At 42.2% G+C, this 1,130,523-nt stretch overlaps 13 protein-coding genes and 1 non-coding gene across 49 annotated transcripts; 7 read left to right on the forward strand and 7 right to left on the reverse strand.

Annotated features, from left to right (window-relative positions):
• Positions 1-26,480: 26,480 nt before the first annotated feature.
• Positions 26,481-529,909, forward strand: FBRSL1 (fibrosin like 1). Of its 21 annotated transcripts, none has more exons than XM_058851229.1 (20): positions 26,481-26,818; positions 161,152-161,352; positions 246,158-246,259; positions 256,906-256,941; positions 359,074-359,103; positions 434,467-434,520; positions 474,452-474,497; positions 502,505-502,901; positions 504,490-504,743; positions 508,834-509,321; positions 511,444-511,494; positions 512,415-512,510; positions 515,882-515,953; positions 516,520-516,558; positions 517,393-517,464; positions 518,716-518,848; positions 521,997-522,074; positions 523,520-523,603; positions 524,596-524,836; positions 526,867-529,909. In XM_058851229.1, the coding sequence occupies exons 1-20, from the start codon at positions 26,525-26,527 to the stop codon at positions 528,098-528,100; spliced, it is 4,002 nt and encodes a 1,333-aa protein (XP_058707212.1). In that variant the 5' UTR covers positions 26,481-26,524; the 3' UTR covers positions 528,101-529,909. The 21 variants fall into 21 exon arrangements, with proteins under 21 accessions (XP_058707212.1, XP_058707219.1, XP_058707221.1 ...); XM_058851235.1 differs by having other exon boundaries at positions 26,485-26,818; positions 508,834-508,994; XM_058851230.1 differs by having other exon boundaries at positions 26,485-26,818; positions 509,086-509,321.
• A 32,872-nt stretch (positions 529,910-562,781) lies between these two features.
• On the forward strand, positions 562,782-592,429 carry CHFR (checkpoint with forkhead and ring finger domains). 5 transcript variants are annotated; one of them, XR_009278934.1, is made up of 20 exons: positions 562,895-563,045; positions 563,273-563,420; positions 565,240-565,339; positions 570,095-570,204; positions 571,777-571,836; positions 571,990-572,202; positions 572,893-573,108; positions 573,396-573,552; positions 573,780-573,934; positions 574,428-574,590; positions 575,394-575,536; positions 576,034-576,153; positions 576,450-576,533; positions 577,244-577,314; positions 577,924-578,011; positions 578,180-578,287; positions 579,315-579,387; positions 581,522-581,678; positions 591,885-592,020; positions 592,110-592,429. XR_009278934.1 is itself a non-coding variant. In XM_058851499.1 (18 exons), the coding sequence occupies exons 2-18, from the start codon at positions 563,285-563,287 to the stop codon at positions 581,562-581,564; spliced, it is 2,040 nt and encodes a 679-aa protein (XP_058707482.1). In that variant the 5' UTR covers positions 562,782-562,888; positions 563,273-563,284; the 3' UTR covers positions 581,565-584,429. The 5 variants fall into 5 exon arrangements, 3 of the variants coding, with proteins under 3 accessions (XP_058707482.1, XP_058707484.1, XP_058707481.1); XR_009278935.1 differs by having other exon boundaries at positions 592,126-592,429; XM_058851499.1 differs by lacking the exons at positions 562,895-563,045; positions 591,885-592,020; positions 592,110-592,429 and adding an exon at positions 562,782-562,888 and having other exon boundaries at positions 581,522-584,429.
• On the reverse strand, positions 587,662-619,766 carry LOC131585372 (uncharacterized). The gene is made up of 7 exons (XM_058851497.1): positions 619,602-619,766; positions 600,995-601,980; positions 596,889-596,940; positions 596,686-596,788; positions 595,289-595,452; positions 591,276-591,521; positions 587,662-590,644 (listed from the first exon to the last, which is right to left on the reverse strand). Exons 1-7 carry the CDS (start codon positions 619,677-619,679, stop codon positions 589,907-589,909), a joined length of 2,367 nt encoding a protein of 788 aa, XP_058707480.1. The 5' UTR covers positions 619,680-619,766; the 3' UTR covers positions 587,662-589,906.
• Positions 619,767-626,118: 6,352 nt separating this feature from the next.
• GOLGA3 (golgin A3) lies at positions 626,119-649,147 on the forward strand. 3 transcript variants are annotated; one of them, XM_058851493.1, is made up of 24 exons: positions 626,119-626,382; positions 628,019-628,368; positions 631,191-631,472; positions 632,310-632,422; positions 632,896-633,587; positions 634,785-634,896; positions 635,959-636,265; positions 636,889-637,091; positions 637,321-637,458; positions 638,403-638,564; positions 639,321-639,689; positions 640,013-640,090; positions 641,061-641,324; positions 641,824-641,918; positions 642,082-642,298; positions 642,881-643,024; positions 643,657-643,854; positions 644,345-644,461; positions 644,694-644,833; positions 645,622-645,754; positions 645,970-646,092; positions 646,436-646,600; positions 646,809-646,969; positions 647,477-649,147. In XM_058851493.1, exons 2-24 carry the CDS (start codon positions 628,239-628,241, stop codon positions 647,682-647,684), a joined length of 4,551 nt encoding a protein of 1,516 aa, XP_058707476.1. In that variant the 5' UTR covers positions 626,119-626,382; positions 628,019-628,238; the 3' UTR covers positions 647,685-649,147. The 3 variants fall into 3 exon arrangements, with proteins under 3 accessions (XP_058707476.1, XP_058707477.1, XP_058707478.1); XM_058851494.1 differs by having other exon boundaries at positions 631,191-631,349; XM_058851495.1 differs by lacking the exon at positions 631,191-631,472.
• A 3,347-nt stretch (positions 649,148-652,494) lies between these two features.
• Positions 652,495-667,926, forward strand: ANKLE2 (ankyrin repeat and LEM domain containing 2). Of its 2 annotated transcripts, none has more exons than XM_058851281.1 (13): positions 652,495-652,857; positions 656,330-656,761; positions 657,714-657,905; positions 658,724-658,917; positions 659,752-659,940; positions 660,299-660,421; positions 660,771-660,837; positions 661,472-661,653; positions 663,042-663,148; positions 663,995-664,188; positions 664,800-665,481; positions 665,618-665,749; positions 666,505-667,926. In XM_058851281.1, exons 1-13 carry the CDS (start codon positions 652,593-652,595, stop codon positions 666,722-666,724), a joined length of 2,979 nt encoding a protein of 992 aa, XP_058707264.1. In that variant the 5' UTR covers positions 652,495-652,592; the 3' UTR covers positions 666,725-667,926. The 2 variants fall into 2 exon arrangements, with proteins under 2 accessions (XP_058707264.1, XP_058707265.1); XM_058851282.1 differs by having other exon boundaries at positions 657,714-657,854.
• A 2,151-nt stretch (positions 667,927-670,077) lies between these two features.
• Positions 670,078-679,277, reverse strand: PGAM5 (PGAM family member 5, mitochondrial serine/threonine protein phosphatase). Of its 2 annotated transcripts, none has more exons than XM_058851284.1 (6): positions 678,971-679,277; positions 675,871-676,049; positions 674,513-674,638; positions 673,954-674,042; positions 673,520-673,650; positions 670,078-671,762 (listed from the first exon to the last, which is right to left on the reverse strand). In XM_058851284.1, exons 1-6 carry the CDS (start codon positions 679,225-679,227, stop codon positions 671,612-671,614), a joined length of 933 nt encoding a protein of 310 aa, XP_058707267.1. In that variant the 5' UTR covers positions 679,228-679,277; the 3' UTR covers positions 670,078-671,611. The 2 variants fall into 2 exon arrangements, with proteins under 2 accessions (XP_058707267.1, XP_058707266.1); XM_058851283.1 differs by having other exon boundaries at positions 673,520-673,653.
• A 10,956-nt stretch (positions 679,278-690,233) lies between these two features.
• On the reverse strand, positions 690,234-803,430 carry ZDHHC8 (zinc finger DHHC-type palmitoyltransferase 8). The gene is made up of 11 exons (XM_058851729.1): positions 803,223-803,430; positions 717,235-717,356; positions 713,784-713,941; positions 710,489-710,661; positions 709,211-709,313; positions 705,841-705,932; positions 704,069-704,201; positions 703,091-703,208; positions 702,281-702,390; positions 698,357-699,393; positions 690,234-697,017 (listed from the first exon to the last, which is right to left on the reverse strand). Exons 1-11 carry the CDS (start codon positions 803,324-803,326, stop codon positions 696,846-696,848), a joined length of 2,322 nt encoding a protein of 773 aa, XP_058707712.1. The 5' UTR covers positions 803,327-803,430; the 3' UTR covers positions 690,234-696,845.
• A 7,160-nt stretch (positions 803,431-810,590) lies between these two features.
• RANBP1 (RAN binding protein 1) lies at positions 810,591-820,351 on the reverse strand. 2 transcript variants are annotated; one of them, XM_058851943.1, is made up of 6 exons: positions 820,228-820,351; positions 818,351-818,487; positions 817,179-817,336; positions 815,361-815,489; positions 813,372-813,437; positions 810,591-812,430 (listed from the first exon to the last, which is right to left on the reverse strand). In XM_058851943.1, exons 1-6 carry the CDS (start codon positions 820,240-820,242, stop codon positions 812,309-812,311), a joined length of 627 nt encoding a protein of 208 aa, XP_058707926.1. In that variant the 5' UTR covers positions 820,243-820,351; the 3' UTR covers positions 810,591-812,308. The 2 variants fall into 2 exon arrangements, with proteins under 2 accessions (XP_058707926.1, XP_058707925.1); XM_058851942.1 differs by having other exon boundaries at positions 810,591-812,433.
• Positions 813,161-813,292, reverse strand: LOC131585650 (small nucleolar RNA SNORA77). The gene has a single exon (XR_009279003.1). It is a non-coding gene; the product is annotated as a small nucleolar RNA SNORA77 (small nucleolar RNA).
• Positions 820,352-820,474: 123 nt separating the features above from the next.
• TRMT2A (tRNA methyltransferase 2 homolog A) lies at positions 820,475-827,479 on the forward strand. The gene is made up of 11 exons (XM_058851941.1): positions 820,475-821,407; positions 822,114-822,222; positions 822,708-822,889; positions 823,739-823,853; positions 824,112-824,227; positions 824,778-824,889; positions 825,360-825,482; positions 825,769-825,844; positions 826,345-826,461; positions 826,680-826,776; positions 827,104-827,479. The coding sequence occupies exons 1-11, from the start codon at positions 820,827-820,829 to the stop codon at positions 827,384-827,386; spliced, it is 1,911 nt and encodes a 636-aa protein (XP_058707924.1). The 5' UTR covers positions 820,475-820,826; the 3' UTR covers positions 827,387-827,479.
• A 1,192-nt stretch (positions 827,480-828,671) lies between these two features.
• On the reverse strand, positions 828,672-848,357 carry DGCR8 (DGCR8 microprocessor complex subunit). 3 transcript variants are annotated; one of them, XM_058851938.1, is made up of 14 exons: positions 848,211-848,357; positions 841,476-842,476; positions 840,887-841,049; positions 839,584-839,726; positions 838,602-838,884; positions 836,891-837,088; positions 836,426-836,527; positions 835,838-835,936; positions 835,386-835,468; positions 834,198-834,298; positions 833,661-833,767; positions 833,316-833,443; positions 832,878-832,991; positions 828,672-832,541 (listed from the first exon to the last, which is right to left on the reverse strand). In XM_058851938.1, exons 2-14 carry the CDS (start codon positions 842,196-842,198, stop codon positions 832,458-832,460), a joined length of 2,328 nt encoding a protein of 775 aa, XP_058707921.1. In that variant the 5' UTR covers positions 842,199-842,476; positions 848,211-848,357; the 3' UTR covers positions 828,672-832,457. The 3 variants fall into 3 exon arrangements, with proteins under 3 accessions (XP_058707921.1, XP_058707923.1, XP_058707922.1); XM_058851940.1 differs by lacking the exon at positions 848,211-848,357 and adding an exon at positions 847,747-848,204; XM_058851939.1 differs by lacking the exon at positions 848,211-848,357 and adding an exon at positions 847,597-847,720.
• A 4,280-nt stretch (positions 848,358-852,637) lies between these two features.
• On the reverse strand, positions 852,638-877,253 carry TANGO2 (transport and golgi organization 2 homolog). Of its 3 annotated transcripts, XM_058851362.1 has the most exons (10): positions 877,134-877,187; positions 874,747-874,803; positions 871,995-872,115; positions 867,882-867,970; positions 867,560-867,679; positions 866,447-866,561; positions 859,586-859,656; positions 859,044-859,197; positions 857,260-857,364; positions 852,638-855,485 (listed from the first exon to the last, which is right to left on the reverse strand). In XM_058851362.1, the coding sequence occupies exons 3-10, from the start codon at positions 872,048-872,050 to the stop codon at positions 855,365-855,367; spliced, it is 831 nt and encodes a 276-aa protein (XP_058707345.1). In that variant the 5' UTR covers positions 872,051-872,115; positions 874,747-874,803; positions 877,134-877,187; the 3' UTR covers positions 852,638-855,364. The 3 variants fall into 3 exon arrangements, with proteins under 3 accessions (XP_058707345.1, XP_058707344.1, XP_058707343.1); XM_058851361.1 differs by lacking the exon at positions 874,747-874,803 and having other exon boundaries at positions 877,134-877,253; XM_058851360.1 differs by lacking the exons at positions 871,995-872,115; positions 874,747-874,803; positions 877,134-877,187 and having other exon boundaries at positions 867,882-868,077.
• LOC131585529 (uncharacterized) lies at positions 876,237-877,441 on the forward strand. The gene is made up of 2 exons (XM_058851778.1): positions 876,237-876,253; positions 876,922-877,441. Exons 1-2 carry the CDS (start codon positions 876,237-876,239, stop codon positions 877,439-877,441), a joined length of 537 nt encoding a protein of 178 aa, XP_058707761.1.
• Positions 877,442-990,172: 112,731 nt separating this feature from the next.
• Positions 990,173-1,126,565, forward strand: ARVCF (ARVCF delta catenin family member). Of its 3 annotated transcripts, XM_058851801.1 has the most exons (18): positions 990,173-990,666; positions 1,033,793-1,033,831; positions 1,041,397-1,041,555; positions 1,050,024-1,050,631; positions 1,057,336-1,057,835; positions 1,065,747-1,065,930; positions 1,078,846-1,078,963; positions 1,080,214-1,080,385; positions 1,087,133-1,087,204; positions 1,111,094-1,111,221; positions 1,112,199-1,112,349; positions 1,113,706-1,113,898; positions 1,115,032-1,115,143; positions 1,115,684-1,115,774; positions 1,116,840-1,116,893; positions 1,121,445-1,121,536; positions 1,123,396-1,123,509; positions 1,124,886-1,126,565. In XM_058851801.1, exons 1-17 carry the CDS (start codon positions 990,646-990,648, stop codon positions 1,123,495-1,123,497), a joined length of 2,796 nt encoding a protein of 931 aa, XP_058707784.1. In that variant the 5' UTR covers positions 990,173-990,645; the 3' UTR covers positions 1,123,498-1,123,509; positions 1,124,886-1,126,565. The 3 variants fall into 3 exon arrangements, with proteins under 3 accessions (XP_058707784.1, XP_058707786.1, XP_058707785.1); XM_058851803.1 differs by lacking the exon at positions 1,123,396-1,123,509 and having other exon boundaries at positions 990,174-990,666; XM_058851802.1 differs by lacking the exon at positions 1,033,793-1,033,831 and having other exon boundaries at positions 990,174-990,666.
• Positions 1,126,566-1,130,523: the final 3,958 nt, after the last annotated feature.

The following is a 1,130,523-nucleotide window of genomic DNA, read 5'->3' on the forward strand; positions in this document are numbered from 1 at the left end:
CTGTGATAATCTGAATGCATCACTGCCCAGCATCATAAACAGTGAAGTGAGAAGAACAAACAGCACTTTTAAAACCCCCATTGCATTTGGGGACTGTAGGAAGGGGTGGGAGACCGGGTCTCCAGTGAGAGGGAAAGCAAACATTTAAAACTAAAGCAGAAGCAATGCAGTATTATTTAAAGTCTAAAGAGGAAAACTACAAAAGCCTGCTTTTCACCTCTCCAAGAAGGAAAAAAAGGCAAGTCAGAAGCAATGTCAAGAAATAATTTTGCAAGCAGGGAGTGCAGTTCTTAATAATCAGCAGTATTTTAAAGATCTTCTTGAAGTTTTGCACTGAGACACTATAATTAAGGAAAGAAATCAAAGCTTACCAGTTATCATCTGTCTGGAGCAGGGAGGGAGCTGATGCTACAGGATCTTTTCCACGGAGTAATGCACACTGCAGAAATACCAGAAGGGAAAAAAAGTAACAGAGCCTTTACAGACAACGACAGCAGCCCCGTAGGTCATGCTCTGTTTTCCTTCTCTTTTCCCAGCCAGCCAGGAGGGTTTCCTCCTTCTCCCCCAGGCACAGCCCCTTCCCCCTGCCCAGCATCCCACCACCCACAGGGGGACAGGCTCCAGGCTTCATTTTAATGGTGTCAGGAAGGGGAACCCAAGCCTTTAAGCTGCCTCTCGCACAGACTGGGGTGAACAATGCAGCCACCCGGGAGCAGGATTATCTAAAGGAAGGCTCAGCTCAGTTCTGAGTCTTACCTGCACTAATCGGGGCAAATAAATTATTTTTAAAGCATGAAGACAGAGAAAAGGATGATTATGTGTAATTATTTTTAAGAACTGTTTTAACGTCCTTTTCAATGTGAACTGTGTGACTTAATGCTACACACACTGAGGAGCCCACAGAGGTTTCTCTGGCTGGGAAAGGATTCTCACACAGAGATTTGCCTCCCAGAAGATAGCTGTATCTGCTTGCCTACCTGCATCCTCCACAGCCTACCCAGAGCCAGGCAGACACTGCCCAAGCAGGGCACACAGCTCCCTCCTCCTTTCTTTAATTTGTGTGTTTGCCCACAGACACCCGGGATCACCAAGCACAAGAGTCACCCAGCACACCAGAGGGAAGGTACATCTGTTATTCTGCACCAAATCTGGAAAACAAAAATGTGCCATCTGATAATCATATTCAACAAGCAAACTCCTGCTTTTCCCTTTCTTTCCTCTTCACTTCAGTTCACAACACAATGATCCAGTGTTGTGGGCTTGCATCTGTTTGCCAGGTCATTCACATTAGATTTCTTTTGTCTTTTGTAATTTTTCTTATGCCTTCCACAGAAAAGGCAGGTAACACTACACAAAACTGCTATGTCACAGGACCCCAAGAAAAACACAGGTACAGTTCAGTGGAATACATACCTGAACTAAATAAAAACCCTCACAGACTGATCTGTGAGCTGCTCCTGAATTACTAAGGGTGATTGGATCTGAGAAACATAATAGCTTTGTACACCAAGCTAGTCCTCCTTTGACTCCAAATGCAAAATTACCATTTTTCTGCTGAAAGGGTGATTTCATGCCATAACTTGCATGACTAAGGTTTCCAGAGAAGACTTTTGTTTAGATAAGGACAAGAGATGCCCTGAGGCTTGTATTGTAATGTTATATGGATATATAGATAAAGAAATTTTTTGTTGAGCTGAGGGTGTGGTGTGATTTTTATCTGCATGATTACTTACTGACAGACACTGGGAACAGCAAGATTCTTCCTGACCTTTTTTCACCTCTGCCTGGTTGGTTACAAGCTTCAGAGCCAGTGCAGTTCTGGGTACCACAGGCAGCCCAAACTGCAGCTGGTTCCTCTGTGTGCCCACCATCAGCTCTCCCAAGGCACTTCAGGAGCATTGCTGGAAGCTTCATTGTGTGTTTGTCTGAGGCCATTCACTATTCTTCTTATCTTCTACTTGAGACAGTGGATTATGTCAGTTCAGATTACTAGAAGGCTGTAAAACTCTATCTCAGCCTAAAAATTAATTCTCAGCAATTTCTGAACTCAAAAGCAAAGCAAGAGATTGGATGGTTCAGATTCAGTAATGTCAAAAACAGACTCACTAAAGGGATAGCTAATCCCAAGAACTACAAAACCTTTTAAGCAAATCAGAAAATAAAAATCACTCCTGTTTTCCAGACAAGAAAGGACAAATGAAACCACTGTCTGTCAAGGTATGACAGAGGACCTTCAACTGCTGGCTGAGGAAAGCTGCAATAAGGCAGAAGAGAAAGACCATGGGATAAAAGCCCTGATCTGGCAGCCCTTCCCCAGCCTGCTGTGGAGCCAGTGTGCTGACCCTGGGCTGCTTTGGGAACACACACAGCAAATGGCTGCCCTCCAGCTTTGCAGCTAAACATGTTTCCCTTCTCCTTGCCTTCTAATTGATATCCCAAATCAGAAACCTTGAGCTTGTCTTTAAACATGAGCATAATCTCAGGCTCAGACAACTGATCCTCCAGCAGGAACATAAAGACAGGCAGTAATCGGCTCCAGCAGTGAACCAGAGTCAAGAACAAGTCATGGAAATGGCATTTCACAGTATTGACTGTCAGGTTTTGTGATATATGATCTCATGGAGTACTTTGTTTTGTCCAGCCATCTAAGTTTCAAAAGTTTCAATAGTAAAACTGAAGCTTTCTTCTAGCCAGAAAGATATCAGTGAGTGACACAAGTACAACAACTGCAGTTTAAGCCACGTAATTCAACAATACCATCACAACAAACTCCTGATAATGGAACAAGCCCAGTACCCTATTAATTCTAGTCACAGGGGGAGGGTAGTTAAAAACAAATATGAAAATATTGCTGAAAATACAAGTACTTCTAAAACTTAATCCAACTCTAAAAGCTTCAAAATATTAAAGAAATATTTTTCCATCCAGTTTCATTGATAACAGCATTTCAAGAATCCTCTTTCAGCAAAAGTTGACAGTTTGAAAGGTTTTAAGGGGTTTTTTTCCTCCTACTTTTGCTTTCAAACTATCCATGATGCAGTGCAGCGTCACAGTGGCACTTTGTTAAGGGGATTGAATCCTCTGTTCCTTTAAGCCTGAAGATTCTTCACACTTTCAGCCTTATCCTTATTCAGCTATGGGAAGGGAAATAATCTGTCTTGGATTTTACTCCGCATTTCAAAATACCAAAACCATCCAAACAAGAATTGCTTGTGTACAGGGCAAAGTCTCTGTTTTGACTGGCACCCAGGAGGAATTATGACATACTATCATCAAAGCAAACTGCAGATTATGGGGTAAGCAAAACGAGTTTTCTCAGTTTTCCGAGTTTTCTCATCATACAAATATCTCTGTAATTAAGCAGGTAAAATATATAGGCGTTAAAACCTTGGAACCAATGTAGTAAATTGATTTTTAAAAATTAACTACCATCCACACAGAAGATGTGTCCTGAGCATATGAAAAGCATATGCAACTTCATTATATATATGCCTTTCAATAGCATTCTATCAGGTTTTGTGGAAATGTACACACACAGAAGTATTTGGCACATCCACATTGTGGTCACACATGTGCACAAATGCACTGTTCTGCAGTGGAAGAATAGTTCTGCATAGGAACTACTAATCTGTTATAAATTTCATCTTAGCATAAAGACTCATCTTGGTGCCTTGGAAAGAGGTGCAGTTCTGAACCCTCAAAAAGTTTGAGCACCAAGACCAGCACCTTAACATTGCATAGAAATCTTTGGGCTGATTTCTTGAGAGATGTTTCTTTAGGAACATGAAAAAAAAAAAAAAAGTAATGGCTTTGTAGTTATTAAACACAGATATTAAGAGTTGGAATTTGAAATATTTCTGTAAGCTTATAAAAACTTGGAAGATGCAACAAACTAATTTGAATCAGATAACACAAAACAAATATTGGGCATGCACCAAAAGAGTATTCCTGAAAGTAATCACCTCTCCCCACAGCACATCACCACCTTGACAAGATGAATAGGGCAGCCAGACACTGTCACTGAATCTCCAAATGAATAACGTAACAGGTAAGGACGAAGAGTAAAGATTTTTAGCCAAAATGCAAATAAGAAATTCTATATTTTCAAAAGTCTGGTTTTCATCAACTTTGACCTCAATCAGTTTCTTACCTCTCAAACATTTGCTTTTCATAATTCCACTTTTCTAACAAAGCTCTTCCAAAGTCCTCTAATCGATGTGTATTTGTAAAGCCACACAGGTCCTTTGTTGAAGCTTCTATTCTAATCTGGGAACTTTAATTTCCAGAGAAGCCGATTCCTTAGTGGTACGGAAGCATCAAGATGAAGGTTCAGTGAACCCAAGGTCAATAAGTCACGCATTTCTTTTGACTAGTATTTGTTCTTGACAAGCAGGCTGCTCACAAATCCCTTTTGCAAGTTTAAGGCTCTGTGTAGCCTGCAGAGACAAAATTAGAATATAAACATCTACTCACTAGAGAAAACAAGGGAGTTATTGTCACTGTAAAGAAGGGGACATCTAAACCATACCCCCTCTGCATTAATTCCATTATTGTACACAGGCAAGATGACAGTTATACCACCAAGTAAACTGCAGTTATCTAGTCAAATGATCATTTAATGTTCTTTATTTTACTTTTTCTAAGGAAAATTGATTTCCTGCTATTTATGTTCTGGGTATTTCATTGTGCTGTGATTATAAACCAGACTGAATGCATTTCCACTGACTCCCTGCAAAGTGTGTTTTACAGCCCTTCCTGTTTGCACAATGCAAGATGTCTTTTTTAATTGCCAGTCTGGTTTTTTTAAGTAGGATGCATGCTTGTTTGTTTACTCAGAAGCTCTGAGAGAGCCAGGCTGGACTCCAGTCTTCCAACAGGCTGCTGTGAAAAATGGAAGGAAATATCCCCAATAACAATGTCTCTATGCAAATGACAAAACCTCCCACAGCCCATTAAACTTCATCAAGGCCTTGCAGATCTCTGAAATTTAACTTGTAAGGACAATTCCTGGGGTGGGTTCTGGGTGACAGCTGTCACTTGTGTCCCATCAGGTGTTCTCTTCCATTCTGCTGGGAGGGTTTCCAGCTGGAGTGGTCAGTGCAGAGCAGCACAGCTGGAGCTGGCTGAGCTGTGCAGCAGGAGCACCAGGACTGAACCCACATCTCCACATCCTTTCTCCCTCACCCCCATTAGCCTCTTATCTCTGCCTGCCAGGGCACAGGAATAATGGGAAATGACAATTCAGGGAGTGCTGCAGCAACTGGTGTTTGAGCTGATGGAACAGCAGGGCATGGCCAAGCTCTGCTGCTGGTGTGAGCTGGGTTTATCAGGGAATTCACCCAAATTACCTCATCTTTGAGGAAATTAAATGATCCCTTACTTGAGAATGTGCAAACTTTCCATCTCTCATCTAGTTAGTTTACCCACCCCCAGGCTGAGAGCCTTTGAAGGACAGACACTTAGGCTCAGCTTTTGAAACACATTCAACATCCTGTGAATATTTTTTTTATTATTTCCTCCCCACATCTCAGTATGTAAAACCTTATTGCTGTGGAAATAAAGGTGTGAAAAATCAATCAGGGACCTGAGCAAGCTATAAAAAACCTAACGTAGCATCACAGGTTTACCACCAGCACTTAAAAAGAAGCTCTCTGCAGAACTGTGTGGGAGATATTCCCTATGACACTAGGGTTTTGATGGACATACCCAGTATTTTGCATAATCCAGCAACAATTTACCTAGAAAATCACAGTCACCTTCACAAACACATACCTCTATAAATATTATTTTACTGCTGTCCTGGTCTTTTTTAGCATCCCCCAGACAACCCTGAAACGCTCAAGAAAAGGGGGATTTTGGCAACTGAAAAGTTGACAGGCACACACAAACACACACCCTGTAACCCCAGTTACAAGACACTTTCTTGGCTGCCCATATAGAAAATTCATGAAAACTACAGTGAACAGCATGGAACAGAGGTCAGCAAAAATACAAGAGCTGCTCCATCAGCATGAGTGTCAGCCCTTTGCTGACAGCAAAACATAAGTTCATCACAGCTTAACAGGGACAAATCTACATCTGAAATAATTAAAAGTGAACAAACTCACCTTAATCCAGCCTTGCAAACCCTGGGCTCCTAATTCGCTGCTGCCCAGGCTGGAGAGCGCTATGACAGCGTGGCAGGACATGTTTAATCAGCAGCATGACCTGACCTGTTGTGCAGGGAGAGCCTGCATTGTGCAGGGAGAGCCCTGTGTGCCCACATCCCAGGTCTGGCCTGTGCTGCAGCATTGCTGGGGCTTACTCTGCCGTTACCGCGCACGGCTCTGGAGATCCCCAGAGCATGGGCCATCACCCCTCTCTGAGCTCAACACAGCACCAGCTGACCCCCAACACCCCCACCACGCTCCTCTCTTGGTTAGACAGAAGCTCACTCTCAGTAATGCCTTTCAAATTCCCAGCCATGCCTTTTTAATGGATCCTCCCCCAAACAGCCGCTGCTGCTAGAAGCAGGCTCTTGGCTGGCGAGATGTGCTTCCCAGAATTCTCAAAGAGCTGAAGAGGGGGCTTGTCTGCACCAGACAAGCACATTAAGCTCTGCATGAGTCTGTGCATGCACTCTATTCTGCAGACAAGTCATTAGCTGAGCTATTTCCCAGTCAGATTAGGAAGGAAAATCCCAAAATTATGAAGTTGAACTTGCAGGGCTTGATTCTCTGCTGGACTGGCTAATTCTAGTGAAAATTCCAGATACAGCAAGTGTAAGACAATGCTACATGAGAACCAACCTCATTGAAATCACCAGGATAGTCCTTTGAAGGGACCAGCTCATTCAGTGTCCCAGAGTGAAAGTGTTCCCAAGAGAGGTCCAATTGCAAATGAGAGCTACAGGGAATTGTGAGAAAACAATTCTCCAGGCTTTAAGGATAAATCCTCACATCTCTTGGTCACAGCTCCACTTCTCCCAGGTTTGTGAGGAAGCTCACAGTGCTGATGGTACTGAGCTCATGTAAGTGTCAGTTATTTTGGAATCTCTCCAGAGAGAAATATTTTGACAGTCATATTCTGTTCATTATTCTTCCAAGAGAGGAAACACGCACGTTGTTATCAAAAGGAGCACAGTCAGCCCACCATGCTCTTGCCTGACTGGCTTACTTATCTTGATAAATGCCAGCTAAGATCAGGACTTAGTGCCATTAGATGTGTCTAAAACATGAAGCTGTCATTACTGTGTCAGCACCAAGGACTGTTTCCAACCGTGATAATGGTGGGGCCACGTTTTGAACAAAGACAGATTTGAGCCTGCAATGGCCTGCCACACCAGCTGGTTCCCATTACTGCACAGAGACCTTTTGCTCATGATTATGAGCTTCGCCATTTCTTTCTTTTTAATTGGAAACCAGAAATATCCTCCCCATCTATGACTCATATTGGGCCTAGCAAACGGTTACCTCATGGTTAGGGGCTGGCAGGATTGGAGTCTGCAACAGTTCAAAGATCTGTTTGATGCAAAGCCTGAAGAACAGCGGGTCAAGAGCTCCAGACTGCAACCAGCTCTGCCACAAAGATCCTGCATCCTCATCCTCCCACACTGCTGAAGCTCCAGCAGCACAGGCACCAGGGACACAGAGCTGGTGACACACAATGCTGGTGCCAGAATGCATCTCTGGAGCTCCTTTTTGACACTGGTCAGCTCTAAGGTGAGAAGCTGGATACCAACAGTGAGATGGAAAGAACTCAAATTCATTCCTACCTGACTCAGCCCAACATTTAGGCAAAAATGTTCCCTGTCCAGCAAAGCACTTAAGTATGTGGTTTAATTTATAAAGGTAAATGTTTATGTGCTTTGGACTGTTGAACTGGCAGCTATTACACCATTACACCAACTGCTATGTATGTACATATAATTATATATAGACAACTGTTGTTAAAATATGTATCTATAGCTGGTTTTAATCTCAGGTTTAAGGGATTCTCAGTGGGTTTGTAGAAATTACATCACCCTGCAAACAAACATAATTACATACATCATTCAGTTGCTTTTCATTTTCCTAGCAGAGATGTGTCCCTGCAAGGCAGCAGCCTGTGCTTTCTTCCCCTAAGCCAGCACCTGAAGCTGTGTCATGTTCCTGTTCCCACCAGACTGAGTGCAGAAGATTCCACATGAATATAGATTTAAGACTTGCTGCTTGAAAATGTGCAATGTCAAGTGTCCCACTGAGTTTTACTGAGTTGGCTGTGGCAATATCAGCTACCCGGTGCAGCATGATCATTTTAGACTTTAATCCTGCCTAATCCTGTTCTACAGGGTTTCATATTCCCTCCCATCCTCTTTGCCTGACAGTTTTGGCACCTATACCACGCACATTACATTACCTATATTGAAAATTAAGATCATTCTGGTGTCTTAAGGTAAGGACTTTTGCTGACCACACGGTTTATCTCAGACCCAAACCCCAGAACCCTGGAGTTCTGTCCAATCTCAGCTCACACCATTTAAATTCAGTTGTGCTGAGAGCTCCCCACATTTTGCTCAGTTTACACTCCAGTTGGTGGCATCTCTTATTTACAGTACATTGTAATGCAAATAGTTTACAGCTATTCAGCATAACAAAACCTTGATTTCAGAAGAAGCAGAAATCATGTGCCTCTTCTTTTGATTTTTTTTTCCCTCCTATGGCAAAGCAACAACTTACCACCCCTAAAATAAAACCAGTTAGAAAAAAAGAAATGTAATTAATTTCCTAGTAAATAGACACAGCATTAGAAGCTATTTGTTGAATTGTCTCACTGGAGCTGCAGGGTTAACATCAGGTGGAAGTTTGGCCCTTGTTTGATTAGGAACTGCTGGTTTTGGAGCAGGCACTGGGTGTCCTCCCCCCCGAGGAAGGGAAGTGCTCTTTAGGTGCCCAGACACCGCAGAGGCCACAACCCAGTTGCCATTCTCTAACAGCCAAGTTTCACATTTAAAAGTATTTCACTTCCATAAAGAAGGTAATAATGCCTCCTGAAATGAGGAGAGAGATGAACCCACAACGAGCACTAGACTGAAAGGGGAGAGACAGTAAAATGGTCTTGTAAACAACTTAGAGTGGAGACACTGTGCTGCATGCTCCTAATGCTCCAGTCCTAGAAAAATGACAGGGTTCCTGAAAACAGCTGTGGGCAATGTGAAAATGAACGTCAGAGACTGCAAGGGCATCATTTCGAAAGGTAGATATGTATCTTAGAGCTGTCTTCAGGGCAAGTATAATTCAGCAAACCAAAGAGAGAAAGAAAATAACCTTGTTCAGAATATGGCAACTCGTGATCCCAGGTGGGCAGCAGTAAGAAAGGAAATTGTTATTTACTACCCCCCCAGTGCCTGACAGGCCCTCATTTGAGGTAAAACACACAAAGATACCTTATAGACCAACCAGAAAGTTTTAAATGGAAAGCACCTGAGTCTATATTCAGTAAGAGCTTCCAAAGCCACAGGGGTGTCAGCCCCAGGCTTCAGGGTAAAACTTTCAATAGCCTGTAAGACAAACTGTTTGCAACCTCCTCAGGTGAAGGACAATAAGATCTGGTACTTCTCTTCTTTAGACTCTGAAAACTGAGGTGTTTCAGGGCCTTTTCATTAAGCTCAAAACATTCAAGGGATTCACTGATAGTGAGCCCCTAGGCAAGAATCTCGCACTCATCTTTGGAGGGAGCTCCAGAGGAGAGGAAGGATGGCCCACAGCCTTTGCTGTTAGCTGGGATGGGGAAGTCTGGGTTCATTTTCAGGTCTGACACCACCTAGGAGCCATGCTTCCTCCTTCTTCTGCTTGGACATCTCATCTGTGCAGTCAGAAAGATGGAGCCAACAGCAATCCTTTCCCTTCCACACTGCAGGGAATTAGCTACTGCAAGCTTCCCAGTACCACAGAGACCTCAGACTAGAGGTGATGCATTACATGATGGGTCAGAACAGAACAGATTTTACCAACAAAGCAGCTGTGGATATTTGAGGCAGAGGTTGAATGCAGTTAACATACTCCAAAGTCATTCTGCTATCCTATGTTGTCACTAGTCAACAGCTAAAAGATACAGATATAGATTTTTATGCCTTGAACTTTCTTCTTTTGACAAAGCACTTTTGCTGAGGATTTTGGAAGGTTGCTACACTACTTTTACTTTGTTCAAGTGTCCCTGATGACAACCATATCCTGGAGTGTATTAGAGTTTAAAAATACAGCAGCAAGATAAGCAGTGGCAGGAAGATAGAGGAATTCAGAACTTTGAGATTCAGAAGAAAAGATATTTCTAATCTCTGCTGCAAATATAAGACAAAGTGGATAAGGCAGACAAGCATGAGGAGGCTGCTACAAACAGGAGAGGCTGGAAAGAAGGAAAGGAGGAAGGGAGGGGGAGCTTCTCACACCAGCAAGTTGGATAGCAAGATGAGAGAGAGAGGTCACAGCAAGACAAGTAGAGCAAGCAAGGAGAGCTCCACAGAGATACAGCCTAGAAGACAGGTCAGGGCAAGTCTGTGTCTATGGTTTGCTTTGTTCTTATTTTTGGCTTTCCACATACTTTCAAAAGGAGAGGTTATCAGATAAGATTTGATGTGACACCATTAAGACAGAAGGTTTTTCCAGCTCTATTGTGTGCATGACATTCCTTCCCCTCTGGTCTCCAGAGAGAGCTCGTACATCTGGGGATGTAATCTGCAAAGCACGAACACAGGACTGCACAGCGATGCTGCCTTTGGTGAGGAATTTGATCAAAGGTGCAATTTAAAGTGGGTGTTTAATGGCCTCATGGTGTTTCTTTACCCTGGGATTGTACAGCCCAGCCTGTAACATACCCCTTTGTGCTACCAACAGGTGCTGGGAAGTGTGCCAATGTCCTCGCTCACAGAAAGCTTCTGCCTTTCCTGATGGACTCCCCATGCTGAAGGAATTCTAGACCTTCACTGCTGTAAGGCAGGAGATTCAGCCACCTCAGCTAAAGAACAATAATTGGTACCAGATGTTGATTTCCTGAGGGTTAAGTCTACAAGAATATAATATATTGGAAAGGGGGAGGAAAAAAAAGAAGTGTTTTATAGCAATGCTCTGGGAATTGAGGAGAGATGTAAACGGAAAGGCTGGTTTCCACTGCAGCAGTCAAAAGTGCCATATTTCTAAAGGTCAGAAGATTCTGCATAATCAACATGGGAAAAAAATACTGGTGTGGAACACTTGGCAAAAAGCATCAGTAACCATAGAGGTGTATAATAGTATCACCAGTGGTGCTGCCAAGGTGAAAGAGGACCTGATGCTGTTAGCTTGCTGAATACACACTAAGACACCAGCAGATGAGATGGGGGCTGAGGTGGGAGGAAACTATCATTCTAAGATTTCAGCTGCTCTTTTACAAGAACCTACCAATTCCTCCCTTCTCTGTACGTTCTTTCCATTCACCTTCACACTGAATAATCTCCAAGAACTCCATTCTCAAAGCATTTTCCATGTTGCCCACCGTATGCATTAAATTCTGCCAATTTATGCCTTGCACCAAAATTACTTTAGACTGCTTTAGTTTTAAACAAAACTCCAGACCTCCCATGGCCACGTGGACTCAGACAGATGGCACTGGAAAACTGCTCAGCACTCCCTTTCTTGCAGAACTTCTGACACACACAGGATACCACATTGCCCAGCACAGATACTGCTCCCAACAACTCACCCTCGAGCCACTGGGTTTTATCCCTCCCAGCAGTAGCCAGAGGACACAGGAGAAAGCAGAAGCAGTGACATAGCTAAACATAGGAGCTGTGGGAAGACAACAGGAACATGGAAGAGATGCATAAAGATGTCAGAGGTAAATGACAACAGGGATGGGCGAGACAAGGATATTGCAAAGCAGAAATGAGAAGCCTGCCAAGATTGCTGTGGCGGAGGAGCACACAGGACTGGACAAACCCCCATGGCTCGTACAAACACTCCTTGTTTGCCATTTAATATTCAGTGCTATTTTACAGCAGCAGGATGTCCCTGACTCTTCCCCTGCTTTGGAATGTAAATAGCAGCTGTCTGTGCTGCTGGTGCAGGGCCTTGCTGCCGGCGTGCTCTGCCACCAGCATGGCCTCGCAGGAGGCAGGAGAAAACCCAGCTTGTTAATCTTGACAGGGCTTAGGAGAGAGATCACATTTGAGCAGTTCAGCATCAACAAGACTTGGATAATTCTAGACATGCAGAAGGAGATCACTAAGTACCTAAGGAACCCTCTTGGTGGTGATACTCAGCTGCTCACAGCAGTAGGCAGGAGCAGTCAGGATTATCCTTTAGGATTTAGGTGCCTAAATTCTTCCTTAAGGTCCTCCTTAGGCATCCATTCCTTCCTGTAATTCCAGCACAAAAAAAAAAAAAAAAAAAAAAAAAAAAAAATCACTTCCCCTTGTCTTCCCTGTCCATGGAGCACTGGTTAAAAACACCTGACTCTGAATAAATCCAGGCATCCTGAAACCCCATTTGCTCTTTGCAGCCTTGCAGCTGACTTTGGTACAGCAGGGTGATACCATAAATTCACAGAACTGTTTAGATTGGAAAAGGCCTTTAAGACCATTGAGTCCAGCAGTTAAACAAAAGATAAATAACAGATAAATAGATAAGAAGATAAATAACCTTCAGAAATAGACAAGAGTGCAAGGAGCAAACAACTACAGCTGAAGATCATGAAACAAAAAACCAAAAACAATAACAAAGATTGGTCTACTTCAGTCCTAGTGGAGCAACTCACATTACTGCTCTGCCCCTGGGATTGCCTTTGGGTTCCCTCCAAATTGACCACAGCCACACAATTGAGGTTTTGAGGGCTACTCATAATTTTTCTCTTTTTACTCTAACTTGGCCCCAAGAATCCCTCACAGGAAGCCTTTCTAATATCCTCTCTCTTATACTAATTATAAAGGAGTAGAAATATTAAGATCCCCTTGCAAGGAACCTGAGGATTCCTGCAGAGCTTGTTTCAATGTAAATCTCCTTAGTAACAAAGGAAATGGAGGGGGGAAGAGAAGGAGTCTGCACAGGATTTGCAGCCTGCTTTTCTAGGGGTGTTTGCTGCCACGCTGTTCCAGAGATGATTCAGCCTCTCCCCATCAGCACCCCTCACTGCTCCTAACTTCTGGCAAGGATCACCCAAGAGGAATGTGGGTTTTTTTCAAAGTTCTCAATGAGGTATCAGCTGTTCTTTAAAGAGATTATGGTGGGAGCATTCCTAGCACATTGACTCCACTGTGCAGCCAGCCTTGTGATTAAATGGCTCAGCAAAGGTGGTTTCCAAGGATAAACTGTGCCAGGGATGACAACATTTCCTCACCAAAGGGGGGAGAATCTAATAAAAAATAAGGATAGAGGGAAACTGCTCTAGCTCTACAGCTATTATTAGTGTCTCAGAGCATTGTCACTGCTTTGCCTGTGCTGTCAGATGTCACTTTGCATCAGTTCTGGGCAATGCTCAGAAGAAAAATGGTGAAACTCATTGAATTCTGCAATGCATGACTGGGCTCTGCAGCAGGGCCGCACAGAGGGTTAAGTGACCTCTTAATGCTGGTGGGAGCACTGCTCAACAAGTTCAAGTGGGCTCTCCAATAATTTATGCAAACACCTTTTTGCATAGACTGGCAATTTATAGTAATTTATCCCTTCTCTCCAGCTGCTCTCACAAAGCATAAAACAGGTATTTAAAAATGAGTTCCATCACTGTGTCCTACTGTCCCCTGCAGCTGCTCCCTGCTGAACTGGCAATCCAAATGAGGGGGAAAAGACAACTGAGGCAAGGAGATGACTGACATGTAATGGACACTCAGACTTTTGGGCACACTTGCTTGGAACACAAGTCTGGGCCATGAGCAACATACATAACGCAGCAGCACAGCTAAATCCCTACACCCACCCTCTCTGGAAATTTGCTTTTCCATATTCGTTCTACTTTTTGGAGGACCACCCTTTTCATCCTCATTTGTTTTTCAGGGGCAGCTTCCCAGCACAAAGCTGAGCAACTTTGTCTCAGTGAAGAACTCTGCCCTCAGCAGATGCCGACTTGAATTCTTTCTGCTTTGAGGAAGCACATTATGAACATGCTCTGCTCTCTCAGGAGGAGTCCAGCACCAGCACATGCTCTTTTTCCCTGCTCAGGATGACAGAATGGTTGAGTTCATTCTGCTGCTCACGTGGCAGTTTACTTTGAACTCTGTGTACAAGCCAAGTTAATCGGAGCTGACATGAGACCTACACACATCCTATAGCATCCACATTACATGCTTTTAAATGCTTGCCTTTGCTCTGAACTGAAAGCCACAGCCACCAAGAAGAAAGAGACGTATCTAGTGTTCCTTATCATCTTAGTCACCTGCCAACACAGTTTGTCTGCTCTAGCAGAACACAGGATTGTTTAACAGCCAGCTAAACACAAGTTAAAATGGCAGCTTTGGGGGTGGGGGGTGAAATAAAGAAACAAAATCCACAGGTGTTAGTGATTTCTCAAAATGGTCTAAAATCACACCTTAAAATCCTAGCTGCAGACAGATTCTGTATTCTTGAGGTGAATTTTGGGAAGCTAATTTAAGTTCTCCTTTCAAAACATCTATTAGCAATTCGTCACACTTGATGTGACTGGGAGCAATGTCATGCTGACGGCTGCAAGATTTCAGCCAGACTTGTAGATCAGAGGACCTGATGGATTGCACTTTTAAGTACCTGCACAGCTCTGAAGCTCAAATTGACTGTCTGGCAGTATTCTTTCTGTCTTATGTCCTGCTGAACTGGAAAGCTTGATATTAAGGAAAACCTTTCATAGTTTTGACCACGATGTCCAAACCTCAGAACATCGAGGGCAAATGGATTTTTATTTTCTGAAGACAACAAAAAACAGCTGTGTATACACACAGGCTGTGATGTAACATTGGGAAAATCAGAGAGAGACTGAAGCCTTTTTGTATGCAGACACACACCTGATTCCCTGGGAGAAGGCAATGCACTGGCATGAATTCTCCATGGTCATCCTGGAGGGGGAAGACAGCTCTGACAGCTGCTTGATGAGACAGATCCCACAGCTCCCATTTCATCAAGGGCCCTGTCCCCTCCATTTGCTGGGCTCTGCTCCACTACAAGTTTATTACTGGGCATGTCCTGCTACCTTGAGAGTCAAAAGCTCCACTGAGCATCTTTGTTTGTCTGGTAGACCAAATCAGGAATAACCCCAAAACTAGAGGAGAAGGAAATAAAAAAAAACCCCTCATGCACAGATATTTGAGCTGTTAAGTACCACTGGGGAGCTCTTAGATTACAAAGCACAAGCAGAATTTAATGATCATCCAAAGACACAAGTGTGGAAGCACATGAATTCCAATTTGGGAATGAATTCTTTGAGTGTTGTGCTCCTTTGTTTCCAAGGTCTGAATTTGTATTATCTATTTTAGCAGCAATGCTACTGGCAATGCTTTTCCCCTTCCCTCAAGAAAAAAAATAGTAATGTCTAGTTTAATTTGTTTTCTCTAAGCTGCTGCCTTTGAGCTTTTCAGAGTGACACAGGCGTCAAAGCAAAATTTCACCGACTCCAAAATCTTTTCCTTTGGTTTAATCACAGTTAAAGGTTGAGCAACAAGCACACAAAGGCTACCTCAGGTGTAAAAAAATAAAAGGGTGAAGAAGTACATCAAGTACATCAGAAGTCTGGCAGGCAGAAAGCAAATGGCTAAATTTATAGAGGTGGTTCCTGCTAACAGAAGAGCTGCTCAGCCCCAGCTATTTCATTACTACTGCACTAAAGGATCCTAGGGACGTTCTTTTTTGAGGTGTAGGCAATTCAGAGAGCTGAAACAGCACTGTAATTTGGCCTATGAAAAATGAGTAGGTGTTCACAGTTCATTTCCCAACAGAGAAAGTCATGCACATCACAGAAACCATCATCATGCACAGAACTAATAGCTGCCCTGCTCAGCAGGCACACCCATGCACATCACGGCAGCCTTGCAGTGCCCCAGCTCTCACCACATAAGAACAAGAGACTTTGGTTGGCAACACTGCCAGCAAAGCACCTTTTTTCCCACATCTACAGACAGGTGAAAAAATACAGCAGTGCTGTAAGTAAATACGAACAACCAACACTAGACTGCTGAAACCACAAAACAAATTGAAAACTGTGAAACATTCCCAGAGAAATCCCCTGCTCCCAGCTGAACTGGAATAAAACCACACAGAGAGTCATAAACACAACGTGAAAAACTCAAGGATGTGGGGGAGAGGATGCAAAGCTAACAAAATGTTGGATAAATGGAATAAAACCTGCTGCTGCTTATCAGAATGAGTAACATCAGCTGTGGTCAAAGGGCAGTGGCTGGACAGGACATGGTATTTTTCACATTCCTGCTGTAGGCAAAGGAGAGGGCAAGGCTTGGGAACCACAGAGCACCAGCTCTTGGGATTCCAGCAGCCAGCTATGAGCCTACACAGGGACTCTGCCTTAAACCCAGGCAAAGTCTTGGAAAACCTCAGGACCCCTCTGGAAGACCATTAGACTGATTTCTGCTTGGATATTGCCAAAATAAACCGAAGTCAAAATTAGATGTGGCTGAGTCCAATTTCACCTTGATTAGTATTTACATAAGGCACAGGGAAACGGGAGAGGAGCACATAAATAATGTACTGTTTGTTGCAGGTCTCTCAGGAGGGGAGGTCTCAGCTCTGGTATTGATCTGCATGCACACACCAGCTCCCTGTGCAGAAACCCCAAATTTCTCTATTTATATTATTACTTTTTAAATATATTATTTATATTTAAAAAAACCCACCTCTATGCACAGAAGTAAACTTCCAGAAGCTGAGTCACAGAGGTTGGGGTGCAGACTCAGGCTTTACCACACCAAAGGGTCAGACAGCTGCATTCCAGAGCCCCTTATGGAAAAACACGGGGAGCTCCCAGATAAGGTTAATTTAGAAGATGCTCTCCATTTCCTTCACTTCTTTTCTTCTAGTGAACTTCACGTTTATGACAACAGTTCCAGGAAATGCAGACTTGGGAGGGGCTGATTGTTGAATTTTTCCTCCTGTTACAGTACCAGTGCTTATCCACCCAGTCCTAATATAAGTTGGGGGGACTCCAAAACAAAATTATTACCTGGGAATGACTCAATACCACCAGTTTCTAAGGCAGCTGCACAATACAGTATTACTCAACAGCCACAAGCTGTCGGTGCCACCTGTGAGAGCAAAGTGAGAACAGTTTCTCTTCTCTATTCTCATTCTTTTCATGTTGGAAGGAGTGGTTAACTTCATGCTCAGTCCATGTGGGTAGAGGTGGAGGGCATCTGGTCACTTCTTCTTTACCTTGGTGAACATTTTTAGGAAAATAATTCCAATACTTTCTCTGAAGAGACTTTTTCACTTCTACTTATCCTACTCTGAACTTCTGGGTTTTTTAAATGACACCACAATCCCCTACCACACTGCCCCCCAAAGCACCAGGTGTATCTGACCCTGGTTTGCAAGGTCCTGGGAAGCATCTGCAGGCATTCAACCAGAATGATAGAAAATGGCAAAGCAACAATTAGACCCCACCACATGTTGGAAGCTACAGTGTTCCTCTGCAGGTTTACAGCCCTAAAGCTGGAAGTTTACAGCCTTTAGCTGTAAGTTAAGTAGCTGAGGGTATTACTAATGGCAAGAGGCATCTAAAGTGTCCAGCACAGCAGCTATCCCCTGATAAGACCCTCATACTGAGCCAGCAAGAGAGGTAGCTCAAAGATTCAGCATCACAATTTTCCTGATGCATCAACGTCTCACAAGTTTGCAGCAAATGAATGTCATCCTCAAGCATACTGTTAGGAAAGATTGCTTAAAACTAATTAGCTCAGTAACAATGGCCTGTCATTATGCTACTAAGTCACCAGCACGAGCACATAAGTTACAGTGACAGCTCGGGGTATAAAATAAGTGCCTTTATATCGAAATTTGCAAAGTGCTTAGCAGTCAAATGCCAATCTATTCACTTCTGGTAATATTGCATAGTTTCCTCTTAATAGACTGCTCCAAACTCCCACACACAGATATGACTTATTTTACTACAGAGAGGTCTTTCTACTTCATACACTGTCCGTGCACAAATATAGAAAGCTTTTTAAAGTGCATTTATTTCTACAGTGTTGATTCATTCCACATCAGGATGAACATGAGATTCAGAACATGACTTTAGAAAAAGCTGAAGGTAATGGAACAAAAACTCTCTCTTGGGTGACTTAGCCAGGGATGCATGATAAACTGAAGGTAAGGACCGGATTTTGAGGGGCAAGAACATCAGCAGTTCCCACATGCAGCACTTTACAAGATTTCCCCAGTAGAGAAGGAAATAGTTATTGCTATAATTATTTCATAGTTCCAGTCAGCTGCATTCGGTTGTACTGTTATATTCCAATGGCAGGAAAATGGAATACAGTAAACTATAAATATCTGTCAGAATTCCTTTGAAAGGACAACAGTTAATTGCATATCTTGATCTCCTGCCGTGCAGAGCTTGCATTTCAGGTTAGAAAGGTACAGATTGTTATTGATTTAATTCTCTTGAAACATGTGTGGTATAAAACTGTTCAAAAGACTTATGGGGGAGAAATATATGCTTCCAAAGGAAGTCCTACAGCACAAGGCTGTGGCAGGCTACCTTCTTGTAAAATGCTTTCTGAAATTCAATACATTCCCTTCCAAAGGCCCTCACAGCCCCCTCAATAAATTGAGGCTCCTTGCTTCATTTGCAGAAGTGAAATTAAATCAGTGAATCAGATGAGGGACAACAAAAGATTAGCAATAGTATGAGGTGCATATAAAAATTCTCTGTGTTAAGAATAATTCAGTCCTTATTACACACTCACTCTAACAGATCCATTCCCATCTTTCCTGTTTTTCTTTCATCTAACTTCCAGTTCTACCCTTCTCTTTGCAAAATGATTCCAGGCAGTCAAGCCAATCCTTTTGACAATTATATTCTTCTATCTTTGAATCCACTTCTGATTTGGCTTGTGCAAAGTTGGTCTGGTGACCCAAAGGCATCAGGACATACAACTGTGCAGTAATTAGTTAAGCCTCATCCACTCTGGGAATAAATTTCATGGAATAAATTTCATCATAGGCATGGACAGCAGTGAAGGTGAAGCCCTGTTTAACACTTGTCCAGCTCATCCACTTGCCACTGAGGTAACTTGACCCAGTGTAAATTATGTATCATTGTGATTTTGCCAGCCTCCCTCAGTGCATAGCCTGCTGCTGGTACACAGAGAGCCAAAACCACACTGCAGGGAAGCCTTTACTAACAAATTACACAGCTACTAGTAAATAGCTTACTCCCAGATTCTGGAATTAAGATGACACAACTTCCTAACGATTGCTTTAAAGTGACAAAATATTAGTGGGACAAATGCTGCAGAAATGTTTCAGCACCTGTTTATCATGACCATGTGTCAAGCTCCATTTGCACACCCTGCCAGCCTTTATTAGGAGAGGTCTGCAAGTTGTAGACTGCCAAATATACCTTCTCTGAATCAGTTGTTACTAGCTTTCCCTTCAATTTCCAGGCTTAGGACACAAAATCACCAGTCTCAATCTTCAGGTTTCCCAGGGTGGGTGGGTGAGGGTTCTTTGTTGTTCGTTTGGGAATTTTTAATATATTTTTCTTTGAAGCATTAGCTGATTAATAATATGCACTGAGGGATTAAAATGAAATGCATTGCTTTAACAAATTTAAGAATAAATGGAGCACAACCTACAGGACACTTGGAAACAGAAGCAACTTCTACCCAAGGAAAATTTCCAACACAACAGTTGCACCCAATAAAACTGAAAAGGTTGTTGCTTTTATTCACCCCTAAACACCCTGCACCACGACACACCGAGCAGGAGGCTGTGCACCATGTTCTGAAGGCAAGCAAAAGAATCATTAAATAGATGGCTGAGCCCAACAGGATTTGGGCATCCCTAGCCAAGCAGGACACGGCATTAAGCAATCTCTGGGCCTGACAGCAGACACAGCAGAGCTTTTTCCAGGGGAGGCAAGGGGAGCTCTGAGCTGCCCCAAAGCCCCCCCATGGCATGGAGCATCCCTTTCCCAGGGCTGCAGCAGCACTCAGAACCCACAGCCAGCACTGCCACCCCAGGGAGAGCAGACAGGCAGAAATACAGGCAGAGACCCAGGTGTGAGAGGGGTGGGGAAAGTTTCACTGGCATGAAGTAGGCACAAAAGAATCTCTGGAGGAGAAGAAAAAAAAATAAAAATTAGAGAGATAGTTAAGATAACAGCAAACGCAGACAGGATGCAAATGGGGAATTCTTCCAACAGATTTTTACCACACAGGATCACAGGAAGCGTTTGGGCTCACTGCTGCATAGGTGAGGAATCTACTAAAGACATTGTGGGAGAGGAGCACTGGGCTTTTGTCTCTCGAGCTCCATTTCTGTGGTTTAAAGCAAGGATAAAGATAATAACATCCTGTCCTGAAACAATTTCAGGAGCTAAATAGAGTATATACAGTCAAGTAAAATTAAGCTATTGTTATTAACTCTCACCTTCTCTCACCCATGATATCAGATGAAAAAGACAGTTTCTCTGAAGAAGGGAAAAAAGCATCATAAGAACTACCATTCATACTGCTATTAACTATAATAGCATAAATCCTCAATATCTGACTATTACAGATAGACTTGAACTCCTTCTCTTTCTTATTAAAATTCCCTCTCCTTTGCCCACTGAGAGCAGAAGCAGGGAATTCCTCCCTCACACCCTGGCTGTGAGATGAATTCAGACAGAGCCCCCTGCTCCCCACACCTGCCTGGCAGGAAGGCTGGGCTGGGGAAAGGGGCTGTACCTTCCACCCCCTCCTTTATGACTCCTCAGACCAGCAAAATCACCCCATGTCAGCATATGGAAGCAATTAGTCAAGGAGGGGAGGGTCAGATGCAGCTCTCTAAGCATTGATTGCAAGCTCACAGTTTCTCCCAAAGGCAAAAAAAAAAAAGTGTACTTGAACCCTTGGAGCAGATAGGCTGAAGCTGATTTATTGGGGTGATTTAGATCTGTTAAAACAAATTTAATTTTGAATACAATTTTATATCAATTAACAGAGTCTCACAAGTGTAGCCATTAAGGAATCTCTTTCCAAAACCAAAGCCAAATATTCAAGATTTATGAGACTGACTTGCCATATTGGAAGTAACTAATTATTCGTAATGATTCTTTGTACTCTGACAGTGATTATGTATTTTCAGTGCAAATGACCATGATGAAGCAAGTGATAAAGGCAGCCCATGTTTGTGAAAGGGATACCAAGCAGTTAAGGCCTGATTGTTTTGGCAAAGTATTGGGGTAGCAGGGAAAGAAACAGCAGAAAACAGCTAAGCCCATCGACACAATCCCCAGTTTATTTAACATCCTGAAGTGTCTCCTGGTGCATGTCAGAGCTGTAATGAAAGTCTGTGGTCTCCTTTTATTGCCTTAAGCAATTTTGTATTCAGTTTATTTATTGTGACCTTTTGGTTGTCCTTCCACCTTGGACATGACAGTCTTTAACAAAGCAAAGCCTTGCAGACTCAGCTTGCAGCATTTGCGACAGATTGTGGAGCGTGTTTGGGGTGAGAGGAACAACAGAGATTTGGGACATGATTCTCATTTGCATTGAATTTTCTTCACCTCACTCTGATGGCACTGGGCAGGAAATTACAGTAGCAGCCCTGCTTCCACCTCCACTGGATGAAGGAAATGTCTCTGGATTACTCTGCCCTGATTAAAGTACCTGTGAATCGAAAATGATAGTTACACAGGGATTGGGTAGATTTTTCACGTTGCCTCAGGCTAGACAGGACACAAAAGCACCGCCTTTCTCCTTTTTCATAACTTCCAGTAGTGCCCCAGCCACAGGAACAGAGTAATCGAGAACAAAGTCCCTGTTGCAGTGAGGTGCTCAGTGCCAGCAGGGTTAATGTCCAGGGGCAGCCTTGTGGCAAGAGCAATGCCATGTTTACTGCTGCTGCTGCTCTGATGCCACTCTCACTCCAGCTATGAACCAGGGTCTCATTTCTGATCCTCAACAGGCAAAGGCATAGCGAGTTTGTCATTAAAATCCGCAGCAGCGTGCATGTGATTAAAATGTTAATGTCAATATTGTAATCAAGGTCTGACTCACAGGACAGCTGGTAAGAGACTTGATCTGTATTGCTTAGCCCCAGTCACCTGATGCAGACCAGGGTTACGGACCGGTTGTGCCCCATCACATGGCAGGGATTGGCATTCACTGGCTCGTGTGGCGAGCTGGAGGCTGCAAAGGGACAATCAGCTCGAACCCAATACTGCTCAGCTCTGGGCCAATACTGGTAAGTTCAGCTGTGCCTGCACTCCAGCCAGAGGAAAGCTTTTCAATAAATTTCCTTGGCATCACCTGAGCTCAGCTCTGCTGCAAAGGCACTCATGTCCCCTGCCTACCTGCAGTGCTGCTCCTGGCTTGTCCTGGTCCCTGGCCTCACCCACCCATCTCCCTTGCTTTTGGAATTTTCTGTGCTAGTTTCTATCCAGCTGAGTTTTAGGCATTTAAGCCTGTGGTAAATTTTGCCTGATGTTGTCTAAGCACCCAAAGAGCTATAGTCTGCAAAGCTTCTTTTCAGTAAATTCAGGATTAATGAAGAAGGCCTCTCTATTGTTGGAATGTCTAATACAATTATCCACTGAATGAATGGACTAGGCAGCAGTGGAGGGCTCCCAGGTTTGTGGCAGGGAATTGTCTGTTTTAACATCCATCTGTTTTCATTCCCTCTGATCCATTATCATTCACCTAGAGTTATAACATGATGAATATCATTGTGTGGAATGCCATTTGATGCTGGGGGGAAACAAAACCACTGTACGTCTGCCTTCCATTGAAAACACAAAATTGCCTTGGTGGAAGGAAAGGCATGATTGATTCAGAGATGCTGTTTCAAGCAGAGGCATCCTTTCCCTTGTGGACTGTTTGATTTTGTTAATTCCTTTGGATGACCCTTCTGCTGCATCTTTCAACAAGAAAAAATATATATACAAAAATGAAAATAACTGTGGACAATCATAGTGCTGCTGGATTTGTGGAGTTAATTGAAAAAAATAATGGTATTCACAACTTTCCCCAGAAGGCACCTTTGGTTTATGTTCCCAGTGACATTAAACTCCACACGTAAACACGGGATGAGAATCTTGATGACCCTGCTGACAGGAAATAAAGAAAGGAACTTTACAGGCAATTTCCACTGTCCTTGTTGGTCAGCAAATTTGGAAGTGAATGAAAAAAAGAGAACTAGAAATGCATATTAATGATGGAGAGCCTAAAGCACAACAGGAGCGAGATGAGTCCTAGCAGGAAAAAGTGTTAAAAATGCCCCAGTTTATCTTTTTTAATGACTTGCCCTTATGATGTACTTATAAGCAACACAGAAATTACCTTGTAAATAAAAGGACAGGCTCACCAGTGTAAAAATAACTTAGTGAACTCAGTGTAAATTCTCGTTTCTAGAAAGTGTCCCTTAAAATACTGGTAAAGCAAATGCAGTTGCTAAACCCAATCCGATGTTTAACTGTGTGTATCTAAACAGAGACCAGTCATTAATGACCATCTCCAGGATCTTGGTTGTGCCTTTTAAACGCCATCCACTTAAAAAAATATTGTACAGTTACTTAACGAAACAGGAAATATCCTTTGGAAATCCACAAAGTCCAGCAAAGCCCAGGGCAGATAACTGTCTGGCTCCCCACTAGCCTGTAATTACCCAAGGAAGCAGCTAGATTTAGCTATCTTCCTTCTTTAATTGGCACGCAAAAGATTATAGGATTTTATTAGGACACAAATGACACCGATACGAGTGTGATTGAGGCATGCAATGCATGACTGACTATTTGCATTAAGAGGCTTTGCACTACACATGGGATTTCTACCTTTGGTTTTAAATGGCTTAAATTTAAATGACGTTTCTATGCTACATTTTAAGAGGATGATATTTATTTTAGCACTTGTCTAAGTAAGGTAGGGCAACGCTGTTGCCAGAAATCCTTCTACTGTTTGGGCCAGGTGGAAGTGGGTTAATTTTTGACTACTCTGTTGATACAATTAGATCAGGAGCAAAAGCAAATGGTGGGAAAATGGGCATTGAAGTGCCCACCTCGAAGTTTTGATGAGTGTGTTACACACTCAGCTGCCAGCCTGCCACTTCTGGGGACACCAGCCTGAGGAAAGCACCATCCCTGGTGATGACTGAACTGGAATATAGTGGGAGCAAGTAGCAGGAGATTTTTTTTGGCTTCCTTTATTTCCATGGCTCCCACTAACTCTGAATCTCCTTCATGGATTTTTCCCCTTATACATGAATCACAACGTATTTCTTTAGGCTTTTTTTCAAAACATCTTTCAAATGTCTCTCACATCCAGAACTAAAGGCCCAGGGAAGGTGAAAGCAGCTGAAGAAGTAAGGAATTAAGCCGAGTCAGTCCAACTGAGCAAAGCCAGCCCCACACAAGGAAGGGAGTAACCAGAAGTGATGGTAACATGCTACAATATCTGACTTTGTGCAATAGAAGATGGAAACAGGAGGATTAAGTTCTGCTACCACTGTGATATGTAGGACAGCCCCGTGCAGGAGCCCTGGTCCAGGCACACCTTCCTCAGAGCTATCCTGGGGACTGGGCACTGCACAGCTGCTCAGCTGGCCACCAAGCCAGCCCCTGTCCTAAGGGAATGCCTGAGGACCAAGCCTTTGGCCAGGTGATCCTGGAGAGAGGAAAGGGCCTGAAACTGCAGGGAATCAAGAGAGGAACCAGCTCGCTCCCGCATTGCAGAGCCCGAGCAAAACCTCATCGAGATGAATGGACGGGGAGCAGGAGCTAATGAACAGTGTCTCCTGATTCCACCTCCATGAGTCCCAACCCTCGGTTCCCTTACACTGCTCCACGTCCCACCCACAGCTCTGGGTGCCCAGCGCCCGTGTCCTGCACCCACATCACCAGCTCATTTCCCAACTTGTCCCTTGACACGCAGATTGTTCCCTAGCTCATCCCTTCACTCCTTCCACATCTCTCAGCTCTTCCTCCGTTCCCCAACTTATCCTGAGCCCCCAAGCGATCCCTCAGCCTGACCCTCGCTCCAGCATGCACAACTCATCCCGCAGCTCGTTCCCTGTCCCTGGCTCACCCTCCGACCCCCGGGAGGCGTTTGACCCCCAGCCCTTCCCGCAGCTCAGCCCCGGTCCCAGCGCTCTCCGCAGCTCGTCCCGTGTCCCCGGCTCCCCTCCATCCCCTCGGCTCGCCCCTCCATCCCCTGTCCCGGCCCGCGGCGCTGCCCCCTCCGTGTCCCGGGCCCGCGGGCCGGGGGAAACTTTTCCCGGGGGCTCGGGCGGCTGCGGGCGCCCCCGGCCCGCGCGGAGGGGAGGCGAGGCGGCGGCGGGGCGGGAAGGAGGAGGAGGAAGGGGGGGGGCCGGGGGCACGGCCGGGCCTGCGCCGGGGAATGACGCGCAGCTGGCAGCCCTGCTCATGCGCGGCCGGCCGGGCGGTGCTAGCGCCGCGTCCCAGCTCGGGGAGAATGGGGCGGCATCCGGGCAGCGCCGACTGAGCGGCTTCTGGGGGCCGGGGCTGCGCCGCGCCGCGGGCGGCCGGGCTGGGGCGGGCGGGCGAGCGCCATCCGGCAGCGGGCGGCGGCGGCGGGGGCGCCGCGCCGCGCCGGCGGGGGGCTGCGAGCCGCCGGCGGCGCCCGGCGAGGAGGGGTCGGCGGCGGCGGGCGGCGGCGGCGGCGGGCGGCGGCGGGGGCTGCCCAGGGATTGTCTCGCTCGTTCCGCGGCAAGAAAGTTGGGCGGCGAGCGCGGCGGCGGCGGCGGCCCCCCCGGCGGTGCGCGGCGGCCGGAGCGGGGCCCCGGAGCGGCGCTGCCCCCGGGGAGGGGGCGCCGCGCCTGGATTATCCCGAGCTGGGTCGAGCCTCCCGGATCTGCCTCTCTCCTCCGCGCCGAGTGAATCCGAGGTGTCCTCGTCCTGATCCAGATAAATCTTCCCCCCCTTCTCTTTTTTTTTTTTTTTTTTTTTTTTTTCCTCCCCTCCTCTTCCCGTCGTTGCTTTTTTGGGGGGGTGGGGGGAGGCGGGGGGTGGAAATTTGTCAAGGTCATTCCGTGGATTTAATATTTTTTGTGTGTGTGTGCCGCTCGCCCCACCGCCACCGCCACCCAGCCTTGCTCTGTGGATTATCATCGCCCTGGATCCGAGGCTCTGAACAGCAGGATTTTTTTTGTTGTTGTTGTTGTTGATGATATTTTTTTTAATTATTATTATTATTTTTTAAGGGCTCCGGGGTTTGGAGAGGGGAAGCGGTGAGTTGGAGGGGGGCGACTTTTCTCTCCCCCCGCGCCCCCCCCACTCCCACCCACCCCCACCCCCCCTCCCCGCGCCTGGCCTTCTCCTTTTCATTTTTTTTTTTTTTAATTTTTTAATTATTACTATTATTATTATTTTTAAATTTTTTTAATTTGCTTCTTCTTCGGCGATGGATGGGAAAATCCGGCAGAGCCGGAGGTCGAGGTCGCAGCGGGACCGCGTGCGGCGGCGGGAGGCGGCGGCCCGCGACCCGCGGAACCAGAGCCCGTCCTCGGGCTCCGAGAAGGAGCCGAGCCCCGGCAAGGAGAACGGCGGCCAGAACTGCACCGCCCCGCGGGGCCCGCCGCCCGCCGCCCGCGCCGCCCGGCCCCCGCGCCGCCGCCGCCGCGAGTCCAGCTCCCAGGAAGAGGACCTGATCGATGGCTTCGCCATCGCCAGCTTCAACACCCTGGAAGCGCTGGAGGTGAGAGCGCCGGGGGCTCTGCCCTGCCCTGCCCTGCCGCGGGGCAGGGGCTGGGGCGGGGGGGAGTGGGGCGCGGGGGGGGAAGGGGGGGGTGCTTGGAAGGGAAAAGGAAAGGAAAAAAAAAATTAAAAAAAAAAAAAAAGGATTTGAGAAAGGAAGCGCGGCGCTTTCAGGCTGCTGAATTTTGCAAATAGCAATTAACGTGCATTAATCGTGGTGTCAGCCCGGGGGGATCCCGGGGCTGCGGTCGGGAGGGTGCCGGGCCAGCCCCGGTGATCGCGGCTCCGCTGGCAACTTGCTGCCCCCCGTTCCTGCCCCGCTCCCCTCCTCTGCCCTGCTCCGGCCGCTGCTCGCCATCACTTCGGGCAAGTCAAATGTTTGCTTGGGGTTTTAATTGGCTGCAAAATATTCCTGGCGTGTTGGGATGGTCCGGCATTGTTGTGAATGGTGGAGCTTCCCCCCTCCCGCCCTCCTTCCTCCCACTCCCCCCTCCTCCAGCTCGGGAGTTTGTGTTTGCATTGCCAAAATGTTACTTTATCTGTCTCCGGAGATTGTTAGCAAATGGCTAGTGTTTGACATTTTGTGGAAAAGAGATGTTTAAATGGATAATAATCCCTCGGTTGTAATTCCCATTTTTGAAGTAATTGAACAAATTCTTCATCTCTTGTTGACTGTACATATTTTCCTGGTGTTAATAGGCTGGCAAAAAATATTGCTTGTCTAACTTATTACAAACAATATTTGCTGAGCAAATACTGCCTGCCTTGTCTGAGCTAAGTTAAGCAGAGCAGGAAATTTAATATTTTCAGAGGGGCATTGACAAACTATGACTTTGGCTTTTGATTATTGTTTTGTTTGTGTACGAGGGGAAGAAGTGAGTTGTCGAGAGGAAGCACCTCACAAGTTGCTTGTTGGGTGTAATAACTTGTAAATATGGGCAATCCTGGTGCTTTTGCCCACTTTCTTTGACACACCATGGTGGAAACGTGGGCAAAGTTTTGGGTGCTCTCCCTCCTTTGGATTTCCTGCCTCTTGTGTATCTATTAACCTGTGTTCCAGCAGTGAAGAGTGCCGCACGGGCTAATGAACACTCTGATTTGCCCTGGGATTTTTAATGTCTTTGGCTCAGACTGTGAGGTCCCATTTTGTTTGTGGGCTTTGCTGCTCCCCAGCCCACCCCTCCTGCCATGCAGGCCTCTGGTGGCATCGTGCTTGTTGGGACTTTGCCTGTAGGACCAACTTCTCTGCCAGAGATGGGCCCTGTGTGCCCGTGGAGGTGTCAGCGGTGGCCTTGGCCATCTGCCCTGGTGCCAGAGCCCTTGCTGGGTGTGCCAGGGCTCCTGCTCAGCAGGGACATGTAGCCCAGGGGTCCCTGAGCAGCTCTGGGTGTGCAGGTGCTGCAGAGGGAAGAGGGTTTGTGTTAGCTTGGTGATGGCTGTTTGGCTTCTTAGGGTGTCATTTGTGGGGTGTTGTCCTAACAGGAAAGCCAACTACTTTGTGTATGCAGAGCTGATAATGAGTGAGCAGTCTGCTTTCGTGTGCCTCTAAACCAAGCCCTAGACCTGTCTGTATAACCTTATTATTTTTTTTTTTTTCTTGGGCATGCTCTTAGTCAAATATGCATCAGCAGATAGGTCCAATTAAACCCCTGAGTCTCTACTGAGCTGTCAGGGAAGAAAGTAAAATTCATCTTCCTGCAGAAATTTTCAACCATGATGAGCACATTATCAGGAAATAGAATTCAAATGGTTGTGCAGTCCCTCCAGGCTGATGGGGAAAACTCTGGGCTTTTCAGATGGGGTGAGCCTTGTTACTGAATCACCCAAACCTTGATAATGAGGTACACAAGGGTAGAGAGTGACCTTAAATATCTGCCACCCCGAGGTACTTCTGTTTGTGGAAGTTCTTCTGGTTTTTCTTTAAAAAGAAACAAAAAAAGTCTTTACAAAATTATCCACTTTAAAATTCTTGCAAAAAACTTCAGTACCACCTGAAATTAACCTGTTTCTACTGTATTTACCAACATGTCAGAGAACACCAGCTGAAATTAACTGATTTACACTGTACTTACCAACATGTTAGAAAACAACACGTGTACACCTCTGCAGCTGTGGTGGTTTACACCTCAGAGGAAAAAGTGTGAGCAGACTTCACCTGTTTCACACCAACCAGGTGTGTTATGTTTGAGGTTGTGTTCTTGGACGTAATGATGGTGTGCATTTCCTAAATCCCTGTAAAACTAGAAAGAAGGAAATACTCCACATTGTGTGGATTTTTCCCTGCAGCGCTGCCTTGGCCCGTGGGTGATGTCTGGCAGATGTGATGTAGCAGCAAGGGAAGGGGATGTTTAAGGCAAAAGTGCTTTAAAGCAGTATATGCCCATGTAAATGACTGAAATGACAAAGTCATTTTGTGTTTTCTGGAGCTGTGTTCTCTGGTGAACTTGACTTCAACAGGTGGTTTTCTTCTGCTTTGGAGGAAATCTGTATTTTGGTATTTTATATGGTATATTGGTATATTTAATATTGGTGTATTTGGAATTATATCTGTATTTTTGTATTATATTTGTATTTTAAAAGGATTTAAAGTCTGTGGAGCTTTTTAAATAAGAATTGAAACCTTCTATGCTCATGAGGGGGAAGAAAGTGTACAAGTGAGTACATGGCCTAGGGACAGTAGTGAACTGAGAAGGTGTTGTATTTAATTTTTTAATCCAAAAAGGAGCTTTTGCTGCATATGTGGTAGTTCATTGTGGTCTAGGTTGGTTTGTTTCTTGATGTTACAGTGATCTCTGCTTATGTTTAATAGACTAACTAAGCCTTGGGTTTCCCCTTGGAAATGATATTTCTCAGTATTTAGGTAGAACTTAATGGTAGAATCATTTGGAAGAGGTAAGGTGGTTTTTGGTTTGTTTTTCTTTGTATCTCACCATATTGTGAATTCCCCTTCCCCACTGAAGCTAATTCTCACCACTGGTGTTCCTGTAAATAAAGGGTGCTTTATAGAATAAATATATGTATTCTTCCTTTGTGTTGACCTGGGAGTATGAGCAGTTCAGGTTAATACTGAGGGATGGCTTTGAGGTCTCCTTTAGCTCTCTGGTGTGAATTTTAAGCATTCTGGATTTTAACTCATGTGGCAATGTTTCCTTTGGCAGTTGTCATCTGAAAATCATGTGTCTTGTTTTAGTGTTACTTGTGACTTGACTTACGTATCTCCTACCATCTTCCAAATAAAGACTGAGTTGCTTATAGAGGTATATTTTTTTTAATTAAGTAAAAAGAAAAACAAAAAGCCTCATAGACATACAAGCAGCAGCCTCTTTGTGTATATAAGAAGTTAAAACTTCTCCTTTCTCTTCCTTCCCCTGGACCTTCCTGTATAAATCCAGCTCGGGTTTCGTGCAGGTTATGGCTGATGTGTGTGCAGTGGTATTTTGTTTGGGGTTTTTTAGTAGTCAGCCACTCACCACGACTTTGGACTTAACCTGGGGATGTAATTTGCTGTGACCTTTTGGCTGGAGGTGGTCAGTGGGACGGTCACAGCCTGGAAAAGCCATCAGGTGCTGCCCAGGAGATGGTTGCTGTGCCAGGGGTCAGGAAAACTGTCGGGCTGAGGAAAGGGGGATTTCTCCCCGCCTTCCGAAATGAATGGGATGGATGTGAGCATGTGTGTATATTCATTACGTTCAGATGAAGCTGCTAATTATTCTTGAAGGTGATTGGTGAATCAGAGCGAGAGAATCTAAATGAGTGAGTCGGTAGTTGAGGGCTCTCTCTGATCATAGCTGTTCCTTTCAAGTATGAAAAACAGCGCTAAAAGGGAACTTCATCAGAATGTTAATGAATGCGATCTTTGAGAGCAATTGTTCTCCCAAAGTAGTTGAAAAGACAAGGGGTTGTGTTTTCTTTTTGTCTGTTGTTTATAATTTTTATAGAATCCAGCAAAGCTTTGGAGCTCTGAATGGAAATTTTAACTTTCTTGAGGGAGGTTTGTGTGTGTGTATGGGTTTTTTTAAGGAATGCTTAACCTGTTTATAGAATCTTGTGGAGAATCCATGCTCAGACGCATGTGGAGTGATGTGTTGTGTAGAAGCAGATCCCTAAGCTGAAAAGGGGCAGACCTTGACTCACTGCACGTGGTGTTGGAGATGCTGCCCTTACAAGCTGAGCTGGGGCCCAGCAGTGCCCCAGGGAGATTAATGCTTTACCCACTCTCCCCGCTCATATCCAGAGGTCTGGCAGTGCTGCCTCGCAGTCCCTTCTCTGCTGCTTGTGCCTCAGTGTAGCAGAGTTTAAAAAACCTATTGCTCCTGGACTTCTGGTCAAAATCCCTAAGTTCTCCAGCTGTCATCTTGATAAGGTAGTTTTCACATGTGTGCTGTGTGCTGTCCTGTTACTGTTGCTCTGATCTCTCATTGATAAGAAAACCAATGTATTTAACTGCAGCTTCCTGTTCCAAAGGTTTTGTGCTAGCTCCACTGACCTAGTGTTATAACTTCTGATTTGTCACCATTTCTCTCAATGTCTGCTTTGCAGCTTAATTTTTTCCATAGCTAGCTTATGTCTTAAAACAAATTTATAGATATTTAAGTATTTTTTCCTTTTACTTAGTTGTCAAGTGATGGTGTATCAAGCTAGCATTTCTGATAGCCAGTTATTCCTCTTAAAAAGTGCTTTTAACCTCAGGAAAGCTAATGATTTTCTGGATGATGCTCTAAAGGCTCTAAATGCCTTTTGGTTTTCCTTAAGGCTTGCTAGTCTCCATTGATTTGTTCTTCTAGCTGTTGATTTTCTTTTCTCTCTCTTTTTTTTTTTTTTTTTTGTCATCTTGTCTGAAGCAGGTACTTAAGGTATCTTTGTTGTTGTTGAGGAATCAGAGGTGATTAAAGCAGAGGGGGAGAGCTCTGGGAAGCCTGAAGTATCTGCTCAGCTGGGCCAGGAGGAGCAATGAGGGGAGCAATGTTCCCTACAAACCGTGGTGGTTTCGGTGGTGGGCTGTGGTAAGGAAGGATCCAGCTATTAGGGATAGGGAATTCTCTGCCTCATCAGTGAAATGTGCCAGGATTAAAAGAGTGATGGGGTGCATGGCAAGCAGAGCCACTGCCTGGGGCCATCCCTGCAGCCACGGTCAGGGAACCTTTTGTGCACATAAAGTGGCTGCAGAGATGTTGGAGACAGGAAATTGCTTGGAAATCCCAGCCAAGCTCAGGGGTCACCCTCATCCCTACCTGAGGTTTCATTTTTAACTCAGATTGCATTTGATTCTGTCTATCTGGGTGTTTTGAAAGACCTCTTAATATCCTACCAATTTTTCCAAAGTGGTTTCCCATAGTATAACTGCTCTGTCTTTCTTGAGCACTCTGAAACCTGGGGAAAAACATGAGGTGAAGTTTGCTGAAATGGCAAGTAGACCAACCATCACAGAGAAATTCAGAAGATATATTCAGCTTTAACATTGATTAGAATCTATAATATTTTTAAAATTAAGGTACTCTGTATGGCACAGGTAAGATTTTTTTTCATAATAAAAGGGATATTATTGCACAGGTAAGATTTTTTTTCGTAATAAAAGGGATATAATAGAATTAGTGTTCCACTTCACTTGGATAATAAATGTTTACTTTCAATAGTGCATTTGACTTCATGCCTAGTACTAAGTGAAGACTTTACTGTCCTCTCAGTATGCTAAGAAGATGCACTTTTTATCATTTATCTCAGTTATTTCACAGAATGAGACTCACTGTCACAATGATATTTTCAGGGGAAATAGCAGTGAAGAAGGGAGCTGGGTGAGATCAGCTGGGTGTTTCTTGTTTCTGTGGTAGATCCCTGCTTGCTCTGCAGAAGGGCTGGTGGTCATGCAACTGCACTTCTGAAAAAAAACCCATTTTGGTACAGAGGTGCAGTACTGTGGCTGGAGACATGTTGATAGAAAGGTTTTGGGGTGATTTTTTTTTTTCCCCTTTTGCTTCCCTGCTTTTTTTGGGTGAGATGTGAAATTCCCCAGGCACAGCTCCTCTGTGTCAGGCTTTGCATGCACACAGATCCCAAACTTGTGTGCACCTTGTCTGGGTGGAGCGTCGTCAAAATGTTCTTATTGCTTCAGCTTCTCCAGCAGCTGGGCTTTGTCCTGGTGATGTTGTGGGAATTTTGTGTAGTGTGTGGTGCTGCAGCAAGTACTCAAGAGAGAACAGTATCAGCAGTACTGAAACGCTGTTTCCTGCTTGATGCAGTTTGGGTTTTTTTGAAATAAAGATTTGAAATACAGTGTGTAGGGTGTGCATCTTGGTATCGGTTGCAGGTGAACATCCAGCTCTAAGTGAGAACAATTTCCAATTCACTGCACTTTAATGCCTCCAGTTTATCATGGTAAACGTATAAAAGTTTTATGTAGGTGAAGTGGCTCTGGCTGTTTAAATATCTCCTGGCTCTGCTGTGTTCAGTACAACAGAGGCTGTGACTGTTCCAGCCATGCTCTTCAGAAGGGAAGGAGCTGGAGCATGGTGTTACCAGCCCTCATCTCCTTGAGAAATAGTCTGCTTTTCAAGACTAATGAACTATTAAAAATACTACTCTGATGCTGAAAGGAGAATCAGTCTTTATGTTCTTAATCCAGAAACATTTAACGTGGAGGCGAGGTTAACCAGCTCCCGAGCCGCCCAGGCAAAACCGACCTGTGTGTAGTTGTCGGTCCAGTTCCTCTGGTGCGAGAGTTGTGCAAGCTGGGCAGGTCCAAACTGCACCAGCTCTGGGGCTCCCACCTGCAGCAGCCAGGCCAGCAGTGCCAAGCCCCAGTGACAGGCAGAGAGGTGAGTGTCACCCTTTGCAGCTTAATTATTTTGTAGTGAGTGACTGGATGTGAAGTGCACAATTACCTGGCTAACAGGAACACGGGGGCAGTGCTTGGATGATCCGGGATGAATGGAGAGCGTTTCCTTTGTAGCTCTGTCTTGCTTCGAGCCAAAAAGGGACTGAACTTGAACAAAAGTTGCATCTGCAAGGTCAGTGGTTGGCATGGATAAGGGGATTGAAGGGATCAAAATTATTTCCCTGCGCCACTGGCTGCAAAACACGGGCTTATGGCACCATTCCTGTCCCTCCCTTTGTGCTCAGAGCAAAGCTTTTTTTAATCTTGTGCTGGCTATCTATAGTGCCACACAAACGTGGCAATTTGAAGTTAAATGTTCTATTTTGAGGGTTGCTGTGCACCGTCGGCAGGGCAGGGAGCTGTGCTGGGGCTCTTCTCCTCTGCCCACAGCCTGTCTTGCTCTCTCTTCTGCACAGGTTGTCATAGGGAGGAATTCAGAAAATACACATGCATGATGCACTTGTGCCTGTAGTCTGAATGTGAAGCTCATAATGTTTGTGGTTTGATATCATTGTGTTACCTTGCCCTTCAACAGATGTTCGTTCTAGCTTCATAAAAATGAGGCAGTTATTCTTGGGTGTTTTGCTTTTTCCATCCCCCCCTCCCCAATTTTAAATATAGATTGATTCATGCTGATGCTAGGGTGTCCCTGACCTAACCTGTACTTAGTGACGAGATGTTGAAGTTAGGAGGAAGCATGCAGCCCAAGTTGGGAAACAAGTGGTAATTCAGGGCTGCTGGGTGGCTGCTGAAGGACACCAAGCTCGTTCCTTTAACCCCTCCTGCTGCTTAGTGAAGCTGCAGCTTCTTTCCTGGGAGCTCTTATTTGTAGAGAGAAGCAAAAACCCCCAAGAGTTCCAAGGCAAGTATATCTCAAAGCTTACAATGACATCAAGTGCATCAGGTAATAAAATGCATTATTGCTGTTGATGTTTTGGTGGCCCTTAAATGTCTCTTGCACTGCTGTAGAAGAGGATGTGCAGCCTCTTAACTCCATTTGGCCTGAGCACATACCTGCACTCAGGGGAGTGAGACTCAGGATGATGTGCAGCTAAGAGATGTTTATGGAATCAGTCGAACTTGATATAAAATAATTATGATGTTTTGACATCTTGTTAATAACTTGCAGCCATTGGAAGAAATGGAATTATGGCATTCTCAGTCCTTGATGGAACCTTGGCATTTCTTTCAGATTGTAAAATTAAAGAAAAAATGTGAAAGCCATTAAAATAGTTGGATGTGGTGCCTGGGAAAATGATGGGCTGCTTAATTGAAAAAGTGCTTCATTCCAATTGAAGTTCATTCCAGTTCAGTTCTGCCCATTTCCCTGCATCTGTAATGGAAAAGGAAAAGGGCTGATTCTCCCAAAATCTGTCTGTGAGAGTGTTTTGGGTGTCACTTGGCTCCTCATCTTATCTGTGAACTAAGTGGAAGGAAATCCTAGCGAGCATTAGACATGAGAGAAAAGTCTTGTCACCTGTAATGACTAAAATCCCCTGAAGTGTTGCCAGCGTGTACTTTAGGAATCATATAATTATATGATTATTGAAAGAGACATAAAAGACCTCATGGCAAAAACCTTAGAAAGGGGGAGGAAGGGAATCCGTATGCAAATGAAGATATGCAGAATTTGCTGTCTCTCTTTTTTTTATTTTTTTCCCCAGTTATTTTTCAGTCCAAAGCTCAGTAATTGCTTTTATGGGGATTACTTAATAAAACTGGGGCATGCAAAGGAGGGAGAAATTGTTTATGCCGAGTCACAGGGCTGGCTTGGAGTCCTACGGTGTTGGAGGCAAAATGGATTTTAAAAGTAAAACTGCAAAGTGGGTTTTCTGCTGAGAGAAAATAGCTATTTGTTGAAATGTTATCCTACAATAAAAGAGTTTTGTGGTCTGGCGGTTAAGCAGAGGGGTCCGGAAGCTGAGATAACGGGGTTTTCTTTCTGACTCTGCCACAAGTTTCCTCTCGCCGAGCTCTGGGCAAGTCCTTTCGTCACTGCCTGTGTCACCCTGGCTGTGCCACTGCTGGGGGACCTGCTGGGAGCTGCAAGTGCCACTCAGGGAAACTCCTGTCACCCCTGTGACGTGACAGAGCTGTCTCAAACCTGCCCTGCGTGCTGTGTTTGTGCAGGAGGTACAGGAGAGCCTCTGATGTCAGAATCTCCTTGTGCAAACTCGCAGGGAAATGTTTCTCTGCTGTCACAGTGTGAGAGCCTTTCTTGTGGCCTGTCCTGGGCAGTGCCATGCCCTGCTCTGGGCGCTGCTGATGGTGCAAATGCAGCCAGAGATTTTCCTGAGCTCTAGTTCTCCTCTCAGAGCTAAAACACAGGCCTTGACTTCAGGCTTCTTAAGTTCCCCTAAGCTTCATCAGACCTTCCTGATGCTCTGGATTTATAATCTTGCTTGTCATAGCAGCACTCATTCATGCATTTACTAGGAAACTCTCCTGATGCGGAACAGACGTATCTCAAGAGAGGTTTTATTGCAAGATAGGCAAAAACTGCCTTCCATTTTTTTTCTCAGGCTTAACTAAAGCACTTGATGCATTAAAAAAAAGGAAAAAAACCCTGTCATACTGCTATTAGTGTTGAGTTAGTGAATATTTTGCAAGCTTTCCCTGGGAAAGAACACCACCACTTACTCTGGTACTCTAGCTTGGCACTGAATAGTACAAAGTTGTGATACGAGTTCGCTGGTGTGATTTTTAGCTGAAAATGACAATGGTTTTCCAACCAGATGGATTTTATAACTTGCCTGCCATCAGCTCATCCATCAAACTCTGCAGAGATCTGTACATTGGTGTCAGTGTGCACATGGCAGTGTTGTTGATTACATCAAACAAGCTGATAACTCTCTTGGAGCCCTGTTCCCGCTCGCTGGGCAGCCCCTGGGGTGGGTTTGGCAGTGAGAGGAGTGGGTGGGGGTTTGTTCTCAGCCTGTCCCTGTGGGTTTTTGCTGGCAGCAGGAGCTGAGCTGTGTCCCCAGCTCCTGTCCATGGCTGTGGAGGTGGCTGCAGCTGCAGGGTGTGTGTAACTCGTGCGGGGAGTGGATACAGGCACTGGCGTTTCCAGAGCTGTTTGTATTGGGAAGAGGGGTCATGGAACACAAGTGAGAGCCTCTGGGCTGCACAGGGTCTGTCACTTGATTTCACACAGCTCAGCTCTTTTATGCTCATACATGACTTTTCTTCCACGTTGCTGGATGATGCTAAGTCACACAGGGTGTGTGACTTGGAAATTGAAATTTTAGCTGCATCCAGGCAAAAGTGCTTGCAGGAGTCAATCAGAAAAGGTTCCTGTGCTCATTACTAAGTCACTTGTACAAGTTTTAGGCTTTTTGTAAGGAAGGATGCTCTTTTTAGCAGCTGTTGGATAGAGAAGCCCCATATTAACATCAAGCTCATTTGCCCTGGCTAGAAAGTGACCCTGTGTTTTGGCAGGTGTAGGACAGGCTGTTTCCAAACCAGAGGTTATGGAACTGCTGTAACAGGGCCTGTGTAAACTAATGTAAGCTCCCAGGTGACACCTCAGACAAACAGCTATATGTACTTTGTTTTCTTGGTGGGTTCCCAAGAATTATTTTTGAAGTTTTTTTGTTGGTTTTTTTTTTTTTTTAAATAAAAACAACAAAACCAACCAAACAAAAAAACCCAGTTCACACAAGCTGTTTACAGAGAGATCATCTTTAGTTTCTTACCTTCTGCTGTGTTGTGTCCTGAGAAACACATGGATGGCTTGTGGAGTCTCTTGAGTGTGTTGTCTGGTTCTGTTCTGCCCAGGTTTATATAATTATAAACTTGCTGGTCTCTAAACACTGTAGCTCTTGTGCTGTAGCTCTGAGGCCAGCCATGCTATTGGATTGTAAGATTATTAATATTAATAATGAATTAATATTATTTCCCATGACTGTTGCAAGGTGCTGAGCTGCTCAGGTGGAGCAGGCATGTGTGGCTTTCCAGGGGAGGCAGTTCCAGCCTGGCTCTTGGGCATGGCTGAGGGCTCTGGTTTCCTGATCAGCACTTCCTGCCCAAAATGTAGCAGTGGATTTTCTTTACCACTGCCAAAATAAATGCTGCAGACAATCCAGGGCCAGGAATGTCATCATCATCAGGTTACTGGGTTTCTGCCTGAAGGTCAGCTAACTGTGACTGCTACTAAATAGCTGTTTGCTGATATGGTGTCTGCAATCACACACCACTCCTGGTGGCACGTTTTCGGTGGAGTTTTGGCATGGAGCTCTGCAGCCCAGACTGGGGTGTGTTTGATGATACTTGTAAGGTTGGTACAACCTGCAAAGATACTAATTTGACCTAAAAAAGGACAGAGTATGAACTGTGAGTGTTAAGTACGATGTGCTGGCCATCCAAAATTGAGTTAATTTGATTTGCTGTCCTCCTGTGGCATGGGATGGGGTCAGCACTTGGGGTGGTCTTGAGCAGCGTGGTGAGATGCTGTAATGCAGAGCATGTGTTAGCATCAGGGCTGGTAAATGGGCAGCTTCTGGCATTTCCTGCAGGCAAATAAAGCTTGTCTTCCCTTGGGGTGCTCCTTGGTTTGTTTTCTGTGTACTTCTGATTATCTGCTAGTTACCTGCAGGTGAATTTTCACTGTTCAGTGCACTTACCTGGGCAAAAAGGAGCAGCTACTGAAGAAGGGGAATAGATTTTTGTCTCGAGCAATAAATGAATTCTCCTTGTTCTTTTACTTCTTCCTCCTTTTGTGCACGTGTGTGTTAAAATTCCCATTCCCTGTTTATATATGTTTAGCAGATGAAGTCACTGGTGTTTTTTCCCAGTATTACCTTTACGATGTTCTGAACATAAGCAGAATGTGATTATTCACTGAGTCTCTGCTGAATGCTGCAGGAATAATGAGTCTGTGCCTAAAGCATAAAGCCAGACACATAAAGCATGCCAATAAGAATGCAGACATGGGGGAAAAATGCAAAGTGTAGCTTCTCCTACCAATTTTACTCGAGCATTCCAGTACTTATTTTGAGTTAGGAGAAGATGAATCATGATGTAAGACTGGTATTTTGATGTGAGGGAGCTGGGGAGAGTGTGGGGGTCCCTTCCCACCATGGGAATCTGTGTTCTCTGGGGAGAGTTACAGCTCCCAGCAGTGCACTTTAACTGGTGTGCCTCTGAAAGTGAAAAAACATGGGGGAAAAAAACATCACCTGGCTTTGAGTCTTTATGGGGATCAAGCCTTTTCAAAAAAGAGTAAATTTTGGTATCTTGCAATGTATTCCTGATGCTGGTGAAAGGAACAAAAGTAGGCTGTGGAGGTTTTCCCACCTGGTGCATCGATATCCCGTTGGCTCTGCCTTCCCAGGCAGCTGCCAAATTAGAAACTTTGGAATGTCTTTTTGCAGGTACTTTTCAAGAAGGTCAGAATTTGGGTTGCAGCTGAATTACAAAGTGAAACCTTTGCTGTGTTGTGCAGAAATGTTTTTAGACTTTCTAGTTCTTCTAATGATACATTACCAAGCTTTAAAGTTGAATGAGCTTTAAATATCACCTCTGTTTAGCAGCATTTGAACTTTGTTTTCTACTTCCTTCAGCCTCAAAAAAGAAATAATATTGTGTCCTCTTTAGACTATGGCCACTGAAATGGTGTTTGTCTCTATTGTTAAAACAAGAATGAGAAACTGGGTACCTAATTACCCAGTGCTGCTCCTTTTAATTTTGAAAGTTCATCCTTTGCCCCTGCTCTTTTTAATGTAGATTTTCTAAACAGCATCTAAAAATGTGTGCCTAAAAGACCTAATTAGTGTTGATATTTCAATATCTGAGCTTATAATTTAGCTTTTTTAATAGGGCATCTGGGTATCAGCACTAAATATGAAGAAAATTGAACCTATTCCAAAGTGAGTGTAATTTAATTGGGGATGGGGGAAGAAACAGCCCTAAAACTTCAGCCTGAAATATTTGTTTGGGCACTGCATGTTTGGGCACACTTTGTTTATCCCAGGGAGGGAAGGGGGAAAATGACATTTAATTAATGCTTCAGTAGTGCCATGCTCACTTAGCTTTATGGTTTTAGAAAAATTTGCCTAGGCAAAGTTGTCCTGGCCAAGGTGGATATCTGTTTAGTTGATATTTTAAGTCTGATACAGCATTGTTCACACCTTCTTGGAATGTAATACAGGAATAAACGGGAAACCCAATCTCCTTAGCACCCTGAGTCGTACAGACAGGCCGTGCTCTGAGACAGGGATTTATTTCATGCATGGTGGCCTAGACACGAAACAAATGTGTAGAAAAGGGAATTATGTAGAATTGAAAGTGACAATTATGCAAACATTCCAGTTGAGGAAGAAGTAAATTCTTCTCTTTTTCCATGTGCTCGGCTTCAGAGCTAACGAGCAGCCTCTTGGGGGTTTTGCTCTCTGTGTTTGTATCTGTCATATCTCTCTCATCTCACTTGCTTCTTGTTCCTTTTTTTTTTTTTTTTTTTTTCCCCTGGTTTGACCTTATTTTCCCTTTTGTTCCATGGAGTCATTCAATCTTTGTACTGCCGGGTTTGTTTACCTTGCCAGAGGAAAATGTTAGCACCCTTCCATTTAGGAGCCCAGGGCTGCTGTGCTCAGTCCCTTGCAGCCCAGCACTGTGGCCTTCACTCCCTGCCCAGGCACAGGAAGACTGATGGCATCCAGATCCCTTTATTCAATTGGTTTTTTGCTTTTAAAGGGAGGAGAAGCTGGTGAGAGAAGAAACAAGCTGTGAAAATAGCTCTGTGTTTAGATGGACACCCTTTTGCAAGGCTAAACAACTTGATCTTCCACGCTGCTGGGTAATTCCCACGCCTGCAGAAACAGGGGGAGAGTGAGCAGGGAGCTGGGGCTGTGACCACTTTAATCTGACATAAGTATGTGTTTTTGCTGAAAGGGATGGTCCTTTCCTGCCCTGCCTGCTTGTCCCAATTACCTCCCTTGTGCCAGCACTAGCACTTCTGCTGCCAGGAAAATGAATTCCCTGCTTCCCTGATCTGGCTGGCTGCACTGCCACGCAAATGCCCTTCTGGGTGGGACACAGGGGAGGAGGGGTTCAGAGCAGATGTGGATTGATTAAAGAAGCTCTGCAGATATGGCTTGAGCCTTTGGAGCAGGATTACAGCTACATGTTCTTTCTGTGTTTCAGGTCATCTTCCAAGTCGGCTGAAATGGGCAGTGTGGGTTGTGCTGGAGTGACTCTGGTCTTGGTTATGCTTCTGAAGTTGGTCATGTATGGGGGAGTGGCTGAGGGTAGAAGGGATTACTGGGAAAGATAAAACCTCACTTGCAAGTTAATTGCTCTGAGAACAGAGTTTCTACCTTGTTTGCAGTGCTTAGTTTCAATGTGACAGGGAGAAAGAGGAGACAAGCTTTTTTGTGCTTGGCTGGTTGCTCAGAGTGGATGAGATATCTAACCCTTTTGATGGCAGAAAGTTAAAAGCAGTCTGTAAATGGCATTTGTAGCTCTGTTCACACAATAATTCCTCCTTTTTAGCCTTCTGTTCTTTTATTCTCCTCCTGTCTTTCTTTCTGTACTATATCCCATGCATGTGTTGCATTAAGGAGAAACCTGTACTGGATATTAAATCCCAAGAGTGGGGGAAGAAGGAGCTCTTCTAATCAGTGTCATTTTCCCAGCTGTAATCCCACAGAGGGATTGAAGAAAGTGCCGGGAGGATAAGATCAGTGTTTGAGCCCAGCTAAACGCTGGCTCTGCTGTGTGAAAATGGCTTTAATGGAGCTTGGTTGTGTGGGGAGAAAATTGCACGTAAATTGTGCAAATTTCTAAATAAAAAGCATCTAATTGCGCTAAAAGAGGGAGGAGGGCCCCTCTTGTGTGCACATTGGAGACTTCAGTGAGCATAAGTAACCTCTGTGGCACAGCAGTCGTTGACCTTGTCAAGCCCTGCCATCGGAGGTCATGTGTGGTGAAGTGGGCTGCCACAGGGGATTAGCACATCTGGGCAGAGGGTTTTTCCTTCTGAGCTTGTGTACACCAAATCCCACCTCCAGCAGCACACGTGGAGTCATCAGAGAGCACAAGGAGCGAGGGCATGGGGAGGCACCTGCCAGAGGAGCAGAGGAGAAACCTGTCTGGAGCCAGGGGCTTTCTTGGCCCCAGCTGCAGGAGAAAGAACACTTGGTTACACCATGGACTCCCAGTTCCATTGAGGAGAAGGTGGACTTGAAATTTAACCATAAAACCCCACAAACTTGCCTTGGTAATCTTATAATTAGATAGCTTTGAACAGAAAACTGTCATTTTGCCCAGATTTCCCTTAGGGTTTTGCATGCACAAATGTTCCCTTATAGTTTTGCATCCTCCCTACAGTGGTTAGTTTGGTATGAGAGGTGCAGTTTTATCCAGAAGGAGGCTGATACGCTGATTTACTGGGCTGAAAATATGCAGAGGATGATGTTTTGTTATAAATCTCAGAAGGAATGAGCGGTGTATCGGCTCCCATGTAAGACTTCACAATTACTGAGTGAAGATATTAGGCCCAATTCACAGATGGTAGTGTCTGAAGTACAAGGAAAACAGATAATTACCAGCAACTGATCCGTTTGCTCTGTGCCTAAAGGAGAGAATATTTAAAGCTGGCTTTCCTGCTTGAATGAAGTGTTTATTAGAAAGCTTGATGCCATGGCATCCTTGAAGTCTATGCATTGCAGTGTCAAATTTTATACAGACCTGTTCTGCTTTGTCTCCTGAATTCTTTTACATTTCTGCCTTAGTTGAATTAATTTCATACTCCAAGAAGAAAGTATTATAAGAAAATTACCAATACTTCCAGCAGGAATAGTTGGTAGCTTAATAGGCAGAGGAGGCATTAAAGTTGAAGATCTCTGGTCTTTCTGTTTGCCAGTAAAGGACATTATTTGTCACTGATGCCCAGTCACCTCCTGGATGAGGAAAGAAATGATAATGCTCTGCTCCTGCCTTAGTTATGAGCACCTAGAACGAAGCTGTAGTTTTTTGTAGCTATTCAAAGACCAGGTGCTGATGGTGTTTGGTATTGTGCTAAATTTTTGTTAGGCAGGAAAATGAGAGTTGTGCATATTTATGAGCTGTAGAAAGCACTCTCTGAACAGCATCAGGGAAATGATGCTGAGGGTTGGTTGTTGGAGGTTCTCTGTTTGGGGGTTTCAGGCCCACAGGTGCTGGTGACACCATGAACGTGCAGCCCACGCTGGGGTTTGCAGCACTGGAGGCTTCTCAGGCTTCTTCAGAGGCTACACAGTTCCTGCTCAGAGGTGTTCGAAACTCCTGGGCGTGGGTGGTTTTGTACAGTCACCTTTAGAAATTACACCTCAACTTCCTGCCAGGACCTGTGGGGCACAGAGGAAAGTCTGGACCTTTGTCACAGCAGTGGTGGAGCTCTGGATGGAAGGTGCAGTCTCCTGTTTCGGCACTTACTGCACCATATTGCATCTGAAATACCGGCTTGGACTTGGAGAATTAAGTGGTGCAATTATGAAGCGGAGGAAAAAAACACCACTTATGTGGTGGCTGTGATAAATTAGTCATTTTGTACCTCCAAATAGCCAATTATTCCTCTGACTGGCTTTTATCTGACCAATTTGCATGTGCAGTCATGGTAACTGGTTTGCAGATTAGGTGCAGAATTTCATGTGGATCTGATGTTGCGTTTTCGTCTTGCTCCCTTGGAAGCAAAACGCATGGATGAGGGGTTCTGTGTAACTCATTACTGTGAGCTGCTTTGTTTTTTCACTCTCAAAGCTTCTTCAGACTTGAAAGAAACAAGATGGCTCACTCTTGTAGGTTGGTGGTTTTGTTTTTTTTAATATCAGATGAGATGATGTTAAGTTGTTCCAGCTCCATAGAAGCTGCATCACAGATTTCATTTGTATTGGCGTTCTTGGCTGCACCTTTTGAGAACACATTGTTTGAGGGCTGGGAACTCACTGGAGCTGCAGTGTATTTCAAAAGAGGTGTGAAAGGAGAAAAAATTAAAGAAAGGTGAAGGAAAAATGAACTGAAACAGCTTGGAGTCACCAGGGGTGAAATGGTGCCTCGCTGAAGCAAGTGTCAAAACTCTGTCCTCGCTGGTGCCAAATTGCCATGGCTGCTCTCTGATTTTGATCTGAAGCTGAAAATTAACAAATGGTAATATATTTAATATTGTACACCTAGAGAGCTAAGTGAAGGCTTAATTTGAAGAATATTAATTATTCAGGTAGCTGAATTTTGCTAGTAGGTTACACATAAGCTCTGTTTCTGTCAGGGATTTGTGTCAATTTAGCGTGCTGTGGACTTTGTAGAATCTCTGATTTGAACAGTCTTTGAAGTGGAAAAATGGTATAAAATATTTGCCAACAGCCACCCAACTTTTTAAAGCTTCATTTCCTTCAAATAAGTCAGCCTTTTTAAAAAACAAACAAAACTGAGTTGCAAGTACAAGAATAAGAAGATGTTTTTTCAAAAGCTGTTTTTTTTATATAGGCTCCAGCAATTCAGCTGTAGTTACCTTGGTCTCCAGTGCTGCTAAAGACAAATTAAGCTAATAAAACAGTATCTTGCAACATCATTAACAAATAAATGGGCTAATCTATATGCAAGTTTCTTGCCACACCAAGTTTAAACTGCTTGAGCATTTCCTCTTTTGGTGAGAGGCAGAGGTTTTTATAAACATAACCTTTTCAAGGGTCTGTGGAACAATACCTTGTCAATCATTCAGTATTTAGGGATTGAAGATTGTATGGTAAGAAGTATTTTGAGGAAATTATATGTTTATTTTCTTGTGACAGCTTCATGTTAAGCTGAAGGCAGGTTCCAGGGAGGCAGCTGCATTCACCTGCCTGGTGTTACCCAATTTCATTGGGAGCTGAAGGAGTTTCCTTGGTTTCCATCATGTCCCAGCTAGTGTATGATCAGTATAAAGTGAATGTGGGTGCACTTCCATGTGTGAGCAAATGTGTTTTTTCTCCTCTATGTGCTTAAAATAGTTGGACCTGTCTTAGGTTGCTTGTAAACTCCTGCTTCTTCTTTTGCCTGATCTTTTGGATTGAGCCACTCATGGCACTGTATATTTTTTTTTGAGTAGAGCAGCACCTGTGAAGTGTCCTGGTCTTGCATAAAAGCCTTCTATTAAAATAATTGCAGGTGCACAAGCACCTAGCTTTAAATTCTCTGAGCTGTTTAAACTTGTGAGATTTTTCACATCTTGCTTACTGAATTATCAGGGTGTAAGTTTTATTAAAACTGGGTGTGAAATTTAATTTTTGCAAATAATTTTCTCTGCAGTAGTTGCTCAAGAGCCCTTCCAAAGTACTTTCAGCACAGCTTGGGGCAAAGCTGGGAAAATCAGAGTTGAAAATTGGGGCATGTCACTTTTCCCCTGTCTAGATAAGTTATTTAATCTCTGTCCCTCTGTTTCTTCTGTAAAACAAGGATAACTTATCTCCTGGTACTTTACTGCTTAGTAGTTGTAAACCCTGCAAGCAGGATCTTTTTGATAGGGAGTACATTAAGATTAAAGTACACGGTGTTTTGTTCTGAAGAGTTTGAGGATGAAATTTATAGGCAACTGTAAGCTGCATGTTTTCTTATGATAAAATTGGGAGATGCAGTATAAAGGAACAGACACTGGTACTGGCCGTGTAACTTGCAGCTTTACAGTACAAACAGCCTCTTGTTTGTGGTGATAAAGGCAAGAAATCCAGTGTATTCTACCAGCTACAAATAGCTGCATGGGGTAGAGCTTTTCACTCTGTAAAAATGGTCTTTTTCTCATTCTCAAATCAGTCTCTCAGCTGTTCCTGCTAAAAGGTCCTCTCTCCACTTGTTTAGTGGCTGTGAATTTTTGTTACTCTAACAGGAAAAAGCATCTTTCAATGCTGAACATCCTTCAGCCATTGCTGTTCCCTCCTCCCCCTCCCTTTCCTATATTCTAAGGATTTAGTTTGTGAATTTCCCCCCAATCCTTTGGCTTAATCAGCTGGAAAGTGCAGACAGCAGCTTGGCAAGGTAGTAGGTTGCTCTGGATGATCATCCTTCTCCCAGGCACTGTTGCTGGCCCTCTTTGGTTCTGCAGAAGGCTGATGGGTTGCTGGCTCTGGGATTGCTGTGGCACGTGAGAGTGCCCTGCAGAGCTGCCCAGGGCAGAGCCCTTCCCCTGCAGCTGCCCTTGGGGTTTTGGTCTCATCTTCCAGAGCTCTGCAGAGCCCAATAGCAGCCCTGCTTTGTTTACCCCCCAGTTCTTCTGGGTATTGTGTAAATATTGGGAATATTGAGGAGGGGGATGAGGTTTGTGTGGATGTGGAAGAATTTTGGGGAGAGAAATTGGCTCGGTAGCCTTGGGATATGATTTTATAACTAATAACTGGAGATGTCTCTTTGCTTCTCTCTGATGGATCCATTGTCTTAAAGCTTTTTTGGCGACAAGATTCAAAATTGATATTTAATCTTTGACGGGGGAAAAATGAAAAACTGAAAGATCATTTCTTCTCAAGACTGTACATTTAGATATTTCTGGATGTGTGTCCGTGGGTTGTTCTTCATTCCCAGCCCCTTCCACAAACACAGCTCATCATCTTGTGCCATTGATCATTCCCTTGTGGTTCTGAGCCAGAAAATCTCAAATGCTTTTTATATCTGCTTAGGGGACTTTTTAATAATAATGGGACCCTGGGGTAGGTGTCCTGGAAAGCTTTTCAATGGTGGGTCAAAATCTACTAAAATTAAAAAAAAAGCCCTGATAATGCCCAACCCCAAACCCACCCAAATTGTGTAAATGCATATAACAAAGACTGTGAGCCATTTGCTTCCCCAGAATTCACACTGGTGCACTGTTTAACCTGTGATGTGGGTTAAATACCCCAAAGAGAGGTTTTGGAGTACAGGCCTTAGATCTTGCAAAATGAGCAAATCATAGTTCAGGCAGGTGTGTGAAAGGCTACTTTAAAAAGAGCAGAGGGCCACATTAACAGGGCTGTAGCTGGGATAAGCAGGAGAGTTATGCATGGAGCTACTGTAGTAATTGCTGCCTAGGCTGGTCTGCATCCCTTTACAAGAGAATTACATCCATAGCACGGTATTAACGTGTTTGCATGAAATCAGGGTGAGTCTGGGCTGGGGCACTGCCTCTAGACCTTGCCAGAGCTCTAGATCATTACCTAAAGAGGGAATTTTGCAGTGGCAGAGGACCATCAGGGGAAAAACTTTCCTTTGGGACTGGATCCTAGTTATTTTGTTGATACCTTTTCAATAAATTCCAGCAAAAAGCAGCAGAATACCCAGATATGGAGAAGCAGGTGGGTCAGTGGCAGGGTTGTATTATGTTCAGTTTATTGTCGCTTGGTCATTTTGTTTTTTCCTCTGCGTTTTGTTGAATTCTCCATCTCTTGGTGTACATAGTAGATGGGAAAATTGCAGGGAGAGTTGCACAAAGCTGCCTTTCTTGTTATTTCTGCTTAAATCTCACGTGACAGTTGGACAGAAGCTGTTTTCACTGCTTGAAGTGAGGGGGAGGTGAAATGGGTGGTGGATTTCTAAAGAAAACTATATATACTTATTTTTCTGCATGCAGGCGGCTTGTGTTTGTGGTGGTGTGGGCAAGGAAGCACCTCATTACACAATCTATATTGGGTCTGTAGTGAAGAGAGCTTGATTTCCTCCTGGGAACAGATTTATCTCCCATGACAAGCGAGTTTGGATACCCCTGTGGAGGGGATTTATTCTGCCTTTCCTTCCCAACTGCTGAGTGCTGGGGGAAATGCGTGCAGTGGGAACACAGGGTGCACTTTGCCTTTTCATTTCTTTGTTCCTTTTTTATTTATTTCTCTTTCCTCCTCCTTTCAGTGGGACAGTAGGTGCAGGGTGGAGATGTTTCTAAACCACATTAATTGGTTGTGACGCCACTTGGCCTCTGGCCAGAGCTGACCAGCCAGGGCCAGTCATCACCCCTGTGGTGTGGCCAGACCGATCTGGGCTTGCATCACAGCCCGAGCCCTTCGCTCTCAGGAGGGCTGGAATAAACACAGTTGAGCTGTGGCTGGGATTTCCTGGCTCAGATGCAGGAGCTGCAGCGCTGTTTGCCAAGACTGGGGCTGGTGGGTTGGTAACTGCCCCAGCAAACTGCAGGAAATGGCAGGGCTGTGTTTCCTGCATCTGCTGCTGCTTCCCCAGGGCCACCTTCCCCAGGGCTGTGCTGCTGGGGCTGGTGAGGCTTCAGAGACACCTGGGTGTGCTGGGGCACCCATGGACCCACTGTGACTGAAAACAAGGGCAGGGAGTCAAAACAGAGTAAATACTGTAATAATGGAGAACTAGCCATGCTTGACTCCCCACACCCATGGCCTCCTTCACCCTGAGGTCAGTGGCTTGCAGGAGGACTGACTCACCCCTGGTTCCTACTGAATAAAACATTCCGACTGCAGTCTCAAAGTGGAAGTGGAGCTGGTCCTGCAGTGCTGGAGCTCCAAGGAGCTCCTGGCCAGCCTTCCCAGCAGCAGCACAGGGCCAGGCAGTTGTTCATCTGGAGCTCTGCGAGGTGCAGCAAGCCAAGGAGAGAGGAGTGGTCCCCTGGGGGTCCTGCAGCCACTGTCCCTCGGGCTGGGCTGGAGCTGAGCAGATCTGTCTTCAGTACATTGCTCAGTGCCAGGAGCAGGTCAGGCTCTGTGTCCAAAAAGGAGTTTTGCCGTGGGGAGTCAGATGAACTGGGAGCATGGCTGTGCTGCTGGGCTTGGCCAGCTTCATTACACAACTCTGCCCCTCCTATTGCTCTTACAGCAATTAAACCTCAATTTTGAGTTGGTGTTTTTAAATCTCTTGAGATTTAAAAACTCTTGAGAGCAGCAGTCAGGGCTGGGATGCAATACAGTGCTGTATCGGGGAAAGAGAGGAGCAGTTGGCACTGGTATTACACACCCAGGTTGTTTTTAGTGTGATAGTCTATATGTTTCTTAGGGCAAATAATGAAAAATACATTTACTTGTTGATTTAAATCTCTACATTCCTGGACTTTGGGCCAGTTCACTTCTAAACCTGAGTGTTTCTTTTGGTGCAGAAACTCTTCTCTCATTCCACTACTTTCCTCCCCCTAGGAGTGTGGGGATGCCAAGCCAGGCTCAGCTCCTGTAATGTGAGTCGAGCAGTGAGCCTGGCTTTAGGCAAAGGCTGTGAGCAGGGAACGTTATCCCAGGCTGGCATTTGTGCTCTCTGGATTCATGGGGACACACGGTGTACAGCGGGAAAGGGTGGGAGAATGAGCACCATTGTTTGCCAGGGGATAATGTCTGCACAGTGTGAAAGTCAGCTGGAGACTTGGCACAACACAATTGCAGTGTGCACACGCACGTGGTGCCCTGGGGACAGCCAGCACTTCCCTCTGCCTGCAGGGCTTCTGGTGTGGTCAGCACATAGGCACGGTCTCATATGATATTTAATAGCAAGGATGGGTGATCAGGTTTAGTTTGGGTTGCTTTCATGCATGTCTAGATAAACACCTTACAAAAGGAGATGGAACAAAGGTCATCTCACACGCACAACAAAAATGTGGCAAAAATACGTTGCAGTTGTACCAATTTTCTTTACCACATGACTTTATTGGACTAGGGAGGAAATAGGAACCCAAGGGAGGTATATAGAAGAGATGACCTTTTGAAGTCTGAGAGAAAAATAATTTTTTGAAAGCTTACAGTTACATATTAAAAGATGTCACCTTCCTACTCCTCTCTCCGTATCTTTCTCCTGTAGTTGTTTGTGCATCAGTCTCATAGGCTGTTTTCCTCTGGCTTATTTGCTGTCTGTAGGTATGTGGTACTTGTCTGTTCTCTCTGAATTCTGTTCTCCTTGGCTGTCTGAAGAAGCCTGCCTTTAGCAAACAGCAGCAGTGAGCAGTAGAAGCACAGGCACATGTGAGTGAATGGCAGAACAGGATTTGAGTGTTGTTGTGTGTTTTGAGAAATGGTGATCCTTCCCCTGAAGGACTGAGCTCTCAAATGTGAAACTGGCAATCCCCCTGAATTGGACTTGGCTTTCTCTGGGAACTGTAAAACCAGCAAATTTTCAAAACCTCCTGCTAATGGCTTTCTGAGTGAAGATCAATAGAGATGCTGAGAGGAGCCAGGCCTAGAGAAAAAACATATAATGCAAGCTGCCTGATTAATTTGCTCTGGAGAATAAAAGCCTTCAGAGATGAGAACAGGGTATAAAATAAGCAGTTATAGACTTGCTTTCCACTGAGTAGAATATGTTAACTTCAGTCTGGTTAAGGGTTTCCAGCATTAGTTTTGTAATGGCATAGTATAATTTAGTGTGAGAGGGAATAGTCAGAGTATGGATGAGACCCCTGCCTATTGCTCTGCCACCCAAAGCCACCTTTACTTCTAATCCATGTGTTGTGCAAGCACAGGAAGTGAGATATGTTGGCTTCAAAACTGGAGTATGTATCTGCTTCTAGTCCTCCAAGTAGGTCCATGATTTCTATTGTCAGTGCAGGAGTTTAAACAGACCTGGCTGTAAACAAGAATAAGAAACTGTTTTCTTCCCTTTTGGGCAGTTTCAGTCTGTATTTAAATACAGTATTTCTTCAGGAGAATTAGAGTCATCTCTGTTCTCTGAGTCATGTTTAACCAGCTTTGTTGGGCAACCACATCTGGGGTGGGGAGTGCTGTGGGTGAACTGCTGGGTCCCAAAATTGAAGATGGGCAGTGAACAAAGCTGCCCTTGGAAGTGTTTGCACACTTGCTGGTCAAACACTCCTAATTCAGACTGCTGCCTTCCCCAGCCCAGTGACTTACATGCTTGTGGTGTTGTTTCAGTGTTGTTCTTCTTGACGGCTCCAGTTAAGAGAGAAGTCAGTTTTCCAAAAGAAAAGAGCTTTAAAGGCTGTTTTCTTGCACATTCTTGTGTTGCCATGATGCCCATGCTCAGACCATTGCTGGTAAAGAAAGGAAATTAGGATTTTGGCCAAGACACTGGTCCTAATATTTTCCCTCTGTTTAGAAGGGTTTCTAATCACAGGTGTCCAGAACCCCCAGTAAATATCCCGGTGGTGCTTCACCAGCAGCAAAGGTGTGGTGGTGGCTTGGCTAGATCCTGGAGTGATTACTTGGGCTTTCTGCACTACTGTGTTTCCACTGAGAAGAAAAATGTTATCCTAAAATCTTGTTTTCATGTTTGTTCTCAAGCTACTTGACATGCATGGTTTATTTTTAGAGAAAACAATGTCAGCCAGATTTGTGCTAATTGTTGGCAACAGTATGTTAGCCCCTCAAATGCTGACAGGGAGACAATGTTTGGTGATTGCAGCCATGCAAAAGCTAAAAATGACTTTAATTAAACAATCATGAAGTATACTTTGCAATGTATGAGTAAAATAGTGCGTTTTTCTGTATTGGAGTTATATTTATGTAGTTTTTTTTCGCTCAGCTGATTGCAGGTGTTGTGTGACAAATTGGATCTCATTGTGTTCTGTCTTTAATTATTATTTCTGAACATATGAAAAAGATGGAGACTGTGACAAGTCCCTCTCCTCGTGACCCGTCCCCTTTGCTAGCATTGTAGCTGCTCTCTGCTTTAATTGCATTTATTTGTGGGTTTTGTTTGGTTTTTAATTTGCTGTGTAGGGTTTTCATTGGCGTTTCTTTGGTTGCGTTTTCACAGATCTTTCTTTAGTTATTTGAATGTTTGAGGGCCTCAGCTCACTTCGTAGTGCTGAGGCTCAGCTGAGCGACAAACACTGATTTTTCTTGTTTTGTGTGTGCAAGCAGAGCACATTGGGTCCCAGCTTTCTTGTGGGCCAGTTTGGGGCGCAGCACAGGTGTGTCCCTCGCCTTCCTCATGAGCTGCCCTTCCTCTGCTGGCTCTGGAGGGGCCCCACAGGATTGAGGGCTGCAGGGAGCCCCCAAAGTGTTCTTTTTGTCCAGCCATGAACAGCACAGTGCATTTCTTGCCCCTGGTGTTTTGCTTTGTCTCAGGGATGTTCTGAAACTCCCTGGAATCCTGCTTGGCCTTGGGAAGAAGAGCAGCACTTGCTCTCTGAGGATACACAAAATAATTGCTGTGTATCTGGTGCAATTACCAACTGACTAATTTGGGAGTGTACTTGGGCACCATGTGGTTTATTGTCAAGTTTCATTATAATTTTGCAAAATCTTAATAAGAAAGTTTGGGAAGGGAAAAAAAATCCCCACGACCCAAAAATCCCCACAGTCGGGAATGATAAATGTTCTCCAAAGTAATATTATTAAATTTATTTTTAATTTAATTTTTCTTTAAGTCTGAACATGCTTGTAGAAGTTGATGCTTCTGACTCTAGGGAGGTTCTTGTTAGCAGCCTAGGGGTCCTGTTGATGGCAATTGTAGTAAATGAATTTTAATAAATATGAAATTATGATTCTGTTCCAATTCTCCTACCCTACTGAAATACAATTGTGATTTGGCCTGGAACACACCTTTTTACTTTAGTTTTATAGAATAATGAGGCTTATGGGGCTGGTTTTTTTTTTCATTTCTTTTCCTTGAGAGATCAGTTATGTATTTTGTGTGGTGCCAGAGTAAACAGTGCATTCCAGAGCAGAGCAAAGAGCACAGCAGCTTGACTCTAATTCCAGTGTTGCATCTTGTCTACCTTAAATCTCTAGCCATTTTAAAACCACTTAGAATTAATTATTGAGCTTTAAAGCTCCCCTTCTCTGGTTCCTGCCTACAGTAGCCAGCACAAGAAAGGAGGATTGGATATAAATAAATGGTGTTGCATTGCATTCTCTGGTTTGAAGACATTTTTTTTTTTTTCTTCATTTATAACCTTTCAAGTGGAATTGCCTATTGAAACGTGACTGTTGGTGTTGAATCAAGTGACAGGGCTCCATGAGGCTTCAGTGCTGTGCAGTGACAGTGCAAAGGAAATTAGGTGTTTCAAAGAGCTGAACAAATTAGAAGGCAGAGAGTGCTACTTACAGCATATTAAAATAGGAGTTTTAAAGGGCCTTTGAACTTACTTTTCAGTGGCTGGGTCAGAAACATGCTGTTTAGCTTGACAAAACTGCTCTTTCCTCTTTTGTTTGCTTGCATTGGTGGGTCTAGGGGAAGCAAGAAAGGAGGTTTTGTATAAGCAAGCTTGTCCAAAAGCTTAAATCAGTTGGGTTTGTTGTTGGTGTCTCCTAAATACTCTTTAGCACTGTTAGCGCTGGTCATATATTTCTTAGTTCTTACTTTGCCGTGGTGGTTATTAAATCCTTTTTCTGCTGCAACTCAGACCAGGTCCAGTGTGTGTGCTGTTGTTTTTTCCAGAAGGTAAATATATTGGTGTGACACCTTTAGAGCATCCTCACCACCTGTACCTGTTCTAACCCCTCCTGTGCCTCCTCCCGTCTCTCCCCTAAAATGCCAGGCTGCCTGCTGTGGCCATCTTTGATCAAACAGCTTTTATTTTCATTCTGTACTGTGAGAAGCTGCTCCAATTTTAGTCATGTAGTGGGTAGAAACAAACTAAGAAACTACTTGGAGGAAACGTAGTGTATCCCAATTAGCCAGAAGAAGCAAAAGGAAAAACATTGAGAGCAAACCCAAGCAAGCAGCCAGGAAAGCCAGCACTGTTTATTTTTGGCAGGAGCTGCTGAATGGAAGCTGCTTGTAGTTAATGCTGTTGGTGGCAAGACGCAGCCAGGGTCAGGTTACAGCTCAGATTCAGTGACCACTAAATGGTTTTCCTTTTTCTCTCTCCTCATTTCTTCCCCTTCTCTTCCTTTTGCATAGATGTTTGGAGGACTTCTCTGGCCCTGGGTGCCCTTGGAGGAGGATGCTGGGTGAAATGATCTGCAGCAAACCCAGCAGCTCAGTAGCTATTGCACATTGCAGAGGGTCACTGTGCCCGTTGTGCCGCTCCTGGCACAGGGAGAGCTGCTTGTATTTCAAAGCAATGCAACAGAAAGCTTTACAGGGAGAGCCAGAGTGGGCAGCACAGTGAACTGGGACTGTCCAGCTTTGGCAGAGGGGGCAGGAGCTGCTGCAGTGGCCACAGAGGTGCCGAGAGCCAGGCTGGCATGTCTGCCATCAGCATGCCAACAGTGTATTAAACAGATCATGTCCTGTAATGCCGGGGTTTGATCACAGCCCTGGGCAGGAATGAAGCCTTTTGATATGAGTGAGAGCGCCTGATGAAAGATAAATAGAGGAATTCCTTAGAAAACAATAGGGAGATGTGCTGGAGGATGGAAAATATAGTTGCTGGTGGGTGGAAAGAGCCCCTTCCTTTCCCCCTGTGCATCCTCTACTGCTTCTGCCCCTCAGCCTCTGTGACTTTCAAAGTCACTTTTTGTTTGCTTCTCTCTGGAATTTGAAAAGGAGATAAAAGTCACACTAAAAACCAACTCCACAACAAAAAATAACCAACCCTCTCTTTCAAACACAAGCAAATGAGCACAACCACACACAAACAACAACAAAAAACCTAAACAATTTTAAAGTTAAGTTTTGTGTTCTCTTTCCTGTCAATTGCTCTATTGCTTGTTTTTTTTTCAAGGAGGAAAAAAACCCCAAAACATAATTTGTGTTTGTTTGTAGATTAGAAGAAACTTACTTCTCTCAAAACAGAATATGGAGTAGATATTTCAATATAATTTTGCAAGGTAAATAGTCTCCCTCAGTCTTCCACTTTAAATACTTGAATTCCCTGTTTTACAGTTCCTGGATTGAAACAGTAAAGAAAATTCCCCCACCAGCATCATCTGAACTGGGAGAAGAGATCTTTTATCTAGCCCACAGTCTGGCATGTTTATTAATACCGTTTGCTACAGTGTTACAGTTCATTAGCACCAAGTGGGGAAGTTTTAAATCCAGACAACAAATACTTTCTAATTAGAGTTAAGGGATAGCTTGTTGCAGCAGTAATCTTCTGTTTTGCTGTAATGGTTTTAAAGTAAAAAACAAAAAAAATGTAAAAAAAAAAAAAGGAAGCTCACATCGCTACAGAGTTTCTGTGTGGCAGAACTATTGGAAAATTGGTCATCTCCTGGCAGGCAATGTCTGTGTTATTTTTCCTTCTCCTCCCTACAAATCAATGATTATAACCAGTTTTCTCCTTATGCTGTGGTTCCCTTTTTGGTGTTTGTGTAAGAGTTCAGATGTGAAATACAGCATTACTGTGCTGCTGTGTGGAAGTGCAGAATTGAGATGCATTGGCTGTAGTGCTGGGGAGCCCTGCTGCATTTTTCATATTCCCATTTAGTGAGACGCAAAGATTAGCTGCAGCTCAGTCATCCTGCAGCATTTCTGGAAGTAACTGAAAATCTATCTAATTGCAAAGCCCAAGGCTCAGAAAAAGCACATATGTGTAATTCACAAAAGAGAGCAGCTAAAGATTGGAAGGCTATTGTAATCTTATCTCAGTGGGGGAAAAATTAAGGATGTATTTGGCTCAAATTATTCTCTTTGTCTCCCTAGCTTTGAGAATCAGTAATGATCGTCTTCCTACAAAACTGGTGTTTTAAATTATGTCCTTTTTGTCACTGGGTGGTCACTGCACTGCTGAGGTGGGCTTGGTGGCTGGTGCGGGTGAGATCTCAGTTGAGATTTCAGCTTCAGCAGAGGTTCTGAGATTTCAGAACCCTGAGTGCTTATACAGTGCCCTCTTCATATTAGTGCTGGGATTCTAATGTGCACTTTTCCTAAGGTTAGGAAATCTCACCTTGTGGATGACACCCAGTCACTCCAGATCCTGGAGGCTGCTGCTTGACTGTGGTCACATAGGTGTTGGTAGAGCTACACTTGTTTGATGCATACATTACATTTAAACTGCTTTGGTTGTAAACTAAGGGAAGGAAGGGCAGAGAGTAAATGTTCTCTTGGTACATTTCCTTCAATGCACATACCTGTCCCAGAAATGAGTTTACAGGTAGCAGCAACTCATTGAATTGATTCACTTAGTTCAAATGTGTCCCACCCACCAAGCAGTGGGACTGAAAACCAGCTTGATAATTTAAATCTGGAAATTATTGATTTTTCACTACTGGAAAAAAAAAATCTTGAATTATTTTGTCTCTAAAGGAAACATTGAATCTCTGGATGGAAATGGTTGGTTGTATTTCTGGAAAAAACAATTTGCCGAGCAGTTCCCAGAAGCTACATTTGTTCCTCTTGAAGCATCTGGCCAGGAAGAAGGTCTTGCAAGGGAATCTAATGCTCCTGACTGGGCACACAAATATTCACATACTTAGGAACAGAGTTTAAATTTTAATAGGCAAGTGTAACTGTTGAGAAAGCAGATGTACTGCTTTTAGTTCAGTTGTGCAGAGACTTCTCACATGTTTACAGTTAAGGAAACGGGAAGTCCCATGGGAGGTTGGGGGAAATACTTGGAAACACGCTGTGGCTCTCTGCTAGATCAAGGCTAATGCTGTGCTCATTTTTTTTATTTTAATTCTGCTAACATTTTGTTAGCCAAAACCCCCTAAAATCTGCAAGAAAACTGTACAGCAGTGCTTTTAGTTAATTTCTTATTCACAAGACCCTGAAGCAATTCCTAGATTTTTCTGGTAAGTTGTTGAAATTACTCCCATTCCACTACTGCTGATGTAAACCTTGCTAGTGAGACAAGAAGACAAGAATTTGCTTTAGCCAGCGTTTGAATGGGCCACCACAGTGTCCCTGTGACAGCTGAGCCCAAACTGTGACAGGGTGGCCCAGCTGCCTGTTGTCCCCACGTGTGTGTTGTACCAGAGCCCATCTCTCGGCTGGGCTGAGTCAGGAGTTTCCCCGTCCTCCTGCACAAAGTCCATAGTGCAGCCTTCAGGAAGTGACAGCCTTGACTGTGGTTTGCCTTCTTAAAAAAAATATAAATATATATATTTTCCATATATTGCAGTTATTCTCTGAAGAGGAATAAACCGTACTGCAATATTACATCCTATAAATGAGCCTGTGTAATCATTCTGTTCCCTTTAGTGAGCTTCACCCACTCCTTGGAGCGGAGGGGAGGCTCTCTGCTGGCCTCCGCTCAAAGCACGCTTGGGCCTTTTCAGGGTGGAATTAAGACTTGAAGGAATGGTGCAGTTTGTTGGCAGGAAAACACAGCGATGCTGTGCGTGTTCTGTGAGCACCTTCCCTCACTTCAGCAGGAGTCCCAGAGCAGTGAACCCCGGGGAGCTTTCCCGGGCTCCATGGTTTGAGGCCTGCGTGTGGCGACTGTAGAGACAGACATGGCTGACAGCTATGGAGGAGTCAAACAATGCCTCACAGTCAGGCAGTCTAAAACTCCGTGCAGCACTGACACACTGCTTTGTCCAAGTCAAAAGTAGATGGAGTGTGAGCTGCTAGAGCTGAAATAAGTAGGAGTAGTTGTTTTTAATTTGCAGCAGGTGAAATAAAGCTTTGACCGCTTAGGTTCTTGGGGGTTTTGTGTTGTTTTTTGTTGGGATTTTCTCTTGGTGCCAGTGGTGTGTGTTCTAGAGAAGCAGTCAGGACCATTAATCATTGAGGAACTTGCCCAGCTTTGGTTTTGGCTGAGCAGTTTGTGGAGGGCATTGTGCTGTGCACGGGTGGCACGATGTGTTTGGGGAAGCGGAGGGTGTTGGAGCGAGGCAGGGAAGGGCAGCTATTGTCTGCAGCCATGCTTGCCTTGCTGCTGAGGACACAGCAGCTGCTCCCCTGAGGAGCTCTGCTCTGTGTGGGTGAGCTGCTGTTCCTGCCCTTGCTTCCACAGGAGAGAGTGTAGGCATGGACTTGAAGGAACTTGTCTGCCACGGCAGGTTGAACTCGGTGGTGTGATTCCCCTGCCCACCTACTCTGTGGAGACTTCACTGCACAACTCAGACTTTTAAATACATTTTCTACCAATTGCATTTTCTTTGCAGCAGAGTGTTATGGCAGGGTCATAGTGGATGAGGGTTTTTGTGTGTGTGACTCCTTCAGACTTGCATTTGGAAATGTGTCTGAGGTGGAAGGCAGTGGAACGTGACTCACAGTGAGGATTATTTCCCTCCCAGCAGTGTTTGAGCAGGTTGGGTTTGATGGCTGAGGAAATGACAGTCTGACTTGTCTGTAAGGTCAGTGGGATCCAAGCACTTTCTGTTAAATCTCTGTTTCTAATATTTTCTGAAGTTTTTGAATTCAGTCCAACAGTCATTTCCTAGTTTGTCAGGAAATTGTTTTGCTGCTTTATTGAATGAACTGCAAAATAATTCCAAGGAGGGGAAAATGTCTTAAGGAGAGTCTCAGCAATGCTTTAACTGCTGGTGCCTGGTAAAACTGTGTAGATCAAAGGTACCCATCCAGCTTTTTTATCCTTATTGCTTTCAGCAATGATATTAAATTGATTCTCAGGCAACTGGAAAATGCTGGGTGGAAGTTAATCAATAAATGCACAGCAATATCTCTTCATCCATACCAGCAGGACCCTGGTTGATGGAGGAGCTGCTTTAGGTCCATTGAACCCTGAGTGCAGCAGAGGAAAAAAGGCTGTGAAGTTTTTCCTACTCAAAGGCTTAGTGGAAGGTTTATGAGCTGGGTAGAGTATCTTTTCCTTGATCCTCCTGGGCTGCAGTTTTGATGGTGGGTCACGGCTGGATTTGGTGCTGGCCCTTGACAGTGTACTTTTTTCTGGATGTGGGTCTGGCTTTCCACCTCTCTGGCCAATGAATGAAAAACACTGCACAAGGAATTTCACCTTTTACATCAGTGTCAGTGACTTTCAATTTACAATATTATGGAAATAATATCTCTTAGTTTTCCTTTCATGGGTCATACTTAGTACTTACTTTATTATTTGCTCTCTGATAGGGTCCCACCCTCTTGCTGCATAACTTGTTTTCCTGGAGGCTGGACCTGCCTCTAGTTGAAAATATTGCCAAGCAAAAACTAAATAGCTGGCTCAGATGAACTGCTAGAAAATGTTTCTACTAAGTGTGTAGGAGGACAGAAAGGGAGAGACTGTATCATGGCTGCAGAATAATGTAGAAGTCATATGCTAAGTAACTTCCAGTAAGTTGTAAATTTTTTCACTATATTGGTATTAAGAAATATGAAAAAGTGACACAAGAATAGTGCACTTTGAGTATTGTCCTCCTTCTCTGCACTGGCCAGGCTTCTGCTCCGCCTGCCAAAGCCCAAGCTTCATATAATAGATGCTTTCTTAAAATAAAGCTGTATTGAAAACCAGTGAGAGGCTTTAGTGATACTAAACCCCCACCCAGTTATGAAATGCTCAAAGGAGTTTTTGTTTTTGTAGGGTTTTTTTCCTGTTGTGGTAAAACTGATAATGTGATTGGAGAAGGGGTTTGGAACTTGAATATGTGTTTTAGAAGCACCCAGACTTTAAATGTTATATTGCTGAGGTGAAAGTGTTTAAGTGCTGCTATGGAGCAGGGTCTGGATCTGTCCCCTTCTGGGCTTGTGTAGGGTCTGGAAAAATACCTGAGGCTGGTGCTAGCAACCTTCTAAGGCTGAGGATAGCCCGCATATCCCCTGGACCAAAGCCCTTCCAAAGGGTTAGGTAGTTTCCAAAGAAATGTCCCATTTGAGATGCCAGTGTTTGATCCCAAACACAACTAGCTGTTTAAAAAAAACCTTTGTGTAATTTACTGGATTCCTGCTGCAGGGAGGCTTTTGTTTTTGATGCACAATTTGATGGGTGCCCTGGGGAGGGTGTGGAATTCCTTCCTGATAGCAGTTTTGGGGCATGAGGGAATGAACTTTCCATGGAGGCTAATGGCCCACTCAGTGTAGCAAAGCCACATTACTTCCCTGAGCCAGAGGCAGTGGAAACAATCCTGAAGTGAAACGTCTAGGTGATCAGACACTATATTGCAAAAATTTTTGCCACAAACGTATCTTATCTTGGGCTTGTTAGTGCCTTAGCATCCCCCTCCTGTCCCCACTTCCAGCTTTCCCCTCTTGTTTTACAGCTGCTGTCAGCCCCAGGTGGGAGCTGTTGCAGCCTCACCTTGGAGGGTCAGCAAAGCTGGACTCCATGTGCTGCCACCAGGGACTTAGGAGAGGAACATCTGTGTGGCAAGAAGTTGCTGCTGTTCCATGGCCCCAGCCTGAAGATTGCAGGGAAAATACCCCGGGAGCAAAGCTTGACTCAGCAGGAGAGCCCTGCTGCCTGTCCGCACCGGACAGGCTGCTCACATTAAATATTCTTCTTCCCAAAATGCTGCAGCAGCCCAGCCCAAAAGCTGTGTGGTAGCTTTGCCTGTTGGCATTGCTCTAGGTAAGAGTTCTCTGCAGGCTTATCTCTATCCCCTGTAAGCAGGGATGTGTCAGACCTTAATTCCCTTCGGGCTGTGTCATTGAACCTCAGCATCTCATTTTATCCCGTTACACAGAGACTTAAAGAAGATGCAGCCATCTGAGGGCTGCAGGAGCCAGGGCTGGACTGGAGTGCTGCTCCAGGAGGATCTGCCTGAGCCTCTGATGCAGATTTCTGGCATCTCTTTTCAGTCTAATGGGTTCCTGCTCTGTCTGCTCACAGGCTTCCCTCTGAGCTGAGCCCTGGTGCTCACACTCCATGAATAAAGAGCTGCTCTGTTGCTCCTGGGATCCTTAAGACGATGCTAGGAGCTGTCTGATTTGTCTTTTGCTCTCCAAATAATTACTCAGACTTTAAGAAGTCTGAGAGCAAATTTCATGGTGAAGGAACCTCATGTGTTGCACAGAGCCCAGGCTGTTCTGCAGGAAGAGTTCATGCTTTGGCTTCTGCAGGATGTTTCAAAGCAGAGGAAAGAGCTCTGTGTGTATTTATGTGTATATAGCTGTGGGTCTGATGGGATGTGGATGCCCCAAGTGCCTCAGGCTGCTGCAGAATTCACCACAGTCTGGGGCTAGAAAAGTTGCAGGTAGAGGTTTGTTGAGCTGCAGGCTGAGCTGGCATACAGTGTCTCAGACAAATGTGTCTGTGAGTCCTGATCAGAAGAGCCCTTTTATTTTCTCATGTTTTTTAACTTCAGAATTTAGTTGAGATGGATCTCAGAGAGCTCTGGATTTCAGTGCTGACTCGGACAACTCGTTAATTGTGCACAAATTTATATTCCACTAGCTGCAAGGGAAGAAAACCCCCCTTTCAAGGGTTAACTGATAGGGTTAATGGCTCTGACTATGGCCACTTGACCTGGTGTTCTGACACCAGGTGTTGTGACCAGCTGCTGGTCATTATGTAAATGAGCTTCTCACCTGAAAAGAGTTACCACATTAAGTCTCACAGTTAATAAATGGCTCCCACCTCTCTCTGGCCAGAATAAGTGCTGTTAGCTGGGGAGGAAGGAGCTGTGCTGTTTCAGCATTGTGCCTTTTCATCAGCTCAGGCATCAGAAATTTTAATTCGACTTCCAGAGAACGTTGGAGGAATTTCAAAATCTTTTGTTACTGATACAAGGTCCAGAGGAGTTTCAGTGAGAAGACATGCTTGGCTGTCCTCTAACAACGACACATGAGTTATGTCCTGCTGTTGCTGCCTGTGGTCTGGAAACTTCTATAGAAGGCAAGTTAGATTGTAGCTGGAAGGAGTATGCTTTTCTAGACATATTCAGTAAATACAAAATTACTTCCTTTTCCTTTTTCTGTTTGGTGGCCTGGAAATGCAGCTTACATATATTTGATGAAATTAAGTATGTTTATTCTGAATAAGTATATGGGGTATTTTTCTTTGCTTTGAGCTCTGTAATAGGGAAGACAGGTGTATATTCTGCTGTCATTTCTTCCTGATGGTAAAATCTCAGACTCAAAGCTCGATCAGTGCAGATAAAAATTATAATTGAAAACCCCTCCAAAGAACCCCCTGCCATTAGAATTGCAGTAGAATATGTGGCACAGTGTGAATTGCAGCTCACTTAGAAAAGGGCACTGCTGTGGGAGAGGCTTTAAGATGAAGTCTGGTTGCAGGTGAGAGATTTCCCTTTTGGGTTTCCTTTGAGTGGTGGAGCAGCTGGTAATAGCAGATTTCTTTCTTCTATGTAGCCCTTGCTATCTGTGTGCTGTGCTCATGCTGCTGGATTGTTGTTTTGGTAACAAACTGCTCAGTCACAGAAACCCTCACTCATGCACTGGGGTGACACTGCTGTGGAGCTGGCAGACGTGGGCTATCATGACTGTTGGGTTATTTTAGCATTTTCAAAAGGCTGAAAGAGGAAAGAACCATCAATATATCTTGAAGCAATGGCCAGAACCCAAGATTGGCAGGGGTAGACCAGATGCACACACGAATGCCGTGGTTAAACACTTAATAGGATTTGGGGGAATTCTTCTTTTTCCCAGATTGATTCTCTTAGTATTTCTGTAGTCTCTACAGAACTGTGCCTTTCTTCAGTGATGCTAAAACCAATTAGGGCAGAAGTTCTGACTTAGGCTTTGAATTTTCAAGTTGAAACTAAGTTACAGATAGCTTTCAAGGTCAGTATGTAGTTGCATGCTATGAAATTTAATTGATATTTTTCTTCCCTAAAGCACTGACATATTAGCAGGCAGCTCATCACTTGCATAGTATTCCCTTGGACATCATTAAATTTAACCTGGGATGCTTTATCTCTGAAGGACTTGTATTCAAATTTTAAACGTTTTCTTTTTCCAGAAATAAGTGATAAATTCTACTTAATGTTTCCAAAGGAAGTATTGCACGATGAGAAACAGGAGGAAGGAGGATTTAAGAGTGGGAGTGCACACATGTAATACTGAGCAGAAATGTTTTAGATGGAAAAAGATGGAGGAGCTGAAGTTAAAGGTCTTTGGAGAAAAACAAAGCGGAGAGTTTAAGTGCATGAATATTGCCAAGATAGAAGTAATTTTTTTGTTACAATATTTAATGCAAAATAACAGCATTTTCATTACTGTGCTTTATAGAAGCTCAAAATGTTTGGAGATCATTCCTAAAGCATTACCAAATGTACAGAGAACAGACACCATTTGTCCTTGAAAGAGCACGTTTTGGGGGATCATTTAAATCACATAAAGGTAATATGCAAAAGCACTTGCCCTCTTCAGAAGTTTGGACTCTTTTCAAGTTTTCACTGGGTATCTAAGCAAGGCATTCTGTATTATTAATCACCTCATACTTAAGTCCAGATTTTTCATAGCTAATGAGATTTTTCCAGAGTGGCCAATACCTGAACAGTGCGTTTGGTATAATAATGCGCAATAACAGAAAAATGATGTGCGAGCCAAATGTTATGTGATTCCAGTGCTGGACTCTGTCCTATTTATTCCTGGCAAGAGATCACATACCATAAGGGAGTGGTGATGCTTCCAGAAATCCGTGGCACGTGATGTGTTTTTCTTCACTGAGGCACGAGGCGATGTGCCATGAAATGTCAGCTCCTTCTCTGTTTCATAAGTGAGTTTGTTCATTCAAGGGAGACAGCAGCATTTGTAATTAGGCAGGTGAAATTGCTAGGAGAAGCATCCTGTGTCCCTCTTCCAAATTCAGGTCAAGGTGTTGTGTGTGTAATCAACTCTATGAAGTAATTTGTGTTTATATTATAAGTTAGAACGAGCAAAACTCTGCCCTATGAGAAGCTGGAGAGCAGAAGGGGGTTTTATTTTAGTACATAATCAAGCGAAAAGAACAATATCTCTTTTATGTTGATAGCCAGGATTAAATTATTCTTGGACTCATTATTAAATGAAGCATATGATTAAATATTGAAATGAAGACTATTATTTTTCATATCTGCATTGGAATGAGGAAAAAGGGGGGAGAAACCCCTGCTAGGGATGAGTCAGTTCCTGTATCCAAAGCAGTGGGAGAGAAAGGAGCGGTTTCCTCACAGATGAGTCCTGGGTTGGCAGCCTGGGGAGGAGGAGGTGTTTACATGTGGTTGGGGACAGCAGGCATTACTTACCCCTCATCACAGCTGTGCAGGTGGAATGAGGCACCTCTTGTAGGAGCATCACCAGCATCATCAGTGCTTGGCATAATGCTCTAGGACCTGCTGCTTTTCTCAAAGGGATCCTCTCTCTGCCAGCACTGAGAGATAATGATCTCCCAGAAGACCCAATTTCCTGCTGCTGACTTACATATGTGTACATCTCTTAAAGCAGATGCTGGCTCAAAATATACATTTAAGTGGATAAATAAATACTGGAGTATTTAGTTGCTGTGGGAGATCCCAGTGAGGTTAGTGCTGTGCTAAATCCTGCTTGACCGGGTCCTGTTTTACTCAGCCTCCCTAAGAGCTGTGCCCCAAGGGTCTGCACAGCAAAGGTGATGGACAAAAAGGAATGGAAGATCATTAACCCCAAACTGCAGGAGTTGTGCTTCAGGTCCTCAGTGTGTACTTTTCTAAAGCCACGTGAAAGACTTCCCAGAGGTTCAAACTCCCTCTTGTTTATGGCCCAGTTACACACGTGTGTGTAATCTAAACAAAACCCCACTACCAGCAGCTCTTGCAGTGTATTTCTGCTTTCAGGTGGGGGTGAATGTGCTTCTTTGCCTGCAGTTTATGGGGAAGAAGCCAAATTGGTAGAAGCATGCCTGAGAGACATGGTATTTCTAGTTAAGTAAGAATACCATAAGGGGTAGGAACTGGGAAGGAAGTGAAATTGCCAAGCATGATTCTCAGTCTGTTTAGGTTTACCATATATGAATCAGTCTGATGGGGGAACTTGGGAACTCGGCTGAGAGATGCAAAAAACATTACTTATGGAAGCAGAAAGTGATGTTATGTTGATTTGTGTGCTCCCAAACCTCTTTACAAGAAAAGAGATTTCAGTTCTGAGTGCTGTGGATGGCAGCTGCATTGTGCTGTCAGCGCTTCCTAATGGCAGTGGTCTGTCCTGCTGGGTTCACTGTGGTTTCTGCACTCACTCCTGTGCTAAGGTGGATAAAGCAGAATGACCCTTTTTCCCTAAGTGAAACTAGAACATTTTAATTGATTTCCCTGCCATGCCTGCAGCTGAAGGAGTTTCCCTCGTGCAATTACTGGCCTTTTTCACATGATGAAAAAATAAGAATTTGAAATGTCAGAGGAGAGTTGCGGATGAGAAATTGATTTCAAATTCGGGTGGTACATTATGTGTGACAGTCTGCAGTGTGAGCTGAGTGATGGGAAAGACTTCATGTTGCAATGTGCCATTCTCAAGCTCCTCTGAAGGCACATCCCTGTTTCCTGTGTGTTGCTCCCAGTTCCCACAGCTGGGGCAAGAGGACTTTTATCCCAGGGTTAGACACATCAAGCTCTCTTGACTCCAACCACAGAAAAGTGCATGAAAGTTTGCTGCTTCTGAATAACATCCTCAGTGTTTCTATTTCTGCCAGATCTCAGAGGTGTGATTTTGGCTGCTGCAGCTCCCTGGTGGCCCCATGGCTCAGAGCATTGACTTTACTCATCCCATCACTGTCCCCTCCCATGCCTTGGTCTGCTGTGGTTTTGCAGTCTTCATATCTGTGCCATTCCCTCAAATGGGGAGAGGGAGCTTCCCAAATCATCTTGAGGATGACTTTGGTGATGAATTAAGCTGTCTGTGTTAGTTGCAAGAAACAAGAGTGAGTAGCACAGCAATATGTGTGTTTTCTAAGGTTTTTTCTGCTGCTCTGGTAAAATAGCTGCCCTTGCACCATTTGTTGCTTGTTTGGTAAACTTTCTCATACAGCTATTAAAAGTATTTAGTTTATTGTTGCATTGATGGTGCTATTAATAGTCTGACTTGGTAGGAATGAGTGGAAGTTGGTAGAGTAGTAAAGGTAGGCCTTACCCAGGCTCCATTTTGTTATTTTTATTAGTGACAGATGTGCTTTGTTGGCATGCTGTCCCCCACAGCTGAATTGCATCAAAGTCCTCATAGTCTTGGAACTATACCATTTAGAAACAAAAAAAAAAAAAAACCAACAAAACTGGTTTGGACTGCAGAGCTGAATTTTAGATTGATTCTGTGGGGTTGTTTGTGTAATTACTTAAAAGTGTATCCCCAAACTTGCTGAGCAGTGTTTCTAAATCAGACTTCAGTCCAGTTTGCAGTGTCAATAAACCTCACGAGTGACTTGGCAGTCGGCTTTTGAACTGTCAGTGGGCAGAGTCCAGCTGCAGCCGGGCTTGCGTCACGAGCAGTACCCGAATGTCCCACGAGACGAGTGTGTCGAGTTGCAGTTTAATGGGTGTTTTCCTGTGCCTGGGATCTTGGAGTTCTTGTAGCCATCAGAGGACCATTGGCTGCTGTGTTGATTCACATCTTTAAATAACAGAACCTGCCATGGGCTGATCGCATCGATTCCAAACTGGCAACTAATGAAGCAGATCAAATACACCAGGGAGGCTCTGCTCTTCCAGAAATTAAAGTTTTCGTTATAGAAATGTGGAAATGGAAGACTATTAATTTTGTTCTCTTGACAGTTGTTATTAAATCCTACTTATTTCATGTGGTCTCAATTATTTTCAATTTTGACATTTCAGTGCACAGGAGATCTGTGCAAAAAAAAAGCCCAGTTACTCTAGAAGTTACTGACAGATCTGGAAGTGTTTTAAGTGGGGAGCCTTGGGGTTATTTCTACTACATCTGGAGCTAAAATATCCACAATGAAATTCCCACTGCCAATGCTGGAACCTGCCCCTTTGCAGCCTGCCTCAGTCCTGGGCAGGCAGCATCGTGTTCTTTATATCAGAGCTTCCCTTTCTGAGGTGTTCAGAACTGCAGGTAGAAGCAGAGTAGGTTTATGTTCTAGCACCATTTCTAGGTGGAAAATAGTGTGAAAATGAGACCTTTTATCCAAGTCTCTGGCAGAGATTTCCTAAGCTCACATAAGCCCGAGCTGGGAAAACATAAAGGGAAAGGTCTGTAAAATAAGATCCTTTTGCTCTTATTAATGCTTAGAGAAGGCTTCCCAAGTTGCTTGCAGTGAAGAGCATTATGGATTTTATTTTAAAGCTATGTCACATTTACTTCATTGCTCAATACAAAATATCCCAGTGCTAAATCAAACTAAACTCATTTTTTTCCCCTCCTGTTTCTGCATTGCTGGTTTGATCCCCAGATATAGAAGATCAGCAGAAATCCCCCACCATTTAAAAGGATTAGAACTGGCTGGTGAGATTTTGGCTGTAGAATTAACTGGTGGGAGCAGTTTTAAAGTAATACTGCACAGGTCAAATGTGGGGATGCATTGTGTGTTTCTGTATTGAGCAGAAAACAAGGGGTGCAGTCCTTAAGCAGAATTCTGTGGTCTTGCCTGCTCAAAATGTGCTTTTATACTTTCTGTTGGGCTTTCTTTTTCACTTGGCACTTGTATTTCAATTACTCCTGTTGCCTTGTACATCTTTGCTTGCCTTTTGTGGTCTGGGTAGTCCCTTTCTTTCCAAGTGAAATTCTGATTCTACCTCACTGGTCGTCCCTCTGGTGTGGAACCTGCTCTGCTGGTGATCATGATTAATGACCACACCAGACCTGCTTGTCTAAACTCTTACTTTTTCTGGCACAAATGTGAAGGCTGAGGGGTCCACCAGGGCTCACAACAGCAGCTTTTCACTTTATTGCATTGCCTGCCACCACATACTCTCAAAACTTCTTTTATTTCTTGGAGCAGTAGCAGGGCATTTGTCTCAAATGGTGTGGGAGTGCAGCAGGGAAGGGTTTGAGCTGTTTGGGGTGCTCGTGGCTCTGGTTAGCCAGGAAAGAAGAGGTGCTCAGTAGAGGAAGGAGCATCCCCCCATTGCATTTTTGTTCTTGAAGTGTGTTTTCTGTATGGCTCCCCCCTTTCCCAGTCAGCAGAAAGTGAGGTTCAGAATCTTGTGCTGCTAGATCCTGCTGCTGAATCTGATTCCTCAATCTCCAGCAGTAGGTTCAGGAAGTCAGTGAGATTTGACGGCACCTGAGTGTCCCTTACAGTGTGAATTATTTTTGTTAGGAATGGAAATGAGCCTTCTGAAGAAATAAGTTTGATTTATTTATCAGAATTTATCTTCTTACTCTCAGCTAATGTTTCTGTTGAGTTTTTTGGTGCCATCAGTACCTTATTGAACAGTTCTGCTGTGTTAATCCAAGCTATTTTCAACATTGGTATTAAGCCAGGGTTTTTAAGGAGAATGTCAATCAAACTGACTTTGGACAGCCTTTGCCCTATTCTGACTGACGCTAATCTTTGCTCTGGAGTGCCTGTGACCACGGCAGCAGGTGACCTGTGTGTGTCTGCCCTGTGGTGCTGTTATCTGGGCCTGTGTTGGCCATCCATGCCAGTAATTAACACCTGCACAACATCCTTAATTTTGAATTGCTACAGGAGATGTTTTCTGTAACACAGAAGCTGTTGGGAACTGTCTGAGGGAAGTGAGAGAAAACTGAAGTAGAGTGAATTTACTAAATTAAGTGTCTTGTACAAGGGGCTGGAGACAACCTTTTTATACAAAGGTGGGGGGCACCTGTCTCAGTGTGTTTGCAGTTTTCATGTGAGCAAAATTTAGGGTAAAAATTTAGATTGGGAGCATAGCCAAATTTCCACCTTTGAGAAAGTATCTTGTAAAACTGGCTTCAGTTACTGTGCTCTAGGGTTGGCTTCTTGCAAGTGCTGTGGGGAAGGGTTGGTTTGGTTTTTAATTGCTTGTCATCTGAAATAAGGCTCCAGACCTTCTCTGGCTTGGGTTAAAAAAGACCTGTCCTCAAAAGTGAGTAATTTCCTGGCTATACTTCGCTTAGTACGTATATGAGCCAGAAAAAGCTCTTCAGTCTCAGAAATCCAACAAGCCATCTGAAGAGTGAGGTTTCTGGTGATTTAAATCTGTCTCCTGATGTGTGTATTGAGCCAAATCTAGAATGCAGCTTTTCCAGTATAACAGCAGATTGATGTGCACTGGTTTTGTCAGAGATGCTGCTGTAGTTAAGGACTGGGGAAAGTACCTGCACTTCATATGCAATATTAAATATTGCTTCTGAAATAAGATACTACTTTTGGTTAGTGTGTCCAGTTTAATAATTAACTTCAGGGAGAAAATTCTGCTGATAAAAGACTGGTTTACAGTTCAAGAGTTACCTGACTAATCAACAGATCCTTTTGTATACCAAATATGAATAGCTACTCAACTGAAATGTTATTTTTAATTTTTAGAAATGGAGTGTATTAGCTAAGGCTTGGAGCTTGGGAGCTCTGACTGCAGTCAGTATTATCAGTTAGATTTTAGAGATAGGAAATTGAGGCAAATAGTAAACAATTTGCCTGAGGTTAAATGAGAAATACATGACAGCTTCTGATGTCTCCTTTTTATTTGCTGCCCGTGTCTGCTTAGAACTTGACAGAAGCTATTTTTTGTTCCCCAACCTTTTTATAGCACCTAGCACTCCGATTTTGATTTAAGCCTTTAGCCTTTGATTTGAGAGCACAGTGGCTCCTGTAACATGGTAATGCTGAGCCCTGTGAGTCTCTTGGCATGTAACGATCAACATTTGAACAGAAGTAGCAAAAGGATTGCAAATACTCTTAATTCCTTTTCTCATGCTGTCTGATGCTGTCTGCTGTCGTGCTAATAAATTCACAAAGCTTATGTGATTAAAAACTTGAGAACCTGGTGCACTTTGAGCTCTAATTAAAAGCGGTGGAGAGAACTTGAAGCTTTCTTTGAAGGGTTGGAGGTGGCTTTGAGAGCGGGTTGCTGGCAGCAGGGCTGGGGCTGTGGCAGTGTGGTGGGGTTTGCTGCAGGGCAGGATGTGGTTCTGTGCTGGTTGTACCTCTGCAGCCCCAACCAGCCTGCCTGGGGCTCTGACACAGGGAGTGTCTCACTGACTCACTGGTGTCTTGCTGTGACCTGGGTATTTTTGCTCAGTGCTGCAGTGGGTCACTGACTGATGTGGCTGAGTTACTAAAGAGGACAAAAGAAGTAAAAATAGTGTTTTTCACCAGTGTCTAGTCCATAAAAGTGGTATGCTTGCATGGTGAGAGTCTGTATTTAGTGGTTCCAGATTTAAAAACAGTTTCCCTTTTGCCTCCAGATCCAAGGATGGCACTTCATCTTCCCTCTTTAAATTAATCTGCTGCAGAAGATGCGCTCCTGCTCTCCTGAGCTGCTGGCTCAGGGCTGTTGGTGCCACAGGGTCACTGATGGGATGTTTCAATGCAATAGAACCAGTGTCTAATTGGGATCAATGGGTGGCTGAAACCTTTGTGTCCAGACTGCCTGGTCTCTGTGCAGAAGCTGAGTGGGTGATGCTGTAGTCGTGGGTGAGGTGATGGTGAAGGCTGAAGTCCATTGTGTTCAGCCTTGGCCATCATCACACAATGAAAGCCATCACCGCCCTCGTTATGGAAGGAAATTGAAGTAAAGCAGTGTCAGGCTGTGTCCTCCAAATTTCACTGCTTGGCTTTAGCCACAGTCCTGTTGTCTGTCTTAGTTTGGTCTGTTCTTGATTTACTACAAGAAATAAATGTAATTTCGGCTTTGAGTTGGTGCACTCAATAAACTCTGGCTTCTTGGCTGCTAACCTGAGCTGAGTAATGCTGAATGAATGAATCATCTCTGCACAGCAGCAGCAGCTGGGGAAAGGCTTCCTTCAAGGATCCATCCTGCAGTTTGTTTAGCAGCACACGGGGCAGTGGCTGTGGCGTTGTCTGAGGTTCAGGGGACAGCAGGATGGCTCTGCTAGCGTGCAGCAGCCTGGACTCAAACACAGGAACACCAGGGCCCAACTGGGATTGTGGGGTTTAGCCCTGCCCTGCATTCCAGGGAACCAGGAGACAAGTACCCTACTCTGCTGCAAGCTTGATCTTATTAAAGAGTAATCGTTAACAGAGGATATGTGAGCATAATTTACTGGGTATCAGAATGTCTCTTTAAACATTGCACTAAATTAAAAAACAAAAACTGCTATGCACGGTTTTATTGTTTCTTTATGAAATGCAGCTGTTCAATTTGTGTTTTCCCTCGTTATATTCACTGTCCCTCAGCCATTCATCATTACAGCTCTCTGGAGCCGTGATTGCTCCCCAGTCTCAAATATTAAAAACCCATCAGAAGAGTCCAGTTGGAATTTTCCAAGCATGTGTGGCATCTTGGCATCACAGTTTTCATTAATTCTAGTGACATTAAGGGTTGAGATCCCCCAGGTAGTCTTTTAGAAATACTTGTTTCCATGAATACTAGTTTCCATGAAAAAGAAAATAGTGAAGGATTTTTTGCCTCCAAACTCTTTCTTTTTGGTTTCCTTTTTTTATCTCTTGAAGTGACTAGAAGCAAGCACTTCAGTTATCCTGTTGGTAAAAGCTCCCTCCAGCCGTAAATGGGAGCTGGTGGTGTGATAGGGAGCCCATAGCTGGCACACAGAACACTTAAATTAAAGCAGCATCTCTGCAGGTACATATTTAAAACTAAAATATTACAGCAAGTTAAAACAACTTTGGCAGCATGTGCAAATTACTTGGCAAAAGTGTTAATTTCCTTGTTAAACGTCGTAGCAGAAAGGGCCTTTGATCCCAGCAGCCTGTTGGGAGTCCTTCCTAATTGTTATCAAACTATCCTGTAGCTTTAAACAGATAAGACCTAATTAGCTAAAGTGGTGCTGCATTTTTTCAAAATAAAGAGTGCCCTCTCAGTGTTAGGCACCTGTGTTTCTGTGCTTTCAGATTGAATTACAAATTTGGTGCAATGCCCAACATAGGACTTTAAGGGAGGGCTTGACTGTGGCACTCAGTGACTTGCAGCAGCAGAGAGGAGACTGTGGCTTGTAGAGACCCAAGAAGAAGGCACAAATAACCCCCTTCAGATGGGAGGCAGAATGTTAAACATTTCTAATGACAGCAATATGAAGGGCTGATAGAAGTCTCTATTTTTTCTGGGATTTTTATTTTTGTATCCTTTGTCCTGTGAAAAGGAACAGGGGAAAATGCATCAATGGAGCCAGGTCTGACTTCCTTGTCTCGATGTAGAGTCTTCTCCACATCAAAGGATCACTTTAATGATGGATCTGAAATTCTCTCTATTTTTAAACACAGTGAGGCTGCCACAGAGGAGAAGGAAGGAGAGATGTTGGAAATGCCATATTCTTGTGTCTCCTCCACCCATGTGCTTCCAAGGGGAAAACTGAAGCATTAAGGATTTGGTTCAACACCTGTTAGGTTACTCAAGGAAAAACAAAGACTTTGCCAGATGTTTAAGAAGAAACATATGGCAGGCAGGGAGGGAGAAACTGTGCCAATTTGTCTGTTTAATCAATCAAACTTGTAACAATCAATGCTATTGTCCATACCCTTAATAAATAATTGTTCCCATGAAATGCTGTTTAATGCAGAGTGGAACTTCACTAATGGCCCATGGCAGTGGGCAGAATGAAGCATGCAGTAGGTTTTCCTTTTTTCCTTTGCTGATGGTGCAGAGCATTTGAGTTTTCCTTGTTCCACATGTTTAAGACCCAAACTGAACAACAAAAAACAATCAATTCTGGGTATAGATCAAACCACCTGCACAGTTTTCAGAGGTCAGTTGAATTTTAGTTTCATTGAGTATCAGGGAAAGTTGTTCTGCAAGATACTTTGTGGATGTTGGTTCCTGGAAGTTCTGAAGCTTAGGTTCCTTCTTGATATAAAGTAGAAATAAAAAATAGCACCTTTTCTTTCACCACAGGCTGCCACCGTTTGCAGTCTATCTAGAAAAATACTGTTGCTATAAATCCAGAGAATCCCCTTAGTGGTGTGATAGGGTTGTGAAAGGCAATGGTTTTCAGTGGTTTCCTGGAGAAACACTCCACACCGGGTCCCATCAAAGATGCTCTTGGACCTGCAAGAATTGAGCCCCCAGTGTTTAACCTGCCCCCTCCCCCTGGCTGCCTTCTCCAGTCTTTGGCCGTGGGTCAGAAGGCACCGAGCAAGCTGGGGATGCTTTCTTAGTCATACAAATGTGGAGCATGTTAGGATAAGCAACTTGTCATTAGAGGCAGGGCACAGTTCAGCTGCTGACATTATCTCGCAGTGGTTCGCCTTCTGTCGCATCGTAATGATTAATCACAGCCCTGTGCCATGTGTTACCAGGCAGCCTGCATTTGCTTAGCAGTCAGGAACTACTACACGTTCTCTGCTGCCTTAATCCCCTGTGACTGTTTCCTAATGCTAACAGTGCTGAACAATGGGATATCATGACAGCTTGTGATTGATTCTTTTTTTTTTTTCTTTTTCCCTCTTTTGCAAGGAATTGGGAATTTCCCGGTTTAAGATGCTTACTTAGCTACATCTTACTGTCAGTGATTAAGAACTGCACTGGTTGCTGCCATTATCAAGTAACTTCTGACTCTTCTCTAATTCGCTATTTGGCCAAGCAGAAAATAAGTGTATTTCCTTTCTGTAAGTTCAGTGTGTGCTCATGAATTGTTTGGCAGCCAAGTACTAGGTCAAACAGGGGAGCCTTTGGAGCTCAGGTTTGCTTCAGCTGCCCTGTACAGCTCACCCCTCCTCAGGCACTGGAGAGCTTTGCAGGAGCTTGAAGGACCTTGTGTCTTTAAAAAGTCTCAATTGACATCCTTGGATTCCAGCTCTGCAATCTTTTCTTCATTACAGTGCAGATGGAACTAGTTTTATTCGGCTTGGGAAACAAAAAACCTCAGTTGTCAGAGAGTATACACAGTTTGTTAAAGGGAAGTCAGGGTTTGCCTTGGTCTGTGCCACAAGAGTTGGATAGAAGAGCTCCATGGGATGTGCGAACAGCAACGTGATTTTAAAAGGCCCTAAAGTCAGTTAAAGACAGTATTTTTCTTAATTCATACCTTTTTTGCTGATGTCAGAAACTTGTTTAGGCCCAGCTCAGTGTATGCTTTATCTGTCAGGCTCTTTGTGAGTGCGGTGATTATTGTTAAGTGAAGCATATGCTAATCCAGGTCGAAATATGCTTTTTCTCTCTTGCGTGACACTGTGTTAATTAAAACATCCCTTTGCTGTAGGAGCTGATGGTGGGAGTGCCATGGTGTTTCCTTAGCTCAGCTCAGGTTGGGCACTGCTGCCAGCCAAGGGCTCCAGGGGCTGTGGATCCTGGCCCTGCTTCTGCTGGGCACCTCGTGCCTTTGACCAGAACTGAATAATTAATACCAAAATTGGCTAAAATGCAGCTTTGGAGAAAAGCTGAAGTTTGTGGGGGAGTGCTCCAGTGTGAATGATTCATGGCCATTTCTTCCCCACCCTCTGCTGTGGCTTGTTTTTCTGGGAATGAAAAATGCCAGAAGGTGGAAGGAGAAAGGGCTATCCTTTTTCCCCAACCTCATATAATCTCCTTAATTTTCTTTGCTTAAACCGATTCTCATTTCCTGGCACCTTTTTTCAAACTCTGGGAGGCATTATGTCCACTGAATTTCATTTTGGAATAATGAAACTGCTTTGCATTAGGGGCTAAATTATGCCCCTGTAGAATTTTCAATTGTTCTTTTTTTTCCCCCTGACTTTCCGGGTATCTAAAGGAGGCTTTCCCGCTTTAATCCAGATCACTGGGATTTGGTTATATATCAGATGCAAATCTCTTTGCATCCATAATCCTTCTTTATAAACTGTTGTTGACTTTTCTGTTGATTTTTTTTTTTTAATTTTTATTTTATGCCCTATCTCAATGGGTACATATGTTCTGAGGTTTGAATTTTTGAGTAGTGCATCCCAAATGAGTTATGAGAGATCTGACAGGCTGCTGTGAGGTTTGGAGGATTGTGCTAAATACAGTATCTATCTTGTATAAGCTCTTGGATTTTCTGGGGTGCAGAAATGAAAAGTTTGTCATTGTTCTAAAGACTTTTTTGCATGGCTTCCCTGGCAGAGCAGTCCCTTGTGTTTACCGGGCTCGACTCTGGAGCCAGGGGGAGGAGAAAAAGTTGAGGCTGTGTTTTATTCAGCATTAATGGGATCCAAGGGTGTCACATCTTGGTGTTTTCAAGTGTGACGTTATTCAACTCTGTGAGGGTCATAACGGAGAAAAGAGGAGTTCTGTAATTGAAATTATTCTGAAGACAGCTGGATTTAGACTAAGTGTATTAAGCAATATGTGAGGCAGCAGAAAACAGCACTTCTGTGGTTGAAAGGAGAGGGCCAAAGATGAAAATGTCTTAGAGCCTGATTAATTGGTGATCTCATGTATTCCTGCCCTTTGCTACAGATGGAAAAAAAAAAATCCCTAGGATGACTTATTAAATGATTAGTTTTATCTTTGTGCAGTTGGCTGATTGCAGTACAATAAGTCATTTTGTTGCTATTGCTGTTTAAAATTACAGTTTGATCTGGAGTAGAGCAGAAGTGTAACAGAAATAGGGTAAAACATAATAGCACCAGACGCTGGGATTAGAGCCTGGAAACAGGATCAAACTGAGCAATTACAATACAGGCAAATACAGAAAAAGGTGCTGGTGATAACTGATCAGAGATGGTTAATCCTCTGGGATAGGAGGGATATGGGAAAGGCAGCAAATACCACTAGGCAGTATCTCCACTTGGCTGGGAGAATGCAGCTGGGACATGGAGTGTCCTATGTGTCAAAAAGGTGAATGCAGGAAGGAATAGACCCCCTGAAACATGTGGATGGTGATTCTGGGGTGAGCTGCTGCTTCATGAACCTCTGTTAGTCAAACAGTACCCGAGGCTGGGTTCGGTGTGGGACAGTCCCACGTGTTCCTCTGTGATTATGAAGGTGCAGTGGATTCCTTTGGCTGATAATAACAAAAAAAAAAAAGAGCACTTCTAACCCCAAGTATCAGTGATCCTCATAGCTGATGTAGTGTCTTCAGGTAGGGTATCATAGCATGATTTAGATGGAAAAAGACTTCCAAGGTTGAATCCAGCCATATGGAACAAATCTTTACAGCCTCTTCTATGTTGGGTGCTAGGAAATGAAAACAAAACTTTTTTTTTTAATCTTTACTAGAATGCACCTAATTAAAAACAACAAAAAAAGACATCCAGATTGTAATAGCAAAATATGCTTTAATCACAGTGTGACCCTTTTATAATGGTTTTCTTGTCACAACTGTAATTGCTGATGCTTTGATACTTCCACCAGCAGGGCTTACAAAAGTTGCAACATGAATATAGAAAGGATGTGTACTGAATTTTGCAGTTTTAAAAACATCAAAGCAAAGCTGTGACATTGATTTTTATTCTTTTGTTGTTCATCTGCATATTCTCGCATCTGTAGGGAAAGCAGGCAGCACCAACTAACAGCTGGTGAGTACTTAGAGAGTGGTTTGGGGTTGGTACAAGGTGAAAACACTAAGCAGTTATCCAGGATCCATTATGTATTTACATGCAGCTGTTTACCTTTCGAGGCAGTGGTTATAATATTTAAAAGCCAACTTTTGCTGTCAGATTGTAGGGTAATTTCCTTGTGTTGTGACAACAGCAGAAGTGCTGGTGTTTTGTCAGTGGATTTTCATTTCTCAAGATCCTTAAACAAAGAGAGGGACTCCTGGGCATTTCTCTCTGACAAAGAGTTTTATCTCATTGTCCCTTGTGGCAACCCAGCCTTCCTTCCTTTACAAACATCTTGCAAGATGGTGTATGGATTGAAGGAGGCTTGGTGGTAATAAACCTGCTAGGATTTTTTGCCTGGATGCTAGGAATTTATAATAAATGTGATGAAAAGCTGCTCCTTGATACCACTGCCCAAAAGCAGCCCCAAACAGAAAGCTTTATAGCCCCGATGTGCTTGGGGTGGGACAGCAGTGTTTATCCCATCTCCTTGGTGAAGGGCTTGCATGAGGCTGTTCCTAATTCCTCTCCCTGCTTGTTTATCCCTGTTTGCAGGCGGGAGCAGTTCCCACCGCCCGGGAGCTGCAGCGAGCGCGGCTGTCAGTGTGAGAGGCAGACAATTGAATCAAGGCACTAAAACATGCCACTCCAAAGCTGTTTAAATCATCCTAATGCGAATTATGAATTTATTACAATACACATTACCTCAGGGGACAGAGAGGGAAGGGAGATCTGAAGGGGCTGTTTGTAAACATGTAAAACAATAAGCGTTTCCTGCGTTGCCACCGCGACAGGGAGCTCGCCTGCTGAAATAAAACCTAAATAAATAAATAAATGTGTAGACAGGCAGCAGCTCACCTGGGGTCAGCTGGCTCCCAGTGGGTCAGGTAACAACTGCTTCCCAAAAAGAAAAGAAAAAGAGCAGCAAACCAGCAAACAATAGTGACCCTTGGTCCTGAGGGGACCAGGAGGGGGCCAAACCTTTGAATGTCACAGTTTGCTGTTTGTGAAGCAGAAGTGCTGTGCTTTGCATGGTGAAATGTGACCTGTGCTTTAGACAAGTTGCCACAAACTTAGAAGACAGACAAGGTTGGAAAACCACAAATTCAGCACTGTTTCCTAAGGGGAGAGGAAAGAAATGCACACCTCTTGGGGTGCATCACAAAAAGCACATAGACACAGAATTTCCCTGAACAACGTTTCTGAATGTGTGTAGCTCTTGTTTGGGGATTTTTCTTCAGTTCTTAGCAGCAGTGTTGATCCTTGGTGTCAGCCTCAGCTGTCACTTCTGGGATGCTTTGAGAGGTGAGATCAGCAGCTGCCTTCCCCACCTTCATCTTCACACCATCAGTGTGCTCCGGAGAGGATGAGCATCCTCTGATGGTGCAGAGCCCTGCCAGCCACTCCATGCCACTCCCTGAGGAGCAGTGGTGGGACAGCAAATTCCACTCACTGCTGACTGGGAGAACATGACAAAAGAGACAGCAGCTTAGGGAGGAATGGCTCCATATCCCAGTGCTTCTGCTCTTCAGAGCTCCATGAGGGCTCTGCAGGGGATGGCACTGACTGGTGTGGAGGTAATGATTTATAAAGTGGAGGACCTAAACATAGTTCAGGCTGCATTGCCAGCATGCTGGCTGTCCTCAAAGGACTCTGGAATATGCTGCGTTGCAAGACTGCAGCGATTTGGCTGCAAGCTATATTTAGCCTATTTATTCTTTGTTGGTGTATAATGTGCAGTTCAGTGGAAAACTTGGTCTCTCCAAAAAGGAGGTTTGAACTGGAGTCAAGACAGGGAAAACACCATCTGTCTAGAAACCATTTTTCTTAAGCGATTTGAAGGGGAAGGCTGTGTACGTAAGATATATGTGCATGTTGCTTGGTTTGCTGCTTTTATTTAAAGTTTTTTTTTTCCCTTCTTCAATGGTCTTTTATCCTGTATGTTATTAAAGGCTGTTAAAGATGTAGACAGCAAAATGCACGTTGGAATTCAGCTTTATAGACTAATTCTTTAGTAAGAAAATGGAATTGTTTTTCTGCTCACTGTGAACACCACCAGTGCTAGGGTAAAAATCAACTGTGCTTTGGGGAGGAGATTATTCCTGTTGGAAGCACCCTTAAATGTTGAACAAGGATTAGTCCTATTGTGTTAAGGAATGGAAAAGAGCAACAAATACTGTCTGTTTTAAAGTGCTCGCAGTCTGGGATGAAAGGTTGGCAAACTGAATAGGTCACAGTGAGTAGCAGCAGGCTGGTGGTGGCTCCCAGCAGTTCATGCGTGCAGGAAATATTTGTGCTGTGCCTTGCCAAGGAATGTGTGCCATCACTTAGAAATGAGTTCAGGAATTACCTTTGGGAAGTGGCTGTAGCCTGAGATGTGCTCCCCTGGGATTTCCTGCGTTCCCAAGACATTGTCTGCCCTCATAGAAACTGGAGCCTGATCACCTATTCAGAGAGGTAATGCAGAAGGTGTTCTGAGGTTGGCTGGGGGAAGAGAGAAATTCTGACAGCTTTGCTATGTATTATTTTTTTAAGTTCATATAGTGTGTCTGCATAATGATACAGGTATCTTAAAATACTGCTATAAAATGACTGTGTAAATAAATTCTGGATAGACCATACATGGAACAAAATTCCATCTATTCCTTTTGAGTTTAAATAGGCAAAGAGTCTTCATGCAGATAACCCTTTCTTAGATAACATTTCCTTAGTTTTAATAATGTTATATATGAAATATTGCTTTTTATGGCTATGCAATACCTTTTCATGCTGTTTCTTGGGTGTCTGTTCATCTGTCTCCATAATTATATTTTACTTCCTGGAATTACACAATCCATCAATGTCGGGAAGGGTAGGGTGGTTAAGGGTTGCTCTGAGACTCATCAGACAAATGCAATGCATTGCTGGCAATTACAATTGTATCATTATTACAATGGAGAAATTTCTTCTCCCCTCCCCAGCTTCCACGTTTTAAAAAACACCTCATAAAATAGAAATCTCAATTTCTCACTGTGGCTTTATAAGTATAAAATCTAATTTAAAAATAGCCCATGGTGAGTATTTTTAAATGAATTGTTCTTTGGCTTTGATACAGCGTGCACATATCAAAGGGTCTGGCTGTAATGGTGTTTGATTGCTGCCTGGATTTTCTCGCTCTGGAGACTTTTCATGGGAAAACTTGGGTTGTACTTGGAGAATGTTCCAGCAGAGCTGACTGCAGTGGGCAGAAACCACAGCGTGGTACATGTTTTACACAGCCTGAGTTGTACATGGTGGCTGTCAATGACCAGCATCAAAAAATGTAAATAGATTCAAAAGAAAAACAAACAAAAAAAGTAAAATAAAAATAATACTATCTAAAAATAAGTACAACTTAAAAATCAGCAAAAAGGAAAAATAATTAAAAATCAGAAATAGTTCTGAAGTTTTTTAAAAGTAAGGATAAGGAACTAAAGAAATATAGCATGTCCTGTACTTAACATATGGTGTGAAAGACTGAGCTGAAATATTTTTGAAATTTAAAATGGAAAATGCAAGGGACTGGAATCTGGGGATACATGGTTCATTCAGCCAGCCTTACTGATATCTTATTGTGATTATTAATCCACCCCTGCAGAGCCAGGTGCCCGGCTCACTGTGGAGCAGGCTGCTCACTCTTAGGAAGAAGTATGAAAAGTCTCGTGGAACAAAAAAAGGCAGCGAGGTCTTGACCTCACTGGGCACTGTGAGCCAGTTGTGGTGATGAAGATGAACAGCAGGAATGCTGCCATGTGGGTTTGGTGGAAATCTGCTCTGATGAGCTGCGCTGCTTTTGAAGCCAGCTTCAAGCTCTGTCAGCTGGATGAGGCGGAGTTTCACCCCCAGGGCTCAGTGTTTTGGGATCTGATGCACTTTGTTCTACTCAAGAAAAAAAATAAACCTGAATTTCTAATTTGTGGTCCAATGGTGGCTTTTTTCTGGGCAGGCAGGTGTGATTCTCTGACTCCCTCAGCCTGTGCCATGCACAGATATTCCCACATCAGTACCCACATGGGTATTGGCATAAAGTGCAAATCTATAAATTATAGAGGCAGGTGATAAATGGGAGAGGCTGCAGGTGCACTTCAGCACTGCAGTCTCTTAAATCCTCGTAGCTGAGGGTTTTCTTCTTTTCCCTTTTCTTCCTCAACAGTTAAGCATAAAGGCCTTGGGCTTTGCTTCCACCTCCTTGAATTCTTCAGAGTGCACATCACAGTGTCTTTAAACAGTGTGAGACGTGTCGGGGAACTGAAGGCATTAGCAGAGCGCTGGGATTTATTGGCAGATTGACAGCCTGATAGGCACACTCCCTTTCTTCTCTGTTTGTCACTCTTTGATACTTTCCTTTTCACGCTCCAGGAGGAGGGAGGGATCCCACTGTAACACTAAATGTCTTCAGCAGTTCTGCTCTGCAAAATGCTTTATCTTGGTTTAAGATTTTATTTTTTTTTTTTAAGTCTGAAGTTCACCTTATCCTTAAAAGTGCATAATTTACCAGGCCTCCTGTGATAACTTTGTGTCTTGCAGAGAAACTGAAATGGGAACTGGGCTTATTAAAACTAAATTAGTATAAAAAAGACAAAAGTTTCTCCTTTGTGGGAATGCTAGCAACTAGTGTGAAAGCCAGGGATGTTGCTGCTTTGTTGGTGTGAGGATAGCAAATTGAGATGGTATCTTGGGAAACTGAATCTCTCTCATGATCTGTGTTGAGCAGTGCTCAGTTTCAGACTCAATAGACTAAGAGAGAGAGGCTGGTTACATGAGCTTGGGACTTAAATACACTTCTCAGCTCTGATGTTTCACAGGTTAATCTCCCTGTGCCTCCCTTACCAAGGTTTTCAACAAGACTAAAAATACTCCCTCTGTCACTTGCATCTGTTCTGCGTTTTTCATTTAAAAGACAGTTAAACCCAGCAGTGCTGTCTGTGTTTTTTTTACTGAGTGCACCTACAGCCTTGTAGCTGGCTTAAAGCTTGCACCCCTAAAACTGGGGTCTGTACCAATCAGAACAATTTATTTTAACCTGTATAAGCACAAAATGCTGACCCTTAGGATACAGTTTACTTTCTCCAGCTGTTGGCAGCTCTGACCGTGCCCGTGTGGCGCTGAGCAGCAGCAGCCAGTATTGCTTACCCCAGATCCTCTGCCTGCAGCAGATAATGCCTCAAAGCTCCTTCCTCCTGTGCATTTAAAGTACACAGCCGTATTAGAAGATTAAGTTACTTTGAACGGGAACAGCTCCCTTATTGTAGCTCAGGCTGGTTTTCACTTTGTTCCACTTAAGATGTTGCCAAGGCTCACTGTGACTTTTTTTCTTCCGTGATGTAGTTGCAGAGCATGAAATTGTTTGGTGCTGGATAATGCAGTAACCATGGGGCTATTGCTGTTATCTTTAATGTATTAGGCAGCTGTAATTTCTCTTGACATTTTGGTGTCCAGGTGAATTGGTTTCTGTAGGTTTGTTTACGGTTTTTTTGGGGGTGTGGGTGCTATTACTGCCACTTCTTTTTTTCCAAAGAGTCTTTCCCTGCCTGGCTTTGTACCTCCCCAAACTGTCAGATGAGGAATGAATACATTTGGTAGAGAAATTAGACCATTAATTCTGCAAGATGTTTTCAGGGATATGTCAAGATCTCAGTTTGCTAGAAAGGACTGGTTAGAGGAGGAACCCATCTGATCACTTCAGATCGAGCAATTAACTTCTTAACAGCTGGAAAAAAGATTGTGAGTGATGTGATTCTTCACACCGGCAGCAGTTAGCTATTCCAACCACAGTTTTAAAATGCTTTGAACAGGAGATTAGTGTCTTGCTCATTTTGCAGATGAGCAAACAGAAGTACAGAGGGGAGATGAACAGGCTCAAGCAGTAGGTCAACAGCAGAGCCAAAAGAATGAATCCCGGCTGTCTAAATCCGATCTGTTAGAGCTGAGGCAATAATGTTTCCCCTAGGATTACTTCATCTGCCAGGGATGACAGGGCCAAAATTTTCAAGGCTTCATTTTATTTTATTTTAATTTTTTTTCTTTAATATGTGGGTGACTGAACGAAATCCTCATAGTGAATGTCCAGAGCTTTGCAGACATATGAGAGCCCCTGGTTCAGCATGTCTCATCTTTGTGATACCTAAGGAGCAAAACCAGAATGCTGCTCTGCACACTTGAGAGCTGCTTCAGGGAGCCTTGAGCTGTTCCTGAGCCCCAGCTCAGTGTGCCAGCTGCCTTTGCCATGCCCTTGGTGGCATTTTAAAGCAGGTCTGGAAGGAGCAGTGGGGCTGGGGCTCTGCAGCTCTATGAACAGCAGAGGCAGCCAGTTGTGCATCCTGGTGGTGAGAGCCAGGGATCTTCCCGCTCTCCTGCAGCCCATGCTTGGCCAGACCCGTTCACTTTCCACTCCCTCTGGGCTCCTGGGGCTCTCATCTGATGGAGCTGTTCTATGGCCATGCTTCCCCATTAATCACGGACCTGCAGCTGAATTTTGGGTTGGAGTTTGGCTGTGGGAGTTCATGCAGGCTCTGCTTCTCACTCGAGAGGCCTTGCTGCTCCCCTTGCTGTGTTGTTCTGTAGCTGGGTTTAAAATATATATTGTTGCTGGCATTGGAATCCATATCTGCTCCCAGCATATGCTATTGGCACAATACCAGCAGATGCTGTTGAGCGGTATCAAATCTCGAGGCGCAGCTCTGCTCTGAAGTGTGACTCTGTGAAATGGCACCGTGGGGTTCCTCCTCGGCGGCTCGGTGACTTACATGTGAAGCTCTCTCTCGGTGAAAGATGCTGCTTGTTTGTTTTTAACAGTCATCTTGACAAACCAAACCTGTAATGGGTTTGGTTTTAAGGGAAATGGAGGGGCTGGGGTGGGTTTCTGGCTCCTGTCCTTGCTCACAGCTTCTCTCCCACCCTCCTTCTGTCTCAGTTGTGCAGCAGGGAAGCTCTTGGGGCTGGGGAAGGGGCATTTGTCAGTGCCAAAGGAGTCAGGCTGCCCTTGCAGGTTACAAATATTTCCATTTTGCTGTTTAATAACAAGTTGGTCACGCTCCATTTGAAACTCTCTTAAAAATGCAAAATCCATTGGGGGGAATAAAAAAATTCAGAGATGTCAATAATTAGCATTGTCAAGAATGGGGGTTTAGTTATAAAAAAAGAAATAAAGTGAATGAATGCTGAGTAAATATTCTCCTTTACATCTTTCTATCCTTATTCTCCTTTTTGCTTGTTTGAGATAAAATGATTATAAGCAAACTTACTGCACAACTGACTCTTTGCTTATTGTTCCTCCTCCTATGAAGTGCGGTGCCATCTGGCACATGGACAAGTGGGGAAGATTGATGGCTAACAAAGAGCACCATTCATTTTCTCCTACCAGATTTGGACAGAAAACAAACGTTTTTAATCAAATCTATATGTTTCTGAGGAATATTGGCTGCTGAAAATTTGCCAGCAGCTGAATTTTCCCCCCCTTCCCTGGCTTGTGAGAATTATATCCTGCCAGGCTGATTCATGGATGGGACAGTGTGGGTGCTGTTTCTCCTGTGCCTTGTTTTCTTTCATCTTATTGAGAGACAAGCAAAATAAAGGGCTGTCGGTGCTGAGGAGAGAAGAGGGGGAATGGCTATGTGTGGTAGCACAAATAGTCTTAAAATTCAAGAGTACAGTTGTTTTAATGGCCTCACAATGAATCATGCAAAACAACTGTCTGAAGAAAACACACAGTTGCTTTCAATGAAGCAACTAAAACATCAGTGGAAAGTTTGCCTGCAGCGTTCTTTCATTTTCCTGAGAAAAATGAAAGATTCATGGATTCTTCCTCCCATCTATCTTCTCTCAGTAATTATGCAGACACGGGATAATACAGGAATTTAGGATCCATAAGGGGAATTCAGCCATGGTGCTCAACTGGGAGGGGGAGATTCAGGATTTCCTGGGAGGGTGGAAGGGATGATCCATGGTATGGAGCAGCTGAGCCACAGAGTGATGGGGAAAGCCATCATCACTTTACCTCTTTAGACCTCTAGGTTAGGGAGCTTGGAGGAGGTTCTGGGATGTGGCCTGGCTTCCATGGAACAGAGGATAATCAGCTGCGTGGCACGAGAAAGGAGGTGGTTAAGGCAGAGGTGATGTCAGTTTTTAGGGTTCAAGGAACATTATTATGGCAAGTTAGATGTTTAAATATCCTGGGAGCTAGAGGGATGCTGGCCTTACTTAGCTGTGTTTTCACCAGGCACATTTAATATGAGAGGGGCTTTTGCTTTCTGCTAAGATATGAAAAGGGGAGGAAAAAAAAAAGACTTGGCCATTTGAATATTAAATTCGGATGCCTTTAATAGTACCTATAAATTAATGGGATTTCATGCCCAGCATTCAAAAAGCATTGTAAAGAGGATGTGGATATGTAAAGATAAAATGGATTTTGTAGCGCTTTAGCTGTGGAAAGAAAATTATTTTCGTTTTGATTTTTTTTTTAATGTATTTTTTTCCCTTTGAAGTCAAATAATGGACTTAATTAACTCTAAGCACCTGGATTTGAAGCTTTGAAAATGATCCTTTCATTGCAGTGCTGCTGAATTTTCTGGAAAGTTGCATCTGCAGGTATACAGCCTTGTACAATGTCCATGTGCTGTTTGCTGTGGTGCTGGTGGCAGGCACAGCCTGAAGCTGCTGCAAGTCTGAGCCTGGGGTGTCCTGGGGTCCCCCAGATCCCCAGGGCAGGTGGAAGCATCTGCAGGGGCTTGGGAAGAGAGGGGAGAAGGGACAGCTCTGTTGCATGGTGTTCCAAGGAGAAATAAAACCAGCTGAGGGAAGGGAGTGACTGTGTTGACACAGAAAGTTTCCAACTGTTATATTTATATGTAAGTTCACATCTTAAATTGCACTTGAAGCAGGCAGATTTATATTCCTTCCAAGCATTGATGCATACTGTTCCCCTCTTCTTTTCTTCCTGCTGCTATAAATCTGGATGCTCTTGTTGATATAAATATTCTGTCTTTTAAAGAAACTTAAAACTTTCCATGCCCTGAATCAAGTCTTAAGGGCTTTGCGTTGCATGGGATGATTAAGTCTTCCTTTTCTAAGTCTTTAATTTGCTGCCTTTTAAATATTTCCTTGCACCTTTTTTGCATAATAGGAAAATACAGGAGGAAATGTATTTCAGATAGAGGGACAGCTGGTCTTTGAAGGAGAAAGCTTGTGTTTCTCTGCTTTGAGATTGTTTGTAGAAAAAAGTGGATCTGAAGAGGGGTAGCATGGCCAGGAAAGGGTTCAGGGTGGAAATGTTCATATTCCCTGCTTCCTTAAAATGTGCTGCTGTGTCCTCTTAGCAGGGCAAAAGTGAGAAGCTGTGGCAAAACTTGGAAGGTTTTTTTTTTTTTTCTCTCCCATGACTCTGCACAAAGGCTTTAATTATTGAATCCAGTGATGCTGCTAAATGCCTGTGGTGCTCCCCTGCGGACAGCCCGAGCCATTTGGCCCCCAGGAGGGTGCAGAATCCTCACTCTGTGGGCTGGATAGTGCTGCCCTAGGCTGGACACAGCCCTGGCAAATACCCCTCAGTTTGTTGAGAGGCTTGGCTTGATGTGTAAGAGCTGAAAACACTCAAATATGAGTGCTGTGAAGAGAGGGATCCCATAATCTTTGTGCCTGATAGGAATCCATGGGTGGGCTGGGGAAGCAGCACAGAGCAGTGTTTGGGGCTGGGTGTCTGTCTGCCCCTCTGACTGGTGTTAGTGATGACTTTGATGTCATAAATGTGTACTTAACCAGCAGCGTGGCTCAGCGAGCTGATGTGCAGCCTGTAGAAGCAAAGGGGTGGCTTTCCATTGTCTTCAGTGAGTTGTGGATTAACTCTCAGGAGAATAATAATATCATGGTTTACTTGGCAGTAACAATGCTAGCAGTGCTGTTTGACTGCAGACAATAAACGGAGCAAGTTATGGAAAACATGATAGCCCTGTCCTGAACAGGAGGAGAGCCACTCAGACATGAAAACAATTCTTTTTGCATACTATTTCTGTGAGGAACTTTCAGCAGGGTATTTTGACATATGGCTTCTACATAGATGAAGTGCCAGACCTTAACTGGATAAAAGATATAATTAAATTTTCAGTGAAATTGCTGAGAGTGAACTATGAAACCTCGTTTGGAGGTTCCCAGAGAAGGGGAGCCCTGTGTGCCCCTCGGAGGTGCAGAGCTCTGGCTGTCAGATGCTCGCTGGGTTTGAGGGCTGGCACCACCACCCTTCGTGCTGTGCTGGGAGGTTCCCCCTTCAACAGCCGTGCTCAGGAGCCAGTGGTGTGGTTTGTCACATCTGGGAGGGACCTTCTGTGGTTTTTAAGTTGTTTTATATGAACACACTGAACCTTTTCCCATCCTGGAGATGCTCCTGCTGATCAGACCTGCTGTGTTCAGCAGAGGAAACACTCTGGGTTTGATGCCAGGTTAATGATGTGGACTCTCAAACTTCCCACAGGAGGATAGGAGCAGTGTTTGAATATTCACACAGGTTGAGTTTCCAGGAGGAGTCCTTGTGAGGCAGCGTTTATGGGCCTTGGGTGTCACTTAATGTTGGTCTCTGCATAGACACAGGTGTGCCAGGACTTGTTGACTCACTGACTCGCTGTTTGTCCAGCTAGAGTGACCATTTCTGGTCCTGCCTGGTGGTTTCTTTGTTTTGTGGGTGGCAGTGTGAAATATATAGCTGCTCAAAAAGAAAAAAAAATAAAAAAAGGAGCATTATGTCGTAGGCTTATTTAAAAAAAGGTGAGGAAGACTAAACAGAGATTAAGCAAGAGTTCTTAAACGGGAGGAGTGCAAATCCTCAAGGCACCCAAAGGTCTGATCCTCAGAGGTAATTAGTAGGTAGCCCTATTAATTTTAATGGCAGCTCTGAGCTGTTAAAGCCTGGCTATTGCCTCTACATTTTAAATATTATTAAATGTTACACATTCTAAGTACTTCATTGCTCTCATTTAAGAAAAAAGGCAGCTTGTTCATTGGGTGCCTCACTGAAAATTATTTTTATTTTTAGTGCCTGTTGGAAAGCAGGTACGCTCTTCTGGGAGGCAAGCTGCTGTTAGTGTAATTGTACTCCTGTGCTGCTCACAGCTTCAGGGAAATCCCTTCAGGCTGTGCTTGGGAAGAGGCACCAGGTGATGAAGGTGTATGTTGATAATCCTTGGCTTTGAATGTTCCTCCAAAGCCAGAGCTGTACCACCACACAGCTTCGGAGTGACAGATGCTGGAAGTGTCACGCGGTGCCACAAGAAGTCATTTGACGCTGGAGTAGGGATAAGTGGTCCTGCCAAGTTTTAACAGCCTTTTATTTCTCTGGCTGGTAGGACCCATCCTTGGGTGGCAGAAGCTGCTTTGGAAGGCTCCCCCTTGGCATTTCCAATAGCTCCCACATGCTTGTATGCTTTGTGTCTCCTGTTACTCCCTTGCTTCTCCCAAGCAGGTGCCTGGGATCTCAGTTGAGTTTGTGACACGTGTTTTAAAAAACCCTGGAAAATAGAGTTGTTTTGAAGACCTGATTCTGCGTGGGGTTGTAGCAGCTGAGGATGTTTGTGTGGGGGGGTGACAGTGACTTGTTGCTGGAGGGGAGGATGGTGCAGCTGGCTGTCCTTGGGCCAGCAGTGCAGATGTGACCTCCCTCTGGTTTTGGGAGAGAAGAGCATTTAACCTTTCCTGGGTGCTCTGTGGCATGTGAGGTGAGTTAGAAACCAAGTTTAGGGATTCCTTTGAGGGTGTCCTGGCAGCCTTTCAGGTCCCAAAGGGATTTGACATCCACAGTGCTACATTGATTTTCAAGTAGAGGAGGTCAGAGCTTTTCCTAGGCTTTTATTTGTTTTGCTCCTAGTTCATTCCAGGTCGAGTTGTGAATGGAGCTCTCATGGGCTGTGCCCCAGGAACGCTTGGCTGCCCTAAGCTTTCCTCTGTGTGCAGTGGGGTTGGTATTGCCCAAGAACCCTGCCTGAGGAGCTGCTCAGTATTTTTAGGGCATGGGATAGTCCTGAGCAGTTCCACGGTGATGGGGGTAGGAGATGTTTGAGAGTATTGCTGTGCTAGGGCAGGTGGGCATGGTGTGAGCAAACATCCTCACAGGAGGGGTGAAGGATGAACTGCAGTGGCAGCAAGTGGTGCCCAAAAACCTCTTGCAGAGGTAAACTGCTTGAGTGATGATCCCTTTTTACTTGCTTCATGTGTAAAATACAACCTGCAGCATCTCCCTCAAGTAGCAATGTCCTTCCACATCTCTCTTTTATTGGAATACGTGGGAAGTGTTCCAAAACTCACCTATTCTTACTCTATTATAGCACTGGGAGAGAGGGTAGTAAAAACAAGCCCCTGCCATTTCCAAGCAACCTTGATTGTCTGGCGCTGAGACTTACTGCAGCTTGCAGTTTGCTGCCTTCACAAATGGCTGATTGAGCAAGAAGTGAGGCAGCTCTGGATTTGTGCCTCCCTTTGCCTCCCACCCTTCGGAAGCAGGCTCCCAGTGTGGTGTACATGTATTATACCAGCTGATTTTGTATTAGCATCAAACCCCGCCCATGCTGTTATCTTCTGAGGGAGGCATTTGGAAGGGAGCTGATACTGGAACGTCTTCACAGGCTCCCAGCAGGATGCTGAGTTACTCCGGGGTGCTGTGCTCGGCTGGCACTCCACCAACAAGCTGATTTTGGCTGAGCAGATGTCTGTTAATCTTTGTGACTGTGGTGGGCTGACCCTGGCTGGATGCCAGCTGTCCACCAAAGCCGCTCTGTCACTCAGCTAAGCTGGACAGGGGAGAGAAGGTACAGCAAAAGATTTGTGGGTGGAGATAAGGACGGAGAGATAACTCACCAGTTAACATCACAGGCAAACCAGACTCCACTTGGGAAATTAGTTTAGCTTATAACCGGTGAAATCAGAGTAGGTTAGTGAGAAATAAACACAAATCTTAAAACCTGCCCAGCTTTTTTTCCCCTTTCTTAAATCACTCATCCCAGAGGCTGTGCCACTGTCACTGATGGGCTCAGCCTTGGCCAGTGGTGGGTCCATCTCAGAGCCAGCTGGCCTTGGTTCCACTGGAAAAGGGGGAAGCTTCAGCCAGCTGCTCACAGGGACCACCCCTACAGCACCTCCAGCCCCTCGACTACCAAACCTCACCCCACAAAGCCAGCACAGTGAGCAGCTACCTTGCCATTCTGTCAAGCACAGCCTAGAGGACAGATGTTTGATGAAAGCGCTGAAATATTTAACTAGGATATTTTTCCCCCTGCAGCCGAGATTGCTTGTTGTGCCCATTAATCTTTTACAAGTCTTGCATCTGCTCAGAGGTGGGTTGTTTCAGGCTTCCAATGAATTGTGTGTATGTGCATGGTTTGAAAGAGTAGTGTAATGAACAAACATGATGTGTATGTGAATAAATTGAATACATAAAGCAGATGAATTAATCTCTCCATTGCTGAAAATCTCTTACAGTAAAAATAATAACAAAAAAAACCTATAATGCCCCTTCTCCTCTGGGCATTTACTCCTCTCTTTCAGGAGCATCTTTACCCTCCATTTTGTAAAATTAGGATTTCAATGTGCATGTCCTTAAAGAGTGTTTGTCCTTTCATCTCTGGTTTTGTAAAGCCTGGGTGCAGCATTGCTAGGTAATGCAGCGCTCTCACCCCGAGTTAGCAGCTCTCTTGTTTATTAAGAATTTATTTTCAGCTAAAACAGTACCTTTCTGTAAAGCCTGTTTCTCCTTTACACTTGTAATCAGGGGCACTTGTGTCTCCCTTTCCTCCTGTTGTACCAGGTGTGTTCACCAGGGCTGGTGACTGGAACAGCAGCCTGGGGGAACCAGGGGATTGAAAAAGCAAAGAAATCACTTGCAAAATTTCCTCTCCCCCACCAGGAGTAGTCTTGTTGGGACAGTATTTTATACCCTGTGTTGAACTTCAGAAAAAACCTCAGCCCTATAATTAACAGTTAATAGGGATTAATACTTGTAACATTATTAAAAAGGTCTCCAATGCACTTTTTCTTTCTTTGTTAATTCTGACTCAATGGCTCATAGCTGTTTTTTTCTCCTGGTCTATTCCAGCCTGCTTTTCTTTGAATATTGCAATTCTGAGCTTAAAATCCAGTATTCTTTTAAATATCTCATGGGTGTAATCCAGTTTTTGTTTTCTTTAAAGTTCCTTGGCTTTTGAATCCCCCTCTTCTTTTCTCCCTGTATTAACTAAATTGAAGTAAAATGGGAAATTGTCACACAGAGCCATCTAACTTCCCCCTTCTCTGAATAGATGATAAGTTACTCAGTAAGAGTAGCACCAATTTGAAAATGATTTAGCACAGCCAGAGTTCTACTAACCACTTTGAGAACATTTCAGGGCAATCCCATGAGATGATGGTGTATGATGATAATTATGCTTTAGCAGAATATGCCTATGGGATGAGCAGCTCAAGCTCAGGCACTTATATCCAGTCTGTGCTTTAAGTCTGTGCAGTTTATTCAGTTTTAAGAATCAGGTTTTCTTCTCTGCATGTTCATGTTTTATATGCAAGATTAACTTGCTTGGTCTATAAAATTCACCAGATATTTTCTGTTTGTGGGAACCTGCCTAGTTTGAGTGATGTTGCTGTGACGACAGTCCCAGTGATGTCTTCCCTGAGCAAATGTTCTCAGAAAGTGTTCTCACTTAATTGTAATCGAAAATTAATTGTTCAGCTGTCTGTCGTCTTCTTTCATGCCTCATGTATTCTGCCCAGTAACATTCTTCTTTACTATGATTCATTAGTCTTCAGATTGCTTAAAAATATCCTGGACTGGAAAGACATATTAGCAAAGTCATAACTATATTGGCGGATGAATATAATCTCTTTTCAAGTGTCTACATACGTGCCAAGATCACATCAAGCATACAGAGAATAAATGAGTGGGCTTGTGAATGAGCAGGCTTCTGAAGGGCTTCTTTTGTTAATCACTAGCAAAATTGGCCAGAGAACTTAAAGAAAAATCCAGTTGGCTTTTTTTAGAATTTTTATCACTTTTTACTCATCGCCAATGTGTTTTTTTTAATGTAAGATCTTGTTGTCCACCTGTTCCTCCTGTGAAACCTGTTGTGCTGGACCTCAAAATATAATAGACTCTTTAGAGGTGTTTGTAGAATTGCTGTATTAATCATGCCAGATTATTACGAATTTGCTGTGGGCCAGTCCCCCAATGCTTGCCATGTAAGCATAAGTAGGATTTCCTAAAGCACTGGTATTGCCTGAGAGGGGAGAATCCACAGGAGGGAGAGAAATTGTGATTTTTATTAGAAGCATAATTGTTACATTGTGATTTGCCATGATTTTTTTGTCTTGCAAGTCAAGCCCAGTTGAGGGAAACCATCCTGTGGTGGAGGGGAGGGGAAGAGATGCTGAGGGCTGGAGGGCTTGGAAGGGTGACTCAACATCTGTCACATCTGCTTGGCAATGGTTTTTCTCTTATTGGTGTTCAGCTGCTTTTATGAGAGATGAGCAAGACGTGGGGTCTTGAGTTTAGCTTAAGGATTGAAGAAATGACAGAATGTGTCCAAACCAGTGCACACAGTTGTGTGTGCAGCTTCCACCACGTCATTTTGTGGTGAGGAAGAGAGGTGGGGGGAGAAAAAAAATGTTGGGAACCTGAAGTGTGACCTCAGAGCTATTTACACACATCATGTCTCCATGTGTTCCACAAACATCACGGAGCAGGGGTGAGCCCTGGCGTGGGACCGGCTGTGCCTCAGGTGTGGGCTCTGTTTGCAGTGGGAGCCTGGGCTTGACGTGGCTGGGTAATGGAACTCACTTGGGCAAAATAATAGAGGGTGTCAGGTTTTCCTTTTTGTTACATTCATAGGTTATTATGTAGGACATCCAAGCTGTCTTTCTAAATATGGTGAGATTTAGTACAAGGAGTACTAAAGGAGTACAAGGAAATTAAAATGGAAAGTATAAGCAAGGCAGGCATTTATAAATGATTGAACTAAATTACACTCAGTAGAAAGAGCTGCAGCTGTGACAGCGATGTTTCTTTCTTCAGGTAAATAACATTACCCATCATTACTGGTTATGCTAAAGGACCATAATTCCATGTTAACATGTCTTATTGCAGCCTGATAAGTCACAGCCTAATCTCCATTACCAGGTTGCCCATAAATATTAGAGATACGTGGCACAGGGAAGGTAAGGAATGAAATCTGGTTTTGATGCAGCAGTATCAGTGCTAACTGGCCTCTGACAGGTCACAGCTGAGTCATTTGAGATAAAGCAATTCCTGTAATGTGTATGATGACTTTTCATTTTTATTTAGTTAAATATATAGCTTTGTTGTCACCTGTTCACTTTTTTAAAGAAAAATAAATTGTCCCAAAAAACCTTGATGACTTTTGCATATGAGGAAATATAAACCAGTTTTAGCTTTAAGGTTGTGAGGGTGTTGTGCCACAAATGCAATACCACTGTTGTTTTCGCTTCAGTAAGTTATTGCTTTTTGTGGACAATAAAACCACAGGCTGTTGAAATTATATGGTATAATAATGGAGTCAAATCCACATGTTCAAGTGATCCTGTGTGTTTTTGACATTTTATTAAATTGATGAGTGGGTAAAAGGTTGGATTTTTTTCTCCTTTGCTGCTAGAGTTTGCAAGGAAACAGAGAAACACAAACCTTTTCACTTAACTATTCCTAGAAAACATACATGGTATTTTTTACTTCTTTTCAAAGCAGTTGAGAATGTACATCCCTTGGGATGGGCTGTAAGAAAAAGACACTGAATTCCCTTCCTGTTGGACTTGTTAACTTTTCAATTCATGGTGAATTGCAACCAGCACTTGTTTACTGTAGAAACACTTAGATTGAAGTTGAAATCAATGGGTTAGCTTTGTTTTGTGACCCTTTCACAAGCAAAGCATGCCAAATCCACTGAAACAATGCCCATTGAGAGCTCAGGGTGGTTTTTTCCCCTCCCTATTTTACACGACAGAATGTGCAGGAGCAGCGTTTTTAATATGTTAAAGTAGCAAAGACAAGTTTGAAACTGTTACGTGACTAATGACAGGTGACCATGTTCCCATCTCACCTGTCTGTTCCCTGCAGTTAGAATGATAATAGAGCAGCACACTGATAACTCTCTTGGACAGCCTTATCCCTGCGATGGGGTGGGAAAGGGATGCTCTGTGATCTGTCTAAAAGGTAAATAATTTTGGGCTCTAACAGAGCAAAAGCTGACCAATAATTGTAAAAATCCTGTCAGGGAAAAGGGCAAGAAGAAACTTGAGATACAGGAGTGTGAGTAAATCAACGTGGAACAAGTTAGGGCACGAACTTGGAAAATACCTGTGGTGTCTTAAAGGTCTTTTCCAGCCTAATCCCATAACTAGCTGTGTGCAGTCAGTGTGGGGAAGCCTGTCCATCTTCCCCAGCTGCAGAGATGGGTCAGTCTGGATTTGGGGATCACAGCAATGATGATTTACAGATCACAGCAATGCAGTGATGGATACACTGCTGCTGTTTTCCTTGGGCGAGCAGCGTGTGCCCAGCATCATGGGTTTGCAGAGATAAAAATGAAATTTATTCCCGTTGCTTAGTTGTGTGTTTTCCTCTGATTCTGCTGTTTTCTTTCATTGTTCTCTGTTACCAATCCATGCTTTCAAATCTTGCTTTCCCTGCATTGGATTTATTGAGAGAGCACAAGGGAAAGATGAAATGAAGTAATATATTTTGCTTGTTGTTGTCTTGCTGTCAATTGAGTCTTAGTGGTACCATTACTCATTTTATGACATGCTGCTGTACCTGGGTGAGTTTTGCTCCCCTCTGTGTGTTTGGTTGAATTTCTAAACATGTTTTTGTGGGTTGCCATACACCCTGAGACTGGAGAAGTGTGCATTTTCTAAATTCAGTTACTTTTTGAGCTTTCAGATCTTTCCTCCCCCCACCCCCATGTATCAGTCTGTATTTGTGAGAGCTCTCCAGGGCTGGAAGTGAGCTTTATCCTTGTTGTCAAAATTAGCTGGTTTGCAGTGTGTGTGTGCCAGTGACTGTGTGCAGGTCTGGTGGAGTGTAATTACAGATTCCAAAAGATGTAATAGTGAGGTTGACTGAGGTATCTTTATTTTTTCCGAGCTCTGTTCTGTAAAGGCGCTTGTGACAAAAGCTTATTTTACTTACACGAACATTCAGAATGGTTGGCTTTGTTTGATTTCTAGAATCATTGGGTGGTTTGGATTGCTAGGGACCTTCCAAACCCCCTCTTCCCCCTGCCACAGGCAGGAACACCTTCCTCTAAAACCAGGTTGCTCCACCCTGTCCAACCTGGCCTTGAACAGTTCCAGGGGTGGGGCAGCCCCAGCTCCTCCTGGCATCCTGTTCCAGTATCTCCCTGTGCTCGCAGGGAGGAGCCCAGTTCTGCTCCTAATCAAAATGACCCCAGTCCCAGATGTTCAGGAGCCTTCACTCTAGGTGTTTGGAGATGGATCTGAGCACAGCTCTGTGCTTTCCTACTTCTTCTTGGTGAGCTCCAAGTACAGTAGAAGCGTTTTATGAAGCTCACATGGCATAAGAGAAGATAGAGTTTCTTTTCTGTGTGTGAAAGCTGTGGAGTCCTTTGTGTGTGCATGCAGTTCATGATTCCTGTTGCTAACAGCTGGTTTTATAGAATGTGGTTAGCAGGATTGGCAAGTGTCTATTGGCTCCAAGGAGCTGGATGCAAGCAGCAAACTGCTAGTGCACCCCTACAAAATCCTTGCTTTTGCACTTTCAAATGATTATCTTTGGGCTATACCTGGTTAAGGGCCTCTTGGGTTCAATGCTAGAAGTGTGAAGTTTGTGGTAGCAAGTGCCTGGCTGACTAGGTATAGCTGTACTGGCTAAAAGAGAGGTGTTAAAAATGTTTTCAGTGAGAACTTTTAGCTGAGACTATGATTACAGATCACAAACTGGTTCTAAAAGTTGACTAAAAGGGTAGTAAACATGTCCCTAATTATAACAGTTGGATTTTGAGCATTTCTCACAGGGATGATTCAGCTGAAGGCTGAGAAATTTTGGTATAAAGCCTTCAGTGAATCCCAGCTCAGGGACAGGGAGTAGAGAGTTTGAGAGCAGAGAAAGAGAGCCTGTAGGTCAAATGAACCATCTTTTAGCCCAGAGTGAAGGTGCAGGCCAAGTTTTTTGTCCCCTCCAGTACACTCTAAGCTTTCCTATTATATCCCAGCTTTTTGAAAGTGAAACAGAGTTTTTCTCTCGGCTCCTCCCGACTGTGAGTTAGAGCTGCTGGCTCTCTTGGAGTGAACCCACCAGTTGTGTCTCCACAAAGTGCAAGATGAGACCAGTCCGGAAACTAAGCCTGTCAAGTTCAATTTAAAGAAAGAGGATTTTTATTTAGTTTGGTCTATTCAAATGCAAGCATAGGGAAGACGAGCCAATGTCATCTACCACATTATTGCTATGTTGTGTTTAGGGTTATAACACTTAAAGTAATACTGACACAGGCTGGCATCTGTTTTGTCTCAGCTTTAGTGATTGAAAATTACCCAAAGCTATCATGCTTTTGGGTCTGAGATAATGTGGGGGTGAGGATTAGCCAAGAAGCCTGCTCAACATGGGGCTGTTATCCCTGCTAAAATATCTCTGTGGGTGACTTGGATGTTGGTAGAGAAGATTGCATGTTGGTTTGGAGAATTCTTTTGAGCATAGACAGTAATTTCATAATTAGCCCTTAAAATTACATGGTAGTGAAAACTCAGAAACATTAAAGATCACTAACATTAAAGCATCTGTTTTATATTTTAGCTATTCTTGTCTGGATCCCACTTGCAGCCCTTTAAAAAGGAAGTGAAAAAGATAGTGTGCTTTGAATTAGTGCTAGGATTGGTTAGAAGGGTGAAGATGATTAAAAGCAGCTACTAAACTGGCCATAAGCACAGGCCATGGCATGCTCTGAAAGGACAGGGAAATATTTTTGCACAGTCAGAAGCATGTGTGTGCTGAACAAGTAGATTCAATCTTCACTGTCTCTAATATTCGATGATGTAAAGTTTATTTCAGGTAACATAATTTTCAGGCATCCATTGGCACAACAGTGATACTTCCACGAAGTACAGGACTTTGCCTCCTAGTATGAGCTTTGTGAGTTTGGGTAAGACTTAAGAGAATAGAATTTACAATTTTTAAAAAGTCTGGTGGGTATTTCCAGTGTTGTTCTTGACCGAGATTTTTTCATTTTCCTTCTGGTGACAGCCTGTTGCTCAAAAAGAAACAGAAAATGATGCCACTGGAATCAACTGTTATACCAAATTACTGAAATTTAACATTGGTTTCTCCCTATTGCCCCCACCTTGTTTTCCTTACTTAGGAGCTGGTAGCTGTTTAGGGATAAATCCTTCTTTTTTTCGCATTCCAGTTGCCTAAGGTGTATGTACACAGCTGATTTAGGAACATGCAAAAGTCCTTTTTCTGAAATGGGCATTCTAGACCAGCTCAATTCCCACTTACAAGGTCACTTAAGCTTAAACCATTTTTAAGTATTTTCAGAGCTTGTCCACAGGAGGCTGCACATAGTTACTGTGTCACTGAAAAATCCCACCTTTCTGTGTGAGTGGGTGGAACCACACGGCCGGGTCAAGCCTCCTAATTATCCTCCACCTGCCAAGAAAGTCTGTGTCCAGAGGAAGTTATGGCCTGAAGCTCTGTAGAGTGGAGCTGTGTGGGGCTTTGCTTTTGTCTCTGGTACTTGAGCAAAGGCTTCGTGTCATACAGACATGTGAAATGCTTTCAGCATCCCCACTGGTAACTGGCTGACGAGTCACGGATCAAAAACACTCAGAAAAAATCAATTTAGCTGTCTTTAACTTCGTATTGTAGAGAAGGAAGGTACGACTTAATTGCTTTTCTATAACAGCAGAGGTATTTTAAAAATTGTGTTGAAAAACATTTCCATTAGTTTTTGGTCTTAATAGTGTTTATGGTATTTTCTATCTTAATTTATTCTGCCTGTATGTATCTCATTTTTAAATGTCAGTTTGCCTTTCGATAAAATTAAGTGTAAGGTGATGACTAACATCACAGCTTTTCCCAACAGTTTACACATTTGCATATTCCTAGGGCCTTCATTCAAACAGAAAAAATACAGACTAGGTAGGAATAAATTATTTGAGGAAATGTTTAAGTGAAAGACTCATAGTACCAGCAAATGTAATTGTAATTTTTCCAGTCAAATCCATGTGAGTTTCTTGATTTTGTTTGGATTTTGTGCCTCTTAGGAGTGTCTGAAAGAGACTTGAAAGCCCAGATCTGCCTGGGCTCTAAAGTAAAAAATGGAGCCCTTCCTTCCACCGAGGTTCCAGAGCCAGCCCTGGCCATGCCCTGAGCCCAGGCACCACCTGCTTGGGTTTGACCCCATTTTCTGCTTTGACACAGGCTTGTGTGACTCTGAGTGTGTCCTCAGGCACTCTGCTTTTGCTGTTCAGCCACAAAGCTGGGCTCTGTCGAGAGGTGCACCAGCAGAGCAGAGACCTGGCACGGGTCTCTCAGCAGTGCTGAAACTTGATTGTGGTTAACACCTTGCTGAAACACCAGTGAGACCTTAGAGTCATCTGTCCTGTCACCACAGTGCTTTCCTGCCTCTCATCGCTTTTTATGCCCCTTCTGCCTACAGAAGTATTTTAAAGCTTTGAAATGTTAATGCTTTATGGTTTAAGTATCTCCAGAAAACCCAAGGCAGAATCATGTATTTGTGCATGGCAGTTGAACAAAACTAGGCTAGTGGTGTCTCCAGCCTAGATTTTTATTGTTAAACACTGTATTCCTCATTTCAAAGAGCACTTATAACCCCCATGCTTCATGGAGGAAGCTTTTCTGTTTCCTGGACTCCTCACTGTGCTACCTGCTGTAGCAATGGCCAGCCACTGGGATGTTGATCTGAAATTATCTAAAATGGGGTATTTTCTGTCTGCTGACACCATCCAGATCTCTCACACTGCTTTCAGGGAAGAGAGTGTGTAACAGATGTACCTCATCTTTTGCAGGGTGGTCTAGACTGTCATGGTGGTTTAGAAATAAAATGTATTAATAATGAATGTTCAGAACACCACCATTACTATTTGTGATATTTATTCACAGCTGCTTTGATCCTCCTCTCTTCAGTCTTGGCTGCAGTGCAAGGGGCAGAATAAAACCTGTGATTTGAAGCCCTGCTGGGGAGGGGTGAGCTTGGGGAGTGGGAAGTTCCTTTACACAGAGCAAACACTGCACGTGAGGGTGATTTCTGCTGGGAAAAGGGCAAGAGGAGGGAATGGGAAAAAAAACATGAAATATGTTTGAGGCCAAGAGTGTCTTTTTGTTTAAACTAACTTTTGTAGTTAATAAGAAAAAAAAACTTGAAAGAGAGGAGGGTAGAGTGAAGGGAGCTGGAGGGTGAGAATGTGAATTCAGCAGCACAGAGATGCAGATGTGACAGTCCAGCGTGGGGTGGAACTGCTGTGTGTCCAGTCTGGGCAGCAGAACGGAGGTTTCAGACTTAATAACCAGAGCTCTTCAGCTGCTGGGGCAATCCATGATGCCTGCCTGGGAGAAAGCCTTGGTGTTCTTGTGCATCCCCTGCCTCCTGAGGACTGCAAAGATCCCTCTTTCCACGTGTGCTGGGGAGGGCTGATGTCTTAAATCAACTGTACCCCAGTTTCAAAGGGGTGGGAAGTGGGGGAAAAACTCCACCTGAATTGCTGGTATGAGAGGAAGCTTTATTTCAAGCAGACTTTTAAAATACATGTTCCCAGCATTGATCAGAGCATGCCCTGAGCCAAGTTATGATTCTTCTCAGATTTTTGTTCCCAGGGCCAACCCACCCTCAATGTTCATTAGCAAATAAAAGCACCACATGACCCACACACTTGGCTAGCAGCACCCCAGCCATCTTCTAAGCGTTTGAAGTAATAGTACAACTTGCATACATTTCCCAAGCAAGCTCAGTAATTTTGTGTTTGGAGAGTTTGAGCCAACTGGTATTAGTTCCAAGAGAAACACTGTGTGTTCACCCACTTTACCTTTAAAGCAAGAGAGAAGAAAAAGGCATTTATGGCCTTTGTTTTGTCATCTCTCCCATGAGGCTGCTTAACTGCCCTCTTGACATTTCTTTTGCAAAAGAAATAGTAGCTTTCAATGTTTTCTTAAAAAATATAGTAAAAAGAAATCACTGAGGTGCTGGTCCCAGTGGAGGGAACTGAACTTTACGTGTTGATTGCCTCGTGTTGTTGGTAGTTACCTTTTACAGACTCCTCTAGAAGCAATCAAAATGCTGCAAACTGGAAATGAGTGCAGTGGGAGACTGGGATGATTGCTGCAGTGACACAGTTTCGGTACCCTCAGGAAGGGATAGGCTGTCCCCACCATCTTTTCATCCATTCCAGCTTCAGATTTGTGGCAAGGCTGAGAGGAATCAAAGGGTTGCTGATAGACTTGATGGGTTTGAAAAGGCTGAGGGAGAAGTGAACGTGTTTGAAGCAGCCTCTGGGGATACTGATGAATGAACATCTGGTAAAAATGAAGTATTGCTTAGTGCAATAAAAATAGCCCCAACAAAGTGCAAGGTGGCTAAGAGCCAGGAGATGGCTGATGGTACAGTGGCTATGGTGGTACATTTTGCAGACTGCACAGAGGTTTCTCATGCTGCATGTAGCCCAAGCCTCACAATCCTGAATACAGCCCAGACAGTACCTACTGCCCTGTCTTGGGCTATCCCCAGCCCCATTTACACAGCTCTTCTCTAGACCATCAGGCATCTGCTTTCTGAAGTCCTAACCAGTACTGTGAAGTGACCTGTGACTGTGACAGATGGTTCATAAACATATGCATTTTATTTAGGTGGTCAAATCGTGGTGCATTGTAGGAAGCTGATGTACATAGGAGGAATTTTCAGCAAATTGGGTCCCAGGTTGTAAAAAGGACAAAGAGTTTTAAAACTGGTGAAAATGGCCATAAGGTATGAAAATAGCTTTCCTAAATATGGCATCCTCTGCTGATGAGTCCACTGAGTGTCTGGTTTTCAGTTTATATGTCTGAACTTTCCTGTTATATCCTTTGTGTCTCAGCTAAATATGTTTGAAATCAGGGCAAGTCTCTCTATTTCACTGGACCCAAGGTAAGAATTTTGCTTACAGTGCAGCAAAATTAATTGTAAGGGATCCAGAAAAGGTTTCTAAGGAATGTCATACTTTTTTGTAGCGCTCAATAAACTAATTTTAGTAAATTGACAGTGTTCTCTATTAAAGCAGATTAGACAAATCATGTGTTCACTGCTGTCAAGTGTCAACAGTGGTTTGATTAATGCAAAGTAATGTTATTTGACTGATTGTTTGTGGCTGTCCATAAGATTTTGAATGTGGGGTTGTAAATTAATGAGCTGGGAGCATTTTTCACTCCTGATGGTGGTCCAGAGCCAGATTTTGGAAAGAATCAAAGGTAAACAATTTGATTTGGGTGTACTTTTTGAGGGAGAGAACATTCTGTTCCCATGAGTGCTTTTCAGCAAGGGAACCTGCTTTGCCTGGTGTCTTTAGAGATGGCACATCATGCTCCAGCCCAGGGCTGTTTCATCACCACTGCCCCTTGGCAGAACTGGTTCAGACTCTGTTCCACCACCTGCCCACAAGACTGGTATCTCAGGAAAGGTTATAGGAGATGAGAGTTCTGGTTCATGTCAGCAATTTTACATTGTATCATAGGGCAAGCAAGCAGCACTTGGTCACTGATGTACCCGAGCTGACTTCTACAAACCCACCTGGGTAATTATTTGAAATACCACTTAATGCCTCAAGTGTACTATGTGTTTGACAAATCCAGGAAAAGGTATTTTCTCTGAAAAGTATCTTTTAGGTGCACTGTGTGTCAATCCCTATTTACTTCTACTCTTTCTCACTTTCCAGCTTATCTCTGGCCAATTTAAATAAATTGACCTTTGGGGTTTTTGAGGTAGAAAGGAATAAAGATGTGACTAAAATGTCATGAAAGCTGCTGGGTTGACTCTAGGGATCTCTATACCATGTTATCTTTCCTTTTATCTAAAAGTCTGTTCTGATGTGCTTTGATCTTCAAGGATTTTTAAAACATGCTTTTTTTATGTGCAAATGGCTACTAAGAAGTTTACAGATTCACAGCATGTGTGTAGTGTAGGGCTCTCTCAAGACTGTTTTTGATATCTGCACAAAAAAAAAAATAATCCCATAGCACCTAAACAAGCTTACTTTGTATGATAATACCTGGGTCTTACAGGTGTTGTGTGTTTTTTTGTCTGGGTGTTGAGGCATTTTAAGGATTTGGTTTGATTTTCTTCATTTTACAGATAGTGGGGGGTATTGGGAACTGGGGAATAGTTGTTTGGGAATGGGGAGAGAGAGCAAGAAGGGATTTTTGTTTCCAAAAAGGCTGGGGAATGGAGACACAAATAGCAACTGTCTTGCCTGAACAGCCAGTCTGGTACTCCATAGGATTGCATATGTTTGTTCTCCAGGGCATGCAGGCCTACAGCTGATGAAGTACATGATGTCTGGTGTTTGGTTTACATGTACATTTATTTTTATTTAGCTAAGGTTTTTAATATCTCATGAAGACATGTTTATTTGCCTTAAAATCTGATTTTTCCCTTGTGTGATTTTCAGGCTCTGGAAGACTTCTAGTATCTCAGTTGAAACCAGAGCCTGATCTTCCCATTTGGCTCTGGCAGATGTTGTGGAGGATAAACAAAGAAAAATCTGTGGAGCTTTTCTGTTTATTTTTACTGCAGTCTAATTTGTGTTCTGGTGGAAGAGGAGTATGGTGTAGGACTGCAGGAAGTGCAGTACAAGTGGTGCTGGAGGAAGGGGGTATCATCTCTTTCCGATTGCACATTTGGACTGTGCATCTGAATAGCTGAACGTTTTCATGTGCTTTGCTAATTTGTTGTAAAACAGGGCTGACTGATAGCAGCGTTCCAAAGAATCTGAACTGGAAATGATCGTGCAAATTACTCAGCACCTTTCAGTCACCACCAAAGCCATTTGTTTCCTTGGAGAATGTTGAGAGGAGCCCTGATTAATTAAATCAACAGGAATGGACAGGAAAAGGAATAATAGATAAACAGCTGTTCAGAGATGAGATTAAAAAAAAAAAAATCATTCATCAAGCAGGACACGGGATATGTGGGGAGATATTTTCAATACTTGGATAGTGGCATCCAGGAGTGGACACCCCCTTTTCTCCCAAGCCTTTCCAGTCGTCTCTGGAAGGAGGCAGAGATCAGGGAAGCGAGCCCTGATCTTGCTGACCCTTCTGTGCTAATGCCTTTCCTCAGTGGCACCTCCTGAGAGCTGGCACAGCTCTCCTGCACCAGCAGGCACGTCTATGCTGCCATCTGTACTGCCTGCACAGAGGCAACGCTGCCAAATTCCAGCCAGGGCCTGGCGAGAGACTCGCTCTGCTGGGCTGGGAGATGGAGCAGGGATGGAGCTCCCCCTGCACACTCTCTCTCCAGAGTGCTGTTCCCAAACCTGGTGCTCCCCACTCTGCTCGGGTGTCGGGGTGATGTGGGGTGAAGATGGTGTGTGCAGCCCAGGGCTGCTGCGGCTTCAGAGCCTTGGGTCCCTTGGTGAATTTTTTGAGTCTGACAGAGCAGGGGAATCAAACAGTGAGGAGGCAGAGAAGAGTTGTGATAGAGTGAGGAAAGTTGCAGCCCTGATGTGTTCTTCTTTTGCTCCTCTTCACCTGCTAGCAGTTGGCTCTGTTTTTCCCAGTGCACTGCTGAGAGCTGCTATAAACTGCAATCAGACTTGATCTTGCCAAATGCAAGTTAAAATGTCACAATGTTCCTCAAATCCTTTTTTAAAACTACAGACTTCTAAGGCACTCTCCCCCAGTATTTTCTCCTCTTTATTCTTTCTTCTCCTATGATTCATGAAGTGACCGTGTGCTCCTGTGCATTAAAAAAAAGCAAGCATTATGTTCATAATGCGTCAGATCACACAGAGCTACGTTTTGCTGGCAGGTTTGCACAAGCTCCCATTCTGCATATTGGAATATTTTCATGCTGGCTTCCAAAATTCATGAGCGAGGGCAGGCTAGGTTTTTGTGTTGGACAGAAATCAAAGGATCTGGAAATGTAGCCAGTGACTGTAGAATAAAAGCAATTACCACATGCAACAGTATGTAAATGTGTTTATTAGGAATGTGTATGTCCCTTGTTAGCGTGTATCTTAGTGCCACAGTGTCTTTCATTGTGACAATGGTCTTGTGAAACATAATAGCGCTGTTTTTCCCGTTTTGTAAAGCTTCATCCTAAATAACTTCCCCTTCAAATTAATTCTTTTGGCCCCTTTTCAGACATGCTATTATTTTCTTTTCTTACCAGCCATCTAGTGATGTGGTTGACCTTGGTTTTCATATCCTGCAGGCCAGATCAACTACTTCCTGAAAAATATTTGACCAAGGGGAAATGCAAGGCAGGACAGAGATTTCTGACATGTTCTGCTTTCTGTGCACAAGCTAGATGGTGATGAGGCAGGAGAAGCCTGTAGAATAACTTTGGAGGCAGTGGGGATGATCAGGAAATTATCTTTCGGAAGTCTGTCAGTGCTGACTCTTGAAAAGCAAATAACCTCACCCCCCAGGTAAACAGACATAAGTAAGGTGGTGTGGGTGGAGTGGGCAAAGGAGGTTTTGCTGTACCTGGGTAAGAAACAAGCTTTGACAGCTGGTTAAAGGCACAGGTGGTGCAGTGCGGGGTGCTCTGTGGAAATGTTTTCTGAAGCACTGGGAGAGATTTTGTTGTCATCTTTACCTTGAAACACATCTGTGCAACATCTGGTGTTTTAAAAGCACATACCTGTCATTAGGTGTACATAATTAATTTAATTTGAAACTCTGTTTAATTTTTTGTAATGAGGCACAGGCTGTTTTTCTCTTCAGTGGGGAAACTTTGTTTGAGAGTATACTTACAGCAGGCAAGTCTATCCGAAAATGTTGTAAGAGCAGCAAAGCTTTTGGCCTTGAAAAGAGGGTAAAGGCTTCTGAAGAAAACACCTTCCACTCGATAACGCATTTTTGGCAGGAAAGAGTTCTTCATGTCATAAAGTTTGTCTGATCCAACCAAACTTCCTATTCATGTAGCAGTACTTTAAAGGGAATTAAGTAGATCATCTGTCTCATGTTTGTTGCCAGAGGCTGTGCAAGGTGAGGGCTGCAGGTCAGCCTCTCTGTGTCTGTCTCCTGTGGCCACCGGATGGTCAGTGCTGAAGTACAAATGTAGCACAGTGTCTGGCAAATCTGCCTCCTTTCCAACTTGTGAAAGCCATCCTGAAGGCTGGAAACAGGACAGCAGTGAGCTCAAGCCAGGGTGGCTTTGGGAGAAAGGGGAAAGTGTATAAAAAGTGCAGACCTGCAGCTCAGGATATAAAAACCCCTTCCTTCCTGTAAGCAATGGCGTGGGGATCGCAGGTGATTGGTGTTCACCTACTGGTGGCTTTCCCAGCAGCTGTCATAATGTTATTCTTTTCAACAGCCTCTTTTGTTTTTGTTAAGAAACTGTTTCAAGTATTTCAGCCTTGATCCTATGAGAAGGAATTAAAAGTTTTGGCAGCTGGAGTTCATCCACTGCTCCCTTCCCTCCCCCCAGAAATGCTCCTTGGGGAGCTGTGGCCACAGTCACCGTCTGCAGTGGCCCCAGCACTGGGTGGGCACGGGGTGGCTGCAGCTGAATGTGCCAGGGTGAGTGGTAGTGGTGAAATAGCTGTGCCAGGCTTCCCTGCTGCGTGTGAGGGAGCCCTTAATAAGAATTGAAAGCTCATTCTTGCTGTGGATACGGTTCAAAAGCCAGCACGGGTTGTTGTGGGGTCTTGTGCTGGGGAAGGGGAGTCCCTGCCCCTTGAGCTGGTGTTTGAATGAGGAAGGATTAGTAGAAAGGCACTAAAGACTGGCTCTCACAGCAAGTTTTCTTCAGTATTTGTTGTTTGGTGGTGGCTGGAGGGCTGTGTTAAGCTTGGCTGGACACCCAGCAGGACCGGTGTGTTTAAAGTGGCAGAAGAGCCTGGGCTGAGCCCAGGGGCCAGCAGCCCGTGGCGGGAGGGCACCTCTCCTGGGAGGGTCCCGTGTCACACTGGGGCTGGGGAGGAGGCTGAGGGTTCAGCCTGACCCACCTGTGCCCATCAGCAGCAGTGCCACACGTCCCTGACCCCGCTGAACGGGGCTTTGCTCCCCACTGCTCCTGCCCTGTCCCTGAGGCCAGCCGGTGTCCTGGGCACCCAGCCCTGCCCCACCTGCCTGGGGGAGCTGCAGGGAGCAGGAGGTGAGCTGGAGCATGGAATAAGGAGTGTGTCAGGAAAAACTGCTAGGGTTCTATTTGGAGATGACACTTGGAGAATTGGATGTGCCAGCAGGAGGGAAGGAGGGAGAGCAGTGCTGGGAAATGGAGATCTAAAGAAGTGGTGGGTGCAGGTGGAGGGGGACGTGAGGTGAAATTTTGGCAAGTGCTGCTGAGAATAGTGAACCAGGGGGCTTTTGTATCCTGGCAGGGACGCAGCAGGGCTGTTTGTCTGGGAATTGGTGGGGTCCCATCTGGGTTTGGGAGGCTGTGGTGCCTCCTGGAAAAGGGAGCAGATTTCAAAGTATCTCTGCCATACCTGTGACAGCTTCCTGCCAGCTGCTTGGCACGGTTGATGAAAGCAAACCACAGACATACTTGAGCCACTGGTATGATGTGGAAAAAACAGAAGAGAGAGAAAAGAAATGCAGCCATGAGAAAGGAGGGGGTCTGGCTCAGTTGGAGTGAGGCAGCTTACACAGCAGTAAGTACAGGGAATGGATGCACATCTGTGGTACTTGGGGATCATCAGGCTCAGGAGACCTTTTTCTTTCCTTTTTTTTCCTTCCAGTTAATTTCCCACAAAAGGTCATGGCCTGACATGGTCATGGCTGATTTGCAATCCCTGCCCAGCCTTTCTGTGCTCAGGGCTCCTTTGGCGTTCAGGACTGTTTGCTCAGGGCAATGATTTGACTCCAGTCCACTTGCCTGTTACTCAGACTGCTAAAAAGCCTTCTCTGCACTTGCCTGTAGTTAGGCTGTGATTTTTCTAGTTCTCTGAGTGATTTGCCTTCTCTCCTGATATAATTTAGACAGGGAACTGTAATCAATCAATCAGCATAGTAATTGCCTATTTAGCATTGCGGACAGTTGAGAGATTGCCTTACATTTAACAAGTCCTCTCTGCTGGAGACAGAGCTCAGAGGTCAGCACCCTCTGACTCCAGGGATCTGCTCCCTGGGGATTATGTGCCTCTCTTTTGGGGGATACAGTGCAGGGAGAGCAGTGCAATTGAACTTAGAGTGCTTGCTGTACTTGTCCTAGACAAGAATGGCAGCAGTGGGATTCTGAGATCCTCACTGGCTGCTTGGCTAGAACATTGCCATGGGACACATATCCAGGAGGAATCATAGTGGGATCATGGTCAATTGGTTTCTTGGGTTACATGGAGATTTAAAGGTGGTATTTGCTCATATTTGGCAAGGTAGCATGGGGGGGGATGTGATCCAGAATTTCATTTGGCAGGGAACATGTTGTGTAGACTTCCCCCCAAATACATCTCTGAAGAGGAGGACCTGTCCTTTGAAACAAAGGGAGAGGACAGTTTGCCTGTAGGACATGTAGAAGTCGATGAGTAAGATGAGTTGGCAAGCAGACTGTGAAGCTTATTCCAGGTAGTTATGCTTCCTGTGATACTATTTTCCAAGTCATTGACTTGACTTTTATCAGGTAGCAAGACCCTAGTGGGTTTTGGTCAACCTGCTTTTCTTGTCTATCTGCATAACATCTCACTGCTTGGCAGATGTTTACAGTGCTGTCCCAAAGTCCCTTTTCAAAAAGTAATAATCCAGATAAATGGCAGTTCCTGCAGAGAAGCCAGTTTAAATCATTGGTCAGTGAACCACATAGTTCTGCTGCTGTAAAACCACTACTTCTGCTATTTACAGTGTTAGAAACATGTTAAAAATGTACAGCTTTATCCCTTCCCCTCTCTTCCCTTGACAGCTGCTGTGTGGTGATCCCTGACAGTTAACTTACGCTGCCATTTTTGGCAGGAGCAGGCTGGTTGCATTCAGCAGCCACCAAAGCCTCACACATTTGATTTCAGAAGTTCTCCCACAACAAGGTAATAATAAAACATGAAATCAACAAACACTCCTTCAGACTAGAACAGAAAACTAAAAAAAATGGAAAGGTCAGTAAGTGGCATTAAAATGTAAAATCTGAGAGCACATAAAAACGAACAAGTTTCTGACAGCAAACATGAGTGGATCTGAGCTCACAGAAATCTGAGCTCCAGTGCAGATGCCTGCAGTTGCTGGTGTCCAGTTAAACTGGGGGCACAGGAACGAGTTCTCAGCCATGCCAGTCCGAGCAGTTTTGTGTTTCTCCTTCCCACACACGTGATGTGCTGTGCCAGATGAAGGCTTCTGAGATAGCTGAGCTCTTCCACACTGGTGGAAGCTCTTTGCTTCCCCTCCCCTTCACCAGTTCAGGGAATTGGCTGATCCGGGAGCGCCTGTTCTGCGAAACCCAAGTGGCAGTTGTGCCAGCAGGAGATAGTCTCCTCCCCCCATCTTCTTCTCCCCCTTTTTTTAATGTTAAATAAGAGTGTTAATTCCTTCTGCCATTCTCCATTTCCTGGTCTGAATGGATGTTGAAATAGTTGTACTGCCACAACTTGCAGCAGGGAGCACCCAGTGGCATGAGGCCGGGCATGGGGTGGGAAGGGAGAGGGCATGACAGGAACTGCTGTAAGCCACTGTTACTGCCAAGCACATCACAGAACCACAGCCTAAGTGCTACTGAAAGATTCAATAAATATTCAGCAGCAGAAATATGTCCATTATGAATTAAATTGTAAAAAAAAAAAATAGTTAATTCAGATTTGGACATCCAGTAGGAGGGTGTCTGTAGCTTGCTGCAGAATTGCTCTTAACAGTTTGAGTATTTTTCTGCTTATTGTTCAGAATTCCACTGGAAGTTTGATATTTGGTTTCTGGAACCTGCTTAAAGAGAGTCTTTAGACTATTTAACACCTTAAAATAGAATTTCTCTTGCAGTCTATATGGAGGAAATAAGCACTTCATGAACTATTGTCATTAAAAAGCAGCTGTTGAGGGTTTTACTGTGGGGCTTTGCATGTAGTTCTGATCATTGTAGAGTCCTTTCATGGGGATATGGGGTGTGCATCATTAGGGAGTGTACAGAAACAGGGTGTGCATCATTAGGGAGTGTACAGAAACCAAGACAAAATATGGCTGTAGAAATTGCTCTGAAATGTTGCATCTAAACCAGCCAAGAAGAAAAGGATAAACCTTATCATGTCCTTTTCTGAAGACTCTTTAGAACCTGGGTTTATATAAGAAATGAGTTGCCAGGTTTCCTGCCTTGCTGGCTCCTGGTCTCACAGCACTTGTTCTCTCCTGCCCATCTCCAAAGGCTCTCCACGAACACCAGATTGCCGAGCAGGTGCTCTGTGACTCTCGCTCTCTAGCAAGGCAGAGGAGAGCTTTTGCTTGTGTTTTGCAGTAGGAGTTCATCTGTGTTGTAATTTAAGTAATTTGTTGTTCTCCAAGAAGGTTTAACACGCACCTCCCCTTCCCAAATCAAAAGCCCACCCTGTGTCTTTATCCATGCAGTTTTCACTCCCGTGAGGTGGTTGGCACCGTGCTGTGTGGCAGTGTGAAGCCAAGCCTTGCCAGAAGGCTGATAGGTATTTTTAGCATAGCCTGTTTGGCAAGGAAAGGGCCGTGTCCCTCTTTCCCCCTGCAAAAGGAAGCAGGACCACAGGCCATGGTGTGGTTGGATGGTGCTTGTGTTGCTTTTTTAAACTCTTGTTGGGGTAACTGGTTGCCTTTGCCTCTTGTTTGTAAAGAAATGTTTAATGCATGGGTGCTCCAGTTTCCACAGCTGTCTTAGCTTTTGCCTTTCCCTGTCTGTCTCTCCCTATTTTTTCCTCTCTTTGTCTCAAATTAGCACCACAATTAAAGTGTGAAGCCTGCTGGCAGCTCACTAGTAATTACTGTACAATGAAAGAGAGGAACATCTGTCAAAGCTAGGACAAGATAACAGCTGTAATTGATTGCCACATCATGGAGCTTGACCACCAGCAGATGGCTGGGGCCAGTTTTGGAAAACCAATAACAGCAGGGATCCCAGGGATTCAGGGTGACTTCTGAGGTGACAGCCTGGGATTTCACCTGCTCAAGAGCTGCTACACAAGGCTCCATCCTTTTGGTTCCTTTATTTGGTTTTCCTTGTTTGTTTGTAAGTCCCTGCTCACCTGCGAAGCCGCACCGCAGAGCAGCATATGCTGGCACTGGAGCTGCAAGCCATGGCTCCATGGGAATTGGCAACACTTGGCACTCCACGGCTCAGGAAGAGCCTCCCGTCACTGCAACACTTGTGAAAAAGCACAGAAGCAAGTTCAAATTCATTGCAAAACGCAGGGATCCCTTCTTAGGCGAGCTTTTAACAAGCAAATGGAGGGGGAAGCCATTTACTGCAGAGCATATGGGGCTCCTGCAACAGAATTAAATTGCTCTGAGTACTTCCCTGGAGATAACAGGGTCTGGTGCCCGTGTTGCATCCCCCCCAGTTCATAGCTCCTACTCTCATCTCCTGTGTTTGTCTTGATGGCCAAGTTGACAGGATAAGGTCTGAGTTTGTTAGAGCATCACAGCTGGTAAAACCTGCAGATTCAGGCTATCCAGGAGCTGTCATTGTTTCCACTCCAGTGCTGGCTCTCTGTTTGACTGCATTGTTTCCAGCATGTTTGTGGCACATTCTCTATACACCAGAATTGTTGCTGAAGAGGTAGAGAATGAATAATCTCTGGAGAGAAGGGTCTAACTTGTATTACACATAATGTCACATGCTTTGTGGTAGCAGTGAGATAAGGCCTGAGGAGGAATTGGTTCTGTCCTTATTCTGTAGTTTTCCTTTTCTGGTCACATACATATATACAGCAAGCACAAGGGTTTTTTCTTTTCCAATGTCTTCAAACCCAAAGGAGTGTTTGGCAAGGGGGGTTGGGGGAATCTTCTCTTGTTTTCCATGAGAAAGCAAAATGCCTCAATGTAAATGAATTGCAGAGACTGGATGTGAATCCCGAACTGCAGAGAGCCTGAATAGCTGCTGCCATTCAGCTCTCCTGGTGTTCAGTCATAGGGTTAATTGTTGAACAATTAGTGCTGCATTTCAAAGGCAATCAGACAAATTGGCTCAGGTATGGTGAGCAGTTTCACCTTGCACACCACCCTCCTCCCATCCTTGCCGTGACTCAGTTGGATGGAGCTTCCTGGGTTATTGTGTAAAACAGCAGCTTGTTTTAAACAGTGCAATCTGTCATTAATTCAGCTAATAAATCACAGCATAAGAACAAGAGTCTTGCGAGATTAACATCTACAATCAATTGGGAATTACAACATTGGCTTTCATAGGCAAAGCTGATCGTTAAGTCATGGAAAATTTATTACTTAACAAATCTGCTTATAAAAAGCGTTGACTTGAAGCCTTTATAGATTGTACTTATTATCAGATATTCGCAGGTTTTGATGAAAGGTTAAATAACTATAGTTGTGCTCAGGGTTTGAATTGCAAAAAGCAATGGGCAATTTTCTAAGGTAGACAGAAATTTTTGTGGAATGATCCTATTCAAGTATGCAGTTCTTGTGAATCACAATCCTCTTATCATGACAATACCTATGTTAAATGTCATAGGAGGCCAAAAACATCTTGTTAAGCGTTCCAACAAGTCTTCAAACCATTCCTGCTGGTGCAAAGTGAAGTGAGATGTGTTAGTTTTTCTTTATCTGCAATGGAAGAATTCCATTAGAGCTACAGTACCACCATTGTTGAGGCTTTCATGTCCTCTAACAAAAAAAAGAAAGTCTCTTGAAGTTTCCTATTAAAAAAAAAAAGTAGATACCTATGTAGAATAAAACAAAGTCCAAGGAACACACTGTACAATGTTGTATTTGTTTAAGGGCATTCTTCATCCCTAAAATTAAGCACCTGCTTAAGTGAGAACATGGATTCTTCACCCTCAGTATCACCCTGTACTTTCTGTTCAGAGTAACCAGAAGGTAACAGTACAGTGTATACACAATACTCGATTTATTTTTTTTTTGTGATGTGCAGAACATGTAGCCTTAAATTTAATTGAAAGTGCTACTGGATATTCCAGTGGCAGCTCACCCTGAATGAGACTGAACAGCTGAATCCTGGAGATAACTGAGTTTCTGATATTTATTTATTTGCCTATTTCTTTCATTAGCTGGATTTTTAACAGTTGCAGCAGTTTTTTTAAAAAATGTGCAGATTTGATCCTGGTAACTGCTCACTTAGCACCTGTTCAGGTACGTAGGAGTCATTTCCTACCTTATGGATATGGTGTTTTTTGGGCTGGAGTGTCTGGGAGATGGTATCTAGCGGGTCCTAACCCAAGTGTTACTGTCACAATTTGATTTGGGAAGACCCCTTTTCTTACGTATATATATATATATATTTGTGTCTGTTTCCTGTTTCTGCGTAGCCACCCTATATTTTAGTCCCAGGAGAGCTCGATGTGAGGCTGGCAGCAGCGAGGGCAGTGGATGCTCGGCGCTTGAGGTGCGGATCTGGAGGCTGAGGCAGGAGAGGAGGTGATGTCAGCATCTGGGGCGCCTGCCAGCTCCGTGCCATTCATGCTGCGCTGGCAGCGGGCTCCAGAGAGTGCAAGAAAGTGGAGAAATGGAGGGGGAGGACAGAGAATGCAGAGAAAACAGCTCTGAAAATAGAGGAGAGGAGAGGACAAACGCTGGAATTAATAAATGAAGGAGAATATTTATGGTGTGCGGAGAGGGTACAGTACCAGCCGGGACTATGTGAAGCACTAATGCGGCTTCAGCAATGAATTCCCCATCCCTTCACCCCTGTGCCTTGTTGGTGGCACCTCGGGGTTAGTGTCCTTTGCATTTATATGCATTCCAGAGCGGTGGAGACGCCGGCAGGCAGCACACTTGACATGGAGAGCCCCTTTGTGCTCCTGAGCAGCAGGTCAGCGAGTGAGCAGGGTTTGAATAAGCAGCCCTTGTGTCTTCATATGTCTCTCTGATCCCTCGAACAAAACCAGCATACGAAAGGCAGTAAGGCAATGTGAAGGCCTCCTAAATGTCACCGTAATGTCAGCAGTACTGGGAGCAGAGCAGCCTCTGAAGAGCAAAAAGCTTTGTAATATTTATAGAAACAGAATTTGTTAAAAATACATTTGCCTGTTACAGTTCAACCTTTTGGAGTCCTCGCTGCTTTCAGCTCCGGGAGTGGGTGGTGAGTTGAGAGTCTCTGCATGTGTTCCAGGCTGGATTTAAGCTGTTGCAGTCAGGCTGGGATCCTAGCAAATGCTGGAAAATCTGAGAGTTGATATTGTGGTCCAGGAACAGTCATGGCCCTTCTACCAAAGGAGTTTAAAGTCTTTTTAAAAATAAGCCTTTTCTACCTTTCTCCGTGTAAATGTTAAGGGGCTCAGAACCAGTTTTGCATTTGCAAAAGCAAGGGTAAATGTGGTGCAAAGCAGATAGTGATTTTTTTTCTCCTACCAGATAACTGAGTTGCTGGCAAGGCATGAGATACCTGGCACCCCATCCCTGGAAACCCATTTTGTCTCTTGGTAGCGTGGAGTGGGAGCTGACTGCTGAGAACAAGGCAGACCTGTCTGCTTGTTTTTGCAGAGCCTGCTGCCTTTAACTGCACTACCGTCATGGTTTGTCTTGTCACCATGATCACAGCCATGTAATGCTTTTACAGCATAACAAAGTGGACCTGGAAAACAACCAGGAAATGGAGCAAGAGAATGCTGTGAAATTACCCTGGATAAACCTGTCTCTTGCCCCATGTTGTGCAGAAATGCCGGTGATGGCTCTGCTGTTCCACACTGCCTGTCAAACAGCAGTGGGGGCTGGCAGCAGGCAGGCAGTGCCCGTGATCCAAATGGTCAGCAGTGTTTTCCTGCCACAGCCCCTTCAAACAGCTGGGACATCTGGTCCATGTGTAAAAACTTGTGCTGTTAGCACTGTTGAAAGCACTGCCGCTTAAGAGCATCAGGCTGGACCCTCAGTCACCCTCAGTCACAGGCACCTATGCAACATAAAAATTATTTTCTTTAGCAAGGTAGAATTGCTGATCCTCATCTAGGTTTGTTTTTTTCCTTGCTCTTGATTTCTTGCACTGTTCCTATTCCCCCTCCAAGCTTAGGGGAAAACCTCTTCAACTGGTCAGTCAGCACCCTGCCTGAACTTTTAAAAGACAAATTACTACTTAAAAACAGTGTGAATCCCTCTCCTTTCCCTCCCCTTTCACTCTCCTTTCCCCCATTCCAGCTCTTAGTTGCTTACATTCCTGATGTGTCTGGCAAGCAGGAGTCTGGAAGATGCATTGATTCTTGATTCCCAGCTTGGTGCTTCTGGTCTTGCTGCTCCCATTTATCTGACCTTTGTTACAGTGAGGTGGAAAAAATATCTCTAATCCTACTGAGCTGATGTTGTCTGGGTTGAACACACAGCTGTCATGTTTTAGAGTGCAGTATAAGGCTACATAGGATATATTCCATTGGGGGAGCAGGAAATAATGCTTTTGTTCTATGTGTTTGATATTGTGCAACATTTCCTGGTACCAGATTTGCTACTGTGCTGCCCGCCTCTCACTGATGTCTTCTGGTGTGTAGCAGTGTGCTGGGAGAGCAGAGCACTCACTGCCCCTTCTTGCTCAAACCATATGTTTTGCAAAGGCATTTTCTCCCTCCCTCCCACCCTTCTGAGCAGGAAAGGCCCAACAGAACACGTAACAGCTCCTGCTGGTTTCCCTTCCCTGCACATTAAAGTCACTGACAAACACACCACTTCAATATTGTGGACTGAAAACCGCCAGAGCTCAGATGCAGAACCAATCTCTGTTCATGCGCTGCTGTCACAGCAACGCAGAATCTGGGACGAGGCAGCTGGCCCAAGGTGTAACCACAGGAGCCATCCTGGGCCCTGTGAGCTCTGCTGTTGTTTGTGGGTTTGCACAGCAATGTCTTGGCTTCCCTCCCAGCACCTCTGCTCTCCCAGGAGCTGGAGCTCAGCACCAGCGAGCGCAGCTTTGTTTTACTCGCTGGGAATGGCTGCAGAGGGAATGGATGGAGAAGTGCTGCTTGGTGGATTAATAGTGTTTCTCAGCAGTTAGTGGGTGCTTTGATTACAGTGTGTCTTTTTTAATGACCACTTGACTGCAGGTGGTGAAGGATGGCTTTAAAAGGTCCTTTTAAAATTACTTTCAGACTCCACAAAGAAATATAAAATTATACCTTTTCCCCTTCCAGCAGAGCTGTAGCAGAGCTGTTACTTGCTTCTAGCATATAGAACTGCGTGCACCTTTTTGATTTGTCTCTTTTATCAGTCTCTTCTTGTATGTTTTTTTCCCTATGGGCAACTAAATTGCTTTGGAGGGAGGAGGAAGATTAGCAAAAGGAGTGTTTATCCATCTTAATTAGTGCTCTGTTGACAAAAATTATTTTGAGTATTTGCTGCACAGTAGTTACTGTTCATGTAAATTTTTTTTTTTTTTTTTAAACTTGAATTAACATGTCAATTTCTTGGACTAAGTTATTGATGGGACTTAGTGCAGCTGGCTACTGTTTCCCCTTTGCCACCAGATCCTTGATGATTATTTTTGGTTAGTTGTTTGCCCTCCATTGCCCTGCAGGGTTGCCACAGGCTGTACTTCCCCTACAGACTGTGATGGTTCAAAGCAGGAGAGCTGTGCTCTGGCAATAAGCTGGGGTCACCTGGTTTCGGAGCTCCACCAAAAGAGGTTTAGAGCTGCAGCCCTTGGGGAAAGGAGATGTCAGGACATGTCTGCAGAACTAAACAAGGACCCACTGTGTCTGATCTCCCCTCTGTATGTTATCAGAAGGTAGAAAAGAAGTGATGGGCAGAAGAACTTGAATGCTGAGCGCAGCACTCCTTATGCTCACTGACAGTTTCTGGAAGCTTGCACTGCCACTTCCATTAATCCTCTAACACATGTGAGAAGTTTTGTAGCAAAAGCTCAGCTACTCCCTAGCTTGGAGAGGGAGTAAAGTATCTAACAGGGCTTGAAGGGATTTGTGGACTTGCTTGGCTCTTGTACCCTGTAAAAAACCAACCCAGCTCTTGTAGCCCATATCCTTCTGGAATAGTCACTCAAAAACTGCTGTGGGCCTCTGCAGGGGACTGACAATACAGTTATGCAAGAACAGTATGTGTTGAGGTGTGGGATGCATTGATATCCAGTGATGAGCATGCTGTTGCTCATAAATATCTCCCCTTCACAAGCTAGAGATTGCATTTAGTGGCAGATTCTGTGCAAAAGCCCTTTTGGTGGCATGGTAGTGGTGTAAACTGCACGGAAAGAAAAGAAAATTCCTGATGTCATGTGGTGTTGAATGTAAAGAGGTAATTTCCTCCATGCTCTCAGAAGAAAAGGTGTCCATGTAGTGTCATCCTGGGCATAAGTTGTCCTGGTCACTAGTGGCTGGTTTAATTTCGCAAATTAAAAATTTATTATTAAATTTATTTTTCTGACTCCAAAGAAAAATAATGGCTATGCCATCACTAATGATTGCAGAGTGCCTTGAAGTCCTTAAGTGGAGGATACTGTAAGGGATGGTCTTTAGGCTTTGTGGTATTGCATTAACAATTTCCAGTGACAATCCCTGCCTGTCCTCTCCCATCTCCCTGCTCTTTACCTTGGATTTTTAAAGAGACGTGGCAGGACCACTTCAGTTTTGAACAGAACTTTTCAAATCTAGTGTGAAAAACCGCTTGCCTCTGTGGTTTACTGACTCCTTGGGTAATGTCCCTTTAAAGCAGCAGCTGCTGCCAAGGTCTGGACGCCGTGGTCACTAAATCATTTAGAGCTGGGCTGTAGCTGAGGGCTTCCAGCTTCGCCTTTTGTTACTGTCACACAGTGGGACCTGGAAGAGCGCCAGGGCTGCAGGCGCCTATTGTGCAGGAAAGCCGCACATCTGCAGTAGAAGACGAAAACTGGATGTCAGCTGCCTGAGCAAAACTTCTCAAAAGTGGTGTCGGAAGGCCCTGAAAGGGGGGCTGCCAGGCTTTTTTCTCTTCGTCTTGGTGCAGCCGGGCTGTTCTGGCGTGTTTTGAATCCTGATCTGTCTCTGTGTTTTTAAGCTCTACCTTTCATTTTGGTGGAGGGGATGGTGGTGGTAAGAGAGAAGCGTGGCCAGAATCTTTATAACTGTAATAGACTGCGACAAAAGGTCTATTCACTTCTTGATGAACCAGGGATTTACGTGCATTAGTCTGCACTCTACAGAGTACAGAGAGGGGACAACTGCCTGATGAAAGGAAAAAATCCTCTATTCTATGCACCCCTTCTGTCACCCCCACACCAAGTCAGTCAGTGATGTCTGACAGGGCTGTTCAATAATCAGGAATCTGCAAACTCTCTGCTTGGGGGAAGTGTTTCTGCACTTTGCTTTCTTGAACATTCACACAGAGCAGCAGGAGCTCTTTTATTTATTTTAGCTTTCTATTAATTTTAATTTTCAGTCCAAATGTTTGCAAACATAAATTAAGTAGGGATGGGTTTACATCACAGCCAAGATGAAATTTGTGTATAATGTATATATATAGTACAGAAACAGCATGCTTGTCTCATTAGTGCAGTCAGAAGTAATTGCTCTGAGTCTGAACATTTATGTTGTAGCAGAGCCCACAAGATTTAAAAAAGGTCCATGCTGCTGGATGCTGTATGAACTTGTGGAGTAAGCAAAAGCGAATGAGTTTTAAGACCTCCTTCAACATTCCAAACAAGGCTGGGTTTTTTTTCCTTGAGTTGAGGGAATACCTTTTTCTTACAATGTATTTCTCTACCCATCCCACCTCTTTGTAGGTAATCACTGAGTCAGTCTTCTCCAGGTTGTGAGTGGACTGAAACCATGCTCTGCCTTTCAGGGAGAGGACTGAGCTCGCTGTGACCACAGCGTGTCCAAAGCTGTCTCAGGCCAGCGTGGTTATGGTGGGGACCTGGGGTGGGGCTTGGCCTCTTGAAGAGCTGTGTGAGGATCTCTGTGCCTTGTGATGCTGATCAGCATTGGAAATAGCTGAAGTAACTGATGCAAAACATCTTGTGAACAGTGGGGAGGCCAAATTTGCTGTATTGCAGAGATCTGAGAGTGTCTCAGAACACTGGAAAGGATTATTCAAAACAGCAACATATGTGTATGGTATGTGGTGTAATGCAGAGGAAAACACTGGCTTCTGTGGCATCCAGCCCCTTCCTGTCTGCTGGTGCTGAAGAGCTCTGACCCTTGGCATGTGCTGCAGTCCCTTTGTGCCTGCACACGTCTGGCAGGGGACGATAGGAAGGAGAAGTGCTGCTTTCCTTTAAAAACAAAGTGGAGGACAGGAAGGAACAGCTGCTCTGTAAGCAGCTGTCTACTGATGCAAGTGTGTTTTCCATTAAGACACAATTGGGAGCGATGTACCCACACTAAGGGAAGATCTGATGCTGTAGTTTATGTTCGTGTTTTGGGGCTGGAAAAGTGTTCTTATCCTGTCTCCATAGCACTCTACTTTGTGAGCTCCTTCATTCACACTCCAGCATGCTGCCAAAATATGAATGTATTTCCAGGGACATGGGACAAACTCACGTTCTTAATTCCTCCTGAAAACACATTCTCTGAACCATCTCCTTGGGCAGGCATAGAAAGAACCATGTTTTGTTTCTTCTTTTAACATTTAAGCGTGACCCTGTGCTACAGTTCATGAAGTCAAAGCTGTGAATCCCCGTTCCCTGGGGTTTTCTACTAGCTGTCTTTGGCTCTGGGATAATATGCCAGGAAAACTCTCAGGATTTATGAAACCACAGCCTGGCTGGATTATGCTAGCAGTATATTTGGAAATGCAATTGGTCTCTTGAAACCAAAAATAACAGTGCGCTATTTTTCATAGGGCTCTCATACTGCTGATACAGCTAATGATTAGAGAAGATTTGGAAAGAGTTATAGCAAATCATAAAAATAAATCTGAACTGAGGTCATAATTCAAGAGGAACCTTTAGTAAGTCTAGGCACGTCATGTTTTCCTGATTAGAGGTCACTCAGCCTGCATACTTTCTATAGTCAGTTAATTCTGTACAGCCTGCATGTTAGTGTCCTGTATCCAGTATAACCAAGCCGAAGCTTTATTTTTCAAAGGATTAGATTTTGTAGCACTCTGCCAGTCTACTTTTATAGTTACTGACAGCTGTAGTTGAGTTTTGAAAGGTGGATTAGTCCTCTTCACTGCTCTCTGTGCCCCAGCACAGCTCACCTGCAGTACAGATGGACGTGGCTGTGCTGGGTATTGGCAGAGACATTGCAGGAGCACTGGGGAATCCATCCAGCACAGCAGGCTCAGGGCTTGGGCTCTAGTTACTGTGATGGTATTTTGGTCGCAGACACACCCCTGTGGTGCCTAAAACACCAGTCAGAAATCTGCTAGTGGAATGAGAAGGTTGATACACAAGTTAGGAGAGTCTACAGAGGGGTTTGGTTTCTAAAAGAGGCAGACAAGTTTTGATCTTGAGGATCACCCTGCTGCCAGCAATGGGTCTGAATAGGCAGGAGTTTGAAGCAGGAACCCCCATGAATTACTGCTGTGTTTGTCTTTGGAATTGCTGGCCATGGAGGGGGTGTGGGATGTGTGTGTTAGTGGTTAATGGTGTGAAGGTCTGTAGCTGATACTGGCAGCCAGGGTCTTTAGATTATGCAAATGGCCAATGCATTATTAGTGAAGCACTGTTCAATTTTTAATGTAGTACATGGAAGCATAGTGATATTACTGCCATTATTTAATTAGAAAGTTGTCTGGGCAACCATTGCAATCCTACTTTGAATTTTTGCATGTTAATAACTGCTTTGTACGAAGTTGGGAGTGCCCAGTTTTAATAACATCACATGTGTAAATACTGTTGTCTTCAGATTGCTGAGACCTTTCAGCAATACCGAGGGGAGGGAAACAGTCTGTATACAAATGTTTAAACTTCATTCTGACCTTGTAAATCCTGTTTCCTCCCCAAGTGCAAATCTGGTGCAATGCAAACAGCAGTGCTTCAAAAATAACCCTAATTAGCAATTAGCTGCAATAAATCAAGCTTGGATGGGTGTGCTCAGTGCTGTTGAATTTGATACTATATTATGGCACAAGTTGTATAATAGACATTGAACTGTTTTAGCTTGTAACACTGCTTTTCTCACATTAAGTAAAATATCTAAATGTTATGTGAATTTCAGCAGCAATGTAGTGGATCATATGTACACTTGGTATAGTACAGATTTGCTTTCTGCATAAGGATAACAGATAATCTTAGCTATGTGCTGCTGAGGTATTGATGTCTTTATTCAATATTAATAAATATAAAGATTCAGCCATCCTGGTTTCCTTCTGAACTGTGTCAGGTTTAAGTATAATGATTTCTGATAGCAGCCAGAAAAAGCTAGAGACACGAGAGGGGTCTGGGGGCTAACTGGGCTTGTGAAAAGGCAAATGGTATTTTGATGATATTCTAACTGGAATGACGAGAAGTGCATTTTCATGACCCTGGATTCATGAGTTTTTTAAGATCCTTTAGAAGTAACTGGAAACTGTTCAGTGTTTTCTAAATTGTCCCATTTTGTTCGTGGGTACTGGAGAAGCAATTCTTCTCTGAAAGCAAGAATCAGTGCTGGTGGTCTCAAGCGTGGGAAGATGACAGCAGTCAACAGAGCAAGCACTGAAATACCTCTTCAGCAAGATATTTAATAAAATGAAGTTCAGCCTATCTCTATAAATGGCTTTTTATTTTTCCTTAGCAGCGAAGGTTTAAGGCACCATGTGCAGCTGTGGCAGGACCCCGGTGGAGTGTGGGGTCTGTAAGGAACCCAGAGCTGCTGCTGGCCCCGAGGAGGGGCTGAGTTAGCCCCCAGTGCTGCTGTGGATGCTGCACTGGGGAGTTTTCATTCCTCTGATAGCCAGTCAAGGGTGAAGCTCTTTGCTTCCAGTGCTTTCCTTTTGGTTTTGTTTTCTTCTGGCTGCTTTGGGCATTTATTGCACCGCTGAGTTCTTGTTTACTGCTTTGAATCTGCCTTTGAAACTTTGTATCACTGTTAGAGTGACGTTTTGATAATGCAGATTTGGATTTTGGGGGAGTTTGCTGTTGGTTTTGTCAAACTGAAATGTCAATATAATCTCTAAATAGTAAATACCAATCAATCTATTTTTCAAAGCAGTGATATAAATAAAACTTTATATTTTGCACACATATATTTTACACAATACTTGTTTTGTTTGGTCCTCCTTTAAGTTAGGTAAATATTACTGTTAGGCTTCTGGGTCAGGTGCTAAGATTAGGAGCCTTTTCCATTGATTCCCAATCCCACAGCTCAGTTAAAAGATTACATTGACTGGATGTGTCTTTATTTAAATTTGCCACAATGTGAGCAGTGTGGCCTGATGGTTACATTCAGGGCCTCTAAAGTGGCCATAATTCATGTCTGACTTGGTCAGACAGTTTGCTTTCTTTCAGTTAAAAAAGTCAATATTATATTACTGTACAGGAAAAAAGTGACATTAGTGTCTCTTTACACCTCAGTTTCTTTGAAAGAGAATGTAATTATTGGTACTAATTTAGATGATGGATCCCTAATTTATCACTAGCCATGTTCTCAGTGTACTTTACTTAATTCCTTTCTTGATTTTGATCTGTGCATTACAGAATTATAATGCTGTTATTAGAGGTCACCCCCCTTCAGTTTCTGGAAGGATGGTGCCTTGCTGAAGTTGTACCAAGGCAGAAATGGTACTGTTGTGTTGAAGGGGCAGAGAAAAGCAGGTGCCAGAGGTCTGTTTCTGTTTGAAGCTGTAAGAACTTGTGGTGACTTTGTTCTATTGGGTGAGGAAAAGCACTGCCCTGTATATGATGAAGTAGCAGAAGTGATATTTTCTTCTTGTGACTGAATGAGCTTTGAGGGAGTAGGAAAAAATAGAGGTGCATTTGCAAGGAAATCCAATTAAAAAAATTTAATTCTGTGTGTACAGGAGCAAAGGCTCTCTTTTGGGATGAAATTAGAAATCAGAGTAAGGGGTGATGATTGAAACTGTGTGTGTATGGCTTTTAATCTGAAAGAAGTGCTTCCTCTGGGTCTGTTTCTAAATCTTCTGTTCTTATACCTTATTGTTTCTGCTGAGCTTCCCTGGATGTCCTCACTGTGCTGAGGCCCATTGTGACCTTCAGGACAGGCAGCTGCTGTTGAGCTGTGCAGGAGGTGTCTGTGGTACTGACCCCCCAGCCCTGCCCACTCTCTAGGGTAGCAGAGGTGTGTCTTTGTGGGTTCTTACCCTCTCTTGGACTCTCCCATACATTAAAGGATAGGTTTGACTGAATTCCTAAGTGAAATTTTATTCTCTGCAGTAAGTGAGTTTTAGGATATAAACCAAACAAAGATGAGTGTTGTCTTTCTCTGCATGTTTTTGATGTGCTGTTTGCGTGCTTTGAATTTCTATGCAAAGACCTTCTCAGTGTATTTTGAAGACAGGTAGTTTCATTTTGAACTGTGCTTTAAAGGATGTTGGCTCTTATTCAACTAACAAGTGAAATCCTTTAACAACTTCAGTCTTAACCTGAAATTTGTGTTGTCTTCTCCATAATCTTACTCCACTCATAACTGACTGTGTGTCATGTAGTAGCAAAGATGCTGATAGTGTTGTCAGCACCAGCTGTCCCTCTTTGCAGCCGTTTCTTGTACTGAATTATTTACTACTGGGATTTATGCTGTGTATATAGTGTAAAAGTTTTATCACAGCAATTGTGCATGTAAACTAGTACTGGGTACAGAGATGGTCTCCAAAGTGTTAGAGGAATGCTGAAGGGAAGGACTTGAGTTTAATTGGTTTTATCTGTGACTCCACATTTATTCATTCTTCTCTTTATCTGTAGCTTTACAAATAGTCATTCTCCATAATTTGACACATTATATGGCTCAGTAATTATGTTCTAATTGTGGAATCCCTTAACTGCAAGGTATAGTTCCACAAAAGGTTTGGGTCTTTTATTCACTGTAGGCACATTTCCATGGGATTTTTTTTTCAAAGGAATGCGAGGGTTCCCGGTACTGGAAAACTTTAGATTCATATTGTGATTCTTATTTTCAGGCAGTGAGACAGGAGTGAGTAATGAAGAGAAGAATGAAAAGATTGAAGGGCAGCTGTTAGCCAAAAGTCTTAGGTTAGTCCTTCAGTGAAGCCAGCAAGAATCACAGTACTTAAACTTTAGCTGAACTAAAAGGGAGGAGAGTGTCTGTCTCATAAACTTACAGCATGGTACATTGATATGTAAGCAGATTTAAGTAGTTTAATGTACCTGTGACTAGTGTCTTTTTTGATGACTTCTCTGGATATCTCTAATTTAAGAGAGCACTGAAGTGCATCCATTAGGTGGCTGTTACAGTAGTTCAGGACTTCTCCAAAGTGACAGTCAGCAGATGACATTTTTTTTAAAAGAAAAAAAAAAATTCCAATTTATTAAAGGCTTAAATGTAGTGAGCCGAGAATGTCCCTGAAGCGTGGTCACCACTCCTGATCACTCCTCCACTCGTGGTCACTGAGTGGAGTATCTGCAGTGCTTTTGTTGTAGATTTGGAGCCCATTGTTCACTGATGCTTTCCTGGGCAAAGGCCTCACAGTGTCTTACTAAATGTGCTCAATTAGAGCTTCCCCCCTTATATTTGTACAGATTATTTCCTGTAATCTGTTGATTTCATGTCCATCCAGGTGACAATCTCTTTGTCCTTCCCCTGGGCAGTTGTTTGGTCAGACTGGGAGTGCTAGAAGACAACAGCACTGTGCAGTAAGGCCAGAGGTGCCTGCTGGGTTAGCTCATTTCTGAGGAGTTTGAAAATATTAGCAAATGTACAAACCAGCAGCGTTATGTGCTTTGCCAAAGCAAGCATTTTTACTTGCCAGCTATTCCCTGCTGTATTAGAAATCTTTGGGGAAGAAATGCCTGCCCCCCTGCCCTCCTCAAAAAGGGCTGCATTATCTGATATTACAAAAAACAATATATTGCAGAGCTCGGTACTCTTCTAAAGTATATTTCCTAAAGATGTGTCCCAATTTTATTGTAATGTAACATCTTGGATCTATCAAGACCTGGAATTGTTATGAGATGCTGGACACGTTCCCAACCATGTAATTTGATGCTGTTTTGTTTGACAAACAAGAATATGTAGCTTGCAGTTGCCACGGTGTGAGTGGTAAGTGATAAATCACAGGTGTGGTGCTTAGCTGGGGACTGCTGGATTGTTTCCAGTAATTTTCAGAATATGTGGAGGTGGTGGTGCAAAGCAGACTCAAATCTGGTTTTCAGGGCTCAGAGACTTGGTGGGGGCAGGAAGGAAAGAGCAGAGGAAAACTCTTAATGCCATTCCTGTATGTGTGCATAGAGGTTGGAAAGCCAGCTACATCTTTTCACCTTTATGAGAGCTGCTTTTTTGTTGCAAAAGTTATAAATACCACTTTTTGCTTAGCTGTTTATATAAATTTCTAATAAGTACATTGCCTTTAATTTTAGAGAGGGATGAAGGTTTGTTTTCTTGTGCTTGAGCCTAAGAATTGCACTGCCTTCACTTTTAGAGAGGCATTGTTTTCTTGCACTTGAGCCATGCTAATTGGGCATCAAAAATAGCTTGAGAAGGTGCTTGGGACATGGTGAAGGCAGATACAGAGCCTTGTGTCTGTGCCTGCACAAATTCAGGGTATTTCCCAAGTATGTTTGTCAGGGTGATCTTTTAAAAAGAGTGGTGGGAGGATTTATTTATCCAGTAGTCTTCAGCCAGAGGCACTCAGAGGTGAGTGTCACATCCTCCTGACATAAAGGGTCCATAAAGAATAGTAGATCATGAGTAATAAATAGTGTTCTGTGCTGGAGGAGCTCCAGTTCAGAGGTGGGCTGTCCTTTAGTTACCAAAATTGATGTAGAGAGCCCTTTACCCAGTCTGGGTTTGATGGTAGGTATTATTTCTGTCTAAAATTCTGAGAAGAGGATGTCCTGAGTCTGTTACTGCCTTCCTTATTAACAGGAATTGTACTTCACTACCAGTGGGCAGAATTTGGCTCTGTAGAGACGTCCTATTAAATGCTTTAGGGAATAGGTCATACATGATGTGTTCATTTCCTTAGTGTAATTCCCTATCACCAATGCCATTAAATGCACCATTACCAACCATCTTATGTAAATGATATTTCCAGTCTTTTCTCTTAGCTCAAAATACCCTTTTGGAGGGCTTTTGATTAGTTGAACTCAATTTGCTCAAAGGTTAGCGTGTTAAATTAGTATTTGGTTTTCATTAACCTGTGGAGTAATATCTTGTCATTAGGAAAGGCCTTTTGCAGGGTCTCCATCATCATTCATTTCTTGTAGCCAAGTGCTTTGCCTGTTCTTTTCTATCCAATTCACTCTGTAAAGGATGCTGCTGTAAAAAAGCAGCTTGTCCTTTGTATCACATAAAAAAACTCTGGGATGTAAAAAAACTGGTGGGATGTTGACCCAGAAGTGTTCTGTGGAGTGGGCTCAGTTAGCAAGAGTATCCATTTCATTCTGGAATTTTTTTAGTCAGTCTCCAATTAGGTTTTGTTGAGGTCTTATTGTTACAATTTCTTAAGAGTATTTATTGCTTTGCTGACTGAGGCACAGTTGAGTGATCAAAAATTAACAGTATAAAGAAATGACTGTGGGGAAACAGGTGACTTTCTACAGTGGCAGACTTTCAAGAGACACAAATTTGAAAATCCAAAATATGCTGCTAAGGAAAGTTGGGTTGCTTTTTGTTTCCTAAATAATGATAGCTTGCCTTTATATCTGCAGGAAGGGATGTAAAGGCAGGGGTCTAAACATATGGTTGCAGTAGATTTCTGAATAATGCTTGGGCTATCTATTATCCTGTAATTGCTACCTATCAAGGCTGTGCTGCATTAATATGACTGATCATCCGAGGTGGTGCAGGCATCTCCTGCTCCTGTTCTGCCCAATGCCTCATTCTGAAGTACAATCATGTTCCTTCCTCCTGATGCATCTCTCTCGCTCATACCAAATTGATAAAAGCAGCATATTTGAACATAAATAAAATTAATGGAGCAATAAAACAAAAGAAATTGTATTCTACTAAATCCTCTCTGTTTGCTTTGCTTAAAAAAACAATACGTTACTCCAGGGATAAAGGGAAGCAGCACACACAAGCTCTGAATCAAGTGAGTTTCTTATGTGCTTTCCATCTCAAAAGAGGGAAGCATCCATGCAAATGGTTGCTTTTAAAAAGCAAACCCAGCAATTAATCTTTGGTGCCTAAGACCAACAGTAGAATATGGACTGAGATTTTCTTCCAATGCTGAGCAAAAGTCAAAATCGGAGAGGAAGGATGACAAGTTCCTGTCCTCATGGAAAATGGGAATGATTTTTGTCTTGTAAGCTAAAGTTTAATCCTGCTCATGATTTATTGCGTTTATCAACTCACCAGTTCTGGCTGCAGAAACTGCTTGAGTTTTGCCCCACCAAAAAAACAGCTTTAGAACATGACTGCTTATAGGAAGATGTTTGACATTGAGCAACTCTCCCCCCCCCGCCACCCATTTATTCATTTTATTAGAATTTCACAATTGCAATGTGTGCTTCTAGAGCTGTAGCAGTAATCACAGTGTAGCTGAAATGCTGCAGGTTGGTGTCATCTCTTAACACAAACTGGTGACCAAAGTGAATTCAGGAGTGGCCATATGGCATCTCTAAGATGGCACTGAGATAACTCTGTTCTTCTGCTCTGCCTGCAAAGAAATCAATGTGCTCAGGTAGGAGGAAATACAGATTTGTCAGAGCTTTTTTCTAAGAAGAACAGTGGCTGTGCCCTAGGAGAAGGCTCAGACAGATCATGCCCATTCTCACCTCTGAGGAGACTGCAGGAGGGCTGGTCCTGGCAGGGCTCAGTGGGAGGAATTTGAGACCTGTGCACTTCAGGGTTTTACCTGGTAAAACAGGAATTAGAATGCTTTAGGAGTTTGAATTTTCTGTGCAAGGCTTTTCTGTATTAAAAATTACAGAAACAATAAAAAACTCTAAAATACAAAACTCACTCTTACTTTATAAAAAAAAAATCAAAGAACAGAAGCAGCACAATTTGTTATGTTTCATTGAACAGAGATTTAGAAATTCCCTTAATGATTAATTTAATTTAACTTACTAAATTTTTGTTGCTTCTAGGTTTTTAAAGTTAAATTACGCAAGTTTGTTACTACACATGAATAATAGCAAAGGAAAGAAAGTAGAACATGATTAAAGTGTGAATTTCCTGGGGAATGTTGCTTTAACAAAAGAATCACCTTTTGTTTCTGAGGCGTCACAGTATTAGAATCACGTGGGTTATGAATTATGTATATTAGAACTTTGTTTATAAACAAAGGTTGGTTCTAAGTGGAAAAAAATTATTGCTGATGCTCATGACCTAATGCAGGCAAAGGTTTAAGGCATCTGTTTTAGCTTTTGCTTTCTAATCTCGCTTGTAATTGCTTGTTCTGCATTTGCCCTTTCACTCCTAAGAGAGGTTTCACTTTTCCCCTGGCAGCAGCAGCTGCAGGGTTTGTCCTGTGTGTGGCAGAGGCTGGTGCTGCCTGCTCTCAGCACTCCCAGCCTCTCTGCTGAGCCTGGGAAAGCATTTTGTTCCCAGCTCAGCTGCAGGAACCCCTGGCATGAGGAGGATGCTCCCCAGCACCAGCGCTGATCCAGGGCTTGGGAAGCTGTTCCCCTCTGGAAGGAGCCCGCAGAGGAGCTCTGAGCTTCCTCAGCCGTAATCATTTTGAAGCACGGTGTCATAAAGTAATCGTGCTTGGCTTAGAGGAATTGCCTGGGATTGTTTCAGGCCAAACTGTCAAGAGGGAAGAGTGGAGCGGTAGCTTATTGAATCTAAAGCCTGAGCTCACCTTTGATACGTCTACATTCCAGTTTAAAGAGCCCTTAAAATCGCTTTCTTCCGTGCCTCTCAGCAGCCCTGCGTGGGCAAACACATTCTTTCAGAGAGTTTGCTTAGGGTTGTAAATCGGTGCTTTTTGTGAATCGAGTGCTCTCCTGAGCTGTGTGGCTGTCCCGTGAGGGGCCGGCTGCAGCGGCCCAGCCCATCCCTGCCCGGCCTGCATGGGGCTCTTCAGGGAGGGGCGGGGGAAATGTCAACTGGAAAATCATCTGCAGAGCAGACACTCCGCCTCAGTTTTTCCTGCCGCCACGCTCCACATTTTCTGGCTCTTTGGGTGTGTTTTGTGTTGGGTTTTTCTGCTTTTTGACGTTGCCTTTTGAGATCACAGGGCTTCCTCTGGCTGAGCACTCAGGCTAGGTCAGCTAAACAGAAAATCAAGTGCTAAATGTGAGGCCAAATGATATTAATATGTGTTCAGATCAGTCTGTCTCATGTGCACATCCTCGGTTGCCGATGGAAATAGGGCCTTTCTTGCGGTTTCCCCACCAAGCTGAGGTGCTGCAGCCCTGTGGGGAACACTGGGCGAATAATGCTGATCCTGGGTTGAGTGGGATTCCCCCGATTGCACCCTGAGCTGATGGAAATGTGATTATTTTCTGGTAGCGGGGCACAGGGAGGGACGTGGGAGCTGACAGCAAGTGGCGGGTGCAGGGCACAGGCGTAGGCGAGACTTGGCAGGTATCCTAGAGAATTTAGAGTGCAGATTGTGATAGGGACTGCTTAGAACAAAGGGTCTGTCACTCCTTAGCTTCCCTTGGAAGAAGGTATACCAGCTCTTCTCTGATTCTGTTGGTTTTATTCTCCTTTAAATCACTTTTGGAAAGGCAGAATTAGAAGCTAGCTTAAGAGCAGTCAGGAAAATGAAGCAAAACAGTTGCAGGCTTAAGCTTTCAGCAGCAACAGCTGGCACAGGCACATCTCCTGGCAAGAGACATCTTGATTTGGAAAAGCACATGCCACTTCTGCTTGGGGCTGTGTCAGGATCCTAGGACAAATTCTGAAGTTTTGAACCCTGCAGAAGTTGCTCTGATGCAAGAGCTGAGCTGGGCAGGATCATGTTGGAACAGCTCTGTCTATTTCTTCCCCCCAGGGCACTGTTTTCATCGCTGTCCTATCCCAGAAAGGGAGAAACCTGATTTGTTTCCCTCCCTTCTCAGTGCTCAGCAGTGTAAGTGTTAGTAGCAAATTCCAGTCCAGTATATTATACCAGACTTAGACTTGCCAAAACTGTGCACACCAACCAGACTTGATTGAAAATTGGAATTAAAAAAGTTGTCAAACCTGATCATTCGTGTTTAAGACTTACCTGTTTTGCATAGCTCTTTCATTCCCCTAAAACTGGTCTTTCAGCCATCACACCATCCCAAGCCTTCCAGATCAGAGCTTACCTACTGGGTTTTGTTCCTTCCAGGCAGCAGTGGGGATGGTGTTTTTTCCATGCATGTGTGGAAGGACCATTTTAGCCTTTTTGGTCTAGAATCTGTGGATAATTATCAAGGGTCCACGAGAGCCAATTGACAAACCCAAGTTTGTGTGTGCTGTAGAGCAGTGGATGTATGTGAAAATTCTTTAGATGTCCCCTGGCAAGAGGCCACACTTTGCAAAGACTGTAAATCATTACCCTGTTAATCGATAAGGCCCTATTTTAATTTATTTTTTTTTCCAAGATTTCTGGGCAGAAGTGAAGGAATGTGAAACATGCTGAGTTAGGAACTTAATAACCCCTTGCCCTCACATGTGCACTCTGCTACAGATTGAAACTGATCCCACAGTGCTATTTGTATTTTATACGTGTTCATTTCTTTTATTCTTTTTATGTTGACCAAAAAGGAATCTTTCATGGGAGTACAGCAAATTTATTTTAAATGATGTATTATTTACACAGTGGTAATGGCTTCTTTGTAAAGATGTCTTTTGAAACTTTTTAGCATGCATATTATCATTTAAATTCACACACAGAGACTATTTAAAATGTGTATTACAGTGTACATATGTATTTAGAGGCTTGTGTATATTATTTTATCCTAATGGGTAATCCATCTTTTCACTGTGTATTTAGGGACACTTAAATCCATGGATTATTCAGCAGTTGTGTATGCACATTGGCTTTGCAAGCTGAAATTCAGATCAAATGTTACTGTGTTTAAAAAAAAAAAAACACCCCCAGAAAATGAGTAAACTAGCTTTCCTTGCACTGCTCCTGGGGAGGGGGACCCTCTAAGAATCAGTCCATGGATATTTTGTACCAAAAGGTATTGCCTTTGTCAGAAAAAAAAATAAAGAAAAAAACCCTCCCAGTAAAAAGTAGTGCTCTTACTCCACTCCTCTCTTGTATTTGCATTCCCTTTGACTTCCAGAGAAACAGTGAGGAACTGAAAGTTTTAATTTAAGAAAAAAGATTTCTCTTAATTTTTGGCAGTAGCTCTGCCTACTAAAGCAGAGTAGTGTTTTCTTTGTCAAACCTGCTGTCATTTGAAGCAGGGGCAATTGGCAGTTTTGGAAAACTCTCCTTTATGAAGACTTAATTTTTAGACTTCAACCTGGTCATCTCTTGGATGGAGAAATACCACTGACAAGCTTAGTGCTTGTCTCATTTTGCATGTGTGTTTTCACTGATGCCGTGAAAGAACATTTTTTCTTATTTTCCATTTTTTCCAACAGTCTGCAAACCCAGAGCTGCTGACACTTTGTGGGAAGCTTTACTGTCTAGAAAAAATAAAAATTCTGCTTTTCTCTCCATTTTGCTTGTTTATTTCCATGAGTGGTAACCTGAAAAAAGAATCTCTCTCTGGATAATTTGTCTGCTTTTGGGGCAGTCTTGAACTGTAGATAGCAATCAGTGCTGCTCATTCTTCAAGGAACACAAAGGTAACAGAGAGCTGAGAACTTGTACACATTTTAAAGAGCAGATCTTTGGATTTGGGGTTGATCAGGGTGATGAAACAGGAATGTACAGGCAGGAAAACAGACTGCAGCAGCTTGTGAGGCTCCTTCCCTTGCTCAGTGATCCTTGGTGCAGGGCAGCAGCGTGTCCTTGGGACACTGCCTCCCACCTGAGGAGCTGCTTGCTCTAGGCTTTCAGTGGTTTGGTGGGTTTTTTAAAGGATGCTAATCCATGAAAAACCATGACAGATGCAACTGGATTCAGGACTGGAGAGGTGGCTGTAATCCACCGAGTTTTTTTCCTTAAAAGAACTCTGATTATTTTTGTTCTGAAGTCCCTTGAAAAATTGTGTGGATATACAAAAGCTGGTAAGCAGCTAAAGGAGTGGAATGTAGAAACTGCCTGTGTTCAGTGTGGTAGCAAACAGTTTGTAAGCTGTGTGCAGGTGCAAAGGAGCATCTCTCAAGCCTTGGACAGCAGCCTCTGAGCATCGCCCGCAATCCTGCTAAAATCAACTCTTTGATATGCAAAAAGGGAAGGGATTGGATTCAGCCATCCGAGACAAGGCAGCTCAGGCAGTGTGAACGCTCAGGCAGAGAAAGCACAAGCGTGTCCTGAAGAATGAGGCACTTGTACCTACTGGAGTCAAGCAAGCAGATGTCTTTCTGCTCTCTTGTACTCCACAAATACGGTATTTGCTGCTGTATAAGCAGCTATGCAAGCCAGTTGCTGGAGTATCTTTTCATCAAACGGCACAAAACTGATAATCAGCACAGTTTCAAGGTGGAGGAGGGCATGCAGCAGAAAAAAAAGCCAAGCAGTAGCTTTTAGTAAGTCTACAGATGTTGGGCATGACCTCAGCCAAAGTTTGTATTGGCCCTCTGGGGAGTTGCAGGTGGTGCCATCTGAAACAGTGGAACTTGGGTCTCTGTCCTTTTTTTTTTTCCATTCTTTTTCTTCCTTTTTTTCCCCTGGAATATTATTTTTATTATCTTCCTGACTGTGCAGTTTTCTGGTACTTGGGTGCACACAGAGTTTCTCTTGGTGACAGCAGAAGGACTGCTATCATAAAAATATTTTTCAGCTCTAGGCTGGCACCATTAGTCTCCTTTGAACCATGAATAGAACAGAGCAGACCATCAGTCCTGCTGGTAAGAGCAAATGCCATTCCCTGGGAGTCTCTTTCACTGGAAGTAGCTGAGCTTGGTGAAGGGAACACCCAAACTAAAAGTCACCGTTTTGCTCTTTTGATTTTTGACATAAACACTGTAATTAACTTCTGATCACCATCAATTTTCATGTGCCTAATTCCATGGAAATGTTAATGTAGGAAAGGCACAGACATTTATCAGCTCTCAACCAAGTAATGTAGGGGTGTCTGTTCTGCCAAATGCTTTAGGTTTTTGATACCAGTGTATTATTTACCCTTTCCCCAAATATCTCATATAGCAGTCATCAGTGAAGAGACCAATACCAAAGCATAAAGTGTGAAGCTTTTGACTGTCTTGAATGGGTCATTTTGAAGGCTTTCTTCAAATCTCAGCTGTTCTAAATTAAGTGCTGCTAGGTAGATGTTACAGAATTTGCCTTCTGCATGAAGAGAGGGAATTTTTCCACCCCCACTTTTCAGCCTACTATTACTGCTACAAGAGGCTTGTCATCCTACACTTCTTAAGGAAGCCAGATTTTTGGCTCGAGTTCAAACATATGTTTCTCTGCTGCTGCCTTGTATGCTCTCTGATCTGCCATTGGAAACCAGTTTCAAGTGATGCTCTTCCCTAAATTTCCTTCCCCCACTCCTGAAATGTTGTAAGCATCTATGAAGTACGACTGGTGGATTGACAAGAAAATTCATGTCTCCTCAAAAGACTGAACTTTATTATTCTATAGCCACTTTATAGATTTTTTTCAGCCTGTTTAAAGCACGTGTTAAAAAAAATCTATAGCACTGTTATCCCAGACATCAGGAACCTGTACTAAAAGAGAAAGGTATTCTATTTATTAATAGCAGTATTGTTAGTATTGTTTAAATATTTAATGGAGAAATTATAGACTGTTCATTGGCTGCAGTGCAGGAGTTTCAAGGACCTGAATTCCCATGTTAGCAATTTGTACGGGTCTGTGGTGCTTTCTAGTCTGTGTGAATGTGACCTGCATCTAAATGAAAGCAGCTGGTGGAGGCATGAAGTGCAAAACATGGTGTTCAAACACATAAAGGCTGGCTGCTCCCGTGGGCAGACAGTGTCCTGGGACCTTTGCTTTCCCAGCTTTTGGAAGTTTTAATAACCAGTCTGGAGGAGTAGCTACAGCAGCAGATGCTTTGTCCTGTGAGTCTGTAACCAGGCCATCCTCAGATTGTTTCAGCCTGTAATGAAGTGTCAGTGAAAAGATGCTCAGTGGGGTTACTGGATGTATGATTCGAGAAAGTACTTCTATCTAGAGCAAAAAATGTAAAGAAAAGCCCCATATTTGGGCCATGTAAGAGGAGGCTTAAACTCTGGGAACTCCTGTGCCAACTGTCTGAGGCATAAGGGAAAGAGTAGTTAGTGCTTTGTATTTACCCGGTTAGGAAGTGCTAGAGGATTTAGCAGATGCTTAATTGGGTGAAGTCAGGGTTTATTAGGTTTGGGCAGTCCTTTGTTTTGGGTTTGTTACATGTAATTTCAAATACTGCATTAAAGAAAAAATGCCTCTGCAAATTCCCAATTCTCTGTGGGTTGTTCTTTCCCAAATTACCAATTTTTAGAATCTCTCTCCATGCAGGTCCTGCCTCTGTAAATAAACCTGCTGCTTCTGCCTTACCAATCAATTCCTGCCCTCCTGTGGGTGCTGCTGGGGTCCTGATGCTGCTGATACCTGTCTCAGGTGTGAGGCAGGGCTTAGCCAAGCTGGCACCTGGCTGCCAGCCCTGCAAGCCTGGCCCTTGGGGCCACTGCTGGGAGGCTTTGGTGCTCTTGCTTCCCAGTGCTGATAAACTCCTCCAGCTCTGGGGGCTCTGCACCACTCATGGTGACTCTACTGAGCCATTTTTCACCCTGAGTTTCTCTTTAAGGAGGAAGCAGCAGTCAAACAAAAGCATAAATTCAAGAAAGAGTGCTTTAAAACTCAGCAGGTTTTTATCCAGATATTCTCTCAAGTTTGGGGACTGCAGAGAGGTGTTGGGTCACCTCTGGCAGCTTTTAGTGGATTTGTTGCAACAATCAGAAGAACAAACCCCCTTCTGCTCTAGCACATATTTGCCAGTCTGCAGAGCTCCCTGGAGCTCTGCCTTACCTGTTCTGGGCATCACCTCTCTGCTGCTACCTGCAAGCTGCTAGCAGGTGCATCACAGCTTCATCATCCTGCTACAGCTCAAACAGCAGGAACTGCCAAAAGGAGACATTTTCACATATTTATTTATTCAAGGTTAAGCTTTCCAAGAAGGCATGTAAAAATACAATAATGCACATGGATGCATTTTCATAAAGACTTCAGAAAGAGTTTCGTAAGTAAATGTTGAGTGACAGCTGTGTGCTTTGTTTGGAAGTTTTTGAGAAACGCTGGAAGAAAATATTTAGATTAGGTTTGGTTTTCTGGGGATTTGTTTGTTTTTTCAAGGAGTATGGTTTGTATTTGTCAATTCACAAGGTTTGTTCATGAAGTGATACTTTTTCCACAGTATTTGAAATTCTCACAACAGAGGGAGAAAAGCTTCAGTTAGCCCTTCAGCCTTCCATTCAAGTAAACAATAGTGGGCATAGCCAAAAATCTTGTTAACAGGCAAAAGCCTGTTTTTACTGCTGCTGAGACAAACAATATTAATTATATCAGAGAATCAAGAGTCTACTTTTACTCCAAAGTTTTGTTTGAGAACTCTCAGACTGTAACTGGAGGTGTTGCTTGCAAATTCAGCCTGCTGTCCAGGGGCCCCTGCAGTTAAAAGGGGTTTCACATACTCTCTTTTGACCATCACTTTCCCTCTTTTTATCTTGTTTTGGCTATGGTTCTCTGTGGTTGCAGGGGTGTATACATGCTTTGATTTAAAGGAAGATTTTTGAAAGGAATTATGATAAATATTTTCCAAATTATGTCAAAATCTGATACATTTTTCATCAGTCTGACATTTCAGGACAGAAACAGAATGGAAACTTTGTGCTTCAACAGGATCATCACAATCATCTATGTAATGTTATCCTTGCCCTAAAACGTCTTGTGTGCCAGATGATGCACTTGCATGCTTAGATAAATTTTCCAAAACCTTAAATTTTCCTGTTTTGAAGGAAAAGTAGTAACAAATTGATTGGAAAGAACAACAGAAAGAAACTCCCATTGAAAAATTCCATGGTCTCCAAGTCCCAGGAGTGAGTGTGGGCAGAGCCTTGGCAACTTTTTTCTTTGGCATGACCTTCCCACAAGTGTCCTGGGGCAGTGGCCTGTCAGGGTTCCAGAGGCTGCAGAGGCTCTGGCAGGGTCATTGCTCACAGTGCAGGGAAGGCTTTGCAGGAAGGGAAGAAGGTGAGCAGCTTTGAAGTCCTTAGCACTAATGAGACGTGGTCGTTACTGAGGAAAACTGTAGGGGCTTCATTTGTGCCTTTGGTTTAAAACTGAAGACTGATTAAAGTGTAGCTTCCAAAAAGTTGAAAGTCTTTGTGGTTGGAAATGTAGATCAGTAGGAAAACAGAAAGGATTTGTTCAGGAACCAAAGCTCTTAATTCTGACAAACCCTTGTCTTTTTGTTCCACTGACCTTCTCCAAGACTAAATACTGATGTTTCTTCCAAGTGCTCCTCCTGCCTTGACCTTTCTGCCTGGGCTGGCGAAACACTGTCCAGGTCTTTCTCGTCTCTTGATGGCTTCAAGCTTCTCACTGCTGACCTCTTACACATTTCATGCCTTTCCTTTCTCTGCTCTGCCTGCACAGTTGTTCAAGATGCAATTTAGACATAATCTCTCAGGTTTATCTCTGGCTGTGCCATCCCTGGTGTTGCTGCATTAGATTAAAATAAGGAAGGGGACCAACTTCAGACTTGGTGAGTGTGAGTAGCGGACAAGAGGTTTGTCCTAGAAAAGTCTGTGTATTCACTGAATGGGGAGATCTCAGCCAAATCACTTATTTATTCATTCTTCTGTTCCCCAGCCTGCCTTGGCTGCAGGTGTTCTGATATCAGAAAGGCTGGTTACTCTACTGGTGGCAGTACATGTTTGCTTTATCTTTAACCTGACAAGCCATTTGTGCTCCAGGGCATGTGTAAGAAGAATTAAATGCAAACAGTCAGAGTCCTCTGCAGGTTAGAGACAAGAAAGATAGTGCAAAGGGATTAAGGATTAAAGGGAGAACAGCCATAAGCGGGATAGAAGGTTCATTTATGCACTTGGCTCCAACTAGATAAATATTTATGAGCGAGGGGAATGGATGGTTGTAAGAATTTCTGCCGTTTGCATAAGCAGGGAAAATATAAAATTCTTGAAGAGTTTGGCACTGTTGACGTTCAGAGATCTTCTTTTTTCATAGAAGTTTGAAGGAGTTAGGAGCACAGATCCCATTTAAAGCCTTCATTAGCTACATATTTATGGCCACTCCAATTCTCTTTGAAAGTTTGAAAATACTGTATTTCTTGGTTGAGCTGTACTTGATCTGCTTTTGATACTCTTTTCACTTGCTTCTCTTCAGAGTAAGTTTTCCATTCATGGGTTTTCACTATGCTATGTGGATAATACACTACTCTCACTGTACAGTATAATTTTCAATTTATTGTGGATCTACACAATAAAATAGTACGAGGTGAGAGGGACTCTTTACTTGGGTTTTTAGTGGTGTTTTTTTTTTCTTGTTTCGGAACAAATGACCAATGAAAAGACATTGAGAGGGTGGGAAGTCTGTTGGCGATGGAAATAAAAGGAAGAGTCTTTGAAAATGAAATGATGACACTAGGCCAAATTCCAGCAAAGTTTCAGGGAGACACTTGCAGGGAAATGAGGCTCGTTAATTGTTTGCCTTGAAGTATTAAGTGATTAAGAGAGAATGCTTGCCCTTAATGATTTGATTCTTTGCCTGCTTGACTGGCAGCAGTCATTTGTGCAGTCTCAAGGGTCTAGGTTGGGTTTAACCTGCCAACTTTTGCTAGACGAGATAAAGGCTTTACACTGACATGGCTAAAAACATTGGCAAGCATCGAGAAAGTTCATTTATATAATTTTGGTGATAATTCTTATGAATATATTCAGAACCTCATTTTGCAGAGATGAGTCAAATCATAATTGCAGGAGTGTTTAAACAAGAGCTTTGCATGGGGAAGGCATGGAATTGTGGTACTTTCAGAGCTGTTACTGCAGCTAAAGGAGCAGACCAGGAGGAGCTTTGCCTGGGCTGCACTGCAGACTCATTTCAAGAAGTCCTCATGGTTGTTCCTGCCAGGCAGGATAAGGGGCTTGTCAGTTCCAGTGACACAAAAGCCACTGAAAAATGACATGGCCAAATTTGCCAAGTGCTTTTCTTGATGGGCAGAGCGTAAGGAGGACAAATCCCCGGTGAGCACGCAAGCTGCTGGCAGAGCTGTGTGGGACTGACAGGAGAGAGCTGTCAGCTTCTCCCAGGCTGGATGTTGTAGGAAAGCTCCCAGTCCCTGCCTGCCCAGGCTCCCAGCCCTACTCTGGGCTGTTCCTGCCAAGTACAAGGAAAAGCAGCACCTCCTTCAACCTTGGGATGTGGCAGTGCTGGGGATAAGGCGCTATTCAGGCTCTCCCTGCTCTGTCATATGCGGTGTTGCCCATGAAACTGCCATTTTACATTGATTTCCTACACCTCTGCATGAATTTATCATTAACAGCTTTATCATGCTGTTCTTATGAGAAATTCCAGATTGTCGCCCCTGGGAAGTTTATCCAGGGCTATCTTTACAGCTCTTTGGGAAGTGGGAAGAGGAATCTAAGCATGGATTTAATTTCTTTAGATGTGGGGATTTAGGGACACCTGTTCTGCAGCTAATCTTAGGTTTTCTTTGCACTTAAATTTAATTCTATGCCTTGTATTTTCATCCTTAGTCCAGAATCTCAGCACTGACAAGGACCAGAAAGTCATAGCTTCACTATTTTGCAGGTGAAGTTGCTTTTTCTTTCATTAGTGTTACCAATTCATTAAAGGACAAACCCCAGTAAGACAAAGGATATGTCTCATTCCTGATTTGTCCCTGTCTTTGTATGCAGGTGAGACTTCACAGCAGACCAGAAATCCTTTTAAAAGTGTGTCACTAGTGTGGAAAGTAGGCATCTTTCTTTATGGTACACTGAGGCAGCAAAAATATGTTTGTTATTTTCCCTTGCACTGGCTTTTTAGCAGTGTTTGGAGTATGTGGTTTCCAGGTCTTAGATTTGGAGCAGCTCAAGATCAGAGTTATGTGAGTGATTAAGGTACATGTGATTTTATGCCATCAGGAGCACTTCTTAAAGAACAGAATTGGCTTTGATTGAGAGCAAGCAGCCATGTAAGGGACAAATGGTAGAACTTTGCGTTGACTTCTGCACTGTACAAGTGTGGTGGTGCTGCTGGGAGGACAGCAGTGGCAGACACTGCTGTCACGAGGATTAATTTTGGGTTTTAGACTCAGAGGATTCAGCTGTGTATATTTATATATTATTCAGATGCATTCCTTGCATCCCTTTTCTCATGCTTGCTTGTCTGTCAGGGGCTTATCTCCAACAGGACTTGTAGAAAGATGATGTTGGCTTTTTGAAGAGACTGCAGAGCAGCAAAAGAACTCTGCAATTATGGTATTTTAATACATAGAAATCTATTTTAAACACAAAATGGGGAGTTTGAAGTCTAGTTGGTGGCAGATGAGGTCCTGGCTGGTTTCCTGATACATTGTTCTGTGGAGATGAGGGAGGAGGGGAGTGTGTTTCATCACTGGACCTCACCATCTAGTCTGGATGACCTCCTGTTCCAGCTCTCCAGGATTTAGAAGAAACTGTGCAATAACCCCATAAAACAACTTGTAATGTTATGGATCAGCAAGCTCAAAATGCCTCCTTTTCTTCAAGTGGGGCTGTGGAGCGTGGTTGTCCTGTGCAGCTGCCGTGGGTGGGTGAGGCTGGGAGCTCTGGCTGGGGCTGCTGGCACTGTGCAGTGAACAGGGCACGTCCTGCACAGCCTCCTGCTCCTCTGCAGAGCCTTGTTCTTATTGCTCTTCAATCTCCTCCCGTTACAGATAGTCTAATTCCATCATGCTGGGATTAGGCAACCCCACTGAGAGGAGCTAAGGGGACCAGTTGCTCTGTGCTTCAGAGGCACAGCCCTGGTTTCTCTAATCTCAGAAAGCCACCCTACATAACCCTGAGGAGTTTCCTCTGGGAGCAGGAGCTTTCCCTTCCTCTGCTGGGTGTGTTACCAGTGCTCCTCCCAGGCCAGGTTTGTGACGCCCCCAGATGTGCAGCTCTGCTCTCCAGAGGGACAGTGTCGGTAGATGAGCATGGACTCTTGGACATGGAACAACCTTTATGCCATTTACATCTTGGGAGCTCTAATTTTCTCTGAGATCTGAAAGCCCCAGGTACTTGGTTCAATATATTTTGATGTTGAGGGATTTTTGTCCCAGCTTTATTATTTGTTAATGCAGATATTGAACAGAAGCATGAGAGCTGCATTCCAAACTGTTCAGCTGGAAGGTTTCAAAACCAGGCAGACAAAAGCAGTTTCCAGAAGGTATGTTTGTACTAGGTTCTTAGCATAGCACTATTTAACTTCTTTTAATCAGTGACCTGGAGCAGAAAAAATAAAACCATTACTCACAAAGCTCTGAGATAACACACAGATTAGGTGGAGTGCAAGATAAGGCAGGGCCTGGATGACTGGGATCGCTCTGTGAACAGGGTGTTCTGATGCAATAAAATGCCATACTCTGGAGACAAAATGAGGGCCCTTCTGGTATAATGAGGAGATGGAAGAGGGATAGCTGTCTCCTGGGAAATGGCTAGCCTGAAAGAGACTGCCCTGTCAAGGCAGATAACCATCTGAACTGGAGTTTTCCCAGCCTAACTGTGCCCAAGATTGAATGTGTAGACAGGGAAGTACTGAGCTGAGTAGGTCTATGGTGGTTATAGCCCTATATTTAGCATTGACACAGGTGTAACCTGAATTCTGTATTCCATCCTGATGCTTGCAGTTCAAGAACATTGGTTAAAATTGGAGAAACTTCAAGACAAGTGTCGTGAGGACTGTTAAAAGATTCAGAAAATCTGTTTGGCAGGGAAGGACTCCAGGAGCTCTGTCTGTTTTATTGTAGGGGAGGGCAAGGGGTGACATGACTACAATTTATAACAGCCTGTGAAGGGCAGAGAAATTTGATAATAGAGAGCTCTTCTGTCTGGCAGTCAAAACTGTAAGGAGATCCAGTGGCTGGAAGGCTCTAACACTGATACTTTTAGACAAGAGATAAGCTGCAAAATTTTACTGGGGTGAATAATTAATGACTGTAGCCGTTTACCAAGGGTTGTGATGACTCCATCTCTGGATATCTATGAACTGAACCTTTCTAAACAAGAGGCTGTGTTTGAGTCTGGGATTAATTCAGACAAGTCTGGTGGCCTGTGTTACAGCAGTGTATCTGCAGTTTTGAGGAAGTAGGTTTTTCTTTTAAAACAGTCTGGGAATTCATTGACACCTGAGGAGACAAAGCTGTTGCCCAGGTATGTGAGTTTTAAGAGCTCTCTGTGCACTTACTGTTTTTTTATGTTGTTCTCAAAGTTTATGTTGATCTTGAACAGTTCCAACTTGCAGATGCTGCTAGAGCTCTTGCTAGGAAAAGTGCATTTTTGAGGTTAGTTGTACACCAGAGAGAAGTGGATCTCTTTCTCTGTCATGCTGCTGCTTCTCAAGATTCAAACCATTGGGGAAGCAGTGTTTGCTGTTTTTTCCCTGATATTGCAGTTATATTTTGTAAACTGCTGAATGCTCAGTTGGAGCTTTTGGAATAGGAGGACACCTGGCACCTTTGATGCATTTTGTTTTGCCCTGAACTACACTGAAGTTCATGCTGAAGAGTTACCTGAATGTTTGCTTTTGACCTCACTCTGGAGGATCCTGCCTCCTTATCCAGGATTTTGGGGGAATCTACTAACAACTGACATTGATGATGTTGAGAAAACATTGTATTATAGGTGCATTAAAATTGCTGGGGCTCTAAGCACTCTAATCTCTCACTTCTTTATGAGGTTTGTGCTTGTTTTGCTTACATGCCACCAAGTGGGTCAAGTTTAGCCAGCGCTGTTATTAATGCTGGAGCAAGTCTCCAGCGGGCTATTTTTAGCAGCCAGGGCTGTTGTTGAGAGCTTGCGCTTGCTAAAAATGCCTTGGAATGATTTCACAAGCGATACTGTCTGTGGTGGAATTTGCACACCAGCTGTCTGTCTTCAGGCCAGTTGATTGTGTTGACACGAATTCCCTGTGATTTGTCATCTCTGCCTCCCGCTCGCGATGGCTGTGACAGGCGTGCTATCAGTGTCTGATGGCAGGGAGGGGTAAGTGACAGCAGCAGCCTCCTCACTGACAGCTTGGGAAACGCTGAGATGGCAGGGGGACCTTGGCCTTCACTGGGATCTGATTTTTCCTTTGGCACCCCACCTCGCTGCTGCCATCCTCCCTGTGAGCTCCATCCCCCAGCTGAGGCCTTTCCATGCAGCTCCTCGGCAGTATTTTCAACATCTCCCTGGTTTAAGTGGATTCCTCTGCTGCTGAGCTTTATTTTATGTCTAGGGGTGGCCTTCTCTCCTAAGCTAATAGGATAGATAAAATGTAAACCAAATTTTCAGAGAGAGAATGCCCCAAGAAACAAGGCATGATGACGTGGGATCTCTGCAAATGGTGATTCTGGGTTTGAGTTCTCTGCTCGTTTCATGTATAGTCTGATTGTGCACTGTTCAGTTCTCCCATCAGAAGTTACAGAGGAAAGGAAAGATATGAGATTTATAAATTAAGTGATTAAGTTATTAAAATTTATTACCTAGTATATATCCGGGGTAGTTTTTAACCTCCCAAATAAAATAAAAAAGACTTGCTAATATTGGCAAGTGCCCTTGCTCCTGTAAACACTAAGCAGATAGATGTGAAATGGCACCTTTGACTATTTTCTGAGTGAAATTACTAGTTCAGTTAGTGAAATAAAAGGGTGTTAACTCTTATACAGGGATTTCAATGTGTTTTAAGTCCTGGTAGTAGAGAATCAGGACATAACTTTGTGCTTTGTGACTGAGGCGTGAATCAAAGCTGCTGTGATTAAATGATTATGAATTCATTACAGGACTTGTTTTATAACAAATCCACTGATGAATGCAAACAGTACAAAACTTTCGATTCACAGACCTTCAAAGCAACTCTTTGCTCTTGTCTCTTGAATCTGAAATATTCTACTAATTTTTTAGTGTTGCACAGATACGGATTTCCAGTAAATCTGAAACTATGCTAGGAAGGCAAGCAGGCAGCTAGCGATGCTTTATAATGCTGTAGGATTTTTGCTTCCAGAGACTTTCATGCAACTCTTGGCCCAATACTGTAGAGGAAATGAGTTTGGTTTTATACTAATTCTTAGTGGATTTTTGTCCATGTTACAAGTGATGTGTGGCTTGTCTGGCAGTCAAAAACCTTCCCTGAGTAAAGATTGAATTAGAGAATGTGTTTTAATAAGGCTTGATGGGGAAATATGTCTGGATGAAGCGCTGTACAATTTTGCACCTCTTGATTTTATAGGCACCAAGTTTGGCAGAAATTATTAAAAAAAGGGGGAGGGGCAGAAATTGTTAGTGGTGGTATATTTATAATTTGCTGTGGAAGAAATCAGTCTCTCATTACAAGCCTGTAATGGTGTTTGTGCCCTCTTGTTTGATATATGCAGTATTGTATTTCTGTCCTTCAGCTCCTGCGTTTTGCCACGTGAGAGACTCTGTTCTGCCACAAAGGCATCTTTCTCTTTCTCTGTCAGTCTGAGCCCAGCTCTGAGTTATCTGTCCTGAAGGTGAAGGGGCTGCACCAGCAGCAATAAGCAGTGCTTGAAAACCCCATGCAATGGCTCCTGAATAATTCAGCTGGCAATAATTGTGCTTCTGCTCACTCTTACAAGTGAGAGCCTTACCTGAGAGCCTGCTTGGGGCTTTCTGGTTCTGAGTGCTTGGAAGTGATTTCAGAGGAAGGCATTTGAATTGTGCCTAAAATAATTGATGCCAGAAAGAGCTCTAGGGCCAAGACAAGTTTAAGCTCTGGGGGCACTGATGCCTCCCGTTGGAGAGGTGATGTGAAGGGTGCTCAGCCCCACTCCCTGCACAGGGTCTGCGTTTCTGGCCACTCAGCAGCAGATATTTCTGTGGGCAAACTTGCTGGAGAGCCCAGGTCTCTTTTCCTTAGAGTACATGAAGACTGGAGGGGGATGTGGGCATCAAACTCCTTCACTATCCTCAAAAGAATGACATTCTTAACCCAGCTTTTTGAAAAATGAACTTTATTTCCTTTACTATTCCCTTCCCAATATCTATGTTCTCTTCTCCGTACTTCCCTTCCAGTGACTTAACTATTTTTACCTTGGCTAAAGGCTGGGATTAACTCTGTGTGACTGTACATGCAGTCTCAAATGATATATTTCAATATCATGGAAAGGTGCAGAATGAAGTTTTCTGGGGATCAAGCAGCAAGGAAAGGGAAGATGTGCTGCACTGACCAGCTTTGTTAAAAATTCTGTGATACAACCACCCCTGCTGCAGGGAGGTGAGCACAGAGCTATTCCAAGACTCCTAACTCCTGTCACTTTTTAAATTAACCCTGTGGTATGAATCTAGACTCTTGGTGCTGGGCTATGAAGAAGAAAAGAAGATTTTGGAAGTTGCCTGTTGTCAACTTGAAGTTGCAGTTTTGTGTCTGGCTCACTAGTGCTCTGCACTGGGATCAGAGGGGTCTGAAGCTGATCAGAAGTTCAGTCACATTTAATTTGTAACCTGTGAACATCATCAGTTTATGAGCTTGTCACTTGTGCCTGCTGCCTTTGGTCTTTGCAAGTCTTTGTGGCTCAAACATTCACTTCAGGTTTGTGCTGGAGGTCTTTAGGAAGTGACCTACCCAGATTTATCCTTGCAGTTGCTGGGCAGAACAAATTTCAGTCCTGTGTTTCTTGAGTTAGGATACATACTGGTTTATCTGTATTTAACAGATAATTTATGCTCTGGGCTTGTCTGTTAGAGGTGGTGTCTGTGATCAAAAAAAGGAAGCGTAGAAGTGTGTGTGAACTGATTAATATAAAGGCAAGTGCACAGGTGTTATGAAGTGAGTGCATATGCTGCTTCTAAAACAGTGTTTGCTCTTTAGCTATTGCTATGGATCTCTGAGCTGGTGCTATAAGTTAATCCTTTTAATCTGTTATAAAGAGATTCAGGCATGGAGTTCTGTTTATTGTTCTTTTACCTCCCCCTCCTTAGTATCTTTCCATTCACTAAAATAAGTCACCATGGCATATTCAGAGCATCATGATTTTTTTGGTTCCTTGTGATACAAGGAACTTAGAAAAAGGCACACTGATAGGAGTTTCTTATTCAGATTTCCAGCCACTTAATGCAACCTCTGGCTGATAAGAGTAGAAATAAAGTATATGCATTTTTACTGCAGTGTCCTCAAATACCCTTAACGCTTGAGCAAAGGTTTATGAGTTTATTTAAAGAATATTGAGAGCATTTGGATTTGGTGACCTTTTTTTCAGTCAAACACTGGTGGAACTTCATCATCACTTCTGAATGAGATGATTTGACCTTTATCAAGAATTTAAAACCTCTGGACCCAGAAGAAGAATCCAAAAACCTACTTCTTTCAGAGTAATTATAAGCACATGGCTAGATCTAGCAGTGCCATTTCTTTTTTAATTGCAGTAATGTGCTCTGCACAAATACGTGCAGAATATGAGCACTGCTAAAGGAGACTCAAGTGAAAGAAAATTCCTGGGCTGGTTCTTGATGAAAGTAGATTAAGAAAATGCAAGTTTTCACACTTTTGGGGGGTTATTTTCTTCCTTGTTAAAATGCTTCCCTATGGAAGCCAAGCTGGGGCAACCAGCATGGTTATTGACACAAATAACTTAAAACATACATCACAAGAAAGGACAGGGTATGGGACATCCATTTCTGTACTGGACCAGTCTTTGCAGACAAAGATCCACTTCCCCCTAAGAAGAAGTTATGAGTGTCTTAAAACAATGACACGGTGTTTCCTCACTGTTTTGTCAGCCCAAACACAAGGTAAAATCAGCTACTTTTGTAAGTGTTCCTTGGGGGGGAGAATGAAATCCACACTTCTGAGTGAGTAAATTCAGCTGGAGTAGATTTTTTCATTTTCCTTTGGTACACAAAATGTACTTTGCTTGCTTGTTTAAATCTGTAACCCATAATAAACCCTTAATTTTTATGTGGTTAGCTTGAATTTACAGTTCTCCTTTTTTTTTTTTTCTTTTTAAGTTTCCTTCCTCTCTGTAACCAACAAGCTGCATTAATCCTTTCTGTATACACAGATTCATAATCTGTTGTTGAAAGTATTATCCTTTGCTTCTAGGGATCAGATGTCAAAAGCAGTGTTTGGGATTCTCTCTTTTTCTTCAGATTGCTGCAACTCTAGGGTTTTTTCTTCAGTGAATGGTAGGATAAACCACTCTTCCTCAAGTACTTACACAGGCTGTATGAAAACTGTAGCCCAACATAATGGTTTTAACTTTGTAAGGAGGGGTTACTCCTCTTTTAATACGTAAGAAGCGAGGGCAGAGAGATGAGAGATGAGGATTCATTGTCCCTGAGGGCTCCTGCTGCAGCAGCTGAAGGTGATTTAACTGTGATCAATTTATAGTTTGCAGTAATCCATCAGGTTATGAAGCACAGGGGCTGTGGGCTGGATAAACTCTGTGCTGTCAGCTGCACTTGCAGGGTGGTAAATTCCAGCAGAAGGGCAGGGAGGAGTGAGGTGGGAGCTCTCCCAGCCACTGCCATTAAATCTATCAAGGTCACAGGGACAGGTGCATTAAGGACACACCTTTGCAGCCCTCAGTGCCCAGGGATGGCTGGAGGGATGATGGCTCTGGGTGACCAGGGGCTTGCTGCTGGCAGTGGTGCTCAGTTGAGGGCACCTGCAGTGCCCCAGGTGTGTCGGTGTTGTGTTGTGTGTGAATTTAGCAGCTTTTGTTACACAGGTGGTGTCCTGGGCTGTGAGGGGAGGTCACTGCACCTGGCAGTGCTGTGCTAGCAGCCAGTGTGACTGGCATCACTGGAGCCAGCCAGTGAATTGTCCTGCCCCAGCCCCAAACTTGGCTCCTGATGTGTCCTGCCTGCCTTTCTGCCAGGTGCTCCTTCTGCCCCGAGCCTTGCGAATGGTTCTCCTTCCATGGGCCTGAAATTTCAATCTCAATTACTTTCAGCTGCACTTCTCTGAGAACTGTGCTTCCACAGTACATGCTAAATTGTTTGGAAGGACTACATATGCCTCAGGATCAAAATGCAACAGGAAACGTCAGCAGCATGTCTAAATAAACATCTCTGTCTCCCTTACAAGAGTGTTTAGCAGCTCCGTTGGCAGATGTTTCTATAAAATGTTAAATACTGTGCTTTCCAATCCTCCAAACTGTTTGTAATGCAGCAAATAGCAAAGGACAGGGAAACCAGCTGAGGAAGGTATGGCAAAGAATGGTAGAGCCCTAAAGAGTCAGAGGTTCTGTAGAAACAAAAAGTGAAAGTGAGTCCTGGGAATTAGTGTTTTGTTGATAATGGTGGTGTTTAAAATCCTTTGTTACTGAAGTGCTTTGGTTTAGATGTGTAAAAGTACAGAAGGCAATAGGTTGGTTTCATGCAAATAAAGGATGTGGTGACTGATGTCTGATTATAAAGTATTGGGAGTTTTCTATGTACATTTTTTTATCAGTAACCTGACTTACCAAGTTTTAGAAGCATAAAACTTTGTCATCTGTTTCATAGGTTGTTTCTGCAGTTGTTGTTTTGTTTGGGGATTTTTTTCCCCTTGTGCATCCCTTGCATCCTTTTAAAATGATTTTATTATTATTATTACTTTGGCTTTGGTGTGGTAGGAGAACAAGAGACTCACTCTTTCTTTTTCAGTTCCTCTTTGTGTCTTCTGTCTCTTCATTCCTTCATCACACAATGTGTTTCAAGTTAAGCTCAGGTTTGTTTAAGAACAGGGCAGTGACTTTGCTGCCTGGGGCAGTCCCTGGTCCCTCTGCTGCCCAGGCTCAGCAGTCCCTGCCTGGGGAGCTGGGGCAGCAAACCTGTTCCAGTTCAGTGTGCTGCTGCCCATGTGTCTGTGGGGCTGCAGGGACTGACAGAGGAATTAAGAGTTGTGCCTCCACCAGCCCTGATGAAGGAAAAGGGGAATTCTTGCTTTCTCAAGGTCATTCCCAGCTGGGATGGGTAGCAGGGATGGGAACCCGACATGGCCCTTGCACCAGCACCTCTCAGTGCCCAGCAGAGACAATTAGCGCCTTCATTCTAATCGCCCTGGGTGCTTCTGCAGGCTGTTTTCCTTCCAAATGCTTTAAATGCCTGCGATACTGTCAAGTACCAGAAAGTGAGATTAGATAAGGGGAAGTAGCAAGTGTGTGCTGAGAGCCGGTGGAAGTTGCCTTTGCCTGGGGACAGCGGTGGGTGCAGGCTGGGCTCTGTGCTGGAGCAGGGGGTTGGTTTTCCATGTTCCTGTCCCCATGTTCCTTTCCTCTGGAACCACTTGTCACCTTTCAGGCTTGAGGCAAGTGCTGGATCCTGAAAGCAGAGGCCAGGCATTAGGGGCTGAAGCTGGGAAAGGCACTGTGCTGGCAGTGTTATCACTGCAAAATTGAGGAAGGGATAATTGGCTTGTTCTGTAAAGCCAGCTGATCTCTGGGCATGAATGAAAACAGGTCAGGCTCAGAACAAGGTTTGAGTACTCCGTGTAAAATACTGGGTTTTTAGAAGGTGGGTAGGTTGTCTGTATTTTCTTAAACTGTAATAGGCATTTGGTCTGATTACTCAGTGATTCCTGGGGTTTTTTTGAATTGGCATAATCTAAGATCATGATTGTTCTCTCTTCTCCACCACTGTGACTTTCCTTGTCTCAGTGGAGTTCACAGCTGCATAAAACCATGTAGGTGAATGCAGAATTGGATGGTAGATGTGATATGAGACATCCCACTAGTTCTCTTGAACAGATTGCAATTCATGCTGTTACCTAAGTATTCTCACTTCCTTACTGCCAAATCATCCCTGAAATGCTAGAAACTGGAACTAGAAGAATCTACAGCATTGTATCCTGGTAGCAGGAGAGAAGGAAGGAGTGGCCTGTACCATGGCTGGGAGGCCAAGCTTTAAGAAGTTCTAAAACATGGAATAACATGTTGTTTTTGTCTGCTGTGTGATGCCAGGAGCCCATCATGCAAGAGTAAATGTGAAAATAGAGGTGGAAAAATCGGGCTTTTAAATGTCTGGATTAGTTTTGGGGCAGGAGAAGAAATGTGATATCCTCTGCTTCAAACCTACCACAGGAAAAACATTTTGCATCTTTGTTTGGTTTTGTTCATGGGGTTTGTTTGTCTGGTTTTATTGTCATGTTTTCTACAAACAAAACAAATGCTTACCTGGATCTTATCTGCCTGAGAAATTCTCAGCCCTTCTATTGCCCTGAAGTCACTTAACTGGCCCCGTGTTTGCAGCTTGCTGAGCTGGCTTTGCAAAGGCTGAAGAGATTTGGAGTCTGTGCTGCTGCACTGATATGTCACTTTATCTGCCAGCCAGGAGTCTCTTCTGTCCTCTTTGTATACACATGCCCATGCTGGCCAGATGGTGCTGGATTTGGGTGCCATCCAGAGCAGCGCATTAGAAAGGCCAGGTTATGTGTCATATTTCAAAAGCCAAGAAGTGCTGCCAGTTCTGCTCCTCTGGTAACAAACAGCTTGACTTAATATATTGATCATGTTGTCCTTGCTATTCTCAAGCTGATTTCATCTAAGGCACTCCAAGGGATCTAAGGTTGAAGCTGTACAGATACCACCTGTTGCCCACTCTGTAGCTAATATCTGCATTTGCACATACTGTGTGTCCTGGAAAAATCTGCTCTCTACCACCACCATGAAACCCTTCCCAGTGCCAGAAGGAGATTTTGACAGTGTTTGTCTGTTTGTTCTTCTGCAGCACAATATGATTAGGGGCTGGGAGATGAAGATTTGCCAGAGAACTGATGTTTGATTTGGGGCAAGCTGCTTTGCAATTGTTAATTTCTCATTCTTTAAAAATAGAGGTCAAAATGCTGATTTCCTTTGTGTTGTGCTTTAAGAATTGCTAATGACAAAAGCTTGATAAAAGCCAAATTGTGATGCTATTTATAAATTATGAAAGAACTCTCCCTCACCTTCTCAGCATGCTTTTTTTTTTTTTCCTAGAGGCAGACTTTTGCTAATGGGATGTGAAAGCCACAAACCCCATCTGTATCAATAAGAGAGTCGTGTGGAGAGAGAGAGATGTGTGGAGAGAGATGGGGAATTAAGTACCATTAAGCACGTGTTAATTAACATGGCCCTGCACTCCCCGGGTTGCTGCCTTCTGTGGGATGGGTGCACACTGAAGCCAGTCTTTCTGGTTTTTATAGCCTTTACATTGTCAGCCCAGATCTGTAAGGTTTAAGAATACACTTGACTCTGATATCTGTGCAAAAAGAGTGCTGGTGTCTCGGTCACCTGCTCTTACAGATTCTGCTGAAACCCGAGAACTAATGCTTACAATTTTGCTCGGTCACAGTGGGGAACTTGGGAAATCCAGATCCTTCACTGGAAACAAATACCTCAAAACCCCTGTGTTTTTAAACCCCTTTCTGCTTTAGTGAGCACTTCTGTTCTGATGTGTGAAATTTCCCCTTGTGCCCTTCTATCAGCTTTTTGAAATGGAGTACTCTTGATATTATCTTTTTATCAGCAGTTTTTACTATCATAGGGCTCCCTGAATTCCTTGACAAGAGCTGCTTTGCACACAAAAGCGAGATTATCAAAGGCTCCAGGAGAGACGCTGTGACCCGTTGGGTGCCGGGTTTGGGAACAGGACTGAGCACTGTGGGGGCAGAGCTGGAGGATTCTGCAGACATCCCGTGGCACTTTGTCTCTTAGCAACAGCCTCTGAGATGGAGGTGGCAGAGGGGACACTGCCTGCTGCACCCCAGCATCTCCCTGCTCTGCTGGCCAGCATCTCCTCAGCTCATGCCTGAAGCGCTGCTGCTCAGGTGTGATGTGGGCTCCAAGAGTCCCCTGGGTTACACCGTGATGGAGATGACAGCTTTAGTAACAGCAGCTGCAAAACGCTTTTATGGGTATTTGTTATCTTGAAAGTTCTCTGTTGTTGCACGTTTGAGCTGTGCTGCAGCTTTTACCTGATTTTATGAGCAGTTTTTAAAACAACTTTGAGACCAAGTACCTCACGCGTGAGGTGTGCTTGTTCTCTGTTGCTTGTGGTGTTGTAGGGTTGTTAGCAGTGTGTGTATGTACAATATAATTGCCATGTCAGCTTCTCTGTTTCTGGTTATCTACATAAGGAAGCAGAAAGCTGGTGGAGATGTCAGCTGTGATGTGGGTTATTAAGAACTACAAGACAGAAGTAATCACAAGAAACCCTGCTTCCACACAGGCTGTTCCCCAGAGTCTCTGGTTGCATCTGTTCTGTCTTAACCCTTCTCACGTTGGCTGGGTTTTTTGGTTCTTGCCAAAGGGTTATGCTTGTTTGAACAAATAAATGCTGTGTGCTGCATCTGTATTTCTCTCTCTTTGGTGTTTACTGTTGACAAGGTGCTGTGAACACTAAATGACAGGCAAAGTTGAACTCTCAGAGATGTACAAGAATCAGATATTCAAGTACTCTTTACTAATTTGAGTGGGTCAGCAGGGATGAAAGTTGCTGCTCTGTATCATGTTTTAGTTCCCTATTGTGCTTCAAAGTTGAGGGCTACCAGCAAATGGAAAACTTTGCATGAATGCCTCTTTCTCTGATCTCTGGCTGCAAAGTTTTGTTCCAGTAAGGAAGAAAAATGTCCTACAGGCCAGCCAGCCTTCTGTTTCGGGTCTGGGAAAGTGCAGATAGATGTTTCTGTATCTGAAAGCTAAGCATTAAAAGAGACTTGAAATTTAGCATGGGAATTGAGGAAATGGTTGCAAAGAGACACAGCTTAGCACCTCTTGGTTGGTGGAAGACTGAGGTCCTCTACACATGATGGAAAGAGAGTGTCAGAGCTGATGAAAACTTGGAGCACTGGCTCTGGATTTGGTGAGAGAGGCTGGAGTGAGTGACAGCACCTGCTCTGCTGAGCTCTGTCCCTGCAGTGGGTCATTGTCCTGGCAGCTCTGCCTGTATTTGACATGCTTGGATGAGTGGATCACATCACTCCCATTCTGCACGTGTTCTCCTCGCTGCAGCTTGCTGGGTTTGTTCTTTTATACTTTAATTGTCTGCTGTCCTCGTTGGGTGTTTGCTTAGTTACTTCTTCCTTCGTGGCAAGTGAGAGTAAGCAGGCAAAGTGCAGAGGTTCCTTTTCCTCAGGAACAGTAATGGATGTGCTGATTTATCTGTTCCTTCTTGTACAGCCCGTTGTAAGCTGATGTACCCAGGATCTGGTGGTGTCATTTGTCAGTCTCTCAGAAGTCTCTCTTCCCATTAGCACTACATTTGCCCTCCATTTCTTGCTTTCAATTTCATGTCCCAGAGGAAACTGGGCTGGAAATGAGAATGAAATATGGGTTTCCTTCTTAAAAAGAAAATAAACCAAACTTTAAGGGCTTCCTATTGGAATGTGATGGGACTGGACTCCTATCTCTTATCCTTTGAAAATCCCAGCTGGAATTATTTAATGTCAAAGCCTGGAATTTCCCAGTGTGAAATTCATGGCTGGCTAAGGATGCACTGGGGATTAGAGAGACATCACTTTGCCAGGGTAGCGTTGCTGTCACTGCAGGGGACCTCAGTCACACAAAGGGACATTGCTGGTCTGTCCTGCTTCAAAGCTGAATCTTGGGGATGAGATTCCTCAATTCCCACTGAGGTTGCATGCTGTGTGACTGACAGCTGGATTGGGGTGGAACAAACCAGAGCGAGTAACACTTTGCACTGCCTGGGAATAAAGAGGGGAAGAAAATGAGGGAGATGAGCAAAACATAATCTGCTGATTTTCTCATGTGGTAAGAGGATAGTTTGCTAGTGCACATCCAAAATGTCCCTGAGACAACAGCTGGGTGATTTTGCTCATTTGGCTGCATGATAAAAGAGTCAGATTAGATGATTACAATAATTTAATCTGTTCCAAAATTACAATAAAAGAAAAATCCATGTTATGGGACCCTGATGTCTTGCAAAGCTTTAGCTTAGATAACAGCACTCTCCTTAGCAGAAATCTCTTAAGTTTTGGAGGATGTCTTCTCAGTATCAAAACAGTTGTATAAAGAAAAAACAGCATATTTGAACAGGATACTGGGTAACCACTAAATGCTTTTTTGTCCCTCTGGTCAAGGATGAATGCTTTAAGTATGCATCAATGTCTGTGTTTGGGATCTATAAAGCAAAACAGAAGCTGGTGGCTGGATGTGCACTGACTGGTGAGGTGTTAACAAGGTGCTGTTTCTGAGACTCATAAATCAGCAGTGCTTTAGGTGATGGGGGGAGAGGGAAGAGCAACTCTAAAAGCATAACCTTGATGGCCTCTTTTTCGAAACTGTTGATCTCTCTATAAAAGAGGATTTGCCCTGCTGTTCTAATAAGAGTGATAATATATGTGCAATTAGAATTTAATAATTATTTGTGTGACTGGATCTACTGCATAAGCTGGTTCAAGTGATTGTGTAACCTTTGCATTGTGTTCATTATCTAATGTTAAAATAACAGCTGGAAGTTGAGAGACTGACATGCAGTTTTAAAATTACAGAGCTTGAAATTGCTGCTGTCTGTAAACATATGAAAATCTATTAATGACCTTTGAGCTCTCTGACTGAAAATGTTTTGTAACATAGAATACATTAAAATTGCCTGCTGCTATTGTGTATGTTTCCCATTTCTCAGCAATTGCCTAGGATATAAATGAATGTTTTGCCTCTGCCACAGATATCAGACTATTTGAAACTATTCTAGGAAGCCCTAAGGATATATTGAAACATTTGGCTGCTCGTTGTTTGTTCAAGCAAAGCGGTTTAGAAGAGCACACGTGGTGTGCTGAGCCCCTGGATGTGGGAGAACATCTCTGCTGGCCACACTGACAGCTGCAGGGTGCACTGTGCAATGCAGCACATTCCAGCAGCACATGGGCAGGAGCAGGGGTGGCCAGGGTGGCACAGATGCACTGTCCTGGGCTTTTCATTGGCACATGTGACATTTAGATAGAAATCTCTCTCCTGCTAGATGTCATCCTGCTCAGAGCCTTCCCCTTAGGTTGCAGTAATGTGCTATGGACAGCTGTTTCTGGAGGAGGCTGACTTCTACATATTTCTTCTTGTTGAACCATCTATATTTCTTGTCATTTGTTTCCCAGACAGAGGAAAAGTACCAGAGGACTAATTATTGAATACACATTCTAGAGCTCATGACGGCTGAACTGAAAATTGTTGCCTACCACTGAGGGCAACTGCAGAGTTGGTAAAAAAAATGCCTCTAGTGTCATGGTGTTTAAACATAGATTAATTTATAACGCAGCCTCGGGGATCAGGATATGGCTGTTTTTATTTCTGGAGACTCTCAGCCCTAGAGCAGGGCTGGCAGGAGCGAGTTAGCAAGCGCCCGTCTCTTGGTGTTGGCTGGCTTTGTGCAGGCTGTGTGGAACTGCAGAGCTCACAGCCTGCTCTGCTGGAGCTGAGGAGCGTTCACCCTCTGCTCTGCAGCAGCGCTGGGAACAGCACCCTTCCTGCAAGGTGGGAATAAAGAGTGTGGGCTGGGAGCAGAGCCTCAAAGCGTCTGCAGTTCTGGTAGAGTGAATGTGTTCGAGGCTGTCACCGTGTGGGAGATCCGTCTGGAGCTTTCATGCTGTAGGTGCTACTGCCTTGAGAGCAGTACATTTTTCATGGCTGTGTTTTAAAAGTACGTACCATGAAGCAAACGTGTGGTGGAATCCTAAAAAATAGAGAAAAACTTTGTATTTATCAGGTGGAAGCCTTGAATTACTTTAGAAATCAGGCAGAGGTTCCTGAAGTCATGACCAAGCTGCCTGAGGTTATAGCTGTATCTCTTCAGTCAATATGAAGCTACTCACTTGGGAGTCAGTACAATCATACTGTGGCTGTTGTGTATTTCACACTGTGAAGATCAAAACTTTAAATGCAGGAGTATAGATGGAGGAGAGCAATTTAAGCCCTTGCCTTTGGTAAATGAGCCATGTGTCCAGTCCATCTGCCCAGCCTCAGCTTGGCTCAACTCCATTGCCAGAGTCCAGCTCGTGGAAGCATGACATTCCCCTCCACAGAGGTAGAAGCAGTTGGGTCTTCTCCTTTTAATTTTAAAGAGAGATGTAGTATTTCTAAGCATTCCTTTCTATAGTAATAAACAGGCTGGGGGCGTTTTTACTCAACACTGTGTTTCTGGTTTTATCTGACTAGCTTAGCTGAAAATTGGTAATGATGAATGCATCCAGCTGCTGTACCAGTCTGTGCTGGTAGGATCCTCATGCCTTTTCCTTTGGCAGCTTAGGGCCAGCTGGGGACTGGGGGTTGTGTTACCTTCCTGGCAAGGTTGGAAATGAGGGATGAAATGGCCACACCTGGCTTTCGGGAAGGAGCTGCTTCTTCAGGTCCTAATTCTGCCACTTGGTGGGAGCTGTTTGAATTCAAGGAGTGCCTATTAGAATAGTCTGCTGAGAGGGAAATTAGTTCAGGTGAACTGTTTAAAGGCTGCTCTGTCAAGAAGTACGTGTTTGCTGGCTATCAGCAGTGTGGGTTCAGCAGTGTCCTTGGATAGTGGCACACTTGAGGAATGTCTTCCCAAAACACTGGACCTGGAGTGTGTGCCTGATTGTGTCACTTGCTTACTTGCTTGGATACCTTCAGAAGTGATGGCCCCAGGTCACATTCTTGAAGATGGGGATGTTTTTGCATAGTCTGTCACTTGTGGGATGCTGGGCAGTGTGTGGTGCTGCTGCTGTTCCTGAAGGGTCCCTGTGGAAGGAACTGGGAGGGTGGGAGTTAGCAGGAAGGACGTGAGCTCTGTGCTCAGCATTCACAGCTGGCAGTGCAGCGATCAAATCAGCTGCAGAAGGTGCACAGCACAAGCACTTTCCAGCTCCTTTGTACACGACATAAACCAGGCAGGCTGAGCTCCCAATCTTGCCCAAAAGCAGCTTTGGCCAAAATGTACTTTTTATCTGCAGTGAAAGCTGGGCAGGGCAGCCTGGTGGTGCATGGGCAGCAGCACCTTTCAGCACTCCTGCAGGCTGTAAAAGCTGGGCAGGCTGCGCTTGCAATATGCCTCATTTCATCTACCTGAAAATGGTGCCCCAGCTTCCCTTCAATCATTTAAGCTCCCTTGCTCTCTGACACACTTTCCGCTGACAGTAATTCTGTGAGCACTCGTCGGGCATTTACTGCCATCACTGGAGGAAATACTGATGGCTTAAAATGGGATCATTTCCTTTCTGATGGACAGCAAGCACCTGTGGGAGTCCTAATAGCTGTGCAGTGTCTGCGAGGAGGCAGCGAGGAAGACGGGTGCAGCTCTCTGCAGGCTCTGAGGAGGAAATTGGAGAGGGAGAAAGTCACGGCTGGCTGCCTGTGGGGCTGGTGGAGTGCGGCTTCAAATGGGAGATTTTGTGTATCCACCTCCCTGATGGGTGATGGTGGAGAAGGGCTCATACCAAAAACATGGACAACATATGTTCGCATTGGTGCTGATTTCCTCGGCCTCCTGCTAAAATGAACATGTTTGCTGTGTGCATTCTGACTTTTATTGTCCCCTAAATGATTGTTAAACACTCTGTTTCCAGGTACTTCCACCTAATGTGGAGGGAGAGGAATGGAATTGAAAAGGAAGGGAACAGTATCACCCTGTTTCTCCCCAGTTTTTAAAAACAGTTACTGCTCAGCACTATATCATTATTTATTCAGATCTTATGCAAGCAAAGCCTTGTAAATTCAATGTGGATTGAAATACATTTAAAAGAATAGTGAACTGCCCTTCCTTTTTGTAAATTTTGACTGTTTTGTTGAAGTAACATTTGTCCAAGCTTCCTCTACTTGGTACTGTGTCTTTGAGGTCTGAGAAGCAAAGGTCTTAATTCTTGGAAGACATAACAAGTGGGCGTTCAGCAGAGTATGGCAGCTTGCTCTTCAGCTATTCATAGGTGACAGGAACGTAGCCTCTGGTAATAAATTTGAGTGTTTCAATTACAGCAAGTTTCTTGGTTCATCCACTTGCATTTCTAAGTTAAATCATGTATCATAAACCTGCAAACCAGTGTCAGCTTCAAATGTCTTAACATTTCCAAATCTGTCTTGTCAAAAAGTCATCTTATTCTTGAGCTAAGCATGTGACAGGGTCAGAGCAAATGTGATGCATTTTAAAAAGCAGGACCCCAACTCATCTGGAATATGTCAGCTGTGAAAGGAGAATTGCAGTCCAAGGTTAAACAAGCAAGGATTTCATTTGCAATCATTTTAATTGATATTGATTGCGCTGCTTGAACGTCAGGTCAAAGCAAGAAAGTCACTTCAAATCTAGACTCCTGTTTCTGCCTTTTAAAACAGCTTTAGTGTCTTTGGCTGAGAGGCTGGGGGGGCTTGAGTTATGTTTGCAGTGAAGTTCGCAGTGGGGGAGAAGAGAGGGCTGGAAAGTAAAACAAACAAGTGTGTGTTATATTATAGGAGAAGTGAGAACTTGCCATCGGTGGAAATTGAGCTGTCTGGCTGGACATGCCAGCAGACTGCTTCCCAAAGTGCCCTGGGCTCTGAGAGAGTGAATCTGGGCTGGCCTCCTGCCATGGGGGCTCCCAGCAAGGAGCCACAGTGCTGAGCTATGGGCCAGCCCTCCTTCCTTCCAGCCTGCCTTCACTGCCAGCAAACTGCCCCACAGCTCCCCAGAGCACAGCTCAAACTTCTCCCCTCTCCCACTATTAAATGTGCTTCTACTCATTTTCCAGGTCTCCAGTCATGTTTTCTGCCTGTTCACCCTGCTGAGTTCAAATTCAGTCACCTTGGGGTGGTCCTATCTGATGCCCTTCAGTGGTCCTTTTTTATCCCTTTTTTTCTTTCCTTATTATTCACCTAATTTCATTTGCCTGTTGGCTATTCATCTCTTCTTGTGCTGCCTCCTGTTCTTGCAGTGGTTTCTCTCTCTCTACAGACCTATATTCAAATCCATGCTTTAAAGTTAGTCTTTCATGTACATTTCTTATGTATATCTCCAATACTATCTTTCCATTTGAATTGCTGTTGCCTGTGTCCCCTTTATAGAAATAAATGGACAGTAGGTTTGTGTTAGTAGTGGTCCTGTCTGTTATTTGTAATGTGCTTTTTCTGCTTAGTAAGTACAAGAACATTGTCAGCTATTGTCTTTGTGGTGCTATTCTATACACTATCAAGTCAATAGGAATATTTAAAAATTAACCTACTTAAAATCAATCTGTTTCAGGTCCTTTCTGAGCCAGGATCTCTCGCATAACTATTAAACAAACGCGTTTGACAACCCTACTGCTAATTGCATGATAAAATTGATATAAGGATAGATGGTGCTCAGATCCTGAGGGGCTTTTCCATTGCAATTTTTTGAGAGGAGCTGGAGGCAGAAGCATGAACAAGCAGGGTCAGTTTCAGAGGCAGCAGTGGTTTTTATTTCCTTTGTGTGGATCCTTCTCCCATTTGATGTTCAGCAGGATATTTCACATTGCCCAACTTAAGGAATAAGTGCTGTAGTGAAGAGCTGTGGAAAGAGAAGCTGGAGGCTGTTTCCCTTCTGGGAAATCAGCCCATATCATCTTGTGAAGCTGGCAGAGGCAGTCTGGCAGGAATGGAGTGTAACCAGGCTGAGCCTCGCAGTGTCCGATGGGCCCTGGGGACAGGGGATTGTGATGGACTTGATTTTGCACCGGGGCTGCATTTTGAACTGATGCTCGAGGGCTAAGGATAGTTATTTTATTATCTGTAGGTGTTATTTTTACCCTCTGCATCCCAGCAGCATACCTCTAGTGTTTTCATCTAGCTGTGTGGGTTTTGGACATTTTCTTCAGGTTCTTTAAGTGTTCCCTGTGTATGAAAGGTATTTACAACCAGAGCCTTCCCCTGCATGCTTTCTGAGATCTCAGAGCTGTGTAAATTCGGAGGATTAAGGCTGAGTTTGAGCTGGGCTGAGCAAACAGGCAGTGATAACTCCAGCCAGCGGATGGCTGTGGGGTGTGAGCTTGTGCCAGGCTCCTCCTGATCATTATTTCTTGATCAAACAGGAAACGTGGAGTCCATTGTGCAGAAGTCTCTTGTTGTGGCATTTTATGGGTAAGAACAGTCTCAATTCCAGAGCTTAGGGCTGTGCACCCACATTAAAACTGAGCAGTGTGTACTTTGAGTGTCTTTGGAGATTGCAGCTGTGCCTTGGTGGGAGAAGAAAAATGGCTTTTCAGGAAGGAGTGTTCCAAGTGATTAAGGGTTCCTGACAGATCCGCTGCAAGCTGAGGTGCAATTGCATAACTAGCTTGGGCTGAACAGTGATGGGAAAAAAATCACAAAGGTTTTTATTGTGGACTCCCAAAATCTGTTGCAGAGCCTAGGTTACATACTCGGGTTGCCAGCCTTTGCCAGGGTCTTGGTCAGTGAATCTTCACAGCTGCTGGTGAGCGAGGTCTCCAGGGAGAGCTGGAGGAGGTACCACAATGCCATTTTCAGATGAAGTGTTCTTTGGTGTCTGTACATGCAAATAAACAAATAGGGAGATAGAATCTGTATGTTTCATGGAGTAACTGCCAGGAAAGAGTCTCTGAAGAAAGGCCTAATTCTTCCTTATCTGTAACCATGTAGCAAATTAGAACCATCTGCACTCCATCTGCAGCCCAGACAGACAAGGGGCTGCAGATGGAGAGGCTGTAGCCTGCCCTGGAAGGTGTCAGAGAAATTCTGAAGTGAGGACAGGTAGGAGACAGTCCTGGAAGCAATAAGTAGTAAGGAACAAAACAGTTTTCTATGTTCTGCAGCAAGATTTAGCAGTCTCGTTTCTGGAACTGAGAAGAGAGAATGGGCCTAGGTCCACCAGCCTTCCCTGGAGAAGGGGATTTACTGAACCTGTGACAGCAAAGGTAGTCAGCTCTGCAGACTCCTGGCTTGGGCAGAAACCACAAGACTGATGTGAAGACCTGTTGGCTTTGGGGTTTGACTTCAGATACTGTCACTGTGTGAATCTCCAGGTTTTACCTGATGTACTGAGGGTGAAAATATCTGCTGTTCTGGGCTCGCCTGGGGGGAATGCTCCAGTGGGGCAGTTTGTCAGGAGGCCAGTCTCACCTGCAGGCTGGGATTTCTGGATTGAAGTCAGTCAAGGTTGATCAATAAATGTCCACTCTTATGATGTACTGTATATTCTGGATGTGCTTAAATTTTTCAGCAATTGCCTGTGCACAAGCACAGATGCACATCCAAAAATAGTAAGCTCTTGTGCTAAGTGAGGTCCCCAACTTGGAGGTCATAAACTTTGGTAAAAGAGCAATCACTGGAAGGCTCTTTGAGCAGAGCAAATAGAAAGGAAACAAAGGAAGCAAGAACAGAAACCCCATTAGCCCCCTCCTGCTCTCTGCCTGAGGCTGCAGAGGTCTGCATTTAGCAGCCCAGAGAACACCCTTCTGTCACCCTCTGCCAGCGAGGACACGCTGAGTTCAGTGTCCTGCCTTCCCAGAAAAAAATCCTGGGAGCTGTGTCCTCTGCTGAAGCAGGGAGAAAAGGGACTCTGGAGTAGGGTCTCCAGTCACACGAACGTGGCTTTGTCTCTGGGGCTGCCAGAGGTCTCTCTGCACTGAGGCAGGAGCAGCCTCGGCCTTGGGGCTTAATTCAAGGCTGTTTGGAAAGTGCTTGAGATTCTTGGATGGCACTACAAGTGAATGAATTATTTCCTTGGCTTTGATCCAGCTATAACTGTATTTCATGAATTAATTTTGCTAGTAGCTCAGTGATGAGACAAGCCTTAAATCTCCAGACAAAATAGGGATGAAAAGCTGCATTTCAAAGTAAGGAATTTTGTAGGATTCAGTAAGGAGAAAAACACAAATTTCCAGTCCAGTTCTGTGGTGAAAGGAATCGTCTGAAAACCTGCAGTGAATGTGCTGTGGGTACCAAGGGAAGACTTTCCCTAAAGCATTAAAAGAGGGCCAACCAGCATGTGAAGCCAGGTAGAGTTTAAACCAAAATGGTAATCTATTGGCTTTGAAGGTATCCTTAGAAGTGAATATTGCCCCTCAAGCCAAGAGTGCATGATTTGCTGGTGCTCTCAGGTGGTGGCATTCCCCTGGCCCAGCCTCCTTTCTCCCCCATCAGGGGTCCATGTCACCTCCTACAGCATCTTCCTTGTACCTGCTGCCACATCCCAAGCTGCATCTGGCTTTGTGCAGAAGTGCACATTTCTGGTGATTCCTGTTTCTAATGTTTTGCTGAATGTCAGTTAGCAGGTATCATTTCCACGTGACAAGTTTTTGATTAGCTACTGAAGATCAGCATTTTGATTTTTATCTCAGTAGCTTCCCAGTAAACAGCATTGACCTTCTTCAATTGGCATCTTGAACTACTGCTTTAAAGTTTTATCTTTAAACTAAAAACCAAACTGAGCAGCTAAACACTGATTTATAATCCTTTATCATTCATGGAGATCAGTGCCAGACAGGTATTTTCCTTGCTCTTTCCCCAGTAATGGACTTGGCAAGCTGAGCTGTGTTCTGGTGTGTTCTGTACCTCCAAGACAGTGCTAGTATTTTAATTTTGGTGGAAGGGTTGTAACTTTGGGGGTTTTGCAGCTTGATATATCTGTGTGTGTTCTAAGAGGAGCCTCCAGCCCCACAGGACTCCTGTGCAAGGTGCACAGAGGTTGGGTGCTGGCTGATTATCTGGAGCCTGGGCTGGAATTGAAAACAGCTGTATTTTATTGCCTCGGTTCTAATTTCTGTGTCTGTGACCCTAAAGTGCCAGTGCATCATCTCACTTCCCAGGGAAGGGTAACTTTAAACAAGTGAGCGATTTGGAGTGGAATCAGCATGTTGCACACTGAGGCAGTCAATTCACTAATTAAAGGAGAGGGGGAGGAAGTAATCTGGAGCAATCAGCAGGGCATTTCATTCCAGTTTCTAATTTTCTTTTTTTGTTGGGCTTCGGTTTTTGTGAGACTAGAGAGCTAATGATTTTCATGAGCTCTTTTGCAGTACTGAAGGTGTGTGCATTGATGTGAGCAGTTGTATTGTGATCTCCATTCATGTAAGATACAAATATCTGTCATGTAACTGCTTGAGTCAAAAGACTCAAGCGAGGCATTTAGAAAAATATCTGTGGCTGAATTTCAGCATAGGAAGCTGTGTTTTCAGGGTGTTTCCTAATCTATTTACTTCACATAAAAAAATAATTGGAATAGATATCCTACAAAACATTCCTGTAAGAATTCAGTTTTTATCCTTGAGCAGTTGATAAAAGACATAAAGGAAAAATTTATCAGCTGCAGTGACCAATGTCAGAGTGATTTGGCATGTATATTATTTCTGCAACTCTGTTTCCACACGGTGTGCATAGAGAGGAAGTTTGGTACCTTGTCTCACTGGGAGTTCAGCTTCCAGTCCTCAGAGATGCCAGGGATAGCAGGAGTAATTCACCTCTCTGATCTCACTTCCAGTGTTAATCATTATGACATGACATACCTGCTTTTAAACTCTGCTTAGATTGTGTGTTAGAGCCTGGTTCAGGGCAGACACTTAACACTTAGAAGTGTTCAACCTCTGTTGTGTGTTTGGATCCCATTGATCTCTCTGGCTCAGGGAATTCGTGGTAGGGCTTTAGAAGTGCCTTTCTCCATATGAATGCTGCTGTGAATCAGAGACTGTCAGCCCCAAGGGGCGGGTCTGATATGTTTTGTTCTCAGATCAGAAACAAAATAAAACCCACCTCTGTTTCACTTGAACAGTTTAAGGCTTCCCTTCAGGATGCTGATTTGCTCATGTGCTGTTGACGTATGGTTTCTGAATTAATCTGATGTGAGCTCATTTTCATACCCAGCTCCAGCGTCACTGAAATTAATCAAACACATAGCCTGGAGAATATTCATCCTAATCTAATCTACAATTACTGTTTGCATTGTGCATGCCTAATTCTTCATTGTAAGCCATCTCTGGAAGATACAGTCTTGTTTGTGTTTTTATTCAGTATTTATGCGGCTTAATGCTTCAAGGTAGCCACAAAGAACTGAAAGAACTTACCATTCTCTTTTTAAATCTCTTTTACAGAAGGACATGTCACTAAAGCCTCAGGAGCGGAAGGAGAAATGGGAGAGGCATCCAGGCAAGAAACCTAGAGAATCTGAAAACTGTGTATCTGCTGAGCCAAGTGAAAATGGCCATAACAATGATGCGGGGAGCTCGGAGAGAGAGGCAGAACGAGGCAAGGAACGGATGAAGAAGAAATTTCCCTTGAAGCTATCCAAACAGGTAGGGAAATACTTCTCATCTGAGGCAACTGTCGTGGTGTTGGCCACTGTGAGATGATGTCCTTGCTGGTAGGTGAGGTTGTCCATGTAAATGGCTTCTCTGGTAACCTGTGCTGGTGAAAACAAACTCTCTTAGAAGACTTGTGGCCAAGTGCACAGATCCTGTGTTGAGGGAAGGTTCCATAAGCTGAAGTGGAATCCAGGTGTACTGAGTAACGTAGGAAGGAAGGAGCAGATCTCCCTTGTGTCCTGCACCTTTGATACAGTGCAGTGGTTCATAGAGTAGGTTTGTGGTCCTGAACACAAGTAGAAATCGTCCATCAGATCATAGCCTCCTTTGGTTATGATAATCCTCCTTTGGAGGATTTGTGCTGGGCAATGTGCACCTGCAGGATACAAACTTCTATGTCCATCTCATGACTCGAGTTTCACTTACCCCCAAAACAGAGTGCTGAGGAGGAGTGACTATTCCAAGGATTTTAAAAGTGGAAAGTAATTTTTCAGGAAGTTGTGCTCTGGGCAGTCTTTCCTGTGTACCCTTCTAAAATGTGGTGGAGTATTAATGAATGAAGAGTTGTCATGCTGGAGGGAATTATTCCAGAGACTCCATCTGAGCCAGTGTGTAGAGGGTCAGGTGACAAAGAAAAGGCAGTGTGGCTGGCAGGCTCTTTATCAGTTAACTGCTGCTCAGCAGGAAGGTTTGTTAGTGACTCAGTGTGCATTCATGGGTTGGCAGTCCCCATGGCCCAGCAGCATCTCTCTGTGGACACTTTCCCAGTTGTCCTTAACAGGGTGCCAAGTGGCAGCCAGTGGGAACGACAGTGTACTTGACCTTCCAGCATTTGTTCCAAGCTAAGAAACACACTAAGATGAAAAAGTGGTTTTTATTCTCCATTTCTCCACCAGAAAAAGAGCTGTTTAACTCAAGCCACCTTCTGTTCCGTGAAACTAATCCTGTGTGTGTGCCAGACAGCCAAAGATTGAATTGTCCAGTTACTGGAAATGTTATTTCAGACTTACAATACTTAAATATTTAAAAAGATGATGAAGGTTATGTCTTGCAGCCCTCCCCTATAATTTCTCCACCACATACTCTGTGTTTCAGCATATTGATTTAAAAGGGCTCATCACATTTTAAGTTAGAAAAATGGTCTCATGGTCTGGTGAAAGTTGTTTCTTCAGTTCTAAAATTACACTGCAAGAAATGCAGTGCATGGCAGGGATTTGCATAGTTGTGGATGTGTGAGACAGTGGGGAGGTTCTCTCTTCCTGCAGGAGGAAAAGGTTGTCAACAGTGACATCTTCTACATGAAATTTAAAACTCAGTTTCACATAGCTGTGTCCACTAAGGGATTTCATGGCACTTCCATAGAAACCTCTGGGGTAGGAGATTTTGTTGTACTGGCAGACTCTGATTTCTCTCATACTCTGCTACCTTAGTTTATTGCTATATGAATTTTGAAAAATAAGAATGTTTTTACTTACTTCTTCTGAGTAGTATTTGGCTGCCATCAGTGATTAAATAGGGGATTTGCTGCCACATTCATAAAAACCTGAATTCAATTTCCATTGTTTAATTTTTTTTTAACCTGTAAGGATAGGTAACAAACTCTAAAAAGAGTGAGGAGCTTGCATAAAGAGTATAAAAGAAAACCTGTGATGAGTGACTCATTAATACATGGTGCCTCTAAATAAGTCACACTTAGAATTCCTCTCTTGTTGGAAAGGGAGGTTTTTTAAATACCTGCTATTGTGCTAGCTGATACAATTTTCACAAGTTTGGAAGTCTGTAAGGTTGATGAAAGTAGCAGCAAAATCTAAACTACATAAATAGGCTATTCTTAGTTCAAACTCATTATGCAAATGATATAGACAAGTTCAATAATTTTTACTTCTTTTTAGTAACCACAAAGTTCACACATAAAATTCTGGCATTTCCTGCCAAGCTGTCTAGACAAATTGGCTGTAATATTAAGTTTCCTGGAATTTGGGGGGGTGATTTTTGCATCTCAGGGTTATTAAACATAGGTTTATACCTAATTTGGATAGCTTACTGTAATTAATGCTAATTATACTGAGATGTTGCTTAGAAATTACTGTTCAATTTGAAGCTTTCCTTCTACTCTCATCTCTTCTCTTTACAATGCTACTGAATTGTCATCTTTTCTATGCAGCCTCCTCTAATAAATCAAATTGGGCATTATAATTATGGCATTCTGCTAATCCTTGTAGAGAGGTGCAAAGTGGTAAGCTGATTTCAGTGCCAGGTTGTCTGCTTTGTTTAGAAAATTAGATTTGTACTTCACTCCATTTGACAAAGCATCCAGATTGCTTTGCTCCTGAATATTTGGTTGTTCTGTACCTCAGGCTATGGGGAGAGGGCTGCAAGAACCAATCTGTCCTTTCCAGCCTATTACTCCCAACTGTGTATAAAAATCATTTAAACACATTTATCTCTTGCTGTAACTAAGCAGAGGGAGAAAAAGGCGTTTCAAGTAGTCTAGGTCCTTTTGTCCAAGATTTGTCAGAGTTTGGGGCTCAACACATGTACACAGGGAAGAGTGCTGACTTGAAACTGCTGTTCTAGGGATCACCAAAAGCTCTTGCAGTCATCAGGATCAGGTACATCAAGGAGTTGAGAAAGTGTTCAAAGCTGGGGTGTATTTTGGTGTAGCAGAGTGGCCTTGGGTAAAAGCAACCCCTCTGAAAGGCTGAAACTGCCTCCAGCACAGGAGCATTCCTGGCAGGTTTGAGCCACTGCCTTCTCAAAAGGCCCTGTCCAAAGTTAACCCAGTGGTTGGGGGAAAGGAATCCCCCCCAAAGTGCAGACAGTGCTGGTGTGGGAGAGCAGCCCCTCTCCTCTTTAAGGGATTTAAAGGGTGAGATTTATAATTTGATTAGATTAAGTAAGAGATACATATAAGATGAAACCTCTTAGTGCTCCCATATGTGTCCTATATTCTAGTTTTTGGAGAGTCACTCTTTGAACTTGGAGTCAGTCCTTGATTAACTTTAGTTGAACTGTTCTTCTCTTTTCTGGTTTCATTTTTGGAGCTGCTTATTCCTCTGAATGTCTGAGCACTGTGGATGTAGAACAGTTGTGATTTTGGGGTTTTTTACCATTTTTCCTGGGCTCTAGGAACCCATTGCCCTTTCTGTACAATGACCACCTTCTGAAAAGGCTTGGGGCTCATAGGAAGGAGTTGCTGGTATTTCCAGTTAGCTGAACCTCAGGCTCTCTGTTTAGTCAGCTTGGGAGCATCACAGTGTGTTGAATATATTTAGATGTTAAATGCGGCTGTAATAACACAGTGTTCTGCAAATAGTCATTTGTCACGAAGATTAGTGTCTTACACCTCCTCCTTCCTTTTCTCACCCACTGTTTAAATCACCCGAGATGAGGGAGAGTCTCAGAGAAGCTGAGGAGAGCAGGGTGGTGTAGCACGGATTTAGTGCTCAGAAATAGCGTGCTGGGTTTGGAGCCTGGGAGGAGAGGGCAGGGGGGTGAACACGGTCCTGTTGCTCCGGAGGTGACATCTCTGTGACTTGAGCAGAGCTTCCTGCAGGGAGGGAAAGCACAGCTAATTCCTGAGGCTCATTCCCTGCCCAGCCTTCCCCAAACTGCTGAGCACCATCGGGGATTAATGGATCGCCTTGCCGTGCCTCTTGCTGGACTGGAACTGCTAAATTGCATTAACAAGTTTGATTACCTATTCATGTGGTTTCTCTGTGATGCTCATCGTCTCGTTATCCAACGTTCATTAATGGATATAACACCCTCCCTGCCCCCCAGGAGGGCTGTGCTCTGGGTTACTGCTGATCTGAGCTAAAGGTGATACACTAAGTCATTTTTTCCATCCAGGATGCAAGTTGCTTCTTCTGATGTCTAGGTGAAAATTGATAGCTCCTTTTCAAGCCATTTACATACCCTTGGCCCCATTTGTGTGTGGTGGTGGTACTGAAAGGCTGTGGGGCCTTTTCCCAGACAGAGGGAAACGGTCTAGAAACTCATCTGGATAATGAAAGACTGTGGAAAATTTCCTTTGGCATCATATTGCTCATGCTGACAGTTGGGCAATGGGACCGTGTAGCTGCTTGAGTTCTACTTGTATTTTTCAGATAATGATAAATAGTATTTATCATGCTTGGATTTGAATCCACTGGTGGGCTGGAGGCAGTGTGTGCTCAGTGGTGCACAGTTCAGAGACTGAAATGTCCCTTTCTTAGCTGAGGTTCAGCAGCCACGTAGGAGAGTGAGTCTGAAAAATAACCTTTGGAGTCTTTGTCTTTAGCCAGAGGACATGGATATGCCTGTTCTTCCATGTCTTAATAATGTAGCATTTGGAAGCTGAGTTGTGTCTAAGAGGGTCTAGATATAACAGTAAATTATTCTGTTACCTTCAGTATCTCAGGCTACTAAAACCCAAAGAATTCTAGTCAGTCAGCATACAGGAAAAAAAAAAAGAAAAAGAAGAAAGGTTGCCTTTAATGTGGGTTTTGGGGATTGGTTTGGTTTGGTCTGTGCTGCTTTGGTGTTTGCATTTCACTGCTTTTGAACGCTGAAATTATACAAACTAGTTTCTTTTTGTTTCTAATTGATGTTACCCTTTTTGTTAGCAGATATTGTTATTTAAACGTTCTTTGAAACTAAACAACAAAGCAAGAGGAAAAAAAAGTCCATTTTCTTTTAATCAGCAAAATGTTGCTTAAAAGCAGGATCCATTTCTACCTTTGTAAGAACAAGAATGTTCAACATGAAAGCTCTCACACCCGATTTCTTTTAAGCGGGCATTTGTGTTGGCTGGGGGAGCAGGGCTGATAAGGCAGTGCCATTGCCTGGGTGAATTTCCTGGGTGAATTTCCTGGGTGAATTTCCTGGGTGAATTTCCTGGGTGAATTTCCTGGGTGAATTTCCTGGGTGAATTGCCTGGGTGAATTGCCTGGGTGAATTGCCTGGGTGAATTGCCTGGGTGAATTGCCTGGGTGAATTGCCTGGGTGAATTTCCTGGGTGAATTGCCTGGGTGAATTTCCTGGGGGAATTTCCTGGGTGAAGCCCCTGCCCCAGACTTTGGCTGTCTGGAGAGGAAAGCCGGGGTTTGGCTTCTCCCAGAGCTTTGGTTCCATCCAGAGTGGACGGCGCTGGCAGTGGAGGTCACTGGGCTTGGGGAGTCGCGGTGCTGGGCTCCAGCAAAGCCTTCCCAAACAGCAGCTCCCTCCTGAATTTATGAACAGCCTGGCTGGCTCCAAAGCTCCTGGTGAGGGTGCAGAGCAAGGTCCTGGCCCCGGGGATTTGGGAGGAGGCCCTTGTTCCTTGCAGCCACAGATGGCCCTGCCCTGCTCTCTCCCGCTAATCTGCAGCTGCAGAGGCTCCACAGCTGCCTGGGAAACCACTGGGGAGCAACGGTGCAAAGCACTGAAATGGGCAGCACAGCATCCAGGCATTAGCTTTGCTAATCCAAGGCCTAAAATCAGCCTCATTTCAATCAATAGCAATCTGTTTGCACTGTCAGGAGCTAATTTAAAAATCTGCTTTAAGTCCTGGTTAGGCACTTGGTATTCTGTTTTCGGGATCAAAGTAGAGGGAAGCAGTGGGCATAGCACAGCAGTGGCAGGAGGAGAAAAAATCCTTTGTAAATAAAAAGTGGATGTTTATTTTCCAAATGAAACCCTGCTATTACGAAGAAGTTGTTGTTTTTGCTAAATTTATCCAAGAATTCATCAAGATTCTGGAAGTGGCTGCAGAGCCACAAGAGGGAGAATTTTGCAGTGTGCGTAGTTTGTTTGAAATGCTGTACCAACTTTAGACCATTAAAGTCTGCATTATAGCTGTGGCACAGGTAACTTCATCATGGGATTGCAGCCACCTTTGGAGAGCTACAGCAGGGCTTCCAGAACAGATTTCTGTGACACACTGCTTCAGGAGCAGTGCAAAACAGTGCCATAAACCCTCTGGGAACTGTGACAGGAGGCGGCCTTTGCTTAAGCCAGAAAAAATGTATTTCAAAACCCTCTGCAGTTCTGGTAGGGAAACATAAATTGACGAGATTATGCTTAATAGAATTGTAGGGTGTCCAACTATTTTTAGACTAATGCTGAAGAATGAAACAGAAGCATATGCTGGTTTTTATTACACTGCAAATACTATTTTCTGAAGAGTGATGTAAAGCATGTTTTGGCTGGTGGAAGTGTGATATGTGAAAGAATGTGGCTTTATCTTTTTCACGGAAGAGTGAAACACTTGTCTGGACCAGTGGATTCCCCTTTTGTAGCTGACCCTCCCTTGTCAGTACTGCTGCTCCATGTGTGCCCCACTTGTCCCTGCTTTCAGAGAGCTCTCCTGATTCTTCTAGAGAGGCTCAGCTGCCTCTGAGTGCAGCTCCTTGCTGTGCTGGGCAGGGCTGGCTCACCTGGCCAGCATTTTACTGCCATGGGCTTTTCTGGAGTGGGGCACAGGCATTTCCTACAGGGGCAATCCAGGGGGAGCAGCTCCCACCGGACAGGACTCATCCTCAGCAAACAGGGGCTTGCAAACATGTCTTGAGCTGATGCTCCTGGTGGTTTCAAAGTTCAGACAGGTCAGAAAATTCAAGTGGTAGGAAGATAGTTAAGCCATGCCTGTGTGTGGAGAATCAAACCAGTTATGAGCTGCATGCTTTAAAACTCTTGCTGGTCACCTTTAACTTCTCTGCCTGCATTTAGATGACAGATAAGGACTTTGGGTCACATTTGCTTAAATTTAGCCTCAGAGAGGAGCAGAATAAAGGGAAACAAGGCTATCTTCTCTTCTCCATGACAGTCTGTGTGTAGCTGTGAATGAATCTCATTACAGCAGCTTCTTTTGAAAGGGAGAAATAAAAAGGAAATTTCATTGCTAACAGCTTATGTGGCATTAGATGCTATAAAAAAGGTTGTTGGTGGTCATTGGTTACATTGTTATAAAAGAAGAGCTAAATGGTCTGTAATTTAGAGAAGGGGATTTAATTACATGAAGTAATTTACAGGAAGCTATAACCACTTCTGTCTTTTTCTCTGTTGATATAATTGGTTGACACAATGCACTAAGTCCTCTTTAACTTCTTCCTTCGTCTCACTTTATTTGTATATTTCTTTTGGAGAAGGTATCAAGCTAGAGCACTTCTATTGGATCTTGTGATTTTAGCAAGTTGAAAAATGGAGTAGTGTGAGCTATTTTAATAGATTCAGAGCCCTGGCTGGAGGTTTTTATTGTACATCTCTTCATACTGTGGGACAGGACATGTTCCAGGTGTCCTGTGAGATGTGTAGAGACCTTATTCCTGGGTTCAGTGTGGATGCTGCAGGCCCTGAAGAACCCACAGTCTTTTTGGATGTTGTTTTTCTGATTTGGACAAGAAGCATCTAAAAGGTCACTTCTTTTGATTTAAGCACTAGCTGCCCAATGTTTTAGCTAACTTTGCAGAAGAGGCTGGGATGTGTTACCTGATTGTAGCTTCTGTTCCTCTGCTTGCACCACATGTCTGCAGTGATATTTGGGATGATCACAGGTATTTCTGTTGGTGTGAAATAAGCACAATTGATGCAGACAGCCAATATTCTTCTCCTAGCACACTTATCAGTATGATGACTAAACCATCTGTGCCTCTCCAGTCTAAATCAGCCGATTTAAAACAAACAAAATGACATCCCAATGTCACATGTGGTTGAGGCAGGATAAATACCTTTTTTCACGAGGTACTGTTACTTTCCTCGTGCAGAATTTGTCCTTGCTGACTGCTGGCCGTGGATCTCAGCTTCTGCAGGAGGCTGAGAATACCCAGTGTGCCAGGAGCTGTAGCAGGATTGCTTTGGCAGCTGCCAGTCTTTGCCTGAAGTCATTCAGTGGCACTGGTCCAGCTGACTTGGCTTTCCTTGTGGAAGCATATCAAAGATGATGCTGTTTTCCACCTCTCAGTTGCTCTCGCCTCCCAAACTGCAGCCTCGGGCAGTGTTACCCACACCCCTCAGCCTCTTTCTGTGTGGGTTCTTAAGGGAGATAATTTTCATACTTCTGCCTGATGGATGGTTTACATGAGCTGTTGAGAATATACACAGCTTGAGTGAGCACATCTTTGGTTTGAAGGCATCTCTTAGGTAAAATAAGCACTTGCATTTTTCCTGCAAGCAAGGTTATTAGTAGCTATTCAGGTGAATGCCATTGCACAATTGTTTTGGCAGCATCAGTCTATTTTCCCTTATGTTTTGTCTTAAAGAAACATAAAAATTAACTAAAGGCAGCAGGGGTTTGTGATAGATTTAAAGCTCTTCCAAACTTACTGGCTGGGAGAGTCCTAAGGTGTAGTTAGGTATCTTTAACTCAGGACGTGAAATATGTTATGTCTGTATGTAGGTTTTTCCAGCTATTAGCATTCTGAGTTGATTCTAAAATTTTTCTGAAGTTGAGCCTTGAAATTAATTTATTAAAAAAAATCCTAGCAAGGTTTCATGTGTTAATTTTAGGAATTATACTTGTAAACTCTCGTTATCATTACATGCAAAAGTTTGGGCTTGTTTTTCTTTCTGGTAGCTGTCTTTCAAGTTTGCTTTTTCTGCAGTTGGAATTGTTGAGATTACAAAGCAAAGTATTCTTTGGGTAGCTACTGGATTCTGAGTGTTGGTGTCTAAAGTCAATGGTGTAAATATGTGCAGGTTTTTTAATTAAAAAAAAAACAACAAACGTTTAGCTTTACCTTTTCTTCCCCATTCCACTTTCTTCTGGTTAATGGGTTTCAGTTCAGCTCCAGGGAAAGGAGCACAGGCTGGATTCTTCCTTCATCTGCAGATCCATTTCCAGTTAAAGCTGAAGATTAGCAATGGGTTTCACTTTGCTCTGACATTTTCTCTTACAGCTCTCCTTGACTCATTGAAATTAATACTAAAAACAAGGAAAAAATTCTTTCCTGTGGGAAATCTTATGCACTGGAATAATTTTGCTAAAAGAATCCAGAGATGAGGTAGTGGATCAAATAGGGAGTGCTGTCCAGGGCAGCTTGAAAATACCAGTGCCATGATGAACAGCCCTGTGATGCTGTAACATTGCAGCCTCCTGGAAAGTGGTACTTGATCTCATGAACTTGTTTTTCTGTTGGCTCTCAAAACTTTCAAGTGGTCATAGGGCAATATTTTACAGTTTAACGTGACATTTATTGGCTGTAGTGTCAGTCAGAAATATCTCCTTGGAGTTAGAGCTTCAGTCCTTTTAGGATCGAAGCTGGAGGTAGCTCAGCTGGACATTGTGGATATGGAGTCAATCTGCAGCTTTAACATGAAAAAAAAAAGAATGTTCCAGTTTCCAGTTACTTTCTAGCTCATATGGTGCAGTTTCAATGTATAAAGGTGTAAATGGGGATGACACAAAGAGAGTCATATTGCAAGTGGTGCCTGAACTGAGGGCTTTGAACTTGTTCCACATTTGTACATGTGCTCCTTTTCTTCCTGCTTCAGACTGCAGAAAGCCACGATATAAAAATAAACCAGTTATTCTTTCCTTACTGCATAGGAAATAACCATAACAGCAGAACAAAGCAGAGGTCTCACAACACAAACCCCGTTCTGCAGAGCTGGATTTGGTGTTTTCCCACCATGTGTCCATGCCCTCTGTCAGAGGGGCTGGCAGTGTGACCCGAAATGTTCCTGGGCCATGGTGGTGTGATGGCTGAGAGCCACTGGAGATTGCTTCCCCATTTTCGTCTCTCACTTTCCTTGTGACTGCCTCATTTTGTTCATAAAGCAGCTTGTAATTGAGTGTTTGACAAAGAAGTGTTTACAAGCAGTGTTTCTTGTGCATAACTGCCTAGCTGAGGGGAATAACAATTTGGGTCTGAATTTCAGCCCTCCTTTGTCACTGTCATATCATCGTCAGTGGCAGTGCTGTCTCTGCTTAAAGAGAAAGATGGATTAAAATTGTGCCAGGGCATGGCACCCGGGTGGGAATGTGTGGTCTGGGAAGAAGCTGCCAACTTTTCTCAGTGGCCCCTGCTCGTCTTTTGTCCATGTCCTGATTTTTGAGCACACCAAGGTGTGTGTGCTGATGAATTACCAGGTGTGGTGACTTCGGTGTTTTACATGTGGAGTCTGCTGTTTTAGGGAGAATTCTATTCTGGCCATATGAAATGTGAGGGTTGGAGTTCTGCCAGATTTTAAACCTTCTCTGGCCATTGTGTTGGGTGAGATGCTGTCCTAATATGTGTGGGGATGTGGTTGGAGTTCAGTCTTCATGGGCTGAAGCTGACAGTGCAGATGGGACCAGTGTAACCAAAATAAAAACCATGTTTAGCTTTCACACAGGGAGAAAGGTGCTCCAGGATTAAGCTTTTTTAGTTGAGGCAGCATGTGGGTGTTTCAACTGTCCATGCTAAAACCCTTCTAGAAATTCTGCCAACCGGGCAGGGTGTGAAGGGAACAGAAGCAATGCAGTTATGCATGAGTAAGGAACAGCTCAGGCTTTATTTAGATCCATTATAGGCCATTAGCAAAGGGTAATTTTTTTTTTTTCTTTTGAGGGGAGTGCCTTTTAAGGGGCTGTTTGCAGGACTTAGCATGCTTGTTCAGAAGGGATGGGAAGCAGCCATAGGGAATAAGCAAAGACAATCCCTGGAATCGCCCACAAGTAACTGGAGGCACGTGGAGCTCCAGACCCACTCCAGGTTGGGGGCTGCATGGGATGGTTCCCGTTACCATCAGTGCCAGTCTGTGATTAAAACCCTCACACAGAGTGAAAAGAAATAAATCACAGCATATGAAACTAAAGTCATGCAGTCAGGCATGAGTAAGAGTGGTACTCGGGCATTGTGGCCAATGAGATTTAACTCCTTTCCTGCTGCTGGGTGCAAGCCTGAAGTGATTTCTGTAGCAAGTCTGCCACTGTCACATCTGATTTTCTGGGCAGAGTTATTACTTACTGGTTGATACTGGTGTGTTGAGCAAAACCAGGCCAACAGTCACAGCTTTAGTGACAAAACCAGGAGAGGGTTAATGTGATGACTGCATCTGTGAATTGGTGCTATTGCTTGTCAGAGTTATTTGACTGTAGCAATGTACTGAACTGTTAAATTCCCGTACAAAGGTGACCACACATCCAGAGTGCTCTTTATTTGTCCTCATGCAAAAGCAGGTTTTTTGCTAAGACATCTTCCCAATCCCCTTAGCCTTGTTCTGAATCATCCTGCCACGTTGAGTAGCTCGGTAAATAAACAGTGTGGTTTTATGTGCCTGTACAAATGCTGGGTATTCCCTCCCTGTTTACCTGACTTGTCAAGAGCAGAGGGAAAAGAAAAATGTCTTTGTGACAGCTTTTTTTTTTTTTTTTTCTTTATAGCGAAGCAAAGGAATAAAGGGATTATTTTTTTTCCCCAGACAGTCTACCCACAGCAGCAGCACCAGGGACCTCTAGTAAATTGATCAAGGAACATATTTGACCTTAGGGCTGCTTGTTAGAGAACATGGTTATAGGCACGTTGTAATAGCAGATGTAATAAAGTCTGCATTGTCCCAGAGAAAAAAAAAACTCAGAAGTGTATTTTGTGGTGGGTTTTTTTTGTTGGTGTTGGTGGGGGTTTTGGGGTTTGTTTTTTTTGTGTGTGTGTGTTATTTAGTAAGAACTGCATTGTCATATGACAACCTTGGGTCATCTCAAATAGGCATAAGCCTAAGGCAGAGCCAAAAGCAGATATTTTGGAATTTAGTAGGGGTTTTACTGATCCAAGAAACAGGGAAATAATATTTTTCAGGAATTGGCTGTCTTTATAGTGCTTTGTGTTCATCCAACTATCACGTAGCTTTGTAAATATGATTTCAAAAACCCAATTTTATTCCTGCAGCTTTTGAGTTCTAGTTGCTTGAATTGCATTTTTTTTTTTTCTTTTCTTTGGTTATATAATTATCACCACTCTGGATCTCAGCATTTACTGACCTGCCACTGTACTCGAAGAATAGAAATTTATTTACAGTCTCACAATAACTGGTCATCACAAATGATAGTTTTTCTATGGGAGTGTTTCAGTGGCTTGAAATTTGGTGTGTGTGAAGTCTGAACACATGTATGTGTCCTTCCTGTGAATAAAAAAAATGCAGAAGAGGATAAACTGTGTTGGGAGTTTCTTCCCTGTGAGGGTGGTGAGGCCCTGGCTCAGACTGCCCAGAGAAGCTGTGGCTCCATCCCTGGAAGTGCCCAAGTCCAGGTTGGATGGGGCTGACATTGCCCCCATAAGGATTCAGTTCGTTGGGAGCCTAAATCTCAGTGACTTATTGATGCAATATGCTCCTCGTTCACTTCAGCATTTACACAAATCCCACATACCAAGTTTACTCTGATTTCTAGTTTCATATTCTGATCACTTTCACTAGGATAAATGTCTTTCTTCTACTTTGATAGATCCAGGCACATAAAATGTGCAAGCTGTTTTAAGATGTTTGTTGTGCTCCATTAATGAGACTCAGAATAGGATTTCTGATCATTCCAGAGGCTTCCTTCTGTGGCATCATGTGCTCATTTTCCTAATGGTTATTATTTATTTATTTTGGCAGAATGGCTGTAACTTACATAGGCAATATCAGGAATTTGTAGTGCTTCAGCTGCATGCACTTGCAGGATGTAGGAAAGGAGAGGATTTTTGCAGCACTCAGCACCCACATTGATCAGGTGTATCCTGTCATTCAGAGACCTGTGGAGATGTGATGATCCTGAGGTGGATCTGCTAAACCTGCTAAAAAGCTGAAGGCCTTTTCCACTTGCTTCTTGCAGCAAAGGCTGCTAATACAACTACACAAATGGGAGTCCTTAGTTAATTCCTGGTTAAGTGTTGACACACTTCTTGACTTGGAGCTTGTTCTGACAGAATTAGGATTTAATGGGTAGAAGTCAATCTTTTCTGTCTACCTGTCCAAAAAATGGGCTGTTCCCAGTGCTGAACTACATATGTTAAAATAAAAATTAAGCAAGCAATACATTCTTTTTCACTATCAGATAGTGTCTTTCACCTAGTAGTCACTCTGTAAAGAATTAACTTGTACGTGGTTTATTTCTGTATTGAATACAAATCTTGATCTCTAGCATGATGGTATGCAGTATCTGAGTTAGGTTTTTTTTTATGTTTCCAGACACATATTTTAAAAGCCCTTCTCCTCAAAAAATAACTCTGTCTGGGAGAGGAGGAAAGACCATATTCCTGCCAGTAGTGCTAGTTGATAAAGCTGTTGAGTTTAAAGGATTTGTGCTACTCACTTGTGTTACTAGATTGTTGGGCAAGAGGATTAGTTGCTCAGCCATCTTTTGTGTGTCTGCTTATCTGTAACAGGGAGAAAATAATTTTTACTTCGTTTTTTAAATGTTTGCAATACACAGAAGAAAAGCGGCAGGGGACATGATGATTATTACCATACAGGAGAATGCAACACTATTTTTTCAACCTAAAGAAGGAAGAGAGGAGGTCATTGCTGTAGGAGTCTGGGTCTTGTGAGCCTTAAGTTGTGGAACCTCATCATCCATAGGCTTGTCTGGATTTGGAAATAGCACTGGCACATCAGCTCAGAGCTGACTCAGAGCACAACGAGCTGGTTCAGACAGAGGACATGAGAGAAGTGACTCCATCCAAGTCAGTATTTCTGCATCATGCCAGATGAATGTGCCGGGTCAGGTGCCCAGGATGGATGCCAGCATCAGGTTTCAAGGGCTTGCTTAGAGGTGCTGAGCACTGTTCAATGATTTAATCCAGCAAGAACCTTGCAGAAAGCCCTGGCAATTGCTGAGGATGATCTAATGCTGGTATTAATCATCATCTCATGATTGAGAACTAGGTGTGAGTACTGAGGGTGTTTCCACAGTACAAACCCAGGCGAGGATCTTGATAGCAAACTTGCTGAGCCAGTTTTTAAGCCTAACCATTTTCTTTTTCTTGATTATATACCCTCTAAAAGTCTTCTAGGGTGAAGAACTGGTTAGAAGTACTAAATGTGTAATTTTGTGGTTTTTCTGTCTTTGGTAGTTGCCTTCTTGGGTAGCTTTAGGAAGGAATAGATCCAGTTAAGGAAGTTTGAAATAGGGCTCAGGTATGTAGTGTTCTGAAATAGCCCCACTTGATTATGAGCTTAGAGTATGAAATGTACATAGAGCCGATTGCAGTGAGCTAAATAGGCTTGCCAAGAAAAAAAATAAGTTCCTGCAATTCAGTGTTAATTAATTTCTTTTATTCTTCCCAGAAGTGGCATTTGTTTCTGTGCTGCCCTTAGCTCAGAGACCCACACCTCCATCTCTTGTGTGGTCTTCTGGTCCTCCTGCAGTGAATGCAGGAACCCTTTGCTTTCCTCACTGACCTCAGGTGGGAAGTGGCAAACGGAGTTGTCAAGGTCTAGCTGGGTGTGAGGGTGGCAGATCTGTGCTTCAGGGGGTTTGGCATCCAAAAGATTTTCCCTAACAGAAGATGGAAGGGAAATAGCAGCTGCCAGTGGGTTGTGTTGGCACCTCCGGTGTTGGTGGCTTACATTCTGTTTGCTGAAGCTAACTGGAAAATATTCCAAATTCTTAAAATTCTGCCTGCCCAGCAAAATCCACAGGGAGTGTGGCATTCCTAGGCATGGGAATGATTGTCTCATTTAGCAACAAGTTGCGACTACTCAGCAGCATAGGCTTGAGCAGAGAGGAAGAGCAGGAACGCAGGCCCGTGGGGATCCCAGCTTGTTAACCTCGGCTGCCTTGGGCTCTGCTGCCTCCCGTGTGCTACCTGGAGGGAAATGCTGTGGGTGCATTCATCCATGTCACAGCCCAACCTTGGCTGTGCTTTGTAGATGTTCCCTTGGAGCCACTCATGTGGAAGTGGGACAGTTGGGCTTTATGTGAATGCATGTGCATGTCTGTCAGGTTTACTCCTGCAGCTTAACCGTAATTCATTACATAAAGCCTGTTTGTCACACATGACTTTAAACATCCACGGGCCAGTCTCATGTGCTAACTCCAGTGTTGGCTTTAAACACGGCGAGGAAGGGACTGCAGTTCACCTCAGGTGTAAGCACAGAGGATGAGGGTGGCCTGTGATGGGAATCTTGCTCCTGACCCAGTGCTGTACCTGCCTTTGTTGAAGCACCAGAGGTTCAAGTGACTTGCCAAAGGTTGCAGAGCAAGGGAGCAACTCCACTGACATTTGATATCAGGAGCCTTCTGCTTCCCAGTCTGCTGCTGATTTACACTTTCATCCTTCAGTACACATAACTGCTGCTTGAATTAAGCTGTGACACATCTTCACTTCAGTGTAAAATTATTTCAAGTTAGACCTTGCAAAAGGAATGTCGTTCCTTCCGCAAACACGGCGTAGGTTCAGCCCGTTCCCACCTGGTCCGTATGCTAGTTCAGCAGTACTGATTAATAAATTACAATTATTGAGGTATCAATTCATCATGTCTGGGGCATGGTGTTGCCTGTTCCACTGCATTGACCGAAGCCGTTTGCTGGCTGCTAATGTACTGCGGTTTTACTCTGTCTTGTCCCGTAATGATGGGATCCCTTGTACCAATTTGAATCCTATTAGATTGCAATTAATTTCTCTCTGCTGCAAACTGAGGCTGAGTCAAGTGCTGTTCAGTGCAGAGCTTACAACATGGATATATCACAAGGGTGAAGTGCTAAGAACCTAGCCTGAACAATTTTTTAATCTGTGCTTCATGTTCCCCAACTTCCCTAATGGCACTAATTAGCAAAGCAAATTCCTTGCTTTGGGAGCACGAGTGTGAGCAAGTGAGGAGCAGAAAGATATAACTGGTTTGAGAATGAGAATCAGAAAGGGGGGCAATTGCACAAAATCGTTCTTGTAGGGGAGGGGTCTCTGCCTTGAGGTACAAGAGGTTTTTATTTCACTGCAGTGGGACATTCTGCTACAAGACTCGTTGAGCTGGCTTTGTTTCACAGCAAGTCATTTAATGGATGGAAAGTCCTGCTACAGGATCCATGAGGAGCCTGTTCAGGCGTTGCTTTGATGTTCTTGGTAGGAGAGCGCCTGGGCAAGGTTGGTGCCGTGTTAGGATCGGTGTTTCTCAGGCTGTGCAGGTGCATTGAAACCCCTCTCTGAGAGGGGACAGCCTCAAGGCCTCGGGAAGTCTCTAAGTGGTCTTCCTCAGCTCTGATTCTGTAAACATCCTGAGGATGCCAACACACAGTGCAGTCATCTGGAGAACAGCAAAAGTAAAGTTGCTTCATGGAAGAAAATTTAAAAAAACCCATCTAGGGACAAGAACCCCCATCTGTCCCTCTTGATTGTCAATGCAGTGCTGGAGCTGTGCTTTCAGTGATAAGTAAATATGTAAATGTCAGCATGCAGTCACAAAACAGTGTTGTTTTACAGTTCAAGTTCAGATTTTGGAGAAGGAACTTGATTGCACCATCACAGTGTGGTTTCTACTGGGTAAATTGATCCTTGGAGGCAAACTAGATTAATACTAGGAGGAGACAGATTTAGAATTCGTTCTTCTCTGTGGTTTCTATAAACTGAGCGATACTTCTGGGCTCTTTGTTGCTCTAGCAATTTTCTCTCTGTTGGATGATGACCCTTTCAATAAGTGGTCATCCACATTGAATTTTTCTGACTCAGAGCTTAAAAAACAGGGCTTTTTATTGACTATAGAATTCCCATACTGTAGCTTGACCTCGCTGTCGGCTTTCTTTGGAGACTATACAGAGATTTCAGCTAATGCCAAAAGAAGCCATTCACCTTTTAAGCTTTCTTTTCCCTGGCTCATAATCTACATCTGAGCAAAACATAAAGTATTGCTTATCTCCCATCTGCAAAGCCTCAGTAAGCTCTGGGCTACAGGAGAGCTGCCCGACAGCTGTGACAGCGCTCTGCAGCACCGGGAGCTGCCACAGCCCTGGCAGAGGCGGCTCTTGGGGCAGGCAATGGCTCAGCAAAGTGGGCATATTGCTTTAATTTTTCTTTACTTATAGAACCACTCACATTGGAAAAGAGCTTTAGGATCAAGTATTGCATGTAAGCTTTGTAAACTTACTGTCTTTTATTAACTTACGACTGCTGTCACATGTGACACTGAGAGCCCGCTGGGCTCCCTTCAGGAAAGGGAATGGATTTCAACTCTGTGTAAATCCAAACAAGAAAAAGAAATGCTGTTACATATTACTATTTGCTGTTTGTATTTGAAATCTCACATTGTATTTGTTCAAATTTTTTTGTTGTCTTTTCACTGAGAGTTTACAGCTCTCTGGGGATATAGCACAGAAAAGATATTTGGGGTAGGATAGGAAGGAGAAGGAATGAAGGAGAGGATGCAAAGAAATTAAGAAAGCTTCTACTAAAGTATGATTCTAGTATTGTTTGTCAAGCTGAAATGGTTTTATCTTTCATTTTGAGGCAGGCACTTTTCATCTGCTGTTTACCTCCTTAATTAATTTTGTTCTATTGCATATTTATACTGTGTCTTACTACTGTAAGTAAGTGGCTAAAATACTACCTCTAAGCAAAGCTTCTTGAAATGATTAAAAGTTGATGTTTATGTGTACTTGTAGTTTTGGGGTCTTTCCACTGGAAAGAAATATTTCACCCTAATTTATACCACATGAAAATCCCATTAATCATAGCAAGAAAGAAAGGTGGTTTCTCGAGTGAGGTGTGAAAGGTGTGGGTCATCTCTAGATCCACACATGACCTTCAGCAGGTTAAGGTATGTTGCTCCCCACTGTTCTATGTCTAAAGCCAGGCTATAACACCTTCCTATTACACACAGAAGCTGTAGGTTAACATTTTGTGACCATTATATATTCCAATCTTGCTGAGACTGGGGTAGCCTATAAAAAGAACCACTCTAACCTTCCATGTGCTGGGAGTAGGAATTAGACTTTCAGACTCCCTTCAGAACACACCTAATATGAAGCTATTAAATCTGCATGTCAGATTACAAAATAATGTAAATTGGTGGATGTTGGTGGATGAAAGGTACAGATGGCAGTGTCTGGACCCTGTCAAAGTGCTATAAAATCAAGCTTGGAAAAATGAAGGTTTTGAGAGTACCTTGTTAGGTTTGCAAGGGGATTTGCTTTGAATTACTCAGTGCTGTTTAGCAGAGGAGAGGTGGTAACTTTACAACTGCACCCATGGGCTGAATGCAGCCTGCAAGATATGTAGGATTTTTTTGTCTGTACTTGGAAGATATCTCTGCATGATGGACCCCTGATTTACTCCTAAAATAAAGAAATCTAGGAGGGGGTAGGTCCATCAGCCCGACACAGGCTGATTTGTGCTCTCTCTGGTGAGCAGTACTGCTTGGGAAGGGAAGTGCAGCATGGCACAGATCAGCACGATGAGATGGAGCTCCAGGGAAGCGGAGCAGGGCAGGATTCCATCCCGGTTCCCAGCTTGGAATGCCGTATTTCCCCACCATGGCTTCCTGTCTGCTTCCTCCTCCTGAGAACCGCTTTGCCTTGCAGGCTGCTCCAGTGGGTGTTGGAGACTGACTTGGAGCTGGCTGCAGTCAGAGGAGTTATTTTTACAGTTTACATTGCCCGAGGCTCTGACCTGTGTTCCCCTCCTTGCAGCTCCCCCCGGCGTGCCAGGGATGTGAAATCCAGAGCATCTCCCAACGTGCACTTGGCAGTTTGTGTCTGTATCTCTCCAGATGGAAGGGCACTGGGGGTTCTGTGCATTGATTGCTGACCCTTTGAAATGTTGGCTCTTCCAATTGCTTGAATTTTTTATAAATATTAAGTCTCTGCATAAATGATCTTGTACAACTTCTACAAAGCATAAAAGAGGAGAGGTTAAATTGAAAATGAGGTGTATTGGACTTCAGAGCACAAAGATAAATACGTATTTAAGTTGAAGTTTAAATGAATAGTTCCTCTGAATATCTACTAGTGGGTTCAGAGGGTAATTTTTTTCTTAACCTTAATATGTTCCACTCTAGCTGTGCAGATCTAATTAGTGTGAGCAGCACTGACAACTGTGGCACTATCACTGTGCAGGCAAACTGGGCAAGGCAGAAGGAAACCAGAGTCAATGTTCTGGACTTTTTCCCCATTTGTCATTAAGTTTCATTCATCTCAGTCCTGGCAAGTTGCTGATGTTCCCTGTCAGTGGCCTGGCCAGGGAGGATATTCCATATGCTGCATAAACCCAGGATATCCCTGGAAAGGGTAGGCACTCCAAATATATTGCAAGGTACTAACTCTTGGATTATTTACCTTTGTTTTGGTTTGTTTTTTTCTTTTTTTGTTTGACTTTTCTTGACCTACTGGTTCTTGGGATAAGTGATGCATGAAGACAGTAAGTGATTGCCAATCTTGTGTTGTCTTTAGTAGTTTTTTTCTGGTGCACCTTCAAGGATGTGGCCATCTCCAATTGTTCCTCTGCCACTTGGCATGTCCTATTTGGCTTCTTACGAAAGCACCAGAATTTACACAGATCCATCTGTGTTCTTCTCAGGGGCCCTATTTGGAAAATACATTTTCCAGACAGGAAGTTTTCAAGAATACTGCTGGGTACTTTTACAGTAACACATACAAACCCCTTATTAATATCCTCAAAGTGCAGAGGTATTTTCAGATCAGAGATGGATTTAAGATGTTAAAACAACCATTTTATCATGTAAGAATTAGTTGATTGTGATTTCTGCATTATTCTAACATCAATCACAACTGTTTGCAAGTCATCACAATTGTGCAGCTCTAGCAAAAATGAAAGTTAAGCCCATGGCTTTGAGAATTCTTGTGTCTTTGTTTCGTAATCGGTCATAAACTGTCTTAAAAAGATAAACCAATGAAAGATTTGGGTTTTGATCTAGAGATAAGGAATTCCTGTATGCTGGTTGCTCAGAGTTATCAAACCTAATTCTCAGAATCATAATATTGTCCTCAAAATAGATGATACTTTAGCATAAAATATATAAATCTGAATGCTTGCCATATAGGTACATAACTTTTAAATCCTGCAGTTATGAGGGCTGTTTAAAAGGCTTTGTGGAAGGAAGAAAATTTAGACTTTTTCAGATCCCAAGACTCCAGGGTGTTGAATTTGAGAAAAATCTACTAAATATCAGAAGACTGCCAACTCTCTTGAGTTAATGACTGTGTTCTCCTGTCACAATGGTTGTGCTTCATTTTGCATTATAATGTTGTCTAACAGCAAGTGGCACTTCTGATTCTTTTGTAATTTCCAAGCAAAACGCTGTTTGCAAAATAAACATGCTGAGCATTTCCTAAACCTAATGTCATCAGCAGAAGTGAACTGCATAGCTGGGTCAGTTCTTTGGTGGAACAGACATGGGTGGCTTCTCTTAATAGTTGCTGCACAGATGTGAGCCCCAAATTGTTTTCTTCCTTCTTTCAGCTTGAGCAGACTGCAGCTGTGCTATGTCAATTTATTGCTGCGCAGTGGAGAATGAAGCAAAACCTTCCTACTTTGCTGCTTTTCAACAGAGTTGACAGTAAGACAAAGCAGAATTGCTGTGCTGCCGTTCTTGGAGTGCTGCTCTGGTGAAATGGCCCGAGGATGGCTGCCACACCACGAGGTCTGAGCACCAGCTCAGGACAGATCTCATAAAGGGAACTGAGCTATTTCTCCTCTGTATCACCCCTCCTTAAGGAAGGGAGAGAGGGGGGAAAAAAAAAAGGTTTTGCTTAACCCCTACTGCTGTGGATTGTTCTATTATTTAATTAAAATAATAATCTAAATAATATAAGAATATATTATGTATTATAAAATATAAATGAGGGAGGTGGCAGGGTGGGCAGTGATGCAGGAGCCTGGTATTCCTTCTCTGCATCTTTTTATGCTAGAACAATTCAGGCTAGAAAGTCATATATGTCCAACAGTAAGGCTTATATAGCAGCAGGGCCAACTTAATTGGGATGTGATCAGAGAGTTGTTTTTTTTGCCAAGCCTGAGTTTCTTCCCCAGAGAAGCCTTCAAAATTGAAGGCAAATGTCATTAATGAGCGTGGTTGCTGTCACCTGTTCGTTTATGCCATGAAGTTTATCAGCCTTGTGTTTGTGAAATCCTGCCCTGCATTAGATGAAAACCTTGAAGCTTGAGTGCAGAACATAACTCATAGTAATAATCAAGTGGCCACAAAATTTACCTTTTGCCATCAATTTCTTAGTCTTCTGCAAAAAAGTTACTATTGCAGTGCTGCAGGTGGGGAAGCTGAAGGCAAGGCTTGTGGGGAGGGCTGGATTCACTGTGGGTATGCAGCAAGCAAACCCAGCAGGGACAGAAGCAGCCCCAGGCCCCCTGTTCTCATGGCTCTGGTGGGGACTGCATTTCCTCCCTGTTACTGAGCCTGCATTACGAGTGGAGATAACTTTGAAGAGCAAAGCCACAGGAGAGCAGTCAGCCATGCAGTGGTATTTGAGTTTGTTCCTACACATGGGCGATAAGTGCTGGTAGTTAGATAGCACTGTAGGAAAACTGCGGGTAAACGTTGATTCATGTGTTTAAGGGTATCCGCTGTGTGCGCGGGGGAGGTACTGAAGTTGTCTCTGCGTGTGTGTAGGAGGGATATTAAAGATCCAACTTGTCAGGGTGTAAATTCATGCCAGAATGAAGAAAAGACAACGTTCCAAGTGGAGGCTTGCTGTATGGTTAAATTCCCGTGGTGCATCGGGGAGACAACAAAGGTGATGCAAACCGAGCACTGAGGTTGGGTGATGCAGAGGAACTGGAAAGGAAACCACAAACCCCTGCTCTGTGCAAATGAGAGCAGTAGTGGCAGTGAAGATTAGTGCCTTCTGAGAAAGCTTCAGTGGTAGGCACTGTAGAGGGAGTCCTGTCTGCAGGTCAGGGTGCTGGGCCTGCTGGGCTGTTGGTAAAACTGAGCTAAGACACAGGAACTGTCTTAAAAATTTGCATGTAATCTGCTGAACTTTCTTGGAGCAGAAGTTGTAGAAAGAAAAGGGAACTAGGACAAAAAGCTAGTCAGTAACCCTGAGAGAGTGGTGCTTGTAGGTGAGGTTTCTGTTATACCTGTAGAGCACATCCCACTTGGAAGGACCAAATGGCCCAGGCTCTCTTCCTGTACGTGATGATCTTTTGGTGACTTAATATTTATGGCATGAGCCACAGGCCATCCAAGCCAGTCAGACCTAGTCTGGGAGAGCTGAAAATATGACAGTCTGAGTAAGTAGCATTTGAGAGTATCAAAGAGCTATAATAATGTGGATAGCATTACATTAGAAAACCAAGGTGGGAGGATTACATGAAAGCAAAACACACAGACAGGCCCCAAGGGGAGACCATCCACCACAAAGGATAATTTCCTATGGGATTCAGACCCAAGAGCACATTCCTCTGAGGCTGCTTTAAAGCATCCAGGCAAGACATCTGAGGAGAGAGAAGAAATTCATAATGCTTTTCTTAAACAACTGTGTGTAGCTGGAGCAGATGCAGCAGTGCCTGGTCTACAGCTCTATCATTCGTCTGGACTCCTACATGTTTTCCTCCCTGTGATCTCCTTTTCAACCTAAGAAGGATGTTTTTGAGATTTTTTTTTTTTCCCTTCAGGGAGAGAAGAGGGGAAACATCTTTCATCTGTGTTTTGGTTTTGTTTTTGCTATGTAGGCAGTGCTGCAGCCAGATCCAGGCTGTTCCCTGGGAATTGCTCTGACTTTGCAGGACGGTGGTGTTACCACAGCTTTTCCCACAAAACTGGAAGGGTTTTCAAAGTGTCTTCAGTGCTTAATCCTGGTGGTTGATAACCTGAATTCAATAAGCAGTGATTTTTGTCTCCCCCTCCCAAGTTAGATGCTGTTTATAGCCCTTTCTCCCAGACATCCTTTGGAGTAAGTGAATCCCACACAGACTTGTGTGCATGCTTGTACATGTAGTGTCTGTATGCACTGCCACAAAGGGTTATATACAGTCTTGGACAGGGCAGCTTTAGACTCTTTGTGAAGCTGTTGCAGTGCTTTGCCCTTTGGTGTTTGTGTGAAGGGCCAGGAGGAGGATGCTGGCTGTATTTCCCTTTTTCCCCACTCCAGTCCGTGATGGAAACACAGCAGGTCCATGAGGTGCTGCTGTTCCACACAGTGCCCTGGCAGGAGGGTTGGGGTATGTGTGGCACAGGTTTCTCCTGTGACAGCAGGACCTGCTTGTGGGCTTCTGTGCACAGAAAAGCTGTAGTTGAGTTTGTCATTTCAGCTTCAGACCTCTGGGAACAGAGAGACTTTTATTATGGGGAATGTGCTGGGGAAGGAGCAACAGCATTTTTTAAAAAAAAAACCAGTCCAGTTCCTCTGCGTGACAGTAAAATATTCAGAGAAATATGTGCTCTTTATGCAGTAGGCATCCTGAAACAAGGCATTGGCACCTCTATAATACAGAAACTGGAGCAAGATGTTTGGAAGAGACAGATAGACAGCTGGTTTGTGCCCAACTTGTGGTTGTACGTAATCCATCACTGCCAGGCCTGAAAACAAGCAGGAGCTCACAGGCACTGACTTCCTGGCACTGTGTCTATTCAGCAAAAGCTCAGTGGTGGCACAAAGCTTTTCAGGGCTGTGGAGAGATGCAAACAATCCCTTCATTCTCCCTTTGCTGAGGAAGCTGCTGGTAGGTGGAAGCAGCTGAAGTCTTTGGGCTGCTGCAGTTCTGGAGGAGCTGAGAGCCAGATGATTTTCCCTTTATGATCAATCTGCACCACTGGCCAGCTGGTGGGATAAGCCACGATTTCAGGCAAAAGGAGAATGAAGCAGGAGGATTTGGCTTGGGGCAGAAGGTTGTGTTAGAAAGTTTCCTAAAAACTCTTTTACTGTTCTTGCACAGAATTTGTTGTTATTATTATTACTTCAGAAGCCTGTAGTGTGATAAAAATTCCTTCTGGCCATAGTGCCAATGCTGTGCCCTCAGTGGTGATGACAGAGCAGTCTGTGGGACATGCAGATATGTCTGTATTGAAATATTGAAATACCCATCTTATTGCCATGAGTCTTGGGACCAATTTGTTCCTTGTTACCTCATTGGCCTGAATCCCATAATTCAGGTATGGACACCTGGCTTTCTTGGAGCTTATTGGAGACCACAGTTTAGACATCCATAGTGTGTGTTGTGTGTGAACTGAATTTGGTGGCTGGATTTTTGAGGGTTTTTTATTTTGAAAATTGATGACTTTCTGGGTGATTTTTGTTTCTCTAAGGACAACAGTACAGCCCTTGGTGTTGTGTGGTTCAGAGCATGCTGAAAGCAGCAGAAAAGGTGCCTGTGGACTATGTAGGATTTGGAAGCCAGCCAAACACCACTTTATTGCAGATTTCGTGTATTTTTCTTATGATGATTGCTACTGGATATATGTTCAGGCCTGCTACTGATTAACAGCCAACAGGGAAATATCCTCTTTCCCCAAAATTGTTAATGATTTGCAAGCTGGTGCTCATGTTGGGAGAGGTTTTGGTGCTGGGCTTTAAGCAGAATGGGACTGATGTGTGGTATAACTTAACATATCTGTTATCAACAGTTACAGCTTCTGTAAAAGAATAGAAAAGATAATACAGAATCATGTAATTAAATATCCTGTTAAAAGCCCTGAAGGCAAAGTATTGAACCAAGGAAAGGGCCTAATTTTTAATTTCTTTTTAAATTTTTTATTTTTTTCTGGAGCCCACACTTCAGCAGTTAACATTGTACTTAGCTGCCATGTACAGTCCTGCTCACTGCCCTGCAGAGGCTGAACAATGTGTCTCTTCCCTGCAGCAGGTGAATAAAATATTTGGGGAATTACTGTGGCTTAGCCCTGCTGACTTCAGTGCAACTATTGACGTATTTGGGGTTCATTCTTTGTTGCTTCAAAAGCAACAGTCTCTGGGTTTTGGGGCTTGATTTTTTCACACCCCTCCTCTCCAGTCTACTATTACACAAATATTACACAACCCTTTGATCTTCAATTGCTTTCTTGCTCTTTATTTAAGCATGTTTATGACAGTTTCTGGGTTGGGAAGGTGGCTGGTAATAACGTATGTTCCAGTAAAACATGACACAAACAAACAAGTGATTCTGCAAGAAGTCCTGCTCAACAAAACATGTTGAAAAACACAAAGCCTGTGATACAGTGTCTTTTCCTTTGGCTGTAATTGTTCTGCTCTTTGTATTATCTTACACAACATGACCACACCACCCGCTGCTCTGACTTCTGAAAAAACAAAACTGCTCATCCATGAGCCAAGAGGAACCAGAGTGATTCTAAATTACATAAATTGTAGAGGAAATGACTTGTTCTGTTGGGCTGCTTACTACTGAATGAGCTTCTCTTCATCTGCAGCATGGCATTGATCAACTCCACAAATTTCTGTCAGCCACGGGTTCCTCAGGGCTGTTGGTAGAGGCTGCAGTGGCAGGTGTGGAGCTGCTGGCTTCCAATCCGTGCTGGTGGACTCTGCTGAGCTGTTAGTCTCCAGAACAGTGTCCTGGGATGCACAGGCACAGGATTTCACGGCAGTAGACACCAGGACAGCACTCCTGGCATCTTTACTGTCCTAAGACTGTCTGGCCTTCAGTTGGTGCTGCCAACCTACACCCCACATCCCAGCTGCATGCAAATCAAACAGAATTCTGGCAAAACTGCAGAGATTGGTTGTCCCAGTGTTTTACCTTAGAACAGATGTGTGTGTTAGTTGATTCAGACATTCTTTTTTTGTTGTTGTTATTGCTTTATATTGTAGCAGTTGAAAACATCTCCACTCGCAAGGCTTTTGCTGGAAATTTCTTCCCCACGCACTGTCTTATCACACATCCTCCCTCATTCTCACTTTGCATCCACTGTGAAATGGCAGTTTCCCAAAGGGGAATTCACCTTAGCGGCTGCTAAGCTGTTTATTTCACTGGTCCCTAACACCCTGCAATTTCCTGCAGACAACTGGAGGGTTTAATTTGTGAGATGTCTCTGGTGGGTTGTGTTCTGCCTTTGCAGGGGACAGAGCATGTAATCTAATTGGTGGTTTGTTTGCTTTCCTTTTCCAAGTGCTAGAGTTGTGTTTCTGTTGCAATACCTTTTCTGTTTTTGAGGATAATGAATGTTAACAAATCACTGGAAGTGAAAATAAAAATAGAGAAGGAAAGTAGGTAAGATACCACTGCAAGCTTGGCTTTGTGGATCCTTTTTTAATAGCAAAAAAAAAAGTGACATCAGCTCTGCTGCAGGCATGAATTAAAGATGAGAACTTAATAAAACTTGTTGGAGGGGAGAGGGAGGCAGGAAAGTGGAGCTAAAGCAACGATGTCTTTATTTTTAAGCAGACAGCACCACCTCTGCTTCAGCTCTCTGAGATGGCGATGGAGAAGAACAAAAAGCAGCTTCCGAAGTGGTCTGTGAATCAAAAGTGCCCTCTGCTGGGAAAACCCTGCATGAGGGAGCGCTTCCAGCCCGGACCCAAAAGCCTAATTACCCTCTTTTCCTGGGGAAGAGGCTGGATGTGGTCCAGGACGCTCTCAGCAGTTGCCTTTGCCATTACATGCCCTGTCGGGATTGCAGTCTGAACATGTCACAGGGTACTGGTGCAGTCTGTGATTTCATTAGGGCTCGACATCACGTGTGTGTGGTTGCTCAGTCACTGCTCTGCTCCTTGAGAACAGACAACAGGAATTTGCATTTGCAATATTGCCACGTGAAGGATAAGAATCAGGATGCGAATCCTGTGCAGATAGCATCATCCTTAGCAAATAAATAAGTGATAAAATGGGATGGAGCTGGGAAGGAGCCTTCAGTAGCCCTGATTTAATTCTTATTTGTTTTACGTGAGCAGCATTGATGAAGCACGTGGTGTCTGTGCCAAACCACGCAGCCCTGCAGGGAGCCCTTGTTCTTCTGGGGCTCTTCTGTGCCTCTGGCACAGGCACTGCCCCGTCTGAACCTGCTGCTGGCTTGGTTGCCCCAGCAGGAATATTTATGTGATCCCTGCTGCTCAGCCCAGTGGTGGTTCTGCATCTTCCATCAGCTCCTTCATGGGACTGTCCAGAGGGGGCTCCAAGGGTGGAGGATGAAGGGCTGTGGGGAGGACATTGGTGTGAGGGTCCATAAAGGGAGTTGGGGGTAAGCACTGGGACATTCCTGTTGGTTTAATTGGCTTCTCTGGGACTCCAGCCCTCCTGCTCTTGCAAAGCTGCCTGCAGCCTGCACATCCTTCAAATTTAGGAAGAGTGAAGGCTCCATCTACGTGCATGTTCTGTGCTTCAAACCTGTTGTGAAATGAACTATTTGCTTGCAAAAATACAGCTCTCACCAGTTAGATCCTGGCTGTAAGTTCAGCTGCTTGCCATCTCCAGCTGGGTGTTGCTGTTCCAATCTGTAAGTGCACAGAAGCACAAGCAAGAAAAATCAACAAACAATAAAAATCCAATTGAAAAAAAATCAACAAAGAATAGTAAAAATCCAATTAAAAACATCCACCTAAGTGTACAAGGTTTCAGCTGTTAGTACTCTGTTCTGAGCTTCTTTAGCAATTTCAGTGACAAGGGCTGTTTCTTATCTAAAGTTATTTATCTTAACATCTGGAGCAAAAAGGAATTGATCTATCTTGTTATTTGTCATCACAAAAGATTGTTTTAGAAGATTGTCAGAGATATAAAAATAGCAGAAATCAGAGCAAATAGCTAAACTGATCTTAAAAATACGGTTAGCACTGGTGTGCTGTTTGTGCCCCTTGGGAAGAGAAGCTGCTGTATGATGCATCAGGTTGATGTTGTATAGCAGCAAGGAGTGATACTGATGAATTCTGAAGGAAGAGCTGGCCAGGAAAGGAGGGAAATAATCCTTGTGGCTATGAAACAGGCTTGAAATCCTCCGGGATTTGTAACGGAAGCCTTTTTTGTCAAAGGAGCTGCGGAGCAAGTGTCCCAGGTTTCACTGTGCTGGCACTGGTTGATTTTGGCAGGCAGGAGTTTTTCCTATAATTGTCCTTGAGAAGCCTTTGATTGTTCTGCCTGCACTCGTGGGTGGGAAGGCAGCTTTATTTAAGGAGGAATAAATATTTATTCTCTTGGAGCGCTTGCCACAGCTGCTGCTTTGCAGAAAGATGGTGGTTTCAGTTAGAAGCGAGTCATGCAAACTCTGTGCTTTTATGAATTTGCACCTGCTGAGCTGTGGTTTGGGTCTGAATGAATCAGAGGTAAAGTTCACCAAAAGTGGTAAGTTTTGACTGTCTAAACCCAGTGAATTATTCATTCCTTTCTCCCAAATCCATTGAATTACTACCTAATGCTCCTGCCGGTGCTCTGGGTGGATTTCTTTGTAAATTTGGATGTTTCAGGTGCACAGCAATCATTTGGCCTGTGTTCAGATTTGATTTCAGAAGAAATGCACAGCTAAGTCTTTTCATCAAAAATACCTGTGAATTCAGAAATGGGGGTTTGGTGCCCAGTTCAAACAATGCATTGAATTGTCAGTGTGGTTTCTGTCTATTTCTATTTACAGCGAGAAATGGCGGTTTTAAACTATGTGAAATGCCTCAGTTTGGTGTAGAGAGCTGTTATCTCTGAAACCTACCACCAGTTAAATGTCATATTGCCTGTTAGAGTGTGTTGTGTGCTTGGCAAGATGTACTTGAGCAAAACATGGATTGTGCAGGAAGTATTTACATAATACATATGCTCCTAATGGTATTTGGTTTCTTAGTTACTGGGTGTTTGTTGGTCTGTTTTGGCATTTCATCCTGTCATCAACTTTTGGATCCAGACATTCAGGAGTGGCCTTTTAGGAGCTGTAGGAATGGAGAAGTGTGCTGCAGACAAAACACAAATTCAAATGCCATGAATGCAGGATTTTTCTAATCGGTTTCTTCAAAAGTGGGGTATTTGAGTGGCTTTGTAATAGTTTTTAATCCACTCCAGTTTCTTCCTGCTTCTCCATGCACACTTCTAATATAGAACTTACAGACTGATGTTCCTCTTTCCAGGTAGTGCATATGAATTGGAAAACCAAGATTACAAAAAAAGGAAAGACCCCATATTGTAATAATATAATGCTTATTTCTAGGCAATATTTGGTGCATTTCTAAGAGTGGCAGTGATGTTTTCAGAGGGATTTGGTGCTCAGTTCAGCCCCAGGATATCGTTGTAATAGAGAGGTTATGCTGGGCCTCTGTAAAAAGGCACCTGCTGCTGGCAGCTCCTCTGGAATGGTGTCCTGGGACCACCCTGCCCTTCCTCTTCCACTGTGGGAACTGTGGATGCTCTGTGTTGGTGCATGCCAGCCATGAGCCATGTCCACCTCCAAAGGGGAAAACCCTGATGCCCCAGCTGGTGTCCCTGCCAGCAGAAGCAGAGCTTTAGCAGCTCAGTGCCCTCAGTTAATGAATTAATGGTAATTGAGTGTGCCTGGGGAGAGAGTGCCAAGTGCTGATGCTGGACAGGAGTGACAGGGCACAAACCATGTCAGAGGCTGCTGCTGTGTCTGTACCAGGGCAGGGTTTCACTCTCACAGAGAAGGTCTGCACCTGGGGAGGGGGACAGGCACAGGGTCTTCTCTGGAGAAGCAGCACATTGCCTTCTTCACACCTCAGTGGAAGGGGACGTATTTCAAGGGGTCGATCCAGTGATTTGGAGGATGTGTTTAGCTGGCAAAAGAAAGGAGGCTCAGCTGAGGGAACTGCCCTGCGATCTCAGCATGGGGCATGAAATGAGATCTGTGAAATGACTCCTCGTTAATCTGTCTCATTAGCAAGATGGGGGGCTGTATCTGATGCAGAGTGTTCCTTTTCTATTGTTCCCCATGTTGGTGATTTCCAGGTATAACAAACCAAATTCCCTCTGCATAGGCAGTCCCTGAAGATAGCTGATCTACTGGTGTTTCTCATCTTTGCATCTCTCTCTGTTTCTGCATGGAGAAACAACTGCATGTCTCAGATTAATCAACACAGATTAAAAAGCAACACTTGGTTGCTCTTTTGTCACTATTTCAGCATGGCATTCCTCCTCAAAGAAGTTCCAGGTTCTAAAATCCCTGAAAGCTCAAGCAGGATGTGCTGCTGTCTCTGCCCCTTTGCAGGGGAAGCGAGGGCAGCCCAAGCTCCGGGCTGTGCACTTGCTGAGGTCAGACTTTCTTGTCTCTTCCTTCCAGTGCTTTTCCTCTTTCCATTTTCTGATGAAATGAGGCCATCCTGATAGAAAAGAATGCCATGTACTCTTGGTGTTTCTGGTTTGTTTGTTATTTTAAAAGCTTGGATTTTTTTCATATTTTAATAGTACTTTAGGAAGGAAAAAAAAAAAACCATGCAGAAGTCTTCATTATTTTGATCATGATTCTTTGCAAAGAGTTTTTTTCCTAATAAGAAGTCCTGCTGTGTACATCATGTTTGGTCATTAAAAATAAACTTTATGAGGAAGTTAAATTTTAGGAATTTCCTCCTTTGGTAAAATAACAGGTTTTGCTTGTGATAGAGCATTCTGAATACCAGTGCTTTCCCACTCCTCAGGAGTTGCTACCCCAGCTCATGTCCATTGGTCTGCAGCAAAGCATGAAGATGGGGAGGCAGAGAGAAAGCAGATGGAAATGTTTGGTTGCTTTGTTTGACATGGAGACAGTGAGATAGCATCCTGAAGGCTGTGGTTTTGGTTTGGACATTCAAAAATGGGCAGATCCAAAGGTTTTTTAAAATGCAGTGTAGGTCTCCTTCAGCTAAGCTGCACCTCTCTTTGCAGACACTGCTCTGACTCTCTCTCCCTCTCCTGACTGTCTGCATCTCGTCCCTCCTACTCCTGCTCCTTGGATTCTCCTTTCTTAAGCACTTTGGGAAATGAACACCAGAGGTGTTCCACCAGCTACTCTGGATGAGGCCTTGTAGTGCAGTGTCAGTGGAACAGGAGCTTGAGGGAGTGTCCTGGAGTTGTCACATGCATAGAAAGCTCATGGTTTGGGGAAATGATCATCACTTACCCAAAGATTCCTGCCAAGTGAAATGAAGAAAGCAGCAAATGTAACACTAAGTTTAAGCATTCTTGAGTGTGAAACCAGTTAAGAAACTTAGCCTGAGTTACTTGCTATGCATAAACTGAGCCAGGTGTTTCTGGAATAATATTTTACCTATTGATGTCTGTATTGGTGAGCATCTTCTGCTTATTGCCCTGGCCTGGCTCTGAGGCCTTGTTTGTTGTTAAATGTGAAGTGCTGGTGAGAACCAGTCCAGCTGGGGATTTGGTTTCCTGCTGGTTGAACTGGTATTTGCAAGCACTGAAGGATTAGCAGTGTTGTGATTTGCAGAGCTTTGCAAAGCAAAGAGGGGAAAGGCGCTGCCACGGACCTGTCGCACACTGGTGAAGTGCTTAAGCACCATCTCGGGCTGGATCCTCACTGTCAGGGCAGTGTTAAAACAAGATGCTTAAACCCTTCTAAAGCTGCTGATTATTGAACAGAAACACAGAGCTCAGGAAAGCTATTAGTATGCTAAACCAGCCTTGTTTTCTCACTTAATTTTAATGTGAATAACTTTATTTTAAATTGGTGCTGGTAAGAATCAGGAAAAGCTTTCTGAGAGAGCTTTTTCCTTGCTGTTAGAATAACCTCATTTCAGGCTCCACTGTGAGACTTTGTGGCAGCTCCTTTTCGTTGGAAGGTTGCCCCAGGTGACTTATGGTTCATGCACTCTTGTAAGTGCTATTAATTTGTGAGGTTTCAGTGGTTAGACTGAGCTGCTAAGTGGGCTCTGAGCAGATAATGAGGTCAAGCAGGGAAGAGAGGGAAGAGTCCTGCAGGTTCCCACTTGGCATTTGTACCCAAGTTGCACATTTTATGGAGATTTTTGTCCTAAAAGCAAAGTTCCTATAAAGTCATCATTTTGCAGAGGTTGATTTACAATATTTGTCCAAATCTGAAAGCAAACCTAGTTGTTCATGCTCTGTGGTGCTGCTCTTGAGATCACTGCTGTCACGCTGAAATGGAATTTACTGCTGTTTGTTTTGGATCATTTTGTGCTGCATTAGAATGAAGAAACTACTCAAATGCTGGTCCTTGTTCTCTGAGGGATTTTGCAAGGTAAGTTGCACTGTTAGTAAGGTGGAAAAGCACTGCTTAGGATATTTTATAAAGAAAGCAGGTTGTGAAGCATAGGAGGGTGCAAAACTAGCTGTAGAAGGAGCACTACTGTCATGTATTCAGTCACAGGAAAGCCTCAAGTACATTAGCTGAAGCAGTTTGCAAACAACTGTCTTCTGTATTTTACCCTAATTCGTTCCCTGGCTTTGATCTTTTAATAATCTTCATCTTATAAATATATCACTGAAGTCCTAGGTTGCACAAGGATTTTATATCGTTTCTGGGATTTGATTATCCACTGCAGTCACTCTGAAAGTTTCAAATGCAGTCATTCAGCATGTCCAGGGTGGGAGGTAGCTGTGAGCAGCTCATGAGAGGCCCTCTTTTTGCGCTTTGAGGCGGGTGCATGACCCTGCACTCTTCAGAGTTGACACAAGTGGAGCCTTTGGTGGATGTTAAGTCAAACCAAGAGTTTAAGGAAAGTCCCACTGTTTCTGCCACTGCACCAGCAATCCTGTCCATTGAAGCTTTTTGTGTAACACTGAATCCTTGCAGAATTTACCTTTCAGGTGGTAATTTCAGTGGGATTATTGATGGTGCGTATAGTGAAGCGCTAATGTAGGATCAAGGTCATCTTTAAATCTACTCCTTGCAGGTCCAGATACAAAGGGAATGTTCTGCAGAAGGGAACTGGCAGCACTGGTTCTGGCCCACAGCCAGCTGCTCATTCACAGATGAATCAAAGTTACTTGAAGAAACCAGGTCTTGAAAGGATCTCTCTCTATTTCTGCAAGCATGGTATGATTTTTAACAGCTGTCGTATTGACCCAGGCGAGGAAAGCTTCAGTCTTTTTTAATAGAGCGATGAGAACATGCCTGTTCAGTAATACTGCAGATGGCAAATGTTTCTGTGCTATGCAAAGTCTGCTGGGCGAAGGTGACCGTGGTAGTCATAAGACGTTTTCTGTAATAGCGCGCTGTGGTTTCAAAATGTGCATTTACGCTCCCTTGACACTTATTTTTTCAGCACTCAGGGTTTCATTAACATTGTAGTGATATCTTCAGTTGGATTTGATTTGCATACAGAATACTTGCTTAAAAAGGGTCTCATGGCTGAGTCTTCTGTTGCTTTTTGGCTGATGTGTCTTTCCTCCTGAGCTGCAGCTCAGTGAACAGCACAGAAACTCAGCATTGCACTGTTTCACTTGCCATTAATTTCTTTGAGAGAGGGAATTAGCATTGTGGCAACCTCCTGTTCTGTAAGCACATGGAATAAATGCATCACGTGGTGACTGTGGGTTTTTTCCAAGACATATACAAGGTGATGGTATAATTTGGGCTTTTTCAACATGAACGAGTCCATGCTGGAAAATGTGGGTAATGGGGAGACTGGGGAGGTGTTGAAAGTGGACAGAAGCTGTTCAGGTTTGGTTAGCAGCATTGACTGGGACAGTGGCTGAAGGAAGGGAGCCAGGGCCCTGCAGTGACAGGGGGTAAATGGCACTGCTGTCCTGTAGCCAAGGGCACGTGGGCAGTGCTGGGTAAGCGCTCACTGCTGTGGAGAGAAAAGAGAGGTGTTAGCACAGAGAAGCAGAATGTGTTCTGCAAACACTGTGGTTAAGGAAATAGAAGGTGTGTTGGTTGTGGACAGGCTGGTGCTGGAGTTCAGTGGCAAAGGGGGATGCAGAAGACAGAAAGCCTTTGGGATGATAGCGCTGTGTGAGCAGCGTGTGGTACTCTGAGCTGACTTTGGAGTCATCCTGTTGGGTTTACAGGGCACACAGGCCTGCAGAGGCACAATCCAGCTCTCTTGCTTACCTAGGCAAGGCACAAATGTGTCTCTTGTACCACAAGTGGTGGTTTGAGTGTCCCATTGAGCTCTGTGAGGAATGTGGCTTTCCCCTTGGAGCCGCTCTGGGAAGAGCTTGGAGAATCACTTGTTCCTGTAAGCATGTCCTTAGATCTGGGTGTCAGAGCATGTGACAGCATTTCTGCTCTGCTTTGCTCAGGAACCTGCTTCAGTAGAGTGGGAATATTGATAATAAGTTACAAAAAAATACTTCATCCACCCTGCAAAACCCATTACTGTCAGTGTTATTTATAGGTGGTGTATCAGAATCCCACATAAGAGGTGGGAGCTGATGACACTGAGCAAATTGCAGCCTATTGCAGGGGTTTTTCTTGTTTACATTGGACTACTGATGCCTGGAAAATAGAGAAGGTAGCTTAGGTATCACCAGCTGAAATCACAGTGCTTGGTGATGCCAGGGTTTGGATATCAAAGTGTGTATCATTGAAGTAAAAATGTGGAAACTTAGTTCTGTGTGCCTCACTTGTTGTCTGTTGCCAAATATTAGTCATAGGCTACTACAGCAGTAAACTCAGTTCCATCCTTCTGAAAGTATAACCACTTGCTATAACCTTCATAAGTTTTAATTAAAAAGTGCATGTAATGATTTTGGGATTGAATCCAATTTCATATGCTGTTTAAATTAAGAAATAAAATTATTTCCATCAGGCTTTTAGTTCAAGGCTTGTGGCTGCTGGATCATTTCCTTTTTCATCAGTTTCTGAGTTTTAAAATGGCTTATGAACTTTAGTGAAATCATTTAGAAATGGATTTCATGCGGAATAGTTAATAAATGGATAGCACAACCATGTAGCAAAATGAATCTTGTTTGCATCTCAAGCAGCACAAATTTAAATAAAACGCAGCGCTTTGCATAACAGCATTTGTTTTTAATGCTGGCAGTATTTTTCAAGCCACCTCCAATGTCCTTCATTTTTCACCAGGATATCTTTGGCAGCAAGGAGGATTTTTCAGGGGCTGATTCAAGGTACATAATTGGAGCAGTGAGACTACACACACAAAGTGTCAGTTAATGGATGAGGCTGGTTTAATTGTAGGCTGCTCAGAAATAACCCAAGAAACACTTCACTGGTAGCTAATGCAAAGGTGTAATTAGACTTCTACACAAGTGTAATTAGTCTGATTGCATAGAAAGAAAGAGAGTTCATAAGGTTTTTCAAATGTGTGCAGACATTTTGTCTCAACTGTCTTGTCCCTAAGCTTCTGCTGTATTTGTGTTGAAGTTGAATAAATAAGCACATTCCTCTTTATCTGGCAGTTACCTGCAATCCTCCATGCTTCCACAATGGGTTTTACATTGTTGTGTGGTTATTTTTAAGGGAAGCACCAGTGCTGCCATGCCCAGGCCAGGGTGAGGCTGTGCCCACGTTCAGCTGTGGGCCTTTAAAACAGAGAGAAAAAAAAACCAAGCCTGTTTTTTGAGAAATGGTGTCTAGGTTTATTCTACATTTGTTTAAGCAGTGGTAAAGAAGAGAAGAATGCTTGCAGTAATCAATAGTTGTTGCCAGTTGTGAGCATAGAGAAACCCAGAGGAAATGTACCTCTGAATCAGGAGCATAAAACACAGCACTGTTTCTAGCAGTGTCTAACAGGGGAAATGATTTCTACTAAAAAATCAAATCTGCTGCACCAGTGAGGGACACTGAGGGGATGCTGTGGATTTCTTTACATCACCATGAAGCAAAAAGTATAAAGCCTTCCAGCTGGTATTGTGTGTTCTCTGGATTCGGCATGACTGATGAATAAAGGTAACATGCAACATTTAGTGTTTATAAGCTGATGTTTTAATGAAAGAAACATACATTTTAATCAAATATGGGCTATATGTCCCCACTTCTGTCCCCAGCATCCCAGTGCATGGCCCAGAACCCCTCTTTGGACTAAGGGGCAAAACAGGTTTTAATTTTAGTTTTGGAGAAGCTGAACTAGAGATCAATAAATTAATAACTTTCTAAATCAACTGGGCATGAGTTCATCCTTAGTTCAAGTTATTTACTTCCCTATTGAGAATGCAGTTGGGTGAAGTTTCAGCATCACTTTGCTGTCTATGTGCTTAGGTAGGTAAATAACCTCAGTGAAAAACAAGTCTCACAAAAAAGTATCTTTACTTTGCTATTTTATACTTCCACACTAGAGTATCTCTGAATGTTTTTGTGGAGTAAATCCCAACATATGGCTCAAAGTTGATTATAAAATACAGACACTTCTCTGTGGTTATCTTGTTCCATTCTTCTCCCAGCTCAGTAATGGCCATAACTGTTCTGTCTGACAGCTGTGCAGTGACTGTACAAAACGAGACAGTGGATCCAGTCCAGCTCCCAGAGTGCCAGCATCTGCACTCGTTGGCTCCAGTTTGCTTTTGGCAGTCCTGACTGAGAAACCACTGATTCATTCAGCAGAGAGACTGAAGCTGAGTCTGACCCTTAGAGGAGCTGCTGCTGGGGCAGTGGAGACCCACACTGGCGTATTAGCAAAGTTCACACCTTCAGGCCTCCTGCTGTGTTTTTCTGTGTGTAAATAGGACTAAAGCATCCTGGAATACCTGTGCAAGAGCAGGGCCACTTTCTCTGGCTGCAGGGGTGCCCTGTATCACAGAGGAATGGTCCAGGGGGGTGGTCATCTCTAACTGGGGCTTTGTCTTTGCTGCAGAAACAGGAAAAGAGGGAAGAGTTCCCATAACCAAAGTTAGAAACAAGAAACCAGACTACAGTAAGTGGGGAGGTGGTAACAGGAAGTCAATGGTATGGAAGGGACAGAAGAGAAGCAAATCTCCTATACCCTTATATTGATTGTTTTGGATTAAGACCTTGTTGCTGTCTCCTGCTAGTCCAGCATGCTCCTATGTGACCTTTAATTTCCAGTCTTTCCCTTCTCCACTCACACTTTTATTTCTTTTCATGTTCACTGTGGGTTGTACTGAAGGGTGAAAAAAGCAGGACATCATATGTGCTTTGATACTGGATAGCATTCATGACACATCATGAGCTCAAAAAACAGAGCTGGGGCTTTACAGAAATGGTAAATATTAATTTCCTGTCCTGAATTGGTCACATTTCTCAAGCAGAGGATGCCTGACCAAATCCTTAACTTCGGTGGTTTTCAGTATCCAGGATAACAGGAGAGAATATAGAAGAGCACCATCCTGAGTTGCTGTTACAGGCTGGCACCCTTTAGCTACCTTTAGCAAAGGCTCTTGAGCACAGCATAGCTTATTTTCTCTAGTTTTGTTAAGTGGTAGCATTTATTATCTGCCAGGTGCTGGTAAGTTGTGTGATTACTGCAGCTTGTTTGTCTTTGCCCTCTAGCTCAGATGGCTCTTGTGGGCCTCGATAAGTGAAGAAACACCATCTGGCTGCTGCTGCAGGATGCTGGGAGATTTCCATCTTTCACTTCTTTCGAGCTGGAGTCTTTTTTTACATTTTAGAAAGCCTAGGGACACTTCCAGCTCTGTTTTCCCCTTGTTTCTTTCCGAGCTGAAGAATGTCTCATACCCTCTTATTTACAGCCACTTGCTCCAGGCAGGCGTTGTCAGAGAGCATTAAGTGTTGGGAGCTGACAGAGCTTTTCAGGGTTCCTGCTTCCCTGCTCTCCTGGTGACTGGAGGGAGGATCCTGGTGGTAGCTCAGTGAAATGTCTGACAGAGAATTGCTTTTCTGAAACGCTGCAGATGTTACGTAGCTGAGCAAAGGTGGGTGTTCTGTAATTCCCCACACACACAGCACGTAGGTCTGTTGTCAGGAGGAAAAACCCATCTTCAATGAGGTGTGTGTGTGTCAAATGAAAAGTTATATAATAGCAACTCAAATCTGACCAGGCTTTTGGGTCTAAATTAGTTTTTATACCAAGAGGGAGAAAGAGAAATAGATGTAATGGTTATTACTGTGCAGAGCTAAAGGTAGCAGGGAGACAGTGGAGGGAGCAGCAGTATTTAAGCAGGTCAATTCTCATCCTTCTACCTCCTCTACAGCTGCATTAAAAATGTCTTTTATAAGAAACCTATTGTCAATCTAATGAGGCAATGTTATGTATCCATCTCTCTGTATTAGCTGCATAATTATAGGCAGTGTAACTTCAAGGAGGAGATGCAATAAGATAAATGGGAGAATTGCTCAGGACGGAGGGGTTAAGGGTGAGCTCTGTGTGTGGGAAGTGTTTGTTCCTTTGCATAGGTAATGCTGGCTGCAAACCACTTCCACAGGTTGTTTTTCCCCATTCACCCTTCAGAGGGGAAAAACAGGGTATTGTTTTCCCTTGAGAATTATAAAATGTTTGAGGCTTCCCACATCTCCTGTGTTAGAGGCTCCTGGTGGCTCAGTGTGTGAAGGAGCTGCTTGAAATAGGGCTCTGCAGCCCTGAGTGTATCTGTGGCTCTGCCATCTGGCTCCTCCGGGCTGTGAGGATTAAAGCTGGCTGGGGGAATGACAAAGCTGTTTTGTTGCAGCTTCTGAGATTTCAAAGTTTGTTTTGGTTCAGTGTTGCAACAAAAGGAAAAGCTTTTGAATGTTGTTTGCAACATAAGCGTGTGTTGAAATACCTCATTTTGTACAGCATGGGTGAGGATCAGCCAAGTAGCTGCCAGATGTAAAATGGCTGGAGACAGCTTTGTGCTGGAAGAGCAGAGACTGGGTTGTATTTTATTTGCCCAGCCATTTTCTTTAGCACAGCACTCTTGGCATCAGAGAAAATTACATTCTTGCTTTCTTGGCCAAAAATAGCCACCTAATAGCCACCTCCAGAAAGAGTTTCCTCCTTCATGCTGTATGGGGGGCATCTATTGCATACAGTTCTGGAGCAAGGTATTATATATATTATAATTTATATATATATGTTATAGGCACTGAGCTGGTCCTGCTGCAAAGCAGCACTGCTGCCTCTTTCCACCTGGCTTTCTCCATAATGCCAGCTGCTGCCTCATGGCAGGACAGCTGTGGGTTAGGATCAGAGTCCACTGCGTTTTCTCTTAGTGGTTTCGTTTTGGTTTTGTCTTTTTCTTCCGTGTTTTGGGAGTTTTTTAGCCATACCAGTTTCCTCATGGGCACCATCACCTTTGCTGAGGTGCAGGAGCAGCAGTGACCTGGAGAAGATTCCACATTTTTGGCCTCCCTGTAGGTTTGTGTTGCATAGAAGTCCCTGCACAATTGCGTCCCTAAGGTTGCAGCACGGGCTGATATTTTAATCTCATTAACCTCTTCAAGTTAAGAGATTATTGATATGAGTAAGTCCTGGCCAGATAGAGGATTTAGAGGGGAGGAGGATGAATTGCACTTAATAAAATAATAGATCCCTCTCTCTCCAAGCCCCAGGATTCTGCTTGGAGCTATTTAATCCAACCACAACAGTTTACAACAGCTAAAACAATCATAGGTGCGGTGTGCGTTTGCAGGTTTGTGATATGGGCATTTAGTTGAGCAATACTCTTCCACTGTGGACAAGACAACTCGGAGTTTTAACAGCACATTAAAGAGTTTTTATTTTTCAGGCAGTACAAGCTATGACAAATCACGATTTTTTCAATTAAAATCAATAACAATGCAAGCTAAATAAAAGATTCAACAGCAGGTGGGTGGTTCAGCTGGTAAATTGATTTCCTTTGGGTGCAGGTGAATGTGCATCATGGTGTTTCTGTCATTAAATAATTTCTGTGGTGAGAGACACAATCAGCTTTATTAATGTGAGTATTCTTGTGGACATCTAATATAAATCAATGCCTGCTGGAAAATTTTGTGTAATTGGTTAGAGAGATGTCAGAGCAATATATTAGAGAGCAGTTTACTAATCTTTGCAAAGTGGATTTAAAAGTGTGTTGACTGGAGAGGAGTAGTAAGTGTTCATACTGTTCTTTTCAGAGTAAAATGAAAATAAAGTTTGCACAGGCTTAAGAAAAAAAAATCGACAGGATTTACAACTCTCTGTGTTAGTGCTACTGTTGCTTGAATGCATGATCAAAAACAAGATTGTATTGTTTTAGTAGCACAACTGAACAAAGTTCTGGATACTTCACATTTGGTAATAGTTTTCAACTGTGGAAAGATCACAAAGTAACTGGGATATTGTGAATCAAGTTGGTTAATAATACACCAGAAGTGATAAGATACGAGACTGAAAAGTCCCTGAGTCTTTACCTTCCTTATCTCTTATCACTCTCCTTAATAGTTATAGTTTTAGATTAAGTAACCTCTCATATCATAAAATAATTTACAGTTTATTGTTGCATGATACAATTTTGCTTCCTATTGAGCCTTTTATTGAGCTTTCAAAAATGTCAAAGGTCAGCTTTTTTATTTTGTCCCATGTAGCAAGTGCTTTTCATTTCACAAGTAAGAATGTTGTTACTTAAAAGATACTCATACTCACTTTCCTGTTCAAGGTTTAGAAGAGGATAAACCGGAGGACTTTCAGTCTAGTAGGCAGGATTAGAGGCCAGGCACGTTTTATTCAGCTTGCTGTGCTCTTCTCTGTGGCTTTAAGAGCTCATTCCTCAGTCTCCTCCACTGCAGAATGGAAAGAAGACTCAATCACACACTTTCCTTACTGTGGCTCTGCTAGTTAAACATTTTTAAAGATTTAGGGGATGGCAAGTTTTCAGTGTTAATTATTAACCTGCCACTCTAACTGTCCTGTACTGTAGCTTTCACTTCTCCAGCTCTACATTTTTCTTTCATTGTTCATGTAGTCCACCGTTTCTTGTCCTCACTGCAGTGAAGAACACACTTTCCCTGGCTCTTGGGGACCGTGCAGGGTTGTGTCAGCCCAAATAATCACAGACCCTGGTGCTGTGGGAGCTTCAGCCAGGATGTGGCTGGGAAAGATGGGCTTTGTATGACAAAACAGACCTGGGGAGCTGGGGCTGCTCCAGCTGAGGGTGGGAAGCAGGAGGGAAATATTTCTGGTCCTGCCTTTCCCTTCAGTTTCTCTGTTGTGTGAAGCCAGCAGGTTTTGGCTGCTTGATTTCAGTTTGGTGAGATGGTGGAAGATAGAAGTTCATTTTTTTTTTTCTTGTTATTTTCCGTATTTTCCAACTTACTTGGTTTTGCTGGGGGTGGTAGTTGGTGTATACAACACTGTGCTATACTCTAGAGATCTCAGTTCTGTTCTCAGTCCTTGTTTTACTGAGAAACATTCTAGTTGTCTTACTGGAACATGAAAATACAGTGCAAACTCTTCTAATTGCTTGTAGCAGCTCTCCACCTGAAGGAAAAGCTTGAACTGCTCAGTGACAACAGGCTCATCCTCTGATGGGAGATTCTGCACATATTTCCAAATCCTCTATCAGTTTATGAATCATATTAGTATTGATTAAAAACTGTTGTGTGGTGCAAAGCATTGAGCAGGGGTTTAGCTGAATGATGATATTGTCTGAATACAAAATTGGTGTTAATGAAAACATTTCTGGAGCCTGTGGAGTTAAGATCACAAAGGGGAACAAGAGTTCTGAGTCTCAGCTGTTCTAACATAGAGCAGATGGTTAACTTGCCTCCTAAATCTTTGCACAAATTGAGTAAATTCTCAGGACTATCCACGATCTTTCAACCCATTCCCAATTTTTTTTTGAACGCCAGGAATCTGCAAATCAGATCCAGGCTGTGGAAAAGGAAGGATTTTGGAAGAGTGAGAAAGTGTGAGTCAGAAATAAGACCTCAGGTTCCACTTTCAGCATTTTGCCTGCTGCAGGTTGGTTTGATGAAGTTGGGAATTCTGTCCTTGAGGCAGCAGGGAACTGCTTAATGCCTCTTCTCTGGTAGTCTCAGATGAAGTGCAGTATAGAAATGCTTAGTCTTCATTCTTCAAATTATCCCAGCAACACTGTGAGAAATAATGTTATTCTAAGTTGTTTTTTCTTGTAATATCAGTACTAATTTCAGTTTCTCTGAAATTTTCTGTTCTCTAGTCTCTCACAGAACCGCAAGTTTTGTTTCAGCATTTCTCATGCATTTTCTTTTATTTCCTTTATGAAGAATTCAATTTGCTGCAGCAAAATAATCTTAGTACTGATATAATAGATATATTAAAGTTGGAATTACCTTGGTAGCAATAAAGGACAGGGTTTTATTGCTTGCTTATCAAGGGGGGTTTCTGTTTATGAGTTCTCTGAGAAGTAAGTGCATTACATTAGAACTAAATTTAACCTGGCTTGGTAGCAACAGCATGCATAGGTAATCCATAAAGACAGTTCAGATTTATATGGTAATAGTTTAAAGAAGTTAAAAAAATAAAAAATTAAAGGCTTTAATGTTTTTTTACTTGACAATGAAGTTGTCAGTAGTATTGATAAAATAGATGAGTAGCTATTTTTAAAGATTTTCTGGAAAGAAAACCAAATAACAGCTAATCAATAGGAAAGCTCTTGTAGATGGAGAGCATTCCTAGTCATCTGAGGAGGAGCTCAGGCTGCAGCCATTTGGATAATACTGATCAAAATCCATCTCTGTCTCTTAGGTAGAAATTAATGATTCTTGTTGCAGACTGTACAGCTCAGCAACATCAAGTGTTGTCAGCAACAGATTATAGGCCCCAAGTGTTTTATTCTTAGATCTTGTAAAAAGTAGAGGGAAAGAGCAGACCACTTTACAGGGTAATTCCATTTTTCAGGTTAATTTATATCTGATGAGCTACAGCTTTTAGAAGGAGCAGTCACATGTCAAGATTAGAAGCTTGGATTGACCAGAGCTGTATAGCGTAAAGTGGTGAGTGAGAAGTTGGGCTGCTTCTATTGAATTTTTAAAAAGTCATTATTCACCTAGTTCTGTGGTAGTACTGACAGCTGCTTTGTCATCTGAAAAACCTGATTTGAATAAAAAAAAAATCAAGAGGGTCATTTTCTTGTCTTGAGTAACTTCACCAGTCTTGTTCCCTGAAGCAGAGAAGTCTTTGGTTAGAGAAGAGAAGAGAAGCAGAGAAGCTAGAAGAGAAGAGAAGGTTAGCAGAGAAGGCTTTGCTTGGCACCTCAGCAGCTCAGCACCTGAAATTCTTCTGATCCCTAGCAATTTAGGAATTTTCATGTCTGAGTATGTGAAGGCATTTAATAGCAATTGTTTTGGGTAACAGCATGAGTACCCACTCAAGACACCTGCTCCTCAGTCTCCATCTGGCTGCTGTTTATGTGGGTACTTTCCAGTGCCTCTGCTGTAAACTTCTGGATGGAAGATGATCTATTAATGATGTCAACTGTTAAACAGCAGTTAATTAGAAGATCATTAATTAAGTTAATTTAAATTACAGGCAGTAAGTTGCATCCAACTGATGTTTGAGGGGGCTATTGTTGCTTTGCCAGCAGAGAGTAAGGCTGTGGTGTGGGACAGAGCCACAGAAGGAGGAATAACTCATTTTGTGTGGAGAAGTATGGCTTCTGAAGAGCTTTAATAATAGGTCAAACAAAAAGATTCACTGTTGCTTGCTTTCAGAAGTGCCCTTGTTCATGCAACGTGACCTCACATTTTTAGACAGCTCTCGGTAAAAGGGAATCAGAGTTCTTTTCTGTTTTGTCACACGGTGTTTGCTTCCATTTGTCAATTCAGTTAACCAAATCATCATCATCAGCAGCAAAGGTGTCCCTGTGGTTCCAGTGGCTGTGCAGACACATCTCTCTCATTCCTGCTGGCTCTTGCCCTTGGTGCAGGAAGCAGCACCCGGGGGACGCGCAGTCCCCAGTGCCACGCTGGGCCATCGACCCGAGCAGGTGGGCACGGCTGAGGGCCGGGCTCCATGTGGTGTTTGTCCAGCTCAGCACAGCTGGGGAGGGAATTGTTTCCATGTGCTCTGCTTTAAAGGAAGGCTTTTGCTTTCAAGGGCAGGCAAGGAGGAAGCAGATCTACAAAGTCTGGGCAATGTAGCTTTAATTAGAGTTGTACATCTTGATGGAGCAGAGGTAAAAAGGAGGAGACCGTATGGTGTAACCTTTATTTTTGTTAAGTTCCCTGATAAGCCATTGATTTGATAAGAAATATTGCTCCATTGGCTGAGTTTGCAGGGTGCAGCTCCCTGATAAGCATGTGTTTACTGTCTGCCATAAATGCCTGAAGTGACAGTTTATGGTGGGATGGATGGGATGTTTTAAATGCTGAGTGGCTGCATCATAACTGTGCTTTCACAGCTCGCTGTGCACTCAGGTTGGTTGAAGAAACAGCTTGAGCTGTGATGTTCATTTCTCCTTGGAGCAGAGCAGTTGGACCCAGGGCAATGCACAGCCCTTGCAAATATTATACAATAGGAACCCATTAGAACACATCATCCAGCCCAAGTAACCTCCCAAAAAAAGCCTTGCAGGAGGAACACAAAGATGATGTGTATTTTGATACAAACCACATGTCTTTCGGGACTAGCTGATTGTTTTCTTCCTATATGGTAGGCACTCATGCTGTCAGATCTTGATGTCACCTCCTTTAGAGCAATATTCATATACAGCCAGGTTTTCCTACCTCGTGAATGAGACCACCACTGGTGGGTTTCCTTGATGTCAGAGACCCAGTGCTTTCCCAGTCAGAGGTATTCAGGGGTTAAAAAAATCATTGGTTTTCACAGTGAAAGAGAAAGGAAATAATAACTCATCTCTCTTTGGGCTAATGAAGGCTACCATGGTATATTTATAGTTCTGTTCCTACCTGTGCTAGGTAATTTTTCTGGAACTCAGGATATATTTTTTTCCGATTAAAACTGAAGACACTCTATTATTTCTTTAACCATATTTAAGTCTTGTAATGTAAACAAATTAGTTTGCATTTCACATGTCAGACACTGATTTATAGAGGAAAATGGGAGTCTGCATCTGGTATGTCTCTTGATTCATTAACTTCTGATTGAAGAAAGGTTTTGAAATAGGGTGTAGAAGAATTTTCCATCTTTAGCGATTTCTTGGGGTTTGCAACATCCGATTTTTTTTTTTTATTTTTTTTTTTTTTCCCCTGGTGTGCATATACCAAGAAATCTTGAATTCCCTTTCTGGATTTGGGAAGCTAAACCTGAAGGAATTGAGCAATTTCTCTAGTCTGAACTGTTCACTATCTGTTTATACAAAGATAGCACCTCTGGCACACTCAGTGACGGCACCACAGATCCTCCAGGAGCTCTCCTCTGGTCACTTTGGGTAACTTTGGTGGCTCTGCTGCTCTTGCAGGTGCTGGGTGTGCCCAGGGCCATTGCACAAGAGCTGAGCCTGGCTCTCCAGCCTCGTGGGAGCTGTGGAAAGCCCAGGGTAAACTCCTTTGGTTCTAAAGCTGCTCTGCCCTGTGCTGTGGACAGAAGCATTATGTGATACAGGCAAGTTCTGCTTAGCATTGGAGTCACAGCAATGTTTTAGCAGCTTCATATCACTTCTCTGCTCCAGCATAAAGACAGAAATAATTAGGAATTGTGTCAAAGCAGTGTTTGGTGACCAAATGAAGTTGCATCAGATGGACTGATGCTTCTGTCCAGTAGAGGTAGCTGGTTTTGTTCTGGTTTTGTGTATCATTTGCCAGCCACATTTAGCATGACTAAGTGTTTTCAGATGTCACATATATCACAGTCTAGCCTGATGTAAAAAGTCTGTTGCCAAAAAAAAAAACAAACAACAAAGTAGAAAGAGACACTGGATGTTCTGGCCAGTGAATGATTTTGGAAGATGAGCCATTGAGCTAATCCTGCCTTGTGGCATGTGGGTGAGATGTTCTAGGTGAAAATCCCACAGGACAATGAAGGACATATTTCTGCTGTTACACCCAGTCACACCAGGGCTGGGGCTGATCCTGCCTCATGTTTGCTGCCTTTGATTTCCCTCTCCTCTCCCACACAGCAGCTTGTGACAGACGTAGCCACCGCTTTTAACGATGGACCTTTGTGGAGCTGGGGAAAATGGCCACTTGAATTCAGAGGGAAAATAATGATCCTTTTGATTAAGCAAGCTGGCGTTGGCGGCTGGGCTGCGCCACCGGAGGGGAGAGCTCAAAGGGCACCTGCCTGTAACACGAACGATGGCAGGAAGTGTGCCTGGCTGCAGGAGAGAAAAATTGGCCTTGTGTTTGGAAAGAACAGAGGAAGAGAGATTAGAGGTTAAACTGGAAAGGGTGTTAAAATATTCTCAGTGTATGATGGCTGTAGCAGTGGATTTAAATTGCTGAAATTACCTTGTCAGGATGCCTTATCAGCTGCTGTTCTAGAGATTGTTTGGTTTAGATAAGAACTGGAGTGCGATAAGACCTTGATAACAGTTTAGAGATTACAGCTCTTTTGAAACTGCTGGCACTTGCCAGGGGCTCTGAGCTGCAAGAGCTGCGTTTGGATTTATTCCACTACTTTTTTTTTTTTTTTTTTTTTTTTTTTTTTTTGTCTGCCCCCCTTCTCTTCTTTTGTTTCATGTTTTTATTTAAGTGCTTAAGCTGTTGTTTTAGATTCTCATTATTTTGAGCCAGGCAGCCTCTTCTGAGCACTTCTGGGGAGCGGTGCATGTGCGTAGAGGAGGGGACCCGTGCTGAGGAGTGGAGGTGAATGCTGAGGGAGAGAAGAAAACCAAGGTACTGCTGTGCCTCTTGCTGTCCGATCCCATTTCAGACTCTGAGCTGTGTTTCTGGAGGATACAAAAGGTTGGGTCACACAGCAGGTTTGGGAGCTTTCTCCTGGGTACTTCCCCAAAGTTCCTGTAACAATCTGTTAGTTTACAGCAGTTCATTGAATGGGGATGTAAAACACCAGCCCTTAAAAATCTATGCTGTGTTTGTGGCAGCACATTTGTGTTCTTCATACTATTTTTGACTGTGTTATCTCCTGGGGTTTGTGATTTTGTGGGGTTAGAGACCAGTAGCAAGCCTCCAGTTGAACTTATCCCATCTGCATGCAATGAATGGGACAGAAACAGGGTTACAGAAACCAATGTGGTGTTTTTGTCTACTTCTTATTGAAGGTGATTTATATGGTATGGCTGTATTTTGGTTCTGCCTTTCTTCTAATAAATGATGCACTCAGCAGCTCTTGCAAATCTGAGAGCGTGTATGCTGCTTAGTTTTCCAGAATAATTCAGATTGGTTTGTTTTTTGTGTAAATATAATTTGAAAGGAGGAAGCAGAGGAACTCATAAGTACAACAAGGAAAATTCTGAAGTTGTAGGACTATGGCTAGAAAATGGAAATTGAGGTTGAATTTTTGTGGTGAAAATCCTTTGTAGTGTTTGCTTTCAGATTTCTGCTCGTGCTTATTAGGATTAATAGTAAAGCAGTGCATTCAGGCATTCCATCTCTACTCGTGTTTTTAGCCTGTCCAGCCAAAGGATAAAGTTAAAAACATTTGGAAAAAAAACATGAGGAAGAAATACTGCTGCTGTTAGAGGAGCATTCATCCTGCTGCTGTTTTGTGTATCTGAAGATCCTCTTGTCCTGAAGTTATGTGGCTCTGCCAGGAGCTGCGTTCAATTATAGCTGAATTTACAGAGAAGTGGAAGGTGTTGGTGCTTCCTCATCTTGGTTATTTGTGTTGTTCCTCCAGCCCAAGAGTCTTGAGATGTCAGGGTGGTTGCAACATGAACCTGCCTCTTGTAGTGTGCTTGAATTTGGTTTTGCTTTTTATTGTGGTTTGTGTAGCTCAATGATTTGATTTTTTTCCCCCTCCTCTTTAGTAGCAAATCTGGTGTGTCCCCTGTTCCTCAGGTCAGCCTGATAACAAACTGAGTGCTCCAGTTGGCTCAGGCACAACATGTTCTACAAAGTCCACAACAAAACTTTGGACCACATGAGTTTGACTATCTGGGGATATGTCAATAATTGCAACACAAAGTACCAGGGGAAACTGTACTCTGGAATAACCAGACTTTGCTTCATTGTTGGCTTTGTTTTTGTTGGGTTTCTTTCTTTGTTTTTAAACTGAAATGCTTCTATTTTTCCTATAATATGGGAGGAATTTTTCTGGCAGTTGACTTACTGAATGTATGCCCATGCCTGCCTGCAACTGCTGAAACACATCATCCAAAAGCACCAGTAAGTGAAATTTAAGAGATTGCTAGTTCTCTATATTAGTATATCTCAAAACATCAGTTTTAAAATAACACTGCAGAGTGACCACCTGAATTCCTAAGGGTTGTAAAGGAGGCCTGTGAAAGGAATTTAGCAACAGATGAACCACAGCAGAAATACAGCTCCAAACAATTTGAGTTATCAAATCTAATCAAATAATAAGAATGAACAAATAAGCTATCCAGCAACCGAGACACTTAATGAGCACTGGTTTAGAGTCTTCTTAATTGTATTCAGGCACTCATGGGCTGTATTTGCAAGTCTGTGTTTATGACTTGAGACTGTACACTTTGTTTTTTCCTCTTAATGAAAGCTCAACATTTCTTTTGTTCCAGCAAATTTCAGAACTTAGAAGATGATGCCAAATTATCACATGCCTCACTACAAAACAAAGAGCTGGCAGCATTGCCTTCCTAGGGGAAACTGGAAATATCCCAGGCTTGCTCCAGCCGTGCTCTAATTTGAGGTTTAACGCTCTGTTAACATCAGCCCAGGGCTGCATCACTGGAGGAGATGTGGGCTGGGACTGGTGAGAGCCAGGAGTCCCCGATCTCTGCGCTGGATGGGGATGGTCAGAGCCAGGAGCTGGAGAGAACTTGCACAGGGAAGGCAGGGTGGCTTTACCCCTGGGTCAGACTGTGGCTGAGGATTGCAAAGGAAGCCCAAGTGAGCTGCAGTTGGTCCGTGGTGGGGTGGTTGACAGCCAGTTTATGGTCCATCAGAGGATTGCAGTCAGTGGCTTGGGTGCAAGTAGTCCTGGTGGGTCTTCCCTTCAAAGTGCAGAGTTTCACAGGGCTCCTGTGGACACAGTCTCACTGATTCCTGTGTGAGAAGAAGCTGTCAAAGCCAAGGTGAGGCATTTCAAAGTGTTCTTCACAAAACTCAGAAGTTTTGCTTTTTACCTTAAAATATCATTTTGAATCTCAGCTCCATTTCAGGTGATGCTAACAGTGAAACTCAGCCAGCTCTTCTTGGGCTGGAACTTACCAACAAAGGTCTTGCAGCTCACCAATGGTTTGAAGTGGGAAAAGGCAGATGATATGTCATTCTTCTGGTTCTTAAGAAGTGTCTTAGGGAGAGTTACAGTTCTGCAGCCACAAAAGCTGGATGTTCCTGCCCTATCCCACTGTTGCTATCTGGATGGTTCAGCTAGGACTCCTTACAGAAGGAGATCTCAGCTTGATGCTTCCTTCAGCACATTCTGCTTTGGCAATTAGGAGGTCAACTCTGCATTACCTCTGTGATTTGGTGAAAATAGTGACAAGACAGTGGTGTCCCTTCCTCTAGAGCCTGACTCTGAGTTATGACGATACTATTATTGAAACTCTTCGTTAAATCCTACATGCAAGTAATTCTGTCACTGTTCTCTACCAGCAAAAAGGCAGTAACTCAAATTGAACAAAAGTTTTAATACCAGTCTCAGTGGTTGCTGTGGGCCCTAGCACCACATCTGCCTGGAGGAAAGGGTGGTGACAGAACTGCATCCCCTCAGGTTGCTTGTCTTCCTCTGTGTGTGTGTGTGTGTGAGAGAAAATAGAGCATATACATGAAGAGGGTCTAACTAGTGAAACCACAGTGCAGTTAGGAAATGCATAGAGGCTCAGAAGTTACGTCTCTAAAGATCTGGTTTGTGACCCGCTGGTCACCTTTCTGATGTCTCTTAAGACATGAACAGTCTTACAGTAAAAACTAAATGCAATTACAGTGCTCAGAACAGCTTCAAAGTGGCCTGGCTAATTTTGGGTTTGAGTTTGACCCCAGAAGCAGGTCAGTTGCATGGGATGGCAGGCTTACATCTTGAAGATCATGACTAAACCACACCAATTTATTTAGCTACAGTGAAGAATTTGAGTTATTCAGGATTGGTTTTTCTTTTCCTTATAACCTCTCAAGAAAGGCAAACTTTAAGCTACCACACACAGCTGGTGTTTCTAATAAGACACAGATGTGTTTTGGGATCTCTTCCCATCTCCTGCAACATTTAAATGTAGATAAATAGAACTTAATCAGCTATAAATAACAGCGTGTCATGCCTGTGGATCACTAACCTTCTCTGGGACTCCCACAGGACTAGGGTTAAGCTTAATTACTTCAGTCTACTGCAAACAACAGAATAATCAGCTGTTGGATATTGCTTGGGGAAAGGTGGAGGGAGCACAAAGAAGCAAGTCAACATCCCTGGCCAGTGACTTGATGCTCCAGTGCTCAGTGTAGGATATTTGGAATGCTTCAAGACTGAGGGGATACTTTTATTCCCTGTTTTGGTTTCAGTGCACAGGAGGTTTAATGTCAGTCCTACATCTGTGAGTGTTGTTTTAAAAACAAACTCAGGAGGTGCCTATGAGCTCTTTTTTCCTCCCCTTAGGGATATCTTCCTCCCCTTAGGGATAACTGCTCAGACTTGCTGTATAAAAAGGTGGTGATTGTGGCTGTTAGCTCTGTTGTAGATGAAGGCAAGTTATTCCTCTGTGGCCACTGCATGTTGCTAATTTAGGAGGGCAGATTGGTATGTCTGGTCTGGAGTGTGGTGGCCGTCAGCCACAGGCAGTTCTCCTGGGCTGGAGGAGTCAATGTCTGTCAGCTTCCAGCGCTGGGCTCTGTGTGTCTGGCCAGGCTGGCCTGCGTGGGAATGTGTTACAGAGCTGCTGTCTTCTAGCAGCTTTCTGCTGGAGCAAATGTGAGGCAGATGGTGGTGAAACCACTGAGACCAATCATCCCTTGCTGCTGGGTCCTGCTCCTCCTGTCCAGGCACTGCTCACCTCTTTGCTCAACACACGACTTTGTTTCCACACTTTGGAGGGACCATGGGCATCACTCTTCCAAAGGACAGGTCATGACAAGGGAAACTGTGGTGTCCCAAACTGCTCATTGTTGGCATTTGTACTGGTATTTCTGGCTAGCTGCCACTTCTCTCAAGAGCACCGGTGAAAAGATGCTAGACGTTTCTCCTGCTCGACATTTTCCCCTCTTAGTTTCTGTTCTTGCCTGATGGTTAACAGAAATGGGGCTTCTTATTTCATAACCTTTTCCCAGCTACAGTAAATTTGAGCCACAGATTTGTTTTTTTACAGTAGATTTGATTTACAGCCAAGCTGTTCCTGCCCCACATGCCTGCTCTCCAGTAACACAAGTGTTGGGCTTTGCTGGGCAAAGCCTTGGCGACTCAGCCAGGAACTCAGGGCAGTCCTTACAGCTCTCCAGAACAAAAGGGCCTCACAAGGGCTGTCTGGAAGAAAAACTGCGGTGCCTGACATTCAGGGTGTGATTTGTGGCGTGGATTATATGCAGTTCAACTGCAGGGACTCTGGGTTGGGCTTGGCTCAACGCTCCATGGGTTTCAATGTCTGCTACTGTCCCTGTCCCGCTTCTCTTCTCAAAGAGAGATCAGGTACTGGGTGTGCAACAAACACAACATTACCTCTGACTTTTTCTCTTTCCTTGTGTAAGCTGCATTTCCTTCATGGCAGGTGATGAAAGGTTTTATGAGGGAGGAGAGCCATACCTGGAGGCTGTGCTGGGGCAGAGCTGGCCAGCCCCGCCGCCCCTTCCCGCACGCAGCCCCTGCTTGTTTGATTTCCCCTGCTGCGAGCCAGGCTCAGGAAGACAGGGGAATATTTATTTATAAGCTGTCTGTACAGATGTTTTCGTTGTGGTTTGCGGTGCATTGGTGCCACTTAGTGGGAGGAGAATTGAATTGACAGCTTTAACGGTGCAGGGGAAAACAAGGAGAGATGGGTTCCATGTTCCAGCCCCCCTCCACCTCCCAGCAGTATTTCTGCAGTTTAAAGACAAATCCAAACCTGCTGCTAGCCATAGAGCTGTGCTGGGTTTGGGGGCTGGCTGTTGGCAGAGTAGTGCTGGCAGGCTGGGCATGCACTGACCCTCATCCCAACAGCAAAGCTGCATGGAAGGCACTGCAGAATATTAGGCTAAATAGGCTTTGCTAATAGAAAATGCTAATCCAGCCATGCCTTGTGTTTAGCAGGTTTTGGCAGGCTTGAAAATCATCCTCTCTCTGTTACGATTTCCATTATTTTAGGTGTGGCAGGAAGGGTGATGGATCAGGATGGTATTAGCTTTGATTCAGTTTTGGAGGAGCCAATCTATACAAAATGTTAACAGTATTTATTCAAAATCATTTAACTAGGTTTTGTATTGATTTCCCTACAGAAAGGCCTGTGGGAAAGAAAGAAAACCCTGTGCTGTGATATTTGTAAGCAGTCTACTCTGCTCCCCCAGATAAATGCTTCATGTTAACTAATGGTACCTGAAATAGGCTCGATAGCTGCTGTTGGCGGTCATGGCCATGGCCATCAGCCACATGTCCCCATGAGCCTGGAGAGTCACAGTGAGGGTGCAGGGGAGCACATTGCACTCAAAAGGCTTTAGCAGCATCCTCTGTTGTGTGCGTGGGGGTGTTCCACCTTGTCAAGATGCTCAAGAACATCTTGTGTTTGATTGGTATCTATGTATTTTTGTCTTGTGTAGGACGGGACACCTCGGGCTGCTTTTACCTTGAGCTGAATTGAATTTCTGAATTGATTGTTGTTGTTTGCACATGGGCTCCTTACTCCCTTGACTCATTTCTCTGTGCTCCTCATGCAGTGGTGCATGTCCCTGAGCTCCAGAGGGTTTGGAACCCCTCCACACGGGGAACTGCTGCTAATTTTAGTGACATTTCTGGGCATGGAACAAGTTCCACTTTCAGTCCTTAAGAAATCACGCTGTGCCCAAGGATTGTGCTTGCTGGCTTTAATCATAGCTGCTGTGGCTTTCATCTTAGCTGGTCCCATTCCCCTCAGCAGGCAGAGCATCCCTCGCAGAGGCTGGCACATCCCACCTCCAGAGGTGTTTCCTGGATCCCTCGGTGGCTCCGTGTGCGCTGTGGAGCTCGTGGCTGGGACAGGAGGCAGATGAGAGCAGCTGTGGGTGCCTGTCCTGGTGCCACCCCTGCACAGCTCTGCACCAGCCTGGCCTGTGCTCGCTGCCTGTGGCCATCCCCTCCCAGTTCTGGGTGATGCTCCTGGGGCACAAACTCTGGGATCTTGTGCCTGGTTTGGAGCCCCTTTGTGCCTCTCTTGCGCTCTCACCAGAGGGCACTGCACAACACGTCGCAGCCTAATAAATAACCTCTTAACCTGCTTAGCTGCTTTATGCTCAGTGGCATGTTTTACAACGTTACCTGGAGTCCTTGAATGCTGGTTCCCATGGCAACCTGATAATAGCATTTTTATTCTTTATTACTATCACTGTTTTATTGCTGCCTTGTTCAAATGCGCTGTCATCTTTATTTTGCCTTGGTGTGTGCGTGCAAGCCACAAATCTGTTTCTCAAAATTATATTATTAAACCATTTAGTGAATTTAGAAAAAGGGTGATGATCTGTCACTGTCGATTTAATATTAAATGGAGAAGCACGCCATAAATGGAAACGAGCTAGAAAGAAAAATAAACTAGCAACTCAAATATTGATACAGACAGCTTAGGATATTTGATGGAGGTGCAAATAGTTGGGTAAGAGCAAATTAATAGAAGAAAGGCAGCTTCTGTAAGGGAATGTAATAATCCTCATTTGCATGAGAGGGCAAATTGACAGCATCCAGATGTTCTTAGGAGTGGAGTTTGGCCAAAGATTATAATGGGAGCAAGGACCTCAACTATTTTAGGCTGAAGCTTAATACATCGAGAGCACCTGTATGGTCCAATGGGGAACAGCCAGAAATTAAGCTGGAAGTATGGATCAGGTTGTGGATAACTCATTGTTTGCACCATACTTACACTGTTGATCCTATGGCTGATGTCTCCTGCTTCTCTGCAAGGGTCAAGGAAGATTTCTTCTGGGTGATAGCTGGGCTTTGGGAGTGGGGGCAGGAGAATCACCTTTGCTGAAGGATGAGGTAGAGCTGGAGATGGGATGCAGGTCCTCCCAGGGATGCTCAGTGAGAAGTTGCAGAAGTCAACCATTGACAGATTTGGTGTTGGGAAGGACGGTGGGATTAACACAGGCCTGGGCAGAGAGTGAGTTTGCTTCCTTCCCAGTGCTGGGCACAGTGTTCATCTGTTGGGGGATTGTTTGGGGTAGCTGTGCTTCCAGTGGGGCTGGCCCTGCTGCAGCCTGGCTGGCAGGGGCTCCTTGGGGCTGGATAATCACAGCTGACAGCAGGAGGGGGTTTTTGTGCAGGGCAAAGACTGCGTTTGTGGGAACGGCAAAGCAAACAGAGTTAAAGGCAGGGTGATGCTGTGCACACAGGAGCCAGCTGGCAGACCCCAGATAACAGATATCTTCCCAAGCACATGTTAGGAGCAGTGCTGTTTTCAATGGCTTCCTTGTCCATGCTGTCGTCTTCCCATCCTGCTCGAAGTATTAGGGGGCTGCTGGAAAAATATTTGTTCTTTCTGAGCTCCTCTGTGTAAGTCACTCTTTGCTATCGACTGCTGCTGCGAGCGAACACGGCTGGAGGATATAAGTATCCTCTGTGCAGAGAGAGGATGTTGAAAGGACTGGGGTCAGGGCTGACTCCTCCAGGGTGATCTCTCGTATCTGAGGAATGGAGAGGCATCATTTGGAAAGGTATAAATTATCTAGGACAGCACATAGAATTTTACAACCTGTACTTAAATCCTTCATTATATCTTCTGCCAGCAGCAAGGCGGATTCTGCAGCCTTTTCTAAGGACACTGAGCTGAAGATTCAGATGCTTTGGAGGATGTGTTGTCTGTCCTTCCAGAAAAATCTGAGGGCTTTTTTGTTGTGGTTTTTTTTTTTTAAACCTCTCCCTTCATTCTTTGCCAGTTCCTCTATTTTGGGGCGATGTTTTTGTAGCAGGACAGGTTTGACTGTGATACTTTGGCATGAAAATTTCTTCTAAGTGCACTACACCTTTGTTCATCTCCAGAACCCAAAGCAGAACAGATGCAAACTGATCTGTTACTGGAATTCAGTCCTTGGGAAATTTAGGAAATGAGTCCACCTGGGCAGAATAGCCTTTCTAAAACAAAAACATTTCTGGATTGCCAGACTGCTGATTATTAAAAAGGAAAGTAGGGAGAGCAGCATGGGGAAGACAATGGGTTTCGGGGAAGTGGATTTCAGTCAGCTCAGAGCTGCAGTCTTGGCAAGCTGCTCTGGCTGAAGAGGAAGTTTGGGAGAGTTAAAGGTTTCTTAGAGAAGTAAATTCAGTGCACAAGTAGAACTCCCTTAATGGAGAGGACAGATGGGAAACATAGTAAGAGATTACTTTAGCTAAATCACGGGTCCTTAATGACCTGAAACTCAAAAGCAACATAAAAATATTGGAGAGTAGGTAGAACTATTGAGAATAATTTTATCATGAACATGTAAAGAAAATTGAGAAGCCAAGGTCCAAATGAGCTACAATTGGCAAAAGACACAAAGGGCAGCCAGAGGGGTTTCTGTGAATGTGTTTGCAGCAAGAGCTGGGCCAGGGAATGAGTTAGTCTGCTGCTCTGTGGAAAGGAAAAGCTCTTAGAAGATGGAAGTGAGAAAGCAGAAGTACCAAATGACTTTTTTATTCCTTCTGTTCTTCCTGAGAGGGTCAGCTGCAGCCAGCATGCTCTCAGAAAAGAGGGAAAGAATAGGTTTGAATGCATAGCAGAGCCTGGAGGAATTCAGCTCCAGATAGTTAGAAAACTGGCTTAAGTGATTTCAGTGCCATTAGTGATAATCTTTGAAAATCTGTGGAGGACAAATGAGGCTTGAGAAGACTTCAGAAAAGAAAATTTAATGGGATATCTTTCAAAAAGGGAGAAAGGGAGGAGCTGCAGGCTGGGAAGCCTGTAATGCCTAGGGAATATTTTTCAGGAGAGTATGATAAAGATGATGAAGTTGTTTTTAAGCACATAGAAGGCAGCAGTCCCTGGAAGAGGTGGAGCTCCTCAGCAATCTCCATCTCCATTAACACTTGGAAGACAAGCTAGTGATCGCAGTTGCTCTGCAGGTCCTGCCAAGCTGAGACAGGTACGAGCACAGCCAAGTTCAGGACTAGGATTCAGGGGATCTGAAATGATAGAAAAGGTCTGAAAAAGGAGGGTTCCAGCTTAGCAGTGCTAAGCAAAGAAGGACTGAACCGTAAAAGACCAGAAGTGGTTGGGTGCCTCTTCTATCAGAAATGATAAAGTGTGAGTGGAGGGTTTGGGGTTTACAGGAGCTTGATCACAAAATGCCCTGGCATCTGCAATGGCATCTTTTTGTAGGGGTGGGGGAAAAAGTCATCAGGAAATAGAAATATGGTTTCCTATAAGATATTCAAAGCACTTTGTTCCCTTTATTCAGTTCTGGTGGTGGCTACAGTACATTTCATTCTGGACATCACTGTCCAGGGGGAGGATACAGGCTGTCAGAAGAGACATTAGGAGAAATTTGCAGCATGAGGGCTAGTTCAGCGTGGGGACCAGCTTCCCTGGGGAGGCTGCAGCTGCAGAGAAGGAAAAGCACCCTCAGGTGATATTTCAGCTCAAGATAAGAGTGATTTATTTATTATTTTTTAAATCATTCCTTTACCTCATAGCAGAAAAGCTGAGAGATTTATTCATGCTCAGGGAGTAGTAATGGTAAGTAAATGAAAATAGAGAATTCCAACCTAATTGGCAAAAAAAGGGGCTTTTTTGGGCATGCAGGTTATAAGGTAAGACAAGCTTTTGAGCATCTCATGAAAAGGTTGTTGTGCCTGGATGCTGCTTTCTCCTTTCTTTTTATTTTTACCCCCAGGTAGCCCAGCTGGATAATAATAGTAATAAAGCTCCAACTTCTTGTGACTTTCACTCCTCTGGGATCCTTGAATTGTTACATTGAAACATCAACAAAACTGTAAAATGTTTTTGTTGTGTTCTTGTACACGAAAGTGGAATTTTCTGATTTTACACTGTGGGTTAGTGAGAGAGATCCCTCATTTAAATACTGCTGGTTTGCATGAAATGCTAAAGCACGGTGCCTGGAAATTCCTTGGTTCATTGTTGATTTTTCATATCTCCTGTCTAGCTCTAAGGGTGCCTGAAGACCTATAAAAACATAAAACCCGAATAGACAGAAATTAATACCAAGTTCTTCAAAAGGGAAATGGAGAATATAAGTGGTGTCTGGGGTGACATCAACATTTGGATTCCCCTCTTTCAGTCTGAAATCAGGCTTAGGATGGAGATGAAATGGCATCCAAGAGTTTTCATGACAGGAAGAGTCTTCAGACATCAGAAGACTCTTTAATTATGAGCGGAGTGATTCATTCAGTGGTCGGCATCTGTATCTCGTTAAAGTCTGAAATCCTTCACTGTTTCTCCTTTAAATATGAAGGTATCCCTGTTTTATCTTTTTTGGCTTAGCAGAGCTATATTTTATGTCAGGTCAGTGCAGTGTACCGTTCCAGCGAGCCTGAGTTATGTGCAGATTATTTAATGCTGAAAATGTTGAGCAAATGTAATTCACCTGTGCTGCTTTCTCCAGAATCTTTTCTCCTTCAGCAACCAAGCGCAGCAGAAAAGCAGCTTGAAATTAAATTGGAGGATTAATTTCAAATTATTTGGGGAATGGGAGTTACCAAAGAAAATAAAATACTCTTTGTGTTTATTCCTGCTGAGCCCTAATCAACAAGTGAGGATTTTCCTTGAGCAGACTATCTCAGTGAGCCCAACCCAACTCCTGCTCAAGCTGATGGAAGAAAAAGAACAACTCCCAAGTACTTCAATGGGAGCAGCCTGCTTTGAACTAACTTTTATTGTGGTGGGGAAATATGCATTCTGTCTGCAAGAGATGGACCATAAATACCTGTGCAGACCAACAGAGCTCAGTACAGCAGGATGGAGGGTCAGGCAAGATAATCACAGGTGAAAACTTTTTGTTACACCTTCCTTTCCCCCGTGCCACCAGAAAACTGCAAGGTATATTTTGGATCAGTAAAGGAGGACTTTTCAGGATAAAAGTTATAACTTGCCAGAATTTCTCATTTTTTTTTCCACCATCTTGCTGTGATTTTTTTTTTTAGCTTTTGGAAAATGGGGTGTGTGCATACGAAGAATTTTACAACCAAGTAGAAGCAAAAATTAGTTTTCTTGCATCAGTCGTAATTAATGCAAGGGCTTTCTACTCTACTGCCTCTTTCCAAAATGCATTAAGGCTGTCAGATGTAAATTGGGGGCATCAAAGCACTTTTTGCATAGGATTATGAGCTGGTCTGTAGTGCAGCTTGCTCTGAATTTTCCCAATGTGTCCAGTGCCAAGCACAAATTGCATTTTAAAAGCAATGTTTTGTTTGGCCACCATGTATTAATCTAACTGCATTCAGCAGCTGTGTGGTTAAATTCTAGTTTGCCAGTTGGCTTTAGGGTTTAAAAGAGAAACACAGCAGCAACAGGTTTCTGGGCCTTGTCTGTGATAAAGTGGTGCTGGAAAGAGTGGGAGAGGAGCGAGTGTGGAGGTGCCTTAATTCATCAAGGGCAAGCACTGAGCCACGCAGGCGTTTGTTGCTCTTTGGTGGGTGTTATGATCTGCCCAGAAATACCAAAAAAGAGGGAGACCTAGGTGGAAAGTTGGGACGAAAATATATAAGGAGCTGGAAAGAGGGCTGACTGCCAAAATCTGTGGTGTTACAGTTGGCCCCCAGCTTTGCTCCTTGCTTGTCTTGGCGCTGGAGTTGCAAGACAAATATATTTGTTTTACTGTTGTTCATGAGATCTGGCTGGCTGTGGAGTGATGGTGCTGAGCAGCGGGGAGACTTCATCTCATGAGTCATCTGTGAATGGGGAGCCAGGACAGAGGGTGATGATTTGGGTCATGCAGGCTGGGAGGTGCGGGTTTGATGCTCTCTTTCATGAGCACTTCAGCAGTAAGGAAAGGCCCCAGAGGCTGAAGCTCTCTCTCCTGCAGGCTGGAGCAGCAGAACTCTGCTGGAGCAGGGCTCTCTGGTAAAGGAGAGAATGTGGGATGGAGCAGGAGCAGCTTCCTGCTGTCCCAAGAGGAAGCAGGTGGGGAGAGTAAGGAAGAATCATCGGTGGTTCCAGCATCCTGATTCAGGAGATTGTTTCCTTGGAGCAGCAAAGAGCTGAATTCAGTCTCCAAGCCCTGTTCTTTCTCTGTGTAACAGAAATCACGTCAGTGCCCAGCTCGGCAGAGCACTGTGAGGATAAATCCACTGAGGACTCTGAAGTGCTCAGATAAATACCTGTGAGAGCACAGGGAGGCATTTGTGCTTGTATGAGGGATAAGTGCTTTATTAGTAATGACCCAGAAAGGACAGAGCTACTTGCAGGTATAGTAAGCACAAGCACCTCCTATAGTTGACAGGCTCTTGGTATAAATCATTTGTGGAATAAATGACAAAAGAGAATTCATGCTTCCTAGAGGAGAAGGGAAAAAGTCTCTGCTGCATTTAATAAAAATGAAAATTTGGTAATGGATAATACAAGTCTAGAGAGGGTCACAGTCTGCTTGACAGGAGCTGTAAGGTCACAGATTAAGTAGGTGCCCAAGTCAGTTGCAGCAATATACAGGAGATTATTGAAGGAAGATGCATCCTGGGAACCTCTCCCACAGAACAGAGAGTTCTGGAGTAGCTGTAAGTGTGGTTTTGCACAGAATTCAAAGTTACTTTTGCAGAGAACAGCTAATTGTGTATTTGACATCACACCTTCAAAACAACCAGGTTGGGTTCCAGCCTCATCCTCCTTTGAGCTTTGGAAGATCCCTGTAAAACAGGGCAGGGAGAGCTTGCTCTTTGTTGTGCTTCCACAAATGGTCCCATCTTACAGAGAGAGGGGTGTCCAGCTCCCTCCCTGATGCTTCTGGCCACATGTTCCCTCTCCCTCAGCCAACAGTGTAAGTGTTCATAACTGCTGGAGAGAGCTCAACCAGCCAAAAGCTAACACGATGAGGAAAAAAAAAATTGCTTTTTTTGGGGGCTAATTTCCTGAATTGTCTCACCACTTAGTCATAAAGGTACGGGTACAAGAGAGAAGGTGGGAACATGTGGCTGGGGGCAAAGAGAGGAGTGGGAATTGCATAGTTTATAACTCACATCACCTGGAGCTGCCATGGGACTGCCACGTCTGGGCTGTTGTGGCTCTGTCTCCTTGGAATGGAAGAAGTGCATGGGGCCAGGGTGAGGTGTTCCTTTGGCCTGTGGCAGCCTGGTGCTGCTCTGTCTGACCGCTCCCCGTGTTCTCCCCAGGCCTGCTGCAGGGAAGGAGCAGTGGAGGCAGCATCCTCCCCATGGTCTTCCAAAAAAAAAAAAATAAAATTAATGGCTTGGCTGGGGAGCAACAAGCAACTGCTGCTGCTCTGCGGTGGCCACAGCCTGGGAAAGATACAGAAATGTACCTGGGCAGGTTCTGCTTGTGGAAAAGCATGAATTTTAGCTCATTAAACCACCAAGGCTCCAAACATTGTAAAGCCGAGGTCAGGAAGTAGCTGTAAATTGAGTGACTGGAAAGGAAACCCAATTAGCTGCTTGTCGTTTTTCCGGAGCTCCTGCGTGGAGGTCATGCTGGTGTTCGTCACAGCAAAAGGCCTCCAGGTTGGTGCAGTTCATCTCAATCGATACAGGCTTTCACTCTCCTGCAGTCCTGTTCCCCAGCACTACCTTTAACTGCAGGAAAAAAGTATTTGAAAGAAGGTCTCTCTTCTATATGGCTGGATTTTCCCTGTTATGGTAGTTCAGACTTCTCCTGTGAGTCTGATTCCTCCTGCTCTCCAGAATTCACATTCTTCAGGCATATAGCAACTCCTACCAGTTATTTTCCCCACAGTGATCACTCTGGAGCCAAGTTATACATCTCATGTTGTAGAAATTTTCTTTTAAAAATATGTTACTTCAGCTCCAGTAATAAGCATTTGTTAGTGTGGGGGTTTTTTTGCCTTCCAACATCTTTATTAGTGTCTAGAAGACTGGCCAATGTACAGAATTAAGATGCATTTAGGCTGGAGAGGTGCAGCTCTCTTCCTTTTCTGTGCAGTGGTGGCTTGTTTGTACCTAGCCAAAGTTTTGCTTACCCAGGCACCTCACTTCATCATGGTGCATACTCTTGCCTGGATTGCTGTTTTTCCTCAGCACCCTGGCCAGCTGTATGTGCCAGATGCACTTGTAGTTCTTGAGACACAAAGCCATGACCAGCGGTGTAACTGTGCAGGGAAAACACTTGCTGGCCTGGTCATTTCACAGCTAAGCCCAGGGGTTTGTAACTCAAGACTTTCACTATTGCCCTGAAAACAGAAGCATAAAAGGAATTAATTTGGAAAGAGCTTCATGTAGAATGTTTATGTGCCGCCCTGCTGCCAAGACACCTTGCCAGCTGGGTGGTAGCAGCATGGGGCTTAACTTCTCTCTCTCTGTGCCAACAGGATGACTTAACCTATCCTCTTTATCCCTGAACAAAAGAAAAAGCTGATGATTTGAACAGATGTTTTGCAAATTAGGAGCTGGCTCGTGGTGCAGCAGGGGAGCGGTGTGGTCTTTGAACCAAGCTTTGTCATGTGCTTGCTGCCTGTGCCCCCCACCCTGTGCCTAGGCGGGTCTTTTTCCAAAGGACAGAGATCACAGATTGCCAAATGGAGAGACCTTTGGGGCAGGAGAAGCTGGCAGCTCGTGCCTGCTCGTGAGCAGCTGTGTTTTGCTGCCAGGAGAAGCAGCAGCACAGCTCTGGGGGTGGCAGTGGCAGAAGGTGTCTCGGTGCTCATGGTGGGAAGGAGGCAGAGAGGAGGAAGAGCTGGAGGTGTTTGGGACTGGAATCTCACAGTGTGCCTGGACAGGGGGTGATATGGAAGGGTTTTGGATATGCAGCGATGAGTGAGAATCACAGCCTGCCAAGCTGCTTATGGTGGCAGGAATGGCTCATTCCCCAGAGGAAACTGGGGCTCTCCAAAGCCTCCTTAATCCAAAGAAATGGCAGCAATTTAGCAACATCATTTTCTGAGTGCACCTAGTTAAAGTGGTGCAGTCCCTTAGCATGAACACTCAAATTGGTTTAGGAGTGGCTGAGATAGATCAAATGTATTGGAACCAGCTAATTTGAGAGCGCCCATGCAACAGGGTTACACCAATTTAACATCATCAGTTTCAATGCCAGCAGCTGCATTCGTGCAGTGTTTGCAGGCTGACAGAGACAGCAACTAGGAAATGGCCTGAAGAGGCATTTTTCACTCAGAAAGTGTGCAAAGCTACTAAAATTAATAAAAACCTTGTGGTTTTATTCATAGCAGAAACTTGTGATATAATCTTAAAGGGATTGGACTTTCTGGGAACAGAAGGGATATTGTTTTCTTAGTTTTTACGGAAAGAATAGTAGAAGTGCATGATTTCCATATTTTGTGCTTGTATCTCCTAAAACCTTTCACAAACATTCTCTCAAGAATGCAGATTTTCAGACACAGATAGATTGGGGTCTGCACGACAGTCAGGTGTCCCAGCATGTGAGATTATAGTAAAAAAAATGAAAAATTAAGTCTCATTTTTCTGCACGTGAGTGGTTGGCATCCTTTGAGGTTGCTCTCATGCCTAACTGAAGTTGGTTCTTTATGCAATATATTTCTTCCTACACTTGAGAGATCTCTTCCCATCCTCCCCCTGCTCTGTGGTGTTACTGCGCTTCCCCAGCTACAATTAAAATGTTGACACCTGGCTTGGCTCTGCAGATTAGGATTTGATTTTCTGTAATTATATGTTATCGCTCACATTCAGTAGCAATTTTGCCTTCTGTACAGTATGATAACACTTATTAATTCAATAAAAGAAATCAATTCACAGGCAATTTCCAAATGTAACACCTTGGTAACTGAGTACTAACCAATCAGATTATGCATCTGACATTGTGCCTTGTCATTTAATCAGTAATGGGTGATTGCAAAAGCAGATATATGTCAGATGTTAATTACAAGTAACACAGTTTGGGACCATAATGTTAGCAGTGCCTGTTTTGTTAGGATGCTGTGCTGAATATAGCTAATATTTGACTTGCACTTAAGTATTATTTACAGTAAATGGAACGATAAGGATATTTATTCTGTCTCTGTGTTCCGACAGATGTATTAAATTTTCTTTTTAATCAGTGGAACGCTGAGTGTTAATGAACTGCCACATGGTGTATGTGTATGTGGGATGTGGAGGTGGGTTTGTTTATAGGGAACATGCTCCATCTTATCTTTTAGAAAGTTATACAGTCTTGCTTTCCTGTGGCTTTTTTTTATCTTTTCTAAGTGTTTTACTGCCAATCAACTCTTTCCATCAGGTGTTTGTTGTGGAAATATACATGTGAAAGCTGTGGGTATGCAGCACCTCAGAACCTGCTGAGACCCTCCCACCTCTCCCTCCTGTCCCTTGCAGCAGGTCCCAGGTGAAATGTCTTCTTCTGGAGAGAATTAGCTGTGGGCAGGCAACTGGAATCACCATTTTCACCTGCCATTTTTCCCCTTTAGCTGTCACTCCCACCTGATGTTTTCTCCCCTCCAGGATGTCTTCAGGCTCAAACACAGTTGTTCACAAGGTGTTCACTGGGGCTTGTTGCCCTCCTGGGTCTGCTGATTGTGACTCACAACGTGGGCTGTCCTTATCCTCAGCTGCCTGCTGGGCACTCCATGCACTTCCACTGGTGATCAAAGACCTGCAGGACCTGGCCCTTTAGTTTTGTGTCTTCACTTTAAAGACACATTTGTTCTGTGTGATTAGGACCTATTAGTCCCCTTGAATCAAGATGAGAACAGGTGAAATGTGCCCGAAACCGACATTTCAGCTTAGCCAAATGTTATCATGCTGACACAACCTTCCTTTCGGCTTTGTAATTAAGTTAGAGCCAAGGCCACCAGCTATTGAACTCTACAAAGCAAATATATAAGATGCAAGGAATCTCCAATAAAGTTGTAAACTTCAATTAGATGGCACCGGCCCAGGGTCCTGAGGTTTCATTGGATACTTACCTAATTTTATTATAACAGCAGCATTCTAAACCAGCAGCTCTGGGGCACAGTCTATTAATTTACCACTCTGCATATTCATTAAATCTTACAAGCTGGCATCGGTGTTTTGTTTTTAGCAACTTATTTATTGGAAGAGGGAGGCATATTCAGTGTTAGATGACTTATATTTTCTTTTCAGTAAACCACTATCATTCAGAGTTTGCCTAAAATGAGGCAATTCATACAAGTTGGGGTAAATTTTTCCATTGAAGTGATTTGCTAATGGTTGATAAAGCAACATGGAGCTTATAAAACCATTTGCTGTGAAATTTCAACAGAAGTTTCTCTTCTGCCCCAAGATATCATCATTTTCAGGAAGGTGAAAGGATTGTAGATGGAAATGGCAGTACATTTTTCAGCCATAGCCTGTTTTCCCCTCTCTCCATTTTACATACTGACAATGTAATGTTCTCTCTTTTTTATTAATCATCCATAGAGAAGAAAAAGGTACTTCAAAATAATTCTTTTCTATGTAATACTCTCTTTTGTGATGATGAGTATTTGTTTTTGCTTCTCTTTTCATTACTGTCCTTCTATAATTGAACCAGTCAGCGATGTTAGCAGAGCTCTGACAACTCAGACCCTGATGTGCAAATCTTGGCTTCTTACTCCAGTGTGGCTTTCTTGAACTTCCAAGGAAGCAGAGTGTTTATTTTAAATGTGCATGCCAGTAATGAATCAATTCGATGTTTTGCAATAACTAATGATGAGGGCGCCTAAACCTTGTAAATGGTCAGTTTTTGAATTGTCTTGTTGCACAGGAGTTTAGAAAATACCTTGTCCCTTCAAGAGGTCTTACTGTGCTAAATATGTATTTCTGTAATGAAAGACAGTTATGGTCTTAATTCTTTTCTGAAGAAGAATAACTTAAACTATTTTATCGTGAGAATTTGCAGTTCTAGTTTGAAACTTCTGGAAGTTTTCTCAGTGTCCTTAAAGCAGTGAAAAAAGGGTTTTTCTCTCCCTTCCCTGCAGCTGGGCCTGGGGAGCAAAGTATGACCCTGGTGTTTCCTGGCAGAGTGTAACTGATAGATAAATTGATACTGGAAATAATGTGGAACCACTGAAACTAGGTCAAGCGGCTGGTTTGTCTGTGATATGAGAGACTTTTATTTATCCTTTAAAAAAGGATTTATAATGGGATTCTCTGCATGTTTGTGCATATTGAAGGAGAAGCAGATCATGGGCTGCAGGGTTTGATCAAGCTGGGGCAGAGCAGTGATTTTTAAAAGGCAATGCTGGCAGAAGCAGTGAAAATTTTATGAATGCACAAGTAACCTCATGTCACACAGGGATTATTCCTTTAATGTGTTTATGCCTTTATCAAGGATGGGATGGCTTTGTTGCCTAGCTATATAGCATTAACTTGCTACTATCTGAGAAATAATACCCATTAGTAAGTTCTGACTTAGGTATTTATTTCCCATGTTCCTTATCTGGTATAGGTTGATATAAATCCTTCTCCTGACAAATCAGAACATGGATGAGTTTCCTCTGGCAAAACCTGATATTGCAGCTCGTCCTTTAGCTCTCAGGCCTCACGGGTTTAACATCAGTGGTTTGACCTCTCCCCATTCTGAGGATACCCTGAGCACTGCTATCTGTAGAGATGCATGATGACAGAGCAATCATACTTCGTGCTGAAGATTACGGTGCTTTTGGCAGTCTCAGATAAACTCAGCCTCACAAGCTGATCATAATGACATTATGTAGAACTGGTTTCTATTTAGGGGGGGGGAAAAAAACCAGGAGGGAGAGTGATAGTGGAGATGAATGTGCCTGATGTCAGAGCTGGGGTAGAACTTGACTCTGCTGTGTTTGCCAGCCCCTGTGCTGTCCTGGCTGCTGGACAGACGGCTTGTGTTTTGCTGGATAAGCAGATGTCTTGGAGAATTAGGGATTGCTGTCACCGGCCTGATGGCAAGAGTCCAATCTGCTCTTTGACATGGAGGCTTTGCCTCTATTATCTTTCCATATGTGTATTTTCCTGTCCAGGGATTTCATGGAAATGAGTGTTAGACACTGGGATGAGTGAGCCTCCTCAAGGTCACTTTGCTCTGTGGGCAGGTCCGGAGCGCTGGCACTCACAACCAACCACCAGTCAAACCCTCATGGAGCTGTGCTGAGAAACACAGGATCACAGAGCTGAGAGTCTTCACCCAGCAGGACCTAGACATGTCAGTGGAACTCAAAGGCATTTAAAAAGCACTTTCAAGTACTTACATTCTTTCCCTATATTTAAATTCCATTACCACAGTTTTATGTTGGAAGGCTCATGGCCACCAAGAAGGTTCACTGAGTTTGGGAGCTGTCTCTCCTGCATTGCTTGTACTGATTTAACACATATAACCAGTTATGAGGCAAGTAAAATTTTGACCTGTAATAAAGCTTTTCATTTCAACAAAGAGCATTTCAAGACTTCAGCATTCTCAGATTTGGAAGGATACAGTATAGATCTTAAAATGCATGGTTGATTTAGTTTAAGCAGTGATAGTAAAGATGGATAAAACGAGAAATAAACTCTCACTTGCAAGGTCATTATTTCTCACTTCTAGGTCATTTGATTTATTTGCCAGCATACTGCAAGCTCTGAGAGCTGAGTAGATGCTTATCCATGGTAACAGTTTTACTTTATCCTACCCAGTGTTCCTACTGATGGGTAGAGTAAAAGCTGGCTTTCAACCACGATGGAGGGGCACAGAGATCCTTAATGGCAAAGCTGGAATCTCTGCTTTCTGTTGAAGCACAAGGTTTGTCAAAGAACATTGTGGATTTTTACCATTCTAGTTGGAACTGGCTCTTTATCACCTGTTTTTCCTTTGGGAAATCAGAAATCCACAATAGCACCAAAGGACTTAATTTTAAGGCAGTGTGTAGGTCTCTAGAGCAGATGGGAGAAACTTGGATTGAATTAGAACCATATTGTGAAAGGTGATCATTGTACTCCCCTCTGAATTTTCTGAATCTACTTAGGAGGATGTTTAGGAGAAGAGGGAAAGGATTTAAAATACCAAGTTGCCATCTTGGGAATATAATCCCTGGGCTACTTCCTTTTTTAAGGGGGTTATACTCCAGAATTCAACAAACAATTAAAATTAGTCCTCAGAAGTGCTGAAGACTACTACTACTACTACACACAACTACTCCTGTCTCAGCCATGCCAGGAATGTCCCCTGCCTTTCTGCCAGCACCTCTTCCCTTCCACTGACCCTCCCGTCTGCCCCCAACTTGGTCCCACTTCACGGTGATGCTTTCAGGGCTCTGAGCCAGCGTGTGAACCTTGTGCTCTGTGTGCAGCTGCAGTTAATCCATGCTCCAGGTTGCTGTTCTCATCAGAAACGTGGGGAGAGAGCGGTGGTGGGAAGATGGGAGAGGGCTCGGCGTTCCCACGCACGACAGCAGCCCTGAGGTTTCCGGGCTCTGTGGGGAGGGAAGGAGGGTGGTGGCTTAGGGGGAGAGCAGCAGCACATTTAAATCACTTCAGCTCTGCTTAGGGCTGTAGCTAAAACTTCCAGAAGTTAGAAGTTCATGTAACCAATCAGAGAGACTCTCCTGCCAAATTATGTGATGAAAAGCAGAGCAGATGATGTGACGGCTCCTTCCAGATGTCCCTCGTACAGCCACCGCTGCTCTTGGATTGATCCTAAGGAATTGAAGAGCCTGTGCAGCAGCTAAGCAGGGCTGTGTGCCTTTCACAGCACCACAAGCTGCTTCCATGGTTTATGTTCGTGGTATATCAGCAACAGAGCAGCCCGGGTACAAAGCCTGTGTGAAAACTGATCCTTGGTGAAATGGGAATTTACAAATGTGGTGTGTTCCTCTCAAAAATAAAATTGAGCTTTACCCATATTACTATTAAAGTATAAAGCTTTAATTATGCCCTAAATCCACTTCTTTAGCTGGGGGGGCTCACATGATTAGCAGCAAGGAAAAAAAAAACGGCATCTGGAGAGGCTGTGTGGTGCCATGTTTTCCCATATGTGAAATTTTATACAGTACAAATTATTAAACACCAAACCTCCGGAGAAAGATTGTAATGAAAAATTTAGCACTCCCCCATCAGGCTGCAACTAATTTGCCTTCTGACTAGATCTGAAAGAACGGAGGGCTGTGCTGGTGGTAACCCTTGATGAGTAGCTGGCAAGAGGAAACAAGCACTATTATAACATAGTGCAACGGGAGCTGTGGGGTGATGCTTCTGTGGACAGCTTCTCTGAGACACATTTAAGGTAAACATAAAGAAAAAAATAAATCACTGTTTTCAACAAAGGTCTGTGGGAGCATATCCTCTTTTTTCTATTTTGATTTTGGCCTCAAGCTCCCAGTTTTCATCTTGCAACACTTCTTTGGAACAGAGATGTGCAGGAGAGAGGAGACTTGGACCAGGTGCTCTCTGGGTCACGTGTTGGGGCATCCTGTCTTGTTCCTTCACCTTCCCCTGCCCTTCTCCTGCTTGCAGCTGAAACATCCAGCCCTGCACACTCAGGGGCTTCAGATGTGAGAGCAGGAGGAGCTGCTCACTGCTGTCAGAGGCTGTTCCCCAGGAGATAGTGATGGTGTTTATAGAAATACACAGCTAATGGTGGACTGTCTCTTTACAGTCCTGCTTTACATTTTTGTTTGCAAAAGAGCATTAATTAGCATTTTCTTTAAAACAGTTAATGGATAATTTTCCTTTTTTTCCCCATCTCCTTCTCCACCCCCTCCTCTCTTTCCTCTTCCTGCCCCCCCCCCCCCCTTTCTTTTTAAGTTTGGCCCTGCAGAATTTTGAAGGCATGTAACTTGACAGGTCAAGCCAGAAGGATGCTGAAGGTAGCCTGATGTGACTGGAGGCACCCGCTGTGTGCTTCTCTGTGATTAACCATTGTTACACTCTGCTAGGTGCTTATTACAATTAAATTCTTCCTTCCCAGAGCAGCCTGTGTCATCCTGATTGGCACTGGGGAGAGCTGACAGTGTTTGCAGCAAAAGGTTGGATTCTCCACAAGCACCTGCTTTTTTCTGGCCAGTTTTTTCCATGTTTCTTGCTAACAAAAGAAAGGCCCCATGTGACCCCAGGGGCAGTTTATATTGTCTTGTTACAGCTGGAACATGATTTTAAAAACAGGGAAGTAACCTTGTCATGTGCAGTGTGTCCTCTGGCTCAGAAAGCCTCCAAATCCCAAATTTCCTTAAATAATTTACCTCACCATCCCCAAGTTCATACTTGCCCCTAAAAGCTAGGGATCCATTTTGCCTGGATACTTCAGAAGGAAAGGGCTGTAGGCACAAAAATCCTCCTCACTGAGTCAATCTAAAATCCAGATTTTGCAGTCTAAGTCCAAGAAAACTCAGCGCCGGCAGATTGCTCTTGGCCCCTGCCTGGCAGGGTGTTGATTAATAATTTGAACCTGCAAATCCTCTTTCAACTTCTGTGAAATCTAAATTGTCCATCTGAGGCTTGCTTCTTTCAAAACAATTCTACTGTGATTTTCACTGCCAGCATAATTCTTTGTAAAATAGATAACCCTGTCAGTGGCAAAGCTGTGCTGCACACCTGGAAGGCAGCACAGCTGCCTGGCTGCTGGCAGATGAATGTGGAGAGCTGAGAAGAGCAGAATGGAAAACTGAGTTCAGTTCAGAAATACCCAGCTACATTCTGCTTCATTTGTACTGAACCATATATGTTTGTTTCAGAAGTTTTAATTTTTTTTTTTTTTTTTTTGTTAAGGCTGAATTTTTGGGGATAGGACAGGAGAGATTGGAATCTAAATGCCTCTAGGGGGTCAAGTTGTGGTTAGAAAATCTCAGCTTTGGGACTTGCCAGAAAATAATGGTGCAGCCACTTACTCAAGCAAGTCACTGTTTGAGGCTGCTCCTGCCACTGCATTCTCCCTGGGGCAGGAGGTGGTTTAGGGGGACAAAACAGCAGAGGTTTCTGTGAGATGAGTTACAGGCTTTTTTACAGGTGGCCTGGGAGGTGAGAGTGTGCTGGTGCTGCTGGGTGGATTTTTAGGAGGGATAACACCAAGCTTTGACAAATATGTTGTAGTTTGCAAACTTAATGGTGTTATGAGATGCTTTCATGTTTTCTGCTTAACTGTTCTGTCTCCATTTTGGCTCCTTTTTTATGGATTTGGTAAAATGATACGATTTTACTCTTGCATCAGTGCAAATCCATAGTAATTCTATTAATGCAAGAAAAAACAACACCTGGTTTTAGAAACCGTGAGAAAAGCAATTGCTGTGGTGTTTTTGAAAAAGGACCTTGTTTGCCCAGTAATTCAATATTGCTCTATCATCTCAATAATGAGAGTTCAGCTTATAATGGCAGCACATTACAAAGAAGGCCATACAATTTAAACATGTTGTAAATCCAACTAATAAGTATGAATTGATTTTCAAGGGGAAAAATGCATAAAACTAGTCTTTTACCATATGTTTCAACTCTGCCAGAAACCTTACTTGAATGGTATTTCAATGTGCTTTACCTATTGTGCCGCAAACTTTTTCAGGCTCTGTCAAGTTGTACTAAAGCTTTAAAAATACAGATGGTGGTAAAATCCCCAGTGGAAAACAGCCTTCTATTTCGAACTTCAGTACTGTTTTTTTCTCTTCTAGTTCATGCAGATTTTGACAGATCAGAAGAAATATTCACAGCTTGATGCAGCTGGATTCTTCTTTGGCATGAGCAGAAACATCTGGCCCCAAAACAGCACATTTTACCAAAGGGCTGAAATACATGCACATGCATCTGTTGTGCTAATATATTTTTCTGTGAACTCAGATGTTAATTGCTTTGTTTTGCTGAGACAACAGTGTTGGTTGAGTGAATAAGGTTGTTTCCTTTAGTCCTCTGTTAGTGGTTTTCTTTAGCAAGTGATACTGTTTTAAATAGGAAACTGCCAGGTACAGTGTGGGCAGCAGTAAGATGCAAAGTGTTTTGAGCAAGGATATTTACACTGCAGTGTTATCTAGATATGTATTGTTATAAAGGATTTGTATGTCGACTGAGACAACTATTGGCAAAAAAAACCCCATGTGAGACCAGTTTCACATCTCCAGAAGAAATGTTCAATTTCTGCATCAATATTTTAGAGGTTTTGGCTATCCCCGCTTGCTACTTCTGTTGTTCTCTTTCTTCTTGTCTGCAGGCAGCAACAAAGGAACAATAAAATTGGGATAATTACCTGGTTATTTAGTTCTACCCATAGAGCCTTCATAAGTTTTGTTATTTTGGGCTTTGTTCCTTTTCCCACACTTGTTCTTTCAGGAAGAGCTACCAGTTCAGAGAAGCCCTTTTCTTGACTTCTGATCTCTGGATTGAGCTTTCAGTTCTGTTCTCCCGGATTCTGGGCCCCAGTGCTGCTTGTAAAGATCCCATGGTGTGACAGACCCTGGTCACTTCTCTGATCTGTATCCAAGCTACTTGGAAGCCTCCTGCCTTGGGCAGCAGTCACAGATCTTTGTGCCACAGTAAAACCTCACTGACCCGTGTACCAAGAGCACCCAAATCCCACCAATTCTTCCCAGTAGCAAAGGCCATGCTCCCTTATCCCTTTTTCACACAACCTGCCTTATCTGCTGGCTTCATTTTTTCATGCTGTAACTCTATGTCTCTTTTTACTAAAATATTTCCTGTGGAGGTGTAGGGTTTCCATGTAGAATCCAAGAAAGCAGCAATTCCTTTTTCTGCTTTCTCAGCAAGCTCTACTCTATTAACATTATGCTTTCATTCTAAGAAATATTTGCTTACATGTCACCCAGGGAGAATGATCTTGTGGTTAAGATGCAAGATGGTTGCTGTTAAAAGCTGCAGCGCTTTTAGGCATCCTGTTTTCTCTGTAGTTGTAGTCCCAGCCTTATTCCAGGTTCATTGCTTGATGTTCCCAAAGTCATCTGGTCTTTTCATCCCTTCCGAGAAGGGGTGATAACACTACCCACTGCACATCCTTGCTATTTAAATTTGATGGGTATTTGCAGAGCATTTGGAGATGCTCTCAGGAAATATTAGTAGGATCATTAATAAATGCATCTTGCTATTACAGCATCCTCTAAGGTGCTGTGTATATAATTCTAGACTTTCCCACTGAGCAAGTAGAGAAAGCAGATGCTTATTACTGTTTAAAATACCTTTCTGCACCAAATGTGACAAGGAAGATGAGCATTTCCTGAAGTTAAGTCCATCCTTATGGGAAGGACTGCAGCAGGCTCAATTAACTGGGCTGTTACTTTAATTTCATTTTTAGAAGCTTCTTGTTCCAGTTCAAGTTAAACTGATTGATAACTTATTTAAACTGAGCAAAATGAAGGTTTGGCTTAAAACTTGACAAGCATTTACAATACTTTAAATCAACTCCAAATCAAGCTTTTAGTTGAACTAGTGGACTTGTTTATTTTGGGCTTTGACAAGCCTTTGTGCTCTCTGTGAAACAGTGCAGGTGCAATGGCTCACATTTCTCTGGGCCTTCCCCTCCTCTGGACCCCAGTCATCCCCAGGCACAGCCTGACCCCTTTCTGGAAGGCACCAATTACATTTTTCTCTCCAGAACCAGTGAGGAGAAGCTGTCTAAACTCACAGGGAGCAATTCAGGCCAGCTGGATAAGCCTCAGTGTCTGCCTGGTGTTTACATCTGCAGTTTGCCCTTTCAGCTGTATCAAAGCTACAGAGTGCCAGCCAGCCCTTTTGTGACTGAGAAATGTTAAAACCCACACTTGGCTTTAGGGAATGCCAAGCCACTCCTGTGCTGCAAATCAGGAGTACAGACAGGGCCAACAACAAGAATTTTTCTCTACCCTAAGCTACTGGAATCTGTGGGAAGAAGGTAGGGCAGGATCCCAGTCCATCTGCACTGAGCTTTCGGTGCTGGCTTTAGTTCCTTGCATGTTTGTGTCCCTTGATGGTAGCGAGTATCAACCAGCTATTTCGAGGAGCTCTGGGCTCAGCCTGACAGCAGTGCTGCCTTCTAAAGAGCTGCTTCCCCTTCCTCATCAGTGAACATTAATCTCAAAGTTCAGTGATCATTAGCTAAAATAATTGTCACCCCTTTTTAGTTACTTGGGACTGGAAATTACCAAAGGGTTTCACCTTAGTTGCTTAGCCTCTAATTATTATTAGATTTTTGTTTTCTTCAGGATGTCGATCAGCAAACAGGATGTCCCCTGGGCATTTAGAGGAAATTGCTTCTGTGTTTCCTTGAGGAGTTGGCTGTGCCTGCTCTGGTAGTTTCAACACTTTCCTCAAATCAGAAAACCTTGCCCTGGTGGTGTAGGAGCTCATGGCCTTACTGAAAGTTTCCTTGAGAACCCCGATGTCGTGACTGATCACAATGGATGATCACCACCAGACACACAGTGATGTTTCAGGTTGCCTCTGCCTCAAGTCCAGACCTGCAGAGGTGTGAGGTTTGCTCTGATTTTTGCCAGAGCTGGCTTGGTTCATCTGCTAGTGCAGGGAGCCTGGAGAAAATGGCTTTGGCTCTTGCTGAGCTGAAGCAGCTGCGGGCAGCTCTCCATTGCCTCTGGGAGACATGGCACAGCTGGCCAGGGGACAAAGACCTCTGCCAGGGGAAGGACACATCCCAAAAGTCTAGGCAGAGTTCAAGGAGGGGCTTTGTAGAGTTTGAATTAGTAATAAAAGCAAATTGTAGATCTGGCTTGAGCAAGGTAGGAGCTGGAATAAAACAACTCATGGTGGTGTGCATGGGAATTGTCTCTGCTTTGCTGTTCCAGCCAGCCATCAGTTCCTTCCACATTGAAGTGGTGGTTCTCTTCTTGCCTTTACTGCCAGCAGCTCCCCCAGCTGCTGTGAGGCTGGAGCCTTGCTCCTGGGTTTTATGGGATCGTCAGCCATAGAAGGGACGTGACTGTGGGCTGGTCTGAGAAGGGCTGGGAACACGCGATGGCAGGACAGACCCTGGGCATGTGGGAAACTGTCTCCTGTCATTTGAACTGTGCCTCTCCAGCTTAACCTCACCACAGTGCTGGGCAAGAAAAGTGGTTTGGGGTCTATTTCTACTCCATGGGAAGTGCCAGGCTGTGACTGTCCTGCTGGGGGCAGGGACCAGCACGGCTGGGGCTCCGCTCAGCTCTGCGATCTTTGACAGCAGTTTCTGCAAAATTCATTATTCCCTAGGCAGCCTTTGCATTTATTTATTTACTTTGTATCTTTTCTTTTTTTCACTTTGGTTTATTAGTTGCATGTGTGGCTTTATCTGGATAAAAATGCATGCAATTTATGCATGCCTACAGTAGCATATGTTTTATATATTGGGTTTACAGGGATGGTACTGATTCCTGAATTAATTTGAACAGCAAATTGTTGTTGTATCTGCACACAGTATGTCTTTTCTTTTTTTAACATGTATTATATGACACACATCTGGTGGTGTTTTAACTGTGTTATTGTGGTGCCTCAGAGTCCTAGCAATGAATTTGAAACTCAACTGTGCTAAGCACAGCTTTTTCACATGGGATGCTTGGAGGGGTTGAGCAAATTGTTGAGCAAGAATGTGGGTGTTTTTGTCTCTGCCTTGAATCATGGACAAGAACCCAAAGAAGGGGTTTGCAGGCTGCCTTCACTGTAGGGCAGCATCCAGGGCAGCTGTTGTGCCCAGCTCTAGGTAAGGAGAGACCTGCAGTGCTCACACCTGGAGAATTGCTGCCAATTTTTGCATTTTTAAATGGTGGTTAAGTTGGTCTCTGTGATCCCCATAAGAAGGACTTGGAGTAATTCTGGACAACTCTCCAAGTTTGTCCCATGGGTTAGGCTGTACCCAGCATGGGCTGTCTGTTCAGTAGAGCTGTGCCTTGCTGGTGCACTGGGGAAGCTGAAGACCTTCCAAAATCATTCCTGTCAATGCTGTATCCAAGACAAAGTGGCCTCTCTTCCCTTGCTGAGGGGTTGGATTAGTTCCCTTTGGGTGTGGCATTATGCAGGAAGCCCAGTGTCACCTCCCAGCTTTCCCCAACAGGCTCCGTTTGGCAGCACAGCCTCTGCCTCTCTTCTGCAGGAGCTGCAGGCAGCTGCTCTCATTCCTCATACCCATGGTGCAGCCCTGCTTTGGGATATGTTTTTTCTCCTGAGGTGTGTTTTTCACAGAATTAAAGCTGCTGCTTAAAGCTGCCTTCCCCTCCTCTTCCTTATTTATTCTAAAAAGGTATCATTGGCATCCATGAATTTTATCTGCAGTGGTTTTGATAACATATTTTCTCAGATATTGATGGGACTATTGAATAGCTGCAAACCTTGTTTAAATCCTTTTACCTTCTGTAGCAAACATTAATGTTTATTTATTGACACTACCTTCTGAGAATTCAGCTGATACGGTCTCCACTTAAAATTTGCTTTATTGATATTTATATAGCAGTAACTTTTATCAGAATGTCTTGCAGCATGAGTGCATCTAGAATCCTAAATGCATCATATTTATCCAGTTTCCTTTTCAACCAGACTTATTGAAGAAATGAAACCAAGCTTATTCAAGAAAAATAATTTTCCAGAAAACCTTGTTGAAATAGTTTAATTGAGTCAATTTACTTCAGTTCTGGTTTTCTTCTGCTGCTCAAGCCAGGAATCACAGCACTGTGCCTATAGCAGCCCAGCCAGGCCTGGTTGCTTTTCTGAAATATGTCTCCAATACTTGTCTTTTGTCTGTTTTCTCAGTGGATATTCCAAGATCAGCTGAAACACCTGTGTGATAGGGTCTCCCATTCTGTAGCTTGTGCAACAGGTCTGAACTTTGTTCTTGGTAAATGTTGTCTAATACCTTCCTTTAGCTATCAGAAGGCTGGGGAATGTCTGTTTGCTTCCCAAGGTTGAGGCTGAACTGCACTGAATGCTTTGCCTGTCTGACATAACCAGTAATAAGTTTACCTTGCTTTTTACAATCTTCTTTTACTAAAATCACTTTTGAAGGTTATCATCACCTTTCATATTGAAACCAAAACCCTCAGTTTTGTGGAGCAGCATTGCGAGAACTACTGTAATATACAGAGATATTTTTCTTGGTGGAATTTCCTAATATATTTTGAAACATCTCCTGCAGCTTTGGACAATTTAATATGTATATTAAATCTACTTTTGCTTTGAACATCACAGCTGTTGATATTAGCCTTTAATAGATGGTATCTGTATGCATAGATGGCAGCAATGTTAAAGCTGTCAATTCTGATTGCCTCCTACATGGTGTTTAAAAGCATCGTGTAAGCTCAGCCTAATTTAGTCCGTTGGCTCCAGCTGAACACAGCTCTCTCCTTGCTAAGTGGATGCTTTAGTCAATCATCCCTCTGTCCTGCTTGGAGCTACTTCCCTTACAGTGATCCTTTCGCTATGGTCCACTGCACCAGATTGGTAACACTTGATGCATCTGCTCTTAAGAGTTCTGAGCTCATCTTCAGTGTATCCATTTCTTTCCCATTACCAAAAAAAAATAATGTGCCAAATCAATTTTCTATTTGATGCATATTGGATGACATTTTATAACCGAGAATCACAGGTCCAAATCATCTTTATGTGAAACTTGAAGCTACAAATCTTATTTTCAAGAGACACGGAGGCTTTCAGTTCTCTCATGGGCTATTTAGTGGATGCTACTCCTTGAAACCTGTCACCTTGTTGTGATCTTCACCTCATGCTCTAGGGGAACTTCTGCTCAGCTGCCTAGAGCTCCTTCTTCTCCTCCTCCTTCACCGATTTGGTGACTTCGGGGCTGTTTCTCTTGCATATTCTCACTCCCTTCTCTGGCTGCAATTGATGCTCTGCAGCAACTTTTTCCCCTTCTTAACTGTGTTATTCCAGAGGTGCTGCCACCATTGCTGATGGGCTTGGCTGTGGCCAGCCGTGGGTCCCCCTTGGGGCCAGCTGGCATTGTCCCCACTGGACATGGGGGAAGCTTTGGGCAGCTGTCACAGCAGCCACCGTGCCACCAAGACTTTGCCACACAAACGCCATACGTGCCCCTCTGTCGCCCTGCCTGCCTCTCCAGCCAGCCCCGAGGGCTCGTAGGTGCCATCTGTGTCTGCGTGCCGTGTTGTGGAGGGCAGGTTTCAGTTCAGTGGGTTGGGAATGCTGTTTCCCCCTCAGCAGTCCAAGTCCCGCTCCAGCACGCGCGCTCGCTGCCTGTAACCTAAGCGGCTCTGGGCTGACACAGTTTATCACTGACGTATGTCAAACCCAGATTTTCCCAGCTGTCTGCTGCCATCTGCCAAGTGCGGCTGGGGGCATGCAGAGTGCAGTTTGCTACGCAGGCCTGATGGCAGCTGTAAAATCGAGCAGTTTTGCCTGCTTAAGCACCAGCTTTTTTCCAAAATAAGCATTAGCTCTCGCATGGCAGCGAGGCTCCTGATCCTGAGAGCGCGGGCCGTGGTGGGGAAGCGGTGCCGGCTCTGCTCCATAGCTGAGGCCACCTGCCAGCCCAGAAGCTGTGAAAAATCATTGCAGCAGTTCCAGAGCTGCAGTAAAGCCAACCCCACTGCCCCATGCAGCCTCTGTGTGCTGGGCACTGGGGAGAAAGGCTTCTCCTGGCCCCCAGGGCACTGGCCTCCTTAGATGGCACCTCTGGAGAGCCATGAGGTCAAACAGAGTTCCTGCCTTGTCAGAAGTGGCACCAGCTCTGCAGAAGTGTCTCTCAGGGAGCTGAAGCTGAGCTCATTGCCCTGGCTGGTCACAGCACCAGACAGGAGTTATTCCAAAAACTGCAAAGGCAGCTGCCTGTACCAAAGGAGCTTGGGTTTCATTTGCTCTTAGAAATGGCAGGTGACCCTCATATCTGGTTGCAAGCCTTAAGATGTAAACTCAGGTTGTTTGTGAGTAGTTAATGTTGCTCAAGTAGCTGAGAAAGTATCAGTGGCTTTTGAATATTTTGGTTTTTCACTGATAATACTTTATATTACAGGAGGTGGTTGTACTTGCCTTGCTTTAGCAGCTGACTCAGTCTAAGCACAGAAATCCTTTGCTAGCATCAATTCAAGTTCTCTGCATCCCAAGGAGAGGTAAAAACAAGGCACTGTGTTACAGACTGCTTGACTGCAGCACAGGCTATTGATGTAAATTAGCCAAAAGAAACTGGTAAACCAGGATTAGGGAACCAGTAGTGTGCACAGCAGGTAAATGTGCAAGCAGTAACCTTTGAAACATCATGGAACTGAGTGACTTCTACAAAAAAAGGACAATTATCCTTCAGTATCGTAACACTGCTGCTGTTTGCTTCTTCATCACAGTAAGTAAAAACGGACATGTCATATTTAAAATGAGTTATGGCCAAGATAGCCCATCACAGTATCCACAGCAGCACCACCCAATTAGAAAAACTACTCTAATCCAACCTGATGCTACTGTCATTTTTTAAAATGAGCTCTACTTCAATCATAAAATACTCAGACCATAACATTGCTTTCTACGCCATATGTCCTTATTTAGAGGGGAGAAAAAATGATTGCACCCTTAATTCAAAGGAAACGTTTCCCTCTGAGCCAGAACTCAATAAAATGTATCAAAAAAAATTGTGGAAAAGGGCAAGCAAAGAAAATCAAATTGTAGCGTGTGAAACGATTTAAGGAGGGACCTGGGGAATACATAATCTCCAAACTGCCAAGTTAGAGCAAGTATAAAATATACAAACAAGCCTGATATTTTTCCCAGTTGATCTCATTATGAGGTATGCTTGGGATAGATAAATTTTGTTAGAATGCATTAAGGCTGGATTTTCAAGGAAACAAATCAGAAGTAATGTGTTTAGCTGATTCCACCTTGTTTTGATACGTCGGTCTTTTCAGGTTTAAAGAAGTACATTTTTAAAGCCAAATGGTTTGTTTTGTTTCAAACATTAAAACCAGAGGCAACTGGGTGACTTTCCTCCCCCTTCTGGAAAACAGACATTTAAAATTTCGGCGTGGTCTTTAATCATTGGGGTAGAGCTCTGTGCACTGTTTCACTGCCACTTATTGCTGCCTGCCTAAAATACACTGAGCTAGCCTTGAGTGCAATCCCTTAACAGACTGTTTCATCCACAAATAGTACTTTTTCCAAGTTGCCAATATATTTTAATTAAATTGTCCATTTGTATTTATTAAGGCAGTTTACTGTCTCCTGCTGCAGAAAGCTGCTACTACTGATAGTCTACCAGAGAAACATGAGCTTATCTGGGACTTGATAATAAAATGCAAGCATATGTTAGCAAAAAAGTCTCTCAAAATATTGTTTAAACGTCCTTTTCATCCTTTATTGGGAAGGGGACAGGCCATACAATTATTTTTGGTAAGTTTTTGGAACAGTTGGCATTATCAATTCCTGTAGCTGTAGGAAATAATGATCTTTGTTAGAACGAAATGTTACCTGCAGGAATTTTTCTTCAACCCTGTAGGAAGAGTTGGAAAAGGGTCCTTTGGCAGGGCTGATGATAAAGTCATTACCTGCTGATGAGATGTAAAGTGGTGTTCAGCAGCATTAGTTTAGATAGATGAGCATGATAAAGTTGATTCATCCCTGTCTCTGTTGATCTGAAAGCTTGGACCTAAACTCTGGGACTTGGATGCCTCTCAGCTCTACCCACTTATCTCCAAGTGGCTCCTGCCAAAATAGATTTACCATGAAGTCAGTAACATGGAAATCCAAAGGTTGTGTTTGGTCTGTCCTCTCTCTCTCAAGACAAATGAAAGTGGATCTTCCAGAGCTTTAAGAAGGAATTGAACTTTCTTCTTGAAGTTAATGTGTTCCTGAAAGGAGGTAGCCTGGCTCAGTGCTGTGTGGGACTTTTTGCCCTTTTGATTTGAAAGGGCAGCTTTGTTTTCATGGACCATTCCTGGCTCCAGAGTGCAGCACAAAATGGGTGGGTGCCATTCCTGCTGGTGCCTGTCCACTGGCAGAGGTGACAGGATTAGTGGATTAATAGACCCATCTGAGCCACCAGAACAGAATCTCTGAGATTAATATCTTAATTATGTCTCTCCCTGAGGCTTCTGCTTTCTATCTTTCCTTCAGAACTGTGCAGAGAGGTTGCTGGGAATTTCTTTTCCCACCCTGTGTGTGTGCAAGACCCGTTTTGTACAACACAGATACAAACCCAAGCAGCAGCAAGGGGTTTAAAACAAGACTGCTGTGACTTTAAGAGTGAGGAAAAAAAACTGTTAAGGAAGGAAAATAAAAATCCCACAGCCTGTTGTAGCAGCTGTAGCTTCAGATCGTGTGGAAAATGAAGGCAGATGATTCAATTTGGCCTGTGCCCCGAGTACATTTCCAAATGCTTCTGTGTGTGCGCAAGATAATGAACAAATATATTGAGATGGCACAAGATCAGTCCGAGTTTGCCGCTGCACAGGCCGTGGAGCTCCCAGTAGGAGCGCACTAGCTGTGCTGGGTTAATGGGGGTGAGGGTCAGCAAGCCCAGCACCTTTCAGAACAACTTAAGAAAAGAATTTGTCTCCTTTTGCCCCGGGCTCCCCGTGGCACTCAAATGGAGCTTGTGATAAATCGAAGTGTATTTATTAATAATGAGCAGGGGCAGCGTGCCCATGATGTGAAAATAGGTGTGCCAAATAAAAACGTGCTTTCCTCTGACATCGGAAAAGCTTAAGTAAATGGAGAGCAGGCTGATCTATTATGATTAAAAAGCAGGGGCTGAGAGCCAGCATAGTGGTAATGAAAAAGCCCTTTTAGGGAAATAAGGCCCATTCTGCCCATTCATATATTCCTCCACCCCCCACCCCACAGGAAGAAGTAGGGAGGGGGAAGTTGGATGGGAGAGATGGAAAGGCAGCAGCATTCCAGGGTAGCAGAGCTGGAGTTATTACTGGGATGAGTTATGGTATTTAATCATGCTACATGATGTCCAACAGCGCAAGGTTCATAATTCTTGGCTCCGAACGTGGCTTGGGACTGTCCATGAGCACCTGCAGAATGCAAATTGATCATGGCCTTACAAACCCTCTGTACCTACCCCTGGTCCTTCCCTGCCTGCAGCCCTGGCCCGCTCCCACCGAGCTGGGAACGGGCTCTTTCTTGTTCTCAAACACAAATCTGGCGTTCCTGGTGAAAGCTGGACTGCAGCTACTGCAGAGAGCTGGGTTTGCCTGCTTTGCTCTGCGCTGTGTGCAGGGTCTGGGGTGTTATTTATCTCACAGGAGACTGCGTTGGTCTGGTTTTCAAGCGCCTTTGGGTTTAATCAATGCTTTTGGAGAATTGCCTTAACTTCAGCAATGAAACTCTGCTGGAGTAAAACTTCAGCACCTATTCAAAATTTCAGTTCATATACATGGACATTAATGTCTTGCTGTCTTAGGGTTTGGAAGAGATAAATTAACAAATAGCTTCAGTTGTCCCCATGTGCCTTTTTATTTTCTTCCAGCTTTGCTCTCCTGAAGTGACACAGTAGTCAGCCTTTGTCTAAGACAAGATTCCCTCCCACCTCCAGCCCTCTGGAGACAAGGCTGAGGAGCACCTTTCCAAGCCCTTCTCTGCAGAGCTGTGGGCACCAGAGTTATTCTGAGACATTTTGCTTCTCAGATAGCTCCCAAAACACTTTGACCAGACCTAAGGGTAACTCAATCAAACACACTCAGGTTTGGCCCACACACTTCTCCTGCTGTTCCCCAGTCTCTGTTTTGGCTCTGTTATGCTCACTGGAACCCTCCAGTTTGGAAGACAGTTTGGATTAATCCTGCCTCAAACAGAGCAAACCCATCCATGGGATTGTTTTTGCTCAAGGACCTGGGTGCACTCAGTGGGTAATGCAGGGGACAGGCTGTGTCTCAAAAGGATTTGTCTCAAAAGGATTTGATTTTAGGTGAGAACAGCCTGTAATGTTGAATTGCATTTGTAATTCTGGTTGTTGAAGGACATTGCCACTGTGTGTAAATATCCTGGGCAATCAGTATGGGCTGCTCAAGTGTTAGATGGGGTATTTGGCTGGTCCACCTGGGGTGTTCAATCCCTGTGGCTGGTGTTGCACCAGTGCCTCTGGAGGTCCCTGGCAATTGTTGTATGTGGATTTGGGGAGTTGGTTGGCTCTGTGCTGGGCTGGAGGTGACATCCCCAGGCTGGGAGCAGCTCCAGGAGCCCACCTCAGCTTTGCAAACTCTGGAACAGTAATGACTTTTTCCAAGGGAGAGGGATACTAGTTTTTATAGTAAAACTCAATCGGGGAACGTGGTCAGGAGGAATTTCTGGAACTCTAGCAAAAACACCCAGAGAAAATCACTAGAAATCAAGCAGCTGAGCCAGTGGCAACTTTGGGAAAGAAGCTTTTGACCAGTTTGCTAATACCCAGATCTGTTGGTAGTGCCCCTGAACCCAATGCATCCATTTAGCAGAACAACTTGTCCTCCTCCTTGGGTCCTGCATGTGGCTCATTAGGGTAATTACTGATGAATTAAGGCAGCTTGGCTGAGCGCTGGGGCTGCGGGTGTGCGGGCTCCCCTGCTGGCAGGCAGCAGGTGTAAATGAACAAGATCTGTCAAAAAGGCTGATGACCCTCTTAATTCACAGCAGCAAACTGGGGACAGAGGTAGTGCAGCAAGTTTAATAATTGATATTTACTTGGAAAGGTTAATGGCAGCAGTGATGCTTCTAATTTGCTTGCCCGTGCAAGACCTTGTCAGGTCAAATTGTCTCAATTTGTTACTGCGTGTGTAGGTGTAGTTTTCCTTTAATGAAATTTGGAGAAAAGAAACAGGTGGTGTTTGGAGCCGACTGTAACTCAAGAAAAGCAGCAAAAGGATCCAGTCTGGTAACAGGTTGGGTGAGTCTGTGCTAACTTTAAACAGCTGGCAGTTTAGTCCTTTTGAATTAATTCTAGCAACCATTTGCACTTGGGAAAGTGAAAGGATTTGGAATGGCATAATTTATTTTCCCTTTAATTTGCAGCTGTCTAGGAGTTGTTTAGGTCAGAAGTGTAATAATTTTGACAGGCTTTGATGTGTTCCTAGGTGGGAGGGAGAACGTTTTGGATCAGAAAGCTGCAGAATTCAATGGGCATTTCTGTACTGTATTAGGGAAATTGTAATTCTGCCCTGTAATGGTTAAGTGGCTCCTATTTCAGGGCAAAACAAAGCACCTGCTGTGTCTGGAAGGATTGGAATTGGCAGGTCAGATACTTTACATCCAAGAGTTTCAGAAGAGCTGGCTGATGACTTGAAACCAGTGGAGTTGGGTTTTGAGTAAGTGTAGAAAGACCCAGATGACTGAAAAAAGCTGGTGTGCCAGTGTTATGAAAAGCTGTAATTAATGGGGTATTACCATTTGTCTTATTGGCTTGGCATCAATTCTAGGCAAGATAATGGCATAGCTGAAGTAGTAATTGCTTAATAAAGACCTCAAAAAGAGTAAAATAAGTGAATGACAATCATTTAATGTATTTAGGAAAAAAAGTTTACCAAATTTACTTAATTATATGTAGAATTAAAAATTTGATGGCTTATGGCCAATATTGATGTAGGATAGTTAGATTTCTCTTTTCAGTGTTGTTGACCTATTTATTAAGGAAACAGACGGCATGGATTGAACATTATGAACTTCGAGTGGATTATTTCTTGCCTTGATACGTGGTGTGGATGGTTCCAAATTCAAGCTCACTGTTGTTGGAAATGCTTCTAGCAGATCCTAGCAGGGATTGCCTCTCATTGCTGTGCTGTGCTTTTGAACATTTTGACATAGGAGCAAAGATGAAATATTTGTTTTGATAAAAGTTTTCAGGTGGGCAATATTTGAAAGGTGGTGGACAAGGAGTGAGACAGGACACTGCACTGAGTGGTGGTTGTGTGATGAGGTGGCCACGATAAAATTTGGATTTCTATCACTTAGATGTGTCCAAATGTCTTATCCTGCAGAAGAAGGTGTATTGATGAGGTGTAATGTAGCAAAGGCATGCAGAGCAAGGACATTAATCAGAAATCTACTGAGCATGATACTTTTCCTTCTACTTCTTTTCCTTTTACTTCTGCTACCCAAGCCCATACAGGGCTGTGCACTCTGGATGAGAACTGGAGCTCGTTGTCCGTACACTACTCTGAACATTTAATTAAAATATTAACAGACTGTGGGGCACTGGGCTGGCAGCACTGTAAAACATCCATGGAGTGCAGTGACCAGTGCTGCCAGCTCTCTGATAGCTGTGCCCACGTGGTGACAGCGTGCCCAGTGTTCCCAGTGTGCCCAGTGCCACAGGGGTTACATCAGCACCACGAGCAAACCCTGCTGGCTGCCAGCACCACCATGGAACAGGACAGCAAGAAACAAAGGGATTTTATTGCCATTAAAAATACCAATTTGTACAAGCCGACATTTTAAATAGTGTAATTTAAATGGAACCAAACTGATATGAATAGAACCTATTAATAAATTAAACACTTCTTTCCACCCAATATTTCACGAGGGAATTAGCAGAATAATTTGTTAGTAAATGAGCCCAGGAATGAAGCTCTGAATGACATCTATCCTACCCCTGTCCTCCCCCTGTAACACTTTGCAGATGTAAGAGGAAGGTTGCTGTGATTTCAAACGTTTGCTCTCTCACTTCTGTCCAAACACAAGCACAACTTCAGGTGAAGGGAGTGGGGTGATTTAGCAGTTAAAGCACCAGCCTTGGCTGTAAGAATTAATCCTGCTCTACTTCAGATTCTGTGTGGTATCTCAAATTGTTTCAGGCCAGGGTTCCTCAGAGGCCATCATGAGCTCTCAGTGCAGTCCCTGGGGTGTCCCCAGGGCACATCTCCGGGCTGGGAAGCGATGGCCTGGCCGCTGGGTCAGGCAGCAGCAGTGTCCCAGCTGAGGGGTGCTGGGGGCAGAGTGAAGGGGGTTTGTCTGGCCCCTTCCCCTCCTGGCAGGCCCCCAAGCACTTTGGCACAACCTTGCCTAAGGTTCCAAAGAATTGCCAGAAGCACTTTCCCTCTCACACTAGTGGAAAGGAGTGTGGGCACACGTGGTCAAGCACAGCTGCAGAGAAGCCCCGAGCATTCCATCCCTTCCACGGCGCCGTGGGCGTAGGAGCGAAACATTGACTGAACTGCTGTCGGCAACCTTGGGAACAGGTGTCAGAGCAGTGCTTGAAAATCTCCTTTTTCCCCCTCCTTCTTCTCCCTCTAGATGAAGGTCCCTACAAGCAGAAGTGGCAGAAATAGCGAGGAAGACAGCATCAGGGAGGCCACAAGCTCTCAGCGGAGCAGCTCAAGGGACCGTCTCAGTGATGTAAGTACCATTCAGGAGAAAGCATCGCTTCATTGCAGCAATTCCCGCTGCTGACATGGCTTTTCATAAATCTTGCTGAACAAATGTTGGCATCCAGAGGTCACTGTGTAATAACTTTTTTTTATGTCATGATTGAGTGTTACGGCATAAGTGGTTGAGCTGCCTTGCAAACACTATAATCATGGTGCAAATAATATGATAAGCGAAAGATCAGAGATGGGAAAACAAAATGGAATTGTTATTCCTTGGGGAAAAATGGCTTGATGTTTTGTTTTGTTTTTTTCAAAGAAGTTGTGTTAAAAAGCTTTTTACAGCATCTTTGGGTTTAACTGCTGCACGTAATCACATAGTTTGGGTGCAAAGTTAGTTCATCTAATTTTATGCTTCCTGCCGCCAAGATACGAGAGGGTTTTGGAGGAAAGCTGTCTTTCTCTCAGGAAATTCGATGGTACATTGAGTGAAATGTTATGATAAAACAAAAGCAAACGGTGCCTTAGTGTGTAAACACACAAATGGGCTTTTGAGTCACCAAGAAATCAATGGCAGTGCTGGGATAATTTTATATGAAGGCTTTTTGTGTTAGCAATTAGCATTTCGCCTTCATTAAAACATGATTTTTTACTAATTAGGACCTTTCCCGTTAGGAGAGATTTAAATGAAGAACAATAATCAAACGCTGGCACGAGCATGTCTGAAATATTAAATTTGCCATTTCAATGGCAAGCCACAGAAATCCCAGAGCGAGTGGTTTTCATGTTGAGTTCTATTAATGTAAAATATGCTTCATAACTAAAACCTGTCACAGAAAACGGCTCACACCAGCTAAATTCAATTGGACAGTTAATTTAGCTTTAAAATTGAAAACACTACCTCCGCTTCAGGATGCAAAAGGAAGGGGGGGGAAGCCTTTGATAAGTGTAATGTATTTGCTATTAAGGCTTTCAGAGCCCGTTCTACAGGAGGAAAAGGGAGAAAAAGGGGAAAAAAATGGCTCCCACAAATGTGTTTAAAAGCTGAAAGTATTTATTAAAAATGTCAGCAGAAAAGTGCTTTTGGCAGATTAAAGCGGGATTCAGCTTGACAGCTCTGACAGGGAAATGTGACGGGGGAAAATTCTCTCTACATGTTTGGAGTGTGAATGGGGCGCTGTAAACAGCCGACGCAGTGGGAGGAAGAGAAAAATAACGTGTCCTGTGATCTGCTTCCAGGATTGCGAGCCCACGCGCCGCCGTGGGGCCAGGCAGCCGGGGGGGCCCCGGCACAGATCCCCTTGCTGTGGGACATCTTTGGCTGTGTTGTTAGTCAATAACGATGGTAATTTTATATACACGTACATGGATGCCATTCCCTGCCTCCCCTCCCCTCCTGACGGGTGTGTGAGAGCCTGGGAGCTGCAGGAAAGGAATAACATATTCCAGCTTAGCCATTAGCTCAGGTCAAAGCGTTAAGTGGTCTTGGAGACTTTTCTTGTTAAGCCAATGCACTTCCAGTATTTCTCCTCCTTTCCCTTTGCCCCCAAAGTTGCAGGCTGAGCCTGTAGGAATTGACTCTGAGTGCCTAATTCCTGCAAAATCTTCAAAGCCTGTTCAGCAGCCAGTGAAATTCAGTGGGAAATGAGCACTCTGTTCTTTTTTATTCAGCGGAGACGTTTGGGCAGTGCCTGGAGGCCGGGGCACACTTCAGAGCTTTGCTGAAGCTGCTCTCGTGACCTGGCGACCCATCGCAAATGAGAATTTTTCAAATTAGTAATTAAACAGTTTGAAAAGTGAGGTTCGTGAATCGCAGAATGCTCTTCGTTCATTATTTGATGAGTGTAATTTAGCTTTAATTACATATAACGCTGCCTCTCGCACTGGTACATGTTCTGTAGCCTATTTAGCGACTGTCTGAAAGTCTCAGCAAGTCCCATGGGTGCAGTCAGGTGGTTTTCCCCATTTCTGTGTAAAGGGATGAGGAGGCAGACTGGTTCTCTTACTGTAGAGAGGGAGCAGGGAAAGGGAGAGGAGACAAACACATGCTTCTGAGTGATTCCTGCAGGATTTCCTGTTCAGCCATGCCTGGTCCCTGTTGGCTCTGGAGCTGTGTGTCCCTGTTTAAATACCTGTTGTGCCACTGAAGTGTGACAGCTCCTTTCGTGTCCTCAGGATCAGGACCACAGGGCAGTCAGGATGTCCAGGGAGGGCAGGGATTGTATTTCCTCGAGGCTGGTGGTTACAAAGCAAGGCTCCAGTGCCCCTGCAGATGGATGCTCTGCAGCAGGAGGCACCTGGGCTGTTTCTCACTCTCCTGCTGTTCCTCGGTGCATTTGGCCTTCAGGAGTGCTTTTTGTGCTGCCTTTCCCACTAAGTGGGGTGTGAACAATGGAGTAAATGAGGCAGGAGGTGACAGGTCTGGCTGCTGTAGGGTAGCACACAGCAGGTGTGGTGGGAAATGTGCCTATCAAAGTGTTGGCTGTAGCTGTGCCATCTCAGGAGCACTGGATCCTCCCTCCATTGGTCCCCATTTCAGAAGTGCTGTTCTGAACAGCTTAGCCCCTCCGTACCATTTGTTTCTTGAGGTGACTTGTTCAATGGGTTGCCAGCAAGTTGTTCTTTATTTACATTAATGCATGTCATTAGTCTCTAATGGACCGTGAAGTCAAGAGGTGGCCTGGTCTGTCGTGGAATAATTGCACTCTAAAGAAAACTGAGGCAAATGATTGATTATGTTGTGCACACACACACAAACAGCCATTGGTTCGTCCACTATGAAACCCAGAGCATTTTTCTCCTTCCCTGCCACAAGTGAAAACTCTGTGGGGAGAGAATGATACAATTTCATAGTGAGACAGTAATTGTCTGGCTTGTATAGTAAGTCTTTCCAGACATTACACCGAGTGGCATTTATTATGGGTCATTGGGGGAAAAAAATGCTTATTATGATCTAGTGAAATCATCTCTGGCTGCAGAGGTTTGATTTGTTGAGGCTGGGCTCTTCTTTGGGATGATGAAACTTCAGAGCAGAAAACCAGTGAAGTTTTAGCCCAGGTTTTGTGGTGCAGAGAGGAGATGGGAATCTGCAACTTGTTTATGTTCACAGTGTTGATGTAAAAGTTCCTTAAAAACTACTACAGAGCTGACATCCTTATTACAGGTACTCTCAGGTCTTCTACAACCAAAACAGAGTCAACAGCCTTTTTCCAAAATGGGATTTTCCTCTGCTGCCTTTCAGTGTGAGGTAATTGGAAGTTACCAGAGAATTAAGAGCCAGATAAGCCATATTGCTATTTTGTTGTGTTGACCCAAGTAAAAGTGGAAAGCTTGGGCATTTTGTTTTGGTTTTCCCCATGTTCCATAATTGTCCTAATCTTTTCTGATGTCCTGAACATTCCAAAAATCCACACAGAGCCTTGTATAATGGCTTGAAAAAAGGGTTTTTATCTTTTTCTTGACCCATCAGCTTAAGAACTGCCTGCTTTTTAATGGATTTTCTCCCTCACTAAATTGAATGGATCGTCCCTCATTATCATTTAAATAGAAGCCTCACTCCCTGTGAACATGGAAAATTTGAATGTGGTAGTAGAGCTGTGATAATTTGAAATATTCGGAAGGTGGGGGCAAGGAGGGGGAGCAGGCGGCAGAGTGCAGAATTGCTGAATGTAATTGTCATGGATTCTCAATTTTGTTGCCACAAGATGGGAAAATAGACTAATAATTGTCTTCCAACCCTAGTAGAATAGTTGCCCTAGTTAGCTGAAGCTAACACTCTAATTGTCATGGGGGCACAGAGATGAATGAGGATGTATGCAGGGCACAGCCAGGGCTAAATTGAGTGATATACTAAGGCAAAGAGCAAATTGGCAATTATTGGCCCAGCTGAAAAGGTTGGCAGGTGTGCTGCTTTCTCAGGAGCCCTTAGGGGGAAATTGGAAATATAAAATATCGACCATAAATACTTGCTGATTAGGAAATATGTTGCAAGAGGTGCTGGCCACTTAAGAGTCAAAACTCTCCTTTTCAAGGGATTGGCTTCAGCTGTGCATAAAACCAGCAAGCGCTGCTACTAAGTTGTTGAGAGCCTTTTCCTCTCATCCCCCAGGCTATCTTTTCTAATTTTTCATCATCCTATCCTTGTACATTTGTTTGTTTTTCTTTAAACATAATGAATGAAAAGCAGTCTTTTAGGAAATGCAAAGATTTTCCTCTCTCTAAATGTTCTTTGATAAGTGTTTAGCATATTGTATAGGCTAGATATAAAATTCTCTCTCTGATAGATGAATACAAAATAACTTCTGTGATTTCTAATTCAGGCAGTTCACTGTGATCTGCTTTTCTTTGTGTGCCATCACAGGCACTGTCTCCCCCTTCCCTCCTTCTTCCCATACCACACTTCCCCTCCTGGGGCACAGGGATTAGAGCAGCAGCAGGGTACAAAGCTGGAGGTCCCTCATGTGTGCCTCAGGCTGAAGTACCTTGCCAGAAGCACAATCAGATGAGCCTCTGAAGTTAGAATTGAACCACAGTCACACCACATCTCCATATTTATCCACACTGTAAACTTTGGTGCGTGTGGGATGCCTGGTCTTGGCTCCAGCAGGGTGGCAGTGGGACCTCAGTGCCATGGTCAGGGGTGTTAAAGAGTGCATTGAGGGAGTTTTTGGGAGGCCTGGGGTTAGCAACATGTGGGCTGCAAATTTTGTGGCATGTGCTGTCCATTGTTCCCCACGTGTGACACACTGGGATCTGATCTGCAGAGTAAGAAAAGGAGTAGCAGCAAAATAGTTTTAAGACCCCTGCCACAAACCATGACTCTTGGGAAACTGGTTTGAATATTCATCAAAGGATCTTGAGACATTGCAAATTCCATTCTTCTGGAGGCAAAAATTCCCATACTTTCGGCATGCTGTCTGCTTTTACCTGTGTCCCACAAAACACCAAATGCTTGCATGGAAACATCTTTGGCAGAAATTAAGTTCTAATGACTGCATGGAGTTTCAGGGAGGGATAGTTAGGAAGAAAGAAAGTCTGGAGAAGTTTTGTGAAGCTGGCAGAGGTGATGGTTTGAATGGGAGCAGCACTCATGTAGGTTCTCTGCATTTCTGTGAGGTCTTTTCCTGTTGTTCCTGCCTAACTGCACTCAGTTCATTCCTGGTCAGTGGCTGTCTTTCCTTCTGCTGTCTGCAGCCATCAGCTGTAGGATTAAAAGTGTCTTGGGTGGAAGCTGTTCTGTAGCTTATCAAGCCAGTTACAGATGTTCAGACCCTGCAGAATTTGATATTTTACCAGACTGGTTTTGCAGTGTTTCCAAGCATAACACACTCTGTTTATCCAACAGAATAAAGTGAGTGAATTCAAGAAGGAACACATTCAAGTGTTGCACGACATCCAAATCATTCATTATGTGTTGGGGTTATCTTGTCAGGCCCGGGTTTCTAATCTCAGCGAACATCAGATGCACTGGGTGACCTTTGCCATGTCAATTGAACTCATTGTATCAGCAGACAGGAGTGTGGCTATGGAAATTAATTGTGTTAAGAGTCTCTGTGTTAAGGTCTGGGATATCTCCTGCCCTTGGCTCTTTTTGCCCTCCTCTCCACTTACCCTTCTCATTGCAAGATACTTGAGTTTTATAAGGGACTTGCTTGGGAAGGAAATGTGAGACTTGTGCAGTATTCAAAGCTGAACCCATGCTCTGTTGTTGAGTGCTCTATAAATGACCAAGGGGAGGGTAAACAGATGCAGTTCCTGGTGCCTCTGCCCTCTCTGACTGTGGAATTGGGAAGGAGTGGAAGGTGGGTACAGCTGAGGTGAGTGTCATCCTGAACAAGTGCTATAAAACAGAATTCAAAGCCAGATCTCTCTATACATACTATTGATTACCTCTGCTGAGAGCTAACCCAGCAAATCAGGCTTGCAGCACTGGGGCTCATGGTAAGGTTGGGCGTGTGATTTGGCAAGGCAAGATTTGTCCTTAAGTAGGAGCTGGGAATTCTGCCTCAGTTCCCTCCTCTGCTGGGGGCTCCTCGGGTGCCACTGGGCACATTTGAGTCTTTCCCTGCCTCAGTTTCCACACTAGGATGGCATTAACAGTAGTGGTTGGAGGCTGCTTTTGGGGACTGTCCTTTGCCACATGGGAACAGCTGTTGGCTGAAAACAGCCATTTCAACAGCTGCCTTGGAGGTACTTGATACACTCCTGGCTTCAGCCAGTGAAAGTGGCACATGTCAGAAAAGCAGGAGTGAACTCTTGACATTTCAGGAATACGTGAATATGCCTTTAGCCAAAGAGTATGGAAGGGAGCACTACAAATGAGCTAGTTTTGTGGTTGTGCTGCCATCACCTGCTTTTAACTAATCCCCTTATAGTTAGGTTTTATATCAAGGACACAAAAAATCCAAGCTGAAACCTGCCTGACCCATTCAGAGTGGGGAATTGGCTTGAGGTGCCCTATTACCTTGATTATTGTTGGATTTTAAAGCCCTTCCTGCTGTCTTTCAAGTTCAATAAGTAACCCAATAGCTTTAAGAAACTGAACAGAGGGTGTCTTAATTTCTTTTGCATCATGAGAGCAGTGGAAGGCCATGCTTTTATTTATATAAGGGAAATAACTTTTCCTGTCAATTTAATAGACAATCTTGGAAAACCTGCTGCAGGTTACTGGTGAGATTTTCTCATGATTTTCTTTTCTAAATTGCAGTTGCCATTTTTATCACAAAGAAAGAAAGAAATCTTTTAAATACAGTTGCAGATAGTAGTGTAACTCAAGCTCTCAAGGACATCAGTGGGGGGGTAGTAGAGTCTTTCAGCAGTAAGATTTTGTCTTTGCTGCCAGAAAGGTGTATTTTTTTATATCTAGTGTAATTAACACAAGAGCTATCCCAGGGTAGAAATAATTCACTCTGTGACATAACTGAAATGTCTTGTCTGTGCTGTCTGGTTTTGTTTTTAACCTTGGGCTTAAAAGGAACCAAAAATCTTTAGTTGTAAAAGAGCACATCATCTGCAAAATATTATAAGCCATTTATCTTTATGCACAAATGCCACCTAGCAGTTCAGCTCCACTTCTGAATCATTAAATGGCCAGACCATATTCATTTGCCCCTAACTAATAACAGTCTCCCCCCTAGGAACACTGGGTATTCCAAACAGCCCTGGAAGAGGCAGAAGCTGCTGCTCAGGCCAGGCAGAGAAGGCTGCTGGGTGGATTCTGTGGCTGGTTGGGTGGGATCACAGTCCTGGCTTTGAATTGTGTGTTTGTCAGCCCCTTTCCTGCCTGCCATGGTTTCTCCAGGCAGTGTTTGAGGGCCAGATCTGAGCCCTCTTGGGTGCCTGTGTCGAAGGAGTCAGAGCTGGTCTGGGTTTCAGTCTCAGGTGAGCCAGAGGTCCCAGGCAGGTGCTGTGCTGGTGGCAGCAGCACCAAGAGGAGTGTGGCTGGCTGGGTACCACGGGCACCATCGTACCCTGCTGCTTGAGGCCCTTCTGACAAGGAGAAAATTGACCAAAACAGCAAATAGACTCTTTGGAGAGTTTTCTGACAGCCCTCCATGTAAGTGCTCCTGTCCTTGTAGGTAAGAGCCTCGGTAAGTCGTTCCAGCTGAAGGCTTGCCCCAGTAATTACTCCTGCCAGACAAGCACTCGTTCACTGTGAAAGGAGTTTTCTTCAGCTTTGGGTAGATGCCAAGTTAAACTTCCACTAAGATTTCTTATATTTGCAGCCACAATTGATTACTTCTCTCATTATTTGATCTTGATATAGAGACATACGGGCTGAGCCGTGTTTGTATTAACCACCAAAGAATTTTTTCTTTAGGAACATCCATCACAGTTGCATGCAAACTGTTCTGCTCTGGCACTCGTAGCTGATATTAGCTGGGTTTTTTTCCGAATTGCTACATGTGACAATTGGTATGGATCTGCCTAAAGAGCCACAGTGTTCCCAGCTAACCAAGAAAGCAAGAGTGGTTTGTTAGATGTATAGAAAAATGCATGCAAACATGCATGAGAGTGCATAAACATAATTGTTGGAAGAGGTTTTGCAAGTTGACTCCAAAGTATTCACCAGTTACTAATTTTATATATGCAGTAAAAATTCTGAGGGGGGAGGGGAAACCCCACTCTTTTTCACCACTGATTTTCAGGAAATTTGATGTTAAAACTTTTAAGAGAGAAGAGGCTCTTGGATGTGAAAAATACCAGAGTCAGTTGCCATTCAGTTTTAATTATTTCTGATGTAACACTTTATCCAATAACTGGTTTTATTGTTTTCTACTCAGTGGTTTTAAATCAATGGTCTGCAGATTCCTGGGGTTCTTGGACAGCTTGGGGTGCCTGAAAGTTGTCTTAAGAAAAGCAGGTTGTTGTTAGTGTGCTCAAGTTTGTTGTCCAAGAGTCTGCTCCATCCAAGGAGAACGTTTTGCATGTGCACAATGCTCAAAGATTGAAAATAAGTGTGAGAGTGAAGAGATGCTCTGAGGCTGTTTCCCCAGAGAAAAGCTTCTAATGAAACCTCTTGTTTCTGTTTTTGGTTATTATTTCCAATTTGTTAGACCTTGTCATTCTTGGTTAAATCTCAGTTGATGGAGGGCTGGAGTGAGAACTTCCACCCTTTTTCCTTCCCTCCTCCTGCCTTTCCAAGCAGGTAATTTGCCTCCTCGTCATTTCTGTGTTTACTTTAGGTGAACTGCTTGATCAAGCTCTCCAAAGTGTTGGAACACATAATTGTGTTCAGCTGTTTGACATAGTTATGTAGATAGCAGGATATTGTTATTAACCTTTTTCTATACGAGGCTGAATTCCATGACTACTTTGGGGTATAGAGTACTTAGAGAGAGGGATAAGTTTGTCATAGTTTCTTAGAAATAGAGGTGTCACTGCCCTTCATTTCACTGGTCTGCAGCTTTATTTCTGGGCAGTTTATATTAGGGAGGTTTATAAATAAATCCCTGGGTTTTTTGTGATGTGTTAAGGCAATGGCCAAATCTGTGTGCAATATGCAGAAGGTGGGAAATCAAATGCTGTTGTCAGTGTTGCTGCTGCCTCAGGCTCCCCTGTGGAAGCTGTCCTTTTCCAGCAGCACAGAGGTCTCTGGAGCTGCAACAGGACAGAGGTGCAGGTGTAGCATGCCAGGGGTGGGACTGGCACCCAGTCACACCTTGGCTGCAGACCTGTGTGTAAGAGCTGGGTCACATCTTTCCTTCTGTCTGGCACTCTCATTCTTGTGCCAGCTGATGAGAGGATTAACAGGGAGCCCTTCTCCCACACCCACAAGATTGAAGGACTTGGCTCTTGTGTCTTCCTTGGGAGCTTTCCTCCATGGGCACTCGTGTGGACAATTGCCTGCCCAGTGTCAGAGGCAGGTGCAAGCCAGTGGCACAGAGCTTGTGTGGGCAGAGAATTGCATTTTCCACTGAGAGCAAGAGTCTGGGAAAGCTTTTTTTGCATATCCAGGTATCCTCTGATCAAAAGGTTTTCAAACTGCTAGTACAAAGGGACTGTTATCTTGCTGGTGAAAAATTACAAGTATTTGCAATCAGTTTGTATCAATCTCTTTGGGGTATTGTGCTGTGCTGATTTAGTAACGTGGTAACTTCTGGCACTGCTGCAAAAAGACAAAACAATCCTCAAGATCAGCCTGCAACAATTTGGTATTTTTGGTACCCACTAGAACATCAGTCTTAGAAACAGGACTGCTAAGACTCCCTGGATCTTGTTTAATAAAATCATGTAGCGAGGGCATCATGATTATAAATCACACTTGGAAATTGGCCTGCAGAGTACTTGCTGGGTTATGTGGTGTCGTGTGTTCCTGGCTCCTTTTTAATTTCCGAAAAGAAGGCATATAGCAGCAGCTGGAGCTAGAGGTGGAATTCATTTAGCTGCTTCAGGAAAGCCACTGCCAGCAAAAACACAGCAGCTCAACAGTCTTTGGTTGTAGAGAGGGGAAAGGGATCCAAGTGACTGGAGCTGGTGTAATGAGAAGGAAAAGAACCAAATGATTTGGCAGCATGTGAAAGAGGTAAGGATGTGGTAGAGAAAGGAGCAGGAGGAGCTGAGATGAAGAGCAGGAGTAAACAATGTAATTTAACTTATTCAAAAGGGACAGAATGCTTATTAAAGCTCTGAGAGATGATAAATTAGTGCTTTGCTGCTATTGTTATTTCAGATAGAGCTGTCATATGGTAATGCTGCGGCAATGAAGGCTGGAGGCTCACAGATTCGTAGAGGGGAATGGAAAGTGGGATATTTGGTTACATGATTGAGAGTTGGGAGTCGATGAGGCAAAATGATTCTGGAGAGCATCCTTACATGTGCGTGCTGTTCCCAGGAAGGTGCCGTCACGTCCTGAAGAGGGATGGTTCAAAGTGTGTGTCCTGCTGCTCTGAAGACGTGTCCCACGCTGAGAGCTTTTACCTTGGTCGGGAGGAGCTGTCGAAGCCCTGCTCTGGCTTATGAAACCCTGTCTGAAATAGCCCCAGAGCCCTCACCTGGAAGTGCTCTCTGGCTGTTACTCCTGTGGCAGCACACAGAATATCAGGAGATCATTTGAGGTTGTGGAGTTTTCCCCTAAGGAATACTGGGCTGGGGGAGGGAATCGCAAAATGATTCTTAATCTTACATTACACAGAATCTCTTGCATTACTTACTGTGGCATATTGTTTCCTCCCACAGAGTTCTGCTCAATCGCTTTCAGGAAGAGGCTACTCCGTAAGTCATTTTACAGCTAATTCTTTCACTTCTGTTGATGTTGATTGCAGAGGTTTACACTACCTATTGCACAGCCACTGCCATGGAAGAAATGCAGGACAGAAACAGGGTGAGAGCTCAGGGCTGTTGTGCACCTGGCAGGGGACAGCCCTGACACGTGAGAGTGCGTTAAGAGCCTGGGGGCTTCTTAATTTAATATTAAACTTACAGGGAGGGGTTTTTTAGTCAGTTTGTGGTGTGTTTCAGCTAGTCAGTCACCTCTGGAGAGTTACAAGATCTGAGTAGGGGGAGTTTTCAACACCAGTAGGAGATGCTTCCCTCCTCTTCTCCCTTCCCCATACAGGTTTTCATTTGGGTGTTAAATACAAGAATATCAAATACACAGTTACTCCCATTTTACAAAGAATTGCAACCCTCACCATTGTGAACAAGAAAGCCAATATTCTGTTATTTACAAGCTCGCCTGTTTTCAGGGGAGGCTGTTGCTGATGTTTCCCTCACAGGAGTGCCACAGTGTTCAAGGGTGGTGTTACAGGGTCAGGGCACATCTGCCTATGTATGCAATGTACCAGACATGTTTAATTGTCCATTTCTGTTCGTATGTACCTTATTTGTATGTGCAATAATGACGTTTCTTCATGTAGAGGTGGATTAATTTGTTTGGTTTGGGTACATTTTCTGCTCAGCTGTCCAAAAAGGCAGGCACAGACATCACTGAGTAGAGTAATACAGAAATAGGAGAGGGTGTGAGAGGCTTAGCAAAGTCAACATGAAAATTCCTGGAATCACATTATATCTGACTCTCAAAACAAATGTATGGTGGGGAGATATGATACCCTGGTTGTTCAGCCAGTGAGTCATGTGGAGTGCAAAGGTTCTGGATGAAGGTATATGCAAATCTGAACGTGAATGTCTCAGTTCAGCAAACAATTCCTGCCTTCACTGATTGACAGTAATTTCTGTTTTCACAACCTCTGCCATGATAAAGTTTTGCCTTCTAGGTGAATGGTCCCAAACTGTTTCATACCAAGAGCTAACGCTGCTCATTCTGTATAGGACCAGAACAAGGGTGGGTTTTGTGTGCTTCAGGAAGTTGATGTGGAAGCCTGGGACATATTTATTTTTTACGATAATCACCAGAATTATTTGCTTTCAATGATTTGTGTTGTAAGATTAGGGTGTTGGAACTTGCTGAGCTTCTACCCAGTGCACAGAATAAAAATTGCCAGGCAGTGCAGAATTTTTGGTCTGATTTCATAGCAACACTGTCCCAAGCTATCATGCATATTATCAGAAATTAATAATAAATCCATTACAAAATAACATGTGACTTGAAAAGTCTCACAGTTTTAATGAAATAATGTCACAGATTTTTAGACAGTAGTCACATGTCTACTAAGTATCCTCCTGTCTGAATCTTGCCAGTATCCCAGGTGAGTATCATTGCTTAATTCATTGAGGGATGATGAATGTTTGCTCTAGGACCCATTAAGTGCTGCTTTCCATATATTTGGAGAATCAGATTCACCTAAGCTTCTAAAGGCAGATGCTTTATCTTCTATTTTTCTGTAAAATGCCATGCATGCCCATGGCACCACATAAATAATAATGAATCATCTTCACAGATTTTATGACTGAGGGCCTGGTTTGGGAACTAAACAATTTCCCCGTGGCTATAACATAGGTTGCAAAATCGTAATGGAAAAAGGCCAAAGAATTCTTCTCAGAGTCTCAAGGCCAATAAATCATAGGACTGTTTTCTTCCATTGCTGGCTATTCAGAAATTTACTTTTGTTTCTCAGAGAAATGATTTTGAGAAAATTACTAGCTCCTTCTCTGTGCATGTGTGGGGACAAGGTTCTCTTATTTCACCAACCCATAGCTTCTCAAGGGAGGTAAGAGCTTTCTGCATGCCAGAGCAGTATTTTGAGATCATGAGTAGTGTGAACTGGCGTTGCTTTCCTTTCTGGATTGCCATTTTCCCTGTTAAACTGCCTTCTGCCCCATCATGTGCCAGCTCTTGAGGCTGTTTTCCCCCAAGACTCCGATGCTGCTCTAAATGGATTTAGCAAAAGTCAGAGACTGCCATTTCCAGCACTGCCAGACCTCATTGGCCCAAACTCCCGTGGGAAGCTGAGCTCGCAGGTGGCACAGAGATGTTCAAACCACCAGATCCAGACAACTGGCCCCACACCAGGAGTTGTCCATAACATCTAGAACAGTTTTCATTTTCTCACGAAAGCAGCTGTCCATGAATCATGAAGTCACTCTTTTGGCTCTGCCCCTGTTTACATCAGACGGGTTGTTTCCCAGACATGGTGAAAGCAGTGGTAGCAGGAGGCACGGCGGAGACGCCGCTGTGCTGGGTGTTCCTCCTGATAGCTGTGATGATGCCTTGTGTTGTGGAAGACTTGTGGAATGATGATCTGTATCCTTACTCAGTCAAGTTCTTGTACTGGGTTCCACTGGCAGCTGTTTAAATACCACAAACTATTTTGTGCGTGCTCAATTTTAATTACCTCGTTCTGAATCCGCACTCTTCATCATTCACTTGCGTCAGCTGTCCTTGCAGAGATGTTTGCTTTCAGAAACATTTGTAGAAAATGCACATTTTAAGGGAATGAGCATTTGCAAAGAGAGAACTTCAAACCCTACAGTAGGAATCTTGCATGAAAAAGACCTCAGTCCAAGGTTTGGCTCATCCAGTGGAGCCATCAAGGCCTGTCAGGCAGTCAGAGCAGGCTCGTTGGTCAGCACATTCCTCGTCCATAAAGTGCAGACTCTGGAGCTAGAGGCAGGAGGAAAACTAAATGCAAGTGTCTAAATAACTAACTCCTGAGCATTGGATATTCCAGCAACTTCCTTGACTTCAGGCTTCCCGTGGAACATTAAGTGCCTAAATAAGGATCATGCTTGAAATAGTTGTGAAATTCTGGTCTCATTGAAGTTACCACATAACCTCTGGCAAGCTCCAGCTGCACCTAGATTTAATTTGAGCCTCAAAACCAGCAGTAACAGTGACCTGGCACATAGTTTCAGAGTCTCCTGTACATACCATGGGCAAAATCTCTTATAAAGCTATTTCCCAAAATGAAGTTTCAGATGGTGTTTACTTTTACTTGGGTAGGACAAGACACTTCTGTGTCTGCAGTGCTGCTGCAAGCTCCTTGTCTCATCAGCAGCGTGTGTTTTGTATCCTTGTCTCATTAAATGTATACTTCTGCTGTGCTGAGAAATAGAACAGTAGTTTTTTTATGGAGGTTAATATCTCATTCCCTCTATGGTTACATTTGTCTGATAAACTACTCCAGCCGTTTGTCACATTTTCTGCATGCAGAAATGAGATTAGTGTTCTTAGAGAGGTCTGTCTGTCCTCTGAGCAGACAAAACAGATCCTCTTTTTTGGTAACAGGATGAGAGGCCTGTCTACCTGAAAATGCACATATTTGTTAAAAAGTACATAGAGAATCAGAAATTAGAATTAGTTATCACTGATAGAATTAATATATCACTGATAAATATCCACCCTGTGGATGTTTGTCAAGTTTTTTTCTGATAGTTAACTTAGAACCAAACATAGTTATAAAGTAGTTACAATGAATATAAGATCAATACATACAGTTTGTTATTAGTGGCTAAAAAGCTGCAGTTGCTTATAAGGTTGAGCACACTGTAGAGACAAACCCAAGCTGCAGCTGAACTTGACTCAGTTTTGTAGAGAGGATGGAAAAGGATAGAGCTAGGGAGTATGTGGTAGCTTAAAAAAATAAACAGAAAACCTCTTCCAATAAATTATGTAGTTTATTTATAGAGCATCTGTGCAGCTGTTTGTCTTCTGAAATGGAAGGGGCTAAAATATGGGAGTGAATAAAAGAATAAACTTGAAAGCATATGGCAAATGGGTAGCCAGTGAGCCAACCTGTCTGAGTGTGCCTTGGAACAAAAGTACAGAAGGATGAGACGTCGTTGTTTGGTTTTATTTGTTCTTGAAAGGGTTTTTTCTTTTTTAAATAAAAACAGTAACATACACTTGGCAACAGCAGCAGCTGATTTTTATTCTGAGCTTCTGTAAAATATCAAAGTCTTTGTAGCCTAGTCAAATCCCTGGCAGCTGATCAAATTCTGTTGGTTTTACATCTTCCTTGTTGAGCGCCGGAAACCAGTCTCAGATAACTCAGGCTGGAGCTCGTGGATGGAGGGAAATGTGCAGAACACCGTAAGGCTTGCAGAGACCCTTGGGTCATCCAGAGTCAGCTCAGGGCTATCTGCTGCCTTCATCCCTCCTGCTTGGTGATGTAGCCTGAGAACAGTTATCCCCTGGGTGAAGCTGAACCTGAGGTGACTCAGGCAAGTGCTGGGAAGGCTGTGAGCACCCTGAGCCCACTGCAGTGTCTGCCTGGACCCCAGTCTGCCCCTTCCTGGCTGTTCCTCTCAAGTGATCTTGTTCATTTTTGGAACTGGCTTTCCAGCCAGTTTGGATCTTTGGTGGCAAAGATCTTTACAGCCATCCAGGGCTCCTTGCCTGTGCTGCGTGCTCAGAGTTGCTGTGCAGTGGGGCTGTTGCCCAAAACAGCTCCCCACAACCACCCTGCCCCTGTCAGATCTCTTTGGCTCGTGCCCATGAGTGCACTTGCTGGGACAGCCAGTTCTGAGCTGCATTCCCCTGGTTAGCAGCACAGAGATAGTGCCCAGCTCAGCGACCTCAGTGTGAGGGAGGACAGGTACAAATGGCTGCAAAGTGCTGGGAAATCACCAGCTGAGGAACTGTTGACTCTGCAGGTTTATATCCCCTGTGAAGCTCTTTTCATGGCCTCTCAGCTTTGTGCCAGCTCAGTGCAGTTCTGTGAAGCCCTGAAGCAGATGGTGCCCGCTGAGATGACTCTTCTCAGGCCAGAAATCCTTGGTGAGCATGGCCAGGTTCATGGCTTTGGTGTAGTGGTTACAGGGGCTCACTGAAGATCACACCAGAAGCATTCCCCAGTCCACTCTGTGCTTCAAGATGCTCCTGTGCTGTTAGGTTGGAGCCAAATTATCACTTGGAAAAGTACCTTCAACAGTATCTTTTCTGTACAGATCCTGAGTCAGTGCCATTTCCCACGTGGATCCCAGGGATAATTGTACACCTTGACATCCTTGAGATGGCCATGGAGAAACTGATATCATGAGAAGGATAGATTTCTACATAAAGATAAAAATATTGCAATGAAGTATGTCATATGGCAGTTTGGGAATTCTTGAGTGTTCTTCCCTCATGGTGTGGAAGCACGCTCAGAGACCGGAGGCACATTGGAATTGTGACAAACAGGGTTTTTGCACCTGCTGCTCTGTCACACACTAATGAAAAATCTCTTCTGTAGGTGGGTAACATTTCTTGGCTGGGTTGGAAAATTCATTGTATTTTAGGACCTCTGATAAATTAGCATTTTTCTGTGCCAAAAATCAATATTGGAAACAGGGCTCTTGTTATGAATCTAAAACTCCTTGAGCTGGAGCCAAAGGTAAACGATAAAACTGAATTTGTATTTCTTACAATAGTGTGCCTGTGAGCTGGCAATGTGAGAAAGACTTTCTGGGCAAGATTTATGAATAAAGGAGTAATAATTTCAAAATAAGTATCAATCTCCTTTTGCCATGATGCCAGGCATAAAAGAGGGACTCTAATTGTCTTTTTCTTCTGGACAAGAAAAAGAATGGCAGATAGGTGCCCTTCAGGTAGAACAATACTCTGTCTTCTTTGAAGACAGAGAAAAGAAGAAAAAGGGACTATAAAAAAGTGATGTGGTCTGCAAGTGCAATGACAGCACAAAGGATTTAAAAAGATAGAAAAATAATAATATGGAATAGAAGCATAAAGTATTTTGAAAGGAGTTTTCCCTGTAAGATACCAGGAGTTTTAGAGAGCCAGGAATAAAATGGTGGGTGTCAGCCCAAAACACTTAACTTCTGCTGGTTTTCTTTTCCCATGTTCCTAAATAGCCTCGCTTCACAAAAACTTTCCCCATGCTTGAATTCACCTGGACAGAGTGAGTTCACTGAATAAATAGAGAGTTTGTTTGCTCTTAGTGCTGTGTGGGATGGAGCCAGGTTGCTGTAAGCCAGCTGAGGAGCTGGCCCCTTGGCTCCATGGACTGTCCCATAAGCCATGAGCTCAAACTGAGCTGAGTAATTAGTCCACATATTATTCCAGATCCGTGGGAGCTCTTTTGAGGGTTTTTGAAACATCCCATGAAAAGCTTAAGCAGAAGTACAAACATAAATAAACTACATACTTCAGCTTTACAAATATTGAAGTCCATGAACTTCCTTACAACACATTTTCCTTTAGAAGTTCGCTTTTCTGAAAGTCTGTTTCTTCTTAGATGACCTCTGCTTTTAATTAGGATGAAAAGTCCCATGGATTTTCACTCATCTCCACAGCCATAAGCAAGCACAAAGGGCCCTCTCTGGCTGAGTTTCCCCTGCCTGAGCAGTGGCCTTGGCAGTGAGGCTGTCTGGGAGGCTCAGCAGTGGTGCCCCTTTGTCCCTGTGGCCGGAGCAGGACGGGATGATCCCCATTTCCATAAACCCCCCCAGCTGCAGGAGGCACAGCCAGCTGACACCGTGAGCCCCTGCGAGCCCCTCAAGGGATGGGACATATGACTTTGTGTGTGATTTTTGCCTGTGTTTTTAATCTCCTGCCGCTGCCCTCCGCTCGGGGCAGTGGGGAGGAGCAGACCTCTAATCTGACTAGAAAGACGCTATTGTTAAACAGACGCATCCCCCGAAATTCCCAGTGCTCCTTGGCTTTGGGGCCGGGATAACCTCGCTGTCACTGGCCTTGCACGCTAAAATGAGAAGTTGTCCTAAATCCATCTTGAATTCACCAGCCTGGAAAGGATTACATCCTGCTGAAGAGGAAAGGCAGAGGATTTTGAGAATATCTGGTCTTTATTTCTGGACCTTTTTGAGGAAGTCTGTCCTGAAGCAGTTGTGTCATATATGTGCTGTAGCTTTCTTTGTGTAGCAGGGCAGGGTTATTTGCTTGTGTGTCTCAGCTGTTCTCACATTGTTGTTTGCTCTCAGGACTCTCTTTCCTTAGAATCCATTGCCTCATTTTTACTCCCTTTCCCTTTCCCAAAGCTAACAAAAAGATGATTAAAGCAGACAGCTGATTAAAATCAGGGCTCCTTACCTAACTACCACAGTGAGCAGGGGTTAAGTGTGGGGCCTCTTGGGGGATTTGCTTTTGATTTTTGTTTAATTCTCTCATAGTCTTGTGCAGTGAGAATGGGCAGTTCTGGTGTTTTATAATTACAGAGGGGGCTGAAATAGTCCATTTCTGAGGGTGCTTGTTGTGCTGGGTGCTGTGGTAGGTTCCTCAGAGGAGACTCATGGGGGTGGTTAGAAAAGGGGTTTACACTCCCTCGTTTTGTCTCATATTTCACTGTGCCCTTGCAGAAACTGCACCCAAAACCACACTGTGTAAGGGGAGCAGCAGAGGAAATAACAGTGCCACTTCAGAATGCAATTGTAGAAATAAAAAATGAACATGTTTTGTTGGCCTTGATAGCTGGTGAACAAGAGAGCTCAAGGAAAAGGGATCGATTGCATCAACTTTGTGGGTGTTATTGGCATTAGGGAACACTGCCTGTCATCTTGAAGCATCATAAATATTTAATTGTGCAGCTCAGTGGAATACTCTGGTTGCTTATCAGTCCCAAAATGGTTTTCCCTATTAAACTGTATTGAAATGAAATAGTCTAGAGAGGGTAAGTTATTTGGGTGATTGTAAAACTAGTCACTGCACATGCAGAGTGTAGGGAAGGGTTCCTGTAGGTTGGTGGGTTTTATTCAGTTTCATCACTTGTATTTCTTCCTTGTCACCTTTTTTTTTTTTAATTGGGATTTGTTGTTATAAGTGAGAGAGATCTTCAGTTTCTTTCCTGTCCTAACAGAGGACAAAAATGCAACTTTAATTTAGCAAAACAACAGATGCAACCCTAAGTCAGCTCTCACACCAAAGAAAACTTTTGATAACATGCTGAAGGTGTGGGGGCTCTGCTGTGAAAGCTGCAAATGCTTGGAAATCTGCTGTAGGCTGAGGTTTCTCTCCTCACTTCGTGTTTCAGCCTGGATGCAATCGAGCTGGCTGCTAAAATGTGAGTGCACTGGGCCATGTGGCTCCTCTGCAGTGTGAAGGCAGCTCTCCTCCACTCCCTGTGGGGTGGGAGAACAGAGGGGCTCCTTGCTGGTGTCCCTGTGCAGGTGGCTCAGGCAGGAGCCTGGGGTTCTGGGCTGCCTTTCCAGGAACTGTTCAGCTCTTGCTGCAAGAGTAGAAGAGTTGCTGAAGAGCAACTTTCTGATCTGCAGTGCTTGCATTGCTGGGAGAGGAGCATTCAGATGGAAACCCTGGTCAGCCATGTGAGATGTTTTCTATACAGGGTCAGTGTTTTCATTTCCTGCTGCCTCAGCATTTCAGCATCACAGCTACTCGTGATCAACACCAGCCCCAGTCACCATAACCTGCTGGTTACATTTTAGAAATGTGTCCTTTCTCCTTTTTATAGCAAATAAATAAATTAAAAGAGACTTCCTATATGATGCAAAAGGACCTTTCTAAGAGCTGCAGTTGTAGAAAGCCAGGGAATGCAGGGCAGGGGCAGAAATGGCTGCAATGGATTGGCAATACAGTGGATTCATTGTAACTTGGGTGTGAGATGGGAATCACGCTGGGGCAGCAGATCTTTGCAATACCATCTGGCAAGTGGTAAGGCCAAGTAGTCTCTGCTTGTTCCCTGACTCTTTGTTTTGCTAGACACCTTTAAGGAGGCAATGGTGCAATTCTGAAATTCAAGCACTGCTGTATCCAAAAGTTGTTTTAAAACCCTTCCATCAATGATACTTAGTTTCATGGAGAAATTTTTAAGTTCCAGTTCAGAATACCTCATGTTTCAGCATAGTTTTCAGGTGACTGTAGCTGTTCTTTTTTTTCCTCAGCTCATCACAGGTCAGAAACTCAAAGGCATTAAGGTTGAGTAAAACAATTGTTCATCACTCTGAGCTCTGCTTTGTTTTTGTGGGAATTGTCTGCTTCTGTAGCACCTTTAGTTTCATTACTTGTTATAAAGTTTGGTTTACTAAGCTGCTCTAGGAACAGATACAACCACCAAAGCTGCTTTTTAATTAGCCCTGTGGTCCATCCGGTGTAGATGTGCTGATGTCCTGGCTGTACAATGTACTTCCAATGAAAGGGAACAGTCTGCCATAGAGTCTTGTGACCTTGAGGTCAGTTTTGTGCTCAAAATTGCTTTTGATTATGGAGTTAGTATGTGTCTCAAAAATATAATAAAAAAATCCAGCAAGCACCTAGCAGTCCTTACAGAGTGCTGCTGAGTTACACACTCAAGTGGCATCACATCTAGATTTTAATGGAATTAACCACTTTATTTATAGACACTTTCCAAATGCCATTCTTCTGGTTGTGAATATTTAAACATTTTCAACCTGAATGATGGAAAATTGGCATACATTTACATCACTGTGGACATGACTGCAGTGGTTTCTACAGGAATGTAGCCTGATTCCTACCTTTACTGTCTGCATTTCATCTCTATGAAGATGCTATATGATGGATAAGATTTTGTGTGCCTGGACACTTACAGCCTAGATCTGTAGTGTCCTGAGGAATTTTCTTGTCTGATTAATTCACCACATGTGTTCACCAGAAAGCCTCAGGACACTGGCAGTTTTTGGGAAGATGTTAGATGTAGCTGCTAGGTACTTGCAAACCTCAGTTCAGTTTTTTTAGACTGATACTTTGTTATCTGTAAACAGTAAAAAATTTTGGAGCTGATTAGAAGCTCTCATGTGTGGTTTTCTGGACACAGGGTTGAAATGGTTCATGCTGCCCTGAAATCAGAAGGACAATTTTTGGACATCCTGTAGCAATTAGAGTGCTGTAGATGAAGGATGGTACAGACTGTGTAGTGTGTGCTTTGAACTCATGCAGCAGCATTCTCAGACCAGTTGGTAATTACCAAAGGAAAAAATTGTTGCATTTGAGGTGGGTAACGCATATATATGTGTGTTACTGGGTTGATGAAATTCTGCCATCACCTGCAGGGCAGCAGCGACATTGAACAGCTGACAAGTTAAACTCAGTGAGATACTTGTAATAAACCGAAGATTCAAAATTTGATCTCAAAAATCACTTGTCTAAAAGGCTTTCTCTGCAAGCATTCCTCATAGCAAAATACTGAGCAGGTGTTGACACAAGCATGGTTATAAGGCTCGTGACCAAAGTTAGCTCAAACCAGTTCACAGAACATATTTTCCTCATATATTCATGACTCCTCCAAAGCTGCTTAATAGCATCTAGTAGCATCCTGGCTGGAGTCACAAAGATTAGGATGTCACAGTGGAGATGTCTGAGGCCACAGAGCACTGTGTGACTGGCAGGCATTGAGCTGTAACGGGTGCAGGATACTCATAGACTTTGCCTAAGTATCTTTCTCTTCCCCTGAAGACTCGTTCTCTGAGGAGCCCTAATTCAGTTCATTTCTAGAGAGCTGGGGAAGAGGGCAGGAGAGAATAATAAATGGTCCCTTGAAAACAAGAGGCAGCAATAGACGCCACAGGACGACCCAAACAGCCTATTTAACAGCAGCCAGTTTCCTGCTGAAGATTCATTTCGAAGAGATTGCGAGAGCACTCGAACAGGAAGCTGCAGCTTCACCAAACAGTTTCAGTATCAGTGTGTTATCTGTGGTCATTCCCCTCCACAGCTTGCGGCTGGCTTCTGGTTAGCAGAGACAGACACTGTGAGCTGAGCTGGCATCAGTTCCCACCTACTTAATCAGTTAAGTTGTGAGCCCTGTGGTTAGCTCGAATCCCCTGGTCGTCTTGTGGATTGCCAGTGACAGGAAGGGGGAGATGCATTGAGTGGTTCCGGCAGGAATAGCTTGGTTATCTGATGGTCACCCCAGAGACTGATAAAATTATGTGAGCTCTTTTCTGAGAAGACATCAAAAAAGCAGAAACTTGTCTCTAACCACCTGAAGAGTTTACAACGTCAAGGGAAACTTTGCTTATCTTGAAAGCCTCAAAACTGTTAACCCGCCTTCACCACTGCAGACCACAGCACTGCCTCAGACTCGCGAACAGAGTACAGAAAGAAGTACAGACCGTCGTGTGCAAAGCTGTAAATTCTTACTGAGGAAACATTATTGTTCAGATCTTCCAAAATTACTTTGGCACTTCAGATTCAGAGGTGAACAACTCAAAACATATGAGAGAACCAGGCTTTTCCAAGGAAAAGTGCTCTGTATTTTTAGAAAACTTGGCCTCCTTGAGTCTGTCATGTTGTCAGGAGTTTGGGCAAGCAAAATGATGAATCACTTTTGGAAGTGTAGCCTGTTTGATGAACCTGAACTGATCTGAAGCCAAACTGATGGTGACTGTGACAAGGGCTTGCAAAGGTTAAACAGAGAAGGTGGTCATACCATGGGAAAACTTAGGACACTTGGTTTGTTTTTAGCATGTATTTGCTGGGCAGAATGGACTTCAGAGAAAACCTTAAGTAAGTGAGGTTTTTAATTAGTACTTTTAAAGAGGTATTGGGCAGGTTCCTCTGAGCCTCAGTGCCTTAGTATCTTTGGCCTTAAAATGGAGTAGTGGTACTTGGGTCTTTTCTTGAGGTGTGTAGATGAGAGATTGTTTTACTGAGTATTTACCAGAATAGGTGAGGTAGTTCTGAAGATCCACTTAAATTTTTTGGTTTGTACCTAGAGTATAGAGAGCTCTCTGCTGCTTGTCCCATGTCCCTGTCTGACCATCCTTCTCCTCAAACCAAGCCTCTCAGCTTCTGTCCCAGGCCACAGCTTGCAGCCCAGCTCCCCATGCTGCAGGTGCCTGTCCTGGTAGTGACTGGGCTGGGCTGGGCTCCTGCAGATGCTGCTGAGCAAGCATGGGAAAAGCAATGCCTCCTACTGGAGCAAGGGATTGGGATGTCTCTTCCATGGGAGGGAGGCTCCCGTGGCTGGTCCAGAGCCCTCATGCCCATCACATCAGCCCTGGGTGCTCCAGCCCCCTCCTCACTGCTGGCTTTGGAATAAAAGCTAAGGTAGGCTTGGCAGTCGGGCTCCATCAGCACAGCCTCACCCCGTACCTGCACATCTCAAAACTGCACACTGAATTCACACAATGTGATGTGTGACTTGTAGCTGTAACAATCCCCATGATGAAATCCTATGTGTCTGCTGCTTTTATCCAGGTTTTGAAATCAAGGCTGGGTGTTTGTAAGGGCGTGTGTCTGTATAGGAGGCATGAGAGATGCTTTAGTCTGCTGATGTTGTTTGGCTCAGCCTCTGTCAGTGACAACCACAGCAATCAGTGCATTCTGGACTCAAAGCTATTTCCTTTCCTGCTGCAGATTATGTCTGGTATGCATAACGTGTTAATTTAACAAAGCAGTTCTTTTGATACAGCTTTAATTTTTTAACAACAGCTCGAAGGCAATGATGTACAGATTATATAGTGTCAGTTTCCCAATTAAAGTTTTACAGGAAAATACTCTGGTTTTGCTTTAAGCTTGTTTTGAATTCTTCCTTCTGGCACTTGTGCAAATGGAAACTGTGCTATTGCAAAGCATCCATTTGAAACCTTGAAATATTTATTGAGGCTGCATTGAATACTGAAGCAGGAATCTTCCTGTAGGCTTGTTGATGTCTGTCATATGCATTTATTTTGTAATTAAATGTCTGGAAGCTTGTGTGTGTGCCTGAGTGGTTGGTTTCTTACGTTTTATTTCTTGCAGGTTTTGTTGTTGTTACACTGGTTTTTCTGATAAATGCCTTTAACTCATCACTTTTAAGAGTTCTATGAAAAATTATCCACAGCCAGACCACATCTTTGATTTACAGTGATGAACCTCCTACTAACTGTTGTGCAAACACTGAGGAGGTGGCTAAACCGCTGCCCTTCCTAGAACACCAGACTTGTGAAGCTCATTGCTGCAGCAGAATAAGCCTGTTTGAAGGCTGGAGAATGGAGAGCACCTGAAGGGACTAGCTGAGAAGATCTCAGTCCTGAAACATTACCCACAAACTGAACTAATTTTTTTTTCCCCCTGTTTTTTCTCTTCTTCCCATCCCTCTGTCTTGGATAATACCAGGTCAGTGTCCTTTCCTGTTTATACAGACTGGAAGCAATGGGGCCTGACCATATCCAAAATTCCCCCCAGAGTGTGTTCCAGGGGATGTGTTGGTGTGGAGCATGTGCTGAATCTCAAGGGGAAAGGCACTGGCATTAGACAGGACCAGGAGTCACCAGCTCTGGTGACAGCAGACCATGCCTCTGTGACGCTGCAGAACCAAATGCTCCTTTGGCATTTCCCTTGTACCCTGGTGGCTCTCTCCAAGTACTCCCCACTGCTCATCCTGACCCGAGGCATATCCCTGCTCCAAGAGTCTCGCTGTCCTGGAGGTTGTGTGATGAGTAGCACTAGAGTATCAGACACCCAGTTCAGATTAACTTGCAGCCTGGCATGAGTTATTGCCCAGATTTGCAAGGCAGCAGGGTAGTATGAAGGTCTCAGTGGTTGCATTGCGATCCAGCTGCTTTTAAAGGATAGGGAGAATGATCCCTGAACCTGTGCCCACCCAATGGGCTGGAGCTGGGGCAGGCAGCTTCTCTGCCTTCGGAATGTGCAGAGAGTCTGAAGAATTCCCTTCTGCCAGAGTGCCAAGGAAACCACCTGGCCCACTTTGAAACCAAATGCTGCATCTCATGTGTTTATCACTTCCCTTGTTTCTGTTCTTTTTCTGTTTCCAACTAATCTCTTTGGATTAGTCCTACTGCTGGTTAATTATGACTTTCATATCTACATCTATTTCTCAAGCTTGGCTGCATTATTTTTGGGCAGCTATTTAAGACTTTGTTTAGTTAAAAAAATATTGTGTCCATATTTGCATTTCAGAACTCACAAACAATGATACTTCTCACAGTACATCATTCTTCAAATATTTTTCTTAGCAAGTAGAACTTTTTCAGTCGTGCCAGAATCAGTTCCATTATATGAATCCTATTTATGGATCCTATTTAGAGCATTTGTAGGGAGGGAATTAAATGGGCTGTTCTCACAGATACATATATCTGGTCCCATGTGAGAAGGGAGAATGTAAGAATTAGTTGATATTTCAAGGAAATTATAACAGTTACTGAAGAGAAAGGCCCTTCCTTTTTTTTTTTTTGTTCCTTCCCTTCCTTTTTTTCTTTCCTTCCTGGAAATAAAGTACACATTTATGTGGGAAATAAAAGCCAAAGCCTTCATTATCAACACCAAAAGAAATTGATTCTGCAGCAGTGTTCTAGTTCAGTGTCTTTATTTGTATAAAGGCCAATGAATGATGTAAAGATAATGGTTTTATCTGAAGAATGTTAGCACAAGCTGACATGGGCCCTCTGCAGCACTGATGGGCTGCACCTGGTTGGTGCAGAGAGCACAAGTGTGGGCAGAGTGGCCTGTCAGGCCCCACTTCATCCCTCACCTCAGGAGGTTTTAAAACATCTTGGGGAAGCAGCAACCCAGTTCAGGGATTTTGGAAAGTTTTTCTGTTGAGTTCCTCAGTTGAGTGATGGCCAGTGAGCTGTTGGGTTGGCAGAATCAATGTGATATTGTCTTTTGGAACTGGATAATGAAATCTGAATACTCTTGCAAATGTAAAGGAAATCAGTTCCTCAAAAGTTTCCAGTACTACTGCAGCATTGAATGAAAAAAATAATGGAAGTTGTTTTAGGCAATGCCGTTTAAATGAAGAGGATGTGTTCAAACGTGCAGAAAGAGCAATGCAAATGAATTTTAAATTAATCTGGTGTTTAGAAAGGAGGAGTTTGGCGTGTTTTTAACTAGAGTGTCAGCATGGTGCCCATCTTGTTGGCCCAAAGTGCTCTGACATGCTGCCTCAGTGACTTGGGCTTCAAAGTTTCTGTTCAGGTGGTTGGGTCACCCATCAAAACAGGCTCACGGGGAGATCAAAGGGGAGGGCAGGTTCTCCACAGAGAGAGAAAAATTAGAAGGGAAGTTTCACATTAATTTTCTTCATTGCTATACTGGACAGCCAGGGAAAGTGAGCAGAAGATGGTTGTGTGAAGGGACTGAGTAATGTGAAAATGTGCAGAATCAAAGCTGCTCTGGGGGGCTGCCTGCCAGCTCTGAGGTGTGGGGCCAACAGGATGATCATTATCTATGAGGTGTGTGAATGGTTCAGCCTCTGAACAGCACATTTGGCACTACCAACTGGTTTATCTAGAGGTCTGGGGGAACGAGGAAAGGGATTTTAGAGGTTTTTTTCCTTTGTTTTACTTGAGAAATGGTGTGTAAAAGAAAGATCCTCAATAGGACTAGTTTCTGCTTCACATCACGGATGGTTTACACCTGGTCTGACCAAAACCTTATCTCTGATCTGTCTGCCTTGAGCAAACATCCTTGTGGGTATTCTGTTCAGGTAGCTCTTTACCTCACTGGCCTTGGACAATGAGTGGGAGAATAGAAAGATTTTCATCTCTGTTTATGACAGCAGTAGAAAGTTGCAGGAATCCAAAGAAAACACAGTCCAGAGAAGGGAGTGGGTCTTTGTTAGCTCAGCAGGACCACAGCATGGCTGTGACTCATGGCTTTACTGAGTGTGATGTTTTTCACTCACCAGTACCTAATCCAGTTGATTGATTTTGTCAGAATTTGTTTTAAAAGGAATGAATTCTAATCAGTGGTTGTGAAACTTAAGGCAAACATGTCATTGAAAATAAGGTTTGTTCAAGATCTCATGATTTGAGGTTTTCAGACATTTAAATGCGTTCAATTGCTGTGAAGCTGGAAGCGCAGGTAGGAAAGAGTCGTAATTAAAGTCTCATTGTGAGGAGCCAGATTCAGAACTTCCTGGAGCCTTGCTGATAGCATTTTCTGATTTCAGACTCATAGTAATGTGTTTTTAATATTTATTTGGGTTTCAGTTTGGTCAAAGTCTGTTGCCATCTTACTCAAACCTCTTTTATAATGGTAGGTTTCTCTCATACCTCACTTGGAGTCTTGCTGGTGGTTTTCAACCTCTTCCAATTTGCAAACAACCTAAGAAAAATACCACTAAAGTTGCAGAGCCCTATATTTTGAATGCAAAGCCATCTTGACCACAGGCTTGCTTTTCTTAGCTACCTTTCTACAGCTCATTTAAGAAGTACTCAGCAAAGCTGGAGGTCTTATGTCCCAGGGCTGAAAACCAGTAGCTTAATGCAGTGGGGCCCCCTTTCTGGTTCCTGGCTATGCCGTAGCATGAATACAGACTGTGCAAACCATGTTTTACAGAAATTTTGTTCAATATAAGCATGTTTTCAGCATCAGTGCAGACTGTCTACAGCACTGGCCTTTCTTCCTTCTGATTGGAGTTGGGGTTGGATTTGTTTGAATACTGTGGTGCTTTCTGACGCCTATTTAATTTTGCTGGAGTGGTATTTTTGTGACACCGTGGTGCTGTGAGAGTTGTAAATTATTCTTTTACTCGAGTAGACTTTATAATTTGGTGGGAAAAATTGCTTTCCAGCAAAACTCAGCCTGAAAGTTAACATGTTCATTAGTCACTGCAGTGGCCCACAGTAGTACGACTTGTGGATTATTTTACAATATGTACTTTTCTGGTTTCCTGCACAAATGTAATATGAAAGTTGCTTTTATATTAATCTTTAAAGATTCGGCCTTGAATGCTTATAATTTCTGCATCCTGAATATTAACCAACAAAGGAAGCGAGGTTTTGTGTTCAAAGCCAGGAGGAGAGTCAGGAGGTCTGTGCTGTATTCCCAGCGCTCCCGTAATCTTGCTCTGGGATCTGGGGCGTGCTGTTTGCTGTGCCTCACTTTAGCTCATGCGTGGGGCAGGGAGACCTTCTGGGTGTGTTCACTGGCCCAGTTGTGTGGCAGCTTTGATGCTCTATGGGATTGCTGGTGGGAAAATGTCATATTGTGTTCAGAGCGCAGGAATCCGTGGGTTTAGAAGTTACCCCAGCAGTTCCAAATGGCATTTCTTCTACTTCTGGCCAGGGCTGGCATCTCCCACCAACACCCCCATCCTCACTGCTATTTTCCCCCTTATTTGTTTTGCACACGGGATCTCAAGGAGATGTGGACTTTCAGAATCAGTACAGCTATAGATGGTGGTTTATCCTTGAATTCTGCGTTTTTCAGCATCCTGGTGTGTAAAGGTGCCTCTCCCCAAAAAGTTCCTGCAGAAGCCTGGCACGCTGCGTTACAGCTGGTCCCTTATTAACTCTGAATTTCCCTAGTTCCTTTGCCTTTCCAGGTTTGAGTTAGACGGCTTGATGTTACTTCAGAGCCGTGCTTTTGATGGCTGGAAACGATAATAGCCTGTGTCATCTGCCCTTTAGAGGGAAGGGTTATGCCTCGTCCTTTATTCCTGGTCTCTCCTGACAAAACCCGTCCCACAATGCGCCCGAGCCGCTCGCAGGTGTTCCCGCCGCTCTGCCCTCTCACATGCACCGCAAATTAGTAACAGAAGCTAATGGCCCAGCATGCGGCCATCAAAGGGCTGACAATTCCAGCCTTTGCAAAGGGCCCTTTATGTCGGAGCCCCCCACGAGCCCTGTCCGGCTGAAAAGGCCGTTTGTGTGTCCCTGTGTGCGGGCCGTGCCGCGCCCCGCCGGCCGCGGGCCTCACGCTGCGCCCCGGGCCTGTTGCTGCTGGCAACAGATAAAAATCGCTGTTCGCCACAGCGGGGCCGCAGCACATCAATCATCCGCCCAGATAAAGGCCTCGGGCCTTTGGCCCCAGCCCTCGCTTGTTCCTAAATAATTTCCACTGGCTGAGCATGCTATGGTGTAGGCTGGGTAATTCAGTCCAGAAAACTTCATTTCACTAAAAATGCTTTGATTTTTTTTCTTTTTTTTTTTTCCCCCCCTCTTCTCCCCACCCCCCTTTTTTTTTTCTTTCCGAAGACTGTTTTTGTTCAAATAGATGTTTGTTTCGAAAGGGGGAATTTAACTGATGAAAGGGATGCCGTGAAAGTTCAGAGTGAGAATAATAAATAGGTCTGTGTGGTTAAATGTAAAGTACAACCAAGCGGCAGCAAAAAGAATTAGCATTTACCGGGAGTAAAAAAGCACCTTCGCACTTTAGAAGACGCCTTTCAGCTTTGGCATCGTTCAGCTTCCTGAATTTATATATATTTAAATAGAGATTAATCTTTATATATGGATAACATCATTTCCACCACACCTTTATTAAAGAGATTTATAGCTGGGTATCAAATTACACTTTTAATACAGCCTAGTTGATTTTTTGGTAGCAGCAAATCATATTTGTAACTCCGAATAACTAAACAAATTTGACAGTAGCAAATTTTCTCCTTGACACAGCTAATTCTTCATCCTGTCCTAATGTTCTGCTGTAAAGCCATAAGAAATTGTGATGCTTAGAGCCTGACAGTCATAGGTTTTGTTCTTGCCACTTAGCAATCCTTCAAAGAAGAAACCATTGCAATTTAAATTGAGGGACATCACAGACTCCATAGCAGGGAAACGCTCTTTGTAGATAAGCCCTGTTTTGTAATCTTGCTGGCTTGTGCTGTAAGGATAGGGTAGGTGGGATATAGAGGAATATTGAAGGTAAAAATCAAGTGTTAGGTCACAAATAAAATTGCTGTGGAAACCCTAAAAATTAAATCTCAGCCAGCCTGCCCTCTGCACAAGCGTCTTTGCATACTAATTGCATGGGTCTTTGTATTATTGTAGATACTAATTACCACTAGTTCTCAGTGGGAATTGGACACCTAATTCTCTAATGCTGCTTTTAACCTCCCAGCTTACAAGCCTTGCATCTCAAGGCACCTCGATCCCACTGCTGTCTTCCAAGTACAGGCTTGTTCCAGCACACAGGCACTGCTGCTGCGTTGGTGATGGAGAATCCTGCACAATTTTGCAGTGTAGGCATCATCTCTGGGTTGGATGTGAGGATGGACTTGAACCACGGCTGGAAAGGCTGGGTGAATAGCAGTTCCTCTCTGAGTCTGCTGCAGTCACTTTACTGGGCTTTACTTTGCCTTATTGCTTGTATGGATGTGTTGAAGCTAAAAGGGACAATTAAAAGAGTTAAATTCTTACCTGAATGGTATTCATGGGAGCTGAGCCTTTCCTTTCACCCGGGCAGGACTTCATCCAGAGTGCCCTGACAAAGCACAGAGCTTCTGAAATATGACTTGTTGCTTTGTAGAACCTGGTCTGCATTTCACACTTTACTGGATGAATGTGATTTATATGAAGAATTTGAGAAGTTTTTTGTGGAAACAGTAGAGATATTGGCCTGACAAAGTATGCTTGTGTGCTTTGTCCTTCAGTATCTTCTCTAAAAACAAAACAGATTTTAAGATTGATCCTGTTGGATTTTGAGATAGGTAACAGTAAAATAGTTTCCATCCAGCAAGGTCACTGTAAATGCTGGCATCAGATCTGAATGATGTACCACTACCCTGTTTCCACTTCTGCTTCTTTTTTTTTAAAAACTCCTATATAATGCTGCCTAAGAAATATTGCAGGGAATGACAGAGAAGGGTAGGCTTAAATAACCCTGAGGGTGCTTATCTTCCTTGGCATTAACTTCATATCCACATTCATTACATGAATGGGCCAGGGAAACTGTTTCTGTGACAAATTGGAGTGCAGGGTAGGTTGAACAGGCTCAGTTCAATTTTGGGTAATGGTATACAATCATCTCTATGGCGATGCGTAATGCATGGTGTAGTTCCTCATTTAGAGAAGTTTGAATGCATAAAGCCCTATAAGAAACACTGAGATAACTCAGTTTCCTATTTTCAGAAGGAGTTGCAGTGTGCACAATTAGCTCCTCCATTCCCTCCCCTTCCTGTTAATAACACCAGAGAGGAGCTTCCCTCCGTCTCTAACACTGCCTTGTCAGGGCTGAGCTTCAGCTGCAGCTGCGAGGAAGATGGGGAGCATGTGAGAGGTGCTCAGGCAGGAGATGGACAGGCACATTGACACAGCCATTATTATTCCATGGCAGCCAGGATGGGTTACTCTTCCATCGCCCTGCTGCGTGCATACATCAGACAAAAGACAGCTTCAATTTGAATGGGAAGATGAGTGGAGTCGGTGCTCGGGGAGAGCAGCCTCCAGAATCTTAACTAACACGTCTGAGCCTTGCTGTACAACATGGCTGGGAGTTTGCTGAAAGGTTGCTTGTGGAAAATGTAACAGCACTTGTTGATAAATGTTCTTCGTGCTAATTGACCACTGTGTTTGCAGACAGATGCACTGACCTAGAGCTTCCCACGTGCTCGTGCAGATCCCTAAGATGGGCTAATTAACTTCTCCATCTTCATTTCCTTGGCAAAATCCACTAAACAGAGTTATGCAAAGCAAGTGAAAGAAAATATTGGGCTGTAAGGAGGAGGAGACCTGTGCTACATATAATTTGTGTGTTAAGAAAAGGGCCAGCACTGGGTATCATCAGGGAAAGACACAAAATTTCCTCTTTTATGTGTATAAATGAGAATAAGAAATTATCAAGAAGTCAAGATATTGTTCTTCCTAACAATTTTTAGATTTGGATGTAATTTTATCAGCTAAACCTAGAACTTTCATCCTGCTTTTTAAGGCTTGTCTGATAGGTACCCTATGGAAGCATTTTAATCACAGTGACTGCTACTGCTGCTAGGCAAGGGGTGGTTTACGTTATTTTTTTAATTAGGTACAGGTCCACTGGCAACGTTTTCTTCCATTTGTGTTAGATTGATGCCTGACTTGACCTAAATGGTTCACAACTGTCACAACTTCCCAGTGTTACTGCCTTAGTTTCCTGGTGTGCACTGGTTATTGGGTGCTGTACATTACCATGCTGATGGCACCTGCTCAGCATTGCTGGTTACACAAGAGGATGAGACTGTTGTTGTGCCTGTGATCTTTGCAATATGGGTGTGATGATGTTTCAGCCTGCCTTGCCATTCCTTTCAACATGGTGTGGATCCCACCACCTTGTGTGTTTAAATTATTGCTAAATTGCAGTGTTTTGAAGCCACAGGAATATTGCTTAAAGAACTCTTCTCATAAAACAGCTCATTAATATGTGTGATATTCAGGGTTTGCCAAAAGTTTTGTGGTCTGTCTTGCCTCCTCCAGTCTTCACTCCTCTGCCCTCAAAATGTCTGCAGGAAAGCGTGGGCAAAATTCATTCCCCTGTGGCTGTTTCAAACTACACAGTTCGGGCTCATCCTTTGATCCCTCCTCATGACTTTATTTCATTATCCCTTAAGTATAAGGAGGAAAGTTAATGACATCATAAAAACTAGAACTCTATAAAAGATGTTTCTGCTGATTTACTGCCAATGTACTAGCAGCATGTCATATAACTGCCCATTAAAGATGGTGAGTTGCTCTCCTGCCTGCAGCTTTCCTTATCACCAGCCCTTTTATTTATGACCAGATTATAGGGATTGGGTGTGCATGGTAAAACATAAAACTTATTTTTATCATGCATATAATTAACCCTTTAGTTATGGAATTAAGTTGCATCCATCCTTCTTTTTAATTTAAAAAGTAATTATTAAATGTTCCTGTTTCAATGCGTTGCTGAGAGAATGCAGTTCATGGTTTCTGGTTATATCTGTATTTCCCTGTCCAGGCATTACCTAAACAATTATGATCAGTGAAGAGGACAGGAGGGACAGCAGAACCTTCATTACTTAAATAAACAAAATCAAATTTTTCCTGTTCAAGGAAGTTGAAGTTGATCTATTGAAACCCTGATCTTCTTGTTTGCCTGCTTCTTAAATTCTAGTTCTTCAGGCATCCCTCCTCATCCCCTTATGATACACACTCAGCTTGTTAAGCAGTTTCTTGCCATCACAGGATCCTTCACCACTCTCCCTGGGAGATCTGTCTGGTTGTGCAGCTTCAGGCTGTTGCTTTGAGCAGCATAACGTGAGTGTTTCTGTAGTACCCTTCCCAGTAGTACCTTTCCTGTTTGCAAGGAAAGCTTCTTGTTTTGGCTACCAGGAACAATTTTGAATGCCAAACATTCCTTCCCTCCCACCTACAGCTCTAGATACTTCAAGATAAGCTTCCTACTGTGAAATTAGGGCTCCTCTGAAAGCATCTCGAGTTGTAGACAAGAGTGAGGAAAAGGTTGGCTGTTTTCACATGACTCATTGCTCCTGAGAACCTTTGTCAGTGAAGTTACTTGTTTAAAATTGATCATGTTCCTTGTGTATCAGGCATCTTCTGTTAATGCAGCCGTGGTGGTTTGTGTGCTGGATGCGAGGCATTGGATCCCGGTCTTGGGAATGCGCAATGATCGACTTTCTACATTATTAAAAGCTATTTGTCTTTTTGTCTTTTACCCAGTTAGTTGTTCTGATTTTGTTTTGCTGATCATGAATTGCTGACAAAGAACAGGCATTCCTCAAGTGAAAAGCCAGAACAAAGCTTTGCATTCATACCATCTCTATTACCCAGGCTTATTATTAATACTGACATAGTTCTTGAAAACGTCTAAGAACAAATGCTGTCTAATAGCTGTTTTGCTGGGTTTTTCCTTGGCTGTAGTAGGAGTTTAGGATTCCCATGTGCAGAGCTGATAGGCTGTTGTAGGGAGATGATAGTGAGGGGGACACTGTGCTGGCTACACATTTGCCACTTGTCTCAACGGGGAAATTCTCTCTGATTGTTTCAGTTGTTTTGAGCCGGTTTCCTCCCCCTCCCAGGAAAGAGAGGGAAATGTGATGTATGATTGCATAAGATCATTTTTATTCATGTGAGTGATGAAATAGGAGAAGTTCCAAATGAGGAAGTCATAAAGAAAAATAATAAAGGAAGGAAGCAATGAATTCAAGTCTCAGTGCTTTGTTGTGTGGCTGTGATTTATAAAGAAGTATTTATTTATTTCTTACTTTTCTGCATAGAGTAAGACAATAATAATGTTTAAAAATAAAGTATTTCTGTGCCCATACTGGCTCCTGGCTGCCTGTGATCTGCTCACATTCATTTTATTTAGGATACAGTAGGTATCTCTAAGCTGGCAATAGCATTGATGCTTAAATCTAGGCAACAAACAGTAATTTTGGTTTTTTTAACATCCCCATTTTATGAGTAGTAAAGAATAGCAAGTATCACACTGTTCTGAGGGAAAGGTATTGAGCATGACCCACTCTTAATTACAAAACTGTTTTAGTTGATCTGGTGGCTTTAAATGATGCAGAACAACGCTGTTGCCTTTGAGGCAAACCTTGGTAATTGTAGAACTCTGTAATAGGTGGGTGTTCAAATTGAGTGGAGACTCCCAGGTCCCTGGGTATCTGTGCTTGAGACTCAGAACCTGTCAAACAGGAAGGGAAGCTTTTTGCATGAACCTCTCCTTACATGCTGGTTTTAAGAGTGGTGGTATCTCAGTTTGTTGGCTTAATGAGAATAGGCTTCCTAAATCATAAAGGTCAGATATTCCGTGTGTGCGTTGGACCAGGTATTCCACGAGCTCTGCTCCCCCTCACTGGGGCTTCCAAAGATCCTGAGCTCATTGAAAGCTTAATTAATTAATAAGTAATCAGTTTTCAGCTCTAGGGTATCAATTTGAAGGAAAAATTGATTTTCAAACCCAAATGTCTAAGACTATTTATATTCTGAAACTACTGTGCATGTCAAAGTCCTATTTAGAAAAGTGTCCAGCTCCACTCAAGGGCAGGCAGCCTGAGGAATAAATTAATTTTTACCCATCAGTGGATGAGTGTTACAGAGAAGCTCTGAATATCAGTGCACTGGTGAGGAGGAACCTTGTGATTCTCACACCTGAATCAAAATTGGCCAAGTATTTAAAATGCACATTTCATTGCTGCCAGACATTTACCTAGGATGAACATTAATAGGATGAGAGGGAAAAAAATTAGAGGTTCAACAATAATTTGAAGTTCTCTGTTTATAATGTGAGAAATCATCAATTAATTCCATACCTGGAATAAAACATGCCCTAAGGCCTACCATCTGCCCACATTTAAACTTGAAGATAATAGGTTTGGAAGAGAAGTTTGTAATTATTTGCTAGGTGGTTCTGATTAATTTACAAGGAAAATTGCTAATACTGATAGTGTATTACCCTGGGGCCAAGTGGAAATCACAATATTGCAGAAAGGGATAACAGGTAAATGATGGCTTGTGTGTTATCTGTTAGCCTGATTGGACAGTCTGATTATTTTTTCTTAAGCCACTAATGGATGCATATAAGATTAGAGTGTGCTTTGGACAACATGACTATAATTCTCACCTAACAGGCTATAGAAAGTAGGAAGTAAATATACCCCAGTGGCATTCTTAGAAATTAAAAATGCTAAAGGCTAGATTGTGGAATTATAACAGATTTACAGCAGTGTGACTGAGATCACAATCTTGCCTTGTAGCACTGAAAAATACATTTATGGGGTGATCTGTACTAGAAAGAAATTATTACACAGGGAATGCATGGGAGCAGACTACTCTGGCAAGTACCCGTGTGCTTTCAAGATGTGCTGAAAAAGCCACTGCAGAGTCTTGTATGAAATTCAAGTTGAAAAAGACTTTACTGGACTGTAGCCCAGTGAGTATGGAAGAAGATAATTTATTTTGAACTCTGAAATATTTGGTTTTGGCTGCTACTTACGCTCTTTGGAGAACACTGTGGACCTTCTGTGCACCATTACAGTTACAGCTGCGCAGCTGCACGATTAGAGACTGACCTTTAAAAAGGGTGTGAATTCTGTGTTGCCAAGGTACAACTGGTGGAGCACAAGGCATGTGTGATGTAGAGAGTCCTGCAATAACAGCAGAAAATTGGTAAGGTGAGACAGAGAGCCCCTGTCTCCCTGGCTGCTGGCCAGAGCCACTGCCATCAGCTTCACTTCTTCTCCAGTTCACTCCTGCTCCTGTGTGGGTTGTTTTACTCAGTGATAGGAAAAGCTGAATGAAGAAGGACTCCTAAAACGTTTTGGGTGGGTCTTTAGGTTTGGATAAAACAGTCTCATCCATTTAAAACAGGAACAAGCTCCCAAACAATACCTCCTTCCCTGTGATAGAATTCTCCTGTGTAGCTGGGATCAAGCAGGGAAGCAGAGCTGTTGGTCCTCAGCAGCTTGTGTGCACATACCCTGGTGCCTGGTGACTTACAGATCTCCCTCAGTTCCATCAGACCCAGGAAGTTATGAGTCTCTGACAGCCTGCTGCATTTTTAGAAGGAAGAGGTAACAGTCATAACAGAGGAAAAAACCAGACTGGAATAGGTTTTTGTTTTCCTTTTCTGTTCCATCTTGTGTTTTCTCTGTCATTGTAGAACCTTCCCTTACCTCCTCCCTTCTGCTGGGAGCTCTCCTGGCTGCCACTCATCTCTAAATAGTTGTGATAACTTGCAGCATCGGGTTTGTGCTGGTGGATTGTTGCCATACGCCACTGTAAGTTGTCAGTGAGCATCTGAAGCTGTCAGTCAAGCCACTCTTTCCAAGTCCTGCTGCTGTGTGAGCCTGAAAGCCTCCCCAGCTGCCCCTGCCTTCCCCCAGGACGAGGCTTTGCCCAGGCTCAGCGTGCTGCTGCGATGCTGCTGGTGTGCAGGGATAGCTGTGCTGCTATCAGACCTGGCAGGGATCTGGGCAGGAATTTATTTCCATGGTCAAGTGCCTAAGGTAGAGGAAAGCTGGTGCACCAGCAAGAAGAGAGGTTCTGGCAGGTTGCAGAGACAGTCTCCATGGCATCATCTCTCCGTGCTCTGCCCTCTGCCATGGCTCTGGTGCAGAGGAATTGCATCCACCCAGCAAAATGCTCAGGAGGGGAGTGCTGTGAGAGGCTGAGTGTCTGTCTCATTCTGGTTTAACTTTGGCAGAGGGTTTGGTCCTGATTGCCCCTGATTTAATTGTTCAGACAACCATCTATTTACCATCAGTCTGTACAGAGCTTTCGTTCAAGCTAAACAGACATATGCTCTTTGTCACTGTCACCATGTCAGCAAAGTTGCAGGCACTGCACTCCCAGCACTTCCTTCTATTGTCCAAAAACTATTTTGGAGAAACTGGAAGAAGCTACCTGCATTGTCTTGCCTGGATCTTCTTAGTTACACTTCAGCCCTTCATATTCAGGGAGTTCTGAGAGTAATGTAATTTTTTTCTTTCCTCTGGTTACTTTTTAATTAATATCCTGTAACTGCTTCAGACTTGGGAGGAAAGTGGTTTTGGATTTCTCTTTTATCAGGTAACTTTAATTATTCACACCATTGACTTCATTAAATTGAAACACCTTAAAATTATGGGTGAAATGATGATCTTTGGAACAAGACAAAAATTATTCTTAATTTTTTGGAAGCAAAATGGCTAAAGTGCCTCCAAAGCCACATGTCCCTGCTGTGAGCAGACAGATGCTACATTACTCATGCTCTGCTGTGTCCCAGTGGGTGATGCCTGCAGACTCCCCTCCTCTGCACTGACCCATGGGGTTAAATACAAATTGACATTAAATTAGTTCCTGCTTCTGTTTGTAGTTTTTCATTTCTGTTCCATAGCTTTGAGACTAAAACCAAGGAGTTGATAGGCACAAGAGGGGATGTTGGAAGCCAGTGTGGTGAGTCTGCTGTGTGGTTATTGTTCTTCATCCCGTGACATCCCAAAATGCTGGTCATTAAAGGACTTTTGCTTTAGAAAAGCACTTCCAGCTTTCAAATTCAGGCATCTTAATGCAAAAAGCTTGTGCCTTGGTTATATCTCACAGCATCAAAAATTAAAGTCTTCTAACTGGCAGGATCACAGTCTCCTGCCTCTTGTTGTGAAATTCACATTGTTGGCAATATTGCAAATGAAAACAGGAAAATATGGGATGAAGGAGCATTGTTCCAGCAAATTCAGTGCTCCCTCAGTTGTATTTATTTAGACATTGCCTGTGGATTTGGTTATTTTTGTGTTCCTGTTGTTTTTAGTGATTGTGTTGATTGTGGCAGGGTGGAACAATCACACTTGCATGAACTGCTGAGTCCTGTGCTGTTTAGGACTGCATTGTGCTCTTCAGTTCTGCTGAACTTCACTGGTCATCCTGTCATTCCTCAAACTGGCTGCCAAAGTCATTAGGACCTTTTAATAATTGTTCGCTTATGGCGACAGAAGTACCAGGATCTGCTTTTCTTGTGCCAGTGCAGATGCGGCACAGATGAGAAGTTAAAAATTGATGTCATCTAGGAACCAAATAAGCTCCAGTACACACCACATCTGGTTCAGAAATGATCATCCAGGGCAGTTCTTTCAGCCCTCACAGGTGGGTGTGCACCCACCGAGTGGGCAGCTCCATTTCTGCCAGCACAGGAAGAGCTGCAGCTGGGGATGGTGCTCCTGGCTGGCTGTGGGTGAGGTGGGTGCTGGTGGCAGGGCTCTCCTGCTCCTAAAGCCATGGACTCACAGCTGGGAAGGTCACAAAAACCCTGTGGGAGCAGCAAACCCTGCTCCCTTTGTCATGCAGGGGCCCTCTCTGAGCCACGTGCTCCCCTTCAGAAAAAAGCATCTTAGTTTAAGTGCACCACCGTATCAGTACATAATTATCCTGTAGCACAGCTATCTACTCTCTCAGTTACCTGTTCTGACTAAGTACATTTATTAAAATGTGATGGTGGGAGCTGTCTTTTAAAGGAAAATCAAACTGAGAGCTGCAGGCTGCCCTTTAGTCATGTAATAGGTCTGGTCTAAAGTGCCGCTGGGTCCTGTGCCCTGAAATCCTTTCTCAACCAGGGCAAGAAAATTAAACTTGCAAGCTAATTTGACATTTAATTATATATATATGTAAACAGGCAAGTAAACGTGTCCAAATCAATCCTTGAAAAGTGTGTTTTGAACTACAGAACATTTCTATCCTTGCAGAATGACAGTTAAAACATTGCTGTTAAAGCAGCAAATGGAAATTTCAGTTGCTTGTCAAAACAAGCAGCACTTTCCTTCTGCAGAGCCTAAGATGCTGAACAATAGGCAGCACCTTGCAAAACGGCATCTTCGTTATGCAGGCAGGTTTCTAATTCATGCAGGAGCAGTGTATTATTTCTCCATAACACTTTATAATAAGTGGACATTAAATTAATGCTACATGACAATGGAATTCCTGCAGAGTTATGTACTACCCTGAGGCAAGTGCCAAAGGGATTTGGTGCGATTAAAAGGAGACAGTGGAAGTGGAAGGAGGAGGGAACTGATGGCTTATGGCAGGCGCCTCAGCTCAGCTGAGGATAACAGGACTGTTCAAGGGTTCCAGGCCTGAGGGAGGGCTAAAAAAATCCACAAGCCCAAACCTGAACTCAAACCATAAATGTTAGATTTTCTGGCTCAGATTCTTGGGAAAATGATTAACGTCCTTTGGTACATTCTCGCAACTTTAATCATTAAAATCCCTTTGTCTTAAATGTGAGCAGGATGCATGTGTGAATTTGGCTCCATGGATCAGAGCCATGGGAAGCTGTAGCTGAGGGGGAGAGTTTCACACACTTTGAACTGAAAAGGATGGGAGAGGATCACAGCTGTCTCATGTCCACAGGGAGATCTTGCCAGTTCCTGAGGAGATCTGTGATGGGGCTGTGCCATATGCATGAAACCCTCATTGGCAAGAGATCTTCTTTCCTCCCCTTTCTCCTATCCAGGGTACTGAGTTGCAGCATGCTGATTAAAAGTGGTTTTCAGAGGAAATAAGAGCCAGGCATGAAAAAGAAAGAGCAGCAGCATTTGCTGTCTTCTTGACCATGATGGAATCCCTTGGACTTGATGACTGAAGTGAACACAAGATAAAACTTGTGTTCATCTCTTCCGTACAAAGCCGAATTCCAATTAACAGGGAGTCCTGTATTCCTCCATTCCCACTGCCCATCCCAGTTTGCTGCCTTTGAAAACACCAATTTGAATCCAAGCAAGAACTCAAGAGCAGCATACTCATGGGAGAAAAAGAGAGTTGTTTTTCTCATGAGTATTTTTACTAGGCAGTGGCAGTCAATAGGCTTTTTCTGTGTGTGCCACAAAGGCGTAGCAGACAGTTAGAGAGCAGGCATGCAGGCATGCTGTATCATCATCCCTGCAGAGAACAGAAGTAGCAGGCAGTTTCCTTCCTTCATGGCAAAGAGCCTGTAAATGAAATCTTCTCTCTGAAGACATAGCAGAGGCCAGATGGGAGAGGAAACCTAACCTGGAGTGTAAAAGTGGTGTCCTGCTGCTGACTTCTTGGAGGACAACAAACAGTCGGAGGCAGCCTTTGACCAGCTCGGTTGGTGGTAGGTGCTGATGAATAATTGGGCAGAAGGCAGCGAGTGCTGCTGTTTCATGTCACCAGGACATGTTTCAGTCTGAAGCCAGAGCCATTTTCTCATTGGTACAGCAAGAGCTCTGTGTTCCTTCCCTCCTGGGGCTGCAGCAACACCGGCCCCAGGGGAAGCTGCAGGGCCCATCCTTTCCCCTAAAGAAAGCAAGACTTGAACAGTTGTGTCCAGGGAACTGCAGCCCTGTTTGTCTAAAGGGATGGTGATTTCTGTTCCCAGATCTGCTTTCTCCCCAATCTTTACAAGAAGAAGCTGTCACTGTAATTCTGTGTAGCCTGAGCACATACTGCAGGAGCAGGTGTATAATTGGTTCCCTGTTTCACCGAGCTGTGACCTTCCAGAAAGAGCCCCTGCATTTGTGCAGCACTTGATAATATCCCAAAATCTCCAAAATCTCACTTTGGTTTGGAGTAATCATAAAAATGAGTTTCTGTGAAAATAAATAAATAAATAAAGCTTATCCTTGTTAGCAAGTGCTACCTGAGGCTGTCAAATGGCCGTGCTGACAGGATGTTCTGTTTCCACAAAGCTCTCTGTATTCACAAGGGTATAATGTGCAATTCACAGCCTTGGCTGCTGCTTTCCAACTTTCCCAAGATCTGCAGTCTCCTCGTGAGCAGATGTTACTAAATCCCAAACCCCTTATAAAGTCTTTTCAGGTAATTCATCCTTCTCTCTCCTATTTGATGCTCTGAAATGTATTTTTTAAACACCCACATTCAGCCAAGAAATATGACAAATAATTCAGATAGCACAGAGCTCTTTCTTCTTGGTGCCTTAAAGTTAACAATGCCTGCCAATGGTGTGCTCATGGCAAATAAATATCAGAAACAGGATAGTCTAAAAGGATGTCTCAGAAAAGGAAATAGAGATAGGCAGAGATACAAAGATAAGTTGGAACAAAGAAATGTCATGAGCTAATTATTCTCAGCACATTATCAGAGATGAATGGCACATACGTCATGTGCAGTTACCTTCCTGTGAACCAGAAAGTATAGATTAGCAGCAGACATATCTGGTGAGTCTTGATGGTCTGTTGGGCTGATCAATAGCATCAGTCCTATCTTCCTTTTCTCTAGATTAAAATAATAATAATGCCTTGCAGTTTGGTGGGCACCCAAGTTGCTGTGAGAGCATGGACAAGGCTCTGGGCCAGTCTCCATGGGGTTTCTTAGGCACTTTCCATTACAAGTTTGCCTAATTGCTATAGTAAAGTATTACTGGACAAATAGTAACGACAAGAAACACAACAAACATTACTTGAAAGGGTTTGTATCAGCAGGGCTTTTGTTTTTAACTGCACAGGAGTAAGTGCAACATATTATGAAGGAAAAACTAGCGGTATTTAACACATACCTACGAGTAGATACTTGCTGCTTAATCTCATAAAAGGACAGTAGGAATGTTTTCCTTGGGAATTACCTTTCCCTTTCATGCTAATTTAGAACGTTTTTGTTTCATGCTGAAGTCTGAGCTACATCCATGGAATTTGCCAAAGCCTTCTTCCCTCCCCTGCAGCTCAGCTCCAAGCCCGGGTGGGCAGTGGGGCTGCAGGAAGCAAAGCCCAGGTCAGTCTCTGAGCTGTGTCCTTGGCCTGGCCCTTCTCTGCAGTCACAGCTTCATTGTGTTTTCCATCAAAATGCAGGCATGTCTAATGCTGGTAGCTGATTTTCTTTCTCCATGCCCTCTCTTTCATTTTCTGCTATTCCCATGTCCTGACTTGGCTCATTCCAGCTGAGGATTTCTAGAAGGATGCCTTTGTAACTTAATGCTGAACTGAGTTTGATGATGCAACCTGTGCAAGGGAAGCAAATGAAGAGCACAGGTTCTTCCCCGTTGCCTTATTCTGGGCTGTGCTCTCTGGTGTGTGACTTGGAAAGTAAAGGTCAGGATGGTTCATTGCCTCTCTCAATCTTTTTTGCTTGTAAATTTATGCTTTCTTCCTCCAATTCAGCTTAAATTTCAAAAACCAATGGGCCAGACCTTTAGCTGGAGTAAATTGTCATAGCTCCATTGATTTCAACTGAGTGTGGCAGCTTTCACCAGTGAAAAATCGGTCCTGTAAGCTGAAATTATTAACTTACAAAAACATTTGATTATCACATTTGTAGTTTTCTATTGTTTTAATGTACTGTGACAGTCTTTAGAAGGATGGTAGCTCGTGATTGAATTATCTTTTTGTCCTTTCTAAAAATTTAACTATTTTTTGTTCTCTTAAGGAGACAGATGTCTGTGTTCAGAATATTTGTTTTGTAGTGATAATGCTTTGCAGATGCTGATAAAATCCTAGTCCATGGGAGCCAAGCAGGAGCTTCTCCTTTTTAGTTATTACTTTTTAAACCTCTGCCATAAGTGACTGGGTGTTGGTTTGCATGGCACCTGTGCATTATCTGCAAGTTATATGGGAATCCTTGGGAGATTTCAGGCTTTGTGTGGTAGGGCAGGTCAGCAGCTGGGATAACTGAGCTATATTGCCTCCAGTTCACACCACTTAAGAGTCTGGACCAACTTATGAAAATGATTGTGGAATAATTTTGATGTAATGAAGACCTAGCTCTGTGTGAAAAGCACTTGGGCTGATTTGCTGAAGTCTGTGAGCACTGAGTAATCGCAGTGAGCGTGTTGTTAGGGAGGCTGTGCCATGAGCAGCTCCAGCCATTTCCCTCCAGAGCTGAGTCTGAGTCAGGAATGACAGAGAAATATCTGGCAATTTAATGCTTAGGTTTCTTGTACACAAGGAAAAATAAAGTTTTGCCTGTGCTTAGTACCTGGAAGAATTAATTATTCTGATTTTCTGCAATACCTTTCCCCACGCCGAGTGACACAGGGCATTCGTCATTTGCCGTTTGACCTGGTTTTTATAGAACATACTTAAATGCAGTTTAATTTCATCAAGATTTATGCACAGTAAATTTCCAATTATTACTCATGTCTTAACGGCTTCGTCCAGAAAGCTTGAAGCTTTTCCCCAGCATATGATCAGATGTTCTTTAGCACTATAAAATTAGTTAGAAAGTAATTTTCTTAATTTGGTTTCTTGCAACCAAATAAATGAAAATCCATCTCCAGCTGAAGCTGCGGGATTTAGGGTTTTCCTTTATTAAAGAGAAATTATAATCTATAAAGCAGGGATGTGGCTGGGGACGAATATTAACTACTAAAAGGCTTATCTGCCATAATATCTTAGAGATGCTTCAGCAACTAGTAATTCCCCATTGACATTTCTTATATATTTTGCTTGCAGCAGGAAATAGGACAACTCTTATGTATCCTAAGTAAAAAAAAAAATGGAAGATTTGGGTTAACGCTCTCTCTTCTTCATGACTTGTGACATACTGGTATAAAAACAGCAAGGACCCTGATTTAATATAAGTTTGACACCAATTCATGGAAGCATTTAAGCATTTGCTTAAGTACATTCTTATTCAACAAAGCACTTAAAACATTCTTGGCTCCAGGCACTTTCTTTAAGTCCTGTTAATTTTAATGAAATTTAAGCGTGTGCCTAACTTTAAATAGATGCTTAACGGCTCAGCTGAGCGGAGCTACATTTTAGATACATGACACTGATGTTCTTTTTCTGGTGAGAAGAGAAACAGTAATTCCCCATGGTTGTGGTTACTGAAAGACATGGAGACGTGCCATGATTGACTGGAGGTAGAGGGAGAAAAATGACATAGTGCAGGTGTTGCTGACAGGACTTGAAGTGAAATTAGGAAGCCTGAGATCTCAAGCTCCTCCAAAACCTTGGGTGTCTTCAATCCTGCCTCATCAAGGTTTTAATTTGCACTGCCAGCCTCTCTGCCAATGTCAGTATTCACTGTGTAAATTCCTCTCCCTATGGAATAAAGTCTTGTCACTTTCCTCTATCATCTGTCTGTCAATTTTTCCATGTTTTGTTGATTGACAACATTATGTAAGCTGACCTCAAGCCATTTCCATAAGTACAGATGATAATCGGGGCACCCAGCAGCCAACATTAACCATGCCAGCTCCCTGTCTTCTGCAAAGAAATACATAAAATGTGATAATGAGTAAATGAAGTGTGAAGGCTTTCCTTCCTCTGATTTATGTGCAGAAGTGTTTCTAATTTTCCTGATGTTATCTCCCTTTACAGGATATAATTACCTGATTTACTTGATTGCCTTCTGGGAATATTTTTTATAAATTGACTTAAAATTGTTTATACTGTTGCAAACTGATAATTTCATAAAGTGCCTGCTAATCTGCTTGAGTTGTTTGTTGTATTTTATTTTGTATTTTTCCTCTCTGCCCTTCATTACTTCCATTTGTAGTTATTATGGGAAGTTGATATCATGCTTTGGACTAAGCTGGAAGTAGAACAGCTTGTCAAGACTATTCATGTTGTTGCCTCAACATGTTACTAAGAATAGAGCCCCTTACTTCACTTTATCAAACAAAACCAGGGCTTTAACTTTTAATATACATGACAGCACCTCAGGAGGTCTTAGCAAAGTTCTCCATGTGAAATGTGGTGCATAAGATCCCTTTTATTCAAACAGATGTTGGCGAGAAACCGTCTCACTTCACTTGTCTTAAATTCCTAAAAATGTGAAGGCTTGGACTGAGCAATAAAATGTGTTTCCATGTTTCCATTGTCCTTCAAAGACTTTGAGGAAGGGAACATCTGGAGGAACTCATGGGCTTCCTTCAAGTTTACGACAAGACAATAATGGGCTTTTTTGTTTACAGTCATTACGTGGACACGGGGTAGCGATTTATCCTTTGAAATCTATAAAGCTGTATTTGGGAACAGAGGAATGAGTCTGTTGAAAAGCACTGAGTATTTGGTTTGTATTTTACATTCCTAAATGGTTTGTAGATGTAGTCCCTATGGATGCCTCAAGGATCTTTGTGTTTCCAGAGAGGAAAGCAGTTTTGGGAGATACTTTACGTGCACTTCATTCTGCAGCCAGGAGCTCTGTGTTCCTCCTCAGTGGCAGTGATGCTCCCTGGTACCGTGGCAAATTGGTCATTTGGCTCAGGATTTCACTGTGACCTGGCTGGCAGTTCTGAGCCATTTCAGCTGTCACATCTCTGGCTCTCACGTTCATATTCCATCCTATTCTGCTGTGCCCATTACCCTGGGGTGAAGGCACCTGTGCCAAGGAGGTGCCAGGAGTAGAGATGCTTTCACCTGTCTCAGAGCTAAGCTTGTGCAAAGATCCCCACAGATTGTGGTGATGTCTCAGTAGCTTTTAGTGCCCTTATTTTGGGTTTGCAACCTCAGATGTGTTATGTTTAGAGAAGAGCTAACAACTGCTTAGTGCTGTTAAAGAGAGGGATAATTATGATTTTATTTAATAGCTTCTCTAACATGCTGCTCTATCTGATTAGCATAAACTGAGCACTGAGCGAAGTGAAGAAGCCTCTCCGTCATTGCACTCGCTGTGTTTATTGTTATTGTGCCGTGTCCCCCCTCTGGAGCCGCCTTGGGTTGATGGCTTGCATTTGTTCAATGATACTTTACCTCCAGCTCTCCCAAAATGGCATCTGCTGCCCGGAGGCCACATGCTCCTCCCGTATAGGCAATTGTGTGATCTGTAAATAGCTATTAGACTGGCATGGCCTAAATTAACTGCAAATTGACAACTCAATTGTAAAACAAAAAATGACCTAGTAATTAACAGGATATTTCCATAAAGGCGTAATTACCATTTAGCAGGCCGCTAGTTGTACTTCCCTTTATTCTAATAAAGCCTCTTTTTATTTCATCCTTCTGCCACAGAAAATATCATTGTTCCCATTTTTATCAATTTTTCAAGCTGACTTCAGGAAAATAAATGAGGACGAGTGAGTAGTCTGTCTCTGTCCTCCCCTTCCCTCTCCTGTGGGGAAGAGTCAAGTTTATTTCTACTAAACAACCTTCCCTTAGCGGGGGTTTGGTTTCTTTGTTTTAACTTGGTGATAGCATCTTAACTCTGCTTCTCAAAGTTAAAGGCCTTCCTCCTTTTGTCACTTACAATCACTGGTATGTTGGGCTCTCCCAGCAGCTCTTCCCCACCCCCTCATCCCTTCTCCTCCTCCAGCCCAGGGAAATAATGGCACTGATGAGCTCTTATCTTTTTGTCACACTCCTGCCAGCAGAGGAGACAAATTGATTTATGTATGTGGCATCCTACTCCTGATAGCGCCATAATTTACCACTAAATATTGCTTTGACACAATAGTTTTGTAACAAATACATAATGCATATTGCTCTACTTTCCCTCCACCTCAATCGGTTTTTGAATTAATGGAGTGAGACTCCCTCAATTCAGAGGAATCTCTTGTCCAACGCCTGCGTGGAGCCTCACGGAATACCAATCTGCTGCCTCTCCTCCTTCTCTGCTTAGTGTCACCTTGAAATGAAGCTGGCTCCCCCATTAGGTTTTTTCCCCTTCCTTGCACTGTCAAATGAGGCGGTTCTTCACTCCTTCACAAGGAGTGATGCTTTACTCAAAAAGGCCTGACTTGATTTATTAGATAAAGAAATAAATTGTGTAAAAGGCTGGAAGGCTTTGCTTGTCCTTGCACAGAGCTGAAGTGCTACATGGGAGCTTGCAGCCGCTGGTTTCATTACACTGGAGCAACACACTTGGAAATGCAAAATCCTTTCTGAATAAAAAAGGACAGACACTTTCTGTCTGACTTGATTGATAGACTGTCTCTGCCTCCCGTCCTCAGCACCGCAGAGAACAGATCCCACGAAGGGGATTCTTCATCCTCAGTAATTATTCAGGCAAGTGAACAGCAATACCATCTATAATGATTCTATCACTGAAACCATCCTTGTGTTTTCTTGTCACTTGGTTTAGGAACAAAGCAAGAGAAGCAAAGGTGAAATTGGGAAGTGGAGGTGTTGGGGGCATTCCAGAACACGTGGTATAAAACACAGGCTTAAGCTGGAAATTACATAAACTGGGCCTGGTTAACAGCAGCAGAGGTGTGATGACTTTTTTTTTTTACTCCTTTTGCGTATGTACTTCACGTCAAAGTACAGCTTTCCTCAGTTAACCTGATGGGTACTTTAAAAGCAAAAAGAGGATAGAGATTTATTTTCCTGTATTATTCTGCATGTATTTTGATGAGCAAGGGAGACTGTGCCCCCATGACAGTATTTGAAATTACTCTGCATTTGTGTGGCGAGCAGTCTGCTGAGGCTGATTGAAACCAATCCCCTGCCCTCCAGAGCAGTCTGTGAGATGCCATGGTTCCCAAAGCCTGCACACTCGATGAAAGCCCTGGCACTTTTATGTTTGCCTGTTTTCCCTGCTGCCCCTTTGCTCTCTTTTTGATTTCCCATTTCTCCTTTACCAGTCGGGGCATAGAGAACCTGGAGGTGTGGGGGAGAATTGTGAGGAGCAGCTGCTTAGCAAATCCATCAGTGACACAGGATAAGCCTGGCAGGGGCTGAAATGTCATATTTAAAGCCAGGCATTTTGCACTGGCTCCTGAATTCAGGTGTCCTGCCCCACCTCCCTGATCCCCTCTTGCAGCTCAAAGCAGCCATGCACCTGCTTTGTGGCAATTACCCTACACTTACGTGCTGCTAATAATGGATGTTTGCTCCCTGCGGGCCTTGTACTAATTTTCAGTCAAGCTCTATTGAAAAAGAGGAACTTCTGAAATGATTATGGGTTGTAAACTCTATCTGGCAAATTACTACATATTTCTAGCACAGTTTCAGTTGTCAAAGATACTTCTCAGCCTGTATGCTTCCAAACAGTCCTATCAATTATGTTCCTTTTGACGTTTGAGTAGAGCTACTGTCAGCTCACTTAGCAGCAGTTTTTCTTTGCTTTTGCAGCTTGCTTGTGTAACCAAGTACACGAAGCCCAGGGGAGTCTGAATCCTAAAGCAGTCATAAATGAAAAGTTCTGTTTTCTATGATTTTTTATTTTCTGGCTGGGAGAGAGGTTATTTACAGGCAGGTCAAATTTGAATTTCAAATGATGGTGGAAAAGAGAGATGGAAAAGACAGTTTGTCTAAGTGTGTCTCATTGCAGGTGATCAGACTGTGCCCAGCTGTATACATGCAGCCTGGCTGCTGGTGGCCAAAGCAGCAGCAGCCTTTCTACATGCCCCTGGGAAGGTTGCTGTCTTGCAGTTGCTCTAAATTGTAATTTATTTAATGAATCTTAGTATTCTTCCACTGCACACAAGCCAGAGTAACAGACTTAATGTTTCCCCTCTTTAGGTGTATGTTTCAGTATATTGTTAGTTGTAGTTTTTCTTAACATGATTTAATGACAACATACTTCCCCTCCAGCATGGCATTTTTGCATGGCTGTTGCTGTCAAGGCCTTCTTGTTCAATTCATTCTGTCATAAGTCATGAAGAGATTGCTTCAGCTCCCTAATTATTTTTGCTGTTCGATTCTCTCCAGTTGAGCAGCATCATTGTAATTCAGGAAGGTCTGTTGCTGACCGTGGTCTTTGAGCAGTGTCAAAGCTTTTAGACACAAAATGATGGATTCTCTCCTCTGTCGTGTAGTGCCAGCTCATACGTCACAGTGATACATCATCACTGTAAGTTTTTTCAATCAGTGTACTGAGCTGAAAATATATGACCCAGCCAGCTGATCTTAACTAAAATTGACGTTAATGCTCGTGATTTGGCAAGTGAAGACAAAAATATTGCAGGATTACGTGTACGTGTCCAACTTACCTGTTCTGGATGAGCAAAGGAATAGAATTTTGTGAGGCTGCCACAGGTGTATGCTGAAAATATGGGACTGAATATAAACCCTTTAAGGCTCTAACCCACTTTTACTGCTACCCATTTCCTGGTTTTGTTGTCTTCTCTGTTTTGAGGAAAGGTCTCTTGCAGCATCTTGGATTTTCTATCATTTTATTGCTTGACCTCATGAATTGTCATGTTGTCAGATGCTCATGCATTTTGAGAGGGATGCTATTAGATGTGATTCTTTCAACAGACTCGAGAACTGGTAATCTGTAATTACATATGGCCAAGAAAATTTGTTACCTGAGCCAAACAGCATTCATAGATGTGAGATATTAGTATTTCTTTCAAATTCAACATTTATGAAATGCAGGAAGTTGTGCTGATGAAAATTATGTGCAGTATTTAGCAAAGACAAGGCTGTCAAGTACTGGATTACTGCAGTTTTCTTAAACCTCTTTTCTCCTTGAAAATCACAGCATCAATTTACTATAAACATTGCCTAAGTAACCAACATTGAGCCAACTCTTCCATTTCTCTTTTGTTTGAGAAATCCCTTCTTGAATTGTTCACTAAAATTATAGCATTTAGGAGAGGGAAATAGCTCACAGTCATCAACATTATCTCTTCAATTTTAAGAATACCAGTGTCTTATCACTCAGGCAGTTGTTGAGCAATTCATTTCTCTGCCTCTATGCAAGAGGAAACAAAACAGCTGGGTGCCTATCAGAAACATTCATTATAATGCCAGAGTAATTAAGAGGTTCTCTTAAATGATAACTTTCCTGATCTTTTGGATGATCCTGAGTAGGATGCTTGCTAAGGCTGGTCACAGTTGGTTAATTACTGTCCTACAAGTTATTAAAGTTTAAAAGAGGAGCGGTGCTAGTTGCCACTGGCTCTGTGTGTGTTTACAAGTGCAGCATTATGGAAAAGAGTGCCAGTGAAGGCACTGAGGATTTCATACATTTGGGAGGTTTGATAGGATCTACACTTCTCATAAAATACTGATAAATTGCTCCTTTTAAACCTTCTGTTTGTCTGGATCTCCTCACCCAGTTCCTTTTCATGTGTTTCATGTCCAGAAACTATGATTGAGATTTGATCTTGCCACAAGGAAAAGAGGCAAAGTTGGAAACTGTTGTTCATTAAGTGAATGGTTGTAACTCACAAAATTACTGTGTGTGACCACAGGTAACCACCAATGAAAGTTTTAGTTGACTTTGTCAACTACATCCTTAGTTGTCCCTGGAAGTGATATGGGTGACATTTACCTTTGTCTCATATTCTAGTCTCTCTGCTTTCTCCAATCTTCCCTTTCATATCTTGCTGCTGAAGGAAAGTTTGCATGTTTTTCTACCCACATGGTTGCACTAATTTTGTGCAAAATCTGGGTCACAAGAGTCTGAATTCCAGTCAGCACCTTTTAAAATTAACAGCTTTCTGAAAGCAGCCCTTCCCATTTCTCACAGTAAAGGTCTCCTCCTTTGGCATGGGTAAGGTGAATCAGCTTGTTCCTCACACAATCATCCAGAATTTGGCTCATGTCAGGAAACTGCCAAGCCTTTGAAGTATGGACAGTCAACAAGGTATTTGTGCTGTGGTTCATGGCCACCTTAATATTTCCAATCAGGGGTAGTGACAGTTCAAGTACAATGCAGCCAAGTGCACTGTCTAATAAGGTTGTATAATTTTGATGTAACAGCCTAGCTCTGTTGTACTATTAAAGCTTTAAAATATTAATGCTCGTTAATGGTGTCACTCAGCCATTTTATATGATTAGTTTTAAGTCTCTCTTGGGTAGGCAAGAAGGGGAATTTTTAATGAAATGTTCCCTGCTCATCTGACCTGCTGTATTACTGCATGAATGCCATTTTTATGAGGCAGGTTTATGACGTTCATTACTCTGCTCCTTGAGCCACTTCATGGCTGCTGTAATTTTTAAAGAAGAGATAAAAATAAGTCAGTTCTTTCTTTGCAGTCAAGAAGCTCTGCATTCTAGCTTTGACCTTTAAGCTGTCATGCATGGATTAATCACATTTCAGCTGGAGATTGTTTTAGACTTAATACTAGCAGTGGACTGATTAGCTTACTTGCCTCACTGGTGACTTCTTAAGGAGGTTTGTCAATGATTTAGACAAAAAAGACAAATTCCAAATAGCTTTGTTTCTAACCTGCCAGCTTTGTGTGTCTGTGTGCATTCACATAGGTATACTTGCACATGTCAAATCTACATGGTAATTCATGTATTTTGTATGTAGATAACCTTAGTGCTACAACCATAGGTTCTTAGCATGGAAAAATGTGATTTGAGAAGCACTGGAACAGGAACCAAAATTCTGGGCTCCCACTTCAGAGCTATAATTAAAGAAGCTTTTTCTTTGAGAAAGAGAAAAAAAGCTAAATTTAAAAAAAAAGTTACCCCAAAACATCAGCACTTGAACAGCTGCTTCCAGGTGGAATGGTATCACTTTGTTATCTGCTGTAAATGGGATCAGAAGTTTAACTGCAGCCAGCAGCTTCATACAGAAATTTGACAGAACAATAGCACAGAGCTGCTGCTGTTATTAGCAGCAGTGTAAGGTTTATGACCTTTGATAAGCAAATCTGGTGGGAACACTACAGTGAAGTGCTTAGGACTGGCAGAAATGATATTTCATGATTCAGTGATCATTTAAAGAAAGTTCTTGAAGGAGGAAAAGAAACAAGTGCTGTCTCAGTCAGAATCAAAGTGTGGGAGAGGAACTCAGCCGTTGGAAGGTGCAAAGACATAAGGAAAGCCTGGATGGAACATGCAAAGTGAGAAATTTAAAAATCTGAGGAGTCCTTAACTTTTATAAGGGAATGCTTGTTTTTCCCCTTAGTGTCAGAACATTCCTGTAAGCACTGGAAAGTACACTTGCGTCCTAAACCAGATGTTTTGAGGATGTAGGTGAGAAATCACGTCATAAAATCTTCACTTACCCAGTGAGAGCTGTGGCGTTGCACAGTAAGTAGAGTTTTAGCCAATGTGTGAGGCTTGAATGTGTTTTCTTGTTAAAAAGATCCAGCACCTCAGTGCACTGCAGCTCTTCATTAGCCAGCTGGGTAAGGACTACGACTGAAGTCATCTGTTGGGGAAAGGCGAGGAGGGTGAAGTCACTTGGTGACCCTCCTGCTGCCACGGTGCCGAGCATCAGAGCAGTTAGCAGGACCATGGCAGGTGTTCACATGGAGAAATGCAGACCAGAGAACAGACTAGAGAGGCACAAAGCTCAGCCTGGGTCTCCTGGATGGAGGAGCAACGCAACATCCTTGTGCTGTTCTGCAGTGTGAAATAAATAGAGCCCGTAGCTTGTCAAATGGCAGATAAAAGGTTCCCTTTTATGGGGTTTTGGGGTGATAAAATAAATCATGACAGCAGAGGCAAAGCAGTTTGTGCATTCAGCTAGAAGAACCCTGTGATAAAAATAAAGCTGCATCATACATGTTATGTAGATGTACTTTACTGTTTGATACTTGTATATCAATGAAAGTTGAAGATGTTTTATTCCAGCTTCAAAAATTCTGTTTTCAGATGATTAGAAGTGCTTTCTCCATGGTGCCATTGCATTCATGTGACCTTCTGTGAGCTCCTTTCTCTCCCTCAGTGCCTTGCTGCCTCCCTCATATTGCTGTGATCTGGGGTGAGGGACTGAGGAAATGCTACTGCAATGTAGTAGCCAATTTCTTCTTAAATATTTAAGAGCTCTAGTTTTCATTTGTGACAGCAGTTTGAGGAATGTTACAGTGTATTATCACAGTACATGGTATTACTTAGTGAAATGTAAGGCTCTAAAAGACACTATTTTAGAGTCCTGGTTAAGAAACAAATGTATTATGCATGCCTACATCTGCTTTTACTAAAGTGACAGGTACTAACTGTGCTGCTCTCCTCTTCCATTCACCTTTTTAATATGATTATCTGACTGTTTCAACAGAGCATAATTTGAAGAATGGATTATATACTGAGCATTCTTAATAAGACATGATAAAAGAGCAATTCATTTACTCCTCCCTTAAGTTTCACATGAGCTGAGTGAAAATTCTGCTGGTGCTTCTTTTGTGGGAAAATCAAAAAGCATTGGTGCTGGGAGCTGCTCTCAATCATCCTGGTTTCTTTCTTACCTTTATAGGTAATGAGACAAAACATGCTGCATTATCACATCAATTAGATTCAAAGGAGGGATGATAAGATTAATCCTGTTTTATGGAGAAATTGAGTTGTTATCGCATGTGACTCATTATTATGAAAAATAGTTAAAATAAGGAGGAAGTTCAGTGTAACAGGGATGGCCTTGGTGCAGCTGAGGATGAGGTCAGGGGTGTGATACTTCACTCAGAGGACAGACCTGTCACCGTCTCTTGATGATAATTTTTAACCACATCAGCCCTTGGATTGGAAGCCCTGCTAGCTTAATCCTGACCTTTTTTTTTTTAACCCCCTAAAATTGATGGTGCAATTATTTCCTCTAAAAGTCAGTAGCTGTAGCTTTATCCTTTTCTCACTTTGCCTACCATTGAGATGTCAGTAAAAAGCTTTCTCGGGAAAGGTTATAGAAGAGGTGAGGTACCTAGACAATCTTTTATTGGACAAACTGCTGTAGCTGGAGAAAACAGACAAGCCCTTCTTTAGGTCTGGAGCAGAAGTGTCAAACTTCCTGCTGAGTGCAGCTTAGGAACGGGTAAATGGGATGAGCTTATTGTGTTCAAGCACCTCCAGTCTTACTGAAAAAAATAAAAAAGAGAGAAGCAAAAGCAAATCCAGCTTAATTCATCATGTGGGAGCTCACGACACAGCATGTTTTCCCCTTGCTAGGTGGTTCTGTGTTCTCAGGAGGCATTGGGTATTTCACACAAACACCAGGCAGAACGTGTGCCACGTGGTTCAAAGCTCTCTCAACTTGGCCTCAATCTGTGAGGGATCAGCTCTTCATGAAAACAGAATAATTATCCTAGCATGGACAGGGAAGTGGCTTAGTGTTAAGTGACATAGAAAGTACCTGTTTTGCATGCTGAAATAGCTGTTTCCCAAAAAAAAAAAAGCAACAAACCAACTCCTCCCTGGCCATGATAGCTTCTTCCTCTGTTTATTGCTGGTGTGAGATCTGTACTGGAGCACTGAACCTGATGCAGGTAGCACTCCATGATAATGTACTTAATGTTGCATATCTAGATACATAAAGGAATATAAATTTAATTTAATGGAATTATGAAAATCAATAAAGTTAAGCATGAAAACTCATCCAACACCCAATCCTGCACACAGTTTTTATCTTGATGTTCACTTCTGTGTTTCCCCAGTTGCAAACACTAAAATCTTCCCAGTATGACCTCAGACAGGGTACTCACCATCTGTGTCTCCTTATCTCCCATGCACATGCTGACAGTATTTGCAAAGTGCTTTTTTGGGGGAGGAGGGGGAGTTTTACAAGGGCAACTTTCTAGCAATTAATTATTTTATGTGACCCACATGCTTTTCTTTGTACATTGTGCTCTTATGGTCTGAAGATTCCTAAATACTTTGCAGCACATTGTGTTCCCTCTGTGGGCACCAGAGAAGGAACGTGGCTGTGCTGTGTTTTGTCTGACCCTGCCGAGGGAGTTTGGCAGTGCAGGTCCTTATAATGGACAGCTCAAGAAAAGAGTGATAATCCTGCAGCAGGAAACTGTGTTTTTAGAAAGACAAATGCTGCATTGCTTTTCCTGCCTTGTCACGCTCTCCAAGGGACCCTCCCTGCACGGAGGAGCTGTCTGTGTGTGCACCTTATCCTTGCATGGGCTCGTAAAATGATTCTAAACACAGACTTTGCTCTCTGTTACTTCCCACTTTCTAAACAGTGCCTATCACCCTCTTCCTCCAATAAAATAATCCTGGAAGCCTAATTGTGGTGTCCTTCCCGTTGAACTGTATATCATGCAGCTGTCTCTGAGACAGCTATAAATCCCAGTATTTATGTACCCTGAGCTTCCAAGTATCTTTAACTTTTATTGAAAAAGACAACATTAAATTACAGAGTTGGAGTAGCTCTCCTCCTCTCCTCCCATCTGGCAAGAGCCTGCCCTGCCTTTCCAAGTGGGCAAAGCTTGCACAGACCTTTGATAAATTCACTGTCGGCCTCCTGAGCTTGCGTTTTCTTCCGCGATGCTGAACGTTTATCAACGTGTGGGACCTTTGTTTCCATCTCCCCTGTTGTGGCCCTCAGAAATGCCCCATATCAGTGCCCCTCTTTGAAGGGCTGGTCAGGAGCACGGTGCAGGAGGGTTGTCTTTGTGGTGCCCGCACCTATCAGCACACTGCTAATTACCTCAACGTTATTTATACCTCACTTCTTGAAGTCTGGAACACAACCTTTCCATTTTAATTTGAAGCCTTATCTTGGAGCTGGAAGATAAAACCAAAACATTGCATTTGTGTGTAGATATCTGTTAGGAAACAATTTGGGCAACAATTAAGATACAGTCGGGGGGGGGGGGGAATTCCTCGTGCTGTGGGTGTTTGTGGAAGCACCAGAAGAGAATTCTTTTAAAACTTCCAGTGATTTTCTGGGCACTCTGAAATGGCAGAGTTGCAGCAAGCAGGCAGGGTTCATTTCATCATTGTTTTACTGGTCTGTACAGACATTTATGTGCCCTGTAGGACTGTACATTGTGCAGCTCAAGGCCTTGCCTTTTGCCCAGTGGTGGAGAAAACCTGCCCGTAGCAGATGTGGAATTTGGCTTGTCCAGTCCTGGGCTGGTGATGGTTTTTCTGCCTGTGGTGGTTTTTCCTTAGCTGGAGTCTGCAATGGGTGTGCTGCTTTCCATCGCTGCCTGCAGAGCCTTGGCTGTGCTGGTGCTGCAGCAATCCATGCTGTGGGCTGCAGAGGTTTCTGCTTCCATTCCTGGGATATTGGCAGAAAGGCTGCAGGACATTCCCACAAAAGACTTTGAAGCAAGCTGGAGGTGAGGCTCAGTCCTGCCTGGGGTCCAGCCTGGTAGGATGACTTCTCCCCTCCCAGCCATGGGCTCCCAGTATTTCAGGAACTCTCTGCCAGAGCCACTTTCTTCCCACAATATTAAATTGTTCTGCATTTCAATTGTGTTGCTAAATCACGTAAACCTTAGTAATTAGAGTCTCTGTTGAGCAAGATGTTTGTAGGTCAGCTGCACGTATTAGTAGAGAGTTCCAGTCATAAACATGTTTAATTTGGTGGTGTGCAACTCTGCACTCAGCATGCAAGTAAAGAGTTCACTGTAGCTGCTTATTAGTAATTATCATCACTTTATAGCCTGTGTTCTCTCTGTTTCATTGTTGCTTCAAAAATATATTTCCTTAGAAAAGTCGATGGGCAGAGGAGTCAGAAAATCCTCCTCATCTTCTTTCCCAAATTATATTTTAAAACTAAAAATCGTAAGTTAAACTGCATCTTGCCTTATGTTATTATTTTTCTGTCATGCATGGTGAAGGTGGAATCTGTTATTTAAAGGGTTTATAGACAGGTTAATTGACTTCTGACTTAGTAGAAATGTTTCACTTGGAAGTCCTGGATTCTAAAATGGATCCAATTGTCCTAAATTTGAAGAAAATTGTGCGCTGTTTTCCCTTTAGAGCTCTCCCATATGCTAATTCTTATTTTATATCATAAATATGCAGCGACAGCACTCGTGGGTTTTCTCTTTTTTCACACCATACATTATGTTACATGTTTGAGAGCAGAATTCATCATTTACACTCTGAGTGACTGGAAGGATGCTCAGTGCTGTGCACAAGTTGTTTGGGTGTCCCTGTCAGCAGGGACTCTTGAAGGACCTACTTTATTTCTAGTTTGTGTATTCTGGCTAGATTTTAAATGTACTTCAATGATTACATATTTTCCATTAAAAAAAGGAGAGTGGGGGGACAATGTGATGGCAAACCAATAAGTCCAGGAGCATGAAATGAGAGCTTGGTCTAGGAAGTCACATCAGGAAGCAGGGGGAAGTGAGAATGACCAATCTGAACAGTATGCTGTAGCTTCCCTTTTATTTCCAGTACAACAAGCTTTAGGTCTTCCTTGCAAAGCACTTGTTTAATTACAGCTTCAGGAACATAAAGCCTGTTATTATTTTAACAGAAGGAGAAGAGACTGAAATAAAGCTGAGCTGGGCCCATGTCTTTTCCTGGCAACTTGTAATTTCATGGATGGAAAAAACACCTGTTCAGTGGGGAATCCTTATCATTATGTTTTAGATTTCTCCATTAATTTATTTTACAGTCTTTAAGCACATATACAGATGGAAAGCAATCACGTTTAAGGCCTCTCATCACTCTCTCCCTAGGAATTATGGTGAGGATGTCACTTGTTCCTTAATTTACCACAGCAGGCTCAGGATTTACCTGTGAGTTACGAGCAGGTGCTGCCTGGGGACAGTGGGACACAGGGACATGCTCTGCAGGGCACCAGGCACAGCCCCATCCCTGGGAAGGGGTCACCTCCAGCTCAGCAGTTCTAGTGCTCTGGGGCTCTGCACCCGTGTCAAGATTAAAATCTTCACCTTCAGCCACCATCACATTATTATATACATTATATATATATTATATAGCCAGGAGTTATAAAACTATTCCACTGAAATAGCTCAAAAAAATTAGACTCAAAAAGGCACCTTGTGTCCTTGTAAGCAGGATTTAGCAGCATTTGTTTTTGGAGGTGGCTGCCTTTATTCCTGACCCCGGGGCAGGGTTTGAGGATGTGCTGTCCCCCCTTGCTGGCAGTGGGAGGCAGGGTCAGGGCACAAAGGTGAGCTCTGAGGCCACACCATGTGTGACTTGGAGCATAAACAGGAGCATTTCCCCAGAGCTTGAGGCTGGAGTCGCAGCCATTGGGCTGGATTTGAATGAAAGCAGCAAATCTATGAAGTGCTGAAAATGCTGATTTGGTTCTTTGGTCTTTTTTCTATAGAGGAATATCTGGTTTTATTTTTTGTGCTGTCAAAGTAGAATAAGGTTTGAACACTGAACTGAAGTGACCCTTTGCAGGACCAAAGAGGGCACCTGGAGATGAAGGCTGAACCCAGTTTGGCTTGGAGCAATTAGCTTGTATTACAAATGACAAAATGAGATAAGGTGATCATGAGGTCTTCCCAGCTCAGGGAACTGCCAGTGGGATATGGCAATTTCCATTTTCACTGGGCAGCTCAAATCAGAATCAGTTAAAAGCTGTAGCTGCCTGATGCCTGTTGAACACCTGAAATGGAATGCTCTGGGTGACAGCAGTGTGTCCCAGCGGGTGATTCCTGTTACTCACAAACTCTGCAGTGGCACTGGCCCCAGGGCGACTGGGCTCTGCTCTCTCTGAGGCATTCACAGAAGGAATTCTTCCCTGTGAGGGTGGTGAGGCGCTGGAACAGGCTGCCCAGGAGCAGCTGGCCCATCCCTGGAAGTGTCTAAGGCCAGGTTGGATGGGGTATTGAGCAAGGAGCAGCTGTGGTCATCTCCAAGCATGGATGTGGCCACATGGCAGCAAGGGATCAAGAGTCTCCCATGGTGTGCAGTGAATTTTGTGCCACCAGCACCCTAAAGGTACCATGTGTGCAACAGGCTGTGGGGTGGGCACACTGCTGGTGCCATTCCTTGGGCAGGGCCTGGTAAAGCAGAGGATGGAGTTTGTCCTAGGATAAACTGGAGTGCTGCTGTTCTATCAATTTGTTAATAAATACGCATAAAAAGTGAAGCAAAAGAGTGTCGATGCTACCTCATGATCATTTGGCTCCACATAAATTTCGTGACAAGGAGGAAAGTAATCTGTTGTGGGGGAGAGCGTGGAGGCTTCTCTTCTTTCACCCTCCCCTCCTTCATTCCTCTTTTAATAAAGAAAATCACTTTTCTTTGTCACCATTTTAATGATTCCCAGGGCACTTCACAGCACAGACATAAATCTGGAAATCAGCTCTCAGAAGGAATGAGAGATTTCTCTTCTCTAAATCACAAAAGTATGCTGAGCTCTTTGTAAATCCCCACAACAATGTAATTGCGGTTCTCCCATCATTATGTGGAATGTTTTTGGTGGCTTGTTTACAAGCTAAATAAATAGCTGTGCAAAACATCTGGAACCACAGTATGTCTTAAAAAGCTGCTTTTAGTAGGGCTTGGAATCTCAATTATTACTGGGCTTGAGTCTTTCTGATCTGATTGGGATATATTAATAATCTGTATGGAAATATTTGCCTGAAATATGATTAATGCTCTTAATTATTCATAGTGAGAGTTAGAATGATTAGTGTTTTATGGGGAAACTGCATTGATCTTTCTCTGTAGTAAAAACCCACAAAACCAAGGCGTAACTACCTTGTGCCCAGATGGTTCCATTGTCCAGTTAATGCCAACTATTTACAAACCCAGGGGGTTAGGGCAGAACCAAGAGTGAGAGAGGTGCAGGAACTTCCATCAAAATCTTAGGTAAACTCTTGGTATCCCAGGGTTTTACCTGATAGGAGTTGTACTGTGGAGCAATGTTGGGGTTCTTTCAGCCCTGCCAATATGTTTCCCAAGAACAGAAGCTAAAATTCTTAAAATGAAAGCTAACCCATTGAAGTTTAGCAGATTAGTTTGTGTAATAGTAAATAATAATAATAATAATAATAATAATAATAATAATAATAATAATAATAATAATAATAATAATAATAATAATAAAGTGGTAGCAAGCAGTGTGGTCTCCTGAAGTCTTGGCTGAGGCATCAGGAAACCTGCAACTGCATCCATCAGCTCATGGTGACAATGTTTCCCAGCTACAGAACCTTCCCAGCTGATTTTGAAGATCCCATTGCATTACTGTGAACCTGGCCAAGCAATCTCATTTCAGCAGATGTTTTAAGCTGGGTGGGAATGCTGATAACTAGGTAAACCTTTTCCTCAGGGAGGAACATGCTGATTTTTTGTCTGTGATTCACTCAGTTGCCTTTGTATGGTCCTACAGTGTGGACACTTGGGATCAGTAGGAGAAAGGGTCTGGAGTGGAGGGGCTCCAGGAGGAGACCTGCCCTGGGGATGCCCCTGGGCTCTGGGTAGACCTAAACAATTCTCATTTGAGTTCTGCAACATCCAGTGTAAGTTCTAGTTCCAGCACTCATGAAAGGACTTAGTAAATCAACACGAAATGTATGATAGTTACTGTACTGGTAAATCATGTTGCCTGGGTCATTGCCCACATTAGCCTAACACAGTAGCTCTTGTGATTTGTGTGGGGATGTCAGTGCAGTGCTGTGCCTGGTAGAGGTCTGTGTGTTGTTTTCCAGCCCAAAAAGAAATTCTGAATAGGCTGTCCCAGAGAAGAAATTCTCCCATGTGTTTTTGGAATGGTTGTATTAATCTAAAATGATTTCTCAAAGGCAAACTGAGTGCATGAAAGGCTTTCCGAAGCTTTTGGAAAAAGCAGAGGTGCTGGGGTAGGTCACCATCCTTCCAGCAAAGAGCATGGGAGAGTTGATTCTGCTAAGAGAAAGGAGGGACTAGATGGTCCTATCCAGAGCTGGGATGCTGTGAACACTGCAGGGTGAAGTTCTTCCCAAAAATCTCAGTTTAAGTGGTCAAAAGCCAAAGCTGGGTGGCAGAGCCTGGAGTCTGCTACTTCTCACTGTTTGCCTCATTCTTGTGATTTTGTGGGCCTTCAGGAAACATTTGGGATTCTCATCAAAGTTGGACAGTTTGCTACTGTACTCCCTTTTTTAAAAAAAAATAATAAATGAGGTTTTTATCATTGCAGCTGGGGATTTCTTTTTTCCCTCAATACACAAGGGGATAATGCTGCAACAGCCAGGAACCCTTGAGATGATAGACCAGCCTTCAGAAGAGTTTGTGTGACTCTGGACCACTTACTGGGGTTACCAAAATGTTGAGAGATGGAATAATTGGCAGATTCCTGTCCTTGTCACATGCAGTGAAAAAGGATTGACCCGAAAAACCTTAAGTTCTTTTCTCTATCAGGTATTTGGGAATTGCTGTAGCTGCCTCATGGCCCTGTGAAAAAAAATTAAGTTCAATGAAAGCAAAGCAACTGATATTAATATGTGATTAAAATAAGCTTTTCTAAGCTTAACACTAGTCCTTGTGCTGGTTATTGAATACAATGGAAATTGCACCGTAAATTTTCCATGCAACATTGAGAAAATAATACTTACAGTATGTTTGATGGTCTTTTACACTGCAATTAGCAGGGAAAGATTGCTTTGGGGAAGGGTTTTCCTTTTCAAATGCAACATTTCAGAATGGAATAAGACTTTGTTTACTAGTCTGGTATTGAAATGATTACTTTTAAAGCGTGACTTGAGCAACCCTGATTGCCTCCTGCAATGAAGGGGGAGAAAATGAAATTCCCATTTTCTACCACAGCAAAGTCTCGTTCCTTGTGTCATTTGAAGGATCTGTGGTGCTCAGCCACATGAATTGAGTCCTATGGATTTCAAAAGTTTTGCTTTTCAAAGTTGGGAGGAGCTGCACCAGTTGTAACTTTTATGAGGAAAAATCTGTTATAGAATAAGCCTAAAAGGGAAAAGAAAACATGTCTGTCCAGGCTGGCCAACTGGCACAGGCCTGCGTAGTAGTAAAATGGGTAATTTTCAGCCACATGGGCCAGGGAAGATCCAGAACTGGGCTTTTTCCCTTCCTTCCTTCTTTCAGAGTACTTTGGAGACTTCTAAAATAAACCACAGTTCAGTCCAAAAAAATAGCCACTCTAAAATCACTTCCATCCGTGGCCGGGGGTATGTCATACTCGAGTTTACTGGAGCGCTGTGGAAAGCCTGTGCACTTGTCAAAAAAAAACCAACAAAAAAAGGGAACGGGGGATCTACCTCATCTCCTTTTTCTTCCAACCACCCCCTCTTTCATGCGCCTTCCCAAATCTGTCATAAAAGGTATCCCAAGGTGGTTGTTAGTGAGCTCCCCTCATGAGAGATGATTAAAGCCAGATGAGTCGGAGCCCCGAAACACAGTCCCTTTGTTAGGGAAAACAAAGGCCTGGGTAATTGGATTCACATTGAGTGAGGCACTTAAAACAGCAAAGTAACAAGAAAAATCTGCCGGGTTATGTCATAACTGCCAGGGTGGGTGTTTTGTTATTTTAAAAGAGCATGACCGTCTCATTTTTTTACTAGCTTAGTCTGGTGTATTGAAGTGGAAGATTAAAAAAATATATATATCCCCAATTGTAACATATTTTACACAACCAACAGAGAGAGTTTGGGACATGGGAAGCAGCAGGATCCAGAGCAGGTCACCACGCTGCTGCAATAGCCATAAAGCAAGGAGCTACTTCCATCTGTTTGCCAATGTTGCAATGTGCTGCATAGGATATACCCTCCAGGAGCCTTTGGCGGGGCAAAGAGTCAATCCCAGCATATCACTCATCCTTAAATCTCACTTATTTGGCTCATGGATAAACTATTCAGCTTCCAGTTGGCCTGTAGAGTCATTTTCCATAGCTTGGGAGCAGGCGTGTACAGATGGGAATTAGTCGTCACCATCTTGTGCTGTTTGGGGAAAAAGCTAATAAATACCAAATTGAAGGGAGACTTGAGCTGTCTTGGGGATTTACTGCAGGAGTGCGTGTCTTCCAGACCTTTGATCATCGATTTTGCTTGGAGCACTAACAGTACAAGGAACAGCTGAATGTGCCAGGTTATCAGGCCTCCAAAAAAACAGGTCGGTGTTACTTACAGAGGTGCTGGTGAGATCTTGCAGGAAGGATGTGAAGTGGCTTTCAAGAATTGCTTTTCACTGTGTCATGGCAAACAATTTTAGATTTAATATGCAAATGTCTGCCAAAGAAAAGTATCTGGTTTGGCAAAGACTGATTTATTCCATCATAGGCTCCAGAGTAAAAATAAAAACAACTACAGAAAATAATCTGCTCTGAAGATCCCAGCGCCTATAAAAGATTAGTCTTAAGAAGAGTTAGCAGAGTGTTGAAAAATGTCGTGTCTTGTTTTCCATTGAAACTTGGCTGGCAATCTTGGATGGAAAACCCAGAATCACACAGCCTAACACCCGCAAAGCTCAGCACTTTTCAGCTCAGATTAAAACACTCGTAGTCGTCTGCTTTCTTGTTGCAAAGGCGTGATGCACACAGCTCCTGGGAAGAGCAAACCTTTGATTACCAAGTCATTAGGTAAGGGGTAGTGCTCATTCCTCGCTTTGGAGACAGTAGAGATCTTCTTTATTAAAATTTCACAAAGCTCTCGGGGATTAAGGCACCCAGTTTCCATTAATTTGAATTAAGCATCCAGATCCTGCTGGCAGCTTTGTAAAAACAGCTTTTATTCCTCAGATTTAGTGTACCTGTAGTTCAGGGGTTTTGTTCTGGATCCCAACATCCCCAGCAGGAGCTGGGTTCAGTGTGAGGCCACAACAGGTTTTACAGTCAAACTCTCCCCCTCCATCAGGCAGCAAGGTGATGCACAGCTGAATAACAGGAATTTTCCCTTTTTCCTCTTTGAGTGGGTTTACTCTCCCTTGAAGGAGCTGCAGCATTTGTGCTTCCCAGGGTGTCTGTCTTCCTCTCCTCAGCTGCACAGTCACTTGTCTGAGCTCTTGGTGCATCTCCATCATCCCTGTTCAGACCTGAGTTCCTATGGAAGTCCAGCAGCAGCAGCAGCAGCTTCTCTCTCTGCTGGCCTTTCTTGGTTCTCATTCAGCCTCTGGATTTAAGCTCCCAGGAAAAGTAAAAGAGATCTTGCAGGAATATGGAATTCCCGCTTCATTCTTTACTTAGATGGGAAAGAGCCAAAGGGATTTAATTCTCTTTTTGCCCTTGCTGACTCTGAGAGCAGCAGGAGAAAGCTACCAAAGCTGCTCTTTGGCTGAGTTGTTGCAGAATTTAGAGCCTAAAGCCATGTCTCATTTCTATAAGGCCCTCATGCTCTGTTGGTAATCTCTGAACTGTTTCTTCAGGGATGAACAAACCTCAGTCACTGAGTGTGAACTGAAAAAAAAGGTACTAGACTGGTGCAGCTTTTCCAGGAGCTGTGAGCGCAGGCTGATGTATTCCACCAGGGAATAGAGTCATTTCCCTCCTACGCATGTGTTGTTACATCTCTGCTCCTGGTCCAGCACAAGCATAATTTCCCAAGACTCTCCTGCAGGGAAGAGTTGTGAATGCAGCCCTTAAGTCCTAACTGAGCCCTTGAATCTTAGGCCTTAGTGGGGTTGCTGTGATACAAATTAAGCCTAACCTGTAAATCAATTTGACAGTTACTCAGAATTGGCTGGGGACAGCAGCTGAAACCCACTTCTACAACCACTGCAGATGATGGGGTTGCAGAAGCTCACGCATTTGGGGAGCACACAGGGGAAAGCAGGGAGATAGATGCACTCTCATCTGGGAGAGACCAGGTGGAAGAGCAAAACCAAGAGCCAGCAGAGCCTTTGGACAGTGTTCCCAGCCTCATCCCCCATGGTTCAGGTGTAGCAGGCAGCCCCTCAGGGTGCTCAAAGCAGAGGAGGCTCAGCCCATCTCCGTACCAGCCCCACTCAGAAATGACAACAGCAGGGTAATAAGGATCTAGCATCTAGCAGTGTGCTGGGGAGGAGGGAACCACAGCTCTCCTCATCCCTGCCAACCCATTCCACGTTTGTCTGCAGTTGGGCTTATTGCTCACAGAAACCTGAACTGCCTGTAATGCACCAGATGTGCAAAAAGAGCAGCCGTTCCTCTTGCTATCATAGGCAGCCACACTTACAACAACAGCGACTTGTGCTTTGATTGCTTGTCTAAAACTAAAATTCAATTATGCAGTGCAGGCAGGCTTTGCTGTGACACAGAGGGTTAGAAATTAATGTTAACACTGTTTCTGGTTAAGACTTTTTGTGTTGATAAATAATTCATAAGGCAGTTAGCTCTTTGAGTCTGACAACACAAGAATATATTAATACAGTAGACTCAGCTAAAGGTCAGCCCTGAACAGTGAAGCATCTGAGCCATCTTTTATTCATTTTCTGACACAGACTCATTAATTATTACCACATTTGAAGGTCTGCACGGGAAAAGTGCTAATGAGAAAAAGGATATTGGGTTTGATATCTGACGCTCACTCTTTGAAATTACTTTAGATTAAAAAAAAAAGGGAGCAGAGAGAACAATACAAAACAGGCCAGGTAAGACCTTTTCTTTAATAAAAATTAAAATTAAAAAATGAAAGACTAAAGATAAATTGGGAGACATTATTCAGTCAAAACCAGATGCTGCTGGGCTGCCAGTTTGAGTGGCTGATGGGTGATGAAGTTTTTAAGAAAGCATTAATAAATACACGATTAAAAGATGTATCTATTTAGGTGAGATGTAGTTGCTTTGATGCTTACATGTTGCCCTCAGGTTTGTTTTCCATATTTTTCATTTTGTCTGACCATTTACCTTCCTACACTGTTCATGATCACAAAAATGAGGGTTCTTCTAGCTTTGTGCTGTTGCTCCTGATGTTTTTCTATACTTTTTCTATGCCATGCTGGTTTTAAATACCTTACAAAACCTACCTTGATACACTTATCTGTGCAGCCATCTACCACCAAAGGAGTTGGTTGCTTTTCTCATTTAGCCTGGTTTCCTAAGAAAGCATGATCTGTGCAATCACATGTCCTTGTGTGTGTGTCTGTACTTCCCCATTCTAATAATCTTTTTAATCACATCAGAGAGTTGGTCCATCAAATTTGATGGAACAATAAATATCTCAAACCCAGTAAATTCTTGCAGTGTTTGTGAGGGAAGAAAAGGAAAAGAACACATCTTCTGTCTTTCCAGTAGGGAAAATGTTGAAGCTTAAGCTTACACCTTATTAGATATCAGAGAATTTACACAGGAAGGAACTCTAAGCACAGGCCAAAGGCAATGGGGCCTCGTCAGCAATTCTGCCTGGGGAAGTGTCTGGGGACAGGATGTGAGCAGACCTCTGTTTATCCATAACACAGATGAGGTCTCCTCATGCTTTCAATTTCGTTAGCACAGGTATTTATTAATTATTTATAAATATCTTGTATTTATTAATGAACATACAGGAGCCAGACCTGGGCAATTCATGGAATTCAGTGGGGCTGTGATGATACCAGCTTGAAGGTTTGATGTGTGTGTGTGCAACTTGAAAAAGATATATACTTCCAGCTCCTGGACTTCCAACTAATGGTTGGTCTTTAACATCAGGTTAAAGTAAGGCCGCCACTACAACCTATAATCTTTACTGCTTATGGCATGTTTCCATGGAGTTCCTGGGGAAATGCAGCAGCCTGAAGGGGAAATACTGCACTGCTTACATGATTTTGGTCTATGAAACATTCCTTATTTACATAGTGCAGCCTGTGCTTTGAACTGATACTATAGCTATGAAAGAGGTGAAGGTTTTTTTGTGTGCTAGTAGATAAATGGAAACCTGTCTCATGGGCAGAAAGAAATGATCGATCTATTTTGAGTTTCATTTAGTCTCACTCAGAAAAAAAATATATTTTCTTAAACTGTGCTGAAATGGTTGCTTTACAAATAGAGCTTTTCTCCATGCAATCAAAATTGCACTAAAAGATACACCCATTATTGATGTGAAAAATTGAACCACATTGAAATACAGATATAATATGGTGGGTTTGATACAGTCATTGAAGGGAAGAGAGCACTGAAGCTAAGACCAAACTCTTCCTTAGCTTTCATGCCACTGTGCTTTGTTGCTGCTCAGTGTGCAGGAGGGGAGAGCTTGCTTCTAGCAGTGCACCATCATGCAGGGCTGTTGTGCTTCATCACAGGTAATCCCATCTCTCTCACAGGAGTTTACAGAAACATCTTCTCTCCACACAGTAAAATGTCCTCATCTTCACAACCCAACTGCCAACCTAAAACTTCCAGTACAATGTCACCTACTGCAGAGAGCAGCTTAGACTCCTGAAATAAGTGCAATTTTTTGTCGAAAATGACTGGACTGTGATTTCTTCCTAAATTAAGGCAAAATTAAAAGTTTTAAGGTAAATGTTACTCACCTTGGTTAAAAGTCACCTGATTTTTCAAGAAGGCTTTGAAGTACAGAGATCCACTTCTCATCCATCCCTGGGTTGTAGCTGCTGGTACAATGGAGAGACCTTCCCTTTGTCAGAGCTCGGCTGAGTTAACTGGCAAACTATTCACTAAACCAGTGAATGATGTTTCAAGGCTGTGAAAATATTAGCATGTAATGTAACATCTCTGGAAATGTAATGTTTGCTACAGCTGTGTATAAATTTGTTTAATGGGTCTCTAACTCACCATCAGACTCATAAAGGCAGCCACTGTACAGGCTATTAGGCTGCAGTAACTTAATTGCTCGTTAATTGGGTAATTAGTGCTTTGTTTTGCTTTAAAGCCTAAACACTCATAAAAAGTGAATTAGCTGAGTAAACAAGAATGGAATTTTCATGATATGCTGTCCCAGTTATTGCACATAATTAATCAACCTTTTATTATCATTCCTTTTTCTTTTTTTTCCCCTCTTGGTGACTGCCTCAGGTAGGTTGGATAAACATCCCAGTTCAAAGCCCAAGAAAGGTGCCCCCAGTATCTCTCATTAGCTGAGGGTGCTATCTATATATTCCATGGTTAAGGGGTTTGTGGACTGTCCCCAGAAGCAGAGAGGTTCATGGGCAACTCAAGTGGCTGGGACTTGGTGGAGCCAGTTGTCTCTTAGGTAGGAAGCTGTGCAAGAAAGGACTAATTTACCTCTTCCCATTTCCTGCTATAGTGGTGTTCAGTTCCACAGCTCAGACTAATCTACCAGAAATGTAAATGAAAACCCAGCAGCCTGGAAAACTGGTTTATTTAACCAAGATGTGCATTAACATGAAACTATTGCTGTACTACCTTAGGTATTTGGGCAAGAGATGGGCCTGCAAATGAATGTTCTTAGCAGTAAATGTCCCCCTGGCTTTAACACAGGTAGTTAAACTAAATATTGGGAAAGGAAGAAATTAATGGAAAGCCTGTTCGCACCCAACTGTAGGAAGCTTAATTTGCACTCCCAAACAGGATCACAGCACCCTCATCCCTGCCAGGGTCACAGCCCTGAATGCCAAAAGGATTGCAATTGCCCTGCTGCTTAAACAGGGAACGTCCTTAATTGGGACAACAGCCTTTGCTCTAACAAGTGGCTCTAGGTGCTCCATGGTGCTCTGCCTTCCATTGCTGGGCCTGACTGTTTAATGATGTCTTACTTGGCTTTGAGAACTCCTCAAGAATAGGAGAGCAGGAAGAAAGGGATTGGTGCATTTTTTATTATGTTTATTCTTGCTTTAGAGAAAATTTTAAAGAGAGGACAGCTGAGGTAGAATAGTGTTCTCATCATGTAATATTACATGTAGAATTTTACATGTGAAGAACATTATGGTTCCAGTCTAATGCTGGATTTCCATATTGAAGGGAAGTTAAGTATTTACTGGTAGAAGCAAATGTCAGCTGCCTGAGCGTTGACTGAGCAAGGCTAAAAGATTTGGTGCACAAAGAGAGCACGAAATGCAATTAAAGTGAGTCCCAGTAACTTTTATATTTGGCACTTGTGGTCAGATGTTGATACTAAATATAAGCAGAACTGTACTATAAAAATTAGACCTCTTTTATTGCAGAGCAATTGAGGTTTTATGAAGAATGGCACCAATCCACAGAGGCCTTTTCCTAGTGAGCTGATAAAGGGAACAGCTGCAAACTTTGACGCGTAGAAAGTTTGAGTTAGGAATCTTTGATCTGCTTGAATATATGAAGTTAAACACTTCTTTCATGCTTTACATTTTCCAGATTCAGCACTGTCTATGGTTGCTTTCTTGGCTGTGCTCTGTACAGGCATCAGTTAGCAAAGGGCTGAATGGTCTGTGAAGGAGAGCACCAGGCTCTTCCCTCCAGCGTCGTAGGTTGGCTCTGGATGGCCTCCTGGGAGCAGAGTTTCTTACAAATCTGGTTTGGTGTGTGCTTTTTATTTAAAACCCATCTGTCTGTAACGTGCAGAAGTTTGCCACGTAGCTGCTGCTGCTGCGTTGTGAGACTGGAGCATGAAAGAGGTTGGCTGGTGGTGTGGCTGTGGCTTTCTAGCGCTCAGAACCCGGCTGAATATGGCCTAGACCTTTTGTTGATCCTGAGGAGGAGGAGGGCTCCTGGTATCTGCAGATAATGTGCATGATACAGATGCTGAAAAAAGGGTTTTTGCTCAGGAGGAGGGCTGGAGCTAAAGGAAGGACTGGCCAGAGTCAGGAACCAGGCGCCTGGAGTTACAATAGCCAGATGAATCCTGTCTTGATTGTCTCTTACAGACCTGGCGTTTCTTGAAGTCACTAATTGAGCAATAAACACTCCTTTTCTTTGTTGACTGCAGTAACTCCACTAGACCATCACTTATGGGTTTTACTTCTTGAGCGATTGTGCCATACAAAACTTATAAAAACTCAGGAAGAGACTTTGCTGTTGTTATGAAAAGAATTAGAGGAAAGACTGATCTTAATGAAAAGATTGAAACTATTTGAAATACCTTTCCCTGCACTTTTTTTTATGTATGCTGCAAAATTCCCTACAATAATGCTGACTTTAAAAAAACATGTGTGAAAGGTGTGTATTTTTTTCCACGTAATCTTATACCCTCACCATTTCTTTTTAAAGTAGCATTCCGGATAAGTTTTGGAGAATCGCAGAAAATGTGTTCTGTAATTTGTACTATTCATGAACTTCAAGGGTTTATTTTTCCCTTTTGAGGAGATTTTTCCAGTCTACAAGGAAATATTGGCTCCTCCAAAACTGTGCTGGAATTTTTAAAATTGGCTGAAGGTCTAAATGCCGGGAATTAACAGGCTTCAGCCTTTCTTTATGAACGCATATTAATCTATATGTAAAACATATATTTCTCCCAAATAGCAATTCATCATCTATTAATGCTCAGGCTGCAGTGCCTGGCACGTGCTGGAAGGAGTAGACAGCAGGTTTCCCGTTAACCACTGCTTGCCTCTGCCCATGAAATACCTGCAGCCACATTCGTCCCAGGCAGGGTGCAAATTTGCAAAGCAGACAGACTGCCAAGGTGAGGCAAATGTGATTTATTGTTTCACTGTTGTGTAAGTTCTGCTTGTGTCTTGGAAACTTCACTTGCTGGGGAGCTGCTGAGGAGAGGGGGAAAGGAGACAACCCTGTAAGCACCAGTGCTCAAGAGCCTTCTGTGATGGTATGTTAGGAGCAGTCAACATCCAAACTGGAACCTCTCATTGAAGACAGTCCTCAAAGCTGAAGCTCCTTGTGTTTTTTGTCTTGTGTGCACATACACTCTCACATTTATCTAACCAAGTGAAAAGCAGGTTTTGGGTTTAACCTTTAATGCATTGGCCAAATGAAAACTTCTCTTGCTTTTGCTCAGGATCTCCATTTTCTCATTTTTTCAGGATTATATTTTCTGTCTTTCATTTGTGAATCACCTTCCTTGAAAGCACAGTCCATAGTGGAAAAAACTTTCCAGCTGGATCCTATGTGTTCCTTAGCAAAACTGAGCCTGAAAAGCCAAGTGAGCATTGATAGAGCTGGAGGAGGCGGGTGTTACCTGGAAGCTGGCACAAATCAGCTAAGTGCTCTCATGGGAAATGGTGAAGTTCCTGGCAGGCTTGTTATTAGGTGTGGATAATTAGTAGCAAAACAGATCATAATGGGGTGAAGCATTATCATGGAAGAGTCGTCCATCCTCTGAATCCCCCAAATGGCACGGGGAGGGATTCTTTTTTTTCCAAGTGTCTTGCCCTCAACCCTTTGGATATAACCAAGGAAGCATGCAGACATTTCTTCTCCCTCCCAGATTTTCTGCTGAGATAGAGTGGTTCAGCCTGATGTTATTGTTATTATTGCTGGTATCATAATAAGGGTGACAGTTTTGTCATGGAGGGATACAGCCCTGTGCAGAACCCCACCCCTGGAAGGCTGTGACGTTGTTTGGCAGCTGCCTTGATCTCTCTGTTTCAGGGAGTTTTCAGGGGGACTGTAAGGGATGATAAAGGCTGACAGAGAAGATCAAGCTGATAAATAGTCGGAAATTTTTCACATAAAAAACCCAGCAAATCTGAAAACAGAGCCGCAGCAGCAGAGAGATTTATGTATTATGTATTGAAAAATACAAGCGTGGCACGCTTTGTGAATGCTGGATCGCTGGCTCTCCTCAGCTGGGCTTTCCAGTCTATTAAATTACTCTGGGCCATAATCTGTTATAATAAATCGTTTGCATAGCACCTCTGGAGCACACTGCCAAGCAGAGAAAAACAGGCGACTTTTCCTTTGAAAAGCTTGTGGCCTGACCAGTGAGGAGTCACAAATGGGGCAGTGGTTCAGGAGAAAGGAGATGGAAAAATTATTAGGAAGAGGGGGTGGCAAGGGAGGTTTTCCTGGGAGGGTTGTTTTTTATAGTGACTGCGTAAAGGACGAGAGTTGGGGCTGAAAGATGAGGAGGGAAGAAGAGGCTGGAAAATAAAAGAGAGCAGGATGGGATTTCTATCATTCAGCCTCCATGGGATCAAGTGCATTACTGCTCTGAATAATGCCCTCGTTTAGCTCCATTGTGTGATGGATTTGAAGCTTCAAAACATAAATGAAACTAAGGGCCTAGATAGCCTAATGCTGTTATAAATTTTGAAGACTTGGTTTCAAATATGATTCAGGGGCCTTAGTGAAATACGTTTGGGGATCTCTGCTCCATCCCTGTTGGGTAATTGTGCACATCACAGAAACATCACATCCTGGCATGATGCTGGTGCTCTGCCAAATGGAGGCTCTGAGGCTGCAATAGCAAGGGCAGCTGCAAGTTGTGATTTAGGAATGTTGGCTGGGAGATGTGGAGACAAAGTCTACAAAGTTTCTGCCTAGAAAGCATTTTAAAAAAAGGAAAGAAAAAAGAATCTCCAAGTTAATTCTCTTGTGGAAAAAAGCATGTTGGGAAAGAGGCAAATACTTTGTGAAATTGCCAATGCCCCATTTCCCTGGGTTATAAAACTTCTGGCAAACACATCAGCTGTATTCCCCTCCCCTTTCAGATTACATGTAGTGTGTTTGAAATAATTTTTTAACGAATCACAACATTAAAAAGGAGGACAAAAGTCTGATTAGTATCTTCTAGGTCAAAGATGAAATGCTGGCCTAGTGCACAGCAAAAGTAGCTGCTTCCATTACTGTTGCTATTCTAAAAGTCATGGTCACTGTCTGGTTGTGTCCACCACATGGGATTACTGATATTTCTCTCTGTCATCCAAAAACATAGAAAAACTTAGGCTGCAAACATCCTCAACTCTGTTTGAGTAGCTCTAATTTACATGCCTTAGGTAGGCGTAAAAAGTGAGAAATGACCTTTTCAACATGACTTCAGATATTAAAACGATCTTACAATCTTATTATCATGAGAACATTTCGCAGAGTATTAAGCTCAATAAATTACCTTTTCCCCAAGCTGCTAACCCTCGATCCCTCAGGGGCAGCTGCAGCAACGATGTTGGTTCACGGCCTTCTTATTTTAGCTGAATTGCTTAATTGGTATGTGTTCTACATCCCCGATTGAGTATTTGGAGCACAAATGAAGGTTAGAACCTTTGCGCTAGTTATCGACTGGAAGAAAATTGATTCACGCTCAGGAGTGCAGTTGGGAGACAATTCACAATCCTCCCTTGGAAGGAAAGATTCTGCTCTTTTCTTTTCCCCTAGATTTCTTGCAAAGGTCACTCCAGCTGAACACGGTCATATTTCTGGCTTGGTGGTTGCTTTTTACACAGCAAATCACTGTTTGAGAGCCGGAGTTTGAGTTTCCTGGATGCGTTTGTAGCTGAACTTGAAATTGAGATGCTGGGGATGTTGTCCTTCCCTCTCCCTGCCTCCCCCTGGTCTTTGCACACCTGCTGTTCTCCAGAAGAGATGTCCCTGTGTGGGACATCTATGGAAAAACGAGTTAGAATTCCCCAAGTGTTCTCCACCTTTGTTGGATCCCAGGGAACGGAGGGGAGGGTTATGAAAGACGTCACTGTTCCAGCTCCCAACCTCAAGATGTATCCCATAAAGTGACTTCCCAAAGACACGTTTCATTGTGCTGAGCATCTTTAGTTCAGTGAGTGAAAATAAATCCTTAAGTAAAGGTCATTCAAGATGAAGCTCAGAAATGCCAGAAAGTGACAGCAAAATGTACCAAATTGCTTTGCTGAACAAATTTAAACTAAGTGCACGTGCTTTGCACTGCCTGATAATTGATCTTTTCTTTGCAATATGATCAAGCCCTTCTGCATCAGCTGCTACAGATGCCTTTGTTTTTTTTATGATCTCTGTAGCAGGAACCTGAGCTTTCTTGTGGCCTGTATTAATAGAAACATCAAAATGGCAGAGATTCTGCTTTCTTTTTAATGTTCATTAAAGGGCAAACATGTGACTTAGCCGGCCTCAGCAAGATTCCCTGTGGCTCCATGAGCATGCCAAAAAGAGAGGCAAGGCAGCCAAAGCAAGAGGCATTCCTGGACTACAGAGCATGTTACACATAATCCAGAAGGGAAATGGAAAGAAAAAGCTTAAAAGTCAGACAGACACGGAGGGGGCAGCAGGATGTCAGCTCAGCATGTTGACATGCCACAATCTGTTAGCTCAGTCTCATTAATACGGAGGCCAGCGAGAGAGGAGATAGACAGGATTGGAAGAGGAAATTTGGCAGCATCAAATAAACCCAGATAGAGTCACCGAGATGCCATGAGATGCTGCGTCTAAGGAGCACTGTAAAATCAGAGCAGAGCTCTGCTCTTCAATTCAGCAGTGAGCAGTGTGCCACCTTGAGTACTTTGTTCAGTGGGTGATAACTAATCTGAGCACTGGTAGATCTCCCCCATTGCTTCCAGGGACAGCAACACAGCAGAAATGGTGATTTTTGTGTAATGCATGACCAGGTACAATGGGAGAGCCCATTTGCTGTGACAGGTTTTGCCTCTGTAACTCACTCGCCCCGTGGTGAACTCCCTGCAGGGTTGTGGTGGCCATTGGCCACCATCCAGGGTCAGTGGCTTTCCCAGGCACTGCAGAGGTGGGATGATTGTGGAGGCTTGAGACAACTGATATCTTAAAGATAATTCCAGTGCTGGCTGTTGTCTAAAGGTATGTAAATGCCATAGTCTTTAGGACCCTGTGGAAAGCTGGAGTTTTTTTATTTGGCCACTTGCCTTTATTTTTCCTTTTTTGTGGCACCCTATACTTTATTGAAAGCCCTCGGATGACACTGGGAATCTTAAAACTTGTGGTAAGCACTTTAATAGTTTAAATGTATAAATTCAGATTTGTTCTGGCAAAAGAATAAGTGTTTTAGCTACTTGCATAGGAAATCTAACAGAAAATGATCCACTGCATGGAATGTAATAGAGAAAGATACCACTGTCCTAGAAATCTGTAAGGTAAAAATATAAAATATCAACTACGAATCAGCATTCAGAGATAGCAACAGTAGTTCTGTGAATGTCTCGGTTTGTTTTTGGATTTACCCTGAGTTGTGTATTATCTTTATTTTAACACAGCTAAGATTTCAGAGCCAAAGTCAAATATCAGCATGATCAGTGACTGACCATAAAAATAAGTAAATGGAGCACTCCCCTGATTCTTGGCACTTCTGCAATGTTTTTTCTTGGTATTGTTTGGAAGAGTCTCTTGGGACCTTCAAAATGAAAACGTTTCCTTATGTTTTCTCTTCCATTAAAGCTGACACTGAACTGGAGGTTACTCTTGCTGTCAAACTGTTGGTGTTCGGGGCTTTTATTTTGGCTTTTTTTTTTTTTCTTCTGTGAGAAAAGTAAAAAGCCTTTCAGTAATTTCTTTTAAATACTCTTGCATCTCACACAAGTACAGATAAAACAAGATAGGCAACAGCTCATGACTGAAGCAGAAAAAGTGATATTTGCATCTTGTGTCACAGTACTTACCTTAGGTTGTTCCAGATCTCCTGCTGTGCCTGCAGAGGGTGGGAATGTCACCTTTCCCCCCTCCCAGGGAACAGAAGCAGAAGGGCCAGCAATGCCATGCCAGGGTTTTCCCAAAGGAAATCCAACAAATGTGAGCATGTTAGGAAAGATGCAGTTGTCTCATGCTGGAAGCAGACGTGGTGATCTGTCCTGTCCCCAGGATAAGACTTCCTCCTGATGGACCACACACTCTCCTGTGTTGTCTCAGTCACAGGAAAGAAACTCATTTCTGATCTTGGGCCTTCAAGACTTATTGTCTGGTTTCTCTTTTTCTTAAAAAAAATAAAAATATCTGCACACACATGGATTTTCTGTGGTATAAATGTATTTATCACTCTTCTAATAACCCACAGGGTTATCCTGGCTGGGTCTGCCCTACGGCCACAGCTCATTTTGCCATTCTGATAAAAGCAGCATAGTCCTTAAACCACTTGAGATCTCCCGTGGCTGAAAAGAAATATGTTTGTTATTAGGCTGTGTAGAACGTAAATAATTGTATTGGGAGTGAAATAATATTTGTAGCTTTTATTTATATTGTGAGTGCTTGCAGTGAAAGGTCTAAGGAGCAAATGAGCAAATACCTTTTTTTCAGTGTCTGTATCATGCACATTGTCTGCAGATACTAGACATCAATTCCATAACTTAAAAGTTATAGAAAGCTAACTGTAAATATGTCAACATTTTCTTTGTCATCCCAGAGCACTCAGTAATCTCTTAGATAACTTGGATGTAAGCCGTGGAGTGCTGTAGCAGTAAGGTCCAAGGCTTTGAACTTGGTTCAAAATTGTATGGAAACCTAGTTTAAATCGTGAAGATTTTGATGTTCCTATAGTAAGTTCTCTTGCCAAAGGGACAAATTCCAATATTTCGTATTACTTAGGCTTTTTGAGTGCTGTGCTCTTCATGCCTAACGTGCTGTCAGTTCTGTGACCTACATGGCAGCATTGAAACTGCAGTCCAGCTTCCCTTCCCTCTGGACTGTGTCCTTTGGCACTGCCTCAATTCCACCCCAGATTTTTCACCTTTTGTGCATAGATCTTTCCTAGGAAGAGAGAGACATTCATGTACAAAGTGTCCAACCAAGCTTTCTGTGTCAGGAAAACCACCAAAGTGGTGGCAACTTGGAGGTGAAGTAACGGAGGCATGTGACACTTTTGGACCTTTCATGTTTATTTCCACCTTCCTGACATTTATTCAACGGTGTTGAGTCTTCAACAGCATCTTCAAGGCAAAAAAATGTGTCCCACCTTCCTTTAACATGTTTTTCCCTTGTGCCTCTCGGCTGGTGAGCTGCTGTCGTTGATGGAATAGCCAAGTTACCAAAAAAACAGGAGTCCTGGCTGTGTTCCTCAGGGGAAATGGGGAGGCAGAGACACCCCATATTCTGGGTGCCGTTGCAGTGGAGCCCAGGCTGAGCTGGGGGCACCAGGTCCAGGAGGAGACGGGAGCGGAAGCGTCCAATTCTCACCCTGCCAGCTCCGGGCTGGCAAACCTCCCTGCTGGCAGCCAGGCCACTGGGGGCAGCCTCCGATTGAATTTCCCAGCCTGGAAAATGTTCTAAGAAAGGAAAAGGAGTTAAAACAAAAATAGACAAAACATGCCAAATGGCAGCCAGGAAGCCAAGAGCAGGTTCTAGGCCAGAGGCCAAGGCAGGCTGAGCGCGGCGGCGTCTGACGCGCAGTCGGGACGGGGACGGGGCCGGCACCTTGCAAAGGAGCAGCAGCCACCAGCATTGGTGCCAGGGGGGTTTGGAAAAGGAAACAGCCCTCCAAGTCTCCTTCTAGGAAAAGCACATTCTAGGGGCAAAAGGGATGACTTTTTAAGAAAAGCCAGGCAATCCAGCACAGCATTTGCAAGCGTAAAATTCTGGATTCTCAAGCTGGTTTTTAATTATTTCTTTTTGTCATTTTTTCACATCCTGATTTTTCAAGAAAATATTTAAATTTCGGGACAAAAGTGATCCCTGTGACACAGAGAGCAGCTGTGGAGGTGTGAAATGGGAGGGGTGTGGGTGTGAGAGCAGGCTGAGCACAGGGAGGGTGTTTGGATGAGCGATGCTGAGCAGCCACCTCGCAGTCAGGCTGCAGGTGATCAAATACAGGTGGCTAAGAGCTTTAGGGAGTTTCAAGCCAACATAGTAAAGTACAAAATATTCTTTCATAAAAAAGTACTTCTCAGGGCCAGATGGAACCAGTTCCTTTCATGCTTTATGTTTAACCCAAACCAGTTAATTTTATTCTTTCAGTCTTGTGAGCCTGGTAACTTGGGTTTGGCCAGTTCTCATCGTGCTCAGCTCTCCTAGTCTGGATTGGACTGAGCAGTGATGAACTACAGCAGGCCAGGGAATGGGGCAGGGAGTGCTCTGGGGGGATAGCTGGACAGATATCTCCTGGCCTCCTCTCCTGCACATACTGCATATCATATCTGCTTCCAGCCTTGTCTTCAGGATGCTTCAGATCCACTGGTTTTCTTTCTCCTTTTTCATATTTCAGCAGCAGCAGTGACCCACCATCTTGCACCAGGTTTCTGAATTTGTCCAGTTTTACCATACCACCATTTCTTGTTTAGTTTTCTGTTCATCCAGGAATAAAAACAATTATATTACCAGTAAGTCTCTTCAAACCCACTGAAGGAAATTTTGAACCAATAGTGATTAGCTTATAATCATTGTGGTCCAAGCTTTGGCTTAAAGCAAAGAAGCCCGTGTATCCAGTATATGAAAAGATATATAATTCTAGTTTCCATCTTCTGAAGCTCCTGAATCAGCAGTAGGAATTCTTCCCAAATGTGGAGGGCATGTATGAGCTCAAAAGCTTTGAGATTCTTGAATCTCTCTTTTCCTGGGAGGGGTGGGAGCAAAAAGAAGGCACAGAATGTTCTCATAAGCTTTCACAGGGAAAACAATATGGTGAGATTGAGAAGATAACACATGTGGAAGGAATGTACTCTTAAGATTAAGGCACTTGAGAGGGAGATCTTGGGTACAAGATGTGTTTCTTTGATTAATTCTCATTGCCTGTGCTTGTGGCAGAGGGAAAAAGGGGAGTGAGTATGAGCAAGGTGGGCTTATGTCTGTTCTACTGGGCTCTTCTGGTTCACCTTTTGTTGTGTTCCTCAGCTCAGACATTGACTGCAGCACGAGGAGCTGCCTGGCTTACATCATCACCCAGGCTTCCGTGGGGTGCTTTTGTCACTGGTTTTCTCTTGAAGTTACAGTTGTGCAAAAGCCATCTGTTTTCAGTGACTTGAGCAAGTTTCCTCCTCCTGTTTCTTAGAAGGATAGCAAGAAGCAAACAATCAGGTTGAAGGAGAAACTGAGAAATATTTATTAATACTTGCTTTGAATGTGTTTTACTGCAAAGAAGCTAAAGAATCAATATATATTTTAATTCCACTAGGGAGGAATGAGTGACTCACTGACAAAACTCCACTGTCTGTGTTGGGTGGAGTTTTGCAGGTTTATGCTTGTTGACATTAGTATCTTCTAAATTGACGGTTTTAATTAAACAACCCAACTCTAGTCAGAAATTTTGTTTCTTTAATGCAAAATAAGTCAAATTTTGCAAAATGGTCTTACCAATTAAGATCAGGATGTAAGTTTATCAGATTAAAAGTAAAGCTTGCTTTTCTTTGTTCTTTAATGGAGGGCTGGATGTTTTGAGCATGCAGCCAGCCCAGGTCACTCAACCACAAAAGTCTTTTCAAAGGTATTTAAATTGACAGCACAGCCTAACGCAAAGAACTTGCTTTTGTTTCTGTTTTCATGACAAAGAATTACATTAAATGAGGGAAGTTATCAGGCTGAATCTTTGTTATCCTAAACTTATGTTTGGAATAGAATAAATTACAGGATCAGGTTCTTTTGTAGTCATTGCTGGATTTAGTGATTGTGTAACTGAATATGAAATTATAGCCTAGTCTTTTTGGAAGTGGTCGAATACACAAATACATCCAAAGATTTCTTTGATGTGGTCTTTCTTTTTTTTTTTTTTTCTTTTTGCAGTTGTAGTTTTTAAACACACAACTAAGCTTTTGTTGAAAATCTGAGGGACACAGGTGATGATTAGGAACCAAAATTCTAGACCATGAGAGAAGATCTGAGATCCAGATTTGCTTGTATTGGGGAGATTTGGAAAAGGAGGAATATTTGGTGATAGCTTTTGCTTCTTATGATGTGCATATAAAAATGGCAAAAGATTCCACATCCATAAAGTGTAAATGACAAGTATGTGAAGAGGGGACTGCAGCCTCTGTTACAGATGTGGTGTCATTCCTCTCTCAGACTCCACATGTTTTGAATAGGTGGGTTAATTTCTTGTGTTTGGGATGTTATTTGATACCCAGATGATAAGATTTTTCGGGTCTGAGGGCTGTGTTTACTCTAGAGAAGCTTAAAGTGGGCAAGGAGAGAAAAAGAGAATAAACAGTTAATGTGTTCAGGAAACAAGACTTCAAAGTTTGCTGTGAGAGTAACATTCTTCCTCCTGAAAGTTCAAAATGCCAGACTCTAAAAGCCACTCAGTACTTCAAAAGCAAATGTATCACAGTAATGCATAACCTTCTAGATAAGGTGTCTCCCGCCAGCAGGAAAAAGGAAAGTATGTGTGAGTGTGTGTGAGACAGAGATGTTGGGTGTGGTGGGCAGGGTCTGGGTTCCAGCTGTGTAGAGATGGTTTTTCTTAGTGAAACCCTGAAGCAGGGCTGGAGACAGAGCTGAGAGCTCCTCAGTGGCACTTGACTTCATCCCATCTCTCAGTGTTCCTCATGGCAGGAGGTGTGACAGGGTGGGGAGCCATTAGAGCCCACGGTGCAGCTGCTCCTGCTCAGTCCAGCAGCATGAAAATTATCTGTACAGATTGCATGTGCTCTGTGTCCTCCACATTTCTCAGTATTTCCAGTCCTGTTTCACAAAACCATGTCTGCACCAGTTTCAGCAGGAGCACACACGGAGCATTTGGCAAGTGTGCTGCTACATGCAGATTTTTTGGGGAAGTGAGTCAAAGTAGGAGTAGTGACTTTCATGAATCATTGTGGTAATAGAGAAATTCTCTTTATTGACCTTGTGGCTGGCACTGATACCAGTCAGTACTCTGTGGGGCTGTGGGAAACCTTATGAACATCATTCATTTAAGGAATAAACAAAGAAAAACCAAAAAAGGCATCTAGAGTGCATATTATTTCCATTGCAGCCTCTTAGCAAAAAATTGTCTCTAGTCCACTGCAACTATGCAGCATTTCATATACATTATTATTCTTCCCCTATTCTTTCAAAGACATTTTAACTGTTGCTTTCCATAATTAAAGGATTGTTCTCCTCCTCCCAAGAGAGTAAATTATAGAAATCATGAGATTATTAAGGTTGGAAAAGATATCCAAGATCATCAAGTCCAGCCATGCATGTAGCACCACCACCAAATGTTCACCACTAAACCATGGCATCAAGTCCATATCCACACATGTTTTTTAACACCTCCAGGGATGGCAATTCCACCACTTCCCCGGGCAACAAGTGGTTGATGGTCAAGCAGTAGCTGTGTGTCAGCAAACCCTGTACATCAGTGGGACAGTAATTTCAAAGAGATCTTTCCTGCAAGAGCAAAACCAGTTTTGGCCTCTGATGCTGCTTCCCATCCAGGTGCTTAGAACACTCTGGGATCAAGCTTCTTTCTATCCCTCTTTACTTGGTCCTGTTGTCCCATAAAGAATAAACAGCTGTCTCTGAAGCACTGAGCATGAGCCTGGGCATGAAGTAGTGGTGGTGGGTCTGTTAGAAGAGCAGGACTGAGAGCCTTCAGCTCCACTTCCAAAGCTTCCACAGCCCTGCACATGGCCATTCCCTGTTTCCTCTTTAGCTTTGGAGCAGCAAATGTCTTTTATGATATTTTGGTGTGGCACGTAGCCAAAGCTTGGGCAAGGGCAAGTGATAGAGAACTGTTTTTTCCCACTGTATCACCAGACAGGTAGATAGGTGAGTCAGTAGATAGAAGGATAAGGATGCAACTAAAAGTATTTCAAGCTCTGTTTCAAGCTGTAGCAATCAGCCAGTCCTTTCCCACTGATGCATAGCAGATAGGTGCATAAAACCATACAGCTTCTTTTTTCTTTAAAGGCCCGTGCATGCTTGAATATTCTGTCCTGTTTTCAGCAGCACTGCAGCTGCACCAGCGCTAACAAAAATCAAATAGTAGACAAGGCCTATTCTCTCAGTGCACTCACAGGTTTTTTTCATGGCATTGTAGTAAAAACACCTGAGCCCTGTCTATTTTCAGATACACAGGGCTGTTGGAAAATGAGTGTGTTTTGTAGTGTACCAGAGACCGCAGAGAAGGTTCCTTGGTCTATAACAAATACTGCTGGAGAACATTAAGCAGCAATTCGCTGTTTCATTTGCAGGAAATAGGATGTTTTTGAAGTGTGACAATGTGTCTGCTTAAATTTTGATGAGACACAGATTCACAAAAAGTAATAAGGGTTTGTTAACCATCCCAGAGTGCTTGCTGCAGAGGGGGGTGTCTGTTTTCAGTGTCAGCTGATGGGGAAGGACGTTTTGTCGGCCAGTGTCACTGCTCATTCACTGGATCTGGTCTCCATGTGTTAAGGAGAGGGACAGAAAAGTGTCACTGGCCACTGAGCATTTCTCACAGCTGACCAGTTCCTTGAAATCAAGCTATTCCAACCTGCTGGAGGTATGCACTGGAAAGAGTCCTTAATTAAAACTCACTTGGAATTAGAGCCTAATATGGGCCAGATAGCTGAAGAGCACTGCAGGAAGTGGAGACTTCTGGTGTTTTACATATTAATTTGTTAGATATGCTGTAGGGCAAGCCTTTTCCTTTCCTAGGTGCCAGGATTGATGCTTTTGTGACCTGGCATGGGCTTTCTGTGTACTGATTTCCATTCCCTTTGTAAGGCCACTATCCTGGTGTTCCAGTGGTCTCTTCAGCAGGTCTGTGCTTCAGGAGCACTGTGGGGCTGTGTGAGTCTTGCTGGGTTATCCCGTGAGCTTATTTTCACAAGGTCGATGTGAGTTAATAAGGCAGCTCCATTTCAAAGCTTAGGTGGCTTTATCCTCTTGTCTTCTGCTGGGAACTGTTAGCAGCATTTACCTTCTTCTTTCTCACATGTCTGAGATGTACTTTGGACCGTTCCACATTTTTTGTTTGTGTAAAGTACAGTAAAAACTGCAAACAGGAAGGATGTATGTGATTGCCTGCTGGTTATGAAAGCTCCTGTAAGCGCCAGCTTGGAACAAAGGAAGCACTGAAAAAGGCAACTGTAAAGAAGCAAAGGATTAATTTTAATGCAGTTTAGAAATTCCAGCAACTTTTTTCTGAGTGTAGAATAAACATTTTAGTGAATCGAGTGAAACAATCTGGAGGAAACAGGGATTTGTGTTCTTCTTGATGGACTTGATCCAATTTTTAGTGGAAATTATCCTTCAAAGCTTTACTGAGGCCCAGATTTGAAAAAAGCAGCCCTTCCTATCAAGCCTGTTCAGATGAATCATTGTTCATTATTTGTGTTATACATTAATGTGTGGTTGCTTCCATCCAGATAGATGTTCTGCCATATGCAAGCACATATTAGAGCCAGTCTTTGCCAAGAGCCTTCTCGATAGCAGAGGAGGGAAGCAGGATGGGAGAGGAGGAGGAAGGAGGGTTGGATGACAAACCAAGCGCCAACAGGGAATGTGATTTCCAGAAAAAACCTCCACTGAAAGTCTGCCAGTATAAAACCAAGGTTGCCTCCCCACACATCTTCCTCTAATAGCCCATCATCCATGGGCTCCCAAGACATTTGATTGCACCCACCTCCTCCTTGTATGCATTTCCTTAGCTGGGAAATCACACTGTCTCTAAGCATGATTTATTAAGGCTCAAATTGAAATGTTATAAATAATGGGAGGTGACTTGGTGGAGCTGTGCTGCTGTCCAGAGCACCAGCATAAAGGTCACAGCACATGCAGAAGAGAGTCACCTTCACAGCCCAGCTGTTATTCCTGGACCTAGAAATGGCCTTAGGAGGTGAGCTAATAAAAAACACCATGGCAGAATGGATATACAGCAGCCTGAGTGCACACTTCTTCATTTGATTCTGCATCAAATACAGTCTATGATTTTTATCTCCATCACCTCAAAGCAAAAATAAATAAATAAAATACAGATTTTCCCACCTGTTATGCATTACTATACTTACCCTGTGCAATTGAATCCAAAAGAGATGAAAAGAGGGTTAATTACCATATGTCAGTGTTTCAGATTCCACAGATTCTGGGGATTATGACACTATTCAAAAATTGCCAAAGATTCAGAGATAAATATTTTGCTTCTCATCAACAAGAAAGTTCACTGCCTGGAAATATCCCATCCCTCCATCACACAAGATCCTGTACTGGAGCAGTGGCTGGGATTGGGAAAAAAAAACATTTGAGTGCAGATTCATTCCTGCAGGCACATTCCATTCCAGAGATTCAGTGGGCCAAGCACACCACTGGATGCTTTGCAGCTGAGGAATAAGACAGCAGAGGTTTTGGCCCCTCTCTTCAGAAGTAAGAACCATTTATCAGGACTCCATTCCTGGTTCCTCATGTGCCCCGGGGGGGGGCTGCACTCAGCCAAACGTGAAGGGGTGTTGGAGCACTAGAGATAGTTTATCTTTCACTAAAACATCCGATCTTGATTTTCAAGTGTTACAAGGTATTATGGTGTTAGTGATGGACTGCCACATTCAGACCTTCTGAGTCTGGCAAGAGCGTGCATCTGCCACATTAACTACACTTCACTTCTTTTTGCTCATATTAAATACTTGAGTTTATTCCTATTTTCTGTAGGTAATTATAATCAACTGTGTAGTTTTTCTCTCCATTTTTGCTGGTTATAATTAGATTTCACAGGGACTGTATGTTATTGTTCTTGTCATTTTAGGAAGACAAAAACACTGATATAATAGCTTTCATTCCTATAACATTTTCATGTCAGCTTCAAAAAACACAGAAATGGTGAGTGATCTGAAACTTCCTCACTCACCAAGAGGGAAAGCGAGGCACAGCTGAGTTAGGTCAGTTGCTCCAGTCCCAAGTGCTCATGGCTTGGTTCAGAGCAGACATTTCACCTCAGCTCCTCGTGATCTCTCAGACAAACTGGGAGAGTACTCTGGGCTCTCTCAGGGGTTTACAAATCGTCTTTTTACCTTTCTTTCTTCTGAAGAAAGGTGTAAAATAGGGTTGCTTTCACAAGATGTGCATAAAGAAGGCAGCTGTTACCAAGCTCTGAATAGACCTGATTAATCAGATGTATCCACAGCGGGATGTTGTGTGTCTTGTGTGTAATTTGGAGCTGGATGTTTTTACCTCTAGCACACCTTAAAAACCTCTCTGGATAGTTCTCAGTAAGTCTTCCATCGATCATATGGAATTTTTTCAGCTAAAATCTGCTTTCCATTTACTTTTCACCTTCAAATTGCAGTTCCCCAAGGTCCTTTATAGAGAACTATAAATTGTAGATAGACGTTTTTGATTCTTTTTATTCAAGCTTAATATCTTGCTCAGTTAGTGAACCCTTAGGAATTGCCGTGTGGCCCCTTATAACCGGGGTGGTAATAAAGTGGTGGATTTGCAGAAACCCTATAAAAATGTGTGCAACGGTAAATTGTATTTAGGCTACTACTGGGGAGAGAGGCATGAATGTACAATTATGAGAAGGATGTCCCTGAAGAGAGATTTCAGTCTGTTGCCATAGTCTAAATCCTCTATCTTGTGGTGCACAAGGTAATTCAGGCATAGAGCAGAGGATTTTTTTTTTCTAAAGAGATTATATTACCCATCTCCTCTGTTGATGGATTTTATTGCACAGGTTCACTGAGAGTTTTATTATTGCATTACTTAATGTGTTTTTGAGGTTCCTGAAACATTTAAAATATAATAATGAGTTGAGCTGTATGCCTGCACTTGGCTCCTCTCAATCTGTGACCCCGGTGAGCGCCAGCCCAGCAGCTCCCCGGGGAGTCCATGGCTGTGGTGGATCCCAGAGCCCTGATCCCCTGGAGAACGGCTTGCATGTTCAACAAACTTGTCAGATATCGCCTAAATAACAGATTCCAGTCCTTTGCCATCTTTCAAAATAGGGCAAGGGTGAGTTATGGCAAAGATGGAGCGATGGCTATGGGATGTGCCTGTGATTGACAGGCTGCTTCTGGTGCCACATCTCCTTTTCAAAGCCAGCTGCTCAGATAACGAGGTGTTGTTAAGAGCTGTGACACTGGTCACACCATTTTAAAGAAGTGTTGTGGTGTTATTAAAAAAAAAAGCATTCCCATGTGGAAATCATGGCATAACATCCTTCTTAATAATGTGATAACATGGACCGCAGTCTTAGTTCTCTTCAAACAGATAAGAACTTCTTACTAATTAGCAAGAATGTTTATATTGTGTTGATAGGCTGATTTTTGAGACTTAATGCAGAGTCTTAAAAAAAAAAAAAGTGTTTCTTCATTACAGGGTTTTTTTCATATAGAAAACAGAGGATTTTGCCTGCCTAACTGCATTTTTTTCTGTTATTCTCGGAAGAATGGGAACAGTGGAATAGTTCAGCATTCATACATTGTTTGCTAACCCAATCCAAAAGCAGCCTGGGAATATAGATCTCTATTACAGTGAATTCCCATACTGCTAATGTCAGAAATGATACAATATTTTGGTAAAATAGCAACTTCCACTACTAGCAGTAGGAAGGTTCCAGGTTTGTGATTATAACGTAAGACAAAAATGAACAAAACCACCATGACTGAACCATCTCAGATGTTCTTTTGCAAAGTTTCGCTTGGGCTTTTCCAGGCTGTGGACTGCTGGGCAAATCCTGCAGAGTGCTGCCATGGCTGAGACAAGCAGTCATGTTGGATTTCTTCTCTGGATTTTGTTTTCCCAAATGGATATGTGGTTACCTGCAGCACCACAAAGTTTTCTCAACAGGAAAAGTTTTCTGCACCCTACAGGGCTTAATGAATCCAATTTTCAGCCATTTTTCCAATAGTGGGAGCCTGAAGTAGTTCAGTAGAATGCACACAAGTGCAGACTTTTTACAGCTTGGTAAAGTCTCAAATGAGTTTGTCTGAAAGTTTGTATTCATAGCTTACAGAGCAATGCTTAACATGAATAAGGCAGTAATACTGGATAGGGACTCTTAAATATTTGAGTCTTTTTCACTCCATTTTCCGGTGAATTACATGGATCTAAGGTTTAGGTTCTGGCATCTGAGTGTGGGGATGAACTGAGACCATTTAGCTCAGTATGAAGGTGATATAGCATCTGAATTTTAGAGGAACCATCTCTCTACACTCCAGAAAGTTGCTTTATTTTTCAGTATATTGAAAACAAATCTACTTTATTCCCTTAACTGTTATTGCCAAATACACTTTCCTTTTGTGTTACCTGTGCCTTGCCATGTTTCCAATGCTGGTGAATAGCAACTATCAAATGTTCAAAGGTTCCTTCAGGATTACATTCAGTACAACCAAAGCAGCCCACTTGTGTCTCTGAGCTCTTGTGTCTAGTAGTCTCTGTGCTATAAGCCACATCTACAAATGAAAAAAATCCTGGATAGGCAGCTGGAGACAAGGGAAATGTCCTCCTGTTGCATGGCTGAGGACAGTTAATCTGGCAGCCTTCGTTAGGCGATGCTTAGCTGATAATGAGCCTCAGCAAATGGCCTGCATTCAATATGCAGTCCTCTGTGTGTTTGAATGTTTCACCAGTCCACAATATAGTTTAAGCTTTATGCTTCTAATTTTACTCGATGGAAACCAGATGAAATGAAAACAAGAATAGTCAAAAGAAAACACTGTTTGAAATATAGGCCTGTGAGCAAGGAAAAACCCTGAATTCTTTCTAAACCCAGATGAGTCACCAACCCACTGTAAGAGATGCCTCAATCACTTGAGTACTCTCCATCTTTTATTAAGCTCAGCAGGAAAAGAGCTTAAGCTACAATAAAACTGACCCTGCAGCTGCATTATTTTCTCGGGCAAAATCAGCCTGGGATGGAGGATGCTGTGATTTCACAGATCAGAATGGTGGAGGCTGGCCAGGTTTCACCCAGCAGATTAGTCACTGTTCTGGTGGCTCTGCCTGGTGCATTCCCCTCCTCTTAACCATTGGCCGCGATCGATTCGGCTGCGTCTGCGTCGAGTTTCCTCTTTGCGGTGGATGTGTAGGAGGCTGAATTTTGGTTCTCATGAAAGCGAGAGAGCGAGCGGTGGCCAAGCATGGGATGTGCAGGTGCTGCTGAGGAGCTCAGTCATAACCCAGAGCCTCAGCTGGGACCTGAAACTGCCCCAGCTATTTAGGGCTTAACTGAGCCGCCGTGGCCCCAGTGGGACCGAGGTGTCTCGTGTCTTGGGGACACGGACACGCTTCCACGGAGATCAATCTGTGATTCTGAGTCTCATTTGCATTACTAGTAGAGGCAGACCATTTTTTAAACATAGATCTTTTAAAATGTTACGGTAAGATATCAACATGGTTTAAACATATTAGTAAGTAATAAACAGAGATAAACCTCTTAGAGGAAAGAAGTCTGGGAACAGACATGCTTTAGATCTTCTCCTGTTTGGTGAAGGATTTGTCCTTTCTAAGTCCTATCTCTTCAATCAGACTTTATCTTGTAGATTGGACCCAAACCTGAAAAATCAATGCACTGGGTAGTAATTTAAAAATGCACAGACAAAGTATCTGTGGTTTGGTACCATGGAAGTTCCTCTTAGACCTAAAGTAAATGCCTTTTCCATGGCAAATAATAGGCCATCTTTAAGTTCTCTGTTTCTTTTTGAATACAAGCACATTTTAATTTTTTTCAAAGCCATTGCCAACACTGTTTCAGCTCAAATGCTCTTTTTCTAGGACTGTCTGGGAAAAACACAAGGGATCCACTGTTTTATATACAGCTAATAGGTTTGTCTTCTCCCTTGGAGGTTTAGTTACAGGATGTCTGGTAAAGTAGAAACCAAATTGGTCATGCTGGTAGTGCTGGTGACTCACATAGAGACATTGTCATATTGAAAACTGGAGCAAAGTGGTGCAGTTGCTGGGACTGCAGCTCAAGCTTGATGAATGTTTTGGGCCAGCAACAATGGACAAAACCTGCCCTCGTTTGCTCCATTATGTTCTCAGTGAGGAGCTCCAGAGCACAAACCAGCTACAAATTGGTCCAGCTGAGATACTGATATGAAAATCTACAGGACACTTTTCTCTAGTCAGAACTTCTTTGTGCATGAGCTGCTCTGTGATCTAACAGATTTCACCTGCAGCATTGCGGTGATCTGAAATGAGAGGCAGCACTTCCCACCATGGCAGGAGCACACAGGAGTGCAAGGGAAGAGCAGGCAGGGGAAGAGACAGCTTTGTTGGATGTAAAACAAACAGAAAAAGAAGGCACTTGGCAGGGGTGAAGACTGAAACAAATGGTTTGCGAAGGATTCGTGCTCACTGGTACTGAAAGTGAGTGGTGGAGCCCAAACACTCATTTCAGAAGGAAGCTGGTCAGGATCTCAGTAACCTCAGAGAGGGAGGAAGCTCAGCATCAGTGCAGGATTGACACCTGAACCCTGCTCTGTTGTTCCCCAATGCAGACTCAGAAATTACTATGGAGGTGTATTTATTTTTTCTTTTTCATTTGTGGGTCACCACAGTGTTACATGATGAAGATGTGCAAGCTCAAGTCACGTAATCAGCATATGGATATTGAATTCTTCTGGTTTTTAACAGGCCAGGTGTTTTCTTAGCAGTCACAGAGTAATGTTCTGCTAGAGTCATGCTAGAGTCAGGCTCAGACTGGAACCAGAAACTTCCAAAATGTTCCACACACGGTGCTGAATTCTCCATGTGTCTACCAAGCACTGAAACAGGCATATGTGGATAGGATTTGCGAGTGTAGGCTGTCCAAAAGACACAGTGAGTACAGTGTCAGCTTTAGAAAAGCAAAATTAGTAATTTTACATCAGCTGTCTATCCCCACTCGCTGTTCCCAGCAGATTTAGAGCGCAGCTGAGAATCCATCCTCACAATTTTGCCAGGAAGGCAAATCTCTGAAAGACGCTTCCTGCAACAAAAATACGCATCCCGAGAAGGAGAAGATTGTTTGCTCAGAGAAGTGCAGCCAGGGAGCCAAGTATGGAAGAGAACAGCTGGGAAGAGCAGTGTTGTGTCTTTTTGCACCCAGAAGAGCTGAGAGGGGCTGGCTGAGGCAGCGGTGGCGGGGGAACGCCTGCGATGCAGGAGCTGAGCTGAGAGCCTGTGGCAGCACACAGGGCACTGTCAGTACTTGAGAGAGGCACACTCTTGAGAGAGGGGTTAAATGCCCTGCATCTTTCTTTATCACCCAGATAACATACAGAATTGATGAAGCCAGAGTGTTTATTTACGTTGCCTTTGACTTTTCATCTCTTGTTTACTGTGTTTCCTCTAAACATCAACAGATTATCTTTCAAAGGCCAGGATGGCACTCATCAGCAACAGTTTATAAAAGAAGAGAAAGAAGCTGGCAGCATTCTTTCCTGTCACTTAACTGTAAAACAAAGACTTAGTATCCTTAATAACTTTTTGCTTTTAGAGTAGAAGTTGATTCCCATTTCTTTTCCTGGCAGGGACATGATGGCAATAGTGGAGTAAAATTTTAGCAGATGTGAAGGAGAAAGTGTATTGACTGAAGAATTTGCTGCTTGTAAGGGTTTGTAGTTCTTGGAGACTTAAAACTTCCCAATTTTGGGAATTTAGGGATTTGGCTGCAGCACTCATGAGTGGTCAGAGTCTTCTGCTTTAACTGATGGGCTGCAGCTTTGTCCCTAAAGACTCAGTACTGGGAAACCTAACCAAGTGTTGCCTTCCAATTCCAGTGTCATTATTAGAAAATTCTGGTAAATACCTCTGTGACTGCCAAACCCTTCTGGGTTTAGTGGTACCAACACTAGCAAGAGAAATACCTCCCAGGCTCTGGAGTCACAAGCAGCAATATGGTTTTACATATTAAACAAAGCCTAACACAGGTATAGGAAGCCCCTGCAAAACATTCAGACGAGGAAATTTGGGGCTCTAAAGAAAAGTCTAGTTTCAAAATAGTGCTGTAGGAGAGAATGAGTATACATTTGTGAACTTTTGGCTCCACTGAGATCTTAAACACTGCCATGATTATGAAAGGTTTTTCCTTGTTTAGTTAATATTTTTAGCTGAAGGTTCTTGCCTACGTTTAGAGACTCAAGCATATGTTAAATCTGTCTACTTGCCAAAAAAGCTTTCTGGGAAGTGAGATTAATTAAGAAATTACCTCAAATTCCCAATTCAGGCATCTCTTCTTGCAGCATGTTCCATGTTACTGATGTGTGGTGTTTTTGTAAGATCAACACAGATAGAGCACACAGACTGTGGTGAGGTTGTTGGCTTGTCTTTGTCCAATAGTCTGTTCTGGAACAGGTGGTATGTTGAGAATTTTGATGCAGAATAATTTTTAAAAGCATGGGAACATGGATTAAGGAAGTTTTTGATTTGAAGAGTGATTCTTAGTGACTCACCTGAGGGGTTTCTCTTTATTAAACTAACAAGGAAAGAAAACATTGAGCAGTTCAGACTTTGAAGGCCTCATCAAATTCCTGCTTCTGCTATGGTGAATTTGATTAGGGAAGGGAAGTAGTTTCACATGATCCCAAAAGCTTTTGTGTTACACTTGTTTCTTGTTAGTCCACTAAACAGCCTTGTTCTCCTCACACTTGATCTATGCCTGACCTACATGTCAGCAAACAGCAATTCCTTTTGTAATCTTAAAAAAAAAAAACCCTCAGCTGAGTTTTAATAAAGGTGCAGCCAACTTGCAAAGCATTCGCGTGTCTAAAGCCAGTTACTTGAAAAGAGGGTTTAGATCTTCTTAGAAGCCATGCCAGACATAGTGGGATCTTGCTTCCCATTTAAAAGGTGACATTTTGGACTGTGTAGAGTCCTCATAAATTTTTTGACCGACAAAGTTTCCCTGGAGCCCAGTATCTGACTGTCAGCTCAAAGGTACATTTGGACTGTTTTCAGAGTGATGTGCAGACATCAGCATTTCATTACACCAGATGAACCATCTTAGTTGCTGTGTTTTGGGCAGGTTGGTGTTGGGAGTGCTGTGCCCTTAGCAGAACAGCCATTTCGGTGTTCAGTTTTATTGTAAACTGGGTGAATGATGCTGGAAGACGCCGTTGGCCAGTGAAAATACATTGACAAGGTCACATGTAGCCTATAAAACTCCTGTTCCTTTCAGATCCAGCTGACAGGCATCCTTTAGAATTGAATATTGCTGTGTAACCTTCCCAAGGACCTCCAGAGCTGAAATATTTGACAAGAAAACTGAAGCTCAACACCAAGGTCTTTCCTGCTCATGAATTTTTCATGTCTTTGTTTGAAAAATGCTAGGCAGTAAAACCCTCTCGTTATCTCTGCTGTAAGGAACGGTAATTAACATTCACACTGGAAAAAAAACCCAACAAAAACAAACCAAAACAAAAAGAACTGTCTTGTTTCTGTTGAAGCTTAATTGCTGTGTTGATTTTATCTTTTAGGTTTGTGTGTCTCAGTGAAGGCCCCACTCGTGCTCTCCTCTTTCTCTTCCTTTTTCCTCGCTCTTTCTATTACAAATCCCAATATTGGTCTCATGGAAGCCAACAAAACTTACACCATTGGCTATGATCAGATCAGGATTCAGCCTTGAATCCTGCATCTTCCCATGAAACAGGATGGGTTAACTATCCCTGCAGGTAGTTGGTGTTATCCATGTCCTCCTTTGCATTTAGGTGCTGATAAACTGGTTTTTTGTGATGGGTTTAATAAAAGCCATGGTACCTTAGACCTGGCAGCCCAGACTGAAACAGTCCTGTTTCAGCAGCGAGGGCTCTGTGCTGCTGTGCTCCTCCAGAGTCACTCCCTGTATCACAGCTCATGCCTTGATCTCACACGGGTATCTGAGGAAAATATTGCCAGCCTGAAAATACATCCTGGGAATCGTCTAAATTCCCTTAAAATATGGAAGTGTATTATTCCCTGTCCTTTAAGGGAATAATCTTTATCCAGTGAAAGTTTTGGCACGTTCCAGGTGTCACTTCTCTCAGGAAAGGAGAACTGATGCTTCCTAGGGCCTTCTCTGATCCATACTCATTAATAAATAGGACCAGAGAGAAGGCACATGAGGTCTGTATTCCTCAGGCTTTCTACAGTAGCCAAAATGAACTTTTTGCTGACCTTCCTCATAGCCTGTGACAGTGACTTTGAGACCCCCAGCTTCCCCCTGATGAGCTGAGGTGCTGTCCAGATCCAGTCATGTTGACCTCCAGTACCCATTTTATACACTGTGGGCAAACATGTGGTTGCAAAATGTTAATGGAAAGATAATAGTATTGCCTGACCTGCCTTTTTTTTTGGTGCAGAAAACAGTATATTGTGATAAAGGACAAATTATTGTGCATAGTAAACGAATACAATGACTTTAACAGAGACTCACTGACAGTTCTTACAGCAGGAGTGTGGGAACAGGTTAACCACTCTTCAGCTCTCTGGCAAACTTTCCTAAACCCTAATTATTAGCTGCTTTATCAATGAATATCTGAGAAATCCTTTTTTTTTTTTTTTTTAACCAGAAAATCCTGTACCTAGTCCTTATTGCTGCTGAAAGGGAAGCAAGTATGCTGATTTACCTACATGCCAGTCACTCCATCAATGCGATGTAATAAAACAAATGTGGTTTGGAAAATTTGCAGTTCATTTGCATTGAAGGTGAAAAAAAAAAAATCTTTATTCAAAGATAATTATTGCTTAAGAACTTGCTACAAAAATACCAATGGATTTTTCTTTTTAAATATTGTTTAATATTCATAATATGTTACACAGAAGAAAAGTACATATCCCTACCGATCTGTCACAGGTAGGACTGGTGAACAATAGATACTGTTCTACATGGGAAGTGCAAAAAGCTTTAGCTAGGATAAGGGTCATTATCATCATTAGTATTATCATTTTACTCCTCCTTAAACTCTGAAATAAATTGAACTAAGACTTTTCAACAGTTAAGAACCTGATGGAGTTTAATTAACCCGTTAAAGAAAATTCCACTACAGAGTTGAAAACTGATGAGGGGAAATTTAAATTAATGTATTTTAGTTGATCAAAGCACAATCCATGGAACAAAAGCTTCTGAACATAATTTTTTTAGCCTCCCCTAGATGTTGAAGAGCATTAAGCCTGTAAAAATTATCATTAATGTATGTCAACTCCCCCAGTTTCATTTTCTGGTGACTTTGAGCAGATGTAGTTCACATTTATAACCAGCATGATCCTCACCATCTGAACATTCATGATTTTATGAAATAAGACCCTTGAGACATAATGTTTTATTCCCTCAGGGTGAGATGTACCCATGAAGTGACTCAGATGGAAAGCTTGTCTCTGTTACACTGACTAAACTTTCTCTCTGTGGTGGCACCAAGACTGTCAAATCAGTGGGCGGCGTGGTGTGATTGGCAGTGCCGTTTTGAAGGTCGTTTTGCTCAATGTATTCAAAGTGAGACAGATGTGGCTTTTTTTTTTCAGTTCTTACTCTGATTAATTGCCTCATTCAATTTCAACTCTATTGCAGTTAAACATTAATTCAGTAGGACTTAATAATGTATTCATTTATGATCTTGCTTGTGCATTAATGACAATGATTTGCTGTTTTTTTAATTATAGGGATCCATGCAATGCGTATTTTACATCCACTTACAGGAAAATGCTATACACTCTTGTTCTTTTATGTCAGATAAATTAAACACTCAAAGAAGTGCTGAAGTACTTTATGAAATATTTCATTCTAAATATTTGCTACAAAATATGTGTTGCTACAGACTCTAGCTTTAAAAACACTTGGCAAAGATTTGTATATACCTAGGGATTACATCTTTTCATACATTATGTGAGTGATAGTCCTAGACCTCTACAAGAGCCCACTACAGACAAATGTGCATCCTGCATAATTAGAAAGTGCCTTTGTTTCATTTTAACAGTAATTAGGAGGTTTGCTTTGTTTTGTCTTTCTTCTGCCTCAGTTCTTTTCAGTAACTCAGGCATTGGAGGATGAGTGGTTTAATGTGGTTTCTGCATCATGACAATCTATCTTCCAACCATGGGGCATAACTAGGGGACCCCACTTACCCTGGTCCCCAAATATTATTTTTAACATCAACTTACAGAGATTTTGCTAAGCTTGAAGTGCAACTGTGATGCATCTGTAGTATTTTAATTCTGCATGGTGTTTGTTTTACTGGGACTTTTCTCGGCCACGTTTCTTACTCCATAAAACAAAACCAGTTTTTGTTCTCGGAGCCTCCACATCTATTTCTGCATCATAATGGAGATCAAAAGTAAACATTCACACACTGAGTGTTTCCTTGTTTTGTGCCTACTGTTTCAGTACATTTCATCTTTATTTTATTTCAAACCGCGGCGTGCAGCGCCTGCTCCCGCAGATGTGGTTACCCAGTCTTGCTCAGTACTTTTATAGGATTAGAGCCACACGTCTTCCCTGCATTGTACTGCCTCCTGGGACCTCAGTCTCAACTCAGACATGGCTGGAGCTGGAAGTACTAGTTTGCCTGGTAATCCTCAGAGGTTACCAGATTGGGCATTAAGAGCCTTCCCGTGGTCACATTTATACTACTCGTGGTTCCTGCTAGCATAATTACTCAGTGTAGCTTGAAAGGTCTGATCACCTACCGCTAAAATGACACTTTAATGGGGATTACAGTTTTCCAGCTCGAGTGTTCAGTGGCTTTAATTAAGCAGGAAAAGGCCAGATCAGTAGCAGAGTCAACATCTCTCTGTTGGATGGCATTCTGGTTTGATCCCAGGCTCTGCATTGGTCCCACGAGAGTGATGGATTGGGATGGCCTTTTGGCTGTAAATGATTTTACATATTCTGCCACATACTATTCCTCTGATACAGATTTCATTCTCTACCACCTTACTGAAGTCCAGTTTCAAAATTTCTGATGAGAGCTGGGCAAAAGTTTTTTATTTTCTTTTTCTTTTTTCCACTCTCCATTCTGAGGGTACATCTTTTTTTTTTTTTCCTTCTGCATGTCAGGCCAAATATTTTTTTCATTCTCATTACTACAAACAACTCTTGGGAAGATAGTTGTTTATGTTCCACTAAGGCCATCATTAGATTTTGAAGTTTTGGTTCAGCAAATGTTTACTGATTCCTGAGTTATTTCTGTATCTCACAAACCAATGGGAGTATTACTGGTGATGGTAGAGGGAGGCAAAACAGTGTTTTTCAAATAATTATGAGCTCTATCTTTCTGTCTTAAATATTTTCATCTATCTATCTTAAATTTCTTCACTGGGGCATTGAATTCTCCTTCTCTCTCTCTTCTATAAAACTTTTGTTTATCCACTTGAAATTTAAAGCATTTCCTTGTGTCTCATGGGTTATTCAATCTTTGGGCAGAGAGTTTAAACTTCTGCAGTTTCTTATTTACTGATCTGTATTGCATTGGGGCATCAACCAGGCTAAGACAGAAATTCTAATTAGCACTTTACATCTTCAAAGCATTGTACAAACGTGAACTAATCATATATTAATCATGTTGAATTTTATGTTGGCTTATGTATTCTCTCTCATGTGCTGTATGTTACAACCATCATACCATGAACCATAACATTGGAGAGATGAATCCAAGCTCATCAGTGTTGTGTTCTTTAGAAGAAAGGCAGTTGTCTCAAAATAGCTCCTGCTGCTTTTCTTCCTTGTCTTTAACATTTGGCACTATCAGTAGTCATTTGAAAAATTACCATCCTTATTTCTATGGATTGTCCAGTTATGGTTGCTCTAATCTGTTCACTCTGATTTCTGCTTCTTCTGATTATTGTTTCACTGACCTGTTTCCTGTCATTATGAGGGTCCTGGAGTTGCTAGGTAGCATGAAGCATTGTTTTAATTTTAAAAATATAACATGTAGTATTTGTGCCCAAATTGATTCTTCTTCCCTAAGCCCATTTAATTACTTTAGAATCTGCCTCTTGCTCCTTTCTATTTGTTTCTAAATTAAATAGCAAGAAGTTGTTAGGGTACCAATACTGGTGGCTCTGGTGAGAGCACTGGCACTGTGCTGGGCTGTCTGTTACAAATGCACCCCTGCTGCCTGTGCAGTGCTTCTGATTCACATCTTGTCAGGCCTGACTTAACTACAGGATCTACCAAAAATAAAAACACAGTAGTTTTTAATAGATTCATTTTTAATAGTCCCTCCTTGAGTAAAATAAGTGAATTTAATCGTGAGGAAGATCAGCAAGAGAACATCTAATCAAAGTGTCCTGGGTGCCATACTGCGGGTAAATATTTAGAACCTGGTCCTGCAGCATGTGAGTCCTGTCATTTCCCACCATCCCACCAACCATTTGCTTGTTGCAAAACCTGTGTCCCCATGATTTCCAAACATCAGGGCAGGTCCTTGTGGAGCTTGTTGAGCACCACAGGCTGGTAAGGAGCAGTGGAACATCTGAGGTGCCAGAGTGTTGGGTAGGGGCTTTAGCATCCTGAAGGTTTTCAGGTGACTGAGCATTATAGAAACTTGTAATTCGTGCTGCCTGTGCTCAGAGGATTGTTTCTGATCTGAACCTCTATTAACTCTAACATGATGCAATTTGCTTAGACATTACCGTGCTAATTACATGTTAACTTTTCATACTTACCATGTACTATACCTCCCAGAGGAAAATACTGTATTCAGAACAAAAAAGATTTAGAGTTCATACGCTTAAAAGAATGCCTAAGAAACTGTCAGGAACAGAGTATTGAAGTGATCTATCTTCCTAATAACTAAAATAAGCAGCATTGTGTTGTTGATGTAGAAATTTTTCAGTGAACCTTGGGTAGTTATTTGAAATATGGTAGGATGATGGTTCCCACTCATATATTTCATTTGTTTGTCATCCTTTTCAGAATGGAAATTTCTGAGAACAGATTGTGCTGAAAACTTTTATGAAATAATTGCACACAAAAATTTGTGTGTGGACTTAAGTTACAAATACACTTCAGAGCAAAATATAACTTTTGTTGATACTTAATGGGTTAGTATTGCATTTCTGGATATTACATTAAATCAGATCAATAGAAAAAATGAGGAAATACATCACACCATGCATTTATCATGTGTGTCATTGTCTTTAGAGGTCATCAGATAAGCAAATAAGAAAATGATTTCTCATTTCTTATTTTCAATGAGCAATTACTAGTAATGTTGAAATATATTATGCATCATTACTTGTTCAGTGTCCTTTATTAAAAAAGAAGTGTAGAGGTTTAATGAAAGGTCTTTAGATAACCTGAAAGTTGTAGAACTATAGGGAACTCACTTAAAGCAAATTTTTAATGAAAAAAAAAATTAATGTTATCGCTCCTTTTCTCTTAGCACTGGGTTCTCACAACAGGACTCTGGGGTGAAAGATGCAGCAGTGTTGTCCTCCAAGAGTCAGGAAAATCCAAGTTCAGAACTACCTGGCAGATCGTGGTTCAAGTTAGGAAGTGAATCGAGTCCTTGCTTGCACTCTTGTCTTCTGACCACTTGACTGCTTTCCAAACCTCCAGTGATGAGCAGCAGAGAGGAAGGTGAAGTGGATGTTACCAGTAACATTTGCAGTAACATGGGTAGGAACTGCTTTATTAACTTCTGACTCCACACAGGAGAACCTTCCCACCATCCCTGGTGGAGGAGCAGCCAGGGGAGAGAAGCAAAGCTCGAGCAAAGGTGGCTGATGTGCAGAGCCATGTCTCACTCTGCTTCACTAATGGTAACCATGGCAACCCCAGGACATTAACTTATGCAGTGACTGCAAGCCGTGAGCATCAAAGCAAGTAATTAGGGAGACAAATGGGAAGTCTTGATGGATTCTTCCATCAAGATCAAAGCTTTATATTAAAGTTTTTCATTCATTTGGGAACAAGCACTGAGATTATTTGTATGTTCTATTAGGCTATCAATGAAAATGGGGACCAAAGCTAGATTGTTCCATAATTTTTCAGGGAAGGGCCACTCAACTGAGCCCAAAACCATTTAATAGCCATGATCCAATCAGGTTCAATCAGGAGTTGGACTTGTTGAATGAGACCACTGGAATATTCAGATCACCTCTAGATATTTTCAGGAGAAAATCATGCTAAACTGAGGTTTTCCTCATAATTTCCAGGAACATTAACTGTAAAAAATTGTAAGAATGCAATTTTTAATCCATGACATGTGCTTCTAAAGATTCATATGATTAGGGGATTCACTCTCAATATCTTCAGATCAAGAACAGAGGAGAGTTACTGTCTGAAATATAATGACTTGTGCTATATGAATGCTCTGAAGTGATACTCTGTGTTCCCTTCTGCCTTTATACTTTAACACATCTTTAATGAAACACACTGGGCAGCAAAAACCCTGTGGGCAGCATGAGGTCCTCAAACAACAGGGGAGAACATCAATTGAATGAAGCAACAACAACTAATTGTAATGTAAGTCTTTGCACAAACTTTTGCATGGGCAAGGTCTCTCAGTACTGGGCATTTAGAGTGAATTTTCAAACACTGTATTTCCTGTTTTCCCCCAACTGCACATATTTCAATAACCATAGGGTCTATTTCTCTTTTTCCAAGATTTGCTTTTCTGAAAGGTAACTTATCTAAATTAGGCAGGAGTTTTTCAAATGAATGAAACTTCCACAGCATTCCATTGAGTACCAAGCTTCATGTGGGATGCAGCAATAGTCCCTAGAGCATCAATAACTTCATTTTGCTGGGAGTTTAAGGCAGGCATTAATATTTGGGTTGGACTTTCATTTTTAATTGATGAAGGAAAAGACTATCTGCCTTGCTTTGCTTCTTGATAACGCAAGCTTCTCTTTAGTAACTTCAAACACCCCAATTCTTCAGTTAAAGGCGAATTAAGTTTTCCTGTATTTAAAATTAGCTCTCTGAGGGTGGCATCAGCTCTGTTTCTTTTATGTTTTAAGTCCCAGTTCTTTAATCTGTTTCTAATACATTCTGTTCAGCAATTTTGCATTTCTGTTTTAGTGGAAGCAATGCTGATTAATTCCTTCTTATGACATCTGTGGCTGCATCCTAGATTAAACCTACTCTAATACAGAGCCTATCATTAAGTGTTAAATATTCTTGCAAGGCTACTTAAATTAGATTCAACATCAGTGGATCATTTAGTAGAGAGTCGTTAATTCTCCATCTTATGGCAAGGCCACATTCTGGTGATGCTTTTAATCAGAAGATTATTGAGGTATGATTTGAAAGGGATATGCTGCCCATATTTTGCCTTTGGGCAAATTATGAAAGGTCAAGTTGCCAAGGAAACAAAACTAAGATAACATTACTAATTCCTGACTCCAAGAGTTGTCTTTCTTGATCATATCATTTGCTCAATGTACATGCTTAGAAAAGATACCAGCTGACAATATCTCTGCCATTTAGTTCAACAGAAAATGGCTTTATAATTCTTGCTCCTCTAGATAGTGTTCACAGTGATGACAAGGCTCACCAGAGTACTTAGCCTCCGTGGAATCCACACATGGGTTGGTTTGTTCACAGATAAGGTAAATTATTCCTGATTTATGGAAGGGAAAGGAAGGAAGGGAAGGGTTACAATTTACATATTCAAAGATAGCTGCAAAGTTAAGACGTTACCAGTTTTGACAGGCTAATTTACAGCTCTTTAGAGAATCCTGATGTTCATAAAGTGAAGAGCACTTGATAACACAACTTCATTAAGGCCCCTCAAGTTAAACACTCAGAGTTGCTTCTTCTGGTCACTGGTCAGGCCACTGGAAGAGCCAGGAAGATTTCTCCAATATTTGCTGCTATCCTGAGTGTCATGCTTCCTCTTTTTCTGTCATTTTCTCTTCTCCTTTCCTATTCCAGGTGGGAAGCAACAGTATAGGATTGGCTCCAGTGCAAAAGAACCTGCATGGAGTAACAGCATGTTATGATGAGTCTGTTCCTGCCCCTTTCTCCTTTCCATCCACATGTGTCTGTGTGTATAATATGTGTGTGTGTGTGTGTGTTTGTGCTCAATTTCTTGTCCTTCCTTTGGAGACCTCATGAGAAAGGAATCATTTAGTTCCCTTAAGTATCAACATCTGAGATTGTGGTAGATTCTGCCCTTAAATTTTCATTGGGAACTGTGCTGTGTCGTAGGGCACTGCATAATGAATACGACCCTGCCAATCAAGACACTCTGTTTTATATCACTTATTACTAAATTGAAAATGGTGTTTTACTACAGCAATAAAGGGCTGGTACAGCATGAGGTACATTTTTATACAACTCTATGAACTTTGTCATTGAAAACATTATAGCCTTGAATTTGAGAGCACAGTGGAAGGCAGTATAATTTGATTACCTATATTAATCAAGTAGAGTACAACATATAAAACCAGTAATGCATAAGTCTGACTGGAGCCAGATAACCCTCTTGTGCATCTTAGAAAGATTTATTTTCAGTAATATAATTCATTTGACATGAAAGTATCATAATTGCAGTTGCTAGGAAGGATTTCTTTCTTTCCTTTTTTAGGGAAAAAAACTATCATGCTTTCAAGAGCAGTTTGTTCTTCTAAAGCTCTGCTTACTGAAAATTGAAAACAAAGATTTGTTTTCGTAATTGTGGCAATTATTCATTAGCCAGCTGAGCTAACACAGTGGTTTGTTTTGAATACTGCTTCTGCTTCATGAACAAGTATTAGGTGTGAATTTAAAAGAGTATTTTCTGCTGTACATTGATTATATTGATTATTAGTACTGTCATTCTCAGCCTGTGCTTCTAAAAGCAGCCCAGAAGCTCTTGAGCCTTCAGTTACCTGTGCAAGTACTTTGCATAAACTCTGAGAAGAACTTCCCCTCACTCACTCCCTGAAAAGGCTTTAAAGCATATTTAAAGACACTGATTACTCTGCAGTCTATGAAAACCCCTGTTGTTATTCGATATGCAGTAGGGACACGTACTAATAATAGCATTATTGTGAGTTGCTATTTTTGCATTTTATTGCTAAGTGTGGCTGCAATCCACACATGAGCTGGTTAGTGTGTCACAGCTGAGACAGCAAAATTCACAAGTGAAAAAAGAACAACCAACTCTGCCACAGCTCCCCTTGGAGCAGGAAAACTTGCCTGCTTTATAGTGACAATGCACACAAACTGAGAGGGGTTAAATTATCCTGGTCAAGGCATTTTCCAGTTCTTCAAACAGATTTCCCATTCACCTCTGTTCATCATAACTTACTAGAAAAAAAAAGGTTTCTATAATTCAGTGTGTTCTGACTCTGTGACAAACACATAATAGGTTGTTCCAGCTAATTATTGTGCTAATAAAAGGTGATAGAGCCCATTCCCAACAGTGTTTGTAGCCCCATCTCATTATTGGTCCACAGAGCATTAAGTTGTTTTTTTCCATTTTTCCTCTTCAGTCTTCTGTTCTTTTTGTCTTCTTTCCTCTCCTGTTGAGATGTTTTCTCTTTCTTTTAATCTCTAATTGCTCAAGTCTGGATTTGACATATAGGGGGTCATCTGTGCCAAGGAAATACTTTGACATGCTGGAACTTTTATTCATAAATGACATCTATCCACATAGCTGAGCATGTCCTCAGCAGCTCTGGAAGGAAAATACAAATTTAAAAAGTGACAGCAGAAAGCATAAATTTGTTCAAGCCTGTTCAGGAAGTTTCAGGGTGGCTTAGCTAAGGATACTCACATTCCCATCTTTCAGCAGTTTTGGCCAGCCCTTGTCTTGGTCTTTGAGGTCAGTGCTGGTCAAGCTACCTTGGCAGTCTGAAAGCAGAGCAGTGAGAGAGGAGGCTCCATTTGTAAATCATTACATTTCCATCAATCATGGACATCTTGGGGGCTGACAAGAACAAATTAGTATCTAGGGGCATTGAAAGAGAGGAGCAGACGTAGTAAGGCAGGGGAAAGCCTTTACAATTTTACCTGAAGTAGGATATATATGTTTTCAAAATTGCTTGGTGTTTAAAGGTTTGTCATTTAGTGGTCCAAAGAAGTGTTCTCCAGGTAATGGCATACGTTTTGAAGCTTTTATATTTAGCTTTTATGGGGCATAATTCTCTAAGAGTGATTAACCAACTGTGTTATTTTCATATCAAATTAGCTTGAAGTCTCTGCTATATTCCTTAGATTACATTGAAGGCACCCAAATGTATGTCCTAGGGAATGCTTGTCCTTCACTTCCAAGACATACCTACTTTAATATTTTTAAGATCTAAATAGAATGAAAGGAAAAAAGCAGACTTAATTTGCATTGTATTAATGCTAATGACAGCTGCTGGATATTGGGGGTGGTGGGGGTGTGCAGAGGTGGTTTTCAGTTTTCATATTTAAAATCTTTTTTATTTCTGTCTTGATTAATTATTTTGTTCCAGGGTAGTTTGCCTGTGGTGAGTGGGGGCAGCCATCCCTTAAGGTTTATTTTAAAAGCAGTGGTTGAAATCTGTAAGCACATGCTCAGGGTTTCCTTGGAGGAATAGGCCTTCTGTAGATGTCTCAATTCTTGTGCTAAATATTTTACCAGATTTGAATTTTAATGTTCAATAATGCAAACATTAATGGTAGCTATAGTAAGCTTAATATTTTTTACCCACAACAACATAAACCTTGCTATGAGTTAAATAGCAGTGGAATTAAATAACATTAATTATTACATTAATTATATATAAGTGTAGTTAATCTTGTCCCTGCCAGCAACAGGGACTTGTAGAGACTAAAGGCATTTGACAAAACAAAGCAGCTGATTCACATAACCTTCATATATTCATTAAGTGAAGAATGAGCTGAAGATCTTTTCACTGAATTAATGTATTTTGAGAACACAGTAGGTGCTTTAGATTGTTTTCCACATCCTGAATCCCAAATTAAACAATGTTGTAAAATATTCTCTTTACCACAGTAGTGGAGTGTTTCCAGGTGTGTAGCTGGTCAGCCCAGCTTCAGCCACCTGAATTCAGCCTGGCTTCAGCCACTCCTGCCAGGGCCAACCTAGGTGGTTGCAGCAGAGATTTGCCTTCATACCTGAGTCATGTCAGCTCTGATTCTAAAATTAGTCCCCATGTCTGAATGTTCATTTTTGGGCCTTCAGCTTGAGTTTGAATGTGAAAAGCTGTAATATACCTGGGGGGGAACTTTAGGGCTCTCAGATGGATGTCTTCATGCATAACCTGGTGTGTTCTTTTGTTGCTGCTCCACTTGGATTTAAAGGGAAAATAAGGAGGAAAGGAAGTTGGCAGTGCAAGAAAAACTGTATGTGTGTAAATATGTACATAAACAAATTAAATATATAAATGAAATAAAATAAACATTCACGTGAATGAGCTGTAGGAAACCACAGCAAGTTTCATAACCAGAAATCCATCACCCTGATTCCGGAGGGTGGCTGTCATTAAGCAGGATAGGGAGGTATTTGGAAATTACTTTCCTCCTGAATTCTGTGCTGAAATCCTCTCTAACAGCTTCCTGCAGCTCATAATGGTTCTGCACGGAGGGAAGACAGCCATGCATGTTCTCTACTAAATAAATATGTAAATGGAGCTCCCAAACACAGTCACACACCATGGAGTCACAAGGCTGAGAATAACTAGATGCTTTCCATTAGAGGGAGGGTACTTTAACAAATTCTGTTGTTTTGTACTGGCCCAATAGTTTTTGGTGACTCCACAGTGACATGGACATGGTAATGGACTAGATTTGCAATCCAAATAGAAGAAAACTGATGTTTATAGTAAATGGGGAATTACTAGACAGATCATTATGGTTAAAGTGGCTTTTGACTATATCCATATTAAGTCCTGAACGCCTTAATTTTAGAGAAAGCTTATAACCCCCTTTCCAAATAGCAGCAGCCTCTCATTGTTATAAATAATGGCTTTAAGCCATTTTTCTTCTGTTGGGCATATCATCTAGGCATCCTTGCATTAAACAAAATTAGAGTTGCTCTGTGCAGTGAGTCACTGCAAATCCCATCTTGGTTTCTGCTCCCCCCAGGAGAGCGTGAGGAGGGACCAAAGCAGCTGGGGCAGGGGTCCAGGTAACTGAGCCAGGAGGTTTGTGGTAAAGGGAAGCAAGGCAAGATGTCACTTGCAAGCACATGGTGTTGGTCATAGCTTAAAACAAGAGAATTAGAAAGTAATGGGTGTTTCTCTGGTTCCTTAGTGAAAACCCAAATACAGCTCCTGTAATGTCTCCAAGACTGTCTGTCTAATGAAAAGAAAATGAGTGACAGGTGACACAATGCCCAAGCGAGGGAAGAGTGAAAAGAGCTTGTGAGCACTTCAGAAGAGAAGCAGACTGCATTTTTCTTGACAGTTTCCTCTATTTTGTAAATTGGTGAAATTCAGTGTCAACCATTCAACTTTGCGTGCGCTGTTCTTTCAATTACTCAAGTGTTGCTGTGGGTGCACCAGTGGAGATGTATGGGAAACAAGGAGACATGGGAAAGAGGTGAAAAAGCTTCAGTTCATTATTTGTGTGATCCCTGCCAATGCTGGGCTAAGTGTGGTCCATAATTCACATTACCCTTTGGTGTAATCATAGACAGTACAAGTGAAAATTGCCTCCTGCATTGTCTGATCACTCTCTTTCTTGGCAAATATGGGCTGAAATTAAGCATAAAATTGTATGTTGGGCTTCCCAAGTTTTCCCAAGGGTGCTGAGATTCCGCGACCATAGATATAATGAGTCAGTCACAGTCAGTAAATTGACTTCCAGACAGCTACATCAGCCTACCATTAAATACTTAAAATGAGTCCAAATAGTGAAAGTGAGAGAGACTATATATTGAAAGAGGTGTGTTATGTGGAGATAGATAGATAGATAGATAGATAGATAGATAGATAGATAGATAGATAGATAGATAGATAGATAGATAGATAGATAGATTTTTTCTGACCATTAAGTAGAATAGATTGATTCTGGAAAGAGCATCATTAAATCATCCAAAAACTATGGCAAAGCATTCTACTGTATATTAAGGCCTGAAGTAGGAGTTATGATATGGTAAACCAGCCAGAAAGCCTCTCTTGAGTGTGCCACCAAACTCTGGTGTGTAGATGGCATTGGATGCTGACCTCTCTATTTTTAATGAATGTGCCTTTATTAAGCATTTAGGTAGCAACATTAATCTGTGGAGGCTCCAGTAAAAGACTGCATTATGGAAAGATCTTTTTTACCTCTCCTGTGGGGGGAAGGGCATGGATGTGGGAAATGAAGAGAAATCTGGTGGCTCTTACAGCTTTTTCAAGATGGTTTGGTCAGTCTCCTTTGAACTAGGTAATTTTTAGACTTGGCTGGAAAGTAAGCAGCTATAGATCTTATTTTGCAGATATCAAGGAATAATTTGTGATTATCCCTTTTTCTCCAAAGTGCTTTCCTGTGTATAGGTATAATAATAAAGAAACCATTTTCAGCATAAAAGATGTGCTTGTCAAGCCACAGCAATGATTTTCCAGTTCCTGGCTTTTTTAGTTGTGTAGCCTTCTAATATTTCTGCTTGAATTCTTTCACGACAGAAGCAAATGAAAATTACACCGTGGTTTTTAGGTCTCTGTTCCCTGATTTTTGCTTGTCATGTCATGAACTTCTTCGAAGCAGTGAAATGGCAGCCCATCTCCCTGAGAGCTCCAGACAGATTTCTAAAGTTGTCTTGTTAACAGCTTGTCAGAAACCTACATTTCAGTCTCGCTGAGTTTATATCATGCAAAAAAAAAAGAAAAAAAAAAGAAAAAAAAAAGTTGCTGGAAATTATGATTTTTACAGGTTCTGACATTTTTCTAAAGAACTGAAATGCTCAAGGCTGCTGTCTCCCTTAACAGGCTGTGCTGTTTTGGGTAATATTCTGCGTTGCATCAACTGAACATCAGAGCAACATTCAGTTTCTTCCCTTTAACATGTTCTTTGAATTATTTAAGGTGTTTTGATGTTGGCTAGAATTCATAACAAAGTCCTCCAGCTTTTATCCTAAAATATCAAAAAGGTTGAGATTTTTTCCTTTCCCCCCTCCCTTTTCTCCCTCTTCCCTAACCCTTCCTCCCTCCCTCCTCCCGCTTTTAATAGATCCTTGCATGGATCATCAGGGGACTTTCTTTTATGTTGTACAGCATGAAATGACTTAGTCAGGGTCTTCCTGATTAATTTATGAGTGCTATGGAAAAGGGAAGGGGGGAAAAACAGTCCTTGAGGGATTGACCCTAAGCTGCAGCAGATCAACTCAATTTTATGGAATGAAAAGAGACTTAAACAGTATTTTTAGCGTCGGTTTCTCAAGCCACAGAGGTAGAGAAGCTCCCTGCATCCGGCAGGCTGGAGCAGGGCGAGAGGTGCCCATCTCTCCGGGTGGCTGATGGAGTGGAGCTCGAGTCTTTGGAGGCACCGAGCACGTTCAGAGTTAAAGCTGTGGCAGATTGGTGGATTAATGTGCTCTGCCTCCAAGGGACAAATGCTCTTTTTTCTTTTCTCTTTTTTTTTTTTTCTTTTTCCCCTTTTCCCTTCCCCTTGCTCTTTCCTTCCCCACTCTGGGCTTGCAGATGACAGCTGTTGGTCACTTAACAAAATGTCCTCTTGATTGCTGCTTCACAACAGGGGCCCCCTCAGACCAAACAGCACATAGCCCGTACAATGCATCACTGCCCCTCAAAATTAGTTATAGTGCTCTGGGCTATTCTCGGCTGCCATAGCTAATACTCTCTTGCTGTTCTTCTCTCTCCCCCTCGCCCTCCCCCTCTGCAGACAAAGGCTCAGCCTATACATCTGTAGTGCTCATAACCTCCCCCTTCCCCCAGCCAAATGCTGAGGAGAGAAAGGGAAAAAAAAAAATTGCTGCCCTGAGGCTCAATCTGTTTCTTACAGCTCTACCCCGGCACTTGGAAGCCTGAGCTGGTCTAGCCATGGGGAGGCCCTGACTCATTTCATCAAGCTGTCAGGGAGGCAGTGGAGCTAAGAGGACTCTGCTGCCTGGGGCAAGTTCAAGTCAACATTCGATTTCCGTCCTCCCCCCGGCCCCCGCCTTTTGCTTGGACACTTTCTGTGCTCTGGATCTAAACTTCTCCCTGAGCTGCAGCAGCTCACAGCTTCTTGCCAGGAGGAAGGACTTGTGGGACCTTATAAAGGACACAGTGGCAAAATTGCTGCAATAAATCAGTGGCCCTCTGACACTTGGCGGTAGCTTAATGTTTTGGCACTTTCTTTCCTGTGTATGCCTCAAGTCCCATTAGCAAGCTTTTCTGTCAGTCTGGCTCATGATAAAACTCTCTCTTCCTATCATCTTAAGCAAGCCCCTGCAGACATGAATCTGATGCCAGACTTAATAGGAAACAACACCCTCCCCAGCACACACAAGCGCGCATCCATACGCGCTGCCACTGCTCCTGGGAAGTTAGCTCAGAGGGCATGGAGAAGGGAGGACTCTTAAAAATAGGCTTGAATTTACTCCTTCCTTTAAAAGAAACATTAACAACCCGGGATTTAAGCTTAGTACTTGCTATTAAAAGAAAATTCAGTAACTAAATATGGTTGGAAATAATAAGATAGCAGTAACGTGGCTGTGGAGTGGGTGTGCAGGCTGCATAGGTGTCTATACTGTTCATATATTCTGTGCAACTTTCTGCATATGTATTCTTCCCTGACAGGTTTCATTGTAATGTTATAGGCACTATATTTAATATTTTTGCCTCCTGTTTTCCCAGCCTTGCACTTCCCCAGACAGTTCTAGTTGCAGGTAGACTGGTTAGATTACATGTCCCTCCAGGCTGGGATCTGTTTCTTCACATGGCTAGCTTAGATGTCTATCACCCTCTGCTTAATCATAATATAAATAATATCTATAGGTATGTGTGTTTATGTGGAGAGGAAAAAGCAAGCCTTTCTCTCAGCTGTCTGGGCAGGAACCTGTAATTCCTGTACTGTACGGTGTCTGGCACCACAGGGCCCACAACCTTGCGACTGTGTAGGCACAATCTAAATCAAACCACTGGGTTTGGGTGAAGTAGGAGATAACCATGTTTGTGTGGATAAGCTGAGGTGACTTCTCAAAAGCTTGGAGGAAGTGGCTCTATTTGAAATAACCATATTTCTCTGCACCCAGCATGACAACACATCCAGATATTGCCAATCTTGTTGCAGTCTTAGGAGACTTGGTTGGGTTTGTTTTCATTTCTTGGTATGAGACAGTTTACATGACTATGAGATGCCAGTTAATCAATGTAGTGTTTTTATCATGTGAAGTAAGGCTGGATGATGTAGTAGTTAAAACATTGGGGGTGAGAAAGTAATCAAAGGATATACTTCTGATTCCTAAACTGACCGGAAAACAAGAATCATCGTACAGTTTTAATACAGGTTGTAGGGAGCTCGATGCCAGTCTAATGGTAAGAGAAGGTCCTTTGCCAAATATGCTGTTGCCTGTTTTACAGTAGCCATAAGTTCATCTTTGTCCCCTCTTGAGGCGGTTTGTAGAAGCAGGTGATGGAACCTATCACAGCTCCGTGACTGATGGGAAAGCCATGATGGAGAGGGGTCTTGAAAAGTGAGATTTCACCCCAGGCATCAGAAAAATGAGAAGCCACAAGGCCCAGTCTACACACATGGATGCTCTGTCTGTGATTCCTGAGTTTTGTGTTGTTCCTGCTGAACCTCACCTCATGGGAGGCTTCCTTCTCACTGGAATCTGTCACTGCAAGAAATTTTTTTCCCAAAAAAGCTTTCCAAAAAGCTGCACAATTAGGGGTCGACTTTGCAAACATTCTTGGTGGAATTGAGAGGCAATTGGCACAACCCAGTGAATAATCCCTTTAGGAGCCTTTATGAACCCGGTACAATGGCTGTTTACAGTCCTGCTTATAGACCAGGAGTGTTAACAGGCCTTTAGAAAAATCCAGGTAATTGAAGCTTTTGTCTTTCAATGAGCCCCCGTTGCTTTCAACAGTTGCCATTCTCCACATTTTCTTTAACTTTTTTTTGTTTTGACAAGGGCTTTTGTCCCTCAACAACAGCAGCGTGGGAGGTGAGGCTGGCCGGGTGGTGGCCTCGGTCTTCGCGGGGCGCAGCACGGCCTCCTCCTCCTCCTCACACGGGATAAGTTGGCTTTTGAGACACAGAAAATCCTCTGTGGCCAAACCAAACTTTCTGCTGTGACTCCATCATTCATTTCCACATCCCAGCGATGCAAGTCCCTGCCTCAGTGTCTGTGCTGAGCCGGGGCTCTGCGGGGGCGGAGGTGAGGAGGAGGATGAGGAGAGCAGGAGTGTGGAGGCTGAAGGCTGTTCCCACAAAAACTGAACCAGCCCCTCGAAACCGGAGGTTTTCGACACACACACACCCCCAGCCAAGGGAAGGGACAGGGGTCAGCAGTGGTTCTGCTTTTTGCAGCTCTGTCTGGGCCCGTTTGCTTTTGCTGTCGTTGGTTTTTCTGTGCTGTTGCTCGTTCAGCAGCCTCTGGGTTCCTGTTTCTTGATGCAAGTGTGGGAGCCTGTTCCTTTTGCATAAAACAAAGAAAACCTGTGGGAAATCTGAAGCTTGGGGCCTTTTCCACCAAAGCTGGTTGTATTTTTTCCAGGAGTCGGTAGGAGGTTAGCATAGGTTGGTAGCCACGAGTTTCAAGTTTTTATTTTCTCGTATGTTAAGCAGAAGCCCAAATTTTATAAATATCAGTGTGTTAATTCTTCCCCACCATCTCTCATCCTGTAGGCCAGTTTGGAGCATTCTCACATGGATTAAGATAAGTATTTTGGTGGTTTAAAGCCAAAAAACCAGTGCAAGGGGGACAGGTTGTGTGTGAGTGATTCTACATATCTGCAGAGGGGGCAGAGGACTTGCTTCACAAGACAAACGAGAAATTAGGCAACTCTTTGCCACAAATGCAGTTTTTAAACCACTCATCTTGCAATCACAGCTTCACAGAAGGCTCTGTGTCCACACAGAGCCACATTCAAATGTGGATTTGCGTCCACAGCCCTGCTGTCTTCTGCAATTTCAAGACTGATGCAATCTTGATTGAAGTAAGGAAGATGCAAGCTAAAACGAAACAAAATTCTTTGCTGTCTTTTCCATTTTAAAAGCAATTAATTATGAAGTCTTTACAGATCCTGAATGGGGAAAAATGTATCCTCAGAGAGCAGATGTTTGCTTCGTCTGTTTATAAAATCTAGCATGTGGATTTGATGGTTCACTGGCTTTTTGCAACTTTCACTTATCTACATGAGACAAAGTTGCATATTGGTACAAAGCAAAATTAGGCATCTAAATAAAGTAATTCTGCACCTTTAGTACCATAAACCATGTGTAAGAGGGTTTTATCCTCACTATAGATATACAAATTTTGGAGGTCAAATCTGTTTTCAACAGGAAAACCCTCTCCTCTTTCCTTTTTAACATCATAATGCACTAAGAAATAGGAAGATGAGTTTTGTAACAAAAACAGAGAAGACTAAAATACTACCTTGTATTTGAATAATAATGGTTACTAAAGTTAAAAAAAATTGTTTATATCTCAAATATTTTTAAGCTAAATTTGGTAATGTTTACAGTACTGAGGTTCTATTAAACCTGAATTCAATAGGCAAATGCATCTGAGATTTAGTGATAATTTTGAATGTTTTCTAGTCAGTGGATTTCAAAGTTTAATTTATTTGGTTATTTTTTTTACTGCAGTGTATAATTTTTAAGCCCCTGTTAGAATTAAAATTTGTATTCATATTACCTAAGCATACCACTTGAAGAAACCCATGGCTGAGTGTGCTAACTTATTTTTATGCCGTTCTTGCGATAGGTGTAATTCTACTGTAACATGCTTTAGTATGAACGATGAATCACATCATCAAAATATTCTGCCTCAAAAATACAAGTGCTCACGTTGAGTGAGCACCAAGATTAAAATAGTAACCTCAGATAATTTTGCATAGACAGGCTTTAAAGGGTAAAATAACAAGGTCTTTGTGACGCACTCCATTATGCCGATAATTTGGGGGAATGCACAGTCCTTGTAGCATTAGGGCTTGATTTGAGCTCCCCCTGGGTGGAGGTGAAAGGCTTCCCTCCACTCAGCCAGTGTTTCTCAGGAGCATGTAAATAATAAGAAGTGGACTGCTGTGACTGCATCTTCACCCACCCCCCACCTCAGTTTTGATGAATGTGTTGCTCTGTCAGCGTGAATCATCGCTGTCTTGAGCAAGCACAAATGCAGCAGGTACTGGGGCAGCCTTTGCCCAGCAAACCTGTTTCAGCATGTCTCACTGTGATGGACAATTAGTCCCATTCCAAGCCCAGAGCAAGCACTTCTAATTGTTTGTGGTTGCGTGACACGGGTTTGGGGAGGTCAGCAGATGGCTGCTCATGAGGATTTATCGGGACTGGTTTTACTTCTGGTTTGTGGAAAAAACAGAAACTGTGTTTTGTATCATAATTTTCATAAAGGTCAGTGACAGAATAAAAGTCACAAAAAAGGCACAAATGGCTTTTGGCAAGGTATTTACTAAAGACATCTGATGTTCTTGCCTACTACAAAGCAATTGGCTGGGACTTTGTGTGGTTTGCTGGTATTAACACTGGTTTTTCCTACAGAACTTTCCCACCCACAGCTCCTGGCCCCCACAAGGCAGTGTCCTATTACTTCTTCCATTTCTCTTCAGGTTCTTTCTTTTCCAGAATGGTTGCACATACAATTAGATCTGTGCACATCCTACTAAACAGTTGGATTTCTCTGTGGAAAGCTTGCTGTGGATCATGTGGGGCAGTGTAAAATGGTTTCCTTTTGAAATAAAAAGAGTTCTGCTTAGTCAAGACTATAGAAAAAAGATTCCTTAAACCAAACATTTCACTGTAGTAAAATGGGAGTAAGGTGTCAGTTGGGAAGCTGAGCACTCTTCACTGCAGAAGCACTGTGAGAGATTCCTCCAATATATTTGGGCTGTTTGTGTGCTTGGTGTGTTTCAGACTTTAAAAATATAAGGTTCCTTGAGTATTTAGAGTCAATCATTCCATGTGCCAAATAGAAGAAGAGATTAAATATTCTCTCATAAATCAGCAGAAAACTAAGAATGTAACAGCTGAAATTTCTGCTGTGTGACTTAAGGATAAAAGAATGTGACAGGAAAGATTCCCCTTCCCCACTCCAGGAGGAAATCTGGACAAAATGACCAAACAGATCTATTTCTTCTTTTACATTCACGACACCGAAGCATGTGCATTCTCATGGCCATTTCCACATTTGAAGCTTGCCACTGCTGGCTTGCAGAGTCCCCTCTTGTTGACCCAGTGAACTCTCTAGGGTGCTGCCAGTTACAGAGACCTGCTGGGCCATCCCCATCAGCAGTTGGCTGAAGGAGAAAATTCCCTTTGGGCATCAAGGCTACAGAACAAACTGACCACCTCTGTCAGCATAACAGACACCAAGAGACTTACTGCTGTTCCCAACTGTAAATCTTTCTAAGCTCCAGCCAGCAAGATGTGCATGTCCTGAAATGTTCAGTGCTCAAGTTATCTTTCCATCATTTGTGCTGTGAAAATAGAGCATTTCATTTTCAGAGCTTGAAAGAGATTGCACTCCAAAACTCTTTAAGTAAACACTTCCTCCTGGGATCGTGATCTTGTTCAAACTAAAAAATGTACCAGAATTTATGATGTATTTTAATTACTATTCTTGGTACCACTCATTAAATTAGAAATTGATTGCCAGTTTCACAGTTTCCTTGTTAGATGACAAAGTGCTTATCAAGGTGAAGCAATGCAAAACTGTTACTATATATTCCACAATTTGGGATGACAAAAAGGCATGTTTTTTGTTGTGGTCCTCATGTTACGGTGGTTGTTATAATGCATCACTGATTGTCTTTTTTATTTAAAGTTTGCCTTCCCCCATCCAAGTAAGAGTACACCATAAATTTGTATAAGAGAGGATCTGGCTTTGTCTGGTTTATGCTAGCAATGTAAAAGGCATTACTGCAAACATCAGAAGTGTGTTTCATTGAACTGTGAACATCATAAACAGCTATCCAAAAGATTTAAGAGGATGATGCAAAAGATCCCTATACATAAAGGTGTTTCTCAAAATCCTTTTTTCTCTCTCTAATCCACAGTGTGACAGCGAGAGCGATATTGACGATAAGGTAAGACTGAATTTTCTTATTTCATGTGCTTGGAAATTCCCTGATAGTCAAAATAAGAATGAATTTAAAAATAACATTTTCCTCCAGTCTTCTTGTCAAATTTAAAAATATCTGCAATTGAATGAAAAAGCACCAGATCAGCTACTCTGTGATCTTCACTAGCTTCTATTTACAGGAAAGCAAGTCCCATTAATATAATAGTCTTTATTGATTATTATGTGAGCATTTGGTGAGACCCGAGTTAGCGCTGTTTCAGAGGAAGTTTCCTCTGATAACTTGTCAGGAGCCAGTATTTTATATATAGTAATCTTTGAAGATGTCGATTTTGTAATCAATTTAGAAGACAGGACCTGCCCTCCCAAGGCAGTGTGGTAACTGTCAAGGAGTGTTTTGTCATGTTGCATGCATATTTATCACAGAGCAATGATTTTTCTGACCTTCTTTTGAATACAGAGGTTGGCCATTGAAAGGTTGTAGTTGTGTGTGTGTGTATGGGGATTTCTTGTTCACCTCTGCAAGGAAAACAGACAAGTCCCACTGTGTAGCACCAGTGGTACCATGCTTTTCAACATCAAATATATAAAAGACTTGAGTATTCCTTGCCAGCTTCTGGCAGATCAAACCTGGCAGTCTCAGGTCAGATCTTCATCAAACCTCAATTATATTTTGGCTGTCCAGTCTCCTGCATTCATTCATGAGAAGCTGTGGCACAGAGTTTTCTCCTGGATCAGCATTACACAAGTAAAAGCTGACTTCAGACAGCCCTGTGTCCTCAGCAGCACACCTGGCTGCATCAGGGGTTACCATGAGTTCAAGAGACTGCTCTGAAAGCTTCTCCTGGTTAAGTCTTTTGCTTTTTGTTAGTATTATTAGAGCTTTAGAAACATCAGGGTTTCTTCAACTTATTCTTTTAAAAATCCCCTCAGATACTAAATATCCTTGGAGTATGGCAAAAGCTCTGGGAGATGAAGGCTTGATTGAAGAGCAACATTTCAATCGTGTGTGTTGAATGAAAGAAACTGTACATAATTTATTTTATATTATTTTAAATTTATATGTGTATATATGCATAAAGTCACTCCCTGAAACCACCCCTCTCCCCAAGTTCTGTTTCTTACAAGGTTACACAGCAGCAGAGCTGACAGCAGGGGTGGTGAGGGTGAAATATTATTCCCTAAAAGCTTAGATACCATGGGGTTAAAACGTTTCTCAGACTGCCCAATCAAAGGAAGTAAAAGCAATCACTTAGAAAACTGTTTAAAGATCTGCCAGTCAAACCTCAGATGAAGTTGTAAGTGACATGTAGTTTTATTATACAGCTATGCTATTAATGATTATCTAAATTACACTGGTAGACCCAGCTAGCGGCATTACATCTGAGACTGACGTTTGTTAGATTAGGTTTGACTTCACCTTGTAGAGAAGAAATTGAAATCTGAACAACATTGATTAGCTTTCAGAATGTGGGATCTGAGGTTACCTTCAGAGGAAGCTGCATTGTGTTTGGCTGGTAACTTGCTGTCCTTTACAGCAAATGAAAGGCTATTATAGCGTTCCTTACCATTAATATGACATTTCTTTACATTTCTGTAACTGTAATTTGACCTTCTAGGCTCACCTACTTCCCAGCTACTTCTCCTTAAGGTGACTTTGCCTTAATAATAACATTTCTTTTCTTCATAAGGAAAGCAGCACAAGATCATCATCTTTCTGTCTCTTGCCTGATCTGCAGAGACGTGAAACATGACACTGTCCTATTAAATAGGTCTCTGGAATTGAGTGGGGTTGCTTTTATTGTCAGCAAAGGTGTGGGCATGTAAACTCACCAGGGCTGAAGTGAAGATGCTTCAAACCTTTCATAGGGCTAATGGAAGGGCAGCATTGCCTTCCAATTGGGGAACACAGAGCCTGACTCGCTCTGTTGATACCTGACATACTGCACTCCCCTGGAAACTCATTCAGTGTTTGTCTAAAACTCAACCTGACTGATGCAACAAAGAGCTAGAAAAATTTTGGTGTGACTGTCCTGTGGGATTACATTCATTTTCCTCCTTCATGTGGTGGGAAAATGTATCTCCTGCTAACGCTGCCAGGCTATTGCAGCCAGATGGAGTATTCAACATCGTGCCCAGCCCAGCACCAGCCTTTCCAAATTACGTGATGTGTCTGCTTCTTTCCCCACTGCTACAGAGCAATGCTGCTCTGCTGCCTGGTCAGCAAGAACCAGCTTTTTCAAGGTACACCTACACACACTGGCACTAAGGAAGGGCAGGGCAGGAATTACTAATGTACTTTTGATTTGCATAACATCTTTTGTTAGTCATAAACAGCGGGTCAGTGTTGCCTGCATTAAACTCATGAGGAAAGCAGACAAAAAAAGTTCATGTACGAGTACAAACTGAGTCAGCAACTGAGCTAGAAGCAAAACTGAAATTTTCCACCTCCTACTTCTCTCTGTACCATGCTAGTAATTATCCACTATTTATTTAGTTCAAAGGTGTATGGGCTATTGAGCTCTTAATGTTTTCAAACATAGACGTTAGAGTAAAATTAAGGTTTTATCCTCACTACATTGTAAAATATAAACACATTCCCGATGGTTTGGTTTTTCCCTTGTGCAGGGCTCCAGGGGAGAAAAGCAATTGAGCATAGTCAGTCACATGTACAGTGTATCAGAAAGAGGAGCCATTACTTTAGTGCGAGGTACAGTTTCACAGCAGATTGTGAGTGTTTCCAAACATTGCACTGCTGTTTTTAATAATCAGAGAAGAGGAGCTCAAGGCTGGGGACTTGTCAATCCCATCTACTTTCTGAGAACTGTCTCTGGCCAAGTATAGCCTTTCACTTCTGCATCACTGCTGAAATCTCAGAGGAAGTAAGTGGGATGATACTTTCTCACACCTATCATTCTGTCACCATGAGCTTCTCACAGAACCGTTCAAGACACCCAAACTAATAAAGTGAGCTGTCCAGCCATTTAACCAAGCGAGAAGCTTAGCAAGGCATGCATTCCCAGGGATGGAAATGCAAATCCTGCTTCCTTTCCTGTATGTTCGGTGAAGGACATTGGTTTGGGCTCTGCAGCTGTAGGAGGCTCGCAGTGTTTTTTGCTCAAGCTGTGGAAATGATACTGTGCTTTTTGAGAGGGAGGAGGGAGAGAAAGGGAGTCAGTCTGATACTTGTATTACACTGTCTCTTCTCTGTGCAGTAGCTGAGATGTGAAGCTCACGGTCCATAAACATTGTTACTGAAAATATATACTTCCTTTAATAGCAACAACAGCATTAACAGATAGCAATTACCCTTCATTTTCAGGAACTATAAAGTCTCCATTAATTCAAGATTTATGTAGTTATAGCATTTAGCACAGGAATAACACCACAGAGAATTGGTTTATACACATGTAATGAGAGAGCTTATGGCATACTTTAGTGAACATTAACATAATAGAGTAATATAAACCATCAACAGTTCCACTTATTGTCTCTTACCTGCTTTAGCATCACTGTGAAAAGTGGCTAGCAGCTTGGTAATGTGCTCTGTTAAATGGTGTTCTGCAGAAAGCCAAAAGTCAACTTGTGTAAAACAAGGGAATGAGTAATCTCTGCTCGTTACTCCAAAATGTTGCTCTCATTTTTTTAATAACAGTGTTCAAGATTGCATTTAAAAAGGCGCCTGTTTCTTTCTTGAAAAGTAATTCAGTGTTCATGTTCTTTCAGTCTTGGACTTCTGTCTGCTCTGTGTGAAATTGTGGGTTGTCAGCTTAATTACATGGCCCCGCCATGTAAGTGAGCTCTCCAAATCAGGGGTTAGATATCAAGTGTTCTTCATTTAGTGTGGTGCTAAGTAAGATGTGCAAAAAATGGATCTGTATTTCTAAGTTCAGCCAGTGTTTACTGTATATTTGTTCTGTAGTTTATGTTTTAGCTATATCAAGCAACCTCTCTGGCAAGTAAAGTTAAATCCAAGGTGAAGACAAAAAGTTTTGAAGTCATTTTTTTCTCATGACTTTCTGCAGCAGTGCAGTGAGCTCCTTAGGCTGTGCTTGTGGCAGTGTGAATCAGCCTTGCCAGGCTGTAGTTTGCTAATCCCAGCGTCCCAGTAGGTGCCTGGAAGTCGGCAGCAACATGACAGCAGGTACAGCTTAGCCCGTGATGGATGGGAGGGGAGCAGCACGGTGGTGCTGTGATCCCTCCACCTGGGGCTGGGTTCCCACCCTGCTGCAAAAACACAGAACAGCTCATGGCTTAAGGGTGAGATGAGAGAGAAGGGACACAGATGAGTGGGGGGACACTGTCAGCAGCAGCACTGTTTCAGTATGCCAGCAGCCTCACTGCTGTCCAGCTTTGACTTCGTAGGTAGTAATCTAAAGGGAGTATTTGAGAGGGAAAGTCAGGTAGTTTTATGGTTGTGAATGGGAAGTTATTCTCTGTAGCAAAAGGCACAGTAGTAAGTAGTGAGGAAATGCTTATCTGAAAGTTTAGCAAGGGGGTGATTGAATCAGACCAATCATGTTTGAATTGAATGGATTGAATCAGACCAAACATACAGTGGGAGATGAAAGTTTACAACCATGCTGAATGTCAGTGTTGGGAAGAAGAGGTAAGCTGTGAAAGAGTCAAAACACAAAGAATGATAGTTTGCCATTCAGGAAGTGAGAAGCTGTGTAGGAAGCAAAGGCACAGACTGGGAAAATGATCTTGCAGCAACTTTTCCTTGGCACAAGGACACAGTTACATCTGTTGTCACCAAAGGAAAGACAAAATGGTAAATGAAGGGTGAGGTAGCTTGACCAAGAATGTAGTTATGTGGATAAACAGAAGATGCTCATTATGTTACAGAGAACAAGGATATATGGGACTTAAAACATAGGCTGAATATTTTGATGTCAGGAGTATTTTGAGTCAAAGAGAGTGCTGAGAACTGTGGGCTTGAGTGAGAGATAGAGGTGATAAGAGTAGAAGCAATGAGAAGAATAAACTCTATGAAAGATATGGGGGATGAAATTATCACTGTTGTTTCAGCTGTGTTGACCTTGAAAGGATATCCATAAGCCCACAGGAAAAATCATAGATAGCTCAGGCAGCAGGAGACAGGGATGCAATAACGAGGAGAGGTCTAGGAGTTGCTCTGGCAGGAATGGTCACTCTGTGTGTGTGTGCTTGTGTGTGAGATTACCCAGCAGTAAGAAAAGCCCCCTCTAGCACTGTTGCTGGAGGCTTCTTTTCCTCTGCTCATTACATTTTATCTGGCAATGGAAACAAGAGGTTCCACCTGATTTGTTTTTGTGAGGCTAGAAGTTTAGTTCCCACTTCAGGTAATCTGTTATTTGCTGTTTTTGAAGCCTACCCAGACCAAGGTCCCCAAACTGGTTTTGTCCATCATTTGATTGTCCTTTTCTCTGCAAAATTAAACTTGGTACTTTTCCAGAAATTGAGATTCGTACTGGTTGCAGCAGAAGGGAAAGATCAAACATGGAATTGAACCTAGGGCTTTCACATGGCACTATTTGCACTCTGTTAGCATTACACTTCAGTCTATGACAGTTTTCAGCTGTGGCTAATGAGAAATCTCCATTTACCAGTTACTTCCCAGCTGGGTTCTCAGACAGAACTGAAGTGGTTTTTACCATAGGATGCTCTGGCTTATGGACAGCAGTGCTGAATGTCTTTGTGGAAGTGTGTGGCTCTGCTGCAGGCTTAGCATCATGCAGTAGTGTTGCATATCTGTATGTGCATGCAGATGCATGCACAGAATCAGTGCTTCTGCTAAGGTTTATTTCTTGCAGACAGAAACCTCAGTGATACAGAGTGAGAACTAGTGAGAAAGCTCTCTCCTATGTAGTAATAACTGGGTAGAGAACTGTTAGTTCTCCTAATGGAAGAAAGCCTCTGTTTTACAATCTGCATGTTGTTATTAAAAACAGATCTGCTTTTTAAACAATATCAAAATATTGAATTTAAAATAACCTTGTAGCCCTTGAAAGATTTGGGTGCTATAAACAGGCAAATGCAATGTTGTGCCAGTACGGGAAGACAAAAAAAAATACACCACTCAGTGAATTTATTTCATCGTTCTTCATGAATAGATTTACCAGAAAAATAGCATCCTCTAAGCCCACTGCTTACCCAGTTCACTCAGTTGCTCTTTGGGAAATGCCAGATGGGGAAGAGACTTGGCATGCCCTGGGCTTCCATTCCTCCACCCACCATGTGCATGGAGCAGACACAAAGGTTCCCACTGAGACTTGGGGCAGTTGAGTTAAGCCCTGCAAGTCCTTCCAGAGGGAGAGGAGCCTTCCAAGTTGTGCTTCTCAGCTATAGCTCTGGTAAATATTAGTAATAATAGCCCTTTTTGACCTTTATATTTAAATAAAGCAAGAACGCAGTTAAAAAAATGAAATGGAGTCAAAGCTTCAGCACCAATGTGCTCCCCTCCTACTGAGATTTTGTGGTTTTCTCTTATCCAGACAAAAACTCAAATTTTAAATACATTAGTCGGTATATAACAAGCTGAGTCATCACAGTCTGTGGTGCCCATATTCATTTTTGAAAATGTAGAAAAGAAGTTTCAGAGCAAACAATGAGAAGAGCCTTCTAGTTTGCTGGAAAAAAATCCATCATTAACTCTCATAAAAGGCTTGAAGAGATCTTCTGGAGAGCTCTTGGGCACAACAGGATAATACCAGTTCTGTTGCTGGCAGTCAGCATGTCCCTGTCTCTCTGCTTTCTCCACTGTTTAACATCTCCCTGTTCCAGTTCCCCATCCAGGAGCATTTCCTTATCTTACCAGGGACTTTGTGAAGAAACTTATAAGATGTGAGACAACAGAGAAGAGAGTGGTTGTGTACAGCTGTCTGCCCACATCAAGAAACACCATTATAACTTTATGAGGTAGTCTGAGCTCCAAAGGGCTACCTGTGCAATGGCAGTAACTCCTTGGAAGGTGATCAGGGAGAACGTAACAGAGTAGGCAGGTGATAGGAATTGACAATTGAGTTAGGCAATTCAATTCATTAAATCGAATGATATAATTAACCGTAAAGATGCCAAGGAGATGAGAATTCTGGAGGGTGCATGCTCCAATAGCCACAATTGCAGGCCCTCATTTGGCTTGCAGAGTTTCTCATTCCTGTATTCCAAAATCATTTGCCAGGTTAAGTAGTACAGAAGGGCACAGTGTGTCCCCTGGGCAGGAATAAAGGATACAGCTCAAGTGGGCTCTGTTCCTGCCCTGGCTGCACCTGGGGTGAGAAAATGAACCTTCCTCTGCTCTGCCTACTCTTGATACCCAAAGCACATTATCTGCAAACGTGAAACTTTTCCCTCATCATGAAATTCAAGTTAGAATGTCACTTCTGATTTCATATTATTCATTAGTTTCTCCGTGTGCTCTGTTAAGACAGTGTAATTCCAGTTAATACTTTGTACTTTTTTAATGTTTTCAAGTTCTACCCAGCTGCATTTTTCTTGAGAGGGAAAATGTTCTCCTTAGCAAATGGCTCACTTTTGGTTTTGTAGTATCTGAAAGCTTCACTTGATTCCTTTCATGGCTCTTTGTCTTCCAAAGTTTCTGCATTTTGATAAGTTTCCTCTTATTTTGTTGGACACCTGTATGACTGTCTGAGGAATGTGGTTCTACATTTCAGCAGAGCTGTGCATAAGTTCAAAGCAGAGCAGTGGCTTGAATGAAGCTTTTATGAGTTCTTGTCTGCTTAAGGTGAGCTCTGCAGGTTGTGCTCTGGGGCACAGCTCCCATCAACTCTGTGTCTGGAGTGTCAGAAGCATCAGCAGGCCTTGATCATACCCAATGTGATCATACCCAGTCTCCACTACTGGATGGTCAGATGGAAATATCTCAAACACATGTAACAGGCTCAGTTTCCAAGGTTTCCAAGCCTTTCCTTGGCCTTTGCCACACCTGTGTCAAAATTAGTTGGAGATCTTTGCCTAAATCTTTGGCAGCAGCTGACTTAATTTGTGGTTTACTACTCCTGACAGTTTATTGGGGAAGCAAAGCGTGCCTTCATCTCCAATAATAAACAGCCCACCCGCCGACACTTTGACAGACTTAATGGTTTTTTTATACAAAAATGGACAGACTTAATGTTTCAACTGTAGCGATCATCTGTCCTGATCTCCTTAATGAAATTAGATTAAGTGCACCTGGGAAAATGCTGAGACGGCACATTGCCTTCATCACCTTCCTTAATTTAAAACCAATTTGCGGGGAAAATATCCTCTGAAGCTGAGGGAGGCAGAGAGAAGGGGGAGGGAAGGGGATTTTAAAATCTATCTGGATAGCTACTGGCAGTTTTAATTCCTTTCCCTGCTGGCAATGTGAATATTAACAGCCATAAGAACTGAAAGTTTAAAGACTTACTAGCCTTTTTGCCTGTCTTAGGGGAAACAGAAACAAAGCAAAATCTTTACCATCAGGATCACATACAATAACAAAGTCCAGGATATGCTGGGGCTCAGAGTTGGGGCTGGGCAGGGAGGAGAGAAATGGCTGAAATATGAAAGTATCTTCTTCCGAGAGCTAGACCATGTTTTCCTAAAATATATTGTAATCTCTAGGTGTTGGTGGTGCTCACTGTCTGCTTTTACCTTGATAATGATTTAGTTGTGCCAAAAAATAGTAATCTGCCCACCTAACTGTGAAATCAGCTGCAATATGTGCAACATAATGTGACCTGAAAATGACTGTGAATGTTCCTTTGGCTGGTTCTGAGGACAGCAAGAAACATATCTTTTTAATTAAAACCAAAATGTTGCAAAGAATAACAATAACTTTTTTTTTTTTCCACGAAGGATGATTCCTGTTCTCTCACTGACTCCACTGATTGGAAACACACTAACAGTTAGCTCAAGGTCTTCCAGTGCTGAGGTGGTCAGAGAGCACAGTAGTCTGGGATAGGCTGGAAAGTCTCTTTATAGTGGAATTTTAAATGCTTACAGCCTTTGTTATTTGGGCAGTTAGAGTCCAAGCCCAGCAATGCAGTTGATTTATCCATCTCCTGTCTCCAATTTCAGTATTGCAGGAGCAGGAAAATTCACACTAGAGATGGGCATTCTCTGCTGCTTGAAGACGATTATCTGTTTTTGCTTGGAATTGGCTTTGTTCTTCATGAAATCTTTCATAGACCAGGTGGGGTAGAGATGTGCACCTCATGTCTGGCTGCTCTCAGGATCACTGTGAACCCACAGCAGAAAGGGAAATCCCATATAACCCAGTGCTCTAGAAATGCCTGGTAACAGGCTGGGGTTTTGTTGAGGTAATTGATGCACAGTCACTCCCGTTCCTCCAGCTGCTGCTGATCACCCCTCAGGACCTCAGTCATGGTGACCTGTGAAGAAAAAGTCATTCAGAACAACCATGTTGAATGTCTCAGCTAAATTATATTAATTAGTGAAGGTTGGGCCCCATTTTCAAAAGTGCTCCTCACCCTAATCAAAGTCAGCAGTGTCCATGGATGCTCTGTGCATCCCAAAATCTGTTCAGCCATTTTCATCCACTTGACTGGTCTATCACTGGGACTCCTTACGTAAGTAGGAGTTTGTATGAGTAGCCCAATTGCTGTCAATGAATAATTTAAATGATTTAAGCCTCAGACGTGCTTCTTAATAATGAGGGAAATCAGCCCCATATGTCCTTGTCCATAAATACTAGAAGATGGGTACAAGTCACTTTTAAATGGGATTCATTTATTTTTAAATGGAATCATGATAAGTGTTTTAAAGGTAATCAAGCATGTGTCGCTATCCTGAATATTATAAATATAAAAGAACATTAGCCTAAAATTGAAGGGGATCCCATTCATATAGAAACTCAATTAAGGTATCATGCAAGGATAAAAGCAGAGTAACCTTTGGTAACCAACAAAGATTTTAAGGTGTCTGGTCTTTTTATTAATTGCCAGAAAGGTGGCTGAAATGACCAATGTCTGTTATACATGTCCCTATATATTATGGACACTCAGATCCCAGTTCCTGAGTGACTGCAGCCATTTTCACCCCCTTTAAATTTGTCAATAACCTCACCCTGCCTGCAGAAGGTGAAACTGAAGGAAGATTTTTTTGTACTGTGATTATTGAGCTTGTTTCCATGAAACAGCATATATCCTACCAAAAAGGTCTCCTTTCTATCCTTGTATTTTTAGTCTCCTTTTTTTTTATTGTGAAACATGAGTTTCTTGTCCTTTTCCCATCTCTCAGTTTTTGTCTGACAGCATCAGTGGCACCTCCTCTGCTCTGCCCGTGCTGTGGCCCTGGGCTGTGAGATGCCAATCTCTTGCTGGTGGTTTTCTCCATGAGACAGGCTGTCTTCAAGGACTCTGTGGCTCTTCCCCACAAAACCTAACAGATGTTGTATATAGGATGCTATGCAGTTTAGGATCCATGAGACAGAGAATCCATATTGAGACACAGGGAAGGGGAGAAGTGTGCCTGCCAGTTATTTTTAGTAGCACTGTTAAGTCAATTAGAACTAAAGCAGATGTGTATTAGAAGTTAATTCATATTAAGAATAGCACTGTACTAGCTACCATTTTCATCTGGAGGCAGGTGCAAGTCTGTCTGTGCCACTTGCTTTTAATGTGATCTAGTGGAAAAAAAAAAAAAAAGATCTTTTTAAGCCATCTTATCAGCTTCAAAAGTTATTATATCCCACCTTCTTAGTCGGTATGATCACTGGTGTTAAATTGGTTTGTCAGTGCTGCCAGTTTGCATTGCCATGGATGTAGAGGAGGTAGGAGGAAGGACAGTTCTCACTTGGGCAATCTTAAAGTTTCCAGCTACAATTCTTGGCTGTTCAGCTGGTGGATACATTTGGTGCAGTAGCAGTGCTTGAAAACATTTCAAACAGGCCTGTAAGCCCCAATGATCATTAAATCCATTCTGTTTTATAATTTCAAACTTTCTTCTCCTTCCCTACCCTGCCTCCCCTTTGCCTTCCCTCTGCCTCGTGTTTGTCTTTCAAGTTAATGTTGTCCAAGGCAATAAAGAACACAAAAAGGGTTGAATGGAGGTAGAAAAGGTGATGTTGTTATCTCTTAATGTAGTTACTCTTCTTCCCTCTATTCAGCAGAATGACTGAGCAATGCTAATCATGTACCTAAGTCTCCTCTGCATCGGTTTAAATCTTGAAGTGCTGTGAGCCAGCGGATTAAGGCTGTGCCCTAGTGCCCTGCTCAAACCAGATCTTGGTTTTTCACTCAAGCCCAAACACAGGAAACCCACAGGCATTGGGATCGTGTTTGGAGTCGGGGCTGTAGTGGCACAAGAGCCCCATTTCTTGTGGCTGAGTGCTGAAACTCGCTGTTCCCTGACCTTCAGTTGTGGCTGTGTCTCAGGCTTGTACCTTAGGCAAAATTCCCATTCATCGTGCCATTGTAAAGAGCAAACATTGGGGGGGCAAAATAACTCTGCGGCAAGAACTGGATAATGTAGTTCAAGTCCATGGCCTAATTCCTCTGATGATGTTGTTTAAAACATTATTTTCTCATTACCCTTTGTGAGCTGAGCTTCAGAGCTCTCCATTAAAAATAACAGCAGTGACTTGAATTAATTGGTTAGAAAACATTTCTTCTCTCAGCCCTGTTCCACAACAAAACCTGAGGAAGCCAAGAAAAATGCTGGCCCAGATTTGGAAGAAGTTTTGTTTAGAGGCCTGAAGCCTACACGTTGCTCTGCAGCAAACACACACATCCGTGGCTCTGTTGTAACTGCCTTGGGTTTACAGGAAAAGAAGCCAGGCCGGCTGCAGGGCTCAAAAACAGTTGCTTGCCAGATTCTGATTTATTTGACAGCCTCCATAATAAAGTAACTATTTGTCTAACTCTTCCTGATTAGTCTGAAGAGGTTCTGCCAATCTGAAGAGGATTGACTAGTCAGGAAACCGCTGGTATTTTGGCTTTTTTTTTTTTTTTTCCCTTCTTTAAGGGCTGTGATATTATTTGCAATAATTTCTCCTTTATTAAGTTTGGCATTTCAAAATTATTCACTGCTGCAATGTGAACATTTTCCACATCAACAATAAGTCTATTACGGAGAAATTTACAAAAACAAAATGACTTCATATTGCTTGCAGATGTATTCTGTAAAAGTAATTGTTTTTCACTAGATTTTAATGTTTCTAGGCCTTTGTAAACATAATGCCTAAATACTTTTATTCAATAAACGAGACCCATTCAGTAATTGCTTGCACATTTGAAGTCCAGTAAATAAGGAGCAGATTTCGACCAAAATCTGTGTATCATTTAAGCTGCTTAGGTCACAGCCCTAGGGAAGAAAAGAACTGGTGAGAAACTTGTGTTTTCAGAAGTGGAGAACTGTGACTTCAGAAACCAAGACAAATAAGCCCCATTTCTCTTTAATTAGTGGATTCCTGCTTTCTTTATTCTTCATTCAGTAAGGCTGGGAATTCAAAGGAGGCTGGAGATGTTAAGCATTCTGTTCTCTGGGCTTTCTTTATAGTCTGGGGATACCAAAGTCCTTGAGGCTCCATTGGAAATCCCATCACACAAACCCATATTTCTTTCCTTGAATGCATTGTTTTCAGGTTGGAAGCACCATTGTACATAGACAGAGAGCATACACGCATGTGGAACGGAAATTGTGGCTGATGTCACTGACTGTGTGCCTTGGTTTTGTGTGTGTTAGGTTTAGTATGTACTAGTTTTTAAAAGCCAGAAGTATAGGAGACCTTGTTGAAGCTAGGAGAAGCTCTAGGAAGCATCTTGTATTAAATTTGGGCGAAATGTCAAAACTTAAAACAAAAAAGGCAGTGCATGAATAACTGGATGTTTCTTGTCATGCAAGAAAAATAACTTACAGAGCAAAGTAGAATCCAGAAATAAAATTGAAATAAAAACAAAAACAAACAAATACCACATGTATTGTAATTTTTGTGTGAGACATGTTTGATGGAGTCCTTAAATCAAACAGCTTACAGACTGCATTGATGAGCTCTCATCATGCCTGAGGAAAGTAATACCCATTGAAGTATTTTCTGTGGTGGTTTGTTTTCCTCTACAGATATTTTACAAGGCACGGGAACCTTTTAATGGAATCAGGGAAGGAAAAGGTGGTCTAAAAGACAATGTGTAGTTAGTTTTCCCTTGGACTTTGTTACCTTCTGTTCTCCAGACACTGTTTTCTGACGGGTGAATCTCTGGCCTGTTCAAAGGCAGCAATAAAATCCTGTTTCATTTAAGTATGACCAAGATTTCAGCTAGTATCAGCAAGAATGCACCTCACTGGCCCTTAGGCCATCAGGGTCTTTTAACATGGGTGCACAGGTGAACACAGTGGCAAAGTTGGCTTTTCCCTGGATGAAGGTGTGTGCAGGAAATGAGCAGTCATCCCTTGTGGCACTGGGGATGTGGAGTACAGCAGGTCACACTGACCCCGTTCCAGGTGACAAGTCATGAAAAAGCAGACCCTTTAAGAAAAACTGGCTTTGTATATATCAGTCCTTAATCTTTTGCTCGTGTGTGTGACGGGGTGTTTCCCTGCTCTCACAGGTCATTCCCAGCCAGCTCACTCCATGTCTGATTCCTTCTCCTTTCCCCCCTCCTATCAAAAGAACAACAACCCTAAAACCCCATAAAGCTTTGCAGCTGTTTTCACACATAATTAAATTGTCCTGGGTAATCCTTGCCGGTGGCCTTTCGTACAGTGGTGGGGGAATGGCATTGAAGTCACCGCCGTGATTTGATTACTGGGATTCCTGTCCAGATCAGCTGCTGCACGAAGGCCTCTGATGTTTCCAGGGCTCAGTAAAGCTTCACACAGGGAAGAGACATTCCTTGTTCCTCATAGCAGCTGCCTCTGCCTGCATAGGGTGAAGGAGACACAGAGCAGGGAGAGGAGCTTTAGACTCTATGTGTGGTTGTGGCTTGGATGTTGCTTGTGAGCCCTCCCTGACAGACCTCTGGACAGGCTGCTGTGATCCATTCTGTTTAGAAACTCCCTTACTGGTTTGATTTTATCTATCATTTTCACTTGGCCAGAGGTTTGCACTTGCTCTTCCACCTGTACATCTTCCTCTCCTGTGCCTTAACTTTTGGTTCTTTATCAGATATTTCATGTTAAAGCATAGTGTAAAGACATCAAATCAAAGGAAATAAAGGATGTCTTGAAGTGACCCTCGAGCATCAAGAGCTGCACTTTTCTTCTGAAGTTAGCAGAGGCTGTAGCATTTTTTAGAGCAGGAGTGAGCTGGAATGTGTTCTCTCCTTCAGGAAAGTGAGGAAAATCAGTGTAACAAACAGGGACATACCAAAGCTTTTTTTTTCTCACTGGGTAATCTCTCCAGGGAATTACATATGCTGAGTATTGCCATGATACATGCTCTTCATTATGTCTCTCAGCACACACCACCACTGCTGAAAGTACTTCCATTCACTTGTTATCTAATCTCTGTCATCAGAGGTCAATGGATACAGCCCAAGGTCCTCCCTTGGCTTATTTCCAAGCAAAAGCCCTGCATCCCTTGAAAAAGCCTGTCTCAAATGGAGTATAAACAGGGCCTTGTCTCACACACTATCCAGGAATCCAAGTTCTTCAATGTGATTTTCCTGGGCTGTGATAGTCAGTCTCGCAGCTTTGTCACTGATTTCCAAAGATAGCTCTGGTGGTGATGTTGGAAATGACCCATGTGTTGTACCAAAGCTCCCAGGAGCTCCAGGCAAGGACCAGATCCTCACTAGGATACTTAGATCACCAAAAGGCTTTCCCCCCTACAGGTGGCTCATGTAGCAGGGAGAAGGCAGGAGAGAGTGTGCATGGGCTCTAAAGATGTCACATAAGCCAGCAAGGTGAGGAGTGCCTTTGTCAGACCTGGGAGACCTAGCTGCTGTCTATGGCACTGCCACTAAAGAAAGTTTGGGGGATAATGAGGCAGGTCTGTAGGTGTCAGTGGGAAGGTGTCAGTGGGAAGCTTCTCCCAGGTGTGAGGAGATGCTGGAAGGAAGCGTGGTCCAAGAGGTGGGTGCAGGAGACTGGTCTCAAGCTGTTCCCACTGTTGTTGGGCATGTAGGTGCTCTCCAGATGACTGCAGAACGATGAGAGGAGATGCAGGAGAGGTGCAATGTTTTGTGCAGTAGCTGTGCTTTGTAATAACCTCTGTTATTAGAGGAACAGAAGTTTGCATCCTAAGGAAAACGCCCGGGTTGACAGGCTGTCCTGTAGTCTGACCAGACATTTATGCAGGAAGGAGGGTCACATCACAGTAACTGGATTACCTAATAAATAGCTGGATGTGGGCCTGTTACAGACAGGGAAGGCTTGCAGAGCACTCCCATTTCTTTAATTGCTGCTTTAGCCTCCTGGTAGGAATTGGGAGGTGTTGGGAAATGACACAATAACAGTTTCAGGAGCATTGCTCATGAATCACTGTCTGAGTACATCCTCTGCTCTAGTCTGTGTCATACAGCAAGGGGTTTTTATGACTATTTTGTTTGTTCCTATGATTTATTCTTACCATTCTTCTGTAGCTGCCAAGGCAAGGTAAAAGATGCTTGTCTCTCAGTGAGTTCTTGTAAGTCTAAAGTTCAGGGTTATTTTCTAAAGGCAAAATGAGCATGGAAAATCTTGTCCAATCTCCGCACAATTTTTTTCCTTGAAACATCATTTGTCTCTGTCATGTGCAGCTGACTTCATTCCCTGCTAGAAGCTTCTCACTGGTAAGCTTTGCTGTCATCCTGGATACACAAATTATCCTTGTATATTTTGGAATAGCTTTGGAGATGTGTTCTCCTCATTCTTCTCAAAGTCACAGAACATAGATGTCTTTTCTACCCTGCTGTAAACAGGACAGGAAGGAAAGCCAGATGTCAAGGTTATCCTGAAATTTACACCATGAAGCCCTGCTTTTACATACTTAAACACTGCCCAGACTTTGTCATTGTGAATTTCCTTATTGAGAGTCTCCTTCAGACTGAATTATTTGGGTGAATTTCAGCTGAAACACTTCAGCAAAGTGAGATCTTCCACTTAGTTCTTGCTGCCAGCAAAGTTCTGGAGCAGAGAATATGGTAGATGGCAAAAGCACATCCGTTTACACTTACAGCTTTTCCTGTTGGCATCCAGCAGTGTGGAAGAAGATGACAGGTGCTGCAGGGTGGAGGTGTGGGCCTGATGTGATGTTGGGGAACCAGAGCTTGTCAAGGGATTGCTGAGGAAATGTGGGAGCCAGACTTTGAAAACAAAGCACAACTAAAGCATGTGTGCAAAGGGGAGCTAAACGAAGATTGCATGGACAACCCAAAGTATTTTTTCCCCCAGATTTTTTAAAATGCTTTACTTTGCATCTTTAAACATTTGCTTTTTTTCATGCCTGGTTTTATGGCACTTGAAATAAGTGAGACTATATAAAAAGCAGTGTTACATTTTGTGTGAGCCAAAGAGCCATCCTGAAGTGAGAAGCAAGAAAGTGTTCATCAAATGCCTGTATATGTTGTTGGGTGCAAACAGATGTTCTCTATATGAAACTTGGATAGGAACAGAAGTTTAGCAAAGCCTTCTCTTGCCTTTTGCTGCTGCTTTTAGGGACGCATCAGTCTTCCAGAGATCAGTTTCTGCAGATGGTACAAACCATTGTTTTTTCTTAAAAAGGTTTGCCAAGCTCGTCCCTGATTGTAAACCTTTATTTCCTGTAATTTAAACAAATGGTGCATTTCAGAAGTGACTCAGTTCCTTGAAATAAAGATGTATCTCTGCTAGCTGACTAGATGGAAGCCTGGTTCGTCTATACTGCTGCCTTTCCCAAAGCTACTGCATGGCCCATAATGCTGCACACAGCTCTTCTCAGCTTTTCTCTGAATACTTCACAATCTCTTTCATGCCAACCTGAGTCTGAAAGGGTGTTTGGGTAAGTTTTCAAACCATCAATATTTGAGTGGATTGGCAAAAAGCAAGGCAGTTGTTTCCAGAACTGACGCTGCTTTCCAGAAAAGCAGTTTGAGATGGCCTCTGGCTTTGTGTCCATACCAGGTTACTCAAGTATGCAAGTCAACTAATGTAAGTCAACTAAACTGATAAAGCTGAAAGCCAAGTGAAAGTATGTCCATGTGGAGGATGCCTTTTGTGACATTTCTTTACTGAACTGATCTGTAAAGGTCTAAAGTTGCTTTGAGTTGTATAATTATTTTAACTAGTCTGCCTTGTATTTAGACCTTTACTTTGCCTTCCTTTGTCTTTCTTTACTGTACCTGTATTTTGGATATCATAGCACTAGTCTGATGCTCAGAAAGCTCTGAGTGTTAACTAATTCCTCCTTCTAACCTGTCTTACTTGCTGCCTGATGACCCATTAGGCAATTGTTTTTAATTAGCAAGTTAACTACTAGCCTGCAGAGCCATGATTAAAAGAAAAAACCCAAGCTAAATGAAACATTTAGCTTCTCAAAAGTGTGGGTTAAGTTATTTACAATCCTTCTTGTAAACTTCTTGAGTGTATTTATTAAGAGTGGGGAATTTTTGTAGCTGGTAGCCTCCTTATCGTGTCCTGCAGTATCTTTAGTAAACAGGGAAAAAGAAGACACTGTTTACTTCTTGTTGAAAAACCCCAAATTGAGTAAATTATTGTCTAGAACAGAGATTTCATCAGATACTTGTGGTCAGCCAGAGAGATTTGCACAGGCTCCAGACACCTGCATAAGAAGAGCTGCAAAACCTGTTGATGGAATGAATGACATGCAGGGACTCTACCAAAACTCTCCTTAGATTTCAGTATAAGTGAAAACAAATGTTCTGCTGTAAATATCCCCCAGGTGAATACATTTTTTCTCTTCACAGCTTTGAAACACGCTTCAGGCTAGAGAGGCTCCCTGGAGAGGGAATTTAGCGCTCTGAGCTAAAGGTCAGGGTCAGGTCACTCTGCTCCATTTGAAATTTGGCACCTAGGTACATATGGCAACTGCATCATCCCAGGGGCTAATTTGCCAAATCAGATTGCATCCTCTTTCATTGCTGTGTGCCAAGCTCTTATGTCAGTCTACTCCCTGCAAAGTTGAATGTTGAACATCCAAGACCTTCTTGTAGCACCAGTCACTTTCAGCAGCTGAGCTCCCTTGGAAGAAAACCAGAGCACACCTACCTGATAATAAGAACAACATTTACATGGTGGTTTGGATTTCAAAACTTTATTAAGCATCAAAGGCAAAGTTGCACTTGACCCTTGGAGGCATTTACAAGCAGCTCTCTTCCTTGCTCATGCACAGGGGCCGTGGGATGAGTGGATGGAGCTGGAGCCTCCGTAGAGGTGCAGACCCTGGCTCACAGCCTCTCCTGTGAAGCCAGCACCTCCCAGGAGCTCCCCAAGAGCTTAAACCAAGGCAGAGATGGATGAGAGAAGGAAGCAGAGACACTAGAGAGAGTAAATGGTAAGGATAGGGGTATGCAAGAGCATTTGTTTGGCTCAGTGCAGAATCCACGATGCTCTCGGCGTTATCACGCTTGAGTCCGAGTCAGGTTATTACAAAGCCCCACTTGGGATGCCATGGTTATCTTTACACTACAGCTTAATTAGGTTGGTCTGGGGTAGGAGGAGGTTGCCAAAAACTCCTGCTGCACATACAGTTACGCTGAGAAACTATTTTTTTCCCAGTACAGCTTTACTTTGATAGGTTTTGTTACTGGGACGAGTTGCATGCAGTGTTTCAGTGTTACTGGCATTAATACACATGTTATTGTTGAGAGTTTCTAAACCTGGATGTCCTTTCTTCAAGACAGGAGTTATGGAAGTGAAACAATGGAAGGACTGCAGTGAGTTTCTGCCAGTGATTACAGTGAGATTTGGGATGGTTTTATTCCTGCTCCTGCACCCAGTTATAAAAGCTATCCTCTACTGGCAGCTATAAAAGGCATCTCTGTTGTGTCAGTCATCTGGATGCTTTTGCAGAGGCTGGGGCAGGGAGGCCGCAGGGGAGGGCAGAGGAAATGCTGAGAAAGAGGGGGAAACTTTGGAAAACTCAGAAGGTGCTGGAGGCTTCAGCTTGCTTCAATTAGTGGAAGTCAGTGTGCACCTTCTTCCCTCACTGCCTCCCTTTGATCTTTCTTAAAGGTGTAATGCTAGAAACAGATTTAATCATGATACAAAAAAAATGGGAAATGCAGTCTGTACCTTTTATGATTATTCCCTCAAAAGGGCCTTGGAGATTTTAGCTTTCTTTTTCTTCTGGCCTTGGAGATAGACATGTTCATATAACCCTGCTGGTTTATCATTCCTATCAGTAACACGCCTGCTGCCAAGATCCAGCATTTCCTGATACGGAGTCTGTGCCTGAAAAGTGCCAGCTCCGAGGGGTTCTGAGGATGACAATTGTTTTCTCTGCAGACGGGTGAGGACAGTGGCTCTGGGAGCACATTCCCTGCCAGATAATGGTGCACCCACCCTTTGCCCTCTGTTTCTGCTGAGCAGACAGTTGCCCTGATTTGTAAGTGCTCTCCAATGCCTGTGCTCTTTTTTCCTCCCCTTTTTTCAGCACGAGGAAAGGTTCATGTGTTTAACCTTTAGAGGCATTATCGTTGGTCTCTGTTCCCCTTGCCAAGAGGATGGGGATGTTTCTGAGTAATGAAGTCCAGGAGCAGGATGGGGCTTGGGACCAGAAGGTTGTGTTTATCTGCTATGGCATCCTCACCACAGTCATGCAGTTGGGAGGAAAGATAATCTTGTATTTCGAGTGATTGAAGCCTCTTAACAGGAGATAAAAATACCTCTCAGAAAAATTGCTGGCTAAATACCCGTTGGTATTATGCTGTGTCCAAAAGTCAGGGAAGAATTTTTAGCCTGTCAAGCTACTGAGAGCAAATGTGAGCCATGTTTTACCCTAATTCAGTAAAATAAAAAACAAGCCAAAATGTTTTGTAAAAATTAGTCTTTGATCTTTCCTAATGTGCAGCCTGTGTTAGTGGTCACAGCTGTCCAATTCTCTCAGCCTGTTTCTGTTCTCCCTGATGCCATTTTTACATTGGTGCAGTTTCAGTGGCGTCAGTGGAGCGGTTCCAGATTTATACCAGCAGTTTGGCAAACCCCAAATGTCTAAAAATCATGAGTCAGGCTCTGGAAAATAATGTGATTTTTCTTAAAAATCATTATTTAGAACAACACATTGGATTTGGGGTGTGTTTTTTAATTTTCTTTTGGATGTTTCTGCTGACGGGTGCAGCAGATTTTCTTTAACCTATCTGTGAGGTCTGGAAGATTAGTTTGCAGTTGCCAGTGAAAGCTGTGACTCCTGCTCGAGCACAGCACTCCCTTAAAACTTCTAACCTTGGAACTTTTAAAGCAGAACTTTAGCCAGATATTCTTGCTCTCTGTCTGGGCAGCACTTGGAGGGAAGTCTCTTTTCTGGCCCATGCTCTGAACTCTAACATGTATATAAAATGTGGTAATTAATTGACACAATTGATAATAATGATTTTAATCAACATAATCAATATAACAGTCATCAGTATTTTATATGAGAATCCTGAGAGTTGTCAGAATTACATTTCAGTAAGAACAGAACACATTCACTTCTCTTTTGACTTTTGATTTTTACCAAGCCTGAAGACAGAGCACAAAGCATCCTACTCCGAGCAAGTTTAGTTTTAGCTTGGAACCACGACACCAAGAGTGTAGCCAAGTGCTGGAGTTCCTAGTGAGCTAATATTTTATATTCCTGGTTGGATTAGTTAAACTGCTCGGCAGGAAAGCCTGTGTGTGTGTGCGCTTGCACGGATCTAAACAAAGCTTCTTCACACACACGCAGGAAGCCAGCCAGCTACTCCATTGATTGTGGGTTTGTCTTTCTGTTGCCCATGCCTGTGCCTTTTATCATTTATTTGGAAAGTTAATGAAAACAAGCTTAGTACAAGGAAAAGCACCCAGCAGAGCAGCCATCAATGCTGCAGAAGTTTCTTCTTGCCTGCTTATAATTAATGCCTCTTCCAGCAGAGAGAGACTTAATGTGGCAAAGCCAGCCAGCATATGCATCAGTCTGCTGGAACGGTGATTATTGATAATGGCTGGGAGGGAAAGCTGCCTTAGGTAGAAGGAAGACAGCAGGTCTTACCTTGTGTCAAAGAAAGTGGGATGACAATAATTTTTTTGAAAAATAATTTTTAAAAGTTAATATTTCAGCTGTCACAATGACACCGGCAGCTCTGGGTGGTGTTGGCTGTGCTGTAGAGCTGTTCTGAAAGACTTAACATGTATTATAAGTCCAGTCTGGCGTGCTGGTGCACAAATGCCACTTGTGTTGCTTAAAAACAGTGAGCCAAATGTATTTTGGAAACAAAAGATGAACCCAGTACAGCATTTCTGGTTAGTGTAAAGCATGAACTGAGTGAACTAGAATTAAATATGCATTGAGCTTAATGAGGAAAGTTGTAAGCAAAGCAGAGGAGTGATGGATGGTGATCTCCACTGAGGTGGTCATGCAGATCTCCTGGAATAAATGTTGTACAATTCATGTGGTTCACAGTGCCAGGCTTACCACAAACTCCTGCAGCTCTTGGCCTTGGGCTTTGGAGACACTGCCTCACACAGTATGGCCTTCAGCCATACTCAGACCAGCATTTTTCTCCTGTGGGATTTTAGAATTCCTGTGTAGATGGTGAGTTAATGACCCAGCAAATTAATTGCTTCATGAGGCTGCATTAATAATTGATGTTCTCTTACTCCTTTTCATATTATATACAAGCTCTCTGTTCAGCATCTGCAACTAAAACAGGAAAAATTAGTAAATTGCTTATAATCCCTCACTGAGCATGCTGCTCTGGCAGGATGGGGCGAGTACTCAGGTACTGCTTTTAGTGCTGTACTGAGGAAATAAATTGTATCAACAGGATCTGAAGTTGCAGGAAAACTTGCTGCCAAAGGGGTAATGAGAGGTCACTTTTTCAGATATGGGGTTATGCCTTTCTTGCAGGAAGCTACATCTCAGTTGATACCTGCCTGCTGTCTGGAGGAAAGAGCAGTGAAAGCTCTGACTTAAATCCACATCAGCAAGAGAACACATTTAATTGAGAGGCCTTATCTGCACAGAGTATTGTTGATTGTATGACTTTGCTTTCTCAATACATATTTCTTATTCTTGCAGCTCTACCTTTGAGAGCCCCTGATAACAAATCACTGTGTCACTTAATTGTCTGGGACTTTGTTCTTTCTTCAGATTATTAAATGAGGTGGTTTAAACATTAAGTGGAGGAGATCACTGATGGGCCTCTGTTAAGCTACTGTACTACTGGGAGAGATAACTAGAGATAAAGAGTGATGTTTTCAGGGGAAAAAAAGCATTTCTAGGAGGAGGTGGATGTGCTAGTGACTGGTGTTTAACCTGGTTTGATGGCAGCTGATGGCCCCTGAGTCACAGCCATGTGTTCCCTCTGGCTCTACCACCATTCTGTGTTTGGGAGTGAGCTGCTTCAGGAAACTCAGCTAGCTGAAAAGTTGGAGGTTTGGGTTTGGCTTCTCTTCATCTGGGACAGCTCTGGATTTCTGTGTTATTTCATGAATTCCAGTGCTGGCACTGAAGAGGAGAGGGGAACATGCAACCAGGGAGCCCACAGTGTTTAAAGCTCCTGTGGCAGAGCATCTAGGTATCAAAGATGAAGGAAGTTTATTTCTAATCAACCAGTCTTACATTTCAATCAAAGAGTTTAAATTTATACACATAAATAATTCATGCACTTATTATGCTCCACATTCAGAATGCGGAACGCACATTAACTTGTCCTTGTCCCACTCTAACAGATATGCAAGTGTGATCATCCCTGTTTTATTAGGGGAAAATGATACCAAAGGTGAGATCTTGGTGCATTAAAATTCGTACAGACCCCCTCCCCCTTGCAGCTAGATTTTCTCTTGAAATAACTGAGATGTCTGACTGTTGCTCTGAGGGTAGTCGTGGCACTTTCTAGCTCCAGTGCAATGACTGTGTCACAGAAAGGATATTAGGGTAGTTATGTAGCAGAAATAAGTGAGTGTGTCACTGCCTCAGTGCTCCCAGGAATTAATAACCCCACAGGGATGTGAATGCCATACCTGCTTTGCCATTTTTAGTCCACAGGGTAATGCCACCTCTCATCTGAAAACCAGAAATAAGTGTGATCACTAATGCTTTATGCTAAAAAGTATATCCTTGCCTCTTCTAGGAGGATAAAATTAGTTATTAAGCTTGATTGTGTTCAATTTTAAAAATTTGGCTAGTTCTTGAAAGAATATTTCATACAATACACATGAGTAAGCCTTTGGCTTGGGAAAAAGTGTTGTGTCTTTCCAGTTGCTGCTCAGTTTTGTGTTGTTCTAATTCATTTTCTTTGTTTGATTTTTATCTTGGCAAGATCCTGACTTGTTATTTCACAGTTTGAGGAATTAACATTTCCTTTTGATTGAAGATACAATTTAACATTATATGTAAACATTGTATTGCAGCAAGTGTCACCTGGAAGGTCTAAAGTAGACTCTGAATCTGTATGAACAATGGGTGAATTTTCAAGTGTTATTGGAGTAGTGACTGGTCCATCTTCCCCTGCTATAAAGCCCCCCAGTTTTAAGGCTGTGCCTTCTACACTTCAGCCTCCACTTTATTAGCAATCCACAAATCCCCACCACAAATCACTGCTCCTGACTCATTTAAAAGAGCTGCCTGGGAGAGGGCATGGGGCTGACACAATGTCCCTGCCTTCCTGGCCAGGCTGCAGGTGGAGCTGGAAGCCCAGCCCGATGTGGGGATTGTCTGGCACTTCCCTTGCAGGGCTGTTGACAATTGCCTGTAGTTTTGCCAAACTTTAACTGTTGGAGCTGAAATTTTCCATGTTGTGTGTCTGCCTGCAGCTGATTTCCTTTTCTTTGAAAGTTCAAACAGAAAGATTTGGCTGCCTAAAAAAAATAAGGTAGGGAGAAATAAATTGGTTTGGTCATATTATAGGCACTTGCAAATAGTTTGCTAAGGGGCTTGCACACTTACATACTTTGAAGCAAGGATGGGAAATTTGGCCAGGACTTAGCCCTGTGGAAGACAGATGCCTTTTGCTATCTCTGCAAAAGTTGCCTAATTCCTGCCAAGCCAGAATACTCTCAGAAGGATCAGCTTGCACATTCTAAGAGTTTCAGGAAAACACAGGTAGGCTTTTGAAAGGAAAATACCATTTCCTAAGTAGTTTGCTGGATATTCTATATGTGGAGTTTCCCAAAAGACAACCTCATAAAGACAAGTCTTCCACCAGGAAAAAAATGAATGCTTAGAGCTGCTTGGCAGCCAAGATCACAAGAAACCCCAAGTGTACTTAAAGGGCACCTGATAAAATCAGTGAAAAAATACCCATTACCACCTCTTGCTTCTGGAACTCATGTAAATCTGTCTGCACTTGCCTTTCACACTTTTAATTGAAAACATAAAAGGGTGGGGGGAGCATTTGAGCAGATTAGCTAATTGATTGATTATTTACAAGGAATCAAAATTAGAGGGACAATGATGTCTTTTTAGAGAGGCGTCAAGGCAAATTATATAATTATCAAGTTACCCATATGCACAGTTTGACATGCACAACGCTGCAGCATCCATTTGTACACAAATCATGCATCAGGGGTTTTCCTAGCACATTTTAAGAGAATTTAACGTGCCTTTCTCAAAACCACAAAAGCAGTGCCATAGTGTATTAAGAATGAAATATTTAACTCTGGCAGCAAGCGCTTGTCTACCTCATGGATGCCAGTAGAGGTTTCAGTGCAGTATTGACCATGGCTTTGCTGAATGCTCTGGGGCCAAATCCCTCTCCTGCTTATTCCTGGGCCAGAGACAGGCTCATGAAGAATGTGTGTTAATGTGCACCATATTCTCAGCCATCTGTTGACCCCATCTGACTTGTTCTTGCCTGTGCCTGTGGGGCTGCTCTCCGGGGAGAGCCAGCAAAGGTCAGGAGGGCACCCAAGCCTTGTTGTAAGCTGCCGAGTGGCAGTACCATCTGTAAGACTTTCTTCCTCTGCTTCTGTTCCAAATCTGCCTTACTGGGGGTGGTGGACAAGTATTTTGATATAATTAGTTAATCCTGAGAGAGCCAGCCCCCATCCCCAGCAGCCAGCAGTCCTGTCCCAGCTGGAGCAGACCCACCAGAGGGAGGGACCTGCAAGTTCATTCTGGTTGTGCTGTTTGCTGACAGCCCTCGAAGCCCATGGGGATAGCTTGGCCAGAAGTGATTCCTTGCAATGAATGGTGTGATTTGTGCCAAGTGTTTTGAGACTATCTTCTTCTTTTTTTTTCTTTTTTTTTTTCTTTTTAATATTCATGTATTCAGTACTTTTGTCTCGGTATGGGCAGCCTACCATTTTGGCATTTTGAAATTTAAGCACCTTTCTTAGTAGCAAAAGGCAAGTTCTCAAACGTTTCCCCAGTGACATTCACCCTTGGATGTCTGTTACAAACTTGGCAAGCAAAGATGACGGATCAAGCACAGAACCTGGCCTCCTCTCCAAGGTGCCTTGATTTCTTATCTCTGAAGCTGGATAATTTTGCACAGATCTTGCTGTTTCATAGGTTTCATGGTCCTATTTCATTTAATGCCAACCTGGGGACACATGAGCCCAGTGTAAAATGTCATCACAATGTTTGAGAGTGGTTTTGAGAGTCTGTTCTGCACATACTAAAAACTGTGTCAATACATAGTCAGGCTTTTAAAAGTGGTGTTTATAGCACCATAATGACTCTGTATCTAGGTCTTGAATCAGAACAGGGTGTGGGCCCTTTACAATGTGAATACAATAACATGTATTAAATAACATTGAGAAGTTACTGCCAGTGCACAGTAGCCAATTTTCCAATGTTGATACCTGAGAACAACAAACCACGAGTGAGGCTGGCCAGGCTGGTGGCCTCAGGCCAGCTTTTCCCCAGGCAAGTGTCTGAAATCAGCCTGGCTCAAGGTGAACTCAGTGCTCGGTGGGGCTGAGCCTTTGCAGCAGCACCCTGTCCTTGGCAGGAGCTGTCTCTGCCCAGCACCCGGGGCCTGACCCCCTCCCCAGGCTGCCCTTGCATGGCTGGCTGGGGAGCCAGACTTTAGAGACCCTGTTGTGAAAGTGTTGATCTAGATCCCCAGGAAATCCTGTTAAGCAACAACAGAAGTGCCTGGGGCAGGGGGAAAAAAAAAAATAAATCTGTCTGCTCTGAGCTGTGGCCCTCTCATTTGCATGCAACATATGTCCTCTTCGTTTTGCGTGTCAAAATAACCCTGCCCCAGTTGCCTCAAGCAAAGAGATTAGATCTGGGGAGGAGGCTTGCACCAGGACAACTTTTAGCACAACAAGGAAATTCTGAAAGAGTAGAGATAATTAAAAACAAGAGATGAAAGCTAGCTCAGTCAGCTTGCTTGACATAGCCAAGTATCTCCCAATATTTCAAGAAACCTCTCAGTATCCAGAACTGTCCATCATCCACCCTGTTTTCCCCTGCCAGCACGATCTGGCATTTTAAAATTAAAATTGTTGTGCTTGTCCTGCTGACTCATATGTTGTGCATCTCTCTTCTGTCCAGATTTGGGATGAAATCTTGGCCCTGTGCTGTAAGCCTGTGTTGTGCAGGAGGTCAGAGCAGTTAATCAAAATGGATCATTCTAGCTTTATAGCATAAAAGTCAGTTAAGTCATTGGCAAAACTCCTGCTGATGCCTGTAAATGCGGAATTCGAACTATATAACCCCAAGACAGCAAATGGCTGGCTGTAAGATTCTGAGCCCAGCTCTTCTGTTTAGAACTCCAGAGCCTCTCTGCTTATTTACCTTCCTTTTTTTGCACGTCCCATGGATTTGAAGTGCTGAGATTTCTTAATGACAAGAGCAAAGCCTTGTTTCCTAGGAATAAAATGTGGTTTCGATTTTTTTTTTTTTTGAGTGAAAATGAATGGCTTGAAAATACCCCTAATCCATTTCTTACCTTTTTCACAGTGAAATTTCATTTGCCATTACAATAAAACAAATATATATTTTAATAGGATCAAGGGGAAAAATTCTAGGATAAGTTTGCACCATATTTCTGCCTACAGCTGAAATCTCAAATCTATCTCACAAACCCTTAAAAATAGTGAGGAGGAAAGGATCACTAATAACCTTAAAACTAGTTTTGAGACTCACCATAAGAACATTATCTGTAAAGGCTACATGTTGGTTACACTGACTTAGCAATAATAAGCAATAAAAATAAAGTACACTGCAAGGCTGAAACAAGCATGAAAGCCTAAAATGTGAATTTTGGAACCTTCTGTAGTGATGTGGTTGACCCATGCTGCTGTAGTCAGGGTTTCTGATGAAGATACACCTGCTGTTTAGCCCTCTGCTTTGTTTGGAAGCTCTTGCTCCTGCTTTTCATTGGTCCCATTGCTGGAAAATGCGACTGGGGCTGCACCGCAGAGGATGGGGTGGCTGATGGGACTGTGGAACACATTTTGCTGTACATAGGTAACCTACCAGACCTTCAGTTTAGGTGAGTCCTAAATAGAATGGAAACTAGCCTTGGATGAAATGCACAGTTACCTTTGTGTCTTCTCAGGGGGCTGGGAACTCTCCATGGGGCAGAGAAAGCTCGAGTAAGTTATGCAAACGCTATTGTGTGAGACTTGTGTAAGGGCTAAATCATTTTAGCCTCTGGGCTAAATTGTTTGATTGGATGGAAACCATTTAAGATGAGACTGGGTTTTTTTTCCTTGAAATAGTTTATTCCCTGACCACATTTTAAGTAGCTAGAATGTTTTGCTTGGTGGAGTGTATGACTGTGGGGGGTAGAGAGCAAGGGAAAGGGAATTGGGACTCATTTTTGTGGATATCCCAAAATAACCCAAATGAAGACAATCCAACCTGAAATGTAAGAATTCCCAGAGGCTTCTTGGTCACAGGATATATTTCCACATTGTATTAGAGCAATTCCCTGAACTGGAGAAGACAGAGGCAGTGCTGGCTGACTTGTAGTTTTACTGCCCAATTGTTTATTAGCAATCCTGCTGTGCAAAAGCATTGAAGAAATGGAAGTTATTCAGAGGCGACTCTGAGCCAGATTTGATTGTTAGCAGCTTTAGGGATTTGGCTATTAGCTGGTGTGTTCTGTGGTAATGGAATATTGTAAAAATGTTTATATAAAAAAGTGCAAATGTCAAGGCAGCGTGTATGTGAATAACTCTTCATACAGTAATACTTCTTAGAAGCAAAAGTTACCAGAAGGGTAAGAGTAAAAAAAAAGTTACTCTGACAGATTTGGTTTGTCTTTAATTTACTTTGCTGTAAAACCAAGTCCTTTACCTAGCCTGCACACCGGGCCCAAATTATAGAGTTTGGAACCCCAGAACTGTCTGACCTGACTACTGATGATCAAGGCAATTCTTTTTATTACTGCCATGAGGTTTGCAGCGGGCTGCAGGGTTGTGCATTGAAAGTACATCAGTGCTTTTAGGGTGAACTGGTGTTTTAGGTCGATCGGTAGGAGATAAATTGGAGCTTTCAGCACCCACTAAAGAGATGGAGGTAATTTTTTTCCTCTTTTTCATCAGCAATTTGCACAGCCATTTCCAGTAATGGGGATAGGGCACATCACAGTTTGGGGGCCAGGGATGACTTCAACAGCAGAGCACGAATGTGGAACCCTTTATCTCCAACACAGCAACTCACAGCTGCACCTGACTGCTCTGCTGCTCCTGTCCCCCAAAACTGCCGTCCTTTTTGGATAGCCACAGAAGGGTAAATTAATTAAAGCTATCATTACACAGTCAGCCAGTTGTATTCATCTCCAGCCTGTGCTTGGTAGGTTTCTGAATAAATGCCCACTCGTGCTGTCTCAGGGTCACTGTTCCTGCCTGTTTCCAGCCTGGATAGCTGTGGTTGCGTCAGCTTGTGCTCGAAGGTTATCTACCCAACCAGTAGGATTACAAGGGCAATATATTTCTTAATGAAAATGTTGATTCTGGAGTACAGTTATAGGGTCATTTACATTATTATGCACATAATCTCTTTCAAAGCAGGGGGTCTAGAATGACCTTTTAAGGCCCCTTTCTGTACTGCATTTCTATGATTCTATGAAGTCCTTGCTGAAAACAAATAAATGTTATCAACATTCCTATAAATTATTCATTTTTTAAATCCACTGGTCATTATAAGATGATTGGCATAAGTAATAATCTGTGTTAGGGATGCGAGGGAGAGCGAAACGATAAAAAGCCTCCTTGATGTTCTGCTGCTGTTTGTCATCCTTTCGGGAGAAAGAGGGGTCTGACAGCCCTCCAGCTTTGCCCTCACAGGACCTGGGCTCCAGGCCCTGCACTTCCACTGCTTCTTTTGTGGTCTTGACAAGTCATTAGGGGAAGACTGAAGCAGTGTTTTCAAAGCATCTTAGCTGCACTTCAGCTGGCTGCCCTGCTGCTCCCATCCCCCCGACTGCCCGGCCTCGCAGACTGCATTAATCAAAACTGTCCGTAGACATTCAGACACTTGTATCCATCTCCAGCCTGTCCTGCTTCTGTTTGGCCCACAAGCAGCTTTGAAATGTGCTTCTTGCCTGTGTTTTGATTTTTCTAGGTTTCTAAAAAGACCTTTGCTTTGCATTGCTGTTTTCAAACACATATTGTAAAAAATAGATCTTTTGTGTGTAAACACTGTGCCCCAAAATCAGCTTTATTCTCCTTCTGCTCACCCTCATCCTCCAGTGACAGAGAAATAAGGGGAGCTGCTTGCAAGTGGCTCAAACACACCTGACCAGACATCCAGGGCTGCAGCTTCATTGTGCTGTGCCAGGTCAGTGGAGTCACCACAAATACAGGGCTCCTCATTCCCCAGCTGACCAAACTGCTACAAAGCAAAGAACAAGAAATAAAGCTGCTCATACTCATTTGGCTGCAATAAATGGGTTTCAACCATAAGTCTTTGATTTCCTCTGCAGACGCTTTCAAACACTGTGCCTGTAGTTATTATTTTTAATCCCTATGAACTCACAGCACGGGCTGGATGCTGGTGACCATGGTGGCGTGGGTTACACAGCTCCTCGAAACGCTGATTTTGAATCTCACTTTTAACTTAGCCAAATGTTGCTGGTGGGCTCAGATACGTACAATTAGCTCACTTAAAATGATGCCTCCGGTGTGCTAAGACACTTAAAATTAGGACCAGAAGTTAGGCAGTTAATCTGTAAAGCTCAATAAAGCCCCCTGTTTCATCCAAGGGTTGTCAGAAAATTCGTTCCACATCTGTACAGAAAAAAAGCGAGGTGTAAACTGCCAAGAACCATTTTAATGATGGCTGGAGAAAAAAGCAGCCAGATGGCAGGCTCTGCTGTGGCTGCGGTTGGTATTTAACTGCTTTTTTATTGGAAAAATATGGGGTGAAAAATTGTGTGGGACTCATTAGGCAGCCTGCTGCGATTCTGATCAGCTTGCCAATCTGTTCAGTGTGGCAAAGATCCAAACAGCCATAAATTTTTAGCAGAGGCTTATAATCTATGACTTGGAGCTTGTTAAACCTTCTCTACTCCCCCCACTTTTGTACATTGCTTGGTTTGGGGTTTTTTTTTTCCCCTTTTTTATTTTTTAATAAAAGCTTCAGGGCTCAAGCTGTGCTGGAAAAAAAAAAGGGTGGGGGGGGGGATCAAGTCTCTCACAAAAAAGCTCCAGTGAATAGCACATCTCTTCGCTCCTTCTCAAAGTAAGAGTCCATAACACAAGTTTAATTTTCCTGATCCTGCATATTAACTAAAAAATTGGGTGTGCAGCAACATCTGAAGCAAGAGAGTGAGTGTTGTTATCTTTCCACTGGTGTAGAGGAGCAGAGGAAATCCTCCCGCTCCTCTTTTGTCATCTTCAGAGGGAGGAAGGTTGCTGGAGGAGAGGGCTGTTTTCGCGGGCAGGCAGCTCCATGGTGTTTTACCTTTTTGCCGAACCAATCCCAAAGTGAAGAATATGCAAATTTCAGAATTTCATAGCTTGGAGCAAAGTGTTAGGATCACAGCACGGCTGGCGCTCAGGGGAGACGGTAAACTGCTGGCAGGGTTTTAATTTTCCGTCGTAGTGGTGTCTGGATACCGAAGGATTCACAAAGGATCCTAAGAGGAAACTTAAAGCTTCCTTTTTCTTAATATTTGCATATTACAGAAATCGATTTCAGACAAAGGAAAAAGAGGTTTTAGAGGCTGCTGTGACACGTTTCCAAGTAACATACACAGAGCTATTGATCTGGCCACTTTCACGGAGATGGAAAATAAGCAGCCAGTACTCCTTCATGGGAGTATAAATATTGGTTTTGAAAGATTTATGGAAGCAAGAGGCCAGCAGTGGTGTATATGGTCTCCAGTATATCCACTGTTAAAAATACTGAAATATTTCTCAGAAATTGCCCCAAAAACATGAAATAAAATTATAAGCTATGGAGTTTTGATGCTTAACTGAAGCACTGCTCTGCTGAAATATTCTTATAATGCTAACACTGAACTCGTGCATTTATATCTGGGCATGCACTGTGCACGTGTGCTGTAGGTTCAAGGTTATTTCAAAGAAATGTTTTAAACAGAGCAGTGAGCCAGTTAAAAAGATGTGTATGCAAATAGATCAGTGTGCACAATTGCTGTCACAAACAGCTAAACCAGGGTCCTTCTTGCTTGGCCAAGGCAAAGGTGTTGACTCCTGCAGAAAGTGAGTGGGACTTCAGCTGATTGACTTGGATTTTTTTGTGCAATTTTAAATATGGCAGGAGCATTAAAATGAGCATCTGCCCAGCCCTAGTGTCAATGATTGGGATTTCCTTTTATTTTAACTAGCATTTCCAGTAGCATGTCTCTTCTCATTGTATTTTGGGACAACAGTGCAACAGAAATAGAGAAGAGCTAGCAGACTTCCTTGCAAATGCCACTGAATTTGTTTTAATGCTGGCCAAGGCTTCTCTAGCTAATTGTCTGCACCAAAATCAGAGCCCACATGGATGGGTGTTCTGCTTTGTCCAAGCTTACATGTACCTATTTCCCTCACCTTCTACTAAAAACTGGCATTTCTTGCTACTAGCTAATTTCTTCTAGCTGTTGTCTCTGTCTAGAGTATACATGTAAATAGGGAAGATAAAAGGTGACTTCTTTCTTTCACAGAATTGTAAAAACAAGAAAAGAACACTATGAAAAAGCCTAGGGATGTTGTCTAATATTTGCTATAAACATAATACAATCAGAAATTCTATGTTGTGAAAAGAGGATAAATGAGCAGATAGTGATAAGAAAATCCAAGGGTGCAGTGATCTACTTGCAGTCTTCCTCCTTTTTTGTGTTCTGCCAGTGGGAATGTTTGTATATTTGTATGTTCAAAGAAAAACTGTCTGTTTTCTTCCTAAAGTAATAATTTATGATGCATGAAGGACACTTTTTATTCATATTGACTTGTCTGTGTTTAGAGAAAGTTGTGTTTTTCCTTCCACTGCTACAGGACTTAGGGGTTTGGGGCTTGGACTGGTTGTGGGTTTTTTGGGATATTTCTGCCACTTGGAGTGGGTTTTCTTTAAACAAAAAGTTGAATCACGCCTCTGTCTTCCCAGCTGGCCTCAGACTTGCAGAGACAGCCAATTTTTCTTCACTTCCAGGAAACTGGTTTATTCCTTCCCCTCCCCACCTCGACATCCATACATTCATAACACAGCTCCTGCCCATGGAAGAGCCTCTCTCGCCCTCCAGCACACAGCATCTCCTAAAGGTGTTGAGAGGACTTTACTCTCCAGTGCCGCCTTCTTGTTTCTCTTTATGCCTGTCTGCGGGGTGTGTAGCCATGAAAACAGCCTTATCACAGCCTGTCTAGCAATAAGATCCATGAATACTTTGGCTGTTCCCCAGGATGGTGTGAGCACAGCATGCCTGTCACTCATGGCAGAGCGGGGAGCAGAGCGGCAGGGTGACAGCCGAGTCGCTGAATTTTATTTGGTGTGGGAGGAGGCTGAAGAGGGACTACTGGCGTGTCACCAAATCTTATAATTTTGCTGCAAAATGTATCCTTAAAGGCACAGCTCCCGGAAATCTGCAATGAGAGAAGGAATTTCGGCTTTGCTACAAGAGAGAAATTAACCCGTGCAGCCACTAAGGAGACTTGGCAATAGGAGTCACCCCACTGCAAAGTCAGTGAGGAAATAGAAGGAATGCCCACTGTATTTATTTAATTTAATTATTTAATTAATCCAGGTTTGAAGCCAAGCTTCTAATTTGTTGGGAGAAGGGGAGGAAGGCAAATGGGCAAAGATTGATTTGTGTTCTCTACATTTGGTGATTCACTGGAAACAAGAATTGCCAATGTGCCTCTGGTAGTTCCCACTGGGAAGAGCTTTTCCTCCTTGTTTTGAAAAAGTGAAAAAAAAATCATTAGGATAGGGTCTTCTCAGATACCACTAATCTTGCCTCTGTTTCCAGAGGCTTCCATCAAAGGCCAGCTGTGGTTTTGGGAAGTGAATGCTACATGTGGGGTGGATTCAATCTCTTCTCTTCTCTTCTCTTCTCTTCTCTTCTCTTCTCTTCTCTTCTCTTCTCTTCTCTTCTCTTCTCTTCTCTTCTCTTCTCTTCTCTTCTCTTCTCTTCTCTTCTCTTCTCTTCTCTTCTCTTCTCTTCTCTTCTCTTCTCTTCTCTGATAAACATCAAATAGAGGCTGAACTCAATTTCTGTCAGTAACCTAGAAAGGAAGGACCAAGTTCCCCAAAAGCTGTTTTTTCTTATTGTACAGTATAAAGCCTCACATCCTCCTGGCCAGGCTTTTCATTTTCAGCACAGGGTGATGTGGAAGGTGATGCCCTCAGAGCTGCTGCAATCAGGGCAGGAGGTTCCTGAGCTCTGTGCTGGGAATGGGAGCAAATGCCAGCTCAGAACAGGTCCCAGCTGGGCACAGCCCTGTTCCAGTCTAGGTCCTCACCACCATCATCTGCTGCATGGGCTGTGGGTGGGCAGAACAGCATCTTCAGGACTAACTTTGGGTTAGCAGGTGGACAGGAAATGTCTCTCTGGAGCTGCTATTATTTAATGTATAGCATGGATACCAGCTGGCTGTATTTAGTGAGTGTATTTTTTTCCTGTACATCAGCAATGTACAGAAAATGTTGTTTGCCTTATTTTAAATGCCATGTTTCTATACACAGCAGCTTTGTGGGGTTTACAGAACCCTCACCAAAGCTGGGGTCGGCAGTCCCTTCCCTGTGCCACCTGCAAGAACAAGCTGCTGTAACAGCCTCACTTTATAAGATGCTCCTTTAAATAAATAAAGACAACTCCCAGCAGGTACTAGCCCTTTACTTGCTAATAACACTCAAGTCCTTTTGGCTCTCCAAAACATCCCTTAAGAGAGGGGATTCTGCATTAAGCAACTTGTTCTGTCAGGAGCGATTCGCTCTGCGGCAGGTCTGGCCCGCGGAAGAGACGGTCGTCATCTGTGCAGCCTCTGCCTGGGGAGGAGGAGACACGATAAATGAAACAGATTAGTCATCTACAGGAGGACTTGATCGTCTGTCTTCCCAGATCTCTACGCTTCCAATGGAAGATCTAATTTTTCAATAAAGATAATTCAATTAGGAGGTTTTAATTAGGGAGTTGAAGCTGATTCCCCCCCACACTCCTTCCTGTAGCTGTCAGCCTCTGCACAGGAGCATCCGTGCCACTCCATCCACGCTTCTCTTTTATTTATTTTTTTCAATTCCTAATCATCCTGGTGGAAGAAAGCAGGGAAGGGGGAAAGATGATGAAGAGAGAACAGGGACATAAAAAAAAAAAAAAAAAAAAAATAAAAAAAGACCCACAGCATGTTGTGTCATTAAAAAGTGCCTTGTATTACCCGGGAGCTTCTCCATCTGCTTTCGGTGGGCATCCCAGGAGGACTTGGCGATTATGAAGGAATTCTCGGAGGCCATTACTGGGAAGAGGAAAAAAGGCTTGCTGCAGACAGCTTAATGGACTAATTTGTAACTGTGAGAGCAGGAGAAATGAGTTGTTGGCCACGTTTTAATTTGACAGCGAGTGGCAGAACGAATGCGAAATGTGATGAGTGAGCAGGCGCGCTCCTTTTCGCCGTGCACTTTGCAGGGGCCCCTTGGCTTTCCCGTGGGGGCTGTCACTATTATTTTTTGCCTTCCCCATCCAAGCGAGGATGGTGGGGGCAAATTGGTGGGAGGTGCAAGGGGTGAGGACAGGTTGGAGGAGGGGAAGCGTTATCAAGCAAACAAGGCTCAGGATCCAATTTTATGCCAGTGTGAGGAAGACAGGAGGGGACAGCTAAAGAAATTACCAGTATGTCTTAATTCTTTGTGTGATGAATGGGAGGAAGGTGCCTTATGAAGAGCATTTTCTCTGTAACAACTTTGTTGTCGTCTGACATGTGTGCAGCACTGCCTTTAGTGATCCTCGTGTCCAGAGGTGATGACCAGCCAAAGCAAAACTTGGTGTGGTCTTAACAGGAGAAACTGGAGCTCTGAATTAGGCTCATAAAGCTGATGTGCAGTTGTTGACCATTACCCAAAACTTGTGTCCATGCTACAGCTGCTCAGAAGCCCTTACCCTCCAGTGCTGGTGCTTCCTCTGCCTCGCAAGGACCCCCTCACGGCTCTGACTCTGCCCAGTCCTACCTGTGCCCTTTGGGGCATGGCATTAATTCAGGTGGTATCTGACACCCAGCCAGGAAAGCCTGGCAATTGCCACCCCTGCTTGCTGCTCCCATGAAAGGCTCTGACTCTGCCCAGTCCTGCCTGTGCCCTTTGGGGCATGGCATTAATTCAGGTGGTATCTGACACCCAGCCAGGAAAGCCTGGCAATTGCCACCCCTGCTTGCTGCTCCCATGAAAGGCCCTGATTGTGGTCTGATGGGCAGCTTCAGCACCCAGCAGCCTCCCCTTGCCCTGGGGTGCCTCTGGGCACATCTCTCACCCTTTGGACTCAGGTTCCTGCCTCAGGGCAAAGGCAGTGCATTGCTTTCCCTGCATCAGGAGGCCTCTGTTCCACACTGGTGTTTTGTCAGATCCGTTGTTCTTTAGCTTGTGATGTTTAAAAATCAGTGCTTCCCCACCCAGAGGCTATAGCAGAGCAGCTTGTATTTACTGATAGATAAATAAGTGTGGTTCTGTCCATGCTACCTTCTTGGCAGCCAGTGCTCACCAGAGCTCCCTATCATGCACTGTATTTTTTCTATTATGTGTTCTTTACTGAAGCTCACATAAGGGGAAAAAATTCCAATTGGCTGCTGTCTTTTCCAGTGGGTTCTCTTCAGTGACCTGTTATGAAGTTGTATGATTTAAAAAATACTAATTCTGCCAGAAAACACACATGGATTGGTAATAAAATAAATTTATATGTATGAGCTGAATATTTATGGTTCTCTTCCCATGCTGCACTGTCAAGGTATGATGATGACATAAATTGCATGAGAGTTTCTTGCAGGACAGCAGACCAGATATCATCCCACACCCTTGATGGGTTCTTGGAGTGGTCAGGGAGTGTGTATCACAACCAGACAAAATTCCAGTTCCCTCTCCTGGACTGCTGTTGCTCACAGCTATGTGCTGTATGGAGGGCTCCTCTGTGGGGTGGGGGATCCACTACATGGCCCCTCTGTGTCATGTCCACTTTTAAGTGCCTGTAAAACCTAATAGGAGCCATAAATCTTCCTCAGAGCTTTTACTAAGCACCTAGAAGGAGTTTGACATTGCCTGATGATTACAAGAATTTATTTCTATTACATCCAACTCCCCTTGATTTTCTAAATGTTTCTTTAAAGACAGATTAACCTTGTTTGAAATCTTCATATAATTCACATTAATTATATGTAGCTCTAGACTTTTCAGTGGGGTGGAAGATCTAAGAAGACAGAAGCCCACACTTGGTCATGGCATGGAGAGAAGATGACAAAGAGGAAGAAGACTATTCTCCCAATCAGTACAAAACATTGGCTTTGTGCCTCCGTAACTCATTAAGCCTCGGCTCTTGCTTTGGTGTTTTGATAGAGGGTGACAGGCAAAGGACCTTTTCAGTGCTTATTTTCATCTCACCTACTTGCCTGTTTCATCTCTATCTCTGAACAAGGATCTCCAGAAGAAAAGGCATTGGGATTTCTCCAAGCTGTCACCCAGCCTCAGGATGTGATCAGTCTAGGGCAGCAAGAAAACTAAATATAAGGAAGATAGAGTGTGTATGGCTGTATTTATCAAGAGGACTAAGTGAATGAAATCCATGTTGCCTCCAGGATTTCTGTTCACACCTCAACCTGTCCTCTTTGAATCTGGAAACATGGCCCTCTGGTTTCAATCCTGCATGCCCAGGCATATGGATGGAAACTAAAATTCCTAGATAGCAGCAGCCAAGACATTCATTTACAACAAACGTGGTCTTATATGTGGGACTCCACTCCCACTGGGCTGCGAGCCCATTGTAAGCAGGGCTGGAGAGCTGGGGGCAGGGCTCTCTCATTCCCAGGTAAAATCTTTAAGGCTCATGTAAACTTTTGGGGGTCCCATGCCCTGGGTGTGTGGTACCTCAAAAAGCAGAGCTCAGTGTTTGTGTAAATTCCTGCCTTGCAGCAGCTTCCCTTCCCAAGCCAGCAAGGCTCCTGCTGCTGCCGTGGCCGCTCGCCCCCCTTTTACCTTCCAGCTCACTGCGTCTGTTCCTGGAGGCCCCGGGAGGCTTTAACAACCACTAGATTGTTAGTGACAGTCAGACACTTTAACACTTAAAGTAGAAGGTTTGATTTAATCGCAAGGCTGTCATTTATTATTTGTCTGCTGTGTTCCGCTGGGGCGCCCGCTGATCAACTGCCTGCTCCCAGGAGGGCTTTTTTTTTCTTTTTTTTTTCTCTTTTTTTTTTTCTTCTTTTTTTTTTTTTTTTTTGTTATGTCTAAATCCTCAATACAAATTGCAGCGCTCCTAGATCTCCCAGCGGGACCCATTACCGCCTGTGGGGCATTAAGGATCATTAATAGTGCTGTCAGCAAGCTAGCCAGTTGGTTAGCTTCTCATAAATAGGAAATTAATCCATCTACTTCATTAATAATGCCGAGTGTAGCTATTTTGTTGCACTTGATGTAAGGGGCCCTGTGTTTGTCTGTAATGCGATAAGACAGGACTCCAAATTAGCATTGAACGTCTGATACAAGAGTGCAGACTCAATTACTTAGTGGAAAGGTTTTTGTTTTGGTTGGGATTTTTTTGTGGTTTGTTTTTTTTTTCCCCCCCCAAACCTCTTTAAAGTTCTTGATCAGCAAGGGAAAAGAAAACAACACTACTGATTCGCTCCATTATTTGTATTTTACGGGTTCTGTTTCCATTGCTTGTTTCTGTTTTTAAGAATAAATTGTTGGGAGGGAAACCAGTGAGTGAGAAATGGGGCCACACCTGGCAGGAAAAGCAAAATGCATTAATTAGAGACAGGGCTAACTAGCTGTGCTCATCAAGCCTTCTGTGCTGAGGGCTTGGGGAGGGGGATTTGCTTTTTACTTGTGTCTCTAGTTCAGGAATCATTACTCCACTGATGGATATTATATTTCACTTTGGAGGAGGAGGAGAGGAGGAGCAGTAATAGAGCAGGTTAAAGGAGAAAATGATCCATGGTAAGAGTCGTCCAGCTTTTTATGAGAAAATCATTTGCCTACCCAGCAAAGGCAGAGTCCCTGATGGGGGTGGTATTGGAACCACTTAGAGGATATGAAGAATTCAGAGTACATTTATCTATTGCATTTCTAATTAGTTTTGCTTAATAATATCTAAGCACCAGGAACAAAATAGAGAGTTGCATGGCAATTATCCATAAAAGTACTTCATCCTATGCTTCTGTGCCGTTCGGATCTTCCTGCATTTCCTTCCTTCCTATAACTTTCTCATCAGTGCATGGGAAAATACAAGTAATTTTTCAGCCCTAATTACTAAAGAAAAGCTTTTCAACAGGGGAATGGTTTCCCTCTTGCCCTGGAAAGACTGTACATTTGCCTTTTTGTACTTCAGCCTTGTGAGATTGTTTTCAGCCAAACAAAAAATTCAACTTGGATGACTGGCTCTCACTAGAGCTGGAGTTTGCAGTATGGGGAACCACTCAGTTCCATGGGAATTTTATCCAAAGCTTTGGGGAAACTTTGCTGGCAGTTTCCTTTGTGATACTTGAAGAAATTGCTTTCACTGGCTTTTGAGCAATGTGCTGTTAAGTAGCATGTGGAGGAGAGATTATAAACATGTAACCATATCAGGTCCCTGCCTCTGTCTGGGGCTCCACAGCACTGCCACAACATAAATAACAATCATTATAACTAATTACTGTTTGGGCATTGGGGAGGGAAAGCACTTGTATTTATTTTTATAATGGGAGGCAAATAAATTTCTGAAATATCAAGAGGAGAGAGGAAAGAGCTTCTATAAAGTGATGTGATAAATAGATTTGGAAACATTCCAGTTCTCAGAAGCCAGTAGTCTGGAATGGATATTTTCTGTTGACAAACTCTTCAAACCATGTGAGCTGTGCTGTATTTATTTACATCAGTTTTTTCAGTAGAAATGCATTTTCCAAAAGTGGCATGTGAACGAAAAAGTACAGTACCACAGTAGGAATGATCCCAGAAGGAAAAGATGTAGAGGATTTCCATACCAGGCCATGGAGAAGCTTGCATTTTTGTGCTAGATGCATGTTGCACAATGGTGCCATCTGAGAAATAGCCCTGACATGCAAAACATACAAAGAAATACAGGAGGCAAAAACCTTATCTCTAAAAATGTCCCTATGGGCACCTTCAGACTTTACAAATATTCATTGTCGAAATTCCAGTGATGGTTCTGAATTTGACAATTGCCCTCTAGGACAAGCAAGAACAAAAGGATAAACCCAAACAACTTTGACTGTAGAATTGCACTGGATGGGGGAAGAAGGAAGTGTTGGAAATTCATCTGTAGGAACTGTGCAGATTGACTCCATTTCCAAGGCATATCTTTTTTAGACTGCTGCCTTCTCCTGTTTGGAACTGTTTTGTGGTGTACAGTGAGTGGCAATCACAGCAAGCTGTCTGTCTCCATGTCCCCTCACCTATATATTATTAGCAGCAGTGGTGCCGAGAATCCAGTGGCCGTAAAAAGCCCAGCTGCAGCCAAAATCCTAATGCACTTCCAATTCCCAGTGCATTAAGCTTGGAAGAGTCTGTTGTGTATTATCCCAGGCTCTGTCCAGTTTCTCTAGAGGTTTTCTGGTGCTAAAACCTTTGCAAGCATTTTTGTAAAATGCTTAATGCTTTGAAACTTAACCTCATTACACTCCAGTCTATTTCTGTTGAAGGAGAAGGGAGCATGGGAAGGATCTTTTCCCCGAAAATAAAAAGTCCAGCCAACATAAGTTAGATGCTTTGGAGGTTCTTTTATTGTAAACTACAGGAAAGGACTTTGGCAATCTGTTGAAATTGTTAGATTAAAGCTTTTCCCTCCATCACCCCCCATTCTGCCATTAAAGACCAATGCTGCTGTAAACAATTTATGGCTTTCTTAAAGGAAGTCAGATAATCCTGGCTGATTTGTGGCCATTCCTTTATTGCCTTGCCAAACTCTGCTTTGTCATTTCTGGTTGGAGGAGAAAGCACACACAGCCACATATGCGCAAGTTTCTGACCTCATTTTGAATGTTATGAGAGAGTGAGCACATGTGTCTTCAGGAAAAAAAAAAAAAGTGAAAGAAAAAAATCATAGAGTAAAAGAAGAATAATTTCCCTAGTAATTATGTTTTTTAAGAAATATGGGGTGTAAAATATACCATTACTGATTTTACAATCACTTGTCCAGTCAGGCAGGAGAGCTGGCTGACCCAACCTAGCAGAGAGCACCACTTCGCATTAGTGTCAAAATGGATGTTTAGTCGTGTGCAGCCATGGTGAAATTGGAAGTGGAAAGGAGCCAATGCTTCTTTCAGAGAGAGGGGAATAAGAAACCCTCCCTCTTGTTTTACAAATCTCTCCAGGGATGATGGAAATGGCTCTCTTCAGCATCCATTCGTCCTTAGTTCTAGATCAGCACATGTGGTAGGAAAATGTGTAGATATGTCATGGCTTCAGAGAGACTGTGAAAATAAAAGGGGCACGTTTTTCCCTCTGCAGCCCTCCTCCTCCTTGCATTGGGAATAATTGTTACCAATTAGTGAATATTTATTGTTGTAAGCAGGGCTTGTAGTTGAGCATATAATGGCAGTGGCCTGGCACATTTCATTAGATGCGCTTTGCGGTAGCAGGTGTGCACTGCCTGTGTCTCTGGTCTGGAGTGTGAATACACCCTGGATGGAGATAGAACCACTTCAGGTTTAGGATGGCATAGGCGTGAAAACAAAGAATGTTGTGAAAAGCAGGGGTTGACAGCAAACAAAAAGAGATTGATTTTCAAGACCTGTCCCGTAAAATACCCAGCGCTAAGATTGTTGAGCACTCGATTCTGCTGTGACCATTGGAGGGTTTGCAAGTGCCCAGCTCCTCTCCAAGCTGGGCCAGAGAAGTTTCAAGAAGGTATATCCAGAAATTCAGGGACACAGAACTACAGGGCCATTTTTTTCTTAGAAATAGTGATTCTTAGATTTGTGTCCAGAGCCATATGGAGGGACTTTGATGGAACCAGACTTTCCACTTCCTAGAGCCTACACTCATCAAACTTTCTAAAACGCAAGAATGTTGATTCTTTTACCATAATGGTGAATTGCTTCAGGAAACCCAAGTCTGAAGGTATTTTGAAAAGCTGGTAGCAAGGAGATTCTGATTTATATTGCTCAGAAATGACTGCAGTGGAGAAGGCCTGCACTGGTTTTAGTGCCACAGTGCTGCTATAGACTTTTCAGATACCAACTTCATTTCTCTTTCATTCTGTCCAGTCCAACTGTGCATGAAGCAGCAGACTAGACTGGAGGTAACTCAGTTGTAAAGCATCACTTGACAAACTTAAAATTTCTCCTGAATGGAACATAATCCATGTTTGTGGCAGGGTTGAGCTGATTATGTTATGAAATGGCATTCGATGCAGAACAAAGTATTGCCACAGCAATAATTTCCAACATCCAGCTCTAACAATAAGTCATCCCCAGATCCCTACCACAGAGGGCCAGGCTCTTTGTTTACAGTCAAAATGAGAATTGTGAGACTGCAACCCTGCTTGGCTTAAGCAAGAGCTGTGACATCTCACCAGTGTTGTATTAATAAGAAAACTATCAAGACCCTACACGGCCGAGCCGTGTCTCCAGCCTGCCATGACCTCTCTCCTGACAGACTTTGAGTGGGGTTTCTCCTTGGAGAGGATCAGCAGGACTCAGCCAGAAAGGAATCTGCTCCTGAGGAAGCAACACCTGGGGAGGGAGAGCTGTGCTGAGCTCTGCCACATCTCAGCACTCACTGTGAGCACACACTTAGAGGTTGTTCCTTTCTCCAGTCTCACTGCTGAATTGGTTGGAGTTGCAGAAGCCCAGGGCAATACAGCTGTAGTAACACTTCCATTTTTTCAGAAAGTCATTGGTACATGAACTAATCCTTTCAAAACACATGTAACATCTGTAGGTTCTTAACTACTTTCCTTATTAATGCAACACTGGTGAATAAAGGGACAATGTTGTTATAGATTATTAGTAATAAACATGTCACCCCTTGAAGTATATATATTTTATTAGCCTCTTCCTAGCACAGCCCATTTTTCAACTGGTTATAATTTCTCTTACTTAATCTTTCCTTCATAAATTTTAGAAGACTTCCTATGTGCATGCTTGCAGTAGTGAAAATAGCCTTTGAAGATACGTGTGCACCTTTTTTCAGCCCATTTTTGAAAACTGCTTTATTTCGTGTTTAGAATGAATGATTTTTTTTTTTAGCGTAAGTAAGGAGGACTTTTTTGGTTTTAAAGTCGTAATCAATAGTGATTGCAAAAGAGCCCAGAGGATGCTCTGGATTTGTAATGCCAGGAAAGCCTAAATAGGCTTTTGTGATATGATTCATTGATACCCAGTAATGGTTTATCACTCAAATGATAAAGGGATTTTTCCTTTCACTCTGTGTTTTGGTGATGATGTTCCACTTCTTTGCTGGCTAATATCTGTTAATTTCCACTAGTCACAGAAAAGAGAAAGAGAAAAAGTAAATGAAGCACCAACAAATAGGAGTTTTTTCAACAATTTCTTTGAACTACCAGCTTCAGCAGTGGCTCAAGTGGTTAGTGGTTAGATCTCTTTAACTGAACAGTCTCCAGTGGGAGCACATAATAATAAGTGTTTGGTGTCTTCTCCAGCCTCTTGGAGCAAAGTTGTCTCACCATTTCTTGCTCTCTGATGGTGTTTGTATCCAGTGGTTGTTACTGAGCCCATTTCCCTGCATTTTGGGTTGCAACCATTGAACAATCCCACACTGCCACTTCTTTATTGACACTCTGGATTCATCAAGCTCATAAAATTAAACTGGATGTGAAATGCTGCAATTAGGCTTCAGTAATATATGTGGTTTTAACATGAAATCATCGCTGGTTTAATCCTGTCCATTCCTGCTTTTTCATATCCCAGTGCTCCTAATCTTTGGAAATGTTGTTCCCTCTGCGTGGGGTGGGAGCCCTGGGTTCCCCTCCAGAGCAAACCTGCTGCAGCTGGGTCAGGCAAACCCCATCTGGCTAATTTATGAGCAGCACTAATGGGTCCTCGAGGGACCCCATCAGGAGCCTCATCCAGGATGTGATGCTCGTGACACAAACCTCCAGGGGAGACTGGGGCTGGTTTTAGGAAGAACCTCAGGATGAAACAGGAAAGCACAGGATATCTCTGGGGGATGGAAAAATTATCACCCCCACAGCTACCGTTGTTTTGTCTCTCATGATCTCTGAACAAATGTCCCTGCATCGTCAGGTCAGAAATCTGCACAGATAAATTTGTGTGACATGTTTTTTCTCTCCTGTGTTTAATGGCTACCCAGTCAATAAATAATTATTAAGCAATGATATAAGAGCTGCACTCTCAGAAAATTCAAAGTTTAGTTTCAGGAAAATGAATTCATCCAGGAAAAACACCTTTGTGCAATAAAGACTTGAGAAAGTAAAATGAGATTGAGGGCTTTCTTTCCCCAGGCTTGGATATTGCTTTATCAATACAGTTCTGTCAATAAGCTGTGAACAAACGCAGGCCTTGTCAGATTTACTAACTAATCACAGAAAAGTGTTGGCAGGGCTTAAAGGATTGAGTGACCAGACATAGTAACTCATTTTAAGTGTTTCTGCTTGCTGCATTTTTTTTTCCCTTCTTTTTTTTTTTTTTTTTTTTCCTTTCCTGCTCCTTACTTTTGCTGTTTTAAGTGAATAGGACAGCAAATATCTTCTTCTGGTACTTTCTGTCACACAGAAAGGAAAGATGGGAAAATTCCATAGATTTTGCTTGTCTTCAACCTAGGTCCTGAGCTACAGACACAAAAATATATGTGCCTAAGTACTGCCTCTCATTAGGTGCATGCACATCTTTACAAGCAAATATGTATATTAGATGTATGTGCTGCCTGTGTAAGCACGTGGTAGATTTTTAACTGAAGGCATTCCATGGCTCTGAAGGCTCTGCAGTGATTTCCACCCTCAGCTTTAGTGGAGCTGCTCATTTGGGCTCTTGATAACAGGTTTTCCTTTAACTGAAAAAGCGAAACGGGTACATTGGAAACGCTTTTTCCCTCTTCCTCTCCATAATTTCTGTCATGAATTCCTCTGTTTTTGCTGTTCGTTCCCTGCTGGCAGTTGCCATCTGTAGCAATTTTTTCTTCTGCCAGAAGGATTGGCAAGCAACTCCCTCCAGTGCCCACATCAGCGATGCCTGGGCGACAGCCGGGTGCCAGAGCGCTGCACTACCTGCACCTCTCCCCCCTTCCCCCACCCACACCTTCCTGCTCACACAGCCTCAATATGTCACTTTTGGAACAAAGCTGTGCTGCCAGGACCACCAGATCTCTGCCAGCCTGCCTGGGGGCTCCTGGGGTCCAGCCCTGGTGTGCTCCTCCTGCAGCCTGAGCACGCCCCAAAGGTAGGGCTGCTTTGCCCTCCACCTTTCTCTGCAGGCACGGGAGGATTTTATTTCAGTATGGCTTGCTTGAAAGGCAGGGCTTGGCTAAAGCAGCTCCAGCTCACATTTGCTTCCCGTTGGGAGATTCAGACCTAAAGTTAGAGTTAATTAAGTCGATAGCCCCTGTTAGAAATGCCACAAAGCAATGATGGTGTGAGGAGAATCCTTCTTCAGAAAGGCTGGGGTTTAGATTGAAAGCATTAATCTTGGCAAGAGCGAGGGAAGGAAGGACAGAAAGAAAGGAAAAAAATAAGAAAGAAAGAAAGAAAGAAAACATTATTCAAGCATGAATGTTTTTTAGATCACAAAAAGAAAAAGTGTTGCTACAAGAAGGAGCAGATCCTCCATTTTCTAAAAAATGGGGGGAAAAAGGTTTTATTGCAAATTAAAAATAGTTTCCTGTGTGTGAGGGTTGTGATGGTTATTAACCTGCAGGTTGCTGATGTGATTTGAATGATGGATCTGATGTTCTTTGTTCAGAGGCAAATTTTAGCTTATTTGCTGTAAAGGGACAGATATGTTTGTGTACACATACATATGCACAAGATATATGTTTCCATGTGGACTTTGGCTTCATTTAAAGCACTCATTCTGTACTCCTAATGCCTGAGACTCTGCATCATCTTGAAAGAAGTTCAGACAAAGAGAACTCGTAACTCCACGCAGCGGTGGAAGGGATGTGGCAGCTGGAAGATGCGCTGGGGTTATTGCAGCTGCCATGAATATCCCTGAGACCTGCAAGGAGCTTGATGCAATAGCTCGGTGGGCAGGGCAGGAGGGGCAGGCAGGAGCCATCTCATGTTGGATTTTTCTGTCAGAGCCCAGGTGAGCAGGAGTCCTGCTGAAAAAATGTCCTGCAGAGGATTGCTGGTGCGATTTAACAGTGGCCAGCAGTCAGGGCTGGCGTTAATTTCTCTGTGTGTGAGAACGTGAGTATTGACCTTAGTGTGAGCAGTCTGTTCCTTCCAGAGCTGAAAGAGGAACATATCCAGGAAAGACTGGGGCTTTGGTAAACCAGGTCATTTGTGGCATGGATGAATTTGGCCATGGGACAAGTGGCTGTAGGTCTCACAGGAGCTGTGTGTGTCAGGCCTGGCTGCAGCTCCTTTCCTACTTTCCAGAGCCCCCAGAGCTCTGCCTCTGGCCATGTTTCACAGTCAGGCTCTTCCCCTCGTGTCCCTGGTGGCAGCCCAGAAGGACCTGAACTCGGCTACCTGACAGCACCTAATGCAGAGAGCAGGGCTCCTGTTTCACCCGGCAGCCAGAGCTGCGCGGCTTTCCCCCAAAGTCTGTGCCGGTGTGAGAGCAGTTTCAGTGGCTCAGGCTCTGGTGGAAAGACTAAGAGCCTCTCTCTCCCCCAGCTGTCAAGGAAACTTGAGGAGGCATTCAAATGAGAGACACATGGATGTTTATAATTCACAGTTTTGCCATTGTTGTCACCAGAGATTTGTTCTTCCTGCTTGGTGAAGGGAAAAAAGGAAGGATAAAATTGGTACCATAACATGGCCAGACATAACTTGTTTGAAAGATGGGCCTCCAATTATTTACTTAAGGAAATAGTGGGAGATTTATTAATAACCTCTGGCGACTTAAATAGCTCTAGTGATTTCCATGTGTGACCTGAGGCCTCAGCCTTCCTGGCTGATTAGACACGAAACTCAACTAAAGAGCTGACCTGGTTGGTTTCAAGCGCTCTGCTGGTTAACTCCCAGATGTGAGGCCGAGGAAAAACAACGTCTGTCAGAGCCATTACAGAGCGCTCTGCTACAACAGATTTAATCTTGCCCCTGATTTCAGAGGAAACAGTGCAGTAGGAGGGCTGAAGCTGTAATGATCTCTTAACACAAAAAACTATTCTCTTCCATGCATCTGAGAGTGAGCAAAAGTCCTCATCTATCACTGCCTGCGCCGGGAAGTCTCCGCTGTCGTTTATGGATGTGTCACTTTTTTCTTCTCGACAAAAAAAAAAGGATTTTTTTTTTTAAATATAAAACCCAGAATAGTATATTTTTTTTTTCTGGCTATGTGTACTAGTATTTCCTGGGGCTGGTATCCATATTGCTGCTGGATGGTTTTGCCAGATGTTGTCTATATAAGATAGCTGGTGACCCTGAAATATCTCTTAGGCTTTACGTCACCACACCAGGATCTGCTCATTCTCTTTGTTTCTTTTCTAATAGAAGCTGCCATGGATTGGAAACAAAACTTTTCCTAAAAAACACCAAACAACCCTCTTTTTCCCTTCCATTGCCTCCAAATAAACAAAAGTACCCCATGAGGGGGCAAGAAAAAAGAGAAAGCCAGAGGGAGAGTTTTTTTGGGGACCACTACCTCTGCTTGGCTTTTGCTGGGGTCACCACACTGATTTCTGATGCTTTTGAGCACAGGGTGGATAACTTCTTACAGATTCCAGTATGTTCCCAACTGACGGGGATGAGAAGAAATGTTAATGTCTTACAGACTTTTTGTGGGACTAGAAGACTAAAAGCAAATTAGGGAAAAACAACAGAAATTAAACCAGCTAGAATTGCATTAGCATAGCTTGGCTCTGATTGAAATTAAGGAGGTGTTCAATTACCAAATGGCGGCTGGTATCTGACCTGAAAACAACTCAACCTGATGCAACAAATTGAATAAAACAGCACTGAAAAATAATTTAGATCTACTTAAAGAATATGCTGATGTTGTGGAACTTGGTGCTGTGTTAGCATTCATCTTGATGTCTCTTTTCAAATTGGCTTCCATACTCAGGCCCTGCTCATGCCTTTTCTTTAATTTTGCAAAAATTTATGACTAATAGAAACTGAAAGGAACAAATGGTGGTGTTGTTTATAGGTGGTAGCTTTAAAAAGGAAAAAAAAAAGAGGCTTAAGTGTTTTCCTGTGATTTATAAAGATAGCCAAAGGCTGACTAGGGGAGTTAGGGGTTTTGTTTGGTCTGGAAATCTTGGTGATTTTCTGCTAGCTGTGCGTTGTCCAGCTGACTCTTAAGGACTTACAGAATCCACAAAATTGCGTGGCCATGAAGGATCATCAGGTGGAAAGCTTAAAAGAATAAAATAGTTTTATTCAAGCTGTTCAGGCTTTCTACTGCTGAAGATTCTTGTGGTAGAAGTATAGTGGATAAAATCTCAGGAGGTGTATACATGTATTGTTAAAAAAATGTTTTGGATGGCCTTTGTACAGCACAAGGGAACAATAAAAGCACAAATGAGCATTTTTTTAAAAAGTCTTTTCTAAGAATTACTTTTACAAGTGCTAAGAAGTAAAATACATCCTGACCTAGGCACTGTTTTTTATTCACAGTCATACTAGGCACTAACTAAGGACATGACTTAAATCATTGATCTTAAACTATGCAAAACTCAACACGGACTTTCTTCTTCTCTTTTAAGTCAGGATTAAATAGATTTATCTTGATCTTAATTTAAATTTGCCTAGGCTTAAATCAAATTGAATTTGAAACAACTGATCTAAGTTTTGCCACACATTAGCAGAACTGTTTTTTAAAACTGTAGAAATTTGTACATAGACAGGATGTTATTGTGAATTAGGCCATTTAATTAATTAGATGTCTCTGGCTAACTGCTAGCCAAGGATTTTAGATCATGACGTTTTCATTATGTCTTGCAGCAAACTTATATAGGGTAATTCCAAATCTGTGCTGTGCTTTGTAACTGAGATATGAGACTAAAGAATGTGATTAAGAACTTGTGTTATTTTGGGGTTCACAGAATATGAAATTTAAGTTACATCTGGGTGCTTGCAGTGTGGGGCTTGGTTGAGTCTGATAAATAGATTTGAGTCACTTAATCAAATATCAGAAAATATTTCCCAGAAAATATTTCGTTTTTAGCAGGGAAATCTTGGTTTCTAAATGAGGTATTTTTCTCTGCCTTGCCCCAGCCTTTGGGTGATGAGGCAATGCATTTAGATCACATTTTTAAGCTTCATAGTGCTAGAAATTTATCATTTTCTGTTTCATTGAACACCAAGATTCCCACAGAATTACACTTAGAGATGGGCTTCAAGAAAAACAACAATCATACAACTTAAGAATTGCACTGTGAATATAAGTCTGAGAAGGAGCTCTAGACCTCAGAGTTATATCCCTGTTCATCTGTACCCTATTGAAGCAAACTCCTCCTGCAGAAAATGCCATAATAATTCTACTTTTGCAAGACATTTGGACACAGCATTGTTTAAATTACTTAGAGGAATAGGAGTCAAAAAACTCTGCTGAATATGTTCAGCTGTTTCACCACAATTTTATCACAGTAATAGAGCAGCTGCATGATACCCATAGGAATAAACAATTTATTCGGTTTAATATCTTATTTGGATCTTTTTAAATTGGGATGGCAAGAAGTGCAAGATACTTTGTCACTGAAATGATTGGCGAAGCTTGTTTTTTTAATTGAGAACTATGGAAAACCTTTGAAGATTTGGAAAAGAAAAATAGCAGCATTCTGCATGTGACCAAATTCCCCGCTTTGCAGCAAATTTTAGAGCTTTGCTCAGATCCAAATGTTGTGGAGATCAGTGGAATTACCATATGGGGACGGTTTGTCTAGCACAGAAATCCCTGCCCCATCAGTGGTCTGCAGGAGATGCTTGGGAAGGAGTGTAAGAACCAGGATTGTGCAGGGTGAACCTTTCCCCAGGCTTATCCTCCCCGCCTCTGGCAATCGGCACTTCAGGAACTTCCTGAGCCAGAGGTCGTATCCAGACCATTGTGTTTAATTGCCACTGGTGGACTTATCCCCCATGAATTTGTCTAATCTTTTTTTGAACTCATTTATATTTTTGGCCTCGGCAACATCCTGTGGCAGTGAATTCCACAATTTAATGACATGTCAGTATGGAAAAACTGCTTCCTTGTGTTTGGTGTAAAGAAAGGTTTACAGGTTTTATTCAGCAAAACTGATTGCAGCTCAAACATCAAAATTAGCACTTTTCTGAAATGAGGTCTTGATTCGAAGCTCTCTAGAGTCAAGAAGGTCTGCATTATTTTTTTGCAGAATTAAAAACATTTTAAGTTTCCAGACTTGTTTGACACTAGCAACATATTTTTCTGTCAGTCAGGCAAATTATGTGAAAGAATTTGGTCATACCACTCAAAAGATGGATTTCTGACTCTTACAGCTAATTCAGTTGCTGTTATTGATGGTGTTAGTAGTAAAAACCCACTAATACCCAGCCTGAGCAGAGTGATAGCCAACATATGGTGCTGCCTGAAGTCCCTGTTTCCTCAGAATTTCATTGATAGCAAAAAGCACTCAAGCTGGAATTAGCCAAGTGTTGTTTGTAGTGGAGTATGTTTTACTTCATTTTGACCACTTCAAACAAGCGTTCTCCTTTGGCTTTCTCCAGTTCTTGGTGACATGTCAAGATTTCAGTCAACCAAGAATTGGCGCAAGATGTACTTTGGGGCTGAAGAGGGAGCAGATTTGGAGCCTTCCAAGAGAAAGGAGCACACTTCTGTTTCCTACTGTGTCATCCTCCCAGCTCAGCTTCCCTCCTGTCCTGTGAAAAGAGAAAGGAAGCATGTCTGGGAGTCCTCAGAGAGCTGCTGGCTGCATCCAGAAGCCTGGAGCTGGCAGGCAGAGTGCTCACTTGGAAGTGGTGGGTCCCTGACAGCAGGCATCCTTTCAGAAAGGAAAAGACAGGGAAAACACGAAGAATAACCAAAATAACACAGTGATCCCAAGTGTAAAATGGAGCACCAGACTCCTTTTTTGATAGGATAGAGCAAGGCAGGGTATGGAGGCAGGCAGAGGGTGCCTGGTGTTCGGACAGCAGATGGAACTGTGGCAGAAGGACGGGTTCTGGCACACCACCCTCACAAAAAGGCCACTGCAAAGGCTGTCCAACTATTTAGTACAATAAAAAAAATTACCTCTGCCTACAAACCTCACCCTGTGCTTGTGGTGACACAGAGGGGTTAAAGTGATCAGGAATTACAGGTCATCCAGCAGCTCTCCCTCCATATTACCAGGTAGCTGGTGTCTCCACACAGAGTTCTTTCACCTTTTTCTAAAGTGTGACAACCCATGCATCTTTCTCTATTTTTTCCCTAAATACTCCATCTCCTAAGTCTCTTATTCTTAATGGTGGAAGTTTTTTTCTGCAGCTACTTGAGTGGAGTTGCAGAGGGCAGAGCTGTCCCACAGCTGGTCACCTCCCTGCCCTGGTGTCCCAGCAGAGCCAGAAAGGGAGCAGGTGTTTCCTAAGCAGGGATTTCATTTTTGGGTGTTGATATCAGGAGGTTTAGTTAAATCTTTGCCTGTACTGTAAATTCATTAGTATAGGTGCAAAAAGCTAAGAACCAAAATCCATTTTTGAGTTTTCAATTTGTCTTGATTTTCAGAGCTCCTTATCTCGTATTGACTTAGGTATCTAATGACCCAATTCATCAAGTAGTTTAAGCATGTCGCTAATTTTAATCAAGTGCGTAATCCCACATTTAGTTAGGCACACGTATAAGTATCTTTCTAAATGAAAAATGGGTATAAAGCCTAATTTAAGACAAATCCCTGCTTGAGAGTGTTGCCTTTGTTCTTGGTGAGGAAAATGAAGGAGGGAGTATTTTTGTAAGGAGATGTTTCCAGGGCAGATCTTCGGTGTGGAGCCAGAGATGTGCAGTGGAGCTCTTCCCCTCAAGGGCCCTCTGTAAGGTGAGGCAGCGGCGTCTCCCCAGCTCCTCCTCATGTGCTGACCCTCGCCTCCCTGACATCCATCCCCCTCGCCTAACAGTGACAAATGGAGTTATAATATTGGTTGTTGAACCATAAGCTGTAGATAAATGTGCTTCTGAGAACCACCATTAAGTCCCTAAATGGATTATATATATTTGGTTTAGAAACCTAATATTTAATATTAGTGTACTCTCCAGCGGTTGGCTTTATTTCTCTTGATAATCTATTCCCACTCCATTTCCTTTTAGATTTCTAACCTCATTAAACCTTTCATATCACAGTTATTTTCTGTTCTAAACAAAATTAAAGACACACCATCCCCAGGTTTTAAGAGTCTAATTTTACTCCCGAACTGGAGGAAACACAGAGATAAACATTCTTTTCGGTGATGAATTTTAAAACCGCTTTACGAGTCAGCTGAAATTGCTAACCATATTGAGGATTGTAAAAGTCTGTGAAAGGCAGCATAATAAATGATGCTTGAAATGGCATTTGTTGTATGGGAGTTCAGATGCTTACATGCTATCTTCCCCTTTTTTTGTATAAAATGTGAGGATGTATCTCACGTCATACAGTACCTTAAGAATTTATAACATTTTGCTTCTGGTCTGATTGTCTGCAAAGAATCTCAGTTACCAGCAGGGGTTCCTTAAATTCTCATGGCCAGGAGAAAGCTGTATCTGTGTAATACTCTGCTCCCAGTGTGCACATTAAACTGGTTTTTCTTGATCGAGGACACATTTCTTCCTTATCATCGGGCACTTTGGCACATTGCTTGTTCTGATATATATAAGTATTGCACTCTGCCTTACTAGACACATTAAAATTGTGTTTGACCATTCTTCTTGTTATACAATGCCCTGGCCCCTACAATGGCTGCTGTAAGAAAAAATGCAATATATGTGTTGTTGAAAAGAAATCTGCAGGCTGGAGGAAGCTCTAAAACATGTCCTTTATTTGCCCAAATCCATTTCTGTTTCCTTTGTTTTCCTATAAGGCCTATAATACCTCTGCTAATTATGAAATTGCATTAATGACATTAAATCAGGGTTATACACTTCATAGCCTGCCTGCTCCTTCTCTTTCCACTTCCACCAGAGTCCTATAGCTGTGTGATGACATCCCATCAATGTGCCACATTCCCACCACAGCTGATGGGGATCTCACAAGCACAGGATCATAGGGAAGTCTCTGTTGCAGCCTTGTTGTGTGTGGTGACTGCAACAGCAGCTCACATAGTTCTGCTACTTCTAATTCCAGTGCCAAGACCTATAGTCTGAACTAGTAATTAGCACTTTGCATCTCAAACAGACTTGTCCTTTCTTTGCCTTGTGGCAGGGCAGATACTGCCATTTTCCATCCCTGTTGTGCAGGCAGGGGAGGTTGAGGCAGGGGCAGGGTACCCAGGTACTTACACTGCGCATCAATAGCCAGAATTACCACCAGCAGCTCCTGGCTCCCTGTCCTTTGCTCATCTGTTAGTCTATAAGGTGGGAGCTAACATTTTAGGGATTTAAAATCAGAGACAGGGGGCTCTGCAATTTGCAGAAGCTCTCAACATGCCGCAGGAGCAGGCCTGGTGACAATAGGCATTTGTTTGACATAGAAAAAATGATAGCGAAAATTGGCCGAGCAGTTTCTGATCACTGAAGTCCCTGCTGATAGCTTTGTGCTACTCTTGTTCAAATTCACAGTAAGAAACAGCATGGTGCTAATCGCTGAGAAGTTCTGGGAGAAGCCTGGTCAGCAGGGTGCTTATATGAAGAGTGATGTGATGAATTGATAGGGAAATAGGTCTTTACCCTGACCCTTTTCCTCTCCCTTCCAATTGCATGGAGCAGTTGACGATCACCAGAAACTTTCCTGGCAAACTGACACGCAGTTTTGCTGGTTTACATTTGTTTTCAAGGGTTTAACATCATTGTCTTTGACAGGATGTTCTTATCTGGGACTTGGTTGTGGCTACATATGAGGTTCCTACATCTATGTTCTCCTCCTGTTTTCTTCCACCACACGTAACATCATTCAGATGAGGACAATGTCCTTGAGTGCACTGTGATGCAAGAGGATGCATTATTACCACAAGGGCATTTTGAGCCAGTTTCCGCCAGGATTATTACACCCTGTGAATTCATTATGCTCCTGCTCACCTGTTTTTGGAGCATGTGACAGTGTGATCATCCTCCTTTCAAAGGGCAGGAGCAGGCAGCTGGGCTGCTCTGTTTTAAGCTCTAATGGCTGCTTATTTAATACGGTTTTATTTTCACCCACCCATAGCAATCATCACCTTAAAAATCACCTCCATTATATCCATTCTGTTCTCCACTGCTGAACAAATCAATGCTCCTCTGGCAGTCAGAGGCTGTGTGAGTGTGCGGGAATCCTGAGGAATCAATAGCACCCAGGTGCATCAGAGAGGATTAGAGGTTTTCCCCAGGGAGAAATGGCTGGCGAGAGAGGCCCCCTGTTCTCATGATTCAGCAGCTCCACTCCAATTTCCCATTTCAAATACGGAACAGCAAGCTCTAAATCTTCCATGCCTGAGTGCAGAGTGGAGAGCCCAGTAGAAAGTTACATTTCGGTTTGCACTGACAGATGGAAAACCATAATAACGTCCCTTTCTCCATGAGGAGTGATGGGTTCCCACAAGGCAGGAGAGATTCCGAGTGCCGCTGCAGAGGCTCAGGCAGTGCCAGGAGCTGGATGCTCATGTGAGAATCCAACGGATGTTGCGTGGTGTCTCGCCCTAGGTGGGATAGTTGCCATCTGTTCTACAGCGATGCTGTCTCAGACTGTTTGCAAATCTTCTCCAGTACCCCAAAAATGCTGGAGGTTGAAGAAGGCAGGGGGAGTGAAAGCCTTTAAGGGCTGAGATAGATTTCAGGAGGAGATCAGGGTGGGAAAACATGTTTCTACTCCACTGCACGAGTGGAGACAAAGGATTTTAGATGCAGGCTTGGTACTTCTCACCAATATTATATTTACTTTTAGGGGTTAATATGGGGCATCTGAATCCACCATCACTCAGCAGGCATCAGGATGAAAGAGACAGACCCTTATGACCATAAAATAGTGATAATCCAATGCCATAATGTTAATGAGACTCAGGTTTCCAGGCTTGCCATATGCAACCCCCCGTTGGCTTTAGCAGACGCTACCATATGCGTCAGGTGTCCAGAAACAGGCTTTTTTTCCCATTTCCCATCTTGGAAGAGATGCCTTTCTGCAGAAAAAAATCTGCAAGTTCGCCTGTAGGTCAAAATAAAAAGGTTTTTCATCAAAGGAACAAGTTTCCTTCCCGTTTTGCTCACTGATGCTTTCAGAAGCTTTTCTCATTTACGTCCATCGTGCCAAGTCAACTCCTGGTGTTCCTGTGCTAGAGACACTCAGCCTGCCTTGGACTGACTCTGAGAGTTGGGAGCAGATGTTGGCTCTGTGACAGGTCTGTGTCAGCAACGTGTTTTGATAAGAACAGACTATTCCCAGCTGGTTTCTGAAGAGTTTCTCTCTTTTTCTCTGTTTTCCTCCTCTCTTGCTTTGAGCCCTTCATCAGTCTCACAGCACACATTCTGAAAAGATTCTCTTTTCTTGATGTTGTTTTACTTTCTGTATGTTTCGGGGCATTTTTTAGAATGTTATCTTTTACATGGTTGGGAATCCCCCAAATTCAGCTTTTCCTTTGCTGACTTATTTCCATGGAAGAAAACTCTGCATTTCTTTCATCAGGCAAGAACACGGAGACATGCAGTCCCTGTTTAATGTAGCTCTGCCACCAGGAACCAAATAAAAACCCAGATTTAACAGAGTTAGCTACATCCTTTCTGGGAGCTCTTGGTGTGCAGCCCAGGGCTGAGCTTTGGTATCACTAATCTGGGCAGGCTGTGGGAGATGGGCACAGCTGAGCCCAGGGAGTGTCAGTGGTGGAGAATCACGTCCAAACGGGAATGCGTTCCCTGCCTGCAGCCCAGCAGTGCTGTCAGCCAAACCATGGGTTTCTGTCAATGTGTTACTGGCCTCCAAATAAAGACTTGAAGAGGAGGAAGCTTGTGATGTCTCTCTAGATTAAATGTGGGAACCGAAGTTCACCCACCACGCTTCTTATCTTCGATCAGATTCAGTGTTAGATTAGTGTCAGAAGACTGAAGACTGTTGGGATAATTTTTTATTCCACCTCCACCTTCATGCATCTGCTTACCTGGTTAATTGTGGTTGGAAAATCCTGCAGTCCCTTGTTTTAAATATATATGACATTTCTGTTGCCTCGACAGGGCAGGAGCTCTTGGCTGAGCCCACGCTCCTAGAGGATTCTTCAGAAAGAGATCCATTTGCAGAGCCAGTAGCCAATTTCCAGGCTCATTATTGAAGCAGTGTGTGATCGTGAACAAGTTACTTGTCCTCTTTATGCTGTAAATCTATAAAACCAGGGGGAAAGTAGAACCTCTTGGAGCTCCAGACAATTCACACCCTCTGTGTTGTCTTGGGTTGCGGTGAAACTGCACGAGCCACGCTGGCCCAAGTAAATAACTCCTCTTTTTTGACAGGAGTCTGTAAGACCTGGTTGTTCATTCAACCACTTTCTCCTGGAGTCCCAAACTCCCTGCAGCAGTTTCTAGGTGAACAGCAGGCTTGGGGACTGTGTTGTAATGGGAGACCTCTGCTTCCCTTTTAACCAGGACTTCAACCCTGCAAAACAATCAGCTCTTCCCTTTCCATTGAGAGGCAGCAGTATCTAATCAGGTTTCAGTCCTTTGTTGTATCTATTGATCCTCAGCACTGTAAGATGCAAATTGCCATGCCTGACAGGATTCAGGGTGTTTTATCATCAATGGAGAGTAATTATCCTTGGCTGCACCAATATTGGATTGTTAAGCCCCAGGATAATGCACAAGGTAAAGACATTTAGAAGGCAGTCCACCTTGGGGATTTGTGTAAATGTGATGGATAGAGTGAGAGCAGGATAGCTGAATTACAGCCCCAGGGACTGACAGCTGCATGGGGCTGTAGCCTTGATAATCCTTACAGAGAAGCTGGTGCTGCAGTTGGTATTGAGACACAAAGTGTGTCTAAAGCTGTAAGTTTCCCTTTCTGTTTAATCCTTGTAATGTGTATGTGCTGAAGAAGAAAACTTATGCAAGATTTGAATGGATTCTGTGCTCTTGTGAGAATGGCCAAACAACTTCTTCTGTTCATTTATTTATTTAACTATATTTCAAGCTTTTCAAGTGAGCATATTTTATAGGCAAAAGGGTGTTTGGGTGCTTATTTCATTGTCTGTGGATTCCAGTTCAATACTAAAAGCAGAATTACAATTTAATAAGTAGGAGATGCTTTTATTTTTTTGGGAAATATCTGGTTAACCATTGCAATATTCTGGAGCATAAAGTAGTTAAGCTGTCTTAGCTGTGGGGAGAAAATGTATGTCAGCAGAGATGCCATGTTAGCTGACTAATCCTTGGCTGATAGCAGCAAACCTGAAAGTAGTCTCAGGGAAGAAAATCTCTTTTTCCAGAGTTATCCATATGAGCTGAGTCTTATACCTGTCACTTTTTTTTTTTTTTTTTTTGAACAGACCATTTCTGTAGCTGTGAAATAAATAAGAGCAGAGATATAGAGAGGAAAAGGAGTGTTGGTGTCTAGAAACCGCTGAGATGAATGTTGAGGGTAGCTCCCAAAGACCTTCAGGCTTCAGATGCAACACTAAACTTGCAAGCTGCGAGTTAACATTTTTTAATGTTTTTAGTGGCAGTTCTTCCTTGTCAGGCAACTCCTCGTGTTTGACCAAGGCCATGACTAAGATCAGCCAACTTGCTTGGCATGCAAAGCATGCTTTATTCTTGTTAAAGCTGCTAAGGATACTGTAGAGCAAATGCCAGAAACTTAAGCAAATAGTCCATGTTTTACCAGAACTGGGCCAGATTTTGCAGCTCTTTGCAGCTCTGTGCTGGCAGCCCGTGTCCTGTGCTGCCACGGAGGCGCTGGGGTTGTTGTACTCCTGTGGGATTTTTCTGACATCCTTCACAAGCGCCCCTGGCTGCTTCATTTCACACGTTATCATCAAAGTGTGCAACAAGCTCCTTACATTGCTCCAGACCTTCAGACAAGCGGGAGAGGGGGTTTGCTCCACCGTCAATTCTGACTGCAGTTTGGAAATAGGAGAAAATTGAGAAAGATTAAGAAAATTGTCTCGCATACCTACGCTGTTTGTCATGTTTTTAAAAGGGAACAAGTCTCACAGATGTTTTGATTGCCAAGCCAGAAATGCAGTGCTCAGGAGGATAGAGTCCAGGGAAGTCATGTTGGGGAGCAGAATGGCTCCCCAAGCTAGGAGGGGGTTCTGTGAATGAAGAAAAATGATGCAGTGGAAGCTGATGCTGGTTGGGTTTCTCCCCCTGCCCTTGGCTGCCCAGAGCTTTTGAGATGCCCTCCAGGGAGTGCTGCTGGGGGAAAGCAGCTCCTACAGCCACCGGCCCCATCTGCCCTGCTCTGCTGGGCTGTGCTGGCCTGGCCACATCCCTGCAGGCGATCCTGCTGCCGGCTGTGAGCGCAGGAGCCCCGCAGCCGCTCGGGCAGATGCTGCAGGCCAGCAGCCTGGAGCTCAGATCCGTAATTGGCTCCCTGCAGCTTCGCAGGCAGCTCCCACCTCACCCTGGGCTTTCCTGGGAGGCTGCAGCACCGCTCCTCACGGGACAGCCGTGCCTTGAACCCCCCGAGTGTGCCGGACACGCACAGCCTCGAGTGGAGACACTGAGATCCATATTTCAATATATCCCTGCTGCTTTTCTGCCCATACTCCTCCCCTGCTGCATGGGAACACTGGGGCTTCTCCAGGCTGTCGAATCTGTGGCCAATTTCTGGAAATGTCAGTGTATGTAGGGCAGTATCTTTGGGGAATTTTTGTTGTGTGCTCCCTCTTCCCCACAATCCCTCCTCTTTTTCCCCAGAAGCATCTCAGAGCTGTGCAGTTCTGCAATTGAAATGTGCCACAGTTCATAGAATTCCTTGGGATGCAGAGAGCAGGTTTGTGGCCAGCTGACAAGGCTAACCACTGTACTCGTGTGGGGACCCACAAGTAGAGTTCTTCTAACGATGAACTGGTGATAAAATTCCAAATACCCCAATCCTGGAGTTTGGGGAACTCAAGACCTAGACCCTCATTTTATAGCAGGGCCTGAATCTTACTTAGACCAAGCCAGAAATCGTGTGAGCTGAGAGGTTTGGCCCTCAGGAGGGGGGAAGATGCTGGTGCAGAACCAGATCTGAGACCTCTCCTGCCCTATGGCATCGTGCCACAGCCAAAGCCTGCAGAATCCCGTAGTCAGTACAGATATTTTAGGTGAAGTATATGTGAGTGGAGGATCAATACCATATGGCATGCGTGTTAAAATAAAAACATGCGTACACTCAGGGCTGGATTTGCTGTATTCTGCACGAAAGTAAGGGTTTTTTATAGGGAAAATGGTTAGATTTGATGGCGGTATGTAATTAGTAGTTTGCCAGCAATAATTACAGGGCTGTGCTCCAGAATAAATTATGTAGCATTCCTGTGCATATAATATGGTATACCACAAAATAGGAGTTGGAAAATTGCAACATTGCTGGATCATCATATATCTGACATGTTGAAGGGGTTTTTTTTTGCTCTGATAGTTTATGAAAAATAGTAAGTATGGCGCACTGTGAACCAAAAGGCTTGCTTTGTTAAATTAACCACAATTGCAACCACAAATTATGGCTTCACAAACTATAGATTTAACACTGGCTTTTCATAAATAGAGCTTCTTTGTGTTCTAACAAAACATACATGAAAGAATGGAGCTGTACAGTGATGCCAAAGTAGCACTTTCAAAATCATCAGCCCATTCAAATCTTTGGAATACAATCATAATATTTGTTTAAAGTTTAATATACAGAAAGGAAATTCATAGAAATCCCATAAGCTTAACACAGTTCTGCTGTAATTTTTGTGTGCCTTAATGAAATAATAGCAAGATAGCAACCTTGAAAGATAGGTTTGTATTAATTTGAAACTTTGTGTACATTTGAAAGTTGCACACAAGTGAATAATTAGTCACTAAGTGACTAAGCAAAGTTTCTGCAAAATGAAACAAGATAGAAAAATCCCTCTGTGTTTTTTACACATAACATGTCCCTATATGCAAAGGACCCAAATCTTTTCCAAGCAAAGGGAGTTGTGCCAGTTTCTACCAAAGGTAAATGTGCCCAAAAAAAGAGTTTTCTCCAATACTGGATGATAGCTGTAGATTTCTCCAAGTTTTAAAATATCCTACAGATTATTGGCATGCTCATCCCAATTTTGAAAGGCATACTTTTGGCAGCAGCCAACTGAGGAGGGCCATGTGTTAACATCCTGGTTTAGCAATATGTATTCCCACATGCTAAGCTCTCGTACAAATGCAGTTTTTATTGCTGTTGACTTCAAACAAAGATGCTTTGACATCTAAAGTTGTATATGTTACAGATGCGATGCCTAAGCATACTCATGCTGTATATTTTAGGATGAGCTGGCTGTGGTCCCAATTATCCAATGGAGTATAAACACTCCTAGGATACAGGGCCCCATACGGAGAGTCGCTTCCCTGTGTTGTGCTGTGTTGTACTGCGCTGGAACATCTTGCCGTGTCTGACGTTTTGTACTCCAGCTCATTTGCACGTTGTTGCTTAACACAATGTATAAATAACATATAGGAGCAGGCAACATCTCTTGTAGTCTGCCTTGGAACGTGGAACAAGCATCCTCAAGGATGGCTTGAGTCGATCCCTAATCCATAGGGTAGCAGGGTCTCCCTTACCTTCCCATTCCGTGTTCTCTCATCCTCACACTAACAGTGAGAAGGACAATAATAATCCAGTTTGGAAGCATTTCTAAGGAAAAAAAAAAAGAAAGTGTTATTTATTGGCCAAAATCTTTTGTGCTAAGCAGTTTAAGGCTTGCCATTTTGAAATGGTGTTGGTGATTGGCTTTTCTTTTGCAGCAATAGGTTAGCTTTCTGGGAAAAAAACCTTTTAAAAGTTGAGTAAAGTAAAAAGTAAAGATGTTCCACCACTATTCTCAGCAGAAAACCAGAGTTCTGCTTTACTTTTGCACCCATTTTTACAAGTAACCTGAGCCCAGGAAGGGCTGGCTGGAGCTGTCTTCTTCTGTCCCTGTGAAAGCTCCAGGTTTTGTCCTAGCTGCTCTACAGCTGTGTTGAGTCTCCAACACAGTAAAGCAACGACTCATACACTATCTGTTCTGTTCAGACTCTCCCAGCAGTAGAATTCCTGCCACTCCTTTCATTTGCATCCAGGAGGTAGCTGAGCTGGCACTTTTGAGGCGTCGAAGCAGCCCCAATCTCTCAGGAGCATCCCTTTGGGGATGGTTTGCCAGGAGGGAGGTCTGTGAGGGCTGGCAGATCCACTGGAGATGGGGAACCCCGGGGGCTGCACCACACTTGGCAAGAATCCAAAAAAATACAAGTCTCACCCGTCTCCTTGTGGTTTTGTTCTTCAAAGGTAACTGGATTTGCACATAAGGTTTTCACTCCTGTGGCTGGCAGTGTGTGTACAGGAGTTCTTGTAATAATAATTAGCTGTAAATATTTTGCATCTAATTCTGAAAGGTTACTTCAAAGAAACATCGAGTCTTATCGCTCAGGATCTTTTCTAATGTCAAAATACACATTCATGAGTGAAGCACTGCAATTACAAGGATGTTTAGAGAATCACAAAGGTATTTATTCTTGTCCTGGCTAGTTTATAGTAGCAAAAATTGCAAGTGGAAAGGCTAAGAAAATGTATTCTAAAAACAAACGTGTAATTGTTTTGTTGAGAGTTAGAGTCAACAGTGTTTATTCATGAGGCTTAGCTGCCCCAGGCGAGAGCAATCAGACTGGAGGTACCACCTCCTGTATCCTTGTTCTCTTTAATTGGAGCCATAGCCTTGGATGGCCCGAGGCGAAGGGCCGTCTTTAACTGTATTCTGTTCGGTTTATGAACATTTGAAAGTGCAGTGGAAAAAAACATTCTTTTGTTTAGACAGTTTCAGACTTCCCCTCCCTTTTCTGTTCAGCAAGTGAAAATTTTATGTCAAAATCAAGCTCTTGAGCAGCTATAGATTTTGCATGTAATGTGATCCTCCAATGGCTAAATAGTTTTGCGGTGTTGTTAGGCCTGGGAGCGGGGCTGTGCGTCACCAGCAGGCTCTGGGATGGATGCAGAGCTGCAGTGCTGCTCCAGCACTGTCTGCACAGCCCTGGCAGGAGGGACCAGCTTGGCCCCACCGCACTCCCTCGCCCCACACACGCCAGCTTTTGAGGCAAATCAGAGCATATTTTAACAGTGTGTAACTTCACTTCTATTTTAGGCCCTGTGAGGGTACCTAGCACAGCCCCAGCCTGGGGGCAGGTTCAATAACAGATTCAATAAAACTCCTCTCCGGCTGCCTCCCTGCAGAAGCCCAGGTGGGGACGCACGGTGCAGGAGGCGGCAGCATCTGTTATTGAATCTCGCCCGGAGTTTATCCAAGCTCTTCCTGAGTGTTTTTCTCCTCTCTCTACTGCATAATCCTGATTTCCTCATGATATCTTTATGCAACACAATGGTTAAGTGCTTTCTCCGTCTGTTGTCAGCACTGCCAGTATCAAACTGCTTGAAGCTTTTAGCTCCAAAATAAGAAGTGTGCTCTGGCTGCTCAGGGTGAGAGTCTTCCGTGCTCTCTTCAAGCATCAGTCTGGTCTGATGGATCCTGTCTCGAGGGAGGGCTCTCCACTTGAGACAGATATGCTGGTGGAGTGGATGGCTGTGATCCTGCAGCCTTGAGTCAGGCCTGAGTGAAAACAATAGCCCCAGCCTATCTCATCTCATTCATCTCATCTCATCTCATCTCATCTCATCTCATTCATCTCATCTCATCTCATCTCATCTCTGAGAACAAACACACTGGCCCCTCACCCTGGTGTCCCAGCACCTTCAAGAGATTAGCACAGCTTGGTGTGGAGTCCCTCGTGTGGTCTGCTCATGCTGTATGTAAGGTGTTGGTGGTCAAATAGGATCTTTAAAAGACAAGACAACAAGAATACACTCCGTCTCAGCTTAGCTTTCACACTGCCCCAGCCCAGTGCCTGGCTATGGTGCTCTGAGAGGAGAGTTCAAGCAAGTAACACCCAATTTTGTCATCGTGGTTTGCACATTCAAGGGCTGAACCAAGAACACAAAATGAACATCTGATCTTGGACCCTTAGCCTCCAATCCCCACCTTTCTGGAAGGGTGTGGAGTGGTTTCCCCTGTCATTGATGCTACTTTAGGTTTATTCTGTGCTGCTTCAAACCACCTTTGTCCCCCATTGTGTTCTACTGCAGTCAGAAGCAGGCGAGAAGGAAAAGGGATGGTGTGACAGGTGACTGATGGGATGAGTCCTTGGCTCCAGGAACACTTGTCCTTCACTGGTGGTGACTCACTAGGTTCCTCTGAAGGTCCATGCAAACAGAGGTTTGGAGCTCTTCAGAGCCCTTTCAGGGGAATGGCCATTAATTTCCCACATCTTCTTAAAACAACGTTTCTGAGTGGTTTACCAGATACCCCAGATTCTCTAGGCTATCACTCCAGTCGTATCTTCAATGCAGCAAATAACAAGGCTTTAAGAGGCACCTATTTATTTAGTTATTTCATACAACTGGCAAGGCTTAAGTCCTGTCCCTGAATGGTATCAATTCTAGTAAGAAGTATGTCATAGCCCTAGAGACTTTATCTAAACAATCACAGCTTTCTGGAGTGCAGTCTTCAGATTTGAGTTATTACATTTAAACTTCTGGTCTTCTTAGCAAAACACCTTCCCTCCCATCCCATTTCATTGCCCCTGATCCAAGGTTGAACTGTCTAGAGGATGGCATAGTATTTGCTGCATATTTGCCTTGACAAATGGCTAATTCCCACTCGGATCTGTGGGGGTTTGCTGTGCACCAGGGACAGCAGGCTCCTTGGCTTCCTTGCCGAGAATATTTGTTTTAAATGCAGCAAGTCCTTTCTCCAGTGTTGTCTTTGCAGAATGTGGAGGGGTGAGTCTTTTGATGTTTGTATTTACAGTGTTTTCACATCTGGATGTCATTTGTGACACAAGCTCTCCTCCTTTTTCTATCCCTGTGTCTTCCTGTAAAATTCATTTTGAACATACAAGCTCATGTGGCTTTAATGTGTGGTAGTTGGCCAATGCATTTAGCAGGCCTGTAGTAGGCCAATAAAGAACTACCTTGGGTCATGCTGTGCGCTCTTGTAAATTTATCCCGAATTAACCCTGATTGGCATCCAGCTCCCCTGCTGTAAAGATACAGATGTGCATGCTCTCCAACATCTGCTGCTTCGTGAGGAGCTGTGCCATAAATCCACAACCCCCCGTGACCTGCAGGCTGGGCTGAGGGTTTGGGGATGCTCCTGTGCTCAGTGAGCAGGGTGGGTACCTGCAGGAGGCAGGTGGCAGCGCTCCTGACGCAAGGGCAGCTCCATCCTTGCGCTTCCACATGAAAATCCTGTTGGTGTTGCAAGAGGGTGTTCCTCTCCCTGAGCAACACCGAGGTACAGCCTCCGGTGTAGATCCTTCTTGTGGCTCCCTGTTTCATGCGAGTGGTTTGAATATCCTCGTCCAACAGGTTTCTTTGGGGCTCCTACTAAGTCAGCTTCATCTTTTAAAATGCAAACTTGGGCATGGCAGAGCAGGCTCTCTCTGCCGCCTTCACTTGCAGAGGAAAGCCGGGGAATGAGATCAGTGAGAACAGCCAGAGCGTCGCTGCAGTCCTGCAGCCAGCCAGGATGCAAAGGGAAAAACATACCCATCAATTTCTAAATGTCAGCTGAGATCCCCTGGAAATTATTTATTGTGTCTGCTGTCGTATTTAATGATTTAACAATATACTAATAATCATAATATATTAACTTTGTGTAGTGATATACCAATCAATATAAAATAATGAACACATCTAATGGATTTAATAGTATACAGATGTTTACCGCCTTTCTCCCTGAAGATTTTCAGATAATTTCAGCAGACCAGCTGAAAACTGAGCTCGGGCAGTTCCTTTCTGCTACCCCAGAGGCAGTCGCAGTGCTGGGGCCATTTGGGAACACCCCAAAATCGTGGCGAAGGCTCGTGGCTGTGACGCCCCAGTCCCGCACGGGGAGATGAGGGCAGGGCTGGCCCCGTCCCCATGAATCACCTTTACTGCGGCAGGTGCTAACCAGGCATGTCAGGCAGCGGGGATTGTCGGCCCTGTGGCCATTGATTAACCATTTATTAAAGCACCTATGAATCACGGCAATAGTAATTATATTTTAAATATACCTACTAACAACTGTTTTGCAATGGGAAAGGTTAATCACGATTAAACATTTCCTTTGCTTTTCTCCCTCTGCCCGGATCCAAATGCCCTGGGGGTCCAAATGCATCTCAGGGACGCAGGAGGCTGTAACTAACAGGGAAAATAGAGGGAAAGGAGCCCAACCTCAGCCCATCGACAGAGCGGTGGCGGGGAGGGAGCGTGAGCACACACGCACAGCAGGCATGCACACACCCGGGCGTTCAGAGAGCGCTGACACGCTTCATCCATCCTTCGTGTGCTCACATGCACTGTTCACAGCCCGTGCACGCAGAAACCACGCACACCGGGCACACACCGGGCACACACCGGGCACAGCCCGGGCACACACCGGGCACACACCGGGCACACACCGTGCACACACCGTGCACACACCGGGCACACACCGGGCACACACCGGGCACACACCGGGCACACACCGGGCACACCGGCTGTGCGCACACACACACACACACACACATGGACCGTGCACACGTGTGCTGGCTGTGCACAGACACGGCTCACACACACTGCACCAAGCGCACGCTCGCACACGGACACAGACTGTGCACGCACAGACACAGGCCGTGCACGCACGCGGTGCACACCGGGACAATGCACAAACACATACACACACACACACACACACACACACACACACCTGCCGTGCGGACACGGCCCCTGCACACCTGTGCCCGTGTGCGCGCCCGGACGGTCGCAGGGCACGGAGCGGGCGCTGTCACTCCCACCCACGGTCACTGCCATTCTCGCACTAAACTCGGGCCGACTCTCGCACCTCTGGCGTCCCCCGCCCGCGCGCCCCCGCGGCGGGGCGGGGCCGGGGCTGGGCGGACGCGCGCGCGGGAGCGGCGCGGGGCCGCGCGTCTCGCGGCGGGATTGGCCCCGCGGCGCGGGCGGGCGGGGCGGGGCGGGGCGCGGCGGGCGCGGCCGCGCGGAGCAGTCGCGCCGCGGAGCGCCCGGGGAGCGGCACCGCCGCCGCGGAGCGGAGCGGGCTCGGCGCGGTGCCTCCCCGTCCGTGCTTGGGAATAATGGCTACCGAGGCGTGAACCACGACAAGAAAGAAAGAAAGAAAGAAGGAAAGAAAGAAACCCGCCGCCGGGGGAAGCCCCTGGATGGGGCCGGGCTGGCGCTGCCTGCGGAGCTGAGCGTTCCCGTGCTCGGATGCCGGCCGGAGCCGCCGCCTGGGTCGCTTTTTTTCTTTTTTTTTTTTGCTGTTTTTTTACCTTTTTTTGGTGCGTCTGTGGGCTTTTCGCCCCTTCGTGTGTTTTTGGCCCCGCGGGTGATGGACCCGTAGCGCCGTCTTCGCGGCGGCTCCGGGGCTGAGCGGGCGCGGGGGCGCAAACTTTGAGCCCCGGGTTCGGCCGTGGGGGAGAAAAAGAACAAAAAAAAAAAAACCTAAGGGGGGAAAAAAAATAAAAAAGAAGGAAAAAAAAAAAGCGAGGAGACGCTGTGCCTGCAGCCCCAGGAAGAGCGGAGGGAAGGAGCGAGCGGCGGAGGACCGCGGCGGGAGGAGGAGGCGGGGGCCGGCGGGACCCCCGGGGCACCTCCGGGCCGGGAGCCGCGTTGTGCCGCTGCAGGGGGGCCCCGAGCGGCTCCGCTCCGCGCCGCGCCCGCCCGGCCGCGCCCGGAGGATCATCCCGCGGGGGCCCGGCGGGCCGGCGGGGCTCGCCATGGTCTGCGCTCCGCGCGGTGAGTAGCGGCGGGCGGGTGGGCGCCCTCCGGGCCGGGAACCCCCCCACCCCCGGGGACTTCGCGTCCCCACCCCGAGCCCCGTTCCTCGGCGGGGGAAGTGTTTTCCAGCCGGGGAGCTGGCGGCTTTGCGGTCAGCCGAGGGGAGGAAATCGCCGTGCTTCCCGCCGGTGTGGTGGCGGCTCCGTGCGTGCGGTCTCTGTGTGTTTCTCTTTTTCTTCTTTCCCTCTTGCGCCGTTTTCGGCGCGGCCGGGGAGGCCGGTTCGGTTTTGCCGGCCCCGGTGGCTTCCTCGGGGTGGTTCTCGCCGCGTTCTCCCGAGCGGGGCCGGGATGCGGAGGGGCAGGAGCCGCTCCTTGCCCATTCCCGGAGGCGAACCGTGGAGCGCTCCGACCAGAATTATGGAGGTTTTTTTGCGAGAAACTGGGTGTGTTTAAATAAAACAGAAGACAAGAAAGAGACGCAGCACCGCGGAGCTGCTTGGATGCGATGCGCTCCCGAGCTACCTTTTTTTTTTTTTCTTTTTTTTTTTTTTTTTTTTCCACCCCATTTCGCACATTCCTCCAGTGCGACCGCATCCCCCTTCCCACCCTCGCGGGGAGGGTGAATAATAAATATTGAAGCTGTGCCTTCCCCGGGGGCAGCGCGGGTGCCCCGGCGGACTCGGCTGCTCCCAGGCGCGGGTGGCCGTGCCCGCCCCGCAGCGCGGCTCCCCTCCAGCGGCACATCCCGGCTCGGCTCTGCCGGCTCTCGCCGCCTGCCTGCCGCTGGAGCCGGCCGCCGGATGAGGCCGGTGTTGGTCTGGGATTTCTGGCTGTTGAAAACGGTAACAAACTCAAAAAAAAATCCGTGCCCGGCGGTTTAACCCCTTCGGTGCGGCCACAGCCCCTCTGCGCTCACAAGGAATAGCAAGTCTTAAAATGGTCGTCGTGGATTTTTTTTTTTATTATTATTTTTTTATTTTTCCGTGTGTCTTTGGGCAGAGGGATCACCGGCGCTCGCGGGCCGGGCAGGTTGTGCGGGCCAGGCTGGATCGCGGGGTGCGGGGCTGCCGGGCTCTGCTCCCCTCCCCGCGCCTGCTGCGGGGCCCCTCTGCTTAGCCTGAATGAAAAATTTAATCCAATTAAGAAATTAAACCTTGTGTGTTTAAAGTGACAAATTTGAAAAGGGGAGGGGGAGGCGAAATAAGATTTCCAGGTCACTGGTTAACTAAAGATGGTTTGGAAAAAGAGCTCGGGAATAAGGTGAGGGCAGAGGGAAGGAAAGAAGGACCTTTTTAAATGGCAAAGGCTTGTGTGTCTCTCTGGAATTTAAACTCGTTTTTAGGCTTGTAAAATCTTCTTGAAGTTGTGCATTTATCTCAGGAGGCTGCTTGCCAGCTAATCTTCTCAAGGCATGTCCTGATTTTTTGTAACACTACAGTATCTGAGGTCCTTTTAACCTAATTTTGTAACAAAGATAATTTCTTGTTATGTAAGTTGCTGTTCTGAATGATTGCTTTGGGTCTTGGAGAGCGTCCTTAACTGGTCTCCCCTGTGCCACAGAAACTGGAATTATTTACTCCGTTATCAATTCTTGAAAGAAAGCCTTGCTCAACTGGAAAAGGCTGCCAAGGTATTACAGGAAAATAGAGTCTTCCCATTCTTCTTTCTGGAGAGTTAAATCTCTGGTCATCCCTGATCAGAATTTACTTCAGAGGTTTATGTTTATGTATAAATCCGATTTTCCCCACATACAGACTTACAAGGGTGAGCTGCTTGAATTATACACACGGCATTAACTTCCTACAAGTGGCAGGCTCCTAATGCTCTCTTCAAGAATTTTCTTCTTTGCTGACAGCAGTTCCCTAAAACTGCCCTTTGCTAAAGCCAGAAGGCACCAGCTTGAGATGTCTGATTTTCTTTTCCAGTGGAGATTAATGCTGTAAGACAAGGCAGGCAGTGTTTTATTTAGCTGGATACCAAGTTTTCACTAGTATACCGTGGGGTTTTTTTTTAATTTTATTTTGTTTGGAAGGTGGGCTATTCTGAGTGAAACCTTAAGCCTTGTTTATCTGAGAGGGGCAGTCTGTTCTCATAAACAAACGAAGGAGCGAAATATATCCCAGTGTTATTCTATCAGGACATGCAGTCATCTGCTGGACCTTGTGGCCTGGGCTGGCTAAATCAAATAGCAGTGTCACACGTAGCTCTGGTATTTTGGAGTTAAAAAGGGGATTGGAGTATGTCTCGAGTTCCAGTGACAAACTACAGATATTTAGCAGTAGTTGATAATTATTTTAGTCTGATTGTCAAGAATGTGCAATCTGGAAGTGTTAACTTTGAGCAAGGGATATAAATACTAGTGGTTGCTGCTGTTGCTTTTTAAAGTAAAACCTGGTAGGATGTTTAGTGGTGATATGTTGGCAGAAGTGGCAGTCAAAAGGGCTGCATTCTTCAGCTGGCTGGTCTGTGCTGTATGGGACTTTTGGAAAGCACAGACGTGTATGTCATTTTGCGCCTTAATTTTTTTTTTGCATTTCTTTTTTCTTTTTATTCCTTGACTCCCAGCATCCCTGTGTTGAATGACCCACAACATTTAGGGCTTGTGGTGTTTGGATACATTGGAATATGAAACAGTCTTAAAATCCATTACAGATTCATTCAAATAAAACTATTTGTAGCATCAGAATAGGAAATGTAAGATGGTTAATTTTAATGACTTTATAAGTTTGCAAGATCTGAGGTCAGGCAGGTATAAAAACGTGTTACTCCTTGCTTAACAGTGTGTTTGAGCAAAGATTGACATCGTGCACCAGAAATGGAAATTTTAGGGTCTCCTGAAAGTCTTTTTTTATCCTTCTGAATAAAGATGGAAATTCTAAAGTAGGTAAAGAAACATATGGTTTTACCAGAAATTATTTCCTAGACTGATCAATTACTAGGAGATGTAATGAGAAATATACTCCTTAGGGGGAGGAAGGAGGGATTGCCATTACATAATATCCTTTGGGAGAATTTCTGTATCACATAATGAGGTTGATGATGGAGCATTTGGGGAAAATGCCTATGGATAGGAATTTGTTCTTCAGATTTCCATCAGGAAAACATATTACTGGGAAACAGGCTTGTTAGAAGTACTGATATGTTGGTAGGTGGGTGCTTTGCTTCTATACACATTTCTTTTGTTCTCATAACTACTGTGTAAGAGATTAGGTAACTGTAAGATTGAAACATCCGCAGAACAAGAGATGCCAGTGAATAATTTCCTCATTTACTTAACACCAAGGGTAAACCATTAAGGGCTTATGTTCTCTTCTAGGCTTTGTTGAATTATTTCTGTTTATCTATTGAAAATAGTTCCTAAGGAGAAGTAAATCGCTAGCCTTAATGGGGTAAACTCAGAATTGCCTTACCCTCATGCTGGTGCAAATGAAATACGTAGAAACCTATGTAGGTGATGTGTGGATTCAGCAAAACTTGATAGTTGGACACATATTTTCAGAGTCCATATGATATCCTAAGGATCACCTTGGAGTTGTCTTTCAGATGGAAAAGCAAGTGCTTATTAAAAGTTACTTAAATAGAGTCTTACTTTTTTAGTAGCAGTTGCCTTAAGGAGGTAAATAATCCATTTCCACACACCTGCCCTTGAGCTCTGTTGATGCTCGAAGTCCAGGGAGAGGTGAGGCTCCAGGAGCCACAGCCTGGCCCAGAGGTGTTAAAACCAACAGAGGAAAAGGTGAACAACCTTAACACCTCTGTCACTGCTGGGGAATTTGCCTAATTTGAGCTGCTCATTTAAAACCTCGAGTGCTGGTGATTTTAGCAGTGTTTCAGATGGCTCGGCCAGCTTGCGTCCCTGGAGTTGCAAATGAATTCCCGCTTGGCGGCTTCCTCTGCCAGTGGGGTTGTGGGGGCGCAGTGACCCCTGACGGTGCCGGGGGTCGGTCCCGGGTGGGCACAGCCCGGATGGGCACAGCCCGGGCGGGATTTGGGGATTCGGGGCGGGATTTGGGGATTCGGGGCGGAATTTGGGGGTTCGGGTTCGGGGCCGGAGCGCTCGGGCTGAGCGCGCTCGGAGCGCGGCGTGCGCCACCGTGTGGCTGCGGGTGCGCACTGCGCCAGGTGCCCCAGCACCGAGCTGCGCCAGCTCGGGACACCGGCACTTGTGTCACTGAGCTGTCCTGAGCCACCAGCTCCTGCCCCAGCTCGGGACACCGGCACTTGTGTCACTGAGCTGTCCTGAGCCACCAGCTCCTGCCCCAGCTCGGGACACCGGCACTTGTGTCACTGAGCTGTCCTGAGCCACCAGCTCCTGCCCCAGCTCGGGACACCGGCACTTGTGTCACTGAGCTGTCCTGAGCCACCAGCTCCTGCCCCAGCTCGGGACACCGGCAGTTGTGTCACTGAGCTGTCCTGAGCCACCAGCTCCTGCCCCAGCTCGGGACACCGGCACTTGTGTCACTGAGCTGTCCTGAGCCACCAGCTCCTGCCCCAGCTCGGGACACCGGCACTTGTGTCACTCAGCTGTCCTGAGCCACCAGCTCCTGCCCCAGCTCGGGACACCGGCAGTTGTGTCACTGAGCTGTCCTGAGCCACCAGCTCCTGCCCCAGCTCGGGACACCGGCACTTGTGTCACTGAGCTGTCCTGAGCCACCAGCTCCTGCCCCAGCTCGGGACACCGGCACTTGTGTCACTCAGCTGTCCTGAGCCACCAGCTCCTGCCCCAGCTCGGGACACTGGCACTCGTGTCACTGAGCTGTCCTGAGCCACCAGCTCCTGCCCCAGCTCGGGACACCGGCACTCGTGTCACTCAGCTGTCCTGGGCTGCCCCAGCTTGGGGCAGTGTCACTTACTTGTGCTCAGCCATGAGATCCTGGTCCATGGAAGCACAAACCACAGTGCTGGCTGCTCACTGCTGACGGGTCTCTTTCTGTCCAGGTTTGTGTCAGGGCTTGGCTTTCCAAAAATTAGGAACATGGTGCTGGATTTAAGCGCTGAGAGTTTGCATGAATGAATTAGTGACTTTTCTGCACGGTGTAGAAGCTGTTTCTGCACCGTTGCCGTCAAGGAAATGGAAGATAAGTGTGAGTGATACCAGTGTCAGGACTTGATTGCAAGTGGTGATTTTCCTTGCTGCCCTGCCCTGTTACCTGCCAGGCAGGGCTTCATAGACAGGGACCCCTGCATTAACTATCTCAGAGACACAGGTAGTGACAGCATCTCTCAAGGCAGCTAATGTAATTTTGAGTACAACCTGTGATGGATTGTTCTTGGAAACTTCAACTAGGATGGTGCTGTTGACATGGACATAGAAAAATAGGTTCTTGAAAACACGCATTTGTACTTTATATGGCTGCATGGAAAGGGTTAAAAATAAATGTGTTCTTTAATCCTGTAAAAATAAACATTATTTTCTGGTGGGTGGTAAGAGGAGAGCTGGAGTTTACACTATGCCAGCATTTCAAGGTGGCTGTTTATGTTGTTACCAAAGATATTTCTAGCTTGCTTACAAAATGAGGTTTTTTTTAAAAATTTGCTTTTATTTTGCAAGTATTCAGTCTAGCTTATGTTCTTGTGGAAAAAGTGTTACAGTTAAATTTCTGTGGAAGGTAGCTGCAAGATTTTTAATATTGAGTTGAAGCAGTCTGGGTACATTGTTTGCCATAATGTTTCTGTGGGGGGTAAAAAACATCTGTACATGAATGCTGTTCCTGCAGTAACTGCTATTCCAGAGGAGAATCGGGGACAATAATGGATATAAATCTGAGGGGTTTTTTTTTTCCTGGAGGAATCAGCAATAAAAAGTGTTTAGGCTATTAAAATACCTGCAAGAATATCCTCACTCCAGAGCTGTCGGTTATAAAGTTATAGTGTATTCTGCCTTCAAAATGGTTGGAAATCCATCATAAATATCTCTTTCCCACATCCCCTCTATCTCCCTGGATGATTGGCTTTCTAGCAAAGCCTTCCGTAGAGGGTGTACTGTAATCCTTTTACGTTACTCCTTCAGTGCAGATTACGCAGCAAGAAATAATTAGGAGATTAATTTTCACCTGTCACTGCCAATAATAGATAACCTTGATACAGTGACAGGGCGAGGAATTTGGGGAGAGCGGGAAAGCGTTTAACCCTGTAGCGATTGCTGCAGGGACCAGGCAGAAAATGGTTGCCAGAACATGACCTCCTTGCTCGCTGTCACGGGAAGGCAGAGGCGTGTGAGGCTTTCAGCTCCCATCTCCCGCGGACGCTTTGCCTTTATCCGCGAACGTGCGCTGCAAAATTCGCTCTGTGCCGCAACGGTGCCACACGCGCCTCGTGCTAATCAGCCCCGAGCAGCCGTCGGAGACCTTTGTAGCTTAGTCTTTTAATTCAAATGCAGTTCTGTTGCTTTTCATGATTTCAATTCCCAATCTGACTGGTATTCCTAGGCTGCGAGGGAAAGGAGCAAACTAATGAAGATGGCTTCATTAGGCAGAGCGTGGTTTAGCCCTTGCTTCTCTCCAACAAAAGCAGCTGAAAAAACATCCCAGAAGTAACTGGGCTTTTGGTCTTCAGAGAAAGCAGAGCTGAGGTGTTTCTGCTCCCTTTCAAAATTAATTACTAGCTCTCATCAGGTGAGCTTAAAATGCAGCCTGTGCTCTAAGGCACTGAAGGTAAATGGGAAGGAAAAAAAAGGCACTCTCCCCACACACACACACTGGCTTCTTTTTTATTTTTTCTCTCTTTTGTGCTTAAGTTTACAATCTGTTGAAAATGTAATGGGAAACCAGCCTACAGAAAATGCCATTATTCATATCATCGTGAGCTCATTTATTTTATCTGCAATAGTAATGATAAGACAGACTGCTTGGCAATGCTGATAAGCTGAGAAATATCTTAGAGCTATTTGTAAAAGTTAAAGCAGATCTTGGTACTGAGAGATAGGGAAACTGATGAGCCTTTGGGCAATCTGCAGAGCTGAAAGCTAATAAAGATTTTAATAGGAAGGCCTCATTAGGATTAGGGAGATCTATTATCTGCGATTTACACAACACAAACAGTGGGGCAACTTCAATTTTTGCTTCTTTGTTCATTAAATATTATTGCTGAATGTGAAGCCTTTTAACTCGGATCTCAATCTCTTCCTCTTCAAGGAGCCATCACCAGTTGATGGTTGAGAAAAAATAAAAGGGGCAGCTGATGTGGGAATGTGTTTGCCACACGGGAGTAATGCCAGCAAGCCCTCATAGTCAGGGAGCAGTCGCTTGTTGGAGGTATAGAAATGAAGTTGTTTGCAGGTGCCTGGGTGGCAGGCTTCTCCTTAGTGTCTTTTTTTCTGTTGTGAACAATATTTATAAACTTCTGGTCCTGAACAGCATCTTTAGAAAGAAATAAACACATTGCTGTTGTGCTCTGGATGGTGACACTGAAATACTGCTGTGGGATAGCCTGGCCACCCAGCTCAGCCTGGTGGAGTGGCTCCTTCATTAATCATGATCACCTCATGGATCTCTTCCAGTAGAGGAGCTGTCTCCAGTGCCATTGGGGTTGCTGTGGTAGGAGAAGGTGCCATGGGTGAACTGATCTTGTGGTAGTGATTTTAGCACATGTGCATTCTTACCTGTGTGATGTAGAAAAGCTCACTTCTTGAGGTTGTGCAAACACCTCATGGGCTCAGTTGCTTTAGTCCTCGTGTAACACAGTGTGTAAGGTTCTTTCAGCAGCTTACTTGCACATTAGTTTACCTGGGTTTACAGATGCATTTAATATTTTTCTTGAGGACCATCCAGGCAATTTTTTTTGTGGTTCAGCTGAATTGTAAAGCAGGGGCAGAAGCTGTGCTGGAAAATTCTTTGGTTTGCATTTGAAGTCCAAAACATGTTGTAACCTCATTCTGCTAACCTGCAGGTGAAACCATTTCTACACACAGGTGATGAGATCTAATTGAACCTCGAATGCAGATGAAGGGCTTTGTTAGGTGATATCTGTGCTGGATGTCAGAGGCCACATGTGTGACCACACTTGTGTTTGGGAGTTGTCTGTTTTCTTCCCTGTGTGGAGCACACATGTGTTACAAGAGTCTCAGCTTCCCATTTTCGTGGCACAGACCAGCTCCTCTGCTGCTGCTGGATCAAATAACCCCAGTGGTAACTACAGTAACATTGCTTCCATGGAAAAGTAATATTTGGAAAGCATGTTCTTGTATCTTCACAGCACCAGAAGCCACAGAGAAGTCTCTTCTAGACTATAGTTTGAGTTCTGCTGGTTCAAACCAGTGCTTCCATTGGGCCTACAGAGAGCAGTGCAATGATAGATTGAACTCCAAGTATTCCATCCTCAATGTGCTTAAGGATCTCAGAGCAGCTGGAGCTGTAATCCCCTCCCCTGTGCCAGCAGCAGTGTGGAGACAGATGGGCAGGGCTGGGATCACCTCCTGGCCAGGACTAGAATAAGTGTCTGGCAGTGGCTGGTGTCAGTCTGTCGCACCTTTGTAACCACTCACAGGTTCTGTCAGCGAACCAGCGTGGCCTCCGAAGGAAGTAGCGCTGTTTGCACCTAACGTGTTGCTCCAGCAGGGCTGCCATTTGAGACGTTTCTAATATTTATGTTTGATATGAATGAAACTTTTTGTTTTGTCTGTAGACCGCAACGGAACTGGAGCTGACTCGTATCAGGAGTGCCTTGATAACAAGCAAGGTATGAGATCAAGTCTCTCCAACATGGGCACTTGGGACTGATTTAGCTTGATTTCTTGCAGCTGAATTGGTTGCTGTCTCTGTCTCTCTCACTCTGTCTCCCTTTTTTTCCCCCCTTTTTTTTTTCCCCCCACTGTCTCCAAGCCAATTCACTGTTAACAGTTCCATGTCAGCTAACCTGTTAGCTCAGGGTCTCATTGCACATTTGTGATAAATCTTGTTTCTAGCACCCCAAACGCTCACCTATAATGGAGGAAGTGGGAAGATTGTAAAACAGAAGTAGCATGTGCACTTGCTTGCAGCTATCTTCTTCCTCGAGGTTTAGTTGCAGAGCCAAGCAGAAAAATATTAAAGTTGAGGTAAGCAAAGGCACGTGCTAGGCTGGGTTACCTTAAAATTGATGTGCTGATGTGCTGCCTCAGACTTGTCCAGCCTGCTGTCTTCTGCCATGTTGAAGTTGGTAAGAGCTGGAAACATCTCTTGTGACTTACAAGAGAGTGTGACAGTAAAGGAGGAATCTGCTATCCTTTTGCTGTAAACCTGGAAACAAGAGTCACATCAGTAAAAACGAAAATTGTAAAAAGTACCTCAGAAACAGGACTTCAAATGGCAAAATCATGGATGCTGTATTTAGGAAAAGGGTTGGTGTGTTGTGTTCTCTTCAGATACCCTCTCTGAGAACTGCAGTCAGAAGTGCCACTCCATCACTGTAGCCATGTAGTAAGTGTTGAACCTTCTGGTAATCAGGGAGCATAAGCACCCTTCAGTCCAGAATATCATTCGTTATAAGCCGCAGCGAAGAGATAAGAGGAAATGCTTATCCTAACCAGGTTATAGGCATCAATTACAGGTCAACTTTTACCCTGCTGTTGACCCAGATCTGTGACAGTAGCTAGAATGATCATTTCCTGAAATTCTGATCCTTCTTGCGCAATTTTCTAAAGTAGGACCAAGAAACAGAAAAAAACCTGTCCCAATTTTGGTGCTTGGTTGGGTTTAATTTTCCACAGGTGTCTCTGCTTTCAGTATCCATCAATCAGTGTTACATGTGCTTTAAGTCAAAGCTGCCATGAGTTACATCTCCCCTTGCTTGTTGTTGGGTTTGGGATGGGATTATTTGGGGGGCGGGGGTTGGGATTTTTTGCTTGTTTTATTTCCTCCTCTCAAAAAAAAAAAAAATAGGTACACTGTTTCTTTGGAGGCCTTTATGGTCATCTTATTTTTCACTATTTTTCTCTACTGACTGTAGAAAATACCTAATCATTGCTAAGCTTTCATTTCAGAAGTTACAACTGGAAGACTAATGTGGAAGAACTGTAATCAATAATGGCAATTCTTATTAGATTAAGTTTAAAAGTCTTGTAGACAAGTGTAATTCAGGATGCTCCTTTGATAGATAATTTGTTCTTAGGAAGAACAGTTTTCTCCAGTAACATTTTTCTCGTTGGCTGGGGGAGGCTGATCCACTTGTCATTTTGTAGAAAGCAATCAAGTTTCAGATTTAAAGAAAAATGAGTATTCTCATTTTTGGAAACTAATTGCAGTCCCTTTGATGTGCCAGTTACCCTGATTTATCTGACAGGTGGTATTAAACGGCGTTATATCCATTACTTTCATTTGTCTGTTAATACTCCAGATTTTTCTTATAGTGTGATAGGTTTCTTTGGCTTCATTGTTAACACATGAGCAGACTGTATCATTAGAAGTACTTTCAATCCAGTAGGAATTGGATCTGGTTTGGGTAATTTACCATGTCCATGCTGCATCATCATGCGTAAAGCAACAACCTTTAAGAATGCAGAGGTTTAAAGGAAAAAGTATACACAGTAACTCGTAGTCAGTCTCTTACTGACTCTTTTATATTTTGTGAGCATGCCTTAGAGTTGAATCCACCATTTGCAACAATTTACAGAATATAAAATACATAGCTGACAGTGGACCCATAATTTTGGTTGTTTCTGTTACGTTCAAAACAAAACACCACCAAAGGCTGAAAGTAGCAGTGGCTTTTTAAAAGTATTAAATCATCAAGCGATGTGAAATGCTATTGCCATGGAATCCTTTTATAACAGCATGCTTGTCTCCTGGAAATTATGCTATAATGAGGTTTGGTTTATATATTTTACCCCTCTCCTCATTAAAGTGCTATCTCTCGGAAGAAGCGCTTTGTGTTTTGAAATACTGCGCGGTTAAAACGAAGGCAGGTTTATAACGATTTAATGTACTTGGGAGCCAAGGTTTTGCAGCTTTATGGCAAAGATGTTTTAACAAAGGGCTTTATGGTAAGGGTGTGCTGTATTTTAGTCAGGCAGTTGCTCAGGGGAAAATTTTCAGTGTGAGCATGTCACAGCAGCAAGGAGAAATTCAGAGAGAAACAGGCCTCCGAGATCCAGTCTCCAGCTTGGCTGGTATTAAGGCTTAATTCTATGCAGTTTCAAGCCCTGATTTTTCTTTATTTCTTTCACCTCATCACTAAAGGGAGACAAAGCCTTGTGCCATATCATGTAACATCACAAGCAGGCCGTTTATGCTTGACATTTTTGTGCTCCAAGGTAGGGTGCAGGAGAGCGTGCTGGCAACAGCCACAGGTAGGATTGTTACACCCTCTCAGAATGGAGCTTGCTTTTTCAGCTTTATAACTCCAATATTCAGTATTAAAATTGCACCCTAAAAGCAAGGCATTTTCTGAGTGTTTGTGGTTTGTAAGTAGAGAGGACAGCAGTTCAGAGCAGTTGCCCATCCACCGCAGCAGAAGACGTGTCCTGGATCTGCCTGTTTCTCTGGGATACACTTAATATCCCATGGTTTCCTGAGAGCCAGGGGGCTCTGCCATTGAAAACAGGTATAAAATTGCTACCAGACATAGTTGTTTCTGGAGCTTCTCAATAGGAACTCACTGTTATTGTTAATAAAACAGTGCTGGTGTAGAGGTTTAGGCAATGAAAAGCCCTTAGTGAGGACCCTGGTGGCAGCCAGGAGACATCACCTCTCATCCTTGAAATAGTGTGTAGAGAAATTGAGGCTGATTCCAAGTGTTTCATGTTATCATGTGTAGCACCTTCTCTTATTCATAGAAAATGGTGTTTTACTTTGCTTGAGCAGTCTTTGTGTCTGCATGCCCTCAGGTGGGCTGGTAATGGGTATTTTGCCTACTGGGCTCCAGCTTTCCAAGCAGAGCTCCAGGATTCCTGCTGGAGGAACCCAATGCCTTTCACTTTTCCAACTTCTCCTGAGGAGTTTTTCCCCACAGATGAATTAGCTGGTATTTTTCCAAGAAGAACATGGCTTCATCTTTTTTGTGGCACTATTAACTCTTTCTATTTTTCTTCAGCTATGTTACACCACTTCCTGAGTTCAGTGTTGCTTGCTGCTGGTTGATTTTGTTAGCTCACTGATTTTTGTTACCTCAAGAGGGAAGATGAATGTAATTTGGAGCAGTGTTTGGGGGAACATCCAGGAGGAAGGATGGTTTACCTTGACAGGGATCAGAATGTGTCTGCAGTGGAGCCAATAGCACCTTGGAGGTGATGGAGAACCGAGTGCTCCTGCCCTGGGTTTGTGCTGAGTGGATCCCAGCTGGAGTGCTGAGCACAGATAGGATGCCTGTAGCATCAGGCTTGATTTTGAGGTAGTGGCCATAAACCAAAGACTTTTTCATCCTGTTTGCAGTCCCCTGGGCTGTGCAGTCCCAGTGTGTGTCATCTTCTATTAGTCTCGATGCAACCAATGACCTTGTTTGTGTGAGCACATTAAGCACAACATTAATGGCTAATTTGACTACTTTGGATTCAGACAGGCTGCAATCAATCACCTGAACTCTCCTGACAGCAAATATGCTTGGATGGGATTAAGGAGAAAGGGTAAAATGCCTGCTTGGGCCAAAACTCTAGGAAATTGGAAAATTGCATGTGAGCCTGCGTAGCTGATGTAACTGTAGCACTTGGTGGAAACTTGTTCTTCACTGGAAAAAAAAGCTGCAAAAGTGAGAAATGTGTGGTCTTCATAGAGGTTTGTTCAGCCTTCTTCCTGCCTGTCAAATACTGGCATGGTAAATGAGACCACCATGATACAGAGGCATCTTTTAGAAGATGTTATTGGGACAAGTTTAACCTCTTTGAGTTTTTGGATCCCTTTTGATCCCCAGCAGGATTAGTTTCAGGATGGCAAAGATTAATTATGAAGCAGATAAATAAAAATGGCAGACTGGCATATAGCTGGACTGGAAAGTACAGTCAAAATAGTTCTGTCACTGAAGATGTTATTTCCATTAAGTGTTTTGAGATTTAATATTGATTTCAGTGAAATTACCCTTGAAAACATATTTCCTCCAAACCTTTATTTTTATATATTTGTTTTGGAACTATTTTTGGAGGCAGAAAAATGAAACTCCAGCTTCAAACAGTTTTTATGTTTTGAAATTGGCTTTTTTCACCGTATGAACAATTTTTAAAATATTATTTTTATTTGTATTCCAGTCATGCCAGTGCATACTAGTTATGGGCTAAATGTCATTTTGCCAACCACAACGCAGACTGGGGGGGATCAGTTTCTGCCTGAAAATGCTTTGGGTGTGTATTTCTGATGGGTTGCATTGATTGCCAGTGCCTATTTGAAGAAAAACCCAGCAACATTCTCATTTTACAATATGTTGTCTGCCTTTTTGTTTAAAGAATTATAAATAAATCAGCAGATTTTCCACAAAAACACATATGCTTTCTTCCTGATGAACACGATGATGCACCAAGAATCCTTGCAAGAGGCCTTCAGTCTCCTTCAAGTAGAGGATAGGGTTGAAACTAAAATTTTAAGTAACTCCGTTAAAAAAGATGCTGGTGGAGCCTTCTTAGCAGAAGAATTGCCATTTTCTGACTAATTCATTTTTTTTTGCCAGCATGGGAACAAAGAAAGAAAGAAGGAGGCAGAATAAAAGCCTGTGTGAGTGTACATACAGAGGCTGCAGCTCTCTAGACTGGTAATGGTATCTGGAAAGGGTCCAGGCTGTTGTAAATATGAACTTTTGTCAATATTCCCCAAGCTTCTTTGGACTCTAGGGTGGGCTTTATTAGCTGAAGGTCACATCATTGTGCTGTGTCCCTCTCCTGAGACCTCTGATACCTTCCTGAAAGGACAGCCCATTATCCCTGGGCTTAGAAGCCAGCTTTCTCTTCAGTGGTGCTGAAGCTGATAAGCTTAAGAGGCATATTTCATCCCCCCACTGCTGCTTTCAGGAAACAAACAGTGTTTATCATTCCTGATTAATTCCAGTTGAACAAAAAAATAAAATAGAAGGCATGTGTGTGTGCACACGTGCACAGGGACACAGCTGAAGTTTTTTTTTGAGGCTGTTCTTGTGTAAGGTCAGCTCACAGCACTGGCCACAGCCAGCAGTGTCTGGAGCTGAAGATTTGCTTTTCCTGGCTGCTGTGTCCAAAGATGGATTTAGTTAGAGGATCCTGGACTGCAATCAGTGTGAGGAGAGAGGGGTGGAAACGGGGATGGGGTAGCAGCAGCCTGAGCATCAAGGTTGGAATTGATTTGTGGCAATTAAGCATTAAGGTCTGCAAGAGCAGGCCCACCTGCTGGGAGATTGGCTTTCCATCACCTGGGGAAGATGAATGGCCCCAGAAGAAAAAGGGGCAGGGATTTTGTACTCAGCTACCTGAAAAGAATCACAAAACCACCATATCTCGCTTCGGTATCTTGCAGCCCTCTTTATCATAGCTAAATCCCTTTGCTGGGAGTTGTGTGCAAGCAAGTTGGCAGATAAAAATGCTAGTTGCTGCTGCTTTTTCTCCATTCCTCTCTTTGGCTCTGGCTTGAAGTCTGCTTGGAGGTGTCTTACTGACTTTCTTGTTAGTCCTCTATCAACAGGACTGTGTTCCCTACATGGCTCTCAATTTCTTAGGGTTATTTTTTTCCCCTTGTACAGATATGCAGAGTGTGGAATTAATAACAATGAGTGACACATGTAAAGCACCCAGGTGGCGTGTCCCAGTGGCCAGATCACCCACCCGTGCTGTGTGCTCCTCCAGCATGCCCTTGATGGGCAGGACACCTCAGCTGGCTGTACATCTCGAGGTTTTTGAGTGGAAAATGAGAGTACTGGCACTGTCCACAGTCCTGTTCGTTTGGATGAGTGTGTAACTGCAGCCCAAGTCAGGTATTTTGGTCACAGCCCAAGTTGGGTCACAGATCATCTAAGTAATGTATGTTGCATCCGATTTTTATTTCACTTCCAGCGTAGGCTGTGTTTAAACCAGATTCTCTGTACTGAGTTTAGAACTGGCTTAATTTCCTTTGCCAGAACAGAGATGGAACAAAATTAAAAAACAATTTTGCAAAGCTATATTTACTTTTTACCAGTGAGGACCATATTTAAAGATGGATTTTGGTACTGTGGCTCCAGTGCTAATGTAAACAGGGTCTGATGGGAAAGGCTGTAAAATAATAGGGCTGTTGGTCATGTTTGGGGAAAAAGAAATTTCCATAGTACATTTCAAACTGCAATAGCTCTGAAGGTTTGGCTGGCCAAACCCAACTAGCATTTCTGATTTAAAATTGCTGCAGTAGGATGCAGTGGACTGGTGGGCCACTAGTAGCATTTTTTCAAAGATAAACTACACAAGCCTTTGTGAATTGGGGCACTTAGTTTTGTGAATTGGGTTAAACTTGTCATTCTTCACATGAAATAGAATATAGTTAAGTTTTAGAGGAGAATCTCCTAAGATATACTGCAGACTCCTTTCTAAGGACAAAGTAGATTTGAGGAAGATAATTATCTGGTAATCTTAGTGAAAGCTGCATACATGGTTCTTTCTCCAGATGGGTTAACATCGTGGAAAGATTTTTATCAGTCCAGTCGTGCACCACAGACTGCAGTAGCATGTGTACTTGCTTGGACCCCAAGTTTAGTGATAAGTGAAATGTTAATATGTGCTTGGCAGAGCAAGCTCTTAATTTCCCTTAAAATGGAGGGGGCAGAAATGATCTCATAGGACAAGATGTCTTTGGGCTACTGCCCACTGTTAGGTATGTCCTAGACAGGGTTTATTTACTTGGTGTGGGCAGATTATTTCCCTTTCCCTCCCTAAATCTGGCCTGCGGTAACTGTTAGCAAAAGAGCTTTCCACCTCCTGTATTGCAGGAAGCGTTTGAGCTCTTGTTGAAATATGAAGCTCCCTTCCTTTATTAAAATTAAGAACCACTTTCTCACATGGCAAAGTGATAATAAAGACTGAAATTGGATCTATAACTTCATGAAAAGAAAAGGAATTTTTTTAAAGACAAATCATGCATGGTAATACCTTCATTGTTCTCTCGCTGTGTTCTTTGTATTGCTTAACTCCCTTCGAACAAAGAACCCATAACTGGAATTGTAAAAATAATCCAGGCATTTAAGTCAAAACTCAAAAGGCCCTTGGGAATCTCACGCAAAGGTGTGCCCTTGAAATGGTGGTTTATGAATTGTCTGAACAGGTTTGAACATCCTGGCCCTGAGGAAATCTATGGGAATTTTGCTGCTGACTTCAGCGGGGTCAGGATTCCACACTTGGCGCTTTGTACGCACTGCCGGGCATTGAGCAGAGCCGTCTTTCAGCCTTTGAGAAAGTCTGACTCCCTCCTCACAGGCAGGCGGGAGATTTTCTACTTGGTTGCACTTGTGAATTCTAGTTAAGGGAATTGCTTTTGGTCCCTCCATCTTTGTCACTTACTTAAACAAACATGCAAACTGGAAACATGCACTTGCTCGAGTTTCAGCAGCGAGTGCCTCCTCGAGACTCTTGTTACTGATCTAGAACTTTGATTGGGAAAGTGGCTTTGAGATGAGGTTCAGTCATGCTTAAGTGAAACCAATTGGGCAGAGAGATGAGAAATTTTATTCTTACTTGCCATTTAGATGTCTGAACCCAGCTAGTTTAAAGTATGAAGGTTCGGTCCCTGAACTTGAGCACAGATCAGTAGGGAGGTTGTAAATTGAAGCAATGAGTATTTCTTTAGCAGCTTATTGCAAAATAATGGGGTTTTGAAAATACAGGTCTATCCAGGGTCAAAGTCACTGGGAAAGAAAGGTACTTCAATAAACAATGAGGGAATTAGTCTGAAATTTGCATGCAGACTCAGATAACCAGGGCCCTTTAAAACCCACTTGAACGTAGATTTAGCCCTGCTGAGGAGGAGGCAGAGCCACAGGACCTCTCCCAGCCCCTCCCATTTTAGTAACTCTGGTCAGATGTCTCATCCCTGCCAGGGTATTTGAGCAAATCAATGGTTTGTCTGGCTCTGATTGTAGTGAACATGGACATTATCTTCCTCTGTCATGTCACAGTCCAGGGAGAGGAGGGCGAGTTACCAGAGTTGGAGGGAATTTCCCTGTGTCCCCTGTCTTCCCCACTCATGGTGCAGTGGCCAGTGACATCATCTGTTGCTTAACAACTGCTGTTGATGAAATGGGCTCTGTATTTAATGAAAAACAAAACCCAAAGAAACCATATTCCCCAGAAACATGATCTAGGGTGCCAAGAAAATCAGCACACTTTAGTTGCCTCATCCTAGTTCTCCATCAAGAGGAAAAAGTTAAGGAATAATTACTAGAGAGAACTTCCTAAGCTTTCAGCAGAGCAGACTTTTGTTCATGCAGAGTAACTCCACAAAGCTCAACAACCTGGTTTATAGCAAACTTGTTTTTAATTAGTGCTAGAAAAATTAGGTCTGAAATGTGAGCTGTGTGTCACTCGTGTTGCTCTCAGTAGTTGGGAAGCTACATCCCAGGTATATCAGAAGAGCTTATTTAGACTTCCCTGCCACCCAGGATCACAGCAATGTTGCAGTGGCAGAAAGATTGGCCGTGACTTTTCAGTGTTTAGCTGTAATGGAATGTGAAAAAGCTTGAAAATTTCATGAAGTTGCCTGGAGAGGCCTGGCTGTTGTGTCAGCTGGAGTATATTGGTTGAAAGCTGCTCAAGAGAGGGACATTTCTTAGAATAGTTTGCAATAAGTAATAATCACACCCCAGTATGGACAATTAGAGAACATTAGAAGTAAATGGTCAATTTTTCCCTACTTTTCTAGCCCAAAAAAGAATGTGTTGTTCTCACTTAGCTGCATCTTGAGGGCTTTCCTTAATGATCCATCTCCTTCTGTCCAGTATGGAAAGAAAAACAGAAGAGTTAGAGACCTTCCTTTGTCTGCATGTGATTTTAATCTCATTCATTCATTCCTAATCATTTTGAAGGATTATAAAAGCAAAACCTGTTAAATCTTGGTTCTTACTTCTTTTCTTTCTCTCCCAAACATCATCATTTGTTCTGTTATCATGTTGCATTTCTTTACCCATGAATCAGCTGCCTTTTTATTTTTGCTCTCTATAACAAAAGTCGGGCGGGGAGGGAGGGAGGGGGCGATGGGAGCGCTGCTTCCTTTGATTCGTTCGATGCACAAGTGTTCCTTGGCCTTTCATACCCAGGAGTGGATGCGGCTCTTGAACAAATTGGACCTACTTGTTTGCTGGCCTAGGCCATCTTGTTATCCAGCCAGCTGTGTTTTGATCTTGGAGGGCCATTTGAAGATTAAATTGAGACATCTTTTGTTACTATTAAGTGCAGTAATTAAATCAGCTCAGTGTTATTTAAGTGTGGAAAATGTCGCTTTGCTGGCCCATGGGTGTCTGAAGTTGCCATTAGACAGCTGTGTTGCTTCCAGTGCTAATGATGAAGAGGTAGGAGAAAAGAGCCAAGTGCTCTCTAAATAATTTTCAACTCTTTCTGGGTTATGCTGGATACCCTCCCCACCTTTTTGTGTGGTGTTTCTTCTCCATCTCTCCTCAATTCATGAAGAACAAGGTTTTTGAGAGGGAACTCGAGCTTTGTCGGGCGGAGAGCTGGCAGTCCTGAGCGGAGGGGTGGAATGGTGCGGGTGAAACATGCTGAGTTCTCTGGATGGCAGCTCCTGCCCCATCTCTGAGTTTGCAGTTGTTGGCTCTGTGAGCAGCAGAGGCTGACCTAGCAGGGTGGATCTAATAAATGAGCATAGTTGGCTGCCTCCCCTCCTTCCTCTGTGGTGGGAGTCTGCCAGTCAGGTCAAGCACGGCGAGTACATTTGTTCCCATGAGGGTCATTGTAATACAGTTTGCTGGTGCAGACTGGCCTGACTGTGAAGTGGTGGCACCTGGGAGATGTGAACTCTGGCTCAGGCCAGGGCTGCTATCATTCAGAGGTCACCTGGGGCTTACTGGGGCAAGTCAGTTGCCCTTCCCTGGCCCCCTTTGCCTGCTGCTTGCTGAGCAGATCGCTTTGAGAGAAGTGGCTGGAGGTGATGATTGGCAGCAGGGAGCGGAGCAGACAGACGCTGGAAGAGAAAGTGAGATCCTCAGTGGGAAAGGCAGTTCTTCGGAGGTCGAGTATGTTTTAATGCTGGGTTAAGTTGCACAGCAGTATTGGCTCATTGCTACTGGCAGCACTGATCACTTGAGCGTTGCCTTTCCCTTCCCATGGTGCCCTTTAGAACCCTGTCTTACCTCCTGTGTGCAGCTGAACATTCTCCTTGCTGCTCCTGCAGTGAAACCCGGCAGCTCTCGCTCCTTAACAGAGGAGCAGCCGCCAGGCTCAGCCACAGCCTGTTCTGCTGCCTGCGCCCGCCGAGGCAGAGCGTGCTGCTCCCAGCCTTTCCCATCCTGAGCTCCCAGCCTTTCCCATCCTGAGCTCCCAGCCTTTCCCATCCTGAGCTCCCAGCCTTCCTCCTCCTGAGCTCCCAGCCTTCCCCATCGTGAGCTCCCAGCCTTTCCCATCCTGAGCTCCCAGCCTTTCCCATCGTGAGCTCCCAGCCTTTCCCATCCTGAGCTCCCAGCCTTTCCCATCCTGAGCTCCCAGCCTTTCCCATCCTGAGCTCCCAGCCTTTCCCATCCTGAGCTCCCAGCCTTTCCCATCCTGAGCTCCCAGCCTTTCCCATCCTGAGCTCCCAGCCTTCCTCCTCCTGAGCTCCCAGCCTTTCCCATCCTGAGCTCCCAGCCTTCCTCCTCCTGAGCTCCCAGCCTTTCCCATCCTGAGCTCCCAGCCTTCCCCATCCTGAGCTCCCAGCCTTTCCCATCCTGAGTTCCTCGTTATCCTGTCCTCCCAGATGCGCCCAGCTCTGGTCTCCCATCCCCAGTAATTGCCCAGCAACATCTATTTGCATTGCTTTCTACGCCGCTGTGTTTTATGGAGGGGGAAGTGTGTTTGCACTTCAGGAGTGTTTCTGAGCTGTGGCAAGGGCAGAAGAATGGCAGATGGGTGGGGATGAGAGAATCGGGAGCGTGATGAATCTGTTTTCTTACCTTGTTTAAAATTGCCTGTTAAAATTCAGCAGCCGCACCTCCGATCAGCCTAATGGTGTCTGCCATGTTGCGAATACACAGTCATTAGTTGGTCCAATTCATGCATGCTGAGGTAGGAGGGTGATGTGAATGCAAAGGAGCTGGAGAGAATGGGAGCTGGGGGGGCAGGGGAAGGAGGGGGAGAAGCTTGGTAATACAGTGACAATGAAACATACGGTAGTCACACTGGAAAACTTTCTCCTTCATTAGCAGGGATCTGTTGAGTTTCTGCTCACATTAGGGTAATTAACACAAGTACAGATTGTTGAACATCTGTGCAGTTTAACTATATGGCCGGTTCCCAGGCTTTAAACAGGGCTGTGAGGAGCCAAATGCAAAGCAGTATGAAAAGCCCACACACTATTCATTTTACTGAAATTAGCATTTCTGGATGAAAGCTGATGTTGCACGTCCGCTATAAATTTTCTCTGGTCTGTTGCCAGGTTGGCTAATGATCTGAGGTTAGTGTTTGTTAAAAAAATTTTAAAATTTGTTACTTTTAATATTCTGGAGGGGAAGTTTCTTAAAAGGCAAAACAAAAAGCAAGCAAAACAAAGCATATGGGTATATTATATGTAATGTTCTTCTAATCTTTTTCCATTGGAAACTCAGGAAGGAATTGCTGGTTCAGCCTCTCTCAGAGGCTCTTGGCTCCATGAAACTATCAAGGGTTTTTTAGTATTTCGGACCAAACTGCGGTTTTAATTTTCTAGTCTTGTAAAAGCCTGGGAGGCTCTGCTTACTGTGTGTTGTAGATATGAGCAGTGTAAATGAAATACAGAATTCTGTCTGCAGGATGGTGACTGCACAGGTATTGCTTCTCCACACATCACCATATTTATGGACAGTCTTCTGCAGTGGTTATCCCAGAGAAGTGTTGTTTGCATCTCAAAGTTTCCTCCTTGCTCCCCTTTTGACCTTGCCCAGCTGAGAGCCCAGATTTTTTTTCCACAGGTGGAATTAAGTGTTCAAGGCCAGGCTGGGTGGGGCTTTGAACAGTGTGGTCCAGTGGAAGATGTCCCTGCTCATGGCAAAGGGCTTGGAACTCAATGGGCTTTCAAGTCCCTTCCAACCCAAACCATTCTATGCTTCTGTGAGTTGCTGTGAGGTGGACAGCCCCTATAGCTGGGACAAGAATTAGTGTGCCATGTGTGCCAGGAAATTTTGTCTCAATGGAGAAGACTTTCATGTGTGAAGATAAAAAGCCTACCAATGTGCATAAAAAGAATAATCCTCATTAGCACTATTTTGTCCCTGCTGTTTTCACTAAGTAAAAAATTCTGTTCATAGTGGAGGTTTTTTTTTAATGTAATCCCTGTGGGCTGATGTGAAACAGAGCTGACCTTTGAAACACTATTGAAATTTTAAAATGTTTGTATATTTTTTGTTTAATTAGGAAAGTAAGGGGTTTGGTGTCTTGGAGGAAGTGTTATTCTTACCATGATTGAGTGATTTGATCCTTCAGTTCGCCCTCAGCTCCTGCTCTGTAATGGCTTATGCTCCAGCCCAGAATTCAGTTTGGCATCACTTGAGATTGTTGGTGAAGTTGTTGCTGTTGCACTCACCAGCTCCTCAAAAGTCTTCTGGCAAGCATCAGAAACTGTCAGAGCTTCATATTCTTTGTGACTAAAAAACCTTCTGGGACCAAAATCCAGTCTTCAGATTCAGTCCTGCAGATGTCTCAGCCTCCAGGAGCTCCATCACCCTCAACCCTGTAATTCAGCCTCATAAATGGTTTGTCATTGAAAGTGCCCACACAAGACAGACTTGCTGAATCATACAAAACTCTGCAAGTTCAGTTAAAATGTGGTCTGTTTCTGAAGCACTAATTCAGTTAATCTAGTCCAAAATGAAATTTAGTCTGGCCTTCTTACTTTTGTAACAGCTTTTCAGGTAATTATGTGTGTATATGTGCCCACAGGTGCACACTAGTTTAGTTAGGAAGAGAAAAACTGAGTGAAATGTTTAGCTACATTAGACTTAACCTTCTCCACAAAGGATGTCAGAAAGTGGCATGTTGCTTGGTCACAAGAGCTGGGACAGCATCTGTTATAAGAGGATGACAGAGGGCGTTGGCCCTTTCAAAGCAGGGTTGCAGTGAACTGAGCTTTGAGATTTCCTCTGTGGTGGTCTTGCCAAGAGGGTCCTGACTCCTTGGATAAGAAGTACTTGTTCAAAACTAAATTGGAAGGAAAAAAGTATCCTTGCTGTTACTGTTTGGTTTTTTCCTGGATATATTTTTTCAATAATAGGGTTACTTTGATACTGGCAGATTGTGTGACTGAAGTGGATGTTCAGTCTTAACCATGGTTAACATCTGTGCTCCCTAGATTTGTACCCTCTATATCCCTGCTTGGATTTTATTTTGTCTCATTCAAGGAAAACCAAGCTCTATGCAAGAGAGTCATGTTCAGAAAAAAAACCCCAAATAATATTTCTGTTAAAATAAACAGACAGACTTGGATTATTTTCACTATTAGGCAAATCTACCTCACTTATTTGGGTATGTGGAACTGACCATGAAATTAAGGGGCTTTTGTATCTGTAGAGAGGCAGAATTTTAACAAAATATTTCTTTATTAGTTCCATTTCATCCCTGTTTTTTGAGACTATTTCCCACAAACTGGGCTTAAAATGCCAGAAAATGGCAATGGATCCAGAGAAGTGGTTTTGTGATTTTGGTAGATAGGAAAACTGCAGCTGGTGAAACACGTCTGTCAGCCTTCAGTTACATGGCTGTATCTGAATATATGTGTAATGGTTTTTCTAGCAGAATTTTCCAGTGTGTACTGGAATGCACTGAGAAACTTGAGAGCATCGTTTTGAAGGCCTCTCCAAGTTTTCCTTGGAATTGTCACTTCATGTATCACTAGGCCGGCTTCCGTGAAGCAGCAAGTTCTCTTGTTCTCCTGCTTTGAGCAGGCAGATGTATTTATTTAGATACCTAAAATAACTCAGAGAGCTTGACACTGTTGTTTGGGCAGGCTGCACATCCTCAGCCACCTCTCAGACCTTTATCAGACTCCAAACCAAGCGTGTCTTGCTAACTCTGCAGTTGCGTGGTTGGAATTATCTCCATTGTGTAGATGGGAACGCTGAAACAGATTGGAAATTACTTGCCCCAGGCCATCTAATGCTGACAATAGACCACACAGTCCCTCAGCCTCTTTCTGTGCCAAAACCATTCTCTTGTGTCTGCATATGGAAAAAACAGAGTAGATCGAGCGGAGAGCGGTATTTGTTGTGATAACAATGTGCATTGGGTCCCACAAGGCCATCGGACAGTGATGGATACACCGCTGTGAGGTTAAAATCACCCAGAGATGTGCAGGAGGAAGGGCTGGAGTGTTCTTTGGGCAGGGGAGCAGGCAGGAGGTGCAGCCAGCAGCGGGTCCGGCAGCCCCTGCGCCAGCAGCGCATTTGCATTCTCCTGTCAGGGAGCTGGAAGCTGCCACCGAGCAGTTTATACTCAGCCTGTGCTGGCCTTGAATTATGCATGACCAATTTATCATGCCCCCAGCTGAAAAACTAATTGTGTCCCTGGGATATATTTACTAGAAATTGTAGTTTGCTGTGCTGGGGTCCCCGGAGTGTCCGGCAGAGCAAACGACTGGGAAGTCGGAGCATGTTCAGAACAGGACTCCTGGCTCTACTGCAGCCCCCGTGCTGTTGATAGATTTTTCACTTCGATTGCCTTTCCAAGGGTTTTCCCCCTCCTTCCTATTTTTTTACACTGCATTACACTTAATCGGGCTGCAGGAGTCCTTCCAGTAGTCTCCAGTATTAAAAAGCACACGATGTGCCTGTAAAAAGGCAGTTTATTCAGGAAATGCCAGCCAGCTTGGGGGAAGGGGGCTGCTTTCTTCTGTGTGAGGTTTTACTCTTTTTTTTTTTTTTTATAAGCACAGTGTGGCTTCATATAATGTCTCCAATTACTGTGAACGTCCCCTCCCTCTCCAGGTCTGGTGATGAGATTCCCTAATTACTGTCATTTGAGCAAGAGGTTGAGGAGGAGAGGATTTCTTTTCCTCACACAGAGCTTGTGGGGTGGGCTGAAGCTTGCAAACTCTGTTACCACCAGGTCTGTTGGAGGAACACACAATGTCCCAAATGGAGTTTTTCAGTGGTGAAGTGACAACTGCCAAACCTTTATCAGGCTGTAAACCCTCTCGTGAGGTTGTACTAAATCATAAAGATCATCAGTGGGGGCGAGGTTTGAAAGGGAAGGAGGCAGTTCGCTGATAAATTAATCACCAAGTTCAGTCTGTCCTCCCCCACTTGTCACAGAAGGAGGATGTCAAGGAGTTAATCACACTAAAGGAGTCAACAGTAACAAGTCTCAGAGGCAGAGGAGCCCTCTGGAATCTCTCGTTCCCTTTTCTGTTCTCCTCCTTGTCTGATCTCGTACATTTCCGCCTGAGCCGAGGAGCCGCATCTCCAAGGTCATCAGGAGCTGGGCCAGCTCTGTCTGCATGGCTTCACTGCTGGCAGCACAGGCACATGAGTCAAGGCCTGCTGTTCAGAGAGGCTGGGAGACCACAAGCCAGGGCTTAGGAGAGGATTGCTCCCCCTCCAGGGGCAGGAGCCTTTCTTCTGACCATGCCGAAATGGACTGTGTGCTCCATGGCCAGGCCGGGCTCTCCCACTGCTTTGATGGGATTTAGTGCATGTCCTTGTGGGAACCGAGCTGCAGGGAGAGTGAACTGGGCTGGGACAAAGGTGCTGGCAGAGGTGCTTTCTTAAGTAATTTTAAGATTTATGAAGTAGTTTATGCAAACTGTTTGTAGCAAGGGTGTTGGATGGGAAGCTGAAAGAAATGAAGGTGGATTTACGTAGTTTCTGAGTGTCACAGATCTGGATCAGCTTGTAAACATTCAAAAGCTCTTTACAGCTTACCTCTTTGTAGTTCCCCAAATTTGTATTCATCATCAGTTCCCCAGAAAGATCTGGTGAAAAGATTTGTTCAGGTGACTACACGTCTTGCTGTGGAAAAAGTAGAGCGAATCTGCCATGTGATGAAACCATGCTCCTCTTCACTGAAATATGTGATACAACCAGCATAAAAGCATCTGAAGCTTGTAAGATCATTTCAGAGGGAAGGTATAAACAGGTTTGTCCCTGTATGCTCCCAACCAAAGCAAAACCACTACAGAGTTCAAGGCTGGCATGAACTGCCAAATCAGGACTGCCCATAGTGTATCTCCTCAAACCCTGGTGAATGAGAAGCAGTCATGAGCCGAGAGATGTCCTTGCAGATCCCACACCCTGAGGTTGCCTTGCTCCCTTGAAGCTGCTGATTTCCACAGAACAGTGGGCTGGTCATGGAGCTGAGTGGTTCAATGGGCCTGTGCAGAGGGACAAAGGAAATTCTTGAGCTGAGCTGTACAGTGTTTGTTCCAGTCCATTTTTCTGGAGGATGTTGTAGCACTTAGGAAATTACTGTGCTTTCTGAACAGTGGGGAGAGCACAAGACAGACAGACTGGGAATAGGATGGAGACCATTTTGATGTAGCAGCATCAAAACTGGTATGTACTGGTATGGAAAGGGTAGGGTAGTAGACAATGCACATCACAGCATCTTCTGCTAGTTTGTTTTTTTTTTAGCTGCAGCAACCCAGTGTCTGGATGCTTCTGCCCTTTCATCATTCAAAATGAAACACATTAGTGAATCCAGGTTATGTTCCTTTTGCTGGTGGTTCTTATTAGCTTGTTAATGATCTTGCTAGGTTTTAAGTGCCTACAAATGTGAGTTCACGGATAACTTGAGTTCAGGGCAGCCATCCTTGGCACAGTGTCCTGATTTTTCCTATGAAAATCTTCCATGTTTTGTTCTATTCCAGCCCCTGTTAACTTGTCATTATAAACAGAGGGAAAAAAACCACTGGCACTGTGTCGCTTTATGGATATTGCTCTTCCCTGAACCTGCCTTTTCTGCTCTTTCCAAGGGAGCTTCTCTGGCAATTCACAGTTTCTGATTCGCTCTAGTGGATTTTTTTTCCTCAGTTTTATTATTAAGGCACTTTTGGCTTTGCTGTTTTTTGTCAGTCTGTTGCTGTGCTGTGTTCAAGTTGCCAGAGCTGTTTGGTTTTCTCCCGTTCGCTTTGCTGTGGCTGCAGTGGGATGAGAAGCTCCCAGGGTTGCTGGGGAGGGTCAGGTGCAGAGGAACCCACAAACAAGCCATGGCAGCAGCTCAGAAGATGCAGAAAGGTGGTGAAATTGGGGTAAAATAGAAGTCAGTGACTGTTATATATCAGGCTACATGACACAGACTGTCACTCCCCTCACTCACATTCTTCTCACCCAGAGGTCCTGTCCTCAATCCTTTTCTTCCTCCTCCTCTTTCCTTCCTGTAGCTAGGATACACTGCAGTGTCAGTTTTCATTTAGTCCTGTGCCTAAAGTTATGTAAATAGAGAAAAGCAAGTAGTGATCAGCAAAGAGAGATGTGATTTTAAGAAGGGGATCTTGTTTTATTCACGCTGAAGTGTTGAGGGGAATTACACTAACATCAGCTACAACTTAAACATAGCACTTGATACCACAGTTTCAAATAAGTGTGAACTTAACTAAAACACCATTCTAGCTTGGGAATTTCTGGAGGGGTTGGATGGAGCCCCATGTTCTGAGCATTTTTAAAGTGTCACCATGTTTCTCCCACTCAGGAACGAGAAGGAATAAAAATAGATGGAGGAAAGGGGCAATGCCTTTTTCTCATAATACAACCATGGAAGCATCTCTGGAGACATGTGCACATACAGTGGCACATCCACATCCCTGGCTTAGGGAGCTGTGGAGGAATTCTGAGGCGGGGGGGGGTGGCAGGGAGAGTGGGAGAATAAACCTTGCCGCTCTAAGAAATCCTGAAAATGTCCATCAGAAACGCAGCGAGTATTCGGAGGCTGCTGGAAGCGTTCCAGTATCGGAGTCTTTGTCTCCATCCATCAGAGGCACTGCAATCTTTGTGCCCCCAGCTTCAAACAAGGGCTTCACGCTGTCCTTGCAATCTGCCTTTATGCAGCGGAGTGTGGAGGCTTCTAATTACGAGGCCGAGCGGCGCGGCGGGTGGGGAGCCGTGCTGCGCCCCACAGCCGCGCACCTGATTATCCGTTGCTGAGGTCGTTAGAAGGGTTACTCCTGAGTTTAAGCCTGCTCTGCAAGACCCCTAATTATATGCTGCTCTGCAAGTTGCATTAAAAAGAAATTGTTGAAAAGACAAAGGACAGAATAACATTTCCTCCCTCGTCTTCCCCTCTCTCCCCCCACCGCCCCGCGGCACACACAGACACACTCCCCCACCTCTCCCTGCTGGGCCCAGAGCTACTTCTCACGCTTGAGTTGGTGCAAGCTCTGATAAAGCCATTGAAAGATGCAGCAGGGAGACAGAGCGCTCCCAGGGACAGAGGGAAGCAGAAGAGGAAGCCGAAGTAAAATGACCCCCTCCCAGGTAGATACAGCCAGGCGCTGCTTGCTGAAGGAGTTGTCCCACAGAGCAGAATTAGAGAAGAGATTAACCGTCCTTTATTGTTTTGTTTCACTTCCTAGGGAGCAATGTAATGTGGTTTCTTCCATCGTGAAAAACCTGCTTCATCTGGAGCTCCAGGAAGCCTGAATCACTATAGATAAGGCATTCAAAGTGCAGTATCCCTTGCACATGCTGCCAGTTCTCATTTTAATCTCCCCAGACATCAAAAAAATTAAAATGTAAAATTCTAAGCTATGCAGTTGAGTGACATGAAGGCTGCATTCGCTGCAGTGCAATTTGCAAATCTGGGACATGCACACATGTGTCCATTCCTGTCAGAGATAACGGGTTTATGTGTGCTTTCCATGAGCCCATGAAGTGTACCACTGGCAGAGATAGAGAATTGAATGGGTTCTTCATTGCCACATGTTTGGACTGCTAATGAAACTAAGCCCAGGTTGATAACAGTAGCACTAAATATTTCCAGCACTTCCTGGTGCAAGGGTAACATTTTCAATTTATGATGGAGATTATTACAGGGGTATCTGCAGTATCAAGGGCAATGGTTTTTTTCAAGATTGCTATTTCAGGGGTAGGTGTTTTTATTACTCCCTGCGTTCTAGTTGTACGTGAAAGTCTGAGTGGCAGACCAGGATTTCACCACACTAGGTTCTGTACCTATGTGGTGGGGAAAAAAAGGATGCTGTGCTGCAGATCTGGATTTTCTGAGATGTGGCTATGAAATTTTTTCATTGCTTCTGTAGCTGTAGAGAAACTCATATTTGAACAGGAATTTCAAAGTCAAAATGTCAAGGTTTGAGTCACTTCCGCAGTGGAGTACCTTGCCGACTCTGTCATGTTGTACTGTGCTCTAATCTGTGAGCTTTAAACCTTGCTCTGTCTCTTGGATATCTCAGCAGCAGTGCTCCATTGTATGCTCCTTGTTTCTTACTAGTTTGGCTTCATTTCATTCTGGTGCAGAGCACTGGATTCACTGCCCACCCAAGGCACTAACAGCAGGGGAACTTCTGCCCCTCCTGTCTCATGAGACACTTATTTTTTTTCCCCTGCCCATGTTCTCATGCATTCACTCTGTGTGGTGAGGAAGGTCTCTGCAGCAGTGTCTGGGGCTCTGGTTTGCATGGCTGAAGGGAGCAGAGGTGCAGCCACACTGGCAGCACAACACGTTATTCCTGTGCAATTGCTGGCATTCCCTCCAAAGCTCTGGCTCAGGCACCAGGGAAGGGTTGAATGAGCTTCTCCTGGTCACCGTGTGCTCACCTGCATCACTCCCTCCAAGGCAAGATCCCAAACCTCTGAAGGATCACTTCTTTGTGTTTAATGTGAACTCACAAGCCTCTCTCTGTGTACAATGTGAAATAAACCCAAACCCTGAACCTGATAACCCCATTTTCTCTGCATCAGCTTGACGTACCCCTTTTGCTCTCTCGTGCCCTTCTTTTCACCGTTGCCTCTTGAAACATTTCTTAGGTGTGGTTATTGTGGGGCATCATTCCTGGCTACCTACCTAACAGTAGCGTGAAGATGGCCCTTATCCCACCTGCAGTTTTATATGGCTTTTATGTTTTGGCAAGATGGTACACCAAGGATACCAGCTCCCTAAAGTTACTCTAGAGAGCAAAATCTTTGTTTCAAACAATATTTGGAGATCTTCAAGTCATGCCTCTTATTTTCATGACATCTGTACCTTAAGATCAAAATCTCTTTGATTTAAAAATGTCATCTTATTTGGGCTGGAGGTGTAACCTTGTCTTCTGGCCAGGTGCAGGAGTGCTGGTACTTGTTTAGTAGCTGTGGTACTTTCCTTGTCCTGCACACTCTCCAGTGAGTATCTCATCAGCTTTTTGGTTTTTGTTCTGTGGTATCTCCCTGCTTTAAAAGGTGCAAAGAGCGATCACAGTGTTTTCATGCATGGTTTGTCATTTCTTCAGCCCCAAAGTCCCCAGAGTCTGCAAGTTGAGTCATTTTTCTGCTCTCTCAGAGTTGTGCAAGAGGTTTGCCTTGGGAGACAGCAGAGAGTCTTGAGGCTTCTGCCATACATTGTTGAACAGTCTCCAGAGAACATGTCAGTTTGGAGTAAAAGATCTTGAAATCTGGAAGCAGGGAAGATAATAATGAATGTGATTATAGTGTTTTTCAAACCTCATCCATAGGCAAGCTAATGAAGCAGGCAGGATGTTCAGCCATAGGTCCCTTAACTCATGTTTGTCACCATAACCCATGCTCATGGCATGAGCCACTGCTGCCTTTGGAACACAGCACTCTGACCTCTGTCTGCCAAGGAGGGGTAGAAGAAACAGGGTATCTCACTTGAGCCATGACACCTTTAATGTGATCATTTTTCCTGTCTCAGAATCAAAAAGTGTCTAAATTCTTACCTGTCATCTCAGATGTCTGGCTCTGGCTCGGAGGCCACCGAGATATGAACTCAGACAAGCCAGATATGGTTTACCCCCTCTAGACTGGGGAAGGATAGCTTTGTATTTTTATATTTTACCATGCTTTTCTTTCCATTGTGTGAAAATGGTTTGGGGAAACAGATAAGCACTGGCTGAGATCAGCTATATGTTTGTACTAGTGGAGATGAACAAAGAGTGCTTTGATAGAGCTGTATTTCTTTATTAATTACTTCCCTGTTACAAAGACTGGATCTCCTGGCTGTAGCCCAGGTAGATGTGAAATATCCACCACAAAATGCTGCAGTAGCAATGCAAAAGAAAGATGCTTGGGTTTGTATGAGACAGTGATAAAATGGGCCCATGAAAACACATGTGCCAAGCTGATGCAAGCCCTGGCCCTACAGCTGGTGTTGGTACGTGGTGGCCTTGCACACCAGAAGGATTTGCTGCCATGAATTATGACTCCAGTTCCACCCTGGGCTCCTTCATTTCTGCAGAGAAGAACGGAATACTTTACAATGGCTGCTGCAGATTTATGTTAGGATGTGTTTGTGGCAATTGTCTGCATCCACTTCAGTTTGTGGCCTGGTGAAGTGTATTGAAAGAATCTGGTCTTCAAAGATTTGGAGAGATCAGGGAGCAAAGGAAGGGATACAGATGAGACAATGAGTGCTGGCAATTATCTAAATTTCAATGGAGTGTCTTAGCTGGGATTTTCTGAACAGTTGTGCATTTTTCTGTTTGAAAAACTCAAGACAAATCTCATCCACTCTTGTACAGCTAAAGAAAATGTTTATATTTGAAGTAAGGGATGAGCAGGTGGGGAGAATGTGACTTCTTTCGTGCCAACCTGAGCCTTAGAGTAATAGAAAGTGTAAAGTCATAGAGTCAGTGGTCATGATTCAGAGTCAAAAGGTTACAGGGTAAAAAAGAAGTGAATAAAAATAGAGTTCCTTATTTATGCCTTCTAAGTAGTTGAGCTTTCTGTCTGGCCAGCTGCCATAGCCTTAGGACTGTAGCAGCCCTGTGTATGGACAGCTTTCTTTCCTAGCATTTCATCCCTCAGTTTATCTCTTCCACTCTTTAGGATTGATACTAGGCAAATATGTTTTAAAAACATTGTCAGTGGCCACTGCTCTCACCTCGTCTTCACCAGCACTTGTGCTGTGGCTGCAACTGGTGGAGCTGGGGTGAGCAGGAGGCTGGGATGGATCAGTTCAGCAGAGGTTAATGCCACTGGTGTGCCACAAGAGCCCCCTGTTAAATCTGAACCTTGCAAAGATGTCTGAAAACCAGCAGAGCGGGTGGCTGGAAGATTAACTCTGCACAGGGACACTTTGGAGAGCAGAGAGCCACAATAGTGGTTTCAGTGCCAGCTTTGTCCCAGCTGCCAGAAGGGACTTTGTCAGGGGAGTCCTTTACCATGGCACTGCTCCCCCAGCTGCTGGAACAATTGCTTGAGACCACTGGCAGTCAGCATGATTAAAGCAGCCTTCAGGCAGCTTTATTTTACATGGGCAGCTGTCCAGGTCCAAGGATGGGCTCTGCCTGGAAGGATGGAGAAGGAAGTTTGCCATGTTGTACCTTTCCACATCTCTTCTGTCTGTGCTTAAGGGTCAGACCTGTCTTTGTGGTTGATCTGTAGTCATCCCATGTTGAGTCCATTGAATGCTCCCAGTACCTCTAGGTATTGACTGATCTGACAGGACAGACTTTTTTTCCTTTGTACATAATGGTGCCATTTAATTGAGTTACTTACCTAATCTATTGCTAGATGAACTGGGATTTTAGCTGTATGAATTTATAATACAAACCAGGAGCACCCTTAGAACTTAAACCTCTTTCCTTTCTCTCAAACTGGTTTGCAGCTGTTCAATCCCATTTGCAAACCATAAGTAATGCAATTGCTGATAACACAGTTATCAGTGTTTGGATTGAACAGCAGGAACCACACAAGGCTTATTGCTCAAGCTTTGGTTTCTTCCTTAGACCAGGTAGAGCCTTTCCTTTGCCTTTGTATTTTTAAAAATGGGAACTAAGGAGGTATGTTTACCAAAATGGATTTTTGTCCCAATGGGAATAACCCTCTTTTGCTTTCCTCTGCTTTTTATATGTGAGTATGTAAATATATGTAAATGTATACAGGGGCTTGGATTTACCCTCTTCGTCTCCCCCTCCCATGTATAATGTATGTGTTAAACACGTAATCATTAATCAACTTTGTGGGGAGTGGAGACAAGAAGGGCTCTTTGGTGATAGATGTATACTCGTGACTGTGCTTGTATGCGTGTTTATTAGGCAGCACAGTGCTATCAAAAGAAACTCCAGGTCCCCAAGGATAAGAAACAGCACAGGGAACAAATGAAGAGGCAAAAAAAAAATCCAACCCCTCTTACTGTAAAACCCTCTGTCTTCTACCATCTGTCTCCTTTTTTGGAGTGAAATAAATTGGGGAGAGAGCTTTGAATAAGGTGCTTATTTGTAATGCACTGAAACACTCTTGTAGAACAGAGGCAAAGTTATGGTTAATGTTGCCTCTGATGGCTGGGAGTGTTGGAGGCAGGATGACATTATTTCTTTTGTCTGTACATGCTGGAAGTGGTTTAGAGAAAAAAAGCCTTCAGGATATCATGCACAAGCACAACTATTTCTGAGGTTTTAATATCATGTTTGATGTTATGGAAGGCACAAATTAAAGGTGGTCATTGCCCTGAAGTATTCATAATAAAGACAACAAAACCCACAGTGGTTCTTTGTGAGTACCCAGCTCAGAACATGCTTCAGGCTGCTCTCTGTTGCTGGAGGAGGACTTGGGGCTCTGGAATTACGTGTCTAGAGATTAAGGCAGAGGTACAGGGATTGACTTCTTTGCATTACTTGCATACAGCAGTAAGTCTTGGGACCTGAAATCTTTGGGCTGGATGTCGAAAACCAAACATTTCCTTGGTTGTGCTAGAGGGGAGCTTAGACTGGTAGAATTGTGCTTATGGTCTTGCATAAAATTGTGTTGTGCAAAATGATAAAGTTGCAACAGACCTGTTTGGGAAAAAAACTAAAAATCCAAACTCTCTAGGTGCCTTAGATTATTTTTTGCTGTTCTTATTTAGCTTGTGCTTACAAGTGCCTATTTTGAGAAATACCTAGTCAAATAGATACTTTAAATGAGCTTAAAAAGTGGCTTTGTCTCACTGTGTGTAGAACTGCTGCACCTTTTGCTTTGTGTTCCTGCAGAGGTGGGCAGGAGACACCCAGGTGTGACTGGAGGTGCTGAGGAAGCAGCAGTCCCAGCTCCATCAGCCATCTGCTCCGAGGCCAGGAGCCCGCACCAGCCGGGCACAGGGGAAGGGCTTGCGAGTGTGTTCATGGGGAGCGGCAGCAGTGAGACCAGGAGGCAAATGGGAAAGCAAAATTCCATTTTCTGCAGTCTGCTCAGTGTAGAGAAGCTGATGGGTTGGCTGCAGGATGCCAGATTTGTCAAGGTGTATCTGGTATTGTCTTAGCAAAGGAAAAAGAACAATAAAATCCCAGGAAGCTTATACTCAACAACAGATACATACATTTGCTTCGCACTAAGCTAGGCTATGTTTATGATAACATGCCTTCATCCATTCTGGCTATTTTTCTTTATTTTCTGTTTATTTCCTCCTCCTATATGCCAGTCAGCACTTCCAAATTGTTTTAGAGATAAGCTGAAAGACACAGAAATTCAGAATTTTCCTAAACTGTTGACTGGTCAGGTCTGCATTTTTGTTTTTGGAGGTTTTTCCACCATTTTATTTTTCACAGAAGGAATAAACAAGGCATTGGTTTAGGAAAGTGCTTCAGCTGTAGTGAGATTGAGCACATACATGGAGCTAAGCATTTGATCAAGTGCCTTTCTGAATGCACTTTCTAGAAAATTGATGTCCCTTCCACTGCTCTTGCTAAGCTAATCGGGAGATGCTGAGGTCTGATCAGAGCCTTTTGTGCATTTTCAAGATAGTGTCTCTGGAGGATCATTACACACATCCCTCTGCAGAGACTACAAGGAGATTGTCACCAGGAAAGTGTTAGTCACTGTGTATTAACATGCAGGATTATTCTGCCTCTTTCTTCACTGTAAGCTTTTCATCTCCTTACTAAGCAGGCACAGTCATGTCTGGGCTAAAATCACAAAGGTTTCTTACAATGCTCTGTTTGTGCTTCCAGTTCAGAAATAAACTCTGGTGAAATGAGCTGTTAGCTGTTGTGGGACTTGGGAAGAGAGGCAGGGAAAGGGCAGTGGCTTCAGCCTCTCCTGCCACAAGGAGTCTGAAGGGAGATGAGCCAGGAGCCCAGTGCTCGGCTCCTGGAGGTGCAGGTGTCTGGGGATAAATGACCTGATGGCTGAGTGGAGTTGTTGGTGCCTTGGCCAACGAGGAGGTGGTCAGCCAAAGAGAGGTCGAGTACAGCTTGCTCTCCTGTTCCTTCCAAAAGCATCTCCCGTGCAAAGCTGGTGGTTGAACACACAGCAGTGATGTTCCTCCTCCAGCTGGACAGCTTTCCTGCCCAGAGCCATGGCCATGCCTGCAGCAACAAGGCAAGCCATGTCTGTGAGCATGCTGGAAACCCTCCAGCCGGTGGCTGAGCATGACAAGCATTAATCAGCCACTGAAAAAAACATTTCCCCCTCAGACATCACCGTGAAGGGAGAAGAGCAAAGCCAGATCAGTGGTGCTCTGCATATTCACAGGTCCATGAGCAAGCACAGTAGAGAGTTTTAAAACACAAACAGACAGACATCTATCGCTCGCCGCAGGCAAATGAAATTTATGGGTGAAATTGTACTGGTATATATGGAAAATTAACCTAGTAATTGCCCTGCAATTATGCCTCATCAAAGCAACTGCTGTTAGATGGCGTGTCCTGCTACACCACCTTCCCAGTACAAGTCATGCATCTACACTTACAGCTTTCCATCCTTCTTGAGAACCACCAGACTCCAAATGGAGCGGAACTATGTTTTTGTTGGAAATAGCTGGTTACTGATACAAACCAGTTACTGGAGATGTTTCTTATAGTTTGTGTGTGAGGAAATGGCCTGTTTTTGTGGTCAGTAGTTGGCATGGTATGCATTTGACTGCTTTAATAGTTTTTGCAACCCCACCCAAATACTCACTGTAGTACAAAAGAAATAAATTTGGAAGAGCTGCCTGGGTGTAGTTGATCACATATTCACCCTATTAGCTTCAGCTGGCCTGTAGAGTTCCTGTACCCAGAACATTGAGAACACAGAGCTTTTGGAAATAAAACTAGCTGTTCCCTATGTCAGATCAGTTCATGTCTGTACAGTTGGTTTCTCGACTGGAATTGCCAGTAACATCATTGGCAAAGGCTCTGAATGACATTTTTTGTCCATTTAGGTTTGGGGGATTTTTTTGTTTTGTCTCTCTGATTGTATTCATAAAGGAAAAATTGCAAAGAAAACAGTCAAAGGAAAGTCAAGAGTACATTCATTGTACACGAAGGAAGAGATTATAGCAGGGAGGCATAATGTATTGGAAGTGAAAGCCTGTTCCCATCTATTGGGGATTTTCTCAAGATTGTGAATGTACACGTCTACTGGAAGAATGGGGAAAGAAGGGCTGACACTTTGTGGGGTTCAGACAAAAGAATATAGATCCTTTTCCCTTCACATCAAGTGGTCCATGGAAATTAAATTGTCCTCTCAATGCAGGGGGGAGTTCCTGTCCAGAATGGATCACAGCATGGTGGTGACTGTAAAGAGGTTTTCTCTTCTACTACCCCACTCCACAGGGCATTTGCTTGAAGAGCATAATTAGGATGTGCATCTGGAAAAACACACCGCCAGACAGAGATACAGTAACACACTGGAACTCAAGTGCATTTTAGTCTGCTGTAGATGATAGAAAAACTGAGATGAGCATCAACTAAACTTACTTTCCATGAACTTTCTCTCATCATTTCTTCACATACTTTGGCTTATTCACATACAGACCTCTTTCTGTCATGGAGAAGGTTGGGTTATTTAAATGCCATGAAAGAAGTTTGATTTAAGAGGAAGTTTGAAAAAGAGAATGAAGGCCTGGAAAGCTTCTCATGCTTTGGACAGAGGGCACAAAGAGCCTGGGTAACTCTGTTGGCCCAGGGTTTATAGTGTGGCTGTTGGTGCCACAGCTGGTTTCTCTGGGCTGGGAGGTGCTGAAGGGAGTTTGTTGTTGGCCAAGTTAGTCTTAGATTGCAGGGGGTGGTGAGATGCAGGAACTGAGAGTCTTTTAGGATTTTTGGAGACAAGGATGAGAAGATTGTTTGTGAAAGCAACTGGAATGGGGCATGGAAAAATCCAGGAAGGCTGTTTTACCCACGGGTGAAACTCTCTCTTTGGTTTGGACCATAGCCAGCGGCACAGAGTAACAGAAACTTTTGAATTCATCCATCTGCTGCTTGGCCAGTCCTCACTGGAGGCTCAAATGGAGCTGCCTGTTCTGGAACCATTTTAGCTCGAATCAGCTCCCAGAAGACGGTTGTTAATAACTCATGTCTCACCAGCCCTCTCCTCCTTCTCTCCACTCCCTAAACACTGGGCTGGGAGACTGCAGGAACTGGGGCTCTCCTGGTCAGGCCAGCAGCAAGGTGACAGGCTGAGGTCATCTGCTAAAGCCATCGCCGTCCTGCAGAGCAGCCACAGGTCAGAGCACAGCTCAGCACAGCGCTCACTTTCTGTCTACTTTAATGCTTTAAACAGGGCTGTGCATTCAGCAGTTATTTGTATAAGCGTTCTCCAGGCATTTGAAAAAGACTTCTGTTTTCCAGAGAAGAGGAGGAAAGGGGCCTGAAGGAGCTACGTGGGGCAGAGTAGGGGCGAGCGATAGGGGAGCAGCCAAAATAGAGGGGTTTGGCTGAGCTCGTGTGGGGGTGGCTGTGGGCAGACACAGTGCTGCACATAGACTTGATAGGGCTCCCCCACACCTGGTATTAAATCAGAGAAAAGCCTTCCACCTTCTGGTGCTGGGAGTTATGCTTTTTAGAGCCGAGTTCGACAGTTGTTATTGCAATTTTGTGGTGCTCTTTTGATTTACAGCTGTTTTTACGACCATTGAGGCAGCCACAAATCGAGGAAATCTCATAAAACAGAGAGTAAACGTCTCCTTCACAACCCAGGCAGAGTTTTGGCATCCGTGCTTATTCCATAGAGCAGGATGTGTAAACAATATTGTGTCCCCTGAGTGGCTGATATCAGTACAGTTAAGTGGTAACAGCTTGAAAAATGCATTTCTCATCTATTGGTGGTAAAACTCAAAATGGGCCCCCAGGCTAAAGTAAATTGGTGACATTTTGCAGTAGGAAGGGGGGGAAAAAAGGGGACAAAAAAAGAGGGGCAGCAATTGGAAATGCAGAGCCCCAGCTTTGAAAGCAGTGGGACTGGAGCCAAAGTTGGATTTATCTGCATTATTGCAGTATGGAAATAAATGGATCCACCACACTTGTTGCAAAGCGTATCTAATTGGAGAAGACAGATTATATGTTGGCTGCAAATGGGGGACTGCCCCATTCACCACCTTCTTATACAGAAGATGAGGTCAGTTAATGCCATATTTAGTCAAGGTACAACAATGAGAGCTTCTTTCTTGACTTACTGTATAGCACAGGAGAAAAGCTTGGTGACCCTTTGCTATGGAAAGTGGGTGAGTGCACTTCACTGCCCTTGAATGAGTGAGGGATAGGAAGCCAGATGCTTTGCAGATGTGAACTATAGGCTTCCTTCCATATTTTTTCCTCTGCAGCCTCCATTTGTAGGGAAATTTATATGCTATTCTTTTTTAAGGTGTTCCTAATCCCTTCTGTTGGGTCTTTAAATGCGTGCCTTCTGTGGTGGGTGAGGGTGTCCCACCAGTGGGGACAGAGCTGTGGGGAACAGGCAGTCCAACAGAGACTTTTTTCCCCTTAAATGTAGAAACACAAGACCTGAGACAGAGGGAGAAGGGTTGATGGGCAGACTTGATAATGAAGTTAAAAGAGTCAATCTAATAAACACCAGAGAGACAGCTTCTAGAATTTCACCATGTTTTGGGATTACCGCATTCGCATTGTTTACCTAATGAATATTTGATATTTCCTTCAAGTATAGAGTTGCTGTTACGTGATGGGGGTGACAGGAGGTGGTGCCATCCTGCAGCTTCTCCATCTGATTACCCAGGGTCTGCTGAACATAACGAGAGGGGGTCCGGTCCAGCTCAAATTAATCTGGTGTCTGTTGGCGGAGGAGAAGTATGAGAAGACCTTGGGCAGCTGTCTGCTTCACAGAGCCTGGCAGGGAGTTCTCAAATAAAAAAGCTGTCGTTCCTTTCCTGGACTCATACTCAGCATCTACTTGCCCAGTTCTAATTAACCTAATGGATAGTGTTAAAACTGGGCATCTGCAAGGGTTTGTAGACCAAAAATCCAGGTGGTTCGGGAAATAGTTTCCTCGTTGGATCAACAGAGGAGGAGAAGGCAGATGATCATTCATTTTTGTTTGATTTTTCTTTCCGGTGCTGTTTGGAAAGAGCTAGTTTGAAGATGTTGAGTTAGGTGGTGGCAGCCCTCTATTTCTACAATTTCTGTGGGCAAAATGGGAATGGCCATTCCCCAAGATCATGCACACACCCGGCGCTGTTGGTGGTAAAGCTGAACTGAATGACACTTTTATCCAAAGGTTATTTGTTAAATTCTTTACTGATGTGTTAATAGAAAGCACTGGACAGGAGGTGGTTGCAGTGTTTGCTTATGAATGTCTTCATGCTGGTAACATTTTAATTAAAATTTTACCTTCTGGAGTCATGTGCATGGGAATCTCAGCTTCCATGCATATTAGGCTTCCAAGGAAAAATCCAGCTGTGTGTCGTGGTCTCAAGGATTAAACTTGAAAACTTAAATTTAGAAATGGATGTTGACAAAAGTAGACAGATGTCCAAATCAGTTTCCTTTAAATATAATTTAGAAGTTGTATTAGATTTTAAATCTTTTTAGTGTGAGTCCCCTTGGTTTTTATAATTATTTTGCACTGTCCTACCACAAGCACGAAGCTGGAGGGCTACAGAGGGTACTAGCACTGAAGCAGAGGAGAGCAATCCCTGAGCCACAGTCCACAAGAAGAGGTAAATCTCCTAAATCTCTGTGCTCTTACAGCAGCTGAGGAGCTCAGAGGAGGCAGGGCCAGCACTGCTCCAGTACAGCTCACATGACTGTAATATTCATCTTGTAATAAGAATCTCTCCTACACATAATTCTGCTGGGATTGGAAATTTCCCAGTAAACCTCTTAGCAAGGCTGCTGAATTAAAAAGAGGAGATACTTCTTAGGTGGTGAAGCCTGCCTGAATCACACGATCTCTGCAGGAGCTGCCAGTGCTCCTGAGCACATCCAAACTCTGCTTGTCAGGTGCTGGTGGGCCAGTGGCCCCATTCAGGAGCTCTGAGTCTCATGGGATTTGCCTTGGCATTCAGTATGAACACATCCAGCACGCCACAGCTCTGAGCTGAAGCCAGGGATGTGCTTTGTGTCCAAACCGAGTAATCTTCTGCATGAAAGGGGAGCCCACTTCAGCAGCCCCATCCTCCTGGGCTGCACAGCTGTGCAAGGAGTGGACCTGGGAAAGAACGGTGCTTTTGTGCAGCACAGTTATGTGTTTAACATAATAAATGTTTATTGTCCTCTGGAGCAAAGGAGCAATAGGCTAAATTATAGCCCGGGGAGGGAAAGCTAGAATCATGAGGTATAGGCTGTTAATTATCTCTTTTTTTTTTTTAGCTGTCATAATGTACTGGCGTTTGCCTGCAGCTCCCCCCCTCCCACTGCTCCATTACCTCCACCACCACTATCTCTAAAATATCTGCTTTCCCTACCACTGGGCCCTCCTCCTCTCTGGCCTCCTGCTCTTTCATTTGTAAGGCATCTCTGGCCTCCTGAGAGATTTGTGACTTCTCTCCCAGCAGCCGCTTACGGTGATAAAGGCCCTCAGACTGCCTCTCTCTGATTAATCAGCCCTCGTGCAGCCTCGATAGGGTGTTAATTTGTAAACTCAGTGGACAGGCAACTGTGATAAGCCTCTGCAGCTGCTGTGTGTCTGCCGGGGGGATGGGCAGATAAGGCTTCAGCCCTGGGATGCAGCCAAGAAATATTTTGGAGCAGTGAATTAGAAACAACAACAACAAAAGAGCCTTCTGCAGAGGCACTCCTTTGAGGTTGCTGTGGGTAAGACTGCAGGTTTCAATGGCAGCAGACAAGGGCTGCCGTGCTGATAAGCTCCCTGAACCCCCAGGACCGGGAAAGGACCACGTCAGGATTGCATCCTCAGCTGGGAAATTCTGTCAGAGGGATGTCCGTGTGTCACATGCCATGGTCTGGGCCAGGAGAACAATGAGATTTCTGTGCCTCATGCACTCACCTGCAGTTAACCTGATGCTTTTCAGAGAATTTGATGCTGGTTTGTCAAGGATGTCTGGCGTGACACGTCACCTGCAAGAAACGCTGTCCAGAACAACATCAGTGTCAAATTATTTTTGAGCATCCTTAAATGTTTGCTCTGTGATATGGTTCACAACATGAAATCCTGTAGAGTCCACTATGTATCCAGCATATGGATTAAAAAGAGGAATACAGCATTTTCCCTAGAGAGCAGAGCATGCTGAGTGGTCTGAGAACAGAGAGAGTGCTCTGAGAAATAGCAAAGCTGGGGGTTAAGGTCTAGAACACCCAGGCAGATTGGAGTAGGCTGTAGTGATGACAGGCATGTATTCTGTTTGTCTTCTCAAGGAGGTTATGTTGAATGTTTCTGGTGTTCTCATGCAATTTTCCCTTTTTTATTGATTTGATTATGTTTTCTTCAAAAATTGAAAGGAGGAGATATTTCCCTGAATTTTTATCAGTGCTTTGGTTTCACTGAATCCTAATAATCCTGCCATTGTTGGCCTCCCTAATTGTTCTAATATTATCTGACAACATGGAACAGACGATGGAAGCAGTTCCTTCCCTGTCTGCCAATGCAGGTTGTTATTCAGTTCGTTTTTGAGCTGCAGCAATCCTCAGACAGACAGTGACCTTTTTATGAAATCAAATGTCTTGCAAAACCCTCTTGGTCTCTGAGCTGTGATTTATAGCCATTTGTGTTGGAGAAAGCTGCAGGTGGGATTTGGGTGACACATAATTGGTTAAAAGATAAAATAAAATGAAGGTTGCCCTGCTGGTACAGTGATGGCAGGAGCTACAGGAATGAATTGCTTGGCAGTGCAGAGCCTGGCCCTCCTCCTCCCGCCCTCCTCCATCGCTTGCCAAGTCCTGTCTGGCAGGCCATTACAATGATAAATGCAGGTAGCTGGCAAAGACCACAGCTGAGAGTTTGTTCTAGCATGCCAAACCCTGCTTGGCATTCCCAGTTGGTGCCAGCATTTGCACTCTTACTCAGTTTGACGGAAACCAGGACATGAGGTGTGAATTTATGTCCGCATCCTTCCAGGAGAGAGTTGGGATAATGAAATGCCAAGGCAGCCCTGGGAGCAGCAGAGTAATTTGGTAGGTACCAAACAACAGTCTGCCACCTGTCATTCGCAGCACAGTCCCTGCTCTCCCCCATCACTCTTCCTACAGTGCAGCCTTTGAATTATAAGAAGTTTTAGATAGTTCTGCAAAGAGCACTCGCTGTTCCCTTTGATTTAGTGCAAATAAAAAGCCATATCCCCGCCAAATAGATGGGCTGACTAGATAGGATCAAGCTGTAATGACAATAGTACAAACTGCTATAGCTGTGTTACACAGCATTCCCAACCTTTCCTAACTGAAGGTAGGTTTTCCCTTTTGTTTGTAGCAAAAAATAAATCAGTAATCAAATCTGTGCTTGCCTAAGTGAGTGTCTGGGCAATGAAAAAATTTTGAATGTGGAAGTGTGGGCTGAAAAGTCTGTTTTGGGAGGGGGTCAGCTCTGAGAAAGGCATGAGGGCTCTGGTGTTTGAGATGTTTTAAACCACACAAAGCCCTTTTCTCAGTGTGTCATGGAGAACTGTTTCCCTGACTCTGGTGTGTATCAGTTGCCTTTAACACAGACACATCACTGCCTCCTACTTACACTGAGCTGCAGCCTCATCCAGTGGCACAGGGAGAGGACTGTCCTCTGGACATTGATAGAACACCCAGGAGCATATGAACATGTGTTTTGGGGAAATCACTGCTGATTAGAGTGGAAAATAGCAGGAGTGTAAAGCGAAGGTAGATTTGGTCGTGGTTGGGGAGCTGAGGTTTGAAGGAGGAAGATTCTGAGATAAGGACCAAGTGCACCCTAATTTAAGTAAGGACACACAGGCACACTAACATTAAGCAAGTTGGTTTGGCTGGTTTTAATAAGGGACAGCTGGAAATTTTCTTCCCTCATTGGTGTCTCTGAAAATGGCTGAGGAGCCTTCTACAGCTGTCTGAGGAGCCTTGGTGAGTTCCAGGAACTCCCCAGCTTCCTCCCTTCTCCTCCCTCACTAAATTTTTTTTTCAGTACATGTATTTATTTATTTATTGGAGCTGAGCTGGGAAGGAGAGGGAGTTTGATCTTTTCCTTTGGGAGACAGCAACTGCTCAGAGGAAGATGAATCACAAAGCATCACTAATGGAGGGGATGGGAAGGGGAGAACTCTGGGCTGCAGCCATTCCCAGGGGCTGGGGGGATGGTTTGAGGAGAGAGGGAAGGGGAGTTAGCAGGCCTGTGGCCCAAGGCTCTGATGGCAGACATGCTGGAGGTCAGATGTCCCTCTGTGTCACAGGATTCAGTCACCCTTTGTGGCGGGAAGAGGCACATCTGTGTGTTAAGCAACACACCACAGCAGCGTATGTTTAAGAATTGCTGCTGGATTTAAACCAGTTTGTTCAGTCCCACAATGGTTGTAAAATGACAAGGAACATGCTCGGGGTTCAAAACATTGTTAATTTAAGCTTATTACTGTCTTGCCAGAAGAGGACCAGTACAAGATGTCAAACTTGTGGAGGAGCAATGAGCTTGGTTCTTCACTGCACTGAGTCAGACTCTGAGCAGCGTTTCCTTCAGTGCCTTCCAGTCCTCATCCACTCTGCCTCCCATTCCATTTGCCATTGTGTAAAGTTCATGTAATTCAGTGGTGAATTAGGACCAGTGATCTCTGCTTCTACGCTCTCTGTGGCCTAGTTTAATCTGTGTTCCCAGGCTTGTGCTAACTTCTCAAAGGGGCTGTTGCAAAAAACAGTCATGGTTATATAAACTGCTGAGAGAAATGAGCATTCTTGGAAGAAAAAGTGACAAAGAGGCGAGTGCATGGTGACAGTCCCTTCCAGGAGCAGAGCAGCACTGAATATGTGTGTGTTAAATGAATGTGAGGTGGGAACCTAAACAAGTGTGTTGCTGTATGGAAGTACAGTCCAAGAAACATTTTGTATCTAGTGAGCATTCTATAGAGTAAAGTCATGGAAGATCCATCACTACCATGGTCTTGAATCATAACTGAACTAGAATTATCTGTGGCATTTAAGGCATTGCCATTTCAGGAAGTAGTTGCTTGTTTGAGGTGTTTGTGCTCCATGTTTCACTGTGACATGTTAGGGTGTAACGGAAGGTACAACTGTATTTTTAGGATTGTTGCTAGAAAGGTGGAGATTGATTCATGCTTAGGGAATATTATTTATTATTAGTCCTTATTTGCTCTGCAGGTCAACAGATAGAATTTCATAAATGATCCTAACTATCAGCTGTAACCAGATTTATCAGTGACCTGGTCACCATTCAGGTTTCTAAATGGATTTTTGGAAATGCTCCATACCCAGTAGCTCCAGTCAGGTAGATGCCCCAAAGGCAGCTGCTGAGTGCTGAGCCCTCTTGAAAGCCCAGTCTATAAATTCTGTGGGAAGATAATCACAGTGTGGATTTGTAGAAGTCCTGTTCCCTCTTGCTTAATCCCTCACACAGCTGGGCTGTGCTGTGTCCCAGCCAGCTGTGTACCACAAAGCTGGATATTCCTAGACGGTTCACAAAAATTACTGAATCACAGGTCTAACTTTTCTTTTGTCTTCCTAACTGAGCTGTGGTTTCTGTCCAAAAATAATGCAGGTTTTGGAAAGACTGTAGGCAACCTTAAAACATCTCCTCACAATGCAGGCAGTGTTACCCATGGGCTGCTTCTATATCCTGAAATGTGTAGAATACTTTGTTGGTCTTAAGGGGGATTTTTACTTTGGGTTTTTGTGTGCATGTGTGCTATTTCTAGGCTTCTCTTGCACCTTTCCATATGTATCAATTTCCATTTCCTACAGAAGAATCACAACCCAAACAATACCTTCCTGTTTTAGTGATTGTTCTCATGTTACTGGATGAGGGGTCTGGTATGAATGGCTTGCAGAGTGAACTGCAAAGTAGTAAAGCAGTACTGACGTGCCGAAATTCTCTGCTGGACAAGCGATCAAGTGGCACTGGAGTGGTTGGTGAAAACAGGAGAGACAGATGAAAGGAAAGAATGAAAATTGATCCAGAATTTTCAGGTAGCGTCCGTGCTTTATGCTGAAACTTTCTCTAAGCGTATCCAGCACTTCTGGTTTGGAAATCTCCCAGAGAAGGGTTTTCCTGTGAGCTGCTTAGTGCTTGCTAAGTTCAGTAATTGTGCAAACAGTCTCTCTTGAGACTGGCTCTTGGCTGTCTAGTAGATAGGCAGCCATCCAGATCTAAAACTGTATTTTACTGTCTCCTTCTTCTGCCTACCGTACTGGACTCATTTGGAGGGAATGCTTGGCTTTTGCCCTGTACATGACATACATACCAGGTCCCTAACACTGCTTGGTCCTTGTGAACCAGAATAGCAGCCTTATTAGCAGTTTCCTGGTGTCTTGCTATCAGGCTCCTGGAGTATCAGGCTTGGATCTGGCAATTGGTGCTCCAGGAGACGGCATGAAGGTCCAGAGAGCCTCTGTTGTTGCTGATAAGGAACAGTTCTATTCCCTGTTAGCCATTTATAGGCCACGGATAAAGGCGGGGAAAAGAAGTAATTACTGTGAGGCCTGACATAACTTACAGTGCTGTCTTTGTCAGATGATGTTGTTCTGTTATATATAATCATTAAATTATTAATCTGCAAGAGCTCTTGCACCTTTCAGCTGCCTTGGGTTAGTGGGAACCAGGATGGATGAGGCATGGACTTCATTATGCCTCACTGCTCACCTTCAGAGGAGAGGGTGTGCTACATCCTTTGTGGTTACCACCTCACATTTGAGGAAAAAGCTGCCTTTGCTGAGCTTTTAGTGCTGAAAATTGAATCGGTGTTTATATGTGCTGGGTTCAAGGGGAGGAAGGGGGAGGGACTGCAGCACCACTCCTCTGCTTGCTCTCTGCAAAGCAGAAAAGGGCAGAAATGTTATTTGCCTCTGCAGGGTATTCAGCCTGGCTTCAAGCTGTCACAGAACTGGGTGGAGGCATTTTCCTCTGTAGGTCTAGAGTCGGAAAGAAGGAAAATCAAAAGGTGACAAAGGATTGGTAACTTCATTGAATAAGCCACAAAGGGGACCTGGAAGGCTTGGTGTCATCAAAAGGGTGCTGGGTCTTAGAGGTTCAGCAACATGAGGTTAGCTCAGGAACTGCTGCTCTGGGGACAGATGTCAGATCTGCTTCAAGTGCCTCGGTTGTTACTGGGGACGAGGGTGGGACTGTGCAAGCAGCATTTTTATGAACACAAGCCTGTGGTGGGTTCTGTGGTGTGGGCTGTGCTCCGGGGCAAGGGAGACGAGCAGCCAGGGAACAAGGAAGGGTGGAGGTGTCTTCTGTCTCTGAGCTTCAGGCTGGGCAGGTCTCTCTGCCTTACACAGCAACAAAAAGGAACTTGAGGGGTTTGTGAGATGGTCCTTCAGATGGAGACAGGCAGGAGGCAACAAGAGGGGGAGAAAGGGAAATTTTTAGTTTAATTTTGCAATCAAAGAACATGTGATTTCCTGTGATGGCTTGAACTCTGCATAAAAGACTCCAAATGCCTGGTTTTGTTCACAAGGGAAGAATTCCACTTTATTAATATTATTTTTAAATCCCTCCTTAAACATATGCAAATTATTTGCTTGGAACAGCAGTATTTGGGAGGGGACTTGTTTTAGCAGATGTGTTGGTTTGCTGGATTTTTTCACTCATTAGTGGGCTCCCTCAGACACATAGGTTTTATTGTACGCTTTCTTTAAAGGGTGACTGATAGGGTTGAATGATGTATTCAGGCTCTTCCTCCCCCAGCTTCCCTCCTGCCTTTGCAGCAGCTCGCAGAATATCCTATTGCACAGGCATTCACTGTTTCAGAATGGTGCTCGTGCCAAAAACTGCTCAGATCTGGAGCTAGAAATCACCAGAAGTGAGAGCAAAAGTTACTGTAAACTCTAGGTGTGAAGATTTCTGTCTGTGAACTGAAGCTGCGATGCTGAAAACGCTGCTCTGTAAATGTTGACTCTGATTGTGGAAGGCGGTGGCACACGCTGATAGCAGAAGACTGAGCAATAATCCGGGTGTTTTACTTTGTCTTTAAAGTGAATTTTCTGGCTTGACTTCCTTAAACATTGTTTTCATATGGTCTGGACCTGTAGCACCGAGGTCTTTAGCTCCCGGCTGAGCACGGCCGGTGTGCGCGGTGCCGGGGTGCACAGAAGGGAGCGAGCTGGTGGCTGCCACAAAGTGGTGGCTGTGAGACCGGGCTCTGCAGAGCAGGGGAAGCACAAAGCTTCTCCCAGCTGGGGTGGCAGAGCAGCTCCTGGCTCCCCAGGAAGGGCTCTCCTGGGCAGGCTCCTCTGGAGAGCTGCACACCCCAGCGTCCAGACCCGGCACTTAGGATTTGTGGCTCAGCGGCCGATTTACTGCTGGGGCTTTAGTGCAAGCCACGCCGGAGTTTCATTGCCTGTAAAATGGGGGAATCGTATTTATCCACCTGCCACGTGTCCAAGTGCTTGTGGAGTGCTTTGAGAGTAGGCCCTGGCTTTGTGTGAGCTGCTAGCATGGGTGAGTTCCCAGAGCCTGCAGATGTGTTCTGCGTCCGTGGTGACTTGGTGTTGATTATAAGTGAAAAATCTCCTAACAATGGGTTGTAAATTCAGAGTTGGCTGTCAAACGTTTTATGCACCGCTGTTGTTGCTGCTGTGTGACGCTGTTACACTTTCTTTGCAAACCAGCCTAGGCAAAACGTTGTTTAATCCTGGTTCTTCCTCTTTTTAATCCATGCAGTGAAGGGATCGTGCAGGTAACTGATTTTCCCTAAGATTTTAGGGTCTTTTTGCTGAGCTGTGTAATGATCATACATGCCACAGCTACACGTGCAGCTTTGTCGTGGACATAATTCAGAATTTTTTTCTTATGTGTCTCAGCCTCAACCTATTTTTCATGTTGTTTTCCCTCTCTTTTTTATACATTTGCATTAAGTAAGACATTCAGTGCTTGCAGTGCCACTTTTCTTAGAAGTAACATTAATGGACCACTCTTGCTTCTTACTATATCTCATGCAGAACTTCTTGCATTTTACTATTTGTTTTTTTCCTTCTGAGTCGTCATTTAAAATATATAGCAATGTAATACAATTTGTAGTGCTCTTTATCCTGCAAATCTCCCAAGGCACCTTAGAATAAAATCAATAAAATCAAAAATAAAATCAACTTAGTTCAGCCATGTGTTGAATTAATTAATTGTTTTTAAAGCAGAGCCAGGGGAAAAAGGCTTTTTTCACTTTCAGTATCTTTTGCTCGTCAGCTTTGTACCTCACCCCATTTTATTCATGCAGCAGTCAGTGCCAACACGTTGATGATACTTTCTTGTAGATGGTAGTAAAGTTGATCATGCTCCTGCTCCCAGACCAGCTTTGATTCTGGAGAGGCTGCTTGCTATTTTATCAGATAGCGAGGAGGAAAAGCTTATGCTGAAATCGGTTGACTGTTTGATATCAGTGGGGGGAGGAAAGGAAGCCATCAAATTAACTCATAAAAGCTTTATTTACGATGAATGGACTTTTTTTTCCTGTCTGTCGTTATCATCTTGTCTGTAACCCAGTGACCCTGATTATCTTGAAGCTGTTTACAAGGTTTAGGTTAATTGGATTTCTTTAACTATTTCCCAGAGCTGTGAGGAGCACAAATACACTGCTGTGGAGTTCAGACAGCATAGTGCAATCCAGTCTGCAAGGATACGGGCTTCTTCCAAGAGGAAGTCATTTTATTTCATACTCAACTAAGTGCATAGCAGCATGTACCTATCATTTGGCATAATATTAAACAACACCCTCCTTCATACAGATGTGTTCAGTTGCAACTTGTGTTTCCAATACACAAATTACATTTTGCATGTTCAGCAAGAACTGAGCTTATTTTCAGTGAGAGAGCCTTTGAAATGTGTTTTGGTTTGGTTTTTGTTTTTTTTTTCCTTCAGCTTGATAGCAGTTTCACTGGTTTTGTTTTTATATGAGGAATCATGGATAAAATAGCTGTGCATTGCATGGCTGCCTAAATAAACGAGACAGGAGGATGTAGTTGGGTGAGATCAGGACAGTCCTCTTGCTTGGCTTTCATCTCCTCAGGATGCATGCTCGTTCTTTAATGGCACAACATTGCACCCTCCAGGTGCAATGCGCAACTGCAGGTCTCCAGATAACCCACTTGTTTTATGAGCTGTGTTTTTGTGAGCAAGCCTTCCGAATTTCTCCTTCAGGATTATTCACCCTCTCTTTCTCTTCCTTTTTCAGGCTTCTGTAGGCTCTGAGAAGCTGTTCTCTCCTGCAGCAAATAAAGGTAAGTAATCCGGAGAAATGCTTTCCTTATCTTACAGCAAGAGATTTGGGTTGTGAATCCATATCGTGCGAATAGCAGGACATCAGTTTTGCCAGAGCCTGTAGCTTGGCCACACACGTTGTCACAAAGATCAGCTTTACAGGCTTGTGATGATTTAAGTTAAAATTTAGAGCTGCATTGTCTCAGTGTGGGGTGGGACTTCTTCCCTCCCAGTAAGATTTGAAGTGTCTTGGAGAGAGGGATTACTGACAAAGGTTCTTACTGTAGGGGATATACTTCTCCCTCTAATACAATCAAATCCTCATTTCTTTTAAACAAATCAGTATTTCAGTGCTGTCTGTGTCATCCTGACAAGGGCTTGCCCATCCCTCCCCTGCCAATGCCCACGGAGCATTTGTCCCTGTGTGTCTGTGCTCTCCAGGACGCGGTGGCGGGCGCTCGGCGCAGCTCCGCTCCTGCTGTTAATGAGTTACCTGTGGTAGGCACTGGGTGTTGCTAAGAGACTGCCTCGTTCCACATCCCCTTGGGGGGCACAGCCACACATCTCTAAATACGCCAAGCCCTCCTCTGAGGGCTCAGCACAGCCGTAAAACCGGGCTGCTCTGCTTTCATGTCTTCCCGGGGATAGTCTCACTGAGATGGATACTGGGCAGAAATGCCGAGGAGCCTTGAGTACATGGTGGACAGCATTGTGCTGGGAATGGTTCCACTTCGCCGTGCAAGGAGGTTTGTGTGGCTCCAAATGAATTGCCAGGGCTTGTGGCTGTCTGCAGCATCCTCTGCACTGAGCTGCAAAATAAAATCAGTTCACAGCAATAGTGGATGTGTTAGGGGCACACAAATACCCCAAAGAGGGGAGATGAGGCCCATCAGCAAGAAGTGATGAAATAACCTCCTTGCATTATTTCAGTGGGGCCAAGAAAGGAACAGTTTGCAGTTGTGTAGGAGTAGGTGCTGGACATGGAAAGGCGTTTTGGTGGTTGTGTGCTCCATCACCTGGATCCAGGCCCAGTTTTTAGCTGGGCTCTTCAGCAGCAGTAACTATTAGGAATTCTCTTTCGTTCCAAGCTTTGCAGATTTTCAATGCCAAATGTGGAAACCGATGACAAGCCCATTATGTTATTACATTTGTAGATATTTTTACAAAAGTATGCAGCTTTATCTGGGGGAAAGAGGGAAATTTAAACAAATGGTGGGGAAGAACATTTCTCTTCTCTCACTTGGCTCAGTGATAAGGCAAACCAGATTGCCCATACGGCACTGCCTCGGCAAAACAAAAATCTTGCCATCCTGCATAAAGCCTGGCACAGAGATTTGCTGGAGAGGCTTATGTTGAAGCGTTAGCAGCTTTGTTGGCTCCTCCTTGTGCTGAAGCCCAAGATCCCCCACCCCTTCATATCATAGAGCAGCTCAGCAACATGAGTTTTCAAAATACCTCCCTATCAGGAAGTTAAATGTGCGAATGCCTGTGAATTTGCTGTCTTGAAGTTTGTGTTCAGTGCTGTTTATATCCCTGTAATTTCAGCCTGTTCCTGTTTGCTTTAATGTGGGTGTAGACGTTGCCAGCTTTGGGTTCAGATCATGGGTTTTGTCTCAGACTTCTCTTTTACCCTGGCCATGTACCGATGTACATCGCTGATGGCATGGCCTGCCATCGTGGGCAAGCTCTCCTGGGGCTACCTCAGCGTTTGGCACTTGGCTTGAGAGGTGAGAGAAATTTGCCTCGGCAAAGATTTTGTGCAGAAACCCAAACAGTGCTAAATTTTACCCCTCGCCCTGTTATCACTCCAGCAATGCAAGAGCCAGATTTGTCTCTTGCACATGCAAATGAGCGCCGCTCCTACACGACCAGGCTCGAGGATGCCATATGGCCGGGAGAAAGTGACTTTCAAAGCATTGCACTTAAATTCCTTTTGTGAGATAAGAGCGTTGATTTAAGGCCGTGTTCTCAAGGGCTGGAGCCGTGGTGGCTCTGTGGGGAGGGGATTAGCTCCACACAGTTTCCTGATGGGCACACGCGTGATGCGGCACGTGCTCGTCCTCTCCCGTGGGCATTTGCGCTGTGCCCTTCTTTTGTAAACACTGGCGGCCTTTTTGGAGAGATACTAGCTAGCAAATGTGCAGCATCCATGCTGCAGCTTTTATTGAAGGTAACCAGGCTTCTAAAACACATGAAGTGGATCCATTGTCTGGTGCAACTCCCCAGTGCTCCCAGTTCATTGTTTGGTGCAACTCCCTCTGTTCCCACAAACTTTCCCTGGGGATGTGTTTGGCCCTGTGTATTTGTTTTATTCTGTCCTAGTTTATCAGCAGCTTAGCAATGCAATTAAGTATTAAGATAGGCGGGTTACGCTTATTTGAGGCTGGAACAGCTGTAAAATGTAACCTTTGACCGCATCTGAGAGCTCCACAAAAGGCCGGAGGAGCAGCGCCTTTTGTCTGGGGCTCTCTGGGTAACGTTTGCCTTTGCCCCCTCCCCGGTGGGGCCGCCGTGGTGGCCATGCTCCTCCTCCTGCCACCAGCTCATCTGCAACAGCAGATGCACGGCGTGGATGTCCACTTCGGGGACCAGTCACTATTATGCTGCAGAGAGAGGTGTCCTGACCCGGGGTGACCTCGGTAGTCACAGCTGTGGAATAGGCTGAATGGGGCACTTTGAGCTTCCAGCAGAAGAGGAGATTAAATCCTCTGTGTGAGGAAATAATAATTAAAAGTAAGAGCAGAGAAGCTCTGATCTGCTCTGCTGACACTCTTTGTTTTCTGACGCAGAAAAGTGTTTGTTTGGCCAACTTGTCACTGCAGTACAGAGTTACAAGGGCATTTGCTTCCGAGGGCCGGGTGTTACATCCTCCTGGAGAATAAATCAATAAACAAATAATAAAGGTCTGTTTGCTCTCTCATGCAGCTCCTTTCTCACAGGAATCTGCCAGCCAGCCCTTCCTTTTTCTGAAGGGCAGGTACCAGGAAAGGCAGGGGAAGCATAGGCGAAAGCCAAATCTGTCCCCGTGTCTCCAGGTAGGAGCACGAGGCAGAGGGGTGACGGTCAGGACAGGGAGGCAGATGAGTTGTGGGGCTGAGGAGGTGAGAGGGACAGTCACCCCTCAGTCACTGCAAGGACCTCCTCCTGCTGTGATGGTATTTTGAAGTGTGTGGGGTAGGATAGTTTGTGTTTTCTGGACTGGAGCACTGGGTTCTCCCTGCTGGCTCCCTCCAGCTGTGGCCTTCCCTCATGGGTCTGGCTGGAGGCAGCTGAGCTTTCTCGCACCAGTCCTTGCTCCAGAGCTGCTGCATGCCAGGGAAAAAGCAGCAGAGATGGTGCCTTTTGTACCACAATAGCCTTGCACCTGCAGACCAGGTGTCCTGCTGGCTCCTCAGTGTTTGTAGCCAAGGCCACTGTGGCAGTGAGGGTGAAATGGGTTTCTTAAAGGAGCTGTTTCTCTTGCTTGGTTTGATAGGTCAAAGGCCCCAGGGAGGAAAACCTCCATCGAAAAATGGAGCCTGGGCAGCAGCCAGGGTTTCTCCATTCATGACCCCAGGCAGACTGTGGGTGGGGAGGTGCCTGAGAGATGAAAGAGGTGTCCAGGAGCCCCCAGAGCATGAGATGCCCATGAAGGAGCCAGACCTGCACAGCCCTGTCTGCCCTGCAGCCCCGGGAGGCACTGGGCAGCAGCAGGGGGGAAAAGAGCTTTGAAGTCTGTTGAAGAGAGTATGTTGCTCGTATCTTTGGATCAGAATCAAGCTGGGCATGGAGGGAGCAGTGTAATCCATCTGTCTGGTGGCACAGAGTGGCTGGCCAGCACCCAGCCCTGCCCTGGCTGTTGGGGGCCCGCTGAGCTCCATGCCTCAATTTCCCCCTCCTGCAGAATGAAGACTAATACTTGTCAGCCAAGTGCGCTCAGAGACTTAATTAATGAATGTTTGTCAAGCGATTTATCAAGAGATCCTTTTAATGAGAAATTCCATAAACAGTGCAGGGCTTCATTTTCATGGCAATAATAAATGACAGTGAAAGTAAGTCTTATCCTTCCCCCGCATATGCACCCCCCCAGGAAAAAAGATTGCTTACCCTCCGCTCTTACTTCTCCCTGGGTTTCTAGGCAGAGGGCTTTGAAGTGCTATCTTTCATCATGAACTGTACACATCCTCAAAGCTCTAAAGCTCACAGCCTGTGTCTTATCCCTCTGACAAGAGGGAGGCAAGCTTTCTCGGCATGCAGGTCATAATTGTCAGCCATGGGATGTGCCGCAGCCACCCGCCCCAGCGGGCTAATGCAGCTTATGCTTCTTTGAAGTTCCCTCCCTTTATTTTCTGTCCTCTTGACCACAAAACTGTGCCTTGGGCCAGCAAGAGAGATTTCTTGTTCAGAGACGACACTGAGCTCTGACAAGCACATCTGAACCAGAGAAGAACCCTTGTTCCTCTGAGATCACTGCTCCATAATGTTGTTGCCTTAAGGGGACTGTCTCTCCTTTTTCTCTCTGCTTCTTCTCTTCCTTTTTCTTATTCTTTTTTTTTTTTTTTTCTTTAATTCAGCACTAAACTGTCACACTAAATAATTTTAAAAGCTGGAACTACAAAACCTCCAGTGTAGGACATGCTGTTAAAAACTGATGGTTATTACTGTGAGATGGGGTGAGAGGGCACAGGAGGGACAGGGGGGCAGGGGCAGGATGGGAGAGCAGCAAGCCAGCTCTCCAGGAGGAACCTGTGAGTGCCCAGTGAAGCAGAAAACAACCTGAATGCAGCTGAGCTCAGAATACTGTGCTTGGCACAGGTTTGCAGCAGCAGCAAAGCTCGGAGGATGCTCAGCACTGACAGGGGAATCAGGAGCCCAGGCTTGCCATGCTGCCTGCGTGCCTTGGTGCTGTCCCCCGGCGCTCTGTCTCCAGTTGTCAGGGTCAGAGACTTCCTGTCTGGGCTGGGACAGCATCTCCTGTAATCACGTCCACCTCTCCTTCAGGGCTTTACCTTACTGTGCCAGGAGAGAGAGCTTTCCATCACGGGAAGGTCTGCACAGACAGAGCAAACAAGTCCCACCGCACCCGGTCAGGCAATTCGCTGTGTTTTACATGAATGGAGGTCAGGAGAGATGTCATAAATTTTCCCAGTTTTCTTGTGTGGGGTCCACAATGGGATCTGAGCTGCATCCTGTCTCTTGATCTCAGTTTTATCCCTATGTCCTGGATACATTTTGATGAGGTCACCATCTTGTGCTTGATTACCTGCACAGCCAGGGAGCTTGAGTGGGATGATAATTTACAGCTGAACCTTTGGACAAGAGTCCACCATGATTACAGGCATGCAAAAATTTCCACTGCAGCATCTGTAATAATAAATAAGTAATGCATTTATTTAGATAGCATCCATATTGCTATGATTTATACAGTGCTCAGGATGCTCTGCAGCTGCTCCCCGTGCTGCATCTCTGGTGATTGTATCAGGCTTACAAGACTCTGTGTTTTTCATAAAACCCAGGCCCTCAGAGGATTGTACCAAAATCTAAGATTTAATTTCATTATTTAGGCAAGATTTTAGTCTTCCTGACTACAGAGAAGAGCCTAGAACTTTTGATTCTTCTGTGCTTCGAAGCCAACAAGCAGTCAAAAAGAAGCCCAAACACTTCAGTTTCAACCTTGTTTTAAAGATGGTTTGTGATCTATAAACACTTCTGGGGCTGGCAATACTGGATACCCTGAGTTTAATGATAAATCCAGTGTGTGAGCCCATCTCACCATCCTCTTTTCAAAAAGTTCTATCTAATTTTGCCACTACCAGGATGAGTGAATTAGCTTTCTTGCATATGTATGGACATAATTATACAGTGGTCCGAGAAGGAGGACTTGGATTTTCAAAAAGCATGGGTAACCAAGATAATCACCCAAGTCACAGCCAGTTACCCACATTTCAAACCAAAACTAGACACAGAAAATAGTGCAGTAAGTGCAGTCTTCTAGTATTGTGGTTTTCTGATTTTGCAGGCTAGGCTCTGGAAAGTTCATTCTTCTCTTTGGGAGCAGGAATGCACTCTCTGTCTCCCCTGTTAGCTATTCTGTATGTATTTATTAGTCCAGGCTATAGCCATCCCTATCTGCAGCAGCTGTCTGTGAAATTATGATGGACAAGCGAGAGACCATTCACTGTAACCACACTGTCCGGTTAGTTTGGTAAAACTCAGACTGCAAAAGTGGATAATTTATTAACTTTGACACAAACTGAGTGTTGTGTGCCTCCCAGAGTGAGAGCTGCCTCGTGCAGGCCAGCAGGGTTTGCTTGCACCGGTGGCCATATGGTTTGCACAGCCATCTCCAGGCTTCTCCCCTTCCACTGAGCCAGCATAGAGCTTTCTTTGTAGCTTCAGGCTGCAGCCAGGAGAGTTGAAAAGTTGAATTATAAACATTTCCAGGCCTTCTGGTTGGTATCTTGTGTTTTGTTTTGTTATTTTAAGGATGTGGGGTATGTTGCTGCATTCCTGTCAGTGGGATTAGAATGAATAGAAGCAATACTGTTGGAGATAAAATGTGTTTAATTATTTATTTGAGAATTACAGACTGAAATTGCTTTTTGATTTAAAGCTTCCAAGTCATGGATATGTTTTTGGAGTAGAGAGAGACTCACAGAAACATATATATGCACAATTATCTAGGGTAATGTAAGAAGTCTCTTTGCTCAACTGCCCTTCCTCCACAGAATTTGTTCATTTCCTTAAAGATTTTAAATTTCAAATGCGGCTTTGTTAAGTATCACAGAAAGCTAACAGCATGCTGTGCCTTGCCCACCAAAACGTAAATAAAATAAATAAAGTCTTCGTTGTATAAATGTTATGAAGTGGGTGGTTTATTTTCTTTAATTATATTTTTTATTTAAAATAAACTATAAAAGCAAAATATTTTATATCCTGAATGTGCCAGCACAAACTCATATTGATTGAGTAGGCACATTCTAGCTTTTCTCAGTTCATGTAAAAGTAGATAAAAGGACCATCAAACTGTAAATCAGAAGAAAAAAGTAGAAATTCCTTCCAAGTGCATGTAGTGGTTTACATTGCCTAGGCTGTTAAAGGACATTTGAAAGATATCATCTTTTCACTCCTCGTTTATAGCTTGTTTTTCTTTTTTTTCGAGTAGGAAAAGCCAACAGGTAAAGTCTCAGTGCTCGCCAGCTACAGTCCCTGGTTGCATCTCAGCACTGAAGGATGCTGTAGGGTGGTGATGTTAAGAGCAGCAGTTGCAACCCCCACGAAACTGTTGGGTCTTCTCAATTCTGCTTTTAAAATACCTCAGAGACATGTTTTATTCATGGAAGATTTTGTAAAGCTTCAGTTTCTGAGAAAATTAAAGGCTGGATATAAAGCTGGTTCCCTCTTCCAATGAGTGAGCAGTGCAGGATGAGGGGAGGTGTCTGCTGTGGGTCTGGGCTGTGCCCAGCTCACCCCCAGGATTTAAACCAGCCTTGCTCCCTCAAAGGGGAGTCCTTGTTCTCTCCAGGCCCCCAGCCTGAGCCTCTGCTCAGCCCAGGCTTGTGCTGGTTTTCCCAGCTCTCTCATGCCCCTTTCCGAGCTGCCCTTCCCCCTGAGCTCTGTTTCTGTGTTAGTGGAGCAGTTTGATTCCCCATGGGCAGCTGTGCTGGGCTGTGTAAGAGCCCACTGGGGACTCTGCAGACACAGCAGCCCCTCGCTGGCAGGTCACCGGCACAGGACAGGGCCTGGCCATCCACGGGGGATTTGACAAGGCAGTGCTGCTGCAGGGGGAGCTGGATCTGACCCCAGGTCAGCTGGTGTTTCCTTCTGGGTAATCAATGGGAGTGATCAATGAGACCAGGGCGTGCTGTTTAATTGCAAATGGATCTGGCTACTCTTTTGTGTGCAATGCTGGCAAGGTCTGTAAGTCCCAGCAAGAGACCTGGGGAACAGAGGATGCTGTCAGCATGTTGCTGCTTCTCCTCCTCCTCTCACTGCCCCTCTGGAGACTGAGACCTTCCTCCTTGGGCAGGGCTGGGGCTGATGACAGGACCCTGCTGTCCTGCTCAGCCTGTAGCAGTTCATGCTGTTTCTGGTTTGGGCTTGGTTTTTCTGTATTAGCTTCATTTGAAATCAGTGCTGTGAGTGATGGAGCTCTCTGTTCCTGTCCTGTGGGAGGGGAGGAGGGAGGCCGGGTTCAGGGCTTGCTTTCAGCCATGGGTTCCTGCCGTTTTCTTCTTTAATAACCGTGTGAGCCCTGCACGCATGTGCTCGCTGCTTCCCTCACCTCCGTGCTTCGCTGGCCATCCTTCCTGCTAACAAGGGCTGAACACATTCCCCGTGGAGCCTGTTAATGTTGCTGCCGAGCTGCCTGGGGACTCACAGCATGAGGCTTTCCTTCCATCTCTGCTGCTCCGGGCACTCGGCCCCAGCTCCCGGCCTCGGTTCAGCCAGGTAAAGCCATACTGACTCCATTGACTTCCCTCTATTTATTTGGGTTTACACCAATGTATAAGAGCAGGACTTGGCAGAGTGTTTGTGTTTGCGTGGCTCTGTTTCTGAAAAGGATACTTGTTCTAGTTTGTTGGGCTTTTTCCCCAAACGGTAAATATTTTCTTGTAAATTGCTGGGACAGAAAAGTGACTACAGTGCTTTTAGTTCATGTAGTTGCTTTAAATTGATGGCAAAGACTTGCAGGAGGTAATAGGAAATTAAAATCTTTTTATATTTTTTTAACCATCCTGCAAAATTTATTGCAGAATTATATCCCCACTCTGGGATTCAGTCGGACAGTTCAAAAAGCCTGTGGAAAGGTTCTTGTTCACCATTAAATTTTTAAAGTTACTGAAGTAATTTTATGGAACCCTATTAAATTTCTGAAGAAACATACTGGTTTCATCACTAATAAATTCTTAAAGGCTTATCCATAAGGGAATAGTCAGAGTTCCAGATCTCTCTCCAATGAAGTGGACATTAATGTTTTGCCCTGTTGGAGATGTATTCTTAGAAGAAATTCACCAGCAAGGTGAGTGGCAAAGCTGGGAGGGCCCGATTGCACCCAAGTACAGCATCAAGCACTGTGGGGTGGTAGGTGCTTTGCCACCAACCCCACTGGAGTCAGGGTGAAGATTTTAGAAAGTGGAAGTTTGTTTGTATTATAAGGTGAGGAAGAAGACTGACGATGCATCTATACAGATAAATCCTGGTGGGGTGTTAAACTTAGACCCTGGCACCTTTCTGAGCAAAATAATCTTCAAGAGAGGTTGCAGCCTTGAAAAAGACACAGTGAAGCTTGGAAGGTCTCAGGCACTCATGGTGCTTTCAAATTACTGCAAAATAATGCGTTGACTGTGCTTTTGCACCGCATCCAGAAAAGCACAGAGAAGCTTCCTCCCAGTGAAAGCAGAGCATCAAGCTGGCTTTGTGCTTCACTTAGTGCTCACAAGCGCCTTTCGTGTGTGAGTGCAGAGCCACCTGATGCACAGCGAACGGGCTAGGAGGGAAATAAAATTGTGTAATTGCCAGTTTCCTTCAATTCCGCTCCCTCTCCCGTTGTGCATAAAGGAGGCTATTTAAGTCTCAGCTGGAGTGAGGCTTGGTAATAAGCAGACATCTCTGAACCTGCATCTGCTGCTGGTGTCTGCTAAGTTTGTTCTGTATTTCCATATTTATTGACAAACCAGTTCTGGGAGAGATCTGTCTGTGAAAGACATACTGTGAAACCTGTGGAAGAGGAGTTTGTCCCTTCAGTCCCATCAGTCCTCATCCTTGGGACATCTTGGGAAGTGCAGGACCAGGCAGCATCACCAAAGCTCACATTAGAGTTTGCAAACCCACATCAAACGGCATTGGCTTGCAAAGCCAGAGCCTGCTCCCTGAGAAGCTCTGTGCAAACCAGGGTGGCAGAAAATCCTGGTTGGATGAAGCAGCTAACATTTTAGTGTTTCTCAGTACTATGTGATTTGGCTTCTGAACAGCTGAGCCGTCCCCAGCCACTTGCTTTCGTACATGGCTGGCCTTCTCTGGGCACAGGAGAGGTGCTCACAGTGTAAGCTCTGCAGAGACAAGCTGATTTAATACAGGCTTAATGGCTGGAGGAGGAAATTTACAGAGTGAGCATTGAATGTTTATACAACGATGAACATGTCATTATTTTTGTTATTGAACCAGTCTTTGAAACTGAGCTAGAAACATGCAACCAACAACTAGAATATGTTCATTACGTTCTGTACTGATCAATTTAGTAACCAAAGTGGAGTAGATTATTTTATGCCTTTCATTGTATCAACAAAAATGTTCTCTGAGCATAATACATCTTTTGGCCTGAAATACTCTTGTGTTACAGGCCAGTCTCTGGGCTCTTTATGTCATTCTAGCAGTATGTGCTGTAAAGCTGCCTTCAGCAGACATCTGGGGACTCCCCACTGACTGGCATCACAGTCAGCCAAGCTTAATCCTGAGGCCAGGGCAGAAAAGGGCCTGACTCAGTGTTTGTGAGCAGCAGAGCACCCTTTTGCCAGCCATGCAGGTGGGAGTAATTGAGAGACCTCTGAAGATATTTCAGGTGGCTCTGTGAGCTGTACCAGGAGTTGAGATGCCCCCGAGAGCCCATGTCAGTCAATCCCAAGGCTGCTCCAGTGTAGCCTGGGCTATGCTGCTTGCAGTCTCTCCCACTAATACCATTGCTTCACACTAATAGGCCAGCATGGCTACACAAAGAGCCAGAGTTTGAAAACACTGCCAGAGAAGCTCTCTTCTCTCATCAATTCTCTCCTCCCAAACACTGAAGAGAACTAGGTCTAGGTTTTTGGCTCGGACCCCTGCCTGCTGCATACATTTCCTCCAGCAAATGGACACAACTATAAACCTCTTTCTGCATCATTTCCTGCAGGCCTGTACTAAACATGCTGCCCAGGTGTCCCCGTGTAAAGCCACTTCTTGCTGTGTCTGCTTCTGTTGCTGCTGGCAGACCTTGTCTTCGCGTGCTCACGGCAGGGCTCCCATCACAGCGTGTTAATTTTAAACAAACAAAGGCTGCATTTTGATTCGGGAGGGACTTTCCCATCACTTTGTATCAGAGTTTCTCTTAAAAGGAAAGGCTGGATTTTGTTTTGGTTTATTTTGTTTTCCTCTCTTTTAATATGATCCCTGCAATTTTGTTTTCACTGAAATATTGACTGGCAGCGTTGCAAATTGCCTGCATGCAGTCAGGAGCTTGCCAGCACTTTCTTACTCAGCTAGCCGTCAAGGTTGTGGATTCCACCACAATCGGTGCCAGGAAAGCTGTTGATCAAAAATATTCCTAACATCTGTGAATCCTCTCCATCCAAATGAGATGTAGTTACATTCTCCTTTTCCCTACGCTCCTTCCAAAGTGTTGCTTCAGACACCTAGAAAGCCCTGGTTGCAAATCATAAGCTGATCTCTGTTTGATTTGCAGCTCCATTTCCAACTCTGTCGAAATCCAGTATAAACTTTGAAGTGCCCTTCCCCCAAGCATAATACATGAAAAATATCTGCCTCCAAAGGGAGAGCAGATGAGGTTTCTTTGCCCCAAGCATCATTTGATCCAAATGCTGTCCCATGCTGTCTGTGGCCAGTGTGGTCACAGGCCAACAAGGAGGGTCTTGTGTGGGTGTGGAGAGAGGACAGGGTGCAGAGGAGGCTGCCAGGTGTGCCCAAAGCCTCTCTCACACACACACACACACACACACACACACACACACACACACACACACACACACACAGAGTGTGTGCACACAATTCTGCCAGCAGAAGGAGGGGACTGGGGGCGGGGGCGAAAAGCCTGATTTCCCTTCCACCCTGTTCCTACCACCACCACCAATTCACAAGCCAACTATTAAATAATTAACGTACCCAGTGGGGCAGGAGGAATCAAAAGCTGTTGTGTTCCCAAGTTTTCTCTGGCTCTGAAAGGCACGTCTCGCTGTGTATTCTGGCACCTCGGAGCGGGTTTTCCTCCCTCCTTCGCCTCCCCCTTATTATCCCGTATGTGTGCTGGAGAGGGAAGTGGCGTTCCCAGCCCAGCAGGGGATGCCTGTTATTTCAGACTAGCAACAGGGGAAAAGGAACAGCCTGTTGCCTGATTGATGTTTGTTTTTTGTGGACAGACACCAAAGGTTCATTAGAGACGGAAGGTTTGGGAAGAGGGGGGTGGCGGCGGGGGAGACGCTCGCTCTTAAGGAACTATTGTACCGCTGTGCACTAACTTGGGCCTGCACTTTCTTTGACTTCTGTGAATGTCTCAGCTGTACCATTTTGGCCCTGGCAACTCTAGGAAAATATACACACCACAGAGGTTCCAGTGAAAGCTCTGCGATGAGGGGGTCAGGGGAAAAGGAAGGGGAGGAGAGAACAATGCAGTAGGTTTTGCTGTAATTAATTTCAAATGTGCTGCTTGCTCATCTGTTCTCCTCAGGTTTCAAAGAGAACAAGGGGAGCTTGCAGGGCTTTTCCTACCACATCTGCATCTTTCCAGTGGTGGGCTTGGAAAGGCATCTTTCCTTCCATCTGTGGGTTTGACCGGTCTGCTGATGTGGAACGCTGAGGGCAGCACAAACCAATGCTGAAAATGATGTGATGTCGAGGGGTGGAGGAGAGGGAGATGGAGGAGGGGTGTGGAGGAGCTTCTTTTCTTACCACACTGAGTAAATAAAGCTGGAGAGACTGAGGAGGTTGGTGCTGGGTAACACAGATTTTTCTGCAAAGAGTTGGGAGAGCCTGTTTGCTTAAATAACAAATGTTATGTGCTACTGTTGTTGGTCCTGAGCTGCTTCCAGGTTTTGGTGCAGGTGAACTGCTACAAAGCTTTAAAAAGTTTGGGTCAAACTCACAATGTCTTGCTGACTTCATGCCTTTGATAAATCTCACTTCCTATAACTGGGTGGTAGCTAGTAAGTTTAGTGTTAAACCTTTGGTATTATGGCATCTTGAGTAGAAATAGTTTCTTCTGATTGCTGTGTCTGAAAATTCATCTGTTGGACTGTGCTGTATGACACACAAAACAGGAGCTTGGCATCTGCCAAAGGGCACTGTCCTCATGTCCTTTGCCTTCAGGGCTTAATATCGATGAAGTCACACAATTGCAGCAGTAAAGAGAAGCAAAATGGGCCTGTTAGACTATTGACTTTACTCCCCTCAACAAGATAACCAGATGCTAATTTGATAGCACTATGAATCTTAGCCAGAAAAATCAGTAAAACAGAAACTTAAATTACACTAAATTACTGTTAGTGCTTTAACAGCTCTATTTTCAAATTGCTCCTTGCTTAGAAGCTTGCACTGAACACTGGAGCTGGTGGATAATGACCTCTTGTCTAAACACGTGGCTACTTTACGATCCTTAGCTCTTAGAAAAACCAACCTCAATATCGCGCAGTGGATATTTCTGAAGTTTGCCCATAAGGAAAACATTTCCACAGGGTGATTGAAGAAAGTGTTCCCTTTTCTGGTCAGAAACCAATTCAGTGCAGCCACAACATGCTGAATACCCCAAAGGTACTTGAGGTGGGCGCTTGTTTGTAATGCAGTCCTCTCCAGGATGCCAGTGCTGGTGTGTGACAGGTAGAGCGTGACCATACAGTGATAAATGTTTCTGTGGTTCTTTGGAAGGGATGTAAATACTGCAGTGCTGTTCCAGGCTGTGTAAGGGAGTGTGTTGGGTTTTGTAGTCTTATAAACTAAATAGACTTCCTGGCACTGGTGTGGGGCTGGCTGCTGAAAAGCTGGTCAGTGATGGAGTTTCACCAAATGTATGTGCAGTGCATGGGGTGCGGTGGGCATAACTTCAGGCTGTGAACAGGGAAAATTGGTATGGAGAACCAAAGATATGGGAGAAGCCCAGAGCTTCTGAGTGTGGCTTATCTCTAGAAGACTGCAAGGACTTCAGATCTTTTTCTCTGTAAATTTCTTGTGGAGGAAAGGGAAATCACATTTGGAGAACATTCAAACCCACTGCCACCCCCTCTTTGTGGAGAGAAACCCATATGAGAAAGGAGGAAGAGCTGAGTCAAGTCCAGATTTAATTTCCTGATCTTCCTCCATAGGAAGAAATATCTCTTCCTTTTAACTCTTGAACAAACAACTGCATTGGCCACATCAGAGTGAAGTATCCATTAGATCACATCCAGATAAAGCTGGATTCAGCATTTTCTCCTGGTCATGGATGTTTTTGTACCTTGTACTTGCCAGCAAATACATGCAAGAAGCAATACCTGAGGTCTCTGCAGAAAGCATCCTCTGCCTCCTTCGCTTGTAGCTGGGTTGGAGACCATATCCTAATTCCCTGCACACAGGGAGCAGCCATAACAGCACTTTGGAGCTCAGCAGGGGTGCTTTGAATGCTCAATCTCAAGTCTTGGCCATGTCTTTCCAGCTTGTCACCTCTCCCTTCATCAGTTTTGACAATAAGGGAAGAAGAAAGGCGGATGGCAGGGCTGGAGGGGGAGGTGGGGAGCAAGCTGCTGTCCCGGGGCTGCGGTTCTTTCCAGGAGAGCTGCTGTCTCCAAGTGCCACACAGTGAGCCCAGCCTTTGCCAACCATGTCCTGGGGGTCCTTTCCAAGTCAGAATTCTTTACCTGTCAAATATAAGGCAAGAGATTAAGGTATATTGTTCACCTCAGTCTATTGTGATGTTTCTCTCCAAGGCTGAAGATCAGAAAGTTACTGTAGAGAGGTTTTGCTAGAGAATAAAAGCAAAGCCCCAAGGAGGGTTTTGCAGGTCTGGCTTTTTGATCTAGCACAAAACTTTGTTCAAACATTGGATGGTTTCTATATGTTTGAAAAAGATAGAGGCTTTTGCTGGTTTTGTAAAGCCAGATCTCACAATCCACGGCAGAAGACAGGCTCAGCCCTTAGCCTGTCCCATCAGGCTCTGGAATTAATGCAGTGTTCCTGAAACTCCCCATAATGCAGGCAGTCACCCTGCTCCTTGGCATCCTGGGAGGCAGGGCTGCAGGGACAGGGACAGTTCATCCTGCCTGTCCTGCAGCTGCAGGGCTGGGCTGCCAGGAGGGCACAGAGCACACACAGCAGCAGGATGTGCCTGCCATCCAGGCAGCTCCCATGGGTGCTCAGTATAAACCATGGGAATCAGACTTTTCCTCTCCTTTTATTAGTTACAAATGATTTTTCTCTCCTTTGAAGGGTTCCTACCACCTGTTCCTGTCAGCCAGCAAGATTTGCTTTAGAAGCTCATCTTAAAAAGGGAGAAGGGAGGGATGGGGTATTTCAGGAGCCTTGAACCACTGAGAGTTTGCCTTTGGAGATTCACAAGGGAAGAACAGGGATAGGGAATGCTGTAGGGAGGTATTAAATGAGGCCCTTTTGTTTCACTCCTTGTAGAGCATGAAAATGCCCAAGGCATGAATACTCTGTTCAGATTATTCTTGAACATTTAAATGTCTGTTCTGGTAATTTATAAAATGAAGGGGAGGGAAATGCCTTACACAAGGAAGAAAAGGGAGACCTTTACTGCCATCCACCACTGGTAACTGGGGAGTTGTTCTCTGCTGCTGTGGGAAGAGGGGGAGAAGGTGGATTTATCTTGTGGATGCAGCAAAGCTTTAGCCCCCAGAGATGTGGTGTGGCATCGGAGGGGCTGACTGCTCCCTCGGTGTCTCTTTCCTCCGTTCATAATGGGAATATCTTTGCTTCTTTCCTGCCACTCGTGGTTGTGTTCAGTCTTAAAAGAGGACAGGATTTTTCAGAAACATGCAGCACCCAGCATAAGGGGAATCTGGCTTTGGTTTTAACAAATTCATGGGAAGAAACATATTCATTCAGAGCAGGTTCTCCAAGCCTCTGGCAGGCTGAGAGCTCATTGGGAGCAGCCCAGCTCAGAGCCAGCCTGCCTGCCAAACAAAGAGCTGAGGAGAACCCTCTGAAAAACACAGGAATACTTGCTGTCTGTGAGGGATTGTTCCATCGTTTCCCCTGCTTCCCATCTCTATATAGAAAATAATGGGTGCTCTGTCCCTCCTGGCCTAATTCCTGTTTGTTGAGTGACCATAAGGTAGAAGGTAGCCCAGTCATTGCCATTAGCCATGAGCATAACCTGTAACAAAAGCCCTGTTGCTTGTGTTTCTCTTGTGACAATTACCCCACTGTGAGGTCCACAACCCCAGCATGGACCAGTGCTACTGTTTTCTGTCTTCTGGGAAAACTGGCAGAGCAAAGCCAATATAGGTCACTTCTGTTAGGGTGAGGAATCAGGAGAATGGTTTGGATTTTATTACTTTCAGATATTTGGGCTAGAGGCTCTCATGCTGTCAGAGCTGAATCAACTCTCAGCCAGTTTGCACGCAACATATGTGATAGATTTTGCAAATGAATATGTTAATGTGGGAGGAGGTGGTTTTCCCTGAAACCAGTTGCTGGCACTTTGGAGTGCTGTCCTCAAATACAAAACCATATTGTGTCCTCAAAACCAAAACCAGTGGCACTGGCCCTTGGATTCTGCCCCTTGAGAGATGAGGCATTTCATTTGTAATTGTTGAATTGATTAACCATTTTGAGGTCCATTAGAATAATGCATTTCCCCTCCCTGGAAGGATCTAGAATGTCATCTCCAGTTAGTTTAATATCAGCAAAAGTACCTCAAACCATTGCTGAAGGGCTGAGATAAGGAGCTGCATCATTGCACTTCCCTGTGAGCTTCTTTGGTACAGAAGCTATGAATTGCTTCTTACTCTGCTAAGATTTCCTATCAGTTGCAAATACTTAGTTATTTCTGAGCCTTCCCTTGTGCAGAGGGCAGCACTTCTCCAGCCTGTGGGATCTGGAGTTGATGGGGAGCCAGGTGGCTCTGGGTGGAGATACAAAGGCTCAATTCTGACTTCACAGAGAACTGCTTGAAAGGAAACACAGAAATAATGAGTGAATGATGTTGACTGCTATGCCAATGTGGAGTGGAAACTCTCAAGAATTAGCTTAGACCTCACTTTCCTCTCCTAATGTGCAAGAATCTGGGAATACAGGAATTTGCCAAACCCAAGTAGCTGCTTAGTACTGGACTCTAGGCATGTTTGTGTTTGTGCAGTTTGGAAAAACTGTGACATGAAGAGGACTTGAAGGAAAGACTTAGAGTGATTTCAGTGGGATTGTTGGTACACATGGCAAACATGTAAAAACAAGAATATGAATTATACAGCAATTACTGTCTTGGAAAAGTATCTGCAGGCTAAGCCCACATACTTACTTGTCTCCTTTCTTTCACCCAATACTGAAATGAAAATGTGCAGCCATTTCAGACCAGACGATTCCTGTGATTATCTTTGCAGAAGTCTGAGCCTGTACTTGTTTGTTGCCCAAGACAGAGGTTAGATGTGGCAGTGCCTGCCCAATTCCAGCTCAGAGCGTAACATGGGGATTGTGAGAGTTGTGGCTCTGCCTGGGAAGTGGGAGAGCTCCGAGCTGTGTGCTGCTGGGGCTCCTGCACACCCCCAGGCACCAAGAAAGCCAAATTCCTCAGTCAGTAGAGCAGTGAATACCCTCCTGAACGAGTTCCCTCACTACAGGAGTAGTCTCATGCATGTCAGAATCACAACCTGCAGCAGATTCCATCCAGCAGCCTTGTGGAAATGGTTGTGCTTGATGATCTTTGCAGGGCCACTGCAGTGGATGTAAAGGGACCCCAAGGAGTCAGTGGGAAGAGGAGTGTAGAGCACACCTCTGGGTTTGCAAGTGCTGAGTGACTGTTCCAGGCTTTTTGCACATCCAGAATGGCATCACAGCAATCCGTGCTGTCTTGCACCCTCCAGCCTCATAAGACTTTTTTCCACAGCCATAAACCCTCACACAAGAAGAGATTCAAGAGTACGTTTTCATTAATAGGGTGTGATTCCATTGCAAAGCACGGCACAGTGTTCCTCTGTTAGCTCTTACTAGATGCCAGATCATACATTATCCTCCAGCATATCCAGCACTAAAATATTTCCAGAATTTCTACTGCCCATTGAAGAATTCACACTTCATCAAAGGAGAAAGCTGGAAGGAGCTTTGCAGCTGCGCTTCACACACTGAGATCATACTGAAGGAGTTTTCCTTCTGCAGTGCAGTGAAGTGTTCTTTTCTTTCCCTTATTGCATACCAAACCACTCTTTTCCTGTTTAGAAGGAAAAACCAATCATCCCTCACATTTTTCTTCTCAAGCATTCTGCAAAGCCATCCCTCAGATGATGCTGCATTCTCTAAGTGTTGTTCCTGTTGGACCAGGTGGGACAAAAAAGACTTTTCGGAAGATGTAACACCTTCCAGTGTGAGGAGTGGAGACACTAACCCAAAAATCAAGGATTGAGAACTGAAGGAAAGCTCCTCTGTTCAAGAACTTTTGTTATCAGTAGTCAATAACTGTGATTCATGTGCCACACAGTCCGGTTTTCTTGATAGTGGGCGTGTTTAAAGGAAGAGTGAACTTTTTCAATCTTAAAAAGCAAAAGGCCATCTGTGACTTCCTGATGCTGTTTACAAACGTTTTTTGCCTGTGCTGTGCTGTCAGTAGCTGTATTTATTCATTGCTCACTCTGTGAATTAAAATGTTGAGGCAGCTCCTGACATACTTCTTCCAGCGCATCCTTTTGGAGTGAATTTTTGGTTGCCATAGGGACCAAATCCAAAGGGCACACACCATTCAAGTAAATGTTCCCTGATTAACAACTTGCAGCTTGTCCCTTAAATATTTTAATTATCCATGATGCAACTGGAAATGTTGTTGAATGTATTCAATCTGTTAGTTTCAATATCTCAGTTTTTTCTTATGATGCCATTCCAGCAGCTCAGGAGCTGGATTTTGACCACGCATAGAGGAGTGATGTCTTACTGCTTTTAAACTTGTAGGAAAATTCTTCCAGTTTCTCTTCATCCTGACACTACATTCTCAACCAAGTTAATGGAAAGAGGTGCTATTTCACAACTGCAGGTGAAATGGAGGCAATTGGGTAACAGCTGAACACGCTGGTTTAGGGTAATAATGTGCTGCTACTGAATCCATGGGAGGGGTCTGCCTGAAATGGGCCTCCTTGTGCCTGGGAATGAAGAGAGAGGGCAGTGGGAAAGTGCAGGGTATGGGGAGCTGCTGGAAAGCAGTGGCCCCGTTTGACAGGCACTCGATCTCAAGTGTTGTTTTCACAAATTATAAGCATATTAGCACTAATGTGACAGCAGCTACTGAGCTGTGAGGGCTGGACATAACAAATAAACAAGATGGAATTTTGCTGATCTGTACATGGTTGGTCACTCCTCTCAGTTCCTCCTTAGCAGAGACTCTCACCTTGCAGCACAGCTTTGCATTCTCACAGCTCCTTAACATCATGGACCTCACTCAAGTTACTGGGACTGTTCCTAAACAGATCTGCTTTCTGCCCTTTAGGGAGGAAGAAAACTGGTTTTTTGGGGCTCTTTCTGCCTCTGCTGCTGTGGGGAATAGATCATCTCCCTGCCTTCCTTTAGTAAAAGCTGCCTGGTGGTGGGAAGTCAGCAGTAACATTGCCCCTCTGCCTGCTGCTTCTCTTGTGCTGCCTGATCTTGTGCCATTTTTCCACGCCAGCAGCAAGGGGAAGCAGGTAGGCAGGAGCCAGTGCCCATAGGCTGAAGGGTAAGATATGAACTGGTCTTGATTAGCTCTGTGGTGTGGGTCCATCACCACTTAATTAGCTGCCAATAGCTCCCCTAATGAAGGATGATGGATTGGGCTCCAGGGCTGTGGGAAGGGGCCAGCCTGTCAGAAAAATGGATGCTCAGAAAAACATCTCTCACCTGGAAAGGATGGAGAGCCAAGAGTCTGAGAGCAGACAGTTCTTCTTTCCTTCCATCAGGACAGGCATCAGTTGCCTTCCAAGGCAGAGGTGGGGATTTCTGTGACCCTGCATACGCTTGGCTGGTTAGGGCAATCGTGTTCCCAGCAGAGATGATCTGGTGTTTCAGAATGTTCTTTCTTGCCTTTTTCTGGTTTTGGTTAGCAAGTGTGCTTTCTCAGCCAGACGTTGACTTAACTTCTCCAGGCTGGAAGATCCGAAAGGTCATTCACGCTCCTCCGGAACAGTCTCACTTTCTGATTTTACTTTAAATCATTCTTTGGGAGTTTGGAGCTCTGATGTCATTTAAAAAAAAGAATCAAAACCTTCATAAGACTGTGCAGATGAAACAAAATTGTTGTCTTAGCCCACACAGGGTATTATGCAGCCTGGCAGATCCCTTCCTTGTAGCAATAAGAAAAGGATTTGGCATTTAACCTCTTGAAATTAAACCAGAGTGTGAACTTCAATAGTTCAATCTTATCAGGGCTTTGCTAGAATAACAAATTGTGAAAAAATGTAATCATGTCTCCAATGTGACCTTGGCAGATCTGACTCTGTGATGTGAGAGATTAGGTAACTCTAAGCAGATGTCTGTTTATTTTGAAAATAATAGTTATAAAATCTTTCTTTTCCCAGTTTGTTTGCACTGCCTGTGAAGGATATGACAGAGAGAATTGTGGTCTGCATGGAGCTCTGTGTTACAAGCTGCTCTATTATGCTGAGCAGTAATTGCTCTTGGAGGTTTGAGTTATTGATCTATTGGTGGGGGTTCAATTTCAGTGTAAAGACCTGTGTTCATGATTTAATTGGAGTGATTAATAACTCACTCACAGGCTAGATGGGAATCAATATGGATTTCAAGCAGCAAAAGTAGTACATTTTCTCTGGTAATGTAGTAGTTGGTGGTTTATTATTTTCCCTTGTTTGCCTAATTAAAATAAAAAAATTCCTTGGTTTGTAACAGTTCTGTCTGTTCAAAAGCTTACAGCTGGAGTTGAGGATGTGTGCTTGCTTCCTTTCATATTGGAGGAGTGTCTTTCTAAATAACTTTTTTACCTTGTTGCTTGTCTGTCATTCAGATTAGGTGTACAAGAGGCCATCACACGTTAAAAAATAGAACAAGACAAACACACCTTTAGTACACAACTACAAGAAGCTTTAGTAATGTTTTCTGGCCAGGGAAGTAGAGTGTCTCCTACGTCACTGGTTTGTATGCATTCAGCATCTGCTTAGGAGCAGTGCTGAAGAGATTTAACCCATTTGATCCAGCATTATAGCCCTGGATTAAAAAGCCTGTATGAAACTTTCAATCTCATTACAACGCCAGCATCCACAGTAGGTGATTTAGCTGCAAATCCAGTTCCAGCTTTGCATTGAGATATTGCCAGAAGCAGCATTGCTAGGAAAATGCAGTGTGACTTACTTTGGGGGGGATTTGAATGGTGATCCTTCTTCTTTATGCTGTGGCCCCAATCCCTGTGTTTGGCACCCATTTTCATTCAGCTCCTGCAGCTTTGGTGTGTCATCATGCATGCTTACAGCTAACATGCCTCGATAGAGCATGGAAAGCTCCCAAATCTCTAGGAATAAAACATCCCATTAAAGAACCATAGAGCAGCAAATAGGCATCAAGTCCATAGATCTTATTGCAGTTGCTCCTCAGTTTCTGCAGGAGTGGGGGAAACCTTTCTGTGCTTCAAGCTTTCTCAACAAAGGCTCTTATCTACAGAGCTGCCTGAGGAAAACATTCAGTGTAGTGTGTCTGAATTTTCTTTTTGATTTCTAGAGTCCAGTAAGCTTCCTGATGGGCAGCAGAATCTCATGTTCAAATTAATCCTAGTGATGGCAGATCACATCTTTTCTTATTGATTAACATTCACAACCATCTTGGTATATATGCGAGCTACAGACTGAAAACACCAATCTGAATGGAAGTGTTTTCATTTTAAATAGGTATTTCTTTAAGAAATCTTTCCTACCCGTTCTGAAAGAATCAAAACAAACATAAGTTTGCCATGCTTGAGTTTATGGTTGGGGGAGAAACTTTAATCATACTGAGAGTGCTTGGGGTAACCTGAAGCTTGGGTGGCATCAGCATTATCGGGGTGGTGGTGACCCACAGCTGGCAGAGCTGGCTCTGGGCAGTGCTCATGGGATGTGTCTGTGTGGCTGCAGGAGAGAGGAGCTCTCTGCCCCAGTGTGCCCCTAACGTGGAAATCCTGGAGCACCTCAGCCCTCCCTTCTTGGGAGCTGCTGGCTCTGTGATAAAAATGAGAGATGCTTTCCTTGTCATGACACTATGAAAATGACTTGAAGATATTTCACTTTTTAAATTTGGGCGCTTTGGGAGAGGGAGGGTAGGGGAAGACACCCTTGGAAGTTAATTCTGAGGACCAAACTGACAGCTTTTTGCCACTGTTGCTTTCTTCTGGGTTGAAAAGCTGAAGGCTTGTTACAGCCCCAGCACACAGCAATCTAGCAGGTTAAATGACTTGGGCAACACAGTTTATTAAAACTGGCAAGTGCTCGCTCCAGTTCTCTTCCTGATAGTCAGGGCTGCCTGGGAGAGTAATTGATAGTGGCAGCTGTTGGGAGGGTGTTTCAGATTGCGGCGGGGCGATGTGACTTGACAGACAGCTCTGTGCAAATGAACTGAGTGATGGGGGATGAATCCAGGCCGGGCTGGGAAGCTGCTTCCCACTTGGTCTTGGGAATGGGGCTGTGGGAGCCACACCAGGAACAAAGGCCGGCTCCTCCGCTCACGGGGTCAGGGCCGGGCACAAGGGTTTGTACTCACACTCAGTTTACTTTTCTCTGTGAGAAAACACTGTCATTTTTTGTGGAAAATCCACCAGGAGCCCATGATGTTCAGAGGAGCCCATGGCACAGGAGAACACTGTTTTGGCACAGCCTAATGTTTAGTACTGCTGTCATGATGGAAACTTGGCCTTTGCTTCTCAGTAATGTTAAAAATTGTCGTGTTGCACACCATGGACCCTTCCAGACAGTAGTTTTATGTGCAAGTCCCACGTCTTTATGTCTTATCTTGAGCTGATTTGCATTAAAATAGGTGGGGGATCTCTGTGCCCTCTTTGTTGGGGAGCTTCTGTGCTGTAGCTCTGCTTGCCTTACCTTTGCAAACAGCCTAATCGCTTAAAGTCTTAAGTAGTGCTACTCTCCTAAAATGCAATGAAAAAGCCATTTATATAAAAGCAAAAGCCATCTAGGGATAAAGAATTAGCACTTAAATATTGATTTTCACTTGTAAGCACTCTACCAGCATCAGTGTTATCGCTGTCAACACAAAATGCTTTATTCTGTCTTGTGCTTATGACATGTTCCATATCCACAATACATTATGCAGCAGCCTAGAAGTTCAATTTAAAATAAAATTTAAAAAAAACCCCACAAAATGTTTGCTGAGGTTCATTTAGTCATTTCTTTGTTTCGCCCTACTCCTGTAAAGTCCTGCTTTTCTTTATTCATTCCCCTTCCTGATGCTTCAAAACTCTTCTCTGGGACTCATCAACTGGCTCTGAAATTCTCTGCTTTTTGCCATGTATAATTCCTGTGGTGGTGCTTTTGTAGCGTTTCTTGCTGGAATATGGAGCAGGGTTCACCACAGCCAGTCTGGCCTGTGTCTGTTTACAAGGATATGTACAGGGTGGATAGATGGCTACAGATGGTGGTTGTTGTGTTTCTTGGGAAACTGCCATTGGTAAAGATGTCATTGATGGATGTAGGAGAGGAATTTCTTTCTAGCATCACCCCATCACCCTTGCTGTTTGAATGTAACAAGGGAGACTGCAGAGGGAGGCTGCAGAAAGACGTCTGAATGACTCCACTTTCCTTTTTTTCAAGAGACAAAGGAAAGGCGTGCAAGCAAGATTAGATTATTTCCAATCACATTGTACGTGTGTTGACAGTCCCCTTTCAGCAGCAACCAGCAGCTTGCAAAGAGCAAGAGGCAGGGCTGGAACTGCTGTTGCCCTAAGTACTGTTTGTATAACACAGTAACTGCTTATTGGAGTTCTCAAAGCAGCCTTTACATGTTTAATCCCTTGCACTTGAGCTACTCTTAATCAGCTTGAAAGCAAATTCCTGTAACAGAAAGGTTTAATTTGTGTCTGGGACTTTCTGTATTGTGCTTAGCCTGCAGTGCCGTGTAGTTACACACTGGCAGGCATGTCACCCTGGGCAGCCTTGGGGACGGGCAGTGCACGGTTATTCCACTCACAGACTCGGAATTCAGGAAACTTTCAGATGGGGTCTTGGCTGATGGTCTCTCAGTTTTGGGTAGCCCCTCCTCAAGCACACTTTATACAGTAATTGAAGCTGTTGTTGACTTCGAGGTTTCCCTTAAACTTCACCTCCGGTTTCTACAGATTTACACAGCAGGAGCTAAAACTCTCTGTGCTTTTAAAATTGTTAAGTTTTCTTCTTTACCTGTTGGAGTTGGAATTGGATGTAGCCCAAGACGTAGGGAGGTTAGCATTTTGCAACTCCAAATGAATAAATTAGTCGATGAGGGAGGCAAGAATTACTAATCACAGGTTGTTGGAGGTTTTTTTTCTTGTTAGAGCAGTTTCAGCCTTTTCTTCCCTGTCTCTCACACTCAGTCATCATTCATCCCTGTGAGATCAAGACATGTTCCACTGTCTGTTCATTTAAGAAAACCTCTCAATGGAAGAAGTCCAAGGTGTTTGGTTAGAAAATAAACAAAAGTTGGCATGCTCAAAAGGGGTAGCGCTCTGCACGGTAGAGAGTGGCAGATGTGATCCAGCCTTCCTGTAGCATGGCTGGAACATGAATCATTACAAATGTCAGATTTCCTGTGAAGGGACAAGCTGAACTGACATGCGTTCAGGTTTAATTAAGGTTGAATTATTGGAGCTGACTGTCAAGTCTTAGGCAAATTGGCTCAGCCTGTTATCATTAAGCATGAAAATTACTCTAGGACTTGGTAAAAATAAACACATTTTTGCCTCTAGAACGTTGTGCTGTGGTCAGGTGAGTCTGTGTTTTTGTTGGGGCAATTCTGCTCAGCTCCATGGGTCCATCTGCCCAGAAGGGCTGGATTAGCAGCCCAAGAACAGAAATTTCTGAAAGGATCTCAATGCAACCTGATCCAGCTTGCACAAAAGGGAATATTTGGTTGCTTTCCTTGGGATATTTCCATATGTGAGCAGCAGTCAGTCTGGTCAGAGCTTGGGCACAAAGGGGTGTAGCTCTCTTAGGAGAGATATTCAAGCATCCTGCACAAAAACTACAGAGTTTGACATCCTGATCAAAATGGGCAGCATCCCTCATTAAAATCATTAAGATGAACATTCTGAGGGATTTAAGGAAAGATAGCTCAGAGACTTCCATGTGTGTATTGCAGCCATCAGGAGAAATGACAAAGGCACCAAACACCAGGATTGTTCCCTTCCTGTGTGGTGTGGTGAGAAGGCTTGGGGACTGCTCTGTCAGATGTTTTTCCCCTCTTGCCCATGAATTTACATCATATCTTTATCTTCTCAGTGCTTCTGCTTTTGTGCAACATGGCTGCAAAAGGAGAGAAGATACTCCCACTCATGCCTGTAGCTTTTCTGGCGAGGGGGAAACTGGCATGTGGATATTTTCATTGCTGTCGAGAATGAAATGCAAAAACATTGCAGTACTGCATCCTGAGAGATGGAAATTGGCAGCAGGAATTAGTCATGTACCCCTAGTACTAACTAATACAACCAGACTTGGCTGGTCAATTCAGTCAGCAAGGGAGCCTGAGCTTTTGCTTTGAGAAAATTGCAAATGAGAACTAATGCTGAAACCACAGGGAATCAATAGTTGCACATAAAACTGGTCAAACAGCTGCTTTTAATGTGGGACTTTATTGATTTGTTTTGGATCTAATTGACTTTTTACTCAACTAACTTTTGTGGTGCCAGTGTGTTTTGAATATACACCATTAGTCTACATTGCCTATAATTACACAATATGAAGTTTAACTCTGTAGGAGGAGGCCTGTTGGATGCAAAGAGCTAATGGGCTCTGAGGAAACCTATGCTCAGGAATGAAACCCAATTGCTTTTAATGGGTAGCTCCTGAAAAATAGTGGAATCTACAGCTGTTAACCACTTGCTCCAAAAGGCAGTGTGGGGAGCCCTGGCTTGACTAGGCAATGACAATTTTTCAACTGTTAGCAGTAAAATCTGAGGAAAATTTACAAGCATAGGTGGCACTATAAAAAATAATGATGTGCAAGAGCATTGAGAATTTGACTTTAAAAATAAATTCTAAATAGCATTGGAACCAAGTCTAGCTACATCTCACAACTAGGTTACCTGTGATGCATTAATTCATATTTGATAAAGAAATTCACTGAAATGAGAGGCTTATATTTATTGTAGGGAGTAATTTAGGATCTCCAGACATTGTGTCAAACCTGTAAAGATATATAAGGTGCTGGAAAGTACGGTGTTGATAGTGCTTGCTGCCAGCCAAAACACTGGTGTTTGGAAAGGGTTCTGTTCCTGTTACTTGTGGGTTTGAGGCCCCAAGACCTCAAGACGTTTTCAGCTGATAAATATAGTTCATATGTTTCCATTCATCCTCTTCTCACATTCTGAATTTGTGCATGTACAGTGATGAGCTGATTGATGGATGGATGAGGGAAATGGGGTGCTGGTGAGAGTGCAGGCAGAGCCAGAAGCAGTGTGGGAAGCTGCCTTTTATCTCCAGGAAGGAGATACCATCACCATGTGGGATTTCTGGGTACAGAACATGAGCTGGTATGCTGCAGGCTCTGATTCATCGCTGTCCTCCTCCCATCTGATGCCAGCACGGTGGCACTCAGGCTGTGGAAGTGGCAGTGGGGGCTCTGGCCTCGCATGGGCTGGTTCTCAAACTCTGGTCAGAGCGTCTGCACGGCCAGAATTAGCTCATGGGGTGTGTTGTGTGTTATTTCCACACCCTCCTACATCAGGAACTGGCTCAGTCCTTTGATGAGACGGGAGAATTTCAAAGGTGGAATTTGTTTGTGAGGGTGTTGGAGCATGTTAATGAGTGTAGGTAGCATCTCCTGCATGTCTGCAAGGCAGTGAAATGCAGGCAGCCCCCAGCACGTTTTGGTGGGTAACAAAAGTGTGTCTCCTAAAAGTCAGAGGTGCTGTGTGTGCACAATGGGCTGTGTGCATGTGGAACACACCAACAAGCTTAGGTCTCGTAGCCTATGAAGAGCTTTTCTTGTAATTGTGGGTATGTGTGCACTCAAGGATACACAGATTAGGGTGAAAAGGGAGTTAGAGTGGGAGTTGAATTGCTTTCATGTTGGTCTTTTCAGTTGTCTTCAACCTTTTGGATACTGCTTGATCTGAAATATCTCTTCTTTCCTCCCTTTTTCCTTTCCAGCCTTTTAACTCTTTGGGATGCTTTGTTTAGCTTAATTATGAAAAATGGCAGGTTTTGGCACCACAAAAGGAGTAATTCCATATGGAATTCCCTCTGTAGGTGCATTTTGCAAGGGCGCAGCATTCCTGTTAGTTTCAGCAGGCCAAGCATACAGATGTTTGCACTGTTTAGGGTGAGCAGGGCTACATTTGGGTGCCCACTGAACTTCTGACTGGATTTTTCCAGCATTCTCTGTTTTGTTCTTCCACACAAGTGTGTGGCCAGGGGACAGCAGCTTCTCTGCAGAGCGAGCTGTCCCATCCTTTGCTACAGAGATCCCAGGCAGTGTCCATCCTAGAAGACAGGTAGGGTTATCATTAAGGATTGATGCTTGGGTCATGGTGTATTGTAGCTGGAGTTGAGCCTAAATCCAATGTGGGTTACCTTGAAAGGGCATTGAGAAAATTAAATGTCTTAGTGATGTGTCTCAGCCTGTGTTTCATGAACATGAAACTTATATTGAGCAGGAAATACTGAGGCAGTAACTTGAGACATGTTCACACTCCTATTGTACATAACCTTGGGCCCCTGAAGAAGTCACAAAGCTGTGTGTTCTCTGTAGTATGCATTCATTTAATGACAGCTAAGTCTCTTGCACACATGCTAAAAGTACTGTGGACTGCCCAGTCAAGGACAGCGGAAGGACAGACTCAAACACTCATCCATCTTGTCGCAGCAGTGCTCCCACGGCGCTCCCACGAGCTGAAACATGACTTGTTTTTTCCCAGGCATACGTTCTACCAAGCAGAGAAAGAAACACAGACCTCTCAGCATGTGCTTTGTTCTTTTTCTTGTTGCTCCATAAGGTCCCACCTTGAATGACAAGCCAGAAGCGAAAGCAGCCAATGTCCCCAAGGTGTCTGGGCTAGAGCGGAGCCGGGAGCTGAGCACCGACGTGCCCTTCGCCCTGCCCATCCCCAGCCCCCAGCCAGTCGCTGCCGTTGTGACTTCGACTTCCTCAGCGCCCACGTCAAGTGCCAGAGCAAGCCCACTGCTGAAGAAGGAGCCAGTGATTTCAGCACCAGCACCACCCAGGCTCACGCCTCAGCCGCAGCCTCGGCCGCAGTCACAACCTCAACCTCGGCCGCAGTCGCAGCCGCAGTTAATCCCTGACCTTCGGAGCCAGCCTCCGAGCCACATCCCTCCGCCTCTCAACTACCAAGTGCATCACCAGGTGGCCCACAACGGACTCAATAATATCAGGTAGGGGAAGGGATGCTCACGTCATCTGCAGGCTGCTGCAGGGCTAAAGCTTGCTTCAAGTAGGTAGAAATTGCTGGGAAGCAAGGCAAGCACTCATCTGGGTGAGATGGTCCATGCTTTGGATATTGGACTTCAGGATCTGACTGCAGGATGGTTTTTCCAGCTGTGGTAGATCAGTGCATTTGAAATGTGATAAATGAGGTGCTAAATGCACACCTTCTGGGAGAAAGGCACGTGCTCCTTTCAGTCCAGTTTCAAGTAAAATTTTGCATGGTCTTGTCTGAGCTGGCTAGCTCTTGACTTAGAAATTTAAGGTGGTTCGAGTTTGAGCAATGCCTTTGTTCCATATTCAGAAATACTTCCATTGTTTCACGGTTATCAGATTTTTGGCTCACCAGCATTAAAAGAGGAATATGTGTCTTGGCCTTTGATCCTTGTGGGTCCTTTCCAACTCATAATATCCTGTGATCTGTATTGGAAAAGGCTGTGTCCCTGAGACCAGGGCTCCAATGTGGGCTGATAAATCTGCTTCAATCTGACATGTTCAGATCTTGCAGGAGGCTTAGCTCTGCTGTTTAAATTGCCTCCATCCAGTTAGGAGGGGGTGTGAAAATGGTATGGATAAAATGTTTCTAGAGAAAAGAGTTTAGTCAGTCAACTGGAACCTGTATAGTCTTTTTGCTGGTACAGAAAACATGCCTTGCCTCCCAAGCAAGAGCTAGGCTAGTTTAAACAAGATGAGAAAACTGATTTAAAGCATAATATTTGACTGCACAAAGGTCAGAATATGAATACAGAGAGCTGCCATTAATGTGTATTTCATAGTATCCTGCATACTTAAGCTCTGTTGTGGTTTTACCTTGTAAATGCCACCATAGTATAAATGGTGAATAATATTTTTCAAACCATTCAAGATCTCTCTGAGGTTTAGCTTGCAACAGATATTCAGTGTTGTGGGAATTACACGACTAATAACTGCAGTGATAGTGTGTTTCAGCCCACAAAACTTAGATCACTTGCAATGGAGTAATAATAATAGAAGAAGACATAAAATACAAATTAGTATGAGGAAAATGATTAACATGGTGTGCATTTGCATGCTTGTATGACTACAACTGCACAGCACATGTGCAGCAGATCCAGCAGGGTCCCAGTCACTCATGCCTGTGCAGCTCTGCACACCCAGAGCAACAGAAGAAGGAATTGGTGTCACTGTGTCCTCTGGTCACAAGGATCCACATGGACACTGCAAGGTCATTCAGAGGCTCCATAAAGGTGCTCCATAAAATCCAGCTGCCTCTGTGGCCTTCATCAGTACTCAGAGATAGCTCTGAGGGTTGTAGCACTGGAGGAAATGTCCCTCCAGAGAGCCCAAGGCCCGTTCTGCCCTGTTGGAGACCTTCATTAAGATTCGTTAACTGTCTCCGCTGCCATTAAGACAAGTAAAAGCATAAGCCTGGGGAGATCCATGTTCCATAGTTGTGTTGTTTCTGGTAGCGTATTTCTTGCACTGTTTCAGTCCTGTATTTTAACACACTCCTTCTCTCTCTGTCTCTCTCCCATCCCTCCCATCTCTTTCTCTCTGCAGCCGGAGCAGCAGTGCTAGCAGCGCAACGAGCATCAGCCTCCCGAAACACCTGCCCCTGTCTCCCCAGATTCCACCACACCATTCCTCCGGCCCAGCTCTGCCCCTCTCCATCTCTAATCTTGCTACCTCGCACTTCTCTCTCAGATCGCAGACCCAACACCAGCACCATCCGGCCATGTTCGCCACCCCACCCACGCTGCCACCTCCACCAGCGTTACCCACCAACAGCCTCGTGATACCAGGGCACCCTGCGGGTAGGTCCCTTCTTCTGCCAGGGCTAATCGGCTGTGCATGCACTGGAGGGTGTTGAGAGATGGGCTGGCTGGTGGGCAGGTGAAATACCTTGACACAGACCCCTCAGTGTGTGCTGGAACTGTGACAGTGCTCATGAAGCAGGTAGACCTTGACGTGCTTTACCAGATGAGAGATTGTAGACACACCACTGAAGCTTCCTATAGGAAGTCTTCAAATCAAATGCTTCAGAAAAACAAAAAATATCCTGTTCAGGGCATGAGTGTGGCATTCCACAGTCCTCAGACACTGCTTAGATTAACAGAGGAGTGATGCACAGTTTGCCATTCTCCCCTTCTCTCTCCCCTCATCAAAGAAAGCTGCTGCTGTTAGAAGTGATGTAAAAATACTGTTCCTACAATTGTTCTAACTGAGCACTTGAATCCCACTGAATCCCTTGCCTGATCCTTCGACCAGCAGCACATCCTGCTGGCAGAGCAGGATCCTCTGCCTGCTGCAGCACAACTACTCTGTGCCCATGGCTCCGTGGCCTTTCAGTCTGTGTCAGAGACAGCTCAGCTGACAAGCTCTGCTGTTCTGCTCTCACTGTCTTTGCATCCTTTTAAAAAGTTTCCTTTGTTCACCCTGGCCCCCATTCTATTGTCACTTCTGCCCTAAATGCCCTGTTTATAGCTTATCCATTAGCCTACAGCTGTCCCTGGAAGAGACCCTGGCAGCTGGAGACTTCCCTGCAACTTTCACTTGTTGGGGCCTCCTTTTGATCTGGCATTTGACTCCACAACTAACTCAGCAGGGATTAAACAGGACAAGCATTCTGCAAAAAACACACTCTCCATTTCCTATGAAGTCAGTTAAAGGAATAAGGAAATGACAGATTTGCTGTGGAAAAATCTGATGGTCTTCCATCCCTCTTTTTTGCTTCCAGGAGCGAAATAATGTCTCGTTATTTATTACTGCTCCTTTAAGTGAAAAGAAAAAGTACGAATTGGTCCAAAGTGAGCTCTGAGAACGATGATAGACAAAAGTGGTGTGGGTTCCCTGCCAGAGACAGGACCACATAGGCCAAAGCTGGCAGCTGTCACAGGCCCTGGCACCATCTAGAATTTCAACCACATGGCTGGGAAGATGTTGGCAGCGCTGTGGGAGACCTATTCATTGCTTCCCCTGTTTAAGGAAGGACTACTGTGATGGAGACTTTGAAAGCAAAGTGAAAGGAAATAGCAAAGCTCTCACTAAAAGCATGATATTGCAGACACTGAAAGCAAGTATGTTTTCACCATTAACTTCAGGAGATGCAAGATCAAGTGACCTATTCACATTCAGCAGCTTGCCAGGAAACAGAAACAGTCTTGCTCCTACTAAAAGGATTTCTCCTGCAATTTCAGTATGAGCAGCCTAAGTTAGTGGAGGGAAAGGTCTGGGTGTCTAACCCTGCAGACAGTGAAATGCCTCTTGTCTGCACTGTATGAAATGCCTGCAAAGTGGCACATCATAAAATCAATACAGAGTGCTGCAGAGCCAGGAGCTTCTGTTGTCGTTCACATAAAACTTCCTTAAAAGCAAACAATATTGCTGAGCCGCCCTGAAGAGTGAGACAAGAATGCGCTTCTGGTGGCATTTCTTCCTTTTGAAACCTAAAGGTAATACCAGTAACTTAGGAGCAACCCTTGTTGGGCTTCTGCCATCTGCTCAGGGGCTGCCCTGATGTAGGATACACAGAGGAAAGCATGGTTTGTGTCTGAATGTGAGGGCACCATGAGCAGGAGTGACCTTTCTGTGCCATGCCCAGCTGGTGTGTGCACACAGTTCAGTGTTTGCAGGTCCCAAGGGCTGCTCAGGCACCCTGCTCCTTCTTATTGTGTGACTGCACCTGACATCACTGGCAGGTACCAGAACTGAGTTCTGATCCAGACATTGCTCAGAACCCCTCACAGAGATGGGCTATTCCTGTGCAATTCCATCCTTACAGCTGCTCTTCCAAGTGCCACACAGCTTGTCCAAACATCTCCAGGCCTTTGCTTTTCCTGAAGGAGGCCAAAGTTGTGGTAGAGGGCTATGGGCTGGAGCCAGCTGCAAATCAGTCTGACTTCCAGTCTCTTAAAGAAATTGGATATCAGAGCACTCACAACTGCCAACTTGCTTTTATCTCTCCCTCCAGAAAAGTGGATTATCTTGATGCTAACAGAAGGATTCAGTTTCTTTAAGTCATGCCAGATTTAAAAGCATAAACACACACACACATAAAATCATGCTCATATTCTCTAAAGAGGTTAGGTTTTGGACCTAAGTGCTTTTAGCCTATGGTTTTTTTCTTATTTGCTCAATCCAAGGAGAACCCATTATAGAGTCTTCTGCTCCAGTGCCTTAGGCTTCAGTATCACAAATATATATACTTTCTGATTTTGTATTAATTATTATATGGATTGTAGCAGTACACAGTACCTACTCTTAGCAGTACATTTATTACTGAAAAGAAAACGGCTTAGGCACCCAAAATTTGCTTTCAAATGTGACTTTCAATTGTAGGCTTCTAAGTGGTAGTAGAGACCTTGAAGTTCTCCATCAGAGTGCCTGTTTTTAAAGATCTTAAACATGTCACTTCAGAAGGTGATTGATTTAGACATTTCTAACGTTACTGTAAAAAACTGAAGTGAAAGAAATCCCTGCAGAACATGAAATAAAACTTTAAAGTGCAGGTGTTCTTTTGCCCCTTTATATTCAGAGCTGTAGTTTAAAGGGGTTGTTACAGTGAAAGAAAGTGTCAATTCAGAAGCAAGTAGATCAGTCAGGACTGGGTGTGTGTCATCCACAGCTGGGGACACAGGTTGGTCTTGGTTTAAAAAATACGTAACATGTTGGATGCTAATCCCTGTTTGAGGTTCTTAGGCACAGCCACAGATAGATTTAATGGTTATACCAGCAGACATTTTAGAGAAGTGGACATTGGTCCTTATTGTCTTCAGTGACATAATTTCTAAAGCACTGGTGTCTTCCCCTGCCCTGAACCACATTCACATTCAATGCAAGTTGTTATTCCAGAGGAAGATGCTGAGAAGAGGCCACGTCATATGGTGGAACATTTTGTTTCAGCAGCCATTGCAACCTTGATGAGATCTTGAGCCCCTTCAATGTTTGTCCTCTTCCCACTGATTCCTGCTCTGTATTTTCTCAGAGGAGAAAAGCCTGGAGGCAATGACAAAAAACAAGAATTACAGCCTGTTACAAGTTGAGGAAAGCACTGCTTGCTATTTAAGATCTCAAAAAAAAAAAAAAAAGCAACTTACTGCAAAGAAGGCCTTGATTTATAGGATAAATGTTTCTGGCCATTGAGTGCATGTCCTGAGGCTGAGCATGAGGGGATGGCACAGGGATGGATGTCCAAGCAGGCAGTTTCTAGCCACCCAAACCCACAAGTACCTCACTGTACTGCAGATTTTACCAAAATTTTACCTGTGAAGTTCATACATGTCAGAGCTTAACACACACCAATTTCTGTGTGTGTGTCTGTGTGTGTGTGTGCGCCTCTGACTGTCACACGCCCAGAAGATGAAGGTCAGTCCTGCTCATCTGAAGGTGAGCTGTTGGCCTCCAGGGCACTCCCAGCACCTCACTGGGGCGGGAAGTGCAGCTCCCGTGAGCCTGGGAGGTGTGACCCCAGAGGTGAGGCTGGATCTCTGAGGTGTGACCCCAGAGGTGAGGCTGGATCTCTGAGGTGTGACCCCAGAGGTGAGGCTGGATCTCTGAGGTGTGACCCCAGAGGTGAGGCTGGATCTCTGAGGTGTGACCCCAGAGGTGAGGCTGGATCTCTGAGGTGTGACCCCAGAGGTGAGGCTGGATCTCTGAGGTGTGACCCCAGAGTTGAGGCTGGATCTCTGAGGTGTGACCCCAGAGGTGAGGCTGGATCTCTGAGGTGTGATCCCAGAGGTGAGTGAGGCTGTCTCTCTGGGGCAGGGTCCCAGACACACCTGGTGGCAGCAGGTGCCGGGGAGGACAGAGACGGGCGGGCGCGGGCGGGCGGGCGGGCGGGGCGGAGTGTGAGCCCCGATGATGTTTTCTGCTGTGATGACTCATGGTGTTCTCTCTTGTCTTTAGATACCAGCCTGTTGATATCATTCAACCAACCAATCATGTATTGCCAGCCTCATTCGGGGATTCTGATTGGTACTTTGTCACAGGCATCTCTCTTACCTCCACCAATGAGTCCTCACGTAGAAAACCACCACAGCATGACCTGCAGAAACAGGGAATGCCAGGTGAATATTGACTCTTTCTCCTCCGTCTTTGTGGTACTCACAGGCCCACGGGCCTCTGTGTCTTTTTTTTTTCTCTCTCTCTCTCCTCTAGATCACGAACTGCTCAGGCAAGAGCTGAACAACCGGTTTTTGGTTCAGAGTTCGGACCGGGCCGCTGCCTCACTTGGCCCGGTGCCGCTGCTGAGAGCGGAGTTTCACCAGCACCAACACACGCATCAGCACCAACACACCCACCAGCACACATTCACTCCTTTTCCATCCAGCTTGCCCCAGACGCCGCTCATGCCGCCCTCTGCACCTCCCATGGTGCGTACCCCAGCCCAAAATGTGAGGATAAGTAGAGCATCTCTGGTCAAAAAGCCTAACCCACTCTTGTCAAACAAAACCCAGCCCTCTTCATTTCAGCCAGGTGTGCTGTCCCTGCCCTTCCAACCTGGAGGTCAGCACTCCCAAAGGGACCCCCTTTCCACCCAGAGTCCCCACACCAAGCCTCCTGGTCCCCCATGCTGCTACCCATGAGCAGATACAGCACCCACAAGACAAGTCCAGAATCCCTTTACTTTCCTTTTCATGTGTCCTGCTGTGTATTTCCACTCCCCCATTCCCAGAGCCAGCTGCCTTGACACATCAGAAGACACCAAGCAGGATGCCACAGGATGGGTGGCTTCCAGCCCCACCCACTGTCCCCACAGCTGCTGGGTGCAAGGCAGTCCTGCTGGCTTACCCACAGCTCTCAGCACAGTGCAGCATCTCATGCTGTACCAGTTCTGTCCCCCTTCCTCCTAATACCTGATCTGTATTGATTTAGGCATTTTATTACTTGATTATATCAAGAAGCACTAATTTGTGTGTGGCTGGTTCTGCTGGGAGGGATCCTCCTGGCCGTGTAATAGGCATTTGGTCATTGAATTTGCTTGTAACACAATGGAACTCTGCTGCAGCTGTTACAAAATTGTTAGGGATCTGCTACAAATGGATTTTGTCAGTACTTTAAAACGCACTCTCTCCCCATTTCTGGCAATTACTTTGTGAGACTGAAAGCACAAGATTGAGCTTTTTTCCCCCTCTCAGTTTCACACTGTGTCCAAAATGCAGAAACAGCCCTGTTTAAGGCTAGCAAAAGCAGTCTTTGGGAAGAACTACCAAGGACTCAAGGAGCATAGTGTTTCCCACTTTCTTTCCCACTGCTGACTGCTCAATGACATTCTTGGGTTGTAATCTGCTTAGCAGCGAGACAATTAAGAGCAATATCATCCACCCAAAATCCAGCCCCAGGTGTTTGCTCAGTGTACTTGTGTGTAAACACCTTCCCTTCTTTGTTTGGTCTGTGTAAAACAATCCCAAATCTTTTCTCAGAAGTCTCCTGTGTTATTTAAGAACTGTGATACCCAAGCTTGTGAACAGCTCCCTCCCCTCCCACCCGTGCCCATTGATGTCAGACTTCAGACCAAAAACAACTTGCAAGGCTCTTTTGTTATTTTTCACTCACATCTTCTTATATTCCACTAGATCAGGTCTGCTAATCCCAACACCAGAGAAGAGTGTTGAAATTACAGCTGCATGTGTTTGGTAATTTATGGTATTTACACTGGAGGGGACATGGCTCCAGTAATAACTGTAATTAATGAAATTACAAATCTACTCTCCTGCACATAGAGGAGTGTGAAACAGCAGCTGACTTGCCAAATAAGCAGCTTTTCCTGGGGTCCTACAGCTCCCTTCCCTGGCTTCTTCCCCGTTCCCTCCTCCCCAGCAGAATGTACATATTGTTCAGAAATGCAATGTGTGTGTACTTTGGGTTTGCTTCCGAGATGGTACGGGACAAACAGGGCACAGACTACACACATGGAGGTGTTAAAACCCCGTGCTGGAATGGAAAAAGGTTACAGTCACCTTTTCTCTGGGGAACTCTCCCTTTTTCAGGGGAGGGAGAATATATCGAGATTTGTGTATCTAAATTAATTCAGCCCTTTCCCAAAGAATTTTGGTGCTTACAGGAACCCAGAAAACTGGGAATTGGTATTGGCTGCCGTACAGTAGATGTTGGGGTCTAATGGGAAAATGTTTCTTACTTGCTAGTCTGTGATCTAGTTCAGCAATGCAGGGGCAGATCCCAGATCGGGAACTGTAGCTGAACTTCCCTGTGTTCCACTGTGCTGCAGTATCAGGACTGCTGTCTTCCCAGAGCAGCAGCCTGTTCATGCAGTGCCTGAGACTGGCTTCTGCAGTGAGCCCTGGCAGTGCCCAGCATGGCCTGGGGGCTCCTCTGTGTTAGCCTGGGGAAATCACTCTTCTCCCTGATGAGCGAGTATGGAATAACCAGTCAGTTCTGCTCTGTTAAACGCTTAACACACGGGCCATGATTATTTGTCTGTGTTGAAATCCTGATGTGTCTGCTACTGCCAAAACCAAACTCACCTGTTTCCTTTTTTTTTTTTTCTCTTTCCAGTTTGACAAGTACGCTCCCAAATTAGACAACCCTTACTTTCGACATTCCAACGTGAGTGCTCACCTTCCTCCTCGGTTTCCTTGTTAATGGTTCTGCTTGCTCTTCTTTTGCTTGTTTTCAATTGATGAGCAGTGTTTTGATCCATTCATTTCTAAAGCTCTTTTTCTGTCTCGATTTTTATGTTTTTAAGGTACCAACTTTTCTTTGGGCTTTTTTTTTTTTTTTAATTTATTTTTTTAAATTCTCTGTCTCCTGCATTTTTGCTGCTGCGGCTCTGTATCGCTGTGCCTGGGATGGCAGGGAATGCGCAGGAATTGCTCAATCAGTGGTCATTGCAGTACCTTTGCAGCTGGTGCTTCTCCCAGTGCAGCAGCCCGGAGTGCATGGCTCTTTCACAAGGTTTTGCTCAGGTCACAGGAGTAAGTCAGACTGGTGGTTTCTTCCTGGTGCTCCCCACTGCTCCAAAGCACAAAAAACGACATGTTTTGGGACTTGTAAAACTGCTGTGTGTGCTCAGGAGAGGCCTAAGCAAAATTTCACCCAGCCTACATGACTACAAGGTGGTGTGCATGTTGCCTGTGGTTAGAGTGCAGTGCAGCATCTTGTGGTTCCTTTTGCTTTAAAAATTAAAACAGGTCACATTTCAAAACAGGATCAATTTGTTTGCAACAGCAGAAAAGTGCAAAGTAAATGGAAAGTGAACATAAACCTCAAATTACGCTCTGTGCTTCCTGCAATAGTCCACAATTTTTAAAGGCACACTCATTCAGCACTATCTAGAAAATTTATCAGATGAGTGCATTTTTCACATTTTGGCTTTGCTCTTAAAAATTTTGAAAGCAAATTTATCATGTATTTTCACTGTGGCACTTGTTCAGCACAGTATTATTTTTGTATGTGCCAGGTTTGGCACCTACCTCCATTATTGTTCAAGTCATCCTGTGACATAAGCATCTCTTTTTCTTTTGTAGTTCTTTCCAACCTATCCTCCAGCAATGCCTGGAATGCCACCCATGCTTCCACATTCAGGTCCCTTTGGGTCACTTCAGGGAGCATTTCAACCGAAGGTACAAACTTCTTCTTCTGAAGGCTTTGTTCTTTTGCTGGGAGAGAAACTGTGTTCAGAGTCTCGTCTCTGGTGATTTTGTAGCACATGATTTGAATAGCAGAAGTGCAGCACAGGGTTGGAAAGGATCGCCCCGCAGAATGTGAGCATCCTCTGCACAAAGCAGCCAACACTTCAGCAGAAATTTTCTCTTGGCACTGCAGATCCTTCCTTGGAAAGGATGTAGTGGTTCACTTGGGAGGTCTGCTGAAACTAGAGGAAAAGCATACAGTGAAGTGCATTATTTTGATTGAAATATTTACAGCTCATAATAGACCGATGAGTCCCAAATCATTTTATAAATCTAATGGTCTGAGATTACAAAAGATAAACTGTGTTTATTCCCAGAAAAAAACAATGAGAATTTGACTGCACAAGTGTGGGAACAATAGGGAGAGACTGCTGGAAATGGGTAGAGCAATTTGAAGGAGCTGAATTTTTATTCCCAGCTCCAACACTGTTTGACCTTGGGCAAGTTGCTTAAACCTTCTGTTCCTCAGCTTCCTCATCTATAAAGTTATCTTGCAGTGGGTTTTATAAGGGTTGATTAATGCCTGCAAGCTTCTTTGAGATAATGTGTTTGAAAGGTGCCCTGCAGCTGTAACATGTCATTACAACTACCACTGATTGGCATTTGGAAATGTTGCCATTATAACCCCCATTTTTTGGCAAATTCTGTGGTGTGCACTGCTTTTTTTTTCCCTCCCAGACATATTCTTTTTATTAACTATTTTTAAATGTACGAAAGCTGTTAAATCTCTTCAAACAAGAAGTAATAGATTGTATCTATATAGCATTTGTTTGAAAATGGAGCATGTACTCCATTTGTAAGGTGACATGTTCAGCTTCCTTATGTGCTGTGATTTTAGAGATTCCTTATCTTGAACTGCATTTCCATAGAACTCTGCTACTGTGTAAGAATGCTTGAAGGACCAGCACTGTAGCCAGGCCATTCCTGTTGGCATTTGGAAGGTGATTTCCATACCCACACCAGGCAGGTCTGAGGGATGTGCTTCCCTCAGCAGTCTTGCTGGCATCAGTGGAAGTCAGTAATTAGCAACTGCTGCAAATAAGGCCCTTTACAACCTTCCCCCTTAACTTAATGCTATTAATGGAAGCCAGAGGAGTTCCTCAGTGCCCATTGAATCCTTGACATTATTTTGTTTTAGGGATACATTACAAATAGCAAAGTCTCTAAAATGGCTTTGCTCAGAGGGAGTTTTGGAGGTGGTGGCTGCAGGCCTAGAGAAGGAGCAGTTCATGGAAGCAGAGGGAGCAAGAGGGACAGAACACGGCCATCCCTTGATGGAGTCTGCCAGTGTTAATTGTTGTTACTCTTGCAAGGGATGACAGGGAGTCCCTGCAGACCCCGAGTAGTCAGGGTGTGAACGTAATTTTCCAAGAAAAGGAGCTGCAGGAATAAGGTGGAATTGGACAAATTTTGCTCACATGCAGCCAGGGCTGTTTTGCCATAACATTCCTGTTCATGAGGAGCTGCTGCCGTGGCATGGCATGGCGCCTTCTTCTGCTTTTCATCCTCACTACAGAGCTTCACAGATCTCACTGTGAAATACCATTAGGCCAAGGAGCAGTTTCATAGTAGAGAAAGAAAAAGTGAGCACAGACCCTTTACATTTTTAAGCAGTTCCTAGTGCTGTTATAACTAACTTTTCATTCATTTTAGATACATCCAACATTTGCTAGCTTGAGTTCAAGCAGTGCAAGGTCACACTCTGGTGCCATGGTTAATCACTGACATAATTTGATCTCTGCACAGTGCAGTATTTACATGCAATCTAACATCTGAAAAAGAGAAGAATAGGTTGAAAAATGGATCTGCTGCTTTGGCACATTGCTTTCCAGTTTCCCCAAGAAGGCAGGGCTGAACTCTAGGCAAAGCCCTCCAGTCATCGTTACTGCATCGTTCTTCCATGGTCTCTCCCTCCCAGGCTGTTTGATTAAAGTCTGCATAATCACTACAGACCTGATGATTTGGTTTTGGCACTCTGACTCCTGCACTTCTTGCTTTCCAAAGCACAGATCTTGGTTTTGTTTTTCCCCTTCCCATGTCATTTGCCTACAGCTGTGCGTGAGTCCACTGCACATAAATCCAGGCTGACGGTAAATTTCTCAGTGAGTTTCCCGAAGGCCATTTCTCACAAGCTAAGAACTTGAAAAGGTCAGAAGTATTCAGTTTACTTTGCTGGAGGAAGCATTCACGTCTTTCTCCAGGGCACAAAGGGACAGGATGACACCATGCTATTAACATGTTGTGATCTTGAAGCTCTTGCCTGTATGAAAGCTGTAACTGATTTGCCACCTTGTATCTACCTCAGCTGTCAGAGATGCCCTGAGAGCTCCCATCTGCCTGGGGAGTGCATTGACTTACCTACACACGCACGAGAATTCGCTTCCTAATGAGTCTGGAACTTATGTAGCCTTAGACAAACTAAAACCTACCTTCCCTCCTGCACCCAGGGTTGTACTCATGCCTTGTACTGTTTGAATTCTGCTATAATTTGACCTAAAACATGAGTGGAATGATCTCTTGGGGAATGAGGTTTAACCCCTCTGCACTCAGCTGTGCGGAGGCACCAGGTGCAGTTGCTCTGGGAGTGGGAGATGGATGAATGCCGGGGTGAGGAGATGAACGAGTTCTTGGGGATCATCTAGGACAGGACAACAGGTGGGATCCGGAGGAGGAGGAACAGGGATTCCTTCAATGAGGTGTTTAATTCCTGCTGGAAAATGATGGGGTAAACAATGCAAAGCTATAAAAGACCCACAAGCACCTTCTAAGGTTTCTCATTTTTGCCTTGTGGAAACAAATAGATGGGCTGTTGCTGGTTCAGGCATTGTGTTACCTGGCCCCAGTCAGAGAGGGGCCGTGGTCCAGTGTGTGGAATATGGGGCTGGGATGCTCAGGTTACCCTGTTCCTCACTGCTGTGCTGGTTGCTGCCTGGAAAATGGAGGGAGTCAGGCCACCTCTCTCGTTCTCTCTCCTACCTCCTGCCTGTTTTGTCTAAAGAATAAGCTTGGGGGGCAGGGACTGTCTCTTCCCATGCATATGCACAGCACAACAGGGTGTGATCTCAGCGGGGCTGAGGGGTGCTACTGGAATACTGGTACTGCTGCTCAATAATAATAAATGACATGGTGGTTAAATGCTGTTGGCTGTCAGTAAGAGATAACATTTAGCACTAATGTAGCAATATGCGTGTTCAAAGCACAGTGCAAACATGGACTAATTAATGCTGTTAACATCAGATAGAGATGTTAAATGTACCACTGGTGTGATACAGTATTATTCACGCTCTCTTCTTGTCTTTCAGACTTCAAACCCTATTGATGTAGCAGGTAGACCAGGCACAGTCCACCATACGCTGCTGCAGAAGACTCCAGGGGTAGGCAACAATATATAAATTTCTTTTCAGCTTATCTGGGTTTACAGTAAACATAGTGATTGCTGATAAAAAAAGGAGAGCAGACTGGTGAGCAAATTTGCCTTCTGGACTGAGAACATACAGTGAGGAGAGAAGTTGTCTTTTTCTGGTGAGAGTAATCTCCACCAGTCATGAATTCAAAGGCATGTATTGGTTTCTTTCAAAAGTCAGAGGAAAATGGGGCAGGAAACTCCTTCAATGTCTTTCCTCTAAGTATTGCTTGGAGAGTAGTTTTATGCGCTCCATTTCAGAATAATTACAAGGTTCAGAAAAGCACTGGCACTGTTCAGTTGCTGGCATGAAGCTGCTTTGTTTATCATAAAATTCTTCTGAGTTTGGTTCAAGGAATGAAAGAGAAGTTTTAAGCCTTCTTTAAGCCTTTTAGGTACCCCATGTCACAGGGGAATGTTCCCTGGAACATTACTTTCTAAATGCTTTTACTTGTTCAGAGGAAGGAAGTTCCCCGCCTTTCAGTATATTGGCTAGTTTTAGAAAGACTGATTGTTTCATTTCTGCTTTTTCCATAGGTGTCAGACCCTTATAGGCCTCCAGTAAGAGTAAGTAAGGTTTGTGGGGGATTTTATATACATATTTATACACAGACACTTGGAATATTGTGCATGTGCTTTTGAAATTTAACATGTCCAGTAGAAAATTTCATGCTCATCCTTAACTTAAATGTCAGTTAGCTCTCTGCCACTTCTGATTAATAACATTTAGGCTGAATCCTAGCCTTATTTTGCATCCATTTATGTGCATTAGTAGTTCAGGGTATGAAATGAGGGTCACAGAAATAAGTGACTGCGAGCATGGGCAGACATTCACCAGTGAGCACATTCATGGTGGCTTAGGTCAATGTGCTGATGTTCCACATAAACAGTGGAACAGTGAGTGCCACAGCTCAGCTGAAAACAGGGATTTGTTCAGCTGTGGCACTGCTCATCCTGGGGATTGTTTGTCCCTACCCTTTCCCTCCCCAAAAGGCAGTAGCCAAAATAACCACGCATGACTTAGCCTGCAGTGCAGCAGGGGTGAATGAACAGGGCTCTTTTCAGAAACAGAACTCTCAACCATTAGTTGCTTTCTCTTAAGCATGGCATACTGTTCTTTGCTGCCATTCATTTCAATCTGGGAAAGGGGGAGTGCAAGTAGGAAAGAACAAGGCAGGATCTCAGATGCCCATGAGATGGGGAAGATATCCCACATTCTTCCTGTTTCCTTCTTAATTTAAACATCATCTGCTGCAGTACAGAAAATGTTGATCACCCATTGTGCCATTTTAGTAATCAGCCTTTCTCATTGCTTAGCTGCCTGGTTGACAGTAAGGGAAATGAAATGTTCTATCTGATGTAGATTGCTAACGTATAAATTAATCTAAATTCTTGTGCTTTCCACTGCAGAAACCCGGGAAGTGGTGTGCGGTTCATGTACAGATCGCCTGGCAGATCTACCATCACCAGCAAAAGATAAAGGTAATTCAGATGGTTTCTGGAACAAAGCCAAGTCTTTCAGCTTACAGATTGTATTTGAGTGAGTAATGGGCAGGAAGCAGTTACTGTGGTGGTTCTCAAGCTTGCCTGTATTGATTAACTAATACTTACACTCCTTTAACATTTATTGTAGCAACTGTAAAGTTTATCTGAGGGCAGAGAAGCTGGGTGGAAGGGTGTACAGCCAGAAAGAGGGGAAGAAAGTGAGGGGCAGAGTAATTTCCCCAGGTCAATCTCTTTTTTACAAAGTATGCATGTTTAATGTCACTTCCCTTCTGCATTAGTACCGCCTGTGGAGGAGGTAATGAGATGGCCGATGCAGTGAAGAACATTACAGAGCAGAGAGCAGGAGAGCTGATTGATAGCATCAGTGTCAGGGGTTGTGGGGCTTCCTGTGCTGCTGTGATGGTGGGCAGAGGGAGGGGGTTTAACACTCAAGAGGTAACAGGATGGAGTTACCCTGGGGTGCTCTTGCAGGCTTGGGGATCCTTATGGCAGGTAGAATAGCTGATAAAGGGACTTGTGTAGATTTTATTTTTTCATAGCTCCTGCAGTAGTTTTTTTGTCCCATTAATGAAGGCTATTCTCTGCTTGAGTAGGTGCCTCTGAAAAGGGTGTATGTCCATATATTTTTATAAGCTAATACATAATCTTTAAGTTATTGATAGGTTTCTATGGCTAAGGTGCAGTTCTGGCCATGCTCACTTCTACGGGTCAAGGATAAAAACAGCCTCTGGAGGAGCCTCATAGCTCCCTTCATCCTTTGCCCCTTGCCTGCACACTGAGCTGTCCTGGCTGCAGGAAGGGCATAGTATGGGCACGTCTCTCTCAAACTGGAGAGGCAGAACAGACGAGCCCATCACCCAGCCCTCGAGGCTTCTGTCGGCAGCTTTGTGCCTGCAGAGTGCTTCTTGTCAGGCTGAGAGCACCGACTGCTCCTGGGGTGCTGTGCACTACATGCAGCATGCTCCTGTTCCAGCATGTGCTGAGGGGCTGAGTGCTGCCTGCAGACCTTGCCCTGGCATGGGGCAGGCAGCTGAGAGGCTGCAGGGTGGGATGGCCCCGCAGAGCCCGGCAGAGCACGACCTTGACTGCGCTGCATGACCAGGGACGCTGCTGTCACTCTCACTAACACTCCCCAGCAGGGCTAAGGAGGAATGAGCCTTCACTCCCTCTCTTGTTCTCCCATAAAAAGGAAGTATATAATGAGATTGGTTTTATATCATTTGACAGCAAATGCAGCTGGATCCCCACAAGCTAGAGATAGGTGGTAAACTTGACCTGTTCAGCAGACCTCCCGCCCCTGGCGTGTTTCCAGGCTTCCATTATCCACAAGATCTTGCCAGGCCTCTGTTTTCTACCACAGGTAAGGGAAGATCACTCCTTGTTGATTTAAAAAACAAAACAAAACCAAGAAACAGTCAGTGTATGTCATGAATGTCTTTACAGCTACATATGCCTCAAAAATAGAGGCGAGGTTGGTTCAAGGGGTGCAGAGACACTGCTGTGACCAGGGCTCTGCTACCGCCTCCAGTGCAGGATCCTCTGCACATCACTGAGCTGCAGCAGTTGGCTCACAGTCCTGTCTGTGCAGCTGGTTCTTACATGCCTGATTAATAGGCTATAGAGTGATTTTTAAAAGCAATTTTGACAAAACACTTGAAAATGTTTCCATTGCACAGGATTGGAAGTGGCTCCAGTCTCTTTCTTGCCTTTATATTTGCCATGTTATTCTTCTCAGCTCCTCCACTCACCAAGTTTCTGTTTGTTTTCTGAAAACAAGGGTTTTTTTGTAAAAGGAAAACTTCAGTAACAGCATTGAAAGTATCACAGAAGGTGTATTTGTTAAGTGTTTGTTTTTTAAATAGAAAATTCCCCTATGTGTTACAAAGTCCAGCAGAGTCTGGGGCTTAAAATGATACATTGAATTTACAGAAAGCCCCAAATAATTAAATACAGTTTACACTGATCAATTTTTTTCCAATCTGTTGGAAAAGTATTTACAATTATGCAATTACCAAAGGACAGTAACCTTCACTGTGTTGTTCTCAATGGCTCTGAGCATGGGAGACTGCAGCTCTCACATTCTGGTCTAGGAGGCCAGTGTGGATTCATGTGGACATCTGTCTACCAAATGCCAGATGTTGTTCTTGTTCTTAAGCTTGACTTGCCTCTCAACTTCTTCACACTTTCTCCCTGTGTTGGAGATGCCAAAGTCTGCATTCTGGAGGAGCTGCATCAATTGACGAGATGTAACTTAGCTCTTGATGTATGTAATTAATTGGCAAATAGTGTAATTTTCTTCCCTAATGTTACTCTGGTTTCATGATGCAATATAAAAATTGATATTGCACAATCACCCTAACTCAGTGCAGACACAGTCATATTCAGCCTTGGTTCAACCCTGTTGAAATGATGGATGTTAGAACTGTTTTGAACTCTGTCCCAAAAATGACAGAAAAGCAAGAGATGACAATCAAGCTGAAATTTCTGTGAGAATTGAGTTTCAAATGCAGATGCCAAATAGCCTTCAGGAACTCCACGAGTGCTTCAAGTCTGTCTTTCTGCTCTATCTGTGGATGGAAATTCTTGAGCATCAAATGCACATTTCTACCACACATAATCAGTGCTGGTACCAGCTCTATGCTGAAGGGTGTTACCCTCTGTTTTCATCTCTATAAAGGTGTTTTGATCATACAAGACCAAGATGCTTAATGCATCTACTTGGATGCATAAGCACAGCTTATTTACAAACCTCTGGCTGTTTTCCTGTGGCAGATGTTTCCTTGTCACTGTCCTCAGTCTGTCCTGTGTTGTCATTACAAGAATCTTGTTTCATGTATTGTTTTGCTACTGAAGGCTGTTGTGGACAGAGTTACCCTAACAGACAGAAAAGCACCAGTCCAGTTGGTATCTGGAGTTTTTTCCCTTAAAAGATGCAAGCATGGCTTGCTTTTCATTCGTAAAAGAAAGAGGGAAAGTACTATGAAATAGAAACATTAAAGAAGGCAAATTAATAGAAAACTCTCAGTAGAGAGAAACAACCTTACAACAACTTGCCTGTGAGTATATTAATCACAAGAGCCATCACACAGTAAATCCAGGTAAAGAGTGCTGTCAACGTGAGCAAACACTGCGGCTGGAATACGTGGAGGAATAAATCTTTTACTCTGGAATATCTGAGGCATTCTTTTCACCTTACTGAGCACGTGTGCAGTTGATGTGAATCATTGGTTCTGCTGCATTGCCTGGTTACTGGGGGAGACATAAGTTATCTTAGGGCCACCTGTCTCCAGGACGGATGCTGGGCTGCCTGGCAGACGCTCCATTTAATAACTGCCTGACAGCCTGCAATGCTGCTCCTGGCTTTCTCCGGAGGATTTTTTATTATCAGCCCATGTAGTGGAGTTTGTAAGCCGTCTCCTTTGAAGAAATCTCCCATCCATTATACACCTTCTGAAATCTTAAAGGATTAGAAAGATGACAGTCTCCATCCATCTTGAGGCATTGGAGCAGTCAGAATGTTTATAGAGAGGTACTAGATAGGTCTCGTTGCCATGGTCTCTCTTAAGTTTCTTCAGCTCATTTTCTGGCTGCTTAGGTTTGAGGTGGCAAAGCTGCTGAGGGACACAGAGCTCTGTCTCCCCCTCAAGTTTGACAGTTTGCTCATGTTCTGGACATGAGTGTGTTTCACAGCAACCATGCAGGGTTGGGCTCTGTCTCCAGGTCAGGGGCTGACCAAGCACCCCAGTGACAGGTGACACCAGTGCTTTTCACACTGAGCTTGCGAGCCCATTCAGATTCACATATGCCTGCCTGCAAAGGAAGAAAATCTCTCATTTTTTACTCTGAAAGGAGAGCAGAGTTTTCTGCATGAGCCTGGTCCACCTTGAAATACAGGGCAGACCTGTTTGTTTCACCTCCTTACTTCCCATCTCCTCAGCCTCATGTAATCCAGCATGCTCAGCAGTGGTGTTCTTTCCCACGAGGAAGCATGGCACCATGGCAATGAGCAGTGTCTAGGAAAGGGAAAAAATACCAGGGGGGAGCCTGTGGATGCAGGGACAGATGTGAGAGCGTAGCTGGAGCTCTCATGGGAGAAGCATGATTGATGTTCCCTGCGTGCCTGTCATTAACTGGTGTTTCATATAGACTCTTAATCAGGCACTTCCGAGCACCTTCTGTCTGGGCCCATAACCTGGGCTGACCCTTTTTAATGTAAACATGGAGTAATGACTGAAAATGTCAGACAAAGAGCTTGGCTTCTTCCTTACTCCAGGTGAGCAGCAGCTCTCAGTGCAAGGTCTCCTCCTGCCTCCTAGTGTCCTGTTAGACTCCTTGGTAGGGCTCTCAGGGAAATCCAGCCTGTTGCTCGCTCAGCTGAGGTTTGGGGTCTTCCCCATACTTTGTTTAAATGGGGCCTTTGCATCCAGCTCTTGAATGTGGTGGCCAAGAGTTCTGTGTATACAAGGAGTCACTTGCCCCTGAACTAAAAAGGAACCTTGTTCTCACAGGTGCGACACATCCAGCCACCACCCCTTTTGGTCCCTCACCTCACCACAGCAGTTTCCTGCCTACAAACCACTTGGCAGGTAAGTGTAAGTAACCCTGCCTTCACCTCTGTGCCTCTCCCCCTTCCTGGCTCTCAGTGTGGTCCTGCACTGTAGCACTAGGGGAGGGAAAGGCTTAAGCTGCCTCTGTATCCAGAAGCTGGCCGGCTTCTCAGCCCTGCCAGCTCCTAGCACATCCCCTCACTGTCCCCCAAAGGAGAGGGCAGTGCAGAGCTGTCACATCTGTCACTGCTGGGACACTGCACCTGAGCCAAAATGTGACCTGTAGAGTCCTGTGCTCCTAAATGTGCCTGAAGAGATGGGGGAAATTTATGCAAAGATACCTCAGACAAGCCTCAGCTTAAAATGGGCTCCTCCTGTACCAATTTCCACCTGTGAGAGGTCTTGACTAGGTTCTTTAAAAGAGTTCAGGGAACAGTTCCTGGCAAGGAGATGTTCTGCACATTTTGCCAGCCTTTCAGTTTCCTAATTGGCAGTAAGTAGATCCTGATTTTGTCAAATTTCCTCATTTTAGAAGCTCACAAGCAGCTCATTGCCAATTAAAGTTCAAGCTCTGTTGATTAATGTTTTAGTAACATTCATCCAATCAGTAAATGTGGCATGCCACATGACCTAGTAGGCTTTTTTCCTCTTGCAAATACCCAGATTTACATCAATTCCTGAACATTCTGTCAAAATTAACTATCTCTACCGAGTCACTCAGCCACTTAAGATCAAAGAGGAAGGGCAAGAACATCTGTTTTAAAATAAGTAAATAAGCAAATAGCTGTTTGCTTAAAGATACAAGCTATTTGTGCCATTTGCCTTGATATTTTAAATGTGATGTCTGTGAGGAAGTGGAGAGCAGCATTACCTCCTGTAACATGGCAAGTTAAGGGCTTGAAGGGGACAGTCAAAAAGCCAGTGGGCAGCAAGAGGAGTTCTTTAGAGATGACCAGTAGAAAAGAAAACAGGTACACTGTCAGGATTTAATCTTTAGCTGTCTTTGGAGTGTGGAAACCTGAGATATGGGCTATGTGCTCTCAGAGAGGAACCTTTTCTGGTGAATGGTGCCTTTACTAGGAAAAAAAGTGCAGACACAAGACAGTCATCTCCTCAATGCTGACCAAGGGGGCCTGCTGAGATTCTTCTTTCAATTGCAATGTTTCTACTATTAGCACTGATAAGGAAAGAGAGTTGGAGCTCAACAGACACCCTTATTTCAGCTATTAGACTTTAATTTCTAACTCACTTCTGACTCGCATACAAAAGTTTATTACAGCACCTGTTTGCAGAGTGAGCACTGAATCCCTTCTCCATTTTAACATGATGGGAATTTTCTGTGCAAAGAACCTTGCAATGAGAAGGATCAGCTTAAAGTCTGGCCTAATCCTACTTGGATTCAAACCGTTAAGAAGGGGAGGGGTGCGTTTCATTCTCCAACATTCTTGGCTAAATGCCTGCTAAATCCCTGTTTGCCTTTCCAGATCCATTTAGCAGGTCAAGCACCTTCAGCGGCCTTGGGAACTTAGGCAGCAATGCCTTTGGAGGATTAGGCAGTCATGCTCTGAGTAAGTACTGGCTGGGTTACTGCAGACAAACATCCCTTCCAGAAAAGCCACATGCTAATATTTACAGCAGCTGGTGGTAGTTTTTAAAGAAGTTTAATTCCTAACCTCCATTCTCCTATCTGAAAACACTGCACCTAAGATTTCCAGGTCTCTGCGGTGGGAGCTTTTCTGCATGTCACAGAGATCAGTAGCTGTGCTCTGTGCCTCCTCACTGCTGAGGGTTGGTACCTTGTGTGCTCAGAGAGACTGGAGCTGCAAAACCCCACCGAGCTCTGGGACCCTGTGGGCACCTAAAGTAACACCCTTCACCAGCGAAGATGCACAGTGGAGCAGCTATTGATACTTCCTCTAATTCGTGTAGACATCCTCTGTAACCGTTGGCTGAAGTTTAAATTACCTGTATAAAATAATTCTACTCCAAAAACATGTTACCTGTAGGTGAAACATGCTTGAGAGCCACACATAAGAGAGCACATAAGAGAGTATGCTTGTGCATCTCATGGTGCAACAGGAATCAGCTGAAGATGGATGGAGGAAAATCGAGTGACTGTTCTGAAAAGTCTGTAGCCAAGCTCTGTGTTGATACACACACATACATACCACCATATAGTCTGGGTTCTTCAACAAAAAAAATCCCTGAAGCCTCAGCTGCAGGCAGCTGATTGCTTGTAACTACCAGAGAAAGGAGCTGAGGAAAAATACTGCTTTCGTGCTGGAGCCCTTGCCTGGGGTGGGGGGAGAAGAGAAGCTGGGCATTTTTAGTAGTCTCTGAGTTATTGAAATGTATAAAGCTTCCTCCAACAACAGCCTTAAAAGAGCTGATGGATCTTACACCCAGTGTTGGAATTATCCGTGTCCACTCACTAGTAGCTCCCCCTCACCATTAAAAAGCCTTAAAATGACAATTCTGGTTGTGACTAATATTGTTAAAAATGTCTGTATCATTTGCTTTGAATTATTTCTAACTCTTCGTCCCCCTGCCATTATTCTAGCTCACAACAACATTTTTACCCACAAAGATGGCCCAAACCTGCAGAATTTCAATAACCCCCATGAGCCATGGAATAGACTCCACCGGACCCCGCCGTCCTTCCCAACACCTCCACAGTGGCCCAAGCCCACGGATTCGGAGCGAAGCTCCTCGGTGACAAACCATGACAGGGACAGAGAGCGGGAGCGGGAGCCTGAGAAGAGGGATCTTTCTCTGAGCAAAGACGACAGAGACAAAGACAGGTGAGCGCTGTGGGTTTCTGACCGCTTCCTCCTGTGACTATTTTTCCTCTATATTTTTTCTGTTTTCCCTAAAATGTTGCTGATCCTTAATGCAGCTGAAAGGCCTTTTCTTCAGACAAGCACGAGTACTAGAAACACCAAAAAAAATTCCTCTTTGCCTTTTAGCATTTGTCTTCTATGTAAAAATGGTAACCCAGTCCCTGCTAGTCGGTTAACAAAATACTCCAGGCTGAGGAATTGAGTGTGTTGCTGTGTTTTCAGTGTACTGGAAGCTCGGTTGTTTTCAATGCATTTGCTTTAGGATTGCAGTGTATTCTGAAATTGTGGTGGGTCCTTTGGAGACAGTCATAGTTCTCATTAATGTACAGATATGCTGATGAATTCAAATGTTAGCTGGACATTAACGAGATAAAAATGCAAATGCCTGTATCTGGAGCAGTGTGCATGAATCCATTAGAAAAACTGATTTAAAAAAATTGCATTGTGGGCAAACCCTTATTAATGATGACAGGCCTGTATCACCTGGGCTATAGTTACTTCATTAGCTCCCAGATATATGATGTTGAAGCTATGAAGCCCTTTGTATTTCAGAGCCCAGTTGTCTCCAACAGGCTACTTCTTTGTAGGCAATAACAGCCTGCAAGTCTTAGATGTGTGTGCTTGACTAGTCAAAGGGCTTCATAGCTTGCTGGAGTGCTTTTTATGAGATCTTCAGGCAATAGCTGTGAACAAGATTATATGGAAGCAATAGGCTGAAAATCTTCTTGCTTTACATGTTAAATTGTCTGACAATTATGTCTCCTTGCAGAGATTTCATTCAGGTAGGGAACGTATCCCTTCTTGGCTCTAGTGGAATTCATTTGCAGACCAAGGTTACTTTACTCTCAAGAGTGTTCACACGGGGGTTAACAGCTCTATTACACTTCCATTAATTTAGCTTAAGCTGTCCCCAGCATCCCTGTTTGGCCATGGTTTTAATAAACCACATCCTTGACCAGCAATCAGCACTACCACAGAGGAAGAAAGCTGGGTTAGCAAATGTAATCATAAGGGATAAATACTTACACAGCTCCCCAAAACACCTCCAGCTTTCAGCACTCAGGTCTTACAGCTCTGAAAAACAAACACAACATAAAACTTAGATATCAGTGAGCCTCTCAGCTGCATAATGCAGTTCTCTCAATCACACAATCATATTTTGCATTTAAAGTGTCTCTCATTCAGAGCAAAGTGCTTTTAGAAGGTGAGCATTATTTATTCCCCTGCTAAAAAGGTGGGATTAACTGTGACTAATTGGCTTGCTCAGAGGCAGAGGTGCAATTGGAAATGTAAACCTTTGTGCCTCTCTTTCTAAACCATGGATGTTGTCATCAGACCCCTTGTTTATCACAGCAGGTCCTCTTGAAACACAGTTCAGTTGCTCAGTTTAGTGGCCGATTCAAGGATGTTCCTCCTGAAGCACCTGGCTTACTGCAAGAACTGCCAACAACAAGAAGTCTTGCAGTTCCATAGGAAAATCAGCTTCACCTTACGGCTGCTTCCAGTCAATGAGGCTGACCTGGGAAGGACCTGCATACATTTCTGTAGGCTTCTGTTTTGTGTGCCTGGATCTGTGTTTTAGGAGAAGAAACCAAATTTTACAGCTGAGAAGGTCGTTGTCTGGCAGCAAGATGTCCACATGAACAAACAATAAGCTTTTTTTAAAGAAAAAAAAGCTGTCTAGAATTCTTCTTTCCCTACATTTCTCAGTGAAATGGTCTTAGGGTGAATATAGTATCCTTCCAGCCACATCCCCAGTTTAGTCTGACATTTGCGAACATTTAACTTATTTTTGTCTTTGAAGTATATAAAGGCAGCTAGTGCATATCGCTTAGCATAGCATGACAGCTGTAGCTGATGTTTGTAGAGCTTTCCAAATCCTTTCCTGAGCAATCTCAAAGTGTACAACTGGGCACAGCACTGTGCATGCCCAACATCACAGGTGTGTTTGTTCACACATAACCAAGGACGTACCTTCTGTGTTTTTACAGAGACCTCATGGATAAAAACAGACATTCGAACAGATCCTCGCCGGCATCAGCCCCAGTGACACACCAGATAAGCAATCTCATCCGCAGCAACAGCCAGAGCTCCAGCGATCCCATCAGGCAGGTCAGCCTCGGGGACAGGGAGAGGTCCAAGGAGCCCGAGCGAGAGCACCCTGACCGGCTGAGAGAGCCGCCCATAGCTGAACACAAGATCAAAGAGAGCCGTTCCCCAGTGAAGGAAACTCCAAGCCATGATAAGAGACCCTCTGAGGACAACACAAAGCCAGTAATCCAGTCTGTATCCCCATACAGCAAACCTGCACTAAGTGAGAGCCTGAAGCTTACCAATCTAATGAGCAAGGACATGGAGAGAAAGACAGAGCTTCCCAGCGACCTCCAGAAGATTAAGAATGACATCAAAGTCAAGGAGGAGAGGAAGGAAGACAGTGATGTGCTAGTGGTTGGGTCTGAGCCTTCCCAGCACTCCCGGTCAGTGGAGCATCCCCCACCGCCCACTCTCCATGGATTATCATTGCCTCACTCGATGGCTGCCTCCATGCCCATCTCCATGGGCAGCGTGCACCAGATGAACAACATGAATGTCCTGGACCGCAGCAGGATGATGACCCCGCTCATAGGCATGAACCCTTTGTCAGGAAGAGAGAGGCTGCCGCATCCCGGATTTTCCTGGGACCCGATGAGGGACCCATTGCGAGATGCCTACCGGAGCTTAGACCTGCACCGTCGAATGGACTTCCAGCTCCGGACAGATCCTATCCATAGGTTTCCTACCACCTCTGGCTTTTATGACCACGAGCGTTCCTACAGAGACAGGGAACCACACGACTACAACCACGAGAACCTTCTGGAAGCCCGCCGAGAGCAGGAGCGGTTGCGGCAAGTGGAGGAGCGCGAGCGCTTGCACTTACGGGAAGAACTTGAGCGTGCCAGAATGCACCACTTGCACTCGTCCCCCATCGAAAGCCACCTGGCACACGTGCCATCCTTCATGCCTCATTTGAGCGGGATGCATTACCCCAGACTGAGTCCATCCACTGCCATGCACAACGGGATTTTGAACAGGAACCCGCCGACCGCAGCGCTGAGCGCGCCGCCGCCTCTCGTACCAGCCAGCAGCACCAGACCTGCCTCCCCTCGCAGGACTACTCCACTCACAAACTCTGAGTCCAGGGACTATTCCCCCTCTAGGAACCCCAAAGAAGTAGAGGCACGATAGTCCCCAACATTGAATTTTAAACTCACCTGTACATAAAACAAGCAAGCAAACAAACAAACAAACAACAAAAAAAAAAAACACAAACAGGAAAAAAAAACCCAACAAAAAAAGAAAACAACAAACCTTTTACAAAATGCACTGCTGTAAACTTTTTTTTAATGTAAAATTTGTAGAAGTTAAGCACATTTCCATAAATAACGGGGTTGGGGACTTTCCAACAAGAAGGTTGCTGAGAATGGGAATTTAATATATAGGTATTGATTTTTGGTTTTGTTTTTTGTTTCTGTGCTAAAAAAAAAATGAGTTAAGAATATCAAGTTTGTACATTTTTTCCCAAATGTGAGAAACATTTTTAATGGATTTGTATTTTTTTTAATTTTGTGCTCTTTATTCACTTAAAAAAAGAAGAAATTTTGCTTTTGTTTTTAGTTAAATTTGCATTTTGAAGGCCTCAGATCCTTAAGAAAAAAATACCCAGGGTTTCTTAAAAGTATTATTTATGGAAATACTGTAGTTTTACAGTCCACTGTGAGGTTCCCTTCTGAGGCCAATTGATCACTTACCTTGGTACTTTGGAACCGAAGTTACAGATATATATTAAAATATTAATAATAATAATAATGTACAAAACTGTTTGTTTTTTGCCTTATTATATTATGCAGAAATTTAAGAGGAATTTTTTTTGACTTCTTGTTTTAAACAAAAAAAAAAAAGAAAACAAACTGTAAATATTCTGTTAATATAAATGTACACCAATATTAAATTCTTAACATAGGTAGACTTTATAAAAATGGTTTCTAGAACCACTCTGGTTATTTGTTAACATGGTTACAACTCATACTCTTGTCACAGTCAGAAATTCACACTCAGAAAGCTCAGTACGGCATATATACTTCAACTATGCAAGAACTCGGAGGCAGGTCTTAGTGGATGTTGGGGGGAGGAAGGTTTTAAAAAATAAAAATAAAATTTAAAAAAAAAAACCAACCCAAAAACAACCAACTCGCAACTCTGGAGACAGAATGGCAATGGCATGTGAACAGGAAGAAGGATGCTTGTGTTTAACAAAAAAAAAAAAAAAAAAAAAAAAAAAAGAGACTGAATTTTTTTGTACAAACACAAGGGACAGTTCGTCAAAGAAAGAGAAAGACACACGCTTCTGGAAGGGAATTTTGGTTTCCTACTTTTCAAGCTGGCAAAAGCAGATGGAACTGGCACAGTACCATGCGGCAGACCCTTTTCTTATTTTTTTTTTCCTTTTTTTTTTCTCTTTTTTTGTGTTGTGGGCAGGATCGCTGGCAAGCAAGGACAATTTTCCGTGGACCCCTTGTGCTAATTGTGCAGTGTTCTTATTGGAATCTGTATACAAGACAAAGTAGAATTTTAGGAGTGCAAAAAAAAAAAAGTCTAATGGTTGATTAAAAAAAAAAAAAGAAATTCTGATATATTATCTATAGTACATGAAGACCATAAGCAAATGTTTGTTTCAGTGTGGTTCTGCCTTGAACTGCTTTTTGGCATGATTTATTTTTTATTTCCAATTTTACTTTTCATCCATATGTAAATTTTGCCATGTTTTACTTGCTGTACCATCCCCCCTTCCCTTATTTTATTTTTCAGTGTCCATGTTTTATATATCCTGGGCTTTTTCTCTCTAGTTAATTCAGCCATCCGCTACTATTTTCTTGGCTCTGTAACTCTTGTTTCCCCCCCCTCCCCGTCCTCCCCCCTGCACCCCCTGTAATTTTAAACATTCAGTTTCCTTGTAGATCAATGAAGATAAATACAACATTGATTTTGGATGAAAAAGGCAGTTGAGTGTTTGTGTGTCGTAGCCAGCGCTGTTGACTCGAGGCTAATGGTTTATTGACGGCTGGGAGGAGGCAGCTGGCGGAAGGGGCTGGTGCTGGGACAGGGATTTGCTTCTGCCTGTGAATCCTTCCCAGCAGAAGGAACACGGCCCATGACACGCTTTGGAGATGGGGGTTTGGGGAGGGGGGTGGAGCAGTGCCCCCAGCCCTGCAGCATCTCCATCCCACGGCGCGGGGACACCTCGGGGTGGTTGGTCCAGCATCTCCTGCCAGGGGAAAGAAGGACAGCAAAGGAAACACGGCCTGTGTGCAGCAGCTCGTGTGGAGGCACCCTGCTGCTGGTGTCACCATGGGAAGGTTGTCGCCTCCAGCGCTGCTCTCCACTTCCCATTTGCTTCCCCAGCCTTTCCCGTGGGCTGAGCCGTCTGTGGGGGATGGAGCCGCGCCCCAAACCCCTCACGCTCTGCGGCTGACGGAGAGGTGGGCGACGGTGCTTTAACAGCATGGTACAGCTTCTGGGTTTAAGTTTGCGTGTGACTAAATTACTGAGCGTGAAAAAATAAAATGAAATAAAATAGCAGGGTCCTTAATCTGATGAAAGGAGGCTTAAAACAAAATAGGCATTAAAAATCAGCACCTGCTCTCCCAGCTGAAATTGGAGAAACATGGAGCACATGGTGGATGTGAAAAGCGTGTTGAACTCGGCATAAAGATTCATAATGCTGGCTCAGGGGGATTGTAATTCTTCTGGTGCCAGTGTCCAACATGGGATCTTGTTTGACACCACCTCTGACATGGACCTGCATTAATGAGCCCCACTAATCTCTGTTAGAGTCCATAGCTGCATGTTCCTAATGCAGGTACGTGTGAGCAAGGAGGTTGTTACTGCAGACTTCAGAAAAAAAATGCAAAAATGGGCCAGGCCCTTTGGAAGCATTTGGTCTGTGTATGACTTAAAAAGTGAGCATTAAATCAATGCCATGCTCCCCTGGCATTCTTGAAGGATTGCTTATTGCAGCCACCCTGGTGCCAGAAGAATTCATCATGACTGATGTTGTGGTGGTCTGAATATTAAAAGAAAATCAGTGGTTTGCCATTTACTGTATTAGGAGGCATTGCTCTCACACCTTGGGAGGATGACCCATCAATAATGCTGCACTACAGTGGGATTCCTGCAGAATTGTGCAGTGTTGATTATCAACCTTCTCACAAAATGGTTCATCATGATTAATGGTATTATTACCTAAACAGAGAAACTAATTAATTCAGCCTTATCCCTTTAAGCCACCCCAGCTGAGCTGCCTTCTGCTAAAAGAACTGGTACAGAAGGACTTCCTGGGTTTTGTGCGTTTCTACCACTGTTCAGCTTTCATTTTGTGCCTTTTTCACCATTTTTATTCTACTTTTGGCTGTCTCCCCAAAGACTTCCCTCAGTCACCAAAAAAGGGTGGAATTTAGCAAACAAATGACAGTGGGTGGGAGGAAGAAGATGGGATTTGGAAGGTTCATTGCTTGCCTCAGGTAACCTGTAGTTAAAAAGACATTCAGGAAGCCATAAGGAGGGAGACCAGTGGTTGTACTTACATTACCTTTTGTCCAAAATGCCATGTGCTCACTGGGGCTCCATGGAAGATGTGTGCACCAGCTTCATTTAATGGGGTCACTCTTGGCCCAGTCATTAAAATAAACAACCAGGATATCAGGGAGTGAGGGAAAAAGCCAATCTGTAAAGCTGTAACAAATCCTCAGATCACTTGTCAGAAATACTAACTGTTCCTTGGCAAAAAGATCTAGTGCTTCCCTAAAAAGCCGGGTTTATTGCCTAAAATAAGCATATGGGACTTGTCCTTTCCAGCCTATACAGATACCATAAATATGTAGTTAGCTGTTGGTGACCTGGAGTTAGACAAACAGAGGGTTGATGCAGGGGAGCCCAAGGACTCAGCAGCAGGCTGAGCTTCCACTGTCAGGTCTGCAATGCCAGCACCGCCCAGACCCAGAGGAGGGAAAGCATAAGAAGCCAACTAGTCAGGAATGCAATATCCTGAGAGCTTAGGGAAGAGCGAGACACACCAGCTGTGCTTTGGGCAGCCCAGCAAGTGCCAGAATGAGAGCAGAGGTAGATCAGTGGTGTGAAGCTCAGGCTGGAGCCGAGAAACCGTCAACAGGGGAAAACAAGATTTGTGTTTTCTTTGGCTTGTGCCAAGCAAGAAAAAAAAAGAAACCTTTCCCTTACCTCCCTCAGGAAATTCCTTTTTGCCACAGTCTTAAGAAAATAGTTGTGTTGCAGTGTTGGGGGATTTTGGTAATGGTCTTTTGAGAGGCCAAAATGGCATTGCCTGTCACCAAAACTTGGGTGTCCACATGCCAACACCCCTTGCAGAGCTCTCCCCAGTGCTTCTTGGTGCCCCTTTGCATAGGCAGTTGGCTTTGGGGAGAGTCCAGCTAAGGAAATAATGAGAAATGGGGCTTGGGAAAATAAATTTAGCACTTTTGTTCAAATCTTGGGAAGCTGGCAGCCCATGGCTTAGCTCAGATGAGGTGCTTTGGGAGGAATGGCCGGTCATGGGCTCAGCCTCAAACTGGGCATCACTGTGGGTGAGCAGCATTGTCCAGGGGATCTGCTTCTTGTCCACTTGTGTCCAGCAAGATGACATCCCCCTGCTGAGGCCACGGCTCTTTCACAGCACCAAGATCAATACTTTGTCAGGAAAATGCCTTTCCCAGCAGTGTGCTCGCTGTATTGTGTGAAACTGAATAAAAAGCAAGGAGTGGGGGAAGGCTACACCAGGCCTAAATTACAGGCTCCCATTTCTGAACATAATGGAGAAAAAGAAAAATCAAATGATGTTTTGAAGTTTAACTTGGAAAATATTTTTCCGAAGCCTTTGAGGGATGTGTGTGTGAAGTAAAAAGGTCGGCTCCCCTCATCCCATCCCCTGCTGCTGCGGCACAGCTGGAGGCTCCCTGCGCAGCGGCTGGGACCTCCTTGCAGGTGTCGGCACGGCAATTTCTTTGTCTTCTCACAAAAAACCTTCTGCTCCATTAAGCTTCCCTAATTGCTGCATTTATCATCAGCCATTTTCTGCTTGTTCTCTTCCTCATTCAGCGAGGATGTGTCAAAATAGAGATCCACCCGCCGTCCCTCCGAGATGAAGCTGTTGGAGGCACCGGCTGCTCAATTGGCCGTTCAGCAGAAGGTCCCTCATTACCGGCTCGTGTGTCACACACATCACAGCAGCCGGGCTCTGCTGGCCGGGTGTCAGGCCCTTTGCACCGAGCCTTGATAAATAGCTGAAAGGAGAAAAACACAGGCCTTATTTTTTGACTCGAAACCCAGCCAGCTTCCTCGTCGTCCTCCTCCTCCTCCAGCTAGTGATTGGAATTCACGCAGCTAAGTGCAGCTGCCCGCAGCAGGGTGAAGCCCTTCATCTCTCCCCAGAGCAGTTTGAGGAGCAGAGGATGTGTTTGACACCCAAAGGAGATGGGGCCCAGCTCACACCCACACCTGCCTCAGTCACACCAGCAGCAGGAGGAACCCTGGAAGAAAACCACAGTGGTTCCATGGGGCTAGCAGATTTCTGCAGCTGCTTTCCAGAGGAGTTGCCATCATATACAAAGTCATAATTAGCTCTTCTGCAGCATTTGCTCACTGCTTTTTCAGAAACACTTTTGTTAATATTATTATTTCAGGAAAACCAGTCAAGACACTGAAGGAAGTGACCAGCTTTTCAAAAATGCTCCGTTCCCTTCCACAGCCTCCCCTTCTCTCCAGCATTTCCAGCTGATGGAGGGCCAGAGCCCAGCGATGCTCCCGACACACGCTGGCGGTGGTGAGATCACTCAGAGGGAATTGCAAAGCAGAAGAACTCTGCAAATCCAAATTCAAAGTGCTGGGCAGTGAAAAACAAAATGGTGAGAAACTAGTTTGGGGAAGCTTTTAGGTTTCATTATTTAAAAATCTTTCCTTCCTTTTTGACTGTTATAAAAAAGCCTCCTCCTGTGGAGGGAACAAAGGAAAATGGATTAATTCATGGGGCTTTTTTCAAAACTAAGATTATTCAAGAGTGTTGGTTTGTTAATGGACATCTAAGAAACTACAGAGAGTGGAAAATGTCTGACAAGGGAACCTCACCTGAGGGGTGATTTGCACTAAGCCACTCTGGACAGGGGAGGTGGTAGTGCCACAAAACACACTGTTACATCTTCCATTTAAAAGAAACCCACCTTAACTCCCAGCACATACCACTGGTGGCCCTGAAAAGGCTAAAAGCCATGCTCTGCTGTCATGGGGCTCTGCAGGTTAACCATGTGTCTGCAGCTGGGAAAGCAGCGATCGAAAGCAGCCCAGCTATTGAAGGAATTAATTCAGCTGCTGGGGCTGGCTCTGGAGGTCACACACGGCCAGATTAGCCTTTCCAAGAGCTCAGCGTTTTTTGCCATGTCCTATGGAGTTTCACTAGTCCAGCTCTGCAGAATTTAGAGGTTAAGCTTCAGGCATGATGCAGCCACTTTGCTGTCAGATACAGAACCAATGCCACTTCTCTGGCCAGCACACAGGGGCACTGGGCTGCCAATGGCCCATGCCCAGGGCACAGCAGAGCCACAGGAGCAAGGAGACCTTCTCCCACCTGGGTCTGCAAAGTCCACAGTGGCCTGTTTGGACCATTACTGATAGATCATGTGGCAAGGGCACAGTACGGTTTTTCCACACCCTGCCTCAAATGTGTTCACTGGATGACTTCACGCAGCCAGACATGGCCAAAAATGTGCCTCTGTGAGCTAATGAATTGGTTTAATTGTCTGCCAAACCTGAGAGCAGCCAAAAGTAACAAATTAAAGTTTACAATCCTGTGGTCTCATTTACAAGGGGATAATACAGCAACTGTTTATTTTGTGAGATGTTGGAGTGAGTCGGGAGAAAATTACAGCCCCTATATAATATTAATAATAATCAACATCATAAAAATACTTTTAATAGGAAACACCGACAGTTGTTTTGCTCCGTTAACTTGTGCTATTGTTCCAGCCCGTCTGGCTGCCACCTCACAGGGCAGGGGGTGTTGATTCCCTGGAGGCCAAGCTGGCTCCACAGGCACAGCAGCTCACAGCAGCTCACAGCAGAGTTTAATAATCACCCTGGCTGTAGCACGGCAGCACCCACGGGAGGATGCACAGGGCCAGATGATGCTCCACAGGGCCACGGAAAGAGCTCGGGGGAGGAATGAGAGGCCAGGATGCCTGGAAGCTCCAGGGAGAGTACAGCTGAGGTCCCCAACCCAGAAGAAGCAGGCTGGGGGCGAGGTGGGAGCGGCAGCTCTGCAGTTTTGGAAGGCGTGTGAACCACGTGCTTTGCCAAGGGATGGAGATACACGATTAGCCCCGATTGCCCCTGCAGCCGTGTGCCCAGGCTGGTGGGAGAGCCCTGCAGGCCCAGGGACACATCCCTGCTGCCCTGGCACTCGCCCCAGGAACACCCCAGGGGCAGCTGGTGTCAGCTCAGCCCGGTGGCAGTGGCTCTGCTCTTGCTGCTCTCCAGGACAGCACAGCAGAGCCGTGACACTGCCAGGGCAGGGCCAGGAGCCTCCTGGGCTGGAGACAGCCGTGAGCCCAGCGCTGCGGGCACCGGCACCAGCCCAGCGCCACAAAGCAGGGACCAGCTGGAGCAGGTGACAACAGCCTTGCACAAGGATAGTCTCGGGCTTTCAACCCTTTCGTGCATGGGTTGCCAAGCGTGGGGCTACCCTGGGCTCTGGCACCCCGATCACTCCACACATGGGCTCCAGAGAGGTGTGGGCTTGCGAGACAGGCTCTGGGATGAGGGACAGTCCTAAATATGGGGAAATTGCCATAACAGACTTATTTTCCCTGCAGAAGAGATGAGGCCTATATGAAGCTCAGCCGCTGGGTGAACGGCTGTGTCACCAAAGGCAGTTGAACGGGAATGCAAGAGGGGGGAAAAATAAATAAATATGTCTGTACATCCTCATGAAAGGAATCCCTCCCCATTCAGCCATTTCCATTTATTTCTTCCTTTTAGAAGCAAGGTTATCGGGTCTAACATCACATCCAAACATTTCAGCACTAGCATTATACGGGATGCTCCAAGGTCAGCGCCTGCAGCTGTAAACTCATTAGTCTTGTCTTTTGTGAGAGAAGAAAGCCTCTTCATTCCTCTCTCGCCCCCTTCCCCCCTAATTAAAATTAAAGTATTTCCTGGCCAAAAGTCATTTCTGCATTCATTCATCTCAATTCTTTTCTGTTTGGATAAACCACCCTTTGGTACTCCCAGGGTGTTATGTATACAAACTATAAACTCTTAATGGTCCTGCAGTGTGTTATGACTGGCCTAAAGAGCTAAAGCAGGCTCCGAAAAAGTGGTTCTTGGCAACGCTGTGTATGGAGTTCAGGCTCATCAGTCATATGCAATTAGAGATTAAAAGTGCTTGATGGACTATAGGGGAGACCAGCACAGAGGGAGATTAGGAATGTAGGAGAGAAAAGGCAAACAAAAGCTTTTATCTCCGCGCAGCAGTTGCTACTACAAAAGCAGCAATGGAAGGACAGTCCCCATTTTCCAGAGGCACCCATGGCCTTTCCAGCACAAGGGCCCCAGCATGCCCCATCCCCATTCTGATGACCACCCACATCTCCAGCGGGGTGATGCAAGTCCTCGAGAACACCAGGGCTGGTGCCTGTTGCCCAGGGAGGGCTCCGGAAAGCCAGGCTCTGGATGAGGCTCATACTGCAGCCCAGGCTTTCAGATCCCACTGCCAGCTGCCTGCAGACACAGTGCCTGGCAAACCAAACCCCCCCCAGGTGCTGGCAAGGGCCAGTCTTCCCAGAACAGGAGCACCTGGGAGGCATCAGAAGCCTGATGGGTCTGTAGGGATGGAGAAGGAAGAGTAGCTCTTCTTCATAGAGCAAAGGGGTGTTTCCCCATTAGGGTCCTCTTGCTCTGAAGGGGAGGTGGGTGGTTGGCCTCTAAATGCTTTTGAAAGTTTGTGGCCATTTGTTTCCCATTTTGCTGAGTGTGGGAGTCTGCTGAATGCTACAATAGGCTGTGGGGCACAGCAGCTCCCTGCTGACCATCCCTGCTGGATGATCCCAAAGACAGGAAGGAGCAGAACACAGGGGTTGGCAGGGACTGACTTCTCTCCTTCCACACCCTCATCCTATGCAACCTCTCCAGTTTTGGGCAGGCTTAAAATGCTGGGCTAACTTAAGATATGGGGAGACATAGAAATTATGTTTTTTCCAGCAGAAAAATAGGGGGCTTTGTAGACTGGAGACAGTTTGTGCTTTGTGTAGGGGGAAAGTCTGAGCAGCTCTTCAGAGCACAGTGGTCACAGTCTGATCAATTGTTTCTTGCAGTATCAGGAGACGCAGGTGACAGTACCTTGTGCCCTTCTTGGTGGGGCTCAGAGTGTTAACCCTGGGAAAGCCTTTCTGTGCCCACAGCACAGCTGTGCTTCCTTCCATTTGTTTTTCCTACCCACAGCTAACAAGAGAACCATGGAGGCACTTGGCCTGCCCAGCCTGAAGGAAGCAGCTGATTCTTTATGGAGTTTCATTATAGAAGTCCCAATCAGCCATTAGAGGTTCATTTAAATGGGTTTTCTTGAGCATTAAGAGGATATGGTACTGCATTCATAGCCAGCTTTCCTCAGGTTTTACTGAAAGTGGTATAAGTGGGTTTCTTCAAGTACATGTGATTGCTCATAGCCACTGAAGTTGATTTGAATCACTTGCTACCAGGCTCACCAATTTAGCCTGATAAATTGTGCATTATTAAATGGAGGAAGGGAACAAAGCTGTGTTCTCCCAGAGAAGAAAATGCAGGATTTCTCATCAATGAAGAATGATTCCTCTCATCAGCACAGTCTGAAAAAGGCCATAATGAACCATTTGCACCTAAGGGCACAAGCCTTCAGTCTACTACATTCCTGATCCGTCCTTGCGCTCCAAGATTGAGATGATGAGCTCTGCCCAGAGCCAGCCACCAGGGCAGGTAAATCTGACCAGCAACTCTATGTGTTCAGCTAAGAGTGTGCTCATATCAGTGCTGCCCGGCCATGCTCATCAGCCTTCAGCACTATCCTCTGTATCCACCAGTACAGGTGGCTCTGCCTCTCTGCTCAGGAGCACTCACAGGCTGCAAACTGTCCATGAAAAGGGATTCAACCCCTCACCCCAAGCATTAGTTCTTGATAAAGAAACAAACATATTTGGAAGGTTTTTTCTTTGTGTTGAATAGGAAGCATCTGCCATGCAGGAAATAACTATCTGACTCTGGGGAGCTGGTCTCAGCCTCACCCACACAAGCTGCTTGCCAGTCTACTGGTGATGACACAGGAGGTCATGCACTGGGGTTTGGGAAGGGGCTGGTCTCCATTACTGCTATAATGAGAGTATTGTTTTGGGTTGATGTTCTGAAATGCATTTTAGGTGGTTTCAAACCAGACCCCATCTGCAACAGTGTCTGGGTATGCAAATAACCCACTCTGTTTGGATGACACTGAATTTAGTGGTTTTAATATACTGCTTTCTGAATCCACTGCTCCATCAAGTGTCCCAGCATGCGTGGGGCTGTGTAATCAGGTACCAGGCTGCATTTTCCTGTCTCACCAGGGTTATTAAAGCACTCTGTGTGACAGTCCTGTGTGCAGGCTGTGCCACAGCCCCGCGGGACCCCGGCTCCGTGCGGCTCCTGCTCACACTCGTGGCCTGATGGATGGACCTGTGTTAATGAGCTCCGAAGGGAACCACATGGAGCCCTCCTTGCTGGAGGCACAGGCCTCTAAGGGAGGGAGTTAAAAGGGGGCAAAAAAGAACAGTAGAGGAAAGGGATAGACTCCAGATAGCTCCTTTGGGGATGTGAGGGTTGTGCTTGATTAAAAGCAGTGCTTTATGAAAACGTTATTTGCTATGCTTGGAAGATGACATTCAGTGCAATAAGAGCATACAGCAAACCTAATATGGTCCCTGTGGAAAGGGCTGGGGTGTGGGCCTGGGAATGCATCCTGCCCTCTTATCTTTGATCCCTTCTCTGCAGTTGCTGGGTTTTTCCTCCTGGTGCTGGGAGGCTCCACTTTCTCCAAATACACAGGCATCCTTACTCTGTGCCAATGTGCAAGGAATGATGCAGAAAACCTCTTTGATGAGGAGATTCTCACAAGCAGAGGACTGTGACTGCCTCTCTGGGATACAAGGATGACTGGTACCCAAATATCAACCCTCCAATACCGTCCTGAACTCACAGGGTGTATTTTTTTTGGCCTCCATCAGCTTGGCTACACCAGCACAGCTGGAATGAGCCTTTCAGAAGGTGATGCACAGATCTATTTCCAAGTAGTTTGCACTAGACTTTGTCTGGATGTGTTTGGTTTTTAATGCTTTCCCAGAACACTTGTAAATTTTTTATTTCTGCTGAGAGCAGGAGAAACTAGCTGCTGTGCACAGAATAAAGTTGATTGTCTACAAAGTTTAATGCTGTTTTCTTGCTCTATTATTTGGCTGTTCTGTGTTTGTGCAAAACTGGTTTAAAGCTCACTCAGAGCTCCTGGGCTGTGCAAGGAAGAGAAAGGGGAAAAGTTATTTCTCTGCTCTGCCAAAATATACAAAATTTTATGTACCATGATGGAAAGTTAAGGTGAAAAGGGCTGGATCTGAGACAAGAAACATTTCTTTAATTTTCTCTACTTTTTTTAACAGGATTTGCTGTTGCTTTGAAAGCCTCCTGCTATTTTACAGGCAATAAAAAAGAGAGACTGAAAGCATTTATTTCCTGAGACCTGCTTGTTTCTTGAGCTCTGTTAAACTGAGCTTGCCTAGCAAAGGAAGGGAGCGGCATGAGCCCAGCAGAGCCTCCATCCAGCTGGGGGGACCAGGGTTGCCTGCCTGGCCATAGTAACTGAAAGCTTCATCCTGCTTTTCAGCCCTTGTGCTGTGCCCTGTCCTGTGCAGCTCTGGGAGCTGCTGAGGATGGGAGCTGCCTCCCTGGAGTCAGGTGAGCTCCTGGTGCTGCGAGGCTGTGCAGGTGAGCAGCTGCCTCCTGTGTGCTCCATCAGTGACTGCTCTGGGCCCACAGATAGGACTGAAGGTTTTACCCAGCCACAGGCAGCTGGCTGCACCAACATCCCCTGCTTGGCCCACAGTGCCAGGCAGAGCCCTTCCCAAGGGCTGGCAGGGGCTGCAGGCAGCAAGAGAGGCTCAGGTGTGGCCCATCCCCAACCTGGGGAGGCACTGGAGCATCTCCTGTGGCACAGGCTGTGCCAGGGCTCCAGCAGGACAGTGACCCTGTGCTTCCAGTCAGTCTCAGCTGTTGGCAAATTCAGGCCATGGACACGAAGGTCAAACCTGCAGCTGCACGTTAACATTCCAGACCATTTCAGAAGCATGTGCTGTAAATGAGAGGATGTGTGAAATCAAAAATATTTTCACATGATTCTCATACAGTTTAGCCTTCCTTTGACCCACAGCTTTACTTTCACTTACTGCCATTGTTTTTGGCTGAAAATTACAAAGCTGAAAGAGCATCTGTTCCAAATAATGCCGGTCAGGCTTCTGCATAACAGCTTGGCAGCTTCCTGCCAGGAGCAGTTGCTTTGGCTTCTTGTACTCTTAAGTATTCAATGTTTTGAGGAGGATAAGAAAGTATCATGAGGATATCATTATCCATTCCAAGACATTTATTAGCAAAAATGATGGGAGTTTAGCCACAAGTCATACAAAGGCTAGTCTTTTAGCTTTTAAACAGAATAAATAAATAAAAATTAGACCCATTGCTGAGTTTGTGACTTGATCTCTCCAGCAGCAATAGCTGGAGACTGGGAGTTACTGAACCTGCAAGCCCAGGGGTTGCTGATGGGATCTTGTGTACACAGATCCTGTGGTAGTCTGCATTCCTGCCAGATGGAAATGCACAGCAGGTTCCTTGTGTTTCTTGGGATGGGGTAGGAAGATCTGGTTTTCTCCTGATTTACTTGCCTCCTGGTTTATCTGATATCTTGGATGACTCTTTTTTGTGAACATGCCTGCAAGTTTCTCAGCATTTTTTTTCTCTCCCACAGTTCAGATTATTCCCTAGCTCACGGTACTTTTCTATTATCTATTCAGATGGTCAAACTAGAAATTAGATGGAGTAAAAAGTTATTACATTGCCAAAAAATAACCCAAAAAACTTCTAATTTTTTTGGCTGAATTCCCTTGACTAAATTATATGGGGTTTTTATTTGCTGCAGCAGGTCCCCAGGCTCCTGACTAGTGGTGCAAAATGTTAATGGTTTCTCTCACTTTCCTGCACTCTTTCACCCATTCCCCAACCAATAACATGGTCTGTCCATCCTGAGAGGGTTTTCGGGTTGCTTTTCTTTTTTGTAAAAGACTTTACTTCCCCATGGTACAAATGCTAGTGCAAGCACACATGGGCCATGTGGTTACCCCTAGGCTGTCTAAATCTGTACCCTAAACTCCACAGGATGGAGATTATCAAAGAAATTATAAAAGGGAAATCAGTCAGATTGCCATACTTGTCACTAATTTACACTTACATGTAAATAAATATTTTCTTGCAGTCATGTTGCTAAGCCTGAAGGTAGACAGATGAGTCTTTCAAGGATAAAACTGATATTGCAATGTTGGGCTATGAAACAGCACTGCAAGAAGTGAATTCGTGGGATCTCATGGAGGAGCAGGCTGAAGCATGCAGGAGGTTTTAGCCAAAGTGGGGCCTGAAGGTTACATCCTCCTCTGGATGGTTTGGAAATAAACAGAGCTTCCTTGGCAGAGACCAGCCCTGAGTTAGGGACAGACACAGGGCAGGAGAGGCTTCAGGAGCCATTGCCCAAAGCACAATCCCCCATTAATTACCAGGAAGGTTTCCATGTACATTCCAAGAGGCTTTGCTTGGCAGCCCTGTCAATTATCCCCAATGCACTCTAAGAAGAGAAATTTGGGGAGTTGATAATTCTTTGTTGCCTGCAGTGTGTTGAGCACAGACTTTTGCATCTGCCCTGATGCTGGTGTACCAGGCAAATACTTTAGGGGGGCTGCTTTGCCTTGGGATGGGGCATGTGAACAGCTGGCAAAGCAGAGTCACATCCCTCCCACTCCTATGTACTATAGAGGCCAAAACCTTGCTGAAATGTTCGTTTTTCTAACACCCTGCACATGACACAGCCCTGCATTCTGGGGTCTGTCATGCATAAACCAGCTGCAGGTGGTGAGAGGGCACATTACAACAGCATCATTTCAAATCGTTGGGCTTATTCCCATACCAAAAACCCTACAAACATTTTTTCCCTGGGTTTTCCATTAAATTAAGCTCAACAGTTCCAAGGCAGAAAAAACCCAAAAAACAAAAAGCAATAAAAACCTAAGTAAAATAAATACAATATAAGGGAATCATTAAGAATGTAGGAACCCACAATTTGAGCTGCATTTTAAAGACACTGCCCTAAAAGCCTAAGCAGAGCACAAACAAACAAAAAAGGTGATTTTATGGGTATGACATCCCCAGCAACCTCAATCTGACTCTGCAGTGACCTGCAGAATTGTGGTTTTCAGCTTGATCACTTCAGACTGAGCTTTCCAAGAAATGGAGTGGTAGGGGATGTTGGTTTTGTTTCCTTGCCTCTTTTTGGCACTGTTGTGGGCAGCTTTTTTTTTGGTGTGAAGCAGCTTGACAAAGTGGCCTGGAGGTCCTTTGCAACTGCAAAACTTTTCCACAGAGATGTGGAAATCACTGGAAGTAAAACCAGGAGTTTGCCACCACAGGGTCACCTTATGTGAGCTGTACAGCTCCTGCAGTGCCCCTGGTGCCGGGGTAAGGATGTGCCTGGTGTAACTGGGATGGATTGGTGAACTTGGAGCTGAATTTGGAGTTAATTCAGTGATATATAGGCTATGCCAGACCCTGTACGAAAGGCTTCAGTGCTTTACAGGGGCTGCATTCCCACTTCAGTTTGTCCCCCTCACTAGTGCTACCCTAAAGCTGAGGAAAGGGGCAGCCCTTAATGATCAGGTTTGGGGCACTCACATGAACTTAAAAACAGGGGCAGCTGAGCCAGTTCAGCTCCCAAAGCATCCCCTTCTGATGGAGCACTGCCTCGTCCTAGAGACATCCTTCCCCTTGTGCAGACCATCAGCCACGGGAAGGTGGTGAGAAGCAGAGTTCTTCTGCCATAATAACTCCACTTTCATTCCTTGAGGTTATTTGTAGCCTATATAATCATAGCAATTACATACAACCACTCTTAGCTGCATAGCTTAATTACAACTAACGCACGTCATTTCAATTAATTTTAATTATATGGAAAATGTGAAGAGTCTGTTATTCCATTGTTAAAATCATTTGGGACAAACAAGACTAAAGTGCTAAATTTCATAGAGGACCTAGTTATTAATTTTAACTCACTAATGAATGGATGTATCTCTAAATTCTCTGAAGATAGTCTCCACTTGAAGAGTCAGTGCTATAGATTTATGGATATGCCGGCTTTTACAGAGATATGCAGTCCCAGCTTTAAATGCAAACTACTGTTGTCTCAAGCACTGCTACCAAAGTTATTTCATGTTAATTAAAAGCAACCACCTTAAAATTAACATCCACTGTTGCTGAAATATCACTGTGTGGACATACTACTGACAAAATAAATGTAGGCATGACCATTTACTTGGAATAATTTTAGCTTCTAATTAATCCAACAATTTTCTAAGACATTGAAATCTACCTCCTACTAGCTCATTTCTATTTAGTCTTTGAAAGAAAGAGTTTCATGCTCCTCAGGCAAGCTTGGAAAGTCTCGTTTATGATATGTACTATTTTTATCTGCTCTTAACAAATACAACTCCCTTAGAAATAAAATGTTTCTGGAGTTTGCTACATTAAAAGGAAAAGAAAACATAGCAGAAACTTTGAGTCCAGTTTTAAAGCATAAAAGGGTTTATCTTATCTAGAGCAACCAGTACAGGATAACCAGTGTTATCTTATCACCACATATTGATGTCAGGGTTTAAAAGGACTTGAGGCTGTTATGCTACACGGAGCAGAACTCCTACACTGATAAACACTGATAAAGCTGCAGTGCTCTAATCTAAACTACACCTTCTTTCTGCCCCAAATACACATGAGAAGAGCCAGAAACTTTTTTTTCCTTGCACAGCACAATCCTCCAAGTGAGGGTGGGCTCCTTGTCCCACTGGTGCTGCTGGGGAAGGTCCCTGAGCATAGCCAAGGCTGACAACAGCCTTGAGGAAAAGGAATGAAACCTGTCTCCTATCTGAGCTTTGCCCATGGGGATTTCTGAGCTCCAGCCTTACAGGAATAACCTGTACCAAAAGCATGGGGTTTGTCAGAGGGTGATATTCATGTGAGAAGGTAATGAAAGGGCCTAAACCCAACTCCTTTCTGTAAGTGCCAGCAGCCTGCACTTGCAGTGTTCACTGCACCAGCTCCAACCCTTCACCAGCCTGGCTGGAATCATCTGCAGTTTCTTTGGGAAGGGATGTTCATCCCCAAGGACTTTGCTTGGAGAAAAAGAGACACACACAAAGTGAATCAAGTCCTGCAAAGTGAGAGCTTGTCAGGTGTGGGATGCAGGCTGGGACCCCAGGCTGCATGAGTGGTTTCCTCTTGCCTGAGTAATGTGGGTGCCAGTGACTGATGTCACTGATGCTTCAGGGAAGAGGTTTCTCTGCAGGCTGTGGTAAGGGCATTGGTGTGACACTGCTATCATTGAGGCTGTTGGAGCCAAGGAAAAACCAGATTATGGACAAGGTTCTGGCTCGCCTCTGTCTGCACACAGCCTGTCGCTGGGAGTGGTGCAGCGCAATGAGGCAAAGGGCACAAGGGCGTACAATAGAAATAAGGATATACAACATCAGTAACCAACATGAAAGCTCATAGCAAGGACCAAAGTACAAGGCAGAGATAGTCATGCTGCAGATGTTCAAAATGTAGTACATAGGACACCCACACAATCTATGCATGAATTCAGAGCTTGACACCTCTTGCCTGCTCATGCAATTCCAATTAAATTTGGGTGCATTAATCTCTCTATTCTTAATAGAAACTCACTTGCTTGCTCTCTCTCACCTCCATTTTCTGCCAGCTGCAGATAAAACACCCAGTCAGCCCTCTGCTTATTTGATCCTAAGGTGAAGCGATCAAACACGCTTGCAGCCTCACTGAAGGATCACACAGAATGAGAAAGTGGCCTATGAGGCAGATTAGTGAAATCGCTTCCATTACAGCTCCAGGCACGGACAGTTGCTGTCTTGGCACGTTTCTTTTATCACAAGCCTAACTTTTCCTAGCTTTCCCTTCAGTTCTGCTGTAGCGTTGGTGCCACTTTCTCTGGGTGCTAAGGTTAAAACCCCACACTTGGGAAGCATGGCAGCCTTGAAGGGCCTGATGTTATACTCTACCATCAGCTGCCCCAGCTTCTTTTACTTCAGTAGAGCTGCTCCACCCAAATGTGGGTGTCATGACACATGAGGTACAACATACATCCTCTCTGTGTTGCCTTGAGAGTGTGATTCCCGCCATGTGGCAGCAGAGCCACTGCTCTATGGTCCTGGGACCAAGATTCTGCTCAGTCTTTCCACGCTTTTTTATAAACAATATGTGGCAATTTTACCAATTAAGTGTGTGGGGAAGCAGTGAGTTTGGATCAGATGCACACAGCAGCTGCCACAGCATGACTGCGCAGCACAGAGAGGCTGCAAGCACTTAAGCAAGACAGAATTATCATAGCACAAGATTAGTTCAGATATCATAAAGCACTGTTCCAACAGCTCCCCACCAGGAAATCTCCACCCATCCCTGCAGTGAGATGTGTATCCATCTTACAATGTTAATTGTGCTGGCCCTGACACTTTGCCATGGTTTCTGTAGGCATCTCAACATAACAAACCTGGGCAGTAAGGGCATCCCAGTGCTGGGGTGTAGAGTCCAAAAAGGAATAAATGTAAGTCGTGCATTTCTGCTGAACCTGTGGTTTAAAGCTTCTAATTGCTAACTTTCATCTTTTACCAGCATAAATAATAAATGTGGCATGTTCCCCATTTTCCATCACCACCACATTATTAAAGCAATAAAACAATTTCAAAGGTGTGGTTATCATAAGCTAATGGCACCTCTAGGGGATTACTAACACCCCAGGAGACTTCTTAGTCTTAAAAAACCCGATACCCACTGTCAGTCTCTATTAGCTCAGTTGTGTGTAGCAAGTGCACAGCGGGCCCTGCTCATGCGATGCCACTCAGTGGCACACAGGACAAGCCAAGTGACACAACTGCACCCATAATTAGGCCAGAAGATGCTTCCAGGCAGGCAGTCAAATAAAAGAGTGGAACCTTGCAATCACACACAGCTCAGATGATGCACACACGCAGGTAGCCCAGCTGCCTACAGACCAGCTGCAGCTCCTGCCAGCCCAGTTCAGAGCAAAGGGTGAGAATCTCCCTTACAGGAGAACTGGGGAGCAAGTTCTCACTGCAGAGCACTGCAGAGTGAATACAGAGAGCTCTCCTTGCTGCACACGTGAGAGATCTCCTCAAGAGCAGGCTGCTGGGACAGAGTAGGTGACTTTGAGAGAGCCACCCGCCTGCCTGGAGGCATGTCTTGGTGGGGTTTTGTTGTGCTGACAGCAGAGCTCTCTCTGAAGACAGCCTTCCATCTGCCAGATCGGGTGATTTGGGAGCACTCCTTACACACCACTGCCTTGTGGATACTCCTCCCTTACCTCCCCAGTCTCTGTAATCTTGGAATGACATCATCGGGAATTAGTTAGTTAGTTTTAGTATCTGCTGGGGCGTTAAGCCCAAGCTATTTAGCACATCAAAACAACAGTATTAGCAAACAGACCTTCCTTTAAGGTAATTACGCACCAAGGAGACTGCGTTATCTTTCATCTCCTGTTTATTTTGCTAACAGTCACCCAGATTCTTTAAGTAATACCTTCCCTGCTATCAGTTATCAAAGCAATGATGGAGGTGGAAGACAGCTGAATGCTCTAAGCTCTAACAGCAAAAACCTCGCAGGTGGGAGGAGGAGGAGGAGGGACAGCTGAATAAGGATGAGGACTGTCTGTCTCTGCCTTTGTCTGCCTGTCAGCAATGCTAAGCTGGGAGTTCTGATCCTACAGGACTTTGCACAGCCTGGAACAGGGATGGGATTTGGAGGACATGCCCTATACTCTGTCATGCCACGGAGGCTTCATGTGCGCACAGGCTTTTGCTAATTGCTCTTGCAAATGATCACAGTGAACCTTCAACTTCCACTGTGCTCACACTTCACTATCATCTGCAGTGAAGATAAAGGGGGAAAGAGTGGGAGGATCCAGAGAATGGGCATAAGGCAAAGCACAAGGGCCTCGAAGATCAGTATCAGGCTAAGCAAGGTCTTTAGGTGAGCACTGCCATCCTCCCCCACACGAAGGATGAATTCACGCTCTGTGGTAGGCAGCAGAAGGCACCAGTGTGACCAATGTCTTGGCCACATCATCCAGAAAGCACACTGGGAGCTGAGCTGCTTGACCCCGTGCTCAGCTTTAATATAATAATGAACAAAGGAATCTTAGGAACATTTAAAAAGTCCTGCAGAAGGGGATGGGGTGGAGTGAGTCATATGTCTGTGATATTAAAGCAATGGAGTACTTGTGTTTGGGGGGGAGTAGTGAAACTTGGGGGTCTTGTGGTTTTTGTGAGGACCTGAAAGGCCACGAGGCCAGTTGTAGAGGAAAAAAATCCTCTTCCTGTGACTTGTTGAAGGACACAGTACCAGTGTCCTGTCTCTCAAGTGCATTCAAAAGAAAGAGCAGTGAAATGCCTTGAGAACAAGACCTTGGAGAAAATCATAGTGCAATGCCCGAATTGCAAAGCTAGCAGTAATAAGAGTGAATGTAAGATGTAGGATCTGTCTCCATAAAGAAAAGAGCAGAGGGAAATGGAAGCAGCTCTCTCTGTGAGCAGTGCTGGGACACAATGCACTGGGTAGCGCTCAGTGCTTCACCAGCAGGGAGCAGGGGCAGCGAGCACTGAGCCACCTCCCTCTCCTCACTTCTGGCCAAGCAGAGCTCGACAGAGCAGGAACAGGGGCTGTCACTGGGCAGCACTGGCACTCTGGGCAGCTCTGCCATCTGTGTGTCCATCGAGGAGAGCTTTCTCACAGGCTCTCATCAAGGGCTGCTTTAGGGCCAGTGGCAGCCCCAGTTGTTGGCACAGCCACGGCCTCCAGCTCTGCCCCTTTTTTTTAAGACAGGCTGTGTAGCATTTGATCTCAGACTATGAGGGTCGAAAATAACAGCATGTCTGGATGAAATACAGGAGTGCTGACAAAAGGAAGCGCATTTTGGGGACACAGTCTACATATGCTTTCATCCTGAATTCAATACATGGATAAAACAAAGGACAAAGAAAGTACTCTTTACATTCACTCACCATCTCATTTCATTCTGTTGTTAGACATGATTGCTGGATTCAAAAAATTTCATATATTTTTTTGGGTCTATTTATTATGTTATATCCATGAATTAAAGGACAAAATAATATTTTCTGCTAGTTACAACTAAGCAATGGACAATTGATATTATACTGGCAGAAAATAGGGTGAACATTAAATATCCAAACAATTTTCAAACCAGAATCAAAAGCAATCTGGAAGTTACTGTAAGCTTATATTTAGTAAAATAATGCAGATACTAAGAGGAAAATCTTTTAACATTCAAAAGATAATGTAATTATGGCTGATAAGCAGAACAATTGGGGGAGTTATCCTGGTTTTTATAGCTTTTTCATATGTGACTGATGGAAACAGTAATTTAAATCCTTTTGGGTATTGGCACAGTCATGCAGATGACAAAAGCATGAACTGTAAACAAAGGACTGCAGGAAGTGAATGCACTGTGTTACAGAAGGACATCCAGGAATGTGTGATTCATTCATAGTTGAATACAAAGAGTAAATTGGGATACCAGAGCACTCTGCTGACTCCACTAAATGGGGAGATCTTTTAATGCACCTGGAGGAATAATAACAAAAAAAAGACCTAGATAGACTAGAAAGCAACAAAATAGGGAGATTTAATGTGGAAAACTGTAAGTAAATCTGTCTAGGGAAAACTAATCCAAAACACAGATGTTTTCCTGGAGAGAGAAATCTTGAAAGCAATCATGTTAAAGCAGACAAGGAATGACAACAGAGTTAATGGTAAGTCCCTGGTGCAACAGGCAGCACAAATTAGGCTGGGGAGTTTGTCTGCATGGACTGACAGCCCAGTGTTCACCATCCCTCACTCCTGCAGACCGCAGCTCTTGCTGTGAAATGCTAATTCTAGCTGTGCCATGGGCACAGAGAGAACTCAGAGAGGAGGCAACCCTAAGAAGTAAGGTGCAAGACAGGAGATAAGCCCATTAATTCCAAAACTGAAATATTAGATGCTCCTTGGCATGGCAGATTTTAAAACTAAACAGAAACTAGAAACCCAGTGGCAGATCATGTCTGTGTTGCAGTGTTCAGGGTGTCCTTTATCATTCATCTGAAAATTTCCTCTTAAAAACCTGCCCATGACTGACAGATAAAACTCCATCCAAAGGCAACAATATAAAAGGTTCTGTCTGTGACTTGTTATTAAGAAAAATGCTTTCCTTTTAAAGAAAAAAAATCTCTGGATTAAGAGTGATTAATAAAATGTCCAGAAACCAGCTCTCAGAAATGTTGTTCTGGACACAGGAATAGAAACGTTAACCCTTTCTGGGCAGAAAATCTGCAGAAGTCAGCTAGTGGTGGCAGTGCCCGGTGGTGTGCAGGCAGGTGTGCCCGGCACTGCCTGCAGAGCTGCAGGTAAATGACCTGATGACAGCTTGGGCACAAATACAGTGCTGGCACATGGGCTGCCTGCAGATGGGGTTTCGTGCCCCATACTGTCTTGCACGGATAGCGTGGGTCCCAACAGCTGAGGCTGGGCAGGGAGATGCCTCTCCCCTCCGCAGGAACACGGGTTGTGCCCAGCACTGAAGGGCCCCGCTGCCGGCTGCAGCTTTTATTTCCGGAGATGGATAAAATCTAATTTGGGAAGAGAAGCAGTTGTTGGAGGCACAGGACAATGACGGCCACCCGAGCAGCATGTCTTTCCACGTTTTTCCCAGGAGATCGCCTGAGGTCTTGCGGGGGTTACAGGGCGGAATGGAGAGGAGCGTGCAGGGTTGCGCCGTGCTGCTCAGGGGTGCCAGGGGTACCCACCCCCGGGCTCCCCCAAACTGCCGTCCCGGGGCTGCTGAAGAGCCACATTGCCATCTAGTGCCGCCGGAGCACAAGGACAGCCGGGAGGCATCGCGGCCCCGCCGCTGCGCGCAGGTGGCCTGGGGCCAGCTCGCCCTGGATCCGCTCGCCCCCGATCCGCTCGCCCCCGATCCGCTCGCTCCCCGCGCTGAGGAAGCGCAAGGTGGGGCCCGAAATCTTCGGCTGCTCTGCCAAAAACTCAGCAGCCACCTGCAGCCCTGCCGTACGTCCTGCTTTGTCCCACGGACACTGAAGGGCTTAAGAAAAGTGCAAATAGTGCATTACAGCTACTAACAAGCTCATCTTAACAACGGAGCGACTGAACTGAAGTTCAGCAGTGTTTGAAGTAGCTAATATTTCTATATTTTCATGGAGCTTTACATGCTGATGTACCTCATAGCTACTCACCCTCAGCCTGGCTGCTGTGGCCCTGCTCTGCCCCGGTGCCCTGCAGGGCAGGGTGGGTGCAAGTTTAGTGCCCACAGGAGCATTGAGGTGATGTAGAGGACTTTGGTCAGGTAACAATAAATGGTGATAGTTCCGGTGAGAATTGGGGTGTTCACCTTGGTGCCCTAGCCCGGATCCGGCTGGGATAGCTCAGCTCTGCCAGCTGTGGTTTGCCTGCAGGGAGAAGGCAAAGGGGAAGGAATGAGGCTGGGCAGGTCGGGTCCCGCCCTGCGGCTGGTACAGACGCTGTGTGTCTGTCCTGGCAGTGCTGCTGCTGCTGCTCCTGTGCTCTCCACCCAGAGGTGAGCACATTGCAGCAGTAAATCTCTACCTCCAAAAGACAAGATTGTAATTACTGTATTTTCTGTGGCATCCTTCCATGCCAATCACTTTTATATACACATATTAAATATTTTTCATGGGACTTCCCACCATAAGAGATTGAACTGTAAAGTGATATTATATGTGTTGCAAGAACACCTAGAAGCCTCAGGTGTGACAAGGGTTGCAGTGTGCTCAGTAGAGTATGCATGTTTAATAAAACTCAAGGCTTGTCTGTGCAGAGCTGGCAATCTGATTGGGACAGGACAGAGGAGTGAACACAGCACAGTGATTTGTTCCACATCATAAAACAGTTCAGTAGCTGACCCAGGTCTCCCAGGTTTCAGCTTGCCAGCCAGTATTTTCACTTAAATGTTATACATGGTGGAGTTTGTTTATTTTTCAGGCTGTGGTTATGCCCTTGTAACAGAGGACTCCCAGATAAAACAGGCCCTTCATGGTTTCATGGATTCAGTGAGAGAGCAGAGACCCTGCTCACTTGCCTTCCCTTCTCATGCCATAACTGGGAACTCTGAGCATCACTTGGTGAAGGCAGAGAGATGTGGCACACTCAGCTGTAAGGACTCCTTAGTGGATCCTGAAAATTGTACCAAGCAACTTCGTGACAGAGTGCAGTTACTACACTTCATCAGTGAAGTGACAATCTGTGACCAGCAAGAACTTGTGGCTTTCCAGCAATGTAGGTACAACTGAGCCTTGTCATGACAAAGATGAGATTCAGAGCAAGGTCAGCCTGTTCTTGTCCCAGGAAGGATGGCTGGAAGGGGTGAAGCTTGAGGGCAAGTGTCCTCCTTGCATATCCTGGTCTTCTGTCAGGAAGACTCATAAAGAAAAAGTCACTCAGAAGCATCAACTGCTTGTGATCAGCTACTTAGCCCTCACTGGATTGTATGTGCTCTGAGGGTCACTCATCAGGCAATGAAAGGGAGAAAATAGTACTGCTTTGGTAGCTCAAAGTTTGCAGCAATCAGAAGATTGGAAGGGGGGGCTTAAACTCTTTTCACATTTTGCCTAGGAGACTGTCTAAGGTGACAGGTGTCGCAGGGGGGAGACAGAGGGGTATGCAGAGATGCACAGTGATGCTCAAGAGAGTCCAGATTTACCCACCCCCTTAAATTACTGCTCCCTGTAAAGACATCACCTACTGAAGCCCTATAAGCAGAACATCCTTTTATGGAGACAAGCAAACTTTCAGAAATTCAGTCACTGTAAAATCTTTCACCCCTAATATCAATTTTTCACTGAAAACTGTTTATTTTAGGCCTGCTGTGTCATAACAGATCCAAGAGCTGCATTTTCTCTTGGAAAGAGACAACGTTTTGTTTAAAAATATTAACTTTTCATGACATTCAGTCTGAATGTCTATACAAGCTTTTAAACTCTGGCTCTTTGGTGCAGATGAAGGAACAGCTTCTTCCTCAATGTAATTCTGCCTAAGCCTATACATTTACAAGGGAGGTGGATTTTGTCCATCAGGTTTGTGATTCTCAGGCAGAGGCTTATTGACAGGCAGTGTGCTGAAGATATTTACATTCAGCAAGGCTCATAAGCCACTGAACATCTGTTCTCTCGTTAGCAGCCTCCTCAGCATTTGCCCTGTAGGCAATAATCTACAGGACAAGTTTCCCAGCATCTAAACTACTGTAGGATAATTCTTTAACTAAATGGAAAGCAAAGCCCAAGGCCCTGGGAATTCGCTTTTGTACAATAATCTTTTGTGTGCATACAGTGGAAACCAGAGGATTATGGAGTCAAATCATGAGAATTCAGGTCAAGTGAGATTTGGAGGGGGGAGGAGAAGATGACAGAAGCACCAGTGGGAAGGTAGTGATCCCAGGGGAAGTAACGTGACGCTTGCAGATAAGCCTGTTCTGCTGTCATGGTTTAATTTTACACATCAGTATTAAAATTTCTGAGCATTGCTGAACATCAACTCTCCTTTGCTGCATGAGGTCCTTTTGTGTTGGCTTTTTCCTCCTCCAGCAGCTTTTTATTTTGGAGTATCCCTATGTTTGGATTATTTTCTTGTGCCATGCCTCCATTTTCTAGCTCTTTATTATTTTTTTTTCTGTCTGAGAATTTGTGTGCTTAAATATCCTTCCTCCATTCAGCTCCCTGTTATTTTTCTCATTCTTGCACACTTAGGCTAGATCAAGGGTTTCAAAGATCCTCGAGATATACAAAGCAATTCATTTATCTCCCCTGGACATTTGCTTAATGGAAGGAAGGAAATGTCATTAAAGAAAAGCACTATGAAAAATGTGATGCTGCTTTTTCTCTTTCTGGCAAGAGATTGATGTGGATGTTCAGACCAACACCCAGAAACTCTATTCAAATTCTTGTCTGCTCTTCCCACAATGCAGAAAGATCCAGCTGAATCCAATCAAATGTTTATGTGCTCTTGGCTGGTTTATACTGCTAAGCTGATGGGAGGATGTGCTGTTGGGCAGTGACTGCTGAGAGAACAGTGAAATAGAAGGTGTTAAATAAGACATTGGTGTAAGCAAAGCAGGAAACAGCATCAAGGAAAATTCACAAGACTTCTGCAAAACTGAACAGCTCATCTGAACATGAGGGTTTTCCTTACTTTTTTAAGAGATAGGCAATATGGCAGAAAGGTGATGTTCTACCTGTGGCCTAAATCCTGTCTCAATTACCGTATGTGAGACCTGGAACAAAATGCCTCCTCTACTGACTTTGTGAAATATAACATGCTAAGCAAGACACTGCAAAAAGCAGTTTTATTTTCTGCTCTGCAGTGATCGTGGTGGTAGCAAAAGTTTTAGTCTCTAGGTGTTTGGAACCATGAATATACTGTAGATTGGGAAATGCAGGGGGAAGAGGGTTTGGTTGGGTTCTCTGTTGGTTTTCTTGGGGTATTTTTGGTTGGTTTTTATGCCTTGTGGGGGTTTTCTGGTTTGTTTGGGGTTTTTTGTTCTGGTTTTATTAGGTGTTATTAGGGTTTTTGTTTGGTTTTGTTTTTGTTTGGTTTTTTGTGTGTGTTTTTTGTTTTGTTTTGTATTTTTTTCCTTTGGTCACAGAATTTTCACACTTCCAAGAAAAGCCTGGATGGGATAGACCTAAGGTTGTCCAAAGAATTGTAATTCAGTCTTTGCATGTGTTATGAAAGACCTGAGCTGTGTGCCTACACAGTTTTCCTTAACACCTCTGAGATATTCTGTGTTCTTGCTTTTCTTCTTTGTGTCCCATTTTTAGTTGTTTAATTCATATGATCCAGATGAGGACAGACTGCATGCTGGGCCAGGGAGGGAGGCAGGAGGGATAATAGAAGTCTTTGTGGGGAGTAACCCACAGTTTGGATGTCATATTTAAAAAGTACGGTACAGAGTACAGATGTTATGGGCTGTATTAGCTTGGTCTGCAGGGAATGACATCCTGTATTGGATGAAATGGTTTGACCTCTTCTATTGAAATGCTAATGTTTGACCATTTCCTCCAGCAAAGTGAGTCTCATTATTTCTCATTGTAGCCTACATTTACCCTTCCTCCACTCTGCGCCACCCTGACCCCAGAGTTTCTGCTTTTCCAATATGCACTTAAAATTTGTCTGCTATGTGATCGTTTTATGAGGTGATATCATGAAGCATAAGTATGTGTTCCAGCTGTGTTAGTGACCCTGCCTATAAACCAGGAGGCTGGCTAAGCACTCTCTTGCCCTCTTGCTTAATGTGACTCACAACAAGAAGATGCAATGATACAAACTGCAAATGTGAAAGAGAGTGAAAAATCCAGATTAGACCCTGGAAAAAGGAAACTCTAAGTGAAACTGACTTTTTATCTCTTTGTGTCTTCATGTTGACACTACATTAGGAAGGCTGACATCAGATATCTCCAGAGGCCCAAATTCAATTTTGAATCAAATGTAAAAGACCAGCTTGTAAAGGCCAAGAATGAATTGGTTCTGCCAGAAGAAAAATTAGCACAGAAACAAGCTTATTTCCAGAGAATCTACTGAAATAATGATATGATGCCTCAATAGAGATTGTGCTTATCTGATTTTTTTTTTTTTAAATTAGTGAAAGTTCACCCTTTGAAATGACCAATCTGTATAAGGAACATATCCATCTCCAAATTTGTTGCATGAAGCAATCTGTTGTTAAGATACTTAGTTAGCATTGAGTCAGACTGCCCTTTTTATTCTCTGTGTCTGTTATAACACTAAGCCCCAAACAAATACTTACAAAGGCAATACTGATACGTGCCTGTCCTATTCCCTTCCACTTACATCTGTGAGAAGCTGCAGAGATTTTGTGCTGCTTAGCTGTCATGCCATTTCTTAGTGCCAAGTTCTCATATTGCTGCAGTTCTAGGCCATTTGCTCTTGCGGGAGAAGATTTAGGTCAGTGGTTTTTCAACCTTTTTTTGATTTGTGGACCCCTAAAAATTTCCAGCACTAGGGCAGACTCCTTTAGGAATTTCACATATGTAGATTGCTGTCTGGCATATATGAATTTTCTTTTTCTCAATCACTTTTTTCAGACTCTTTAGAAGTTTTTCATGGGCTTGCCAGGCTCTGCAGACTATAAACTGCAAAGCAGTGATTTAGGTGAGCTCTTGAACCATTGCTTCTCCACATATACACTGCTGTAAAAGATGAGAATGCCATAAAACGAGTAACAAGACCAATGTTTTGGGATTGTGACTTCCAGTACTTTACAGTCTGTCAAAGCTGAATGCAGGGTGTTTAAGTAGCCAGGGCTCACATATGAAAAACCACATGGTGATGGTGTGCCAACACACGATGTCCCATGCTCTCAGTGGCTGTGGATGTTGAGCTGTGGGTGTTCCAACACTCCCATAAATCACAGCCAATTGCCTCCAGAGTTAGCTAGCAGATAATATAGGATTTTTGGCCTCTCAAAGCCTACCCCAAATAATGGTCTCCAATTTGATTTCTTTAGACTGAGACCAGGCTTAGAAGGAAATGTGGGAAAATGGAACAAAGAAGTATAGAGACTGGCAATGTGGCAGGTAAGAGGTGAGCTTTGACTCCTAAAAGTTAATTAAACTGATAGGCTGGGTAGACTTGGGTCAAAACAGATCTTGGAAAATGAATAGAATAGCTTTTTCCTTGCTGCACTAAAGAATGGTGAAGCAAAGGAGGGCTGTAAATAGAAAGTGATTCAGTGGTCAAAGCAGGCCACTGGCTAGGAAAAGGAATGGGGCAAAGCACCAAAGGACAAAAACAGAGAGAATAATGCAGCAGTGAAGACGCAAAGCAAAGAGAACATAATTTGGGGTTCCAGCTTTATGGATGGAGAGAAAACTTGCATCTGATTTGGTTTACAGAGAGAAACTATAAATGTGGACATTTTTTGACCAGGAGTGCCAAGAATGAGATCCAAGTTGAAGATGATGTATTGACCTGCATTTCCTCTTACTCTCCTTTACTTGGCCTTTGTTGTAAACCTACTATTCTGTAGCCTGACACTGATCTCAAGGTCACTGTTTTTGTTCTGCTCTTATCCCTCCCGCCAAGAGGTTTATAGAGCTTGGTGTTCTTTATAATGAAAGTATAGTGCCCATCAGCCAGTACTTCCAGATTCTCAATTTTCTTTTTGGCTTCCTAAGGCTTTAATATGAAACCTTCCATCTCACTGTCCATCAGAACTACTGCTCCTGAATTATGGCCGATTTCCTCTTAATATCCACAGCAGGGATTTTTAAGAAATCAAATAACAAATAAAAAATGTTGCCACATCCCCCAGGGTTGACTCCCTGCCAATAATAAGCCAGACAAGATGTTATGGGACCTTTTGTTTCTGTACAGGACAAAGAACCTACCCTTTCTCAGGGGAGACTTCAGCATAAACCAGGTTAGTGTGCAAGCCTGCATCTACAAAGATAATGCCAAAAATATCAATATGTCTCCAGAATATGGCATTGAGAGAAAGTAAGGAATAAAGTAAGATGTTCCATTAATCCCAGTGTCTAGTCTGAAGGTCATGCAATTCAAGGCATGTTATCATTTACAAAAAGCATTACTAGACTTCCAGGTATGTACTGCAAGTGATTTCTAATTATTACCTGTTGTGTCTGGTTCAGAGCCTACACCATGCAGAGCTCCCTCCAGTCACAGAAACCACTCCCAGCACCCAAGGCTTTGGTTCATGAATGCACTGTGCTTCCACAGCAATTCAAAGTCTACACAACTGATAACTTTTGTAGCTGATGCAAAGCTGCTGATCAGTGACTGCACTGGAGCTCCGCTGTTATATGCAGCTGACAATTGAGTGAGATTATTTTTTCTGAATAATGAGCATCTCTTCTGCATCTTAGTAGGATGTTAACTGACAGCCCTGGGTCCAAGATCACTCTAATAAAGGATTAATATAATATTCAGGGTCTTCTTTCACTCTGACAATGCACATGCTTATATATTATTATGGATTAATTATGTTGGTTTTCACTGCTAGCATTGACTGTTGTTGCTAATCTCAAAGTAAGAAATGTAAATTTGCAAGAGGACAAATTAAGTATATGTCAGAGATTTTGTCTTTTAGTATTGGAGTCTCACAGAAATTTTCTCCTTAAATACTTATCCAGCAGAGATTTTACTGTCAAGTAAAAGATAACCAGGCACTCTTTCAGTAATATTTCTGTAGGAACCAGAATAGCTTGACTGTGTGATTATTTTAGCTGCAGTGTAGATAAAAGAAAAACATGAGCAGTGAAATGTTGAAAAGGTTTTGATATTATTTTATGACTTTTCAACAATTTTCTTTTTTTCATGCTCCTTTGTCTGGAAATAGTCATTAGATCAATTTCCCTAAGAGTAAAGTAGCCTCCTGTTCAAGACAAAGTTTCTGTTTTAAGTGATAGATTTCTGTTTTCTGAGCCAGTGAAAGTTCTCCTCTGCTCTAATGACATTTACAGACATCCTACTCATAGCTGACATTCCCTGCAGAGTTATAGAAAACCTGATGATACTCCTTACCATGTTTTCTCCAGCTTTTCTGTGTCATTTTAGTTCTTGTATCCAGGTTTCTGTCCTTATTCATAAACTGGTTGAAGATACACACAGCTGCCACTGCATTTGTTACTCCTTCTCTCCCCAAGGTCTCTTTTTTCCAAAGGCTGAGGCGGATGTATTTCTCCACTCAGCCACTCCTAAAGCTCTTTTCTGAGGGTTATGTCCTATCTGAACTCGGCAGAGCATGTGTGTGACATTAATTGTAAGACCAGTCAGCAGTTTCTGATTTCAAGAGAGTTTTACAAGGGAACAGCTGAAAAATTTCACTCTGGACACTGGAGCCTTTGGCTCAGACTGGAGGGGTGCATCACTCACAAGCTACTTTGAAATACAGGATGGACAGGTCTGTCCTTGGTGTAGGACACATTTTTATTTTCCAGTGGTGTTAATCTGGCACCCCCTGGAGGAAGTATGTTTCAAAACACTCAGAGGAAAGAAATATTTTTAAAATTTTTAAAATTTTTGATGCAATCAATTCCTTAACCAGACTGTAAATTTTCCCAATTTTCTATGGATTCTTTGCAGAAATACTGATGTCATTTTTCTGTAGCCAGTTTTTCATCCTGAGATAATACATGCAATTTTTTTCTTCCTTAGACTAAACATGTCAGTCTAAGACTTACTGGGGAAGTGCTGGAAGATTTCTCAAACATCATGAATTACATGATCAAAAAGGAAATTTGGACTTTCACCTATAAATGACAAGAAGAACCATAAAAAAGGTCTGTTTGAACCTGGCCCAAGAAAAGTGGGAGTCAGCATATGTCCATATGCTCGTGGCTAGGGTGGGCTCCTGACAGGTAACGGGGGGAAGATGTTACTGTAGGGCTGTGCCTGGATCTAAAAAAAAACTCAAACCCATGCCTTGGAAAACCTAAGGCTATTAGGAATAGTTCCATTTTTCTAATCAAGTGGAATTGCTTTTTTTTTATTAGACAAAAGAGACCATCTGATGGGGCTTGCGAGCTACCTACAGAGTTTGATGTTTGGAAACCAAAAAGTGCCAAAGGCAAGAATTTGAACTGCTTTCCCCAACCAGCCTGGGGGGAAGAAGAGTGTAAATAATGCCAAAATATGCATTTATGCTACTTTAAAATTCCATTTGAATGTAACAAAATAGTTAGTTGTTAGCATTTTCTAAGAAGAAATGTCAATAAGCTTTCTTTTAAATTATTGTTATTAGCTCTCTTTGGGAAATACCTGGCTGCATTTACAAAGTGGTTTCAAAGACAACTGGGAGTGTTGTTGATTGGTGCTGCATCCAGTGAAGCTCACTGGGGAAGTGTGAACAACAACTGCATTAATTTTGATCTCTGTTTGCCGGTTGGGCACAGAGCAGCCTCTCCTCATTGCTCCTTTTCCCCCAGCAACAAAGCTCAGCTGTGGTCCCTGCTGAGAGGAGCTTCACTGCATTGCTTCATTAGCTCCCCTGTGCATTATTTTGGTGTGTTGGTTTTGTTTGTTTTCCTCGAAGGTCCTCTGAATTTCCCAGGGAGTCCTCCCTTTGGAGGTACTTAAAATCATTGCTGCTTAACCTTGTAACTCATCAGCAATTCCATGCTGGTTTTCCCAACTCTGGGAAGGTCCCAAACTCTAGCAGTGGTCAGAAATGGATGTCTGGATTAACAGCATAAGAAAATAGACATAAGTGACACTTTTCTTCTTTCCATTTCATATGATGTCTCTGGCTGCCTTCCTTTCTTTACCACATAAAAAGGAAGAAATCTGGGGCTGGCTGCCTGACTTGGAAAACCCTTCATGTTAATAGTGTATTCTCATTTACAGCATAGCAGGAACATAGATTATCTGCAGACCTGGGATATCAGTATTTGGGAAAAGGCTTGAGTAGAAGCCTGTCCTTGGTATGTTTTATTTTGCACTATGAAATTGCTTTTTCCTTACACACAGACAAGCAGCCAGCTGTTGGAAACCACTGCTGAAGATGGCTGTGGGATAACATTACTCTTGCTGGCTTAGGATGATTTTAAATGCTTTATTTTCCATGCAGAACACATAGTTATTAGTTTAATCATGAAATATGTTTTCCAAGTTGCTTTGGCCAGATCTGATATTAAGAATTTGGTACTGCCTTCTCCAGAAGTGGAAAAAAAAAATGAAGGAGAAACTGAAATAGCACCAGTCTTTCTGAATGTTATCTATAACGGGGTGATAGAGAGCTTCAAATGTTAATACAATACAAATGCATTTGAACATTTACAGTAGGATTTGAGTAGCTGCCTTTGGCTCCTTTTCAACTGAACTCATTTTTATATTGTACTTCATAAGGATGTCCTAAATTTCTTTTGCTAGAACCAGTATCATAGGTGACAGTTTCTAGCTTCTACCCCTCAATCCACCATGGGGTATTTTCAAACTGCTGGTATGTGTATCACTACTTGTAGGGAAAAAAGAAGAAATATTTGTAGCTTCTTTTTTCTCCTAATATATGTGTACATACACAGTTCAGAGCCTGAAAACTAATTCCATCTAGAATGAGCTGGAGTCTAGGAACAAAGAAGAGGGGGAGGTATATTGCTGAACAAACATTAACTGAGGGAGCAGATGGGAATGGTGGTCTCTAGAAAGAGATCCTTTCCCTTCTGCCCAGCTCAGGAGGGTGACAAGGACAAAATGGGGCTGTTGAGAGATGGATTACTTGGAATGTGGTATAAAACTACCCTGAGCTGGGAGGGAAGTGTGGTGAGTGTTCATGGAGAGCAGTTACAGCAGTCAACTGCACATAGCAGATCAGTATGTCTCTAATTATTATTTGTCTGGCTGGCTAAGCAGTGCAGCATTTAAAACCTAATTTGTTGTATAATTTAATTTTAATTGAGTCTCCTATCCACACAGGACTCGTTAAGCTAGCTGTATGTTTCACTTGCTGTCTTTTTACATGGATACTATGGGAGAGCTGCAGGAGCTGAACCAATCATTTGCTTGCTCTGTGCTATCACTGAGGTGCAGTAATTCCTTGGTATGATTGCAGAGGGATCTCTTGGCAGGAATATTTGGAAAATACGTTTTCTCAATGCCACAATATAACAAAACAACTTCCTCCCTCAGCTAATGCTACAGTTTACACAAAAGATTTGGTTGTTGGGCTGTGAGTTGCATCCTCCCATGTGCTGCTATTTTCCTCTGCCACTCAGAGATAACAATTACCAGTCACTATGGGCAGTAATAAAAATGAAGCACCATGACAATGCTTTTGAGTGATTGTAACTTCCATTGATGTGCCTCTCTTCAAATGTATAAAAGGCTCTATTCCTCAGTGAGGACAAAGTTGAAAGCAAGCAGTGTATTTTACAGACAAATCCTTTTGGAGGAATGTAGACATTCAGGTCTCAAAGAACCATTTTTTTGTACTGTTATTACTAAGGGAAGAATTATAGACCAAGGTCAATAACACAAAGCTCTTAAGAACATGCATCAATTTTGACTCATGTGTGTTTATATTTTTTTCCTTACCTGGGCTTATGCAGTTGGGACTGTGGAGCAATACTGTGTTAGGTATCAGTTAAAACTGCAGATCCAAACACTGCTGTATTTGAATAATTTTGCTTCTATCGGTGGCCCTGTCCAGTTGTCTTGCACAGGCTGGCGTTACTGTGAGATTTCTGTGGCTGAGGGGATCTGCCGGGCTTCCAGAAAAGGTAAAAAAGCAAAATCTGAGAGCTCAAGCCTGTGAACCAGGGGCGAGTATCAATGCCAAGAACTGCAAGTGGTCTTGATTTTAGTGGTTTGTTTCTTTCCTTCTTCTTTTTTTTCTCTTCTTATTTAATCCAAACTTCAAAATCAAAAAGTGAAGACGAAGAAAGGGGTCACTGCCTCTGTATATATTAGATGACTAATTTAAGAAGCAGGGATTTCCAGGATAGCTCAGCTTCTTCTTCCTCTTTTGGTGAACATAAAACTGTTCTGAGTCCTTCAGATGACTATGAGATATGATATGATATGATATGATATGATATGATATGATATGATATGATATGATATGATATGATATGATATGATATGATAAAGGGAGCTGTCACTAGAAGGATGTTATTGATGCTGTACAATTTTTTTGGCAAGGAAGCCACTTTATACGGGGTACTAATTAGTCTAAAAACATTATGATGCACGTGATACAAATGTCCCAGGAAAAAGAAACGAAACCAGTATAAACAAACGGATCAACAAGTGGATAGTAGCGATACTGTTTTGCAGAAAGGACCACCAAATGGAGGACATGGAAATGAGGTGGTCGATGCGAATAACAGAGACAAGTGACGAGGCTCAAGGTTCAGAAAGCTCTGTCGCCTGCTCTTGTCCCCGATAGTGCCAGGGTTTGGTTTGTAAGAGTGTCCTGAGCAAAACTGGGGCTGCCCAGTGCTCCGTGCGTGACCCCCCTCATCAGCGGGCACTGATCCTGCCCCAGTCCGAGCTTGCCTTCTAAAGCCTGGCCCTGGAACAGCACGTTATGTTCTTTATTTAGCCGCTGCTGGAGAAGCAATGACTGCTCAACATCCAAGACTTAAACTACAACAATATTTCAGTGGATGCGACGGCTGAAACCACCTCCGCCGGCTGCCGGCACTCACGCCTCACGATGAGATTGATTTGCCCGCAACAAAGATGGCGGCGCGCGCCCTGTCCCGCCGGCGGGCTCTCCCACACCCAAGATGGCCGCCGGGGCGTCGCCACCGCCTCAGCCCCTTCTCAGCCGTACTTTTCCCTACGGGCGGCGCGCGGCGCGGCCTCACCGGAAGCGGCGGCGCTCCGGCCGGCGCGGCCCGGCTCTGTGGCGGGCGGCGGAAGGCCCGCCCCCCGCGGCGCGCCGGCCAATGGGCGCGCGGGCCCGCCCCGGCCGCATCAGCTGATGGGGCAATGTCTGTTGACAGGAGCCGCCCGGGCCGCGGCGCTGGGGTGAGGGGGCCGGGACGGGCCGCGCTGCGGGGGCGCCGCACCCCCGGGCCCCGCCGGCCGCCCCCGCCCCGCTCCAGGGAAGGCAGCGGACGGAGGGAGGCCGCCCCGGCTGGCTCCCCCGGCTCGGTCCCCGTCGGGCGGGGAGCGGCCCTGCGGGGTGGGGGCGCGGGGAAGGGGGTGGGCTGGCTGCGGGGGGCCGAGGGGGAGGGGGGTGTTGCGGCGCCACACAAAAGGGAACGGCGGGGCCGGGGGAGCCCCGGGGGTGCGAGGGGGCTGCGGGGCACCGGCGCGCGGGGCCCGGCCCCGGGGGTGCCAGGGAACCCTTTGCCGCCCCGGGTGCCGTGCGATAATGGGGTTTGGGGTCGCTTTGTTTGTTTTTGTCAGATGTGAATCCAAATGGAGCAGTCGGAAGGAGGCGAGCAGAGCCAGCAGCAGCCGCAGCCCTGGGGGAAGCTGATCCGGCTGGGTGCTGATGAAGCAGAGCCGCACGTCCTGCTGCTGAAAAGAGAATGGACCATTGGGCGGAAGAAAGGTGGGACAGGGGCGCGCTGCGCTGGCCTAGGGCGGTGTTCGGGGGACAGCAGCTATCCCCCCTGCTGGCTTTTACAGCGTTGGAAGGTGGACTGAAACTAGTTATGTTTGGTGCTTTCAGCTCTTGGAGGTGCTCGCCAGGCCGCCCCATGTTCCTGATTTACCTCTTAGTTGTGTGAATGAGTAGTTTTATGACCTTTTCTTTCCCAGCAACTTGTGGCACGGGCACGTTTCAGAGTCAGTGTGCCTTTTAGGTAGTCTGTGGCAGTTTTTATAAATAAGGAAAACCGATTGTTGATTCTGAAGTTTCCGTGCTTCAGTCCTGTTTACGTTCTCATTTCGCTTCTGTGGTTACAATAAGTTGGAACTGCAATACAAAATGCTTCGACTTCACAGAAAAGAAAACAGCCACATAAAAGCCCTTAATTCTTCTGGGCATATAAAGACTGCCAACAAGTACTGAAAGTTTGTCTGAGAGTCGATTTGAAAGCTTTATTCTCAGAGTGTAGAACTTGTACTACTTGCCTTTATTTTAAAGGATTTAATGCTTACTGTATCTGAAAAAAGGACTGAAGTGTTTTAACTTCCTTTTACTCTGCTTTGACAATGCTAATTTTCTGTTTCCTGTTCATCAGTTCAAGCTGTTTGGCTGATCAGTCACTTCCTGTAAATAGTTGTGAACAAACACCAGATGCTATAGCTCTATGAGAAAGGCAGATAGTGTCTCGTAGAAAAAATGTTTTGCAAATTTACACTTGGTGATATCTATTGAAATTGCTTATCATTAAGCTGTGGGTAAATTCTTCAAGCCGATGTCTGAAGGTTGTCTGGCAGAAAAAAATGTGAATGCTTTCTTGTTCAGTTGCTTTCATAGCTGTTTGCTAATGGATTAGTTAGATGGATGGTTACTAGAATACTAAATTGTGACTTTATAAGCAGTACTTACGATTTTTCATGAGCATTAGAATTGTTTTTTTTGAGGTAGTGGCTGCTGCTTTCCTTCTGGATCTGTTGTTGGACAGGCTGAGATCAGTTCACCCACAGTGTTAATAGGTGGAGGGGAATCATGGTTGTTAATTATAACTTCAGTTTAAGTAAGTGTTGCTTTGAATATTCAATGTTAAAGTGAAGTAAAGAGACAAGATTTTCTCAGAGCCCTTCAGTTGTGGGTAAGAAGGTTTCCATCACATCGTCATGACACTTCTCCTGTGTATTCTTAAATCTTAGTCTTGGATTTGTGGTTCTCTTCAACTTCATTAACATAATAACGCTGTTAATAGAGAGGAGGAAAACTTTCCTGTTTCGAAACAAACAAAAGACTGTAAGATAGAACAGTGATAATATTTTTTTTTTTTTTAATCAGTTATTCATTCTACTACTTTTCCCCAATACACTAGAATGAAACAGAAGTTAAATCCAATGAAACAGCATCACAATGATGTGGAAAAAGAACTGAGTGCTGTGAGATGTGTGCCTTTAGGGGTTAAACTGAGCACTTCAGATATGTGTGGATTTATTTCTGTAGCACACTAGAAAGAGTAATTGTGATTTGATTTCCATCTTTGAGGGCTAGGATTGGGGGAAAAAAGGGAGTTGAAACACCTTCAAATGGTTGAAATGTTTATATCAGCACATGGGGCTATCTCACCACTTGTGTTTGTGTGTCTCACACTAGGCTGTGTTGCCTGTGTGACAGCAGGAGTTTTGAACTATTGCATATGTACGTGAGTCAGTTTGTGTTGCATTTATAGCCGTGTAGAATGCTGATCTGACTGTGTAATGTGTATTTTTAAGCTTGCTGGAAAATCTTTCTTTTTAAGGCTGTGACTTATCTTTCCCTGGCAACAAGTTGGTATCTGGAGATCACTGTAAAATCATAGTGGATGAAGAGTCTGGTCAAGTGTCATTGGAAGATACAAGGTTGGTTTCTCAGAATGTTCTTGGAGGGACTTTTGTCAAAAGTTCAGCAGGTATTTGATACTAACCCTGAGATATCATAATAACATGTTTAATTGCCTTCTGGGTTGAAACAGGGATTCAACATGATATCCTTCAAAACCTCAAATGTGAAAATTTCCTCTTTGTCTTTGTACATCATGGGCACATTCTGCTGGCCTGCCAAAGTGCCCCTGATGGCAGCTCTGCCCCTGCTTTGTTGTCATCGGCAAAACTGATAAGGGTGTATTCCCCCTCCTCTTCAAGTCTGTAATTAGAGATAGGTCCAGAATATCCAGGATAGGTCCCTGGATAGATTCCTGCAGGGTTTATACTCCCAGAAGCTGTGGGATGGAATGCTAAATTTTTGGGAAAAAAAGATGACCTGGGATGTCTGGAACAGGTTTATAGTTGTCATTCTCCTATATAATCCTAAATTTCAGGATGTTCCAAACAACAAACCAAACCATGTTTGCCTATCATGGCAGTCTCAGAGTGTAGCTATAAATCTCAGCTTGAGAAACTGTCCCTGGCAGAATTGGTTTAGACTGTTGGTGTGATAGAACAAGCTAAATAAATTGTGCATGATGCAGAAACATTCCTGCCTTTTTTTTTTTTTTTTTTTTTTTTTTTAAAACCACTTACCCACCCCCTGAGGTAGAAGGTGCAGCCAGCAGAAAACTAGGAAAGCCAAATTGAAGTTAATTTTGTGTGTGGTATATTCATGAAAAGGTGAGGCTCGTTACAAGGTAGCATAGGAGAAAGGCTGCAGCCATGTAGCCAGGGAGCTGCTTGTGCCTGTTACACTTCTGCCTATCTAAAAAAGAGTGAATCCCTGAAGTGCTCTCCCTCCTGTGAACTGAAGTGTGGCTGCCAATTGCTGAATCGAGAAATAAAACAGGCTTCCAGACTGACTGCTTCCAGAAGACTCTTCTGGGTCTTCCAATGTTTGTGCCAAATAGCAGAAGAGTCCCAAAAAATCAGGCTGAAAGAAGATGATTCTTGAATGTTTGAGTTGGCAGTATAGATGCCCAGAGAAAAATACTGCAAGGTCAGCTTTTTCTTCTCTTAATTTGGAAACATTGCTGTGGTCAAGCTCAGATTTTTCTGGTGAAGAGGAATGCATTGAAGGAGGCAGTTAGTGGGACAGTCAAACTGAGTGGACTTTGTTTCTCTGTTGCGTCTAATCCAAAGAATATCATCAAATATATGTAGATAGTCAACATTTTATCTTCTGATAGCATAATGAGTTCTTGAATATACTTAGGAAAGAAATACCCAAAATTTTCAGGTGAAAGAAAATGTGTAGAGCATTCAAAATTATTGAGTAAATAAAACTTCAGAAGTAACAAAAGCCAAGAGTTAGCAAATAGTAAAATAAAATACTCAGACTCACCCTCTTTTGGGATATGTTTTTGCTTTTTTTTTCCCAAACCATGCAGTAGTTGCTTTATAGTCTTAAAAGAAAACAAATTGTACAAGCTGACCTAACACAGTGGAGGCAGCAATTGGATTTCTCCCAGTAAAAGAAGTTGTAAGATTCTCCATTTTGAAAAAGAAATTTTAAAGACAACTAGTTTAATTTCTTGTTATTTTCTAGGATCTTTTCCTTTCAAGATTATGAGTTGTAAGTGATGTTTCAGATCAGGAAACTGTTTAGACAAGGCTGATACTTTGACAAGGCAGGCAAGCAGATAGTCTCTTTCTGTGGGTAAATTGGAGGTTGAACTGCAGTTGGTGCTGGTGTCCCGTCTGCTACTAAATTCTCACCCTCCAGTCAAAACTATGTCTATGAACATGGGAAGAGTGGAGAATTACAGTTTAAAGGGATTCTGTACCTTAACAGAATTCAAAACTCATTTCACTTTATGCAATGTGTTCATGATTATATGCACTTTAATAACAGATAACTGTTAACCCAGAAGCTTTAACATAAGATATGTTCTTTTCCTGGATGGCTGCAAATAATTATTAGAAATTATTAGACTGGCATTTTTCTTGGAAGGATGTGAAAGTTTCTTATAACACATAGATCATTTATCTACTTCCAAAGTAACCCTGTTCTGAGTGAAGCCAATCATCAATTCTGCACAGCAGGTGGGATTGGGAAGTAAACAGAATTTATGGTTCATTAATGAAAATGTGGAGTCATCAACCACATTGTAATTGAGTCAGGGCCTGATTTTTTTCTTTCACTGTTTAAAAAAGTGACATTGGAACCTTTTGTGACATAGTTTCACAGCACAGTTTATATCTGATAGTACTGTTTTTCTTCTCCCCTTGAAAAATGTTACAGCCAGTTGGCATCAATTCAATACCAAGTCCTGATAAATGGCCTTCATATTTGGGATTCTCATTGTACTTTCTACTTATTTTATGGGGAGTTTAATTTGTAACATCAGAGGAATGTACAAACGTCATAATTTATCATGTGTGTCTGGTTAAAAAAATACCACAACATTAATCTGGAATGTCACCATATCTGTTAAAAGCCTCATGCTAAAGACTGGAATTGGAAGTGAAAGACCAATATAGTTATCTGGGATTGTTGAATAATTTTTTCCCTTTGGTTGTTGGCTGAGAGATAAATACAACTGCTTTAGTTTACTAATGCATTGAAGAAAAGCTTATTATTTTCTGTGTTAAGAGATATCCATTTATTCCTACTTCATTTGGGTCCATGTGTGCCAAATAATTCATTAATCAGCTCTCACTGAAGTTTGTGTAACTACAGAACTGAAAAGATTTGGCTGTCTGTAGCAAATTTGATGAGCAGTCTTGCACAGCTATTTTTGCATCTTGCTTTGTGAGACCAAGCCTGAGTGGTTACTAGATGTGTAATGTTTTGGGGTTTTTCCTGTCTCCAAAAATACCTTGTGTTATTGTTCCCCAGAATAATCTTGGAACTTGGCAGTCATGACAGTTACTTCATAAAATACATTATTGTGACATCTTCCCCCATATGTTTTGTGAAATGTTTGGTCTAGGAATTGCCTGTAGAAGCTAAAATTCAGTAAAAGACAAGTCTTGTTACTTGAATTTAACTGTTTTATTACAAAAGAAGGTCTAGAACACTTGGGGCAGATGGGAAATGCCTTATGGAAAACTGTGGAGGTCAAATTTGATGTTTCTTTTTTTGTTAATGGTGCTCTGACAGAGCAGAGGTTGGTGTAAACTTGACTATTTATTTGGCAATTGAAGGAGATATGATTTTTGCTTCAACATAATCTTTTTAAATATGTTATCGCCACTATCAGTATGAGGTTAAAAATCGGTGTTTTTTTTAACAGACATGCTAAAATTCTGTCTTTCCTCTTAATTGCTAAACTCTGGCAATCATTTTAGTGATTTCTCTGTTCTTCTGGTTCTTTAGTGCTTGTCTTTCAGCCTAGTCAACGTCTGTATGCCTGAGGGGAAAAAGACAAGCTATAAGTAGTTTTCTTGCTTGCAGGAGAAGCTTGAAATTTCATCAATGTGACCCAAAGTTGTTTTGTTTTGGTTTTTTTTTTTTCATTTCTTGAAAGTTCAAAGTAGCATTTCTATTTTTTTTTTAGTATCTCATTTAAGTTGGATTAGTTAATTCAACCACATAGACTGTGGAAGCAGCTGCAGCAGCAGAACTAATATCTTGATCAAGACTTGCTTTAGTGCTTTGAAAGGGCTTGATTTTCCTTTTGAACTTTTAGTTCATACTTTTATGTCAGAAAAGAGGAGGGGGAAGGTGCTGATTTCCAAATAAATCCCCTGCAGTGAGGGGCAGGCCGCAGTGCCCTGGGCACGGGCTGTGCCTCCAGGAGGTGGCAGCACAGCTTTGCTGTTATTTCTTGCAGCTGCTCTTGCAGAGAGGGAAAAAGCAGATATTTTCATTCCTATTTGGTACCAGTTTGCTGAGATTTTGAGTGGCAAAAGTCTGAAATTCAGAGTTCTCCAGCCCCGAAGGATGTTTAATGCAAGTGAGCTGGAATTATTCAGTACTTGAATAACTTGACTTGGTTATAAAACATTAATAGCTTGTGTGTACAACATCACCTGTAGTTAAGGGGATAAAGAAATTAATCAGCAATGCTCTGAATTTTCATTTTCCCTAGTTTAATTTCTTCTACAAGTATTGAATTTTTTCTCAATACCAAAATCATTCATTCATTCCAACTCATCTTTCATTATGTATTACTTTTTTCTACCTTGTTAACTTCTCACTTTCAAGTTGCAAATAGTCCAAGTAACATCACAATTTTAGGTTTTTTCCTTTTTGAAGGAGGGGAAAAAATAGTAACACTGCATACCATCCCTGACTACTGTACAGGAGAAGTTCCTTTGTCACAGAACATCTTACGAGATTCCCAATATTAATTGGAAAACATGGCCTGGAATTTTTTGAATAGAACTCATATTGTCCTTTCAGGTTTTATACTTAAATGGTGAAGACTGTTGTACAGAAACAGTCATTTAATTATTTGGAGACATTGGCCAGATATATGGGGTCTTTTGTCTGTCAGCTGCCATCTCTTCACCAGTAGCTGCAAATGAGCTTTGAAGCTCTAGTAGCTCTTCATTTCTGTCGTTGGGGGAAATTTTTTGTTTTCAGGCTTCCTTTTTTTAAAAAAAAAAATTTAGTTCGCTCACATTTTTGGGGGGCAGCCAATAGTTTTTCTTCTTTAAATGCATCTTGCATTTTCCCTTCCTTTTCCCATGTAATTATGAAAACATTTATGCTAAGTTATCTTTTCTTTCTCTTTACAGTACTAATGGAACAGTAATTAATAAATTGAAAGTGGTTAAGAAGCAGACATACCCATTACAAACTGGGGATGTGATCTATGTTGTTTACAGAAAAAATGAGCCAGAGAACAGTAAGTGAATAATACTTTTTAAATGGCATGCTTAGTCATTTTCTTTTGAGTCATGAGGGAAAAGAAATATCAGTATAATAAAATTGAGTAGTTCTGTTTTAAAGAGAAATATGTTTAAAAACAAGTCTCTAGAGAAGAGGTCATGGATGTGCCAGGTTTTACAGAGACAAATCTGAGCAACTGTCTTAAATTTAAATGTGCCTAGAAGTAATTTTGGTAGAACTAATGCATGAATGGTAAGTAATGAGGTTCTAATCACATGTCCAGTGCTTCTTTTAGAAGTCAAATTACTGGGGTAGTTAGTGATACTTTATATATCCCAGTGAAGCAGTTTTTGGCACAAGTCAGTAGGAAAGGCTGCAAAAGCTTTTTGTTTTGTTTGTGTGGGTTTTTGGTGTGTATGTTGGCTTTTTTTGTTTTAAAAAGGGAAGAGGCAAAATGGGAAGGAGATGGGGAAAGCCCTACAGTGAAAGTATAATTGATAAACCTGGAACAATGATGTATTTACAATTTTCATACATTAATAAATATATGAATATCAGTTAAAAAATTCTAGATACCTACTCACTGTTGAAATACTTCCTTTATGAAATTGCTGTTAATTTATATACAGACAGATTTATGCTGTCTGGTGCAAATGTTACATGAAGCAGTGATAAACTCTACAGACAGAAAAATATAGCTTATCTCACAAATCCTTTCTAAGTTGGCACTATTGCACTTGATGCTACTTAGATGAATCACTTGGGTGAATTTTCCAGGCAATCAACTGAATCACTGATTTCCGTTTGGCTTAATAAGTAGTTAAATTACCAAGCCTCCAGTTTTGCTTTTTCAGCTTTTCCATCTTCAAACACAGAGAAGAATTTAGATTTGGCATGGTTGTTTGGCCATTCTAAGTCCTACTGAGCGAGGCATTATTTTAACTTCTGATCAGAAAAAGGATTGGTACAAACTAAGACGTCTCATTTGCGTTTAGGTGGTTGGAGGTGACAAAAAGGTAGCAAGGTAGAGGAATTTTTGGAGCAATATTAAATTGAAGTAAGATTGAAAAGAAAAGGATATTATCCAGTTGGTGTTATTAATAGATGCTAAATCAGTTTCTGGCTGAAACTTATGGCATGTCCTAATCTGTATTTTTGAGAGTTCGTGTATCTCACAAAGAAATGAAATAATATTGACTGAAGAGGTTGAGAAGTGAGCTCAGAAATAATAAGCTTCTTCAAAGAACTTTGATTCAAGTATCAGTAAAAATACAGTCTGTTCTGACAGAGCAGATTTTAGGTTTAAGAAATGATTAAGCCTCTGGTTCCATGGCTGGCACAAGTTAAACGTCACACAAAAGCTGCTCTGCCTGGTTTCCTGAGAAGAAAAGATCTTGCTGTGCTGCTCCTAATTGCCTCCTAAGTAGGAGTATTAACATGGTACTATTGAGGTGACCCCTCATTTGCCTCTTCCATTGTCAGACACTTTGGGGATGCAGCCACTCGTGAATAGAAGCTGTTTATGTGGAATTAAGTTTAGTGAATTTTTGTTTAAAGAGCATGATTAATATTTTTAAATCTCTTTCAGATGTTGCTTATCTTTATGAATCCTTAAACACAAAACATGATGCAACTCAAGAACCAGTAGGTAAGGAAGTAATTCAAGATCCATGAAGAGGAGCTAAGCTCCAATGACTAATGTAACCCTCTTGAGAGAGTTTGATTCCTTGGAATTTTGAAGCCATGATGTGGTGACTGTCACACAGATATTTTTCTTTCCTTTCCCCCCTTCCAACTGTAGAAGTTAATGTAGAAAACCAATGCCATGTGACCAAAGATACCTCAAGTACAGGAAGAAGTAATGATGAGACCCAAATTACCTCATCACTGTCAGCTACTCAGACTTGCTATGAGGAACCACAGCCATCTACTTCTACATCAAACCTCTTTAATGCTTCTTCTACCTCTCCGGTTGAGTCTGCATCTGTTCAGCAGGATAATCCATCTACATCTGGTGAGACTTGAGTCAAGTATTTAAAGTTTGATCACACAATCATAGAATATGCTGTGTTGGAAGGGACCCATCAGGATCACTGAGTCCAGCTTATCAACTGTTACTCCCATTTTTAATTTAAACAGATTGATCTCTTACCCCTATCTTGGGGTATAGAATTTGCTTTGTAAAGTTCTAGTGAAAATACCAGGTGGATATGAGCATTTTAACTTTCTATGAGTAGCCAGGGTATATCTTGATGGATGAATGATGGAATTGTGAGAATTCCTTTATGCATTTGTCAGCAGCTCATTGGGACCTCACTGGCTCCTATGGAAACAAAGCTTTCCCTTTGCTGTGATCCCGACCTGTTACGTATGATCAGTATTGCATAACTCCTGCCTGGCATCTTTGTCAGGAAGACCTGGTGTGGATAATAGTCTTAAGAATAAATACTCCACAAGTGAAAAAGGAATGGGGGTTTTAAGTAGGGTTACACAACTAATAGGTTGTTTTCCCCCAGGTCTTCCAATTAGTCAGACTGGTTCAGAGTGTTTAGTAAGTTATGCAGACTTTGCTTTTCTGCTCCACTTTTTCCTATTCTGATGTTTGGATTGATGTGTGTGCCTCATCAGGGTTTGAGTACCTTTTGATTTTTACATGTCCATAGCTGTGTGCAGCCATGTTCATGTTTCTGTTTTTACTTTATAGGATCACAGTCCTCAGTTGTCACTCCTGTGCCTGCTTTCCCCATCTTAGAATCCATGTGTGTAGGAGCACTGCACGACAAGCATGAAAAGCTGGATGTGAATGCTGAAGCTTCTGCAATCACTTCAGAAATCACTGACAAAGAAAATGCAGAATCAGATCCTCAAAGAACAGGGGAGGAGGAAGGTTTGGAACCTGCTAAGAAGAAACTAAAAGGAGGCTAGTATACTACAGTATTCTGCAACTTAACCCTCACCCCCACCCCTCCAAACTGAATTACAAGAGCTGTCATCAGTCCTTCAGCTTGTTTCTTGCATCTCACTTGATTTCTGGTTCCATGAAAATAATCTTCAGTAGCAGAAGCTGTAGTGTGTAAAGCAAGAACCTCTTTTGGGACTGTTGCCAGTGAACAGCAAATCAGTGCATATCTTTCAGGGTTCTTTTTAATACTTGACTAAAAATAAGTTTAAAAAAGCTCTAAAAACTATCTCCTTCTGTCTTTGTAGATGAAGATACTTGTCCAAATCTTTCACCAGCAGCTCCAAGTGAATGTATAATTAAAATTGGCTCTGAAGATGCAAAAACATCAAATGTGAAACCAGATAAGATGGAAGAGACATTAACTTGCATTATCTGCCAAGAACTGCTGCATGACTGTGTAAGGTATGTAAGAGTGACAAAAGCTTTAATCATGTGGTAATAATGCAAGACATTCAGTGACAACTGTTTGAGGAGGTCAGGATAATCAGCATTTTCATAAGCCCTCTTGATTTTCCTTTTCCTACCCCATCTAGATAGTCAAATCAATGCTAAATAGTTTTTCCAGGGTTATGGATGTATCTGAAAAAAATGAAAGATTTGTATTTTGACCCCATTTGCTTATTTTACAGCTTGCAGCCTTGTATGCATACTTTTTGTGCTGCCTGCTACTCAGGATGGATGGAAAGATCTTCTTTATGTCCAACTTGTCGTTGTCCAGTAGAACGTATTTGTAAAAATCACATATTGAACAACTTGGTTGAAGCTTATCTGATTCAGCATCCAGGCAAGTGGAATGGTGTCTGTGGCAGAATCCAATGGATTTCACACATGAGACATAACTGATGTCTATACACACTGTTGTCTGTAAAATACCTGTGTGTTTTATTACCCTGCTGTTTTCTCTGACGTGGCTTGTCAGAAAACACGTACATTTAACGTGACATAATAACCTGTGGAAGGTGATTTAATACTGTGAGTATGCTAAGAATGCTTCATTTTAATTTGTTACTTATTATATAAGTATAATAAAATATACTTGAATGTAGATTTAATTAACTTTGATCATGACCTCTTGAAAACAAAACTGAAGTTGCTTGATAGCAGACTTCCTTAATAGAGAGGGGAATTTAACTAAGATGATCTAGAACTCTCTCACCCAAAAACAGGTTTCATGGAGATGAAAGCACAGTAATGGTAATGTGCTGAGAAAGTAGAGTGCAGATAAGGGATGTGAGGTGTTCCTTTCTCTTGAAATTTGAATTTGGTTCTTATGCCAGATAAATGTCGCAATGAAGATGATGTTCGGAGCATGGATGCCAGAAACAAAATTACTCAAGACATGTTGCAGCCTAAGGTGCGGAGATCTTTTTCTGATGAGGAGGGAAGTTCTGAAGATTTACTGGAATTGTCTGATGTAGATAGTGAATCCTCAGATATCAGGTATGCCTGCATTTAAATTGTGTGCTGAATTAGATGTGCCTATGTTTGAACACACAGACCCATAAACTGAACTAGTTTTACAAATGCTACTATTCTGATAGTGTTTCCGTGATCATTGCCAGAATCTGTTTTCAGATTAAGTTCATTCTTGACAGTAATGAACTTGGCATTTTTGCTGGCCATCCTTTTGAACCTTGAGCGATCAGCAAAAATTAGAACTTCCTAGAAGTCCAGCAAGATTGAGTTTGTGACCAACAGTTCTATGTTAAATTGTGTAACAAAAAAAAAGACAGGTTTCTGGCTAAGATCTTGTCAGGAGATAAAGCAGTCCATGATCCTATGAGTGTGTTTGCAATGTTTGTGCCTGGAACGCTGCTTTCACTGGCTTTATGGTACTAAAGCAGCTGATGCTTGACTTGGGAATTCCCAAGTGCCAAAATACCTCCTCTTCATTTTCATCAACAAACACTTTTTGCTCAGTGTCTAGAGGAACAGAAGAATTCTTGTAGATAACTATTCCTGCTTTGTTTCTCTCTCTTTCTGTCACATTGCTCTTTTTTTCCTTTCCTTTTGTTTAAAACTCCTTGAGGAATACCACAAAACCCCAAATTTTTATCTGTCACAACTACAGCAGACTTCAGAGCTGTAAGGTACTGAGTTACATAAACTTCCATCTGTTACTGAACAAGGAAATCCTAAATTTATACTTTTGAGAGTCTGACCAACCTTGTCTAGCATAGTGATGCAAGTTGTATTTGCATTTGTTTGGTATAATTTCATATGACTTTATTTTGTTCTTTCAGTCAACCATATATAGTATGCAGACAGTGCCCAGGGTACCGAAGACACTCTGTTCCAGCTGTGCCTGGCACAGGCCAGGAGACAGAGGCAGGAGGGATGCAGGCTCTGGGAGATGCTCCATCAACCTCTGCCAACTTCCCTGCAGGTCAGTGTCACATTGGCCAGCAGTGCAGCAATAAAATACTGCAACTCAGACACTCACGGCAGAGTCACAGATTGGCTGGGGTTGGAAGGGACCATTGAAGATCATCTCCAACTCCTCTGAGCTAAGCAAGGAGCTGTGTTACAGCAATGAACTAAGTTAGGCCTAAGCAAGATCCCTCTCACAGGACTGTGAGAGCAACTCCACACTGGTGTCTTTGCAAATACAATGTTTGGCTGTGATTGTCCAAAATGGGTTGCTAATGGTTGATCAGATGGTTGAAAACTTATTAAACTTTCCTACATACTGAAATATTTTACACACCTGTGCTGTTTAGAAGCCTGAATGCCAGTTTTCTGCTGTTTCCTAGAGTCTTTGTAAAAAGCTTGCTTGTTACTTCATGATTTTTATGTTGTTAATATTCACTAAGATTCCTCATCCAGAATGCAACTGTGTAAATTGTTCAATTTTTTTTTCTGTTCACTTTTTAACTCATCCAGCTGTTCAGGAATATGTGTGTCCTGCTCAAGGAAGTCATGTAATATGCACCTGCTGCTTTCAGCCAATGCCTGACCGAAGAGCAGAGCGTGAGCAGAATCCTCATGTTGCTCCTCAGCAATGTGTGTACATTTTTATTTTATTTTCTACAGAACTAGCTCTTTCCTTATTTATTATTAAACTTAAATTTAGTGGGAAGACTGTTTTTTATAGGAATCTTCTTTATTTGGACTCTTATAGTGACAGCATGAAGGAATCTTCCTTTATAGAATTGTTCCTTTAAAGAATGTATTTTAAATGAGAAAGTTGTACCTTTCTTAAACTAAGTTTATTAAGGCTCTGTTGTTACTGATTTCTGAGAATGGTAACTGTTGAGTTTTGTTGTGTCCTTACAGGGGTTTTCTTTGTTATTTTACAGGCACAGTTTGTCTGCAGCCCTTCTGTCACTTGTACTGGGGCTGCACTCGCATGGCGTGTTTTGGCTGCTTGGCACCATTCTGTGGTATTGTGCAGTAATTTTTTTTTATCGGACTGCTCACTTTACAATAATGTCTGTCTTTCTTGATCTTTATGTAATTTAAGAGACATAGATTACTTTGTGGCACAGTCATGCAGAAAGAAGCAAGGTCTGTGTCCTTACATCACAAACACATAAAATTGAAGTGGCATGTGTCTTAACATTGAGAGGATTTAACTTTGTTGTCATACAGTATTGGGCTTAGAAACTACACTTGCCGAGCACAATTCTTTCCAATATAAAAAACCATGGTGTATTTCAGTCTAGTAAGAGAATCGTACAAGCCAGTGCAGGAGCACTGCTGCATCCATGGTAATGGATTAGAAAAGATCCTTGCCCTCTTAAACATGCAGACTTCTGAAACCCAAGGTTTTTTGACATTTAAAATAAACCAGAATAGTTGGAATGGCTTGGCTGCAGTTTGGAGATAATGGAATACGCTTTACTGTCACTGGTAGTTAGTGCAGCTTGATAGTGTTTGTGGACTGAAGCTGAAATTTTAGATTCTCAGTATCTTGTCTTTGCCACTAGAAGCTATAAATCACATGCATTAGCAAATGTTGAATGCAGTCATGTACTTGGTGCTCACATGAGCCTGTGCATGTTATTTCAGGAAACAGAAGAACCTTCAGAAAATGTGTGAGGGCCATGGGGTTTGGGTGAGAAATAGTAACTTTTCTTCTTCTTCTGATTAGAAATAAATCTTGGTGATAAGTGTTTAGATGGCGTCCTGAATAACAACCACTATGAATCAGATATCCTAAAGGTATGTTTAAAAATCATTGTGTGTGATAATAACATATGTACGAAGTTTAAGATGTGTACTCACTGATGAAATGGAAGTGATGTGCTGACTAATAGTGGCAGCATTGTGTCACTTGCAGAACTTAATTCTAAAAGACTGATTAAATGAGCTCCAAACTATCATCCAAAATATTATTTAAGAGAAAAAATAATTAAATAAAAACATGCCAGGAAAGCAATGCTTGTTAAATATTTTGTCCCAGACAAGTTAAGTTTCACACTAACTTGTATGGAAAATATTTTGCCCATACTATAACAGGGTTGCCTAGATTAGGCAAACTGGATGAAATCTTGATTTGAGGTAAATCAGAGTGTGACTTGAATGAATCTATTTGCCAACTTTTGGCAAAAGTGGAAATCTGAAAAAAATATACATTCAGACCACCAATAAAACCTTCCAGTAAGTATCACACTAATTAAGTTACATGTATTTAATTTTTACTTGTAGTCATCATAAACCAATTCTGAAAACATAGTTACTGGCAGATTTGCAAATATTTGAGAATAAATGGCTTGGTTACTCTTTAAGGTTGGAGATTTTTCTAGCATAAACTTAAATTGCTCTTTTCAGGATTACCTGGCATCCAGGGGTCTGACATGGAAGAACATGTTAAATGAAAGTCTCTTAGCTCTTCAAAGAGGAGTTTTCATGTTGTCAGGTATGTGTTGTGTTCAGTTTGCTACGTGCATGACTCCTTGTCTGAATGTAACTCAGCAGTGTTATCAGGAAGTTTGGAGTTCTGTGCACAGAACCATTGCAGTCTTGGCTCTTTAGTTAAATCTGATTTATTAAGCCTTACATTTTTACAAACCGGTTTTCTCCCCAGATTACAGAATTACTGGGAACACAGTGCTTTGCTACTGTTGTGGCCTTCGCAGCTTTCGAGAACTTGCCTACCAGTACAGGCAGAATATTCCTGTTGCTGAATTGCCAGGTGGGGATTGTTTCGCACAGTAAGGAGGGGAAAAGTAATTTAAATGAGTTAACATTGGCTTTACCTTTGTATCGGTGTTCTTCTGGCACTTTCATGTAGCCCAGTGCAAATCTTGTTGCAGGGCTAATGTCTTACGCTCCTTGCTTAGCTTGTCAGCTGCTAAGCTCGTGCAGTTATTTTCAGACTCCCTAACGGAACTTTTTCTTTCAGTATCATTTGTCATCTGTAGAATAAGTATATCTGCAGAGTGAAAAGAGGAATTCAGTAAATCAGAATATAGTCAACAGGAGCTAATTGCTGTAATTAAATTTATTTTCTGATTTAAATACATAAAATGGTGCATCTTCTGAACAATTTAACACTTTACCAGCTCTCAACTAGGAGCAAGAATGCTTTCATAAACTGATTCTAAATCTTTGCATTTATATTTTTAGTATAAAATAGCATGGAAGCAACTGTGCCTCCTTCTAAATTTGTTTGGAACAGAAGCTGTTCCAATAGTTTTCTTTTAAATATTACTTCTGCCAATTTAGCTCTTGCTGTTAGCAGCAGCTTCCCAGTCTTAAGCTGTTGAGAACTCTGCTTGTGCTGCTGTGCATAGTGAGCAAAAATTGTGTACCTGGTTTGCCCTTAGTATTGCTTTTTAGTTCAGCTGCTGGACAGCTGAGTTGGAATCTATATGAAGGTGGGGGAAAGCAGTAAGCTCTACCCAAATTATTAATTTTCCTTTAGTATGGAAAAACCTCTAGATAAATGCTGAGTGTCTAATCAAGTCCATCTCGATAGCACTGAGAATCAAATACTTTCATCATAAGTCTGCATTAAGTTAACATTAAAAACTAGTTTTTTGTCCTTCACAGTGTTTGCTTTTGTTTCCAGAAAGGTGAAACAGTATAGTTCTACAGTCATTTCTTGCCAAGCATGCCTTGTTTCTGATGAGTAACCACCATTAGCAGTGGCTTAATAATCTGTGTCACCTTTAATGACTTCTGTAATAAATGTAACATTTAATTTGCTCTTCTTATAGTGACTGTCACGTCACGTCCTGATTGCTACTGGGGACGCAACTGTCGAACTCAGGTCAAAGCACATCACGCCATGTAAGTTGTATGCTTTAGAAGGTGGTTTTTCTCTGTGTTCCTTAAAAAAATCAAACCAACAACAATCTAAAAAGCAACCTTTGAGGTGTCAGAACTTGCAGCATAAAGCAAGGTTGGGTGAGCACTGGGGATGTTTTGTCATTTTTGTTTTTAACACAACTTTGAAATGAGCCCTCTGTGCATGTCAAGAGCACTGCCAGCACTCGTAAGTTGATGTAACCCATGGCTGACACTTCTTGAGTCTGTTTTCCCACCCACTGGGGTGGAAGGATTCTTTCAGTGAAGTGCAGCTTCCATTGAAGGGATCAATTGGTGGGAATAATTAGCAACAGGAGCTTGGAGCGTGTAATATAAGCCACAGCAGGTTCCTGAGGAGTTTCTAGGTCTTACATCTCTGACCCAAGGAATCCGGCATGCCTCAAAAATGAAATTTGAGGCTGAAAAGAGATTAATCTTGTCAAGAGTTTTAATACACCAGCCTTGGACTCCTGGTATCTGGTCATTTATGAGAAATGTCCTTCCAAAGATAATCAAACTTCTTGAATAAAAATATCAAGACCTCTGATGACCAGTGCAGTTTTATTCTTATGAAATGATGCACATCTAGTAAGACAAATATTAAAGGCTCATAAAACAAAACAAAAATTTTCTCCCTAGGATCTAACTGGTTTTAGGGAGGGTTGAAAAATCCTTCTTGCCTTATGAATAATTCTCTAAATTCTCAGTGTAATTTAAGATAGAGGAGCTGTTACCCCTTATTGAGAAATTGCCTTAATGAATAGTAGATTCTGCAGTATCTTTCTAATGTTGCAATGTACATACACGCTTAGCATAATTCCTTTAATATTTCAGGTACTGTGGGTTGAAAATAACCAGTCTGTGCAGCTCAGGCAAGCAGATCATAAGACAGACTTGTAAAATATTCATCTGCAGTCTCTTACAAATTCAAGGGTTTTACCAAATAGCTTTCAAAAATAATTTTGGATTTAAGTTGCAGATGTAATTTGAAGTACCACTGCTATCTGTAACTTCACATTATAGGACTGTCTGTGTTCCCAGAGGAGATTTTGTTTTGAAATGTTAGTGTTAATTCAATATCAAAGTACTCACCAGTCGTCTTTGTTCATGTTGTGGGTAATTTCATCTAGAATAAAAATGACTCAGGGGTTTTTTCCTTTTTTTTCCTTCTTTTTTATTTTTTCTTTTTTCTTTTTTTTTTTTTTTTTTTTTTGCCCCAAGCATTAATCCTTCCTAGAACTTTACTGGCTGCTACTCTTAGTTCCTAAAATCCATGAAAGCAAACAATCCTGTCATTCCACTCCTTTATATCCAGATAATTTTTTATTTTTTGCAATTGAGCTAAATTGTTCTGCTAAATAGTTAGATTATGTGAGCAGGGTTTTTCTGATCTTTGATCTAATCCAGCTAAGGGGGAAATTGAGGGTCTCCTTTGCACCATTTCCTCCACATGTAGTGACACACTCAACACCCCAACTTCTGTTTCAGTTGTTTGTCAGGGACCACGTGGCCCAAGCAAGAGAAAAACAAGGAATGAACAGTGAAATGTCTTTGAAAAGTGGGGAAAAAGTGCTTGGTACTAAATTGTGTTTTTTGTTTAATCCATGAAGACAGGTTTGCCATACCCATAAAACTTACATAATACAGGCTGAGATAAACTTTTTCTTTCCAGAAGATTCTAAGCCACTGAATGTGTTTATGTTGAAATGTATAATTAGCCTGGTTCATTCTAGTTCTTAATGACTTGTGTAATGCTGTCTACTAAAAGTTCCTAATATCTTGCAGGGGAAAATTAATTCACCGATTCCTGTTTTAATTGCCTTCTGGGTTTGAAGTATGCAGAAGTATAGAGGAATGCTTTTTAATAACAGGTTTTCTGTGTGCATAATAAAACTAACGAGGGTTAGACAGGAGAGATGTTGAAAATCCTGTTACATGTAAAATGGCAGTAAAGTACGATCTAAACAGGTTCTGAAAGAGATTTTAGTGTGTAAATGGTCTGCTTTACACTGTTTAACATTTAAAATACCTGGTGAAAGATGCTGACTTGCTTTTGTTGCCTTACTTCTGAGAACTCTATTACATTTTAATACTCTTATGTTTTTCTTTATTTTAGGAAATTCAATCACATTTGTGAGCAAACACGATTCAAGAACTGAAAACTTGTAGTCTGTAGAGAGGGGACAAAAACCTGTTACACTGCTTGTACAGTTTAAAGTTTCAGGGGATTGCTCAGTTCCCCCATAGCAGGGAATCATTAACTTTTGCATCAGGTAAGCTGATGTGAAATTTTTAATTTGTAGAATTTTACAGCTGTACATGAATAAGGTAGATTTTTCTCCAAGGTGGTCCAGCAAGCATTGCATTCCATACTCATGACTGCAGTGTCCCTGTATCACTTCAGTGAAGAACACAAATCACACTCACAAAAACCAGCCATATCTTGGGATGACCTAAGAATAAGGAGTGTATTTGCACTACTTGTGAAGAAACTAAGAAAAATTGTTAGACTTAAAATAGAGAAGTTTTGTAAAAGTATCTGATGGGTATTTCAAGAGCCATTAATATTTAAGAAGGAAATTGTCAGTGTATATTTGTAACTGCATTTTGCGGTAGTCCAATATTTTGTTGCTACCCATTGCATTTGGGCTAGAAACCACATTAATATTCCTTTTTAAAAAATCCATCCAATAAACAGCTGTTTCAACTTAAAGCTTCTACCGTATGTGCAGTGTTACAGTCGAGGTAGTACAGTTTCCTTTCTTAGTTTAGACATGTTGATGTTTTTATTCACGTGAAATTACAAAAAGAATTGCACAGAAAGTTGAAGTTCATCACATTTAAAGTTGGGGTAATACTTGAAGCAGAACAGACTTCTGCTAATATTACTTCTATAGTGTTTTATATCAGAAGACCAAACAGTGCTTTTGACATAGAGCAGCCAGTAAGACACACTGGTTCATCTTTTTTGTATTTCTTTTCTGGTTTGATACCATGTGCTAAATATGTACCTCTGCAATGCAGCTGTTCTCTAGCATGCATACCACTGGTGAAAATGTAGAAAAAGCTATCATTTAGAACAGAATCTAGCAGCTTTACTGAGAGGAACAATCTTACAGAAAATAAGTGAGTTTGGACAAATTGTAGCAATATGGAAACATTTCTGGTTAGGGATAGAGATAGGGATCATGAAGGGGCACACTGGTGTCACTAACATAGGAAATGTAGATTTTATTTTCATGCCTTCTGCAGAACTCATTCAGGAAATGTCCTAAGTGTCATTAAAAATAAAGAAATCCAAACTTTCCCCCTTCCCTGCAAATTGGTATGATCTAATCTGTTTCATCATAATCTGGTTGCTACTGTTGACAAACCTCGACTGGGACCAATTTTGTTTTCATCATACCTGGAAGAGTGAAGCAGAATGAGAAGAAAGCATACAAAGTTACCTCTGTAGAGACCATGTTGTTTTTAAGTACGCCTTATTTTATGAGCAGGGTTTATACTTGGGTGTTAAAAAGTGTACACACAGTATCTTGTGATATAATGGAGCACAAATGATGCAGCACATCGTGTCTACTGGTTGCAGTGAATGAAACAACTATTTCCAGTAATGCACAGCTTAATATGAATGCTAATTAGAATGATGTCTTTCTGTTTAGATTCTTTATTTTTGAAAATAGCTGTTGCAAGGATGGGTCTGTTGACCATGCCCTTATGCTATTAAAAATACACTTTGGTGTGGACTTCTCTTCCTAATCTCTGGGCATTTTCTCCTGTGAGTAGGATTGAAATTGGATCTGGAATATTACTTGAAGCTTCTTTTAACAACAAAAGCGTGTTTCTGTCTTTTAGTATTATTAACGATGTTCTGTTGCTTCTGTATTTGTATTTTATGTTTAGATTTTTTAATGGTTATTATATCTTCTCAGGACAACCATTCCCAGCTGGTTTTGATCTCATTTTCATCTCTGGCTGTGCATGTAGCAAATTGAGTGCCGTTGTGGAGATCAAGCCTTTGCACATTATATGCAGAAATGTGCTTTACATTCTCATTCACCACTCCCACACCCCAGATGGGCTTTCAGCACAGCCTTATCTCTGTGCTGGTGTTCAAGCCTCTTGTGCTGAAGTTGTTTTGTTGATCAGGAGTAACTTGCATTTACTCAAGTTATGTTTGTGTAGGGGTGTATTGTGTGGCCATAAGAAAAAAAAAAAAAATTGGGAGAAAAAACCCAAACAGCAGAACTCATGTACTTAACATCTAAAGTACCTGTGCAGCTGATGTTCTTCAAATTCTTTTTTTAAACCCCTCTTCCTTTTCCCTGTCACAGGTAATTAATCTGCCTTTCTATGCATATAGGGTTGCGGTAGTGCAATGGAATGAAGGGATTTTTTTGTCATTTATATTGTACCAGGAAGAGATCAGAAATTGACTTGCAGATGGGGAGGGTGAATAAATCCTGATCTTTATATGCTCTTAAGTAAGTAAGAGTATCTGTCATGGGTATTACATACTCTACATTAGACCTTTTTTAAATGTATGGTTACCAGGTGATAGTTAATGTGATAAATGTATGAACTATGCTTGGTGTAATTGTTTAAATACTGTAAAGGTGCAGCATATTTTTAACCTGTCTAAAGCACATCCCCACCTCCTTTATAAGAGATGTTTGGAAGCTGAGCATGAAGTGTGGTAGAATAGATGTGGAAACCAAGGTGATTATGATAGGATTTGACATAGTGGTGAACAAGGTATATAGTCTCTCTCTTTGAAAAAAGTTCTTTTATAAAGAAGGTGGAGAGTAGTTCTTCCAGTTCTCTTTTGTGGTTTATTTTTTTCCTGAACTAAGAAGTTATTAATTAAAAAAAAAAGAAAAAGCTAATGAAGCTGTCTGTGTTTCTTCTGTGGCATGAACTCTCACCACAGAAATGGGTGAATGCAACATGTACTAATACTTGGTCAAGCTGTTAATTATTTGAATGTTGAGATTTTACAAGCAAATACCATCTCTGAAATTGTAGTGACTGAAAATTACATGAATTTTTACATGAGTCATTCTTAAACTTCCTTAAAAGAGTCAGATGATCCTGCAAAGTATCATCAGTATCTCTACAGGATGTATAATAAATGATATAAGCAAGAGACTAAATAGAAGTAAGAGGGCTTTGAGATGCTAACAAATTAAAAAGATTGCTACTTTTCAAAAAGCAGTTACCATTTTAGTTTCTTGCAACACTATAAACACCGAAGTGACAAGTATTTTACCACCTCATTTAACAGCAGCCTAGATGAAATTACTGTAATACTGTGTTCACCTTTACTATAATTTAATTTGCATAAATTACAGGGTTTCAAATGACTACTGTTAATACGACATGTTCTGAACAGAACTTTAGCCTTGCTGAGTAAATAGGAGGGCTTGCCTGCACCCTGTTGTATCTGAGGTAGAAGACAGTGATGCCAGAGCTGTTAAGCTTCAAGTTACAGTTTAGCATCCCAGGATTTTTGTGGTGCTGCCATTCCCATACTTGAAGCTGGATACCCTTCAATGTTGAAGCTAATCTATGTTGCTGTTCTTAAACCAGCTGTCAGACTAAATTTAAGTGAAACTCAAACTCAGGTTAAGTATTGTAGAAGTGAAAACACTGTGTTGTTCTGTGTACCAGAAAGATGAGCTGGTAGCCTTTAAAACTGTTAATTTTGGCTGGCCCTGCACTTGCAGTGGTGGGTTTAAATGTTTTATACTTCATTATGTCAACAAATGATTTGTAACTAATTTAGTTTGAGGAAGCTACTGATTTGGGATTTATACACTATTGAAGATAAGGTCTAGCACAACCAAAGCTCTTCCAAGAACTTTCTTCATAAAGAATAAAGAAAAATGTTGCTGTGACTGAGAAGGAACAAATGTATGGCCACTGGCAGCTCCTAGAGCCCTCGGAGTGGCTCAGGTACTTGAACTCTACAGGAGAATTTCTGCTTAAACTCTGAAACTGTTTTCATTTTATTTAATAGGAAAAACTTGGTATTTGACAGTCCAAGGTTAATCGTTAGCTCTTTCATCCAGCAAACAAAATACATGCATTTGGTATCAATTTCTAGTCTTCAGTAGAATTGTGTAAGGTGGATGGCTTAGCCTGCAGCAAGAGCTTAGGGAAATAAGTTGATTCAAGTAAAAGGAGTTAGGAATTTGGGAAGTGAATGCTTATTCCAAATTATGCTCTGGAAATTTGGGTTCTTATGGCCCCTTAGAAGTCTGCTGGAAAGGAGCCTTTTTTTTTTATGGTTTGCCCTCTTAAAAATAAGTTAGCGGTCACTGAAAGTTAGGAAAAAAAATCTTGATTTTAAGAAGAACATGTGAGGATTTTGCATTTTTTCCACCTACTTTATCTAACATTCTTTCTGCATGATGTTTGGGAGCTGAAATACCACTTACACAATTCCAAGGAATAAGTTCTGAAGAAAACTAATTATACTATTTCCCACAGCAATGCTTAATATGCAAAGATTGCTTCTAAATCTGCTTTCCAGGTCATCCTTCTTTTCTTCACACTTCCATTTTGACTTTCAATGAGGTAATTTCACCCTTAAGCTCATTAGTTTCCATAGGAAATGAATTATAAAAAATGCTAAGTGTGCCATATGAGGTTTAACATCAAAGACATTTCTAGACAGACCATGAATATATGTTGAAGCTGTATTTAGTCTCTGTTGGGTATTCTTTTTGGTGCTGCTGAGTTTCACTTGCTTTCATTAGGTAAGTGTTGGCTTAGAACTTACCTTTTCTTTTCCCTTGCAATCCAAATCAATCTTTAATTGTTTAGAATAAAATCTACTGACTGGACTGTTTGAGTCAAATGTGTTTTGGGCTCACATGCCGCCCTCCTGAAGGAAAAAACCCAACAAAACACTTCTGAGTAGAAAGCTTTGTGCCCTACTCCTCTTAACAAAAAGTTAGATTTCTGAAAGGAAACCTCAGTTCTTGTTTTGCTACTAAGTTAGAAGTGGGTTTTTCTTGCTAAATGTTATTCTGAATCTTCCAAGTTTGGATGCATTACCTGGATGTTAAATCTGTTGTTTTCTGTTTGAGCTTCCATTCCCAACCAGTTTAAGTACCTGACAGTAAGAACCTCAGCACACCAGATTCTTGTCAGCTTGTATAGTTTCAAGCTTTTATTTTGAAGCTCTGTTTGTACAGTGAAAAAACAGGGAATATTCACATATTTTTGTCCTATTTAGTCTACCTAGCACATTGGCTAGAAGGTTTGACTAGTATATTCCAGAATAATTCATTTTAAAAAGAAAAAAGGTGAATATTACTCAGTTTTGTTGAAAAGAATACTTTTCTTTGCTATCTCCATAATGATTTTTTTGACATTTTCCCCCCATCAATTGTGATTGGAAGGATTTTTTCCCCCTCTTCAGCAGTGTTTGGAGTGCTTATCACATTTGCTGCTTGGTTACAGAACACAGAATTGTGCAGCAAAACCTGCACTGCACAAGAGTGAAACTGAATCCAAGCCCATGCATGAGGCATGAGGTTTTCTGTCATTAAAAGTGGCAGCATAGCTCTCCAAAGTAATAATAGCTGTTAGGAACAAAATAAATGCCATAAGTAATACTATTTAAAAACTAATCCTAGTCAATATTTACAGCTGGGAGTATTAAAGGGCTTTATTCCACCTAGAGCTTTCAGAATTTCTTAACTCTGCACTGTGACTTTTTTGAAGAGTTTGGGTAGAAGCTGTTTGTGTTCTGGGGGAATAAAAAAAAGAAAATATGAGAACTTCAAAACACTTGCTTTAGCTGTAAGAAGAAGAAAATATTTTATACATTCTTTGAAGGTACAAAATAAAACACAAATACCTTGCTATCAGTTTATTTTAGTGATCTGCCTAAAAAGAAAAAAAACCCAAAAATGTCCTAATCAAATAAAAAAACTTCAAAAGGCAGGTCAGGAACTTAAGTCTCCCCTGGGTACCTGCACCACCCACCTTGCAGGCATTGGGCTTCGGTATCAGCTAGTGCCAGAAGGCATCACCTTTAAATAGTTGGTAAATCAGCCACCTCTGTTCTGATAATAAACAGCACTGTTCAATATTGCATGTTCATCAGGAGCAGGGCCTGTCTCACCACATATGTGTGTGTGTGTATATATATATATATATATATATATATATAAATGTGTATGTATATAGTCCGTGCTGCAGCCAGGGTGTCAGGTGCAGTCCCGTGAATAATTGGCCATATGCTGCTGCAGCAGGCAATGATGGAAGAGTGTTCAGGCAGCAGGATCTGAAAGGAAACACAAACTCCCACAGAAACCTCCTCTGGCAGCAGTTAGACAAACCTGGTTAGCAAAGTCTGTTCTTTGGTTACACAACAGGTAGCGGAGGAGGTCGGTGTAAACAACCACCTCATCTTCAGTCTCGGAGAAATTGGGAAGGATGGAAAAAGAAGTTTGCTTTTCTGCTCTTCTACCACCACTGCGGTACCCCACTCGTTATCCTGGTGCTCTGAGGCACAGCTCAGACTTTCAGCAAAACAAATGAAGTGTTGTTACACCATAGAAATGAGTAGTTAAACATGCTTTTATTGAAAAAGCCACTTTTTCCAGCCCTTCAAATGTAGCTATTGTCAATAATTGAACACAAGTACTTTCCAAAAGTAGATTTTAGTATTTCAACCTTTAGAAATGTAATAAGTAACAGAACATTGAATTATGATGTATATTAATTTAATGCAATGGAAGTTATTGTTAGAGTGCTGAAGACTTCTAAATACTTTTAAAATCATAAATATATTAACTCTTCCCTTTGAATCAAGTAGCATTAATTTAAAACAACAACAAAAATACCCACCAAAAAAGAACCAACCAACACGGAGCCAGACTTTGGCACTTCAAAACTACTCAACACAGTCTGGAAATAATAAATGCAGAGACTTGTTTGCTGTTCATGGTTGAGTCAACTGCTAAAGGGCAAATGTGGTTTTGCTTCCACTGCTACCAGCTGCACGGCTTCTATGTCTAGGTAGACATGTAAACATACAGAGAAAATATAAGGCAAAACCTATAGTCTTGTGTTGCATATCTCAGACATTAATAGGTGGCAAATGGAAGCTATAATAGCAGGTGAAATCATAAATAATTCAGTTAAATATTTCAGGAATCAGTCTTAAATGCCTTCACAGAGAAGGATTAAGATAACTGGATGCACACTGCAGCTAATACAGGGGAAGACTTGTGCAGATGATTTCTTTCTGACACCTGTTTCATGACATACTATTGCTTTAAAACAATGTGCTGTCTCAGCTGCAAAATGCAGCTTCAGAGGGAATTTTTATATTTAAGAAAAATAGTTCTGAATTGTAGGATAAACATGCAGGAGTCTCTTGCAAAGATAGGAAAATATCACCAGGAGGCAATTAAAATACTGATGGGGTTATTAAAGGCAATAGGACTAGAAGGCTTCCCTTTGGTTTAGTGTTCCATTGAATGCCCTGGATTTGTACTCAGGGAGGCACAGCCACATACAGTTAATTTCTAAAGAAAGTGAACTCTCAAAGTTTGCCCCACCTTAATTCTGTCTTTCAAGTCTTGCCTGCTAAAGGAAATGGAATAGTTCTCTAGTCAGTGTGCGTTACCAGCAATAAATAGCTGGTGGATATAGGATCAGAGCAGCTGCAAATATCCAAGTGTTGGATGGTGAAGACTATTCCTAGTATTTCAGTGTTTTTGTACACATGCTCCTGTTGCCATGAGGAGTCATTTAATGCAGTGAACTGAGGTGTTCTAAGCCTATGTAGACCTAACAAAGATAAAGCTACATCAGACTTTAATTGAACAAGCATCTGGTATTGGGTTGCTCAGCTTGTCTGTACACTTCTCTAAAGAGGAGATGAGATAATCTTGTTCTTTAATATTAGAGTTGCTAATACTTGGTAAGCTTTGTGCTAGACTGCAGAAGATATGAAATACTTAAAATGAAGTTTACAAAACTGTATGCAAACATGCATGATTTAATTCTTACCCTTGACTTGGCAAGGCTTGGATTGTACAGGCAGAGCTATAAACAGAAGTTAACTCAGAGCTCCCAACAGAAAGACTCAAGTGATACCACAGGGACAGGGGACTGATTTACAGTTCAGATATAAACCATGGTGTGACTGCCCCAGGTTACTTTCATTCCCATCCCAGAAAAGGGTTTCTGCAGTCTGAAGTACCTTTTCAGAGGATGCTTTCTTGTACAAACTACATCCAAATCTCATGCAGGAGAAAAGAGATAAGGTTAGTGAGCATAAGGGGAGATGGCATTTGTGCTGTGCTGTGGTTTGTATCTTTGTAATCTCAGTCCCTACATGCGGGAAGGAAAGACTGCTCTCAACAAAGCTGCCACATGTGACTGCCACACTCAACTGCCCGGCACAGCTTCTGCTCTGCTCTTGTCCCTGTTCCCTCTAGGTTTGGGAACAGATGTTTCAATCTTTCTGAGGACATCACTGGACTGAAGCTTGGCACAGCATAGGAGCAGCAGGGGTGTCGCAGTTCTGTGAGGTCTCAGTAGTGTTGGCATCTCCACCTGCTGAGCTCTGCTGGTCCCTGGAGGAGCTGGGGGCCTTCCCGTGACCTTTGTATGAAGTGGGGGATTTTGCCCAAAGGGGAAGACTTGATGTGAAGGTGGCAGAGCTGTTCCCCTCTGCAGTTGGAACCACTGGCTGTTTCTCTGGCAGGGCCAGAGCATACACAGCATTTTGCTCTGACAGGTGATCTCCACACTGACTCAGGTGTTCTGCCAAGACCAGAGGCTGCTGATCATCCCCTTCTTCAGAAATAACAAAAACTGGTTTGTTTTTATCTGTTTCTGCCATAAGCTCCTTTGTTTTTGAACCGTTGACCAAGTTGATTTTCAGTGGGTTGGAGCTCTCTAGAAGATTTTTGGGGCTTTGGCTGTTAACTGGAGATGCTGCCCCTAGATGTCTTGAGGGATCCAAGGACCTTACATGTTTGGTGTCAGGGGAACTGGCTAAAAATCCAAAATAAGGGTTCCCAAATCTGGATTTCTTCAAATTGCAGGAGGTTAACTTCCGCTGCCTCTGTGCAGACAGAGTGAGGGGGTATGAGGCATTACTGGCAGATGAATCAGAGTAAACAGTCTCTGATGCTCCCTCTATCTCAGTGGCTGAGATTACCTTTCTGGTTGGCACAGCTTGGGATCTTGCAGCTGTAGAAAAGCCCTGCACAAAATAGTACCAAATTAGTAGACATGCCATAAAAAGCATCTCTTTCTGGAAACATTGATCCCAAGAGAATTGAAAGTTAAAATTCCTGGTTATTTTAGTGGTAAGACGCATTATTTAGGAAAAACCTATGTTATTACCTTAAAAAGAAAGAAACTTCCTTTATTAGTTTTGTAACAAGCTGTTGGTTTGATGACTACAGTCAATGAGACCCAGATATCTCTGCCACACCTACGGATTCCTTGCAGTGCAATAATAATAAATAAATGTTAATAAATTCAAGGCATAACCAGGGAGAAAAAAAGCACATGTCAGAACACTCAATGAGATAATCTTGTCTGGAGGCATTTTTTAATGTTCTTCTGGTCTGGCAATAATTTCTTAACCAGGTGCCAACTGCTGGAAAATACAGCTGCTTAATATTTTAGGAAAGCCTGGCTAAATTCACAGTATAATTAGGCCAGAGACATATAATTAGGCTGTACACCAAGGAAGGTGGACTGAGATGTGTTTGCCCTGCAGGACAGAGAGGTGAGGCACTGTCCAAGGGGAAAACATGTGCCATCAGTGAACAGTGGGAAATACTGGAACTGAGACCCCAATATCCTCCCCTCCCTGCAAGACTTACACTGCTGTCAACCAGCTTTGTGAAGGGGCTGTTGGTGCTCCAGCTACACCATTTTTTCTGTAGCTGTGGTATTGGAGCCAGGAAGTCGTGGAAGGTGCGGGCGCTCCACGTGCGCTGCCTGGGACAGGGATTCTCCAGCTGCACATTCCCCTTCTCAGCAGCATCTGCCCCTGCAGCCGTGGGGTGCGAGCTCAGCCAGTCAGACACAGAGGCCGGGCTTGTGACACTTCTTTTCAGGTTTTTGTCCTGAAAAGAGTAAATGAAAATCATTTACAGGCATCTTTCATCAGAACATTTTAAAAACACTTTGAAAACAGGCTGTTAATGCAAGAGACTGATTGATCCAGCATTCTCAGAGGATGCAACTTCTCCTCATTCTTCTTCCAGTGTGCTGCCTGAAGCTTGCTGGCTTCCCTGGAGGAAAGTTTTACCTTGCTTCCCCAGTTTCAGGTTTAAAGCTGAAGTGGGAAATTTCAGCTACATAAGATACAGTCTTACAACTCTCACTTAAATATATGAAATATCTACAGCTTAATTTTACTGGAAGTATTTGATAGATCAGAGTCATAAACTTCGCTGTGTAAAACAGAATTCTTCCACTCTGTTTAGCTCTTGGAAGGCTCCAGGTGTGTCTGTCTGGGGAAATAAAACTTAAGGGGGATGGAGCCTGCTGAAAGAAATCCAGAAGCAAGCAAGAAGAGAATCAGAAGTCTCAAAAATGCACAGTTTGGGAGAAAAAAATGACGTAAGTGGTGCTCTTTATCCTAGGGATAGGGAAGAATTAAAAAATAAAAATAATGAAAAATAAAGAGAAAGGAAATAATCTGTTCTCAGTGTCTGTCCTGAATAGAACAAGAAGCACAAGAACTGGATTGGAGCCAAGGAGAGTTGCATTTCACATAAAAAATGCTCTTCGGGTGGACAACATGCTTTAGGAGTAGAACAAGACATCCAGACAGGCGCAAAATTGGCATCATCGGAAGGTGAGACTACATTAAACTGCTGTCACCAGCCCTGTGTATGAGCAGAGTTGATCAGACATGGGTATAGACAAGCATCTCTTCCATACATCGTAAGTTCTGATGTTGCATTTGAAATCACAATTTTTATACTTAATATTGTTATGAGCTTAGAGCCAGAAAAGTTAAGAGAATCCTTGACATTCCTGTGAATCTCCTTTCATTCTTACTAATACTTCACCTGTTATTTAAGCCTCCTGTTACACAACTCTATACATATTTTTAATTTTCAGCTGTGCGAATATGGTTGTCATGAGAAGAATGCAAAATCCACATTCCCAAAGTTTACATAGTCCTTTAAAGAGTGTCTGAAATAAATCCCACAGTGTCCTGGATTTAAAAATCCTGAGAAACCAGAAACATGTAATTTGTTATTTCTGAGAAACTGAATCTCCCAAGTTTCTGCAAATCAAAGAAACTATTTAGTGAATGTGTCATATTGGAAATGGATGGGCAGAGAGGCAAGAAATTAGCACTAGATCAGAAAAAGAAACTCAGTAGGAAGCCAAGAGAGGCATTAGGCTCTGGATAAGTTTGTTTCAATATTAAGTTCCTAGTCTAAGATTTTATTAAAGGGACAATCTTTATTTATAAATTTTTAAGCTGGCTGTCTTCTCAGTGGCCCTTTCAGGCTGTCTTAGGATTTTTTATTCTAATATTATAAATACCTCCAAACTGACATAAAAATTAGCCACTGGTTTTGAGATAGATACACTGGAAGTAACTGAGAAGATGAATAATGTATTTTCTAGATTTTGAAAATGTTTTGGCAAGAAATGTTTGTTAAACTTCCACAATCATATTCTTTACTCAAACCTTTGCATCTGAAATTTTCAGTGTCTGATCAGAAGTCTGAGATCTTGGTCATAAATTAACCAAAGGGTGACTGATGCCTTAAACCAGAGGGGATTTAGAAAGCCACGACTCTATTGGAGGATACCTGGATTCTCCCCAAAAGCCATCCCACCCTCCATTTCCTCATGCCACTCACAAACAGAGGGGTTTTTTGCTCTCCCTACTCATAACACAGAACTGGTATCTTCAAATAGGTTTTAAAAGCTGCAGAGCAAGATCCAGTTAATCACTGGCTCAGGCCCAGCAGAGCTGAGGCTCACACTCAAGGACCAAGCAGCCAGACACAATTCCTCAGGGAAAAGATCAAGATAACTTTTTTAATGAAAGCTCCTTATAACTTGACAAATTCTAGTCAAGCATTTAGCGTGAGGTGAGTCTGCTGGCATTATTTACTGTACTGTGAAGGCTCAGGATTTCACACATGTTTTCACATGGGAATAACTGCTTAGCTCCTGCCAAGGAACGGGCTATGCTCCAGCAGATCTCTCATCCCACTGCCTAGTGCTGGGCCACAGAGCCATGCACCATCTCCTCCGTGAGGCTTGTGCCTGGCTGGCCAGCAGCATTTCACACCCTAAAAATACACATCTAAAAATTCAACTGTAAACACGTCTAACATCAGGAACCCTCGATATCAAGTGGCCTGATGAGAACCCCTTTGAGTGCAGGTTTGTAATTAGTCTGCTGGGCTCAGTTTCCACCCCCCTGGAGAGGATGGTCTTCAGCTGTGGGGAAAGAAAGGCCCAGGGCTTTGAAAAAGGCCCTGCCGTGCTGCCAGGCTTGGTTTTCTGTTCCTTGAGGAATTTGTTAGGGAGTATTGCCTCACTTGTGTGCTTGCATGGACATCACTGAGGAGATGCTCGCAAACTAAATAACATGTTTAATTCTTTGGGTTTTCTTAAAACTTTTCACTGCTTTAACACTCCTTTATTTATATTTTTTTTAATGTATAAATACCCTCTGAAGATTGCTTGCAGAAGCAATGTCAGAATAGAAATTGTTCCTTTTGACTAAAGTGGGGAAAAGGGGCAGGAAAATGGTTTTCCCTCCCGCCTAGAAGCTGGATGTGTGTGGGGCTGCCACCAGGTAAAGCTCTCTGCACTGGAAAGAACTGCAGGGAGAAGATGTTTGTTCAAGGGTGCCCAGTCTGGCTACAGCTCCCAGTGCCCTGCCCCACAGAAGGTAATGTTCAGGCAGGGGAGGGCTCCAGAGCTGTTTACCATTCTTTCCCCCTTTCTGTTCATCAGGGTGGCCAGCTGTAGGAAAAGCCCAGCACGTGTCCTACAGCAGCGTAGCAAAAGCCTGACCAGCCTGGCCTCCTGGCTAATTTCCTAATCAAGTGCAGGGATACAGAATGCTTTTGTTTTTTAAACTGTGACAGAAGTATTGCACAGCCTGTCCTGGGCATGTGAGTTCCTTGTGCTGGTTGTTTATCCTCTTGTGGGAAAAAGAGAGAGGGCACTGGAGAAGACAGTATTGACCTGGGAAAGCTTTAGCAGACATTAGTAATGAATGTGCTCTGTCTGCACTCACTCGAGGTTGAAGAGGTGACAGCCAGACCTGAGGCTTCTGAGCCATCATCTGTTCCTAAACAAATAAAGGACCAGGAGTCTGGGGAAAAGAGCTAAAATAAGAGAGAACCTGCTGAATCAATTCAGGTTTCTGTTTGAATTTGTGAGGCCCTCAGTGCTTTCACTTGAAATAATTGATTTTTTTGGAGCCTAAACTGTTAATTTTCACATCAGCTTGGTGAGACACTTTCTGCCAAGCTGAGGAACTGAGTAACTTCCCTGATCACTTGGAGTGGTGGGCAGGAGTAGGTCTGACTCCTGGGTCTTTCAGTTGCTACAGGTGGTAATTTTCATGCAACATTAGCTTTGCCAATTAACACTTCTGCATGTTGGTCCTACTGCCCGCTGGCAAACATCTCCATTATTTGCTAGCAGAGGTGAGGTAGGGTTCTGCATTTGCTCTTCCCAAAGCTGGGAAGATACTGGCTCAGGGGGTCACTGCCCACATCATTTGATGACAGCTCAGCTTGAGGGGTAGGAGAATTGCCTGCCTAAGTGGGCATTAGGCATAAATGGACAGGTATGACAAGAGGGACATCCTGCTTGCTAGAGGTGCTGGGGAATGTACCTGTATCCTGTAGGTGGTAAAGCTCAGCCCACTGGTCCCAGGTCCAGCAGAAATGATAAACACTTCATCACTCCCAGTCTCAGTGGTCACTGCAGAGATGGAGGAGGGCACATCTGGGTCAGTGTCCTGAGGAGACCGTTCCGTGCTGCCTCTGCAGGAAGTGACTGGGAAAGGAAGAAAATCAATAAAGACTGCTTGCAAGAGTCCAAAACATCTGTTACCAACTCCTCCGTGACAAGCCCTCCTCCCTCCCTCCCTCCCTCCCTCCCCAGACACTCCAGAATGGGCTTTGGCTGGTTGTTGCACCAGCCAGAGCAAAATTCAAGTCAACCGTTTGCTCTCCTGAAAGTGCAAGCTTTAAAAAAAAAAAAAAAAAGGAGAGGAGAAATGCTCTTTGGTCTGCTTTCTAATAAAAACAGACATGAGCTGAAATTCCTTGTGTTAATCACATGAGGATGTGCTGCAGATCAGAAACTTGCAGACTTGCTCAAATCATTATTTATTTTTATTTACTCATACATGTTAATATTGGGAGCTGTAGTTTTTTGTTAAACCCCAGTGAAGCTGCTTCTACAGGCAGCCTGATGCTCCTGGAGGGCCATGGAGGGGGTGTGTGTCTGCATGTGTCCCCAAGGCTTGTCATCTGGTCCAGGCAAGGAGAACTCTGGCCACAACCTCAAGAAGGAGATGGGAAGCAGTCATGGCTGGGAGCACAGAATTAACTTTTTATGGAAATGCCCTTGTGAGAGTTGAGTGTGTAGTGGCTGATGGTTCATGGGGAAACTGATGGTGTGTCACAACACCGCATAAAGTCGCTCCCTGTTGGCCTCCACTAACCAGAAGGGGCAGTGGGACAGTTCATATGCTGTGACATTCTCTGCAGCTTGGCTGGGATGCTTTTTTCTGGAAGAACACTGAGGTAAATGTCACCCAAAGCACCTCCATCCATATAGATCCACAGAAACTGAGCTCTGGGAGCTGGAGTTGGCCAAAGACAATTTGAGCATTGTAAACCCCATCCTTTCTGGACAAAGTTAAGCTGGGGCAGGTGAAACTCTTTCACAGTTTATGGATCCGTGTAAGTTGTTTGTAGCAGCCTGAACCCAACGCGTTTGCTCTGCTAACCCAGTGTCTCTGCAATGCCATGTGCTGTGACAGCTTGTGTTGGCAGCGTGCTGGAGCTGTGCTTGTGTGAGCTCCTTGCCAGGGGAATTACCCTACCAGGGAGGGGGGAGCAGCAAAGGACAGCCCCACAACAAAGGCTTTCTGCTGTGGAGTAGCTCTCCAGCTGTGCATGGGCGAGACAGTGACGAGAGCTGCAGGGAAGAAACTATCTGATGAACTGGCCCAGGGCTCCGGGGTGCCCCGACCTGCTCCGGCCGATGCCCCGCACTTACCCGCCTGCTCCCGGCTCACAGAGTGGTTGTTGTTTTCATTCTCCCGACTTGGCACCACCAGCTGGAGCTCATTGATATCGACAGTGGAGTTCTGGATCCTGTTCTACAACTCAGAACATGCCCCAGTAAACATCGTCAGATAAACAGTGCAACAGCCAACATGAAAGAGAGAAACAGAAATTGCTGAAGCCATTAGCACTAACCTCCTGGTCACTGCATGCGTTGGATGAGCTCCTTTTGGGGCACGTTCTCTGCCTGAAAAGGAGAGACAGCAACAACAACAACAAGCCCTCGAGTGAGTTAAAGATCCACAGCAGGAAAGTTCTCGGCTCTGCTCATCCTGCGAGGGGAACCCAGCAGGTTATGAGCATCCAAAATACTTGCCAAGACTCAAGGCAGCAAGGCCTGTAAACAAGGGGAGAAAATTATATGCTCATGTGGTGGAAAGTCAGCTGAGAAGAGAAGAACCTGTCATCTTCTTCCCATGCTCACTGCAAAAGCAGGAACAGAGCTCAGACCTCTGCCAAATCCCACCAGGCTCCCCCCTGACAGCTGCTCTTTCACATCAGTAACTGAATAGCAGGACTGAGATCCTTCAGTCTGGGCAGTGACATCCTTCTTATCCTGCTAGACAGAATATTTCATCTGCATAGCTAATTCTGCATACTGGGTTATATTTAGCAAGCAGAGAGCATCCGATGCTGTTCATTTGTGTGACTATTTCACTAAAAGGCAGTGCTGTGGCAGATGATGATGGGATGAATGTGCCCCTTGGCTGAAGGGGGATACATGCATGTCCTTAGCATTTTTTTTCATGTTTTTGTTAAAATTGACATTACAAAACAACTAGGGTTATAAACTTTTGGGTGAATAAGACGTAAAGATATCACAAAGAAAGGCTGGCACTGGTGGATGTGATAATGACTGAAACAATGTAGTCTGTGCCCAATGGTTCTCCAGGGGACAGTGCAGACATGGGGAAGCATTAGGCACTGACTGATGGGATACAACCCAGATTATTGCAAAAGCACATTCTCACCCCCAGGTGATGGATGGGCAGCAAGAAGTGACTGGCAGGGCAGCTTGGGTGTGGAGAGATGGCAACACTGAAGGCTTGATGGAGTCACTGGGCACTCAAGGGTTGGGAGGCTATGCAGACATAAAGTGCAGTTGCAATTCATGGGTTGCAACCATACAGCAAAAGTTTGATTGCATGGGACAGGTTTAAAATTAAATAAGGTGGACATATCTGTTGTTCCTGGGGCTTGGGAAAGAAAATAAAAAATCCCCCATTACTCGAGCCAGGCTTCATGGCCAAAAGTAATTAGAAGTATTGGCCAACTAACAACTGAAGCTTTCATTCCCTCCCCAAGTAGCAAACAAAAGCTGCAGTGTGGCAGAGACTTGGAGTTTCCCCAGAGAGCTTTGCCCTGCTCAATGCAATGAGCCTGAGCAGATACTGCTGATGACTTGGTGCACTGGAGTGGCAGTGGGTGCCAAGCCCTTCCCAGGCCATTTCTACTCCTGGCAAGGCAGAGCCTGCTACTTTTAGCTGAGCAAGAGCAGCAGACAGAAATGGAAGAAAAAAAAAAAAAAAAAAATCAACGGCTAAACCTGGTACCAGAGGAATAAATAAAGTATGAAGAGAAAAGAAAGTGGAAGGCAAGTTTACAAGGCCAAGAGCTTCCAGGTTTTTCTTGGCATCCTCTGCAGTGCCCAGTCCAGCCAGCAGAGTGTCCCTGGGCCTCGGGGGGCTGGTCCCAGTTCTGAGTGTGCTGCACTGGTAAAGCACCATCATTTCCCCCCTCAGCCCACCCTGTGCTACCCTGACATTTTCTGCAGTGAGAACAGACTGCAGCTAATACACATTTGACACCTGATTTCAAGCCCCTATTTAGGACAAGGAGCATAAAATAGAGCTCGATGGGCTCAATCTAAAAGAAGTTTAATGCTTAGTGCTTAATGGCCTCAGCAGTCTTATTCTGAGCTGCATTAAAAACCCACAGCTGTGAGGTGTGAGCAAGCTCCAACCAGTGCCAGTGGTGCTGGAGCCAGAGACCAAAGCAGTTCCCACAGTAAAGAGGGAGAAAAGACAACACAGGTGAGATAACTCAGCACAGATCATCACTTCCACCTGGTGTCACTTAAATGCTGTGAAGTCTGACAAAAAATAAAGTGGTGTAATCAAGGCTTCCCAAGAACAGCATGCAGAGAATACAGGAGGCTGGGAGAGTAAACACCCTGTCAAGAGGCTAAAGGAGTAGGGCTAGTCTCTATTTACATTCAGTCAATAGCTGGCTAAGGTATAGATATCGTTTTAAAAAAATAATAAAAAAAGAGTTGTAGAGTAATGAAGAGGCATAAATGCCAGTGTTAAAAGAAACAAGCCTAATCCTGTGCCATAGGACCCCTGGTAGGATGTATTCCCAGTGACCAGAACACACAAACATTGGTGTGTGGGGCTGAAATCCTGTGGGCTTTTTTTTTTTCTGTTGGTCAGCAAGAGCAGAACATTATTTTGTAAACATCTGACAAGCAAAACGCCAAACTGTGAATGTGAGAAGCATGGCCTGACTTTCTAAACAGGCTTTGCAGAGGAAACCTCAGCCAGTGGAGCCTCAGATTGCCAGTGTACTTTTTGGGTTGAATAATAACTCTGCTTCATGGATCGTTACAGTGAAATTAAATAGGGGTATTGGAGCAAGAACAGCCTACTCAACATGTGTATCAGCCCAGACTGCTGCCATAGCAAAGGGAGCCTGTTTCTGTCTCTTTTGAAGATTGGCAAGGATATAAAAATAAAGTATTTGGTATCTGGAAGACATTTTCCACCAGACTTTTTCCTTTAGAGCTAGCAAAAAAAATGTCTAAATTAGTGTTCTGCAAGCTCTTTAAAAACAAAAAGGTTAGTTAGATGTAGTACATGCAAGTTTAACTCTTACAGCTACAAAAAGCTCAGACCCTGAAAGCAGGAATTTCTATATATGGAGCAACAGAGATGATATTTAAGCTTCACCACTGTGCCCATGTTTTCTGGTGCCCAGCGTGACTGGCCTGCATTTCGTGTTTATTCAGCCAGAGCTAAAATGCAGCCCCCATAAGGACAAGGAAAAGCAAGTTGCTCAAACCAGCCCCAGTGGCGAGGGCTGTCTGGGCAGTCCTGAGACCTCTGGGGTTGGATGATGCACACTGGATGAGGCAGGGGATGCAGGAAGGGAGAAACCAGAGCAGCTGTGTGATGGCTCTGGGAAATGAATGCTCCTCCTGCTGATACCCATCCACCAGAGTAGAGCCCTGCAAGGGGCACTGTTTGTTTCAGTTTACCTGATGTTGCCATTGAAGTCAAAACATTTGAAAAACGGTGTTTATTTTTACAAAAACCTGGGGAGCATGGGCTCTGTTTTGAATTTGTTGGAAGGGAGAGAAATAAATCACTGTTTCTACAAAAATGTTTTCACTAGGAAGTTAGAAAATGCAAACATATGCTGGGGGGCGGAGAAGTGTTCCTAGGATAGATATAGAGAAAAGAAATATATAAAGGAGAAGCAATTGACTGGAGAGGCATGCTTGTGTAACTGTCTGGTTTTAGCCTTTAACTAGTTAGCATCAGGACCTGGAAATCCACAACCCAGCCTGACCACCAGCTCACTTGACTGGATCATTTTGGATTGCATTTGGAAACAATGAGAGGTACTGCAACATGGCTCTGGGCTCTTCCTCAGCATCAAAGGGATGTGCAGATGACTTCTTAACATACTGAATGCATTGGATTTAAAATGTCTGCACAGTCTCTTGGATAAAATATGCTACAGATGGGAAAATATTTTTAAATCTTAATTCTACGTGGTAATACTTTGGTTATTTACTTTTCTGCAGAGTGCTAGTGATGGTTAGTTAGAGCCAAACTGTGGGAAAAGATGCAGTGACTGTCGCTCAGCCCACTCAGGAGACTCAGGGAAGGATGATCTTTCTGTCCTGATTTTGTCCATCAGCCAGAAGCTGATGTTCAAAGGCACCACTACTACTGAAACTAAAAATTCCCAGGAAAGTCCTGACTGTTCAGGTATTTATGCAGGAAAAAGGAAAGAAATCTGAGGTAGAGGAGCTGTAGGAAAGAAAACTGAGGAGCCTAGGGCAGGAGCAGTGAGTGGCACTGACTTCCTCCATACCCACTTTACCACACTTGGAGGACAGCAGGAGTTAGCACAGCAAAGAAAACGTAACTCTCTTCTGAAATATAACTCTCATCTGGTCTTTTCCCTGTGGATAATATCTCATGCTTCCAAGGCTCTGGTGTGCACCACCTTACCTGCAAGCTACACAGAGGGCAGAGAGCAAAGCAAGAGCAAAAACAACGATCCCTGTTACAATTGCCAGCATCATCATGTTCTCCTTCCTCTCCTGCCTCACAGCATCCACAGTGCTGGGGTCAGTGATGTTCCTGTACTCGAACAGCATCGCAAAGCCTCGGCCCCGGTCCGTGGTGGTGATCAGCTCCATAATAACCTCAACCATTTCCAGAGATGAACCAAAGACCATGGTCTTGTTTACAGGGGAATTTGGGCCGCAGAAGCGAGAGGAAAATGTGATGAGATCAGAAACATATAATACATCATGGGGACAGACATCCACTGCTGACTGAGGGCTGGAGGAGATTTCCAAGGGCAATGCTGTTGAGGGAAGAGTCCAGCTTTCTACTGTGACTTCATTTCTCTCACTAGCAGCCAGGTGGGCAAACAAGATCTTCCCTTCCAAATCCTCTCCTCTTTCCAGGCCACTTGTGTTTTGCCTCTGCATTGAGACACTACCAGCCACAGGGAATGGCAGTTCCTCCTTGGTAATTGCTTTGGGTTCCTTCATCTGCTTCCACTGGTTTTCTTCAGATGCTTGTTTGGCTTCATCTTTTTTTGAGATGGTCCCTGGAAGTTCACTCAGGTGACCAGCAAGGTCCTTTGACTGGTCTCTGGTGCTGCTCAGATTCTGAGCCACCTTTGATGGCGAGGCCCCGAGAGAGGATTTTGTGGTGTGGACAGCAAATTCCACATTTTCCTCAAGAGAAGGCATGTCCTTATTTTCTGTTGTAGCAGGGGCTGTAAAGCCATCCCAGGGGGTTGGAGTTTCACTAGAGCTCTCAAAAATGTCAAAGTCAAATATTTCCAAGATGAGATGGGTTCTCATGGGAATGAAAAACTGCCAGACGCAGTGTGTCCCTGGGTAATAGTTGTTTGGAAAACCTGGTGACAAAATCAGGCCTCTTTCCATTGATTCCACCACTGCACCACAGGAGTAATACACCTGGGAAATAAAACAAAGAATCTTACATCTTGCCATAGATTATACCCAGGATGCAGTCTGCCAGACCAGTGGAAGTTCTGGCTCTTTTCTTTCCCTTCAGAGTCTGGTTTAAGATGCTGTCAAGACAGGGGAATTCATTAAGCTTGTGCAAGTTTTAGCTCTTACTTCTGTGGAGCATCGATCTGATATGGGAAGCCACTCTTAGAGACTATGGAAGTGTATATTGCGTGGCCAACCTCCAAGAGAAATATAACCCACATAAGTAATTCACATAATTCTCACTTCCTACTACTGATAATTTGTGCTGTTGGCAAACATACAACTTTTTGACCACACAAATGTGTTGCCCTAAACAGTTGGTTGTGTGAGAAAAATCTTAAGAAGCTAAAGGAAAAATGTGTCACAGCATTTAAAACTCTGTGTTATTTTCATTACAAAAACATTTTCATGTAAAAAAGAACCTTTGCATTGATGATCACCCATGATTCATCCAACCAACTCATCTTCTGTTTCAAGGACATTCAGCCTTATTTACTTCAAAAAAATGTATCTGCTTTGATTGGGCAAATTCTCTTTTTCAAGTGCAAAGCCTCTCAAAATAGTGACAGCAGATACCAGCTCTCACCAGTAAACCAGCAACCAACATACATTTTACATAACACAGCGACAGTTCCATGTGAACCTGCTATTTCTTCCCTCTCCACAAATAGCCTCCAGCCTCCAAGGAGGAAGGAAGTCCATAAATGGTGGCAGTAACCACCATTCTGTGCTTTTCTAAAGGTGCATGAGGCTGCTTTTGCACATCATATTTACAACTACCTTCTCCCAAAGCCTCTCTCAGAGACTTTTTTCAATATTCTTTCATAAATTTGCAGAGCACAGAGCCCAGTCTATGCCTTAGGCAATTGTTTTTGAAAAGGGAAAGAAAAGAAAACAAAACCAGAAGTGCTTAGGTCACAAGCTCTGTCTAGGAGCATGGGTTTACAAGCATTAATTGGAAAAGAAAGGGAATGCTTTGGGTTTGGTGTGGTTTTTTATTGGAAATGATTAGTCGTCTTGGTCTGTTATCTATTTAAACACAAAGGAACTTGGCAGGAGAACAAACAAAGCTTATGAAGTCCATAGAAAGCCACAAAGATCAAAATACTCCTTTTTTTTTTTTTCTCTTGCTCCCTCCCCTTGGCTCATATTGAAATGGAAAGAAAAAAAATGCAACGCCAAATGTTAAAAGCTCCTGAATAGAAATAAAACTCCAGACCTGTTCTGTGAGGCACAACGTTTGTTTTCCAGCAGGTGCTGCTCATATTCTGGGGGATTTCAGGGTGGATGCAGGATGACCACAGAAAAGGACCAAAACAGTAACGTGGGTGGAAACTGTGTTCTGTATTCAACTTGGAATCCAATATTTGACTTGTAAAAGTGTCATCTAAATCAAAGCTTATGTTAATTATAGTGGAATAAGCTGCAGGCTGCTCATTTAAGGCACCTGGGCTGGACTATGGCTGGAAGTCTCAAGTGGAAAAGAAACCACATTCATTGCCACACACATATTATTCTCTGTCTAATGCCTTAGAGTACCACATGTAAAATGAAAACATATTAATGGAAATTTGCTGATCTTTTCTCCAGGGGGTAAAATGTTGGGGTTCAGTCTGGATTTGTTAATTTATGGTAAAAATCCAGGGGAAACAAGCAAAACTTGATATCAGTTTAAGAGGCTACAGGTCCTAACAGTTAGATCCATTTACTACTTCACATCAGAATTATAGATACATTTGTTGCCACTTGTATTTTACTGAAAACTTGTGAATATGCTCCTCTTTCCTCAGGGAGAGGATGCCTCTTACACTTGGAAGAAGAATAGAGGGATTTTCTCTTTTTTCTCTTGTATTCCTTCCCTTCATCCCAGCATAATGGTACAGTCTTGCCTTTGTTCCACACTAATCTTCTGAGCTCACTTTTAAACAAGATATTTGCATAGCAAGAAACAGTAAACACCACCTAACTTTTGCACTAACATATGTGCCCAGTTTAGGAGGCAGAATGTGCACCAGAACTGCTGCTCTCGCAGGGTGGCACTCCTGGATGTGGGAGGATCACAGATTGGCTCAAGCCTCCTTAAATTAGCAGTGATTGAGGGCTGAGATTTTGTTTTGAGGAATATGTGAACTGATCCAGTTGCCTTTTTTCAGACGCTGAGAAGGCGCTTGGAGGCGTTCACAGCCCCTCCTCTACTACCAGGAGACTCTGTTAACACCCGAGAGCTGCAGCCACCGGATCAGCGGCTCCTGTGGGATTCATCACCGAGTGCTGAATGGGGAATGCAGCCCCCCCAAATCCCTCCCCCCTGCTCTCAGGATAAGCTCCCTTTCCTGCCTTCACTTTCACTCGGATCTGTCAAATTGTCATCATTTGAGGAGGAATATCTTGCACGTTCTGTGTACATCCAAGGAGTCTCAGATGAAAGGTGCCTCTTGAGCCACCAGCTGGCTACAATAAAAACCCCAAGAGCTGCCCTGCACCCCCAAACCTGGGCAGAGGGGGAAATGCAATGTGTGAATTCCTGAAATATGGCTGAAAGGTCATGGCAGTGGGAGAATTGTTCATTTATTACAGCTTGTGAGACCAAAAAGATTCAAGACTTGCTCTGAGATCAGGGAAAAAAACCCACAAGGGACAGGAAATGCAAGACAGATCTGAGGGAAAGGGAGGGGGAAGGATTTCTGATTAGTTTATAATCCCCAACTGAATGAATGACAAAATGGTTTTGTTCATTTGAATCACCCATTATGAACCCTGAGTTTTGCCAATTAGACACAGATGTTCCCTTCTGCAGCAAGCTATAGGCTTGTGGGCTTTTGACAGATGCAGGCAAAAAAAAAAAAGGCACATTTTTAATCTTTGCAAATGATAGGTTGTTGTCTTTTTAAAAACAACACCTGATATATGCCCACACCAATTAGGTGAATTATGAGCAGGGAGAACCAGATTACCAGTCCTGTTTGTCTGCTTTTCAGTACTTTCCTCTCTGGCCAGAGGTTCCAAATGTTTCCGACAGTTGTGTTGAACTGAATCTCCAGTCCATCGTGGTCAGACAAATCCTATCTGCTTTCTGTTTTGGGATAACAGGGGAACTGCATTTAGTATGTTTAGAAGTAACTCAAATCTCAGTTACTGCTGCTTGGCCACAGACACAATGGTTGGCTATTTCAGAACATGACAAGATGTTGCATTTCCCCTTTTCACACTACACAGCCCACTCAAAAGCTTAAATCTTGTGCCATTACTAAAAAATGCCCCATTGTCATGTACTTACCTCCTCCTGTGCTGGTGTTTGGAGAAGTTAATATTGACATCAGCTTTGAGCTATTTAAGATACACATGTGTAAGGAGTTATAAAGCTTCTGCACCAGGAAACACAGGGCTAAGGAGTACAAGGAGGACCTTGTGCTTGTCCCTCAAAAGTGATTGTGGAAGTGGTGCTCTGATGGTGCTGAGAATGCTCTGCTGCCCTCTGAGGAGCATGGCTGCAGCAAACCCACGTGTGATGCAGCTGTAGGGAGTTTTTCTTACACATAAAGCTGTGTTGGGTAGGAACAGATGTGGCCAGAAGTGACTGCAGGCCATTGTTCAGGAATCTCACCACAGACACCAGCGGCTGCTTCCTGAGGAGCACCAGCTCCCAAAGAAAGAGAAGCCCCTGCTGTATTGTACAGGGGTGCAGCACAAAGCCAGGGTGTCATTGCTTCAAAATGGATTCTTCTGTACATCAAAGACCTCTTGAGAAGCAGGAGGCACTGATGAAAAGCAGAATTCCCATGCATAAAAAGGAGAAAATTATTGTTTTGGCCAGATGGGATTTCACCACAAGGCCCACCCAAGACTATGCACGGGGAAGAGTAGTTATCATCGTCTGAGTAATAGAACTCTTAACTCTGCTCTCCACTCACACAACACCTACAAATGTAGGCCTGGAGCCTCTGCACTCTTCCTGCAGGAACACTGTCAGGGAATCAACACATTCTAAGGGAATCCCACTCCCTACAAGATTAATTTAATTTAATAGTATAATTATCACCCTTTAGTCACAATTAGCGCCACAGAAGGCACCAGGCTGGACCAGAGGCAAGCTCAGAAGCAAGCTCCTCACTTTGCCAGGACAGGACAAGTTCTTTCAGCAGCTCAGAGCAACCCCACACTCAAAACCTGCAGGGGTCTTGCAAAAAGCCATGAATGGCAAGTTGTGGCAGCCTCTAGCTGGCCCACGGCCTCTTCAGTGATGGGTACCAGCCTCTGCCTGAACCACAGGGAGCAGGCATGGCTGGGTTTCTCAAGCTTCTCTGTCCTCCCTCCAGAAGAGAAGTGCTGCTGGCCTGAGGTGATGCTGGGAACCCAGAGGGAACGTGGGAGGATGCTGTGACGTGTCGCTGGTAAGAGAAGGTGTCATGGCCATGTGGTTCAGCTTGTAAAGAGACAAGCCCCGCTGAAGAGAACTGGAAACAAAGTGATGCAAGGCCCTGGGTCGGGAAATCCTCAGCCCATGTTCTTAGATTTTGTTTCTTTTTCTTCATTCATGTTATTGCTGGTCATGAGAAGCTGCTGGTTGCAACATCCTAGAGGACACTGTCGCACTTGCATCCCAAAGACTGTTTATTTTTGAAGTGTATTTATTTCAAAGAAAGGGAAAGAGGACATCCTGTCTTGATGTTTGATATTCCTCTGTGAGCACGATCTCAGATTCTCTGGCTTGAGACTTGTCCAACGTAGCTTGTTTTCATTTATAAAATACCTAAGGAATAGCAAGTTCTTGTGGTGTGTACCCAGAGTCAGAATGAAAGCTCAGCAGAGGAAACTGGAGACACACAGATGAGCCACTGAATTTCCACGACATCCTCAGGGGCCAAGCCACACACCTAATAGAGATACCCAGCTGCAAGGCTGCGAGGAAATGATGTGCGAAGTTCATAACCCACTTTGCCCTCATGAATGCTTTATGCACATCTCAATTCTGTGCATTGCTCACATGTATTTCAAGTTTCAGGCAGATTTAAAAATGTCACTTCCACTTCTTTTTAGAAACAAGCGTAGGAATAATCCACTATATTTCAAACTGACTGAACATTTAAGAAGTGCTGCATTTATTAGTCTTTTCAAGCACAGAGGCGTATTAACTCCTTATCCAAGTAAAAGGGCTTTTTGGTCTTCGCTTGAAGACTGTACAAGAAAAAAAACTAATACTGGAGTAATTAGTGGAGGTGAGGATAGAAGCTTTTTATGAAGACCTTAGGCCTTTCAAAAAATCATTCTGAAGTGAAAATACTTGGTTATGATCCTATGATTTGAATCAGAGAGTTATTTTATGTTTTGTCCCTTCCTGTAAAATAGCCCCACTATTTAAAGACTTCTAAGGGTAGAAAAGAAAGAACTCCTCTGCAGGTAGATTTTTTTGCTTAATTTAAAAATCAAAATCCACTGCAGCTGCCTAGTGCCAGAACAGGACAGTGTATGGGTATTCCACAGTAGCCTTATCTTGTCAGCCTACAGCTGATTCAACTGAAGCCACAGGGGTAAGCAAATAGTTTCTGCACAAAGATGGATGCAGTCTTAGAATCCAAGATTGTTCAGCCTAGATGATTAAATTTAGCCATCTGAGCTCACATAGCATCAGTGTGTTGAAAATCCAACAAGCTTTGTTTGGGATCACTCACCCATCCAAAATTAAAAACATCTTATGTGCACACATGCACACACACGTGTGTTTCTTTCAAAGAGCTGGAAACACTTCAAGGCTCTCTCACCAGCTCCTTCACATTTATTCTGCCCAAGGGACCTCTTTAAAACTCTGGCTGCACCAACATCTTTGCTCAAAACACAGAGGGGGAGATATGGCATCCCAGCTACTTCCCTCTATTCCCCTCCAAACATAGGAAGTTCATTCCAAGTTAAAGATACCTCAGACTCCTGAGGACATTTGAACTGAGCCAGTCACCTGGGATGAAATATGAAGTGGCCTAAACATTCAGCCAGAGCAAAGAGAAAATGCTAAACTTGGGGTTTTAAAAAGAAAATGAGAAGGAAAAAGGGCAAGTTGTCATTCCTCAATCCCAGTTTACAGGGGAAAAACAAAATAAAGACAAGTCTTTACTTGCTGACATGGCTGGAACTCACTGCGAAACTACCAGAAATACGATTCTTGTGGTTCCTAGCAAAAGCCCCAAGTTCTCCTCTCACAGTATTTCCAAGCTAGGGAAGTCTGAGCTCTTTGGATGCTCTTCAAATACAGGCTCTGAGGAAAGACTATCCCAAGTAAGACAAAAAACTCCAGTCTGTTGGTTTAAGAAGTGACCACATTTCCTTCACTAGCTGACTGATTTAGAGATCAAAGAGGGTAGGACTTTTCCCAAGCCGAGGACAAAGTTAATCAGAGATTTTTGAAAATTAGTGCCCTATTTAATTTTGCATTTTCAGCTCATCTTTGCATGCAAGGTTTATTTTCTACCATTAGAATGAGCTAGATACAGCTGCAGCACATCTAACATGTTTTTTCCACCTGGCAATACAAGAATTCCTAGAAATACCTTGGAATTACCACTTCTCTCTCTGCCAAATTGCCTTTGCTGTTTGAAGCATGAGCAAAAGGAGACTCTCATCCCACATTAGGGCAACTCTTCAAGTGTCCCTGAATGATTGAAAGTAGCAGAGTTAGCAGAAGCAGATCAGACATGAGATTGACACAGCACAACAAAAATTGCTGACATTTGCTTAGTTATTAGCTTCCCCCATCTCCTTTTTCTAATCTTTATTTGTAATTATTTTTCAGCTTGATCTCCAAAAGAGTTCCCATCAATTATGAGAGTACCCTGCTTTCTGAGGGGTCTCCCTTGCACTCCCAATATCCCTGTCCCACTACAAACCCACCTTCTGCACACATGTAGTGCTCCCTGAGCCAATTCACACAAACAAGCTCTGAACGGGCTTCAGTGTGGGACTCAAGCTGGGCTGAGCATACATTTGCTTTTAATACATTTATGGTACCAGAGCAGTTGCACTCATGTTTTTAAACAAGGACCTAATACTTATTGAAGTGAGTGCAACCTGCTGGATTTAAGCAAAACCAAACCCACATTTTTTAACAGATGCTCTGTTATGTTAGTGGTGGGCAGCAGCAGTTCCACCACATGAAAGTGATTACGGATGTGACATTTCCACTCTGCAAATCCCATTTTCAGGGAACTGACTTGTCTTGTATTCCTTCTTGGCTCACGTCAGACAGCTTCACAGGGCCCTGTTTTCACATTTATCTCCAAGTTTTCTATTGTTTTTAATAATTTGCAGAACACTTGAAGAGAACAAATATGCAGGTAGGAAGGGAAGAAGGCTGTGAAAGCCTCTTACTGCAGGAGACAAGGAAAACAAAAATACTGCTAGAAGAGTAGGGGAGGGAAGCAGGAATGCAGTTCAGCAATTAGAGCAAAGAATGCAAAGTCTGAATGAGACATGAGAACTTGGAGGCCCAAATATGCCTCAGTCTGCAGACATGCTATTCTCTCTTATTCTTCCCATATGTGACTCTGCTGTAGCTCAAGCATCACAACAAGATTGCTAGGAAGGCACTGCTTTATTTCACTGGAGAACAGGCAACATTTTAACACTTCCTATGAAAAATAGAATAATCAGGGAGGATGGGAATGTTTGCATACCCTTGGATGGAGGCAAATAAGCTCTGCTGGGATGGAAAGAGGCTGGCAGGGCTCAGGGTACCCTCACCTGCTCAAGGTCACCAGGGCCAGCTCCCAGAGCCTGCCTGTGGATGCAGCATTCCCTGCAGCAGCTTTCCAAACCGTTAGGCAGGCATGGCCACAACAAATCCCTGGGAATCAAAGCAGCTGCAGAAGAAGTGGCAGGAGAAGGTCAGTGATCTCATTAGAGCCAGGAGGCCAGGGCCCCCAGCCACAGCGAGGTCCCAGCTCCACAGCTGCAGTGTGTTTTGATACCTGGCTCTGGCAGATTGCATAACTGCACCATGAGGTCACCATCCCTCCTCCTTGATTCTCGCTCAGAACAGGAGGTGGGGAAAAGGAAAATCACAAGAAAACAAACATGGGCACTCCGACAACCACCAGGCACAGCGACGCACTCCAGCCTCCGTGGAGAACAACAGCCCTCCTCATTTAACTCCAGAGATGCTTGCTCCCAAACAACAAAAAAATGCTTGTTCCCAGAGACACAAGCAGGGGCTGTTTTCTGAACAATCACCCATGGAACAGCCCAGCTTTCCATAGCATGATCAGCAGTATATGCAGTCTGAGCATACATTGACATTTTGTGCTTGTCTTCGGGGCACGTGGAAGAAAGGCAGTCGAATGCTCTGCTGCTTTTGGGAGGTTCTGGTGATAAGGAAAACCAGTTCATCCTCATGAGGCCAGAGATGCCAACCTACACTGTAGTTATGAGCAGTAGGCAGATTTTTCTGCAGCAGCCACAGACCTTTTTGAGTACCTGATTCAAGATTCCTATATAAGATGAAGAGCACCCAGCTCTGGGTGCAAGGCTTTGCTGGCTAATTTGGCTCACTTCCTTCTGCAGGCAGAAGCCAGAGTTGTTTCCTACTGAGGGAAATTCAGAGCAATAGTTAGAGATGGTCTTAACAGTCCTCTGGAAGAATATGTCCCTCTCTCAGCAAAGGTGGGACTGCAGGAGGCTCATTGCTAACTCAGCCACGTAAGGGCTCAGAGGTGAAGTCTCAGAACACTGAAAAGAATTCCTCTTCTTTTCCACCACATCACAAATAGGCAGAAGTTTTAGTTCTCCCCTTTCAATTCTCTAATGAGGATGGAGCTGGATTCACCTACAAGATCCTTTACAAGTTACAGCTGTGATCTGTATTTTTAGAGCTAGAAATGCTTATGATGAATAGTTTTTCTCTGGGCTTGGCAGCTCATGGGTACATTTGCTACCTGTCAGATTCCCAGATTGAAGTTATCATTACAGGAGACATCCTAGCATTCACTGACTACTCAATAGCTGTTGCATGTCTAGGTGCAGACATGCTTATGAAGTGGATAAAATGTTGGTAGAGTGTGAAATACAGATAGAAATGCTCTGGAAGAGACCTAGGCCAAGGCACAGGACATTTTTTCATTAATTTCATTTACATCCAGGTGCTTTTACTAGAAACTAAGTGCCAGGTCTTATTCTGAACTCTTCTCTATCTTGACTGCAGCCCCACATTACAATATTAATTTCCTTCTTCTCATTTCAGTCTGAAAGAGACAAAAGCCAAACTGTTTTTCTATCAAATGATTTGAAAAATCTATTAAAATATGCAAATCCAGTGCTTGGAAAGACCCACTTGACTAGGCAGTGTTCCCGTGGGGACTATAACCATTACACCCATAAAGCAGAACTATTTTAAGCAGAAACCTCTCATAACTGTCTCATAAATTTATTGTGCTATGCTCATGTAACAAATGTGATCTATGTCCCTATGAGAGCAGTCTGAACTCTGGCTTTCCCTTTTCATCACAGCATCAGCTTTTATGCCCAAGGAAGCATACAATATATCTAACATAACATCCACAAGGAAGTGCTGGAATTCCCAGCCTTTTCTTGCAGACCTTTCGGACTAATCCTTGCAGGGGGGAAAAAACAAAGCTAACTTGTGACTGGACACTCAGCAGACAAATAGAGATTCTCCAGCAAAGATGCAAGATGCCCTATCAAATAAGATCCCTCATCTATACAAAGCTGCTATCCATGTTCTAGTTTGTTGGGTTTCTTTTTCAGAAAATACCCTCATTCAAACATACAAAAAAATGTAAAGCCTTAGAAAGAGAAACAAAGGCATCATTTAGAGTGTCTCCTCAGGCAAATAATCCTGAATATGATGGGACCATGGTAAATAAAAGTAAGGCAGTGTAATGAAGAGTTCAAGATGCCATGACCATTTGCTTCAGGGCTTTAATAGGTCACATAGGTCTATTCTCTACTGGAGCAAGTTCTCATTAACAAAGTGTACACAACACACCATAGAAAAATTAACAGTAAATGATAGGGTTGGTGGGAACTGACAGATCCAGAAGATCAATCTGGTTTTCATTTTCTATAAATTGAGCAGTTTAAAGCAGTTCAAATTAAAGAGTAGAAAACATGGCCAGATTGTTTTCTACTGCTTGGTAACCAGATGGAATATATAACAAAACAAAAGCTATAGTCCTGCAGTAGAAGTTTACTTGTGGAGTTCAGTATAAAAGTCCATTGAACAAGTTATGTATATCCATAGGAATCTATAAAACTAATATTCACAAATTAACTACATATATATCACCTCCCAAATACGTGGGAGAGATTTAAATAATGAAATCCATATGCACCTTAGGTACCCAGAACTGCTTTGTTTCATTTTGAAAGGACAAGAAACAGGAGAAAGGAGAATTGAAAAGCAATCCCATGCAAAGTTTGCTGGCCACTTACTGGGAAATAAACTTGGATTTTTAAAAGCAAACAAAACACACACATATACATGTAAACTGGCCTGGCAAAAGATGAGCTGTTTGTGCTTGGACTTCCAGCTACATGACCCTATTGTTTCATTCAGACACTTCAGATGTTTCATGTGCTGGAAGCCTATTGTACAAATGTATGGAGAAGGAAACATTCCATATGTGCATGCAAAACCTGAAAATATTCTGTGTCACCATTACCCTGCTGCAGAGCTGTTATCCCAACTTTTTGGGGACCGGGTTGTTGTGTCACTAAAAGTCATTAGCAGGTGGGAGGCTCATGCAGAAGACACAAGCAAAGAAAAAGCCTCTCCCATTTACACAGTCTTTTTAGCTGGACTTCCACATGGTCCATTGCTGCAGCTGGAGCTGGAGCATCCAGGGGTCTGCTATGGTCTGAGTGCTCAGTTTTGGATGGTATACAAACAGCAGCACTTCTCCCCACCTTGTTCTCCCAGAATTAGTCTCCTCTTGTGCACTCTGGAAAGGGAAATTTCCAAGACTCCGTCTTTGCCAGGATTTCAGAGAGCAGGATGCATGTAAATTTTACTTTAGTGCTTACACATAAGGAAAGACCACGAGGGCACAGCAGGGAGGGTTGGGAAAAAGCTGAAAAAAGTATCACAGATACTGCAGACAGAGGAAAAACTAAGCCTGGGTTTGTTGTTACAGGGTCCCAACCAGTGAGCAGTTTGTTTTCCTAAATAAATCTGCTTTGCAGACATCCTTTTTTCTTCCCCATTCAAGTTTCAACCAGGAAACCTGGAATAAGTTGCTGTTGATTTTAGAGGCAAATCAAAGTGCTCATCTTGCTAAGCTCACATTTAAAGTTAATCTTGATGAGCAACTCCTTGGGGCCCTTGTATTCAAATAGTGAGGTCTTGGATTTACCTGAAGTGCCCACCCATGCAGATCTGGAGCACAGGAGGAAGTCAAGGGCATGGGCAGCCTGGGCTTTGAGCCTCAGTGCTCCCAGTAAAGGCTCCAAGTTTTCAGTCAAAAAATCCCTTTAATAAAAACTCAGTCTCTCAAAACAGCAGTATATTTACTAACCAAGACCAGGAGAGAGCTGGATTTAAGTAGAATAAATGGATTAGAGCTCCCACTGCTAATCCCAAATTAAGTGCAGTATAGAGGAGGCACTTGGAAAGGCTGAGTGACCAACTTTCTTGGATTTGGATCAGGCTGGACTTTCAGAGGCATGTCATCCCACAGCTCCTGTACCCAGGAAGCTCTCATTATTGGCCTCCTTGGCACCTGACCCTAGTTAGTCCTGCTACACTTTAACAGAATAAAGAAATACAAATACTACAGAAACAGATCAGTAAGAGATCGAAGAACTTCTGAAATCCCTTCCTAAGAGCTGATAGTAGTTCTGAATGGAGGCTTGTGGCAGCCCATTTTGTTTAGTTCATTTGGTGTTGAAACCTGGCTGCTAATATAAAGAAATGAGAGGAGTAAAACACAGGATGAAAATGAGATAGTGTAGCAGGTTATGGCTTGCATGTGAAAAATTCACTTTTGTTGTGCCACTTTGAACACCACCCACCCCTGCTTTCTATTGAAGCATAATGGTACTGCCTGTACTCCCCAGGACCAAGGATTTCACATAGTTTCTGTAATTAGATATTTGTGCAACTCAAAATCCTCTGATGAAAGGTACTGTAAAAGTATTACCAGCTCTTCCACCCTTGGGTGAAAGGGCTCCACCCAAACCCAAATACAGATGTTGTCCTCAATGCACATCATTACTAATCCAAGCCAGCAGTACTTATGGCCTGATTTAAATCCTCCTGAAGTCTCAGATGACTTCTGTGAGCTCCAGTAGGGCTCTAAGAACTCTAGAAAGGAAATACAGGCAAATTAGCCTTTGCTCCTCTCAAAATTGGAACCTCCTTTCCATTGGCAATGACGTGAGTAAGGATACTCAGAATGAACCATGGGGCCATTTGCTGCTGAAAGCTTGTAAGGGGAATGATAATGTTTTTACAGAGTTTGAAAACCAAGGCTGACAGTCAGGCTTCTCCCTGCTGCTGTGAAATTGTTACACATATTAATGCAAGTCCCTACAGTGCCCGGTCCCTGCTCCACCCTTCTCCAGCCATGAATTTGTATAAGAGGATGACTTTTCTATTTAGTATTTCCCATACTCAAGCAAGTACCTGAAAACCAGGCTGAATATTTATCATTTCTAGATCTGGGATATCAGTGCATACTAAGAACAGTGTGTAATGGGAAGAACTGCTTTACCAGACCTGGTCTAGCTACACTACTCCTGGGTAGCCACTCTCTGGTACAAAATATGCCATAAGTTGTTTTGGGTTTTTTAGGAAGAAAGGGAGACGGGAAGAAAGAGACCTGAATATTTTACCACCATTCCTGCTCTGTCACACAAAGAAGCAGAGGAGAGAATAGTTATTATTGGTTACCACAGGAAAGTTTGTTTGCTGGGTCTTTGCAAACCAGTGCAACAGGATTGTTTGTGCCAACCTCTTAGATAGTAAAGAAAAAAGTTATTTCAGCATTTTCACCCCAAGGATGGTTGGTATCTCTACCAGCACTACAGTCTTTTAGCTCCTTCTGCACAAAGATTACCCACATAATTCCAGAAATCTTCTGCCACTGGCTTGTTTTTCTTACCTTGGCTGCTGCTTCCATTGCTGGCCTTGGCAGGCAAGAGAATTATGGCTCAGTTCTACAAAGAGAGAATCCCCTGTGCTGTGCAGAACTTGAGGCCAGCCTTGTCCATCTTCTCAGCTTTCAGCTTCTTCAGTGCTTCCGTAATTAGAATTATCAGGACTAAAACACTGTGGACATTATTGCTGCTTAGCGTGAAACTAACAAGGGAGTGCCAGATTTATAACACTCTGCCCAGACAGAATTAAAAAAGAGTTACAAATCATTGCCCAGTTCCAGGGATATGTACTCCAGGATCTTATTTTGCCAGAGACTCCATGTGAACTTTAGCCTCTAGAAGAAATCCGCCTGCAATTTTCTAATTTAAATACCAGTCAGACCAGTGGCGGGATGTAAACTAACATGCATGAAAAATAAGGGTTCAATGACCCAAATCAATTATGTTTTAAGGGCACTGCTCTGGACTCAGTAGGAAATATTTTAAACAGGAAAAAGAACTAAATAGGATCATTCATTGAACTGACTTGGAAATGAGGCAGAAATTTGGTAAATAAGAAGTTCAATGCAAGTCAGCTTTATGGACCAAATTTAGTGGATTAAAAAAAAACCAACAAAACAACAATAACAAAAAAGCCCAAACCAAAATCAGAAAAAAATAACCAAAACAATAAAAAAAAAACAAGTTCAGATAATTTTTAGACTCAAATAATGTTTCAGGCTCCTGGGTACTAAAGTGAACAGTGCAATAAAACAAAGCAATTCTCATGCCTTCCTTGATCCCAGGCAGTTTAACACAGTTTACTTCCAGACATAAAAAAACCTCCAAAATAATTGGTTTATAGAAACCCTGAAACTGCATCTTTATTAAAATAAGACAACCCGTAGGTCTTCTGTATAAAGCAAAAATAATAATTTAATGAAAAAACAGATTCTGAAGTTCAGAACCAGCTACTGTGACTGGATTTTTAAAGTACATACACAGAAGATAGGGAAAAACAGCTCTACTGCTTCAGAATATAAGAATATAACTGCTCCCCAAATTGGCCAAACATCCAAACTCTCTGCCCAGTAAACATCTGATCTGCCAAGATACATTGTAACCACAATAGGATGCAGTTATGGCAATTAATCAAGATATAAAGAAAACGGGAAAGACCTATCATTTCTCTGCTCCTCAAGCACAAAGTACTTTCACAAACAGTGAAGAGATTAATAGATATTAAGTTCACTGCCAAAAAAACCTTCAGGTTCTTTGAAGGTGCCTTATTTGTCTTGCCTGGCTTCATCTCTTGAGACAGAAATACAGCCTGGTGTGCATACCCAGTGCCTTACAGTGATGAATAAAGCAAAAGCTCCCTGGACCTAAAAATCCCATTAAAGTGTTACTAAAATAATCCCCACACCTGGCAGCTGCTGGGATTGGAACCAGATGTGTAGTACATCTGGTCAAGAATGGGACTGCTGCTAACAAACACTGAGCTATTTGAGAGACATACTTTTCCAGTCCAGCAATGGTCCAGAAAGACTAGTAAAAGTTACATATTTTGCCTCTACTTTTCTCAAGGCAGATGCTGACCACTGACAGACCTATTGTGTGCCAATTTAAAACATTTGAGACCTTCCCTATCCTCCTGCCCCAATCAGAAGTGCATATTTTGCTGCTCCAGTTGCATAATTTACTGATTCAGCTGCATGCTTGGTTGATCTGGTAGGAGACTAGTACAGTAGTTGAGATTCTGGATACATTGCCAACTGTGCAGCGTGCTTTGTTGATCAGGGCTGTAGAATTTAATAGCTGAAATTTCATACACTTTACTAATCAGGCCACATTCTTTGCTAATTGAGGTGCATATTTTAGTAGTTGATTTTTTTTTTTAATCTTTCACTGATCTTGGGAAGGATCCTGCTCCCTCCAAAACCAGCAGGAATTTTGCCATAGTTCTTGCTGGGTAAAGGACTAAGACTTTCACTAGAGGGTCTAGAATTGCTAAGATTTCTTCTCTTAAACAGAACAAGAAAGGCTTAATTTTTTCCTTTAAGCCAGCAAGTGAACAGAAGAATACCAGATGAAGGATGGCACTGGCATAGAGAACTCCACAGGGATTTGATTAAACAGATAATATTTAATGGACATACAGAGACATAATTTTGACTGTGTTACTCTTTCATCAGGCTTACATTCTTCCTTCAGGATAAACAAGCCGCTTATCTGCACATCTTGTTCCATTTGATACAGACACGCAGGAGGAAACATCATGCACCTTATCTTCAAATTTTCTTTCATTTGATCTAACTCCTATTTTTAAATTGCTGTGGTACTCGGTGAAGGATTCCAGAGAGAGCTCTACTTTGCCACAAAACATGTTGCAAACATCCACGCTACCTCGCAGCATCAGAAATTTTCTCAGCTCTTACTGGCAGAGACCACCTTCCTGGATGAAAAGAACAATTCAGTTCCCTGTACCTCATGCAGACTTTGCCCTTGCCAAGGGAGTTTCTGTTATGTTTTTACACTGTTAACTCTAAGCCAGAAGACAAATAATTTCTCATAAATCGTTGAATACCTTTTTTCAACTGATAAATTGAACTACATTTGAACCACTAACTTAGAGTGGGACGTGTATTTCTTTACTAGCATAGCAACACTATCAGTGTAGCCAAAAAAGATAAAAATAGTGACGCCTACGCAGCACAGTGCAGTCCTTGATGAGTGAAGAGCAAGTGCAACTTACTCCAAGAAATAATAAAAACAGGGAGCAAGAGATGTACACACACGTCTGTTTGGACACAGAGCTCCCTGACATATTAAGGAAGATAAGCAATAGAAAATGCTTTTCTTTCTGCAAAAGAAATTGTCCAGTATGTTAAAAGCCTATAAGCAATGTGATCAAAAGAATCATTGACACAGCAAGAAGTCAAGTTGGGGAAAGCAGGCAGGAGACTGCTGCTTCTTCATTAAGGAGGCAGCTTCTTTTCTGTAGTGCTGTTGGTCAATACTTTAGTTCAGTTACTGCCTGGTGCAAAATCAAACACTCTTGATTTCAGAATTAGAGACCAATAGAAGTTGACTAGGAAATATTAGAGAAAAATTAGCAAAAATTAGAAAGTTTACTGATGCATTCAGAGTGCCATCATTGCTTTTCACCCCCAAATGTACAGCACACACATTTGCTCCTCATGATTGTACAGGCAAAGGCAGAAAAGAAACAGCACAGGAAGGATGCAATAATTCAGGGAAGCAAGCAAGTTATGTAGTTTAATAAGAGAGGTATGCAACTAGATGAGGGTAAGATTGCACTCTGCAATGCAATCCTGACTTGAAAGAGAAACAAAATACAAAGCCCCACAACCATACAATTCAATAGATCTCGGTAAAGTTAGTATTTTCGGGCCAGAAATGTGGCTTAATTAAGTTCTTACTAAGCTATCTTCACTAGGATACCAAAGTGGGATAAAACATCTTCATTTCAACCAAAGTGATTGCTGTGTGTTCGTGTGCTGTGGCAGGGAATTACTTTATCAGGCAGATTTATAATGCTGTTTGCCACCAGAGAAAGCAACCCCACACTTTTTCTTTTTATATACATATATATGTAACAAGACATAAATGTATGGAATAATATTTTCTAATACTCTACTGGCTCACGTTTTACAGAATTGAGAATCTCTACTAGAAGTGTCAAACCTTGGTTCTATCAGGTTCTATACTCCCGTCAGCGGGACCAGGACTGCTCACCCTCCCCAAAGCTCAGTGACTGCTCTGTAGCTGCTCCCGGTTATGGGGTGCTCTGTTTCTTCCCCTGCCTTTCCACCGCAGCTCGTGTGCCACCTGTGCTCAGCCTCTCTCATCTCCCCGTGCCCGCCTGCTCTCAGCAGTGCCCGGATCCCTGCCCTGGGAGCTGTACCTGTCACTCGCAGAGTTTATCTGCTCTCCCTGCTACAGCCGAGGTGCGCAAGAGCGGGGAGAGCGAGCGTGGGGGCTGTAAACCAGCACGAGGTATTTGGGTTGGACTCCCCAAGACAGGCTGTGCCCGTGGCAGGGATGCCTTTGGGCAAGTGTTCTCATTTCTGCCGGGAATCCGTAGTCATTGGGCTTTCACCGGATTTCGGGTCCGGCTGTACCGAAGCGGAGGGGTTGATCCGGAGTCCCGGAGCATCGCGTCTCGCGGTGCCTTTTGCACTCCGGGGCGAGTCCTCGGCCAGCCCTACACCCCGAACACCGACAGGCAGGGGCCCAAGGGACCCGCAGCCGCCCCCGCCGCGGCCGCCCCGCTGCACCCCTCCCCTCCCGGTGTCCGCGGCGCATCCCTCGTCCCGGGAGCACCAGCGCGTCCCTCACCCGGCCTGCCGGCAGCTCTGCCCCGGGACTCCCGGTCCCTGCCCTCCTGCCGGCGGGGCTCCCGGGGCACCCCGTCCCTCGCCGCCGCCGCGCTGCCCTGCCCGCTGCGGGCGGGGGCCGGTGCCGCCGGTGCCGGGGGTTACCTTGGCTCCCGCCCCGCCGAGGCAGAGCGCCGCGGCCGCCGCCAGGACGAGCCCCGCGCCGGGGCCGCTGCGGAGCATGGCGCGCTGTGCCGAGCCGTGCCGAGCCGTGCCGAGCCGTGCCGAACCGTGCCGAGCACAGCCAGTGGAGCTGCCGAGCCGTGCCGAGCCGAGCCGAACCGTGCCGAGCACAGCCAGTGGAGCTGCCGAGCCGAGCCGAGCCGCGCCAAGCACCGCCGGCGGAGCTGCCGCGCTGAGCCGTGCCCCGAGCGGCGCCGCTGACAGCGACCCCCCGAGCCCGGCCTCCCCGCCCCTCGCCCCCTCCCCCGGCCGCTCCCGGCCCCTGCCCTCCCCCGGGGGGTCACCTGCGGCGCGGAGCTCGGCGGGGACCGGGCGAGGCGCTGCGGGAGCGGAGGGGGCTGGAGGGGAGCGGGGGTAGCCAGGTCCGAGCCCCCCTCCCCGGGGTGCTGTAACCTCGGCGGGCTTGGGAGCCGCCGGGATGGAGGCAGCTCAAGCCTGCGAGCAGCGGCGGGAGGGGGCTCCTGCGGGAAGTTTCTCCTGCGGGGCGGTGGGAGATGGAGGAGCTGCGGTGCTGGCGATGGAGAGGGCGGCTGCCCCGGGCAGCGCACCCGGCCGCTGCTCCGGTCCCCTGCCAGACTCAGGAGCCCAGTCAAGGGAGTGAACGGTCAGAGGAATGGGAAATGGGAAAGGGGCTCAGGCCTTTCAAAGCAGCTAAAAGCACCCCGGCTCCATCTGAGCACGAAGCAGAGGACAGGCAAGGAGTATTCACGGGCATCCTGGGGAGCCCAAAGCACAGGACCTGCACAGAAACCAGCAGTCGCTGGTCAGGGTACAGCAGCCACTTAACCTTTCTGAATGTGATGTGAGGGCAAGGGACACTCCTTGTTTCTGATGCAGCTTTCTGGTTTATACTCTCCTGTACTCCACTGACTCACACCACATCCTGCAAGTGATTTTTAATCCTGCAGATGACAACTTAATCAATGAGAAAAAGTGGCTATTATCTTCAGTTGGTGTCCAAGTGGGTGCATATAATAAGCATGAAGTTGGAGGACTGGTGTCAAAGAAAACTTTTTTTTTTTCATAAATACAGTCTTGTGTTGAATGCATCTTGGCACTGAGCTCATCTAGTCCAGGCCCATTCACCTGCTCCATGGGTTTGGTGTTTTGTTTGGAATGTAGGAGATAATGTTTGGATCCCAAAGAAGTGAAACAGATCTCTACTTAATCTTTGCAGTGCTTGTGAGATGAAGCTGCCTGTTAGCTTTTATTGGATGCCTACAAAAAGTGACAAGATGATTAGCCCAAGGCTGAGGGAGGTTCCAGGACAGGACTCTGACTGCCCTCTGCCCACAGGGACAACAGTTCTCTCCCTGGGAAGTTTACAAATGCTGATTGAGGAGTAGCCCTTCTATGGAAGGACACATAAGGAATGTCTCCATAGCTTAATTGGCTGTTTATACTTCTTGCACTGAAAGCAGAAGATGTAAATAATTCTTTGTGTGACCAGTTCTTATTTCATCCTTCTTTTTTCAAGGCAAACTCTGTGAAAAGGGTGTTCCTGGGCTCTGACCTTGTCAGTTATTTACTGTGACTGCTTGTGTTTGAATTTACATTTTGCTCCCACTGGGTAATATTTTTTTGAGTTACCTGTCAGATGAAAAAGCATATATCAGAGAATTTATAACTACATTTTATCTGTTCTGAATAAACACAAAACCCAGGACACTTGGCATCCTTGGCAGGAGGGTTTTTCTGAGAAGAACACTTCTGCCTGAAGGGCAGTCTGGTCTCTGTAGCATAGCACTGTGGCGCATTGCTTTTCTCTACACTCAGTTAAATCTCAGGGTGATGTCACCATAAATGTATGTTAAGCTTTGAAAAATCCCCAAAACAAGAAATCTACTTTTTTTCCACATGAGGCTCAGTGTGACAGAGGTAAATGCAGAGATTCCATCTGCCATTTCCTTACGCTGATGCACAGTTGTTGAGGATGTAAGTCAAGGACTAGCTGGCAGAAAAGGGTATTCAACTTGATTTTTTTCTTTGCTTGGACATTTCTGGAATAATAATATAAAAATATCTAAATGAAAGAGAAAGAGCAAGTCCAAGTCTAGCAGCTCTCTTTTTAAGGATCTTACAACCCTGTTATTTGGATTCCTTTCCAAGGGTCATCTAAGTGCAGGCACCCATAATCCTTTGGAGGCAAAGAGGGTGCTGTGTGGGCCATGCTGACATTCCAAGCTGTAGACCTTGGGCATGTAGCACAGACACAACTGTATGCTGATTTCTCATGTTTGTGTTTGCCCTGCTGTTGGCCTCACAAGCTGTGAGTACGTCTTTGTTCCCTTATCTCAGCATCCCTCTGCTAGCAGAACCTGTCCACACCACACTTCATCATTATGGCTTAGCAATGACTTAGCATCTAGAATTAATGATCAAACATACAGTAGTCTGCTCATAAAGTATTTTCTGCTCAGGTTGTTGACCCTTTCAAACCATATTTTTAATGAGGATCATGTTTTGTATTTATGATCTCCTTCCATGAGCAGGTAGGAGGACTCTGTATGGGCTTGAACAACTTCCCACACCAGGCAGCACAGGTCCAAAAGGTGTCTGATGGCCCACTGAAGGTAATGACCATGAAGCCAGGCTTGCAAGTGGTACCTGCAAACCTCTGCCAGGTGAGCTGCCTTCCCCCAGTGTCACAGCTGCCTGTTAGACAGATGTGTCAGGCAGCTGGATGTTGTAGTGGAGGGAGACTGGAGATAGATTTACTGGAAGGATCAAGAAAGGACAGAAGGGTAAAAGGCACTTTGCTTCCTGCCTAATCTTTATTGCCTATCTCACACTCCCTACAGCCTCACATCTCACAGAGTTGCCACACAGCAGAGATCAGTGTTGTAGCGACTGTGCACATCCCTGAACAAAGGCCAAGCCTCTTCCACAGTCATTGAGACACCTTTAATGTAAATGTACCGTTCTCTGTGTTGGACTCCCTGTTGAAAACTTCAAGGTTTTCATGCTCTTTTAGCAAGTTCTTCCAAGGACGGTGTTTCCTATTGTACCATGCCATTTTGAGAGCTCTGGAAATGCTGAAGCAAGCACCAATTTCAGTAGAATAGTGACATTTATGAAGTTAGTGGATAGGAGCTGTGTGTGTAATGGCAGCACTTTCTTAACCAGTAGCTCCAGGCTGGGAAAGTAATTTCCAGGAAAAAAAATAACTAGAAACTTACTGCTTCCAGACTGGCAGCAAAAATCATTTATTGTGGGAAAGCTAAGCTTGAAACCACGAAAACCGAGTAATTTTCATCAACTCTCTCACTACCACACACACACAGATACATGGAAAGGGAACTTTCTGAATTAACTTCCTGGAATATGTAAAGCATCCTGATACCAAAAGTAACTCTCCTCAACCAGAGACACTATTGTAGAATGTCCCACAGAAATGAATGCAGCTCCTAGCAGTTTCTGTTGTACAAAACACTTGGTGTGACCAAACTGAATCCAGATTTAAACAGGAGGAGGGCATTGGCAAGATACTTTCAGTAACAAGGCCTTAAATCTTAGTTTATTCTCTGTATGCAAGAGCTCCCATCTGCAAACCTTATGGTTACACAACATGGCTTTTTATGCTTTCCCAGCCTTCTCTCAGGTATAGAAAAGGTTGATTAAATCCATTCTGAGCTATCAGACACACCACAGTTGCATCTGTCTTCACTGTTTATAGAAATGAGTCAGGAAAGTAATATTTTAAATACTTATCCATGCTAGAACAGACACACTAAAAATTGCTTAGGTATAATGCTGTAAAAATGTTTCACATATATAAATAAAAATTTGCAGGTAAATAAAATATATAAATTAAATATTAAGGCGATGTTTAATAAAGCATGTTTCTGAAGACCTGCAGTCTAGTTCCATTGTCTGTATTTAATACAAAACCAGTTTTTTCCTCAGTGGGTGTGAGAGGCAAGCTGGATGTCTGAGTCTGATTGCAATCTGCCAGTAATAGAGCTATTTTTATGTGGTTAGCACAGGTTTCATTTTTGATGAAGTTTCTGCAGACTGGGTGACACCAAATAATAGAAATATGTAAGCAGAAAAATATGCAGTAAGCACGGGGAATTGGAACATCGTGTTGTCAGCGGTTAGAGAGCAAGAACTTCCCTAAGGAAATATTTAGAAAAACGTGTTTGTAGCTATAAAAGCTGTAAGTGGAAAGCACTATGCATGGGCTTTGTGCTGTGCAGAGAGTGCCACCCTCTGTTCCTGCAGAGTATGGAGCCTTTCTCTCCTTTCACTAGTGCAGTTCTCACACACACAGTTACAAAACGAGCCAGCTGGACAGAAACTCTACAAATGGCCAGTATTCCCTGGTAATTTTGTTAGGTCAGCTCTTTAATTGCATTGTATGCTTTTCTTTTTTATTTTTTGCTTTTCTTTTTCCCCTTCAGGGGAAAGGTGAATAAATTTTCCTTCCCCTTTTTAGAACAAGGCCCTGTAGGTTCCTGAAAAATACAATTTTAATTGAAGTCTGACAGAGCTCACTTGAAGAGAAGGCAGCAGAGCAGCTCCTGTATGCAGTCTAGCTGCAGAATGAGAGAATGCTGCAGCTGGCTGTGGTTAAAGAATTTGTTGTGGTACTTTCTGATCTTTCTTCTTGAAGAATTAGGGTGCTCTGCGACAAGCACTCTAACAGGGTTTGGGATAAGCCAAGGGCTCTTTCAGTGCTGGAGACAGAGACTGCAGTTTACAAAGCTGTCTCCTGCAAATTTACAGGAATCCCTTCCCTTAAAGGCCTCATTTGTGATAGTGTTTAATATTTTTTCTGGCTTTTTAAACAACAACCATGACATTCCTCTATTGTGTTAAAAATTACATTACTGATGATGGACATCCTCCAGTATGAAGGATTCTCTTTCTCTTTCAGGAAGCCTGCTGCAGCTTTGTGCCATGCTTGGGCAATAGTCTCCCAACGAGTGGCTATTCCTGTAGCTGGGGCTTTGGTGCCATGTGGCAGAGTAGCAAGTTAAAAAGAGATACTTTGGAGCTTTATCCAGGTATTACATTGTTCTAGAGAGATAGGATCAAAGTCAAGAAGCAAACACAGGCAAATATTCCAAGTGGAAAGAGCAGCTACTTTAGTGACTCAACAATTGAGTTTGCAGTTATCGTTTTCTGTTTTTGAGTTCTCGGTGAGAAGCAAAACTCCAAGCTTTTACATTCTTAAAAGAAAATCAAAACCAGATCAAATGAAGATCAAGCAATCAAGTCTTCCTTACCATATTGTTTTTGACATTTTCTGTAGAAGAGTATCCAGTGAAGGTCACTACTAAAGATTTTAAACACTCATTCACACACGCAATTCTCAGGGTTTCCTGTCATATCTCAGCAGAGCCTTGCTCTCTTTCACTCAGCTCCCCTTCACACATTCAAATCCCACATATGGTTTATGAGCTCAGTGCCAAACATGCATGCAGCCAAGAAGGTCAAACTTCAGTAGACACGTGTTGAGCCACAGCGTGGGATTGCCCATTCATACCGGCATCTGGCTCAGGCAGCAGAACAGCAGGAGACTGTCCTGTGAATCCAGATACACTCTCTGGATACCTCTGATCATCATGCTGGGAGCCTTTCTTACATCCCTGCATTTGCACTTGAGAACAGTCCTCTTCCTGACTTAGTTTGTAAAGTAATGGTCTCTTCCAAATAATGCCTAGGGGGCTGTGTAATGTGTACAGGAAAAGACCCAGTTGCTGGCAAGATCCAGGAGCTCGGTTAACAGGTTTGCAGTTCAAACAATATGCTGGTGTTTTGGTGTATCAACCCTCCTGACTTGTGGAACAGCCTCCCATCTTCCTAGAGAAACAGCTCAGAGGATTCGTGTTCATAAGAAGGATAATTTGGAAATGCTGGTAACAGAGGAATACCTGGCAAAGCAGACACTGTTTACCTGGCAATTATATTTGGGGTGGCAGTATGACATTAGCAGTACATTATGAATACATTATGAATTTAAGCAGTACATTATGAATACATTATGAAATTATGTGCTCCGATGCACCAGCTCCCAGCACCTCAGAGGACTTGTGGGATGCCCGGCGCCAGAAAGCTGCTGAAAACTCTAAGGACTGATTACTGGGGAAAGGGCCAGAGGGAATGCTGAAAATGTGACATTTACAGGACATGTCACTGGACTCTCCTGCCTCAGACTCTGTAAAAGGCAACGCTCATGCAGGAACATGAATGATACAGACACGCAAGGCTACGAGAGGCGCACCACCTTCACAAATATATTTAAAATTTTAATTTAAGCGGAACTTAATTTTAATTTATGCAAGTCGGTGCCAGCCCCAGGGTCCCGACGGAGGGGCCGGTCAGACCCCCGCCCCTCAGAGCGGCCCGGCACAGCCCCGGGCGGGCGCTGAGGCGGCGCCACCCGAGAGCCGCTCCCCCTCCGTGCGCTGCCGGAAGGGTCCGTCTGGAAAAGCCGCCGTCTCTCCAGGGGCCCGGCGGCCTCTCCGCCGCCTCGGAGCGCCCGGGCCTCAGCCGCTCTGTGCCCGGCGGGGGCCGCGGACGGGGCCGCGGGGGCGGTAGAACCGCCGGGCCCCGCTCGGGCCGCGCTCGGCAGCAGCGGCGGCAGCGCTCGGCTGGCGGCGGAGTGAGAACCGCGCTGCACCGCCGCGCCCGCCCCTTCCCGGCGCAGGCAGCGCCACGTCTCGGGCAGGAGCCGGCGCCGGGCGGGCGGCTCCAGGTCTGCGGGGGACTGGCCGGGATGGGGGGCGGTGGGGGCGGCTCTTGGGGGGCCGGAGGCCGCTGCAGGCCGCGGGGCGCTCGGGGCTGTCGGGGGGCGGCGAACCGCCCGGCCCGGCTCCGGGCTGCGGTCCCGGGCCTCCCGCTGCCTCAGCCGGCGCCCAGGGACGTGCCCGGCCCGGGGACCCCGCGGCCGTGTCTGCTGGTGCCTCCCCGGTCCGTGACCGGGAACCGTTGTCGTCCTGGTTGTTCGTGTTTTAAGCAAAATCGGTGACTTTCATACAGCTCTTTCCCTGTGGGGTTACTGCTGTGTTCCCGTGGCGTGCCTGCATCTCTGTGTGTGTGCGTCTGCTTGTGCGCAGCACAGGGGTACAAAAGGACTGAGGCCAGAATACTCCACCGTTTAATATTGGAAATGGGTTGTACAGGAGAAAGCCATTCTTCATCACCTTGATCATTTAAGCGTGTTTTATGACAAAGACAACAAACCATCTCTCGTTGGCTGGATTTTGACATGGTGTAAGGGGCCAAAATATTGCATCTGTTTTGTCTGTAATTCCTCATGGTAACCTGTCATGTAGCATCTATTTGCTGTACAGTGGAAGTTTCAGGAGTTTTACCAAAAGCTTTATTATACTGAAAATCTTTAAAAATTAGTAACAAATCACAGTGAAGGTATTATTTATTTTTTTTTTTGTGGAGGTTTCCCGTTTAGAAAGGTGCTGCAGGTTTCTAGCTCCTTCACAGCTCAACTCTGTGAGTGTCATGTACATAATCGTGTTTTCCTGTGTGCCCTGAGCTGTTTGCAGCTTCAGTAACATTTTGGAGGTGATGGTGTTGTTGCAGGGTTACCAGGGCAGTGTGGCACAGTAGCAGTTACACAAGTGCTCTCTGGAGATAGGGAAGGAATGTTCAGAATGTTTGTGTTCATGGAAAAATGCAGTCAAAATATTCCTGATTTGACATTCTCCAGCAGCCTCCTGCATCCCCTCCAGAGGTTACCTGAATACCTAAAGAATAAATTGCAAATTCTATAAACTGTGTTTGGAAATCCTTTTCTTGGCTGGTCGTAGGAGAAGGCAGTGTTGAGCTGCATTCAGGCGATGATGTTCTGACTGCCAGCTTGTGCTGTAATGAGTAGTTCAGAGTCTGTATGGTGATTCATACTTGTTATTCTGCAGACAAATAAAGAGTAATGATGTAATTTAATTTAAAAAAAAGTTAAATCTGAATTCCGTACTTCATTTTAGCAAAAGATATTGAAACTCATTCCTTTTAATGAAATATATGGTACATATATATATATACTGTAATTTACAGAGCGGAATACTACTCTGATACTGACTTTATTCTTAAAGCAGAGGCTAAAGAGATCTTTCCATTAAAATGGACAAGGATTTTAAATCAGTTGTCTTGCTAAATATTATCTGTTGCATCGTTCTGCAGTGCATCAGTGCTACTAAAATAGTGAGCATAAACAGATCACTTTTTATCCCCAAATCTGGATACTTGGTTGTATTTCATTGCCTCTGTTTTTATCACATGTCCTTGTTCTGTCTGTGGGCACTATTTTATTTTTAACTCATATTTTCAGAGCTCTAGTAAATGTTTGTAAATTCACTACATTTTTTTTCTAGAGGATTCAGCTCCTTGGTGATTACAACTTTGTCTACGAGCTGTTTCCACTATGTGGCATTAGCAGCTGCCTGCTGCACACCAACATCTCTACTGCTCAGAACCGTGCTCCTGTGTGACGTCTTGATGCTGTTCTTGCTGATGGAGAGAAACAGGACTTGGTAGTTCACTTGGTGGCAAATTGTTGAGAAGAACTTTCCAGGGATCTGGACCATTTTTACCATGGACTCCACATCTGTCCAGCAGGATGTTCACTTGGAGAGCAGAAGCAGTAATGGAGCTCCCACCAGCTCTGAAGAACTTTTGGATTGTAAAGCCAAGTCACATCTAGTTACTACAGATGAAATTAACAGTAAGTTATTCAATATGCACCAGATAATTTCCTAGTCATACTCAGGCTTTTATATAATCATCTGTGTTATTGTTCAGGTGAAGTTTTTCCTTGAGATCAGGAATTTCTTGTACAGCAGTTTTAAGCAAGTTTGGTGAAGTCTATAGCTCTGTGTGTATGTAAAACTGTTTTTTTAGCTGTAGAACTTGTTATTTTGAAAGCAAAACCAAACTATTAACTTAAATACTATCAGCTGTCAGGTGAGTATTTGTTGTTCAAGGTGTAAGTCTATCTTCAGATAATGTTTCTGAGAGTGTGCACCTGAGACTCTCTGGAACGATCAGTTCTGAAATGGCTGTTCCAGAGTAAGCTTGTGACTGGAGTACTTTATTCTGGCAGAAGAAATCTTCCTAATAAATTAAATCACTTAGGCAGAACCCAAAACATCTGGATATGCTTCCTTTTATGAAAGAGAGATGCTGGCATGTACTCACCAATTTATCTCAAAGTAACTTTTTTACAAGCTAGTAGACAAGCTCTATAATAAAATAATCACTCAGCTCTTTACAAGAAACTATTTAGAGCCCACTGTCTGAGTAGATTATTGAATCAAACTTGAGTTAGAAGGGAGCTGTGTGGGTTATCTAGTCCAACCTGCTGCACTGAGCACACACCTAGATCAGGTTGCTCAGGGCCTCGTCCTGTTGAATTCTGAAAGTGTCTGTAGTGGGAGGTTCAGCAGCCTCCCTGCCCACTGCAGTATTTAACTGCTTTCATTGTGAAATTATTTTCCCTGCACTGAATTGAAATCTCCGTGTTTCCCTGGCAGGAGTCTGAGGATATGTTGGTGTATAAGGGTGTGGGGGTGGCTGGGTGGAGAGGTGTGTACACTGTGGCTGTGTAGACACAAAACCACAGTGGTTCCTTACATGAAAGGAGGTGACGTGATGAGGTTGGGGCCTTCTGGCAGCACAGGTTTGTCACCTTGTCACAGGCAGCAGAGAGGAGGCCCTGACACTTTATTTGCTTTTCTTATGTTGCCTGTTATCACAGTGGGAGGGTGTGTAGTGAGGTGATGATTCATTCATCTTTTATGGAGCTGCAGATCACAGGTTCCTATCATCTCCCGTGTTGGACATTCAAATTGTGGCTTACAAATAGATAGTGTGTCTTTCTACTGTTTTTAATCTAATTGCATTTCCTTGCCTATTGTTCTAAAAAGACTGCAGCTGTATTGACACTACTGCCTTTAAATTACTTTAGTTCAAGGAGTGTTTAGATTTTGAGTGTCTCCTGGTGTCAGGAAGTTGCCAGGAAACCATTCTGCCAGAATTTTGCTCCAGCATCCCTTTGGTATATGTATACCACTCACTGTTGTGAAGAAAAAGTCTGAATAAAGTATAAACCTGATGAGAAGTCTGAATAAAGTATAAACCTGATGCAGTTTCTGAGAAGGGTAGAAACAGTATTTATGAATGTATGAGCTGTCTTCTTATTTTTGGCTTCTTGTGGCTATTCTTAACATTTGATACCTATTTTAAATATGGTTTTACCAATATTCTATTTCTAAAATGTTAGTCATTAAAAAGCAGTCTTTCCCTCTGTCCTCCTTTACATCCTTGTTCAACCTGCCCCTTCCATCATGCCTGCAACTGGTTTTGTGACGACATGGTCTAAATCAGAGAAGTGATTAAGGCTAAATGGCCTGAAATGTCTGCATGACAAATAAGATACTCAAAAGTATTTTGATTCAAATATTAGAGCTGATGGGTTTTGGCAGCCTAAGTCTGAAAGCTTTATATTTCTACCCAAATTCAGTTTCCTCATTCAGTTTCCTCTCTGCTGGTTCACACTGAGCTGGCTTGAGGGAAGATGCACTGCACAGATGGGAACTTGACTTTTGCTCTTGCAAATACTTTATGATCATAAATGTTAAATATTTTCTACCGTCTTTAGGAAAAAAATTAAATCTTGCATATTATTCCAGTGAGTTCCAGTTTCTTCAGTGATAATGTGGTGTGGGAATGAACAGAAAGGCAGTGGCTATTCCAGTTCTCTGCTCATTTGACATCTATAGTAATTAAAATTAGATACACAGTTTTTTTGCAATAGGAGATTCATAAATGTTAGTAGTCCCCAGCCAAGTGAAATAGAAATGTGTGAGAAATCCAGAGTACAAACCTATTAAATGTTTATCTGGTTTTGAATACGCATTTTTTTCTTTCTGGAAAAGAAAAGTATTAGTAAGTGAGGATTAAATTGGTGTTGAAGTGATTCTTGAATTTCATTTTAATTGGTAGGTTTATTATTTTGATACTTAGGAGCTTTGCTACTGTACTTTAGATGAAGCTATCCTATTTGAAAAAATGTAAACTCAGTGTAAAATTGAGCAACTGCTTGGGCCAGGCTGGAAATCGGGATGGTGGATGCTTTCTCCCCAGTGCCCAGCTGCACATCAAAGAGCTGAATCATTCAGCACAGGCCTGCAGCTGCTGAGGCTTACTTGTAGTAGATTGCTCCTCAGAGTTCCTTACACTCTGTGTTTCATGCTTCTAGACCTAACAAGATTTAAAAACCTCTGTGAAGTTTTGAAGATATTTTATATGATGAATTTGAGGTCCTGCTTGAGGGCAACATAGTAAGGCAAATGAAAAGTGCTTGTTCTGGTCTTTTAAAGTAAAGAATCAGAAATCCTCTCTGAAATTTCTCCTGCCAGTTGCTGTCAGTAGCAGTTTCCATATTCATACAATGTAAAGGCAGTAGTGCTGGCATTGTATTTGGGTGGAGCTATGAAGATGAATGGAGTGGCTTGAAGTGTAGCTCAGTAAAACTTTCTTTTCCAGCTACCAGTAATAACATCAACGAAGTGCCAAATGAAGAGGGAAGTCTGGAGATAAACAGCAAAGTGGATGCCTGCCAGAATGGGCCAGAGTCACTCTGCCCCGACTCTCCTGTATCTTTTGATCCTACCAGCAGTGAGCAGGGTGAAGAGTCATCCCCAGGTGTGACTGGTTTCCATGACAGCCTAAGGAAGTCTCAGGGAACTAGTGCTGAGGGCATAGCTCTTAGAAAAGAAGCTTTGCAGTCTCTCAAACTAAGTCTTCCCATGCAAGAAACTGAATTGTGTAAGCATCTGTTTATGATGGTGCCCCTGCTTTCTCTTGCTCCATAAAGCTTTTTACTCTGAGCCTGGCTCTGGACTCCTGTATCATTTAAGCTTGAACTAAACTTCATTTTTGCAGTAAACTTTTACTTAGAACTACAATTCATTTTCTTTCAGTAAACCGCCCTCTGCTGCAGCTAAGGCATGTGCCTTACCATTTAAAACTGGCTCTTCGCTGGAGGGGAATTCACGCTTTCTGGGGCTGAAGCTATTCTAATCTCCTTGATAATTAGGAGTAACAGGTGACATTAAAAAAAAAAGAACAGTGGAACTAGGTGATTCTAAACTAAAAAAAAAAAAAAAAGGAGAGAAGAGCAATGAAGGAGGGAGAAGGGAAAGCCTTTGTATTAAGGTGTCTAAAAGTCTTACTATAGGAAAGGTTTCATGTGAGTTAATGAAAGGTAAGAAAATGTACCTAGGGAACAATTTTCCACTACTTGTAGGGAATGAATGGACTGTGGAGGTCCTGCTTAGTTTTATAATTTTAGTGCTGTCAGAAATGCTGGACTGGTGAATGACAGCAATATGTTTTTTTCTTGCTGTATAATCTCTTGTCATATATCTGTGGAGGAACTACAGCATTTTCAGACTGAGCAGTGGAGGTCCACAGGCTTTATCAGTGCTTACACAAGGAGATATTTGAAGAGGGTCATTTGAGGTGCATGTCAGTGGGCTTTCCTTTTGTTCCTTGCTTAAGCATGAAGCATGTTGCTGATGGTAGAAGGGCTTTTACCTTTTGCATCCCTTTTGCCTGTGCTGGAGTTTTCTGTTTGACTGTGAAGATACCTTTCCCTTACAGGCTCAGTAGAGTCTTCACTGCCATTGGAAAATGAGGAACAAATCAGGCTTCAGGCAAGAAGGCGTCTGGAAGAACAGCTTAAGCAATACCGAGTGAAGAGACACCAAGAAAGAGTGAGTACCACACAGCACACCTTCTAGATTGTGTTTTGTTGAGAAGCTTGAAAACTTTACCTTTTCTGTGCCCTGAATTAAAACATTCAGTAGTTTTCTCAAATGAGAGAAAGCATTTATTTCTCCTTGACAGGCAAAATTTGGTTCTGTTACCTCATCAGTAACGTACCATTTTGTGCTAATTAAAATAGGGGGGGAAAAACAGACACCAAACTTAAAGTAACCTAAATGTTCAATTTTGCCTATATTTTCAGTTACCTTTTAGGGTCTCACATTAACATTTTCAACATCTATATACTGCAGCTTGATAGGGTTGATGGATGATATAATTTATCTTGTATATGAAAGGACATGTGTATAATATCAGTTTAAAAGTGTAGAGCTTTCTAGCTTAAGTTACAGCAAAATAAGTATTTGATGCTATTTCAAAGTTAACATTCTGGAATTTATTGTTGGCTCTTTGCTTCTTTTAGTCAAGTCAGTCTACATCCAAAACCCGTCCCTCCAGCACCCTGGATCCTGAGCTTATGTTAAATCCAGAAATCCTGCCAAGAGCCAGCACTGTAGCAATGACAAAAGAATATTCCTTTTTGCGGACCAGCGTCCCCAGGGGGCCAAAGCTGGGTAGCTTGGGACTACCAGCATCCTCAAAAGAAAGAAGAAGCTCAAAATCTAAAGCCAGCAAGATCCGGTCCTTGGCTGACTACAGAACTGAAGATTCAGATGCTCGAAATGCTACTGGGAATTCTGTGGCTACTGACTTATCTGGGGGGGCTCTGATGCAAAGCAGAAGTGGTCCAACATCAGTTGTTTCTGAGATCAGTCTGCCCTCTGATGTGGATGATCGAGTAGAGAATTCCTCCTTGGCAGGAGATAGCATTTCAGAAATTGATGGGAGTGAAGTGGGAATGAGGCTGGATGGAAATGAGAGCGACAGCTCTACCTACAGCAGTGTGTCAGGGAAAGGCCTCTATAGCAGCTCACAGAATGCAGAAGGCAAACAGGATACTCCATATACAATAAATGGCCAGAAGATACATCCTGAAGCAATGGGGCAATTTCCTTCCATCAGTGAGGTGCTGCAGGCTGCGGCAGTGGAACATCAGGCCCAAGAGCAAGAAGTTAATGGAGAGGTACGGAGCAGGAGGGACAGTATTTCTAGCAGGTAAGAATGATCTGTTGTTAGTTAATGACATTTTCTTTCTGCTGTAACAGGCAACCTATTACTTTTCCCTCGTACTAACTTAAGATCCAGTTTTAATTTACACTGTGATTGAGTCTGTTAGTAGCTTACAAATTCTAAAAGAATGTGAGAGGTTGCTTCACTTGAGCACCTATTTACTAAGTATATCTTTAGAGAAAGGTATTTTTGCCAGTGGCTGTGTTAAATGTACTGGAAGCAGTTGTTTTTGTCTGTATAGGACTTCATTCACTGAATCACTCATGAGCCTTGGTCTATAGTCTGAAAGTGTAGACTTGACTGTCTCAATGATATTTAGTATTGTCCTTTTCCTAACCTATTCATGTACCTTTCATACCTCACATAGTTAAGAAATGCCAAGTCTTGTCCTAGATATTTACCCTCTTCAGCCATTTGAGAATGAGAATTAGTCTCCCAAGCTTGTGTATATGACAGGTATTAAACTGATTCAGAAAGCAAGTGCATGCCTGGTGAAGTCCTTAATAACAATGGGTGCTTTTTATCAGCTGTCTGCAGATGCATGTTTTATACAGCCTACTTTTGAAATTGCTCCTCCCCCTGCTTTGTTGGAATAAAGTGTCATGCCCAGAGATGTTGAGGTGTACAGTCAGTTGTTGGTGATTATTCTGGCTTAGATTTATTTCTTATGGTAATGAGAGAAGATCTTTTTCTCCAGATGCCTTGGCTGTTCAGCAGTGAATCAGCATAAGGAATCCCTTATGCCAAATACCTGTTCTTCCTCCTTTTGCAGCAGCTGTTGGTATTTCTCAGGCACATTAAAGCAGACAGTTGTGAGAATAATTGTGGAGGTTTTGTGATCCCATCATATCGAGCTGTCTGCTTAAAATGGGATCTGTAAATACAGAATATGAAGTCAATGATTGCACTTCTGTAAAATAACAAATATATGGTGCCACACTAGATTCTAGTTGCTTCAAGTACAGGAAACTAAAGTATAATACCTTAGCATGAGTATAATTTCTTTCTCTTTTTAACAGAGATTACACTGTGTTCTGGATCTATCATAAAGCCAGAAAAAATGTCCTACAGTCTAAGCCACATGGAGTCTGAGTACCTCTTAATTTCAGAGTCACTTTTCTTCAACTAGATGAGTGTTGTATTCTAATCCTCTAACTGTGCTTGTGCTGTCTCTATCTCCAGTATTTCTATGGAAAGCTCTATCGCAGGAACTCATGACGAGATGTTGCAGGTTATGAAGGAGAAGATGAGACTTGAAGGCCAACTAGAAGCACTCTCACTAGAAGCTAATCAGGTAGAAAATTAATTTTAAATTCTGTATTCAGCAAATCAAAATAATAATTAATTTTCAAGAGCCTCTTACTCATTACTTGTGGAATTGTTTTGCAAAAACATTGTTGAATGAGGTACTTTGCAAGAATGCTGTGGTGGACTGACCCTGGCTGGATGCCAGGTGTCCACCAAAGCTGCTCTGTCCCTCTCCTCCTCAGGTGGCCAAGGAAGAGAAGAAGTAACAATGAAAGGCTCCTGGGTTGAGATAAGGACAGAGAGATGGAGAATCTCAGCTCCAGAGTGAGGGGCACCTCCTGCCCCTCCCTCTGCACTGACCTTGGTGTCTGCAGAGCTGTTTCTCTCACAGTTTTCTTTCTTATCTTTGCTGTTGCTCTTCTGCTGTTTTTGTTTTTTTTTTCACTTTCTTAAATCACTCATCCCAGAGGCTGTGCCACTGTCACTGATGGGCTCAGCCTTGGCCAGTGGTGGGTCCATCTCAGAGCCAGCTGGCCTTGGCTCCACTGGAAAAGGGGGAAGCTTCTGCCAGCTGCTCACAGGGACCACCCCTGGTAGATCGCCAGTAGCAAAACCTTGCCATGTAAACCCAATACAGATGCTGAAGAGGATTAGTAGAAAGTTGGTAAAGTATTCAAAGATCACTTTTTAAAAAAAAAAGAAAAAAGTGAGGCTTTTGTGTGTGGTTTTTTTTAAAGTCAAAATAAAAGAGAGACAATAAATCTGAAGCAGTGCTAGCCATGTCTTTTTAAGTATTTTTTCTTTGTTTCAATTGATGGTACAGCACTTCAAATATAAAGAATTCTTCTTTGAATTGTGGAAATATGCATTTTATGAAAAATCCTGATGTGCTTACTGACATACAACACTCTATATTTTGTATATGCTTTCCTCTGTTTTCTTTGACAATCTGAAATACCTGATAGGTGAGGTGTTGCTTTAAAAATAATTTTTTACAAGCAAGTGGTCTTTGCCTTATCGAAGCCATTTTGCTGGGCATCTTTTTTAGTCAGCCATGAATATATTTTTTCATGAGACTCCTGTATTTTGATTTTCTGGACATCTACAGGCTCTCAAAGAGAAGACTGAGCTACAAGCCCAACTTGCAGCTTTGAACATGAAGCTTCAGGCACAGATGGAGCACAGCCAGAACAGCCAGCAGAAGCAGGAATCCCTGAGCTCAGAAGTGGCCACATTAAAGCAGTCTTGCTGGGATCTGGAACGAGCAATGGCTGACCTGCAAAATGCCTTGGAAGCAAAGAATGCCAGTTTAGCTTCTTCAAACAATGATTTGCAGTTGGCAGAGGAGCAGTACCAGAGACTCCTGCAGAAGGTTGAAGATATGCAAAAAAATGTTCTCACCAGAGATAGTACAGGTGGGAAGATGTAAATGTCAATCTTTAAAATGTGTTGTTCCATAAATCATCTCATTTCAACTTGATTCTGAAGTCCAGGAAGAAGAAGAAATTTAAACTTGCGTTTATTTGATATCATACTAATAAAACGGTCTGGATTTTAAGATGTTTGGTTTTGATTTTGTGTCACAGAAGTGTCACAGTTTGCAAGCTGCCACTGCCAGCCTGGAGAGAGAGGCATAAATATTTAGTCCAGACAGTGGCCTAGTTGTTTTTTTGGAAAATTGTACAAATGTTGACTTGTAATGATGACTCTATGTGCCAGGACACCTACTTCCTGATGTTTAGCTAGTTCTTATTTTCTGCCTCTAAGGAACTGTGAATGCTTAGAGAAGTGATTCATTTAGTTTAATTTTATTCTGCTTATGACCTGGTATTTTGGATTCTAGCACTTTGGCAGAAAAATCCAATCTTTGTATAATTAGGCATATGTGCTTTTGTTCAACAGTAAAGGAAAAATAGAAAAAACTATGAATATAGCAATAATCCTTGAAAAAGTGTGCATAAAAATAGCACAATGGGGTGTGTTAGTCCAAGTTCTTTATTTTTGTGTTAGTCCAAGTTCTTTATTTTTGTTTTTCTAGTTCATGACCTGCGCCAGCAGTTGGCTTCCTTGCAGACCCAGCTTCAGAAAGTGCAGCTGGAACGGACCACACTGACCAACAAGCTGAAGGCATCTGAAACAGAAATCACATCTCTCCAAAATGTGAGGCAGTGGTACCAGCAGCAGCTGGTCCTGGCACAGGAGGCCCGTGTCAGGCTGCAGAGTGAGATGGCCAATATACAGGTATTGTGATTTATTGCATGTGGGAGAATTGAGAATCTCTTCTTTCATGTCTGTTTTATCAACAGGACAATCTAGTGGCCTTCTGCAATGGCCTGACTGCACCAGTGCCATTTCATGGTAGCTGAGATAAGGCACACACAGTTTCAACTTTTTTTTTTTTTTTTTTTTTTTTTCCCTGAAACTCTTAAATTCTGTTGGTATTAATCTGTGATTTTTTTCCTTCCTTTAGGCTGGGCAAATGACTCAAGCAGGAATGTTGGAGCATCTCAAACTAGAGAATGTGGCCCTGTCTCAGCAGCTGACTGAAACCCAGCACAGGTCCATTAAAGAAAAGGAACGTATTGCAGCACAACTACAAAATATTGAGGTATGGTTGTAGATGGTTTTCTTGAGTTATGTTCTGTCTAGATTGTGTATTTATGTTTTGTAAGATCAAGAGCAGTCTAGCAAAGAAACATAGAATTCTTATGAATTGGTTCAAATCCTGCATTATAAAAGCAGTAAATATTTCAGAGCAAATAAATTTGCATGGCATTATGAACAATAAGAGGGAACAAAGCCATTATTTCCCATTTGAAGGTGATACTTCCATATTCAGTTCTGGTATTTGTTTTTAATTGAACTTTGAAGACAAATATAAATTTGCCCATCCATGAATTTATTCAAGAGGAAACCTAATTGGAAGTTAATCTAAACCAGTAATGTGCTTTTTTAAGTGTGTGAAATTGCTCAGTAATCAGGTTTGTCCTTCCTTCCCTCCAGTAAGAAAAGCTGGGTAAAATCTGAAGTGCAGTATGGTCACTTCTGAAGGTCTAAGAACCTTCAATTCCCCTGATTTTCAGTGACATTCCTACTTCTGAGTCTCAAAGGAGAGTAAAGCAGCAGGTTAGTGGAAGCACCTGCAGTGTTACTGATAGCTTGTGTAAATTACAGGACTGTTTCCTGAATAGCTACAGTGTCCAAGGAATCCCTTTTGGTTTAGAATTTTCCCAAACAGCTTAATTTTAATAAGAATTCTTTTTCTTCATGTCTTGCTCATCATCTGAGAAAGGACAAGGTGTTATTTAATAGGATTTCAGATTGTCACAAGTATGCAAGACATTCACTATTATTCTAAGGAGTTTTAGGTACAGGAAACTGAGTGACTTCAGTAAAGGCATACGGGTGTAAAACAGACATCAGAATTATTTTTGTATTTTTGTCTACAAATTTTCCTAATAATTTAGGTTTTTTATTTTCCTGGTTATTTTTTCCTTTTTCCCACTCCTTCCCTCAAACTGTAGAAGTTGATTCCATGCTTTTTCTCTGCAGGCTGACATGTTAGACCAAGAAGCTGCCTTCATGCAGATCCAGGAGGCTAAAACCATGGTGGAAGAAGACTTGCAGAGAAAACTAGAGGAGTTTGAGGATGAGAAAGAACAGCTTCAGAAAATGGCTGATTCTGCAGCAACATTGGAGCAGGAATTGGAACAGGTAAACTGTTGTTAATCAACTTCCCAGGAATTCCAAGAGAAATGCTTGTTTGGCAGAAAAGGCAATAATGAATAGATACTGAGTTCTTAACTTATTTTTAAAACTTGAAAGATTGCTGCAAAAATGAAGTACGTATTAAAGTCATTCTGCTCCAGGTGAAAAGGCCTTTTTTTTGGACATGTCAGTAATAATACTTTATAAAAATTTCATAACTACTGTCTTGCCAGATGCTGGGTTTTCTTAGTGAATTCAGTATGTGATCACTGTAAGTATAGACAAGATCCATGTTCAAAGTTGTTAGGCAGTCAGGATATCATTATATACATTTACACTTACAGAGCCCTGCTTTTACCTTGTAACCTTATGCAGGCAGCAGGTCAAGGGCTGCAGTGACATGAAGTATGTGATAGCTCAGTGCTATATTCCATGTAATGATATGGTGTTATTAATAATGCTGAATTTACTGTGGACACATTTTTCAGGTAAAACTTTCGAATACAATGAATGCTATAAATATTTTAGGTTTGTCATTCTGGTCATTGCTTAGTCTGTAAGGTAGCAGATGCTGCTCAAGGCAGTTGATACAATTAACAGAGCAAATAGAAGTGGCCTAAGAAAGCTAAAAAATATTTTCACTTTCTGCTATTTTCTCCTACAGGCTAAAATATTAATTACAATACTTGATTTTGATTAGAGTGCTTTTGCAAAGATAACCTTTGTTTTGTATTAATTTAATCTTAAAATATTTCCTGTCAGGTCAAGTTGACTTTGCATCAGCGAGATCTGCAGCTTGAATCCTTGCAGCAAGAGCACCTAGACCTGATGAAGCAATTGACTCTTACCCAAGAGACACTGCACACCAAAGAGCAGTCCCTGGATGACCTGCAAACACAGTATGATGAGCTGAAGGCCAGGCTAGAAGAGCTCCAGAGCGATGCTGCTTCTAAAGATGACACGATCCAGTATTTGCAGAATGAGAAGATCGTGTTGGAAGTTGCTCTGCAGGCAGCAAAAGCAAGTAAAGAACAACTTGATGAAGGAGCGACACGCCTTGGAGAAGATACAGAGGAAACATCACAAATCTTGGAGCAGCTGAAGCAAGAAATGGCAGTCAAGTCAAGCCAGGTAATGATCCTTCTGAAATCTTACCAGTTTTAAAACACAGCAATTTGGAGTGCAGGTCACAGTTTGGGAAGTAATATTTTAATTTGCTCTTTTTTGTGTCACAGGGGGCCAAACATCTTTCCTATGCAGTAATTTGGCTCCCAATGTGGAGACCTTCTGTATAGAATGTTGTGTTATCTAACCATTGAGATGCTTAGTCAGAAACAGCATCCTTGTTAGATTAGGCAGTTGTTACAAATCAGACAGATACGCTCACTGAACAAATCAGGTGTAGTATGACATTTGGTACATAAAGCAATGTTGACTTTTTCCCCCTCTGGCAGGTGGAAAATCTGCAACAAGAAAATGCCAACCTCAAAAAACAACTTCAAAAAGTAAAGGAACAGTTCCTGCAGCAGAAGGTAAGCAAAAGCAATGAAATTTGAGAGACATAAACCCAAGGAATACACTTCTTTTAACAGTGAAGGCATGTACTTCTGGGGAGGTTATGAGGATATTTAAATCTATTCTTTGTATCACAAAACTTTGTGACATTAAAATACAGAAACTATAACTTACAGTTGAATTTCTGTCTGCAGTTAATGTAAAAGCTGATCCACCAGCAAGTTAATGCTTTGATAGGGCTTCAGGGAGCTTGCCAAGTGATCCACCATAGAAAATCTCTCTTTGGTTTGTTGATTAGGTTTGCTTTTGCAAAAGCACTTGTAAATCCTCAAGTGTTGTCATTTCATTGCAGCTTTGAAAAAAATCATAGTTGCTTCAGTAATTAGATGGTAAATAAGCATTTTAGTGCACATTTTATTCTGAATTTACACAATTTTGAAACAGTAATTTGAAATGGATGTGTCATTAGCATTGCACATATATGTGTCTTATTTATAAGGTGGCATTAATTTGCTGCTTGATTGCTTATTAACCGAACATCAAGGTTTGTTTTAGCTTGTTATGTTTAAGTTTGGGAAGGCTGTTTAAACTGTCAGTCACAGTTAAGCCCTCTTCTCATGGCAAAAGTTACTAATTGTGTGCATGGGATGGTTATTTTTTTAAAAATTAGTTTGGTTTTTAAAAATGGCACATAATTAATGCAGTTTCCATAAAGAATGTGAAGAAAAGTATCCCTTACTGCAGAGAACATTGAGGTGTTTCATTTAATGAACTCCTAATATGATTAGAACTGTTATTTTATATCTGAGCTTGCATAAAAGCCTTTGAACCAGAGTAAATATCTTACAGAAGCTGATGCTGGTTTGTATGACACTCCCACCCCCTCAAACTAAAAGAAAATCATTAAATGCTTTCTAGTAAATTAGTCAAAAATTTGCAAAGCTGAAACAGAGGTGACATGGTCCTCTTGAAACTCTTGTGTGCAAGGTCATGGTGGAAGCTTATCGAAGAGATGCGAGTTCCAAGGACCAGCTCATCAGTGAGCTGAAAGCTACAAAGAAGCGGCTGGACTCAGAACTGAAGGAGATAAAGCGAGAGCTGCTGAAAATCCAAGTTGAAAAACAGTCACTTGAATCTGAGCATTCAAAACTGCAGAAGGAAGTATCTCAGGTTCACCAGCAGATGGTGGAAATAGAAAATCACCTCCAGTCAGTGCAGAAAGAACGAGATGATTTGGAAACACGTCTACAGGTATGGAAGGTGTAAGGCTTTGAACTTGGAGAGTGTTACATCCAGGATACACTGCTGTTTCTATTAACTTTGGGTATAAACAGAATGACCACCTGCAAGCTAATGTTCTTGATGATACACTCAAAATAGTCTAGACATTTCAACATATACCTGCCAAAATTCTGTAAATGCGTGACTGCTTACTCACATCTTGTGTAAGTGGGGAGAAACACTACAGGAGTGGTAAAAGACTGATGTGGAAGCAATTTCTTTGGGCCTAAAGTGAACTCCATCTGAGAACAAATTTCAAACACTGTTAATATGTGTTAATAGTGGTGACCTCAGATGGAAGAGTTAAAGAGGAAATAAAGGAAAAGAGAATATGGAGAACTGGAGAGCAATTTATATTTAGAGATGGAAGTAATTTTAAAATTTCATGATTTTTCTTTTATCATGAAACATACACAGCAAGCATGCTTTTGTTCTTATTCTCATGGGTCTTCTTTTCCTTCCCATTAAGTCTTTGCAGTTCGATAAGGAACAAATGGAATCTCTTGCTGAGGCAAATCAGGCATTAAAACAACAAGTAGAACAAATGCAAGAAGAAGCAAAAAAGTAAGTGTTCTTCTAGCACAGGCAAAAGAAGTACAGCATTTGGTTTTCATATTTGGCTCTCAGATGTTGGGTTTTGTTGGGTCATGTGAAAAATTAATCTTGTAGTACTATTTGTCAAGCAGCTTTTGTTTTTACCTGGTGTTTTCTTTTCCCTTCACACCAGGGCCATTACAGAGCAGAAACAGAAAATGAAGCGTCTTGGGTCGGACCTGACGAGTGCTCAGAAAGAGATGAAAGCAAAACACAAAGCCTATGAGAATGCAGTCAGCATTCTCAGTCGGAAGCTGCAGGAATCTCTTACTGCAAAGGAATCTGCTGAGGCAGAGCTGAGCAAACTAAAAGCACAAATTACTGATGGTGGGAATGACCAGATTGCTCAGGTAGGCAGATGTCCTTTGACATTCTACAAAGACAGAGCTGTAAGTCTTGAAATACTATTTCACCCTGAAATGATGAAAATATTTGGAAAATAAAACTAGATAAAACCGTGGTGTCGCGGTTTTGAGCATGAGAACTTCTTTGACTATATTTGAGAAAGGTGATTTGGCAAGCTGGATTTACTGATGAAATTTTTATTGTTGGTTGTTTTTTTGGTGGGATTTTTTAATATTTTTTTAAAGGGTTAGTATCTGAAGATTTTCCAAGATTCTAGCTCTTAATGCTTTCTTCTCATTGACAGCTAAAAGTTTTTCAAGGTAGCCATAGCTTATTTATATATGTTAGGGCTGTAATAAGAAAATTAATTTACTGAGGAAAGCTCCAATTTCTTGAACCAGTGGAGCAAGATATCAAATACACCAACAGCAGTAGCTGGATGCAAAGGTGGAAAACTCTGAGCAAGACCTTTAAATTAAACCGTAGCACCTTGTTGCATATTTGCTAGAGAAGGCTTTTTAACCACAGCAGAAGTGACTCCTGAAGATGGGTGACGCACTAATCACATGTGACCCCTTTGTCTCTAGGAGAAGATTCAAGCTCTGAAGACAGAACTGCGAGCTGTGAGCAGCAGTAAGTTGATGCTGGAAAAAGAGTTGCAAGAAGTGATTTCACTGACCAGCCAGGAGCTTGAAGAGTACAGAGAGAAAGTGCTGGAACTTGAGGATGAGGTGATTGCTTGAATTTGCTTGGTAGATGGGCATATGACAGTAAAAAGTGCCTGAGAGACAGGGAAAAATTTTAGTACCAAAAATTTTATACTAATGGTGGAGAAAATCAGAATCATGGATAGGAAACATCATGTTAGTCGTACTTGCAAATTTTGTTGCCTTGTGCTGGTTCTTTGTGGTTTCATGAGTCATTGTCCTATAGGAAAAGAGGATGAGAGAGAAGAATGGTTCCTGTATTAGATACCAGCTGTCTGGTCATGAGACAGTGAGGGTACATCAATCATTAGCTTTTGGAACTCCTGCGAGTCATGGAACCCCAGTGACATTGAGGGCCAGGTGATGGTGTTCAGTTGTAGAGTGGCACAAAAAATTAGATATCAACTGCTCTGGATCTGCACCTGAACAGTGCTCCTGGATTTTTCTTTCTAGCAAGCATTTTAGTCCTCCAACAGGAAAAAACATCGAAGTGAACTTATTTTTTAATGTTCATTTTAAAAAGTTAAAAAGAAAAGAAAAAAGAAATCACATTCTGGAAAAACAAGATGCTTAATGAGTTTAACTCAAATTTTTGTGCAATAGTAGCCTGAAGCTGTTTGGTTGTTTGTTTTATTTGTGTTTTTGTTTGACTACAGCTTCAGGAATCTAGAGGCTTCAGGAAGAAGATAAAACGTTTAGAAGAAATTAATAAGAAGTTGGCTCTTGAACTGGAACACGAACGTGGAAAACTTACAGGTCTCAGCCAGTCCAACGCTGCTTTGCGGGAGCACAATAATATTCTCGAAACAGCATTAGCAAAGAGAGAGGCAGACTTGGTACAACTGAATCTACAGGTATTTGAATTTTTAATGAAATAATTTCAGAAAGGAATTGGCTCATGTGATACAAAGTTGGTGCATTTTCTCCAGCTCTGGGTCCCCCCTGTGTTGCATAACAGCATCAATATGGGGGTTGAACAGGAGATCAGAAATGGGACTTGGCACTAAACAGAGTTTTCTCTAGAAAAAGAAATTATAAAATTGCACTACAATATTTGCAATAGTGAAAGTGTAGGTACATACAGTGTTGGAACATACAAAATCCACATGTGTTACATTTGGCTTCATTGAGATAAATAATTTTTATTCCAATAGTAATACATTCCTGTTGACATAGGCAATGAGCTACCATTTAATGGTATCAACTTGTGAGGTTGAAGGTACTCTGTGGAAAGAGTGATCAGTGAACAGCAGAGTTGTTCTGCAACCCCTGCATTGGCTTGTGTTTATATTTCCTCTAGTGAGCCCACACAAAATGTGTATTTGTTTTTGTGACATGTTACAGGTTCAGGCAGTCCTAAAGCGGAAAGAGGAGGAGGATCAGCAAATGCAGCAACTTATTCAAGCTTTACAGGCTTCCCTAGAGAAGGAAAAGTTAAAAGTTAAAGACCTTCAGAAGCAGGTAATGGCTTATCTTTTATTTATTTACAAAGTGATTTAAAGGTATTTTAAAAGTATCTTGAAATGAAATATGTGTTTTATAGCATTGCTTCCTGCAGGGGGTCTGTCACAAAGGCCAGTGGTTGAAAGATCAGTTGATGCCTTCTCTGTTGTGTCCTGTATTAAGCTCCTGCATATGATTCACCTGCAGAGACATAAAACAAGAGTAAAACTGCATCTTTTTATCCTGTTAGGAAGCAGCAGCCAAAGCGGATGCAGCCCATAACCGGCGACACCACCGGGCAGCAATGCTCGAGCTCAGTGAGATCAAGAAGGAGCTCCATGCCAAAGAGCTGCTGGTCCAGGCCCTGCAGGCTGAGGTGGACAAGCTGCAGTAAGTTAATGTCTCAAAAAGAACAGTAATTAAAACAAATCCTCTGAAAAAGCCATACATTATTGAATTTTTGGGTTTGCCTCTTTGGGGTGGTTTATGTTGATTGTTCCCCATCAGAACCTGACAACGAGATACTTGTTTGAACTCTGAGCAAATACCTACATTTCTCTCTCTTTATAATTCAGTTAGACCTGAGGTACACTGTTTTTAGGCTTCACTATCTGCTTTTTTTCACTTTCACCACACACTTCTACTATTTCACATTGCTAGTAAGGATTAACACTTTATCCAATTATTCTTCTCTTTTACATCCCTGAGGAGCTACATAGAGGATTGATTATTGTCTATGTTCCACAATGTATTAAAATTTAGTTTGCTCCTATATAAATTCTTTTCTTAAATTACAAGAAATTATCAGACCTACATGAAAATGGATATAAGCTTAACCCTATTCCTCCAAAAACAAAGCAAAATTGCTGACGGGGTTTTGTTTTATTTTTTTTTGCTGCATAATCTGTTGTTTGTAATTGGACTGTTACCAGTGCTGAAAAATTTTGTAGATTTTTTTTTTTCAGTCTTTAATATTTATACATCTCTTTCATAAAATCTTTTTGTGATTAACTGTTGCTCTATGAATTTGTTGGCAAAGCCCTCAGCTCAGTCAGAGCTGTAATTAACCAGGTTCCATGCACCATCATGTCATTTATAGTTAACTGGCTAACCCAGAGAAGTTCTTGTTTTAAAGAACAGATTGAGTAACTGCTGTGTCTGTTAATCTTGCTGTGCAGGGTAGAGGATGAAAAGCATTCCCAGGAGGTATCTCAGTTTCAGCAAGAGCTGGCAGAAGCCAGATCTCAGCTCCAAGTTCTGCAGAAAAGCCTGGATGACAAACTTAGTGAACAGCCTCTAGTAAGCCAAGAGGTAAAAAGTGAACCCTTACTGTGTTTATTTGTACTTCTCTTGCATTGAACCCTTACTGTGTTTATTTGAATTTCTCTTGTCCTTAATTCAGTATTTTTAATAAAGTTTTGCTAGGTTTTCTTAAGAAGGTTTTCATGAGACAAGAATATATTTCAGATTTTGTGGTTGATTGCACCTTTAGATAATTCCAATGATTTTTTTTTCCCCCCTGGTAGGTGGAAGACCTGAAGTGGGAAGTAGAACGAAAAGAAAGAGAAATTGAAACACTTAAGCAGCAGCTGGACATGACCGAACAGCGCAGCCACAGGGAGTTAGAAGGGATACAAGTTGTTTTGCAGGTATTCCATTGATCCAGTTCTGATGGACTGGAATTTTGATTGCTGTAGGGGGATAATTAAAAACAATACTTTTGTTTTTTAAAAGCATACTTACACTTTTTTCTGAATTTTTATTTTGACTGTGCTGTTCCTTCTTCAACCTTTATGCCATTCAAATAGGCAACTGACTTTCTTTTAACCTAACCTCTGATTTTCTGCCACGGCAAATTTGTTTCAAACAGTGGTGTTGTGTGTTGTTTTTTATTTCCAGTTTCATCTGGAAACTGAAAAGATTATAAAAACATTAGTTGGCTAGAGTTTTTATGCTGTTTCTCTACATCACACTGATTCTCTTCCCATTTAGAATATCAAGACTGAGTTGGAAATGGTGCGGGAAGACCTGTCAGTGACTCAGAAGGATAAGTTTATGCTGCAGGCTAAAGTGACTGAACTGAAGAACAGCATGAAGTCACTGCTGCAGCAAAACCAGCAGCTGAAGTTGGACCTGAAGCATGGCAAGATGAAGAAGGTATTTAAATAGGAAGAACACATTGTAAAGTACAGGGAAATCCTCTGCTAAAGCTCTTAAACAACCTAACATGAATGTGCCTGTGATTCCTGCTCTGTTGTGCAGATGTGCACCAGTAATGTGATGTGAGACCCTTTCTAGGTGGTAAAAATGATATTGATGAAATAACTTAATTGTGTTTCTGACTCCCTTTTTTTCCCTTAACCAGAGGAAAGAACTGAAAGGCGAGAATAACTCTTCCAATCCTGTTACTCCAGTCAAGATTCCTGATTGTCCAGTGCCTGCTGCCTTGCTGGAAGAACTGCTGAAACCAACAGCTGTGAGCAAGGAGCCTCTAAAGAATCTGAACAGCTGTCTCCGGCAATTAAAGTATGGCCTGTTATTTTAAACCATATTAAAGAATCTTAAAAATGTTTTCAGGAAACCAGCTGCCACCATGAGGAAAAAAGGATTTGTAAAATTAATTCTTTATTGGGACTATAATTAGGAAAGTAGGATGTCACAGACAGTTCTGTCATTGTAAGTGCTTGCTTATATGGTCATTACCATAGTGAAAGAAGACTTTACAATAAAAAAAATAAAATGTCCATCCTAACTTGTGCACAGCAAAAAAAAACCAGAAACAGCTATTAATATTTTTGAATTAATCATATTTTATTTGTTTTGCTCTTAAAGAAAACAGTTCCTAAGCTTCTTGTAAATTTACTTCTCTTGCATACAGCTATATCATATATATATATATATATATACACATATATATACGTATATATTGGGGTAGGTATCAAGAATCAGAAAAGTAATATTTTGGTCTTGCATTTAGCAGTTAGTTTTCTGCTTGCTAATTTTTGCTTTTTTTTGTTCTCAATACATTCAAAGGCAAGAAATGGACAGCCTTCAGCGCCAGATGGAGGAACACACCATTACAGTACATGAATCAATGTCTTCATGGACTCATATTGAGGGCAAGTTAATGGACCTTACTTCTACAAGTCCTACAACTGCAGCAGACCAGCAGGAGACTCCTCCTGCAGATGAAAAGAAAGAGAATTGTAGTGTTAGTGACAAGGAGGCTTTGACACTATAACCTTCTTATCAGTTGTCTTTCTTCCTATTGCTTTAAGTATATAAACAAATCTTTATAAAAATTATTTATTTCATTTTTTTAAATGCTGTTCAGCATTGTGCTTTTGCCTGTAGGAGCAAAGGGCACTGATTTGAGAAACTGATGGAATAGTAAATGCAGAATATGCTATTCTAAGGGTTTGTTTGAAACCTTGCCATAACAATTCTGTCATGTTGGGTACTGCCAAGTGGTGAATCTAGCTCATTTGAGGGCTTAGTAAGAGATTCATATGAAGGTTTAAAATGAGGTCAAGAGAAGCATCTGGTTTTAAGTATGTAATTGTTCAGTCTGGGTGAGTTTGTTAAGGAATTACTGTTGATTATGTAACATCTAGGTTTTCTTGTTTGGGTTTTTTTTTAATTTGTGGGAGTAGGATGTTTTTTTTCCCCATCTTGGGTTGTAGCCAAACTATAGAGAAAAATAAGTTCTTCTCATGTTCAGCCATGAGAACTGGATATGCTGAGTATTCTCTTGTCCCTCCTATAATCTCTTATTCTTGAAATTCAGATTATAGATATCTGTATTTGAAGGAAAAGAAGTTATTGTAAGCCATTTCCAGTTCTGAAGGTGACCTCTGACCTATTGCAGAAGGAACAAGACTAAAGACAAGCAATGCAGAGCAGTTGGTATCTTTGGCAGATTTGCCTGGGATGTTGGCTAATGTTTTTCTTTTACAGTCACAGGCCAGTAGTGAGCTTTGCTTCACTGGACAAATACTTTGCACCTTTTAATTTCAAGTTTTGAAGTAGACACCCATTAAAAAGTATGTGTGTAATATATATATATATATATCTATAAGAAAAAAATCATAATTTTCTGACTTTGAATATCTGGTTTAATATGCTTATATACTGTAAGTTAAGGCTACAGTGAGGGGTTTTGTTACAGTTACTATTTTAATGTTAAGTTTGCTCTTCTTTGACATACTGTACAAATGGCTTAGGGAAATGAGCCCCTAAAGCCAGAGCTTTTAGAAATGTAATTATTTTTATGTTAAAAGACATAATTTTAATGCCTATAAAATTATTATTATTTTTAATAGTTTTATCTTCTCCCACACACTTGCTCTACTTCTTGCACCCTCTATTACAAGGTGTCCACCGTGGATGGAAGTGTTGGCACTGTGGCAGCCCCTCTGCAGAACACCTTGACTAAGTTATTTTTAAAGCAGCTGACTTTAGTTTCCTTCATCTTTGGTCCTGTTGCTCCATGTGGCTCATAGTTCAGTGATAAGCCAGCCTTCTCCTCACCCTAAAATTCAGTGTTCAGGTATTGGGAAGATTTAGTGGCAATTCATGTGCTACAATGTTTTTGTCCTTAAAACATGAAACAGGTCAATTATATCCACTGTCTTTTCGTGTTTACAAAAAAAAAAAAAAAATCTATTAAGTACAAGTGGATTCAAAGGCTGGAAAAAAGATTTCTAGTTCATGTATTTTTCCAAAAAAGGCTGTCGCTGGTTTTGGGTTTGGTTGTTGCAGAGGAGGGGGAAGGATATTGCATTTTGTTTAGCAGTAAGGTGAAGAATAAATAACCAAACAAAACTCCCAAACCCACCTATATTTATCCAAAGTCTGATTTCTTGTAACTACCACTTCAAGCTCTAGTCCAGTTGAACACCTTGCACTATAAGTGTTTATACTGAATGATTTCATGCCCTGCAGCTACTGGATTTTAACTTAGATTTTATTAGGATCAATGACAAGTGATGCTGACAGACAAGGATTTGTAACTGGTAAAGGAAGAAATGCATTGATGTGGCATTAGGTGCCCATCAGATGGATTTACCAAACAATTTGAAGTCAAAAGCTTTACAAACCAGCTTAAGATGTGTCTGCACACTGCTGCAGTTTACTTTGTAGAGTAAATGGTACTGATTATCTCGCTGTTGTCATGTTCTTGAAGTTGCCTGTATATTAGCTCAAAGAAGAAAAAAAAACAAACCACAGTATTGTTAAAGAAAAAAATAAAACTGTAATGAATAATATATTCAGTACAAGAAAACTACCAAATGTCCAGGATTTAAAATACTTGTACAGCGTTAGTGTTGCTGTTCACTTTATTAAATACATTGCCTACAATTCAGAATCCACTATGTTCTAATCTGTTAGTTTGGCGGTGGTTGCATGGATAAAGGTTTATCTGGTATCAAAGAAGCCAGAATTGTTAGAAACCTTCCTAGTTGTTCTGAATGTCAGCTGTCCTTTTTGTGTCCATTCTGCATCCTGCTGCAGTAGCTCCTGAAGACACCTGAGCTTGCACAATCAAGTAGCCTTAGATATGTGTTTCCCTTTTCAAGATAAGGGAGCTGTTGTGGATTGGATTCCTGCATTGGCCCAACTGCTTCTGGCAGACACTGGGTATTGTCCTGTCATGTTCACCAGGTGCTTCTTCCACAAACAGAAACACCATGTCATTTACTTAAATGAAGGACAGTGAGACTTTTGAAGGTCTAAATCTGGTGAGGTACTAAGTTACAGAAGTCACTGAGAAGTCTTCTAGAAAGAGCATGCAGTGTGTGATAAAAGCAAGGCCTTTCCTTGAAGCTCATCAGCTATGTTTTAAATGACCCAGAGAAATAGTTGCTGCTTTATTAAAGAGTCTCACCCTGAGGCTGAGCATGCTCAGTCTACAAAGCTTCAGGTCTGCTGTCTAGGCAATAAAATAACTTAGTTGTAGGAATGAAAATTGTCTCCCCTCTGCCTGTCACAGCACTGCCAAATAATCAGGAGAACCTGAAGAATAATCTCTTAAAAATTTATTTTCCTTTTTCAAGTACTGCAATAGAATGTATTTTGTGTGTTTCTTCAGTGGTTGCTATGTACTAAACCAAATCTCATTGAAGGAGAAATGTCACTGCAATGTGAGAATGTTCCCCACTGCTGAAAGCTGGTAAATGATGCAGCATTATTTTTTCAGATGCTGTTGAGTTTTTGAGGGCTCTTGAATAACTGTGCATTTAAAATAAAAAAATCACAACAAAGACCAGCAAACCATACAATAGAATAAAATATTACTGAGTCTCTGGCATTGCTGAATATTGCATAATGCTCCATTCCATTGTCTTCCAGATTTCTTGGAAATATTTGTGCACTGTATTGGGATCAGCTGAGCCCCTTACCCACTCATGCAATGGGAGGATCTGATCCCATACTGTTTATTCAGGCAATATCCTTGCAGAAATCGATGAGATTTTCACACATGTAATGTCCAGGATGAATGTTCTACTGTTCATATTGTCATAGATTATATATTCCTTCTTAGGGGAGAGAACTGCAGCGGCACAGCTATTTTAGTGTTAGCTGTGACAATATCAAAGGTATGCTGGGGACAGGTAGTATTATCAATATAAATTTACCTTAAAGATAATAAATTCACTGCTGCTGATGCAGAAGCTTGTGATGTACATTTTATTAACTTTGTGGGGAAAGTGGGAATAGTTGCATGTGACTTGCTGTGATCAGAGCCTTTAAGTATTTTCCTGTGAAAGCAATTGCTGTCCAGAGGAATTACTAATGCTCATCAGCTGTCATCCAATCATTCTGCCTCCTACTAATGAGCAACACTTGAGTCTTGGGCAGCCTCATTTCCAATAGAGATACACAGATTTCTAGGGGAGGGAAAGATGTTCTGGATATTGTAAATGAAATGGTTCTGTTTCATGTATGACATTCAGTAATGTCTGCTTAGGCTGTATTTGTACAGATAGAAGTTAATAATTCCATGTTCTTGAAGAATGGATAACCCAGGGGCTGGAGGAGTTACACTATGTACAATTAATGTTTATGATCATACAAAGCATGTTGATTATAAAAATTATGTGCATAGGGATTCCTTTAAAAGTTTTGTGCAATAAACTATTTTTGCTAAAGGGCCCCATGTTGTTTCTCCTTCAAAAGTTACCATCTTCTCTTTGGTTTTGGGCAGTAATTTTTATGTTGAAATCCTGAATATGCTGTATAGCCACCTTTAAGGAAAAAAAAGTCTTAAAGATTACATTATTGTGTATTGATTTTTCATACATCTAAACTTCACTGTGTTTTTATTTCCGTCATATTTTTATTTTTCTCAGTTACCTGAATTCATCAGGGAAGAAACACAATTCCTTGGCCTGAATTTGTCAGCCTGAGTGTACAAAATGGAACAGTGCAGAAATGTCTCCATTCTAATTAAGCCACATGCAGTGACGAGAAGACAAATTCCTGTACCTTGCTTGCAAATGTGAGTTATTTTCTTCTTTAAGGACAGCAACTTAAACCAGCAAGTGCCTGCACTGCACCGAGTACAGGTGCCTGTACTGCTAAGGCAGGAATGTTGCACTTATTGGGACGGCTGGTTCAGGTTTGTGCAGGGAATTGTTTCCTTCTCGTGGACTAGAGGCCTCGTCCTTCTCCGCGGTTTTCCATCTCTCATGGCTTAACCGAGACGGCTGCAGCATTTTGAGGTTAATACCCGTGCGGAATCTTTCTAAAGAGGCCTCTGGAAGTGCCTGCGTGTTCCCGGTTCCCAGGGCAGGCAGCAAACCGCGTTCTGGCCGCGGGAGGACGGCCAGCCACGGTTCAAACCCTGCCCGCCTGTCCCGGCCTTGGGCAGCGCGGCCGCGGCTCCGCCGCGCTCCCCTCAGCCCGCCCCGGCCCTTCCCCGCTGCCCGGGAGCGGCGGCCGAGCTGAGCGGAGCGGTGCTCCTGGCGAGGCCCAGGGCGGCGGCGGAGCTCCGTCAGCTCCGGGCGGAGCCGCCGCCGCGCCTGTCGGGGGGCGGGCCCGGGGCGGGCGCGGGGCGGAGGAGGTGGAAGCCGCGAGGCCGCGGAGGTACCGTCCCTGAGGGCGTGCGGGCACAGCCGGCGTGCGGCGGGCGGGCCGCGGGCCGGGCATGGAGCGGTGGGTCGGGGCCGCCGGGGGCTGGGATTCGCTGTGGGGAGCCGGCTGGGCCCGATGGCCGTGCTGGGAGCTCCTGGCCGCCTGCGCCGTCATCGGCGCCGTGGGCTGGCTGCTGAGGCTGCGGGACAGGAGGCCGGGCGGTCGCCGGGCGGCGGCGGCCGCCATCTCCTCCCCGACCCCCATCGCGTCCCCGGCTTCCCGCTCCGCCCCGGCGCCGCTCGCCGCGGGGAGCCAGCGCTGCGGCGGGAGCCGCCCAGGTGAGAGACTCGGGGGAGGCCCGGGGGGTGGCGCTGCCCCTCGCCCCGCGGGAGGGCCGGGAGCGGGCACCGGGCCCGTCCCGGGGAGGCCGCGCGGCCCTTCCCGCCTCCTGCGCGGGCTCCGCCGGGCCCGGCCCCGCGCCCCGTTCTCGGCCCCGCGCCTCCTTCTCGGCCCCGTTCCCGTCCCGCTTTGTCACGGCCGGGCCCCGCCGTCTCCGGCTCGGCGGCAGAGTCGGCTCCGCCCGCCCCACCCCGGCCCTGCTCCCGCGGCCCTGCCGCTGCTCCCGCGTCCCCTCCCGCGCCCTGCCCGCCCGCTCTGGGGCTAGACACAGGTGTAGGTTTCTCCTCCCTGAGAAAGTGCCTCTTTTTCTTTCCCTTTCTTCCTTTCCCGTGGCTTATTTCAAGTTTGTTTAGCAGTTCCCTTTCAGCCACGTAGCTCATAACTGGTGGCTCATTTGCCCACAGGCGGTACAGACAAATCACCCCATCGCGAAGCCACGGTTGCTCTAACATATGCAAATCCTGTCAGCCGAATACAGCCAAAGACAGGATGTGGCTCTCCATTCCTGCCTCGGGAAAAAAACAAAACTAAAAAAAACAATCCAGACAAAAAGAGCAGTTTTCTTACATTACTCATTTATTGAAGAATATAATGAGAGTAGTAGAGTAAAATAATACTGCTATCCTTAGAAGTCAGTCGTTCATTCTGTCATGGGTTTTGTCTAAATTTTTTTATTGGAAACAGATTCTGCTGTTTCATACTGATCCAATGAAGCAAGGGAAAATACAATTCTTGCCCATTCTTCCAGGTTTTGATTGATTTGGAAGAACCCTTGAACATGTGGTTCTTGTGAGATCAGTTATTCATATTTACAAAAGTAACTTGTAAGGCCTTATGTGTGGAACTAGAGGAGGTAATAACCTCAGCCTTGGCTGTGCTCTGGATCACTTGTAGTTATATAATATATTTTACAGTTCAAATAATCTCATCTTGCACCTGCACGTAACAAATGGTTGAAGGATTGTCTCAAAACAAGCAGTTGCTGTTTCTCAGGTTTGCAAATCATACATTTTGTTTTGGGCAGATTAAAATAAGTAAAGAAATAAAAAACTAATAATGCGTTATCTAAGTTAGCTGAAATCTTATTGTCAGAACACAAACAGAATTCGTGAGAGTTCTGTGTTGTCATTCCAACAATATATCCCTATTTCCACACCAAACACACTGTACAAAACTCTTCATACTAACAGCAGATCTTAAACCTGATTCTTCACTGCTGGTCTGCTTTACCATCTCATTTTGGTTTAGTTGTGCCAGAGTTGTAATAGACACACAAAATAAGTACATTTTTTTTGTCTTTTATTTTTTTAAACAGACAAAATTTTGAGCACTAAGTTTTAGGTACCAGGTTCTGTCAAAACATAAGAAAGCAGAGAAATCACTCCCTCACAGCACTTTTTTGCTTATCCGCAAGGCAGGAAGGATTTTTGCATGTTCCTGTCTACTCTCTATACATGAATTATACATATGTACAGGTCTGCTCTTCTGCAGAATGATTGTGCTCGTTCTGAACCCTAAAAATAGGAGCATTTCTCAGTAAATTCTTTAAAGGCATTATGTTGACTGCTTAAAGTGTTTCCATTGAGCTGTTTTTGCAATGAACTTTTTCACCCCTGAGTTTTCATCTTTCTTGTTATTTTACAGTTATGCAGTCTCAAAAGGAAAATCCTTAGAATAGCAAGGTTGGATATTTTAATTGACCTTAAGAGCACATCCCTTGTGCTTAACCATCTATCAAGTTTTATTAAAATAAAAAAGGATTAAGAATTGAAAACAAGTGAGAGGATCTTTCACATCTCTTATTGTAGTCTTGTGGGCAAGTCAGATAATCGAAACAGTGAGGTTGCCTGGAGGCTCAGGAATCACAAGGGAGCTACAATACTTTGGGGAAGTGGCTCAGCAGCATCAGCTGTGGCTCTGCTGCTGTTTGATGGGTTTTTTCACTTGGAAATACTCTCATTTCCCATTGTTTCAGCGAGGTTCCAGTTAATACTTGTGTAATGTTCAGGGACTGAGGTTATGTTGTTCTCTAACCACAGACATTCAAAATAAGATATTAATAAAAAAAGAGACAGCTCTCAAAGGAAATGTCCCTCTAAGGAAACAACCCTCAAACTCACATGACTGTTGACTTTTAATATTTGAAGGACTATTCAAGTTTGGCATTGAGTACATTTTCATAGCATTTCCCAATTCTAGGAATGTATTTGTTCTGACTAAGATTGCAGTGAAACATATTGTGGTGCTGTATTGATTGCTCCTGAAAACTACAAAAACTGTGTGCATTTGGGTTTTTTAATATATGAAAAGCAGTCTCAAGTTTCATTAAGTGAGGATGAAACCTAAAATTGAAAATAAAGTACTAGAATGGCCATACACCCCTGTCTCTAGCAGTACAAGCCTCATGAAATGGCTCAGCAGTGCAGGAAGGGGCAGGGTAAGGTGGGAGTGAAGGCAAGCTGAGGGAGTAGCACAGCTGAATCATTTCTGTCTGGAGCTTGCCTTCCAGGGCAGTGTGTGTCAGGAGAGGCACAGCCTGTGTACAGGTACATGGTTGCAGTACCTGATGAAATAATCTGAAAGCTGATTCTTGAGCTGCCCAACTCTTGTATTTTTCAGTTGTGTTTTTCAGAGCAAGGCATGTGTGTTGGCATCAGCTTGGTTTTCGTATCTTCTCGCTGACCGGCGTGGAAGCTGTCAGTGTGGATTGCATGCAGGGATGTGAGCTGGGGGAATTGTGTCATAGCAGAGAGAAGGATGTTCCTTTGGAAATGGAGAAATTCTCCCAGCTTCTGTTTTTTGTTGAAGAGGGAGATCTGAAAAGATCAGTTGTTTGTGTCTTCTGGCTGTTTGCTCTCAAAACAGGCCTGGGAAACAACACGTTGTGTACATATTTCCAGCCTTGCATCACAGCCAGAGAAAGCCTGCCCTTAGACTTCTGTCAGCCAGAAAGTCCTAAGGAAATACTAGAAATAGTTCTGTGCCTTTAGCTGGAGGTGCAGCCCCTTTTCTTGGGGCTGACTGGTGCTCGTGTCCTTGTATTGCATTGCACACATAGATTGTGCCTTTCTTGTCAGGAATCAAATATTTCTCAGCCTGTCATAAATTTTAATGATTAAATGCTCTAGATTGAATTTTCACTTTAGAGGAAATTGAAAAAGAACTACCAAGAATAAAATATAAGCTGTAAATATTCTTTTAAGTAGTTGAGAGAGGAGGAAATAAACTTGGTATAGGTCTGGTTATTTAAAAACATTGACTTGAAAAACATTTTGTCTTCTCTGCACTGCAAGGGTCTCTTCAGAATCCCAAGAAACTGCTAAGAGGCACTTTTTTTCCTTGGCTTTAATACACCATTTAAGTAGCAAAAGAAAAGTTGTGGTTTTTATTTCTTTTCTGCCTTTCCTGTAGGTGAAATAACAATGGATACTATATTATCCCGATTAAAGAAGCTCAGCCATGATGAGCTTAGAGAAGAGGTTGTGAGAGCAGGACTGAAATGTGGGCCCATAACTGCAACTACGAGGTTTATTTTTGAAAAAAAATTGGCTCAGGCACTGCTGGAGCAGCAAGGAGCATTGGAGGAGGAAGGGTCTGCTCTGTCAGAGGAGGCTGCTGGAAATGTCCCTGTGAATCACAACGGCCATGGAAGCGCTTCTGAGGAGGTAGACTTTGGGTACTGTGTGGGTCTGAACCCTCCAGAAGAAGATGCTGTGACACACACGAACTGTTCAGCTCCAGCCTGTGGTGCTGATTCACAAATCACTGCTCAGACATCATCCAGAGATCCTCCAATATTCTATGGTGTTTGCCCAGTTTATGATGACATATTGGCAAGGAATGGTAAATACTCACTTCCCTTATTTCTAGTGATAGGCATTTTAGTCATGTCTGAGTAGAATTCTTTTATTTAGCAGGTGTTCTGAACACCACTGCATTAGTATTGTAAGCATTGCTTGAAGTATTTATTTGTTCCTGTAAATAGTATTTATTTGATCTTCTAAGGCAAAGAAACATAAGACATCCCAGGTGTTTGCCATTACAGTTTCAACACATGAGGGTCCTCTACCCTGTGTAACTCAGGTGAAGAAAATAATTGCTTATTGCTACTCTTGGACCCATCCTGTGCCTTTAATCTCTCTCAAGAATAAAAAGTAATCCTGTAAATAAGCAATCAAAAAACTGTTTTTACTGTCATCAATTGAAGCTTAAATGATCTCTTCTAAAAGTTTTCGTATCTTCCTTTCTGTTCCTGGCAGTAGAGTGGAGCACAGGATCATTTCCACTGAGACAGTACTAAAAATTCTTACAAAGAAAAAGTACATTAAGATATCCTTATTTGAACAATATCATTAAAAGGATAATAAGAAGGATTTGTTCATTATCTACAATGCTCTGTAGAGATCTTAAAAGTTGTGGATCAATTACAAAGTTGGTCTTTCTGAACAAGACAGCATCAAAAGTAATGCAGGGTGAATGAGCTCTGAGTTTGCTGTTCCATCTGGAAGTGAAATGCTTTGTTGAAGTGGTCCCTCCATTAAAATGGTGTTGATTGATGGGAATGGCTGAGCCCTGGACAGGGATCACCTGACATGACCTGGAGTGTGTGGGAGGCTCCCACTCAGTTTCCAAGAGACAACGTTTAAAAGGACCTTTGACCTTTATGCCATGTTTGGAAGAGAAACAATCTTGAGACCAAAGCTGCAATGACAGTCTAGGAATTCTGTAATCTGTGTCTAGGAATTGAAATCTGAGAGTATTGAAACAACGTAACTTTGGTGGTTCTTTGTTGCAGAGAGAATACATGTTTATGAAGATAGGAAGGAAGCTCTCCAGGCTGTTAAAATGATTAAGGGTTCCCGTTTTAAAGCTTTTACAAACAGAGAGGATGCTGAGAAATTTGCTAAAGGAATCTGTGATTATTTCCCATCTCCAGGCAAGTCCTCTTTATGTTTGTCTCCAGTGAAAATGGGATCATTTAATAGAGGTAAGTGGGGAACTTAATTTCTGTACAGTAAAAGCAATAGACAGTGTTGATTTTTTTTTTTTTTGTGAGAGAATAAGCAACAGCTGCCTTACCAAATACTAATAACAGAAAAAATTCAAAGGGTTAAGGACTGAATAAATTGAAGTTTAAAAAAACTTTCATTTTAAGTGTAGAAATGCTTAAAATGTGGAAAATGGTTTAAATGTGAAATACCATTGCTACTCTTGTAAATATGAAATGTAGGTAATGGTCTGCATGGATACCTTGCTTAGTATTCCATGGTCATATTTGTTAGGATTCAATTTTACTCATGGACTTCAGGATTTTCAGGTTTTGTAAGACGCTGATAAAATTTCACAGTATATTAAAACTGTACTCAATTCTTCAGTAAATTTGTAAGTTCAGAAATAAAATAGTAAGCACTGATCATATTTCACAGTGTTCCCAGTTGCTGGATTAAAGTGATTTATGAGTCACAGAACTGCAAAAGCAATTTTAATACCAGAAAATTGTTGTTTTTTGCTGAATTTTGCTTTTAAGTTCGGATGGGAGCAGTCTGGTAATTACAAAGTTTACCAGTCCCTGTTAAAGTCCGAAACAGTTTTACAAGATGATTAATCATTTTCCTCTCCCTCCCTATTACTAATTATTAGTGTATTTAAATGTCTTGTTACTGAGTTCAGTTTCCTTACTCCTGTATATGAAAGATGCCAAATTAATACATGGTTTACATTAAAAGCATAATTTTCATGGCCTGGGTGCAAATGGTGATCACTGGAAAGAATGCATCTAGAAAGGAGTGATCTGTGTTTTGATAGATGGCTTGTGCTCCCCTGAGAGCGACACTGTGAATAAGGAGAGAGCCAACAGCTACAAAAGCCCACGGACTCAAGATCTCACAGCTAAGCTTCGGAAAGCTGTCGAGAAAGGAGACACAGCAACGTTTTCAGACCTAATTTGGAGTAACCCTCGTTACCTGATCGGGTCAGGAGACAACCCAACGATCGTACAGGTAAAAAACTGACAACAAAACAGGAAAATCCAGGTTCTGATTTAGTGATGCAGCTTTTGGGGCCTGAAAGCAGAAGTGGAAGGAATGATGTTTCCTACTCCTCCTTCAAGACACCTTGTTCCACCCAGTGCAGGGTTTCTCTGTTCATTGACAGCAGCTGGGGCACTTCTCTGTAAGTCACCCTGAGAGCCCCCTGTGCTCCAGCAGAGCTTAAGGAACTGAGTGTGCTGTTCTTCAGGGGAGGAGTAGTTGTATTCAGTAGTGCAAGAATAGTCTTGTCTTCTTATTCTTTGGTCTCCTCCAAGTAATTGCAATCTTTTTTAAAGCAGACTAATTTTAAGGACCAGGGCAGGGCCCAGGCTGTAATTATGTGTTCCTACAGCATTGCTTACCTAAGCACCCCTATTAAATTCCAAAACAGCGTATAAGGTGTCAGTTAGCAAACACTGACAATCTTACGTCAACTTGTATCAGACCAGCTTTGTGAAGTTGCTGACATTTCTTACACAATAGAGCAAAGCAGGTGAATTTTTTATATCTATACTCATTTTCCTGCTCTTTTCTAAACTGAACTTCTTACCTCCATTTGTTGCGTAATATCTTAGTATACCTTTTTTGCCACATTCTTTCCTTAAATAAGGGTACTAACTGAGTGTAAGAATAATTTAATTAATTATAAGAATAATATGGGTGTAAAGATAAGTCTTCACAAAAATATCCATGTGAGATTCAGTGTAGGAACCCATGTATTTTCCTAGTTAAATCAGTTACATCTCTGGGTGTAAGAAAGCTGTTTAGATTGAGGTTCATTCTAATATTGGTCTATTTTTCCAGGAAGGGTGTAGGTACAATGTCATGCATGTTGCTGCCAAGGAGAATCAGGCTGCTATCTGCCAGTTATTACTGGACACTCTGGAAAATCCAGAATTTATGCGGTTGATGTACCCGGACGATAACGATGTCATGTTGAAGAAACGCATCCAATATATTGTTGATCTTTACTTGAACACTCCAGATAAAATGGTAAGATTTGGGGGCGTTACATTATTATTATTATTATTATCATTATTATCATTATTATTATTATTATCATTATTATCATTATTATCATCATCATTATTATTATTATTATTGAAAATAATACAACTGGAAGTGGTTAAGGATGTACAAGGGACATTGAAAGAGAACAGAAGGGGAGCTGTCCATGAGTTCTGTGGGTTTTGGTAGTCATTATTCTGCACTATGGTGGGAAAAGATTTGTTAAGAGCCCGGATAATTAGTCATGACCTGTATTTACTTTCCTCAGTCTCAAAATGAAATGTGTGGTATTGACTATCATCTTCCTAAGTGCACGTGAATTTTTCCTTTTCTCCCACTGCAGTGGTTTGATACTCCATTGCATTTTGCCTGCAAGTTTGGGAATTTGGACGTGGTTAATGTGCTTACCTCACACCCAGCCATTGTAAAAAATCCAAGAAACAAATATGATCAAACTCCAGCAGAAGTAAGTCTCTCCATGTCCACAGCAAGCCCAGAAATGTTATCCAAATCAGCATTTTTCATACTCAGACATTCCTGACTACCATAGATAGAAGGCTTGTAGTAAGGTGCTAGTGTCATAATTAAAGAGTAAATTCTGTATAACATTAAAAATGCTTTATGCGGATTGTGCCTATGGAAAGGTTTTAGAATTTATGGAGTTGGATGTATTTTAGTTTGTCTACTATGAATTTAAAAGTACTGGGTGAGATGGGTAGGGGCCAATAATGTGATTGCTCAGGAAGAACACACATTGCAGTTGATTTGAAAATGAGGTTCTTGTGCTGCACTAACAACCAAAATTATATTAACAGGTAGTGTGTGAAAGAAGCAAGAATAAATCTGCAGAACTGAAAGAAAAGATAAGAGAGTACTTGAAAGGTCTGTATGCAGAGTTTTGTATTATATCAGGCATTTTGGTATTTTGGCTCTTTGCTGTCTTCTGTAGCATTTCAATTCATAAATTATGTTACTGTGCAGTGCTCTGAAGAACAGAGGTAAACCTTAGAACTGAGCAGGGACAGAAAACTTTTTGTCTTTTAAGTGACAGTCAGAACTCTTAATGTATGGATCACAGGGTTGCCCTCATGACTCTGCAATGTAGGAAAGAATGTAAGGTTGGAGCAGAGTGTTCAATCTAAAAGAAACAAAACCCCTTTACAGGATGAGAAATGTATCTGTCATGCTAGGGAGTCCTGCAATTTTGTGATTTCTTTGACACAGAACTTTCTCTGTTTTGTCATGTGTATGTTTAGGCATTTGCAAAAGGAGTTTGTGAAATTTGTTAAAGACCCTGAGGGAAGGGCTCTGTGGATCACTGCAGGTGTTCTTGTGTATGAAAGAGGAGGGAACCTGCACTAAAATGTGATTTGTAACCACTGAAGCAGTGAGTTTGAATTACAAGTAGTTATACTAAGGAAGTAAAGTCACATGGTTCAATGTACAGGTGTCCAGGAAAAGCAGCAGGCTGATGCAACATAAACTGAGTGAGAAAGCTTTGTATGATTTATTTTAGGTCGCTATTATGTCCCACTCCTGAGGGCAGAAGACAATTCCTCAGCTCCGGTCATTGGGGCGCCGTGGTCGCCCGACCAGACAGACGATGGCCCCCAGAGAACTTGGCCTAAGTACCCTGGCAGCCCCAAAGACCCTGTGCTGTCCATCAGAGCTTTTGCAGGCCCCATGAGCCCCTCAAAGGTAAGGAGAGAACTTCCTGTGACTCCATGCCTGTGCTTCTCCTTTTTATGAATAAAGAGGATCCCCACAGGGTTCCTTGTGTGGTGTAGCTGGCTCCTGGTACAGATTGTGGCTCTTTCTTTCTTCCTCCGTGGAGAAGCACAGAAACTTGTGAATATTTTTTTTATTCCTGAAAACAGGAATGTGGTATAAATAAGAGGAGTAGAAGTTTAATCAAAAATTGTTTCTTTTTTCCTCTTGGAATCTATTCAAAGAGCACCTTTGGCAAACCTTTCATTTCTTACAGATAATTGCTGTACCTTTCTAACCTGAAGCAAAGCCTTTCAAGGCAGCTATGAATCAGTTTTGAAAACCTTAACTGTATCTTTATGTCATTTCTAGAAGTTGCCACTGGATGTTAGAAGCAGTTTGACCTCTGCTTGTTGAATTAACATTAATATATTTTTCCAAATGGAAAAACTAACAGCCAAGTAGTAGGTGTTGGGATGCTTTGGGAAATGTATTGACTGTATAGTGGAAAAGCAAAATCTTTAGTTTTCAGAAGGAATACTTAGATACCTGTTAAATATATTCCAAACTTACAGGTGTTTATTTGACTTGTATATTTAATGTGAACATGCTGTAAGTACGACAGCTTTAGAAACAGTGAATAAATAGAGTGAAGGACTTGGTGTCATCTGATGGTTGCATTAAGACTGAGTTCTATCAAAATGCTTAATGCTTTTTCTCCTAAATGTTCTTGATTGATTTTCTGTTTGACTGACAGAAATTTAAATATCATTTATACTCTGAAAAATATTTTCTAGGGTGTAAACAGTTCATAGTTTTGATTGCTGACAAGTGTTTTTAATGTCTGAATGTAATTCTTAGTCATCGTTGTGATCTTTGTCATATAAAGTCAAGAAGTGCGGGATTTTGCAAAAAATTTTCCTTGAGGCATTCCAATGTCAAAATAGACAGCAATAATTTATTCTAATAATTGTAACAAGTCTGTGCATATAAAAATATCCCCTCTGCATCCTAGAAAACAATGACCAGATAGCATTTGTAATTAAATAGAGTGATATGGCAAAATCACAAGACACTTGTTTCCTGCTGCACACATATTAAAACCAGGCAGATGTGGTGTCTGTGCAGTTGATTTTCAGATGGTTGTACATTATGGTCTTTCTCTTTCATGAGCAGTTAAGAGATCAAAATAACCACTAGTACTGAAAGGAGTAACTTTAGATCCAGTGTGAGATCTTTCATAGCTGGAGTTGAGCAGCACTTGTGGACAACAAAAGCTGAACATCTTCTAGACCTGTAGGTAGACATGTAGCCAGCACTGCACAGCCAGTTTATTCTCTGGGGTGGGTAGTTTTTGAATTTATTTCTGTTTTTTAAAGGCTGAAGAATTTCGCAGGCTGTGGAAGACTCCACCTCGAGAGAGAGCTGGCTTCTTTCACAATGTCAGGAAATCTGATCTGGAGAGAGGTGTTGAAAGAGTTGGAAGGTATTTAAAAGACTGTCAATATAAAAAATTAATAATACAGCATGTAAAAGCAAAAGACTCTGCTGAGAATACAGTTATTACTTACTGCATCTGGGGGCAAAAGCTACTGCAGAAATGTTTAATGAAGTATCTTGCAGTTGGATTTTTACTGTATTTTTATGTAAACAAGATAGTTAAAATGTGAGACCTGGCTTTCTTAGCTTTGGCGATAAAGATATTTTAGCTACTGTTGATGGTATATATGGAATGCTTTTCACAGACATGTACTTGCCTCATTTGTCAGATCCAAAATTATGCATAGCCTGTTTGTTCTGTGAAAGTGAGGGATTGTTAAAAGGGAGTAGAATTAACAGATACTAATACAAATGTGCTGCTTTATAAAAGCTGTGTGTGTGTGGTGTGTCCTTGCAGTTAAAATACCTTCTATCAGCAACGTATGGAAAACAATACTTGGTTAAAAGCTGACTGCATTTCATTCTTTAAAATAATCCCTCACTTCCTCCTCCCTCTCCCATTCCCGAATAGAAAAAGCTGGTGAATGCAGTATCAGTGGGATTCTTCTCTATCTGATGTCTAGATACAGTCAGCTTAAAAATAGCAATGTTTATGCTGCTAACTGTAAAAATAGTAGATGAAATGTGAAAAATGCTCTAGAACAAATGAGGTAATACTTTGATTGCTAAGGATGTGTCTGTGCTTTTGCAGACTGTTGATTGTTGTGGGATTGTGTTGCCTGATTGCACGTTTGTGCTCCTGTTCATAGATGTTAAAATGTGATCAGAAAAGTTATTGTCAAACTAATACTTATGTCTTCACAAATGATTCGTTTTATTTTATTTATTGCAGGGAGTTAGCTCATGAACTGGGGTTCCCGTGGGTTGAATACTGGGAATTTCTGGGCTGTTTTGTTGATCTGTCTTCCCAGGAGGGGCTGAGAAAATTAGAAGAGTACCTGAGTCGTCGTGAAATGAGCGAAAAGGCTCAGCTAGAAACAGGGGAAAATGAAACCTGCAATCGATATAAAACTCCACATCCCTCTGGTAAGAAAAGGGCAAGTGCTGCAAATAAAGGGCTGTACCTGGGGAGAAGAGGGACAGAAAAAGCTTGGTGCCCAGGTGAAGCAGCATTCACCTATTCTCGCTGCTGTTATTCATCTGTTATCCAGACAGTCTGATTACAGCATCAAAAAAGGAGCCAACAACACTGTGAATGTAGTACAATCTCTGTCTTTCATGTGAAGTACTTCATTTATAGAGTGTAGCCCCCAAATGAAATCCCTGCAAGAAAACCTCTATCTTCTGTGTGTTTTCACTCAGAGCATTTGGGCATTCATCTTAAAGTATGGAATTTTGTAATCCACAGATATGGAATAAATATCTTAAAAATGAAAGAATAGTTCTTTAGAACTGTGAGTGAGGAAAGACACAAGAAGCAAAATCCAGGAAAGCTTTTATATACCTTAGACCACTGCTTGCCCCATGTACATTTTGCATTTCTAGCTTTAGCCAGATTAGTTCATGCTGTTAAATAAAAGCAGAGGTCTTCAGGAAATAGAATAAGGCATAAAGGTTGTGTATTTGTTCCTAGCGTATGTACTTGGCATTCTGTTTAAAGTCTTCCTATGTGTTGCTCTTGTTAAAATCGTTTACAGGTAAAAGTAAAAAGTTCTGCAATTCCATTTCTGTTGGAGCTTTTTTGGATGAGGATGATGATGACATGAGCTTAGAAGAAATTAAAAACAGACAAAATGCAGCACGAAATATCAGCCCCTCTCTGGTGTCCAAGGAGCCCAGCATTGGTGCCATTGGAGATGCTGAGTGTGATATCCTGTCCATGGAGTGTGCAGGAAACATCATAGAGACCTCAGCTCACCCTCGGCACTATGAGAAGGGAGCTGCTGCCAGCAAAAATGGCTTTTGCAGTCCTGTGTCCAGTGAAAGGATCATCAGTGAGAGAAAGCAGCTGCATGATGGGTCAGAATGCCTCATGTCACCCGTTTCCAATTTGATGTCAGAATTTGAAAGCCTGTCATTCCGAGAACAAGAGGTTGCTGGAGTATCTCATAAAATCACTGAAAAAACTGGGAATGAGGGAATTTTGGACAAGACCTGCTCTGCAGTGTCACTGGCAAGTTCTTCTGAGCCAAATATTACAGGAAAACATGGAGAGACCAAGTTAAGGACAGACCACAGAATATCATTAGAAAAGGAGAGAGTGTCCAGAGAATCTGGAATTCAGCCTAATGAGGCACAACACCGTCAAGAACTTTCTTCCCAGAAGTTTATTTTGAAGACTTCACCCACAAATGACAATTTAAAGTTATTCCTTCTTGGGTAAGAATTGCCTTTTTTAAACTTTTACATGCACAGGCAATCTCTTTGCTTATATAAAACTAAGTGGGAATCAGGGTGTTTTATTGCCTGAACAAATACATGGTTCTCTTTTCATCTAGTACTTTTTCCGTTCTAGGGAGCAGCCCTCGAAGCTGGATGGTGATGTCTTAGCAGCTATAGAAGGAGCAGAGATTGATCCCCAGAAATTCCCAATGATTTACAAATGGAAACATGCAGTGCAATCCTGCTCCTTATCTGACAGGCAAAGGTATTGTTGCAAACTCAGTCATAGGAGTTGAAATACATTTTTATCAGGTCAGCTTGTATAGCAGAATTTCAGGCCTTGTTGGCCCCCAAATCCATATTTTAAATATTTAAAATATTTTCCGAAGTTAATCACCAAAGCCTTTTTGACTGGTGTCTATTGATAGGAAGTTTCCTGGTGCTGCAGTCATGTTCTTTCCATTGCACTGCTGTTCCAAGTAGCTTGAGCATGTCTTCACACACAAATCAGACATGACTGTTTTCCACTTGGTCAGTGTCTCACTTGGCTGTTTTGGTACTTGGATCCTTCACTGGACTCAGTGATGGTTGTGCTGTTGGTTTGTAATTCATCCCTGTTGTTGATGCAGTGCAGGAATATTGTGTTTGTTGCCTTGTGGTACTTAGGTTGTGCCGAGGGAAGTTAAGATTAATTTAGTATCTTTAGGCATCTTTTTATTAGTGTTTTTATTTTTACCCTTCATTACCACGGTCCAAAGGAATTGTTCATCTGAAAGATGGTGTGTGTATTCATGGCCATTTTGAAAGAAATGATGTCTTACTGATAGGGGTAACACATCTATATAGAATATTTTGTGCTCTTCCTGTTCCTTCTCTTCTTCCAGAGCTATCTCTTACCAGATAGGATTTTTCTCAGCTGGTGCATTGGTTCTGAGATCTAAAGTGATCCTGAGTTAAAATGCTGCTCCCATTATTGCAATTTCCTTTAAAAAGTGTGCAATGACTTCTGGTTTCTTTCAGTTGGCCAAGTCCAGCACTGAAAGCAAGATTCCGTTCCCAATCCATGGCTGCTGGCCTTCCAAACGCTTCAGTGTATCCTAGTTCGGGAAGAAACAGTCCCATACCAGGGAGTCCAGGAAAACACGGCAGCGCTGCCTCCTTCCCTCCGGAGCCTGGGAGCCCTGGGCGCTACAGCCCTGCCTCTGTCCTGCGCTATTTTGCAGAGCCTCCTGCCCACTAAAATAGAGCTCATCATCCCGGGACTTCAGTTCTGTTATCATTGTTAGAGTGGAGGCAAAACTACAATGTTACTAAGGTGACATGAGGTTTGTACTTGGCTATTTATTTTTCCTCATTTGAGGACAACTGTATGTTTAAAAAATGGAATATATGTCTTAATGCCATATACAAGGTAGATTATTACTGGTGATAAGCAAGAAGTTCGTGACAGTGCAGTTGTCCAGTAGCTGAATTTAACCCTTGTTGCCAGTACCACAGTGGGCTGAACTCTGTCCCTCAGCAGTGGTGGTATTTGCTATCACTACTTATCCTCATTGTAATGAACACACAGCCCTCAACTGCCTTTCTTGACTTTGGAAAGTCGAGGAAATGCATCATCAGCAAACAGAACGCAGGAGATTGATGGCAGGAAGTGAAACGTTCTCCTGCTTGCCAGGGGGAAAAGCCTAAAACATGCCTGGGAATGCAAGGACAATTTTGCAGTGTGGAGTAGGGATGTGAAACCCTGTGCAGAAGCAGAGGGTGTTTCCAGCAAGCTGGGCTGGGCAGTTGATACCCACACCCACCCTCACCTGTCCATGTGTGTGTGCACAGATTTACAGACACACATCTACTGAGTGCTTTAGAAACAGAGCACTGTAGAAACTACTGGGATCCCTCTAAGTGGTAGTGGGAAGATTTAAGGAAAACTTAAAAATTAGCTGGTTATTTTTTCCCCAGAGAAGCTGTTAACACTAGCAGGTTTGAATAGTTATTACACAAAAGCACATGAGCAATAATCTCAGCAAATTTACCAGCAAGATCTCTTACCTTAATAGTCTAGTTTGTAATATATTAGCATGGTAGCCAGTGGCCCAGGAGGTGGCTATTTCCCAGCTGTAAAGAGAGAGGACTAAGGACAAAATATTTTTATGAAATCTGAGCTTTTACTGTATCTCTAGTGTTGATGTGGTAATGAGTTTTTGTTACAGCAATCAGTAATTTTATTCTGCAGCCTTCTGTAAGAATGACTTGTTTTGACAGTGTGATGCTGAGAATGAGAAAGCTTTTCAAAACTCCAGAGATTTTCCATGTCAAGCGTAGTGCTTGTAATGTTGCATGAAAAGCTTCCAGAAACAGCTCTCTAGGTTAAAAAAAGGGAAAAAAAAAAAAGACCTATCTACTGTTAAAAGATAAATCTGATCAGAAAACGAAGCTCTGCAGGGCTGTGCTGGTGAGAAGGGATGGATTAGGATGGGCTGGTGCCACAGTCAGTGAGAGCTCGGAGCCACCTGGCAGGGCTGGGAGGGAGAGGCACCAAGTTGAGCAAACACAGGTGAGAGGCAGGAGGGGCGGGCACGGCCTCCCCCGGGGTCCCACCAGGGCTGCTCACACGGCAGTGACTGTTCTACACACTGTGCACCCTCACAGGTTCGTGATTGGTACAAACCTAAACACTGCACTTAATGCTTTTGCAAGCTCAGTAGTGCCTTTTGTAATATATTTTTTTAATTAAAGTTTTTGTTCTTTTAGAAGTTTTTTAAAAAAAGTGGCATCCACTTACTATGGGCAGATAAAATACAGTTTTTCTCTGGGCTCTCTGAACAGGATGTCTTTTACTGTCTCTAAGTTGAATTATTTGGTGCGATAGCTCTCCGTGGGGGGAGAGACTCCTCTTTTAGAAATTATTTGTTAAAAAAAAAAACAACTTATTTTTCGCTTTTGCTAAAATTATGCCTAGTTCCATGGAACTGGACATTAGGAAGTTACTTTAGATAAATGCCTCTCATTCAGTCATATTCCAGACAAGTACCAGGGGCCTGGGGGGGTGTCATACTTTAGAGGAAACATGTTTTAGAAAAAACCCAGAACTAAAACCATAGCTTTCTGTTACCAAGTATATTAACTGACTTTTTTCATTTTTTTTGTTTCTTTTTTTATTTTTTTATGTAGCAGGCTCCATGGTCTCAAAATATTTTAAGGTCCCACATACCCAGTTTTGTTCCAAAAGGTTTGAGATTGGATTTTTTTTTTTTCTGGTTCATTGGGTTTTAAAAATAATTTAATGTAAATTACATCTTTATCATTCTTGAGAAATCGATCAGGTGATGTAATTGCCTAATACCATGCTAGAGACAAACTGCCAGCAGCATTGCCTTTTGCTACAAGTTTGTTACTGAGCCAGGAGACTGATACTAACACTCTAGTTCTTTGTCCTTTTTACCTTTATTATGCTTTGCTTTATTTTTTTTAATATTTAAATGTATGTTACTGGTATGTACATGTAGCCAGACACCCCCCACACCCACCCCTCCACCCACACACCCAACACACCCTTGCCTTTCACTTTGTAATGTTGTTTTGGTTCAGTCAGGAGAGTATTTTTTTTAACTGTGTTATATAATGTGCATTAGTCCAGTTGTACTGCACTTAAGAGGTCATTTTTCTAACAATGTGTTACTTCAGCTATGACAAAAATAACAATTTATGTAGCGATTTGACCATTTGTGATTTTGTGGAGAAAGCCCTTCAACACTGAGCCTGTGGAGACACTTTAAATCAGAGTGATAGTGCTTGAATTGTGTTTTCTTGGCCAAAAGTTCACTTTTAAAGGTGCAAAAAATTAGTTGTGTTTTTGTTGGTTGTTTTTTAATTAGCAAAGTGTCATGTTAAAAATACAGAAGTATCCCACTTTCTATTAAAATCAAATGAATAGCTCAAGTGTCACCCTGTGTTCAGTATGGGATGTGGGGAGAAGGAGCTGGGCATGGCAGGGCAACTCACTGGTTTGTCCAGGCCTCGCTCATACAGTACCTGCAGCTTTTGTGTGTATGCACAGTGACAATGGACTACACCACCAAAGACTTAAAAGAAGACTCTTACAGCGTTGAAGAGACAGGAACTCAGACTACAGTAAAAAAGACATAATTTAAAATTTCACACTTTCCACCCCTACCTTAAGTGTCACCAAAATTACTGTTAATTCCTGTACCTATGCAAAAAGGTGTTGTGTCATCTGGCTGCCCAGCAAGAGCTTGTTCACTGACACGGGACGTAGAAGGGGATGTTGTGTGAGAGGGCACATGTGCACACACACACACAAAAAAACCCCACAGAATTTTAATCTTACAGGTGCTGGTGCTCCTGTTCCTTGCTGCAGTTAGGCCACAGCAGTTCCCCTTTTGGGCAGCTCTTTGGCTGATAACAATTAACTGCTCTGCTCCCACCTCAAGTTTACATTTCAGATGCTTGGTGAAAGGGGAATAGCTCTGAGCACTGTAAGCCACAACAGGTCCTGCACTGGCAGTCCTTGCAGCGCTACAGCCACACTTGCTACAGCTGCCCACGCAGCCACTCAGCTGAAGAGACAAGAAAGAAAGACAGACCAAGTATTTTATTCAAAACTTTTAAAAAGTTAATAGACAAAAACTGATAAATTATTCTCATTGCATCAATGAGAGATACGTCATGATGGTTTCCTCTTGCCCCCCACATCTTACACTACACAACAGTTTGTTCCTTACCAGTCCCTGTTCCTTGAACTTAGCCTGATGCAGCAGTAGTTCAGTATCAAGCCCTTAAAGCCTCTTCTCCATAGGTTGTGTGCCCTGATTAAGCTTCATACAGCTCTGACAGGAGTAAGTTAATCAACATCCTTATTGATCAGAGAATCTGTCAAGTAAGTTAGTTATGTCTGCTGTCCTACTTCTGTTTGCTGTCCTACAGCCTCTGCTCCTTCCCCAAGGCAGACGATGTGGTGAAACCTCATTCCCAAACCTCCAACTATTAACTGAGCCAAGTTTCTACACTGGTTCAGGTGCCTAGCAAGCTTCAGAATGCTTCTGAGCCCTCCCCTCCCAAAAGCCCAGCAGTCTCAAAGCTGTATGAAGGAGGCACTTGGAACATCCAGCTCAATGCCTGCCCCTTACAGTTGCCCTAGACAAGCCATTCCAAGGCCACCTGCTCACCATTCTGGCAACAGCAGTTTGCTCCAATGCTGCAAGGACCTGCAGAATCACTACCCTGAACTCAGCGGTGCTATCACTCTACTCTGAAAGTAAGGTATCAACAAATACAAATCAATGGGAAAGAGCACTCAAAAATGTCAGTAACTGAAAGCACTTTTAGAAGATTGCTGCTTTTCTTTCCTTCCATCTTCCTGCTACAGTCTAATCCCTACAGCCTTCTCCAGACCATGTTTTGCTTAAAGGCTTTGTAAGACTGAAAAACAGTCTTAAGAACATTTTAAAGGACATCCTGAGGATGATGGAACACTTAGTATAAGCAGCAGTTAGTTCTAGCACCACAGCTCTGAGGCAAATGTATTTTTACCCTCTTTCTTTTATGCTTGTAACCTCCAGGCACAGTTTACATGGGCGTTTTGGGGGCAGAGGGTACAAATGACACAACATCAACATACACACTCAACAGCTTACAAAAACTGAAGCTTTGTCCTTTGGACAGCAGAATACCCTGTTTGTCACTTCTGCAGGAGCTGGAACAAGCTGGCTCACCTTTTGTTTTAGCTGCAGTGTGATACAAGGCTGTTCCCACACCAGTCGCTTTCCTGCACAAGAAAAATACCCACAGGAGCAAGCTTTGGTTAGAGAAATTCACAGCGGGGTGGGGGAAAAGTCAGTGGTGAGCAGACATTCAACCTGTATTCCACAGCTCAGCTTTGAGTTTTGGGGAGTACTTCAAGGACTGGACATGTTCAGGCTTACAAAGGTTTCTTCTTTTCTGGACTGAAAGGCAGAGATATGAATATGAAGGAGGAATGAGGCTAAAGGACATTTTAAGACAGCATCACACCCCAACATAATAAAAATCTAGTGGTACTGTAGCAGAATGTGCTAGTGCAAAGAGACTAGAGGCAACTCCTCAATAGCCTTCCATCCATTTGGCTCATTCAGGTGCGTGTGATTTTGTCTGGAGGCATGAAACCTGTGTCACCCAGTGTTCGAAGGGCCACTCTGCCGTTGGGACGTATCACCAAGTGAGTGATGCTGCCGTTGTTGAGAGACAGTCGCAGCCAGCCTTCTGGGGGGAACTGCAGTGCTCTGGTGACAAAAACACATGTATTAATAATTCATGTACAGTTAGATTAACAAGCCCTCACAGCATCACCTTCTGTCCCAGATAAGGGGCGAAAGGAGGGGGAAAATCAAAACTGGTGGGCACTGTGCAGCTTGCATACCAGTGCCCGTAGTGAGCCTTGGAAAAAGCCTTTTCTTGTGGAAGTGATATAAAACCGCAGCGTTGGTAACTGGACCGGGGCCAAGAGTGCACTTGGCTAAGCAGAGTCCAGCAGATGGGTGTGATTACTGCTGACAGGATTAGTTCAAGTGGACAGAAGGCAGCAGCTCAAATGCAGTGAGGCTGCAGGAGTGCCCTGAGCAGCCCCAGCACAGTCAGGGCAGGGGATGGCCCAGGCTCCTGTGCAGGTGGGACAGGGCAGGGCTGGCTCAGCAGAGACGAGGCACAGGTGGCACACGCCACCACTGCAGAGGCAGCGACACAGGATTCCCTCCAGTGGCCTGCGGGTGCCTAGGGAAGAAATTCCCCAGAACTACTTTCCATTGGCTACATCATTCCCCAGGAAGGAAAAGTACCTTGCACCTTCCACATAAACACAGCACCACAGCTGGTCTGCAGTCATTCTGAATTTCCTAACTCAACAGCCTCAGGAGCTCCATCAATTGTATTAAACAGCTGGAAAAAATACCATGTTGCCTCCAACAGCTTTTGCCTCTGATACTGAGGAATAACTTCGTTTTGGCTCTTGTGACAATCTTGTAGAAAGCCCAAGAAATTAAATACCGGCTACAGCCAAGCTAGATTTGAAGGAAACATTACATGGACTGTGTTCAGTTGTGCTATCAGATTGCCTGGAATCAAAAGCACAGAAGAAACATTAAAATGAAGAGGAAAACAACAGCAAAGAGAAAAAGTATGTAAGTATTTCAGAAAAAGCCTTGGCAGGAACAACATGGCATTTTTTTAGCACGGGAAGGAATATTCTGTTTACCTGATCAATAATTTCAAGTACAGCAATTTTGAAAAGCTCTAGAGCAGCCCACAGAGCAGACAGGCCAGCATTTACCTAGCTCAGCTAAATAAAGCTAGCTGAAACTGTTGTAGGTATTGATCAGATTAAAGTTTAATCACATCTGTCCTGCTCACGATAAATTATCTTACAGACAGTGGTCTGTTGATGGGAAAGAAGAATAAAACAGACTCAGCTGACTGGATACAGACACAGGCAAAGATCCAAAACTGTTTTCTCCTTTATGTTATCGGAAAGATCCACTCTCCCTTTAATCCAATACTCGATTTTACTGCAAAAACACACTAATGCAACTTGAACATAACTCAAAAGTATCCATTAGTATGGACAAATAAATAAAGAATTCCCAAAACTGAATCAATCTTTAATTATGTAAGCTCAAACTCATGTCACCTCAAAGAGATGCATCCAGTAATACATCTATTTATAATCTTTTCCAACAGGCACTACCTTCAGGTTTATGGAAGCAAAAGCATATAGTAATTAAAGTAACTGTCCAGATGTACAAAAAAGGTTAAGTTTCACTGACTTAGCCATTTTTGCTTTAGAATTAGAATGAAAGTGTTCTGATTTTCAAATGTACCTTGATGAAGTTGCAGAAGCAGCTGCTCACAATGCAGGCACTGATCTCCAACCACTTCAAAGAAGTGAAATCAACACATCTCCTCCCTCAGTGGTGCCAGAAGCCCCTCCTGTTTCAGTGAACCCTCCCTCCAGCAGCCCCAGGTGAGCAGGGCAGCCAGCCCATACCTGCACACGATGTAGCGGATGACATTGGCGTGGCACACGAAGATCTCGTAGCTGTCCTCCTCCTGCTTGGCATCAGCTCTATGAATGAAGTTTCGAAAAGCAGCCTCAATTCGAGCTCCATCTTCATAATACTGCTGAAGGCAGCGAGGTCACAGTTACACACAGCTCAGAGCAGCACATGCCACTGCCACTGAGGCCTCATGTCCTCAGGAGCTCTTGGTTACTGGGGTGCACACTTGGGGCTGAACTAATGCTCAAGGACTGCAGGTTATTTTAACTGTTCTGCACACTTACTGAGGAGGAGGAAAGAATGCAATTATCTAAGGGCTGTGATAACAAACATCAGCTCAGACACTGCAAGTTATTGCTACTGTCCATACAGAATATACTGAAAAAAACCTCAAACCAAAAAAAAACTTTAAAGAAAAACTTACCACAGCTTCTGGTTTCCAGTGGGAGACTGGAGGGTCTGGTTCTATAGGTGCTCCCTCTCTCAGCAGATCAGTACTGATTTTTTTGACTCCTGAAATATTAGATACACATTCAGAAAGGAGTTGTTCACATGCTATTGCAAACAGCCCCACAACTACAGTATATTTTTCATTTTTACAATATATTTTTCAGTCTTTGAGGAAGGCTGACTTTCCATCCTAAAGTCCATTTTAGTCTACACACTTCTGTCAAGGGATGTGAATCTCTCCAAAGATTTGAAAACTGTTTTGCCATCAGCAAGACAACTTATTCCAACTGAACAGAACAGCAAGCTGTTTTCCCTGTCTGTTACACTTTGAAAAAGTGTATTTGTACTTTTAAAGATAAACTGGAAACAAGCAGTATTACAGCTGTAGGTTTCTTTATGAATACAGACATTCACACAGGGCTGGGAAATTGCTAAATAATATCTCAACTTTAAGGACAAGCTTAGAATTCTACAGGAAGCAGTTTTAAGGATCAAACTAAAATGACAATGAAAAATTAAGGGAAGTCTCTTACCTGGGAGATGTTTGCTTATAATTTCAGTTGTTTCAGTTGCTCTAGTCATGGAGGAGTGGATAATCTGATCAAATTTTAATCCCAAACTTGCCAGCCTATGTCCAGTCAGTTCAGCCTGCTCTCGACCTTAAAAAGCACATTCATTATACAATTTGGTGACACTCCCATTAGCACCTCACACAAACTGCCAAGAGCAGGCAGACATAAAAGGTCTACATCAATGTCAGGCTTTTTCCTTCCAAAAACCAACTGCAAAACATTTTCATCAGAGCCACTACTCAGGCCAAGCTTACTGGTTGGACAATTTCAAGTCTTACTTCCTTAAGTAGGAAAAAAAATTGTTTCAGTTAGGAAAAAACCCACAAAACCCAAAACTTATTCAGCAACTTCTACTGAAGTACGCAATATGCCTGCTAGCCCTATCCCCAGGCATCAACAGTCCCCCTCAGGCCTGACAGTGTGTGGTTGCTCATAAAGGCAACACCAGCTTGGCACAGTTCACAGCACCTGGGCAGCCTCAGGAAGGTTCATCCCACCTTTCAGACAGGCAGGTGAAAAGACAACAGACAGGTTAAGTCACTTACTTAAGGCACAGGATGAGACAGGATTAACATTATTCTTTGTTACCAGTTTAAAATAGCACTTAAGGCCTGCAATTAGCATTTCACTCCTGTTTACACACCAGTAATTGAGATGTGGGTGGAAAAATGTCCACAGTAATAATTCTTCCCCCTCTGAAAAAAGTGTTGGCACATATATAATCAAGAAGTGTTCACTGCTTTTAAAGTACATTATTGAAAGTAATACTAATTAGCATGAGACCTTCTCACAGGATCAGTGAATTAAGATTAAAACAGACAAAGGTTATCCTCATCTCTTGTAAGTGATTAGCAGTACTCCCAGAAACAGTGACAGCAGCAAAAGTCCAATGTATTTAATTATAGACACTCCAGCTGAAATTCAGAGGTGTTTTCTTTTTAATAAATTAGGAGATTAAATTAAGAGAAACACAAGAAAAATCCATCTCAATGGAGTGAAGTTTAAAAGCCTCTGCCCTTAGGAATAACATAGCTGGCACAAAAACTTTTTTCAAGCAACCTAAAGATAATTTGTAGTTTCCTTTGACAAGTTTCTTTACAACTGAACGTGTTTAGAACTCTCTAAATCACATATTAATGTTTGGATCAAAAGTAAAGAAAACAAACTTATTCATGACGTCTTTCTGCCACAAAAGAATACAGAATGTAGATTAAGGCTTGGCAGCAAGACCCAGAACGGTGCTGAGTTACTGACCTGTATTCATCAGGTGAAAAATAACTTCCTCAAAATGCAAAGTATGATGCTACAATGATACCTACCCAGGGGGGTCAGAGTTCTGTCTTTATCAGCCCGGCCATCCAAATTATACTGGGAATGACGGATAAGGAATATGTGCCTGGTGGCTTTTGCTTTGCAGTGATCCAAGCGAGAGGCAAGTTCTTCTTCCCCGGTTTCTTCATTTTTCTTTTTGAGGTTGATAAGAGCCAGTGGTTCACGCCTAAACAAACACATTTCAAGAGTCATTTTTCAATAGGGGAATTTTACAGATCCATAGTCTTGCCTTAATTCCAGACAAAGCTGAAGAACTACAACTGACAATTTAGCCATTTGTATCATGAAACTGATTCAAACCTTTGTGTGAAAAATAAAAATAAATGCCTGCATGGAAAAAAGTTAACATCATGGGTTAAAAGGTGTAACTTGACATAGGCAAATTTCCCACTTAGTGCCAGCCACCTGAATTAATTATTGGGAAATAAGAACAATGAGCAACTAAAAAACTTGTAGGGTATAACAGTAGGGTTTTTGACAAGAAAAACTAACCAGGAAGGATACCCAGGAAAAGAGAGAAAGGTGCTGAGTAACCATTAAAGAAAGCAAATGTTCCGTATCTAAAAGGCCCTGTGATAACACCTACAAAATTTGCACTTTATCAATCACATTTACATGAAATGACTAAAAAAATCATCCCCCCAGCAACATCCTAGAAAGACTCCAAACTTCTGCAGTGCACATGGAGAATTATTCTCTGCTTTAAACTAGGTCATATCAGGTCTCTCCAGTGAAACTTTTTCAGCCTGGAATATTTTATTTATCCTTTCATTTTTTTCAGCACTCTCTCCTCTCATACCACTTTAATCTCTCTTCCACTTGTCACAGTGCACACAAACTCCCTGCTCTGCACATCACCCAGACAGCTGACCTGGTTCCTCCTGGGGACACCGGGATCTTCCCCTCTCTCTGCTCTCACAGGTTCAGTGCCACAGATCTCCCACCATCAGCACCAACCCTGCCCATGTTAGTCTGGGCCCCTCTCTGTACTGATCCCCCACCCCATTAATACAAACCCATTTCTATGTCACTCCACCTCAGAGCATATTTTATTCATACCACACCTCACTTCTTCCATTATTAAACTTGTTTATTTGATGATAGCTTTTCCAATGAGAAATAATTTTATTCAGTTTGGGGCAAAGTAATTTGTTCACAGAAAATTGCTGCTTTCCACACCTGTCTTGCACAGCAAGAGTAGATGTGCAAAGCTCTCCTGCCTCTATTTTGCTTTACTGAACACGTGATTTCCATTAGACAATGAGGCTCTACACATTCCTCAAGCTGTTAAAGTTCAGAGAGGCATTAAAAATGAAACAATAGTCAAGTAACAAGAAGTTCTATTGCTACTTCACAGGATACTTTGGATTCACTGGAAACTATACTGCTGGCAAGATACAATAGGAAAACAAAAAACGTCTCTAAAATCAATTCAAGCACATTTGTAAAGCAGCAAGGGGAATAGCTCATCTGATATCTGCTCATAAGTATTCCACATGAATTAAACTAGACCTATCCTCTCCAAGAACTGAGCTTCACAACTCCTATGCAAGTGGCAGAGACCAACATTCCAAGTGTGATACCCTATCAGACCAATAACAAGCTTGTTATTTGCATTTGTTTGTTTCAAACTTGAAAAGCCATTGGTTGTTAAGAATATTGTAGTATTTCGTTATCTGCTCAAGACTTGACTTTCTAAACATTCCCTGCCCCCCAAGAGCAGTAGTCAGATATTCTGTGTATTTATAAGCCATTTAACAACTTAGCACATTAAGTGCTTCTGCTGACAACATTCAAAAGTCAAGACTAAGATTTCAAGCAGGCACAGCCTAAGCCACAGAACACCGACTGGCAGACTGCAAGCAGCAGTAAGCAAACTGATCTGGGGTAATATATTCCACTGCCACTGTTTGCACACTGAGGATTTGCTACCCTGAACTGCTAGGAAGCACTAGCGGGCCATGTTTGTTCAGCCAATGGTGACAGCTCTGTAACTTATAGCACAATCTCTACTTCCTGGATTGGTTTAAAAAAAAAAAAAATTACTTCAAAGTACTTTAGAATCCTTGAAGAAAATCAACCATTTAGCAGAACCAGGAAGGCCTGGAGCTGCACTTAAACAAACAATGTTAGTACATCCCTCAGTATAATTGTGTAACCAGCTGTAATCTTAGTTAATGGAGGCATTATTTTTATCACCTTGGTGTACATATCCCCATTTACATGAGCATTTGATCCTGCAGCCTCTCAAAAATCAAAACGATGCATTATACAATAAAAATCTGTTAGTGCTTAGGTTTGGATTTACTATGATTAAACTGGAGCTTGACATAAGTCCCCTCTGGGAGATAATTCTACCAGACCGAAGCTAAATGAGCCAAAGCTCCATGCAGATATTTGCACGTTCTAATTACACATTCAGAAAAAAGGTAGTCAACCCTTGCGTGAATGTGTTTCAACGCAGAAGAACAGGACTGAGTTGGGTTGAAAGCGCCGCTGCCTTCTCAAGGATTTCTCCAGGAGCAGCAGGCCCTGCCCAGCACGTGAGAGCGCTTGGCGCCCACACGGGAGCTGCAGCCGAGCTGAAAAACCCCGCTGCAGACATACAGCAGCATCGAGACAGGGCTAAAAAAAAATAATACAAAATGGCACGCTTCTGCCTAGTGCTTACATGCATCACAAGCCTGAGGCTTGGAAGTCTCGCTGGTTGAAAGCATCAGAATAAAGGGATCTGTACAGGGTAAATCTCACAGCTGTCTGAACAAAACCCAGCGCTGGCGCATCCCTCCGGAGCACTCGGGCGCTCCAGCGTTCCACGGGTGTTCACCAACTTCAGCTGGATTCTGCTCTGAGCGGGTCACCACATGGAATTTCACCGGGAAACCAGTGTCCCCCGCCGGGGGCTGCTCCCGCCGGCACCCGGGGCCTCCCGACCCCCGAGGGGCCCTGCCCCGCTCCGAGCGCGCTCCCCCGCGGGCTCCGGAGAGGGATTCAAGGCAGCTGCGGCCGCCCCTCGGATCTTCCCCGACCCCTCACCACAGCCGCGACCACCCCGGGCGAGGAAGCGGCCCTGCCATCGCAGCCCACCTGTCCCAGTTGCTGTCCCAGTAGCTGCTGGAGCCGGCGGGTCTCTCGATCCAGCCGGCGGTCGGCGGGCAGGAGGTGGTGGGCGGCAGCAGCAGCAAGCCGGGCGGTGCGGCGGAGGGCACGGCGGAGCCCCCTGGCCGCGGCTCGCTATCGCCACCGCCGCGGGCCGGCTGCTTGCCCACGACGACGGCGGAGAGAAGGACGGAGCCGCCCGCCAGCCCGCAGGCGGCGAGCGCCAGGGCGCGGCGGACCGACATGGCGGGGCGGCCGCGTGCCCCTCACCGGCGAGCCCGCCCCGCGCCGCCCGCCCCGCCCCGGACGGAGCGCGGTGCGGGGCAAGATTCCTCCGCGAACGGGGAGCACGGGGCTGCACCGACACCCCCGAGCCTCACGGGCCCGGCCCGGCCCCCGCTCCCCCAGCCGCGGTGCCCGCCGAGCTGCGCCCGCCTCAAGCCGGGCTCAGGGGCTGGTCCTGCCCGGCCGCTCCCGTCACCGAGTAGAGCTGAGCCGGGGACCCCCGCCAGCCCTGCCTGGTTTAACCGGCTGGTGCGGTGACCAGTCCTTCAGAGTGGAAAAGACCTGCAGGTCAAATCCACGGCGGCACTGCCAAGTTGGTCATATTTAATTATAAGCCCTGAGCCTTATCGCTGTGTCCAGCTGCTCCTCAGTACCAGACCGGGAGTTACTGCAGAGGGTCTGGCAGAGGCTGCAAAGATGATGAGGAGTCTGGAGCATCTCTTATGAGGGCAGACTGTGGGAGCTGGGCCTGTTTAGTCTGAAGACAAGACTCATTGTCATTGGTGCCCAGTTGATGGGATAAGGGCAACTGGCCTTAACAGGGGGAAGAACTTCTTTAAATTTAGGGCAGCAGAGCACTGGAACAGCTGCCCAGGGAGGTCATGGGGTCTCCACCAGTGAAGACATTCCAAACCCACCTGGATGCATTCCTGTTCTCGGTGACCCTGCATTCTATGGGGGGTTGGACTGGATGATTTCCAGAGGTCCCTTCCAACCCCAACGATTCTGTGATTCTGTCCTACAGGAATTGATCTCTTGCACGCAGCACTGGGTCCCTAGCACTGGTAACCAGGAACCTGCATTTTAGGAAATAAAAGTGGTTATCAGCCAGATGGACTCAGCAGAGCCGAGCATTCCTGTCCCATCTCTTGTGCCTCTGGCCTGAACGCTGCTCCCCTCTTCACACGGAGACTCCCTTCAGAAGCCAGAGCTCATTACAGCTCCACGCATAGCCTTGTGCAGAAGAAGGACACGTGGAACTGGAATGTTAATTACCTCACACTGCAATGTTAATTACCTGTAGATGGCCAATGGTGCTGTCTTAAGCTCAGAAAAGAGGCCTCAAGGAGAGAGAATCAAACAGAGCCCCCTTTTTCTGAGCTGACATCCCAAATTCAGCACTGATTTCTACCTGTCAGATTCAGTAGTCTGCAAATGGTGACAGAACTGCTGCTGAATGTGGACCTTGGGATCCCAGCAGATTCTACAGATTCCATGATCCAGCCTTTGCTTGTTTAATTATGCATTCTTACCACTCCTGTCCACCTGTTCAAGATCCAACTTCATACCCACATTTCCCACACCACAAATTTTCTAATACTCTTCCAGTTATTCCACTATAACATGCCAGCTGGGCAGACGGTTTCCAAATGCCAGATTTCAACCAGTGTGAGTGACTCCAGAGGCACTGAGACCAGAGCCTGTCCCCTGCCGAGCAGAGATGTGTCCCCCTGAGCCCTGGAGCCTCCTGAGGTGCTGATAGCAGGGTTACAAGTGCCTGCCCAAAAGGAAATGGTCTTTCTGTTCAAGTTAAGCCACCTTCCAGCTTTCTCAGCAGAGTGTCTTTCCCCTGTCCACCACTCCGTGTCTCTGTCTCACACACATGTGGTGCAGAGGAGGCACATCTGACTGGAGCACAGGTCTTTTGGCTCTGGGGCATTTCACTGACCAACAGCAGCTCCCAGGGGTCACGTAAGCAAATCAGACCCTGATGAAAATCTGCTACACGCCCTCCTTTATCCTTCTTGCCTGCTCATTCTCTCTATTTAAGATACTCAGCCTTCTGTTTCTTCTTATATAGCTTTAAAATGGTAATTTTATTATTTTTCTTCAGTTTATCTTATTATATAGGTAGGTGTGTGCATTTACACTGCATATGTTCTTTCTTACCAAGAGCCCAGAAGAAAAAGGTTTGGTTTCAAAACCTCATATCCAATTCATCCTGAAGTACCACAGTCCCTTTTCCCCAGGTCTCAGTCTCCCAAAGTCCTGCAAATGCTTTTCTAAATATTTTCTCTCATAATGCCTTTTCTCTTTTATACCTAATAATACTTATTCTCCATTAAATGCTCCCACTTGTGTCCTACCTTTTCCTATCCAGCCTCCTGCCCTCTAACCTGAATCCCATTTAACCTCCAGCATCTCACAAAAGAAGGAAAAAATTGCCCCAGACACCATTGCTCACTTGGGGACAGGGACAGGCTGAAGCTGGATTGGACAAATGAAACAATTCCTGATAAACCTCTCAGCAGCTTGAACTGAATCCTAAAATCATATGGTTCTGTTGGAAGTTTCAGTGCTATTCGAGGTGCATTGCTTGCACAAGTAACTTCCATTTGAGGTCAAAATCCCAGTAGTAAACACAGGCAAGTTTCTGGAGTGCATTACAGTGTCACCAAATGCACCAGGGCTGAGCTCTGCTCACCACTAGAAAAGTTTCAGACTGTTGTTAAGCAATAGTCAATATTGTTTGCCTCAGTGCTGCATTTTGGCTGTCATTCTTCTACACTAACACTTCAGGAATATCCTGCCTGTGCTCCATTCTGCAGTTTATTTTTGCTTGGGTTAAGTACTAATACTTAGACAATTTATGTTCAAAAGTCTTTTGAGATTACCTTAGATTTTCCTCAGTATGTCCAAAAATGTTATTTTTAATTAGATTATATTTACCACTTTTTAAAAATTGCAATTCAGTTAGGTAAAAAAAAAACTCCAAAAATAATTTGTTGAAGGTTACCAGTAGCTTGAATATAGAGTCCTGTGTTCCATCAGTAACTACCCAGCTTCTTGCTCTTTGTTCTTTTTATATGTATTTATATTGCTGCTATTGTAATCCAGTTTTATTGTGCTGTATTTCATCTGTAAGAAGAAAATCCATCTAAGAGGATAATAACCTACTGATGCCCACTAATGGAATTATTCTGTTAGCAAAAACAGTAAATGCTTGTGCTACTGATGCCACAGGTCCAATCCTCAGGGATGATTCCCAGGGGCTTATCCCATTTCTGTGGTTTGATGCAGAGACACCTTCAAGGAGGATGCATAAGGTTAGGGCAGCCTCTGAACTGTGCTGTGACCAGAACAAAGAAAAGAGAAGTCAGAAAGCCAGCAAAAGGTTGGCAGAAAGGTCAGCATAGGTGGGGCCCAACAAATGGTTTCCCCTGGCAGGCAGAAAAACCCTGTGGCCCACAGCAGCCCTCGGGGTTAACTTCACCAGGAACACAAACAATTCATCTCTGGATGGGACTTGGATCAGCACAGCGATGAGTCAGTGTTTGGATGTTTTACTGTTAGCTACAGGGAGAGCAAGGGCAGGTCTCTAGCTTACAACTGGCAAGCAAAGTTTATGAACTTTCAGGCTTTTCTTTTTTTTAGACAAAACAGAGTAATAAAAGGACATTTGAAACAAGGAAAATGTGGTTTTGAACAGCCTCTTCCACAACCTCAAAATGTTTTACTCACCATGTATCACCTTCCCAATGTGAAAAAAAAAAAAAGGTGTATATTTATTCTCAAAAGAGCAACAGAGAGAGAGAGAAAAAAAGTTAACATTATGTCATTTGAACCACATGTATTCAGACATACACTGTGGACTTGCTGCTGGCCTTCTTAAAGGAAATATTGATGTCATCCTGGCCTGCTTCAGACCCTGCAACATTTAAATGATACACTAAACTTTTGGGTTATAAAATGATGCTACTTAAGCTCACTTAATAATTTTTCTTTCTTTTATGGAGAAAGAGAGAATACTGGTTTTAAGCAACTGGTTAGTATGAGCTGATCAGTTAAAAAAAAAATAAATTTTGAAGCAGATACTGGCTTCCTCACTGTGTCTGACTGCATCACTGAAGGGTAACCAGGACAAATACTGTGTTGGTTAAACACAGCACAAACTTTTGGGAGATTGTGGCATGAAAGAAACTCTACATATATATATTATAACAGTGATTCAGATCTTGAATTTAATTTAGGTGGTGTGAATCACCTACCAGGGGATTCTTCAGATTGCCTTTGACCAGAAAAAAAAAAGAGAAACTCATTTAAGATTAAAGACTTGTCCGCTTCCCCAGGCACACTCTCTATAAGCATATTTAAAAGCAGGCTTTGCCTTATCTAAAGCATAGAAAGTCTTTATATCATGAATGATCAATCTGTTTCTTAATTTTGCTCTCACAGTAACCATCTCTCTAATTGAAGTAGATTGAAAGGGCTTCTTTTAGTAACAGTGGGCATCACTGGTAAACTGAAGTATCTCAAATACACCTATAAGGAACTGCTCTTGTTTCCTGGGACTGAATCACTTTCCCTACTCATTTACTAAGGACTGAGTGAGCCTCTTTAGTACACTGGGACTGAGAATTAAAAAAAAGGAAAAAGTCTCCTTGCAAAGTCTTGTCCTTCTTAAACTGTCTCCAAATGGCGGAATGGCTGAGACTGCAATGACAGGACAGTTCCAGGACCAAGGCCTGTCTTCTGTCTATTGGCATGTGAAGCTTTGTCTCTGACAAAAAGCATTAAATAAAGAGTTTCTACAGAGGACAAGAATGAAACTGTAGAAAAGTCTCTCAAATGTGGGGGTATTACCTGCCAGATCTTTGTGTGCTCTAGAATCACATGGGGTGTGCCTTGAATGCTACAGGGCATTGGAGATGGCTGGAAATGGCTGTCACCCCATCATGTGCAGAGATTGTGTTTCCAGCCTTAGGTGTCTCACAGTTTGTTACTGACAAGTCCTTCTCAGTACCTTTGCTTTCAGCCATCTAAAGCCAGAAGTTTTCACTCTACCAAACACATTCAGAGCTGCAGGTTAAGACACACCAGAAATGTAATTGTGAAAGATCTATAAAAAAAGTAATTTCTGAACTGGAAAACCAGTTTTATTAACAGTCTCTGGCCCTTTCATTAAGTAAACACTTCAGTTCTGTCCCTGAAGTCACACTCATGAAACTAAGGGTTTATAACAGCCATACTAACACTGCATTATCTAATGTAACGCTCTAATAAATGATGATGTATCCTGCCAGAAGGGTTTAATTTGAAACAGATGGTCTAAAGAATGGAAACATAAGCAAAGTATTCCAGTGCAATCATTTTCCAGGAAACAAAAGGGGATTTGATATTATTGCCTTAAGGACCACCTGCTCCCCCAACGTTTTTGTCTTAGATAACAGTAAACTTTGATTTTGCTAATGAAGCACAGGTGCTGCTGATAGTTCCAAACAATGAAACAACTCAGGCATTTTTCCTAATCCTGATTAGCAAGTGAGAATTTCTTTTTGCAACAGCACATGCTGCTTTTGTGAAGTTAAACTGATGTCCCTTTGCACTATTTTTCTTTATTTTTCTGTTTTAGAAGGAAAAATAAATAGTTGTTATGGTCTTGACAGTGTCAGCTCCTATTGCATTTGACAGTAACTGTCACTATCAAGCATTTAATATTTAGTCACTGCAGTCTGCAAACCCAGCACTGATTTAAGGTGCCCTTGCAAACCATTTAAAAACCTGCTCTGCAAAATTCCCTTAGCAGGAAAGAGAGTGCTCTGCCTGCAGAACCATCTGAGACACCGTGACGTACATAATTACACACTTTAAGAGATTTCTAGTTCTAAGGATCCTTTTAATGCTTTACAAGAAATACAAAGGCAAAATTCTAGCTCCCTCAAATATCCTTTCCTGTCTCTCTGCCAGGAGCTGTTTTAGATATTCCCTGCTTTACTTCAAAAAAATCACCCTAGGGATGAGCTTGGCACAGGCTGTCTAAACCCTGCTGATTCTTTTTTTGGCAACAGCATTTAAATGCAGTGTTTTCACATACAGGCTGCATTGAGGATGTATAGGCAAAACCCTGGGATTAAATAGTTTTGGGGGAAGAGATGCTAACTCCAGGTCTGCAGAGCCTGGGAGATATTCAGCCACACAGGTGACATTCTCAGCTGGCAACAGAAATATCAGCTGTGGCAGCAATTTAGCCAAACCAGCTCTCCCAACACCACCCCCTCCAGAGAGACCAAGGCCCAGACCAAGCCGAGCACTTGCTTACACTGCACCCACCTTTAAATACAGGAATAATCATTCTGAAGGCACTGGACCTTGTCAGTATTGTGCTTGTGTTTAAAAACCCCCACATTGTGCATAGAAATAATGACCTTTGGAAAGATTCCATTTTTGTATTTCAAGCTTTCCTCTGCAGTGCTGAGGACTATTTCTTCCCCTCTTCTCTAATGAAAAGCTCAGAAACCCCCAAAGCAACCATTTACTTGAGACTTCAGGAGCTTCAGGCCGTAAAAATCCCAAGCATTGTGAGACCAGTCCAAATAGCTTGGCAGTAAGAAAAGTTAATGGGATATTCAACTCTTTCAACACAGATGTGTGCTCAAGTGTCTCCTACACGTTAGTCACACTATCTAGTAAGCTTGGTACAAAGCCAGGAGCTAAGAAATCTGTAATATTAATTGCTATTCTCCTGACTCACCATGTGACCACTCTTCTGTAGTAACTGGCTGGGAGAATTGTCCTGGCTGCTGTGCAGAGTCTGTGTGAGCACGGGTGCCCTCCAGACCCTGCAGGGAGGAATTTCACACTGTGCTCAATGGATTTATAACTCTAGCAAGAATACAAGTGGAAAGGTGAATTTGTCCCAGTGACAGTATCTCTTGAAGAAAAAAAGGGGTGTAACATACATCTACATGACTGCTGGAACACAGAAATAGCCTTGCCTCTGCTGACAGAAGTGATGAGCAGAGCACCGGACAGCACACTCTTCTCTCCTGACAGTGTGGTTGTGAGCACTGCTTCCATTTAAGAGGAGTTAATGCAGTCCCTATGTCAGATCAGGGTTTGTTTTTGCCTGAACACAAAATGCAAAGTGCAGGTCTGAGGAAAAAAATCTAATCTCAGTTATGGCAGTCAGCACCTGGATCCTGTGGAAGTATTCCAAGCTTCCATTAGTGTGAGACCTCTCCTACAGCATAGTACACAAACTCCCAGTCTGAATCTCATTGCTGGGAGCAACACATAATGATGTTATTTCACCTGAGAGGGTTGGGGTTTTTTCATTTTTTCTCTCAACAATTAGAAAATCATGGAGAGCATCTTCTCATTATACTACTCATTACTACATATGCCGTCTTTCTGTCTCATCCTCAACACTAATAAGCACAGGACCTAATTATCCCCATTTATAAATAACTTTCCTCATTCTATCTCTGTCCAACAACATTTTGGCAGGCATCCTCAGTAGAAGATTTGAAATTATGTCCCTGCCAAAAACTATTGCTGCTGATGAATCACAGCACACACAATTGAAAGGCTGTGGTTGGTTTTATAAATATCTGGGCACATACATATATGTGTATATTTATGTGTGTGTGTGTAACAACTTGGAAATTCCTAAAGGTATAGATCAGGCAAAATGGCATTGTGGTTCTTTCTCTCTTTCAAATTATGTTACTGAATTTCTGCTAATGAATTCATGCATTTCCTAGGGAAATGTTAAGGACCCTCAGGTGAAAATCAGCCTGATGCATTGAGCCAGTCTGAGCACCACATTAGTGTAAGTTATTCAAGTCACTAGTTGTAGGACTCAAGTGATGAATTTATCCTTAAGCCTAGGATTAGGCAGTCATGGAGCATCCAAGGAACTCAGCTTCAAAAATCAAGTAATGTCAACCCAGGCTAAGGGAGCATTGCTTTCCCAACCCATGCAGAGGATTGCTAATAATAGTAGCAGAGTGTATATATATTTTTATACATATAGAACTGAACCAAAAGCAGAGAGCACACCCCAAGTCTCTTATGCCCAAAGAGGACTTTTTCCATCGTTTGTGTCACAGTGCTGAAATGCAGTCCTGCAGCATCCAGGGCTTCAGAGATACATAAAAAGAAGCTGTATAAATATCCCTAGAACTTGGGTACATATAACAAAAAATACTTTTCTCACAAATAAATGAAAATAGCCATAGAGAACAATATTAAAAATTCTGTTAAAATGAGGGAGAAATACACTAAATTTCTATAATATCCATTCTTATGAAGTTTTTTACATGTTTAAAAAAACACAGCTATTTTGTTCTTCCATATAAGTGAATTTTTTTTGCCTTTACACTTAAATAAACTCATGTGACTTCTGTTTACACATGGACACACCTATTTTTTCCTATTCCTTAAATCAGGATGTGCTTTCCTGTGCTAAAATCCCAGGAATTAAAAATTTTCATCTTCCTCCTGCTCCTTGAGAGAAAGGCCATACTAGAAAAGGAATAATTTTGTGCACTAATAGACGTACACCTTTTTTGACAAGCTTTATGTGCTGTTAATATGGCAAAGCAGATAAATGGATACTTACTTCTGTACAACACTAAAACAGACACAAAAAAAGACAGGAATTAATAACATTTTTCACATGGCAACACAGCAGCTCAGTCCTTGCTCTCGAGAGATGTGAAAGGCTGGGTTTCCTCAGCTGCCCACGACATGTCAATGGCTGTAGAACTCAGCTCTTGATGTGTCCTGTGCCTCACCAGCACATCACAGTGTCCCTCCTTTTTGAGGTCACTCCCAAGCTACAGCCATTTCTTTTATTGTGTTTCTGCTCAGTCATTTTAGTTATTATTATATACATGTACAACTGCTCCAAGAAGCAGGCAGGGAAGAGCAGAACTGCTTAAGGCAATGAAGCATATGGTCTCTTGGAATGAGGATTGTGCTGTGTGGGTAATGTGCAGAGGCTTTGGATTACAGGGAAATATGCTGGGGGTCAGTGGAAGGATCAAGGAAAAAATGTCTTTTATCTATTTACTAAAACAGCCTTCCAAAGTCAATGTGAAATACCAAGATTATTGTCAACAACACCCATCACAAACACCCAAAATCTTCCTCCCAGTACATGTACCTAAATGATGTTTTCATTTGAGGCTAAATGTGTACCAAATATGCCCTACTGCTCCAGGATACCTGTGGGAGGCATCTGCTTGACTCCAGCTACAGAGCTGATTGCTGAACAGTATGGCTTGAGCCTCTCACAAACAACACATTTGTGAGTCAGGAAGTCACATCCCCATCCAACATGGAGCAAAGAGGCACAGAAAGACAAACGAGGCAGCAGGAATCTGCAGTGGCGTCAGGAACTGGTGCCAGAATGCCTGAAGCACATTCCTGTGCCTCACGTGCAGCCCATGTTTGGAGGAGAACATCTGGCTGGTATCTCTGTCACCGTGAGTCACAGCTCGATGCTGAGAAGCTCCCAACAACAGCAGTGCAAAGCACGTGAATTCTGATGGCAGAGATTGTCAACAATAGAGCAATTTGCCTCCACTGTGTCACAAAGTGCCCGAAAAATTAGTCATAACCAAGTACCACTTATTTATAACTACTTATTTCTCTGTTTTTAAGTCTGTTGTTTTATGTATCTGTCAATGAGACAATAAGGGCTGATCCCAAGGCCAGATGGATCGATAATATACAGGCTGCGAAAAATGGTTTATGCTGTTACTCACTGAATTTACTCAGACACTGCAGTTTCTACAAGATGAGTTTTTCCTAAGAAAAAGTAGCATTGCTTGTATTTAAAAAAAACCTCAACAATCCTTTCACCATCTGTTACAATGACTATACAAGAGAAAAAGCTGACAGCAAAGCTGTATTCTGCTAAACCACCTGTGCCTGTGACTAGAACCAGAATATAATGCAATTTTATGAGCTTCTACAGTCAGCTCTGACCTAAAGATCCCCTCATGTGCTCTGCTCCTATGTAACTGAAAGAGGCTTTCAAGTTATATGAGAGTGCAACTGGCACATCAGGAGCCATCCACCTCATATCCATGGGAACAGTGAATGCAGGAGGAAACCACTGCCCAGGAGCCACTCCCCTGCATACTGCATGAAAGGACAAGCCAGAAGGCAGAAGAGCCCACACTGCTGCTCCACTACTAATCCCAAATTCCTCCTTGCTGCCTGCCACTCAAAAATGCCTCCATGAAGACTATCTCTGCTCTGTGGAATAGGGACAGAAGTTCCATTAAAAATAGACTTGACCCCAGAATGGGACAGGTTTATAAAATTCCACATTTCCCTTTGTGCTGTTGTGAGAAAAAAAGATGGCAAGTATTTGATTTGCTCCAAGTTAGAGGCTTGAAGAAATCCTAATGTCAATGAACTACAGCAGAGAGCAAATTCCTGTGGGTGCCACTCCCAATGGCATGTCAAGTACAATGAGGCACCATTAATGTTAAAGGAAAAATTACCACAGATTTCAGTGTAAGTAAGATTTTAGTTTGAGCTACACATGGCACTCGTGAGCTCTATATGTTATTGTTGTTCTCAAAACAGGAATTCTCATTTTAGGTGTGCATTTGGGGTATCAAATCTTGTCATTTTTGGTGCTGAAAGCCCTACATTGAGTCCTCATGGCTGATTGTGTGTAATGGTAAGATTTATTGAAGCCAAACTCACGAGAATGCTTTAGTTCCAAAACAACAGTGCTAACTAAAGGACACTTCACTTGTATGGAAGGTGACTTGTCCCTCAAAGAGTTCCAGGCATTGCCATTTCTCTGGCTAACCACACATATCCTTCCCATTATTTCTTTCAGTCTTTATTATTTCACTGAGCTCAGTGGGAGGGTTTCACACACACAGACAATGCTCAAAATAAATCCTTGAAAATCCTGCTCTTACCCCACATTGAAGAAATAGATGGATAGTCCAAGTCCCATGTGGAGGCTGGAAGTCAAAAGGTGTGAAATAAACCTCAGAAGACAGCAAATGGCCTTAATGGCTTTTACATGGCAGATACTTCACACAGTCTGCTGAAAGAAAGGCTTTTGAATTACCAATGTTTGTAAAACAATTTTATTTCAGAAAGGGGATATTTTTTAAAATAAAATACTTACCTGTGGTACTCCTTTTTTTCTACAATGCAACTAAACCCCTAGAAAAGCTCCTGGTCTGGCAGAACCTGCTGCCTCAGCCACGTTGTGCACTTCTGCCATGTAGTCTGATCAAACTGACCCATGCCCACAAAGGCAGAAATAACTTTGATTAATGAGGAGCAGATTGACAGAATATCTTAACACAGTTCAGAAATGTTATTAAACATTTCCCACAGTGCTCACTGTCCATCCCAGGCCAAGGGTATTCTACATATAACATCCCATGGACAGGCTATGTCAGTGCTTTATATTCCTTGCAAATAAATGGCAAAATTACTGTCTGAAAAATCCACACAAGAGATGGACGTGTAAAAGGTGAACAGGATGGCAACAAAACATAACTTCTAAGGCAAGTTGCTCTTACATATTCTCCATTTCCTCCAAGCTTCCAGCACTGCCTTCCTTTCTGAGTATCCCTTAAAACGGAGGGTCTGTCTACCAGTCTTCCAAGGCCTGCAACATAACCACTGGCAGAAACACTGTTTCCAGTCTACTTTATTTGCTAACATTTTTTTAAAGTCATTTCAGTTTTGTATTTTGTTGCCGATACAACCATTTTTTTCTATCAAGACAGATCAGTTCAATTTAAAATACATCAGAGAGGGACACCTGCAACTAGTTTTACTTGACTCTATGTACACAGTTACATATACATTATATACATAAAGGCATTATATATATATATATATATACATATAAATATATACACATATATATAAGGCACTGTAAAATGTACCATAATTCTCCAGGACTATTTTAATCTGTAAAAGTAGATCACATTTCTTCATATAATTTGAAATGTTTCACCAAAACATTTAAAAAATGTTTCAGGGTTAGAGATACCAACTGTGAAATAAGCCTTACTTTAAATTTCAAGTCACTGTGACAAGATGAGCAGAACCAATTTTGACAGTAATTCTAATCTATTTATTGTAAAACTGATTCTCTCTTAAAAGACATATTCACCTGTATAAATAGTTTCATGTGTCTCTCCTTATTCTGTTCCAAAATATGAACCTAAACTTGTCCTGCAGAACGAAAAATAACAACAATGAAAAAATGAAACACAAAATTGGATAATTTACCCATTACTTAGAGAGAGGAAAACTGAGATTGCTGTAAGCCAAGATATCTTTAAATAAAATGTATTGAAACAGATCATGGCCAAATATAATCCTGCTTGATGTAGCCAACATCAGTGGAGCTTGGTGATTACAGTTTGGGCCATTTTATATAAAAGGTAATCTCTGCCACGTGAAGACACAACAGCACACAAATATGACTGGCATTTATAATGAACATGCTTGAATGGATCCTTGCTTAATGCAATTAGCCTATATATGCAAATTATGGCATCAGAAATCCTGCAGCAGCTGCAGGGCTTGGCAGCTGTGTGTGTTGTAAGACAGTCTGACAGATCAAATGGACATATTTCCAAAGACTAGAAACAGATAGACAGATGAAGATAGATTAAGAATTGCACATGTTTGGGATTTATAAACCCAGATGACCTGGACAGAAAGTATTCAACAAATACCAATATAAAAATTTTTCCAGTTAATCTGTGGCAGTGATTCAAAACTCTGCTGAACCACAGGATCCCTATTAACCCCACAACTTAAACAAACAGTACAGAAAACTTCATTTAGTGTTGTTTCATGGACCACTTGCTGTGACCTCCCAAACATGATTCATTGGTCACAACTGGGAGACACTCTTAAAGACTCACCATATTTCCTACTCTACCACAGGCATCTTGAAAATGAGATTTAACCTGCAGTCACTTCTTTTAATATTTTATCAGTTTCATCCTTTGCACTGGAACTGGCCTTTCCAGTTCTGCTCTTCCAGTTCAGGTTTTGCACAAGTGGAAGTGAGAAAGGGCAGCGCACCGTGAACCATCTCAGCAAACGAATGCATCTGAGGCAGAAACAGACACTTGAAAATACTGAAGTGACTCAAAGGTTTAAAAAATATATATGTATTACGAGAGCCACAAAAAAGGTTACAGACAGAGCTCCACAAAGCCTGCACGGATACATTCCAACAATTCAAGGTGGCAGAACAGGTGAAATACAGACCATAAAAACGGTTTGACATTAACTTTCCAGACTGTCAGAGACAGAAAAGCTTGACCCCATCTTTCCCACACACACAAAAAAATATTGACTATATATATATATCTCTCTATATATCTCTAGCCTGGACCACAGTTATAGTCCAAAGAAAACCACATTGCAATTTCCATATTAGGCTTGTAGGAGAGTAGGCATCATCTGAGGAACGTCGACTGTGAGGCCCAGGAGGGATCCTCGCGGGCCGAGTTGACACAACATCACGCTTGGTTAGAATTAGAACAGCAACACCCCACAGCTCATGTGCTGCACATGGCTACCAACACAGAGCTCTGTGCAACCCCCCCAAGCTGGCTGAACCAAACTGAGTAAATACATTTGTTTTGCTTAATTAAAAAAAAAAAAAAAAAAGCAGATGTAAGATATTAGGGGAGTTCCTGCTATCATCTTCCTTGAAAATTCAAGACTTGAAGACTTCTTTAATGTACTTGCTTACAGACATGTTTTGAGACTGCATTAACGATCTTCAGGAAAATATGCCACCCTGAGGCTTTTTCCCTTGTTCACTTCAGGTTATGTCTGCATCCAGTTTTAAAATGGGGCCAAATGCTGGTTGTCTGTCAGTGCAGTATTTGGCCCAGAGTTTCAAAGTCTTTGCTATTCAGACTTTCCTATGAGGTCAACAAACAAAGTAGTAAAAAAAGAAAATATTAAGGCTTCAAGTAAAAATATTTTCTCTCTCTCCCACCCATGTAGTAAGGTACATTTAATTCCATAATACTCAATATATTATACAATTAAAGATATAGAGATCCAACTTTTCAAGGCAGAAAAGTACTACAATGAAAACCTGGAGGCTAAATGGGAGCATATGAACAGGGAACAAACTGATAATAAAATGCAATATGCAATGAAAACTGATGCGTAAACTAAAAAAACCCTATTGCTCTTTTTTAAATAAGTAATACAATCCACAGCTACAAATAAAAAACATGTTGAAAATATTTAAGACTTTTGAAACATGAAATAAGCATGACAAAAATAAAGAAGCTACTTTACAGGATGTGTTAACTCATGCTGGATTTTCATGGCTGATCCCCACCTAGTATAAATTAGCATCAATTAAATGAGCTTTCATGGAGCCACACCAATTTATACCAGCTGAAGATTTGGCCTGCAGTGTCTGTAAAAACAGGATATCTGGGAAGAAGAACCTTACTCCTGATCTGTAAACTGCTTCAAGAACTATACTTTAATATGGGCTGGATTCTGCTCAAAAATTAGATTTAACAAGTAAGTCCCCAGTCCCACAACAGGAACTATGGAACAGACACATTTATGAGTAAATAGCTGCAGGTTCAGTGCCTTGGCTGGAAATGAGGCTGGATTTGCTGCATGCAATCTCCTGTTAACAGTTCTGCTTGGATTATTCTTTCAGAAAATTTGAATAATTTACTGCAGGCTATGTGCATTGAATTAAATGCAAACCTTAAAAGGAAAAAAAAAAAGACTTTGGTACCATTGTAAACCTATGAAAAAGTTGAATGTCTCTCAACTGTGGGCAAAACTACTCACAAAATACATAATCCTTATAGCTGAACCTGTACTGACACAGTGCATCCTTTTTTCTCCCTTACCCCTTGTGAACTATGTCAAAATAACCCTGGATATTAGTGCTTTATACACACAATACTGTGTTTAGTCTTACTGAGAAATTCTCTCATGAACTAATGTAGTTAACTTCAAAGGCTCTTTGGCCCTTCAAGTTCCTCAGTAGCTTTTTCATTTATAAATGCAAGAGAAAGAACGATCAAAGTGGAGCATCACTGGGATGCAAATCTCAAATATTACATTGGTGCAAATTTTCAGCCTTGCTTGCATGAATTTCATGTACATATTCAAAGATACATGATAAAATGTGCCCTTGTCTCACTCCCTAATCCCATGTGTTTCATACCCCCTCTTTTTCAGGGCTTACATATGGCATACACGATACTTTAAAAACAAGTAATTCTTGTGATACTCTATGCACCAGAGTGAATTCCAGTCCTTATAGAAGTACTGCATCTCCCTGAGGAGTTAACATCAGGGTAGACTGCAGATTTTAATAACAGTTAAAGGTGGAAGAATCTGTAAGGCCATCTGGTCTACTCCTTGTCCCTACAGGCTCACCTCTCACAGAAATTTTTTAGTGACTTGTCCAAATACAGTTTGACTGTCCTAAACAGTTTGTCTAAAATTCTGCTTGGAAGACTATTCCACTGCCCCTTCCTCTTCATCTTTTCTGCCCCATTCTAAATGTAGATCACTGATTACCAGTGACAACTGTTTGATTTACCTTTGGTTTTACAACTTTTAAGTAACATATTTGTAAAATTGTGATACTCAATTTCCACTTCATTGCTCAGCATGTTTTAGCCCTTTAAATCATCTCATTAGCCAGCCCATCCAGTTCTTTAATATATATTGCTCCATCTGTACCTGATCCAGTTTGCCAGCATCCTTTTGGTACCGTGGTGCCTCCAACTAAAGACAGTGTTCTACATGCCAGTGAGCAAATCTGCATAGAAAGACTATTGCTTCTCTGCTCTGCAATATCCCTACACCAGCCATTTAAAATATCACCAAGGCAATAAAATGCACACTGATTTCTACTTCACTCTCTCCAAACTTTAGCCTATTGCAGATGCATTGCTTTTCAGGTTTCTCCCTTCAGGCAACATAGAGCATTGCACAGAGAGATGATTAACTTTTGTATGTTCTCTTCAACCTTTGTCTCCTAAAAATAATGTGATATACAAGGGACATAATAACCATGTATTGCAGCAAGATGTCAAGATTCATCAAATCAAAACAGAAATCTTAACCAGGCAAAATTAAGGTCATTATTTGTCTTCTGGAATAATTAACCTCAACATACATTAAAACAAACAAGATGTTATGAACACATTCTGAATTGCTACCAAATACCTGGAGAGCTTTCCATTATATTCAAGGACTGAAAAAGATTTAACCCCTTGAAACAAATATCCTGAAAAATGACGGATTTAGATCTCTAATCAAAACTATTTACCAAGAGAACCAGGTGGGAAGTCAGCATTTTGTATGCAGACTGGCTCAGTGATAAATAATAATTTTAGTGACTTTGGCAACAGTCGCTCAGGATATTCTTAATTGCACACATGATCTGCCTAGATAGTATTGGTCCAGATCTCAGTACTTTTGACTTCTGAGGTGGTAACTGAATGGTAAGGAAAAGGAGATAAGGAACAGAGAAATAAAAATCCATTTGTCCCAAAATTAGCTTTGCCAGAGTCCTCATATTTTTGACAAAAGTAATGCACCCTTTCTTTTTTTTTTTTTTTTTTATGGTAAAGTTGTCTTTAAATCCAACAAAGTAAATGTAGTTTTCTGGAGACAGGAAAAAGAAACCTCAGAATGTTAAATATATTTGATTGATATTATTTTAAAAAGTTGTTCCCCAGGGGGAAAAATCCAAATTGAAAATCCTTTTGTCTAACAGTATTGAAGACCAGAGGGAATGTGCTAGTAATTAAGCAGACAGAAAATTTATATCCTTCAGATGCACGCTTGGCTCAGTTACACACACTGTCAATTCGACAGCTCATGATAACCTTGCTGCAGGATTACACTGACGGCACCTGGACAAGGCAGCAAACTCTGTTATTGCCTAAATCCAACAGGTAAGGAGGGTGCAGGGAAAGCAGCTGACAGCTGTTTAAAATATGTTTCCATCCAAACATTTCCTTTTTTATCTGCTTGGTTCTGAGTCCGGGTCAGAGAAGCCTTTCAAACCCAGAGGGAGCAGGAGGTCAGAGTGGCAGATCCTTGTCGGTGTTGCGGTCCTTTTCCATGGAGACAAACACGCTTACACACACACAACTTCACACACAGGGAGGCCAATGGCAGACAGGGAGAAGCTGTTGCTATCCTTTCTCCTGCTGCCATCTGGGACCAGGGAGGCTTTTAAAGACGACATGGTGTCTGCAGCCCAAGTGGCCTTGCCTTGTTCCTTCCCAGGAGGAGGAACCTGAGCTGCAGCACCCGGGGGACAAGGAGAAGCTCCTGCCCAGCACAGGAACCCTACTTTCCATGTCAGCAGGAAAACAGCAGTTGGTCCTCTGGCTCCTGCTGGACACATCACTGCCCAGAACTGGGAAGGGGCATGGGAAAACTGACTGATCCTGGACTGACAGCACTTTTTCACAGCACGACTGGTACATGACAGAGTGGTAGGACAGACACGCGCTCAATGGCTTTAGCGCTCGCTTGCAGGAAGGAAATCTGCTCTGTGGTGGTCTTAGGTCGTAGCCAGTTCCTGCCTGTCGGTTCAGGAAGAGTCTGATAGACTGTACAATTTTATTATTCCCTCAAGAATAAGGCTGCAGCTGGTTTTTGGCCAAAAGAGAAAGATGAAAACAGAACAAACCCAAAACAAGAAAAGGAGAGTGGCCGACTGCTGCTGCTCCTTCTTTGTTGTTATTTGAGTCTTCACAGTGCTCCTAGCTTCATGGCTGGCTGAGTGGATGGCTCTTTGTTTTTAACTCATTTTATTTTACACAGAAATTTCATAGGTTGTTCCACCAACTCCAGACACCTTCTTAACATTTGAGTGTCTAGCAGGGCTGACAGGTGTCCCCTGGGAACTTGATGTTGAACCCAACCTGGCTATTCCTTTTGGCTGTCCATTTATCTTACTGTGAGGTGTCTTCAACTGCATCTCATCCCTGCATTAAAAAAAATAACAAAAGATGCAGTATTAGTGACAAATTAGTGAATGACTTCATTCAGAATAAACAATTACCCCGTCACCCTGAGTTCCCAGCGTTGCAAAATATTCAAGCATGGGAGCAAGCTGGTTGAAGCCAGTGCACTAGATGAAAAGTCACTGAAATGGGAGAATTAAATTGGCCATTAGGTTAGTGGACCACGCCCCAGTAATATATGTTCATTTAATTCCTTGCTTAAATGTTTTGTTGATCCAAACTAATTGCACAGGCATTTGTAGGATGCAGGAGGGCTTAACTGTCACCACTGCATACCACGGACCTTAAGCCAAACTGTGTTTTAAAATCAGAAATAAATTCTCAGAAAAAAACATTTCCCACTTAAATATCCAGGTAAACAAAACTTTGTTGCTCATTTCTGAAACAACTTGCTGGCACTTAACTTCAGGAGACCTACAATAATGGTTCTCCCACATTTCAGTAAGTTTTCAAAACTGTTGGATAACAGGAGAGAGAAACCCGAGACCTTAACCAGAGGCAAGCACAGCACAGTAAATACCAGATACAAAGGTAACAGATTTTCTGAAGAGCAGCCCTCCAGGTCCCAACTATGAAATGAAATACTACATCCTCAGTGGGATCATGATCTCTTCAGGCTTTGCAAGCTCCACAGCTTCCAGAAGGGAAAGAGAGGCACATGCAGAAGCTGCAGCTGAGGATCTTGCTCAGGTGGCAGTTACTGAGGCTTTTGGCACAGCAAATCCTCTCTCTCCACGCTTTCTCACAGAAAGGAAGGAAGCAGCAAGGCCTTAAGGTAATGTCATGAAGCTCTGTGCTTTTATGAGCACTTCTGTGCTATAGACACTCAACACTACTAAATACAGAGCTCTCTTTGCCAAGCACCAGGACTGGTTTCAGCCTGTTTCCCTCAGTGCAGTGTATGTTGCACAAGTAGGATCCCAACTCTGCCCCTGTATCCACCCAATGTCTGGGTCAGCCTCTCTTCAGGCTGCAAACTAAAACAGCTCCACCATTTGTGTATAAGGGGAGCGATAACCTGCTTCACACCTTGAAATAATTCCCCAGTTCAGCTATGACACTGTATCACTATGAATTTACAGCAAAACTGACCACCTGCAGTTCAAGGTACAGCAGAAATGCAAACATTTTGTCATCATGAGGTTGCTGTGGGGTTGTGACAGAACTGAAGAGCACCCATAAACCTCCCGCCCTCATGGCCCACAGCAAACACCTCAGCTGGGCCGTGCCTCCAGCGCCGCGCTCCGCCCTTGCTCGCAAGCAGATTCCCACTGCTCTCAGCCCCTCAAGCAGTACATACCTCTGTGCTCCCACTGATTGCACCTCTGTAATTTCCACAGTGTTTACAAACGACACAGCCTTCGGGCCTCCATAAGAGGGTGACCTAGGCATCCCTGTGGGGGACGATGGGACCTGGTGGCCTGGGGATTTGTAGGAGCCATTGCTCACCCTGCCCTGTAGTGCTTGATGGGACTGCACATTATTATTGGCTAAATCAGCTTGCAGAGAGGTTGTGGAAGTCCTTGGTGCTCTTGTCATTGCACTTGAGAGTGAAGACACTGAGGACTGCAGTATGGGGTTCCTTGTGCTAAAGCTGGTGGCAGCCATCAGATTGTCCCTGGACCCGTATCTCATGGCCATGCTGCGCGGGTCTTCGGAGAGCGTGCTCACTTGCTGAAGGCTGTAGGAGCTGGGCGTGTCATAGACACCCGAGTCTGCAAACACCGAGTCAGGGTGTGAGTGGAGGAGCTTCTCCCTCTCTTCCATCTCCTTCCTTTCCTGGATGGATGCCATAATTGTCTTGGAAAGGTTATCATAGCGCACTGGGGAGGGGTCTCGCTGATGCGGGGCTGGGCTCCCCAGCACTGGGCTGAAGCTCTGCGGTGGCTGGCGCTGCAGCTCGCTGCCCCGGAGGTGGCACATTTTGGCTGACAAATATGGGGAGTGGTACCCGACAGAGCTGACTGCAGAATGGGCAATGCACTTCCTCCCCGAGGGAGACATGGGGTTCAGCAAACTGTCATATGAAAGACTCCCATTTCTGTTTGACAGGGAATTGGGAGAAAAAATGCTTTTGTAAGGGGTGGAAGCCGCCCCTTCAGACTTCATTGGATGAAGGGGCACTTTGTCTGTCCCTCTCCTGCCAGCAGATTTCAGGCTCAGGGATCGTGAATTGATGGCAAAGGAATCTATCTGGAGTGGGGAAGACTGATAGGTCTTGTGGAGGGAGCTCTTCCGGTAGCTGGGGATGTCCAGGCTGGGTTCGGACTGGTAATCAAGGCTTCTGCCATCCTCTTCTATCAGAGCCCCTTGACTGTGTCCCTCCTGCAAGGTGATCTAAAACAGAGGTGAATATGAGAAACAGAAGCCAGCGACATGTAAGTACAGGTATGCTCTCTCAGTGAGTGCATGGGAAGGACAGAGCTGAAAGTCTTCCTTCCGACTGTCAGCCGAGGTTCATTGCAAGAAAATCTGACTCCTGTTCAACATATGGATTAGCACCTTAGAAGCAAGGAGGAGTTATTCATAGTAAGTGCTAAATAACATTGACAGTAAAAATATAAGTTAATGCATGGGCACTGAAAACACTGAATGAGAGACCCAAGCTGAGACTCAAGTCTCAGTCAAGGTAAATCAGATTGTTATCTGATGATACTGCCCTTGGAAAAAGCACTGCACTTCACATTTTCTACAAATAGCTCTTGAGGGATGTCTGGTTTTGTGTGCTGAGACAGAAATACTTTGAGCTCCATTTCAAGACGCTGGGGACCAGCACATTCTTATCCACTCTACTCTGTGCTATGAATATTCAGTAATTCTGAATTTCTGGTCATAGGTCTTCAAAATTAGGCACCTAATCTTAATTAAAGCAGAAAGGCTCCTTCTCACCATTCAGACAACAAAATGAAGCAATTTTGTCTTTTTTACTGCCTGTGTAGGAGAAAGTGGCCATATCAGAAAAGGAAACAAAGTCCATAATTTATTTATGTGCTCTGAAAACAGATAGGACTTCACTTTGTTTTACTCTGTGAAAATTGCTCAGTTCTGTTCACTTAAAATGCCATTCTGTGCTGAGCAAATAGTTTTTACTGTTATTTTTAAGGAAGAGTTTCCCATAATGCACAATAAATTGGCTACACTGGCTCTGCAAACAAAGAATTATTATCAGTCACATATTAAATCAGAAATGCAGTTGACACAGCTTGTTCTCTGGTTTCTTTTAAAAGAAAACTATTGAAAGAAAAAACTTAATGACAAACCCCTGGTTTATTGTAGATTTTTTTTAAAAGCTTTTTCCTTTCAGCTAGAAGATAGAGAAATATGCAAAACAGCTCACTCTCTTCTAGAGCATGGTGCTAAATTTGGCCTTCTCTGGAAAAAGGACACCAAGTAACAGCCTGTAAAGGAGGATGAGAGCAGTGACGTAGCTTTTAAGTATATTTGTGCTACTTATCCTTGTGTCCCAATGCCTCTTTCTTAGCAGCTTTCACTGCTCAAAAGCAGAATTACCTTGACAGGCTGAAGAACTGATACAGAGCAGACACCATGGCATTCCACACATAGCCCAGTCTCTTTCCCTCTGTACCTCCTACTTAGCTTGGCACACAAATCCATGCCCTCCCATCAGCTCACTACGTGAACCCCATTTTATGACACTCCCAGCTGATTACTAGCGAGCTGTGTCTACTATAAAACTGAGCAAGTCGCCAGAGCTCGCACACCAGTCACCAACAGCAACAGCACTGTTTTGGGTTAGGACTGAAACAGCAACCCTCAGAGTGAAGGTGCTGCTCCCTGTTATCATTTCACAGCACTGACCAGTCCCCTGGCCTAATCAGAACCTGCCCTGTATCTATATTGCATCTCTGGCTGTGCACTCAATGAACACAACAAGCCTGCCTTCCTTGGCTCCCTGACTTTTGGCATTATGACTCAGAATGCTGTGGCTCCCACAGCTCAAAATTGCTAGATGATGCCTGTAAATAGAGTATTTTGCACTGGATGTCAAGCCATTTTTCATGTAATAAAATGAAAATGATACAACATTAAGCTTTTTGGATACAGTGCACACACTGTTCTCGTGTTCCCTTTCATAAGCCATTCATTTCCTCGTCATGTGGACAAATCCAGAGAGTAAATCTTACTCAGTAAGACTATTGCAGACAATTACTGCAGTAAGACTAAAACTTAAACTTTGTCATAGCTGGAATTCCACTTATCACCATCTTTCTTTTCAAAATGAGAAGGATTCACAAAAAGCTTTCCTCACCATTTAAGGAACATTCTGTCTTATTACAGTGTTGCTGCAGTCAATTATTTTTATCTACCTTATTTTCCTTTCCTTACTTCTTTCATAATACTCCTTCCTATCACCCCCTTCTTGTTATTCCAGGGGTGACACTGAAGGACCTGATGAAATTAATTTTGAGAAAACTGCACTGTGTGTGGTATGTGTTTTTTAAGGGTGTCTTCACTGGTGTGTGAAGACTTGGATACATATTGCAATATCCAAATTAGACCAGTGGTTTTCCAAATGCTGTTCTCAGGCCCTGGGGGTCAAGGAATATTTGCAATAAATCCAAGAGAAATAAGTTTTATAACTTTTAAGCAAATGAGAAAACTGTCAGAATTCCACAGCAAATCTGTCTAATTGTTTGGACCTCAGTTTTCTTGATGGGTGAAAATTATGCCAAGTGTTAGGAAGGTTTTTTTTTTCCATGACCCAAATGCACTGAATAGGTGCTAAGGAAGGTCCAACATGAGGAGTCTTCTGTTAATTTTCACTAAAATACCTCTTGGGATGCTTTAAAAGTTCTTTCTATTTTGCAAGCTGACATCTTGAGTAATCAGTGAATACACAGAGTATTGACTAAAGGGTTTGATCCAGAGAAGCACTCAGCATGCCCAGCTCCCTCTGAAGGGAATGTGAGATGGCACCTCTGCCAGGAGAAGGCAATGGGAGGTGACACTTCTCAGCATCCCAGGATCAGGCCGAGACACTGGAGCAGCAGCAGCGCACGCCTGGCAGCGGGACAGACATGTCAGCAGGGGGAAGCTGTGAAATCAGACATGTTTCCATAAGGAGCACAGTGAAAATAATACACTGTCACACAACAGTGCCAAGTGTTGTTATTTACTTTTACACTCTGACATTCACTAGAGCCCTCCTCTGCTCCACACTGCCTGGCATTAGCTGGAAGCAGAAGCTCCCGGGCTCGCTTACCTGCTCAGCCGTGGCGTGGTAGTGGACTTTGGGATTGTTGCTGAAAGCTGGTCGGTATTTGTACATGGCAGGAGTAGGAGGGCTGATAAGTTTGGGTGAGAGACCACCTTCTGTAAAAAAAAAAAAAGTACTTTCTATTACAATGTGTGTGGACAGCAAGCTGTCAGCCACAATTCTTTGCCATCCATCATCCTCTGCAAATGGATCTGTTCTGGAGAGAATAAAACTTGATGTACTATTGTGTACCATTCCACCAAAATCAATGGGGGCCCTATGGCAGTAAGAGCACATTGCTGCCAGATCAGCCATCTACAGAGAAGAAGGAACAAGGCACAATATGTTGAGTGGGGTGACACATTTTGGTGAGTAGAAATTTTGCGTAATTTGAAATACTACTAGTTCTGTCTAAAAAAAAAATAAAAAAAAAATTTAATACCATCAAAGCATGAAGTTCACATTCTTAGAAATTAAATAATTCAGTTTGCAATGCCCAAGAATTTCATGCTAATATTTCTGATTCCTTAGATTCCTTAGATATTTTTCATTTAAAAATTGATTTAAGAAGGGGTTTAAAAGAGTTTATAAGCTCTGCAAAACTGACATGAAATATTCAACCTAGGCTTGAATGAATCACTTCAAGCTGGCTTTTCTCTCCCTTTCCTGCTCTTAATTCCCCTAGTCCGGAAATCCTATAAATAGAAAAAAAGCCTTCACTCAGATCCCACGTTTTGAAAGAATAAGAGAAACCTTTTAAAGAGGCTAAAATAGTTTCTTATTAACAAAAATAAAACACTGATCATGCAACTATACCTTCACTTGTGCCCAGCTGCCCTTTCAGCTCAGAGTACTTGCTTGGATCTCCTTTGGGTGGGAGAGGTGGTTGCAGATCCATACTTTTATCCTCCAGACCTTCCAGGCTGATTTTAGACTGAAAATTATCCAAAAAATCAATCATTACATGCAACTTGGTTAAATAACAGCATGTGGCAGAGTGCTGGATGTACCAGAGAACCTGAACTACCAACACCTATAATGACAAACAGGATTTTGCATCTACTGCAGGCAAGGACTGTCACATGTAAAACTAACATTGTCATAAACAGCCAGTAGAGTTTCAAATGCACTATCCTGGTCTACATGACACGCTAAGTACTATAATCATCATGTTAATTAATACGTGGTAGAAGACAATAGTGCTTTCTAGCATTTTTCAGCAACTTTCCAGGTAGCTCTCAGCAAGTAACTATCCAAAGTGTATAGGAAGTAACTAGCCACAAAAATCTTGCAAGCTGGCTTCCTTTGAATCCACCACTTTTTATGGGACTAAACAACTCCTTCTCTATTATTCAAGCCAGGAGAAACTGAAAAGAGAGGAGGAGAGAAATCAGCTTCTGAGTCAATATTCCTTGCCCTGGACCACAAGCCTTCTTGCAGCCTGGAAGCTCAGAACATTCTTTGAAGTAGATCAGCTGACCTGGTCTGGTGGTAGAAGGGTTTATTAAAATTAATTTGAACACCAAGAGGTGACAGGTCTCAGGACAGAAAATAACCACTGCAAAGAACAGCCAACTCTTCCAAAAGAAGCCCAGTGGGATTCCATTCTAGAGCTGCCTGTTACTGGATCAAGAGCTGCTGTTACTGAACCTGTGTTACTTTCAGAGGATGAAGTATATGACAAGGACTCGTTTCTGCATCATCTCAAAGAGATTTGTCAATGACAGACTCATTCCCAGGCTTGATAATGCTCAATCCATGCCCTTCAAAAGCAGAGCTTGGAGATTTCCTCACCTTGCTCCGGTTGAGGTTGGCTTGGATTCCGTTGTCACTGATCTTCACTGTGATCTGTCGCTCAGACAAATCAGGTCTCAGGAAAGGAGGTTTCACACTCACAGCTTGCTTTTTCTTGGGCTCAACCACATACCTGATTAATTGTGCAACAGTCATCATTAAAATAAACAGTAACCTAAGAACAAGGCTTAAAAATTTTCCCACTTCCAGGCTATGAATTAAGAATGTGTCAGAATCAAGGTAAGAACCTCCATTTGTTTCAACATACACAATAAGTAAGCAGCAATAATTTAAAAAAAAAAAATAAAAATATTAGTGAGTGAAAGGAGAGGATGCATTTAAAAAATCAGCAATTTTTGAAGCACTAATGGGCAAGAGCATGAAGAGCAAGAGAGGCCTACCACCAAAAGAAGTGACTGACTAGATCATCCCAGCTAACATGAAACAGCTGCCCTGTGGTGGGAGTCAGTGACTGGGGGAACAAGACCCAGCACATGTCGAATTACCATGGAGAAAATGATGTGCTGACAGTTCTAACTTACCAAATGGTGACTTGTTTCTGTACCATGTTTAGTGTTCATCTAAATGGAGGTAAAAGAGACTGACAACTCTATAGGAATGAAAAAAATCTAAGAGGAAATGGCTGACTTTAGACATCTAATTTCTCTCCAGTGAAATAGTATTCTCTAAGTGCAATTGCCCAGTGGCTGTACAATGCCTAAATACCAATACACACACCAGCTTTTTCTGCTTTATGTGGTGAACAGGACATTCTAGTAGTGATAGCTTAGGGACCTTGAATATACAGGACAATCTGAACAGGTCTTCACAAAACACAAATGTTCTGCTTGCTATAATTCTGTGAATAGCCATGATGATGGTACTCACAACCCTTCTCTTAACAGAAGTGTCTCACAGCATTTAATACCCAGCTCTTCTCATCCACCTTGACCTGATTTTCATGTGTTGGAAGGTTTGGAAAGCAACTACTCCAGTGTCTTTAACACATGTAACAGTCCTTTAGGACTTATTTGTTGTATAACAAAGGAGGAAAAAAAAATAGGTAAGAGTGTCAGGGTCTGGAATCGTTCAACACCCCAAAAAGGCTCAAGTAAGTCTTGTAGTAAGATTATGAACACGTTTTCAGGCTGGATAGTTCAGCACCTAGAATTATTTATAGTCCATCTGATCTACTGCATTAAGATCATGATTTCAAAATGTGAAATGATAAATCCATTTCCCCAAAAATAGAAAGCCATAAATAAATCTCAAGTTCTGTGATGTAGAACTCATTGATAATCTGTTTTATGATAATGAAAGTGCCAGTGAGATTGAAAACCACAGCAGCCTTAAATTAGATTTAAGTCTTAAGGAGAAAACCTGATTTTAGCTTCCTTCCTTTTTTCTGGCAGACCGGACATTGCCTGCACAGTGTAAGAAGTTGTGTGGAAAATATGATGACATATGGATATTTACCTTGCTACTAAAATCCACTAGATAAACAAGCTGGTGAAGACAAGGGTGTGAGCTCAACATAATTTGACAAACTCATTCCAAAAAATATTTCTGGGATAAGGGTGGTGAATTACAGGTTACAGCCATGCAACAGGGAAGCAGCTATCACAGAGCTCTCCCTTCAGGACTGTTTTGCTTTGCTCTCCTCTTATTCCATCAATGATCCTTGGCTTTTGTGCCCAGCCAACCACATTTTCTTCCCTTGTCCCAACAACTAGTCTTGCTCCCTCATTCCCAGATGAGAGCATTTCTCTTACCTGGGAGCCAAGGGGCTGCAGAGCACATGTTCCACATTTCCACAGCATCCTCGGGTAAAAGGATTTACACCCCCACGGAATTTCCCCGTCACCTGGAAACATGTTCAGGACAGCACTCAAACCTCAAGTTATGTAAAAGTCATCATCCAGGCCTCAGAAAGCCAAGAACAAGTCTGACCCTTCTGTCCTTTCCAAACAGATCGTTTTTCTTTGAATGCTGCACTTTTTCTCTCCAGCTCTAACACACCACCTCTGTCAGCTAATTCCAGCTAGGAGGCACTCAACTCAAGATCCTTCCCAAAAGGACACTGCTCAATGTGACTGGGTTGCAAAGTGATGTGTTCACCTCTCCATGTTACTCCTGCATTGGATTTGTGTCTGCTCCCAGCCAGACATCCTGTTTTGGTCTCTTTCATTCCCGTCATTTCCCCTCCTCTGCCTTGGCAAGTCCCCTCCAAACCAACAGCAATGTCAAATCAACGTTCCCAAATGCTGGATGACAGCAATGTTTCCTCTCTCTCAGATCCCATCCTGAGCAGCAATCAGTACAAACCACTGCCTTATGTGGGAGGGTGCCAGGAACTCCCTGGCGATTGCAATGTTTGCTTGTAAATGAGCAGGTTTAATAAAAGCCAAGCCTCATTAGACTGGCAGGATCCATTCAAGGCTTCATAAGCATTAAAGAGTTTGTACTCTACAGGCAGATACTCGAAAGTCAACATATGGGGATAAATACTAATAAAGCCAGGGAAATTAATAGTGGTTGCCATTAAAAGCATTACTGATGTTGTTTGCAAGTAAAGTATTTTAATCAGTTCATAGTTCTGATCTAGCAACAAGTTTACAGAGTACCAGAAATACTCTAATAACTTGCACGTAAAATAACAATTAAATGATTCTGCAGTATATTATGCTGGCCTTGTTGATATAACACAAAGCTCTTTAAGAGGCCTAGAGAGAGAGGCTGAAATTCTGAGATTTGAAAGAGCAACCTTTTGATGAAAACACAGGCCTGGGACATTTGACACATCCGCATTCAATCCTAGGCTCACAGTGACTTGTGCCAGATGCTGGCAAAGCTTTTCATATCTCTGTGCCCATTTTCTGAAACACAGTGTGAAAATAAAATTTCTCCAACTCACAGATAACAGTACTAATTATATCAGTTTGGTTTCTAAAGTAGTTTGAAATCCACTGGTAGAAAGCAGTCTAAGAAGGAAGGGTATTTATTTACTCTATTCAGGAACTAAAAATACCAGGATATGAGCAGATGTTGGGTTATGGGTTATTTTGATTCCATAGAAGAATTTCAGAGGCATTCAGAAATCTCAGAAACATCTAAACCTAGCCACTGTGCACTTTTCAATCACAGCCTGCCTACTCTGAATGCTCAGAACTTACAAACTCCAGAATTAATAAATACCAAAAATTTCCAGTAAAACCACAAAAACGTCTGTACCACTGGCCTACAAAATGTACTGGGAAAAGAGGACAAGATAAGCTGAGCATATTCCAACTGGAAAGCTGACAGTAGATAACTACCAGTGTGAGAAAAGAGAATCAACACTGAGGCTGCAGGAGAAAAGAGAGTATTTTAGAACACTGGCAAAGCCAGGAGCAGATCTCACATCCATCTCTCCTGGTCTGGTGCTCTAATTACTTAGATATGCTTCCTCTGAAAGGACCTTGGGGCTGGGAACATCCATCCTCCAGTTACAGATAACTGCTACATATGACTAAGCAGAAATTACAACCAGATTATATTTAACTTTCAAAATGGCATGGGAAGATGAATTAAATTTCAAGCGGTTTGGTAGCTCAGGAAACCAAACCAAGCTAGGATATATTTTCCAACAGTTATTTTGATCACAGAAAAATTCTCAACCTTTCTAAATTTTAGTGCAGCCACAGAGATGTGAAGTTAAATTTTATGTTTTTTAAAGTTAAATTTTCCCTTCTTCTTCAGCCTGAAATTTTCATGGAGAGTTTATATCACTGCACTAAGACAAGTCTAACGCAAACCACAATTTGGGCTATGATACCAAAATGCCCTCTGCTCCATCCTACTATTGTTAGCACTATCAAACCTAATACTTGGCCAAAATCAATTTTACAATGAAGAGTAGATGATTCTGAGCAGGACAGAGAAAAGCATTTGAAGATGACAGCTATGGAAGCTTGCTTTGTTCAAAGGCCATGTTAGGCAACAGTTCAGGATGACTTCAGATTCCTTGCTTATGTAAACCTCCCACACTCTTCTGGATAAGAGTTTTTATTGTCTCTTGTGGGATGGAGACAATGTCATCTCAGTTTATGAAGGCCTGGCCTTAGACAGATGTTTTCAACACTCACAGCCTGCCCAGGAGCCAGACAGCTCCACAGCATGGAGCCATCAGCACCCAGGACAGCCAAAACAGCTCAGAGGGAGCTGCAGAGCACCCATGGGTGCAATGACAGCAAAAACCCATCTGAAAAAACCCCAAACCTCAGGGGAAAAGAAGTATGGTGAGGAAAAAAGCCCAGATATGAGGGGCACTTTGGAGCAGGAGCTGTGAAAGGGTAAAGCAGCGGAATTCACAGAGTTCCTGAACCTTAGGATGAGGGCTGAGACCAGTGCCACACCTGCAAACTGTCCCTTGGGTTGGCAGGGGCCTGTTAATGATCCCATCACACTGATCTCTATCACCCACAGCAAACCATTAATGTGCACATGAATGCAGTCTGCATCAACCACAGGGACTGTGGATCATGGTCATTTGAGTAACTGCAGGGGAACTGGAGTTTTACAGGCTTTTTGGCACAAGGTGTCATGTTGGCACTTGGTTTGGAGAAGCAAAGCAAGTTGTGTCCAACAGCTCTGTGTGTGTGTGTGTGTGTGTGTTCATATGCATGAGAACAAGAGAGAGACACAGAGGCAGACAAAGAGCTAACTCAGACCCTATTATGGGCAGTGTGGGCTTGCCGGGGGAGTTCAAAATGCCGGGAGAGAGGGCAAATTATTTAATCTTTTCCTTTCTTTCTTTCACTCAATCTCATGGATTGTTCAGTCTGACTCATAAAGTTTGAACTTCTGGGGTTGATGGTACTCACCACATAAAACCTATTTCAAGGCCATGAGTAGATTTTAAATAATAAATATGCCTGGGGTGATACTCTGTGGCTATTTAAAAAGGGAAACCTTTGCCTGCGGTGTATTAAAAAAAAATCTGAAAATAAAACTGGGTAATCTTCCTAGATCTTCACAAAAGCTCCAATAAGAGCATTATTGGTAAGATTTGGACCATCTTTTCCTTTACCCAAGCTGATTTGCTGATTTTCTTTCCCACCTCAACACCTTAGCCACAAACATAGAGAAAGGACTGCTTCTTACCTGTTCATTCGTTGTGCGCCCTCGGGCCACTAGAACAATATGGAAGCCAGTGAGACCAATGACTGGGATAAAGAATAACCCAGCCACACACATGACAGCCATTCTGTATCAAAGAGTTAAAGAAACTGGGATGAGTGAAGGGAAGGAGTCTGTGAAAGACAGGGAGAGGAAAAGGAGAAAAAAAAAAAATAGGAGAGTGTCACATAATGTCATAGAATGGTTTGGGTTGGAAAGGACCATAAAGATCACCTGGTTCCAAGTCCTCTGTTGTGGACAGGACACCTTTCACTAGACCAGGTTGCTCCAAGCCTTGTCCAGCCTGGCTTTGGACACTTCCAGGGATGAGGCAGCCACAGCTTTTCTGGGCAACCTGTGCCAGAGCCTCATAGTGAAGAATTTCATGCTAGTATCTCATCTAAACCTGCTCTCTTTCAGTTTGAAGCTGTTCCCCCTTCATTCTTTCATTCAGACCCTTGTCCAAAGTCCCTCTCAGCTTCCCTGGAACTCCTTTAGGCACTGGAAAGGGCTCAAAGGTCTCCCTACAGCCTTCTCTTCTCAGGGCTGAACAACACCATCTCTCCCAGCCTGTGTCCAGAGCAGAGTGACTTGAGCTCTCTATGGCCTCCTCTGGACTTGCTCCAGCAGCTCCACGTCCTTCTGGTGTTGGTGCAGCACTCCAGGTGGGGTCTCATGAGTGCAGAGTAGAGTGTCCCTGACCTTTAGCAAGGTCTAACTAAATTTCATCTCAAGGTTAAGTCTGTCTGCTCCTAGTCTGGGTCCTCACCTTTGAGATGGTTAAAAAGTAATGTGAACTCAGTGATTCTGTCTCTACCTTTCTACCTTGTTAAGAATGTTCTGCACTGATCTGTCCAGAGCAGTGTCACCCCTCAGAGCCAGCGGTTCATGTGTTACATCAGCATGCAGGGGGATACTTCCAGAGCACACTCTGCTCCAAAATACAGCAACAGAGTTTTAAATATGGCAAACAGCATTTGAGAGCTACACCTGGCTGAAAGTGAAATTCAGGGAGGCAGCTCATCCTTCTGCTGGGTTGTCATGACAAAGATTGAGAAAGACAAAGGGTCAGGGACAGTTTCTGGAGCAATCCCTGTTCACACACAACGGGAACAGAGGAAAATCTGCACTGAGCATTTACAGGAGGAGAGCTGGGGGGGATCAGGAGAGGCTCCGCCAGCTCCTGGAGGACAAATATTCAGATTCATTCTTGCACATTTTCCTCAGTCACTTTGAGTCTGGAAAGACCAAATGGAAGGATACGTAATAGTAGTATGAGCTGCTCCCAGCTTTTCCATATGGTTTAGTACGAAGATGAGCCCAAAGGTGAACACTCCAACCATGTGCGTACTTAAGGACAGCAAGAAGAGAAAAAAATAGCGGTAGTTCCTCCGTCCTATGCAATTGTTGACCCATGGGCAGTGATGGTCAAAATCCTTGTAAAGAAAGGGAGAGATAGGGAAAAATATCCAAACAGTGAAAGAAAATACATTGCCTTAGAGATGAATCTGAACCACTGTCACGTAAAATTACATCAGACTAGTTCTGCAGCTTTACAAAATTCTTGAATGTCCTTTATAAGACTTTTTAGGACCAGATTGTTTCCCTATCCATGAATGGAGAGGTACTTGAGTGTTTATAGAGTTTGAAGAGAGGATATATTAAAAATAAAGGACAGGCTATTTATCTTCTAGCAGCAGAAGCCCTAATTTTTTATCATTCTTTGCATGAATCAATTACAATGAAGTTGTTATAACCTAAAATGGTTTGAAGATGCAATATTGCTGCAGAATTCCCGGTCCAACATTTTGGTATTTATACTGAAATGAGTCCACTTGGAACAATGAACATTACAGAAGTACCTTTTTACCAAGCAGGTCACAAAGAAAAGCAACAGCTGGATCAGACACAGGCAAAGTTCTGCATGGGTTCATTAAGTTATGAATCCAAATCTAACTATTTGTCTCAGTCACAAGTCCAAAGTCCCTCACAAAGTCAGATCCCTTTTAACAGGAGATTTAATAATGAGGGCACAGAGCCACAGACACCCTCCAAGTGCCTTTACAGTTTTGTAAGCATGTAAATCCACTGTCCCCAATGGGATTATTCTTGACGTGAAGACAAGATCAGGTGCAAGAAATAAACCCTTCTTACCCCTGTGTTCCTCAGAGCAGATATTACACATTCATTGTGCCGACAAATGAACTGTTTATTCTTTGCTTTGTGGCAATGCTATTTTTAAGTGCTGCTCAATGACGACACAGGGTGTTTTGTATTTCTAAGTTTCACACAATGCATTTATCAAAAATTTACAAAATACCAAAAAATGGAATAAACTTTCTCAAAGCACATTAGAAATGACAGGGGCAACTTAAATATTAAGATCATCTCAGGCTATATCTGAAATGCTGACGTAACATCTTTCTGTTATGCACATCTGGCTGTATGCAGCCCAAAATACCTATGGATTATGAAACTATGTAAGAACTCACTGCAAACATTTCAATTAAGAAAACAAAAATCTGACTACTTTTTTCACAGATTCATTTTTGGGTCCCTCTGGTAACAGTGTGCTTTAAGTTTTAATTCACTTCTATAAGTGTTGTCTGCTTTTGCTGTTAATTCAATCTTTTATCAAATTGGTTCAAAAGTTTTATATTTGGGAAAATAATTTTTATTGTACATTCTAGACTGAAAGTGAAAACATGTGAACTACAACCCTGAGTAGATCCTGTATGGAAAGCCAGCAGAATCACTCCTGTTACTGTCTCAAAGCTCTTCTAGAATATGACAGGTGAGTGGGAAATAAGCATCACAAGAATCAATAAAACATGTTTAAGGCCATGATTTATTGATTCAGAAGTCATTAACACTTTTCACCTACATTCCTCCACAGCAGTAATAATATAATTACAAGCAGAGCACCGTACTTCTGCACTTGAACAATAGGGAACATTCAACTGACCTGACTATCAATAGAACTTGTTGAGGGCTAGGCAGAGTCACCTTGCCTTCTGCTATTTTATGCAGTTCCTTTTGGATTCCCTCCATTTTCATTTCTGCTGCAGAACTGACTCCCATGGAAGCTTAACATCAGCATGAAACTTTAAGTGTTTATACCAGTGAGCATTGGGCAATCTTTTTCTGAGGAAACTTCATTTCCTCAAAATGAATTTTTATGCTGAACCACCAGGAAGGTGGAAGAAAAAAAATCCATAGGACAACTGAGAATTTACCATCATCTAAACAATCCTCAGGATCTTGAGTTAGTGAAAACATTTATGTTTTAAAACTAGGAATGTACAATTCCAGCTTCCTACCAAAAATCCAGCTCTATCCAACAATTCACAGCAGTCTAAACAAATTGTCACAACTTACAAATAGCTGTGGCTACTCCCCTCAACCCAGGGACCTTGGCAGCTCCTCACTCTCAGGCTTCTAAAATCCCACATCCTTCTAAAGCCTTCCAAAACAGTACAGCCTTGTCCTATTTATCGATGGTTACTAGGCACAGCACTGCTTCCAGATAATTTTAACTTAGATATATGACTGACACAAGATAAATCCAGGCAGCCTTTCTCTCACTTATAACTGTGCTGCTTTCTCTATTCCCTTGCTTATGGCAAAGAGGATTAGGACAAAGGTAGTGTATACAGAATTCCAGCTGACTCTGGTATTTTTTCCCCTCCTGATTAGTAATTCCTTTCATTTTAATGGCACAGCTGAATATATTTTAGACATATTAAAGATTTCATATTACTCTTGAAAAAAAAAATAGACTTTGCAGCAGAAATGATCCTTTAGCAGTAGAATTTTTAGCTCAGCAATAAAAAATGGCAATACACTGCTGTGAATACAGTGCTCTGTACCTACCTATATGTCTGGGAAATGCTTATAGCCCAAAAGCACATCTTACTGTTCAGGGGCTATTTTTCAAATATCCTGTGTGACTCACCAAGATCCTAGGGTATCAAAAATCAAGAAAGTCCCCTAATTCAGAGCAATCAACATTAGAAATATGAATGAGTTCAAGCTCTGAGCTGGGGTGTTGAATCAAATATGGGCTCCTTCCATTGACTGGAGAACCATTTGCTGAACTCAGAGTTTGGTTGTCCTGAACTCACACACCATTGTGGCTTCTCTGCTTGTCCACTAAGGTAGGCACCAGTTTGCTCCAAATTAAATGATGAGCCTTAAGTTCACATATGACAAGTTTAAATGGTTCACCCTGAATTTCTTGCTCTCTTGAACTCCGCATCAACTCTCCCATTCACCCCTTTTTTACATTCACAATCCCTCAGCTACTTCAAGGAAGACGCAGCCAGCATTATAAATTTTTATTTTAATTATTGCTGGCTACAAAAATTGTAGCATTTGTAACACACATAACTGAGGGCTGTGCTTCAAATGGTACTGCTCAGTGGGAGCCCAACGGGGCCGCAGCTGTGAACTTCCAAGAGCTGGAACACTGGGGTAACCCAAGCGCCTGTTTCCACTAGCAGGTGCAAGGCCAGCCCCGTGGCAGAGCCCGGAGTGCCCTGAGCCCCAGCAGGGTTACCTCCACGCAGTTGTCACAGACGCTGCAGTGGGAGCAGCGGGGCGGGCGGTAGAAGTGGCAGGTGGCGCACCACTTCATCCGTACTTGGATTCCTTTGATCTCCACGTTCTTGTACAGCGGCGCGCGGAAGTCGTCGTCTTTATCCTCATCTTCGTCTGCTGCTCAACGCAAAACTGAGGGTTAGTGGAGGTAGCAGAGGGCAAAGAGAAAAGAGCTAATCCTGTCAATGGCTGGGACACAGGGACACTGCACAGTCCTGTTACTGGGGAGGATGCAGAGGACAGATGGTTCCTCACCTCTGTTTAAGAAAATAGTCCATTTAAAAATAAATGCACAAAATAAAACCCAGTCTGTAACAGATAAATATATACTGGGAAGAAAAGATATCATTCTAGGTTCCTGTGATCTCCATTTGTTTCCTCCTGACAGAAAATCTAAGAAGTTCACATCTATTTAACACCTGGTTAAACATTATAGTGCAGCTGGCATTGGCTGACTGGCTCCAAATTAGGTAGAATTTGATAATGTTGTCCCAGCGGAGCATCAATTACTGTCATGCAGTTCTATATTAAATCTTCTCTAGATATGTTATCACGATCCAATTTCCATTGACTTCAGAGGGAATTTCTCCCCTCACTTAGATGAGCTTGGGATCTGGCTCAGCTACAGTATTTATCTGCAAGAGTATTCTCTGGATTAACGTTTGTGCGTGGAAGCAGAGTGCTGTACTGGCACCATTCCCTATAATTTTCCTTCAAAACTAGTCAGTGGGACTCCTAGAGAGAGCCAGACTAAATCCCTTAGGCACTTCTATAAATACCGTCTGTAGGTTCTCCAATACCATTATAAACCTGCCCAAGCTGTGTAATACATGTGGGCAGATGAAAACAAGACACTGGAACAGTCAAACCATTTAAGCTTTTATAAAAAATCTGACTATGCTGACAAAAAGTCTGTACATTGTACATACCTACATGCATTTAAACATGTTCCTTTTAGAGAATTCAAGCACAGAGTTTGTATAAAACAGATCCACATCAAAAATACTGAAAGCCAATTGTTGTTGGTATAATTAGCCAGCAAAAAACGTTGCCAGTCTAAGCCTAGACTGTAAATCAGATTTTTCAAGGCAGCCCCAATTTCAGTTACTTAATACTTCCTTTCCTACTCATTCATTCTGGTGTATTACCAGAAATTCACTCACACAGAGCCAATCCTGATTCATACCAGAAAGATTCAGAGAGCAAACAAATTAAAAGGAATATTTAAAAAAATGAATAACAGATCTGGAAGTTTGATTAAGCTCCTCTTCAACAAGCTGGGTTTCTGTAGCCCAAGTTCTATCTGCAAGACCTGTAAGCTCATATCATATAGCTGGAAATGTGCTTATTTCCAGTTTCTAGTGACCTGAGCAGAAGAATACATTGACAAAGGAATGCATCTTACTACAGATTCTCATACACTGATCCACTGACATGAAGCAGCCAAGTCTCTTATTTTTCTAATAAATTTTGGTGGCTTCCTTACAGGAAATGTATGATTTCATTAGAGTCTCAGTTTTTGCACTGCTTATTGTTATTTTGGTTTTGAAGTAAATTCCTAACTATTACAAATGTGATAAGAAGCTTGAAAACCAAGAAGACTAAACCTAATTTCAACAGTAGAAAGCAAACACAGTGACTGTGTAATAATTTTAAGACACTCCTACAATTCCTGAACTCCTTGCGCTGGCAGCTCTGAGGGCGGCGTGGGGTGGTGATAAGATTTTTTTCACATGCACACTTGTGATCTGAAATAACATCTGCTCCTCTTTCCTCCTAGCACTGGTATTTATAGTCTTTTCCATCTTCTCCCTTATCAGTTTGCTTCCTTCACACATCTAAACTCCTCCTCCATTACTTTCTCTCAGGATGAATGCCATGTCTTTTCTCCCCCCTTGCTCCCAGCATCTTCCTGACAAAGCACAGGCACAGCACAGAGATGGCACAGCCAAGGCCACAAATGAAGTGAGAGACAGTAGAGGGGTGAACTTTAGGAACTCCTTCCTGCTTTGCTCCCGACTCCCTTGTGTAAAGGGAGATGGGATGGGAGGGACGGTGATAAAGTTTCTGTTTGATCTCCCTGTGTGTTTCTTCCTTAAATGCAAAGTCAAAATGAAGAACTTGTTTGCAAAAGGAAGTTAGAGAAGCCCAAAGGAAGGTATGAACTGACAATACACTCAGCACTGATCACTCCTGGGCCCTGGTGATGTCCGGCTCTGCTCTGAGAGAGCTGCCCTACACAAACACACTGGATTCTCAGACTGAGAATGTTTAATGTTTAATTAACCACTGCTATCTCTGCTGAGATAAAGAAACTAACAAGTCCAGGAAACTCCTTAAAACTCCACCTGCATAAGTTCTTTTGAAAATCACTAGCATTTGTAGCTTTAAGCACCTATACACTGTATCAGTTGATCGTATGAAAGTGACAGAATCTTGCTTCTGCCTTAGTTTGCCTTTACACGCAGTCATTTCCTTAACTGGAGTGCTGCAACACGTAATCAGGGGTTCAGAAGCTACAGCTGAGAGGAATGGCAGAGAGATGCTCATCATTAGACCCTGCTACCTGGAGAAATCTGGCCTTGCTATTCAGGGAAGCCAGCAGGACTGGTACCTTGTTCTTGTCGGGTAGCAATCTCAAATAGACACCGAATCTGGTGAATAGAGGTGAAGAAGCACAGCTTGCAGACAGCACAGATCCATTGGGTTAGACAGACTGCCTAGAGCAGTCTCTGCTGCAAACTGCATGTGAATAATTATTGGAAGACAGATAAAATGAGGTGATAATTCTCTCATTAGGATGTGTTAAAAGAGATAGCTGCACTGTGGTTCCCATTACAAAAGCTGAGTGATCTCTACCCTATTTAATCAGCTGTGAATCAGTGCTAATTTAAGCAGGAATATTTTTCTAAATGTACACATTTTTAGACACTCTAAGGCAAACCTTAATCATTATCTGTTCTAGTGTTCAATGCTTCTGCATTTCTTTTAAGGTATTCTGGAAGGACTGCTTTGATGAAACTGTTTCAGAAAGTTTAGCCTTTCCCCTCTGCCACGCTCTGCTACCTATTGCGAAGACAGTGACTTAAATCCAGTGTGCCAGCATGACAGAGGGGATAGCAATCAAAATCACATCACTCAGGACAGCTATCCAAGGAAAACCGTACTACACAACCCTGAGCCCTCGAGTGCTAGTCTGAGCAAGTGCAAGGACACCCAGGAGCTCAGAAGGGAGCTGGAGGGTATCCAGCATTTCACTTCCATCCCTCCCCTACTGACAGTCAAGTATAGTAAAGAAATAAATAAAGTCTACAAGATCAATCTTGTGTGTTTGGCCACCTGGCACTTCCTTGGGCTTGGATTTTCAATGTCCCCCTCCCCAGCCCCCACAACATTCCCATTTCTGTTACCTCGTGGGAAAACTCCAGGGTCCATGAAAGTTGCCATGCTGAAGTTTGCCAGTACAAACAAGAAAACGAGCCCATTGTACACTGGGATGGCTGGGGAGATGGCTTTTGTCAACCAGGGGCACCTGTGGAGAAGAAAAATTATGGGTAAGGGCTCTTTCAGCTGTAACACTTTGCTTCTTCCCACTCACTACCATCACACAGAGAAGTACTCTGGGCCCCCCCAGCCATGCAGCAAGGCTGAATTTGCAATGCAACAGAAATTTCCACGGAGCCAGTTTCAGTGGTCACTGCAACACCCTCTGTAAAGCTGCTTTGTTCCAGAGCACAGAAAGCACCGATTGTTCACAGGGCTCACAGGGCTTTGCCAGCCGATTGCCTTATCTGCAACCTGGCGTTTTACTACTCTCTGTAAAAGCTTCATCCCATTGTTGCATTTCTGTTACCTTCTCTACAGCCTTGTTGCGGCTGGGGTTACTTTCAATTTTCCCTGGTGTAAAGCACAATAGGATTCAAACCACTGATCCCCAAAGCCAGGGCAATGAGAATCACATTCGCTTCTCACTAAGCTTCCATGGTTTTCAACACTCAGAACCAACACTACAAAACCTCTCCTTGGGGGAAAGTTTTGTCAGACCAAGCATGGGCTTTGCAGGTGTCAGCAGAATGTGAAAATGCAGTATCAAAAAGAAAGTGGACGGCATATGCCATGTGAACAATGTTCAGAAGCACCAGAAAGATTTGCTGCTTACCCAGTGAGGCTGAGAGGAACTGAACATAAAGGGTAAAGGAGAACGAGTAGGAGACTTTGGAAAGAGGATGGGGAAATGCCTGTTAATTAGAGGAAAATTGTTCAAACTGCAAAGAACACTTCCCACCAGCAGAGAAGGGCATGATGAGGCAGAAAAGAGCCTGCCTTACAGGCAGCTTCACCAAATAAAAAACAGTGTGCATTCACTCAGCCATTCACAACCTATGAACACCCCACCAAATGTGTTTCTCCTGTCTTCAGGAGGAGGTTTGGTGTTACAGGGGCCCTGAGGATAAAAATATGATCAATCTCATCATACTTGCAAATATAAATAAGGAAGAATGTGGGTCAAAGTATGTAATTGAAAAAAAGACCCCTCACTGAGTTGCTCCTTAGATTTCCACGTGTCTTGACGGCCAAGGACTCTTCCAAGGCTGCTGAGCAGGCAGGCATTCAGCAACGCCTGCTGCTGTTAGCATAAATCACACACTGGCCCATGTATTCTGGTATTTTGCCTGCATTACATCTACAGTTGGATCTGATTGTCTGCCAGGCTGAAGCCTGTGCAAAAAAGGAGAAAACAACAACAAGCAAGCAGCCTTCTTCCATGAATTTGCACTGGGTTTGCTACCAATAAGCTGCTTTGAACAGCTGAGAATGGTGTTACTGACCTTCAAGGGACACTGTCAAACATGCTCTTGTGGCCAATGTTAGAAAGTCACCACATTTTCGTCTCCCATTTCCTTGTGGGCAGGCAAAAAGAGATTGTTTCGTACTCCCCACCTCTTCACAGCTGGGCTTTACCACTGCACCGCTGCAAACTGCTTTTAAAAGGACCTTTCCTTGTGTGTGCTTCACTCAGCCTGGAGTGAGGAAAAGAAGGACAAGTCCTACCCAGGGTGAATGAACTGTAAAGCCATGAGCAAGACACGTCTTTTGCCAGGGCCAAACCTCCAGGCTGACTAAAGGAGAAGGAAAAAAAATCAGCCAAAGATAGCTTGACCCTATGAGATACCTACCCTAAGAACCTTATGTTTCCCAAAAGGTGGAATTTCAACAAGTAGCGAGGTCATACCAACTTGCTGCCTTGCTCAGTTTGCCTCAGAGCAGCTGCTGATGATTGAAAACCAAAGGCACAAGTTTCTCACTTGCCAGGAAAGGTGCTGCTGCAGTGACCTTGCCAAGCAAGCTGCAGGCCTGTCACCAACAACAGTTTCTGCCACATCCTTTGGAGGAAAGCAAAATAAATCCTGAAGTAAGCAGTTATAAAATCAATTCTACTCAGGGAAGAGCTCTTCCCTCTAAATTATAGTAAAATTAGATTCAGTAATGGGCATGACTGACTTAATTTCTTCCCATGAAGTAACTGCCTACACAGAGAAAGATTATGAAGTTACCCATTGCTTGTCAAGCATGGAGGAGAGATGTCCTTGGCAGTAAAGTCACGTAGGTTGGCAAATCAAGGGACAGGAAACCCTTTCTTAAATTTAACTAGTTACTCTGAACAAGATTATAATGAGAGAGACTGTTTCAGATTACTAATGTAAGCATTTTTTAACATTCTCATTTGTGATTTATTTTGTCATGTTCCCAAAAAATATATCAAAATATCAGGAAGAATTTTAGCTATAGAATAAACTGCACAGCTCATTTAATGGGTAAACAGTGTATCTGAAAAGACTTCATAGAAGTTGAAATAAAGGACAGAGTGAGTCACTGTACATACTAGCCACAAGGTCAGTTCACAATCCTTCCATTTCTTCTTCCCAGAATTGTTATGCAGCATCACAGATTACATAAAATTAGATGGGACAAAAGGGGCCTCATTTGTAAACTAGACTGGCCAATAACAACAGATGTGGAGATCAAGTCCTGGCTCATAACTGTAAAAAGGTCTGAAAAAGAAAATAAAATTTCCAATAGGATTCACCGAAATGATGCAGCCTCCCTGCCCCTCTCCACTAATGCACATATAATTTTTGGCAAAATAACAGAAATTCTAATCTGAGCCTAACAGGTTGTTTTATCACCAATCCATCATGTAAAAGCCTGGCTTCTGCCCCTCTGCCTCAAGAAGAAAGCTGCAGAAGTGTTGAAGCAGGACCTGTAGTGAGTTTCTTTCTACTTTGTGTATGTTATCTTTCCAGGAGATCTACTTACAGCAGCAATTATGCCTATTATATAGAAACAAATATAACTGAACTTTTCCTTTCCTTTTTCCTAACAGAAGTTCTTGCAAATCCAAACAAACAGCACATATGATTTAAAGTTTTCTTTGGCTGGCAAACCCAAAATTTCAAGAGGCTACAGTTTTGTGTCTTCAACTCATCTCACAGTGGAATTATACAGCAGGAAGGGTAGCACAACTTTTATAGGGCTATATGAATTAAATGGAGCCAAGACCAGTGTATAATCCTCCAATGGAGCACCACCAGATTTTTCTCTGAAAGTATTTGTACAATGTGTGTCCTATTCCAAGTTAATTGGAAACCTGACTTAAACCAGAAGACCTGAAGGGTAATGTTGCTACTGTTGCAGGTACCAGCCACACTGAGTCAAGGGCTGCTCCAAAGAGAAACTTTCCTTGGCTTTGTCTACTGTAGAAATTCAGAGCCAGCACAAGCCACCATGGCACACTGGGGATAATTACGGATCTCAAATTTTTCCAAACAAAGCACACAATTACACAGGCAGCATTTCCCTTATAATTATACTTCTCTGACACAGAGTGATTCTGTTCATAACTCAGTGGAGAGTAATTCAGGGTGACAGATTTAATCTCATTTATCCTATTTGCTCTTGAAACCCTATCCTAATAAAACAGAAAGTTAAAAAGATTAACAAATAGGATCACACAACTTGCTAGGTGTCAGATAGACTTAGCATGATCAGCTGCCTTCCTCTGCTAAATTAAACAACAAATAATCCTTTCTGCTTTTTTTTGCCTGGTGCTTTGTAGCAAGACATGTTTGTGTCTTGCAATTATAGTTCACCTATAATTAAGTAATTGAATAGGACATTTTTCTTGAATCCTTCTCTAAATTAAGATTTGGTATTTTTCATTAAAACATGGTTAGAGAGACAATAGGCCACAGAGAATAGAGCCCAGGATTCCAAGAACTCTGACACTGGCCACCAATGACAGAGCCACCAAAAGCCACCTACTCCCCCTGGCCACCACAGTTACCTATTCTGCAAATGAGACCAAACCCCGTCAGACCATCTTCCCCACTGCAGGGCAGAGAGTTTGAAAGCCTTAAAGCATCTCTGTTAGGGCCAGGCTGGTGGCTGTGGTGTTTGTGTCCCTGGAGGCAGCTCCAGGCACCCACCAGCCTCCCCTGAACGGGGCAGGGGTGAGGCTCCTGCTGCTGGGCCGTGGTGTGAGGATGGGTCTGTGATTTACCCCACAAACAATGGTGGTTCATTTTACAGCCTGCCTGGAGCACCACAAGCACATGTGTGCACATGTCTGGAGGCCAGAGACAAGGAGCAGGACATGGGGCAGGAGGCTACAACCCTGCCCTTTCTTGAAGCTGCTTGTACAGCACACAGAGATGTGGGATCCTCTAGACATGGGCATCCAGACTTTGGACAATTATCCACACCTACTAAGAAGACCCTCAAAATTGTGTAACTGGCTGCTCAGCTGCACCTAGTAATAATCTGAGATTACCACACATCCTTCCCCTCAGCCTCAAATGGCTGATGCGTAACAAAATGATATATTTCTCCACAAATCATAAGGCATGGGGTTATAACACGCAAAAGAAAGCATCTCTTAACTCAAATGTACTTATGGCACCATTACAGTGATAAAAGAGTAACGTGGAATAGCTGATTTAGTGCATGCAAGTAGAAGCAGCTCAGTGAAGTAGGGACTAATTAGATAAGAGGGGTCAACAAGCAAACATAATTTGACTAAGAATAAGTACTAATTTCACTGGAAACTTTCAAACAATGACCAAAGAGTGTAGAAGCCCATCCCTGATTCCTTTCCAAGAGTTTCTAGCCAAACCCTGACTGTTAAGAACATGTTTTCACTGTAAAATCCATATAAACAATTTCTAATCATCCGACCAAAGATTTAACATTTCTAACATCAGCCCTGGGAGCTGGAACCAACATCCTGGGCTACCCAAAAGCTGCCCTACCCTGTAAGGCACAACAGCCAGGATGGCTGAGAGGACACACCAGAGGAGGGACAGGTCCACAGGGTAAAAGTCCTCTTCAACCAGCACTGCAGCAGCTGGGACATAAATGCTGTCAACTGACTGATTCTGAACACCCACGTTTTAGAAGGATTTGGAATTGGATGTAAACACTGTACCTTAAAGACCATTCTACCAGTTTGTATGTGGGACAGAGAAGGTGCAAGACACATCCTGAAGGCTGTGCATGGCCCAGTCTGCACCACAGAGCAGAGAAGGGCAGAGCTCTCTTAGTCTTTAGCAGTGTTAATCTAACACATTTCTCACATTTGCCAGTCTGGGTGAGATTTTTCTATTTATATGCTTTTTCCTACCCTGAAATTACAGAAAAGTACCTTTCTGGAATAGTAATGGAAGAAAAAAAAGTGTTCATTTTCCATTTTTTCTCACTATCAAAGACAGCATGAAGATTATTGTACATCTAAAAATATTTTCTAAGGTGCTGAGACATCTGTAGGTTTAAGAAGGCATCACTGGAAACAGTCAGGAGAGAATTTATGTGAGTGTCATAACCAATGTGAAACAGAACAGCAGGTCTTGTGAAAATAGCAGGAGGTTCTGGACTGCCAGGTTCTTTGCTCACCTCTGCACATCAGATTTTGGTAAGTGAACTAATTTCTGCACCACATCTTACTCATTGGCAAGACTGCAGATAATACATCGTTGCCATAGCAGTACACTCTCACTGTGAGTATAGCAGTTTTACTGACAGAAAGTGGTATCAAAGTAAAGGATAACAAATCCAAATGTTACCAAAAAATGGGAAAAGGACAAGTGAATACTGGAAAAGTAAATTATGAGAACTGGGAGCTACATAGAACAGCTCATGCTGGTGATAAAAAGGACCTACCAAAACATCCACCCTGAGTTTTCAGGTGCAGTTATCCATCAGAAGAGGCAAAAAAATCACCCCAAATCCCACCACCAAAAACCTCATTAATTTCATTAGTCCCTTCCTCATTGAAATACAGATGAACACTAGAGATAGAGGTTCAAATCCAACACCTGCTTAACTGTGTTTAATTATTCACAAGAAATGTGCTAGGCTAGAATTCACTCAGGTTTAACAAGAGCTGATGGGGTTTCAGTGAACTTTCCATTATACTCTGGACTCTATCCAAAGGCTAGTGGCTCATGTCTGGCAATGTACAGATCAGAGGAGTTAAATCAATTAAAAAGTCAACTTGAGATGTAATGGTCCTTGGTGAAAAATCTTATCCGGGCTATACATCACTCCCAAAGTAAAACACAATCTACCCTTTTCACAAAGCTGCCTGAAAGCTCTGGATCATGTTCCCTTCCTCCCTTTTTTTACAGTCTCCAAACATTTGAGAAAAAACAGTATTGTCATGTGAACTAATGTGGGAGAAACAGAGAAGGAACAAGAATACCAATAAGCCAATCTGAGTGAGACCACCACAGGGGTAAACACATTCATCATCCTCACGTTCAGAAGCTGTCCAGCCGTCCCAGACATGCAGCCAGTGGGCAGGACGTGCTATTTGAGCTGTGACGCTGTGACTCTGCATCGTGTGCACGGCCAGCAGACACCTGGGCTGGGCTGGACTCAGTGTTCAGGCCTTGCAGAGATGCTCTCTGCACACTCAGTAGCTGCTGTAAGCCCAAGAACCTGGAAGAGCAACCCCAGTTGTAGCCAAGCCATTGGCTACAGCCAGGAGCTGCACTCATACACTGCTCAGAGCAGGGCTTGGGCAGGCAGGGGTTGGGCTCACCTGCAAATACACAGCAACCCTGCAAAATCCTGCTCTACACACTGCTTTGAAATCTGCACTGTCCTGCAGGGAGTTAAGGACCTGCTCAGAGTCAGTCTCCACTTACTGACATATGTGAAGGCCCAGGACAGAGGTTTTGATGTACTTGTAAAGGATTATGCTGTATTAGTGCAGCAGCACTGGAAATGCCCAGCTCTTCATTTGCACCTCAGAGGGAAGGCATTCAGTGCACACTGATCTGGGGTACACACAGGCTGGACTTCAGAGCACATGGGTAACGTTTTTGTATGAGGAGAAGGATGATGCTGACAGCAAAGTGAGGCAGTAGGTCTTCATGGCACTTCAAGCGTCTAATGGGCTGTGAGCAGCATCACTCCAAGCAGCAGCGAATGCTCTGGTCTCTCAGGAAAGGAGCCAATTGCCAGTGTTTGGGCAAATCAGAGCAGATTCTAGGTGCAGGCACATGGGGTGAGCACACAAATCCAGAGACAAACACCTTTTGTTTGCTTTTTCAATCCTGGACTTTGCAAAGCCTAAAATGCCATACAAGCTGGAAAAGGCAAGGACAAGTGTAATCCAGGGCTTCTCAGACGTGCGTCAACCTTTTATCAGTACCATGCTGGGCAGCTGGAAATGAACCCTGCTTTTTCCAGCAGCCAGTAAGAGAGCTGAGTGTATGGGTGGTGTTTGGGTCATGACAGAAGAGAAGGACAACAAGGAGTAACTGCAGAATAATCACAGCAGGAGAGACACTAGTTGCCCTGTCACACTGGAAGTTTTGAATCCACTTGGTTAGAAAAAGAAGGAACTGCTACTCAGTAGCATTCCTTTGTAGTTCTGTCTGCATATGGCTGGCCACCAGCATCACTGTACTGCAACAGCTGAGCAACTTCCAGCCCATTCCAAAGGTCACAAAAGCAAATCATCAAGCCATAGAAACCTTGATAAATGGGCAATCAGAGAATTGTCTCCAAAAGATGCTGTACGAACCAACAATTCATAACACAGCAGAGTTCTCAGTGCATGAGACTGCACTGCCCTGTCTGTGCTCCCATGTGCACCACTTCCAGCAATAATGAGAGTCCAGCTGTCCAGTGTTCAGAGAGGGCACGAGATAATTCACAGGGTCTGAAAGGGACACACACTACACAAGCTGACTTTTTCTGAGTATTTTTGAAAACACCATGTGGAATGCCAACTTCTGCTTCCAATTTGCAAACATCAGAACTATAAAATGAACATCACACCAACTACAGTAGTGCTAAAAAGGACATCACCTCATCCTGAGTCCACCAGAGTCTCATTTCCTTGATTAACAAAGAACACCTTTTATTTGGCCACCACTAGTGACTCTCATGACCTCCCAGACCTCTCAGCAATCAGTAACACAAGTTTTTGTTGGATAGATGGAATTGCATTTGCCAGATCCCAAGATGGGAAAAAAGCACAGGATAGCCCCTCCCTGACTGAAAGACGTTCTCCTGTTTCTCTATTATCTTCATCCTTGTCAATTCACATATGAATCCAGCAATGTGGAAAGCTAAGGTGGACTGCTGCTACAGAGTTGCTTTTAAAAACAAGTTCAAATTATCAGCAGCCTAATTCAGACACACTTGAGGTGATCCTAGCTACTGGCATTCAAGGATTTGTACACTTGCTCAATATATTCCCCAACCACAGATTGGCAGAACTTCTAGTACACATTCAGCATTTGAATTCATGAGATAGTGGTGTAGTGGAAACAAGGCAGCTCATTTTAAGTATGTGGTGATGAGAGAGAGAGAGAAACAAGTAAAGAAATATTATGATATAAGGAGGGAGGTGGTGACATCAGTGAAAAGACAGTCTATATTACCCTTCTTGAAAAGTTAATTTGATTTTTTAGATATTAGTTTTCCACATGAGCTCAGTAGAAAGAAATTAAACTTCACAAGATACCATCCCTTTACAGCTAGTGGAGCAATTACCTGACTAAAAGACAGCATCTATTAGATTAAAGGATGTGCCACTTAAATTAACAATGAGCCAATATGCACAAGAAACATTCAGTGTGAGGTCTGAACTCTGTGATCATGTCCTCGCCCTCGGTGGATTAGCAGAGAACGGTAACATGATGTGCTTTCAAAGTTGCACGGGAAAAGAAGAAAAGCAGGGAACACCAGCACAGACAGCCCAGGTGTCTGAGGTTGATCCTGGGCAGGCTGGGTGTCCTGGTGTCAGGGTGCAGCCACAGGGCTGCATCAGGGAGAGAGCTGCCCTGCTAAAACACTGCTCTGAAAAGAGCTGGAGGAGCTGCCTGGGGGAGTGGGCATTGCCAGGGAATATCCCACCAGAGGATCTTATCCCTCTCCACATGTGCCACTCCTCCATGAGCCAGCAGCGAGACGCCAGCCGGCCCTGTCAGGGATGTTCCATGACCAGAGCTGGAAGGACAGGACAGGCCATCCACTGCAGGTGAGTCTGACACTGCCTCCACAACCCAGGTGTTTGGCAGGGCAAATGCACCAATGTACCAAATGCACCAATGTACCAGTGTACCAAATGTACCAATGTACCAAATGCACCAAATGCACCAATGCACCAATGTACCAAATGCACCAAATGCACCAATGTACCAAATGTACCAAATGTACCAAATGCACCAACGTACCAAATGCACCAATGTACCAAATGCACCAATGTACCAATGTACCGATGTACCAAATCTGACAAATGCACCAATGTACCAAATGTACCTACCCAATACCCAGCTGGCTCTGACAGATCTGCCAGCTGCTCTTTGCAGCACTGGGGCACTACAGAGACTTAGACAAAGGAGGGGCAGGAAAATACTGTCAGGTGGGTGATAACAGTTAAATTTCTTCCACAACTGGAAAACACTGTTCAGGAAATTTACAACTAATTGAGACCAGAGGTTCTTGCAGACTTGTCTGGATCTTGTACTGCCTTTGAAATCTGGAAACAATACCTGTCCATGGCCTGAATAACATGCTTCAGAGCTGCTACACAAGGTTGTTCATCTATGCAATCGCTTGCTTATGTGGGAAAGGAAACCAGTTCCAATCTGAACTCTCTTGTTTCAAGATTTCTAGACACATAGTGCAGCAAAATTACTGCAGTTATTGCAAGCTTCCCCTGTGTGAACCAAAATGATTAGGAACTTCATATTTTATATAAGAGATAAACAAAACAAAGAGATAGAGGCACCTCTATTGCAAACAGATACGGAAGATAGGGTAGAAAGTGTAAACATTCTCATATATCAAGTACTGGAGCAAATATGTAATAAAACAAAAGCCTCGCTTAGAATCTCATGTTTAATTTCCCTCTGGAATATCCTTTTGAAGGGGCTTTATGGAAACTTGAACTGGGAGCATGACATTTATATACCTCATTCTCACTACACTGAAAAAGAACATTTGCATAGCAGGTATAAAGGCACCCTAATATATTAAGATTTTCAGCAGGGAATAAAAAAATCAAAATTATTTTAGCTGATTTAAGAAAAATATAAGAGACCTTCATGTTTCAACATAAAAACTTTGCATTTGGAAAGAACATGCTCCTGTGGCCACCTGCTTTGGGATGTTTCACCCCTTCTCAAGCCACCAGCTGGTACCAGTCACCTTTTGAAACTGGACATCAGAGGAGAATCACCAGTGATTCAGCCTGTTTTGCAAACACCTTTAATCATAAACTGGAACAGATCTAACAATTCTAGCCAAGGTAACAAAACAGACCAGGACACACCATCCTGTTCAGTCCCCTGCTACCACAGGCACCACGTGCACCACCTCTCCTGGCCATGCACTGTTCTGAAACCCAGCGACACATTTTTACACCCCACATCTCTTCCCTGGAGAGTGGATGCCAGCAACAGCAGGACAGAACTGGGGTCCTCCCAAATTGCTTCCCAGCCCTTTTCTGCCAGAGGTGGGGGACTGTTTTGGGCCCAAGGACAGAGCTGAAAAATCCTCATTTCTCCCAGCAGAGGGTAGTGGGACACATGAGCCTGCAAGCAAATGTGTAAGATTATATTGCAAGCAAGAGATATACACAGTTCAAACAAAACCAAGGGTGCAAAACCACAACTCCACTGCCTAACCCAGTGAAAATATTATAAAACTAAACACATTCCTCTATTTGCATTCATCAAATGAAGAAACACATCAAACTCAGTTTGTTCTCATTATCTCCATCCTTCCCCAGCAACAACATCATCTTCATTCCCCTTTCTAATTTTGGGAAGGACACCCCCAGGCAGCAGCAGAGTCAAAAGAGCCTTTTTCTAAATGTCTCTATTAGAAATCTGCCTTCTTTTTCCCTCTGTGGAACTATTCTCCTTTCCTTGGATCTCCTTGACTTTCAGGCACTGTTTCATCTTCTCTCCCTCCTACTGTCCTGTTCTAAATCAAATGAGGGAGCAGTCCCACACGTCTTCCTGCAGCAGAGCAACACGGTGCAGTTGCTGCTTTACTCTGAGTGTGTGGCCACTCAAAGGCATTCTCAGCTGCCTCCACGGGTCTGGAAGGCCATGGGCAGAGCTGCACACAGATGTCCCAGGCTCAGGGCAAAGGTGACACAGGCAGAGGACTCGTGGCTGTTCCCATGCAGTCTCTCAGCAGATACCAAGAAGAATCACTCAGGGAGGAGAGTCACAGCCTTGTCAAACCATTAAATCACTGTCCCAAGATTTCCCTGCCTGCACATCAGTGACTGAAGCATCTCTGCTTACCATCTAACAGGATTAGGGCAGGCTTCTGGAGGCAGCTTCTCCTGCAGGGAAAATCTTATTACAGAACCCATCAAAAACCAAAATGCTTTTGGGGAGCAATAAAAACCTAAAACAAACCACAGTGACTGTCACATTAACAGTAATTATTTTTTATTTAAATGATGAAACCTAGCAGCATCACCACCTTAGGTCTAAGTGTCTCTGTCAGCTTGGACAAAATATAAAGCGAGTCTTCCAATATTTGTGCTGGTGCACAGGTATTCAATTCAGGTTGACAGAAAACAAAATTACTTTCTTAGAAAACATCCTGTGAGGAGATAGCATCTTAATTACAGAGACAGGGAAGTGGCATTCAGCCTGGTATACAGATTTGTTTCTTGCCAATTCCACTCCAAAGTGCAGAAGCTGAGGATCCCCCCAGCAGCCACAGAGGTGGAGCAAGTGTCACTGCTTTACTTTTGTATTATTGACTATACCCCCACACTCAGAACTTTTGATGGCAGAAGTGTAGCTTGCTCACACAGTGCAGTGGACACAGGGTAGCTGTTTTCCCTATTAATACCTCACTGTTCACTAAAAGTCATTTTGGGGTGCACTTCTTTGGAAGAGTCACAGCGTAACCAGAAAAGGTACAATTATGCACTGCATGTGATGAACCAAAACCCTCCCAATTCTTTGGCCATAATTCAGGAACATAAGCTAATTACAATTACCTGAGATGCATTAACAAAGCTTAATACTCCCAAGTCAAAATGGCACAATTAGCAGCTCCCATACCAAAATAGAAGACTATGGAAATGACATATGTGCCACCATCTGCTAACAATATGCAATAGGCAAACCAATTCAGGGATGGAAAAGAAAAGAAAAATAAAAAAAGACACAGTTTCTTGACAAAACTTGTTCTCATTTCCAAGAATCAAAGTGAATATTCAGCTTAAACATTACACTTTCCAGATTCCCAGCTGGGACCAGAATGAGGAGCGTCAAGCATTTTATGATTTAACTGTTGAGAAATTTCCAGGCCAAATTTTCAAGCAAGAGGTCTGGCTACAGATCTGAACTGTGGGATGTTTGGTCTGTGGAGTTCTGTCCTTGCTTCCAGTGGCAATAGCTTGCATTAGTATGTGTACTTTTTAAATACCCAGCTGCTCCTGAACTTTCTTAAGTTCTTAATTTGCGCTTTTTTCCCCTTGATTTAATTTAAAGAGCAGGGACCATTATTCTGCTTTTCAGAAAAAAATTAACACTTACTTCTTGCTGAACAGCTGACACAGTGTAATGAAAATAATTTACTCTTCAGTTTTTCTGAATGAATCCCTTATCCCTCCTGTTGTTCCTTCCTTGAATATTTCCTGAAAGTCACAAACCACCAGAAAACTAATTTTGGCTTATACTAGAAAACTTCTTTAACTCTAGGATACCTCACTGCCCTTTACATTCCTCTTCAACAGCAGATGAGTCGGCCACAGTGGATAGGGGAAGTGTGGAGCTGCACATCACAGGAGAACGGCCACAGACACAAAAGCAAAGCTTGCTAAGATAAAATTTTGCCATCATCTCCTTTGACTGGGGGGAGAAAATGAAAAAAAAAGGAAATCAGAGTAATCAGAAGATCCAAGCATGGAGCTGCAATTCATACTCTAAGGAAAACTGAAGAAAACTTGTGATTTCTGAAATTGTAGTACAGTGTACCTGATTCCACAGGGCAAGAACAAGGTAGAAATGAACCATGATTCTGGGAAGTTAAATCCCCAAAGTACCCTTTGGTGAATATGAAAACCAATTTATTTTTCAGAGCCAGAAGAGTGGCTTTTTTATGTTTTAATTCCAGGATGCACATTTGAGTCATCCAGGTAATATTTTTCTCACTTACTCACTGGACTAAAAACAGGCTCTTGCTTGTTTACTTGAAAAAGCATAGTCAGGTAGTTTGAGTGACCCAGTTGGGGGTTATTTTTTTCACAATTTATATATTCCACAATTCAGCACATTTTTTTTCCTCTGGAAACACCTCACTTTTAACATTAACTTCAGCCATTTTGTTTTCCATTTAAAACAATAAAAAGACATGTCAATAAAAATTAACTGGAAAATGCTGTAGACCATCCCAAGAGAATTTCACCAACTAGGGACAGAGTTTTACTAAAAGAATGGCTGAAATTAGTGAGATTCTCAGCAACAGACTTGTACATCCTTAAACAAGAGATTTACACTGCTGCAGGTTGGGCATGGAGATGCAGATGAGGAGTGGGGCCCATCCCCTTCCTCATCTTCTGTCACAAAAGCCCTCCCAAAGCTTCTTACTTGTGATATTAATTCTGTCATGCTTACAGGCCTGCTTCCACACACTACAGAGAGGAAAAGAGCCTTTAACATTGTTTATGCCTTGGACATAAGTGACACACTTATTTTATCAGCTCTTCAACATCTGCTGTTCAACAATAAACAGAGGTATCAGCAGGTTGTTTTGTTTTTGTTTTTTTACAATACCAGATCCATCTGCCATACAGCAGTTTAACTCTGTATTTAGCTTCCAAAGCATCATATTCTCTCTTTTCCCTCCCCATGACAGCTCAAGGCAAACCACAGTCCCTGGGACATCTGGAGGCTGTGGTTTGACTGCATCCTTTCCTGCCATGAATAAAAGCAATCAGCTTTGCTGAATTAATAATTATTTAGGAATTGTTAATATTTCTGAATTGCAAGACTCCATGCTTGCAAAGGCTGTAGAGAACACAGCTCTCCTTCAGAAGGTTATTAGAAAGAAAAGCTCCACATTAGTTGTCTTAACAGTGCAAGATGAGAAAATGCATCTGCCTTGTTTCTTTAGTAACTGCTATGCAGCAGCTCCTTTGGTATTCCTTGCTTCTCTCAAATTCATATAACCATGGCTTAGTTTCCCAGGGACTTTTTGTGTATATTGGAAAAAAAAAGGTAGAGAGAATGATATGGTTATGCTAAAGATACAGTAAACACAGCCAGCAAGAAAATGTAAGTATCCTCATTCTGAATAGGAACAGATGCCAAGAAAGCAGAACCCTGCCTTGAACTGGAAATGTTTTCAATTATTCACAATTTGTGCCAGCGAAACAAAAAAGGGGTTAAAGTGAATTCAGAACATCCTAACAGATGTAGAAAAAGCAGAGCCTGTGCAGAGGGTGTGCTCCCACTGGAGCCCCTGTGCCAGTGCTCCAGACACCGAGGGGCCTCTCGCCATCCGTGCAGTTCAACCATGCCTTCGGAAAAGTCAACCTGGGTGTGCACTTCTGGCAGAAGGGCTGCCTGGGCAGAGGGAGGAGCAGCCAAGGAGAACAGGTTCCCTTTCTGCCAGGAGTTTGTTTCCTACATGTTTGATTTGACTCCAAGCCCTCGCCTGCACAAGCACCCGGGTGTTGAATTGTTCAAATTACACAGTCTTGTGTTGCTCATTTACAACAGCACTGCCAGTGACAAAGAAAAGAACTTAAAGTGCTCAGCGCCCTTCAAAAAGGAAGAAAGCCTGTGGTGACAGGCTGGAGAATGCGTGACTTGTTTTTCCACCACCCCATGATGCACACACACACACACACACACACACACCACATGGAGTTCGGGAAGCTCCAGAAACGTCTGCACACAGGCTCACAGCTGTCTGCAAGACAGTTAAACCTCCAGCTCCCCCTCCCCGAGTTAGGAGCACAAAGCACGAAAAGCAGAACCTCTCTGGAACATCTCTCTTGCAAATTGTTGTAATTTCCCATCTGTCTTCAGCTTGGATGACTTTGCCAGGTCCACAGGGGACAATTTCCAGCATTCGTTTTGGATTAAGGGTTCCTACACTGTGACTCAGGAGCCAGAGTAAATGACCTGCAGCTGCTTGACAGAGCCATGTCAAATGGTGAAAGTGCCAGTCCCAAGGGGCTCTGCTAGTGGGTCCTAAGTGAGTTAAAATCCAGCAGTTACCACCCGATCTCAAATTATAGGAACCAATGACTGTGTCAAGTTGATTTGCAGACTGATAACAGTGTGAAAGATTTGTTGGATAACCTCCATCAGAAAGGACAGGGTTTGTTCAGGCTTTTTTCTTTTTAACTAGCAAAGTTGTTGGCTGAACCAATTTGATTCATTTTTTTCTACTAGTGAAATCTATTGTTAGTCATTTGCTTTTATGCTGAAAACTACTTCTAACACCACACCTTGCTTTGTGTGCAAACAATATTACAAACAGTTGTGCTTGGCTTGACACCTAGTCTAACTGCAGTGTGACTTCACAGAAGTTCACAAAGACAAACAGGCATAATAAGAATAGCATCTCCTGGATCAAAAAATGTTTTCAGAAAGGACACATTCATTTGCTCATTATTTCTCTGGAAACTTCTGAGTTTTGGAAATTTCTGGTTTTTTCAGTAGACACAAAGTCCTTCTAGTGAATAGGAAAAACATGTTTTACCTTTGTCTTTAATGATGGCATTTTGTATATACCCAGTAAAAGCCAACACTACCATACTGGATTACTGTACCGTCCCCTCCATTTTCAGTTTCCATACAGTCACATTTTAGCCAACCAGTGTTGTTGTCTCCAGTGCTATATGGACTTTCCTGCACTATAATACTCACAAGTGGAGGCCAGGCTGTGAGAATCACCTTGAAATATTTTGCTCTTTAAGCATCCTATCTCTGCAGAGTGGATACACCCTCACAAGTGGATGCTGCCAGCCAATATTGGGTAATTAACTGCAGTCTGGTAGAAAAATTGTATTAGCACAGCCAAGCCTAACATTGATCTACCAGGTCAGTGCAAATCTGCAATGCAGATGCAGAAGCCTATTTAGTCAGTTTGCTTAAGTATTTTAATTTCAGTAACTGAAGCAACTCTACCAGTCTGCTGCTCACTTCCACACTGACAGATCCTTAACTCTTGGTCACTGACTGCTGTGTTTAAACCCCCATGTTTGAAACAGGGGCAATGCCTGTAGTGTGTGCAGACTGCTCAGAGACTCAGACACAGCAAGTAAATAAGCATAAAGAAAGAGAGTGCTATGGGTATTATAATAATTTAGTTCTCCCTCATGTCCTGCCACTACAGCCGTGTGAGAGGAAAATGGGTCAAATAAAGATATACCCTCAAATTTCAGGTACTTCTAGTTATGTCCTGTCTTATTGTGGTTGCATACTCTGGCTCCTCAAAGCTCTGGCATCCACTCGCTGCAACTCCACTGTGTCAGACTCTACTCCATATTCTCATTTAAGCTAATTACAATGTGGACTTTGCAATTCACTGATAACATAAAACAGACTAAGAGACTAACATGTTGCCTAAGCATGCAGGAAGACAGCTTTCCCTCAGTATAAGCGCATCTCTTCTTCTGATCAAAGATCTGACAGGAACAGGACTGTAGTACAAGCACAGGAATCAAAAAACTACCTTCCAGCACAGCTGGAGCTGAGCACCAGCTGGAGCCACCCTCGAGCCTGGTCAAAATGACAGACAGAAGCCTCAAACCTTTGCCTTCTAGAGATGGGCAGCAACACTGTCACCAACATCCTGCTGTATCAGCTGGCCCTGTCTACAGAGCAGCACACAGAAAGGAAAGCAGGACTTCTACAGCTTTTCCTACAACTTCCATTTGCATCAAGGAGTGAACTAGTTAAACCTCTGCCAGCTGATAAATTCTGTTCAGAAACCAAGTAAGCATTTTGAAGAAGGTTTGAATGCAGTTGCCTGGGGAAAATGCAGGAAACTTATGTGACCCACTTATATTGCTAATCAGAAGCCTCGTCCAAGCAGATGGTGAGATGGTTCATGAGGACAGCCAGAGAAACTTCAGGGTAAAGCTCTGCACAGAAATACTCTGCCATTCATTATCTCCAACTTTCATTACCATCACCATGCAGCATCACAACTCTTCTGGGCTTTTGACTACCAAGGATACTAAATCTTCCTCATGCAATTCCTCTAACTTTTGATTTGAACTTCTTACCTTCAATGGAGCTTTTTCTTAACTCTAGAAAACTTTGCATACTAATAATGTGTCAGGAATACGCCCTGTGCATAAAGAATTTACATACTATGCAGCAAGAACCTCTTGTAATTGTTTCATTCTGACCAGAAAGAAGGCTCAGAAAGAAGCCCCTGATGGCTCATAAGTGGCAGCAATGGTAAAGTAGGAGTAAAATGCTGCAGCCATGAAAGAGAAAAATAACGTAGTTGAATCATGAAGTAGATGCTTGGAACATATGTCAAGGCCAGATCAAAACAGCCAATTGTTGCTATTATCTACTTAATCTTCTGTTGTGTGGAAAAGGGAGTTAGGAAATTCTTTTCAGCCAACGCGTCTGTCTAAGCCAATGCCCAAGGCAAATAATGCTCTAAACAATAAGGCATTTTGTTTAACTCTGCAGTAAATATTAAATTTGCAAAGACAGCTGTTTGGTTGCAGTCTCCTCCTGCAATTTCCAGTCAATGTTTCATATTTACACAAATGCATAACTGTACATAATCCCCACACCCTCAAGTTTCAGCTCCTTGAGGGAGCAGGCAAGAGTGGAAATTGGGGCTTAGAAGTTTAATCCTTGAAACAAAAAATTAGGCCACTTCCTTGAGAGCTGCCACATGTTGTCTGTTTGAAAAAGTGACATTTGTGAATTTTCACTTTAGAGCTATTGAAATCTTTTCAAGATTATCAATCACAGAACAGTTTCACTGCAGAAGGATCTCTATTAGTAGAAGGAATTGACAGGAGCAGCTCCTGTCACATGGGAACTTGGAACAACCACAGGTCAGGGCAGCAATCTTTAACCTTTGGTTTCAGAGGAGCCTGACATTGACAAATTACCAGCAGCATCTGACTATACCATGAAGTGGTTCCTGATCTTTTAGCAGCTGTATTATTCATACAGGAGATCAACATTATTGGTTGCCCTATTGTTTGATTGTGAGAAGCTAATAAATAAACTTTGGCTGAAAAAGGTACATGCAAATCCATGCTCTTATGCTGAAGATGTCAGTAAAACAAATCAAATCCAAAACCAGAAATCTTAGTTGAAAAGGAACTACTCTGAAGTTACACCTACCTTCCTCTATACCCAGTGAAGTTCTAGCATCTGAACACTGGGAACACAATATTCATAGGTTGTAATATAGACTCTAGAAAGACAGAAACATGTACATTTAAAATATTTAATAACCTTCAAAATGCAGAGTTCTGGAAGCTCACAAGTCTTTGCCAAGCAGTTATCCATTCTTGCACTCACACCAAACTCTGCTGAACTTTCCATTCCAAGACCACCAGAGTCCCCTGAATAAAGATGAACAGATGTGGTTGTTTGCAGATACAGGAGCAGACAGAGCCCCTCCACCATAAGCACTCCCACCCATGACCAGATTTCTGCATGATGGCTCAGAACACCAGGGATGCTCATCCAGTCACTGCTGAAAACTCTGAGAATAAAGAAGCTTTGAATCATCCTTCTGGAAAAAAAAGTAATTTTTTTCCTATATGGTTCAATGCAAGGCACAAGTCCTTGTGTTTAGTGGGATGAATACAAATCTTTAACTTTGATTTGGATCCTCTGCCATTTCCTTTTAGAAGCTAACTTGCATATGGCCACACTAAGGCTAAAATAAATACATTCTAATGTAACCACAGACCACCATGGACTGGATCTACCGCACAAAAACTCAGGTGTCTGATGTGTTACTGAAACTGCAGATGCTTGAAATGTTAAAGGAGGAAAAAGGAGGAAAAGCACGTGAGTCCCAGTATAGCTCTTACACCCAGGTGCATCTTGCTTTCCCTTCCCCTCTTCCTCACAAGGCACACAGCCCATGCATTGACAAGTGTGTTCTCCCAGTTTGGTTTCCTGGGAGTCTCTACTGGCTGCTCATCAAGCCAAATGTTCACTTTGCTATCAACATAGCCAGGGGGCTTAGAGATGCTCGCCAACCCTTGTTCAACCAGTGTTTCTGTTTTACAACATGTCATGCTTGGTGCTATTGAAAGGAAAAGACAATAAAAGGAAAAATTAATCTTGTGATTAAACAAAACGCTTTGGATTGCTGGCTGCTGACACTGGCACCAAGCCACCTTCTTCGAGGACAGAATAGAACCTGCCTGCTGTCTTCACCAACAAAAGGATTTTTACAAAATAAGGGTGTCTTGCTATGAATGATCAAAATGAGCAGCTTGGCAAATGGACCTGGCCAATCCTCAATTACAGCTTTGTTCAAGAACAAACTTAAAGATGATATTGCTCAGTTCCAGAATGACGTGATCCTGCTCTTGCAGAATTTCTGCATGGCCATGTAAATTACATCTAAATTCAAAAAATACCAAATTTATAGCAAATTTGTGAAATAACAAGAGTTTGGAAATCTGTTTTTAAGGTATCTGTGTGTGTCAATGCAGTGTACAGTTTTGAAATCAGAATCCTCAGGACTTGCTAAGCACCTGCTCCCTCAAAAGCAGGCTTATGTGCCATTGAAAGATTTGTGCTGGCCCTTTGGAAAGGGATTAATTCCTTTTCAACTAAGAATATTTGCATAAGGTACTGTGTTAGTTATGCCAAAGTCCTCTGTGATGCTTGCAGAAAATGTAGTTTTTGTCATCAACTGCACAGTGTTCATTTTTATTCTGGCAAATGCTAAAATTTAATTTAAACACTGTTCAGTAGGTCTCTCTTAGACAAATTCAGATATGCAAATAAACTTAATGAAAACAAAACATCTGATAAGCACAGTCAAATCAGAACATGCTTCTGACTGGCTTCTCACCATAGCTGTGCTAGAGAAATAGGACAGAAACTCCATACTATAAACAGCAGGGGCTGGGTTTGTAGTTTATAAATGGAATGCCCCCACTTCCAGTCCTGCCCTCCCTGTTTCCACACATTCTTCAGGTAACCATAAAATCTCATCAATTTATACATTAATATTCTCTTAAAGTTGAACAGCACAAGCACTGGAGAGTCCTTCCTGGTGCAAAAGCTAATCCAAAGCAGGGCAATGAAGCCGGTGAAGGTTCCAGAGCACAAGTCCTATCAGGAGTGGCTGAGGGGAATTTGAGTTGTTTAGCTTGGAGGAAAGGAGGCCAAGGGGAGACCCTCAGGAAGAAGAAAGGCTGTCAAGATGCACCAAGGAAGGTTTAAGTTGGATATCAGAAAACATTTCTTCACTGAAGGGGCTGTCAAGCTTTGGAACAGGCTGCCCAGGGCAGTAGCTGAGTCAGCATCCCTGGAGGCATTAAAAGTGTAGATGTGGCACTTGGGGACATGGTATAGTGGTGACTTGCCACTGCTGGGTTAAATGTTGGACTCAATGAGCTGGAAGATCCTTCCCAAATTCTATTATCTATATTTCTATCTACAGCAAATCACGTGAGTGACCAATATAACATCACCACCAGAACCATCAACACCATCTTCACACAAAAACATTTAAAATGTTATTAAATCCAACCCCCAAACACTGTAAAACCTATCATTTTTTATTTCAGTATGGTTGCTGATGTTACAGTGTACCCATTAGTCTCGGCAGCACCAAGGCCCTTCAGTGGATCAGTGATGAATGTCACTTCTTATAAACCAGCTTTCTAAAAACTAGTTCCATCCAGCAGCTGTACACAGCTGTCTCCCAACAAATGTGATGACAAAGTTGCTTCCCAGTAATAAAAGGTAAAGATACCACTGCTTCCCCAAACAAATGCTACCTCTATGAAAAGCTCTCCATTTTTTTTTATGATCTTCAGCCATTCCTAAATTCATCACAGGGGATACTGGGAAGTCTTACTGAGAGGCAAGTTTATGAAGACATAAATAAATCAATCAGAAGAAACCTTTGACCAAATCTTTAATGATGAATAGCAAAATATCAGTTTCTGGAATCAATGTCTCAAACTTTAAATGGTTGTGGCAGACAAAAATGGTTCAGAGACACAAATCCCATAATCTGACATGGAGTAGAACCTGCCTGTTTGTGTGCTTCCCCTACTGAAGGAACTGTAAGAAGCTTTTCTTCAGCTCACCAGGCAGGAAAAATCATGTGTTGATAGAAAAGTTGTGCTACCTAATGCTATGAATCTATAAAGGTGATGAATAGCCCAAATCTTAATGCAGCTGGTGAGAAGATGCTGTCAGATCATTAAGCAGAGCCAGGTGATTTGTCAGTGTTCAAACACGCAGAATTTCCTATCTTCCACTTCCTCCCTCAGGCTCCTTGCACATGCACACGTCCTCCAAAGCCATCTTTCATTACAGCCTGAAAATCATATTTTATCTTCTCTTCACCCAACTCACAAATCTGCCAGGTTTCCAAAGATGATTTTCAGCTCAGTCTCTCTCAGTGAGACTGGGTATGAGCACAAACCTTTATTAGCAAGTTTAGGCTAACACACTGCATTGTGATTATCATGTCCACTGTTCTAAGGAAATTCTTTGCTGCTGCAGCAGCTGAATGCATGTGGGCTTTTTTTTTCCCACTCTTGTAGCTACAGACAATAAGTACTGCTGATGTGTGCTTTTTACAGTATAGCACATTTATATTAGATTAATTCTAAAACCTATTTTATCAGATTAGTTTAATTAGCTTGGATTTCACATCTGTTCTGTAAGACATACTAAAAATCTGTCTCCAGTTTAAGTTCTGGGAGAAAAAGCAGTGAATTCACAAATGTATCCTAACAGAGACATAAAGCTCCTCCAAAGAAAAACCCCAGAAGTGAGAGGCACCAAGGCAACAAGACAAATGGAAGGAGTAAAAGCACATATAAGCATGAGGAAAGTTCCTCCAGTAACACTCTACCACGACCAATGTGGGCACAACTTTGTTAAGCAGCACTGCAAGATGACTTCAAATTTTTTACTCATGTAAGCAATCCTGCTTGGGCCAGAACGACTGAGCAACCTGGCAGGGATGTTCATGGTTTAGTCCCACAGACACGGGTAAGAAGATAATTGGGGCATTCTCCAAGTTGCTGACAGGGTGGATGCACTTCTGACTTAACTGTAACGCTGTAACTGAAACATCTCACTGGACACAAGAGGAGCAGACACAAATACAGTGTGAGAAAAACACCATACAGCACAAGTGTTTTTCATACTTGTGCAACTAAGATAATTTATAGTGAACATAACCCTGAACGTGGAGGTTTCAACTATGACACACAGTAAAACAGATACCTTTACATTCTCAAAGCAAGCAAACTTTTGACTGGCTGAAAGGTGAAAGTTGGAGACACAGGAACCTCATTTTTTGGTCTCAGCTGACTGCCTTCTGTAACTCAGCAGCAGTTCTGCACAGAATTAATCTTACTTTGCAAATGCTCCACAACACAGACTGGATGGGCTTCAGACAGTCAAAAAAAGCTCAAGTGGAAATTGCTTTTGTTTGCTCAACACTTCATTTTCAGGCCACTTGTCATCCCGGTATTAACAATGCCATGGCAATTCTACTGTGGAACAAATTCCTTATAAATATGGATTCCAAAACTGAAATGCTTAGGTAAAAACAACAGAGACGCAAACCCACAAGTCAGGATCATGTGTAAGACTGGTTGCAAAATGCGACTTTACTGACAACTCTTCTTAACATCTCTATAAATTTCATATATAAGAAATATGCATTTAGACAATGACAAAAGTAGCATTAGAAGACTTGAATGCAAGTCTCAGAAATGTAAATAGAGTATTTTATTATTGCACTACATTTTCAGGCTGCATAAATAAGTGTACATATATTGGTGGCTGTACTAAGCCACTCTGACAACTATGACTTTATTGTGGCAACAAAATGCCAAGAAATCCCTGGAGATTTAGCAATATTTTCTGACACCACAATCCTGCAGCTATCTCCACAAGCAATTAATTTAAAATGCTGCACTGCCTCCTGCTACATTCCAGAGAGCTCCATCAGGCAATTCAGCCTGCCTAAGAAAAACACTGACAATGCAGAACCAGTGACTGACAGCTGCCAATCAGCTCTAGCCCACCACAGCCTCCTGAAATGGTTCAGATAGGCTGCCAAGAGAAACACTACACTGCATTACCCCAAAGATGTCAAGAATATCTTCCAAACAGGTTTGTCTTCCTCAAAAGGAAAGTTACATTCTTCAAGGGGCAAATAAATACAGTTGTGGAAGATGCCAGGTTGCTTTACAGTTTCTATGCCAACCCTCCCATCACCACAGAGAGAGAAACTGGGCCATGCTGTGGGGAGCATGGCAGCAGCCACCAAGAATATCCAAAGGGGAGATGCTCAGCTGAGTCCAGTCAGGCACACAGTCTGCTGCTATCAACTTCTTGCTCAGCTGGAGGAGAGGGAGGCTTGCAACTGGCTGAGATGCATCAATGCTGGCATAAAAATACACCCTGGGAAGGGAACAGAAAGGATAGAGATGTTTCCCAGGGAATAAGGCAAAAATACCCAGTTAGAACTGACTGCCTTGGATTAAGCATGTAAAGGAACAATAACTGAAAGAAGAGAGAGATATATAGGAGAGAGCAGTGAGGCCAAAGCACAGAAGACAGAAAGGAAAGAAAGGTAAAGGAGGTGGCAGAAAGTGCTGGAAGAAAACAATAAGCCTGTTTTCCACAGCAGTGACATACTGGAGACAGTGTAGGGAATTTTTGTTCCAGCATTAGCTTTAGGGAAGACAATCCTTCCACCTTTATTCCCTTCAGTGTGATGCTGCTCAATCAGGCAGAGTCAAAATCTCTGCTACAGAAGGACTATTGGCAACCAACTAAGCTTGTCCTCAGAATAAGGCAGTGAGCTGAACATGGAAAGGCCCGGCATCACACAAGACAGGTCACTGAACGCTGCTAAGAAACCTTGTACATACACAAGCTCAAAGCTACCAAGGGTACTTCCACAGTAAATTTACAGCATTTCAGTGGTCAAGTCAGAAGCATGTAGCCTGTAGCTCTTAGAGGTAACTCACACAGAAGACAATGACTGGTTGCAAATTTTGGCTTCTCTTTTTTGGGGAGCGTTTTCTTGCCTAGTTTTGGCTCTGTGTCCACTATGAGCTGGGTTAAGCTTAAATAGGTTAAAGCTCTGCTTTGTCATGCCAGAGCTGGAGTTCACAGAGGTACAGCCTGTATGTGTGTGACAGCCTCTTCCTCGCTGTCTTTAACTGTTCAAACAATTCCTGTGTGTACCAAAGGACATGTCCTATGCAGTAATCTAAGACACAGCAATTGATTTTAACACATTATTTAGGATTATGTCTGTTTTCATCACGCTTTTCTATTACAAGCAAAATGACTTTCTAGAACTATTGAAGGACCTGGTATCAAATAAAGCAGAACCTAAATTCCTACCTGGAGGGTCCATGCTGCAGCATTTGTAGACTTAATCAAAAGGCAAAGTTTGCTGATAGACAGCCAGACTTGTAAACTTCGTTTGCTCAGGCTGTACCAGAAGCATCCAGCATTAATACAATTCTAGAAAACATAGAATCATTTGTTCTGCTTGACAAAGGTCACCAGACATCAGCTTGAATCTCTCACTGAAGTTCCTTTACCAAATTCTGCTTTCAGCGGTAGAACCAAAGCTGGTTCACAACGAGCTGGGCCCCATTTTTCATAATAAGCAGTCAGGAACATTATGTGTTTTTTATACTCTGCAATTTTAAATTTACAGGGTATAATCCTGAAAACTAGGATTAAATTTCATATGCTTTGAATTCACATGATCTCATTACAGGATGAGACGATTCTAGACAGACTCTGCACAACAGCATGGTGAATGTACTCAGGGGGCCAGCATGTGACAACTACACACGTAACTCAGCAATTCTGCTTGGAAAGGAGGGTTTGTAAAATTTTACTCAAAGAACCTTTTGATTTCAGTCTTAGTCTTTTGGCTAACTGGCAAATTCTGAACACTAAAGTAGCCTGCCATTTAGCAACAACTCCCCTTAAAGCTCTTAGGTTTTATTTCAGGGCACAAAAAAGGTAGAGAGTTTTAAATAACTTTAAACTGCTCTCTTTCACTACGGCTTGCTCTTACCTTGCAGTAGGATTTGCAAGGTAACAGCAGGTTGATACCTTGTCTAATTCACAAATGCAGAGTTATGTGGCTTGTGTGTCTAATTCATATATGGACATTTCCAATGTTCAAAGGGGAAAATGTGATTTAAGTATGTGATTGTCTGCCAAATTCCTGAAACAATCACAGATGTTTCATGTATGTCTGACTTAAGAGGGCTGACTGCTGAAACCTAGACTTATCCAAACCACTACAAATTCCTCTACAAGCCATTTGTCTAGAGGCAAAGGACAAAATCTAGATTTATGGATCATGACACAAACTTATAAATCTTTGCTCTTAGTTTACAATTTAAAAAACATTTAAATATGAAGTTTGTCAGTCGAAGTAGCTTTTGGTCCTTTAATCCTGAGTTCCAGTTTAATGGAGCAGAAGCAGCACTTGTGTTTCCCTGCCTTAATGCACCTTTAGTTTTGTACAGCGCCAGTGTCTGCAGCATGAACACAAGTAACCTGCAGAATTCTGGAAATGCAGCTGCCACCTCCACCATGGGGAACAGCAAAGATGAGAAACCTTTTGTCCCCAGCCTCACCAGTGGGAGGAAGAGCCTCAGGGTTCCCTGCAGAAGGCACTGCTGCTGAGACAGCAGCTATTGCTTCTACATCCTCCTGAGGAGGTTGCCTGGCATGGAGGGAGCAGGCAGGCTCCTGAAAACCCACCTGCCCAACACACAGACTCTGTGGTGCGTGTCAGTGTCTCTCAGCTGAGGATGGGACTTGGTTTTTCAAAAAGCTTGTCTTGATAACAGTGGAGCAACCCCAGAACTGCCTAATGTTCAGTTTCTATTCTAGATTAAGTTGCCCTTAATTAAAATTAAATTTTAAAAAAAATTAAAAAAAAAAAAAGAACCTATCTTCAGTTTTATCTAATTTACCAAGCTTCAACAATTTTGGGTGACTAAACATTAAATTTTCAATCTATGACAAATGATTTTTTCAGTTAATTTTTTTAACAAGCAAAAGCAAACCACTTCTTTCCCAGTTAAAATCCAGTAACTTAATCTTTATGATACTAATGGTGAGGATGTTTGAGGCCTAAAATTTGGCAGGGTGTTGCCACTGATTTCTTCAAACCGAAACTTTTAATCATATATTATCCCAATTTTTAAAATAGCTTTAGCTGGTTCAAAACACCATTTTTTCAGTGAATGAGCTATTCAAAAATCCTAATCAGGGACCCATTTTACTAGAAGCTGTATAAACACAGCTGCTAGAAAGGCTCTGGTACAGATTGCAACATAATGGTTTGAATTCTGTTTGGAGAAGAACCTCACAGTGGCAACTTAAACATGTCAAACACTCTTCTGTAGCCCCAAAAAGTAATGTGATATGGTTTGATTAAAAATAAACCATAACAAGTGAAATATAATACTGAAATACAAAGAGCAGAAGGTGGAGACAGAGCAACCATGATGTATGTTTATGAGAATTTGCTCTTGAAGAACAACATGAGTAAAAAGAAGAAGAAGAGGAGCTGACAAGGAAAGACAGCTCTGAGGAAAGAGAAGTAAAAACAACCTGAGGCAAAACTAGAGCCAAGGAGGCCACCTGAAAGTTGCTCTGCCTGTGAGAACACTGCCAGCCCTGGCCATCGAAGCATCTGAGGAACTGCTCATCCTGAAGGGAGGCTTCCTCGATATAGGACTAACATGTGGAAGACTCTTCATATTGTATTCTGCTTCAGTCAGGTAATTTTCTTTCAAAAGAATTCACTGCTTTCAGGGTTCAGGAGAAATCCATTGTGGAGCCAAAACCAGATGGGAAAATGTTTAACAATATGCAGAGTACTCAGTGCTTTTCAGGAGAAAGCCCAAATGCAGCTATTTAGAGACAAGGCTCATGAGGCTGCAGGTGGAAAACAGCAAGAGAGCTGCTCCAGGTAGCTGCTACCACAGACTCTTCTGGATGCTGCAGGAAAAGAACAAATACAGGTTATACACAGTTTGCAGTGGTTTTACCGAGTGGGGTGGGGAATGTGAAGGTTGTTTGGTTTATTTGCTCAATGCTCTCAGTTGCAGCTACAGAGAGCTATAATCCCTGCAATCATTTTATTGTGTCACAGAAACATATGTTTGAGGTAGTCTGGCTGGGATTTATTCAGTACATATAACAGCAGCAAGGAGTTTTCAAAAAGGAGTTTGTGGTTGGATTGATGGACATGTAATCACTTTGGAAGGCAGGATGAATCACTCAAACTAGTGGGGTGAAGCAAAAATACACATTGAATTCCCTTCAGCCAAGGAAACAAAAGAATAAATTATCACATTCTACATGAACTGGGTGAAAAAAAAAAGGACCAGAAAATTTTCCAAGACAACTGACTTCAAAGAGTATTTGACTTTCATATTCAAAGGATTTCTAGGAAGAATCTTTTTGGAATGGATGTGAAATTTGTAATAACTCACTACACAGCTTACCTTCTTGCTGGTACTTGAATTCTTATTCCTAGGAGAAAAGAGGAACATATCAGTGTTGAATAACCAGGCTGAAGCTAGGGGTGTTCTTAAGAGAATTTTCAAAAAGATCTACTTACCAAACTCTGTGCCTCTCAGGTGAGGGAAGTTCCTGTAATTTGAGTTCTTTTGATCATCTTCAATAAAAAAAAAAAAGAGAAAGAAAAAAAAAAGAGGAAAAAAAAGAGAAAAAAGGGGGCTGCATTTTCAGATTGCAAATGCTGGTTACCCACTTGAAAAATCAGTGTTGGCTGCTGCAGATGAAATTTGCTATGGCAAAGTAAATCATGTTGCATAGCAGATGATTTAAATCTCTTCTCAGGCCCACCCGTACTAAAAAAGAGAGTGTTGCATTCAATTCAATAACCAGGCTGGGTTGCCTGAGCTTTTCCTTGGGTATTTCTGCTGGTTCCTTAAACTCATCAGCTCTTTTGACCGGATAATTTTGTACAGAATAAATGGTTCCTTCAAAAAATCCCATTATAGACTACAGCTTTTCCCCCCAGGATTCTACTTCTGCTGAAGTCTATGCCTTCTCTTGGACTTTCCCTGCTGGCAAGGCAACAGATCATTGCTGTCCTTTGGATTGTTTTTGCTTGCTTGTTTATAGGAAGAGGTCTGCACTTCCTAATAGGCTGTACCTGTGAGAGATTTACCCAAGTAGCAAAATCACTCCCAAGAAAACAGTTCTTAACCATACTACTTAATGATCTTTGGGATGTACTGCCTGAACTGTGGATTTCGGCATGTTGACTCATAAAATGTTTCCATGAAATAGAGATTTTGTTCTTATTTTGAGGACACTTCTTGCTGGGAACGATCTTGATGCTCATTTCCTTTATGCAGAGATTGCTGATTTGGGGAGGGAGATGAGGATAGCCAAGGAGAGTTCCAGAGGTCAAAGCAAGGACAGGAGACAGGTCACTTGGTAGGGTAACTATAGATCCCTGTATTCTGCTGCAGTATTCGATTTGTACATCAGGCACTGCATTAAGAAATACGACACAAAAGCCACAAACTGTGTATCGTGTTTAATTCTGGCAACCTAAGTGAGCTACAAAGTCCAAGCCCAGTAGGAGGAAACCTCTACAATATGTTTGACATATGTTTGTTCTTATGCAGCTCCTCCCTGTAATGTCACCCATAGACTCCAGTACTTGAGTGCATAGCTCACTGTTTGAGTTCAGTTTTGGAAGGTATTCACAATCCTGATAAAGGATCTTATTTCTTCCACAACAGTTTCTCAGATTCTCTCACAGGACACAGGACAAGATTATTTCAGGCATAAATTGAGTACAGGAGAGTTCAATGTGTTTATTTTGCAGCTTTATGAAGAAAACACTGATGGATTTTCAATGCCTTATCACATCTCTTCCATGGCCATATGGCTGACATTACTTTGGACCTTTAAGCAAAGAAAACTTTCAACTCCACTAACAGATATGATCCAATAAATGTTTTTTGGTGACCTCACAGGACTGCTTACATGTCAACTAAATATCTGTAATTAGTGATAAGTTCTTATCTGGGGTTGAACACAATTAAGATTTCTGTTGATTATCCAAAACCTTGGAGACCTCTTAACTTTGAGCAGTGTGATTATTCCAACTGACACAAATCAGTTTTCTTGAGCCTGTAAGGAAATCCTTCTGGGATGGGTGTTAAGTTGGTCAGAAGTGTTTGATTCACAGTTGTGGAAGCTGAGGACTTTGCCTTCCCCAGTGCAGTGAAATACAGTCTAAGTTCAAGTCTCTACACTTGCTGTGACAATTTGTCCTTTCTATCCATTTTTTTTTTCACTAGTAGAGTCTTTGCATGCCTTCTCAATCTCTGAGATTGAGCTGCTGCACTTTAACAGATAATACAAGCAATACTCAAGCCAGTAATTTAGATACCATGGGGCCGCTTTGCTAACAGGATTTTTCAGGAGGGTAATGGAGATATTTGTTACAGTCTCTAACTCTAGAAGTTAAACCTATGAGTTAAAACTCTCTCTTTACTTCTCTGATTCTCAGACTCTGACAGCACACCCAAAAGTATTAGGGGTGTACAGTATGATACTACAAGTGGAGAAGACAAAACTGTGTGGCCATAGTCAAGTGCCTTCCCATTTTCATAAAATGGACAGAACCTTGTCTGATTGATTCTTTAAAGAACTGACCTAAGGAATCAGCTAAAAGATGAAGTTATACTTCATAATATATACATATACATATATGTATATTCATATACAATAATAAAGTTGCAGGTGAGAATAGATTGTGTCAAGTTTTGATTTTTCCTCATTTAAATTCTCTTACCAAATATAATTAAAACATTGTTCAGGTTGCACTTATCTTTCTTTTTCATAGCAGAATACAAACACAAATGTAAATTATCTCACAGTTCTCAGTATTATGTTAAGATAGAGCTTAAGACCTTCTTTCTAATTATACCTTTGATTATCTTAGGTTTTGATTATTAACAGCAAAGTTATTTTTGGAGAAGTAAATGTTTATTTCCAAATTAAAAAGACAAAAAATGTTACTACTAAATGAATTGCTTTTCTCAGAAATCAAATTCTCCCCATCAAAACTAGACTGACTCTTGAATAACCTCTTACATTGAGACTCCAGCAATAACCAGAGATAAACTGACCACTGTCACAGCACAGAAAGGGTCAAGTTTCAAGTCTTATTTATCACCCTGTTTCACAAACAGAGAAGGGAAGCACTAAGGATATTAAAATACTTATCAAGTATGAAGGTAATAGGAGTACATCCTCATAAAATGTTGTGGGCCAGCTCCCACAGCTGGGATTTAGCTTTTATGTTGGAAGATCTTGGTTCAAACCCACAAACTCTTCTGGGGTCACTGCATAAGTGCTTTAGGTTTCCAAAGATAAGTAAAGATCAGGTTCATGGTCTGTTCTCCTTAATAAATAACAGTAATAACATGAATCATTCTCCCTTTTCTGAGTCAAAGCTTCCCAGAATCATTCCAAACTTCCCCCCTCCAGCCTTATTTTCTAATAGAAATCCCTAGTAAAATAAAAATGAGGAAATTCAGTGCTTTTTTGCAAGAAGTATTCCCTCCTACAGAGCAAGCACTTTTCCATCCTTGGAAAAACACTGCTTCCCAAAATGGGGCACTGCATTACATCAATATTCCTGTAGATGAACAGGCAGATGCATGAATTCTCCTTGTTTCTGGAGGGCAGAGCAGCCCCCAGGGTGATAAAAAAGTCTGAGCCAGCAGGTGTCTATTCCCAGCTCGGGATCACCCCAGGTATCTGGTGACAGAAGTGCTGGAGCTGTGCTGCTCTCTGGCAGGGAATTGTGCAGGCCAATTCCCTGCTAAGTCTGCTCCACACAGGCACACACAGTCAGTCTCCTGGGAAACCTCTTCCTGCTTCAGTTCTCATAGCATTTGAAACTCTTAATGGAGTATTCGACTCAGCCTTAACATAATCAGATCAATCAGATGAAGATGTAGAAAATGGTTACCAAGTACTATTAATTTCAGTGTTTCCTCTGGCAGAAACAAAAATAAGTTCTGGTAAGGCTGAAGATGTCAGGGAAAAAACATCCCCAAAGGATGAGAGAGAAACTGGAATCACAAAGGCAAACACATGGTAGAGAATCAGAAAATCCTCCACTGGGTTCCAACTCCTAAATTAACAGTATTCTGACGCACACTGGGGAAAGACAGCAGTGAGACAATCTGGTTGTTCCCTTTATGAGATGAAAACAATCTCTTCTCCTTGCTCAACCTTTCACAATAATCCCATGAGGAATTGCTCCAGCCAGGGACACACAGAGCCAGCACACCCAGCCAGCCAGACTGTACGGGGCAGGTTTTCCCCACCAGCAACCTCCCATGTCCAAAGGGTCAGTCCACAGCCTCCCAGCTCTTCCAGGGACTGGAGTGCATGGGGAAGGCACAACTGTCAGACCTCCAAAAACACCTGCAGGACTCCATGGCTTGTGGGAAGGGGAGGAAGGTTATCTTTTGAAGGTAGAAAAGAAATGCAAAGTTTAATTCCTATATAGACAGTGCCTAGCACGTGTGAGCAGGGATGATAAGGAAAATACCTATAGCAGTTCAAATTGGGTTTTAAAGAGAAAGGGCTTAATCCATTTCTAATTAAGTCCCACAAAGTAGTGAATTGACACTCTAAGTGTACGTATGCAAAAACAGCTGAGAAGAGAAGCTGGGTAACTCCTCTCAGCAAAAGTTAGATCACTTCTGCAATCTATAACTCATCTACCGACAGCAGTCACCGTGCCAAAACTCCACGTGGCCACTTCGAACTGGAAAAGAAGCCAAAAGCGGAGGACAGGCGTCCAAAGGGAACACAAAAGCAGATTCCAGCAGCTTTGCTTACGGGCTCTATTCACGCTGCTTAACCCCACACAATGCAGCCTGGCAGCCCTTGCCTGACCAAATTAGCAGTGAGTCCTTAATGAGTCTGACAGCTCAGGAAGCTGCCATTCACCAAGCAGCCGATGAAACTTCCCTGCTGCCGACCCAGGTGACAGACCTGTCCTGCTCACACATGGCCACTTCCTTAGGGCAGGCTGGTGACCTATTACAGAGGGTTGTGATTTTGGATTTTTACAATGGTGTTTTCAGTTTACAGATAACTACATTCTTAAGCCAAAGGGCAGAGAAGGAAGCCAAATCCTAGATTTGCTGAAATTACTTCTGCCCATAGAACTGCTCAATAAAAAGATACAGAAAGGGACTACCTCTTCATTGATCTCCACTAAAGAACTAGCCTGACATTGATCCTGCAGCTCAGCCAGCAGCTGCCCAGGACTCTGGCAGCCAAACAGCATCGTGTCCTTCCTCAGGGAAGCAGCCTTGCTGCTTGGTCTGATGTTTTTTTGCAAGGACCTCCATCCCTCCACTCACTCCAGTTCCAAAATCCAGTGTCAGACACTAAAAATAAGAGCCTTCTTACAAGCATTCCCAACCAAAAAAGAACGGATTGGTAGATCTGAGCCTTCTCTGAGCCTTCTTGACCTTGAATTTTTTGATGGACACAGGATTCAAGATGGGCTAGCACCACCCTACTGAACTTCAAATCTGAGCTGTGAAGATGCTTGGATAGAGTTGTTCAATATTTATTTACAAAGTTTAGTCTCCTGCTGCATGATGTTCTATAGATTCAGAATTCTGTGCTCTACTTCTATTCACCTCTTTCCTCACTAGTGTGTATTCAAGGGCTCTCACAAGCAAAATTTTCATAAAAACAGAACAATCAGCCTAAAGGACACTTCAAGATAAACTCTGACAAACCTCCCTAAATGTTTACAGTGCAAATGTACCATGGGAAGCTTTCTTCTCTAAATTAGAATTCAGCTGAGTTGATCTCTAAAGCAGTTCAGACAGAGTGTAACCCTGAGGTTTTTCCTAGGCTTCATTCTACAGCTGGCTCTTTCACTGAAAGATGAAGTGTTATGATACTGTGCTGCAGATTCAAAAGCAGGATACAGGGCATAAGGTACACATTCAAAGTGCCTGCAAGGATCAAACATAAAAGATACAGAGCACAGTGCTGCTTTCAGAGATATGAAAGATAATGATGATATTTGTTCTATGTTAAATTAAAATCTTCCAACATCAGGTCAGCAGCCACAAGACTTGTGAATGCTTTAAAGACACTTCATTCACACTCTACACTTGGGTAGGCAATTGCCAAAGCAAGGAAACCTCAGCTATCCCAAACTGCAGCCTCTTTAACCTGGATTAGTTAAGCTGTTTTCCAGCCTGTGGTTCTTTCCTCATTATTCATGCACAGACAGGAGGAAGGTGCACAATTTCAAGCAGGCTGGAGGCTGAAATAGCTCACTGAAATCCATAGTGACTCCTGGTCATCAGAACAGGACCTGCACATATGTGTGAAACAAAGGCTCCAATATATCAAAGCCAAAGTTTCCAGTACTAAGAGCCTCATTTTCCAAGAAACAAAGTTCACTGATAACAATTGCTTCTCCAGACCACAACTGTCTCATTCTGAAATCCTTGTTTCATCTCACTAACAAAGCAAACAGTACTTAAGCAGCCTGGAGATGTCATGCACAGAGAGTTAGGCAGTCTCATGGAGATATTTTACATTTTAAAAAGCACTTATATTTTCACATGTCTAAATGTTATGACTTACATTAAAAAAATACAGTCAATCAACATTTCTATCTGTTATCACTACCAATTTTATTTAAATTTTACATAGGATATTTTTTGTTAAATTCCTTTGAGCAGCAAGTTTCAAAACTAATCTGCAGTGGAATTCTGGGTGGACAAAATTCTGAACAGAAGACATTTTGCAATTTTCCCCAACACTGACAAAACTGTGATGAAAGCAAAGCATACAACTTGCTCTGTCCAAGTGATACTTCTGTTCAGCTTTTTTGCACACTTATTTAAAATGCTGTGAGAAAAGTTGCATAAAATATAATATTATATAAATCCTATATATAATAATCCTGATATATAAATCCTAAGTAATACCAAAAATAAGGAAATATTCCTTCAAGGTAGAATTCTTAAAAAACCCAAGTAAACCCTTCAGTTTCACCTATATGTGAGCTTTCTAAAAGGGAAGTATTACTGAAAAATCTTATCATTTATAAACTGATCTGCAATTAAAGCAGAACAATAAAAATACCCCCTCAAACACCAACAAAAAAAGCCCTCTAAACCACTTTTATGACTTGCTGTGCTCGCTCTCCAGAGGGAAGACTGCAAACTAAACAAATCCATGAAGGTGGCAGCACACATTGGTTTCAACTGGTTTTGAAGTCTCACCTGCTTTTCTACCAAACAAAATCACCTTTTTTTGCTTAAGCCAACTGAACAATAGTTTGCTTTCACAAAAGCTCAGATACCTTACAATAATTACAATAATAATTTGAGTCTTGAATTTAGAAGTTAATTTCTGAGCCATATTGCTTGAGGGAGGAAAAAAGGGCAAAAGAAACCTCCAAAGCATAGATATTAGTAACAAAGATATTTGGGTTCAGATTTCTCTGAAATTGTCCAAGTGTATGTTAGGCACTAAGCTAACCTTACTCTTGCTGGTTTAATGCCATTGCTCAGCCTTGTTTTCTTCATTTTGCAGAGCAAGATGATATGGGAAGAGATGCAGATTTTTGTCTCATATCTGCCACAATGGACTTTAGACCAGTAAGAATTTCTGGAGGGGAGACAGAGAGAGAAGATACATCCCACATGACACAACCCATCACCACACAAAATGACACCTTACTTAAGAGAGAAAAATGCAGATAGGAAGATGACTTGTTTAGCTCATCTGGTATGTTGCAGACCAAAGCTTGCTTTAATTCCTGTCCATTTTACTAATTATTCCAAAGTCTATGTCTGTGTTCAGTGTTGTGAATCAGAGTGTGCAGAAACAATACCCTCTTCGCACTTAGAGCCAAATTTAGAAGTCTGCTGTCCAGTTCATAAAGTTTAGGGCTTCTATGAATAAGCTTAATTAAGCCTTGGAGAATATCCAGGCTTCAGGACATAATTCCCACACAGAGCCTTTGAAGCAAGATTTCAGCATCATTCTTCCAGGAGACAAATGGATTTGAGTGATAAAGCATCACATTTTTTTCCCCTTTAACCTGAGACAGCTTAAAATGGAACATTGTTATTGAGCAGGAACCAGCTCTTCCTTTATGTATTTTGTGTATTATGTCCTGGAATTTATCCAGATCCATAAGAAAAGTACCCAGAAATAAAACAAGGAAAAGAGCATATGAGCAGCCCCAAGCTAAAATGAATAGCACCTTACCCTTGTTTTTTAAAGAAATTCATCCCGTGTATCACTAAACTTCTGGAAAAACTCTTTCTTCCCAAGCCCTCTCTCCTCCCTGCCTCATCACAGGTTCCCATTCAAGGCCAGTGGCTGAACACCTCAACAGGGAAAACAGCCCAGGCTGAAATTTATACCCAACAGGATGGGAGAATGTTAAGCTCATTTCAAGGAGGAAGGAAGGAAAAGCCATTAGCAGTCAGAAAGGAAGCACATTTCAATAAGGCTCTTTTGTCTTTAGAAAAGGGAAAGCAAGCTGAGAAACGTTCTCCTCACTACACAGTTGTGCTTACATAGGCTTCTTGCTTGGAAAAATCTTTGATTTTGGCAAAATCTACACAAAAGAAGAAAAAACCTAAATTGCTTAAGAAAAGAAACCTTCTAAATAACAATAACACAGATCTGTTCTGGAAGAGATCTAAATATTTGCACCTTCCAAGTAAACAGGAGGAGTCAAGGCCTGAAGGTGCCAGATAAAGAATGTGCACTGAGTCATTTTTCACAGGAGCAATGACTGACTGTCAGACTGGCTCTGGGTGAGTGGCTGGGCACACACCGGGGACACGGTGCTGGGCTTTCTTCTCTTTTCTGTCTCACTAAGAACATAAGAAACAACACCCCAGAGTACCCCAGGAGGTTTCTCTGGTTGCCTCTGCGAGCCCACCAAGGTACAAGAACTCTTTATCATGCAGCTGTCCTCTAAAATGGAGGATTCAGCAGGGACACAGGGCAATGAGGTGCTGCTGCAAAGGAGGTAAGGCTGAGCTCTCTAGGACAGGGCCTGCAGCACAGTCCAGAGATATAAGACTTGGAAACATAAATAAGTCTTTGATTCACTTTTCTTCTTCTAGGAAAATGAGCAAATCCTGGAAACAGGCAAGTGTACAGCACTGGGAGAAGTGCCAGGCAGGCTCCTCCCTGAAATGGCATCTCCCTGTGCCACAGGGGCTGTGGGACCATCCATCCACTGCATGGAGCTGAGGCCCTGTGCAGAACAGCAGCGCTGTCCTGCTACCCCTGCTTGCAACACATGCCTGGGTAGTTTTTCCAGAGAAGTTGCAGCTCCTCCTGCAGCTGTCCCTGTCTATCTCTTTCCTGCTCTTGATGAAAACCCTGCAGCTTGGCTAGAGTGGATTTGAGCCTTAACAGGGATTGTTTCACTTTCCTCCAACCCTCTCCAGTGGAAATTAGATGTGTAAGCTATCTCTCAAGATCACAGAAGACAAAGTATAATGGGTTATCATATTAGCTCCCTTCCATCCAACAACTCCAAGAATAGGAACATTATGTACCTGTCACTGCTTGTCCCCATTGAACAAAGCCACAGTACTTTATGCTATATACTATTGAGAAGTTTAGGCCAAGAACAAGTCCAAAGCACCCCAACTCAGGCAGTCCCAAAGCACTCAGTGGTGGGTGGCACCCGTTCCAGCCCAGAGTACCTTTGCATGCACTGTAGACATGACTTGGCCATGGTTCGTGCCACCACTCATAATGTGCTCTTCAGAAAAGGGCCAAACAATAGAAGATTTGTGAGATAATGTACTGGAGCAAAGCTGAGTACTTAACATTTTGAAAAATACAAGGGACTGATGGGGCCGAGCAGAGGCACACACTGAACAAAACCTTTCAGAGGCAGACTGGAGCTGCCCACATGTTACCAGCTACCGGCCTCTGACAGGCACAAACTGAGGCTCAATTGTGTAATGCAGATCAGAGGCTTTCACCAGAAGTCTGGCAAATTGAAAAGCTCTCTTAAGTTTTCAACAGTGGGGCTGTTAGCAGGAAGCACAGTTCATATGAACCTCACAGCCTTCCCAGGAAGAAAAGCAACAGTCTACAAATGCAACAGGATCAGCACTCTTGTGATAGTAAAATAGATCCTAATAACATGCTGCCCTTTATTTGAGGAGGCTTTTCCTCTGCATATTTCAACTCTCCACTTTTGCTGAATAGTTTTTGACTACAGAAGGTAGTATTTAGATTTATTACAATTATTTAGACTAAGAATACATTATTCTTCAGTTATGGCCGAAACATAACATTGCTTGGAAATATTATTTCTCAGGAAAGCAAATTCCCTTCCCAGGCCTGCTCTAAGTAGCTGAGGTGTGGGACTGCTGCCCAGGACCTGCTGGTGGTGGAGCCACATGTTCATCTGTACAGACTGTCTCTCCCAACCTGGGCACCAGCACTGCTTCTCCATGGAGACAGCTGTGTCTGGATCTCCTGCCTCCTCCACACAAGGAGCCAAAAGCTGGAAGACCCAGCCCTGGCACAAGCTATGCTGCTGGGGCACTCCCTGCAACACCCTCTGTGATCCTAGCCTGACACTGTGCAAAGAAGGCACCACTGCTGATTTAAGAGCACTCTGAACTGCAGTTGTGGGAATCAGGGACAGTATTCTGGCCAATCTCATCTGGCTTGTTCCAACACTCCTTTTCAGGCAACTGCTACTGGCTACAGTCACTGACAGGATATAGGGCTAGGTGGACCCGGCACAGCTGAACTCATAGTTGCAAAAGAGCACTGTAAGAGGAAATACACATCAACACAGATTAAGTTTTTTAGGTGCCACATTGGGAATAATTTGGCCTGCAGAACTTTGGCAACAAGGGTAGAGTCGCATGCTGTGACTTCCAGATCTGCATGCCTGACAGAGCTCCTCAGTCAAACAGCAATTCTCATCAAGAGCCTCTCTGGTCATTCACTGTGAAATATTCTGTTCAGAGGAAAAACTATTTTCAAGTTAAAGCAGGGGTTTTTAATTTATAATGATTTTTAAACCTTTTGCTTTTTGGCCTGAAGCCAGTAGACGAAATTGTATTTATATTTATAGATCAGATTACCTCCTCATCATTCACACATCCATCTGTTTAAAAAGAGCACTTTTCATATATACCTTCTTAGGGAAAAAAAACTCCCAAACAAACCCCAAGCCTTTTAATTTCTTCAAAGCCTTTCAATAAGTATAACTGAAATTAACAGCACCCACTTGTGCATAAATTCTATTCATTGCTATTTGTAATATAAGCCTCTGTTCTTGTAACTACAATAACTTAGATGACAGTAAGAAGTAAAGAATTGGACAGAAACCTGTAGAAATATGAACAAGCCTGTAGAAAGATGAATAAACCTGGGGTGGGTTTTGGCCATCTGACTCTGAATGGATGGGGAATGGAGCTCTTGCCTGCAGTTACTATGTGCCAACACCCTGCTTGCTTCCCACGCTGCCACAGCTCCCCTTCTGCCTTCAGCTTAACACCACACCACAGGCTGTAAAACCTAAACCAGGAAAAAAGGAACAGGCCAACACACTCCTGTACAACTAACAATCACTTTTAACAAACACTACCTTGGATGGATGCTACAAATCAGTGGGTATTAAGATTTGAGTCTGTTTTTAGGGTTTTTTTAAGTAAAAGCTTGCCATCTGCCTCAAAGACAGATATGTAGTGCAAGTTTATGCCAAAGATCACAGATAACAAAAGATGTTTGGATAGTTCTCTCTTGAGGTGTACTCACAGACAAGAAGAGTGTATCAGTATCTCTTCACACAATCCTTCCCCTCTGCAGTTATCTCAAAGTAGTTCAACCTGGAGAAATTCATACTTTAGTATCTGCTGCTACAGCAAGCAAGAGGGAACCATGTCTAAAATGGAAACATTGATTATCAAAGCCATTCATGCTTTGGCCCAGATTTTGGCAGTGGCAGCTTAAATGCTGGCCCAAATGTCCCCCTGCTGCCCCTGTTTCAGCCCTGGCACAGCCCCACGGATCAGAACAGCTCTGAGCCAAATACCCAAGAGCCAGTTCCCTACTACAGCTCTTCCCAGAACTACTGTCATTCCCCCTTACCCAGGCAGATTAAAAGATAATAACACTAATATAAAGGAAATATTTATTTAATGCTGTAATCTCAACAATGATTGTTCTGGAACAAGTAGTGATAACAATGCCTCGATCACTGTGAGCAAATGCCTGTTTTGCAGAGCAGCCTTGGAAGCCACACCTGCAGCTCTGAGCACACCTGCCAGCAGCTGCAGATGCTTAGTCACCTCCTCAGCACAGCAAACAACCCAGCAGCCTCATCTGTGCCTGCCTCTGATTTAATCTGCAAAGTTACAGATGTGCCTACTCAAAAGCACCCTTTACAGGCAGCTCCTCATAACATTAAAACCCCTTTACACCTTCTGAATAATTCTAGCTGCTTGTACAGCAGGGATGTTGTTATCCCATCCTTAGGGATTACAGCTGAATTACTTTGCTGTATATTATCCTCTACCCAAATATTCAAAAATCACGTTGACTGCTTGTCTGTGCAGAAAGTTAGAGTTTCAGCTGGATCAAATGGGAGAAAAAAATCCAAGCTGTGTCTACAGTGAGCCTCCTCTAACATCCCTTCCCCCAGCTCGTACTGTGCAATTTGAATGTCAGCACTACCGTAGTTCAGCCAGACTGCCAAAGCCTACTTAAAAACTGAGCAACAGAGATTAGAGATGGAGTGGCTTGAAAATGAAGTTAAGCAAAACCTTTATGCATTTATCATAAAATGATAGGCTTCATAGTCCATGAGGATATTACTTGGAAAACAATCTGCAACTGTGATGAATTTCCTTAAGCTTCTGCAAGCACAGGTCTATACAAAATGGGATTAATTCAAAACCTTATCAGCAAAAATTCATATGGCCCAGTTCATGGATCCTGCTTTACAGGGTTAAAATTTAAGCTATCTGGTATACTATGGAAGAAAAAATTGTTTTTATAACCACAGTTATGATTCTTAGAGTACAGTTCTGCCCTTGAGCAGGTTTGCTATTTCATTGTTAATAATGAAGCCCTAAAGGAAAAGCTCAAAGGAACTAAAAGGAAAAAGAATAAATCTCAAACTATTTTTTTTTATTCAAGTCTTCTGCTGACATTGCCATTTCCCCAAAATAAATATTTATTACACTCTTTAAGCAAAATAAGATTTAATCCACAGTTCAGTTTTGAGATAATACTGAGCATACAATGGGTTTTAGTTCCAGCCTCATTTTCTTGAGGTACAAGCCGTAGGTGAGAACACCCTAAACAAGTGTTTCTTTTGCTGCTGATGTAGAGAACAAAGCTTGGGTGTCCTGAGGGACCTTTTGCAAGTGCAGTGAGCCACATGCCTGTCTCTACAGTGATACGACAGCAACAGCCTCTCCCATCACTCAGAGAGGCAGATCCATGAAGCAGCAGCTTGTGTTCATGGGCCATCAATTGGATTAATCCTGCTGTGAGCAGATGGCTCTCCCTCACCTTACAGCACAGGAGGCTGTGATAAAGACATCAGTCATGGATAATTCAAGTTATCAGAAGCTCCATCAGAAGCATGGAAAGGGTGCTGACTGCACACCAGCTGCCTTCAGGAACTGGATTTTGACTCGAGTTTGCACACTCTTGATTTCAAACCAGCCTTTTCCAATTTTTCAGAAGGCTAGCAAGATTAGTAAAGGCAGATTAAGATTAGTAAGGATGGATTTATGCAAAACTAAAATAGACTTAATTTTAAACTCCATGACGTTCTTCCCACAGTGTAACAGATTCTTCTTTCGAAATGACAGTATAGTGATATAAATTTGCAAAGAGGGAAGCCCTTGAATATTCTGAAGTTCCCTCAATATTTATCTTTCAAGCAGAAAAGTTATCAAATCAGTTCTTCTCCCAAACACTCAGTGTGTGATGTTAACAGTGAGATCCTCTTTCTGAGACACTGGGTCCTGGGAAGCTGCTGCAACAGCCTCTGAACTTAAAAATCTAAAGCAAGAGATCAAGTTGAAATCAGCAGTAGCCCCACTTTAATTTTTGATTATGAGGCCAGGCCAGTTTCTCCACACAAGGAGTTCAAAGATTTAAGAAATGCACGTTAAGTTTAGCTAAACTTTGATGAGCATTCCTATCAAGAAGTGCATGCTATGTTTAGCTAAACTGTGATGGGCTTTCCTATCTAGGAACATTAATTAACAACGTCTCTTTCTACTGAAGAAAACACGAAAAGAAAGGCTTGTGAATCGAAGCATAAACAATGACATCAAATACAAACACTGTCGTTCCCAGAGATGCTGACCTCTGACAGGCACTTGGAACACAGAAGCACAATTACAAGAGTTGCCAATGTCTTGATGGAAGCCAGCAGCCTGTGATCTATTTGAAACACTTTCCTCACCCAACACTTAATATATCAGCTCCAAATTTTCCAGTCTGTTTGCAGTTTTTAACAGCATTAACCAATACTCAGCCTGTAATGAGTTCATTTTTAAATGTAAGTCTCACTGGATGCAATTCTCCACAGTTCCCTGAAGAAATGACTGCTGACTTCATGCCTTGGCCCCTGGAACCTTGTTCATCCAAAACCAGTGCTGGACTGAAACTGAAAAATTTGCATAGGTTTCTATTAAAGGACAGAAATGCAACTAATGGCAATCTCAAGGGGTTTATGATACTAATATTCAAACAAACCTGATTTCAGAATTTGAAGTCATGAGTTTAGCTGGTAGAGTTGATTGAGTACTTAAGACTTTCAAGGCACATGACTTACACCACATGATACTCCAACTACAAATTTGGCTCATGTCAATAAAGCACATGCTAAATGGATTAAGGGTTGTCTAACTGACAGATCTCAAAGTAGTTGACAGCATAAAGTCACTGGGGAATGAAATTGCTTTAGCTTGGTTTTGCATTAATCAGAGTTAGCCAAATGCTCATGCAGATACATAAAAATGCTGAAGTCTAGATATAACCAATTCCTTGGAAGAAATGTTCTGCTAACACACAGATTGGCAGGATGAAATAAAAAATAAAAGTATAAAGAAGAAATAAAAATGTGCACATATTCAGTTGACATCAGTTAAACAGGCAAAGCCAGAGACAGAGTTACACCTCTGATAACAGAGAGCACAGGCAACCACTTCAGGAAAGATGTCTAGAAGAACTTCAGCATCCTGGCAGGTGAGTGACTCAGGAGCAGCCACTGCCACAGCACAATGAATAAATGACTCACAGAGCCTTCAGCTTTCTGAAACAAGGGAACAGAAAGTCAGGGCGTGATTCTGTGGCACCACTGATGTATTACATTCAAATCTTAGTATCCAAATTTTTAAATTTGCATTGGAAAATTGAAGGTGGCAGAAAAGAAACCACCATGAAAAAAAAATCTGAGTGTTGAAACAACAGGTTTCTATAAGAGACTTTAAACACTCTCTCTGTTGGGAAGTGACAATTACAAACAGCAAGAAGTAACCCTGAGGAGATGCTAAAGGACTCTTTACCCAGGAGGGATGGTACAGTGGGGCTCAGTCCCAGAAGCTGCTGCACAGTTCAAGCAAGAGAAATTAGAAATATAATACCAATTTATGGATGAGGCCAATTAGTTATTGGAAGAAAACAAGAAGTAAAACAGCAAATACTTCACTTGGTGTCATTAGATTGTAAAATTGTAAAATTGTAAAAATTGTAAGCTTTTCAGAAAAATGTACTTTAATGGGCAAGGTAATACCCATGGGTGAGAGATGGTGAAACAAGATAATTGTTCCTTTTAGCTGTACCTTTTTTACATCTGTGCAAGATCCTGCAGAGACTTTCAGGTACACTTGTGGACAGGCACACCTCTATCATTCTAGTAAGGGCTGGATATGAAGTAAACATTGAATTACTTCAATATTAAATTTGAGAGTGGAGAAAGGCTATCATAAAGCCATCATTCAAGGCTATGATGATGAGATGGACAGAAACATGAAGTAATTAAATTAATACTGACATTTTCTAGCCAAAATTAGCACTTGGGAATACTGAATCAATATTACAATCTCCCCTGAACATTATAGGGGACTAGACAGTATTAAAGCTAGTTTGATATTATATACACATTTACATAATCTTGCAGTCATTCCCTTAGACCCTTATCACACTGCACCTTTAAATATGAAGTTAAAGAGTTATGTTTTCCACATTTCACATGAATTTAAAAAGCTTCCTGTACCAGAGCCTCTCAATTATGTATTGTATGCCCACAATTAGGTATTAAAACAAGTAAGAATGAGACAGGAAGGGAAGCAAAAACTATGCAGGAAAAAACCCAGCAAAACTACCTGCACTCATTCAAAACAACACTGCAAGGCAACTTTTATGTTTAGACTACTGGGCTTCAAATTTCCATTATGTGAAGTTTCAATTCATAATTCAGGAGCCAGTAGTCAGGTTTTGTTTGCAGCTGAGCTAAGTCCTAGCCTTCTCTTGGATTAGATCCAAACTCTAAAAAGGGCAAGAAGGCCATCTCTAAGAAGGCAAAAAGACATTTAATCTATTCAGGAGCTTTCAAGACCTGCCAATATTAAAGAGCATCACATGTTCCTTGTCCAAGGCTCATCCAACATGATCCTCTAAGGAGTAATGGAAAAGTTTAAGACCCAAACCTACTAAACTGAAATATTTACAAAGGAAAAAAAGTTTGAGAGATTATTCCACTCATATCTGCCCTGGATATTCAGATACAAATCAGTGCTTCTCTTTATTTCCTTAATAAATCACAAGTGGACTCATCATCCAGTTAGAAACAGATGCTCTAGGATTATGTCAATGTTTTTACTCCTCACAAAGCTCTAATGTCAAAAGATAAAGTGACCCCATATGTGTGTCTATGCAAGTGTTTGCAAAATCAGGTTTTTTTAGATTCATGGATGTTCAAGTCAGGAAATTTTAGAAATTCAAATTAATCAAGGAGGGAGGAAGAGCAGTGAACAAATAAACCAGCACACTCAGAAACCATGGCAAAAACATTATTATTCATAGCACCAAGCTTAACTTGTTTATTTGTAATTTCAGATGTTCAAACTGGTCACATTTGCACAAGTGAAATCTAGAGATCTCCCTAGAAACTCAGGTATTAGATAGAATGGTAGATTTCAATCATTTACAGCCTTCAACCTCGTACATGCAAGTCCTTCATGGAGGCCCCTTCAAGGGCCATTTTTACATTCAGTCATGCCTTTCAAACAAAAAAACCCCAGAATCTCTGGCTAAGATATAGAGAACTTTGCAAAGTTAAAGATAACCAAACATTCTGTTTCCAAGGTGGTGTGTAATGAACCTCTGATCATCTCTCTGCACAGCTTCCAGTTCTTCTTCAAAATATGAGTGTGATGGAGCAGCCTCCCATTTCCACAGATACTCTCTGACATGTGAGTGTGATGGAGAAAAAACCATTTGCCAAAGCTGCTTCCTTGAGAAAGTCCAAGGGATAGTGGAGTGCAGCTGACAGGATCAGGGTGAAGCCATCAGTCCTTGGGTGAAGGGAGGCAACATGAAGAAACATCAATGCTTTGTTTAGAAATTGCAGCCCTCCTACTCCCTGGCCCAAGCACGATGCATGACAGCAGTCCAGTCATGTAGGACCCCCCTCCTTCCTCTCCTCCGCTTCAGAGGGAGAGAAGATTTTCAAAATTCTTAAGAAAATAACACTTGTTTGATACCAGAGCATGAGTTCAGCAGGCTCATCCTCCTGCCTCTGACAGGGGCCAACAGCAGATGCTTAGGAAAAAACCCTAAGAACTAGTCATTCATCACTTCTTATCTACTCCAGCATTCCTGTGCCAATGACAGTAAAGCTCAGGGCAGACAGAGCCAGCAAGCTCATAACTTAGCACCAACAGTAAAATGTACCATTCTCATTCCAAGCAAGACATCTGAGCTATCAGAAATCTGAAGCAGTTCAAGACGCAAGATGAAGGGCAGGTACATCTATCAACTGTGCTTTTGGTTGAATGCACGTTTTTTCATAGTGCTGGATTTGATGACCCATGAAGTTCTTCCCTGCAATAATATCAAATCAAACAGCACTTGGTTTTTTTTTACTTCAAGCAGTGAGATGAGCCCCAAAGAAAAACAACCGAAGGATCACAGCTATATTTCAGAGGAAATTTGTTTCAGGTTTGAGGTAGTCTCCTCTCTGTCATTTGGTCTCATTTGACATGCTCAGGTATTTCTTACAGCCCTTCCCATTGTTTTAGAGATACATGTGTATATAGTTCATATATAAAGAGGAAATTTTAAGCAAAGATGACCTGTCCACACTGGACAATTCATTGGTCAGCTCCTGCCAAATGATTTGCAGTAGCTAAATGCTGCTGCTTCCTCCTGAACAGAAATGTTTGTGTCACCCTTCCTTTTCAGAAAGAGCAATGCTGTTCCAGGCTTCCAGCTCTCTTCTCAAATGTGAAAACTGACCAATGAAGTTAGAAATTATTCAGCTGACAGGGTAATTGCAAAAGCCTGGCATTTCCTTAGGAAGCAGTCTAAATAGAATAAATAGGTTTATCCAGTATTCAGATTCAGTCTGGGCATCTTTGGTTGGAATACCAAAAATAGTAAGGAGAGATAAGAAGTTGCTCAATAGAAATTTGTTTTTTAAAAGCAGAAACTAGGAATGTACCATTTGCAGATATGTGTGAAGCTGGGAAATACCAATATATGAATCATCCAAGCAGCAAGCTTGTAGCATTCAGTGGTTTTCAGCACTAGACCTCTGGCAGGTTAGTTCTTACCATCAGAGAACACTCACCTGGACACAGCTTGCCCTTGGTAAGCCAATTCAAACCTGGCCTAACAGTATATTAACAGTTTCTATTGTCTTTTAAGGTCTGTTTTGGTTTAATCTCTTCTGCAGAGTCAGATGATTAGAACTTGCTCAAGAAACATTTTTCATGAAAAAACCAGAAACCATAACTAGGCTTCCTACACTAACACCACACAGCATGCCCAGGTATTCACATCTGTGGTTTTCACTTCTTATGCAATTATGTAGTCTGCTTTTTGTTTTACTAATTGGGCAATTTTACCATTCCATTGCATTTTATATAAGGGCCATTTATATAAGGTCTAATCTCACTAAGTGTCAGAACTAAAAGCTCATTGTTTTCAGGCAGGAAGGCAATAAAATGATCCCAGCAGAAAAGTCAAAGGCCTCCAGGATCAATTGCCAGGGGCCACTAACCAAGCACCTCCAGGCTCTCCACACACCTGAAACAAAGCTGTGCTCTGGAAATGGGTCTCCTTATGAAGGAAACTGTGCAAGGAGGTCAGAAAGCAATGGCTGCCTCAGGACCTCAGGTTATCACTTCAGCAGATGCTATTTCTGTTCTTTTCTTCTGTTCTTTTCACTGAGATGAAAGCGGTTGATGGAGACACTGATTAAGCCTACAGACATTTTGTACCAGTTACTATCACAGGTCGTTGTTCTAAGATTTATGGCACATGAGCACTAACACAGAGACATTGACAAACTATATCAAAGAAACAAAAATCTTTGTTAGTGAAGCCCATGATGAAGCAGTATCAGCCATTTTTCTAGGCATGCAAATTTAATAAAAAAAAAAAAATAATAAAATCCTTCTTTCTGTTGTGAAATAGGACACTATTTAACAATTTATTTAACCAAATATTTTCCAGCTCAGGAGAGAAGTCATGTAGAAATCAGGCACTCAGATTCCACTGTAGCTTACAGCTCAGCAAGTCAGGTGTAGGTGTTGGAGGGAAGCTTGAACCCAGACATCTATTTGTTTAGATACCTCACTGTAACAGACAACTAGGAATTTTGGCATTCCTAAAGGTCTTAAATACACACAAACACTGAGCACTCAATCTTGGTTTTCACTGCCTTCCTGCCAACACACAAGGCACAGCAGATATGACCAGAGCTGCTGCTTTTTGTATCAGTCTTGCACAGTGGAAGTGAGAAGCAATTTTAAGTAGTCCAATATGTTGATTCCCATTATAGAGTGGAGGCACACCCTCCATTCCCTTCGAGAACCCCTACTGGCAAAAAAATGGTCTTGGAGGGCAATGTCATTTTGTAGCGTGAACTAAGAAACAAAATAATCCCCATGTGATGAAACCTTGCATTAAGAATCTTTCCCACCTCCAAATCTACATCTCAAGCACCAACACCAAACATATTTCAGAGCAGACATCAGCTGTTGTACAGAGAATTCAGGCTCAGTCTCCTAGCAGCACCACTATTAATAGCATCTGTTTAGATTAATCTTCAATTTCAACCTTACCGAACTCTGTGGACTGAATTCCAAAAGCCAATATTATTTAGGTGTCCAAAACAAAATTTTCTTCCTCAGTTTTCTGCAATTGATGTACATAATGTCAGAATAAGTCCAAACAACAATATCCTCAATAAGTAGCTTATCAGTCCAAAAGACTGGAATAAGAATATTTCACCTTCATTAGAGATTAAGTGGCCCACAGGGGCTTGTGTTTTTGCCAAGACGCCTGTTCTATGGTAGAGATGTTTAAGAATTGTATAGTTCTACAGAGTTACTTCTAGGATTAAAGCAACTCTAATGCTAGTGTGATGCCTTTGAAATTAAAAATATACACATGCTGACATGTTTTCAAACTTGTCAGTTCCCATCTGGAGCTGCATTCACTCATCTCTGCCTTCAGCTTTAAAAAGAGTGCTGTTTGTGGAACCACAAATGGAAAAGCACAGTGTGCACAACCCTGGGCCACACAGCCCAGGGATGGGATCCATTTGAAAAGTGCAGCAAAGACAGCAATTGCAGCTTTATTACACTGACAGGGACTAACAGAAATCTGACCTCCTTCTGCCCAGGCTCCAAGACAAAACTCTCTTCCAACTTCTCTTTAATGCTCCCAGAAGGACATGTGCTCCAAGCTCCAACAGCTTTTAGGTTTTTGGGAAGCAGAGTTCAATTGAGAGGTACTAACTACAAACAGCCAGTTTCTACATAATAAACAATTACAACACACACAGCTGCTTCTTTCCCCCCATGGTTTTAAAGCGCTCAAGCCACTACCAAAGCCTTTGTTCCTTATAGCCTCTCTAAGTGTCTCTCAGCTTAACCATTTACATATTGCTCAAAACTGTCTGTAACATCTCTTTGTTTTGGCTGTTTCCCCTTCAGTTCCTGAACACCTGAACACCATTTATGACAGCTAAAAATATGCAGAGATATTACTGTTGTCTGAAAGAATCTCAGAGCTGCCTCTTACCTGCAGTCAAGCATTGCAGGAGACAATCACAGATCTTGTCTTGACAGCTGTTTTGCTTACTAAGTTACTTTTACTCCTCCTACAAAGAAAGGGTTTCTTTCTTCCCCTCTTCTTGTATTCTAAACCTTGAAATGTTGGTACCCTCTTGGGTCAATGTCACCTTGACTCTGGAGTCTCTAAACCAGCACATTCTGACCATTGGTACCTGTTGGTGGAAATGACTTTTATTGCATTGCTTCTTATTCAGATGGATTTTTCATTGTATCTGCAGTGCTTTGTGCATCTTCAAATCCCACCTATTGCGCCTGTTATATCCATAATGACACCCTCATGGCTCTCTTTGGTGCCTCACATCCACTGAGCACAGGACATTTCTTTAGGGCAAGGATTATGTACTGCTTAGCATATTCTACCTCTTATTAGGCACAGGATAAATGATGATTATATTTTAAAAGGGACATTGTCACATTCAGGCCCTCAAAATTTTAGACCACTTTTAAATTATCATGAACTAGTGATATTTCTTTTGCATTCTTTCACTGTTTAACCCTCTCAATATCCAACAGCACCAAACACAGACTCACATGTTAAAGATGTAACCCACCCCTGGGATCTTTAGTTCCTGTGAAGCAGCACATCAAGCTCCATGAAAATCTCTCAGCTGGTCACTGAATCAGAATCCTAGAAAATGGTTTATTGGTTATGTTATACTCACACTTTAATGTAAAAGATAAGCATTTCTCTAAGTCAATATTTAAGTGAGACATTAAATGAGCTCCCTAAAGGCTTTGGACAGGTCCTTTTATTTTTTTGTTGTTGACTTACATAGCCAATATATGACGAATGGAAATAATTAATTTAAACGTAAGTCTATATGAATAGCACCTTCATTTTAGAGGTGAAAAAACTTAGTTCTATAAGACTGATGTTGTAACTTAACATGAAAACAAAGGTTGTTTTTGATCAACCTCCACCTAAAAGGCTTGACACTGAGAATTTCAGTTTAAGTGGGAACACAAGTCACTGGGTAGATTTAAATACGACTTGCTTGACTGCCCTATGCCCCATGGAATCTAGGAACTGACATGTTCTGAAACACTTGCAAGCCTGGTTGGATTGCACAGGCAGAGGAAAGAGTAGAAAGCAGAAAAACACCCCATTACAATCAATTCACCATGCATTTCCTAGCCACTTGAATTTGTAGTGTGAAACCTTGCTCTGAAGAGGAGGTAAAATAAATCAGCAGCTACCTATAAAAAATCCTCCTTCTTCTGAGTTCAGTTTGAAGCCCAGGAAATCCAGAGGAGAAGAACACCAGTATTTAAGCTGAAGAGTGAATCTCACCCTAGATAAAGCTAATCCACCCCATCAGGTCTGACTTTTATCCATAGTTGAAAAGACACTTTGATGAAAGAATGTTTTGTATTTCAAATGCATCTGTTTTGTATTTCAAATGCATCTCAATTCTTATGAAATACCATGCAAGGCAGGATGTCTCCTAAACCTCTCCACGAGAGACTGCTTTTCTTTACAAATCAAAATGAGGACTGAAGTGAACCCTGGGATCTGGTTCAGACAGTTTGGGGTTTTATTACTCATAAGTAAATCCCCTCCTGGGAAAAAGGGGAAATAATGCTTCCTATTTGCTATACTTCCATCAACAAGGCATTGGGTTTTACCTGTAGTGGAGGGAGGAAGGAAGAAAAATAAACTCAAAGAAACAGGTGGCAAGTAGATAGAGCTGAGTTTACTACTTATCTGTGCTTAGTAGGACAATGTGCTAACACCTACTGTACCCACATAAACCATCTGAAAATCTCTCAGGTATTTGCCTCTCATGTTTGATTCCATTTTCAGTATCTATCCTGTAAATTCTGTCCACCTGACTAAATGCTGGCTCCCTTTCCAGACCTTTCTCTCCTATGCTTTAAGAGGGGTACAAGCAGAGGAATGTTCCAGAACATCAACAGTCAATTACCACAAGCATTTCCTTCAAAAGTGGCACTGTGGCACTTGGTAACAGCTGATTTTATATTGAGCATAACCTATTTTATTAACAGAATAACAAACTTCAGCTTTCAGCTAGTAAGACTCACTAAATTCTCAGTTTCTACCTTTACATTTAAACATTGCTGGCAAGAGACTTGGTACAGATCACGTAATGCAGGAAGCTTTGTACTTTGCAGACACACTTATTGGGAATGAGAAATTTGGTCCACCAGTGTCCTATCCCTGAAAGGAAACAGCTGGGGTACGTAAGCAGAAGTTAGGCAGAATGCATCTGATCCCAGCTCATATCACATGCTTCAAAAGCCCAAGTTATTGCATTATTTTGTGGGAAATATTAGGGAAATAAGGCCTGCAGTTTCAAAATGTAGGCCAAATTTTCAATACTTGAATGCTAAACTAAGGCAGTCTGTTCTATATTGTTTCAGATATAAACTTCAAAAATAGAATATTCGATTATGTGTACTATCAATATTTAGTATCAAGGAAAGCCCATTGGGTATTTTATGGAATTTAGAAACATTTTAAGTCTTTTAGGAATGAAGTACAGAGATACAGATCCTCTTTGGAGAAACTGATGCATACTACGGGTACTCCACAAGACTGAAGCACAGAATTTGGGACTAAGTTTTAGAAGATTTGAGATGTTAATAAGTATTTATTAAGCTCTTTTCAAGATTTGAAGTCCAGTGAGTAGGGAGAGGAGGGAGAAAGTATGAAACCGTAAGAATTTATTTTGTCATTACCCAAACACACGTACAATATTCTGTAGAATCTTGCCCAGCCATCTTCATAAGTACCACCGAAAAATGCTTAAAAGTTCATTCTAATCTTCTTCAAAAGTTTAAATCTCTTTATTTATATATACACATACCCAAGTAAGCAGTAATTCTGGCATTATGACTCCAGTGTATCACTGATTTAACTCTGCGACACGTGGGATTCCCTACAATCCAGGTCTCTGCAGGCAAAGAAGTCTTTGGTCTGAACACATTGGCTGTGACTGACATCAATTTACTGTTGGATCAGCTTTTCCCAGATCTAAATTGATAATTTCAATTCCAGAAAGAGGTTTAAAACTGTACTGTTTGAGACGGTTTACAAAAAGACAGAAGCTCTGAAGGAAGCAGAATTACTACAGAGACCCAGAAGCCTATGCATAATCTTATTTTGTTCAACTGCATTGTAAATCCACCCACCATCCCACAAAAATAACAGATTGCACTATTCTGTTTCTTGGATGAGATTTGCAAATACTTTCTAGTTGGCCAAAACACACTCCAAGACTTTTACTAGCAACTTCACCAACAGAAAAACTGACATGCCTCTGGTAGCACAGAGAGCAGTCCCAGTATGAGATGTGTAATAAAGCACTCGGCCTTTCAGCCATCCAGGCAGTTCAAAGGAAACACTGCCAAATATCCATCTTGAATGTGTTAGCTAAAACACCCCCAGCCAGCAAATGATCTACAGAGCATAACTGGATGTTTGCATGAAGTTTGCAGATTTAAAAAGTATCCACAGGTTTGTTTCAATCTACTAAAATTGACTAAAAGCCCTTCTTTTAAGTATTGCACTCCTTGTAGATAAAACCTTTCATTCTTCTACTACATGGTACATTATAAAATTATATACAGCTTCAACTGTGCTAACTCATAAAGCATACATTTGATTTCCTGAACACTAAGATCTGAAACAGAGGAAAGCTGGTCATCAGTCCTAAGCCAAACCCTTCCCACTAATACACCTCCTGAGCTCTTCTGCAGAACTTTGCCACCAAAATAAAGACACATTTTCAAAAGAGCTCCTTTTAAAGCATCTCTGGAGTGGCAGCTCCCAGGCTAGAGCTGTGTGAAAATACAGTAGGCTTGTAAAGTCTCTCCCTAGACCAGTACTATGGAGTGTAAACTGCAAACTGCTACAGAAATCCAATGAAGAAATAACATTACTTGGTACCTAATAAGAGCATACTGCTATTGAGTCAATGAAGTCCTGTAGTTCTCCAGATCAAAAGGCAGCAGCTGGTTATGCTCATCTGTTGACTGAGATTTGGTTCAAGCTTTGCACAGGGCAGCCTTCACAGCCTAACACCTTTCTGCTGCATTCCACATCCAAGAGATTAATACAGCAGCAGGGTCTCTGCTAGGTTAGGAAGCCAGAGTAATTACCAGTCATTTACTGCTAATGGCTATTCAAACCCTTGAACTACTATCAGAGAAGATATTAATTCAACTCCTGCTTTTTGCCAGCCAAAAGCGAGCGAGTCTGCCCTGTGTTACAGTGAAGAGTCTATTTAAATCCCACCGGAAATAATGGCGCTAAAGCATGGCAAAGAGTTAAGGAAATGGAGCCCAGACTTTAAAGGAAGCACAAGTATTGCTGATGCCTTCTTTTAATGCAGTTTTTTTTTCTTGGAATGTCATCAGCCTTGTACAGCAGTCTGAGAAAAGCTCACTACAGAAAAAGAACTCTAGAAGAACTCCTACCTCTAGAAATCAAGACTTCAGCTCAAAGCCCTGACCGTATCAGGCATATACAGGAAAGAACATGTGGTGGCTTTGAGCCATTTCCCACTCTATCCACCATTTCTTCCCAGTGATCCTGAGAAGTTCAAATCTGCTCAACACTATTTCAGTTATTGCTTGAATAAAAACGCTCTTGCCAAAGCAGAAAAGGGAAATCAATCTTGCAGATTTTTCTCTAACTATAACTTTGTTTAGTACAACCACTTTCATTGCAGTTGCTGCACTGAAATTATTACCTGTGAAACAATACCCTTTTGAAAAAGCCACTCTAGAAGCATATACAGTCTTGGTGTGTTTTAGGAGAGACTGCAAACAATGTGAATCATAGTCAAGAGTGATTCTTTAAAGAATTCCATTCCTTAGTTGTCCTGTAGCATCTCACATTCATGTACTCTCCTAAAAACCATCAGGGGAAATTTATCACTGACAGAATATTGACTGCAATCAGAAAGATAACTACAGCCTGTGAAATAACCTGGAAGCAACTGCAAACTATCTGCTGGGAAGTGTTAAGGCCAGTCAGCCAGGCATGGGGAAGAAAAAACTGAAGCTTTTTTGTACTGCATACAAAATGCAGTTCATCTGGGTCTACTTTGCTGCCAAGATTTTATCATGGCTGAGTTTGGGTTTTGTTTTTCTCTTCAAAAGATTAGTGTCCAAGCATATGAATACATGGTATTTGTTTTGCTGTCAAAACATAAATACCATGTGTTTTATCCAGCAACACAGTTCATTTCAAAGATTCATCAGAAATGGAAGACATACTGTAGGCTAAGCCATTCCTCAATTAGGCAGCAGAGTCTGGGGCAAAATTTCTGACTTACAGCTCACCCTATAAAGGCTGGTTATTTTATATTCCACAAGAAAGTACTGATACATTCTTTACTCTTCTGCTGTTTGAGATCCACTCAAAGTCTCCCAGTGCATGTGTTTTCTTTAAAATTTCATCCCCATCCTTAATTACTTTCTCAAAGGGAACTGTCAGTGTGAAGAGGCCCATATATTTACTCGATTTATAGCTTTTTATTAGCTCCCCCTGCATGTGATGCCAAAGGCTTTTTTTCCCCAAGTCTCTACAGTCCTTCCTTAAAGCAGAAGCAGATGCTGTGCATTGTCAGCACAGAAATACATGTTCTGATGTAAGCCACCCTATCCCATTATTTATAGGTAATTTCAATTATTGCAGAAGTTTGAATACCACTTTCTTGTGGATGGTAGAAGAATGGCTTAGGAGTTTAAACTAACTTGTTCCCAGACCCCTCTCACTATGAGTTATTCCCTCTGCATGTACAAGCAGCCCATTTCAGAGTAGAGCTGAGCAGGAGAGGATTTCCCCCAGCAGCACAGCCCAGAGCTCTCACTATGCTTCTGCTGAAAAAGCCCTGCCTTTTCCCCAAGTACTGCACAATTAAACCCCAAGGCCATTGCATGTGCTGATATATTAGAAAGCCCTAAGTTACCTGACCAAGAACACCACCAAGCAGTGCTCCAGGTGCACACTGTCCTCTAATCAAATCTTTCTCTAACACAGATAGAGCTCCTACACTTCCAATACATGTTCAAGTCTGCTCAAAATTTTTCCCCTCCTTTAGAATTGATTTCTCAGTCATGGTACAGAATAGCCATGATAAACAGTATGTCTCAATCCTCAAGAACACAAGAAAAGTTGAGTCCCATTCTTTTCCAAATGCTACAAAATTCACTTGCCAAGCAAAGCCTGCAGCTTCAGAGCCAGCAGCACACAACTCCTGGATTAGCCGTTAACCAGCTCCCAGCCCTGGGTAGACAGATTTCTCCACATCCATTCAATGGACTTCATTCCTTTCCTTGACCAGACAGCAAGTCCACAGTACATGTCAACTTGGGTATTGTTAATTACTCCTCCCTTCTCTCTGTATCCTTCTCATTCTGTAATCCAATTAGCTCAGCTTATAAAGAACAAGTAATTTGTAGTACAATCCAAAATAAAAATATTAAAAACAATTACTGGCTATGTCCAGTAACATCATGATCCTGTTAGAGTTTTTTCAGTCAAGTTTCCTATCCAGCATATTGTTCAGACACCCACATCTTCTTGTACCTCTCTGGACCAAAGTCAAACTGTACATTAAAAAGATGAGCCCCTGAACACACCTGTAACACTCTGGTACATCCTAACTTTCAAATTTTCCATAGGATCAATCACAGTAGTTCCAGTTGCCTTGGCAAAAATCTCAGTTATGCACACTGGATGCTTAAATTCAGAAAAACAGACCTCAGCCATCAAAATTCACCCTGGAGATTTTATTACTAAGAGCAAAAAACCCCACAGTTTCCTTTTCCAAACCAAACAAAATCCTGGAGTAGTTTCAACACACTAGTCCAACACCTGAAAAGTTCAAAACATTATCTCCTGTTTGGACATGGCTTTCACTCACACATCCCTCATACACAAATTATGTAAAAAACCATTTAGGTGCAGTAGAAGGAGGGAACAACAAACTGCTGGATCAAACAGTGATGAAGAAACAAAGTAGAGAGAAATGCAGGTCCTGCTTGATGAGTTTGAAACTTGATGGGATGAGGAAAAAATTGAACTGCTGACTTCTGAACAAAGTATAATTGTCCTACTTCTATTATGGGTGTTTTTATTTACATGTATTTGTATGTATACATATATATGCATGTGTGTATATACGTATAGATGTTAATACTGCATAAACCATTGAAAACACTATAGGGAGAAATTAATTTTCCTGGCTCCCTACTCAACTACGTCAAACTCTTACTGAAGCATCTTAACAAGGAAGCCAAAAGGCATCCAAAATGACATTTTAAGTGTTTTAATTCCAGAAACATCACCACAAGAAACAGGGTCCTATTCACAGCCCATTTAGACTTCAAGCAATGGATCTAGCAATTGTTTTTTTAAGTCTTAAGTCACAGAGATATGAGAGACAGGATCACTCCTCATTCCTTAGTAATACTGAGGCTGCCTGGAACTGAGCTCTGCAGCAATGCATTTCTACTGATGCTTTATTGGCCCAGCAAGCTATTTAAAGGTTTTGACAGTTTTTGACAGTTATGAATTTGCAGTAATTTCTCCCTGCAGCTATTTCTGATCTTTTCAGCATTCTTTCCCCTTCCTTCCCACCTGACTCCTCCAAAGATCCCAGCAGCTGAACAGCAAGTGTACAAAGCCACATCTTAATCCAGCCTAATAGACTCTTATGCAGGGTACTAAGAACAAGTGTCTCAAAAGCAGTAACCTTCAGTGAGGCAATGCAGAGGTGTTTATGCAACAGTGTCCCCTCAAAGAGCATTATATAAGCACAGTGTTAACAAGGACTGCCAGAAGAATGAGGCATCAGCAGCTCTTGATTCCCCAGCCCAACACATCTGTAAGCTAATTTTACACCCAAGACTATTTAAATAAAGAGTTATGACATGTGTGAGAATACACACCAGTGCTCCAGCATCATCTCTGATACAACTCAAACCTTATGAAACTGCAATTTTCAGATGTACGTTGAAGATATGCATTAGTTCATACCCAAACCTACTTGACTGCAAAGAAACTATCAGGAGTATGAAATTGGCCTGGTCAGCCAGGCCTACAGAGATAAGAAAACAGTTTTCTAAAACACGTGTCCTACACACATCCTCCCACTTACAATATACTTGCAAAACAATCTGATATGATGGAAAAGGAAAAATCATTCCCTTAACATCCTATCTGGGCAGACCATTTCATAGCTTTTTTTCCAGAAAGGGAATATATTGCCAGCTTTGTAGCTACATCTGTGCTGTTCTTCATTAGAAATGCTCCTCCAGTATCTCAGAAAAACAGCAAATATGTGAGAGACAAAGGAGGGAGATGTTGGCAAAAACAAACTTCAGAAAAACACACAAAGCCAAAACATGCAAAGTCTGGAAGATCTTACGGTTTTTACACCAGTACTTTGTCCTGCTTGCTTCACAATGGGTGTTGAAGAAGAGGTGAAGGACAGGATTATAAAAAAAACCAGAAGCTTGGGCTCCGGGCCCACAGGAGTGGAACTGAAGTCTAAGATAAAGCAGAAGCAAACTACAAAAGAACCCAGATGTGGCCTTGCTAGAAAGAACTGACAGATGCTGAGGTACAGCCCTTCATCATCCCTTTGCTAAAAATATGGGCCAGATCCAGAACTCTTTCAAAATGACTGGAATCATTCCACTTAAATTCAGTAGGTTTTGGATCAGATCTATAATTGGGCCAAAAGCAAACTCACCATTTGCTGGCCAAAGCTCAACAAGAGCTTTTAAAACATGTACTTTCCTTTGTAAAGGCAGCTCCTACTGAAAAAGCAACAACGAAGGCAATTGTAAGCTGATTCTTTGGTGGACCCTCACTATAGCTTGGGAATACACAAAAAAATATTTGTGTATCTGTTATTTAAGACTATTATAAGCATATTGACTGTACCATTGCCATTAAACTGAAGAAATAAATAAGAACTTATTAATACAAATAAAACTTTTGAAAACTTAGAATCGCAAAAATCCTTTAAAATTAGTGTCCCAATGAAACATTTCTTCAAGCTGTAACATGGACAAAAGGCTCCACTTATATAGGGCGGCTTTCTTTTTATTAGTTTAGAAAGCTTTACAACCATGGTCTGTTAGAAATCTTAAAAAAGCAGCCTCCTCAAAATGCACCTTTTCACTTAATTTACAGTCCTCCTAAAACAGGGCCTTTTCCTGCAAACACATTCTTGTGCTCCATACCGAAAGAATAGGATATTATTGTAAATAATGTGTGCACTAGGAAGGAACTGTTATGTTTCCAATACAAAGTGAAATGCCAAAGACTAGACAGAATATCCTCCCAAAAAAGAAAACACTGCTTAGCCTCCATAAGAATGCACAATGAACTTTGCCCAGTGGACTGGCTGGCACAGAGGTATATGACCTCAGTGATGCTAACACAACATCATTAGTATGAGAGGGAAGCCATTTCTTCCACTGGATATTAAACAGCAAAGTATTTCACTGCCTCTAGTCCTTCCCCTAGAGGAAGATAAATCACTGCTGATGTGAAGTTTCCCTCCAGAAAATGTTTTATAAAGCATACTTTAAAAAAAAAATAATAATAAAAAAATGTTGCTAAGCTGTCTTATTTCTAAAGCTCTGCCAGAGAAACTGCTCTTGCTATAAAACTCTTGTTTCCCTTGGACAAAATATTCAGTCTTAGCCACAAAAAGAGGGAGAGTTTCTTACCTGTACAATTTGTCCAGGTATTAAAATCAGTTTCAAGTTCTCCCATTGAAAGATGCAAGGGGAAACAGCCTGGCAGCTGGATCTGTAAACAACATGAAGAATGTCCAGCAGAATTGTGTTCTAGAGGATCCTCAAGTCTAAATGGGAGATGCTGCCAGCCTGCTTTTGCCAACTTTTGAGGGAGATCATTTCACTAAAACCAGAATCAGACCCTTTCCACAATTGGGCTGTGTAATAGCAATGCAAAATGCTTTGATCAAGCCCTTTATTAGGGACACACTGGAAGGGACTTAAGGAAAACAGCATGTCTGTCCTTCTTTTGTGGAGAAATTGTTTAATTGTTTCTATAGACAAAAGTGTTACAAAAAAGGAGTCCAAAGTTAGTCACACACTTGTATGAAATTGTCTGACTACCTCCTAATAAGGCAAATTCACAAGTGGAGAGTAAAAATGAGCTCTCTGGCTTGCACCACTTTCAGTAACTCAAGGGGAAAAAGGCTTTATCAGTATCCCACAGATGAGAAACAAGCCAGAGAAGGGGCAGGGGGGACTATAGGGTCTTTAAAGCACAGCCCTGCCAAGTTTAGCTTTTTCTTGGTTCCAAACAACTCCAGTACTCCAGGGTTTTCACCAGAATAACTCATTTCAAATGAACAATAGCATTCTAGCATTTTTATGGTCACACCTGCACACACATTTAGGAGGTCCATTTCCTGCCTTACTGTATACAAGCACAGTGAGGCTCCTAATTTGTTTATTGCTCTCCAGACCATATTTTTATACTAATGGAGAAACAAGATGTACAAAGTGATTAAAAAAAAAGAAATAAAATAAAGAGAGAAGGGAAATATATTAATTATTCTAAATGCTAGTAGCTCAGGAAATGTCTGTGATTTACAAGTAGGCAGCCCAAACATTTGATGTGCAGACAGCCACCTTTGCCAAGAGTCCATTTTTTAACCAAACCACCCAAAATTCAGCCATTATAGGACCTCCAGCATTAAAAAACTGGCAATCATCCAAAATACTACACCGCATCCAACAGATCTTATCTTTCAGGTGTATGCAAGCATCTTTTGCTTAGTTCCTCAAGCCTCAAGATTCCTGAAAAGAAATCTGGCCAGGGGAATGCCTCTCAGGATCCTCAGCTATGCTCCTCCCTAGACTCTACCTGGCAGACTCACAAAGAGAAGGAGACTTCCTTCCTCTGATGGAAGAAGTGCAGCACAGGAGCTGGACATCACTTCACAGCTGCAAGAAAGAAGAGGAAATCTTGGCTTCTTTTACATTCCCTGCATAGGAGAAGGGATTTCCCACTGATAGGGACACATGAAATAGCTTGGCAGCTAGCAAAAACTAACTGTAAGGAAAAGGGAGGCTTTAGAATGGTGGTGACCACGATCACAACATAGATAAATGCAGAGAAATCAACTCATAGATGCTACTACTGAGCCTCAAAGCATTTGCAGTGTTGCTGCTTCTACATTTTCCATCACGAATTCTTAATACTCCTCCACTCAGAACAAAAATAGTCTCTTCAAAATGCCAAATGTGCATGGCAAACATATGCCAAATGTGCATGGCTTCTACACCTCATTTTATAATCAAAAAATGAGGAAATAGGACTGATCTGTGACAAACAGCAAGACAGTCCAGTTTAGCACGTTCTCTCTCTCATGTAAGCTTTTTTGGGAAAAGAAACTGTAGATGTAAGGACTTGGGAAAGGATATTCACCACAGCATCAACAAAAGCAGATTTTTTACAACAGCAATAAATGAAATATTTCCCTGCCATCAAAGCTGTCAGCCCCTTCTGAAAATTATTACAAAGATACAATAGTTCCCAGGAAGACCATCATCACAGCTCAGCTTTGTGAGACAGTGCCATTTCCTTCTCATTCCTCTTAACAAACACACGACTATCACTGAATTTTATTAGTTGAGCCTCTATACCCAACTTCCTGACTATCATGCTTTAAACTCAGTTCAGGTAGAGATCAGCAAGTTTGCTTTAGGGAAACTGAGGCTCTTGCTGCCCAGCACCCTTCTGGAACCTCAGCATTGGCTTACAGCAAGACAGGGTAAAACACAGAGTAAGACAGAGGAAAATATCTCCTGTGGGTGGCCACATGTTTGGCATGAGCAGCTCATCACTTCCTGAAATTCTATCATTTGTCTCATCTTTCTTTCCTCAAGGTCACAAATCAGCTTTAAACTGGATTTTCTGTCCTCTCCTACTTTTACAGGAAATCACACCTCCAGCTGGTTAGTATTCAGCAATTCCCCTAGTTACAACCCAGGGAAATAATTTCAGTAGCGTAGCTGCATTCACAGTAAGAAACTAGCATGTCTTACTATGGTTCATCCCTTAAACTATTTTTAAAGAAGTCTTTCCGTCTAATTTAATTACTTGGAAGGGACTCTAAGTTCAGTTCCCTCCAGCAAGTCTGAATTTAAAAATACCTCAGACTGGTCATTCATCAGTGGCATTTCTGTTGCTCTGCAAAGCACAACAGCTTCTTTTTATCATTTCTGATTAAGTTAGAGGCTTCTTTTAACAGCAAGCAAAAGAGGGTTGTAAACTGAACTGAAGCTCAAAATCCAATTAACATCAATATTCACCAGAAATACACATGAGCTCTATTTGTTTTTACCCTCCACTGTTGCTTTGTGTCATGAACAACCTACCAGCCAAAAAGTAAAATATTTCCACTTCTAAAGCTCTGCAGTTTCCCTTCTGGATTGTCCACAAAGAAGTTCACACAATAAAATGAGCCTTTCTGCATGCCAGAGGAAGAAGAGAAATATGAGCCCTCCTTTCAGCCATTCTACATAAGATCTGATGAAAATTTGGAACCATACAAACCAAGATAATTATTTTTAAATATTGCAGTATGCTGTTACTCAATGGAAAAAGCCACACAATTCTTTGTATATTTGGTAGAAGTTCAGTGATTATTCCAGGCTGTGAAATTTTTACACTACACATTCCTGGAATGAGTTCTTTTAGAGACAGAAAGTTGCCTCTTTTTTTTTTTTTTTCTGCCAGAAAAAGGGATGTTTCCTTTAGCTGAACACTTTGTTAGCAATAAAACACTCCAGGGTGCGGTGGCAAACTGTCTAATAATCACCACACCTACCAGTGAATGAAGTCAGTGTGTCCCAGCACAGATTAGGTGTGGCCAGACTGGACAACATCATCGTATCCTGTTGTGAATTATTACTTAATGAAAAAAAAGCATAACTGGGGGCAGGGAGGGTTAAGTAGTGCTGAATTTTAAAACAGCTCTACACACAACAGTACCCAATATGGAAGGACAAGGAAGCAGACAGAAGGATCCATGGGCATCATTTCCATTTTCCAAGTTTGCCAAAACAATCCATTCCTAAGTGTAGAATATGCAGACATTTTCTTCCCTTTTCCTCCTTTTCTGTCAAAAGAGGTTAAAATAGGTTTTTTTTCTGGTGAGATGATTCAACACTTTTACATTTCAACAAACAAATTACATGAGAAGAAGGAGTACAAGAAATAAACATGAAATTATTACAAACCCTCCTGAAGTCAAGGCAATGCTTAATTTGGTACTGGAGATCATCTTGACATTGACCAAAGGTCATTATGCCTTTTTTTTGCTGAAGCCAAACCAGGTTTAAAGCTTTTATGAAATTTAGATTAACCACAAACTCCTGACATGCAGGAGTTGAAGAGAAAAGTCCCACGACTGTGAAAAGGGTGGCTTGGCATTGTACAGAGTATTGTGCATCATTCTGGAAGTTTTCTTTCCAAGAAAAGTCAGCCCACGGTAGAATTACCCTTCCCTGATCTGTTCCTCTAGCTCGAGTTCTAACAATCCAAATTTGAACTCTTTACCCATATTCGTACAGAGAAAAGAAACAGGACTCCTACTAGAACAACAGTGATTTAAAACTTGTGACTGTTTCACAACAGACGTTCTCAGTCTAAATGTTCTTTTTCAGTATCATAACAATTTTCATATGTTTACACTCGAATCAATGTAATAGTGTAAATTTTAAGCGGTTGCTTAGAGCAATAATTATCTTTCAAAATAAATGGTCCAAACATTTTCTCCTGCCCTCTGGGGAACGAACAAGCTTTAAGAAGATGGTTGGTTGCTCAAGCAGCCAGCAGACACGGAGGCGACAGCTGTCAATACAGACAGAAACCCCCAATTCTCATAATGCAAACCAACAAACATTAGGATATAAAGAAGTCTCAATATAAAACAATTTTATTTCCTTTCTTCCCAAGCTTCTTCCTTGCTACAAAAGAAATTTTGATTCTACTATTCCAGACTGGGATGGTAACCACTTTCCCAGCAGCCAAGTTTTCCCATTCTACTGCTGTCCACCCTTCCCACTGCTGATACCACTCCTAGTTTGATTCCTGCAGGAATAAAGTACCTTTCTTAGTAATTTTTAAAGATTGAAATTTCATGGAAACCAAAATGTTACTAGATTTTTAGCCTGTTTAGTCTTCTCATACACTTCTCATTTTTTATTCTAAAAACCATTCTCAAGATTTTTAGAGAAACTAAGGAATTAAATTTAGACAAGGAATTTTTTATGCTTATCTCAAAGCCTGAGAGACATAGAGTTTGACTTTTTCCCTAGTCCTTAAAGTACTAATGGAAAAAACGTATCTTAAATCTGTGCAGTAGGACTTTTAAGACACAATATCTTCCTTGTTTTATTGTGCCACAAAAACATGCGATTACTCCTTCTCCCCTTCCCATCAGGGACTGATTTATTTGATTGATGAATAGCTTTGCCTGTAAGAATTTGAAATCCCAGTTATTTCTGCCTGAAATAGTTGCCATGCTTGTAATTATTTCAAAGAATAATAATTACTTTCACCCAATCTATTTGAAGTTATAAAAAAATCCACCAGTTTTTGAACTCTAATCCATAAAACCACAATTTATAAAGTCACAAAGGATTGCAAAAGAGTCAAACTTGTGAAATATTTAACATCATGGAGAATGCAAGGAGGCCTAAGGTTTTGTTCTTAAAATATAAGACTTATATTTATGATACTGCTTAATACATCACACAGTCCCTTTTTAGAAGTGAGATGGAAGAATCCAAGATAGTCTTGCAGAAACGTGACCACAACAAACTGAAACCCATAATTCTATTTGTAAAAATAGGCTGTAGGCTAATATTAATAGACTTTACCGTAATTCCTGGGGAAGCAAGTGTTTTTCCAAATATTTCTGCATGGAGCAACATCTTTTACTTGCTCCAAGATCAGCTGTGATGATTTCCACAATAAAGAAGAAAAATGCATTGAAACAACCCAGATCAATCCAAGGGAACATAAGTTGCTTATATCCTTTAAGCTTTCCCACTTTATAGGTACAATATTGGATTTCTCACCTTCCTCAGACTAATAATTGAGTAAGGGAAAAAAACCAGCCCCAAGCCCAGCACTTCTTTTTGCAACTTGATACTGTAAGTTCATATTTGCTATCATATTTTTTAAATAAAATGACAACACTGGCATAAAGGCAAGTGCTCAGAAAATTGGACTGCTGGAATAAAACTGTCCATGAATCTTTAAAGTCACTTGCATGTAACAAGAGGGCCAAATTTAATCTCTTTATTGCCTGTATTCCCTAAAGGGCTGCTGTTGCTCTGCATGCTGGCTGAGCAGGTACTGTTCAGGATCACTGTACCCTGCCAACATGTGGCCTCGGGCCATACTCACTGCATGCCGTGCACATTCTGTACTCAATATAGAATTGTTCTCCTTCTGGGATGTTCTGTTATAATTAACTTCATATGAGTGTTTTGCGAACATCAGTATTTATCATTTTAACACCCCAAGAGTTATCATCTCTGCATCTCAGTCTGATTTTGCAGATAGGAACCTGAAATGCTATGTGTCCCCCAGAACCTGACTTTTTAGGGACCTTGGCATTTGGCAGTCAGTGAAAGGGGCCAACCTAACATGAACTTGGTATTGTTCAGAGCTAGAAGCTCAAGATGAAACTGCTCTGCAAACAAACCAAGACTGAAGTCACTGTGAGATGACTGAAACCAGCTCACCCAGGTGCTTGCAGGCTCTTTGCTTTCCCCTGCCCAGCTCCCTGACTGCCCACCTGAGAAGCACTGAGAAAACACAGAACTATTTCTGAAACATCTGCTTCTGCCCTCATTTCTGCTGCTTACAGGATCCAAAGACTGGGCAAAGGGCCCCACATCTCCTCCTCAGTGAGCAGAGCTGCCTCCTCAGGGCAGGGCAGAGGCCCTGGGTATCAGATCATGCCCTGTGAGTGAACATCAAGAGACTGTAGCACCCTGCCCATGAACACAAACCCCACTGCTCTTTTCTGTCTCCAGAGACAGAAAAAGTCCAACCACAAAAGCAATCCTGTTGTTCCATTTCAAGTCCCTACAGTTTAGTATCACTGAACTTGAAGATTCTGATAGACAAAACATTTTATTTAAATCATTCTGGTTTAGCCTAAGCATACAAACACTCCTTGGTGTGAAGTGTATTTCTTCACCCAAATGGCAAGTTTCACAGAACTAAACCTAAGGTCTTATAGTGGAAGTGCTGGGGATAATTACAATTAAGGTACACTGCAACCTGCAATTTAAATTTCAAACCAGTGATTTCATGCACAAGGGAGGCTAAGGGCACAGCTTCAAAAAAAAAAAAAAATAAAAATTGATGCCAACAGCAGTGGCAACTGCAGAGAGAGCGCAGAACCGACACTCTCTGCTACTGGCCACACAGGAACTGAACCAGACAGCACACCTGATGAAAGCCACCATCAGAGCTGGCACCCAATGGGTGTAAAGGGACGCCGGAGGGCAAGTGGTCTGGTAACCTTTTCAGAAGCAGCACAGGGTAAGTCACCTTCTGCAGTCATAAACAATCCATCCATCATAAACCAAAAACCATCACACCTTTTAGTAATTCCACTGGTTGCTTCTGTCAGAAGCAACTCATGTCAGAATCCATTCCGCTGCTTGAAGTCTTGCTTTTCCTTATTTTCCCTCCTATTCACATAGTACCCAAAGTGGCCAGCAAAAGTTAGAATCATAGTCTACGTATTTTATTTGTTCAGTTTCCTTACTTTTGGAAGCCTTCCAGATGAAAGCCAGGAAAATAAGTTTAAGAGAGAGGGAATACTGACCAAGGGTTTGAGAAGCATCTGGAAGTACTTGCTTTAAGAAGACTACCTTACAACTACTATTTTTATTCCAGCAGTACAAACCTGGGCAGTTTTCAATCCAAAGCCTTGGTAGCAACACAGAAAGCTCTGGTTTAGACAAGTGATTTGCACTACTTTGACCGAGCTAAATAAATACAGAAGCTAAAAAACAGTAAAAAAGAGACATTAAATAATACCTTGGATCTCCTGTCTCCTTAACCTCTGAGAAACCTGTCAGACAGAAGGGTTCCCCCTCTGAAAGCATTTATTTTAGAAGTAGTACATAGCACAAACACTGGCTTCCTACAGCTTTAGTCATCTCATTTCCAGACAAGCTTGCTGCTCAAATGGGAGGACAAAGAGCAGAAATTACAGTGTCACTTTGTGCTGCTGTGGCTCTCTGGAGCTCTGTACTCTGCTCCCTCATGCCCAGGTGCCAGTCCCAGCTGCTGCAGTTTGAGGGTCTGCAAATGGAGCTACTGTGAAAGGGCACACTCAGACTGTAAAGTCCTACTCAAACCAGAGAGTGAGGTGACAAGGTCTGCAAAAATTGCAAGTCCTTTATTTTAATTAAACACACGCAGATCAATAGTCACTGTTCCAGATATGCATAGTCTTGAGTTAATTAAACCAGTTAGTCCTTTTCTTTCCACAGCAATCAATGAAAACCATTTTCATTAATTAGCTCAACAGCATCCTGGCTCTGAACAGTTTAGTATAAGCTGAAGCACTGAACAAGCGGGCAATATACAGTGGAGAGGAAAACCCACATGTCTTTAATCTGTGGAGAGCAATTACTTAATTTCAAGTTCTGTTTGCTTTCCAAACAAGGCTATGCTGAAAATAACTATGGGCCATAATATCTTTTTTGTTTTTAAAAGAACACTTGGCACAAGAGTTTATCAAGGCCAAGTACTTACTCCCTTTCACCACAGTGGAAATAAAAAGGACAGAGAAACTTCCAGCAAGTGAATCACACTTTTCATTAAGAACATAACTTTTTGAGAATGTGCATTTTCAAGTTTTGTGACTAGAATATAAAAATCATGCAGTACACACCAATGATTGAAGAAGCTGCAAATTACAACACAGAATTCCCAGTCCTGCTCTCCATCCATGCTAGCACTCACGAAGATTAGTTGTTCATACAGCTACAGGAATGAGACTGGCAATCATTGTAGTGCAGTTAATCACTTTTCTTTGCAGAGGCAAGAAAATTAGGCAAATAAAAATTTAAAAAGAAAAATAAATTAACTTGTTCTGTACATATTTGCTGTTCAGTGACAGACCAGGTATGCAAAAACCTCATATTGTAACTCGGTCTCCTTTTCTATGTCAAATACCATGACAGCTTCAGTCCTTTGCATTGTTTGCTCATTCAAGTATTCATAATTCTTTCAGTATGACACAAAGAGACACATCAGTTCCACTAAAATTTCAAATACTCTTTTGCACCACCTTAAATCAATGAAATTGCTTGTATACAGAAAGAATTAAAGTCACCAACTGGTACGTGGGAGTCACTTCATTTTTCTAATGTGTTTTAAAATAGCTGACGAAGGACAGGCTTTTTATAAAGCTTGGCAGGTGTGTAAAAAATGTTTAAGCCTTAGGATCCTATTTTTTATTAGCCTCTTCATGTGGACCTCTGACACTGCCCACCTGTCTCTGGTCACTCTGATCACATTTCACCCCAGAAACAAAACAGGAGGCAGCAGGACAGACTTGATTTCTTCCTGCCCAAAGACTTCAAAGGAAGGTCATATGCCTCACTCCTACAGAGCAAAATCTCCCTGCCAGCCCCTGAGCACCTTCCTGAAATTGCCAATGGCAAATGAAAATCCAGAAAAGTGACCAGAGTGGTCAGACTCACTTTACCTCTCACTCCTCCACTCTCCTGTGCGGGTTTTTCCTGTAAGCCAGCAAAAACCACTGTGGTGATGAACAGCACTGCTGAAAAAGCACAGATTAAACACCCACTGGTTCCCAGTCACTCTTCTCAAAAAACCACTCATTTGGGCCTCACCTGCATAGGCAAAAGCCACCCAGGTGAACAGCAAGGATAGTCCAGTGCACCTCAGAATGAGACAACAAGCTTGGGGTATTGCTGGGTGCTCAGAAAAGGCCAGAAGCCTGGGGTGAAACTTGGTACCCAAGGATTGTGTTTGGCTGCCTCAGGAAGATGCAATTCCTGCTTGTAACAGGGCAGGCTTAAGGCTCCTGTGAGTCATCCCTAAGCAATACTGTCCTTCCTTTCAGCAGGTGCTGCAGGTGCCAGCCAGGGCTGTGCCTCAGAGGAGCAGCTGCTCTCTGAGCAGTTTCAGCACAGGAAAGGGGAAGGAGCGTGGTGAGGAAGAAAAGCACTTTGCAGCACTCAGCTGATCACTGTAAACCCCCCAGACAGTGGGCTGTTAATGCATGCACAAGGACATTCCTCCCCAAATCCCCAAACTGCTTAAACAATCTTCACTCTGTCAATAAGGAACAGGATTGTTCTTCGAAAGCCTAGGATGAGTTTGCTACAGTAGGGTTTTTATGCTTTGCTAATGACTTACTGAATGAGCCAACTAGATTCACTACATCCAATTTGGGTTTCAAATATTCAATATATTCCTGGCAACAACTGTGCTACATACCAAAGGACCTCCTACTCCAGCAGGTATTTGTTCCAGCTGTAATTTTAAAAAGTAATTCATTAAAATGCTGTCATGGTATGATAAAAATGTTTTTAATAACCTGTAAATCATTTAAATACCTACATTCTTTTGAAATTCAGGAAGATTTAACAACTGCCCATACTACATAGCGTTGGCCAAAACACCGACAGAAGAGGTATTTTATACTCCAAATCAATTCTCTTCTCCAGTCAGCCTTTAAAGCTTACTGCTAATATTAGCTTTGGGACTGCATGAGATTTTAGAACTGAACACGAGAGGCACTTTTCAGAGGCACACTGGAAAACAGTTTGGTTCCTTCCAACAGGCACCGAAGCAAAATTCTCCATACTCTACATCAGTGAACTATCAACTACAGCAAAGCTTTTACAGCGGCTTTAAGATTTGGGAGAGCAAGGGAAAAGGATGACCACTCTTCTGTATCACCCAGTTTCTCTGAGAAAGAGTTGAGAAGTTCAGTGGTCTGAGCCTAGATAAAAAAGGTAGTGAGCACCAACTCCTTGCCAGCCATGAGTAACTGTGGCACGGGGATATTCACATGAGCAGGGAGAGCAGATGTGGCAAACTGGCTTTATAAACCATTTGGAAACAAACTGTGACCTCAAGCAGCAAGTTTGATTTAAACAACTCCAATCTTGCACTACCAGGATTATCTATTCAATGTTTAGAATAATTCTTGTGTTTCAAAACAAACTTAAAATTTATTTTATGTTTCAATCTTTCTTCCTGTGTGGAAGATATTTCTATCAAAAATAAAACATTTCCAAAATGATCTTCCACTTCATGAAGTCTTTGTGATTAAGCAAAAGGGAAGTGTGAAGAACAGGAGATTAAATCCACTGCATTAAAGTGGATTGAAAGCCCATCAGCACAGTAAAGAGCAGCTTATATGTCACTTATATTTGCTCCAGGCACTCACAGCAGAATTATAACTTCAGTTCAATGTAAGTAACACTGTTTTTATAAACTTGAATTTCTTGCACCCAAAACATTAACCAGATTTCAAAGTTAACCTGGAATTCAGGCTGCACAGGTAGACAGCAAATTAAAATGGTTTCTCATCAAGTCATCCAGCTTAAATACAGATGACCTAATACAACTGGTGATGTTCACAACCACAGGTGTTGATAAGTCTGACTAATGAGCACCACAGTAACAAGGATCACTGTATCAAGTGCTGAGGAAAAACTGCTGCTCAAACTTAGCTTAGGTGGCATTAACTATTCCTGCACGCCAGAGTCTGACATAAATACATATTTAGAGTGCATTGGCTTTTTCTATCCAGCCATGAGGCACTGAAATCTTAGAGAGGAGACTCAGCTTGTTAGACTGTACTATAAACATACTTCCAGCAGTCTGGACACTGTACCAAAATAAACAGAGGCATTAAAAGCAGTTCTCCAATATTTTTAAAGGGGCCCAGGAAGGACAGTCAATCTGGTTTACACACAATGTGTAACTGTTTGGCATTATTTCTAAATTAGGGGGAAAAAAAGCTGCTAGACCTGATCAAATACTGGAAGATGGGCACAAGCCGCCTCTGTTCTGGCAGGGCAAAATGCATTGCTGTCACACTACCAAGTTTAATGCATAGCAGTGTCATCTCTTGACAGGTGTAGTATGAGCAAAGGCAATTATGATGGAGTGCTTCAGGACAGGAAAAGAGAAAACTGTGAACTGGGCTGAAGCTTTAGTACTTCTGCTCTGGAAACTTCATTTCTCACAGAGCTTCTGACCTAGTCACTTTTCCTGACATTGACAGAAGATGATTATTTCTTCCTGGCTCTTCCTATGTAGTCTCCAATAATTGGGTACAGCTGCCAAAGTTACCCAAACATATGCCTGTAAAACTGTGGTAAATGTTTCATGTTTTGTCCTTGTACTACGTGGATGTTAGTACAGGCAGTTTCCACATCTTTAAACCTTTTCTAGTCCCCAGAGAAGAGGCAGCTATTTTCTGGAAGGGTTCTTCTAAGAATCTCAGCATTATTACCAAACCCCAGCATTTAAGACGGGTGTTAAAATTAACCCCACCAAGTTTTCTCTGGGATTAGCAGGAGGGACAAGGCTTTTCAGCAGCCAGTCAGCAGCAAAGCAGTTGGCTCGTCAGGCTACACAGAATTACCTGCTGCCAGCCCCCGGTGTGGGCACATTTTCAGCCACAGCATCCCAGCAGTGAATTCTCTTCACCAGCAGCTTGTAAAGCAAGCACAAGAACTGATGGACTTTGTGTCCTGTGCTTGGCCTCCAACAACCCCCAGACCATAACAGAGAAGCTACAGTGCTATGCCAATGGAGGATCCTCGAGTCACAGCTGAAGAAGCCACATTAACATGACTCACAGAATCACAATGGAAATTCTGAGGAATTTCATAAATCAGAGTGAGCCATTGCTGCACTCTGACATTCAGCAATTTTCCTGAAGAGAGATTTAGTGTTACTAAAAACCAAGTAATTCATAGGTAGAAAAAAATAGGCAAATCTATTTTCCTCCCAACTTGTTTGACTGACCTTGTGGTACAGGTAAGGATGATAACGGTCAAAACTTCATTTTTTGGTAACAATCACCTTCTCCTGTATGTAAAGACTCATATAAATGTAGAACTGCTGGAACATCTATGTAGAAATGTTTATTCTGGGGTTTGGGCGCCTGTGCCCAAATGCTGAGGGCTGCCAGGGCTCTGTGAGGGGAGCCCTCAGCCAGGCCGCGGCATTTTGAGAAAGGGCAAAACCTGCAGGGAGTGAGGGGAAAAGTGTGAGGAACGTCCCTGGAGTGAGGGGGAAAGTGTGAGGAATGTCCCTGGGAGTGCCTGTGCTGGATTCCCTGGCAGCCAGCACAGAGCAAATCCACACTGCTGCCTGTGGCAGTCTGTGCTGAAGCAGGGGGTGTTTCCTGAGGGAACACCGCAGCCCGCGGAGCGCCCACACCGGAGCAACAGAGAGGGGCTGAAGCGGCCTGAGCACAGCCCACATTCCCCCGCCCTTCGGCCCTGCTCAGGGGGCAGGAAGAGGTGGAGCAGTTTGGAACAGAGAAATGAAGCTAAGCTTGCAAAAAACAGAGTATGAGGGGAAGGTGTTTAGGTTTTATCTTTTCTTTTCATAGTCCAAATCTATTTTAATTGGCAATAAATTTGCCCTGAGCTGAGTTTGTTTGGTCTCTGATGGCAACTGGTAAGTGACGTCCCTGTCTTTATCTCGGCCCACGCGGTTTTTCATCCCGTTTTCTCCCATCCTGTGAGGGGAAGAGTGCCAGAGTGGCTGGGTGGGCATCCAGCCAGCCGAGGTCATTCCCGAAGGGCAGGGCAGAGGGAGAGCTCTGAATGGGAACTGGCCCAGGCTGCTCCACGCTGGGCCGCGAGCAGCATGAAGCCCTTACACAGCACTAACACTGCTTTGTAGCGATGGCTCCAGCACCTGGAACAGCCTCCCTGCACAGAATATTTCCAGCATCTGTAGCTATGAACCAGCCATTCTATAGGAAACATAAGCAAGGGGGCATTTAAACTGCTGTCAACACCAGCTCTGATCTTTCATGCTGACATTCATTACCCTCACAATCCAAGACTGAAGGAATGGACTGAGGAGAGACAGGTCTCACACAGAGCACTGAGGAAACAACAGCTTAAAAAAAAAAAAAAAAAAAAGGGAAAAAAATTATACCTGAAATAAAAAATAAAAAGAGGAGAAAGATGATTTCATCAAAAACCAGATTTTTATTAATCCTGACTGTACTTGCAGGATCTCCAAAGGACTGCAGACTAGTGTACTCCTTATGTAATTCCTGCCAATCACCTCTTTGAGCCAGAAACACCAGACAGAAAGCAGTCTTACAAAAGAAAAAATTAAAAGGGGGGAAAATTCAACTTATTAGCTTTAGATTCAATAAGATACCGGACTTAATGAGAATTCAGGGAAAGGAGATAAGAATCAAGAAGAAGCAAAAAGAAAAAAGGGAAAAAGCCCAGCATTTGTTTTGAAGACTGTTTATTTAAAATTGCTGCTGACCATAAAATGAACAAGAGTAACAGGAAATAAAATATTGCTGTATCTAAGTGCTGTGTTTCCATGATAATATGGAACAGCATCATATGCTGCAATAAAATCTTCTAGCTGATCATTTCTTGTCTTTTTGGCACTCTGCTGACACACTTTTTAAAGTGTTAATTAAAAAAAGAATCAAATCAACACTACAAATTGGATAGATTTGTGCCCTACAAACAGTCTCTTCTGACCAGTAATTTGTGGAGCTGGGGCTCAGCCAACTTCCAATGAATCTGTGGAGAGTTTCCAGCAAACTGTCATCGCAGCAGGATGCAGTTCTTGATAGGGTGATCATACATGGCAAGTGAAGTGATGCTGAACTGTCACTAAACAAGTCTATTTTATTGTGCCTGAACCTTCCTTTAAGGCTCACCCAAAAATGCAGATTAACAGTTTATATCCAGATATATATTTATACCATAATGCACCTAAAACCGCATGGTATTTACATGGAAACAAAATTTTTGGATGATTGTCATGTTGTGAGAGAACAACAAAGAACACTGGACCAGCCACAGCTCTAGAACACAAACATTTTTTTTATATTTATAAATCAAATAGGCCATGACAAGAGACCTGAACATGTAGTACTTTCCCCTTAGGGGTTCTGACTTCTTTTCTTTCTGTTTGAAATAAGGAATTTTAGATTTCATATACATGAGAGCATTTTAAAGTGTGCCTAGTGTGGCACTCATCGTGTATTCATCTATTGCTAATATTTTTAGAAGGCTATTTCCAAGATACAGGTAAATAAGCACAAAAAGAAAGCTAATCTGCATGTAGAATACTAATAATAATTTGGAAATTCAGTGTAGATGTATTGACTTTTGACAGGTTTCTGCTTTCTGAACATGGACCCAGTGAAGGCTGGCAAATACAGAATAAGAATCAGCAGTCTAAGTCTGCCTTGATGTACCTTCTCACCAATATTCAAGCCTTCAAAATATCACAGGTAATGTCAGGAAAGTGATAGTGAAGTGTTTGCTTACTCATAGAGAAAATGCAAAATTCCTTCCGTGTTACTGCCTTAGAAATCAGAATATTCTCTCTCACTCTGCAATTTCTTCCTTAGATAAATAAGATTGGGGGACGGGAGAATGAAAGAAATCCTTGCCTACTGCACAATAATTCATAACAGCACTATTTTATATTCTTCTGTCTTTCCATCCTGCCCCCTACCACTTAAATGGGTGCAGACTGCAAATTGTCTGAAATGTCTTCTAAAAGAGATAATTTAGCTTAAATCGCTGTTTTCTGAACTCAGGAGAACTAAAAGAGCAAACAATACATTTTTAAGACTGTCACCCCATGGAAGAAGCATATTTAAGAGGACTGACTTTCAGAGGGAAAGCTCAGTATTTCCTGAAGTTTAGGAAGAGCAGCTTGAAAACTAAGCAGTGAAAAGAAGCATCTCAAGACTAACAGCCACTGGAAAAGCTGATGGAATGTGTTCAGATATCTCTTGATGAGACTGAGAAGGCACAGGTATAAAGCAATATTGCATATTTTCCATTCTTAATCACTTTGCCAAATTAACTGCTAGGCTGAATCTTTCTGCTACCTCTGCCCTTCAAGCAAAGTATTTGTCCCAGTTAAGGCTTTAACCAAAATGATTCAGATGTTTCCAAGAGGAAGCTGAAGAATGTTACTCTTTTGTCCTGTTGAAAAGCTCATCCCTTCAGAGTTACAGAACAGGATCTTGACCTTGGCCACAGACAGTCATCTTTCAGAAGGGTAAGGCCCAGGACATGTGCATGATAAAGGCAGCTGAAAGAACACAATCAGCCAAGCCAGGAGGACCAAGAGCCCTCCAAGGGATTTAAACAAAACATGCAGTCCCTTGGATGCCTTGGAGTAATCACTTTGCAGTGAGATTTCAATGGGCAGGTAGGGAGATCAGATTCAGGTTCTAGCTTTAGATGGGGTTCAGCCCATCTCAGTAACTCTTACACAGCTTCATCGGGTTATTTAAGCAGGCACAGTTTAAGAAAAAGTGAGAAGGAAACTAAGAGGAGAGATCTGAATTAGATGCAGGCTGTTTAATTAACTAGCTCAACCTAATTGTAAGCTTTTTTTATGAAAAAGTAAGAGAAATGTCTTCCAAAAGAAGCAGCCAAACTGGGATTAAAAGACAGAATGTATATTAAAACCTCAAGTTTTCTAACTGAGGAGTTGGCAGGACTCACATGCCCAAGGGAATCAGTCTCTCATCAGACATGACACATGCAGAGTATGATGCTTTGGAGACTTATCACAACATACACAATGGCAGAAGCAGCCCAAAAGAAATTTATTTCTAGGGGAACCAAGAAAAAAACTGGCAAGAAGACACACTGTTTTAATGATGCCAAGTCAATATTACACTCAAAATAGCTTTTTCTCATTTCCAAACAGTTGAAGCAACAAAAATAAATAACGTCACTCTCAAAGACGCAAACAAAAACACAAAACATATTAATCACAAAAATGTGGGATCAGTGCCTCACTCCACTGAATAGGGCTTTCTTGTGTTCAGAGGAGGACAATATAACTGGCAAATTGCTACACATCTCTTTCCCTTTTAACCAGCCAGCAACTCAGCTTACTGTTCTGGAGCAAATAAATTCACAAAGAATACAGAACTTCTTAGTGGGGAAGAAGATAGAAATGTTGGTCAGCTTCTTTGGAGAGGACGCCAAATATGTGTGAGTCACAAATAAAGACAGTGGCCCACTGAGAGCACTTACAGTTTCAATACAGAAGAGTTGTTTCATCAATCCTTAAAAGCCACCCCAGCTAGACAGATGAGATTGGAATCTGAATGGCATCTTGTAAGGCCTCTACTCTGGCATTTCAGTGGGTGAACAAGAAGTGGATCACCCTCTGTGTGTGTGTTGGGCAAAAGGCCTTATCCACCTGAACAGACTGACCTGGAGATCATCTGTCGAGAGAGACAGGGAACAGCAAAAATACCAGTACAAGACGCAAACAAGATGCAGCCAGATAAGCCCAGGAAGCTCCAGAGTGATGGAAAAGACCAAACCTAGGAAGTGAGAAATGTGTTCTGTGAAGGGCTCATAGCTTAGTCCACAGCCATGCCTCTCCCTGAAAAGCAGAGTGACTGGAAGCAGCTACTCAGGACACTTAAAACCTCCATAGTTCTCCATTTCCTTCTGTTGTCAAGTGCCTCTGAAAAGTAAACCATGTACTTGGGTTATGCTGAAAGTCACAGGTCATGGCAGTGGGCTGTGACAGCAGCTGTGACGTTTGGGGTCAACACAAGCCCTGGGGCCAGATCCTACAGAGGATAAAGAGTCTCATGTGAGAGATGAGAGATGGAGAAAATGTATGTCTGGAAACAATCTTCAGGAGCACTCTAGGGCCCAAAATTCACAACCCCACAGCACCCACCACAGGAAGAATTAAAAAAAAACTCACCTAGATATAAATGGAGAGATGATAGCTGGCTCAGAAGAGCATGTCTCTTATCAAATATGAATTATAAATCAAACACAGCAGGCTAGAGGAGGAATCATTAATTTTTCAGTTCTCAAACCACAGATATCATGTTTAGCTCTATCCCACTAGTCTTTGTAATACAATGCAAGAAAAATTACTTGCAAAAGTAACTAGTCATTGTGGAATCACATACAAATAAAAGTTTAAAGACTACAATGTTACCATTAAACTTTTAAAGAGAGACAACAAAGCTTTAGTACACATATCCCTCTATTCATACATTCATGCAGTGTTCAAGAAATAAAACAGTCTTGCTGCATGACAGCCCAAAATGACATTAGATTGAGTAGAAACTGTAGAATTAAGCAAATCTTCAGAAGTGTTCTCTGAAAGAATCATCTCCCTTGAGTCCTGGGTTGACAGGGCTTCAGCCTGGAGTTGGCACATCTGTGCAAAATTTGCTAAGCATCAGCACTCCAGTTGTACAGTGTCTCTCTGCCCCAGTTTAAGAAGTAAACAGGGATTACAGCACTGATGACCTTATTCACAAGTTACATTACTGGAGACCAGAAGGGATGGAGACTTCCTAAGGAGGAGCATGGCTTTGCCCCAGCAAAGTCTTCTCAACTGAAGCAGTAGAGAAGGAAAGCAGATGTTTTCCAACCTGTTTGTTATCATCAGCAGGCCAAATTCAATGCTACATGAAAGACCTTGTATCTATCTTATTATCATTGCAATCTGTTTGTCAAATGCCATATTCTAAAAATACACAAAGATGTCACAACCAGTACCATTTCATTTCAAGGAACCAACCCTTCTAATATTATGAAAAACCTGTATGTATCTGCCTGTCCTCCTCCACTGTCTGCCAGATTGTTGAGAGCACTGCTCATACAGACTGGCTTTGGTGGTGCTTGTGTTTTATTTCTGATACATAACTGTCTGGACATGGATTAGAAGTTTTGCTTCACAACTTAAAAAAAATATCACATTGCTTGAATAGCTGCACCAAGAAAGTCCTGTCATTTTAATCCTGCATTGTCTTTGCACTGAAATTTCTGTAGCAGATACTAATTTCCTTTGTTGCTGCAGATGCTACGACTTCCATACATGATTTAGAAGTCATCAGATTCTCCTTCTGTTTGTACTATGTATCAGAAAGCAGCTATTGTATATACCTCTTTCTACAGAATTCTCAAAACGTAGTAATTTTAAAAAATCTAGTACCTGTTGACTCTCTTAATTGTTTTTGCCACAAAGACTCAATAGCCATTTACACAAGATACAGTATGTGCAAAGCCAGCTTCAAAGAGAAAAGAAAGATGTGAGACTTGTGCACCGCACAACAGAGAAATGAGACAATAATTTTTAAAAAACCCCAAAATGAAACAAGAACCTAGAGACCTAGAGTTACTGGTCAAAGTCACAAATCTGAGCACATGAAGATGACGATACAGACATCCTCAAGACCCTCCTCCAACATAGTGCCTTGGAATGTTGGAGCCAAGTTAACAGTGTGGCTCCTGAGCCCACTGCCAGACACAAACCCCATGGAGGGAGAGCTGCCCACCTAAGGAACTCATGGCTCCCACTGCTTGGAGCCAGAAACTGCATCATCAAGTGCTGGGGCTTGGTAAAACACAGGAGGTGGTTCAGCAAGCTGCTGACAGCAGACAAGGGTTAACCACAACATTATTAGATCATAACACATCTGGAGAGTCTTATTGCTGGGGCAAACATTAATCTTCAGAGAAAGCTAAACATGCAAAATGAGATTTCACTCATGAGGAAGAACTGAAAGGGAGGTTATACACAAGGAAAATAATCCTAAATAACTGTTGAAACTGAACTGGCTGAAAGGGGGGAGAGGAAGTGTTTTTCCATAAGAAAATACCTGCCTCTCCTAGCCGACAGGGATCAGAGTAAGTGGAGAAGTTTTACGCTGAACTTTTCCATTTTGAAGCATTTCTGTGATTGACCCAAGTCGAAATTAAAATTATGCTTGTTTATAGAAATGTCCAAGTTTTCCGTATTCCCAGAACTGTATTTAAATTGTGTTGGTATAGATATTACATTACATTATTTCCCTCAAGACATGAATAAGAGCTAATGTAAATGCCAATTTAGTTTTAAGAATCCTGGGAGAGTAACGCTTTGTCTGGCTTTATTTATGAAGGCCCTTATATATTTAAGCAGTCTCAAGTTTGCTTTGTTGGGCTCCAACTTAAAAGGTAATTTGTTCATTTAAGAATATTCTGTGATTAGTTTAGTCTGAGTTTGTACTAAGGTTTTCTGGAGAGTAGTCATTTCATGGTGCAGACATACACTGGAAACAGCTGCTTTGGTGTTTAGATTTCAAATTCGAGAGATACTTTTCCTGCACCTGGCACCGCTGTGTTTTGTTGCTGGATGATCTGAACACACAGCAGCAGAGTACAGGTATTTCATACAGATTTCACTTTTGAAGTGCACAAATTCTGTGTTTACACTTTCACAGAGGACCATGGTAACCACTGCAGTATCTAAATATGGATTACTGTACAGTTTATTCCATAATATCCATCCCGAGAAAAACAAAGAATCAAGTACCCACTTACAATACATTTAGAGCACAGAATTTTAAACACTTTGGACAGCTTTGAAGCAAGTCTAGCTAAATTGCATTAGCAATTGCAAAAAAAGAAAAAAAAGCCAACCAGTGACTAATTAAATCCTCTTTCTGGATACAGATTACTGGTTGAAGATTTATGTAGTAGACACTACACTGTGGTGTACTCATTTGGATTAATTTTTCCAATCACCAAGCAAGGATCCCTAAAATTGCCTCTCCATGGTAAAATAAGATCAAGGCTGAGAAGGCTTTTCCAATATATGGTATTCTGTGCAAAAGAACAATACAGAATTTCCATTAAAAACTGCAGCATTTCTGTCTCAACCCCCATGTCTCTTCCTCTCAATTTCATTAGCTGCTCCCAGTGACAAATGATCAACTAATAGTAGCTCTGTAACAGTGCAGCCAAATTGAACATTACTCTTGGATTATAGAGAAATAAGTGTTGCATCTACTGGCTTGAATCAAAGGACAGTAAATCAGCATTCCACTTCTGCCCTGATTACACAAGTGTAGCCCATGTAGCTTTTACAATACTTCTCCCCCACTCCAGTGTGCATCTCCTTCATGCTCTAAATTGGCTTACACCACTTTACTGCTGTATTTCAGACATCTTCCAATGCAAACTGAACAAAGCTCATGGTTTCCCCTTGTTGGCCTTGAAAAGTTTCCTTGTAGTTTATACACTACGTGAGCACAGAAAACCTGTTCCAGGTCATCCCTCACAGGTACCCCACACCACAGGGTCTGACAGCTCATTTCAGCTGAGAAGCACGTAGTAGCAGAATAAGTTGTTTACACAATAATGTTATGTGTATAATTAGCAACTAGTCCAGGTAATGAACCTCAAAAATCTGATCTCCAAGGTCACCACATGTGTTTATCTCTCAGTTTAAGTTTGGTGTTTTTGGCAACATTCTTTAGTTGACATTACTAACAAACCAATTGAGCTTGAACAATCTTGTAGAGATTGTTTCTATTTATAAAGGGGTACACATGTGGCATACTTGGACAAACAAGGACAGTATTTAAATTAGCATCTTGAAAAGCACTTTAGACAAAAAAAGAAAAATTGCTCATATATTCTTCTACAAAGGCTGAGAGGCCCATCCTGATCTAATTGAACCTCTCACTCCTATTTCCATATGACCTTAATCTCTGCTTATTAAGAAGAATAGCAAGGAGGTTGCTACTGGCATAAATCACACACTGACTATAGCTGTAGCACATGTACAGCAATAACTTCCATTCCAGTAGCTCTTCTGCCTTTTTCAAAGTGGATCTACAGTGAGCACTTAAATGCCACTGCAGAGGCTGCAGAAAGCTCTGCATCCACAGCTGAACATGTGTAGCCATTTACTGCCCTCAACAAACGTGATTTTCCTTTTTACTTTCTCAAACTACGGGAAGAAGAAAATATTCCCACTGATAATAAATATCTGTTTTTTTCCTAAAGGAATGAATTTTAATAGCTTGCAGAAATGTCCTGTATTGCCAACTTTGCTGTTGGAAGCAAAGATCGTAAAATCAACTAGCTAAAAGCAGTAAAACTGAGGCTTCTTAAAGCATTAAAAAAAGAACAACAAAACTTTTCACACTTCAGTTAAATATATTTTCCTGTTGAGACTTATCTAGAGTGACAAGTTTGTCTAGATTCTATTTCCAAAAATTTTATAGCAAGCTGAAATTGCCACAGCTTAAAAGGACATTTCTTTGTCATAACAAAAGTAAATATTTTTCAGAAGCTTACAGACATGACAACTGAGATGACTCAGGTCAACCAGGCAAGCATTACCTCTTGGATCGCAGGTAGAGTGGACAGGAAAAACCTGCCATTAAAGATGCATTTAACATGGAAAATGTTAAGGTATCTCAGGAAGCCAAACTGCACTGCTTGAAATCAGTATGTGACTGTCAAGTCAGTTTTAAAATTCACCTGATTAAACTGAGGCACACTTTTTTTGCACACTCTTTTTCCCCTGCAGAGTGTCACCTGCATGGCTGTCAGTGAAGCTGCTCCCTACCAGTTTCAGCAATTTCTTGGTTTGGCATATAGTAAGCAAAAAAACAAAAATCAGAAAACATTAATATTCCAAGTAGTGAAGAATGGTGTGGAAAGAATGTTCAAGGAGGGGGGAAATGGTTCTTTTTCATAATTAGCATTACCACTACCAAATGGACCCCTAGCACAGCTAGAAACAGACAAGGTAGAGGAGCTTTGTGCTCCAGAGTTTTCAGAATGCCAAGGATCTCTGATAAGACCATCTGGTTAGGATGGATGGGAAGTGGATTTGTGGTGTGGCAGTGTTTCCATGTGCTCTCATATACACCACATCACACCTGGAACTTCTGGCATCACACAGCACAAGCAACTGCCACCAGAGCTCTCCCAAATCCACAAGCAGCCTTCAGCAAGTTATTAGGCAGAAGCCAAACCGTAAGAAGGATCTAAGACCACACTCTAAGGCAGAATTCATGCTGTCCAGCAGCATATCAAGATAAAGCAATCTGAGCTACAATTTTATCTTTCTTTTCTTTATTGTGCATCTACTTTTCAGCATTCAGTTCTATTTCCTCTAGGCTGGTATAAAACACACCTGTGTTACAGACGAAGCTCAATAACATCTGCAATGTACATTTTAAATCACATTTTATCGTTTGATCTAACTGAAAGCAGAACACTAAACTGGCAGAAGTGAACATCTGCACATCTGGAACTAAATACTTCAGACAAGAAAAACATCTTTGGATACAAATCAAATTCACTAAAGCAAAGATGATCTTCTATCAGCTTGGCCTTTGCTAGTGACTAAACAAACCCAAGTGAAAACAGCAGACTGTATTTTTCCTTTTTGATCTGTGAACATATGCAAGTCATAGGAGGAAAAGATCTAACAGATAGTTCAAGAACTCTAGGTACACATATCAATATATTTTCATTAACTACTATCCAGGATGGTTATGATAGTTTTAAACTTTAAAGTGCCATTACCTGTTTATTTTAAGGCTGTTCCAGTGTAGGACAAGAAAACTGCAGGAAAGGGGTAGTGCTTATGATTTAAGGGGTGAATATATCATAAATGCATCTGGATTCAAAGACATCTAACTACAGAAATGCTGAGTCTTTCTAGTTCATGAAATGCAGTAACATGATATACAAATGTGGGGGGAGCACCAATTTTTCTTTAAATATTCCTTAACTGAAGCCAAGCTTTCCTCCCTGTTAGGGTAAATCCAGGAGCCCTGCTATTGAGCACAGTCTACCAGCCATTCTTCCTCCTTCTGCCATCTGAACAGCACAGGTTTAGGCTATTTCTCTATTTTCTTTCCTTCCCTACTGTGACTTCAACTTCAGTTGCTCTTCTACACCAATTTATCACTCCTCAATTGTTTCCTGAAGGTTATTGGTATTAGACTCCCTGTGCCACAGACTGCATTAGAGTGCCAATTGCAGATGTCTGTGGTGTATATCTATGATTATCTCCCATTATGACTCTCAAGAACAAAGTTGTTCGCATTTTCAGTACTGACTGAATGAGTTTTCACCTTATTTGTGCTCTCACTTCACCCAGAAAATTACCCATTTTATTATCCCATTTAAAGAAATAATATACAGCCGTGTTACTGCCATTATATCAAAGAAGCAGTGGCAACTAGACCTTTGTTATGAATTACATGTTTCTATTGTATTTCAAAGATGCTCAAGAGGCTGAATGCTACAGAAAATAGTCCGAAAATGGGTATTTTATCAGAAACTTCAGGCCTACAATATTCAGAGAGAGAATGATGAGCTTTTTTCTCCTTTCTAAAATGAGCCACAGTTTCCCCTTAAAACCATATGCTTTCAGCTGGCTATGTAATCTCCAGACACAGGCATTGCAGCTGCTGAACTAAGTCAGAAGTTCTCAGCACCAACACCTGCAGTAAGTAGCCAATTTAAGCAGGTAAAGAGAACTACTAGCTCCAGAATAATTTTAGAATCATTTAGGTTGGAAAAGTCCTTTCATATCACTGATTCCAACAGGTTTTCTGCTTGCTGACAAGCTGCATTCTCTGGTAACACTGAAGTTGTACAACCTAAAATAAGGTAGCAAGTTCTTGAAACTCAGGGTCTTTGAACAATTAAGTTTACATCACATCACTTGGTATTCCAAGGCATAAGAGTCCAGACTTCACTGAAATAGGTTAAATTGTTACCTCTATCAAAAAGTCTTATGAAAAATATGAAGAAAAAATAGTTTGGTAGAAATAAGTTCAGGTTTGCTAAAACTAAATCACTGGATTTGTCCTATGTTAAGAAGAATTAGTTCTTCCTTCATTACACCATTAGATTTGCTCATATAAGTAAATTAACTTAATCATTCTATACAGCATTATTGATATGTTCCTTCATAATGCTTAGAGTTAATACTTGTTTACACTCCCACTGTGACAAATTAGACCACCTACTCAGACACTGTATTTATTACTGAAGGAACACACATGGAGTGCTAAAAGCCTGCGATAATACAACTGCAATATTTAGTTGCCTTTCCAGGCAATAATCATGATAGCTAAATAGTTTAGTTCCCCCTCATAAAACCAGAAGAAATACAGCAGTGATACAGTGAATACTAAATGCTTATCTGAGGAAAAAGAATAAAGGAGAATCTAAAACGCGATTTTCCTGAAGTATAACAGTACCACTGATCAGCACCATATGAACTAATAGCAGACAAGGTGTATTTCAAACATTCTTTATGTGCTGCTTTTTAGCAAAGGTGTTTGGAAAAAAAGCTAAAAATAAAGACCACATTGCTGAAAAGCTAACCCTGGCCTTGAAGTTCAAAGAGCTTTTCATCCAGCAGAAGACACTCATAACCTGTGGCATGAGACCACAAACGTGTCTAGGGAAAAAGCCAAGTCAGAGGCTCTGTTTTCATACATGTTACTCAGAAATTTTTCCAGTGCCTTAAAAAGCTTTTTTTTTTTTTTTTTCTATTCAGTAAGTGGTTTAAAAATAGTTATTATTCAGTTTTTCCACATATATTAGCCTGTATTATTCAATTCCACTGCACTGAAGTTGCTCTAACCCCTGACATCACACTGAGGTGATCTGCACCCAAAATTTGATAGGAGTCCCACCCATCATCAGGTTCATGTATTTATGCACAGGTTACTTCATTAACAGACACAGCAGCCTTAGAGCCTAATGACACAAATAAGGAATTAATAAACACACATGTAAATCTTCATCTGATTACGTTCTTGTGCTATGACAAGCAAGTACGGATTTTATCAAAAGCGCTGCTAAAATTGCTACAACAATTTTAGGCCGGTGGTTCAACTGCTGCATATCAGAGCTCTATCCAATATCAAACAAGTTGTACAAATCAACACACCTGAAAATTCAGGTCTATCTCAGCTTTTAATAACATATCACAACAAAAAGATCTTCAGAAGACAAAACATTGCCTGTGGAAAAAGATAAAAAATGCTCAAGAAAGGGGAAACAACCCACCACCACACAAAAGAAACTAATCTCATGCATATGGCTTGCTTTGATTCCACAACAAAGACAGATTTTACTAAAACTGCTCAGCATGAAAAACAACACCAAACCCATACAAATTCATCTGAGTATTTCTGAATGGACAGGACTTCAGATTCTGCCTGACAACAGTTGCTCAATTATGTGTTACTTTTATTACACACAAGACTTGGCAGCAGCAGAGAACGTATGTCTGGGACAATCCTCAAAAAATTTACTAACACTTCAAGATACACAGGCCAAGTTACAATATGGAGAGATCCTTAAAATACTTCATTTTGCATGTAATTATTCACTGATAACAGAGGGAGCAGAGTGAAGTTTCAGATTCAGTAACAAATTAAAGGCAATTGCTTCTTCCGTACAAATTATAAAACGAACATCTCATTTGATGTCCTGCTGCCAAAAGGATGTTTCAACAACAACTGTGTTACCAGGAAAGTCTTACATCACTAAGCAATTTGCAGCTCTACATGGGAAGTATCATATGAAAACAAACATACAGCTTCCAAAACAACCTTAGCATACATGCATTCCTCAAGCAGCCAGAAAAATAAATGCTGGTATTAAGGCCGCATTTTTTTTTACTCTTTCATATTCACCACTCTAGTTCACCACCAAACTCATCACAAAAGCCAACTTCTGTCTTGTTTTCGCCTGTGAGCACCAAATTATAATTAGATGCCCAAATGATGAATGATAGGCTGATACTTGTACTGGCTCTTGAGACTTGACCAGTTCTTGAAACAGTGTAATATCCTGAAAGGATTTATCCATATTTCATATCAAATGCACTGAAAACAAGCAAGGAAAAATCAACGCACATTAAGTCAAGAGCAAAACTCAGTGTCAAAATCTGTTTTGATTTAAGAAACTGTTAGACAAAACAACATTTACACTTTATTCTGAAATCCTACATTGAGATTACCAGACCAGCGATGAGCATTTTGAAACATCGAGAATCATATCACAGCCAAACCACAAAAGATAATGACACAGACACATACTCCCACTCCTATAGAGCCTTCTGCTTCCAACAGCTTCACTGAGCTCGGTTAAAAAATAGCAACAGCAAAACAAGGAAAACAGAGTTCCAAAATAAGTGAAACAATAAATCTTAATATGCAATAGCCATGTTTTTACCTTCCTAAAGGCAGCTTAGTCAACGCTCCTTTGAGAGCACAGTTCTGTAGCATCTCTGGAAACACGGACACCTCTGCAGGGAGGGTGCCGCTACCCCCGCACAGGAAGGGTTAGCGAGCTACAGAACTCGAGCAAATGGAAACAGCCGAAGCACTACAGCACTCACATATTAATATAACTACAGGAGAGCTGCAAGCCGACAGCCACAGCTCCATTCTGCATTTAAGGGAGAAGGGAATGAGAGAAGAAGAAACAGAGAGGGGAAAAGTTTCCTCATCTTTCTTTCAAGCAAATGTAGATTTGTTCATCAGCTCCTCAAGCTTTCAGGAACAGTTACATAAAAACATGTAAAATCGGTAGTGCTTAGAATAGGATTCCTTCCACTTGAAAAGGCTGTGCCGGATAAACCCTGAGACACGCGAGAGACTGACGGGAGAGGCCAGCTCTCCCTCCCGGAGCACAGACTCGCCACGGGCTGGATGCACGCCTGCCGGCAGCGGGGCGGCCGGGGCTGCATTTCTCTCCCGTACACCAGCCCTGCACAGACGGGCAGAGGGGCTGCGGGGCTCGGGCATCTCTGATGCACACAGCCGGCAGCTGCGGGAGGCTGATGGGTTTTTACGTGCCGTGAAATGGTGGATCTGACATTCAGGCACATTTTATAATAGGGAGAGATGGTGAGCCTCTGCAAACCAAAGCCGGGCAGGGATAGCAGGAGGCAGGCGGGGAGCGGGACCAGCAGCGGCAGGGCCTGGAGGACTGTCAAGCCCAGCCGCCTCCCCCCGCCGGGCCGGGCGGCCCCAGCCCGGGCCCCCCCTCCGCCAGAGCGGTACTTACGTGAAAACAAAAAATAAAGTAGTCGAACCCACTAATAAGGCAGCTGCTGTGGAGACCGGGATGTATTTCGTAGGTTTAAACCTCTTTCCAGTGCTGCTGGGCATCCTGTAGTTTACACATCACTATGTAAATCCAACCCGAGAGGAGGGAGCCGGGAGGATGCGGGTCCCTCCGGCGCGGGGAGAGCGGGACCCGGGCGGCTGGGAGGGACGGGAGAGGGACGGGAGCAGCTGACCTCCAGCACAGGAAATCCCACCCACACCGCCCAGCCCACTCGGCTGATGTCAACCAGCCCCTTAAGGTAGCGCTGCGGGGAGAGGGAGCGGGGCTTGCAGCCAGCACAGCCCCGCCGAAGGGCGGTCGAGACGCGGCTGCTCGGGCCTCCCGCAGCGGGGCAGACCCTGCGGACGGGGGGCCCCAATTCTATCCTTTCTACAAGACACCCCCTCACCCGCCCCTAAAAGAAAAATAGCAATGTATTGAGCTCCACAGGGCGCTGTGTGGGAGGCTGAAGCTCCCGTAGCAGCTCCTTGAAGAGCGGGGCTCTAGAGGGGGCTGCGGACGCGGCACCGCCGCAGCAGCCGCGGAGCGCTGCGGGTCCGCGCAGGGAGCGGCTCCGAGCCGGGCTCTGCAGGACAGGGCCAGCTGCACGCCAATCCTGCCGTGCTCGCTCGGGGAATAAACCCCTCTTTTCATTCTGCTACACCCAGAGTCACAGTATTAAGGGAATTGCTGCACTCTGCCAAATTCAGTTGATTCCAAGGTCTGTAACTGAGTGCAAACATAACTGAAATTACACTATACTCTGTTATTTTAAAATCTCTCCGTTAGCATCAGGAGGCAGACAGAAGAGGTAATTTAAGGTAACAACAGAAAGTTCACCGAATCAGCTTTCCCAAGAGCAGTGTGAGAATGGCTCCTCTGTTCACACCCGTGGGCACCACCCAGCAGCTCGCCTGTCTCAAGGAAACCCTCCGATGGGAAGAAGGGTTCAAGGCCACTTGGAAGTTTAGAAATCAAGACCAGGAGCTGCATACATCTTGCTCCCTCCCTCCTGCTTTCTTTCTCAGCTAATCCCTCTTCTGCAGCTGCCAACATGCAGATAAAGTAACCCCTGCCTAACACAAAAGCCACATTTGCAGCAACTGCTGGGTGTTCTTAAAAGCAAGCTTGCCCTAGAAGGCATACACTGCAGTGCTGTTCAGAAAGGACATTTGTCATTTTAAGAGACTTGATTAATTCCACAGTCCTAGAAGTCCTTAAGAACAGAAAAGTAAAACCCAACCAAAAATCTGTAAGGGTCCTCAGCTTTGCACTTAGCAAAAAAATACCCACACAACCACAAACCAAACGAAAACCCAAATTTTGAGCATCAGCTTTAACAAAAGCAAAGCCAGCAAGTTCCAGCCTGAGGACATATGGCTATGTGAAATCTCAGCTTTTGCTAGCGACTGCCCTGCTAAAAAAAAGAGTCTTATCCAGAGGGACTAAAGCCACAAGGCAACTTAAAATCATCTCCAGACTTAGATTTTTTAAGGAACAGGAAGGAAAACATCTACCTAAAGTTAGTTATTTTTGCATGCTTGGCGGACTGTTTCCTATGCTTCACTACTCATGCCAGTTTATTGGAATTAATTATTCTCAAGCCCTTGTCAAAAGGTCAACAAATTTTACACAGAAACAGACTCTGCATACGAGGTTGAAAGGCTTCAGGTGCAGCTACATGAGCATGTTAAAGCAGATCAAAGGCACACCTGGGAAGAAAATCTCTCCAGCACCTTCACTTACCAAGACTGATGTGTATTGCTGAGTGGCCTCCAAGGAGCTGGGTCCCTTTTCAACAAAACTGAGCTGGCAGATGCATTTGAGGAGCACACCTAATGCTCTGGGCCACAAGTTTAGCATCATTTACTTGACAAAGCAGAGACTTCATCACTTACATCAGTTTAATCATCCTCCCTCCCACTCAAGCAACAATCTGGGTGAAGAATTTAAGCTGCAAACAGAAATCTAAATAATTTTCCAGGGATATTTTTATTTTAATCTAGAAAATGTTATCCTAAGTTGCACTATAGACTGTTAATGAAGTTTTGTCAGCATCCTGAAATGGATGTATGAGATCTACTCAAATGCATTTCTTAGGTCTTGAAAAATAGTAAAGTTTTCCCCCAGGTGACAGTCATATCTGCATTTTTAGCATGGACCTGCAAGTTTCCAGATACATATCTGGAATTTGATGATTTATTTAAATTTCATTATTTTTAAAGATGAAGCTTTTCTGGGACAGTAACATTCCCTCTTGTGAATTGCAGTTATTCTTAAAGAGACTCTGCCTCCTCTGCACCTAATTATTTTCAATTGTATTTTCCCCTAAGGATTCTTTCCTCTCTAGAAAGTCTGTTTCTCAAAGACAGCTTTGAAAGTGGGGAGGATTCAGCACTTCTGCTCATTCCACTCTTCAGAATGGTTTTCCCTTCATCACTCTGACACACTGATGCTGATCCAATCTCTCTGTATCAGCCCCCATTTGTTGGGCCAATCTTTCAAGCCATTCCTGTTCTGAAAGGAGGCTCTCAACAGCAAGTAACTTTGGCTTTTTTTAATAACCCAATCACACAACACTTCTCTAGAGGGAGACTAAAGATAAATGTGAGTTATCAGGACACAAAGAATTGTACCTTACATAGCAACAAGAAGAGGCGCATCTCCAAACTGAACTTATCTTGAAGATCACAGTGCCAGCCTGGTTTGGGCTGCACAATCATCTTGTGGATGATGACACCTGTTCTGTGCAGTCATGCAGAACCAGCATTTCCAAAAGAGGGCTGAGACATTCCATATCACAAAACTACAGTGTTATGCTGAATTGGGCTTTGGGATTACTTTTTTCTGGTGCACATTGTAGATTACCTATCAGAAAGCAATAATTTTCTGTAATTTTGTGTCCAACAGTTCCCACAGTTCACCTCATTTCCTTCCCACTAACACTCCAGTTCTAAAGAATGCTCTGTTTTCAACCCAGCACAAAGCACTGCTGAGCAACACTCCATCATATTATTACAAGCCAAGTATATTTAAAGCAGTCAGATGACTTTACCTGTCAAACACTAAGGATGTCTGAGGAGGACTTGACTAAAGCAGAACAGGCTTGTCTCAGAATTGCTCTTCTGGAACACCTTTATTTCAAGGACTGCAGTTTCTGGATTCACACTACCTTATTAGCGTGCCAGAAGGTTTTGGCAGCACTGGAGTAAACAGCAATGGCAGCATGAGTTAGGGAAAGATTTAATGACAAAGAACAAACACAGCTACAAAGAACAATCTAAAAATAATCTGGCAGAGCATGGCTAGTAATTGCATGTCTTCTTGAAAGATTTTACTCTGAGGTTTTACCCCATAGGAGGAAGGGCCAACCACAGAAGCTGTGTTGGAGCCACATGGCAGAGTACCCCTCTCAGAGCTGGTAAGATGAAAGGAGACTCATAACAGAGCAAAAATCAAGAAAGCCTGAAAGCCATGCAATTTTCATATCAAGTCACAGCACTAATTTTAGCTGGAAAGCTTAGCTACGTGATTAAGAAAATTCTTTTATTTTGCACAGTTGAAAGTACTGAATATCCCTGCAATATTTTAGTGGTCACTTGCAAGTTAGCTCCTAGCTCGAATTTGCTGTTGTCATTAAACAGTGACCACAATAAATAATTATACTTTTCTTAGTACTGGTGACCTGCAAACTGCTCAGGATCACTGGGAGAACCCTCAGCGATCACTAATTTGTTGTTTAATAAAAACTGGTTTTCCCCTCAAATTTACAGTGCTCAGAACAGAGACACATGGATCATCTTGTGCTACACAGTGCTGCCAAAAGTCCAAGCAAGAGCCAGACAGTTCTGGGTACAAGCCAGGCCTAGTAAGTTACCCACTGGAACTTCAATATAACAATTTTCATTTAGTTGTTTATTTCTTACCAGATAAATCAAGAAATTATTGCCTAATAATGATTTCTCAGTAGCTGTAACAGATTTATAACAACATTTTCTAGATGATTCCAATAGATATTTTTCATGGGATGACATTTGCTCAGAACAGATCTGGTATATTTCCCAACAGCAGTGATGGGGCATGTCAAGTTGCATTTACTATGAAACTCTGCAGACTGATTCCTAAATGTTCCCCACAAAAAACTACTTACATCAGAATGGGATAGACCTCCGAGCAGTTTTAAAGATTCACTAACCGTCCTGTTTAAAACCATTAGTTAAGTGCAATTCTCCTCCTCTAAATGAAATATCACTCTAAATTATGCTGCTGAAACTCTGCAAGCCAACAGTGTTCACAAACCAGCCAACAAGATGTTAAAACTGATAAAGACTATTTATACGAAGCAATGTAACTTCAATTATACCTGTTAGAATAGTCTTGATAAATAGCCTCCAAGCATACAAAATATTCAGTCATTTTAATGTCCAATCCATTTTTGTTGACATTTACAATAGCCATAATTGCTTTTATGGAAGAAAAGCATTAGAAAATGATGAAATTTAAACTATTTGAAATGAGGCCAGCCAGCACAACATGAACAGGCAAGAGCTTCTCTCTTAGGTTGTAAGCAAATTACACATCTTGATACAACAGTTCATATCTAAAATACAGTGATTCAGCTGATATAAATTTGTAGTCAAGACTGATAAACAATGAGCTGGACTGTTCCAGTTTGAAAGCTGGAAACATACTTAAGACTGTGAAGTTGATGAAATACTTGTAGTAGTCAGACACATTCCACAAAATAAAAGTTTGCTGTATGTAACGGTTAATCCAGATTTGTCCTAACACCTTCTTTCTACTTAAAGCATTATATTGGTGTAACAGATAATACACCCCGCAAACATTACCTGCAGCATTAATACTTAAAAAAAGTGCATTTCTACAAATATAATTTATTTATGGATCTGATATAGGTTGTGTTTTCACTAGGAGACTACAGCAAACTAGTTTGACAAGTCTTACAAATATGACCAGGTCTTAAGTCAGTGGTTGGTGTCTAATGTGACTTAAGTGGACAAAGATATTCCATACCTAAATTTACATATTACAAAAATATAGTGTCCATAAATCTGATGCATAGCTGTAGATACTAACACTACTCAGCTCTTAAATATTAGGAAGATTTTTCTTCCTGTGCTTGTCAGTTTTCACAACCTTCTCAATATTTATTTCCTTATTCTTACTTGCACAAGCTGCTTGAGAAACACCTTGTTTTCACGTGAACTAGTCTGAGAAATCACTTACATGTAGAATCCACTCTACAGCTCATTACTTCAACTTTTCTTCCTCAAGCAAAATAATTCTGATCTGCTGCAGTTAAGTTTTCCTTAGCTCTTTACTCTGAAAATGATACATTGTCAAAGATTTAGTTAAGGTTGGTAAAAAACTGGCAATTCCTCTTCTTTCTATTTTAAAGAGTAATTCTAACTATATCTAATTAGGAGGACCTTTAAAGTAGATCCTAAATAAACCATAATAAAATAAAATCCTTTATACACACCTCACTTCACTGAACTAGTCTAAGTTTACACATGACCTCAGCAATGTAAAAACACTTTGAAATTAGTTTGGCTCATCAAAATTAAAGCATTGGCTTGCCATGGACACCTCAGAAAATACAGCTTGCTAGAAACAACCTGAAGCAGCCAGACAGATGGGTGTCCTGGGAACAGGAAGGAGTAAATACTGACAGCAATGGGAAGTTCTTTGGAAAGGTTTGGAGTTGTTTAAATAATCACCCACTGTTTAAGGACTTGGCACTGAAATCCAATGGCAATTTGTACAGACCAAACCCCAGTAGGGCAGTTTATAATGGAATCTCCACCACTGTCTCCATTTCTACACAAATAGGTGCAATTTAATATTATTAAGGTGTCAAGCATAGTTTTCTGAACTCTGATTCTCTTTCTTTAGAGGAAGGTTTCTAGTAACATTAAAGTTTTTCACTGAGTTATGTGAAGGAATGCACTGAGCAGCTCAAGGCCCAGCATTGCTGAGGGATGTCAGAGTTCAGCACAACTCATCATGAGCCACACACAAAATCCACCAGAGGACACAATACTCAAACTGTTAATAACACTTAGCAACAAAATCCGAAGAACTACTCAGACTCATATTTTTTCCCTTTACACACAGGTATTCCTTGAGCATGTTGCATCAAAATTAAGAATTTACAATATTGTCCTATCTGCATAGCGTTGAGAAGAATTTTAATTTTCTGATGTTTTGGTATCATACACAAAGTGAGTCCTGTGATTGCTTATTACACAGGAAAAAAACCCTCAACACAGTATTAAAACACAACAAACAGGGAGCATTTGCAATTTGTGAATGAGAGATTTAGTATTATATATTAGTATACTAATGTAAACTTACTCCTGGAGAAAAAAATCCCCCACAGATCAGCGTAGTCTTCAAAACAATTAACATGGGATCTAGAGAGAAGTACTTTGAATTAATTTCTATAATAAGTAGACTTCTTCAAGACCTGAACTAGCTGTGAAGAAGATATTGGTTTGATGCTTGTCAAAATTCAATAATTTTTAAGTTGAAAGCATCACTCAAGAGTCCTCAGACTTCATTCATTCAGCTCATACAAAACCATTTGTACCACCAAGGGCTGGATCACCAAGCCTGGCTATGTAGCATCTTTCTAAACCTGAAGCAAGCAGAAACATTGTATGAATTGCAGACTTTAGCACCCAACAATGCTTTATTAACCTTGTTGTATTTTCCTTCTTTATAAAAAATGGATTAGAACTTTTTTAAAACCTTCACCTGGCAACCTACTTTACCTATTAGAGAGTTTAATCATTAGAATGACTTGCACAAAAACAAGCCTTATTTCACTGAGATAATTTTAAAAATACTTACTGCTTTTTAATGTGTAGAACAGCTAAAGTGACCAGAACACTGAATGACCATCCTTTAGTTTAGAGGACTAAAACATTCTTCAGCCAAATGTTACCCAGAGAAATTATTTTACTGAGTGGTCTCTTTTAACTTTGCTCTTTGAGACTGCAGATTTGCAAGGATGGTTGCAATCCATGAACCGTCAACACAGATCAGTTAACCTGAACAGGAATGGAAATGTCTTGAAGTCATTTAAGGATGCTGAAGTAAGAGAAGAGAGGGCAATGACATTAAGCAGGAGTCATCAATAACTAATATTAAGACAAATTAAGTTGTTCAGGTGCTGTCCCCCCCTTCTGTACAATGTTTGACAGTGAAATGCAACTCGCCCATTTTGCTGCCTTCATCACTTTGCCCCTACAGACTAAAAATGCATTCCCAGTAAGAGTTCTCAAAATAAAAAGCAAATCCTTTAAATGAAAATTTAAGTTTATTTTGAAATTTTTAAGTCATTTCTATCAATTTAGACACAGTTTGACATTATCAGATCATTTACAGTGATTCATGGATAAAGATTTGGCTTTTACATTCAAATGTTAAATACTTCAAAATAGCTTTGTCATGTTATTTCCAAACCAGAAACACTAAAGAGCATTTTATTTTGCCTTTCAACCATCTTTGTTAATTAACAGACTTCTGATATCTGCTGTAGTTGAAGGGGAATGTGCAAAACACCAAAGGAATTATTTTGTGTGAATAAAGTGAGTACCTTAATTACAGTTCCAGATTTAAGACTTGTTCACTATAGCATCAAAAGGCAGTGCTAAGAAGAAAGACTTGATTTATTTTTAAAAAATATATTTTCCTCAGGTAGAGTGCAGAACCTGAGTTAAAAGCCTCTTTATGAAAACAAAAAGGTCTTGCTATCCCATGTTAACATCATTCAGTCTTACAGTTTAGCAAGTTTTGTCCAGTTTTCATAATTATTTTCAAAACTATTATAAAAATTTCATCTCTATCCTAACACAATCCTTGTTAAACAACAAAATTCAATTTATCTATCAGACTTAATTGTATTGATTTTATTGCTTACTATGTTTTTTTTCTTACTCTCTAGCACTAATTTGAAACTGGATAAACAGAAAACATTTGCAGGGAAGAGATTTGACCAATTTGCCCATTCTGGCAAGGAGGGTGTCCCTCAGGCATGTGCACTATAATTAACTGTTCCAAAGTGAATTCCAGCCTGCTGCTCTCCAAGAGGGACAGCCTCCCTACCAAACACATGAGAAGTTCAAAACTCCTCCAGTTGGTAAAAAACACAAGCTCCAAAGCCCAGGGAAAAAAGGCACGGGGAATCTCACAGGAAGGTACTCAAACAGCTCGGATTCCTTTGCACACACCTCAGTGTAACAGGCTGCTACTGCTGCTGCCTTCAGTCAGCAAGCAGCACCATGGAAGATCTGGGACAACAGGAGGAACTTTCTGCTAGAATCAAGCCTTTGTACTATTAACAAATTTGGGGAGGGGGGGAAGCACAGATTTTGTTTTGCGAGAGGAAAATGCTTCTCAAATCTGACATAATAAATTTTGTCCCCCATCTTTATTTTCACTGTCTGATGGATCAGCAGCAGCAGCGTGCCAGGAATGCTCTAATTGTCTGATTCCAGAAGTCTGCTGCGTTTCAAGAAGCACAGGCACATTCCCTGGTCAGGTACACACAGCAGCAGGTGTGAAAGGTCTGTTAGATTACAGTTTAGAAGCCATATAAGAAACACAAATGCAATCCTAATCTTCCCTCCTGACAAAGTCTGTTAACCTACTTAATCCACAGGAATGATGATATGTAGCTCAACTAAACAAGTGTATTCATAAGCCTTTACAGTATACAGAAAACTCAGTTCTGTCCCCTGATGCTGTTTTCAAGTTTGTTTTATTCACTCTTTTGGATGACTATAAATAAGTGTTTCCACTATGGAAAAGAATGTTAGCACAGTACATTTTCATGACAGGGGAATGAATTTTTCTGAAGACACCTTCCAAAGGGCAAAAGCTTAGAAAAAAACAATGTGAATGTTGAATTCAGTTCCATATAAAGTCCCTTGTAAAAATGAAAAAACAAAAACCAAAAAACCTAAAAAAAAAAAAAAAAAAAGTGTAAAGGAAAAACTGCAAGGCCCAGGATGATTTTATTGCTTTTCTTCAGTTTTTTCCTTGGTCTCTTTCTTCTCAGATTCTCTGCTCTCTTCCTTTACAGAAAGCTCTTCTAGTTTTTCAGCAACTTTATCAGCACTATCATTTTTGTCTGTGCCTGCTGAAAGATTGGTTAGGAAAAGTATTACATACAGGCAGTAATGGATTTTCCTGTTAGAAAGAGTAAAGAAGTAGAGGGTGAAGGGGGTGGGGAGAGACAGCTGGTATTGGACAAAAGTAAAGATATTCTTCACTGACCACTGGAGTGACTCATTCCATTTCTGTTCCTCTGGAAATAACTTCAGATATCAGAATTCAAGAAACACCACTTGTATACGTTAATCACTACACAAGGGCTTAATCACAAGGACTGAGGACTGTGTAACATCTGGCCAGCTGTGCTGCTACCAATAAAGTATCCAGAGAAGTCCTTAGCTTCTTGTCATCTTAACCAAAAAAAGCAAAGTCAAGTGTCCCCAGTTTGAAATTGGGGCAAGGGAATTCCTATGACTGGAAAACTCCAATCTAAATATCTTGAAGAATGCTGACTGCAGAGCACTGCTAGTCTGTACTTAAGAAAGATAAAAATGTTTATTTTATTTACATGGTGAGATACCTTGTCACAAAGGCAGTTCTAAAGGGAGGTGCAATAATCTATTAGAGACTTGTGAACAACCTCACACAGACTAATAACTGTAAAAAACATTAAATATTGTACTTGCATGATTGTACATTTGCGAAATTTGGGAAAGGGACCTGGAAGGAAGAAAGAGCACTGTGGTTGCAGTGTTCACAGTTCATTTGTTTACTATAAGCCATAAATATTTCCTTGGCAGCATTTCCAAAGCAGCCATGTCCCAACAGCAACTGTAACAGCCTTCCACAGGAAAGAAGGCCATCGTCACTCCTGTGAGCTCTTACTCTCGCAGACAGAAAAGCACCTGAACTGAAGGCTGCAGTTCAGCACAGAGTGAGTCTGCTGGAACACAACACACCAGGGTACTGCAACCACTCACACAGCTCAGAAATGTGGCATCAAGTACACTGAGACTACCTTACCTTTCTTTGCTGTCTTGCCTACTTCATTCCTGCATTCTTCAAATTTTGCCTTGAATTTCTGTGCATCTGTTTCAGTGAAGATAAAATATTTTTTCATTACTTTTCCCACCTCACAACACTGAATACTTCTAATCCTGAAGAAAGATATCCCAGGAGAAGGTTTGTGTAAACAAAATTTGTAGGGACTTATGAAGTAATCTAGTAAATCATACAAGATACAAAATTCTTCAATCACATCTTTGTGCAAAAGCAATTCATCTTCTTCAGCAAGTTTAATGAAGCAGCTTATTTTGCAAAATATTCAAAATGTAATGCCAGCAGGAGCTGTTTTGTAGCTATTGCAACTCCCAGCTGTCTGTAGCCTAAAGGAATAGGAATATGATGTCAGAGACTGCTAATACAACTATCTGTATGCAAAAGACTGAAATTAGCTTTGAACTGCTATTTTTGCCAGCTGTGTTACACCCTAAGAGTCTTCCACAACCTGACCACAACTGGGGGCTCTTAGCATCAGCAAAGGAAGATAATGGCTGTCTCACCAGTACAGCATTGAGACTCTGTACCTCACTGTAACTACTGAGGGTTATTCCTCACTGCGAGAACCAACAACGCATAATCTTCATTACCTTCTGGTCTAAGCCACCACTCAATTCAACAACCATTCCAAGCAGCTGATCAAATTTCAATAATGTCTCTACACAAGTAATAAAAGCAACATGGGATTAGGCAAGGATCTTCCTGACACCAGGACAACCAAGGTGATACTAGCCTGGTATCCCAGGCTGGTCTGGCTGACCACAGGAGGTCACTGTTGGCCCACAGGAATTCTGAAGGCACTTTGTAACTAGTCCAGGAAGTGTTTGTATCAATTCCTTTTCAAGCATCTCAAACAGCAGAGACACCCCAAGGTCAAACTTATGTCTGTTCACCTGTCAGTTGCTTAGTCAGTACTGCAAAGGGCGAGCAGGAAGAGAGGCCTACTCCCTCAAGACAGACCATTCAATAACCTGAACAGCTTCTACCAGAAAGAGGGGAAGACTTTTCAGAGATGAGCAAGTAGTTACACTTTCATCTCCTACTTGATCATGAAGCAAGCACTAATCAGGAGGACCAGAAAGGTTTATTTGGCTAAACAAAATGATACTGGAGACTGAAGGCAAAGGAGAAAGGCAAGATATACCAAGTTCTTTCCTGATGTATCCAAATCCATTAAGTTTTAAAATATATAACCACCTTAAGATCCATCTAGTATGTAACGAGAAAAGGAGGCTACCATACTAAACTTGTGTGGAAAATTGTAAAACAAAGAATGCAACACTTTTTCATTTTGCTTCTTTAAAAAAAAACCCTAAACCAGCAACAAAACAAAACATCATAAACCTCCTCTGCCTCCAAACACTTCTTTCATTTAATCCTAGTTGATCCATTACTAGAGTTACTTTTCTGGTACTCGGTGTAGTCACTCCAGAAAAATCCACTAACATGATGAGTACGACTGGAACTTTTCATTGAGGATTCCATTTAATCAAAACAAAGAAGATACTACATACTTCATTAAAAAAAGAAAAAACAACTCAGATGTTCTCCTAATGCAGACAGACCAGAAGTATCAGGTCAGGATTTCCTTGTTTCTAATGCAAAAATCTAATCTTAACGACAACTGAGCACCAGAATTACATGAAAGTGAGCTGCAAGAGAGTCTCTTAACTGCCTTTAGTTTTATTTTAATTGGCATTGCACTTACATGAAATGGCTTAGGTTAAAAAAGTGCCTAGGGCAGAAACTGTACAAATATTACTGCAGATCTAATTACTACACTGTTTGTAAACAGATATGGTTAAATGATTAACAGACTTCTCTCAGATAAAGAATTAATTAGCTAACACTACCATGCAGGGGTACATCTCCAATAATGGTTTAGAGCAGCATTTAGACAAGCAGAGAAACAACAGTTGACAATCAGTATAAGTTCAGTGCCAGTCCACTCACTCTCTGCATTTAGAAATCGGATTGCCAGAAGTTCAGGCTTGGGGCTCTCATCTGCAAAGTCAGCATGTGTGTTCCAGACCCATGCCCTGTCGCTTCCAGCATTAGGCTTCAGCTCCATTAAGGGTGTGACTGAAAAGAAAGCATTAAAAGATGTACACAGAACAACAGCAAATGCTTTCCACACCAGCCTCCATAAATCTCATTGACAACAGGCTGCAATGCTTACATAAAGCACTAGACACAGAATTACTTTGGGATAAATACAAGACAGTGGTGTTCATATATACTTTTCCTTACATTGTCAAATAAAATCATGCAAGGGCATTACTGTGTGAGAGGATGCTGGATTCACTACTGTTAGGAAAAAGAGCTGGATTCAATTTTTGCTTAAAACAGATGACTGTGATACTAAGAGATGCAGTCACTGAGCACAGCTCTGAAATACAGACAAATTATTCAGGAAGAAAAGCCATCCAGACAAACAACACCCATTCTTCTTCTGCACACCAAAACTACTACCAAAATTAATTTAAAAAAACATTATTCCTTCAATTAGTCATCAAGTTAATTACCTTTCCCATCAGTTTAAAGCTGTACTACAAGATAATACAGAATTCTGCAGTGCTGCAAAGTGTAAACAGCATCTTTTCAATATGTTTGTTCCCTCCCAGTAAATGGGGCCCTGTCTCTCCAAGACACTACAATTACCTCACCTGACTGAGTGGAGAAGTTAAAATGTTACTTCCCACAGTACCTTAAGACTTTTTACATTACAGACATGCGAAGTGTAAGCAGGGCTTTTTTTCTCCTTGGGCCCCATCTAGTTCAGGAGAAGTCTGAAGAGTCTATTCCCTTCCCTGCATTTTTAACATCTAGAGATCAAAATACATTTTGCTCCATTTAATGCTTTGCAAAAACAAAGAGAGTTCTTTTGTCTGACTGTGAGTCAGCATAAATTCAATAAACAAATCTATATGGAGAGCATCTTTTTCAGGAAAAAAAACCTAAACAACTTTTGACATGAATACTATAAATTCATTGATTCTGTTTTGCTATGTGCAACATTTATTTCCCTAAACAAAAGGTTTATTCCTCCTGGTTAGTGGCATTATTGAGGTTTGCATTAAGCTACTTCTTATTTCAAGTTATCTAAATGTAGTTTAACTCCACAGAACACTACAGATTCCTCATATAAATATCTGAATATCACCAAAGCAAGCAAAGTATTACCCAACTGGTCTACTTGTTGCAAGTTGTGCTGACTTTCAAGTCTGTCTTGCTCTTTCATGGTTTCTTTTAATTCAAAGAGGATTCTTTTTTGAATGAGTCAGTCCAATATAACATGTTCATTTCAGTTTATTTCACAAGCAGAGAAAGGCAGACTCAGATTTTTAGCACCTCAGTCTCTTGTTTTCTGATAGTTAAGGATTGGTTTTGGAAATTCTAACACTTAGCTCAAAGTAGTAAACTATTACATCATGGTTTTACAAGAGCAAGCCAGCATACATTAAATTCTTATTCCAAACAGTACTAAGGCTTACATGTTCTACACTGTATTAATCATTAAAATCACACACACACACACTGGAAGCAATCACATAATGCCTGTCTATCACAGCTAAATTTTAAAGTGACTTTAGTTAGTCTTACAGCACTATCAGACTCTGAAGGAAAAAACCTCCAGCTTCCTTCCATTAATAAAATTAACCCCTCATGGTTTTTGATGCCTGTATGCCTTGTATGAAGAGCAAGAGACAACCATAAATTCTACCATCTTATTTTTTAAATCAAGAGTAAGTTTAGCAATGTATAACATACTGTAATGGTTTGCACAGATTTTTAGGGTTTTATCCCTCCGCATGAGGAGGCGAATTGTTCCCTTCTCCTTGTGTTTCAAGAGTTTCACATCACCAGTTCCTCGTTCTTTCCATTCTGGAAGGTCATTCTCAGATGCAAACCGGAAGAGCTTTGCTCGCCTTGGAGAACAGAAAATTTAATTAGCCGGCATGTACTAAAATATTTATTAAAACACCACACCTGACCGAACAGCACAGCTCTTTATAAAAGACACACACAAGAAGAAGACAATTTCTTTAGTAAGATCCCCTGTTCTACTTCAATATACACATTCAGAAACTGATATAATAAATTAAAAGCTTAAATATTAGGAATTATGTAATAACTGTACTAAAATTCAACAGGTTCTGGATAATCTTAAGGGATGATGAACATATTTGGTGTAGGTAACCTTTTAAATTCATGTAGTTAATTAACAGGTTTTGCTATAGCCAGAGTTCACCACACTACCTGTTAGAAACTGACCATGACTTTAGTTATTATCAGAATCTGTACAAGGAGAACTCAGATCTCTCTTCCAGATGAGCAATACCATTCTGTTATTAAGTAAAAGCAGAATTTTTTAAACCTATTTAAAGCAAGCACATCAGGGATCAAATTCAAAATGCTTCTTAAGCCTTTAGACTACATTTTTCTTCAGGCAGACCAAGCCATCCTGATCTGACAATAAGCATAATCTAAGGACGAACTGTGTTGAAGACAACATACAGGAACTGCCACAAATGCCCCAATACTGTACTGCAGCTGTTGCTTTTGTTATTTCAGTACCTTGTACATTACTCTTTACCAGGGATGCATAGCAGCAACACCACGTACATCTCATTCCCCTCCTCCCAAGACACTCGCTTTACATTCACACGATTACAATTTCAATAATCATTACCTAAGTTGTTGTCTTTTATGCAAACAATGCTAAAGCCAGATTTGCACTATCAGCTCCCTTCTATGGTTCCAGAATCCATTTTCTTGGGGAAACATCAATCACTCCCCACTCAATGTCTGCTATCACCGTGCAGACCAAGTCAGATTACCCCTTCATACAGAGATTGCTGCAAGTTATGCAGCTTTTAATGAACACTGTCAAGTTTAAGCCTAATGAACATTCAGATAAGAGCAAGAAATATTCTACTCACATCTTAAAGAGTTCTTCCTCATCCTCTTCCAGAGTTTTTATTTCTTGCTCTGGAAGAGAAACTATGGGCTCAAACTGAGGATCGTGGTTAGAATCATCTGCATTTTCAGTAGAAGTATCATGCTCCTCATGTGCTTCCTGAGGAGAAAAAAAGATAACACAAACTTGCTATGTACCCAAACCCTGAAGCACTCACATCTGTGTTTAAAACATTTATGACTTATCAGCAACTAGATCTTATTAACTGAAATATCCCAAACAGTAAAGAAATATGATTATATCTGAAAACAAATGACTTTCAAGTCAACGTGCAGTTACACTAAGAAACAAAAAGATGCTCATGCAGTGCTAGATGTTTTAATCCAACCACTTACAAATTGTGCAGAGGCTTGGCCTGGGAGTAATAGCTCTTGGTTATGGAAAAGCAATTTCTTCAAGAACTTTTCCTCTGTAATGTGTTTTATGCTACTAAACCCCTTCTAGTTCTTAATGCCTAATAACCTATCGTTAATGGGAAAATTAGGAAAAACCCCACACAACATCCACCTAATCCATCTTAAGGGACACATTGCATCCCGAGTTTATCATTCTGTCTTATGTATTAGAATCACCCACAATCAACACACTCAAAGATATTTTGAGGCACAGCTGTAACACTCATGGAATAATTTAGGTTTCTTGCTTTAAGGCTCCTCAAGGAACAGGAAAATAGCCCAAATAATACTTCCTATTTAAGTTGTTTAGGAACCTACCAGAGCATTCATTGAGCTAAAGACTGTTTTTTAGTATGTGACTAGTAAGTAAATGATAAGCATCTCTAGTATTTCATACATATGGACTGCTAAGAAGCACTCAGCACACAAGCCTAGGAGGGAGACTCATATGCAAGTTTAACAAAGCCACACAACAGCTATCTCAGGTCAAGGGAACTGATTTGGGTTTGGGTTATGTTTTTTGTTGCTTCTTGAGTAACAGAAAGGAAAAACAGTCTACACGTAGATGACATTTAAATTATATTTTTACTTTTCAAATGGAAGAGTCCACTCTTACAGGCTCTATTCACAATGTCCTTTACAGAGAAGGTATACACCATGTATGCATAAAGAAACAGAAATAAAGCAGTCTATTTTTACTAAATAGTAAACAAAAGAAAAAACAGGGGGCGAGGGAAAATTAGGTAAAAAATGGTGCAAAATAAAATCCAATTGTATCAACAATGTTACACAAGCTATTGCCAGTTTTATGTCCCCAGTGTTCCAGCATGTAAAAAAAAGCGAGAAAGGAGTTACTTCACATCTGTTTCCAAAAAAAAGGAAAAGAAACGTTAGCCAAACTTTTATACATTGTATCCATGTGTGTAAGTAGCACATCCCGCATGGTAATTCATCATGCGTTCTGCGCCTGAGCAAGTCATTGCACAGACCACGAGAAACGCACAATTCATGTGCGAGACCGTGGATCCCGGTATCACGATACGATCCCGCCCTGCCGCGATATAAAGCACGTGGGCAACTGCTGCGGTACGCGGGGTCCGGCCAGCGGGCCGGGCGGGAAGAGAAGAAAGGAAGGAAACGGGGAGAAGGACTACCCCAAAGGTCCCGGGTTTCTGTGGCTTCCTCATGGCGGGGAACGGCCAAGGCGGGCGGAGGGGCCGGCCCGAGCGGCCACACGTGCCCGGAGTGGCCGCAAACCTCCAAGCCCGCGGGCGCGGCCGCTCCAGCCCCCAGCAAGGCCCAGCGTCCGTCCCCCCCCCACCCCGGCCCTACCCGCCCTGGGCTCCCCCCGCGTGGCCCCACCTGTTTCCGTTACTCTCCCACCCCGGCCCTCGCTGCCGCGCTCTCCCCCCCGCGGTCCCGCGCGCCCGCGGCCGCCCCTCACCGCGGTGTCCGCCATGGGCCCGATCGCCGCGCTCCGCTCGCCGCTTCCTGCCGCGCGCCCCGCCCGCCTCTACCTCATTCCCGCAGCCCGCGCCGCGCCGCCGCAAGGCTCCATGGGAAGCGCCCGCTCCCCCCCAGCCCCGCGTCCGCGCCCCGCCTCCGGCGCGGCCGGAGCACCGCCCGCCCCGGCCCCGCCACATCGGTCCCCCCACAGGTCCCCGGAACCGGCCCCGGTACCGGCCGTGTCACCGACCCTCGGTACCGACCGCCGGCTCGGCCCATCCCGCCCCCCGAGAAGCGTTTTTGTTGTCCCGTTTCCCAGGCGCTTTTCCCATCACCCCCCGCGCCATGGCGGCGGCATCCCGCGTCCCGGCCCAAGATGGCGCACGCGTGAGGGAGGGGGTGATGTATGAGCTGCTGTTTATAATGTGTTTAAGGGCCGCAGGTGCTCTCGGGGGCGAGGAGCGGCAGCGCTGAGAAGCAGTGCTTAAAAAACAACCAAGTGATTTCTCTGCCGTCATTCTCCTCGCAGCGGCCCGTCCGTGAGGCTACAGCCCCGCCCCGGGAGGTGTGCGGGGTGGCGGAGGGGCCGGCGGGACCATGGCGGAGGAAGGTGAGCGCTGCGACCCCGACCGCGACACGGCTCCTGTGGCGGAGGCTGGAGATGGGGCTGAGCCGGACAGCCAGGCCGGGGAAGACCTCGCGGAGAGCCCCGACGTATACAGATACATTAAGGGAGACTTGTTCACCTCCGAGATCTATAAAGTAGAGATACAGAACCTGCCCAAATACATTGGGTTTAACGATGTGAAAAAGTTCCTTGCCAAGTACGGGCTCAATCCTCACAAGATAAAACTTTTCGGAAAGCAGACGTTCGCCTTCGTGACGTTCAAGAGCGAGGAGGAGCGGGACAAGGCCATGCGGGTGCTGCACGGCGCGCTCTGGAAGAGCCGCCACCTCAGCGTGCGCCTGGCCAAGCCCAAAGCCGACCCCATCGCCAAGAAGAGGAAGCAGGAGGAGGATTCGGAGCAGGGAGAGGCGAAGCGTCCGGCTCCCTGCGGAGAGGAGCCTCTGAGCAAGCGGATCGCGGATGTGGTGACCCCGCTGTGGAACGTGCCCTACGAGGAGCAGCTGGCCCAGAAGAAGCAGGAGTGCGAACAAGTGCTGCAGAAGTTAACAAAGTAATTCCTGTTTGTAACCTAATGTGTACAAGACTTGGCCTTGTGATGGGATATAGCTAAATTGACATCAGTTGATACCTCTAAACTGAAGTGAGTTAGAGGTAGGTCAAAACTCGATTCCCTGTCAAAGTAATTACAAGATGATCTGTGATGCTACAGCCTAAAAGCTGTTCCATCTGACAAAACCTGCTATTGATGTTCTTGGTCACCTTCAAAAGATTGATTAATAAAGGGAACTTGGTTTTAAAGTCCATTTTTTGTTCCATAAGCAGAAGGATCTATGTGCCTGTAAGAAAAAATGGCATTGTCACATGGTGTAAGAGAGAATCAATTTGTAGAAATGGCAATTTAGTACTACGATTTTCTCTTTTAAAATCCCTTCATAATATTATGCCTGGTCTTTGGAGATCAAAGTATTACTTCTGTCTCTTTCCTTGGATAAAACTGGTGTTAATTATCATGTGTGGGTATGTTGATAAATCCAGTACATAACCATTGTAACTACATTTAACCCTTACTTTTTCAGGTTACAGCTCTTATGAAGTTGGAGAGGATTTGCTTGTTAAAAAAATTCTGGAAGAAACACTCTTCCATGTGACAATCTGATTATTTTTTTGTGCCCTATAGGAAAAAGAAGCCTTGTGCAACTCTTGAACTCAGTTTTTCTAAATGCGTGCTTTACACTTTTTGTTTCTGATTTGGGCAGGGAAATAGGAAATAACAACAGAACTTTATTACCCTGGTTGTTCCTGCAGAAGCAGAAGTTTAATAAATTATGTTGCCCAGTGGAGGGAGTGAAAGCATCACCCTTACAGGTAATGTAATCTCAGGTAAAGTGTGGAACAGAGTTAATGAGCTGAGGGTTATGTTCATTATTTGGTCTTGAGAGGCAGTGGACAAACTGAGTATTCAACTTCATCTTATAATAAATTATGAATTTTAGATATTGTTGCCTTTAATGTAAATACTGTGTGGAAATATTAACAGGAAGCAGAAAAATGGATAACTGGATATTATAACTTTAAAATTAATATGCTGTCCTTGTAAACCTGTGTCGTAAGCTAATACATTCCTCAACAGAGGCAATATTTTGCTTTTTAAATAACAAGATTTACTAATACCTTTTCATTATTACTCTTAGTTCACACACATCAAAATCCATGAGTTTCATCCATATGAGCTAAATGTCCTGGGTTAATTTTCAAATTATTTTAACCACATGGGATTTATTTCAGGAGAAACTTGGCATGTACAAATAAATGCTGTGTAAATATCTTACATAACTTTATTTTAAATCTAGACTGAATATCGCAACAAATGTGAGTTCTTGATTGGGATTGGTGTAAATCAAGAAGACAAAACTGTGGGTTGTCGTCTTGGCAAATATAAGGGTGGTACATGTGCTGTAGTGGAGCCATTTGATACTATTCACATTCCTGCTATTGCCAAAAAAGTAGTAAAAGCTTTCCAAGACTACATAAGGTGAGCATAAGTAAAATGAGTTATCCATAAAGGTTTTGATATCTTAATCAAAAATATTTATACATTTAATTAGCGTTTGTTCCGAGTTTTAAGATCCAAGATATACCAGTCTCAAATTTTAGTGATTCTGTTTCCACCTTGTGCCTGGATCATGGGGACTTTTTCCCTTGCTTCTGCTCAGCTGCTCAGAGGTGGGGACAGGTACCAGCTGAACACAGCTTTATTGCAAGCAATGGGATGTGTAAGTATGCAACAAAAAGTGTCTGTTGCTCAGGAGCTTTTCCACTAATTGTAAAGAATCACTCAGAAAAACACTTCTGAAAGGCATAATTAATTAACCAAGGTCCACTGCTTCCTTGGATGAGAAGAATCATCCTACAGAAAGGAATAAACCAAAAGTTGCACATTTAAGCAAGAGTACTTCTTTAGAAAATGCATTCTTTAAAAAGCAGTTAAATCCACAAAAATGGAAACCTCAGAAGGATCATGAAAATGGAAGATTTGAACTTGATATGAAGCAGAGAAGCTAATGAAAGCATTATATAAAGTTATGTCAATCTCTGAATGAAGTGAGAAGCTGCCTCTTGCCTCTGTAATTTTGCATGGGTTAAAATGGGTAAGAGGATTTTGAGAAGGAGGGACAGATCATTTTGCTTTAGGAGATACTAAATCCATCAGACTTTCTTAGCTGGAAGTCATTCTTTTTTTGAGAAATCAATGTACCCTCTTTGTAGTCAGCATTTTTTCCATCGCTTCGCACAGTGACCTTCTTTTGATTCAATGCACTGTTTAATGTAACACAAAAAAAAGAATTCTCTGTATAAGTAACTGATCTTCTGCAAACTGCAGGTCAACTCCTTACTCTGTGTACAGCCCTGAAACCTACGAAGGGCACTGGAAACAGCTCACGGTCCGCACCAGCCGCAACGGCCACATCATGGCAATTGCTTATTTCAATCCTCAGGTATTTCACTTGATATGTAATGAGCAGCCCAGACTCACAGCTTCAGAACTACTTAAATTTGATTTATGAATCGTGCATACAAAAGAGAAATAGAGTGATTATTTGGTGTGGTTTACCGTGCTTCATTGCTCTAATTCTACTTAGGCTAATCTAATACATGGATATGAACAAGTAATATTCTTATGTAAATCATACACTAAATCATATCTTGAAGTCACTAAAACAGTTATTCTCCCTTTTTTCACATGAAAACTTTAGAAATTGAATAAAGAAGAACTAGCTGACCTGAAAATCTCTATGGCAAAATACTTCACAGACGGGATGGGAAAGAGTAGTGGTGTTACTTCCCTGTACTTTGTGGAGGAAGGACAGAGGTGAGGGAGTTGACTTCGCTTTGGGGAGATTTTGGTGGTGGCTGAATTTTTGGTGTTTGCAAATTTCATAGCATTGTTTTGTCTACTTTATAGAAGTAGCAGCAGTTGTTACTAATTTGTTGAAGTTATTCACCTTTTCCACAAGAGACTCCTGAAATTTCCCATTCTCTGGATAGAGGCAGCAAGAGTTTCAGTGGGTGAACCCACTGACCACTGCTGGCTGTCAAGCTATAGAAGTGTTTACTGCAGTAGATGAATGTTTGTTATTATCAAGCAATTTCTGCCTTTCTTCCCTATTTATGTGAATTTTTCAATCTCCCCATCCTCCATAGAGCACAAGGCTCACACCATCTTCATCTGGAGATGGTGGAGGTCCTTCCACCCTGAGACATTAATGGCCAAGGAGAGCCTCCATGAGCACATGATAAATGTTACTGCTTAGGATGTAGCACTACGGTTTTTAGGATGATTACAGCTTTGGTGAAGATTGTAACAAACATGTTTGTCTTCTTTTTTTGGTTTTGTCTCCCTCTTCCTCCCCTGCCCCCAGGAAATCTCCCAATCTAGAGGACTTGCCTTTGGAGCATGTGGCTGGTGATAAGTACATATATGAAGAACTCCTTGGCCTAAAATTTAGAATTTCTCCTCATGCATTTTTTCAAGTAAGGATGATGTGAAGCTGCTCATTTAACTGGATCTGCATGAATGCTTTTGTTCCACAGCTTGACTAATGCTGTGAAACAAGATGTTCCATACCTAGAAATTTAACCTTTTATATATTTGGTGTGACTAAATAGCAGTAAATATTATGTTTGGTTGTAAAAGCACTGTAAGCTTGATGGGAGCACATGGAAGACAACTTTTTCTGTTTACTAGTTCGTTACAATTTTCCTCCTGTTTAATGGCAGCCTTTTGTAACACTGAACATGCAAAAATACAGTACAGGAGTCTTGTATTACTAATTTTTGTTTGCTTTTCCAAAACTTGTTTCTGCCCTTCCAAAACTTTAAAATGTGTTTTTAATGTATAATGATTTGTTTTTTAGAAACAAGAAAACATGCTTTACTAAGACTTATTAAAACATATTTACTGTTTATGAAGAAGTAGATCTATTGGAAACTTAATTTCCCAGGTGAACACACAAGCTGCAGAAGTGTTGTACACTGCCATTGGGGAGTGGGCACAACTGAGCCAAGAGAGCACCGTGCTGGACATCTGTTGTGGGACAGGAACCATTGGGATTTCTTTAGCAAAGGTTGGCAATTTCTCTTCCTGGATAGAAGCTAATTTTCACCTATTTTTATCTGTGGCTACAAGGGAAGAAAATAGTTAGTATGTGAAATGCAACAGATTATATCTTAATTTTTTTAATTAATTTGTAATTGAATTGCCTGCAGCTCCTTTACCACATCATAAAATCTCACCCTTGTGTTGAGCAGCCTAGGTAGGAGTCAAAGTCCCTGTTAATTGCTGATGCTATGAAAAATGGTTAAATTCACACGTACAGATCACAGAGAGATCTTTTTCCTTTGATTCTACAGCGAGTGAAGAAGGTAATTGGAATTGAGCTCTGCCAAGAAGCTGTTCAGGATGCCAAAGCAAATGCCCAGATTAATGGTGAGTTAAGGTGAAATGCTGAGACCTGTTTGGTAAGGAGTAGTTGCACAGCCAGTTGTTCTTTACCTTATCTAAGCAGGCTGGAATTACATGTTGTTGATAGTGATCTTGTCCTGTTTAAACACTTAATTGCTCTTGAAAACAAATACCTTGTTAGCCTATGAGATCAATTTTCCAGTTGAACTTTTTTTTTTAAATTGAAAAGTAAAATATTTATTTCAGTGTAAAAATGAGATGAAACCACAGCTGTCCTCTTAAAAAAACACATTAACATTGCTGGTTTTTTGCTGGGCTTTTGCTTTAGTCCCGATAATGGAAGATGCTGAAATTACTGTTGTTTAAATGATCTGAAGTTAACAGTGATTGTGTAAATTACACTGATTCCAGGGTAGACTAAACAATTTAGAGTTTCTGAGGCATCAAAACTTAATATCCAAGGTGAAGAACTGAAAGCTGCTTTGACTAGACAAGCACTCTGATAACTTTTTTTTCTCTTACAGAGCTGAATAATATTGAATTTTATTGTGGGAAGGCAGAAGATATTGTTCCTTCTCTAATGAATGTTTTAGCTCCTCAGAACCTGATCACAATTGTAGATCCACCACGAGCAGGGCTGCGTAAGTTCACCAGTTAGGGTTTAAGTTGGTTCGCTCAACGGGTGCTTGGTGGGGAGCCAAAGAAAACACCATTGGGATAAATTAAGTGCAGGCTTCAGGTATCGCTTGGAGCAACATTGCAGCAGTTTTGTTCATGCTGAATATAAGCTGGCATTTTTCTGTGAGGCTCTTGCTGCACACAGAACCAGTGAACAGCTGTTGTGGTTTTGATCATCTAGATTCCAAGGTAATTCTTGCCCTTCGAAGAGCTGAACACCTGAAGAAGCTCATCTATGTCTCCTGCAATCCCAGAGCTGCAATGGGTAACTTTGTCGAGTGAGTGTTTCTTGCATTAAGTTTACTTAATGTGGTAGGAAGAAAACTCTGGTTTTTGAGGAGGGGGACCACTGCTGGATTTTTATTTTCAAGCTATGTTCCTGGAGGCTTACCTTTCACCAGAAACAGCTGGGAGCTGCAGTAGCTGGCTTGGAATGGTATTGCCCAATACACAAGTCATAATGGAAACATTAGGGGTGGTGAATAAACCTATCGTGGAATTGAAGCTTGGGGAAGAAAAACCTCTCTGAGAAGAGCAGAAGTGATGAGCAGTTTACTAAAATATTAATACATTTCTTCCTGCCCTTCTTTCCCTTCCCCATCAAGCCTGTGCCGAGCCCCTTCCAACAGGGTGAAAGGAGCCTCGTTCCGGCCCGTGAGAGCCATGGCTGTGGATCTGTTCCCTCAGACCAGGCACTGTGAGTTACTCATCTTCTTTGAGAGGGTGGAACATGCTGATGGCTCTGCAGCTGCAGCAGCTGCTGCCAGCGAGACCACAGCAGCACCCCATGGCACCGAGGGTGAGGATGGCACAAGCCCAGCTGCCATGGAGGGGAGCCAGGCAGCTGCTGGCCATGGGGACTGCAGTCCAAGAGAGGGCTCACCTTAACTCCTGAGAGACTTGGCAGAAACTACTTTTGCTTTTTAACTGCGTCAGTAACATCACTTCTGTAACATGCAGGTAATAAATCTCTGTACAACAGAGTAATTGCAAGGCTTCCAACTTATTTCATCATCCTAATTTGAATTAAATTTCATTACCATAGATTCCCAGAAGGGTTTGTGTTGGAAGGAACCTTAATGATCATCTTATAACCAGCCCTCTGCCATGAACAGGGACACCTTCCACTCAATCATGTTGCTCAGAGCCCCATCCATCCTGGTCTTGAACACTGTCAGGGACAGGATGCTCTGTACTATTAGGCCAAACCCTGCTTTTCTTTTCCTGCCTAGATACATACACATACACCCAATTCCCAGAGCAACTCATCTTACTGCAGGGACCTGGACCTACCTGTCAGTACTTCATCATGCTCTTCCCCCATCAAAACTGCACCATGTTTTTTCAGTAAACAAGTAAAGATTAACCCTCCCATAAATCATTTACCTGCTAAATCTTCATTAGGAAGTAACAAACTCAGTCTAATAAAAATGCTACACATTCCACAGTTGAAGCCAGTCTTAGACTGTATCACCATCACTGACAAGACAATAAAGGCTCTAAGTTTCTTATACCATACTACTAAAGCTGAGGTGACTTTGCTCGAGGCATGCCCTCACCAGTGAAAACTGACAGCCACAACTGAACTGCACCCACACCAGCACCTTATGCTGCACTGCCAGAGTGTCTCCTGGGGGTGAAGACAAGCCTGGCTTGAGAGCTCCACAGGTGCTCTCCAGTCAGGACTCACTGCAGCCAGAGGCTCAGCAGCTGCCATTAATGGACTGTGATCCACACTACAGAACAGACAAGCAACACTGTTAGAAGGAGTGATCATCTTAAATCTCAACCTGCTTCTAATATACATTTAATATGGCCTAACAGCAACAAAGATTCTACAGCCCATGGCTGTGCTGATGGCACACCTTTCCAGTGTCTGGTACCTCCATCCAACAGGTACCAAAACCAGCACTGGTTTGTACCATTTTTAACCATGCCAGGGTTTAAGTAAAAATACAAATCCTAATTCAAAGAAAGGTAACTTAATTTCACTCCAAGTGTTTAACCATGTAAACATTCAATTCCTCACCTAAAAGTGATGCAATATTTCCATAACGAACGAGGCTGCACTGATTTAATTTCTCTTTAGAAATACCTAGAGGACTTGAAGAATAAGAGTTCCTTTCTCTAGATATGCTTAAGCTATCATAATACTGATCACACTGGCACATTTTATAATATCAAACTTTATTGCTCGAAACTAATTGTCTGAAAAATACACATGTAGTACTCAAAGACTGAACACAGAGGATTACATGATTGTGCAGAAAAAAAGCAAGCAGAGGCTCAGTGAAAATGAGGCTTTATAGTTGTACCAATTTAGCACTGGCACCAAGCAACTGCACCCAACACAACTCAAACAGCAACCATTGTTACCTGCTGGGGCAATAAGGATGAACTTTGTTTTGTTTTCTCATGTTCTCAGATACACATTGAAATACTGTCATTGATAATTTTATTTGGTTAATAACAGCATGGCTTCTTGCATTTCACATTTCTTCCCACAGAAAGTTAGGAGGCTATCACTTCCTGAATCTCACTCCAGAACCAAAGTACAGTTTAGTGAATTAATAAGATAGTTACGATGCTTTTAAATACTTGGATGTTACAAATATATTTGTATAAAGCCTAACAGCATCACAGGAGAATGGAAGTTTACATACAACAGTTAATTTTATGCATAATAGTCTTTCCAAAGTTCTGAGTACCCAACTAACTCATCAATTTTGTCTAATAAATATGTTAAAAAAAGCTGATGACTGGTGTTTCAGTAGGTAGCATCTGACTAGTCACTGGAAGTCACAGTAAGTTTTCCGTCAGTACCATGAAGATTTGAATGCACACGAATTTAATCCTTAATATACCACACTTTTGTCGAGAAGCACATAATATGCAAAGCAAAAACTGTCTAATCCCCAAAGGATGGAACAGTTCTTAAAAATACACTCCATCCCTATAAAAATACCCATCTTCCCCTGGATATAGAAGGGATAAATAACAAGTATCAGTGACAAAAGCAGCAGTTTTATGCATTCATACAATCAGATCTAAACCTTTACAGCCGATTACCTAGAAAACACACAAGAGTTACAAGACAAGTTTAGGATACATCTTGAATCACACTGTAAGTGTTCATGCAGAAGCTGAAGTTAATGCAATGATCTATCCTCTATCACAGCAGCTCGTGCTTATGTGCAAATGCAAGACTGTTACACTCCAAACAATAGTAAACATTAAAACACAAGAATACTTCACAATGACATAAACAGCAGTTACGTTGTTTGTTCCAGCAGTTATTGCGCTATTTTCTGGACATCTCTCCAGTTAAAGGCTGCAGCAAGGTCTAATACCATCTTTTTATGTTTGTTTTGTTTAGAATGCATAATATACGTTCTAGGCTTTGGTTCACAATGAAATCTCTGGATGTTTTAATTAAGGGCAATGGTCACCTTGTGATTCTGATAGTGGCAGACTGAGGTAATACAGCAATCCTCTTAAAATTAATGAAAACAAATTGGTAAGTGAGGCATCTATGGATATTCTGCAGGTGACCTGCAAATGCATTGACATTCTGATTTCAGAAAAATAAAAAAGATCTACAAGGGTGATTTGTCTTTTACAGTGCCATCCAAGTACAGATTTTTCTGCTGAAAACACAAGCTGAAATAAAACCTATCTAAGGGTAATACATTTAGGCATAGAAGATAAAAGCCCTGTCTTTATGAAAACAGAAAAATCCCAATAAAAACAACAAAAAGAGACAAACAGCAATCGCTGCTTGTCACTACTGCACCAGTATTATATACCCTTCAAAAGATGGAGATTTATTAAAGCTATACAAAAAAAAGCAGAGGCAGTGGTTTTTTTTGTAGTTTTTTTTTTTTTTTTTTTAGACAGGCCACTTCTTTAAATAATAGTTTATATATTGTCTTCCAACTACCCGTATCCTGTTGTAACAGGATTACAACTCATGGAACTAAAAAGCTAAATATAATAATAAAAAATGGGTGGATTCATATTTGCAGAGACCTCCAAGCATATAATTTAAACACAGAAACAGGTAAGACTCCATGACTCCTCCTGTTTAACCTCAAACATTATATGCAACACATTAGAGAACATCAGTTTGAAATATAAATTAAAATCCACATATTTCTGAAGTAATGTGTGATGTTAAAAGGAGGTCTTACAATACTGATGCCAACATTTTTAAAATCCAGTAGGCACTAAATTCAATATACTGCAGCACTCCCTATGTAACATGGTAAATTAAAAAAACAAAACCACACCAAAATCAGAATAAAACCAAGCAAAAAAAACCAAAACAAAACAACAAAAACCCCAAGAAACAAAACAAACCCTCAAGCCCCCAGATCCCTGTCAATGTAAGTACCAGGAGTTGCAGCAGGTACAGAGAACTGACCTTTCATTCCCTGCAGGAGCAGGAGGAGTGCTAAAATGGAGCAGTGCAGCTCCTGGATAAGTCACTGCAGCTCTGCCACCAGCTTGGCTTTCACTCTCTTCTTTAAGACCAAACCAAAACGTGGTTGTGAGAGAACAGTTCCTGCAGTCCCCCAGCAAACCCCGTGTGAAGAACGAAACCCACGAAGCAGCGCTTTCACACAGCCACACTATTTTTTCTGTGCTTGGCTTAATAAAGCCTCAGATGACACAGTGAGTACTGCCTGTTTGCCAGGATTGTATTTTAGAGTAGTTGCATATTTGTGATTTTCTTATTCATGAGTATAACCGGTTATGGTTTCATTCTACTTATTACTCTATGTCATAGTCCAAATCTACATTCTAATTTTCATTGAAGAAGTTACACACTTTCTTTAAAAACTAAAAATGTAATTTAAAAAAGTAAAAACAAAAACTTCTTTAAAAAAACTCAATTGCTGCAGTCAGACTTAAGGGTTGTGTTGACTCTTTTTTTAAAGTCTTTGCTTTTATGGTGAAAATTATTTAAGACTTAACTGATAAAGTCAGATGCAATCTGACACCAAACAAATGAGAAATTGTTTTATTGCTGGGAAAAGGGAGTGGAAAGTCATTGGCAAAATATTTTCAGACTATCAACCATCATCAGCTGCATTTTGGCTCCAAGCTTTGAAAACAGCCTTTCAAATTACAGTTTTTATTTTAATTATATAAGTGGGGCTATATTTTCCCTGTTCAACTGATCTATAAACTAACACAGGCTCTTTTAATTTTAAATAAACCCCAGTAATTTTGAATCTTCAACCTGTTACTCCTAACACTACCAGGTATTCTTGTTCTTTTCAAGTAATAACAAAATCTGCATCCTCTAATCTCAAATAACTAAGCCTGGCAGGAGACAAGAAACAAAACAGAAAGAAACAGCGTTACTGGCCTAATCCTATGGCATTAGAAACATTGCTCATCACTTTCCTGTATTTGTCACCAAAGTGTCTTATCAGTGCATATTATTATGTGCTGAAATGCAACAAAACTTTTCACAAAAATAGTTTTAGGCATGTTCATACAAGAAGATGTACATATATTTCTTTTATATATACATATATATGAATGTGTATATATATAATATCAGCTTCAACCTGTACACAGATATTCTGAATTTCATACTTAAAATACATCCATTTCAAACAACATGGATGGCTTTCCAGGAGAAAGTGCTTGATTGGTTTCATCCTGTGTGAACATGCCTGTCCTCTGTGCATTTGCCCCAGTAGAGATCTTTATGATCGATTCTTTAAACGTACATATCTCAGAGGTATTAAACAAGGAAAAAAAACCCAATGAAAAAGAAACTAGGAAAAAGTAATATTGCCCTGATGATGCAAAAAGAACAATGCATAACTGAAGCAGCTTGGATTTTAAAAGTTATCTTGCATTCTGCAGCAAACAATTTTTAAATAATTGTTGAAAATCTAGTTCCTCCATTTGTGTTATTGCTCCCCACTTGCACGTTTTCTCATTAAACATCAACAGTACAGAGAGGTTCACTACCAGGTTGAGCTGATTCCACTACTGTCATCTTGGGTTTCTTTCGGGTTTCCTCCTAAAAAATACAAAACCCCCACCACACAGTCATAAAGAGAATAGAATCATAAAAGTTAAAATGCTGAACCATTTTAGCCAAACCTGTGTCAGTTGTTGCAAGAGGCTAACTAGGGATAATGTTAAAAATAAATATACAGAAGTAGATGCAATCAAAGCTATAAGCCAGTTTAAAAGACAGGATGACAATCTCCCCAGAAGTAGACCCCTCAATCAAATTTTGAAGAGTTCTCTTTATTTAAAATACTATGTAAAACAAGCAAAAACCCTCTGATCATTGGTACACGTGACCCAGGACATTCATGCTGTTTGCAAATCCATGAGAATATATACTCACTCTTTCCTGTGCCAGTTTTTTCATTTCTTCCTGTAACTTGTTCAGGATGTGCAGATTTGGCTTGTTCTTTTTGGCATACTGCTGAAGTTCTATCACACTTCTATCGGAGGTTTCCTATTCAATAGAATCATAAGAAACAACTGATGAACTTTTTTTATGAAAAAAATTAATGTACATGGAGCAAAGTTTAGCCTGTTACATTTCTGTAGCTTAGTCTGTAGTTAATTTACTTCCTTAAGCAAGAACATTTACTTCCATGAGTTAGTTAAATAGGTTCTTTAACTTTGACCTGGGAGATGCAAGATTAACACAATTATTACTGTCGATGAAATCCAGGCATCTTAAAGTTTTGTTGTAACTTAATTTACAAATCCAGAAAAATCCAGAAGCAGAACTCCAGTCACAGGGTAGGTTATACTCAAACAAAAGCCTGCTCACCTGTTTAACCAGCTTGCTATTCTCTCTACCATACATTCGCAGGAGAGAGCCCCAGTTTTTCACATGTGGATGCAGTAGCTGAAGGATTTTCTGAGAAGCCAATTGCTTCCCCACTCTTTTATTTTTGCCTGTAAAAATAACCATGGAAGTGTGTCAATACCAGCACATTATGTAATGATAGCCACAAATATTCACTTGAGTTAGTCAAAACTGAGAAACCAGAGAAAAGCAGGACAAGGCCACAACAGGTTTGGTGGCTGAACAAGCACCCTCAGAACGGACAGCAAAGGAGAATAGGAAGAGAGGAAGAGGATATTCAGAGATCACAGCAATTACTGTACTTACACCAGCCTCTCACTGTGTGCTTGCCACAAGTCATGACATATTCGCTCTTCTGATTTTTCCCAGGAATCACTTCAAACTTTATGGATGTATCACCCATTCCGTGGTTTCTTAAGCACAAACACAATCAAGATCAATATGATCTTACTATCATACTAAGATCATACTAAGTAAAACTACAAACAAGTCAAGTGCTTACAGTTATCATCTTGGACAGTCATTGCAATGACATTAGATATGTTAATAATAAATGTCAATACATTAATTAACAAAGAGATTTTTTTAGATCGGTAACTTGAGTCAAGCGAAAAAGCAAAAGCAACCCTGTATGAGAGAAAACAAAATATGTTTGTCCAGCAGCTACATCCTGATCTCCAAAGAGGCACAAAAAGCATATAAGAATTAAAGAGGACTCAGCATTAACCAGGTCAGCCCCCACCATGTCTCTGGCAGGCCCAGGGTCACTGACAAACACCAGCAACAAGCAAACAGCAGGTCCTGAGCCTACAGCTCACAGGGGTCCTCATGCTGCAGCCTTACCTTTTAAGGCACTCATGGAGAATCTGATATGGAGACAAGAGTCCAGCTTTACTGGTGAGTTCATATACCCGTGAGTCCTCAATACTGATATGGTTAAAATACTGCAAAGGAAGTGAAAAGGGTTATTGTGCTTTAGGGAAATAAAACCCTAATATTGTCCTTAACTCTAATTTCTTCTTTGCTACATTTAATTAATTCTGTTGCTCTGTGGTTAGTACTTTAAAAAGTGTTTTTAAATCCATAATGGGTTGAAAGCAACATCATTAAAACATTCACACCTAACCAAACGTGCAAAATTTTAACTCCCAGTCTTACATTATTCAACATGTACATAAAAATGACTATCTTATAAATTCTTTATCATCATTTCTCCCTCAGGACAAGGTTATTTTAACTAATTATGAAACTATTTACCAAAATGCTGTGGTTTAATAAAAGTCAACAGAACTGCTATTGGTTACTGTTGAATAAATAAAAAAATAAAATACATTTGGTATTTTATTTTAAAAGAAGGGAAAAAATTGCCATCATTTCCTTAATTACCATTTCAGTAGTACAGGGCATACAATACAGCTCTAAGTTAAAGCAAGGGTATAAACAACTCCTTCTGTCTATTACTTCATTTTAGAAAGCATTCCTTTCAGGCTGATCACTGGTTTTTCCTTTACTCCTTACTGATGGTATCACTGATCAATGAGCTATTTAATTCTCCCAGCACTTGAGAATATAGCAAAACTCTCCTCTTAAAGAATTATTTCCTTTTGTTTTCTCAAATGTCACTGCCTAAACTATGGGATTTCATTATGTGGCAATAAAAACATCTCAGAAGCCAGAGCACTTCTACTTCTTACTTGATGTCCTAAGATGATCACACAAAACCAAACAGCACCTAGCTCTGAACATTTCCTGGCATCAAACAGAGGATTCTGGAAGGCAGGGCAGTGCAGGCAGTCTGGTGCCTTGGGACATCTCAGGTGTTTAGTAAGTGACCTGCTGGTCAATAAAGAACTAGTTCTCTGCATCAGAGCAAATTTTCTGATCTATTCTGATAGAAAAAGAAGTATTTTCTTTGCCTTAAAGATCTAAATGGAGGATTTTACACTTCCATTTGACTGAGGAAACAATCTTACTAATCTAACAAACTAAACAAACTCAAATGATGCCAGCCAGGGAGCATGAGCTCAGTACCTCAAGTTCTTGACTGTCTTTGGGCTTCTCCTCAGAGGTCTGTTTAACAAAGTCAGGAATAAGGATTTCCAGTGTAGCTCGAGCTGCAGAAAGTGATTAAACATCTTGATTACGTTTATTTTAACTGAAAACATCACCTCTAGAAATTGTTAGTTATCTTCTTCTGGTAAGAAATTTATTCTCTTACACTTTTCAAGTTCAGCTTGATAATTAAAGCCTCATAACTAATTAAAATAAGGAGAAATTACTTTTCACAAGTGTCTACAAAAGGAAAAATATTCCAGTCTCATTTTAGAAGTAACATAGAGCTTTTAAGACCTAAAATTAAAGAGTTATTATCACCCCCTATTCTTCTGTACTTAAATCACTGTGGCACTCAGAACCCCAGAATAGTACAAAAAGCAAACAGAAACAATTCAGCAGTTGGTACTGAGAAAGAAAAAAAACATTACCAGCTTTATTCTTGGCAAGTTTTTTGCTGCTGGCAGTTCCTGCCCCATAAGTTACTCCATCAATAATCACTGAGGCTCCAAAAGGTTCACTTGGGTTCTCTGGAAATAGAGGAGGAAAGAACAGAAAGCTTTTTGGAACTCCCGACATACATGAAATATCACCACTATCAAGATCTGTTTTCTTCATTTCAGCTTCGAGAGGGAAGAAAATGGTTTCTTTTTCTTGAAAACTGAAAAATTGTTAACTAACAGTTTTCCACTAACAGACTTACTACCATATACTTCATTCTTCCAAATAAAGAACTTAGAGATTTTAAGAAACCACTGGTACTCTGCCAGAACTCAAATATTAATTCCAAATTTTTTCCATCATGGTGTGAATACAAGAGCTACACATTCTGATACTGAAATTAATTTGTATTATGTAGTGCATATACAGGAATAACCTAATTCTGAATATTTATAAGGTAACCTCAAAAAAAAACCCAAACGAACAGGAAAAGCAAGAAAATGTTGTTTAATGCAACATTTTTGGATTCTTGGTTAACATCAAGACCAGGATAGAATTGTTTAAGGAAACAGACTTACCACATTCAAAGAAATTGTAAACAGGTCGAACCTTTAGGACTCGTTGCATATATTCATGCAAGATGCAAACTTCAGACTTCCCATTGGGATTAATGACAAACTCTGCAAAAAAGATAGGAAGAAGGGAAGAAGCTCATTAGTTCCAGTATTTGAAACAATTTATTTTACGAACAAATCCATACTGAGTAACACTCAGCAGTAACAAGAGCTGAAGGTAGTCATTACTTACCAGGTCTGTAAGCTTAAATAAAAATATTTTTGTTTAGAAATTTGTCTTTCCAATAGGAAGTGTATTTTGACAGTATTTTTCCTTTCCTATGTAATATAAGATGGGTCAAAGAACACAGAATATTGGATCAGGAATTAAGGGGACTTTTCACAGGATTTTTTTTTATTTTCAGTCAAGCTTAGAGCTGCAATTAGTCTTCAACACAGCCTATGTGAACTCCAGCTCGATCAGCTAACCTTTCTTTATAGGTGCATCCTGCACAGACAGGGTGATGAGTTTCTGGTTGGCCGGCAGGATGGGCCGCTCCGACTCTGCCTGCTTGCGCTTCATCTCCCGGTTGAATTGGCGTCGCTCAGCCCAGGTCCGGAATTTTTTCACAGTCACTTGTTCGAAGTCAAAACGCTTTTCAAGATAGCGTCTAAAATCTTCCAGATCTGAGAAACACAATCAAGTTACTCTCTCTGCTTCACCACTGAACAAGCATTAGGTTCTCTACTTCCACTGTTTTAAATGCACCATAATTATTTTCTTAGACTGGGAGCCAAAGGTTAAGATGTTAGTTTTGGACTAACAGAAGTGATTTTAAGTTTTCCTATTACAAGACCAAATGCAAAATGTTTGTGCAAACCAGAAAACAAAATAAAATGAAATCCCGTTTCATTCTGTCACTTGATGATTTTACTAATCCCTAACCAGGAATTAGTAAACACCCTACACGATTTTCAACAAAACACCAGTAATTGTTCTGCTTCAACAACAAACCACCTTCCCTTTACCTGAAGCAAGGTACACAGTGAGGTTGTGCTTTAGCCTCAGTTCCCTGAAGCCAAACCCAGCTGTTGCTGCCTATTTATTATGCTGTGTACCATGAAACACCATACAGTGATGTTCCATGATCTCCGTGGGTATCTGCAGCCTTTGTGCAGAATTTAATATATTAAATTCACACACAGAGTACTAAAAGATAGCCCCCTTGTAGTACAGCTGCTTCTCCTTTATAGGATAGTCTGCAAATACAATCAGCAAAAATAAAGAGTAGCATCCACAGATGTAAACAAACAAAAGCAAGCTGCTGGTATTATTTCCTTCCACAAGGAATTCCAAATGCAAGTCACACTTATACTTGATCACTTAGTATCTTTTCCAGTAATACAAAACAGATCCTATTTAAAGAGAGAGACAGACAGGTGAACTTCATGTAGAAAAATAAGTGCTTACTTTAATTTTGCTGCTAAATACCGATGATTTGGGTTTGTTTGGTTTTTTTTACATCTCTTGGCATTGTTTTTGGACTGGACATGACACATGTAATGACAAGGATAAGTTTTATGTCTGAGCACTACAAAGACAAATGGCAACCTATGATGCATACCAATATTCTGAGCAGCAGAAATTTACATGGATGGGATTCTTGGGTATGCAGATGTGATAAATAACAACATGAGCTTCCTCTCCAAGTTCCTCTCCATTGGGTGGCGATTTTGGCATGTTGTCTTTAGACAACTTTTTGTGTAGAGGCTATTAGATTTGCATAAATAAAATAATGAAGCATCACATCCCTCTGTACGAGTGCAATTATATTTGCATGACTTAGACTCATGCAAATACAAAAACATAGTTTAACTACATCATTTATCTTAAGAGACCATCTTGAAAATAGATATAACTCTGCCAATACAGAAAGTGCATAGAAAAGCCTACTTGAAGAAATCACATGAACATATTTGACAACAGCAAATGTACACACTGACATGACTGATTCTTATATTGAGATAAAGTCCACAAGACTAAACTACAAAAATGTTCACTTTTTTGTGTAAAAGCTTTTCATGCCAACTCTCAGGGCTTCTGGAAAGATTCTAATTCAGTAGCCAAGTCTGGAATAAAACTTCCCAAATGCCATTAACCCAACTTAAGTCAAGGAAAGACTCCACTTCCCATACATACCTACAGATTCATCTTTACATACTTCAACTTTGGCCTTAACTTGTCCCAAAGCTCCTTGTGCTGCATCTCCCCCAGAGGGGTCTTTGTCATCTAAAGGCCCAGAATCAGCAGCAGTGGAATCTGGTTCTTCTGTCTGGCAGTCCAGTTCTGAGGATTTATCTAGATGCTTAACAGGTGATACTTCCCCATTTGGGGTTATGTCATTGTTTTGTTCCCTTTCCTCATTTTCCTTCATTTTTTTGTAATGAAAGCAGGGAATGCTACTAAGGGGAGGATCATGTTTCTGCAAATATAAAACAATACAGAAGTTTTCAGTATCTTAAGGTCACCAAAAGCAAAACTCAAACCCTAAAGATGCAAGCAAGATGGAAGCTATTTGTATTTCTGTCTAGGCTCAAGCTCCTCTTCGGTCAGCAAAGTCATTCTACTCAAGAGCTGAGCAGGGCCACTCCTGGGGGATCTTCACACTGCATGGCACTGACACAAACCTGCTGGTTTAGATCCAGACTATGATCTGTTCAGCAACATGCAAATACTGCACACTTTCATAAATTCCACTGAGCTTTCCTGAGGCATAAGCCCATGGCATTAAATCCAATTTCTGCAGACTCCTTGGGTTCAAGAATGTCACATCCTCATTTCTGCAAATGTGGACCATAAGCCACAGCTCAGACTAATTTACAGCTACAAATAAATGATCCCTAGATATATTTAATGGTACAATAAACCCCCAACTTTGCAGCCATACTAGAAAAGCAAAGGCACCAAACAGGATCATCTCATCCACTAACTGCCCAAACAGAAAAGCAAAGCACCTAAGAAAAATCATATCAGATTTTCAGAAACAAAACAATTTATTTTTCAAGAATCTAATTCAAACACAGGAAACAAGCCTGCCTAAGCAGAAAAATATTCAGCTGCTTGCAGGAACATATCTGATTTTTTAATCTTAGTAAGTATTTAAGTAATTGACAGCTCTCACCCTTATGCTTCCTGTTCCCAAAAAATAAGGTCTAGACCAGGTAACAACTCTAGATTCTCTGTGCAGATATACAGGAATGCCCGAATTATGGAATGTCATGATCCATCCATCTGGCAAAGGTTCTGTAGGAGGGCGGCCACGACCTTTAAAGCAAATAATGGCTTTAAACATGGATAGACTCCTTAGAAGAACACAAATAAAATCCAGGTTTTTATTTTTTGCTTTTTCTGTCCCAAAGAATAAGATGGCACTGAAACAAGATTAACAATGTTTTGTAGAGAGATGCTGTTTTAGTAACAAGGTGTAAGCTTCTAACTCAAAACTAAATCCTGCAAAATTACAGATTCCATGACGTTCTCAACTAAAGGCAATAGTAGCAATATGTTTTTATATAGACTGATTTTGTTTCATCACTGAATTCTCCTTTCTTTAGTCTTTTTATACTTATCACAAGCACCACTGCAAAAGATTTACTAGAAAAGTCATACCTGCTTCAGAAACACCTTCATTTTCTGTTAAAAAATTTTCACTTGACACTCAGGAAAAAAACTGCATCAAAACACCATGAGATTCACAGACCCAAACAGCCAGCAAAGAGCTCATCTCTAAGCCAAAGTCTCATGCCTCTCTAAATCACAAATCAGACTATTCATCTTTGCTGGAAGCTTCCTGGCAATCCTCTGTTACTAAACAATTTTGAAACAAAAAGTTATTTGGTTTTCTATTTCAGAATACAGTGAAGCTGTAAAATGCTCCTCTAGTACGTGTTTAAATTTTAATTCAGAATATTTTCCATTACATCTTTCTGGATGGGTTTGTGTTTTCAGCTCTTCGTTATTAGTAGTTTCTAACACCATGAAATTGGATAAATGTAAGCAACTGACTTTTCTAATTATTATTTTTAACCTAGATTGCATTCATAGAGACCTCACATGGGGCAATTTTAACAGAAAGTTATGTAACTGAAGCAGGAAAAAGACCAGAATGCCCAGAGACAAGAACCCCAGATCACCTTTGTTCACCTCCTCACCACTGAGGTAACATTCTTCATTATTTTACACAAATCCACACACTAAAATATATTCTTATTACATACAACAGATCAAAAGCAAAAATTAACTTCACTGATTAAGAATGTGAAAAATCGTGTTCCACAGTAAGAAGCTTTCCAACAATAAAATTCTCCAACACATGAATGATTTCACACTAATTGCTGTCCCACACTTTGCTTGTTGATATACTCTTGTTCTAGAGACATCAGCCATACACAGGACCTACAGTTATTAAATGCACATTAACTTACTCTTCAGTACAGTTTTAATTTTGGTCATCATTGGCTGCACGCTTGTCTCTCCATCAGACTGGTGATCACTTTCACCACCGTATTTCTCATTATCTAGTCTCCTTGTTTTGGGTGCTCGAAGACCCTCTTCCAGCAAAGCATCCACATCATTATCAAAGTCATCCTGAAAGAGATTTCAGACAATATCCTTCTGGGCCTACCAACCTCCCCTTTCCCTTGCAAAGGGAAAGCAGACATTTTTATATGCACTTCCATACAGAGAGAAACTAGAAATTTCCAATGATTCCAGTAAAAAGACTGAAAAATAAGAAAATAAGTTTGTGAGAACTAGAATCTACATGATAAAATGAATTGCAATTGTTTGAGAAGACTTTTAAATGCTCTTTTTACAGAAAACCATAGAAGCTGCAACACAACTCAGAAGTTTGACTAAAATAGTTTACAGAGGTTCTCAGCCAAAGCTCTGTCTCTGAAAATTCTGCAGTTTTGACTCATGTACTGCACACTTCTAGAAGAGATTATTTCTTTGCATATTTTTTCTAGCCACTTGGAAACCTCTTACCCAGCAAAGACCTGTGGATTTACTTACCTCATATGAGAAATTCAAGGTTTCTTCATCCACTTTATCTCTTTGAACGATTGCTTTAGATGTGAACCCTCCTCCTTCTTCATCTATTTCCATCAAATTGTCGGTAAAGTCTTCTAGCTCATCCAGAACTGCAAATTCCACTCTCTTTTCCTGATCAATATCATTTTCATCATCCTTCTTGTCATCACTTTCACCCCCTATCCCTACAGCTTTACCATTACTACCACCAAAAGGACAAACATGCAAATCCCCATTGACATTATTAATACCAAACTCTGTATCTGCCTTATAATCCTGCTCAACTCCAGTGTACAGAACTTTCCTATCTTTGCTTTTGCAGCTCTCTGTAAAGCTAACACTAATCTTCACATCCTTCAGTAACTTAAGATCTGGGGTGAACTTTCGAACTGACGGTGCGTGACGAGCAGTTCTCGGGCTTTGGTCACTGCTGTTGGGGTCTATGAGAAGACGACTTTTGTAGCAGGCAGATCCCTTTGTGAGCAGCTGTGTTCTGCAGAGACTGTGCGTGTCCCCAGCAGGGGTATCTGACTGTCCATCACCACCAGAGCCAACGTCCATTACCTCTGCGTCACTGGACGTTTGCAGGGGAGGTGGTGGAGGCTGTTCGTTGGGCGGCAGAGGTGGGCGACAAGTGTGATTCTCCACATTCATTTCTCTTGCAGGTTCTTTAGGGAGGGGTGGTACATTTTCATAGTTCTCCATTTTTAAAACTACTGTTTTAAGAAAAAACAATGCTTTAATAAATGTTTATCTCTATATTCCTAACATGCATAAGTCCATCAGGATTGGTTTATCATGTTCTATTCAATATGCAACACTGATGATTCAGTTAAGCTGACTACATTGTTCTTTTCATTAATGTAGACAGCTTTCAGAATCACTGTCTCAATTATTGGAAATCACAATGCATTCAGCTTAAATAGCTGAAGACTAAGAGTGCATCTTCACTGGACAAGCTGGTCTCCTTTTCTTCTTTCAACCTACAAGAAGAAACAAAATAAAAAAAAAAAATGTCACAGGAAAAAAATGGAAATAGTATCCCAGGCAGAAAGAAAACATGCCACTCCTTCCAGCATAAATTTCAAGTAGAAGAGTGACACTTTTACAGTGAGAAAGGCAGGGTACCCAGATACCACCTTGAATGAGGCTGAAACTAGAGTGGTTTTATTGCTTGAGCTGTACACCAGCACAAGAATTTCCTAACACAGTTGCCTTTATGATTAGTTGACTATCTCTGCTTGGTTAACAGGCAGGGCATTAAGCATGACAGACAAAGCTGCATTTTGGGGAAATTCTCCCATAATCTGAAACAACCTGGAATTCAAGCCATACTTACCCACACAGCAAAAAGGATAACTAGCTTACAGTTTAAGACAATCTGCAAAACCAACAGGACTTCAGAGACTATGGTCATGGCTTTTCAAAATTTAAGTTATCAGCTACTTCTGAAATCCCACAACTTACTAAAATATTGCAGAAAATTACTCTCTAGATAACCACATATTACACATTTGATCTTGTATTTTGCACTGTTATGGAACTATTTATTCATTATGTCTGAGGAAATCAGGTCCAGATACATAGCATTAAAGCTCAATTTTGGGAGGTATTTAGAAGCCAGTGTTTTAGGGAATTGAACCTGGAAAAAGTATCCCATTCCCATAGGAAATTTTACAGGGGATGGGGAGTGGTTCTTTCTACCATGTCTATGATGATGGCTTCTTCAATTATACTTTTGCCATCTGTGAAGGACCATAAGCACCTGGGGAAAAGAAGGATCATTTCTTACCTGCTTATTTTGGTTTCTCCAAGTCCCTCCATGCCAGCCCAAACTAGGTTTAAATCTTCCTAAGAGCTAGAAATGAAGCACTGTCACTCTGCCCAGGCAGCCAGCTGGCTGAATCTCCTCTGTTCAAAGTATTCCCGGCTGGCCAAGAAAATCTTCCCAAGTATTTTGGAAAGACAAGCTCTGAGATCTCTCATGTTGCTGTACAACATTGCAGGCAACAGGGCAGAAGGTCTGGGTTGTCATGAGGACTTAGAGAAACCAAGGGTAATTCTCTCATGTACCTCTATGCCAGCCCAGGAGGAACAAACCAACAGCAACATCCAAACACCATCTAGGGCAAGGCACAAAGCTGGGAATCAGAAGTTATAATGGGATCAATTAAAATGCAGCAACATACAGAAGTTACCTACCTGGAAGCTGGAAGGAAGTGTAACATAGAGCAAACCCTAATATGGCAACAAAGCAAGTTTTGCTGGAGCAGCAGAGGAATTCATATTTTGTGCTGGTTTTTTGATGTGTGTGAGGTTTTTTAAACCTACTCAAAACTGTGACACATCCAACATGCTGAGTTTGACATGCATTATAAAATTACAAAGGAAAAAACTGGTAAGAACTCTAAAATAATCCCATCTTCTCTGACACCAACACATTAATTGTCAGATTGAAAAATGGCTCATTCACCAGTAAGACAAGCAATTCTATATATTTAAAACCATTACACCCTACAAGACCATACAATGACCTCAGCAATGAACAATTCCTTCATCTTTCAACAGGTTCTGAAACATATAATTTAGAGTATTTGTCTAATAAATTTCCTCATCTTCAGTTTGAAAACGCAAAAAAAAAAAAGGCAAATTTATTATTAAATTATTCACAGTAAATCATTAGTGTCTTAATTCTGAACAAAAGAATCAAAAGTCACAGCATGGAATTCAGTAACTCCTGGAAACTAAATGCCTAAGTCATCTAATTTTTCCATCTTAAAAAGTCTTCTAAAAACTCTTAAAAAGAGCAAGCAGAAGTAACTCACACAGAAATGCAATGCTGAAATCAGCATTCTAGAATTTGAAAGAGCAAAACCTTCCCTTGTGTTCGGGGAGCTCTGTGGTCCAACAAGAAAGACTTATTTTTGACAAGGCTAAGGCATGATCCTGAATGCCACTTCCAGATCCCTGATACACGTTCTGCTCCTATACTAAAGTATTTTAACACCACCAGTGCCAAAACATAAGAACTTAACCTTTACCTGCCCAGCTTTGGTAGTTCACTGATACAACACCTCTGCTTTTGGCAGGAAAGATGTCTTGTTATTCTATTCAAGCACTAGTAACAATTATATTCTCGTTGTCTTCCCTTTCTTGCTGGCTGTGAAACGATGAATGGCTGAACAATGAACAGCAAATCACTGCCAGGGATTGTCTGCTCCTCACTACATACAGTGGGTCAGGGAAAGTACTAGACCAAGATGGGTTCAAAGGAGCTTTTTCCATTTCTAGCCATGAACCTTCCACATCCCTAAGGTAAGATAACAGTCTCGTAGTGATGCCAAAAAGATTCTTGCTATTTATATATTTTTCATATACCTGCAGCTCTGTAGACTATTATTCTATAGTTATACAGCTGCTTAATTAACACTAGTACTTTTCTTACCCTTTTTCATAGCTTTTGGAACAATAAGCTGACCTTCTAAACACATTCCTGGAATACTGTTTAGTCTTATTCTAAGTAGGGGAACTACAGTAAGACATAATAAGAAGTGGGCAGAGTGCCCTTGGACCAAATCCAAGGGGCTGACCCAGGGGTAGGTTACTGGGGCAACTGAATCTCCTGTTGGAGATGTACCTGTTAGATACCCTAATTAATTAACCTAATAGTAGAAACCCAGCACAAGGTGTGCCCATCAGGACCGGACATCTGGAAGCTTCCAAAGAAAGGTCTGTTTGTTACTATTCTAATACTGTTGCAAGGGCTCTTTCTCTCTTTTGACCATAGGTAACAGTAGCTCTGCAGTTACTATGGGCTTCAATACCTGCCTATAAGCCACAAAAAGCAAGGCAGAAGCAGAGGAACACGGGTGTAATTCTCATCTACTTCCCTGCCAGCTGATATTACAATGTGCCCTTTATATCAGGAGCTGCAGAAAAACCCCAAACAACAAAACAAACAACAAAAACAAACAAATAAACAACAAAAAAACCCCAATTTATTGCTCCAAAGCAATAAAACCACTGAGCAATCAGGTATTTGAAAAGACAGACAGAAGGGAGGAAAGGCAAAAGGATGAGTTAGATGAGCATGTAGGTTAACAAACAGCCAAAAGGGCCCTAGATAAGGGAACAGAACAGACACACACAAAAAGGCTCAGCATACGAAGTTATAACATAAATCAGTTTCCTATTGTGAGCCTTCATTAAATTGTCCTGAAATAACAGATTTTATTCTCCAAGGCTCCACTAAGTTCCATTAACGGTTTCCATAAGGATTCCTTCCAAAGATACAGAACACCACTGGCAGCTGCACCAGGCAGTTACAAACACTAAAAACGTGAGTGCACAGCTCATGTTCTGCAGATAACCATCACATGGTATTTCCACATTTTTAACTGCTTACTCTTATTTTAGCTCGTCATTTAAAAAAAGTTTCATGTCACAAAATAAACTAAACCATACAGATTGGCGGGGCGGGATATAAATGTAATGGAGCAAACTACATAGGTCCCAAAGAAAGTAGAGTAATCTTAGCCTGGTTGTCTTACAGGTGTCCTTTAAATGCAGAAAGGAAAAAACAAAACAAAACTACTTTGTTTAATAAGTACCACTGTCCATTCCCACAATCAGACAGAAAAGGGATGGGAAAGAAACACACAGGGAAAAGGGTATTCAAGGCAGGAAAAAAACAGCATCCTAAAATTTGTAACCAGCATTGCCCAAACTCAAAGGAAAATTCCCTTCAGTTACATCAGGTCAGCAGTCTAGAAATGAATTTAATAAAGAACGTATTTTCTTTACAAATACCTGTAGCTGCAGCAAGGAACAGCATACCACAGATTCTCTCTTCAAAAAGTCACTTTTGAAAAGAAACTGTGTCAGAGACCGATTACTTCACATTCAGTGGACCCCAAAAGGAAGAGAGGCTCAGAGCAGACTCTCCTTATTTGCTAACCAAATACAAAGTCCTTCTCCTTATCCTCCAGCCCTTGGCAACTCAGGTGCTGATCCATTAACCCATGTCAAAGTCATTCCCCACTCACAGTCACCTATTCTAGTCAACTACCCCACACAAAACAAAACCAAGAAAAAACCCCAAAACAACACCTTAAGAGACTAAATTTCTTTTCTTTAAACCAGAACAGGAAGTACCAAAAGAAAATACTCTTTAAGATAATACATGTAAGAACTCTTCTCATCAGCTTTACAGTAGAAAGATTCTGAGCAAAACAACCACTTTGTGTAAGTCAGTCATTAAGGATGGTTAAGAAAATGCAGCCAGAGCCCAATAATAGCATTATCAGTGGCAAATACAGACAAGGCTCAAGAACTTCTCCAGTCCATAACACATCATTCCATATCAGAATGAACAGAGCACATAATTTTGGAAAGCCATCCTCAGAAGTGGCAAAACAACAGTTGCTTTTAGAGCTTGAGTAGTTTTCTGGCAGGGTTTAGATGGTTTGATTAATTATGTAAGACAAAAAATTGATTTACAAAAGGCGAAAATCAGAGCCTAGGAAGGAGAAAATATATTCTTCCTTTCCCATCATATGTAAGCTTCTTGCTTGTAAAGAAAAACAACAGACAAGGAACCAAAATCCCTTCTCTTTCTCTAAATAAGCAAAACAGCCCTGATAATCAAAAGGAGCTGCCCAAAAAGCCTAGCAACTCAACTTCTTAACCAGAATTAAAAATAGGAGCCCCTAAGTTTAATTACCCAAATAGACAGAACAACCTCTCACAAAACAAAAATAAAAGACCTAATTCCAAGACCTCTAACTCACAGCCTGGATATAAATAAAGAAATAACGGAATAAAGAAACGGAATGTGTTCACCCAGTTCCAGTTTATGGTAGAGTAACGCCTGGATATTCAGGTCTCAGCGGGCAAACTTTGCAGACAAACCCGAAGCCTAAGGAAAGGAGGCACAAAAGAACGAACTGTTTCCAACCAAAAAAAAAAAAAAAAAAAAAAAAAAAGGTGAGGAAAGCGGGGAGAATTAACTTTTCAGAGGCTGAAAGTGACAATCTGCTATTAATAGAAAGAACACACGAAGAATCCTGAGAGTTACAGAGACATCACGTTATCTTCAACATACCAGAACTAAAAAAGTCCCTGCGCGCCCGCACACGCGTTGGTGCCTTTTCTTCCCAACTTTGCTCCGGAGCCGAGACACGCTCCCGTCCCCTGTACAAAGGGCAGCGTCCGGCGGAACCCCCCGTCCCTCCCTCTGCCCAGACACACGGACCTGAGGAACTCCCCATCACCCCCGGACCAGGAGGGGCCGGGGGTACAGACATGGCGCTTCCTTCCCCTCCACAATCATGAACACGATCCCACGGCGAGGCGAGTAGGGAGGTGGCTAAGGGTGGGCGGGAAACGGAAAAAAAAAATAAAAAAAATCCCCCCAAACACAAAACAACCGAAGAAAAATCCTGAACAAAACAAAACACAACACCAGCTCTGAGAAGAGGCCACTCAGGCCGGGCGCAGGGGAAGCGCCGCACGGCAATACCCGCCGGGCAGGGCGGCGCCTTCCAGCGATGGGATGTCGGGGCTCGAGGAGAGGCTCCTCTGGGCTCCGCGCCCGGGGGCCGCTCCGGGCAGGCGGCAGGAGCGCGGCGGGCCCGCTAGCGCCGCGGCCTGTGGGGCGGAGGGGCTGCTGCCCGCGCAGGCCCGCCCTGCCCGTCGCGCCGCGGGGCCCGCACCCACCTGGGCCATCCCCGGCGGCCCCGCCGCTCCTGTGCCGGGGCTGCGGGTGAGGGCGAGTCCGGCCGCCTCACGATCGCCGTCCCGCACTCCGCGCCGCCGCCATCTTTAAACGCCTGCGCTGGGCCCCTCCGGTCCCCGAGGGCGGGACCCCGCGCGCGCCGAGCCAATGGCGTTCGCAGCGTCTGCGGTGACCGATTTGAAATCCCGGCTGCCATTGGCCCGTTCCCCTGCCTGTTACCCCGCTCCACCAATAGAGACGCGAGAGACACCCGCCCTCACAGGCCCGGGCCATGGCGGGGCGGGCGGGTCCTTTGTGTGGCCCCGCAGCGCTCGGGCCATTTCCCTCCGGACAGACCAGCTACAAAAAAAAGCCGCTTTTCGTTGCAAAGGCTGTTTTGTATCTTTAAGCAGCAAAACTACAGCACTACTGCTTCACGACTGAATTGCCTAAAAAGGATAAATCAAAGTAGGGCTATTTCTTCTGCTCTATGTACCAAGAAGTTCACAGAACAAGTCCCAAATCTGACTGCAACGTTTAGACAGCATTCCTAAATAATTATTGATATATCTTGCACAGTTTATGTAAAATTACTTCTAAAGTGTTAATGAACATTTACTGTCCTAATTTGCTCTATTATTTTATATTTTGTCAGCGATATAGAGCTTTTACTGATATAGGACTGCTTCTTTTGTCCTTCACCGGTTTGAAATCAACATGAGACACAAAATACTGTGATAAAATACATCCTGGTTTCGTCACCAACATTATGTGTTTGTTCAATATGTAACTTCAGGACATGAGAATCTTTTTCTAGTATTTCATTGATCTCATGTCTCTGAGTACCCAAACACTGCTATGAAAGATAACTAATATTTTAGTAAAACTTTAAAAACTTATTCCGAAGACCACTGTTAGGTGTTTCCATCTTTCTGTTTGTCTTGCTGGACCAACATATCTAATGATAGGGGTGATAATTTGGACATAATGTCATTGGTAAAGAGCAGATTGCTTTAAATCATTGCAAGCTGCCCTCAAAAACTGAACTCAGTTTCCACTTAAAGCAGCTTCTAATTTTTAATACCCCATAACAGGCTTCTGCACTCAAGCTATTATTTCAGTCATTTTTAAATTATGACTGTTTTTATTAATGCTAAAACAAAAAACTTCAGAATGTACATTTAATAAACACCCTCAATTTGCAAAACAGCCACTCATGTCACACTTCAATTGTCAAAGCTGAGGAAAAAGATCTCACATTTAAGTAAACAGCTTGAGCTGATGCTGGCATTTGCTGCGTCAGGTCACCTCAAACTGCTAGCACTGGGACAGAAGATTGTCCCTCTCAAAGAGCCTATCAAAATACAAGTATTGTGACTCAGTGGCACCCCATTTATGTGACTGTATAAATAAACTGTGGCAGTAAGATCACATACTTCAGAAAACAGGTTAAATTTTTTATATGTACATGAACAGCAGTGCTTCAGTTAGGATCAGATGAGGCACACATATAGATTTTTGCAGAGTTGGAGAATCAAAATGCCTGCAGTGCTTAAAAAATGAAAAAATAACCAGTTTTAGTCTTTCCATTGCACATCTGTTTTCAGAGACTCGCAGTACAGGCTTAAACTAATGGTGCAACAGTTGATTCTTTGAGACACTGACACAACATGGAAATAGGCTTCTAACTGTTAATAAACAAAAGGATAATAATCCATTAACAAAACAATGTTTTCATCAAAACAGTGCTCAAATTGTGCCTAAATTTTTAAACCAGAAGGTTGATGTGACCCCTGGAGAATTAAATCTGATATAATATGGTGCAAAATTCACCTGAAAATTTTCAACACGTGGACTTCTGATGGAAGACTTGTCAAACATGCTCAAAACTTTTGAATTAGAAGTGTCCAGGTCCACCTGCATGGTGCAATCAGGATTAACCATAATTATCATGAAGTGTCATTACTAACAAATGTTGATAATATTCCTAATGATTAGGAGATTTTCACATACAAGATATCAAAGGCTGGACAGAAACTACTGCTGTCAACACAAAATACAGCAATAAAGACTATAAAGACAAAACTATGAGCTTCCCAATAAAGCTAACAGGCTGCATTCATCGGAATGAAAATTAGGTGGAGCCAGTGGCTTTTTCATATTCCTCCTATGTCAGGAACTGCAGCACATACTGTGCTATTCCAAGCAAAAGCTGCTGCAAGACAAGTTTTGCTCAGCCTTCATTACTTTTATTTCAGTAAAATATGCTGCACTGCAGATTTTTACAGTTTTTTGGGCACTGGTAAACTGGTATTTGCTTGCATTACATGTCTTCATCTTTAACTTTTTGCTGCAATCTGCTCTCCTCAATCTAATCTTTGTCAGACATCACTTCACAGGCATGGAAAGATGTCAAAAGGATCCCATGAGCAATCTCAGACCAGTTCTCAAATGTCAAAAGAGGTGGTTGATTGCTGCAAAAAATAATCAAAGTAGATACATCCTTTGGCTCAACGATACCACAGAATTACTAATCTTGCTCTTGCCATTCATAGATTCAACACAAATTGTGTTGTCTACAGAATCACATATGACTTCTGATTTTCCTGTTGGAAACACTTCAGCCAAATGGTTCTCCCAAGTTTCAGAGTGCAGGCAGAATTTTCCCAGGGATGCAGACTTTTTTCTAAAGACAATATTGCTTAAAGTGGGATATAGTGTCTAAGAGGACAAATAAAAAGTAGCAGCTTTACATTGAAATCTGCAAATTAAAACAAGAAAAAAATAAAGCCAAAACCAAGTAGCCTTCATATCAGAAACTGCACTGAACAAGCCATTCAAAGAACGTTCTGTTCAACTGCAAGTTGCACCTGGGCTGGTGCTATCCTGCAGTGACTAAGGCTTCCCTTAGTTCTTCTTCATACATGGAACAAACCTATTCCTATGGCTGAAAATCCTGCATTCCTAAATACACTCAATTTATCTAGGGGGATTATTAGAGAAAAAGAAATAATCATCATTGTGTGTTCTCTGTTTTCCCCTTCCTTTCTCCATCTTCTGATCTGCATTTAGCTTTCATTTATTTTTCTTCATTTATCTTTCTACTACTAAGGCATAAAAATTTCATGTGCATCAGCGGAGATACTGCTTTTTTCCTCATTCATGTTGTGCATGACTTATGCATTGTAATTTTTGGTTAACCTGATTAACATTATAATATTTATGACTCCCTCATCTGTGAGCCTCAGTTCAGTGCTTATGTCTTCTGTTCTAAAAGACATGGTAAATTTGAGCCTGTCAGTATGATACTGTTTGGTTTTTTTTATTTAGCTTCTAAGTTCATGATACACAATGTTACAGAGATAATTTTTATATATATATGAAATATATTCAACATTTCTTCACTCTGTTCACCTTAACCTACAGCATGAGTCATATTGATGGGTTTTTTAATTCCCACAGTTCATGCCTCCCCAGCTGATTGCAGTACTGATTCTATTTTCACCAAGTCAAGTCTATTTCCTAGATCCTCAGAAGCTATCAACAAGACTTCTCTGAAGAAGATGAATCAGATGAAGAACATCAGCCATGTCCTGTTACATCAATCTGAATGAAATAAAACTAACTCCTAATAGCTAATATTCCGTATGAATAAGGATGCTTGCTAAGCCAAAAATGTGCATTAAGTTCTACAGGATAAAATTGAAATGGAAGATACTTTAATTATTGCCTAATTACTGCTTAGTATTTCATAGCCTCATTTCAAAATTACTAACTTCCTTATAATATTATGAAAACAGTGTTCCAAGTCTTATCAATATTTTATCTTAATTATTTAGTTTGGTGTATTTCACTTGTAACAACAAATATCAATTAAGCTTTGAACATAGTGAGGACCTCCAAGGGCCCAACTCCTCCTCTGCTCTGTTCAGGTGTGTTTTATTAAGCTACTACAAGGGAGATGAGACAATTCCACCTTCACTGCAGGGGCCAGTACTGCAGAACATTAATGCAGGCTCTACTCAGTGTAACGGGAGAGTCTCAGGTCTGCCATGGATCCAGACTTTTTCTACAGTGAACCTGGATTCCCATCCTCCAGTAGCATTTTGTGAGGCTCCACTTTTCCCTAAGGAAGCATTGATTTTGCTCTTTCCTACCTTTCAAATATTTTCCAATTTCTTACCTGTATAAGACAACCACACAATAGCACAGAGTTAGGAAACACCCACAGCACAACATAACCCCCCACCCCACCCCAAAATACAGCATTTTTAAAATGGAATAAAGTAGCAGAAATGTAACTTGAATCACAGCTCCTTCATTGTTAATATGGCATTAAAGATTTTACTTCATTGTATCACACCGAGTAACAGGCAAATGAACAATAACATATGTGCAACAATGCACAATCTACTAATGTCAACAAAGACTGGTCACCAACTTGACTTTATTCTGATTCTAGTTTTGAACACATATGTAAACAACAACTATGACACAATTTTAAGCAATAAAACATAACTGAGGTTTTACACATTTTAGAATTTCTTCCACTACCATTCCAATAGAAAAAAATCAGGAAAAAAATCTCTTGCAAATGTATGACTTTGAAGAGATGATACGTATAAGCAAACTTAGTAAAATGCGATGCAATAGTTTCCTATATACACTTTTTTCCTTTATATCCTTTAAAACTGGTATTTAAAATTCCCTTTTATTATTAAAAATACTTTTATAAAAATAAAACACTTTCTTTCTTAACTGTACGTACAGTCTCCTATTTCCAGTGGATTCATTGCAACTCTAATTTGCACACAGTAGATCATGCACTCCACAAACACCTTATCACTTCTGAGGGCAAGCACCACTTGCAGATATCTGCACAGCAGTCTGTTTCCAATCCTGTTTCCACTGAAGCCAATGACAAAACTCTCACAAGCTTCCAAAGAAGTTAAAAACCTCTTTATTAGCTATTCTGATCCGACAAAAAACAACATCCAAGGTTTGGGCCCTTTCCTGTTTAATTGTCAGAAAAAGCAAATCCCAGATTTAGAATTTTGATTCAAGCATACCAAAATACATGATTATAATCCATATTTACATCTAAGCTCTCACATTTCTTTGCCTATATGTAAAAACTATGAATAAATGTTCATTATTACAGGACTGCTATAAAAACCAAAATTTATAAATGCTTTTAGTATGATACTGCATGCAAGTATTTTGCATGCCTTTACAATAATGTCTTCAAAGAGAATGTCATGTTTAAATATCCACTATTTGTAAGTAGATATAAAACAGTTTGCTATGCAAACTCTCAGAGCAAGCTATTGAGGCAGGGCTTTGTTTCTAGGTGCAAATGCGTCAAACTCAAATTTAAGAAAGCTTTAGTTACTTTTTTGCATCTAAAAATAATAGTTAACATTTTTATCCATACAAATATAGGGTTTAAGAAGTCATTAAAAAATTAAAATGGCTGACCATTTCCTGCAGCTCAGAAGGACAGTCTGGAAGGCTTTGAGTTCTAAACCATGTACAACCCAACACGACTGTTGATTGTCTTGACATCAAGGTGGTCAAAAAGTCATTTATACAGAACTGAATCCACAACCTGTGTCTAGTCATGTAAGCAGTCCTGGTATCTAGAAGCTATTTAAATATGCAAATATAAAGAAGAGATTTGAATAAATACTGCTTTAGTATCTCCTGACAATGACAAATCTGGGAATGGCTTTTCACAGTACTTCACCTCAATGGAGTCTCATTTACTGCCTCAAATACAGACACACACACACACACAGAGAGAGAGGAATGCCCAAACACACCAGCTTGAGTACAGAAACACAGCCGCACATCTTCCAAAGAGTATCAAAAATTTGGCTACATTGCAATAATTAATTAAAATCAGAGGCTTGTGAAAATACAGTAAAACATACCTAAAGGAAAAAAAAATATATTAGTGATCCACTACTAAACTAATATTCAGTATTCAAAGTAAGTCAAAACAGAACACCAATAGAAACAAAAATAGCTTAGGGTTTTAAAATATCCTGGTATTAGCTAGAATTTTCTACTACCTACACTGGTGCTGAATAATTGAAAAAAGCATGCATTTAAATAGCTTTTTAATTCACAGGTGTTAGAACATAGGAAGTACCTCTTAATATCCAACTTTTTAACAATATAAGACTACAACAGTGTCACCTCACAACACATAGCTATTTTTACTAAAAATCTATGAGCAGTCACTCCAGGCTGTAACACATTATACCAGTAAAGAAATTAAACCAAAATTTTGTATGCACAGAACAGTCAATACATGAAAACCTCATCTTCAGCTTCCGTTTGCAAACAGGTACCTATTCCTTATCTGCTTGCCAGGGAAGAAAATAACAAAAACAATATTGCTCATTAGACTATCAGGAAACAGGATGTTACAGCACAAATAGTTTTATTCAGGTCAAAGATAACAAGTCTGCTCCCATGGTTCTTTCAGTAAAAGTGAACAGAGACTGAACTAAATGCTCTACCTTGATTCTCAGATAAAGTTTTAGAAATAAGATCTATTGCTGTACCATCTATAGAAAAACAAATGTAAAGAATCCCCCCTCTCTGCCCTCCCCAGGCAGAACATTGCACCATGGCACTGAAAAGCTTAAATGAGACTAAAGCACTTAATACTACCAGGATAACATACATTCATTTAATGCACATTGGCATCAGCTGTACAATCTTAACAGCATATGTTGAAGGTAAAGCAAAGTTTGCTAAAACCTTCACTTAGAACAATAAAAGCAGCAAATATTTCCCCACCATTATAACTAAAACCAAGTTTAAGTCTACTTATAACATATTTTAAAAAATCCACACCCACAAAAAAGCAATGACTTTGTCTTGGACAAAGATGGCCTTGCCCTGCAAGCAGGGTGGTATTAAATAAAATATTTCTGATTATAAGTTGCTACTTCATGTAAAAACAGCATCTTTATCTGGTTTTCTCCAAAGCATTTGTAAGCTTGATAGGGTATGCTACCAGTTTATTTAAACTTTTGCTTTCCTTGCTATTTTTAGCTTGTGGAGGCTGGCACAAAACATTTACTAGAGCTTAATGGCTTGTTCTGTCATTGCTATTATTACAAACCATTCATGTGGAAAGTTGTTAACTGTGCAGTTTGAATTCATAGGTGCTTGTTTTCCACTGGTTGACATCAGCATTGATCATGTTGCGCTCGGTGAAAGTAACGTGTCCCTCAGAATCGATGAGCACGACCGTGTTCGTCCTGCAACAGTGCAATGGCACAAGGTTACACCTGGTCTCCATTATAAAAACTTCTAGGCTGCCATTCCTCATTCCCATATGTTTTAACACATTATTTTACCACATAACCTTTTTTTTTTTTTCCTGAGCACATCATCATCACATGAACAGGGCAGAAATCATCCTGGCAAGTTCAAATGGGCATTTTCAGTCCGTTCTTCTGTCACTCCACTGCACTGACTCCCTGCTGCACTTGCAGCAGCTGACACACCAGTCTGCTCATTGCAGAGTATGGTAAAAGCTTAAACTTAGTGCAAAGTGCTCCATTCAGAAAGAAGTAACATAAAACTTGGTTTTTCTTCACAGCCTATATGTACCCATAAGGATTACTCATATCAACAGTACTCTCTTCATTCCTCTTTCAAATCAATTGTCCATTAAGATTTAAACAGTTATTATCATCACAGGACACTGATACATGATCACAGAAAAAGGTTTCTCTCTCTAGAAACCTTCCAAAGAGGAAATCTGTTTTCATGAAAAGCAGATGCCAGTTGTGCATCTATTCCACTTTGCCTTGGTAAACTGTCATTTCTCTGTGGTACCCTGCAGTACCCTTCCACAGAGGGATGACTGACAGTAGGGATTTTCCACTATTCTGATCTGGTGGCCTTTCCCAAGTCAATTCACAGTTGTTCACTCTTCTAAAAAAAGCATGTAATTTCCTCAGAAGAATATGTGAGGCCCAGTTAACAACCTCTATTCACTAAGCCGTGTTGCTAAGGGAAAGGTAAGTGTAAGCATAGAATCACAGCAGTAGGGAGACTTGAAATGTGTACTAATTCACCAGTAGAAAGTCAGTGTTTCTACCAAGTTATCCCCATTTCCTTTGAAATGGCTGGACTCCAGTTTGTGAAACTAGGGGAGGAAGGTGCTTTGTTATCATGGTAAATAAATCTTTATTATCCTATATTTAAAATGTTCTTTTAATTCATTTTAGAAAACCACTGTAAACACTGAGTATCTCTTCCAGAATACCAGCTTAAAATGCCTACAGCAGTGAGCACTCTCTGCTTATCAACTCCCATCTCATAGAGGAAATACTATGGCAGACCATGCCACAGACCCATCTTACAAAATTATTGGCCAACTTTTAGAGAAGCAATTCCCTACCGGCAGCAACAGGGATCAACAATTTTGTCCCACTGAAGATTAAATGAAGATTTGCATTGCATTATTCTATTCTTGCAGCTTTGGTGGAATAGTCAGAGCAGGGAGTGAGAATATCTCAGTAAAAACAGCAGCATCAGTTAGGGGAGAAGTGGAAATACAGGTTCTTCTGAACAAGAGCAATAGGTTTTAATGTATGAAAATGGCAGATCTGTTTTATGACGCAATGTCTAAGGAAAACTCTGATTTAGCAATGTAGATGACACAATTCCTGTTCATGGAGGAGAAATGTGTTCTGCAGTATCTCAGGTCAGATCAAAGTTAGAGGTGCTCAGACCTGCTACTACACTGGGGAAGCAGGAGAACTGTATTATCTTGTCTGGGACAAGATAAAGTTGTGTTCTCCATCAAAGATGAACCACAGTGTCAGCTTCAAATGCTCTTCAGTAGCAAATCCCAGACACTCAAATACTGATGAAGGAAATGCATTACTGAATTATACCTGATTAATACCTGAAAAAAAATTAAAGCAGTCACTATAGAATTTAAACTCACAATAGCACAATTTTGATTTGTGATATGCTTTGATCCAGTACACATCTATTTCTGGCTGTGAATTTTTTTACCTTGTTCCATAACCCGGGCAACGAACACATAAAGCTGCATACTTGTTCAATATAGGACGGATATAGTCCTTCCCTTGGTCTTCAATTGCAGGGTCTGGTAATTGACTGAAAAAAGTAGGAAAGAAGTTAAAAAAAATAAATCTCCAATATTAACACACTCATCCCTCTTGAACTGGAAGGAGTTCCAGGACATCCATGAGATCACAGTCAAAGGCAGGGGTGAAACAGAAGAGAGGGCGTAATGGACAAAAACCCATCAGGAAGGAATGGAATTCTATGATTAAGCCAACTGCTGTACCCACTAAATTCCTGTAATATGCACACACAAAGAGATCACAAAGTAATATGAAACAGGATATTTTAAGGAAGTTCAAAGCTAGTGTATATCCACATGTTCATATTTATTATGAAAAGATCATTTCATCTTGAAGTGTGATTTGGAAAGATTACAGGCTTAGTTCTAAATATTGCTTTTTGTAAGTAAATATTTCCCTTTTATAGTCAAATGGTTTCAGATGAGATCAAATGGAATTACTGAACATTAAGGGAAGATTATTTGACTATATTGTATCTTATACCTTTTCATTTTTACTAGTAAAAAGTATAAAGTCTAACAATTTTTTAGAAAATCAATTGATGTGATAGCAGATGAAAAAACCTATTAAGACAGCTTAGCAGACTCCTCAATTACTGCTCATTGCTCAGATGTCTGAGTTCTTATATAAAACTTTATTTTGAGCCACTGAAAAATGCCACATTCATGAATGCTGGCATTAAAATTTGTTGTTAAGTTTGGGTAACTGGATCTATATACCAGAAACAGCTTTGCTTCAACTCTAATCACTTCCCAGACAGATGAAAGTCAAGATAAACATCAAAGTTACCAGATGGCGAGCAATGAAATGAATTTAGACCACAGCATCTCCTGTACCCTGCTCCACATCTCCACACTGAAGTGGTGTCAACTTCATTTTCTTCTGAACATCCAGCTGATGGGCTCAGGTTCACTGTGCACTGAGTTCTGAGTGCAGGAACCTTCCTTAATCTCAAACTCATCTCTTGGGGATTTCTTTGACTGGAACTTCCTTGACTCAATTCCTACAGCTGAATTGTACAAACGCTTCCTTATCTCCTTCCCCCATTTAGCTTGAAACAACCGCACTTTTGAGGAAAGCAGCTGGTTCTCCTTTGAAGTGTTGTTCCTCCATGCTCTGTCTACTCTCTGAGCAGCAATACAGAACAGCATAAGCTACTAACACAAACCTGCTCACCCTGTGAGGGTGCTGAGGCCCTGGCACAGGTTACCCAGAGAACCTTCCACATCACTGGAAGTGTTCAAGGCCAGGCTGGATGCATCTCTGAGCAAGTGGACAGTGTCCCTGTCCACAACAGAGGTTGGCACCAGAACATCTTTAAGGTTCCTTCCTATCCAAATAGTAAATAAATGCTTTCTCTAAGTGCAGTAACCAAACCTACCTGAGCCTCCAAATAGCTGACAGCAAGCAGCTTGCACATCCCTAGTCAGGCACTCATTGCCCTTACTAAGAGAAGTGCAATCTTTAAAAAAAAGGGCACAGTGCACAGCTGATGAGGTCCAAGACTGCACTAGCCTTGAATGTGTCTCCTGCTTAAAAATCAATACTGTTGAAAGTCACGCTCTGTGAGAACACTACTTTCAATTAATATCCAGGTAGAGTGCTTTTTTCTTTCAAAACAGTTTCTATGTGCATTTTTTTAAATGGGTCATATTGTATTTGAATAAATTCCAGCTGTCATGTTCTTACGGTTCTTGATTATTCATCACAGTAAGAAGCTCCTTCACTAAGTCTTCTTTGGTAAGGTCTTGACTTCTTTTGACCACTTCTGTGAAAAGCTGCTTCCCATATTGAAGTTTCTTCCACGGTGTATCCAACAAAGAATTACTCAATCCATATATTCCTACACACACACAAACACAAAAAAGCCCAGTTTAATTGGAAAGTGCATTCTGGCGATTTCAGTTATCACTACAGATTAGGGAGCTAGGGTCAGATCCCATTTCTCAAGACAGACTTCTGTCCTGCCATAGGTAGCTGAGCATTATTCCACTAACTGCACTGCAGGTGGGTACACTAACCTGGACAGAAACTTTTATGAACTATTGATTGTTTACTGAAAATTATTAACAAAAACTTAAACAAATTCAAGGGTGTTTAATAATATATTCTTTTAAGAATGCAAAGAAAAAGTCAGTCAGCAAAGACAATGCTTAAGTAGCTAGATTACTAGAACAATACACTGCTACATAAGAAAAAGTAATATTCAAACCTTTCTGAAGAAAACCCACCAGCATTTAGGAAAACAGGTTCTGGATCTCCTTTGTTTCCATAGTAGCAAATTACATCTCCTTTGGTGGTACTAAAAAATATAAATACAAATTTCTCCTTGAAAAGCCATCAGCTTCTATATTTGATTATGTTTTAATTTCATGCAATCTTTGAGCACAGTAAGATGCTTCTCCCACTGTTACTCCTATGATACCAGACATTGATGAGTTTTACTGCTTTCCTCCTCTCAAAACACTGTATTAGCTCCACCACTATCAAGAAGTACCATTATTATTTTTAAACATAATAGCAATAAAATTCAGTAAAACCCCGTAACTTCTGCATGGAAGTAGCCAGGCTTAATGACAAAAACCTGGTTTTGATTAACTGGAGATGTAGTTGCTTGGGTGAAGAGGGGGCATACGAAAACAAAGGAACTCTCCATCACAGCAAGTACCCTTTTCCTCAGCACCTCTTTTGAATCTTTCCTGCATTCTAAGCCACTGACTGCTGTGGGCCACTTTAGATGGCAGAAGTGCATTCTAGGCCCACTTCCAGCAATGCTGCAGGGCATAGTTGGGTCCTTTGTGCATTTCTTGGCTGTTTTCAGATCACTGTAGTCACTGAATCTCTCTCTAATTCTAGGCACTGGCTACAGCACTCCCTCTCTCTTGTGCAGTGTGCAGGGAGGGTCTTGCACAAGGTTCAGGAACAGCTTCCAACATTGCAAACAACTCTTATTTGACAGAGATGGTATCAGCATATCCAAACAGCAGGGATTTAAATAGTCACACTGATACTGACAACACAAACACCAAACCAACTGATAAGGGGGAAAAAAAATTAGAAAGTCATCAATAAGCCTTGTGTGTCCTATGGGAAATGGATTGCCATTAGATGGCTCACTCTCAACATCCCTCAATCAGCTGACATGGAATAGTGATTCCTCAGATCACTTCCAGTTGGTGGGGTTTGTTTTTTGTGTTTGGGTTTTTTTTTAAATTTGCCAGAATACCACAATGAGATCTAATTCTGTATTTCCCCCTAGTGATTTACTTGCTTACAGATACCAACACATTTTGACCACAGCTCAGTTTTTGTCTCCCAAGCTCCAGCTCCTCAGACAGCAGATAGACTTTCTAAATTGAAAAAAAAGAACAAAAAAGCAACACCACCAAAACAAATAAAAAACCAAACACAAAACTTGCAATTAAGATTGAATCTGGATAAAATAGCATAAAACATAATACAGGAGATAAGCCATTTCCATCTCCTCATTTTTTTTCTAAGATAAAAAGGAGTATCTCTGCACTGATGCAAATCAGTGTATATAGAATGCAATCTCATTAATGATGTACTGGAACTTAAATTGCTCTGCATAACTTAGCATCCGCTACTCAAACCTTAATAACAAGCAAAACAATCTTGATTTAGCCTGTTTATATTCTTCTTGAAAAGCCATTATGAAAGACATTCTACAGTGTCCTTTACAAGACAGCCAAATGAAGAAGGAAATATTAATTAATTATAGAAGTCAGAAGATTCAAGAAGAGGAATACAAAAAAAGCCCACATAAAGCAAAAATGGAACTGCTTTTCTCTGTGCACTACTCTTCCTCCTCCCAAACCAACACATAAGAGTTTTCTGATACCACACAGAAAGATGATCAAGTTTTTCAGCACAGGCAGAAGACAGCAATTATAGCAGGTATGTTGTATACTTTATTTTTATTGTTAAATATCACATAAGAAGATCTCACTTACTCAATTCGCAATTTATCGACTGTTAAATGTGTAATTTTTCTGAACTTTCCTCAAGTGGCTTAAGAGACTTATTTTCCTTATCTTTTTCTTCTCATCCTTAAAATCCTCGTTCAAATTTATTTATGCTGATGTCAAGACTTACTGACCACCTGAACTCTCCACAGACAAAACCCCACCTTAGGTGTTTTTAGTTAAGACATCAGAAATCACACAAACCATTGTATCGGTGCATTAACTACTCTCTTTTCAAATACCTGCTGTAGAAGGTCTGTAAAGAGAAAAGATCAGAGCAATTGTTATAACCTGACATCTTACAAGACAGTGTTAGATGGAAAGGTGGACAAAGGCCCAAGGAAGCCCTGGAACACAGCTGTAAGACAAGGCCTGTCATAGATAAGACTGCATGGTAAGCTGGCACTGCTGACTTCCTTAGAATGGCTTTTTACATGAAAGAATACAATCCTCTAGCATCTCTTCCAAGATTTCTGTCACTGACAAATTCAGTAACAAGATCCCCTGCAGTTCACCAAGAAGACAGGGAATACATACAAACTGCAGGGTCACTAATTCAGGACATCTGTATTTTATGGCATGCACATTCCCCCAGATGAGTATTTTTGCTTACCTCCACTGCAGCACTGCCACTGCATTCTGTCAAAGGAAGACTAAAGCCTCCCAAGAGACTTCTGAAATGGGGATACTTTCAAAATTTAGTTCACTGTGCCAGTCAGCTACTCTTTTCTTTTATCATTTGGCTCTGCCTAGTCCCTTCCTACTGTTTACAGGTACTCAGTACTCATCATCAAAGCAGAAGCCAAGATGAAAAAAAATCACTGGAAGCTTGATCACAGCAATAGGCTCAAAACCCGGGCCCACACTCAAGATTCTCTTCCCTCCCACCCTTACAAGTATAGATACCAATTTCACTGCAGAAGAAATAAAGGCGTAATTAAAGTGATGACAATAAGGCCCAGCAGACCCAGCCATAGCTGACAGCAGAAAGAAACTAAAATTATGCTCTTAGATACATCATTCTGTCAAAAAATGTAAGCAATAATAAATGTCCTAGGAAATATTCTAGGCAGCACAAATCTCAGTAGTAATAGAAGCTTCACAGCAACATGAAAGCCATACAGTTTGCCACAATCATTTCTTAATGCTGATGAAACATAACCAATGTCCTTCTGCCCTCCTGCCCTGCTTCAACTTCAAGGTGGCTCTAAGTCATGTCCAACAAAAACTCAGAATGAAAGAAAAAGGAAAAACGTAGTGAGACAGTAAAACTGCACAGAGTGTGGCTATCACCAAGTGATCACTCCCCTGGGCACTGAGCTCTACTCTGCTATAGACAAGGACATTGGATTGTTTTATGAATAATCTGTGCATGTATTTTTTGTGCAAGGACAAAAGGTGAAACTGGCAGCAACAATGAAATGCTATACAACATTGAAATGCTGTACTGTAGTTTCCAATAAGTAGTATGGTTCACAGATACATTTTCTTTTCTTCAGTGTTTATGAGCTAATTAGGTAACTGTTCTGAAGCTAAAAATAAACAAGCAAACACCAAACCACCAACTATAAAGCCCAAACATGTACCATCTACTGTAAAATAAAATGGTGAAAAGAATTCTGCCTGATACTCACAGCATACAATGTCTGCCTTAAAACACTACTCTGATTTTGTTGTCAGTGTCTAAACATTTCGTTGGTGCTGTCCTAGTATTCTGGACCAGGCAGAAGCTGACACCAGAGGAAAGAAATAAAGAAAGTTTTTCAGAAGCATTTTTCTGTCTTTTTACATTGGACTGACCATACATCCACTAGAAATTACTAAAGATCTATGCAGAAATACCTCATTTTCATGAGGGAGCCACAAGAAGCAAGAAATATACTCTGCAAAAGGTGTTACTGAATTAGGACAGTACCTAAGAAGAAAAGGAAATGAGCTTACAGAGCAGTCCCAGAGACTTGACCATCCAGGCTCTTTTCATATCAGCACTCTGACACTATCTCACTTTGAAAATCCAATCTCTGGAGAGCAATCAAATCCTTCCCACCCAGCCAGGTCATGGTAACCATGCTAAGCAAGAGCCTGCAGGTGATGGTATAGTTTACTACATTTTCCCTGCAGGGATTGAAAACTGGCTGTGACAGGTGAAAGCAGAAAAGCTCGCCCAAAAGGCATTTTTCTGCAATCCCCTCCAGCTGACTTGTTTGTAAGGACTTTGCTTCAATTTGTCTATTCATCATGGAGGAAGTGATTCACTCCTGTTACACAGGGATCTTATTGCACATAAACTATATGGGATCTAACTGACAGCCTGTCAAGAGACTCTACACTTGCTGGGTGGGTGACAAGAAGCTGCCAATTTGTCCTTCAGGACAGTCTGTATTACACACTTGGCAGTAAGGAACACAAGGGAGGTGCTGCCACAACAGCCCTGACACAAGTTTGAGACACCCATGAAAGCCTAAGCAGGTGTAGCAGTAGATTTGTTGGACATAAACATAGGTTTCCCCAGGACAGAAATGATGTCCTAATCATTAGCAGAAGCAGCTCACTGCCTTCAGGTATTATCACAAATGGATAAAGAAGGAAAACCCCTTTGACTATCAAGCAGATATTTACTTAGAGACCAGTCCAGCCTCTGATAACCTTGTTCCTTTTTAATCAGACCTACAGACAGCCAAAATGAGGGGAGTGGCAACACTGCCTTCCTGGAAGCCAATTTTGCAGCTGCACAAGAGTCCAAACAGACACTGTTTGTCATGTGGTATAATTCAACATAAAAGTATGTTTAGCATAACTGAATAAATATTCATGACTCTCATACTCAGTAGGTACACCCAAGATGATAAACTGAAAAATCAGAAAAATAAAAGTAATAAGCAATTTTCTTAAAACAAGAAACCAGTAGTGTTTAAATTGACATAAAGAGATGCCACAGAGTCAATAGATTATTACGCTAAAAGTGTCAAAACCCATGAATGTTAAAAATAGGAGTCACATCAAGCTGTGGAAATAAACAATGAGATTTTACAACCTGAATAGTTGTTTCCAGCTCCCCTTCTTGTATTACTGCACCTGTCATCTAGCATAATGTCATCATAATCATATAGAGAGAAGATAAAATTTCTTTTTCTGAAATGTTTACCTGAAGGTTCAAACATTGTAAATCTCTCTGAACATGCTGCTTACACTCAGCAGGATCATGTGTTCAGGTACACCCCTTACACTTTCAAGTTTCCCCTCCATTTCACACACTCTAACAAAGCCAATCACTATTTGCTACACAATGGAAAAATATGTTAAGAATAGTCCTCAATCTTTGTTTTGAACAGCAACATGGCCCAAAAAAATATCATCAACTACAGTAACATTTTCTATTTTGACAGAGAAGTAGCTCCCATTCATATATACCACATTTCTCTTCGGAATAATTCTAATTTCCTAAAATGGCAAGTTTACAAATCTTATTGAAATTGCTCTGCATCATTAGCTTGCCAAGAATTTAATTTCATCAGAGTATCCAAGGCTAAGGACATGTCAAAATGGAGAAGTTAATCAACACACACACATTTCAGAGTGATACTCAACAAGAAATTATGACCTGTATCACCATGAAAAGACTATTCAATTGAGCATACAACTCTCTATGCAGGAAAAAACAAACAAAGCCAACACAGGAATGATTGCCTTGAATAACATCAGTCAAACCTACTTTAATATCATCATACTAGCAGCCATTATGACTATTCTATTTACCTACATTAAAATGAAGAATCTGAAACTTACTGCTTGCTAGTTCACACCTTGAATATGATGTTTGCTTGAAAATGTCTATTTCTTCTGCTACCTTTTCAGTTAAAGATAGCCTTCCAATTTATGCAACCTAGCACACACAGCAGAAAGCTCAAAAAGTCAAATCCTCTGACCATGATAAAAATTAATTTAGGCAACTGAAAAATTTTGTGAATTCTCTGGTGAGACAATGAACTTCGTTAAGCAGAAAGTAAGAAAAAGACCAAAAAGCATCAAACCCTCCAACTGCCTCATCATCTTCTGGGTTGAATTTCTGGAAACATAACCTGTATGTTTATTTCTAAGCAGTCACATCAAGCAGAATTACACTCATGGTATCTTCACAGGCCTGACTGGTAAGTCTGAGCCGTGAACTGAGGCTGGTCTAATAGAGAAAGTGAAAAATGTAAACATAATGCCAGTTAGTGAGAAAGTGCTAGAAATTATTTCCAATGAAAACAGTAAAGACTGTGGTCTTCTGCTTTAAGTGTATTCCCAGAAGCATACAGAAAAACTGAGTGGGAGAAGGCCCTGCACCATCAGGTTGTCTATTAAGATTAATGCTTCTGCAGCCAGTGTGCCAAAGCAGCAGTGTGCTCCTGGCAGTTTAGAGGTGCTCCCGGTCATGCAGTGTGCATCCAACTGGGAATTGACACATGGCCTGGAGATGCTTTAGCCCTGGATTTCCATTCTTCTCCTTCAGGCAGAATGCAAAAGAAAAGCAATAGATGTACTTGTGCATAGACACATGCACAAGCAGTAGAAAGGATTGTGCCAACTACACTGATTATAATAAAGTATCCAACGTCCTTTCTCTACAGAAAGAGAAACTTTAACTTAATGTTTGTCTTGTGCCGATTTTTAATGTTTCAAGAAAGATTAATGACACAGACACTCTGACAAATAATAGCTTGAAAGCTTTCAGCTGTTCTAATCCTGCTGCAGCATGTCAACTCTCAGAGTAAAAAAGGTGTCTGAGAAATTATGAGCCAAGGTTTTGTTTTCTCAAAATACAAGCCCCAGAGCCTCCAGGGTAAAGACTGGCTACAGCCTATCAGTTGCAAGAAGTTTTGTGGGAAGCAGTGGTTAGAATACAAGATAGCCCTCCAGTGCCTGAAAGTTAAAAAAATAACAAAGGAAAGGAAAACTACAAAAAATTATGACCTTGCATGCCAATTAGCAAAAAACATGAGCTCTAAGTTTAGTTCGTGACAGGTTTTTGTATTGTTACACTGTGGTGATATGACTTGTATGTCAGCACTGTTATTATCTTTCTCCTTCTGACATTTGAACTGTGATGTTTTGTAGACTTACTTCAAGTCAGCTGCTAATAAATTAAATCCATTGTAAAGATGTCCCTCTACTGAAACTTTCTTCAAGTAAGAGTAGCTGTCCAGATCTGCAGTCAAGAAGTTTGTTACAAGAGCACCTAAGAAAGAGAAGTACATAGAGCAACTTGTATGTGTGTGCTCACTATTCTGACAAGCCTGGTAAAATAAACAGAAAGATAAAGATTCCTGTTGCAAACAGGCTGTAACAGTGCAAGAAAACCCCAAACCACAAAATCAACCCAAATAACGAACCAACCTTTAAAAGTCTTATATCATTGTACCATGTTCACATTAAAAGCTTGACTTTTACTCTTAAGAACTCAGTCTAAAGATCTTGGTCAAAAATTCTAAGAATTCACATTACTAACTGCTCTGGACTGTGGATGCACCTTTCCTCTCTTCCTGCCTTACAAATTCTTTCTTGTCTTGCTTCACTTCCCTGATATATGACCCTAAAATGAAATACAAATGACATAGTTCATTTGTTTCTCTGTATAACATGTTTCGTCATTGCAATATATTCCCAATCCAGTACCATATGACAGTTACAAACAGACCTATTTTTACTTTAAAAAAACCCCACAGATGTTTTGAGCATCCTCTTTGAAAAACGGTTTTTCCTATTGTTTCTGCTCCTCTGATTTATCAGTGGGGAAGAAGAATCTTTTAGGCTACCTCCAGCACAATCCAAGTTACATTCCCTGACACAGGTGATTGAATATGAATATACATTTTAAAAAGTCTACTGTAATCTAAAACTAGTTCAATGCTTGGCTAATTCTTCTGCCTCTTAATTAGAATTACTTTCCAGAGGAGATGGAACAGCTACATTTCTTGTATGAATGTGACTTCAGCCTCTAGGCAGTACATCTTGTTTTACTTGTGGCCTGCTTGATCAAAAAATCATTGTCCAAGTCAGGTTCCTCACATATGTACTCAAACTCATCAGTTCAAAAATTTTCTTTACAGCACATAAACATTCTGTTTGTCCATGAAGCTGTTTTAAGAAAATTAATGTTGTAATCATCACTATTTTACTGGAACATCAGTTATTTGTCCACTTCATTTTTTGTTTTTTATTTCAACTCCTCCATACCTCTTCCTTTTGCATTTTTATCAATCTTTGGCTGCATATAGTTTGTCAGGGCTGCCATCTTGCCTTTCTTACTGATTCCCAGCCATGTCCCTCCTTCTTTTCCCTCCTCCATATCCAGACCTAAGGGAATAAGTAAGAGTGAGGTTAATACATTAAAATTAAGAAATGTTTTAAACTTACAACAAGTTTTCCTTAGATGTATAAGGAAGAATGAAATTTCTTATTAGAGAGGGAACACCACCACCCTAATAATAAAAAAATCCAGACCATGATTCCCTTATATATTATATAAAAATCACTCAAAACAGCAAGACATACATACCACTAAGGATCTCATTGCTGCTGTCCCAAAACTCGGCCGATTTGGATGGTCTGTGGTAAAATTCATCCCTATTAGCTGCTAGAATAAGCCTGTAGAACCCAAGAGGAAAAAAGACACTATTACTTACAAATTGGAACTTCACAGTACAGGCAGGAGCAGAATCCAATTTTTTCCAGAGCATTAACTCATTTCAAGCATGAAACCATCCTTTATCTTCCATCTCACCTTTATCACTCAGTGTAAAGTTCGACTGACATCTGACAGCAGCCTTCTCTCTCACTGTCATGAGACACTCAGCAAGTCCATCTTGTTGAGTGAATGAGGCAACTGGTGTTTTCAAAAAAGGATACTTACAATAGAAGACGGTGAATAAAGATTGAAAAAACAACCTTAAGATTCCTCAGCACAACGTTACAGCTTAATTAAAGAAAATTATTATTATTTTGAAATTATTTTTTAAATAAATGTTTTTCATTGGTAGAACATCCTCACCTGAGGAGCAGGTAATGGATTTGGCTGACCCAAGTAAAGGCAAAAGACAGCTGTGACACCAGGCAAGCCCTGTGTGGAGGCTCAGGGCAGCAGGTGACTGCAGACAGACCTGCACAGCTCCAGTGCAGCTCCCAAAGTCCTGCTCATCAGTACCCACAACATGACTTGCCTTTATTTCGACTACAAGACAGTGAATGCTCCCCCTTCTCTCCAGCTACGTTATTTAATTTAATTTTAATGAAATGCCATCCTTCAAAAACCTGCAGATTTTCTTAACCAGTTTTCCATAACCTCAGTATCTTCTTCACTGTCAGTTTCTCCTACCAGCTGCATCTCAATTACATCTGCACAGCAGAAGACAAGTTTGCTACTGGAAACTGAAGACAGACCATACAATTTTAATTCTGATTTTTAGCCACAACACATGAGAATCAATTCCAGTGACATCTTATTACTTTGTTCAGCATTCAGATGTACTTACATTCTCTGCAGGTTTCTGAACTTTCCTGCAAATTCATCTCTTCCCTCATACAGTGTTTTAAAAGAGGACTGTGAGGTACAAGTTGCACATTAGAAATACTACAGAAAAATAATCATAATCAAGCACAGAGAAACTAGAAAAAGCTGACACTTCAATGGCATCCTTTCTGTAAGGTAAGTGCTTAGTATTTTGTCCAACAAAGATAACATCTGTTGGAAAGCAAACTGTATGGACATTTTTATCTTTCCAATGCAAATATAATATTGTTCCTTTCAAACTTACATAATTTCTCTTCTTCCAGCTGATTCTAGTCCTTGAGCTATAGGCTTTCTGCTGGTTTACCAAATTTCTGTCATCCTACTTCAACATGCTCTGTTAACAGGATGCAGCCTCCTTTCACAGATTTTAATTTAAATGAATATCTCCACAGTTTGCCTGAAGTGCACTTCTCATCTCCTGAAGCTTCAATGATACTTGCCTTCAATAATTCCTGACATGAAACTACAGTTTGTTTGTAGTATTTAAATACTAAAAATCAGCGAAGTCTTTCTTGTGTGATTGAATATTCCCCATCTCAAGTTTAATGCAGACCCCTAAATTTAGCACAAGGGTAGTATACAAGAGCATAATAATAAAAACATCTTTATTTTGTCTTTTATGAAACATAATTATAGTGAAAAGGAGCAATATTAAGTGACCCTCATCTTCTAATAAATTGCAAAAAGCCTATTCAGCTATTTTATAGCTGAAACAATTCAACTGTATTAAGATTTATTTTAATATCGAGAGAAATGAAAACATGAGAAATCATTCCATTAAAGTAATTTCCTACAATGGAATTCAGCTCCAGAAAAGAGCCTGTGATCATAGCTTTGAAGCTTGAAACATTTATTTATTTGTAAGATACACACAGTACTATTCAGAAAGATGTAAAGGCAGCATATTACCTCTGACAATAATAATGGACTACAGTAAAGTGCTTGTTACATTGCACTAAACTTTACCACAAATAGGCCTCAAGAGAGAAAACAGAACAAGCTGCAAAGGTACAGGCAGATGGATTTATTAGTGTGTCACAAGGGTGAGGTCTTTGCTTAATTAGGTACTCAAAAAAATTGACCAGTATATTGGTCTAGAAGCCAGGGTCTACCTGGATGCAAAAGTCTCCCAAGTGTTACAGAGAACATGTTTTAGCTTGGCCATTTTCTTCTAGCCAGTAAACTCAGTCAATGACAAGCTGTTTGTCTTTTCAACTTTTAATGCCTATTACTGACACTTTCTTTAGTTAGAGATGCAAAGCAGAGAACATTAAGGAAGGTTTAATTGCCTGCTTCATGATAGACAGAGAAATTAGTGTCAGGATTACAGGAATTCCCCTTTGGTTGGAAAAACTGTTCCAAGACGTCACCAGGAAATAAACAAAGCTACAGCACAGTGATGCTAGAACTGTAGAGAAAAATTACCCTTAGCAAGGACTTGTAGAGAGATGTTTGACTTCATCCAATGGCTATAATACTGCTTGGAATTAGGAGGGCTGGGCGCCACTCCCAGCTGATACTGAGATCTGTGATTCAGTCCTTCACAAAGCTGAGGCAAAGGTGAAAAAAACATAGGAACTATTAAAAAAGAAAGAACTTCAACATTCTCCTGAATAAAGACAAGCAAGAGATTCAGTTATGGTGCACTAAGGAAACAAAAAAGGATTAAAATTATGTATCTGATACTAAAATCTGACACCAAGAACACTGTGGCCTGGCATTTATCACCCAACCAGATAGCTCAGAGTGATTTATTGCAGGTATAGAGCAAGGCATTGCTTAGCAAAAGATACAGAGAAAGTTAAATACAATTAAATGCTCCTCAATTTGGGCCAAACATCTCAAAAGTGTTGTCTTATTCTAACAATGACAACAAGTTGTTTGCTGCTATAAATTAATAACTTCAATATTGATGCAATTTTTTATAGCAAGCAAACTACTCTAAGTTCTACTTTTAAATATTGATCATGGCAGAAAGTTCACTTGGCAAACAACTGCAGTTTACGTCCAAAGGATTTCCCAAGAGGCATCAAACTGATGAATCTGTCTTTCACTAACTACCAACACAAAGAAAGTCAGACCAAATAAATGGATATATTAATTCAGCACCAGTCACATCATAAACAAAATCCCTTTTTAGGCAGGCTCCAGAGGCAGAAAGGAATGCACTCTGTGGACAATTGAGGTTTTGGTTCTCATCTCCTCTCTTTTCTATAGAATGGCATCTGCTTCTTAATACAAGAGGACAGGAAAACAAGTCAGTGAAAGGCACAATTTACTGACCAGACAGACTGTGATGGTTTCTGGATGAATACCAATACTTGTACACTACAAAATAATATTTAGTATACTATACAGTATATATAAATACAGAAAGCAATAAACCTTCATAGTCTGAAGTGCTGTCTTTTTATTACATACTCAGTGTACTTACTCAAAGATACCGATGTTGGATATGAAATTTAAAAATGACAAGCTACAATGAGAGGAAATTATTTCAGGATGTTTAATACATTGGAAACTCATCGTATGACATCGAGACATTCTTATAAAACTTACCTCAAAGCCTGCAAGCTTATTTTTTCTTCAGTTTTTGGCTAAACATTTCATACACATTACTTAGTTTACTGCCTACAGTTTTAATTGCAAGTAGATTTTGAGGAGGGAAAAGGCTAGGATACTTACTAGGAAGTTCCTTGGTAGCAAACTGGAAGCCCTAGATTTATCTACCACACTGAAAGCAGGGGACAGCTACAACTGTGACGCCCAACAACAGGATTCACCTTAGTTTAAATAATAAAGTAGAAGGCAGGACTTCCAAACACTGGAGTACAGTATTTAAAGGACTTACACAGCACATGACAGATCACCAACAAAAGGTCCATGATTACAAAGCCCAAGACTTCTGACACTGTCTAAAACCAAAGGGTTCCAAAAAGGCTACAGTACCTCCTCCAGTGGGGAAAGGCATTAAGTTATGAACATTACAAAAGCACAGTTAAACACATAATACTGATTTGAGTTTGTAATTCAAAGTGTCTTCAAAAAAGAATTGTGTAAAATATTACAGAAGCAAGTCTGTTTTAACTACAACCATCTTACCTATATGCATTTTTTGAAACTGGTCGTGGGTCAAATTTGAATAGAAGGATGCACATTGAAGAACTGATGTTTAAATCTTGTTTCTTCCACAAACCTCAACGTAAGGTCATTCTGTAACAGCCTAAAATGTAAATAAAGATTATCTATTATACTGCAAATTATAAACAGAGAAACTTGCTGCTGTACTGAAGCTTAAGGATTACAATGTACTGACTAATAGCTCACAATACATAAATACATAAATACAACTTCCAAAATAGAATAGTTCTAAAGACTGGTTTACTAACCAAATTTTTATGGTAGTTCCTTCAAAGTTATGCCTGGCTAATTCAGATTTTTAGGGAAAAAAACTTGCATCAGGAATACATTGACAAAGCCAGGAGTGCTAGCAGTACATGAAAAAAAGACTGTTACGCAATTTTCTGTTCATTATCAATAAAGCACCTTTACTTTTTTTCCCCTCTCCTAAGTAAGGCAAAATGCTTCAGCTAGAATAAAGGAGAAGCCACAGTTTAAAAAAAAAGCCTCATTAAAGACACTCACAGACCTGCAAATAAAGTATAATTTAGGCCAAGCTATTATCAATGCCCAGGAGAAATTAGTATTGTTTAGCATTGGGTAAAAGATCAGGTACAAACAGAAATACACTGGACATTTTGAGTCCAGAGTTTACATTTTGATGAGGAGTTTCCAACACTTGTGCTATATTTACAATTCTGGCCATGCAGATGGAATGACAAATGTGCTTTCCATTTCAAACCAACGAAACAGCTTTCAAATATTTTGCGTTGTCCAATGAACTTCTTTCTGGTAATAAAACTGCAGTCTGATCTTTACTTTTTGTGGCTGCTCAAACAATTATTGGAATGCTACCACCCGATGACACACAGCCATTTTTACTGCCACTGAGAGTTTTTGTCATGCAAGGGCTTTCAAGGTAAGTCAAAGGGAGAGGGAGGCAGAATTCAACACCACAACTCTAAGGCCTTCTGAACAAACCAACAACTGAAAACACTTCTGTACAAAACCCAGGATTTTTAGCTGTACTTTCAAGATAAGTAGAAAGTGTCTCTCGCTCTTTAATTTCTACATAATTTGTCATAAGAAATATCAGGAAATGGATCATCTTGACTGCATTCACATTACCAGAAACAGAGCTGCAAATGCAGCATTTAAACGGCTTTTTTTTTAATTAACAGCTTGCCCGTATCTACTGGCTCCTGTTAAGTCATAGTTCAGCACTACAACCAGCCTGCTGTTGCTGTCATAGCACAAGTTCAGTCTTGCAAGCTGATATCCTGCAAAGAGAGTTTTCTGCTTCAGGACATGAAATAACTCAAGAAAAGGTGCAACACTCCTGACATGCTTGACAAGAAAATTAGTGCACAGGAGCGTGTGTGTGTCTGTATATATATAAATATACCTCAAAGTATTTTAAATTTTGTTCGCTGACAAAAGGAATTTCCCTCCCAAGTTGATTCATAATCTATGAGCTAAGAGCAGCCATAGCAGGGCTATCCCAACTCTTTTATGTTTAACTGGTTGCATAATAAGGCACTGAGAAAACTGAATTAAATCACACTGTTAGCTTTCTTTGCCTCTATTAAGTCAATCCCAAAATAACTGCCTTAGAAATTCATTATAAAATGAAGATGCGGTCTTAATTTTTGGATAACTGATTTACTAGTCAGGTCCTTAAAAAGACCCATGGCCTGCTTTATAGAGAAAATCTAACCACTTTTGAGAAGGTGATATGCCCCTTCTCAGACTCCTATTGCTGAATTTTCAGTAGACTGCAACCATACTGGACTTGAACTACCAGTACTGGAGGACTTGGATCTCCTACACACAATTTCAGAAACAACACTTGCAGCTCAGAAGAGATCACCTTCAAATCTATGGGTTTAGAAGTTCCCATCTGCAGCACAACTGTGAGTATGGCAGGGAATCCTTAAAACTGTTTCAATTAATCACTCATAAGACCACTATTTTAATAAACAGGTCTCAGGCTGCATTAGCTGATTTATTGAGTTCCCTTCAAATAATCAAGTAGATCCAGCTGTTCATGCAAAGTTACTGGCCAGCATAAAGATTAAACAAAAACTGCCAGTCAGAAAACAGCTGCAAAATAAGTTTGCAATACTCATCACAATTATCTAGACGGACAAGTATTTTGAACACTTCAGTGCCTTTATAGAATCCCCAGTCATTATTATTAGGTATTACTACTTTAACAGAACCTTTTTTGTCACCCCATCAACACTGCTTAATGTTGTTACAGTTCCTTAAGTTACATTTATGTTTTTATTAACCACAAATATCAAACCAGCATTTTTTATCTCAGGCTCCACCTGCCAGCCTTGAGACAAGCATAAATGTTTATAGGTCCTATATAAACAGTCCAACCTTTTTTTTTTTTTCTAGACAGAAGTGTTTAAGCCAGATAAAACAGAGCTACCCCTTAAAATAGCAGCAGCACTTAACTGGCAAAGGAGGCAAGCAATGTATTTTGGTACCTTTGATCAAAGCTGACATTGCACTTGCAACACGTGTTGTGGGTATTACCCTTAAATTCTCAAATAGAAGCATATTGTAAGTCAGACTCAAATTTGGATATTTTGAAATTTACGATAATTAACAAATCACTAAGAGGAAAAAAACACTGAAGAGAGGCTGTCATAAACATAGTAAGTACATAAACATTCAATCAAAAACTCTCATGCAGGTGTCATTCTCTCAAGCTCATACTCACATAAAAGCTGGTGCTGTTACTACAGGGATGAGACAAGCACATTGCACAGAGCTGGAGCTGCAAGGCAAAATGTGCTCAACTCAGCCTCCTCCTCACTCAGCTCAAGACCTCAGACCAAGGAGAGGAGAAGGTGAAAAGATTAGGCCAGCACTGACTTCCACTTGTAACTTGATCCTAAAACACCTCCAAAGCTAGATCAAAAGCGGATTTTTGAGCTCCATTTCTGCTGAATATGTGTCTTCAGAACCATCCTTAGAGATGCAGGAGGTGCCATAGTTTAGAGTTCAAATAGGAAAGGCTAAGTTGTGGTACAATACTTGCTTTCTTATTTGCTTTTTGAGAATACAAGCCAGAATATACACCCTATGCAAAGTGGCAAGGTGTGCAGGAAGGGGGGATAAATCCTCTGCTCTAGATTGAAGACAGTGAAGACTGCTCTCTGGATAATGAGCTTTTATAAATTCTAGTTTTAATTATTCCTAGTCAATAAGACAACAATTACCAAGGATGACATGATAGCAACAATCTCCTGTTTCTGTAATGTTTCTAGTTTGCTGTCCAACTTATGCCTAATACCAAATACAAACCAGCTTGACAAGAACCACAAACATCCTGTAATTAAGCGTTCTGCTCCAAATGGCACCGCTAATTTGGAAACGACATTAAAGTAACTAACATTCTTGTTCTGTGCTACAGTACTCTGTTAGACAGCACAGTGTGTTGTTTTACTCATTTGAAGGATCTGTTAAAAGCCTGAGTGGATGCATGCCAGCATAAGGTAGCGTTTAGAGGGACTTTCAAATGACTCAAACATGATAGATTGTGTATGTTCTTTTCATAGGGTTCTACCATCATTTGGTTGATTAGAAGCAATCAGTTCACAATTTGGCATAAAACTATTTTACCTTTAAGAACTCCCAGTAGCAGGCTTTGAAAAATGAAGCCATTTGTTATGTATTTCCTTTTCACAAATGAAGCATCATAAATAACACCTGTCAGTTACCACAGTGATCTCAATTGCTTCTCAACTGATCCAAAACTATTGTTCAGGTGCAGTCTAAAACACAGCTAAAAAATATTATTCACTGGAATCTGCAAGTTTTATTATTACAACAAGAACTCGTGATCAGCAGAATACAGAACTCTTCTACTGTCTCTTTTGAGTATGTCCAAATGCAACTGAGCCCTACAAGTCCTCAAATGCCTGTAAAATTGGATGTATTTTCTTGTACTACTGAAATGAGAGGTTTTTTTTATAGCAAACTTTAAAATCATCAAAAATAAGAGATGCTTGGCTAGTTCTTAAACGTAATCTCTTTTTTTTTTTCCCCTCAGAGAAAAGCTCTCTCATGGCTGCATTTTTAAAGCAGTTTTTTATTTCATTTTTGCACTTCCCTTGTGTACCACATGCTGTACAGTAGCAGTACTAATAACTAAAGATGAAGTGGAATAGATGGATCTATAATTTGATGACTTCCAGATTGCTCCCGATGACGAGCATTTTGAAGTAACTCAGGCTTTGTAACCCTACAAAGGTGAAGTCAGTCTTCCCTGCAAGAGACAGCAATGCAAAGGTTCAACACTTATGAAACACATAAAATAACATGTAAGGTGAAAGGCACTCCCAAGTTTAACGGGCTAATTTTATTTTCAGCTGCTTAATTTCTCTCTGGCCTTTTACTAGATTAGGTCCACTGTACAGCTCCCATGAGGAACAAACACCAGTAAACATAACCTTTCACCACATCATTATTTTAGAAACATTTACGAGAATGGAGTAAAACAGCCTTTGCCCCAGTTTCTCAAGAGCACGAGTTTCTCCTCAGCCACGGATCTGCAGACCCAGAGCCTTTGCAGGGCTTGTTCCTTAGATAAAAGCTGCATTTTTAGCCTGTACAATTCTTAGGTTTTCTTCAGGGAGGAACCACCATACGACATCAGTAGTTTTCACTGTCTACCTGTGACTATTTCTTCACCTCAAAGGATCACTACATATTAAGACTTAATTAAAAAATTACTTTATTGCTCCTGTACACTTACAGTCACTCCTATACGTGACACAAGAACCAACCAGCCACCACCCACGCAGGAATGAAATGCCACCGCATAACCAACGAAAACACGTGTGAACTGACATCTGAAAATATCCTCAGAGGTGCTGCTGGATAAATTTAGGATAAAAGCCTTAAGCAAATGGCGCTCAGGAGCAGCACCTTCCTTGGCGAGGAGGGCCGGGGCTGTGACGGTGGCCAGGAATGGCACACACAGCCCCCCAAACCAGGAGCCCGTCAGCCCGCGGCTGCCGGTGGCAGCTGAGGCGCCGCCGCCTGTGCCCGAGGCCGCCCTGCTCGGTGCCCCTCAGTCCCTCCCGTGCCTCCCTCACTCACCCACGGCCGCCGCACCGCGCGTCCCCCGCACCGCTTCCGGAGGGCGGCCAGGCCGACCAGCGCCGCCCCTCCGGGGGCTGGGCCCGGCTCCTCCTCCCGCCGGCGCTGCCGACACGTTCCCTGTGCCCGGGGCCGTGTCCCGCGGGCCCTGCCGGCAGCGACACCTTCCCTGTGCCCGGGGCCGTGTCCCACGGGCCCTGCTGGCAGCGACACCTTCCCTGTGCCCGGGGCCGTGTCCCGCGGGCCCTGCCGGCAGCGACACCTTCCCTGTGCCCGGGGCCGTGTCCCGCGGGCCCTGCTGGCCCTGAGGGGCTGGCACGACACCGCCCGGCATCCCCCAGCGCACCGGGGAGTCACCTCAGAGTGCATGAGCTGCTTCTTGGCTTCCTCAGCCTGCTGACAGCGTATCTGGTTGCAAGCTGAGATGAGAAATTCGGGTAGTAGAAATTTTATTTCCACTGTTAGGGTGGTCAGGAATTGGAACAGATTGCCCAGGCAGAGCTGCCATCCTTGGGGGTGTGTAAGATCTGGCAAAGTGGTTTAGTGGTTTATAGAGGTTACAGTGATAATGAGGTTGGACTTCATGATCTTAAAGGTCTCTTCTCACCTTGCTGGTGCTGTGATTCTGTGAGGGTGTGAAATAGTAACGTTACATGCCTGATCTGAGCTTCACAGAGCTTATGCTTCTGAGGACAGATACAAGGCTGTTGGCAATCTTAGTGGGTTTGGATGTAGCTCCAGACCCCTCAAAAAAAGGCCCCTGTGTGTGATGCTGTTCCCCTGACTGCCTTCAGCAGAGACTGCTTCCAGGAAGGCCCCAAAGTCACTGAGCCCTGAGCTTGCAATTGGATGAATTCCAGCCAGAACAGCTTTCCTGCGGACTGAGGAAAACACAAGTGATATCAATTTGCTTTCAGTTATTAGCACAGCATGATCAGAACTCATAACCAAACATATAGTAATTTTACCAAAATCTGCAGATTTGGGTTGGGATTGGATCTGTGTCACCTTTTTGTCCTACTGAAATATTAATACTTAATTTTTAAAACAAAATCTCAAACTTAATTTCTGACTTTTTTTTTATGGGGGGCAATAGAGGGTTTCAGTGGAGCCTGGAAATTAGAAAATGTTTTTAATGTTTAAAAGCCTGTAAGGAAACACTATAAAAGCGTGGAGTGCTCTTCCAGGTCCTAACACTGATAAACACAATACACATATGATATGAAAGAGTAAAAGAATTCCCAGGGGTATATGGATGTGTTTAGGTGGCTTGCGGGGCAAAACATTTCATCCTGGATACAGAAAACCTGAAGTCAATTGTCAGCTTTAGCACTGCTCTGGCATATGACATTGAGCAAGTTCATCTCAATGCTTTCCTTCTCCATCATCAACAATGGGATGATCACATTGACCTTTGGAAGGTCTCTTGAGATATAATGATGAAAATTACTGGGTGAGTGTATGATCATCATTCTTTGTACTACGGCTTCTGAAACACAGTAATATATTGCAGTTATTACCTTGAGACATATAAACCTAGAATGTATTTATGCTTTCAGGTACAGAGTTGTTATTTAAAGCAGTTATCTGATGACTAAATAGATAAATTATACAAATCTCTGTTCCACTGAAATTAGTAAAATGCATGCACATTAAATGTAATGTATTGGTTTTTGGCACTCTGAGTCTCAAAGTATTGACTCATCACTGTGACCAAAGATTATTTAGCTTGTGTGCTTGATACCCATTTAAAATACTTTGGTGATAATCTGCATACCTTCAGCAGTCATGTCCATGGGAAGAAAAAAGTATCCATAGGCTTAAAACTTAATGGTGTTTTTTACTGATTTTTTTTGCTATTTTTAATACATATGAGAAGTAAGAATAAGTTCAGAATAATTTAAAAAGCCTTTCAGGAGGCTGCACAAAATGAGTCCACTGCAAGAATTTGTGAATACTGATTTGGTGGCCATTCTGACTCTTTCTTTTATTCTTGCATCTACCTTTTGTTCTGCCTAAACCAGCTTGGTTATTGTTGCCCCTTCTAGACCCTGTCCTTGGGAATCAGTGTATAGCTCCTATGTTTGTCAAACTTGAATAGACTGATTCCAAGCAGGCTGATCCTGTATCCAGTTTAAGAGAGTGGTATTATCAGGGCAGAACCTTTGTGGGAGAAAGCTAAAATGCAAGCAGAAGCTTAATGAAAGGCTTGTAGAATTGTGCTGAGTTGGTTTCAAAAAGAGAAATTGTCCTGACATTTGTTTATAAGAGTGTTCTTTGAGGGCTGGATTGCACTTTATTTGGAATGCATAAAGTACACCTTAGATGGATTAAGTATCTTTTCCCTGAGAGGTCCAAGAAGCAGCTTTTAAGAGGAGACATCAGGGACCCTGACAGTTTTCTAGAGCTCAGTTCTTGCTCTGATTTAGTTTGATATCTCTATCATTTGTCTTGATGATGCAAGATATTTATTAGTAAATTTTGTAGCTTAATAAATGAGTGGATAATTCGCAACTGGTTACAAAATAATCTGATGTGCCCAATAAGGCATCCAGTCCAGTAAGTTGCATTTCCACTATCATAAAATGCAAGGAAATTCATCTGGAAATAAAGAATGCAGGGATGGGGCTAGCATGGCAGAAATAATTAGCATTCAGAAATAATTTAGTTGTTACTATTTCAGTGTGACCTCTCAGGGTAATACTGTGGTAAACTGGACTACTCTAACCGTTTACTGTATAAAATACAGAATATCTAGGGGAGACAGGGGAGTGACAAGTCTTTGTCCACAGCAAAGTGACAGTGGAACCCTGAACCATTTCTGCCACCCACGGTTAGGGAGGAAAAACACAGGAAATAAGGAACATTACAGAAAAGGAGGAACATTAATGGTGGGGATACCACGAAATAAAATAAGGGCGTAGGAACTTCAGGCTATTCAGATTACCAAAGACAATGCTGAGAGGTGACGATGGCAGCGCTATCTGCAAACGCCGAGAAGGTCAAGTTAGACAAATCCATGCGGATCGCGTGCCAGCATTACCTGGCTGCAATGCACCTGACGGGCCCTCTGCCACAGCGTTTCAGCCACCAGCTGGGCCCGCAACCTCCGGGCGAGCAGCTGTGAAGGCTGCGTTCATTCCCGAGCGCAGCAATCCTCCAGCCGCGCAGCGGGGCAGGGGCGCGTAGCCAGGCAGGGGGGTGACAGAACGTTCCCTGCCGCTCCTGCCGAGCGCACTCCGCCAGCGCCCCGCTCTCCCGGGCAAGCAGCGCGGCCCGGCTCCCGCCCGGGGCTGCGGCCGCTCCTCCGGCCCCGCCCGCCACCCGCGGGGGGCGGGGCCGCCGCGCTGTGACGGACAGGCCCTCGGGCCAATGGCGCGCGGCGCGGCCGGCAGCGCGCGGCGGCGGGGCGGGGCCGCACCAATGGCGCTCCGGTTGCCGGGCGCGATGGCAGCGGCGCCGCCCAATGGGAAAATTCGCGGCGCGGGAGGCGCGCGCCGGTTTGCGTGCGGCCGCAGGCGGGCGCGGGCGCGTGGCGGCGGCGCGGGCGCGGCGCGCGGTCCCTCACGCCTCCCCTCACGCCTCCCCTCACGCCTCCCGCGCTTCTGCTCTTAGGTGCGAGTGTTGAGGAATGTGCCCTGCTTGGGAAAAAAAAAATAAATAAAAAAAGAGGTGGGCGGGCAGTGGCATCATGCACTGTCCAGGCAGTGCACTCCCGTGTCCCCGTGGGCCGCTCCGGTTGTTTTCCGAGCAATAGTTTGGGGAGGGCGCGCGTTTTCCAGCCGTGTCCTTGTACCTTTTCTCTGGAGCGGCCTTGGGGCCGCCAGGAACACCGTAAGCCGCCAAGCCGGGGTGCGGGAGTGGGGACGCCGCGAGCTCGATGGCAACGAGCCCATGTGCTTTGTAGAGAAGGGGAATTCCCCTGTGTGCTCCAAAAATCACAGTAGAAAAGGTAAACGCAAGAAAAGGGTTAATTAGTACTTCCACCTCCCCTCCTTCTTCCCTCACCTCCCCCCCCCCCCTTGGATAAAGACGGTCTTGGATACCCTTTGTAAATAGGAATGTGGAGGTGGGAGGGGAAAATCAGCTCGGCTCCGACTACTCGGCTGCCTCGGTGGGTGAGCAGGCGGGAGGAGCTGGTGCAGCCCGGGCGCTCTCCCGGGGAACGCGCGGGGGACGGACGGGCACCCGCGGGGCGGGCACGGCGGGAGCGGCTCCTGCGCGGGGAGCGGGAGAGGAAGACAAGGGGCTGACATGCTGCCCAGCGGCTGCCGAGCGCTTTATTGAAGAGTTGGGGGGTTTCCCCTTTTTATTTTAATTATTTTTTTAGCATTTTCCTTTTTTTTGTACGCCGCCTTCTTGAAACCAGTAGGAGCAAGGAAAATAAGCTGAGGACAGAGAAATAAGACGGAGATGGTGAGCAGATCGCTGGGTTGGGGGGAATGAATGAGGTTGCCGGGCTATTTTCTGTGAGGTTCTTGCAGGGTATAGTACGTTTTGGGGTGATTTTGCATCACGATTCCGGGCTAGACTTCTTTGTTTGCTAAAGGTTGCTGGTTCAGGTTTAACAGCGTTCATCAGTTTATTGTGAGATGCGCAACGAGGAGTTGATGTTTGCGAATGCCTGAATTACATACGCAAGCCACACACACAAGCAACCCCTAAACAAACCAACATTGTAATAATCCTGCAATATGATGGGCAGCTCGTGTCATGGAGGGAAGTCATTGCTCAGGTTATTTGTGGCATGCATAGGAGATGAGTCTCTTTGTAGCAAAGACCAGACAAAACTAACCTATTTTTTCACACAAGGACACCCATTACAGAGTTAAAAGCCAGAATTAGGGGTTGTATTTTAATTTGCGCTTTCCCTGCAGTACTGAGGTCCACGGTTAAAATCTGACGTTTGTAGAAGTTGAAAAACTCCTTAAAATGTTCACTTCTAGTGAATATGAAATAGTAAAGACTGTCTTTCTTGCCTTTTTTTCTTTTTTTTTTTTTTTTTCATGTAGGCATTTGTTTGTGTATGTGAAAGGGGGAATTTTTAAAACATGCACTTTGCTTGTTACGCTGTTGTGCCATTAGGTAGGTCACAATGCAAAACGTGATTCATAGCATGTTAAAAAAAAACCAACCCTAAGCAGATTTTTTTTATCAAGTGAAGACCTGTTACCGTACCAATAGCTTAAACCCTAAACACAACTTTGCGGGGGGGAGGCGGGAAACAGCCCTGCTTATTTGTATTAATTGGAATGCGTTATGGTTAAAAAATCCTGCTTCTAAATGAGAGAATATTGACATTGGCTGATTGCAACTTCCTCTTGATAGGGTACTGCAATCTGCAGAATACACCAGTCCTTTACGGCTCCATAAATTTAGGCATATTTTGTTTACAAAACTGTGCAGGACTGCATGGTGCACTAGTAAAATCTGAAATTTTAGTGATTTTAGAAATGTTGCAAGGCACTGTAAAAGAGAAAAAATGCAGCCTCGTATTAAATCTCCCATGGAAAAAGAAAAGGTTTGTTGTAGTAAAGTAATACAGGGTATGCACGGTGACTAAAGTAATTGCACGGGCTGGAGAGTTTGGAGTTTGTATAGGAAAAATAAGTTGTGAACTGTGCTGGGGTCTTCATCCTAGAAGGTATTTTGATGGATGGTTCTTAAATTTATTTTATGCAGCATCTCTGTCAATTCTTGTCTGAAATATTTAAATTATATGCTTCATTAGGCAAGTGGGTTTATCTTCCCATTGCTTGGCTAAAGGAATGCATTAAGAAGGCAAGGTTTGTAAGAACAATAGTTTGGCTGCATAGTTTCTCTGCATGGTTTATCCTTGTGTATTGTTCAGAAATAATAGATTGTATTTTATTTGACATGGGTGATCTTTATAAAGTGGACTTTTCTTATTTTATTCTTATGCCATAGTTGCTGTCAACATAAATAACTGAATTTCAATTAATATAACAATAGTTTTGACCTACTATTTAGCTAAAATTGAAGAAAAAGAATTATTTTTCTTGAATTTCATCTATTAATTCAGTATCTCTGCAACTGATTTCAGTGTCAGAAAGTTTTTAATATTGCAAGAACCAATAAGAGCTACAAATAGAGGGAGTTTTCCATTATATTGGGTTAGAACACTGTACTAGAAATGGCAAAATTCCTGCCTTTTGCTTATACTTCAAATTTTGTACAAACTGTAATTTAGATTAGATATCTTGTCCTGAAGACCATCTGTATGCATATTACAGTTATATAAAACTAAGCTTCTGTACTTGATTTTATGTAATGCAACACATTATATCTGCAGTGCTTTTGGTGGATCTTGGGTAGTGTCAGAATTGACACACTGCAAGGAAAACCTGTTAGAATTCTTGTGCTACCAGGTTTATAGTTTGTTGCTCTTAATATTTTATTGTGTGAGTATAAATCATTGACACAGACATTGTAAACAAATGCTGTAGCAGCTAAGTGTGATTTTACATTTGGCTTATGTCTTTCCAGTTTAACCAGAGTATGACACTGTTCTGTCAGGTGTGGGGGCATCCTAATAGTCATCACAGTTCCCTTCAAAGCAGTTATGTCAAATTTTTTACTTTCTTGTCTGTCTGCAGAATAAGGAGTAAAAGGCCACCTCTATTGTTACACCAATATGGATAGGGAAGGGATTTCACATGTGTTGCATGCAGTTACCTTATTCAGACTTAATGTGTCTCTCCTGGAAATCAGCAATGAGATTTTTAAGATCAAAATCCACCTACTTCTAGAAAATGTTTTCTTTCCATAATGCAAGACATTTAGAGTATACATGTAACTTGACAAACATATTCTCTTCAGAGAAGGGCATTAGTGGTATCATGGCTTTAAGCATTAAAATAAGAACAGGGAGATTTTCTTAAATTTCAGGTAGGATGTGGTCTACCTGTGAGCTGAAGCAAGGCAGGTAACCACCTGAGCATCTGAGAAAAGAAGCAATCAACTTAGATAATGAATTGGCTTTTATTTTCTTCAGCTAACTTCTGTAAAACAAAGCCAACCATAAAAACCTGCGGTGCAAGTGTTTTCTTCCCTGTTTGTCTTTTCACTCCTACCGTTGCATTGCACAGGCGGTTCAAAACAAACTGAAAAGCTACTTCTGGTGCAGCCTACTGAGGTTCTAGGGGTCTACAATTTCTCCATTAGCTTAGGTCACTTTTGTTTAAAAAGGTATGTAAGAGAAATAGATAATGCTAGTGAATCCAGTTCTTTTTGTGACTGGTTTTGTGCAACATTCTAAGAACAGACAGCTTAATTTAGTAATACTCAATCTTTTGAAAGCCTGACAGTCAACCCTCTGGCATAATTTCAAGTGGCATTTGGTGTGTTGTCTGTAAATGGCTAATCATTTAATAGTAAGTGGACAATATCTATTATTCATCATTAATTTATTTACAGTGATCAAGCAAAATTAATATTCTGGAGTCCTGATGAGACTCATTGATTACCACTGTTTCAGGGTAGTCTGACGTTTTGACCCACCAAAAGAAATGCTCTACTTGAAATACCAGTTAATCTTACAGATAAAAAATGTGTAAGATACCCAGTAAGAATGTACATATGGGTGGCGTTTTTAAATATTTTAACCTTTTGGAGAGAATGCTTTGATTTAGTTAATGAAGCTCATATCTAGTTATTCCTCATTCCTACAAAGGACATTTCTTTTCTTATGGTGTTGTCATTACTGGGAGCTTACCATTGTTGGAACGAATGCGTCTTTCCGAAAATAATGAATCTTAACTAAGGCAGCGTTATACCCTTGAAGTGACCAGCTTAATTTTTTTTAACAGGTTACTTTATCAAGTTCTATAAAAATTGACACTGCATTTATATGTGTATATATATATATATATATATATATATATATATATATACACTTTTTAATATATATATATACTTTTATATATATTTTGCTTTGTAGTTACATGATTTTTGTTCCATCTAGGTAATCATCTCTGTGGAAGGTATCTTGGTCAGAATCTGCATGTCTTTATGCTCTATAATCAACTTAGGTTTATTCCCATGAGATAAGTTGAGTGATTTTTGACTATAGTAAAATTTATATTTTGTCCATGTATTTAGAAAAAGTAAAACTGTAATATTTAGTTCAAAGATTCCAGACTAAGTGGTCCAAGAAGGTGATTCTCATCCACCACTTGTGTAGTGGTGATGCTGCTGCTGGCAGTATTACAAGGTACTGAGATCCATTGAGAACATATGGTCAGGGTTGTGCCTCTGTCTCGCTCTCCAGTTTATGTTGCATTGGGAAGACCTTTCTGTTCCTGAGCTACATGCAGTATGCTTCTTCTCTTCAGATATGATGGCTTTCTTAGACAATTTGGGATTTTTGTTCCATAAGGTCCTTGACTGGGTTGTCAAAATCTTCTGTGCATGCTTCAGTTGATGTTATTTATAGTTATGCTTTTTCTGTATCTCAGAGCACATGCATTTTGTTTCAGAAGCTGTGACAGGGTTTCCATGAGATACTGTGCAGATATACACCAGTGCACCACTAATCTATTAGCTTCTGATTTGTAGGTCAGGGAGGAATTGAGATTTTGCTATCTAAGCAGTATCACCTCTTTGCTGCTTCATTGCTTACGTGACATCTCAAGTTAGCTGAAAATTAGAAGGACACTGTCAAGGTATCTTTCACAATTTCATTTTTATTACTTATTTTGTTTATTACTTATACTTGTTATTGCTGTCATAAGCCATTGGAAACTTGAAGTCTAGTGCCTTAGCAACAGGCCTTTGTCCTCCAGAATAGGTACTGTTTAGCTGCTTATGGTTTATTTAAGAATTGTGAAGCATTTACTGTCTTCTGAAATACATTATTGAAGAATTACAGCTTAAGCATTGCAAGCAAGTGAGAGGGAAGAAGTGAGTAAATAATTTTGAGGTAAGTCCTGACATTCTGATGTTATGGTAAACTCAAAATATTTAATATTTTCCTTATTTCTTTCAGAATCTAGTAATTTGGAGTCTAGAATTAGGCATCAGTGCTCCTTTCCACTGTTGTCCTTGAGAGTGGACTTTTCAGGGGATTGATACCAAGACCTATATTCTGGTGGGATATAGTTGGAATTACCTGATGAAGTAATGTCTGTAAGAATTCTTACAGGTGCAATGATACTGATTGAGATGCTGAGCAGTAGCTTTACAGGACCTGGGCTTTGTGTATACAAACGCCTTTTTTCTGCCCTAAGCTTAGTTACCTTCCATTCTTACTTGTGCTCTCATAAAAGAAATGATCACGTTGGGGGGGGGGGGTTATAGAATAATGTCGCCATAACTTGTTCCTGTGTGAAAAGTCTTTTATTAGCTGATCTACATTCATTGCAATGTAAAGTTAGTGAAACTAGACCTACTGTTTCCAGTAATTTAACAGCCTCTTCTTCATCTGCTCTGATGATGGAATAACTCCGTTGAACCTTCTCATTACAGTAAATGTTCTCTGTTTAATTTGGGTTATGTAGTGATAAAATTTTAAGTAACTCTCATTCAGAACAGTGACAGAAGTGATGGCACGGACTTTTTTACTGGAGTGTCCTGTTGGTGAGAAACTGTACTGCGATGTTTCACTATCAGCAGTGTCCATGGCTACTGGATTCACAGCTTGATGAGAACCGAATGTATATAATGATATTGAATAGTCTAATTTTTGCAGGTTTTAAAAGGGCAGATGATGATCTTTTTAGTAGTATGCAGAGTAGCAAAGCTTGCAGAGATTGCCCAGAGGAAAGCAAATTGCAGAGTGACTTAGAATATGGTTGATAAAGTTCCAAGGATCTTGGGGAAGGAGAATCTCAGATGTGACACTTAAGTTGGGGTAGCTACAATAACTTTAGGTATGTCAATTAAATGTCTGATTCAGAAAGGGCATCCACTTCTGGCTATGGATTAAAACAGTAGATACAGACAGACTTCCCTGGAGACTGATCCAGTCTGTGAAGTTGAATCAAGTCTTGTAACTGGCACTTTGTGAGCATCTCTCTGCTGAGTGGCAAATATGGGTATTTTATGGAGACTGTCTTCCAAAATTAGGAATTAATAAAACTGAAATAATCTAACATTCTTTCTACAATTAATAATGTGATGCAAGAAAGCTTTAGTCTTGTTCCTCAGTAAAATGTCAATAACCACTCATGAAACTTTGATTCAGTTTTGCGTAATAGTACATGTATTCTAGTGGTCCCAAGGTATTAAAAACTGTTATTGTATGCAGGATCCATAAATTTAGAAGTTTTCTGGAATGTTTAAGACACATACTCTTTTGTCCTGAATAAGGATCTCGTTTGATTTTATCACTGTAATGTCAAGTGAAGTCTCAGATACAAATCCTAACTTAAACTGGCAGTGTTTGCTTATTTGCACCACAGGCTGGGTCATGCCATGCTGGTATAACTTCTCATATTTTTAGACGGGTTCTTTTTTAATTCAGTGTGACAATACAAGTAGTGAGTTATTGATGGCAGCTAAAGTGAGACCATTATGACTGTAATCAATAACATACCTGCATAGAATAACAACTACTACTGGGGACATATTTTGTATTGATTCAGAAATTTATGCTGTCTCTACTATACCCAGTCTGCTACTTCCATAATTTATATAATAAAATCTCTACTTTAGAGAAGCTGTTACTAAGTTAAATACCAAGAAATGATGACATATCAAGATGTAAATTACATATTGAAGATTTTACTACAAGCAGAAATAGCACTTGCTAAATTCCTGTGGGTTCTGATTCAGGACCAAGGCACTTCCTTGCTGCAGGCTGCAGGATAATGGAAATCAAAACTGTGTTCCCTCTCCTAAAGCAGTATTTTAGAGGTGGAGGGTAAGGTGCTGCTTTTAATGTGGTGTGACGATGGAAGATTATTGAATCGTACAATCCATAAGTTTGAAACCTCTGTAGGTTACCACATTTTTTTCTCCTGTGTTTCATTGTGGTATGTTCCTGCAAGTGAGAAACAGTCTTCAGCTTTTATAGAGTACTTACTATGCTGATGGTGGGGTTTCTGAATCCCAACCCATGCTCATCTCAAGGAAACAACCACATCATTTCTTTTATGATGCCACAAAGCACTTTCCACTGTTTTAGAAGCAGGAAAGCAGTATGATAACTGATTTTTAGGAACCTTAGTATTTAAGGTTCTGAAGAACTAATGTTTAACAGAACTGAAGCTTGTTATATACATAAAAGGAACATGAGAGAATCTCATATATATAAATAAATTGATACCTTGGCTGAGACATACAGTGATCTGTTAGGAATTTAGGCACAAACTCTTAAAAGAATTTAGGCACTTACTGCCTGTTTAATTCCATTATATTTCTTCACAATATTGTCACTAAAACAAAGGATTTAGGAATCCCTTTGAAAGCTTAGATCACAGGTGTATAAACTTCCTTGACTTGTTTGTTTCAGGCTTGTGTGGTTGTTACAGCTTTATTTTCAAATAAAGATGGGTTAATTTGGTAAGATGTATTCCATGTATATTTTTTGCAACTATTTTAGAAATGCACTTAGAGATCAATTTAAGAAATATGTCATTCTCCACAGACTACCAAATTTAAAGAAGCTCAAAGAAACTTCAAAGAGATCATAAAACTTGACTTTTGATGTCAGCATATGTGAGCATTTGTATACATTTGGATTTGAAAGACAGTCACACAATAAACACAAAAATTCCATGGCCTTGCCATCCTTCTTGAAAACTGCACAGTTTTGAAAGCATTTAGTACATTCCCAAAACCTGAGAAAATAATTGAGGGACATACAGGTGTGGAGAGTTTCAAAATACAAAGTTTCCATTTATACTGATGTAAACTGTGTAATTAAGTCCAATCTCCGGTTGAGGTTGTATAATTCAGAGAATATTGAACATTCACACTTGCTTCAGGCTGTCTAGTGGACTATATTGCCCACAATTAAACAGATGAATGCACAAATAAGGATAGGCATCCTTCCAACCAGTTCTAGCTATATTTAGCAAATTCTTCTCATTTCCCTCTCTGTAGGAGGGTGATGTTGGTAACCTTAATATTAGCCAAGAGAACTGTCTGTGTCTTAAACTCTGCCCTACAAGGTGTTTTACTTTCCCATATTGTTTTGACCTTGTATTCATTCCCTTTCTTTTGGATTAACCGTTTATATGACCTGAATGAAAAATGTGCTTTGCATCCGAATGTAGAAAGAAGTAGAAGGTCATTCTCTGTGCCACAAGGGATTAGGAAGATCTTGAAAGTTTCACAAGTTAAATGCTCTGAAATTCATTAAAGATATAACCAAGGTAGGGAAACACTGCAGAGAAATCTCCTTTTTATGGAAACCAAAGGTACAGATTCTGTAATTTTTTACCTCATTTTATGTATCACTATTTCAAGAACTACACTGACTCATGTTAAAATGCAGTAGCCGTTCTATGTGTAGTATTACCTCTAGAAAACAAAGAATTGGCTGAGAGAAGTCCTATAATTGATCATAAACAAGACCATGTATTGGCTTATTATAGATTTTAATTTTTTATACTACAGGCTTACTACCTGTGCAGTAATGAGTAAATACTGCTGAGTTTTAAAAGTGCAGCGTTTAGCCAAAGAAATTGGCAACTGATCCTGGTAGTGAAAGAACTTAACAGGTGCCAAATGCAGATGTGTCTGTCGCAGTAATGCAGTTGGTAAGAGGAGGCTGCCAGGCAGGGATTTGGTGTTTATGAGATTGAACTGTGTGATTCCACCAATGATGCAGAAAACAAGGCCTGAGAGAGAAGCCTTTTAGCCCTTGATTAGTTAAAGCAATGCAGAGTATAGTTTGTCATGGTACCGCAAAAACAGGGAAAGACTAGTAAGAATTACTGGATAAGCACAGCTATTTCTTGTGGAAAGAGATAGGGGGAAGCAGCTGGTCTCACACAGGAGAGATATTTTAAAATTTTATAATTTATTTTTTCTTTAATGTGCTAAACCAGCATATTTTAGAACTGTAAAAGCTTCAAAACCAGTAATACATGTATTTCTATTGTTTCAGAAATAGACAAGCTGTGAAATCATCATCTGTAGGAAAAGTACTGATCTCACAGTTTCTGATTTTGGTTAAATATGTAGGGATAAGGCATGTAGAGATTTCAGAAGCTTTAATGTCTACTTAGTAGTTCAGCTAAGAAAACTAGAATTTCACATAGTTTCTGATTTAAGTGAGCTGTCTTCTGTCTGTAATCTGTTAAGTATATCTGCATGTACTCAGGAGACAGCTATAGAGAATGTAACTATTTTGTTTACCATTTTGAGATTGATGTGAATGGAATCAATACCGGCTACTTTGCTTTTCATTACTGAAGGCATCTGAAATGTTGATCAACCTTATCTCTGTTGTGTCAAACGGATCACATCCCTTATATACACACTATTTGACCTTCTAGGACATTCTTCAAAGAACTGGCAGGCTTAGCATGTCACTTTTTTCCTCACTTGAAGAAATTAAATCTAATTAGGAGGATCCTACTAATACAATGTAGATACAGATTACAGGTGCACAGAGTGTGTGGAGAGTCCAGAATGAAAATAGCTGTAATGAAGAAGCCGGGGGAGGGGGAAGACCCTGAAATAGGCTGACTTAATTATCAGTCTTGTACTCTAAAATAAGAGACTTTAGTAGCTGCACTGATATAAAACCTTTACAGCAAGTTGGAAAATTCTGTTGGGAAAAAATCTCTCAAGACATTTTCTGCTAGCAGATATAAAATGAGAAAGACATTATGCACAAATGCAACACATTTCACAATTTTAATATTAGTGATTAACACTGATATTTATTTCCCTCTTCTTCACCCAGGTGTGGTTTGACTGGGTACATCTGAATTACTTAAGTGCTTTAAGAATGGAAGTATGAACTGAATTGACTTCTCCTTGGGAAACCTTTGACATTTCACTGGCTGTTATCATTGTCCTTCTTACAGCAAATGTCACTTGAGACTTTTGTAATAGAGAACAAAAAAATATGCTTGTCCATGCTTGTCATTTCACATGAAATCAAGTGACTGATTTCTGATAGAAATCTCAAGAGCATTGAGTTCATACAAGTTTTTCACAGATCCCCCTCAGAATAACTGGTTTTGAACACATTTTTTGAGGCAAGGAATATTAATAGTAGATTATCTGAGAAACTGACTATTTAAAATACCTTTGATACTATGAAATTGAGGGAAACTTACCGAGTATGTACAAGACAAAATCCAACTGGTTTAAAGTAAATGTAATATCTAGGACTAAAAAAAGTGTTTGTTTTGTGTGTCCTTGTGTGACTGGAGAATTTAGAGCAGTCATTGGAAGATGAAGGAATCCAGCTCTCTGCATTATTGGGCCCAGAGGCCATACTGTGTAATTACTAATGCATGCAGGCATGGTCAATAAATTTCATGGTTATACATCTCATTGTCATTTTTGGAGCTCATTGATTTAAGCAGCTTGTGCTGATCAAGGGTATTACAACAGGCAGCACAGCATCATATGCTGACAGGTATAAAGTGGAGGAGTCTTACTTCAATCAAAAACTGAGGGAAAATTTGCTATTAAGTGTGAACTGAATGCTGGAGCAAGTTGGCCAGAGATTGCAGGGATCATATTCCTGGAGATTTTCGAAACCTGACTGGAAAAGATCCTGAGCAACTTGCTGAAATTGACTCTGCTTTGAGCAGGAGAGTTGCCAGGTGATATCCAAGGGTATTTCCAGTCTCAGCTGTTCTGTGTCTACTGTGAAAAAACCAGAAAGTAGTCCCAGGGTTGCAAAACAATCTCCCTTTATGTTTCTTGCCAGTGGGGATAAAGCATCATCAGTGGATCTCCCCTTGCCTGTGCTGGCTGTGGAGAGGGAGCTGGATTGACAGAGCCGAGTCAGGCTGGGATGTGGCTGCAGGTCTGAGGGCACCATAATGAGCAGCTGCATTTATGAGACCACAGTTTGTGTTTTTTAACCAACTTGGTTGTATCTATTTAAATTAACATTTAAGGTCACACTTCTGCCATTAGTGCAATAAAGAATTTTAAGAGGTGTATTCAAATTCAAAGTTTCCTCTGCCACTTTATACACCTGGCTACAAAGCATATTGGCTTACATAGAACATAATCTTCTAATGAGTTTTGTTTTTGCCAGGAGATACATGTTTCTTCCATTGTTTTGTTTGCTTCTGTTTTGTACTTTGTGAGTAATAATTGCAATTACTTTTCTACAGTACCATGCTGGTAACAGCAGCAGGAAGCCATAGTTAGCTCAGCTGGAACATTTTGGCCTCTGAAATTCTTGTTACTGCATTCAGAGTAAGAAATAACTGCCTGCTCATCTTTGTTGCATTTGGATACTCCTACCCCTTCTTTGTTCAATATTTCTTTATTGGTTAGACTTAAGACAGCTGGTAGGAACAGCAAATCCAAGTTGATTGTAACAGATATTGTCTGACATTGGCGTGTCTGTAACTAGGAAGATGAAAACAATGTGCAGTAAATATTTTGGACAAGCTGAAAGAAGTTAGTAAAATAATTCATAATTGTCCTGCCTGCTAGACTGGATAAACAAAGTGAAAATTATTTCCTTTTATTTGTGCACATTTTTGAAGAGCCTCAGAATTGCTGTGGTGGTGTATTGAGATGTATGTCTGCTCAGTGCTTTTGTGGCCATACTTCATGTGTTATACAAGTAGCATGGTTGGAAGTTACCTGGACCTTCCATCAGAGCAACATTCCTGTGGAGAACATGTCCTGTGGCTGTTGTGGGACTGGGAGAGCTGTGCTCAGTTTGCATCTCAACAACTGGTCTGCATTAAAGCACCTTGAAGACATATTTGTAATATTAAAATAAAGGTGCTTAGCCTTTGTTTAAAATCCTGTCTCTCTGGAAGCAGGTTACCTAATGAGCATGTTTTACTCATCTCATGGGGACAAAGCCTGAGCTGTTAAATTTGTGGCAGCAAAACGAAACAATTTTTGAACCAAGTCATCATTTTCAGCATCAATAGAAGGTCATGCCCTTGTCAGCTGGCGTTGGTTCAGCATAAGGTTCCAGTCAGAATTGGCTGCGTTATGCTTAGAGCTGCTCTTTAAGAGACCTTCACCCTTCACTCTTGTTTGGAGCTGCTGCCATGGCAGGTCTATTGAATATTTATAAGAAACTATTACGAGACTCCTTCCTGCAGTCAGAGTGCAGACTCGTTAGTTTTCGTCTGGCAGAATGAAGCTTGCTCAAGCTCATGACAGACTCTGCTTACTGTTTTGTGTTAAGCCATGATACTAATTTAAGTTCAAAATACAACTCCACTTGTACTACTACAGTAGTTTCAAGGTTGGCTTGGTTCCTGAGAAATTCAGACCTTGCAGGACCTGGAGTTTGGCAGACTAAACTTTTTAAACAAGGTTACGAGTGAAGGCTGGAAAGCTTGTTCTCTTGCTCTGCTGCTTGACTTAACTAATGTTTTATTCAGCTGTAGTGTACAGAGATACCCAAAATCACACTGAATCCACATCCCTTGCAATTTTAAGAGCATGACAGTACAAAAAGTTAGAGATCTGTTTTAATAGTAGGTGATTGTACTCATCACAAATTTTTACAGTACACTTGAATTTCTCTTCCCATGAGCATCTTCATATGCTGAAAAGAGATGAATTTTTAATCAAATGTAAATTACCAGAATGTCAAACACACTTTTTGAGCAAAGTTGCTCATAAAAGAGAAAAAGTTATAACATACATAAATGTAAGTTATAGATTATAATTATAATTTCTTCCTGAACTCTGCTTAGGTCTTACAGGCATGTGTAGGTAGAAGGGTATCCAGATTTGTGGCTCAAGCGATACCTTGATTTATTGAAAACTTACATTAAATTAGCTTACTGTCAACTTCTGGTTTTCTTACATCATCATGAAGAAATTCACTGATTATTTACTTTTTTTAAAACAGGCCATAATTTTCCACTTTTTTAGAGAGTACAAGCTTTTAAAATGGCTCATACAGGATTGAGATATTCAATTAAAAAGAATTTTAGAAGTGCAGCTTAGAATTTATTTCTATGTTTGAAATTTTTATCAAGCTACTAATGGCATTTTTTAAATATCTACTATCATCCTGCTGATGTCTGTTTAATATTATTTCTGATTATTATTATAACTGCGTTTCTTTTGGTTTTGAGGAAATTGTGTGTTCATTTTTTTTCTTTAGAAAAATTTTTTTAAAAGGGCAAGCATTGGCAAGACTTTGCTTCTGACCTCTGAATTGAATTGCTCATCAGGCAAAGTCTGAATTGCTAATAAAAATTAAACTTTTGAGGAAAATTCTTGCCTGAGGTTGGATTTGTACTGATTCAACACATTTTTTATGATGAGACAATCTCCCTGAGTGCTGTTTCTGGAACAATGTGACCCTTTTAATGAGTTTTATTTTGTGACAAACTGAATTTCCATATATGTACTCAACTTGCTTGAGTGTTTTGTGTTTGTGGTGTGGTTTCTTCTTTGTTCTGCAGCACTTAAAAATGTTTACTTATTAGGGTTGAAGATAAAGCATCCTGTTAGTAATTAGCTAGATTTTCATTGTGTCATCGTAAAAGCCCTGGAATTTACTGTATTGAAACATAGTGTTGTCTTACAACCTGTAAATTATGAAATTAAACATAAAATTTACTGTGCAAGGATGACATATGGGGAGAAGATAGAGATTTTGGGAGGCAGCCAAATTTTGACTTGCTTGCAAGAATTGGGGGACAAACCCCAAAGTCTTTCTTCATAAGCCAGTTGTGTTCATATTTTTTTAGCTCACTTAATAATCAGTTTCTTAGATATAAGAAGCTGTTTTTCCCACTGAGTTCACATATATCCTTGGTGGATCTGAGTGTTAGTTTTGTCTGGTATTAGTGGGTTCAGGTGAGGCCTTGTGGGTGAGCACTCTTCATCCATAACAGTAACTCCCCCCAACAAAACAACCCTAATTATTTGTGAGATTCACTTTTTAAATCACTGCTGTAAACCCCTTCGTGTCAGTATGACTGTCCTAGAAATCCACTGTAGCCAGCAGTAGAAGGGTCGTTGGGCAGTGGTGCTTTGGCACTGTAGTGCTGTAGCTACACTTGGGCATTTATGGATTTATATATTTATTCCAATTGCAAATGATTTTTAGATTTTATAACCCAAAGCTTTCAGTAGAAACTTTTCTACATACTAGAGCATTCAAACCAGATAGACATTTCAGCCTTAAGCTTTGATTTTGGGAAGTAGGAACTCTAGAGACTGATGAAAGCCTTGACTTTAGCTGTTTTGAACTAGGGGTAGCAATGCAGTTTTGGCAGGTGTTTGGGCTGTGAACTGTGTAGGAAGTTTCTCATTCCTCAGGTCAACAATCCCTTAGTCATGCTAGTTACAGAGTTTACTCAGAGTTTGATCTGCCTCTTATGTTTTCCAGGGTATCCATAACTGAGTTGTGCTTTATGAACAAGGGGAGGGGCCTAACAACTCGCCTGAAAGGGTGGTAAGAGTTGGCAAAATTTCTTACATATATTTTTATTTCTTTCATTATTACATGTGTTTGTGTGTATGAAATCTAGAAAGCAAAATTGTCTGGGACAGTAGCAGTCTCACAGCTGACATTTGTTAGCCAACAATAATAAAGTGATAAAAGGCTAAATTCTTTTTATAGTAATAGCCTGTAGTGACCTTTCTCTCAAACAGAAGGACTTTTGAACTGAGTATGGCTAAAATATGCAAGAGTTTGGATTAGCCTGCATGGACTACCAAATCACCAAATAAAAACAGATGTTTGTTTTAATCAAAATGTAGAATAATCAACTGCATATAATGTAGCTAATAATAAAACTTCCAAAGTTTTATAAATGGACCTTGTCAAGATGTTTTGTTCTGCTGCTGTCTGGCTTTTAGACAAGAGGTGAACTGACTTTCCATCTCCTGACTGCCCTTTCTCAGCTCCTCAGTTTTGTGTTCAGCTGTACAGACAGATTTCATTTGGGGTTGTTCTCGGAGCTCTCTGTGCAGAAATCTGTGGCATGGGACTGTTGCACAGTTCTGAACTCAATGCTTCCCTCCAGGCATGGTGGGGTGTGGGCCTTGCTACCTCCCCGCTGTAAGAGAAGGGCCCTTGGCAGAACAGTAGAGTCAACATAGGCAAAGAGCAATCAATTAAATAATTTGTATGACTTCAACTAAGAAGCCATTCCTGAAACCTAACCAAGCAGAAGCTTCCTTACACAAGGAAAAATCATTTACATTGGGAGAAAGGAACATAATTAAAAAAAACCTGGTCTCTTCAATGACTAAAACCAGAGGACAGCTGTACTTGCTAAATGAATAAAAATTGATTGAATAATTCAAACTTCTAAAAGCTTTCATTTCTTTTTATTAGTCTCCTTTTAAATTTGTTTTAGGGAAAGTAGATTTTTGGGTAAAAGATGCAGATACAGTTTGCACAGTACAAGCAAAACTGAAAGATATGGCATCTGACTATCCTAAGGAATATAGAAGAGGTGGGAGATTTCTTAGGGGATTTTTCACTATAATAGTCAGCCTAAGGTAAAATTTGTAGTATTTAGAGCAAAGGAAAATTATTGTAGGGGTGAAAGGGAATAAAGTGACAGGAATAGGTGTTACCTCTTACCAAACAGCCTTGCTACTAGTTCAAAATTAGGTAAAAAGGTATCAGGCAATCAAAGAAGTGCTGTTTGTAGTGACATGACAAACATGTCTCTGTTGTTATTCTGCCATATATTTGTGAAGGAAAGGGATGTTCAGCTTTGACAATCTTCCAGCTTCTTCTACTCTGAAGAAACAGTTCTAATTGTCCTATCATTACCGAAGGGCTTTTTTACAGAGTTCATGTCTAATCCTGATTTCTTGTTTCAGAAGTGAGGTATTCTCTGTATTCTTTTAAAGACTATGTCACCCTTAATCAGGAGAGCCATACATTTTCAGAATGATGGTGCTTTCAATTTATTGCTTGTCAACCCTAAAGAATGCTAGTCATTTTCTTTACAAGTGCAACTCATTGACTGAGACTGCTAACTTACAAAGCAATTTTAGGTTTATTTTGATTGGTTATTGGTTTGTGGCTTTTAATGATGAGATTGAATTGCATTTCTGTGCAGTAGACATTGTGGTGGAAAATCTGGAAAGTTTGAGCCGTTTGGAACTGCTTTTACTCCCACTGAGGTCATTTCTGTGGCTTTCAGTGGGAGTAACATTATACTGTTCGAATGTGAAGACTTTTCTTTCAAAAAACGCTTAAAATAGTCTGCTTTAGATAGGGTTACGTGAAAACTAAGTAACTATTGTACTAGGTGTTTATGGAAAAAGAAGGTATTTCCTAAGTAAGAGAAAGAAGTTGTAGCCATTTCTGTTGTGCCAGCATATTGGGTTTTTTAATGCCTACAGCTCTGGAAGTCATTGCACCACAAAAATTGGTTATCTAGAACAGTTTTGATTATATCCTCCAGTGTGTTTTATTATATTGTCTCTGGGAGCAGATTTGAACAGACTGAGTGCCTTCTCACAGGGCAGGCAGTGTTGCAGGATGAATCCTTGCAGGTAATAATGATCATGTAAACAGGGAATCTGGATTGGAGAAGAAATGTCATCTCCTCAATACATATAGTTTTCAAAACTGTGTATTAGTTCTCAACTTTTAATAAAAAGTTTATTGTTAGTGGCATTTTCACGGATATCATTTGAGAAAAAGGTTATTTTCTGCAAAGGTGAACATTTCAAAAAATGAGATGCTGTGTTTGCTGTGCAATAACTTTCATAAGATTTTTTCTAAGCCCCTCTATGAAGATGTTATTACAAGTGAATTTGGCACAAAAGTTTCTAGCCGAAGGTTGGCTAGAAATGATTTCTGAAACATGAAAAATAAGTGCCTTTTCAGAAATTAATCTAAATAGTCATTTCCAGAACTGTAGTTGTGTGATTTAAATGGTCACTTTTGCTTGCAGTATACAAAATAGAGTTGATTTGAAATGTGTTCCAGACTGCCACATTTCAGACCTCAGCCATCCACAATGGGTGTTTTTAAGCTATTGGGAACGCTTTTTTCTCCTTGTAATTAATTTTCTTTCCCTAATTCATTGCTCATAGATTTATGGCTGCTTATTTTGCATCTCTGCCATATTTTCTGGAATGATCAACAGTGATGAATTAATCTTAATTGATAGATTACTATACATTAATCAAACTCTTACTTAATGTGCTTGATATTTCTTGCAAGTAAGCTGTTTTTTTAAAACATTGTCTGTAGTTAAGTTTATTAAATTAAGACTTGAGCATATAAGAGTCTTTGTCACATATGGGAAGCACAAGATATGACCCAAATACTCAAATTATCCAAAGTTAGCATTTTGTTTTATAAGCATTTGCAGCACAAACAAATCTGAACTAAGTAATTTTAGAAAGGAATTTCCCCTCCATAGAGTGTACATTATATGTAGATGTTAATTAGGGATTTTTCGTCTGTAGCTCTTGCAAATTATTTTTATCTGGTTTATCTGATGTCAAGTCTGTTTATCTCAAATGGGAAGTTCTGCTATTGTCTCTGCATGACATGGTTTACAAGCTAAGTCTGATGACTTTGTGATGTGTGCCTGAGAATTTACCTCTACATGATTATCTTTAGTTAATGATCACACAAGCCTTCCAGAATTGCTGCTGAGTCCTAATTTTGCCTTCATGGTTATCCATGTCACTGTAGTACCTTTGGTGGTGTTGAATAGATAAAAAAAATTACATTGGATTCTTATGTTCAATATGCATGGATTTAATAAATTATAATTTAGGGAGCATCAGAACTACTGAAATACCGATTAATGAAACAGGCAGACTTTTTTTCTAGGGTTTCTACTAAATGTTAGCAAAATTCTTAACCTCTCTGAAGCAGAATTTCATTGAATTGCCTGGCTAAGGTTGGCCTTAGAAGTCTGTATGATGCAGTAGTGTGTGCTGCCCTGCTTTCTGTTTCATGACTTGGAGAAAACCTGCTCCATCTGAAATGCTTTAGTATTCAAAACCTGGATGCTTTTCTGGACTCAAAGGACTGATAATCTGTATTTGGGTTATGCATGTGGAAATATGCTAATGTACACCTATCAATGGAGCTCTACCTCTTTGAATATGTTAGTATTGAAAACAAATATGTAACTTCTGATCCATGAGATCTAACTGCCAATGTTTGTGTTCTGGTCAAACATACGATGAAACTCCTCTGTCATATCTTTGCTGGCATATTCCCAGGTGCCATATCAAATTCCCCCATATGGATCCAATAAGGAGATCAAAAGTTTAGAATTTAATCTATACTTGCATAGCAAGAGTCATAGTAGGCCTTCTTTATATTCCTTCTTCTTGGAGACATCTCTAGCAAAATGGATTAAGATGGACACGGTCTATTAAAACTACAGTGAACAAAACTTTAAGACCCAGTGTCTTGATTTACATTTCTTACAGCAACATCTCTGTAGAATTGACAAGACATAAATATTAGACAAATTTTCTCCTTTTATTTAGATCCATTAAAGGCCTTTCCAAATGGATAAAGGAAACTTGGATGATGAAAATAATTAAACACAAAAATGTAAAGCTTTGTCTTAGAAAAATGTTACAATACCTGCTCCTTAGTGAGCCTCCCTTCAGAAACATAGCCTCACAGAATAGGTACAAAGGGAATTGAAGTGCAGCCAGTTTAGCTACTGCACCATCCCATGGTGAATGTTTTTAACTTTTTCTTCAGGTGTTAAAAAGTATACTTTATAAAAGAGGACAGGCAATTTTATTTGATTTTGGGCTACTTTCTTGATTTCTCGTCATTTCAGTACTGTTCTTCCTTTGTAAACTTATGCCTTATGGTAAGCCTTGATTTTTTTTTTTTTTCCTTTTTTCCTAAAAGCTTTCTATGGTTTATAAATTGGTGCTGGGCTTCAACAGAGATGTACATGGGACAAGTCTTCCAAAACTTGCAATATGCTGTAAAAACATGTTGGAAATTGTCAGGAAGAATTTTGTGAGATTTTTTTTTTTATCTTCCACAACTTAAATAAAGGATCTTCCTGTTAAAAACCTCATGACTTCCCTGAATTTTGAGATAGGTTCTGAAATACCTTCATAGTGAAGTTGAGAGCATTTGGACTTCGATAAAACAGTCCCCTTTGCATTTTATATTTAAAGCTGAATTTTTCCTCCATCTGGAGGGTTACGCATGAACAACTGCAGAGATGTGTTGTCCCATGAGAGTTCTGGCAGGGATTGTTTTCCTGGAATGATGCATTCAGGAACAGAAGGGAAACGTGCCCTGATCTGTCTCAGAAGCTTAAAGCATCGCTTGTTCCTCCTCTCCTTCCTGACTGAAATTCCAGTAATTGTTGTAGCTTTAGCATCGCCCACATCAGTAGAAAGGAAGACTTTGTTTCTTGCCACTGCTCCCTACCACTGCCAAGATGGACCTCGGGCATATTTGACTGGGGATATGAGGGCATATTTATCTCATTAAAATGATCATTATCATATCCTTTTGTTGACATTATCTTCAGCATGTTCTTTCTTTTAATTAAATTGTAGCTTATTGTGTGGTAATTCTTTTGCTTTCCTGAAGTGTTTCTTCTCCTGAAGAGAGATATCTGTGCAGAATCCAAACTGACAGCTGACAGAAGATTGACTTCATAATGCTGTAATGGGTTGCCATACTTCTTGTTTTGAGCATTTCTTCTCTTGGCACTAGGCATTTGTGAAAATATTTGCTGCGGTTTTTTTCACGTTTTTCTATATTACATGTATAGGATGATATTTTGGCACAAAAATGTAACACTTCATTTAGTGACAAAGAAAATTTTCAGCATTCTTGGGGGAAGTTAGTATGTTTGATAGTTGCACGTCATTCTCTCAGGGTATTTATAGATACAGGGGGCAGCACAAAGATTAGATGCTTTCCAGCATGTGTTAACGCAGTATTATATCTTTCAAGTTTTTTTATGGAGCTGAGTTTAGAAGTATGTTTGAAAACAGCCTTGTCACACATGTCATCAAGGTCAGAAGGGAGAGAAAGCAGACATTTCAACATTCCAGCTAAGTTTTTGAAAGGACTGTAGAATGTTAGTGCTTGCTAACCAGTGAACCAGTCTCTTCATGCCTCTTGAACAGTCCTGCAGTAGAGATGGTGCAGTTTATCCTGTTCCATGAAATTTTGAGCTTGGGACTTGAAGGTTAAACTTTCAGGTACTATAGTTGATAAAAGCCACTGATTATGAACCCAAAGTGAAAGCCCAGGGTGTAAGGGTGTGGAAGAGTCCCCAAGTGAGGTTGAGAGTGAGCTGTCTGTACTTGGAAATTCTCTGATTGTTGATGTAGTGGAGAACAGGAGTTCATTCTTGCTATTTACAGACAACAGAGACCTTTTTTGCGCTTCTATTGTGGTTCTCCACCATCAGTTCTGGAGAAGTGTGAACAGTTGGTTCCATGTTGTAGCAGCTCAGTGGTGGTAAATACAGTTCATTCCTTGGAGTGCTGCTTTAGAATATGTTTTAACTTCAAATAAACATCCAGCTGAAAAACACTTTGCTGAGTACTGGACCTAATTAACACTGTCATTACATGTTTCTGCATTTAGTAATTTAAGCTCATTACTTACAGATTTGGGAAGCTGACGTGCATGTTGGTAGCATTCAGTCGTTAATTAAAAAACAAATAAGTAAACATCAGTTAGACATACTATGCCCCCAGACCTGGAGGTGTGCAGCCTCGTCAAAAGCAGATTTTCTGTAACACCTTTTCTGTGCCAGTGACGTTGAAGGATAATGCTGCTTCGTATTATTCTTATAATTTGAAAAAAAATTCTACTGATTTATTGGATTTATTCCACACTTAAACCACTGTAGAAGCATACTATTGCTGTGTAAACCCTTTCTGCCAGCAGGTGGAAATATATATACAACTCATGCTTTGACTTATGTCTTTCACTGGCTGATGTTTTTTTCCCAATCACTGAAGCTGAAGGTGAGTAAAAATCCTGTGTAAAATTTCAACATAATGGATCTTTCTGTGCCAAAACTTGCCAGTTCTTCTATTTAAGAGAGAGTCTAGATTTTCTGAAAGGTAGGAATACTGGAATAGTGTTCTGTATTATCCGCTACAAGTAATTAAAAGCTGTAAACGTTGGTTAAGATGTCTGCAGTGTTTTTCTGGAATGATTTTCTATGGAATGGGTTCCTCTCTTGACCTTGGGACTGCTGTATTGCAGTGAGTACACTTGTGGTATAGTATTAAGCACACAGAAGCATGGTTTTTGCTAATGAGTTTGTAGTTGACACAAAGCTTCTCTGGCTTTTCATGGCAATCTTGCTGTTTGGAATTCAGAACTAGTCATGCTGTTGTGGCACAGTAGGACATTAATTGAAAATAACATCACGGAAGTAATTCTTCTTGTTAGAGTTTACATAAGATCTGAATTAAATCCTAGCTTTGTATTTGAGATTGTAGTTTTGTACTATTTCCATTACTATATAAACATATGATAAAGAGATGCTAATATTTATGCCATTTTAATGGAAAAATTAGACTTCCAGGTCAAGCAGAGTTGTTGGATAATAAGCTTGACAAGGCACTAGGTGAGATATTGTAGATCCAGTTTTTAAGTACTAAAAGACTGAGGAAGACTATTTAAGTCAAGAGAAGACATTAGAAGCATTGATACTTGATGTTCAGAAGGAAAAGTCTAGAAAGGAATTTGGAAAGCTTTGAAGTCTGTAGCTGGATGATGGTGGAAGCAAGGGATGGAATATTTGTCTGGAGTTATAAAATGGCTAAAACAGCTTTTTATTTTACTGAAAGTGGTGACATTTGCAATACAGCATATAGGTGTTATTAAAGCCACATCAAAGGAAGCTAAATAAGAAAACCCATGGGATTTTGAAAATACATTCTGTATTTCTTTACTTTCTCTAGTCCCACCCAAAGGTGAATTCTCTAATGTGCGAGAGCTTGCCAAGCTCACGCTGTGTTAGGCAGCTTACACAGTGAGCAAACTACTGCCTGTACTCAGTGGTGTGCATGATTTTTCTGGGCTGGAAGGAAAGAGTTACAGACAAACTTAGAGCCTGTGGAAAAAAGGTCTTCACTCACAATGGAATTTGTCAAGCAGACACAGATATGCCATGGAATTTTTCACACTTACTGATGGCTAATGGACTGTCTGGCAGCTCAGTTTAAGTATGAAAACTCTTGCCTTCCTTTTTTCTGTATAGCACGCATGAGGAGAGAACATTGCTGCATCATCCGGTGCTTCTAGGGTGTTACATTGAGAGCTGATCCCACCCTGATTAACTTCTGAGAACAGGCAGCTCACAGCATAACACTATTCTCTTTTTAAAATTTATTTTCCACTCTTCTTTCCTGCTTGATTAATACTACAGCTATTTTTGCCTGAAACACAGAATTACTTCTCTGTACAGTTCTTAGTGAGAGATCCAAAAGGCTTCTTTCCTAGTATGCCACAATTAAATAGGAAAAGGTTATCTGGCCTTTCTGAGAGCTCATTTAAAATGAAGGGAATAAGAATATTTTATCTATTTTTTTTTCTGAATAATAACGTGTGGAGATTACAGTTTGCATCTTGGTCCAAAATCCAATCAATTCTTTTTATTTCTGTATGTAATGTAATTCTTCGGCATTTGAAGAAGATGGCACTGGAAAACAGTGCATATGGGTTGGGTTTTTACTTTCTATAAGCAAGTTATTTTGATATAATGAATGAAGTAATGAATAGAAGCCCATCCTCTGTCAGAAAGAGTTGATCAAATGTGAATTAAATAACCAGGCTGTATTAAAGTCGGTGACTAAAATGGTAAGTGTTAATATGATTCATTCCAAACTGTAGGTATTAAATACACTAGATAAAAATTTATCTTGGTTTGCTAAAGTCAAGTTAATTGGAAGAAGGGTATGCAAGAGCGGGTGGCATTTTGTTTTGTCATGTTCTGACCACAGGCTGTTTCAGAATAGTTTGAGTTTGTTAAAAGGCAGATTTTGCTGGAAGGGCTAAATGCAGGATTGTGTTTTGTCAATTTCTAATAGGAGTAGAATTTCATTAGCACTACTATTCATTTGTGTTGTGGGAGGAAGAGTAAAATAGATTCTCATTGACTTAAAATGTCACTGTCAATTCTAACTGCTGGAATTCTCTGCAGTTTTTTGGCTGAATATATGAAAGAAAATAGGACTGTGGGTCAGCCCTGCTCACTCTAATTAGGATCCATGAGGCTTTGTGTGGGCTTTTACATTTGTGGGTTTTGTTGTTGTATAACATTGTGTTTTTGTCTTTTCTTCTAACACCCACACGCTCTTTGCTTTCTGATACTGCTTCATATTTATTTCTGTAATGCAAACTGTCCTCTTGATTGCAGAAGCATTTTTTGTTGTGCCTATACTTCATACCTTTCTGTCCCTGATCTCTTGGAAAGTCTTTGGCATTTCTTTGCTTGGTCTATCCAACATAATGTTTACATGATTTTCTTGTCCCACTGCTGACAGTCCTTTCTTTATCATTTTTCTCAAACTTGAGTTTATCTTCTCCTTCAAAGAGCTGTACGAAAAATATGTGTATCCCTATTTCTCTCTTCACATTCATTCTTCTGTTCTGTCTTTATAAGCTGTGTTTGTGTCACAAATTTCAGAATACTCCTTATAGGGCAGCCTTTGAAATCAAAGTCTGCATACTGGCAGGAAGATATATGTGATTAGCTTTTGCTTTGGCATAAACAGAAGAATTACCATATCTGCCAGTTCCAAACACATAGACTTGCAAGCTGGCTCCTAAATCCTAAACTTCTTGGAAAAAGGTTTCTTCTTTTGTTTTGGTAGAAATACTTAGTAAAGATTACTGGAAAATTCTGTCCTCCCTGCTCAAAGTGACAGATGATATTGATACGGAATTTCCTGCTAGTTGTTATGAACAGCCTTCAAAATATGGCTGCCATGGAATTCTTTATTAACACTCAAGTGAAGTGACTTGAAAACAAAGCAAATGAACTCAGAAATTCCTGTTATTAATCTTGCATTCAGAAGTACCACATTAGCTGAAAATCACTTCAGCTTCTTGTGACTTTTTGGTCCTGTAACTTGTGGAGACAAAGTGTTGTTCTCCTGCAATTGTTTTCTATACCTTAAATTCATGTGAGGAAAGGCTTTCATTTACAGATGGTCAATTTCCCCATCAAAATTTGTAATAACTGCATTATTTTTTCCAGATTTTGCTGCAAGTTTTTAAACTTTCAGAATAACTGCCTACATTCCCTCTTCTAATAACCTCAAAGGCAGTTATATTACCTGGAAAGGCTTCATTGCTTGTTCTCTGATGTTTTTAAAGTTAATACCATTGGTGTTCATTATAACTATTGGAGACCTGATATTTACAGGTCTTTGAGGAAAAATGAGGCATCCCTTCAAACACTTGGGGACTTCCTCCTTGGTTCAGTAAGTTTGATGTCTTTATAGGTGCAATTAATGGAAGTGTGTTCGACAGGGAGGGTTATTTCTCTAAGTCCAAAAGAGCACGTTAGACATAAACAATTGCAAATACAAGTATTGTTACTCCCCCAACTGTTCCACAGTAGGTAAAGTCTAGCACTTCGTTTTTAAAATATGGCTTTAGTTGAACTACTGCTTCTCAAAATATTTCCACTTATCTCTGAAGTCATAATTATGGTATTCATCGTATTTGAATATAATTGCTGCACTTTGCATTCCATTCAAGTCATAGGACTTCAGTAAGGAATTAATTTCAGCTGTTGCTTTCTTGCCTACTGGAATCTGAATTTTGGACTTAATCACCTTTGGTTTTTATCAGTTACAGTGTAATGTTTCTAATGAGGCTGTCTCATTCATGGAGTATTACTCTAAAATGGAACTAGACATTTTTACAAAATAATAAGTAAATACCACGTAGGTGGTTATAGGTGGTTATCAGGTGAACAGAGATTTCTGGATATAGCAACTACAACAGCCCCATGTTAATCCTGTTGTAGACAAATTCTCCTAAATTATTTAATCTCTTTTGAGAAAAATACTATCTCTGTATAACAAGACTTAGTACTTGTCAAGTGTTTGAGGTGCTCTGCTTTACGATAGGTGTTGCTGGGTAGTTACAAATATTTATTCTATTATGGTGCAATATTAATGAGTAGAACAGACCAGTAATATACACATGCCTCTCTCACATATCCTGAAAGAATTAAAACACTCAAAAAAGAAATTGGAATATTTAGAGACTTGTGCTCCTGATACATGAAGTTAAAGATGAAGCATTTTCAAAAGCCTGATAAATGCAATAAACTACAGATTCATCAGCTTGTTCACTGTGTGCTGCCAATCACACAGAAATTGGGATGAAGCTTTGAAGTAATGTAGGACTATATAATAATATTATTCTGTGCCTTTTTGGAATGTGTGACCTCTTCATGGAGAGAATTGCACATCTGCGCTCCAAAGTAGATATTCTCAGTTTGGAACTGATTAGAAAAGAGTTGCTAAGCCCAGTCATTTTCTATTACAACCGTGGTGTTTTATGTATTTAAATGTAACAGATTTGCTCCTAAAAATAATTAGTGTTTGTGTTTTTTCTCTCTTTATTTGATTTGGAAAGGCTTTCTCTGATGGGTAAAATTGTCCTGATTTCCACCAGAATGAACATTATGAATAGCTTCTCATTTTAGAGCCGTAGAGTTTGAGCACACATCAGTGAGAACTTTAATGGAACATGACGATGCTTGACCTTGTTGTCCCTGCTGCCTTTCTCTTTTCCTTATCTCTGTTGAAGGAGAATGAGTGTTGGGAGAAGTTGCTCACAGCAGCTTTCTCTCTTCCCCAGTGCTGGGTCCCCTCCTTTGCTGCTGCTGAGCCGTGCCTGGTCCTCTCTGCTTTGCTGTGCAGTGACATTGCTGCTGCACACCCTGAACAGAGGAATGTGCAAGTCAAAGGCGGTGCAATAGAGAATGGGGCCTGGGAGGTTTGTGGAGCATCTCCAGCTCTCCCCACCAGCCCAGTGTGGAGACAGGCTCAGGACATGCTGAGCACAAATCATTCTGAGGCTCTCTGCACATTTTTCTCTTTATCACTTCTTTTCTTTATCTTCTTTTACTGGGATACTGTGAAGTTTCTTAGTCCTTGGGTATTATTTCCATGTGCAGCCTTGCAGCTGAGCAATTGTAGCAATACCAGAGTTCAATTTAACAATATTTATTCAAGAGCTTGGGTCCTTGACTGATTTGTAGAGGACAAATGAAAAGAGCAATTGCAAATGGGTTTCTGTGCTATTAGAGCTCTAAACAACCTTCCCTCTTGGCTGTGTGTCAGATCATACCTCAAGGAGGGATGGGTGGGCTATGAACCTTAAAAAGATTTAAATACTTAAGTGCAGGGTCAACCTTTCATATCAGTGGGTGTCTTAAACTGGTCTTGAAGTGCTCAGCAGTAATAATTTTCTTTAATATTTTCAGGTAGCATTGAAGGTGGTAATAGCGTGGCACATGTTTTTGAATCTTTACATTTCTTAATAATATTTCCCTATAATTTACTTAAAATTTCACTATAGAACCTTGGCTTTGGATTAATTTTAAAAAAGCATAGTTGCAGCTGTGTTGTGCTGATTTGTATCTAGTATATCGATAGCTGCACAAAAACTTGGTAAGCCAGAGAAAGAACCAAGCCAGGAGAGAAAAAGGTTGTTAGGAAGATCTTTTAAAGGAGAGACATTAGCATGCAACTTCCTTCATTACTCAGCTATTTTAGGGTATTCCATCAGTGCATAACATTAATCAAGGGAAAGGGAACTACTAGCTTGCAGCCTCTACTCTGTAGATCCTTGAGGCTGTGTAACCTCTCTTCCCATACGAATTTGTAGACTTCACCTGTTTCTGGAGCTATCAGTCCCAGTGTACTGCAGCACTGGCCATTCTCCTCAGTGAGAGCCCCTTTTTTTTGCTTTATTCCTCTCAGGTGTGCAGAAAGTGGCAGGCTTCAGTTGATTCTGGCAAGAAGCCATAATAGTGATGCAAGAAGGCTGTCATCTTCTGGTACACAGAAGTGGTTTCTAGATGTGAAATCCATACCCTGATCCGTTGCTTCAGCTGCTGTTTCAGTGGCACTGCTTGGGTTCAGTCTGTCACTGAAACATTCCTGCTTTGTTGTTTACATGTGGTTCTGTGGCTGATCTATGGCTCAGTGGGAGATAACTGCCTGGTCTCTTCATTTTTCTATTATTTCACATATGAAAAGGATGTATTGGCCACTCTTAAAGAAGTAGCCTTATCAAAGAGAAAAGGTAATTACAAATTACCATTAACATTCTTTGAGGAGGGGTAATTGTGAGAAATTGGGAGGAACAGCAGAATGGAAAAGTTTTAAGTGCCAGTATCTCTGGCCTCCTGTTTAAGCATCAAGCCTGCCTTGTATAATAAAAGCTATTTATAAATTGCTGCTCTGTTAAACGTGTACAGAATTTTACGATGCATAAATTGGGAAGCAGAGCCAGCTAAGGGACTTAGCAGAGTGATGAATGGATGACAGGGTGCAAGACTGAAACTGTGTTTTATTCATGGATTGTGAGGTCAAGAAAAAGAACTGCTGGGAAGGGCTGGCAGTTGAAGGAGAAAGATACAGAACCCAAGAGATAAAAAAATCCAGTAATCTAAGAATTATCAAACCACATTGTCACATTTCTTTTTGACAGTTACAACTCCAGGTAGTAGCTTTTTATTTTTACTTTGCTACATTTTCAAGAGTTATTTTTATTCTTTCTCCCAGTTCCAGTTGCATCACTGTCATCGGCTGCTTCCCGTGTCACAGCCTTAATTCTCCTAAATCTCAGTAATTTATTCTCTTACATTTTAAGGAACAGGTAAGAAAAGGGTTTTTTCCCTACACACACACACTTTTGTTTTGATACAGCCATCCACCCCCACCCATTTACAGTGCAGAAGGTGCGTGATCATGCAATCCAAAGTCATAGTCTTGATCTGGGGCCCAGCTTGAAGTTCATTAATCTGTTCAGTTTGGGCTGAATTTGTCAGGGCTTAAAAGATTGTTAGAGACTGACAAATCATTAAGATGCTGTTTCATTCTGTTGGTTGTGCAAGTATTCCTGATCAGAATGTAGTTAATGCAAGTAAATTCCAAACACATGAGTTAAGTTCATTAGGTTGCAATCACTGTTTCTAGTTTTGTCACAGGATATGTTCAACCCGCAGGTACATTTTATATCCACAAATACCACAAAAGAGAGAAAGAAATCAAGGCTAGAATACAGCTACTTTGGACCAATTAATGAAATCTGATTTCCTTTCATGAATTTATTGTAGGATCTTCCTGTATTTAATTTAAAATTGGCAGCTAGATTGTTTAAGGAATATGTGGTTGCACTTAAAAATGCATGTTTTTCTCACATGTTCTCATTGTCTTGCATCTGTAGGGATTTCTGCCAAAAAATATTGGAAAGGAAATCAAAGAGGCACTCAAGATAATCATCACACAGAAGAATTCCCTTACCTGGTAGGAAATGAGAAAATACACCCTGATTAGTTTTACAGTAGCAATGGCCTTTAGTTTTCTTCTGGTAGCTTGTATGGTATTTAAGAAAACAGGTGAAGTAAAGGACTTTGATATTTGGGGAATCTGCAGCACTTTTTTCATGCAGAAATGACAAGAGATTCACTTTTACAAGCCCCACTATCCTGACATACTCTTGCTATTTCCACATTGTAATGCTTTAATTTGAATTAAAAAAAAGAAAATGTTGGTTGTGATTCTTTATAAATGAAATACGTCTGACAGTGCCTGCAGTGTTGGTTTTGGTCTAATTTCTGTGTTGCAAACTAACAGTATTTGCTGGCCAGATTTTATCCTGCTTTTGCCACCAGTGTTGCTGAAGACCCCTTCAGAACGTGGAGGGGGAGTGGGTTGAGAGTGAGTTCATTCTTTTCATAGCATCCTTTACAGCAGAGTGATACGTTTCTGGGAAAGGCCTGTTTCTCTCCAGGCTTGCAGTATCAATCTGATGAGCCTGTAGTCTGGGAATGGATGAGTGGGATCCACAGCTGAGCTGTCAGTGGGCACTCCTCCCGAATTGCTCTGGATGCTGGCTGGTCTGCTAGGAAAACTGACTGTGCCCTTAGTTCAGCAGTATAGCCTATATCTTAGTCTACTGATTTTACCTACATGTTGATCCAAAATGTGACAAATTTGTTTAGTGCATCTGTCCTCACTGGTTGGACTAAGGTTCTTCACCCTACAGCGACTACTTGGATTTTTATTTTATTTTCTATAGCAAATGCAATTTGAGAGGGATATTAAAGTTTGTTTGCACCGATAGTACCTTGTGATTGGAATAACATAAATGTCTGTTCTGTAAATAATGGCAAATACAGCCTGCATGCTAAGCAGAATGCAAGGGGAGCATTGTGGTTGTTTTGTGTATGATTCTAGATCTTAAGTTTGAAGTTAAGGGTCTATTAATATTTTTGAAAAAGAGGTTAGGCCAGGTATTTTCCCCAATAGTAATTACTTGATACTTGTCTTATAAAGTGTCAGTGATGTTTCTTTTAGAGGAACATATTTTTGGTAGCTCTTTGTTTTATGCATAAAGGCAATATATATGTATGAATATTATTAGTGTTAGTATTGTACGATAATCAGAAATGGCTTTCCCATCACTCTCGATAAAATTTTAAAATTAAGTATAAGAGCCCACCTTTCAGTTTACAAATTAAGCAATGTCAAGCAGTACATATGAAATCCCATGCAATTTTTCACTTTTTACATTGTTCAGAGTAGGAAACGATTTTGCCATGGAGTAGGACTGCGTTTGCAATAGTTAATAGCAGCACTTTTTTGGAAATGCGGCAAAGATGGCATTGCCTGTTTCCACATATCACAGTTGGCTCACTAAGTGCCATATTTTCTTTTAAGTGCTTTCCCTGCTGTTATTTCCTCCGTGGAAAGTTGATGGTTGAATCAGTCCCTGAAAGCAGAGTGCCCCTGGGAGAAGCTAAGGACACACAGGAAACGAGCTTGGTCTCAATACAGGTGTTGGTTCATACATGAGCTGGATTTATGTGTAGTATAATCAGACAAAATGGTGCAGTGAAGAGAATTCTTTGTTACTTTGTTCTTTCTGTGTATGGGATTTTTATGGAAATTAGTGGACATGCAGCATTATGCATTTGGCTTGAAATATGAAGTGGGAAGGAGAGTACATGATGTCTTACACAGAGCTCTGGAAAGGAAGCAAATTGCATGCCTACCTGAAAATAAAAGGCTCACTAACATGGTGTTTAATGTGTTTTCCCAAGAAAGCAATTACATATTTTAATCCTGGAGTCTATGAAGTGTATGCATTACATGTGTCACTTTTGTATACATTGTTTGGCTTCTCTCTGGATTTGACAAATTAGACTTGGTTTGGACCAAAGCCAAATAATATGAGCCAATTTCATGCCTTGTGGGTTATTGAAGAGAATGTTTGGTACCTAAAGCTTCAGTTTGCTGGCTCCACTCCCATTTCTCTTAATCCCTTTGAGAATCTTGGTTATAACTCTCTTTCAGGGGCTCAACAATTTTTGAATACTGGGTTACTATACCAGTGGAATGGAATGAATTTTAAATATGATCTCTCTTTCCCCTGACATTTTTCCCTTTCTGGTTTGCAGTCTCCTTTTTTTCTAATTCTAGAGAGCAACTATGTGAGATCACAAAATATGCTTTGATCTTACTGGAGCCTTGTCACAAAAGTCACTATCTGAACTTGGCATAAGAGGATGTTCAGGGCAGTAATTTGATTTTGTTTTCTGTATCTCTGCAATATATTTAATAAAGAGTCAATGAGCTGTTCTCTTACTAAAGCATGTGTTTCTCTTTTGCTTGACAAGGTTCCTTACAAGGCAGGGCTGCTGGTTTTCTGCTGTAACAGCAGCATGGGGAAGACAAACAAACAATAAATTTTTGTTGTTGGAGTAGAATATGCTTTGGTCAAATGTGAGCTTTTATAATAAATTATGGCTGGATTTTGTTGCATACAATCCAATGAATTGTGTGAGTTTATTGTGAGATGACTACTTGAGATGCCTATTAAACTTGTCTTAAAGGCTTTTATTTTTAATGGTCTGTTACCCTCTTCATGTAGTTCTTATTATTTCAGTTTGCTAAGGTCCAAACAAATATTATAAATGGGAGAAGATATGTAAAGATGTTCTGAAAATGTGATTTGTGAACCTTTTTGGAATTTTTGGGATATAAGTATAAGTACAGAAAGTCTGTTAGAGCATTTTAAAGACTGCAAGAGAACAGTTTTCATGGAAAGAAATTATTCATTACATAACAAAATGAATGTATTGATCATACTTTAAGAAGCAAAGGTCAAGATTTTACTCAATTTACACAGGATGCTGCATGAAAACACATAATTTTAAAAGAAGTTTGAATTGTATTAATGTTCACCATCTAGAAATGTTTGTATAGCAGCTTTTGCTTTTCCCATATAGGAGATGACTTCTGTAATCCATGTTACCGATACACTGTAGAAAGTTTAATAATAGTACAGCTTTATTAGTGCATAAATCTCTGTTATGGCAACATAAATCTCCTATGACAAACTTAAGACAAAATCATATTAATTGTGTCCTTCTTTTGTCTTCAGCTGAGTCATGTACAGATTCTTTGACAAAATTAAGTAAGAAGAAATGCAAAGAGGCTGCTTGTCAGCTTCATCTATATAGGCAAAGTAAAATAACTTAAAATAGGGAGTAACTGTTAACACTTCCTGCAGAGAAGGCGTTGTATAGATATTGATAAATTTGTCTCTTTCATGATGACAAAGTCCTCAACCACATGGAAAGAAAAGAATCTAGTGTGATATAACCAGAGCAATTGACATTAATACGTTGTAGCTGAGATTCTTGGCAAGAAATCCAATGGGCTGGAAGATGAGGAAAATCATAATCTGGTAGCATAAACTCTTCAAGACAAAACTGTATGTATTCTCAGTGTAGGTCACTGTCTATGGGGAATGTCATCATACTTTCCTCATGTTGCAAATGGCAGCCGCTAATAAGGAGCTTTGGATCAATTGATTCATTTCTGACTGCAGTTGCTTACCCATGGTGCACTGTAATGAGCTTATTTTCCATAGAGATTGTATTTAGGTGGGGGCAGTGTAGAGAGAAAAAAAAAATAACTTGAGGGATTATAAAGAAAGCAAGGAACGTGATTTAAAATCCTTCATGTGGAAAGAGGGGCTTAGAGATGCCTGTTTTTCCTCACTTTTTGCATGGATACTCTTAATTTTACTAGCATCTCTAATTAACTATCTCTGTTCCAGTGACCTTCAATGTACAGACAGGGATTTGCATGAAAGTGAGAAAATTTACAAAGGTTAAGATTTGGCTTTAGCTTCTCCTTAGTCTGGTTATTTTTGTTTTAGTATAATGATTGAGATTCTAAGGATAATTACCACAGCATCTGATGTGGACTAAGATCTGCCAGGAGAGCTGTTTTTAACCATGCTGCTAAAAGTTCCAGTAAATTATTAATAAATTTGGTATCTTGTTTGGCAAAATCTGATAATACTTATCTTCAGTGTTCATAAGCTATGTAGTAGGCTGTTGAAGGAGTTTCTTTAGAAATTAAAGAGAAATAGCAATTTTTAAAGGAAAACTACTTTCTTTGTCTGAGCTCTGGTAGGGTGTAGGTAATCAAATTCAGCATCATGAATAAAAACCCAGAAATGTGTGGAACAGTTTTTGGTTTATGGTTGTTATTCCTCATTAGAAGCAGCTTATTTGTCTCCATATATACTGGGGGAAAGGATCTGTGTTAATTGCAAGTTCTCAAAAATGTAATTGTTTCTAATAGTCTTGTACTGTGCTACAGATTCTAGATCTCATGACAAGCAGCATATATTGAATGAAAGGTGGCAGGGTGGGGATGTGGGACTTGTGGCACTGTAAGAGAAGGATGTACAAAATGCTTCTGCTTCCTGGAGCCAGAGACCATCAGTCAATGACAATCTGTGTCTTGTCTCTTGGTAAAGCTGCGGCTCATTGTTCTGAGGCAGAGTTCACCTTTAAGTTTAGACATGTGAACTGTCACCAAGTGTAATCTGGTGTCAAGAGACATCAACTGTTTGTGACCTTGAATGAATCATTTGTCTTATGAGGAACAGAGTGTTATTTAAGTAATAAAGTTATTATCTCAAAAAGTCTGAAGCACATCTTTTTCAGTTCAGGATTATGAGTATATAAGCATTCAGGTATTTTTAGGGACTCCATTGGGTATTTCTGTTCATTCAGCAATCCTTTAATGAAATATGCTTTCTCTTTCTTCCCTTTAATATGATTAGTCATTTAATAAGAAAAATAGATTCAAGAAGTTGTGGGAGAATTCAAAAGTCCTATGAACAAGTTTAAAATACATCATAACTGATGTTTTCATCTAGCCTGGTGTTTCTTGCCTGCCCTGGCAGCTGTCACCTGCCTTAGCATCTGGGAAAAGCAGAAAGTTATGAATTACTGTTCTCATGTTCCTGTTTTATCCTGGTTCCTCTTTCCTCTTCCATATGAGAACTGACTATTCCTTCTTTTTCATTTCTTGCTGCAAAATACAGCATGTCTGAAAACACATGATCTTGCTTTACAGCTCTTGTTCCTATGGGCATGAGTGCTTTTTCCTCAAGTGAAATGCCTGGCAGGAATGATGCTTAATATGCAGGATGTTACTACTATACAAGAATGCAGGGAATGTTCTGGCATTAACAATTTACAAAAAAAGTTGAATAGACTCAGCTATAAAAATACTGAGATTTACAAACCAGAGAAAATGAGGCATCCTTTGCCCTTCATCCCAACAAGTGCTGGTCAGGGCCTAGAAAGTGGGAAACCTGATTCAGCACCGAGACTGTAAATCATCCCTCTTCCATCTTGGGCAGGTGCTTACTCTGCAGGGTTTGCTGGCCCAGGCACTCTCAGTTTCTTTTCTCTTGCTTTCTTCCAGGATATTTAAAATGTCCCAGCTTGCTTGCAATCTTTTGTTTGAGTTAGTTCCAGAATAGATCTGTGTGTCAGGAGAGTTCAGAAAGTTGCTGCTTGCTTTGACGTTAGGTCTGCTTTGGTCCCATCACTGGAGAAGGTTCACTTTGAATGCTCAGTTTTGTGGTAGGTCTAGTCTAACTCATTGGGCAGTGCACACAAAAAGCTCTCTCTCTTCTTCAGTGCTGCTCATGTTTGATAGCAGGAGCACAGGAAGGGAGGTTGGGACAGCTCCTGTCACCACGAGGGAGCTGCTGCCTTGGCTTGGCTGTTAACTCTGAGTCACAGGCAGAGAAGGAGGAGCCCCCCCAGAGCTTTTCCATTAAGGGGAGCTCCTCTTTCTCCTCTCTTTTTTGTGAATCTGGCCTTCATTTCACAGCTTTTGTTACAAGTCTGAAATGGAATATGTCATGTCAAAATGAAATTTTGAGAGGGTATGAGCAAGAGAAGGAGATATTTCAAATTCAGTTCAATCTGCCGAACCAAGAAATCAATTATTCACACTGCCTGAGTTAGGACATAAAATGAAATAATGTAATATTGTCACTTAACTTTTCTCTCAGTAGTTTTAAGCAGGATATTTTAGCTCAGAAATGGGGGTGGGTGGAGGTGTTGCTGTTGGGTTTTTTTGTTAGTTGTGTGTTACTGTTTTAGGGGGTGGTGTTTGTCGTTGGGATCTTTGGGGACTAGAATGTATGGAGTATTGACTGTGTGGGATGGCTCAGTGCTATGGACTAGAGGGGGGAAGGACACCTGAATTCCCTAGGCAGTGTAGTGAATGTGTGTCTGAGTGTGGTGTGATGCTGAAGCCCCTCAGGCTAAGAGCTGATGAGGGCATGGTCCAGGATGTCGTGGCTGCAGAGCCGATGCAAATGAGCAGAACATAAGTACAAATGTGCTTTTAGTAATGGCTGATCTGTTTCACTATAAGAAAATAGGTCACTGAATAGCAAGAAACATAAAAATTCTAAACTACATAAATTTCAATAAATGTGGGAATTTTCAGATCTAATATAAGGCTCTCAGCAACAGAAGTTCTTAAATAATAATTTAAAATAATTTTTAGCACCTTTTATGCTGTCTCTGAAAAATATGCATCATCAATGGCTGATATTAAGACAGTGTGTTCTGCATGCTTAGTCTTGCATCAAGCAGTTCATTCCCTAAAGGAATATTTGACTTAAGGGAATAGTGCAGCAATTAATTGGAAATAATACACAACGCTAATGGTTCCTTTTAGTATGTTAGTGAATGCAGAAAGGCTTTAGCAAATCTTTGCAGTCCAAGAGGGTAAAAAGTGACTGTGTGCCCTCCTGAAGACCTGTCTATATAGAAATGGAATCATCTTTGTTTTCTTCATTCACTACCCCAGGCCAGCATGTGAATCAAGCTCTTGCCGGGATTTAGTACTGCAGCTTCGAGCTATTTATATTAGGATAGGAGGGAGTAAGCTATTCATAGCTAGGCACAAGTGGAAGGAGATACAGGGAGGCAGAAATGGCGTTGGGATTAGGATCCTTGCAGTAGGCAGTGACTTTATAGCTTTTCAGCTCACTCCTCTCCTGTTTGTAGTGAACCTTCATTTCCCTGGTGTTATGTCTGCATCTTGTCTAGGATTTGTCATTCCATCCTCAGTCCCTTTTTTCCTTGAATTTTTTCTTCCATTTTCACTTTTCTGAAAGACTTTTCTCCCTGTCCATTTCATTCCAGTTTCCTCATAAGATTTCCCTCACATGGAAATAATGTTTCTCACATGTTCCCACATTCAATCCCACAACATTATTCTGTGTTTCCTGGTATAGGGCGCCACTTTTTGCCAACACTTTGCATGACTTGTGCACTTGTAGTGTTGTTTTAGTTTTCAGAGATGGGGGGCTTTAGGTGATAGGAAGACATTTTTTATATTTTCTCTGCATGATGATGTATTTGTTGTGCCACCTATGAGCCATTTCTAAACTGTGGGGAAGGAAGAGTCTTTTGCTTTTCCATGAAGTTCCCAAACTATGCTGAATGGGGGAGAGAACTTCATTATATGTTTAAGTAGTGATTCACTCTTGTAAGTGTGGTTGTATAAAGCTCTGACTTAATGTTCCCATATATGAAAATACCATATGTTACAGATACACTGGGAGATGGAGCCAAATAAGAAAATTCGGTTCTCTTTTATTTTTAAAATTGACTTAATTCCACTAGAAAGATCTCATTTATTAAATGAGTAGGTGTTCTGAAACAATTTCAAACCTATTTATGGAACTTTAATAGAGATTAGATCTGTTTATAGAATTTCACAGCTTTAATGGCAAAAATCCACAAATGTGGTCTTAATCTTTCTTAAATTCTAAATAGTTCTCTCAGGAGAGATGTGTTGTTTTCTTTACTTTTGGTTTTCTCTTAATTTTGTTAGTCATTGGAAGTTGCTAACATTCTTAGCATTGAAGAGATCTAAAAATTGAATCTGAAGCATTGGAAATGGTCTTCTGTCTTCCTTGTGCTTTATCTATTTACATGAAAAAGTCTGGGTTATTGACACTGTATCATATTTATTGTAGGTTCCTGGATCTTGTTGCCATAGTTACATCTGGTAGTCAGGAAGAGTTTTGCTGGGCTCAAAGTTATGCTAATTGACAGTTTCTTAGGGAGAATAATCCTCAAATTTCAGGGAATAATCATTCTTTCTTGCTCTAAAACTTCAGGAAGCACTTAAGTTTTCAGCCACAACGATATCCCCGTCCAACCCAGTTTGATACCAAGGCTGTGTATAGTTAATTTTTCTCAAAGACTGTTCTTTATCCTTGGATGCTTTTTGCTGTTTGATCAGTCCTCCCCTTGCTTTCCTCCTCTTCCCCCATCTCAGAAAACAATGGCCCTTTTCTGATGCTAGTATAGATTTTTCTGAAGAAGTGACAGTAATACAATGTCTGCCTTGAGTTTCAAGGTTCTGCTTTTTTGTGGGTAATGCAACCTATTGTCCAAAGAAAGATAATCAGGGTTAATCACATGGAAAATCAAAATATTATTACTGATGCACCATTCATCTGTCTTACATGTTCTTAAAGTAAATTTACTTACTCTTACAAAAGGAAGAAAAAAAACCCCAAATGCAGAAAATGCCACCAGAACTTCATTGTTTAGTTCTGGACTTTCTCTCTTGTTATTCTTGTTGAAAAAAGAGAAGAAACAGCCAGACCGATGTAACTGAACAGAGACATGGAACTGCAGTTTCTAAACCCCTGGTCTGTGTAAATGGTACCTAACAGGAAACCTGGGGCTTCAGGATTCCCAAGATGGGATAAGGTATAGAATTTGCTAATTTAAAGTGTTTTAAGATACAAGCAAGCTGTATCTACCTTGAGATTCCAGTTTATTTACTTTGGTGCAAACTGATTTGTAGTATGGTAGTTTTTTTTCTAGTTTCAAGAGTTTTATCTAGTTTCATTGCCTTGTGCGGTTTTTGCCACTTTCATATGGTCAGCTAAAATCCTCTTACAGGAAAGGCTTTATTGGAGCAGACACTTAGATTTTGTGATGCAGTTAGATTTTATATATTTAGTGTGTAACAGTACTGATCCTGTAGTAGACTGGGAGAAAAGAAACAGCTGCCTGTCCAGCTTTTCACTGTAATCTCCACCTAGTACTATATATTAAAGGTGTTTTAAACTTTTGTCTTCTGGATGATACCCAATTAACATGCTATACATTGGGCACTTGTAAGTCACCAAAGTTATCAACAGAACTTCTAAAACTAGATAGTCTGATTTGTCTCAGTGAAGAGGCAACTCAGAAAGGAATTACTGCAACTATGTCATTAAGCACATCTGATGAAAGTTCTGATTTAAGAGCCTTTAAATGCTTTTTTTTGGACTAGTGATAACTAAAGACTTTGCAAAGGTAGAATTTTTATTGAGGAGCAAGACAGGCTCTTTTGCATTTGCTTTCTGAACCTGCCTGTTGACACGGCTTCCATCTTGAGGGGCTGGCAGTTTCTGGCTACCATGACTTAGCAGTGACCGAGAACAGTCACAGGCTCTGTCTGAGCCCACTGAAACTGCTGAGGATAGTGGTGTGGGGAGCTTCCAAACAGGGAGAGATGAGTGGGAAGGTTTGAGATGGTGTGTTTAGGAAATGAGGGCTGGGCAGACAAGTCTTGCTTGATATGTGTGTAAGTATTAGTGTGGATCTCAGGGCAGAGCAGGGCAGTGGCTGGCATTACACTGATGTGCATCCCCTTGCCATGATTGAACAGCTGTCCAGGCATTGTGGCTCTTGAATTTTCCTGTGTTCAGCCCACCCTTTAATTCCTGCTGTATGTGTACATCCTGTTCCACTTCTGTTCTTAGAATGCTTTTGTCAGACTGCTCCCGGAGCCTTGGAATGTGCTGTGCAGGAACCAGACTGCCCAAGGGTTCTACAACGTTTGGGGTTTTCATTTAAGGCTTAGTGCCTCACTGGGAGTACACAGCATAACTTGCTGAAATCAGAGCCAAGAGGTCTGTATTCCACTCCTCACTCCTCTATTGATTTCCTGAAGTATTGCAGATTTCATTTTTACTGTGTGAGTTTTAATGACACTTTTTTTAAACAGGAGAGAAATATGAAGAGGGATAGGAGTGATGGCTTTAATAATATTTTAAAGGTTTTATGGATTTAAGTTTATAGATACTGGCAGTCCTTGTCTGTGGAAGTGGTATGTGATAAAAATATTTTTACTATAATTTTCTGTTGGAATTTGATTCAGCAACAGTGGTGTTGAGATTGGCAGGGTTCAAAGGGTAGCTTACATGTTCTGAGTTTGAATTCAAAATATAGCCTCTGTATTCTGTCCTAAAGCTGTAGTTCCTTTTTACTATTGTTAGGCAGCAATTGTATGCCTGTCTCCCCTTATCACGGTCTCTAAAGGCTGCTGTTCAAAAGTGCATTAATATTCTTAAATTTAGTACCTTGTGTTACCAATATAAATTTGTAAGTTGTTTTTTTTTTTTATAATAACATGATATATAAATGTATAGCATGTTTTTGCCTTAGGTAGTTTAAATTGCTTTCTGTTAGTACTTATTTGGAAGGCCCCTTTTTTCTGCTCTTTCAATGCACTGTTCTGTCCATTTCTTTCAGAGAGTTGGTGATTTAGACTCATGTATAAGAAATTTAGCTACAGGATGGTGTTAAAATTATCTTGCAGTGTACCAATCCTACTCTAACTTGGTTTTATAATATTACCTTTAGAGAGAAGAGGACAATGAACAGAATCCTCACATCCTAAAATGTGACATTTATTTGAAGAAGTAAAATTTATATTTAACCATTGAAGTATTTAGAAAAATACACCTCCTGTAATAAATGCAAATTTAAGGTTTAACATCCACTTGCTTCATTATTTTGCATGTAGTATTTGCTACCAGTTAAACTTTAATCAGTTCTCTACTACATGCATTCTGAATTTTACTGGATTAGTCGAATCTTTGTCTTTTTTCCCATGTGTACTGTAGAGCGTAGTTTTCTCTGCAGATTTACATAAAAATAAACTCTGAAGGCCTGGGGAAAGGGCTTTGCTAAGACTGTCATGTTCCTGAATGGGTGCCTCTTGGTCTTTTACTACTGTCATACTAAAATCAGAGAGAAATTAGATTACGGTATTGTTTTAATTATGTAACGAAAGTTTGGTTTCTCTTCCTTTTTTGAGCACTGGATTATGCAATGACTTTAGAGGCAAATTTGTCTCTTTTTTTAAAGGTAGTATTAAATTACTGATTTCCCACTACTTTGAAGCTGTCTGCAGATCAGCCGATCTTAGAATTAAATCATGTTTAAATCATAAGGCCACTGACTACGTTGAAGTTGTGTAGATAGGACTGAAACTTTCCTGAAGTTTAACAGTGTTTGAATTGGGTATTTTAATTCAAGCACATCTTTTGTTCCTGAATTGGACAGCTGCCAAATTGTGCTGTATCTTTCTACTCCTTCAGGGAATTGTAGGCATTTTCAGGTTTATTTTATGCCTTAGTTGAACATGCTGTATTCTTTGGGTGTGCATAAGGGAAGGGGGGGGGGGAACCAGTCTCTGAATACTCAGGCATGATACAATAAGCTGTAGACCGTTGATAACTAAGGATTTTTACTGACTTAAAATAGATGCTCAGTAGCTTCCTGATAGAAGCCCTCAGATGTGGTAGCTGCTTTTAAGAGCTGGATGGTTTTATAAATATGTATCTCTATCTCAATCACTCTCTGTCCCTGACAGAGAGATGTAAGGTTCTGCTATCCAGACCATGGCTATGAGTGTAACAGTACATGGAACATAACCTTGCAAACAGGTTTGACTCTTCCTTGATCTTGACTGATATAGCAGTGCTTAGGCTTAATTTCTGGAGTTCTGTGGTTGTGTGTAAATACTTGAATTCCTCAACCTGTAATTAGCACCTTGCTTTTTCCATTACCTTCTTTATAATTTTTTTCAAGAATGTATGTGTGTGCTTATTACATTTCACAGGAAAGAAAAGCAGATCAGATATTAATTTCTTCTGTTGAATAAATAAATCAACTTAATGATGTTTTAAATATAAAGTGTTCTTGCATAACTTAGTGTTTTGATTTTCAGTGTTCTCTTCATCTGTTTATAGCCACCTGCTTCAGAAATTGGTTTGTGTGTGTCTCTCATGATTTTCTAACCCTGTTCTGAAGGTCACACTGGCTGTTGGTCGAGGAGATCTGCTGCAGTTCTTAAGTTATGGCCTAAGTTTATATTACATGATTTTGATGAATGATGATCTGATTATGCAGTAAGCTACAGTGTGATTCATGGCATCCAATTTTGTGGTGCCTGGGATGTTATTGAAGCTGGTCCTCTGATTATGACTTTGTGACATAACTGATGACATTATTTCCAAACCCAGTTTTTCTTTCAAAAGATTGCCAGTATATATTCCTATCCCAGATGACATTGAGGATCAGGTCATGTCCTTAAAATGACATAAAAATTTATATTTTTGGGTATTAGAGAGTATTAGATTCTGAGGATTAGAATATTAGATTCTGAAAAGAGAAATAGTAAGATGTTAAGTGATACTGGGTAAGCACCAGGAAAGGATGGGCCTCTTGATACTCGTCATTTATAAAGGTGTCTGTCATGGTGAAAGTGTGTGTGTGTATGCTTATTTTTACATATGTAATTTTTTTAATTGGCTCACTGTTTCAGGAGATTCAGAAGTTATCTTATGCTAAGATTTTTGTCTCTGGAATGCATTAATTACATATATATAAGTGTGTATGTATTAATGTCATAACTCACCTAATCTACACAGCAGATTCAGAAGTAAATTTAACTTATGCATAGCAAAAAATAGGAACTGAGGAAACATAAGTGCATTTTTTAATGTAAAGTGGAATATGTGTTTTTGAATAAAGAGGGCTATAAGATAAAAATGTCCAGCCAGATTTTTCAAGTGTCAGGTGTGCAATTATGTGGAAAAAGTATGCATAGTACGTAACTAATGTGATTGGGATTCAGGGATTTGTTATGTAACAGAACTCAGGGATTTGTTATGTAATAAATGCTTTGGATGTGCTCACAGCTGCAATGGAGTTAACATTTTTTCAATAAGACACATAATTGTACACATTGCAGGCACTTTTTTTGATCTTTCCTGAACAAAATTGCCAAGTAGTATAAAAGCTTTTGTAGAAAGTACCTTCATCTTTCATTTTTACTGCAATAACAACTGAATTTGGTTAGAAATGTCCATGTATGATTTTATGTAATATTTGCCACATTCTGATAGGCTGTAGCAATTACATAGCTCCTTATGCTTAAACTGAGGCAGCAGGTTTTAAGGAGAAGTTACTCAGACCACTAGGTGTGGTTTCCCTGCGGTACAAGTGTGTTACATGTTCATGATTTAATCTTTCATCTGCTGTCACTGGACCAGACCTAACCTAGGAGTCCCTGTGTCAGCCCATGAGTACATAAACTCATGAACACTGTTGTGTTGAGCAGCTGAGCAGTTGAGATCTAATGCTAATCTTATGTATTATATTGAAGATACTGAAAACTCTTGGGTTGCTCTCATCTTAATGTGGTTTAGAATTCTCAGAAAACTTCCTGAATCAGTAAAGGTCAGGCTTTGGCCTTTTTTTAGAAACTCCCACTTTGCATGGTGTCCATATTATTTGTTAGCGATCTGATAAAATTGAACATGTCTAATCATTCCTCAGTTTTTGAAGCAGCTGTAATCCAATGCAAATATAAATGTTTGAATGGTTTTCTGTGAAACTTAGTTAAAATCAAACAAGTGCCATTTGGCTTTTGTATAACTCTTTCAGGCATAGTGCTGTAATCCAAAAGCATCTTATCTTGGCTAGATGACCTGGGTCTTAAGTTTATCTGGGCAGTTCTTTATGTCTAGCTAGGCGTGATTGAGAAATTTCTATTAGTTCTTTGTCTCTTACTAACATGGGAATATTGGATCTACTCATCCGCTCTCTGAAAGTCAGTGGAAGTTGGTGTTAATGAGGGAAATGCAGAGCAGAACTGTGATGGAGTCCACTGCAGTTTTCCTTAGGGTATTAATTACTTGCTACACAGGGCTTGCTCTTGCTCAGGGCAAGGTGCTGGCAACAAAGCCTCAGGGTGTTTTGTACCAGCAATTAGGCCTTCCCCTCCCCTCTCGGCAGGAACCAAGGGGAATTCTTGCATCTTTTGAGGTGTGCCTGTGTCTGTCCTGAGCAGGTGGCAGAGGTTGGCTGCTGTGCTCCGGTTGCTCCGAGCCTGGGGCCGGGTGGGCAGTGCAGAGATAGCTCTGTTCACCTAGTGTTTGCATAGCTGTGCTTCCTTCTGCTCTGACCCCACGGCGGGGATGGGGATTCCTGGATATGGCTGGTAGGGTAAGGACCCTTCAGTTGAACAAAGGAATTGCTCTACTGAATGAGCAGGAAGGATGTGGTTTGCTTGTGTATCCCAGTTAGGGGAGTGAAATCTCTGGTGGAAGTTCCAGTGGCAGCAAGATGATGTTTTGCCAGAGCACACATCCAGCCATATGCTGCAAGAGGTCTTCTGGGAATATTTTCGTGTCTTGGTAAGGTCTAAGAAACAAGTTCTACTTTCAGATTTGTGCTTGTGTAAACATGAAAAGTTACATGAGGACGTTTCAGGTGTTACTTTATGATCTTATGGCAGTTTACTCAATACAGATTTTGGAAGCAGTCCTGTCTCAGGAAGGTGTGTATAGGGTATAGGTGAACACTTTGGGTTTGATATTCTTGTACTTTTGTAAGGATACTCCTTTGTTAATGTGTCTAAGTCCAGGTATGTACTCTAGTTCCAGTAACAACAGATGAGGTTTAGGTACATAATTAATTAACCCACTGAAATGGCACCAGTTCACTGAATTTCTCAGTCTAAAACTGCAGGTGACTGTTTCTGCAGTATGTATTATTGCATCATAAAATACTTCCATGTTATATTTTTTTTTTCCATTCAAAGAATATTGACACTATTTTATATTCCTTTTAACTCACAAAAAGACAGGATATGGAGTATTAATTTATTTTAAATTGTATTTCCATAGGACAGATGTTCTGATTTTGCCAGTGCATTTGACATTTCTAGTGCACAGTGGAAAATTGCTATAAGGTACATACTTTTTTAATAATATATGTTCAAAAGTTACTCCAGCCTTTAACTGAGTAAATAGCATAATCTTTCTGTATGTGTTTTATCTATACAATTCTAATTTCTAAAAAGAGGCCTTTGGCCCCTGAAGAGTGAATTCATTAAAAGTAAATTGAACACTTGTACATTAAATTGTTTATTTAATGTACAGAACACACTTGATGCAATATACTGTTTTTAGAAAATGTAGCTGACAATATAAATTCCAATTTCCTTTCCAAATAAACAGAGGAATTTAAGGATAAATAAACCAGCTCTGTAAATTGTCTTTCATTGTTGTTGTGTGCTATAGCCATAATTAGTTGGATGTTTGTGCGTCAGGAAGAGTCCACAATGGTATTACTAGAATAAAAAGGTTTAGCATGTTTTCCATTCTGGCATGGTGGCTGACAGCCAGCACTGGAGTGAAATCCTTACACAGTGCTGACGTGTCTGGCTTGTACTGACAGGGTTTCACTTTGATTTGTGTGGAGGGAGCAGCGGTGATAAGGAGCTCTGCTCCTCTGGGTTAGACACTTCACTGACCTGGACCTTCTCATCTTGGGAAAGTGGCCACTTCTAACCTGTAAACACACAGAACAATATGATAAAGAAATTCAATGTGGTATTGCTGCAAATTGTGTGGATTTATGGGTGCAGCAGCAGTGCTGCTTTGCTTTCCTGTTGAATAAACTCAATCAATATTTCAGATCTTCTGAACTGATGGCCATTTCTGACCAAAAATAAAGATAGTAAATAAAAAAACTTCCTTCAGTAGAAATTAGGTATTTCACATATGTTTGCATTCTTCTGATACCAGTTGGGCAGTCTGATACTGACTCTCCAGTCTCAAATTATTATTCTGAATATAAATATTGTTGCTCAGATGTGCGGTTTGAATAGCACTACCAAAGATCTTTTGTCACTTCTCTCTCTTAGGTGCAGTAACAATAAAACTGCATTCGTAGCAGGTATTGCAGTCAAGTTACTCAGCTGTATGAGCAGATGGACAGTTACCTTTGTGAAACAGAGAACTGACTTAAATACCAGGCTGCATTTGACTTGGAGGAAATAGTTGTTAAGGAGCAGGTAGACAGAACAGGCAGATTGTCAGGAGCACCCAGGGTATCAGTATGGCACGACCCATCCATCTGGCAGCCAAAGTTAGGGGTTTTTTTTCCTTAACATTCACAGCTCACATCTTGGAGAGAGCTGTACAAGCATGAAATAATTGGAATTCTTCAGTAATGTGTGTGGGTTGTAGATACAAGAAGTTTACTCTCTGTATATTCATAAGCCAATCTAAATTTGATTGTACCCTGTAACAGTCCCTTAGGTGTCTTGCTGCAGTTCCATCTTTTCTGGTACAGTCATTAATCTGAAGATGAATTATCTGAGACAGAACCCAGAAACTCTGGTTTCTTCAGGAGGGCATTTCCCTCTCCTTAGCAGACCTGCTTTACAGCTTATCGGTCTCTTTTCTGTGCAAGTCTGTTTCAGGTTTCCCCCATCTGAAGTACAGCTTTATAATGGTTAAAAACATTCAAGTTCAATTTACTTTATTACACAGTTGGTTTTCTGCTTTAAGTGCTAAAAAAAGAAGCAGCCTGGCCTACTCCTTTCTTAATTTTCAGATACAAATGCCCAAAACTTTTAAGTATTCTTATTGAATGTCTTTTTTTTTTTTTTTTTAACTTGATTTGCACCCCTCTTGCAAGTCCTGCTAAGCCCTGTGTTTATTGAAGAATTAGAGATCTGATCACACAACTTTGGAAATAAACATATCTTTATAGCATTTATACATGTCTTGGGAAGACAGCTTTTCCTAGCACACTATGTTTGCCCCTATTCTTTTCATCTTTCCATTTCAGTATTTCATGATACCACGTGTCTACGGTAGTGCTCTGCACTTGGAGTAAGCAAGCTGCTAACTCTTCCAGAGGATTTAATCAAATTCAAAAGAACTCATCACATTAGTGAGCACTGTGCTGAGCTTGTCTTTGTACACATAAATTATGAGATTCACGGCATTGGCTCAGCATCTTTATCTTCTCTGTAGGACATAGCATGTTGCTTTAGCACCACATCCTAAGTAGTGGTACTACCCTCTGCCTGTGGAGAAGGCTTTATTCAAGATACTGATGTGTTTTAATCCATCTGCCTTCAAGGCAACACCACTGGAACATAAAAGTAAGGAATTGCATGAATATTAATACCAGCTCTTGATGTGACAGGTACCATAGCTTATATAGTGCATAGTATGGTACTTAGAGAATCTGAGAGACATTTTTAGATGAAAATGAATATTGACTTTGTCTGCTGCTGACAGATTAAGGCTATTTAAAATGGATTATTTTTTAGTTTTGCAGCTTTCTTGAAGAATATGTATTAACTCTTAATTTGCCACAGGAGACCGAAATCCAAAAGATGCTAGAAAAGTTTGTGTGAGACCTTGACACATCCCTGCTAAAACCTGTTGACATGATGTTGAGGAAACAGTTCACATCCTGTCATGAGCATCACAATGGTCTGTATTACCAGAGGTGGGATGCCTGATTTCAGTGGTGGGATGACAGTGCTCTGTTGGAACTCATCCATTTGAGCACAGCTGAGAGCCAGAAGCTGCGTTTAACTATATTAATTTGGATAAAAATAGTAAGCTTTCATCAAATCACCTCTTTAAGTCAGAATTCAAAGTTACTTTCCCAACATTTGCTGTCCACTTTACTGAATTTTTTTAAGATTACAGATTATATTCCTTCGATGAAAAAGGGAAAGTTTCTCTGGTTTGGTTTGGTTTTTTTTGTTCAAGACATGTTGGATTCTCCTCATTTACCTGATGACAGCTGTTATACATTAGGTCCTTTTTGTTCTTGACTGCTGTGTGTAAATCTTGCCTGATGGTCCTAGGCAACTTATGTAGCTATACTCAAGTAAGTGACAGCAGAGGTGGCTAATAGTCATTGCTCCTGGCTTAGTGCTGTATTTATTGACATGACAAAGCTGTTGATATCAAGAAACTGATTTGCAAATTCAACTAGTAAGATTTATTTTGGCAGTCCTTACAGAGAAGGTTTACTTTCACATAGTAATAGCAGATATTCAGTAAATTAACCAGAAATACAAGCCTTCTTTTGAGAAACTGTAGAGTCTTTAAAAAAAGTATGAATTCCTTCCTCTAAGGAGCTCAAATGAGAAAGCACAATATGCATGATGTAAACATCCTTTCTATGTTTTGATATTGTTCAGGAGAGGACTTGATTAGCACATGTAGGCTTTTCAAATCTGCAGTAGATTCCACATTAAACCCAGCCCTGTTTAGTTCTGCTGCACTATGGAGAAATTTTCTTCACTAATTCCTCAGACTTTCAGTTTTTAATGAATACTTACCCAAGAGCAGTGGTTTCTGGGCAAAATCTTGAAAAGTCTTCCATGTCTATAAAAACAGGGTAAATGATTTGAAATAGCATTTGAAATGAAAAGTTCTGTGAAGATAGATAATATTCCTCAAGTGATTGGAGAATTTGCAGTAGGTCTTTTGATCTAAACTTGAATATTTTAAACTGTTTGTTTTGGTGAGGAAGAATTATAGTCTGATTATAGTTAAACAAATATGTTTAACAACATAAACTGATTTATTGTGAAGAATGCATCTGCTTGTCTAAGAGAGAGCCTGTACTGAGCTGGGAGAGAAGACCGTGCCAAGTCCTTGCCTGTTCTAAGGATTAAAACTCTGTAGGAATTGCTGAAGGTACAACCAATGCCTGATGTTAATTGCCTGAAAATCAAATTCTACACAATGTGTCTAGAAGAAATGCTGTTCAGACAATTGAGTGACTGACATTTATCTCTTATCTTGTGGAGGGAAAAGTGTGGGTTTTTTCCTCTCAGCAATATGTTTTGAACAAACCAGTGTACACAGTTGGACTCTCAGCAGGGAGAAAGTCCAAGGACTGACATATTATTGTAATAATGGCAAGGTCAGCAGCACGATTGGTGCTGTAGCACAGCCGAAAGATTAATATCAAACAAATCTATTTTTAACATGAAGCATAAGATAATCTGTCTTTAGCTGTGGAATATGTTAAAATACATTATTGTAAAATAATAAAGGGCCTAGTTATCTCTCAAGTTTCTAACAAGAACTTTCTGTAATTCTTATCATATTTAACTGATAAATAGATTAAGTTTTGCAGAAAATAGCCTTCTCGTTAAACCGGGAAGATTGCAATCAGATGAAGTACTCCATATGAAAAATATGTTAAAACTTGAACTGTCATTGTACTTGGTTGGTTGTGCTCTTTATTTAGGAATAATGGTCTTAAAATTTCCCCAGCTCATAAAAATAGATTACATCAAATGTATCTAGGTATGACTGCCTCTTCTTGTACACCTGTCACTAATATCTGGATCTGCAAAAAATGCTACTTTTTTACTAATATAATGGAGATTTTGTCATAAACTCATTAACTGTAAAGCTTTCCAAAAGTGGTTTTGAGGTGCAAGTCCATGGGCATTTGTCGGTATTGAAGACTCCAAATGCTTTCATAAAGACAACTGTTGCAACACTTAAGATAAGTAAAAGAAAGGGGATCAGGAGTAAATGTTTTATGTTGTTTTTCTCATCTGTATATTGGGTTGCTAAAATTGATCATGAGTGTGAATGCTTGATATCATGTGTTTTTTGACATTAAAAAAAATCCCAAAGACTACCTTGCCCACATCTCCACTTGAGGAAGTATATATGAAAAAAATCTTCAAATAATAGTTGGAGTGACTGTCATGCAACTAGATCAATTGCAATACTATTGACATTGATTGAGAGGTGTTAAGTGAGGGATGGAAAAAACCATATTTGATCAAGATTAATCCTTTTTCCATCAATGCTCCTGAGACTTGTATAATAGTAATATTTGTTTTTTCCTGTAAAGCTGCTTACAGAAGACTAAAGGACCAAACCGTGGCTTACAGAAGTACTGGTGAGTATTCTGGAATTCTGGACACACATTCTGGACACAAAGATCTTTGGAGATTGCACAAAAGTATTTAAAGACTTTAAAATTTATAGCTGTGTGTCTTTATTTCAGCTGACGTATCACTACAGTTTAAGATGCTGAAATCACTTAGCATTATGGGTGCATAGTTTTGTCTTAAAATCCCCTTTTCTCATGCCCCTGGGAAAACTGAAGTGGAAAGTAAAATTATGAATGCTTTGAAATGATTTGTGTGTTTAAGTGGAAACCCACCCACAGTTTTCCCAGAGTGAAGGTCACTGAATCCTAATGCTTCTCTTAAGGAGAAGGGAACTTCAAAAACTGCCAAAGATACAGTTTAGAATCTGAGTGGGAAATGAAGTTGCTTCCTGTGTTCACTCAGTGCTGATGAAATTAAGTCTGTTTTATTTGACGTGTAGTTGAAAATTTCCAAATACAGAGCTAATGTTTGAAGTTATCTCAAACCAGATTTGGTTGCAGGGTTTTTCTGCAACAGCCACAGTCACATGGAGCTCCTTATGTAAGTCTTGGATAACATGCACCACCTCCAGCTCCTGAAAAAAAAAAATCCCTCTTTTTAGTCAGTCTTTCCTTATCTTTTGATCTCAGTCTTACTGTTGCATATAGCAGAAAGTGTATCTTAAACTTGGTAATAAAATGGACTCTCTTTTTTCTTTTTGTATTATGAAAGTAGGACAGTTTTTGCTGACTGTTGCATGAAAATGCTCAAATGCTGCAGTTACCAGCATTATTCACTTTCAACAAATACCTAATTAAACTTGGGGTAAGTCATTCTTAAAGAGGGTTTTGCCTCTGCGTTTGTGGAATTCCTGACAGCTGGAAATCCCAGATATGTCCACTGCTCTTACAAATGTGTTTCCCTTTCTTTGCTGCTGCCCAGTGCTCTGTTGGAGCCCTCTGGATTTCCCACAGGGGAGCAGTGTGTGCACAGCACACAAATGGTGCTGATGGAAGCTCTGGAGCTGCTGGCTGTGTGCTCAGAGTGTACACCCCCCACTCCTGTGGGGTAAATCAGGGGCTGCACAACTCCCTCAGAGTTTCAAGATATTCCTCTGTTCCAGGCACAACACAGCCAGGCAGGAAAAGGCCTCTTTGAGAGTACCAGATTTCTATCAAAAAACACACTGGCTGATGCCAGCAGATTATAGCAATTATGCATCCTCAGAAGATAATGGTCCATTATAAACCATGGGGTTTCTGGACCCTTGCTGTCAGAGAGTTATTCGGCATTAAACCCCAATCTGTTTGCTTCCACTGGAATTTTGCAAGAAAGAGCTGCTTCTCTGCTGAGACCAGGCTCCCAGAAGGTTTCTGCTAGTTTCACAACTGTAATGCCAACAGTGGGCATTTTATGGGTACCTTGAGTCCCGATAAATTAATATTTTAATTAAAAATCCACAGTGACTTTGAAAGGGCTTTTGCCTAATTTAAGGTTAGCATTAACTCCCAGTTTGTCTGTGACAGTGCTGCCAATTTGCCCTATCAACCTTCCATTTTTAACAGCCAGCTGACCCAACTGGAATAGCTGGGATAGGGAAATTCAGGCATAGAGAGAATCAGTTGCAAATAATTAGATGTTGTTGCCTCCATGCTGATAAATGAATCCATGTCTTTCTTCTAGTGTTTGTCTGGCATGATAAAATGAGCTGTCAAAATGAGCAACAAACGTTCATGTGATTCTTTAAATTGGATGAACCGAATGAAAGCGTTTCATAAAATCCAAGATGGGGTGGGAGCTTCTGCAGGTAAATTGCAAAGTCTGTATGTAGATTATATTGTAACAGTAACTGAAGCATTACTCCTTTTCTACCTGTTGGGGATTATCCTTCAGTACTCTGAAGCTTTACACTGAGGTGTAGTGATGGATGCGGCTTTATTAAAAGGAAAGCTGCACACTGGAAGCCAAACTGCTGGGTAACTAAGCCCAAACTCTTACCAGTGGAGTGAAATGGCTTATTATAATACTGTTTACTTCCAGTTTTTGCTTGATTGTTCTTTCAACTTTGTTTCCAAAGGAATGAAGCAATCTGTACTACATTATTTTGTATTTCCTTATTACAGGATTATATATTGAATGTCAAGGATTGAGAAAGTCTAAATTCATATGGAAGAGAAATTGAGAGGGTTTTTTAAATTTATTTTTTTTTCTAAATACTGATAATCTTGAAATTCAGAGCAGTGAATTGAATTCATGGAGTGAGCTATATTATTTCTGTTAAAGGCACAGAAATCTCAGATTTAGACTTCTGGATGACCTGCTGGTAAACATGCTTGTTAGGAGACAGGAAAGATGTCTTCTGGAAACAAAAAATTAATCCAGGTGCTTTCTAGAGTAGGTAGAGCATTCTGTGTAATCTGTGCTCATTTCTACTAATTATTTTTCTTCTTAATGCTGAAGTGTCTATAAACTTGTACAAAGATACATGTAAAGACAGGTTATCAAACTTTTAAATCAGGACAGAGCTTTTCTGCAGAATCTATTCTGCTTCTCTATGAACACAAGCAGAATAAGGGAGGAGTCCATCACAAGAAGCCACTGTTTACACTTTAAAAGTTTTTGTTTAAAAAATAGACTGCTTTTGTTTATTATAGTTCTCCTAAACTCTCTTGGTTTTGCTGTTCTGTGAGGTTTTTTTATTAAGCTCAAATTCCACTGCCATTTTTGCTTCCAGTTGACTTGTTTGTAACTCTTTCTTCTGCTATGAATGAGACCACAAATTAAACACTGGCTTGCAGTATTAATACTTTATTGTTAATTGCCTTGACTTGGTCCCTTGCAGTGCAAAATTAATGTCTGTGCCTTCTCTTTCTGCAGTCTTAATTGTAGCACAGGAAGGTTTAATCCCAACTGGAGTGGCGTTGTTCCCAGAAAGCTGCTGGAGCAACGGTCCCTGGAGTGGGGTTCTGCGAAGGGTACAGCCAGCCACGGTGCAGAGGGAAAGGGGCTCCTTGGGAAGGGGCAGGATGGCTTCGCCATGGTTTGTAAAGAGCAGCTGCGCTGCAGAGGCGGTCCCTGCACTACAGAGGCAGTCCCTGCACTGCAGAGGCGGTCCCTGCACTGCACAGGAAGTCCCTACACTGCACAGGAGGTCCCTGCACTGCAGAGGCAGTCCCTGCACTGCAGAGGCGGTCCCTGCACTGCAGAGGCGGTCTCTGCACTGCACAGGAAGTCCCTGCACTGCAGAGGCGGTCCCTGCACTACACAGGCGGTCCCTGCACTGCAGAGGCGGTCTCTGCACTGCACAGGAAGTCCCTGCACTGCAGAGGCGGTCCCTGCACTGCACAGGAGGTCCCTGCACTGCAGAGGTTATCCCTGCGCTGCAGAGGCGGTCCCTGCACTGCACAGGCGGTCCCTGCACTGCAGAGGCGGTCCCTGCACTGCAGAGGCGGTCCCTGCACTGCACAGGAAGTCCCTGCACTGCACAGGAGGTCCCTGCACTGCAGAGGTTATCCCTACACTGCAGAGGCGGTCCCTGCACTCCAGAGGCGGTCCCTGTGCTGCACAGGTGATCCCTGCACTGCAGAGGCGAGGAGCACTGGAAGGAGCGGTGGCCCAGCCGGGCTGTGGCTGCAGCTCCTCACCCGGCATGTGGCCGTGGCTGGGAGCCTTCCTCTGGAGCACTGGCTCTGGAGCAGCCCTTCCCTGGAGCGCGGAGCTCCTGCCCTGAGCCCCAGCTTCTGCTGCGCTCCAGAACGTGGAGCAGCCCAGTGGCCCACAGGGGCTCTGGGAACTACTGGGTTTTGGTTGTCTTGCTTTAACACTTTATGAGGAATATATGATTGCTCAATATAACACATACAACCCAGGGAATATTTTTAACGGTACTGCCATGGAATGCCAACTTAGAGAAACATGTGGTTTCTGTAATCGTAGTTAATGGTTACAAACCAAATTAAATCTAAATATTTGAGGAAATTAGCCTGCAAAACTGGATGTGAAGGAATGAACACATACCAAATTGTTCTGATGAGCAGAAATTACCTTCTAAAGTAATGTGAACTTGGGATGACTTTTTGCTCTTTGTGTAATGAGGGGAAAATGGTTCATTTTTGCTCTTTAACAGATGCTGCCTTTGAATTGTAACAAGAAGGGGGGAGACAGATAATGATTTCCAGTGAAGTCTAATTTGTTAAAAGGCACAATTAAGCTTTGAGATAAATGGTTTAGCTTTTAAAACGCTGAGAGTAAAGGAATTAAACTCAGTTCTCACCCACTGCCTGTAGGGTAGTTTTTTGATTTCTGTAAAAGGGAGCATTGTGATTTGAAAAAAAAATAAAAAATTATGGTTATGTTCTGTCTCTGAAACCACACATGTGCAGTGACAGCTATTTTGCATCTATTTTAGGGCAGGTTATCTTATTTGATTCTTCTGAGAAGCTAAGCAGGTTGCTATAGCTACTGAGCTGTGGCTCTGTTGACGTTTTTTCATCAGTTTCTAAATGTAATTGTTAAATAAGTTTGGTATAAGGCCAGTGATATTCTGCTGTTGATTGCCCTTGGAGATTTTTATTTAATTTTTTTATTTAATTCCAGCAGGTGTATGAAATCGTGTATATACTATTTATGTATGTATTTAGTGATGATGTACTGAAAAATGAATGTGCAGGTTTTCCAAACCAGTGTTTGCCTCAGAAGGCTCCTGCATTTCTCTTGTTCCTCTTGTGGTTGGGTGTGGGTTCTGGTCTCTGTACACAGTCCTGCAGGGTGAGATGCTGCTGAACGGGATGGCTGTGAGACCCACACACTGAAACTCTGTTCTTCCCAGTGATCTTTTCTTCTTGGTGTGCTACATCTGAAACAAATGCACAAGCAAAAGAACTACTGCTGACAACACATTGCAGCTGTTAGGTACAGGTTTCTAACATGTGTAAAGAGCTGTTCAGAACGAAATTAGCATGTCCTTTAATTTGTAAAGGCTGCTACCCATTCTCGACCCTGCCTGCAGCACTCTGATTCTTTGTTCCCTGCAGCTGTGGTCCAGTTGTTACACTGGCTGTACTGATACCAGGCAACATTACTAAATATGTAGTATTGGTTTTGTCATGGTGGGTGTGGGTTTTGGTATTTTCTTTTATTTTAGCTAAAGTCCACCTGAGGTCCAAGTCCTGTATGATTCTTATGGTGGGGTTGTTGGGGCTTTATGTGCAGTTTTTCAGCCATCCTGAAGTGTGGCAATCGGTGAAGTTCATCTGCAGAAGCAAAAGCTTTAGTGCAAACCTATTGCAAGGAGGCTGTAGTGGTGTATATCAGCTGTTAAAGGCTTCTTGTTAGGCAGCAGTCAGATGGGGAGGGAAAATACTCTGTAAAGCAGCACCATCACTGGAAAGCCAGGATATAAAATATGAGCTGGATATTGAGGGATTGAAAGGTACAGTGAAGTTTTGCAAGTTGCTGATGTTCATTAGTACTCTAATGCTCATTGACATACAGGACTGGAGGCACCCTTGTCTGCATTTCAGTGAATTCCAGAACATGTGTATTTGTATCATTAGATGCTTTAGGTATCCTGCATTGTGAATGTCTGACAAATTCTCTGATAGCAGTAGTGGATTTAGTGGCCACTTGCTGAAGCTGAGTGCCTGGGATGGAGCACTTTTGAGCCACTCAGGACAGTGTAAATTTATTCTTTACACACATTTTATTCAGGTAAGATTAGTGTCCTATTTAGGCTGCAGTAGCTAATTCTGTTACTGAATAATTTATTCTGGAGCTCATAATTTTCAGAGAATGCTATATGTGCAGCTGTTGAGATCCTGTTGGATAACACTAGGTATTCTGAGAATAGGAAGAAACTGTATTGAAGAGATTATAACAGAATAAGAGTATTGGAGGTTGATACTGCAGACTTCTTCAAAGATGGACTTAAAGACAGGTTCATAATAATTAAATTTGTTTTACATTTTTAGCACAATCAGTCCACTCACTGTTGTGAAGAAAATTCCCTATTTCAGGAAAATCCCTTGCTCCAGACTTCTTTTTTAGACAGTTTTTATTTACCTAAGACCAAGGTATTCCCAGTCATCTGTGGATGGATGAGATGTAGATCTGGTGGTGTAGAAATCTTGCTGCAAAGTGCTCCAAGTTCTGTGTTTGATGCTCTGTATTTCTGATCCAGTAGTAACCACAATTTTAGGGAACTCCTACCAATTCTGCAGCCAGGTACACAGATTGAACCTCTTAGGGCATTACCACTGGCAGATGTTTAAGGTGAGCAGCGATCATCCCTATAAGGATTTGAATTTATTCTCCGTATTTATTCTCAGTTTTGTGTTGTTGCTTTCCTGCAGTTCATCAAGATAGAATTATGCATGTAATCTGAGAAGTGAAGAAATGAATGCAAATTCTGGTGACCTAAGAGAATTTTGATAAACGGTAATTGTGAAAATATATTTTCTGATAGTCACCGCTCTTGATTTTTGACTGTAGTATTTCACTTAAGATGAGTAATCCTGCAAAATATTTAAATATTTGTATCCTAATTTTGGTCTTATGATTGTCTGATCATTTGGTAAAATGTACTATTGTGTAAGATTGTCTCACTGGACTGTTTATGAACATGAAAAATATGTAGTGTCTGTATTGTGTCTAAACGTTTGCATACAGGTTAAAATTTTCAGTTACACAGACAAAATCCCATCTCAAAATGTAAAGTACTTGAACCACTAAATTTTAAAGGAATTCAAATTATACTAGTCTAATGAATTGCACCAATATCTTTAAAAATAGTATGAACATTTGTATGCATGCATAATCACTTAAGGTGCTTATCCTATAATTTACTAAGACTTATGACGTGAGAATTCTTGGTTTATAAAAATCCAGCCTTTAATGACTACGGTAAAAAATAATTGTAATTAAATTTTAATCACCATATAAAATGCAGATATGTTAAAAACCTTTCTTTTGCTTTCTAACCAATAGGTGGTGTAGAATTTACCAGAGTGCTGCTGGTACCTTACAGTACTATCATTGCAAGAACCTGGTAATTTCATAGGAAGAATTAATTGGGCAACTCCATATTTTATTGTCAGGAATTGACTGAGGTACTGAATCAGTTCCTGAATTTTTTTACTTTCATCATTTATTTAAAAAAAGTAATAGATAAAGTATGCAGAGCAGTCATTGATTTACAGCTGAAGTGCAAGCAGCTTTGGGAGAAACACAGAAGCTGTTTAACAGCAGGACTGCTCTGTAGCTTAGGGCAGGAAACAAGGATGCTCCTTCCAGTTGGAACTACTGGAGGTGTAACATGCTGGTGAAGCCTGTTTTGTGATTTCTCAATTGGCTGATCTGACTGTCAAAGAAGTGGCTGCTGCTAGTTCCAGCTAAAAGAATTACTCATTTAACTCAGTTGAACCAATGCTGGTGCTTTGATGCTGAAGATTAAAGTGCAGTGCCCACTGGCAGTCATTTGGGGTTGACTAGTTCAGAGTGTTGCTCTAAGTGTTGCTTAAGTGTTGCTCTGTTAGACATTGTTGCTATATAATTACCTATGCTGGGATTTGTTTGTGACATTAGGCATGATATATCTTCTGTTTCAAAGTCTGCTGTAGGTTCGCTGGCTGAGATAGCTTGAGTTTCATATGAATTGCTGATTATTACCTTATCCCTCACTTGTATTGAGAAGAAGCTATTTAACAGAATGAGGAGGTACTTTTCTAGTACAGGGTAAATTTGCAGCTCTTGCTCATATAGAGACATAAGAATTATTTTACTTGGTCATATACTCATTTTAATACAAAAAAAATTATGCTTACCTGATCTTTAAGTGGTTCAATACTGTAGTTAGAAAGTAGATAAATGGACAGGGGTGTATGATGCATCTCTGTCGCTGTACTAACAACAACAGCCAATTCCTTAATTAAAAAATGCATACTTACCCTTCCAGTGTCGTTCTCCTCCTCTCTCTATTTTTATGCAGAAGTGCATAAAAAGCCCCAGGTTGATTTTAAACTTATAGTATTGAAACCACAGATAGACATGAATTCTGCAAATAATCCACACAGAGCTTCTCTGCCAGTAACCCTGAGTCTTTTGCAGGGGTGGAAAATCTCTTATTCACTTGTCTTCCTGATCCTATCAGTGACAGTTTTGCATAGACTGATGCTGGTATCAGTAGTGGAAACCTGTATCTTTGCTTCATCTCCAGATCAGGTAATGCTGACTGAAGTATTAACTTTACTGCAATCACTTAACAAGACAATATCTACATTCTTGCTTTTTGTAGATCACAAGTTGTTCATATTTGGATCCTCTGGAATGAAAACAACCTTATAAGTTTAAGAACATTATCATTTACTGAAGTTATTTTACTTCCCACTATGTCTTAACTTTCAAACTTTTCCTCCATGCCATTTTGGACATAATTTTTGAGAAGGGTTCTCCACATGTTAACCCCTTACATCCATGCAGAGTCCCTTGGAACATGCATATTCAGAATGTCTCTGGAGGGCCAAGCCTTTGCTTTGTTCTGCTTGTAAGAACGGCTTGTGATTTTCCTGCATTTCCAGTAAAGCTTGAAATTAGTCAGATACTGATGTTCTACTGAAACAAGCATGGGAGTCAAAATTAACATGGCTTTTATTTGGAGCTTGTTTTGTGCATGGTGATAATCTGTAACATTAGAAGCACAGCGCTTGCTGCACTGCCTTCCTCCGACACCTTGCATTGGTTTATGGCAAAGCCAGCCCGGTGGCGCTGCTTCCTGGCTGGAATGTTTGCAGGTAAGTGTAGAGTGGCACAGAGCCTTGAATAGTTATGGTTGTGTGGCTTCCAGGTGGCTTGAGGCAGTGGCTGCCCTCCAGAAAACATTGATGTGAACACAGAGAGAATGGAAGGGATCCTTACCTAGCTCTGTGTCTAGAAGTGCTCTTTATTAGTATCTCAGTGGTAAATGTAAGCCTGGGTTTTAAGAAGGGAAAAAATTTGAGGGGTAAAGTTGAAAGCTTCTGATTAGAAATTTTGCAATTAGTGACTGGGCAGTAAGTGTTTCATGCTTTGAAGGAATCATCCCTGGAGAGTCGTAGGAGTTCCACAGTGATACTTTGGATTGAAGATCTAGAACTTGGGGGATGTTGAAGCAGATCTACTGAAAAATGGGGTGAGTTTAGCAAGAATAAAATAATTCCTACAAATCTGTGGTCTTTATTTTCCACTTTTGGCCATAGTTATCTCTTTTCAAGTACCTGGTGATTCACTGCTACTGATTGCAGAGTTCTACCTGTGTGCACAGACACCTTCACTGTGTTTTGGGTCAAATACTTATTCTGAAACTCACACATGAAAATGAATTCATAGAATTGAGTGTAAGCAGAACAGTGTCCATTGTATTGACTACAGATGGGATTTAATAGGTGGTAGTTTGTTGTTTGATTGATGTGACACCGCTTCCAGTGAAATCTGGTATTTCATGTGGCTATAGTACACTTTCAGTGACTCTTACTGATTTTTTTTCCCTCTATTTTTCCCTTTCTTTAACTCAGGGCCTTGTTACAGTAAAAGCTGATAGATGAAAAAAAAAATAAAAATTATATCAATAGATGTTTCTGGGACTTGCATACCAAGCACATAATTGTTTTTATGCCTGTTTGAAATAATTGCCTATGTCCAGCAATAATGATACACTGAGGAACAAATCAAAACCTGGTCAGATCAGTCCCAGAATTTTTCTCTTAATGAAAAGAGTATATTCTTGCTGCACAGTTGGTTGCTAGCTCCAAGAAAAGCTGGAAAGCGCTGCTTGTCCCTCAGAAGCCTTTCCCTGCTGACATGGTTTTGATGAGTGAAGGGAATACCATCTGCTTTAGGGATGGTAGAGGGAGCTGTGTAACACAAGGCTCCCAAGGGATTACAAAGCTATGGGACATTCAGAAGTGCTGAGGAGAGAGAAAAGAAGGGCAAAGGGAGTCTCTTCTGCTGAGAAGCAGGCTTTTGAAGCAAGGTGTGGGTGCAATTTCTTTTGTGTTTTTGTATCATCTCAGTACATCCCAGCTCTTGCCTCTCAGGAGTTTTACCAAGCTGCCTTCTTCCTATCCCCATAAGTCATTAGTGACGTGATAGAACATCCTTTGTAGCCTCTGCAGACTTAACTGTAATTTAGATCACTGCACCAATATGCTAATTGGCTGTATCTTCCTGTTGTCACGTGCACACTCTGTAGGTGTCCTTACTTTCATTCCTCATGAGATTCATGATTCCTGCCGTATAAGAGGCAAATGGTTGAAAGGGCTCTCACAGGAATGCCTTGGTTTAGAAATGCCACACATTTTCCTGATGAATTGATTTTTCCCATGGATTGTGGAACTGATCTTGACTGAGTCTACTGATCATTCAGATCTCATGGTATCTCTGTTGGGCTTGCTCAGTTTCTTCTGGAGTAATTTAAAAAGGAATTTCACCTCTATTTGGTGTACTGCTGTTTGACTTGTCCTACAACATCACAACTTTATGAATGTCCAAAAGAAAATCCCGTTTTAATGGAAAATGATAGAACTTGAAAATAACAAATCAAACAAGAAAATTCTGTGGCTAATGTACACTCAAGCACAAGTGTTGTGGAATAACTAACACTATTAATGCCAGAAATTATATCTGTATTGTGGGATAACAAAACCCTCTTCATGGACCATGTTGCTTTATCTACTGGTCAGGAGGTCACAGACTATAAATCTTCCTGTTTGTGTAGGGCTGAAGTAGGCAAGAGGAAATGGAAGTGACTGTGTATTGGGAGGATTGAAGAATTGCCTGAAAGCCTGAAAGTCGCTCCAGGGCTGATGGAAGGATGTGACATGGTGAAGCATTCGGGGGACATTGTGCAGTGAGGTGCTGTTAGAACACTTCCTATCCATCCCATGGAAGGAGAATGGGTTGATACAGGAGAGCAGTAACCCAGTATTATACCTGTGGGTAAGTACATCCATGGCTTCAAGACCTACAGCCAAATCAAAACAAGAGCAATACACATTCAGCCTTCGCCTTTCATGCACTAAACAGTGAAATCAACAGCAAGAGCAAACATCTTTGTTTTACATCCTTTTTAACCTTTACATTTTCTTGTTTCATTACAATACTTCTTAAACAGACTTAAAATCTCACTTCCCATGAACTCTTCAGAGATACCAGTTTTTATCACAACTACAGAGGAAGTTCTGCATAGCATTAATTATGCACTGAAAGTATAAAGAAAGCACTTGACATTTTTCACAGATACATATTGTGTTGTTTTACTGGTTTTATGTTTGGGGTTTTTTGGCATTATCTTTATTGATTCAAAAAATGGGCTTTGAAAACCTGTTCTAGAACTTGCTTTAGATGTATAGGATTTTCTCTCACTGATACATAACAATCAAAGAAAATGGTTATTTACTCTCCCTGAAGATTATTTAGAGCTATATCTGGAGGACTGTAGCTAAACATGACTAACAAGGTCATTGGCAATTACTTCCTCTGTTGCCTTTCCTGGAAACAACATAAACAGAAACGTTTTGTTTGTCCATTGGTTGCATTATCAGTAAATTAGTAAACCAAATCTGCTGATCCTGTTTGGGTCCTTTCCAAGTCCGCAAGTTTTGAGATCTGTGAGAACCTGTGGAGTTTCCACAGCAGCTGCATCATCTTTGATGCATTTGTCTGAGAAGTCGGCAACGTATCCTTTGTCTCAGTGATGTAAGTCCTAGTGAGTCCAGAGAGAGAGAGTGGATCCTTTGTTGCCTCTTAATGCTGAAATTATTTTGAGTAGTCATCTCCCATCTCTCTCTTCGTCTTGATCTCCATCTAGTTGCTACTGTTGCTACAGGCAGCAGTAGCCCTGGGGGGATTGTGCTGTGGCCAGCATGGAGCAGGATTCATTCTGGATGGAATTTCCATACAGAAATGTGATGAAAGGGTGGAAGTGGAAATGAAACTGTGCTACTTACAATGTAATTGCAACAGTACTTTGAAAATACTTTGGAACTTGTAAACAGATTTCATTTAATTGTATGTTGGCCTGTCAGTTAAAAGTACAAGAAGGACTCTTCTAGCGTGATGTATTGTGTTCACTGTCACTCTTGGAGAAGGATAAGTTAATTTGGAATGATCAGCTTGGACTTTATGCAGCCTGGGCATGGAACTGAATGCTGAAACTGCTTGTTAATCTCATTTTGCCTTTACATATCTGGCTTTAAAATAAAGCTTCACAACAGCACATGCTATATATTGGAAAGCAGGGGGGGGGAGCTCCTTCTGTCTGCTGCATTTAAAAAGATCAGTGTTTTGTGCTAGTTCTGAGTAAAAATGTTTCCAGCCTCCTGGAAAAAATAAAATTGTTATTAGTAGAGTGTACCAGCTTCTTTCCATGAAGATACACAGCTTTGAGATTATCCCATGATTAGTAATTTGGCTTTGTAGGTGGCTAAGAACATGGAGTCAGCATTTAAGTGTGCCTCTCCTGCTCCTGTGCTCTGTTCCCACTGAGTAGTTGTAAAAGGGAGTGTTTACAAGCAGATCAGTAGGGTGAAGAACCATGTCTGATGTGGAGACTGTGTGTGAATGTATGTGGGGATGGGAGGGAGAGAGTCAAAGAAGTTACACCAGAGTTTTTACACCAAACGCTGTCTTCATGATAATAGTCACACCAGAATCTCTAAACCAAAACCTACTGAAGGGGCAAGGGGCTGTAATTTCCATTGACTTCAAAGGAATTGCTAATGCCCAATTTCTGTCAGTATTTGACCTCCTGAAAATTCAGAGGAATAAAGCCTGAAGGTGTGGGTCCTTTTTGAAGGCTTTAGAGACCAGAGAGTGTTTTGTCTTAAAATCTCTGAATAATATATGTTGGAAGGGACTTTTGGAGGTCATTGGGTCCAACCCTTCTTCAAAGCAGTGTCTTTAAACCTTTTATGACATCCTTGTAAGACTGGGTATATGTGAGTGGTTTGAAGCTTTGTCAGGTTTCACTGGTTCATAAACCATAAACTGTAACCCTTTCAGCTGGAGTTAAACAGTGAGAAAAACCTCATCTTCACATGCTGAGCCCTCACACTCTCTGTGCCTGACATACAATGTCATATATTCATATGAAATAACTCAGTCTTGAAATATAACAGTAATAGTTGGTAGGATCATTCCTGTGGGCCTAAGTTGGGGTTCTTCCCATTGCATATTGACCAGGCTGAGGGCTATAGAATGTGTCCACTCTTACAGGATATGTTCTTTCTGATAGTCTGTGACCAACCTAGTACCTTAAATACACTGGTTCAGTTTTAGGAAGATATGCTGCCCTGCATTCATAGTATCAGAGGTGCTTAAGTCAGGCATTTGATTGCCCATGCCCTGTTCTGTGCAGGGAGAGCCATCTCTTGTAGGGTACCAGAGCTCACACACACAGCAAAGGCAGCTAATGGTACTTTCAGATCATTATCTTTGCTTAGCATTACTGTCACTTTGTTGTTTGTTAGGCACAGGTCAGATAGACAGTCCTGTGTATGCTCATTCAGATGCTGGAACTGATGGATAATGCATCTGTTTCCTCTAAATTGGCCTGCTAAGATGAGAATGTGAGCAGCTAAATAACTGGAGTCAAGAATAAATGCTTAGCCCTTGCTTGGGTAATCAATCTTGCAGACTCAATAGGAGGCATGGTACGGAAATAGCAGAAAGGAGAATCTGAAAAGATGTGGGATGATTTCTTTAGTGTAAATGTGGTTTCATGTCACTTTATTTTCATGACTCACTATATCTAATATAAACAATGAAAGAAGAGAACTGGCTTTCTGAGGGTGGAATCGAATATGAATAAATTCAACATTTAAGCGGTAGACTGCTCTAGTAGAACTTCTTTTGGTTACGTCTGACACTTACCCTGTTATTAGTGGATGAGAAATAAATGTTTCAGCCTATTTATTTAGTAATGTTGGCCAAAAAAATAAAAAAGGTAATTTTAACCCTTTGGCCCACTGCTGTACATAGTTCTCCTTTAATGCCGTTCTTAAGGAAAACTAAGCATCTCTTGGAACAAATAATAAATGTAAACTACCTCCCCAGGTAGAGGTAGTAACAGAAGCAAGAGAGAGAATGGAGTAAGGAGTAAGCAATAACAACTAGGAGCTAGCAGCTTTATTTTAAAAGTACAATCAAGGCATGTTTAGCACTGGTGTGTTGCTTTATCCTCACAGCTTTCAAGCTTACCAGTAAAACTGAGGAATTTTGCATTAAGCACATCACCTGCTTGTTTGGTGACTCTGTTGTGACAGAGCCTGCAGGCCTCAATTGGGACTAAGACCATACTGTGCTTAGCACAGTAAAAATGAGGAAAATTGAGTCAGTCTTTTCCCTGAGAAACTCACTAGAGAAGAATCTAGCTGTGGTTAAGTCTCAGTGGATGCATACAAAATTTTAAAGAGTCAGCTTCTATTATAAAGAATATAAAATACAAAATATTCCTCTTTCTGTTTTGCAATTATTTTTATATGTTACCAATGTCTGATAGAAGACAGCAGAGCAATCTGCTAGAGAATATCCACGTACATATATTTTATTTGTCTTGCATTGTGAGTGTACTTAGATTAGTTGTTATTTATCTGGCACATACTGCAGGCAACTCTGTGAAGGTGTATTTTCTAGGTTTATCTGATGAGCATGGTGGGCCAGGCACATCTGTGGTTTTTTTTTTTGTTTCTCTCATATCCCCAGTGTTTGGTGTGAGAGGGTTTTGCAGCTGGAGAATTTTCTAACTGCAGGACTCCATCATTGCAGGATTATTTTTTTCCAAGTAATTCCTCTTTACATTCTGCTCTGAAATCCCACTGGGTGCCTGCTCAGCAGTGCTTTAACTTCTGAATATTGAAACCAGCAGGTATGGTGAGAATGGAATATTTTAAACTGCAGAAGAGACACTTGGTGTAGTGTATAGTATCTGTCTCTCTGTATGCTGCACTGGAGACAAAAGCTGTGTGAGTCACTTAGTGTACAGCTGTTTATGGACCAGTGACATGGACTTCCAGAGGATATGAAAGCTCTGAAACAGGAGAGTGGTGCTAGGTGCTGGAAAAAAGGGGAAACATAATGACATCTCTGAATTGGTAACTCAGCTTTTAAGATAGTTTTCTAAATAAAAAAACTTTTGCTTGGCAATACTCTGAGATGAAAGACATTCATCCAAAGGTAGACATTTATGAGTAAAGCATCTTACTTTAGTGCCTGTTTGCTGTAGTGTGGAGATCATTATGGTAAATGCTTATCCTTTTAGATTAAGTTGTTGGCTGTGATACAATTGGAATTAGTTACGTGCAAAGGTTTTTGTAACTTAGTGTGACTTCTAGCAGAAAAAGAAAAATGCAAGAGAAACTGCATGAGCATATAAAGTAGGTCTGTGTAGGTCAAACAAGCAGAAAGAAGAGTGATTTGGGGCTAAAATATGATAGCTCCTTGTCAGATCCCTGAATTAATGCTTTCCTGGCAAGCAGGCATGTGGGCATGTGTAGGGGTGTTTGAGAAAAGTGAAATATCCCAAAATGGGATTCTTGAGCAAGGTGTTTTTCTTTTTCTTGGATGGGAGAAATAGCTGAGTAGTTACTTTCCTACAAAGTCAAAAGAGGCCACCTTTGACATAAGGTCTCTATGGGGAACAGTACAGAATGTGAAAGAGAAAATAACACGGGAATGTTTTTTAAGGGGTCTTTTCTTTTTCTTATAAGGACTCTTGAAATAAAAAACCTCCCTGAGCACAGCAAAAAGCAAATGCCAACTTAATTATGTTACTGATACTCTTCTTCTGAAATGCCTTTCTTAGTTATCGAAAAAACAGGAAAATAAATGCTAATTCTGCAGTATGATTGTTTCCTTGCTGTGCTTAATTTCTGTATATGTTTTATTCACTCTGAACCTTAAAATAGCTTTCTGGTGCTTGCCTTGCTGGCCTCTTGTGCTTTATTTACTTTTGAATTGATTTTCAAGCTTTCACTTGCTTCCTTTTGGCATGAAGATCTGTAGGGATAAGGGGATTGTATCTCTTCCTCTGTCCTCTGCTGCCGTGCTTCCTCCCTTTCCTCTGTGTCATGCAACACTGACCTCATCAGCTGGGTTTTTAATACTCCAGATGGAAGGAGTTCTGTGATGGGAGTTGGGAAGCAATACTGTAATACAGTTGGCCTGTATGACTAATCAGTTAGATAAAGAATTCAGGCTGCAAAATAGCAGAGCCTTCATGCTTGATTGATGATAACAGCAGCCAACTGACTTACTGCCCTTACTGCCAGCATCCTCCACACTATTAGAGAGGATTTCTATCACAGGACAATAGATTTGTCCTAGTAAGCATAATGCTAGGGTTTGTAGCACATGACATCAAAACCAAAAGGAAAGCAGGTCAAAAAGGATGGCTCCCTGATTATACTTAGAAAAGCAGGAGTGGACAACTCTGGAACTACTGTTTGCTCATCCCCTAGCTGCACACTTCCTACCAAAAGAAGTGGATTAGTCTCTGTACTCAGCACAGCGTAAAGAATCTCTCTCATTCCTAATGACCTTTACCATGGAGCTTGTTTTTTCTTGGCAAATCTCCCAGACCATAGACAGGGCTGATTTCTTTGGCCCAGCAGAAGTTATTCTCTTTGAGTCAGGGCTTATGAAACTGCTATTATACATAAGGGTAGGATATATGGAGGGAAATAAAGTATCCTTTATGGAACCCATAAAAAAGAAGGGAAGGCTACACTTGTTTAATATAAATGTATCTTAATTTCTTTTGTCTTACAAGCTGTAAACAGCTCTCAGAAAATCTTACTTGCTGTGGGTTTGGGGTATTTTGTGTCTCTAGTTATGTGAACTTGCTGCGCTATCCGCAAAGCCATGGATCATACTGGTTTACTGAAGCTGCAAAGAAGTTGAGGTGGGAAAACTTTTTTTGTTGCAAAGAGAAAGATGAAAGTTTTCCTGGATGAAATCAAAATCTGTTTATGAGTCTCAGGAGAGCAATTCCGCTCTCCTGCTTTACAGAAGAGAAAGGAGCCAAGAATATGGATGTTTCTAACACATACACATAGTAATACTTTTTATGGATACCCTGAGCTTACCGGGTGTCAGGTGTTAGCAGATTGATTGCATTCAGTGTCACTGCAGAAACCAGGCTGTACTTTTTTTTCTGCTTAAATACCATTGTGACTGCTGTTCTCATTACACCTACTAAAACAGAAGCAAAAGACACCTAAAATAATATCTATGTACTGGATACTTTATTTAGATTGATATAGATGCTGTTTGGAGCAGAACTCCATTATATAAACTAATATTTAAGGTATTTCTATAATCAGACTTCAGTTGCTGGATTGAGATATGTAGATCAATTTAGTGTCTATACAAAGAAATTGCCTAAACTGTAAATAGCTGGTAATGCTTTCTGTCCAGAATTTGAGCTTTGTGTTTGACTCAGTACCTAAGAAAGAAGTATTAAGCTACAGTACTGATTCTGATTTAAAGCTGAATGCTGGAAATACATTGTGAAGTTGTTAACAGCAGGGAGCTGCTTTTATGAAGAACTAAATTAGAAGCTTTCAAATCTTTCAGTACTGACAGACTAAATAACCTCAGCAATTGATGAAGTTTTTATTCTGTCACTGGCTTATCAATAGCTGTCCTTCTTTTCTAGGTCCCTTATTCATAACAAAATGATTTTGGTATAAAAGGGAGTTTAACCTTTCGCAATTAGCCTTCACTTCCTGCTTGCTTCTTTCCCAGTTGCCACAGTCTAAGCCATAGAAATACAATTACAATATTGAATGACAGGAATTTGAGACAATTAGTTGTGGAAGTGAATTTGTTGTTTGTGATGTAGGGACTTGTGTGAGTGGCTGCGAGGCAGATACCTGTGGCAGGGCTGACAGCTGACCCTTCCCGAGTGACTCCACTGATGGGAGCCTTGCCAGGCGTGCAGCTCTGCCTGGTGGCTGCCAGTGGTTACTCATCCTTGGCTGCTTCCCTTCTGCTGCACGTGCCACATGAGCTTAACATCCAGCTATCACAGAAATGAAAATGGGGCACTGTGTGTTAACCTGCAGCTGAGTCAAAGAGCATTTTAATGCTGTCATAAAACTGCAAACTCTTATGAAGCTTAAAATATTCCAGATTGCATCTCTTAAGCTGTTATGCTAATGTTCCGTATTTATGTATGTGCATTACCTAAAAGATGCAAAGTTCTCAAATGGAAAATAAAGTGTGCAATATCTGCTCTGAAGTGCATCTGCACCATCTCTTTATGAGGTTTGAACTGATGAACTTGCCTTATGCTGCGCCTCCCAAACAGATGCCAGAGAGACTCAATCCAGTTACAGAGATACCATCAGGCCAGTACAGCTTGAGTTGTTCTATATTCAGTGCTCATCCAAGTCCACAGAACTCAGTGGAGTGGCACAGGAGGAAAAAAATTCTTAGATTTTGCCTTGCCTGGATGGATTGAGGGATGTTCTGGACACATGACAACTATGAAGGTGGAATTTGAAGACATTTTGCCCAGCAGAACCAATTATGCAATCTACTTAATACTAATTTTTTATATTTTTCAGGCTAGGTGGCACATTTTAAAGACAGCTCTAAATGGCAAATTAATTTTACTTTACTCTTTTGTGATTGACTTCATCTCCTGGGTCTGTGAATCAAACCATTTGGTGTTTGGCTTTTTAAAAGTTCGGTCATGCCCAGACTTTTGGCTCTGATGAGCATTTTAGCCATAGAGCTCTGCACCAATGGGGAACAGATAAGGCAAGAAACATTTTGTCATTTTCATTTTTCCTTGGGGAAAATAAGCTGGGGAAAAGATTGTAATCCCCCCAGTGATTTGGCTAAATGGATGGGTGGTACAGAACCAGAGAAGAGTATGGAACAAGAAATCTTCAACTGAAATGTTACTGTGTTAGTTCTGGTTCTCTGTGGAAAGTAAAGGGAGGAAAGACCAGACAGAGAACAAGAATTGTGCTGGTTGGAAAAAGCAACAGCACTTGAGGTGCTCCTAGTGAAGCATTCCTGTGGTTGTCACTCACTGTGAGCTGAGTGAGCACTGTCCAGTGTCCACCAGGAACTGGTTCTGGTCTGCTGATCTCAGAGCAGTCTCTCTGCAGGAGGGGATTCATTTCCCATTTATGTTTACTTGCTGTAATTCCATATGGAGAAATGTGCAAGCATGGACAGTGGCTTTGGGGCAGTGCAGAAGGGATGCAGGAGAAGGGAAATAGGAAAGACTACAGTCCTGCTTGAGATAGTGTAAGATCTGTTAAGGAACTGTGGTAGGTAGAAATCAAATCTTTAAAGTTCCTGCACCTGAAGGAAGAAAGTATAGTCTTAAAATATTACAAAGCAGTTAAACCAGTAGAGAAATAAATAATATTTTCCTGCTACACTTGAAAGGTGTGTTTCATATTTTACCATTTCCTTTGCACTTTCAGTTTTGAGTTCTTTAGAAATCTTTGCTTGTATCTCTGCTAAAGTCTCTGCTTTAATCTTCAAAGAAATCTTAGAAACATCAAAGACACTCCTTCCTGGTTAGTCCCAACACAGGTTATTCTGCCAATGCATTACATCCTGACTCAAGCCAAAGGTACTGGTTCTGGGTATTTATCAGAATTCATAGTTGGAGTTGAATGTACTGGCACCATTTTGAGAACTGAAATGCTTTTTATCCCACAGGAGGTTCAGAAGGATGCAGAAAGTTGCTTAGAGTTGCCAGGAGAGGGCACGTGTTACCCAGGGTGGGCAATGTCTCCCCTGACCTGCTGCTGCCAGACACCTCTGGGTTGCTCCAGAGCTGGAGAAAATTCAGGCACTAGCCCAAAAAAACCCCTGGAATTTTCTCTTATCATTCGGGTAGGTTACTTGCTCTTACAGGTAACAGTCCTCATGGTGGTTTACCCCCAAAGTGAAGAGTGACCACCGTAAAAAGAAGCCTTAAGATCAGCTGCAAGGGTTTTTAATCTGGATCCTGCTTTATCTTGGCAGGGTTCCAGGGAGATGTAATTTCATTTGTGTTGTGTGGGGTTAATGGCTTGACAGATGCAGGAATATTAATAAATATTTCTTAATTATAAGGTGTACTGAATTGCTAAAAGAGGAGATAATATTGCCTTACGACATTTTGGGGCATAACACTGTTAGCCTACCAAATGAAAAAGGATAAAAATAGTAATTTGCACAGTCAGATGTTTTGAAGCCACAGAGGCAGGTAACAAGATTTCAGCATCATTGATTCATCAGTGAGCAGAACCAGAGTACAGGCAGGAAGATCAGCAATATAACCTGCTGGTGTGTCAATTAAATCTTGCCAGTAAACAATCTAAACAAGTGAAATTCTGCTTCAGGCATTTGCTGCTTCTTTCTATAGAAGAAGAAATTCACTACTAGACAATTCTAGTGGTTAAAAAATATCTGGGTGGGTTTTATCTTCAAACTACTGTCTGTCAAACCAGATTTTGCAAGGACTGTTGCATGAAATTTCTCAAGTACCAGATTTTAAAGAGTCAGAATAAATAGCAAGCAAAGTTTTAAATGACAAGCAAAAATGTAACAGAAGTTCTTAAACACAGTTTTTGCCTTTTTGGACCACTATATCTTGAACAATACCAAAGATGGACATAAATCAGTACATGTATTGAGAAAACGACTGCAGTGCACCAGTTTCCTTCGTGTCCTGAAGACCACCCAGAGCAATTTATCAGAAGTTGGTTGCAGACAAAATAGACAGCTTTAGGAGACCCAGCAGAAGTGCAAAATACTGTAAATACGAGTGTCTTAGCTTGTAAAAAATAAAAAGTCATTTTAGATTACATCACAGTAAAATGCAGGAGAAAGAAACCTCTTGGCTGAAAGATTCCAGGTTCAGAGATCTAGGAGCAAACCACTATATTGCACTGTGTTGCAAGGAGTTGAGAGAACTCTTCCTGTGCAGTTTTGTGCTCCTCAGGCTGTACTGCTGATGCTCCTGCTGTAGCAGAGCATCTGGATTCCTTATCCAGGATGGCAGCCCACATTCCTTCTGGGTGTAACTCTATCCTGGAAAGCACTACTGTAAATTCATCTCTGTGCTTTTCCTTGGCACTGTTAGGGGTAGGAGTCCGCAGTGCTGGAATAGCTGAAATATTTAAGGCCAGTCTTATACTTCAGTAGACTTGTGCTGATGTTGAATTTGTTCCAGCTTCTACATATTTTTAGATACTGTGGCATGAAATTTCACACCCCCCCAAACCGTGGCTTCAGGGCAGCAGCACTCATGGCCAGTTTTCCCAGCTCCGGTAGGGGCTAACAGTGTGAGTACAGGGTGCAATGCTGCATCCATTCCTTCCTCATTATTTAATAGAACATGTTAGCTGTCATAGCTTTGTTCTTCAAAGGAAATTTTGACACAGCCTATACATTTATTTATGAATTTGATGTACAAGGGGGAATAGTTCTCTGTGTAACAAGAATCTTCACTAGTACCTGTTGTCCTGGGCAGTTTCTGAGTTAGTAAAGGGTGGAGAAGTTGAAGTCCAAGAGCAGCTGAAGGTGAGTGATTCTGAATAAATTGATACAATAATCTGAATTGAAAACACAGCACGTAGAGTGACATTTTTAGCTTTGTTCATGTGTTTCTGGATAAAGAGGATTTTTTTAATGATCTGATTTTTTTCCTGATTGGACTCAGAAGAGCAGTTTAACATTGAGAAGGAATAATGAGAAGGGTATGCAATTTTACAATAAATGTAAGAACTTAGAGCTATGGCAAGGGAATAAAATTTCAGGGCCATGACTGGGTAACTATGTACTAGATACAACTCAAGATGAACACTGCACCCAGACTACCTAAGATGATGTAATTGCTAAGTCTTTAATGAAACGGAAATATGAACAAATATTCACTTGGGGATATTTTTCTCTAAAACCTGAAAAAGTATTTTTGTACCCCTGAAATTGGTTTCATTTTTTCTGTTTAGCTGTGGTTTTCGAGAGTCCCACAGTTTCAGATACGGCTTGACAGTCTTGGTTGCTTTTATTTTATTCCAACATTCTCCCAAATCGGACTGTATCTGATATTACTGTAGTAACTGCATTGTTGGTGGGTGTGGGTAGTTTTCCATCACTGCTGCTATTCCTATCAAACCTTTGTGGGCACATGGACACACACAGAAGGGTTATTTTTCTTGAGACTTACTGTAAATTGTGGCATGAAGGACTGGTGGCCTATCACAGATAGGAAATACTGTGCCTGCCTTGATTGCAGGGAGCAATACAGCAGACTCTTGTTCATCCATTTGCTTTATTATTGCCTCACTGTGTTTCCATGATTGGAAGGAAACTGCTCTGACAGTTAAAAAAACCCAAGAAAAGATCAAACCAAGAAAAGCTGAAGGAACACTACTCCCCATCCCAAACCAACACCCACAACCCTATGCATTCCTGTTTCTGTCCTGGATAAAGTATTTAATGTAGTTACGCGTGGCTGTGTTCAGTTTTTCCAATAAATAAATTCTTCATCCTTTTCTTTTATTCCTGGTTTCCCAGATTAAGCCTGAGGACTTTATACAGTCTTAAGTCTTTTATAGCTAATTAAAGGTGTCTAATTTTACAGCAGATACTCTGACGTGAGCTTTTTAATTTAATGTACATTAACATCTTAATGTAATAAGAAAAAAATCATTGGAGTTTCTATAAATTAAAAATAATATTATATACTGTGAAGTGGAACAGCTGAGTTTAAAGTTACATAGAAACTACGTGAAAAGAATCTGTTCCTCTCATAAAATGACATGAGATTTCAGCAGCACCCTTGTAATTTGGAGTGTACCCATTAATGTATGTGAGCCTGTGTGTTGATCTGCCATAATTATGCTGGAAATGTGGAAGTTAAAACCTTCAGCTGCAGTCTGGCTGCTCAGGCACCACTGAAGTCTCTGGGCACTCACATGCACCTAGACTAGAGCTAATGAGCACTAAAGTTAATAAATTTTCACAGAAACTCTGAAAATTGCTTCAAAAGATGTTTGAACACACCAGTTAGTGTGTGCAGGAAATCATAACTGCATGTGGAAATATGTACTCTTATCTACAGGTTTGGATTAATGGAATTTTTTTGGTTCCTTTTGAGCTTCCCCATTCTTAGGAGTCAGCATAGTGATCAAAGAATCAGAATAGGGTTATGAAAGAAAAAAGTTCCTTTTAATCCCAGATTTTGCTGTACATTTTCCTTGGATACATCATGGTGTGTCTCTGATAGCAATTACTGGTGCTAACATTACTTCCCTTGGAAAAGTTTCAAGTTGAAAATCTCTATAAATGTAAAATATTTGCATTATGATGTTAATGGTAGTGTTTCATTAAGTTGTTAACTGATAAGTGAAATGATAAAATTTATTCTACTTTCTGCATTTTCAGCATACTTCTGTATTTTTTTTTGGACATCAGACAGTATTTTGAGTTTTCCTAGGGATTTGAAACTTCAGAGTTGATTTTGCTGACAATAGCTTTGCAGGCTATGGAGACGACTGTGACAAATAATTTAGTGAGTTAATTTTCTGAATTGTCAGTTTGGAATGTTACAAGATGTCCAATCACTTGGTTGTTTTGCTTCTAGTGTGAGTGACTAATTTCAGAAAGGGATTAAAAGCGGCTGATGTAACTCCTCTTTTCAGCCTGATAAAGCTGGAATCTGGAGATGCTCTTTGGCCCTGCCAAAGTTTTCTCTGTTATGCAGTTTTCTTTCTCTTTTCCTTAACATTATGGGAGAGGGGCAAATGCCACCCTTTAGACACGTCTAAATGATACTGCATTCTTCAAATTCCTCTTCTTAGTGTTTCACAAGTGTGGAGTTGGGTGCAGCTGAGAAATGAAGACATAAAAAGAAATGCTAGAGTTCTCTGTTAGTGGTGTCTCTATTGTATCCAGGTTACATATGCATGTAAATCAGTATAATTAATTACATTTACTTGTTTCAACAGCCAGCTCCTGAAACTGAGCTCGCAGTCAGTCTAAATAATTTCCTTTTGCATTATTTTGTCATTACAGATATTAAGGACCAAGCGTTCTCCTGATATCTGTGGCTTAAATACAGTCAGAATAATGCATGTTTTCTGCAAGGAATTTAAGTACCAAATTTAAGTGCCATTTATAGTCTTGACAGAGCACTGTGTCCAGCAGCATGGCCATTACTGTAATTCCATTTAGCTTAATATATGCAAACCTGAGAGTTTCAGTCAATTGCAGCAATAAAACTTTTGTTTCAGCTGCCAAGTTAATCATTTGACTCCTCATGTTTGTGTGTTTCCATGACAATTGGATGGGTTTATGATTGACACACATTCAATTAAAATCTGCCCTTCAAAAATGTAAATCTTAGAGACCTAATGAAAGCTCAGTCATATTCCTAAACAGCTTTCCATTAAAAGAATGCTGGATTGTGACTTTCAGCAGCAAAAGGGCTGCAATTTGTACATCTCAGCATCAGTGAACACAGCCGAGTAACGTTAAGATTTATTGTGGACTTAGCCTTGGATTTAGATCTCACCTTAATGTGGATTTTTATTCTCTTATTGATTTAAACTTCTGTGAGTTTAGTGATTTCTTTTAATTAACATCTAGAGTGAAATTACGTAGTTCTTCCACAATCTAATTTCCTGTTGCCTTCATGTAGGACTGAGTGTGGTTAACAGTGAGAGAGCCTGCTAGAGTTTTTATTAATAATGTGTATACCAACCCTAGGAAAATATGTGCTAATGGCTTTACCAAAATTTACAGAAATTTATGGGCACTTTGGTGGATGAAAAAAATCTTATTTAAAACCATAAAATTAACTTTTTGTTACTAAAACTCTGGTATTGTTAATCAAAGTAGGTTAATAACAGGGTTTCAGTGGAAAGTATATTTGGCTCATTCTCTCTTTTAGTGCCTGGATGGCCTCTGGACACATGGAAAAGTCCATCTCTCTTTCTAAGAGACAAGAACAGTAAGACTTAGATGAAGCCTAGAGGGAATAGCAGCTTATTTTACATTATCATAGAGATTTATTAGCATTATATGAGCAGCTTAATATATAGAAGCTTTTTTCTTCAGACTACTCAGGGTGATTACATTTTTTTGAGATAAAGTATTTGATGTATCATTATTTATTAGTTCATTGCAATTTTTCTAGCAAGTCTCAGACAAGTATATTTTTTGGTGCAGTTTTGCAAGTCTGATATGATGTCATTATGTCTGATACTGTATTCATAGGATCTGTTTAATTTCTGTATGTTTTGAGATCTGAGAAGCACCTAGTGCCTGTGACACTGTAGTGATTTAAAATCAAAATATTTTGCTCATTTCCAAGCTACTTGTATGAAATGTATTTCCCTTCTCTAATAACCAGTCAAGCTGAGGCCAGTATTTTTGGCACCATCAATCCTTAGCTGCATTTTTGGTGCCACAGAAATGAGAGATACTGCTGAATCATTCAAGAGGAATAATAAAATGAGAAGGGAGAAGTTTGGCAGCTGAACATTGGTGGTGTGCCCCAGCCCTGAGGTGCTGGAGCCGGCACAGCCCCGTGTGAGTGTCGGGACTGCAGGATCTGCAGTTGCTTGGCTGCTCCCATCCAACAGCAGCCCTTCAGGTTAAAAGAACAGATGTGCAGCCAGATTCTGTCTCTTAAATCTGCACGTTATAAATATTTAAGATGCAAATAAGACTTGTGTGATGGAGCTACTGTTTCTGTGTTTTTGGCCGTCAGTCCTGTTCATCAGTTTTATCACGCTTGGTGCTTGTTGCGAGGACACCGTCCAGGCAAAACTGAAATTAGATCTGCCAGCTTTTTACTGCTTTGTGGTTTCTCATGTTGTGTTAGTCCCTGCTTTGCTGCTCCACTCCCTGAGCCTGAGCTGCAGTGAGCAGAGTGCTCAGCTGAAAGGTTCTGCAAGGCTTGAGATCTCAACTACATCTGAGCCCAGAGAGATCCCAGTGTGGCACTGTGCATTTACACCTCCAAATGCTATGCCACTGGTACTTCTCTGACTTCAATTGTTCTCATTTCTGTGCTTTTTGTGAGCAAAAGGGGAAGGGCTATGCGGTGCTGAAAAACAGATTCAACAGATGTATCAAATCTATAGTGATAAATATATAAATTTTCAAAGCAATGCAGTTCCATGCTTACTGGTCTTAGCAGGAATGTGTATTAATCCTTCTGTCAACATGAAGAGCAGGAACTGTAGCATGGAGCAAATGTATATGAATTGTTTTCCTGTTTATTTCTCTTCCAGTAATTACCCATTCCCTTTCCTGACCAGCAACAGCTCTGTGGGCCAGACTCAGAGTGTGCTTTCTTCACTGTTCACCTTATTTTCCTTGTTTCTTCGCTGACACGTGTTTTTTTCCTTCTTGGTTTCCCTCTGTCTAGCCACAGAGACAGTTCTCTGCAGTCACTGAATCACATATCAAAATTATCAGTTAATATGAATTAGTCCATTGCTACTTCATACATTCAGATTTTTGTCCCAGCAAGTTACCGCAGCAGCCACATGAAGCACATGCAGTGAGAGGGACAAATAGAGCGCTTGAGGCTCTCTCCACAGGTGCTGGGACAGTTCTCCAGGGTCACACCTTGGCACACGCTGCCAGTGCCAGTTCACACGTGGCACTGCTGTTCTGTTCACAGTGCAAATGTGGGTCTCCTGAGTTCCCTTCCTTGCCAGTGTTTCTTTTTTCTTCCCACCCACAAATGTACTTGGTGTCAGCATGTTTCACTGTCGGGCTTCCTAGCGTAAAAAACTTTCTTTTACTTTAAGAAAGCTTTTTCTTTCTAGCTCTTCTCAATAATACACTGCTTAATTGGGCCTTTCAAAAACCTTTGGTCTCTTGTTTGTGTCTCCACTGGTAGAAAAATGCAGTATTTGGGACTGTGAAGTCAAGCTGTCACTGAAGTAGATTTGGCAGTTTATTGTAATTGCCAAATTTCTAGTGATCTGAGTTTACTCCCCCACCTTTTTTCTTTATTCTTTTTTTTAATACTGGCTTGTCTGTCTCTAAATTCCATCACTCTGTCTTGGTTAGATTTTCTGTAGGACATCCTCCCAATATTTCTTAGAATAACAACAAGAAGTTGCTTGAAATTAGCAAGATGTTAAAGTTTTAGGAATATGTATCATGTAATCCCCCTTAATTGGCCTTAAAGATAAATAGAAAACAAGACATTTATTTTTTTATATATAGGTCTAAATAATTGATCCTACTTCTTTACAGTAGATATGTAATAAATTTTCTGTATCAGAAGAGCTACAGTAATACATGAAAAAGATGACAGCAGTCACCATAAAAAAGGAAACAGTGTGGCATAGCAAATAATTTTGCTTCAGAAGTGCCTGGATAACCAAATTCCAGCTGCTTTCATGTTTTAATCCTCTTAAAAGAAGAGGCTGAACTCTTTCAGTGTTTAAAGACCAGATTAAACCCAACAAACTGTTACAATTCTACAATTGTTAAACATATGCACTGAAAACACTAGGAAACAAACTCTGTTAATAAATGCATATATTTACCATGCTTCAATGAATGAAAGATTATGGATACTTACAGATTTTTTATGTGATGGTGGGAACACATACTTCTGGAAACTTAACAGTGCATACTTCAGCTGCTCTTGTTTGTCCTGGGAAAGGACAAACAATTTGAGAGACCGGTAGCTTAGTATTTGAATAAGTTGGTGTACCTTTAAATAGCCTGAGTGCTATGACTGCCCAGTAACCTGAATACATTAGAATGAAACAGGAGGCTTTTAAGAGTTCTGGGACTTGGAATAGAAATATTCTTCGTATTTCCTTCTTCATTAAGCTATCTCTGCTTTTTGTGTGAATTCCCAGTTGGCTGGGAAAGGTTACTAAGCTCTCAACTATATCAACTGCAAATGATTGATTTCTTCTATCCCTAGATATTCTTCCTACCCATCTGTTTTACATTCTTAGAGCAGCCATTTTGGGTGCTATTTATATCTTTCCTTGGCAATTGTTTTTCAGTTTAGATTACTACAGTAATTCACCTTTAATTTTCCCTTTACTTTATTGAAGCAATTTATAATAGTGATCCTAATCTGTGCTAATGTCACACTGTTCCATGTGCATGACTGAGTAGAGGCCGTGCTTGTTCTCTTCGTGTGAACTTCTCCCTTCAGTTCATCATTAATAAACAGAACGTACTAAATAATTTTAAAACAAAGACAAATGGAAACATCATGATGCAGTTAAATAGAATATACATAATTGTTGTGTGAGTCAGACAGATATACTGTGCTCTTTTGCTGTCATCCAGGTACAGATTTTGCATCCTTGCAATTTCTACTGCAAAAACCTCTTTAGTCAAATCAGTGCTCCTGTGAGACGTAAAGTTTAATGAATGCCAGCACATCTGAAATGATCTGACTACTTGTACCATTTGGTTTCCTAGCTGTTTATTTGTATTTTGTTAGTTTGGGAATGCTCATTAAGTTTACCTGCATACACGTACATCCACCTTGCCAGTTTTCTGGAAGATGTATGCAGCTCCTACTACCAAAAGAGTGCTATGGGTTCTGCAGGTTTGCTGCAGGACTCCCCTTGTTTAAAGCTACTTTTCTAAGTTTAAAAAGTTTTCTTGTTTAAAAAAAAAATTAAAAGTCCTGCTTCGTGTGAAGAACTGTAAGAGATGTGGCTGAGGCCTCATTCAATTGTGTGTTTTTTAAGGACAAGAGGAAGGCATCACTTAGGTGTTAAGGATTATTTCTGAGATTTATTTCAGTGATTTATTACTCACAGTCTTGACCTTCAGCAAATTGTCATTCTTTCAGTGATTTTTCCAATCTTACCTGTATTTTTTTGTTCCTTTCTTTTACCTTCATTAGCATCTGATAGTAATCTGTCTGTGGTAGAAGGTCGTACACTAGTTGCAGGATTAAGTACTGGTCTAGTAGTGACTGCATGAAGTAATTCTAGTGGTCATTTTAGAATTTTAAGAGTATTCAGATTTATCTGCAGCAATGCAAATTATCAGGAAAACAATTCTTAAGCTAGGCTACCCTATAATTTTATTCATAAAATATTGTTAGTTAAACTTTCGCTCAGGCTGATTTTCTTCTTCTGTTTGGGCACAGAAAGAACTGGACGTTTCTCAAGTACATATTTTCAGTAAGAAATTTCCTAGCTTGACAAAATATCTGGTGGCTGCTTTTGTTGTGAGTTGAACCCTTGCCAGTGTACTTGTCAGGGCAGAAGCTGTTGGCCACAGGCAGTCAGTGCAGCATCATGAACACACCAGAACACTCAGAGCAGCACAGCAACGTCTGACGGTGCTGCTGGTTATTGTCATCCCAGCGAAACTGGGACATTGCTCTGCTGTGTTACAGCAGCGAATCTCTGCTGTATGAGTACAGTAGGATATTGATTGCAAATTGCAGCTTTCCTTTTTGAATTAAAATTGTGAACAAAGAATTCTAAAAATTCCATCTTGCTTTGGAAAATCTGCCCTCTTAACCTTATGGTTAGAGGACTGGGTCTGACTTGCTTGAGAGAGGGATTTCTACCCTGAAAATGCAAACATGTGCAACCAGTTTCCCACAGTTGTTGTGAACTTTATTGGCACTAAAGTATTATTACTAAAACCAGGATTAATTTTTTTATCCTTCTTTCTCCAAGATTAAATTTCATTATAGAGTTTTGGAAGATCACCTTTGCCTCCCACTTAAATGAATAAATTTATCCTCTTTCTGTAATACATAAAAGGTGACTTTGGTTACCCCATGAATGCTATCAAGTTCAATTTAGATACCCTTAGTATGCTAGAAAACAAAATTAGATAATTCATCATCTAAATTAAATGAAACTCCATATTAGCATGTAATATAACAAAATTCCTTTCAGAATTTTCATTAAAAGTGATCAACTGCTGCATTTTAATTTAATTGAGTGTGATGAATTCTTACACATATTACGCTGTAAAATTTTAAATTACGTTTTTCAATAAAAGGTGTTCAGTTGTAGTTTTATTGCTATGTAAATTCTTGAAAAAATGTTGTTGGTAAAGTCTCACTTATTACATATGTATCCGCACCAGTGTGGTACTAGACCATGTATACCTCGTTTTTCCATTCCTAGATGTGTGTTTGTAATGAGAATTATTAAGAACATAGTACTAGCAGCTGTCAGCAGGCTCTTGATAAGAAGATTATTATGTGTTAACTTTAAAGAGTTGGGAATGTATAATTCATGGCTACTTGGTGGATTTTGCAAATGTCCCAGTTGTACACAGTTGCTAATCGGAATGACATGATGGAAAACAGATCTTGGAAATACTGTCGTTTAGGTTGTTGCAATCAAGAAACTGCTGTTTGAGTGCAACTTCTCTGTTTGATGTTCAGGAGGAAATCTTCATCCTGTATTAAAAAACATTAAACTATCTGGGCTTCTTATAAATATTAATTTACCAAATGCACAGAAGTCTGTGACATTTCCTTTGGAAGAAAAGATTAGCTTTAATTTTGCTGGTATCATAGCACAAAAGAGTGAATACTGTACATTGGCTTTTGTAGTTCTGTATTTCATACATTTTCTTTTACTATGTCATGTCTTTATCAACACAGTAACACGATAGAGGAAATAGGTGCACCTGGTTTGGCAGAGTTAGTTCAGCCGTTGTTTCTTTCATAAATGATTTACTTCACTGGTAGCATGTAATGACTTGAGTGACATTTTATAGGCTATTGTACATTTTCAGTCCTGACATTTTAAAAAGCTACAGTTCTTATCTGTGACATGTCTGTGTACTGATGCATGGGCTCTTTACTACTTCTGTAATATTTATATAAAATTTATTGGCAGTAACTGCTATTACCCAGTGCATCTCTTGAGAGGTCTGTGTATCTCTCCACGTTGACTAAGCTGTTCAGAGGGGGTTTGGAACTTTCTGGGCATTTTGCCACCACTTCTGTCCGAACTTTGTCTGCATTTGTATCAGCTGCTTTAGTTAGTGGTTGCTCGCTTGATGTTAACATGCTGATTTACACTATAATTAAGAATGAGTAGGAGTTTCTAAGGGAACTCAGAGCTCCTAAGTAACACAAAAATAATGCTGTTTTAAATAAATTTCTAGAGATAATTGAGTGTAAATATTAAAATATTGAACAGCTTGAAGTCCACCTCTTGTGATGGAAAGCTTTGTAATGAGTATGCAGGGTGGCTGCTGTATGTTATGTTTGTATCACATCTTTAAGAGGAGAAACCTCACTTCCTTTGACTGTTTCATATGTTTTGATGCAAGTTGTGACAGAGCATATACCCACACACTGAGTTGTGTAATGTAGCTACCTCATGTTTGCCATCTGATACCTTACATAAAAGCAGAACTCTGCTGTCAGTCAGAATACCCTACATTTCTTTATGAAATAAAATAGCAGTTTAGCAAATGATGATGTAAGGTGAAGGAAGAAAATTCTTTCTTTTCACCTCCTTGTCTCTTGGTTAAGTAAATCACAGCAGATACAAAATACACTTTGGAGAGCTCTATTCAGCTCTGCCCAAACTTCTGGTGATTTATCTGTGACAGAGCTCTTGCCAAGGAAAACGTACAATTGGAGAGTATCAGCTTCTTGCAATCAATAAAATCAAAACATGGACAGGCAAATTAATCTGGGAGTAAGTGAGCTCTTTTGCACTGGTCTCTTTTCCATTGGGGTAGCTGTTGGCAAGTGAAGTTGTGCTGACTGCAATCCACTGCTGTAAGTGACAGAAACAGTTGTTCCTTGAGGCTGCTTTGAGGTTGTAAGTGTACAGTGAGGGCTGGAGCCATGAATCTGCAGGTAATTTTTCTGCTACCAAACAAATTACATCATCCAAATTCCTTATTAGGTATTTTAATGCCAGAAGTGCCAGAGAGAAGGTTGTTTGAGTGACAGAGAGAGCCAAAGATAAAGGCTTCCCAAAATTAATACCCTGGGCAAGATTTTGGAATGCATGCTTATAGTAGTATTGCAGCTGAATTGGAAAGCAGTTTGCTTGTCCATCCACACCATGTTTTTGTGTCGTTTATTTTGGACCACACTGCTTGCTCACCTCACACTTGGCAGTGTTAATGTCACCAGTTTCTGTGCAGGGGCAGGGATCTGCTCTGTGCCCTGGAATGTGTTCCAGCTGTGGTTTGTGTCACACTGGCTCCCTGTCACTGACACTCAGACTGGCACAGTGAGTGGAGTTGCCCAGGCTGTACCTGGCTGAAGGCTACTCCTCACACTGACTGAAAGCAAATGTGTTCAAGAGCTTGCGTGGATGCTCAGGAAGTCTTTTGAGTAAGGGACCAAGAAGGTGTGAGGAGTGGATTGCCAGCACAGGCTAGGTATAGCTGATGATACAAAATAAAACATAAGGAAAAAGGAATGGTAGAACAGGTTGCTACTGTACTTCCAATCCTGCTGTTTGTATACTCATCTGTTAGCACACATTTGCGATGGTGCAGAATCAGAATTTGTCCCTAGGTTTTCCTGTGGTCCAGTAAGCTGCTCACATTCTCACCATTTTAAAAAAGCTTTAGTAACTAATTATGTTTACTGGAGTAGGACAAGACTGAAGTGTGGTGGGGATGCAGCTGTGGAACTCGCTGACTGGCAAGAAATCCTTTGCTGATAGATGCTTTACTTTCCCAGACATTTTTGCAGTGTCAGTGCCTTGATGTTAAGTTCTTTGTTCTGAAAATATTTATCTTAATGGGTAACTATAGCTAGAGACTAATTGTCTGATTTCTTTTTTTTTTTAGTCATTTGTTGGCGAGCAAACATAAAACCACTCAGTCTTTAACAGTGCAACTGGGGTAATTAGTTACAAGTGAGAGATAACAAGCAATTTGAAAAGGCATTACAGGTTTTTTTCCACCTTTCCCATTTGAGAGCTGTACAACACTTGATTAAAATCAGCAATAAAAGTATATCACTGGAATGAAGCAGCATTTTTATAATGAAACACAGGTGTTTTATTAAATGTAATGCTGTCCAAGCTGGTGGGTTTTCCCCCCTCTCCCCTGCACCACAGGTTGTGTTATCAAATGGGCAGCAACAAAGGACTGAAAAGGGGACATTGCAGGGTAGCCATGAGCCTCAGCAAGCTCCAGGCTTCCCAGGATTTGGGGCTCAAGCTCTGAGCTGGCATCAGCTGATATAAACCAGGACTCGGCTTCCCGCTGGCAGTTGGACTGCACCCATGTGAACACGGCATTATCTGATCCAGGTGTTTGCCATAACCCACACAGCACGTTAGGGACTGCCACTGGTTTGACAAGTACCTTGCTCAAAGAGCAAAATGAAACATGTAGATTTGTGTTAAAAAGACAAGGAGTTTTTTCTTGGTAATCAATGCTAAATTTCAGGTTATACCTGAATATCAGGTGTGATTATCATTAGAAGACCACCAGTAATAGTATGAATGTATATAAGGGTGCTGATATTTTATATACACATTTTTGAGATCTTGTGAAGCAGGCAAATGCACTCTATTCTAGTTATATGATAAAAAAAGATTCAACATCACACAGCTGTACATGTATGCTGTAGTGGGATTGGATCTTACCCAGCACATCCCAAGCCTTAGGCAGCTTGTCTTTTTGACTCTGAATCAACAGCAAAAATACAGGTGAAAAAGGAGGAAAGAAAAATCAAGGGAAGTATTTTTTCCAGTAGTTTTTGTATGTTCCAGGTGACACTAAATGTAAAAAATTATTTATTTCTGGCTTAATAAAAGAAATAGCTTACTTAGAGGAGATAAGTCATATTCTTATGAGACAAAAGGTGAAAGAAATTTGGCTCCACTGAAGCTCTCTTCTTACATCAGAGATTTAGAATTTTTTTTTTTAGCACCTCCCTGGTTCCAGTGAGTTTGCAGGATTGAAGTGCTTTTCCTTATTTACCACTCAGATGTTTATTTGGTCACCTAGTGCTGTCCAGGCAAAGGAGGAGCAGTGAGGAAGCATGTAGTGATGGAGCCATGCATTAGTGGAAGGGCAGTGGTGTGTGTGGTTTTTGGGTAAAATTTACCTGAGTGAAACCCAGCAAGGGTGATCTGCAGGAATAACTGCTTGAAATGTTCTTGCTCTCAGGAGGAGAGTAGGAGAGTGGGAAGACGAAGGATCCTGCTGGTTAACTTTGGTTAATTGCTAGGATAAGATATGCTGTAATGGGAATGCTGCATGAAGCTGTGGCAAAAAATGAGATTTTGAAACACACCGAGTTCTTTCTGGTGAATTTCCTGCCCTAATTTCTCTTATTTCCTGCTGTTAGAAGAAAAAATGTCAGACGGGATGAGGTGTATCTGTGGAACCACAGTTGACATTTTTAGGGCCACTAGATGGCATTTAGACCTGGATGACTGAAAATGCTCTGGTGTGTGCTTATGAGGGAAACACTTTGTGCTTTTAAATCTAGGAATTAATGGGGAATTGAATATATATTGGATTAAATTTTAAGTGTAGGAACGTGTGATTTATGCACATATGAGTGGTACCGGGACAGAAATCAGGAGGATCTTTTAATGGAGTTCACTTTCAATACTCCAGTTCTGTGGGATTTTCTTGGGATTTCAGGGGATGGTAGAATAGATGCCAGAGCTAACGCTTTTTTTGCAAACAAGCATGATTTGGGAAGGGGAACCAAGGAGATACACAAATAAAAGACTTCCACAGTATTTTGTAAATGTTATCACTTATTCAAAAATAATCCTCTCTTCCTACTTCCCCCAGATGTAATAAAAATCTTTGTTATTTTCTTTGTTTCTCCTACAGAGTTATTATCAAACCAAGGGAGAATTTCCATCTTAAAAGCCACTACAAGAAAGAAAGATTATAAAAGGTACTGTGTTTCTGCAGCTGAGTCTCTTGAGTGTCTTGTTACTGTTTCATTATGTGTGTTCTTAAATCACTGTCCTTTCATTGAATTGTCTTTACACCTCAGAAATTCCTTTGTTTGCATGCTATTGAAGGCCAGCTAAAATTTGTTTAACATAGTGGTAGAACAGTTGAGGAGCAGAAGGAAGGGAATACCCTTGTGATAAATCTTAAAACTGGAACTAGGATAGGACCCTCTGCCATTGTTCATTGGGTCCAGAGCAGAGGCAGTAGTAGGGGTAAAACACAAGTGCAGCTGAGGAAATCAGGAATGACAGTTTTCTCTTTTGTGCCTTCTCTGATCCATCTGTCCCTTTTCATATTACCTTGGAAATACTCGTTTAGCTGCATTCTACCCCTGACAGAGCCAGGGATGTCTCTCCACTGTGGGACTTCTTCCTGCATGCAGTAAGGGTCAGACTCTCAGGATGTCGTTCCCTCTCTCCATGCCCTTCCTGACACCTATATCTTAGTCTTTCTGGAATCTGGAATCAAAAGCCAATCCTCTGGTCACTTAGAGGATGACTGTAAGCATTTTCAGCTGCTCTGAATTCACTTCAATACTTTGGTGTGGCTGTTTTAAATCTGGGGACTTGAATAATGGGATTAAATATTAAAGTACTCTTGTTTATTTTCCTGAAATATTGCTCCTTTCTGTGTACTGCTTTATTTTTCTCAGTGTAGGTGGATTATAGTTTTAGTCAAGCATTCCTTGAAAATAATCCTCTGAATAACATGTATTATGTTACTGAATTTTATAAAGTTTTTTCCATTTTCATTTGATTGTTTTTAGATTAAACATATTTCCTTTTGTATATGTCAAAGCAGAAAGTTTTATTGAAAATAAATAGCCCATTTAAAGGTTCAAAGCTGTTTATAGGAAAGATTCTCCGAAGAGTTTACATTGTGTTTACTCTCTGAATTGTTTGGGACTTACCTCTGTTATTTTCATAGTTTTAATGAAATGAGTTAGAAATGTTTATTATAGCTGAAATGTATTCCTATTTATACAGTGCAGGATTTTAGTTTTAATATAATAGAGGGAATTTTCTTTAGACATTTGAAGTGGTTAGAAAGTTAAAGCAAAATGGTTATTTTTCCCACTCAACAGTTATCAGCAGGATGGTTATTAAAAAGGGATTTTTGAATAGAAAGTTGTTTCTTGCAGCAGATCTTAAGCAATTTGGAAGAAATATTTCTGCTTCCAAATAACTGTAATTAGGCACTAGTGATAAGTTTGTTCCTGGAAACAGGAAATATTCTGAATGGGGGATATAAAATACAAAATGCATTAAGATTTAGTCAAAGATAAAAATGTAGGATAGGTTTGGAAGGGGTTAGATCAGAGTCTAACTACAAGCTAGCTAGAAGAAAATTACTTCTCAAAAAAACAATTGGTACTGACCCCTAAATCCAATATTCTTCCCAATTCCTGCTGATTTTCAGGTCAGGGTCTACCTCAGCACAGAAGGTACCATATGAATGTGGTAGCTGACCAGTTCAGGTGGAGGTTTATGAGCTGGTCATATTCAGAACAGGTTTTCCATGCAGGGAAGGAGGGATGTGGAGAAGGGGGATCCCTGGAGGTCTGGTATGGTGTTGGTGTGTTGCCAGCCCAAGGCTGTGGTGACCTGTGCCAGGCTTTCACCACCTGCAGAGCAGCCTGGACACCCGGTGCTCTGCTTAAATTGCTTCAATTTTGATAGAGCCAAAGCCAGTGAATAAAAAACTCTTGTAACAAAGATATAAATCTTAGTCTTTAAAATGAATACTTGCAGTTTTGCTCATTGTATGGCTGTAACCCTTGGCAGTGCAAGCACAGCACCCCGTTTTTGTGGCGTGCAGAGGAAGATCTAAACAAGTAAAGAACTGGACTAATCAATGGGGTTACTATGGCATCTTGATGTGAACCAGGCGTGTCCTGAATATTATTCTCTGAGGGCTACTTTGGCTGTCAGTTTAACCCCACAGAAGCCAAGATGCTTGTCTGATAGAGTAGGAAATGCTTCTCAGGGATGAGGATTTCTGCCTTGAAAATTAAGCAACACCTTGGAGCTGGAAACTGGGGAATTGAACTGGCATTTCTCGTGGCAATGTTTCTGCTCCTCAGCCAGGCACCACCTTTTTGCCGTGTGTAACAAAGACTTGTTTTGTTGAGAGATTTTACATACTAAAATCCATCATATGGAATGATGACTTTCTCCAAGACTTTCATTAAAATGTATCTGTTTTTCCTGTCTTTATGTTTATGTATGAACTGAATGATTATTCAAGACAGCAGATGAGTTAAATACTTTTATTTTGCTCAGAAATTATTTATTAGTTCTCAAATGCATGTTTCCCTTGTAATACTAAAAAGCTGTGGTGTTAATCAGCACAAATTTGGATTGCATCCTAAACTTACAAGGGTAAAATGAACTTGGATTGCATTTTAAATTTACAGATGCTGAAACAGTGAAGGGTGTGCTCTGCACATGCCATTGCAGAAAGCAGAACAACAGTTTTGGTCTAAACAGAGGAGACTTAGTTGGTGCCTCAGGCTTCCAAATGTAGCTTGGTGAAAAAAAAATCCTGGATTTAGAATGACACAGATGTTACTGGGGAGAATTAAAGCTAGTGGGCCTTACTCTGTTTCTTCAGTCTTTGTATTGCTTTAATCTCTTCATTGATACTGTTCCTGGTTTAAAGCAACATAAGGTGGAAATCTGATTGTTTTTAATGAGAGAGGTTGAAATATGGGAGAGTCATGCAGTAAGATTGGTTGGTAAGCAGCTAATGAAATTATTTTGATTTAGTAGCTTCAAGAATTAAACACAAACATTGACATTATGTTCTTTCCTGTTTATACTGATGTTTTCAGTTCCCTGGTGGAGCAATGGAGCAGCCACACAATCCACTAGATGTGGCTGTGAGAGGTAAACAAGACCCATGTTCTGGAAAACAGCTGAAGGGTTTTGGTTTTGTTTTTCTCCTGAAAGCAGGTAAAAACCACAGGGAAGAGGCTCGTTATGAACACTTCAGATCTGTGAGTTTTTTTCCTAGCAGTGCCAGTTTATTTATTGGTATATTTATTTATTTATTGGTATAAAGTACTATGAGAGATACAAAATATTTGATTCAGATAGGTTAAAGAATCTGTTTATATTTGATGCACTTATTTGCATTCATCTTAAAAGTAGTAATTGGAAATGCCCTCATAAACCCCAAGACTGGAGCCCTAGAATTAAAAATCATTTGTTATTACCCAGGAATGTAGCTGTGCAGTTTTATTGGCCTTTCTTCTACTGTAATCTATGGATCTCATTTAGCTGCATGCAGCCCTGTTCTTCTGAAACATAAAAGGAAGGAAATTTCTCAATAGCCTGAAATCAAATTATCTCTCTGTGTTAATCTACATGTAAAACATCCAAGCCCACTTCTTTAAAGGAAAATAGTTTTACTGATAAGCAGAGCTAGACTGTGTTCTTTGGATATTAGAATTAAGTGGATTTTTTTTTTTTTTTTGTCTGCAGAGTGCTATTTATAGCATCAATTAACTCCTCATGGTTAGGATAAGTCATTTGACACATCTGTTGCTGAGCTTAAATACTCACTGTTCTGTGGGATCATAGTTGGATATTTCCTCTCAAAATGTGTAGTGAAAGGACAGTTTTCTACCTAATGGTTCATAATTTGGATATGCTGCCCAAACACGCTGCCTGATGCCTTCCGAGGGCATTTGGAATGGGTGGAGCTGTTGGACTGCCTGACTGCAGAGCTGACCTCAGCTTTGTTGCTTGCTGTTTTGTTATTTATCTGCTTGATGACAGCACAATAGTATCTTTTATGAAAAAGTTATTATGAGCTGCAGGATTTTCCAGCCTTGCTGGAATATTTCAGTTACTCTGTTTCACTGGTGACAAACTGGCCTGGCTTTGGGAGCTGCTGCCGGCCCACTGACTTTTGTTCCTGTGTTTTGTAGAGTTTAATCTCGTAAATCCATGGCTGATCTCGGCTGCAGTTCCCCACACAGAGCCAGTTTCAGTCACATTCCTAGCAGTAGCCTTTCTCTTAAAATGGAAGCCCTTTTGCCAAAACTCTAAACACCTAACAGACAAGAAAAGTGAGGATTCTTGTATATTGTTAAGGGAAATCTTGTAAGTGTTCTGTGGAAGTAACTGTGTGAGGTTAGAATGGTGTGTTCATGTGTTTGGCTTATTTGCAGCCAGATTGGATTGTATATTAATGAAGCCAAGCTTTAAAATACATGGGAAAGAAGGACAGACTGGAGTTATGAACTGTGCTGCTTTTGATCTTTATCTTTTTCTCTTTCTCATTGAGATAGCCCTGTTCTGAGAATGGATGTATTGATTTTGGGGGGCTCTGCTTGCAAGGGAGGCTCCACAGTAAGGATGTAATTTCTGTTGAAAATGTCTCAGCCTCCGTGGTTAATTGAAGGCCTGATGCTGTTTAACAGTCACACAGGCTGTTGGAGGGGTTTTCCTTTGCTTCTTGGAAGACATTATTCCAGTGAAATGATTGTGGTGGGGTTGTCTATTGTCTGTTTCTGCTCAGAGTGATTGTGGTCTGTTGATGTGGGTTAGGATCAGCCTGGGGTCAGAGGAGCTGGGGGACATGGAGCTGCTGCTAAAGGCAGCTGTGGAATACTTGGAAGCCTGAATATCCACAACTCAGAAAGGGACCACAAAGTGCAATCCATATTTTAAGCAGAGCTCCTTATTGATTTTGGTGGGGGAGACCTTTGAAAAATCAATGGCACACAGCAGCTTTAGTATGCAAGGACATGTGTTCTGGGGTGTTAAAGTGATCGGCCTATGAACTAATCAAGCTGGGAGCAATCATGTCTGGCAAGTTCCAAGGCAGAAGAAAAGGTGTCAGAGGCTTGAGATGCAGCAAATTTACTATTCATATTCCAAGAGAGATTGCAAAGTGTGATCATGTTCATTCTAGCTTTGACTTTCAAATTCCATTTTATTTCTACAGAAAAAGAAAAACTCTAAAGGGAAATATAAAAGATTTTTGGCAATATGTAAACATGGGCCTGATCATTATAAGGTGTAGTGTTAAACAAATAGAATTGCTGAAATAATCAAAATATTTGGGTTTTTTTCCATGAAAAACCATCTCTGCTTTGTTCAGTCTTTTGGTACTTACACGATTTTTACAAAAACTATTCCACCTAGACACTTGTTAGGAAATATTTGGGGAGTGTTTGTTTACACAGAGAATTTACTGTGCACAGTGTGAATTTATAGACTATCACATACCCCATTAAACCTTAGTGTGGACACTTAGTAGGTGTGAAGTAATATGCTGCCATTTTGCTGTGCTGTTTTATGCTTAATTAACACAAACACTGATCTCTGAAGGAAGTGTGGCATAATGAGTGCTATGATGGAGGAGTTGAGTTCATTCAGTGTAGACAAGTCCCCAGATCCCAGAGAGCAAGAGCTCTGCTTCAGAAAGGTGCTCTTCGCTGTTCTGGTCTATAAATAAAAAAATTTAGGAAGAAATTGTTGGTTTTTTTACATTGGGTTAAAGTAACTATAGGCTAAAGCATTTACTTTAAAAATTGCCCTTGTAAAAATATTTCAGTTTGAACTTTAGAGCATCAAACTGAATTATTTATGCTATTATATATGTATATATATATGCAGTTGTGAGAAAGATGTTCTGTATTTCCATATTTTATTTTCCTTTCCATTTGGAAGAAGAGTATAGCAGTTGAAATTTACCTGACTGGGGAAAGAGAGCTACAGTATAATTAAAGTTATGTAGACACACTGTATCAGCAAGCCCTAAGAACACTGCATGAAATTTTGGAAGGAAAACCTGAAAAACTCCAGTAGCAAAGTGCTGAAGTTAGGAAAATTTATCAAAGGGAAGCTCTAGAAAGAAGACTGGTGTCATTTAAACATGCAGTGATTAATATAGAGAGATTGAGTTGGATATAAGAAAATTCTGTATTTCTTTTGCTAAAAAGTGTATGTTTTCTGAGGTACTACAGTATGATTTCAGTGCTTTTAACTAAAAGGTTAATTAAATTACTTCTTTTTAAATGGACTGGGAATCATTTTGGTAAGATTGGAGATGCTGTGGTGCTATTGACCAGAGCCAGTTCTGTAATGAATTAAGTATTAGAACTGTATTGCCTTTACAAGCATATGTTTGGATGCTTTTGTTGATGTTGCTTAATCCAGTTCATAGTGTGGTATTCTATAAATTTATTTGCAGGATTTATTTATTTATACAGAATTATTCCTGCTGGATGATCAGATGAAATTTCCTACTAATGTAAAAGCTTAAATATTGCACGTTAACGTTTTTTTTGCAGTCATGGAAATGGTGAACTGCAGCATTCATTGCAATGTTCTTAAGATGCAAAGTTCCTTCTCAAGGAGTTCTGTTACCATTTCCTCTGCCCTCCTTCATTCTCTAGTTTAAACCTTGTTTCACAGACTGCCTCTGTCCAAAGGAACACAAAAACCCTGACCAGCTTTTTTGTTGTTTCTTTTGACACCAGCACAATGTGTCTGTCTGTGCCTACCACAGAACTATATTGAAATAGCTTTCTTTGTGAATTCCTCATTGCTATTCATTGGTGGAGGTTGTCACGTAAGGGTCAAATTAGAACTCAGTCAACCACAGCAACGAGAGGACCCAGGCTCAAGATAGATTTCAGCTTGAGGTCTGAGAAGCAGTTTATTTGGAATGTGTTACATGTATTTTTTTTATATATATATATATATGTCCAAAGTGTTACTCTTTTATCTCTAGAAACTCAGTTACTCTCTAGTCATTTACTTGAGAATTAGTCTTTCTTTCTCTCTGCCTCCTGACTTTCATCTTTGGGCATGTCTATGCACAGTTTTGTTACAGCTATATAAGTTTTGAGCATAGATTTTATTTCTTTTATTCTAAGAAAAAGTGAGATTTCTGGCATGATGGTTCTGTGCCCTTTGAGGTTGGATCCATGAAAAGAAAGGATCATATTTCTGGTAGTTTGGCTGAAACACAAGAAATTGTGCTTATGCTGGCTTCAGGAAAGCAGACAGTACCTGGTCAAGCAAAAAATCTGCCAGGGCAACATTCCTCTCTGAAAATGTTCTAAAACATTTGAACCTGCAGTGTGAGTTTATACTGGCTCTGCATTTTGTGCCATGTGGTTGCAGCATTTCTGATGTGGTAGTAGCTTAAGACTGGCAATGCTGCCTCACAGAGCCATGTCTTCACCAAACAGGTTCTGTTCTGTACATTCTTCAGCAAAAACAGTGACTAAGTCGGCAGCTGCTGACCTATAGAAGTTTCAGTGATAAACGTTTTAAGACAAAATAAATCAGGGATTTACTGAGCTACACAGATGACCTGATATCCCACAAGCTTCTTTCGCTTTGGTTTCATACAGGATCACATAGGTACACATACAGACAGAGAGAAGAAGATATTGTGCTGTGTGCATCTTTTAGAAATTATGTCCCCTCTCTAACAGGAATCTGTGAAATGATATTGAGCCATTTGAGTCTTGTACATATGACAGGGGCCTAATGTTGTATGCCTAAACAGCCTAAACAGCTCTCATTTCTGAGAGCATTGTGTTAGGCTTCTGTGTTTTAAATTGCCTGGCTACAATATTCAGCTTTGCAACATTCCATCATCCTCCTTCCAGTCTAGAGTTTTCCCTGATTTAGGACATTAACAGTAAATCTCACAGGAGCATGCAAGTACTGATCACTGATAACAAATCAGATTAATCAGGGTGTGGGTTTGTTTTTTTTTTCTTCTGTAGGAGTTTCAGGATTGGCTTCTCTGAATATTATTTCTTTTACTACAAGTTAGAAGGAAAACAAAGTAATAAATAATTTCTACAACACAATGAGAAGAACCTCAGAGTTGACTATGAAGAGGTGTAATATCTTATTAACTAACTCTGTCTCTTTTTCCTCTCTCTTCTAGCTAATTCTTCTTGAGGCTGCTCTCCTGCTTTGTCTGTCCTGTTCTAGTCTTAGTGGGTGATGTCCCAGCAGCTCTAACCCTCAGACTTCAGCACCTCACTAGGTGTGTATGGCTCAGTTTTCTCTGCATGCTTTTTGGTGTCGCATGGGGGACAGCAGTCATGTTACGCTATTCATCTTTCATGGCACTTGAGGCTGAGAATGTCATTAGCATGTGTTATGCTTCAGTTCCATAGATTGTTTAAGCCCCATTTTTGCTTTTATTCTGCTGGTTTTCTTCCCTGGAGAAGCACAAAGCTGCTGTTTCCATGCACATTCACAGGCTTTCATGTTTGCTCCTACAGCTACTGAGCAGCTCTGTGAATGAGGTTCCTGATGCTCATCTCTTGCCAGCAGGACTGATAGATTTGGACTGGTCTTGGATAGAGCAGTAGTGGGGCAGCTGAGTTCAGCATCCAGACTGCTGGATGAGAGAAATCCCTGCGAGCCTCTTCCTCTGCAGCTGAGAGAAGTCTGTGCTGTGTTCTGTCGCTGGCGAGCAGACACCCCGCTCTCCAAACGCAGCTCACTCACAGACACGATCTCCTTAGGAGCACACAGGACTTTGAAGTGCAGGGGATTTGAAGTTCTCCATGACTGTTAGGATTTAGGTGCCCAAATCTCACAGAACTTGACCCTCTTAATCTGAAGGGCTCTTTAAAAACTCTTGAAAATCAGCTACATCCTATAGTAGCAAAATTAGCATGCAGATTTGACTCGTTTTTTGTGGAGCACCAAGTGACCCTTGGAGTCTTGGCAGTGTTTCCAAGAGCCTCAGACTCGGGTGTGAACTGGGGTATTAGCAATGAGCAGGACCCCTGTTTTGGCCCTTTGCACTGGGGTGATTTTCATCCTCGGTGGGCTCTCAGGTTGTATTGACTTAGAAGGAGCCTTTTGATGCATTAGTTGAACAGTCAGAATAAACACCTCCTCTTTGCTCTACCTCTAGAGCAACACTAATGGATTTAGAGTCACGTAGGCAGGAGAGGGATTTGCTGCTGTCAGCTTAGCCTTTGATACTCTGTAGGCAACTGTTTGCTGTGTTTAGAAGTGCAGCCTAAGGAATAATTTTTACCTGGCTGCTCTGGGTCTAATATTTTCATTTATTGATACCCTTTTCAATGCACTTTAATTTATTTACGAATGGCAGCAAATTTCAAGTGGCAGCCTGAGTAACTGACTCATGAGTCGGTACTTCTATTTTCTCCTCCAGTCTAGACTGCTGATAATGTAAATTGTTGAAACCCTGGGTAAATAATTAGGGGTGCAATCAACAGCAAGCAAGTATTTAGCTGCTAATAAAACATTTGAAATGCAGAAGTCTGTCTTCGTCCAACAATTCTTAAAAGGCAGTTATTGGTCCTACTGCTGTTTCTGCATAGCAATTAGGATTTTTATGGTCACTAATTGTACATCTGAAAATTTATACAGTTTATTTTCTGCCTGTGTTTTTCTTTGCAAAGAGAAAGAAAGCACAATATTTATAGTTATAAAGAGGTTAACACTATACTTTCTGCAAGGAGATCTCTCTAAAGATTTGTACCATTTATAGAACCCAAATTTTCTAGGTTTTGTCATGTGTGACATCAAGGGCTTATATCTTATTAAGGATTTTCTGAATGGGATCTTTGTCACATTCTCAAAATGTGACTTGGAAGTTATATACCAGCTCAGTCATCAACTTGATTTTTATTAGTAAAGCTGTAACTGCTTCTGAAGAGGGACTTGCTTTTTCTTGCACTGTTGCTAATGCTTTTCCTTAGAAACTTGCATTATATGTTTTACAAGAAACGTGTTTATTTTAAATTTATAAGTTACTGTAGATAACATCTTGTCATCTTCTTTCTACATCCCTACTGATTCACTTTTTGAAATCAGTCCACAGACATAGCCAGCCTGTGGGACCCCCAGAAGATGATTTCTGTGTCTTATCATGCTTGCATGTGAGAAGGAGCAGTTTTAGTTGCAGACAGTTCCCAAAAGCTGGGCCCCTGTCAGGGGGCACTGAGGAGTCCAGAATTCCTGCTCTGCAGCACCTCGAAGGAGCCAGTCTCCATTTGTTAATCCCTGACTGATCCAGACTCTCCTTGGGCCTGGAATATCCCCTCATGAGGTGTTATTTGGGTCTGTGCATCCAGGCTGTTGATCTGCTCTGGCATGAGGACACTGACGATCAGTAACTCAGGGGTTGTCTTTATTGTTGTATGGTTAGAAATGCCACCCCCACCCCCAGGTATATTTCTTCCAAAATCTGACTTGTGCCTGGGTCTTTGCAGTCCCACTTCTTTCACACTCCAAGGAGTCTGTGAGCATGCCTGCACTCCTGGGAGTAGTGACTACAAACAGAGCTGTCTCCATCTGTGCAAAAACAGGGAATCACAAAAGCAGAAACCTGGAACTTGGCCGCACACATGCCAGCTGAGGTCCATAAAGTCTGGCTGTGTTCATGTCTAGCTGTGCCAGGGCTAAATCATGCTGAGATGGAGCAGGTGAGTCTGCTGTGACTTCCCATGAATCATATTATCCTTTTAGAGGGTTGTGATTCTCTTTTGCAGAACCCAGTGTACTCTCTGAAGGTTTTATAGACTTGTAATAATCTATTGGAAGGTCTCAGAAGTTGGCAGCTTGGTCTGTATTTGACTAGTCTGTGACATCTGGAAAACCCTTTGGTGGTTTTTTGTTTTCTTTTAGAATTTCAATAGAAGTTAAACCAATGCATAAATGAGAAAAGTCACTTCTGCCTACTGGTCTACAAACATAAAAGGCTCAAGTCATGCTTATAAGTAAACATTATGAGATTAATACATGATAATCTTTACACTGTTCCCAGCATGATTTTATATTACTCCGATTCCTTTCAACAGCAACTCTCTATAAAAGGTTAACAATGAACTGGCAAATTATTCCCCATGAAATCAGGGTGTATGTCATTGGATTTCAGTCTGTCATTTCTGCCCCAGTATCTTTCTGGCCCATAGGGTGATTTCAACCATATATGACAAAAGCAAAGAGACCTTGAGCCTACTTACGAGTTCCCAACAAATTGTGTAAAAACATGCAGCTTAGTCACTACTAATACTCCTCTTTGGGAACATAACAGTATTATGACCACATTATTATGACCTACCAAAGAATCTGCGCAGGAGAGAGACTTGATAAATGTAACAGTCATGGAAAATGGATCAGTCAAGAGTGTGCATCATCTAATGGTACTGAAGGATGAATTGCAAAGCATCAGGAAGCAAGGAACTATCTGTGCTCATGGAAATCCTTGTTGATAGATGGAAAACAAAGAAGCTTTGGCAGCAAATCAAGGCACAATTTCTCAGGACTTAACTCTTAGCACAGAACATGAACAATTCTTGAATTACAGGAGCCTGAGACAGTTCTGCCTCTGGTTGTCTCAGAGGTGCTTTAAGTAGTTTAGTAGTAAGGGGGTTACTTGTTTAACTTTAACGAAGGATTCTGTTGGGGCCATAATTTATGCTTATATTATATTGCTGATTTCATACTCATAGTAAAACGTTTTAAATGGAGTTCAGGTCACAGATCTGTGGAATCAATGGGGAGTTTTACTGCATGCACCTTACACGCAGCGATAGGGTTTTAAATGGGTTGTTTCATAGCCTTGCTAGAGAAGATGACAGAAGTTCTAACCCACCTAGTTGGTTTCTGAGTTCCTTTTTCTGCATTGAAAGACGAGCAGTCCTGTGTGTTTTCCATGGAAGATGTTTGCTTTTTCATTTGCATTATTAGCAAACTGCTGCATGAAGGACTGTTTCATTGACTGAAATCATCAAGCATTTCAACTGCAATTGCACACTCTGCATTTAAAAATATTTTCCATGTTACAGTGTGCCGCTGGAATTTAAAAATAAAAACTATTTTCAGCTACTGTCTGTTAAGTTTGGGGGGGGGGGGGGGGTGTAAAAAATGAACACAACTGTTTTCTTCTACCGAGAAGTTTCTGTGCTTAAAAACGTTAAACTTCTCACGCTGTTAAAGACAAAAATTCCAGGTGTCTGTTCTGAGAATGTTCCACATTCCTCCTAAAGCCATATCTTTTTTTTATATATTTTTTTCAGTACATTATTATTTGCACAGCAAAATTAGCTCTGCAAAAGGGATGAAAACCCTTGTCAGAGCAGTTTTAGCAAAAAGATCAAAGGAATTAAATACAAATTTTCTCAAAGGTGAGCATATTACTTTTTTTAACAGGGAAGTCTTAGATTAATTACTTTTAATTTAGAATCAGATCAATGGATGGAAAGATGGATGCTTTTCAAAGAGCACTGCAGTTTGCTTCTTAGAGTGATCAGTATTTTAGCAAGGTGACTAACGATGTGCATTTTTATCTTTAACCTCTGACCCGTACCCTCCCCACCCTTTACCTTTACCTAACCCTTTCCATTTGCCCTGGTCAGTTAACAGGCAGGAAGCATTTGAAAGCAGTCATGGATGACTATGATATCAGGTCTGCTGCCAGCATTTTAGCATCTGTTAAAGAGCAAGAAGCTCGTTTCGAGCGGCTCACCCGCGCACTTGAGGAAGAGCGGCGCAATGTCTCCTTGCAACTCGAGCGTGCCAATCAGCCCGCAGAGCGAATGAGCATTTGCAACATTGGCAATGGTCAGCCCCTGGCAACCGCCTGGCAGCAGCTCGTACTGCAGGTAACAGCCTGCTCCTTTCACTGTCACTGGAGTCCACCCCTAGCACAGTATCCCATTCCAGAAAGTCAGTGCATCGTGTGTTGTCAGCATTTCATTATTGCCTTCTGACAGGCCAGAGCCGGGGTGCAGCGTGTGCTCCATCGACTCAGCTCGGCCTTCAGAGCCTTGGCTTGGGAGTTGCTGTTCCTCTTAGCTCATGGGATACTTTTAAAAGTATGTGCATACTTGAGTAAAAACCCTAAGGAGGGATCTTCACACCCTCCTCCAATCTATGCACTTGCTGTAAGTGTGGTGATGTGCTGGTGATTGTAAAAGAAGGCTGAATCATAATCTCCATAGCAAACAAAATTTCCATTAGAAATAGCTGGACTTTGAATAGAGGGAGCAGCATGAAAAGCAGGGATTTCCCTCCTGCAAAGCCTTATTGTTTGTGCAGGGAGGACTTAATAATTTGTTTCTCATGTGCAGTGAATTGATAGACTATTTTAATGATGCAAACTGGCTTTGTGGGTAGCTTTAGATTTCCAAATACTGTTTTGCTTGATACACATTCTTTAACTGTTTAAATGTGCAATGACAAACTACTTACGTCTCTAAATTACTTCAGCTCTCAAACCGCTCTGACACACAAGGTAAGTCATGCAGAAGCAATAGTACCATTTGTGAAGGTCTGTTTCCTGAGAAAACATTGTTCAATTCAGAAGGAAACTGGGCGATGGGGATTCTAAAAGTTGTTTCCCAGTTACACCAGACTGTTTTACAATTGTAAAATTGAGCTGTATTGAGGCCGACTTTACCTTATATTATGTTAGCACTGCTTTTCTAGTACCAGCTGCCATGATTTTGTACATGTAGATGCTTGAATTTGCGATTCCATGTTAAAGGACCAGCTGCGCTGGTGAGGCTAAAAGTCTGACGACGTCTGGTAGGAGCTGTAGGTGGTTATCCTCTGATGTGCAGCTGGGCTGGGAGAGGGGAGATGTGCTTACACATTTTTATAGGAAAAAGACAAGTTCACCTTCACTTTTCTGAATGACTTTGTGCAAAGTGCCTGATTAATAGCTTCAGAATGAAATTCCTTATCCACAAAACTGATGAAGCATGAGTTTTCTGCAGTGTAATGGCTTAAGGTCTAACCACTTCCAAGAAAACTTAATAAAAGAGTTTTAAGTTACTGGAGTCTACGTGACTCTTATGGAGAAACAGCCACTGTAAGTGACCCCAGACTGAATCTGCGTATGCTCAGCTCACTGTCACTGGGTGAAGGGAGCTTTAAATCATTGATAATTAGCACTGAAGTTTCTAGAGTACCTTGTATAAGAAATAAAATGGTTAAATAGCTAAATATTCACAGTTAAGAATCAATGTAAGGTTAGCTGTGTGAATTTTCATAAAATACACAGAGGGCCAAATTCCTCCCTGACTTACTAGAATTAAAGAGTGTTTAACTGAAGGATGAAAGCTGTACATTCAGTCTTATGCAGAATATATAATCCTTTCATCTCTGGTGTTGTATGTTGCATTTCATTGTGCAGAGTACACAAAGCAAAAGGCTCTCTGTGCTCTGCTCTGTGGGGATTGCTCACACCCGTAGTGAAATCCACCTCTCTGAGGCTGTTTCAGTGAGCATTGGCTGAGTGCTGCAGATCACCCCATTCAACTGTTTGTTATAAGGAATATTGTAAAGTAATTCAAGTAGCAGCTTTTCCATTTGGAACTTGTGTGGTGATTATACATAATCTAGTTATTCTGAGTAGAATCTGGACAAAAGGAATGAGGGTTAGCTCCATTTTATGAGGATGACAAATAATCTTTAATGAGTTTCACAACCAGGCATCAGTTTTCCATGTTGTTTATTTGTCAGAGTGGAATCTGCCAAAGGGTTTTGTTACAGGAGTGTGTATAGTCAGGGCTTTGTAAATAGAGTCTTTCTCAGCACTTTTTTTTAATATACAGTCCCACACTTACTCCCTTCTTAGAATAGAAAATTAAGCCTTTTTTTTTCCCCTTTTCATTTTAGACAAGGAAAAGTACTATATATGTGGGCAATGTGCCAGAAGTGTAAGAGTTTTCTGAAGTCCTCAAAACACAAAATCAAGGTCTTACAAGAATATTGATTCTAATTAATGAATTCTGGAACTCTTATTTTAATTTATTTTTTCTGATTTTTTTAATAGCAGCTTTAAACTCATTCCATAACAATAACTTCTTGTCCTAGACAGGCCAGTTAGCCACTTGCTGGTGAGTTCTGCCTGTTCAGTGTGAATTTCAAATACTGGAATGAAACATGTGCACAATGGTGCACTTGCTTACTTTTTCTCTGAGTGTCTATGCCACTGTATCTTTTGGCCCTTAAAGAGAAATACCAGATCTGCAAATGAGGTCAGGGATGTGCTGTAATTGCCAAAAAGTGTATGCACAGGCTTCTTGAGTTTGCATTAAGTGTGGATATTTTTTTTCTAAAAATTACCCTTAAAGATGTTTTAATGGGAAAGGTTGATTACTTGAACAATCTAAAAAAATCATTAATGGTTTGTTCAGATATTAGTTAGAAATAGCTGAGATTATTTCTTTCTCAGAGGAGGGGTTTTTGGAAAACACAGTCCTCACAATGAGAGGTCCTAACGGTTGTTGAAATGTCTCCCATTAATTTAGTGAGAGTATTTTATTCAGGTAGTGGCCAAGGCGTTTGTGTTTTCATAGCCCACTGCAGAAGGCAGTGCCTGCCAAACCTGCAGGCTCTGCAGAGGTTTGTACCCATCTCTGTTCCTGCAGGAGGCTGGGAGCAGCTCCTGCCATAAGGACAGTCAGCTTTAACCCACATGGGCCCTGGTGACCGGGGACAAAAGTGCTTGTGCTTAATGCATTTGAATGATGGATAAATGTAACTTCTGCTCTGTGCAGCTTCCCCAGGCTTCTACTGTAGCTGCAGTTAGAGTTTGTTGCTGAGTGTGCAGCCAGTGACATGAATTAGGGTGTTTCAAGTCGAGAACTTGGGGAGGATATGCAGCTTTATACATGCGTTACTGCAGATTCTGAAGTGGTCAGATAGAGTGTTCATTCAGACTAAGAACAAAAGATCATTAGTTACACAGTGAAAACCTTGGCATTAGGCTGGAAAATGTAACATTTAATGCAACTTTGGTCACAGATCTTTTATCGGGCTAATAAAATCTCCTAAAATTCACTGCAGGTTTTAATGATGCTCTTGACTGTCTCTGGCCTTGAGCAGTGGGACCCACATGGCTGGTCACTGCTGTTGGGTTTTGGAAGTGATACTGGTTGTACTAAAGACAGAATAGTGGTCTGTTAATGTGTTTTTCTGTTTCCTTCTCTGACTTTTCAGGTACATAATGTTCATTGGTTATTACAGTATTTCAGGCTGTGAGAGTCCTGGCAGTCTTTGCCTTTTGATCAGTTTACCAGGGCAGGTGCAGTGCAATAAGACATTGGGGAGCAGCACCCATCATGTGTCTTCTATGTGGTCAAGTATCTAGTTGATAGTGGTTTTTACAAGCCTGGGAAATCTTACTGCTCTTCATGTATGAAGTATTTTGTTTAATCTACCTGGCTTTAATTAAATTCTTTCCAAATCAGCCTTCTGCTGCTCTTCACAGTGGGAACTGAAGTTGGGCAGGAAGGAGATTCAGACTTGCTGACATAGAGATGCAGTATTACCACCACAGAACATTACTAATAATAAAGAATATTCTCATATATATATTTATATATTAAAATATATGTATATACACTTTTATTAAAACATTAGACATCTGATACTTGATAAACACAAGGCTATATCCTGACTTGGTTTAAACTGGCATGGCTCCATGGGTTCCAGAGAAGCTCTGTCAAATTGGATCATCTAGGGAGCTGAGCAAGGTTTGCATTCAAAGATTGTTTCCCATTACTACATGGTGACAACTTCCATTCCTGTTAATGTTGAATAACCAAAATAAAGTACAGCATTCACTAAACCCCTGTTGCCAGCAAAAGCACTGTAACAATATTTTGACTTTGGAGATTCTGTAGTGCCCTATAGGGACTTGACAGGGGTTTCTGTCAGAAAAAGGTATTGATCCCCCTTCTTACAGGTAGGAAAGCTGGGGGAATTGCCAAATCTCACATGGTACAAATAACAGAAAACAGTCATTTACATGCTGATTCAGAGTTTTACTTAACAGATATATTGACTCTTACGTGCCTTTAAGAAATAACATGGGTTGATCTGAGAAGTCTTCACACTCACAAAATCATCCAATAAGGCAACATTTATTACATTTGACTGTTACTGTGATTCTTTTAGGTTCCAGTGGTCAGTTTGTTGAGGTGTTCTTATATAAAAAAATCAACCAAGTTAATAAAACTAATTTTTTTTCTTCACTTTGCAAATGCGATTATAGCTTTTCGAGGAAAATTAGCTCATGGAAAAAATGCTACGGAATATTTTTATAGTTACAATTTGTATCATTTATATATCAGCTTATGTTCCAGAGAAATAACACCTGCTTGAAAGCAAACAAACATAGTTTACTTTTTAAAATTTTTAGACAGGTATTTTTAAGCCATAATTAAGTACTAATATTCTTCAGTCTTTATCTTAATCTGAGGTACCTGTGACTTCTGCCAAAAATGACATTTAGTGAATTGGGGGTTATTTTTAAATAAAAGGTGAACTCTAAATCACACCAGAACACATGGTGAGAATTTTTTAAAAAATACAAGAAGATTAGCTCAAATTGCTTTTCTAAGAAAATACCATCAAGTTAACCTTTCTGAGTCAGCCTGGGCAACAATAGTGCTTCTGTCTGTATTTCATTACTTTTATTTAAGAATCTCTGCTCCACACTGATGTAGTGCAGACTCCAAGAATATAGAGACTGTTTCCAGTGCTTTGATGGTAAGAAAATGGGTGCATTAATATTGTATATAGTGGGTCTTTTAATATTGTATATATATTTCAACATATCCAGAGAAGAAGCAAAAATGGGTTCTGAGCTTCACTGAATCCTCACCTTGCCTTTTCTCTCTTCTGCCTCTCATACACAATGCAATTCCATCTTTGCATGTAAAGTTTTATGTAATTAGCTTGAGTTTGTAGTGCCTCTTGGCTTCCTGTGTTATATAACATGTTTGTGCTCATATTAAGGGACTGACAGCATGGAAAATTCCCCTTTTTTTGCCTTACAGGTAACGTCAGTTACAGACAACAATGCTGTCAGTTCATGACAGCTCCCTGGTGTTACAGTACTGTTTCCTGCTACATTGCCAAATACCAAGAAAAAAACTCATTGGTGCTTAACCCATGGACGTTGTCCATGTATTGATAGGTAGCAAAATGTTGAAAGAACTTGCACAGATAATCCCTATTCCTTTATAGACCCAGTGGAACACAGAAATGCACGTGGGGTACAACATGGTTTGGTGTCGGTCACCTCACGCCCGACCTGCGGCTGCTGCCGCCCCTGCCCTGCTCCCCTGGCTCTGTGATTTGGCTCGTGGTCCTTTGGCCTGCAGGTTCCTGGGAGTTACAGGGGCACTCGCTCTGCCCTCAGCCTCACCCTGCAAATTCAGTGTCAGTAGAATTACTGAGCTTCTAGGAGTGACCTGGGTCAGGTTTCACCTTCTGCATATGTGCAACTATTCAAAGGTTCCCGGAGGACGGAGGAGGGAGATTTGGGAATATGATTCCTATGGGAGATTGAGTTCTTAGATCAGAATTCAGTGTGAGCTGAGAGATACTTGCAGTACCTAGGGATCCCAGCAAGACTTGCACCAGGAGCCATTACTCAGCTATTCAGATGTGTTCCCATCTGCCCCCATCCCTGGCTTCTTCTGTAATAATTGCATCTAGCTTGGAGGTTGGAGTTTTGAACATCTTTTTTATGGACGTTGTCCCATCTCTGTGAAAGCATTAGCTCCTGGTTTAGAGTGAGAGCCAGGACCTTTGGCTGATGGCTGAGCAAGAATGCTGAAGCTGAAGCAGGAGCTGGTGCTCGTGGGACCAAAGCCCTGCAGCTGACTTGGGGCAGTGCTGCTGCCAGAGCAGGAGCTCTCCTGGAATTACTGCATGTAATAGTCTCAGAGACTTCACAAAGTGACAGTGTGGCATGTGGCACCACTAAGGAGCTCCTGCTGTTTGCCTTTCTGCTGGGATGACCCAAATTCCAAAGGAAATACTACAACCTGCTTCATGTATTGCAGGAGAAATTCCATAGCAGAAGCCAAAAAAAAATAATAAAAAAGGAGTTTGTGCAACAGGCATGATGGTATGTATCATATGAGAGGCTCTGAAAATGGACTCAAGTAGTATTCCAGTAAGAATTTACATTCCCTTGTTCTTCTATTTCTTGAATAGTCTCACTCTTGTGATTATTCTTCAGTCTTCATTTAAGCCCTTAGATGGTAAAAACACAGATACAAGTGAATGGGAATGATAGTATCAATTTCAGCAACAACTAAGAAGCTTTGACCAGCTGAATCAGAAGCTGTGCAGTTCTTTCCAGAAGGGATTTATTTGATAAGCAAACTACTTCAACCCCACTTACGAGAGTTATTTGGGGCTCAGAACTGCTGGCACGCAGCTGAATCCACTCAAAATCTGATGTGTTATCTGGGAAGTATTTGTATAAACTTGGTCAGTGAGTCTAGTTTAAAAAGTAGATTCTAAATGATTCAATAAAAAATAAAAAGGGAACCCAGCAACTGAGAAACAGACCCTCTTTCTGGAGGAAGAATGACTTTATTCTTTATATGATTTAGTTTTTTTCAGAACTTAATTACATACTATGGTATGGCTTTACATGTGCAACTTGAAAATATACTTCCAGCTCCTAAAAGCACACCTTTGCAGAAATGCCATTTTGCTTTCTGTCATCAAAAGTACCTCATACTCAAGTCTCATCTCAGCACTTCATCTGTTGAGTATGTGCTGTGCAACTCTGTGTGGGAACTGCTGAATTCCAAAGTGCCATCTAATGTTTGTCTGCAGGACAGCAACTGCTTTGCACTAAAGATTGTAATAGTGCAAAGCAATAGCCATGTTTGCCCATAGCATCTCAAATATTTTGCTTGATAGTTCCAACTCCTTTTGTTTAGGGTAAATTTTTATTGAATGATGTTTTGGAAGCAACTGAAAAGCAAGGATTTTCTTACTTTGTTTGACAAGACTTGTGAAAGAATGCTTTCTCACAACTGTTAGCCTTTCTGGCCTGGAGCTATGCCAGGTTTTAATTAAAAATATTTAAATTGAATGAAAAATTCACTGTTCCATAGCAATTTTCCATGATTTTACATTGCTTTACTAATAGACCTATGTTTTCCTCTAGGAGAACATACAAGAGTAACACATTAAAATTAAATTCTGATTTCAGTGTGTTCCCATTATATAAACAGGCATCTAGGTTGTTCTTTGCATGGTGTCTCTGAGTGTTACAACATCAGCAAGTATAACAGCAAGTAATTATTAAAAGTCTTAAAACAGGAACATTAAAATGTAAACATTAAAGGGTAGAATCAAGTTTAACAGGATTTTTTTAAAAAACAACTTTCTAGTCCCATTTACCACATTTGCTTCTTGATAATTAACATGAATTATCTTACATTACAGTTGTGATTTACTTTTTATGTCCTGCTGCTTGTTCGTTTCTCAGTTCAGACAGCAGGACATGATTAATTGTCCTGACTTTTCAAGATTTTTAGTTGTCCTACATTTTAGTTCCCAAGCATATGACTGTATTAGTTTAGTTGGGGTGTTCAGGAGGAAAGATTTTAAACCGTCACAAAATCTTTTTGTACTGTATCTCCCAATTTAATGAAAAGATTTTGTTCCTAATACAGGCCTTGATCCGTAGGGGGGCAGCGAGGCAGAGCTTTATCCCTGCGAGGCGTTGCCCAGGAGCCGGCCAGTCTTTGTGAGCTTCTTCCCTCACACAGCCACGTGTGCCTGCAGAAAGGTTTTGCAGAAACTTTAAAACCACCAAGCAGCCAACCTGGCAATTTCCTCTTCCCCTGAGCCCTTTGGGCTTTGGACCTGCAGGGTTCAACCTGGCTTTTAAACTCAAAAATTTTCTACGCTTCCCTTTCAGGTGTCTGCAGTGTCTGTAAGCCCTTGTGACCTAATGCTGAAAGAGCCCAAAATGGATGTTGGGTTATGATGACATTGATAAATTACTGAGTCTTTTGCTAGTTTAGGCCATCTTGTTAATGGTTCAAATTATGTTCCTGCTTGCTTTGTCACAAATGTGGAGTGATTCACTGAAGTCATCAGTGTGACTGAGAACAGAATGTCCAAAGATGGCCATGGGCAGCCTGAGGCTGCGTGCCAACTATAATTAAAGCCTTTGATTTAAATAAATGTCACGGTTTACTCTTTATTTAGATTTTATAAAAAAAAACAAACAAAACAAACAAAAACCAACCAAACAAAAACCAAGCAAAACCCCAACAACTGCTTCTTTTTTAAGCTACTGAATTACTAGCTGGAGAGAATATATTTTTATCCATAGTTGTGGTGACTGGGAAATGCTGTAGAATACCATCAGAGTTCATTTTAAGGACTTAATCTAAAATGCTGTCACAGTGGCATTTTTAGAAGACTGTAGTTAAAGATTGAAAAGAACTATAGTGTCTGTGTTTCTAACCCATCTCGATTAGCTCTTCTTCCTTTTTGTAGTCTTATTTTCATATGTAACTATTTAAAATACAAGAAACCTGCTCTGGAATAAATTTCCAACTTAGAGACCTTAATTCTCTCTTCAGAAGGGACTGCAAAACAGCTTCAGGTTTTGGTTTGAAGAGGACAGTAATTACCATGAAAATAGGTAGATTGTGCAGACAGTTATCAGTCCGGTACATCATGGCAAACCACATTTTTATCTTCTGGATGAGAGAAGGACACGTTAAGCCGGTACCTTCTGAGCAAGTTCGTAATATGCAGCATGAAATACAGCACAAATCATCTGGAAAATCCACAAACCAAAACAAAATCGAAAACATGAAAAATGGTTAATACTGGGTCTTTCTTTTCCTGCATTTGAGTCTTTGTTTTCCTTTCCAATAACTACAGCATAAAATTATGGTCACAGAACCAACCTTGATCTGTTTTACTTTCTGTTGACATTCTGTTATTGTAATTAATTTTCATTTTTTTTCCATAAACTGGAGTAGGTTTTTTATCTCTTTAAAATGTAGTTGATCTTTACCTAAATGGAGCTGCTGGGAGGAAACATAGGTCATTCATTCAGCTGTGACCTATATGCAGTGACATGTACCTTCCTCTGTCCTTTGTTTCTAATGTAAGCAGTGCTGTCACCAGACTGTCCTTGTTCTCATCCTGTCACATGACAACTTAGATGAAATGGAGTTGACTGATATTAGATGTAGCAAGATGGAAGCTGTGTTGGTATACAAATTAAAATCCCCTGAATTTACTGAAATGCCTAATGGTATCAGCTTGTAGGAAGTGCCTGCTTTGACTGTATTGTTCTTCAGCCTCATGATCCTTTAGACCTCTTTTTAATACTGGCTTCTTAAATAGACACTTAAAGTTATTCTCCATTTATATACAACAGCTCCCTATTGAGGCTTTGTCTCCATTTCTAACCTTGCAGTATGAGAGCAAGAAGATTGTCAAAACTGTGTTCATGGCAATGTTAGAAATACCTGGCTGGATGTGTCCTGCTACAGTCACACAACCATTTTGGAGCAAGTACAGATGCTCTTGTAATTTTTCAAATACATTTAAAAATTACGATAATGCTAACAGGAAAAGATTTCAAAACAGATCTGGGAGATAAAATGTTCTGTTTCCGTTTGTCTGGATTAAAATCGCTACTGTAGGGCACTCTGACACATCTCACTGTGCTGTGCTTTAGTTCTCCCACTTACCTTGTTGTTCATTTGCTGCATGAAATTCACAGAAGGACAATAAAATACCCTTGGCATGGAAGCCCCTGTATGAACACAGGCTCTCTAATTCGGAGAATTGCCAAGGGTGATGGTGGTGCTTTTTCTTACATGGTTAGCTGGGATTCTTGACTCATCTTGTGCCTTCTTGCTCTGTTGAGTTTATGGAAGTTGCATATCACTGAAGCCATATGTTATGATCCCAGGCAGTGCTGTAAACCATTTCCTTTTTACGGCCTCTGAGAGCAGATCAATCTATAGAACAGCACTAGTGATGGGAAATTTTTTAAGGATAATGGGAGAAAATAAGAGAAGCTTGGTTGAGATACTATACTATTCCATCTTCCAAAGAATTAAATCCCTTTTTACTTATAAATTTTTAATTTCTCAGCAAGAAGAAAGAAGGTTTTCACCCTACTTTTGCAGCTGGGGAAAAAAAAAAAGTGACAGATTAAGGATTTAAAGCTCATTTAAAAAAAACAGGGGAAGTTTGTGATGTAGTCAGCAGTCTGATACTAATGGATAGAGTGTTTGTTGCCAGAATTTGGAAGTTCAGTATAACCTATGGGATCTAATCCATAACTCTTTTTAGGTAATTAGTTCTTTGACTTCACATAGCCAAATCTCAGCATTCAGAATTATATGAGCTGGTAAAATAATTGCAAGAGTCTAAGGGGACTTGAGATGTAATTTCCCTTAAAAAAAAACTTTCAGCTTTGAATCAAAATATTTTCAAAATTCACTTTACAACCAGCAGGCCTACAAGCATCTATTTCATATTTTAGAGGAAAAGTATGTTTTTAAATAATAACCTGACTCCAGCAGGTGGGACTTCAAAATTCTGCAGTGCTAGTCTTGAATGGCTTGCACAAATACCTGTGGGTTTATAACATGAGAGAGTTCTTATGTGAGTAAGAATTGGCAAGTCTGTCCAGGAAGGTTTTCAGTTGCATGCAAGACTAGCTCCTTCAGTGCCCTATGGATGTAGGCTTTACACTGATTTTTCCTTTGACAGTGTATAAAGGTCTGGCATGTAGCCAGGTGCATGGCTAAATTGAGTGGTGCTGTTCTGTGCCAGCATGGCCTCAACAAAAGTGGAGCTATTTTAGTTTGTTAACTGAAGAAAAGTTGGACAAGGAGAAGGGGTGGGAGAGCACTGTACAAAAGTACGGGAGATTCATACAAACCTCATTCCTTTTGCTTTGGCCTTTACGTATTTATTAATGGCCACTGCAGTTGCCTCTAAATTACTCCCCTGTAGATAGAATACATCTTTTCCCTCCAGTGAAGCAAATCACTTCAGCTAAACCTTGTGCAACATCTACCATTGCCCTTGTCACACTTTACAGTATTTATTTCTAAACAAACTAGGATGAGATGGGTAATGTAGTTCTGCGCTGTTCTCTGCCCCTAAAGCCTTAGCTCTAATTTACATCTGGAATGCTGACATTGGCAGTAGTAGGAAGGCTGAAATTAGGATTAAATAGGTCTGAAACATTTCTTCCACTCTTAAATGTCTGTATAGGAGATGCCACTTTTTTAGGTTCCTCTGGTAAGATTGATACAAATAAACTGACAGTTTTGGTGACACTGGAAGGATGTTTTAAAATTTTCAGGGAACCTGAAGCTGGGATGAAAAGAGCCTTTTGTACAAAGGCGTCTATTCTGATAATTAAAGACGATTCAATTGTACCTTTCTTCCTGGTGTATAGTTTGTCTCCCTGGCTCTGACTATGCCTGTTTTCCAGGGATACTCTCTAATTTGATGCCAGTATCTTTCAGTCCCTAATTATGATTGTTCAGCCACCAGCTGTTACAGTGTCAGATTTACTTATTGCTTTGGTTTGTTGCAGGAAACTTGTAGGAAGAGGGAGAACCACCATTGTCCCTTGGCTGGTGTCTGGAAGCAGTGCTGGATTTTCAGCTCTGGAGGCCTCAGTCCTTCCCAGATCTGGCCAACAGCTTCCATGGAAGGGCAAGGCTCTGGTTCAGCGGTGGCTGAGCATCTCCTCTTGCCCTATTGTGGCTCCAGAGGGAAAACCACTAAAGGTTTAAAGGTGGTTTATACCTACCAACCTACATCTCTTTCAAGACTTGATGTCTTAAAATATTTAATACATCACTTCCTGCAATTTTGCGGAAAAGGCAGAAAGAAGGATCAAATCCTACAATAAGAAGTATGGGAAGCCTCTCCTTCTTCCTAGATACTTCATAGAGGTTCACACCCTTGCTGAAAAATGAATGTTAAAAACTAGGTACTTCCACTTTACTGGAAATAGATGGATGTGAGAACCGTGTTGAACCATGCTGTGAAGTCACAGGTTTTGTTGCGGAATGTGGTGGATGCAAGGCGTAGCACACCTGGCGTTCATTTTGGTAATGAGTAATTTATCCAGGCAATCTTCTAATGAATGTGGGACAGGTTTGTGGGCAGGTGAATGGCTTTAAAAAATGAGGCCAGTTGTACTTTTTAGCTCTAAGCCTCACCGCACCTGTGCAAGATGCAAAAGGGAGGAGACGGTGATGGAAGATCATCGTTGTCTGGTGTTGGTGCATTAGGGATGCCATTAATCTCGAAGTGAAGTGCAAAAAGTAAGCAAGCGAGGTTTCCTTTCTTGTGCTTTCTTGCAGAAAGCCCTCTAATTCCGGAGGCAGCTGCGCTCTCCGGGCAGGCGCTGTGGGAAGGGCTCTGTGCCGCCGGTGCCGGCAGGTTACCGCTCTGAGAGACGCTGGGAACAGGCGGTTTCCCTCTTTGTCTCTGTAATCCATCAGGAGAGATCGGGGGGGGCGGGCCGGGAAGCGGGGGAACCCCCGAGGCTCCGGGCGCGCAGCCGCCAGCGGCCGGAGGGACCGCGCGGCGGCGCCGGGCACGGCCGAGGCTGCTCCGGCACGGCCGGGGCTGCTCCCGCAGCTCTCCCCGCTCCCCGGCCCTGCCCCGCTCCCCGGCGCGCCGGGCGTGGCCCGCTCCGGCTGCGGCTGCCCGTCAGTGCCACCCCCCGCACGGAGCCTCCCGGCGCCGGGGCAGCGGCGGCACAGCCATGTGAGAGGGACGCGGACGCGTTCCCTGCCCGAGCCGCGGCGGTGCCGGTCCTCCCGGCGGAGCGGGGCTTTTCCCTGGATGGGCTCAGTCCGTAGAGAGCCTGCGGAGGGGCTCTGGGGCGCCGAGGGTGCCGGGCCGGGTACAAAAGGAGCCGGGGGAGGAGGCTCCGGAGGCTGTCAGAGCAGCCGGCTGGATCCGCGGAGGGGCTGCGGGCAGCCGGAGGTGTTGTGTGCTGGGGACAGCGGGACCGGCACCTCGCATAAATGCCTGCGGAACTCAAACAGGTTAGTGCCAAACTTGCGTCCTTCCCCTCGGGCTCTCTGGGCTCCGCGGCCGCGTGTGCGGGGGTTCTGGTGGCGTGGAGAAAGCTGTCAGTGCTGGAAAGGGTTGTTTACTCGTGTTTTCATTTTCAGCTGAGAACTAAGAGCAAAAGCTGAGCTGCTCTTTCTAGCAGAGCATTCGAGAGAGAATCTGCTTTTGTCTCTTGTGTTAACTGGTGGAACACCCAAAAAAGCAAGCCATTGTGTTCTTTGACCTTCTCGTCCTGCTCAATAAATCTAGGGAGCTCTTTGACATGAGCAGCTAGAAATAGTGCTTTTAAAAGAGAAAGCTTTGCTATTGTGCTTTTGTTCAATGTTTGCTTTTCCCATACTGTGTTCCCTGGCTTTCTCTTTGATTTTCTTGCTGGACATGCCAGAGAAATAACGGTGGTTTTTCACTCTAAATGTTATCTTAAACATAAAGTTCTTCCTGACTGTCCTCTTAGTAATTATAATGGACTTACAACTCGGTGCAAAATTATTTCAAATATTATTCTTTACTTTCAAGTGTTATTGGGTATTCCAGGGCAAAGCTGTTGCAGAATAGATTTAAATAAATAGAGATCATCTAGACTCGCATAATTCATAGGTGCTTTGCCTTGGTAACCTTCTCCTACCTTGTAAGCCTCAGGAAACCTGATAAATTCGGGTGGTGGCAGAGTAGAGCTGCTTCTCCAACTAGGATGAGGTGGTGTCTTTTTCTTAATCCTCTTTTTTTCTCCTCTGCCTTTATAATTTAAAACAGAGTACTGTAGAATAAGAAAGTGCATTGATAGTACATCACTGATAATACATCCCTGAATTTGTTTAGGCTCGTTGTACTGGAATTGTTAGAGTTTCTCTGGCTTGGTTTAATACAGTGTGTTCAAGTCACCCATCTCAGTAACAGAAGGCTGAATCATTTCATGATGCAAATAGGATGCTGATTCCCTTGTGGAGAAAGTAGCCCTTTCAGCTGGGCCTTCCAGTGAGCATTTCTTTGTCTGTGGGATTCCCTGGAATCACAGCCCTGCCTGCTGGAGGTGGCCAAATGCTGGTTTGTTTGGGTGCTTGTTTGTGTGTCATGCTACCTGTGGGCTTCTTAGCAAGGGATTTGATTTGTCTGTGGTGCTGTTCATATTGTCTGACCCACAGTTACTGTACCTGTCAAATTACCTGCAATGGATTGTTGAGTTTTAGATAGATAGATCTAGTTAGCAGCTCTGAGGGATTTTGGTTCTGTCTGGGTTCTTTTAATACATAATGGAAAGAGCTGGAGGTAAGGAGAAGAATGCTAACAGTAAAAAAAAAAAAGGTGTGTTTAATGTCTTTTGACCGGTGCAGTACAGCTATGTTCGTGTCTTCTGGGTTTTCTGTGTTGATAGGCAGAAAAGCTTGAATGAGAGTGGAAGGTTATAGTTAATCACTTTAGGTCATGCTTTTCAGTTAGCTTGTAAATTCTTCTTCCATATCAAAACAAAAAAAAATGTCATGGTTTTAATTTTCACAGTCTGTCAGCTGAGGCTCAGACAGAGATAAGCTGTTTTATCTTTTCTGTTGGAGTAATGGTTCTGGACTCATTTGGAGGTCTTTTTTACAGAATAACTGTTCAATCTGGTAGCACAATTAGAGAATGCTTTGCTTAATGAAAGGTGGTAGTTTTAAGCCTTGGGTTGTCAGATAAATTTATTGTGCAGTTATAGGGCCTCTAGAAAGTAATTCTTTAGCTGTAATGATCACAAGTAAAACTAAACCAAATGAATAAGTGACTTTGAGGTGGATGACAAGTCTATGCAGTCTGTACAGATAAAGATACTAGAGAGATACTAGAATGGACTTCTGGCACATTAAGTGAAGGTCTGCTGTGTTTAGATAAAGATAGCTGTGAAATAGTAATTAAAAAGAATAAAGAATAACTTCTGATGATGCTTTTGCTGGGAATGGTCACGCTTCCTGAGGTTCTGGGCCACAAAAGCAGCATTTTACCTGAGAGCACTGGTAGAGGAACCAAATGCTGAAAACCAAAAATGTGGCTGTGAGTGTGGAGTGGGTGTCACATTCTTGAGTCCTCTCTTGGCTATTCCCCTTCCTGCTCATGAGGGATGAAGGGTGTTGAAGTTTGTACTGAGTATCTGTAGTCTGCAATGGCCTTGGAAGTAAGTAAAGAATTTATGAAACGGAGAAGGATCTTGAAGTCTGGAACTGTTAAAATATATGTTCGTGCAGTATCACATACAGCTTTGATCTGGATGTGAAACCTAAAATGCTGGCTTGCCTCAGGGCCATGAAGTTGTGAAGGGGAAAGGAGTCACTTAAACTGACTTTTGCCAAAAGCTCTTCAGTTCTTTGTTATTCTTGCTTTGGAAAATACTTTATTAACATTCCAAATTCAGGCACTGACCTCAGTAAGGCTGTCCTTAGCACTTTGTTCCCGAAGCATTTTGCTAGAGGATAATACTGATGTGAAAGAGTATGAAATTGTAGATCTGGCAAGATAAAAAAGCAGTTAATTCATTAGTGGCATCCCTGCTGTGAATCTGTACTGGTGATGGAAAGCTTGTAGAAGAAATGTTCATGGAGGTGCAGCATGCAATAGTCTCATCATTTTCCAAACAGTTGGTCAAGTCATATTAGAAAAAATGAATAAAATGGGAGTGTGAGGTTTGGCATGGATTTCTGTAGGGATTCACCCATGGATTGTCACAGGACAGGCTTGAAACAGGTCTAATATGCTGTATGACCTTGGAGTGAAGAGATGTAGCAGGCTCCAGTACTGAGTCCTCCTCATTCCCTCAGGCAGTCCCTTTGCCAGCAGTTGTGACCTCTGTAGCAGAGCTGGGCCAAGGGAATGTGTTTTGGGACTCCCTGGGATGTTGGACTGTGTACAGGTGCAGCTGAGTACAGGCACACTTTGGTGCAAGCTCTGCCACAGAAGCAGTAATTCTCTGCAGAAGGGTGGATTTTGGAGCTCTTTGGGCATTTACTGCCCAATTCAGGTGTGGAATGTCAGCTCAGGTGGGAGAATGTGACTTTTACCTCTTGTGGAGGAGCTTGCACAGCTGAGTCCTTCAGCATAAGGAGGAAGCCTTGGAGCTGCAAGATGACCCTTGTGTAAGATGTGGAAATGGAAGTGTTCTGTTTATGAAACAGTAGAGGAGCTGTGTTCCTTTAAAAGTTCTGTTGAGGTGTGAGGGCCTATAATGTCCAATTTGTGTGAGTGCACAGCTTTGTAACAGCAGTGGACACAAAACATTCCAGCAACTGCACTTCCTGAGGCTGTATTGCTTAACCACCTGTCCCAAAGGTCTGGAGCTGTTGTACATGGAGCATCAGTCTGGCTGCAATTTTTGCTTAAGTTACATTGCATTACATTTATAAAAATAAAAACATAAAAATGTGTTTTGGTTGGGTTTTGGTTTTTTTGTTTGGTTGGTTTGGGGTTTGTTTTTTTTTTCCTGTTTTTATTTTGTTGTTTGGTTGATTTTTTTAAAATTTATTTATTTAAACAAGTGTATGCGCTCAAGGTCTTTTCCAAATGTAGAAATACTGATTATGGAAGATAAAATGGAGAAAAAAAGCATGTTAAACAATCACATTTGAAACTGGATGGACTGGATGTTTATAACAAGGCTTTTCACAAACATTTAATTGCAAACACTTTTCTCGCAGTTCATTTCTGCCACTAAATGAAAGTTTGATTCAGTGGGAGTAGGATCAAGGCCACTGGTGAAGTTCTGACCTTGCATTTGAGTGTTAAAATAACAAGGCAATTCACTGAATATAAGGATTTTAGCATATTCTTAGCATGTCTTTACCTGTTCCTGCCTCTGTTTGTCAGTTGCTCTAATTTATTTCTTTGCTACCAAAATTCTGTAGCTGTAATGCCGGGAAACTTCTAAAAAGCTCCTGCTTTACACTGCAGCACTGCTTCTTCTCCTTTGTGGGAATATTTGTGGATATTGCACAGTGTGAGATGGGGAGCTCAGCTTTGGGGTTCAGAAAAACCCTGTTCTTTGCTGCTGCTGCTGCCTGTCAGTTTCCCAAGGTGTGCAACAAGGTAATGTCTGTGTGTGAGGACCATTCTGGGGACAAAACCAGCAAACTGATGCAGCTGAATAACTGAAACAAACCATAAAGCTTCATGAAAAGAGGAGAATGGCCTCCTGAGCCAGGCTGTCTGAGGCCCTTGGAAGGGTCGTATGTTCCTCCTGGGCATAAAATAGGGAGAAGTGGCTCTGTGTGAAGTTCTTGGGAGAAAGAAAAGGGCAAGGGATGAACAGGAATGTGTGTGCAGGAGCTCATGTGACAGCTCTGCTGGTGAAACAAGGTGGCAATACGATACAACATCCAAAGTGCCTTGGCCTGAGAGCTCTGTATACATCTGGTTTGGTCAGATCTTCCCGAGGACAGACTGGAGCAATAGCAAGACTGTATTCTTCAGGTGTTTGTAAAAGCACTGTTATTTCAGTAGCATTCAGTAGCAGTGAGAAGTGAAACATAGAATTTTGCTAGTAGGTTTTCTTTGGTTTTGTTTTTCCATTGGAGGCTTGAAGAGTAAATGGAGTTCCTGAAACAAATCCTGAGCCTAGAGAAAGCGTACTTCAAATTCTTGGATAAAAGGAAAGCTGAAACTCAAACATTGTTAGTTTTAAATTTCGCTGTGTCCTTTGTGTCTCCTGTCTCTCATTAAATTGCAGCCAGGCTTTGGAACCTTTTTTTTCATTTGCCTTTATACCTAAGAATGAACAACTGTGACTGTACCTCAGAGAAACCAGATGAGCAACACTTGGTTTCTTAGGGCAATGTAATCTTTTGTATCTACAAATGGATGGGCAGAATCCTTTCTGTGGTATTAAGGGGTGGAAACTCCATGAACAAAGTGCTCCCTCTATACTGTAGTAATGTGAAAATTTGTGACTTTCAGTGATGTTCTCTGCCTCTTTGATGAGTCAGGCCCACACCTGCTTACAGCAGGAGATTGAAATGCCAGTTTTCCCTTTTGTCCAATCCCACACATCTGTCCTTAGCATCACAACTCCTCAGTGTTCAAAAAAGTGTTTTAACTAAACCTGAAGAATTTTTGAGCTTTGGCATTTGTGCCTCCACAAGCTAAATCACTTGGCACAGCTCTGAACTTTTATTTTCAGTCAAATTTTCTCAGCAACACTATTTTAATGTTCAGGAGAGATGTTCCTGAAAGTCTGTAATGAAACCAGAGTCAGGGCTTATTTTTATACTGTAGAGGTGGTATTTTTGTGTGTGTTTATATATATGTGCATGTGTGTGGGTATAAAAATACATACGTGGAGATGAGAAGATGATTTAATTTAAGTAGCATTACTCTGGATGTGAGTAGTGTAAGACTGATCAGAAGAATCATCTGGAATGCTCAGAAGTCCTTTCAAAGTACAAGCTTGTAATTGATTGAGTTGCTGATGAAAGAGATGCAGCACGATTTGTTTATGGATGGTAGAGCACTGAGATATAAACAGGTCCTGTGTGTGACCAGGATTATTCTGCTGTTTGAATTGTAAACTTCTAGAAATTATTTTAGTAAGTTTTGCATCTGAAGACATTTGCATCCCTCTCTTTTGATATGATTCTCAGGTGAATTTGCTGTTAAGGGCATAAAGGCCCTTTTGGCTCCTGGGCACAGCAGTGAGTGGGCCTTGGCTGGCTGGGTGTGTAACAATTTAGCAAAGACACAAACCAATGTCTGTGCCAGAGTTATGCAGATATGAGAGCTCCAGATTTAAATAAAATGAAGTCACTTGTTTAAGGAGTTCAATACAGGCCTTTGAAAGTATGTTAATTCCAAGTAGCTCTGGAGAAAGGATAGATAAAGAAACTGGTGTGAAAGACTACATATGGGGCTTCACACAATACTGCATTGCAGGAATATAAAACAAATTGTTTTGTATGGGCAAGATCAGTTATTTACAGAGCACATTATGTGGATGGCTAAATTTCTCCATCAACACTTATCTGAATCCTTGTTAATCACTGATAAACCAAACCAATTATATTGAAGTTGTATCTGGAAGTTCTTTTATGGCACCACTGTCTCTTACATTGGCAGAAATTCTGTTGGGCAACTGCTCTGGTTCTGGATCTGTTCTGATGTTCTCCCATGGATGTCATTTACTTCCAGGCACTTCCCTGGTGTGACTTTCTTGCCTTACTGGGGCATTCAGAATGGTCATTCTTAAGTCATGGAAACTTAGGAATTCAAGGTGTGCTTAAAGCCTTGGTTTTCATGTGCCTTGATCAGGGCTGTGATCAGGGCTTCAGAAATGCTTTGCATCCTTTATATGCTGTTCCAGATGAACCCTCTGGCTGATTTGCAAGTACAAGGGAAACAAAGTTCTGGTTTCCTCCCCAGGAAGGGAGGCAGGGTGCTGGGACAGTGGCAGGGGTGCCTCCTGATGCCTGTGTTTGGGTGAAGTTAACCACACTGTTTTCTGGATGAAATTTCATGGAATCAGTCGTGCAGAAAGTCTGTCTTTGCATTCTAGCACTGCCAGGCAAGTCAATAGATCTTTTTTAAATATTTGGCAGCTTTCTGAGGTATGCTGGTTATGGTGTTAATTCACTTCTGCAGGGTGATTGTGTACCAGCACTAAGAGTGTCAGAGCCTGATGCTGCAGCTCCTGTCGGGTTTCCAGTAACATATTTTTTTTACCCATGTATTTTAATAATTTTATTATACTTTCCAGTTCTTTGTTCTCCTCTTTGGTTAGCAGGAGTGGTCTGTACTTCTGACTATACTGTTTGCAAGAGTTTTAAAAAATGTATTCCTCACGTTAGCATATGTAAATGTGAGTGCAATGTGTGCTAGATGTGGAGCACGTCACATTTGTCCTTAGCAAATTCATCTCATGTGGGTAATTCTTTCAACCAAGACATGTTATTGTATTACCTGAGGTTAGAATGCATCTTGGTCATGGTGACACATTTATCTTGTATTTTATGATGCCATCTTATCACATCCCATTTCTTTTTTCTTTCCTATTCAGCTTTTCATCTGTCAGTGACAGCCATGACACCAGTTAGTGGCACAGTAATACCAGGGCTATGTATTAGTGCACACTGCTGGCAAGTTTTAAGGGCAATACTTTGCTTCTAAGGTACAATATTCATTTTAGCAGGTTGTTTCTGGAGGGAAGAGCCATTTGTAATTACATCAAAAGCACCATCCATCAGTCATTTTAGATGTAGGAGATGGCAAAAAAGACTTACTTGGATAACGTTCAGGGAATATGAAGCGAACAGAAGGTGACACCTCACCCTTCTCTCACTGCAAGGAGTGCAAAGAAGCACTGATTAATTTTTTATATACTGGTGATGGACCTTTGTATTTACAGTTGCAGCTTTTAGATTTTAACATACAAAAATAAGTATTTTCCATCAGCTGTATGAAAAAGCAAAGTGAGAGGGAGAACATTATTCAGTTAATTGCTGAAAAAGTTGTGACCCTTCCTAATATGTTGGTTTAAAAAATTTATTTTTTCCCTACCATGTCTTCAAGGGCCAAATCTCTTCAGAGAAAACTGCTGCTATATAGGTAAGCAGGATTGAGGGACAGACTTTCAAACCTTTAAGCTAGTACGCACCAGCTGCAGATATGATTAGAGATCAATTAAGAAGTGCTGCGTCAATCTGCTGAATAATTTGGAAAACCTGACTGCTGGTTTTGATGTGTAAATAGGAACTGAAGCATCTGCCTGCAGATTCTCTAAATCTAGTGTGACACACTGTTAATCTAGTAAGTTTTTCTTCTTCTTGGTTTTTGAGACTCCAGTCAGAATAATCTTTGTTTCATTTACATGGGATCAGTTTTATTTTTCTTTTTCCCACAAAGCTGACACTTCAAAATTTCAGCTTAAAGTGCCAGCACAAACTTTACAGTAGTCAGATAAAACGTAATTTTCTTCTTTTGCTGCCTTCACTGAGAGGCATAGCAGATAATGTGTAACACCCATGCCTAGCTTGGCTGAATTCCAGAGCCCTTCCAGAAAAAGACACTGGTAAAATCAGCATCTGCCATGTAAATCAAGATAGTAAGGGAAGAGTCATGTCCACAGCAGCTGAAGTGCTGTGTATGCTTGCATAAAGACACTGCAAATGTGTGGGTGTATTTCATGAATTGTTGCTCTTTGAATTTTCTTGTTCAGAGAAACTTGGCTGAGGTACATTAAGTAGATACTGTTTTGGCAACTGAAATCACAAAAATATTTACTAAGTCTGTTGGGTTCTTCCCCCATGTTCTTATCCTTCCTTCCTGTATTTAAAATTCCCTTAAGTGTTTTGTTTTAGTCTTCTAAAAATTCATCGTTTTCCTTTAAAGGGACAAGGAGAATTAGTTTTCTCCTGGTTGTAAACTACACTGAAATGTTTTTGAAAAATGCCTTTTAAGTTTATGACTGAAATGCAACACTTAAACTACTTCTTTTTCTAATATTTCCTGTGGGTTTTTGAATGGCAAAAATTTGGGAAAAGGTACTTTTCTTCCCTCTTAAAATGCAGCTCCCATGTTCTCCTGAGGTAGAATGTCAAGATGGCTTTGTTGAGCACTTCATGATACGCCCTAAATAGATGGCCTCTGTTTTGGGGTTCTGCTCTATCGTGGTTCCCGCGCTGGTGCTGGGAGTGCAGCCCTGGATGCCCAGGGAATGAATGGGCTCCTGGTCCCAGGCGGGGCTCTCCGCCGTGCTGGGAGGCACCTCTGGGACACGCCGTGTGGAGGGGAGGTACCGTGAGGTGACCAAGGCTGCCTTCTCCATTGGACAAACAAAACTCAAATATTGGTCCTGGCAACTCTTGAGGTTCAGTTTCTCAGAACTGTTGCCCGGTTTGCTTCGTTGAGCAGTGCACTTCAGCCTCGGGTTACACTGCCGCTTCTCAATTTTTTGTCTTGTTCCTGAATTTCTCCACTCGGTTCTGATAGTGCCCAAAGCCACATAGAGCTGGTGTTCTGCAGCACTCGTGTCTTGTTAACTCTGGAGAGGTACAGTGCAGATTTTGGCTACAGGTAGGTCCAAGACTCTCTAAAATTATGTCTTTGGATTTAGCTGAGAATTGAAGGAAAAGGAAGAGTGCATAAACAGATCAATTCCATTGGAAATGAAGGAGTTAAGAACGGAAATCTGATTGCACAGCTGAAATCTCAAGAGGAACTTGTGGTCTCTTGAGAGAACATGCCATTCAGCACCGTTGCACAGAGTTATTTCATTCTTAATTTTAATTGACATGTCCCAGAATGCAGCCTTCTCTGACAAATCCAGGCGGCACAGAGGAATTGAGAGTCTCAGTCTCTGTGTGGGCGATTGCTGTGTTTCAAATTCAGGTCATCATTAGTTTCCCTTTGATACTAGCATCCTTTCTGCCTACCTTATTCACTCAATAGGCTGATGAAATTTGAATGAATCTTCCCCTAAGTAAGATGTTGGTCACCTCCTGGGATTTCAGCGTAATCATCTTGCCCTGATCTTTTTATCTTTTATGACAGTTTTAGCCTCTTGCCTTGTTGGCAAGGCTGTCCTGTGCAACTTGAATAACAGGGAAGTAATTATTTTATTATTGTAAAAACTGGGGTGCATAGGTGTTTCAACTATTTTGGGGGAGACACCTCAAGGAAAAAGTTGTTCTGGTGTAACATCAATTTTTCATAAGTCTTCTGCATTTACTTCAGATACAGTTAATTATAAACCCAGCAAGAGTGGAGAACCATGCAGCTCCATGCTGTAGTAGTTGTGAGAAGTAGAGATATCTGCCTTAAGTATTTCTTTAATATTTTATATCTCCAGTATTGATTGCATTTTTAAAATAAGATGTATGATTGACCAGTATATGGATTATCCCAGAATTCACAGAGTTTTCTTACAGCCTTTGTCTCTGCTTTGTATCCAGTAGGTAGCAGGTTGAAGAAATAATCTTGCAAAGAGCCTAATTGCACTGAGTAGCCACAAATAGGGTGGAAAACTTGTGCTACAGAATATCACCTTGTGATTTAATTTGTTCTTAACCTGTAGAGGCTCCGATGAGGACACCTGCAGGTACACCTGGAACACTGAAGGTTTCCTTGGGGTGTAGACTTGACTACCACTCCATCTTATTGATCAGTGTCAGTGTTACAGGTCTAAATGCTTGAAAAATATAAATTTCCAAAGTAGAATTTGTTTCTAGTTACATTCTGTGTATTCTGTTATTAATATTCTTTGTCTTCTCAGCTGTTTAAATGTTTTGCTGGCATACAAAGTGCAGTAGCTATGAAAAGACACTCTACATTACCTTTGGAATTCTGCATAACATTAGCTCCTTCGTGGAAACCGTGAAGTGTTTGATGGTGGTCTTGGTGATGATCAAACACTGCATTTGTGTAAGAATGTTTGTTTACAAAGGGTCACTCTCAGTTTAAGGACATTATTTCAAGTCTTCTTAAGGTTTTGGATTTGAGCCTACTGTTCAGCTTTTCCAGAAAAATTATCTGTGATAATGAAGGTAGACTAAGGAGGACATAGGGCATGATATGATACATCCTTAATTGTTTGTGTTTTCCCTGTGAGCATAAATAGGATCTGCTGTGTTTTAACATCATAAATGGTTTTGTATTTTTACTACTTACCAAGGTTGAAGTAAGCTATTGTGAGTTGCCTTCCTAGAAAGCCTAAGTGTTGCTCCTTGGGCAGAATTCTTCACTTAACACAAATTAACAATAGTCAGTTGCCTAGCTGGATTCTGATAATATTTGAATGCTCCTAGATAAAAGGAGACAAAGCTCCCTGAATTGAGGGGTGGTCAGCCGTGGTGTCTGGACAGTGCAGTTGAGTGCAGTGCTCCAAGTGATGCTGGAACTGAGTGTGTAGTTCATGGCCCCTTTTCCTCTTTCAGCTTGTCCCCAGGCTGATTTGAATTTCATAAACCCATAGCTACAGCCTATAACCTCCATCAAACTTTTTCTCCAAATTTTGATCTGTGACACTGTACCTGGAATATTTCCTGGATGCAAGCCTTCCCCTCATCTCTGGTTGGTAAGCAAGTGAATTTTACTGCTGGTGTGCTGTATAAGGTCCTGTAGAACTTGCTTTTGCCTGATGTCATTGTGTTTATTGTCAAGCAAGGCATGCAAATAATTATCATCTCTGATTGGTGTTTCTTAGGAGAAATAATGACTGCTGGTTTAATTTTCATGGCGTTTCTCTGGCTTGGGGTTTGGAGCAGGAAGGGAGCCTACCCAGGCTTTGTCCATGGGTGGTCTCAGGAGTAGGTGCTGTGCTCAGAAGATTCAGAAGAGAAAGTAAGTTTAGTCCTGTTACCGGGTCTCCTTCTGCTATTGGAATTTTTGAAAAATATATCATGGCTTGATTTTTAAGCAGGTGAATTAAAAATACTGTAATTTAATATGTTTATACTCTTGTACAGCTGCCTGCCTGCCTTAGCTGGGGTGGGGGCTTTATTAATAATTAAACCATGAAGTTGTTTGGGTTTGACCAGCCTCAGTGCAGAAGCAGCCTGCTGAAATAGCTGACTTGGAGGTAAGTATGAGAGCTTCATTCTCAGCAGAATTCCTCCTCTCGTGTTGTTCCCTCAAAAGCCTAAAGGTTCCAGAACCTCTTGGTGTGTACATGCATCTGTTCCTAAGCTAGAATGTGCATATTATTACAAATAGACTTGACAGCCACTAGTGTGGACTGTACTATGCAAATCTGGAGTGTGTCCCTGTGTATATTGCTTGTTTATTCTTTCTTAAACTTTCTTTTTTTCTTCCCTGCCCACAGATGCCCTTATGCTAGAGGTTTGGAGGAAAAACCTCAAAGCCCCATGTTGTTTATGTGCATAGCCTATTGTTCAGTCAAACTGCATATTATCAATGGTCACATGCTTTGCTTAAATATTTTATAAGATCATTGCACTATATGCTAACCCTGGCTTCTTTCTGTTGTCTGATTGTGCATTTCCATTTAGACTTAGTGATCTAGACAGGCTTGAAATGTGTAAGTTTTTAGCAGATACTTGATTTCAGACATGCTTTGTTCTAAAAGTTCCCTTTTGTTGTGCTCAAATGACAGAGGTTTGAATAGTAAAGGTTTTTTTTTTCTCTTGTCTTGTGATTGTACAATGCTGAAATAATCTCTTAGCTGCAAATAATCTCCAGCCCCCTCATGCCTCTAACATGAGACAAAAGCCATGCAGGTGCACGTCAGAGGATTGGATTAAAGGCAGGTTTCAGATGCAGGCTGAAGGTGAGAACTGTCCCAGCTGGCTGAGGAGTGTCCTGTGCCAGGAAAGTCTCTGCACAGGCACCTCTGTGTCCCCTGGTGAGGCAGGGCTCTGCTGTGCCCTCCTCTGAGGTCAAGTGCCTCTCTTGCTTTGTTCCTTGGCTTTTGGAACACTGCCCCTTCTAGGATAAGGCCAGGTAGAAGAATAGAGAAATGCTGAAAAGAAAATAATAGGAGCTGTTGGAACTGATCTTCTCCTGGCTCTGGGTGGAGAAAGGTCTGCGTGGTGTGAGTGCAGCAGCGTGTGTTGTACTGCCCTGCTGGTACTTCTGGTCCAGTATCAGGAAGGCAGTGCTTGATCTCTGCTTTCCACTTCTCTCCCCAAGTCTCCAATCATATAATAGAGAAATTTACAGGAGCTTTTTCTCTAAACTTGACAGAAATAGGTCTGGACTGTCTGCAGGTTCAGTAGACATTGAGACTCCTGAGTCAGTCTCCACAGTGGCTGATGTTGTGAGCAATAACGATGATTCCTGTTTTTAGGGGGGAGGATGAGTTTTGTTCTTATTTGGGCCAGAACTGCTTGTTATTATGTTGGGGTCATTTACCCTGAGGGCAAGTGAAAGCAGCTTGTTACTTGAGTTCAAGCTCCAGAGTTTACTGTCTGGTGATACCAGTTTCTGCCTTCCCCCCATCCAGGCAGATTTAGTGGAATGGACTTCTGATTCTTTGCTTAGAAAGTTCTTCTAGGGTCATTATTTCTGAAGGTGACTTAATTTACAGGAAACACATTCAGCTTCTTGCAGTGTGTGCATCAAGAATATTTGAGTAGATGATTAATCTGAGGAACTGGAAGTTAATTGGGAGGGAAATTGTTGCTTTAAAGATGTGCTAAATAATTACCATTTTTCTATATTTAGCTGACTGTTGAAGTAACATAAGATGTAAAGAAGATAAATCTCTATAGTCCAATGCTCCTCATTTTGGAGGGACAATACACTAATTCAAATAGCAAAATGTTTCTTCATTTAGCTCACTGAATTTTCTAAGTGCAGAAAGATGTCATCTGTCAAGAAGGTTTGGGAGCTACTCAATGCCTTGTATGTAATATACTTTTGAAAATTTCAGCTTCCTTAAAAGTTCTCCAGAACTAAACAGCATATTGTAAATACTTTGTAGCAGGGAGACTGGAGGCTCTACTGTTCCTCACATTCTGTGAGGATACAAGACCTTGTAGGTGGCTGAACTGCTGCAAACTGTCAGACTCGACCCAAGCTCAGGGTTATCTTTGAGGTTTCTTGCTTTAGGGGACAGGGAGTTGATCCCAAACAGGAGCAGGAGGCTGTTATATGGAGAGTGTTGATGGCACAGCAAGTTGTTTGCTGGTGCTGAGTTGAGCTTTCAGCTGTCAGGTGTTGATGGTGGTGCTCTTGAAGTCAGTCTTATTGAAGTTTAATTGAAATGTGATGAATGAAGATTGTGTGCAATGTATCAGTTGCATTTTTGTAGCTGACAATAGCAAGGATCAATTTAGTGGAAGCACATTAGAGCATACTATGGCTGCTGATTTAGCATCTAAGTGAGGACCATTTTTCTCATGAAGTGGCTGTGAATGTCAGCATATAATAATGTGGGGTGATATGTCAGTACCATGGAGACAGTCTGTCAGAGATTACATGGAATTAATTCTAGACAACAATGGTGTAAAGGTTAAACAAGCACAGAGTATGTCAGGGAGCAGGTATCTGTTAGAGTATTAGGAATATATTGCAGGTATAACGAACATACATGAAATATGCCTCTTTCTTACCCCTAGTGGGGACCATGTGGTTACAGGTGCCTGATTTAAGGGGGTTGATTTGCTAAACATGAGCCTCAGGAACCTGTTCTTTAAATAAGTTAGGTCACATAGGCAGAGTGTAGAGGTTTTTACAATGATGACTGATAAGGAGCCATATTTTAATGAGATTTTTAAAAGGGAGGTTGTGAAGGGTATGTTTGTATGCTTTGACTTGCTGGAGTGATCCCTTTAGAGGGATCAGGGGAGACTGAAGGTGAGCAGAGACAGCTTTGCCAGACCATCAGTCCAGCTGGGGAGTGGGGAGATGAGACAGACTGGGCAGGCTTTAGCACATCTCCTAGAGATAACTGAACTTTTGCTCCTTCCCTGAAAGGAATGAATTCTGGAGGGATTGTCAGTACTTTGTTACTGAGCTAAAGGTAAGCAGGTCACAGTTCCTGGGTACTGTGTTCTGTGCTGAGGAAACCAGGGGATGTAACTTTGGAGTTATCTAAGGGAGAATATCTGTGCTTCTGGCGTTTTGAGGGGTGTAGCTTTCAGACCATGCCTGAAAATACAGTGAGATGCTTTAAACTGCGTGGAACAGATATTTCTTATTTTTCTTTGTATCACTTAACATTATGGCATATTAATTATTTGGACAGATGTGTTTTTGGATGGGGTAGATAACCAGAAGACGTTCCAGGCTTATTTTTATATCTGTTTGCCTGTCTGATGAGCAAAAGGAAACTTGTGGTCTTCTGTGCCACAGTTAGAAAGCGGTGCTGAGTGAAGTCTGTTTATTTAGCCCCAGGTAAAGCTGATCATTACTATGCATGAGTTTATGGCCACTGCAGATTTGAATGTGGGGGAGGCAATTCAGAAAGGCTTTGAGGTTTGTTTTTCCCTGTTGACTTGCTTTAGGTGGGGAGTGACTGGAGAGGAATTGGAATGCAGATTTATAATTTCAAAAACAGTAGGATATATTTTGGAGCAAGAGACTCACCAAGTGGCTGAGGCTGGAAGGGACCTCTGGAGGTCATCTGGTCCCAACCCTCTGCTCAGGAAGGGCCACTTGCATGTGGCTTTTGGCTGTGTCCAGCCCCCCAGGGCAACCTCTGCCAGTGTTCAGTCAGCCTCACAGAGTTTGGTGTTCAGACAGAACTTTGTGTTTGAGTTTGTGCCCAAAGCCTCTTGTCCTTACCCTGGACATTACTGACTCCATCCTCCCTGCACCATCCCGTCAGGTATTTATATACACTGATAAGTTCCCACACAATTTTTCTCTTTCTAGGCTGGTATAGCTCCTGATAAATATTTTTAAACAATCACCAAGCATGCCAAGAGGCTGAAAAATTCAAGGGGTAGCCCACTGAAAAATAAGTAAATTAAAACATCATAAGGTGCTAAGCTCAGGTGATGCTGGTAAAACCAGTCAGCTGGTTTAGTAGGGTGGAAGTTAATTTCATGCTGCAAAAAATAACCAGAATACTGATTTTGATGGTATTTTGTTTGTTTCCAGAACTCCTCTGTTCAACTGACCAGCTCAAAAGAGAAAGGTTGTAAGGCATATCCACTTTAGCTTATAGGAAATGTGTAGTTCAATGCTGCCTGTTGTCTTTTCAAGTAAACTAATGACTTCCACTTGAATGTTGTTTGTTAAGGAAAATCTTGTGTAAATAAATTGGTTTTGAATTAAGTAACAGAAGGTGAATGGAATAGGCTTTTCCTGCACCTGTAGTGGGTGCACAGTCTGTGCTAGCTCCATTGCTAAATATGTAGAAGGAATTGACTTTTTTCCTTTTGCCTGCCTCTTCCAAAGTTCAACTTGGTGCTCTTCCCTGAGCAGACGTTTTGTGTGAGCCTCATGAACCGTGAGTCAGAGCAATGATGTGCAGAGCTCTGTAGCAAAGGCTGAGCATCTTTGTGTACCATTGTTTTGCCATACGTGGTCTACGTGTTGGTTGAAATTTTGTGTGGTTATGACCCCTCCTCTTCCAAGTGACCTATTTCTGCAATTCTCATGCTGTAGATTTTATTGGAGAGGAGGCTTAAGTTGGTGGCAGTGTCTCCTTCAGTAGCTGTGAGTGTGGGAGTTGAAGACAGGAGGCAGTTGTATCAGAAGGACAACCATTAAATTCCTGGGGATCTACACTTTGCTGATAAAAGATAGTTGGAGTACTAGGAGAGCCTTGGAGACAGGTTTTAAGGGCTTTTATGAGTAACAGAGCTAAATTGATTGTGCTGTGCCTAGAAGAACCTCACTGTTTTTGTTAGGAAAGTGATAGATTTATTTTACACTATTGCAAACTTCCCAAATTTGACTATTGCCAGTCGCAGAATGCAGTGCTGGAGGGGCAGCTTTGCAGAGCTAGTTGTCAGACAGTAAATTGGAGGACAAACTTTTGGTTGTTGAGCAGTGCAGTTGAGAACGTGCCAGCTTTTTTAATTGGGGTATCTGGAGCCTGCTGATGGTTCCAGAGGCATTTGGAATAGCAGCAGACTAGTGAGCCAAGTGCAGGAGGACCATTGCTGAGGAAATATTCCCTGTTAAATTTCCTGATTTTAAGAATATTTTTGTCATCCTTTAAATGTGACAGGTGCTAATCAAGTGGAGGAAGGTTAAGACTTTTTCCCCCTGATCTTTCCTGGAATTGATATGAGATTTCCATTCCTGTGGGTTTGGAGAATTTCAATTCCACATTTCTTACCTGCCATGATGCAGTGTGATGGTGATGCAGCAGTGAGGCACCTTAACTGCACCATGGCTTTTGGAATGTGGTTATTGGCACTGTTACTGCCCAGATTAATGTCTTTGTTTTTCTTTCCTTGTGCTTGGAAGGTCTACAGAGAACAGTCAACCTTCTGTGCCATAAGGCTCCCTGGGTTTGTTTATTTTTCTACAGAGAAAAAAATCTAAAAAAGGATCCTATACTGTTTGCTTTGTCCTCCCTCTCTCCACCTTCTATCTTGTACGCCTTGTTTTTATTCAACAGAAAAAAATAGTCAAAAAAGTGCACACATTCTTAAGGGTGAGGCTTGTCTTGCTGCAGAGAGTTAGGGCAAGCTTTGGGGGCCCATCACCAGCCTGAAGAAGGGTTCTGTAGTGGCTCTTGTCCTGGGGAACCCTACTTCAGTGTGTTTTTTACAGAAGTCTGTCAGCTTGGCCATGGGGAATCAATGTGGCATTCTGTGTGCTGTTGAATAGCTCTGAGAGTATCAGTTAATAGCTATTCTCTGAAGTTTGGGATAAGTCAACCAAAAACTACTCTTCCCAGTGGATGATGTGATTTTTCAATACTTCTGTGTGCAAAACCTGAAATGATAAAGTACTAAGTTTGATGATTTGAATCTAGATTTTTTTTAGATAACAACAGAAAAAGGGAAGGCATATTGGGACACTCCATCCTTGCCCCACTCAGGAATCTAAACCCTGGAAAGCTGCCCCCTGTGCACTCTCTGTTCCTGCTGCAGGCTCAGGGTCTTTGCCTCTGCTGGAAACACTTCAGTTGGGCATGTTCCTCACAGAGCAGAGAGAAAAAGGAACTGTAGGAGGTTTTTTCCTTTCTTTATAATGACTAATTTCATCCCTCTCCCCTGTTAACAGGCAAATGGTCAGTCTTTGGGCAGGTTAAATGTCGCTGAATGTTTTGACAAAGTAAATAATACGTGCCCTAAGTGGGCTGAGATGAGAGCAGGCACGGTGCCAGAAGCACCTGTGGCTCCAGGGCTGAAGATTGCACCTTTTGCTGTGTCTGTGTTGGCAGCAGCAGTGAGGAGTCCAGATGCTGATCCCTGTGTATTAGGTAGGTGGTTAGAGACATGGCAAGTGAAACATACATAGTCAACACTGGCCACAAAGTACAGCCAGTGGGAGTTTTTGCACATACGTGGGATGTCTGACCTGTTTGTGCTGGATAATAAAAAAATACACAGGAGGAATTTGTAGATAAATGTGTGGTGTTCCTGTTTGAAGCAGCTTGTTGGAGACAATCTCAGGTTGCTGTCCTGACTACTTCTGGTTATGTTTTTAGTTTGAAAGCTCTCGTTTGAATACCATGGTACCTCTATCCTTTCCATTTTTCTGGTTTATTTGGTAGTATGTGTATGTCAGAGTGTCCATGGATATGGTTGGTTGTACAGTCAGGTATAACCTGCAGTCCTTGGTTACCTGAGGGGTTGAGCAGGCAGAACTGTGAATGCTGTAGAAACTGCAGGTGCTCAGGTTCACCCTGCCAGCACGTCCTGACAGTTCTTTGGCTGTCGGGGAACTCTCACAGGCAACTTCCTCTGTTCCCAGGCTGATGTGAGGAACCTTCTCCCCAGAGCACTGCCCTCAGTGTTCCTCCTCTGATGGCTTTTGAGAGAAAATGTGACTGCCTGTAACTTACTGAGAGGATGGGTCTGTAGAGGAGGTTTGGACAGGAGGTCACTCATCCTGAACAAATTGCCCCTATGCTCTTTGTCACTAAAAACCCACTGGCAGCCCTTTATCTGCTGGTGCTGCATCGTTTGATTAGTCCAGGACATCCTCAGGGGGCTGTCTCAAGGTTGTGTGATGCATGTTTCTGAAAGTCTGAGGAAGTTGGAGTTATTTTAATAGAAACTCTATAAATCCTCCAGAGTAGTATTGAACTTACTGATAGGTGCATCTCAAGCTTGCATTGCTCTTCATAATGTACCTAGTGTTCCAAAAAGTGAAGATAAAAAAAATTTGTGCAGCTTCAAGCAGCGTTCGGTGTTTGAACTGCTTGCTGTCAAATTTGCACCATGTCCTATCAATTTTCCTGCTCAGTGGTGCCATGAGAAGGGGCACACTGAGAAGGGAGTCATTACTCACCTGAATATCACTTCTGAAAGTTGATTTGTAACTAGAAAAGTTGCTCTTAAAGAGGGGGAGGGAAGGAGAGAGAAATACCAAATGCTGTCAGCTGGCTGCAAACAGAAGGCTTTATTTGCTTTAGATAAGCCCCTTTTCTGTCTATTGCATAATTTCTGTCATAATCTTGTTTACTTATTAAAAAAAAACACAAAAAACAAACAAAAAATTAAAATTAAAATGAAGTGGCTTTAGTGAGTAGTTTTCTCCCAGGGGTGATATTCTAGGTTACTTCAAAGATGTGTCCTCAGTATTGAATTTTGGGTCTGTATAGTAAACTTTATTGATTGTTTGAAATGGATTGGTTGGGTGCTGTTCTCTGGATGAAGCATGTCAGCTTTATACAAATTGTAATGCTCTTGGCCAGAACTGAATGGAAGTTACTCGAGTGAGAATTTCCCAATGACACTAGAGGCTGAAAATTGGCATTGTGCAATATGCTCGGTTACAATGAAGCAGCTTTACTGGAATACAACAAAAAGACTGTGTTCTTAGTTTAAAAAAAAAAAAATAGGCAGATTTGATTGTTTTACATAGGTGATTCAGAAGCTCAAACTTCCTTTTCTACAAAAAGCTATTAAAGTATCCTTTTGAAATCAGTGTGATGAGTAATTCTTACACTGCATTCAGTTATCCCAATGAATATGCACCGACTAAACCCACATATTTAAAATTCCTGCATCAGTGCTATTTCTGCAGTAATGAGAACCTGGACTTGCTGGATTGGACAGACTTCATCTGTACAAAAGATAAATGGCAACCAAAGAAGAGGCTGGGAAGAAATATTAAGAGATGACTGGAAAAGGATCTTGCCTGTTCTGTAATCAAAGCCATATAGGAGTTAGTAAGGTACCCAGGACAATGCAGCAGTTGGGATGGAGTGTCTTGGTTCAAGATAACATTTGAAAGAAATGGAGATTCTTCTGGGAAGGTAAATCCAGTGAGTATATACTGTTTTTTGTCTGACACACCCGAGATTGAAGGGAGAATTCAATATCCAGTACTGGTACTTGGCCTACAAAACTGGTAGGATTGGCAGACCTACAAGGCCCAGGTCTGGGCCCCTGATTATTGGCTCTGACTATTGTTTTGCTGATTTTTACCATTTTTACATTTCTGAAGTTCTTACCAGCTGTCAGTGCTGCATTCTGGTTTTAATCTTTATATTTGAGCATCAGTTGGCATGTGGAATCCTCTGATTTACTGAGGTCAGAATGCTCTGCTTGTGTCTTTATAGATTACGTGCCTGTAAATTTCTTGTAATCTTTAAAGAAGCCATAAATAACTCATTTTATTTTGATATATACATATGTGATTTGTAAGTGGGAGCAGTAGCAAAAATGTCATATGGGCATAAAATACAGGTTTTGGGGTTCTAAAATTTTTTTTCGGTGTAGTAAAGATCTGTGTCTGGTTTTGGCTGTCAGTGATTCGCTTTTTGGATTATATTAATTTTTTTCTGCATTTCCTGATTTGATTTTGTCTTGGCTGCTGCTGATGGATCCCTGTGTTTTCCTGCATCCAGCTCCAATTACTGAGCAAGTACAAATGATAGCAAGATTCCCTGCTGTCAACAGGCTTTCTTCTAGCAAGCTGACCTTCTCTGGAGCAAATAGCTCTTCTTTGCTAGATGATAAATAGTTTTGCAAGAGCTCATCTGCTACTTCATTGCCAACCACTTTTGCTACTGCTGAAATCTGAAAAACATCTGAAAATTAACCTCTGTTCGTATGACCATCACACAGTGTTTTCAATAATTAAATGCCACTATGAAGTCCTGGAACTGGTGATCCGTGAGAAATGGTGTTTTCAGAGGAATGTTACTTTGTTAGCCTGATGGTTTGGTATTTGCCTCACTCAGAGGCTGGCTTCATTCTTGTTCTCCCTGTCCAGTTTGAGTCACTCTGCTTTGGGCTGGCAAAAAAAAAGTACTGCAGTTAATAAGCTCTGAATGATTGATTGAAAACTGCTTTTCTCTCAACTGGACTGCAGAAGTTCTTCTGACAGTTCTGTTAGGGATGGGAAAGTTCAGAGGGTGGAGCAGGTGTTTGTTTCCAAACACATGGGTGGGTATCAGAGGCCAGAGCCATGAATCCTGCTTGTTGGGAGCAGAAGGGGCATCCCCCTTGGACTGGTATGGGAACAAGGCTGCTGCTATGTTGTGAGCTTATCAGCTGAGCTGCACATCTCCGCTTCTCCATGTGGTACAAGTTTCCTTAGCCAGGAGACCTGCAGAAATGCTTAACTTCCTCTCTGCTTCTGAGACTTCTCTAAATGAATAGGACCCACTTCTGTTAAATTCTTTAACTTTTAAACATGTTTTTATTCCCCCTTGCCTCTTGTCTTCCTTCCCCAGAGGTAGCCCAAGTGTTTTAGAAACAACATAGTCAACTGAAGCTCATTGAATAATTCAACTGTTGCCTGAAGTGATAGGAAAAAGAGGACGACCCATTTAATAAATCAACCAGAGCTAAAAGCTCTGTGGTTTGTAAAAATGTTCATCTGCCCTCCCTTTGAACTACCCGAATTTCTCTTTTGAAGCATGGGGGTTTTTTTCCTTTCAGTTGGATGTTCCCTGCTCTGGAAGGGAGCCTTATGTACCTGCAGGTTATCCTTGCAAGTTGATTCTGATAGATTCTGTTACAGCTCTTTTCCAGAGAGTACTGGGGGTGTTGCTTCACTGTGAACCACTCTGTCCATCCACACAGTGTTCCTGGATAGCTTCCTATCTCATGATTGCTTTCCTGTTATTCCTGCTGAGGCCTTCTGAAATATTCTGTCTAAGTCACTGCTGCAGCAGGAGCTCCCCAAGAACTACTAATCTCACCTCTTAGGTTGCTTGACCATTTTTAACCTGAGAAATGAAGGCATTTTGAGGGCTACTGAAGTATGTTTTCTGAAGCAAAGAAAAGTGACCTGGACTTTTCATATATGTTTGTGCTTTTCTTTAAATAAATAATTCTCAAAGTGAACTTTATTTCTTATTTGTGCATTGTGCCTGTTACCTACAGTGGGTCTAAATACAAGAAACTGTCTTTAAGGGGCATTGCTTAGAAATATGACTGTCTAGGGAAGTTCATAAACCTTTTGCTAAAGACATTCTTCTGTCTGTAGGCTGTGTCAGACTTTCATTTAATCCCTTTGCACAGGCGCTTGCCAGTACATCAGCGTGTTATTGTATAAATTGCTTTTTCATTGTTGCTGTAATTGTAAAATAATCCCTCTATTATACCCACCCAGTGATCACGGCGTTATCTTTTTGCTGAGCTGCAACATTTCTTGGTGGTGTCCTGCCTGTTGAAATGAGAGATGTTTATTAAATTGGCTTTTCAGTTGTGGTTCAGTTGAATAACTGGCAGAGTGATCGGTGGGAGAGACTTGCTACCTGCCTTGAAACATCATCGACTCCCTTGCAGTTGTTCATTGCTTTTTTTGGGTGTTTTTAATGGTCCTTCCTTGAATCTCTGTCTGGGCTCACGGAAACCATATCAGGTTACTGAGCTTTGTGTTCCAGGGGCTGCTGGAGACAAGTTTGTGAATACTGCTGTGCATAAATAAACAATTGTAGGTTTGAAATCAGGGTCTGGGGAGAAATGATCAGTTTGCTTCTGTTGCCTGTTTTGACTAGAGAGCTGAATTAGCAGCTAAAATGTGTGCTGTGGTGTGTTAAACAGCGTTGAATGGGAGGCTACAGAGATAATCCTGGGGAGAGGCCATTGAGGTTGGTACTGAGCCTGGACAGGCTTTGCTGTTCTCTGTGCTGAGGTGGTGGCATTTTCAGTGAAATTTTGTACCCTTTGAGACATCCTTAGCCTCTTCCTTAATCAAGAGGTATATTGCAAGGTAACACTGTACTTGATCAGTTCTAAGAGCTTTTGGCTGGTTTTGTTCTCTATGTTTCTTATTTTATAAAAGGTTGGATTGATTTCTCTGTAGTTGTAAGGCATTGCAAAAAGAGGCTTCTTCCCCAGCCCTTCTCACAAAGGGTATTAAAAAGTAAATTAAAAAAAATGCCACTGGGTGTTTTTGTTATTTTCTCCTGAAACACAATCAAGTTCAGATGACTTATTCCAGACATAACTAGGGAGATGGAATAGTGTGTCTGGATTTTCATGCACTCTTGTCTTCTGTCCAAACTGGGATCTGCTTGCATGGCTTGGTTGGTGTGCTGTCGGCAGCCAGGGGTTCAGAAATTCCCCCAGGTCCAGGAGGGAAGTTGACCTAAGTTTGAAAAGTTGAAAATCCACAAAGAAATATGGGCATCTCACATCTCTTAATATATTCTCACACTTCAGCCTTGAGAGAACTCTTAAAATTTTGTTTTTTGAAGCCCTTAGTAGAACCTTGTAGAAGCCACTGGAATTACAAATAATTCAAGCAAGTGCCAGCTTCCCTAAGAGCTTCAGGTACCTTCTTGGTGACAGGTGGTGGCACAATCCCTTGCCACATAAAGCCATCATTGCAGAAGTCATGCTGACAAAGTTGCCAACATCTGGCTGTGTGATGGGAAAGGATGAATTGCTGTATAACAGAAAGTTAGAGTTCCTATATCCATGCTTGACAGGCTCTTCTTGGCTTAAACCACCCTCACCTTTCCCTGTAAATTAACATCTCCCCCTCACCCCCAGACAAAATACTGGGACTTTGTTCAAGCAGGAAGCAATAAATAAGGCAGAGTCAAACTGATACAGCAAGATTGTAAAATATTTGGCTTCTTTCAGGTAGTAGTTCTGAAACAGAGCTTCTCCTCTTCAGGAAGCTTTCATTGGCCACATGAATGGTAGGAGCAAAGGGCCAGTGATAGTCTTGAAGTGCTCAATCTCTCATATCTACCACCATGAGTGGTTTTGTAGCCCATTTCGTCTTCAGAAAATTATTTTGCAGTAAATATGGCTAATTTGGAGACATTTGAGTGTATTTAACAAAAAGAGATCAGATATTTTTTGTTTTGGTATGGTTTAAAGCTCCATTTAAAGCTAAGCCTGCCAGTTTTCACAGATCAGCTTTAATGTTATTTTCCCCACTTGCTACACCAACAGCAAGATATGTTATCAAACGTATGAGCCGGCCAAGTCAATAAATTCTAAGTGCAACCTAAATTATTTTCTGTCTGCCTTGCACATTTTTACGAGGCTGTTGAAAGGCTCACTTGATGCGTGTTCAGATGAGCAGGGGAAATTAAATTGTTTTCCCCTTTCTTTTCTCTTCCCTCCCCATGACAGAGTGATGTGCTTTGGCTTGAAATTACAAAATGTCTTTTAAAGATCTCTGAAGTAGATAACAGAATTGGTCTCAATGGTCCTTTTTCAAAAGGATATCTGGAAATGCCTTTTTTTTCTTTTCCTATTCAGAAACTGCAAAGCTGATGGGGTTTTTTTTCCCCATGAAATATTACTGTACTACTGAAAGGCTGTCTTGCCTAATGGAAAATCCTTTATGTTAAAATAGGACAAAACATCCAAGGTGTATGATTTTCCTACTGTATCACTGTGATGCAGCCACATCATTTTTGTGTTACCATATTGAGGAATCAAGCACATCAGGAGGTGATGATATGTTCTAGTGAGTGGTTTGCTGTTGGCTGCAGCACAAACCTTGTGTCCTGTCACTGGCTGGGTGCAGCCACACATCTGCTTGGGCTGCTCCTGTGGAAATCGGTTCAAAAACACTTTGCTCCATCTTTCATCACCTCCATAGATCATTGTTTCACTGTTCACACTTTTGTGTGCATAGGAGATGAAATCTGTTTCCATTAGGCCAATTTGGTTGTTTTTATAAGCAAAATAATGGGGTTGTGTTCTTTTCAGATACGCATCTGCTTATGCACGTGCATAAGGGGAGGAATACCAGGCATCAGGACAACTTGAGGGATTTTGAAAATGTTGTCCAATAAACTAGGAAAAAAACTTAAATGTAATTAAGCCAGTAAAAGTAGGGCTACCCAGTGATTGACTTCATCTACATCAAATCACCTGTAAAACAAAGTAGTTTTATTGGTGTCATTTAAGCACTTCATAATAACTTACTTGTAAAGCCCCTCTTTTGACCAGGAAAATGTCTCTTTGCTGTAGACAGCTGGTCCTGGCCTGTTAATCTGTCAGAATGACTGCTGCTGTTGTGCTTGGCTGTTCCACAGCCCAGGGAAATACTTGGGCAGATTTTGGTAGGTAACCCTTGACATCCTTCAAGCGCAAAAACGTTTTGTTTCTAAGCTCAGGATATATCTTCATGCAAAGGTAGTGGAGTGATTTGGATGGCTCAGCTGGAGAGCAGTTACTGTGTGTTTGTGGGAGGAGGATGATGCTGCTGGAAGGCAGCAGCTCTGGCTGCCTGCCCCGGAGCCAGCCAGCAGATCCTGTGACACCAGCCAGCCTCACCAGCACAGCAGATGGACACACCAGAGCTGTGCAGTAAAGAGGAGTGATGGCCTATCCTGAACCTCACTAATGATTAATTAACATGGAAATCAGCAGCAAGGGTGCAAAGAAGAACGAACAGTTTTCCCCAGAAGGACCTCTATAAAGTGAGTGAGCTGGTGAGCCACAAAAAGGACTGAAGAGGCTTTGTAAGCAAAGCATGTAAGTGTGTGGACAACAGACAGTCAAAATTGGTTGTAAGACTAGAAAATTTACAGAATGCTGCTCTGTTTTCCTCCTCACAATCACATGACTGGGACACTCCTTCAGGATTTGTACTTATTACAACAGCCATGCTTTTCTTACTGTCCATGTAAAGAAGGAGCAGGGAGTGAGATTTGACCTCTGAGTTGTATGTAGAGCTGGCTTCAGTTTGAAGACTAAAGAACTTTTTTTACTTTTCTGAGAAAAAGGTTTTTAAAAAGCACATGGTTTCTGCAAGAGCAGGAAATTCTTGGAAAGTTCATGTTAATGTTAAGATTGAACTGAGGGACTTCAATCCATTGGAAAAGGCTTTTCTCACCATGTAGGAATAAGAAATAAATTCCTGTAATACTTTACCTTTGTAGATACAGAGCTTTAATTTGCTTACCAACTAAAAAATAAGAACTTCTCTAAGCTATCTCCTTTGTAGTTTACTTTTTGCCTTCCTTTGTTACTAGCCTGTATTAAAGAGTCCAAGAGATGATTGTGTTGATACGTCCCAGGAGGAAAGGAGCTGCTATTAATATAGCAACTTCAGCAAAAATTTAGATTAAGCTTCATGGAATTGAAACTGGGTCTCTACAAATAATCTGAACACTTACAGCTTGTAAAGCTTCATGTAAAGAAGATAAACGTGTGTCTCTGCCTCTGTTGATGGATGCCACTGGGGCAGTCTCTGTATATCCCTGTTTCTCAGGCTCTTTGTTATGCCATTGAAGGAGTCAAGAATCTCACTTGTTGTCCTGTTCCCTATGTACATCTCTTAAAATGAGCAATCCCTAGGACACAGTGCCAAGAATGCTGAGAATAGCAGTGATGGACAGCAAGTTGCAGGGCTAGCGAGTAAGATGGTTTATTTTGGCCCAGTGCCTTTTTTTGAAAGGGACTGGTAATAAAAACTCTGAGCAGAGCTCCTGTGAATTATATTTGACAGTTGGAGAAGGTTGTTATGAAAGGCAAGGAAGAAATGGCTCCTTTGACCAGGTGGTCAAAGAACTGGCTTTTCACAGTTACTAAATGGGAGTCAGAGTGCTTCACTAAGGTGGGGTGGGCAGTGAAGGCCCAGAGAGAAAATGCTGTTGAAAATACTGAAGGAGACAAGAACCTCTGCAGGAATAGTAACTGATGTTGAGAATTTAAGAAAATTGACCAGCATATTGAGTGCTTAGGGAAAGTTTAGCAAACACATATGAATTTTAGCTGAATTGTGGGAAAAAAGTGTGAGACGAGGACAAGGTATGGCCTACAGGGCCAGGGGCATTGTGCTAGTGAACTTCAGAGGACTATCAAGTTTTTTGCTTTGGTTGTTTCAGTGTTAGATATTGGGATATTCTCATTGCCATGAGAGAGAATTAGTCAGTGTTCATGGGAGTCCTGTAGTTTCAAGTCCAGTGGAGTTAATCCTTCATGTTTGAGTTCAACAACATTGTGACTTTTAGCAGGAGCCTAAAGTGATACACAACATCTGTGTAGAGCATTGCTGAAATTCCTGATAAATGAGTTCCAGAGGCAACCTTCCATTTGTGGGACATTTCACAAAATCTACCACACAGAAAGAATAAACTTTTCAGCTGGGCTCTTCAGTGGCCTGAAAAGTTAAAGAACCAGAGTCTTCTCTTTGGATGATGGAAGAGACAAGAGTCTGTTTGTCAGACACCGATCACTTCAGACTTACTGCTGTTGCTGACCACCAATGTGCCGTGTAAGCTCAGGATGACTGGAGGCACTGAAGCACTGGGGAATAATCTCTTGACAGTCTGTGCCTCGGTTTCCTCTTCTGTGAAATACATAGCCTTTAAAATGAATGCTGGTTTTGACTTTCCCGTGATTTGGAGAAGGTAGTGATTGTGAAACGTAAAATATTTTTGGAAGGTCATTGAATTATTTCAATTTATATTTCAATTTACAAATGGAAATAGGGCCTTTATTTGCTTGGGACATATGCAGTGTTGGAGAGCTGGTGATATCCCTGCTTTTGTAGCAAGGTCATGTCTGTCAATACCATCCAGATGTGTATCCTCAGGGTTTGTCTACACATGGTTTGCACGGCGTGGTGTTAATAGCTCTTACGTTGTCTCCCAGCAGGGTCCCACCCTTGTGCTTTCACCTCTGTGTTTATGCCCTTTTGCTGCATTCACACTGCTTTGTCTTCCTCTCTTCATCTGTCTTGTTTCAACAATTTTGGGGGAATAAATCTTGCATCCTTTCCCTGTATGGGAGGAAAAAAAAGAAATAAAAATAATTATAAAAAAAAGTACTAAGAAGCCCATCACAGAATGACAGTGAATAGGAGCAGACCTGAACCTTTTTATCTCTGTGATTTCTTCCTAGCAGCAGAGAAGCAGTGTAAATTTTAGGATAGGTAAAAGCAATGCAGGATTAACGGTCCCAGAAGTCATCTTTATATTACAATACTTGTGGTATTCAAAATGGATTGATCTAAATGGAGAGGAGCAGGGGCACAGCGTTCTGTTTGTACTCAGTGCACGGTGTCACAGGAATGGCAGTGCCTGGGTAGGTGCACTCGGGTATTGCAAGACAGGAAGGTCAGATGCCTTCTCTTAGATGACATTTTGTCATCCCTGTTCTTGCTTCTTTTGACAAGTACCAGGTGACTTTTAGTTAAGCTCAGGAAAAGGTTATGAAAGGTTTTTCCTCTTTGCTGCTGAGTGGAGAAGGGACGCTGTGGATGTGCAATGTGGAGGATGAAACCAAGCATGTCCTCTTCAAAATGTGCAATGTGATACTGCTGTTGCTCAAGGCATCACTACTGAACTTGGTGTAGGAGATAACTGCTTTGAGCCAGCATGGCCACATTCCAATCAAAACTTCATTTTTTGCCTGATTGTGTTGGCCTGAGCAAGTCAGATGTTCCCCAGTTTTCTGACCCAGTTCTGTTTTGTGCCTCCGGGACAAGGTCTCTTGTATGCTTCTTTTAAATGTGTTTGTGAGAGTTCCAGAACAATTTCAGAGATGGGGGAGAGTAGTATAGAACACAAGAAAAAGGATAATAAAAGCTTCCAGTTGTTTTTTTTTCCCACCTCTGACTTTTCTTCTGATGTGTTTTTCCCAGCTGAGGCAAAATGTTCCTTCATTTGAGCTGTTGCACTGCCATGGGTTGAGCAGAACTGTGCCTGAGACTTCTTGGTGTAGGTGATAGCTCAGCGATGTTTCCTGATGAAAGGTGTCCTGCATCACCAAGTGATGCCAGCTCAGGCTGGGCCCTCCATTTTAGGGTAGCTGCTGTGGTTGACCTGAGTTGACTGCTTGAGCTTCCTGTAAGATCTTTAAAATGAGGTGTGAAGAAATAGACAGAAAGTGAATCCCATGAGGTTGTGAAAAAACAACTTTTGAAAGATCAGAATGGCTCTTAAGGTACAGGAGTGAGTGACAAGGGAAAAGCTTGACACTACCCACTGCTGCTGATGTAGCATTCAGAGTGCAGCTGCAAAATGGGAAGAGAGCGCGTTTTTTCTAAGTTTTGCGAAGTGGCTGAGAATCTATGGCTTAACTGTAATGGAGTTGTAATTCAAAGATGCCCCTTGTCACTGTGGTTTATTTATCCTGGTTTATAACATCCAATTGGGAAGTTTCTCTGCCTTCCAACGTTTTGCTTGCCTGATACTTAATTGTGCTTTGGTTGTACAAGACTTGGCTCCTGACACAAATGATGCCACATTCATTTAATAGATTTGTGCTGGAGATGAATTTTCCTCTCAGTGCTAAATCTGGGACACGAGTCAAGTAGGTTCTGCTGGCCTAAACATAGGCTAAGCCCATCACTGCAGGGTCAAAGTTCTGAACAGGATTTTGTAAGTGCATAAGAGCTGCTTCAGTTTTTTTCTTTCTTTCTTAATAACACAGCTGCGCTACATAATGTGCCTACACAGCAGTTGGGAGGAAAAAATCTACAGACCAAGATGGTTGGCTTTTGTTTAATGTTTTTAATTGGCAGTTGGTGTGCTGTGTAAATTCACCCTGGCTGTCCTAACAATATTTGTGCAGATTTTAGTATTTTTGCTTTCTCGCACCCAAATTATTGTAATTTCTCAGAAGAGCCTATTGTTTCATGTAAAATTTGTGTACATTGTACAGTTGCACTTCCGTGGCTATATTGCAATATAAGTTTTTGCCTCCTGTGTAAATCTTGAGTTTAACAGCCCTGGTGCCTGCTGAAGTAATGATCTGCATCATTTCAGGTGCTCAGTGAACAGTCAAGAGGAAAGCGTTTGGCAGTTCCTATGCTGTTGCTGCATGGAAAATCTGTTTCGCTACTTTCAAATGCTTAAATTCATTATCAGCTTAAGAAGCTTTTCTTGCAGAAATTGAGGGATTGGTTAATTACTCTGCTTTAGTTGCAGTCACAAATGGTACGTTCTTGCCCCTTCCCAGGGTACAGGTGGTTCCATGGCTAAAAACTGCAGTGCGAGGGAGGGCAATTAAAGGGAATTATTTCAATAAACAGTTTGTACTGAAGCCTTTGACTCCCCACACCCACCCACCCTGACCGCTGTTTGGAAATACTTGAAGAAAACACCACTCCCTCAGTAGGAACTCTGTGGCTCTGGCTTTGTTTTGATTTGTTCCAGTTGTGTTTTGCCACTTGGAGTGATGTTGTGATGGGCTTGGCCACCAAGTAAAAGGCTCCCAGACATGTTGCCATATCTGTTTTTCTCCAAGGCTCCAGCTATTGCACTCCAGCTGAAGATTAGCTCGCTCCTCAGAACCGGAACAGAACAGTGTTTGAACTGCTAATGCATCCTCTCAGGCCAGTCCATGTGCTGACTTCAATTATCACTTCCAAGAAAGGTGCCCCTGTTTGAGGAACACTTAATCATATGCTAACATTAACAGAAAAAGGTGTAGTTATCTTCTGAGCTATATAAATGCCAAACTGAAATGAAGCATGGAGAGGTAAAATGTACTTTTTCTTAAGGGAATCACAAGTGCCATGCCTTTCTGAAATGGAATGGATGCAGGATATAATTGAGGTCATGTGGGAGGTGCAGGAGGTAGGAGGGCACAATTCCTTGTGCTCTCTTGAAGGTGTGTTGCCCTTGTTTCCCAAGTGAGCTCTATTGTGTATTTATAGAAATCCTGATTTTTCAGAAGAACAGTTGTTGCAGCTGTATGCAAAATAATGAATTCAGAAGCAACAGGTGAGGAAAAGGGGAGTGGATTAATAAGGAAACAATTCACCTGTTCTCTCCCATTGAGAATGTTGTCCTTGTTCATGCAGAAAGGTGACCTTTTTTCCTGAAATAAAATTGGAAAATTGGATGTAACCATCCCAAAAATCCACACAAAGGCTATGGAGGGATTGATGGCGGAAGAGACAAGCAGCTCTGTGAAAGCTGTGCTGTATTGAGCTGTGGAGTGATCGAACAGTCTCAAGGGGGTCAGAGACCCCGTAAACCTGGGCGAGGCTGCAGGGGACAGGTCCCCAGTGGGCAGAAGGGGGGATAGGCTGAATGGGTGTCTTCTGTGTCTGATCTTGGCTAATGCTGAATGAGCTTATTATTTAGATGTTCATTGTGAATTAGATAAACAGTGAAATAATTAACAAAGCAGGCACTTAAATGGTTATTGCATGGTTTAGAGCTGACTTTATTTAGATGAATGAGGTACTTCATTCTACTATTAGCTGTGCCCTAGCATAAAGGATTTTTTCCCCCCCCTCTCTTTTTAATGATTGAACACCACAAACAGAAAATGCACTGTGGCTTTTGCTGGAAATACTGCACAATAGCCTGCTTCCTTCAGAGGGAGTTCATCAGAGACTCCCAGTGACTCACATGCAACTTCTGAAAATACTGTCTTAGTTTTCTCAAATGTCAAAAAATTCTCAGGGTGTTTGATACAATAGAAGTGATCATCAAGTCATGAAATGTGGATACTTGACTTACTGTCTAATTAGAGCACGTTGTAGCACAGTATTCCAGGTACTGTTGGGGTATACTTAGAAGTCTGTCATAATTTCTGATGTTCTCTGAGCTGCTGATTCTTTTTCCTCAACTAGTTTTTAGACCCAAGTAATCAGTCAGCAGAGGTGCTCACACTGGAATGCTCATGGGTTCTTTCTGTAACCCCTGGTCAGCTGTAGGACTCCAGATACCTCACACTCAGTTACTGGACCCTAAACTGCAGAGCTTTCATTTTTCACTGTACCTCATAATCTCTTTCTGTGTTGTGTGCCTTTCATGATTCTTACTCAGTACAGATAATTTAACAAGACTTGCAAGCTGTTTGCTTTAGCTTTCATTCTTTCACACACACCATGTGTAGCCCATTGCCTCTGCCAATGAAAAAGAAAAGCAGTTACCAGAGGTGTAGACCTCTGACCTCAGTTCTGCAGGTTTTCTCTTTTACCTGTTGCAGTACAGAATCCTGTCTGTGCAGGGCTTGGATCTTGTGAGAAAATTCAAGGGCAGTCAGAGGGGTGATTCAGATTACTGCAAAAGCTGACCGAGTTTCTGATGCTCTAAGGTATGTCACAGATGGGATTTTTCCCTCCTCCTTTTATTATTTTTTTTTTTAAACAACAAAGGGAGAAAGACTTATGACATTGACCATGACTGTGCAGACCAGTCCTTGGAGTAGATGCTCTGTGTACTCTGTCTGGCATGGTTTTCTTTTTAAAGGTGTTACCAGAGAGACAAAATGCAGCAGTTACACAAAGCCTGCCTTGGGAGAACATTATTAGTAAATCCCTAGATATGAACTGTTCTTCAGAAATATCGATCAAGGCAATTTTATTTCCCTTTCTCCTTTTGCATGGGGAGGGTGTGTTTTCATCTGGCCTTCCCTTACTAAACCCTTCAGCTGTTTGGTACTTCCCTGGTCATCTGGCTATATTTTGCTAAGACTCCTACCATTCCCAGAACGTCTCAATGATCAGGAAGAGCAACTGGATGGAAAAAAGGTTCGTCATTTGTCATAGTGGACTTGCTCCATCAGAAAGCAAATTTCAATCAGGAAAGAAGGCATTTAAGCACACTCTGTAAAAATGCTTGATTTTATTTTTTTTTGTACTTCATATTTTTCTGTGCTCCATATATGAAATTGTCAAAGATTTTTGGTATATTCTACTAAATTCCTATTGGAAATCTAGCTGTGAATTTGGACAAAGATGTATTTGGATAGATGTGCTGGTCTGTGTAGTCTATTTAAGTGTAAATTTTATACATTACAGTTGTCCTTGCATGGATTTTATTATTATTAAAAGTGGCTTCTCTCCAGAGTAATTGCTCTGCTTTACTAGTGGTTTAATTTTATTTCAAAAGAGCATTGTTTTTCCTCCAGGACAGTATTTGCGTCAGGAGTTACACCGAGAAGCTATAGCTGTACCTTTCCTACAGTCAGCCTCCAGGTAATGTACAGCTACAAAGACATCAAGGACTCATCTGACAACCTGTACTGCTGAAAGTTGGACTCAGAAACTTTTTGAGAGCTTTTGCTATATTTATATCTTGCAGAAAGTCACTAGCACTTCTTGTCTGGGGAGATCTTTGCAGGACGTTCCTTTTAAATCTGTTGTGAAAAACCTTAGTAATACTTTCTGTTTCAAGAGCAGAGAAGCAGATAGGTGAGCTAAATCTACATCACGTCTTGGTTCCACCGATGGCACAAATGTGGATTTGGAGATAAATTTAATGTAGCTGTGGCTTCTTCCCTGTTTACCAGACCTTAACAGGTGTATTCCCCCTTCCTCTGTCCGATGCTTTCATGTTGTGGCAGTTGAGCTGCTTTAGCTCCTCGTGGCTGGCTGGAACAGGCTCCCCTGGAATACCTTCAGAGCAGGAGCTGTCTGGCGGGGTCTGAGCTGGTGCTTAATGGAGTGAGCGCGGGGCGCTTCTGTTGCCAGTTGCCTTTCGGGCCCTGTTCAGCCATTCCCCAGAGCTGCTCTGCAGATATGAAAGAACAAATATGACATTTTTCAAAGGACCAGGCAGGAGTCATTGTGGATGTCGTCTTTCACCATCAACTGAATTGTGTCTGCATGCAGATCTCACTTCAGCATGGACCTCATCCAAATGCCTCCTCAGTCCTCAGTGTCCATGCTCCCAGGGTGAAGCTGACAGTACAAATCACATCTTCACATCTTTTCACCTAGTCTGATTTATTTAATAAACAGATGAAATTATGTTTGCAAATTAATCCACTGGATAACAGTTACCTTGCATGACAGAAGACAGGATTTGATCCGGCATGCACTTGGTGTATTTGAAATAATTTTTCTTAATCCTTTGATTAAAGCCTTTGACTCCCCAGCTATTCTGCTGAGATTGAAAAATACCGCAATGTTTTAATATCTGTAGCTGGATTTTGCATGATATTCCTGTTCTTTTTTCTTCAAAGCAAGCAGTGAAGAAACAGAGGAAAAAGGAAACCCCAACAGCTGTGCATAGTTGATATGCTCGGGAATTAATCATTAATGTCTTGCAGGTGGGCAGCAAATGCATTATGAAGTTTTCTGTATCTGCGGAAAAGATCCCTTCAAGCCTGAATCCTTGAAGAGCAAATAGGTGCCTCCAGGAACAGCTCAGTCTGTACACAGGGGGTTATTGAGGTTATGCTGATGTGATGTTGTGGGTACTTACTGCTTCTCCAAATCTTTTCTGTAGGTTTGTGCTGTAAACCAGAGTGGCTGGAAACTGAACATTTACCATTTTTTGCTGTTGTATGCCTTTTACTGGCATCTGGAAGAGAAATACATCCTCCTAAATTAGCTGTCAGAGGACTTAATCACTGGGTGGGGCAGATACACTGAATTAAAGAGGAGCAGTTTATTGCTTTAAAAGAGGTTTGCCATCTCTTGGAAAGATGAAGTGCTGTACCTGGTGCCATGTGGCATGTTACAAATCTTTTTGAAACAGCTCTCCCAGACAGGAGTTGTCATCCCACCTTTTCCATCTGCAGTGTTCTAACCACTGCATTGTGCACTAATGTTTTATACGGGTCACTTCAAAAGTCTTGCTTGTCATAGGCCCATTATCAAGTGAAAATATGTTTGCCAGGCAGGTAGCACAGATCCTGCTGACTCTGTTTGCAGCCTGCCTTACAGGAGATGTTATTTTCTGAAGGTAGCTTTAATTTTTACATACTTGTAAAGAAATTATTAACAAGGCCTCTGATTTTATGTCTCCTTGCAGCATGTTCTGCTGCTCACCAGCATGACCATTCTCTTCTGCAGGAAACTGTTTTGAACTCAGCACAATCACACCTGTTGTTATTGATAAATGTTTGTGATGTGCTTTAACCCTTTCCTGCAGCAGAATTGACTCTAAGTTGTACAGTTGGGGTATTAAGCTGAAGAAACTCAAGCCTGTGCTAACTCTGAAGAAACTCAAGCCTGTGTGTTTACAGGAGTGTGGTTGTAGGACTGCTCTCCCTCCTCTGCTACTGCAGGCTGAGCACAGGCCATACAGAATGAAATAATGCCATTATAACTGCACCTGGCCCTTTCTGGTGCTGTGAGAGCAGTTTGTCTGAATTATGCCAAATTCCTGGTCCTTGGGCCTGTCCAGCTTACAGTAAGCAGTGTGTTGTAGTGGTGGTACAGTGGTAAAATCTTGGAACAGAGTATGTTAATATAGCTGAGACACTCCTTTTCTACTGTAGGCATCAACTGTAGACTATTTCTGAAAGGGAGCCAGGGTGACCAGTGTCGCCTGCCTTGGGGATGCTGTTGCTGCAGTCTGAGTTCACCACTGGGTGTGGTAATTACAGTTGTTGATATTCAGGTTTCTGAATTGGACTCAGTGGGTATTGTATACGTGAGGGAATGTTGAAATTGGAGACCTGGACTAAATAAACATCAGAGGTCTCTGAATCTGCTAGAGAGGCTGCCATAATGAGTGCTTGTCCTCCCCTACTCTAAGAAAGGGTTTTCTGGTCTCTGCACTGTGGGGTGCATCCAGGGGGGTTAGGAGAGGTGGCACTGCAGTGGAGGAGGAATGTCTTAGAGAGTAAATTGTCTCTCTCAGGGATGAGGATGCACAGCCTGTGCTGTGATGTACTTACAAGAGGGAGGTTGCAGGACTGCTCTGCCTCCTCTGCTAAGAGTCTGAGCTTACAGAGAGAGGCTGGTGCAGGATGAGTGCCTCAGTACCAGGAATAACAGGAGTTGTGTGACACTGACATATGATGAATAAAGTTTCTCACTGAGAGATTGGTAACTTTAGAAAAAATGATGTCACTGCACACAGTTGTGCCAGACATAGTCAGAATCCAAAAATACCTCTCCTGCACTGATGAAAGGGAGCGGGAGAGGATGTGATGGATGTAAAGGTTAGTTTGGTAGTAGTGGCTGCAATTGCTAGGAACAGGTTGGTGTAAGGAATGTAACAGTGTGTGAAAGGATCAGCAAGGGTTACTGCAGGTGAGGGGCCAAGAGATGAGTTGATGGCCTCAGATGAGCACTTCTTTCTGTGCCTCTGCTGTATACCACACTGCTGGCTGAAGTAAGGGCGTGTGTTTTCTTTTTAAAAATTATTATGGATTAATTATTATTAATTGTCTTTTCCATGTATTCTACCATAGATAGATACACTGTGAATTTGATGAATACAAAAGCATACATTAGTTTTTCAGATTGACTGAAGTGTTCTGATGAACCTCCTGGGTAGTCACCATGCCCGACGCCTTTCTGTAACAAAAACAGGGCTCCAGTCTTAGAAGCACAGCAGGGCATATGGGGAGCCAATTAATTCAGTAGCTATTAATTAATAAACACATTTCCTCTGGGGAAAACCTTTTAGCACATCCACTGTTTGGCCCGAGATTGCATGCACGCATGAATGGATAGCAAACACGCTTTCCTGAATTGTCACTTGTTATTTCTTGATGGGCTGAGGAGTGTCTCCTCCAGACTACTGCTGCCAGGCTTTGGGAGAACAGACTGCAGCTAATGCTCGAGCTGTCTCTCAGCCACCAGCATTCTCACACAAGTGATGTCAGCACACGCCTCTTTCCAGCCTGGCCCCGCGATGCTGAGCTGAGCCCGGCCAGCTCCCGGCAGTCTGAGGTCTCTTTGTTTGGAGCTCCCTTCATCCGTGTGTGCGTGTGGAGTGATCAGCTCTGATACAGCTACTGTACGTCCCGAGGCACAGACCTACCCTAGCAGAGCAGAGCTGCTGTGGAGTGGGCAGGGCACTGCAGAGCCTTCCTCTTCCAATGCAGCAGCTGTTCGCATCCCTCTGTGGCCCTGCACTTGCTGAGCAGGGTAGGCTGGATAGTACAACACTGCAGGGCAATTCACCTGAGCTCCAAACCTCCACAAACTCGTGTTTTTAGAAATAAATCCATTGTTCTGTCATCACATTCATATTGCTCCAAGGGTGAGAACAGTGAACACTTATGCTGGAATCTGATCATTGATGATGAAGATGTTAACATCTCTCCACCTCCTGATAATGAATTAGTTCTCCTGTAAAACTTTTTAGGAGAAACAAGATCCAAATGGTTTATAAAAGCTTTGTGCTGCTGACCATTTGAACTTGCTTGACTGTTCAAACTGCAAAATACTGCATAATATTATAAGAAATTACTTTCACTGATGTTTTTTTCTTTGGGTTGCTGGGTTGCTGCAGGTGTGACAGTAATGTTCTTGAAGCAACTCAGTGATTTGCTCTGAAGTTGCCATTTTAATGGTGTAAAATTGCATTAGATTAATTACACAGACTTGTACTGAAATTTGCTTCTATTGCTGCTGAGTATGAAGACAGAAACCTACTGTGGAGGTGAGTGCAAATCCCTACAATGGAAAACCATCTTCATTGCAAAATACGGCAGTGCTTTAGAATGTGCAGCCTGCTGAGGTGTGAGCTTACCTGTAGAGGACCAGAAGTGCTTGTTAGTCTGCTTTTATGGTTTCTTAGGTGCTTAATATTACATGAAATACTCTCCATTAAAAAATGGTATTATTTCTTGTGGTATATGTGCAAGAGTGAAGTTGTGAAGAGGAGAATTTTTTTCATAAAAGTCTGTAAAGAATACAGAGGCATCTCTGATGATCTCACTTTTAGAGAAGTTATGGGCATAAAACGCATGATGAAAAAATTTTACCAATTTTATCTTTCAAAAGAAGTAAAATTTCTAAAGCATTTAAAATTTAAATATGCTACTTGAACTTTATGGAAGAAATAGTTAAGCCCCCTTAAGTGCTCACTCACTGTGTGTATATATTACTTATCAAAATGTTACCAGTCTTTTTCAGCCACATGTGTAACCTTTCCTACTTGGTATTTGCAGCCTGTATCCTTAGCAGTGAAAAATACTAATCCCTGATGAGTGCAACTGAAATGGTAGGTGAAGTCAGCAGAAACCTTTCTACCCAGTGAGCTGGCAGGGTGTGTTTGTAAGCCAGCAAACTGCAGTGCTTTGCAAAATATTATAGATCCAAAAGCACAATGAATTATGTCTACCAGATTCACAAAGCTGGGATTAAGAATAGCTGTAACGTCTGCTGCTGAGGGTATATAGAGCACATTATCTGGTCTATTTTCTGGGTTTCTAAACACATTTCAGATGGGTACTAACAGCCTGTTATAATATATTTGGTGGCTTTTGTTAAGTGAATGATATGGCTATCCTTTGGTTTCATGTCATTTTCCAAATGGAGCCATGCTCTGTTCAAACTTCTTGGCAAAAGCAGGTCTGTGGTTTGTTCTGTGATCAGAGTTTGCTGATGATTCCTTGTTCAGGAGTCAGTTTAATTTCTGTGTGTGTGAACTGATAAATGGTGGGAGGCTGTAAATGCTGATGTGTTTGGTCACTGTTGACACAGATAATTGAATTAAGTGTAGAATCAGGCTAGCTTTCTGCCTGTGGGGTGTGAAGTGTTCATGGTGTTGGACACAATTTGCTGTTCAGGATGGATATCTTTGTCTTCCACCCGGGTAGCTAGATGGGTACATTTGCTCTTCCTGACATGCTGTCATCCCTTGTAAGCAAGATTTATTAATTTGGCTCCATCTTTGTGTTGTGTTGTTCTTGTGCTTCCCTGGTATTTGTGGCTCGGGGCAATATTCTCCTCCCAGTCCTCGGCTCCTCTGCTGGAGCCCTGAGCTGTTCTGCCCGGGGGCTGGGAGTGCTGGGGCTGGCACAGCAGCTTCTGGTCTGGGCCATGGATTGTAATACAGCTGGATCTGAGCTCTCCTCCCCTTTCTGCACTTCCCCAAATTAATTGTTCACATGCCACTATGGGACAGTTCAGACCAATTCTGTTCATGCTGAGGAGATCCAGAAGAATCCCCAGGTCACACACAAGGCATCCTGCTGTTGCCTGAGAGTGTTCACTTGTGTCAAATCAAATGGTGGGCTTGTGCTCAGGCTTCTTGTATTTTATAATCTCTTCAATACAAGATACACATCTAATGAGAGCTTAGCAACAAAACATAGTCTAGGCAAACCACATAAAAAGCCAAAGAATGACATTAGGGTGTTTGGAAAGCCTTAATAAAGAATCTTAATATACTGCTGTGTGTGGAGGGAGCTACTGTTCACCAAAAGATTTATACGGTGAACGAAAGCAGTGTTAACAGGATGGAATTAAAAACTGAAATATTTCTTTCATGCTTCCACCCTTCTCTTTTCCTGCCACTTTTTTTCATGTGAAAGCAAATGATTTGGCTTCCACATGACACTCTTCCCTTTTGTAGGTTCTGTATCTTCTCATTTTTATCTGTCTTTCCCTTTCCCTGATGTACCTTATTGTTTGGTTTTGCCCTCCCTGGACAGACGTAGGCATTTTATAATGCTTTTGTCCCCTGCTCATCTTTTTTTGGTGTTCTTCAGGCTCCAGCCTTGCTTTTGCACCTGTTTGCCAAGTTTACCCTCTTCCATCCATATGTTTATCTATTGCTAACTGTCATACTCCTGATTTAGCAAGTTGAGATGTAGGATATTTTGGATTTCTGTCAGATGAACTTACTTGTTAACAATTTGTTAATATAATTGGCAGGTTAGTCCAGGTGAACAATCCTGACTTGTGGGTTCAGCAGCAGCTTTTTGGGGATGTTTTTTGCTGCTGGAGACTCTAGGAAGGTATTAAAAGACACTGGCTTTCTCTTGGGGAAGAAAAATAAACCCACAAGCTGAAAATCAAAGTAGGATGAACCCTGCTGGTGTGTATTTCTGAGAATATTCCCAGTGCTGTGCTCAGGGTGAGTCCTGGAGGCAGGAACAGTGTTTATGGCAGGGTGTTCATTGTGGGTGGTGGACTTGCTGCTGCTGAACTTGCAGTGATTGAGTCTGTCTTACTGTTTAAAAAAGGTGGGTGGGATGACTGTTTATCTTTGATTCCTTGTGAAGAATTGGGAGAAAAATAACTTCATTTGAAGTCTGGGAAAGACATCTGTGTGTATAGATGATCCCAGGACAGCTAATGCTTTATGGAAGACTTTGGTTTATTTCTGCCAAAATTTTGGTAGTGGAGGTGGGTCATAGGGAAAGCCTTTAGAGGAGAGAAGGCAAGACTGGGAACCTGGGTGCTGCATATTCTGCCAGAAGATGTGAAAATGGCATGCCCTGTGCAGACCTGATTTATAAAAGGAGTCTAACACAGGAGGATGGTTTGTGAGAAAGGGAGGCAGTCACTGCTGCCAGCGTGCGTGTAGGGATTTAGGCGCTTCGAGCAGCGCTGGCCAGAGTGTGAGCAAGCTGCCTAGGAGTTTACTAACACACCAGATCCTATTTGCAGCCTCAGCTTGGCAGGGCTTCTCTGGAAAAATTAAAGATTCTGTTTTCTGGCATCAAACCACAACAGGGAGTAGGAGGGAAGTGCAGCTGTCCTGTCCTTAGGTTCAAACAGCTTGTCTTGCCAACTGCAGAGTAGCGTAGCCTTCAGAGCATGAGTTTAGTTTTCTGATGGTTGTTAATAGCAAGTCCTTAATTTCATCCTGATCTTTTGTTTTTATCTGTGTGTGTTTAATTGAGAAATGGCTCTCTCAACATCCCGCTGAGAACCTGTTTAAAAGTGATTTAGACTGCTGACTCTTGGGCTGTGCCTTGTCTTAGTCTTTGTCATATTTGAATTTCATTGTGAAGTCCCAAACAAAAGCATATCAGAAATAATAATGAAAAGGGTACTATGTAAATAATTGAGTGTTTGGCAAATGTGATAGGATTTTGCAGTTCCAGTACGTTCATGTAGAAGAGCTGACTGTATACATGGTACAGGAGGAGTCACTGGTCGTAGAAAGATGCCCATTTCCAGCAAGTATGTGGAGCCATTAGCCAGAGCTGATGACAAATGGAAAAAGCCAAACACGTTTAACTAAGAAATTGAGAGCTATTTTACTTTGCTGGTGAAGGTATTTACCTCTGGGCAAGTGACTTCCACCTTAGCTTAAATGACTTTTTCCTTTTTGAGATTCATGCTCATCATGCAGCAATAGCAATCCTTGCTGAATGGCCTGACTGTCGATAGATACTGAGCTCTCATTATAAACTGAATGGAGCCAGTGGTTTCCCATTAATTTTCTAGGTGACAGTGCCTGGATAAATGGTGCTCATCTCTTTCCTTTCCCTTCAGTCCCTGGTTCCTGCTGTCCCACGGCTATTTCAGTTATGCTGGCTCCACAGGTTTTTGGGAGCTGTGCTATGGACAGCAAAGGCTGGGGAATGGGCCAGCCAGTCCTTCCTGGGCGATGGTTGTTTCTCAGTTGCCACAATGCTATGGTTTGCAATTTGGCCTTACTTGAATTACTGCTGAGAAGGGGCTCACTGGTGGGAGGAGAGGGAGCTCCTTAGGCCAAAAGATGAACACACATCATTAACCCTTCTCTGGCCGACAGAAATCTCTTCATTGCGTTTAAGTGTGGTTTCCTGAGGGCAGGCTGAGGGGGATGGGGAATTACTTCACAAACTTTAAATAATTTATTCTTAGCCTGAAAAATCTTCAGGGTGTTGTAGCAGCTAAGCAGGAGCAGTTGTGTGCATGCATGTAAGCACCTCTCCATTATCAGGTTTATAAGTAAATAGAAACATATTTTTTAAGAATAATTAAGTCCAACCTATTAAGGAGCAACGTTTTGCAATGTGTTTCTTCTTTACTTTCCTATATCAACTTGCACAATTTACACTCACTGTCTTAAAATTAAATGTGTGTCTTGTCAGTCTTCATCACAGACACTGGCATTGGTTAAATCTTTCTCTCTGAAGAGTTCTCCATCTGCTTTCCATTATACCTTTAGGCACTTGACTTGTAATCAAATCACTCCTTGACCTTCTTCTGAGGTTAATAGCTTGGACCTCAGGTGTGAAAGAGGGACCTCTGATCCTGTTCCCTGGCTGTTCTGTTAGCTGTGCTCTGAGCCCACTGCAGTGCATCCACATCCTTCACAGCTGTGGATACGAGAACTGAACAGGTCCTTACTCAGCATTTTCCCTCATATCCAAGTGCTCACTTTCATCTTTTTTTTTTCCTTTTTTTTTTTCTTTCCATAATGTTTATTGCTAATTTAGCATGGGCACACACTCTATTACCAGTGTGTGTGAGGGCTGACCATGTCCAAGTAGGGGTTATAAAGTCAGTCTTAGGGAATAAACAGAAAATATGTGAAATAAACAGACTACTGGACATCAGTGAACTCTCTTGAGTAGTTGAAATAGCACAGTAACTGCATTGCACTTGGAAAAAATGTCTTTCTGCTGGAATCTCTTCCATTTGGAAGATTTACAGCAGTAGGAGTGTGGCCTTTGGCTTTGTTGACTTGTTTGTGTCTTTTGGTGTTCCAATGGTCCAGAGACCTCCTGCACAGTTCCCTTCCTGCTGTCCCTTTCCTGCACTCTGGGGTTGCACAGCAGTGGGAGCCAGGCTGTGGCAGAGGCTGTTCACACCTTCCTGCTGTGCTTTGTTCAGGCCATGGCTTTCAGTGGGAGGCTGGAACTGGGTGAGATGCAGGGGGAAGAAGTAGTGTGTGATTTAACAGGAGTAATGTCCTGGGGAGCTGTTTGGACTGACACAGTCCTGCAGCCTCACTGCCAGCCAGACCTGCTCTGGGGCTTCATAGTATGAGACACTGGCAGGAACAGTCCTTGTGAGATGGGTGATTTGATTTATTGTCAATTGCTTTGTATTCCCTAGAATGAGAAATCATTTATTTTAAGGAACAGCTTTCTTGGAATGCAGGCTTAAAAAATCATCGGTGGTCTGTTTATTCTGTTTCACTCAGGATTAGAAAAACTTTTTTTGTTGTTGTTTTTTGGATTTTTTTTGCTTTTTGTGTTGTGCATTTTTCCACAAAAAGCGTTTTTGTTGCGTAGTTCAGATCTACCAGCAAGATTGTGGGTGGGTGAGGAGATGAGTTAAATTTAACACTGATCTGATGTGGCTCCTAGGACACTCAATGCTTCAGCCTTGGTCGTAATTCAGAGAATGCAGAGATGGTTTACATCTGCCTTGAAGTTAAAAGCAATTCTCTAAGGTAGTTTTGTAGCAGTGCAAGTAGGCGTGTGTGTGTTAGCCCAGAACAGGCTGTGTCTGGCAGGCTTTGGTTGAACTCACTAATGATGTGTGAAGGTGGCTGGGGTAGAGTCTGGGACACACAGACTGCATAAAGAAACTTTCTGCTCTCACCTGCCCAACTGACGGTTGTTTTTTTTGTTTTAGATGAAGGACCTAGCTTGTACTTCTGACTCCCATGTGCATGTAAGTTTGTGGACTTGATATCTAGTAATAAATGCATCCATTTAATTTGTGATCCAAACTCTGTGGGGCCTGGAAGAAATGAAATCTGAATGCTTGTCTTGCAGAAAGGAATGTAAAATTAGTCATCCCACACCACCCTTAATGCCAGTGCTGTAGAAGCAGCAGGTGGAGATGAAGGAAAAAACTTGGTGGAAAATTGTAATCCGTGATAAAACCTCGTCCCACTAAAAATATCCTGATTTAGCCTTAGTTAGTTCATCTGAAAGACTCCAGAGAGGAAGCAAGTCAGATCTGTTTTGGGTTTGGTCAAAGATTAGGCATGCAGATTTACATTGTAATTGTCTTGGGAGGTAGTTTGGCAAATTGCAGTGAACTCTCTGTACAAATCTTGGTGAGAAGCAGTCATTTCCTGCTAGTTTCCTACTGGGCAGGCTGTCCAGATAAACACTGGCCATGCTGTTGACAGTTAAGGTTAGGAGAGCTCTGTGTGCCAGGTGCTCTTTCTATTTTTGAGGTTTGGTGGTTTTTTGGTGTTCTTTGTTTGGGTTTTTTGAGGGTTTGTTTTTGTTTTGTGGGGTTGTTTTTTCTTTGTTTTTTGAGGGTTTGTTTGGTTTTGTGTTTTGTTTTTTTGGTTTGTTGTCTGTTTTTTGTTGGGTTTTTTTGTCCTGTATCACTTTCCTATTACAAGTAATGGCTTATTGCTTCTATTTTACTACTTGATCTTGCTGAACTACTGAGAGAAAAAGGGCTTGTGACTGTGGACTGAATGATGACTTGTGATACCCTTGTTATATTCTGGGCTCTACACAGAGTATTTACACTGGGGCTTTAAGGCCTGGATTCATCCTCCAGCTTTAATGCTGTCTTGAAGCTCTTGATACGATTTCCCTGCAGAATCAATGGCAAGAGCTGGATGTGTCTAAGGAAGTAATTTTGTCTGTGTAAGATCTGTTCTCAGAGGCTCCTACTCTTCTTTTTGACTAACAAGAAAGAATGAAGTTATCCTGCATTTAGATACCTTGCTAAGCTGCCTAAAGTTAGATGGTGTGAGGTGGAACCTGTTACTCACCCATTTCCCCATGTGGAAGATGCATGTCCTCAGATTTCCTTCCCCAGGAGCTGTTGAGGTGAGCAGACAGCTCTGTCACATTGCAGCGCTGTTGCCCTTTGCAGTGCAAAGCTGCCAGTGATGGTTTTGTTCAGAAAATCAAGGGGCATGTGTACTTTCCTGAGCATTACCTTAATGTAGTGGCACTGATTAACATGTAAGTTTTAAGTATATATCATCACATCTGTTGAAGTTGACTGAGATGTAATGTCTTGACATCCTTGGTTAAAACCCAGTCAATCTGAAAAGCAGGGCAAGGCAATAGTGAGCCCTGAGAGACACCTTGTCAGAGTGACAAATTGCCCTTTCTGATTCAAAGGACCAGCTCTGCATGGCAGAGCTAAACAGCTCCTGCAGAAACGGGAGGGGAGCATGGGAAAAATACCCTATTTGTTTAGGCCTTCCCATGTATTTTTTGTTTGTTGCTCAGAGTTGAAGCTCTTTGTTTTCCTCTGTCTGAAACAACTCAACAGCAGGTTGAGAGGAGCAAAGCCCCTGGGATTCTGCCTCTCCCACTTCTCGTTCTTATAAACTGTTTACAATCTCCTCCAGTTTTCTGGCTTTGTATGGAGAAGTTCAGTGGGTCAGCTTTCCCTTTAGCTTCATCCATCATTCCAGTCAATTAGAAATAGTTGAGGGCCAATTGCCCGGTCTTCCATTAACTGAGACACTTCAGATTGTTTAAAATAGCATAAAAGCCCTCTTTGTTGACCGTTGGGCAGGCTCTGGATTTCCCTGTTGATGGGCAGCTACCGCGTGGCTGAACAGAACCCCAGTGTGTCTTGCTGTACTTGAGGGTTGAATATTGCTACTCCAGGCCTTGTCTGAGGTTTGATTCCTTCTCCTTCACCTCCGCCTCTTGCTCTCCCTGAAAGGTGTGATGCCTTCAAAGGCTGAATTACCATGCCTGCTTCCAAAAAACCCCTCTCTTGTTTGTGGCTTTTCAGAACTCCTGTAGTTAAGGGTTTTCTCCAGTTGCTGAAATGTTCCTTTTAACCTTGGTGCTTTAAAAGCTCTTGGCATTATTTGTTCGTTGCTTGTCGTGTGTGTTTCTGAAGGACAAAGGAAGTGTGTAAGTGTTCAGGAAACAGTTAGTGCATTGTGGTGTGGGGCTGAGTTCATTCTGGTACCCTGTGCCAGGACAGCCTGCTTTCATTTGGGGCTAACATTTCCCTTCTGTTCTGAACTGACCAGCCGTAGGGTAGAGCTTGGCAGAGCTCTGGCAGAGCTTGAAGCTTTCTCATAGGTTGATGTGTTTGGGTTCACATTGAAGTGCACTGAATCCGTTGTATACATACATATACATAAATATAGACATATATATTTATAAATATAAACCCTACATTTTATTTCACATGAGAAAACAGAACAGCAGCTTTACTAAATGGAGGTTAGTTTATCTGCAGCAAAGTGGATATTTATGTATTCCCATATTTAAGTTATTGTCTGTATTGCAGACTCTCCTTCCAGCATCATGTGCAGCCTGGGTTTCAGTACAGGCTGGTCCATGTGCTTTCTGTTGTTCTAGAGCCATCCTGTTTGGATGTGCCATGGTTTGATCCCAGTTTTGGTGCAGTGTTTCCTCAGTCCTGATGAATTTGGGTAGGTCTGTGCTTTGGTGCTGAAGCCTTGGACCTTGCTGTGATTTTTTGAACTGGAGGAAACGGCCTGTGGCAGTCCTTAACTTAAGGTCTCGGTGTGCTTGCAGAAAGTGCCCTGCCTTGCAGTAGTGCAAGCCCTGCCGTGTATGAGGGCTCACCTGATTTTGAAGAACAAACTGAAAAGACTGGGACAGTCTCCTGTACTGCTGCCCCTCAGGTGACACAGGCTCAGCGATGGGTACGAGCTGCTCAGCTTGGGGTCCAGCTTTTGCCCTGCTGACATGCATGGAAAGCTCTCAGGACAAATCAGGCAGAGAGCACAGCAGGGATCTTGAGGCTATGGTGAAAGAAGGGGGCTCTGACAAGCCAGGAGGATGTGATAAACAGGTTTGAGAGTCTTCAGCTGCTGGGGAGTTAGGCTTTTTCTAGTACAAAATCCACCTCAAAGTAGGTAGAGAAGTTCTAACCCAAGTTCTACAAATGCCATCAGTGATTTGCTTCCTCTCTGATGTCCCAGTCTGATGCAGATCTCAAGACAGACTTTTTTCAGCAGCTGTGTGCCAGCAGACTTGCCTTTTGTGTCTTTCTCCACATGCCCTCAGCAAATAAAAGGATGTGACTGAGCTGGAAGTGCAGACCTGGGTGGGAAGGAGACCATTGGGGCAGAACATCAGCCTGAGACTTGACTCTGACAAAGCCATTGTTTGCTTGCTTTACTCTTAGAAATAATCTCATGCTTTTCAGGGATTGAAGCTTTAACAAGTAATTTAAAGAGTAGTAGAGGAGAGAGAATCCACATTTAATTCAATTAGCATTGTTGTCCAATGCCATTAATTATGCCCAGACTTGTAATGTGTTTCACAGGAGCTGATACACTTGAGCTTTGTCTGTGCTGGGGTTGACTGAGGACAAGTGTGTCCACTGATGTAGAATCCAGCCTTTGTGATTTGCAAAAACCCTCAAATTTGGTATCTGACAGTAGCCTGGAGTAAGGAGTAGCTGGAATAGCCTGCACTGCAATCTTCAGAACAAAGAAGATCTTGGGGAGAATGAAGATTCGATGTACATGATTTCAGTGTTCTTGAAGAGAGGCTGTTTTAGTGGAAATAATAATCTCCTGCAATTTTATGTTATTTCCAGACTGTTTAAAATTGTTCCATAGGCAGAGAATAAAGAACTTTGTTTACTGTCTTGAAGTAGGATGTCTGATCCTCCTGGGGGAGGTTATTCTTTTATTAAAACATATAAAATAGCTACTTTGATGGAAATACAACGCTAGGAATTGAAATGGTGATGATTACAGAAGCTGTAGTATTCTAATGCAAAATAAGCCCTAGGAGATATGTGCCCTAAATGATAAATCACTGTTCTTTAACAAAACAAGAATTACTGGTATTTTATGTTTCTTGCTTATTTTACAAGGTCTTTAGCTGTTTCATCTGCGCTTAACTTTTACAGGCTGGAGGTAAATTGATTGTTGCTTTGTGTTTTAAATAGCGTGGCTTTTTTAAAGCACACTGGAGATGCAAATACAAATCAACAGGATAGGATTCATTTGGTCTCAAAAAAGCAAAAGTAAAAAGAAGAGTCATAACTACTGACACCACATGCAATAACTGCACTGGAACCTGTTCTTATAATTTGGTAGTGTTTTGTAATCTCATTGCTTTTGCTTTGAAAGCCACCAGTAAGGTAAATGAGTACATGTTGTTTTGAACTGGAATTAGCCTCCTCCTAGCAGGCAGGGAACCACTGGTAGTGTTATTCATTAGGGGTCTCATGTTCCAGCCCTATCCAGCAGCTTGTGGTTTACTCTGGATAATTAGGCATACCTGCCAAATGTTTGGAACCTGAGATGCTGAGGTGTATTTAGCAAAAAAGAGTGTCCTAAATACTGGCTTCGAAGCTGAGCACAGAGGAAGTAGTTGAAAGGGGTAATGTGTCCCAGTTTCTGCAATATGTGATGACCTAAAATCCTTAATGGTGGTGTCTAAAAACAGATAACAAAACCTTTGCATCTTTTCTATGTTAATGTTAGCTTGTGACAGCTCCAAGCTAGCGATGTAGAGAAAGTACTGGGCTTGGAGATGAAAGAGCCACCTGGTTCAGGCACTTCAGGGGTAAGCTGGGTGACAGGCTGTCCCCTTGGCTCACTGCATTCCTCAGTAGCTCACGTAGAAAGAAGACACAGTAGATGGTGACTGGGTACCAGTCTGTGTTGAGATATCTACCTTGAACTTTGAAAGCTTTTAGGCTTTCTGATGCCTAGGACAGTCTCTTGCTAACAATAGTTTTCTCTTGTAAGAATGCATATCTGTACCATATCTGCCTGAATCTTCATTTTAGAAGCAGCCAGAGGATAAAACCCAGCACAATGCTCATTTAAAGTCAATATGCTCTAGCTTGCAATTTGCTTGTGTTTAAGTGCCCCGCTTTTAAGGTTTCCTTTGCCCACAGGCAGTCTGAATACAAAGGCAGATTCTCTTTTTTTTTTTTTTTTAATAAAGAAAAGGTATTGCAAAAGCTCAAACAACAAAATATTTCTTTCCACCTTCCATCTCCTCAGGTTTATTATCAGAAAACAGAGGCTGCCTCTATAAAGTCTAGAGGGGAACAAAAATATACCAGCACCGCAAGCAGCTGGAAATGAAGGTGGTGGATGAGCTGTGTGTGTGTATGTACATGTGTGAGAGGACTGAGAGGGTCCCACCTTGAAGCAATTTTGGCATTTGATGGTGAGGTTTACAGGGATAGTGTTGTGCTAAAACCCTCTACATGTAACTGATTTCTTTGTTCTTGGTAAGCTTTGGTTGAGTAAAGATGAGTAGAAGCTCTGAGTCTCTACGGTATTGCAGTATTGTGTAAATTATTCTCTTTGGAGGAAAGCTTTGCTATGGGGTGTGAGAAAGGGAGTTGCAGTTATAACTCAGTATCTTCAAGAAAAATGTGAAGAGAATAACATATTTATTGCAGGAGCAAGTTTCTGGAGCCATGTGCAGAAGACATGAAGTGACATCTGAACTCTACCATAAAGAATTCAGCATGTATCATAAGTTATTTGCCATTAATGATTTGAGTTCTGCAGACTGGAAAGAGTGATTTTCTTTAGGATTTCAGAAGCCATATTCTCATTGATTGATTCTGTAACCTGAGTTATTCTGTGGTATCAACAGAAATGGAAGTAGTGCCTTCTTGTATCACTTCTGGTGCCTTACCTTTGAAGGCTGGCTGTGTTGAATTTTGCCTCAGGTGATTGGCAGAGGCTTATTGTCATGGTCTTGGTTAATGAGAAATAAGAACTGGAAAACGAGAGCAGCTTTCTTACTGAAGTCTGAGTTCCAGAAGGTCAGAATACAGCTGTAAATAAAGGAAAAAGAAAAAGGAAAACTGATCAGGGGCACCTTAGCTTGTTTAAAGAGAAATTATAGATCATGCAGGAATTAAATACAGACCTTAACAAGACATTAGCTGCAAAAGGTCGCTAGGGGTCTGCAAAAAACATGGCACAGCAAAAGGGGAAATCCAAAGGCTATAGATGGGTTGAAATGCAGTTTTTCTAAATGATACAAAATTCAGTGCTGTAGTTTCCTGGTGATGAAGCTGTTCACATGTGGAAAATATTTAAACCTTTATGTAATTAGGCTGAGTACCTCTATTGCTGTTGTTGTTTCATCCCAACCCTTTGTATTTTCCTGTGATGTGAAGAGATTGAGTAGATTTGTCCAGAGTTTTATTTTGGCAGAGTGTGTTCACTTTGCAGTTGTGGGCTGTCATTCTTCTTGGATTTTTTGTTTTTAAAATATGTGTGTAAAAAATTTGTGTGTGTATATAGTCCTTAATAAAGGATATTCTTTGAGTGTCTGTTTGACAGGATGTGCCAACAGAAGCCCTGCTTTGACTTTTAAGCTATGTGTATCCAGATACCTTCAGGGCTTGTAATGAAATGATCAGTCTGTCGTTTCATTTTATGTGCCTGAGGATTCATAATGCTGGGCAAAAGCCTGAGTTCTCAGTGCATAAGCCGGTTCTTTATTGGCCTCGTGCTGGGAAACTTCTGAAAGACATTCATCTACCAAAGGGAGCTTCTCTGATTTCTCTGCTGAAACACACAATTGCATAAGAAAAAGGAAGGTTCAGACACCAGCACTGGTGAACAGCAGTGTTCTCTTTGGGCAGTAGCCCTGCAAGAACCCGCCTTTGATCTCCCTTCTTTCTGTTTAGATTTTATTATGTTGTCTATCTGTTATAAATTTTAAATAAGCTTGTAGCCAGTTAGACTTAGAGAAGATGTGGGAAGGGAAGCATTTCACTGAATTAATCTCTAGCCATGACTTTTTTGTTTAATTATCGTTGCTTTGGGCAGTTTGAGGAAGGTGTCTATTTAATTGTAGCTGTTGATGTTTTATAGCCTTCTCCAGTCTCCAGCTGAGTGTACTTCATCAAATAAAAAGAAACTTCAGTGGTGTGTAAGATAACTGCTCTGAAAGCCAGTGGGGCCTGTTCACTGCAGAACTGAAAGAATGTTTTTGCTGACAAAAATTCCACTCTTATGGTGGGCATTGAAGAGAAAGCTTAAAGGAGATTTAAATATAAGATGGTATGTTAGTCTGTTGCCTGTTAATATGAAGTAATTAATAGATGCTTCACGTGATTTCCGTTTGCTGCACAGCCCAGTCATACCAGCACAGTTGCAGCAAGCTTGTCTGAGACAGGAAATATTCCTGTCTCTGAATCTCTGCTTGCAAATTGTTGGGTAAAATGTGGTTTTTGCAATCAAAGAAGCTGAAATCAATGGAATAGCTATACCATGATGGTAGAAGTAAGAAGTTAATTTTTTTTTGCCTGCTTCTTTATAGGAACAAAGCCCCAGTAACCAGACTTCAATAGCAATGATGCAAGAGCCTCAAGAAATGGTGGAAGAGACAGTTACTGTGGAGGAAGACCCAGGGACTCCCACTTCCCACGTGTCTATTGTCACTTCTGAAGATGGAACCACAAGGAGAACTGAAACCAAGGTGAGAGGTTAATAACCACTGAGGAAAATGGCAAAGTGCCATCTAATCATGGAATAGAAATAGCAGGGAGTAGCCTGAGTGATGACAATCATGCTATTGTGATCCTCAGTGATTTTGAACATTGTGTTTGCCAGCAGAGCTGAGTTCAGGGCTTTTTCAATTTCACCTCTGTGTCTAGATTGCTCCCTATCAGCTGTGCTGATGCAGCTGTTCATGGAGCTGTGAACTGAGCAGTAGGAATTATCCAGGTTAACCAAATAAAAACACCAGAACCCTTTCTCAGGCTGCTTAGTCTTACAACGTTCATTTCATTCTACTGAAGCAGTTCACAGTATTGCTCTGCAAACAAACACTGATGAGTTGGTAAGGCTTGGCTGAGGAAAATGTCTTCAATTAGTGACAATCTATAATAACATATGTGATTATTCATTTGTCCTTTAGAGCAAGAAACAGCCTATGTAAATAACACTGTAGCATTTAACATCTGCAACAATCTTGTGAACGGCATCTTACTCCTAATGCATAGGGAAAGCTGGGTGTGCTCTCAAGTGACTGTACCTCAGGTTTGGCTGGATTACAGGTGTTGCAAATGTTCTCATTTTCCTGATACCTTTTTGTTCTTTGTGGAATGTGATTTTGCAGTCTCTGTTGAGCAGGTGCAGTGTGTTCATGGCTGCCTTGAATGCTTTTCAGTGCCACTGGAACATTGCAAAGATTATGGGTGATTCCCTTTTTAAACACTTCTAGAGACAATGACACTTCTAAACAGATGATGTGTGACAAACTGATTTTTTTAAAAAAACAGAGGGGATTGTTCAACTGCTTTCTGTATTAAAAGGAGATGAAGAGAGGTCACTGCATAAATCAGTGTTTGTTTTCACCAGTGTTCCAGAGTTGCAGTCCTCTAGGATATCTATTTAGGACATCAGATCCTCAGGTTGAAGTAAATTAATGTTTATTTCCTGAGGTCACTGGGCCTGTACACATTATAATAAACTGAGTATCTGGCTTAATAGTTGTTGCAGTTAGTTAGAAGGTAAATATAACTGGCCTATTTTCTCTTTGTTGGAAGAAGATTAGGGTCTTTAAATAAAAATAAAACAGATGACAAAAAAAACCCCGCATTTTTATTAGCTCTTCAAATAATCTAATGTGTTTAGTTTGTGACTTACATGAAAGAAATGCTATTTTCTTTCTAGTGGCAGCAACAACAACTGTTATTTGTAGGAAGGAAGTGATAAAATTACAGTGGGGATAGACACCTTTTTATATGTACTAATAGTAGTGCATAGTTTTAGGAGGCTGCAAGGGCATAAGATTATAGCTATGACTGTAAAAATAGAGGTGAGGCCATGCCTCACATAGATAACAGGACCACATGGAGTGGAGTAGTTTGTCTGAAATAGTCGTGGCACTGATAAAAGCTGCGTGTTCGTCATGGCCTCAGAGGTGCGATTTTCTCTGTGTCAGGGACCTCCTGTTTTTCCATCTTCCCATAGAAAAGTACAGTACAGCTTCAAAACAGGCATTGTAGCTGCATATGGGAAAGGAAAATTGAAAAAACAGCAACCCTGCAGCTACTGTTCCATTTCAAAGAGCAAGGCTTTCTTGTGTTACCATAGGTCATTGCAGGCACTGAAGTGTGTCCAAGATGGGGGTAGGATGTGTAGCTCTCTTACTCTCCATTTGTGTTGTTTCAAATAATGCCACTGACTCCAGCTTAAGTACTATCCAGAGCTGGTTCCTAGTAAGTCGTTGCTAAAAGGAACGACTAAAATAATATTAAAGCCCCAGTTGTTTGAGAAAAGCGATTCTGAAAAGTCAAAACACAGCCTGGCTTAGCCCTGACTGTCAGAAGGAGTGCTGAGACTTTGCTGGGGTTGTTGTTGCCTCTAAAATGGTTTTGTTTTGACTTCTCCTTGCTGTGATATAAAGGCATAGATTTAACAGCTCTTAGATGCTAATCTGAGGTCAGATTTTACAAGTGTTTTCATCACTTTGGTCTTCATCTTGCATTTTGTTTTGGTAGGGACTGTGAAAATGAAAACTGTGTCACTGGGGTTTAGTAGCATCAGTTAATTGCTCTGGAGTTAATTGTCATTGACACAATCATTTCTAACAGGTATCATCATAGTGCTTTCATAGCTCATGCTATTATAGGTGAGAACCTTACAGAGAAAATTGTTTCCTGGTACCTCTGTGCAGAATTCTGCCCTTGCTGCTCAGAGGAGGGTGGTGAAGGAATCTCCCTGGCATGGGAGATGCAGCCACATGGCTGCTGGGCATCCTACTTGCCAGGAGTAGGAGGTGGTGAAGCCCCAAAGCCACAGTTTTGTGTCTCTGCCTGTTCCCTCACAGATTTAAAGAAATTAAAAATACAGATAACAAATCCCCCCCAAACCAAAAAACCCCACAGGAATCTGGCCTTGCATTCAGTGTGCAGGTGGTACTTATAGAGGAGCAGCATTTCCTGTGGTGGGAATCCTCTCATCGCTTTCAGTACCACCCAGTGTGTAAAGTTGAGATGGTCACACTGTGCTCAGGGGGTGCAGGTTTGTACTCAGCTTTTCTTTTTACTCTGAGCAATAGCCTTTTGTTCTCTACATTGCTGTGCTTGCTCCAGGCTCCTTTAAGGAAAGGTTTGGAACCTATTTTTGTTGTGCCTATACCTAAAGGCTCTGCTGGACAGTGTCAGCCACAGTCTCCAGCATATCTGTCTTGCAAAGAAAGTGGCAGCATAAGATACATCTTCTGACAGAGTAAATAACACAGGTCATGTTTTTTTAAGAGCCAGAGAGACCAGAGATGTTTTTCAAATGTATTCTTTCTTTGCGGGATAGCTTATGTGGGGTTTAGTCAACCTAATGCCATTTAGTATGCATTTTTAGATTCTTAAAAGGAAATTGTCACTTATTTTTGCTAAGTTGTGTGAATTTCTAGCTTGCTGGAGAGTGATGCCTCTGAAATTCTTCCTCTTGAAATGCAGCACAAGAAGGCTGTAAACCTGAATGCTCCTGGATGCTGCTGTTCTTTATTTTCTGTTCCTTCCCTTGTTGTTTCAAACCTGTAATTTATAGAGGTTATTCTTTTCAATAGTGTATTAAGTAAACAACCTTAATCTAGATGCATTGACAGTTTTGCTTTGCCTTTCCCTCATCTTTGAAAGTGCCTGTAGCAGTGAAGCAGGAAGAAGGCGTAATAGAATTTAATATTTGACATATTTTAAATAGAGAACATCTGCCTTTTCAAAATGAGATATCTCTGAGTAATTTTCCCCTACCTGTTATTCTTTTAGTGTTATACTAAGTCCCTACATAACATTCATTGCACAAAAGATGTAGCAGATAACACTTCATTTCGACTTTATAATATCTCTGGAAGCCAAATACCTATCAAGCTAAAACTGTGAAAGTCACCTTGGGGAGAGACTTCCACTTCTTGCTGCTGGCTGGGCCACTGCCAGGTGTTAAAGGGAGCCTGTTGTAAGTGGCTCAAGAGAGCTCAGTAAAGCAAATTAGATGTGTGTGTGTGTGTGTTGGTATAAATGTTCTCCTTTTTTTTTTTTTTTCAGGCACCTTTTATTTTTATCTTTGAAATGCCAAAAGATTGGAGAGATGTAGGTTACTGTTACTCATTGAAATTGATGTTTTATGGTAGCAAATTGTGAAATTAAGCTGTATACAAAGTTGCTTAATTTGTAGTCCATCCATTTTCTTTGAGGTTTTCAATACTCAGCAAGTCCAGCTTGTTCCCTGTAGTGATTTACTGCTGTTCCCACTTCCTTACACCTGTGATGAGAAAGCTTCTGACCAGAATGGGCTGTGCTAGTGCCAGGTACCCCAAGAGGTAGTTCTTGAAAACTTTGCAGGAAATTTAAAGGAATTAGGCAATAGAGCAGGAATGGATTTCAGCTGAAGTTGAAGGCCCTTTCAAAATATGAAATACTAGGCTTAGAATTGAAGGGGAGAGATTTCAGCTGTTGTTTTGAAAACCTGCAGGGTGATTTCTTCCACAGCATTTAATAGAAAGGTAATAGCTTCAACCTGCATGGGCTGATAAATTTTTACAGTCTGTAGTTCAAAAATAAGCTCACAGAAAGGTCAGGATGCATTCCTTCTCATCTGATGCTTGCTTTATGACAGTTTCAGCGAGATTGTTACCCCTGGCAGCTTTTATAATTAACTTAATTTATTAAAAAAAAAAAAAATAGAGACAAAACAAAACCAAGCTCAAAAACAAAATGGAAGGCAGAATTATTGATGACTGCATTTGACCATGATAATCCAGTTCCACAGAAATCTCTGTACTGTCTTTACTCCTCTGTGACCAAGCACAAGTAGGTGAGGCACCTACTTGGACCATATGCGCATGCATCCAGTAAATCTAATGGTTGGATAGTTTCATGTTTCTTTTCCTATCCTTCTACATAAGGAGGATGAGGGACAGAAAAATACAGAAGCTACTTCAAAAGTGTGAATATTTCCTTTATGTTCCATTGGCAAATGCATTTCCAGAAACAGAATTAGTAAAACCATTATCATGGGGCTTGTAAGGAAATTACTTACTAAAATAATGATTTGTGCGGTGAACAATAGTTGTAACGTCAGTAAACATGAAGTATATTTAGATTTTGGGGTGTGGAGAACAGCAGTGAAAGCACTGACTTGTAGAATTGCAGAATTTTGACTCCACAGAGCCTGAACTCGTAAGAAATTGGATTTTTTTTATACTATAGCTGAAATCTTGGTATCTGTACAAGGAATAAAGAATTACGTATGTATTGTAAGCATACCCAGACAGCCTCTTCATAGGGAAGTACTCTGAAGCTTTCCTCTGGTACTCTGAGATTGGGACATTTAAACAATTGAGCATCTTTGATTTGTCATTGGGCTGAAAAAGCCTTTTTCACACAGGTTTTCTTTAGGGATGGAAAATAGACAGAGGAAGTCAAATTGCACTCAAAGTAACTTGTAACTCTAAATTTTTTATTAGAGTACACATCCATAGTGAGGAATAGATGCTAATAAATCTTTTTTAAGATCGGGTACATCTGAAGGATCAGGTGTCTCTCAGATAAGGCTGTTGGGACTCCCATTTGGAACAGCTTCATTCTCTCTGGCTAATGCAGTAGTGTTAAAGAAGATACAAAAATGTTGGGAGAGAAGATTACTGTGCTGTCAGCTGTTCAAGATTGCCTGTGTTCTTTTAAGAAATACAAATGAAACATTCCCTTGAGCAGGATTTCCTGAAATAAATGTGTTTGGTTTGTTGCTTGGGTTTCTTCTTTTGTTTGGAAACCTTTCATTAAATGGACCTTCATCTGTGTGCTGGCTAATTGCTGCCAGAAAGCTTCCCTTTATTGTCCTGTCAGCAGTAAAATCTGTTTATCACATGATAAATCTTCTATCTCAGTGGCTGTGCCTGACAAATGAGGCATGAGTGCAAATACTCTCTCTCAAAATATAAAATGACTCTGTTTGGTTGTGCCAGTATAACACCTTTAGCATTACTGAACGCTTTTATGCTACAAGAAATGCATCCTTTAATGCTTGAGTGAAATGTTCCTTTTTATGTGTCTGACAAGGGAGTTTTGGCTGTCCTGATACTTTGTGTTTGCTGCTGGGTGCAGCGTTCAGAAAATAGTAGGAGGTGAAGCTGTGCGAATCCTGTAAACTTGTTTTCACATGTGCTGTGCTGCCTGACACTGAATGTGGCTTTTTGATGAGCCACAGCCATTGAAAGCCTGTCTATGCTAGTCTAAAAGATGGGAAAATAAGGCAAATTTGGTATAAATTGCAAATTAATCCCTTGAACTCCATGTTGGTAATTTAAACTGAAAACCCAAAGCTCTCTAAATACTCTGTAGAGTGCCAGAGCATGGTGAAAAATTCACTGAGGGTAACTGGTGGGTCACACATTGTCTAGGAGGTGATTTTCAGTGATCTGAAATTCTGTTTTGTGGGTTTTGTGTGCATATACCAACTGCTGGAGACCGTTGTTGAGGCTGGAAGGTTTCTGTGTTTGTACCTCGTCCTGGTTACCAATAACAAGGAGCAAATCTTGATGGAGGTGGACCTGATCCTGCAGGTCGAAGTTGATTCCTCCTTTTTTTGTGCTGTTGCTGCAGCCAGACAAGGTGTATTAGGTGCTTCCTATTGTCTGATCTTAACAGCTTTAGGAAAAATGACACATGACAAGCCACAAGCATGGCAGCTCATGTCTGAGAAGCAGTGTTTGGGCTTAGACTTGTTGTATAGTGCTGAAAAAAAGAGCTTTGTGAGGTTATGCAAGGGCACTTCTTGGCATTTAGAAAGATCCTTTGTTGTTCCTTTCTGAGCATTAAGTATCCATTTCTGATTCATCAAATTGCTGACGTCCTACCTAAATTTGTTATTCCCATTACTGGTTCCCAAATTCAAGAACACAAAGGCCCAGCACTTTGCATGCAGTTTTGTCATGGTTTTGCAAAACTCGCATATTTCAGGCCTGAGAACTGTTGTTTTTTCTGCTCTTAGAAGATGACTTATGAATATGGTACTTTGAATAAAAGTATTGTTTCTGACTTCAGTAGAACACTGAGCTGTGTTGCTTTGTGTGTATCCACTTCACAAAGAGCTACTGTAAACTCTGCCAGCTCTTCCTGTCCTCTCAGTGCTGAGTTTATAAAAGCTCTGACAGTGGTCACGCTGACAACTGAGCAGAAAGGAGAAGTATTGTGCACAGGTAACAAGCAAAAATCCCTATTGGACTGTATGTTATGAAATAAACGTTGAGTTTCTAGTTTCCTTTCTTCCACTTACTAAATGTGCTTTGAAAATGGGAGAAAAGATCCAGAGGCATGGAAGGGGATAGAATCTTTCCTGATATTTACTTGCTGAGGAAATCCCTTTGTATTGAAGAGGAAAACTCAGCTCTGGCTCAAATTAGATACAGAGGACATGTTGGTACCTGGCTTTGCTGTATTCAGCATTGTGTTGCTGTTAATTACACCTCTGGTGGAGAGGCGTTTGTGCTGCTTTCAGTCTTGCAGAGGATTTCATTACTTCATTACGTTGAAGTATCATTTGCTCACAGATGTGTCTAGGAAAAGAAATGCTGTTTGGGTGAATCTTTTTTCTGTTTGGGGTTTCTATGTGAAAACATCTGGCTAGAGGACATGTCTGGAGCCGCTTCAAGAGATGTACTCTATTTTGCTTTCCAGCAGCTTGGCTAATCTGTTGCCAATCTAAATGTTTAAATCGGAGGCTATAGGTCAAAATATTTATTTGGACTTAAGAGCCACGGAGCAGTCCAGGGATACATGTTGTGGTTAACATTTCCCTTGAATGTAGCATTTCATTCTGAGACTTACATAAGAAAAGTGTCATTTGCTGATGCTTATTTATGTCTGTAATAGCTTAGAAACCCCAAATACCTTTTACCAATTTTGTTTTCTTCCCCTGGTGTGTGTAATGCTGTCAGGTGGGTTGAGTCTCCCTCTCATCTTTGTGGATGTGCTGTTTTGTTGCTTGGTTGGGCTGAAAAGTCAGCACTTACTTGCATTAGGGTAACTTTATTATAGGCTAAAGTAATTTTATTTGGGTTAGGGCTACCAAGGATAGAGTGGCATCTGCTGGACTTTCTGTTCTTCCCAAAAGAGCTTTTGCTGGTCACTCTGGAAGACAGTACAGAAGTTGATGGAGCCCAGATACCAACCCAAACAGAAGGCCCTTTGCTAGTCTCTAAATATAGTGGCTTTTGTTCAACGCTGTCTTGCGCAGATTACCAGACCTTTGCCACAAAGGCAGATAGTTCTTGCAAAGTTTTAAGGACTCTTTGTTCTTACCCTTCAGCAGGAAACTCTGAATGCAAGAGCCCTCTGGACATTTAATATTTTCAGGTTTTGAAAATTCTGTTTTGAAATAAAATGTGGTTTCTGGAAGTAAAGATAAAGTTGTATTTTCCAGATTTGTCTTCAGCATTTTAAACAAGCTCGTCTGGGATGTTTAGGTAGCTGCAATTGCAAAAACAATGTGGTGTTAGTGTTCATTATTGCAAATTTGTTAGTCAGCAAAATAATGACAACAACTACCTATTGGGCTTGTGTGGTGGTTGGTTGATGTAAGAATATCTTAAAACAGAAAGCAGGTGTGTTGTCCGGAATCCTGAAGCCCAAAACCTCTCTGAGATCAAGGTTTCCTAAATATTATTGCCAAATTTGAGCTTCATCAAATTACACAGAGGTGCAGACTTGATCCAGATCAGGCAGGGTCGCATAACTCCTTTTCTCAAAGTGCTCTTTACAAAGTGTTTTTCCACTGTTCATTGCACAAGCTAATAGGTGAGCTGATTGCTACACCAGTGTTACAGGCACGGCGTAGTTTGCTTTGTGGTGCTGTCTCCCCATTTTACTCTTCCACCTCCCCGTGTGTCTCACCACATTATGCAGCAGGAGAACATTAACACATTTCCTCGCTGCTTCCTGCCAGGTTACCAAGATGGTCAAGACAGTCACCACGAGGACGGTGCGGCAGGTGCCGCTGGGGCCGGACGGGCTGCCTGCCATGGACGGCTCGTCACCCATGGGCAGCTACACAGACTCCATCGACAGGAGGTACCTGAAGAACGGGGAGCGCTTCATCACCCCCCAGGCCTCCTCCACCCTGACCCGATCCTACAACAGCTACAACGATTCGTACCCCGAGAGCCACGAGGGCCAGTACCGCCCCTACATGGGCCACGACGGCTACGGAGACCTCTCGGACAACTACGGCAGCTTGTCCCGGGGCGTCAACTACCGGCCCCGCTACGCCTACGTGCCGGGGGGCACCTACCGGCCCGATGATGGCAGCTTCACCCTGCCCAGCAGGAGGGAGAACTACGGCCCTGTTGCCCAGCCTCAGGTGCCAGTGGGCAGCAGCGTTGACTTGAACCGCTCTCAGCCTGAGCGCTTCCAGCCGGAGCCCTATGGACTGGAAGATGATAACCGCAGCCTCGGAGTAGATGATGAAGGGTATGAACTGGATCCAGATTACTCCACTGTGAACAGGAGGACGTCTGCAGGTGTGCCAGAGAGAGGAAGACCTCACAAAGGAAGGTAAAATCCGTTTGTTTTTCACAGTGTTGTTGTGCAGCTTTTGTTTATTTGATCATGTACATTCAAACTCTGTGATCTGGTACGTTCTGGAATTACTTGACAGAAAACAGCCCATAAATGACTGCAAAACACACATGAGGTATGGAAGAGAGGGAGGGCTGGGGCCCAAGGACCCTTTCAGTGATTCTGGGCTGCTTAGTTCAGGTTGAATTTAGAAAGAAAGATGACCTTGTACAGGAAGGCTAAGTTACTTTCTTCCCCTCTTCTTAAAAAAGAGTTGTGAATTGTGTTGTCCCTGAGCCATCCCACACTAGCAAGGTGAAAAGAGGGATTTGTGATCTGTGAGAATCCTGACAGTTCTGGTTGTGTGCACATCTGCCAAACAAAAGCTTTGAACAGCTGGTTGGGGTTGCAGATGAGCTGGTCCCTGGTGGTGAAGGAGTGCCAAGCTGTCTTGTGAGGTTAGCCCAGATCCTGTGCTAACCACACACCCTCAGCTGTCTGACCCGCTTGTGCTGAACCTCACAGATCTGAAAGACTAGGTATTTTTATTTTTCTCCTGTGCCTATAGAAGGGGAGAAAAGAGTATCTGTGTTGCATTTAAACTGACCCGTTGCAAATTACTTCTGCTTCAGCCTGGTTTCTGAGGAATGTTCTATTTTATGCTCTGTTTTCTGGTGTTAGTTGCTTGTGCTGTGTTCACAGCTATCTGCTCTTGCATTTGAGAAAAAAACCCAACAACCCACAGGCTGGGAAAAGAGTCCTGTTACTCAGCTGAAAGTCATCTTGTACAGACCTGAAAAACTTGTAATACTTTGTTTTCTAAGGGGTGTACAAATTTTACATGTGCCTGCTTGAAGTCATATCCTCATGATTCATGTTTTGATATGGATTTAGTTCTCATTCTTTTCCTTTTAATTTAGAAAAGTTTCCAGAGATGTAAAGAGTCTGGATCCACCTGCTTCTGTGCGTAGACAGTCTTTAGACTTTACATTTCTGACCTCAGGCTTTGCTGCATCAGCAGCAATTGTCGGTGGGATTTGTGTTGGCCTTTTTGTTCTCCTGGAGTCCTCCTACTTGGAGATGTTATGTCATTCATGGTCTTATGGCTCTCTTTTCCTTCCCTGTTCTGGAAGTTCATTCCAAAGGTAGACAGAATCAATCACTTCCAAATTGTCATCTCCACTTGTGAGAAGGAAAAAAAAAAGACAAAAACCCAGCAAAAAGGTATCAAGGTGTATCTCCCAGAACACCCTTCAAGTCCTTTGTGACATCTTTGATTTTGCAGGCTTACCCAGCAGTGGAATCATGTCCCTGTTTTGTGGGGCTGAAAGAAATAAATGCACCCAGTGAGTGCCAGAATCCTGATCAATCTGTCAGACTTGGATTAGTGCTCCCCTGAACTAAGCAAGTTTACAGTTCTTGCTAAAAGAAGTCAGGCATCAATGCTTTTAATTTTTTATTACCATTTTTCCAACTGCTTGTGAAATGAATAATTAAATGTATTCTTAGAACCTACCCATTTGCATTTTAAAAATTGGTGTTTTTATTAAACATCCCTTTGATTTATTGTTCCTTGCAGTTTGGATGGGACCAATTCATAATTTTTCTTTTACATTTCTTTTGTTGTGAGGTTTTTTCCATATTTAATGTGATCAAGAGGCTTTGACAAATAATTAGCCTGACTGTGGCAGCAAACTTTAGCTGTTGAGAACATAAGAAGATTGTATGAGGGCCTCTTCATAAGCAGTTACTTTTTGACATTTCAAAGAAATACTTGAACAACTCAATAAACCTGCATTTCTGATATGCTACTGATCTGCAAGAAAATAAAGACTACAAGTAGTGCTTGGCACTAGATGAGGGTAGTTGCTAATTTATTATTCCTCTGGTTTTTTTTAGAATTTTCATTTCTGTGAAAATTATTAAATGAATGTGATTAATTGATGTCAGATTTGATTTCAAAAAGTTTGTGTGGAGCAGGTTTAACAACAACTCTGCTGGATGCTGTTCAGTTGCACCAACTTTGCTTGGGCATCTTGTCCTGTCCTGAACAGAATTCCTCCACTGATGACTCACTGAGCTATTCTCTCATATTCTTCCCAGAAGGTGCTACTTCATTAGGTAGTAGCTTAAAGGTAAAATAAGAGTCTTTACTGTCAGTTCCTGTTCTGAGAGGGCTTGAGTGGAGGTTTCTCATCTGAACCTGTGCTAGCGAGTCTGACTCTCTGTGTGATGAGGAGGCAGCCCAGCTGTGTCTGGAGGGGTTCTTAGGCAAGGGGATTACAAGCACAGATTGTTCTTTCCAGCTCTTGCCTGCTCCGTTTGATCACAGAAATAAATACCTATTTGTGCTTTTCTTCTGTCAACACCAGCCTCATTTTAAGCTACTTATATTTCATTTTAAATTGGGGAAAAATGTGCCTCCTCACAAACATCTCCAAATCCAGATAAATGCACAAAGGCAAATATTCCCTCTGTTGGCTCATCATTGCTTGTGACTGGGCTTTCATGTTTTTCTTCATACTGAGTCTCTCATGTAAGATACATCACTTCCTGCAAGAGTACCTGGCACTTCTTGTTCTTCCCCTCAGCTTATGCTCTGGTTGGGTGTAAGTCAGGTTGCATAATAAATTTGAGTTAGACAAAAGCATTTGGGGTTTATAATACTGATTTAATGTTACTTGAGTTTACTTTACACGTCTTTAATTATGTGCCCTTTTTACCTTCATTTCATAGGTTTCCCTTATTACACTAGGTGTTTTATTATAGTGTTTAAAAACATCTAATTTTGCTGTGCACTGAATGTTTTATATACAGTCCTTTTTGAAAGAGAGGTAGGAAGTACTGAATACTTTTATTCACAAAACACATTCCTACTACTATTTGAATATTTGTTATTAATTAAATTGAAATTAACACAGACAAGCTGGGAAGAAATGGCAAGTCATAGTTAATCTTACTGATTTAAATAATGTCTGTTCAGCTTTTTGTTGCCTTGGTGGTGATTTCTTCCCAGAGTGGATCACTGCAGTCTGCACTAGTATGCGCATTCCTGGCACTTCTTTTTTCCCCAAGAGCTCTGGAGCAGCTATTGCCAGTGCTACTATTCCAGACTACACAGGATATAAATTTTTAATGGTGACTAAGTCAACAACAAAACAGTTTTCTACTGTTAAATTGTCTATTCCAGAAGCTTGATTTAAGACACTGAGAGTATATTTGGTGGTCACTTCACGGTCCAAATTATTATAACCAGGACATGAGCCGGATTTTAGATTAAATACTTTTACCAGTGGGTCTGTCTGTTGTTTATAGACAGGGACAGTACTGGTAACACCACACATGTCAGTCTCATTCTTCTCCTGATGCTTTTTTTTAGTTCAGAATAAAAGGCTTGTAATTGTAGATAAACTTTCAGTTAGCAGTTGTGGCCCAGGTTCATTCATTCCAGGTGTATATAGGCAACATTGGGAAATTGTCTAGTTTGGGGCAGGAGTTTATGGACATGCCTGGGCAGAACAGGGTGAGGCAAGCAATGTGATCAGTTGGAAAAATCTTTGGGTTTTTTATCTCTTCCTTAGTGTGAATTGAGTTTGATAATATTCTGGGGTCAGAAGGTGATGAATGGCAGAGTTTGATGTGGCAGGAGGCAACCTGAGCCAGCTCATCCATTGGCAGCTCTTGGGTGTTTCCAGTTAAGGGGATTTTGGTGTTTCCACCATATGGCCCATAGCTGGGGCTTGTCTCAGCAGAGGATTCACTCCAGTTTTGAATCCTCTTGTGTATCCTATCAGGGAACAGAGCCTGGCAAAAGTAGAATCTCATTCTGCAAAGTCTTTACGTCTCCTCTTCAATGTTTGGCACAAAGTTTCCTACTGAAATCCCAAGCCTTTCTGGTCTTTTATCCAAAGCAGACACCAGCTGCAAACTGTAATGAATGTAACACTTGTAGAAGTTGTTGAGGATTAAATGTTTAAATCCTTCACCTGTTTACTCAAATGTGCCTATGTTGAAGCCATAAGGAAGATGATAAATCCACAAGCTCTCTCCCAGTTTTTAACTATGCTAGAATGTGTTTTGATCAATTCCCTGAGACAGGTGATTAGTGAGACCCATGGCATCCTAAAAACTCGGCTGCCTTGCTACAGACAGACGGAAGGCAAGATGCTTGCAGTCAGCAACTCTGGCATGGCACCAGAGCTCTTCAGTCCTGAGAGTAAAGAGCTCTTGGTCTCCTGAGAGCAGTATCTGCTGAAGCTCTTGTTGGTCCTGTTCTGTATTGAGTGGCTTTTCCTTCCCAGCCTAGCTGCTCCAATGATATATGGAAGTGAAAAATCACATTTGGCCCACACCACTGTGACTCAGAGGATTTTTTTTTACTCTCCCAGTATGTAAATATGTTGGTGACCAGGGTGTGTTTAGTGCCCTGATAGACATTTGGCTTTTGATTTCCTCACTCTGCTAGTCTGTTAAAGGAGAGGTGATGAGGCTTGTGGCACTTCTGCCTTGCTCTGCCTGAGCTCGTTCTGCTCCTTTGCAGATGACCTGTTTTGGTAAACTGCTTCCCCTGTTGTTTATTTTAATCTTCCCTCACCTTGATCACTGTATTTAGTCATGTGAATCTGAAGTGGTGGGATACTTGCCATGTACAGCTCCTAGCTTGACACAGGATCTGAGTTGCTACATAATGGTTTGGGGTCTTCAAGGGTCAAATGTGCCGCTGTTTTCTTTGGGGCCAGGTACAGTCATTGAGTTATGTCTCTGCTGCATTAGCAGTGGCTCTCAACACTGTTTTGTCCTCAGAGGAATGTTGGATCTGGCCTGTGGGGGCTTATTCCAGCAGTTGTGGGTTTTTGTTTTCACCCTCTTCTCTACCGATACTTGAGAGATGCTGTCTTGTTTTATAGCAGGGTTGTGATCTTACTTAATTTTTCTTTTTCTTTGTTGATGATTAAGTCTTGACTTTAGGTATTTTCACTCATATTTAGTAAGTAGTGATGGAAATATTTTTTTTTAAAGTATTGTTGGTACAAGACTTGTAGTAGTACTCTTTTGTTGTGACAGTGTTGCAATTTAAAGACCTAACTCTGAAGTTTTCTTTTGACAAATGTAATGAAACCAAGGAGCTTTGTGTGGCAAAGGGAAGAGGATACAAAATGAGGAAGATAGGCCCATCTGTGTGATTCTGTTTGAAAGGCTTTGTGGAGATAAAGCAAACAAACTACGTCCCAAGACAGTAATTATCTTTGTGTACTTGCACAGATGAGAAGGAGAGAGAAACTTAATTGTGCAGGTGTAATTGAGGTGGTGCACAGTTATCTTGTGGGCAGCTCACAGGACAGACATTCTGAATTGTGAGTTACCAAGTCAAGCAAGGAACAGCTGTGCAATTATTAAAATTCATCTTCTGCTGCTTTTATGAAGTGAAAAGGAATTTAACATGAGCATGAGTTTGAGAAATGAGATTTTGTTGTAGTTTTAATGCTGGTGATCACAAATTTGCATTTGTAAAAGCAGAATTTTGAGGAGTAGCTAAGGGGTTTTGTTATTCCTTCTGCCCTGTGTGCATTCACAGAAGTAAATCGTTTCAATGTTGTTGCTTTCTGCTTGGAGTGATGGAAACAGCTTTGTTCTGTAACAGAAAACACGACTGTCCAGATAGTGTAAATTACAGTGTAGAGCAACTGCTGAATTATACATATACAAATAACTGCATCAATAAAAGGATTTCTTCAGATTCATTCTGAGTTTTGGATACTTGCCCATTTTTATCCTTTCATTCAGTTTATGGTTTAGAACAGCAATTAAAGCAGTATAGAGTCAGGAGAGGTGCTTTTAACATTAAAAGCATTAATTGTACAAGACTAAGTTCAGTCTCCACCTCCAATTGCTCTTCTCCCCAGAGCCCAGTTTAATTATCAGTCCCTTTGGGATGACAGCAAGCTCCATTTTCTTCCTGACTTCTAATAGTCTATACTTCAGCATGACATCAGAAATGGTTCAATAACATCACTCAGTGCTTCAGATGAAAGATTTTAAGAAATGTTTTGTAGCAATTAAAACCACTTGCTTGACTGAGCTGACTGCAATACTGAGGCAGTAGCAAGCCTGTCCAGGAAAAACCTGTAAAGCAAAAGGCTGCTGCTGGTTTGAAAAAATACATATATAAGAGGATGTTTTATGGCAATATCGATTAAGAGTAGTGTTTAGAGTACACTTGTGTGTACTCAACAACATGGAAATGTAGTGGAACTTGTCAGACTTACTGAAATGTATCTGTGGTCTCTGCCCAGGCCTTGAATGACTTCAATTAGAGTTTTGGTTTGTTGCAGAAGTAGCAGCATTAATGAAGATCAGTGTTTCCTACTAAATGTAATCCAGCTCTGTTGTAATAGCTTTGCTAAGTGACCAAAATGAAAGCAATCTGTTTGATGGCTTGCAGTTCCTGTCATCATTTCATTGCTAGCCAAACAAACAATGTGCTGGAGTCCCATCACTGCTGAGAACTCAACTATGGTTAATTTTCAAGTTACTACAAATAAACTATTGGAAACTCTAAACATGTTTCCCCAGTGATGTTTGTGATATTAAAATGTTTGCTCATGGCCGAAATCTGCATATTTACTCAGAGTTACTAAGTGTTTAAGCGTGATTTTTTTTTTTTTCCCCTTTCTTTGTCTTGGGGCGGTTGCTTGTCACAGGGGCTACGATGACCCCATCGAGACGGAGATGGTTGAAGAGAGGATCCCGTACCTGCACGGCGGCTACGCGGCGCCGCTGGCCCAGCCGGAGCGGGGCAGCATGGCCAGCATTGACCGGCTGGGGAAGCGCTCGCCATCCATCGACAGCATCCGCAAGGACCCGCGCTGGAGGGACCCCGACCTGCCCGAGGTCATCGCCATGCTCAGCCACCCCATCGACCCCGTCAAGTCCAACGCCGCGGCCTATCTGCAGCACCTGTGCTACGAGAACGACAAAATCAAAAAGGATGTGAGGCACCTCAAAGGGATCCCGATCCTGGTGGGCCTGCTGGATCATCCAAAGCCTGAGGTCCATCGTAAGGCCTGCGGGGCTCTCAGAAACATCTCCTATGGGAAGGATAATGAAAACAAAGTGGCGATAAAGAACTGTGATGGGATCCCTGCATTGATCAGGCTGTTGCGAAAAACAAACGACATGGAAGTCAGAGAGCTAATTACAGGTCAGTGTCTGTGATTTTGTTAATGGATTAGTCTGTAGAACAGTCCTTTCAGCTTCAGGAGCAAGACTTTCTGGAGATTAGAGCATTGAAGGAGACTTGAGATCACTGGGTGCAGCTGTTCTGTAGCGCACCATGTTTGTGGGGTGAGAACCTGACATGTGCCCATCAGGAGGGGATTGAGATCAGCTCTGTGTGTGTGTGTGTGGTGCACTTGGGATTCTCTGGCTGCTGAGGGATGATGCTGCTCCTTGGGGGTAAATGCAGTTGCATGTGCTTGGCTTACTAAAGCTTAAATGAGTTACAGCAGCTCCATTGACAGGTAATTTGTAGTGCACGTGCCCTCAGTGTGTTGTAATCAGGAGGTAAGATACGCTGAGCTAAATCTTTCCTTGTTCCTCTCTTATAAAACAATCTGGCTGCCATGTCCCCACTCCCTCATATTTAGAGAACGTCTCATCAGGAACACTTCCAGCCTGGTGCTGAGGGCTGAGGCTGTATATAAAGTTGCAGCACTTCTGGGCTGGAAAATTCGGGTTTTAGGGAGCATAGGGTCTGCACTTGCTACTCTGGACATGGATTTTTTTGTTGCAAAGGCAGGAAAAGGGAGAATTGCATTTCAGGTTACTGAGTTTGTGCACACTTTGCAGGGAGTTTTCAAACACCTACAGCTCCATTATTTAACCTGTTTTTATTTGAACTTAGTCTTGGACATCATCCAAAAAGAGCAATAAAATATATGCCAAGTTTCAAAGTTCAGCCATTAAATGGAAAAGGGTGGAAAAGTATGTCAGCTCTTAAAGTAAGGAGAAAGATATTGTTCTTCAGCCTCCCATTAATCATGAGGAGTGAAATGGATTTCCCTTTCTCTTCTCAGAAGCTGCAGGGGATGTTTGGATGGAGATCAGAAATTCCCAGAAATTCAGCCCTTGAATTTCTGTGCCAGAACAGAATCTTTCAGTAACCTTTGTGAGGATGAAAATGGGTCCAGGGCTGAAACTGTTTTGCTGCCTTATCAATGTTGGTTTGTGCAGGTAGACCCTGTTGTAAACACTGATTAAGCCATTAGAGGTAAACATCTTAATTCTGTAATTTCTCAAAAATTATAGTAGCTCTCTTTAAGTTTTTACTGGTAATCATAATTCTCTGAGAGAAGTGTGGCCTTGGGTGTTCCATCTGTTCTTCCACAGCCATTACAGGCTATTTAGCAAACTAGGTCTAAATATACAGTGTTGAAAGTAGGAAGGATATTTTTCCAGCCTTCTTCCAGTGAGCTGGCAAAGGAGAGCTGTCTGACTTGTCAGAGAACCTCTGAGTAGCACGTGCTTTGAGAGCTGTCTGTGCTCTGCCTCAATATGGAAACTGCAGGTGGTATTTATATTCCATTTGTTGCACTCTTTTAATATGATGGCAGACCTATTTTTTTTTTTTTTAATAAAGAATATCTGTTTATCTAGTGTTCTAGTTTAATCAAAACTCATTTCTGGAGTGCTGAGAAGCAATAAATTTATTTCCTTAGATTCAAGAAAGGAGAAGCTGGTCTATAATTTACTCTGAAGGAATATCATTATAGTGCTAAGTGGTAATCAGTCACTTCTGGGATGGCAAAAGCAAACTGGATGTTTTTCCTTTTCACTGTAAATGGCGATTGCTTTGATTTCACATTGATTAATTAGCTTTAGAGTTCAAATGCATTTTATTTGGCAGTAGTTTTTGCCAATTAAAAGTAGTGTTTTTATTCCACCTTGGCTTTTGTTATTTAGAGCTCTTTATTTCCCCTTACTGAAAAACACCAGGAATAACCAGGGCATTAACCTAAACAGATGTCCTGTAACAGATGATGTGCATTTAATCTCCACATAACCAGGAATAATTTCTTTCCCCGTCTGAAATGATATCACCAGATCCGGTGTGAGACATTCAAGCATCAGCACAGAAAAGAAGAATATTCCAGCAATGCCTCTGTGGCTGGTGCTGCTGTACTTGGAGTCCATGTTCAAAGCTCTGGCTGATAATGTGGAATTGTCCATTCGTAAAATGAGCTCCAGAAGTCAGCAGAGAGAAACAAGAGCCAGCTTGAAGTGCAGAGGGAGCATTCAGGCAGGGCTGCTACAAAAGGACTCTGTTCTGCAGCCTCAGAAATTCAGATCACAATTCCAATGTTCTCCTGGTAGCAATCCCAACTTCCTATCTGGGTGCTTTTCCCTAGTGATAAACCAGAGCCTAACTTTGCCATGAAGGTTTTTCTGCGTGTCTGGAGGGAAATGTCTGGGGACTTCATCAGCAATGCATTAGGAAAAAGAAAAAGGAGAAGGAAGAAAATATAACAGCATATACAGGATTTGTGTGTTTATTTCTTTCAACAGGCTCCAAATTCAAGTTTGGTATGACACATTGATTTTTCTACAGTTTAATCTTTCTTTAACTCAATGCTGGCTGCTTTTCAAAAGCTCAGTAGTAATCACCAGCTGGTCATCCCAGCTAAGGACAAATGATAAAATAATCCTGCTTTCCAAAGAGATTTAATTTAAAGAAGTTTTAAAAAATTCAGTTATCTGAATTCAAGAGTGGTTCCAGGCTTGAGGTTTTGTTTCTCTGGCTGTGGAACACTGCCTGCCTGCAGGACAGAAGATACCTGGGTGCATACAGTAGGACACCCTGTTTGGAGCAGGGCTTCCTGGCAAAAGAGCCCATCGTTTTCATCTAGTGTGAGTCACTCCTTGGCTTTGGTACAGCTCCATGGCTTCTCTTTTGCATGGTGATCTGGTCACTGCATTAATGGAGTGGGGGAAGAGCCACACCAGTGAGTTAAAAACACCCAAGAGGTGGATGCAGCATCGAGGGAGAAATCAGATGTGTGGCATCAGTGCTGAATGAATGAGTCTGGATGTGCTGGGAGTGCATTCCCTTGAGCACTTCCCAGGATACATGTTTGGAGAAGACAAGTTAGACAACACTTTTGAGACAGCTCTTTAAATTTTGGAAGCAGACAGCGTGTACTGATACACCACTGCCGCCAGATTAAGCCACTCTGTAGATTATTTTCTTACAGATAGCGCTGGTTTTAGCAAAAGTGGAAAAGCTTTTGGGTTAGTGCCATCTCTGTTTTACCCAGTGTTCTGGACATATCTGCAAATGGCACTAAGCATGATGTCACTTGAGGTCAGAGATCTGTGAAGTGTGCAAAAACTGACTTCTAAATTCAAAGATACATTCATAAAATACCACAGATCTAACTTCTCTTTTTAAAATGTGGAGTTACAAAATGTTTCCTAGCTACTGCACTGGGAAAAGCTTGATTCAAGTGTTAGAGTGTCCATAAGTAAATCATGAGTAGAGTTGTGTTGAGAAATACTCCATAAAATTCTTCCTTTATTTCTTGTTAGGCTTGTAGCTGTACTGCTTTACTCTCAGTGGATCATTTTCTTGAGAAAAAGAGAGAAATGAGGATTAAGCTGATAAGGAATTAAATCTGCTCTGATTGGGGAAGCTACAAAAATTTTATCTTGAGTGATAAGGTTTTTGTGGAGGAAATGTTCCCATCAGATATGCAAACCCAAAATTCTATTACATTCTTTGAGAAGCAATCAGAAGTTGGTAGCTTTAATGAATAATTTTGTTCTTTGTGAGAACGTTGGAGTAATTTTGTTGTTTAATGACATTGCACTGATTTTAAGTGGTGCAGGACATAATTTTTCTGCTGCCAAATTGGTTATAATTGAAAAATGATTGACCTTCAAAATGCTCTGCAGATGAAATATTTTGATCTAATGCTTGAATAGCAACTTGCAGATAAATCAGCTGGCTCAGACCTGCCAGCTCCTGGGCACTGATGTGTGCTGAGGTCCTGTCAGCTGCTCAGACCTGGACTCCTCTTTGAAATGCCCTGCTGTCTTTAGCTTGCTGATCTCAGATGAGCTTTCTATTTTCTGTTCCAAGGCTTCTCAGAAGATCTTTGTTCGTGGTGGGTTCTGTCACACATTGGCTCATGCTGAGGTTCTCAACTTGACCACTACTGAAAGGAACACAGCACCAATCTTTATGACTTTGATGCAAACAAGTTTATCAAGCAAATGCCCCCTGGACCAACAGGCAACAAAAATTCCAAATTGCAGAGTGTTTATTTTTACAAGTGATAAACTATCTGGTATGGACCCAGAAAAGGAATGAAACAACTTCTGGTTTCTTGATGATGTTGGATTTTTTGGAAATAAAAGCTTGTGGTTATTTCCCCTGCCTACCTAATATATTGAAAAATCGGGGCTGATGGTTGAAGTTAGAAATGCGTAAGTGCATTGCTCATAGTATTTATTAATAAAATACAGATTGGCAATGATCACGTTCATCTTCTGAAGAGCAATACTTCATCTTTTTCTAGTTCTAAAACTCATTCAGTCTGTGGTCAAAAGGGCCAGGGCTTGTACTTAAAGTGCATGGAAAATTTAGATAACTTCATTCACCTTGTGCTGCTGTGTTAGTGACATGATTTCTCCTGAGTGCTGTTCATTTGCATTTATTAGAGTTTTAAAAACAGTGTTTCCAGCTTGTTAGTGAAGCACTAGTGTGTTATGCTAATAGTAAAAGAGAATGATATTTAAAGATGGATGTCAAATTTACAGCAATTTTTTTCCCTCAGATTTTTTCTTGTACTGCTAAATATTACAGTTGGATCTGAATTTATTCTCTTTAAGGTTCTGTGGCTGTCACTATCAGTGACTTTTCCATAGAATTTGTTTTCTCTAGAGCAGAAAGGATGCTGGGATTTAGAGCTCTTTGTTTCATAATTTTGAATAATAAAAATGTCCTGTCATTGTGTTTATTTTCTATATACTTTATATGTGAAATATTTTCCCCATGAAGTCAGTGTTCAACCTGAAGCTTTTTCCTCTGTCTTTGGAGCCACAGGATTCCCTCACCCCTGTTTATCTTGTGCTACATTTCTTTTAAGTGTTTTGCATTTTCCCTTGCTAAATGCTGTTCAATAGAGGGATTCATTCAGATTTCCTTATGCAGCCATCAAGGAGAATATTATAAATTTAAGTGCTTTGACCTTTTGAATAATTTGAGGAGTTTGCACTAATTTTTTTAATAGTAAGGCTGTCCTTTGTTCTTCTTCAGTTCATTGTTTTGTAGGAAAAATTTTAGAGATGGGAGGTAGATTAGAAATTGAAAGCTTCTAAAATGCTGTGGGAGGGAGTTTTGTCAAAAAGGGTGGGGGAAAGGCGTGGTGTATAACTCCAGCTCCCTTTGTCTGGTGATTGCTCACTGAGATTTACAGTCAAATTGTGTTTGCCCTAAATAGTTCATTGCATCCATCACAGCAGCCCCTTAATAAAAATTGGGTGTAGGTAGAGTAGCTGCTCCCATAGGGGCAGAGGGTTCTCTTGGTCAGGGTGGGGTTACAGCATTAAAGCTGATTTGTGCTGCCATCCAGCTGGAACACCGTTGAATCCACAATTGCATTTATTTCGTCTCTTAAAATAACCTCCAATGAATGAGAATATAGGAAGAGTTTGGAGATGATGATTTTGTTTTATGTGCTCTAGTTGAAGGTATTGAAGTCTGTACACAAATCTTTTAATCTTAAAACAAGCAAAAGGTTTGAGCACTGGAAAACTTTTGTATAGTCCTGTAATATTAGAGGTCATGAAAATTTTATAGGTATTTTTTAATTATATATCTGCCTTATTCTTCTTAAGCAGTAAAATTTGCCTCTCTGGTTTGCTCTAGAGATAATAGATTAGGTCACTGCTCCAGGAGAGGGGAAGGAGCAGACTCTCAGGGGCACAAGTAGCATGTACATTCAGGAAAGAGCTTTTCAAATTCAGATTTCAAAAGGGCTGTGAGATTTTAAAGCTTAGCTCTTCCCCATCTCAGCAGTATTTCCAGATGAAATATTTTGCAGTTTCAGAAGAACAGGATCCTTAGTAACCCTGTAATGGGTTCCTTGGCTGATGCCATCTTTTCCAAATCGTGGGGTTTTGACCACTGAAAATCCCCACCCTGTTCTCCATTTCTGGTCCTGAGAGGGAACCTCCACAACCAGGGTACACAGCACCTACTATTCTCCATTTGAATCTGGGTTTCCTCCAGAGATAATTAGCCTGTATCATTTCCAGGGATTCATCCATCTCATTCAGTGCTGGCTGTTCAGACATAGAATTTGAATTGTCAAGTCCTGAGCCAGCCATGCATTTAGGGATTTAATTGTACTTACTATTTTTATATGAGTGAGTCTGACATGCTTAAAAAATTGGTGTACAGTAACTGAAGCAAAACAGTCTAGTAAAGTATTTAACAAGGTAGCATATATGTCCGTTTTTTCAGTCTTATTATAATTATTGACTTACGTTTGTTTTTTGTATGTTGTATATTTTTTGAGCCAGTTTGAGATGTAAATTTTGATAAGAAAATGGGGCCAGCTAGCCCTTTTTGCTTAGTTTTGCTTTTTTCCTTATTCTTCAACATTTGTTGTTTTGCAGTCACAAACACTTTTAAAGTGTTTAAAGCTTCATCTTTTACCTACAGTCTTGTTTGTAAGCTGAGTCTATAAAAATCTCATACAGTGTCTGTGTGTGGCAGGGGCAGTAGGCCAAAAAGGTATTACTTTTGAATTACTTCAGAAAAAAGACTACAAGAAATATGATGATGTTCATTCTGTTGTCTGCCTCAGAGTTTCTATATTAATACATTATTCTATGTCCAGTCACTGCTAGGCTCCTGCAGGTCCCCATGTCAGGCTGTGCCACGTGGTCATGGATCCAAAGCATTTTCCCAGTCACCTTTAAAGCTTGAAAATTGTAGGTTTTAAAACTTGGGGAGATTGAAAGGGGCTGAAACAAAAGGTTGCACTTCAGTTGTTTGATTGTGTTTTTTAGATGTATGTACAGTGAGGTGGGGATTTATGGTCTGTACTGTAATCTGCACAAGTTCATACTCATAGTAACACAGGGAACCTCAGGTTGATATTCGATCTGTTTAGGAAAGTTTCCTTGTGTGTTTTGGGGAATCTGGGTTTTCTGTTTGGGCTGTCTGAAATTTTGCTAGAACTCACACATTTCCTTGGAGACCAAAAGCGTGTGTCTGGCTCCCTCCAAGTGTTGTTGCTGACAGTTCTCAGATGGTACCGGGCTGGGTCTATGCAGAAATTCTCTCTGAAGTGAGTGTTCTGTTTTAGTCCTACTCTGATGAGTAATAGCTGTCAGGACACTGATACAGGTCTGCTGGGAGGCTGTATCACTTATCTAACACTCGGGATTTTGCAGCTATAAAGCTGTTGTTCTGTTATTCTGTTTTGATGTTTGACTTCTGTCTGCTTTGGCTCATAATTGAGGCAAAAATGAAAAGACAGTGGAGTTCTGGTTTCCAGCTTCTTCAAGGAATCATATGCTTGTGGCACCAGGAGATTTGAACACAGATATTGCTTGTGACAGGAAAATGTGAAAATAAAATAGAGAGGAGACTTCAATGAAATATTATCTTGTGCAGAAGATAAGCATAAGATCAGTGATCCTCCAGAAATTCATCTCTCCCAGGACTTGCTCAATATACTTTGCTTCACTGGATGAATTTTTACTTTTTGAGGCGTAGTTAGACTTGAAAGTGTAACACAGTTTGTATACAGAAGAAAAATCTTATTAAACGCCAATAGTACATCACTTTTATGTACTCTTTGTAGAGCTTGATGAGTTCAACAATATCCATGTCTTGATACAAGTTCTTCCCTGCTTTGTTGAGGAAGCTGTGGGATTTTCCCTAAGCTGGTTCTGGTCTCGCCTCTCATCAAGTTGCTTTGCCTTCTTGTTTAGTTTTATGATTTAACCTTCAAGCACTTCTCCGTGATTCCTGTGATTCTATTTAACCTACAGATTTAATGTGGTTGTTATACTCTGGTTATTTAATAATCCCCTGCAGGCACTCTGTGGAATTTATCCTCCTACGAGCCCCTGAAGATGGTCATCATCAACCATGGTCTGCAGACGCTGACCAACGAGGTGATCATCCCCCACTCGGGCTGGGAGAGCGAGCCCAACGAGGACTCGAAGCCGCGCGACGCCGAGTGGACAACGGTCTTCAAGAACACCTCTGGCTGCCTGCGGTAAGGCACAGCTGTGGATTGGGTTTCCCACAGTTTCTTGGGTTTTTTAGTGAAGAATTTGAGCTGCTGACTGTTTAGGATTCTAAGTATTCCTTCTAAAATTCCTTGGAAAGGAGCTTTTTCTGGTTTCATACTGTGTTAGCAATTCTGAGAGCACCTTGCAAGCAGGACAGTCCATGCTAAAAGCTAGAGTCAGGAGGAGTCCTAAAGCAGTCTGAAAAACCTGAAGTACCAATGTTCCCCTAAACAGAGTGGGTCTTATTTCGCTTTTCGTTTGAGAAAAAAGAGTTATGCTCTCTTTAGATTTTTCAGCTTTGTGATGAAGTCAGTTGGTTTGAATAAAACAAATAAGGATTTGGCATTATACCTTCTGTTGCTCTTAAATGTACTCCTGTCAGATTTTTGCTGAAGAATGCATCTTCAGAAGGTAGTTCATTTCTGTTTCTTGGGCTTGTGGTCTCTAAATTGCAATAACTATTCCCCCAAATAACTTCACAAATGAAGAAAGTAATGAAAAGTGTTCTGAAAGGGCCCATTACTGAAATTATTTGCAGTCCCACTGGAAGCTGAGGTCCTTTAAGCAGACTCCAGGCATCATAGGGTTTTACTTACTAGTGTCTCATTTCTAAGGGTGTTCTGCAAGAGGAAATTAGTCATGGTGAGGGAATGAAAGGATTATCTCAATGAATATGAGATTCTCCAGTAAGTATAGACAATAAATTGGTCATTAGTAGACTAGCCTAATCCACATCAAATTGTATTAGTATGTGGATCCAGTCAAACTTCTGTATTCCAGGGTATCTCTTGGTTCATTCATCAGTTGGGTTTGGGTTTTTGTGTTTGTTTGTTGGGTTTTTTTTTATTTTGAAGTAAGGCACTGATTCTACAGGAAACTCAAAAGCTTGTGCCCTTTTGGACATTGTATTCTTAAAGCCTACAAAGAAGGGTGAGGAACAGTACTGAGTTGTCAGAGAATTTAGACTTCTAATATTTCAAAGTGGTCCTCATGCATCAGGTCAGCACCCAGTGAATGGTGTCTGCTTCTGCTGTTGAAGGGGGAAATGTCTTTCAGTCCTTTCATCTCTGGTCACTGCTCTCATAGTCAGGAGGGACTTTGTGCTTCCTGGTGGAAAATTTGAAGCTTCCATCAGATGTGTGGCAAGGTGATCTCATGCTTCACTGAGGCTGCTTAAGGTAGATGGGGATGTGAGAGCAGGGAAAGGTAATCTGGAAAAGGTAATCTGTCCATGTCTCTGCTGGGAGACACCACCTCTTGCACAGGAACTGGGGAGGGCTGCCCTGCTGTCTCCCCTTTTCGTGCAGTGAGGTGAGTGAAAGCAGGAAAGAGACAGGAGCAGGTGAGTGTTTCCTGTTCCCATGTCAGGGACATTACAAACACCTTTTGTAGAGCACTTCCGGATCTAGGGGTCTAAATGGACGTATCAAAAGTAATTAACATTAAAACTGTTGGAAATTATTTTGTGTTGTGTGTTGAAATCCTCTGCAGCTCATCTTTAAAAGCAGCAGCAAGATGTGATAGTTAACACCAACAGAGAATAAATTGTTGCAGCCATCTGTCTGACAGACATCAGTGTTTAAAAACCCCTTTGCCTACGCTTCTCTCGTTGACACAGTAGCTGGTCCTAGAAATTCAATCTTCCACAAATGGAGCTTATTGCAGACTGCAAACTGTTCACCAGTTTGATATTTAATTGGGAGGTTAGGCCTCTTGATGATGTGCCAGCCTCCCTTTGTCCTCTTTGAAAGTGAGCCTCAGGTGTGAGCTGCGTTGTCTCCCAAAATAACTGGAACAATCTCTGAGCTTCTGAGGTTTCAGATGTCCTTGCAGTTCAGGTATCTAAGCAGAAGACAGGCGTTGTGCATGCAGGATGGCATTCATTTCAGTGTCATTTTTTCAGTTAATAAAGTTTACCAACAGATGTGGGTGAGTTTGTTTCAAACTCAGTGATTCACAGCATGAACTGACAGTTAATTATTACTTGATTTGCTTTTAACACTGCTTACTCATCTTTATTTTGTTCTTAATCTAGGTTTCTTCTTTGATAATGTGGAGCCATGGAAACATTCATTTCAAAATAATTAAAAACAAGTAATTAAAAAAAACCCACACTACAATTATATACCTTTACTTCTTCAATTCCTGGTCCATCTCATTTTCCTTTCCAGTCTTACCCATTTTCCCCCTGTGTAACTTGTTTCTCCCTCTCCTCACTCTGGGGTTTCAGGCACTGCTGTGTGTGCAGGTCTGAGTGGGTGAGGGTGAGCTGATACCTGGTACCAGGTATCCTTCCTAGGCACCTTGGCCCAGTGGATGGATGAAGAGCTGCATTAACAGCAGGGATAGTGTGGTGTGGCAGGCACCTGAAGGGTGCTTCAGCTGCAGGGTCAGTAATAGGGGCCAATACCTGAGCAAAGATCTGTAGCTGCACCAGGGCTGGGAATTCACTTAAAAGATAAGTGCCATGATCCATGTACTCTGCCCTTGGCTGGAGCTTTCTGTAGCCCTGATTTACCCACTTGGTGAAGTAACAAAATTCCCTCTGTGATGCTGGATACTGATTTTGGTTTGTGTGGCCACAGGACTTGTACCCAAAAAGGGGCCTGCTCTTTATCTGTGTCTGATATGGAAAAACATTGGACCTGATAATTTACAAACTGGAAATCAGAGAAGCTGCTCACAGTTTATCTTTGAGAAATCTGCTTTGCTGTGTTACTTCATTCTGGGCTTACCTGGGACACTCAGTGGTGTCCATTCCAGGTTACTGTAGCTGACTACAAACACCCAGAGCCAGTGGGAATCAAAGGAGGAAGAGGCCACTGGTGCAGGTCTATATTGACTGTTGTTTATTTAAAGGGCTCCTTCTAAAGTCAAGCCCTCTCCTGTGACTGTGCCCATTGTAGGGATTTTTGGAATCCTGGTATCATGTGCAGCATAGCTGTTGGGTTCTGTGTGCCATCTCACTCTGCACTTGACTTGCCAAAAACTCTGTTCAAATAAATGTTTGGGGGAATCCTGTGTTCCCCTTTGGAAACTTGGCAGCACAGCAAATTGCAAAGTATGATATGATAATGAAATTTATTGGCTGCTCTTTTGTTATCTTGCCCACTGAAGTTTTCAGAAACTAGTGCAGGTGATGATAATTTTGTCTCCATTCTTATCCTGAGATCAGGAAAAAGATGCTTCCTCTTACCTTGCTGTGTTTCTAAGGGCAGACCCAATATGATGAATAGGTCTGCAATATCCATAATCACTTTACTGCTCCAAATGGTCATGAGCCTTCTGTGGGATGCTGCCTTGGGTGTCATTTTGTAAAACAGGACTATTCTTATATTCTGTTGAAGCTGATAAAAGAAACGTGTGGTAGAAATCTGGAAAAAAACAGTAAAAATCAAAGCAAAGTGGATTTTTGGTTATGAAGCAATAGGACTGGGGAGGAAGTAAGGATGACGTTTGTTTACTATAGGAGAATCATTATGTATGCACAGATGTTCCTTCATTTCATTTACAATACCAGTTTTATATTTCATATTGTATTTTAGTCTTTTAAGTATGTGGAGAATGTCTCTTCTAGCTACTGCATTTTTAATTTTTTTATTTTTTTAATATTTTTTTTTTAAACCCTTAAATCCCTACTGGCATTTGCAATCCAGAAGCATTTGTCTTCAAATTGCACTTCAGGTGAAATAATGGAATGATTTAATGCATCTTCATGAGGCCATTTCATGATCCTTTCTCCAACTTTTACCCGGACATTGAGGTACTTTAGGAGAAGAGTATGAGTTGAGCTCTTGTGGGAAAGATGGATCTGTGGTTCCTGAACACCCAGGCAGTACAGAGACCTTCCCTGGGTCCCCTGGTTTCTCCTAAGGTGCCTCCCTGCTTTGGAGGGAAGTTGCTGCATCTGTGGATCAGAGGACTGTTGCAGTCACATCATCTTGCTAGTTTTCTGTGGAGATACCTACCATGATTCCTAGTTATCTGGAAGCAGCAAGAATTTTAATGGTTTAAAAATTAAATTCATTCTGGGCTTAATTGCTGTTTTCTGCCTAATTACTTTTAATTCTCTCTTGGATTTTTTCACTTATAAGAGGACAGAGTAGAACTTAGTTCCTAAATTGCCAACTTTCTAGCCTGACTCCTGTGCTAAACTGACCTGCTGTCAACAAATGTTAAATGAATTAATTTGCATAGCAAACAGATGCAAAGTGCTCCTTTTTCCAGGAGTACCATCTGTAGTTGTAGCATTTCTTGTCAGTTCTCCAAGTACACAGAAATTCGTATTCACAAATACCCTCAGGGTTCAGAGCCCTGGCCAAGGTGTATGAACACAAACAAACTGCACCCACCTGACTTTCCCTAAAAACACGCATTCTTCAGCTGGAGATTGCACATAACAGCTTGTCCAACATCAGCCCCTAAGAAGGGAAGGGATAACCTGGTGGCTGGAGCTGTACCAGGAGGCTTGAGAAGTGTTGATTTATTTGCTGTTGGGTTACTGCACTGACATAATTACAGGCAAAATTAATGGTATAAACCTTTTTGTGGTTTAATTTTTAATAGCCCTGTCTCCTTCTGGCTTTGTTGAGGTTCAGGCTGCTTGAGTGCCTTAAGGGAATCTAGACTTCACTGATCTTCATTCTTCTGTCTTTAATGTGGGACTGGCACCTCAGTGTGTACCTTCCTCTGAAGTTGCTGTAAATACCAGTAGTTCAAAGATTTTGAAATGGTTCATCCTACAGACATCAACTGGGAATAAGCAACTCCTGTAGGTATAAATGAAGGGTTTGGTCCCATGGAATCAAAACCTGAGAGGTTTGGTAAATGTCAGATACGATGTTCGAAGACATGGCATAAGGTGGATTCAGAGCCAGAAATATACTCCACCAGGTTGAGAAATGATGTAAAAGTATCTGCAGGCTCCTCTTAGGTACTTCAGAGGAAAAATGACTGCCAGAGCTTGATGGTAAATCAGTAATACTTGGGATGTGTCAAATCATTTTTGTATGCAAATATTCTAAGCCTTTGTTCTGAGGAGGACAGAGCATTATGGTACATGCCTGTACATCTTGTCCTGCAGATGTCACTTGCAGTGTTTCAGTCACAGGTAAGGCTGAGTGAGAGTCCTCATGTCTTTATATATTTGTAACAAGTGTGTGTACCCAGACAAGCCCTGCACACACTGTTTGTAGCAGGAGTGTGGGCGTCTGTGAGGCACCTGGAGGTAAAGAAGGTTTGTCAGGCAACCTGTGGTCTTGTTTGGGCAGAAAAGGTCTCTCTCTTTGTCCTGGAAAATACCTGTATTGGTATTTTCAGTAGTGTTGGTGTGCCTGTTTTTTCTTCCCATTGCTGTGTGCTGAATTTGAGGAATGAAAAGAAGGTTGTCAAAACCTGGTTCTTATGCCCTCCTTTCTTATTAATGATTAATGTGTGGCTTTTCTCTGAAGAAAAGTGCCTGGGAATTAGAGCTTTCAAAATGCATTACTTTCAAGCTCTATCCATCTCTAGATCCTGGAGGCATGATAATAGTATGTGGTGACAGTCACCGAATGTTTGTCCTGTGTGCACTCATATACTGGAGGCAGCCTTCATCTCCAGCTGAGGTGCCAGTCTGTGACCTGCAAGTGCTGCCTAGTGCAGAGCAGGGTGCAGGAGGTGAGGCTCAGGTGACACTGCTGTGGTGCTGCCAGATGGTGTCAAGGGAGCTTTACTCACTGAAGCATGGCAGAATTGAGAAGGTAGAAACTAAAGGCTGGCACCTGAAAATTCACATTTCCCGCTTTCGTATCAGCAACCAATTTGCATTAGTACAGAGCCCTCCTCAGCAGCTACACTTCTCCCCATCTCCAAAAAGGGTTCTTGCACAAAGTTGTTTGTTTGATGTTCCCTCTTACTCTGTGTGTTCTCCTATCCTAGTTCAAGTGGTCTTTCCTGTGCTTTTGCAGGGCAGTTGTTTAACCAAGATCATCTGGAGAGGACTTGTCCCAAAAGTGAATGCATCGCTGTCCCATGCAGGGGAGCTGAGGGTAGATGCTGCCATCTCTGTCCCCCACTCACCCGCAGTGCTTGGAGGCCACTGGGCTCATGTTGTGTTCAGAGTGGGTGCAGCCTTTGGGAGATTGATGTCCCAGGTACTGGAGCTAAGGATACTGTCAGTTTTTTGGTGTGCAACAGGTGCTTTTGAAGTGGACTTCCAGTGAAGGAATAGTTTCAGAAAGAGATAAAAATGGAACCAAAATTTGCCCGTGAATCTTCACTTAGGAGGCAGCAAGTAGCACGAAAAGGGAGAAGCTTATCTGCCCAACCCAGACTGGAAAAAATCAACTCAAATTAAAAACCCACACAAAAGAGAGGAGTGAGGGAAGGCAGTTTCTTAATTAGCTTACTGATACTGTGCAGGATCACAGCATATGGCTGTCCTGGGGCTTATATGATGAGCAGAGCGTTTAATTCGTGCTAGTAAGGAGCTGTTAGGGTTCCTCCTGACAGTTCCTGATGTTTAGCTTGTAATATAAATAAATTATGCATAGATTTTAGCAGCAGAGACATAACCTAGTTACATGCAACCTTAATGCTTTACAATCATATCTTGAGGTATAAATTTAAAGTTGTGCACTTGCTTACTGCCTTTTGTCATTACTTAGGAATGAATCTAGGTCCCTCCTCCTCTGGCTGTCAGGAAAGGGAATCTACAAATATGTCTGTTGTTGTGGTGGGGTGAAGAGCAGGACTGCAGCAAAGGTCCCTGCACCCACTCTAATGGATGCAGTCTGCTTTGGAAGGCTTGTGAGCCCCGATCCTTTTAAGAGTAGTGCCATCTCTTTTCTGTGTTTTTGAGATTCTTTGTAATGGCAGCAAGCATGTGTGATAAAGCAAGCAGAGCCCCTTGGCCTTTCCTGCAGGCAGAGACTGGGATAATTTGGAAGCTAAGTAGCTGCTGGGCATCGAGGAATTCTCGTGCAATGCGTTTCTGCATCATTTTACATTACAGGAGAGCAAGCTAAGGCCCTCCAAGTAGGTCATGCAGGAGTAACCAGTCAGTATTTTACTGAAAAGGCATTACAAGCTGTTTTGGGTGTAGAATGCCACAGATAAGAAGGTACAGATGTCAAGTCCATCATTTGTTAAACTGTACTCTTGAGCTCCAGCCTGCTGGAGAGCTCTTGTAGGTGGTGCAGACATGGATATGAGGTGACAGGGTGACCTGTAGATCTCTTGTTCTGTGCCAGTTTTGCTGGAGCATAGACTAAGCTCATAAAGCCCTTTTTCAGGGGTAGCTTTTGCCGTGTCCTTTTGAGCAATCGGTCAACTAAACAAAGCCAACCACTCTATTTAAATAGGTGGAAGGGTTTGCATCCAAAGAAACTGGGGCTGCTCTGCTGCTTCTCTCTTGGGTGTAACTGGTCAGTGAATGCTGGAATGGAGCAGCAGTATCCACTTGGATCCCAGGTCTGAACAACTACTTCCCAGCTGCTCCTTTACCTAAATGAGCATCAGCAGAGCTTCTCTGGCTTTCTGCTCATTTCACTTGGACTTTGGCATTTTTCTGCTTTCTTTACCATATTCTCTGCTTGAGTTCTGATTGAGCTGTCTGCTGACAAACTGCATTGTGCTATGGAGGGCCCTCTGACCAGAGCTGCTTGGATCAGGCTGTCTTTGTGTCACAGGCAGCTTCTTTCTTTTTCTCTCGTTTTCAGAACAATGAACTTTAATACCAATTAAACTTTCTGATATTTGATGTGAACTGAAGTATGGAATCCATTCTATTTCTGCATGAAATGATGGAATGATTTTTAAGTGTTGTACATTCCTCCTTTGAGACATAGCAGACTTCAAAATGCACTTGGAAATAGAGTTCATTTACTACATCTATTATTGATCCATCTCCTTTGGCTGGCATCCAAATAAAATTTTCTTTATTATGAAGCAGTGTGTGGGTATGGAAGGGTTGTTTGTATAGCAAGGGTTCTGCCTTCCAGACTAGGTGGACAGAACAACTAATACATTTTAAGCTAGACTTGTGAGAAGCTGGCAGTCTTTTATCAGCTGAAGTATGCAAAGCTCAGTGTCTGGACAGCAAAGCCTCAGTGATGGTGCTGGTCAGAGCCTAGCAAGGGGTTGGAAAGAGCTCATCACTGTCTCAGCTTCATCTCTTAGCTGGGATTCTTCCAGGGAAAGGTGGAAGCGTTAGGAGGATGTCTTGAAAATTTCAAGTTCAACTTCCTATTTATAGAAAAAGCAGAGTCTTCAAGCTGTTGTCTTCATTCCCAGCTAGATCTCTAAACAAAGTGCTTTTTACACCTGCTGAACTGAGGCAGGAGGGTAAGTGTTCAGTAATACTCCAGCCTTGGCTTCATCTGCAGCACGGTGGGATAGCAACTGATGGGGCTCTCCAGCCAAGTGACAGACACAACAGTCCTGGAAATACTAGTTTCAATTTTCAGAGAAGAAGGTGTCTCTGCCTTTATTTTCAACTTTCTCTTTATCATTAAAAAGAAAACAATCCAAAAGCTCTCCCCATCTCCACTCTGTCTGTCAGATTATTAGGGAGAGCACAGAGGGGGCAGTGCCACATGATTGCCTTGAAAGAGTGGAAATTAAGTACCCATACTTAATTACTTTTAAGTCTTTTCTCTTGAAGATAATTCTGGTGTGTGGCACAGACAGTAGTAACAGCTCACCTCTCCTAGGGATGAGGAATGCCAGCTTTGTTCTGCAGATGTAAATGTAGGATTCAGAATTGCATATTATTAAGACAGCTCTTTGCTGATAATGATAACCTTATCTAAGGCGTGAACAGATTTCTCAGCACGCTCGCCCCCGTTCTCTGAAGTCTTTAATAGCAACAGACTGCATTCCTAGCCTGATGAGTTTCTATGCTGGTGGGTATTTACTTTTATTTAACATTTACTTAGTGCTTCTTTGCTTTGTTGTTTTGGGGTTTTTTCCCAGGGAAAGCACATACTGCAACATCCTTACAAATTCTCTTCCACTAGTCCTGGCCACAGTCTGGACTCCAAGAATTTGAGGAAGAATCCAGGTTGCTTTTTCTAGATAAAGGCTGGAGATTTAAAATCTCTGGAATGAGATTTGTGCTTTACTGTGTTAAATAAATCAGTCATGCAGTTGGTTTCGTTCCTATATACCTGGAGTTACATAATTCTGTGTTTTGTTTTTGTTCAGACTGCGTATATTTACAAGAAGCACGCTGAAGGTTTCTATTACCCTTTGCATTGTGACGTAAGAAAGACAGTTCTGATTTTAAAATACATTTGTCATTTAACAGACTTTTGGAAAAGTATTGAAAAGCAGGAAAGTCAGGGAAAGCAGCAGAGACCTTCCTGAGGGTGAAGAGACAAGGCAAGGAAAACAGATTGTACAGAATACTGGGGATGAATGGCAGGTCTCATTTGTCACTGGTTTGTGTAAAAATAGTTTGGGTAGTTCCCCCTCACCATTCCCACCCTTCTGAATGAGCAGTCATTTTTTCTTTATTTTTCTTTGTAACAGGATATTTGCTCATCAGCAGAGCCTCAAAAGCCTTGCAGAATTGTTCAAACTTCAATAAGTGGCTTTGACTTATATCTGCAGCGGTTCTTGATTTTAATTTGCCCCAGCAAGCAAGTCAGTGAGATCATTTGTTGAGTTGCAGGATCTTGTGGCCATGCCAGTTCTTGCATGGCAGCCTGTCTCCTAAGTAACAGAGTTAGCAGCACCTCAGCTGGGGTCTCAGCTGCCTTTCTGTTTGATATCTTGTGTGAAACACTCCATCTACTGAAAAATTACTTCTAGTGTAAAGCAATACTTGTCTAATGTGTAGAAAAGTTAAATGAAAAGCAAAGCTTTCTACTTTCTCCAAGTCTGGATGCCATATGTTACATATCTCCATTGCATGAGTTTCTGGCCAGGGTGAGGCTGTGCATTCCTTCTGTGGAGTGTTGCCCTGTGTAAGGGGACTCTAAAGCCTCTCTTAACTGCTGGAATCAGTCATGTTTGTTGATTTCCATCACTCATGGAAGAAGGGTGTTCAGAAACCTTGCTTTGAAAACTTCCTTTGGACGATGGTTTGGTTACATTTCATTCCATCACGTTTAACAGATAAAAGATGCAGAACAATCCAGGTCAGATGTGAAATGGGAAGAGATTTTTCCTGACTCCTGTCACTGGAGTGTACTGTCAGGTTGACTATTCCATGGCAGTTTCTGTCCTTTTTCATGACTGGTGCCAGCAGTAGCCCACCTGTCCATGTTGTCCCTTTTGTTTTCATCCTCCAGCCCTTCCTGAAGACCCAAGGTGAATTTGATCAGTGACTACCAGGTGATGCTTTTCAAGGAGGTGGATGGTAGAGTCTTAACATCACAGCAGAAATACAACCTGGCATTTTCCTGGGTTGATGGGACTTGTGAAGGCAGCTCTGGATCATGGAAACCAAACCTTGCAGCACTTCTCCTGGGATTGCCAGATGAGAATTTAGTCAAAGCATGCTGTCATCATTTTCACAGGGCCCACCTTAGTTTAGAGCTTAGAGATGACTGGCATGGATCTGAAATGCAAATATTTCCATGGGGTTTTGGAGATGTTCACTGCCTTCTGCAGTGTTGGAGCAGCAGGAAGAGCAGACTCATGACGCAGGTGCTGATCTCCCTGGGCTTTGTCTGCCTGAGATCTGCCTGGACTGCTGGGACAGGAGTGGGAGCTGAGCTCTCCCGTAGGTCTGGGGTACAGTTACAGACAAGGAAATGGGGTTTATTCTTCCATGGCAGATAAATCCCAAGGGCTGCAGGAAGCTCATTACCCAGGGAGGGAGGACTAACAAAATCCCGAGAGTTGGGTATTTATAGAGCAGATGTTTCTGCATGAGATGCTCATAAAGATACATTTTGTGATGTGCTAGTTAAAATATTAAAACTGCAAAGTTTGATGTCTGGATAACTTAGTCATAGCATTAATTAGCTATTAACTTGATCTTGCAGAGTTTTCATGCTTATTTATGTGTGATATATGTGGGAATATTTTCTCAGGGCATTAATTTTCAGTAATTTTTTCTGTAGTTCAAGAGACAGTGAAATCAGCAGGTCACACATACAATATTATAATATTTTTTTCAGTCATAACCTTATCAGTGTCTACCTTGGTATTAGCCCCAGTACAGATCAAGAAGAAAGCAGGATACACAATACTGTGACACTGTTCATAACCAAAGTTAAAATAAATTTGGTTCAAGTATGGTAGCACAAATGAGCCACAGAAAAATCTGTTCTGAGTGGGCCATAGGGCAAGGAAGGTGTGAAGGTTGAGCTGTTCTGCCTTTAGTCTGCAAGTGTTGCTTCTGAATTCTAACACTCTGAGACTTAATGAGGGAATAAAAAATGTGATACACAGCTCCAGATAAGACCATTTATAGTGCATTTCTGTCACCCTGAAGCTTAATAAGTTGTGTTCCACATTAATAGATGTGCTTGAAGGTGGAGCTGCTATCATTTATTGTTATAACTCCTGAAAGGTATTTCAGAGAATATGAATTCTAATTTCAGTTTCATAAAGACGTAGCATTAAAATTCACATTTGTGTTTTTGATACAAAAGGATTAGTACAACTTGAGATGGGAAAACAGCATGTAGAATTCTCTTCCATCTATCCTGTAGAATCATTTTAATATCCACCTTACCTGCCTCCTAGCATTCATTGCCAGAGGTGAAGCTGTGTTAGGATTTGAGGAGAGAATTCATTTATCTGTGCATTTCATTTGTGTTCTTAATTGAAAGTTAATGTGCTGTTACAGCTCACAATTAAGTGCCTTCAGATTTTGAGAGATCTCCGAGAAAATGTGAGTTTTCCTAGCTACGCAATTAGCACAGTAGCCTGCCCAGAATGACCAGGACATGAGAAGGGACCACGATTGATCTGTTAATTACTTGGAGATTGGCAGTCTATCTAGTTAAAAGCAAAAACTGACTGCATGATCCTGATAACAGAAGGTAATGATGTTGTCCTGAGCTTTTGAGAGGTAACCTTACATGGCTTTGTGGGATTCAAAGACCTGGAAGTTGAAAGGTTGTGTGTGTTATTGTTGAAAAAAGTGCCTTTCAGCTTTGGGAAGAGCTTCCATACAGGTTTGGTCAGTGAGCACTATTAAGAATAATTCTGTCACTTCATCTTCCCCTAAATAAAAAGGGGGGGAAGGCAGCATTTGGAAAATTGACTTGAATTTTATATATTTGTTGGGTAATGGCAGACTGATGCTTCTGCAAGGCTGGGGTATCAGTTTGTGCCTGCTCGGAGAGAGACAAGTTCAAAGGTCCTCTCTGACAGTTTCTGCAGTCACTGACAAGTGTAACTTAAAGTGACTCCAAGTAGCCTTCCATTCTGTCTGGCTTCTTCTATCTGTGGAATTCTCTTGTGCAGTGTTTTGAGAAATTCAAAGCCATGTAAACTGTTGTTGTTCCCTTACCAGAGGTGACTGATCAAGACTTTGTGCTGAATCTGCTGCACACAGCCTTTTCAGTTTCTGTGGCCATGATACTGCTGAGCAATCTTGTGACTTTGCTTGTTTTTCTTAAGGTGGTGAAAGTATCTTTCCGTTTGGAACTGCTGGTTTTGAAATTAAATTTTTGGTTTGCATACTGTTTGCTCTGCAGACTCCAGGCTGGTTTAAGGTAGTCTCTGGACTCACCCGCAATGTAGAGAATGTGTTCCCCTTTTTGATCAGGCTCAGAGAGTTGCAGATGTGCATTGCCCATGCTTTACTGAGATTTAGGAGGTTTGTCAGTCTACTTGGCCTCCTAATTTTTCATCCAAGGTGATGAGTTCTTAATAATTGTAGTATAAATCAATGCACCTTCAGCTTTGCAGTGAAGGCTACAGGGCTGAATTTTCTTTCAACTCTCTCCTGTCAGGAATGTCAGTTCAGATGGAGCAGAAGCACGCAGAAGACTGAGAGAGTGTGATGGCCTGGTGGATGCCCTCCTTCATGCTTTGCAGTCTGCGGTTGGCAAGAAGGACACGGACAATAAGGTGAATTTGAGTATTAAAACATAGAGGATGTTTGCATTAATTTATGCTGAAGTGTTGCACTGGGATCCAACTTCTGTTTGCTGGTATCAGAAGAAGATTATGCTTGCCTCAGAAAATAGAGTAATTGTCTTCATCTCATCTCTGGTATGTGTGGTACTGCTGATGGGGTATCCGCAGGATGCCGCTGTGTTTCTCTCTATGGCTGGTGAGGGGAGCAAAGGCTGGTCGCTGAGAGAGATGGGGAGAGTAGGTCTTTATTAGCAGTGACATTATTGCTATTGTTCTGCATTACTTAATTGGCATTTATAAGTGCAGTCTCCAAATCAGAATTGAGTCCCATTTGCACAAAGCAGCAAAGGAGTCAGTTCCCATTTTAAAGACTTTATTCAGCACCATCTCTGAAGACTGAAGTGCTTAGACACTAAGAAATGCCTTCAGACCTGCAGCACTTTCACTGTAGCTTTTTTTTTTTTTAGTGCAGATTTTATTAATCTGTTTTTATCATCTTGTGGCACTTGAAAGTGTATTTATATGCATAAGGAATATAATAACTTTAACCTGTTTAAAAAAAGAGCATACTATTTCTTTATAACACCAGAAGGCTTGTAAAGCATCGTTATTTTATTCTGAATCTCACCATGTGATGGCCTGAACAGGGGAGTTACAAAGCCTTGTTACTTAATCAGGTAATTTTGGAAGTGGATTTTGTAACCACCTGGTGGTTTCCATTGCAACCTACAGAGCATTGCTCTTGTCAGAACCCGATGTGCTGTGGATTAGCTATTACTACAGGACAACGTGTGTTCGCATTGAAATCCTCACAAGGCCTAGCTTTTGACCCAGAGAAAATTTAATAAAATGGGCCCCTTGGAGATTGTAAATGTTGGAAGAACGAGAGAGAGACTTGGATTAAAATAAGATCCTTATATGATCATTTTCTGCTGTGTGTTTGATCTTTTGGTGAATTGTATTCTTTATGTAAGATCAAGTGGTATTTTTGATTAGAGAGTTTTCATTTTGAATGGATACTATTTATAAAGCGTTTCACTTTTGGAAAAATAAAATGGGGTTTAGAAGAAGAATGAACTTTAATTTAAGGGTCTTGACTAAATCTTCCTTGAGAGCTGCATGGATTTCCTGGAACAGGTGGCCTTCTTTTTTTCAATTTCCCCAATCCCTCCTCTGTGCAATACAATGGTTTGCAGGTAAGGGGTGCAATACTTCGTATAACATCAATTTCTCTGTGACAGTCTGTGGAGAACTGTGTGTGCATCATGCGGAACCTTTCCTATCATGTCCACAAAGAGGTCCCTGGAGCTGATAAGTACCAAGAACTAGATGCTGGTCAGACTACAGGCACAGGAGGCTCCCAGAAGAAGAAGAAAGATGATGCTGGTTGTTTTGGTGGAAAAAAAGCTAAAGGTACGTGCTGCAGATAGCTCAGACCTGGAAATTGATGTGGGGGTAATGTTGCTGTGCAAGCACATTCATCGTGCTTGTTTAGGATGATGCAGCTTTTGGAGTGTTTGCAGTGTCCTGGCATGTGTTTATCTCCCATGTTGCACCACTATTGGATGTTTGGGATTCTTTTTTCCACAATTGCTGTAAGTTTGTTTGGCTTTAAACAGGAGTGCTGCATGCTGACAGATGACACTGCTGTTGGAAAAAGGTGGATGTGCTCTGCCTCTCCTCTGCATTGCTGTGTTCTTGAATCTGTCACCTCTGCTCAGTCCCCTTGCCTGGCTGTGTAGCATGTGTCCCCTTCTTGGGAAGCCAGGCCAGCATGGATCCATCCATCCATCCATCCCCTTGCATGGCACTCCTGCCTGTACATCTTCCATGCCTCAAGACTCTCGTACTTGAAAACAAACTAAAAGCCTTCCCTCCCACTCAGCCAAAACGTACAACCTCCCAGTTCAGTCACTATTTCAGTAATTTAAATTGCAAACACGATTTTTGCTTTTAATTGTCAGTCACTTTTAGACCTGTTCTCTCCTCTGGGGCATGAGTGTTGCAAATGAGTTTCATTACAAAAGAGGATTAATAGTCTCAGTAGCCCCCCTTCCATGTTTCCTTTACAAAGAGACACTCAAATTATAATCTGTTTTCTTTGTTGTTTTAGAGAAATTACTATTCTAGACTGAATTGTTTTCTTTCCTTTTTTAGAGAAATGACTGTTCTAGATGAATTCAGAGATAATAAATTCCATTTTCTGTCTAGGCTTCATTCTCCTCATTCATGTCTGCACACATCCTGGCTTATTATTTATAGCCAGGTACAAGTAAGGGTTTTGCCCCTAAAGAACTGATATGGAGTTGTTTGAACTTGATGGACTGTGTGGTGCTCATTACTCTTTGATATGACCTGCACAAGTTATTAAAATATTATGTGTTTCCATATGCGTTAGGGAAGTCATCACAGTGTGAACTTGCTTTTGCAGACTAGTCTGTCATCAACTACATTTAAACTGTTTAAAATAAAAAATTGATGGGAATCTTCTGAAAGAGGGGAGGGAGCTGGGGGGAACTAAGGAAATAATTCTGCCTGTTCTTACAGGGAGTGACTGAACCTGCAGTGTGATACCCTTTGGAGACCTTGCATGAGTGCTGACTTGAGCCTGTTCCCCTCCACTTGCAGTTCATGTTGTTGCTTTGCTTGAGAGCAACACATCAATGGAAACACTTTTAGCCATAAAAGCTCTGAGTGCCCCGTGGGAGGAGGGGAGGGCGTTGTGCTGAGGGGACCTGTCCTCATCCCCTCGATGGCAGTGACCAGGAGCACTCCCAGGTGTGTGTCCCACCCAGGTGTCTGCCAGATCCCACCTAGAGATCCCTCTCCTGGGGCTGTGCACCCAGGTACTTCCGTTCATCAGCTCAAGCACCAGCTCATGTCTTTTGGGATAAATTGGTCTCAAAATCATCTGTTGCTGGGGATGAGCCTGTGGATTGCAGCAAGCAGTGCAGGCACTCAGTGACAGCTTGGGTTTGGCTCTGTGTGTTCAGCAGGAAATGACAATATTTTTTAATGGTTTTTTCCACCTTTTTGCAGTGCTCTTTTGAAGGCATGCTGTTCCCCTGAGGGAAATCAACTGGTGATAATGCTGAGCTCACAGCTCATAGGATGTAGATCGGAAGAATAGAGGGTCTCAGACGACTGTTGTGCTTAAAAAGAAAAGTTAAAATCTATTCATAAATGTGCTTTTAAAATCATAAAGAGAAACTCCCTTGTCTCGCTGTTACATTTACGTGGATACTGGTCTGAACCTATCTTAATTTTCTCAGTCTTCAAAATCAACCTATTCTCTCCTTTTCATGTTCACTTAATCTCACAGTGTTTCCATGTTTATTTTGTTTTATTTCATGGTCATTGATCACAGCGTTTCAAACACTTGTGCAAAGGGCTAGTCATCCTTCTGTCCCCTCAATTCTGTGAGCACCTTTTCATTTAATAAAGAGAAAGAAAAGCTTAAAAAAAAACCAAAAAAAACCCCCACAAAACTGTGCATAGAAAGATTGGGAATTTTTAGCAGGAACAGAAGGAAGGGAGAAAGTGAAATACCTTGGTTTGGTTTTTTTAATTGATGAAGCTTCTCTAGTCTTGTAATACTCAGGTTTTGAACCTGTTCTGTGAAATTCTACCTCTTTGTGACTGTTCCTTTGTATTTTCTTCATCGTGTAAATTTTTGTTTTTCTTTTGCTGCTTTTCTGGTAATTAGAGGAGTGGTTCAATCAAGGTGAGTCTGCAATATTTTCTTTTCATCATCACCATAACATGCTTTGCTCAGCTTTCACGTGCAAGGCTAAGAGCTGAAATCAAGGTCTTGTTCATCCACCTTCTCCTCTGCTTCCCCAGCACATCCTCCTGTTCATTTCAGCAGACATGGAAAAATCCTCTGAGGGAGCTTTTGCAGTTTGGTCTTTCCATGCCACAAATGGAAAGCACAAGGATTTACTCATTTTTGGTGTAAGTGCAGTAGGGGAACTGCTGAGCAGCTGACCTGCTAAGCCCAGGAGAGCAGGAACACCCAAGTGTGGGTTGTGTCACCAGCCCTGTCTGATGGAAGGCTCTGCTGGCTGGGCTGGGGAGTGGAAGGAGCTGTGAGTTGCAGCACTTGGGTGCGTGTTCTCAGGGGTGCTTGGTTCTTTTTCTTTGTGGGCACATGCCTGGGCTGCTGCAGCTCTGTTACTGTCACACACAGGAGCTGAGTGAAGCTACCTCAGTACCTTTCTCAGGGGCTTTGGTTGGCTGGCTTCAGCTTCTCCTCCCAGCACAATAAGTAAAATTGCACCTGGAAGACACAAAAAACTTCCCTTGGCTGGGAAGTTGATAGGCTGTGGGTGCCTGGGAGACTCCTTTACTGAGACTAATTTGGGGATGAAGGCAGGGGCATTTTCAGGTTGTGACATTTATTTCAGGTTATGGGTTCTAGAGGGTTGGGCCAAAGGAGAAACGCTGGGGATGGGAAAATCCAACCAACCAAAATCTAATTGCTCCATCCAAGAAATGGTGCTGGGTAGTGTTCTGCAGGACACTGATTTTGGACTGTGAGTGGTAAGGCTGTGGAAGATGGACTTGTTGGCAGGACAGAGCTCAGCCCTTGGTTTCTGTCGCTCCTTTGTGGCCAGCTCAGGGGCTGTATTAATGAGCACCAGGGAGGATAAGGTGGGATAGTTATGAAGAAATACTTTGCCTTAAACTTTTATTTCAACCAGAAAGCAAGCATTTGGGAATTAATCCTTCAGCAGAAGTGATCTGGCTGCACCATGGTATGATTATCCAGTAAAGCAAAACAACATTTGAGGAAGATCAACAGCAACATTAGTGGTTAATAACACTGGGTCACACTTCAGAGTCTGTATGGAGTTTCTGACAGATGGAAAATGCTGAAGGTCATGTTTTGGTTGTTTCTTACATAATGAAAAGTAGCAAGGGGAGAGAGGGGAAGAATTTTAATCCCTCTGTTTCAGAGACTGTAAATTGCATCTTGCACAAGCAAGTCTCCTGTCAGGCAATTTTCCCAAACCAGAGTGCTGTGCCAGTCCTACAGCCAGGTCTCATAAAACAGGCCTGTCAGCGGGCATGTTCAAAACTGTCTCTTGGCAAAGTTTGGAGCTATGCTTCTCGTCCAACAGCGTTGGCTTTTCTCTAACACACCTCAGGCTGAAAAACCTGAAGAACCTAGACATGAGTGGAAATGGAAATGTGCAAAAACAGATCTTAAACTTCTCTCCTACTGCAGGTGCAGTTTGTGCTGTGGTTTCAGACCCCTGTGGTGCACAACCCGATTGTGAAGGCCCAAGAAGCAGCAGTGGTGTGCTCCATACAAATCTCAGCCACCTGGGTTGTGTGTGTTCACATCCCTGTTGTGAACAAATGCACAGGCTCAAGGGACAGAGCAGGGTGTTCAGAGCTACAGAATCTGGCAGTGACTCTGATTATCTCATGTTATCAGGGCTGCATGGGGATGGCTGAGAGGGTTTTAATCAGTAGACTTTGAATTGCTAAATTTGGTCACCTTTTTAGAAACTCCAGTATTTGTGAAAATCAAATGGGAAAAAGAACTGCTGGGCCTCAGATTGAAACCTTTGCTTTCAGGGTGGATTTGTTTTGGAGTGTTCCTGCAGTTTGCTCACCTTGTCTCTATAGGAAAGCCCTGGAAATGTAGGTGCTTGGGATATTTCCAAACCAAATCCATTTGATTAATCAAGTAATTTGTAGAGTTGAAATCCCCTTGGTCAGAGTTGTGTGTTCTGTACTGCTGCCATTGGCAAGCAGCTGGCAGCTCATGCTTTGAACAGACGGGCTTTGGCCTGTGAGGTGGGAGTTCCTCAGAGGGCTGAGACACAAACCAGCAGAGGCTCCTCCAAACCAGTGTTTGCTGTCTGGCCCAGAAATAGAGACAGCAACTAAGGAGCCCAGAGCACAGGTGGAGGGTGCTGTCTTTATGAAAGATGGGTCAGTAAATAGGCAGCTGCTTTGGCATTCCCGGCTCAAAAGTAGCAGCCAACACTGCACTCCTGGACAATTCCTCCATAACAAGTTGTGCAGACAGTGTTTACTAAACACTGCCACTGGGAAGAAGGGAACTCTTGCTGTGCCATCTCTGTTCTGCAGGGCTGATGGAAGTGCCAAACCAACCTTTAAATTACAGAGAGAACTTCCAAAATGAGTAGTTGTGTCAAGTAAGGGTCTGGCTCTCTGAGAACATGTTCTGAGGTTTAAACTATCTAATGGCAAAGACAGGAAATTTGGGGTCATGTGAAAAAACAGTTTGTCCTACTTGTACATAAGATGGAGTCACATTTAGTGGTTTGCTTTAAGTCTCTAATTTTTCCTACACTGACTTCCTTCCTTGAATGCTTTTTTCCTTTTAATTCCCTCTGCCCTGCTTTTTCCTGTCAATGCCCTAAGGGTCAACAGCGGTTTGCAGCAAGTAACTGGGTTCAGCTGCCATTAGGAAATGGGAAATGCAAAGTCCTTTGGTGATGTGCAGCACTTTTTCTTTCTGGTATTTGATTCCCCAAGCAATGTGTTGCTCCTTTCACAGAGCAAAAAATTGTTGGAAGGCTGCAAAGTGTCACTGATTCCTGTCCCTTCGTTTAGAAAAGATACCTTTCAAGGAGTGCTGTGGTACCTGGCTGCATGACCTTTTGGCAGCTTAGATGAGCATTTACATACTTTAGTTAAGGAAATTACTTCAGATGGGCAGAATTTCCAGGTGCATGTTTTGTTTTGCACAATAGTTGAAGTTAGCTGATATTCTGTGTTGACATTTCAGAAGAAAAGAGTGATTCCATCTCCTCTGAAAGAAAGGGAGAGGATGGAATATTACCTCGAGGTGGGATTTCCTTCTTAGTGTTATTCCTAAATATTCATAACAGTATTTAAAAGCTCTAATTCTTCTCTGTACACTACTGATTATTTTTATCCTTTTGTCAAGAGGAAAGGTAGAGCGACCCATTGAATTCACTGTGCATGTACCAAGCCCCTCTGCTGTAACAAGGCAAGGACTGGCCTTTCCCATCTCGTGACCTGTTGGCAGTGGAGACTCAGACTAATCTCCTCATTACATTTTCAAGAACCATTTTCCTGTTTGCTTTTAAGCAGCCTGACTGGTGGAGCTTCCAGCCCTTTCTGTAAAACCTCCATTAAGAGCCTGGTAGTCCCTGTGCAGAAGCCAATTCTGGCAGCTTAAATTGCATTGTCTGAATTCATCCCATCATACCTGCCTTCCCTGCTCTGGAGGGAGAGGGACTAAATAACTTGATTTTTCCCCCCTCAGAATAATTTGGGAAAGCTAGGCTGTACACTGCTGTCCTCAGAAGCCATGCAGATTCTTGCACTGCCTTCCCAGTCTCACTCTCTGCTGCCAATATTCCTCTGATGGCATGGTTCCTGCTTATCCCACAGCTTCCATGTGGGCTTACCCAAGACAGTGTCTCTCCTTGGGGGCATGGAAACTAACCCTTCCCTCCCCATGTGTTTACATAACCTTGAATTCTCAAACTAAAGTGCAGATTTTGTTCTGTTTTATGTAAAGGTTGTATAAATTAAAGCTGATGTAATAGTTTGGCACTGTTTCTTAGCAAAAGTATGGGATTATTTCCATTTGCCTCTAATAAAGAGCAAAAATGACACTTTGTTGATTGAAGGGCAATTCAAAGTTAAGTTGTTGGATGCTGTCTGTACAATATATTGAATCTGGGTCTTCCTGCCTGGTTGTTGCATTGAGAACAGAGGCTGCAAAGCAAAGCTGTTACGTTTTTTGCTCTGCTGATGAGTTTTTGCTTGAGCTAAGCTTCAGGTCAGAATTCCTCTGTGAAAACAAGTAAACACTGGGCTTCTGAGGGAGGGGCACAGCTTTACCAGGATGGGAAATGGCACAATTTTCCAAGGTTTAAAGCACTCCTAAGAGTCTCTGAAATGCTAGTGCTAAGCATGTTTGCAGATCAACCTGAAAGCAGTGTGGGTGTTGGTCCCTAAGTTTGCTCATGCTAAAACCACAGCTGTGCAGCTGGACTGTGAGTCAGATACATACAATTATGGGTAGCAGTATGTGATTTATATTCTGGGTCTGTATCTTCTCCCATCTTGTAGATGCACATGACAGTAACTTACCTGTCAGTTTACTGACAGTCTTCTCCATCTGTTGTCTTCTTTTTTGCACAGGAAAGAAGAATGGAGATTTGGACAGGAATTTTGATACACTTGATTTGCCTAAGCGGTCTGAAGCAGCAAAAGGTAATGCTAATGTTTGTGCTTTTGGAAATAACAAGTAGCTTGGGAGCTGGAGGCTCTTAAAGGGACTTGAGACATGAGCTCTGATCTCTTTCTTTTGTAGTCAGTTAATTGAAATAATGGATGTATCTGTGCATGCTGTTACCAAGTGTTGAATACTGGATATGAATTTTTATCTAAGACTGTTGAATTGGTGGAATCTCATAGAAGCCGGTCTGATTTGGTGTTAGGTGATTGTAACTCCAGAGAGGGGTGAGTGCAAGCTCTCCTCCTCCATGGCTCCATCTGCAACCCACCTGCACCAGACCTGACTGTAAGGAGTTGTGAAATGCATTCAGTGAGAGTACTTGGCACTAACCCTTTCCCCTCCCTGGCATCTCTGTCATTCTTCAGCATTTTGTGGAATTGGGTGACAGCAAGGGCATGAGGATTTTTGCCTTTACTGATAGTCTGTCTTCCCCTGAACACGGTATTCCTCCCTGTCTGTAGTGAGAGGTACTTAGTTTTCCAAAATATAGGAGATTCACAGAAAAAATTCTTCTGCATTGTGCTTTTGTATTTCAGCTCTGGCAGAGGTAGAATCTTTCACAGTCTGAATTCCCTTCTTGCATGCATGGTACTTTTTTAAATTGGAGATTAGGAGGTGATTTGGGATTTTGTCAGAATTCTTAAAGCATTGGATGGTGCTTTGAGACTTGCACAGGTTTTGATTTGAAATGTGTGCGATGTCTCTGCGAAGATCCAGCCATTGTCATGGCAACTGCTGCGGTGCCACCCTGTCAGCCTCACCTTAATGAGCTCTGAATACCCAGAACTACCTGAGTATTCCTCAGAAGAAAAATTTTAAACATTTTCTGCATCACATGGAGAATTTTGGAGAGTATAAAGAGGCAGTCTAACTCAGTGGCCTTGGGATACCTGAATTATGCTCTTTTGGTGACCTCAATCCAGTCCACTTATCTGTGCTTCAATTTCCTTGCTATTAACTGAGAGCAACAACAGAGGCCGTGTCTGACATCCTCAGAGATGTGCTGATAGTCAGTAATGGTGTAATAATTATACACACATATTGCTGCACTCACTTGAATTCACAGTGAAACTCTGATGATATGCAAACTAATCCTAATATGTAGATGAATCTATTTACAGAAACCCTTTATAGTGGATGCAGTTTCTAGTCTTATGCCTAAACACTGATTTTTATTTGGTGCATTAGTGCACAAGATCTTCTGTATCTTGTGAAATAATGTAAGATACTGATGAACCTCTCAGAAGCCACAGTACCATCCTATTTAGAGAGCTGCAGGAAACTTCTAACCAGCCTTCACTGGCTGCCATCAGTTCAGACTGGGAGCTGATTACAGTGCAGAGCAAGGAGGCACCTTTAGAGGATGCAGGAAAAGAAAGGAATGCAAAATACAGCAAAGGCTTCAGCATTTGCATTCCTTTCTAAATGCGATTGGAGTGTAGGTGCCACTAAAGGGAAAAGGTGGAAATCAAGAATTTCTGCAAGGAAATGTGTCTCGCATAGCTCTCTTTAAAATAAGATTAAAATCTTTCATGTGGCTGTGTTAATGGTAGAAGTGATTGTGCAGATCTGATGGGAGATGTATCTGTCTCTGAGCTTATGCAGCTTGTTATAATATTCAGTTGCTAGAAATCTTACACTCTTGAAGAGGTTGTTTGATAATTTTGAGATACCCCCATTTAATCAAAGTCAAATAAAATACATATCTCATGCTAGATAAGGTCAGGAGATTAATCCCACAGCATTTTGAAAGAAGCACTTTGACTTGAATAAAGGCACAAGTAACTATTGACTTGTGTGCTAAGAAAAAGCCAAGACAGTGATGCATTTTTGTTCACTTTTTTGCCAGTAGCTTCCTGCCAAGCATGTCATTTGCTTGAGAGTTCCTGGATACTAAAGGTTCTAACAAGGTTTGCTTGAACTTTAAATTGTTCAGTAAAATAAAGAAAATAAAATTGCAGTTTTAAAATCCTTAAGAGGTCTGGTCAGATGTCTTCTATAGAGTTATAATTGGCTCTGATGAGATCAGCTCTCAGCTGAGGCAGAATCTCGTTACCAAGATGGAAAAATCATGCAAGTTTTAATGATCAAAAGCACTCAGATTGAGTGACATGATGAAGTGCTATTTCAAAAATCAACAATTATAGATTAATCTCTTTCATGTATTATTAAAGCCATATTAAAGTGAATTTTCAGCTGGAATCTTTGTGAGCAGATGAAATTGCAGTTATACGATTTGTTCATGCAATGCAGCAAATGAACATTGTGGTAGTTAACAAATATTGGGATGTAGCAATGTTAAGTGTCCTGTAATCTTACGGTCAACATGCATGGAGTTTATGTGGTGTCTAAAGATGTGGTTTCAAGAGTTTGACATTATGGTTTCCCTACGAGGTACTCCTAGGTATGACCACTGAGCTTAATTTGAGAGTATGTGTGTGATCACTTGAAAAAACATGGACTAGTAGCAGCAAACTAGTTCAGACCTATTTTCTATCAGCTCTGAATTATTTTAATGCTAGGAATCTCTGCCTGTTGTGCAGCCAAACATCATAAAACAACAAACTTGTCAATTGTGGGTAGGGACTGGCTAGTGTCTGTGCAGGATGCAGAGGTTTCTCAGTCCTTCAGAACATCTCTGCTGCTGCTACAATATCTTAGGAGCATCTTCATATCCTGAACAATCCAAAGGGTCCTGTGAGTTGCAACCTAGTTAACATGTTAGTATTTCACTTCCCCCCCACCTCCAGAATTTGTTCTAGTGAGGAATGAATGAAGGAAGACAGTTCTCTTTCAGAGTGATGAACTGGAGTCTCTTCCTGATGGCTCCTGGTTTTTTAATGGGAATCAGGTTTTGCTGCAGCACATCATTTGAGCAGCCCTGAAACCACTGCTAAGCCTTTAATAATTTTATGTGCTAGGCATTCTGGCAGGGGAAAGCTTCCAGTTCAGGGTTGTTATCTGTGGTAAACTGGATAATGTCAGACAGGAGAACTTGCAGTGCTTTCAGAAGCTGTCTCATCTGATATTAAAAAATAAATGTATATGCCCTGGCAGTGTCCAGAGTACTCCTGTCCTCATGAGGAAAGATTGTGAAAGAGAAGCTTCTTCTTTCCTCTTTGTTGAAAGGAGCTTATTTTTTTTTCCTGACAGTCAAAGAGAGAGAGCATAAATTTGGGGGGAAAGTGATATGAGCTTGAGAAGGGAACAGCACTAACAAGAAATTATGAATGCTGTTCTCAGAACCTTGCTAAATTTAGGACTTTCAAAAATTGCTGCTTCTGTGAGGGGTGTGGGGGGGAAAGTCTTACTGAAATCCCTTCCCCAGTCTAAAGTAGGTCAGTGATAGTGGTGCCTCCTCTGCAGCGTGTTCTCTCCTGCACTACCACAGCGCTGATTTCTCCTGTGTACACATTAAATACATAGCGTAGTACAACTCCTGTGCTTTGTTCACAGAGTCCTTAATTTCTGAGCAGGAATAGTGGCAGGAGGCTCAGACACTGGGGGAAGATGAGGATTAATCATATATGTGCAGGGGAAGGCAGTGTCTCAGATGGCACTAACTCTGCAATAAGGTTTTCTGAGCAGAATCAGGATTGATGTGTGTCAGCCCCCCAGAGATGTTACAGGGGTTGTAACATTTAATCCTCCTGTGTGAAGGTGTTGGACTGTCCACCTCTGTTCCTCAGTGCTGGAGTGTGGGAGGAGAAAGTCCAGAAGAACAGAAAAGGTTTTTTTTAATATGGACTCAGCATTAGGTTATTCCTGATTAAATCCAGACCTCTGTCCTGTCTGGTTTAAGCAGATCTCATGGCTTGTTGTTTATGCACACGTAGATCTGAGGGCAGAACAGTAGCTGCTCTCTGGAGCTTTGGGTGTCGAAGTTCAGCACTCATTTCAGTTTATCTCATTAGGGAGTTGAAAGTCTTCAGCCATAACAAGACATTCAGGTACATTTCAGCCTGGTGGATGAGCTAGCTCATTCATTTTCTCCTTTAAAACAGTTATTAAGCCGCTTAAGAATAATTTCTCTTTTCCTTTTTAGTTTAGATTACTTTAGTTCCATTTTAATGGGTACATAAGTTTAGGAGAGAGTTGTGCTGAAATACTGAACTAGTGTTAAAAATGCTAGTAATTGAAGAATTCTATTTTATTGCAGTGGAGACCTCACAGAAAAGCTGAATTTATCTGAAGGCTTAGCTTTGTGTGTACACTTACCCTGGTCAGCAGACTATGTAGGCAGGGAATGAGATTTTGGATGAACTTGTCAGCAGGTGAATTTCTTCTTCTCCATTATCTGAAATCCTCAGTCACTTTCCATGTAGCCTCATGCTGATGATAGATTTTCTATTCCAGAAGGTGAGTGTTTAAATTCCCTTATAAATCTTTGTATTACTGCTCCAGGAAATTAGACTTCCTGGCACTGTCAGGGTAATGACTTTAACTTAGTAGATTACAAAAGTGCCAGCAATTTGTCTTCAGCTAAAGGCAACATGTAGTGGAAGGAGAGGGAAACTTCACTTTACTCTGGCTTTGGCTTGTAATTAAGATTGGCTGCAGTTCGCATTTCACTGCTGCTTTAATTTGCTTTCTTTAAATCTTTACAAGTTGACTCAAGCACACCTGCCCTTTCCAGCTCCCTTCCATCATTAATTTTGATTGTTGTATTGTGAATAAGTGAGTAGAACTGATTGATTAATGGCACCATCAAAACCCCTCCTGTGCCTGCTGGTGGAAATTCAGGGATTGGGAAGATCTCCTCTGTGAGAGCAAGTAATATGTTCTTGTATTAACATCTTTTGAGCATTTCATGCACGTTATTGAGAATTCTGATCAGAATTATTAAGTATCTCTTACTTCTCTTGCTTTCCTAAGCTAAGTATTTATTTTGGTCCCGTGTGTTTTTCATAATTTACAAAGCTGTGAAAGGTTTCTCATCTGTCTTCCAGTGCTTTGAGTCAGAGAGAATTTATTGCCTAGAATAGGAAAATTCCCATATGGAACCTGCCCTTGCCAAACTTTCTCTAATCTGGTACCTTTAAACTCCATTTCTTTTTCCCAGTATTTTCAAGGAATTCTGAGCAGGCATCTGGATTTTCCTTTCTTGTGTACACACTCTTTCCAAAGCTGACTGCTAATTGTTCTGGAATCTTCTGCCTTTTTTGTCACAATATTCTCTGATTCTTATGTTCAGTGTTGTTATTCGTTCAGAGATGGTGGACACAAGCATGAATTTCTCCCTGGCCTGCTGAGCGTTGCTCTGCAGGTGAAAACTTTTTTATGATCTTTATGGATCTGTTAAATTGGAATATCTAGAACATAAATTGTAAGTTTAGGGTTGAAACTGAAGGCTTTGAAAAATCATATGGGGAGATGCAGTTGGAATGTGAATTGCAGGTCCAGGAGTACTGTTCTGTCTCTCACAAATTCTTTTCCCTTGGTAATACAATTCTGTCCTACAATATTCTTACTTTGGAGACTGTAAGGAAACAAATATTTTTCTGGGAGAGATACTAAATTATATGACTGAAACCCTGTACACTTTGTACAGCAGTGCTGCTGAGACTCACAGCTCAGCTGAGTGAAGTTGAGTTATTCCACAAAATCATGTGAGAGGAATTTGAGACTGTTACAGGACCAACTCTGGTGTTATCTGTCTGCTCAGGAATGCGAAGAATAGTTTTGGCTTTGCGTCCTGGTAATTGCTGCTGTGTTTGTCAAACCGTTGCTCTCTGGCTTCAGAGAGAGCCTTGACATTGCCCTGAGCTGTGGCTTCCAGCCCCTTGCTCCATCCATGGGGACATCCAGGCAAAAATCGTGTTTATAGATAAGAAAGGCTAGATTCCTGGCAGGGGTGAAATGGCATCTGTGGAACAGAAAAGCTCTTGCAGCTGAGTAAGGGAAAGCACAGTGTTTGTGTGTGTAGACTGTGCTGTGAATGGCCCAGGTGAGAGATTGTGTCAGGAAGATTTCAGCTGGGGACTTGAAATAGTTCTGCTACATGGAGGATACAGAACCAATGTAAACTGAAGAAGAAATTTCAACTGTGATATATGCCTCCCCACCCTCAGCATGGACACTTCATAGTGTGAATGTCTTTCAGGTTTAGGTCATAAAACTTGGAAGTTTAAGCTGAGGGACCAGTGGGAAACAACTGCTGGGGCAGGGAGGCAGGAGGAGCAATAGTGATACAAGAATTCCAGTCAGCTCTGTATTTATAGAAGCTGAAACTCTGTGAAGTCATAAGGTGGTGTTTCTTGTCCATCTCTGTTTGGCTCTGCTATAATTCATTTGCCTGTAGAACTCCTGATTGTCCCTTTATGTTCTGTCTCTATCTTAACAGCTAGAGGTCACATGCAAGATGAGTTAGGAGAACAGCTTTGCTTGTGAATAATTTCAGATTTTTCCTTCTGAATGAGAAAAATCTGACTCAATTCTAAGATACTTTGGTTATCTTGGAAATAGTGAATCAGCATCAACAGCTATTCCTCTTCTTTATCCTTTTGCATTCTCAAATGTTTAGTGTCCCTCAGCACATGAGGCAGAAAAGCTGACAGTTGGAGGCAAGATTCTCCCTCCCTACCTTTAGGTCCTTTAACCTCTGGGTGTAAGTCCTCTCATAGGACTATGAAGACTCCAGTAGTCAGCTTCCAGCTCCTTCTTGGCTGAGGCTGGCACCCAGGAATATAGATCTATTATAATAACTAGCAGTATCTTCAAAAGACAAGAATCCCAGGTGGTAAATTCCCTTTCCAATTTGATGTGAATTTGTGGCCAAATTATAAGTGCACAGAAAATGAGATTTAGGCATCTTAAACAGGAAGAGCCTATATATACTTGCATAATAAAGTAGCCTATGAAAAACTAAACAGCAGGAGCTCCACTAGAGCACATGGTAATTACAGCAGCTAATAGGGAGATGGAGTGATCTGGAGCTTCAGCTAAAGACAGAGCTGGAAGGAGAAGAGTCTCATTTTCTCAGTCCAGCATCACTGCTGACTTTCTGAGTGGCCTTAGGCAAGTTAATAGCATTCGGTTTCTTGGGTTGTAGTGAACCTGTTCATGAAGAGTCTGCTATTTCCACTGCATTCACTAGAAGAATCATTTCACCAAAATAATAGCTGGAATAATTACCTCACTAAAATAATTAGTGTTTTCACTGCTGATGTGATAACCAATGCAAATGGAGTGCATGTGATACATTTGTTAAAACAGCAAAATTCTGATGAAGTATGCTGTATCCCAGCTGTTGCTAGCAGCACAGTGATAGAAAAATTAAATAAAAACATAATTTCAGTTAAAGGTGGATGGTAGAGGTTTGCCCCAGTGAAATACTGTGGGAATGGACTGAGGTGTTCATGTTACAGAGAGAATTTTGCAAATACACAATACTGTGAATTGTTTTCTGCTCTCACTATTCATACTGCACTTACTGTGTTTTTTTATTCAGAAGTTCAACTGCATTATTTATGATGCTTTGTATAGAAAGGTGTATACATAAACCAGTGCATAATTGAAAACCTTGGTAAGTTTTACTGCCCAACTACATTTACTTGAGTTACAGCAGTGTGTGCTCTCTGGCAATGCAGCATCTTAACTCTTCAACCACTGATTGGATTTTCATGTCATTTCCACTTGGCTAATATTTCTGATGAAAAATAGTTAATGTTGGAAAGCTATAGTTGTCAGTCATATGTTTTTAATTTTCACAGCTTTTCCTGTACTGTTTGCCCTGCTGAGAATGGTAAATTCTCTTCCCTCCCTACATTTCAGGTTGTGTATATATTTTTGCATGTCTCATTTAGCATTTCTATTCTACAAGTAATTCTAATTGTTACTCTAAAATAGAATGCTTGTTATTACTGAGCATAGCTCATTATACAGATGCTGCTCCAGGACTGTTTATAAAATTAGAATGTGCCAAGAAAGCCTGCCAGGAATAAAAGCAGGAGTTGATGGGAAGGTGCTTATCCCTCCTAACTGCAGCTGCCTCAGTCTTGGGACTCAGTCACCGTAGTGAAAGACTCACTCCATCCAGCCATCATCACTGTTGCCTTATGTCAGCTTCTTCCACACCACTTAGTTTCGGTTAAGAAACAATAACAATGAAATTTCTCAGCATTCCCCCCCTCCCTTTTAGCATAAGCGTAAAAAATGAGATGATCCTTTGAAGAGGGGTACGAATCTGAAAGTTTATCTGGTTGGCCAGCCGGTATCACCAGGAAGCTCAGGGAAGAGGAACTCAGCTTCTGTTGGAATTTAGAGATGAAATTTCATGTCAAAATCAATTACAGAAACCTTGTTGCACAAAGTTACGGTTGTCTCTGGTGTCCATCAAAAGTACCGCAGCAGAGTTGTGCTGACGAAGCTGCTTGACAAGTTAAGAGAACTGCAGAATGTTTCAGAACAGCTGAGGCAGGAAAGTGGTGTAATGTTGATTTAAATCCCTTTCCAGATTTCCAGAAATAGTAGCAGCAGAAGCAAAGGGGGTAGTTAGAGCTCTGGGTGAGTGCTCTGAAGGCTGTGCCTTTAGGAGTAACCAGAACGTGGATTTTGGAGAGCCCAAGATGACTCGGTGCTTTCAGAACTCAGCACTAGACAGACATCACTTGAATCTCACTGAAAGCATCTGTCCCATCTGCCATCCTTCTGCCCACAGAAATGGAGGCTAATGCCACATAATTGGGCATTGGAGCAGGTTCCTCAGAGAGGTTTTGAAGGGTTCTTTATGTCATTGAAGGATTTCAAGACCTGACTGGACAAAAGCATAATAGCTTGGTCTGATTTTGGCATTGAGCCTACTTTGAGCAGGAAGCTGACCCAGGTGATCTCCCACGTTCCCTTTCTGCCTAGTTGTTCTGTGTGCCTCTCATTAACTGATTACAGAGTCAGCCAGGAAAAGTATGTCTACATAAAAACAGCACATTTTTCCAAAACAACTTAATCCACAACTGGTGGATTAGGTGACTCAGATGAGAAGAAGAATGAGAAAGTCCATTTGCCCATGGAACCTGAGAAAGGAGCATATATACAAAATTGAGTGTATCAGGTTGCACCTCAAGATAGGGCTTATTTCAAAGAAAAATATATTGTAGTCATAATGTGTATTTTTCTGGTGCCAGCACAGTAAATGATGGAATCCTCAGAACGCTCAATAATCAGCCTTTGAGGGTCTGCTTATAACAGCTAATGATGGCAGAGAGAAAAGGGAATGAAAATCAAATAGTTGTGTGATTCTGAACTAATTGCAAATTGTACTAGAGATCAGGCAAGGAGACCTTCCTAACTGTGCAGCCAAGGCAGGGAGGTACATGCATTTTTTCCACTTTTGCTTGAACAATATTATAGTTAATAATATTAATAATAATATATATAATAATATATAGTTAATAATAATAATAATAATATTAACTTAACTATAGTTAATAATATTAACTAATATTAACTAATATAACTAAACTAATAATATGGAGAGCTTTAATCATAGAGTTAATATGAAAATTAAAACAAACTGGAATGTCAAATAACCTGGGCATTTTAAATTGCAGAAGCCACTGATGCTCATTAGTAGGGCTGAAGCTGCAGTCATGTTTTGCAGAAGATCAAATAAAGAGAATCAAAAAATTAAGACTTCCGTTTTCTCAGCATTAATTTCCAGTGAGTGTACCTGCACAGCTGCTGCAGCCCTATTATCTGACTCATTACTTTGTAAACCACTGTGAGATATCTTGAATGTGAAAACTGCTATGTAGAGCCATATTTATTTCTGTAACCCCAAGTGCTCTGCTCAGGCTTAAAAGCTCCCCCCCCCCCCCTTCTCCACCATGACAGGGGAATTATAGGACTTAATGTGCCATATACCTCTAACTGTGGATTGAAGAAAAATGACCTTGAACTGAGAGGCAGGCATTTTACATGGTAAAGCAGTCACTTAAATTTACCTGTCAACTGGAGGCGGGGGGAACCTTACCTCTGCATGGTTTAGAAAGCAGCGTCAATCCAACTGCTGTTTGCTCTGAACCCACTGAGAGCTTGATTGCTGATCCAGGCATTTCCAGATGATCAGTGAGAATGTTGATCAGTATGTGGTAGAAAGAGCGTTTTTATTTCGGCCTCACAGACCATTAGTTTCAGCCCTGAATTTTCTGTGTCTTGATCACAGGGAAAATTGGAAGTCTGTAATAGCATGAAATGTTATTTGTCTGTGCAGGAATAGACTCTGGTTCAGGCAGATCTGGAAGGAGGCAATGTGGAGAGCAGTCCTTGCACTTCGTGTCCAGTTCATTCGTGTTTTGCACGCCTTGCCATCTCTTTACTAAAAATCAGGTTGCTTTTGTCGGAGATGTCTAGAGCAAATTTGTGGGGTTTTTTACCAATAGCCTCAGTAAAGTGCAAGGACCAACACACTGTGATGGTGCACTTGTGCAGGCTGGCCCTAGATGAGCAAGACTGAACTCGTGTGGGAGGGGAGAGGGGGCTCCACTGCTGAGGTGAGTTGTGCAGATAGAGGGAATTTCAGTGGCACAGCTGGGAACAGAGATGAGATTTCCTGATTCCTAAAGCAGTATCTTAGCTTGCTCATGCTAGCAAGCCCACTCCATTTAGAGATGTCATTTCTTTTTGTCCCTCTCATACAAAGCCAGAAAGAACATTTAATCTAATGAGTTTTGTTTTGAGACTTCTGAAATCACAACCAGCAAATCTGTAATCACGAGTGAGCATATAATTGCATCTTATCCTGCTGAGAGCTTAAAAATAATGAGCAAGAAAAACATTTCCAAAGATTCATTCAGAGTGTGGAGGATCAAGAAGAAGGTCTAGAAAGGATCTGCCTTACCTGGAGTGTCCCCAATGACCTTTAAACAGTTAGGAAATTGGAAGCCTGCATTCCTTGCAGATGCATGTTGCCCGCTCCCCTTTTGGGGCTGCTTTTCACATTGAGTAATAAAACGAGAAAGCACACAAGACAACCTGCAGGTATGTGAGAGAAGAGATAGAAGTGGGAAGGTTGACTGAGGTGTTGTGTTCTTGGCACTGTGTTCAGAATTTCTCAAGGAATGAAAATTCACCAGGGGTGTTAGAAGCATGAGACCTAATCCCATTTATTCATTTACACGAATGCTGCTCCTGGGAGAGTATTTCAAGTTAGTGATAGTGTCCAAAATGTAAGACTTGGGAAATGCATGTGTGACTTGGATTTGGGCAGTTCTGCGAGGTTTTGCTTAATAGTTAAATTCTGACAAGCACATCCCTTCCAAATCCAATGTCCCTGCTTGCTGAAAACACTGCTGAGATTAAACCCATGGACTATAAACTGTATTGGCAGTTTTCTGGGTGGCTGGATCCCACTTTCCATAAAACACTAAATATTTGGTGCCAGTTGTTTCCCCAGTGTCTGGAGACCTATTTCTGGATCAAGCTCTGTGGACTCATATGGCTCATGAGAAGCTATCAGGGCATTCATAACATTGTCTTGCATGGAGAAATGGGTATAGGCCCTAACATGATGGAAATTTCTACACTCCTGAGGAAGTATCTCACCTTATTTGCATTTATACTGACCTTTTCAGAGTTTTCTATAGGCATGAAGAACCTCCACAGTAAATGTCAGCTTCTGCTTAGAATCTTTTACATGGGTAATTTTAAGCTCAATTTTTAATTGCATAATATTACCATAAGAAAGCTGCATTGAAAATGAAAGCTCTCCAAGACAAAGTGGCTGTTGGTTTGGGGATCTTTTCACTGTTTCAAAGGCGAAGTGGTTTTATAGAGGCTGTCAGAGTTGTTTTTAGGTAATGTCTGCTGTGGCTTTGTTGCAGAATTTCTCATATGATTTCCTACTGCTTTATGAACTCAGGACATTGCTGTGGGGTGGTGAAAATGGGGCAGACTGCAGTTGGATGCTGTGTAATGTTCCCCCTTGCCTCTTGAAAAATGTCTCTGTGCTCCCTCTATTCATTGCAGCAAAGTATCTCATTCATTGCTACACTCTGGGGCCCCAATCTCTTTCTTAACTTGCAAATAAATTTATTTGTGGTGGTATTGTGTGTGTGTGTTTAGCCAGCTAAGGCTTCAGGGAGCTACCTCTCTCCAGATCATGTTTTCGTATCTCACATTTTAGTCCAGCTTCAAGTTTCACAGCAAGATCTGTGTTTCCAGGAAATCTATTATTCTATAGGCAGAGCTGGTTTTCTGTCAGTTCTGCCTGTGATTATCCAATATTCAGGCAGTGCACTGAACAGCAGGTGGGTTTATATTTAATAGAAACTTCCCTGGTTTTCCAGAAAGCTGCAGAGAGAGGTTGGCAGGAAGAGGGAGAGTACCTGTTCGCTCAGTACTTTGATGTGATATGTTCCAGTGTGTCCCAATTTAAACAAGGGAGGAGCAGCAGCATCTTCTTTTGTCTCTCATCATCTGTAATCCATGCCTGAATGCTTTGAGGATGAGTGCAGAATCTGTTCTTGGAGGCATTAATGTCTCTAGCTTACACTGAAATCCAGGGGAATTAAGTATCCAAATACAGTACCTTTAAAAAGCTGGGCTGCAAGGTCCATTTTTTTTATTAGAAAAGTTAAAGAAAACCTTCTGTGCTACTTCCACTCTGGCCTGACATTCATTTGACATTGAAAACATCAAATTCTTTTTCTTGGATGCTTGGGAGATACTTGCCTGACAGCAGCACAGTGACTGTAATTGAGACAGATTAGAGGCACTGGGCTGCCTTTGGGTGCATGAGGCAGCCTTCATGAAATGGAGAGAGAAATTGAAACACACTTTTGACTTTGGAAGCTGGAGCAGGGACTAATTAGCAATTTCAGGACACAAACAGGATTGGAGGAAGTGTTTGGGTTGGCGTATAATAAATTATTTATTAACATGAGGGAGTCTTTCCATATGGCAGTTGCTTATAAAATGCTTATAAAGGCAAGATTGCAGGACTTTGCATGTAATGAACCAAACAGGCTTTGGTCCCAGTGATTAGGAGTCACTGACCTTTCATTTCTGCAGGCTGAGACTGGACCTGGTAGCTTCTGCTCAGCTTGGATTCTGATATGCTTCTCCCAAAAAAGATTAGTTGTTTATATCCAAATATTTTCTTCTTACGGGGATGTATTTTGAGATGTTTGATGTTTCTGTGAGGGTATATCCACTGGAGAATAGAAAAATTTATTCTGCCTTCTTATTTGAGGAATTCAAGCTGTGGAGTTCTGCAGCCCTTCACTGCCTTAAGCAGACGGGCCTCTAACAAGCAGCTGAATTGATATGAATAACCAAATACCTGTGTAATGGCTTATGACCATTTATGAGACTTTCTATAAAAGTCATGATGAGCAGTGGAAGTAAAAGAAGACTCGGTGAAGCATGAGTAACCCAGAAAGAAGCTTTCAGTTTGGCTTCTAAGCATATTTCAGTGTGCACGAGCTCTGGAAGAGTTGGTTGGGTTTTTTTGACGTTGTTTTTCCCTTGGCACTGAAGATAAAACCCAGACGTGCTGTGAAGGAGAGAACCTGACAGGTGCCAGCCCAAGTGGAAATGCTGTCAGTCGATCCTTGTCTGTCGCAGCTCCAGCTCTGATCCGCCCAAGCACTTGTCAGGACCATGTGGGCTTTCAAATCCGAGCAGGAGGTCCCTCAGCAGCAGGAATGTTTTGAAGCACAGTCAGTGGGAACCCCCATAACTCCCACACCTGACAAAGTAATCCTGTTCCTGTAAATTCCTGAGTGATGGAGGAATTGGGTTTGCCTTGCTAGCCGGTTTTAGTGCCAGCACCCCAGTGCATAGCAGCACAGAAGGGCTGACCACAGAAGGTGCTGTGGGTCCTCCCACACCTCAGCTCACCACAGACCTGGTGGAAACAGCATCTGTGCACATCTGGAGGAGTGGGCTGCTGTGTGCAGGCAAAGCACTGGTTACTGCTGCAGCCGCCCTGAGCCCAGCCTGGCTCCAGGGCTGCGGAGCTCCTTCCCTCGGCTGTGGGCTCTGCGGAACCCCCTCGCACCTCTGCACTCCGAGTGCTGCTTCTGCCTGCTGCTGCACCCCACAGCTTGGCACTGCAGAGCACTGCAGCCACTCCTCCACTCCACAGCTCCTCACAAGCCTTGTTCCACTGGGCTGCTGTGGCTGCTCTCTCAAAAGGGAGGGGAGGGCACTTGGGGGGACCATGCCTGGCCTCATGATCCAGCATGTTTCATACACCATCTTGGAGACAGGAAGGAAGATACTTCAGAGATGTGCAGAGGTAAGAAAGAGGTTTTTTTGTAGTTTTTCTACCTTTCTTGCATATGTCAGTATTTAATGTCTGAGGGTGTGTGGATATTTCAACTAAATATGCATTACCATGTAGGGTTTTTTATTTTGTCATGCAGCTGTCTGCTGGAGTGTTTCTTCCCTTTGCTGTTCTTCTCTATTTGCTGGTGTTTTATGACAGAGAGTTTATAAAGCTATTCAGTATCTCAACAGTTCTAAATAAAGTCAGACTATTTTTAATAAAACAAATATGCTTAGGTGGCATCTGGAGCCAAGGGCTAAAGCATGATTCCTTTTGCACTAAGTTTTTCTCTGCAGACAGGTTTCTACTGAGCTGGGAGGAAGCTAAAAGCTCGTTAGCTTCCTGGGGTAAGAGCAGCTGATTGGCATCTGGAACTGCAAAGCTGAGTTTTACAGGGGCTTGAGGCCAAAAAAGGGCAATTTGGAACACATGATCCTTGGTTAAACACACACTGAAGACCAGAGGAAAGAAAATGGTAGGCTCAGGCAGCCACAAGTTAAAGAAAGGAGTCCCTTAATAGTGCTGTTGATTTTCAGTGATGAATCCAGTTCTGAGATATTTTTGTGTTATGATACTAACAGCAACACATTGTATTTTACTACTGGACATAGCTGTGGTGTATTTTTTTTTTTTAATGGGCTTTCCTTCAGGGAATCACTCAGTATCTTTCTCTTTAATAAACATATTTTAGACACTAAGCTCAAACCTGCTGATGGTTGGACTGGACAATTAGGCATCTGGACTAGTCATGGCAGTGAAAAGATTCTCAGATCCCTTCAGCTGCACCACATGGCAGCTCTGATCAGAAAGCTATATTGTGCTTTACAGATCTTGGGTGAGGGTTATAAGGAAAATGGTTTTTGCCTGCATTTGGTTGTCTCAGTTCAAGGAAAAGTCCCAGAAAACACATATGTTCTGGAATGAATACATTAATACACAATTGAAGAAACACATTAGTTTATCTTATATGGAAAGTAATAATTTTCCTCACATTCCCAATCCTCATTAGCTTTGCCAGCCATCTTTTTATTTCTTTTGTTCCTTTGGGAAAGCTTAGCTGAATAGAAAAGGCTTGCAGTGTGCTCCAAAAAGCAGTGGCTTCAAGCCTTTCCGAGGCAGAGAATAAGCATGTTCAGGCCTAGAGATTCCTCCACTTGTACCCTTTCCCCATTAGGAGGAAAGGGCCACTTTCCACCTGCTTGTAGCCAGGTGAGGCATTCTGTAGTGTCACTTCCTTACTGCATCTTTCCAGGGCTGCAGTTGGGAAGTGATCTCTGGCAATGCTATGGGATGGATTATTGTTGCATCCTCACATATTCTTGGCTGGAGTTTGCAGCTGTGAGGTCAGTAAGTTGACAGTTCCCGAGCCTCTCAGCATTTTCTACTGCTGTCACTGGCCCAGGAGCCAGATAAGCCAGGTGAGCTGGGCAGTGCTCTCCTTTCTGGAGAGGATTGTGCAGTCCTTGGAATTGCTTTTGCTGGCTAAAATGGAGTGACAAAATAGAGCTGTTTGGTGACACTCACAAGGAGACGCCCCTCGGGGCATGTGAGCGGTCACCAAGCACTGCCATCTGGGTCCTTTCAGAGAGGAGAAAGAAAACCAGTCAGTCATGTAATTCTGGGCCCTTGCAGAGACAGGAGCAGACATATCAGAAGCACCCATGGCCAATAGGAGCAGCAGCAGTGCTGAGATCTAAAAGAATAATCATGGATGTTTGACCTTGTCACTGTTGTTCAAATATCCCTGTGATGTAGCAGACAGCATCTGGAAATTCAGGTTTTCCCTCCCAGGGAAACAGAACATGATCAATGACACGCTTGATATTGATCTTGTATCCATGGGCCGGATTGCTGTCTGTTTAAGATGTCCCCAGTGCAATTCACATCATCACTGTGCCCAGCTCCTTTTGGTATCAGCTGTTACAGGTGTGAGCCCAGCCAGGAAGCTTTAGGAAGGAGCTTTCCTGAAGGGAGCAGGCAGGATTGCTCACATCTAGAAGCTGCTCCCTTGGCATATTGATCTGCTGTCAGTGAGTTCACCAGCCTGATAAGCATAATCAGTCTTTTGTCTTAAAACACTGTGGTGTTTGAGGCAAGCATAAGGGGCAGCCAGTAAGAGACAGTCCCCTGGGAGCAGCCTGTCTCCAGGCCAGAGGGTGTTCATCCCTAGCTTGGAGTCCCGGGGTGTGCCTGAGCTGCCAGAAATTCCGTACTCCAGCATGGCTGGCAGTGTCACACTGTGAAACCCTGCAGAGCTGGCAGACCTTTCATGCAAATTAGTTTTGTACTCACGTGTGTGAACCAGGATTTTGAACCAAGTCCCACTTTGAGATGTTGCAGTGGTGATGCAGGGCCTGGGCTGAATTCTGGGAGCTTGCAAACACCACGGTAAGCTGGTGGTGGGAAAGGGGGACCTGTCATTCCAAACAGTTTGCATTTGTTACGTAGCTCACAGCTCAGACACTCCGGTGTGTGCTCTGTATGGAAGAGAGAGGGAGAAAATTTTATTTAATGTTTGATTTTCAGATACAAACTGAATTACAAAACAGATTTGCTTTTGGAATAATATGATTGTCCTGTTCCCTTTAAAAGAAAATGCATTCAGCTATCACTGTGAAGTAAATAAAAATAACTTTGGATTAGAGAAGCTGGTGAGAGAGCAGTGTTAACATTCCATGTACTGTGCTGAGAGTCTCCAAGGTCAGAGGCAAGTCTTCTGGGACTGGGGTAAAGGAAGCTATTTACATGAACTCTCCGTTTTAATCATGCAGCCAAAGGACTTAACGTTAATTCCAATCCAAAGCATTGTTGCTTGTAACAATGGTGTTTCTCAAAAGCAAACAAAAACTATTGCCAGAGGTGACCTAGAAATGCTTAAATGTGCTGCAGTTCACCCACGTGTCTCCTCTCCCTGTGGGTGCAGACCTTTAGCAGCTCTCCCGTCCCTGCATCAGCCTGGCTGCTGGGGATTCCCTGTGCTTTAGTGACAGCCCTGCGGGACAGAGCACTCCCCTTTTGAACCAGTGGCTTGGGTAGTGCTCCAGTTATCTGCAGCAGCTTTCAGATTCTTATTAAGCATTGGTCCTCCAGAGCCTTTGCTACTGATTAGTGAGGAGAAAAGGCTGTTAATGGAACATCTCCAGTTGCAAAGAGATTTAGCTGCATATGTTTGGAAAAACCTTTGTATTGGGCAGTGTGTCAAACACTGTTGGGAGAAATGCTGCTTGCAGGTCCTTTGGAAAGGGAAGACTGTAGTAGCTCTAAAATATATGGTCACAGAAAACAGAATTGCTGGAACTCACACAGGACCAAAATGGGTTGTGTTTGATCGATCCACCTCTTTGTTGAATTGCATATTCTTTGGATATGAAGTGGGATGTGTAACCAACCTTGTACAAATCACACTCTGTAAGAAGGTACTTTGATGACAGCTTGTGGAGCTTGGGAAGTGTAAAGAATAATAGAAATAGACAAAGACAGTTTGCTTTCCCAGGCATCCTTTCTTTCTCCTGCACTGCCTTGCCCTCCATTTCCTTTCCCTGCTGCCTTTCTGTCTTTCCTACAGTCACCCTAGCTCCCTGTGTTGTTCTTCTGCATACCTCACTCTTGCTACTGCTGGTAACATTCCTACTACATCCTTTGGGCTGGGGGTTTGTTTGCTTCCCTTTTTGAGTAGTGTGCCAATGGTAGGAGTACGTGATAAGCTGGGAAGACTTTACATCATTTTAGAACTTGTGTATGACTTAATTGGAAGGTCACACATTGTGGTGTTCATTTCCTGAATAGAAAAACTCTTCTTAAGCATTCCCTCAAGCCTGATTCGAGTCTCATGTGTCCCACATTATCTGGTGGTTTTTCTTTTCAATACTATTCAAAGGCTGTTCTGTCTGTCCTCAGAGCTGCTGCTCAATGGTGGATGCTGCATTTGTGATTGAATCTCTGCAGTAAGCTCAGTACCTGTCCTGACTTGTGCTGTACCTTGAAGTGAAAGCCACAGAGACTGTTCAGAACTTTCCACCTATTATTTCATCTTCATCCGTTGCAGTTTGCTGTGCCTCTGCCGTGTGACACTCAGTATTCTGCATGTATCTGCATTCTCGGGCAGCTATGCCAAGGGTTTGGCTCTGTTGGAGCTGGCTGCGTTCTCGCTACTGTTAAGCCTTTCAATTAGAAGAATCTTGCAAGTTTATGTTGGCATTCAAGCTGCTCTGTGCACTGGGTGCTGAAGCACAGTGTACAGATGGAATGGAGCCGATGGGTCGGATTTTTTAAGGATCTGATTCCTGTTTTTACAGAAGTAACCAGCTGCCTCCCCCAGCCTTCTATGGAGCTTTTCATGTAGTCTGCTGTAAAACCACACTGCAGGGTGAGGGGTTCCTGGGAGGGGAGAATTGAGCTGCAGGATTGATCTGCTGCTGAAGTGTTCCGAAAACATTTTTGTAGACTTCTGAGCCCTGGTTTAGACCTTGCAGACAATGAGCTGCACAGGCTGTGGTGAAGGTACCAGCCGGTTGTCAGCAGAGGGCAGGATCCAAGCTTGGGATGTGGAGCTTTGCTTTGGTGCAGATTCTGAGTGTTTCTTTTACTATCACGATTCTTTACTCTGTTGGGGTTTTTTTGTTTGGTTTGGGTTTTTTTTCTTTTGCTTTTGGCTGGCAGCTTCCTGGTTGCTGAGGGAGATGCTTTTTCCGTGTGCAGAGTCTGTTTTCGGGTGACCTTGCGGGGAGGTGCGGTCCGGGTTCCTCTCACTCCATCTGCCGGCGCTGCAGGTGCGGCTCAGGGCGAGCGCAGCGGCCCCAGAGCTCCCGGTGCTCGAAGCCCCTGGGCGCTGTGAGCTGGGAATGCATCTCCTGCTGTAGTGGCAGCCCAGAGGGAGCCCAGGTGAGGCTGCATCTCCTGTCGGGAACCAAAGTGCAGTAAGTGGGAATTGCCTCTGCACACTGCAAGAGTGAGTGGCTATCAGAGTTCAGTGATTCCACAGACACACAGCCCCTCGGTTTAGGAGTTGCTTGGGTTTTTTCTACGGTGTTGCCAGCATCCTTCCAGCTTCCTGTGAAATTTGACAGTTGTTTTAAGCATCAGTCCAGAGGTTTCGTGTGGATAGAAAATGAAGCAGTGTATTTCTGCTGCAGCAGCAGGAGATCTCTTGTCTGTCCAGCATCCACATGTGTATCATTTTCCATGCCTGTGGTGGGGTAATAAATTCTAAATTGTACGGGTGGTGAAGGGGAATAGGTTTGGCAGCGTTGTTCCAGAAAGAGTTGTCTGAATTTGGGATTAAGTGAGTGTATCAGAGATAGGCACCTGGTGCAGTATCTTACATTATTGCCAGAATGTAGCTAAGTATAGGCACAGGATCAGCATTGCCAAGATGAAAGCAAATAGTTTTGTGGAGGAGATAATCCAGGAGCTGCTGCATCATTCTCAGCATGGGGACTGAGGGCTGAAGGGATGGAGATGGCTAATCAGCCCCAGCTAATTCCTCAGGTGTTTCCCATTCAGGATTCAAATTGCTGTCTGTGCTGTCACTGTTCTCTGGGCAGATAATCTACTTGCCATGTGCCTGGTAGTGCGAACTTCACACAGAACTAGTCCCATTTCCCAGCTTTGAGCGACTGTACTGCAAAAAAGCTCTTTTTCCTGTTTCTCAGAAAGATGAGACTGCAGTGTGTTGGAGATGACTCTAATATGGAAGATACTCCTCTGTGACACATTCTTCATGTTGGTAGCTGGGGGAATGCTTACACACCGTAAAAGATCTGATTCTCACAGTGACATGAGTGTCCAAGGCATTTCTCTGTTTCTCTAAAAGCCAAAATCTAATACAATGAACTTGTTTGCTTTGCTTTCTGCAATGAATGAAGCAATAAATTACTTATCTCCATGCTTTTCCAGGAGGAAACAGTGTAGATTGCAACTCAGCACAAATCCATAACCAATGGAAAAATCTCATTTATTCCATGAAGATTATCTTTTTAAGGGCAGGGCTGAATCTGGGCTATAATTAAAACAGCTTTTTAAAGAAAAAAGAAAAACAGTGGATGTTTTTCTTGTTTGATGTATTCTCCATCACTAATGACTCTTTTCTCATTTCTTCTATCCATTTTTAAATGGGTGTAAGGAGTTAGCTGTATATTGCATAAAGTAACATTACCTGAAAAAATAATTAAGATGATCTCGAAATTAAGGAAATCAGTTTTGAAAAGAAGCAGGTGCTTAATGGAGGTGAGACCAGCTGTGCTTCCCAGGAACGTGCTAGAAGCGCTTCATGGGAAAATGTGCAAGGCCTCCATGCAACACTGGAAGGAAATGTATAATAATTCAGACAAATTGCATCCTATAAATAGCAGAGCTGGATTCATTAGGACAGGAGGCAGATGGAGAAAATATAAAACTTGTTTGTTTCTTTTTAAGGCACTATAATGCTTATGAAAAGTGTCAGCTTGCTGTCAGAGAGGGAAAACCCTCCAGTGCAGCAGCAACTTTCTCGTTATTAGTTTCTCATCCCTGCTAATGAGCAGCCACCATGAGGGACATTCTTGATGCTTGGCTTTAGCAGCTCCTGCTGCCTTTCCCTGGCATACCCAGGCTGACTCAGAAGAGCTGCCGTGCTGGGAGAGGAGCAGGGGAGGCAGGAGGGAGGAAAGAGCTGTCTGTGGTGTGTAGCCCTCGCTGACTCTGTTTAAGACAGGTGCCAATAGGGCAGAGGCATAAATGTAGTTGGAAAGGGGGGGTGTGGAGTGAGGTGGGAATCCTCCACCACCTGCTAAGGAGTGATGCCCCAAAGCAGGAAAGTACTGGTGGTTGGTAGAGAAAATGCTGTGCATTATTGAAGAGAGGAGGTGAAGGGATTTTTGAGATGCTCTTACATTAGAAAGAAGGAAAAAGGAGAGGCTTCCATGCATGGAGAGAGGTAATGACAGAGAGTGGGTGAGAGGTGCGTGACTGGAATGCAGCTGTGGCCGCAGGAGGGGAGCAGAGGTGAGGGAGTTGGAGCATCTCTGTGTTCACACACAGCGACGTGCTGAAGAAGGAAGCATGTCCAGCCAAAAAGAAACGTACAGACTGACAGAAAGGGCACATCACAGAATGCATTTAAATAACAGGACAGAGTAACAGTGTGGGACTGTTTTCAAATGTGCCAGAATTATAACTGGGTACTTCTAAACAGAAGACTGGCTGAACAATTGCATCCTGTTGAACCACAGGCAAGTCTGAGCTCAGATATAGAAGCAGAAAATGTTCTGTATGAATATTATCTGTTAATGAACCTGCCTTCATCTCTTCCGCTGATCTGATTTACATTTCAGCAAAGCTTCCTTAAAAGATAACAGTGTCAAAATTCCAGTAGGCTATCCTAAGAGATTTTTAAGTATTAGTGTTCAGGAAAGGAACACCAGGCGCTTATCAGCAGTGTTTTTTCTTGAGAAGTTCTTAGGTTGCCAATTCACCTTGTGAAGTGGCAGGGGGAAAGGGTGATATGAAGGTCATACTAGAGTCAGATAATCACAGACTTATTCAAGGAATGGAGAAAAGCTGTACAACTGCTCATGCTTCATGGATTAAGTAACGATAGTTTTTCCTCAGCATTCAATATAGAGGGCAGTGATCCCAATGCAAGGAGAGGACACTGGAGAAGAGGAAAGTCAGTGGTATGGATTGGCAGGATGCCTTTGGGGGTTGCCATCTGTTGCAGCTTGCACGTATCTGTAGGGTGTCATGTGTAGCAGGCAAGTGGTGGCATTAAAATGAGGCACAGACGTGGAGCAGGTTAAGTATCCGGTCACTAGAGAAGAATCCAGGCGTGCTGGGATGCACGTGAGAGGCTGAGCACGGAAAGTATGAACCAGCACATGGATCCTCATGGATCCTCAAGCATAGATTGGATCTTTGGCACGGAACAAACCTTGGCTGATTGTGTTTGCTTGCTTTCAGTGGGATAAATACCCCCTGTACACCCAGGGGGTTAACCCAGCTGGTGTTCATAGGCAGTGTTATACAGGGTTTAGAGGGCTGAGTTCCGAGATCTTGACTCACAAAGCTACATAGCCATAACTGGTATGAAGGATGTGGAGAAATGGTTACATTTAAAATCAAGGCTTTTATTTCAGGAAGTCTTTAGCAACAGGGGGGAGAAAAAAAAAAATTTAAAAAAAAATAGGATACCCACTGGATAGGACATCATTGCTCCAAGATGTCTAAAATATGATAATCTGCCATGTGTGTATGAGAGATGGGTGATTTTGAAGGGAAAGTGCTGAAGAGAGAAAGTGATTTGTGTTTGGAAGTCTCCTTGTCTTACTAGTGGAAAACTTGCTTTGAATTATTGTACAATTCGAAGACAGCATCTTATGTGAAGAACATTCTTTTCATGTGTACAAATACTAAAAATTATTTTGCTCAAAGCAAGCTTAAAATTCCCTCTTTGCCCAGGCCTCTTCACACCTTTATGCTTTCTTTGATGTCATTTTTTTCTAGAAATCCTCACCTAGGTAATACTTGCTGCATTACCTAATGCTTACTTACTGCAAACATCCCAATGGCCACCAGACCAGCTACAGTGACTGCAGATGGGTCACATTGACCAGAGGTTGCTTGTGCCATCCTGCACCCACCAAGGCAATTTAGAGGTTTAGTTTTTTATTCACATAACCTGAACAGCACTTTGAGATGCTTTGTCTGGCCAGTCCTTTGAGCAGATGCTTGGCATACTCCATCTTCATTGATGCAATGTGTCATGCTACACTTAGTGAAGGAAGATAGATAAAAAGTGCTTCAAATTGTTCAGCAATTTGGAGTGATGGAGTTCTTGCCTAAGACCCTCTTTTTAATGTGGGTAGATGCATAAATCGTAATCTGTGGATGAGGAAGTTGGGACACGATGATACTGTCAGCTACTCAGCATCACAAAAGGAAATCCTTGGCAGAGCTGGTAATAGCTCTCATTCCTGTCATGCTTAAACTGCACAGCTGATACAGTGACTCTGGGGACCTGCAGTGAGCAGATGTGGCTGTCACAGTCTCCCAGTGTGGGACAATGCTGGCGTATTTCTGTGCTGCATATTTGAACTGGAGTCAGTGTTCCTCCTTGGCACTTGGGGGTTCCGGTGACTGACATCCTGCCTCTTCCTTCTGTTCCCTGGATGTGTGCAGGGTGTGGCTGACAGGATGGTGTAGCTCACTCTTTGGCCCTGCTCTTTGTGTTGAGAGAGATTTGAACAAGGACAGGAGTGCAAGGTGAATTTGCAGCCCAGTCTAGAGATGCAAAGTAATAATTGTTACAGGCAAAAATTGTCTCTTGTCACCTTGCCATTACCTACATGCTGTGCAGTTTATAGCATAGGATAGATTCCAGAAAGAATTGGCAACCTTAAGCAAATTGACCTGCAGCCCAGGTGAACATTTCTCTGCATGAGTTTCTGTCTCCACCATTTCCAGTAACTGTGGATAGAATGTCCTGGACATGACAGAAGCTCTTCTGTGCTGTAGCAGCTTTTGCTTGGCTGCTCTCTTATGTTATTAAATAAGGGAATGTGTTTGCTTATACACTGTCTTCTCTGCTTCTCTTGCTTCTGTTCTCTTGCCCCACGTGCAGGCTTTGAATTATTGTACCAGCCAGATGTGGTCCGACTATACCTCTCCATCCTCACCGAAAGTCAGAACTTCAACACTCTGGAAGCTGCAGCAGGAGCTTTGCAGAACCTTAGTGCTGGCAACTGGATGGTGAGTGCAGTCTTCTCTTCAGTCTTTTTTGTTTCCTTTGTGTAAGCAAAGAACAAGGGGATGTCGTAAGTGTGCTGTTACTTTGTACATTTGTTATCTCCTTTAAAAAGGAAGGAGGTGGGAATGTCCAGGAAATTACTTCCATTTGCTTATTGAAGACATTCTGCATCTTCTGGACTGGTGATGTTTACGTAGTGCAAGTGGCGTTGAGTTCATGACAGTTTAATCATGAGCAACTTTTACCACTCTGACCACTTAACCATTGCTTCATCCATTCAGAAAAGCCTGGTATTAAGATAGGTTAAAGGTTAAGGTTAGGTTATAGGTATTAAGTTGTTCGATTGACAGTTGGCTGAGGAAACTGCACTCCAGTGTCCCCTAATAATCTCTGTGAAGCATCCCCAGCACTAATCAGGCAGTTCTCTGAAAAATTTGTCTGCTCACTCTGGAACCACAGCAAAGTGGGACTGATAGGAGCCAGAGGGTCGGCAGCGTGGTGTTTCACAGCTGCCTTGAGTACAGCTTATTTTAAATAATACAGGCTTGTTTTAAAAACAATCATGAAACAGAATAAAAGCATGAAATTGGAGGAGGAGGAAGATAACAGATGCTTTAGATGCATTACTGTTTCTTCCAAGTGACCTCTTGTTTCCTAATCCAGAGGAATGTGTTTTCACACCAAGGTGTGTACAGAACATATGCTGGCAGATGATGCTCCTTCCTTCTGTTCCTACCCTCTTTCCCCAGAAGCTGGCTTAGCTGTAGGATGAACTCATACACCCTTTCTTCCTTGGTGCTTGGTGAACTTGAATGAAGGGTTAAGGCAATGGGATAAATCAGCACGCACAACATGGCTGGTCTTTGCAGAGAAAAAAGCAGGTTACAGCACTGAAAGAAATGCCAAGGGCAAGGAAAGGACAGGTATGCGAACTCACAATACTTGGTGTTGTTTCTTTTCCCTCGTGTGTCCCGATCAGTGGTCCACGTACATCCGTGCGACGGTGCGGAAGGAGAGGGGGCTGCCAGTGCTCGTGGAGCTGCTCCAGTCTGACTCGGACAAGGTTGTGAGGGCTGTGTCCATTGCCCTGAGAAACCTTTCCATGGATCGTCGCAATAAAGATCTCATAGGTATCTTCTGAACTTCTCTAACCAGCCTGGGATCTTGGAGACCCTTGAGAGACCTCACGTTTTCTGTCCCTTGTGCTGAGGATTTGTTCTCTCTGCAGTTTCCATCCACGCTATCTGGGATTGTGCTGTAGCCACCAAGTGGGGAGCTCTCAGCTCAATGTATTTCCAGGCCAAACAGGCTGTGGCTTGAGGGAGGTCTAACTTGGGTGTAACATTAGGTGTAGATTTTTGCAGGAGAGGAGTGTGTGCAGATGTGCAGAGGCTGGATGGGTTAAGAGATTTCTTGTCTTTTCCTGAGCTCTGGCTGGTATGGGACTTGTGCTCATAGTCACACATCACAGATGTTGCTCCTTAGGCCTGCCTGCTATTCCATTGGAGTAGGAGTCTGGCCTTTGGCATGCTGAGCTAACCTGGGGAAGTACAGGGAACTCTGAAGTTGTACCTTTTGGTTTTTTTGCTTCCTCCTTCCTTTCTCATCTTTTTGCCTGGTGAGTGTTTGTAGAAGCTGGACCCCAAACAACTTAATACTCTTCAAGTTTGTATTCAGCACTGTTCTAGCTCCTCCAAAGTGGTAAATAACATTCACCTACCCATAAGCTGAATCATGAAAGATTCAACTGAGAGGAGTTTTCCTCTAGATGACTTCTGTATTTAACTAAGGTATTGGTTTAAACTGACCTTGTCAGGCCAGGAAATACTGGTGACATGTTTAGGGCCATAATTGAAGTTGTTACTGGCAAATAGCAAGGTGGGATTCTACCTTAATATGTCAGGTTCTCATTTAAATAGCTCAGAGGTGTAGCCAGGCAAATGATACAGATGGATACCTGGAAATTATAAAGTCCAGATTCCCAGATTCCCTGTTTTTTCTCCAGAACTATACATGGAGAAGGCTAACTGCACCCAGGAGGAGCCACTCTTACCTTTGTTGGGGAAGGTTAATAAATGCATGGCTGCACACCTTGCCCCAGAAGGCCAATTACAAGGCTAAGTTGAGTAAGCCATGTGCGTGTATTAGCATGAATACGTGACATTAGCAGCTGCTGGATGTTTTTTTGCCTTGGGCTTTGCAAAATATGATAGATGTTGGCTCTAAAATTCTCAGTAAAAATGGCTTTTTTCTCCCCTCAATACCTTTCAGAATCCATGATGAAGGACTTTATCTTAGCTTTATCAGCTATCAATCACCTTGAAATAATGAATGATAAATACCCTATGAAGTTACAGTGTTGTGGTTTAAAACACATGCATTATAAGAGTTTTTTCGACATAGCAAACACCATTAACTTCTATCATTCAGGATAGGAAGCTGAAATTGTCATTATGGCTATAATGGTATCTCTTCCCCTTATCTAGGTAGTTATGCCATGGGTGAGCTGGTAAGAAATTTGCCCAGCAGGCAGCAGAGATCTGCAAAGAACCTGGAAGAGGATACAGTGGTTGCAGTGTTGAATACCATCCATGAAATCATTACTGACAGCTCAGAAAACGCAAGGTCTCTGATCCAGACACAGGGCATTCAGAAGCTGGTAGCTATCAGCAAGTCAAGGTAAGTGACAGTTGAAAGCAAAATGCATAAGAACTCCTTGCAAACATGAAGATGTCACTATGAACAGCAGCTTTTGCTTTATGAAAGTATTGGAGCATCCCAACCTTTCAGAGCTGTAATTTTAGCAGTTAATATAGACAAAGTGAAAACAGCCAGCACCTTTAAAAGGTTTACTTGATGAAAAAGGTTAATTAATGAGTCACTTCAGTCATGTTAAGGCAGGATCTCTCCTTGTAAGAGACATCTTAGCACCACATGTACACTTACCAGGCAGCATTTGCAGTGAAGCCATGATCTTTGGTTTTAAAGGGCTGTTTTCTGTGTCAGTGTTCCACTCCTGGAATGCCAGTGATGAAGTCTGTTTCTTTCAAAAGAAATGGTTAATGGTGTGCAGTAATTGGTCTGACCAAAGGATTGGTGGTGATAATTTGAAGTGACAAATTTTCTTCCATTTAAGAACTGTGTTCCAACTGCTGTAGAGGAAACTTTGTTTTGCATAGTTCAGTCCATTAGACATTGTAGGTGTGTTCACTGCTAGGAGAGTGGCTGAAGTAATAACCTTCTTGGGTTGTATTGTTACAAAATATGAGAGCCACCAAAGATCTAGGCCTGTTTTATATTACAAAGGGTGTCTGGGTACTGTTTTAGTAAGGAATAGATAAAATTTGACTTTCCATTTAAAAACAGCTTATTTTTTTTGCTGACCAGAATTAATGCGTGAGGTATTTTAAACCATGGAGCAACTTCATTGAATTGTGAGGAATAAATGTACGTTGGGGTGAAGGTTTGAAATGTGGCTTAAAACATTTTTTGGTTTGGGTTTTTTGTCTCTGAATAAATCCAGGCAGGAATGAAGCTATCTGTTCTTTGTTAGTGACAGCTACAAGACAGCAGGGTCACCATGGCCTCAGTGCTTGTCCAGCAGTACATGTGAAAACACAGAAATACACAAAATTCATAACATTTTGATTTCTGTTTTTGTCACCAAATACCTGTATATATGAAGTCACTGAATGATTTCACGTATATCCCATTACTTATAGATTCAAGTAATAGCTGTGTGGAGCATTAGGTGCTAACAAATAGTCGGACATTGCTTGGTACTTAAACTGTAATCTTACCTTGTAAATCAGCCAGTCTCCCAGAGAAACAAAAGCAGCATCTCACATTCTTCAGATGATCTGGAGTTACAAAGAGCTACGAAATGCCCTTCAGAAGGATGGGTGGAACAAGTCACACTTCCAGGTAAAGATCTTAAATTAGTTCTTGAAATGCCCGAGTGGAGATGTCCTTACTTAGGTTGATCTTGCAGTCTGTAGCTCTTCTGTTCTTCCAGGTGAGAGCACAGTGGATTGTACCCTAGTCAGTCACACCATCCTGCATAGAGTTGCTGGCTGTGCTTTGCTCTTTCGGTTTGGGGAGTTTGCCATTCTGTACAGCCCAAATGCCCCGAGTTACTGGCAGAAGAATTAGCATGTCTTGTCTTAGTTGTGTCTCATTTGAAACGAGCTGTACAACAGCCTAGGGCAGCCACATCTGCTTGGCATGCAGCCTCCTCACCTTTTCTTGTGGAAGGGTTTTGCTCCTTTTACAGGGCAACAGTGCTGCCATTGAGAAAAGAGGGAGAAAGCTCCTCCATCAAATCTATGTGAAAATAAAAAAATTATCAACAGAAGGGGGGCTTAAGAGCATTCCATAATCTCTCTCTGTGCTGTTGGCTTGTTTATTTTATTGTTCACTTTCCATGAGTAGCAATTTGGTATTTGTGTGGCTTTTGTCCTGTAGTCTGTTTCTGCAGCTCCAAAGGGCTCCAAAGGTACTGCTGGCAGGTCTGGCTATGATGACAGCACTTTGCCTCTGGTGGATAAAAGTCAAGGTCAGTTCTGCTCTTTATCACTTGTCATGTAGTGCTTTACTGGTATTTTGGATTTGCTGTGACTGTGTTAGAGAATGAGAGGGTAAAAATGCATTATTCATGTGTGATTTTTACCCCAATATAATCAGTCAAATAATCACTCCCTATTACCTGGAGATGAATAGAATTTCTTCCCTTACAAAATGTATGCTACTGTTTTCTCAACTTGGATGCAGTGTTACCAGTTAAATCTTCCTCCAAGTGGGGTTGACCTTACCCCTACCCTGTACTGGAGTCTTTCCCTTTTTTAAATAAATGTGTGCCCATTTTGGCACAGCCTCTTCCTCTACCATGCAGGATTTTTTTTTTTATTGGAGATGAGTTTATTCAAGCTCCAACTAATCCTGTCTGTGCTTTTTCATGAGGCACAGCCACACCAACACCAATGTAGCACCAGCTTTGTTTTCACCATGATTGCTGTGTCTCTGAGCCTGCCTTTGGTTGCTGAGAGCAGGATTTGTCTGGTTTAACTGCAGGTTACTGCAGAAACACAGCCCCACACTGCCCTGCCTGTTTTCACCGTCCCTGTCTTTGATCAAACCTGGCACATGATGCAGACAGAGGATGATTTGGGTCAGCTTGCTGATGTGACAAGAAACTTGTTTTCTTTGTGGATTAGTTTTCTGTTGGCTCAGCAGGCTGCTGGATTGGCTTGGATTGTTCCTTTCTGCCATGAGAAGCTGCACCCTTACTTATTTTCTTTCTCTTTTATTCTGGAGAGACCAAAGAGAAGCTTGTTAATAATGTTAGGTAGTCCAAAGCAGTGCTGTGGTTTCTGTTGGAGAGAGAAAGCCTTGTATTATTCTGCAAAAGCAGAAAATACATGGATTATATGTGCTCTCTGGAGAGTTCGATTCAGACTTCCCTTTCTGAATGGATAACAGTTGAATGGTTTGGGAATTTTTTTACAATCACCTCTGCATTTAGTACTTTATGGACCTCTCTGGTTCTGTGACTAATTCAAAACTACAGGGTTTTGAGAAAAGCAAATGTACTAATTGTTGTTCCAATGCTTCTGTTTTCTAGATAATGAGAAGTCTGGGAGTCGTGATATGATACCTATGGATGAACTTGGCCCAGGTGAATTCAGTCATAGATCAAACTCTGTCTGTTCCAATAGAGCACACTGTCACTCATAGGAAAGTTCAACTATTTCTCTAGGAGATATTATTACAGATGGATAAAGCTGACGTTTAAAAACAGAACAGTACCTCACAAAAGATTGGTAGTTGTCTTTTTTTTCTTTGTACACATGTAGAGTGTACACACCAATTTCTCCACTACTTTATGCATATATTAGAGGTATACTGACCCAGCTTTCATTCTGCTCTTTGGTCCCTGAGGCAGCTGCATGCCCTGTTCCAGATCTGGAAGTCTTCAGGATTCAGAAAGAAAAAAAAAGAGTTTAAAATTTACTTCAATGTATTGCTTGTGTTTAAATCTCTTCTGCCTTTGTTTTTGTAGGTAAAACCAAAAATAGGTTAGTGTGTGTGATATTCATGGCTCTACTTTCCATTTACCTGCATCTAAATGAGCCTGGCTTTTCTTGTAGACTGAGAGGAGCCACTGTCAGTTATGTGCTTTGAGACTGATAAGCCCCGTAGTGTTAAACTTCTAGAGGGTTTTTTTCTTTATCAAGGTAGATAAAGGTGCTTTGTGGTCTCTTGAGAATTTGCTTTACTTCTTCCAGTTGATGTTTTTATTTAAATGCATCTATATGCATGCCTCCAGATCAAACAGTTTGATACACTGCTATTAGTGATTGTGGCTGAATAAAATAGCAAGTTAAGAGTGAAGAAAAAGCCAAATGTGTTCAGAAAGTAAAATAACAGGTATATATTACCTTTTGTATTCTTGGAAAAATGAGATGCCACCTGCCATGAATCAACTGTCCATATGTATTTTGCCTTAGGGAACACTGAAACATTTGTTCTCACAATGGAAGAAAATCTCTTCAGAGAGGATTGCCTGGCAGGAATAGCTGTGTGCTGGCAGGTGCTGCAGAATGGGCAGAGCTGATTGTTTATAGTCTCAGTATTAATTGCTGCCTTATGCTCTCAGGAGTTACTGGTACAGCCCTGAGTACCAAACAAAATGCAAATTTACAGCATATGTACAGCATCAGACAGATTCTCTGGGCCATGCTGTTCTCCAGTCTTTTTATCACATTTAGAAGATGAGATCTGTCAAGTTTTCCTGATCCCAGATCTTGAGTGCCTTTCACTTCCAATATGATTATAACTTTGTGCTATTTCAGAGGTCAGCTGAAAAGAGACTAAGTTAATTTATCCAGTTCACTATGCTTAATTTTACAGAGAACTGGAATAAAAACATCTCATCTCTTTCCTTCAGTCTCTTCCAAATGCTGCATGTTTTTTGTCTTATGGGCATACTAACATGAGAAGGCTGATCTAGACTCTATTTTCTGATTTTAACTTCATTAGGGACTGTTGTGTTCTGGAATTTTTGTTCTTTTTTCACTCTGTAATGAACTGGTGCTTCCAGCCCAGTGTTCATCCCCTCCAGAGTATATAGAGGACTGATGGTTCCAGAACATCCCCACCTGTGTGCCCCTCCTCTGTGGGCTGTTCTCACTAGTGTTCAGGCTGTCCTGGTGCCTGGGCCTTTCCATGAACCCACATTGGCTCTGCTTCAAGATCGCAAAAAGAAAATTGCTGGTGCTGTCTCAGCTTCTTTGATAATGCTGTGGGGGTCATCCTTCTCACCAGAGGAAATCACTTTGCTATCAGTGGTTAGGGAGGCAGAAGGATACGTTCCCCATCAGCTGGCAGTACTAAACCAGTCAGACCCTTGCTGTCTGGGGCAGTGGAACAGCCTGGGTAGGATGTGGATGTGCTGGGAGATAGAAGACAACCTGTATTATGAGTTACCATGGGATGCTCAGGTGTGTCAGACATTCCCAGCTCTGGGAACTGTCACCATGTGCCTGGGGCCCTGCCCTGAGCTGTCTGCAGAGAACAGAGATCTCCAGTCTACACCAAGTCGTCCAAAATTCTGTGTGTGCCTCAGTTAACATGCAGTCACTCAGACAGGAGCACTTGGGAGGTGAAATTGTTCAGACCAGAGACATAGAGTTCACATGCCACTGTCCTCCATGCCCGTCTTCAGGCATGACTTCTTTCTCCTCCTCCTTTCTCCTTCTCCTCCTCTCTGATGGGTCTAGAGGTTTGATCTTTTTTAAGTGGAGAGCTGTGTGAGGGCACAGATGGACTGACACTGGCAGGCATGTATTTGGTCCTGTAATTTATGATGACATAAAAATGTTGCTGTAGAGTGAGTGGGAGATAGAGAAGCAATAGAGACAACAAACAAGAAGCTGAGAGAGAGAAGTAAACATGCCAAGGATGGGACATTCCTCTACTGACCAGTGTAACTTTTGTCTATATAAGGGATTGTATTAAGTCAAAATAATGTCCTTATACCTTGGAGCAGCAAGATAGGTATAGATCTCTATGCCATAGAAGCAACTAATTCTGATTGCTTCTTCAAATGAATCTGAAACATGGAGAAAGTAGTGTTTCTAGCATCCTTGCAGAGCCATGGTTCTCCAGGCAGTGAGGTATTACTTCTCTGATGCAGCCTTTCAAGATATTTCCATTTCATTTGATCAAATCATGAACTTCCTATCTCTGCTTCTGCTTATCTTGACAGAGGCATAGCACAGTGTGTGAGTTTTGGACATGTGACCTGCCAGTGCTGGTCTCTGTGCAGGCTAGGGGCCTGCAGGATGAAGTGAAAAATGTGGTGGAATTTAGATACAAAGAACAAAGTTCTTGGGTGTTCTTTGTTGTCAAATTACTGTTGGTGCTGAAGTGGGATTTTCTTCTTCCTGATGTGTCCTGGCTAAGTATGGAAGCTTTAATTGTTTCATAGTATTAAAGATCAGTTTTGATTTTTATTTTTATGATTACAGTCTTTCTCCCTGGGAAGTATCACAGCTGCCATCTTTCACTTAGTGGCTGTTGCTTTCTGGGGATAGTTTAAATGTTTTCATTGTGTCTTGGCAATTCCTTTTACAAGTGTTTGTGGATCACCCACGATTATGGCACTACAAAAATGCAAAGTAATCCATTATATCCTTGTGAGTACAGTTACCATGAGATTGTAAAAAGCTACCACCCAGTTGCTGCAAGTTTGATTTTCTGTTTTTCCATCACTTAGTACATACTTTTGTGAAGTATTTTGTTCTAAATAAATGATGAATCTGTAGATAGGGACGTAGCCTACTAGCAGTGTTCATGTCTGTCATTTGAAAGAGAATTATCGGTCCTGTGTTCTCCACGAGTGCTGGCTGGGTAGGTGGGTGCAGCTGGTTTTTTTCTTTTTTTGTTCAAAAGGAATAGCTAAGAATGTCAGGCATCTTGATTGTCAACAATTGTAAGTTAAGTGCTGTGTAGCAAATCATGCTTTATGATCTGTGAACTACATATATAATCCCAGAATTCTTTAGTTATTTTTGGTCAGTGTGGTTAAATTATCTCTTACTGCCCTTGATATCAAAAATACATCCTGCCTCAGGTGCTTATTTGCAGATCTGTGTGCACTTGGGTTTGCAGCCCTTCTCAGTCTGACCTGGCTCTTTGTGCAGTTGTCATGTGGGCAAACAGTGCCACAGGAAGCCCACAAATACATCACTCAGTTTTCCTTAATGGCCTGTTACAGGCAAGTAACAAACCAAGAGAGGGGCATTTTGATAGTTTATGTAAAACTTTCTGTAGTGTTCTAAAAACAATTTGTCAGAACAGGAAAACATTAATGATCCCTCAGTTACATAGGGGAAAACAAAAGCCTACAAGGAAGTATAAATTCAGGTGTCATTTACTCCAGTTTACAATGCTGTCAAAGCAGAGCAGGCAAGGATCTATTTGTCACTGATAATGAAGGAAATTTGATGCATAATGAAAATAAATCAAGTTTTGCATTGTCTGACAGTGATTAAAAGCAAAGGTTCTGAAATAATTACAGCCATTTCTTTATAAAACCCTCCCAGAGTTTTCTTCCTTGTATTCATCACGCTTTCATGCTCTTCCTTAGTTGTCAGGAGAAAAGGCACCAACAGGTGCTGCTTCGTAATGAAAGACAGCCCAAGCACAGCAGGGTTTGCATTGAGATTTCTTCCAACTCGACAGGCCCTTTTTCTCAGTGCTCTGATGGGGACTCTTCCAAATTATTGTCATGTCCTGCTAGTAGTCAGGCTCAGGAAAAGTGGGAACAGGCTGCAGAGCATTCAGAAAATGAACACAGCCAATTAATCAGGCTGCTAAGCAAGGAACGCGGGATTTGGGCTGGATTTGGAGCTCATTAGCCACAGGGCATGAGATGACAACTTGCTGCTTTCCATGGGCACACTAAAAAGTGCAGCAGGCTGGGATGAAAACAGTGCTGCTTGCTAATGAGTGCCAGCATCTGGCAGTGCTATAAAAAGGAGGCTTCTCTGTTTGTTTTTAACTGGTAAAAATGAAATTTCAGAGCTGGAGCACGTGAGAAGCAGGCTGCCGGCATCTTTGGGTTGTGGTGGTTTGTTTTCCTTCACTGAAGAATTCTGCTTGCATCAGCTCTGTTTCTGCTCTGGTTTGTGCTTCATGCCTGAGTGTTGTGTTTTCTCCTCAGATGGATATTCCACCATCGACCACCGGGACAAGGAGCGCAAGTACAAGACCAGTGATAACACAGGAGATGCCTCCGAGAAGGAACCTTTAAAAGTGAGCTCCCTCTTATTGCTGACTGCTAGTTAGTGCCTTGGGAAGAAAGGAATCGAGTGTCCTCAGCCAGAAACACAGGGTAGTCACTCACCAGGGGGCTGTACAGTGCCTTTTTTTATTTCACATAAAGGCATTATTTTGTAATTTAGCACTTGGCTAACTAGAAATAAAAACAAAATGTTGCTTTCCAGTGCAGGAGCAAATGCAGGTAGCTGCTGTACTCTTGTAAAAGGATGAGGTTGTAAAAATAGAAAGTGTTTGTTCTGTTGCCCTTGTCCAGGCAGCATTCCCTTGGCCCTGAGCTGTGTAACTGTGCTCAGACTTTGTTCTGACAAGTCTCTTCAGATTGTCATGCTGCTTTATTGTCTTCACCATGAGAAATAGGTGTGATCTTGTCTGTCTATGTCCAGCAGTGTGGTGAATAGTACTCATTTCTGCAACACTCATTCGCAGTCCTGATGGTGGACCGTGGCCATGGGCCAGGGAGATGGAGAGCAAAGAGACGTGCAGAGTGTTACGTCTGTGCCTTCTAAATACAAATTTAGACTACTTTCTAATTAAAAATAATTCTTACTTTACAATGCTTTTTGTATTACAGGCTGTGTGCAAATGTGACTCAGTAGGCTCTGTGTCATTTATGTTGCACTTCTGTACCTTTTCAGAGTAAAAAGTCTGTTAATGCTCTGGCCACCAGTTCTCCCTGGCCTTAAAACAAGCTTGGGTTTTCCCCTGGGGGAGTAATTTCAAGAAGGAAAGAGTCAGTTGTAGAAGAGAGTGTTGCTAGTCTGCAGAAGGCTGTCCTTAATAACCTTCAGCATACTATTGATAATACCAGAAAATCCAGGTGATTCATGTTGAGTGTAAACAGTTAAACTTCAGTCAGTTGAAAGGCAAAACCACCATCACTCAACAGGGAAATAAAAAAATGGTATTTGCAGAAAAATACTTCCATAGATGGTAAACTAGGAAGGTGTCGTACTGCACCAGCCTGCCTGTTTTAACTTGCCTAGTCAGGCATTTCCTGCTGTGTTCTGCATGAAGGTACACCCTGGAGAGTGGCTTCAATCTGCCTGGACTTTTTTTAAGCTCATTACTGAAGTCCTACAAAGTGTCCCCCTTCTCCAATTGGCCAGAGATGGTCTTGCTTGAGCCAGTATCAATCAAATGAACTTCCTAGTTCCCTCATCACAGTTTCTAGTACATTCTGCAAGGATGCAGGAAGTTATATAAAAATGTTGATCAATAGGAGCTTGGCAAAAAATACCTTTTTAAGGAAAATAGGATGAGGTAGGAAAATAACAAGTACTTGTTATTTTTTCCACTCAAAATTCATTAAAGTGGTCCAATGCAACACTCAAAATCACATCAAGCAGCCTTAACTCCAGTGTATGACTGAAGTGAAGCACAACCAGGTTCAGCAAGTGACTGCTTTTATGAGAAAGAGAGAAAAAACATTTCACCACAACAGTGTGTGACCCACAGCCTGTGCTGCCTCTCGGTTCTGAGCACCTGGAGGTAGCCAGAATCCAGGCTGTTGTACACAGCAGCGGTGGGCGCAGCCCTGCCCTCACCTGGGCAGAGCTGAGCAGCTGCTGCTCTTCCTCCCTGGGCTGCCAAACAGAAATGTGGCTGTGGGGGCTGTGGCTCGTGAGCTGTGTGAAAGCTCAAGGGAGGCTGGGAATCCAGGGAAGTGTGGCCTTTTGGCTGTTGCAGATGCTTTTGTCAGTATTGTGCCTTTGCTGATCTTGTTTCTTTCTCTACCACTAATTTTCCCTTGTGCTACTTTAAGCTGACTTGTTTGGTGGTTTTGTTTGATTAATCCGCTCTGTTTTGCTTTAACTCCTCACCCTGTGCTGCAGAATGACACAAATAGGAAAAACATTAACAGGAGTAACAGGGCTTCGGTGAATCTGGTGGATGCCCGTGACATTAAACCCCAGCCTGTTGACTCCTGGGTCTAATTTGCATGCATGGTAGGTCCTTTTAATGGTAATTGGGGCTAGTGAATAACTTTCTCTTGTGCATGATCTGTATAGCTGTGGAATCTCTTCAAATCTAACTGCTAACTTATAGATACATAAAAGTGCATTTGGAAGAAAAAAAAAGTGGTGTTTATATTATTCAGTGTATCTTTAATGAAATGCAATCAAACACCACTGTTTGATTAAAAAGAACCTGTCAAATAACCAGGCAGAAAATTAATATTATGAATAATTAGTTGTCAGCTGAAATGTGAAATATTTCTGCTGTTAGGCCATGGGAAAGAATTTGAGTAGTGTGTTCCTGCATCCAGCCATTCTTCCTCCCTCAGTGCTCATTATGAGGATTAGCCTGAGACTTAAGAAAAACTATATCCTTGACTATTTTTGGATGTCCCCTAAGGTTCCCATGAATTACAGCAGGAAATCTGCTGACTGTACACAACTTACTTTGCAAGGAGAGATGATATCGGTTACACAATGAATAGTGACCCACAACCCCCACTTTTCTTTTTTTTTTTTTTTTTTTTTTTATTGTGTGACAATAAAGAAAGGTGCCTTTTTGTTGTGTTCTAGTCGTCTGCCTTTGCCACGTGCCAAGTTCCTCAGTAATGTCACTGGCCTTTCTTTGCTCCTGCCACTGCTAATCTGTGTCCTGCTGTCTTGCTCGAGTTACCCTGATGATACCTTCTGGCACTCTGTCAGAGGATGCTATGTTTGGAACAGCAGGTGTTGTGCCCCTGGCTATGACTAAAGGAAAGTTTTAGTGACTGTCATGAAGGCACTGAGCAACTTTCCCATCAGAGTGGGCAAGAGACTTTAAAGGCCCAAATTCCAAACCTTGAACCGTCATCCACCCCCATAATTCTACATGGATATCGCTTGCATTAGTGGGAGAGAAAACTCCTGTATCTTTTTGGGTGGTGGTGTTGGAGTTTTTTTCCCCTCCTTCCTTTCAGTTTAGTAGAAATGCAAGGTGTTAGCAGATTGTTTCTGTTCCTGGCTGGAAGCACCTGCTTAGAGGAGGCTTTCAGCATTGTGAGGTGCTGTCACGGAGCAGATCCTGGCACCGCTTGCCTCCCACAGCTGCTCAGCGCTGCATGATCAGCCGTGGTAGCTCAGGCACAGGGCTGGGATTAATGTGCCTGTGGTGCCTGCTTCACTCCTGCACTCTGCTCTGAGCTGTGAAGCCCTACAGGTGGGGTCCTAACTTCAAAAAATTAAGTCTGTTTTCTCCCAGACCTGCCCTTCAAGGAACCCATGTGTTGGCATAGGTTGGCATTTCCAGTCACTGTCCTACTATGAGGTGATGGAGATCACCAAGGCCATGCTAATGACTGGTATTAATCAGTTCTGACTTTATTTTGCAGGGCTAAAGTCCAACCACATTTTTTTTAATTGAGGGGGAGAAACAAACATTGAATCGACCCAGAGGATCTCATCAGTCACCACTGCCATTCAGACTGGGAGGGCTGCAGGTCCCAGGAGGGCGTGGGGAGCAAACCCACCCGAGTGCCATCGCCGAGCAGAGCACGATGCCTTACAGCGAGACACTCTGCTGCTTAACTCCCTGACATTCCCACCAGAAACAGCCACCGCCTCCCCCTCCCTCCCTCCCACTCCTGCAAGAAGAAAAGCAAGAAAAGAGAATCCAAGCTTCCATGTAGCTGGCTGCGTTCTTAGGTGACTCTTACAGTGTGGATGGTGCCAAGTTGGAGAAGTGCAGGTCATGCGGCAGCTTCACAGCGAGAGAGGAACTGCAGGATATTTGAAATGATACTGTAGGTGTAGCCATGAGGAGAATAGCACTTTCTGGTTGGGGGTTCATTGTTTTGGTTTTTGTTTTAGGGGATTTCTTTTGAATTGTGATTCTTAACGTTTTTGAAGGCTTTCTGAAAAATGTTTAGGTTTCCTTTATTATTCCTACAGAAAGTGCAGGAATGTTGAGTGGGTTTATTGGATTTCAATGAAGGGAGAAAATGCAGAACAAAAACTATTAAATGGTAGTTAAATGAACTGGAGAGTGATGAGAAAATTGACGCAAGCTGTATAATCTGCTTTTAGAGTAAGCTATATCAATCACAGTGCTATATTATCATTATAATCTGGTGTACAATACTTCTGCCTTTTGAATTCTGTAATGTCTCTGTTTTTATTTCCACATATTGAAAAGCAGTTTATGGAAGGTTTCAGTGTCCCTGGTTCAAAAATGTGTGCTGGGAAATGGAGTTGGGTGGCTTCTTATTTTCATGTTCTCAAAGATTGCAATAAGGAGCTTTACATGTTAAATGTATCATTGTTGCATTGATGATGATAAACTACTTTTGCCATAGCTGTTAAGACATTGAAGGAAATAGGAGCGTTTTTTGTAGGATGTCTTATTTTGAGCACGCTATAAATTTGAGATGGGTTTGTCACTTACATTTGATGGTAAATTCTTCAGTGTTGGATCCATGTTTGCTTTGGGCTATAGATCCTGATGAAAAATGCCACAAAGGGAACTGGTTTGGCATTTTAAAATCATTGTCATGGTTTCTGTGTTCCTTTGCTTTTGTTTGAGATTGCATATTTCATTTGGCGTGAAAATCATCCATGTGCAGCAGCTCTCCTCCAGGATGCCAAGGCCTGACTTCTGTAGGGGAATGTTTACCTCAAGAGAACATACTCTGCAAATGTGGTATCAGGAAATGCCGGGAACGAAATTATTTCAGATCACTGATTTTCTCCAGGCATTGGTCAAGGGAGGGCAGCAGATGAGAATAGGAAGCAAATGTCTCAGTAGCAGCACGAGAGGACTTTTGCTGATTTTACTTGGTTGCCACTGTTCTTTGATTGCCACATTTTATTTTAAACAAGCTCCTAAAAACGGTGTGACTGGAAAGCACATTTTTGAGTCTAGCAAACATCATTTGCGGTTTTCAGTGCCTGCCGTTCCTTTTGTAAGTAAAAAGGGGAAGTATCCAACAATCTCACCTCCCCCAAAATATTACTGTAATAGTAACCATTACATTTTTTGTAAAAAAAATTCTAAAAACTTTTAAAAAAGCAAATACCAAGAGCTTTGTATCTTCTTGAGTATATTAAAAATTTGACATGAATACATATATATAAATAAAAAGTCTATATATCTATATACATATATATATATATTGTTGTGCAGAGAATAGGTTAACAAAACCATGTAAAGTAGTTTGCAGGAGAGGGAAGCATTTGTTGATTCAGGGAAAAAGACTGATGCCAGAAGCTGTCAGTGATTTGGATGATACATGTGCTGCTTCGCACCCTCCCTTTTTGACCTTCATCTTCCACATACGTTGCAGTGTCACTTCTGGATCCTGGGGAAGGTGAAGTTGCTTGGAGCAAATCAACATAGCAAAGATTTGTTTTTTCACCTACATGAGAGTCCTATTGGGCCAAAGATGCTCAGCGGATCAAGGGAAGCAGAGAGAGGCACCTGTGACTATCTGTGTTGGGGCAATGTCTCTCTGGGTAGACATGAAGTGTGGCAGTGAAACCAGATACATCGTCTGACTGTATATTATATCAATGGTGCTCTTTTCATACTTGTTCTGCCAATACGCGGAGACCCTTTTAACAAAGCTACACAGAAGAGTTTTATATCACTTTTGGTTATGTACTTGGTGTATTCTTTTTGTATATGAAAGGATTTTTTTAAAAACGTTCAGTAATTAGCAATGGAGCCTGCTTTGTAGCTGACTAGAACAGTGTAAGAGAAGGGCCGTGCTGTCAGTCTGTCCCTGATCTACTTCAAACCATATATTTACCAAAGGAGTCTGAGAAAAAGTTCACTTAAAATAAAGAACTGATTGTTGAAAGGAGTCTCTGCTAAGACTTTGTGGTTTAGTTATTGTGGAGATATTTCAAAGCCAGCAAGAAGTTAACAGAGAAAACTGCAGGAGGGGGAAAATGAAGTGACTGGGGCCAGTTATGGTCATGACTTCCAATCCTAGATATCCCATGGCTCTTATTGGGACACTACAGGGACACTCAGAATCTGGGTTAGAGTCTACTTTGATCTCTGTCAATAATAGACTAAAAACACCAAGGATATTTGAGAAGCAGATTCAGACCCCATCCCACTTCTCCCAAAAGTCTTGTGGTATTTACACTGTACCCTGGACTGTCCCTATCAGGTTAGATGGCACTGGCTGCCCAGGTCATCATAGCAAACTGTTCTTTGTTTTTCTGGGGGTGTTACAGCAGCCAGCAGAGTTGTGAGCTGACAACATGGTTTATTGCTGCAGAAAATCAGAGGATGGTATGTCAAGAAGTTGGATACCAAGTTGATGGGCCAAGGCTTCCCCTGGGAATCACACATCAAAGCCCCACCCTTCCCATGCCTTACACTAAACTAAATCCGAAGTATGTAGCAATAACCCATCCTCAACATTACTGTGGGTTTTTTTTTTCTGAACAAACTGTTGTTTGGATGGTGAGGAAAGAAAATAGGTTGGGGGATGACTTACTTATATGTGAGACTATCACCTTGTATTATCAGCCCACCTGCTGAGGTCCAAAGCAGGGTACCTTGAACCAGGTCTGATGATTTAATGTCCTTTGTGTCTATGGCCAGAAGCTCACTGGTGGGATGTGTGCCCACCCCTGCCCTCACCTCTCCCCTTGTTGGCACAAGTATAACTGGCTGTTTGAGCTGTTCCAGGATGTGGGTGGATGAACCTGTAATTGTTGTATTTTGGCAGCAGGGACTGTATGTAAAGAAGGGAAAGCGGCAGTGTGTGTGACTAATGCTGCAGTAGGGTCTAGAGTCTCCTGCTAAAAGGCAGGCAGTATTTTTTAGGGCTCAGGTATGTGACCTCCTCTTTTTCTGTTGACTCCGCTGTGAAAACAGGAGGGAATCTGCCTGCAAGAGGCTGGGGTAGAAGAGATTTCTACCTGCAGAAATTGTAGTGGGAGGGATGGTTGTGGAAGGAAGTGATGGTGTTGCAAGACTCCTGCTAAACAGGAGGAGGAAATCGATGGCCCAGTCAGGGCTGATAACATGGGAGAGGGAGACTTCTGACAGCATGTGATTACTGCAGAACCTTCTTCCCAGGAAGGTGGCTCGCATATCTCCCAAGCATTTTCACTGAGCCATGCAAGTTGAAAAAACATTGTGTGCCAACTCCCCTGGAGAAGCATCAAGCGAGCGAGTGCGAGCTTCCCAGGTCAGTAAGTGTGTCTGCAGAATCCAAGGAGGAGAGTGAAAAGGCAAGGCTGTAGAACATTTCGGTTCTGTCATGGATTTAAGTAGCAATATAGCCATAAATGCAACTCAAGGTGTGTTGTCAGCTTGAAATGCTCCCTAGGGAATAGCTTGGGCAGCTGTAGGTCCTGATCTTCAGTGTCTTCTGTTCTGGCGTAACTGCTGCCTATCCCAGATCTGCTCTCACATGCTCAGACTTCTGGTTCTAGTAGGGAAGCATATCTGGTCTCTGTTGCCAAGATGCCCCAAAAGGGACTGACCTGGGCACTAGGAACTGATTTGCTGTCAGGGACACATGAAGAAAGCCAGGGGTGGCATTTCTGTTACAGCAGTTTCCTAAGTTCATGCCAGCTCTGAGGAGCAGTTTCAGTAATGCTTTCTAGCAGGAAAGCCTTGTGCTAGGCAACGCAGTTTTAACTCCTAGAGCAGTTCCATGAGACTGAAGGTGGTGAGTTACCTTCTGTTATCTGCCTTAAGGTTGAGCATAGACTCAGCTACCTGTGAGAGAGGTGCACATGTCAAACCCTCGAGTAAGCAAACCTTCAGAAGCCAAATGGGCACGTAAGAGTGGTTATAGCCTCATCTGCTGGCTCAGTGAAACCTACAGTGTGCCAATACCTTCAGCCAGCAGGTTTGTGCTGTTGGGGTGGAGTTTTTGAAGGTGTTTATATAGGCATAGTTTCTTGCAAAATTTCTTTGTTATGATGCCCCTAAAATGTGTTTCCTTGACAGAGAAATTCTCTGATTTACTGATACAGTAACTAATCTAGTGCATTTAAGGGGAAGATGTTACGAGCCTTTGTTTTCTGTCTTAAGTTTGACATCAGGGTAGGATGATCTGAAGTCCTAGGTGAGGAGGAAGATAGTGCAGATACTACAAGGCCTGCCAATCTGGTTCTTACTGTTCAAAAAAAAACAAAGTAACTAGACTAAGAAGCTTACTGGTAATTAGTAGCTAATGTGTTTGTAACTATCATGTGCCTTAAAATTTTCATGGTAGGAGAATAAAAAAAAATCAACAATGTGTTTTCTGTAATACTGCTCAACATTCTCTCTGTAGTTTAGACTGGTGGGATTTTGCATTGTATTTACACTGTACTATAAACTGAAACACTTAGAATGGTTTGATTTTACAAGTATGGAGAGGAAAAAAAAAAGGTGGATTATGCTTTTCATAGAACAAATGTTACTGTGACAGAATGTACTATTATTATTATGATAGGATCTTTCCATAATGCAGACAAGTAGAATGCTTGTTAGAAACCAGGTATGTAGGATAACAATTTGGTGTGTTTTCAATAAACCATGCCTGGAAAGAATACATGTGCCATTGGTTATCTTTTTGTTACATCAGATATCTCAAATATTCTTTGGCTTTTGCAGCAGCAGTTTTCTGTGGCAAGGGATTATTGAACCCTAGCTCAGGTCAATGCTCTGTGTTAGCAAAAGGTCAGTGGTAATGAGGAGCAATTGAAATATCCTATGAACAAGTAAAGCTGAACATTTTTGACTCATTGCCATGTGCTGGAGCTGCAGCATGACCCTGGACTGTAGATCTTGGGGTTTTTTTCTTTTTTAATATACAAGCATATTTCTGTGGGAAAGACATCTGCACCACTGTTCAAGGGCTAGCATGTCTGTGAGCACAGAACTTGCTGATAGCTTTTCCATTTGGGAAGTTATTAACCTTTCCCAGCTAAGTCATAAAATCCATGTGACTTTACAAAGACTGCACATTTCTGAAATGTGTGTAAGAAAAACAAACTGTAGCAGTGTATGAGGTT

This window comes from Poecile atricapillus, chromosome 16 (genome assembly GCF_030490865.1).
Source record: "Poecile atricapillus isolate bPoeAtr1 chromosome 16, bPoeAtr1.hap1, whole genome shotgun sequence".
Lineage (NCBI taxonomy): Eukaryota > Metazoa > Chordata > Aves > Passeriformes > Paridae > Poecile > Poecile atricapillus.

Coding starts and splice junctions, on each gene's coding strand:
- FBRSL1 (XM_058851229.1), top strand. CDS start 26,525: ATGGATGGGAAAATCCGGCAGAGCCGGAGGTCGAGGTCGCAGCGGGAC. Junction 256,942..359,073: donor TTTCAGGAAGAGGCTACTCC/GTAAGTCATTTT, acceptor TCTAATCCACAG/TGTGACAGCGAGAGCGATAT. Junction 359,104..434,466: donor AGAGCGATATTGACGATAAG/GTAAGACTGAAT, acceptor TTTTGTCTGTAG/ACCGCAACGGAACTGGAGCT.
- CHFR (XM_058851499.1), top strand. CDS start 563,285: ATGGAGCAGTCGGAAGGAGGCGAGCAGAGCCAGCAGCAGCCGCAGCCC. Junction 565,340..570,094: donor GTGTCATTGGAAGATACAAG/GTTGGTTTCTCA, acceptor TTCTCTTTACAG/TACTAATGGAACAGTAATTA. Junction 578,012..578,179: donor AGGAGTTTTCATGTTGTCAG/GTATGTGTTGTG, acceptor TTTTCTCCCCAG/ATTACAGAATTACTGGGAAC.
- LOC131585372 (XM_058851497.1), bottom strand. CDS start 619,679: ATGCTCCGCAGCGGCCCCGGCGCGGGGCTCGTCCTGGCGGCGGCCGCG. Junction 601,981..619,601: donor TCGGCGGGGCGGGAGCCAAG/GTAACCCCCGGC, acceptor TTTATTTCCCAG/GTGTATTACTCCTGTGGTGC. Junction 596,941..600,994: donor GCCCTCTGTGTAGCTTGCAG/GTAAGGTGGTGC, acceptor TCTCCTTTTCAG/GCAGAGAACGTGCCCCAAAA.
- GOLGA3 (XM_058851493.1), top strand. CDS start 628,239: ATGGACTCCACATCTGTCCAGCAGGATGTTCACTTGGAGAGCAGAAGC. Junction 638,565..639,320: donor TGGAGCAGGAATTGGAACAG/GTAAACTGTTGT, acceptor ATTTCCTGTCAG/GTCAAGTTGACTTTGCATCA. Junction 643,025..643,656: donor TGCTGGAACTTGAGGATGAG/GTGATTGCTTGA, acceptor GTTTGACTACAG/CTTCAGGAATCTAGAGGCTT.
- ANKLE2 (XM_058851281.1), top strand. CDS start 652,593: ATGGAGCGGTGGGTCGGGGCCGCCGGGGGCTGGGATTCGCTGTGGGGA. Junction 657,906..658,723: donor AATGGGATCATTTAATAGAG/GTAAGTGGGGAA, acceptor GTGTTTTGATAG/ATGGCTTGTGCTCCCCTGAG. Junction 664,189..664,799: donor TAAAACTCCACATCCCTCTG/GTAAGAAAAGGG, acceptor AATCGTTTACAG/GTAAAAGTAAAAAGTTCTGC.
- PGAM5 (XM_058851283.1), bottom strand. CDS start 679,227: ATGTCGGTCCGCCGCGCCCTGGCGCTCGCCGCCTGCGGGCTGGCGGGC. Junction 674,043..674,512: donor TATAAGCAAACATCTCCCAG/GTAAGAGACTTC, acceptor CTAATATTTCAG/GAGTCAAAAAAATCAGTACT. Junction 671,763..673,519: donor ATCCGCTACATCGTGTGCAG/GTATGGGCTGGC, acceptor TTTTGTCACCAG/AGCACTGCAGTTCCCCCCAG.
- ZDHHC8 (XM_058851729.1), bottom strand. CDS start 803,326: ATGCCCAGCAGCACTGGAAAGAGGTTTAAACCTACGAAATACATCCCG. Junction 703,209..704,068: donor CCAACCTCAACCGGAGCAAG/GTGAGGAAATCT, acceptor GATAATTTTCAG/TCTAAAATCAGCCTGGAAGG. Junction 697,018..698,356: donor CAATCAGTGGGAGCACAGAG/GTATGTACTGCT, acceptor TTTTTAATGCAG/GGATGAGATGCAGTTGAAGA.
- RANBP1 (XM_058851942.1), bottom strand. Junction 815,490..817,178: donor AATCTGTGCAAACCATTACA/GTATGTTATACA, acceptor CTTTCTTTTCAG/TCACACCCTTAATGGAGCTG. Junction 813,438..815,360: donor CCGATTTCTAAATGCAGAGA/GTGAGTGGACTG, acceptor TCACTGAAACAG/ATGCACAGAAATTCAAGGCA.
- TRMT2A (XM_058851941.1), top strand. CDS start 820,827: ATGGCGGAGGAAGGTGAGCGCTGCGACCCCGACCGCGACACGGCTCCT. Junction 823,854..824,111: donor TTGCTTATTTCAATCCTCAG/GTATTTCACTTG, acceptor TGAAAACTTTAG/AAATTGAATAAAGAAGAACT. Junction 826,462..826,679: donor TCCACCACGAGCAGGGCTGC/GTAAGTTCACCA, acceptor TTGATCATCTAG/ATTCCAAGGTAATTCTTGCC.
- DGCR8 (XM_058851938.1), bottom strand. CDS start 842,198: ATGGAGAACTATGAAAATGTACCACCCCTCCCTAAAGAACCTGCAAGA. Junction 839,727..840,886: donor AATTAAAACTGTACTGAAGA/GTAAGTTAATGT, acceptor TTTGCTTTAAAG/GTCGTGGCCGCCCTCCTACA. Junction 834,299..835,385: donor AAGACAGTCAAGAACTTGAG/GTACTGAGCTCA, acceptor CTTCCTTTGCAG/TATTTTAACCATATCAGTAT.
- TANGO2 (XM_058851360.1), bottom strand. CDS start 868,062: ATGCTCTGGAAAAAATTGGATTCTGCTCCTGCCTGTACTGTGAAGTTC. Junction 866,562..867,559: donor TAAAAATGCAAAAGGAAGAG/GTATGGAGGAGT, acceptor TCTCTTTCTTAG/GTGCTCTTGTAACAAACTTC. Junction 859,657..866,446: donor TTATTAGCAGCTGACTTGAA/GTAAGTCTACAA, acceptor TATATTTTTTAG/TACCACCAAAGGAGATGTAA.
- ARVCF (XM_058851801.1), top strand. CDS start 990,646: ATGCCTGCGGAACTCAAACAG. Junction 1,057,836..1,065,746: donor AGTCAGAGAGCTAATTACAG/GTCAGTGTCTGT, acceptor AATCCCCTGCAG/GCACTCTGTGGAATTTATCC. Junction 1,080,386..1,087,132: donor TGGTGGAAAAAAAGCTAAAG/GTACGTGCTGCA, acceptor TTTTTTGCACAG/GAAAGAAGAATGGAGATTTG.